This window comes from Candida parapsilosis, contig 006372 (assembly GCF_000182765.1).
Source record: "Candida parapsilosis strain CDC317 annotated contig 006372".
NCBI lineage: Eukaryota > Fungi > Ascomycota > Pichiomycetes > Serinales > Debaryomycetaceae > Lodderomyces > Lodderomyces parapsilosis.
Genome location: NW_023503283.1, coordinates 895,422 through 1,789,679, shown reverse-complemented (window position 1 = coordinate 1,789,679; position 894,258 = coordinate 895,422). Strand labels below are relative to the sequence as shown.

General features: G+C 38.8%; 395 protein-coding genes, 8 non-coding genes and 2 pseudogenes across 405 annotated transcripts, besides 2 other annotated features; 221 read left to right on the top strand and 184 right to left on the bottom strand. All coding sequences in view use genetic code 12, as the record gives it.

Moving 5' to 3' along the window:
• Positions 1 to 1,403: 1,403 nt before the first annotated feature.
• Positions 1,404 to 2,951, bottom strand: CPAR2_407990 (uncharacterized protein; the record flags this gene model as incomplete). Its single annotated transcript, XM_036811750.1, has 1 exon — positions 1,404 to 2,951. One exon carries the CDS (start codon positions 2,949 to 2,951, stop codon positions 1,404 to 1,406), a length of 1,548 nt encoding a protein of 515 aa, XP_036668156.1.
• Positions 2,952 to 3,594: 643 nt separating this feature from the next.
• On the bottom strand, positions 3,595 to 3,951 carry CPAR2_407980 (uncharacterized protein; the record flags this gene model as incomplete). Its single annotated transcript, XM_036811749.1, has 1 exon — positions 3,595 to 3,951. The coding sequence occupies one exon, from the start codon at positions 3,949 to 3,951 to the stop codon at positions 3,595 to 3,597; it is 357 nt and encodes a 118-aa protein (XP_036668155.1).
• Positions 3,952 to 5,274: 1,323 nt separating this feature from the next.
• On the top strand, positions 5,275 to 5,727 carry UBC15 (Ubc15p; the record flags this gene model as incomplete). The annotated part of the gene is made up of 1 exon (XM_036811748.1): positions 5,275 to 5,727. One exon carries the CDS (start codon positions 5,275 to 5,277, stop codon positions 5,725 to 5,727), a length of 453 nt encoding a protein of 150 aa, XP_036668154.1.
• Positions 5,728 to 5,730: 3 nt separating this feature from the next.
• SGS1 (ATP-dependent DNA helicase) lies at positions 5,731 to 8,973 on the bottom strand (the record flags this gene model as incomplete). The annotated part of the gene is made up of 1 exon (XM_036811747.1): positions 5,731 to 8,973. The coding sequence occupies one exon, from the start codon at positions 8,971 to 8,973 to the stop codon at positions 5,731 to 5,733; it is 3,243 nt and encodes a 1,080-aa protein (XP_036668153.1).
• A 1,235-nt stretch (positions 8,974 to 10,208) lies between these two features.
• Positions 10,209 to 11,006, top strand: ZSF1 (Zsf1p; the record flags this gene model as incomplete). The annotated part of the gene is made up of 1 exon (XM_036811746.1): positions 10,209 to 11,006. One exon carries the CDS (start codon positions 10,209 to 10,211, stop codon positions 11,004 to 11,006), a length of 798 nt encoding a protein of 265 aa, XP_036668152.1.
• A 460-nt stretch (positions 11,007 to 11,466) lies between these two features.
• On the top strand, positions 11,467 to 18,936 carry GCN1 (Gcn1p; the record flags this gene model as incomplete). Its single annotated transcript, XM_036811744.1, has 1 exon — positions 11,467 to 18,936. One exon carries the CDS (start codon positions 11,467 to 11,469, stop codon positions 18,934 to 18,936), a length of 7,470 nt encoding a protein of 2,489 aa, XP_036668151.1.
• Positions 18,937 to 18,976: 40 nt separating this feature from the next.
• Positions 18,977 to 20,605, bottom strand: CPAR2_407930 (uncharacterized protein; the record flags this gene model as incomplete). The annotated part of the gene is made up of 1 exon (XM_036811743.1): positions 18,977 to 20,605. One exon carries the CDS (start codon positions 20,603 to 20,605, stop codon positions 18,977 to 18,979), a length of 1,629 nt encoding a protein of 542 aa, XP_036668150.1.
• Positions 20,606 to 26,002: 5,397 nt separating this feature from the next.
• Positions 26,003 to 27,208, top strand: GAL4 (galactose-responsive transcription factor; the record flags this gene model as incomplete). The annotated part of the gene is made up of 1 exon (XM_036811742.1): positions 26,003 to 27,208. The coding sequence occupies one exon, from the start codon at positions 26,003 to 26,005 to the stop codon at positions 27,206 to 27,208; it is 1,206 nt and encodes a 401-aa protein (XP_036668149.1).
• Positions 27,209 to 27,456: 248 nt separating this feature from the next.
• On the top strand, positions 27,457 to 28,626 carry CPAR2_407910 (uncharacterized protein; the record flags this gene model as incomplete). Its single annotated transcript, XM_036811741.1, has 1 exon — positions 27,457 to 28,626. The coding sequence occupies one exon, from the start codon at positions 27,457 to 27,459 to the stop codon at positions 28,624 to 28,626; it is 1,170 nt and encodes a 389-aa protein (XP_036668148.1).
• A 523-nt stretch (positions 28,627 to 29,149) lies between these two features.
• On the top strand, positions 29,150 to 30,949 carry GYP5 (Gyp5p; the record flags this gene model as incomplete). Its single annotated transcript, XM_036811740.1, has 1 exon — positions 29,150 to 30,949. The coding sequence occupies one exon, from the start codon at positions 29,150 to 29,152 to the stop codon at positions 30,947 to 30,949; it is 1,800 nt and encodes a 599-aa protein (XP_036668147.1).
• A 136-nt stretch (positions 30,950 to 31,085) lies between these two features.
• RPS4A (40S ribosomal protein eS4) lies at positions 31,086 to 31,880 on the top strand (the record flags this gene model as incomplete). The annotated part of the gene is made up of 1 exon (XM_036811739.1): positions 31,086 to 31,880. One exon carries the CDS (start codon positions 31,086 to 31,088, stop codon positions 31,878 to 31,880), a length of 795 nt encoding a protein of 264 aa, XP_036668146.1.
• A 23-nt stretch (positions 31,881 to 31,903) lies between these two features.
• On the bottom strand, positions 31,904 to 32,484 carry MTR2 (Mtr2p; the record flags this gene model as incomplete). Its single annotated transcript, XM_036811738.1, has 2 exons — positions 31,904 to 32,418; positions 32,469 to 32,484. The coding sequence occupies 2 exons, from the start codon at positions 32,482 to 32,484 to the stop codon at positions 31,904 to 31,906; spliced, it is 531 nt and encodes a 176-aa protein (XP_036668145.1).
• A 398-nt stretch (positions 32,485 to 32,882) lies between these two features.
• Positions 32,883 to 33,053, top strand: CPAR2_407870 (uncharacterized protein; the record flags this gene model as incomplete). The annotated part of the gene is made up of 1 exon (XM_036811737.1): positions 32,883 to 33,053. The coding sequence occupies one exon, from the start codon at positions 32,883 to 32,885 to the stop codon at positions 33,051 to 33,053; it is 171 nt and encodes a 56-aa protein (XP_036668144.1).
• Positions 33,054 to 33,200: 147 nt separating this feature from the next.
• CPAR2_407860 (uncharacterized protein) lies at positions 33,201 to 34,085 on the top strand (the record flags this gene model as incomplete). The annotated part of the gene is made up of 1 exon (XM_036811736.1): positions 33,201 to 34,085. One exon carries the CDS (start codon positions 33,201 to 33,203, stop codon positions 34,083 to 34,085), a length of 885 nt encoding a protein of 294 aa, XP_036668143.1.
• Positions 34,086 to 34,151: 66 nt separating this feature from the next.
• On the top strand, positions 34,152 to 34,823 carry CPAR2_407850 (N-acetylglucosaminyldiphosphodolichol N-acetylglucosaminyltransferase anchoring subunit; the record flags this gene model as incomplete). The annotated part of the gene is made up of 1 exon (XM_036811735.1): positions 34,152 to 34,823. One exon carries the CDS (start codon positions 34,152 to 34,154, stop codon positions 34,821 to 34,823), a length of 672 nt encoding a protein of 223 aa, XP_036668142.1.
• Positions 34,824 to 34,933: 110 nt separating this feature from the next.
• On the top strand, positions 34,934 to 36,622 carry PSO2 (Pso2p; the record flags this gene model as incomplete). Its single annotated transcript, XM_036811733.1, has 1 exon — positions 34,934 to 36,622. One exon carries the CDS (start codon positions 34,934 to 34,936, stop codon positions 36,620 to 36,622), a length of 1,689 nt encoding a protein of 562 aa, XP_036668141.1.
• Positions 36,623 to 36,628: 6 nt separating this feature from the next.
• RPC11 (DNA-directed RNA polymerase III core subunit) lies at positions 36,629 to 36,964 on the bottom strand (the record flags this gene model as incomplete). Its single annotated transcript, XM_036811732.1, has 1 exon — positions 36,629 to 36,964. The coding sequence occupies one exon, from the start codon at positions 36,962 to 36,964 to the stop codon at positions 36,629 to 36,631; it is 336 nt and encodes a 111-aa protein (XP_036668140.1).
• Positions 36,965 to 37,052: 88 nt separating this feature from the next.
• On the top strand, positions 37,053 to 39,131 carry CPAR2_407820 (origin recognition complex subunit 2; the record flags this gene model as incomplete). Its single annotated transcript, XM_036811731.1, has 1 exon — positions 37,053 to 39,131. The coding sequence occupies one exon, from the start codon at positions 37,053 to 37,055 to the stop codon at positions 39,129 to 39,131; it is 2,079 nt and encodes a 692-aa protein (XP_036668139.1).
• Positions 39,132 to 39,370: 239 nt separating this feature from the next.
• AKL1 (serine/threonine protein kinase) lies at positions 39,371 to 41,800 on the top strand (the record flags this gene model as incomplete). The annotated part of the gene is made up of 1 exon (XM_036811730.1): positions 39,371 to 41,800. The coding sequence occupies one exon, from the start codon at positions 39,371 to 39,373 to the stop codon at positions 41,798 to 41,800; it is 2,430 nt and encodes an 809-aa protein (XP_036668138.1).
• A 109-nt stretch (positions 41,801 to 41,909) lies between these two features.
• CPAR2_407800 (tetratricopeptide repeat-containing protein) lies at positions 41,910 to 44,690 on the top strand (the record flags this gene model as incomplete). The annotated part of the gene is made up of 1 exon (XM_036811729.1): positions 41,910 to 44,690. One exon carries the CDS (start codon positions 41,910 to 41,912, stop codon positions 44,688 to 44,690), a length of 2,781 nt encoding a protein of 926 aa, XP_036668137.1.
• A 20-nt stretch (positions 44,691 to 44,710) lies between these two features.
• On the bottom strand, positions 44,711 to 45,592 carry CPAR2_407790 (uncharacterized protein; the record flags this gene model as incomplete). Its single annotated transcript, XM_036811728.1, has 1 exon — positions 44,711 to 45,592. One exon carries the CDS (start codon positions 45,590 to 45,592, stop codon positions 44,711 to 44,713), a length of 882 nt encoding a protein of 293 aa, XP_036668136.1.
• Positions 45,593 to 46,106: 514 nt separating this feature from the next.
• On the top strand, positions 46,107 to 47,225 carry CPAR2_407780 (uncharacterized protein; the record flags this gene model as incomplete). The annotated part of the gene is made up of 1 exon (XM_036811727.1): positions 46,107 to 47,225. The coding sequence occupies one exon, from the start codon at positions 46,107 to 46,109 to the stop codon at positions 47,223 to 47,225; it is 1,119 nt and encodes a 372-aa protein (XP_036668135.1).
• A 72-nt stretch (positions 47,226 to 47,297) lies between these two features.
• TIF11 (Tif11p) lies at positions 47,298 to 47,756 on the bottom strand (the record flags this gene model as incomplete). Its single annotated transcript, XM_036811726.1, has 1 exon — positions 47,298 to 47,756. One exon carries the CDS (start codon positions 47,754 to 47,756, stop codon positions 47,298 to 47,300), a length of 459 nt encoding a protein of 152 aa, XP_036668134.1.
• A 206-nt stretch (positions 47,757 to 47,962) lies between these two features.
• On the top strand, positions 47,963 to 48,817 carry CPAR2_407760 (uncharacterized protein; the record flags this gene model as incomplete). The annotated part of the gene is made up of 1 exon (XM_036811725.1): positions 47,963 to 48,817. One exon carries the CDS (start codon positions 47,963 to 47,965, stop codon positions 48,815 to 48,817), a length of 855 nt encoding a protein of 284 aa, XP_036668133.1.
• A 27-nt stretch (positions 48,818 to 48,844) lies between these two features.
• Positions 48,845 to 51,131, bottom strand: TPS3 (trehalose 6-phosphate synthase/phosphatase complex subunit; the record flags this gene model as incomplete). The annotated part of the gene is made up of 2 exons (XM_036811724.1): positions 48,845 to 51,053; positions 51,109 to 51,131. The coding sequence occupies 2 exons, from the start codon at positions 51,129 to 51,131 to the stop codon at positions 48,845 to 48,847; spliced, it is 2,232 nt and encodes a 743-aa protein (XP_036668132.1).
• Positions 51,132 to 51,527: 396 nt separating this feature from the next.
• On the bottom strand, positions 51,528 to 52,760 carry CPAR2_407740 (uncharacterized protein; the record flags this gene model as incomplete). Its single annotated transcript, XM_036811722.1, has 1 exon — positions 51,528 to 52,760. The coding sequence occupies one exon, from the start codon at positions 52,758 to 52,760 to the stop codon at positions 51,528 to 51,530; it is 1,233 nt and encodes a 410-aa protein (XP_036668131.1).
• A 113-nt stretch (positions 52,761 to 52,873) lies between these two features.
• Positions 52,874 to 53,968, bottom strand: CPAR2_407730 (ubiquitin domain-containing protein DSK2; the record flags this gene model as incomplete). Its single annotated transcript, XM_036811721.1, has 1 exon — positions 52,874 to 53,968. The coding sequence occupies one exon, from the start codon at positions 53,966 to 53,968 to the stop codon at positions 52,874 to 52,876; it is 1,095 nt and encodes a 364-aa protein (XP_036668130.1).
• A 294-nt stretch (positions 53,969 to 54,262) lies between these two features.
• ASH1 (DNA-binding transcription repressor) lies at positions 54,263 to 55,480 on the bottom strand (the record flags this gene model as incomplete). The annotated part of the gene is made up of 1 exon (XM_036811720.1): positions 54,263 to 55,480. One exon carries the CDS (start codon positions 55,478 to 55,480, stop codon positions 54,263 to 54,265), a length of 1,218 nt encoding a protein of 405 aa, XP_036668129.1.
• A 2,019-nt stretch (positions 55,481 to 57,499) lies between these two features.
• On the top strand, positions 57,500 to 57,748 carry CPAR2_407710 (uncharacterized protein; the record flags this gene model as incomplete). The annotated part of the gene is made up of 1 exon (XM_036811719.1): positions 57,500 to 57,748. One exon carries the CDS (start codon positions 57,500 to 57,502, stop codon positions 57,746 to 57,748), a length of 249 nt encoding a protein of 82 aa, XP_036668128.1.
• Positions 57,749 to 57,978: 230 nt separating this feature from the next.
• On the top strand, positions 57,979 to 60,459 carry RDH54 (DNA-dependent ATPase; the record flags this gene model as incomplete). Its single annotated transcript, XM_036811718.1, has 1 exon — positions 57,979 to 60,459. One exon carries the CDS (start codon positions 57,979 to 57,981, stop codon positions 60,457 to 60,459), a length of 2,481 nt encoding a protein of 826 aa, XP_036668127.1.
• An 88-nt stretch (positions 60,460 to 60,547) lies between these two features.
• Positions 60,548 to 61,924, bottom strand: TEF1 (translation elongation factor EF-1 alpha; the record flags this gene model as incomplete). The annotated part of the gene is made up of 1 exon (XM_036811717.1): positions 60,548 to 61,924. One exon carries the CDS (start codon positions 61,922 to 61,924, stop codon positions 60,548 to 60,550), a length of 1,377 nt encoding a protein of 458 aa, XP_036668126.1.
• A 552-nt stretch (positions 61,925 to 62,476) lies between these two features.
• CPAR2_407680 (protein kinase activating protein) lies at positions 62,477 to 64,588 on the bottom strand (the record flags this gene model as incomplete). The annotated part of the gene is made up of 1 exon (XM_036811716.1): positions 62,477 to 64,588. One exon carries the CDS (start codon positions 64,586 to 64,588, stop codon positions 62,477 to 62,479), a length of 2,112 nt encoding a protein of 703 aa, XP_036668125.1.
• A 220-nt stretch (positions 64,589 to 64,808) lies between these two features.
• On the bottom strand, positions 64,809 to 65,324 carry CPAR2_407670 (uncharacterized protein; the record flags this gene model as incomplete). The annotated part of the gene is made up of 1 exon (XM_036811715.1): positions 64,809 to 65,324. One exon carries the CDS (start codon positions 65,322 to 65,324, stop codon positions 64,809 to 64,811), a length of 516 nt encoding a protein of 171 aa, XP_036668124.1.
• A 611-nt stretch (positions 65,325 to 65,935) lies between these two features.
• Positions 65,936 to 66,009, bottom strand: CPAR2_t_cp_Ile(AAU)_71. The gene has a single exon. It is a non-coding gene; the product is annotated as a tRNA-Ile (tRNA).
• A 175-nt stretch (positions 66,010 to 66,184) lies between these two features.
• CPAR2_407660 (peptide-N4-(N-acetyl-beta-glucosaminyl)asparagine amidase) lies at positions 66,185 to 67,267 on the bottom strand (the record flags this gene model as incomplete). Its single annotated transcript, XM_036811714.1, has 1 exon — positions 66,185 to 67,267. One exon carries the CDS (start codon positions 67,265 to 67,267, stop codon positions 66,185 to 66,187), a length of 1,083 nt encoding a protein of 360 aa, XP_036668123.1.
• Positions 67,268 to 67,452: 185 nt separating this feature from the next.
• On the bottom strand, positions 67,453 to 68,469 carry CPAR2_407650 (tRNA (guanine(9)-N(1))-methyltransferase; the record flags this gene model as incomplete). Its single annotated transcript, XM_036811713.1, has 1 exon — positions 67,453 to 68,469. One exon carries the CDS (start codon positions 68,467 to 68,469, stop codon positions 67,453 to 67,455), a length of 1,017 nt encoding a protein of 338 aa, XP_036668122.1.
• A 146-nt stretch (positions 68,470 to 68,615) lies between these two features.
• GIT1 (Git1p) lies at positions 68,616 to 70,196 on the bottom strand (the record flags this gene model as incomplete). Its single annotated transcript, XM_036811711.1, has 1 exon — positions 68,616 to 70,196. One exon carries the CDS (start codon positions 70,194 to 70,196, stop codon positions 68,616 to 68,618), a length of 1,581 nt encoding a protein of 526 aa, XP_036668121.1.
• A 5,865-nt stretch (positions 70,197 to 76,061) lies between these two features.
• Positions 76,062 to 79,886, top strand: CPAR2_407630 (uncharacterized protein; the record flags this gene model as incomplete). The annotated part of the gene is made up of 1 exon (XM_036811710.1): positions 76,062 to 79,886. One exon carries the CDS (start codon positions 76,062 to 76,064, stop codon positions 79,884 to 79,886), a length of 3,825 nt encoding a protein of 1,274 aa, XP_036668120.1.
• A 274-nt stretch (positions 79,887 to 80,160) lies between these two features.
• CPAR2_407620 (putative peptidylprolyl isomerase) lies at positions 80,161 to 81,153 on the bottom strand (the record flags this gene model as incomplete). The annotated part of the gene is made up of 1 exon (XM_036811709.1): positions 80,161 to 81,153. One exon carries the CDS (start codon positions 81,151 to 81,153, stop codon positions 80,161 to 80,163), a length of 993 nt encoding a protein of 330 aa, XP_036668119.1.
• A 618-nt stretch (positions 81,154 to 81,771) lies between these two features.
• IFM3 (Ifm3p) lies at positions 81,772 to 82,800 on the top strand (the record flags this gene model as incomplete). The annotated part of the gene is made up of 1 exon (XM_036811708.1): positions 81,772 to 82,800. One exon carries the CDS (start codon positions 81,772 to 81,774, stop codon positions 82,798 to 82,800), a length of 1,029 nt encoding a protein of 342 aa, XP_036668118.1.
• Positions 82,801 to 83,508: 708 nt separating this feature from the next.
• On the top strand, positions 83,509 to 84,486 carry MRS4 (Fe(2+) transporter; the record flags this gene model as incomplete). Its single annotated transcript, XM_036811707.1, has 1 exon — positions 83,509 to 84,486. One exon carries the CDS (start codon positions 83,509 to 83,511, stop codon positions 84,484 to 84,486), a length of 978 nt encoding a protein of 325 aa, XP_036668117.1.
• Positions 84,487 to 84,650: 164 nt separating this feature from the next.
• Positions 84,651 to 84,860, bottom strand: CPAR2_407590 (uncharacterized protein; the record flags this gene model as incomplete). The annotated part of the gene is made up of 1 exon (XM_036811706.1): positions 84,651 to 84,860. The coding sequence occupies one exon, from the start codon at positions 84,858 to 84,860 to the stop codon at positions 84,651 to 84,653; it is 210 nt and encodes a 69-aa protein (XP_036668116.1).
• Positions 84,861 to 87,530: 2,670 nt separating this feature from the next.
• CPAR2_407570 (uncharacterized protein) lies at positions 87,531 to 89,348 on the top strand (the record flags this gene model as incomplete). The annotated part of the gene is made up of 1 exon (XM_036811705.1): positions 87,531 to 89,348. One exon carries the CDS (start codon positions 87,531 to 87,533, stop codon positions 89,346 to 89,348), a length of 1,818 nt encoding a protein of 605 aa, XP_036668115.1.
• A 2,465-nt stretch (positions 89,349 to 91,813) lies between these two features.
• On the top strand, positions 91,814 to 93,640 carry CPAR2_407560 (uncharacterized protein; the record flags this gene model as incomplete). Its single annotated transcript, XM_036811704.1, has 1 exon — positions 91,814 to 93,640. One exon carries the CDS (start codon positions 91,814 to 91,816, stop codon positions 93,638 to 93,640), a length of 1,827 nt encoding a protein of 608 aa, XP_036668114.1.
• A 348-nt stretch (positions 93,641 to 93,988) lies between these two features.
• On the top strand, positions 93,989 to 94,712 carry RPS10 (40S ribosomal protein eS10; the record flags this gene model as incomplete). The annotated part of the gene is made up of 2 exons (XM_036811703.1): positions 93,989 to 94,040; positions 94,405 to 94,712. The coding sequence occupies 2 exons, from the start codon at positions 93,989 to 93,991 to the stop codon at positions 94,710 to 94,712; spliced, it is 360 nt and encodes a 119-aa protein (XP_036668113.1).
• Positions 94,713 to 94,837: 125 nt separating this feature from the next.
• On the bottom strand, positions 94,838 to 96,106 carry CPAR2_407540 (uncharacterized protein; the record flags this gene model as incomplete). Its single annotated transcript, XM_036811702.1, has 1 exon — positions 94,838 to 96,106. The coding sequence occupies one exon, from the start codon at positions 96,104 to 96,106 to the stop codon at positions 94,838 to 94,840; it is 1,269 nt and encodes a 422-aa protein (XP_036668112.1).
• Positions 96,107 to 96,473: 367 nt separating this feature from the next.
• Positions 96,474 to 102,998, bottom strand: BLM3 (Blm3p; the record flags this gene model as incomplete). Its single annotated transcript, XM_036811700.1, has 1 exon — positions 96,474 to 102,998. One exon carries the CDS (start codon positions 102,996 to 102,998, stop codon positions 96,474 to 96,476), a length of 6,525 nt encoding a protein of 2,174 aa, XP_036668111.1.
• Positions 102,999 to 103,564: 566 nt separating this feature from the next.
• KRE30 (ATP-binding cassette family ATPase) lies at positions 103,565 to 105,394 on the top strand (the record flags this gene model as incomplete). The annotated part of the gene is made up of 1 exon (XM_036811699.1): positions 103,565 to 105,394. One exon carries the CDS (start codon positions 103,565 to 103,567, stop codon positions 105,392 to 105,394), a length of 1,830 nt encoding a protein of 609 aa, XP_036668110.1.
• A 177-nt stretch (positions 105,395 to 105,571) lies between these two features.
• On the bottom strand, positions 105,572 to 105,644 carry CPAR2_t_cp_Ala(AGC)_70. Its single transcript has one exon. It is a non-coding gene; the product is annotated as a tRNA-Ala (tRNA).
• Positions 105,645 to 107,631: 1,987 nt separating this feature from the next.
• CPAR2_407510 lies at positions 107,632 to 111,984 on the top strand (annotated as a pseudogene; the record flags this gene model as incomplete). Its single annotated transcript has 1 exon — positions 107,632 to 111,984. A coding segment is annotated over one exon (4,353 nt).
• Positions 111,985 to 112,883: 899 nt separating this feature from the next.
• Positions 112,884 to 113,219, top strand: CYC1 (cytochrome c; the record flags this gene model as incomplete). The annotated part of the gene is made up of 1 exon (XM_036811698.1): positions 112,884 to 113,219. The coding sequence occupies one exon, from the start codon at positions 112,884 to 112,886 to the stop codon at positions 113,217 to 113,219; it is 336 nt and encodes a 111-aa protein (XP_036668109.1).
• Positions 113,220 to 113,673: 454 nt separating this feature from the next.
• CPAR2_407490 (uncharacterized protein) lies at positions 113,674 to 114,441 on the top strand (the record flags this gene model as incomplete). The annotated part of the gene is made up of 1 exon (XM_036811697.1): positions 113,674 to 114,441. One exon carries the CDS (start codon positions 113,674 to 113,676, stop codon positions 114,439 to 114,441), a length of 768 nt encoding a protein of 255 aa, XP_036668108.1.
• Positions 114,442 to 114,566: 125 nt separating this feature from the next.
• On the top strand, positions 114,567 to 117,338 carry CPAR2_407480 (uncharacterized protein; the record flags this gene model as incomplete). Its single annotated transcript, XM_036811696.1, has 1 exon — positions 114,567 to 117,338. The coding sequence occupies one exon, from the start codon at positions 114,567 to 114,569 to the stop codon at positions 117,336 to 117,338; it is 2,772 nt and encodes a 923-aa protein (XP_036668107.1).
• A 567-nt stretch (positions 117,339 to 117,905) lies between these two features.
• On the top strand, positions 117,906 to 119,537 carry CPAR2_407470 (ubiquitin-specific protease; the record flags this gene model as incomplete). Its single annotated transcript, XM_036811695.1, has 1 exon — positions 117,906 to 119,537. One exon carries the CDS (start codon positions 117,906 to 117,908, stop codon positions 119,535 to 119,537), a length of 1,632 nt encoding a protein of 543 aa, XP_036668106.1.
• An 867-nt stretch (positions 119,538 to 120,404) lies between these two features.
• CPAR2_407460 (uncharacterized protein) lies at positions 120,405 to 121,568 on the top strand (the record flags this gene model as incomplete). Its single annotated transcript, XM_036811694.1, has 1 exon — positions 120,405 to 121,568. The coding sequence occupies one exon, from the start codon at positions 120,405 to 120,407 to the stop codon at positions 121,566 to 121,568; it is 1,164 nt and encodes a 387-aa protein (XP_036668105.1).
• A 1,034-nt stretch (positions 121,569 to 122,602) lies between these two features.
• On the top strand, positions 122,603 to 126,742 carry CPAR2_407450 (ubiquitin-specific protease; the record flags this gene model as incomplete). Its single annotated transcript, XM_036811693.1, has 1 exon — positions 122,603 to 126,742. The coding sequence occupies one exon, from the start codon at positions 122,603 to 122,605 to the stop codon at positions 126,740 to 126,742; it is 4,140 nt and encodes a 1,379-aa protein (XP_036668104.1).
• A 99-nt stretch (positions 126,743 to 126,841) lies between these two features.
• Positions 126,842 to 127,735, bottom strand: CPAR2_407440 (putative pantetheine-phosphate adenylyltransferase; the record flags this gene model as incomplete). Its single annotated transcript, XM_036811692.1, has 1 exon — positions 126,842 to 127,735. The coding sequence occupies one exon, from the start codon at positions 127,733 to 127,735 to the stop codon at positions 126,842 to 126,844; it is 894 nt and encodes a 297-aa protein (XP_036668103.1).
• A 141-nt stretch (positions 127,736 to 127,876) lies between these two features.
• Positions 127,877 to 130,474, bottom strand: CPAR2_407430 (uncharacterized protein; the record flags this gene model as incomplete). Its single annotated transcript, XM_036811691.1, has 1 exon — positions 127,877 to 130,474. The coding sequence occupies one exon, from the start codon at positions 130,472 to 130,474 to the stop codon at positions 127,877 to 127,879; it is 2,598 nt and encodes an 865-aa protein (XP_036668102.1).
• Positions 130,475 to 130,651: 177 nt separating this feature from the next.
• On the top strand, positions 130,652 to 132,550 carry CWC22 (U2-type spliceosomal complex subunit; the record flags this gene model as incomplete). Its single annotated transcript, XM_036811689.1, has 1 exon — positions 130,652 to 132,550. The coding sequence occupies one exon, from the start codon at positions 130,652 to 130,654 to the stop codon at positions 132,548 to 132,550; it is 1,899 nt and encodes a 632-aa protein (XP_036668101.1).
• A 2,433-nt stretch (positions 132,551 to 134,983) lies between these two features.
• MP65 (putative family 17 glucosidase) lies at positions 134,984 to 136,102 on the top strand (the record flags this gene model as incomplete). Its single annotated transcript, XM_036811688.1, has 1 exon — positions 134,984 to 136,102. One exon carries the CDS (start codon positions 134,984 to 134,986, stop codon positions 136,100 to 136,102), a length of 1,119 nt encoding a protein of 372 aa, XP_036668100.1.
• Positions 136,103 to 137,181: 1,079 nt separating this feature from the next.
• On the bottom strand, positions 137,182 to 140,397 carry RAP1 (DNA-binding transcription factor; the record flags this gene model as incomplete). Its single annotated transcript, XM_036811687.1, has 1 exon — positions 137,182 to 140,397. The coding sequence occupies one exon, from the start codon at positions 140,395 to 140,397 to the stop codon at positions 137,182 to 137,184; it is 3,216 nt and encodes a 1,071-aa protein (XP_036668099.1).
• Positions 140,398 to 140,939: 542 nt separating this feature from the next.
• On the bottom strand, positions 140,940 to 141,764 carry CPAR2_407390 (uncharacterized protein; the record flags this gene model as incomplete). Its single annotated transcript, XM_036811686.1, has 1 exon — positions 140,940 to 141,764. The coding sequence occupies one exon, from the start codon at positions 141,762 to 141,764 to the stop codon at positions 140,940 to 140,942; it is 825 nt and encodes a 274-aa protein (XP_036668098.1).
• A 1,128-nt stretch (positions 141,765 to 142,892) lies between these two features.
• On the bottom strand, positions 142,893 to 143,747 carry OCA1 (putative tyrosine protein phosphatase; the record flags this gene model as incomplete). Its single annotated transcript, XM_036811685.1, has 1 exon — positions 142,893 to 143,747. The coding sequence occupies one exon, from the start codon at positions 143,745 to 143,747 to the stop codon at positions 142,893 to 142,895; it is 855 nt and encodes a 284-aa protein (XP_036668097.1).
• Positions 143,748 to 144,020: 273 nt separating this feature from the next.
• Positions 144,021 to 144,650, top strand: CPAR2_407370 (dolichyl-diphosphooligosaccharide-protein glycotransferase; the record flags this gene model as incomplete). The annotated part of the gene is made up of 1 exon (XM_036811684.1): positions 144,021 to 144,650. The coding sequence occupies one exon, from the start codon at positions 144,021 to 144,023 to the stop codon at positions 144,648 to 144,650; it is 630 nt and encodes a 209-aa protein (XP_036668096.1).
• Positions 144,651 to 145,046: 396 nt separating this feature from the next.
• On the bottom strand, positions 145,047 to 145,883 carry RAS1 (Ras family GTPase; the record flags this gene model as incomplete). The annotated part of the gene is made up of 1 exon (XM_036811683.1): positions 145,047 to 145,883. The coding sequence occupies one exon, from the start codon at positions 145,881 to 145,883 to the stop codon at positions 145,047 to 145,049; it is 837 nt and encodes a 278-aa protein (XP_036668095.1).
• A 1,387-nt stretch (positions 145,884 to 147,270) lies between these two features.
• PHO23 (Pho23p) lies at positions 147,271 to 148,449 on the bottom strand (the record flags this gene model as incomplete). Its single annotated transcript, XM_036811682.1, has 1 exon — positions 147,271 to 148,449. One exon carries the CDS (start codon positions 148,447 to 148,449, stop codon positions 147,271 to 147,273), a length of 1,179 nt encoding a protein of 392 aa, XP_036668094.1.
• Positions 148,450 to 148,654: 205 nt separating this feature from the next.
• MTW1 (MIND complex subunit) lies at positions 148,655 to 149,662 on the bottom strand (the record flags this gene model as incomplete). The annotated part of the gene is made up of 1 exon (XM_036811681.1): positions 148,655 to 149,662. One exon carries the CDS (start codon positions 149,660 to 149,662, stop codon positions 148,655 to 148,657), a length of 1,008 nt encoding a protein of 335 aa, XP_036668093.1.
• Positions 149,663 to 149,893: 231 nt separating this feature from the next.
• CPAR2_407330 (uncharacterized protein) lies at positions 149,894 to 150,136 on the top strand (the record flags this gene model as incomplete). The annotated part of the gene is made up of 1 exon (XM_036811680.1): positions 149,894 to 150,136. The coding sequence occupies one exon, from the start codon at positions 149,894 to 149,896 to the stop codon at positions 150,134 to 150,136; it is 243 nt and encodes an 80-aa protein (XP_036668092.1).
• Positions 150,137 to 150,441: 305 nt separating this feature from the next.
• On the bottom strand, positions 150,442 to 152,376 carry CPAR2_407320 (uncharacterized protein; the record flags this gene model as incomplete). Its single annotated transcript, XM_036811678.1, has 1 exon — positions 150,442 to 152,376. The coding sequence occupies one exon, from the start codon at positions 152,374 to 152,376 to the stop codon at positions 150,442 to 150,444; it is 1,935 nt and encodes a 644-aa protein (XP_036668091.1).
• A 1,224-nt stretch (positions 152,377 to 153,600) lies between these two features.
• Positions 153,601 to 155,178, bottom strand: CPAR2_407310 (uncharacterized protein; the record flags this gene model as incomplete). The annotated part of the gene is made up of 1 exon (XM_036811677.1): positions 153,601 to 155,178. One exon carries the CDS (start codon positions 155,176 to 155,178, stop codon positions 153,601 to 153,603), a length of 1,578 nt encoding a protein of 525 aa, XP_036668090.1.
• A 2,223-nt stretch (positions 155,179 to 157,401) lies between these two features.
• CPAR2_407300 (uncharacterized protein) lies at positions 157,402 to 158,976 on the bottom strand (the record flags this gene model as incomplete). Its single annotated transcript, XM_036811676.1, has 1 exon — positions 157,402 to 158,976. The coding sequence occupies one exon, from the start codon at positions 158,974 to 158,976 to the stop codon at positions 157,402 to 157,404; it is 1,575 nt and encodes a 524-aa protein (XP_036668089.1).
• A 1,122-nt stretch (positions 158,977 to 160,098) lies between these two features.
• CPAR2_407290 (uncharacterized protein) lies at positions 160,099 to 161,673 on the bottom strand (the record flags this gene model as incomplete). The annotated part of the gene is made up of 1 exon (XM_036811675.1): positions 160,099 to 161,673. One exon carries the CDS (start codon positions 161,671 to 161,673, stop codon positions 160,099 to 160,101), a length of 1,575 nt encoding a protein of 524 aa, XP_036668088.1.
• Positions 161,674 to 163,905: 2,232 nt separating this feature from the next.
• On the bottom strand, positions 163,906 to 164,751 carry CPAR2_407280 (uncharacterized protein; the record flags this gene model as incomplete). The annotated part of the gene is made up of 1 exon (XM_036811674.1): positions 163,906 to 164,751. One exon carries the CDS (start codon positions 164,749 to 164,751, stop codon positions 163,906 to 163,908), a length of 846 nt encoding a protein of 281 aa, XP_036668087.1.
• A 1,873-nt stretch (positions 164,752 to 166,624) lies between these two features.
• On the top strand, positions 166,625 to 167,950 carry CPAR2_407270 (uncharacterized protein; the record flags this gene model as incomplete). Its single annotated transcript, XM_036811673.1, has 1 exon — positions 166,625 to 167,950. One exon carries the CDS (start codon positions 166,625 to 166,627, stop codon positions 167,948 to 167,950), a length of 1,326 nt encoding a protein of 441 aa, XP_036668086.1.
• A 170-nt stretch (positions 167,951 to 168,120) lies between these two features.
• On the bottom strand, positions 168,121 to 168,993 carry CPAR2_407260 (uncharacterized protein; the record flags this gene model as incomplete). The annotated part of the gene is made up of 1 exon (XM_036811672.1): positions 168,121 to 168,993. One exon carries the CDS (start codon positions 168,991 to 168,993, stop codon positions 168,121 to 168,123), a length of 873 nt encoding a protein of 290 aa, XP_036668085.1.
• Positions 168,994 to 170,911: 1,918 nt separating this feature from the next.
• CPAR2_407250 (uncharacterized protein) lies at positions 170,912 to 172,486 on the top strand (the record flags this gene model as incomplete). Its single annotated transcript, XM_036811671.1, has 1 exon — positions 170,912 to 172,486. The coding sequence occupies one exon, from the start codon at positions 170,912 to 170,914 to the stop codon at positions 172,484 to 172,486; it is 1,575 nt and encodes a 524-aa protein (XP_036668084.1).
• A 529-nt stretch (positions 172,487 to 173,015) lies between these two features.
• Positions 173,016 to 174,599, top strand: CPAR2_407240 (uncharacterized protein; the record flags this gene model as incomplete). Its single annotated transcript, XM_036811670.1, has 1 exon — positions 173,016 to 174,599. The coding sequence occupies one exon, from the start codon at positions 173,016 to 173,018 to the stop codon at positions 174,597 to 174,599; it is 1,584 nt and encodes a 527-aa protein (XP_036668083.1).
• A 449-nt stretch (positions 174,600 to 175,048) lies between these two features.
• On the top strand, positions 175,049 to 175,894 carry CPAR2_407230 (uncharacterized protein; the record flags this gene model as incomplete). The annotated part of the gene is made up of 1 exon (XM_036811669.1): positions 175,049 to 175,894. One exon carries the CDS (start codon positions 175,049 to 175,051, stop codon positions 175,892 to 175,894), a length of 846 nt encoding a protein of 281 aa, XP_036668082.1.
• A 57-nt stretch (positions 175,895 to 175,951) lies between these two features.
• CPAR2_407220 (uncharacterized protein) lies at positions 175,952 to 177,199 on the bottom strand (the record flags this gene model as incomplete). The annotated part of the gene is made up of 1 exon (XM_036811667.1): positions 175,952 to 177,199. The coding sequence occupies one exon, from the start codon at positions 177,197 to 177,199 to the stop codon at positions 175,952 to 175,954; it is 1,248 nt and encodes a 415-aa protein (XP_036668081.1).
• Positions 177,200 to 177,441: 242 nt separating this feature from the next.
• On the bottom strand, positions 177,442 to 178,944 carry CPAR2_407210 (uncharacterized protein; the record flags this gene model as incomplete). The annotated part of the gene is made up of 1 exon (XM_036811666.1): positions 177,442 to 178,944. The coding sequence occupies one exon, from the start codon at positions 178,942 to 178,944 to the stop codon at positions 177,442 to 177,444; it is 1,503 nt and encodes a 500-aa protein (XP_036668080.1).
• Positions 178,945 to 181,423: 2,479 nt separating this feature from the next.
• On the top strand, positions 181,424 to 185,767 carry YOR1 (ATP-binding cassette transporter; the record flags this gene model as incomplete). Its single annotated transcript, XM_036811665.1, has 1 exon — positions 181,424 to 185,767. The coding sequence occupies one exon, from the start codon at positions 181,424 to 181,426 to the stop codon at positions 185,765 to 185,767; it is 4,344 nt and encodes a 1,447-aa protein (XP_036668079.1).
• Positions 185,768 to 186,476: 709 nt separating this feature from the next.
• CMK2 (calmodulin-dependent protein kinase) lies at positions 186,477 to 187,817 on the top strand (the record flags this gene model as incomplete). Its single annotated transcript, XM_036811664.1, has 1 exon — positions 186,477 to 187,817. One exon carries the CDS (start codon positions 186,477 to 186,479, stop codon positions 187,815 to 187,817), a length of 1,341 nt encoding a protein of 446 aa, XP_036668078.1.
• Positions 187,818 to 188,126: 309 nt separating this feature from the next.
• On the top strand, positions 188,127 to 190,559 carry SET2 (histone methyltransferase; the record flags this gene model as incomplete). Its single annotated transcript, XM_036811663.1, has 1 exon — positions 188,127 to 190,559. The coding sequence occupies one exon, from the start codon at positions 188,127 to 188,129 to the stop codon at positions 190,557 to 190,559; it is 2,433 nt and encodes an 810-aa protein (XP_036668077.1).
• Positions 190,560 to 190,766: 207 nt separating this feature from the next.
• On the bottom strand, positions 190,767 to 191,921 carry GPD1 (glycerol-3-phosphate dehydrogenase (NAD(+)); the record flags this gene model as incomplete). The annotated part of the gene is made up of 1 exon (XM_036811662.1): positions 190,767 to 191,921. The coding sequence occupies one exon, from the start codon at positions 191,919 to 191,921 to the stop codon at positions 190,767 to 190,769; it is 1,155 nt and encodes a 384-aa protein (XP_036668076.1).
• Positions 191,922 to 193,571: 1,650 nt separating this feature from the next.
• On the bottom strand, positions 193,572 to 195,089 carry CPAR2_407160 (uncharacterized protein; the record flags this gene model as incomplete). The annotated part of the gene is made up of 1 exon (XM_036811661.1): positions 193,572 to 195,089. One exon carries the CDS (start codon positions 195,087 to 195,089, stop codon positions 193,572 to 193,574), a length of 1,518 nt encoding a protein of 505 aa, XP_036668075.1.
• A 2,486-nt stretch (positions 195,090 to 197,575) lies between these two features.
• CPAR2_407150 (uncharacterized protein) lies at positions 197,576 to 198,547 on the top strand (the record flags this gene model as incomplete). Its single annotated transcript, XM_036811660.1, has 1 exon — positions 197,576 to 198,547. One exon carries the CDS (start codon positions 197,576 to 197,578, stop codon positions 198,545 to 198,547), a length of 972 nt encoding a protein of 323 aa, XP_036668074.1.
• Positions 198,548 to 199,007: 460 nt separating this feature from the next.
• Positions 199,008 to 200,363, bottom strand: CPAR2_407140 (uncharacterized protein; the record flags this gene model as incomplete). The annotated part of the gene is made up of 1 exon (XM_036811659.1): positions 199,008 to 200,363. One exon carries the CDS (start codon positions 200,361 to 200,363, stop codon positions 199,008 to 199,010), a length of 1,356 nt encoding a protein of 451 aa, XP_036668073.1.
• A 2,652-nt stretch (positions 200,364 to 203,015) lies between these two features.
• On the top strand, positions 203,016 to 204,392 carry SMM1 (Smm1p; the record flags this gene model as incomplete). Its single annotated transcript, XM_036811658.1, has 1 exon — positions 203,016 to 204,392. One exon carries the CDS (start codon positions 203,016 to 203,018, stop codon positions 204,390 to 204,392), a length of 1,377 nt encoding a protein of 458 aa, XP_036668072.1.
• Positions 204,393 to 204,656: 264 nt separating this feature from the next.
• TIM23 (protein transporter) lies at positions 204,657 to 205,337 on the bottom strand (the record flags this gene model as incomplete). Its single annotated transcript, XM_036811655.1, has 1 exon — positions 204,657 to 205,337. The coding sequence occupies one exon, from the start codon at positions 205,335 to 205,337 to the stop codon at positions 204,657 to 204,659; it is 681 nt and encodes a 226-aa protein (XP_036668071.1).
• A 661-nt stretch (positions 205,338 to 205,998) lies between these two features.
• CPAR2_407110 (uncharacterized protein) lies at positions 205,999 to 206,721 on the top strand (the record flags this gene model as incomplete). Its single annotated transcript, XM_036811654.1, has 1 exon — positions 205,999 to 206,721. One exon carries the CDS (start codon positions 205,999 to 206,001, stop codon positions 206,719 to 206,721), a length of 723 nt encoding a protein of 240 aa, XP_036668070.1.
• Positions 206,722 to 207,554: 833 nt separating this feature from the next.
• GLO2 (hydroxyacylglutathione hydrolase) lies at positions 207,555 to 208,322 on the bottom strand (the record flags this gene model as incomplete). Its single annotated transcript, XM_036811653.1, has 1 exon — positions 207,555 to 208,322. The coding sequence occupies one exon, from the start codon at positions 208,320 to 208,322 to the stop codon at positions 207,555 to 207,557; it is 768 nt and encodes a 255-aa protein (XP_036668069.1).
• A 318-nt stretch (positions 208,323 to 208,640) lies between these two features.
• On the bottom strand, positions 208,641 to 209,831 carry SGT1 (co-chaperone; the record flags this gene model as incomplete). The annotated part of the gene is made up of 1 exon (XM_036811652.1): positions 208,641 to 209,831. The coding sequence occupies one exon, from the start codon at positions 209,829 to 209,831 to the stop codon at positions 208,641 to 208,643; it is 1,191 nt and encodes a 396-aa protein (XP_036668068.1).
• Positions 209,832 to 209,963: 132 nt separating this feature from the next.
• Positions 209,964 to 211,481, bottom strand: CPAR2_407080 (uncharacterized protein; the record flags this gene model as incomplete). Its single annotated transcript, XM_036811651.1, has 1 exon — positions 209,964 to 211,481. The coding sequence occupies one exon, from the start codon at positions 211,479 to 211,481 to the stop codon at positions 209,964 to 209,966; it is 1,518 nt and encodes a 505-aa protein (XP_036668067.1).
• A 283-nt stretch (positions 211,482 to 211,764) lies between these two features.
• RRP15 (Rrp15p) lies at positions 211,765 to 212,529 on the bottom strand (the record flags this gene model as incomplete). Its single annotated transcript, XM_036811650.1, has 1 exon — positions 211,765 to 212,529. One exon carries the CDS (start codon positions 212,527 to 212,529, stop codon positions 211,765 to 211,767), a length of 765 nt encoding a protein of 254 aa, XP_036668066.1.
• A 329-nt stretch (positions 212,530 to 212,858) lies between these two features.
• KAR3 (Kar3p) lies at positions 212,859 to 214,766 on the top strand (the record flags this gene model as incomplete). Its single annotated transcript, XM_036811649.1, has 1 exon — positions 212,859 to 214,766. One exon carries the CDS (start codon positions 212,859 to 212,861, stop codon positions 214,764 to 214,766), a length of 1,908 nt encoding a protein of 635 aa, XP_036668065.1.
• Positions 214,767 to 214,782: 16 nt separating this feature from the next.
• On the bottom strand, positions 214,783 to 217,248 carry CPAR2_407050 (uncharacterized protein; the record flags this gene model as incomplete). The annotated part of the gene is made up of 1 exon (XM_036811648.1): positions 214,783 to 217,248. One exon carries the CDS (start codon positions 217,246 to 217,248, stop codon positions 214,783 to 214,785), a length of 2,466 nt encoding a protein of 821 aa, XP_036668064.1.
• Positions 217,249 to 217,376: 128 nt separating this feature from the next.
• Positions 217,377 to 218,600, bottom strand: TAZ1 (lysophosphatidylcholine acyltransferase; the record flags this gene model as incomplete). The annotated part of the gene is made up of 1 exon (XM_036811647.1): positions 217,377 to 218,600. The coding sequence occupies one exon, from the start codon at positions 218,598 to 218,600 to the stop codon at positions 217,377 to 217,379; it is 1,224 nt and encodes a 407-aa protein (XP_036668063.1).
• Positions 218,601 to 218,894: 294 nt separating this feature from the next.
• Positions 218,895 to 220,628, top strand: CPAR2_407030 (uncharacterized protein; the record flags this gene model as incomplete). Its single annotated transcript, XM_036811646.1, has 1 exon — positions 218,895 to 220,628. The coding sequence occupies one exon, from the start codon at positions 218,895 to 218,897 to the stop codon at positions 220,626 to 220,628; it is 1,734 nt and encodes a 577-aa protein (XP_036668062.1).
• A 211-nt stretch (positions 220,629 to 220,839) lies between these two features.
• Positions 220,840 to 221,184, bottom strand: CPAR2_407020 (uncharacterized protein; the record flags this gene model as incomplete). The annotated part of the gene is made up of 1 exon (XM_036811644.1): positions 220,840 to 221,184. One exon carries the CDS (start codon positions 221,182 to 221,184, stop codon positions 220,840 to 220,842), a length of 345 nt encoding a protein of 114 aa, XP_036668061.1.
• A 121-nt stretch (positions 221,185 to 221,305) lies between these two features.
• CPAR2_407010 (uncharacterized protein) lies at positions 221,306 to 221,683 on the top strand (the record flags this gene model as incomplete). Its single annotated transcript, XM_036811643.1, has 1 exon — positions 221,306 to 221,683. The coding sequence occupies one exon, from the start codon at positions 221,306 to 221,308 to the stop codon at positions 221,681 to 221,683; it is 378 nt and encodes a 125-aa protein (XP_036668060.1).
• Positions 221,684 to 222,112: 429 nt separating this feature from the next.
• On the top strand, positions 222,113 to 222,745 carry CPAR2_407000 (uncharacterized protein; the record flags this gene model as incomplete). Its single annotated transcript, XM_036811642.1, has 1 exon — positions 222,113 to 222,745. One exon carries the CDS (start codon positions 222,113 to 222,115, stop codon positions 222,743 to 222,745), a length of 633 nt encoding a protein of 210 aa, XP_036668059.1.
• A 101-nt stretch (positions 222,746 to 222,846) lies between these two features.
• TIM22 (translocation channel protein) lies at positions 222,847 to 223,344 on the bottom strand (the record flags this gene model as incomplete). The annotated part of the gene is made up of 1 exon (XM_036811641.1): positions 222,847 to 223,344. The coding sequence occupies one exon, from the start codon at positions 223,342 to 223,344 to the stop codon at positions 222,847 to 222,849; it is 498 nt and encodes a 165-aa protein (XP_036668058.1).
• A 675-nt stretch (positions 223,345 to 224,019) lies between these two features.
• On the top strand, positions 224,020 to 225,105 carry CPAR2_406980 (DNA-3-methyladenine glycosylase II; the record flags this gene model as incomplete). Its single annotated transcript, XM_036811640.1, has 1 exon — positions 224,020 to 225,105. The coding sequence occupies one exon, from the start codon at positions 224,020 to 224,022 to the stop codon at positions 225,103 to 225,105; it is 1,086 nt and encodes a 361-aa protein (XP_036668057.1).
• A 26-nt stretch (positions 225,106 to 225,131) lies between these two features.
• Positions 225,132 to 226,205, bottom strand: PGA46 (Pga46p; the record flags this gene model as incomplete). The annotated part of the gene is made up of 1 exon (XM_036811639.1): positions 225,132 to 226,205. The coding sequence occupies one exon, from the start codon at positions 226,203 to 226,205 to the stop codon at positions 225,132 to 225,134; it is 1,074 nt and encodes a 357-aa protein (XP_036668056.1).
• Positions 226,206 to 229,799: 3,594 nt separating this feature from the next.
• Positions 229,800 to 234,167, top strand: CPAR2_406960 (uncharacterized protein; the record flags this gene model as incomplete). Its single annotated transcript, XM_036811638.1, has 1 exon — positions 229,800 to 234,167. The coding sequence occupies one exon, from the start codon at positions 229,800 to 229,802 to the stop codon at positions 234,165 to 234,167; it is 4,368 nt and encodes a 1,455-aa protein (XP_036668055.1).
• Positions 234,168 to 234,320: 153 nt separating this feature from the next.
• Positions 234,321 to 234,821, bottom strand: CPAR2_406950 (uncharacterized protein; the record flags this gene model as incomplete). The annotated part of the gene is made up of 1 exon (XM_036811637.1): positions 234,321 to 234,821. The coding sequence occupies one exon, from the start codon at positions 234,819 to 234,821 to the stop codon at positions 234,321 to 234,323; it is 501 nt and encodes a 166-aa protein (XP_036668054.1).
• Positions 234,822 to 235,414: 593 nt separating this feature from the next.
• RRP8 (25S rRNA (adenine645-N1)-methyltransferase) lies at positions 235,415 to 236,737 on the top strand (the record flags this gene model as incomplete). Its single annotated transcript, XM_036811636.1, has 1 exon — positions 235,415 to 236,737. The coding sequence occupies one exon, from the start codon at positions 235,415 to 235,417 to the stop codon at positions 236,735 to 236,737; it is 1,323 nt and encodes a 440-aa protein (XP_036668053.1).
• Positions 236,738 to 237,299: 562 nt separating this feature from the next.
• Positions 237,300 to 239,321, top strand: DSE1 (Dse1p; the record flags this gene model as incomplete). The annotated part of the gene is made up of 1 exon (XM_036811635.1): positions 237,300 to 239,321. The coding sequence occupies one exon, from the start codon at positions 237,300 to 237,302 to the stop codon at positions 239,319 to 239,321; it is 2,022 nt and encodes a 673-aa protein (XP_036668052.1).
• Positions 239,322 to 240,011: 690 nt separating this feature from the next.
• Positions 240,012 to 242,375, top strand: RSP5 (NEDD4 family E3 ubiquitin-protein ligase; the record flags this gene model as incomplete). The annotated part of the gene is made up of 1 exon (XM_036811633.1): positions 240,012 to 242,375. The coding sequence occupies one exon, from the start codon at positions 240,012 to 240,014 to the stop codon at positions 242,373 to 242,375; it is 2,364 nt and encodes a 787-aa protein (XP_036668051.1).
• A 213-nt stretch (positions 242,376 to 242,588) lies between these two features.
• CPAR2_406910 (uncharacterized protein) lies at positions 242,589 to 243,254 on the top strand (the record flags this gene model as incomplete). The annotated part of the gene is made up of 1 exon (XM_036811632.1): positions 242,589 to 243,254. The coding sequence occupies one exon, from the start codon at positions 242,589 to 242,591 to the stop codon at positions 243,252 to 243,254; it is 666 nt and encodes a 221-aa protein (XP_036668050.1).
• A 59-nt stretch (positions 243,255 to 243,313) lies between these two features.
• CPAR2_406905 (uncharacterized protein) lies at positions 243,314 to 243,466 on the bottom strand (the record flags this gene model as incomplete). The annotated part of the gene is made up of 1 exon (XM_036811631.1): positions 243,314 to 243,466. The coding sequence occupies one exon, from the start codon at positions 243,464 to 243,466 to the stop codon at positions 243,314 to 243,316; it is 153 nt and encodes a 50-aa protein (XP_036668049.1).
• A 270-nt stretch (positions 243,467 to 243,736) lies between these two features.
• Positions 243,737 to 245,602, bottom strand: CPAR2_406900 (putative asparagine synthase; the record flags this gene model as incomplete). The annotated part of the gene is made up of 1 exon (XM_036811630.1): positions 243,737 to 245,602. One exon carries the CDS (start codon positions 245,600 to 245,602, stop codon positions 243,737 to 243,739), a length of 1,866 nt encoding a protein of 621 aa, XP_036668048.1.
• An 88-nt stretch (positions 245,603 to 245,690) lies between these two features.
• CPAR2_406890 (uncharacterized protein) lies at positions 245,691 to 246,722 on the bottom strand (the record flags this gene model as incomplete). The annotated part of the gene is made up of 1 exon (XM_036811629.1): positions 245,691 to 246,722. The coding sequence occupies one exon, from the start codon at positions 246,720 to 246,722 to the stop codon at positions 245,691 to 245,693; it is 1,032 nt and encodes a 343-aa protein (XP_036668047.1).
• A 298-nt stretch (positions 246,723 to 247,020) lies between these two features.
• On the top strand, positions 247,021 to 247,758 carry CPAR2_406880 (uncharacterized protein; the record flags this gene model as incomplete). Its single annotated transcript, XM_036811628.1, has 1 exon — positions 247,021 to 247,758. The coding sequence occupies one exon, from the start codon at positions 247,021 to 247,023 to the stop codon at positions 247,756 to 247,758; it is 738 nt and encodes a 245-aa protein (XP_036668046.1).
• Positions 247,759 to 247,891: 133 nt separating this feature from the next.
• On the bottom strand, positions 247,892 to 248,524 carry YPT72 (Rab family GTPase; the record flags this gene model as incomplete). The annotated part of the gene is made up of 1 exon (XM_036811627.1): positions 247,892 to 248,524. One exon carries the CDS (start codon positions 248,522 to 248,524, stop codon positions 247,892 to 247,894), a length of 633 nt encoding a protein of 210 aa, XP_036668045.1.
• A 537-nt stretch (positions 248,525 to 249,061) lies between these two features.
• Positions 249,062 to 250,399, bottom strand: CPAR2_406860 (uncharacterized protein; the record flags this gene model as incomplete). The annotated part of the gene is made up of 1 exon (XM_036811626.1): positions 249,062 to 250,399. The coding sequence occupies one exon, from the start codon at positions 250,397 to 250,399 to the stop codon at positions 249,062 to 249,064; it is 1,338 nt and encodes a 445-aa protein (XP_036668044.1).
• Positions 250,400 to 250,551: 152 nt separating this feature from the next.
• CPAR2_406850 (aldo/keto reductase family protein) lies at positions 250,552 to 251,484 on the bottom strand (the record flags this gene model as incomplete). The annotated part of the gene is made up of 1 exon (XM_036811625.1): positions 250,552 to 251,484. One exon carries the CDS (start codon positions 251,482 to 251,484, stop codon positions 250,552 to 250,554), a length of 933 nt encoding a protein of 310 aa, XP_036668043.1.
• Positions 251,485 to 251,679: 195 nt separating this feature from the next.
• Positions 251,680 to 253,068, bottom strand: CPAR2_406840 (S8 family peptidase; the record flags this gene model as incomplete). The annotated part of the gene is made up of 1 exon (XM_036811624.1): positions 251,680 to 253,068. One exon carries the CDS (start codon positions 253,066 to 253,068, stop codon positions 251,680 to 251,682), a length of 1,389 nt encoding a protein of 462 aa, XP_036668042.1.
• A 451-nt stretch (positions 253,069 to 253,519) lies between these two features.
• CPAR2_406830 (uncharacterized protein) lies at positions 253,520 to 254,116 on the top strand (the record flags this gene model as incomplete). The annotated part of the gene is made up of 1 exon (XM_036811622.1): positions 253,520 to 254,116. The coding sequence occupies one exon, from the start codon at positions 253,520 to 253,522 to the stop codon at positions 254,114 to 254,116; it is 597 nt and encodes a 198-aa protein (XP_036668041.1).
• A 327-nt stretch (positions 254,117 to 254,443) lies between these two features.
• Positions 254,444 to 255,049, top strand: CPAR2_406820 (uncharacterized protein; the record flags this gene model as incomplete). Its single annotated transcript, XM_036811621.1, has 1 exon — positions 254,444 to 255,049. The coding sequence occupies one exon, from the start codon at positions 254,444 to 254,446 to the stop codon at positions 255,047 to 255,049; it is 606 nt and encodes a 201-aa protein (XP_036668040.1).
• A 1,963-nt stretch (positions 255,050 to 257,012) lies between these two features.
• On the bottom strand, positions 257,013 to 257,609 carry CPAR2_406810 (uncharacterized protein; the record flags this gene model as incomplete). Its single annotated transcript, XM_036811620.1, has 1 exon — positions 257,013 to 257,609. One exon carries the CDS (start codon positions 257,607 to 257,609, stop codon positions 257,013 to 257,015), a length of 597 nt encoding a protein of 198 aa, XP_036668039.1.
• Positions 257,610 to 258,060: 451 nt separating this feature from the next.
• Positions 258,061 to 259,449, top strand: PRB1 (Prb1p; the record flags this gene model as incomplete). Its single annotated transcript, XM_036811619.1, has 1 exon — positions 258,061 to 259,449. One exon carries the CDS (start codon positions 258,061 to 258,063, stop codon positions 259,447 to 259,449), a length of 1,389 nt encoding a protein of 462 aa, XP_036668038.1.
• A 195-nt stretch (positions 259,450 to 259,644) lies between these two features.
• On the top strand, positions 259,645 to 260,577 carry CPAR2_406790 (uncharacterized protein; the record flags this gene model as incomplete). Its single annotated transcript, XM_036811618.1, has 1 exon — positions 259,645 to 260,577. The coding sequence occupies one exon, from the start codon at positions 259,645 to 259,647 to the stop codon at positions 260,575 to 260,577; it is 933 nt and encodes a 310-aa protein (XP_036668037.1).
• Positions 260,578 to 260,729: 152 nt separating this feature from the next.
• On the top strand, positions 260,730 to 261,989 carry CPAR2_406780 (uncharacterized protein; the record flags this gene model as incomplete). Its single annotated transcript, XM_036811617.1, has 1 exon — positions 260,730 to 261,989. One exon carries the CDS (start codon positions 260,730 to 260,732, stop codon positions 261,987 to 261,989), a length of 1,260 nt encoding a protein of 419 aa, XP_036668036.1.
• Positions 261,990 to 261,999: 10 nt separating this feature from the next.
• Positions 262,000 to 263,169, bottom strand: CPAR2_406770 (uncharacterized protein; the record flags this gene model as incomplete). Its single annotated transcript, XM_036811616.1, has 1 exon — positions 262,000 to 263,169. The coding sequence occupies one exon, from the start codon at positions 263,167 to 263,169 to the stop codon at positions 262,000 to 262,002; it is 1,170 nt and encodes a 389-aa protein (XP_036668035.1).
• A 179-nt stretch (positions 263,170 to 263,348) lies between these two features.
• ERG9 (bifunctional farnesyl-diphosphate farnesyltransferase/squalene synthase) lies at positions 263,349 to 264,683 on the bottom strand (the record flags this gene model as incomplete). Its single annotated transcript, XM_036811615.1, has 1 exon — positions 263,349 to 264,683. The coding sequence occupies one exon, from the start codon at positions 264,681 to 264,683 to the stop codon at positions 263,349 to 263,351; it is 1,335 nt and encodes a 444-aa protein (XP_036668034.1).
• A 214-nt stretch (positions 264,684 to 264,897) lies between these two features.
• Positions 264,898 to 265,917, bottom strand: GTR1 (Rag GTPase; the record flags this gene model as incomplete). Its single annotated transcript, XM_036811614.1, has 1 exon — positions 264,898 to 265,917. The coding sequence occupies one exon, from the start codon at positions 265,915 to 265,917 to the stop codon at positions 264,898 to 264,900; it is 1,020 nt and encodes a 339-aa protein (XP_036668033.1).
• Positions 265,918 to 265,994: 77 nt separating this feature from the next.
• AAH1 (adenine deaminase) lies at positions 265,995 to 267,032 on the bottom strand (the record flags this gene model as incomplete). Its single annotated transcript, XM_036811613.1, has 1 exon — positions 265,995 to 267,032. The coding sequence occupies one exon, from the start codon at positions 267,030 to 267,032 to the stop codon at positions 265,995 to 265,997; it is 1,038 nt and encodes a 345-aa protein (XP_036668032.1).
• A 236-nt stretch (positions 267,033 to 267,268) lies between these two features.
• On the bottom strand, positions 267,269 to 268,162 carry SPE3 (spermidine synthase; the record flags this gene model as incomplete). The annotated part of the gene is made up of 1 exon (XM_036811611.1): positions 267,269 to 268,162. One exon carries the CDS (start codon positions 268,160 to 268,162, stop codon positions 267,269 to 267,271), a length of 894 nt encoding a protein of 297 aa, XP_036668031.1.
• Positions 268,163 to 268,390: 228 nt separating this feature from the next.
• On the top strand, positions 268,391 to 269,113 carry CPAR2_406720 (putative metalloprotease; the record flags this gene model as incomplete). Its single annotated transcript, XM_036811610.1, has 1 exon — positions 268,391 to 269,113. One exon carries the CDS (start codon positions 268,391 to 268,393, stop codon positions 269,111 to 269,113), a length of 723 nt encoding a protein of 240 aa, XP_036668030.1.
• Positions 269,114 to 269,749: 636 nt separating this feature from the next.
• Positions 269,750 to 271,678, top strand: ARE2 (sterol acyltransferase; the record flags this gene model as incomplete). Its single annotated transcript, XM_036811609.1, has 1 exon — positions 269,750 to 271,678. The coding sequence occupies one exon, from the start codon at positions 269,750 to 269,752 to the stop codon at positions 271,676 to 271,678; it is 1,929 nt and encodes a 642-aa protein (XP_036668029.1).
• Positions 271,679 to 272,503: 825 nt separating this feature from the next.
• CPAR2_406700 (uncharacterized protein) lies at positions 272,504 to 274,036 on the top strand (the record flags this gene model as incomplete). Its single annotated transcript, XM_036811608.1, has 1 exon — positions 272,504 to 274,036. The coding sequence occupies one exon, from the start codon at positions 272,504 to 272,506 to the stop codon at positions 274,034 to 274,036; it is 1,533 nt and encodes a 510-aa protein (XP_036668028.1).
• Positions 274,037 to 275,973: 1,937 nt separating this feature from the next.
• CPAR2_406690 (DUF3112 domain-containing protein) lies at positions 275,974 to 277,629 on the top strand (the record flags this gene model as incomplete). The annotated part of the gene is made up of 1 exon (XM_036811607.1): positions 275,974 to 277,629. The coding sequence occupies one exon, from the start codon at positions 275,974 to 275,976 to the stop codon at positions 277,627 to 277,629; it is 1,656 nt and encodes a 551-aa protein (XP_036668027.1).
• A 1,436-nt stretch (positions 277,630 to 279,065) lies between these two features.
• Positions 279,066 to 280,619, top strand: CPAR2_406680 (uncharacterized protein; the record flags this gene model as incomplete). The annotated part of the gene is made up of 1 exon (XM_036811606.1): positions 279,066 to 280,619. One exon carries the CDS (start codon positions 279,066 to 279,068, stop codon positions 280,617 to 280,619), a length of 1,554 nt encoding a protein of 517 aa, XP_036668026.1.
• A 1,249-nt stretch (positions 280,620 to 281,868) lies between these two features.
• CPAR2_406670 (uncharacterized protein) lies at positions 281,869 to 282,546 on the top strand (the record flags this gene model as incomplete). Its single annotated transcript, XM_036811605.1, has 1 exon — positions 281,869 to 282,546. The coding sequence occupies one exon, from the start codon at positions 281,869 to 281,871 to the stop codon at positions 282,544 to 282,546; it is 678 nt and encodes a 225-aa protein (XP_036668025.1).
• Positions 282,547 to 282,766: 220 nt separating this feature from the next.
• Positions 282,767 to 283,922, top strand: CPAR2_406660 (uncharacterized protein; the record flags this gene model as incomplete). The annotated part of the gene is made up of 2 exons (XM_036811604.1): positions 282,767 to 282,816; positions 282,869 to 283,922. The coding sequence occupies 2 exons, from the start codon at positions 282,767 to 282,769 to the stop codon at positions 283,920 to 283,922; spliced, it is 1,104 nt and encodes a 367-aa protein (XP_036668024.1).
• Positions 283,923 to 284,040: 118 nt separating this feature from the next.
• CPAR2_406650 (uncharacterized protein) lies at positions 284,041 to 285,183 on the bottom strand (the record flags this gene model as incomplete). The annotated part of the gene is made up of 1 exon (XM_036811603.1): positions 284,041 to 285,183. The coding sequence occupies one exon, from the start codon at positions 285,181 to 285,183 to the stop codon at positions 284,041 to 284,043; it is 1,143 nt and encodes a 380-aa protein (XP_036668023.1).
• Positions 285,184 to 285,370: 187 nt separating this feature from the next.
• Positions 285,371 to 286,096, bottom strand: CPAR2_406640 (mitochondrial 54S ribosomal protein MRPL50; the record flags this gene model as incomplete). The annotated part of the gene is made up of 1 exon (XM_036811602.1): positions 285,371 to 286,096. The coding sequence occupies one exon, from the start codon at positions 286,094 to 286,096 to the stop codon at positions 285,371 to 285,373; it is 726 nt and encodes a 241-aa protein (XP_036668022.1).
• A 243-nt stretch (positions 286,097 to 286,339) lies between these two features.
• Positions 286,340 to 287,365, top strand: CPAR2_406630 (uncharacterized protein; the record flags this gene model as incomplete). Its single annotated transcript, XM_036811600.1, has 1 exon — positions 286,340 to 287,365. The coding sequence occupies one exon, from the start codon at positions 286,340 to 286,342 to the stop codon at positions 287,363 to 287,365; it is 1,026 nt and encodes a 341-aa protein (XP_036668021.1).
• A 101-nt stretch (positions 287,366 to 287,466) lies between these two features.
• Positions 287,467 to 288,213, top strand: CPAR2_406620 (U2 snRNP complex subunit; the record flags this gene model as incomplete). The annotated part of the gene is made up of 1 exon (XM_036811599.1): positions 287,467 to 288,213. The coding sequence occupies one exon, from the start codon at positions 287,467 to 287,469 to the stop codon at positions 288,211 to 288,213; it is 747 nt and encodes a 248-aa protein (XP_036668020.1).
• Positions 288,214 to 288,359: 146 nt separating this feature from the next.
• Positions 288,360 to 293,147, top strand: CPAR2_406610 (DEAD/DEAH box helicase; the record flags this gene model as incomplete). Its single annotated transcript, XM_036811598.1, has 1 exon — positions 288,360 to 293,147. One exon carries the CDS (start codon positions 288,360 to 288,362, stop codon positions 293,145 to 293,147), a length of 4,788 nt encoding a protein of 1,595 aa, XP_036668019.1.
• Positions 293,148 to 293,176: 29 nt separating this feature from the next.
• On the bottom strand, positions 293,177 to 293,947 carry RFA2 (Rfa2p; the record flags this gene model as incomplete). The annotated part of the gene is made up of 1 exon (XM_036811597.1): positions 293,177 to 293,947. The coding sequence occupies one exon, from the start codon at positions 293,945 to 293,947 to the stop codon at positions 293,177 to 293,179; it is 771 nt and encodes a 256-aa protein (XP_036668018.1).
• Positions 293,948 to 294,390: 443 nt separating this feature from the next.
• Positions 294,391 to 296,718, top strand: CPAR2_406590 (uncharacterized protein; the record flags this gene model as incomplete). The annotated part of the gene is made up of 1 exon (XM_036811596.1): positions 294,391 to 296,718. One exon carries the CDS (start codon positions 294,391 to 294,393, stop codon positions 296,716 to 296,718), a length of 2,328 nt encoding a protein of 775 aa, XP_036668017.1.
• Positions 296,719 to 296,757: 39 nt separating this feature from the next.
• Positions 296,758 to 298,179, bottom strand: CPAR2_406580 (uncharacterized protein; the record flags this gene model as incomplete). Its single annotated transcript, XM_036811595.1, has 1 exon — positions 296,758 to 298,179. One exon carries the CDS (start codon positions 298,177 to 298,179, stop codon positions 296,758 to 296,760), a length of 1,422 nt encoding a protein of 473 aa, XP_036668016.1.
• A 301-nt stretch (positions 298,180 to 298,480) lies between these two features.
• OLE2 (Ole2p) lies at positions 298,481 to 300,133 on the top strand (the record flags this gene model as incomplete). Its single annotated transcript, XM_036811594.1, has 1 exon — positions 298,481 to 300,133. One exon carries the CDS (start codon positions 298,481 to 298,483, stop codon positions 300,131 to 300,133), a length of 1,653 nt encoding a protein of 550 aa, XP_036668015.1.
• A 142-nt stretch (positions 300,134 to 300,275) lies between these two features.
• CPAR2_406560 (uncharacterized protein) lies at positions 300,276 to 300,887 on the top strand (the record flags this gene model as incomplete). Its single annotated transcript, XM_036811593.1, has 1 exon — positions 300,276 to 300,887. One exon carries the CDS (start codon positions 300,276 to 300,278, stop codon positions 300,885 to 300,887), a length of 612 nt encoding a protein of 203 aa, XP_036668014.1.
• A 138-nt stretch (positions 300,888 to 301,025) lies between these two features.
• CPAR2_406550 (NADPH:quinone reductase) lies at positions 301,026 to 302,045 on the bottom strand (the record flags this gene model as incomplete). Its single annotated transcript, XM_036811592.1, has 1 exon — positions 301,026 to 302,045. One exon carries the CDS (start codon positions 302,043 to 302,045, stop codon positions 301,026 to 301,028), a length of 1,020 nt encoding a protein of 339 aa, XP_036668013.1.
• A 658-nt stretch (positions 302,046 to 302,703) lies between these two features.
• RCK2 (serine/threonine protein kinase) lies at positions 302,704 to 304,620 on the bottom strand (the record flags this gene model as incomplete). Its single annotated transcript, XM_036811591.1, has 1 exon — positions 302,704 to 304,620. One exon carries the CDS (start codon positions 304,618 to 304,620, stop codon positions 302,704 to 302,706), a length of 1,917 nt encoding a protein of 638 aa, XP_036668012.1.
• Positions 304,621 to 306,643: 2,023 nt separating this feature from the next.
• On the top strand, positions 306,644 to 307,405 carry CPAR2_406530 (putative phosphoric monoester hydrolase; the record flags this gene model as incomplete). Its single annotated transcript, XM_036811589.1, has 1 exon — positions 306,644 to 307,405. One exon carries the CDS (start codon positions 306,644 to 306,646, stop codon positions 307,403 to 307,405), a length of 762 nt encoding a protein of 253 aa, XP_036668011.1.
• A 1,076-nt stretch (positions 307,406 to 308,481) lies between these two features.
• SMF12 (divalent metal ion transporter) lies at positions 308,482 to 310,260 on the top strand (the record flags this gene model as incomplete). The annotated part of the gene is made up of 1 exon (XM_036811588.1): positions 308,482 to 310,260. One exon carries the CDS (start codon positions 308,482 to 308,484, stop codon positions 310,258 to 310,260), a length of 1,779 nt encoding a protein of 592 aa, XP_036668010.1.
• Positions 310,261 to 310,587: 327 nt separating this feature from the next.
• On the bottom strand, positions 310,588 to 313,014 carry AFT2 (Aft2p; the record flags this gene model as incomplete). Its single annotated transcript, XM_036811587.1, has 1 exon — positions 310,588 to 313,014. One exon carries the CDS (start codon positions 313,012 to 313,014, stop codon positions 310,588 to 310,590), a length of 2,427 nt encoding a protein of 808 aa, XP_036668009.1.
• A 2,287-nt stretch (positions 313,015 to 315,301) lies between these two features.
• Positions 315,302 to 315,850, bottom strand: CPAR2_406500 (mitochondrial 54S ribosomal protein bL12m; the record flags this gene model as incomplete). The annotated part of the gene is made up of 1 exon (XM_036811586.1): positions 315,302 to 315,850. One exon carries the CDS (start codon positions 315,848 to 315,850, stop codon positions 315,302 to 315,304), a length of 549 nt encoding a protein of 182 aa, XP_036668008.1.
• A 207-nt stretch (positions 315,851 to 316,057) lies between these two features.
• Positions 316,058 to 316,396, top strand: CPAR2_406490 (DNA-directed RNA polymerase II core subunit; the record flags this gene model as incomplete). The annotated part of the gene is made up of 1 exon (XM_036811585.1): positions 316,058 to 316,396. The coding sequence occupies one exon, from the start codon at positions 316,058 to 316,060 to the stop codon at positions 316,394 to 316,396; it is 339 nt and encodes a 112-aa protein (XP_036668007.1).
• A 212-nt stretch (positions 316,397 to 316,608) lies between these two features.
• Positions 316,609 to 317,874, bottom strand: TPK2 (cAMP-dependent protein kinase catalytic subunit; the record flags this gene model as incomplete). The annotated part of the gene is made up of 1 exon (XM_036811584.1): positions 316,609 to 317,874. The coding sequence occupies one exon, from the start codon at positions 317,872 to 317,874 to the stop codon at positions 316,609 to 316,611; it is 1,266 nt and encodes a 421-aa protein (XP_036668006.1).
• An 831-nt stretch (positions 317,875 to 318,705) lies between these two features.
• On the top strand, positions 318,706 to 319,512 carry CPAR2_406470 (uncharacterized protein; the record flags this gene model as incomplete). Its single annotated transcript, XM_036811583.1, has 1 exon — positions 318,706 to 319,512. One exon carries the CDS (start codon positions 318,706 to 318,708, stop codon positions 319,510 to 319,512), a length of 807 nt encoding a protein of 268 aa, XP_036668005.1.
• A 113-nt stretch (positions 319,513 to 319,625) lies between these two features.
• Positions 319,626 to 322,517, bottom strand: ZCF10 (Zcf10p; the record flags this gene model as incomplete). Its single annotated transcript, XM_036811582.1, has 1 exon — positions 319,626 to 322,517. The coding sequence occupies one exon, from the start codon at positions 322,515 to 322,517 to the stop codon at positions 319,626 to 319,628; it is 2,892 nt and encodes a 963-aa protein (XP_036668004.1).
• An 880-nt stretch (positions 322,518 to 323,397) lies between these two features.
• On the bottom strand, positions 323,398 to 324,921 carry CPAR2_406450 (uncharacterized protein; the record flags this gene model as incomplete). Its single annotated transcript, XM_036811581.1, has 1 exon — positions 323,398 to 324,921. One exon carries the CDS (start codon positions 324,919 to 324,921, stop codon positions 323,398 to 323,400), a length of 1,524 nt encoding a protein of 507 aa, XP_036668003.1.
• Positions 324,922 to 325,449: 528 nt separating this feature from the next.
• Positions 325,450 to 326,478, bottom strand: CPAR2_406440 (uncharacterized protein; the record flags this gene model as incomplete). Its single annotated transcript, XM_036811580.1, has 1 exon — positions 325,450 to 326,478. The coding sequence occupies one exon, from the start codon at positions 326,476 to 326,478 to the stop codon at positions 325,450 to 325,452; it is 1,029 nt and encodes a 342-aa protein (XP_036668002.1).
• Positions 326,479 to 327,797: 1,319 nt separating this feature from the next.
• CPAR2_406430 (uncharacterized protein) lies at positions 327,798 to 328,637 on the top strand (the record flags this gene model as incomplete). The annotated part of the gene is made up of 1 exon (XM_036811578.1): positions 327,798 to 328,637. One exon carries the CDS (start codon positions 327,798 to 327,800, stop codon positions 328,635 to 328,637), a length of 840 nt encoding a protein of 279 aa, XP_036668001.1.
• Positions 328,638 to 329,453: 816 nt separating this feature from the next.
• Positions 329,454 to 330,656, top strand: CPAR2_406420 (fluoride transporter; the record flags this gene model as incomplete). Its single annotated transcript, XM_036811577.1, has 1 exon — positions 329,454 to 330,656. One exon carries the CDS (start codon positions 329,454 to 329,456, stop codon positions 330,654 to 330,656), a length of 1,203 nt encoding a protein of 400 aa, XP_036668000.1.
• Positions 330,657 to 331,053: 397 nt separating this feature from the next.
• On the top strand, positions 331,054 to 332,007 carry CPAR2_406410 (deoxyhypusine monooxygenase; the record flags this gene model as incomplete). The annotated part of the gene is made up of 1 exon (XM_036811576.1): positions 331,054 to 332,007. The coding sequence occupies one exon, from the start codon at positions 331,054 to 331,056 to the stop codon at positions 332,005 to 332,007; it is 954 nt and encodes a 317-aa protein (XP_036667999.1).
• A 54-nt stretch (positions 332,008 to 332,061) lies between these two features.
• RPA12 (DNA-directed RNA polymerase I core subunit) lies at positions 332,062 to 332,433 on the bottom strand (the record flags this gene model as incomplete). Its single annotated transcript, XM_036811575.1, has 1 exon — positions 332,062 to 332,433. One exon carries the CDS (start codon positions 332,431 to 332,433, stop codon positions 332,062 to 332,064), a length of 372 nt encoding a protein of 123 aa, XP_036667998.1.
• Positions 332,434 to 332,935: 502 nt separating this feature from the next.
• Positions 332,936 to 334,582, top strand: CCT5 (chaperonin-containing T-complex subunit; the record flags this gene model as incomplete). The annotated part of the gene is made up of 1 exon (XM_036811574.1): positions 332,936 to 334,582. One exon carries the CDS (start codon positions 332,936 to 332,938, stop codon positions 334,580 to 334,582), a length of 1,647 nt encoding a protein of 548 aa, XP_036667997.1.
• Positions 334,583 to 334,843: 261 nt separating this feature from the next.
• Positions 334,844 to 336,106, top strand: ARP3 (actin-related protein 3; the record flags this gene model as incomplete). Its single annotated transcript, XM_036811573.1, has 1 exon — positions 334,844 to 336,106. One exon carries the CDS (start codon positions 334,844 to 334,846, stop codon positions 336,104 to 336,106), a length of 1,263 nt encoding a protein of 420 aa, XP_036667996.1.
• Positions 336,107 to 336,332: 226 nt separating this feature from the next.
• Positions 336,333 to 343,760, top strand: TOR1 (phosphatidylinositol kinase-related protein kinase; the record flags this gene model as incomplete). The annotated part of the gene is made up of 1 exon (XM_036811572.1): positions 336,333 to 343,760. The coding sequence occupies one exon, from the start codon at positions 336,333 to 336,335 to the stop codon at positions 343,758 to 343,760; it is 7,428 nt and encodes a 2,475-aa protein (XP_036667995.1).
• Positions 343,761 to 343,786: 26 nt separating this feature from the next.
• Positions 343,787 to 344,881, bottom strand: RCL1 (rRNA-processing endoribonuclease; the record flags this gene model as incomplete). Its single annotated transcript, XM_036811571.1, has 1 exon — positions 343,787 to 344,881. One exon carries the CDS (start codon positions 344,879 to 344,881, stop codon positions 343,787 to 343,789), a length of 1,095 nt encoding a protein of 364 aa, XP_036667994.1.
• Positions 344,882 to 345,090: 209 nt separating this feature from the next.
• TAF4 (Taf4p) lies at positions 345,091 to 346,203 on the top strand (the record flags this gene model as incomplete). Its single annotated transcript, XM_036811570.1, has 1 exon — positions 345,091 to 346,203. One exon carries the CDS (start codon positions 345,091 to 345,093, stop codon positions 346,201 to 346,203), a length of 1,113 nt encoding a protein of 370 aa, XP_036667993.1.
• A 196-nt stretch (positions 346,204 to 346,399) lies between these two features.
• Positions 346,400 to 349,894, top strand: YCS4 (condensin subunit; the record flags this gene model as incomplete). Its single annotated transcript, XM_036811569.1, has 1 exon — positions 346,400 to 349,894. The coding sequence occupies one exon, from the start codon at positions 346,400 to 346,402 to the stop codon at positions 349,892 to 349,894; it is 3,495 nt and encodes a 1,164-aa protein (XP_036667992.1).
• A 195-nt stretch (positions 349,895 to 350,089) lies between these two features.
• Positions 350,090 to 351,904, top strand: LPT1 (lysophospholipid acyltransferase; the record flags this gene model as incomplete). Its single annotated transcript, XM_036811567.1, has 1 exon — positions 350,090 to 351,904. The coding sequence occupies one exon, from the start codon at positions 350,090 to 350,092 to the stop codon at positions 351,902 to 351,904; it is 1,815 nt and encodes a 604-aa protein (XP_036667991.1).
• Positions 351,905 to 352,309: 405 nt separating this feature from the next.
• Positions 352,310 to 353,356, top strand: HEM15 (ferrochelatase; the record flags this gene model as incomplete). Its single annotated transcript, XM_036811566.1, has 1 exon — positions 352,310 to 353,356. The coding sequence occupies one exon, from the start codon at positions 352,310 to 352,312 to the stop codon at positions 353,354 to 353,356; it is 1,047 nt and encodes a 348-aa protein (XP_036667990.1).
• An 83-nt stretch (positions 353,357 to 353,439) lies between these two features.
• On the bottom strand, positions 353,440 to 354,393 carry MED4 (Med4p; the record flags this gene model as incomplete). Its single annotated transcript, XM_036811565.1, has 1 exon — positions 353,440 to 354,393. The coding sequence occupies one exon, from the start codon at positions 354,391 to 354,393 to the stop codon at positions 353,440 to 353,442; it is 954 nt and encodes a 317-aa protein (XP_036667989.1).
• Positions 354,394 to 354,679: 286 nt separating this feature from the next.
• On the bottom strand, positions 354,680 to 356,017 carry CPAR2_406300 (uncharacterized protein; the record flags this gene model as incomplete). The annotated part of the gene is made up of 1 exon (XM_036811564.1): positions 354,680 to 356,017. One exon carries the CDS (start codon positions 356,015 to 356,017, stop codon positions 354,680 to 354,682), a length of 1,338 nt encoding a protein of 445 aa, XP_036667988.1.
• A 51-nt stretch (positions 356,018 to 356,068) lies between these two features.
• CPAR2_406290 (serine/threonine protein kinase) lies at positions 356,069 to 357,403 on the bottom strand (the record flags this gene model as incomplete). The annotated part of the gene is made up of 2 exons (XM_036811563.1): positions 356,069 to 356,764; positions 356,828 to 357,403. 2 exons carry the CDS (start codon positions 357,401 to 357,403, stop codon positions 356,069 to 356,071), a joined length of 1,272 nt encoding a protein of 423 aa, XP_036667987.1.
• Positions 357,404 to 357,958: 555 nt separating this feature from the next.
• On the top strand, positions 357,959 to 358,291 carry CPAR2_406280 (uncharacterized protein; the record flags this gene model as incomplete). The annotated part of the gene is made up of 1 exon (XM_036811562.1): positions 357,959 to 358,291. One exon carries the CDS (start codon positions 357,959 to 357,961, stop codon positions 358,289 to 358,291), a length of 333 nt encoding a protein of 110 aa, XP_036667986.1.
• A 399-nt stretch (positions 358,292 to 358,690) lies between these two features.
• Positions 358,691 to 359,320, top strand: CPAR2_406270 (uncharacterized protein; the record flags this gene model as incomplete). The annotated part of the gene is made up of 1 exon (XM_036811561.1): positions 358,691 to 359,320. The coding sequence occupies one exon, from the start codon at positions 358,691 to 358,693 to the stop codon at positions 359,318 to 359,320; it is 630 nt and encodes a 209-aa protein (XP_036667985.1).
• Positions 359,321 to 359,686: 366 nt separating this feature from the next.
• SWR1 (chromatin-remodeling protein) lies at positions 359,687 to 364,585 on the top strand (the record flags this gene model as incomplete). The annotated part of the gene is made up of 1 exon (XM_036811560.1): positions 359,687 to 364,585. The coding sequence occupies one exon, from the start codon at positions 359,687 to 359,689 to the stop codon at positions 364,583 to 364,585; it is 4,899 nt and encodes a 1,632-aa protein (XP_036667984.1).
• A 554-nt stretch (positions 364,586 to 365,139) lies between these two features.
• CPAR2_406250 (uncharacterized protein) lies at positions 365,140 to 366,480 on the top strand (the record flags this gene model as incomplete). The annotated part of the gene is made up of 1 exon (XM_036811559.1): positions 365,140 to 366,480. The coding sequence occupies one exon, from the start codon at positions 365,140 to 365,142 to the stop codon at positions 366,478 to 366,480; it is 1,341 nt and encodes a 446-aa protein (XP_036667983.1).
• A 525-nt stretch (positions 366,481 to 367,005) lies between these two features.
• On the top strand, positions 367,006 to 369,057 carry ILV2 (acetolactate synthase catalytic subunit; the record flags this gene model as incomplete). The annotated part of the gene is made up of 1 exon (XM_036811558.1): positions 367,006 to 369,057. One exon carries the CDS (start codon positions 367,006 to 367,008, stop codon positions 369,055 to 369,057), a length of 2,052 nt encoding a protein of 683 aa, XP_036667982.1.
• A 188-nt stretch (positions 369,058 to 369,245) lies between these two features.
• On the top strand, positions 369,246 to 370,625 carry CPAR2_406230 (uncharacterized protein; the record flags this gene model as incomplete). Its single annotated transcript, XM_036811556.1, has 1 exon — positions 369,246 to 370,625. One exon carries the CDS (start codon positions 369,246 to 369,248, stop codon positions 370,623 to 370,625), a length of 1,380 nt encoding a protein of 459 aa, XP_036667981.1.
• An 8-nt stretch (positions 370,626 to 370,633) lies between these two features.
• On the bottom strand, positions 370,634 to 372,487 carry CPAR2_406220 (uncharacterized protein; the record flags this gene model as incomplete). The annotated part of the gene is made up of 1 exon (XM_036811555.1): positions 370,634 to 372,487. The coding sequence occupies one exon, from the start codon at positions 372,485 to 372,487 to the stop codon at positions 370,634 to 370,636; it is 1,854 nt and encodes a 617-aa protein (XP_036667980.1).
• An 837-nt stretch (positions 372,488 to 373,324) lies between these two features.
• CPAR2_406210 (uncharacterized protein) lies at positions 373,325 to 373,669 on the top strand (the record flags this gene model as incomplete). Its single annotated transcript, XM_036811554.1, has 1 exon — positions 373,325 to 373,669. The coding sequence occupies one exon, from the start codon at positions 373,325 to 373,327 to the stop codon at positions 373,667 to 373,669; it is 345 nt and encodes a 114-aa protein (XP_036667979.1).
• A 54-nt stretch (positions 373,670 to 373,723) lies between these two features.
• On the bottom strand, positions 373,724 to 375,277 carry CPAR2_406200 (uncharacterized protein; the record flags this gene model as incomplete). The annotated part of the gene is made up of 1 exon (XM_036811553.1): positions 373,724 to 375,277. The coding sequence occupies one exon, from the start codon at positions 375,275 to 375,277 to the stop codon at positions 373,724 to 373,726; it is 1,554 nt and encodes a 517-aa protein (XP_036667978.1).
• A 124-nt stretch (positions 375,278 to 375,401) lies between these two features.
• Positions 375,402 to 377,432, top strand: CPAR2_406190 (uncharacterized protein; the record flags this gene model as incomplete). Its single annotated transcript, XM_036811552.1, has 1 exon — positions 375,402 to 377,432. One exon carries the CDS (start codon positions 375,402 to 375,404, stop codon positions 377,430 to 377,432), a length of 2,031 nt encoding a protein of 676 aa, XP_036667977.1.
• A 69-nt stretch (positions 377,433 to 377,501) lies between these two features.
• Positions 377,502 to 379,331, top strand: MSC7 (meiotic recombination directing protein; the record flags this gene model as incomplete). Its single annotated transcript, XM_036811551.1, has 1 exon — positions 377,502 to 379,331. The coding sequence occupies one exon, from the start codon at positions 377,502 to 377,504 to the stop codon at positions 379,329 to 379,331; it is 1,830 nt and encodes a 609-aa protein (XP_036667976.1).
• Positions 379,332 to 379,339: 8 nt separating this feature from the next.
• VMA10 (H(+)-transporting V1 sector ATPase subunit G) lies at positions 379,340 to 379,681 on the bottom strand (the record flags this gene model as incomplete). The annotated part of the gene is made up of 1 exon (XM_036811550.1): positions 379,340 to 379,681. One exon carries the CDS (start codon positions 379,679 to 379,681, stop codon positions 379,340 to 379,342), a length of 342 nt encoding a protein of 113 aa, XP_036667975.1.
• Positions 379,682 to 380,023: 342 nt separating this feature from the next.
• MEP1 (ammonium permease) lies at positions 380,024 to 381,562 on the bottom strand (the record flags this gene model as incomplete). Its single annotated transcript, XM_036811549.1, has 1 exon — positions 380,024 to 381,562. One exon carries the CDS (start codon positions 381,560 to 381,562, stop codon positions 380,024 to 380,026), a length of 1,539 nt encoding a protein of 512 aa, XP_036667974.1.
• A 1,909-nt stretch (positions 381,563 to 383,471) lies between these two features.
• RPL3 (60S ribosomal protein uL3) lies at positions 383,472 to 384,641 on the bottom strand (the record flags this gene model as incomplete). The annotated part of the gene is made up of 1 exon (XM_036811548.1): positions 383,472 to 384,641. One exon carries the CDS (start codon positions 384,639 to 384,641, stop codon positions 383,472 to 383,474), a length of 1,170 nt encoding a protein of 389 aa, XP_036667973.1.
• A 193-nt stretch (positions 384,642 to 384,834) lies between these two features.
• Positions 384,835 to 386,403, bottom strand: CPAR2_406140 (uncharacterized protein; the record flags this gene model as incomplete). Its single annotated transcript, XM_036811547.1, has 1 exon — positions 384,835 to 386,403. The coding sequence occupies one exon, from the start codon at positions 386,401 to 386,403 to the stop codon at positions 384,835 to 384,837; it is 1,569 nt and encodes a 522-aa protein (XP_036667972.1).
• Positions 386,404 to 387,882: 1,479 nt separating this feature from the next.
• On the bottom strand, positions 387,883 to 389,726 carry CPAR2_406130 (uncharacterized protein; the record flags this gene model as incomplete). The annotated part of the gene is made up of 2 exons (XM_036811544.1): positions 387,883 to 389,532; positions 389,604 to 389,726. The coding sequence occupies 2 exons, from the start codon at positions 389,724 to 389,726 to the stop codon at positions 387,883 to 387,885; spliced, it is 1,773 nt and encodes a 590-aa protein (XP_036667971.1).
• A 1,010-nt stretch (positions 389,727 to 390,736) lies between these two features.
• Positions 390,737 to 390,839, top strand: a tRNA (tRNA-Glu).
• A 23-nt stretch (positions 390,840 to 390,862) lies between these two features.
• Positions 390,863 to 390,961, top strand: a tRNA (tRNA-Glu).
• Positions 390,962 to 392,311: 1,350 nt separating this feature from the next.
• CPAR2_406120 (uncharacterized protein) lies at positions 392,312 to 392,776 on the bottom strand (the record flags this gene model as incomplete). The annotated part of the gene is made up of 1 exon (XM_036811543.1): positions 392,312 to 392,776. One exon carries the CDS (start codon positions 392,774 to 392,776, stop codon positions 392,312 to 392,314), a length of 465 nt encoding a protein of 154 aa, XP_036667970.1.
• A 1,078-nt stretch (positions 392,777 to 393,854) lies between these two features.
• AGE2 (Age2p) lies at positions 393,855 to 394,961 on the top strand (the record flags this gene model as incomplete). The annotated part of the gene is made up of 1 exon (XM_036811542.1): positions 393,855 to 394,961. The coding sequence occupies one exon, from the start codon at positions 393,855 to 393,857 to the stop codon at positions 394,959 to 394,961; it is 1,107 nt and encodes a 368-aa protein (XP_036667969.1).
• Positions 394,962 to 395,076: 115 nt separating this feature from the next.
• On the bottom strand, positions 395,077 to 396,102 carry CPAR2_406100 (Cu/Pi carrier; the record flags this gene model as incomplete). The annotated part of the gene is made up of 1 exon (XM_036811541.1): positions 395,077 to 396,102. The coding sequence occupies one exon, from the start codon at positions 396,100 to 396,102 to the stop codon at positions 395,077 to 395,079; it is 1,026 nt and encodes a 341-aa protein (XP_036667968.1).
• Positions 396,103 to 396,671: 569 nt separating this feature from the next.
• Positions 396,672 to 397,190, bottom strand: CPAR2_406090 (CXXC motif containing zinc binding protein; the record flags this gene model as incomplete). Its single annotated transcript, XM_036811540.1, has 1 exon — positions 396,672 to 397,190. One exon carries the CDS (start codon positions 397,188 to 397,190, stop codon positions 396,672 to 396,674), a length of 519 nt encoding a protein of 172 aa, XP_036667967.1.
• A 489-nt stretch (positions 397,191 to 397,679) lies between these two features.
• On the bottom strand, positions 397,680 to 398,165 carry CPAR2_406080 (CXXC motif containing zinc binding protein; the record flags this gene model as incomplete). Its single annotated transcript, XM_036811539.1, has 1 exon — positions 397,680 to 398,165. The coding sequence occupies one exon, from the start codon at positions 398,163 to 398,165 to the stop codon at positions 397,680 to 397,682; it is 486 nt and encodes a 161-aa protein (XP_036667966.1).
• A 381-nt stretch (positions 398,166 to 398,546) lies between these two features.
• On the top strand, positions 398,547 to 399,680 carry CPAR2_406070 (NAD+ transporter; the record flags this gene model as incomplete). Its single annotated transcript, XM_036811538.1, has 1 exon — positions 398,547 to 399,680. The coding sequence occupies one exon, from the start codon at positions 398,547 to 398,549 to the stop codon at positions 399,678 to 399,680; it is 1,134 nt and encodes a 377-aa protein (XP_036667965.1).
• A 182-nt stretch (positions 399,681 to 399,862) lies between these two features.
• CPAR2_406060 (protein disulfide isomerase) lies at positions 399,863 to 402,064 on the top strand (the record flags this gene model as incomplete). Its single annotated transcript, XM_036811537.1, has 1 exon — positions 399,863 to 402,064. The coding sequence occupies one exon, from the start codon at positions 399,863 to 399,865 to the stop codon at positions 402,062 to 402,064; it is 2,202 nt and encodes a 733-aa protein (XP_036667964.1).
• A 388-nt stretch (positions 402,065 to 402,452) lies between these two features.
• PMI1 (mannose-6-phosphate isomerase) lies at positions 402,453 to 403,760 on the top strand (the record flags this gene model as incomplete). The annotated part of the gene is made up of 1 exon (XM_036811536.1): positions 402,453 to 403,760. The coding sequence occupies one exon, from the start codon at positions 402,453 to 402,455 to the stop codon at positions 403,758 to 403,760; it is 1,308 nt and encodes a 435-aa protein (XP_036667963.1).
• Positions 403,761 to 403,843: 83 nt separating this feature from the next.
• On the bottom strand, positions 403,844 to 405,154 carry OYE32 (Oye32p; the record flags this gene model as incomplete). Its single annotated transcript, XM_036811535.1, has 1 exon — positions 403,844 to 405,154. One exon carries the CDS (start codon positions 405,152 to 405,154, stop codon positions 403,844 to 403,846), a length of 1,311 nt encoding a protein of 436 aa, XP_036667962.1.
• A 1,052-nt stretch (positions 405,155 to 406,206) lies between these two features.
• CPAR2_406030 (uncharacterized protein) lies at positions 406,207 to 406,728 on the top strand (the record flags this gene model as incomplete). The annotated part of the gene is made up of 1 exon (XM_036811533.1): positions 406,207 to 406,728. One exon carries the CDS (start codon positions 406,207 to 406,209, stop codon positions 406,726 to 406,728), a length of 522 nt encoding a protein of 173 aa, XP_036667961.1.
• Positions 406,729 to 407,067: 339 nt separating this feature from the next.
• CPAR2_406020 (uncharacterized protein) lies at positions 407,068 to 407,712 on the top strand (the record flags this gene model as incomplete). Its single annotated transcript, XM_036811532.1, has 1 exon — positions 407,068 to 407,712. The coding sequence occupies one exon, from the start codon at positions 407,068 to 407,070 to the stop codon at positions 407,710 to 407,712; it is 645 nt and encodes a 214-aa protein (XP_036667960.1).
• A 28-nt stretch (positions 407,713 to 407,740) lies between these two features.
• On the bottom strand, positions 407,741 to 408,595 carry CPAR2_406010 (iron-sulfur cluster assembly protein; the record flags this gene model as incomplete). Its single annotated transcript, XM_036811531.1, has 1 exon — positions 407,741 to 408,595. One exon carries the CDS (start codon positions 408,593 to 408,595, stop codon positions 407,741 to 407,743), a length of 855 nt encoding a protein of 284 aa, XP_036667959.1.
• Positions 408,596 to 408,769: 174 nt separating this feature from the next.
• Positions 408,770 to 409,252, top strand: CPAR2_406000 (uncharacterized protein; the record flags this gene model as incomplete). The annotated part of the gene is made up of 1 exon (XM_036811530.1): positions 408,770 to 409,252. One exon carries the CDS (start codon positions 408,770 to 408,772, stop codon positions 409,250 to 409,252), a length of 483 nt encoding a protein of 160 aa, XP_036667958.1.
• Positions 409,253 to 409,488: 236 nt separating this feature from the next.
• Positions 409,489 to 411,453, bottom strand: CPAR2_405990 (uncharacterized protein; the record flags this gene model as incomplete). The annotated part of the gene is made up of 1 exon (XM_036811529.1): positions 409,489 to 411,453. One exon carries the CDS (start codon positions 411,451 to 411,453, stop codon positions 409,489 to 409,491), a length of 1,965 nt encoding a protein of 654 aa, XP_036667957.1.
• A 291-nt stretch (positions 411,454 to 411,744) lies between these two features.
• Positions 411,745 to 413,181, bottom strand: CPAR2_405980 (uncharacterized protein; the record flags this gene model as incomplete). The annotated part of the gene is made up of 1 exon (XM_036811528.1): positions 411,745 to 413,181. One exon carries the CDS (start codon positions 413,179 to 413,181, stop codon positions 411,745 to 411,747), a length of 1,437 nt encoding a protein of 478 aa, XP_036667956.1.
• Positions 413,182 to 413,727: 546 nt separating this feature from the next.
• On the top strand, positions 413,728 to 415,983 carry SUP35 (translation termination factor GTPase eRF3; the record flags this gene model as incomplete). Its single annotated transcript, XM_036811527.1, has 1 exon — positions 413,728 to 415,983. One exon carries the CDS (start codon positions 413,728 to 413,730, stop codon positions 415,981 to 415,983), a length of 2,256 nt encoding a protein of 751 aa, XP_036667955.1.
• A 160-nt stretch (positions 415,984 to 416,143) lies between these two features.
• IPK2 (inositol polyphosphate multikinase) lies at positions 416,144 to 417,385 on the bottom strand (the record flags this gene model as incomplete). Its single annotated transcript, XM_036811526.1, has 1 exon — positions 416,144 to 417,385. The coding sequence occupies one exon, from the start codon at positions 417,383 to 417,385 to the stop codon at positions 416,144 to 416,146; it is 1,242 nt and encodes a 413-aa protein (XP_036667954.1).
• A 1,935-nt stretch (positions 417,386 to 419,320) lies between these two features.
• SSO2 (syntaxin) lies at positions 419,321 to 420,205 on the top strand (the record flags this gene model as incomplete). Its single annotated transcript, XM_036811525.1, has 1 exon — positions 419,321 to 420,205. One exon carries the CDS (start codon positions 419,321 to 419,323, stop codon positions 420,203 to 420,205), a length of 885 nt encoding a protein of 294 aa, XP_036667953.1.
• Positions 420,206 to 420,821: 616 nt separating this feature from the next.
• PES1 (mRNA-binding ribosome synthesis protein) lies at positions 420,822 to 422,753 on the top strand (the record flags this gene model as incomplete). The annotated part of the gene is made up of 1 exon (XM_036811524.1): positions 420,822 to 422,753. One exon carries the CDS (start codon positions 420,822 to 420,824, stop codon positions 422,751 to 422,753), a length of 1,932 nt encoding a protein of 643 aa, XP_036667952.1.
• A 169-nt stretch (positions 422,754 to 422,922) lies between these two features.
• MED18 (Med18p) lies at positions 422,923 to 424,068 on the bottom strand (the record flags this gene model as incomplete). Its single annotated transcript, XM_036811522.1, has 1 exon — positions 422,923 to 424,068. One exon carries the CDS (start codon positions 424,066 to 424,068, stop codon positions 422,923 to 422,925), a length of 1,146 nt encoding a protein of 381 aa, XP_036667951.1.
• Positions 424,069 to 424,310: 242 nt separating this feature from the next.
• Positions 424,311 to 424,609, bottom strand: CPAR2_405920 (uncharacterized protein; the record flags this gene model as incomplete). Its single annotated transcript, XM_036811521.1, has 2 exons — positions 424,311 to 424,530; positions 424,587 to 424,609. 2 exons carry the CDS (start codon positions 424,607 to 424,609, stop codon positions 424,311 to 424,313), a joined length of 243 nt encoding a protein of 80 aa, XP_036667950.1.
• A 205-nt stretch (positions 424,610 to 424,814) lies between these two features.
• On the top strand, positions 424,815 to 425,663 carry ABG1 (Abg1p; the record flags this gene model as incomplete). The annotated part of the gene is made up of 1 exon (XM_036811520.1): positions 424,815 to 425,663. One exon carries the CDS (start codon positions 424,815 to 424,817, stop codon positions 425,661 to 425,663), a length of 849 nt encoding a protein of 282 aa, XP_036667949.1.
• Positions 425,664 to 425,699: 36 nt separating this feature from the next.
• ERG24 (delta(14)-sterol reductase) lies at positions 425,700 to 427,025 on the bottom strand (the record flags this gene model as incomplete). The annotated part of the gene is made up of 1 exon (XM_036811519.1): positions 425,700 to 427,025. The coding sequence occupies one exon, from the start codon at positions 427,023 to 427,025 to the stop codon at positions 425,700 to 425,702; it is 1,326 nt and encodes a 441-aa protein (XP_036667948.1).
• Positions 427,026 to 427,278: 253 nt separating this feature from the next.
• On the bottom strand, positions 427,279 to 429,372 carry PUS7 (pseudouridine synthase; the record flags this gene model as incomplete). The annotated part of the gene is made up of 1 exon (XM_036811518.1): positions 427,279 to 429,372. The coding sequence occupies one exon, from the start codon at positions 429,370 to 429,372 to the stop codon at positions 427,279 to 427,281; it is 2,094 nt and encodes a 697-aa protein (XP_036667947.1).
• A 344-nt stretch (positions 429,373 to 429,716) lies between these two features.
• CPAR2_405880 (uncharacterized protein) lies at positions 429,717 to 430,994 on the top strand (the record flags this gene model as incomplete). Its single annotated transcript, XM_036811517.1, has 1 exon — positions 429,717 to 430,994. One exon carries the CDS (start codon positions 429,717 to 429,719, stop codon positions 430,992 to 430,994), a length of 1,278 nt encoding a protein of 425 aa, XP_036667946.1.
• A 314-nt stretch (positions 430,995 to 431,308) lies between these two features.
• Positions 431,309 to 433,357, top strand: KIP2 (Kip2p; the record flags this gene model as incomplete). The annotated part of the gene is made up of 1 exon (XM_036811516.1): positions 431,309 to 433,357. One exon carries the CDS (start codon positions 431,309 to 431,311, stop codon positions 433,355 to 433,357), a length of 2,049 nt encoding a protein of 682 aa, XP_036667945.1.
• A 547-nt stretch (positions 433,358 to 433,904) lies between these two features.
• On the top strand, positions 433,905 to 434,546 carry CPAR2_405860 (annotated as a pseudogene; the record flags this gene model as incomplete). The annotated part of the gene is made up of 1 exon: positions 433,905 to 434,546. A coding segment is annotated over one exon (642 nt).
• Positions 434,547 to 435,366: 820 nt separating this feature from the next.
• Positions 435,367 to 437,460, top strand: CPAR2_405850 (uncharacterized protein; the record flags this gene model as incomplete). Its single annotated transcript, XM_036811515.1, has 1 exon — positions 435,367 to 437,460. The coding sequence occupies one exon, from the start codon at positions 435,367 to 435,369 to the stop codon at positions 437,458 to 437,460; it is 2,094 nt and encodes a 697-aa protein (XP_036667944.1).
• Positions 437,461 to 437,629: 169 nt separating this feature from the next.
• SLR1 (Slr1p) lies at positions 437,630 to 439,269 on the bottom strand (the record flags this gene model as incomplete). The annotated part of the gene is made up of 2 exons (XM_036811514.1): positions 437,630 to 438,359; positions 439,193 to 439,269. The coding sequence occupies 2 exons, from the start codon at positions 439,267 to 439,269 to the stop codon at positions 437,630 to 437,632; spliced, it is 807 nt and encodes a 268-aa protein (XP_036667943.1).
• A 2,240-nt stretch (positions 439,270 to 441,509) lies between these two features.
• Positions 441,510 to 445,412, top strand: SPT23 (Spt23p; the record flags this gene model as incomplete). Its single annotated transcript, XM_036811513.1, has 1 exon — positions 441,510 to 445,412. The coding sequence occupies one exon, from the start codon at positions 441,510 to 441,512 to the stop codon at positions 445,410 to 445,412; it is 3,903 nt and encodes a 1,300-aa protein (XP_036667942.1).
• Positions 445,413 to 445,707: 295 nt separating this feature from the next.
• On the top strand, positions 445,708 to 446,562 carry HEM4 (uroporphyrinogen-III synthase; the record flags this gene model as incomplete). Its single annotated transcript, XM_036811511.1, has 1 exon — positions 445,708 to 446,562. The coding sequence occupies one exon, from the start codon at positions 445,708 to 445,710 to the stop codon at positions 446,560 to 446,562; it is 855 nt and encodes a 284-aa protein (XP_036667941.1).
• A 282-nt stretch (positions 446,563 to 446,844) lies between these two features.
• ACS1 (acetate--CoA ligase 1) lies at positions 446,845 to 448,878 on the bottom strand (the record flags this gene model as incomplete). The annotated part of the gene is made up of 1 exon (XM_036811510.1): positions 446,845 to 448,878. One exon carries the CDS (start codon positions 448,876 to 448,878, stop codon positions 446,845 to 446,847), a length of 2,034 nt encoding a protein of 677 aa, XP_036667940.1.
• A 3,072-nt stretch (positions 448,879 to 451,950) lies between these two features.
• On the top strand, positions 451,951 to 457,047 carry REV3 (Rev3p; the record flags this gene model as incomplete). Its single annotated transcript, XM_036811509.1, has 1 exon — positions 451,951 to 457,047. One exon carries the CDS (start codon positions 451,951 to 451,953, stop codon positions 457,045 to 457,047), a length of 5,097 nt encoding a protein of 1,698 aa, XP_036667939.1.
• Positions 457,048 to 457,192: 145 nt separating this feature from the next.
• On the top strand, positions 457,193 to 458,869 carry ALG8 (dolichyl-P-Glc:Glc1Man(9)GlcNAc(2)-PP-dolichol alpha-1,3-glucosyltransferase; the record flags this gene model as incomplete). The annotated part of the gene is made up of 1 exon (XM_036811508.1): positions 457,193 to 458,869. One exon carries the CDS (start codon positions 457,193 to 457,195, stop codon positions 458,867 to 458,869), a length of 1,677 nt encoding a protein of 558 aa, XP_036667938.1.
• A 390-nt stretch (positions 458,870 to 459,259) lies between these two features.
• CPAR2_t_cp_Val(AAC)_74 lies at positions 459,260 to 459,333 on the top strand. Its single transcript has one exon. It is a non-coding gene; the product is annotated as a tRNA-Val (tRNA).
• Positions 459,334 to 459,347: 14 nt separating this feature from the next.
• CPAR2_t_cp_Val(AAC)_75 lies at positions 459,348 to 459,421 on the top strand. Its single transcript has one exon. It is a non-coding gene; the product is annotated as a tRNA-Val (tRNA).
• A 777-nt stretch (positions 459,422 to 460,198) lies between these two features.
• On the top strand, positions 460,199 to 461,935 carry CPAR2_405780 (alpha-keto acid decarboxylase family protein; the record flags this gene model as incomplete). Its single annotated transcript, XM_036811507.1, has 1 exon — positions 460,199 to 461,935. The coding sequence occupies one exon, from the start codon at positions 460,199 to 460,201 to the stop codon at positions 461,933 to 461,935; it is 1,737 nt and encodes a 578-aa protein (XP_036667937.1).
• Positions 461,936 to 461,987: 52 nt separating this feature from the next.
• Positions 461,988 to 464,114, bottom strand: TEA1 (Tea1p; the record flags this gene model as incomplete). Its single annotated transcript, XM_036811506.1, has 1 exon — positions 461,988 to 464,114. One exon carries the CDS (start codon positions 464,112 to 464,114, stop codon positions 461,988 to 461,990), a length of 2,127 nt encoding a protein of 708 aa, XP_036667936.1.
• Positions 464,115 to 464,301: 187 nt separating this feature from the next.
• CPAR2_405760 (uncharacterized protein) lies at positions 464,302 to 466,356 on the bottom strand (the record flags this gene model as incomplete). The annotated part of the gene is made up of 1 exon (XM_036811505.1): positions 464,302 to 466,356. The coding sequence occupies one exon, from the start codon at positions 466,354 to 466,356 to the stop codon at positions 464,302 to 464,304; it is 2,055 nt and encodes a 684-aa protein (XP_036667935.1).
• A 4,757-nt stretch (positions 466,357 to 471,113) lies between these two features.
• Positions 471,114 to 471,986, top strand: CPAR2_405750 (uncharacterized protein; the record flags this gene model as incomplete). Its single annotated transcript, XM_036811504.1, has 1 exon — positions 471,114 to 471,986. The coding sequence occupies one exon, from the start codon at positions 471,114 to 471,116 to the stop codon at positions 471,984 to 471,986; it is 873 nt and encodes a 290-aa protein (XP_036667934.1).
• Positions 471,987 to 474,837: 2,851 nt separating this feature from the next.
• CPAR2_405740 (uncharacterized protein) lies at positions 474,838 to 476,190 on the top strand (the record flags this gene model as incomplete). Its single annotated transcript, XM_036811503.1, has 1 exon — positions 474,838 to 476,190. One exon carries the CDS (start codon positions 474,838 to 474,840, stop codon positions 476,188 to 476,190), a length of 1,353 nt encoding a protein of 450 aa, XP_036667933.1.
• Positions 476,191 to 476,958: 768 nt separating this feature from the next.
• On the top strand, positions 476,959 to 478,149 carry CPAR2_405730 (uncharacterized protein; the record flags this gene model as incomplete). The annotated part of the gene is made up of 1 exon (XM_036811502.1): positions 476,959 to 478,149. One exon carries the CDS (start codon positions 476,959 to 476,961, stop codon positions 478,147 to 478,149), a length of 1,191 nt encoding a protein of 396 aa, XP_036667932.1.
• A 116-nt stretch (positions 478,150 to 478,265) lies between these two features.
• CPAR2_405720 (uncharacterized protein) lies at positions 478,266 to 479,963 on the bottom strand (the record flags this gene model as incomplete). Its single annotated transcript, XM_036811500.1, has 1 exon — positions 478,266 to 479,963. The coding sequence occupies one exon, from the start codon at positions 479,961 to 479,963 to the stop codon at positions 478,266 to 478,268; it is 1,698 nt and encodes a 565-aa protein (XP_036667931.1).
• Positions 479,964 to 480,260: 297 nt separating this feature from the next.
• On the bottom strand, positions 480,261 to 481,934 carry CPAR2_405710 (putative serine/threonine protein kinase; the record flags this gene model as incomplete). The annotated part of the gene is made up of 1 exon (XM_036811499.1): positions 480,261 to 481,934. One exon carries the CDS (start codon positions 481,932 to 481,934, stop codon positions 480,261 to 480,263), a length of 1,674 nt encoding a protein of 557 aa, XP_036667930.1.
• Positions 481,935 to 483,718: 1,784 nt separating this feature from the next.
• Positions 483,719 to 486,025, bottom strand: CPAR2_405700 (uncharacterized protein; the record flags this gene model as incomplete). The annotated part of the gene is made up of 1 exon (XM_036811498.1): positions 483,719 to 486,025. One exon carries the CDS (start codon positions 486,023 to 486,025, stop codon positions 483,719 to 483,721), a length of 2,307 nt encoding a protein of 768 aa, XP_036667929.1.
• A 737-nt stretch (positions 486,026 to 486,762) lies between these two features.
• CPAR2_405695 (uncharacterized protein) lies at positions 486,763 to 487,056 on the top strand (the record flags this gene model as incomplete). The annotated part of the gene is made up of 1 exon (XM_036811497.1): positions 486,763 to 487,056. One exon carries the CDS (start codon positions 486,763 to 486,765, stop codon positions 487,054 to 487,056), a length of 294 nt encoding a protein of 97 aa, XP_036667928.1.
• On the top strand, positions 487,043 to 488,881 carry GPI1 (phosphatidylinositol N-acetylglucosaminyltransferase; the record flags this gene model as incomplete). Its single annotated transcript, XM_036811496.1, has 1 exon — positions 487,043 to 488,881. One exon carries the CDS (start codon positions 487,043 to 487,045, stop codon positions 488,879 to 488,881), a length of 1,839 nt encoding a protein of 612 aa, XP_036667927.1.
• Positions 488,882 to 489,415: 534 nt separating this feature from the next.
• YST1 (40S ribosomal protein uS2) lies at positions 489,416 to 490,477 on the top strand (the record flags this gene model as incomplete). Its single annotated transcript, XM_036811495.1, has 2 exons — positions 489,416 to 489,505; positions 489,782 to 490,477. 2 exons carry the CDS (start codon positions 489,416 to 489,418, stop codon positions 490,475 to 490,477), a joined length of 786 nt encoding a protein of 261 aa, XP_036667926.1.
• A 1,417-nt stretch (positions 490,478 to 491,894) lies between these two features.
• SMI1B (Smi1bp) lies at positions 491,895 to 493,433 on the top strand (the record flags this gene model as incomplete). Its single annotated transcript, XM_036811494.1, has 1 exon — positions 491,895 to 493,433. One exon carries the CDS (start codon positions 491,895 to 491,897, stop codon positions 493,431 to 493,433), a length of 1,539 nt encoding a protein of 512 aa, XP_036667925.1.
• Positions 493,434 to 493,464: 31 nt separating this feature from the next.
• Positions 493,465 to 494,835, bottom strand: DIE2 (dolichyl-P-Glc:Glc(2)Man(9)GlcNAc(2)-PP-dolichol alpha-1,2- glucosyltransferase; the record flags this gene model as incomplete). Its single annotated transcript, XM_036811493.1, has 1 exon — positions 493,465 to 494,835. One exon carries the CDS (start codon positions 494,833 to 494,835, stop codon positions 493,465 to 493,467), a length of 1,371 nt encoding a protein of 456 aa, XP_036667924.1.
• A 260-nt stretch (positions 494,836 to 495,095) lies between these two features.
• On the top strand, positions 495,096 to 496,676 carry CPAR2_405650 (uncharacterized protein; the record flags this gene model as incomplete). Its single annotated transcript, XM_036811492.1, has 2 exons — positions 495,096 to 496,005; positions 496,075 to 496,676. The coding sequence occupies 2 exons, from the start codon at positions 495,096 to 495,098 to the stop codon at positions 496,674 to 496,676; spliced, it is 1,512 nt and encodes a 503-aa protein (XP_036667923.1).
• A 168-nt stretch (positions 496,677 to 496,844) lies between these two features.
• Positions 496,845 to 497,699, top strand: PIN3 (Pin3p; the record flags this gene model as incomplete). Its single annotated transcript, XM_036811491.1, has 1 exon — positions 496,845 to 497,699. The coding sequence occupies one exon, from the start codon at positions 496,845 to 496,847 to the stop codon at positions 497,697 to 497,699; it is 855 nt and encodes a 284-aa protein (XP_036667922.1).
• Positions 497,700 to 497,791: 92 nt separating this feature from the next.
• On the bottom strand, positions 497,792 to 498,712 carry PHB2 (prohibitin subunit; the record flags this gene model as incomplete). The annotated part of the gene is made up of 1 exon (XM_036811489.1): positions 497,792 to 498,712. The coding sequence occupies one exon, from the start codon at positions 498,710 to 498,712 to the stop codon at positions 497,792 to 497,794; it is 921 nt and encodes a 306-aa protein (XP_036667921.1).
• Positions 498,713 to 498,852: 140 nt separating this feature from the next.
• CPAR2_405620 (uncharacterized protein) lies at positions 498,853 to 500,613 on the bottom strand (the record flags this gene model as incomplete). The annotated part of the gene is made up of 1 exon (XM_036811488.1): positions 498,853 to 500,613. One exon carries the CDS (start codon positions 500,611 to 500,613, stop codon positions 498,853 to 498,855), a length of 1,761 nt encoding a protein of 586 aa, XP_036667920.1.
• A 386-nt stretch (positions 500,614 to 500,999) lies between these two features.
• CPAR2_405610 (DNA helicase) lies at positions 501,000 to 503,585 on the top strand (the record flags this gene model as incomplete). Its single annotated transcript, XM_036811487.1, has 1 exon — positions 501,000 to 503,585. The coding sequence occupies one exon, from the start codon at positions 501,000 to 501,002 to the stop codon at positions 503,583 to 503,585; it is 2,586 nt and encodes an 861-aa protein (XP_036667919.1).
• Positions 503,586 to 503,701: 116 nt separating this feature from the next.
• On the bottom strand, positions 503,702 to 504,307 carry RDI1 (Rdi1p; the record flags this gene model as incomplete). Its single annotated transcript, XM_036811486.1, has 1 exon — positions 503,702 to 504,307. One exon carries the CDS (start codon positions 504,305 to 504,307, stop codon positions 503,702 to 503,704), a length of 606 nt encoding a protein of 201 aa, XP_036667918.1.
• A 386-nt stretch (positions 504,308 to 504,693) lies between these two features.
• Positions 504,694 to 506,151, bottom strand: FGR44 (Fgr44p; the record flags this gene model as incomplete). Its single annotated transcript, XM_036811485.1, has 1 exon — positions 504,694 to 506,151. One exon carries the CDS (start codon positions 506,149 to 506,151, stop codon positions 504,694 to 504,696), a length of 1,458 nt encoding a protein of 485 aa, XP_036667917.1.
• Positions 506,152 to 506,679: 528 nt separating this feature from the next.
• CPAR2_405580 (ubiquitin-ubiquitin ligase) lies at positions 506,680 to 510,040 on the top strand (the record flags this gene model as incomplete). Its single annotated transcript, XM_036811484.1, has 2 exons — positions 506,680 to 506,697; positions 506,774 to 510,040. 2 exons carry the CDS (start codon positions 506,680 to 506,682, stop codon positions 510,038 to 510,040), a joined length of 3,285 nt encoding a protein of 1,094 aa, XP_036667916.1.
• Positions 510,041 to 510,298: 258 nt separating this feature from the next.
• RPL35 (60S ribosomal protein uL29) lies at positions 510,299 to 510,962 on the bottom strand (the record flags this gene model as incomplete). Its single annotated transcript, XM_036811483.1, has 2 exons — positions 510,299 to 510,658; positions 510,960 to 510,962. 2 exons carry the CDS (start codon positions 510,960 to 510,962, stop codon positions 510,299 to 510,301), a joined length of 363 nt encoding a protein of 120 aa, XP_036667915.1.
• A 749-nt stretch (positions 510,963 to 511,711) lies between these two features.
• Positions 511,712 to 512,257, bottom strand: ARF2 (Arf family GTPase; the record flags this gene model as incomplete). The annotated part of the gene is made up of 1 exon (XM_036811482.1): positions 511,712 to 512,257. The coding sequence occupies one exon, from the start codon at positions 512,255 to 512,257 to the stop codon at positions 511,712 to 511,714; it is 546 nt and encodes a 181-aa protein (XP_036667914.1).
• A 1,350-nt stretch (positions 512,258 to 513,607) lies between these two features.
• Positions 513,608 to 514,063, bottom strand: CPAR2_405550 (uncharacterized protein; the record flags this gene model as incomplete). Its single annotated transcript, XM_036811481.1, has 1 exon — positions 513,608 to 514,063. The coding sequence occupies one exon, from the start codon at positions 514,061 to 514,063 to the stop codon at positions 513,608 to 513,610; it is 456 nt and encodes a 151-aa protein (XP_036667913.1).
• An 873-nt stretch (positions 514,064 to 514,936) lies between these two features.
• On the bottom strand, positions 514,937 to 516,013 carry CPAR2_405540 (ditrans,polycis-polyprenyl diphosphate synthase; the record flags this gene model as incomplete). The annotated part of the gene is made up of 1 exon (XM_036811480.1): positions 514,937 to 516,013. The coding sequence occupies one exon, from the start codon at positions 516,011 to 516,013 to the stop codon at positions 514,937 to 514,939; it is 1,077 nt and encodes a 358-aa protein (XP_036667912.1).
• Positions 516,014 to 517,698: 1,685 nt separating this feature from the next.
• Positions 517,699 to 519,984, top strand: HGT4 (glucose sensor; the record flags this gene model as incomplete). Its single annotated transcript, XM_036811478.1, has 1 exon — positions 517,699 to 519,984. One exon carries the CDS (start codon positions 517,699 to 517,701, stop codon positions 519,982 to 519,984), a length of 2,286 nt encoding a protein of 761 aa, XP_036667911.1.
• Positions 519,985 to 520,225: 241 nt separating this feature from the next.
• On the top strand, positions 520,226 to 520,936 carry CPAR2_405520 (uncharacterized protein; the record flags this gene model as incomplete). Its single annotated transcript, XM_036811477.1, has 1 exon — positions 520,226 to 520,936. The coding sequence occupies one exon, from the start codon at positions 520,226 to 520,228 to the stop codon at positions 520,934 to 520,936; it is 711 nt and encodes a 236-aa protein (XP_036667910.1).
• A 2,889-nt stretch (positions 520,937 to 523,825) lies between these two features.
• Positions 523,826 to 524,341, top strand: NCE102 (Nce102p; the record flags this gene model as incomplete). The annotated part of the gene is made up of 1 exon (XM_036811476.1): positions 523,826 to 524,341. One exon carries the CDS (start codon positions 523,826 to 523,828, stop codon positions 524,339 to 524,341), a length of 516 nt encoding a protein of 171 aa, XP_036667909.1.
• A 1,382-nt stretch (positions 524,342 to 525,723) lies between these two features.
• Positions 525,724 to 528,150, bottom strand: NOP14 (snoRNA-binding rRNA-processing protein; the record flags this gene model as incomplete). Its single annotated transcript, XM_036811475.1, has 1 exon — positions 525,724 to 528,150. The coding sequence occupies one exon, from the start codon at positions 528,148 to 528,150 to the stop codon at positions 525,724 to 525,726; it is 2,427 nt and encodes an 808-aa protein (XP_036667908.1).
• A 1,316-nt stretch (positions 528,151 to 529,466) lies between these two features.
• Positions 529,467 to 533,447, top strand: CPAR2_405490 (ATP-binding response regulator; the record flags this gene model as incomplete). The annotated part of the gene is made up of 1 exon (XM_036811474.1): positions 529,467 to 533,447. One exon carries the CDS (start codon positions 529,467 to 529,469, stop codon positions 533,445 to 533,447), a length of 3,981 nt encoding a protein of 1,326 aa, XP_036667907.1.
• Positions 533,448 to 533,618: 171 nt separating this feature from the next.
• Positions 533,619 to 536,501, bottom strand: ATG9 (autophagy protein; the record flags this gene model as incomplete). Its single annotated transcript, XM_036811473.1, has 1 exon — positions 533,619 to 536,501. The coding sequence occupies one exon, from the start codon at positions 536,499 to 536,501 to the stop codon at positions 533,619 to 533,621; it is 2,883 nt and encodes a 960-aa protein (XP_036667906.1).
• Positions 536,502 to 539,272: 2,771 nt separating this feature from the next.
• On the top strand, positions 539,273 to 540,280 carry TRY4 (Try4p; the record flags this gene model as incomplete). The annotated part of the gene is made up of 1 exon (XM_036811472.1): positions 539,273 to 540,280. One exon carries the CDS (start codon positions 539,273 to 539,275, stop codon positions 540,278 to 540,280), a length of 1,008 nt encoding a protein of 335 aa, XP_036667905.1.
• Positions 540,281 to 541,733: 1,453 nt separating this feature from the next.
• Positions 541,734 to 543,143, top strand: CPAR2_405460 (uncharacterized protein; the record flags this gene model as incomplete). The annotated part of the gene is made up of 1 exon (XM_036811471.1): positions 541,734 to 543,143. One exon carries the CDS (start codon positions 541,734 to 541,736, stop codon positions 543,141 to 543,143), a length of 1,410 nt encoding a protein of 469 aa, XP_036667904.1.
• Positions 543,144 to 543,205: 62 nt separating this feature from the next.
• Positions 543,206 to 544,519, top strand: CEM1 (fatty acid synthase; the record flags this gene model as incomplete). Its single annotated transcript, XM_036811470.1, has 1 exon — positions 543,206 to 544,519. One exon carries the CDS (start codon positions 543,206 to 543,208, stop codon positions 544,517 to 544,519), a length of 1,314 nt encoding a protein of 437 aa, XP_036667903.1.
• A 577-nt stretch (positions 544,520 to 545,096) lies between these two features.
• Positions 545,097 to 546,410, top strand: CPAR2_405440 (uncharacterized protein; the record flags this gene model as incomplete). Its single annotated transcript, XM_036811469.1, has 1 exon — positions 545,097 to 546,410. The coding sequence occupies one exon, from the start codon at positions 545,097 to 545,099 to the stop codon at positions 546,408 to 546,410; it is 1,314 nt and encodes a 437-aa protein (XP_036667902.1).
• A 56-nt stretch (positions 546,411 to 546,466) lies between these two features.
• CPAR2_405430 (uncharacterized protein) lies at positions 546,467 to 548,689 on the bottom strand (the record flags this gene model as incomplete). The annotated part of the gene is made up of 1 exon (XM_036811467.1): positions 546,467 to 548,689. One exon carries the CDS (start codon positions 548,687 to 548,689, stop codon positions 546,467 to 546,469), a length of 2,223 nt encoding a protein of 740 aa, XP_036667901.1.
• A 550-nt stretch (positions 548,690 to 549,239) lies between these two features.
• MCA1 (Ca(2+)-dependent cysteine protease) lies at positions 549,240 to 550,496 on the top strand (the record flags this gene model as incomplete). Its single annotated transcript, XM_036811466.1, has 1 exon — positions 549,240 to 550,496. The coding sequence occupies one exon, from the start codon at positions 549,240 to 549,242 to the stop codon at positions 550,494 to 550,496; it is 1,257 nt and encodes a 418-aa protein (XP_036667900.1).
• A 72-nt stretch (positions 550,497 to 550,568) lies between these two features.
• Positions 550,569 to 551,123, bottom strand: RHB1 (putative GTPase; the record flags this gene model as incomplete). The annotated part of the gene is made up of 1 exon (XM_036811465.1): positions 550,569 to 551,123. The coding sequence occupies one exon, from the start codon at positions 551,121 to 551,123 to the stop codon at positions 550,569 to 550,571; it is 555 nt and encodes a 184-aa protein (XP_036667899.1).
• A 4,938-nt stretch (positions 551,124 to 556,061) lies between these two features.
• On the bottom strand, positions 556,062 to 557,708 carry WOR2 (Zn(II)2Cys6 transcription factor WOR2; the record flags this gene model as incomplete). Its single annotated transcript, XM_036811464.1, has 1 exon — positions 556,062 to 557,708. The coding sequence occupies one exon, from the start codon at positions 557,706 to 557,708 to the stop codon at positions 556,062 to 556,064; it is 1,647 nt and encodes a 548-aa protein (XP_036667898.1).
• Positions 557,709 to 565,217: 7,509 nt separating this feature from the next.
• Positions 565,218 to 567,962, top strand: CPAR2_405390 (putative ATP-dependent RNA helicase; the record flags this gene model as incomplete). Its single annotated transcript, XM_036811463.1, has 1 exon — positions 565,218 to 567,962. One exon carries the CDS (start codon positions 565,218 to 565,220, stop codon positions 567,960 to 567,962), a length of 2,745 nt encoding a protein of 914 aa, XP_036667897.1.
• Positions 567,963 to 568,009: 47 nt separating this feature from the next.
• Positions 568,010 to 569,551, bottom strand: CPAR2_405380 (uncharacterized protein; the record flags this gene model as incomplete). Its single annotated transcript, XM_036811462.1, has 1 exon — positions 568,010 to 569,551. The coding sequence occupies one exon, from the start codon at positions 569,549 to 569,551 to the stop codon at positions 568,010 to 568,012; it is 1,542 nt and encodes a 513-aa protein (XP_036667896.1).
• Positions 569,552 to 570,212: 661 nt separating this feature from the next.
• On the top strand, positions 570,213 to 571,529 carry CPAR2_405370 (tRNA (guanine-N2-)-methyltransferase; the record flags this gene model as incomplete). The annotated part of the gene is made up of 1 exon (XM_036811461.1): positions 570,213 to 571,529. The coding sequence occupies one exon, from the start codon at positions 570,213 to 570,215 to the stop codon at positions 571,527 to 571,529; it is 1,317 nt and encodes a 438-aa protein (XP_036667895.1).
• A 347-nt stretch (positions 571,530 to 571,876) lies between these two features.
• THI4 (thiamine thiazole synthase) lies at positions 571,877 to 572,941 on the top strand (the record flags this gene model as incomplete). Its single annotated transcript, XM_036811460.1, has 1 exon — positions 571,877 to 572,941. The coding sequence occupies one exon, from the start codon at positions 571,877 to 571,879 to the stop codon at positions 572,939 to 572,941; it is 1,065 nt and encodes a 354-aa protein (XP_036667894.1).
• A 260-nt stretch (positions 572,942 to 573,201) lies between these two features.
• On the top strand, positions 573,202 to 573,830 carry CPAR2_405350 (tubulin-binding prefolding complex subunit; the record flags this gene model as incomplete). The annotated part of the gene is made up of 2 exons (XM_036811459.1): positions 573,202 to 573,218; positions 573,275 to 573,830. The coding sequence occupies 2 exons, from the start codon at positions 573,202 to 573,204 to the stop codon at positions 573,828 to 573,830; spliced, it is 573 nt and encodes a 190-aa protein (XP_036667893.1).
• Positions 573,831 to 573,866: 36 nt separating this feature from the next.
• On the bottom strand, positions 573,867 to 574,865 carry CPAR2_405340 (uncharacterized protein; the record flags this gene model as incomplete). The annotated part of the gene is made up of 1 exon (XM_036811458.1): positions 573,867 to 574,865. The coding sequence occupies one exon, from the start codon at positions 574,863 to 574,865 to the stop codon at positions 573,867 to 573,869; it is 999 nt and encodes a 332-aa protein (XP_036667892.1).
• Positions 574,866 to 575,413: 548 nt separating this feature from the next.
• On the top strand, positions 575,414 to 576,385 carry RPL18 (60S ribosomal protein eL18; the record flags this gene model as incomplete). Its single annotated transcript, XM_036811456.1, has 2 exons — positions 575,414 to 575,525; positions 575,937 to 576,385. 2 exons carry the CDS (start codon positions 575,414 to 575,416, stop codon positions 576,383 to 576,385), a joined length of 561 nt encoding a protein of 186 aa, XP_036667891.1.
• A 258-nt stretch (positions 576,386 to 576,643) lies between these two features.
• Positions 576,644 to 578,341, top strand: CPAR2_405320 (uncharacterized protein; the record flags this gene model as incomplete). Its single annotated transcript, XM_036811455.1, has 1 exon — positions 576,644 to 578,341. The coding sequence occupies one exon, from the start codon at positions 576,644 to 576,646 to the stop codon at positions 578,339 to 578,341; it is 1,698 nt and encodes a 565-aa protein (XP_036667890.1).
• A 175-nt stretch (positions 578,342 to 578,516) lies between these two features.
• Positions 578,517 to 579,230, top strand: RPS19A (40S ribosomal protein eS19; the record flags this gene model as incomplete). The annotated part of the gene is made up of 2 exons (XM_036811454.1): positions 578,517 to 578,536; positions 578,810 to 579,230. 2 exons carry the CDS (start codon positions 578,517 to 578,519, stop codon positions 579,228 to 579,230), a joined length of 441 nt encoding a protein of 146 aa, XP_036667889.1.
• Positions 579,231 to 579,359: 129 nt separating this feature from the next.
• Positions 579,360 to 591,746, bottom strand: DYN1 (dynein heavy chain; the record flags this gene model as incomplete). The annotated part of the gene is made up of 1 exon (XM_036811453.1): positions 579,360 to 591,746. One exon carries the CDS (start codon positions 591,744 to 591,746, stop codon positions 579,360 to 579,362), a length of 12,387 nt encoding a protein of 4,128 aa, XP_036667888.1.
• Positions 591,747 to 593,999: 2,253 nt separating this feature from the next.
• Positions 594,000 to 598,514, top strand: CPAR2_405290 (pleiotropic drug resistance family ABC transporter; the record flags this gene model as incomplete). Its single annotated transcript, XM_036811452.1, has 1 exon — positions 594,000 to 598,514. The coding sequence occupies one exon, from the start codon at positions 594,000 to 594,002 to the stop codon at positions 598,512 to 598,514; it is 4,515 nt and encodes a 1,504-aa protein (XP_036667887.1).
• Positions 598,515 to 600,532: 2,018 nt separating this feature from the next.
• Positions 600,533 to 605,050, top strand: CPAR2_405280 (pleiotropic drug resistance family ABC transporter; the record flags this gene model as incomplete). The annotated part of the gene is made up of 1 exon (XM_036811451.1): positions 600,533 to 605,050. The coding sequence occupies one exon, from the start codon at positions 600,533 to 600,535 to the stop codon at positions 605,048 to 605,050; it is 4,518 nt and encodes a 1,505-aa protein (XP_036667886.1).
• A 1,707-nt stretch (positions 605,051 to 606,757) lies between these two features.
• CPAR2_405270 (uncharacterized protein) lies at positions 606,758 to 609,820 on the top strand (the record flags this gene model as incomplete). The annotated part of the gene is made up of 1 exon (XM_036811450.1): positions 606,758 to 609,820. One exon carries the CDS (start codon positions 606,758 to 606,760, stop codon positions 609,818 to 609,820), a length of 3,063 nt encoding a protein of 1,020 aa, XP_036667885.1.
• Positions 609,821 to 611,141: 1,321 nt separating this feature from the next.
• Positions 611,142 to 614,264, top strand: CPAR2_405260 (uncharacterized protein; the record flags this gene model as incomplete). Its single annotated transcript, XM_036811449.1, has 1 exon — positions 611,142 to 614,264. One exon carries the CDS (start codon positions 611,142 to 611,144, stop codon positions 614,262 to 614,264), a length of 3,123 nt encoding a protein of 1,040 aa, XP_036667884.1.
• A 188-nt stretch (positions 614,265 to 614,452) lies between these two features.
• On the bottom strand, positions 614,453 to 615,139 carry CPAR2_405250 (uncharacterized protein; the record flags this gene model as incomplete). Its single annotated transcript, XM_036811448.1, has 1 exon — positions 614,453 to 615,139. One exon carries the CDS (start codon positions 615,137 to 615,139, stop codon positions 614,453 to 614,455), a length of 687 nt encoding a protein of 228 aa, XP_036667883.1.
• Positions 615,140 to 616,587: 1,448 nt separating this feature from the next.
• Positions 616,588 to 617,541, top strand: CCC1 (Ccc1p; the record flags this gene model as incomplete). The annotated part of the gene is made up of 1 exon (XM_036811447.1): positions 616,588 to 617,541. The coding sequence occupies one exon, from the start codon at positions 616,588 to 616,590 to the stop codon at positions 617,539 to 617,541; it is 954 nt and encodes a 317-aa protein (XP_036667882.1).
• Positions 617,542 to 617,823: 282 nt separating this feature from the next.
• Positions 617,824 to 618,369, top strand: CPAR2_405230 (uncharacterized protein; the record flags this gene model as incomplete). The annotated part of the gene is made up of 1 exon (XM_036811445.1): positions 617,824 to 618,369. One exon carries the CDS (start codon positions 617,824 to 617,826, stop codon positions 618,367 to 618,369), a length of 546 nt encoding a protein of 181 aa, XP_036667881.1.
• Positions 618,370 to 618,967: 598 nt separating this feature from the next.
• CPAR2_405220 (uncharacterized protein) lies at positions 618,968 to 620,092 on the top strand (the record flags this gene model as incomplete). The annotated part of the gene is made up of 1 exon (XM_036811444.1): positions 618,968 to 620,092. The coding sequence occupies one exon, from the start codon at positions 618,968 to 618,970 to the stop codon at positions 620,090 to 620,092; it is 1,125 nt and encodes a 374-aa protein (XP_036667880.1).
• Positions 620,093 to 620,185: 93 nt separating this feature from the next.
• SLP2 (Slp2p) lies at positions 620,186 to 621,241 on the bottom strand (the record flags this gene model as incomplete). The annotated part of the gene is made up of 1 exon (XM_036811443.1): positions 620,186 to 621,241. The coding sequence occupies one exon, from the start codon at positions 621,239 to 621,241 to the stop codon at positions 620,186 to 620,188; it is 1,056 nt and encodes a 351-aa protein (XP_036667879.1).
• Positions 621,242 to 621,655: 414 nt separating this feature from the next.
• Positions 621,656 to 622,648, top strand: CPAR2_405200 (exosome non-catalytic core subunit; the record flags this gene model as incomplete). Its single annotated transcript, XM_036811442.1, has 1 exon — positions 621,656 to 622,648. One exon carries the CDS (start codon positions 621,656 to 621,658, stop codon positions 622,646 to 622,648), a length of 993 nt encoding a protein of 330 aa, XP_036667878.1.
• An 87-nt stretch (positions 622,649 to 622,735) lies between these two features.
• MIT1 (mannosylinositol phosphorylceramide synthase catalytic subunit) lies at positions 622,736 to 624,337 on the bottom strand (the record flags this gene model as incomplete). Its single annotated transcript, XM_036811441.1, has 1 exon — positions 622,736 to 624,337. One exon carries the CDS (start codon positions 624,335 to 624,337, stop codon positions 622,736 to 622,738), a length of 1,602 nt encoding a protein of 533 aa, XP_036667877.1.
• A 4,475-nt stretch (positions 624,338 to 628,812) lies between these two features.
• CPAR2_405180 (uncharacterized protein) lies at positions 628,813 to 629,526 on the bottom strand (the record flags this gene model as incomplete). The annotated part of the gene is made up of 1 exon (XM_036811440.1): positions 628,813 to 629,526. One exon carries the CDS (start codon positions 629,524 to 629,526, stop codon positions 628,813 to 628,815), a length of 714 nt encoding a protein of 237 aa, XP_036667876.1.
• A 621-nt stretch (positions 629,527 to 630,147) lies between these two features.
• On the top strand, positions 630,148 to 631,206 carry CPAR2_405170 (thiosulfate sulfurtransferase; the record flags this gene model as incomplete). The annotated part of the gene is made up of 1 exon (XM_036811439.1): positions 630,148 to 631,206. The coding sequence occupies one exon, from the start codon at positions 630,148 to 630,150 to the stop codon at positions 631,204 to 631,206; it is 1,059 nt and encodes a 352-aa protein (XP_036667875.1).
• A 300-nt stretch (positions 631,207 to 631,506) lies between these two features.
• On the bottom strand, positions 631,507 to 632,607 carry CPAR2_405160 (uncharacterized protein; the record flags this gene model as incomplete). The annotated part of the gene is made up of 1 exon (XM_036811438.1): positions 631,507 to 632,607. The coding sequence occupies one exon, from the start codon at positions 632,605 to 632,607 to the stop codon at positions 631,507 to 631,509; it is 1,101 nt and encodes a 366-aa protein (XP_036667874.1).
• A 1,630-nt stretch (positions 632,608 to 634,237) lies between these two features.
• Positions 634,238 to 635,251, top strand: CPAR2_405150 (uncharacterized protein; the record flags this gene model as incomplete). Its single annotated transcript, XM_036811437.1, has 1 exon — positions 634,238 to 635,251. The coding sequence occupies one exon, from the start codon at positions 634,238 to 634,240 to the stop codon at positions 635,249 to 635,251; it is 1,014 nt and encodes a 337-aa protein (XP_036667873.1).
• Positions 635,252 to 636,393: 1,142 nt separating this feature from the next.
• GFA1 (glutamine--fructose-6-phosphate transaminase (isomerizing)) lies at positions 636,394 to 638,626 on the top strand (the record flags this gene model as incomplete). The annotated part of the gene is made up of 2 exons (XM_036811436.1): positions 636,394 to 636,398; positions 636,484 to 638,626. The coding sequence occupies 2 exons, from the start codon at positions 636,394 to 636,396 to the stop codon at positions 638,624 to 638,626; spliced, it is 2,148 nt and encodes a 715-aa protein (XP_036667872.1).
• Positions 638,627 to 638,847: 221 nt separating this feature from the next.
• On the bottom strand, positions 638,848 to 639,063 carry CPAR2_405130 (uncharacterized protein; the record flags this gene model as incomplete). The annotated part of the gene is made up of 1 exon (XM_036811433.1): positions 638,848 to 639,063. One exon carries the CDS (start codon positions 639,061 to 639,063, stop codon positions 638,848 to 638,850), a length of 216 nt encoding a protein of 71 aa, XP_036667871.1.
• Positions 639,064 to 640,113: 1,050 nt separating this feature from the next.
• CPAR2_405120 (cyclin-dependent serine/threonine protein kinase) lies at positions 640,114 to 641,730 on the top strand (the record flags this gene model as incomplete). The annotated part of the gene is made up of 1 exon (XM_036811432.1): positions 640,114 to 641,730. One exon carries the CDS (start codon positions 640,114 to 640,116, stop codon positions 641,728 to 641,730), a length of 1,617 nt encoding a protein of 538 aa, XP_036667870.1.
• Positions 641,731 to 641,832: 102 nt separating this feature from the next.
• On the top strand, positions 641,833 to 642,321 carry CPAR2_405110 (uncharacterized protein; the record flags this gene model as incomplete). Its single annotated transcript, XM_036811431.1, has 1 exon — positions 641,833 to 642,321. The coding sequence occupies one exon, from the start codon at positions 641,833 to 641,835 to the stop codon at positions 642,319 to 642,321; it is 489 nt and encodes a 162-aa protein (XP_036667869.1).
• An 876-nt stretch (positions 642,322 to 643,197) lies between these two features.
• GPA2 (guanine nucleotide-binding protein subunit alpha) lies at positions 643,198 to 644,685 on the top strand (the record flags this gene model as incomplete). The annotated part of the gene is made up of 1 exon (XM_036811430.1): positions 643,198 to 644,685. One exon carries the CDS (start codon positions 643,198 to 643,200, stop codon positions 644,683 to 644,685), a length of 1,488 nt encoding a protein of 495 aa, XP_036667868.1.
• Positions 644,686 to 644,863: 178 nt separating this feature from the next.
• CPAR2_405090 (uncharacterized protein) lies at positions 644,864 to 647,515 on the bottom strand (the record flags this gene model as incomplete). Its single annotated transcript, XM_036811429.1, has 3 exons — positions 644,864 to 647,334; positions 647,393 to 647,437; positions 647,512 to 647,515. The coding sequence occupies 3 exons, from the start codon at positions 647,513 to 647,515 to the stop codon at positions 644,864 to 644,866; spliced, it is 2,520 nt and encodes an 839-aa protein (XP_036667867.1).
• Positions 647,516 to 647,926: 411 nt separating this feature from the next.
• Positions 647,927 to 649,075, bottom strand: CPAR2_405080 (deoxyhypusine synthase; the record flags this gene model as incomplete). Its single annotated transcript, XM_036811428.1, has 1 exon — positions 647,927 to 649,075. The coding sequence occupies one exon, from the start codon at positions 649,073 to 649,075 to the stop codon at positions 647,927 to 647,929; it is 1,149 nt and encodes a 382-aa protein (XP_036667866.1).
• Positions 649,076 to 649,420: 345 nt separating this feature from the next.
• On the bottom strand, positions 649,421 to 649,867 carry CPAR2_405070 (uncharacterized protein; the record flags this gene model as incomplete). The annotated part of the gene is made up of 1 exon (XM_036811427.1): positions 649,421 to 649,867. One exon carries the CDS (start codon positions 649,865 to 649,867, stop codon positions 649,421 to 649,423), a length of 447 nt encoding a protein of 148 aa, XP_036667865.1.
• Positions 649,868 to 650,062: 195 nt separating this feature from the next.
• On the top strand, positions 650,063 to 650,245 carry CPAR2_405060 (uncharacterized protein; the record flags this gene model as incomplete). Its single annotated transcript, XM_036811426.1, has 1 exon — positions 650,063 to 650,245. The coding sequence occupies one exon, from the start codon at positions 650,063 to 650,065 to the stop codon at positions 650,243 to 650,245; it is 183 nt and encodes a 60-aa protein (XP_036667864.1).
• A 6-nt stretch (positions 650,246 to 650,251) lies between these two features.
• On the bottom strand, positions 650,252 to 652,657 carry CPAR2_405050 (uncharacterized protein; the record flags this gene model as incomplete). The annotated part of the gene is made up of 2 exons (XM_036811425.1): positions 650,252 to 652,578; positions 652,639 to 652,657. The coding sequence occupies 2 exons, from the start codon at positions 652,655 to 652,657 to the stop codon at positions 650,252 to 650,254; spliced, it is 2,346 nt and encodes a 781-aa protein (XP_036667863.1).
• Positions 652,658 to 653,486: 829 nt separating this feature from the next.
• CPAR2_405040 (uncharacterized protein) lies at positions 653,487 to 655,448 on the bottom strand (the record flags this gene model as incomplete). The annotated part of the gene is made up of 1 exon (XM_036811424.1): positions 653,487 to 655,448. One exon carries the CDS (start codon positions 655,446 to 655,448, stop codon positions 653,487 to 653,489), a length of 1,962 nt encoding a protein of 653 aa, XP_036667862.1.
• A 1,154-nt stretch (positions 655,449 to 656,602) lies between these two features.
• On the top strand, positions 656,603 to 658,105 carry CAP1 (DNA-binding transcription factor; the record flags this gene model as incomplete). The annotated part of the gene is made up of 1 exon (XM_036811422.1): positions 656,603 to 658,105. The coding sequence occupies one exon, from the start codon at positions 656,603 to 656,605 to the stop codon at positions 658,103 to 658,105; it is 1,503 nt and encodes a 500-aa protein (XP_036667861.1).
• Positions 658,106 to 658,280: 175 nt separating this feature from the next.
• On the bottom strand, positions 658,281 to 662,225 carry YCG1 (condensin subunit; the record flags this gene model as incomplete). Its single annotated transcript, XM_036811421.1, has 1 exon — positions 658,281 to 662,225. The coding sequence occupies one exon, from the start codon at positions 662,223 to 662,225 to the stop codon at positions 658,281 to 658,283; it is 3,945 nt and encodes a 1,314-aa protein (XP_036667860.1).
• A 1,242-nt stretch (positions 662,226 to 663,467) lies between these two features.
• ERG6 (sterol 24-C-methyltransferase) lies at positions 663,468 to 664,598 on the top strand (the record flags this gene model as incomplete). The annotated part of the gene is made up of 1 exon (XM_036811420.1): positions 663,468 to 664,598. The coding sequence occupies one exon, from the start codon at positions 663,468 to 663,470 to the stop codon at positions 664,596 to 664,598; it is 1,131 nt and encodes a 376-aa protein (XP_036667859.1).
• A 381-nt stretch (positions 664,599 to 664,979) lies between these two features.
• Positions 664,980 to 666,194, top strand: CPAR2_405000 (uncharacterized protein; the record flags this gene model as incomplete). Its single annotated transcript, XM_036811419.1, has 1 exon — positions 664,980 to 666,194. One exon carries the CDS (start codon positions 664,980 to 664,982, stop codon positions 666,192 to 666,194), a length of 1,215 nt encoding a protein of 404 aa, XP_036667858.1.
• Positions 666,195 to 666,235: 41 nt separating this feature from the next.
• UTP4 (Utp4p) lies at positions 666,236 to 668,473 on the bottom strand (the record flags this gene model as incomplete). Its single annotated transcript, XM_036811418.1, has 1 exon — positions 666,236 to 668,473. The coding sequence occupies one exon, from the start codon at positions 668,471 to 668,473 to the stop codon at positions 666,236 to 666,238; it is 2,238 nt and encodes a 745-aa protein (XP_036667857.1).
• A 133-nt stretch (positions 668,474 to 668,606) lies between these two features.
• On the bottom strand, positions 668,607 to 671,105 carry CPAR2_404980 (uncharacterized protein; the record flags this gene model as incomplete). Its single annotated transcript, XM_036811417.1, has 1 exon — positions 668,607 to 671,105. One exon carries the CDS (start codon positions 671,103 to 671,105, stop codon positions 668,607 to 668,609), a length of 2,499 nt encoding a protein of 832 aa, XP_036667856.1.
• Positions 671,106 to 671,556: 451 nt separating this feature from the next.
• On the bottom strand, positions 671,557 to 672,567 carry CPAR2_404970 (uncharacterized protein; the record flags this gene model as incomplete). The annotated part of the gene is made up of 1 exon (XM_036811416.1): positions 671,557 to 672,567. The coding sequence occupies one exon, from the start codon at positions 672,565 to 672,567 to the stop codon at positions 671,557 to 671,559; it is 1,011 nt and encodes a 336-aa protein (XP_036667855.1).
• Positions 672,568 to 673,185: 618 nt separating this feature from the next.
• GDA1 (guanosine diphosphatase) lies at positions 673,186 to 674,901 on the top strand (the record flags this gene model as incomplete). Its single annotated transcript, XM_036811415.1, has 1 exon — positions 673,186 to 674,901. One exon carries the CDS (start codon positions 673,186 to 673,188, stop codon positions 674,899 to 674,901), a length of 1,716 nt encoding a protein of 571 aa, XP_036667854.1.
• A 203-nt stretch (positions 674,902 to 675,104) lies between these two features.
• CPAR2_404950 (NADH/NAD(+) kinase) lies at positions 675,105 to 676,922 on the top strand (the record flags this gene model as incomplete). Its single annotated transcript, XM_036811414.1, has 1 exon — positions 675,105 to 676,922. One exon carries the CDS (start codon positions 675,105 to 675,107, stop codon positions 676,920 to 676,922), a length of 1,818 nt encoding a protein of 605 aa, XP_036667853.1.
• Positions 676,923 to 677,312: 390 nt separating this feature from the next.
• Positions 677,313 to 679,256, top strand: DED1 (DEAD-box ATP-dependent RNA helicase; the record flags this gene model as incomplete). The annotated part of the gene is made up of 1 exon (XM_036811413.1): positions 677,313 to 679,256. One exon carries the CDS (start codon positions 677,313 to 677,315, stop codon positions 679,254 to 679,256), a length of 1,944 nt encoding a protein of 647 aa, XP_036667852.1.
• A 680-nt stretch (positions 679,257 to 679,936) lies between these two features.
• Positions 679,937 to 681,025, top strand: OCH1 (Och1p; the record flags this gene model as incomplete). Its single annotated transcript, XM_036811411.1, has 1 exon — positions 679,937 to 681,025. The coding sequence occupies one exon, from the start codon at positions 679,937 to 679,939 to the stop codon at positions 681,023 to 681,025; it is 1,089 nt and encodes a 362-aa protein (XP_036667851.1).
• An 867-nt stretch (positions 681,026 to 681,892) lies between these two features.
• Positions 681,893 to 683,164, top strand: CPAR2_404920 (uncharacterized protein; the record flags this gene model as incomplete). The annotated part of the gene is made up of 1 exon (XM_036811410.1): positions 681,893 to 683,164. The coding sequence occupies one exon, from the start codon at positions 681,893 to 681,895 to the stop codon at positions 683,162 to 683,164; it is 1,272 nt and encodes a 423-aa protein (XP_036667850.1).
• An 87-nt stretch (positions 683,165 to 683,251) lies between these two features.
• On the bottom strand, positions 683,252 to 684,478 carry CPAR2_404910 (uncharacterized protein; the record flags this gene model as incomplete). Its single annotated transcript, XM_036811409.1, has 1 exon — positions 683,252 to 684,478. The coding sequence occupies one exon, from the start codon at positions 684,476 to 684,478 to the stop codon at positions 683,252 to 683,254; it is 1,227 nt and encodes a 408-aa protein (XP_036667849.1).
• Positions 684,479 to 685,568: 1,090 nt separating this feature from the next.
• Positions 685,569 to 686,981, top strand: STE50 (Ste50p; the record flags this gene model as incomplete). Its single annotated transcript, XM_036811408.1, has 1 exon — positions 685,569 to 686,981. The coding sequence occupies one exon, from the start codon at positions 685,569 to 685,571 to the stop codon at positions 686,979 to 686,981; it is 1,413 nt and encodes a 470-aa protein (XP_036667848.1).
• A 238-nt stretch (positions 686,982 to 687,219) lies between these two features.
• Positions 687,220 to 687,717, top strand: RPL12 (60S ribosomal protein uL11; the record flags this gene model as incomplete). Its single annotated transcript, XM_036811407.1, has 1 exon — positions 687,220 to 687,717. The coding sequence occupies one exon, from the start codon at positions 687,220 to 687,222 to the stop codon at positions 687,715 to 687,717; it is 498 nt and encodes a 165-aa protein (XP_036667847.1).
• Positions 687,718 to 688,492: 775 nt separating this feature from the next.
• Positions 688,493 to 689,728, top strand: CPAR2_404880 (uncharacterized protein; the record flags this gene model as incomplete). The annotated part of the gene is made up of 2 exons (XM_036811406.1): positions 688,493 to 688,508; positions 688,566 to 689,728. The coding sequence occupies 2 exons, from the start codon at positions 688,493 to 688,495 to the stop codon at positions 689,726 to 689,728; spliced, it is 1,179 nt and encodes a 392-aa protein (XP_036667846.1).
• Positions 689,729 to 689,988: 260 nt separating this feature from the next.
• On the bottom strand, positions 689,989 to 690,774 carry CPAR2_404870 (NSA2 family ribosome biogenesis protein; the record flags this gene model as incomplete). The annotated part of the gene is made up of 1 exon (XM_036811405.1): positions 689,989 to 690,774. One exon carries the CDS (start codon positions 690,772 to 690,774, stop codon positions 689,989 to 689,991), a length of 786 nt encoding a protein of 261 aa, XP_036667845.1.
• Positions 690,775 to 690,910: 136 nt separating this feature from the next.
• Positions 690,911 to 691,903, top strand: CPAR2_404860 (uncharacterized protein; the record flags this gene model as incomplete). The annotated part of the gene is made up of 1 exon (XM_036811404.1): positions 690,911 to 691,903. One exon carries the CDS (start codon positions 690,911 to 690,913, stop codon positions 691,901 to 691,903), a length of 993 nt encoding a protein of 330 aa, XP_036667844.1.
• Positions 691,904 to 693,354: 1,451 nt separating this feature from the next.
• CPAR2_404850 (uncharacterized protein) lies at positions 693,355 to 694,467 on the top strand (the record flags this gene model as incomplete). The annotated part of the gene is made up of 1 exon (XM_036811403.1): positions 693,355 to 694,467. One exon carries the CDS (start codon positions 693,355 to 693,357, stop codon positions 694,465 to 694,467), a length of 1,113 nt encoding a protein of 370 aa, XP_036667843.1.
• A 263-nt stretch (positions 694,468 to 694,730) lies between these two features.
• Positions 694,731 to 695,321, bottom strand: CPAR2_404840 (peroxiredoxin; the record flags this gene model as incomplete). The annotated part of the gene is made up of 1 exon (XM_036811402.1): positions 694,731 to 695,321. One exon carries the CDS (start codon positions 695,319 to 695,321, stop codon positions 694,731 to 694,733), a length of 591 nt encoding a protein of 196 aa, XP_036667842.1.
• A 1,458-nt stretch (positions 695,322 to 696,779) lies between these two features.
• Positions 696,780 to 697,334, top strand: HNT2 (bis(5'-adenosyl)-triphosphatase; the record flags this gene model as incomplete). Its single annotated transcript, XM_036811400.1, has 1 exon — positions 696,780 to 697,334. The coding sequence occupies one exon, from the start codon at positions 696,780 to 696,782 to the stop codon at positions 697,332 to 697,334; it is 555 nt and encodes a 184-aa protein (XP_036667841.1).
• Positions 697,335 to 697,379: 45 nt separating this feature from the next.
• Positions 697,380 to 698,162, top strand: CPAR2_404820 (mediator complex subunit; the record flags this gene model as incomplete). Its single annotated transcript, XM_036811399.1, has 1 exon — positions 697,380 to 698,162. One exon carries the CDS (start codon positions 697,380 to 697,382, stop codon positions 698,160 to 698,162), a length of 783 nt encoding a protein of 260 aa, XP_036667840.1.
• A 21-nt stretch (positions 698,163 to 698,183) lies between these two features.
• CYP5 (peptidylprolyl isomerase family protein) lies at positions 698,184 to 698,834 on the bottom strand (the record flags this gene model as incomplete). The annotated part of the gene is made up of 1 exon (XM_036811398.1): positions 698,184 to 698,834. The coding sequence occupies one exon, from the start codon at positions 698,832 to 698,834 to the stop codon at positions 698,184 to 698,186; it is 651 nt and encodes a 216-aa protein (XP_036667839.1).
• A 387-nt stretch (positions 698,835 to 699,221) lies between these two features.
• CPAR2_404800 (uncharacterized protein) lies at positions 699,222 to 703,373 on the bottom strand (the record flags this gene model as incomplete). The annotated part of the gene is made up of 1 exon (XM_036811397.1): positions 699,222 to 703,373. The coding sequence occupies one exon, from the start codon at positions 703,371 to 703,373 to the stop codon at positions 699,222 to 699,224; it is 4,152 nt and encodes a 1,383-aa protein (XP_036667838.1).
• A 2,929-nt stretch (positions 703,374 to 706,302) lies between these two features.
• Positions 706,303 to 713,481, bottom strand: CPAR2_404790 (uncharacterized protein; the record flags this gene model as incomplete). Its single annotated transcript, XM_036811396.1, has 1 exon — positions 706,303 to 713,481. One exon carries the CDS (start codon positions 713,479 to 713,481, stop codon positions 706,303 to 706,305), a length of 7,179 nt encoding a protein of 2,392 aa, XP_036667837.1.
• A 4,130-nt stretch (positions 713,482 to 717,611) lies between these two features.
• CPAR2_404780 (uncharacterized protein) lies at positions 717,612 to 721,073 on the bottom strand (the record flags this gene model as incomplete). The annotated part of the gene is made up of 1 exon (XM_036811395.1): positions 717,612 to 721,073. One exon carries the CDS (start codon positions 721,071 to 721,073, stop codon positions 717,612 to 717,614), a length of 3,462 nt encoding a protein of 1,153 aa, XP_036667836.1.
• A 2,772-nt stretch (positions 721,074 to 723,845) lies between these two features.
• Positions 723,846 to 726,848, bottom strand: CPAR2_404770 (uncharacterized protein; the record flags this gene model as incomplete). The annotated part of the gene is made up of 1 exon (XM_036811394.1): positions 723,846 to 726,848. The coding sequence occupies one exon, from the start codon at positions 726,846 to 726,848 to the stop codon at positions 723,846 to 723,848; it is 3,003 nt and encodes a 1,000-aa protein (XP_036667835.1).
• Positions 726,849 to 729,527: 2,679 nt separating this feature from the next.
• MMS21 (SUMO ligase) lies at positions 729,528 to 730,370 on the bottom strand (the record flags this gene model as incomplete). The annotated part of the gene is made up of 1 exon (XM_036811393.1): positions 729,528 to 730,370. One exon carries the CDS (start codon positions 730,368 to 730,370, stop codon positions 729,528 to 729,530), a length of 843 nt encoding a protein of 280 aa, XP_036667834.1.
• A 2,028-nt stretch (positions 730,371 to 732,398) lies between these two features.
• On the top strand, positions 732,399 to 734,504 carry CPAR2_404750 (SKN1/KRE6 family beta-glucan synthesis-associated protein; the record flags this gene model as incomplete). Its single annotated transcript, XM_036811392.1, has 1 exon — positions 732,399 to 734,504. One exon carries the CDS (start codon positions 732,399 to 732,401, stop codon positions 734,502 to 734,504), a length of 2,106 nt encoding a protein of 701 aa, XP_036667833.1.
• A 460-nt stretch (positions 734,505 to 734,964) lies between these two features.
• CPAR2_404740 (uncharacterized protein) lies at positions 734,965 to 737,505 on the top strand (the record flags this gene model as incomplete). Its single annotated transcript, XM_036811391.1, has 1 exon — positions 734,965 to 737,505. The coding sequence occupies one exon, from the start codon at positions 734,965 to 734,967 to the stop codon at positions 737,503 to 737,505; it is 2,541 nt and encodes an 846-aa protein (XP_036667832.1).
• A 129-nt stretch (positions 737,506 to 737,634) lies between these two features.
• On the top strand, positions 737,635 to 738,123 carry RPO26 (DNA-directed RNA polymerase core subunit; the record flags this gene model as incomplete). Its single annotated transcript, XM_036811389.1, has 1 exon — positions 737,635 to 738,123. The coding sequence occupies one exon, from the start codon at positions 737,635 to 737,637 to the stop codon at positions 738,121 to 738,123; it is 489 nt and encodes a 162-aa protein (XP_036667831.1).
• Positions 738,124 to 738,587: 464 nt separating this feature from the next.
• Positions 738,588 to 740,057, top strand: CPAR2_404720 (uncharacterized protein; the record flags this gene model as incomplete). Its single annotated transcript, XM_036811388.1, has 1 exon — positions 738,588 to 740,057. The coding sequence occupies one exon, from the start codon at positions 738,588 to 738,590 to the stop codon at positions 740,055 to 740,057; it is 1,470 nt and encodes a 489-aa protein (XP_036667830.1).
• Positions 740,058 to 740,288: 231 nt separating this feature from the next.
• On the top strand, positions 740,289 to 741,848 carry CPAR2_404710 (uncharacterized protein; the record flags this gene model as incomplete). Its single annotated transcript, XM_036811387.1, has 1 exon — positions 740,289 to 741,848. One exon carries the CDS (start codon positions 740,289 to 740,291, stop codon positions 741,846 to 741,848), a length of 1,560 nt encoding a protein of 519 aa, XP_036667829.1.
• Positions 741,849 to 741,917: 69 nt separating this feature from the next.
• CPAR2_404700 (uncharacterized protein) lies at positions 741,918 to 742,541 on the bottom strand (the record flags this gene model as incomplete). The annotated part of the gene is made up of 1 exon (XM_036811386.1): positions 741,918 to 742,541. One exon carries the CDS (start codon positions 742,539 to 742,541, stop codon positions 741,918 to 741,920), a length of 624 nt encoding a protein of 207 aa, XP_036667828.1.
• A 199-nt stretch (positions 742,542 to 742,740) lies between these two features.
• CPAR2_404690 (uncharacterized protein) lies at positions 742,741 to 743,445 on the top strand (the record flags this gene model as incomplete). Its single annotated transcript, XM_036811385.1, has 1 exon — positions 742,741 to 743,445. The coding sequence occupies one exon, from the start codon at positions 742,741 to 742,743 to the stop codon at positions 743,443 to 743,445; it is 705 nt and encodes a 234-aa protein (XP_036667827.1).
• A 14-nt stretch (positions 743,446 to 743,459) lies between these two features.
• CPAR2_404680 (YidH family protein) lies at positions 743,460 to 744,040 on the bottom strand (the record flags this gene model as incomplete). Its single annotated transcript, XM_036811384.1, has 2 exons — positions 743,460 to 743,864; positions 743,924 to 744,040. The coding sequence occupies 2 exons, from the start codon at positions 744,038 to 744,040 to the stop codon at positions 743,460 to 743,462; spliced, it is 522 nt and encodes a 173-aa protein (XP_036667826.1).
• Positions 744,041 to 744,535: 495 nt separating this feature from the next.
• Positions 744,536 to 747,043, bottom strand: CDC47 (DNA replication licensing factor MCM7; the record flags this gene model as incomplete). The annotated part of the gene is made up of 1 exon (XM_036811383.1): positions 744,536 to 747,043. One exon carries the CDS (start codon positions 747,041 to 747,043, stop codon positions 744,536 to 744,538), a length of 2,508 nt encoding a protein of 835 aa, XP_036667825.1.
• Positions 747,044 to 747,371: 328 nt separating this feature from the next.
• Positions 747,372 to 749,654, bottom strand: STB3 (Stb3p; the record flags this gene model as incomplete). The annotated part of the gene is made up of 1 exon (XM_036811382.1): positions 747,372 to 749,654. The coding sequence occupies one exon, from the start codon at positions 749,652 to 749,654 to the stop codon at positions 747,372 to 747,374; it is 2,283 nt and encodes a 760-aa protein (XP_036667824.1).
• A 1,767-nt stretch (positions 749,655 to 751,421) lies between these two features.
• Positions 751,422 to 754,820, bottom strand: CPAR2_404650 (FG-nucleoporin; the record flags this gene model as incomplete). Its single annotated transcript, XM_036811381.1, has 1 exon — positions 751,422 to 754,820. One exon carries the CDS (start codon positions 754,818 to 754,820, stop codon positions 751,422 to 751,424), a length of 3,399 nt encoding a protein of 1,132 aa, XP_036667823.1.
• Positions 754,821 to 755,003: 183 nt separating this feature from the next.
• APN1 (DNA-(apurinic or apyrimidinic site) lyase) lies at positions 755,004 to 756,165 on the bottom strand (the record flags this gene model as incomplete). Its single annotated transcript, XM_036811380.1, has 2 exons — positions 755,004 to 756,090; positions 756,152 to 756,165. The coding sequence occupies 2 exons, from the start codon at positions 756,163 to 756,165 to the stop codon at positions 755,004 to 755,006; spliced, it is 1,101 nt and encodes a 366-aa protein (XP_036667822.1).
• Positions 756,166 to 756,379: 214 nt separating this feature from the next.
• Positions 756,380 to 757,636, top strand: CPAR2_404630 (uncharacterized protein; the record flags this gene model as incomplete). The annotated part of the gene is made up of 1 exon (XM_036811378.1): positions 756,380 to 757,636. The coding sequence occupies one exon, from the start codon at positions 756,380 to 756,382 to the stop codon at positions 757,634 to 757,636; it is 1,257 nt and encodes a 418-aa protein (XP_036667821.1).
• Positions 757,637 to 757,900: 264 nt separating this feature from the next.
• CPAR2_404620 (dolichyl-diphosphooligosaccharide--protein glycotransferase) lies at positions 757,901 to 758,983 on the top strand (the record flags this gene model as incomplete). Its single annotated transcript, XM_036811377.1, has 1 exon — positions 757,901 to 758,983. The coding sequence occupies one exon, from the start codon at positions 757,901 to 757,903 to the stop codon at positions 758,981 to 758,983; it is 1,083 nt and encodes a 360-aa protein (XP_036667820.1).
• A 127-nt stretch (positions 758,984 to 759,110) lies between these two features.
• On the top strand, positions 759,111 to 760,133 carry CPAR2_404610 (uracil-DNA glycosylase; the record flags this gene model as incomplete). The annotated part of the gene is made up of 1 exon (XM_036811376.1): positions 759,111 to 760,133. One exon carries the CDS (start codon positions 759,111 to 759,113, stop codon positions 760,131 to 760,133), a length of 1,023 nt encoding a protein of 340 aa, XP_036667819.1.
• A 618-nt stretch (positions 760,134 to 760,751) lies between these two features.
• ISW2 (DNA translocase) lies at positions 760,752 to 763,940 on the top strand (the record flags this gene model as incomplete). Its single annotated transcript, XM_036811375.1, has 1 exon — positions 760,752 to 763,940. The coding sequence occupies one exon, from the start codon at positions 760,752 to 760,754 to the stop codon at positions 763,938 to 763,940; it is 3,189 nt and encodes a 1,062-aa protein (XP_036667818.1).
• Positions 763,941 to 764,072: 132 nt separating this feature from the next.
• Positions 764,073 to 768,236, bottom strand: DOT1 (histone methyltransferase; the record flags this gene model as incomplete). Its single annotated transcript, XM_036811374.1, has 1 exon — positions 764,073 to 768,236. The coding sequence occupies one exon, from the start codon at positions 768,234 to 768,236 to the stop codon at positions 764,073 to 764,075; it is 4,164 nt and encodes a 1,387-aa protein (XP_036667817.1).
• Positions 768,237 to 769,062: 826 nt separating this feature from the next.
• Positions 769,063 to 770,112, bottom strand: HEM3 (hydroxymethylbilane synthase; the record flags this gene model as incomplete). The annotated part of the gene is made up of 1 exon (XM_036811373.1): positions 769,063 to 770,112. One exon carries the CDS (start codon positions 770,110 to 770,112, stop codon positions 769,063 to 769,065), a length of 1,050 nt encoding a protein of 349 aa, XP_036667816.1.
• Positions 770,113 to 771,711: 1,599 nt separating this feature from the next.
• FGR29 (Fgr29p) lies at positions 771,712 to 774,528 on the bottom strand (the record flags this gene model as incomplete). Its single annotated transcript, XM_036811372.1, has 1 exon — positions 771,712 to 774,528. One exon carries the CDS (start codon positions 774,526 to 774,528, stop codon positions 771,712 to 771,714), a length of 2,817 nt encoding a protein of 938 aa, XP_036667815.1.
• Positions 774,529 to 777,412: 2,884 nt separating this feature from the next.
• Positions 777,413 to 780,700, top strand: ZCF31 (Zcf31p; the record flags this gene model as incomplete). Its single annotated transcript, XM_036811371.1, has 1 exon — positions 777,413 to 780,700. One exon carries the CDS (start codon positions 777,413 to 777,415, stop codon positions 780,698 to 780,700), a length of 3,288 nt encoding a protein of 1,095 aa, XP_036667814.1.
• Positions 780,701 to 781,059: 359 nt separating this feature from the next.
• CPAR2_404550 (uncharacterized protein) lies at positions 781,060 to 782,142 on the top strand (the record flags this gene model as incomplete). The annotated part of the gene is made up of 1 exon (XM_036811370.1): positions 781,060 to 782,142. One exon carries the CDS (start codon positions 781,060 to 781,062, stop codon positions 782,140 to 782,142), a length of 1,083 nt encoding a protein of 360 aa, XP_036667813.1.
• Positions 782,143 to 782,217: 75 nt separating this feature from the next.
• ARG11 (Arg11p) lies at positions 782,218 to 783,129 on the bottom strand (the record flags this gene model as incomplete). The annotated part of the gene is made up of 1 exon (XM_036811369.1): positions 782,218 to 783,129. The coding sequence occupies one exon, from the start codon at positions 783,127 to 783,129 to the stop codon at positions 782,218 to 782,220; it is 912 nt and encodes a 303-aa protein (XP_036667812.1).
• Positions 783,130 to 783,555: 426 nt separating this feature from the next.
• On the bottom strand, positions 783,556 to 783,629 carry CPAR2_t_cp_Lys(UUU)_69. Its single transcript has one exon. It is a non-coding gene; the product is annotated as a tRNA-Lys (tRNA).
• A 249-nt stretch (positions 783,630 to 783,878) lies between these two features.
• PRE9 (proteasome core particle subunit alpha 3) lies at positions 783,879 to 784,637 on the bottom strand (the record flags this gene model as incomplete). Its single annotated transcript, XM_036811367.1, has 1 exon — positions 783,879 to 784,637. The coding sequence occupies one exon, from the start codon at positions 784,635 to 784,637 to the stop codon at positions 783,879 to 783,881; it is 759 nt and encodes a 252-aa protein (XP_036667811.1).
• A 280-nt stretch (positions 784,638 to 784,917) lies between these two features.
• CPAR2_404520 (uncharacterized protein) lies at positions 784,918 to 785,382 on the top strand (the record flags this gene model as incomplete). The annotated part of the gene is made up of 1 exon (XM_036811366.1): positions 784,918 to 785,382. One exon carries the CDS (start codon positions 784,918 to 784,920, stop codon positions 785,380 to 785,382), a length of 465 nt encoding a protein of 154 aa, XP_036667810.1.
• A 266-nt stretch (positions 785,383 to 785,648) lies between these two features.
• CPAR2_404510 (uncharacterized protein) lies at positions 785,649 to 787,124 on the top strand (the record flags this gene model as incomplete). Its single annotated transcript, XM_036811365.1, has 1 exon — positions 785,649 to 787,124. One exon carries the CDS (start codon positions 785,649 to 785,651, stop codon positions 787,122 to 787,124), a length of 1,476 nt encoding a protein of 491 aa, XP_036667809.1.
• A 174-nt stretch (positions 787,125 to 787,298) lies between these two features.
• Positions 787,299 to 787,967, bottom strand: CPAR2_404500 (uncharacterized protein; the record flags this gene model as incomplete). The annotated part of the gene is made up of 1 exon (XM_036811364.1): positions 787,299 to 787,967. One exon carries the CDS (start codon positions 787,965 to 787,967, stop codon positions 787,299 to 787,301), a length of 669 nt encoding a protein of 222 aa, XP_036667808.1.
• Positions 787,968 to 788,190: 223 nt separating this feature from the next.
• Positions 788,191 to 790,161, top strand: CPAR2_404490 (uncharacterized protein; the record flags this gene model as incomplete). Its single annotated transcript, XM_036811363.1, has 1 exon — positions 788,191 to 790,161. One exon carries the CDS (start codon positions 788,191 to 788,193, stop codon positions 790,159 to 790,161), a length of 1,971 nt encoding a protein of 656 aa, XP_036667807.1.
• Positions 790,162 to 790,231: 70 nt separating this feature from the next.
• ERV25 (Erv25p) lies at positions 790,232 to 790,885 on the bottom strand (the record flags this gene model as incomplete). Its single annotated transcript, XM_036811362.1, has 1 exon — positions 790,232 to 790,885. The coding sequence occupies one exon, from the start codon at positions 790,883 to 790,885 to the stop codon at positions 790,232 to 790,234; it is 654 nt and encodes a 217-aa protein (XP_036667806.1).
• A 295-nt stretch (positions 790,886 to 791,180) lies between these two features.
• Positions 791,181 to 791,393, top strand: CPAR2_404470 (mitochondrial 54S ribosomal protein bL33m; the record flags this gene model as incomplete). The annotated part of the gene is made up of 1 exon (XM_036811361.1): positions 791,181 to 791,393. The coding sequence occupies one exon, from the start codon at positions 791,181 to 791,183 to the stop codon at positions 791,391 to 791,393; it is 213 nt and encodes a 70-aa protein (XP_036667805.1).
• Positions 791,394 to 791,519: 126 nt separating this feature from the next.
• On the bottom strand, positions 791,520 to 794,612 carry CYM1 (Cym1p; the record flags this gene model as incomplete). Its single annotated transcript, XM_036811360.1, has 1 exon — positions 791,520 to 794,612. One exon carries the CDS (start codon positions 794,610 to 794,612, stop codon positions 791,520 to 791,522), a length of 3,093 nt encoding a protein of 1,030 aa, XP_036667804.1.
• Positions 794,613 to 795,050: 438 nt separating this feature from the next.
• Positions 795,051 to 796,079, top strand: OAC1 (Oac1p; the record flags this gene model as incomplete). Its single annotated transcript, XM_036811359.1, has 1 exon — positions 795,051 to 796,079. The coding sequence occupies one exon, from the start codon at positions 795,051 to 795,053 to the stop codon at positions 796,077 to 796,079; it is 1,029 nt and encodes a 342-aa protein (XP_036667803.1).
• Positions 796,080 to 796,722: 643 nt separating this feature from the next.
• Positions 796,723 to 799,074, top strand: MUB1 (Mub1p; the record flags this gene model as incomplete). The annotated part of the gene is made up of 1 exon (XM_036811358.1): positions 796,723 to 799,074. The coding sequence occupies one exon, from the start codon at positions 796,723 to 796,725 to the stop codon at positions 799,072 to 799,074; it is 2,352 nt and encodes a 783-aa protein (XP_036667802.1).
• A 164-nt stretch (positions 799,075 to 799,238) lies between these two features.
• CPAR2_404430 (uncharacterized protein) lies at positions 799,239 to 799,622 on the top strand (the record flags this gene model as incomplete). The annotated part of the gene is made up of 1 exon (XM_036811356.1): positions 799,239 to 799,622. One exon carries the CDS (start codon positions 799,239 to 799,241, stop codon positions 799,620 to 799,622), a length of 384 nt encoding a protein of 127 aa, XP_036667801.1.
• A 370-nt stretch (positions 799,623 to 799,992) lies between these two features.
• Positions 799,993 to 800,400, top strand: CPAR2_404420 (uncharacterized protein; the record flags this gene model as incomplete). The annotated part of the gene is made up of 1 exon (XM_036811355.1): positions 799,993 to 800,400. One exon carries the CDS (start codon positions 799,993 to 799,995, stop codon positions 800,398 to 800,400), a length of 408 nt encoding a protein of 135 aa, XP_036667800.1.
• A 104-nt stretch (positions 800,401 to 800,504) lies between these two features.
• On the bottom strand, positions 800,505 to 802,442 carry MEA1 (Mea1p; the record flags this gene model as incomplete). Its single annotated transcript, XM_036811354.1, has 1 exon — positions 800,505 to 802,442. One exon carries the CDS (start codon positions 802,440 to 802,442, stop codon positions 800,505 to 800,507), a length of 1,938 nt encoding a protein of 645 aa, XP_036667799.1.
• A 474-nt stretch (positions 802,443 to 802,916) lies between these two features.
• CPAR2_404400 (RNA-binding protein) lies at positions 802,917 to 804,426 on the bottom strand (the record flags this gene model as incomplete). The annotated part of the gene is made up of 2 exons (XM_036811353.1): positions 802,917 to 803,294; positions 804,130 to 804,426. The coding sequence occupies 2 exons, from the start codon at positions 804,424 to 804,426 to the stop codon at positions 802,917 to 802,919; spliced, it is 675 nt and encodes a 224-aa protein (XP_036667798.1).
• Positions 804,427 to 805,131: 705 nt separating this feature from the next.
• On the top strand, positions 805,132 to 805,986 carry CPAR2_404390 (prohibitin subunit; the record flags this gene model as incomplete). The annotated part of the gene is made up of 1 exon (XM_036811352.1): positions 805,132 to 805,986. The coding sequence occupies one exon, from the start codon at positions 805,132 to 805,134 to the stop codon at positions 805,984 to 805,986; it is 855 nt and encodes a 284-aa protein (XP_036667797.1).
• A 63-nt stretch (positions 805,987 to 806,049) lies between these two features.
• CPAR2_404380 (aminopeptidase) lies at positions 806,050 to 807,591 on the bottom strand (the record flags this gene model as incomplete). The annotated part of the gene is made up of 1 exon (XM_036811351.1): positions 806,050 to 807,591. The coding sequence occupies one exon, from the start codon at positions 807,589 to 807,591 to the stop codon at positions 806,050 to 806,052; it is 1,542 nt and encodes a 513-aa protein (XP_036667796.1).
• Positions 807,592 to 808,024: 433 nt separating this feature from the next.
• ULP1 (Ulp1p) lies at positions 808,025 to 809,098 on the top strand (the record flags this gene model as incomplete). The annotated part of the gene is made up of 1 exon (XM_036811350.1): positions 808,025 to 809,098. One exon carries the CDS (start codon positions 808,025 to 808,027, stop codon positions 809,096 to 809,098), a length of 1,074 nt encoding a protein of 357 aa, XP_036667795.1.
• A 1,256-nt stretch (positions 809,099 to 810,354) lies between these two features.
• Positions 810,355 to 811,560, bottom strand: RPT6 (proteasome regulatory particle base subunit; the record flags this gene model as incomplete). The annotated part of the gene is made up of 1 exon (XM_036811349.1): positions 810,355 to 811,560. One exon carries the CDS (start codon positions 811,558 to 811,560, stop codon positions 810,355 to 810,357), a length of 1,206 nt encoding a protein of 401 aa, XP_036667794.1.
• Positions 811,561 to 811,861: 301 nt separating this feature from the next.
• On the top strand, positions 811,862 to 812,194 carry CPAR2_404350 (uncharacterized protein; the record flags this gene model as incomplete). The annotated part of the gene is made up of 1 exon (XM_036811348.1): positions 811,862 to 812,194. The coding sequence occupies one exon, from the start codon at positions 811,862 to 811,864 to the stop codon at positions 812,192 to 812,194; it is 333 nt and encodes a 110-aa protein (XP_036667793.1).
• Positions 812,195 to 812,796: 602 nt separating this feature from the next.
• On the top strand, positions 812,797 to 816,318 carry TIF4631 (translation initiation factor eIF4G; the record flags this gene model as incomplete). Its single annotated transcript, XM_036811347.1, has 1 exon — positions 812,797 to 816,318. The coding sequence occupies one exon, from the start codon at positions 812,797 to 812,799 to the stop codon at positions 816,316 to 816,318; it is 3,522 nt and encodes a 1,173-aa protein (XP_036667792.1).
• Positions 816,319 to 816,481: 163 nt separating this feature from the next.
• On the bottom strand, positions 816,482 to 817,363 carry EAF3 (Eaf3p; the record flags this gene model as incomplete). The annotated part of the gene is made up of 1 exon (XM_036811345.1): positions 816,482 to 817,363. One exon carries the CDS (start codon positions 817,361 to 817,363, stop codon positions 816,482 to 816,484), a length of 882 nt encoding a protein of 293 aa, XP_036667791.1.
• Positions 817,364 to 817,786: 423 nt separating this feature from the next.
• Positions 817,787 to 819,139, top strand: CPAR2_404320 (casein kinase; the record flags this gene model as incomplete). The annotated part of the gene is made up of 1 exon (XM_036811344.1): positions 817,787 to 819,139. One exon carries the CDS (start codon positions 817,787 to 817,789, stop codon positions 819,137 to 819,139), a length of 1,353 nt encoding a protein of 450 aa, XP_036667790.1.
• Positions 819,140 to 819,362: 223 nt separating this feature from the next.
• Positions 819,363 to 820,391, bottom strand: MDH1-3 (malate dehydrogenase; the record flags this gene model as incomplete). Its single annotated transcript, XM_036811343.1, has 1 exon — positions 819,363 to 820,391. The coding sequence occupies one exon, from the start codon at positions 820,389 to 820,391 to the stop codon at positions 819,363 to 819,365; it is 1,029 nt and encodes a 342-aa protein (XP_036667789.1).
• Positions 820,392 to 821,315: 924 nt separating this feature from the next.
• Positions 821,316 to 822,146, top strand: CPAR2_404300 (uncharacterized protein; the record flags this gene model as incomplete). Its single annotated transcript, XM_036811342.1, has 1 exon — positions 821,316 to 822,146. One exon carries the CDS (start codon positions 821,316 to 821,318, stop codon positions 822,144 to 822,146), a length of 831 nt encoding a protein of 276 aa, XP_036667788.1.
• Positions 822,147 to 823,156: 1,010 nt separating this feature from the next.
• On the top strand, positions 823,157 to 824,209 carry CPAR2_404290 (uncharacterized protein; the record flags this gene model as incomplete). The annotated part of the gene is made up of 1 exon (XM_036811341.1): positions 823,157 to 824,209. The coding sequence occupies one exon, from the start codon at positions 823,157 to 823,159 to the stop codon at positions 824,207 to 824,209; it is 1,053 nt and encodes a 350-aa protein (XP_036667787.1).
• Positions 824,210 to 824,498: 289 nt separating this feature from the next.
• Positions 824,499 to 826,418, top strand: CPAR2_404280 (uncharacterized protein; the record flags this gene model as incomplete). The annotated part of the gene is made up of 1 exon (XM_036811340.1): positions 824,499 to 826,418. One exon carries the CDS (start codon positions 824,499 to 824,501, stop codon positions 826,416 to 826,418), a length of 1,920 nt encoding a protein of 639 aa, XP_036667786.1.
• A 1,069-nt stretch (positions 826,419 to 827,487) lies between these two features.
• CPAR2_404270 (uncharacterized protein) lies at positions 827,488 to 830,082 on the top strand (the record flags this gene model as incomplete). The annotated part of the gene is made up of 1 exon (XM_036811339.1): positions 827,488 to 830,082. One exon carries the CDS (start codon positions 827,488 to 827,490, stop codon positions 830,080 to 830,082), a length of 2,595 nt encoding a protein of 864 aa, XP_036667785.1.
• A 218-nt stretch (positions 830,083 to 830,300) lies between these two features.
• JEM1 (Jem1p) lies at positions 830,301 to 832,295 on the top strand (the record flags this gene model as incomplete). The annotated part of the gene is made up of 1 exon (XM_036811338.1): positions 830,301 to 832,295. The coding sequence occupies one exon, from the start codon at positions 830,301 to 830,303 to the stop codon at positions 832,293 to 832,295; it is 1,995 nt and encodes a 664-aa protein (XP_036667784.1).
• Positions 832,296 to 832,637: 342 nt separating this feature from the next.
• APE3 (Ape3p) lies at positions 832,638 to 834,356 on the top strand (the record flags this gene model as incomplete). Its single annotated transcript, XM_036811337.1, has 1 exon — positions 832,638 to 834,356. The coding sequence occupies one exon, from the start codon at positions 832,638 to 832,640 to the stop codon at positions 834,354 to 834,356; it is 1,719 nt and encodes a 572-aa protein (XP_036667783.1).
• A 3,336-nt stretch (positions 834,357 to 837,692) lies between these two features.
• On the top strand, positions 837,693 to 838,307 carry UCF1 (Ucf1p; the record flags this gene model as incomplete). The annotated part of the gene is made up of 1 exon (XM_036811336.1): positions 837,693 to 838,307. One exon carries the CDS (start codon positions 837,693 to 837,695, stop codon positions 838,305 to 838,307), a length of 615 nt encoding a protein of 204 aa, XP_036667782.1.
• A 684-nt stretch (positions 838,308 to 838,991) lies between these two features.
• On the top strand, positions 838,992 to 842,534 carry HST6 (ATP-binding cassette alpha-factor transporter; the record flags this gene model as incomplete). Its single annotated transcript, XM_036811334.1, has 1 exon — positions 838,992 to 842,534. The coding sequence occupies one exon, from the start codon at positions 838,992 to 838,994 to the stop codon at positions 842,532 to 842,534; it is 3,543 nt and encodes a 1,180-aa protein (XP_036667781.1).
• Positions 842,535 to 842,592: 58 nt separating this feature from the next.
• UBA1 (E1 ubiquitin-activating protein) lies at positions 842,593 to 845,631 on the bottom strand (the record flags this gene model as incomplete). Its single annotated transcript, XM_036811333.1, has 1 exon — positions 842,593 to 845,631. One exon carries the CDS (start codon positions 845,629 to 845,631, stop codon positions 842,593 to 842,595), a length of 3,039 nt encoding a protein of 1,012 aa, XP_036667780.1.
• A 394-nt stretch (positions 845,632 to 846,025) lies between these two features.
• Positions 846,026 to 846,823, bottom strand: CPAR2_404210 (acetyltransferase; the record flags this gene model as incomplete). Its single annotated transcript, XM_036811332.1, has 1 exon — positions 846,026 to 846,823. One exon carries the CDS (start codon positions 846,821 to 846,823, stop codon positions 846,026 to 846,028), a length of 798 nt encoding a protein of 265 aa, XP_036667779.1.
• Positions 846,824 to 847,131: 308 nt separating this feature from the next.
• On the top strand, positions 847,132 to 847,539 carry ECM15 (Ecm15p; the record flags this gene model as incomplete). Its single annotated transcript, XM_036811331.1, has 2 exons — positions 847,132 to 847,176; positions 847,252 to 847,539. 2 exons carry the CDS (start codon positions 847,132 to 847,134, stop codon positions 847,537 to 847,539), a joined length of 333 nt encoding a protein of 110 aa, XP_036667778.1.
• Positions 847,540 to 848,015: 476 nt separating this feature from the next.
• Positions 848,016 to 849,704, bottom strand: AAF1 (C2H2-type transcription factor AAF1; the record flags this gene model as incomplete). The annotated part of the gene is made up of 1 exon (XM_036811330.1): positions 848,016 to 849,704. The coding sequence occupies one exon, from the start codon at positions 849,702 to 849,704 to the stop codon at positions 848,016 to 848,018; it is 1,689 nt and encodes a 562-aa protein (XP_036667777.1).
• Positions 849,705 to 853,117: 3,413 nt separating this feature from the next.
• On the bottom strand, positions 853,118 to 853,202 carry CPAR2_it_cp_His(GUG)_68. The gene is given in 2 exon segments: positions 853,118 to 853,152; positions 853,166 to 853,202. It is a non-coding gene; the product is annotated as a tRNA-His (tRNA).
• A 203-nt stretch (positions 853,203 to 853,405) lies between these two features.
• Positions 853,406 to 856,411, bottom strand: RAD1 (ssDNA endodeoxyribonuclease; the record flags this gene model as incomplete). The annotated part of the gene is made up of 1 exon (XM_036811329.1): positions 853,406 to 856,411. One exon carries the CDS (start codon positions 856,409 to 856,411, stop codon positions 853,406 to 853,408), a length of 3,006 nt encoding a protein of 1,001 aa, XP_036667776.1.
• A 136-nt stretch (positions 856,412 to 856,547) lies between these two features.
• Positions 856,548 to 857,084, top strand: NCE4 (Nce4p; the record flags this gene model as incomplete). The annotated part of the gene is made up of 1 exon (XM_036811328.1): positions 856,548 to 857,084. One exon carries the CDS (start codon positions 856,548 to 856,550, stop codon positions 857,082 to 857,084), a length of 537 nt encoding a protein of 178 aa, XP_036667775.1.
• A 63-nt stretch (positions 857,085 to 857,147) lies between these two features.
• CPAR2_404160 (methylenetetrahydrofolate reductase (NAD(P)H)) lies at positions 857,148 to 858,995 on the bottom strand (the record flags this gene model as incomplete). Its single annotated transcript, XM_036811327.1, has 1 exon — positions 857,148 to 858,995. The coding sequence occupies one exon, from the start codon at positions 858,993 to 858,995 to the stop codon at positions 857,148 to 857,150; it is 1,848 nt and encodes a 615-aa protein (XP_036667774.1).
• Positions 858,996 to 862,355: 3,360 nt separating this feature from the next.
• On the bottom strand, positions 862,356 to 864,944 carry CPAR2_404140 (DEAH-box RNA-dependent ATPase; the record flags this gene model as incomplete). Its single annotated transcript, XM_036811326.1, has 1 exon — positions 862,356 to 864,944. One exon carries the CDS (start codon positions 864,942 to 864,944, stop codon positions 862,356 to 862,358), a length of 2,589 nt encoding a protein of 862 aa, XP_036667773.1.
• Positions 864,945 to 865,093: 149 nt separating this feature from the next.
• On the top strand, positions 865,094 to 866,959 carry URK1 (uridine kinase; the record flags this gene model as incomplete). The annotated part of the gene is made up of 1 exon (XM_036811325.1): positions 865,094 to 866,959. The coding sequence occupies one exon, from the start codon at positions 865,094 to 865,096 to the stop codon at positions 866,957 to 866,959; it is 1,866 nt and encodes a 621-aa protein (XP_036667772.1).
• Positions 866,960 to 867,149: 190 nt separating this feature from the next.
• On the bottom strand, positions 867,150 to 868,412 carry CPAR2_404120 (uncharacterized protein; the record flags this gene model as incomplete). Its single annotated transcript, XM_036811321.1, has 1 exon — positions 867,150 to 868,412. The coding sequence occupies one exon, from the start codon at positions 868,410 to 868,412 to the stop codon at positions 867,150 to 867,152; it is 1,263 nt and encodes a 420-aa protein (XP_036667771.1).
• A 1,457-nt stretch (positions 868,413 to 869,869) lies between these two features.
• On the bottom strand, positions 869,870 to 871,102 carry CPAR2_404110 (uncharacterized protein; the record flags this gene model as incomplete). Its single annotated transcript, XM_036811320.1, has 1 exon — positions 869,870 to 871,102. One exon carries the CDS (start codon positions 871,100 to 871,102, stop codon positions 869,870 to 869,872), a length of 1,233 nt encoding a protein of 410 aa, XP_036667770.1.
• Positions 871,103 to 874,615: 3,513 nt separating this feature from the next.
• ALT1 (alanine transaminase) lies at positions 874,616 to 876,247 on the top strand (the record flags this gene model as incomplete). Its single annotated transcript, XM_036811319.1, has 1 exon — positions 874,616 to 876,247. The coding sequence occupies one exon, from the start codon at positions 874,616 to 874,618 to the stop codon at positions 876,245 to 876,247; it is 1,632 nt and encodes a 543-aa protein (XP_036667769.1).
• Positions 876,248 to 876,303: 56 nt separating this feature from the next.
• CPAR2_404090 (succinate-semialdehyde dehydrogenase (NAD(P)(+))) lies at positions 876,304 to 877,797 on the bottom strand (the record flags this gene model as incomplete). Its single annotated transcript, XM_036811318.1, has 1 exon — positions 876,304 to 877,797. One exon carries the CDS (start codon positions 877,795 to 877,797, stop codon positions 876,304 to 876,306), a length of 1,494 nt encoding a protein of 497 aa, XP_036667768.1.
• A 2,297-nt stretch (positions 877,798 to 880,094) lies between these two features.
• Positions 880,095 to 880,577, top strand: CPAR2_404080 (uncharacterized protein; the record flags this gene model as incomplete). The annotated part of the gene is made up of 1 exon (XM_036811317.1): positions 880,095 to 880,577. One exon carries the CDS (start codon positions 880,095 to 880,097, stop codon positions 880,575 to 880,577), a length of 483 nt encoding a protein of 160 aa, XP_036667767.1.
• A 2,765-nt stretch (positions 880,578 to 883,342) lies between these two features.
• Positions 883,343 to 884,149, top strand: CPAR2_404070 (uncharacterized protein; the record flags this gene model as incomplete). The annotated part of the gene is made up of 1 exon (XM_036811316.1): positions 883,343 to 884,149. The coding sequence occupies one exon, from the start codon at positions 883,343 to 883,345 to the stop codon at positions 884,147 to 884,149; it is 807 nt and encodes a 268-aa protein (XP_036667766.1).
• A 629-nt stretch (positions 884,150 to 884,778) lies between these two features.
• Positions 884,779 to 885,588, top strand: CPAR2_404060 (uncharacterized protein; the record flags this gene model as incomplete). Its single annotated transcript, XM_036811315.1, has 1 exon — positions 884,779 to 885,588. One exon carries the CDS (start codon positions 884,779 to 884,781, stop codon positions 885,586 to 885,588), a length of 810 nt encoding a protein of 269 aa, XP_036667765.1.
• Positions 885,589 to 886,850: 1,262 nt separating this feature from the next.
• On the top strand, positions 886,851 to 886,923 carry CPAR2_t_cp_Arg(UCU)_76. Its single transcript has one exon. It is a non-coding gene; the product is annotated as a tRNA-Arg (tRNA).
• Positions 886,924 to 886,937: 14 nt separating this feature from the next.
• CPAR2_t_cp_Phe(GAA)_77 lies at positions 886,938 to 887,010 on the top strand. The gene has a single exon. It is a non-coding gene; the product is annotated as a tRNA-Phe (tRNA).
• Positions 887,011 to 887,126: 116 nt separating this feature from the next.
• On the bottom strand, positions 887,127 to 889,853 carry CPAR2_404050 (uncharacterized protein; the record flags this gene model as incomplete). Its single annotated transcript, XM_036811314.1, has 1 exon — positions 887,127 to 889,853. The coding sequence occupies one exon, from the start codon at positions 889,851 to 889,853 to the stop codon at positions 887,127 to 887,129; it is 2,727 nt and encodes a 908-aa protein (XP_036667764.1).
• Positions 889,854 to 890,285: 432 nt separating this feature from the next.
• Positions 890,286 to 891,368, top strand: CPAR2_404040 (uroporphyrinogen decarboxylase; the record flags this gene model as incomplete). Its single annotated transcript, XM_036811313.1, has 1 exon — positions 890,286 to 891,368. One exon carries the CDS (start codon positions 890,286 to 890,288, stop codon positions 891,366 to 891,368), a length of 1,083 nt encoding a protein of 360 aa, XP_036667763.1.
• A 201-nt stretch (positions 891,369 to 891,569) lies between these two features.
• CPAR2_404030 (uncharacterized protein) lies at positions 891,570 to 893,282 on the top strand (the record flags this gene model as incomplete). Its single annotated transcript, XM_036811312.1, has 1 exon — positions 891,570 to 893,282. One exon carries the CDS (start codon positions 891,570 to 891,572, stop codon positions 893,280 to 893,282), a length of 1,713 nt encoding a protein of 570 aa, XP_036667762.1.
• Between the last annotated feature and the right edge of the window lie 976 nt (positions 893,283 to 894,258).

Sequence of the window (894,258 nt, the reverse complement as noted above, 5' to 3'; positions counted from 1 at the left end):
CCTCAGTATAATCAACATCCGGACCTCAGTATAATCAACATCCGGACCTCAGTATAATCAACATCCGGACCTCAGTATAATCAACATCCGGACCTCAGTATAATCAACATCCGGACCTCAGTATAATCAACATCCGGACCTCAGTATAATCAACATCCGGACCTCAGTATAATCAACATCCGGACCTCAGTATAATCAACATCCGGACCTCAGTATAATCAACATCCGGACCTCAGTATAATCAACATCCGGACCTCAGTATAATCAACATCCGGACCTCAGTATAATCAACATCCGGACCTCAGTATAATCAACATCCGGACCTCAGTATAATCAACATCCGGACCTCAGTATAATCAACATCCGGACCTCAGTATAATCAACATCCGGACCTCAGTATAATCAACATCCGGACCTCAGTATAATCAACATCCGGACCTCAGTATAATCAACATCCGGACCTCAGTATAAGCTCTTTTAGGTAAGAACTTGATGAAACGTTTGGTATTTGCAACCGATCAATTTCGTGGTGTTACAGGGTTCATCTTGCTACAGCAAAATTTATAAACTGATTTTACGGTAGATATGCTCCTAGAAGTCTGGAAATTTTTGAATAGATTTTAAGGGATTGTTGTCGTCGCTCGTAAATAAATGGCACCGCTAGCCATTTTGTTTTGAATTGATATGCTGCTCAAGGTTTCGACAAGACTTCATACAAAGTTTTATTTTGCAGTGACATTAATCAACGCCGTCTTCTAATTGATGCTACCTGTTGCAATTGGAGAATTTTTGTTTAAGATTATGGTTCTTACAATACATTATCGACTGGAATAAGTTTGTCAACTGCTGCATTGAAAGGATGAAATTTATGTCATGTTGTTTAGTACTTATTGTTTTTTATCGAGACACTACATGAGGTATTCTCTTGTTACAAGTTTACTATACTATACGCCTCGTTGGATTTGAATTAACACACGATGTCGCTTATTGACACTTTATACTGCTGATTTTCCTTAGCGTACATCTTGTCAATTGAGTTTGGACTCTCTCGGATCATTTATGGTGTTAGCGGTTTGAAACGGTGGTCTTTAGTCTTCAAGAAAGGAAGCTTTCGTTCTCACTGGTGAATACTGGAGGGTTTAATTTCTGGCCGTGGATACCTGAGTCTTTTTGAACGTACTTGCCTCACTACTGGAGCGAGTTGCAGTGTGGGAGGTGGGAAAAAACCTTCGCTTCATCATCTTCGACATTTCGGGAAAATTGATTGGAACTATCTATATAAATATTTAAAAGATAGTGTAAAAGCAAGGATTAAAAAAGAACATTTTCGAAAGGAACGCAAAGATGCTTTTTATTAATTGCCTATCTATTTAAAGAGGTATATATAAAACTGTGTTTTTATCCTACAATTTATAATCGCCTTGGATCCACCTGTTGACCATGTCAAGCGAGTTTTTTGGTTTGTCATGCGGAACCATATGCCCAGCATCAAAGACTCTTAGGAATGTAAATTTGTCATAGTTTTTGACATTTCCGGCATGCTCACCATCTACTTCCCATTTTCTAATTGGTGCTTTGGCATATCCCTGTGCGCCACTCCATTGTAGCCTGTCAGTCCAAGCCTGGTTTCCCAACCAGTTACAAATAAAATCTTTATCACCGGCGTAAATCAATACAGGGACGCCCTTTTCCAAAACATCAATTACCTTTTTGTAGTATGGCTTCATCCAGTCACCAGAGTACAAAAAGTTTGCGTAGATACCAGCATCGCAGGACTCATGACCTGAGACTTCAGCGCCCACTGCCTCCAAAACTTCGGGCTTGTTCAAGTACTTGTCGATATACTCAAGACTCTCATAGCACAATTGCGAACCATCACACTTGAGTCTAACATCGTACATGTTGTAACCAGCCCTTTGATAAGGTCCCATCTGAGCCTCGTTACAGAAAACAGTGGCAGGGAAGCATGACCAAACAGACTCAGTGTCATAGCACTGCTTGATAAGTGCTAAACAGAGAGGTTTTGTGGAATCCATGATTTGACACTGTTGAGGGTCAACAACGGCTTCTGAACCACCTTCGCCACAAGCCATTGGTTGGAAGTACTCGTATTGGACTAAAGTGTCCGTCAAACCGTTTCCAATCAAAACGGAGGTCAAGTTGAAAGAGCGCTCTGGGTGACTCATGATTTCACTTGCGTAAACGGGTGCAAAGTGGCCACCATAGGATTCAGCGGCAATGTGGAAATCCAACTTGGCATATTGTGGGAATTGTTTGAAAAATAATTCCAAAAAGGCATAGACATCTTCACCTGCAGCCATAGTGTTTGAAACAGGCTTCTCTGTATAAGAGTAGCCTGTGTTTGCTGGCTGATCCAAGAATATGACAGTTGCATTATTGTTCCAAGCATATGGGTTATGAACTGGTTGTATATCCTTGTTGATTGATGCTGGTCCCAACTCAAAAAACAACCCCATAGATGATGAGCAACCTGGACCACCATTCAACCACAAAATAACTGGGTCATTCTTTGGGTCATTTCGACTTTCAAATGCCCAAAAGAAAAAATGCTTCTTCCCGTCCTCAATGTCCAAGTATCCGGAATATTGTTTAACAGTGTCAAGTCCCAAGCTGGACGGGTCCTTGACCCTCAATTGGTGGTTTGGTAAAGCTTTATCTGTAACGTGGAAATCAAACTCCTGCTTTGTAATTTTGGAAAATCCGCCGGTTGATTTCAAAGCTTTAAAAGCGTTCGAGTTGAATACGAATTGACTCCATAACTTTTTTGTCTCTTGGGTCAAAGTACTTAATGGTTCGTTGAAATATCTCGAGGCTTTCAAGAACAAGTGGCCGTCAGGATCGTCCAAGATTGGTAATGTCAATGGTTGCTGTAACCCGGATGTGATTCCAAATACAGCTAAAGCAGCTGCAGCAACGTTGAAGAGTTTCATGTTTTTACTAGCGTAAAACTCCTTACTTCTTGTTCTCTATCCAAAGGAAATTGTTTTCTTTATATATACAATGCCACCGAGATGTAAGGCACAAGAAGAAGTGCGGATTTCCTTTTTGTGGTACAATGGAACGCGGATAAAATATACCCCAATAAGCCGCACTGCCATACCGGAGAATGAATACATAATCTGTCATATGAATTCTTGCAGATGTCTAAAAGCAAAATCACCTGCAACTTTATCTTCCTGTCATCCCATTACATACCCAGATGCTTCCGTATATAGACGCAATTGAAGAGAATTACTTCCGGCTACCTCTGCCTATGTGAGTGTAAATCAAGAAACAAGTAGAATACTCTATACAACTAGAGATTCATATCTAAAAGTCCAGCCCTATGCAGCTATAGATACACACACAGTGGTCTCCAATCCATTGGTTTAATATGAATATGTCGAAGGCATGTTTCAGATGGTCATACGGAACCATATGCCCAGCATCGAAGACTCTCAAAATGGTGAGCTCATTGTAACTTTTTACATTACCACAATGTTTGCCATCCACTTCCCACTTTCTAATTGGTGCTTTGACATATCCCTGTGAGCCACTCCATTCCGATTCATCAGTCCAAGCATCAATTCCCAACTAGTTGCAAATGAAGTCTTTGTCTCCATTATAGAGCAAAACCGGTATTTCACTTTCTAAAACCTCAACAATATGCTTGTAATAAGGTCTCATCAGATTTGCCATTGAGAATAAAATTTTTCTTGAGCCCCCCTCGTTGCATGATTTGTGACTTGACACATCCGCACCAACTGCTTTCATTACCTCTGGCTTACTCAAGTACTCATCAAAGTAGTCCATCCCTTTATAATACAAACTGTCTCCCTTACACTCCTCTCCAACTTCATAAAGATTTCTACCAGTCTTTCCGTAAGGTGTGTTTTCTGCTAGATTGCAATAAATGGTCGCAGGAAGACAATCCCAAATCGATTGCGACATGTTAACACTTGTCAATCAAATTAACACATTATGGCATAGCTGCTTTCATTGCTTCGCAAATATCCGGGTCCCAAAACACTTGGCTCTTCTCCTTCACCACTTGCCATAGGTTGAAGTACTGGTACTGAGTCTTGACATCGGCGTACCCGTTTCCAACCATAACTAAAGTCAAATTGAATGACCTTTCAAGGTGGTTTAAAATTTTATTGGCAATTGTTGGGAGGTAATGTCCCCCATACGACTCGCCAGAAAGATGAAAATTCAATTTGGCATATTCGTGGAACTGCTTAAAGAACAATATATCTTTCGCAGCGGCATCTGCAGAAGTAACAGCATTTGATGAATAGGAGTAACCAACGTTCACAGGTGAGTCAAGGAATATATTGGTTGCATTATTGTTCCACGAGTGTGGGTTGTGAACAGGCTTGATGTCCTTTGAAATTGATGCTGGTCCCAACTCCAAAAGTAAGCCCAAGAACGAAGCACACCCAGGACCCTCATTAATTCATAGCACAAATGGATCATGTTTCAGATCGTTTCCACTTTCAAACGTCCAAAAGAAAAGGTATTTGTCCTCTTTATTGATGTCGATCGAAATAGCCCGAGTACTGTTTAACGGAATCAATTCCCAATTGAGACGGATCCTTGACCCTCAATTGGTGGTTTGGTAAATTTTGATCTTTAAGGTGTAAATAAAACTTTTGCTCTTTGGTACGTTTGTTGGTGGTGTCCTCCTTAAATGACTTGAATGTCTCCAGAGGAAGAACAATTTGCAGCCACAACTTTTTTGTTTGGCAAGTTAGTGTTCCCAATGGTTCATTAAAGTAAGCGGAAATTTCTGAAAAAATCCCAGCATTTTCACCAGTGTTGAAGGGGGAGGGGACTGAGGTGCCTCCAATCCAAAGTAACTAAAAGGAATTTGCCATTCGAATGGAATTGCGTAAATTGTTGATGTTACTAAAGCACCATTTGCAACAACCGAAAACTTCATTCCTGATCTTGAAAATGACTACAGACGAGAGATTAGCTCTATACTGCAACCAATTTATATAATCTAGGTTTTAATAATGTGATTGGGGTTATTCGCTTTGCTTGTGTCATACTGCATTAAGTCCAGTGATTTTCACAACTCCGACACAATGCTCGCCTAGATTAGCTGGTGTCGGGAAAATCTATCGCTCGACGGTGCCTGGATAAGTTGCTGTAGATAAAGTAATTCCGTGCCACACTAATTATCACGAAAGAGGAAACAACGGGCGATACAGCACAATTTCATTTGTTTCGGTAGCGCTAAAACTCATCCAATCCGAAAGACTAATCCACATGCACCCGTACCACAAAAGATTAGCAAAAGAGTACCAAGCCATCACCAAGGCAAACTTGCCCGGAGTTGAACTAGTCTCATCGGAAGAGTTGCTAAGTTTCCTATTCAAGATCCACATCGACAATCACGATCTTTATCCCGATGACTACTATCTTCAAGTGACCATTACTGATGACTACCCCGTCGATTCCCCGTCGGTGGTATTTATCAACTATGCATCCTCGCCCATTCCATTGCATCCACACATCTACTCCAATGGCCACATTTGTCTCAACTTGCTTGGAGAAGATTGGACACCCGCGTGTTCCATTGAAAGTATATTGCTCAGTATCCAGAGCATGTTGCATTCAAACACACTTGCCGAAAGGCCACCAGATGATGCCCAGTATACGAAAAGTGCACCAAGAGATCCAAAGAGAACAAACTTTGTTTATCACGATGATAATATATAGGGACTATGTAGAGCTGAATTGAATTTTGATCGTTTTCCTCCCATTCAACACTTTTGACGCGTTTCTCCCCACTCTGACATAGTTCGAAGCAAAGCCACCTTTCATCACTTGGTATTCAACAAGACATTCTTCACTAAGCAAGTAAAAAAAAATTCTTTCGACATCAGTTTTGTCCAAGTTTTTCCCCTTTCCATGATATGGGTTGTTGTTGTGGCCCATTTTGGTAATTTTGTTGTACTTGAGACCTCGAAACACATCCTGGCAGTGTAAAACGGTTACTTTTTCACTTTGAATAGACTTGACAAGCTTGAGAATGTCTTGGGAGTACTGTGTACAATCCTTTTCAACAACAGTGACGTGGTTATAGTTTTTGCAATTATCACACTGCTTCTTGCAATTGATGGGGTCAAATGTTTCATTGAAATAGTGCAACACTTGTTTCCTCCTGCAATCAGTGGTGTTTTCACAATACTGAACAACTTGCCTCAATTTCGCCAAGTGGTTCTCCTTGCCTTCCTCAGTCAAGTCGGCATCGCGATGGATCATATTCTGCAACGACCTTGCATCCTTGTAGCAATAGTACATGATACATTCAGATGGCTTGCCATCTCTACCAGCTCTTCCTGTCTCTTGGTAATAACCTTCTAAACTTCTTGGAATAAATAAATGAATAACAAACCTCACATCCGGTTTATCAATACCCATACCAAAGGCAATGGTGGCGCAAATCAACTGAATCTTGTTCTTTTGCCAGTTGGTTTGAATCTTGAAACGGTCTTCAGGTGACATACCTGCATGATAGAACGACGTTTTCAATCCAAACAGATTTAACTTGGCACTAGTCTGCTCACACGACTGCTTAGAGTGGCAATAGATAATTCCACACTTGTTCTTGTACCTTGATAAGATATAATCCTTCATTGATTCAAGGTAATTGCCACTCTTCCACCTTATTTCGTAATACAAGTTGGTTCTATTGAAACTTTGTTTGAGATACACTGGGGAATCCATCTTCAAATGATGTACAATATCCATCCGCACTTTTTCATTTGCCGTTGCCGTCAATGCCATTATTGGCACTGCAGGAAACCGTTCTTTGAAAAAGCCCATCCCCTTGTAATCGGGACGAAAATCATGACCCCACGAACTTAAACAATGAGCTTCGTCAATCACCACACGCGCTAGTTGATTGCGTTCATAAAGCCTGCCAATAATCTTTTGAATCATTGTGGATTTGTTTGCCTTTTCTGGTGACAAATATACAATATCGAGGAACCCTTCACGGAAAAGGTTCAAGGTGTGTTTGTTGTCGTCGCTATTTGCTTTGGAGCTAATCATTCCCGCTTTGATGTTTTTGTGTATCAAGTGCTGCACTTGGTCCTGCATCAAGGATATCAACGGCGATATAACAACAGTTGTGCCTTTACTATGGCCGCCTTTGATCAACGCAGGAAGCTGATAGCATAGAGACTTACCACCACCGGTAGGCATCAAAACAAAAACATCCTTGTTCAAAAGGGAAGCAACAACCGCCTCCAACTGGTTAGGACGAAATGACTGAAGTTTGAATACCTTATTAAGCGTGTCATACACCTCATCGATAAAATCCTCGGACCCTTTCGGCACCACACGAGTTACCGGTTTGGGTGCATTGATGAGTTGCATGATTTCGTCATCGTCTTCACTGAAACCGTCATCGCTGTCCATGTTTAGTAGTGGAGGTCCATTCTGCTTTGCAATAACCGATACTGACATGGCATTTAGATTGGATGCGGTTGACTCGGCACCTGATTCAGAAGAGCTAAGCATGTTGCGCGCAGGTAGTGGCATCTCGCTAAGAGCAGTATTGTCAGCCAAGTCAATGTCATCATCCGAGTCTGAATCAATCTCTATAATATCAATTTCTCGCTCTTGATTAAGCTGAGTGGAGAACTCAATATCCTCCACGTAATCATTATCCGGATCCTCATTCGGCCATTCGAGATCATCATCATTGTTATTCTTATTTCTTTGCTTGGGAGGCACAGATTTTTCGTCATAGTTAATTCCGTATTTCTCTGCCACATCAGGCGACAACCTGAGGTTCTGTATCTCTTGACTATCAATAACAACTGCATCGGAACCATCATCATCGGAAAATCCGTAGGCAGAAGGTGAGTTTGGAATAGAGGCGTCATCAATAAAGCTGCCCATATCATCAACATCGTCCCGCTCCTGCGTTGGGGTCCTCAATCCGTCCATTGTGTTGTTACCAAAATCATCTTCTATATCCAACATCAGATTGTTATTATCAACGTCAATATTTGAAACAATTTCCCTTGCTTCTGCAATCCTTGTTGGTCTTGCTGGTGCTCTAAACACGTGTGTATCATTACTGGTATCTTCTATATCATCAGTTGCTTCATGCTGCGTTGGTGATACCACCTCATTCGTCGCATCTTTTAATTTAGCAATCAAATCATCCAAGGATGCAATTCTTGCCTGCAATTCAACGTAATGTTCCTTCTTCTGGTCCAACGAAATGGAGGTAGATTCACTAATGACAAATTTTTCCTCTAGTAATTTGATCTTGGACTCTTGCAATTGTATTAATTCGAGATAACGCTGTGCTTTATCAGGTTTTGCACGTTTGTTCAACAAGGGTGACTCCTCTTCTGCGGGCCGTTTTCGTGGAGAGTCAGCATCAAGTGTTAAGTCTATTACGTTGTCTGGACTTGTTTGGCTCCTATGTCGTGTTTGTGATGATTGAGTTGTATGTACAGACGATTCACTTTGTGGTTTGAAAAACTGTGACACCAATGGTAGTTTTGATTGCGTTTTCTTGACTTTGCTTGCGCCTCTATTCTGTGTGAGTGACTGCAGTATCAAAGATGCAGATGATGTGTTGAATGAAGAATTGAATGAAGATTCATGTAAGTCATTGTTTTGGATTCTGGGTGGAGGGGGTACATTTTCTTTGTCACTTTCAGGGGATATAGTAGTGACGACTAGATTTCCAATGACAGACACATCTTCTCTTAACGAGCCAGATTGATTTTGGCTAGCTCCGGGCCGTTCTTGGTGATGGTGTTGTTGCAGTTGACCATTGAATACCGGACGCGTCGATAGCGATGATGATGATGCGTTGCCGACTTTCAGTTTGGGATACTTTTTGAGTGCTGCTGCAATTACCTGAGCACTCGGTAGATTAGGTTTAGCCTGGTTTAGCCAATCTAGCTGTTCTTGAAGGTTGTTTGTTTTGATCATAAGGGCAAAGGAGGATGGCACTTTACGTGTTCCAGAGAAGCTGAGAAACTTTTGTCTCTGTTTACGTTTTTGATAGATCACGAGATCAACTGGAAGTATATCTCCGAGCTCGCAAGACCAAACGGGGATATATTACCGAGATCACGTGAACTATACATAAGTTGGTTCTCGTCTGGGACACCTTTGAATTGGTGCCATACTGTGTTATAGGGTGGTGTGAGGAGAGTGTGTATTCAGGTGATGCCCCAAAAGTAAAAATCCCCTATTTAAGAGAGGAGATAAGTAGGAATATAGGGGGAGGTGCCACTTCATTAGAGGGGAAACATTGCAATTATATTTTCAACTGACACAACAACGAACAAGAAACGAAAAAAAAAAGAAAAAAAAAAAAAAAAAGACAAAATGCAAAAAGCGGAGAACTAACTGAGCGAATCGAATTGGGGAAAGTAAAAGAACAGTTGGAAATGAATTTGTTATTGGATTGAATTACGCAAACGATCAAATTGAGTAATTGGTTGGGTAAAAGTATATAGTGTAGTAACCAGTATGGTTACAGTTTCAAGGAGTGAGCTCAACTTTTCAATGCTTGCATTTGATTGGTTGAAGCAAGAAACCATCGGATTAAAAATTCAAACAATAAAAACAAAAAAAAGAACCAGTAACAAAATAGTGTTGGTGGAAATTGGAGAAAATTGCGAGATATTCCGATCACTGGAAAACACCAAAACACAGGGAAAAAAAAACTTGTTGAAACGGCACCTACCAACAAGAACAAAAATAAGTTACACAAACACTACAATAGAGTTAGACACATGACAATGGAAATCCCATATCGGAGAAGAAACTGGTGGATGCTGTAGTTGTTCAAGCAAGTGATACGATATTACGTTGGTGGAGATGTTTCTTATCTCGGTGACGGGCATGGAGAACGGCAGTCACTACACTCTGATCACACAACTTGTCTTATCTTTTGGATGGTATCATTCAAAACTTGAAGAGAGGGGAATAAACAAACAACGCTTTCTTGTGAGTGGTTTAAACGCCCAAAATAAAATTGAGCATTTTTTCTTTACATGCATATAGTTTTGTGTAACTTGTATATTGTGGATGCCTTATGATTGAAAAGATTATAAAACATACCAAAAAGAACCTTTCTGCACAGAAATAGCTTATCAGTATTGCAAAGCTTCCACTGTTAACACCATTTACAAGTCCATACATTTTCTGGTTGAAAAATGTTTGCTAGCACTGCTGATTACCACAAGTCCGACTTTGCAAACGGCGCAAGAGCATTGTCATCGCTTTCCACAGTTTCGTCCTCAAACTCAATTGTTGATTTCAATACTGGAGACTTGTTACCAGACCTTTGGCAAACGTCGTCTAATGAGTCAAGCGTGTCGGACGGCTTAGAGTATTCAAATGACTTTGGCTTTAAACAACAACCACAACTACAATCGCCCTGTCGCAACCATTTTAGTTCCTTCAATGCACAACTTTCACCTTTTATTGATCCGCATCACACCCAAGTTCCCATGTTCCTGGATGTTTCCCCGTTTCAAAATTATACTCAACTGCCGGTTCAGAGAGCTTCACCACTATGGCACCTGGGTCAATCGACATGGAAGGTCCAACATCAACAACAACAGGCCACAACTAGTCCTTTCCACATTGACGAGCTATACGATAACCAACAACAAGTACATATATTAAACAACGATATTCCACGTCATCAAAGTGTACTCAATGAGACTACAGTTTCCGTGCAGACACCAACAACTCCTTCACGCGACACTTCACCCCCTCAATCTAAATCCAAGACAGTAAACACTCAATTATATAAGACAGAATTGTGCGGGCCATTTATGAAAACCGGCAGCTGTCCCTATGGTCTCAAGTGCCAGTTTGCCCACGGTGAAGCTGAGTTAAAGCATATTGAACGACCACCAAAGTGGAGATCAAAACCATGTGCTAACTGGTCAAAGTATGGAAGCTGCAGGTACGGCAACAGATGCTGCTTTAAACATGGTGATTGAAAGTATGAAACTATGTAGCATTTAGATAGAGTTATGAGAATTTATTTATTTATCGAGAGACATCTTCTTCTAGGTAACGGCTTCTCACTCTCCGTGCTCCTACTCTCCTTGCTGCTACTCCCCTTGCTCCTCCTCTCCTGATCAACAACAGCCTCAGATACATTGACAATCACTTTATATTGTGTGGTGATGATTGGGTTCGTGATGTTCTCCACAGCGCCCAGCTGAAAGCCGAGTCGGGCCGCAGTCTGCACTGACCGAAAGACCAGCACCGACATTGAACCCATTGCTGCAACGGACCATTACCTTTCCTCATCGACTGTTATAGTTGATAAAGAAAAGAAAAAGAAGGGAAAACCAGTTAAAAAAAATTTTTCACTTAATTTTCTCGCTTTCAATAAGAACTTGCAACTTTTTTACTTCAAGATCAAACTATATAACCATATATATATATATATACATGCTGGAGATCGTCCCATGGGAACAATTGGCGCCTGTTTATAAAAAAGGCGTCAGAAGCTCGTCTTTGAAAGAAAGGGTCAGCACATTGAAATCAATTGAGCTGAGCTTGAATGAGATTGAAAATGCAGAATTGCAAGCAGTTGTAAACGTATTGCTTGGTACATACAACTTTTATCAGGACACTGATTCAAGAAATGCCGTGTTGGAGGTGTTACTCGGGATAAGCAAGGCGGAGAAAAGATTGCTCTCACACTATGTGGACTTTATCGTCAAAGAGATTGCTGGAACGACATTGGCCATCACCGATTATTTGACTTTACTACAATGGATAAATACGTTCACTATAGAGCTTGCCAAGGAAAAGGACTTGAGCGAAAGATGTGTCTCCATTCAATCAAAGCTATTTGTCAAGTGCACAGAGCATGAGGGTAAGTCAACAAAGCATTTGGATAGAGTGACAAAGTCAGCCATCACAGCTACAAAGACAAGCATTGCCCACACCTTGCTTGAGGACGATACTTACATGGAGCTTGTAATAAATCACGATTGTTTTTCCTTGTTTGGTGTGTTGAACCTGGCGGCAATCGAACTTATACCAAAGAAGCCATCAGTGCTTGAAAAATTCAAGACCTATGAAACAAAAGTGTTGACCACGTTTATCAACTTGGTGTTGCTAGGAAAGAAAGCTCCGTCAAAATTTGAAGTGGAACAGTTCAGTCCATGTGTGGAGACATTGGTGAACGAGGAAAACTTCAACACTCTCTTGCTTCCAGCAATTGAAAAGGCCATTCTCAGGTCTTCAGAAAACTCATTTGGTATCGTGCTCCCCATCTTTTTTAAAAGCCTACAAATCAAAATCACGCCATCATCAAAACTTTTATCGTCAATTATTTCCGGAGTCAAGTCTCAAAAAGAGCACGTCAGAGTTGGTGCTTACGATACTTTGGTCTTGGTAGTGACCAGATCAAAGGACGATATAACCGAGGATATTGTCAAAACTATCAAGACAACAACAAATGCGGAATCAAAGTCTCTTTTGGTAAGAAGTCTCCTCAAAACTGATGCCTCAGAAAAGGTGTTGGACGCATTGCTTCCCTTGGTTTCGAAAGAGCAAAATGAGATATCGCTCAGTAGTTTAGTTGATGTATTTGCATTCCATGCATTCAAAGCAAGCAAGTTTGACGAAAACATCATCAAAGCATTCACTACCGGATTCAAATCAAAGTTTAAACGTGTTTGGTTTGTCGAGTATGGGAAACATGCTTTGGGGAAAGAGCAACCCGACTTTTCTTCTGTGTTCAATGAGACATTGTCTGAAATTGAAAAATCGCCAGCAGCCAACATCAAAAACATAGCCTCAGCATTTGTGATTTTGACACTCACACATAAAGACTCCCCCTTGCTTGATGAGACAAAAATTTTTGAGAAACTAGACACCACTGATTTGTACTGGTTTGTCAAAGACTTGTATAATCATCCAAAAGGTTGGTTGTATGTGCTCACTGGAAGAAAAGTTCCATACAGCATAAAGAGGCTAGCTCAGCAACGCTTCAGAGAGGAGGTCGAAGTCAACTTGGGTTTAAGTGATGGGGTAATTGCAGAAGCCTACACATTAGACCGAGAGGTTTGTAACCCTAGAGACCTCAGTGTTGTGTTTGCTATATTAACTCAGCTAAAGGAGGTGGACCAAGTAAAGTCAAACGCGGTCAAGTTAATCATCATGGCCAACGACCCAAGCATACGTATCAACGGTGGCTGGATAGGTCTTGTACAAAGAAGCGGACACAAAATTGATATTGGTAAATTGGTCAAGAATAATTACCAACAAATTTTTAATGAATGTGTGGCCACTGCAACTGACAACTCCATAAAGGCACTCGCGACTATTGCTTTTGTTGAGCCTGACTCAGTAGACGTGATCACCAAGTTTATTGACCAAAGTTTAACTGTTGAACATATAGACGAGGTGTCAAAATCCATCTACTATGGAAAAGAAGGTGAAATGGTCATTGACGTGACTGCAAAGAAACCTAAAGCCTTGGACAAGAATGCCAAGGATTATGAAATCAAAGCTTGGGAGGAATCAATTGGAAAAGAGTTGAAACAAGCAAAGAAATTGACTCCCGAAGAAAAGAAACTTGTTGCAGAGCAAGTTGCTAAGGAGTCAAAGATTAGAAGTGACATCGAATCCACAGTGAAGAAGGTCAACTTTGCCATTGGATTGATTGATGAATTGGCGATACAAGCCAAAGTAGTCAGAAATGGAGCCGAGTCTTGGTTCCCAACTAGTGTAAAGAAATTGCTTGACTTGGCAATAAGTGAAGGCGAATTCTTCAAAAGTGCAGACACTTTTATCAACCTTTCCAATTTGATTACATCGCGATTTGAAATCTTGAAGACATTTGTTGGTGTTGCCATTTTAAGATTATATGGGGTCAAGGTCGACCCCAAGTATGAAGAGGAACCTTTGGAGTCCCTACTTGGTAGAATTTTGTACCGTGTCAAGATTTTGAGTGATCAAAGCCCATTGGATGCCGTGTCGTTGGCGTATGTGCTCCCACTATTGATTAAAGTATTGCAAATTGGGCAAGCGGCAGCTTTCAAAAACTCAAAGAAAATTGCCGTCACGTCCGAGTTTGTTGAAAATGACCCCGAAGAAGAGCACTTGCTTCTAAGTGTGGAAATCATTTCTGCCCATGCTGAATTATTTGCTGATGCTGGAATACCAAGAACAAGCATTTTGAGAATACTAATCTCGCTCATGGCTGTTCCATCAAAGGCCAAGTTGGTTAAGGAATGTTTTCTTTCATTGTGCCAATATATTGCTGTTAACATTTCTGATGAAGATTTGCAGCTATTGTTGGCAAATGTAGTGTCACCACACGTATTTGTTAGATCAACAATTTTGGAAGGGTTGGACTCTGAGTTTGAGTTGAGTGCCTACTCCAAGGAAGTGTATGTTGCCACTTACGACACCGACAATAATTGTCGCGAATTGGCAAAAACAATTTGGGACGACAATTCCTTGAGCGTGCCAGATACAACCAACTTACTTGACTTGTTTGGGTTGCAGGAAGCAGGATTAAGAATGTCAGTGGCACAAGCGTACCGAGATGCATCTATTCAAACAGGCATCGACTTGGACGAGTTGTTTAATTTATACATTGCAAAAAAGAATCCACCAGCTCCAAAATTGGATGAGTTTGGTCTTGTTATAAAGTCAACTATTGATCAAAGAGATAGATGGGAAGAGAGATCAACGGTGGCCTTAGCTCTTAAGTTCCTAGTGCCCCATTTGTCTGAATCTGATGTGGAGAAACTTTTCAAATTTCTTGTTGAAGAGGCTTTGGGTGACAAGGATCAAAATGTACGTCAGCAATACCAGGATGCAGGTGTTGTTGCCATTGAAGCTCACGGTGCGGAAAATGTCGAGGCTTTGATTAGAATCTTTGAAGACAGCTTACAAGCAAAGAATATAAAGGAACCAATTGTCGTGTTGTATGGTACATTGGCACGCCACTTGGAACCTACGGATGAACGTTTAAGAGTGATTTTCGATCGTTTAATGAAATCTTTGGACACCCCAAATGTGCAGTTTGCTGTATCGGAATGTATTGCTCCATTGGTGCCCTCATTCAAAGACGATCTTGCTAGTTATTTCGATGCATTGTTTACAACATTGTTTACTGGCAAGACCCTCTCCAAGCGTCGTGGTGCTGCGTTTGGTATTGCTGGGTTGGTTAAGGGTGATGGAGTGAGAGCTTTATCCGATTACGATGTAATTAGAACTTTGACCGATGCATCTGATGACAAAAAAGATGCCGTAAAAAGGGAAAGTGTCTCCTTGGTGTTCGAAAGCTTGTCAAAGAGTTTGGGCAAATTCTTTGAACCATTTGTGTTTGAAATCTTGCCAATCATTTTGAAAAATCTTGGTGATATGCTGAGCGAGGTGAGAGTTGCTACTGATAACGCAGCAAAGGAAATCATGAAAAACACTACATCTTTCGGTGTCAAGAAACTTATCCCCTTGGCCATTTCCAATCTTGATGAAATTGCATGGAGGTCTAAGAAAGGTTCCGTTGAATTGCTTGGTGCAATGGCGTACCTTGATCCAGAACAATTGTCAGCGTCATTGTCAATAATCATTCCTGAAATCGTTGGTGTATTAAATGACACGCACAAGGAAGTGAGAAAAGCAGCTGAGCAGTCACTTAAACGATTTGGTGAAGTGATTAGGAACCCAGAAATTCAACAAATTGTGCCCTACTTGATCAATGCAATTGGCGACCCAACAAAGCACTTGGATGATGCATTGGATAAATTGACAAAGACTCAGTTTGTGCACTACATCGACAGCTCATCATTGGCATTGATCATCCATGTCATTCACCGTGCAATGAAGGATAGATCGGCATCCACCAAAAAGAAAGCGTGTCAGATTGTTGGTAACATGGCGATTTTAGTCGACTCAAAGGACTTGCAGCCATACTTGAATGAATTGGTGGAGGAGTTAGAGACCGCTATGGTTGACCCTGTGCCTGCAACTAGATCAACTGCTGCTAGAGCTTTGGGATCATTGGTGGAAAAACTAGGCGAGGAGCAATTCCCAGGATTGATTCCAAAATTAATTGCCACTTTGCAAGACGAATCGAAAGCCGGAGATCGTCTTGGTTCAGCACAAGCTTTGTCGGAGGTCATTTGTGGTCTTGGTACAAACAAATTGGAGGAACTTTTGCCATCAATCATCTCATCGGCATCGTCGCCTCGTGCTGCAGTTAGGGCTGGATTTATGCCGCTTTTGCTTTTCTTACCTGTTTGCTTCGGTTCGCAATTCGCACCATATTTGAATCGTATCATTCCTCCTATATTGAATGGGTTGGCAGATCAAGATGAAGAGATTAGAGAGACTGCATTGAGAGCTGGTAGATTGATTGTCAAGAATTACGCTAAAAAGGCAGTTGACTTGTTGTTGCCAGAATTGGAAGCTGGTTTATCCAACGAATCATACCGTATCCGTCTTTCGTCATTGGAACTTACTGGAGACTTGTTGTTTCAAATCACTGGTCTTTCTGGTAAGAATGAACTCATTGAGGATCAAATGGTTAATAAGACACTTGCCCAAGTCTTGGGTCAAGACCGTCGTGATCGTATCTTGGCTGCCTTGTTTGTTTGTCGTTCTGATGTTGCAGGTATGGTCAGAAATGCCAGTGCTGATATTTGGAAAGCTCTTGTTGCCAATACACCAAGAACAGTAAAGGAAATCTTGCCTACATTGACGACATTAATTGTTCAAAAATTGGCGTCAGATGATGAAACACAGAGGACAATTGCTGCTCAAACATTGGGTGACATGGTTCGTCGTGTTGGTGCAAATGCATTACCGCAATTGTTGCCTTCATTGAAAGACGCCAAGGATCAAGAAGGTGCTTGTATTGCATTGACGGAGTTGATCAAATCTACATCAATGGAGGGTCTCACTACATATAAGGACACATTTATTAGTATCATCTACAATGGACTCATCACCCAGGATAAACCGACAAGAAACGCCGCTGCACAAGCATTTGAACAATTGTATGAGCAAATTGGTAAGGTTGTTATTGATGAGATTATCCCGCAGTTGTTGTCAGAATTGAGCAACTCGTCAGCTTCATTATTGGCATTGAAGGAGTTGATGGCGTCGAAATCGGACATCATTTTCCCAATCACGTTGCCGTCATTATTGGAACCCCCTGTGGACGCCGTGGCATTGGCATCATTGGCATCAGTAGCTGGTACAGCATTGTACAAGAGATTATCAACCATTTTAAACACATTGATTGCGTCAATCATTGCTGGTGAAGACATTTCTGAAGAATTTAACCAGGTGTTGTTATCAGTGGAAGATGATGGTGCCCACTTGTTGATGCAACAATTACTCGCCTTAATGAAGCATGAAGATCCACAAATTAGACAAGTTATATTCACTCAATCAAGGGACTTTTTCGAACATGCAACATTGGATTACTCAATGTACCTCGAAGACATTGTTTACCAAATGATTCTCTCTTTGGCTGATCCATCACCCGAAGTCGTTAAAGCATCAATGGAATCACTCACAGTATTGATCAAGAAACAACCAAAGGAATTGTTGGAAAAACTTGTGAAACCATCGTATCAAGCCCTTAGATTAACTGGTGTATCAGTGCCGGCATTTGCATTACCAAAGGGACCAAACTGTATTTTGCCAGTGTTTTTGCATGGATTGATGTATGGGTCATCTGATCAACGTGAATTATCGGCATTGGCCATAGCCGATATTATTGAAAAGACACCAGCGGAAAACTTGCGGACATTGGCAACCAGCTTAACTGGTCCATTGATTAGAGTCATTGGTGAAAAAGTGGCGTCAAATATCAAGTCAGCCATTCTTGTTGCTTTGAACAATTTGTTGATCAAGATTCCTCAATTTTTGAGACCTTTCATCCCACAATTGCAAAGAACATTTGTTCGTTCATTGAGCGATGGGTCAAATGATACATTGAGAAAACGCGCGGTTGTGGCATTATCAACCTTGATTAAGCACCAACCTCGAGTCGATTCGTTAATCACCGAATTGGTGACAAATTCCAAATCCACTGATGATTCAGGAGTCAAGGCATCGATGTTGCAAGGAATGTTGGCAGTGGTTGAATTGAAAGGCAAAGAGTTGAATGAAGCATCAAAGACAAGTTTGTTATCAGTGGTTGAAGAAGAGAATATTGACTCAGTGTCTTCCGCCAAGTTGTTGGGATCATTGGCAAATGTATTGACACCGGAGGAGACAAGTGTATTGTTGCAAAAGAAGGTTATCAATACCCAAAGCAAATTTTCCATTTTAGCAATCAATGCATTTTTGAAGTATGCACCTGAATTGGTGAAGCATAATCATGAAGTTGTTGAATTTGTCGTGTCTTGTTGTGATTCAGCTACATCTTATATAAGCGACAACGCCACCATTGCCATTGGTAAATTGGTGCTTAGTGGAGTTGACGATGAGAAATTGTATCAACAATTGGCTAAAAATGCCATTCAACCCAGCTCAGCATCCCCTGACACGAGAAGATTATCATTGATTGTGGTTAGAACTGCGGCTCACAAGAGCTTGATCCCACAAGAGTATCTTGATTTCCTTGTTCCCAGTGTATTTAGCTCAGTTCGCGATCCAATCATTCCTATCAAATTGGCAGCGGAAAAGGCGTACTTGGAAGTGTTTTCCATTGTTGATCAAGACTTGAAGGTGTTTGATGAGTGGTTTAAGGGAAAGACTGACATTGCTACAGTTACAGGAATTACCATTGTTCCCAGATCCATCGGTGACTACACCAAGAGAGTTGCTGTTCGATTGGCCAATGTTGAAAGGGAGCGTATCGAACAAGGTGGTGATGAAGAGACATTGTTTAGTGATAGAATTGAAGATGAAAACGAGATTTGGTCCGTTGGTGTATAAAGAGGATGCACATAGATAGAACAGTATTAATTTATTATATTTAATCACCTATAGGTAGATTTAAGCTTTTGAGACTCGGTAATGCCTCAGTCGATGAGGGAGACATCTTTGGAAAACTAAATGTAGCCTTCGATGGCGTGCTGGGTTGTTTATGTGGTAGCGGAATACCACTACCACCAGCGTTACTGTTGTTGTTGTTATTGTTGCTGCCTGTAGTGGCTGGCGTCATAGCCAACAACGACAAATTAGTACAACTATTGCTTGCCGACATTAGTGGAGTTGTATTTGTAGATAATCCAAGAACAGGTGAGTTGGGCAAGGTGTAAGTACTGTGGTGGTTATTGAATTTACCATACTGGTAGAGTTTAGGACTATTGGGTCTAGATTTTTTGAGTTTCAGTTTGAGGTAGTCAATGTCAGAGTCTTGGGATATGTTTTGCTTGCGACTGGTGTGTGATTGAGGCTGTGGTTGTGGTTGTGGTTGTGGTTGTGGCTGTGGTTGTGGCTGCGTTTGTGGCTGCGTCTGTGGCTGTGGTTGCTCTAATGGAGTCATTCTTGGAATACCAGAAAATCTGCTTGCTATATTTGACAAGTACGTTAAATTTCCTGTATCGTTGAAATGGAATGATGGTTTATCTCGACTTAATTCCAGATTCAAATTCAGGAATTTAGGTGGTGAGAATTTGAAATCCAGACTTTGTGGTTTATGTGACTCGTTGTGGAAATGATCAACTAGTGATGGAAGTGATCTGGACAGTTCTATACTAGCTAGTTCTTGGGTGGCAGCCAGTGCTAGTATATCTATACTTGAAAAGTTCTTGTTCATGGTGAGTGACTCTTGTGAAGGGGTGGCAGTGCTTGGAAGAGACGCATGAGCACCATCTTTGAAGTTGGGGGTAGCGGTAGGAGTAAGCGTTTGTTCAGTAAATGTCTGTGCTTCATTTTGATGTGATGTGTCCAAGTCGATATCCATCCTCGAGGAAGAGCTACTTCCCGGTGATGAAGGTGGTGATGTGGCGACCAAGCTGTCACCTCCATTCTTTTTTCTACCTCTAGTAGACCCATTTGTGTTACCCAGTTGCTGCTGGTGCTGCTGTTGCTGCTGTTGCTGTTGTTGTTGTTGTTGCTGTTGTTGTTGATGTTGTTGTTGAAGTTGTTGTTGTTGTTGTTGTTTAGCCTCCGTTGTGCCAGTGGTTGTATTCTTAAAAACAATCTCATTTTTGACCTTTTCATTTTTTTTGTTTTTTCTAGAGTTTGGATTGGTATGGATTCGCAAGTGTCTTGTCAACTCATCTGATCTGCTAAATTTCTTTGTACATCCTGGGAATTTACACACATGAGGCTTTTCACCAGTATGTGTACGTATATGTCTTGTCTGGTGTTCTAGCCTATGGAATGCCTTTTCACAGTGGGGGCATTTGTAAGGTCTAGTACCGTCTCTCTTGTTCTTTTGCGATGATGTTGTGGTGGTGGTGGCTGTGGTGGAGGGCGTAGTAGTGATAGTGGTTGACTCAGTTGTGTTGGTTGTGGGGGTAGTGGAAGTACTACTGTGGTGGTGTGGGGTAAGCAACTCCAGTGATTGAGGAGAAATTTGATTGTGTCTCGGCTGTTCTTGCGGCTGCTGTTGTTGCTGCTGCTGTTGTGGTGGCGATAAAGCTATGTTACTCATTGTGATGAACGTCTGTAGTTGCTGTGTCCGGTAAGAATAAGTTGTGTATAAATATATATATATATATATATAATATATCTGGTTCCTGAGATGGAAAAGAAGAAGAGTAATTTTTTTTTACGTATTTAAAGTTGGATGTGATGGGAATGGGATATATATTTAAGCAGAGTTTTTTTTTTATTTATTTAATTTTTTTTTTTTTTTCTCTTTCTTCTCTCTCTCTCTCTCTGTGTGTGTGTGTGTTGTTGTGTGTGTTGTGTGTGTTGTGTGTTGTTGTTTTCTCTCTTTCTCTCTCTTAGTTTAACCTCTTTTGTACGGGAGAAAGAAGAAAAAAAAAAAAAAAAGATTTTCCGATGTGTATACTAATGTGGATACTATGTGTGTATACTATGTGTATGTATATTTGTTACGAGTTCACCCGGAAATCACTTCATTTCATCAAAAAGATTGCCAACTAAACAGATGACTCCACAATTCAAACCAGTAGAAAAGACCAAATGGAAAGATTCAATATAGTCAGTATCTCTAAGGATATACTTATCTCTCCTGTATTACTTGCCCCTCATTTGCCTCTTTGTCTTTCATAAATGGCTCATTCCCCCCCCTTGCCTCAGCTTGCTTTTTGTTTACACACACACACACACACACACACAATACATAGAAAAAGTTTTCAAACATACAAAAAAAAAAAGTATGGGGAAGAGACAACAAAAAAGAAAAAATAATAAAAAAGAAAAAGAAATTTTCTCAGATTCCAAACACTCTAACTAAATTCTACATAGACAAGTCTACATCTCATGTATTATACTATGGAAATATGTATGGGCACACGTATGGATATATGCAAGTACAGTGCATACCATATACACGTGCAATTAGCAAAGCTTGGTATATCTACTCCCCTCGGTAGCAACTCTATAATATGAAGAGAATTCATACACCATATGTGTGTGTGTGTGTGTGGGGGTGTTACTTGAGGCGATGTTGCGACATACTAAGGTGTAACCAAAGAAAGTAAAAGTCGTGTAAACTGGTTATGATTTTGAGAGGATGAAATTGCGGGGATTTCGTTGCAATATTCTCCTCTTGGAGTTTTTGTTGAGCTCACAACCACAGAAAACAATAACAACTTTTAGTTTCGGAGTATTGATAAGAAAACTGAGCTAGGTGTGTTTCTTCTCCTACCTAGCGTCAACTGAGTGTAATCGCATCATTTGTAACCCCTTGACTCAACCGTTTTTTAATTTTATTTTTGTATACGTATGTGTGTGAACCTTTGTCCTCTTTTTCTTTTCTTTTTTTTTTTTTCTGGTGATTTTTGCCTTTGCATTGTTTGATTTATTTCTTTCTCCCAATCTCTCGATTATCTTTCGTTAAAAAACAATTAAAAGATCCTCAGTTCGTAGTCGTGTATTGTTCAGTTTCAGTTTTAGAATCTAGCACCACAGTTTTTATTATTGTTGTGGTCCTCTCGTTCCCCCCCCCCCCTCTAAGGGCAGCAAAAACCCAACACTGTGCACTTTTTACTTTCTCCACTAGCACGTGTCTACTTACACGAAGGCAGTATAAACACTCTTTCGCGTTACAAAATGCATGTCCAATTTGAAGGCATTTGATCCAACTGAAACGCCGAACTGCTTAAGAGAAAGAAAAAAAACTATTTCGTGTATTTGTGTAATTTATTTGTGTTAGTAGATTTTCCAACCACTCAGAGATTGAGATGATTTTCCAGGATACGGATTAACTCAAAACAAGGAGTAACTGAAGAAGATTTGATATTTGGACCAGGGTTTCATTTGAGTAGATAAACCTACAAGTCATGTGGCTTTTTGAGGTAGCTTTTGGTCTTGAATTCACGCGGATACTGGAACTTTTCCCAAAACATCAAATGCAATGCCCTCCAAAAAAGTAGTGGTTATTTTAACTATATCGCATCTGCTACTTCTTGTATGCCATCTGGCTGTAACCTGAACAATCTTGTTTGAGATAACGTAAAGCGGAGTTCAAACAATTAAATTAACTTGCACTTTTTCCCCCAATTTTGTTGCAAATTTGAGCAAAATTATATTCCATGCAGATGGCAAAAAAGTATAAAAAGTAATTTCATACATTGTTTTTCAAAGTAATGTCTACAATAGGTCAAGGGAGATTAAACCAGCAATGATTTTCTTCTCTTCACTGTCTTGATTATCTTGGTTTGCCGGATTATACTTATACCTATCAACCGCTGACCGTTTCGCAAATATACTTCAACACAATACTAAACGAGTGGACCAAAAACGGAACAAAAAAAAACAAAGTTATAGTCACGGGCTACAAACCAGTTTAATACGAACATAAAGTTATTCCGAAAAGGGGCTATAGTACCAGAAGAACGTGTTTTCCATGAATAATTTAACCCACCCCCCCTCTCCTCTAATTTTCAACACTGAAGAGCTACTCCTCAACATTGTTATGCTTGGCCTACTTTGAAATTCAAAGCCTTGCACCACAACAACCAACACTGTTATTTCTCAAACGTTTACATTCAAATTAAATAAGTAAAAGTCGTGCTTTTTGGAAAAAACGTTCGATCTAAAAACCCAAAAAAAAAAAAGAAAATAGTGTAAAAACTCACTTCGGAAAAACTTGTGATTTTTCATTCTTTTTTTTTTTCTTCTCTCATCTTACATATTGTGTAATATGATATTGTTTCTCGGATAAATTATTCCTATTGTTTTATTGTATCTCCTCACGCGATTGAAATGCGAATTTTCCCTCCCCCTGAAGAAAAAAAGCATATGATTGATAGACAACGTCAGCTGTTTACAAGAGTAAAACCGTCTCGGTTGCTATTTCAAGTTATATTGTAATAGTTGGGTGAAATTGTGCATCTTTGAAGACTTAACAAATCTATGTAAATCACTCCACTTGGCTCACTTTGTGGATCCTTCGTTCCTGATCTATTTGAGAATGTATTGAAGTTATTAAACGTATGATTTCTCTTCAAACGCCTCAAAAGAGAGGGTTATTTGATTCTTCTTGGTAATGGGGACGAGAGAGGACAACTCACTTGCTTTTTCATTTTTTTTTTCTTGGTGTAACACTACATGCCTGCCCGCTTCGATGATATAGCTCTATATTCACGGCGGGTGCATAATCATCTTGCCTGAGACATGGTAGTTTTGGTTGCGATGCCTCACCACGTTTCACCGAATTTGCATCTAGAAAGCTGGGATGAACTAATGCACTTTGCGCAGGTTTTTTATATTACCTGCGAATTACAAATAGCATCGCCTACGCCTGTTAGGAAGAAGAAGGTAATTGTAGAGACTATATGTCAACCCTCATTTATTTATACTCTTACACTTGGTGAAGGAAAAGCAAAAAAAAAACAGGGATGAAATTGGTTCCTTCGATAGCATTGGCTACTTTATGTGCCTAAATTCGAATCATGCAAGTGCTTACTAGACGATGACGTTGGCCACACACATCGTAATAGTATCATTCATATAATTGCATACACTTGAAACGGTCTTACCTAACTAAGCATTGCCAACAATGTTACCGCATTAGTAGAGCATACCCAAGTCCGAAACCACAAGGCTGACGGTTTATTGAACTAGTGATACAGGGGAGTAGAGCATCACGTTAATTCGTACTGTTGTTCATCCCCATATTCAGCACCGGTGTACTTTACATCTTAACTTTGTCTGTCTTTCTTTGAACTAGATAACACTAATTATGTCTATCTCATCTTATGCCAAGTTATTAGTGACAATGTGTCTTTACAAGCTAATAGCTGTGGTGGTGGTACATCTACCCAACGAGTATCAAAACCACCACACCACAGTCACTAATAATAGCACCACAAATACTGAATACAACAATATAGTCTCCCCTCACCACTTTTTTGCACGACATTTGTGTCAAAAGAGAGGAGTTGGTTATTACGAGTCGTGCATCAAAGGGTAAATACCAAAAATATACACAAAGTTAATGAATAATAGAATAAAAATCTGTAAAACCTTTTTATTTTTTTTTTTCAGCAACACAAATTCAAACTCCGAGAAAGAGAAGAGAAAGAAAAAATTAGATGACAAATATGAACATAGAGAGATGAAATACAAATGTTTCAACAAATGAACAGAGCTTCAAACTACAAAAAACTACTCTATTTGGACATCAGCTCAACATTGTGTTACTCTGCTCAAAGTTTTTTCTTCGGCAACGACCGAACAAAACTGGAAATATTGTTGATGTAGTAGTATTACAAAGTTACGACGACACCAATTGTTATTAACTTGCTCAATAGAAGACCCCTAACTCCCACTTCGTCAATCCAAATCTATAAGCCTCATTTTAGGAACTCTCGGGAACTAAAAAGCATCATGCGTAGTTCCAAGCTAAAGATCCCCTCTAAACAACGTTAGATCTCTTTTTTTTTTTTTTTTTAATGGGTTTCGGATATTACACCCATTCAATTACGCTTATTTCCATGAATTTTTGTTGAATTGGATTTGTTCAACAAAAAAGAAAAAAAAAAAAGTATAAACGGTTCAGTTTAATGTCGTTTGTTACGAATTTTTTTTTTTTTCTTTTTGGGACGACAAATTTTTCCCCTCTTTTCTTGCCTATTTGGTTGAAAGAAAGAGTAACTACAAAACAACACAAAGATGCAGTGAGGTCCCACCAGCATCGAGCTCATCCTGTTATCGAGCCAAACAAAAGTTGCATTGGGAGAGATGAGTGTAACAGGAATAGGCGAAATGTATACAAAAATAGAAAAGAGTGTCGTGTTAATTTCTTTTACGACATTGCTTATTCCGCCTTCGGTATTGTTTGGTTGATACCTTATTCAAACATATCACACCATGTAATATGCAGCATAACACCTTCAAAGTAGATAGATTACAAAATAGCATATGGGATTCTTGCAACTTCAGTGTAAAGAAAATGATATCATCCACGTGTATTGAGGGAGAAAACTATTGTCATAAATTTTGGAATATGACATGATTTTTTTCTTTTTCCAAATTAAAGGGGGGGGGGCAGGGGGCGTGTACTTATCAACAAGAAAAAAATAAAACAAAAAACAAAATCAATTAAAACTTGGTTATTGTGTATTTTACATATTATGCAGCATTACTTAAAACTGTTTTTTTTATTTTTTCATCAACAACAATTAATAATAAACTTAAATTTCACTAACAAGGTATGGATGATGAATGATTGATATAAAACTTCATTCAATTGTTCATTCAATGTTTTATCTAAATTTTCAATTCTACTCTTGCTTTTTACTCTTTCTCTTCAAAACCAATAGATCATAGAATACTCATTCTCAACCACGTTTGTAATCGACCGACACGCATATACGTCACATAACCAGTTACCAAAAGCTATAACATTTATAGAATGTCACAAATGTCAAGCAATATTCAATCATTTCTCAGCAACAACAACAACAACAACAACAACAACAACAACAACCCCAGCGGCAACGACATTGACAACTCAGCTTATGATTCTTCCGCTTCCACCACCCCAGTTATTGAACAAGCTTGCGATTCATGCCGAAAACGCAAACTCAAATGTTCAAAAGAATACCCCCGTTGTTCCAAATGTATCCAACATAAATGGTGTTGTTCATATTCACCGAGAACAGTAAGACTGCCTTTAACTAGAGCTCATTTAACTGATGTTGAAACGAAATTGAGTAAAATGGAAGATATTTTCCATCATTTGTTGCCCAATTATGACTTGGATGATATTTTAAACAATTTTGGTAATTTTGAAGAAAAATTGAAACCAGTCAAGGATAAATTGAGTGAGGCGGGGAAAGACAATGGGATAGATGAGGGAGCGTTTTTTAATCAACTGGCTGGTCCATTGGCACAAGACGGTAACGAATTGGATCAAGAGCCTTTACCTCCAGCTATAAAAAGAGAGATTGACAGTTTTAACCTACAACAGCAGCTGCAACAGCAACCACAACAACTACAAGAGCAAGCTCTTCCAACTGCTGCAACTGCTCCACCACAACCTCACACATCAATACCCAGAAAACGTTCATCATGCTACGGATTCACAACTCAACCACATTCACTAGCTCAATCACCAATCTATGAAGATGACTTGTTCTCAACATTTCCTCCTCTCCAACAATCAAAATCACATCCAGTTGAATCACAATTTGATTTCCCCATTGATAAATCCAAAATCAAACAAGAGATTATAAATGATTTCCACTTGAATAATATCCCAATCACATCATCATCATCGAGTAACACATCCATTCCCAATTCATTATTCAGCAAGAGTACAACAAAGTTGAACAATTACAATCATGCCAGGAAATTCAACCATAATGAACTTTCATCCTTTTTGAATACTACTGAAAATAGTTTATTGACATCTCCTTCGTCAATACTAAGTCTAAACTCAATGACTAATGACGATATTGATTCAGTTCCAAAGAGTAAAAGAGTCAAAGTCGAAGAAAATGAATTATTTGGACCAGATGTGAATTTCTTGTCCATGGATAGTAACAACAACAACAATAATAGCAACAACAACAACAACAGCAACAACAATGCTAACTGGCTTTCGCTTGATTTTTAAATAGACAATACTTTTTGTTAGACGTTTGGGATTCCTAGTTTAATGTACTTACATTAAAGTAAACTAATGTAGTATTCGATTTACCGAATCTCGGATACGACAATCAGGACAAAAAAAAAAAATCATGCTCACTCTTTTTTCTCACTCTTATCGGGATCGATAACAAAATTCCCCGCCAGCACCACATTTTTTTCTTCTTCCTGTTTTCTCTCAACAAGTGAGAGACCTCACACCATACATATTCCAATATGAACATTCAAAGATTCTCCAACTTAATCTCAATAAGGACAAGAGAGATCTCCAAAAAGATCCAAAAGGCACTTAATGAGTTAAGCGAGAACTTACAACGTGAGTACCAACAAGCACAACACCAACGTCAACAACAAGGGTCCCCATTTCCACGGCAACTGCAACGGCAGCCGGCTTATGCACATGTTCCGGTGCCCGTGAGAAACGGCGGGGCTGGGAACCCCTTTGTGCGTCAATTCAGTACTTCTGCACGTACATATTCACACAACACCAGTTGGACAAGAGCAAACCCTTCGTCATGGTTTCAAAAGTATAATTTATTCTTGAGGAAAGTTGGCCGATTGGGCACTAAATCCAAGATTTTAACAACCTTAAATCATGGGTTTTTGTACCACAACTTCTCCCAAACATATCAAAACCCATTTAGGTTAAAAATATATCACCATAATGTGAAACAAACATATAGATTGTTGTTCAACAACTTACGTGAAAAGTACCAAGTGTATAACAAGGCCACTTCACTAAATAAAGGTGAAGTGTTGCAGAGGCTCAGTTTAAACTTGTCATTGTCGGCTAAAAACCATCAATTGATAACCACTTTGGCAAGAACTGAGTCCTCTGCATCAAAACAAGAAAAAATTAAATCAAATGTACATTTTACAAGTTGTTTTATTGCGTTCCCATTGAATTTCAATTTAAATGTTCCCAGTGAGACATTTTTGTCAGAAGAAGTTGTTGACGAAATGTTGTACAATGTCAAACGATTTGAGGTCAAGTTGCAAAATTTCAAACAAGATCTCGGCAATTTGTTTGAGTTGGGAGAATTGCCAATGAAGTATGTTGACAACCTGGTGAGAGTGTATTTTCCCAATTGCGACAAGGACAAATTGGAAAAGTTGTGTCAAGAAAAGGGCATCGTTGGAGGTATTATTGTTGAGGAAGAAGGGCAAACTGATGTTGTCCCTGTTGCTAGCACAATGGAATCAGAGCCTTTTGACTTGTTGAGCTCTTCAAATAGTTATGACAGCTCATACTCAAGTGACGTTTTAAGCTCCGATCTTAGTGAATTGGATAACCATTTGACCCAACGTGTCGTTAGACCTATTGAAGAAGTTGTCGCACCTTTGCAGCAAGTCATCAGCGTTAATGAAGACTACCATTGGGTCTAAAAGCAGTATATAGTATAGCTTTTGTACAGATTTGAAGTTTCAGATATTCCTTTTTGGATTTGTAACGAGAAACACCAACTGCCAAGGTAGGCTCTTCAATGGGTGAGGCTTTTGTAGTTTTCTAAACGATTTACATCTCTAGAATTTAACAATGAAGCCAATGACGATCTATCTATTCCAAAACGAACAAACAATGTCTCACCAAATTGAAATATAAGTGGAGTGTCTGGATTCGTTTGCCTAGAGGATTAGTCGCAGTCAGCTGAAAGTAGCATCGTGTGCAAAGAAAGTAAAGAAAGAAGAAAGTAAAGCAAAAGCTATAACTATTGCAACTAGTGGTCATAATTTACAGTCTCTAGAAGAGTGCGCCATCAGAGGCTACCCGAGTACAAGCGTATAGCTATATAGCTTTTTGTATACATTCATTCTTCCTTTCCCCCCCTTTTCGGATCGCAACGGGTTTTTTTTTCTACTTCGCTGTTAGTTTGGGGACAAACATATCAACTTTTTGTTCTATTAGGCAATGTCGGACGAAGAACAATACTACACCGATGAGGCTACAACTACAGTGGCTGTAGATGCAGCAGGTGCAGTAACCGCTGAGGATGATTTCACATTGAATGAGTCTCCACCACTACCTTCAAGGGAACCAATCCAATCGTGTTTACACATTGACGAAGAAACAATTACATCCGACGTTGATCCCAACTCCATCACCAGATTGAACGAAATACTGCATTCATATGACAAGTCTACATCGAATTACCTCCTTCAATCGAAACACAGGGTATTATCAATCAAATTTCACGACAAGAATACCTCCACACAACGGTCGATAGAGTCAGGTGCAGATGATATTCGAAGAACATTTAATCAAATAAAAAGTGCTGTAAGCGTTGCTGGAACACCATACAACATCGACTGGGATTTCTGGACATCCGTTGTTGAAAACTACGATGATATTGTTGAGCAGAATCCTGACCAATTGAATAATGCAATAAATCAAGGTATACCTAATGAAATAAGAGGCATTATTTGGCAAATCATCACGAAATCAAAAGATTCAAACTTGGAGGATTTCTACCATTCGTTGAAATTGGAAGTGTCAATCCATGAAAAGGCTATAAAGCGAGACCTAACGAGGACAAGTTTTTACACAAATATTGATGAATTTGATAAAACTGATGCCTTGTTTAATGTAATCAAAGCGTATTCCTTGTATGATCCTGATGTTGGGTACACCCAAGGGATGATTTTTATTGCAGCACCATTAATTATGAATATGTCTGAAAGTGAATGTTTTTGTCTACTAGTTTTGCTCATGAAGGAATACCAATTGAGGGATTTATTTTGCCCCGGAATGAAAGGGTTGCATTTGTTGTTGTATGAATTTGATTGCTTGTTGGCAAAGTATTCTCCAGTGTTGTATAATCATTTGGTTAAACAGGGAATCAAGTCTTCGATGTATGCAAGTCAATGGTTTCTCACATTTTTCGCATACAAATTCCCTCTCAACATCGTGTTGCGGATATATGACAGCATAATTACTCAAGGAATGGAGTCGATATTGAAGTTTGCCGTCAATTTAATGATTCAGAATGAGGAGAGCTTGCTTAGTTTGAATTTTGATAAATTGTTGCAATTTCTCAAGGACAAGTTGTTTAATATTTATGTTAGCCCCGAGTTCATTGATATCAAGGATGATGCAAAGTCAACCAAGCTCAAACAATTTCTCACTAGAGGTAAATCCGGTCAAGTGCCACTTTCACATATTGGTGCCTCATCATACTACAGGTTGGATGACTTAGTGCATGATTCAATGAAGATCAACATTGACCCTGTTGAACTTGCCAAGTTTGAATTGTATTTCAACAAGTATTACGAAGATGAAAAATTGAAACAAAAGGATATCGACCATATGAATAGTGAAAATGGTAAACTCCGCAAATCGTTAAAGACATTGGAGTTTCAATACTCCAACTTGAACCGCGATCATGTTGATATTGTTCAAAAGATGGTGGATTTGAAAGTGACTTTGCCAGAAATTGTTAATGAAAGTCAAGAGTTACAAGAGAGTATTGACAAGTTGAAAGAGGATATTGCTCGAGTGGAATCGAAAATGGGAGAAGAAGCAAACGACGATATTCTTCCCAGCTCTATTGAAGACCAAATTCAAGAGTTGTTGCAAATTAATCAGAAAGAAGTTGAAACGACAGCCAATTTGGAAGATGAATTGGCCACGTTGGTGGAGCAGGACCGTGAGTTGGAACAACAGTTGAAGAAACTGCATAGAGGTAGCACTTGGTTTAAATGGAATAAATAAATTTTATCACGTGATTGATTTATCCGTAGGTCTTTAACCCTAGTCTATATTGTCTCTACCAAGTTGAAAAAAAAAAAAATTAAGAAAACCAAGAAGCCCTCAATTTTCACTTTCTACAACAAACGAGTCATCAAACATGGGAAGAGGTCCAAAGAAACATTTGAAAAGGTTAGCAGCTCCATCCCACTGGATGTTGGACAAATTGTCCGGAACCTATGCTCCAAAATCATCTGCTGGTCCACACAAGTTGAGAGAATCATTACCATTGATTGTCTTTTTAAGAAACAGATTGAAGTATGCTCTTAACGGTAGAGAAGTTAAGGCCATCTTGATGCAACAACACGTTCAAGTTGATGGTAAAGTCAGAACCGACACCACTTTCCCAGCTGGTTTCATGGATGTTATTACTTTGGAAGCCACCAATGAAAACTTTAGATTGATTTACGATGTCAAAGGTAGATTTGCTGTCCACAGAATCTCAGCTGAAGAAGCCACTTACAAATTGGGTAAAGTCAAGAGAGTCCAATTGGGTAAGAAGGGAATCCCATACGTTGTCACCCACGATGGTAGAACCATTAGATACCCAGATCCATTGATCAAGGTTAACGACTCAGTCAAGATTGATTTGGCTACTGGTAAAATCACCGACTTCTTGAAATTTGACACTGGTAAATTGGTTATGGTTACTGGTGGTAGAAACTTGGGAAGAATTGGTGTCATTGTACACAGAGAAAAACACGAAGGAGGTTTCGATTTGGTTCACATTAAAGATGCTTTGGAAAACACCTTCGTTACCAGATTGAATAACGTTTTCGTTATCGGTGAAGAACACGGTAAACCATGGGTTTCATTACCAAAAGGTAAAGGTATTAAGTTATCTATTACTGAAGAAAGAGACAGAAGAAGAGCTCAACAAGGTCTTATTGCTTAAATAGGCTAATGTACATTAATCTTTTATACTACTAAAGTTGTATCCTTTGGAACATATGTAAATCTATAATCAAAACTATTTATAATCTCCTGTCCATTGAGATTACTATCAATGACCAAGATGCCATTTACACCAAACCATGAGCCCCAAATCGGTCTGACAGTTTTGACAATGGAGTTTTGTTGAATCAAGTCCGCCGATTCACCTAGCCTGTTTTTCCCACTTTGATCAAACTTAACCCTCGCTGAAAAATTGATGATGAATGTGTTTGTTCCTGGTATCAAATGGCAATCAAAGCTAGTCAATTGATGCGAAGAATTGGGCATACTCAACCATTTCTTTTGAAACTGTAGTTTGGCATCTTCTACTTGTGAAGGAACAATAGGAGTGCCGTTTACTATTATAGCCGCCTCTCGTTTAAGACTAGAGCCAAATTGAGTAGCATATGATTCAACATTGGTAAACGATTGACCGGGTGAATTGTACTGTGCATCCAACGACGACAAAAGGTTTTTGAGAAATGGCTCAATAGGTTGCGCTAATCAGGTTAGTGACTGGATAATATCATCCGCGTAGTTCTTAACATACTTATATCTTGATTCATGTTTGATGATCGGGAGGTAATTGGTAGGAGGATTTTTTTTTCAGTCAAGAAAGTTCAATGAGTCGTGCGAGAGGGTACTAAGGGGTGTTTACTGTGCCAAGTTTTCACACTTGCCATAGTAGCATATACTACTTATGCGGCTACATATGTGGCCACATATATGTATCGCTTCGATTTCCAGGTGGCTGGGCGTTACATGCCTTTATCCTCGAGGAATGACGTTCATGCATGTCCTCCTAATTGGAATAGCAATCTTTGTTTTCCCCATGCAGGATGTTTGCGGCCAGTTTCAGTTACAAGATGAAAACAATGCTCTACCGAATCTATATAAAGGGGACTAAATCTTCCCGGACCAAATTCCGAGAAGCCTTCTCATTATCACATACCCATTAATTATCATGCCAAACAAAGAAGAAGTTGAAGGAATTGCTGCATCTGTTGCAGGATCTGTTGTCGGTAACAAAGCCGCTGACAAAGCTCATCTTGGAGGAGCTGGTCACATGGCAGCTGGTATCTTAGGAGGAATCGGTGGTGGTAAAGCTGAACAAAAAGCTGATGAGAAGAAGTAGATAGAATTTAATGAATGAGAGTGATAGTTTTGCTGTAGTTTGAAATCTCCTATCAAGTTTTACTGTCGATGTTAAAAACACTCGCTGGTAGCGTTCCAAACTCAATTCATTTCTCTCTGCCACTCCATCTCATCATCCATCCCCATCATGAGTAGTGACAACTTTTTTGTTTGTTCAGTATGCCTAGGTAATGACAAATTCATCAAGATGGTGAAGCAGGAGAACGGAGAAGCTTGCAAACAGTGTACTCGTCCGTTCACTGTGTACCGTTGGAGAAATAATGCAGTGTCAACGCAACAAATGAAAACAGTTATATGTTTTACCTGCTCACGAGGTAAAAACGCTTGCCAGGTTTGTCTTCTAGATAAGGATTACCGGATACCGACAGATCTACGCGATACTGCTTTAAAAATGGCTGGTTTGGACCCCCTTTCGCTATTGAAATCACTGACAAATAAAGAGGTCAAGGCAATAATGGCAGATGAATTGGAGAAATCACTAGATCAAGAGCAGCACAACAACAGAGCAAAGGAGTTGTTATCAAAGTTGGCAGAAAGGCTAAACAATGGCGAAGTTACATCTTCTACAAGTACGTCCGATGCCAAGCAAGACATTCCCATATCAAAGTTGGCGAAAAAGCTTCCCTTTGGAAATCTGTTGGATCCAGGGAAATACCCTGAGCTCACGACGTTCTTTGTATTTGGTTTCCCCACGGATCTTCCTCAATATTTGCTTTCCAAGTATTGCGCAGAGTATGGCAAAGTGCAAAGCCTTGTATTGAACCACGACTCACGGTGTGGCTTTATCACATTTCAAAATCGAGTCTCTGCAGAAAAGTTTGCTGAATCGATAAACTCGAACGGATTGAATAAAAACAAGAAAACTGCCGGCTTGTTGGAGTTAAATAACTACCCCATGAGAGTGTGCTTTGGGAAACAAAAAGCTTTGGGGAGGACTAATGAGGAAAAGAAGCAACTTAGAGCTATTGTGAATAAAGTGATGAAACAGTTGGCCGAGAAGGATTTGATGTAGTGGTTTATAGTTGAAGAAAAAATTTGGCGCACTGAAAAATCTCTGGTAGACAAACCTCCCCAAAGCATGTTGTTGGAGTCTTATTTCTGTGCATTGGTAGTGGCTCTATCTATCCCTATCTTGGTCGTACTTTTGCGAATACTACAAGTTTCACCGTTTACACAATTGCCCAAGCACCTCAAGGAGAGGAAATCTATTCAACTGCTTAACAACAAGCATGTGTCAATTTTCTTGGGTTCTGGTGGCCACACAGGAGAGATGATGAGACTTTTATCCAGGATGAATTTGGCCAGTTTTGATAGGACTTGGATCTACTCCTCAGGAGACACCGCATCGCAGTGTCGTGCTCATAGCGATGAAGAAGAGCGATACGGCAACCGTCGTGGCCACTATATACAAATCCCTAGAGCAAGAAATGTGGGTCAATCTTATATCTCCTCAATTGCAACAACGCTATTTTCAATGGCTGTGTCGGCTATTAAGCTAGTACGACACAATCCCGATGTGATTCTTTTCAACGGACCCGGTACGTGCATACCAATTGCCTACATGTTATTCGTATTTAAATTGGTGGGTCTCAACCGTACGAAAATCATCTACATCGAGAGTCTAGCTAGAGTAAAAACATTGAGCCTCAGTGGGAGACTAATAATGCCGATAACAGACAGGTGCATCGTGCAGTGGGATGCATTATACAATCAATATAGTCGTGCTGAATTCTACGGCATGTTGATGTGAGTCCCGCTACCGTGTCATTGATCATATTTTAGGCCGCAAAAAAAAAAAAAAAGATGGAAAATCTATGGCAACTCGCGCAACGCGTGGAGGACTTGCCCCTACATTCAAGTATGGCTCTGGCTAACACTTTTGATGGCAAAATTCGAGAGATACCAGGCGTGTGTGTTGACAACTTTAGCTACAAAGGAGAGGTATTTTTTCTTACGCATTGTCACCTGGATCACCTCAATGGTTTATTGGAAAATTCCTTTTGCGGTCGCGTGTTTTGTTCACAGTTGACCAAGGATATCATTGCCCTAGATCATCGATATAATGACATATTGAGGTTTTTAATAGTGAAGGAGTATAACGAACCATTTGAGGTGCAGACGTTTTGCTCTTCAATGACAGTGACAATGTTGAAGACGTATCACTGTCCGGGTTCATCAATGTTTTTGTTTGAGTGTACCAATGGCGTCTCATGCTTGGCAACTGGTGATATCAGAGCTGAAAAGTGGTGGGTTTCATCACTCATTCAGAATCGATATATATTCCCGTACATCACAGGATTGAAAACACTTGATCAGATTTATCTAGACACGACATTTTCATATCGAGGAGAACCATATATTTCAATAATGCCAAACAGTGAGGGAATTACAGCCTTGATTGAGCTTCTCAAATTGTACCCCGTTGACAAAGAGATTGAATTTTCATTTATCGATGCGGTGTCAGGGTCGGAGGAGGTTTGGCTGCGAGTGTTGGATCATTTTAATGGTACATTAGATGCTGATCCATCGATAATTGAACGCATGAAATTGATAAAGTGCAATCCTAGAAGCCCTGGATCAATGGTTTTCAATGTTGGAAATTTGTACAAGGATATCCCACTAATGATCACAATCAAGCATTGTATCGATTTCAATATTGTGGACTACGCTGGATTCTGTCTCCCCAAGAAACTTTACGATGTTGATGCTTCAAATCTCACTTTACTTCGAATACTAGGTTCTGGAAATCAGATTTACTCCTATGATGGAAAAACTTGGCTCTTACCGTTAAATGGAGAAGAACTACTACCGACAAACCTATTACTTATGATTTCCCGCCACTCCTCTTATGAAGAGTCTATTGAGTTGGTTAAACTATTCAAACCAAAGCTGGTTTTTCCATGTGTTGAATCTAAAAGGTCCTGGTTGAATGGTTTCACTGTGGGTAGAGTATTTGGCCCCTTTTGCTCCTCATCGAAACATTTGTTTGATATTGAAAATTTTCGAAAGTATGGGCAACCACCGCGTATGGTTTTGGATCGTCCCGTGTCAAAGATAAACCGCTGGTCATTTACTCAATGCACTGAAGAGATCAAATTTGTCAAAGATTTCATCACTAATCCGAGGCCATTCAAGGGGCAGATGAAACTAGGTCAAAATACCGTAGATCAAGAATCATGGAGTCAAGGTTTCAAGTTACAATCTATTATAGCTGGCAGAGGGGAGGAAAAGTACAAACGAATCGTCAATTACCATCAAAATAAAGATCTTCGTTTAATTGTCTCCACGGTTCAAAACAAACACACTCAGCACGACTCAGAATCCGAAACAGAATCAGCATGCTCCACTGACTACGATACTGATTCAACAAGCACCTCGGTGATTGCTTCCAGTTGTGTATTTGAAAAATCATTTTCAGAGGTTCAATTGATGCCAGATGATAATTTTCTATCGCCAAGTCTCAATCTTCATAAAATTTCTGAAATATCGAATGCCATTCGGTCAGATCGAAGATCTTGGAATTCATTCAAACTCAAATCGGTTAGGTAAATAGCTCTAATTTTCTTTCCACCTGTGTCCACATTTGACACATTTGTAAAATGTTGTCATTGGTTCGTCTGCACTTCGAATCTGTAGTTGGAAAAAATAAGCTTTATCTCCCCCACATGAGTCAATAGGACATTGGGCAGCTGTTTGATCAACATTGTCCCAAGTACCTTCACCACCCAAAACATCATCAACCTCTTTTCTATGCAATTTTTTTCGATCGTACATCAGCAAACCGGTAATTTTGAACTCGTACGGGCAAGTGGAGCAATAGAATCTGTTGTTGTTATCATCACCAGGTGATATCATAAGCATATTAGAGCAATGTGGACAGAATGTGAGCATTAGTGGTGATCTATGATGAGAAGAAGGGAAAAATTTCAAAACAAAAAAAAAAAAAAAGAAAATGTATTGATGCAAAACAACGGATCCAATGACATTGTCACTCCATGATATTCCTACGAGATCTCCTACGAAAGGGAGGGAAATAATTGGTTCACTGAATGCGGTAAGTCGATTCCCAATCCTTTCGCCCGTAAAGACGCCGAATGGCCGTGCTGGCTTACGTTCTCCAGAAAAGAGAAACGCAGTAGACTTGGATCAGTCTGCCAAACGAAGGGCCCATTACACATTGTATGATAAATTGATGAATGATGAGCTTGACTCAGACGATTTTCTTGATAAACAAGACATAGCGTTGGCTGAGAATATAATACGACTGTCGAGAAAAAAGGAGAATGAGGTAAATTTAGCACCGAATTATGGCAGCGATGTGGAACAAGAAATTGACTTAACAGCGGTCTCGAAAAAAGGTAGACGGATAAGGAAGCGATACATTGAGGATGTTTCTGATGAAGATCATGTTTTCATTTCCGATTCAGAGGTCGAAATAGATAGCGAAGATGGTGAAAGTGACAACGAGTCAGACGAGAGTGTCTCCAAAAGGGTTTCTTCCAACATCAAAAGAAGTTATGATAAACTGATATACAAGACAAAGAGAGGCGGAGGTAGTAAAAGGGGAAGTGCTAGGGCCCAAGGTGTAGCTGAAAGAGTTAAGAGTATCTTTCATCAGGATGATGAGCTATTCGATCGAGGGTCACCTGCTGATCTTGAACTGCTGCCGCCGCCTCCTCCCGTTGCACAAAAGGCAGCCAAAAAGTCATTAGCAAATCTACTAATAAGTCAATATTCAGATAGAACAAGGGTTCCAATTGTTAGTGGACTCGACACCAAAACAAATGACCAATCACAAGAAAAGGAAATATTTGAACCATTGCCAATTCCGGAACTAGACTCTGAAGGGCACATCAAGGATCACAGATATTTGGAAAAGTACTTTAACGGCAAAGATCCGTCAAGAGTCAACCAAGAAAGATTGTTGGACGAAAAAGTCTTTTCCATGGAAGGGCCGGAAGGATACTTTGAACAGCTTCATAGAAGGTTTAGAGTAAATGCCAAATCGTTGATTTCAGTTGCACCTCCTGTTAATGAATCCGATTTCAACAAAGCCATCCAATTGAGTGAAAATATATGCCAACATCATAAAAGTGCCCTCTTTGACCTTCATAAATCATTGTACAACCAGTGGTGTTTTGAGTTGAGTCAAAATTACAATTTGATGTTTTACGGCGTGGGATCAAAATTAAAAACATTAAAGGATTTTGCTGAAAACTATTTTGGAAACTGGTGGGATGCTATATTTGGCGGTGTTCCACCAAGGGCGTTGGTCGTGAATGGATACAATCCCAATGTCGATTTCAAAACCATTGCACTACAGGTGGCGCCAGTTCTTCTACCAGAAGAGGAAAATATAATTCCCAAGCATGTTTCAGAAACTATACCATTTTTGGTTGATCAAATGGAACAAAGAAGGGAATCGCCACAGCCTGGAAAATTATTGAAACCAAAGTTGTTGATGGTGGTACACAACCTAGATGGAGAGGCTTTCAGAACGGACAAGATTCAAGGACTTTTTGCTCAGTTGATGAGTATACCCGAAATTTGGGTTATATCTTCCATTGATCATATTAATGCCCCTCTTTTATGGGATCTGTCAAAGTCGAAAAGTATGAATTTGATTTGGCATGACTTGACAACTTACCATACCTACTCTATAGAAACTTCGTTCAAAGACGTTTTGAGTATGGGCAAGTCGAAACAGTACATTGGCAGTTTGGGAGCAAAGTTTGTTTTGAGATCATTGACTGATAATTACCGAAACTTATACAAGATCTTGCTTTTGGATCAACTCAACAACATGGAAAATGTTGCCGCAGGGAAAGGATCGGGCGTCAAAGGAGCGGTCAAATTCGGTGTTGATTTGAAGACATTGTACAACCAGTGCTTGGACGAGTTCATCGTGTCGAACGAAGTTACGTTTAGGACATTTTTAAAAGAGTATGTTGACCATAAAATGTGTCAATTGGTTAAGGATGCGTCGGGATTGGAAAAAGCGTTTATTCCATTCACATTTGGTGAGATTCAAGAGCTTCAAAGGCAAGAGTTTGAATAATGTATAATGAGTAGGTTACAATAAATCATGGAGGAAGTACAGGCATTATATTTCTCTGTTGTGCCCCTTTTGACCCGCATACAATTTTTATTTTTCTCTCTAGAATCCACCACACAAATTCTTTTGTGCCGACATGCCTTTAAATTTAGATTTAAAACGTCAGTCACAATTGTTTTGTTGATCATTTACAGAGTTGCACGCCCTCTTTCACCCACCCGAAAACAATTCCAATCGTCATAATGAACATTGCAAATATACCAAAGCTTCAAAGTGGCACGAAGTTGCAAGTGGGAAAGCATCAAGTGTCAATTATCAAGTACTTATCGGAGGGCGGTTTTGCTCAAATCTATGAAGTTAGCATAGATTATCCGGGGAAAGAATCAACTACAGCATGCTTGAAACGAGTTATTGTTCCCGACAAGAATGGCTTAGACCAGTTGAGAAAGGAAGTCGAAGTCATGAAATGTTTACGAAGCGCAAGAAGCATTGTATCGTATTACGACTCGCATGCTGAAAGACTAGATAATGTCAATTATCAGGTTCTAGTTCTTATGGAACTTTGCCCAGGGGGGTCGTTGTTGGATTTCATGAATGCGAGAATCAAAGTAAAGTTGAATGAAGGGGAGATTCTCAAAATTATGTTGGACGTTTGCCAGGGTGTTTACGAGATGCATAGAGCTAGATTGATCCATCGTGATATCAAGATCGAAAATGTTTTGATTAATAAACAAGGTAGTTTCAAGCTTTGTGATTTTGGATCCACGTCGGTGCCAGTGTCCCCTCCACAAGACCAACAGCAATTCAAACTCATCAGTCATGACATCCTTTACCACACTACGCCACAGTATCGTTCTCCTGAAATGATAGATCTTTATAGAGCAAAGCCAATTGATGAAAAGGCTGATATTTGGGCTCTTGGTTGCTTCCTTTTCAAGTTATGTTACTACACAACACCGTTTGAAGCTAACGGAGACATAGCAATCTTGCACGCATCATTTCAATTTCCTCCATTGCCGCAGTACTCTGGGGATTTAAAAAACTTGGTGATTATTATGCTTCAAGAGAATTCGTTTTTCCGTCCTAATATTGTCCAAGTATTGATGTTAATTTGCAAATTGTCAAACATCAAGTTTGAGACGCTTGGGTTAAAGGATTTTTACAACCTCGGGCCATACAACTTTGAGAAATTACAAGAGTATCAACTTCAAAAGCAAAACCAAGCTTTGCATGAAAAACAATTGTACATTCAGCAGCAAAGCTTAATGGATCCTATTGAAACTCACAATCCACTTTTGCCTCATGTTCAACCGGTCAACTCAGAACCAGCTCCAAGTGTGCAACAGCAGCCTCCCCCACCATCCAAACTGAATGAAAACATTGCACAACCAGTGGAGAAACAAGAGAGTGAACTTGATACAGAACCAAAGGCAAACGCTGACGAGATGGTTTCGCCCAACTCCCTCGTAGGTTTCAGCCTGGACGAAAGCGATGATGATTTTTCCGAGTTGGAACAACTCGATGATGCAGAAGAGAGATACCCATCTTTGGAACATATCAATGATTTGGACAAGGCCAACAATGCTTCCTCGAAAACATCAAAATCCTCAGAGAGTGCTTCCAAGTCCAGAATAGATAAGCCTTCAGCGAGCGTGAAAGGTGATCTTCACCACACCGATGCTTGGAATGCACAACCTCCCAAAATCGAGACACAGGCAGAGAAATTAGCTGACGACATTTTTGCCTCCAGTGAAGCACCCAATGTCGAAAAAGATGTCTTAAATCAAGCTCACGCAGCAGATATGTCGAATTTGAAAAGTGGATACAATTCAGATCCCGCGGGTCAATATAGACCAACTTATCCTGATGATAGAAATAATATTGGGACCTCAACCACAGGAACAGATCCTCGTCTAATCGTGAGACCACTAAATTACACCTCATCAAAGTCTGCAAACCACGTCAAACAGGATGTACACAAGAACAATAATCCATGGGTCAGTAGGGATACCAACAGCGGTGCTCAGATTGCCACTAGCCCTTCAGAGAGAAATTATCATCCCACAGTATCATATTCGAATGCCACATGGGCGGAGCAGCCGGTACTTCCAAATAAAGGAGCAATTTCACCGCAGGAGGTGCGGTCACCTCCTTTACCATCGAAATCGCAGTTCGGTTACCCCAACACAGCGCAACAAAACGTACCTTTAGATGGATCGCATCACCCAGCACAACGTGAAAAGAATTTGATTGATCTTGAAGTTGGTCTTCCTTCCTCCAACACATCTTCTTCTGAATCCGGGTTGAGCAAACCAATGAGGTCCACTCAAAATAATAACTCCAACGTATCGTTAATTGATTTGAATTTGAATGATGAAAAGAGAGAGAAATACCAAGAGCACAAGCTGCAAAATGCAACGACACTGAAACTAGAAAAGCCTGTTTTTAAGAAACGCCTTCCATCGTCATCGAACCATTCTCAATTGGTTTTGCAGGAAGAAGTGATTGATTTTGCGTCAGATGACGAAAATCTCGATAATGGTTCAGATATGAGTAGAGTAAAGATCAGGAATTCGTTAAAACATCCAAAGGGTCGCAAATCGGGTGAGCTCAGGAGAGCTGAAAGTTTACAAGAATCCAGGAAACGCCATTCTTTCTTTGGTGGTTCATAATTTTGTTATAGATTTTATAAGTGATAGAAGTTTTCAAAGTGCGCAAAAAAGATCATCGAGTTAAAAAATTAAAAGGAATCCTTGTTAAGACTAGGGGGTGTTCGTCATCATGGAGTCACTCAAATCTACCTTAACGCAGCTCCTCCTACTAGTTCCATCGGAGGTATTTCAACCAGGAGAAAATGAACGATTGAACAGACTTACACGGGCCGTTTTGGAGGCACGATATGTTAACATTCTCGAGATTAGCGATTATAAAGAAGTTGCTAGTCTTCCGGAAGTTCACCACATCCTTCAGCAATATGGTGACGTGCCATTGATCGATGTTCTTAGAGATTTTGCAAATACAATAATTGATGCAAGCAAGACCCTTCTTGGTGAAGAAGGGTTAATCGATGCACATATTTATGCCATCACGTTTTTACAACTCTTTATACAATCAAACTTTACCGGACCACCAATAACAATGAGTGCTCATTCCTTACTTTTCCCTACTGTGAATGAGCAACAGCTACAATTGGATGCAGTCAAGGCACTCAACGTGGAGGGACAAGCCGCGTATGATTTAATGCAGGATCCAGTTTATTTGATCCTTGCTGAATTGATGTTTGAAAGGCTAACTGACACACCAATTGAAGCTTCGCTTTTTTGTGGGCATGCGTCGGCTCAAAAAGCTCTTGATCATGCAGAAAGCTTGCGTCTGCGGATTGATAGCCCTCTTGGAGCCTCAATTGTATGGTGGAAATCAAGGGCATTACAAGTACATCTGTCCATTTTTTCTGAGCCCCTGGGGATCATACTGTCTGTTTGCGGAGTGTTTTTGGAAACCAATTTGTTGAAGCATATTGTACCTTTGCTGGACTCACCTAATGGAATTCAAATGTTGACCCAAGCGCAATTTGTTCTTGAACAGGCAAGAGTTTACATACATGCTCAAACTGAGCATGCTTCAGTAGCCCCTTTGAATAAAGCTATAAAAATAACCGGGTTGCAATTGCTTCTCTCTGGTGCAAAAGCAAAAAGAACCAAGTTTCAAAAATTTCATACATCAAACTTGATAGTCTTGGCTAAGAGTAGACAAAAGACCTTGTACGATGTGATTGATGGCAATCATAATTTGGAAAATTACAATCTTGATTCAGATCTATTACTCGAGAAACCGCAATATGAATCTTTGGAGAATTTGGATTTGGAAGCAGAGAATGAAGCAAAAAGAATTAAGTTGGACCCCAAACTTGTTGTTGATGAGCTTGCTGAGAATAGGTTGCTCCCATTGGCTATGACTGTGGAAGATATACCCTCAGATTTAAAAGCTCTTGATCCAAATAAACAGCCAGCATTGAGTGATGTTGACATTCTTCAAATGCTATTGAGGTTGACGGTTATTAAACAAACTACACCTGCCAATGATTCTTTGGTTGAAGACGAATTGTTGGCATTGGTTGCAAGAATAATCTACTCTGATTCAAAAGAAGGGAATTGGCTCTTATACTCGAGGGCACTATGGGAAAGGTCTCTTTTGGAAACAGGCAAATCTAGAACCATAGAAAGGGGTATTTTGCAAATGACATCTTTGATAGAAGAGATTGGACTCAAGATTACTACTCGTCTTTTACCTCAATCGGAAGACAGTGATCCAAATTTAGTTGCCTCAGTGAGGTTGAGATTTATTCACCAGTTGCCATTGTTACCACAATGGGCGTTGGATGCCAAACTTGCAGAAAAATACATGTCTCTAGGGGTTATAAAATCAGCCCTTGAAATTTATGAGAGACTTCAATTGCAAGTTGAAGCTTCATTGTGCTATGCCGCTATTGGCCGTGAACAGGAAGCAGAAAAGATTCTCATTAATAGAATCAAAGAGCATCCAGAAGATGCAAGAGCGATATCCATTTTGGGTGATCTTAAACAGAGTCCACAATTGTGGGAAAAGGCATGGCAAGTGGGCCACTATGCAAAAGCAAAAGCATCTTTATCCAAGTACTACTATGCGCCACCGGCGGAATCTGGTCTTTCCAAAAATTTGGAGTTGGCAATTTCGCACATGTATGATTGCTTACATGTTAACCCATTAAGTTATGAGAATTGGTTCTTTTATGGTTGTTGCGGATTAGAATCTGGTCAATTTGAACTTGCTTCTGAAGCATTTACAAGATGTGTATCGTTAGATGACAGCAATTCTTATGCGTGGTCCAACTTAGCCTCGGCACTTTTGAAACTCGATAAGATAAAGCCTGCATTTAATGCATTGCAGAAGGCAGTTCGAAGCAGTGGTGATAGAAAATCTTGGAAAGTTTATGAAAATTATATGAATGTTGCGATGCAGCTCAACGAGTGGAATGACGTGTTGATAGCATATCGTGAACTTCTTTCTATTAGAAAAGACGAAGGTGATAGTGTGATTGATATACCAGTGTTGGAAAAACTCAGTGAGATTCTTATTTCATCTGATTTCCCACAAGAAGGTAATGGTTTGAGCCATTTCCAAAGATCGTGTATGCAGCTTATTTGCGATACATTACCAACTTTGATTACTTCCTCTGCACGCTGCTGGAGGATTATCGCTCGGGTTGAGCTTTGGAGGAAACGTCCATGGGCTGCATTAGAGTGTCATGAAAAGGCGTATCGAGCATTGCTTCACAATCCAGATTTAGAAGTGAACGAAGAAGTTTGGAATGAGGTAGTTGATGCATGTGCAGATTTGGTAGGAGCTTTTGAGTCATTAGGTGATTTGCCAGGAAAACACGGTGCAGGCGACTTGGTTTGTAAAGATTGGAAGTTCAAAGCCAGAACGACAGTGAGATCTTTATTGTCAAAAGGTAAAGATATTTGGGAAGATACTCAAGGATGGGAGACTTTGCTCAGTTTGAAAGAAGAGTTAAGAAATTAGATTGTTATATACTTATAGATTTATTTTGCGTCACTGATGATGCTGTAGCAATCGAACTGTAATGACAGGGATCTAATCTCAGAAGTTTGTGGCTTGTTCACTTCAATGTGGTTGAATCTTCTGTAACAAAACTTTACTACGGCCATCAATCCCTTGACTGATTTGTTTGTTGACCCTGATTCTTCAAGCCGCAACAAGTACATCAATGTATAACAGATTGCCTTGTTGAATTGGAGCATTTTACAAGATTCATACCAGAACACCACAAGAATCACATTTTCCAAAATCCCTAGCCCAAAATATGCTACATTTACCAAGGGGTGCTTTCTGGAGCTATATGTTTCCACTAATTTTAATACAGCATAGTAAAATAGCAAACCTGCCTTGCAGTAGTTGACCTTTGAATCAATCATTACACAGGTAAACACAAACATTCCTGTATGGTCTTTTTTCAAAAATGAAAGAATTGGCTTCTCTTCCATTCTGAATCGAGGATTGGAAACGAGCCTAACCAATGACCTTGTTGTCCTTTTCAATAACGGCTGTCTCAACTGTATCAATAAATCAACACCGAAATGAACCAACGAAACAGCCATGATTGTATAATATGCGTTGATAACTTTGTCACTGGACGTGCACCACAAGTAAACCAAGATCAAGCTTGTAGAGATCACCAACACATTACTAGCAAGATGAAAGTCTTCCAAGGAACCATCTTTCCTAATCAGTGACCAAACTTGGTGATTCATCACCACTAGACGAGTAAACCAATGTGATAACAAAATAACATAAAAAGCACAGAACTGGTTGCAATAGTTGATAAACAATGAGTACAAGTAGTTGAAATATCCCATCCAGGGTGTTTCTGGGAAAGTGTCAAAACTAAACCTAAGTGGAGCCATTTTTGGGGGAGGGGGGAGAAGTGAGGTTTTCCATACAAACAGGGAAGAATACTGGTATAAGATTTTTAAAAAATTACATTTTATAAGGAGGAGGGAATATTTTTGCAACCGAAACAGATTACAGTTGTGCCGAGGGTCTCTTGTGAGACCTATCGGTGGCTAAGGACTGTTTCCCCATTTATCTCACTCTACTGTGCACACCACTTTACATTACTATCCAAGGATGTGCCACTCTCTTGCTCTCCCACTGATCAACATCCATTTCAACCAGTACATACCAAAAAAAGAGAATGCCAAACAAGCGAAAACGGTATGACGCGGAAACAATCCCAAAATAGAAAAATCAGAAAAGACGAAAAAAAAAAATCAACAAATCAACTCCGCCTGGAAACCAGCACAAAAATTTGACATATACCTAAGAGAGATCTACCATACATATCCAATTGCATCTCCAGAGGGGAATAACTTGAACTATATATACACACACACACACACAGTAGCACCTTCTTAAACAATGCCCATGGACGACAAATATATAGGACTCGCTTTAGCGATGTCTTCCTCGCTAGCAATAGGTACTTCATTCATTATTACTAAGAAGGGACTCATGGACGCATCTGCACGTAGTAGACAGGCCAATGCGGGCAGCGGCACCGTACAGGCCACTGACTACTTGCAAAATCCAATATGGTGGGGTGGTATGATTACCATGGCAATTGGTGAGATTGCCAACTTTGCCGCCTACACTTTTGCCCCGGCTATTTTGGTTACTCCATTAGGTGCGTTGTCTGTCATTATAGGAGCTGTTTTAGCAGCAATATTCTTGAAAGAAGAATTGGGGACATTGGGGAAAATGGGTTGCGCCATTTGTCTTATGGGCTCAGTCATTATTATTTTGCATGCACCACCAGACAAAGAAGTGCAAACGGTTGATGAAATATTGGGCTACGCCACACAACCAGGATTTCTATTTTACTGCTTTGCAGTGGGGCTTTATTCATTATTTATGATTTACAAAATTGTGCCCAAATATGGAAACACTAACCCCATGATCTACTTGTCCATTTGCTCTTCCGTGGGATCTATATCCGTTATGTCCATCAAGGCTTTTGGAATTGCATTAAAATTGACATTGAGCGGTAATAATCAGTTTACCCATGTGTCCACATACTTGTTCTTGATTGTTGTGGCATTATGTATTATCACACAAATGAACTACTTCAACAAGGCTTTGGATCAATTTGACACATCCATTGTCAACCCATTGTACTATGTCACATTCACCACATTCACCTTAGTTGCTTCGTTCATTTTGTTTAGAGGATTCAACACCTCGTCGGCCGTTGACATCATTTCATTGTTGATTGGGTTTCTCATCATTTTCAGTGGAGTGTATTTGCTCAATATTGCAAGAAAAGACGACAGTGGACAAAATCGTGAAATATTTGGTGTTCACAGCTCAAAGGATATGGCACCACTAGACAATGGTGTGGGTGGATTCTCCACTGTCAGGAGATCAATGCAAATCAACAGATCTATGGACTACGATGAAGAAGAGAGGGTGGCTCTAAGGAGAATCGACAGCTTCGAGATAGACAGTGATGGGGAGGATGTAAGAGCTCATAGACACTAAAAAAGTAGAAGTAAAATATAAATAAAAGTGGGAAATGGTTTATGCATTAAGCTCTATGTAAATTGGTAATCTTTAAATATCATCAATATCCAACTCTTCATCTTCAGACTCACTATCATCAGCACCACCAAACTCGAAGTTGACATCCTCATCGTCGTCAGCACCAAATGTATCAGTCTCATTGATCTTGGCATTTTCAGGCAATTCACCCAATTGTTTCAAAGACCTAGCCTCATCGGAGTTATATTTATGTACAACATCACATTGATCGTCTTGAAAATCTCTTAAACTTACTAAGATTATATCACCTTGTCCCATCCACACTTTTTTTCTCATTTTCCCTCTAATGTGACCCATCCTCTTGATGCCATCGAAACATTGAACTTCGATTCTTCCATTTCCCAACATTTTCGTAATTTGAGCATACTCCTGTCCCTCTTCCCTCAAAATCAATTCTCTCTTTTGTCCACTATTGTCGTTCTTTCCTCTTCTTCTGTTTTTACCTCCTTTACCTTTACCTGATTTGCCCATTTTTTTGGTATCTTGTGATTGAGATAAACGTAACGGGAATTTTTCAAAAGATTTTCTTTTCAATTTTCTTTTTTTCTCTTTGCCTCAAATTTTTATTCTCACTATACACGACTGGATGGGAATGATGTTTATCACAATGACACGAAAGGAAAAGCATCACAGTTGTTCAAAGCCCTTCAAGTTTCACCCTTTCCCCTCATTGCAAAATGGATTCATTTGAAGTTGCCAATCAATTTTCAACTATACTACGAAATTTAACTCCGCAACAACAACAACTATCAAAAGCAATCTATTTTGCGTTGAAAAATGCTGATAAAGAGGATTACATTGTACCAACGATATTAAATGTATTGGAAGATCCCAAATTGGATTTGAATTCGAGATCTTTTATCTTCCAGTTTATCGACCTCTTGATGCAAGAGAGCTTTAGTAATCCAAGATATAACAATGCCTATATCCAAAGCTTGAAGAGTAGGTTGCCACAGATTTTACAGCTGGTGTGTCCGTTGAATAACTCATCTAATTTGATGATTGCATATACATGTTTATGCCATATACTGACGAGGTTTAAAGTGGACTGTGAAAAGTACAAGACTGGTTTTCAAACAAGTTCACTAGATGAACTTGAAAATCAATCACTAGACATCGATGGCAATGAAGATCCATTGATTTCTACATGGAAGATCTTGTTGCAAAGATCAAGGGCTAGCAAGATGGATTGGAAGAAGCTTCTCACTGAACATGCAATCACTGAAGACAATGTCGATGAAGATCAAATGTTCAATATACGAAAGAAAGGCAATCCAAGTACACAATACTTGACAAAGAAACAAATCATCACAAGAATCGAGGATGATCGGGAAACGCATAAACGATTAAAGGAAAATAAATGGTGTGTTAATCGTGACAAGGGTCCAAAATTCATCTGCGAGAGCGAGTTTCTCAATAATTACTGGAATAAATGCCAACCCTTGACAAAGGAAGAGAATGCCGAGTTTTTGAACAACCTTAAAGAGTTGAATGATATGGTTTTACTGAGTTATAAAGATAAACAAGTTTAATTCGCTTTCAAAAGTTAACCCCGATTTCTATTTTTCTTCTTTGTTCAACGCCCAAGCTTCGTTGATGCTCTGTAAACAATTTGAAACCCAATGCTTTGAGTTTTGAGTCAAGACAAAATGATGGCAATTTTCCCATCTCTTTTGCTTCTCATCCTTGCTCATTGTCAACAGTTGGTAAAAAGTTTCAGAGAACTTTTTCAAATCCCAAGGATTGATCAAAAGGGCACCTTCACCATCACAGTAAAGTAACGATGCCGATCCGGTAAACTCCGACAATATCAAAGGCGATTTTTTCTCTTCAGTGGCAGTAATAAACTCGTGACAGGTCAAATTCAATCCTTCACGCATGGAACTAACAACAAACAGCTCTGCCTCACATTGTAGTGCCAAATACTGGTCAAATTCAATATCCTTTTGCAACAAAACCACTGGTTGAATGACGGAAATGTTTTCAGGCAACGAATTGATCCTGGAAATTATCTTCATCACCTCCAGTTCATACAGAGGATCAGAGCCTGAGCCAATACAAATCTGAATCAATACAGTTTTGTCAATGTATTCAGGATGTTGATTCAAAAACTTTTCATAGGCGAGAAGCTTTTGTTTAATTCCTCGTAACTTGTCCAACTTGTCTCTACTAATGATAAGCTTTTGCTCACCCCATCTCTCTCTGATCAAACGTCTCCATTCTAAAACCAGGTCGCTTTGAATCTTTTCCTCAAGGGAGGGTGCATCAATGCCAACAGGTATTGTATTGACAGCAACTGTTCTGTCTTGGTAAACAACTTTATGGTCAGTCACTTCAGCATCAAGAATCTTGTTGCAGGTTTGTTTGAAATGACGCACATACTCATTGGTTTGGAAGGAAACAACATCAGCACCCAACATTCCTTCCAACAACTCAGTTCTTTGTGCTAAACAACGAAATACTTCAGAAGAAGGGAAAGAAACATGTAAAAACAACCCAATTTTAACCTTTGGTAACTTTTCTCTCACCATTTTTGGCACCAACAACAAATGATAATCATGAACCCAAATCACATTTTCCGAATCATCGAAATTGCAGTCTCCATTTGTTGCCACAAATGTTTCCACCAACTTATCGGCAACCAATTGATTCATCAACACATAATGTCCCCAAGAGTGATCCTCAAATGCCTTTGACTTTGGATCATCGGGAATTTGATAATGCAAAGTTGGCCACAATATTTGTTTACAAAATGATTTGTAGTGACCTTCAAAAGTAATGTCATCAGGAAAGATGGCTTCGCAATTATGCTCGGAATCTAATTTTGATGCAATATCTTGTCTAATTTTTGCCGAGATTGTGTCACTGGGCATGGCAATGATCCCAACCCACTTGTTTTGTTGTAAAATCCCCTCTTTTACGGATAAGTCCACCGCTTTGTTCAACGACCCATTGCCGCTCTCTGAGGGGACAACAGTCCATGGCGCAGTGTTGAAAATATCATCATCCCAAAAGTACTTTTCAATATGTGGTTTTGAAAACCCACCATAAGGAGCCAATCCTTTGTTGTGAGACACAGAGTTGTTGTAATTCTTTTCAAAACCAACCAATCCGTCCTCATCCTCATCTTCAAATGACGAGGGAATCATGGCTGAGTTATTGACTCCACTGGGGTTCTCCTCTGACGCCAAAGAGTTTAAACTGTTGTTTCCCTGGATAGTAAAGCCATAGTATTGATGAGGTCTCTGTCCTCCCAGGGTGACTTCATTGTGCAACTTCGAATGTGAGCCAGCTCTAATGTTCTGAGGTCTAGCCAAATTTGGTGTTGAGATAGACAAGTTTGTCAGTGACCTATTAATTTTCAAACCAGTCGAGTTATATGGATCAGTTTGCTTTTTGGGGTCAAGAATTGAGCTTTCAATTTTATTGCCCAAACGTGGCTTTGGTTGAATATAGTGTAATGCCGGAGACGCTGGGTACGAGTCGGGAGCACCTTCACGTTGCAATCTAGGATTGCGCTTGCTGTAGAAGAACTCATCTGGTGTTTCTGATCTCGTTGATGCGTTGGTTGCATTATTAGGAGGTAAGATGGACACTGATGATTGGTTGTTCAATAGATGTGGCTGTGATGGGGTGAGCGATGGAGCAATTGGCTTGTCATTTTGGCCCCCTGAAATTCTAATAGTTTCAAGCTTTGCACTATCTTCTTTCTGCAAGAATTCATAGTGATTTCTGTCAATTTCAAAGTGGACAGTGTATGGGAGAAACCTAAATAGTTAGTGTTATGGACATAAAGTGGAAGATGCTACTGTGGTGTACATACAATGATCCAATTATCACCGTCATTGTCGATTGATTTGCAGATGTGTGAAGATTTCAAGAAAACGTTGTTGATTCTGCGCGATATTTATACACTTTAACTCATTTTTGGTGTTGCACAAAACTTTAAAACAGCAAGCATAAAAAAAGAAAACAAATGATTGTAACCTCATTTGCCTTAGCCACACCAGCAAGTTGCTACAAAGAGACGTCATAATGCCACGTAATCGTGTTGCTACAGTACCACAGAGGGTGATATACTCTCGACTCGTTTGAGTTTCTACTTAGGCATTCCTACATTATCTTCTACTTCGCCACTTCCCCTTTTTATTGCACGTGGAATAAACTACTCCGAAAACGTTTGCAAGTGAAACACAACAATTTGTTGGGTCGCATTGGAACATATAGCTGCCATTAAATGGATCAGAAATCCTCCATTGCATCACTGTCGATGTCACTACTATCAATAGCACCCCTCTGTTGAAAATTGAATTGTATCTCATTTTGTTCCTTAAATTCCTTCTCTTGTTTCTCTTTTAATTCTTTCCGTTCTGCAGTCTCCCTTTGTTTCATCTCCTCTGCTAATCTAACTGAAACAATCACCTTCTTGAATTCATCGTTGAGAAGATCTTTAAAGTACTTGTCTGTTTCCCGGGTTGGTTTTTCAGTCGCATAGGGGCTGTAGTAAAGCTCAGCTTTCATAAAGACATCTGCATCTCTCTTTTTTTGTGCTTCCTCGAGTTCTGCTTTTTTTCGAAGCGCCAACGCTTTTCGTTGTTGAGCATATTTTACGAAATCAAATTTGAAAGGGGCCGCAAGAGGAGAACCAGACGGTTGATTTGTCCCCTCGACGGTGCCAGGCAGTTGATTTGTCCCCTCGACGGTGCCAGGCAGTTGATTTGTCCCCTCGACGGTGCCAGACGGTTGATTTGTCTCCTCGATAGTACCAGCCAGTTTCTCAGCTTTTTCGTTCTCAACACTCGTCGTCACCTCCCCTTGTAAATCATCAGTTAATTTATTCTTCATTAACTCCATTAATTCCTCTTCAAATTGAAGTCTCTTTTTCAGTTCACTGGTATCACTTTCAATCAACTTGTACAATGACTCCTCAGTTAGCCTTGACTCTTGAACCAACTTTGTTCGAAGCTGCTTGAGATCTGTCAATGGTTGCGAAAATGTAGGTGTTGATTGATATGTGTAATCAGGGGGCAAGTCTGGTAGGTAGGCGGGGATATAGGGTGGTTTGGTCTTGATATTCGGTACAACTTCTGTGATTGCATATTGCTCGTTTGATGATATATTATTGTTAGTAAAAGCCTCTTGATCTTTTGTTATGACAGCTTGAATTCGTTGCTTGTGCTTATTTGGAAAATTTTTGCTAAATTGTACTTGATCTGCCAAAATATTAGGAAGGATTCCGTCCTCTTCAAGCACTATTTTGATGTCCGAAAGTCCTGGTTTTCGTCGCCTTTGTAACTGGGTGTATTCAAGCAAGTTACCCAAGAGGTGGTTCATGTACTCTGTGGTCAACTCAAACACCTGACTTAAAAACTCCTCCGTAAAATGGTAATCCTGTGAGTTTAGTAGTATGGCAATAATCTTTGCCATTTGGGTATCAACAGGTGATTGCTCCCATGGCCTTATATGCGAACTCATTAGAATGGGATGCCTTGAACTGAGTTGTATGATGTGTGGTTGTGTTTCCACTTTCTTTTTTTCTTCGTTCTTTGCAATTTGGCAAAATCTACACAAACTAAAAACATGAAACCTTAATTATTTAACAAGTACTCAATAGCTCCTTGTACACTTCCACCAGTTCTTCTTAAAGCTTCTACGTTTCTCTCAAACTCGTAGAATCCCATATCATTCAATTGTCTCAATTGAGATTCATACCTTTCCTCCGGTGGTCTGTTGTCGGCTGGTGCATTGGCTTGTCCAAATGGATTGGCACTACCAAATAAAGCAGCCGGATCTATAGGCGGAATACCATTGGGGAATAAACTAGCAAAAGGGTTAGCTTGGGATGGAGTATTTCCTTGGGAAGTTGTATTACCACTCAGTTGATTTGTTCCGGCGTTATTATCACCACTGGCTGGACCCTCGGCGGTTGGGTTGGCACCAGGAGCAGGAAACGATGATGCATTAGAAGCGGCTGCGCCTCCACCAAGACCGCCAAATGGATTCGCGCCCCCAGCTTGTTGCATTTGCATCATCGATCTTAACATTTCCGGGTTGGTCATCATTTGTCTAAACATAGGACTCTGCATCATCTCCCTAACTTGTGGTCCCATTGCTCTCAATTGCGGGTTTTGTTGGATCATAAAGTCCAACATTTGTGGGTTAGATAACATAGCATTCAATTGCTCTTGAAACATGGGGTTTGACATCATTGAAGTTAGTTGCTCTGGATCAGGCAAATTTGAATTCATTCCTCCATCGGGGCCAAACATGGAAGCAGAAGGCAATTGTGTGTATCCAGCATAACGAGCACCAGTCAAATCGGCCAAAGGGTTGAATGATCCTTGTCCTGCTGCAATATTTGAAGGTATGTTTGATGAAGGTGTTTGAGCAGAAGAGGAAGATTCCGGTGCTGCTGCTGCTGCTGTTGCTGCTGCTGCTGGAGTAGATGCAGTGTTGGCACTTTTCACCAAATGTATTGTGTGACCGTTTTGAATCTTGTATGACTCTGCTGTTTCAGTATCCTTCAACACTTTACCTGAGTAGATTAATCGCTGACTTGGTGCTGGGATTGACGACTTCTCCGCAACCAACTCTTTTAATTCAGATATTTTAATCGATGGGTTGAAAGTGACCTCATACTTTTTATCTCCTGATGACTTTATCGTAACTGTGATCTCTGACATGATGATCGATTCAAGGACGATTTGCGATAAGGGAAGATTTTGAATCGGGTGGCGGAGACTATTTCTGTGTATTTTCCTTTTTTTTTTTTTTGCCTCTCTCTTACACTATGCAAAGAAAATACGTGTTTTGATTTTCATGAACCAAATTCTGGAGATGTGTTGTGGTGATTTGCATCGCTTTCCACAAATGTACTATGACATTGTTAAGCAGGGGTAGTGATGCCCCAACAAAATTCAACTAGAAGTAATTGCAGAGTAAATTTCAACACAATGCATTAATGAGAGTATCTATGCTTACTTAACCTCTACTTTCCAACCACAATCCAAACAACTATAGCCTTCTGTACCATCCTCAAACGTTACTTTACCTTTGCTTTGCATTAATGCCCACTCCCCCTTAGCAGGCACTTTTCTGCAAGCATCGTTAAGACATCTCGCTGCTGTCTTTTTGTACCTCAATCCACAAGAATTACAAAGTTGGCCCTCTTTTATGGACCATGAGGGCCTCCAACATGGTGAATCTTGCAGACCACATGAAATACACGCCCTTGTGATGGTCTGATGGTGATGGGTTCTAGGAGGTGTTTTTGGCAAATCAGAACGTGACAGTTTAGGAGATTGAATTATAAATTTGTGAGTGGTATTTGTTGTAGGCGACGAGGCGCTTTTACCATGGAGGTGATCCAATGAGGAAGAAGGATGAATTAGTGTTGTATGTGAAGTAAGTGAAGGTCCGACCAGCGGCAATGTATAAAAGCTTGGTAATTTGTTGACTTGAGGTGTTGGAGTTTTAGGTTGAGAAAATACCGAAGTTTGGAGTGTGCGAGGTGTTTCAGTTGGTGGTGAATTAAGTGACTTTGTTTCATGGGCAAGTTTCAAGTAATGGGGAAAATTCTTGACATCAGTCATGAATGCACCGTCCAAGTATGTGTAATTCGACTCGAAAGGGAAATTAATCTTTTTGTCCAGTGTTGGAATATTTGTTTGTAATGAAATCTTGGAACTGAGTTTGGAAGTAAAATTTGGCTTGCAATTACTGTTGAGGTAGTTGTATTTAGTGAGGTGGTAGGTTTTTGATTCCTTCATGATCTTGTCTAACAACTCCGATCTCCAGCTTTTGTCACTGCAGGTGTCGAAAAACTCCAGTGAAACTGTTGAGCAGGGGGTATCGTTGTTCTGGCTCAATGCTCTAATTCCAGGTAATTTAAGATTTTCAGGTGATCTCAAGGGTGACGAAGAAGGTGAATTTGAAGGTGAAAGGAGATTTACAAATTGTTGCTTGTTTGGGGATAAAGATTTGGATCTGAGACTTGATGGTGGTAACTTTGGTCTTGCAATAGTGGTTTCTATGACAGGTTTTGAGTGCACATTTGATGGAGGCGAAGGTGGTGCTGTTTTTGGTCTCTTGTTTGATGTTACAATTTCATCTTCAAGGGAGCGTTTGATTGGAAGATTTTGTTCGAAACTGTGTGATCTGAAACGATTGAAGTGGTTGTTCATGACTAAGCTCATGCTGGTATAATGACGAATAGGAGTTTGCGAATTTGTAGATGATATAAACGAATGACTGGGATGAATATTGATCAAAAAACGGGATACAATCTTATCAAAAGCTTTCAAGGCAATTGGGCTTAGTTTTATATGTCAATTGAGTTTTGACCAGGTGGAAACAAAATACAGAATGATCTATGCTTCAACAATTCTGAACTTGGATCAATCGACAAGCCATTCCAGGGGGGATAGAAATTGCGTTGATTTTGTGGAAAGGCAGTTTCATTTCATGATTTTGCTCTAAATTCTGATCTGGTTAAAAATCATTATTCTCAATTAGGAATTAAATTCGCCCAATCGGGAAATGCTATTGCAAGCAGAGAAGTAGAATCAGAAGAAAAAAAAATAAAAAAATAAAAAAATGGCTTGCGATTTGAATATTACACAAAATCGAGCTTTAAAAATATATAAATGGCCTTAGCGATGACACAATTATATTGTTTGCTGGCACTCTAGAAACCCCGTTTCTCTGTTTGCAAATAAGACTTGTTTTGGGACACGAGCCAGCAACTTAGGTAGCGAGGGTACTTTATTCGGGCAATCGTTCCACTCGGCGGCTGTTTGTATATTTGCTATGTGTGTCGGATGGAATGAGAAGAATGAGCATGGCACGGGAATTCAAACACAATAGTTCACATATACATTTAGAGAGTAAAAGATGTCGCTGGATTGAAGAACGAGGATTACATTTGTTAGTCGCCAGTAGCAGATCTAAAGAAATATTTGTGTCTTAGAGCTCTCTTGTCACGCTATGAGAATACAATGCATCCGGCTTACGTTGGAATGTCGGTTTCAGCAAGTTTTGAGTCTATCCAGTGTGAGTTGATCAATGAGGCAATATGTGTAGGAAAAGCTGAATCTTTTAATGATTGGCTCATGTGATCGCGATTTCACACGGAGAATCTGTTTATAGCTCGTAACTCAAAGTGAGTAATCAGGATCCGATGGAAACTTGCAAACATCTACCTCACTACGGCTGAGTTTTGTCTGAATGGGAGGATGATTTCGAACGTTGAGTATAAGAAAAAGGTGATTTTGCTCGCTCATGTGAATTTGAACTCAAAGTCATATTTGATGCAAGTTTCAAAAGCTTAGATCAAAAGCTACATGATCCCACTTGATAAGTGCTACTCATCAGAAAAGAAATGAAGACAAGTTTGCTCCCTTTGTTGACCGTGATTGGAAGTCAGAAAGTCCGAAAAGAGCACGAGGACAGCACACCAGCTCAAAATTTCGTTCCCCGCAACTGTTAGACAGTTGAAAAAGAAAGCACAGTTCAGAAATCAATGAGTATGGACTCCTACTATTCTAATGTTAGTAAAATGGATCAATGGGACCATGAAAGATTTCAAGTCAGTGTTAAAAAGCTCTGAGTTATTGTTTTTTTCCACACGTTATTTCAGCTGAAGAAATTCGTTGTTGTTAAATAATCATTCATCATTAGAAATCTTTCATTGAGGTAGTCATGAACATACATTTAGGTACCACAGTGTAACAAGTTTAAAAGAAGTAGTCTCAAAGAAAGGAAAAAAAAAATTTTCGCAGGTAGGAAATTTTGTATTGAGCTAGACACATAGAGACTGGAGATGAGGGAAAATATATACGTGCTAAATTAGGAAAAAGCCGCATGGAATGGCCCAAATTGCGATTTCGTCCATCTCCTCCATGTCTCCATAGGTTTAGTGTATATCAAGGACATGTTACGGCTCACATTAGACGGCAATTTGCTACTACTTTCCCTCGTGTGATATCTTTCCCCTCCGTCAGAGTGATTCACTCTCTTGTCTTTATTGAGTTGTGGCTATGTAACGAGATGAAAAAAAAAAAAAAAGGAGTAACTTTTTCTATCGCGACTAAAACAAAACCCAAAAAAAAAAATCATCAACCCACACTGGCTTTCAAGTTCGATAAGCAGTTGTTGGATCATTTTTCATTCTTTTCAGAAGCTATCTTATCATATTCTACACTCGCTGTTTTACCATGAGTACCTCACAAAAGCTGCAAAAGACCGAAGAGTATACTTTTTTGTCGCCACAATGGTTTTACAACATGTACTACATTCATTTCCCATTCATTATGTTGACAAGAGTAGAAACTTTACTTCTTCATGGAAGTCTACTACTTTTCATTTTCTTGATAGTATATGGAACGTACTCGTACTTGTTTTATGGGTTGATGAAGGCATTGTCTCAAGGTTATTATTTTGCATTTGGAGATACACAATATTGAATACACGGAAATCTAAGTGCTTCCCGAAACATTTGTAGAAAACCTAACTCTTATTTGAAGTTGTCCCTTTTGCGGGGAAACTGACAACAAATCAAGTGCACTGCTTGGGCTATCACAATTAAAATCTCATTTGCATCACAGTGCTCAAAAATAAAAACAGAAGGAAAGAAAAAATTGGTATAAGGTGTACACGCGTCTGACCTTTACACGTACAACTTACTCAACGCATGATGCATGATATCAAGCCAAATGCCCCTTTCAAACCACCTAGACCATTGAAAGACAGTGGAGCACATATCCTAATACCTAGAGAACTGATCAAAAAAGGTGGTGTGATTTCCAAACGATCCAGTCCACCAGTCAATACCGCACCTGTTGCTGCAAAAAGATCCAAATCAGAGTCAACCTCCGACTTAACGGGAGTGAAATGGACAATACAATGGAGGAAAAAGACAACCAAGAAGAACAAAAACTGGGATGGCGATGGGTTCGCCACCATCAAGTCAACTGCATTTGGTTGCGAAATCATTGTCAAAAATTCAGATGGCAAAGTCATGAGTAAAAAATCATTTAATCTGGATCCCGATTTGGATGACGTGATACCTATAGGGATGTACGAAATTGTGTTGGATGAAAAGATGAGTCAAGATGAACCAGACAATGCAAAAGGTGTAAAGCACATCAATAAAGTTGAAGAAGTTGTTATTGCTCCGCAAATCGTGCAAACAAAGTTTAAAAAAGTTGTGCAAGATGAAGTGCTTGAATCTAGAAAGCCGTTGTATGATGAAAACCGGGATATCTTTACCCTAACTCCTCCCCCAAATTTACTATCGCATGTATCAGTCAGAATTGATCCTATTCTTGCGTCTAAATTAAGACCACATCAACTTGAAGGTGTAACCTTTTTGTACGAGTGTTTGATGGGTTTCCGCGATTTTAAAGGACACGGATGTCTTTTAGCTGATGAAATGGGGTTGGGCAAGACATTAATGACAATAACGACGATTTGGACATTATTGAAACAAAACCCATATCCTGATCAAAAAAAGCCCATTGTCAACAAGGTGTTGGTAGTTTGTCCAGTCACTCTTATCAACAACTGGAGAGAAGAGTTCAACAAATGGTTAGGGTTGAATAAAGTAAATGTCTTAACTTTAAACAATCCCGTTTCCGATGACAAACGTGATATTATCAATTTTGGAAAGTTGAATGTCTACCAAGTTCTCATTATCAATTACGAAAAAGTTATTGCCCATTATGAGGAGCTATCCACCATTCTGTTTGATCTTTTGGTATGCGATGAAGGGCACAGGTTGAAAAATAGCGCTAATAAGGTAATGATTAACTTGACAAAGTTGAATATCCCGAAAAAGATTGTCTTGACGGGGACGCCAATTCAAAACTATTTGGTTGAGTTTTACACCCTTGTTTCATTTTTGAATCCGCATGTTTTGCCAGATATGAAAACGTTTCAGAAGGAGTTTATCAATCCTATTTCAAGGGCAAGAGATGTTAATTGTTTCAACCAAGAGATTAAGAAGCAAGGTGAGGAAATGTCACAACGGTTGATTCTGTTGACCCACAAGTTCATTCTTCGACGTACACAAGCAATACTTGAAAATTATTTGACAAACAAAACCGACATCTTGCTATTTGTTCCACCAACTCAATTACAACTAGACTTGTTTGATCTGATAAAGAAGTCGGAAAAGTTTCAGCAATTGGACTCAGGTGCAATCTCATTGTCCCTCATCAATTTGTTTCGCAAGATTTGTAATTCCCCTTCTCTATTGGCATCAGATGATTTTTACAAAAATATAACCGATGGAAGCTTGAAATTATCTACTAGCTCAGGTAAACTAAATGCACTCATACCATTGGTGTTGGAGATTACAGCACAAAAAGAGAAATTAGTGCTCATTTCAAACTACACCACTACTTTGGACTTGTTGGAGACTGTGATCAAAAAGCTCAATCTACAATACTTGCGCTTGGATGGATCAACACCAAACAACATGAGAGGCAAGCTCGTCAACAAGTTCAACAAGGACGAACTGATTCTGGTGTTTTTACTATCCTCGAAATCGGGTGGGACTGGTATCAATTTGGTTGGTGCGTCAAGGCTAATCCTATACGATAATGATTGGAATCCATCTACAGATTTGCAATCAATGTCGAGGATTCATCGAGATGGCCAAATGAAGCCGTGTTATATATACAGGCTTTTCACTACTGGTTGTATCGATGAGAAGATATTCCAACGGCAGTTGATGAAGAACAAATTGAGTTCAAAGTTTCTTGACAACGATGCTTCATCGAAATCAGATGTGTTTGATTATAGCGACTTGAAAAACTTGTTTGAAATTGACGTGGATACCAAGTCAAACACCCATGATTTATTGGGATGTTGTTGTGCTGGTGATGGGTTTATGTTGTTGCAGGAAATTGAATCTGATTCTGATGATGATGATAAAACTGCAACCACTAAAGAGTGGATGTCTGCTGCAGAACTCCAAGAAAACATTTATAAAAATGGCAATCTGACGACAACCAAAGCCGTCAAAAAGGCATTGAATGACTATCATCATTATGCTCCTGAACTTAATCAGAATATACAGTTTGATTCTGTGTTGAACAGGATTTTAAACAACAAGTTGTTCAAAAACAAATCACCATTCACCTACATAATGGAAAAAAGTAACAACCAGTAAATAGAAAAAAAAAAACGCAACGACTACATTCGTGTTCTTGTTAGACCTGAATAGGTTTTTCTTTCTTCTCTTATAAAAACTACTCTACTTACTTCTTAGCAGCTTTTTGAGCAGCCTTGGTGACCTTACCAGCCTTGTCGGATTTTTCAACAGACTTGATGACACCAACAGCAACGGTTTGTCTCATATCTCTAACAGCGAATCTTCCCAATGGTGGGTAGTCAGTGAAAGCTTCAACACACATTGGCTTGGTTGGGACCATCTTGACGATAGCAGCATCACCGGACTTGATGAATTTTGGTTCATCTTCCAATTTCTTACCGGTTCTTCTGTCAATCTTTTCAATCAAAGTGTCGAATTTACAAGCAATGTGGGCAGTGTGACAATCCAAGACTGGTGAGTAACCAGCAGAGATTTGACCTGGGTGGTTCAAGACAATAACTTGAGCATTGAAGGAGTCACATCCCTTTGGTGGATCGTTCTTGGAGTCACCACAAACGTTACCTCTTCTGATTTCCTTAACTGAAACGTTCTTGACGTTGAAACCAACATTGTCACCTGGGACACCTTCAGTCAATTGTTCGTGGTGCATTTCAACGGACTTGACTTCAGTGGTAACACCAGCTGGGGCAAAAGTAACAACCATACCAGCCTTGATGATACCGGTTTCAACTCTACCAACTGGCACAGTTCCAATACCACCAATCTTGTAGACATCTTGCAATGGCAATCTCAATGGCTTGTCAGTTGGTCTGGTTGGTGGCTCGATAGCATCGATAGCTTCCAACAAGGTCTTACCGGTAACCTTACCAGCTTTAGTTTCCTTTTCCCAACCCTTGTACCATGGACAGTTGGTTGATGGTTCAATCATATTGTCACCGTTCCAACCAGAGATTGGGACGAATGGGACAGCTTTAGGGTTGTAACCAACCTTCTTGACGAAGTTGGAAGTTTCCTTGACAATTTCTTCGTATCTGTTCTTGTCCCATTTGACTGAGTCCATCTTGTTGATGGCAACAATCAATTGCTTAACACCCAAGGTGTAAGCCAACAAAGCGTGTTCTCTGGTTTGACCATCCTTAGAGATACCAGCTTCGAATTCACCAGTACCACCAGCAATAATCAAAATAGCACAATCAGCTTGAGAAGTACCAGTAATCATATTCTTGATGAAATCTCTGTGACCTGGAGCATCAATAACAGTAACATGGTATTTTGGAGTTTCGAATTTCCACAAAGCGATATCAATGGTGATACCTCTTTCTCTTTCAGCCTTCAATTTGTCCAAGACCCAAGCGTACTTGAATGAACCTTTACCCAATTCAGCAGCTTCCTTTTCAAACTTTTCAATAGTTCTCTTGTCAATACCACCACACTTGTAGATCAAGTGACCGGTGGTGGTTGATTTACCTGAATCGACGTGACCGATAACGACTAAGTTGACGTGAGTCTTTTCTTTACCCATTTTTGTTGTTGCTATATAGATTGAATACTGGAGGAGGAAAAGAAGAAGAGAAGAAGAGAAAGGGAAAATTTTTTAGAAATGGAGAGAAAATTTTAAAAACTTGAAAAAAAAAAAAAAAAAATCGAAGTTGAAATTGAAATTGAACAGCGAAGCACATGATAGAGAGAAGAGCCCCTTTACTCACGAAAACAAAAAAAAAAAAAAAAAAAAAACAAGAATGATATGCAAAAGATGCAAAAATAGACAGAGACTTCTTCAATATGGTATAATTTCATATTTTTCACTCTCTAAGTCTATGATGCAACAATAGGATGCACTAGTAGAGCACCGTAGAATTCGTTGTAAGAAGATGTAAGTTCTACCAATTGGTCAAAGCACACCACCTTTCTAGTTTCAAATTTGCTATTAGCATCGTCTTGCAAGTGTAGTGGTCAGCGGGATGGTCTTTAATTGGTTCGCTATATATTTTAAACATCCTAGATATGCCAAATTGTTCTCAAAAAATTGAAGTTAACAGATCTGATAAAGGTCACGTGGTCTGTAGTAATAGGGCTACTGCCCTCTAGTCTTACGCCGTTTTGTTGAGCTACCATTTGCAGTCAATCCCGTTTCCCGTCTATATTGAGGTGACTCCTCTTCCAATTTCTTCAAAAGACGTTCTTGATTCATCATTGACTCGGCGTCCTCGTACCTAACTTGCGAAGACAAGTCTTCATCGTTTGTGACATCACAATTTAACCCAGCCCCTACCGCATCAGTACCTTCTCTTTCATCGTCATCTTCATCGTCCATAATAATGGTTGATCTTGATGTCATGGATGCATCCGTAAGCTTACTTCTCATTGACAGTGGCGACACGCTTCCCATTAATTTGCCATATTTCTGTTTTGGCCTAGACTTTCTCGGGGAGGGCAATCTGACACCACCACCATCATCATGATCATCATCAATGATGGTGTTTTTGCTGATTTCGCCACTGTCTTTGATTGGCCCCGAATCACCCATACTCTTGATATACTCAATCAATGATTTTGGCCGGATGTAATTGATTGGTGCATGAATACACCATTGTGGATCGTTCAATTCGGGAATTATTAGTGCAGATTTGTATTGTGATTTTTCAAATATCTCCCACAAGAAGGCAATAGATACCACAGGGATACTCCATTTCTTGGCAGCATCAATCTTGTTCTTTGCCGATAGCAAGGATACTGAAGATTGACCCGATTGATACGTTGGACAATTGAGTATATCCTTGTATGGGTATTGAAACAACTTTGGTGAATTTTTCATAAAGCTCTCTTTAAATAGGTTGACATTGAGAATTAACAAATCACGCAGCTCCGAAAATGATTCGCAGTATTCAAGGTTGAGAAACTTGATTAGCTTTTCTATATGTAACAATTCAATACCGGTGAAGCCTGTGGTTGACACTTTAAACTTTCTCGACGAGTTCATCAACCCTTTTATTGGTTGTCCCCATCGGTCCAACACCACTTTCTTGTAAAACATGCATCGTTCAATGAAAAACTCAGTCACGACTTTAATATCTCCACTCGTAACCATCAGTTTGATGCCACTGGGTAAGGCTCGCAACAAATAGGACGCTTCGCTTCCTCTGTTTGCGGGGATAATTATATGAGACATGGAGGTGTCGTCAACATCTGTAGTGATCTCCCCTTGAAATGCTTCAATACCGCCACTCAACAAATCAGATTCTCTTACCGTGAATCCAACTAGCAAAAATTTGAATCCGAGGAACAAGCTACTTCTCGCCATTCCTACAACAGGCTTTACATATTCAATCTCCTCGTAATTCTCAGAGTCACTTTCTTCGTCCCACGTTTTATCTACCGCCATAGGTCCTTTTTTTTCATAACTTGTGTGGTCCATAATGGAATTCCATATCTCTGTTCTTTTCCCACGCTTGAGCTTTTTTGGTTCTTCAACAGCTTGTCTTGGCAATTGTCTAGTCGTTGGTCTCTTCTCTTTGTTAAACAACTCCAACCAAACGTTGCATCCGTTCTCGTATATCTCCAGCGGATCGCTCGTCAATAAATAGTCATCAAAGTCCAAAGCCGCTCCTCGTAGTATGCTATCTATAATCCAAACTGGATGTATTACTGGAATACCCCATTCCTTTGCTTTGTTATATCTCGTACCTCTGGGATCAGCGCTGATCATGCAGTTTTGATTATTCAGTAATGACTCCTTCGCTACACCTCCATTTTGAGTAAATTGTTTCAAAAGCTGCTTTTCAGTGAATTGTTTCTCCTCAGCACGCCTAAAACTGGAACTTAGAAGGTGTTTGACTTGCGATTGGGTTAGCTCAACTCTGGAAAAGCAAACGCTCATTTCGCTAAATACAGGTAGCTTGTATTCATCTAGTAGCTTGTCCACGTCGTCATCACCTGTTAGCCATTGCTCGTGGACTTTGAATACAGCTTCTGTCGTGAGATATTTTATATCTAGTCGATTCTTGATACAAAATTGGTATTTCTGAGTTTTCCTATTCCCCACTATTAAATACTGCACATCAGTCATGAGATCTAGGTACTGTACTCCACCCATGGATTCAATTATCTTCATTGTTTCATTTCTCGTCGTCGCCTCAACTCCCGTACAACAAAATGTTAACCCTAAAAAGGGTTTTCTTGAATGCATGGTTAATAAAGGAATCTCTGTAAGCTCTGTCGCCTCATGTAATTGTATATAGTATGACGATATTGAACTGGATTGGAGCTGCTGATTTGCAATCGTAAAACGCGTGTGACTGAGAGCTTTTTTTTTCTGGAGCCAAGGAGGTGATGGGATCAATTTTTGGTCGAAAGGACACACTATGATACTTTGCACATCTAGATCCTATACAATTCTCTATCTATTTCTAAAATATATGAGCATTGGAATCAGCAGTGGTGGCACCAGTGCCCTCAAGCGAAACACGACCATCTTCAAATAGTGAATTGACGGATGTTCCAGCTGATGCTGATGAAAGCAAGTACATTTCATCCCTCGGTCGATTTTTTATCCCGCTTCTAAAGTTATTGGCAAGCTGTATCAACCGTGGGGAGATGGCCATATTTGTGGTGACGTGACGAGCTGGAATAACAGTTTCATAATCGGGAATATCTGATGCACTTGCAATCACTGGGTGAAAAATCTGGGGATTTTTCTGACCCAATTTTATATGGAGAACCCGTTGTATACTCTTTTTCAAAAAGTGGCCAACTTTGGACCTTCTTCGTTTACTAATTGTAGGTGTAGCTTCATCAGTGAATGGGTTTTGGTTGTTTTGATCACCAATGTACTCTTCAAAGCTCGTATAATCTTCAGTAAAATCCTCAATTGAACCAAGTATTGCAGCTCTGGAATTGAGTACATCTCTTCCGTTTTGGATCATGTTGTGTATATCTTCTGATTATGTGGGAAACTTTCCTGAGTGTCATTCAAGACTACTGTGGTGGTGTGTGGTGTGGTGGTGCGGTTTTAATGTGGTTGCTAAAATGGTTGTAAAAAAAATTGATACTCTTCAGTAGCCTATAGTTATATGCAAAATAGCAATAGCACTTATTGAACTGTTATATAAGGCACTAGATATGATTTGCAGCACTCTACGCTATCAATATCATGCATCGGACTACCAAGCATTATGAAGGAGAAATAATTTGTTATGCCAGGGACACCAGAAGGCATGGGAGATCGTATAGAGATTTAAGGGTATCGATTGACTTGGTCACCCTACAGTGAACCACAATATTTGCAAATATTAAAAAAAAAGCGGAGAGTGTTAAGAATTCTCCCTAGTTCTAATTTCCTCATTTTGTCTCCATTTTGCGGCAAAAAAAATGAGTAGAAATTCATCCATATCAAACAAACAAATTTATACCACGTAGCCCCAAGTAAAAGCTATCTTTGGATTTACAACTAAAAATGGAGACGTAAGTGGGGTTTATGCAAAAAAGTTGAAGAGACGGAGAAAAGAGTATGCCAAATTTGAGAAGCAAAAAAAAATGGTCCCTAGCAGGATCGAACTGCTGATCTTGGCGTTATTAGCACCACGCCTTAACCAACTGGGCCAAGGGACCAATTAATGTTTATTGATGATGTTGTGTTAATCTAACAAATCTAGAAACTATTACAAAACACATAGTTAAGGATTAGTATTTTATTCCCTCCCACAATTGACTAAATGCGTGCCCCGATATCTACAATCAACAAGTAAAATTTTTGTAATCTATTAGATTTATAAATGTCGACTCTCTACCCATCTTCACCACGAGCTTGAGTCCATGTGGCAGATCCTGTTTGACGACCTTTAGGTAAATCAGACAATGATGGGGTTGGTTTTGCAATACCTAAGTCCTCAAGTTCACGACTTCTTGGAACAAACACATCAGTGTATAACAATCTCCACAGTTCATTTTCCAGCTTATTTGATCTTGCTGTAGCTAGATACTCGTCTGCTTTTTTCACATTGTGAAAACGGATCGAATTCTTGACTTTAGTTGGATTAACCACATCCAGTTGTTTAATCTGCTTGGCTTTGGTGATATATTTCTTACTCAAGTCAACGACGCTATACTTGTTGAATCCGATAACGTATGACATTCGCTTCCCCCAGTTTTCACAATACAACAACGGTTCATCAAATACACCTTCGCATGGATCCAAATGAACCCATTTTTTCAATCCAAAAGAGTAATACTCACACCAAACATGGTCCTCATTATTCCAAACATATCTGATTCTATCCTTGCCGTCTCCAATCAAGGCAGTCAAAATTAACAAAAAGCAATTGACCCATTCTCCACATCGACCCAAACGTGTAGAAAGTAATGACACTGGGTTATTTATTCGAGCAAACTCGACATATTGATTACACTTTTGGCATCGGTAAACCTCAATGATGGAAATTTCATCAGGGTTATTGGATGGATCAGGACGTTTGATGCCGGAATTCACCACCTCCGATGAGCCACACTGACAAGATGGAGAGTTGACCCATTTGAAGAAATCATGCTTGAAATATCGTAGTAATTCAAGCACCACGAAATCATCATAGCTCAATGCAGGATTAGTGCTTTCTCGTTCACGACGTTCAACGTTTTCGTAAATATTTGCTAAATCTATCGCATCAAGTGCTTTATCCAATGCATTGGGGTCATCGTAACGTGCCAAACAATTAGAGAGTGTGTGAAGTGATTTTACCACGGGCAACGACACGGACTGCTCTATTTCACGAATGCTAGCAGCCACGGCTTTCTTTTCACTTGCTAGTTTCCGTTTGGCGTATTCTATTATCAATCCATCCTTGAGGTCGCCATAGTCTATATTGGTTGTCATGGTGGAACCAGTTGGCAAAAGAAGTGGCGCGTAATTGCTGAGAAAAACCTCGTTGCGAATTCAATATTTAGATCGCGCTACCTCGTCTTGGAGAGATATTTAGCACCCTCATTTTGCCAGTAGCACCTAACTTCTACCTTAAGAGTTGTTATATAGCCCCGTTTCCATTCTGTTTACAGCCTAAGCTATTCTTTCTTGACATCTGCAACATTGTTATTTTCATTTTCATTGCCAGCCTCATCAACAACTCGTGGCGTCTCACAAACTGCATCCTGTTTTCCATCCTCGCACTCATTTTCCTTATCTTCTATTCCAACGTCGTATTCTCCATCATTACTTGTATCATCTTGCCCACTTTCGGTACCCTGGACCACTTTCCTAGGAGGCAACACCTTATTAAACGCCTGTCGCCAATCCTTACATTCAAACCATCGACAAATAATCTCATACACATGAGAAGTCACCAACACATCACGACTATTGATTTTGATATACTGTCCAATGGGTAATCGTGCCATGGCCAAACCCATCGACTTTGCTTTATTGAAACACAAATTCTTGTGTCGATTTTTATCAACAATTCCACCAATGATATACGTGTGATTGGGACTCAATTCTTGAATATCGTTATCGGTGTCTGCTGTCAAGTAGACAAATTGATGTTTGTTTTCTGGTGTGATCAAGTCAGCAAGGTGTTCCGATTGGAATTGAATACCTTTCCAGGATGTGTACTCGGGGTTGCATGTGTCGTACCTTTGTTTAAGTCGTTTATTGAATGACATTACTTGAATGGGTAGCTCGTATTGACAATGCCTCATTGATGAATAACAAGATCTAATTTGGTTCGCCATTGATACTATTTCCTTTTGGTTCATCAAATCATCAAATTCACAATCAATGGCAATCTTTACATTAGTGGCAATTTGGTGCTTTGGCTTTTTGATGATGCTGTTGCGGTACTCTTCATCACTCCTAAGTCTCTCACGTTTGCGTTGTCGCTGTTGTTTCTTTTTCAACTTCATGTCCTGTCGATACTGGTCCTTGGTCTCTTCCCATCGTTGAAGTTTTTGTTGTTTCTTCCATTCACGTCTTGATAAACCTGGTGGTACCACTTCATGCTTTCTCGCTTCACGTCGCCTCTCAATCTCTTCTGGGGTTGGAGGTGGAGCTTTAGTTTTTTTGCAAGGTGGTTCACTCTCCATTGTGTAAAAGAAGAGCGATGATGTGGAACTAAAGAATGAAATGTAAGTATTTTTTTTTTTTTTTTTTTTTTTTTAGTCTGTTCTACTTCGCAGCCATAAAAAAAACTACTAGATATTAAATTAGATTAACCACCAACTATTATTCACTACATATTACCCTTATGCTCGATTCGCTTTTGGTCTTGCAACTCAATAATTTCAGAATCTTCAGAACTATCAATATTCTCCTCCTCATCCTCTCTGTCTTCACTCTTGAGCCCAATAGTACCCTTCCAACCTTGATCCCTAAGATAATTCTTGAACCTAACATCTTCCTCCATCAAATCATCAGTTTTCAAATGAGGAATGAACAACCAGGTCATGATGACCCCCAATAATCCACAACAAGCAGCAATAATAAATGTGTATCTTTGACCACTTGCCTTAGATCCCCCAATGGTCAATACACGTTCAAATGCCTTTGTACCACAAACAGCACCAACTTTACCAATAATGGCACTGATTCCGTATCCAGTACCTCTTACTGGCGTAGCAAAAGATTCACTTGAAACCAAACCCAAGACATTCCCCATACCGGCATTACCAAAACTTTGCATCAATCCATAAAGTACAATGAACAATGCTGTAATCTTTTTAACTCTATAATAAGCAATACCAACAATGAGTCCAAATACAATATACCCAATAAACCCAATCAACATAGTGTATTTCTTGCCAATTTTATCGACGATATAAGCACCAACAAAACATCCAGGTAATGCAATTGCTCCAAGCAACAAGTTCCATTCAGCGATTTTCTCCAAATCAGAAGTATCGGAAATAACATTGGAGATGATTGTAGCGGAAAAGATACCATTGGGAAAAGTTACAAAATCGTACAAGAACCAAGTCACCGTGGTCCCCAATAATCTAGGCCAATAATATTTGAGAGCTAACCAGTATGGGGGTTTATGTCTAATGGCATTCTTTTGAAACAATTCACTAGTCACCATCTTCATTCTGAAATAGAAAACCGATAACGGCCAAAAACATCCAATGGCAAACATGGTTCTCCACAAGGCATCATAATGGGTTTTGGTAATTTTGTTGACAATGAGGAAAATAATCGATGCAAATGGTCCACCAAATGCCAACGGGACATTGGTAACCAAGATGAATGCCATTCCTCTTCTCTTGACCGATTCATTGGCTGCTTCACTCGCAGTGACTGAACTTGATGGGTATTCAGCACCAATACCAAACCCAGTGACGCCTCTCATAATGGTCAACATCCAAAACATACCCAATACAGTTTTACCATGAGAAGCAGCACACAATGCACTGCCAAAAATTAGAAAACATGTGGCAATAACAATGGCCGATTTCCTACTGATCAAATCAGTACAGAACCCAATGACTAATTGGCCAAAAATTGTACCAACCAATGAAGCATTGGAAACTTGAGTTGACAAATCGGTATCGTAAACATCAGGATATTCAATAGCAAACACCTTGTTCAACATTGACATGACATTGTTTTGGTACCCATCAGAAATTAAAGCAAACCCGGCACAAAGAATCATCAATGCGTCTCTGAGTTTGACACCACCATCTAAACGATGACGTCTAGCTTCTGCGTCGTATGTGTAGTGTTGTTTTTGTGGTGGGGCATCGTTGCTATGTGATGGCTCAAATGAGTCGCGTTGGACTGTTTCAACAACCTCTGGTGATTTATCAGTTGCAGACATGATGTTTGATGGAGAGAATCAACGGCATCTTAAATTCCTAGACATTTGTCTTGCCTTTATATGTTTTTTCAGTATCACAGTATAATGAGATCCATGAATCCCATTGTTCCATCGGCCCATATATGCATGTAATAAAAATCTACATTGACCACGTTTTGTCTCATTTTGATCGCACAAATGTGATACAACTGGCGTTAATCCTGGTCAAATCACCCTTGCCTAATCTACTTTTGTGTCTCTGGTTTTCTATTTTTGGTCGAGTGGCTTATCTTTGTTTGAATAAAGTTAAAATTAAAGGAACAATAGACGACCTAAATTGAGCCACGTGGTGAAGCAGTATTCTGATCATGATACTGTTTGCGGGAACGGGTACGGCTTGTACTAATTTCTATTGTTGAAACCCCCTTGTAGATTAAACCACTGGTAGTAACACACTCCCCATCTGTCTTTTCGATTGCCGACGTCTTTGGTCCCTGGAGCTAAGAAAATTAGGTACTTCAATGTGTCAGACAAATTAGACAGCGCAATATTTGTTTTTCTTGGGCGACAAGGAACACAAAAAGAGCCTGTGAAAAACGTGGTCTCATTTGTAAATTGCAAACCAATTGATTTCGACGACGGTGTTGAGCAGTAGTGGCACGGGTAGGCTTACTTCAAACTGAAAAGGAAGTAAGAGAGTCCAAAGTGGTCTGTTTTGCAACTCAACATGAACTTGTCTATCTATAAGCTGTAAATGATGGCTTAAAAATGTTGTGGAACCCCGCTTGATGGGATTACTTTCCTGTGATTTTTTGGTAATTCCATGCTCAAGTTGTTGCTTCCCAAACGTTTGATCGTTTACCTCTTTGCTGTACTTCCCTTTGTAGTTATCAACTTTGTAATTACTTGTGAGTTTCGGCATTCGATGGGGACAAAAAATTAATCGATTTTTAAATCCCCGGTTTTTTCGGTGTTTGGTATTGCCGGCGGTGAGACGTTGCACCCAACGTCAAGCTCCCGACTTTTTTTATTGGGGAGTATCATACTTCAAAAGCAAGGTACGCGGTACTTGTTCCTCTCAAAACAAGTAGTGACCGCTCTCTTTCAACTGTGTGAGAAACACGATAGGTAAATGCAAGAACTCCAAAGCTTATAATACGAATGGGAACAGGAATTTCAATCAACATTTTGGTATGCGCAAGCAAGGAGAGTGAATCCAAACTGTGTATCATCTTTCAACATACCAACCAAGATCCGTTTGATGAACCGTTCCAAAATTGTCCCACGAACTCTTATCCAGTGGAACATCAACAAACAAACGTACCATTTACTGCTCGCCTGTCTCCGCAATATCAAACTTCTCCAACTTTATGACTTTCGATTGATCACAAAGTAAAGAGAGAGACACATGACAGTTCACTTGCAAGACAACCTTTGCATTTATGTGAAGATGACTCTGGAGTAAGGGGGAGGGATCAAACATATTTTCAAGCTTCATGCAACTGACTGTTTGAAAATGACGTCAAAGAGAGCAACAGATAATTACATGACCATTAATCTATCGTTTGCGTTGCGGAGTAGATTTAAGCAAAGAAGCATCTAAATGTAACCTTGACCAAACATCGCTCTCTTCTTTTTAACAACGAGGGTTGTTGTAAAGAAACAAAACGTTTGATTTTGACCTAATATGGTTATTGCTTTCCTATTCAAGTAACAGAAGCTTTTCATTTCTATTCTTGATACAAAGCATTAGCCGATCTTTTTTGTTCAAATATCTCGGTTCATTTACTCCACCGGTGATCGCTAGTAAGAAAAGAACTCCGAGATATTAAATAAAGAACGACAGCCAAATTGCGGGGTTAAAAAAAAAGTCGACAAATGAAACACCAACTCCCACCCCTTGGTGTTTTAAAGATCGGTATCGATGGCACTCGGGTTTGGGTTTCTACATTAGATGCATCAAATGACAAGGGTCATTCATGAGTTTTTCAACCTTTGAGAGAGAGATGCCAATTTTTTTGATTGTCATCGTCATCATCATCATCATCACACAACTGCATGCATGCAGACTATATCATAAAAAAAAGAGTGAAATCTGTTGAGCTTTGAAAAGCGGGGTAGAAAGGGAAAAAACGACATGAGATATAGAAGATATAGAAGATATAGAGATATAGAGATATGGAGATATGGAGACATAGAAGAATTAATATTGAGAGTTATATTCAAGGTTTTTCATAAATCCGGACGATTTTTTGAAAAAGAGGGAAAAGATTATTAAAATTTTGAATCTTGCGTAAGTTGAAAGAAAAAAAAAAAAAAAGAAATAGGGATTGGCTTTCCATAGGGGGAAGGAGGAAGGTGGCAGGGGGCAGGTGAAGTGCATTGCAGTGCGATCTCGCTACAATCCTCCTTCTCTTTGACTACTACGCCTCTTCATTTGCGTTCACCCGCCGCAACAAGCCAATTTGATGCTTTTGCTTAGTATATTTTGGTTGTTGAACAAAATCCGCGATTTGTGTTTTTTCAAAAGGAGGACAATATACGAAATGTGGGGGGGAGAAAACTAACAAGCCCAACAAAACTTGGGAAAAAAGCACAAATTGCTGAACCTAAGAAAGCAGAAAAGCTTATTGAGTATAGAAAGAAATGCATGGTGAGATTAACTACTTCTACTCTCTTCAGGAAAGATATAGTTCTTCCAATTAAGGTATGATGTAATTCGGCATATGTGAAAGTCATTTTTATTGATAAGATACGAAAAATTAATATAATATAGTAAAGTACCTGTTTCAAGTTGGAATATTTTTTTTTCGAATGGTGTATGCAGTGTCGCTAAAATAGAGAAATTGACATTGCTTTGTTTACCTTTTTTTATTTTTATATTTATTTATTTATTTTTGACATTTTTTTTTTATTTTCACATCGACAGAATGCCGTTTAAAAATTTAAAGATTTTAAGATTTTGTGCATCGTTTTTTTTTTTCTTGCGTGTTGTTTTACTGTCTCGCCTGACTTTGCCGTTTTTTTGTACGGCATCTAGTTGGACAATTCAAGTATGTGTGTGTGGGCTCATAGCAAAAAGATACCCACACGCACTCTTTTCCACTGTCTCTTTTAGAAAGTAAAGCTTTATGATCGGATACGATAAAGTACATGCAACCTGATCAAGTGGTAGGGGTACATACATAAACGCTTCCATCTGCATATTACCTATATTATAATTATTGTGTACCTATCTACCTATCTGTTAGTTTTTGGAAAAAAGTTTGATAACTAGACAAAAGGATTTCGACTATTGGTTTGTGAATTCTATCTCTCTCCCTTCTTTGCTGTTTTTGCGAAGGAGGGAAAAAAAGGTTTAAATATAACACTTACTTCGTTACATCTAATTGGAGAGAAAACATAGGGAGATTTAAGCTCGACGTTGTTGTGTGTGTGTGTGTGTGTGTGTGTGTGTGAAGTTTGGTGTTTCTTTCGTTATCCAATCAGGACGTAACCGTTTAAATTACATTTACTTCAGTCCAAAAGCTCTGAAAGAGTAACAAAAACGAGGGGAGAGTAACAAATTGAAACTCCGCAAAAGTAGTAAAAAACAATTCTCAAAAGCTCAACAAAAAGAAATAGAAGAACAAAATAGAACCAAAAAAAAAAAAAAAAAAAAAAGGAAAATCTTAATTTGCCTTACAACATTTCTTTTTTTTTTTTTTTTTTTTTTTTTTTCCATGCTGGCGCTTATAGCACAACACAACACCCCACCTTTTGGGATTATCTTTTATTAAACACAAATAGTACAACTTACCAAATAGGAAAGAGAGACAGAGAGAACGTGTGTGGGGGGAGAGGGGGAGTAAGGTCACACTAGTTGTGACCATAGTAGTACCTAAACATCACGGTCGTAATCACTCCAGAAAACACAACCATTCATAGTGTTTTGTATGATCATCCGATCCTTTGATCTACAACAATTTTTTATTAACAAACAATGGAAATAGAAATATGGCACAGTGTGAAGCGAGGAGATTGAAATCTATTGTTCTACACGTGACACGCACAAAAAAAAAAATAAAAAAAAGAGAGAAGAGCTTTAACTCGCAATAAAATCAGTTTTGCCAATGAGAACGCCACCACTGCAGCCACAACCACAGTACAACCAATAGCATTGTGAACGAGTTGGTTGGTATACAAACCATTGCTTAAAAATTAGACTAAAACACCATTTATTTTTGTGACATAGGGATATACCTCTATTGTGTTTATAATACAAGGCGTTGAGTTTTCACTCTTCCCATGATTAAGATGGGCTATTTTGTAACCGATCTTTTTTATCGGTAATTTGCTGAACGAAAATAGCCACAAAAGAAAAAGAGCATCAATTTAGTTCAAGGCAATTGCGATTGTGGGATTAACAAGGGATACTACACACACGTATATCAACATAGTTATGGATGAGCGTAGCTGCAATTACCCTACCCAATTAAATAGACAACCCGGGACTGATGCAAGGTGCGAGATAAATTGAGCAATATTCCCCTCCTCTTACTTTTGTCGGTTCATTCCTGAGTTAAAATGCTATTCGGTTTGGGGGCTTTCAATTGTTATAATTTTTCTTTTTCTTTTAACCAATAACCACAGTTTTAATTTTTGTTTGACAAAAATTTGTAACCGATGAGCATAGGAAAAAAATAAGTAAATAACAATATAATGGCGATCAAAAAAGAGATAAAAAATTCAAATTTCAAAGCCTCAGCTTAAATTGAAAGAAAGGGATGCTGAACTGATAACAACACATTCCCTAATGACTACACCCCCTCCCACCCTCTCTCTCTCTCTTAATTGACATTGGAACATACACATAATTCTAACTCAATTGACTTTGATTTTTTACTTTTTCTATTCGTCTAGTCTACTTTTTCAGTCTCTCCCCCTTTTTTTTTTATTTCTTTTTCTAAAGGGTTGGGTTGTTAGTCTTATTGCTGTTGTTATTATTGTTGAGGAGTGGTGGATTGAAGTAATTTCTTGGGTTTGTCTAAAACTGTGTTTTTCTGTTGTCCGAGGGAGAAAGGGAGGGGTGTAAAGAATGTTGTAAAAAAAAAAAAAATTAATAAAAAAATAAATTGACGCATGTACTGCATATAATATCTATATGCTTAATGACGAAATAACTGTGGTGTTTTTTATTGATATACATATATATATGCATTACGTAATACAGTTAAAATATACTGCAGAGCGGGTTAAATTTAAATAAATTTTTTAATTTTTTTTTTTTTATTTTAATTTTGTAATTGATTGATTGATTGATTGATTGTTTGTTTGATTGATTGAGAGTGACACTTTCTTTTTCCTTTTTATTTAAGAAAAAAACAATTAGACACATACATAAAACAGAAACAACCATATTTATATATATATATATATATATCAACTACTGTATCAACTTTTCTTTGACCACCCCACCCCATCCCCCCTCCCTTTTTTTATCGTTTTCATATTTTAGCAACCAAATCTATACTCAAATTACAACCAACCTTTAACTCAACCATCAACCCATTAGCAAACCTACTGAGCAATTATCCTGTTTATTACTACTACTACTTTTACCACAGCAAATACTATTAATTCAACCAACTTAACCAGACTTTATTATCTACTATTGAACTCAGTCCTTTCCACGATTTTATGCACAATAATCAACTACTACATTCACTTGGTGACCACATATACATAGTAACTTCTACAACATCTACAACATCAACTCATAAAACTTATAGCTTATTGCGCTCAATAATAATATACTTATGAAACATTCTTATAATCTACTAAACCAAACGGTATAAAAGCAAAAGCAAAAGCACAGACACAGACACAGACACAGATACAAGCACAATGTTGTTGATAAACAGAATAAACAGCACTAACAACAATACAACTCATGATCAAAATGGCAAGGACAAGAGCATACACATCAACACAATGACTGCCACCCACTTTCGCAAAAATTCACACACAAATGCATTGGCTTCACCATCGGCAATAACCAACGGCAGTGGGGTGAATAATATAACAACTGATGCGGCTAGTGCAGCAACACCTTCATCAATGTCTTCTTCATCACTTCCACTCCTAGGTAGAGCACCTAGTTTGAAAAAAAGTGGCAATGATTCTACAATTGCTGACAAAAAGTCCAAATTTAGTTTACAAGGGCTATTCAGGAAAAGAAGCAACTCCATCACAGCTCAAAAGGAGCAACAGCTACAGCAGAAACAGGAGGAATTAGTGCAACAAGAAGATGAGGAAGAAGCACAAGCACCACCACCACCACCACCACCACCACCACCACCACAACAACAACAACAACAACAAGATGACATTTCCAGCCTACAACTGTCACCCACAAATTACGCTGACTATACATATAGTGATGACGTATTGACTACGCCCAGACAACAAAATTCATATACTTTAACCTCACCTGTAGTGACCCCACACAATATCATGGACAATACAAACCATCTCACCATTATACGAAGCATTGAAGAGGAGGAGGAGGAGGAGGAAGAAGAAGGAGAAGAAGAAGAAGGAGAAACAGTTTCCAACAACCAGAAAGCCTATGACGACAACGACTTCATTGCAGAACAAGAGTTTTCCTTTGAGTCAAGTAATCCTCATTTTGCTCCGTCAACTTTACAACCAATCCCCAGATCAGCACTATTCTCACCTTCTCCAGGCTATATTTCTCACCAACAAACCAACACTGCCACAGCACCACCTAATAATGGCTTATCATCTGATCATGAGAGATATACTTCATTCACTGCCGATTGTGTATCATTGCAAAATAGTGAAATGAGTACAGCCATGGATTTGGATTCAGATACAATGATCATCAATGCGTCCGACTATAACACCGACAATGACGTGGAATCCAAATTAAATGTTGACAAGCAAAGAGGTGGTGTTAAAAAAACTAAACTTAAAGATTCGGTCACTGCAACACGTCCATCTTTATCATCAAGAACCAATACATCAGCACCAAAGAGGAATTTGAAAAGCATACTACGCATTGGTTCATTTTCAGGCAATCACAATATACGAACAACCAATCCTCACAAGGATGCAGTCTCGACAAAGGTTTGTACTCCAACAACCATACCACAAACAATTGAACGACAAGCTGAATCTGAATTTAGCTTTGACAATGAGAATGACGACGACCATGGTTTATACAATTTTGAACCAGAATTTGAAGACTCTCAACTGGATTTGAATTTTGATCCCAAACATGAAGAAAGTGAACTGGATTATAAATTTGGTGGATACCATCCTGTTTGTAAAGGAGATGTTTATTTCAGTCGCAACTTACCTAATCGTGAATATGTCATTTTACGTAAACTTGGTTGGGGACATTTTTCAACTGTTTGGCTCGCCAAATCAAGAATTTCCACTATTGGCAACGGATCTAGCTCCATTCACTCATCATCATCATCATCATCACCATCCACATGCAGCAACGATGATTACAGTGAGTACTTTGTTGCGATCAAGTTTGTCAAGTCAAACAAGAATTATAAAGAAGCAGCAAGGGATGAAATTAGGATTTTGCATACATTGCAAGACCCAGTCCATAATAATGGACATTTACCTGGTGAATATAGTAGTTATTTTGACACTCATCCACCAAAACAACATCCAGGTTACAAACATCTCATGAAATTACTTGATGATTTTGAAATAACTGGTCCTAATGGGAACCACATTTGTATGGTGTTTGAAATCCTTGGTGAAAATGTCTTGAATTTGATTTACAAGTACAAGAAGTTTTACAGGCATGTGGATGAAGAGATCAAGAGAAAGAGTGTTGAAGGAGAAGAATCTAACGGGCAACAAGTACCACACTTAAAATCAGAACAAGTTCAACAACCAGCCATGAAGTTTGGTAAATGGGACAATAAATATTTCAAACGCAATACCAAATCAAAATTGAGTTTGGGTTTGACAAAGAAGGATTTGACTGATGCGGCAATTGCTGCCCCACCTTCAGCTGCATCAACTGTATCATCTTCATCAACAACAGTGTCACCCATTGAAACAGTAATGGAAACAGGCGAAGATATTGATTCGTCAATGATTACAACAGCAACTGGAGCTACTGGGTTTGGCCTTGGAATGGCAATTGGTGCTGCTGCAGGCTGTAATACTTCTCAATCAACCACTGCAACCTCAACTGACCCATGGCAACTTTCAATGGAAAAGAAACTCAAGGCAATGAGTTCTGACTCCTTGGTTAAACTCATCAAGACCTCACGCAGTGTTGGTGGTATCCCATTACCAATAGTGAAAACCATTGTTAAACAATTGTTATTAGCGGTTGATTATATGCATCATTGTGGAATTATTCACACAGACTTGAAACCGGAAAATATCTTGATTGACATTGAAGATATCAACAAGGTGATTAAGCTGATTGAAGACGAGAAAATGTCTAAAGCTAGAGCAAGTAATTCATCATTGAGTCGTGCTGCTTCATTGATTAAACGAGGTGGGTCATCTTTTAGTAAACCTAGTTTACTTCAACGCACTCTGAGTTTCAATGTGCTTCAACAGGCGCCACCAGCCACTGTGACTGAGCACCCTGAGCTTGCTGAGTTGCATCAACAACAACAACAACAACAACAATCACAACATTCGCTGACTGAGCACAAGCAACGTCAAGCCTCAACGACCTCAATCACATCATCACAATCATCTAGTTTCTACTACAAGAGACTGAAGAATTCCATCCTGGGCAAATATGATTCACCAATCCGTTCATCAAAACCACTTTCATCAGCAACCACATCATCCGACATTTTCTTCAAGGATGTTGATTTTGACAAGGCCCGTCGCAAATCAGTGTCGAAAGCCATTAGCCCCAAAAACTTTTCCATTTTCGATCTTGGCAGGAGATCCACTATAACCAACATGAGTAATTCATCACTTATCAAGTCTGCAAGTAGCAATTGTGCTGCTGGTGCTGGGGCTGTCACTAGCGACAATATATCCATCAAGATTGCCGATTTGGGTAATGCCACATACACCAATGAACATTTTACCAACCAAATCCAAACGCGTCAATACCGGTCCCCAGAAATCATCCTCAAGTATAAATCATGGGGATCATCAACTGATTTATGGAGTATTGGATGTATAATATTTGAATTAATCACGGGTGATTTCCTTTTCGATCCTCATGATGGCAAATGTTTTGATAAAGATGAAGATCATTTGGCACAAATTGTTGAATTATTGGGTCATTTCCCACTGGATGAGTACCTTGTTGATTGTAAATTAACTGGGAAGTTTTTCAAATTGCATCCTGAAAATCATCGACAAATCATTTTCAAAAACATTGATAATTTGAAATATTGGGGGTTGGAAGAAGTTCTTGTTGAAAAATACAAGTTTCCCGCCAATGACCCTCAGATTAAATTGATTTGTGATTTGATTTTGAAATGTTTGAGTTTCGATTTGGATCAACGGTATGACGCCGGAAGTTTATTGAAGCATCCATGGTTTACAAACAGCAGCGATGTTGAGGATACTACTACTACCACAACCACTAGCGATGATTTTGAAGTTGGTCATGGTTGTGGTTGTGAAGTCGATGAGGAGATGTTGAAGAATTTGCCCAATATCCATGATGATTTACCAGGGTATACTTGTGAAGCATAACGGAATGGACAAGAAAGAGAGAGAGAGAGAGAAAAAGAGAGATGGGGACATTTAATTCAAAAAAAAGTATCAAGATAGAAATGATATACAAATTAGAGCTTTCAAAAGAGAAGCAGCAACAAAAGATTAAAGGGCAAAGTTTAGTTTTAACTTTCAAATTTATATGATTTGGTTTTCAGAAACATTTTATGGGTTTTTTTTACTATTTAAAAAGAAGGGTTTATTTTTTTGTACATTTTTTGTGTAATTACTTCCTTTTTTTACATACCTATGTTTATGTATTTATGATAAATTTATGAGATTTTAGTTCGGAGTATGTTATTGATTCGGCATTGTATAAGTCGAGTTTGGGATTGAAGGGCGAGTCAATTGTAGAATCTCGTGTTGGAGCGTGGTCCATTTCGTCGGACTCGGACTCGGACTCGGACTCGGAATCGGAATCGGAAACTGATTCGGAATCAGAGCTGGAACTGGAGTGATTTGAGTGTGACTCAGAGTTGTGATGGTATGGCTCTTCCTTCTGACCTGTATCTGCTTCTGCTTTTTTTTCATTAACAGACATTAGTTTAGACTCTGGTACAACATCTGCTTGCGATACTACTTCATCTTGCTGAGCTTTATCTCGTTTCTTTTTCTTTTCTGTATCGTATGCGCTCTTGATCCGGATCGTACCTTCCTCCTCATCTACACCCGTATCTTCTTCTTCTTCTTCAACATCATAGTCAATGGCAACTTTAGGCTTTTTTGCTTTCGGTTTCTCATCTTCTCCTTGAGCAACCTCCTCCTTCTCCTTCAAATCCAATTTGAAAAACGGTACATCTACAATGGAATTTTCAATGGTTACAGGAAACACCAATTCACCAGTGTCCTTGTTGACCTCGCCATTGGCAATATCATTAACGATATACCACGATGACGCCTGGTCAATTTTACCAAATACTTGAAGGTTTGCCTGGTTCAATTCACCACGACTAATAAGCCATTGTCCATTGGCATACGCAACGTATCCTCGTTGTTTGCATTTGATTCGTGAGTGAGACTCTTTTACAATGGATAACGTGTCGCTGTTGGGTTGGTCTGGTGGTGATAAGAATGAGATGTATTGTGGCGTAACTTGAATGGATACGTTTTGAAATTTATTGAGATGACATTGCGTTATGAATGCTAAGGATGTTGACGGTAGCTCTTTGGCGAAAATGTCAATCTTTATGGCACCCTTAGTGGTAATTAAGGTGACTTTGGCAGTTGTGGTTGGTTCAAGTGACATATGTTACGTAAAGCAATGGCTGATGTGAGGTTTACCTTTTTCCTTTTTATTTTTTTTTTTATTTTTTACAAGAGCTTATCTCAAACTATGTAAAGGAGCTAATACTTGTGTGTCCTCTGAGCAGACATAGAACTACTACTCTGATTACTAATCACTTGACGATGTTAGTGCCTGCCTGATATAAGTCACCAATTTGACTTCTTTTGTGAGAGACGAGTCACTGATATCTTTTGCTAAGAAATCTATTGGCGCTTAATACTCGATCCGAAAGGATAGCGTACTCGGAAAACAAATCTACTCCTCCCCACAACCGACAAAAAAAGAATATACTCAACAAAAGCTTCCTCAGAGTACAGCAAATATACTATATAATACACATCAGTTCTGTGCATTATTTCCCACCAACAGGGCACCGTCTTACATTTCTGATCCCCCAAAAAGGATCCCCCACGTCCCCAATTGCAATCCCCCACTTTCTTCTGCCTTTTTATTTTTTCGCGTATGGCCACGAGATTATTGATAAGGTATAAAGTCCCATCAACGTTCCCAAGATCTTACTTTTCCATCAAGTCACACTTGTCCTCATCGTTATCATCATCATCATCATCTAGATTAAACATGCCTACTCCAAAAGTTCTCAGAGTCGGAAAGATTTCATTTGCTCATGAAAAATGGGACGAGATTTCGAAATTGGTTGAAGTTGTTGATTGTGAATCTGCCAATAGAGAAGAGTTTTTTCAAGATTTAAAAGGTAAATACAAAGATGTCACTAATATCTTGCGTACATTTGCCTCAATTGAACAAACTGGGAGATTTGATGAAGAATTGGCTCTGCATATGCCAGACACATTAGTTTCTGTAAGTCATACTGGTGCTGGTTATGATCAAGTTGATATTGAACCATTTACTAAAAGGGGTGTCCAAGTATCCAATGTCACAGTCCCCGTAGAAGCTCCCACTGCTGATACCGCTTTGTACTTGACTTTAACCTGTTTGAGAAACTACCAACAAGGACATGAATTGATGATGAAAGGCGAATGGCCTAAAAAGGGATTCGCCGGTGCTAAATTGGGAAGAAGTCCCGAAGGTAAAGTTGTTGGTATTTTAGGGATGGGTGGTATTGGAAGAGCCATTAGAGATCGTTTGAAACCATTCGGTTTCAAAGAAATCATCTACCATAATAGAAGTCAATTGAAACCAGAGTTGGAAAATGGTGCTAGGTACGTTAGTAAAGATGACTTGTACAAGCAAGCTGACGTAATTTGCATCAGTGTACCATTGAATGCCCATACACGTCACTCAATCAACAAAGAAGAAATTTCCAAGATGAAAGATGGGGTGATTATCGTTAATACTGCTAGAGGTGCTGTGATTGATGAGTTGCAAATACCCGAATTGATCAAATCGGGTAAAATCGGTGCTTTTGGTGCTGATGTATTTGAAAATGAACCACAAGTTTCTCAAGAATTGCTTGATTTCCCCAATGTTGTCAGTTTACCCCACATGGGAACGTATACTTATGAAGCTATCAAGAATATGGAAGAATGGGCAGCTGATAATGTTGAAGTTTGTTTAAAGACTGGTAGAGTCAAGTCAATTGTACCTGAACAGTATGATATGAAAATTGATGCAAAACCATTGATATAAATGTTAAATTTTGAATGGTTATATGAAAGAAAGAATGGCAATGTAGGCAACATGAAAGAGGAACAACTGATGGGTGTATGTGTGAGAAGACTTGTACCATGAATATTCCGGCTCTATTGTGTTGCAATATGGCCCCCCCTCGTAATTCAAAATCAAAGTAAGTATAATTTGTTTGATGACGTCTAGATCTAATTTAAAGTATGACAAACTAAAACAGAAAAAAAATAATGGCTGCGGGAAAGAGAGAGAAAGAAAGAGAGCAAAGCCGATAAATGGAGAATCAATTTTTTTTTCATTTTTTTTGCTTTTGCTTCCTTCTTCTCTAACGCCGTATTACATAATTTACTTTGTCTATCATCATCACTTTCTTTTCTTTTGTTTTTTTTTTATTTTTTCCCTCGAAAAGGCATTGACTTAAGGGATACAGTCTCATATCTCATTGTATCATTTATACACTCTTCTTCAGTCCTTAGATCTTCTTTGGGAGCCCACAACAACCACGACAACAGCTGCATCTAAGTCTCTTCATCATCAAGGAGGTTCCAGGCGCTGAAAAAAAAAAAAAGAAGGGAGAAAACGAGAGTAGAAAAAAGACAGAGAAAGAAAATATTTCAAAATTTCAAGTGCAAATATCCTCCCACCTCCAAATCAGCCATTGTACATAAAATTTCCGAATTACATTGCAGGAGCCCTTCACAGTTAACAAAGATGGAACATCACGAACATCAGATACAGTTTATGCCCAAAGACCCGCTTGAAATAGATTATGAGGCTTTACCAGAAGATGCATCTTTAGCTGCCCATTTGAGTGCTGGTGCCTTGGCCGGTATAGCTGAACACACGGTGATGTTCCCCATAGACTCAATCAAGACAAGAATGCAAATGAATTTATCGACTAAAGAGATATCACGCGGATTAGTCAAGTCAATATCACGAATCAGCTCGACTGAAGGGTTCAGAGCTTTGTGGAAAGGTGTATCATCGGTAATACTAGGCGCCGGTCCAGCACATGCAATTTATTTTTCAGTTTTTGAATCAACAAAGACTTTTCTTGTCAATAGATTGACCAATTCGCCCCACTCAACGAGAATAGTGACTGATGCAAATCATCCACTTATAGCCAGTTGTGCTGGTGTTGCTGCTACAACAGCATCCGATGCCTTGATGACTCCATTTGACATGTTGAAGCAAAGAATGCAAGCAAGTGCTGCGTACACTGAAAACAAGTCCACTTCGGTAAGATTGATTAAATTGGCCCGTGATATATACAAGAATGAAGGTATTTCTGCTTTTTTTATTTCATATCCAACAACATTATTCACAAACATTCCATTTGCTGCATTAAACTTTGGATTCTACGAATACAGCTCATTACTACTCAATCCGAACAATTCATATAATCCATATTTGCATTGTGTTAGTGGTGGTATCGCAGGAGGTATCGCTGCTGCATTAACCACGCCGTTGGATTGCGTTCGAACAGTTTTACAAACCAGAGGTATATCGCAGAATGAAACATTGAGACATGTTACTGGATTCAATACTGCTGCTAAAGCATTGTATAAAGAGGCTGGGTATGCTGCCTTTTGGAAAGGTCTTAAACCAAGAGTAATATTCAATATCCCCGGTACCGCTATATCGTGGACAGCGTATGAGTTTTGTAAGGAAATTTTAATTAAAGGATAGATTATATTGTACATTAAGTCGAGTGAGATCAACAGCCAACATCCCACATTTTGGATAAAATTAGACGAATATTGGAAAAATTAAAACTTGTATCTATGTAGTCAAGTGTATTAATGTAAACGCCCCATCGCCTCTTTGCAAGTAATACCACCGTTGCCTTATCATCATGACAGTATGGCTTTTAGTAGTGCGTCAGCCCTCGCTATATGAGCCAATTCTCTTGGATGTCGAGATAACCGTTGAGCAACAAATGAAAACAAAACACAAGAGCCCAAAAACCCAAGTAAATTGAAAAATGCAGCTCTTGAGTATAACCTTTCTTCCTCTTCTGTTCTAAATGACTGGAATATCCGGCGTATGCTTGCAAAAATCATAGTGTGCGGTGGCCGTTATTGCTAATCAGTTCAAGTTTCACCTACAATGATTCTGTTTTCTACTTTTTTTTTTTTTTTTTCTTAGCGATAAGTTTCGAACCATATACCGAACCACAATGATTTCAAAAAATTAACTCAACTCATCGTCAATGATCGGTATCGGGTTCTTGACAGTTATGAACAACCATCAAGTTCGCATATTGCACTAAATAGCCCTTGTTCGCTTTGACACTAAACAACAGCCAACCATTCACGGCGTCATTCCCATAGAACCCAAAGAAAAGCCAAACTACCGAAGGTAGTCGGGCGCCTTCGGGCTCTGAAGATTTCTTTTAACACCGCCCATGCGTTTGCACGCTCAGGAATTTGCTCTCAGGAGCACAAATCTTGAATGAATGGAGAGTACCACCGAATTTCCCACCCGCCATAATTTTTGCTTTTGAACGGAAAGTTCCTTTTGTTCGCGGGTCAATGCGAATCGAGACGAGTCGAGCTCTAGGTCGAGTAAGCCACGCGAGTGGAAAACCAAAATATGAAATGCGGAAAACTATATGTGAAGAGAGAGATAATTGAAAAAAACTTGCCAACTAAATTTGCCAACTAAACTAGCCAATACTGTCTTGAATATGAGCTCAATCACATTCTGTGATAATTTTCAAGCAAATTTTTGTAGATAGCATTAATCTATTTATGAGCCCCGTCCTACCGCACGGAGAAGAATAAAGTATCGGATATGTTTAGTACAGGTATCATTTTAGGTGGGCTTCAGCGAAACAACCCATCAAGGCTGTAAACATTGCCTATTAATTGCGAAATTGTGATTGTTTAGGGTTATCGGTTGTGTCCAATTAGGGCTCAACTTACGAGACCTCTCTCTCTCTCTCTCTCTCTTGTATTCTAGATACACAAAAGGTTAAAAGGAAAACACCAATGGGGGGTAAAGGACAAGTTAACGACTCAAAACAGGCAAGGCGGTTTGGTGCAGTGTTAAAATTCTACGACATTTTTTCTATGCTTCCCTCTGTCTGCATAGTGGTCTAAAAATGCTTTTCTTATTGTGTTCACTTGTTGTTGATTGGCTAGAAATATCTTTTTTGTATTTTCTGTTTATTTGACCAACTCGGAAAGAGATACGATTTTATGATTGGACTAAAAGATTAAAAAGATTAAAAATCAAGATTAGGTTTATGCACAGTTATATATGTGGCCTTTCAACAAAGTATGGAATCTTATTATAGTCCTCTCTCTACAGTTGATACATAAGGTCCCAAAGATTTTCTTGCTATTAATCATGTTCTTGGGGACCTTTAACTACGATAGAAGATAAATTTTGATTGACCCGTACATGCCAAGAATTAGTTGCTTCTATAATACTACTCAATGTTGGGTCTCAATCAGTTATTGTCTTTTGAAGGCTTACAAAGTTTTATATACTGTATTTCAAATAAACCTCATCTCCTTTCGAAAACAATAGCGACATTTTTCAGCGCTTTTGTGTAATAATGATGCTATCTCTTCCGGTGATCGGAAATGAATACATTTTTAGAAACCTTCAGTGGAAAAGAAAGACCTCATAAATTAAGTTTCATCACTGTGCATACTCACCATACGGACATCATGCATTTGGTTGTTTATAAAGCACTAAAACAAATAAGGGAATTTTATTTTGCCTAAACTGGCTAATTACTCAATTCCCCATTTGTGACCAATTACGATCAGCTCAATTTCTTTTTATCTGATCCATCTGATCAAAGAAATCAGGCGAAAATTTAACTCAACAGAACTAAACAGAAACTAAACGCCCATAAAGCAGAACCCACATTGTTAGACTCCAAGAATACCTCTTACCCGATCTCAGCTCTCGGAGTGCTTTCAACGACGTTAGACCATATTTCTAGGTTGATTTTTCCTTGGCTTTCCAGAATAGTGTTAACTTCTCTTTTTCAAGGTGTATATTCACGTCGGCTCGATTTACGGGAAGACTCCCGTCGAAAGGATAATTTCACAAAGGCCACAGAATTATCTATCAAAAGCCTTGTTTTGTTACCTATACTTCCCTGAAATGCCGTGTAACAAAAGCCAACAAGATACCAAAATTCATCGTAATTGGCTCAATTTGAGATCACAAAAAACTCAAGCACCCAATAAAACAAGAGCAAATCGTAAGTTATTCCTAAGTGATTAGATTCTATTAACCTTCTTCGTTTTGCGCTCGTTTGACAGAGTTGCGCAGCATGATTGCCAAGAGCATATCCACCAGACGCCCAATGTGACATCTAGAAACCACATATATAAAGCGATTGAGTTTTTACAGAGAAGTAGCAACTCTCGAAATCTTTCTATTCCGGATGGGCTTTGCTTTCCAAGGAATTATGACTAAGCCTCGCCGTGTATTGAACATCCAAACGGAGGGAGACACAAACAAAATTGATCATAAAAGAAACAATAGCACGGAACAGGAAAAACAGAAAGAGAAGAGAACTATTATTCATCTTTTACTAAAACACAAACAAAGAGCCTTATTGTCATATAGCGATGGCCATTGTTTTGCGTAGGTAATGTAAAGTCACTTCGATATCCCTCTGATGATATAAAAGGATTTCAAGATCCCTTCTTTCCCTCATTTAATTTGTCAAGAGATTTAACTTGCCCAGAGACGATTTACCAAACATGCCATCATCAATCCACTCGGATTTAAAAGCAACCTCAATGGACGAGGAGAAACAAACGTACGACAAGACCTTCAGTGACAACACATCAACAGAGTTGGAGCATGCTATTGAAGAGGAGAAATCCATCGGTGTCTTAAAAGCGGAGTTGCTCGCTGAACAATGGAAACATACTTTCTGGTATAAATTGGTATTGTTGATTTCGGCGTTTTTGGTTGGTTATGCTTATGGTCTTGATTCACAAATCAGATATGTGTTTACTGGGTATGCAACTGCATCTTGGTCCGAACATTCATTGTTGACTACTGTCAATGCTATTACTGCTTTAGCTGGTGCTGCTGCGCAACCAGTATATGCCAGATTATCAGATGTATTTGGAAGATTGGAATTGTTTATTGTGTCAGTATTGTTTTATGTTGTTGGTACCATCATTGAATGCCAATCTCCAACCATTAATGCGTATGTCGCTGGTGCCGTTCTTTACCAAATTGGTTACAGTGGTGTTTTGATTGTTTTGATTTTCATCTTGTCTGATTTTTCCAGTTTGAGGTGGAGGTTGTTTTATGCCATTTGCCCATCACTTCCCTTTATTATCAACACATGGATCTCGGGTAACGTTACTAGTGCAGTTGGTATGAATTGGAAATGGGGTATTGGAATGTGGGCATTTATTTTCCCATTGGCCTGTATTCCATTTGTATGTTGTATGATTCACATGAGATGGTTAGCTGGTAGAACTCCTGAATGGGTTGAATTCAAAAAGAAGGAGACTCTTTACCAAAAGTTTGGATTCTGGGGATTTATGAAGTACTTGTTTTGGAAATTGGACTGTATTGGTTTACTTTTGATGGTTGTTTCCTTAGGTTGTTTATTAGTTCCATTAACTTTAGCTGGTGGTGTTAGTGAAAAATGGAAACAAGGAAACATCATTGCCCCCATTGTTGTTGGATGTGTCTTGATTCCGGTTTTCTGCATTTGGGAATGTTTTGCCAAGGATCCAATTATTCCATTCACATTAATGAAAGACCGTGGTATCTGGTCAGCTGGATTAATCTCATTCTTGTTTGACTTTGTGTTCGCCGTCGAAGCTAACTTGTTATATACTGTTTTGGTTGTTGCTGTTAATGAATCTCAAAAATCAGCAACTAGAATCACCAGTCTTGGATCATTTGCATCAACAGTTTGTGGTGGACTCTTTGGATTAGTCATTGTCTACATCCGTCGGTTGAAAGGTTTTGTCATCTTTGGATGCTCATTGTGGATGGTTGCTATGGGTCTTATGTACCACTACAGATCTACATTGAGTGCTCATGGAGGTATCATTGGAGGACAAGTAGTTATGGGTATTGGTACAGGTTTCTTTTCTTCATCACTTGCCGTCACTGCACAGAGCTGTGTTAATCATGAGCACATGGCAGTTATCACTTCCGGTATCTATACGCTCTACAGAATAGGGTCTGCTGTTGGTGCTTCTGTGGCTGGTGCAATTTGGTCACAAACTTTGCTCAAACGTTTGGAAAAGTATCTTGACTCAACCACAGCTGTTAGTGTTTATGGAAGCCCCTATGTTTTCGCCCAAAATTATGCTTGGGGAACCCCTGAAAGAGAAGGAGCCACAAAGGCATATGGTGAGGTTCAAAGATTATTAATTATTGTCGCTATATGTTTTGTTGCACCAATGATTATTTCAGCTCTCTTTTTAAGAGATAGGAAACTTACTAGAGAACAAACGATTGAAAATGTTGAGGAAGAAAATGCAAATGATTCCTTGGGTAAATTCATAAAGGGTTTTGGTTTAAGGAGGAGTGAAAAGGCCTAATTTTAAGTTTCTGTAGTGTAATGAAAGATTTTATGATAGTAGTCTACAAAATGCATTTGACATCAATTTGCTAAAAAATAGACAGCGACTAATTAGTAGCATCTCATCTTGTGTCGGTGGACTGTTTTTGCTAATGCTGTTGAATTGACAAAAATGTGTTAAAAGTGTATATGCACAGGGGCTTATTTAGTACTGTTTTGAAGAAAAAAAAAAAGAAACGAAATCGGAATAATTGATGCCATCAGATAAAGCAACAATCAAACAAACAATATCACTCGCTCACAGAGAAGCAACAATTGTACACTCAATGTTGACTATACCATTTCAGCTCCAAACTTGCACAGATGCTGTGTTTGCAAGGTGTCGTAACAAAAATAGAATCCAACTCATGCGGGAAATTAATCAACCTCATCTCAACTGCGACATTTTCTCTAAGGATAAAGGAGGGCAAAAGCCACAAGGACCAATATTTTTCATTTTGTGTTTGTATGTGTGTTACTCAATTGTTTGATTTTCCGTGATCGCAAATGAATACATTTTTAGAAACAAAACAAACATTTCAAGACGGAAACCCAATTTTGTTATGGTCATTCATCGATATGTATGGAAACTATCTGTTCACAGCAATTGGTTTCATATGCTCTACATATGGACATCTGCTCTTGTCTCTACTTGCCTCTTCTTCCTAGTTTTTAATGATCAATCTGTTCAAAAGACATTTAACGACATTTAAAGGCAGTGTTTACTCATAGAGAAAAATTTTCAAAGTTTGGTTTTGCGTGATCCCCATCAGTAACCATTTACGATTACTATAATTTGCTCGCTACTCAATTGCAATCTACGATATGTAATTTATCGGTAGGCGTTAAGTGTCTAGTTGGATTTCCTTGAAAGTTACATCTCGTTCATCGTCTTGTAGGAGAAATTGGCGTGACAGAACTATTGTTTTCAGGTAAAGATGCTAAATCTAAATAAAGATGTTTTCTATAAAGCACCAGTTATGGTATTTGGCAGTTCATAGACAGCATTGTAAGAAGGTTTCGACTTGAAAATTATTGGTCTCTTACAACTTTGTGTGAGGAGAGTGCTAAATACGGAAGCATTTGCGTAACTTTTACTAACGACACATCCGTTAACAATATTGCAAATGAAACTTATGCACAACTCGCTAAATATGGATTGTTTTTTTTTTTTAATTTTTTTTGGTTATCTTTTTCATCAGACACAAAAAGTGTTATATAATAAAAAAAATGTCAAATATAGCAATTATAAGTTTGTTACTGAATAAAGACGCAACTTCATAGAAATAGAAACAGCTCTTTGTCGTGCTTGATTTATATTCGGATATACAACACCTCAATTTCAAATGAAGGTGCACGATTTTCTTGCAGACATCTTTTTGGACTTAGTTTTTAATGTCTAAATTGGGAATGTGTTACGAAAACAAAGTAGAAAAAATTTTTCTACTTTGCGGGACAAGAAAAAAAACCTTAAACACTATAAACACAAAAGAAACCCAACCCCAATTAATTTAAAAATTTCTTTTCTATTCAAAATGCCAAATAGACGTAGAATTGGTTTCACAAAAGACACATAAATGATATTCACTCATTTAGGGCTGTTTATGTTAGGTTGTGAGAAACAAAGTCCGTTACTACTATTCGTTTTCAACAATAGGTTTGAACAAACAATAAGCTCCCAAGACAAGTTGACGGCTTGAGCTAGTTTTACCGAAAGGACAATTGAGACGCAACATGTGTTGTACGTCACGCTACATTCCAACAGTGTAACCAATCAAGAGGACGACAACAAGCTTCATCTAGCTTCGAAAGAGAAAGAGAAAGCCAATCAAACAACTGAAATACAGAAATGCGAGTTTTGCAAGCAGTAGTCAAAAATTTTTAGCATTACTTGTGTTATGTTGTAATCATGGGGTTTTGTAAGTGCTATAGAACCTATCTCATAAGTTTTCATTGTAATTGATGATGATGCTTCGGTTTAAGGCGATTTAGTTAGGAAATTGTGACGACATATATTTTGAGTTATCTTATAATGCCGGAAAAACACAACTTTTAATGACACAAAAAACGCAAAAGGTGACGACATTTGAAGACATAGAAAGACAGTGCGACATTGAGGGTAGAAAAAGCAATTCGAAAAAAAAAAAAAAAACAGTATCTGCATCATTACCAAAAGTTCCTACTCTCTTCTTAGTCTTCTTATTGTTTCTGTGAAATTTCACTAAAACAAAAAAGAATGCACCTTATTGTTGTTTCTAACAAGATTACTCAATAACATGCAGATGAGTATAAAACAGGATGGAGAAAATGAATATATAAATAAGGAATCATGTATCTCATATCTCCCAAAACTTCAGCAATTGAAAATTTTCAGCTTTAATCACTTCATTTTTACTCGCTCATCTCCATATTCTTTGATATTTCTTCCCCACAGGGTTATTACTAATGTCGTCATCAGTGAATACCGAAGTGAAAGCTTCTTCAATGGATGAAGAAAAGCAAATATATGATGATAAACACACCCCAGACAACACTTCATCAGAGTTGGAGCATGCTATTGAAGAGGAGAAATCCATTGGTGTTTTGAAAGCGGAGTTATTGGCCGCACAATGGAAACATACTTTCTGGTATAAATTGGTATTGTTGATTTCGGCGTTTTTGGTTGGTTATGCTTATGGTCTTGATTCACAAATCAGATATGTGTTTACTGGGTATGCAACTGCATCTTGGTCCGAACATTCATTGTTGACTACTGTCAATGCCATCACTGCCTTGACTGCTGCTGCTTCACAACCAGTGTATGCCAGATTATCAGATGTATTTGGAAGATTGGAATTGTTTATTGTTGCTGTCTTGTTTTATGTTGTTGGTACCATCATTGAATGCCAATCTCCAACCATTAATGCGTATGTCGCTGGTGCCGTTCTTTACCAAATTGGTTACAGTGGTGTTTTGATTGTTTTATTATTCATCTTGTCCGATTTCTCCACTTTGAGATGGAGATTATTCTTTTCAATCTGTCCAGCACTTCCCTTTATTATCAACACATGGATCTCGGGTAACGTTACTAGTGCAGTTGGTATGAATTGGAAATGGGGTATTGGAATGTGGGCATTTATTTTCCCATTGGCCTGTATTCCATTTGTATGTTGTATGATTCACATGAGATGGTTAGCTGGCAGAACTCCTGAATGGGTTGAATTCAAAAAGAAGGAGACTCTTTACCAAAAGTTTGGATTCTGGGGATTTATGAAGTACTTGTTTTGGAAATTGGACTGTATTGGTTTACTTTTGATGGTTGTTTCCTTAGGTTGTTTATTAGTTCCATTAACTTTAGCTGGTGGTGTTAGTGAAAAATGGAAACAAGGAAACATCATTGCCCCCATTGTTGTTGGATGTGTCTTGATTCCGGTTTTCTGCATTTGGGAACTTTTTGCCAAGGACCCGATTATTCCAGTTACCTTGATGAAGGATCGTGGTATCTGGTCAGCTGGTTTGATTTCTTTATTGTTTGATTTCGTATTCGCCGTTGAAGCAAGTTTCTTGTACCCTGTTTTGGTTGTTGGTGTTAATGAATCTCAAAAATCAGCAACTAGAATCACCACCCTTACTTCTTTTGCATCAACACTTTGTTGTATGCTTTTCGGATTGGTTGTTGTTTACATTAGGCGTTTGAAACCATTTGTCATTTTCGGTTGTTCCTTATGGATGGTTGCTTTCGGTATCATGTACCATTTCAGATCATCATTAAGTGCACATAGTGGTATCATTGGTGGTCAAATTGTCATGGGTATCGGTACAGGGTTCTTTTCATACCCAATTACTGTCTCAGCCCAAAGTTGTGTTAATCACGAACATATGGCAGTCATTACATCTGCAATCTATACTCTTTACAGAATTGGTTACGCCGTTGGCTCTTCAGTTGCCGGTGCCATTTGGTCACAAACTTTATTCAAGAAATTAAACAAATACCTCGACACCGCTACAGCTACCAGTGTCTACACCAGTCCATACGTATTTGCAGATACATACCCCTGGGGTACACCACAGAGAGAAGGTGCCACAAAAGCATATGGTGAAATTCAAAGGTTATTGATGATTGTTTGTTTGTGTTTTGTTGCCCCAATGATTGCTGCATCATTCTTTTTGAGGGATAAGAAGCTAGGTAGAGAACAAAGTATAGAAAATGTCGAGGAGCAAGATGAACAAGACTCCTTGTTGAGCTTCATCAAAAGTCTTGGTGGAAAAAGAGGTAGGACTGAAAAGGCTTAAATAACCTTCAAGTTTGTTTCTTTGCATATTTCGTAGATTGTATTAATAGTTATGTTAGAATTAACGATTTCATTAAAATTGAATTTTGTAGAATGCCATTGATAGTAGAGGTGTACAGCATCATTGAAAGTGTAGATTAAGTGTCACTTGAAGTTGCGAAAAGCTTTCTTAATAAAGTAACACGTGATTTCAGTTCTTAGGGCTACACACCTATTTGGTAGTGCACAAGACAAAAATAATTTTTTAGTGAAGGGAGAAAGACACTATGGATATACTGAAAAAAAAAAAATTGACAAATTACAAAGTACCGAACAGAGTGAACTCACGGACGTCAACCAAGAAACCAGCATGCTTATTCCAAGAGAAGACCGTAAAAAGATCCACCAATACTTGTTCCAAGGTATGTTTGATTTAGAAAACTGAAATGGGAGATATGCGTAAACGAGGTTATGTTAGGGAGAAACATACATCAGGTACATCAAATATAATGTCGAGTTCAAGAGGAGATTAATCAAAATCAAGAAGGAAGCTCACGCAAACGACGAATGGGGAATTCTTCTACCAAATGAAGCACTTTCAGTTGATCTAGTGGAGATTATCGGATTTCACGAATATTTGCAATTCACAATACTGAAGGAGCATTTCTTCACCTGTATTTGATTTTCACAGCTTTTTCATCAGATTTGTCACACGATAATCTCTCCTCACCTTTTGTTCCCCATCAACGCTTTCTAGCACGTAATACTAACAATATATCAATTTAGAGGGTGTTGTTGTCGCCAAGAAGGATTTCAATCAACCAAAACACGATGAAATCGACACCAAGAACTTGTACGTTATCAAAGCTTTGCAAAGTTTGACTTCAAGGGGTTACGTCAAGACTCAATTTTCATGGCAATACTATTACTACACCTTGACTGATGAAGGTGTTGAATTTTTGAGAAATGAATTAAACATTCCAGAAGGTATCTTGCCATTGACCAGATTGAAGAATGCTCCAGCTGAAAGACCAAGACCAGCAAGAGGTGGTGCCCCAAGAAGAGGTGCTTTCAGAGGTAGAGGTAGAGATTAGGTTTAATTTCTTTAATGTATGTAAATTAAAAATCGAGGATCAAATTGTGTAATTGATATGGAACTAATGTAAGATGATGTTTCTACGTAAAGCGATCGCCAAATTCTAATAATTAATACACTAACTTATGACATGTTACTTACTTCAAATAAAAAGTCAGAAAATCCAATTGTTGCCGTTCCTGATAAGTCCTTATCATATTTCTTGAATATATCAGTCAATTTCCTCAAATAAACCAACAATTCTATAAAAGAATCAAACTTTAAACGACCAATTTCTCCACTATCCTTCAAACTATATTTGGAAAACAAATGTAGTACTAAATCAATATCCAACTTGTAACCAATCTGCTCAAGAATTTTTTGAAATTCACCAAATGAAACATCGCCTGATTTATCAGCATCTGCTTGTATGAACAATTTCTTATATGCTGACAAGTATTTCCATAATGATACAAATTGATCGAAATTTAGTGACTTGTTAGAACTGTATGATGCTGATGATGATGATGATGATGCATCACCTTTGTTTGTAAATAAACTCATCATCAACTTGATGGTTGAATCTTGAAACCTAGTGTGGTCGAAATTCAATAAGGCATACGACAATTCTTTGGCTGAAATCCTACCCGATTTGTTGACATCGACTTTCTCAAAAACGCTCCTCAACTCAAGCTCCAATTTCTGCTTTGAAGATAATGGTTTTTCGTGGAGTGACTCTTTTGATTTGTTTACTGGTCTTTGTTGACGTGGAGGCAGTGATGTCACAGGTGGCGGTTTTTTGCCAACTGATCCACCACCAACACTACCACCACCACTACTACTACCATTAGCTTGATACGAGTCGTACTGATTGGGTGGTTGTTGGTATTGTTGATGAGGAGCATGATTACCCATTGGCGGCGATTGATAATTATGATGGAGTTGTTGCTGCGTTGGCTGCGGTTGTTGTGGTTGTGGTGGTTGTGGTTGTGGTGGTAGTGGTGCATTTTGATATTGTTGTGAGTGGTTCTGATAAACAGGTTGAGGCAGGCCGTACTGTTGCGGAACCTGCTGTGGCTGATGTTGCGACTGTGGCGGGGGCGGCATTTGATACACTGGTGGTTGCTGATACACTGGTTGTGGAGCAAACCCTGCATTATGTGATGGCTGTTGCTGTTGTTGTTGACGATAGTAATCGTTTGGAGGGGGTTGTTGATAATACTGTTGTGATTGGTAAGACGCATTTGAATGCGAGCTTGCAGTTCTCGATTGTTGCGGTGGCCTATAGTTGACTTTTGAACTACTTGAGTTTGAATGTATGGCTTGTTGTGCGTGTTTTCTATTGTTATATTGTTGCTGATGTTGCTGATACGACGCCTGCTGTGGGGTCGGCATTTGTGGTAAATCGTTCATATTGTGGGACCAATTAGCTTGTGTTATATGGATGTCACCTCAACTCGATGAATGAACGTAGATAGATCTAACGATGTAAAAGAATGGTTTTTGAATCCTTCTATTGATTTGAAAAAGATTTGATTGTATTTACACACAAGACACACACACAGAGGAAACTTTTATTTCGTGCCATTTTTTTTAATGCAATTTTTTTGCGTGTGGCATTAGCTATTTGGCGGATTCACACGACACAGAAAATAGATTCGCGCTACCTATTCCTAATACAATACATCATAGACGGCGGTCCTTCTACCAGCCACATATCCACACATTTGAATGAAGTACAAACTTTCTTTTGATTAGAAAATGTGATATATAAAAAAAATTAAATAAAGTAGCTTCGCCAAAGCACACCTTCAAGGTCTTGGATTTCGTCTTCTGTAAATACCTTGCTATCAACATGCCAACTGTCTTGTCTATCTTTCCTAAACCGTCCTAGTGTTTCTTTTGCTGTTTTACCAACGATACCAGGTATACCTGTACTTTTGTTTGCAAGAGTCGACAACAACAGTGGCATCCAATTTGGTGGAGGTGATGCAAATGGGAATGCATTAATCAATGCACCCAATCCCAAAGTAGCACCGTGCAAAGTGATATGATCCGCGGAGGTGATATTTTTGAAATTACGATTGTACTTTGCTCTTGTTTCATCCAATTGTCGTGAGTAAGATTCACTAAACTTTTTAACAATATCATCCACTTCATTCAATGGTAGCATATGAATCAACCCGGACAACGTTCCAGCTTCAGCTTCTCTAACTTCGACGTGTTTATGGTAAATCAATGAGTTTGTAATATTGACAATCCTCTCACGTTGATTCTTTGTCAACTTGAACAAATTCTTGAAGAAAATTGTTTCGGTAAATTCGCCAATGACAATAGATTGAACAATGTTTAATTCCTTCTTTGCATAATGCTCCAACATTTCAACAACACTGTTCAAATGGTGTTCGGTAAAAGAAATTTGAGATGTCTTTTTCAAAACCGATATTGGATCAATGTTTCCCAACTGGCATACTTCTTTCAAGTTGATAAGCTCAAGTAGAAATGGGACAATATGCGTTGGCACCATGTCTTGAAGCAAAATACTCAAATTGGTACCAAGCTCTTGTCTCAACCAAGTCAAGATCGTAGTTGCTGAATTGATGTAATTGGAAACCAAAATCTCTTGTGGTTCCAAATGAACAACCTCAGTTCTCCATTTTTCAGTTTGCGTGAAAAGTTTCGGCACTTCATCAAATAGTTTTCCCTTTTTATCATACAACAACAAATTGTTATCGTTGTTGCAACTTTCCACAAATGTTTTGCAATCCTTGACGGCTTCCACATAATAATTCAACGAGACCACTGCCATTAATGATCCAATCTCCTTTCTCACCAAATTGTACTTGTGGTTCATATTCTCTAAGCAAAGGTCCAAGAATTTGTCCGGGTTGGCTAATCTCCAAGAAGTAGATGATATAACCGATTTGATATAGCTGATCCTTGTTGAATCCTTGAAAGCAGAATCAGAATTCGGATCCAACTTGAAATTAGCGATTTCCTCAATAACCTTATAAAATCGTCTACAATCGGTGTGTGCTGGGACCCAAAGACAAAAAACACCCCATGTTGACAGAGTACCTGGTGAAATATCATGTTCAAGAATCTTTCTCAAGTATTTGATAACAAATTCATCTCTCTCTTCCCAGTATTGCGGCGCAGTGTGTCTCGAGCTCAACAAGATTCCAGAAAGTAATTCACATGTTACGATATTGGCACTCTTTTCCTCACTATCGTAAATCTCATCAACCACTGACAACAACTCCGAGTATGTCAACTTCGGTGTGAACCCATTTGAAATCAACAGGACCAAAATTCCTACAAACATAACATCCGGTACTTGATATGCGTTACTGCTTTCTGCTTCGGAAACCCACATCTTTACAATTTTCAAGAACCATTCCTTGTCTATCGCATGACCAAGTCTTCTGACTGCAGCTTCATCCTCCTCGGCTAATTTAAGTGTCATATTCAGTTCTGGCGAGACTGCTTTGAAATTGTCCCCCCAAAATAACCAACCAGAATAGGGCTTGGTTTCCAAATAATAATTCGGATCATCAACATTACCAAGTTCTTTTATCCACATTGAGGTGAACGATTCTCCATTTTCAGGCTTTGTGTCCACAAGTTTCAAGCCCCGGGGAGTGAAATTCGTATTGTATAGATTTTCATGTTTGTACTCATATTGACTAAGAATATTCAACTTGTTCAAAATTCTTGTTACACTTTGTAAAGCATGTCTCGAAATTATAGGATGTTCAGTCGATGCTTCATTGGTAAACATCTCCAAAATATCGCCTCTCGTGGGGATGTCTAAATGTGCTTGTATATTCAGCAATAATTCCAGGTTCAGCAACGTAATCTTCCAGTGAGCGATATTTTCCTTCTCTTCAAACACTCGATCCTGAAGCTTCTCCAATTTTTCAAAGTACAAGTTCCGTTTCTTTTCTTTAGCTAACTGAACAGCCTTTATCTCCAAGTCAATGTGGTGATCTGGAGGTCTTATCAGATCAACTGCCTCGTGGTCAATCAAGCACACGTTGCTAGGTGTACTTATTCCTCTACCAACACCAGCATACAAACTCTGGGCTAGCTTATAAACCTTTGGGTCATCCACTTTGAGACATCTGTAAAGCAAGGTAACATACTTTTGAAGATTGAGATAGTCGTTTTGTAACTTTGCCTTAATCCGACGCAACATAAAAACCTTTAAAGTACTCTCAATCTGTTGATGGTCATTTGCATCCAATGCTTTGGAAAGATTCCTGAAAGTCGACTTGATGATATGATTATACGAGCCGCTCAATCTCCTCATGCTATCTAGCAATACTCTTTGAGCAATACTTGCAATAGTTGTATATGTAGAACTAGCAAGTTTAACAACATCTTCCAATAAAACACGATCCAAATTGGTTTCTGATCTTGATGTTGCATGCAATGCTACTCTAGCTTGATGGTATGCTTCTAATCGAGCTCCGATTGCGATACGAGTGAATGGTTTCCTCACTCTGTTGATTGTTTGAAGATATTGAACATACCCGTAGTCAATTTCAGCAATACTAGAATCAAGGAGTCTTTCTCTACCCACATCGGAGATCCACGCGTTTGTTGCAAATAAAAGGTTTTTGAAGATTCTGGTATTGTCGTGGAAATTATTAACCAAAAACTTGTGAATAAAATGCAAACTTCTTCCAATCAAGTGCCTTGTCTTGTGAATTTTCAAATATAAATCCCTATGTTCCTTGTGGCGTGAGTTGTCACCAAAGAAATAATTTGATGTATACAAACTTTTCTCTCTGAATGTTATTGCTGGGTTCATTGAGGACATTTGGATTCCCTCAATACGTGGAGTCTCTCTACCAGATAAAGCTTCAGGGGCAGAAGAATCTGGTCTATCTGGAACATGGAAATGGCGGTGGATTGTATGCTTCCCTTCAGGTGTAGATTTCATAGTCTCATCATCCTCCTTGGTCGTTTCATGTTCGGTAATCACCTCATTCATTTTTTCAAAGTCGGCAATGTAATCAATGAGATCCTCATTACGCAAATCATTCAAAATCTGCTGCATATTTTCACTGACTTTGTCATCATACAAGAAGTCCTTTTGAGTGGATACATCTTTGATTTCTCGGATCTGTTTCAATAATGAAAGTCTTTGCTGAATTGATTCAGCTTCGTGATCCAAGTTGGGTATATCTTCCTCAAAAGAAGGATCTAGCAAGAACGATATTCCACTCAAAGAATATGCGAAATACAAAATATTCACTCGTAAATCGTCAAGAATCGAAAGCGAAGATTTGGATTGCTCTTGCTCATAATTCTCCATCAATGCAATGACATTTTTTGTACAAATTTTGACGTGATCGTTGGCAAATTCATAGGCAAAATTCACGTCCTTTACTGAAGGAATAAACCACTCAAACGCGGTATCCTTGAATCTATCTTTTGAGTCCCAAAAGCCTCCCCAACAACTCTCGTCAACTCCGTGCACCTTTTCATACTCTGGAGAAATTAAACGAGTTTCATTGATTCTGATTTTTGTAACCGATTGTAACACTTGGTTTACAAAAAATGTTGATGGGAAAACGCATGGTCCTTTGACATGTTGCATAAGGAAGGTCGAGAACTCCATCAATTCTTTGTGCATACTCACTAACTGAGGTCCTGCGTTGACGACGCAATCATCCAAGATTGTCAACTGCCAAAACAAAGCCTGATCACGGGGAACAATTTCATCGCCTGTTCTTGACGCACCAGCACCGTTCTCTTCAATCTCCTCGCGAATCTTATCCATCAATACGCGTGCATTTTCTTTAAAGCACTTTGGATCACGCTTCACTATCGCACCACTGATCTCAGCCACTATGCGAGCTTTTGTATGGTGCACATTGTTAAACATAAATTCAAACCACTCTTTCTTACAAATATTCAAGATATCATCGGACATGGATTCAAAGATGACGAAAAAAAATTTGGGCAATGAGATGGCTAAATCACGTTCAATGCCAGAGCTTTTTGTTGGATCTGGTAAATTTTCAAGCAAAGAAGGTAATTTTTGCAACAACGACCTAAAGATCTCTTTAAATGCAGATGTTGATGACACCAATGCTGCAACTTCGGTTTCCTGGTCAACGTCAAAGTCAGCAATATCGCCCTCATAAATCTTTCTTTTCAAATATTCAATGTGATTCAGGGTAAACTCCATAGCAAGCGCAGGGTCTCCATAATCCTTGTTTAAATCGTAAATGGGAGCGTAATTGCATATAGCTGAGAAAGCCTCCAATGTCTGTAGGGTCTTTTCCAAATCGTTAGAGTCAATACCTGGTAAAATCAACAGCAAAATGCGCGTCAAATGAACGCGGAAAATGGGCGTTGAGACAAGAGATCTCGCCATGGAATCAATCATCCTCAAAGCATTAATCACTCTATGCGTTGAAATCACCCCTTCCAAAGACTCATAAATGTCCAATAAAGTGTTGTCCAAAACAAAGTTAGGCTCAAGGTGGGCCAAAAGCTGGAGCGCTGTCACGTACTCAGCAGAGGCATCAGCTTTTTTTGAATGTATACCGGTTTTCACAACTGGAAGCATAACTTTAACAAACTCTTTAACCACACTTGGAGAGAGCTTCACTTCAGCAGGTATATTAAAAAGATTTTCATCAGGTTGAGTTTCCAAATTGTATCGCTTGTGGAATTGGTAGATTAATGCTAGAACAAGTCTGGAAATAGCCCTTGTCCATTCGCCTGTATTTGATGGATGTATGTAGCTCTCAATTGCGTTAATCAAAGTTTTCAATAAATACATGATACCGCCTTCTTCCAAGGCGGTGTCGCCAACAATTGAAAACACAATAACTGAAGCAAATCCGTGAAAATACTTCAGCTTTTTAGATGCGTACTTTTCATTTCTTATACTCAAACTATTGATTAATTCATTGAACAAAAACTCCATCTGGCTTTGACACAAGATGCCAAATTTTCCCAACTTCACAAGTTCCCTTGTCTTTTCGTCATCGTGCATCTTGAATAGCGTGGACATCACAATAACTCCCAATCTTCCTGTAATGTGGTCATCAAGTCCTCTGCTTTTGTTGATTTTGAGCCACATGTAAAATAACGGACTCAAGTAATGGCGGATATCATACTTATCGTGGACCCCACCATGTGTGAAATTTGTGGGCAACAATGAAAGACTCGAGATTGTTAAAGCTGATGTACTGACGGAGAAGTTGGAACCCAATTTCTCAAAAATTATAGGCAAACTTTTTGGGTCAAAGAAATACGAAGCTTTCGAAGCCAATTTGCCCAACTGCTTCTGATCTTTTTTCTCAAAAGGCCCCAAGGCTAAATCAGGTGAAGGGAACAAAATTTGTAACTCTTTATACAAACCCTCCCAAGGCAATCTCAATCCTTGTTCGAAAAGTAATTTTTGGTCTTTTGTCAAAATCTCAAACACTCGTACATACGTCTTGATACCTATGTGTTGACCACGACAGAGACATAAAGCATAGTACACTCGGGCCAATTTTATTCTCAAGCACACTGGCATTTCGTACTTCATTTTGAGCCAGATTAACAACTCATGAGTCCACGTGCGCACTGTAACCACGGCAGCTGATTTGGGTGATCTTTTATGTTGCACTGTTGCATCTTTATCATTCTCGTCGTCTCCTTCGTCCTCTTCACCTTCGTCGTCCTCTTCCATCTCTTCATCCGACGAATCAAGTTCATCTGTCATTGGTTCATCCTCATTAGTTTCCGCGGTGTTGATTTCGAACAAATTGGTCTCCAAAGCAATATCCACATCTGAGATAGAGTCCTTTAATGCAGCCAAGTCTTTGGCACTTATACTCAATGTACCTTGAATATCTAACGACTTGATGGCAATATACAAATGCGAAACAATGTGGCTCAAAAATTTAGCTTGCTCCTCGGGTGATTCAATCTTGTAAGGCATCAACAGTGGTAAGTTCAAAGTCCTAGGTCTTGACCTTGCATAAAATCTCGATGAAGGATCCAATTGCAATTTTGCCAATGCATTGCTATCCTTGGGATAGTCCAAATTGTAGTACTTTTCTCTATAATTCACAATTGTATTATACGAGGGTCGTCTAGCAGATACATGTTTTTGGACCGAGTCCCATGTCGTGGGCGTAAATGACCTCGAACTGTCTTCCAACTGAAGGGGATGCCCCTCGGGGTGCCGGAGCTGACTTGCCACAGATGCTGTCGATCTTATCGGTATTGGGGAGGTCACACCCACCGCATTGGGGTTTTTGAACTTTTCGTCCTTATCAGAGTGTGACATTTTGGTTTAATGAAGTATTTTTCGAATGGCGCTTGTTGGTCAATTGGGGTGGATGAAGGTGGAGAAAAGTTGCAAAAACCAAGGACTGCGAGTGGCAATTTTATGTTTTTGTTCTTGAAGTTGTTATTTTATTTTTTTATTTTTTTTTGCCCTTTGGGTGTAAGGGGAGATCGGAGGGTGAGAGAAAAAGACCCCAAAAAAAAAAACAGCAATAACGAGTGACAAAAATTACATATGAGATTGGTATCATTGGTGTGCTAGACCAAACACGATCTCTACAAACAAAATGCTTTCGAAACCAATTGAGAAAATTCACACTGTCCAGTATTGTAATTCTTTTTTTATATGATGATGTAATCAGCATAGAAAAGTACTGTATATAACCCGTATTGCGGCGTGTGCACAGAGATGAAAAAGAAAAAAAAAAATATTTCATTCTTCAAAGAAGCTCTTCACGGTTTTTCAGTTTTGATCAATTCTTCTTCTTTTCTTCTATCTTTTCTTTCATTGTATTCACGCAAATATTTATCAGTACTCACTATATTTCATATTAGAGGAGAATAAACATGTCTGTATCAGCTTCAAAAGCCAAGAGAGAACAAAAGCGTTTAGAAAGAGAGGCAAAGAAAGCAGCCGAAGGTAAAAGTTTGAAAAAGACCAAGAGACAAGCAGAAAAGGATGCTGCCGAAGACGACGTTGCCGATGCCAGTGAAGAAGTTGCTAAATTGAAATTGCAAACAGATGAACATGGATTGTCAGATAGAGTTACCACTGGTGTTTTAGACTCTTTGAAAACGTCAAGAGATATTAAATTGTCTTCGGTATCTCTTTTGTTTCACGGTAAAGTTTTGATTCAAGATTCAACTTTGGAATTGAACTATGGCCGTAGATATGGTTTATTAGGTGAGAATGGTTGTGGTAAATCTACATTGTTGAAATCTATTGCAGCTAGAGAATTTCCTATTCCTGAACATATTGATATCTACTTGTTGAATGAACCAGCAGAACCAACTGATTTTTCTGCATTGGAATATGTTGTCAGAGAAGCCGAACACGAGTTGAAGAGGTTAGAAGATTTAGTCGAAGATTTGATAGTCAAGGAAGGTCCTGAGTGTCCAGCATTAGAAGGTATTTACGAAAAAATTGATGAAATGGATCCATCAACATTTGAATCCAGGGCCGCCATCATCTTGACAGGTTTGGGATTCAATGCTACTACTATAAAGAAGAGAACCAGAGATATGTCTGGTGGATGGAGAATGCGTGTTGCTTTAGCTAAAGCATTGTTTGTCAAGCCAACTCTTTTGTTATTGGATGATCCAACTGCCCATTTGGATTTAGCCGCTTGTGTTTGGTTAGAAGAGTACATGAAGAGATTTGACAGAACCCTTATATTGGTTTCTCATTCTCAAGATTTCCTTAATGGTGTTTGTACCAACATGATTGACATGAGAATGAAACAGTTGCAACTTTACGGTGGTAACTACGATTCCTACGTCAAAACGAGATCTGAATTGGAAACCAACCAAATGAAACAATACAACAAACAACAAGAAGAAATTGCCCACATCAAGAAATTCATTGCGTCAGCTGGTACTTATGCTAATTTGGTTAGACAAGCCAAGTCAAGACAAAAGATTTTGGATAAGATGGAAGCCGATGGATTGATTCAACCGGTTGTTCCTGATAAGGTTTTCACTTTTAGATTCCCCGATGTTGAGAAATTACCACCACCGGTATTGGCCTTTGATGACATGTCGTTCTCATATTCTGGAAAGGACGAAGATAACCTTTACGAACACTTGGACATCGGAATTGATATGGATTCAAGAGTTGCTCTTGTCGGACCAAATGGTGTTGGTAAATCAACTTTGCTTAACTTGTTCCAAGGAAAATTGACTCCACAAAAGGGTAGAGTAATTAAACACACACATATCAAGTTGGGAGTTTACTCTCAACATTCAGCTGATCAATTAGATTTGACTAAAACCCCATTGGAATTTGTTCGTGACAAGTTCGCCTCTATTTCACAAGATTATCAATACTGGAGAGGACAATTGGGTCGTTATGGTTTAAGTGGTGAATCTCAAACTGCACAAATGGCTACACTTTCCGAAGGACAAAGATCGCGTGTTGTTTTTGCATTGTTGGCCTTGGAAGCACCAAACTTGATCTTGTTGGATGAACCTACAAATGGTTTGGATTTATCGACAATTGATTCGTTGGCAGATGCTATTAACGCTTTCAATGGTGGTGTTGTTGTTGTTTCCCACGATTTCAGATTGCTTGACAAGGTTGCCAAGGACATTTTCGTCATTGAAAATAAGACCGCAACAAGATGGGATGGCACGATTTTGGACTATAAGAAATCGTTGGCTGATAAGGTTGTTCTTTAAGTTATTTTGTGTGTTTTGTATTTATTCAACTGAAGAAACAAAAGGTGTAAATTTATAGATTAATCAAAGGAGTTGCCAAAAAGAAGTAGTGAAGTAGAAGTAAATCTAGATCTACGATGTGAAAAAAACTTGAGTTACTTTTCGAATCTCTCTCTGAAAGATACTCCAAAAAAATTCTGGACGAGATAAGAATCGAACTCATGACCTTTCCCATGCTAAGGGAACGCGCTACCAACTACGCCACACGCCCTGAATTATGAGGTTTTAGTTCGTTAGGTGGAATATATAGATGTAATTTTAATTATGGGGTTACTATTAAAATTTGTAATCAACATTCTTGAGTGGCTCTAAAGAGACAGCAGAAGCAGAGTGACGACTCACTTATACTATCACTAAAGAGGAGACATCCCAAAATTGCGCATAACAAAGCAGTGGCAGAGTTAAGACACTGATCATAAATTGACGCAAATTTGAAACAAATTTTTGAATTTATGATAACCACTTAATCGACTGCTCTTAGAGACTGTAACTCAAGAATCCAACCACAAACCCTCATGGACTCCTTTCGGTGCCTAACCAAGAGAATATTCCCACAGATTAGCGAAGCGTGCTAGAATCGATGAGATTATTCGGCTCCAGCCCCTAATATATACGGCTCGGTCAATTGTATTTGAGATCGATGTCCACAGGAGAAGTCTTGTAGTGACACTTTAATGGTGTGATTTTACAGAGTAAAGGAATTCCCCAAAATGGTAATGACAAGAAAGTTGCAAAGATTTAAGGACTAAAGGTTTTCTTTATACTTGTGTCTCACTTAGTTGTCAAACAGTCTTTTCACTAACTAACTATGGACTGATTGTTTAGCTCATATCTTAAATTTATGCTATTTGGAAGTAGTTATTGATTTGCAACTCCAATAATGGAGCTTCTATAAAGTATATTGGCCCAAGGTTTTTCAACCTTGCAACAACTATGTCCTGAAACACCTTTTATCAGACTTCTCTCCTTGAAGCGCTTTTCTTGCTACACGAATAGTAACTCTTACATTGTACCCTTCTGCTGGATTTTTCATATGACAACATTAAACAATATTTTGTTGTGTTTCGTTTTTGTGTTATATTGTTTCGGCATTTCTTTGTTTCGGGTGAAAAGTTAATTTCCCCTGCAATGCACAATTTTTTTTTCTTTTCATTTCAAAAACCGAAGTTTAAAGTGTTTTAGAAAATAATTTTTTTTTTTTTTTTAAATGGGTGTTTACTCCTCTTTTCTTTATCACTCAGAAACACCACTGGTACTCAGTCATTGTTGAAAGTAACGACGCAAAAATTCAGTGACTTTAAATTCTTTCAGAATGTATACTATACTTTTCACTCTATATACTAATGAGAAACCAAAATGGGAATGGAACAAACGTTTGATAATGCAGCCGGCATTTCATTTTTCTTGGCCCATTTTCAATTTCTACTGTTTTGACGCACACGATCAAAAAGTGTTTTTCGGGAAAACGTTCGGAGCAACTAGAGTAGCCAAAGAAAGACTCAGTTCTGGAGTGGGAGTCACATTGCTTACCACTTAAACTCACAGTTTCTTTTCCTTGTGTGGTTCTGCACCTCACTGGCACTGTAGATGCTTCAGACAACACGGAAAGTAAATAATAGTCACAGTCCTGTAATTCTGCTTTGGTATACAGTTAAACTATTATTGTTTGCTTAAAAGGGTAATAACTCACGAACCGCAAAGATATTATTTCATCAAAGCCCCGTAATATTAATTATTTTGGTTTACTTTTGTGTAACTTATACCGGCAAATGACCTATTTTTTTTCTTTTTAGTTGCCAGAACCCAATGGGGACATAAAGAATACCTTCAATTATGATCTACAGGAGTGTGGCTATTTTTATTAAAGCTTATTGTTTCAGTTCCCGTAATAGGTAACTGTTTTTGTAAATATTACCCCTCCCCCCTCTCCAAAAGAAAGTACTGTTATTTCCTCCATTTAGTAATGAAATTGATCTGGAAGCCATAAGCCTTGTTCTAGATATATCTATACCTTTGTAGCTTATACATATACGATCGAACGAAAACTATTTAAAACCTTTAGATTACTAGTGCCTGCCGGCCGACTGCTTTTAAAGTACAAACCATACATTTGATACCCTGTACACCCCAACGTGTCCTAGTCTAAACCACATTACGATCGCTTCTATCGAGTTATAAACAAGAGTGCTCATATCTCAATGACTAGATCCCACACGAAATCAAACGATAACATAGTTAACCCACAACATGTTCAAGTTCCAAGAAGCATACCCGTTCGAGATTCTCCCAATGAATTTCAAAACACAAACCAGTACTATAGAAACCCTTATATGAATGATTACGATCTTTATTCTACTTTAGATTCTGGATCGGTATCTACTGTCACATACTTGGATCAAAACCAGCCTGCTCCAAGATACACACAAGAAACCATCGCTACCAATTTGTCACACGATAAGAACCCAAATTCAAGGATTTCTCACAACTCTGTAACTTCCACAAGTTCTTTGGAATCGCAACCACAACTCCACAATGAAAAGAGATTGTTTTCATGGCTCTTCTCGAGAGATGTGCCGCTGATACCTACTGAAAATGAAAGAGTGTACTACCCATGGCAAAAAACCAATCCAATCAAACGTATGGGCTTTTGGTGGTTATGGCCGGTTTTGAAAAAGGGATACAAACGCACTTTACATCCCGATGATTTGTTCGTTTTGACACCGCAATTGAAAGTGGAGTACATGTATGAACAATGGGAGAAACATATGAACAAGATAGTAGGTGGGTACGAAAAGGAGTCAAAGCCTTGGCCTAGGTATGCAATCCCATTGGCATTGTTTCTCACTTTTAAATGGCAGTACACATTTTCATGCATTTGCTTAGCATTGGCATTTGTTTGTATTGCAACATCACCGTTGGTTACGCGACAATTGATTGACTTTGTCGAATACAAGTATTTTGGAGTCTACACAACTTACAATAGAGGCATTGGACTCACCTTTGGAGCTGTTATTCTTATATTTGTCAATGGGTTGCTACTTAATCATTTCTTCCACAATTCAATGATTTGTGGAGCTCAAGCCAAGGCTATATTGACCAAGGCGTTGTTGAAGAAGCTGTTTACTTTGAATGCAAAATCGAGGTATTTATTTCCTGCTGGCCGGGTTACTAGTTTGATGAGTACCGATTTATCAAGAATTGACTTGGCGATTGGATTTCAACCCTTGGTGTTATGCTTCCCCATCCCAATGATTATAGCGGTGATTATTTTGATCATAAATATTGGCGTGTCATCTTTGACAGGTATCGGATTGTTTATCGTATCACTTGTGATTTGCGTATTGTTGATACAAAAGTTGTACACCACCAGAGAGAAAGTTGTAAAGTACACTGATGAGCGTGTTTCGTTAATGAGAGAAATTTTAAATAATCTTAAAGTGATTAAGTTTTACGCATGGGAAATGGCCTACAAGGCATCAATATTGAAAATCAGACAAAAGGAGATGAAGTACTTGTTTACCATTAAGGTTTTGCGTAACTTTATTACTGCCTACGCAGTAACAATGCCGGTGTTGACATCCATGCTTTCGTTTATAACTTTATGGGCCACTGACCATATGCAAACTCCAGGAAAAGTTTTCAGTTCGTTGTCATTGTATGCAATTCTCGCCCAAGCCATTATGTTACTACCTATTGCGTTATCTACAGGAGCTGATGCGTTGATTGGTTTTCAAAGATGCAATGATTATTTATCAGCTGAGGAGTTCACCGAAGAGATAAACAATAGGATGTTATCCTACGAAGATCAGTTCTATACCGGCGAGATTAACGATGTTGCTATTCAGGTGAAACATGCAGACTTTACTTGGGAAACTCATCAAGACGATTTAGACACGGAATTATGGAGCGAGCATCCGAAGAGTAAGGAGAAGGTACACAATGACAGTGATATTGATTCAGTGGACACTTTTGCATCAATTCAAAAATTTAAAGGGTTGTCCAATGTCAATTTGACAATCAAGAACGAGGAGCTTGTTATTATAACAGGAGTGATTGGATCAGGTAAAACATCGTTGTTGAATGCCCTTGCTGGCTTCATGAAGATCTCCAGCGGATCCATTATCCGCAACAAGGAAGTATTGCTTTGCTCAACGACTTGGATACAAAATGCAACAGTTCGGGAAAACATTCTTTTTGGTAAGAGATTTGATGCGGAAAGGTACAAGCAAGTATTGTTTGCTTGTGCATTGGAAGATGATATGGCCATCTTACCTGCTGGTGACAAAACTGAAATTGGAGAGCGTGGAATTACATTATCGGGTGGCCAAAAGGCTAGAATAAATTTGGCACGTGCTTGTTACGCTGACGCAGATGTGCTTCTATTTGACGATGTCATTTCTGCTGTTGATTCCAAGGTTGCAAGACACATTGTTGTACATTTATTCCGTGGGTTGTTACGAGACAAAACCATTGTTTTAGCCACTCATCAGTTGGGTATTCTAGAATTTGCTGACAAGGTGGTATTTGTGGACGGCGGTTCAGTATATGCCGGCTCCGTTGATCAATTAACTGCAGCACGAGAGAGCTTCCGAAAATTGGTTGAGCATGGAAGGGAGCCGAATGAGTCAGAAGAAGAGGAAGATCTTGCCAATTCGGATTACGATGTCACTTCCGGCAGTCAGAAATTAACGAATGATGAAGATAATGATCTCACAGGCAGAACGACGACTGATGAAGAACGTGCCACCAATGCCATTTCTTGGTCCATTTACAAAAAGTATATTGATTTGGGATCCGGTATTTTTGGCAAATTTGCCGCTCCTTTGTTTATTTTCCTTGTTGCTATTGCAACATTTTGTCAAGTGTTTACCAATACTTGGCTCTCGTTTTGAGTGGAGAACAAATTCAAAGATCGAAGTGATCATTTCTACGTTGCAATTTACGTCATGTTTGCCTTCTTGACTGTTATATTTACTGGTATTGAGTTTAGTATGTTGGCATATATGCAAGATTGTTCAGCCAACAAACTCAATTTAAGAGCTGTTGAAAAGATTTTGCATGCTCCGATGTCCTTTATGGATACAACACCTTTGGGAAGAATTTTGAATAGATTCACCAAGGATACCGATTCTTTAGATAATGAAATTGGCGAGCAAATGAGGTTGTTTGTCTTTCCAATGGCGTTGATTATTGGTATCATTGTATTGTGTACGTGCTACTTGCCGTATTTTTCAGTTGCCATTCCATTTTTGGGATTTGCATTTGTATTTTTAGCCAATTTTTATCAAGGCTCATCAAGAGAGATTAAGCGATTGGAGGCAACTCAGAGGTCATTGGTTTACAACAATTTCAATGAAACCTTGACTGGTATGTCAACTATAAAGTCCTTTAAAGCAGAAGATGACTTTATAAGGAAAAACGACTACTTTATCAACAGAATGAATGAAGCCTATTATTTGTCTATTGCCACACAGCGTTGGTTATGCGTTCACTTGGACATTATCACATCATCTGTTGCGTTGATTGTTTGTATGCTTTGCATCACTGGACAGTTCAACATTAGTGCTTCATCGACTGGGTTGTTGTTAAACTACGTTTTACAATTGGTTGGAGTTTTGTCATTGACAATTCGATCAATGACTCAAGTAGAAAATGAAATGAATTCGGTTGAGAGGTTACATGAATACGCTTATAGGTTACCACAAGAGGCAGCCTACACCAAAGAAATTCAACCACCCAAAGAGTGGCCACCTTCTGGATACGTTACCTTCAAAGACGTTACACTCAGATACAGACCAAATTTACCACCAGTGTTACAACACTTGAATGTCAACTTTTATCCAGGTGAGAAAGTAGGTATCTGTGGAAGAACAGGCGCAGGAAAATCCTCAATCATGTCAGCATTGTACAGATTAATTGAAATAGAGGATGGTAAAATTGAAATAGATGGATTGGATATTTCAACTATGGGATTGTATGACTTGAGATCAAAATTGTCGATAATTCCACAAGATCCTGTATTATTCCAAGGTACAATCAGACGGAACTTGGATCCATTTAATGAGCATGAAGATTATAAGTTGTGGAAAGCATTGTCCACCGCGGGACTAATCGCGGAGGATCAAATCAAACAAGTTACATCAATGAGATATTCGCCATCAGATGGAACCGGGTACAATTCGCTTCACAAGTTTCACCTTGATCGCCTAGTTGACGATGATGGTGCAAACTTTTCCCTCGGTGAGAAGCAGTTGATTGCACTAGCTCGTGCTTTGGTACGTGACACCAAGATTCTCATTCTTGACGAAGCAACAAGTTCAGTTGATTTTGCGACTGATTCAAGAATCCAAAACACTATAAGTTCTGAGTTTAGACATTGTACAGTATTGTGTATTGCCCACAGACTTAAAACGATTTTGAATTATGATAGGGTGCTTGTTATGGATAAAGGTTCAATTGTGGAAAAGGGTGATCCATGGAAATTGTATAATGAAGGAGGAGTTTTTAAGTCAATGTGTGATAAAGCCAACATCAATGAATACGATTTTTAGTTGATTGTGTATTAAAAGTAAATGGTTACGAATAGAACTGGTTCTACAATGATGAAAGCTCGTGGGTTTAAATATATATATATAAGCTTTAATCTCCATTTTTCATATTTCGCAAGTATCGGATTTTTGAAAACTTTTTATTTCACAAAACCACCAAATGAATATTGGAGTCATGTCCTTTCTGAATCATATTTTTACTTTTTATTTTTTGGCAGTGCACAGTTACGTTTTTCCTGTGCTGTCAAATACAAACGGATGAAATCGGAAATAAGCACCAAACGGTAAACGTAATTGCTGCCGGTTCAAAGGCTCATCATTACATAACTTAGAGCAACATGACGCGACTTTCTTTTGGGCCAGCCGTTGAGTCACAAGCATAGTTGCGGTCGTCTCAATGCTACAATGGCTTAAACCGATGGAGGGAACTAAAGTTCTGGGAAGACCTCTGTGGATGTAGTTTACACTGTTTAAGGTCTTACTGAATTATTTTACTGATATAGACCAGTTGGGTTCATTTGGCCAGATGCCACAATGACCCAAATAAATGTGCGAAAGCTTAAGATTCAGTTATGTTCTAGGTGGTCTTTGGTTTCAATGTTGTATTTTTCCAAGTTTTTAATACATTGTGCATATGGTATTATATTCTCTATATTGTTCCATGATATTTTTTTTTTTTCTTTTTTTTTTCAGCCAATAAAAATTTTGCAGTTTGAAATAGAACAACTTGTAAAGTCACTCACAGACAAACAAAAAACACAAATCTCTTATTCTTGAAAATCTCTATAAAAGCAAACATTTTGGCTCTGAAAAGAATTTTCGAACGCTTTTTCACACTCCGTTTCTTGAATTTATTCAAAAGACAGTTATTCTTTATATCAAATTCTTATCATAATCTAAAAATGCCAGCTCCATACGAAAAAGGTTCTGAAAAGAAAGGTGCTACTTTATTCAAAACCAGATGTTTACAATGTCACACTGTTGAAAAAGGTGGTCCAAACAAGGTTGGACCAAACTTGCATGGTGTTTTTGGTAGAAAATCAGGTCAAGCTGAAGGTTTCAGTTATACTGACGCTAACAAGAAGAAGGGTGTTGTTTGGTCTGAACAAACCATGTCTGATTACTTGGAAAACCCAAAGAAATACATTCCAGGTACTAAGATGGCTTTCGGTGGTTTGAAGAAACCAAAGGACAGAAACGATTTGGTTACCTACTTGCACAAAGCAACTTCCGAATAAGCGCTTGGTAAGTAAATTGCCACTTTCCAAACTATCAAGTTGCTCTTATTCTTTACCTTTTGAAATTAGAGATTGGTTTATCCACAGACTTTTCAAATGTATTTATTGACCCCCACCACAACCAATCCACATTTATTGATAGAATGTTTAAAGATTTTATAATTTGTTGCATCGAAGAAGACGTTAAGTCGCTTGCCACTAATTTTCGATCTACTTTTTTTTGCTCACTGTATATAATGTTTATATAATAAAAGAATTCAAGGTTTTAGTTGATCGTGTATGGGTCTTGCAGATCCTACCCATAAGCTTTTCTCTGGAACTGTTGTGGGTTGTCGTCTCATCTCGACAAACTTCGGAGTTGGACGAATTGGCGCGGATCAACAATGCGCAAGTTATTTTTTTTCTCTTCTCTTCGAACCGAATCTATACCCATCTTGGCTCCAACCATACAACAATGAATAATAATACAAAGGTTCCGGTGGAGGTCAACCCAGATGAAGATACCGAATGGAATGATATTCTCCGCGATCATGGAATTATCCCCGAAAAACCACCTTCGCCATCTGCCCAATTGGAGGAGGCATTAGAAGAAGCTGTAAGAAAACAACACGAAAACAGACTCGAGAACAAAGACTTGGATGAACTAGCCGCACTTGAAGACGAAGAGGATGAAGAGTTTCTCAATTTTTACAAGCAAAAGCGCATGAATGAGATAAAGAAACTATCAGAGAAAAAGAGGTATGGTCTGGTATTGCCCATCAATAAGAACGAATATGAAGATGAAATCACGAAAGCATCGAAAGGAACCACCGTGTTAGTTCATTTATCTTTACAATCAAGTTTACAAAGCAGACTATTGGGATCATTGCTATCTGAATTGGCAAGAAAGTTCCCCGAATTGAAAATTTGCGATATACCAGCGCAAAGGTGCATTGAAAATTATCCGGAATCTAATTGTCCTACCCTTATAATATACAGAGATGGAAACGTGTTGAAACAGTACGTAACATTAACACAATTGGGAGGGAATGCCACGACCTTGAAAGATATAGAAAAGGTTTTGGTAGACCTACATGTTTTAAATGATAGTGATAAGAGGCTTGTGGTCAATGATGAAGATGAGGAGTCCCAGCAAGAGAGGAAGTTGCGTTTTGCAAAGAAATCAGTAAGAAGTAAGGGTGACATCGATGCTGATGACGATGACGATGACTTTTATGATTGAAATTCTGCGACACAAGTTTGTTTACGACATTGCTCTTTATAAGATTAGAAAGAAATACATACATTTTTTTTGCAACACTTTTTTACACACACGTCAAGGAAAACAATTGACAGATTTTCTCAAAGATGATAACTTCTATTGTCAAAGGGCATATCGATATGGTAACAGATACGGGAACTGCAGCGAGCCACGTATCTCCAAAATCCAGCTCAAAATCATTCAATTTAAGAAGTGGGGAAGATATATCAGCAAGATTGACTTCCATCAGTTTAGAACATGAACTAGGTGATAACGAAACGGAAAAAGTTGCAGTGAATGTGAAAAGCAGTGGGTGTGAGAGAACGGTCTTTCACGCGCATACTGAGGGTGTGACTATAACTAGTGCCAAGGGAAGTATGAAGGATACGGAGAATAACAAAAAAGCCAACTCCCCCGACACAAGAAAGGAGGAGCCTGCTTTCATAAATCTCGAGACGTCTTTGCCTCTGAATTTACCAAATTCACCACCACCTTATAAATGTTACACCACTCATTTCAGAGATGTCCCGTCTTTCAAAAGCAAACAGGAAAGGTCTTTCAATTCAGTTAATGGATTGGAGGACAGCAGATTCAACCCAGTCAGCAAAACCTTGAGTATGCAAACCAATGTGAGACAATTCAAATTATCCAGCAACACAGCTCCACATTGTTATTCACCTTTACTAGCCCCTAGCCCAATTGGTGATGAGCCCCAAAAAGTTCAAATAAGCCTTTGGGTAAGCAATGAATATGAACAATTCTTTGGTATGAATAACTTCAAGAGAGAAATTGAGTTAGCGAAGGCATTACGGTTTGATGATGAAAAAATTCTTGACTTGAAAGGAGAGCACAATATATACATCAACACAAGAATTATAAATCCTAGTAAAGTATTGGATGCTTACTTGAAGAATGCTTTGAAGAAGAGAGACTTGTATATTGATTTGATTTTGAATAATCGTGGCTGCAATATTTTGCTTCAGTTGATGAAGTACTTTAAAAATGACGAATCGAGATTGAAACTGCTCATTGATTCAGTCTATTTGAGAATTCTGGCATCATACGTGGACCAAATCAAGATTTTGTTTAACTTGCTTGTCGAGAATGACGTGCTCTACCTGAAAATCAAATCCTTAGGATTGTTCGCTGGAATGCATCAATATGGGAATGGATATGTCTTCGGAGAGGCAACTAACGACACATCCATCAAGTTACCACCGGCGTTGGAAAAATTGGTCATCGTCAATGGGTTAAGCTTAGCTGATTTTGCCCTTTTACCACCAACTATTCGAGAAATAGGATTGCATAACGTTGATAGATTGAACTTTAGCAAATTCAATCTCAACAAATGTCTCAAACACTTGAGCATTAGCGGTGATGCGCCTCTCCACACTGTCTCTGGCAAATACCCTAAGGGCTTTTTAGAATTGGAAAGATTGAGATTAAGCTCTTCGGTCATGGCCAATTGTGATTTCAAAAAGTTTACACATTTATCCACATTGAGCTTGCTGGATTTGACTTTCGCTCAAACGAAAGCTCTCACATTTCCTGTTTTGCTTCGAAAGTTGGAGTTGGTGGATTGTTGTATAAGCTCTCAAGTTTCGAGTTTTCCCGATACCCTAAGAATTTTGAGTGTGCTTAATGGAAAATGGAGTTCAAAGACGTGTATTTTGAATCGCTTGCAAAGATTCAAGGTTGAGAACTGTGAAGTGAAAGATTTGCATGAGAAGATAGAGAGTTGCAAGTCTTTACTCAAATTGGAAGTTACCAAATGCTCCATCGAAGTGAACAAGTTTTCATTCCCACATACTTTGAAGGTCCTTAGATTGATTTCTGTTCCGTTGAAGGTGATTAAAAACACCGCATTTCCTCCACTGTTGGAGGTTGTCAACTTGGAAGCGAATGAACTTGATTCGATTTTGCCCAAACTTAAATTAAAAGCACTTCGAATAGCATCAAATGATTTATCAGGTGAAATCGGCTTACAGGACATCCCAGCACAAGATGTTATTTTGACTAATAATCTAAAAATTGAAAGTGTTGTGTTGGATGCGCATACCAACTATCTCAACCTTTCACATACGAATGTTGTTTCTATTATTGGACATGGGTTAACAAAGCTAGTTCTCGACGGATGCAAGGAGTTCAAATTGCAGCAATTCAAATTTCCTCCACAACTAGTACAATTGAGCATGAAGGATTGTGAACTTACTGAATTTGATAGTAAAGAGATGAATAGAAGTTTGAAAATCATCAATCTTTCAAGGAATAAGTTGGCAAAGGTTGATTTGAAAAATTTTGCAGAACTACGCGATATTGATGTGTCGAACAATAACCTTTCAAAGTTGAAAGCAGAAGATTTTCCGTTATCGACAACTTCGATAAATGCAACGAAGAATGTGATAACCGAAGTGGGCTTATTCATTTTAACAAAGTTGGAGTGGTTGGAAGTCAGTGAAAATGAACTCACACAAATTGCAGATCTCAACCTTCCCGATGAGTTGCAAATTTTAATTGCTAATGAAAATGATTTCAAAGAGATTTCGTCAGATACGTTTCAAATTCCATCAAAATTACGTCACTTGGAATTGAATAGATGCAAAATTAACAAATTCGATTTAGCACTTCCATCGAGGCTTATGACTTGCAGCTTGATTGATAATCAGCTACAGGCACAAAACTTTTCCATGTCATTTAGTGCGGCACCTTCAGATTTAAAATTTTTGGACTTGAGTAGCAATTACTTCAAATCGTTTGACTTCGATTTGGTGTCTGGTGATGGAATCGAGCTATCTGAAATCAACTTTGCTAATAATATGTTTGAAGCGATGCCAAAAATTCCTGCTAATATCTTGTCGGTAATTTTGTTCAAGAAGTGAAAATATTTGCTAATTATTTAGGGAATCTGCTTTGATAAATTGGTTGTGGTAGTAGCATCGGTAGTAGCATCGGTTGTAGCATCGGTTGTAGAATCGGTTGCGAAATTGTAGTTTGATTAAGCTGCCTCCTTTTCAAATAAACGCTATTACTCAATACCGTATTTCAGAAGTTAAGAGTGAAAAATAATGATGAAATCAGGTTTCATACAATCTCTGCCTAGTGTCACACTACCCTAGAAGACCAAAAAAATTGTCTCATAAGCGTGGGGTGTGTCTCTGTGTTGCAAAGGGCAAAGAAAAAAAAAGTGGCCAAAAAAAGAAATCCAGATCAAAGTCGAGATAGTTCTTAGTGAGTCGTAATTAAGGTACCATCAAAAATATTTCAACCAAATTTTCGACACCCTTATCGCAGCACGGCACCCTCACTTCATTTTTGGCATCACATCTTGGGTCACCACTACCTAACCACAACCCGTCTCCTTGCATAATTACCAATTTTTACTTTTATTCTTTTTTTCCATTTTCGATCCCAGTTTAATTCCATTTTTGCATTTCATAAAACCAATAATGTCATCACGAAATACAACTCCTGCACCTCAACCCACTGACCTTCCCGATGGCGAACATATAAAAAAGGAGTTCCTGAATGATTCCCTTAGTCTATCCAATGGTTTTAAGGAGGGTGGTTATATATCTAGTCAGCTTCCCCATTTTCAACCAGATAATTTTGAGTCGATAAAATCGTGCATACATTTGGACCAAGTGTTGGATTCGCGGGCCAAAGACACAGTTTTTGATACATATCGACAGGCAGTCATGGTATCTCAGCCCATAGATGAAACATTTCTATACAAGTCCAAAAAGGATGGCACTGTGATTAGTCATGATCAAATTCTAGGCAAAATGTTATCGGGACTAAGATGTACCGATTGTGAGGTTTCCGATTTTTGTCAAGTTATGATATGTCTACAATGCCCTCATGTTGGGTGTCAAGAACACTCACAGTTGCACTACAAAGGAACTTTGCATATGTTTGCCATTGACCTGAATTTAAGTTTGTTGTATTGTTTTAAATGCAATGAGTATATCAATCACCCTGAGCTAGAGAAGTTGAGATTGGAAGTAATGCACATTGCTGACATTGTTACTGACGATGAAGAAGGTAACATTGCTAACTACACAAGCCCGAACAAACTTGCTGCCAAGGGACTTAAAGGATTTGTCAATTTAGGTGCTACTTGCTTCATGAGCTCAACATTGCAAACTTTTGTGCATAACCCAATCATCAAAAGCCAATTCTTTAACAACGATCTACACTACTTTAATTGCAATTATCTTCATGATCAGAATGTTAATGGTAACATTGGAGAGCAAAATGCTTGCATCACTTGCAGCATTGATTTGATTTTCAAAGAGGTCTTTTCACTGAAAACTAACGAAGGTTTGGGTATCACGAATTTACTTACTACTGCTTGGTACAAGCAAAAATCATTGGCTGGCTTTCAAGAGCAAGATGCTCATGAGTTTTGGCAATTTGTATTGAATGAATTTCATCAGGATCACCACAGAATCCGAACACAATTGGGCGACGTACCCAAAGAGGAGACATGTACATGTATCACTCATTCAACATTTTCATTTGAACTACAAAGCTGCGTCAAGTGCAAATCATGCGAAGCAGTCACCGAAACAGTTGATCCCATGATTGACTTATCTTTGGAAATTAACCACTTGAAAAAGCAACAAAATGTCGACCTATACGACTGTTTGGATTTGTTCACACAGGAAGAAAAACTAGATGCCATGATATCCTGCAAACAATGTTCCACGCAATCGCGAGCTACAAAAACTTTGAAATTGAAGAGCATTCCTCCAGTGTTGTCAATTCAGTTGAAAAGATTCAACCACAACATAATGAATGATACGTCATCGAAGGTGGAAACACCAGTTAAAGTACCACTTTATTTGAACATTGCTCCTTATTGTGTCGATCCAAACTCAACAAAGGACTTAGTGTATGAGCTATTTTCAGTCATCTGTCATATCGGTTCGGTAAACACTGGTCATTATGTTGTATATACCAAAACCCCTCAAAACCAATGGCTCAAATTTGATGACAGTGTTGTTTCCATTGCTGAACAGAAAGACGTGGTCAACTCTAATGCATATTTATTATATTATATAATTCACCATGTATAATCTAATGAATCAAACAAGAAATTCAAAACAATAACAAGTAAGTGAAAAAAGATGACGCGATTGGTTTACGGGGGAATGCTTATTCGCTGGTTCGCAGATTAGTTCAACACGAAGAGTACAAACCAAAAGGTTGTTGGAAGATCTTTGAAATTTATGACACAAAACAAATCAAGGTACTAATAAGGAAGCAGCTATCATAGAGCATATTGCGCACGACAGGCATGTCTCATCATTGGCAAAGGACGCCTGATATTGTTTCGAATCCAAAGCAAGTGGAATAAATAATACTACAGGATAATGAATTTTCCAGAAACAACTTATGGGGAGTGCACTTTGATAAAAATCCATTTATTGTCTTGCCTAAAACCTCCTTTGTAACTGCCTCATTGATCGATTTCCCATACATAGCAATGCTGCACGGTTTTATTTGTTTTTCAAAAGTGCGTTTTGATTCTGATCTTACTTTGTTTTTGGGGCGTCAGTGTTTCCACTTTCCAAAAACTTTCCAAAACAAAGACCCTGCATTGTTTCCACGCATAAGTTTGCACATGTGAATCTTGCACAAAGAGATCCAGATTACTCGATCGCTCCTTTCGAGTTGCTTTGACGCTGAAGCTACTTGTGTCGACCTGAAATGATGTTAGTGTTATCTCCTCAAAGAGGTTTTCGGTTCAATTAAAATCTCGAGTTGTTTCCTACAGACCCAAACATTGTTACACAAGTCAGTAGGAGTAGTTTGGTGTCAGATGTTATAGCAACAGTGGCATAAAGCTCGATAAATCAACCCCAACTCATTTAAATACTCCTATTTGCTTCTGGATCATTTATAACCAATTTTTTCATATGCTTCACTAACGTTTAAAGTAAATGAACTTGTTACTTCTACTTGTGGCTTTGAGCACGGCATTTTGTCTCCCATTAGAGAAGCGTATTGAGTCATTCAGCGCTAATGAGGCTTACACGTCTGTACTTACTTCAACATGGAAATTATTTTGGAATGAACAACTCGGAGCATTCAATTTAAATGATCCCTCTTGCTCAAAGAATTTTAGCTTACCTGCAGTCTGGGATGTGGCGGTTGTCGCGAAGGCAATAATCGAGTCAGGGAATAACACAGCATCTCAAAAGGTATTAACCCAGTTGTACTCGTATCAAAGCTCCAATGGGTGGTTTACTGCACTTCCAAACCAAACAGACGCTTTTACCGATGATAATGCGCAAATTGTTTGGGCTTTGTTAACGGCGTATGACTTGACCAAAGATGAAAAGCATTTGGCAACTGCCAAACAATTGGTGAAGCTAATACAAGGACAATGGTCCGATATAGGGGGAATTACATGGAAGACAGGAGACCCATACGTTGCATCAATATCCACTACTGAAGCTGCATTGGCCGCTGTTAGGTTGTACAAATACACTCAAGATAAAAGTTTGCTTGATTTTGCTGAACAATGCCTTTCCTGGATGGAAGAGAAACTCAAAGATTCACTGGATGGATTTTATTTCGATGGCATAAATAAAAACAATGGCGATATTGATAGAGGAAAATTGTCGTATACAGTGGGTACAGCAATTTCTTCCTACATATATTTGTACAAGTTTACCAACAATGCCACTTATTTAAGTATTGCCAATCTGAAAGCGACGGCAGTTTTTGCAACAGACACGTCGAATGCGCTTATGAATAACGGTGGTGGTTGGAATAACGGATTAAAATATAACCATTTGTTATTTGCCGGTATTGCTGATTTAATTCAGATCGGGGGCCAATTACAATATACTCAGAAGTTGATAGATCAAGCCAGGATTGTGCATGATTACGATCAGTTAAGCGAGGGGGTCTATGTTGATTTTTACACTGTTGAAACATTAGCTAATCGTTACACACAGCTTACTGGTCAGCCCAATGGGTATAGCTTTAATGCGAATAACTACTGTAACAACAATAAGCTGGACCCCAAAAGATCTGTTTTGAATCAAGGATCTGCGGCGCAAATTTTTTACCAAGTAAATCGAGTGAGCTCGGGATAGGCCGTGTACTAACAGATCGAATAATGCCTTAAGTATTCCGGACGACAATGACGAACATTATGCTGGATTGTTAACGAATGTACCTAATTGCAAAATCTTTCTCTACGTGATTGTCAAATTCGTCAATGTCGCGTTTTCTGAAACTGTGGCGCATGCGAGTAGTACTTCAATTGTAGGCTTTCATTGTCCGTAAGCTTCAACAATGTGCTATTCGGGCCGTAGATACAATTTCTTTACCTCTTTATGTGTTCTTGAGGCAATACATGCCTTATCGTGCTCCAGATAAACAACCTCCACCTCAGCATGATAGAAAAAAGGGGTTTTGTGTCATTTATAGAGTCGTGGGATCATGTACCAAAATTATGGTTGATAAACAATTATAGCCGAAATTTGAAATAGTATCTTCAATTTGACCGCGTCACAAACAAAGAATCGGCGTTGAAACAAAGCTATGGGCCCCTACTTTTGGTTATTCAACAGCCTAGCTGTAGTGGTAGTTATTTTACTTGGTTGTTTGACCATAGTCTTCAAACTGATAGCAATTATTAAAAAGGTAGTGTATAATGTCTCAAAACCGACAGTGCAAGGGGTCCTTACTATATCAACGAACTTGCCACCCAATTATAGAAGACAGCCCGTCGTGACGTCAACGTGGAGCTTCACAGCCTCTGGGGGTGTAGAGCCACACGACCTCCCTTCTCAAAGATCAGTTAAATGTGTAACTAGCTCCTATTGTATACACGTGAAATCAATGAAGCAAAATAAATAAGTTTAAAATTAAAAAAAAAAAAAAAAACAACAATAAGAGGGAGATCACACATTCTTTAAAGGTACCAAATCCCACACCTTTTTATTCAATACTACTTACAACAAATTATCCAATTGGACATCGATATCAAGTCTTTAAAGAATCCAAAAAGGTAATTGATAGTTTCCAGACGTTTAATCCGCATAAAGGATTTAATCCGCATCGGTTTCTACTTGCATAGCAAATTTTAAGTCGGAGGGCAAAACATAATACTTTTATCCCCACGATGGCATTGAATCAAGACACGAACACCAAGAAAAGGGCATTCAAAGAAGACAGACCTAACTCAAATGACTCAATTTCAACCAATGGTATAAATGATTTATCTGATCAAGTACAACCCAGCACAAGACTTCAAAAACCGGGGCTTGAGGACGATGACGTCAATGATCTTGAGATGATGTCAAGTCCTGAGATAGTTGACATAAACGTGGCAGAAGAAGAGGACGATGATGATGAGGAGGAGGATGAGGAGGATGATGATGATGACGACAACGACCACGAAGTCGATGAAGTGATTGCTGAACTGGATGCTATTGGAGAGTTGGGTAACGAGGTCCAAATAGTTGATGGGGATGGTGATGTTGTTGAAGTAACAGATAATGACAGTGCCAACTTAGATAACCATGGTCGGGTGAGCAGCATAAAGCCAAATGTGAGAGGCCAGCAGCAAATCGGGCAACCAAAGACGTACCCACTTGCAAATGACTTTGATGCACTTGCAGCAAAGTTGATGAAACCAATTGAGGATTATCCGGTCGAAGAATCGACGCATTATGTGTGGGAGATCAAAGACTGGGCCCTGCTATTGAAGCAGGACAAAGTTAGATCCCCTACATTCAAGTGTGGCAAATTTGAATGGAACATTTTACTTTTTCCTAGGGGTAATGGAAATCACAATGTTGTTTCTATTTATATTGAACCACACCCACCTATAGATGAGGTTACCGGTAAACCGTTGGATGAAAACTGGTATGTGTGTGCCCAATTCGGACTTGACTTTTGGAACCCTGATCATCCGGATGCTCATTTTCCAAACCAAAGCTCTCATAGGTTTAGCAAGAATGACACAGACTGGGGATTTAGCTCATTGATCGAATTGAGGTCTTTAATGTCAAATAAAAATGTCAAAAGCCAAGCATCAGATTACCCAATATTGGAAAATAATCAAATGAACATCACTGCTTTTGTTAGAGTTATAGACGATACATCAACTGGAACTTTGTGGAACTCATTAACGAACTATGACTCCAAAGTAAATGCCGGGTATGTTGGGTTGACTAATCAAGGGGCCACTTGCTATCTCAACTCTCTTTTACAGAGTTATTTCACAACAAAAATTTTTAGAAAACTCGTTTACCAAATACCCACCAATTTGAAAAAGAATGCTGCGGTTGCTTACGCGTTGCAACGTATATTTTACCAATTGTCCAAATCAAGCGACCCAGTTGCTACTCTGGATTTGACAAAGTCCTTTGGTTGGGATTCTTCTGATGCATTCACACAGCACGACGTACAAGAATTGAATCGTATTTTAATGGACAAGTTGGAAACGGCCATGAAAGGTACCGAGATAGAAAATGGGTTAAATGATATATTTGTTGGAAAAATGAAGTCATACATCAAATGTGTCAGCGTTCCCTACGAGTCATCTCGAGTGGAAGACTTTTGGGATATCCAATTGAATGTGAAAGGGTGTCAAAACTTGGAACAATCATTTAAAAACTACATTGAGATAGAAATGTTGGACGGAGAAAACAAGTACCAGGCTGGGGATGAATATGGCTATCAAGATGCTAAGAAGGGGGTTGTCTTTGAATCATTTCCTCAGGTTTTACACTTGCAATTGAAAAGATTCGAGTACGACTTTATGGTTGATGATTTGGTTAAAATTGATGACTTTTACGAGTTTCCAGACAAGATTGATTTGAAACCGTACTTAGACGAAGATCTATCAGCAGATATCAAAAACCAGAACTGGAATTACAAGTTACATGGGGTATTAGTTCATCAGGGAACAATCTCCAATGGTCACTACTACGCAATGATAAAACCAAACGCCAATGATGATATGTGGTTGAGATTTGATGATGATAAAGTATGGAAAGTATCCAAATCGCAAGTATTTAAGGAAAACTTTGGCGCTCCTGAATTAACGAGAGAACAATTGGCTACCATGTCAAGATTGGAACAGCAGGAGCATCTTATAAGGAGAGTCACATCGGCATATATGTTGGTGTATTATCGTGAATCAGAGTTGGAGAATATCTTGCCTGCAGATGAACAAGCGATAAATGCTGTTATATCTCCAGATATTGCCAACCAAATTCAGAGGGAGTGGGAGGAAAGATTGAGATTAGAGAAAGAAAGACAAGAGGCATTGTATTACACCAATGCTAAAGCTATCACAATCGACACAATGCATAATCACACAGGATTCGATTTAACTTTGGATCCCACTGTTGAAGCATATTATGATGAAAGTCTTGCTGGCACTGAATCTGACCCTCAACAGTTTAGGATTCGTAAGGATAGTTCATTTTCGGACCTAGTTGAAAAAATCGGCGAGCTGTTGGGCTATGAAGACAAAAGTTTATTCAGGCTAGGTGTTGTGTGTCATAGGAACAATCACACCAATAGACTAGATGAACTTGTGGATGAAAAGTTGAAGGATTTAACAGTTGCCAATTTCTACACCAAAGTTTTCAATAGAAAGTATGATGAAATGGTGTTTTACGTGGAGGAACTTAACAAGGATATCAACAATATCAACAAGCTAACAGACGTCGAAAAAAGGATTGATCCAGCCCATTTTAAATTTGATGAAACTTTTGCAAAGATCAAATCAGTTGGTCATGAAGTTACAAAGGATATGAAATTTCCCTTTACGGAGAAACATTCCGGCTATATTACGCTATTTATCAAATACTTCGATCCGGTTTCGCAAGAAGTGAGAACTTTGTCGCACATCACAGTTTCCACTAGTGACACCATCAAGTCAATCATCGAACCCATCAGAAATTTGCTCGGATTCAAAGAGGATGTCAATTTTGAATTGTTTGAAGAATTGAGTCCGCACAGATGCGAAAAACTCGACATTGGAAGCGTTTTTGAACAGCAAGAGTTGAGTACCGGTGATATTATTGTTGCCCAAGTCACGAATGTTGGTGATTTAGCAAGTGACAAACGGTTCAAGCACGTGAGAGATTATTACAAGTTTCTTGCTACGCGTGTTCACGTTAGGGTAAAGCCATTCAATGCAAATGAGTCTGACGAGGATTCTGATTACATTGAGGAAGAAGGACAAGACAATGAGAATGGTGAGTTGAATGCAAATAAAGAACGAAAGGATTTGAATGGACAGTACAATGACGAAACGACAATGAGGGAAATTGAAGAGGTTAAGAAATTGAGCAAAAGCTTTGAATTGTGGGTCTCTACAAGCTATAGCTACCAAGATTTAGCCGAGGCAATTGCTGGAATCATCAAATGTGATCCCGAATACTTGAAATTATTTGTTATCGGTAATCAAGGAGCACGCTACCCTTTGAAAACCAGTCACCTTATGTCGCAGGTTTTCCCCAGAAATGTTACAGTTAGTCAAATATTTGATATCGAATATGAGGTATTGAATATAAAGATGAAGGAGTATGAAAATTTAAAACTGTTTAAGGTGTTTTGGCTCAACAACTTGTTGCAATACCAGGAGTTTGAATTATTGGTGCCCAAGCGTGGAACTTTGCAAGACCTCATCAATAAGTTGTTGCACAAGGTTGATGTCCCTGACAAGGACTTGAAACATCTTTTATGTTGGTCGGGAACAAATCACAAGTTTTCAGAAATTCTTCGATTTGAAACCCCTGTACAACAACTCCATGAGGAAGATGATATATATTGTGGAATATTCCCTGCTGAAGTTCAAGTGTTATCTGACCATGATATCATCAAGAGAAGCACAGAGGAAATCATAGACCCCAACGAGATCACCGATGAAGTTATTAGAGATGAATTTGTCAAAGCTCGCGATGCCTCAAAAAACCTCAATCTCATTCCAGCGTTCCATTTCCACAAGCAAAGCACCAATTATCACGGTATACCGTTTTTCGTTATTCTTTTCCCCGATGAATTGTGGAGCAATACGAAAAAGAGATTGAGGAGAAAATTGGGATTGGGCCAACAAGCATTTGACAAGATTAAATTTGCATTGGCAGATGCTAATGACAAGGGACTGTACATTGATGAAACTGACCCCGATTTGATATTGTTTGACAAAGTTAGCAATGGGAGAGCCAATTTGGCCCTCGATCATATTGACCGTAACCCTAAACGTCAAAACCCATACGAAAAGGGTATATCCATAAGATAATTGGAAGATACATAAGTGGCGAGTGTTTCCCCCACCTTTTTTTTTTCACTAAATACGATTTGAATTTTCATATTCTCTACATAAAAAAAATATCTAGGTTCAGTTCTGACTACGCTTCTCACGTCTTTCCAATTCTCTTTGTCGAATATCAGTTGAGCTGATTTTACCCTTCCATTTGTTTTCAGCATTTGATTCAGCATCACCAATAACTTTAATGGCCGTTAAATCCAACTCTTTGAATCCATGCTCGCGTCGATAATTATTGACAAATTCACCACCTGATAACGTTTCATGACTAATTACTAACCCATCAATGGCTTCAATGTACCCCGTAGGACCACAAATGTCGTTAATTTGATAAATCTCATAATGAACAATTTCATCCATAATTAAATCGAGAAACTGGACAACAGAATTCTGTCGTTGATGAAATGGTTCAAGAACTTCACTGAATTTCTTATTCTTGAGTAATTCCAGACCGGTGATTCCAATAATCAATCGTTTGGAAGTGAGGAAGTAAGCCATTGATAAAAGAATCTTGTGGCCATCATGTAAATGATCAAATGTGCCACCCACAGCTGTTGTGTGAAACTGTTTCATGCGCTTTTTGCACTCAGATGGATAGTTTGAAGCAGTAAGTTCAATATCGATAGGAGAGTGTACAAGAGGGATATTCTTGAATATCGTCTGTTCTTGTTGGGCAATAAAGGCGTGATTCCAATTCGACGATAATTTGAGCAACTTTGAATGGGAGATGTTGAATATAATGTTTATTGAAAAGGTATAGTCAAACAAGGGCAATCCATCAATTGCAGTTCTAACCAAGTTGTAATAGTAATAAAGGATTTCATTCAAGTGGGTGACATTGGTAATCTCTTGTCGTATCACGATATCTAATCGATCGACACCATTTACTATCGTCAACACTTTCTCAATGAGCGGAGAGTAATCTTTTTCAATTGGATTATCTATAAAGATAACTGGACTAGGCATTGGGTATATCCGTGTGTGGTGGTGCTGCACTCTATATACAAAGAGGGTGGAGTTATCCAGTATTCACTCATGGCGCAATAGTTTTTCTTTTTCTTCTTTTTCTGTTTTGTGTAATTCGCTACAGAAGGTAGCCGGGTTACCTCAGATTTGGACCAGATCTGGAGCAATGGGCGCTGATTTACTTGCAGCATCTGGCGTTGCTGATGGCTTATCATTGTCATGTGCTTCTAGGCGAGACAGTTTCTCCGTCCTTTTGCTTCTTCCACTAATATAAATCAATTGGTAAATCTCATTAAGAAATGCTTCGTATTGTACTTTTTCCAATTCATTCACTTTCAAATTCAACAATTTCTTCAACGCAGTACGTAATTTCTTGTCTTGGTCACTCAACCCATCGATACCGTTCATCAATTCAATCGCCTCTTTTATAGCTGCCTCTACGGAGACACAATATGTCTTTGGATCAGTCTTTTTCACCATAAACTTGGGTCTGTAGTATTTAATATTTGCCCGAATCAACATCTTGTACATATGCAACTTCTCTTCATCACGTTCAACATCAATCCATCTGGCGGAATACAAGGTTTTGCTCACTTTGTCCATAAACAGGTAAAATGCATTTGATGCAACACCAAGCTTGCATTGGTCCATATACGTAGCATGAACTTGACTGAATACATTCATGTTGTCAAGAAATTCAAGCAATTGCTCTTTCGTGAGATGAGGTTTGGAACTGTATTGTTTCTTTTTGATTGAGTCATTATAATAATGCAAATCCTTGATCAATGTTGAACAAATATGATCGATATGATTTTGATTAACTCCAATACCACCCACACGATACTTGGGTATAGTCAATGCCGTAAACATTTCCAAAATAATATTGGTTCTCGTTGAACCGTGTTGTCGTCCATGTTCAGCAACTTTGTAAATAAGTGAACTAAACATCACATCATCAATGATGGAGGCAATTCTTGCATCTTGATGTTTATGGATTTGCAATTTACACAAGAAACTGTCCAAAACATTGTGTTTCTTCAAATCAGCAGTGTATAATCTCACACCACCCCATCGAATCATCGAATACCAAAATGCTTGAACGAACAACTTAAATCTACCCATGTTTATGAGACTGTCGAATACTTGATTCAAGATGTATGCATTTATTGAATATCGATCCTGCTTGGCTTTTTTTTGGCCTCTAGTGGATGCCTTTCCCACAATTGGCCAATTGCGTTTGAAGTCAATCAAAGGTTCAGGCTCAGATTTGACCTTGTCACGAAGTGGGATATAAACCTGAGGGTTAATTGGCAGACTGAGCTGCTTGACAACATTGGCGGGGATTAATTCATCAATTTGTGAAACGTACGACAATTGAGCATTTTTTGCCCCATTGACAGCCAGTTTGACCCTCAAATCGGTATACTCTTTAACTTTAGATGAGCTAGTTATAGGCTCATTAGGTTTACCTTCATTTCGCTCCAAAAAGCTCAACATAGCTTCGACTTCTGTTGAAACACCACGAAGAATTTCCAATGCTCTTTCATTGTACAAGTAGTGCGATCCACTTTTTAAATCAAGCCCAGTGCCAGAATCACGATTACAGAAACTACCAACATAAGTAGTAATTACTGGGAAATCAATATCAAGTTTATTCTTTCTCCATTTTGCAACATTCTTCCTATCTTGTTCTGGATTCGATGTTGGCAATGGTGGAGCGGCAACGCTCTTTACCTTATCAAAGATGACATCAGCAGTCTTGATGTGACCAGCTTCCAAGTCCAACAACTTTACTATACGTTCATGAGATGAAACCTTTGTGTCAGCTAAAACTTTCTGTTTCTCGTGATCCGAGTACTTGCGGAGTCCTTGTAAAAGAATGGTAAAAGTCTGAGCATCAGGATTGATTCCTTTGATATCCATCTCCTTGTTTTCAATCAATTCGTCAAAAAACAGCCATGCTTTAACTTGTCTATAGGCAAAATTCTTCACCAATATACTCAAACATGCATTAAAGATTGAAGTTGTCATTTTATCATCATCTTGAAATTTGACTCGCGAAGTCTTAAATGTTTCAATCATTCGATCACACATTTCGTCACTGACTTTACCCCATTCGCTACTCTTGGCCACTCCATCGAAAAGTTTGAGATAGGTATACGAATCACATGGGACACCATAGTTTCGTCGTTCATTGAATGATTTGATGCCATTTTTTTGGTCCTTTTTGTCAAAATGCCACTCCATGATGGTGTTCATTGCTACTGTTGCATTCTTAGGAGTTATGCGACACAAGTAGTTGGCACGTTTGGCATCTTGATCAAATGCTAGTAGGTCAACAACATTCTTTGTGACAAAATAAGGGTCATCCAACTGTTTTTGATTGGTTCCTAGCAATGCCAATGCCAAACCTCGATTGATCTGCTTCTTGGTCATTTCTTTTATCCTCATCACATTATCAAATATAACTCTTGACTGTTTATTGCTAAATTTCAAATCCCGAAGTCGTAGCTTATCCACACTAAATGGTTTGCCATCTTTATCAAGAAATGTAACTGAATCATATGCCCGTTTTAACAAAGCAAGTGATCTCTCAATACTCCGATCATCCTTACCCAGCTTTTGATTTCTTGACATAGATTGTTTATTGTATGGTACTATCTCACCGTTACTCTCCATTATATCGTTCAACTTTTTCCGTATATCAACCTTTACCGGAGGCGATTGAGTACCTGTCATATGAGACCGTAGCAGGCTACTTACGCGTTTAACCACGCTTTGTCTAACCTTCTTCATGGGAAATGCAATATAGTAATAAAAGAATTCGAGATGAGAGATGTGATTTTTCAGTTGTGAAAAAAACAGCCGCACAAATGATGATGTCTTTCTTGATGTAAACAACCTCAATCTCTAATTATGAGCAACGCAGAGGAAGCTCATACCACTGATGAGGTGCAACGCAAGAAATGGATTGAAACAAGGCAATCTATTGACAAGATCATCAAACGCCTAACCACTTCAAACATCCAATCATCAGTGTTGGAGCTCTTTACATCGAACATTAAACGAAGTCGTGGGCTATTAGTTCGGTCAATTATGCAACATCAGCTACACCTGCCTCAAAAAACACCAACTTATGCTTCATTGATAGATGTGCTCAATTCCAAAATTGGTTCAATTGGGAAACTCATATCAAGTCGAGTGATTTTGCAGTTCAAAATGGCATACATATCCAACGATTATCAATTAAGTACAACCTCCTTACAATTTTTGAGCTACTTGACTATGCATCAAGTCATTAGTGAGATTACCATGCTTCAGGTTATTCAATTATTGTTGGAATCACCAGTGACAGATGGTGACGTTGAGTTGTGTGTTGATATTTTTAAAGTCGCTGGTAAATTCTTGCTCTTGAGTTTTAAAGTACCTACAACGGTGATTTTGAATCGAGTTAAAGATTTGTTACAAGACGACCAAGAAAAGTTGGGCTCAAGGGCGCAGAGTTCATTGCGGTACTTGTTTAGACTTGGCCAGCTGCAGTTTAAATCAATACCAATGATTGAAAAATCGTTGGATTTGATCAATGATGAAGATAAGCAAACTCATGTAATAGACCTACAGGGTAAAGTAACCTCCAAGGACTATTTAAATGTATACCAATTTGATAACGATTATGACAAACACGAGGAGGAGTATGATGCACTACGACAAGAGATTCTTGATGGCGATGAAGGTGAAGAGGAAACCGTTCCAAGTTCAAAAGAAGTGACAACTGCAAAGCCAGTTGAAATTGTTTCGGATATGGCGCAATCAGATCTCCTTCAATATCAAAAACAAGTTTATTTAACCGTCATGTCATCAATGTCATCAGAAGAAGCAGTCCACAAACTTCTCAAACTAAGTCGTCAACAAAGTCAATCACAGCAACAAAACTCACAAACTCTATGCGACATGATTATAAAGTGCTGCTCACAAGAAAAAACCTATTCAAAGTATTTCGGCGTCATTGGTGAAATCCTTTGTGGTAAGAATCATCATTGGCAAACCCATTTCATTAACTTGTTTAAACACTACTACTCCATAATTGACAATTTCGAAGCCAATGCATTACGAAACATTGGTAAATTCTTTGGTCATTTGTTTGCATCAGACGTAATTCCATTGGATAGAGTTTGGGACGAAGTACGCATTACACAACAAGACACCGACCCCGCCAAGAGAATCCTACTTAAATTCATTTTCCAAGAAATGGTTGAAGAGATTGGTGTAAATGAATTGAAAGCGCGATTAGTTGATGATGCATTTGTTAAACGTGGCTTAAAAGGTGTGTTCCCCGTTGTGGATGTCGATGAAGATGATGCGGAACATTTACGGTTTTCAATCAATTTCTTCACTGCTATTGGATTGGGTGTATTGACGGAAGAGATGCGACATGTGTTGAATAATCTACCACCAGCGAGATCAACTAGAGGTAGAAGAAGGAGTCGTGATTCCGGTAGTGGTAGTAGTAGTAGTCGTGGATCAAGTTATTCAGGCAGTTATTCTAGTAATAGGAGTCGGTCAGGTCGGTCAGGTAGCTATTCTAGAAGTCGGAGTTTTTCAAGAAGTCGTTCTAATAGTTATTCTGGTAGCAGGTCCAGAACTCCATCAAGGGAATCATTTTGTCGATCGTCAAGTGGTGAAGACGGCAGAAGAAAGAGTAGTATTGAGAAAACTGGAAGATCGGTAAAAAGAAGACGCTCTTTAAGCAGCTCAAGTTCAGAAGATGAGAAACAGAAACCCAAATTGAGTGACATTTTAAAGCAAATGCATTAGCTATAATTGGCTTTGGGTACTACTCTGTGAGGATTTATATAGTGACAAGTTTGTTTGATTGTGACCTTGGCAACAGCTGCACTTCATTAAACACAAAAAATGGGAAAGAGAAAGCTTATTTTGGTATTGATTGTTTGTGGTTAACAACATTGAGATATGGAATTGGCTCATTTCACACACATCAAAAAGTCTAGACTCTGTACAAGTTGACAATTGTGTAGATCCATTTGGGTCCCATCAAAAACTTACTTGTCTTTTTTTTTATCTAGGTGATGTGATAAAGTAAGCCAATTAGAGAACGAGCCTGAGGTCCATCCCATGTGCTCGGCTTCTCACGTAAATCGATATACATATGTGTGCTATTTCGCTTATATGTGAGCCATTTAACTTGACTTTGTGCATATATATTTAAGGTTTAATTAAACACAAAACCATAGTATTACAATAGAGTGTTTATACGATGGGATTATAAACAACACAACAAAATTTAATAGGAATTGACCGAAAAGTCTATCTCATGGCTGGAAAATATGATGAGTGGAGATGAGGGAACGAAGGAAGTGTGAGTCATCCTGCTCCGTATAACTGCGTACAGAGACAACAACAGCAGCCCATGCAAGAGTGTCAGGTCAAATGAAAATTCCGTTTATGAGGTATCCCATGTGCATCAAACCGCCTTTGTCACAACTTTTTTTTAAGACACGGTGCATCTGATTTTATATCCATCAATTAAAAAACTCAAAGAGCTACCGAAATCGATGCTGATCAGTAAGGATTAGATGCAGGTATATTCACTCAACCCGTTGGGAATTTTCATTCCTGATTAAGTCGGCAATTCCCCCAATTGTGGTCACACCTGTTACAATTAGTTGCAATAGCATCATTTTTAAAGATGCAATCTCTGCTGCTGGTTATTTTCAATCCCTCGTTCTTAACTCATTTGGGAGAATATAATAAATCTCTTTTTTTGATAGAGCTTCACTTTGAAAAAAAAATTAAGGTTATAAAAATAATAGACGTGTACTGAAGCTCAATTGGTTATTAAATCCACAATGAAATTGGTAAACAAAGACACAAACACCTTTTCCACAAGAAAAAAAAAGCTCTATATGCAGTACTTGATGATTTTTTTCTCTCACAATGCACAAATTTCACGTGTTTCATTTTGTTTACTTCTTCCCTTTCCCTTTGACTCCTCAGCTCAGTGTCAGAAAATTTTTCGCAACACGGCACCACCGAACAACGACGAGGACGACAACGATTCAGGGGGTGGCGGAATACGTCGACCAAAAAAACAAGAGAATTCGCACCGAAGTTCTCACATGCATTACCAATTGAAACAAAATTCTCTAGTGTGGGATTCCTCGACCCTTTCATTCAAGACGTTGCTCATTTACACACAAACTGTCAACTCCTTCCTCTCTACCTCGTCTCTATGTGCCTTTCGTTACGACGTGAAATCTTGAAACAAGCACACCTGCCATCGTTGTCGTCACCCAAGTGGAAGATAAATTTCACCATCGTGTTTTGAAACAAGGTAAGTGATCAGATCAACCAAATGACGAGACGCGTCGGCATCTCATCGATTACACCCGAAGGATCTAGCAATTGAACCCTGTCAAGACTAACTCTACTCTTACTACGTGTAAAGTTGAACCCTATTGGTCATGGAGGGTAAGTTGGCTGCAGAATACATGCTGCTTAAAAAATCGTTCCACATTTTCAAAAAAAAAAAAAAAAAACAAAAAGACGAGGGAGTTATCGCTAGTGAAAATAGAAATAGGCGAACATCGGGCATTTCATACTCTTGCAAAAGAAGTAGAGAGCTTTTACGGCATTCGTTTATCCAGAATAGATGAACCCTAGTGGTTGATTGCTCTTTGAACTCAGTTTGTTCTAGACCTTTTTATCAACTGCCTCCTACTCTGTTTATAATTTGTTTTGTATTTGGTTACATTTGATACACAAACACAGAATACATTGTGAATAATCTTTCCGAATTGGTTTAAACTGTAAACAAAAACACAAAACAGGTATGCATCCGTACATCAATACATCAAAAACATTACAATGTATCAATACTACACAAAAACCAAGAAACAATATTATTTCTGCTCCTTGTTGTTTGTTGTTTGTTGTTTGTTGTTGTTTAAAAATTTTCTTTTCCCTCTATTCCAAAATTTCAACAACAAATCCAGCGCCAGAAGAATGAACGTCAAATATTTATTAAAACAAAAAATATTCCTTCAATTTTACTTTCTTTCTCTTTCTCTTTCAACCATATCTAAAACATCAAACTTCTATCAGTCGTTCCTTAAATCTTCATAAATCCCCTTTAGAAGTTCATTAGATACCCTCACTACCCAACTACTACAAACTTTCGTTAATACATACAATAGCCAACTATAGTTAAACGCTCATTTTAATTTTACAATGTTGTACAAGACTATCATTTCTACTGCTTTATTAGCTCAAGCTTTGGCTGCCCCATTGGCCATCAACCAACAACAACACCAACACCACAAACACAATGAAGAAAAAAGAGCTGTTCATGTTGTTACTCAAACCAATGTTGTTGTTGTTACTTTAGGAAATGGTGATGCTACTACCACTTTTAGCCCAGTTTCTGCTGAAACTCATGCTTCCGAAGCTAGCCAAGTCACTGATGCTCCTCAAGTTCAACCAACTACTACTGCTGACGCCTCATCAAACGATGATGACTCCACTTCGTCATCATCATCAGCTTCCGACTCCACTTCATCCTCCTCATCAAATGTTGGCTCTGGTGGTGCCAAGGGTGTTACTTACACTCCTTATGCTGATAATGGTAACTGTAAAACTTCATCCCAAATTGCTTCTGAAGTTGCTGAATTGAGTGGATTTGATGTTATCAGATTATACGGTGTTGATTGTGACCAAGTTGCTCAAGTCTTGCAAGCCAAAGCTTCTGGTCAAAAGATTTTTGCTGGTATCTATGATGTTTCCGCTATTTCTGATGGCGTTCAAACTATTGCCGATGCTGTCAAGGCTCATGGTTCATGGGATGATATCCACACTGTTTCAGTTGGTAATGAATTGGTCAACTCTGGTCAAGCCAACCCATCTCAAATCAAATCATATGTCAACCAAGCTAAATCTGCTTTGAAATCTGCTGGTTACAATGGTTCAGTTGTTTCAGTTGATACCTTTATTGCTGTTATCAACAACCCAGAATTGTGTGACTACTCTGACTACATTGCCGTCAATGCTCACTGTTTCTTTGATGGTTACTACACCGCTGACCAAGCTGGTGAATGGGTCTTGTCTCAAATCCAAAGAGTTTCAACTGCTTGTGGTAACAGTAAGAATGTTTTGATTACTGAAACTGGTTGGCCATCAAGAGGTGACTCCAACAACAAGGCTGTTCCATCAAAGGAAAACCAAGAGGCTGCTATTCAATCCATTAAGGACACTTGTGGAAGTGCCTCTATTTTGTTTACTGCTTTCAATGACTTGTGGAAAGCTGATGGTCCATACAATGCTGAAAAATACTGGGGTTTCTTGTCAAACTAAAGACACTTTTGAATACTTTGTCTTTTTCTTTTTTCCTTTTTTGTGCTTTTTTATATCTGTGCTTGCCTTTCAATTTTATACCCCCCAGCGTTGGGAGTTTCCAAGTGGAAAAAGAGAGTCAAAGACAATTCGTTTGGTTATTTAATACCATTGATGGCATTGCATAGCTGATGATGTTGGCTCTTGACCTCCTCTACACATGGATGTCTTAATTTTTGTTGTAACTTTTTTTTTGTATTTTGTTTTATTGATGTGTGTATGTATTTTTATACAAGTTAGATATCATATACATTCATTTGTTCATGATTTAAGGAGGAGCATTCTCTTGGAAAAGTTGGAACTGAGGTGGATGATAGTAGATGTAAATGTTTTTACATGAGACCGGCAGTAAACCACGAGTCAACAACTTAGGGCACGAAAGGCATCTACAATCAAAGACAATTGATAGACAACAAATAAACAAAATCACATCTTATACTAAAACAACGGATAATTGTGAAACCCCACCTATCGCTTGAAAATATGGCAAAGATGAACCGCTTATTTAACCAATAAGTTATTGAATACTCAAATAATAAACATTCTCAAAAATACTAAGTTCTATTCTTTAACCTTCAACAAGAAGCCCTCCCCCCACAGGAGAGAAAGAAATCAACCACAGAAATATTAATCAACATGAATTTGTTGGCTCATTCCATAGAAGATCCCCCCTCTCGCAAAAGAGAAGTCCTCAGTAGTAAAGCGCGAGTGAACGATGACACTTGACCTTCATGCAACATCAATGAAAAAGTAAACGGCGTATCAAATGCTAATTTTCATTCATTACTGGTGCATGTGTCGTGATCATCTCACTTGGATTAGGTGTTCAGTTTTCACTGTCTTGGATTTTAAAAATGTGTTCCATCAAATACCCATGGACCCCAAACGTTGAAGTGGTAAATGCTTTCCCTCCATCTTTTTGTTCTCAGTTGACTACTATTCATACTCAACAATTACATTCCTGTTTACACGTACAATACTTAAAATAACACAAAGACAAATTAATACAACCAAATATAAAGATAAAGTAAAACACCTCTCTACTCATCCTCCTCCTCCTCCTCCTCCTCCTCAGTTTCCTCTAAACAAGAAGCAATAAACTTTTTCCGTTGCTCAATCTCTTGTCCACTCTTGAACTTGTGCAACTTTGATTCCTGCAGTGTATCCAATATCGCATCAAACAGCTTATTCCAAGCCCCTACGGGCTCGTTTCTAGGTGGAGGCAAATACGCATATACTAATTCCGTGTCCCAATCGAAACCTTCAATTGCAGCCTTGATTTCATCCTTGGCCTTTTTCCTCGTGTTCTTCGTCTTTTTGTCCTTAAAAGTTAACTTTTTATCACTGGCAAACACTTTACGAGATAACGAGTCAAGAAATTGGGTAATATAGTTGACAATAACCAAAGTTTCAAAAGAGCATGCGTAAATGAAATGGCCGATTAATGGGTCTTTAAAACCAAGTGAGTTCAATGTTGTAATCATCTCAAATATGGAATCATCATCCAAGTCAAAAGTGGCGACATCACTGCTGCTGCTGCTGCTTGCTTGTGGTTTGAAGCCGCCTTGTTTTTGTTCATTATTAAGAAGCTTAGTGAACAAAAATACTGGTGGGTTCGCCCGCTTAAGCAATTTGACGAATCGAGGTGGGTCGACGCAATCAATCAATGGAGTTGATTCGTCAAGGTAGGCGAGACGGAAACCCGTGTCGTCATCATCGTCATCATCATCATCATCATCAACATCAACAACATCTTCTTCTTTTTCTTTTTCTTCTTCATTTTGGCTAGATGTAACATCTTCATTAGATGCATCAGACAGTGGTGCTTTTGCTTGTACTTGGGATGCCAATTGTGGATCCAATTGTGATTCCAACTGTGATTTTAATTGTGAATCCAATTGTGACTCCATTTGTGAATCCAATTGTGAATCCAATTGTGACTCCATTTGTGAATCCAATTGTGACTCCATTTGTGACTCCATTTGTGACTCCATCTGTGATTCCAATTGTGATTCCAATTGTGATTCCAATTGTGATTCCAATTGTGATTCCAATTGTGATTCCAATTGTGATTCCAATCGTGAGCTCGATCTTGGCTCAATTTTATGTGATCCTAGTTGTGTCGAAGATTGAGTCTTCGGAGCAGAAAAGAATACATCATCATCGGAATCTTCATCATCTTGTACCTCCTCATTCTCAATTGATTTGGCCGTATCCTCCTCCCCCTCATTATCTTCATTATCAAGAATAACGTCATTATCTTCATCGACTACTCCTTCATCTTCTTCCTCTTCTTCTTCATCATCATCATCAAGGGTACCCAAATTACTCAATTTAGGAACTTCGATATGATCCTGAAGTACATCACCAATATCAATATCCATATCGGCATCATCATCATCACCTGCATCGTCTCCACTTTCCTGATCAGCAATAACATTATCGTCATCATTATGACCGCTCTTTTGAGTTACACTTTCATGTTGCATGGCGTCATCAATATTTGAATTCTTCAATTCACCAATCTCTTCATCAAGTGCTGATTCTTCATTGGGGGTTTGGACCTTCTTGCTTGCCTTCTCATGCTGCTCCTTTTTCCTTTGTTGCTCTTGTTCACGAGCAGCAGCGGCTGCAATAGCTGCATTAGCCTGTGCTTCTGCTTTCTCAACAAATGCCACATCATCATCCATAGTTTCATCAATCTCGTCTTCCTCTTCCTCCTCCTCTTGCTTCTTCTCTTCTTGCACCTGCACCTGCACCTGCACCTGCACTCCCTTCTCCTCATCATCCTTTTTCTTCCTTTCACTATTCTCTGCATTTCTCTTTTGCTGTGCTTGTTGATCTCTCTTCAAAGCAGCAACTTCCCTATGAACCCCAGCAACTATATGTCGAGGCACTTTAGTCAACACCCGTGGAACATCACCATTAGCCAAACACGTTTCATAATAATTCTTGTAAGCGAAAATATCAGCATCACAACCAATAAATTTCCGACAACGATCACGCCATGAATGCAACGTATGCCTGGGAAATTTATGATACAATGAATTGTAAAAAGAATAAGGTAAAATTGATTTTTGATGAGGGTTGTTTTCATCATAATCCAATCCCATTTTAGCTGCTTCATTCTTGATGTAAACAACAGCCAAGCAACACATTTCATAATCGTCAAGTGGAGTGAATTTCGTCTTGATGGTTTCCAGCGACAGTAAATCTTCAATTAGAACTTTAATCAAACGACCTTGTTTATCCTTAATTAGTTTATCACGATCATTGGTCTTGTACACGTAGTGTAAACGCGGTGCCAAATGACGACGATACCGTGATCGGATGGAGTTGCCCGTATGTGGTTTCAACATCTCGTGAGTGGCCAAATCATGGAAAAGCACGTGCGAATTGCGGAATCGAGGGTTTCTACGAACTTGTTCAAGGATGTATTCATCCTTTTCTTCGGTATACCTGTTTGATGGGATGGTCAGTTTAACCAATGATTGTTTATATGTGCCTTCATTGGCATTAACGCTAGTTGTTGTCGAGGCAGTACCAATAGTGGAGTTAATAAACTCGTTCCTTTTTCCTGCTTGCTGCTGTTGTTGCCCATGTTGAGTCAAACCCAATATGTCAATGATATCCTCTCTCGCTCCAACATCGTCTTCATCATCAATCAGCGATGACGTAGCTGGAATGGTGTATCCTTCAAATGGCAACAATTGCCCCACACTAACACAATCGTCAATATAGTCAATTCTCACAAACCCACCTAAATGACTCTTGCTAGTAACGCAAACTATACCATCAACTTCACCCTCAGCTAAGTACCCACCATTTTGCATAATCATTCGCTTGTATTTGTTCCTGTTGGGTTCATCAAATGGAATGAAGAATGGCATAGGTTTATTGTCTGAAGTAACAAAAATGTGAGCATGTGGTTTAGCATATTGGTGATGGAATTGAGGTGGTGGTGGCGGTGGTGAAGCCTGCACCAGTTGTTGGAATTGGAAATGATTATTGGCATTGGCAGCACCAAATTGACGATTACTTGCATTTTGATGTTGTTGTTGATGTTGTTGTTGACGGTGTTGTTGACGGTGTTGTTGATGTTGTTGTCGTGATTGAACAGCTAGTTCCTGAGCACGTCGTTGGATATCCAATTGTTGTTGTTGAGTAGCTGTTAGAATGGCAGCTTGTGCAGTGGTTTCAGCAGCAGCACCATCGTGATCACCAAATGCTTGGTCGTAATTAAAGTTGAAATTCATATTCAGCAACGCTCTCCTTCACCAATTGGCTAAATGTAGTGTGGGAGTTGCTGATGTTTTGTGATTGATTGTGGTTGCAAAAAAAAAAAATTAATTCCGTAACCTGTGTTTTGATGCTGATGCTTGGAGGCAGATGGGGAAAGCTTGGAAAAGGAGAGTTCGTTTGTTGTTGATGTAAAGGTTCAACAAAAAAAAAAAAAAAAAAAAAAAAATGAGATTGGCTTTTGTTTATACTTTACAAAAAGCGCACGTGATACACTCAATTTCAAGGGACATGCTTCAGTTTGGTTCGACACGATAAGCTCTTACGACAAGTGGCAGATGAAGCATAATGCTATCTATTGAGCATCAAAGAAGTACCGAGAGACGTCTCATGACGTCCCTATAGCTAATTGGGTTATACGATTGATCTAAATAAAGTACCCCTGGTGGGCACCCTTCTAATTCTCCATCCCTACATTGCATTTTTAACTGGATATAGTATAGATTATAAAACTAAACAACTTCTTACCCTTGCAACCCAATATTTGTAATAAACTCACCTACAATAAGTAGAAATCTCCAAATAAACCAACAACAGCAATTGTCAAACTTAGACCAGAAACATAAGACCCGATAGTGTAACCTGATTTTATATGCTTTAAATCTTGAACGATTTCCTTCTTGGTTAAAGTATTTTCTATTTCAATTTCAACTTCAGCTTCTTGTGCTGACGTGCCTTCACGTGGTTGCTGTTGTTGTTGCTGTTGTTGCTCATCTTCAACGTCACGATCTCCTTCTTGGTGTCGAATTTGTGGTGAGGCTGGTTGAGATGAAGTTGGAGTAGAAAGACCCGATTCATCGGAAAGGTGAACATAGGATCTACCCAATTCATCAACACTACTGACTTTGGAAATAACTTGTGGTTCATCCTCATCATCGTCGACTGAAACAACCGAGGACGGAGCATGGGAGGAAGTTTTGGAAGATGAGCCTTTCTTGAAAACTGAAACATCTTGTTTGCTCAAAATCTTGTCTTCATAACCCCAAGCCTTGTAATACAAACCAAATAATGTTAAAGGGGCACCAATAGCGGCATAAACCAAATAAGGATGCTTCTCATCAATAGGACTATACTTGTAAGCCAAAGTGAAAAACAAGGTGCTCAATCCAGTTAAAAGCCCGTTAACAACCCGTGAACTGAAAAGGTATGATTTGACTTCTGTGATTTTGGAGTTCAATGTAATCACATTCAAGCTGTAGATGGCGTTCAATTGAGTGATTAGGTTAGGAATATTTTGTACGGATTGTTGAATAAGTGATGAAGTCAATAAACCAAGTGAGCCCAAGCCCAATAACTTTATAGTGTTGACACAAGTTCCTGTCATGATTGCTTTGATTAGTGGTGGTGGTGGCGATGGCACTTGGAAGTAGTAACAGACGTTTTAGCTTTAGCTTAGTAGTCAACAGAAACGTAAAAAAAAAAAAGATGTATAGTCTAATAAACAATCAGTTCTATTAGATATGGATGGAATCTGATAGACAGTGGCGATGTAAAGTTGTAGTTTGTTGTTTGTAGCTGTAGCTGTAGCTGTAGCTCTAGTTTGAATTGTGTGGCTTTTCTCTCTCCGCAAGGGATAAAAAAGAAAAAGAAAGGGTGTGTGAGTTTGTAAGCTTTTGAGTGTGACAGTGTGAGATAAGGGCGAGAAAAAAAAAAAAAACCGTGATCGGGGTTTGTATACTTTTCTCACCTGCAAGTTAGATATATTTGATTGCTGTCTCTTCTCCGACTGGGGGTACTTGAATAAGCTGATTGGGTGAATTAGTTGATAATCTGTAACCAAAGTGAATATATTTGAGTAACAGCAAAGGTAAACAGGGAAAAGAAGTGGACAGAATGTAAAAGAAGTAGAAGAAGGGAAAAAAAGAAAGGGGAGAAGTAGGCAAGAAAATAAGCAGAAAATAAAATAAAATAAATGCACCAACTGCTGTAGACAAAGAGAAAGAGGGGAAAGAATTGGGTGCGTGTATTGATAAGATAACAACAAACAAGAACAACACATACATACTGAAATTGTACTTTCATATATTGGGTGGCAAATTATTACTCTAATTGTTACAATTGCGTAATATCAATAACCACGTGCCAACCTACACATTATTTATGATCTATCAATAGACCCTTTTCACTTCAGTTTGTTACGAATTTCTATACAACTCTCACTCTCACTACACGCGTTTAAGGTACAACCATCGAGTCTCGAAGTAGACAACTGCTTCAAGAAAATGCATTCTCCTTTGTTCCTATACGTGTATATATATATATATATATTCAAACCCTTGATCAAATATCTTTTTTTGAACAAATGTGCGACATTTATTTCCTAATCGGAACATCACCCAGACACCCAGACACACTGAGACACACTCAGACCATTTCTTAGCTGACGAGGAGCCCTGCCGCAGTCTGGGCTGATACCTCTCTAATAAGGTCCTCTTCTCCTTCTTTCCAGTCACTACCTAATCTTTAACCAATCTGGAGCCTTTTCTGGATCGATATCAACCAGCAGTACATCAAACCCTTCAATCAACAATTCAACAAGTATCCTCCCGCCTCTGGCACCAGTAAACCTCCTATACTCTTCACTCACACTCGCCAAATTCCAGCCCTGTAATCTCCTCAAGCATCCAACAACGGTGCCAGTACGATGTCTCCCCATTCCACAACATACCAACATGGGATAATTCAGTTTATCAACAATCAACTCCAAGGCTTTAGTAATTATTGGTTCAGTTAACGAATCCCAGGGATTAATGTTTGGTTGTAGGAGTATGTTCAGTTGATGTTGATGATTATGATTATCAAATTCAATATATTCATTCAACATGCCAACGTATTCAATATTTATTGATTGTGAGGTGCAATAATCGAGAAAATCATCATTGGGTTCTTCTGATGCTAGCCACAAGATGGTTTTCAAATTCAATTGATTCAAAAACAGTTGGTTTATGATTGATGGTTGACCTGATCGATACAATTGTTTTTCAACGGGGCAGAAATTGAGTGGGGGGATTATTCGTAGTACTGGTGGATGAGTTATTTTGCGTAGATTGCTATTAGTGGTGGATGCATGGTCTTGTCTTTGTTGTTGCTCATTCTGGATAAGCTGTGATTGTGAAAGTGGGGTGGCTACTCCATCTTTGTCTTGTGGTGGTTGTAGAGGCTGTTGTTCCCCCTGCGTTGGAGTCAATGATTGTAGTTTCTCCTCCTCCTCTTGTTGAGATTCATCATAAATTGAACTCTCTTCAGCACCAGATTTCAACTGCTGGCTTAGCTTGCCTTGTAAAGGGACCGACTGATGAACTGCCATCTGGGTAGATCTAGTGTTGTAAGACTTAATGGGTGCCTAAGTGAAAATTCGTCTCTGATCAGAAACTCACTTTGTCGTTTGGTGAGACACGTTTTGTATGGCGCACACAACAATACGTCAATTGTTTTTCTCTTCGCTTTTTTGGGCCTTTAATTCGTTGTTAACTTTTTTTCATTTGGATATTCACCGACATAGCCAAGCCAAAAGCACCTACGCCTCCACCCCCATCATCATCATCATCATCAACATCGTCATATCAACTTACAATCAGCAATGGCAAAGAAAGATATAATAGCAATCAAGAAAGCGCAGGCAGCTAAAGCCAACACGGCCAATTCGACATCCTCCTCTTCCACCACCACTAATACCACTAGCTCTTCCGATTCGCTTCTTCCCCAATCAAAATCAGTCACTACAACATTCCATGAACTTAAATTGGCGATAAATACAACCACCAATGATTATTTTGCAACTTTGACTCCCAAATTGAAATTAATCGACTTGTTTCTTGTGTTTTTAGTAAGTTTGGGTATCTTGCAATTTAGTTATGTGTTATTGATTGGTAATTTCCCCTTTAATGCGTTCCTTGGTGGATTCGCTATATGTGTTGGACAATTTGTGTTGCTTGTTAGTTTAAGGTTACAAATTAATGATCATGGTGCTACTAAGGGAAAAGAAACTGTTGCGGTAAAGACAAAGAGCAACAAGACAACCAAAGGTGGAAAAGATGCTGATGGTGATGAAATTGATGAACTTGTTGAAATTGATGATAGTGTTGATACCGAGGATGACAATGACAAGTCCACTAAGGTATTCACTGGTATTTCTCCAGAAAGATCGTTTGCTGATTTCATCTTTGCAAGTTTGATTTTACATTTCATTGTCATTCACTTTATAAATTAGAGCAAGACAATAAAGTGGTTTGGAGGAATATCGAATATACTTGATAGATTTAAAAAACGCTCATTGTAGTGCCTCTTCCATTGAGACAACCAGTAGAGTCACAAGAGTGGTCTACTTATGCTCCGCATTCGCTTTCAATTAGAATTACTTATTATTAAAGACCAACTAAGCTTTTTATACAAAGTCAAACTACAAAAAGACAAACACTTCCACACACACTTTGTTGAGTCACAGACTCAAACTTTTTTCCGCCTTCAATCTTTCTTCTCTCTCTTGACTTGTAAAAGATCCGCAAGTCAATACTTGCTTTCAAGACTCTCGTCCGGGTTCACCATCCACCGTCCAATCACGTTAAATCCCCAGCTGTCTCTCTTTCTCTCTTTCTCTATCTCCTCCTTAAACTATCACACAACATCCTGATTTAGACTTTTCACCACCAGAAGTTTGTTGTGATTGTTGCTTCCGAGAGTTGCTTTGACCTGCGACACCATTTGACTTTTGTGCTGTGCCACCACCAGGGGAAACACCACCACTAGTAGTGGTTCCCGCACCAGTAGCTCCACCACCCACTACACCATTAGATTGCTGTTGCTGCAGTACCAGTTGCTGCAGCTGTTGTTGTTGCAGTTGCAGTTGTTGTTGTTGTTGTGCTTGTTGTTTGATTTGTTGCTCTTGTTGCTGTGGCGTCACACCCTCGTCTTTCAAACGTTGTTGTCTTTCAGCTTCTTCACTAGCTCTAACATATTTGACCAAATCAAAAAATGCTTCTTCAACGTTAATTCTCAACTTAGCTGACGTTTCTAAAAATGGACAATTAAAACTATTAGCCAAAGCTTGACCCTCTTCATAACTAACTTGTCTTTCCATTTCTAAATCACATTTATTACCCACAACCAACACAGGTACTTGATCACTATCTTTAACCCTCAAGATTTGCTCATAAAAAGTTTGCAATTCCTCCAACGAGTTTCTTGAATTTATAGAATACACCAAAAGGAAACCTTCACCAGTTCTCATGTATTGTTCCCTCATGGCCGAATATTCCTCTTGTCCAGCAGTGTCCAAAATATCCAACAATACTTGCTCACCATCAATAGTACATTGTTTGCGGTAACTATCTTCAATAGTTGGGTCATATTCATCAACAAAATGCGATTGGATCAATTGAATGGTCAAGGCTGATTTACCAACACCACCTCCACCTACTACTACCAATTTATACTCTCTTAACATGTGACTTAGGCTGTGCTACTGTGTGAATTAAGAAAAGAAAAGGATTGCTTTATTTGTTGACAAATTTCAAGTGAAAAAAAAAAAAAAAAAAAAAAAAAAGAAGACAAGAAGCAAAAAAATTAAATCAAAAACTAAAATAAAGACTTGACAAACACGAAGAACAAACAACAACGACAACAAGTATAAAGAAGAATAAGAAGAAGAAGAAAGTGAAATTTTGTCCACAATAACACAACAACACAACATAGCTATTAATTTGTATTCTAACCAATTCTATTCATTCGTCTAGAAAAAAAAAATTGACACAGAAGGGGGGAGGGGAGAAACCCATTAGTAAATTCAGCAAACCTCTAAACAACCCACTACATATATCAAAACATGTAACATACTGGTTTAGTGCTGGATGTGGGTTAATTGAGTGGGTTACATTCGATACTTGATATGCATTGTTTTAAAAATTATACAACCACAAGAACAACACAACATACGCATATACTAATTGACTTTATATAATAAAGTAATCTAAGAATTATAGAGAGATTCAATTGTAGCCGAGGTACTACGCTAACTCCGCAAAGCTCCAATCATATTTGGGAGGTGCTTTGGTATAGCTTGTCTCTTTCAATTGGCCCTCGTTTGCCTGGGGAATTCTATAGTCACACAAAAAGTGTCGTCAAAAACGTCACCACTTTAGCATTGAGTAGTCACATCAAAATGAATTTTTGTAACCTCAACGTCATCAAGTTGTTTCCCCCCTCCACCCCACCCCGTTAGGGCAGATAAGAAGAGATTGTGCGTGATTGATGATGACATGTGTTCACTCCCCACTCACGCATTTATCCACCATCAATCTCACTTACTCACTCACTCACTCACTCACTTACTCCCCACTTTAGTTTAATTGTATCATTTTTGTGATCTCATATTCTTTGTACAGTAATTCATTTTACGCACGCGACAGCCCCAAAAAAAAAATACAATTTGAAATTCCGCCTTGTGCAATATACACCTCTCTCTCTATAATCAAATGATGATAACTTTGTACTTGGCTTCACTCAACTCAGTACCACTGATTAAATTGACCACATTTTACTCAGCCTCATAGCCAGAAAATCCAAGTGACAAGCTTTTTCAGTTTTGAGAAAAAGCTTAATCATTTGTTTTCATGCGGCAGAAAGAGAATTAATTATAGCCGCTTCTTATGAAGCTACACGATAATTTGAAACCAAAAAGTATTCTAAATGGCGATTCACATTACTCAAAGAGAGCGATAGCTCCACCACAACGACTACTAATACGAGACATAGGTTCAGCTACAAACCAACAGGTACTAAATCACGAATTTTTTTCCTCTCTGACCATTAATTCCCCCCCGGCTCCTTCTCTATTACACTTTCTTCACCTTCATCTTTTTCAAACAATCATCACAATACCATTTTCCCTTTGGTGGATTCTTAAATCCAATACACGGTAAATGAAACCATTCTCGTTTACAGTCATCACCATCACAACCCACCATTTCACCAAATGAAACTTGATTACAATAACAATAAGTAGGTTCATGTGATCCACTGGAAGAGCTTCCACCACCACTAGCTGCAGATGCTTTGAGTCTGTCGAGATTAGTGGAGTTTGATTTTTTACCAGTAGTATTGCCATCTACTTCATCACCATCTTCAACATCCTCAATATCTTCCAGTCCTTTCTTTTTCTTCTTTAAGGATGAAGAAGAGCTTCGATCTTCATTCTTTCTCTTTTTAGCGTTGTCATTGTAACCACTATTGCCGTTTCCACCATTGTTACCTTTCCCACCTTCTAATGGAGTCTGCTCTTTACTTCGTTTCTTTTTATTCGCGTTAGATCCACTACCCACATCCCTATCATCATCTTTATTGGATTTCCTAGCAGCCAACGCTTCTCTCCTACTTTCACTACGTTGTGACTGTGCGGTAGTTGCGCTATTGCCATACGCGCCACCTCCGCCTCCTGAACCTCCACCGATGACACCTTCTCCATTAGCATTAACATCCCTCGATGGATGCGATGAATCAAGAATCATTGCTGGATGAACCAATGGTCCAATACGTATATTCTCAGGGATCTCATTATTTTGAATAATCAACTTATAATCTTGATTTATTCGACGCATATGCTTATTTAACAAGTCAGTGGCTACTGAAGTAACATGCATTTTTTCCTCAAGACAGGGTATAATCTCATTAATCTTGTCTTTAATCACATCCAATTGCGAGTTTTCCCGCTTTTGTTTCTCTTGGAGGGCCCTCACTTTATCCTGTTCATTAGTTGAAACATGCAAGTTGTCGATATAAGTCTTGATTCTGTTGTTTATTTGTGGCACTGTATTGATACATTTGGCGTCAATCTCTTTCAATAATGTAAAGTATTTGACGATATCTAATGGCAATGCTTCGAATGCATCACTGATATCGTTTAGTCCTGGAAGTAATTCATGCAAGTGACTAATGGTGCGCGGCCGGTTCCTGATCTCGCTGATTCCCCGAAGTCCTTGTTTTTCTTTCCGTCTATAATCTCTGGTTTCCTTCATCTTTTACCTGTGGTTGTACATGGATGGTTTCAGTGTTTTTGTAAATTTGGCCAAAAAAAATACTCGCTTAATCTCGAGTTCGGATGAGCTACCATATGAATTTTTGATTATTTTAGAGCATTGTCATTACGACAACGCAAATGGCCTAGGATAGAGGTATAATTACTTTATAGTCTATGTTTATTCATTATCTACTTCCAAGCTCTCATAAAGACAGCGTCGGTCCCATTCCATGTGGCTGCTCATCGCTGTGCCGACTCTGCTGAGCAGCATTGAGTTCCTGATACACAATATCCTGAGTAGGGATATTCTCAAACATGTCAACATCCAACTCATCATCGTCATCACCACCTACTTTATTTTCACCCGTAAATAGACCAGAATTCTTGCGTGGTGGTATATCAACATTAAAGTCCAAATATTTTAATATACGAGCTTTCCGTTTTTCAATAAATTGATCGTTGTAACCAAAATCGACATTTCTCAAATCAATGGTACTTAATTTTTGTTTTGCTATTTCCACCTGGCTTATCACTTCTTTCAACTGTAGAGCTACACTCTCCAACGTTTCATCAATTGGATTCAATTTCGTCAAGATTTTTCTTGCCGTTACGCCACCATCACCATCACCATTCGGCTCTCCATTCTCCACATCCCCTGACTTCTCAGCCCTTAATTCATATAGTTTCACAAACTTGTTCGAAACAATTTCAAGATACTGCTTTATCTTGTCAAAAGTAACCATTTGTAATTTATAGTATTGTCGTTTATACAATTCCTGCCGTATTAAATCACCCATTCGTAAAATTTCATCATCATACTCCAGTTTCGCCAATGGGTTATTTTGAATTTGAGTAAAATCAATCCCTTCGTGGGTTTTCAACCGAAACCATCCTTCATCTATTAAATTTGCCGGGATATGAAAGATATTTGATAAACAATACAATTCATATTTGTCAAATGCAAAGTCAATCTTGTATTGAATTAGCGACTCTAGCTTGGCCGTTCCGGTGAGTATTTCTTCGTGAGTGACATTTTCCGGTAGTTGGCCCCTGGCATGGAGATTTGTCAAGTAATTCTCTAGTGCTTCTATTCCTTGCACCATTATTTGATTGACAGCATTTATCACTTCGTCAACGACTTTTATGGGCGCAAAGCCAAGATGCTCTATAAGAAGTGCTGTTGCACGAGGATCATATTCTACATTCGACATTGAGTGGTGGTGGGGTAAAGTCTTTCTTCTTGTGATTTGTAGTAAGTACTGCCCAATCTGTAAATGGTTTGTGGTTTCGCAAAATCAAAACAACACGCTACCAACTTCGGCACTTGGGAGGATTTCTTTTTTCTCACCAATAATATTGATACTGAATTCGATTACAAAAGAAGCGAAAGAAAAAAAAAATAGAACAGTACCCACTGGTGAGCTCAATTGTACAGCAACACAATGGCAGGCACATTACATCCAGACAGAGAATTACAACGATTCAACACCGCAAAAGAAAAACTTGGCCACTACTTCCGTTTCAAACCTAAATCAGCTGCTTTTAATATTGTGTTTATGGGTTTAGTACCCATTGGATTAACATTGTGGGCATACAATTACGAGGGTGCCATTTCAATAACGGATAGATTGAGAAAGAAGCCGGTTTTGACTACTGATTATGTGCCTAGAGATAAGGACTTGTAAAATTGGGGTATTGCTGATGTGGCGAGGTATTGAGAGAATAGATTTATGGGCAATGTCACTATGCCTAAAAAAAACTTGAATAAACTAAGCTATAGCGTATCATACGAAGAGTGTGTATTACGGAAAATACATTTAACGGGTAAATAGTTCTAATCTAAAATTTGTAGAGGAGTAAACCTTGACGCAAGGTGAATGCCTGACGACATGTCTTACACCTACATCAATCCTAATCTACTAAACCAAACATTAAGTCCTTATTTTATATGTACGAAATAAACAAGCCAACCACTAAAAAATCACTCTCTCTACTTTTTCAAGTCAACCTGAAACTCAAACGTTTTCGATTGCGAATTGGGATTAAATTTCGGTTCTTGAAAATTACTCAACCTTCGACCCGATAAGCTTCTTCGATGATTAGCACCACGACTACCTGTAGTACCTTGATTGGAAACACTAGCACCATCTCGAGAAGCAGCAGTAGACCCACTGCCATCCTGTGACTTGTTTTCTTCAGTAAGCTCATAAATAAATGAATAATGACTACCCATTGTGAAAATTGGCATTGAGCTGGCCATATCAACACGACTAGCAGAAACAGAACGCTTTTGTGGCGATGCCAATGATCCGGTATTCTCTACCGCAAATATCCCCATACTAGCACCACCTTGCGACGCAGGAAACGTCTTTAATTGAGTCTTTGCTTTTTGAAATTTCGGAAAAGATAATACCGACAGTGAATCGCTGAATGACGATGATTTTTTCAACACTTTTTTGTTGTTTGCCTTGCTGCCTGATGCTGGCGGTTTTTTCTTTTTAGGGGTGGAATTCACACTAGTACTTCTCGATTCCGGTTTCAGTTTCGGTTTCGACAAGTCTGCACTTCCAGTTGTAGGCAAAACATTGCTCAAATTGTGTTCGAAATCATTGAAATTGACGTCAACATTGTGCCCAAAATCAACAGTGTCGTCAAATGCCTCTCTCGTCTCCAAACGCGGTGTCACTAAGTCCTTGAAATGATCATCATTGAGCACTTCCTCAGCAGTGATATTATTGCTATCAAGAACCGCATTGGTGTTGGAATTATTCAACAAGTCATCAATTGAAGACTGTGGGCTCGTTACCTCTATCGTAGTCGGTGAATCTATATCATCGCTTGTAGTTAGCGATTGGAGATTTTGACATGGCAATGAGTGGGAATTATCTGTTGTCCCGTTTCCTGTCAACGATGCCTCAAGTTTACCACTCTCCTCCTTAATGTCAGTTGTTTTAGCAGATGACCTTCTATGCTTAGCTATTCGTTGTTTGGGTACCTCCGCCTGGAAAGCATGTACTCTATCCTGCTTCTCTTTTTCTTCTTTTATCAAAGCTTGCAAATTAAGACTCAGTTCGGATCTAAATTTTCGAGTTGAAGCAAGATCATTTTGTAGTTGGGCATATTCATTTTGTTGCAACTGTTGTTGAAACATAGCATTTGCTTGCTCATATGGTGAAATATTGTTCGTCTGAGGTTGCAGCTGCAAAGGTGGTTGCACGTGAAAATTCAACTGCGATGGAGATTGTCTTTGTATATTTTGAAACAGTTGCCTTTGTGGTGGTGGTGGTTGACAAGGAGTAGCGTATATCAAATCAGAATTCAAACCAAGACCAATTGGCCCTAGTTTAGATTGTGGCGTGATTTGAGGTGGTGCGTGTGATGGAGGGGTAAATTGCTGGGGCGAACTTTTCACACCCATCAGAGAATTCGGTGTATTCAACATTGGCTCAGTAGGATAGTCCGTAGTGCTGAAATTCTGGGAGCTCATAATGTTTGAAACAACTGGCGATGCTTGCGTTTGAATTGTGACATTTGAATGAGAATGGTTCTCATTTGTTGGATAGAAAGGCGCAAATGTATTAGTGGGTATTGTTGCCGGTGTTGCATTGTTTGAAAAATTCGAACCACCTAGAGGTTTATTAAACGTAGCGTTTATTGTAGCTTTTGGTGTCTCTAAACATGGGTCTCGGTTGGAATCAAAATCCAAAAGATCAAAAAAGTCATATGCTGTAAAACGATTGGATTGTTCATTAAAACTGAAGTCGTTATTGGCAAATGCGCTGGCGTTGGTGTTGGGGTTAGGTGTCACAAACTGCGAGCTGATAATATTGTGATCCAGGTCGGCTAAAAACGTCCTTTGTTGGTTGATCATTGGTGAAACCTCTGTCGTATCGTCCTGCGATAGAAAGCTGTGGTCGAAATTCATGGTGTGATATTGATAACAAGCGAGTGTGAAGTGATTAGTTGTGTTTAAATATTCAAAATAGCGAGCGTGATTGCGATAATGGTAGTTAGCGTAATATTTCCAACTGTCAATTACTTACCTTACCAAGGTAAATTGTGCAAAATGCTAAACTGTGTTCTGGTGATATCTTGTATTGATGTATGATAAAGCAAGATATTAGCAGGACGAGAGACTCCCTGTAGTACGAGCTACAAAATGGGTATATTAAGCGAAAACGGGAATTAGCAGTTGCAGCGAGGGGTATTAGTTTCGGGGATGTGCTAAGTAACGTTTGACTCAAGTATTTCTAGTAAATGATGATATGGTGAAAGGAAGATGAATTATAAAAACCGTATCGAGATTGTCTGCTTTTTTTCCATTTCCCTTTTCCTCTTTTTTCTTTTTTCTCCTGTGTGTGTGTGTGTATGTGTGTGTCTGAAATCTGAAATCTGTGTCTGAATTGTGTGCCTCGACTTACGACAGACACAAAAAGCAAGAGACACCAACGAGAATTTCAAGTATCAGGTAGAGATCAATCAAGTAAAACTGACTACTATTCACTCAGGTGAAATATTACTAAAGGCTAATCCATGACTACTTGTCTCATTAAGAAAGTGTTCAACAGGGCGTAGATGTAACATTGCTCGAGTTAGACAAACCCGAAAGTTCCTCGAGACAACAGCCCTATTGTTACTGACACAAACACAATACAAGAATGTGCAGATCCTTTAAATAACCATTATGATACGATTTAGCAAAATTCGTTTTTTATGGGTACCAAAAGTCTATGGCTTTCACGAGTATCAGGTTTTAGTTAGAGCTGGTGTTCAACTGACAGAAGACGTTGTAGCAAGGTGAATGCAGGTGCAAGTAAGGGTGTTTTTAGTGAGAGGCAAACAATATAAAAATTGTGTCTTTTTTTTTTTCGATCTTTGCGTTACATTTGTAGCTTTTATGCTGGCTGTGTTAAAATAATAATAAGCATCAAGTTTAGAGAAGATAACCAGCATGCAACCGATTACCAACGCACACGTATGGAGACAAGATTTTTCCCCAAACTCGAATGTCGCCTGAGATAAGGGACAAGGAACAATGCCCAAGCATCAGAACTAAGATTTCAATATAGCTTTCAGCAACATATATATACCAACTCTTCCATTTGTATTCATAAAAAATTGTATATTCCGAGGCATACTATATACCCATCTACTTTCTCTTCTCGCTGCTAGTTGTGTCCAGCTCCTCCACGCCATTTTCAAGTTCACGAACTGCGGCAACCTCTTTCGGATTAATTCGCAAATTTCTGTGGAACTTCTCTGGACCCACAACCAAGATGAGAACCATGTATGCGAACACGGCACCACAGAATATACACATAACTTTAGCATAATCGAAAACACCAGGAGCAGCACCTGGAATTGGGTAGTTTTCACCAAGACGAGCCTGAATGGTAGCACTACCAGCACTGATCAAGTTACCTATTTGATACGACAATCCAACCAACAATGTTCTATGAGCCTTGTTGACCAACTCTAACGCAAAAGCTGATGATACACCCCAAGAAATGTTCATGAATCCGATCAACACAAGGTATGCTGGCCAATTCTTGTCAGCATTGAAGAACGACGGATAAGATAACGCACCACAACCGATTGCACCAACGATTGCACAGAAACGTCTTCCGAAAATTTCAGAAATAGGTCCAGCAAATGCACCACCAACAAGACCACTAAAATTAGATAAAGCAACAATCATAGTTCTGTCGGTGATGTTGACTCCAAATTGAACTGACAACATAGTAACATACAAGTCGTGTGTTCCATGAGCCATGAAATTCCAACCGGCATATGCAAGGCAAAGGTATGAAAACAACAACCACTCCGATTTCAAAGTATGTACAATTGTAGTGTTGAAATATTTGTGGAAACCAGTTTTCTTGTTTTCAGCTTTGATTTTATTCTTCTTTTCTTGCATTTCCAAAAACTCATATGATTCAGGAACCAACAACCTCCAAATAATCAAAAGGATACTCAAAGCACCACTGAACCAAAACAAGACTCTCCAACCTTCTCCTGGTTTGTAAGTATTTGCCAAAGCTTTGTAAAATACCAAAGCAAAAATGTAACCTGCACTGTAACCTGGTGAAAACAATCCTGATAAAATACTTCTTGCACGTAATGGCTGACTCTCCATTGCAGTCACCATACAAACCGGCAACATACTACCCATTAAGATACCAAAGATTGCACGTACTCCAAGGAATTGCTCATAAGTTTGGACAAACCCGGTTCCAATTTCAACAACTGTGAACATAATACAAATGGCAATATAACACTTCTTCCTACCGAACTTGTCAGAAGCTATACCGAATGCAATAGCACCAATAGCTCTAAGCATCAACACCAAAGTCACACCCCAAGAGATTTCCTTAACCGTTGAATTCAATGTCTTTGCGATCTCTGGCAAGGCAACAGAAACACAAAAGAAGTCCATGGCGTCCAAAACCCAACCAAACCATCCCAATCCGTAGTAGTTCCAATCTCTCAATGTCATTTCTCTCAAACCAGGGATAGGATTCAAAAGCTCATACCACCTGTATTCTGAATGATAGATGGGGAAATCGAATAACGTAGTAAATCTCGTTGCAAAATAATTCTTGATGACAGCTTTAGTCAACTCGGGTTTCTCATTGAATATATCATTTTCTGAATGGACATCTTGGTCTGAGGAGTAATCTGAAATTTGTTCAGGCTCAGGCCTTTGATTTGTTGGTGCTGAGGACATTGCTAATGATTGATGATGACTTTTCAAAAATGTTCAAAATGAAAAGGAAAGCTAAGTCGTATATATAGTCTTTGTTGAATGCAAAAGGACAAACACAACTGGGGGGAGTTAACGCAGTTATTCCCCACTTTCGGAGAACATCTTACTTTCATGGTTATCGTCTCACGTTTCCAAAGTGAAAAATCTCTTTGGTGGGGTAAATACGCTCCTGAAAATTCCAACCTTGTTTGCAGCCATCATTTATTTTTCAGCCCTGTGGTAGAATTCCAAGAATTTATTATTATTTATCAACCCCGTAGTTTGTGTCAGTTTTGGAAAATCTGGTGACTATTACTTTTCATTAGCTCATCGCTGCTAAGCAGTCATTGAAAGCATCGTCATATGTCATGGCTGCTCAGAAGTAGGGTCCATCATTCGTAAAGTCACACCATTGAAGTGCTCCATCGAACCATCGCCATCCAATACCATAGTATCGTCAACTTCTAAACCAATTCACAAGGGCAACCATCAAGACATGTTACTACCTCTGCAGGTAGCTCGTCTCGGAGCATATTTGTAAGTAACACAACAACTTGTATTGAAAAAGCTTGGTTGTATAATATTAACGTATCATCATATCATTCAATAAGCATCACTTCACCCTCGATCTAGATGGAGTGAGAAAAACAAAATAAAAAGAAAAAAAACACAATTGCACCACAAAAAGAGAGTTTCATGCTGAAAATAATACATACTGTGGAGAAGAGATGAGCCAAAATACAATCACAAAGTTATTATAACGTACCCTGAATTAGATTTTGACACGATCTTGAGCCCCTATAATATTACCCCACGCGGAAATTGTCAAAATAGAGACCCTAACACCCCACCTTGCTTCTTACAAAGGGAAGATATGTTCGGAAATAGATTTAACTGAATTGAGAGAATTGTCGAGGGACACGGTATGGTGTTGCGTATGCTGTATGCATGTGCAAGCAAAGAGAGGCTAATGGTTGATGCTCTCTACAATGATGGGGGTTTTCCGATTCTAAATGGGAACCAGATTTTGTTCCAGTATCGAATTCAAGAGAGAAATAGGTAGATAGGGAGACGGCATTATTTTTGGGGGTCTAAAGTGGCGATCTGCTTCACGGTGGACTAGCAAATGTCGAAAATGGGAATTCAAAAGTCTTTGTTGAACCAATCATCTCAGGGGCCACTTGTACCTCTCTTTTGCTCGTTTTGTCGTGCTTTCTAGTATACCAATGCCTATGTAACTATTGTGTAATTTCTTTAAAGGTAGTTTGAGGCAACATGTGGTAAGACTAATTACATGAAACACTGAAACGGTTTTTAGAATAAAATTAGTCTATAGGAAAGTTTAACCAGGGCAAGTGGGGCTCCATTCAAGAAGGTTCAATAACGGCTGAAACCGTAAGAGCAATATTTCGCAACTGAGCGCAATTTGTTTTGCGCTTACAGATGGCCCACTATCTTTTGAATAGACGCCCGATTTGCATCAGACATAGTGCTTTGCACCGAAAGTAGAAAGAGATCTAACCCACAAAACGATCAGGTTTGGGCTTTTCAACCGACTTGTGCATTAAATATTTTGTGGCCGTTTACGGGCCCCTTTTGAATAAAGTGAGATGATGGGAAAAGTATGCAACAGAACCTCCTGAATCATACCGGACTTTAGTTTGACAGTTGAAACTAAAAAGAAAACATCTCAGTAAGCTTTTTATTAATTCCTTCGTAACAAGGGTTCAATGATATACTCTTTACCTACTCTCACACGCGTTGAATAGATTAAACTACGTGAAAGCTTGCTACAACTGCTGACTTGCACCTGTTGCTTGGAGAAGCCTTCCCAATTAATCCTTATGATCTATCTCGAGCAGTTCCATATGGACTGAAAATAAGACGTTTTGAGCCACAAGGGTATCCACCTTTCAAGTTACAGTCGCCCAAAGAGGTGTAGCACACTTCTTTCATGTGTTCAAAGCTTTAGCTCATGCATGAATTAGGGTGACATTTCTTGCATAATGTGGTTAGCTACGTTGTTGCGACTGACTAGAGCAGTAATGCTAGCCGTTAGTTTCTTGACTTCTCAAAGTTGCGAACCAGTTATTTATTCATCAGTATCACCTCTTGCGTAGATGCTCTGCACGCCTCAAGAGTTTACAAGCTTCAAGTCTTCGTCATGGATTATTGTAAAGTACATATAGAATTGTTGAGACCCATTTACTCCTTTTTCTCATTCTCTGGTTTGTCCAAATCCAAACCCTCCTCAAGCTCCGGTACTGCACCGAGATTCGCTGGGACCATTTTCAAATTTCTATGAAACTTCTCTGGTCCCAACAATAAAAGAACCACCATTAATGCAAAAATGGCACCACAAAAGATACACATCACTTTTCCATAATCGAAAACACCAGGAGCTGCACCTGGAACTGGGTATAGCTCACCGATTCGAGCTTGGATAGTAGCGCTTCCTGCGCTGAGTAAGTTACCTATTTGGTATGACAATCCCATTAATAAAGTTCTGTGTGCCTTATTCACCAATTCTAAAACATAACCTGTTGATACACCCCAAGAACCCATTACAGAACCAATTAAAACAACATAGGCACCCCAATTCTTGTCAGCATCAAAGAATGATGGATAGACGAATGCTCCGCAAAGAATGGTCGCAATAATGATGGATAATCGTCTCCCCAAAAGCTCGGAAAGGTTTCCAACAAACGCACCACCGATAAGTCCACCGACATTAGATATTGACACAATCATAGTTCTTTTGTCAATATCAACACCGAACTGATTCGATAACATGGTAACATATAAATCTTGGGTTCCATGGCTACAAGAATTCCAAGCAGCATATGTGATACAAAGGTAGATGAATAATAACCACTCAGTCTTTAATGTATGAAAAATAGTTGTGTTAAAGTACTTGTGAAGACCAGTGTTCTTGTTCTTCTCCTTAAACTTTCTCTTCTTCTCTTGCATTTCCAAGAACTCATATGATTCTGGAACAAACCACCTCCAAATAATCAAAATGACACTCAACCCACCACTAAACCAAAACAAACTTCTCCACCCTTCGCCTTCTTTGTAAGTCGGCTCAAAGACTTTATACCATACCACAGCCATAATGTAGCCAAAACAATATGCTGGCGAAAATAAACCTGACAAGATACCTCTTGCACGCACCGGTTGGCTTTCCATGGCAGTCACCATGGAGACTGGCAACATACTTCCCATTAAGATACCAAAGATTGCACGAGCACCGAGGAATTGCGCATAAGTTTGGACAAAGCCTGTACCAACTTCAACGAAAATAAACAATATACAAATGACAATGTAGCATTTTTTCCTCCCAAATCTGTCCGAAGCCAATCCGAAAGCGACAGCACCAAACACTCTGAACATTAAAACCAATGTTACTCCCCAAGTAATATCAACCACACTTGAATTCAAAGAGATGGCAATTTCCGGCAAAGCAACAGAAACGCAAAAAAAATCTAGAGAGTCTAAAACCCAACCAAACCATCCCAATCCGTAGTAGTTCCAATCTCTCAATGTCATTTCTCTCAAACCAGGAATAGGGTTTATAAGTTCATACCATCTTTTGTCCTGGTGATAAACAGGCAAGTCGATTAAAGTAGTGACCCTTGTTGCCAAGTAGTGTTTGATGACGGGAAGTGTCAACGTAGGTTTTTCATTGAAGATATCATCTATCGAAAGCAGTTCCTGATTAGATGACAAATTTGAGATATGTTCGGTTTCAGGTTTTTGGTTTGTGGGAGACGACGACATGATCTGAATAGGTTAACACCTTCTGAGAAAGCCCACAATTGAAATATAAGGACATATAAATATTCTTTGCCAGAAAGGAGAGACAGGGACAATCGAAGAGAGCCATCGCGAAAGATCTCCACTTTGAGTACATGTTTCAAGTTCGAAATCATTTCCTTTCACGAAGTTGTTGAAGAATATGTGGGGACGCAATGGTACGTTTCGGAAACTTTATTTTTGTTTGCAGCCTCGTACCTACTTATTTCAGTAGTCAAATTGCAGAAGTTTCCTTTGATATAATAGTCGTGCCCAGCTGTTTTCATTTGAGGCTCGTATTTATGTTGTAACTCTGATTACATTGACGTTGTCTTCAAATTACCTTGATTCAGTAGCTGCCAGACGTGTCATTACTACGCCACTATTTTCAGCATCCCTTTCACAGCTTGCACCACCACCATCGTTGCCAGTCATAATATTAAGAGTCGTCTATCGAAAAGCGCTGAGGATTCATTAAAGTTGTGGCCACATTCCGTCACATGTAATCTTCAACGAGCTTCTAGGCCCTCGCACGGAACAAGCACACATCTCCGCAAATTGTTCCCCTCATAGCATATTCGTACGTGACACTCAAATTTTCACGAAAAGCTTGTTGTGATATGGTCTTGAGATTTGAAACCCATTCATTCTTTCATTCTACTCAATCAACCAAAAAAAATAAAAAATAAAAATTGCTTGGAATATTTTATCCTAGAGTTTATATTGGTGGAGAAGAAGTAGACCACACAACCAGCTTGTATACTGTCAATATACGAGCACGACCTTAGCGGATTCCAACCATTTTGGTCTTCTTTAATTTCCCCTTGTGATGATAAAAATTAACGAGGCTTTCTTCAGGACCTGCAAATCCATCACCTTGCACGTGACCACTCATGCGTGGGTGGGATATACACGTTTGGTTTACATCGCACTTGGCTTACACCACGCTTTCCTGATTGATGGTAGAGGAGAAAACCGTTTACAATAACGATTCAATCTTCCTGGCACAGTGACACCAAATGTCTCACTACCTAACTCAAGTGATGCATAAATCTCTCTTAAACTTCCTATACATGAGGAACGATACAGTGTGTAAACAACATGCAGTTATTTTCTCTTCTCATTGTCAGGTTTGTCCAAATCCAAACCCTCTTCAAGCTCCGGTACTGCACCGAGGTCCGCTGGAACCATCCTCAAATTTCTATGAAACTTCTCTGGCCCTAATGACAAAATAACAACCATGAAAGCGAAAACAGCGCCGCAAAAAATGCACATCACTTTTCCATAATCGAAAACACCAGGAGCAGCACCAGGAATGGGGTATTTCTCACCAAGCTGGGCTTGAATAGTAGCACTACCAGCACTGATCAAGTTACCGATTTGGTATGCCAATCCAATCAACAATGTTCTGTGTGCTTTGTTTACCAACTCCAAGGCGTAAGCTGATGACACACCCCAAGATGCGACCACAGAAGCGATCAAAGCAATATAGGCGCCCCAATTCTTGTCAGCATTGTAAAAAGATGGATAAACTAGGGCACCACAACAGATGGTCGCAATAATCGCTGATAATCGTCTTCCGAAAATCTCTGACACGTTTCCAATACACGCGCCCCCAATAAGCCCACCAACATTGGACAATGAGACTATCATAGTTCTCTTGTTAATATCAACCCCGAATTGGTTTGATAACATGGTAACATATAAATCTTGGGTTCCATGACTCATGAAATTCCAGCCACCATAAGCAATACAAAGGTAGGTGAGCAACAACCACTCAGTCTTTAATGTATGAAAAATAGTTGTGTTAAAGTACTTGTGAAGACCAGTGTTCTTGTTCTTCTCCTTAAACTTTCTCTTCTTCTCTTGCATTTCCAAGAACTCATATGATTCTGGAACAAACCACCTCCAAATAATCAAAATGACACTCAACCCACCACTAAACCAAAACAAACTTCTCCACCCTTCGCCTTCTTTGTAAGTCGGCGCAAAAACTTTATACCACACCATCGCCATGATATAGCCAATACAATAAGCTGGTGGGAACAATCCTGATAAAATACTTCTTGCACGTAATGGTTGGCTTTCCATGGCAGTCACCATACAAACAGGTAACATACTTCCCATTAAGATACCAAAGATTGCACGAACTCCAAGAAACTGCTCATAAGTTTGAACAAAGCCTGTACCAACTTCCACAAAGATAAACAATATACAAATGATAATGTAACATTTCTTTCTACCAAACTTGTCAGAGGCCAATCCAAAAATAATAGCACCAATAGCTCTAAGCATCAACACCAAAGTCACACCCCAAGAGACTTCAGCAACTGTTGAATTCAAAGTGATGGCAATTTCCGGCAAAGCGACTGAGACACAGAAAAAATCCATGGCATCCAAAACCCAACCAAACCATCCCAATCCGTAGTAGTTCCAATCTCTCAATGTCATTTCCCTTAAACCCGGAATAGGGTTTATAAGTTCATACCATCTTTGGTCCAGGTGATAAATGGGCAAGTCAAACATGGTTGTAAGTCTCGTAGCGAAATAATGTTTGATGACAGGAAGAGTCAATTCTGGTTTTTCATTGAAGATGTCATCCCCGGAATGCAGTTCCGCATCAGATGAGTAGTCTGAGATATGCTCTGCCTCCTGTTTTTGGTGTGTAGGAGTTGATGACATTGTTCATGTGGCTTCAACACGTTTTGATTGTGTGAAATGCAAATCGGAACATATTAATAGTCTCTATCGAGCTGGACAACTTTCTGAATCAAGAAAAAGCGGTTTCCGGTGATCTCCATCCCCGTAGCAAAACTTTAGTGCGTACCGTGCACTCATCTTGTGCTTTATTATAAAAAAATAATGTGGGGCGACTGTTCTTTGAAATTCGTAAGATGTTTGCAGCCAAGCCCCAATCGCAGTCCCGTGATAAAAGCCTCTGGAGCTTATTATACTTGAACAGATTATCACTACTTGCCATTACACACGATAAGCAAAAGCATTGGAGTGTACCGCCTGCTTATCTTTAATTCATCATGTTCATTCAATACATGATTGCAAAGTTTGTCATTTTCCTAAGCCAATATGTGCAGTCACAATGTGTGTGTTTGTGTGTGTACATCATTCACAATGCATCCATCTCAACAGGAACCCTAGAACTACAGCGACACCACCTTGTTCACAAGCATGTTGTACATCAAGTGGGGAAAGGATTTGCCTGGGCATTTTCGTTCCCCACGCAACTCTATTAAGAAGCTGCAACAACAAGCATGGTTGTATCATATTGATAAATCGCTCAGGTGCTTGATTAAGGTGATTTTTATTTTTTTGATCCAAGAAAAATTAAAGGACGGAGTTTTGTGGAGAAGTGAGATACAGAAATGTAACTGAAATGTTAGTATACAAAGATTCTTTGTGTGCCTACTTTGAGCTGATCGCGACCGTCGTAGTTAGGTTCTATAACCCTTGCGGTTACAAACTATCAGCTCCATTTTCTGTAGGAGACACATGTTCAAGGAGACACGCTACTTGTCGTACAGAGAACTCATCTTACAATGTTTGGCAGTATTTTGTCTTCCATCATTATTGAATACGATATGCCTTTTAAAACTTCTACAAAAAAAAGTATTCATTTCAATTAAGAGGAGTTCATGAATACTATAAATATGGGACCTATTTCCTTTTCTTAAATAATATTAGTTTATAGAGAATTTTTCAATGTATTTACTTCGTATTGTTTCACTAAATTTACGAAGCTTTGCTGGCGTTGAACAGAGGGTAGCTCTTTCTGCTACAAGGTACTTCTACGACGTTGTGATCGTTATTTCACAAACTCATTCATCTCAAATGTATCAGTTTGGTATCGTTCGACTGGATATATACATGTGATAAATTAGACGTATTTCAGATTACTGATGTAACAGTATGTGTTTAAATTTGCACTTGAAAGTAACATCCCGGATTCTATAGAAGGAGTGCTTTTTACTGTTTTCCACTTCCTCGTTGTTTGATAATTATTAATATTCATTTGCTAATAAAATGACCTATCCCACCCGACGTATCTCAAGATCAAGTCTCGCACGAGTTGACACTCAATCCAAAACCCATCCTCGGGATTATTATTCAGTGGGTGGTAGTACTAATTCAACGAAAGAAAAGCGTGTAGTTGCTCTTAAGGTAGATAAAGTTGTATCTCAACATTCACCTACTCGCAATCATCAAACCAAGTCTCACAAGACTTTTGGAACTTTGGTTAGACCAATCAAGATTCCCCTACCTACACCACATGTTGTCGGAAATGTTACTTATTTCCTTGGATTCAGCATGAAAAGAGGGGAGACCGATAGAGTATTGGATGCAAGCTAAGGCATTCGCTTAACTAGAGTCACGCGTTGCTAATTTCCACCAGATGATGTTACTATTTTTTATTTTGGAGACTTGAAATTTTTCGTCTTTTTTATATTGGTACCCTCAAGTTGATTTTATATTTTTGTTGTGTGCTTGCATCTCTATTAAGTACTTACCGGCGTTATATCTTAGCTCACTAACCTTTTGGGCTTCTTACAGTAAGTTTGTAATATAACTATGGTTAAGTATATTAAGGATATAAAAGTTGTATATTGATATATAAGTTCATTTAATTTGTTGCGAATGTTATCATATTATATACGAACGCTTCTTGGACAAGTCGTGTACTAGAGTTTGTATCTCGTAAAGCCTTGGCTAGGCCTTATTATCTTGGCTTGAGCCAACAACAAAGTTGCATTCAATTGGGTAAATGAGTACAAGAGAAGCGATATTACTCCGGAGTCACAAATAAGAGAGATGTTATTACATAAATGCTGAATGAGTGCACTGGATATAGCTTGAAATTGATAAACTCGAAAATGAACTAAAAAATAACGATTTTTGCTTCTAAAAGATGTATTTGATCAAAGAGACCAAGTTGTTTACAGCCCAGATGAAAATAATCTTTCTGTTTGTAGAGCTTGAAAGTACCTTGGTGAATGTGTTTTGAAGAAAACTTGAATCTCTCAATGCGTCAAGCAAGATTCCCATGGTTATGATGCCGTCATTGATGAGTGAGGTAATTAACTTGACGAGGAACAGCTGACCATCACTAGTTGAGAAGAGATCATCAACAATTGATACACCCAACCCTGACTTGTTCAATGACTCACAGATTGATTCTGGGTCAGCAACGAGATTAACCAAAGTGATAACTGATGACCAGATAGATTCTTGAACACCACCGATAATTGAACCAACGATTCCCAACAAATCCAATCTCTTGACTGAAATCATCCCATTATTGTAAAGAGCCACAATGATGTCCCATAAAGCAGGAATCAACTTGTAGTTTATAAAGAATCTCATTACCACAGAAACAGCTAAGCCAGAGTTATCAGCAGCTTCCAACAAAGTAGTCAAACCAGTGTTTTTCAAGTACTCTTCAACAGCCTTGATGGTGGTTCCTTGGGAAAGAGAGTTTGTGGCCAAACCATGAACAATCTGAACACCGGTTCCCGATTTGTTTAATGCTGTGAATGCAGCGGTCAAAGCAGGGTTATCTCTTTTGGTGATGTTACCAGTGACTGCCGCAACCAACTGTTTCAAATATTGGTCCACTTCTTCCAACTCTTGCTGTGATGGCTCGTCTGCTCTCCTGACAATTGCATGATTAACCAAGTCAACCTCCCCTACTTGTGCGAAAACAAATGTGGCAAAAAATAATGACAATAAGACGAATATGTTCTTCATAAGTGATGTTGTTATTGCCGAGTAAGAAAGTTTTGGTTTTTGGATGGAACAACTCTCATAGTTATATATTCCCACCCAGATCTAGTTCAAGAAAGTTTAATTTCCATTATGCCCCAATGTGGTATGGTTAGATTCAAAAGAAATTTGAAATTGTGAATTTTTTGCAACTCTTTTTCACTCGATATGGTTTTGTGTCCTGTTTCGTAATTCAGCTTGCGTCGTATTAATCTTTAATCTCAAGGTGCATTTGGCAACAACTGACTATAAAAATCTTTACCGCTTTAGGAAATTAAATTTTTTTTTTTGGGCACTTGATTTTTGTGTAACGTTTTGCAACTTTAAAACGTAACGGCACACTGTTGAACCAAATTTCATCATTTTATTTCCAGTTGTAGAAAGTAGGGGGAGGGGAAGACCAATCACCTCGATGTTTTAGATTGCACTTGATAATTTACGAAATTGTTTAATCTTCAACGTCTATCGTTTTATTGTATATCAGCCTCTCTGGAATGAAAGTGTGACTGGACTCATTATATACAAGATGTTTGAACACTGGTGGTGACACGAGCTCCATTAGAATAGAGGTAAATAAGACTCTTTTTTATACGGGTGGGGAATTCAGTTGTGCAAGCACATATAGGATAGTTACATAACCATAAACTCTTTACCTTGTTTGGGTTATGTACTATGGTTTGAAAGTGTCAATTGCAGAAATTAAAAATTGGTTTCTGGAGTGGAGCTGTTGATGTGGCACGTTGATGGAATGATTGACAATACCCAAAAATGCCATTCATGTAAAGAGCATGTCATTGTAGTTGATCTCATTCGTTTTATTTTTTGTTTCACACATAGCTCCACAAAAGCTAGTCACTTGTTCACAATCAATTCAATTTTATGATCAGAAAAGGCTACATAATTATATATGTGAGATAAACTCCAGCCCACTGGTTTGAGCTTCACTCTTACGTTGTTTAGTTCCGCAGCTAAAAGAAGGTAAACTTGCGACAGCACTAAATTTCAGTTACTATTGATTGATAGATGTTTTTATATTGCAAATGTATTGCACATGCACATTTTGAGAACAAAAGTCATTGCTTTTGTAGACACTATAAATCAAGCACGCAAATGTTTTTCCTAATCCTAGTGGTTGCCAGATACGCAGTCGTGTGCCTAAGGAAATGACATCTATTCTCAAAACATACTTGCTTGAAGCTCCCTTTAAGGTGACGTTGAGATTAGGTAAATCCGTGTGAGAGTCAGGTTGAGCATATTACGCCTAATACCCAAAGCTACTAGTTGCGAAATGAAATCAAAAATTAAAAACTCTTTCCCAAATTGCTGAATCCATGTTATTGTAAATGCCCAATACAATCTTTTCAGTGATAGCATCAACTGCCAAGACGAGAGTGTCATTTTTCAAAGGTACCAAATTCAGGTATGATCTCACTAACTATTCTCGCAATTGTGTCATACTATTCATGACCAATCACAGTCTGTCAATTGGTTGACTGTTTAAACTTTATGATCAATCACAATAGAAACCGAACGACCACACGCATGTTTGTCAACAGCTGTCACTTTATAGTTCTTTCTCGGATTTGATATTCCGCCAGCCCCTCTTTTCGCGCTTATTACCAGTTTTGGACTTCAGAAAACTTTGATTTAAGCGTATCATGGGCTTATAGATCTAGAAAATATTAAACATAAACGAATTGATACCTCCACTCTAATCGATCTCTTTTGAGGAACATGCGTCAAAACGGAAGATGATTTCACCCTTTAGAGTTTTGCACATAAAACTCTATCGATTTCACCATTTCATCATTTCACCGAACCAACGCACACAATTCTATCAAAGTTCACAACAACTATCATGACCAAAATCGATTTCAGCACAATCAAAATCCAAAAGGGTAGATTAGTTAATACCATTCACGAGACTGCAAAGTGGGGAGCCAAAGGAATTTGGGGACCTGGACCAACTGAAACTGGAGTGTGTAGATTGTCGTTATCTGATTTGGACAAGTCAGTGCGAGATTGGTTTGTTAAGGAAACTACGGATTTGGGTTGTAAAATCAAAATTGATCAGGTGGGTAATACTTTTGCCATTTTCCCAGGAAAGAACAATGATGCATTGCCTACTGGTGTAGGCTCTCACTTGGACACTCAACCTAGTGGTGGAAGATACGATGGTGTTCTTGGAGTATTGTCAGGATTGGAAGTATTGCGAACCTTGAAAGAAAACAACATTGTCCCGAATTACCCAATTGCATTGATCAACTGGACAAACGAAGAAGGTGCTAGATTCCCTATTAGTATGGTTGCCCTGGGGGTCTGGGCAGACGCAATTCCATTGGAAACATGCTTGAATTTGGAATCTATTGACGATGAAATTCCTAAAAAGTTTGGTGACGAGTTGAAACGTATTGGTTACGCAGGAGATATTGCTGCTTCGTACAAGGAGAACCCTTTGGCATGTCATTTCGAGATCCATATTGAACAAGGGCCCATTTTGGAGCATGAGGGTAAAAAAATTGGTGTTGTAGTTGGTGGACAAGCATTTGAATGGAACTTGGTCACTGTCACCGGAAGATCGTCCCATGCTGGTACTACTCCCATGAACACTAGGTCAGACGCTTTGCTTATGACTTCCAAAATTATAATTATGGCAATCGAGACAGCTACGGCTCATGGAGGTGTTGCCACAGTTGGTACGCTTCATTTGACCCCACAATCAGTGAATGTTATTCCAAACGAAGTCAAGTTTTCGTTGGATGTGAGACATGTTGAAGATGATGTTGTTACCGAGATGATGTCTGAGATAAAGACCAAAGCTGCTGAAATTTGTGAAGCTGGTATTGGATCAAAACTTGCTAAGCCCTTGTCTGTCAAGTTTGAAAATTTGACTGTGTCTCCAGCGATCAAATTCAATCAGACCAACATCAATACTGTTAAGAAAGCTGCTTTGCTGTTGTTTGATGAAAAGGATATCAGAGAGATCACAAGCGGTGCCGGTCATGACTCTTGCTATGCTAGCAAAAGAGTACCAACCTCAATGATATTCATTCCTTCAAAGGACGGAATCTCCCACAGCCCTGAAGAGTATTCATCTCCAGAGGATGTCGACAATGGATTTCAAGTATTGTTGAGAACAGTTTTGCTATACGATGAATTAAGGGCCGAAAACGAAAAAGCTTAGGTATATATGTCATATATGAGATTCTTGAATGCACAACACATTTAAGAAGCGTGATCGCGTAGTACATAAACGAAGACAGGAACCCTTTTACTTTACAAACGAGAATTGCAACAACGCATACATAGAATTCTACAAAGTAATAATCATTAGACATATTGAAGTTAATCATTTTACTGTGGGAATAAGAAATCGCCATTGTCCAATTTGAGTTGCAAGTTGTAATCCGCTTGGAAAGCAGAATACAAGGTATCGGGGTCATTAGTGACATAAGCACTATAATAAGCTTCTTGGTCAGGGATTATTTGTTTTGGCTTAATCTTTTGGTCGACTGCATCAGCCAATAATTGTACTTGACAAGATTTGTCCATCAAAGTGAACAAATAAGCCGCTTCGTCAATAGTCAGTCCCATTGTTAATAATCCGTGGTTTTGCAAAATGACACAACGAACATCACCCGCAGCTTCTGCAATAGCTTTACCCTCGTCTTTTTCCAAAGCAACTCCACCAAATTTCTCATAAACAGCTTGATTGTTGTAGAAAACACAAACGTCTTGATTGATCATCTCCAAGGGTTTACCAAACGTTGAGTATGCTTTTCCATGGACAGAGTGTGTGTGACATGCAGCATTGACATCTGGTCTAGCTTGATGCAAAGACGAATGAATGGCAAATCCAGCAGCATTTATTGGAGCTTGATTTCCATCAGGTAAGATTTCCCCCTTTTCAGTCACATGAACCAAATCTTGAGCTCTAATCAAGCCAAAATGAACTCCCAACGGATTAATCCAAAAAGTGTTTCTGTCAATAGGGTCACGCATGGAGCAATGGCCAGCCTCACCTTCGTCATAACCTTTTCTTGCAAAGACACGGAACGTAGCGGCAGCATGCTCAAGCATATGTTTTCTTTCGGCAAACTTGTCACTAAAAGTTGGTCTTTTGTAAGGATGCTCCCCACCCATGGAGATATTATGGGAGCCTTGCGTACCAAATTTGTAACCTTTAGAAGTTTGTTTGGGTTCTGTAGTTGTAGCAGTTGGAGCCATTGCTCATTGAATATGTTGATGTTGAATCGTTCCGAAAGGCTACTAGTTTGGAGCAAAGTCATTCCAAGCATCCTTTTATATCGAACATGTTTGATTGGAGAGGGGTGAATACGCTTATCGAATTTTTTTTTGAAATAATTTGAAAGCGGGGGTGGCGGATATATTTGATGGTACAACTCCACTCAAGAAAGTTAAACTCCTCACCCAAAAATAGCCTTTCTTTGTTACAATTTTAGCCAAGCATGAGTGGTCTCCCTAGAAAAGGATCTGGTAATGAAGTAAATGAACTAACCTTCCTGATTACTTGTGTAGCTTGTTTTCAAAGCTGAAAGCAGATACTTTTCATTACAGTTAAAGGTTTTCAAGATCAAGCGACACAAGAGTGAACCCATGCGCAACGCGCTTACGAAATTCAGACCAACTCCGAAAAGGAGTTCACCTATGGGGTGATTTGTAAAACTATAATAGCACATGGTTAAAGGCTAGTTTTGTTATTAATCAGAGCTTGGTAATGTGGTCGCTTTTGCGCTCTCATAAAATATGCCGTTCTCCGCTTTTGTCCTCTGCTGCACTTTTATGGAACAACGGTGCTAAAAGAGAACATTTTAATTGATTGAAAACAATTTTCACAAAGTCCGAACAAAACAGTCCCGCCTAATCTATTCGTAAACAAAAGTCTTGCAAGCCTCGTATGCGGTAATGGAAGTTTTGGATGTATGAAGACATTTCTTTCCAGTTTGTGTCGCATTCCATGTAAAAAAGTACGCGGTTCTTTGATTTTCATTTATACATTTAAAATTTTGCACCATAACTTTGAAAACAGTTACAACTTTACTTTTTTTCCCCTCAAAAGATGGACAAGAATCAATGTATGTTTTCCAAAGCAAACGATTTGGGAGACGGCTACATTTGGAATACTGCTTTTCAATAGCGATTCTGATTTGCGGGGATGGGATTCGATCGGCTGGCATACACAGAATAGCTCCAAAAAGATTGGTGCCCTGTCAGGATTACTTTGCACAACCACAAGGACTGATAAGCCAAACTCAATTCTTCATTTATATCTCCGATCTATAATCTAAAGCAAAATCCACGCACATTATTCTGTACCACGATAAAGTGGGATATTGCTTTCTCGAATAATATACAATTGAAAATGCTGTACAAGCCGTGCATCACCCTCGATTTGCAATTCCTCGAACAGTCAATTTTTTTTCTTTTTATTATCACAACGACCATCGAAACTATCCCAGAAGGTCACTATCCGCCAAAAAATACTCAATCATTTATAATTTTGTACCTATTGGTTTACCTTTTGGTCTGCCTTTTCTCCACAAATATTTACTTTTGGGTGAGACCTTCCTTTTGTAGTGCAATTATTATTTTTTGGTTCTTATGAGCAAAATAATTCTCTGAGGACAATATGTCATTCCTACAACTCTGAGAGTTCTATTTGAACTTTGTTGTGTTGCCCTCAATTGTATTTTGAGGAGTGATGGTTTACTGGAGCTGAAATCGAAGCTCTTAAAGACAGAAGAATGAGTGAGTGATCAGAAACATCAGGTAGTGGCTCTATCTTTGGTTTAAGTGTCACCGAATTATCTCAAATAAAGACATCAAGAGATGAAACTTTAATGAAATTGTGCTCTTGAAACTCTGTAACATGATTGAGTAAAGATATGGTTGCAAGTACTGTTTAAACTTTGGAGTGCATTCACCCCACATATTTTATTTTTCATTCTTATTGAACCAAGAGGTGATTATAGTGGAGTCTGAAGTGTTCTCTTGTAAGTGGGGACCAACAATGGTGGAACGTCTTGAGTGACTGTTCTTCTAATCGACGATAGAGACTATTTATGATATCGTCTTTCCTTGTCTTTTGAGCCCAATTTGAAATAATCTTTAAACATTGTCCCTAATGTCACCAACCTTTGCAAATATAAAGCCCAAAATTGAACACATCTCAGATTGCTCATCTGACGCAGAACTGCACTCAGAGAATGACATTTTCAATGAGAAACCTACATTGACGCTCCCCGTTATCAAGCGCTATTTTACTACAAGATTTACGACCTTGTTTGATTTGCCAGTCAACGACCAAGATTCTAGATGGTATGAACTTTTGAACCCTATTCCTGCATTAAGGGAAATGACATGGAGAGATTGGAACTACTACGGATTGGGATGGTTTGGTTGGATTTTGGATGCCATGGATTTCTTTTGCGTTTCTGTTGCTTTACCGGAAATCGCCGTCACTTTGAATTCAAGTGTTGCTGACATTACTTGGGGTGTGACTTTGGTATTGATGCTAAGAGCTGTTGGAGCAGTTTCCTTCGGGTTAGCTTCTGACATTTTTGGTAGAAAAAAGTGCTACATTGTCATTTGTATATTATTTATTTTCGTTGAAGTTGGTACAGGCTTTGTCCAAACTTATGCTCAATTTCTTGGTATTCGCGCTGTATTTGGTATCTTAATGGGAAGTATGTTACCAGTTTGTATGGTGACTGCAATGGAGGGACAACCAGTACGTGCAAGAAGCATTTTATCGGGTTGGTTTACGCAAGCCTATTGTATTGGTTATATATTGGCTATGGTATTTTACAAGGTGTTTGAGCCGACTTACAAAGAAGGGGAAGGGTGGAGAAGTTTGTTTTGGTTTAGTGGTGGATTGAGTGTCATTTTGATTGTATGGAGATTGTTGGTTCCGGAATCAAATGAGTTCTTGGAAATGCAAGAGAAGAAGAGAAAGTTCAAGGAGAAGAACCAGAGCACCGGGCTTCATAAACTCTTCAACACAACAATAGTGCACACTTTGAAAACTGAGTGGTTGTTGTTTATTTATCTTTGTATTGCGTACGCTGGTTGGAACTTTACTAGCCATGGTACTCAAGATTTGTATGTCACGATGTTGTCCAACCAATATGGGGTTGAGATAGGTCATAGAACCATGATTGTAGCATTGTCAAACGTTGGTGGAATTCTCGGTGGATTCTTTGTGGGTGGTGTTTCAGAGGTTTTCGGAAGAAGATTGTCTGCCATCATTGCGACCATTTGTTGTGGTGCCCTAGTTTATCCATCTTTTTACAATGCTGACAAAAATTGGGGCGCCTATGTTGTTTTAATTGGTTTCGTTATGGCATCTTGGGGAGTGTCATCAGCTTACGCCTTGGAGTTGGTAAACAAAGCACACAGAACATTGTTGATTGGATTGGCATACCAAATCGGTAACTTGATCAGTGCTGGTAGTGCTACTATTCAAGCCCAGCTTGGTGAGAAATACCCCATTCCTGGTGCTGCTCCTGGTGTGTACAATTATGGGAAAGTGATGTGTATTTTTTGTGGCGCTGTTTTCGCTTTCGTGGTTTTTATATTGGCATTAGGGCCAGAGAAGTTTCATAGAAACTTGAGAATGGCTCCTGTAAAGCTTGGTGCAGTAACGGAACTCGAGAAAAGTTTGGATTTGGACAAACCTGGTAATGAGAGTAAAAAGTAAATACTTGGGGTAGATGCTAACTTTTATTCTGTTGGTCTTATTCTGTAGTGTGGTGTTTTTCCGTGTTGAGTTGCAGTGATGCACCAAACAGTAACACAACCTTTCGCTACAATCTCTTCAATCCTAAAAGCTCGGCATCTAACAACGATATTATACTTTATCAGTGATAATCTTTATTTAATCAATTTTCGCGCCCTATGCTCTTTGATAAAATCCGAAGCAATCGGAATTACGCCCCGATTCGGAAAGTGGGAAAAAAATCGCAGCAAAAAGCAATTTTTTAATTGTGAAAGGCATCAAGTCGGGATTATTTTTCTTCTCTTTGTGTTTGACGGAATTAGTAATGAGTAATAAGGCTTTTACGTACTGGATGAAAACTTTACAAACTTTTGAACGCAAAGACAGCAAGGGGAGAGAAGATAGGGTAGTTTTGTTCATTTCTTTGTCTTTCTTTTTCACACCCTTGATCTGATGTGTTACCAAAGATAGAGGATTCTCCATCTTGATACATATTCCACATATCTATGTCATGAGTAACCCAACGATAACAGAACAACTTGAGGGCTTCCCTATTTTCCAGATGGTGATAGTAGGGCTACTTCGATTATCAGAACCAATCGCTTTCGCAAGTTATTTGAGCTACATTTTCTTTATGATTAAAAGCTTCAAGATTGCCAAAACCGATGCTGATGTTTCTCGATTCAGTGGATACTTGGCGTCAGGATTTGCTTTCAGTCAATTTTTGAGCTCTGTGAAATGGGGTAAAGCGTCTGACAAGTATGGAAGGAAACCAATCATACTATTGGGCTGTTTCGGGACTGCCATTTCCATGATTGTGTTTGGATTCAGCACCAACTTTTACATGGCATTTTTCGCGAGAGTTATGATGGGACTATTGAATGGAAATGTTTCCATAATGAGAACCACTGTGGGAGAAATAGCTATTGAGAAGAGACATCAAGGAATTGCATTTTCGAACTTGAGCTTGTTGTGGAGTCTTGGAAAATGTATTGGTGCTTACCTTGCTGGGAAATTGACTGATGTCGATCATTTCAGAAATTATAGACGTGATAGCAAGGAAGGCTTACATAATTCAGACTCTCTATTTGATAGATTCCCATTCGCTTTTTCCAACATTGTTATTTCATCATTGATTTTATGCTTTATGGTCTGTGGGTGGTTATTTTTAGAGGAAACAAATGATAGAGTAAGACATAGGCGGGATCGAGGTTTGGAGGTCGGTGATGCAATTCGCAGACTATTGGGATTTGAAATACCCGATCGACCATGGAGAAGAGGAAAGTCGGAAGATAGCGAGTTCCTAATTCACGACAATTCATTGCCGGAGGAATTCGATGATGATGATGATGACACCGAGATGTATGAGCTACAACTGTTAACATCAAATGAGGAGAATACGACTAAGCAAGGGACTGATATTGCTCTTTTCACGCGGCCAATAATCTATCGCATCTTTTGCAACTTTCTATTGTCCTTTTGTAATGTTATCTACACTGAATTTCTTCCAATATTGTTGTCAAAAACTGTGGACGTTGACTCGTTGAGATTTCCAATCCACAGTCGAGGCGGGTTTGGGTACAGTACAGAATCAGTTGGTAAACTTCTTTCCATTACCGGAATTTCAGGAGTTGTTCTTGTCAGTTTGTTGTTCCCCATCATCAACAAATATCTTTCCCTTTTAACAGCGTTTCGAACAGGAGTTGGATTTGTCCCAATCATTTCATTCAGCTTGCCATTAATCATTTTCACAATTCCAGAATACAACCCGATGTTTCATCTGCATGCGACGACAACTGCTTTACTATATTTAAATACTTTCTTCTCCTCGTTTGTTGGGTCAATTTCATTTCTGCAAATGACACTTTTGATCCACCGTGCATCACCAAAACAACACCGGGCTGTAATCAATGGCTATACAATATCATTCACTGCATTTGCACGTTTTCTATCTCCTCTCATTTGGGGATGGATCATGTCGCTATGTGACAAGAATGGAGTCGGTGTCATTGCTTGGTGGTTACTTGGGGCAATCTACTTAATTGTGTTTTTGTTCACATTCCTTCTAAGCGAAGCTGATGAACAAGACGTTTAGATGTAGAATAACAAATGGTTCGTTAAAGTGATTCCATCAACGAATTTGGAAAAGAAAACATTATGGTTCAATTTGACGACATAATTACTGAGGGGCTATCTCTTTTTTTTTTTTTAGTCGCATAAAAAAGGATCAGCGCATTTTTAGGCTGCAAAAATTCATGCATAATCAAAGCTAAAAAATACCCTAGATTTCCAATTTTGGCAAAGATCTACAGCGTCACCTGCAGGGAAACGCCCTTAATTACCTTTTAATTGCATCATGAGAGGTAACAGAGCCAGATTGAGTAAAAATGTTGCAAACATTATACAAGGCTATAATTCGAGGTTACAGTACTAGAAAAGGACAACATCACATTTACAGATTTTGTACTGGAGGGGAATATATAATGTTGAGACTATCCCACAAATGCATTTTTACGTCCATAATAAACAACCAAAACGTCACCAATGAAGAACCTTTTCATCTTATTGCCATTTTTCATTGTTACATTTGTGCTTGCCCAAATAGGAGAAGTCACTCTGATTACCCATGTCATTGCCAAACGAGCACACGAACCAACTCATGAAGAGTTGGAAGAAGTAGATCAATATTTGAAACAGTTGGTTGCTGTAGCTAATGGTGGTCTTGCTAAAAGGGATAACTTTTTACTAACCGCTGCTTTCAGATCATTGAACAAATCAGGTACAGGAGTTCACATTATACACACCCTTGCCACGAGCTCGCTTTCACAGGGGCTCACGATTAAAGTTGTTGAGGAGTATGTGAAAAACACTGGTTTGACGAAATTGATGGAGGCTGCAGACGAGTCTGGGTTGGCGGTGTCTGTGGTAATGAGATTCTTTATAAACTACAAGTTGATTCCTGCTTTATGGGACATCATTGTGGCTCTTTACAACAATGGGGTGATTTCAATAAAAAGGCTAGATATATTAGGAGCTATTGGCTCAATCATTGGTGGCATTGAAGAATCTATCTGGTCATCAGTTATGACTTTGGTCAATCTCGTTGCTGGCCCAGAATCGGTATGTGAGTCGTTGAATATATCAGGGTTGGGTGTATCTGTGGTTGATGATCTATTTTCAACTAGCGATGGTCAGCTGTTCCTCATCAAGTTGATAACCGAACTCATCAATGATGGAGTTGTCACCATGGGTATTATGCTTGACGCATTGAGAGATTCAAGTTTTCTTCAAAACACATTCACCAAGGTACTTTCAAGCTCTACAAACAGAAAGATTATTTTTATCTGGGCTGTAAACAACTTGGTCTCTTTGATCAAATACATTTTTTAGTAAGAGACACGTAAATTTCAAAGTTCATCAATTTCAAGCTATATCCAGTATACGCAATCAACTCTCTAATGTAATCACATCGAACTTCTTCAATGCTTCTTGCAAGCTGAAGTTTGCCTCTGCTTGGTGCCATCTCTCATGCAATCTTCCATGCAACAACACCAACTTTGGTTCCTCAGTATTGGTATCATTAACCACCTTTCTTCCAAATAAGCTGGACTTCATTTTGTTCCAAGCAGCAAAATCAATCTTTTCCCATTCATCAGGTTTGTTATAACCCAAGCGTTTCAACTTTGGCGATCGTAATGGCTCAGGATCCAAAATTGCTGACTCTTTGGGCTTGCTAAAGTAGATCAACACCAATCTTCTATAATTTTTTTGATCATCTGGAGGAGATACAACTCTGTGAATTGACGACTTGAAATATCCACCAGTAATAAATTCCATAGCATCGCCAATATTGACAATCAATCCATTTGGTGTATGACCTACGTAGTTCCACTCACCAGTATAGTAATCACGAATTTGCAATGACAAGATGGGTTGCGAGGTGATAAATGTAAATCCACCACTATCCGAGTGTCCCCTCAACCAAGTATTCTCCACCTTCTTTTGATCCTCTGGGGGCATTGCATCGTAGAGCATGAACCTTCCGGCACCTCCGCCAGATCCGTCCAAGTCTCCATCTTGAACTGAGTAGAAGTTTTCATAGATGAATCCCTCAGGGAGTTCTAACACCAAATCTGTTAAATCACAAAGTTTTCTCAAGGTGTCAGTATGCAAAAACCGATAGAACTCCGCAATTTCTAAGAGATGATCCTTTGCCACTTCCGGATAGTGATTGACTTCCGTGTCAAAAAACCTTGAATGGTTCATGTGATTGAAATTATAGTGGGTGATTGAATCTTCAACACCGTTTCTCATGGACCAATAGCCCTTTGGTTTATACCCAGAACCTCTTTCAGCCCCAATAGATCTAGATCTATCCTCAAGATCAGACTTGAGAGCTCCGGCTAGGTACCTCTTTTGTTCTTCTACTGGTACCCCCAATAACGATTGAGCCACAGATTTGAGGTGCTCTAACTTTTCTGCTTCAAATCCATGGTTAATCACAGAAATAAACCCATATGTCGACAATGATTTCTCAATCTTGTCAGCTAATCCCTTCCTTGTGGAAAGATTTTCGGGACCCTCTTTGTACAATGATAAATCAATCGACTCCAACTCAATCGGTTTCTCGTCTGAAGTAGACAAGGGCGCTTCGACAAATGGTCTTAGTGTATAGTTACTTGTTTTTGATGGCATCGTTTGGGGTACAAGCTCATGAGTAGTGATCACAAAGTTGTCACCTTAGGCAACTTATATATGCCATTGAATTTCAGGGGAGATTCGGTCAAATCATTCCGTAGCCGAAAGTGTGGTGTCAATTGTGGTTATTTATATTGTGTGATTATGACTCCAAATTTGGAAATGAATAAACTGTGGCTACGACATTTACACAAAACGCTGAAGATCACTAAATAAAACTAGACATTCTATTACTCTACTTACCCTTCCTTAGCAAACTTCTCCTTCAAAGTCTTTTCCAATTTAGCTTCAAACTCCTCCCGACTTTCCCCCTCTCTCCATCTTAAATTGAAAGCAGGATGGTCAGGTTTCAAAAAAGTAGGATCCGCTCTATCAATTCCATACAAATTCTCCCTAAACGTCAACCCTTCTTTTGGATAATCCTGCCAAACCAATCCTCGTCTTTGCAACTCTGGAATCAACAACTCAACAATGTCTTCAAATGAGCCTGGTGTAATTGCATAGGTGAAGTTGAACCCATCGACACCAGCTACATCAACCCAATTTTCAATTTCATCAGCTACATCAGTTGGAGATCCAATAAACAAGACACCTGACCCACCAAGGGAAAGTTTATCAGCAATGTATCCTCTAGTCTTCTTGATGTTGTGTGGGTCGCCAGGGAATGGTTTGATCATCATTTCAGCAAAACTACGCACTGCGTTACTCTCCACTTGGTCCAATTCTTGATCCCAGTCATATTTTCCAAGATCAACCCCCGTCCATCCACCAAAGAGTGCTTGTGCTCCTTCAACATCAGCGTATTGTTTGTAATCATTAAACTTTTCCACAGCTTCTTCGTATGTGGGTGCAACGATTACAGTGACTAGCTGAACTTTTTTGACATCTTCTGGGTTTCGTCCATGCTTCTTGATTAGTGCATTGAGTTTATCAATTTTTGATTTCAAACCTTCGGGGGTGTTTCCGTTGATAAAAACAGCTTCCGCGTTTTTTGCTGCATATTCCAAACCTTTCGAACTTGCCCCAGCTTGTAAGATTACCGGCAATCGTTGGTAAGGGTTTGGCTCGCTAATGAATGGACCAGGCACTTTGAAGTGTTTACCCTCGTAGTTGATTTCTCTAATCCTCTCGGGATCCGAAAATACCCCCTTTTTGGTGTCCAATCTAACAGCATCATCAGCCCACGATGACAAGAAAAGTTGGTAAATCACCTCCAAATATTCTTCAGCCTTCTCGTATCTTTCATCATGTGGGGGCAAGGGTTCCCCATTCAACAAGTTCCTACTTGCAGTATCCAAATACGACGAAACAATATTCCATCCTACACGTCCCTTTGTCAAATGATCTAATGTAGCTAATCGTCTAGCAAAATGGTATGGGGCTTCACTAATAGTGCTTGCAGTAACGGCAAACGACAAGTTCTTTGTCACTGCAGCCATTGCAGGAATTACGGCACTTGGTTCATTGATTGGCCATTGAGCTCCTGCTTTTGCAGCTGCTGCAAGGTTTCTTGGTCCATTGTAAACATCATACGGACCCAAAACATCAGCAATAAACAATGCATTGAATTTACCCTTTTCTAACAACTTGGCAAGGTTCACCCAATACTCAATTGTATTGTAATCTCTTGATTTGTCTTTTGGATGTTTCCATTGACCAGGTGATTGCAAACCTGGTGTCGCCATGTCAAACGCATTGACAATGATTGGTTTCCTCTCCTTCTTTTGCCTTTTGGTCGTCATTTTCCTAGTATGTCGTTAAGGAAATGTATTTACAAACTGTTTAGATCCAAGGGAACTTTGGGGTTGATACTTAAGGGTTAATCATACTTCTTGGAAAAAACTGTGGCTCTCAAGGAAAAACCACATCAAACGCAAAATCACGCAAATGGTTTTGACATACTAGAAACAATAAACCCCCTTTTGATTCCCCCCTTGATATTCAATAAAAAGATTGATAGCCGAACCGCACTGTTGGGGTTAGGTCGTTGTGGTCAAGTTGATTGGCTACGTAATAACATCGACAGAGTGGGCATGCCGTGTAATCTGTCTGTTGATAAAGATAATTGAAGTTGCTCGTTAAAATGGATCTGGTTACTTGAAGATGGGTAAATTTGCTTTCTTGAATATCAGTGTGGCATTGCTTGTGGATTATTTCAAGTCCGAGCCGATGTTGAACTGGACTCAACTTCCACAGATATTACTAAATTTCGCATGAAAATTGAATTGTGGTGAACTAATTATTTTTTTGGCAACCAACACAATAGAAGTCACAAAGTGATGTCAACAAGGTACGCTATAACACCACCAATGTGGATAAAATGAAATTGCCTCACTTTCTAACAGTGCCAGACCCTCAACATTACGTCAATTAGTTCGAAACTCTCAAGAGTTTGCCAATTGTTTGAACCCATTACTCGAAGAGTCTCTACCGGTTGTGCTGCCAAACACCAAAGTCAAAACATTATATCTCTCCTCATTCTTGGTGAACTACCCAATTGGACAAGAGAGTCCCTCAAATGTAGCTGGAGAGAATGATTCAAAGCCAAACTCTTTGAAATCTAAACGAAGATTATCTACTACTCGAATACCAAACAAGAGGGCTAAATTTACTTCAGCGGTTAACAACAACACGGACGAAAATGTAAGTTCTTCAAAAGAGAACAACAACCCCACGGAGGTTTATTTGAGTTATAATGACTCAAATACTCCAAAGCATATTGGCAAATTCTTCAATGTTATGGTTAATAATCGATTAAAACGTCAATGTAAATATTGCCACTTGCAGTATGCTGATTTGAAAGGGTTTAATCGACATTACGAAAAGAAGCATGCGAGACGATAATGAGCGCATGTGGTTCCTATACATAACCATTCACAATAGGAGTGAATACTCTATCTATTCTATAACGCTTTACTGTTGGATGCTTTATAGGTTGACAAAATTGCATATACTATTGTAAGGTAGTCGGCTCCAGCTCTTCATTCTAAACGTTGTCAAGTAAACTCTCCACTAGGTCGTTCGATCATGGTGTGTTTTGACTTCTCAAGGGCGGGCCATTAAGATACACGGCACTGGTTTCGCGCGTAGTTGGTGAATCTTACGTAATCGCTTAAACACAAAATATAATTGGGCGCGGTCTTTTTCTTTGTCGGAGGCGGATGTTAAAGTGAAACCTCACTCGTTTCACCTGTCACCCAAAACGTAGCAATGTCCGTAATTCACCCACTTTTTGAACTCGTGTCGAGATATTTCTGATGACTTCAAGTTTGAAAAGTCTATTACAATCTCTAGCAAAACCCCAACATTTCGAGCCGTTTGTATGAGCGTGAAAGTGCAAGGCTTTCCATTATCATTGGGTTTTTTCTTTAATAAATCCGCTTCATTATTTTCCTTTGGTTTTGTGTTGACGGAAATGGGGTTATCGGTGGAATTTCCGAATCAGGTATAGTTAAAACCGTTCGTTACACCAAAATTGCTACATTTGACACTACTATGAGAGAGGTTGCTCTATGCTTGTACAGAAACTTGAAAAGAAGGATCTTATTAGGTCGTATGGTTAACATTACTAACACTGTACTTTGTTCTACTTCCCCGTAACTCTTTCTCAAACGTCTTGGTGTTCTTGGGTTTGCTATAATTGCATGACTAATATAAAATTAACATACAACATACAAACAAACGAACAGCGAAAAGAAGAAATATTGCATGAAAGGAATCTTTAGCAAGAGCAAAAGAGTGGCTAGATCAGCTCAAGCCTTATCATTAGCCGTACCATACCGAATCAATGATGTAGAGAGGTGAGTGCGTGTGTGTTTGCGTGCCGCACTGGCATCTAGCCCAGTTAGGGTTTAATTCCGTTGTAGTAACAATATGCAGTTAATAACATAGCACAATGTCGTGCGCATTAAGGTTTTAAGAGGATTAGTATTATTTTTTTTCACATCACAATACTAATTCAAATACAAATCAAGAGGCTTTTGATATTACTTTCAGGAATTTCATCAACCACTTGTATATATATTGATACGAAGTTTTCAGTCACTTTGAATTTGCCACTTCATTTCATCCACCTAGATTTTTAAAAGTACATCTGTTTTATTTATTCATTTATACTTTGCATAGACACATATCCATCACCACAATTTCATGTCATCGCCATCTGCATTAGAATCAAACCAACTACTGTTGGAACGACAAAAGAGACTCTTGAGTTTCCTAATGTCCAGGAAGGTACCGCCTGTCCCTACACAAGAAGAAAGAAAACCATACCCTGGTTCCACGGCTAATTTCGTTAAGCAAATTTTCTTTTGGTGGCTATCACCAGTAATGAAGACTGGGTATCAAAGGACTTTACAACCAGATGATTTATTTTATTTAACTGATGATATAAAAGTACAAAAAATGGCTGATGATTTTTACAGGTATATGACCCAGGACATTGATCGTGCTAGACAAAAGCATATTGCTGAAAAGTGTGCCGAGCGAAATGAAACACCAGAAACGACCTCTGTCGATCCAGAAGAAGATTTGAAGGATTTCCAGTTGAGTAAGTTTTTAACAGTATGGGCGTTGGCGAAAACTTTTAAATGGCAATATACTTGGGCTTGTGTGTGTTTAGCATTGAGTAATGCGGGTCAAACGACCATGCCATTATTAAGTAAAAAATTGATTAAATACGTTGAGTTGAAAGCATATGGTTCTGAACCAGGAATTGGAAAGGGACTTGGGTATTCTTTTGGAACAACGGCAATGGTTTTCATTGTTGGGGTATTGATCAATCATTTTTTTTACCGGTCAATGATTACTGGTGCACAAGCCAAAGCTGTTTTAACAAAAGCACTTTTGGATAAGTCATTCAAGCTTAGTGCTGAAGCCAAACACAAATACTCTGTTGGTAAGATTACTTCAATGTTGGGGACAGATTTATCAAGAATAGATTTCGCATTGGGGTTCCAACCATTTCTTATTGTATTTCCCATTCCAATTGGAATTGCTATCGCCATATTGGTTGTCAATATTGGACCTGCTTCATTGGTTGGTGTTGGGATCCTACTTGTGTTTATGATTGGTATTGCTTTTTCTACGGGGAAATTGTTTGCATACAGAAAGAAGGCCAATAAATTCACCGATTCAAGGGTAAATTACATGAAGGAGGCTTTAAATAATCTTAAAGTCATCAAGTTTTATTCATGGGAACCACCATATCATAAGAATATTTCAGATATTAGAAAGAAAGAAATGAAGATCATCTATCGTATGCAAGTGCTTAGAAATATTGTCACCTCATTTGCCATGTCCTTGACGTTGTTTGCATCCATGACAGCATTCTTGGTGCTTTATGCTATTGCCGATGGTAGAAGGGATCCAGCGTCAATTTTTTCATCACTTTCACTTTACAACACCTTGACACAACAAGTGTTCTTGTTACCAATGGCTTTAGCCACTGGAGCTGATGCATTTATGGGTATTTCACGAGTTGGTGATTTCATGTCTCAAAGTGAAATTGACCCAAAAGAGAATGCCATTGAAGCCCCACCTGATGTTGAAGAATGGATGGATAAGGAATCCTTATCGATTGATGTCGAAAATGCTTCATTTGAGTGGGAAGTGTTTGAAGATGAGGATGAAAGTGATGGCAAAAAACCAAAGAAGAAGAAGAACGATGGAAAGAAGAGAAAATCAGAAGAGAGCATCACTTTGGACGTACAAAATAGTGAATTGTCATCTTCCAAAGACCTTGAGGGTAGTTCATCCACTGACGTTTCTTCAGAAGAGGATGCACATTTTGAAGGTTTGCATAATATAGATTTCAAAATCAAGAAAGGTGAGTTTGTTGTTATAACTGGTTTAATCGGGTCAGGTAAATCATCATTACTATCAGCCATGTCTGGGTTTATGAAACGTACCAGCGGATCTGTCAATGTCAATGGGTCATTGTTACTTTGTGGATACCCCTGGGTACAAAACTCAACTGTCAAGGAAAACATCATTTTTGGCTCTGAGTTTGACGAAGAAAGGTACAAACGAGTAATTTATGCATGTTCTTTGGAGGCAGATCTAGAGTTGTTGCCTGCTGGTGATAGGACCGAGATTGGGGAGCGTGGTATCACTTTATCTGGTGGTCAAAAGGCTAGAATCAACCTTGCTCGTGCTGTTTATGCAGACAAGGATATAATCCTCTTGGACGATGTGTTGAGTGCTGTCGATGCTCGTGTGGGTAAACATATTATGAACAATTGTCTTTTGGACTTGTTGAAAGAAAAGACTAGAGTATTGGCGACGCATCAATTGTCATTGATTGGTTCTGCGGATCGGGTCATTTTCCTAAATGGAGACGGTACTATTGATGTGGGGAAGTTTGAAGAATTAAAAGAAAAAAACCCTGGGTTTGGTAAATTGATGGCTTACAATAGTGAATCCAAAGAGGAAGAGAATGAAGAAGATTTGGAAGAATATGCTGAAGAAGAGTTAATTGAGGAGGACAAGCGTAACATTGAACGTCAACTAACTCGTCGTTCTACGCGAACAGTCACCACCGTAGGGGCATTCCCTGAAGATGTTGAGGATGATGCTGATGATGAAGAGGGTCGTCATCATGAGTACAACTTGGACGAAGAAGCTGATGGTAAATTGATTGGTGATGAAGAACGTGCTGTTAATGCCATTAGTACCAAAATTTATGCCAAATATTTTGAACTAGGATCGGGTAAATTCACACCGTGGGCAATGCTTCCAACTTTACTTTTATTTATTGTTTTGGCTACATTCAGTCAAATTTTCACAAACACTTGGTTATCATTTTGGACAGAGTACAAGTTTAATAGACCAAACAAGTTTTACATTGGAATTTACATTATGTTTACTTTTTTGTCATTTATCTTGTTAACGTGTGAATTCATCATATTGGTTTACTTCACCAATACCGCCTCAGTTCAAATGAATGTTCTTGCTGTTCAAAAAGTGTTGCATGCACCAATGTCATTCATGGATACTACACCAATGGGTCGTATTTTGAACCGTTTCACCAAGGATACCGATGTTTTGGATAATGAAATTGGTGATCAGTTGAGATTTTTCTTGTTTGTGTTTGCCAATATTGTTGGGGTGATTATATTGTGTATCATTTATTTGCCATGGTTTGCTATTGCTGTTCCGTTTTTGGGTATGTTGTTTGTTTCCATTGCTAATTACTACCAAGCATCTGCTCGTGAAATTAAGCGTTTAGAAGCAGTACAGAGATCATTGGTGTACAATAATTTCAATGAAACCTTGACTGGTATGGCAACAATCAAAGCATATAAAGCCACACAGCGATTTATCGACAAGAATAATTACTTGATTGATCGAATGAATGAGGCATACTACATCACGATTGCCAATCAACGTTGGTTGGCTATTCATATGGACTTTGTTGCTACGTTGTTTGCGTTGTTGATTGCATTGCTATGTGTCAATCGTGTATTTGATGTTAGTGCTAGTGCCGTTGGTTTAATTTTGTCGTATGTTTTGCAAATTGCTGGTCAATTATCTATGCTTATTAGAACATTTACTCAAGTGGAGAATGAAATGAATTCAGCTGAAAGATTGAATTCATATGCAACAAACTTGCCAGTAGAAGCACCATACATTATCACAGAGAACACCCCACCACCAAATTGGCCCAGTGAAGGAAGCATCACGTTTGAACATGCATCGTTAGCTTATAGACCAGGTTTGCCATTGGTTTTGAAGGATTTGAATTTCACGATCAATTCAATTGAAAAGATTGGTATATGTGGTAGAACTGGTGCAGGTAAATCATCAATCATGACTGCATTGTACAGGTTATCTGAATTGGACTCAGGAAAGATTGAGATTGACGGGATTGACATATCCAAGCTAGGGTTGAAAGATTTGCGATCGAAATTGTCAATCATCCCACAAGATCCAGTTTTATTTAGAGGTACAATCAGAACCAACTTGGATCCATTTAATGAGCATGACGACAATAAATTATGGGATGCTTTAAGAAGAACAGGGTTAATTGAAGAGTCAAGATTGGAATCTGTCAAGAAGCAAACAAAAGCTAGTGCTAAAACAACGGCAGCATCCACCACCGGAAGATCAAACGAAAAGAATGCAGAAAAAAAACCGGCTACCGCTACTACTACAACTACTCCCGATTCATTAGCGTTGCACAAATTTCACTTGGATCAAGCAGTAGAAGATGAAGGTTCGAACTTCTCACTTGGTGAACGACAATTGATTGCATTTGCTCGTGCATTGGTGCGTGATTCCAAGATTCTTATATTGGATGAAGCTACATCATCAGTTGATTATGAGACCGATTCCAAGATTCAAGAAACAATCATCCGCGAGTTTAAAGATTGTACCATTTTGTGTATTGCTCATCGATTGAAGACGATTATCAACTATGATCGAATCTTGGTGTTGGATAAAGGTGAAGTTAAGGAATTTGATACACCTTGGAATTTGTTTAATTCAAAGGGAAGTATTTTCCAACAAATGTGTGAGCGGTCAAATGTTACCGAGCAAGATTTTTCAAACTCGACCAAGTTCTAAAGTAAATACTAGGAAGTCTTTTTAATACGTATATCTTATTTATCTTCGCCTTGAATCTCTGCAGTGGATCGAATAGGAGAGGCTATTGTTTCTAGTGGTCGAATTTGGCGTGAGCCAAATTTTCATCGGCATGGCTTAACTCCGCGTTCGAGTGGCTTTGCTCTAAGCCGAAGGACACACATAAAAAGCGAGAGATGATCTTTTGAGAAGTTTTCCACTCTTTGCATTTAGCGGCTCTTCACCCGCTATCTCAACCCTCGTGTAACTTTGTAAAAATGCCGTGTAGATGCTTCTACACTTCTATTAATAGCGCTTTTGGATGGCAGTAGCACAAAAACTCCGTCATCATAATTATAATAGACGTCATAAATTTACAATTAAACCGTGAAGGCTGTGCAAAGCGCAAAAAAGAGAGGGTTCTAGGACTCGATTTGCTAAAAAAAGAAGCTGTAGCTATACTCTGATTATATATATAAATATTACTTGATAACTTCTTATAGCAAAAGATGCTCCACAACATAACTACTGGAATAGTGCGTGTCATTCACATTTAGTGTAAACTAATTTTGTGGCTCTTTATATCCGTGCAACTTGGAATTTCATCCCTCTCGACAACAAGAAAATTTAAAGATATTAAACCCTGATTCAAGAAACTTCCCCTTTAGACCATCCCACATTAATTGCTTAATATCCCAATAGAATACACTGTATGAGCACAGCAGTTAAAAAGTCAGACCCTCAAGCCGAGGGTAGTCACCTCAAAAACTTTGTTAACAAAATCATTGGTCAACCAGCTTCCTACTCCCATAAACAAAATTACACATTTGGCAAGACTTTAGGTGCTGGATCGTTTGGAATAGTGAGGTATGCTAGAAACAACGTCACTGGTGAAGATGTAGCAATGAAGATAATTTTGAAAAAGGCACTTAAAGGCAATGAAGCAATGGTGTTGGAGGAGATTAAATTGCTTGAGGAATTGCACAATCCACACATTGTTGGGTTTAGAGATTGGTTCGAAAGTAAGGACAAATTCTACATTGCTACCCAATTGGCTACTGGTGGTGAATTGTTCGATCGAATAGTTCAACAGGGGAGATTTACTGAACATGACGCATCATTGGTTATAATCCAAATGTTGGAAGCAATTCAATACTTGCATGAACGTGATATTGTTCATCGTGATATCAAACCAGAGAATGTATTGTACTTGACACCCGAGTCAGACAGTCAAATCGTGTTGGCTGATTTTGGAATTGCCAAACGATTGCAAAACTCAAGTGAGAAATTAATGTCATCGGCAGGGTCATTTGGATATGCAGCACCAGAAGTCATATTAGGAACTGGGCATGGTAAGCCATGTGATATTTGGTCCTTGGGGGTTGTAACTTACACCATTCTCTGTGGTTATTCGCCATTTAGATCAGAGAATGTTACGGATTTTATCAATGAGGTGAAACACAATAATGCAGTTATTTTCCATGCAGATTATTGGAGAGATGTCTCGAAAGATGCTCGTAGATTTATCATTAAAGCGTTGCAGTATAATCCTGACAACAGACCCACAGCTACTGAATTATTGAATGACCCATGGATCGTGTCTATTGCCAAGAAACACACCGATGCTGATTTACTACCACAATTGAAGGAACGTTTCGATGCCAAGGCCAAATTCAGACAAGCTATCGAGCTTGTTAAGTTGCACAATAGGATCAACAAATTGAAGGAAATGCAAACTGAGGAAGATGATGATCCAACCGAGATTAATATGTTCAATGCTAATGGGGATTTACTGACAAGTCTGACTAAAAAAGCCGATGGAGATAATGATTCTATTCAAGGCTCAGCTTTAAGTAACTGGCAAAAGTTTAATGACTCGTTGAAATCTGCAGAAGGTGATGCTGATCGATCGAAAGTCTCGTTGTCTGATACAACACCCAAGCTGAAGGAAAATGCACCCAAGGCCACTGCAGTAGGCGATGCATTTGTGCAATTGGTTCATGCCGCTTCAAAGAACAAAGATAGGGTAGAAAGTTATAAGGAGAAAGAGTAATAATGTGTAGTGTATAACGTTCAATTTTGTATTGTGAAAAGCTGTAATTGATCCATTGTCGAGGCTCGTGGTTGCGCAGTGGATTACTGGACATAGCATTGTTCGTTCATGCTGGCTATCACAGTGATCACTGGGAAGTTTCGTTCACGCATAAGATCCCATGAGTGAACGAAAAAGAATAAAGAACATTGAAAATGAAAATGAAAAAAAAAAAAAAAAAAAAAAAATTCGAATCACTGGCACCACTACTAAGCATCACGGTCGGACCTACAGTTGATGCTCCCTGTTACAAAACATTTGAATACGTGAATGAATGGGAATACTTCGATCAGCAAATATGCTCCACCTTTATTCCTCGAGGTCGAGGATAAGACCGAGGAGGCGTTGACAAAGTTTCATAATTTGCAAATATCGACTTACCAGCTGAAACTGATTGCAGCACCTTCCAGCAACAAACGAGCAGAGTATATGACATGTGATTGTGAAGAAGAGTGGGATGGAGAGCAGGAAATGAACTTGGCATGTGGTGAAGACTCCAACTGTATAAATAGACTTACATCAGTTGAATGTACTAATCGGCATTGTTTGTGTGGTGATGATTGTCAAAATCAACGTTTTCAAAAACGACAATATGCAGATGTATCAGTTTTCCAAACTGAACTCAAGGGATACGGTCTAAAAGCCAACAAACCCATTTCGGAAGGGCAGTTCATATATGAATACATTGGAGAAGTGATTGATGAAGGAGCATTTCGTCAACGAATGATTGAATACGATATGAAAAACTACAAGCATTTTTATTTCATGATGTTGAAACCAGATGCATTCATTGATGCCACGGAAAAGGGGTCACTTGCCAGATTTGTAAATCATTCGTGCAATCCCAATGCATTTGTTGATAAATGGGTTGTTGGAGATAAATTGCGTATGGGAATATTTGCCAAGAGGAACATTGCCAAAGGTGAAGAAATTACTTTTGATTATAATGTAGATAGATATGGTGCTCAATCACAACCTTGTTATTGTGGAGAACCTAATTGTATCAAGTTTATGGGTGGGAAGAAACAAACTGATGCTGCATTGTTGTTGCCTGAAGGTATTGCTGAAGCCCTTGGTGTTACTTCGAAAATGGAGAAAGCATGGTTGAAGGAGAATAAGCACTTACGTGGTGACCAGCAAGATGATGATTCGACTATTAATGAGATTTTTGTGCAGAGTTTAGAAATTGAGCCTATGGATGATGTTGATGTTTCCAAAGTGATGGCAGCATTGCTTAAATCACAGCAGCAGCTGATCATTGCGAAATTGATTATGAGAATGCATATGACCGATGACCCTAGTGTAAACTCATTGATGGTTAAGATGCATGGATACAAGACATTGTCAGGTGTTTTGCAAGGTATTGAGGATGAAGAGTTGATCAAAATGGTTTTGGAAATTTTGTCTAGGTGGCCAGCAATGACCAAGAATAGAATCTCGTCATCGCAGATTGAGGATGTTGTGAAGGAGATCGAAGCTAACACGACAAATGAGGAGATCAAGCAACTAGCATCAAACTTGTTGTCCCAATGGTCAGTATTGGAAATGACATATCGGATCCCCAAAACCCAAAAACCAGACCAGTCATTAATGGAATCGTATGGAAGAGTTTCAAGGTCACCTGAGCATCGAAACGGTGATACATCTGGTGCCACGACTTTTAATCAATCAGATCATGGACACTATTCGAATAATGCATCACAAATGTACTCAACATCAAATACCATTGCACCAGTGTCGAATCCCGATTTTGGTTTACCACCAAATTGGCGATCCCAATATGACTCCAATACTCAAAGGTATTACTATTACAATGTCTTGACGAATGAAACCACTTGGGATAAACCAGGAGTATCGATGCCCACGCGACCGAAACTCCCAACCGGGCCCAGCAATATGGTTAATCAATATTCACAAGTCCCGTACTCAAATCTGCATCACAGTAGTCCTCCACCGCGTAACAACAATATTGAAGAAGAAATTGCCAGGCGTGAGGAAGAAAAAGAAAAACGAGAAAGAGAAGCTCGAGCTCAAGAGTTGACGGAGAAGGAACGGAAATTGAGGGAATTGATCGAGCAGGCGAAAACGATCAAGTCAACACCTGAGCCCGAAAAGAAAAGCAAACACAAACACAAGCATGAGCATAGAAGTAAACACAAACACGAACGTAGTAGACCAAACCCGCTGGGTGGGAAAAGGGCTGTTGCTGTTGCTGAGCAAGACGATGAAGCCCGAGTTAAACACAAATCATCGAGTCACTCTCACAAGAAGAAAGAAGGTAAGGAAGTATCACTTGAATCTCAATGGAAACACGTTATGGCCAAACACGTACCAAATTTACTTAAATCATATGTTGATGAGATTGGCAAAGATAACGTCAAGGGGTGTGCCAAGGAAATCGTCAATAATTTAGCAGCTCGCGAAGCAAACAAGGGTGCACCACCATCATCATCTAAGGAATTGGATAAGCACAAATTGAAGAAATTGAAGGAGTACTCCGACACATATATGGAAAAATTCTTAACCAAGTATAGAAGCAAGCATCATGGAAAGAGGAAATTAGATGAGATTGAAGGTGAAGGTGAAACAAGTGCTACGTCACCTGAAGATAGCAAAGGAGTTGTTGATCTGAGTGTCAGTCCGCTGAATACTGTCACTAATGGGCAAGGCGAAAATGAAGACATTAAAAAGGTCAAGCTCTAGGGAGAAGTTGGGGTTTAGTTGCGTGTTGTTAGTGGAGTAGATGAAATTAAAATAAGGGCATACTAGACCACTTGTCTTTACGAAAGCTCTTCGTTGTCATCTCTATATCTATTGATTACATCTAATGTACATGATTCTAATGAACAGTTCAAAGAGTAGACTTGCCCCCTCTCTGATCCCTCCAACCTCCACCACTCTTGCTTCTGCTTAATCCGAGTTCAACAAGTTGGGCAAGTTTTCAATTGATTCAGATCCATAAATGATTTGATAGGTTGCTTCAAAAAGAGGAAATTCATCCAATTTATCAGTATTCTCCAACAATTCATGAACTTCTTTAGCAGTAACGATACCTTGTGAACTTTGTCCGTTCAACAATTTCTTTTCGGCAGCTTCTGCGGAAGCACCAGTTTGGGCCATATAACGACCAACTTTGACATTTCTACCTCCTGAACAAGTGGTTATTAAATCAGCCACACCAGCTGATTCAGCGGTAAATGTAGATGCTTTCGATTCAGGAAAGAAGGTTTCTGAAAATTTAATTGTTTCTAATAATCCCACTCTCATGATGGCGGCTTTGGCATTGTCACCCCATCCCAAACCTTCAACGAACCCCACAGCTAAAGCAACAATGTTTTTCAATGCACCAGCCACGGAAACACCAGCAACGTCGTCAATGACATTCACGTGGAAATAAGGTCTATGGAAGGCTGCTTTCAAAACGTATTCGTCAATATCTTTACCAGCACCACGGTAGTCCAGGGGTAATGTGTAAGCAATGGTGGTTTCTGACCATTTACCTCTAGCCACTTCTGGAGCCAAGTTGGCCCCCGATAAAGCACCACATACAATTCCCAATTCTTCGGTAATATAAGTACTGAGTAATTTACAGCCTTCCTTGTTGACTTCTAACCCTTTCAAACATGAAATTGCTCTAGCTGTTGGTGGCACATGACCTTTCAATTGAGGCAAGATCTTGGGTAAGAATTGATGAGGTAAATTAAACACAATCAAATCGGCACCTTCAACAGTTTTCAATAAACTTGGTTCAGCAACCAAATTGGGAGGTAATTTGACACCAGGTAAATACTTGATATTAACATTTTGAATATTGATAATATCGGTTAAATTCTTGCCATCGATTTGTTCTTGGTAAACCCACATTTTCACGTAATGACTAAACAAATGAGGTCTAGAAAGGGCATTTTCAGCCAACACTTTGGCAATGGTGGTACCCCAGTTTCCTGAACCAATAACGGCGATTTTGAAAGGGTGGTCTGGAGTTAATGATTGGCGAGAATTTGGAGCCTTGGTTGGACTCAAGATGTTGGCAACTTGTGATAATCTGGATTGGGCTGATGACATATTTCTGATAGGGGATCTTATGTGTAATGGTTTGAATCGAAATGGTACTGGGTTGTGAACAGTTCGTAGTGTGAGATGAATTGAAGAAAATCTCTTGATCAGGTTAATCACTTTGGAAAAAAAGATATCTATTGAGCTTTATTGGAAAAAATGTGGAGTTATGGTGGAATTACGATTGTATTTAAATGATCGACTTGTCGGGAAGAATGGGGGAGGGAGTCTTGTATTGTGTGCTTAAGCAATGAGTAAGGTATGTATATTTCTATTGTATCTTGTATTGTGATAATTAAAAGAGTCGGGTATATTAAGAGAAGAAAAAAAAAAAAAGAAATAAATTTATGTGATTTTCCCTTATGCAGATATGCCAAAATTCACAGTTTAAGTTTTAAAATTTTTTTGGGCGTCTAAGCATTGCGCTGGAAATATTTTCTGTTGGGTTTCAGCGTTGCTAGGGGAATGAGGGGAGTGAACAGGCATAAGATAAAACATTGTGAACTGGACAGTCGGGGTAATGATGTATACCAATAGTACAAGAGCACAAGTCACAATGTGTGAAGCAACACTACAATTTTCCATCAAAGTATTTTCACACACTCTTTCTTTGTTTTGCGGAATCTAACCAATCTCTTTCCATTGTGTTAATGTGAGAGTACTTTGTATTGACTACTACCTTACTGCGAAATCTCTAAATCTAAAGAAATTGAGATCTTTGTGTTATGAAAAGAGACTTTACGTCTATAACGGTTTAGCTGTTATGGGTGAGTGTGTGTATATGCAGGTTAGAAGGGAGGTCTGTCAACCGAGGTTGAAAAAAGAAAAATGCCAATTGCCGTCACACAAAGTAACTCTATTTTGGTCCGTTAATGCAAAAAGAGCGCGAATACATCATGAGTCAAACCTGCATTAACACGGCCATGTCATTCCCATTGCATGGTGCATACGGGCCCATTCGATGATAAGTCGTATGAGCATTGGAACTTTGCTTTGATTTAGAGAGACACTTTTGAAGAAACGTATGCTTTCACAGTATTGGCAGTGTCAACAGCCGGAGCGCCGCACAGCAGGGAAATAAAACAATGTAATTTAACGAATTCTTTTTTGACTCGTAATGTACTATTACCATACTGCAACGCAACTTCTTTTTCCGACCCGCTGGTAAAACTACAAGATCGCGTCACCACGGTTTTTTAGAGCCATATGACAAATTATCTTTCTCGATGCAGATCTTCCAACGTCATCACGAACCAATTGCATAAACTACACACTCTACTAGAAGTTTAGTTAGCATGTCTGTACTATGTATACATTACTACCTCGGAAAATAGTAACTTAAAAGCATATGAAACCAAAAGAAAAATTAAATCCTCCAACACAAAAGAACATTTATTCCGATTTGCACCTTTTTCTTCTCCATTGACCCGAGGTGCAAAAAAAAACGACGCCCACCAACTACAATAAGAGCTTTTTGATGTTTTTGACGTCATATCTTTTTTTGTATACAACATCCACAAAAGAAAAGAAACCGTTTTGAAAGTGGGGTAAACTGATACGTCTACAAAATCGTATGTGATATCTGTACTCATTGACAGAGTAAACCAGTCAGTTTTATAGTTCCAAAAAAACGAATGTATATAGAAAGATACCTCCAAATTATACTTTCCAATTAGTCTTTTGATATCCAAAAGTAGGAAAGTTTGGTTTTCTAATGTCATCGTCATCTTCATCGTCGTCATCTTCATCTTGATCATTATTGTTATGCCCAAACTTGTTCTTCTTTCGCTTACGTCCTCCTTCCTCGTCGTCATCATCTTGATCTTCCTCTTCTTCATCCTCTTCATCTTCATCATCGTCGTCTTCGTCATCATCATCGTCTTGATCCTCCTCACTACGACCAGTGCTGTTTCCTCTTCCAATTCCATCACTATTCAAAAACGCCAAATTATCAACATACAACTTCTTGTTGGCATTTCGTTTGCACGTTAATGTTCCCATGTGTCTCTTTAATGCATCTTTTCTAGCAAATCCTTTACCGCACAATTGACATATATTAGCCGGCACGTCAAGATGTTGTTTTGCATGTCTTTTCAAATCAGAAGATCGACGAAATGTCATTAAACATTTATCACATAAAAATTTACGTGCTTGATCTTTGTAACTTGAAGACGATCCTGTAGATTTCTTTGTAGTCTTGGTGGTTGATTTCCGTTTTTGTTGCAGTATTGATTGATTTGGTGTAGTTGTTAATGGCAATGGATGTATTGGCAGTGGGGCATCGTTTAACAAAGATATTATTGACGATGCACGCCCCGTTGGTCTACCACTTTGATGAGCATAATTTCTATTTTCACGTTGTCGTTCAGCATCACTTTTCAATTTCAATGGTTCCCCGATCAAGAAATTCCAACCCAGTTCATTGCCAGCTGGATTGTATTTACTTACACCTCGTGTTCCTGTTTGATCAACAACACCACCACCACCACTTGTAACGCTAGTACGATTATTAACCTTATCATCAGCCGCAGCAGCAGTTGTTGTTGTAGTTGTAGCATCCTCACCACCAGCTGCAAATATATTATTACTCAAATTAGGAAACAGTTGATAGAACCCCAGTATATTCAATTGTCCTGCATCATTAGCCTCTAACCCTTCCAGTTTGGAAATTGGGTTTCCATGGGGTGAAGAAGCATACTGCAACCTAGTCAATAGGTCTTGTATCGTGGGATCAACAACTTCGCGACTATTTCGATTAATTCCTTGAGCAGTGGCAACCAAAGCATCGCGAGCTAATCTCAAGAACCGTTGATCTTCATTCTCGTTTTCAGGTGTCTTTTCTTTCCTAACTGCTGATATGCTTAGAGCACCACCGCTGGATTTAGCTGTTGTGGACTTTAATGTATTTGACCGCCTAGTATAGCTGATGTTTGGTTGTAATGCAGCCGAGGTCGGTAATGGCGATGTAACCAATGGAGATCCATGAGAACTGCCAAATAAATAATCATCTGTTTTTAGCTTTTTTGGAACTGGTGAAGATACACCAGTATCATTGTTGTTATTACCACCTCTATTATTATTATTATTGTTGTTGTTATTGTTGTTGTTATTTGATTGTGATGACGTGCTTGGGTACAATGGGCTCGCGGGATTCGGTGAAAACATAGTATAACTCATTCTTCTTTTAAATTGTTGGTTTTGATCTTGATTAGAATATGTACGCGGCGAACGCGGCGACTGTATAGGTGATTGCGATAGATGTTGCCTGATAAACGGAGAAGCTAGTTGAGGAGGCAACTGTGGGTGACGCTGCTGTTGTTGCTGTCCTAAACTGTTTGGTAATTGTGTAACCTGTCTGTAATGTTGCTGCCGCAGTTGATTTATACGAGGTTTTGAACCAGGAGCAGCTTGCGAAGGTAGTATTAATGGAGCTCTGTTGGTGAGTTCACTATTGTTAACTCGAGTCGATGGTAAAACAAGCGTTTGTTGACGTCTGGGATAACTGTTTAGTCGAGGTAACCCTACACGTTGCTGTTGCTGTTGTTGCTGTTGCTGCTGTTGTTGCTGTTGTTGCTGTTGCTGCTGTTGCTGCTGTTGTTGCTGTTGTTGCTGTTGCCGTTGTTGCCTCTGTTGTTGTTCTTGATAATAGTTAGTATCACTATTGTCTTGCTGATTTCGATTATTCATATAAGCATCAATGCCCCTCTAAGATCTCTTTGTTCCTCTAACAACTCCAAAATATATGCATATAAATGTGGTACTAAACTTTGGCAAGCTTCGTCAATACCCAATGAAATGTGGTTCATTTAAGTACCTTTTTCCTTCTGATACTTCTAATGGGGTTTTTGTATATTTCTCAAAAAAAAATTCCTTGGAGAAGTCATTTGAAGTAGGAGCCACAGTTTGACGTGATTCTCGTTACACTCTTTGTGGTGTGAACGAAGAAACAGTTGTACATGGCTTTTCTTCCTCGGAGTAAAACTTTTCTCATCTATTGTTTTTAGCTACCACAGTCTACACAGGGTCAATATCCTCCCCCCGCTTGACACTGTACGGCAACACATTTCGTGACTGGGCTCGTCAATCATTGTATGGTTTGGAGAAAAAAAGAACAGAAAAAAAAAATTTTTTTCTTCACGTTGTGTGGCTGATGTTTTTATATGATGGATGAAAGTCAGTTAGTTATTTGGTGATACATACCGGTATTGGGATTGACACGGGCAAAGTTCGAAAAGGTTATCGGATTATTTTAGTAGATTTCAAACGCTAGTTCGTAACCTTTTTATGGCCAATGTTTGTCTTACTAAAAAATTTGACAGAATTTCACGAACAAAAAAAAAAAAAGTGAACCACACTTTTTAATTTCATTTTTTTAATTTCGTTTTTTTTTTTTTTTTTTTTTTTATGCTTTTTATTAATTCTCGTTGCTCTTTTCGTTTTGGTACACACACTCTCTTTAGCCACCTATGAGACGTGCAACAGAATGGCTATTGGTGCAATTTCAAAAGAACTGACGAAGAGATGTGCCTGCTTGGTTTGTGAAATGTAAGGCTTATGGAAATTGTGAGCTATGTAGTGTTCACAAGACGCGTTCTGCTTGTATATTGATGTCAATACAATTTTCACGAGAGCTAATTATAAACAAGCATTTCTAAGCTACAATATACACGTGACCAAATCAAAAATGAAATTTCCTAGAGAACAATAATGAGAGCGTACTAGGATTTAAATGTCAAATCTCCTTTCTTCATCATTTGAAAATGACTTTTTTTTTTTTAAAGTCATTGAACTACATTCTGTCCCTAAATTGTGATCATGCGTTTACAGTCGGTTGCTGACTTGCATTTGGCGAATGATCGAGTAATGACAGAAATACAGGCAGGAAAAAGGTCGTGTTTGCGTTATCGCTTTCGTAATAGGCAAAAGTGGTCTATAAGTAGCGCCTGTTGTTAGAGCTACTTGACGTAGTTTACATTTGTAAATATGCAAAGTTCACTCATCAAACCAATAAGTACTGCGCTGGCCATTACCATTACAGTTCTTTAAGAGCGGTCGACCCAGAGTTTGTGCTTTGACAGACGATGGTTAATTCTCTATTCATTTAAACGCATTCTCATATCTGTGATGGAATGTTATTATGTGTGGTGAAACCAAATTCTAATGAGCCAATTATTGGTGTTAAACTTAATGCAAAAAAGAGTAAAAATAAAGTAGTTACCTCATTATCTCTCATGTATTTGATACTACAAACCAAAGGGTGGTCACTCATTTATTCTATGCAACAGGTGGCTTACTGATCTGAGCTGAATGTTTAATCAGTCAGCCTTTTCTTCTCATAGTTTTGTGTAGAAGAAATGGGTATCAAATGAGCTAACCGCGGTGTGAGATCATAAAAGAAGCGAAGAAAATTTTTTTTTCCCCTTCTATTTTGTGCCGCATGCATAGTAAGGACCCGCCCGACGAAAAGAACAAAAAAAAAAAATTCTTCTTCGAGTCATCTTTTCAAAAACTTTTCTTCATTGAGAGGGATATATACAGCCGAGAGAATATACAACACTCTATATCATCAGCATCTACCCAAATCATCTCACAACAACTAGCCCACAACAACAACAGCAGCAGCAGCAACAGCAACATCATCAACATCAACACTCCCAGAAGCTATGCTAAGCCTAATACTTACAAATATAATCACACAGTCTTCCTCCTCCAACAACAATGAGAGCCAACTCCGAGCACAAATCAGTGGCGTTATGGGCTCAACATCACTTGCATGCTGGATAGTCCTACTCATGCCGCAACTAATTGAACAATGGCGATTAAAGTCCGCCGAAGGGATCGCAATAGGCTTCATCACCATTTGGTTTTGTGGTGACTTGTTCAATTTGGTGGGTGCTATATGGGCCCATTTATTGCCCGAGGTGGTTTTTCTTGCCGTGTGGTTTTGTGTTGCTGACGCATTGATGATATGGTCGTTTGTTTATTATACTAGGTTCTACAAGAAGAAGCACCAACATCACCATCATCATCATTCTCATCATCAGGCATTAGAGCATCTGGTGGAGCATCCTGAGCATGGTCAAGGAGAGCGTGAGTTTGTTGATGAATCTGCGCCCTTGCTTCATAGAAGACGCAGTTCAACCTTGACTGATATAGCTTTGGAGCCACAATATCATTCCATCTTTGTCAAGTATGTCTTGCCGATTATATTTGTTGTTGCATGTGGAGTAGCTGGGTTTTTGCTCTCCTCACAACAACTGCATCCAACTGAGCCCATAGACCCCCCACCACCCGTTGACGATGTCATCGCCCTCGGCCCACAAATAATGGGATACTGCTCAGCACTCCTATACTTGGGTGCACGAATTCCACAAATTATCCAAAACCACAAACGTAAATCAGTTTATGGTCTCAGTTTACTTTTTTTTCTTTTTTCAACTTTAGGTAATTTGACTTATGCTGGACAAATTGTGTTTTATCGATCGGACTGGAATTATATTGTGTTGAATATGAGTTGGTTATTGGGGAGTTTGGGTACCATTGTTGAAGATGTAATCATATTTGGTCAGTTTTATATGTACAAGGATAATAACGAATCAATTGAAGACGATGAGGGAGGAGGAGGAGGAGTGTGAGCCGCGGAGAAAAGAGAGCTCCAATGTGGGTAATAACTCAATATATAAACACTGTAATAGCAAAAAATAGTATTTGTTACAACTCTAAAATAGAAAAAAAAAAATACAGCCTATAAGCCAATAAGCCAATAAGCCAATAAACCAATAAACCAATAAACCAATAAACCAATAAACCAATAAACTAATAAACTAATAAACTAATAAAGTGTCTGTCTCTAATTGTTAATCCAAAACTGAAATATATTCTAATTATCCTCTTTTCCTTTTATAAAATGTTTTCCCTTATTGCTCCTCATCCATGTCCCTCTTAAGAAATGAAAAACCTAATCTTGCCAGCCTTGTTTAACGGGAATGATATTAATACCAATCCCTTAGTAGTGAAATTAAAAAAAAAAAAAAAAATAAAAAAAGTAAAACCTTTGCTCCACCATGAAAAAAAAAAGAAACTCCCTCATGCACCTCAAAATTTAAAGATACTTTTCAAACAAGTCATCTTCCAACCATCCGACTTTTTCAAACGCAGCATATAATCTCGACGCCTTATTAACATCAATCCTACATGCCTTTTGTGCATCGGTACGTCTAAACCCCTTTCCCAGTTTGATTTTTTTACCTTCTCAAAAAAGAATCTCCGTTTCGAATCCATGTACACGGCAATTGGTAATCTCAATATACTAGCAAGGACAATTTCAGCTGGATGTAAATTGGGGTATTTCGACAAATTGGGGTCGTGGGATAAATCCATTGGTTGACCTTTCCATTCAATCTTGAGACATTTGGAATTGTTTGGCGGAAGAGTTGAATGGGCGTCGGGAGAATAGTCTGGTATCGATTCGTCAATTAACATTTGTTGTTGAATTGCAATGGGGATTGGAGTGGAGGATCCACTAGTTGCAACACCAGCACCAGCACCAGCACCAGCACCAACATTGTTATTGTTTGGTCTCTTTCTCTTTCTGGGTGATGGCATTGAACTAGAATCCAAGTCACTATCTTCGTACGATTTGGGTAAACGTCTAGTACGTGTGCCTCTAGTAGATGTATTATTGTCTTCGGTTAATTCATCAGATGAATCGTAATTGAATCGTTTCTTGTATCTACGTGTAGGCAATGATGCGATATAGTTTTTGTTTTCAATAGATGCGTTGGTTGTGTACTTGTCAAGAAACTCAAATTGATGTGAGTAGTAGTTTTTGGTTGGTTTGATATTGACGGTGAGGGTGTAGTCTTTGAAATTTTCCAATTTGAACTCTTTACCGTTATTGAGATATGATTGTGTAAGACAATGCAGAGAGGCTGGGTTAGCTTTGGATTCATTGTTGTCAATATGTGGTTGTTGTTGTTGTGATTGTTGTGATTGTTGTTGTTGTTGTGATTGTTGTGATTGTTGTGGTAATTGTATTGGTTTAATCAATTCTGCATTTCTTTGGTATGGTGATAATGGTGGAGACAAAGGTTGAGAAGTAGATGATGATGAAGGTGTAGTTGTAATTGCACTAGTGCTACCTGAATCCTTTGTGTTGTTATTGTTGTTATTGTTGTTATTGTTGTTGTTGTAGTATGAAGGTAAATGAGGACCAAAGTACTCAATTGGTTCATGTATGTGGATATGTACCGAAGATGGTGTAGACATAAAACTCTTTGGTATAGCTTTAGGCTTATTGTTTCTATCGTCTGACTCTAAAGAAGTAGACGAAGGTGGTAATTTGTCTTCCAAATTGTTTGGAGTAGGACAATTGGGTATGATACTACCATTGGTGGTAGTGTGATTATGATTGTTATCGTTTGAAGTCATTGGGTAATAGTAGAATGACATAATGTAAGGTAATGTAGTGTAAAAAGATAGAAAGAAAGAAAGAAAGAAAGAAAGAGTTTATGGGGAAGGAAAAGAAGATGGGTTTTTTTTCTTTATATGTTTTGATGTTTCATTTATCTAAACGCTAGAAAATGTTTTATTTGGTATGTTACTATTCTTATTGAGAAGCTTCTTTTTCTTTTTTGTTGTTTACAAAACAAATTTCTTTTTTTTCTTTGTGTTTTTGTGTTTCAGTACAAGGGTCATCTTGTGTTATGTGCAGTACCACAGGAGGAATAAAAAAAAGAAATTTCCGAACTTCTTGACAATGGATTTATGCAGATTGGGTTAATTGATAAAAATTTTTTTCCTTTTTTTTTTTTTTTTTAATTTTTATTCCTTTACTTGAGAAGAGTGAAGGAAGGCGTAGTATTTTGAGAAAAAAAAAAACAAACAAACGAATTAACCAAAGAATAGACAGCTGAAAAGCTGATGTAAAAAAAGGACTATAAAATGAACTTTTTGAGTATTGGTAGTGTTGTATTTTTACTTGTGGTGATTTACCCTATTGACAGATACGATAAACCCAACTGACAACTGCCGTAGCCAGTAGATAAGAAAAGAGAAAAAAAAATAAAAAAATAAAAAAATAAAAAAATAAAAATAAAAAAAAAAAAAAGAAATTCTAAAACACGAAAATGCTGTAGTTAGGTAATGCTCTAATGGACCGTGGTCTGGTTGGTTACTGTTGCATATTAACATTTAACATCCGCACCCACACACACACACACATATATATATTAACAAACAAGACTTTTATAATGAGGAGAGGGGTAGTAAATGAAATAATTACATATCTCAGGTGGGGGGGGGGGGAGGAGGAGTGCAGAAGGGAAGAGAGGCGTGTATATGTGTGATATCAAATGAACATGCCAATGGTCATGGACTTATCTTTAGATGGTTCATGAATGCTTATGGGGTTGATATGAATTAGAGAATATCCATTTTCCTTAGTAGCTATGGTCATTGCCCGAGTTGGTTATTAGTATTGGGTACTGTACGGTGGTTGTTTTGTGACAGATATCCATATATATTTAGCCAATAACACAATCTGCAAAAGAAATGACACTTTGTTAAAAAAAAAAAATAAAAACGCCATATACACAATACACAATACACAATACACAATACGTGCGTAGTACATATGAGACATTTTTGCCATCTATCTATAATAGGGTGTCTTAGTAATAAGGTTAGTATGGAAATTACTATACGCTGCTATACTTTTGATTGCTACTAGTCAGTCATATCATACACACTAAGAGCAATTCTAAAATATCTTCTTACTAATCCTACTACCCCATTGACTTTCTTAGTCAATATTTGATTGTGCTTAATAGTAAGTAAGATATCAAAATGCATGACACAAGATTTACTGAAAGAAAGAGAGAGAGAGAGAGAGAGAGAGAAAAAGAAAAAGAAAAAGAAAAAGAAAAAAAAAAAAAAGCGTAGTGTCAGACAACACAACCACCAAGCGTTTTGTTTCTTTCTTTCTTTCTTTCTTTTGCCCTTTGCTTTTGCCCTTTGCTTTTGTATGGGTATGACACACACATCACAGAAACACAAAAGATGAAGAAAGAACGACGAAGACAAACAAACAAACAGATATTTTTTTTTTTTTTTTTCTTTTTTTTTTTTAAAAAGAAGAAAAAACATTTTTTCTTCTTTTCTTTATGGAGGTGGGGTAGATAGTTGGCAAAGAACAAAAACATCAAAGAAGGTCACCTGACAATTAGCTCTTTTCGCTTTTTTCTTAGAACTGGTACGCTCTACCATTGATGCACCATACAATAGATCTGTCTACTTTTCTAAACTCAATTGCTATTACCCACCAATCCAATTGCAATACATCTTTTGAAGTAATGGATGACTCCATTCATTCATTCATTTTTTTTTTTTTCCGTTTAACGTTTGTGTGTGTGTGTGTTTGTGTTTGTGTGTGTGTTTGTGTTTGTGTGTGTGTGTGTGTTTTTTTTTATCATAACAAATGACGCAATGTTTCTTATATATCTTTTTACTTTTTTTTTGAAGTACTGCATATAGTAGCATTTCTTTCATTACATTTGACAAATCAGTCATTGGTTCGAAAAAAGATTTATAGTGGGAGATTATTACCAAAAGTCGTTTAGGTTTAGGTACAGACTCTCAAAGTTCAACAACAGTAGTCGCCATTGCTTCGAGTTAGCCGAGGAATGAAGGAAGTACTTACAAGTAACCTAGCCACTCTCTAACGCAGATAACCGTTGTATATCTTTTTCAAACGCAGCTGCTACATCCTACATATCAGATGCTTTTAAAAACACCGATTGATTTTTCCGAATTGGGAAACGTTATTATCACGCAGTAAAACACAAATAAACAGAAAAAAAAAATATCTACTTTCATTCTCTTTCACGACATCAATTTTTACGACATTGACTTTCACGACACTCATCTCCCATTTGTTTTTTTTTTTTTTTTTTTTCTTCTTCTAGTGTGTGCGCCCACTGCTCAAAGAGAGTTATCTCATTCTTTTCCACTCTGATTTAACGACTTTAACAAACACTTTTACTCGCAGTTCCCCCCTTCCTCTCCCCACCCCACCCCACCCCACACGGCCACACGGGTCAGATTATGCTAAGGAAGATGATTGATTATACTAACAAAGTATGTCTCGCACCCATGGTTAGAAGTGGTGAACTTCCAATACGACTACTATCACTCAAATACAATTGCGATTTAGTTTGGTCACCAGAACTAATCGACAAGAAATTGATAACCACAACTCGAGTGGAGAATAAGACACTAGGGACTATCGATTACATTGCCAAAAATAACCACAACAACAATAAAAAACAACCTTTTCCCGAGACGGTTGTGTTTCGCAAACATCCTCATGAATCGGGTAAACTCATTTTGCAATTGGGTACATCTGATCCTGATTTGGCAGTTGAAGCAGCACAAAAAGTGATTGATGATGTCGATGGAATTGATTTAAACTGCGGATGCCCCAAGTCATTTTCAACTCATTCGGGCATGGGTGCTGAATTATTGAAGACTCCCGATTTACTATGTTCAATTTTGCAAAACCTAGTTATCAAGGTGGGTAAACCCAAAAACAAACCCATTAGTTGTAAAATTAGACTATTACCCAACTTTGAAGCATCTCATAAACTTGTAAAACAAATATGCTCCACCACCGGTATTGCCAATTTAACTATACATTGTCGTACACCAATAATGAGAAATCGACAAGATCCATATTGGAATTATCTACCCAAATTGATACCCTTGATTCAATCATATGGAATTAGTGTTGTACTAAATGGTAATTTCCAATCACGAATGGATTTAGACACTGTGCAACAGGCTTTAAACAATGATAAATTGAGTATCATGATTGCTGAGGCTGCCGAATGTAATCCGTCAGTATTTGCAAAATCAGGAGCAGACAACTCAGTACAACTGCAACATCAATTGATTAATGAAGTGTATGATCTTGGACTGAAGTATCACTTATATTCAGGTACAAAATTTTTAGTCATGAATATGATCCCCGGTAAATCAAAATATTATCAGAAATTCTCTCAGCTGAAGAATTTTGAACAAATGAAACTAGTGATTGATGAAATGAATACCAAACAAGATAACTTGAACGATAAAATTTATCAAGTCATGAATAAACATTGTCAAAAACTGCATTTTTTCCAAGATGCAACTGCATTTCACAACTACATCACTGGCTCACGCCGTGATGAAATTTTACAATTTTTCAACAATTGGAAAGAAGGGGAAATGTTGAAAGATTTAAATGATTCTCCAACAAAGAGAATAATGGAAATACCAAAACATAAACAAGTTAAACGACAAAAGAAACAATGCAATGAGGAAAAAAGCAAAGGTGAATGGAAACAAATGGTTGATTCTGGAGTTGAAGTCGATCGCAATCTTGAAGATCAAGCCGTGGCTACTAACCAACTAAATAAACAAGAAAAAATACAAGCTGTTTGAATGTTGGTGAGATGTTTGTATAGAGGTTCAAAAGTTTTAATAGAGCATTAGTATACATCAACAATGAATCCATCTCTATTATAACAACTAGTCCAATTATAATACACAACATGTCGTTGCTTGTGCCATCACATCCAAAAATAGTAGAATGCAATAATCAATGCTTATGTACAAAAAGTCAACTCCTCTCCTCTCTTCTCCTCTCCTCTCCTCTCCTCTCCTCTCCTCTCCTCTCTTCTCTGCACCCTCCCCCCCCTAATTCTTTTACTTCAAACTGTGTTTGATACCACACCATAATCCAGCAGCACCAGCCATCAACGCACTCGAATAAACCATAGGCTTCAACCCCCTACTACTTCTAAACAATGCTCCTGCCAACGCACCAGCAACAACAGAATTCACATCATCATGTTTACCCCTCAATCCGTCCAAACTAGAATCAATTAAATTATAAGTCAATGCCAACACACCAGCATTGTTTCCCAAAAATGGACCCCTCTTTGTAATATTATTCAAAATGTGATTCAATTGCACTTTACCTGGTGCTCCTGCTGGTAATGTGCGTACACCATGTTGAAAACCTGATAATCCACCAAGTCCTAAACCCATCAAATAAACAGCACCGGTTCCATAACACAAATCATCGGTCCATGATCTACTGGGGATTAAACCTTGTGATCCTTCAACTTGGTTTAGTTTTTCTTCTTCAAGGTCCAAGTACTCGACACCCTTGTCCAATCCTGCTAATGGATGGAGTAAAGCAGCGTAGGATGAGGAGGACGCGGAGGCGCCGTTGGTGTTGGTGCCAGTGGTGTTGATTGAGCCTGGGGTTGAAATTATGGTTTGCACGTCCGATACTTCGTTTGGATCAAATCCCAACTTCTGCTTAAGTGAGTCATCTGATGACGACGATGGTTGTTGTGGTTTACCAAATATCCAAGACATATTAAGAACGAGCTATGCTTGTGTGTGTGTCTATGTGAATGGTTTTTTTAAGGAGATGAGGTTTTCAATGATGTAATTTGAGTAGAAAAATCTCTCACTATGAAGCTTGTTGTGATGGCAAAACAAAAAACAAAGAAGAAAAGGCGTATAATCGATTATGCTTTTTTCTTATTGATGGTCTTGAGTTACACCTTTAGTTGTACCACACCTGTAATATATTGCGCTGTATTAACCCGTTGGAAAATTGAATGCTTGTAGGTTGCCTCTTTTGAAAAATTTTAATTGTAATATTTTTTTTTTTTTTTTTTTTTCAAGCGACTGACCGATTATTGATCGCAATACAAAATATAGTTTACTTTACCATTAATTTATTCACCTTTTTTTATGTCCAATTTTGTCGACACTAAAGTGGATCAAAGCGTTGTACTTGCTTTAATCCACTTCTATTACTGATCTCTGGGGAGGCAAGACTTACGATGAGCTCTATTTTTGGTAGATTTGCAAACAAGTTAGTAGTAAAGACCTGCATATAAACGTTGATTCCAAAGAATATTGCCAGACATTCTAAAATCTACCATTCCAATTCCAATTCCAATCAAATTTGAACCCACTGCGCTGTGATAAACACCCCGAGATGAGTACACCCTCTTATTCAAATATAATGACTGATACAAGCCCGTCATCGCAAACAGGATCCACCAACAAAAAAGTTTCCGCACAACCTGCCCTGCAGACCAATTCATCACAAGATCAACCACCACCTACAATAATCGAATCCCAGATCCATTTGAATCTTGTACCACCATTGAATTTCGCATTGGTTGAAGATGGCATTTATCGATCTGGATTTCCCATGGAAATCAACTACCCATTCCTACAACAACTCAATCTCAAAACCATTATATATCTCGGCGACTTGGGCCACGAAGCAACAGCCACACCGCCTGCATCCTCCACCAACAAGAAGAAGAAGAAGAAAAAGGACAAAGATGGCTCCACGGAGATATTCAACCAATACATCACCTGGATCAAGAACCAAAATAACATTACATTCCACAACTTGCAAGTCGAATCGTCACAAGAACCATTCAACAAGTCACAAGAAAATCAGCAAACGTTGCTCAGTTTAACCACAGCACTACATTTAACTCTCGACAAATCCAACTACCCCATCTTGATCCATTCAAATAAGGGTAAACACCGTACGGGGTTGTTTATTGGCCTAATGAGGAAACTACTACAGGGATGGTGTCTTTCTGGTATATTTGAAGAGTATGAGAAATTTGCTATGGGTAAATTCGAATATGATTTAGAATTGATTGAAATTTGGCAACCGGAGTTGTTGGTTGATGACACCAAAAAACCAAACTTTGTACGAGTTTGAAGTGGTGTAAGTTTTTGCTAAAAAAAAAACCTTTTTACGGCACTAGATTAGTGAGGATGCAAAAACAAGTCTATACAAAGAGACAACAAATTCTCTTTTCCCGTTTTAGAATACAGTGTTGAAAGAAATGGAATAACCGATATTTCACTCCTTTTTCAGTTTCTTGTATGAAAATAAATCTACCAATGACACATGGAAAAGTGTTAATTTAGTTCAAAGCTGTTTTTGGGAAGATTGTGACTTTTCAAAGGTGATTTTTTTCTCACCTTTTGTAATTCCTCGGTATTAACTGAAATATAGTACACCACCAAATCCTGGCGACTAGGACCTTTGGTGTCTTGTATAATATTCTGTAAAAGCTATTTTAGTGTAAAGTAGTCCTAGCAGCATCTGCAAGTGAACCCTGATAAGGACAGAGATACGTAAAGTAGTAATGAAAATTGATAAGTAGAAGGATGATTGCATTATAAAAAACTGGTATCAATCACCTTTGACAACTTATATCTAATAGGTGAATAAGGTTTTGCAACAAAGGTCGTGTACTTTGTAGCAAACCTAATGTCGTGTAATTTATGTTTCAGACACGCAAAATAAAATGGGTACACACTTTGTCTACACCCAAGAGAAAAAAAGAATCGAAATCGAAATCGAAATCAAAATCTAAATCGAAATCGTTTGAAAGATTAATGAATCTGGAGCTTCTGCGTGTCTTAAGTAACCTTCCATTCTTGCCTGGTAGCTTTATAGACTAAGACACGTGCTCAATTGATCATAGACATATCTCTACATCGCTTCCATAAATAAATAAACCCACATTAGACTACACACAAACGCTATGAGTTGTTTTTCATTTCACGAAGCTTGTCCATTACCTGATCAGGATCAGTCAATCCAGTCTTTTCCTGTACTTGGGGATCCAGTAACCTCATAAATGGATTACATTGCAACTCATCACCAATGGTGGATTTCCCAGTAGTATACTCGTTCTCTTCACAAAACAGTTTCAATTTGTTGATTGCTTCATTTTGTAAAATCTTGCTTGAAAACTTGACATTTGATTTGGTGTATTCATGTCCTGGATACACTTTGGTATCCTTGGGCAAGTTGGCTAAGATCTTGTTCAACGCTACATTCATTTCAGCGCCAGTGCCTTCAAAGAATCGGCCACAACCACTAATGAACAAAGTATCTCCGGTAAACACCGCCTTTTCACCAGTTTTGGCATCTTTAACATAATAACATATCGAATCTTGAGTATGACAAGGTGTATGTAAAGCAGTAATTGATAAGTTATCTCCCAAGTCAATCACTTCTTCATGTGATGGAGTATAAGTCACCAAAGGAGAATCCTTTCCCGCAATAATTGGCAAATCAGGATACTTTTTATGGAAATATGGGTTCCCATCAGAGTGATCATAATGGTGATGAGTATTGACAATCGCTTTTAACTCATATTGAGGCTTTTTGGAGTTGATATATGATGTAACTTCCTCAGGAACCGCTGAATCAATCAACCAGGCATTCTTCGATTTATCGTCAATTAGCAAATAAGCGTAATTGTCCCCCAGCCCCCATCTCATTGGAATTGATTCAATATGCATTTTGCGAAAGTTTGTTATACGATTGAGCAGTAGTAGTTTTGTAATTGGAAAGGACCTAAAGAACATTCAGTAGATGGTGTCAAAAAGTGGGGGGAGAGAGAGAGAGGCAAATTAGTTTCAACAAAAAAATAGAGAGAGAGAGAGAGAGAGAGAGAGAGAGAGAGCAAAATTAAGGCACTGAAAAAGTTAAGCATCTTGTGAATGCAAAAATTTTATTTAATTGCGAAATTCAGTCTTACCCCAGAGAATAAACACAAGGTTTGAATCCTACACCATACTCTAACCACTCAATTGTTATACTTCAACACATTTTTCTTCCTATACACCCCATTTTTTAGCCTCCATCCCGTCTGGTGGTGATGTTTCAAACTCTTTATTTTTTGCTTCTTCCCAATTAGTAGTCAACACGGTACCATTACTTTGCACGTACGATTTCATCATTGCACGTCTAGAATCTTCATCCATATCTTTAAACAATGTTTGAAAGAAATCTTTTTGCTCCCCATCTTTATCATCATCAACTTTAAAGCTATTCCAATTGATCTTCTTTTTCGAACTAGTGGGGTATGCAGCTGCGTCAGTTTTATCCTCTTGGGTAGAGGTGCCTTGTTCCTTTTCCAATGATGGCCACTTACTTGGAGTCTTCTTTTTCAATGTAATTTCCAATTTGGTTGAGTAGAGTTTGTATCTAGATTCCGCAACGTCAATTTCGGCATACAAAGGCTCTAGATTGTAATTGTATTCGGATCCATTCACACCGGGGAATGAAATTGATACGGAATTTTCCTCAAACTGGATATCCAACTTGTCTTCTTTTACGTTCTTGGCATAGATTGTGATGATGACTTCCTCATTGCTTTGATACCAGTCATCTCTGATTTTAACACTTAATGGTGAAATTTTGTTGATAATATCTACGTTGGCTGAGCTCCTTGCATCACTCATTGAATCACTTTTTACATCACTCATTGTATCACCCTTTGCATCGCTCTTTGCGCTGTCCTTTCCTTTTTTATCATTCTCTTCCAACTCCTCTATCTTTGGTACATCCTTCTTATCCTCTTCAACGATGTCTTGATCTTCAGTATCAAATATATCATCATCACTTTCCTCCACATCCCACTCCGGGTGATTCTTTAAATCAAACTCACATTTATTCTTCCAAAACTCAATTGTTGATTCCTTACAATCATATTCCTCAGCCTTTTTGAATTGTGACAATGCCATCTTCAACTTCTTTTCCTGGTAATAGATCAACGCCAACTTGAAATAGCATAACCCAATGTCAGACCTCCTTCCTCTATCATTTGCAATCGTAAACGCAGTTGAAATATCTCTTTTAGCTTGATCCAAGTTTTTCAATTTTTGATATGATACTGCACGCTTCAAGAAAGCTTGAAAAGCTTGTGGGTTTTCCTTAATGGCCTGTGAAAATAATTGGATTGCCCCTAGGAAATCCTTTGACTTGATTGCTTCATCACCTTGCTTAATTAGTTTTTCAATAGCCATGGCTCTGCTCTTTTGCTTATGTGGTGCTTATGTGTAACACACAGTTTCTAGCTGATTCGAATTTATAATTTTTTCTCGCGCATATTTCAAGGGTTTCTGAATATAATTTGATATTCTCTCTATTTCTAATACCTACCAAATTCTATCTAAAAAGGCAAATCTACCTTTCTTTTCTTTGCGTCTCTCTAGGTTAGGCAACATTAACCAAAGTATGGTCATTGAAGTGTACAATATAATAAACACCGGTAAAACAACAAACGTACCCACTTTTTCCGATAATAAACCAACAATGAATGGGAACAAAGCACCACCAGAAGATCCAAATGCGGTCATTATTGTCAATGACACCAATTGAATTTTCCTAGGAATCAAACCCTTTTGTGCACTGAATGTAACTAGTAATGGATAATTTGGTCCTATAAAGACACCAGCGATTGATACCAACACTGCTTCTAGAACAAACAAAGCAATTCCCCACGTCAAACCTACCAATACTATCGACAACACTGAGATAACAATGACGCCTCGTTTCAACCCAATGTACTTGTGAATTGGTCGAGTCAAGAGTAATCTTCCTAGTGTCAATCCTGCCCATAAACCGGAGGCGACGTAACCCGTGGTTTTCTCACTTGAATGTCTGTAATCTAACAAGTATGTGACAATCCAGCCAGCTAATGAGACTTCTGCTCCTTGGTAAAATAAACAAAAGAAAGAAATTAACCACGTCACATGATTTTGCAAAGCCAAGATCATTTCCAGGCGTTGCTTAGTAATTGGTTCCGCATTGGTTGCACCACCTCTATTACCATATTCAGCCATTTCAATGCCTTCAGATATTTGTTCATCATGATCCCATGGCTTCAAGTCTTGATCGGCATTCTCAAACGAAAAGAATAAGTTGAGTCCTGTTATAATCATCATACCTAGTAAAATCAAGTAAACGTAGTGCCAGGCAATACCTCTGTTCACCATACTAGTTGCAATCAATGGTGAGATTGTCGCGCCGATACCATATCCACCATGGTAGTAAGACAAATATGTTGACTGTTTGTCCAACCGACTGAGAAATATGTTGCATTGAGCAGCCACCATAGCAAAACCACAACCCCCGAAAAAGAATCCAACAACGATGACTGGAAATATCGTGCCACTAGATACTAAAGCATAGAATATGCAGCTGCATAAGTTACCCACGGGGAAACAGTATCTCTTTCCCAACCACGGTTGTATTTTGTGGGACATGGATGCCACTACTATAAAACCAACGGCGTTGCTAACCCAAATGCAAGACGTGACGGCGTAGTTGATGTTGTATGCAGCTTCAATATATGGCAACAATGCACCGGGAGCAGCATCGCTAAATCCACCCGTGAAATTGAATAGCACGCATGCAAAAATCCTCCATTTGTTCTTTGGCGGATTAGTCGACGTCATCAACACTTCACCAGTGAGTGGCTCCCTTTGCAGGGGTTCCAAGTCATGTGAATTGATAGACAGATTATGTGATGATTGTCTAGTAACAATTTCTATTGAAGACTCCTCATCGCTTGAGCTTGAAGGCGAATAATCTCTTGAATCACGATGAATAGTTGACCTTGATGGGTCGTAACTGTCACTTGAGTGCTGAGAAGTACTACCGAACCTCTGCATGGTATATCATTATCAATTGGCGTTATACCGTATAAAGTTTTCCATCGGAGGTAAGATATTTGTTACCTTTATAAGGGATGCGAAATTCACCCCCAAACGTTTTGCATTGGAGTCAATTCTCGGAAGAATACAAGGAACAATTACTTTTTGCATGTAAGAGTAGCAGGAGGGGATTAGAGCGACAGAGAGAGAAAGCGCAAAAACTCTAAAAATAAAAGTCGTGCATTTTTGTCCTTGTTTTAAAAAACCGAGGGATTCTTTAACGAGATCCCCTAACGTTCTTCTAATCCTCACCAGCAGCTGCAATCAAATCCATGAATTTCTCCTTTGATACATCAGTCATCAACTCTTCCTTCCGACTTTGACCAGCTTGCACTTTGCTCATCTCCAGGTTAGTTTTTAGTTGAGTAGATAAAATTGCATTGAAAAGTTTGACCACACCCTTTTGGGCAATCTTCTTCATTTGTCTTTCCTTATCCAATATTTCCCGCACTTGATTGGAGTCGGTCCCTTCTACTGCAGCCGGCAACAACTGTTTTATTCTATGTTTATCTTGGAATTGTTTTTTTTCCATGAGCAACGCCCTTTTCGCTTTATTCTCCAACTTTTCACTCTCGAGCTTCTTTAGCGTGGTTTTATTCCTAGCTAAAATGGGATCCTTTCTATTGTAAGCTTTCAATTTGGAGTTTATGATTGAGGTAAATGCATTGGCGAAAGACTCCGAACCGTCATCTTTATTCTTCTTTTGCTTCTTTTTTAAAGGAAAGCTGTCGTCGTCCTCTTCAATCAAATCGTCATCACTATCATCGGAATCTTCCTCACTAGATACTTCAGCGACATCTACTTCATCATCTTCGTCTAGATCCGACAACCCTTCCTCTATATTCTCGGAGCTGCTTTCCTCTGAGCTACTTTCGTCTGAGTCACTTTGCTCCTCACTTAGTTCGCGAGAAGAATCAGACAGCTGGTCATCGACATTTGATGCAGCTGGAGCAGGCGACTGGACCTGTTTATTCTTTAGTATAGATTTTGGTTTATCGTTGGGCATGCTGGGCTGATAGAGATAGTGAAGTGTACTCATCTCAAAAAGTGCATCACTATACAAGATTTTTTTGTGGTAATCCAGTGTCGCGCATCCCACGACCATGCATTTGCGACAGATCAAAAACATAAACAAAACATTTCCACAACCAATTCAAAACAAGCATCACACTTGTTGCTATAGAAGATTTAATGAATAGTGAACATGTATCAGACGACAAGGAGAACAATTGTCGACCTGGACTTTCAGGACTCAAGCTCCAACTGACTAATCCGTTTTCACCACGAGGAGATAAACGCCTAAGAGAGACAATTCAACCAAATTCAACAATCAAAATGAGAAGATTCACACCTGCACCTGCTAGATCAGCCGGATTCACGTTGTCCGATGCTCATCGATTGCGTCAGCAAGTCAATGAAAAAGAGCAAGAATTGGACCTGTTGAATACCAACTTTATTACTTTGAGAACTCAAGTGGAATCACAAACATTGAATAATTTCACAATGGAAAGCAAGTATTTGAGCCTAAATAACCAATTGAATGATTTGAAACTGCATATTGGGAATTTGAAAGTCTTTGAAGAGTCCTCAATGAGAGAGTTGCAGCATAAGTTTGATATACAAAGTCAAGAGATGATGGTGAAACATCAAGAAAAATTGAATCAGAGAAAAGATGAAATAACTGCTGAAATTGACAAGATACTTCAGGAGAAGCAACGTAAGTATTTGGATGTGGTTGAAAAGATGAATGCTAATATGAAGAGTCTACAACAAAAGAAAAATAATCTAAGTAACGAATTGGATCAGAAACTTGAATTAGCTGCAGAGTCATTCAAGAAGGAGGAAGAGTCATTAAAAAATAACTTAATACAGCTCAAGTTTTTTAATGAGGAAAAGTCTGCTGCCGTAAGAGACAGAGTCAGTAAGCTCAAAAAGCAAATTGAAGAAGTTAATGAAGTCCAAATACCTGGTAAGCTGAAAGAATATGTGAGGTGCGCTTCAATACTCGGACAGTTGCAATCTAAAAACTCTGACAAACAAATAGAGATTGATTCTGCTAAATGTCAGATACAGGAAAAGGCTGTCCAAATTAATGAGCTCGATGAGCGATCAAGGTTACGAAGTGAAGAACTAGCAAGAATGAAGTTTGAGATCAAAAGAATGAAGGATGAATTAGTAAATCAAGAAACCAAAAGAAGAACACTACATGCTCAATTACAGGATTTGAAGGGTAATATTCGAGTTTTTTGCCGCATTAGGGCTGTTCCTGACAATATTAAACTCATAAACTTTGATTTTCCAGATGACGATTTGAATGAAGATGCCAAGCAAGAACTATCAATTGTGAAAGACAACATTGGGATATCCAACTCTACAAGCTCTTATAAATTTCTGTTTGACAAGATCTTTTCCATGGACCACACAAATGAGTATATTTTTGAGGAGTATTCCCAGTTAATTCAAAGTTGTATTGATGGGTCTAATGTTTGCGTCTTTGCGTATGGACAAACTGGGTCGGGAAAGACTTTCACAATGTCACATCCATCAAATGGAATGATTCCACTATCAATAAAGAAGGTATTTGATGATATTAAAGAGCTAGACGCACAAGAACAACAATGGGAGTACGAAGTCTGTGGGAAATTCATTGAAATCTACAATGAAAGCATTATTGATCTTTTGAATCCTCAACTGAGTGAAAAGCACGAAATCAAGCATGACGACATCAATTGCAAAACTACAATTACAAACATCACAGCTATTTCAATCACCTCCCCTGCTCAAGCAAATTCGATCCTCGAACAAGTCAATAAAAGAAGAAGCACGGCTGCCACCAAGTCTAATGACAAGTCGTCCCGCTCACATTCCATCTTCATTATTGATATCAAAGGTACCAATAGAGCATCTGGTGTTAAAACATTTGGCACTTTGAATCTAATAGATTTAGCAGGATCAGAGCGCATAAACGTTTCACAAGTTGAAGGAGAACGATTAAAGGAAACTCAAGCAATCAATAAATCATTATCAGCAGTTGGAGATGTCATATCATCCTTAAACTCCAGCCAGGGCTCCCATATTCCGTATAGAAATTCAAAGTTGACGTATTTGTTGAAACATAGTCTTGGAAGAAACTCCAAAACTCTCATGTTTGTCAACATCTCCCCACTAAGTTCAAACTTCAATGAGACCATCAATTCGCTTCGTTTTGCTACAAAGGTGAATAGTACCAAGTTGGGTCAATAATGTACGTGCAGTGTGTTTATTTATCTATAAGTTTTTGTTTCTCTTCGGTCGACCCATCAACTAAAAAGTACTCATGCGGCTTGTATCCAGTCGCCTCGACAAGCAAGCCAGAATTTTCGACACTGTTCCACAATTCTGGGTAGTTCTCTTTTGCCCAATTTTTTATTTCCAGTTGTTTATCTTCGATATAGCAGTAATTGTGTAAATTAAGCAACAAGTCTTCATTCACTTGTAAATCATAATCATCAATCTTTTCTACCAATTCAAACGCCTTTTCAGTTTTGCCATAGTATGCGTATGCGATCAAATATTGCTTGTACATGTCATAATTTGGAACCAATCCAAACTTGGACAAGTTGTCCCAAAACTTTTCCACATAATGAAGATCATTATATGTATATGCCTTGATCATGATGACGGCGCTTGTTTCATCAACTTTGTCATTGATACTCGCCGCAATAAATAAGTCACGCACCTTCGCCACATCTTGCAAGTTACAATAAGCATTCATAATCACATTAGTGAGTTCTAGCCCAACACGAGGAATGTTTGTGTCCATCTTTAACCAATCGTGAAGCTGAATCACACCTTCTTCGTATAGTTTATCACCGAACTCATTCAAGAGATACATATAAATTTCTGGAGAAGGAGGTTGAAATGAGTGATCTCCATGCAACTGATACTGGTCAACCATTTTGTTAAAAATTAGCAATGCCCCATTCCATCTTTCATGTTGGCAAAAGAATTTTAGTGTTGGTAATATCCGATCAGGTGGTATGTGGAAGTACTTGTACAAATGAGTAAATAAATACCAATTGTTAGTAACCGATTTGTCAAAGGAGTTGGTGATTGCATATGTGTGAAGCGTATCAAACAACTTGAAATACTTGTAACCAAACGGTTTTTCAATGGGAAGTCTGACTTTTTCATCTTTAAATTTTGGAAGTTCCCTCTTAAGCATTTCAAGCACGTCGCCTACCAAATTTGCCTCCAACATAGCCAGAGCCAACGCATTGATCGAGTCTATGTTTATCAGCTGTTGTAGTTGTGCCTTGATTTTGCGAAACATAAGAAATGATTTCCGGATTGGTATGTTTGAAACCACACATTGTATAAGATCATTTAGTGTTTTTGAAATCGTTAGGTCGTCATTGTAATCCGGCCATTGAAGGTATGCAGTTGAGTCGTTGAAGATTTTGAAAGCTCGATTGTAATCATTCTCATTTATCGCCAGGTCAAGCATAGATTTGAATACAGCTGCTGATGGGAGCAACCCATTTTGTCTGTAGTGATCAAATGCATAATCTGTAAAATGTGGGTGGGAGACCGAAAGCGCTTGTATCACTAGCTCAAACATCTGATCTGATGACTCCACTGAATTTAGTATAGATTCCAAATCCAGTTTTCGAAGAACCTCACCCATCAAACTAGCTTGTGCTTGCCAATCCAGGGTGTAATTCAGATTACCAAGAATGTGATCTACTAATACATTGCAAAACTTGATATCGTTCTCTTTAGCGGCAAATAAAAGCGATTTTTTTAGTGTATCATCCTGGTCTGTTTGCGCCTCTAGTGAGCTCAACACCTCGTTCTCCCTTTGAGCTAGTCCGCAAAGAAGTTTCGTTCTGCTATCTTGAGCATATGAACTATTCAGGACCTGCAAGAACTCCTCATTCAACTTGAATATGCTGAGTAATGCAGGTGTGGACATTCTTTCGACATCAATCTCATCTATGACATTGGTAATTAACATTTGCACCCTATCCAAACTTTTCTCCAAATCATCATAACAGTGAATTTCAGGTAGGGTGTTGGAAAAAAGTCCCTCGATATAGTCGTTTAAAGCACCCACAAACGATTCATTTACTCGTATTTTGCACATGGATTCAAAAAACCCGAGATTTAGCCTATTTCGACTTTTCAAGTAATCAATATACTTTGCCATAAATTTGTTATCAAGTCGAAACTCTAATCGTTGGTAAACCGCCTCGACGTTGACTTTTTCTCGAGAGATGAAATCCAAAACCAATATTAGTGTATTATCCGGTAATTTATGCACATTTGTGAGTAACTGTCTTAATAGTTGTTCAAAAAAGTCGGGACGTGCTTGAATCAAGTGTTCGTACATGTTATCAAATATTTTGATGGATAAGTCCAACGGTATCTGTTCCTCTAATTTTCCCCTTTGAACGTTTTTCAAAACATAACTCAAAAGATCAACTCCGTCTGTTCCAACAGGTTCCTTAACTAGTGACCCCACTTTGGAGTAGACAAGTTTTTTTAACAACTTGTTCGGCACCTTTGTATCCACCAAGTATGTTGTGAATTCATCATGATATCGCTGAGCTATTGGGTTCTTGTATGAAAGAGGCTCCTCAATGACAATTTTTGAATGCTTCGACAAGTATCTTAATGCTGCACTCCGTAAGAGTTGCTCAGATCGTAGTCTACGGAGCAAGGTTTGATTGCAGCGAGAAATCATGACCCAAGTTTGTTGACTCCAAGATACACTGATTTTTTTCACAACCGAATTTTCTTTTTCTACATTTTCTACAATCTAGGGATTTGTTCAAACACATAATTTTACATATTTACAAGATCGAATATAGTCTATGTACTGCCATCTTCGTACTCCGGTAAGTGCGATTGAAATCTTTTGATGGCCCAATTTTTGCCAATAAACTTAACGTCCTCATCACTCATACCTTCTGTATTGGTATATGTTTTCCAAAATTTGGGATCTTTGAACCTTGGATCCTCTGAGTTGAGCGATGGAATTGAGTTTCTAATCTGCAATACTTTGTCACGAAGATATGCTGCAAGTGAGCTTCTTAAAGCTTGTACTTTATCCCCAGTCTTTAGCTCTTCTGACAAGTCTGTTGGATTCGATCCGTCAATATATTTGGCCACCAATTTCCTCCATTCTTCCCTGTACTGCTCAATTTTTTGATCGGATATTGCGTCCCCTATGGTAAGATGGATCTCGGCACCTATGTTCGCTGGTAACCATCTTTTGATGCCTTCTTCTGCTGTGTCCTCCGGAGCCACTTTTTCGAACCCATATGTAAAGATTGGCACAATAACTGGAGCCCTAGTCGATTCAAGTATAAGTCGGCTTACCCCCCACTTGAAATACCTCATTGAGTTGTTGTGAGGTTCTTGCAATTGTAATACAAACCCTTCGGGAAATACATGGAACCAAGAAGTCTTTGATCGTACAAAGGGGCTCTTTGACATTAAAACGTTTGTTGAGTCTGGTGTTGGCTTGATAAACTTAACCATGTCTGTGTTTGACTTGTTGTAGACATTATTGACTGTCTGCAAAACTACCGGCTTTGTCTCTTCTTCAACTCCTGGCGTATATTCAAGATCTAAAGTGTCGTCTGGACTCAATATTCTAATTGCTGCATCTAATGAACCTTGGAATGGACCCTCCCCGAATCTCTTTGTACCCAATATCTTTCCTAAATTGAAAAACCAACTTTGGAATACGTTACTGAAACAAATATTATGAGCACCAAAACCCCATCGAATGGTATCTATATCGAGATGGTATCTCCAAGGTAGTGCTGCATAAAAAGCAGGATCATCAACAACAGACATATGATTCATGACTGTAAGTAGTCCTCTATTCTCTTGTCTTGCTTTTGCTAATGCATTATCTAGTTTTTCTATATTGTGAACAAATGGTTTGTATAAAGTGTTGAGAATGATTTTAGATCCAGTGATCATGAATAAACACGTGGCGTGCGATGCATAATTCCAAAGTGGACTTGTTCTTGGGTATTCCTCTAAAAACTCGCCCCCACGTTTCAAAACGTCTTGAAAAGACATCAGATAGAATGAAGGTACTGATGGTTGTGCGTAGGTTGCAGTCTTTTCACTTTACAAAATCAGACGGGGTAGAATTGTATTGGATGATTGAGATATTCTGAGTAATTTTTTTTTTTTTCGTTTTCATTACACAAAGTAGTCTTGTTAAAGTTTCACAGCCGATCTTCAATATGAATCCAAATGACTTGAGATTGAGCTCTCTATTGTTCCCCAATCCATGGTCATAAGGGTTAAATAACCCCACAGTTTTCTGTTTGTCCCAAATGACATACCACAGGATAAACCACTACTAGTATGTTCAGACCTAACAAATCAAAATCAAACGCAGATGAGAATGGTAATGTACTCAATGGAGGACAATCTATGGAGCAATCAGAACAGAGAATGGTTAATCGAGCCGTGCGAGAAGAAAATGGAGGGGCATTTCACCAGAAAGGGAAAAAACACGATGATGATACTGTGGAAGCAGTTAGGTCTGTCGAGGAGGACGATTCGAATGATCATATTAGGTCCTCAAAGTCAAGCGCTATTGACCAGGAGCGTAGTGATAGTAGATCATTTGCTACATTAAATACTAACAGCATTTGTGCTGCGATTGTCAAAAGACTTCCTTTGCAGGACACTTTTATTGATAATTTTTCAACGCGTTCGGCATTTGTTGTTGAGCAGATGAAGGGGGTGGAAGAGCGTGAACAAGCATTAGAGAATCGGCGTAAACAAGGACAAAGCACTAGCTTTGAGGGGGCAACGGAGAAGAGCAATATTGTAACAAATGACACAATTATATTCCAAGGTTCAACGGTTGGTAATAATTACCGATTTGCTTACGAGCATTATTCTGCCGACCACATGCGAATCATGGACAAGAAAATTCCTGTTTTCAATTACAAAAGACAGTTGATCTCTGTTGATCGTACATTGAAACACGATACTTTAGTTTTCCCCAGTTTGCAATCGTTTGAATTATTCAAAGAGTTACGTGCTGGTACTGGGAAGGTAGGCAAGGAATCGTCTACCGATACAAATAAGATCGTGATATCAACAAGTGGAGCTCCCCAAGTAGATAATGATAAGAACCATATTATTCCAATCAGCTACAAAGCTAAAGGGCAGGGCTTACCGCTTTTGAAAATGCAAAGTACACGTATGCATTCTTTTCGTAAAAATGAGCCACAGCTCACGTTCAGAAAATTCAAAGAAAATGTAACTCAGTCAATCAGAATTGATGATGGAAGCGATTTCGAGACTTTTGATTACTGCTTCGTGTATCATAAATCATTTCAAAATTATGATCGATCCATATTTGAATTCTTGCCCAATACTTCGTCGTGTTTCAAAGTTGTGATGTTCCAAGCAAGCTTTAAACCATTTGCTGATTTCAATTACAAAGGAACCCGGTTCAGAGTTATAGGCACTTCGGTCCCGAATGGGTTCCATAGCATGAATAATCAACAAATGAAGTTGCTTGTCATTGGTGATGACCAGCCATCTCTTTGTGATGATATAGTCAATGACAAACCAAAGTCGGGAAAGTTGAGCTTTTCACACTTCAAGAAAAGGGACAAGGGCAGCTCCTCAGCACATGCGGTATTTGATATCAACGATGCAAAAACGTACATCAACCCAATCCCGAAACCTGAAAAGCTTGTTGAAGTTTTGAAGTTGTGTTGCGCTAATCGGCTTTCCTTTATTCCAAAAAGCTTAGTACCTTTTGGAGGCTTGAAAGGGGTGGCTTCTCCCAAATCGCAGCTTGGTCTGATATCTTTGAAATATAAGGATTTAGAGATTATTGAACTTTATCAAGATTTGCTGGAGTCAATGGCGGCGATGCCTTCACCAAGTGATGGCACTGCTGAACAGTCGTTTTTGAATTGTACATTATCTGTTGACGACGATACATTGGTCCTTGCAGTAATTTTCACAACATTGAAGGAAATTGCTATTGAAACAGCTGGAAAGAACAGTTCAGCCACAGTGAGATATCCCAAAGGTGTTCAATACCTTCAACAGTATGGAGCAATGTATTGATACTTTCTTTGAGTGCCGATGAATGCGGATTAATCATTTATGAACACGGGCTGTGGATCTAGAAGTTGTGAACTAGACTCTATACTTCGTTTCATATTTGTTTTATGCGTCTATATTAACGAGAATTTGAGAGTATTATTGTTTCTTTATAAGAGTGATGAATGTTGAGCTTCCGCCATTTAATTGTCCATCTCTACTTCCTTGTTACCACTCACAAAAGCGTGATCAAATCATCTGGTAGATCAACAGCCGGGTTCTCTTCCAGTTCTAACCTGGGGATGAAAGTGTCGTAGATGAGCGCTTCGAAGTTCTCTGAGCACATTAAAGCATTTTGGATACCTGGAGTCATCAATGCGTAAAAATCTTCTGCTTCGAGTTTGGTATTTAGCTCTCTTAACGTGTGAATTACACTTGGGATCTTTTCTTTTGTTGTTATGTGAACAGAATCTGCTGAGGATAGTATGCTTTTCTCCAAAAAAGTTTTTGCTTTCAATTTGCGACTAATCTGATTTTGCAAATACACGAATTTGGTGTTTTTGTTAATGTCGTTGTTCATTTTGTAGATACTTTTGATACGTTTTCGAGCCAGAGAGTGTTAACCAAATTTGGCCATTTATGCGCTATTTTTTTTTGCAACAATTTCAGCAGAACAAAAACACCTTATCCAAATTCTTATTATGATTCGAGAAATCAGGCAGGAGGAAATACCTCAAAGGCCAAAATATGGTCTTACATTTCTTGTCTTAAACTCCAATATAAGGTTCGAGAAGACCCATGTCTTTAAGATTCTTCACTTAGAACAGCTGAATGTGTTTCATCAAAGGTTGTATCACAAACTTGCATCAGTGGTTGATATGGTTGCAGCGTCATTGAACAAAGAGCACAACCTTTCCACTTTGAGCTTATACCCTGTCACAGATATTGTTGGCATCTCCTGGTTTGTTGCCGACTACTTCCCTTGTTTGTTTTATGACTATGATAATTTGAATACACTGAAATCAGAATCTATACTACTTAGGAAGGACGACAGTGCTCGCGAAGCAAGCTTGTCCTAAGTTCCGAGATATAATCAGATGTGGATAATAACCTACTTGTTAAAGATTGCTTATGAGAAGTATGTAGAGCGTGTCACATTTGATAAATTTGTTGAAGACGCGTCGAGGAATAAACTAAATGGGTAAAACGCTGGTGTGATGGCGTCCATAGCTCTTACTGCTAACCTTCTCTGTTTTCTGACCATCATCACTATCTCTTCGGTTGCTTCGATGGCTCAATTAATACACTTGTTTGTGGAGTAGTCTCAAAAAACGCGTCAGTCCAAGCAAATGCATTACAAGCGAAACTTAAACCAAAAATATTGAAAGAGACACAAAAGAATATTTCCAAAACTTTCAAAAACCATCAGAGTACCCGTTAGATTCTACTACAGAAGTAGCCATCATTGAAGACGCACAAGTGAGGATATTACCTATGGGGATGTTGATATGAATAGACAATCACATAAACAAGAATCTTTCAATTTGGGTGATCCATTGCCGCTTACATACTTACCAACAAACCAAAACAAATCCAAACCAAGTAGATTCACATCGTTGAACGAGAATCTTCAAACACCAATAGCCCCATCTGCACATCGTATTTCCTCGTTGATTCAGACCACTACCAATAATGAACCCAATCGTCGAATATTCAACCGTACGCCAAGTATACGAAGACCTAATACAAACACTATTGAAGAACGAATAAGATATAAATTGACCCAATTGAATCAGGAATTGGATGAAGTGGTCCATGAAATAACGGACTTTGAATTGATTGATATTAAGCTTGATGAGATACTAGACTTGATAAATGATCTCAAATGTCAAAAGAAAGAAACTGTCAACGTTCAGGATGATGACGCACAAGTGAATGAGTTGCTTAAAAAGTTGAAAGACGCAAAGGCCAAAGCTAGCATTCAAAACTCGAAGACAAACACAGCATCGAGCCGATTTCCCACCGGCGTTTACAGCTTTCGATATTGGATCTTGGTGAGTACACTTATCCTCATACTATTTTTCACCAGTTCCGTACTTGCCGCTGATTTCAAATACCGATACTGTTATTACTTTTGCTGATTGGCTGATAGTCTATTCCTTTGAACACTGTATTAATATGTAATATTTACAAGATTATAAAAATGCTTCATTTCACTCCATCATCCTCCAATTGGTTTCCCTCATAGATCGTAATCATTCTTTGGTGGTGGAGCAGCATCACTACTCAAATACATATCTATTGCCAAACTAAAAGCAGCAAAACCAGCACATCCAATAAATGCAGCCTGTGGACCACCTTTGATGGCCAATCCTGCACCTGTTATACACCCTGCTGTAACACCATTGTATAAATCATGCTTGGCTCGGAAACTCTCAATAGTACACTCAACACCAGAATAAACCAATCCAATGTATCCAAAATTCTTAGCCGAGGAGTAAGATCTTTTGGCCATATCGGCAAATTGCAACTTCATTTGTTGTTTGAATGGTAGGTCACTTATATGTTTGACAGCGTCGGTACCCAAGGGTGTATCATAGGACATGGATGCCATGAATAAACCAAAGAACCCACCAAGTGCGAAACCACTGGCTCCTGCCATGGCGGTTTTACCAGGACATGATTGCATAAAGTCAACAAAGTACCTTGCACCTTCTTCTGCCTGTTCTTGTTGCGTCATCTCCTGGAGACTCTTTTTGGGCGGCTGTGGCCCTTGGTATACACCAATCATGTTCATGATGGAAGAAGGATGGGGTGGGCGTTGTGGATGTGCTTATATGGAAAGAACGTTGTGATGATTGAAGCACACTGCGATTGCAAATAATTTTCAATTTTTTTTTTCTCTCTTCACAAACACACACATAATTTTGTCCACTGATTCAAGAAACTTTCCCCACGTAATCGATGAGCTTGAGGGCAACGACTGGGTAGAATGCATATCGTGAAGAAATCGGTTTAGTATTGGCCTGCTTGGCGTAAAAGGGTGACTAGTCGGATGATTAATACATCAAACACATCAGACTTGCTCGAACATTAAATATTTGAACCCAATTAGCAATAATCGTGACTCATTTAAGCTAGCATTCAATTCACAACAATACCAAAAGAAGGTACGAACGATCATCAGCTAATTAGTAAAGTTGGCGGGAGCAGTCCAAACATGTCTCACTTTCACCACCATAGAAATAGCTAATTTCATAGCAAGCAAAAAAAAAAAAGAAACCCACTTTTTGCCCCACAAGCAATTGAGTAACGTCAAAAAGATTCATCTACAACATCTAAACTGACTTTGCTTTTCAAACATTTAGTTCCAGAAGCTAACCTTGTTCATCACGTATCCCAGAGGTATTTTATCATGGGTGCAATCACCAGGTCCAACAAATCAGGGTTAAAGACCGCTGAAAACACGTCTCAAGTGTACCCGTTGGCAACTGATATACCAACAGGTATCAAGAAACCCAAATCAAATGGAGTTTCAAAACCAAAACCGAAAACAAAGAGCAAACCAATACCAAAAGCACCCAAAAATCCATCGCCAATAATTGATGCTACTGACGCGTCAATCAAGAAGCAAACCAAGGTTGAACCTTTGGAAGTACCTCTGGACTTAACATTACCACAAGAGTTTCTTGATTATCACACGCCTGGATTCATCGAAGGTGTGAAATACTGTATTGAAAGAGACCCATCATTACATCCCATTATCGTACGGGAAAATTTCACTGGGTTTGGGTCCAAAGCATTTGACGAGAAATTGGCCAAAGCCGATGATGATCGTATTCATTTATACTGGTATAGCTTAGTACGGTCAGTGATTGCACAACAAGTGAGCGGAGCAGCTGCAAAGTCAATCGAGGGCAAGTTTAAAAGCTTGTTCACTGGTGGTGATGATGGAGTTATACCGACTGCGAAAGCAACACTTGACATGTCAGAAGAACAATTGCGAAGTGTTGGGTTATCTCGACCCAAAGTCAAATATGTTCAACATATAAGTCAAGTTTTCGCTAACTCGAATGAAAAATTGACTTCATTAGATTTCTATCGCAGTGCAACCGTTGATGAAATATACAATGAATTGTGTAAATTAAAGGGGATTGGGCTATGGTCAGCCAAAATGTTTGCCATTTTCACTATGGAAGAGTTGGATGTATTTGCTGAAGATGATTTGGGTGTTGCTCGTGGGATGGCCAAGTATCTTGAACAAAGACCACATGTGTTGCAAAGAGCTAAAGAAGAAGTTGCTAACGATGATTCAAAACAGACTGCGTTAAAGAAACGATCAAAATTTTATAATAAGCTGGATTCGAAACGGACTTGGAAACCTATTCATGATGTGTATGTTTTACATATTGCTGAAAAGTTTAAACCTTTTCGAAGTGCGTTTATGATGATTTTATGGAGATTGAGTCTTACAAATATAGACGTGTTGGATAAAGAGTAGACATATAAAACTTTGTGGTACAGTATTTATAATAGGAAAAATATAAAGAAATTGACCAATGAAAAAAAATGATGACGATAAACGTTGAACTTGTTTCCTCCATTAACATGATCCTCTTCTCCACCAATTTTGATGACTTTCGGTTTGCCTTGTTGATCTTTCAACTTGTTCAATTCTTGTTCAATTTCACCCAATCCATAATCCAAATTTTTCATTCTCAAAAATTGTAAATCATCACGGTTAAAACCTTGTTCATTGATCAAGTAGTTTATGAATTCATCAATATCAATTTCAAGTTGTTGTTGGTCATTTTTGCTGCCAGTGGTGAATGCTTTAGTACGGATTGAGGAAGATCTGAATGTTGATGAAGATAAAGAGCCATCTTGATTGTGAGTTATGGTGGGTGCTGTTGGTTTATCGGCAATCAATTGGACCCATCGTTTTAGATCTTTTGGATTACTTAATGAATCTTCATATTCAGTGATTTTCGATTTCAATTTCAGGTCTAAATATTTATACGGGGAGGAGGCTTTATGGGTACCCGATTTTCGGGAAGGGTCAACTGACATTGAATGAACCATTGTTTGTTTGGTTTTGTAATTGAGGAAACTTTTGATCCAAGATGGACGTGAATGAATGGTTGATGATGTTGTATCGTTGACTTTAAGTTGATCTACCACTTGGGTTATTGAGACGTCATCGTTATCAACATCGTCATCATCGGAATCGTTGTAATCAGTATTTGTAGCATCCAGAATCGAGGTCAGTGCCAACATCAGCGGCAGCGGCAGCACAAGCGATGAAGGTGATGCCAAGTTCCTATTCTTTTTAAACAACGATTTGATCCCACGATGATTAACCCGTTCACCATTAATTCCGATACGCGGACGAATAAATGATTCACGGATAGTTTGTTGATTAGGACGTACTGGTATTTCCAAACTATCTTGTAATTCAGGCATATATTTTTTGAATTTGGACTTGACTATGTGTGTGGGATTATCAATCTTGACATCGTTTATCGTGACTTCGAGTGTTTGGACAAGGTTGATTAAGATGAATAGTGGGTAGATAATGTATAGTAGTTGATATGGATTCATGTTTTGGGAGAGAGTCTGTGTTGGCTGAGTTAATTTGAAATTTGAGGTTGAAATTTGATATGTTTTTTTGGGGGAATGGCAAAATGTAGTGAGGATTTTATCGCTCTTTTCTTTTTTGGCATTTCTTTTTTTTGCACCCAAAATATGCCAATCGGAGATGAATATGAGATAAGAGGTCTTTTCAATCTAGATAGATAGAATATATGGTCTACGAAAGTTTTACATTGCGTTTTCGTTCCTTCACATGCATCATTTTACATCGACGTGAGTTGAAGCCAGGTACCAGGTACTCGAGAAGCACAGTCATGTAGGATACTGACAGCGAAGCTCATTGCGTGCAATCTTTACAGACTTGTCTTCTTTGATAAAGAAATCAATTCTATTCTATTCCCTCAGGGGCGCGCGTGGAAATGATGAGAGGCAGTACTTTTTAATTCAACATCCCAAATAAGAAAGCCCCAGTTAAGGACATTCTGACCTCACTATATTTTTCAATGGGGACATTTATAATTAAGTTGGAAGCTTAACATTTATCAGCAATCTTCTCAACATCAGCATCCGCGTCCCTCAAGGTTCTAACAGGGCAAAGCGGAGCATAGCCCAACCCTCCTCTTCCGCTTTAACTCATCTAGAATCCTTATTGTCAATTGTAATTGCTAGATTGCGTACTCTTTTGTCACCACAAGTGTAATACATCTCGAATTCTATTGTTTCTCTCTTTTTTTTTTTTTTTAGTTCGAGATTAGATTTCATCGTAACCATGAAACAATAAGAAAGATACAAGAAACACAATAGAGGTGATGCACAGCAGTGCGAGGAACGAGCTAAGGAGAGATATGTGTAAACACAGACACAAAAAACAAAAGGAATAGTTTAATTTCACATGATACAAGTTCAACAAGGGAACTTTAAAAGATACTTTAGAACGAACGGGTATGATCACTGACTTGTTCTCACTACTTCCATGCATGTGCATCAAACCATCGAAGAATCCAACATTTAATATAAGCGTGAAATTCCAAAAGCTATATATACAAATCAACACCACAAAGTTGAATTCTAGGGAGCAATGAATATAAATAACCGACACTGCATGGACTAAGCTTACGTACACAAAACAATCTCCTCTTATTCTCAAAATAGACAGAAACGTTCCTAATTCGGACAGTTTCGGATTTAGAGGGCACATCCATACAGAGTGATTTTCGGTTATAAAAACAGAAGGGTTACATTCCTTTGTAAATCCTAAACGATGATCAAGCAACTCAAGTTACGCAGATCTCCTGATTGCAAATTTTAATCGTCGAGGTGGTAAAAGCTCGACCTTAAACGTGTATTTTGCAAAGGGGAATATGAGGAATGAATAGAATTCTTGATTTGTAATGGTCAGAGAAATAAACTTTGGAAGCTCATCTTTGATCATAAATGTTCCCTGACATATTGTCCCTCCCTCGGTTCCATAAAATCAAGGAACTAAAAAAGTGCACTAACATCAAGTGTTTATGCAGCTGGGGGACAATACCACATAGATTTACCGGAAACTAAAAACATTGAGGTATAATTCTAAAATTCGGAGTTAATGCTATAAAAGACTAGAAGGTGTATAAAATGCAGTATAATCCGATCGACACTGTGTTAAAATTCGATGTGTCCTATGTTTTTGAAGGATAGTGCGATGTCACTAATAAAATGATGCTCCCCTCATTGGTACAACTTTGGAAAAAAATATGGTGTGGCGTGGTGGGGAGAAGGGTTTTATTTACACGGCTATAATTGTGATACGCCGTCGGCGGTTGATACGCATTCGCGAGCAAAAACGAATTCCGGCCGGAATGGTTAAGTTTTTTCCACGCGGTGGAACAAAAATGTAAACAAAAAAAAAAAACGCAGTATCCTTTGTTTTTAGACGTAAATTACACAAACAGTTGATAAAGAGAAGGCGTACGTCTCAAAAAATCGTCTTACATTTTCTGATAAAACAAAGACTTTTACGCGGACTTTGAAATGCTCTTTGAACTGGCTCCAGAAGGTGGAAGGTCAGACATAAAGTAAACAATATCCCCTTGAGTCAGGATTACCGACATATAAATAGAGTCTGTGATTCTCTCCACCATCGAGTTGGCTCACTTACATCGCGTATATTATGAGGGCACTTGCTGAGTCAAAAAGATTTTTGCCATGAATACAGCACAAGCAAATGAAGAAGAAACTACACAGCTTTGCAATGTCCTTCTTTTTTGCAGGTACTCACGACATGTTCCTGACATTTTATGACATTCTCACTGATTTTTTTTCTAAATTCCTCTTTATTCTTTTGCTTTTTGATGTGCACCCGTATCTTTACTTTTACTATGGAAGGTTGTAGCTTACATTGCCTCTAGCATAACTGGATTAAAGCGCACCCCCTCTATTACGTTTGTGAGGACTTATATCAGTTGTTTATAACATAAATCAGTGGTGGGAGAGTCGTACCTTTGCTTGCTATTTTGCTTATGTTTCGCTATGTTTTGTTATGTCTAATTGTTCTGCCCCTCGATTCTTTTAGTGGAACAAAAGACAATGCAATTGCTTCTATATACAGGATTTACTTGCACTCACTTCAACAGCACAAAACTATAAATAAAAAAATTCAAATTACACAAAACCTGTTCCGTTTTTAGCTACATGTACACTACCTCTTTCTTTGATGCATTTCTTCCAGCGCCCCCTTCTCCTAGTCTATATTTGTTCACATCCCGTGTCAGTAGTGTAGTTGCAAGCAGCATGAATTAGTAAGCTTTAACAAATATAACGCCTGGTGTTATGCGTGAGTTAACGCGTTCTCTGTGACCCACCCACCCCCTGTCGTTTAGTCACAATATGTATGTACCCACCTCCTCCTTGAAAAGAAATTCGTCAGCTATGCACTACTTTACACTTCAGCACACAAAGACAGGCTGAAAATAGAACAATAGAACAAACTACACATAGTACACATAGTGCCACCCAACACACAACAACGAAAAATTCAAAAATCTTTTGAGAGAGAGAGAAAAAAAGAGACACACACCGAAAAACCCTTTGCGAATAATAATTACAATACTACTACTATACTACTACTACTACTACTAATAACAATAATAATAATAATAATAATACAGTAGATTTTTTTTTTTTTTGAACACACAATTCCTTTCTTTACAAATCACACACACCATCAACACAACAACAGGGGCCAAATATACTACTACTACTACCACTACTACTATCACTATCACTATCACTACCACTACTTAGACAAGAAGTCCAATTTATCACTACATTGGTACTTCGTCTACTATTTGCACCGAACAAACAACTCTTTAAGAGGTACCCCTGTTCTTTTATCCCACTAATCAACAAGATAACAACACATCACCACATTCGCTTTATTTATTACTTAACCCCAATTACACTGTTTACATCGTTGTAACTACAAAATAATCAAATCGTAGAGAAATCCCACAAACACAAATTTCATCATTGCTTCAGCACTGCACGGAAATTATGACACCACATTCGAGAAGAAATTCAATAACTTCTGTGGCAACTACAAACACATATGCATCACAACAAATGCCAAATCTTAACAAGTCACTATCAAGAGACATGTCTACGGACAATTTGATATCAGTAGATAGCAAATTTATCAAGAAACCAACCAAACGAGTAGCTGGCTCAATGTCACCCAAAATTGCTGCCAATGACTCCTTTTCCAAAAACAACAGCATCACAAGTGCTACAAGCCACCATAGTTATGCTAGCAATATTGCCGGCAATACAAATCACAACTATCATCAAAATAACAATAATAGTCGCAACAATAGCATGGCAAACAGCAATAATAACAATAACAATGGATACAGAAACACCGGAGCACCACCTGGCTCATTTTACACTAAAGAAGGAGTATATTACTTCCCTAATGGAGAAGTGTTTCGACCTAGAACCGCACCAACAAAGAGAAATAGACCAGGAAAAATAACTGTCGACACTTCGGTTGCTAGGCAAAATAACAACCCAGCAAACAATAATGATGGCAATGGCGGTTTCAATCAAACAAACCACACCGGCTCAAGTCACAACTCCCCGTCCATGGGGCCTCAAATGGCTCAGCAACCACATTTTGTTAACGACTCACCATCTTCATCACCAGCTATTGCGGCTCCTCCACCACTTCGATCAGTTGGCTCATATACTTCTCTTCCCAAGTCAAATTCACTACAAAATGTTCGATTAGCAAACAAACAAAACTTGTCAAAGAGTATTAGAGACAACAAGGGAGATATCCATACCAATATAACCATTGACAATGCGAACAGTAAGATGCCCTATGAAAGTTACAAGAATGGCAGTACTTCAAGCTTGAAAAATTTGCAAAGACTACATTCACACAATATAACAAGATCAGAGCAACAAAATTCATCCAATGGCTCATCTTCAATGTCCTCAACCAGCTCAAACATGTCAAATGTTTTGCACAATCAGTACAACAACAATAATGGCTCGAATGCAAACTTGGATAGATCAGACAGTAATACTCCTTCTACCTCAATCAGCGATGATCATCATTCTCACCACAAATTTCATCAACTTCAAAATTCGCATACCCCACATGGAGAGGGCAATCACGCGCTAGCACCGACTCAGATATCCAATGGACATTTCATGGAGAATAAACATCAAGATCTTGAACGACCACACCACTTGGCAAACGAACTGTATCACGACGCTCATAGCTACCCTAGTTCAAAGATTTATTCGCACGATTCTCATGAAAATACAAATAATGATAGCAATAGAGAAAGCAGTGGCTCTAGTGATCAAAGGCTAAGTGTGGATTCTGTGTCAGAAGGTCGTGGCAATCATCGTGATGATGCTACTGATGATACTGTCCTTAGTACTTTAAACGCAACCAGTGAAGATACATTCAAGACTGCCACCGCAGTATCAACTTTACACTCAAACAGTGCTGGTCACTCATTGAGCTCTATTGGAGACAACTTGAATCGTCATGCATTACATGACTATGGTAACTCCTCACATTCAGAAAACTTGCCAAAAGAGTATACAAATCAACCATTGAGGCATTCATCTTCGTCAATTTCGGAGGTGAGTATGGATGAAGACAAGGATAGTTTGGATGAAACTCCAATATTGTCAGAACCAATTGTGGGGCAAAAAAACACAGAAAAGCATGCTAATGATGCAACCCAAAAAACATATGATGCGCCAGAGAAGCCTGTGCTTGCAAATATTTCAGACATGTCGTTCAATTCTACTCAAGAAGATTTGTCAAGGTCCAGTGGAGCTAGTCCTATGCTCGAACAGAAGGAGCAAACGGAACAAACGAAACCACTTTTTGCTGGAAATGAAAACCACACGTCAGATGGTACCTCTACAATCACCATCCCTATCAACTGTTCTGTTTTGGAAAGCAGGATGGAAGATGTGCCTGACTTGAGACCCCCACGTCAAATCACCAACATCAAGAAAGTTAAAAGTGATGATCCTCCTAGTGACGAAAGCGGATTACCAGAACCAAGCATTGATAATGAATCTTTTGTTGATCTGTATTTAAATGATGTTTCTCCCGAACTGTACAAGTTGAATGAATTGATTGAAACTCACAATGAAGAGAGCCCACTCAGAAACGATGAAATCAAGCGAGATGACGAGCCTCAAGGAAACATTACGAGCCAAACGGTAAGTGTTCCCAAAAGCGCCGAGAAATTGAAGCAACAAGTTTTATCGCCTTCTTACTCATTCTCATCGGTTCCGTCAGCGGATTTTGAAATCACGTCAAAACCTTTCAAAGGCTTGGTTAACGATGTTCAAGATGAAGTTCCACCAAGAGGAGATGTACAAATTGTTGATGATCGAAAGATTAGAAAGCATCATCGCCATACGTCGTCTGCTTCTTCGGTTGAGTTTATAAACCAGCTAAAGCAAGAGTTATCGCAACCAATAATAAGGGAAATAAACACAGAAACAGAGCCAGTAACACCTAAAGCAGGGGAAGGCGCAAACGACGAGATTGAAACCCCTCCACATGATGCTATACCTCCTCCACCAATTGAAAAGTCACCTGGTATGAGAGTGAAAGGTAAGCCAAAGAAGCACAAGCACAAGCATCACCATCATCACCACCACCAAAAGAAGGAGAATGAGCTAACGGGCCCTGGCTTCAAAAAGTCCTCTGATGTAAAGGTTGGCTCTGCGTTGAAAGATGAAGTGGTGTGGACTCCTCAACTGAGTGAATTCCCCCAAGCCAGTTCCTTGTTATCCAATGATGTTGCCTGTCATTCTACAGCAAAGAAGGATCAGGAAACCTCCAACAAACCGAATTTGACACTAGATGAATCTGTTTTGAGTAAACCAGTGCCATCATTCCACAGCTCCAAGCAATTTCAATCACCACAACAACTGCATCATGCTACTGTGGAATCTCCAAAAGCGTCACTATTCAGTCATTCCACCTCCATTGGTTCTGAATCACCTTCCAAATTGAATAAGTCGACATCTATTTCCAATTTCAAGTCATTTTTCAAGAAATTGAAACCAAAGGAAAAAGAGCCCAACACTCCAACCAGCAATACCTCCATGAACAGTGGGGCTTCATCCTCTCCATCAAAGAAAAAACTGCATCGTGGTTTGTTTGGATTTGGTAAACACAAAAAGGAAGATCCGTCCCCTCCACCAACACCTCAGTCAACATTTGAAATGGAAAAACGTGATGCCAATGTGAGTCGTTTATCTGTTCTTAGTGAAGCCTCATTCAAACTTGGTGCTTTACCTGATTTTGAACCTGAGTCTGATGGATTATTTGATGATGTAATGCTTACTTTTGATGAAAAATTTGAACGTGATTTGACACCGACGAAACCACCTGACTTTGTCAAATTGTCATCAACTACGTCTAGGAACAAACACAGTAATGATGTATTAAGTGAACCATTTTTGAAAGATGATGAATTGACTAAAGAACAAATTGCTGATCAAAAATTGCACGATTTGGAAAACACCGCCGATGAAGGAAGTGGTGGTAGTAGTAATGAAGAAGCAGAAGATGAGGAAATTGGTGGATTACTTGGTATTGGTCCTGGTTTGCTTGCGGGTGTTGGTGCAGATGATGCTGATACTGGAACCGGAACTGGAACTTATATCGATGAAAACATTGAGTTTTTGAAAAATGAAGGCTTTTGGTCTCAGTTGGATGAAACTGCATTGGCAAGACAGATTGAGCTTGAAAAAAGAAGCAGTGGAATTGCACCCAGGCGCAACAATGAAACAAGTGCTTCATCATTGCCTATGAATAAAAATGGCCAACAAGGAACGAACCCACTAGGCTCTTCCAGTTTACGGTTTTCGTCACAGGACCCATCATCGGCTCAAAATGACACCGCTGTAGTAGTGGTTGAGAATCACGAATTAAACAATATTCTCGCCAATATAACTGAAGAAGGTAAACGCAATTTACCTATACATTTGAAGTATATCAAACAATTTCGTGATTATTCCACCATTGAAGTTGAAATGCACAGGTTTGAAACTTTGCCCAACAACAAACCCCAAACACAGCCATTAAATAATCCATCGATTTTGAAACGTAGAAGTCATCAATTCAGTTCACCGTATGGACAACACGGGTACAGCTATCAGCATCAACAGCAGCTGTTGCAGATGCCAATGGGATTTCCACCTCAGCAACAACGAAAACAGCGCCAACAACAAACTAACAAGCGAGTCAATTTTAACAACAAGATCTTGATTAATGAGACATTTTCAAGTGATGTTTACAAACGGTACAATAAGTCAGTGACACAATACAGTTTATCTGATCCCAAGGAAATTAGCAATATCAAGAATGAAGTCAATTACTATAAATGTAATGAAATGTTGGTTCATGAGAGTTCACAAAACAATACTCATTTCTACTATTAAAAGAGGAGGATGGAAACAGAGAACAACGGAAAGCTGCAAAACATAGATTTGAAATAATAGAGTTATTCTTTAAAGTATATAAACAAAATACACAATGTATTATAGTGTTTGAATGACAAAGAGAATCGTCGTATCTTGTGTTTGGGAAACTCTTCAACTACCTCTGTATGTCGTATATGAATAGTTACTCAATAACAATGGGATATGATAATGCAGTAAATCATCAACTTCAAAAACCACTTCAACAACTGGGAAAAATGTTCTTCCAGAAGCCCCAGCCAGACCATTGTTACCGGCATTGGTAATAGCTAAATCCCTGAAATACTTTCCCGTCAAAAACTTGATCTTGTATAACCCAGGAACCAATTTCACCCATTTACCATCACGCACACCAGTTTTTGCGAATGCTTCATCCAGTTGTTGGACTTTTGGATCAAAAACCCAATTGAGCACACGACCATCCTCATTGGTCTTGGCACGTGCAAAAGGCGGATCGATTTCGTAGTCAGAGGTGATAGTGGTAGTGGTGCTGTGGTCCGTGGTGGAGGATGTTTCTATTTCATTGACTCGATGAATTTGTACAATGACGTTGCGAGCTGGGAGACCAACTGTTGTGTCGAGGATATGACAGGTGATCGGGTCGCGCTGTGACATTGCTTGAGCAAGGGTAGTTCTGAGGAAAGTTGAGTCGCGAGATGAATATGGTGTATGAAGTTGTAGATTTGTTCAACGAGGGACTTTTAAATTTTCCGATAAGGAGGCAGGGATGGTGGGGAGTATGTGTCAACGGAGATAACCGAAGTGAATTAATAACCTACGCAAAAGTTTGCTCGCTTTTTCCCTTTTTTCGTAATAGCACAGGGACCATGTTTCTCAAACTATGTGGAATAATTTCTGATTCCGTTTGAATCAATTCTTGTTGCCTTGTCTCTACCCGTTCATTCTATCCCTGTGATGTAGAAGAGTGCATCAGTTCCTCTTGACCAGTATTACATAGGCACTCCCATTTCGTCCAAGACACATAAGGGAAATATCTGCCAGCTAAAATTAATCACCAACGTGAACGTTTATGTAACTTGTCTGTACTTGCGTAGTAGTATGTTGGTGCAACCTTCCCTTATATAATAGTGTTGAAGTTGGTGCGGCTCCTACACATAGCAAAAAAGGAGATGCGCATTTAAAAAAACCTTGCAAAACCTGTCTGATCCTTTGTCTTCGAGAATAGTCCCTCAACAATCTACGTAATCATGTTTCAAATAAACGGCTGGAAGTTGAAAAATGACAAGAACATAGCCTTGGGTGGAGTCAAAGATAAGAAGAAAAAGAAGAAGAGTAAAAACAAGGAGGAGAGAAACGAGAAAGCTGGTGATAGGGATGAGCATCAGACTGATCCCCTTGACAAACACGACAAGCAGCAACCAGTCAATCACGGTAGAGATGACAAATCAAAACAAGAAACCGACAGCGAAAGACCCTCAAAAGAGCCACTCAAAGACAAGAAGAAAAGGAAAAGAGATACCACCATCAACAACGATGAAACAAACTCCATCACCAACAAGAGAGCAAAAATGCTTCAACGAGTGGCCTCAAGTACGATAACCCCCAAAGCTGTAGTGGAGCCAGCACCACCAGTACCAGTGACCACCCAAACTAAGCTTACTCCATTGCAACAGAAAATGATGGCTAAACTATCAGGATCTAGATTTAGATGGATCAATGAACAATTGTACACAATCACGTCAGAAGAAGCACTCAAACTCATCAAAGAACAACCGTCTTTATTTGATGAATACCACCAAGGTTTCAAATCACAAGTTTCAAGTTGGCCTGAGAACCCGGTTGACGTGTTTGTTAAACAATTTGAGACTCGATTACTTACAAGAAACATCAATGCCCCCGGTGGATTACCTGGTACAAGGGACAAGAAAATTGTTGTCGCTGATATGGGATGCGGTGAAGCTCAATTCAGTGCCGATGTTGCGAAATTCGTCCAGCAACACAAGAAGAAATACAAGAAATACAAGAATCTTGACGTTGAAATCCATAGTTTTGATTTGAAAAAACAAAATGATAGGATAACCGTTGCTGATATTAAAAATGTGCCCATGGAGGATGAATCAGCAACGATTGTGATTTTTTGTTTGGCTTTGATGGGAACTAACTTCTTGGATTTCGTCAAGGAAGCATATAGAATTTTGCAACCACGGGGTGAATTATGGATTGCTGAAATCAAATCGAGATTTAGTGAAAAACAAAATAACACCAATAGAGGTAATGACGATTTTGAACAAGATGATGATCCAGAGAATAGCACTGTTGGTAAAGAGTTTGTTGATACTTTAAAATTATGTGGGTTTTTCCATAAACTGACTGATAATTCAAACAAAATGTTTACTAGGTTTGAATTTTTCAAACCGCCACAAGACATTATTGATGAAAGAAGAGCCAAATTGGAAAGGAAGAGAAAGTTTATTGAAGAGGAGAGTGAGAAGGAAAAGTTGGAGAGTAAAAGAGAAGCCAAGCCTGAAGGGCAATGGTTATTGAAGCCATGTATTTACAAGAGAAGGTAGTGGCAGGAAGCCTTGTAGTGTGGTGGGTGGCAAAAAAATATTAACGTGAATAAAACAAAAACGTAGTGCTTGTTTGGGGGAGGCGTTTGTTAAGTTAAGATAATTTTAGATTAGTGCCAAGTGTATCATTCTTATAGATCCAAGGCTGAGGTGGAGAACGTGATTGAAAGAATGGTTGTAATAGAAATTGAAGTACACTTCTTTGACGTTAATTCCTGTTTAGGTTCACTTTGGTCCTCTTTAGGATTTATATTTTCCCAAAACGGTTGATGTAACCAGCTGCGAAAAGAAGAGGAAAAAATATGAGTAAAGCTTTACTCCTGCATATAATGCATATATATAACAATATCAATTCCTGCATATACGCTTTCCTTTTCTGTCAAAAGCGGCTGGTTGGTTATCTTGAACCAGCAGACAAATTCAAAGTGCGAGTCATATTCGTATACAGTCACCTATTGCAAGCCATGTGTAATGAAATATATATTCTGGATTGGATCCCTTTATACGGCGCAAAGCGACCGTCAACCACTAACGAAACCAAACATTCTAATATAACCACCAAATGACTGACTATTACGAACCAACTTTGTTATTTAGACAGAATGCCATTAGAAGATTCAATCCCAGTTTATCGCCCATTTCCAGCGTCTTGAGCTTGGCTGAAGATCTAACTACGTCTCAATCCTCAATCAACTCAGTATGCCTTGATAAAAAAACCAACACATCTTCATCTTGGTTACTCAACTTAAATAATGAAAAAGATACCCAAGTATTGAGCAAATCGTGCTCCTTAAATCGTACCAATATCAAGTCCAACTACTGGAAGATCCCCGATAACAATATGAACTTGACTTCAATGTGTGTCAAGCGTCATCAATCACTGCAAAACCCTTTGTTGGCCATTTCATCAAACAATAGTGACAACAATTTATTCATGTATGAGATAAATCTAGATTCCAACCATTTGATTCATCATTCAACAATCAGCTTGTCAAATATACATAATATGAAGTGGATAAACAACACCTCCTTGAGTGATAAGAATTACCTTGTTACCGGAAACAGCAAAGGCTATGCACATTTGGTTACCATGCCTGATATAGGATCGGGTGCCATTGATGATCCGGAATTGTACTCTGCTGAAATATGCAAACGTTTTAATCACGGAAAACACATCAAAGATAAGACTAGAGCAGATGCAATGTTGCCAATCAAACAATTGAGCTTATACAATAGCGACAAGGAAATGATTTCGATATACGATGATTACCTTTTCCATTGGGATATCATGAATGCAGAGTCACAGCAAAGACCACAACCTATATCAATCACAACTGTTGGAGGAATAAGGAATTTTGATGTTTTGCCTCATAATAATACAACATTGAGCATTTGTGGTAAATTCGGTATCTCGTTGTTTGACACAAGAGATTCGAAGTTTAGTGTCCCAATGTCGTCCTCATTGTCTAGGAATTACCGCCAATTATCTGGCAATATAGTCAAATGGAATCCTGATAACGATAATGTACTTGCCGTTGGACATGGTGATGGAGTTGTTCGATTATGGGATGTACGTAAACAAGATTATTTTTCAAGCTTGCGTGGACATTCACGCCGGTCAACTTTGAACCAAGTAACTAGTATTGAATGGGATCAAGGCGACTTGTTCACTGGTGGACAGGATGGCAATATTATTCACTGGGACCTCACTTCGGATGTGAGCTTGGATGATGTTGGTCACATGAATTGTGGGTTAAGAGAAGGGTTGGACAGTGTTAAATTCAATGAAAAGACCAATTCAGTTGAAGTTGATGTCAATCAAAGACAATGTGGAACTGTTTTGCCCGCTTCTAATACCAATGTTGTTGCTATGTGTTCGGTTGCAAATGATTGTAATGAGATCAAAATAATGTCGATAGATGGGTCGTCATTTTTGGGTGTACATTCCCAAGTCAAGGAGGCTATCAAGTTGAATATCAATCCCGAGAAATTGTATTACTCTGAGGAAGATATACAGGAGTTGTTGAGGTACGAGAGATCGATAAACAGTAAAGATGACTTGTCAAGTTGCGACCAAGAAAGCTTGATTGAGCCGGAGCTGCCATTGACAATACGGAGAAAACCAACTTTCGTCAGTATACGTAGTGTTGATTCCAATAGTGAACAAGAGCAATTACTGGGATCCGATACCGAGATTGAATCTGCTAATCTTGAATTGACACTAATTCCATCGCCTAGGTTCAATCAGTCTCAAGTGGAGGATACAATTTCAATGGATGATTTTGACTTTACATTGAACAACAATACATCTCAATCAGACGTGTCTGGACCCGATTCACCACAACACTCCTCACTAAATGATTCAATGGATTCGTTGTCAACAATTGCAACCGACTTGGATGAGATGATTGTTCACGGAAAGGGTAACGAAAAGCTGGTTGCAGTTAAGCACATGGTGGAAAATTCCACGCTTTTTAAGAAAGAGGATACCTCTTTATTCAAGACATATTCAGGCCATGATTTGAAAAATTACAAGTATAGTGATATATTTAGATCACTTGATAATTTGAACTTGACATATTAGGTATAAGAGTGTTATAGAAATATGAAAATGTACGACAGTATAATGTATGTCCTCGTCGAACGAGCCAGTGAATTTGCGTGGAAAAATGAACCACCTCTTTATTTGTAATCAACTTTTTCTATGCAGTAGTAGCTTGACCCCTACTCCAGTCCCCTCATACGTAGACTGGGTTTTCAATTGAGCTCACCTTCATATGGTAGTTGCATCAAAAATGTAAGGAATTACTAAAAGTTCGAAAGAGCGAGAGAAAATGGCAAATTTGCTTGCTGAACGACAGAGACAGGCGGACAATGAGAGAGAGAAAGAGAACAAAAACGGACAACAAAAGAAAAAAAAAAAAGAAGACAGAAGAAATTGAATCTAATTATAGAAGAAGAAGGAATTACAAAAGCAATAGGGTTTCTCAAACTAAACTTGTGTGAACTGAATTGTATCATACAGGGAGTATCATCTTTAACAGCATCCACGCATCATATCAAAAGCTTTGGGAACCTCACTCGCTAAGCAAAAGCTAAAAGGGGGACATTCAGCTTTATTTTTTTCATTTCCGCACGACTCTGGTTCATTAGTAAAAAGAACCGACAAGGGAATCCAAACAGACAAGAGGGACTCGATCGTTTTACGGAAGTCACCAGACGATAGGTTTCACCACTAGAAACACGTGTTTGTTCAGTCAGATATTAACTTATCATGTCAAGAAATACGTCAACCATTACTGTCAAGTTGGTTGCTGCGGAATCCCTTTACAAAAGGGATGTATTTCGTCAACCGGATCCATTTGCGGTCATCACAGTTGATGGATCGCAGACAAAGACAACAAAAACTGCAAAAAAGACTCTTAATCCATACTGGAATGAGACGTTCACTTTTCAAGCTCTGGAGGATTCAATATTAGTTATACAGGTATTTGACCAAAAAAAATTCAAGAAGAAGGATCAAGGGTTTCTTGGAGTGGTTAATGTTCGCATTGGTGACTTGATTGACTTCGGATTACCCAGCTCCGAAGAAACAATCACTAGGGATTTGAAAAAGCTGATGGAAAACGTTGCCATTAGCGGGAAAGTTATCGTTGTTATTTCACATAATAGGTCTCTGGCTAATGGATCTAGTAACAGATCCTCCAATGGACAAAGAGCCACTTCCAATGGCACCGCGTCTGCAGCTCCACCGGCAGCTTCAAGTGCTGGTGCTTCTTCAGCTGGACCTATTGCTGCCACCGCTGCTGCTGCATCCAGCAGCTCCGCAGCTCATAGACAATACTCTTCTTTTGAAGACCAATACGGTAGACTACCACCAGGATGGGAAAGAAGGACTGATAATTTTGGAAGAACTTACTATGTCGATCATAACTCAAGAACTACCACCTGGCAAAGACCTGCATTGGATCAAAGTGAAGCAGAAAGAGGTAACCAAAGGCAACATGATACTGAAGCAGAAAGAAGACAGCATCGTGGCAGAACATTGCCTGGTGAAACTCCAACCAGTCCATTGCCTCAATCGTCAAACAATTCAGTTACTAGTGGTAACGTAACTGTCAATGCAACTGGTGCTAATACACCAGTAAACCCTGCTGCAGCAGTGTCTATGGCAGCATCTGGTGCAACCACGTCGGGTTTAGGAGAGTTACCCTCTGGATGGGAGCAACGTTTCACAAATGAAGGTAGACCCTATTTTGTCGATCACAATACAAGAACAACGACTTGGGTCGATCCTAGAAGACAACAATACATCCGTACATTTGGAGCAAACACTACTATACAACAACAACCAGTCAGTCAATTGGGTCCTTTACCATCAGGTTGGGAGATGAGATTGACAAACACAGCAAGAGTTTATTTTGTTGACCACAATACTAAAACAACAACATGGGACGATCCAAGATTACCATCATCTTTGGACCAAAATGTTCCTCAGTATAAGCGTGATTTCAGAAGGAAAGTGATCTATTTCCGTTCACAACCTGCTTTGAGAATACTTCCTGGTCAGTGTCATATCAAGGTCAGGAGAGATCATATATTCGAGGATAGTTATCAAGAAATTATGAGACAAACACCCGAAGATTTGAAAAAGAGATTAATGATCAAGTTTGATGGTGAAGAAGGTCTAGATTATGGTGGTGTGTCTCGTGAATTTTTCTTTTTGTTATCGCATGATATGTTTAATCCATTTTACTGCTTATTCGAATACAGTTCGCACGATAACTACACGTTACAAATCAACCCAAATTCAAGTATCAATCCAGAGCATTTAAACTATTTCAAGTTTATTGGAAGAGTTGTTGGTTTGGGTGTTTTCCATAGACGATTCTTGGATGCATTCTTTGTTGGTGCTTTGTACAAGATGATGCTACACAAAAAAGTTGTTCTTCAAGATATGGAAGGTGTCGATGCTGAATTTTACAGATCGTTGAAATGGATTTTGGATAATGACATTACTGATATATTAGACTTGACTTTCAGTACCGAGGAGGAAATCTTTGGTGAAAGAGTGGAGGTTGACTTGAAACCCGATGGAAAAAATATAGAAGTAACCGAGGAGAACAAACACGAATATGTTGAGTTGATAACGGAGTGGAGGATATCTAAGCGTGTGGAGGAGCAATTTAAAGCATTCATTGATGGCTTTAATGAATTGATACCACAAGAATTGGTGAATGTGTTTGATGAAAGAGAGTTGGAATTGTTGATTGGTGGATTAGCAGAAATTGATACTGCTGATTGGAAGAAACATACTGATTACAGAGGATACCAAGAGCTGGACCAAGTTATTCAATGGTTTTGGAAGTGTATCAACGAATGGGACTCCGAGCAGAAAGCACGTTTGTTGCAATTCACCACAGGTACTTCGCGTATACCTGTCAATGGTTTTAAAGATTTGCAAGGTAGTGATGGGCCAAGAAGATTTACCATTGAAAAAGCAGGTGAGCCTAATCAATTGCCTAAATCACACACTTGTTTCAATAGAGTCGATTTGCCACCATATGCTGATTACGAAAGTTTGAAGCAGAAATTGTCCTTAGCTGTGGAAGAGACTGTTGGTTTTGGTCAAGAATAGAAGAGAAGGGAAGAGAAGAGAAGGGAAGAGAAGGGGGGGTGTATACAGATATATTAGTAATTTGTTTTTTGTCTTTCAACGATTGGTAAAGTTGTAGCCGCGGATAATCCTTTGGTTCCGTAAACTCCAAAAAAAAAATAATTGCAAAATGTGGGAGTCATACTTAAAATGAGTCCACGTTTTCTACCACTGCAGAGCATTCCCCAAACCTATATGACTGTTGAACACGTTGTGCCATCTATTGCCGAAGAATCGGTCCTCAAGGAAGAAATAGTGTCTGAGGAAACTTTAGAACAACAGATTCTCACATTCCCCATATATCAGCACTTTATTGACTTGTATGAAGAATTTACATCGACAAATAAAAAGACCCTTGATGTGGTTGAACGTTTATATCCTAATCTCACTGGTGCCACATTGTCGGGACCTCACAAAATCGCTTATCGATCAAAAACTTTGTACTTTATCGATGATTACCATTTCCAGTACAATGAGATAACAGAACCTGATGATCATGACAACTACTCGATTACATTTTTACAATTGGGTGACGCTTTATCAGGACACAGAGGTATTGTCCATGGCGGGTTATTGGCCACTCTACTCGACGAATTAACATGTCGTGTGGGGTTTCTCAATTTTGAAAGTAAACGTGGGGTTACAGCCAACTTGAATGTCAATTACAAAAAACCAACAAAAGTTGACTCATGGGTATGTATCAAATGTACTGTTTTAAAGAAACTCGGTAGAAAGTGTTGGGTCAAAGGTGACGTGTACTTGATTGATGAAACAAAGAAAAGTTTCGAAGAGTGTGAGTTGTTGACTGCATGTGAAGTTTTGATTGTTGAGCCAAAATGGGTTGATCAATTGAAACATTAGAGAAAGTAAAATGTTTATATCGTTGTTTATTTAATTAAAAAATTCTATGAAATCTAAAATCATCCTCTAAGTGCTGCCAAGTTACTGTTTAAGGCTTGCAACTCGTAAACTATGCTATCTAACTTCTTAACTACTACGCATAATCCAATAAAGATGAAAACGAGTGCTGCCAAATAATCAAGCAATACGAAATTTGATCCTGTCGAGCCCATTGTCAAACTGAGTGTTTTGGTTTCACCAGTGAGGGTTCAATCCACTTGTAGGATCTTTACTGATATTTATATATCTCTCTGTATTTGATGTAACCTCGTTGGTGGGGAACAGGAATCTCCAATTTCCTGATTCGGAAATTTAGCGAGACGCAAATTCTTCTTTTAGCTTGTGATAATTTACGAAAATACGAGATTCGAAGAAAACCCACCCCTTGAGTGAGATGGACATCTACAAAGGTTAGATGTGGCGTCTATAAAGAATTACCTTTACTACAAGCTATCGGTACCTTTAGCTTTACTTTGTCCAAGTTCCAACTTGGCACTCTTTGCTCCAAATTGAATTGCTCGTTTCAACTCATGTGAAACCCAGGGCATTCCAAGTAGTTCAGCCAAACGACGTAGTATATACTTCCTGGTGGGGATAACTATATCATTCCCACGTTTATTCTTTCCCATTTTGTATCTTAGTTTAAGTTGTGGATGCACACTTGATACGACCCAACTGATAAATGACTCATCCAAGTATGGGTAACGCAATTCTTTACCCCAACAACTCATGACCCTATCATCTCTACCAAGGTTTCGCTCATGAATGACTCTAATGTCATGATTCAATGACTGTTGTAGCTCCTCATAAGATTTTGGCGTGATGGTGTTGAACAATCCTTCGTGTCGCGAATACCCAGCAAATAATTCATCTGCTCCGAGCCCACTAAACAACACCTTTGCCAGAGAGGTATAATGTGGGGTGTATTCCGTGCATGCCTCCGGGTTTTGGCTGTATGTTTCCCATTTTATATCAAAGTTTGTCAACCTTTTCCGCGAAGTCAATTGTGGCATTGTAGACGATGCAAAATAAAAGGCAATGGCTATGGACAAGTCCATTTCTGTGTTACAAGGATACATTAATTCCCGTACACGCTGTTTGTGCATAAGCCAATGTCTATAGTCCACATTGATCTCCACCAAGTTAATTTTCAAATCTGGGTACATCTTGCACAAATGAAACCATGACTTAATAGCAAGTTTCCTATCTGGACTCATTTCTGGTGTTTGTCCCGTACGTGGATTTTCAAATCCAACAGTTAAAAGATCAATCGATGAGTCGATTTTGGCCATCTCGCAAACGAGTCTCGCGAGAATAGTGCAATCTAACCCACCACTGAACAAAACTGCCAAGGAACTGTCATTTGGATTTTCAAGAGGGTGAATAGTGTCATAACGTATTTTTGTCACTTTTAGCAATCTAGAGTATAGTTCACAAAGCACTTGTTCCTCGTCAACGGTAGAAGGCTGAAATCCAGGTAATTGAAGTAACTCCAATCTTTCAATTTCATTGGTCTCCAAGTCGAACACATAAATTTCATTTCGACACTCCTGAAACCCCAATACAGAGTTTGAGCTTACAATGATCCCGTCCCTATCTCTTTTGTAACAAAGCGAGCGTTTACCAATTGGATCACGACCAAAATATATTTTATTCTCCAACAAGTCAATAACAGTTATGGCCCACTCTCCATTTAATTGTCTCAAAGTAGTCAATATGGTATCACGTCTATTGGCCCCTAAATTCGAATGTAGCATTCGCATTATAAACAGGGTGTCATTCGTTTCCAAGCATTCTTGGTTGTACAATTCACCATTGAATTGTAACACGAATTCATCTCCAAAGACTGGCTGCTTGGTGAATGGTTGACGGAGCGAGAGAATGGAGGTGAATAGTTGAATATATTTACCACCTTGTTCAAACTGCGTATAGTTTAAATAGTTTGGCCCTCGATTGGAAACGGTATACATTAAGTCATCAAAATCAAATTCCCTCATTGGTATTTCATTTTCTTTCCCTATGGCATCAATCTCACATTGGATAGCGGAAGCTTGTTGCTCCTTGTTTAATGCAGATATTTTGACATTATTTTTCACTTTAGTTAGCTGATTAACGAGAGAACGCAACTCATCCAAATTGTTCAATTTCTTCTGCTGTTGTTGAGTCAACTCCTCCACTTGGGAACCTTTTTGCAAAAACCTTTCAATAACTTGAGGATCTTTAGTCTCCCATTCTGATCTGCCACCATTGGCATCGATCCATCTTGGTTTGATGATACTACTTGTAGCTCGTAAAAGAATACCACACATGGAGATTTTGAAATGGGAATAAAAAAAAAAAAATTCTTGCCTAGAGAAGCCACCGCTTTTGGGCTGCGAAATATATAGCTATCTACTTTCAAACGATCTCCGTTCTTGATCCATTGTTGACATCAATCAAGGTGATCTTATTTGGTGTGGTTTCCAAATTGAGCAGTTTCACTAATAAACTCACCTGGTTGGAGATGTCAAAGGACATGTTCATTACTGGATGGATCCACAACGTGATTTGAGTGAGATAACCTTTTCTGGTGTACGTGAACCCGCAAACATTGATCTTGATGGCATTATTGGGTACTTTGTTCAAGATTGAGTTTTTGCAACACGTCATAAACATTTTCAATCCCACTTCGGCCGAAGCTTTGCCAAGCTTAAGCTTCACCAAGTAGCCATTCTTGAACAGATTGTGGGTAGGAACCAAAATGCTTCTCATTATGTACACCTTTTCGTAGCAAAATTTCTTAAAGAAGTCGACAAAGTCCATTTTGCACTCTATACTATCGCCTATAATTTTTTCACCATCTACTCCAACTCTCCACACATTCCACGAATGATAGGTTGCTTCTTCAAAATGATCAAACTGGTTGAATGTAACTAATTGTGAATGAAGAAGTTCGGGCTCCTCTATGTCCTTCCTGTATAAGGGCTCGCCTGAATACGTTGCAAATACGATAGGAATGCTATCATCCTCTTCTAAGTATTTGATTACCGATGACACGTTACCTTTCAATAGGTCAACAGATTCAGTTGAAAGCAAATCATGATGCTCAGATTCGCTTGAGCCTAATGTGTTTGGTGGTAATGGTGATTTGTGATGTGATGCTCTCGAAAATAACCTACTGCTTTTTGAAACAGACAGCTTCACTTCATTCTCTGGAGTTTTGTCAATGGATTTATTACCCGGTGGTTGAGTAATCTCTCCTGCGCTTTTGTAAAGCCAGCCTTTCCGTTTCGGTACATTTTTGTCAGCATTTTCCTTAAAAGGTTTTGGTTCAGGTATCGAGATCGATCGCGGTTTTCTCAATCTGAAAGTCCAGCTAGATTTTTTAGATACGCCCTTCTGGTCTGGGGCAGGAGGTGGAAGGGTGGAAGATACTTTGCTTTGTATCATTTGGTGGTATGTGTAGTTTTTGATAATTTGGTTGCAAAGTTTGGAAAAAAATATTATATACCTATATGAAAAATAGTCAGGGGAAATAAGTGGATTTAATGATACCTGATTCTTAGGCACTGGGAAATATGTGAGCTAATTTTCTACAGCTGGCCTATACCGAAAGCCTTCCCTTGCCAAGGACTCTACGAATAATACCACCAACGCCCTTTAAGTTCTTCAGTGCTATGCATCTGAGCACAAAAATAAAAATTGTAAACATGAAATTTTGGTCTTCACTCGTCAACATCAGAAAGATATGGCAGATATATTGGATAGAGGGGCCAAACTCTTTGATGGCCCGGAAAGAGATTACAACCATGCCACCGACTCCCAGTACCAGAACTTACGCTCCAAAGCCGATGAGTTCTATAAGAAAAGAAACCACTTGAGCCAACAATCACAACTGGCATACAAGACAGGAGATAAACAACGTGCTCATGAACTAAGCGAGCAGCTGAAACAGGCTCTTCAACAGGCAGAATACTATAGTGAACAAGCTGCTGAGTATGTCTTTCGTGAAAATAACACTGACTCTGCTGCCGATGAGATTGATTTACATGGATTGTATGTGAAAGAAGCCAAGTGGATCGTGCAAAGACGCATTGAGCAAGCCGTTAGAACCAATCAAAGCCATTTAAAAGTTATTGTGGGGAAAGGGAATCATTCTGCTAATGGCATTTCCAAGTTGAAGCCAGCTATAGCCGAGTTATGCGAGGAGAGTAATTTAAAACATTACATTGACCCAAAGAATACAGGGGTGTTGGTGATTGATTTGAACAACGCTAGCTCGGCGCAACTTCCCAGTTCATGGGGACAAAGTCCAATTACCCAGCCACAGCAGGCGTATCATGGAAACAATCAACCACATTACTCTAACCAACACCATGGTGGTCAAACTCACTACCAACAGCAAAATAACCAAGATATCAAGACAGGAAATCAATTTGTCGATCTACTTATCAAAGGCCTTTGCATGTGTCTTAACAAAAAATAGAGTTGATATATCACGCAAGGGAAATTGAAGTCGGATATCTCTTCCACAATCAACAATGACTGAGCACAATTTACTAATCCCCCTACTCTTTTTTTTAGATGTGTTGAAATAGAATTGTACATTAGAAGCATACTTAGCAAGCACAAGAACTTGAATCAGACTCCAAGTGAATATTAATTGCATCATTGTAGTCATCATTTACATCATTAGCCGAATTGAGCTCCTCCTGTTGCAAAGCCATCTTTGCAACAACCTCAAACGCACTTTCGACATTAACACCATCTTTTGCACTTGTCTCAAATACTGGATGATTCAATCCTCCCAACTGATTATGAGTTATATTGTGTAATTTCTTTTGCAAACTTGGAATCTTTTTTGAGTCATCAACATCAATCTTGTTACCAATTATGATGAATGGGAAATCTTGAGGGTTCGATACATTCAGTTGCACCAAAAATTCATCTTTCCAACTAGTCAAATTGTTTAAAGACTTTTCATTGGTAACATCAAAACATAACACGCAACAATCTGCACCTCTGTAAAAAGCAACACCTAAACTTTGGAACCTTTCTTGACCAGCAGTGTCCCAAATTTGCAACGTCACCTTTTTGCCCCCGTCCAATGTTATCTCCTTTGTTAGAAAATCAGCTCCAATGGTGGCTTTATACTGTTGGGAGAATTTATTGTTGACAAACTGGTGCATGAGGGAAGTTTTCCCAACGCCAGAATCGCCAACAACTATTACTTTCAATAGCTTGGGTGACATGTATGTTAATGATTGCTGGTTATACTTCTTGGTGGGGATACGAAGACTGCAATGCTTGAACTTGCAGTGAGAATGCCTGCTCTTCTAAAGTGGAATCTGTTAGTACGTTTCTAATATGAGAATATTTTGAAGCAATTATTAACGTACTTGTTTATCTAAGGATATCCGTTGATGAAACGTAACCTTTTCTGTTGATAGTTTTTCTCTTTAACCTAAATTGAATATTGGTGCAATTCGCGACCATGCGCACTTGCAAATTTACACGACCGAGATAAGCTTTTGACATTTACACATCTAATCTATTGACAAGTTCCTTTATTAGTAACGCTATTTCCACATTTCAAGTAAGTGATAAAAGATGAAGCAGCGCGGGATAACCAACAAAGCTACAGCATACATGGAAGCGCACAATCATTGGGGAACGAAGGCTCGAATCTCGCAGTTGTGTTGAATATTCATTCAAAAACGAATGAAAATTCAGTAGACGATCTGTTGAAAGAACTGAACAAAATTTTGATTATGGATCCTGCACCTGACTCAGTTTTCGTCATCATTTAGCTCTTGTTCTTCCTTCTCGAGGTGCTGTTGTTGCTCCGCATTCTCTTTTCTTACATCTCCCCCTTCAAGATCCTCAAATTCGTCACCACCTTCGTACTCCATAGGGTCAAACTCAGATCTCACTCTATCCATATCCTTCAACTCATCCGTCGTGGGTTCTCTCAACCTAAATTGAATTGCATCGTATGTTCTTTCTTTGATGAATTTATTGATTTCGGAATTGGTCGACGCCCTATGTTTTCTTAGTTCTATTTTCCCATTGATTGGCGAGTAATGGGCAACTTTCCTCCTTTTTGTTGCTTGCTCATCCGGGACAAACTTGACTGCAAGTTCTTGGCGTGAGTTGGTGTATCCTTGATAATGCATATCGTAGTTTTTGACAAACTTGTAATTGTACTCAGAAATGCTTCCATCTAACCCTTCTGTTGCGTTGGATGGATTCTCCGGAGACGTTGAGTGTAAGCTCTCGTGAAGCTTCGTAACTTGTTCCTCGTTATCCACTTCAAACATCGAAATCCACTCGCCGTCTTGTGAGTTAATCGGTTTAAAAATGGTAGACTCAAGCTTTTGTCTTTGGAACGTGTCATTGAACTTCGCCCCCTGACGTCTTTTCAACGCATCCAATTCCCTCTTGATGGATGCACTTCCCAAGAATCTCAAATTCATAAACATATTGTCCATCATGGAGGTGTCAGGCAACAACGGCCATGCATCAACTGCCTTGACATTTCTTTTCCTTGGATGTTTCAAACTCGACAAATTATTTAATGAGTTATTGGCGGCAGTGAAACTGTCCTCCACTGCCTTTAACTGATGTTCCGCATCCAAGCTATGCTCTTCACTATTTTTCAACTTCTCATGAACTTTGTTCTCTTCAGTGTGCGTGCTAGTCGACTTTGGCAATGACTGATCCGAAATGTACTCAGTTCTTCTTAAAAATGATACAGACTGGTCTGATCTCTTGATATTGCCAATACCGGCATCTCTTAATAATGCCCTGTCTTTCGGATGCAAAGCAGTGTATTTATTCTTTGCTTGTCCGATGCTACTGGCATCGCCATGGTCCAAGAACCCCACGTTATCAATCAAGTTCAACTCTAGTCCTAATTGGTCATCTATCCTCTCAAGAAGATTGCGAAAGTTTTCCTTACGAAACAACGATGATAATAATTGATCTCCTTCAGTTTGGGAAGAGATAGGTGTTGTCGTATTGTAGTTGATAAGTTTTGGGTTTGATGGTGGAGGGGGTAGACTGTTGGTGTACCTGATTTTGGCAATGTAATCTTGTCTCACGGGCTTACTGGATCGCAGTGACATGCTTGGTGGGGGTGCAATGGTAATCGTGGTGGTGTGTGGATTGTGCTGAAGTTTAATTTTTCATTCCTTCGATTTTGCGAAAATGGGTGCGATATAAAATGTATACGCTTGGTTATTTAACTCTAAAAAAGTCTATACATACATGGGCTTACTTACTCATCCTTATACAATGTTGGATCAATCCCGCCCCAAGTGAGTACAACTTTAGATTCTGGCTTGTCCAAAACCTTCAAAATTTCGGAGTTCAAACCAAGCATTCCATCACCACCATCACTTCCTTTTGAATCTGGTAATAAATCCAAGTTATCCTTGGCTCTCTTTGGGCTCTCAGTTTTTACCAAAACAATGAATCCTTGCAAATACGACCATTTTAACAAAATTTCCGCAGGCGATAAGTTATACCTTTGGCTGAGCTCCAATAATTCAGGATCATCGAGTCTCCTTCCCCGAGTAAGTGGCGAGTACGCTTCAGCTAGAATCTCATGTTTGTCTAGGTATTCTCTGAGCCCGACTCTAGGCAACCAAGGATGCAACTCAAGTTGGTTGATTACCGGTTTGACTTTGAAGCCTTCCCAATGGAACAACTCCTCCAAATGTGCAATACCGTAGTTAGAAACTCCAATCGATTTTACGCTCAATACTCCGTTATTAGGTTCGAGTACATACTCCTGTAATGCTTTGTAAGTACCCAAGCGTTCTTTGGTAGATGTTTTTGGTGAGTGAATCAAAATCAAATCAACATAATCAATAAACTCTTTGGTGTCGTCACTGATTTGTTGCACCGCCTTTTGCGTATTCTCGTAGCCTTGATTTTCGTTTGCAATTTTGGTGGTGAACCAAATATCTTTCCTTTGGACATTGGGGTGATCTTGAAGGAACCTCGCAACACCTTGTGCCACTTCACGTTGATTCTTGTAGGCAATTGCGGTGTCGATGTGCCTATAGCCGGCGTCTAAAGCATCATAGACAAGTGTGGCTGCTTTTTCAACAGAAATTAAATACGTTCCAAACCCAGCAATAGGAATGTGCTGACCGTTATTCAACTCGGAAGTTGAGAACTTATGAAGACTGCGCTGATGGGTCATTATCTATAGTCCGCTGTAAATGGCGAACAAGAGACAATATGAAACGTCGAACGACTTTGAAATTGTAGTTGTACCTCACAAACAACAAAATTAATTAGATTACGTAATCAGCACAACTTGCAACCCCATAGAGACTTCTACAGCAATGAATATGCAAAATCAAACCACCGCAAAGTTCTACAACAAAGAATAGGTCTAAATATTCCAAAAGTCGGTCAAGTTGCCGCCAGCTCCGTTGTAAGCCAAAATATTCGGAGTTGTGGCGTCCAACCCTGTCAAAACACCTTTAATACCATACTTGATCAACTTCGTCTTCAATGCGGCAGGCTCGATCAATCCAGTAAAGTATTCCGAGCTTTGTTCCGGTTGCAATGATAAAAAGTAACTCAACAATCCAGCAATATGAGGACTAGCCATGGAAGTGCCTGACATCTCGGCCGAATCGGAGTAGATGAAAGTACTTTCGATAGCCTCTCCTGGTGCAAACACATCAACACATTGTCCCCAGTTTGAAAACGAGGCTTTTGCGTCTCCGATATTAGATGCACCAACGGTGATAGGACCAACCGCTCTGGCAGGTGAGTATTGACAAGCATCAGCATCGTCATTACCAGCAGCTACAGCAACATGCAATCCCGCCTTAACAGCAGCGTTCACTGCCAAATCCAAAGCTTCTGAAACTCCTCCTCCAATAGACATGTTTACTACTGAACCTTTGAAACCAGCTTTTCTACTCTTGACATCCTCTTGATGTCTGTTGACGACATACTCAACTCCTTTGATGATATCTGATGTTGTACCTGAACCTAATAAATTCATAACGCCAACTGCAACCAAGTCAACCTGTTTAGCAATTCCGTATGTCTTTGCTCCAATTATTCCCGCACAGTGTGTTCCATGCCCGTGACCGTCAATCTTGATCTTTGGGAACGCAATAGCATCACCCCATTGAGCGCGACCTTCAAATTCTTCATGTTCCACTTTGATACCTGTATCAATAACGTAGGCAGTCACGCCCTTGCCACCGTCGTTGTCATAGAAATACTTTCTCTCTTCTTCATTCTCGCGATGACTAACTCGTGAAATACCCCATGGAGCATCTTTTTGGATGTCGAATTCATTAGTTTTGAAAATAGCATCCTGCTCAACCAACTTGACATGAGGGTCGTTTTTGATTTTTGAAATAACATCAGCGGTAAAGAACCCGGTGAAACCCCTAAAGAATCCCTCAACATTAAAGAATTCTAGCTTTTTCAACACTTGAACCTCTTTTGGCGCCGCGTCAACAATGGTCAACATATTGTTGTACTCCACCTGCAACCACTGTGTGTACTGTTCTACTTGGCTTTGGGACAAGTCTTCATTGAAGATAACTATATAATGGTGGGGAACTACCTTGTTGAGGTTGATCAAGTTTGCTTTATATTCCTCAAATGTGGGATCTGCTGGCGCAATTTGCTGGTGGTACTTGCCTGGCAAAAGCTTGTTCATAGTTTCCAAGACAGCGCCATAACCCGGGAACAAGAACCCGCAAGCGAGGGTGACAATAAAGGTAAACGATGCAACTATTGATGTCGGTTGCATGGTCAAATATAGGTATGTGTGTGGCAAAAGAACAAAGGTAGACAAAGGAAGACAAAAAGAAAGGGGGGAACGAGACTTTATCTATTGGGTTTTGGGGTTGTGGTTCAGTCGCACCTCGTGCGGCTTAGCTTCCCGAAACAAGGAGATACACAAGTAAAGCCATGGAGCACCTTTCCCAGGACAAGCGGTTTGGGGTTGTCTTTTGCCATTGGTTATTCATCAATGCAAGTCACTGCATTTATAGACATATTGCAATGCATTGTTTTATCAAGAATATGAAAGCAATTGAAAGTGGAAAAGGTACCGGTGGTTCCACTATTTTTTTAAGAATCGATGTATGTCTGTTAAGAAATTTGAGTTACCACAGCAATATAAATAGCAAAATACCAAAATTAAATTGTTCATCTTCAATTGTACTTCTTTTTCCTCTTCCTCTTCTTCATCCACAACCATGGTTAAAGTTGCTATTATCATTTACTCATTATATCATCATGTCTACGATTTAGCATTGGCTGAAAAAGCTGGTGTTGAATCTGCAGGTGGGGAAGCCGATATCTACCAAGTCGCTGAAACATTGCCTGATGTTGCGTTAGAGAAAATGCATGCACCACCTAAGCCAGATATCCCCGTTGCCACAGCTGACACTTTGTTAAAGTATGATGCCTTCTTATTTGGTATTCCTACAAGATTTGGAAACTTCCCCAATCAATGGAAGAACTTTTGGGATCGCACTGGAGGTATCTGGCTGAAGCAGGAGTTGAGATACAAGTACGCTGGTGTGTTTGTGTCTACTGGTACCCCGGGAGGTGGGCAAGAAGCAACAGTTATCAATTCGCTCAGTACTTTGACCCACCATGGTATTATTTATGTTCCTTTTGGGTACGGTTACGCTGATATGACCAATTTGGAGGAAGTTCATGGTGGATCACCTTGGGGTGCCGGTACTTTTGCGGGATCAGACGGATCACGTAAGGTGACAGAGTTAGAGAAAGGGTTTGCCAAACAACAAGGCCATGACTTTTACAAAGTTATTTCTAAAGCCTTATAAAAGTGTGTATTCGGCGTATAAATAGAGGAGTCTGGATTCGTATTGAATAGAATTAAATGTAGAGCTCTATCGCTTCCAAAGAAAGGGTTCTGTAAAATGAGGCTGTTTTGTACTTTCTAAGAAGTGTGAATTTATGAGATTGCGAATTATTAATTATTTACTAAGCCATTTATGTTGCAATTATTAAATGTTGCAGTGTTGCATTTTTGTGTAACTCCAGCAAAACAGCAAAGAAATGTAAAAGGCATGTTTGAACATACGTTGTATAAATAGGACAGAGTTTGCAAATCAATTTTCAGAGATACATTATTCACGAACTACCACACAATGTCCAAACCCAGAGTTGCTGTTATATTATATTCGTTATACCACCATGTTTACACATTAGCTGAATCTGCCAAGATTGGTGTAGAATCGGCAGGTGCCAAAGCAGACATGTTTCAAGTTAAAGAAACATTGTCTCCAGAGATTCTAAAATTGGTTCATGCTAAACCAAAGTTGGATTTGCCTATCGCTGATAACAAGACTTTGACAGAGTATGACGCCTTCTTGTTGGGTGTGCCAACAAGGTATGGAAATATGCCTGCGCAATGGAAACTGTTTTGGGATGGAACTGGGTCTTTATGGGCATCTGGAGCATTAAGAGGCAAACACGCTGGTGTATTTGTTAGTACTGGAACCCCAGGTGGTGGACAAGAAACGACAGTCATCAACACTTTGAGCACATTGGCCCACCATGGAATTATTTATGTCCCATTTGGCTATGGATTCGAAGGTCAAACCAATTTGGAAGAGGTTCATGGGGGATCACCTTGGGGTGCGGGTACTTTTGCTGGCGCCGATGGGCTGAGACAAGTTACTCAATTAGAAAAAGACTTTGCCAAGCAACAAGGTCATGATTTTATCAAGATGATTACCAAGTGGAAACAATAAGAGAGTAACTGTGTAGTGATACGAAAGTGATAGATGTTGGTTTTAGATGAATTGTTTGTACAGTGTTATCCAATGGATAAGCCTTAGTTAAATAACCCTAAGAAAAGCTTTGCTAATTGATGTAAATTAAAAGACTCTGTCGATGTAACTATCTCTACTGTACCGGCTTTGTCGAGAATGATTATTTTGAATTGGGCCGAATGAAAGCTGGATTTTGGTCGACTCTGTTTTCGTCTTTGGGCACAATTTCAGGGATGGTATCTTGAAAGGAAAATTGAGCTACTCTTTGGGTCAATGAAGCTTAACACATTAACGGATTCCGATATTATTTTGGGTGGGTCAATCTTCAAACCATTCAAAAATTTGGCGGATAGCTTTCAATTCTATATTGGTACAATGACTGGATGGAGAGAAGAGGCACGAAATTTATGGCTGCTCAGTTTATCTCCGCCCTCGGAGGCTCTTTCCGATATTGTAGTTGCTAAGTTGCATGTCTTCAACGCGACCCATATAAGCGTATTAGACGGTTAAAAACTACAACGATGCTATATAAATAGTCAAAATTCCCTGTCTTAAACTGTGTTTAGTTTTCTTTAGCAAATTCCTTGCTTATCTGGAAAAATCAAATCAAAAGTCATTATGTCTAGACGTATTGATACTCACGCCCATGTCGTCCCTCCATTTTACAAGGAATGGTTAGAAAAGAAAGGAATCAGTGCAGGTGACTTGCCCATACCTGAGTGGTCTGAAGAAACATGCCTTGAACAAAACCAAAGAAATGGGGTTGAAACTTCTATCTTGTCAGTTTCTACACCTGGTGTGTATTTGGAAAACAATAACAATGAGGCCAAAGATATGGCCCGTAAAGTTAACGGATTTTGTTTCAATGTGGTGAAAAAGAATCCTAAAAATTTCGGATACTTTGCCACTTTGTTGTTGCCCGATGTTGAAAACTCGATAGCTGAAGCAAAATATGTCTTGAACCACTTGAAGGCTGATGGTGTTATCTTATTGACGAATGTTGGAATCACCTACCTTGGTGAACCTGAGCAAGAACCTTTAATGGAGATGTTGAACGAAAAGAAAGCTGTTGTTTTTATACACCCTTCACACTTGCCCGCTAAAGCCGTTGATTGAATCCCTCCATTTGTTGTTGACTTTTTATTATGCACAGTGAGAGCAGTTATCAATATTATGAAAAATGAATGGTTTAAGCAACTTCCCAACATCAAGTTCATTCTTTCCCACGCTGGTGCGTTTCTTCCATATGCTGCTGACCGGATTGCTCTTGTGGAAAGCGGGGTAATTGGTTACGACAAGGTGCTTTCAACCTTGAGAAACTTCTATTTTGATATTGCGCTCACTGGCCCTCACGCAATGGCACCTCTTTTCGAATTTGCCCATCCAGAAAGGATTAGATTTGGAAGCGATTGGTCTTATGCATTTTGCGCAATATCGAAATGGTCTACAACTAATTTGGAAAGCAACAAGATCGTTGATGGTGCCGCTAAAGAGAGGATTAATCGTAAGAATGTTGAAGGTTTGTTCCCAAGATTAGCGGAGTATAATTAGAGTTAGGTAGATATGCTTTTCGAATGGCCGACATTAGATACTATATTGAACAGAACGACTTGTTAAAGATGCACGAGCTCTTTTGCTGAGTTTTAATTTAGAGATTGTCTTGTACTATCTGGTTGTCATCCGCCTTCTTGACCTCTTAGTTTATTGAGCTTTACTGTTTTGCTGGAGTTACACAAAAATGCAACACTGCAACATTTAATAATTGCAACATAAATGGCTTAGTAAATAATTAATAATTCGCAATCTCATAAATTCACACTTCTTAGAAAGTACAAAACAGCCTCATTTTACAGAACCCTTTCTTTGGAAGCGATAGAGCTCTACATTTAATTCTATTCAATACGAATCCAGACTCCTCTATTTATACGCCGAATACACACTTTTATAAGGCTTTAGAAATAACTTTGTAAAAGTCATGGCCTTGTTGTTTGGCAAACCCTTTCTCTAACTCTGTCACCTTACGTGATCCGTCTGATCCCGCAAAAGTACCGGCACCCCAAGGTGATCCACCATGAACTTCCTCCAAATTGGTCATATCAGCGTAACCGTACCCAAAAGGAACATAAATAATACCATGGTGGGTCAAAGTACTGAGCGAATTGATAACTGTTGCTTCTTGCCCACCTCCCGGGGTACCAGTAGACACAAACACACCAGCGTACTTGTATCTCAACTCCTGCTTCAGCCAGATACCTCCAGTGCGATCCCAAAAGTTCTTCCATTGATTGGGGAAGTTTCCAAATCTTGTAGGAATACCAAATAAGAAGGCATCATACTTTAACAAAGTGTCAGCTGTGGCAACGGGGATATCTGGCTTAGGTGGTGCATGCATTTTCTCTAACGCAACATCAGGCAATGTTTCAGCGACTTGGTAGATATCGGCTTCCCCACCTGCAGATTCAACACCAGCTTTTTCAGCCAATGCTAAATCGTAGACATGATGATATAATGAGTAAATGATAATAGCAACTTTAACCATGGTTGTGGATGAAGAAGAGGAAGAGGAAAAAGAAGTACAATTGAAGATGAACAATTTAATTTTGGTATTTTGCTATTTATATTGCTGTGGTAACTCAAATTTCTTAACAGACATACATCGATTCTTAAAAAAATAGTGGAACCACCGGTACCTTTTCCACTTTCAATTGCTTTCATATTCTTGATAAAACAATGCATTGCAATATGTCTATAAATGCAGTGACTTGCATTGATGAATAACCAATGGCAAAAGACAACCCCAAACCGCTTGTCCTGGGAAAGGTGCTCCATGGCTTTACTTGTGTATCTCCTTGTTTCGGGAAGCTAAGCCGCACGAGGTGCGACTGAACCACAACCCCAAAACCCAATAGATAAAGTCTCGTTCCCCCCTTTCTTTTTGTCTTCCTTTGTCTACCTTTGTTCTTTTGCCACACACATACCTATATTTGACCATGCAACCGACATCAATAGTTGCATCGTTTACCTTTATTGTCACCCTCGCTTGCGGGTTCTTGTTCCCGGGTTATGGCGCTGTCTTGGAAACTATGAACAAGCTTTTGCCAGGCAAGTACCACCAGCAAATTGCGCCAGCAGATCCCACATTTGAGGAATATAAAGCAAACTTGATCAACCTCAACAAGGTAGTTCCCCACCATTATATAGTTATCTTCAATGAAGACTTGTCCCAAAGCCAAGTAGAACAGTACACACAGTGGTTGCAGGTGGAGTACAACAATATGTTGACCATTGTTGACGCGGCGCCAAAAGAGGTTCAAGTGTTGAAAAAGCTAGAATTCTTTAATGTTGAGGGATTCTTTAGGGGTTTCACCGGGTTCTTTACCGCTGATGTTATTTCAAAAATCAAAAACGACCCTCATGTCAAGTTGGTTGAGCAGGATGCTATTTTCAAAACTAATGAATTCGACATCCAAAAAGATGCTCCATGGGGTATTTCACGAGTTAGTCATCGCGAGAATGAAGAAGAGAGAAAGTATTTCTATGACAACGACGGTGGCAAGGGCGTGACTGCCTACGTTATTGATACAGGTATCAAAGTGGAACATGAAGAATTTGAAGGTCGCGCTCAATGGGGTGATGCTATTGCGTTCCCAAAGATCAAGATTGACGGTCACGGGCATGGAACACACTGTGCGGGAATAATTGGAGCAAAGACATACGGAATTGCTAAACAGGTTGACTTGGTTGCAGTTGGCGTTATGAATTTATTAGGTTCAGGTACAACATCAGATATCATCAAAGGAGTTGAGTATGTCGTCAACAGACATCAAGAGGATGTCAAGAGTAGAAAAGCTGGTTTCAAAGGTTCAGTAGTAAACATGTCTATTGGAGGAGGAGTTTCAGAAGCTTTGGATTTGGCAGTGAACGCTGCTGTTAAGGCGGGATTGCATGTTGCTGTAGCTGCTGGTAATGACGATGCTGATGCTTGTCAATACTCACCTGCCAGAGCGGTTGGTCCTATCACCGTTGGTGCATCTAATATCGGAGACGCAAAAGCCTCGTTTTCAAACTGGGGACAATGTGTTGATGTGTTTGCACCAGGAGAGGCTATCGAAAGTACTTTCATCTACTCCGATTCGGCCGAGATGTCAGGCACTTCCATGGCTAGTCCTCATATTGCTGGATTGTTGAGTTACTTTTTATCATTGCAACCGGAACAAAGCTCGGAATACTTTACTGGATTGATCGAGCCTGCCGCATTGAAGACGAAGTTGATCAAGTATGGTATTAAAGGTGTTTTGACAGGGTTGGACGCCACAACTCCGAATATTTTGGCTTACAACGGAGCTGGCGGCAACTTGACCGACTTTTGGAATATTTAGACCTATTCTTTGTTGTAGAACTTTGCGGTGGTTTGATTTTGCATATTCATTGCTGTAGAAGTCTCTATGGGGTTGCAAGTTGTGCTGATTACGTAATCTAATTAATTTTGTTGTTTGTGAGGTACAACTACAATTTCAAAGTCGTTCGACGTTTCATATTGTCTCTTGTTCGCCATTTACAGCGGACTATAGATAATGACCCATCAGCGCAGTCTTCATAAGTTCTCAACTTCCGAGTTGAATAACGGTCAGCACATTCCTATTGCTGGGTTTGGAACGTATTTAATTTCTGTTGAAAAAGCAGCCACACTTGTCTATGATGCTTTAGACGCCGGCTATAGGCACATCGACACCGCAATTGCCTACAAGAATCAACGTGAAGTGGCACAAGGTGTTGCGAGGTTCCTTCAAGATCACCCCAATGTCCAAAGGAAAGATATTTGGTTCACCACCAAAATTGCAAACGAAAATCAAGGCTACGAGAATACGCAAAAGGCGGTGCAACAAATCAGTGACGACACCAAAGAGTTTATTGATTATGTTGATTTGATTTTGATTCACTCACCAAAAACATCTACCAAAGAACGCTTGGGTACTTACAAAGCATTACAGGAGTATGTACTCGAACCTAATAACGGAGTATTGAGCGTAAAATCGATTGGAGTTTCTAACTACGGTATTGCACATTTGGAGGAGTTGTTCCATTGGGAAGGCTTCAAAGTCAAACCGGTAATCAACCAACTTGAGTTGCATCCTTGGTTGCCTAGAGTCGGGCTCAGAGAATACCTAGACAAACATGAGATTCTAGCTGAAGCGTACTCGCCACTTACTCGGGGAAGGAGACTCGATGATCCTGAATTATTGGAGCTCAGCCAAAGGTATAACTTATCGCCTGCGGAAATTTTGTTAAAATGGTCGTATTTGCAAGGATTCATTGTTTTGGTAAAAACTGAGAGCCCAAAGAGAGCCAAGGATAACTTGGATTTATTACCAGATTCAAAAGGAAGTGATGGTGGTGATGGAATGCTTGGTTTGAACTCCGAAATTTTGAAGGTTTTGGACAAGCCAGAATCTAAAGTTGTACTCACTTGGGGCGGGATTGATCCAACATTGTATAAGGATGAGTAAGTAAGCCCATGTATGTATAGACTTTTTTAGAGTTAAATAACCAAGCGTATACATTTTATATCGCACCCATTTTCGCAAAATCGAAGGAATGAAAAATTAAACTTCAGCACAATCCACACACCACCACGATTACCATTGCACCCCCACCAAGCATGTCACTGCGATCCAGTAAGCCCGTGAGACAAGATTACATTGCCAAAATCAGGTACACCAACAGTCTACCCCCTCCACCATCAAACCCAAAACTTATCAACTACAATACGACAACACCTATCTCTTCCCAAACTGAAGGAGATCAATTATTATCATCGTTGTTTCGTAAGGAAAACTTTCGCAATCTTCTTGAGAGGATAGATGACCAATTAGGACTAGAGTTGAACTTGATTGATAACGTGGGGTTCTTGGACCATGGCGATGCCAGTAGCATCGGACAAGCAAAGAATAAATACACTGCTTTGCATCCGAAAGACAGGGCATTATTAAGAGATGCCGGTATTGGCAATATCAAGAGATCAGACCAGTCTGTATCATTTTTAAGAAGAACTGAGTACATTTCGGATCAGTCATTGCCAAAGTCGACTAGCACGCACACTGAAGAGAACAAAGTTCATGAGAAGTTGAAAAATAGTGAAGAGCATAGCTTGGATGCGGAACATCAGTTAAAGGCAGTGGAGGACAGTTTCACTGCCGCCAATAACTCATTAAATAATTTGTCGAGTTTGAAACATCCAAGGAAAAGAAATGTCAAGGCAGTTGATGCATGGCCGTTGTTGCCTGACACCTCCATGATGGACAATATGTTTATGAATTTGAGATTCTTGGGAAGTGCATCCATCAAGAGGGAATTGGATGCGTTGAAAAGACGTCAGGGGGCGAAGTTCAATGACACGTTCCAAAGACAAAAGCTTGAGTCTACCATTTTTAAACCGATTAACTCACAAGACGGCGAGTGGATTTCGATGTTTGAAGTGGATAACGAGGAACAAGTTACGAAGCTTCACGAGAGCTTACACTCAACGTCTCCGGAGAATCCATCCAACGCAACAGAAGGGTTAGATGGAAGCATTTCTGAGTACAATTACAAGTTTGTCAAAAACTACGATATGCATTATCAAGGATACACCAACTCACGCCAAGAACTTGCAGTCAAGTTTGTCCCGGATGAGCAAGCAACAAAAAGGAGGAAAGTTGCCCATTACTCGCCAATCAATGGGAAAATAGAACTAAGAAAACATAGGGCGTCGACCAATTCCGAAATCAATAAATTCATCAAAGAAAGAACATACGATGCAATTCAATTTAGGTTGAGAGAACCCACGACGGATGAGTTGAAGGATATGGATAGAGTGAGATCTGAGTTTGACCCTATGGAGTACGAAGGTGGTGACGAATTTGAGGATCCGGAGTCATAGTAATATGTATTTAACGACTAAGGAAACCAAAAAACTTTTTCTTTTTCTTTTCTTTCACTGGCTTTGAAGCTGTTTCCTCATTCTTCTTGACAACTGTTTCTTTGGGCGATTGTCGCGTCTTGCGCTTCTCGTACTTTTCTTGCATTTTGCGAGCCAAAGCTTCATCTTCCTCTTCCTGCAACTGTCTCAGTAGCATCATATCAGAATCAAACGTCTCTCCTTGTTGACCAATATCTTGATCAATGTCTAATACCGGCATGAAATCACCAGTAAAGAATAAATCGCCTTCTCCAGAAACAGAATTCAAGCTTTGCCAAACAAGTTTCCCACTTTTGGATTGAAATGAGGAATCGGTTATAAGCAAATAAAACTCGTTTCTCGATTTCTTAAACAATGTGTTGAAATGATTGTTTCGGAAAAAGATTGCAAATTGTGGCGATGACAAGTCCAGGTCTAATAGCTTGAGCCCTTTCATTGTCAATTGAGAACATGTCTCGTCCAACCACATTCTTATTAAGCGTTGATTCTCTGCCACTGATGAATTAGTATCCAGCAAAAGAAGATAGTCTTGCACTTTGTCAAATGTTTGTAGGTCGTGCAAAATCAAAAGCGGCTCATTAGTTGAATCATCTTCATCATCAGTGTAACCTTTTCGCCCACAATCTTCGATAACCCAACCATGTTTGAATCGCAAATCGAAAATCGTAAATAAGGTTGTTGCCAAATCCTGGGAGAAGTCTCCATTGGTTAAGTTCGGGTCGACGTCGAGACCCGTGTGTAATTTTGGTAGTTGTTGCAATATGTTATCAACCATTTCGTGCAGAAGATTAGGAACATCCTCAGCGTACACCAAAAACAAATCAGCGACAAGACCCAAAATATCAGCCAAATCAATCGAAGACGAGTTGTGATAATGAGTAAACAATTTCGACTTTAAGTTCTTAATTTGTTCGTATTGTTTCTCTGATTGACTTAGAATACCTCCGTCAAAATGTGCATTTCTGAAGTCAAACTGCAATACAAGTGTATTGACTAACGCTATCAAAGGGCAAGGCCCATTTCGGTCTTGTAATAAAATAGGTGTTGTCAAAGCTTCACCATTTTGATCTTCCAAAGACCAGCTAATTAGCTTCATGGGGAACACTACCTTCATCTCCGAGCTACTAGATCCTTCACACATAGTTGAAATGAACTGTTGATTAGAATACTACTCCACTTTTGAACAGATACTTATCAGCGAAAAATCAAAAATATGATTCTTTACTGCGGTCCAAAATAAATTCGCGCTACCCTGCATCAGCCTACATAAATTTACACTTCAATTCTTGACACAGATTTTGTGACCCCTCCCGTCAGATCTTATCTATATATGTAAATGAATAAACTGGCTAACAATACACCAATAAACCCTAAAACAGCATTTGTGTTAAATGTTTCCTGGTCGATCCTGACCTGCATGCTATCGTCAATAGATTTTCTACTTTTCAAAATCTTGTTGATAGGTCCTTCTGATATACGAGCTCCCTTAGGGATAGCGTTTTCAGAAGGAAACATGGTCTCACAAAACTGCTCAATCTCTCCGCACTTGATACCGATCTTTAAATAGTTTGGGTCTCTCACTGATGATTTATGATTGATGACTTGTATGTAGTGTCTGAAAATTTTAACCACTCCTGGATAAGTCCTACTCTCTAAAATCAACTTGCAGGTTGTACCTTTTCTGATTTTGACAACTCCATGCAACACCTTAGGGTTATTGTAAACTTCGGCTAAAGTTGCAATTGCCATAACTTGTGGAATTGCACAGAATGAAAATGTTGAAGGATCTTTTACCAACGATAAGAATTCCAAAACATGCTTTACGTGTCCCAATGCGTTCAACACAAGATCATTGATACAGGACAACCCTTCAAACTCCATTGATTTGTTTTTGTGAAATTGTGGCAAGTCAGGAGTATACTTCGACCACACCTCCTTTGGCCAAAATGATCTACCGTCTAATAGATCCTCGTGGTAATCTCTTATAATGTTTGTCTTTTGTAGAAAAAGACCCATCGAGTTCGATTTCTCAAAATTATCCTCAACCAATGATTCGTCGGAAAACTTTGCCAATACCATCAACTTTGTCAAACCTTCACCAACTAAACCGGCAACGTAATGACAATACAAGTTGTAATCCTCAATAGTTTCTACACCATTGAGGTTAAAGTTTTCATCCAAAATGTAATCAGCCATACCATTACCCATCTTACGGGTAATGTCTTTGATAATATTCTGGTACTGTGGTTTCAATCCATGGTAAATGTCCAATATTTGATCAAACTCAACGAGCACAACCCTGTCCTTTTCCTTTGGACCATTTCCATCAAAAGTCCAATCTTTCAGGTCCAACTTTTCATAAAATCCTCTCAACAATGGCACCTTGATCTCTGGATCAATGCTCATATCATCTTCAATTGTGTCCAAAGCTCTCAACACAAGATAGAAGATCATAATTGCATCTCTTAGTTCGGGGTGTAACTCTTCAATTACTGCCGCAAATGATCTCGAAGTAAGGTTCAACAACTCGTAGCATCGTTTCAAAGCTGGCGATTGCGAGGCTGGCGCTGGGTGTAACGGTTGTCTGAACCCCGTCAATTGAATCACAGACTTTAACTCATCCGGGTGGAGGAGTAATTGTAAGAACTTGCCCATTGTTGTCGGAGAAAAGAAGACGCAAATTGAATGAAAAACAGGCAAGAGTAAAAAATTCACTTTACCCCCTCGTATAGCGCGACGAGCAGCACCTTTTTTCATCTACTTTTTTTTTTTTTTTTCATAGATTCAATTTCCAACTTCCTCGTTTCGTATACGATATACACGCTACATAAACTACAGTTCTATACCTGCCCCCTCCCCTCTATTTTCCCTACTTTGAATTTTCAATCTTTTCAAACCATTTCCGGGCTGCCTTGATATTATCGAGTACCAATGACTCCTCATTTTGCTCTACTGGTGACCCATTCAACACCTCAATCTTTTTCTTCAACACAACCATGATAAACATATTTTCTGTTAAAATGTCGAGATAAAAGGTTGTGCCATTGCTTCCTCTAATAATTAAGTTATTAAAATTTGTTCTTAATTTCGATATTGATTGTTTGTACGTTTTAATGATGTTGGAAATCTTTTCAAATCGTTTTGGGTCCAACTCTTCTATCTCCTCTTTTTGAGATCCAAGTTTCCCATTCGTTAATTTGTGTTGCTGTTGCTCCTGCTGTTGCTTGATTGAAGCAGTGGATGATATAACTAGAAACGTTGTCTTCTCAAACAAGATAATCTCTTCAGCATCCAAAATTGAGTTAAACTTGATTAAATTACTGTTGAATAGGTTGATGTTTGGTATTAGTGAACAAACGATTTGGGACCATGCCTTGTATAAACTTTCATCCCAGATACTTGTGGGAAAACCAATAAGCTTGAAATGGTAAGGATTACTAATCTTTTGTAACTTATCCATCATGATCGTGAATAGCTCCTGTCTCTTATCAATTTGTACAAGATCCATCTTGTGCAATAGTACAAACACTTTTGCATCTGGACTATATTTTTGCAAGTTGGTTAAACTCTTAACAAATATCTCAATATCCTTGTTTATCAGTTTGCTTTCGACATCAAAAACGTGAATCAAAACTTGAACCATTTTAAAAATATGATCCTTTTGATTGGTGAAATAGTTTTCCATAAATACATCTTGTCCACCACAATCCCACAATGTTAACGACATGTTTCCTAGAAACCGGAGATGTGACAACTCAACATCCACTGTTGCTCCCAATCTTCGAGTATCAAAAGCCGAGTAATTGGAAAAAATGATGGAGCGCATCGACGACTTTCCTGAGCCCGATCGGCCCATGAGCAAGAGCTTCTTTCTCGATGATTGTGACATGGCAATCCTGCAAACTGATCAAGAGAAGGAGGGTTTATCAGTTTAACAAAAAAATTAGAATTACGCTACCCAATCTATTATACCTTGGAATACTTTCTACAAACTTCTTCCACCAATTGTCTCAATTCTTGTTTCCGGTCATTGTCACACCATGAGCCATTGATCCCATTTAAACTGATTTGTTTCCATTGTTCCATACTAAATCCAAATCTAGTGTGCACTGCAACGTAATTATCCAATATATAACCACCGAAATAGGCGGGATCATCAGAGTTGATAGAAAATGGGACCCCTTTCTTTAAAAACAAGTCGATAGGTAAATGTCCCACATCTTGAACAACTTGCAACTTAACATTAGATAGGGGGCATAAGGAAAGCATGATTTGCTTCTCGTTCAACCGCTGCAACAATGATTCGGAATGTTGGGAGTTTACCCCATGGTCAATTCTTGTTACCTTGAGTTTATCCAATGATCTTTCAACAAACGTGTGGTCACCTTCTTCACCTGCATGGGCGGTCAACTGCACATGAGGAAAGTTTCCCTTCAAGAATGAATAGCATTCTTCAAAAAGATCTGGTGGAAAAGGTTTTTCACTGGAATCTAAACCTAAACCGTGTATGGTGCCATCTTGGTAATACTTTCCAGCTAACTCAATCACCTTGATCCCGTCTTCGCAGGGCAAATGCCTTAACAAGCACATGATCAATTTGTTGGTAGTTCCGAAAGTTGATGTTGCATCTTGACAAGCGCGATTGAATCCTGAAACAACAACATCCAAAGAAATGCCCCTCTCAATGTGACCCTGTGGATCGAAAAATACCTCCGAGTGCAAACATCCGTCAGTTTTGGCTTTAGCGAAGTAGGCCATTGCCAAATCATAAAAATCGGTTTCTGTCATTAACACACTCATTCCTACGTAATAATGATTCAAGAAATCTTGTAAGTCGGAAAAGTCATTGTACTTTTCTTTGCACTGCTCTATTGTAGATGGAAATGTGGAGGGTAACTCGATATTGTTTCTCTTTGCCATTTTGAATAGTAAATCTGGCTCTAATGTGCCTTCAAGGTGAAGGTGATGTTCACATTTGGGCAACTCCTTGAGGAAATTATGCATGCATGGGTTGCACTCGTGTTCTGCCAAAGTCATGCTGAAGAGAAACTAGTTTTACCATCAGATCTCTGGCGGACCCTTTTTTTTGCGATGGCTCATATTTAAATTTGAAGCGGCTTTCTTCTTGTGTCGCAATGCTATCTTTGGCAAACAAAACGGATTTCCCTCGGAGTTTCCGAAGGCTTGAATATAAAATTCATATCCCAGGGCATTCACTTAAACTATACAAGTAAAAAATATTAGCTACTTTTGTTCAATTTTTGATCAGCCCAGTTTGGCAAAATGAAGGATGCTTCATGGATTTGTTTGTTGTAGTATTTCAAATTCTTTGCCACAAACTCATCACTCCAATCGAATCTAACCGGCTTTTTAACGTTTGCATTTGGATCCTTTGAACAAACCATGAAACCAATTGAGCCTGATGGGTAAGTTGGGATCATGGTGTAGGCATATTCTGCAACAGGGAATATTTCACCACATTCTTTCTTCAACTTGGAAATGATATCCATATGAATCCACATGTTTTCAGCTTGGGTGGTGATGACACCCTTTTCGGTCAATGCATCTTTCAACAATTGAAAGTATGGCTTTTGGAAAAGTGTTTCAGCTGGTCCCTCGGGATCAGATGAATCGGTGATAATAACGTCAAATTGATTCTTGTATTCCTCCAAGAATTTGAAACCGTCTCCAATATGAACCTTGGTTCTTGGATCTTGGTATGATTTTGACATTTCTGGCAAGAATTTTTTGGATACTTCAATCACGGTTTCATCAATATCACACAACCAAGCCTCTTCAATACTCTCATGCTTCAAGATCTCTCTCAAAACACCACCATCGCCACCTCCAATGACCAATGCCTTCTTTGGGTTAGGGTGAGAGTTTAAAGCCAAATGAGCAATCATTTCTTGATAAGAGAACTCATCGCGTTCAGTAACTTGGATACAATTGTCCAACACCAACACGTTTCCATAAGTTTCAGATTTGAAAACTAAAACGTCTTGGTATTTTGATTTCTCAACGTGCAAGACCTTGTCAACTTTCAATGACATGGCTTGACCTGGCCACATGGTCTCTGAAATTTCCGCAAACCAGCCATCTTTGATTGATGGGTGAGTTAATTGTTCTGACATGGCAAAATTCCCGGGGAAAAAGATAAAGCTAATAAAATGGGGTTTGGAAAATGGATTTGAAAAATGTGAAAAATTTTTACGAGATAGAACAAGCAGGACGAGAAATTATTCAACACCAAATTTGAATAAAGCGCAGTTCTCAAGCTAAATCTAGTATATAACGCCACTCCTTACTCATTGATTTGGCTGTAGCCTGCAAGTATTCTCAACCTTCCACACCCATCTATCATGTCACATCCCACTTCACAACCACCAGAGAAGAGCATATCACAACTAACGTTATCTCCTCCATCACAACTTTCTGGCTTTGAATGGTGGAGAAGGACTTTACTGTACCAAACAGGTCTAGGCTTCACAGACCAGGACCGTGCCCAATACATCTACGATTATCAAAATCGAAACCTTGAGGAAAAGTGTCAATCGTGTAATGACAACCTCAAGTGGGTATTGCAATATTCGCCATCTGTCATATTCATGATGGATCACATACGAAAGTTGAACAAAGACAATGAACCTATAAATCACAAATTTATCAAATGTGCCACTTGTGATTTCACCAAAGGGGGTGGTTTTGATCCCAAATCCGGTATTGTATTGTGCAGCAATTGGATTAGATCAAAATGGCAATTGGAGGATGTTTTAACCCACGAGCTAGTTCATGTGTATGACTACATGAAATTCAATTTGAACTACAAAAATTTGAGACACCACGCTTGTACGGAGATACGAGCATCCATGTTGAGTGGAGAGTGCAGGATTTGGGCTGAAATTAAAAAAACCGGATTGGGTAATTTCGGTAAGAAATTTCAAGATTGCGTTAAAAGACGAGCGGTAATTTCGGTTTCGGCGAATCCGGCTTGTCGCAGCAAGGAAGAGGCGGAAACCGTGGTAGGGATTGTTTGGAAAAGTTGCTTCAATGATACTAGGCCATTCGAAAGGGTATACAGGTGAAGAAAAGGAATTGCAAACTTTCGGATCTTCTTGTAAATAGATTTTAAAACAACGGTTGCTTTAGAACATAAGTCAAAGAAAATAATTAGATTCCGGATCTTCCAAGAGAGCCTCTTTTCAAACCGTTTGCATTCTTCATATGCACATCGGCGAATAGGATTACAATTTAGTCTGTTTCTCCTCATTACCCGTATTCCTTGTTCTTCCATTGCATGACTAAGCGCCATAATGTTTAGCTAACAATGCATATCGGAGTTAACAAAAATATTACTAAGTTGCTCGAAGGGACAAAAGTAAAACACGACAACAGAACGTTTTGCTTATTGTTCACATTCAATTTTAAGCCTATAACCCAACAAAAAAAAAAATACTTAGACAGCTGACCTGTCCACGATTCTATAAATATCATGGAACTGTACCAATTGCATCGATAGTCATCAAACCTACTTTTTCTTTTTGCATGTTCAACTAGTTCTTACTTACTCAACTGTTCAAAAAGGGAAAAGAAAAAAGAGTGTGGCAAAAATTACAGTAACTTGGTGGCTCCAAACTTGACTAGAATTTTGCAGTGCACGAAGTTTCATCCTTAGGCGATTTACGCTACTATATATAACCCCCGCATCAATTACAGTGACCATGGTCAAGAAAATAGATACCGGAGATAAGCTAGATTTCATATCGGACAGAATTAATCGCAGAGATTTGCTCGATATCAACAATGATTATAATGCGTCATCAAGCGATACAGATGAAACAGAAGGATCCGCTTTTGAGAAAGATCCTACGGATTTGTCTGACATAACTCCCCCAATCTCAGCAATTTCGGGTACTTCAGGCTCGCTGAATGATGGTTATTTTAACAAAGAATCAAACGCTGTGAAATCCACTGGAAGGAAAGCACCCAGCAGTCCACTTGCCAAATATGATAGCTTCAGATCTCGCAAGGAAAAATCTTCAAGATTGCCTCGAATTGGTAGTACTAGCCTGGATGTTTCGGAGACAGATATCACCTTGGATGGGTTGGTTAGATACGTCTCGGAGCAAGACCATCAGCGATTAGTGAGACGAAAATCACGGTCAGGAGAGAGTTCTGAAAAGAAACGCAAGGAAAAGTATAGATTAAAGTTTGGGGATTTGTCGTTCTCAGGTAAAAGTACCATTTTCGATTCACATGAATTTGTCAAGTCAGAATTTTATGGCTTTTACATTTTATTTTGGTTATCCACCGCATTTATCATGTTTAAAGAATTAGTACATATGTACTTTGAAAGTTATGCCTCATTTTGGGAGTGGGAAGTTGTCCAAGTTTTGCAGCGTGATCTATTTAAAGTTGCTTTAACTGATTTGGCAATGTACACAACATCATACTTTCCGCTATTGGTTCAAATTTTATGCAAACAAGGTTGGCTCAGCTGGAGACGTTTCGGCTGGATTTTTCAAGGTATTTACGAAATTGAATTTTTTGCAGTGTACTTTTGGTTTGTGCACTACATGGCATACCCATGGATTGCCAGAGTGTTTTTAGTGTTGCACAGTCTTGTGTTTGTTATGAAGATGCATTCATACGGATATTACAATGGATATATGTGGTCTGTTTTCAATGAGGGTATGTTTCTGGAACGGTACCTTCATCAATTGGAGAACAATGAAGTTGAACTCCCCGAGGGTCACGAATTGGAAAAGACAATCTCCATTTTAAAAAGCAGTATTGAGTTCACAACGTATGAATTGGAGTATCAATCAAGGGCTACGTCAAATAAACCCGAACTAGATGAGAGGAAGTGTGAAGAAGCGGTTCTTGGTATTTCGTTTGCCGAATTGCAGGAACGAGACTTGATCAAATTCCCACAAAATATCAACTTTTGGAACTTTTTTGAGTACAGCATGTTCCCCACATTGGTCTACACTATACGGTATCCAAGAACTGACAAAGTAAGGTGGCTCTATGTGTTTGAAAAAGTGTGTGGTATATTTGGCCTTATATTTCTCATGATATTTGTGGCGGAGACCAATATGTTACCTATAGTCAAGAGGGCAGCCATTATACGAAAACTCCCCGTGCACGAACGAGCTAGCCAATACTTTTTCGTATTAATCGATATGATCCCACCATTTTTGTCGGAGTATTTGTTTACGTTCTTCCTCATATGGGATTCTATATTGAATGCCCTTGCGGAGTTGACTTTGTTTGCTGATCGTGATTTTTATGGTCCTTGGTGGTCATGTACTGATTTTTCAGAATTTGCAAGATTATGGAACAAACCAGTTCACAATTTTCTTCTTCGCCATGTTTATCATTCGAGCATCAGTGCATTGAAAGTCAGCAAAGCTAATGCCGCTGTGATCACATTTGTCATATCCAGTATAGTTCATGAGTTGGTTATGTATGTGATTTTTGGCACCTTCCGTGGATATTTATTTTTGTTTCAAATGTTGCAGATTCCACTAGTGATGATAAGCAGGACGAAATTCATGAGAGATAAGAAGGTATTGGGTAATTGTATTTGTTGGTTTGGATTTATAAGTGGGCCCAGTATAATATGTACGCTATACTTGGTATATTGAATAAATAACTAGTGCGAGTTAAAGTGGGAATAATGTTAGAGTAGACTTTTGAGTTTTGTACATGCTACTGCATCTAATTAACCCTTAAGCGAAGTGTCCAAAAACTAAATGTAATTGCCCTATAACCTTTTCTCGTTTGTAATCTTTTTTCAACCGTTGACTTTGTGAGGGGCAATAAACATACATTGTGTTTTTCTATGCATTTAATTTTTCACATGCAATTCTAATTCTCTTTTGTGTATCTGAACCGTTTCTATAAGTAATTCGGCATTTTGAAATTGGTTTCCAGGAACTAATGAAGATGTGAGACGACATATAGCCGAAAGAGCAAGTTATTGTAGTACACTGTGGCGGCTCACCCTATACTTAACTTCGTAGAATAAGTCTCTCAGTTATAAGTACATTTTTCTTAATTTTTGGTCTCAAACTGAAGCTAATATTTTAGGTTGTGAACCACTACCTCATCACATAAGTCATAAATTGCAAGAGCAGAGAGAATAATTGTTTCGAGCTAGCCTCCAGTTCTCTGTTGGACTCTTCTGATAGTACTTTTATATCGGAAACACCACAACTCAATGGGAATCTTACGCTTCCTCATTCGGCAACTCGGAGCTAGATAAATTTGTCGTTCGACACAAAGATAGAATCGATTTTTTTTTTCCGTTTTTTTTTTTTTCACAACAGTAGACAATAGCAGCTCGATTTTAAATAACATCGATATATATATGACATAGATGGTGCAAATTTCGAATATCATTTTCTAGGGTGGTTCTCTTTTCCACGTTGCACTGTCAATCGGTCGTCGTTGTACACTGGAAAAAAGAGATGCTGTTTAAACCACCTATTGGACCTTTTGATACTGATGAATATTACACCGCAACTCATGGCGCTATAAATATATTACTCGCTTATAATAACATGCCCGATGAAGGAACCGGGGTGTATTTTATAGTTGCTCAAGCAAAGGGGCTCATGGGTTCCAAAATTTCTCAGACCCTAATAAACAACTTTATTGGAAAGCAAATTGATTTATTAGGTCGATATCCTTATAGTAGTGATGTTGCCCCAAGTATCTTGTTTTCAGCCTTATTTGGAGTAACCGGTCTATTACATTTAGTAATATTCCTAATCAATACTTATAGAGGTCACTTCTTTTATTTGAGTTTATTTTGGGCAGTGACAAGTTTGATTCGATTTATGTCATTTGTTTATCGCGCAGTTTGGGCGCAGAACATAATCAATGTGAGAATGGGGATCGCCGACGAAATTTTACTAGTTGTGCCAACCATTTTGCTAATTTCAGGCAACTTGATATTGGCTCAACGGTTATTCACATGGCGACATCCGGTTGGTGGTAACAGAAATTTATTTTGGTTTTTTATGATGTTCTTGTACTGCATTGTTGCGATACTTTTGACGGTAGCAATACTTGCATCCGCGATTCCATACATGTACTTCCTTTCACCATCACGCTTCAATGTTTTCAAAAACTTGAACAAGTTCGTTTGCGTATTGTTGATTGTATATACTTTGACTGCATCGGCTTTGATCGGGTTGAGTTTTTGGTTGCCAACTAAAAAAGATGAACGATTGTATACGTATCAACCATGGTGGATTGAAAGTTTTGCCCCGTTTTACTTTGTTAAAAAAGGTGCAGCACAAGAAGCGGAAAGCACATTTATGAAACGTAATTCAAACCATCGTCATGCTATTCGAGTTATTGCTGCAACACATCACCATTACAATATGGTCGAGGGCTTGACAAATCAAAGAGGTGACTTGAAGCACAATGTGTCATTATTTATTGTTATTATATCCACAATTGGAGTGTTTATAGCTGCTATTTTGAGGGCAATTGTTGTTTTCCAAACCAGACAACACAAAACATCAACACCTGCGGCAGCAGGCACTTCAATGTATTTCAGCTGGGGTGTCTTTGAATTTGTGATACACATTTCATACATTGTTGGAAGAGCTGACTTGCGATTCTATAGGCCAGATATGTTGCCAGCACAAGTCAGAGCTATCATCACAGCAGAACAATCACAAATGATTACCCCAACTCAAAGTGACAATGAAGGGGAAGATGAAGAAGAAAGCGAAGACAAGTATTATCAGCAATACAGTGATGACGATGATGAGGGATTTGAATATGGTGATGGTGCTAAATCTTCACAATCTAGTGATGACTTCTTCTTTGGTAGTACACCTGCGAACGAACGTAACGCCCAGTTCGAGGAGAAGAGTTACAACACAGGTTCGGAATTGTTTACACCTAACCAACATACATACACCAACACACCAGCGAATGAACGCGATAAGAAATTTGACGACTCTGATGATGAGTTCAAGTTTTAGAAAAAAGCCAGTTGTGCGGCCAACACGCATTGTTCGAATTCAGTTCTCATTTTAGGCTTCTTTTGATATCATATTTAAATATAGACATTACAAACCATTAGATACAATAATATGCAGAGTCAAGCGCTCGTGTAAGGTTCGGTCTAAATTATGCACACATACGCAACAGTACGAAAAGTGTGTATTGATCTCAAATAGAACTGCGTTTCAAAACGCAGCCGTACAAATGTAAGGGGTAAAGGTATTCTTTTGCAAGTCAAAAACGTTGTCTTTATCTCACTACTTCCAGAGTGCTCTGTACAAACAAAGTCAGACACCGAAAAAGACTTTCCTCACATCTCGAACCAAACAAATGGTACTTGCTTATTGCAATCTCCATTTATTGGCACTCGTGCCAATCGTTTATTTAGCAAACCCAAGTTGTTCTTTTCCCGTTATAGTCTCACCTGCACTTGACCCATTTTTTTTTTTCGCAACATCACCTAAACGGGAAATGGTTAGGAATACTTTAAAAAAATTGCCTGATTGGGAAACATCACACAAACATAAAATAATGTGATATTGAGCTACCCTTTTGTTACTTTTTGGGACACAATCAAATGTGAGCCAAGATCAGTTTACACTAAATCAGCTCGACGCCTTGTGACTCTCACCAATTCTTCGTGGCTCTCAAAAGTTGGACAAAATCCTGGGATCTTGCGTTTCATAATATGAGTTATCAAGTAAAAGCACTGATTATGGCGTGCTTGGAAATGATGAGAAGTAGTATTCTTTAATTCAACATCCCGAATAGGAATCCCCAGAGTCAGGGACATCCGACCTCGCTATATTTCCCAATCAGGTCATTTAGAAAATAGTTTTCAACTAAACAGTTTGTTAGCAATTTTTCTCAACATTAGCATTCGCGTCTGATTATGCAAACTGTAGACCTAGGTGCACGAGGTTCAAGACCCCTTTATATTATGTTGCAGCATCATACATTAAGTAGCAAGGTTATCGTAATAACTGAGACATGACTACCATTTTACCGCAAATGGCTAGCTCTCACCTCTTATTTTAATTACTTCTAAACTTCACAAAATTCCGTGATATCTCTTTTAAATTATTCTCCACTTTCATTTTTCTCTATTGTTCTAGTTTTTGTTAACTCCAACGAATTTTAGCAAAAGCGGGACACAAGTCAACCGGATTTAAGGCGCTAAATGCAACCAATTTTCAAAGCAGGCGACCCGTTGCCAAAGCATTAGCGTTGTGCCAATTAAAAATATGAGGGCAAAAGTAGGCTTCATCATCTAGTTTGGCAGCGTACAACGTGATTCACGGATCCAGTCATACATTTTTATGTTTTAGTATGGCAAGATTCTTGATGGTTATGAGTGAGATTCTTTGATGGTTAGGTTTGGCAATTCTTCTAAATCGAGCCATGGCTTTTATTTTTTTTCGTAGAAGTTGTTAACTGATAAAAATAAGTACCCCTCTTCTTACATCACCTCCTATTGTCTCCACTTTTGGGTCACAATTTTTGAGTGAGCCAATTTGATTGACAAAAATAGGCATTAAACATACGTTCTAAATACTCTTGACTTTAGTGTCCGGGGATAGAACAGTTACTTGATCCAGATGATACAAAGGTAAAAAGTTGTACGTTTGATTGAATATGTTAGCTCAGTAAATTTGCAATAAAGGTGGGGGTACTCACCACAACACATTACCTATAAAAGCTGATGCCATTCCGCCACTAGGCTCCACGCAGCATATGCTGCCAGGTTTCTACTTCTGTTGTCACCATCAACCAACTAGGCTTAATAGCAATCAGTCGTTCTTTACCGAAATAGGGCAGATACATCATCAATCAATATCACCATCGATACCACCTAAACCAGGACATATAACATACCCAGCATCAACGCATCTGTCTCCACCATAGCTTGTTAAAAATGGGTACACTATACTACACTCCTGCACATGGGGTCAGTAAATTGGTTTCGGAAACTCTATTTAATGGAGCTGCTGAAGGTACAGGGGTGAATGAAATTTTGAAATGGGGCCGTAATATACTTGGATACGACCTTCCCCAAAATCTAATCGACTACTTTATCGAAACCCAAAACACCTTATTTGGTTCATACCCTAACCACGATGACTATGCTCCAAGTGTAGTGTTTGCTGTGCTATTTGGTGTCATTATGGTTGTTCACATTATCATATTCATTATAAATACATCAAGAGGACATTATTTCTATTTGTCACTTGTGTGGATCTTTTACTGTATGATGAAAGTTATCGGATTCAGTATTAGAGCAAATTGGGCAAAAGATATAACTTTAATCATTCAAGGTCTTGTTAGTGAGATTTTCTTGATTGTTCCAGCAATTATTATAGTTTCGGCAAATTTGATTCTAACACAAAGGTTATTCACATGGAGACACCCAGTCGGTGGTTCACGTTGGTTGTTTTGGAACTTTATGTTTACGGCTTATGCGTTTGTGGCCATTCTTTTAGCTGTTACTATTATTGCCTCGGTGGTTCCGTACTTGTATTTTTTGAGCTACAGTTCATACAGAAGTTGGATCCACACAGTACAGTTTACAGCAATCATGGTTATCTTGTACTCATTGACATCGGTTGCATTGATTGGATTGAGTTTCTGGTTACCAACGAAAAAGGATGAGTTGAGATATACTTACCAACCATGGTGGATTGAAAGTTTTGCACCATTTTATTTTGTGGAGAAACATGCCGCTCAAAAAGCTGAGCATACGTTCATGAAGAGAAACTCACATCATCGTCATGCCACAAGGGTTATTGCTGCAACTCACCATCATTTCCATAGTATCAAAGGGTTAACCAATCAAAGGGGTACCCTTAAACACAACATATCTATGGGAATCCTCATTGTGACAACTATACTTATATTTATTGGAGCAATTGGAAGAGCTATTGTTGTGTTTCAAGCCAGATGGCACCTCTATGCAAGTCCAGCAGAAAGTAAATGGTTCATGTATGTTGTATGGGGTGTGTTTGAGGTCATCATTATGATTTTGTACATTGTTGGCAGAGTTGATCTTCGTTTCTACCGTCCAGATAGATTACCATTGGAGGTCAGACGTATCATTACCGCTGAACAAACTTACTACCCAAGTTCAGACGAAGATGACGATGGGTTCCACAGAGATAGGCCAGAGACGTACGAAAAGATGCGTCGTGATAACATTGAACATGGTTACAAGAATTCTGAGTCCAGAATGGAACCTTCACACTTGTACGAAAGAGAGCCAGACTATTATGGCATGGACGAAGACAAGGAATCTCAGTTTGAGGATGATTTTGATGATGTTGATTCTAATGATTGGGATTTCACAGTACCTAAGAATGAAAAAGAGAGCAGTGGCTCTGACGAGTATAATGATGGAGCTTATGGCCACGGTTTTGATGCCAAGCCATATGACAACAAGAACAAAGAGGATTTCAATAAGGACTACGACCGTCATGACGCACACTACAATAATCAGCACAATCAACATCCATATGCCCCATATCCAACGGAAGGCAACCAACGTGAGACTGATGCAGACTCTGAGTTTCATTTCTAGAAGGGGTTAAAACGAAGTATTTATCGTACGTAGGTAGCTGGTTTACCTTGTTTAACTTGTGTAAGTATTTCTGATTAAGAGTATAATCATTAGGTATAACATCTTACAAAGTTTGCGCTCTCCTCGGAAAAACAAGTAAAGAAGAGCTTATACAGTAGAACATTGACTGTTGTTACAACTGGGGTGGATGCAATGGTAACTTCGTAGATAATTGTTTGATAGGAAAATAGAGTGTGTAAACTCAGCCGCATCCTTTTCTTTATATCAGTGCAAATAAAATTTCCTTTTTAGGTAAGTAGTGCAAAATTCAAAAAAAAAAAAATAAATCTGCGCATCCTTTTTGTAAAAGTGACACAAACTTCGAATACCGAAGAGAATCAAAGTCAAAACAAAGTAATTGGCGTTAAGATCAGTCAATTGCACAATAAAAAGTTGTAGCTTTCTATTAATGTGTGTTGGAATAAATATGCCAGTAGTTGTCTGCTATTTGTGGAATGGGGTGTTGCAATATGCGTGTCAGGTTTGGGGTGACTTACAATGTTTGGTTAAAGCGTGTAAAATCGTGCCAATCATGATTATGTTTCTCACTGATACAAACTAGAATCTGGTCCATTTCAGGTGCTTTGGTACCCTCAAAAGAGAAAGAACATTACTCTTCATGTCTCTTCATGGTCTCTTTTAGCTCATTTGTAAGGCAAAGAGTTGTTACGTTGTCCACAGAGCGGATGAGCTACAAGTTTATATCCGCATCCCGGTTCCCTTGTTCTAACACTTGTACACATCTCTATCGTACGTTTCCCATCCGTTTCCCATCCAAAAACAAAGACAAAAAGAAAAATCCAAAACAGAAATTGAAATATTTTAGCTGCTCAGGTGGGGCAATTATTATACTTGAAAAGAAACTAATATGTCAACAAATGACCGAAATTTACTATTGAGCTACCCTCTTTTACCTAGTTAACATAGTGGAGTAAATTTTAATGTAGCTAGCAAAGTTACACAAACCTATTGTTATGTTTCTTTTAAAATTTAAAATTCACATGAAGGAGTTACAAAAACCAAACACGCATAGATCTACCATACATTTTTTTGTATTTCTACCCATATTTGGTTATAATCACAGAGTTAGGAGATTTCATGCTCCAAAGTCATGACACACACACATATATATATATATATACAAATCTTTGATGCATCTGAACTTAGTATTCGTAATGTGTAGCGAGGATAGTACTTCACCACCAGTTTATTTTCAAGAACAAGGTCCTTTAATTATTTGGATCCCGTGTTATACCCATTGGCTGGCCATTGGATCATCAATTACCACCTTTACTCAATACGACACTGCCACACGTACGACACATACCATACATATTAAGTTTTCAGTTTGGCAACGAAAAACAGCACCCACTTAAAAAAGAGTACTCACAGCAACAATGGTTGACCACGTGTACACAGCGAGCACGGGTATCATGAGCCTACTATTTACCAGTACGCAAAATGGTGCAGAAGTTGGTACTGGTATTGACCCCTTGTTGAGAGAAGCAAGGAATTTAATTGGTCCTAACATTCCACAAATCTTGGTTGATTACAATGTTGGTACTCAGATCAATTTGTTTGGTAGCTATCCCACAAGCAATGATTTCGGTCCCAGCTTAGCATTTGCCATTCTATTTGGTATCGTGTTTGTTTTCCATCTTTTGATTTTCATCATCAACACTTCCAGAGGACATTATTTCTATTTATCTATTGTTTGGATGTTTTATTCAATCTGCAAAGTTATTGGGTTTGGACTTAGAGTTCAATGGTCATACGATGTTACCCAAATCGCAGTCGGATTGACTAGTGAGGTATTTTTACTTGTACCTTCGATTGTTATCGTGTCAGCCAATTTGATATTAGCGCAAAGATTGTTTACATGGAGACATCCTGTTGGTGGTTCTAGATTGTTGTTTTGGGGATTCATGATGATTACATACTTCTTTGTTGTGATTCTTATCGCTGTGACTATTTTGGCTTCATTTGTTCCTTATTTGAACTTTTTAAGTCATAGGTCTTATAGAAGTTGGATCCACACAGTACAGTTTACAGCAATCATGGTTATCTTGTACTCATTGACATCGGTTGCATTGATTGGATTGAGTTTCTGGTTACCAACGAAAAAGGATGAGTTGAGATATACTTACCAACCATGGTGGATTGAAAGTTTTGCACCATTTTATTTTGTGGAGAAACATGCCGCTCAAAAAGCTGAACATACATTTATGAAGAGAAATTCCAACCATAGACATGCCACAAGGGTTATTGCTGCAACTCACCATCATTTCCATAGCGTCAAGGGATTGACAAACAAAAGAGGTACCCTTAAGCATAACATATCTATGGGAATCCTCATTGTGACAACTGTGCTTATTTTCATTGCCGCAATTTGCCGATGCGTCGTGGTCTTTCAAGCTAGACAACATCGTTTTGCTGGTCCAGCAGAGAACAAGTATTTGATGTATGTGGTATGGGGTGTCTTTGAACTTATTGTTATGATATTATACATTGTTGGCAGGATTGATCTTCGTTTCTACCGTCCAGATAGATTACCATTGGAGGTCAGACGTATCATTACCGCTGAACAAACTTACTACCCAAGTTCAGACGAAGATGACGACGGGTTCCACAGAGATAGGCCAGAGACGTACGAAAAGATGCGTCGTGATAATATCGCTCATGGCTACAAAAACTCGGAATCAAGAATGGAACCAGCTCATTTCTATCCCGAACGTGATGATGGACACTACGATGAAGAATCTGCATTTGATGAGGAAGGTGGAGACTCATTCGACGATGATGTGGATTCTGATGAGTGGGATTTCACCGTGCCAAAAACCAAGACTGCAAGCTCCAGTTCAGAGGATCAAAACGAAAAATACCCACCTTACCCTGTTAACGAAAAGGCAGCAAGACAAAGTTCTGATAATGAATCGGAATTCCACTTTTAAATATCATAGAATAAATACAATAGTACTCAATATCAAATATATAAAGACCGCTGTCATCGATTCGACAGAACTTGTGAAATTATCTATTGTAGTAGATATAACAACAGATTCTACAATCACTTTTTCTACTTTATCTCTACTTTTTATAGCAGTTAGAGACTAATCTGATCTTCTACACCCCCACCTGTTTCATGTCACCTGTCATCGAAACACCTTGTAGTTTTTGCGAATGACTGAGACCAATCTTGTTCAATTGAAAACAATCTCCTTTGGCAACTTCACACCCCTAAGTATTTATACTTGCCCCAGCTCAATATGGGGGAAATTCAACAATGCGATACCTGACACCGTTGGAGAGCTTGATATTTCAGCAAACAGAATTCCTGATTTTCCTCACTCGTTAAGCAAGTTGAAGAATTTGCGAGTGTTGGGTATGTCGTTTAATGATATGGCCAAAGTCAAGGTGTAATTTGAATACAACACAATTGAGGTGTTGAATTTTGGGGACAATGATATAACTGAGATTGAGTTTACATTTCCACCCACAGCAACAAGCTTGAAACACCTTGATTTGAGTAACAATAAATTGGAAAAGCTTTAAATGAAGGATATTGGTCATAAGGGTCCAACCTTGCATTCAAATGTGTATGGGGCTATACTTTAAGGAAACAACAAAATCCCAAAGGACAACATTGACGATTTGATTGAGGAATTGCCTGAGTCATGTGAATGCTTGTGGTTTGACACTTATAAGGATTGTGAAAATACCGAAATCAACATGTACAACCATTATGTGTCGAAGGAACTACCTGGTCATTTGGTGCAAAACAAGGACGTGTCGACATGTAGAAAGATGTTTGGAAAGAGTAAGGATGGGATTGGAGCTAGAAAAGAATAAGAAGAGACCACTCGATGTGCCCATATGGTTTGCCATGTGAGGGATGTCAGTGCTTAAACTTGAATTGAGGTTGCTCATTATTAGGTTTGTATGTCTTTACAAACCGATACAGCCATATTGATTCGTGAATTTGGAAACGAGGGGAGAAAGCAAGGCCCAGTTGTTCTTGAAGTAACACTAGTGAATCTTCCTATACTGATATCAAATCCTCGGTGCTGTCCTTGCTGTTAATAGCAATTGCTGTAGGAGCAGAAGTATATGCAAGTTTCTTGCGCAAACCATATTCGCATTTTTTTGCCATACTCTCATCTCTTTCTTTTAGCTTCTTACAACCGCCACATTTAAATCACAATGGTCTCAAACATATGGATTGCGGCTGCTGATAATCAAATCGATCAAGTCGAGAAGTACATTACTCTGGGAGAATTTACCGCCAACGCAAAGGATCCTAATGGTTACACACCACTACATGCTGCAGCATCTTATGGACACCACGACCTCATCGACTATTTAGTCAACCATGGCGGGAACATAAATATACAAGACAATGAAGGAGATACACCATTACATCATGTTGAAGATGTGAACACGGCGAAACTTTTAGTGGAGAAATATAAGGCTGATTACAACATCAAGAATAATGACGGATTAACAGCTGCAAAATTCATCGAGGAGGAGGATGAGTTTCCTGAAATAGCGACATACTTGAAGAGTTTGTCGCATGATAAACCTGAAGACACGTCTAGTGAAATCACTCAAGCAAACGATTTTTTGGAGAGCTTGCCCCAACCTGGAACTGTTGATGGTCGTGAAATTAAATACTCTTTACAAACAGAAGAGCAACAGCAAGGAGATGAGGAATTGAGCCCAGAGGAACTAGAACAGAGGAGAAAGAGGGTTGAGGAGATTTTAAAGAGCGAAAATCCAGAAGAAGGGTTGAGAGAGCTCATTACAAACGCAGTGCATGATGGACTAGAGCAGCGTCAACAACAAACTGAGGAGGAGCCAACTAGTAAAAGAAGGAAATAGATGGAATAGGTGGTTGTGTAGAAGGAATAGATGTAGTACTTTTTGTACATTGCACATACTTGTTGATAGAAATTGTCGTTTGGACGGCATGATGGTGCCCAGCCTTAGTCCGCGACCAAACTTTCGTTCAACAACGAAATGAAAAAAAAAAATTAAAAACTAAAATTTGGTCGAAGGATGTACCACAAGACTAACTCCAGGAACTCCCCTTTATAAAACGATGATCTTCGAATTGATATCCAAGTATTATCCATTTACGGTTCCAGAACAGTATGTCGCACCCGGCTCCTTCTTCCCATTTTTGATACTAACTTTTGTTTAGGGTCAACCAGCTCACTTTGGAAGAGCTCAATGCATTGACCATTTGGCAAAGAATCCAATTGAAGGATTGGAGAGTGGAATTTTTCACCTTGGGATTCACCGTCATCTTCGTCCTTTTATTCAAAGCTGGCGATTTGTACAATCAATCTAAAGTCACCAAATTTTTAAACAACGTTAAACCAACATTTACCAAGCAATTTTTCCAATTTGGTGTTGCGCCAAATAAGCTTTATGTGAAAGATAGTTCTGAAAATTATTCCTCATACGCATCAGGTCGCTTAAACATTGCCAAAGTTGATTTGAAATTTGTGTTGGCCCCTCGCCACAATCTTTTCCTTTGGATTATGGAGGTGTTGATTAGTTTCTTCACCAACAATGTCAAAGCTCCTGAAGATACTGTTGAAGTTGTTATTACACCACTGGGTAAATATGACAACTTTATTTCTGCAATTGTGTCAAAGTTGGGTATGAATGATGCTAGAAAGGCCAATTACTTTTTATCATTGTGTAAAACAACTGATTCGCCAAACTTGCCAGAAAGTTTTGTATACATGAGTGAAGCCCATGAATTTCAAGATAAGTTAACAACCACTGAATTGAGACAAGCATTGACTTTGGGTAGTGCCTCATTTATCAAGTTTATTGCCTTCACGGACCAACCAGAAGCTAAACCAGAATCATTGAGAGATTTCCTTCCAAATAGGAAAGTGATTGTTAGGTTGGGTCTTGTTACTAGTAAATCAGATCTCAAAATCATTAGGGAAGTACTAGATGCTGTATTCAATCTTGTTGATAAGTTATCAGACCAAGCCATTACATTCAAACCAGAAACTGTGAAAAGAGTCGTCAAGACCAGAGAGGCTGAGATTGAAAAGTACAAGAAGTTAGAGCAAGAAATCAAAAACGAAAAGTTGGCCGAAGAGCAAGCCAAGTTGAAAAGAGAAGAGAGGGACAAGTTGAGAAATTTGTCCAGAGAGGAGCAGTTGAAAGCTGATAAAAAGGCTCAAGAAAAGAAGCAAAAGAAGTTGCAAAAGAAACAAAGAGTCAGAATGTAAAGCATGATAAGATGCTTTTCTGTCAGTGCCTCACAATCACTTCGAACGATAACATTGTATATTTGTCAGATGTATATCTATAATTATGTTAACTGTATTTTCTTAACTATACTTTTATCTATACCTTCCCTGTAAGTCTCCATCCGCGACCAACGGGCGTATTGAAAACCTCGACTATTCCACTACCTAGTCCATCCGCTAGAACCCAATGTAAGTCATAGCCATAAAATGGCTTTCGAAAATTGTTGAGTTTGGGATCACCTTCGGGATTCATACCCAGCCATTTTCGGAAAAGTTCCTCCTCGAGTGCCTCTTTGTGCTTGTTCCTGTTCAATGATTTCACTAACCAGGTACGTCCCTCATTGACCAACTTAAGATATGTTCCGCATCCCGGGTATGATATAGAATATTTGTGCTCGATTTCATTGAAATGATTAGAAGTTAAAGTGATGAATCCTAATTGAACCAAGTTTGAGACTTCTTCGTTGGTAAAGTCCAAAGTAGAAATAAACATTTCAGTGGGATGCAAACTTATAAGTTCATTAAATTTGACAAGAGCTTGCTTCGAGGAACTCTTGTCATCCAAGCCAGACATTACCTTCTTTATTAGTTTATGGAAATAATCAACCTTGGCAATCACTTCAATATCTTCAAACCCATAAGTAACTTTGTTCACTTGAAATTTGTTATGTGATCTCAGTATCACCGGTGATGCATTGGTGATGATAAACTTACGTAAGATACCCTTTCGTATGTTTAACTCCAAAGACTTGTCAACAAAAGTTGGACCCTCATTGTGGAAAATTGCATACAACTGCGTGATTGCGACTAACCCCTGCGGTAGGGAATGTCTATATCTGATCAATTCTGCTTTTAAAGTGGACGACAACCCTTTAATTTGGAATACTTTCTCTTCTTCGTTCCCTAATAAATCTCGTGTTTTGTAACGATCGTGCAACTCGGTCGATTCGGACCATCGATTTGAGAGAATGGTATCAACAGCTACTACAACATCATCTTTCGACGATAACTGATAATCTAGCTGAACGTTGTAGTCCTGTACCTCTAACTTCTCCCTATCGGGTTTTGCAGGTGATGATGGCGTCTTCGACGCCATTAGTTTCTGGAGGTTGTTTTTGTAAACTCTCTGCGATGGCAATAACTTCTTAGCATCTCTTTGAAACTTTTTTACAGGAGACTTGGAAGGCAGTCGGCTTTTAGAAACACTGGATGTTTTGGCAGCGCTGTATTGTAAGGGCATGATAACTCATTTGGAAGATTAACAGATGTATGTCGGCCTAAGCTTCAATTATTTTTTGTATTAGAATGCAAAGAGAATCAGACACCAATGAGACGCAAAATCTACAAAAGCAGATAAAACAATTCTCGTTTGTCTGTTTGATATATATACACGACAGGGGGGGATATAACACGACAGCTAAGCTGTTTTACTCAACTTCCAACACCCTTGTAATAGACGTCTTTTCGTCATCGGACTTGAGTCTCACTTGGAATCTTCCTGTTTCGGTGATTGAATCAATGTGGTCCTCTGGTGTATCTATATAACTCAAATTCAATTTTCCAATGTCAATATTACGTTCAGTCAATTCTTCGATATGCTTGGCGAGGGTTTTCTTATTGATAGGTAAAGCAGAGTTACTCAATGTCAACAATTTGGGCAATTTATTGTCGATATCTTGTACTGAATCAAACTCATGGCCCTCCACCTCTAGGCCAGGGATCATTTCTTTTGTCGCATCGAATATGTTTGATTGAACTTTCAAGTCTGGCTTGTCGGGTACTCTTTTGGATGATTTCATGCTGCTAAACAAATCAGATAATTCCTCGAGGGTCATTGCTCCATTCGCTTCCTCTTTTGCTTGTTCTGCTGGCTCTAGTTTATCAGTTTCCTCTTCTTGTACGTTTTCTTCTTGCTTCTTTTGTTGAAGTTGTTTACGTTTCCTCTGCTCTTGGAGACGCAAGTCTTCGACATCTACCACGGGAATCCTTGGCGGGTTATTTGGTGTGATATAACATGCTTTGTTGTCGATGTGTAAATAATTCCTCATATAACCTGGTTTAACATGTAAAATCTGACCCTCTACTCCAATACCAGGTAATGTTTTTAGTAATTGTACCTCTACCAATTTATTTACAGACCTTCTTTGTTTCATGGTTCTGATAATGCATCTGTAAACAGGTACATGTTGCAATGTACGTGTTTTGGAGAAGAACATTGATTTAACGTTGTGACTGTGTTGCTCGAACTGTAGTTTGATTTGAAAAATTTTTTGTTAACAAAAAAAGAACAATACATTCTCAGTATTTTTTGGTGTGGCATTTGCAACTAATCACATCTCATTTTATCATTAGACACATTTTATTGTCAACTTTGCAGTAGAGCACTTCTTTTTTGAATGGAGACTCTCAAAGGTGATTGCCAGATATGTCATCGGAACCAGATCAAGTACACGTGCCCAGCGTGTAGTACAAGGACGTGTTCACTAGATTGTTATAAAATACACAAGGAGAGAGATTCTTGTACTGGTAAAGTTGATACAACCAAGTTCATACAGAAACTGGAGCTAACGGAGAATCCAACACATTTGAATCGGGATTACAACTACCTAGTAAATGTTGGCAGATCAATTCATTTATCGAAGGAAGACATTAGAGAAAAAGCAAAAAATATCTTGAAACGAGCCAGACAAGATAATAGGCAAGATCGAAAACGATTCAAACAAAATGAAGCTGAGGAGGACAAGAGAAGATTACTGGTGATGCAGATATTTCCTCACAATCCTGCTGTTGTCGTCAAGAGGGAGAACACCATGATTGTACAAGTTGCGCCAGGAATGCAAAGAGCCATGTCTAATAAAACTGGGTATGACAGAAAATCCAACTCATTTACCTGGACCATTGAGTGGATTGTTGTGGATGTTACCGGGAATACAGAAATTACCAAGTTTCTCAGTTATCGTTTGAATGAGCAACTATCTCTCCTCCGAGCTGTCCCGTTGAATGTACTAAAAAGCCACGGCATATCTGAGACGTCCCAATTGCATTTTTATTTGAAGAATGTGACAAATACTCCATCAAACTCGGTCATTGAGTTGAACGGTGAACATTCAATCAGTGATGCGTTGAAGGATAAAATTGTGTTGGAATATCCAACGATCTACATTACCGTGAGTGATGAAGCCATGGCTAGCCGTGTTGTAGATGCAAGTCGAGCTTATGAGCCGGAACACGATGAACTGGACTCTGATGACTCTGAACCAGACTCAGAATCTCTGGAAAGCTCATCCAGTGAAGAGAGTTCCGATGATGATAGCGAGAGCGATTCTGATAGTGGACCTGAGGAATCAACGGCGAAATCCACCGTTTCAATCAAAGTAGACTTGGGTGAGCAGTCTGTAGGAGATTCCGATGTAGGAAACTGATTCTGTATATAATGTGTTTTAATGTACAAAATTGAATTCGCACAATCATCAAAAAATCCATCTCTTCTACTCATTTCCACTACATAGCGCTCTCTCCCACAATGTCATCAGTATTTCGAAAACTACCGGACTCAGAAAGAAATACTAATGCCTCTCTATACTTTGGGAATATCGATCCACAATGCACAGAGTTATTGATGTATGAATTGTTTGTCCAGTTTGGGCCCGTGAAAAACATAAACATGCCTAAAGATAGAGTCCTCAAAACACACCAGGGGTACGGATTCGTCGAATTTAAAAATCCACTTGATGCAAAGTATACCGAAGATATTCTACGAGGTGTAAGGCTTCACGGGAAGTTGTTGAAGTTGAAGAAACTCGAGTCGAAACCACAAACACTACAGCGACAGCAGATTGGAACTTTTGTCAATTCGAAACTGGAATTGTTGAGTGACAAATATATCGATGTCGGCGCCAGTGTATTTGTAAACAACTTAAACCCGTTGATCGATGAAAAGTTTTTGATGAATACGTTTCTGAAGTTCGGGACCATCATAAAAGAACCAGAAATCAAGCGAGATCATGAAGGGAACTCAATGGGATTTGGGTTTGTAACATTTGGAGACTTTGAAACCAGTGACTTGGTGATTGAAAAACTCAACAACACCATCCTTATGAACTCCAAAATCAGTTTGGACTATGCATTCAAAAATGAACTTGGTGAAAATGGGAAAAAAGTACGGCATGGTGATGAGGCGGAAAGAAAACTAGCTGCGAATGCAAAAAAAAACAACTTGCTCAAGTTGAAGAATAGCGGCCGAGTTAGTAAGAAAAGTAAGCATAGATAATGTATTTTTGAGTCTAGTAGTTGGTGTTGTAAAGTGTATTTTACTTTTCGCATCCATAGTTTCCTTATATTTTGAAGCTCGCGGTTATCATTGTGAAAATGCGATCTGACAACGGCAACTTTCTCCAGAAATCAAGTACGCTACATATGCACATAAAGGCTATATATGAGGATAATATTCGCAAATGTTTTAGCGATTCCTCCCCGCAAACAGATCATGCACTTGACGTGAGGTCGGCAAAGAAGAGGAAATTGAATACCGATATCGCTGACCATGAAAAAATACGAATCATCGAAAGGTGTTTTGAGCTTATCGATGAGTATAAAGGAAAAAGCGTTGTCGACGCGTCAAATGAGATAGTTAAGCTCTCATTCGGAAAAGGGGGAACGTTGTTGGTTAAGTGCCAACGGGCTAAGCTCCACACTTTGATTGAAATAGGGGACGTGCCTGAGTCACAAATTCTACTAGAAGAAATTCGATTGATAACTTCGGCACATCACAAATATGGTCTTTCTAGTGATGCTCGGTTAAGTTTGAAGCTAGGGAATGCAGTAGTGCGTGTTACCTTGACGTACGTTTTAGATTATCGTATGAGCTTGGAGAATACCGTACTGAGGAAAATACTGGCTTCTTTAATAAACATTTTGGACAATGATACGGCCACCAATAAAACTCAAGAATTGGCCATAGCTACCCCAGAACTTTTCTACAAATGTATATGTGAACACACGGAAAAATTGCCAGTATTTGAAGGTGACTTTGATCTTCCCGAGCTTGAAACTGATTTGTTAAAGTTTCAGAAAAAGACGGTGAATTGGATGTTGGAAAAGGAGAGTGCAAAATACAACTTTGAAACTAGCAGGTGTGACCAAATTGTGGCTTTCACCGAAAGTGACTTGGTCCATGAAGAGTCGATCTTGAAATTTGTAAATAAAATATGGTGTGGCTGGAAACCAATGGAAATTTCAAGCAGAAGAGTCTTTTTCAACAAATATACCGGTCATCTTGCATCCTTGCAACAGATTAAAGATTATCTCCTTGAGTATATGCACCAAGAAGACAAAAATTTATACCCAATGACTCTTCCTGCTAGATGCTTATTGAGCGAAGAGATGGGTTTAGGTAAAACTGTGGAAACCACTTCACTAATCTTGTTGAATCAACGTCCTATTACTGATGTCGATAAGAGACTCAATTTACCTCTTAATGAGTTTGGGGATGCGAAAACTATTATTAAAGGCCGTACAACATTGATTATTGCACCTTCGACTATACTCCAGCAGTGGAAGAATGAGATCATTAACTTGGCTCCATCGTTGGCGCTTACCGAGTATAAGGGAGTATCAAATTATCCCATGTTTGATAACAAACCAGCTGTTATTGCAGAACATCTACGAAAGTTTGATGTCGTCATTACCACATACCAGATAATCTCCAAAGAACTAGATTATGCTAAATATTCTAGCAAGTTGAGGAAAACAAGAGCTTCAAAGCGAGATGTCCCATACTCTGATGCAATGAGCGAAGTCTCGGGAGAAGACGGCATTGAGTCCGATGTTAAAGAGACTTTGGCTCACGATTATCTGACACTATTCCAATTGACAAGTTTGAGAAAGCCCCTGCAAGCAAACCAAAAATCGGACTCGCTGCAGCAGGAAACGGATTACGAACAGGCATTACAGAACGAGATACAATTGGCCATGAGACATAACAAAATCCCTAGTTGGTACCGCAAAAATGAGTATGAGTCCCCATTGATGCTAATTCAATTTTGGAGGGTCATACTAGATGAGGTCCAGATGGTGTCACTGACGGTATCAAAAGCTTTCCAAAGTGCGGCTTTGATTCCAAGATATCATGCCTGGGGGGTTTCTGGTACCCCCATCAGGAAGGACTTAAACGACTTGTTTTCCTACTTGAAATTTTTGAGATTGTATCCTTTTAACCACGATATCGGTGTTTTGTCGTGGGAGGTGCTTGTCAAGAATGTACCCGAGTTCAAGAAGTTCTGGTCAAGTATAGCAATCAGACACACAAAGGCAATGGTGCACGACGATATAAAATTGCCTCCACAAAACAGAGTTTTATTGACTATCCCTTTCACTGCAGTGGAGCAGGATTTGTATGATGAAAAATTTTCTGAGTGCTTATCCCACATAGGATTGGACGAAATGGGTGACCCGATTGCTGATGACTGGGACCCTTCGCCTTCAGTACTAAGCTTGATGCGCACCTGGCTTTCACGTTTGCGACAAATTTGTTGCTCCCCACAAGTTGGAAATTTACAATTAAACTCTAGAGGAATGAAGCGTTCCAATTTGAAAAATGGAATGGCGTTGATTGATTCATTGAAAACGTTGGACCGTTTATTGAGTGATATGTTGACTCGTCTGTACGGTGAAATTAGTGATTTTGAAAGACGAAAGATCGAAGTCTTGTCCCAACTATCCGATTTGTTGGAATTTGTTTACCATCCAGAGGAGGCAGTCAAGTACCTAAAGGTGGGTATAGTTGAAACTTTGAATGTAATCAATCGCATAGAAATAATGCTTGCAAAGTATATCCAGGAGTACAAGAATACATCGGAGAATGAGGTGGATGATGATGACGAGATAGGGAGAATCGAGGCAGGGAAACAAAACGATGGTAACGCTAACGAAGCGTTGATTTCATCGATTAGGGTTAGACTTCGGAGTTGGCTTTTGATTTTACACCGTTTCTATTTCTTGTTTGCCTCGGCTAATTTCCAACTATATGATGAGGAGTTTCAAAAGCTAGTCCAAAAGTACAAGCCTAAAATCGATGTGAAAAACTTGGGAGATATCATAAAACACTTTGGCGCGCAAGAAAGAGCCAATGAATTGGCCTCCTTGCTTACCTCGATTCCAATTGCTCAGCTTGAGCTCGATCATGGATTAGTTGATTTAGAATCTCCCCAAGAGAATGAAACTAAGTATTACGAGCTTGCCGAAGACGTTAGGATGAGAATATTAAAAAGCTCGGTGAAACAGTTTAACAAAACCTTAACTGCTAGGATATCTGGCCGGGGTTTTTTGTTTCCAATTGAAACAGATTTTGTCGATGATGCATCCAACTTACTTCCTAAGTCATCAAAAAAGTTCTTCAATAAAATTCCGTTGATAGATTTGGAAGACTTGTCACTCTTTGCCATCACCCCGCAAGTGCAGTCCTTCTTAAACAAAATCACCAGATTCATAAACGACCTTAATGAGAGTTCCCAGGAAATAAACACGAAATTCGGTAAGTTGATTGAACTATTGCTTGAGCCTGTCGACAAAAAGGAACTCGAACTTGACAAGAAGAAAAGAAAAGGGGACGAAGATGAAGAACCAGTAGACAATGACTATGAAAAACATTTGGAGGTGCAAGGTATTGCGGAAGACCTCTTGTCCTCGTTGGATGTTCTACTTACACAGAGAAAGGGGTTGATTACTGGACTGCTTGAAGAGAGAATCATCTTCTCTCACCAACTGAAATTATCCTCCGATGGTAAGCTAGATTTTTCAAAGTTGGTGTCGGAGCTAACCGAAATTGAAAATGAACTAGAAGATTCCTCATCAAGGGCAGCTAGTCTAGACGTTGAGTTATTTGGTGTCTTGGGCAAGAAACTTCGCTTGCTCTACGAAAACCAGAAATTGGCTCAAGCAATGATTACCAGGGAGTTGAATCTCAGTTGTAATGCTGTCTTTAACTCAAGGGTGGAATATTTCAAACAACTTCAACAGATATCCGATACTGTGAAATTGAGGAATTATCCATACTTGGATAGAGAAGAACTTGACCACCATCGTATCAATTCTATGTTTGCGGGGGCGCTAAATACACTACGAGATTTACGAAGACAAATGGACAATGCTGTGGGTCGGTTTCGCTATTTATCAGAGTTGGTGAGAGAGTCTCAACAAACCGTTAATGAGGCCAATGAAGACATAATGACTTGTATCATTTGTCGCTCTAGTATCAGTATTGGGTCCTTGACTCTGTGCGGACACAAGTACTGCAAGGAATGTTTAGAGCATTGGATGAGAAGCTCTCGTCACTGTCCCATGTGTAAGGCTAGAATTGACATTCAGTCGGTTTATAATTTCACTAGGTATGCTCCAGAGCTAAAGGCAAAAGAGGTACAAAACCCCGAGGTAAAATCCAACAAGGGAGGTATGCTAAATTCAATTTACAAACCTTTGAATGAGGATTTGGTTCAAGAAGTGCAGGAGATTAAGTTGGAATCTTCGTACAGTACAAAGGTGGATATGATTGTCAAGCAAGCCTCGTATTTGAAGAAATGCGATCCCTGTGTTCAGATTGTCATTTTTAGTCAATGGCAAGACATGCTATACATCTTGAGTAATGCTTTAAAGTCTGCTGGGATCACGTTTGTTGGAACTGATAGTATTTTCCTTTCGGATGAGAAAAATCCTTCCTCAAAAAAACCAAAGAAGGAAGCAGCGGTTGAATACTTTAAGCAGCCTGAAAATAGAATAACATGCTTTCTTTTGAATGCGAAATCACAGGCCAGTGGTTTGACGTTGGTGAACGCAACTCATATTTTTCTTTGCGAACCGTTGGTAAATACTTCATTGGAATTACAAGCGATTTCGCGTATTCATAGAATTGGGCAAACAAAACCAACAACTGTGTGGATGTTTGCAATTGAAAATACGGTTGAGGAGAGTATCATCATCACGTCTACGAATAAGAGGATCAAATTGATTGAAAAGAGTGCCATCGATAAGGGAACTGAATCAGAGCCTAGTGAGGCAAAGTTGAGTGAAGCGGATTCCTTGACCATGATGCGTAGTGTTGGGGTAGATGAGCTTTTAGAAAAACATGCGCAAGGTGAGAATGTGACAAATAATGACTTGTGGCATTCCTTTTTCAGTGCAAAACAATCGGAGCAGAATTTAGGTTTTTGATAGAACAAGATACGTGTATATAGTATTACTTAAACTGCTATGTAACCACCATCATTAAAACCAACGTAAATCTTTCCACTTTCGACCAAGTCATTACAATGCTTTTCTCCCTCTTTCTCGGATATGGATAATTTTTGAGTGATGAATGAAATTGGAACACCCTCTGGCATCGTCTTACTTTCTTGTCTAATGAAATTCAACACTCTGTCAGTGGTGGATCCTTCATCATCCACAAATAATTTGTTACCTTGAGAACCATTTACTGCAGAGCCACTGCTTTTAGTTACACCTTGGGATTTCAAGTGGTTATCAATAGCACTCAAGTGATGGTAGATAATCTGGTTGCTGTCCTCTATAAGGCTAACTGACGCGTTCTGTATACTTTTGTTGCCATTGTAAACCTTCAAGGCACCTCCGACAAACACATACTTGTTCAAAAAAACCATGTATCTCTCCTTTTCTTCCTCAACTGAATTAATATTCTCATCGACCCATTTACGAACATCAATGGACCCAGTTCCATCTTCCACAGTGATAAACAACGTCACCCCATTGGCATGAACTTTTCTAACCACACCAATAAATCCAACCAAGCTAATGCTCACATTGTGGACCTTGAATTCACCATCAGGTACTGGTTGTTCCGCCTCAAGAATTTGTTTTATAGTCACTGGGTTAATGCTATTACGTGTTTGAACTTTGTTTTGTTGTGAGTTTCCATCACCGGTAAATCCACCTTGTGAAAATCCGCCTCCACCATAATCACCACCAAAGTTTCCGTAGTTACCAAAATCCGACATTGTTAAATGGTTTGTTGTGTGTGTTGAAGGAAGTGGAATTTAGAAGATATCACGAAAGAAAACGCGTCTTTTCGTTTTTGTCTTTTTTTTTTTGGTGGCGCTCACTCTGCTGTGCATTTCCATTGATGTGGAGAGAGGTATTTACTCTTGAAAAGGCTATCGACTTTTATTATAGGAAAGTGTCCACCGATGAAAGCTGAGCCTTGATGGAGTTATTCAAAAAGTAGAAACAGTAACACCTTCCGTTTATAGTCTAACTTGGAGGCGTATCTTGCATCACTGACTATCACACTGTGCTGTACTTGAATTTGGTAGCATCTACATGGAGAAATCTCTTTGCATCTTCATCGGCAACTTCACGCAGAGGTAGTTTCGTTATATTCCTTGACTGCAATTTGGCGTTGAGCACTCACCTGTTTATATTTTCAGAACCCCCCAACCCAATGGATTCAAGCATAGATCCAGAGGTGTCGAAGTGCCAATTCGATAATGGTGCTAAATTTATAGGGGAAGATAATATTAATGATGTTGATAGTTCATCCAAAGGCAACAACATCGTAAGCACTTTACAAGACGATGAAAGCGAGCCGTTGCCAAAATCTTCAAGTACAGCAGAGGCAGCTTTGTCTTTGTTGAATGACTTGCGTCAGCGAGAACAAGAAGACGATCTGAATGACTCCTCATCGGCTTCACCAGCTAATTACTTGGAAACGTCACAAAAGATGGATATGTCAAAGCCTGAAATGAAGCTTTATCAATATGACCCGGATGAGAAGCCGTTGCGTCTCGGCCGTCCGCGCAAAAACATGTCAAAGCCTGTTTCGCCTCCTGAGACACATTCGAATAAAAATTACAACAAAGCTATAATGTCAAAATTTAGATTCGACTCTTTACCTGTTGAAGGTCCTGGGTCTCGTGGTGGTAAAAATTCGAGAAAGCAGACACGTGGAAAGATTACGCAAGACGCAATACGGAAGCGACAACAATCTGTGCTCAATTTTTCTGTAGTGAAAGAACCCTCAAGTGAAGATGCTACGTCAGAACAGAAAAATGTCAGCAATGACAACAATAATGGGAAAGACTTGGTTAAGTTGACAGTAAAGGCACCGCAGGAAAGATCTCAACTGCCATCTTTCACTCCCGAACCAAAGAGACAGAAATTGGGTGAAACACATGCTGTCACGCATGTACGAAGAACATTGGCAAAACGAAACCCTAAAGCTTTGCCATCCCCATTAATCCCAATAAGCTTTGTAGAAGACTTCTTGGTGCACAATGACGAGAGCCGATTGACCAGTACAACTCAATTGGCATTGCGGTATCCAATACAAAAAGCACCGTATGCAAATGACATCATTTACTTGATTTCGTTCTTGACCAAGTTCAGGGATATCATACTGGTCCAAAATTTAGGTCCCAAAAGTTTTGAATCCGGGTTGAGTCTACCTGCTCTTCGAGATCATGTTGAGAGTACAAGATATGCATTGAAGAATAAACCGATTCAAAATGAAAGTGATTATGATGTGTCATATGTGTCTCCTGAAATGGATAATTTGTTCAAAAAGTTGCTCACATTGGTGTTGAACCGGAAAAAGGACGTTGTTTCTGCGTCAAGTGCGATACAGGAGCTTAAACCACAAAGTGCGAAATTGGGTCTACCGAAAGAATGGAAGGTATATAGCCCAATTGAAGATGAAGTCTACGACGCAGGTGAGCCAGTAGATCCAAACCAGCCAGAGATATTGGTTACTGAATTCCCCAAGGAATCGGATTTCGTAATCACATTCAATCCATTCTACAACAATGAGTTTGAAGCAAATGGGTTGCGCGGATTGAGTAATCCTTTGGACAGGTTACTCATACTTAAAACTTTGGCTCAGTGGTCCTTATCAACATCTGATGCAATAAAGAATTTCATTTCGCAAAACGTACTAAATCAAGAATTACCTGGTGAGAAGGATACCTATTACGCTTCAAGAGCACTCTTGTTTGGCTTTGAAAATTGTCACCAAGCTAAATTGAAAGCTAATGCAAGGCTATCGAAAATGAAATCAACTGAGGAGGATTTGAAATATGTCGATCCTACATCGAATCCGACTGTGCATTCTATGAATCTTAGATTGGTTGATCATCTTGTGGGTGACTTGGGGTTTTATGCTGGTAGATTTTATCTTTGTCGAATGGCTGATGGAGAAAATGGTGGTCTTGCTTCAGTTAAGAAGATGAGCAGTGTACTAAAAGGTCAAGATGTTGGATTAGGTACCGTGGCGCCCTCTGATTTCAAACTATATGTTCAAGATACCCATCTGGTTTTAACTGGCGCGTTGCAAGCTGAAGGGGTTGAATTTGACGACGATGGAAGCGAGGTGAAGAACTCAACATATCGAAGCTTTGATGATTGTGAACACTGGTATGAGGTTGCATCTAATGCTAATGAGTTGAAGGACTTTATTGACTTTTTGGAACTACTGATGGAGGATACCAAGAGGCATAGCACTGATCTATACTTTTCGATTCAACGTTTACATGACTATTTGTCGAAATTATATCCATTGCTTCAAAGACAGGAAAGTTTGGAAACTACATCCAGACAGAAAAGGAAAAAAACAATTGATTATAGTGACACACGTGCTGCAGCAAAATACGATGATGCTTTTGGCGAAATGGCCGATGAAGGATTAGGAGATAACAGGTACGACGATGACAATTATATAGACGATGGCGGACAAGATGTTAATGATTCAGAGGATGATGACGAGTATGTTGATTGATTTAGTATTAATACAAAATATATTTGAATGGTTATTCTCCTAAAACTTGCTTGATCCAAACAAAAGATCAATCTTCTCGTTGATCAAATCTTCATTATCTTCGAAATAGTTGGCTCTTCTAACAATCTCTTCGTCATATCCTTCGTCACTTTTCAACGCTTTAAGAGTTTCAGCTTGACTAGCCAACCATTGCTCAATAAATTTGACCGGATCTTTGCTTAACCCACTGTAAAATGTTTCTCTTGAATTGGCATTCCTTAATTCAATTATAGCTAAAGATATTTTCTGATTCAATTTTTCAATCATTGCATCATGACGTGACAAGTTCTCAAGGGCTGACTTGTTCATTTCCAACAACTCACGTTGAGCTTTGGATATGTTGATGGGTAATTCGGTAGGAATATCCAACACGACATCACCCAAAGTAGTTGATCTTCTCGTATCCACCTCATAATCTATGACTATTGGCTCTCTTGGTTTGAAATGAGGCTGAATCAATCCATACAAGTCGGAAAATTTAAACTCGCGTACTTTCAACAATTCAAACAATACATCATCAGTTTCAGCTAATGTGAGATCATCATAAGCACTACGATCTTTATCAGCACCGGGGATAGATTCACTCAACCCTTCGACAGCTGGGACATGATTGTATTTTGCTGTTTTCACGAAAAGCTTCTTATTCAAGACGTATTGCCAAATCGTGTACATCACTTCTTGTTGTGTGCATTCAAGTTTTCCCATAAATTCTGCCAAATCAGGAGTCACACTTAACTTGGATGTAAAGCTTTTAACCATCAATGCAATTTTCACTTTGATGTTGTATTTGCCTTCTCTTTTGATGTCCATACCATCGAAACCAACAACAACTCCTGGATCTCTACCAACATTGTTTGCTGTATCGTCTCTCCATTCAACTATGTTACTATGAGATTCTTGGAGGTTTGGGTAATGCTCATTTTCCAAAAGATCCACCGATATGCCTGATAAAAAGGCACTAAATTTTAAACTATTGGTTTCTTCTTGTGCTGATTTATCATCATTGATAAACCTCCCTTCTACTCGTAAAGTCCATGTAGGAACGGTATTTTCAGGCACTTGTTGTCCCTCTTGTTGTGCTAATTGATTCTGCCATGGTTGATGCTCACAAGTGTTGTAAATAAATACCCTTAATATACCCGTATTTGGTTTATACTCAAATGGATGAATAGTCTTCTGTTGTATAGCTTGAAAATCGAGTGCCTTTCTAGCAATGAGCAAATCTACTCTTTTTTCCGCCTCTTTTAATGCCCTATACTCCTTAAGATTGGGAAGCTTGTCATATAATGATGGAGGAATGGTTATATCTGTTGGTGTGTATGATATAGCCGGTATAGAGCTTGCAGTTGACCTTGGTTGGTTATTTGAAGGAGGCGCTTGGGGTGGAACCACTTGCTGGTTAGGTAACGGAACCTGAGACATAATGTAAAGACGAATGGAATAAGGAAGGTGGTGAGTTTATTGTACCTTTGTGAAGGTTTGGTTGTTTTTGTTGTTTTTTTTTTTTTTTCCACAGTTCAACTTTTGAACTATTTACACGCACTGTTCGAATCACATGTAATTATCTCCCCCATTGATCATTTCTGTTATAGAAATTACTTCTTCAGTTAAACCGCAAGGGGAAAAGACCAAAGTGTCAAAAACCACTTTCAAGGGTGATATCAGTGCAGTGTCTATTGGCTATCATCTCAGTTCGAATTTAACTCATTAAGAATTTCCTCAAATGGATGAGAAACAACGCAATGGTCAAAGCATTAAGGTACAGCGTCGGAAGGTTGTCTCCTCCTCCAACTCTTCATCTTCCGCATCCCAAAACCTAATAAGCCAAGCAGCAAAGATGAAAAACACGAGGATAAAGGAAATAAGGAAACGTAGGAGAGATTTGTTTACGAGGATAAACTATACCCATACAATAACCACTGTGGTTTTACCACTATTGATGCTATGTTACATGTTATATTTTAAGGAAAGTATACTACCTGAGAACCAAGCTACTTTGAAATTCACCAGTATCTATTATAATGTCACCATGTTGGCATTCACAGCTGGTTATCATAAATACTTTGCTCATAACTCGTACAAGATCAAATACTCCTTTTTAAAGTATTACTTTGCCATTTTTGGTACTAGTTGTGGTTTAGGTTCAATTAGATGGTGGTCTTCACTACATCGAGCTCATCATCACTTTACAAATGATACCGAACGAGATCCATATCTGATTAAACGTGGGTTATTATTTAGTCATTATGGATGGTTATTGAAAAAGCCAAGAGCAGTCAAGTTTTTCAACGATTTTATTGAACAAGAGTTTCCACAAAACATTGATGAAGCCAGACTTTCACAGGATATAAAACTTGATAAAGAACAAAGAGAAGCATTTGGTCTTCGAGATGAATTTGATAATGATAGTGGGAAAGAAGATGAGGAGGATGATGAAGTTGAGTTTAAAGATACCTATGATGAATATATGAGAGACTTGTTAAATTGGCAAGAAAAAACATACTTGTTGTGGTTTACAGTGACGACAATCATCATTCCAATAGTGCTAACCAAGTTGTTTTGTAACGACACGCTAATACATGGATTGATATACCCCGGTATATTTCGGATGTTTTTATGTCAACAATCACTTCTCACTACTGAATCTTTATGCCATTTGAAACAGATACAAGTAACCATCCCTACACAACCATTTAGTGACAAGAATTCATCCCAAGATTGCCTGAACCCACTAATGGCATTACTCACCTATGGCCAGTCGCATCAAAATTATCATCACGAATTTCCTCATGATTATAGAAGCAGTAACTCCAATTTCACTTATGACCCAACAAAATGGTTTATATGGACATTGGATAAATTGGGAATTGTTTGCGAATTGTGTCGAACACCCGATAATTTGGTTGAACACTTGCGTCTTCAGCAACAACAAGAGATTCTCAATCGCATGAGAAGTCAGTTGAATTGGGGCACACCAATATCTAAACTACCATTGATAACCCCTCAAGATTTCAAACGAACGATTGAGTCATCTTCAAACAAAGATCGAATTTACATTGTTATTCAAAATATCATTCACGATATTACTCCCTTTATGGATCAACATCCTGGAGGAGTACAGTTGTTGAAAGCATCACATGGAAAAGATGCAACTAGAGCTTTTTATGGTGGTGTGTACGGGCATCTGACAGCGGCAATCAATTTATTAGCCACCATGAGGATTGGTATATTGGACAATGGAAACGATGAAGAAGTTTGGAATAGAGTGGTGAAGGAAGAAGGTGAAGTGAGGGAGGTATCTGAATCGCGACGTGGTGGTGGTGGTAATAGTAGTGGTAGTAGTTCAGGTGAGTACCGCACTGCCGAAGCTGCTTAGTGTAAATAGAAAGTAGCTTAATCTTATTTATTTGGAAAAAGCATATAGGAAAAGTAGTTGAAAATGCGCACACAAAAGAAAAGTCAACTGAAAAGAATGAAAATATCTTCAACTCGTACCATCCACCAGACATATCCCAACAATGACAAGTACTCCACCACCTACTCCTTCCAGTACGACGCTTTTCACTACACGCGACTATCGTGGTGCCACAATCGAAGACTTGAACATTCCACAAGCAATATCAACCAACCCAACCTCATCTATATACGATGCTATTGAAATTGGATACGAATACGAATTCACATATTTACCAGTAATACACGAGTTGAATAAACGATTATTGGGGGTCGTCAATTTAGAACAGTTTAAAAAGGGCTCCACTCCAACACAGCAGCAACAACAACGACAACTATCATCATCCACAGGTGAACAAAAAGAGCCAATTGTTTTCAATTACATGTTGTGGTTTAACCCATTAACTAAACGCAAATACGAGCGTGAAATCTTACATAGAGGAGGAAACAAGGAATCAGCAACAGTGGGTAATACAACTCCCAAGACCAAGATTTTGAAACCTAGAGGTAAACGGTACAGTGTTTTAACTCCGTATAGTCCCTTGGAGGATTTAGCTTCATTTTTCAATAGGGGTAACTATTTCGCCATTATTACTAATGATCTGGGTCAATTTGTTTATGGAGTGGTGACACCACAAGATTTAGTCAAGTATGAACAAAGTCGACCAAAGTTGTAAAAAGCATAAATTCAAGGAGGTATATACGTCTATATAGAATAACGGCATATACATGTATGTATGTGTTTATGTGTGTGTAACATGGTGAAGAAGTTTTCATTTGGCAGGCATTATTATAGGCTCTTATAGCCTTGATAGTTATTCTTGAGGAATTTTTAAGGTCAATTTACCATGAGTTTTCCTTCCCTCTAAATCTTGAGCTGCTTGCTTGTAATCCTTTAAATCATAAACTTTATAAATGTCAAATTGTAATTTTCCCAGTTGGTACAAATCCAACAACTGTTTGGAATAATGATCCCACTCCTGTGGCGTAGCAATGTATCCCCACAACTGTGGTCTCAAAAGTTTGACATTCTTGGGGGACAATAAGGACAAGGGGAAGGGTGTAACTGGACCAGAAGAGTTTCCGTAACTGACAAAAGTTCCCTTTCTGGCCAACGAATTCAATGAAGCATAAAATGAATCTTTACCAACAGAATCAAATGATGCAGCCACACCTTTCCCATTGGTGATGTTATTAACTTGTTCATCAATGTTGTCACTATTGGCATCAATAAAATGTTCAGCACCCAAAGATTCAGCCAATTGCAACTTTTCCTTTGTTGAAGCAATGGCAATCACATGAGCACCAATTTGTGAAATCAATTGCACAAGGATTTTGCCAACGCCTCCAGCTGCTGCCCAAACAAGCACATAATCACCTTTTTCAACCTTGTAGGCTTCATTGATAAATGTCAATGCCGTCAACCCTTGCAACAAGATTGATCCATAAACTTCTAAATTCTTTTCATTGGTCAGTGAAGGCAACTTGACATATTTGAAATTTTTATCGGTAATCTTCGTGTATTGAGCAAAAGTTGCCGTTGATAAATACGCAATCTTGTCGCCAACTTTCAAATTGGATACACCTGATCCAACAGCAACAATTTCTCCACTTGCTTCTCTTCCAAACACATATGGTTTTTCAGAAATGGGATAAATGCCTTTACGGAAATAGGCTTCAATAAAGTTTATACCAGCATAGCTATTTTTGACAATAATGTCATGATCAGAGTCAATTGTTGGTGTGGGGAAATCCGTCACATATTCAATCTTGTCAAAATCTCCGGTATCGTTGAACAATACAACTTTTTGAGTCTTGGGGATTAATGGGGACATACTTTCTGGGCGTCTTTAAATTGAAATCAATTGCTGTGGATAGAAAGGAAATTTGCGAAAGGAACTTTACGGATATGGGTATGATTTTATACTGTAAGTTTTGATTAGTAAGAAAAGTAAACTCGGACTTAGACAGACACACAATAAAAAAGAGGAAACTGAACTGTGGCTTTATAACCGTTTAACTGCTTTTTAAAGGTTAAACAACCAATTAGAGTTTCAACCCAAAGCGGTGGCGGTAAACACTCTCACAGAGCAATGATCCAATTGAGCTCCATACACGCAACAAAAGTGGCATATTGTGCCACCTTCGTAGGGCACAGTCCACTTTCAGTCCTACGTATCAATTCTTTTCGAATAGAAAGGTGCACAGTTAAATAGCTTCTTTACTAACAAAGAAACATGGCCAAAATAAAAGCTATAGTAACTTGTACGTATATCGAAAGTAAATACCAAAAATAATGACAAAACAAAAAGAAGCTTAAGCTTAAGCTGTAAACAAAACAAAGAAATAAACGATAAAATAAAGCGACAACCACAACCATCAGACTTCTCTCAAACAAAAAAGCAACATTCCGCCAACTTCCCTCTCTCTCTATCTATGCGTGTTGTATGCGTGTCTAATTGGAGCATTCGACAGTTCCTCTAATCACTCTGGCTAGCTACTTTGAATTGGAATTTGCTTATTCTTTCTTCTCTCAATAATTGAAGCACCACCCAAATTTAAATCAAAGCCACCTTTAGGCTTAATCAAATTCTGTTGTTCACGATGATGGTTATGACGATGACGACGATTGTTCGATCTAGGTATACTTGAGGAAGCAGTGGTACCATTATTGTTGTTACTATCATAGTGATGATGCAAGACTCTGCCACTTCCAGTTACGTCTTCTTCATTTTCTTCTTCCTCTTCTTCAATCAAGTCTTCAACATTGGATAATCCACCACCACCAACACCATGTTGTTTGTTGGATAACGCAGCTTCTTCGCCCATACGATGGACAGCAGTAGATATATCAAATGCATCACGTAATGCTACAGCTGCTGGCGAGTAAAGATCTTGGTTGAAAGATTGTTGTTGCAAGCGTGATTTCTTGGAATATTTGGCAACGTTGGTAATGTTGTTGTTATTTTGTGATTGAATTGGGTGTGATTTCTGAATATTGGCATTGGCATCAGCAGCAGTTGTTGCTGATTGTTGTTGTGGTGCAGCTCCTTCAGTTTGTTGCTTCATCCATGGGTCTTGCAAAAACTCATCAATAGTATATCTCTTCTTTGGATCAACAGTCAATAAATTCGAAACACAATTTTTAGCACCATCACTAATTTCATCCCACCAGGGTTGTAAAAATGTAAATTGTCCCTTTGCTACTTTTTCAGTCAATGTTTCAATACGTTCATCATAAAATGGTGGGAACCCACAAAGCAAAGTATACAAAACACATCCAATGGCCCACATGTCAACCTCCTTAGAGTATCGTTCATCACGAACAATTTCTGGTGCAGTATAACCAACAGTTCCACACGGCGTCTTGGTATTATGTTCCCAAATTTGTTTTGATAATCCAAAATCAGCCAATTTAACAATTCCAATACCACCACCACCTACACCAGGAGTGAATTCACCTTCATCCTTTTTGGTGTTTGGGTCATCACTTTTACGCAATTTGGCAATGGGGTTAACACTGGGGATCAATTCAATTGGTTCAAATAGTAAATTCTCGGGCTTAATGTCTCGATGAACAATACCAACTTCCTCATGAAGATAACGTATAGCATGGGCCACTTGAGTGATAATCCAACGAGATAAATCTTCTGATAAATAAGTGTACTTGACAATCATGGTGAAAATTTCACCACCAGAAACCAACTCTTGAACAATGTAGTAGTAGTCAGGTGAATCAATGAATTCGATAAATGAAACAACATTGGGATGTTTCAATTGACGCATAATGGTGACTTCTTTCAATACTGCTTGCTTTTGTTGTTGATCCATTTGGAATTTACGTAATATTTTGATAGCAACCTCCTTACCAGTTGGTTTGTGAATGGCCTTATTAACGACGGAAAACGCACCTTCACCCATTTGTTCCAATACTTCATAATTGTCCAAGTTTTTATACGTCTTGTATTTGGATTTCTGCAAGTTTTCCTCTTCAACTAGCTGGGTAGCTACTTTGTCGTAATCTTGGTGTTGATGCTGCTTATGATTATGTTGTTGCTGCTGTTGCTGCTGCTGCTGCTGTTGCTGCTGAGTTGGATCGTTCAAAGTGATGTCAGATTGGTTTCCACCAGTCGTACCATATGCATAACCCCCATTAGCATCAGCAGCATTTGCGACTGGTTGTTGCTGTTGCTGTTGCTGTTCAAACTGTTGTTGATACTGCTGGTACTGCAAATCCGAAGGACTCTCATCGCTGTTGTTGCCAAAGTCATTAGTACCATCAATTATTTGATATCCCGATCCAAATGGATTTTCCGTCGCTGAAGTGTATGGAGGATTACTTGGGTTCACCCTCTTCATGTCATTAGCCTGTCTACCATGTCTAATAAATGCCTTCAAGTTTTCAAACATAACTGGTGGTGTCTCGTGTGTGTTTAATTTGTGTGTATGAGTAAGCGTCTAATAGCAAAGATCAAATCGGAAGTAAGCGCTAAGAATATTTAAAGTGTGTTTTTAGATGTGTGGTGTGGTGAATATTAATAATAGCTTTCTTTTCTTTGAATGTGTAAAGGTGAGATGATAGGAGAAGGAAGAAAGAAAGTATGAAATGTGTGTTTGATGATAATGATTTTGCAAGTTTCTTAAGTTATGATTTTTATTCATCTCTCAATTCTTGTTGTACATCTTCCGTTTTTTTTTTTTTTTTAATTATTTTTTTTTTAATTATTTTTTTTTATTTTCGGTTTTTTTTTTTTTTTTGCTATCCTTCGATTAGTAAATGTTACACCATTATCGTCCGACGATTTCTTATTGTTTGATGTGATTTCAGTTGGTATTGTTGTCGTTGAAAACTCTGGACTTCCGTTTGTGTGTTAAAGGCCGGGTTTTTTCTTTCTATTTTTGACTAACGACTTCTGTTATTGCTATTTCTAAGAGATATGTAGAGACGGTTATTATTATGCAGAGTAAGACAAGACATGAAAAGCTAAAGACAAGAATAGGTAACCCACATGGGCGGTGGTGATTCATAATTCTAAATGCATATTCCAGTAAGGCAGTACAATACAAGCATTGGTGTCAAGAAATAAGCATTCATGAGTGAATTCACACTTTATTTGCAGTAATTACGGCTAAACTCAATTGGTAGCATACTTTCTTCCATCCTCGGAACAATAGCAATCATAATTGAGCAGTTAGTTACACAAACCACACTCAATTTATAATTCAGACACTAAAAACAGAGAACCCAAGCCACAATTTATGGAAAGAGATACAGAGGTAAAGATAAAGATCAGCAACAACAAACTCATCTTGCAAGTAGGATTGTTTGGTTGATAAGTTGGTTCTGCTCATCACGCATTCTGTACTGAGGAACATTGTTTCTTCTTCTTGTTTATGACGTTTAACGGTTCAGCTCAAGTTTGATGTTATTAATGTTACCCCATTTTTTTTTTTTACGGCATGACAAGAGGTTACTGCCGACACTTGATAGCAATTCAGACACTTCTCTTGCACTTACTCGAGCACTACATGGGCATTTTATTATTGCTAAAAGCTAACATGGATATATTTTATATATATATATTCGAAGAGACATGTGCTTTAATGGTTTCACAACGGACTTCACCTCATTTCTTTTATTCTCTAAAGTAATATTTTTTCTGTCTGTCTGAGAATTGAAAATTTCCGTCAGACAGAAAAAGTAGAAATTTGTATTCATAACCCGAGGCTGCCGTATTTGCACGCAATACGCACAATATGCGTCGTCAATAAATCATTGCATTCATTGTGACACCCTTTAATTTCAAGCATTATGGGTGTTAAAGTGGTTGAAATTAAAGTTCTAGATCATGGATATTCAAAACAAAAGTCGTATGCTAAAGACGCATATTTGCAACCAAAGGCAATCTTCTTATTAATGATTTTCTCTTGGTCTGTGCATTAACGAACAACCACAAGGAGTGTGCTCTTAATAAGAGAAATTTTCGTATGAGTGCCCCTTTAGAGGATATTCTTCCAAAACTTTGAATATACGTGGTGAAAACAGCTTTCATACTTGAAATATTGTATCAATTATTTTTTCTCCAGAGGTTGCGAAAAGATTTCGGCGAAAAAATGGTGAAAAAATAAAACGCCAAATGATTATTTTTAATTATATGATGAAACGTCGCCTTTTGGATAAGATATAGAAGAAGACCAACCATAGCATGAACATCGTGACTATCAAAAACGGATCTAATTTGTTGTAAACCCTACTAATTATTGTTCCACAGAGAGTCGTGTACCGAAGAACGTACTTTCTCAGCAAAATTGATAAACCCGCGTGGGGCGGTCGACAACACTAAATTGAAAGAAAAAGAAAAAACGCAACCTTTTCGACATTCACCTATCACTTTACTTCAATTACATAGGCAAGCTCAAGCTCTAGACCACAATGTCAGCTCCACCAGCAATTGTATTTACTGATTTCGACGGTACTGTCACCTTACAAGACTCCAATGATTACTTGACTGATAATCTCGGTATGGGAGAAGCCAAAAGAAGTGCCATTGGTCAAGATATCCTTGATGGCAAGACCAATTTCCGTGATGGGTTCAAAGAAGAAATTGACTCGGTGAAAACTCCCTTTAATGAATGTCTTTCAATCTTGTTATCCAATATCAAATTAGATCCAGGTTTTAAAGATTTTTACAATTATTGCCAAGCCAATAATATCAGAATTATTGTTGTTAGTTCCGGTATGAAACCTTTAATTGCCGCCTTGTTGCAACAATTGGTTGGTGCTGAAGCATTGAAACATATTGAAATCATGTCTAATGACGTACGTATTGATAATGATGGTGAGAATTGGGAACTTTTGTTTAAACATCCCGATTCTGCATTTGGTCATGATAAGGCCCAGTCGATTAAAGAGTGGTTGCATAATCACGGATTTGATACTTCCGAGGTTAAGGATGATGGATCAACTGAACCGAAATTGTTTTATTGTGGTGATGGAGTTTCAGACTTGAGTGCAGCAAAGGAGACGAATCTCTTGTTTGCTAAACATGGTAAAGATTTGATCACTTATTGTATTAGGGAAAAGATCCCTTATACTGAATTTAATGATTTTCAAGATATTTTAACCAAAGTGAAAAAAATTATAGATGATGGTGAACCAATTAAATCATTTGTTGAAAATCCATCAAGTGTTTAAAGAGGAGGGAGTTAGAGATTTACCGGGCTATTTTTTAAAGAAGTAGTCGCTGGCGATATAGAACTAAAATAGATTTTGTTTTTAAGGTTATCAAAAGGGAAGTGTAGAACCGAAGAATTCTCCCACGACGAGACCCCTTTTTCTTATCTTGCCACTACATTCCAAGAGCTAAGCCTCTTCTGTCACATTAATTGAACCTCTCTATCCATATTTAGTGAAGAGGCTAAAACAGTAGATACTAAAAATAGCGTTAAAGGAAGTAGAGGGGAGGCGCAGCTCCTCTTTTGCAGGAACATATCGGGATGCTGTGCAGTAACGTCTCCGCCATAACGCCTTAAATTGTATTTGGAGTTATCGGAGACAACTTTCTCATCTAGGACTTTCAAATCGTACCTCCAAATTACGAATTAATTTCCACGGTTAAATGCAAAGTTTTTGTGTTGTGCAAACTTGTTATTTAAATTGCCACGTATTAATTCACCTTCATGTTCACTTTGTACCTTCCTGATGGCCGCCCTTTTCAGGTAGAGGAGAATACGAACAGCGTGGTCTTTGTAAAAGAAACGCATCTTATTGCCTCGGAGATGTACAATACTGCTTTTCAGACTTTTGTGTATTGGTGTACTCAATTCCAAATCCAGTACTTTGCGCAATAGAAAAGTAATACATACTATTGTTGGCTTTTTGTGTAATTACGATAATATTCCGGAATTAACCATGAGAGAAATCCCTACAATGGCTTTTTGCATACATATCTCCCCTATTTTTCATTTCTACTGCCTCCTCTTTTTGGCCAGTGCATCAATGATGAAATTGTTTTGAGTAATGCAGGTTTATATTTAGATTACGGCTAGGGAGTAAACCAACTCAATTGGGTTTATATTGTATATATATGACTCAACATCATTCCCGTAATTTTCCTCCAAGAAAAATTTTTATTTTTTATATCTATCTAATCTACACCAACCAAGAAAAAAATATAAAGCTAAGAAGCGATAAGCATCTTTCACTTTAGATCAAGGGGTATTAGCTAAGAAGGTTCATATAGTCAATCTTTGTGACATCCAATTCAAAACATGGCTAAATCTATTGATCTCGCAGATGAAATATCTATCAAGGAGATCACCAACAATCATGAACAATCACCTCGTTCTTTGGAAAAACAGAATGATATAGAAATCATACAACAAGAAGATGGAGATAGTGATGGTGATAGACCATATGCCATGAATGAAGGTACCAAATTCTTCAGTAATGCCATTGATACATCTAGTGTAAACTCAGACACACCTACACTGCCACACCAACTGCAACAACAGCAGCAACCACAAGCTCCACCAAAGAAAATCACGGAAATCACCAGCAAGACCAAAATGATCCTCCGCAAATACGCCTCATTTATTGGCCCTGGCTTGGTCGTCTCTGTCAGTTTCATTGACCCAGGTAACTATCAAACATGTGTTACTGGTGGAAGTTCCAATCGGTTTTCTTTGTTATTCATTGTGTTTTTATCCAATTGTATTGCCATTTTTTTACAAAGTTTATGTATTAAGTTGGGCAGTGTTACCGGTTATGATTTGGCTCGATGCAGTCGAGAATTTCTTCCCAAGAAATTAAACATTTTGTTATGGATCCTTGCTGAAGCTGCCATTATTGCTACTGATATTGCCGAAGTTATCGGCAGTGCTATTGCATTGAATATCTTGTTGCGGATCCCATTACCTGCTGGTGTTGTGATTACTATTGTTGATGTGCTATTTGTCCTAATGGCGTATCGTGCCGATACATCATCAATGAAATTTGTCAAGATATTTGAATATTCAGTGGGGGCATTGGTGGGAGTTGTTGTCATTTGCTTTTGTATACAATTGTCGAGGATTCATGCTGACGCCAGAGATATTTTCCGAGGTTATGTTCCCAGTAAACAGATGTTTGATGGAAGTGGATTGACCATTGCCACGTCCATTGTTGGTGCCACGGTCATGATTCATTCATTGTTTTTAGGTTCAGGCTTGGTTCAACCACGATTACGTGAATATGATGTCAAGAATGGATACGTCAATTTGGACAAAATTGTTAATGAGGATTCGAACGATGCATACACTGATGAAGAAAAGAAGAAGTTAAAACAGAAGCAATATGAAAAAGAAGCTGATTTTTTTTATCATGAATATAAACCATCCTATAAAGCCATCAACTACTCATTAAAATATTCCATTATTGAACTAGCAATCAGTTTATGCACATTGGCCCTCTTTGTCAATTCGGCAATCTTGATCGTTGCCGGAGCCACAATGTACGGCACTCCCGAGGCAATGGATGCCGATTTATACACAATCCACGACTTACTCTCCCGTTCCATTGCTCCAGCAATGGGTACCATCTTTATGGTTGCGTTATTATTCAGTGGTCAAAGTGCTGGTATCGTATGTACAATTGCCGGACAAGTTGTTTCCGAAGGACACATTAATTGGACATTGAAACCATGGTTACGAAGACTCGTTACGCGAAGCATATCGATTGTGCCCTGCTTGATTGTGAGTGCATGCTTGGGGAGAGATGGGATGGCGATCGCATTAAACATTTCTCAAGTTATCATATCAATCTTGTTGCCTCCATTAACTGCACCATTGATTTACTTCACTTGTTCCAAAAAATTCATGAAGGTTAAATTGAACAAAGATGATGAAGTCAAAGAAAAACATATTGGACATGTTGATGAAAATGGCGATCGATTCAAGTATATGACAAATAGTTGGATTACTACTATTTGTGCTGTGGTTGTTTGGGTCTTGGTTTCAATGTTGAATATTTATGCAATTTATGATATGGCAAAGAATGGTGTATCTGGATGATTGCATATGGGGGGGGTATATGTGATGATAGAAATACAATAAATTACCTACTCTTTTATTTTCAATTTAGATTAGTGTGTAGTAGTCTGTGAGGAGTAATTTGTGTGTGTGTGTGCTGCGTTTAGTTTAGTACCCTTATTTCAACTCAGCATGTGCTTTGCTCCTTCCCCAACCAAGGCAACTTCTCTTACCCACTAGACACTGCTCGCACACAAAATCTACCCAATTTAATTATTTATAAAACACACTAAATATAAAATGATAAGAAAAAACACTTCTGAAAACACGAACTGAAAGAAAAACAAACAACAACCTAATTTCTAGTAATCACCAGCCTGGGTCATAATTTGATAAATTGCCCAACATCATACCTTGATCTTTATCTCCATTTCCGATTCCATTGCCATTACTTTGATTTGGTGGATTTGTAGATGGCGACGCAAACAAATACAGGTTATTATTGTTACCACCCCCATTAGCGTTGCCATTATAGCCTCCATATTGCGATGCATTAGGAGCCATAAATGAGTTCAGGTTGATGTTTTTCCCAAGGCTGAAGCCTAGCGGTGTCAAGTTTGGATTATTGGAATTCCCATTGGTCTGTGAACTGTGACCGTGACCGTTAATCATTTGGTTATTGTTAACCCCATTGGCAGTGCTATTGCCACCAACACTATTCTTGAGGATATGCGAAGGGTTCAATGTAGATGTGGATGAATTTAGTGGAGGCATCAATGACATGTTTCCTGTTGACGTGTTACCAAAGAACGATGACGATGACAATGAATTTGAGGGGTTAGTAAAATTGCCACTGTTTCTGGTAGACCCATTAGCTGAAGCATTTGTCGACCCATTTGATGGGCCAAAGTTTACGCCTAGTCCTGGAGCATTCCCCATCGCAAAAGATGTGCCATTTGTGCTCAAATTATTCAAGATATTATTAGTTGATGATTGTGAATCAAGACTTATGTTGCCATTTGAGCCACTATCTTCATTAGATAAAATCTTATTTTGTATACTGTTGATTGGAGGAAGTTGCTGACCTTGGTTTTGGATTTGTGGTAACTGGCCACCATTACTTTGATTGGCATAGCCCAGTCCATTAGATGCTTGGCTCGCGATCGGTGGTGCTGATGACAAATTCTCCAACGAACTACCATGAAGACCATCGGATCCATCAACACCACCAACACCACCAACACCACCAACACCATCAACACCAGCGGCAGCTGCAGCTGCTGCGGCAGCATACACGCTATCATTGTCATTCAACAAGGGCGATAATGGAATCGTTGATCCTGGTAAACCAGACCCCGAAGAATCATTCAAACCACTAAGCAACCAGTTGTTCAATGCAGCCTTTTTATTTAATGGAGGTTGGTTAATTGAGCCATTTTGTTGAAAATTTCTTGCGTCAACATAACCACTCAAGGAACCCTGTACACCTCCAGCCATGTTATCCCTCCCGTACAAGTTTTGCCTCAATGATTCTAAAAATTGAGGACTAAAGGAATTCTTGTATTCAATCAACAACTGCGAAACAAATGAATCTAGCATGGCTGTCTTTTGATTATCGGTAATGTTTCGATTGTCAAGAATGTAATACTTAATTTTTTGCCGCACCTCATTTTGCAACGCCTGCATAGCATTCAACGATTTTGATTGAGATTGAGGTTTGGGGATAGGTAGTACCTGGGCTTTGGGATGAGAAGCAAAAAATTGATCAACTTGCCCATTGTATTGATTTTGGTTTGAACGTTGAACATGTGACCGTAGTTGTTCACGTTTAGGATTTTGTGGTGATTTTGCAGATCCTTGTACTTCATGAGGAGCTTCTTGTTGCGTTGACTCTTGCGCCGACCTTCTTCGTTGCTTCTTTGCGCCATCTGAGTCTTTATTCAAATCACGTTTAGAAATTGACTTACGTGCAGCTTGCCGGGGAACTTCAACAAAATCCGTTGGTAGCTCTTCTTTTGCCTTCTTGTTTTTGCTATAGCCCTTAGTGGAGTGAAGTTTGCGCTTCTTTGGCAAGCTGATGGAGTTGTTGGTAGAGTTCCCTGACGTTGATGATGACTCCTCTGTGCCAGTCGATGTATCTTCTCCAATCAGGTTTAACGATGTTGGTGGACTATCCCTGAATTCGTCTGAGCTTCTATGTGAGAAGGCAGACACTGAAGAGCTTTGATCAGTGTTGGTGGAGCTAGATTTGTCATTATTCTTGATTTCAGACTCCAATTTGGATTTTTTGTCCATATTGCTCCTGCTCAAATTCAAACCCGTTCCTATGGTGCTTAGCAGTGGGGGCTGCTGTTGTTGTTGCCCGGATTGTGGTTGTTGCTGTTGTCGCTGTGGTTCACATGGTTGCAACTCCCGTGTTTGCACCTTTGGCAGAGGACTCTCTTCTTTTTCTTGACAATCAACAACATGGTCATGGCGATCGTCGATGACCAGTATAGACCATATCTTTTGTCTTGTGCTAAGATTTGCTCTTATCTTAAAGGGACAACTTGTATGACGTCGTATTGGAATCTTTGTATTTTTATTCTTTGATTCAATAATTTTAGTCTTCTTTTCCTTGTTTTTGCATTTAAATATTATTTTAGTGGCATCAGACCTTTCGATAACAATGTGAATACCCTTTTTTCGTAGTAGTACATCCAGAAGCCAAGGCTTTATGTCATCTTTTGATGAAAATTGTTTATTCTCCAACTTTAGATCATCAAGGGGGATCCTATATGAGACTTTTTCACTCATTAGTCAAATGGACTTGATTTCAGTTTCAAGTAAGCTGTAGTGATGGTATCTCTAAATTGTATATGAAAGTGTATGGATGCAGTTCTTAGCATAGACATAATCCAATAAAAAACGTCAACAAAACCTTATAAATCTTGTAAATATTTTTAATGTTGAGGTATGAATCGTTGCGCGATTAAAGCTCCAATAATAACACCAAAATATGTCTTCCTGACTCTAATATGGCGAGATTTTTCGGGGTTCGCCACCAAAGCTTGAAAACTTTAAGATTGCTGAACTCCGTTATATATATGTATATTGCAGCAAGGGAAAAAAAATACACTGTTTGTGTGTGTGTGTGACCCAATCAACGGACTTCGTTAAAACCGATTACTGATGTACGCCAATAGGGTTTTTCTTGATATCTCTGACGGTTAGCCACAAGCCTTTGTATATGATAGCACGCGTGGAGTGTATGTGGTTGATAAATGGTAACTGGTTGGTAAGGCGATTATATGTCTGTATAAATAGAAAATTCCTTTTCGAATGTAAAAGAAAGAAAGAAAAGTCCCAAAAAATTTTTGGACAACGGATTTCCATTTTTCTCATTTCTGAAATCCATTCTTGAAGAAGAACACAAAAATGACAACAGGCTACATAAAAAAAAAAAAATCAAACTAAACCCGACCCAAAATAATGATACACAAAGTTTATTTCACAAGACAAAGGGAGAAGAAGACAATAACAATACATAAATGTCAATACAGACTCCATCAACATTTTTTTTTTTCTACCGAGGTGTTGCTATATGTCGTCATTGGAGGCAAGGACGTGCAACTAAGCCTTTACAAACGTCAATAAATGAGGCGCCAATCAAAGGTAACGTTAAAATCGATCGTGTGCTTTGCACAATGTTGATAGTCTCGAACTTACACTCAAAGTTTATTCTGGTCTAGATCTTTTTAAAATTGCAACCGTTTTTTGTGGTTTTTAGCAGGCTCAAACTCCGCTTAGTAGATCTTCTCTTGTCAATGGCAAATGGATTTGTCTCAGATTTAGCAACTATATAGAATAGCATCCAACACATGACGTTAGGTTAATATGATCACTAAACTCCAATAAATTTCGGTTACTGTCGATAAAGAGGGGAAGTAATTGCTGTAACCAAAGAAAAAAATATCAACCACTTTTGTAATAGCGGTGGCGTAGTTCTTCAAAGGCCTCAATAGTGTCTCATGTAATACTACAATGATTAGTTGTCACTGTCAATATGACTTGAAAAGCTTTATTTGCTCTCAAAACTTTTAAAGATTTATCACCTTCTAGTTCTAGCACAAAATTAAGCGAGTACAAAATTTCACCATTGCGTCATCGTTTGATTTTGCATCAATGGTGAGACACACTATCAAAAAGGAGCCTCTTTTGTACAACATAAGGGCTAAAATTAGAGTGACTTGCTGGTGGGAGAAGGTATGTCTCCATAAATAGAAACCAAAAACAATTAATGCCTCATCTTCTACCTCTACATTGTAGTTGCAAAGAAAGGTTTTACAAGAAGATAGTCATTTGTAAAGGGGTGTCATTTCATAGGACAAACTATTTACAACTCTGCGACTTGGCATTGGAACAAAAGTTCAGTGAAATTCATCCTGTTGTCATCGTCTTTGCTCATTTTTTCTTTTTGCAGCCAATATAGGTGATACACGGGATACATACGAGAAATGAATCTGTACGATCACACCCAACTCTTACGTGCAGCGTGCCCTAGCTTTATTGTACCCCTTCACCACATTACACGGTGATGGCTTTCTCCCACTTCTTTGCTAAAATGGGGCCAGAGTATAGGTTGACTTGCCACGGTGCGGTAAATATCCAATCCAAATGTGCTACAACGATTCGTGAGTTGCTAGTCTTCAAATTGTGTATAGCACAGATCATGGCTAAACTACAAAGCGACTTTACCACACACCTTGCGGTTTCAATGTTGCTAATCAATATTCTCCCCCGGTTGCTCAAATACAGAACCAGACTGTAAATGATCACTCATAACGATTCATTAAACGTACTCAGGGTATTCCCATAACCGACTTGGCATTGGCAAATTTGACATATCACTCTTAATGGAACTTTCACTACATCAAGTTAACAATTACACATTACACCTTCAAAATCAAACGTGTCACAAGTAATGTACTTAATTTGTCAAATGAAAATGTATATTTACAAGGTGATTTAAAAGATTATACTGTGGCAAAGAAGGGGAACGAAAATATCCAACCTTGCACTTTCTACACACTCCCTCTCCTTTTTACTCCAAAACAACTTTAGCTCCCAATCCTTCCAATGTGGCTTTTATCTTTTCAGCATCTTCCTTGGCAACATTCTCCTTCAATACTTTTGGTGCACTTTCAACAAACTTTTTACTTTCAACCAAACTCAACCCTAACAATCCTTTAACTTCTTTAATAACTTTTGGTTTCGACTTGGCATCAAAACTCTCCAATTTGATGGCAAACATAGTCTTTTCTTCAACCGGTTGCTTGGCTTCTTCTTCTTCAGCTGGGGAAGCTTGTTGTGCACCTCCTCCCACACCACCAGCGGCACCACCAGCTACTGGTAAGGCAATATCGCTAATGTTGAGTCTTGTTTTCAATTCATTGACTAATTGTGATGTTTCTAAAAGTGTCAATGTCGAGATTTGGTCAACAATTTGGGTTATTTTGGGATCTACTACTGGCGATGATGGTGATTCGGCTGCTGTGGTGGTATTGAATCTGATAGAAGTTATAAATGAAGGTGACCTCTTGAAAGGGGATGCTCTAAGGGCACGGGTTATAGTTTGACGAGTGATTGACATGTTTGGTGGTGGTGGTGCTCTAGGTTATCGCTTGACGTTTATTCATGAAAAATTTTTAAATGAAGATATTTTTTTTTTCAGCACCGGTACACGCAAATAGTCAAAAATATCGAACTCGAAAAATTAAAGAATGGCTCATTGGAAAACACATCCATCCACTTATTAATCACACACACACACACACACCTCACGTTTACCCTCCCTTTGATGGCATCATTCAGATTTTGCGCAGAATGCAACAATATGTTGTACCCGAAAGAAGACAAAGAAGATCAACGTCTACTCTACGCATGTCGAAATTGTGGATACACTGAATTGGCCGAAAACCCAAAAGTCTACCGTCATGAATTAATGACCAATATTGGTGCTACAGCTGGTGTCGTTGAAGATATTGGTAACGACCCAACTTTACCTAGAAGTGATAAAGAATGTACACGTTGTGGCAATCGTGATTGTGTGTTTTTCCAATCACAGCAACGACGTAAAGATACCAGTATGATTTTGTTTTTTGTATGTCTAGAATGCAAAAATGTGTTTCAAGCATAATACAGTTTGAAGGGAAGTTGATTTTTGAAGGAGGAGAGTCATCACAAGTTTCAGTTCCAGTATAGATAGAAAGCTTTCTTTTGCTTTATTTTTGTTGTATTTTTATGAAAAATCATTGTTACGGTTCTAATCATGAAAGTGATATTTGTAATTACAAACACTACCAAAAAAAAAATAGGAAGAAAATAAAGAATCAGTATCAATTGTAGGGTCTAGAAATCGAGAAAGTATTGACCATATGGATCCTCTCCTTGTACTCCGTAATCAAGTTGTTCTTCAGGATAATGGTCAAATAATGATGAATCCCCTACCCCGGCAGTGATTGGTGGCTCATATGGAGTTTCAATATCTTTAGCCAACAACTTTTCCCAAACCACTTCTTTGAACCAAGGATGATTCCTAATATCAGCAGGTCCATTTATCAAGTTCCCCAATCTTCTAGTCAAATCAGCCGTTATCAATTTAGATAAAAGATCAATTTCATCAGGTTGGAAAAAACTTGGATAATGAATCTTTCCCGCCAAAATCTTCTCGTACGTCTTCATTGGTGTTGAATCATAAAATGGCGTGTACCCAGCCAACATTTCAAAAATCAAAACACCAAGACTCCACCAATCAACGGATTTGTTGTATGGTTTCGTGGTGATGACTTCAGGAGCAATATAATCGGGTGTTCCACACAATGTCCATGTAACGGTGCTGACCTCCTTGGCAAACCCAAAATCGGTAATTTTTATATGTCCATTTCTATCTAACAAGATATTTTCCGGTTTCAAGTCCCGATAAATGATATCGTGGCTATGTAAGTACTCTAAAGCCAATGTCACTTCAGCGGCATAGAATTTGGCCACAGGGTTGGGGAACTGTTGTGACTTTCTCAATAATGAAAACAATTCACCACCTTCAATGTAATCCATCACCATAAACAAGTTTCTTGAGTCTTGAAATGTACCCCACATTCTTATCAAAAAGGGATGTTCAATCAATTTCAACATTTTACGTTCATCATTGGTATGCTCAACTTGTTTCATCTTCACAACCTGTTGCTTTTTCAATACTTTGATTGCATAGTATCTTCCATTGTGAACTGATCTAACTAAATGAACTCTACCAAATGAACCTGTTCCCAATGTTCTCATTATCGAGAAATCATTTAAAGAATACTTTCCTTTACTCACGGTTGATCTTTGTGGTAGCAAAGATCTTTGAATTGCCTCGTCTGCAGCAGATTTAGGCACATTTTGTTGATGCTGTTGTTGCTGTTGTTGAAGTTTCACCTCTTGTTGTTGCGCATTTTGTTCCTGCTGTTGAAACTGTTGCTGCTGCAGCTGCTGTTGTTGCTGTGGCAGTTGTAACTGCTCTGCTTGCGTTACATTGGCAGTTGTAGTTGAACTCACATTTGTATTACTCATTGCTGCTTGAGCAGGACCAGGGTGGTTAATCTGCTCACCAGGATGCAGTTGATGAATTGACTCCATTGACTTGTCTTGACTGTAATTGGAAGAAGAAGGCTCGGGCGATGGGTGTTGATGTTCCTGGTAATTGCGATACAACTTTTTCAAGATATTGGGCATGAAGCAAACAAGGGAGGCTTTTGTTGGAGGGAAAGCGAATTCGACACCAAAAAATGAACGAAATGGACGTCTATGGTGTATGATTTATTAGTCTAGTTTGTCCGTTACACCACTCTCGCTTTCAATTGACTTAGCTTGTATGTTTGCTATTGATATATGCAATGATTGTGAAGTGAGAAGGGAGGGATAAATGCGTAATTTAAAATGCGGATTAAATTCTAAATTGTCGTTGATTGCATTGGGATTAGTTATTACATTGTTTTTGTTTCCCATTGTTTAAGGTTCAAAAATGTATGGAAACATTTTGAAATTGGTTACATTTGTGTACATGCAACAAGGATTTGAAAGTATGAACTTGTGCATGGGTATATATATATATATTATGTACAAAACAGGATATGAAGGTCTACCCAAGGGGCGTTAGTCTTAGCCATTTGCAATTCCAATGTAACGCTTTTTAATACCATTGAATACATCGCATTCATTGCAATAGCGACGTCTAAGAGCTAGCAGTTGGGACTCTACAACAAGCAAAGCGTAACAATTGGCAGATTTGTAATATTTGCAATGTAGCCTGGCTCAAGCCCACGTAGACAGTAGGGGTTGGTTCCGATAAAAGTTGGTTATTAATTTGACGCACGTGATTCAATGGTAGCTCGATTCAGACCGATCGCATCTTTTTCACCACAAGGAAATCCCATGTTGCCTTCGAATTGGTTCAATTGACGGTTCCTCATGTCTACCTCTTCATACACTCCAGTTGATTTCAAAACTCAGCCTGATTTTTCCGGATCAACGTTGATTATTCCTTCAGTATCGATTGGGAATATTCCTCAGCTAACTATTGATTTACTCATTCACACCTACTCGTTAACCAAGATTGGCTACTTGGATGACTTGTATCTTTATCCATTTGCGTCACCAATCGACTATGTAACTTCAACTCCAGAGTACGGAATAAGCCATTCCATTGAAGTGTATTACTCGCCTAAGTTAAATATCACTGTTGTTCAACAACGAAGTCCGATAATACCCACGTACACACTGACTTTTGTTGACCAAGTACTTATTCCATTCATAAACGCATATCGTTTCGAAAATGTTTTGATACTCAATTCATCAGATGCCGGTTTAGTTGAAAGTGTCAACAGTGGCGATATCAAAATATACGACACTGAGGATTTGATCAGCACAAACTTGGAAAACTTGTCATTAACTACTTCAGTACCTGAATCAAATGATCCAAAGGATAAAGAAGGAGAGAAAAACTCCAAATTTGCCACGCTGTTGGCCAAAGCTATCATCTCTCATAATGGCGAAAGCGGCACTAAGTCGATAAACATAAAAGTGATTGTCAGCTATGTTTATGAAGGTGACAATTTTTACGATGCTGAAAAGTCGGCAACTAAATTGAAGGAAGTTTTGAACCTACAGGAAAAGGATGGTGGTGCAGGTGATAATTGGACCAAGCCTGTTAGTTGGTTAGGTGCGTATGGTGACAAGTCAGTGCCAAATGCAATGGAAGAGGGGATATTCGGTTAAGACTACAAAACGTTTACCAGTAGATAGTATGAATAAAAATTTTGGGTTTCTTATTAAAATGTCACAATGTAAGTAGCTCGCAATACGGATTTCAGTTTGCTTGGGTGGGTGCGTTATTGCGGATGCTGAATATTGTTGTTTCCTGGTGGAGTCCATTGTTGGTTCGCATAAGTTTGAAAGCTCTTTGGTAGAACAGGATAGAAGGGAGTTTGAGGAAACTGTGACTGTTGCACCGACTGCATTGGCTGCATTGGCTGCATTGGCTGTACTGGTTGAATTGGTTGCATTGGTTGTATTGATTGCATTGGGTTCATTGGTTGTACTGATTGTGTCGGAGGCATTGTCTGCATTTGCTGCATTGCTTGTGGCGGGGGCATTGCCTGCATCGACTGCATTGGGGCGACAGGCTGCATCCCTCGCACTGACAGCTGTACTGCTTGTTGCACGTGTTGAGGTATTGGGTGCATCGAGCTACCATTGCCCATTGCAAATTGATCATGTTCATTCGTTGCTCCAATTGGACCAGTTGCGGTAGGCGTAGAGCCAGTAGTACCTGGAGGTGGACTTAACGCATTAACACCAGTTAGCAATGCACGCGCTTGATTCTGCACCTCTTCCTCATCTTCCTCTGGCAAGTGACTTGAAGGCACTCGACCATCCTCTTCCTTTATCGCCAGAGATTCCGGTATAGACAATTCAGCTTTTTGTGGCTCATGAGTAGGCGAATTTAGTAAGTTGGCGATAGTTGGACTTTCTTGTGCCTTCGGTGTATCGAATTGCAACTGATCCAAATTCATTTGTTGGGAGATTTCAACTGAAATTCTCATTGGCGGTGAAGTTGCAGCACTCTGAATCAATAAGCTTCTAATCTCACGACAATGTTGTACTTTTTCATGATCAGTGGCAAATTCCATCATTTGGGGAAAGTTCATTGCCATTGTAAGGAAGTAATCGAGAAATGGGTACATTTTGATAATTTTAACCACCTCTGGTTTGAACACACTACGCATGGCCATAATTGCTTTGGTGTATTGCTTATCTCTTGCCTTTATCAACATCTCGTGCGTCTCGCTGTTGCTCTTTAACGAACTCAATCTCACAACCAATACACACCAGACTAATTGTTTAACTCCTTCAATAGCTAGGTATGGTGGCGGGTTGGCACGATCTTTCAATCGGCAATAATCGGGCAAGTTTCGAACAAAGTCATTGATCTTAGCTTCGAAATTGCTCATGGTCATACTACTGGGGTTCTTTCGATCGTCATAGTTAATTTTCCCACCGACAACACCATCATCAACGATGCCTGTGGAGGTATTTATTGTTGACGTGATGGCAAGGTTCAAAATAGACACTATTTTAACAAACTGGTTAAAACTGGACAAGAACCGTCCATGGTCTAACTTTATTGACTCAGATGAGTGATAGTATTCCCATGAGTCCCATTCCTCCCAGCCATCAGTGTCGATTTGTGGGATGGGCCAATCTGCCGCTCTCACTACTGGTGAGCGTCCCATTCTTGCTGACAATAATGTATTTATAACATAGACAGTGGCCCATGTTCTCTGCCTACTAATATTATTCAAAGTACTGCTCGTTTGATACTTGCTATTCTCCTCGTCGGTAGCTGATCTCATCAAACGTACATCTATAGCCATTCTTGAACTGGAACTGATCAAAACCCAGGAGTAATCCCATTGCCCTGCTTGATAGTAAAACAAACCTAAAATCAACATTGCCTGCATCGTCTCGATGGTTGATGTCAATGAATTTTCCAATGCTAAAATGGCATTTTTAGCATACATTAATCCAGCTGTAAAATCACCAGTTAGATTGGAACTGGCTTCGCCTACTGCCACAACAGCCCATATAAGAGCAACTAAATTACAATCGACTTGCCTTGCGTCTCCGTGGGGCAGCTGGAGATGATGTAGTTGTCTTTTTACATTGATTTTATCCAACATTGGCATTAAAACATGAAATATTCGGAAATAGTTATCGACAAGCATACGAACATTTGGTGGAAATTGAAAGATTTCGTGAGGAAGCTGTATTTTATCTTGAAGGTTAGCATCTATTGCAAATGATGAAACATTAAAGATCGACCCCACCCTAAATGGATTCTTCCTATTTGGTTTCTTTTTGTAATTTTGTTGTATTGCTTTGTTTGTGAATCCAGATATAATGGATGACAACCCGTGGTACTGCAAAGCTACAGGTTCCCAGTTCTCGGCACCTCCGGAAGACTCGATCTCGTCTGAGATAAATTGGAATATATCGTAGTTTAAAAAGAATGAGGGGTCGTTGACAAAGTTATTGGATTCGTAAATTCCTGATGTCGTTGAGAGGGTACTAGTATACTGTGTTGTTGGTTCCTCTAGTCCTTGGGAATGAGGGATAGGTTGAGTCGCGTAAGTATTGTGGCTCATTGTTGATGTGGCGTCATCTCGTTCTGATACAGAAGTCAGCTTCTCCTGTTTAACAATGTTCGGAACAGTGTTACTCGTCGTACTCTTTGGCGGCAGTGGCATTTTATCCCCGGTTGCATCTTCATTGGCACCGTTAAAGGTCTCCGATTTAAGCAACGCGACGCTTTTAAAGCTCTTAAACTCGGGGGAGTCTTGGTGCAGTATCGTTTCAATATACTTTGATATCGAATGGTTGGTCCATAACTTATTCAACTGTCGCAAATTAGCAATAAATTCATTTTGATTCTTTAAGCTCTGCCATATGGCACTTTCGAAGTCTGGATGTTGTTGTATTGTGCTTGTAATGACTGCTTGTAAAATTGCAACTTTCTTTTCTAAATCATGCGTGTACCCGGTAGGCAAGCCTCGCCTTTTAGAAGAGTACGTGTATGTACAGTTTTCACCGTTGGTGGTACAATTTGTGCATGATGGTGATATGCCATCGCATTTAGCTTTCTTGGAACGACAATAGTCACATGCTTGTTTGATCCTCCTTCGCTTAATAGGCTCTCGCGTATCATCCTTTCCGCGCTCCATTTGATCCTACGTCAAATAGTTAAAAGTGTAAATTCTCCTGATTGAATGGATTATGTCCCTTTATGTTCAAATATGTGGAGTGATATTTGTGTCAAACGAATCAAAGTTAGGTGCTCGATATTCCACGACTTTTCGAGATGAACCAATGTAATTGACAAATTCGCCTAATTTTATACAGCTGGAATGAAGCTTTCCTGGTGAGTATTGTGAATGTTTTCCGCTATCACACTCGATTTCTATGGTTTTCGCTTGTGGGTGAATCAGGGAATTCTTTTATATTATTTAGACTGTACATGAAATAACATAACCAGACATCATGAAATAGTTTTGTACACACAAAACCGAAAAAAAAAAAAAGATCAATGAGTGCAAATGAGGAGGATATTTATACTGTAGCTCTTATTATGATGGTGGAATCGTTACAGCTATGGTTGGGTGTTTTTATTCAAAATTATGGGTGAACAACGAATGACGCCACTCACTCTCCCACTGGTAACAGTACAACATGCACTAGCTAGTGAGTAATAACGTGGAACGTGTCGTTTAAGCTTTTTCCTTCTCATATTTCATCTTATGGTCGATGGGCTGAAATTTCCATTCACAAAATCCACACTATTTGAAATACACCGCTGTGCGTAATTCAAGTTGAGCAACGTCTGCACTGCTTTGTCTAAGAAGAAATCTCATCCATCGTTTCAAATACGCAATGAGGTTCCCTCGTATATTCATCGTCGCTAAAATTATTCTGAGGAGAAACCAGCGTATGAATCGCCAAACATCACGCCAACAGAGAGCACTTCAAGAGCTTACACATTTAGAACCCTCGACGATAGGTCTACGGGCAAAGCCGATTATCTCCATTCATTCATACTCCCTACACCTAAACTTCTATTGGTTTTAAATCAGGAGAAATTTCAAAAGGCGCACCAGTTTTTGCCTTGATTTCCTCAATGCTACTTTCTGGGTCATACTCAATCAAAACTAACTTTTCATCAACGATATCAAACACGGCCAAATCAGTTATAATTCTTGAAACGCACTTTTGTCCAGTTAATGGGAATTGACATTGTGGCAAAATCTTTGGTCTTCCTTTTCTATCCACATGTTCCATCACTACAACAACTCGAGTGTTTTGTGGGTTGCTTACAAGATCCATAGCACCGCCCATACCCTTGACACGACCTGGTAAGCCCCAGTTGGCTAAATCACCATTTGCGGCAACTTGCAATCCACCCAAGATGGTCAAGTCGATTTTACCACTACGTATCATGGCAAATGATTCTTCTGATCCAAAAAGTGAAGCTCCTGGTGCTAAGGTAACTGTTTCCTTACCAGCGTTGATCAAGTCTGGATCTTCTTGTCCTTTGTGTGGGTAAGGACCCAAGCCCAAGATACCATTTTCTGATTGTAAGGTAACATTGATGCTTTCGGGTAAATAGTTTGGGGCTAAAGTAGGCATACCAATACCCAAATTGGCAAATGAGCCATCTTTGAATTCTTGTGCCGCTCTCTTGACAATTTTTGATCTCTTTAATTCGCTTTCTGATTTTGGCTCTTCTAAGGATGGATCTTGACTAGTTTCAGAATATTTGAAAATTTCAATGTCCTTTGGTGTAGTAGATTGAATGACTCGATCAACATAAATAGCAGGTAAATGGACATCCTCGGGAGTAATCTCACCAGGTTCAACAATGTTTTCAGCTTCAACAATTGTCAATTTGGCATTTCTTCCCATTACAGAGTTGAAATTTCTTGCAGCACCTCTGAACCAACAATTACCTAAGGTATCAGCTTTATATGCCTTAACCAAAGCCACGTCACCAAATATTGCTGGTTCCAACAAGTACTTTTTCCCATTAAACTCTCGCACCTCACGAGCTTGACTAGCTTTCAAAACTTTTTCTCCAGTTGAGTCATATCGTACAGGCAACTTCCCCTCTTCTAACCATGTACCAACCCCAGTTGGGGAATAAAAAGCAGGAATACCAGCAGCACCAGCACGAACTCGTTCTGCCAAATTACCTTGAGGTGTCAATTCCAAGTCTATTGCCCCCGTCAAGTATAATTTCTCAAACGTGCGATTTCCCCCGATGTAACTACTAATCATCTTGGTGATTTGACCTGTTACTAATAATTGCGATAACCCGCGTCCATCAAGTCCAGCATTGTTCGAGACTGCGGTAATGTTCTTGATTTCAGGTTTCTTGACAAGTGCATTGATGATGGTATCGGGAACCCCACTGAGACCAAACCCACCTGATAGTAACGTGACATTTGAAGTAATGCCCTCTAGTGCTTCATCAGTAGAATAAACTACTTTAGATTTCGGGTGTACTAATGAGTAACATCTGACAAAACATTGAACCACTGTTGTGACCTTATGTTTGTTGAATACAGATAGCATCATGCAATAACAGTTTGTTAGACAGCCAATTACTCAGCTACCGTTGTAGGATTCTATTTATATATATATATATACACTGTAATCATCCCCATGATTTGATTTCCAGCGATATTAAACTTCGATGCGATTCGGAATTGAGGTTACACGGTGTACACGTGAATGGAAATACGATCGGAAAAAGTAGAAAATAATATTTTCTTTTCTTAAAATCCTTTATCTCGTTGGGATATTCTCATTTCCGCGTCAACACAAAAACGGGGAATACACCTTTCGATCCGAATTGTGGAGTGGTCGAACCGATGCAAAGCAAAGAAAATTATGCAAACTATGTTTACATCTACGCGGGACCTCATGGCGGAATGAAGCAGAAGCAACAGTGAAGAGTAATTGTCAACCTACAAAAGCAGGATGTGCCACGTATAAACACTGAAACGAAACATCAATGGGATTATCAAGCTAAACTATTGAAAACATATACTGCTAACTAGTTATTTAGCGTCGTGAAGAAAGCTCTGCTAACTCCATACCCTAGTCCAATGGACAATGTTCTGGAACTCCATCGGAGTTGAGAACCAAGTTTGCAGCGGCTCTGGTCAAGGCTTCCTTGTTCTTTTCGTATCTCAATTTCTTAGCCTCCTCCTCAGAGATGATCTTGAAGTGCCACTTCAAGTACCAGTCATCAGGGTTCATATCATACTTCTTTGCCTTTTCAGTTCCTAATTTGTCCAAAGTGTACAACAACAGGTCCTTGACACCAAACACGACATCTGAAGTCTCATAAGGATCTCCTTTAGCGTACAATGCTGTAATCAACCTGTCATAGCCTGGTTTCTCGATAATGAAATGGATATGAGATGGTCTGTATGGATGTCTGTTAATCTTTTGCAACAACTTACCAACAGGTCCATCGTGAGGGATTGGGTAAGGCACTGGTCTGGAACATTTGATAACAAAGCTTCCATCCTCCTTGGTCTTGATAATACCTCTCATATCTGGATGATCTCTGTTTGCATACTGAGTATCATACATACCTTTATTATCACAATGCCAAAGATCAATAGAAGCGTCAGGAATTGGAGTTCCGTCAGGTTCGGTCAACAAACCTTCAATCAATAATGGTTCTCCTCTACCCTCAGACGAGATTGAATCCCCTTGGTGTTTCTCTTCAGCATCGTGAGTGTGGAATGGGCCCAATAAAGTACCAATTGTTGCATTTGGTGGCTTGGGATGCGAAATAGCGTCAACCAAAACAGACAAACCCAAAATATCAGACAACAAAACATATTCTTGACGGATATCAGAGCACATTTTACCAGTATCAGTAAGGAATTGAATAGCAACTTCCCATTCTTCAGTAGTCAATCTTGTTTCAATGGCAAAATCATGAAGATGCTGAACAACCTTTTGCAAAAGGAAAAGCAACCTCATGTTGGTGTGTTGTGAATTGACCAAGATAGCATTCTTTGTAATGGTATCCTCATTCATCTCAGTGATGATTGGTCCCTTTGGGTTGATTTGAGGTTCGTCATTAATTTTTACTTTCGTGGAGCTAGGCATGTTTGAATATCGAGTTGTAATTGTTAGTGAAGCAAAAGAAAGTTATGTGGGGGGTATTGTCAATTTTTTGTGAGAAAAGTCCAAGGAAAATTGACCCTTTATATGCTAAAGTACCCTCAAGTTATATCTAACATCCAGTACCCCAATGTGTATATGTCTATTTCCGGTAGAAAGAAAGTCCGTCAATGGTTTTGAGCTATTCAAATCAATAAAAAAAAAAAAAAATCAGAATATGCATCATAATAATAATAATAATTCTTAATTAAAATAAGGTTTACTTTTCATAATTTTGGATGTTGCATGTTTTCTCGTTCATTTGCGGAGTAAATGGCACTTAGAAAGAGGGTTTTCAGTACAATTGTCCATAGGTATACTTTCAATTACTAAGCTGTTTTGATGTTACATACAACCCGCTAATCAAAAATCAGATGATTGTTTGGTGTGTTGTCAAATGTAGCGTGTCAAAGTGTGGAGTAAAGAAACATTTCTACTAATTTTTGCACCAAACTCTATCAAAAACTTTTTCTAACCGTTTTTACAAGAATACAAAAAAAATTTTTTATGTCTCAGATAACAAGTGCAAAGAACCGAAGAAGAGCCGATGCAGTGAAGGGGATCTTTTCAAGACAATAAAGCAGTTAATTTCAGCCTGAGGAAAGAAACTTGTGGCGATTACTCAAAATAAAGACAGAAAAAGGGGAAAACCGAGACGAATGGAACTGATGCAACAACTAAAAGGTTTCATGCAAAATAATGGGGATTTGTAGTGCCGTAATTGGCCCTTTATGTAAACAAATGTGTGCGTGCGTGTGTGTGTGTGTATGTGTGTGTGTATGTGTGGGGAAGAGGGGGTGGATCGATAAAGACAGGTAACGTCATTGTCTTCTCCCCTCTGATGAAATAAAGTTGTTTTTGCATCTCTAAAGTGGTGAAGCTTAAAATCCTTCTCCATTTTTCACCACCCATTCGGTTATAAAGAAACACGGGTTATCCTTGTTCCTTTTTCTGGATTTTAAATAATTCCGTCAAAACTACACTTTTGTGGTATTAACGATATAGCAACAATTCCGACAATGAAAAATGAAAGACAGTTCGGGATTTTAATATTATTAATGAAACGACAACGATGTGAATCAATTAGACACAGTCACAGTATAAATAATAGTTTAAAACACGTATTACTCCATTAGTAATCACAACTTCAATACTCCTCTTCTTGAATTTTAGGAAGACAGTATATGAGATTTACAACATTCCGCTTACACACACATCCCCCCAAGCTACCTCTTAGATCAACTCATTGTACCCAAACAAGAACCATGGCGCGTCATCCAGAATTTACCCAACTTGAGGCTTCAAGACCTCCTTTTGATGCTGAAAAATCTTGGACATTTACACAAGTACCTGACATTCACTGGAAAGTTGGAACAGGTGCCAATAATGACGAGTGGAAAAAGCACAAAAAGGTTGAATTGAACCCATACGAAGAAGGGAGACCAGCTGTCAACAACTACAAGACTTTGATCAGTGCCATTACGCCTAGACCAATCGGATTTGTTTCCTCCATATCTAAAAATGGAAAACGTAATCTTGCCCCATTTTCATACTTTAACATGGCCAATCATGACCCTCCAATTTTTACTTTAGGTTTTGCTGCTGTTGGTGATAACAAGAAAGACAGTTGCAACAACATTTTGGAGACTGGTGAATTCACCATCAACATTATCAGCGAATGGTTTGTGGAAGCTGCTAATTATTGTGCTATCAATAGTCCACCGGGAGTTGACGAATGGAAATTGTCCGGGTTGACTCCAGTTGAGTCCAAATTGGTTAAACCACCACATGTTGCCGAGTCAGCATTTTCGATTGAAGCCAAGCTTGTTGCTCATCACGTTTGGAAATCCAAAACTGATCCAACCAGAGATACTGGGGTGTTGGTTATTGCTGAAGGATTGACTTTCCATGTAAGAGAGGACGTCATTAATGAAGAAAAGACGCAATTGGATGTTTCCAAGTTGAAACCAGTCAGTAGATTGGGAGGTATTACTTATGGTAGAACTGTTGAGGGATACGAGAAACCAAGACCTAATTACGCAGTTGAAATTGAAAAACCCGAAGTCAAGGAATTGTTAGAAGGGCAGAGAGATAGTAGTTTATAGACTTGTAGTTGATTCCTTACATAGAGTCCACTATATCAGGATAGAGAAAGGAGGGGGGGGGGGGCTTACAAATCTGTCATTATTTAAATGTAAAATGCTCTCGCATGAATTACGCATTCTAGCCATCACTTTCTTCTTCCTAAATTTTGGTAGACAACGCAATGGACTCTTCTTCGAATAAGCATAGAAAGCAAAGCGTTGAAGAGGAGCACATTGAGGAACGACGCAATATGGAAAGGAAAGTCAGTTCAGAGGAAGCAAGGGAAATGGGTGATTCTCTCCCTACAGGATTTAGAGGGGAAGGATTCAATGACGGCAAAACTGAAACAAAAGGCGCAAAAAAGAATAGATAAAGCGACAATGTCCATGAGCTTTTAGTTATGAGAGGAGGATACTGGTTTGGCTGGGTTAGCTGTCTCATCGTTGTGGTTTGAAATTGATTTTGTTTTCCTCTTTATTCTTCCAAAGTATTTGATATAGGTTTAATTATTTTCATGTTTCACCATTTATGTTTAATGTGTTATAATCTTTGAATACCTCTTTTCACAGGCAGCTCCGGGGCACTTCATAAGGTTCCGCCAGTCTTCACCATTCGTCCGGTCCTCTTGGTGTTGCCACCGAGAGCAAGCATCAACTAGCACCGCTTATTTCCGTCTCAAATCCCATCAAGAAGCCATTTGTGAGACAAATGAGTCTCGCTCACACAAAACGGCTCACCTAAAAAAAAAAGGTCCCAAAAAAAATTTCAGTAAATAAACCATACTTCAACAATTACTTTACCCCTACATCAACCATCGTTCATGCTCTTTAATCAACATGGAATCACATTCTAGCATTTCTCAGAGACAATCCTACGAGGCGTCTCGCTCCAGTATGCCCAGGCGACAAAGTTATGAAGAAGCTCGTCTTCAAAGACGACGTACTATGGAAAGCGAACTTGCGACGATAGAAGCAGAATCTATTGGAGATGCACTTCCAGAGGGATTAAAAGCAGAGGGATTTACGGAGAAGGCAGTACCCGTAATTGTAACCAAGTCTCGAAAATACTTGCCCATTATCTTAAACCTTACACATGGAGCAATATGGGGAGTCTTGGTCCGAAAAGGACTAATACAATTGACCACATATAATGGATCGTTTCTATCTGGTGTTGTTTGGGCAAATTTCACTGCTTGCGTTGTTATGGGATTGGCAGTTGACGGCGAAGAGTTATGGATGACATTGTTGGAAAACAAGACTTACCCTTCCAAGAGTGCTATACCTTTGTATACCAGCATCACCACGGGTTTTTGTGGTACGGTATCATCATTCTCTACAGTTTTATTGGATGCATTTAACAAATCGGCCGACACATCTATTGGTAAACATTTTCAATACCCAAATAGAGCATACGGGATAATGGAATTCTTAGCCGTCATATTGACGCAATTGGGACTATCAATGATGGGGTTTCATATTGGAAAACACTTGCTGCAAGTTTGTGACAAGTACGTCTCATCAATGACCGAGAAAGTTTACCTCTTTTTAGAAATTTTGTCTATGGCTCTTGGGGTGTCTTTAATTATCATTACTTGCTTCTTAATTGGGTTCAAGAGCCATGGTGCATGGAGAAGTTGGACATTTTCCATGTTATTTGCTCCATTTGGTGCCGTACTACGATTTTACATGTCGAAGTATCTCAATACGAAAATTAAAAATTTCCCCATGGGAACATTTGCAGCAAACATGCTTGGTACGCTACTTCTTGCCATATTCACACTCTTGGGGAGAGGTAAGTTACCACTGGGAAGAAGAATCAACTCACATATAATGGGATGCCATGTGTTGATTGGTTTAGATGACGGGTTCTGTGGTGCATTAACCACAGTGAGTACTTTCATGGCGGAGTTGTTTGCATTGAAAACTTTCCACAGTTATAGATATGGAATAGTATCAGTTATGGTAGGCTATGCCCTAATGGTTTTAGTTTTGGGATCGTACAACTGGACTGTTGGATTGACTGATCCCGTGTGCTCATAAAAGAATGCCATGACGTAGAGATAGATTTCGTCGATAATTAATATGTAATGATTTATTTTTTAAACAAATGCACCAAAAGGGCGCAATGCAGAATACGGGAACTTGTTTGCTGTTATCGTTGTATGTGTTCTTGCAACTACAAATACTATGGTGCCCTTTTGACCTTGCAGGTGCGAATTTAGCACTGGTTATTGTCTGTCAAAATTTGAAAATTTTACATCGCAAAATGAAGTTACACAAAGTGGTAATTTTTCTTTAGTGCTCTGGTGATAAAATTTTTTTTTTTCTTCTATTTTATTTTTTTTTCGTAATCTGAAAGATCTAGACACGCCAGCTCATCTTTCTACGACACATTTCACATACAATATCCATTCAACTTGAAGAATTTCCCATTACAATGTCAGAAGAGGTTCAAATCAAAAATGCTACTTTAGAAGAGTTGCGCGATGTACTTATAAATAAAACCAATGACATCGCTTTAGCTGATAGATTTAGAGCTTTATTCAACTTAAAATCGATAGGATCAGATGGCGATGATAAAGAGGCCGCTCATAAGGCAATAAAATACATTGCAGAAGCTTTCAAGGATGACTCGGAGTTGTTGAAACACGAAGTGGCTTACGTTTTGGGTCAAACCAAGGACTTGTATGCCGCTCCATTTTTGAGAGATGCCTTGACTGACGAAAACCAACAAGTTATGGTCAGACATGAAGCTGCTGAGGCTTTGGGAGCTTTAGGTGACGTTGATTCCTTGGCCTTATTGGAAGACTATTATAAAAATGACCCTTCCTTGGAAATCAAGCAAACTTGTGAACTTGCCATTGAAAGAATTAAGTGGGAAAACTCAGAACAGGCCAAGAATGAGAAATTGGAAAAGTCGTTGTATGAATCAATAGACCCTGCTCCTCCATTGGCCACAGACTCCAACACATCCGCTGTTTCGAAACTACAAGATATTTTGAACGACCAAGAAAAACCATTGTTTGAGAGATATAGAGCTATGTTCAGGTTGAGAGACATCGGTACCGATGAAGCTTGTCTAGCTTTGGCGTCCGGTTTTGAGGATACAAGCGCGTTGTTCAAACATGAGATTGCTTATGTCTTTGGTCAATTGTGTAATCCTGTCACCGTTCCCTCGTTGATCAAAGTGTTGAAAGACGAAACTGAAGCTGGCATGGTCAGACACGAAGCTGCTGAAGCTTTGGGTAGTATTGCTACTGACGAATGTTTACCTGTGTTGAGATCATTCCTCAACGATCAAGAACAAGTGGTGCGTGATTCAGCAATTGTCGCTTTGGATATGTACGAATATGAAAACTCCAACGAGTTGGAATACGCAACTGTTAATTAGATATTTGAAAGAAAATTCCCCGTTTATTCCCCAGTCTATAAAAATACATAATGATTAATTGTTTGTCCTGAATCTGTAACCGCAACTTGGACATGTGTAAAATACTGTTGCACCTTCATCTGCCGATCGAAGTTGTAAGGTATGGTATTGCATTTCTTCGTTCCCACACTTGGGGCATTTTTCCTTTATAGTTGCACCTTCATCCAATTCATCTTTACTCAAACTCGTCTTCACTACTGATCTGGCCAGTTTCAACTTGGAAGGGAACGCATCGTCTGAGCTTTTTGTAACCACTTTTAGGTTGGCGAATTCGGATTTAGGATAAGTTGCCAGACACATTGTGCATTTAATATCTGACGTAGAACTGTGTGAGTCGAGCAAGTCACCACAATAAGTGCAAAAGATCAAAGATCCTACCACTGACATATTCAAATGGAGGCTGTTTTGAGATGATGTAAACTGTATCTACTCAGTTTTTTTTTTTTCTTATTTTGGTGAGAAAATTTCGAGATGAGAAAAACGGTGATGTGATGATGTGAAGAAGTGAAGATGGCCACTTTGCGTAGTAAGGACTAGATGATATGAGAGTAAATGAAAGGGGGAGCCAAAGCACGAGCAGCACGTATATACTTTCCGAACTGTTAAATTTATTGTTTCCATTGTTCTTCCTATCCATATTATACAACGCGGGAGCAGAGCTGGGCATTGCCGACTATCTCCCAATGTAATAGGGTTCACGGAATCTTGTTATGCTGATTACATTGCTAAAATAGATACTATTTCATCTCTGTTGTAGACATTTGTCGACCTCCATGCACTTTCACGTCTCATGTTCTAAAGAAGGTGAAAGAAACTTGACGTAGAAAAAAAAAATTCAAATCTAGGATACACTTTTATACAACAACTTCTTTATCATATACAAACGACAATGGCAGCAGCACCCCAGGGTATGCCTGATTTATCGAATGCAATCGTCGCCCAAGATGAAATGGGTAGACCGTTCATTATCGTTAGAGATCAGGGAAAGAAACAGAGGAAACATGGCATTGAAGCAACTAAATCGCATATTCTAGCTGCCAGATCAGTTGCAAAGATTGTCAAAAGCTCTTTGGGACCCAGGGGACTTGATAAGATTTTGATAAGTCAAGATGGCGATATCACTATAACCAATGATGGTGCAACTATTCTCTCCCAGATGGATTTGGATAATCAAATTGCTAAACTTTTGGTTGAGTTGTCCAGGTCTCAAGATGATGAGATTGGTGATGGTACCACAGGTGTTGTTGTATTAGCAAGTGCTCTATTAGATCAAGCGTTGGAATTGATTGAAAAGGGAATACACCCAATCAAGATTGCTAATGGATTTGATGAGGCTTGTAAGATTGCAGTTGAGCAATTGAACAACGTTGCGGATGAAGTCACCATTGACAACAAGTCGAATCTTTTGAAGGCAGCAAAAACATCTCTTGGCTCAAAAATTGTTTCCAAAGCACATGACCATTTCGCTCACATGGCAGTGGATGCCGTACTTGCTGTTGCCGATATCGACAGAAGAGACGTTGATTTCGAATTGATCAAAGTCGAAAAGAAAGTCGGTGGTTCCGTGGAAGACTCCAGATTGATCAAAGGTGTTTTGTTGGACAAGGATTTTAGTCATCCGCAGATGCCAAAGGTGGTAAGAGATTGCAAAATAGCAATTTTAACCTGTCCATTTGAACCCCCAAAGCCAAAGACGAAGCACAAATTGGACATTTCCACCGTTGAAGAATTCAAGGTACTACAAGAATACGAACAAAAAAAGTTTCAGGAAATGATTGATCTGGTAAAAGCATCTGGAGCAAATGTTGTTGCCTGTCAATGGGGTTTTGATGATGAAGCAAACCACCTATTGTTAGCCAATGGATTGAATGCAATCAGATGGATTGGAGGGTCAGAATTGGAACTTTTGGCAATTGCCACCAACGGTCGTATTGTTCCCCGATTCGAAGACTTGACTGCCGACAAGTTGGGTAAAGCTGGTGTTATCAAAGAATTAGAATTTGGAACCACCAAAGACCACATGTTGGTAATAGAAGAATGCTCCAATACCAAAGCAGTTACTTGTTTTATCAGAGGATCTAACGAAATGATCATATCTGAGGGAGTCAGAGCTTTACACGATTCCTTATGCGTTGTACGTAATTTGATCAGGGAGAATAGTGTTGTTTATGGAGGAGGTGCAGCAGAAATTACTTGCTCTTTAGCAGTATCTGAAGCGGCTGACAAACAAAAGGGAATCGACCAGTATGCATTTAGGGCATTTGCAGCTGCATTGGATACCATCCCCTTGACATTAGCTGAAAATTCTGGGTTAGACCCAATCGAGACTTTGAGTTACCTAAAGGCGAAACAAGTGAATGAAAATAACTCACGTTTGGGAGTTGATTGTCTAGGTAATGGCACCAATGATATGAAGGAATTGTTTGTGATTGATCCATTAATTGGAAAAAAACAACAATTATTGTTAGCCACTCAATTAACTAGAATGATTTTGAAGATTAATGATGTGATTATTAGTGGAACAGATGAATACTGAAGGAGTAATACTGATATAGATACAAAGAATGAGACTTGTCACTTTTTAATGGCATATGTTTTCTGTAGACCGACTAAGTTGGTAGTGCGAATGGTGACTAAAAATTGAAAATGTACTTTGAAACCGTTCGGTTGTAGATTCAACGAAAAAATTACAAGCCAATTGTTCTCTCACTACAAGCTTTGGAAACTCAGATAGCAATTAAATCGTCCTTAAAGACATCACCTTTTACTCCTAGCATATACATTAAATCTTGAAGCAATGAGTTTAGGAACACCAGCAGTTGTGATGGACAATGGTACAGGGTTGACCAAGTTAGGGTTCGCAGGTAATGATTCTCCATCGTTTGTCTTTCCAACTGCGATTGCCACATCCTCAGCTTCCTCTAAGGCCAATAAAAGCACAGCTCGCTCCTCGAATTTGTCATCGAAAAGAGGATTGGAAGATCTAGATTTTTATATTGGCGACGAAGCAATTGAAGCTGCCAGTGGACCACAATATGGATTGCACTATCCAATCAGACATGGCCAGATCGAAGATTGGGATCAAATGGAAAGGTTTTGGGAAAGCTCAATATTCAAATACTTGAGATGTGAGCCTGAAGATCACTACTTTTTGTTAACCGAGCCACCATTAAATCCTCCTGAGAATAGAGAAAGCACTGCGGAAATTATGTTTGAAAGTTTCAATTGTGCGGGATTATATATCGCCGTGCAAGCTGTCCTAGCATTAGCAGCTTCATGGACGTCCCCAAAAGTACAGGACAGATCATTGAGCGGAACAGTTATTGATTCTGGTGATGGTGTTACTCATGTTATTCCAGTCGCCGAAGGGTATGTGATTGGTGCTGCCATTAAAAACATTCCATTGGCTGGTAGAGATATTACATTGTTTATTCAACAATTGTTGAGAGACAGGGGTGAAGCTGATACCAGTTTGCAGACTGCGGAAAGAATCAAACAACAATTTTGTTATGTTTGCCCTGATATCGTTCAAGAATTTGCCAAGTTTGACCAGTATCCACAAGAAAAGTTTGCTCAATACATTGTTGAGTACACTGATAGAAATAAAAATAAGACAGTTGATGTAGGTTATGAACGGTTCTTAGCACCAGAGATTTTTTTCAATCCGGAAATTTGTTCATCTGACTTTCTTACCCCATTACCAATTGTGGTTGATCAAGTGATACAAGCATCACCAATTGATGTGAGAAAGAAATTGTACAAAAACATTGTTTTGTCCGGTGGATCTACGATGTTTAAAGATTTTGGTAAAAGGTTGCAAAGAGATTTGAAAGCAATTGTCAAGGAAAGGGTCGGATTAAGTGAAGAATTGAGCGGTGTACAAAGCAGTGGAGTAGACGTTCAAGTCATTTCCCACAAAAAGCAAAGAAACGCTGTTTGGTTTGGAGGAAGCTTGTTGGCACAAACATCCGAATTCAAAAGCTTTTGCTACACCAAGAGCGATTATGACGAATATGGACCAAGCATTGTAAGGAATTTCTCTTTATTCTCTGTGCCTTAAAGTAGCAATTTTAGTAAACGATGGAATAGAAGTGGAGAATAGTTTAATCAGACGCAGCTGTAAGTCAATAAAACAAAGGTTGAACTTTGTATATGCTTTGTGGCGGGCGGACTGGAAATTTTCGTTGTAGTGGTCTCTGTGCATTTTTCTGTACCACCAGAAAGGTTCGAGAAAAACCAAAATTAGAAAAGAAAAGATTCCCTCTAAACATAACCAGCTACCCGAGATGTCAACTACATCAACTGTGCACCCGCAAGTCGTAGATGGCTTGGCATTAACGGAGATATTTCATGGACTAACTTCGAACTCTGAAGAAGAGAGACAACGGTTTGCGCAGGAATTATTCAGTTACTTATCATCGATAGCTAGAGATTTGACAACTGAACAATTCAACAGATACAACAATGATATCAACAAAACAATCTTTGATCTTTTGCACAGAGATAAGACGTCAGAAGTGTTGGGTGGAATAGCTGCTCTCAACACATTAATTGAATTTGACTCGGGCGTTGGAAAGGAAAATGCTAGCAAAACAGCCAGATTTTCAAACTATCTCGGGTCATTGATATTATCCAACGACTTGGTAATCATGAGACAAGCAACAAAAACTTTAGGGAGGCTAGCTACGCTAGGTGGAAATTTGACTGGTGACTTTGTTGACTACGAGGCAAAGAGAGCCATTGAGTGGCTCCAGAGTGATAGTAGGCAACATGAGAACCGAAGGCACGCTGCAATTTTGATCATCACGGCATTGGCTGACTATGCGCCTACATTGCTCTACCCATTGACAAGTCAGATTTTTGAAAATTTGTGGTCTCCGTTACGGGACTACAAGCTTATCGTCAGATTGGATGCAGCAGTGGCGTTGCAAAATTGTATGCTGATACTCTACCATAGAGATCCTACTGCTCGGCTGTACTGGATCAGGAAACTAATTGACCTCGCATCGGATATATTAGGTCAGAATAGCGGTGGCCACAAAGGAGGAGACAATCTGAGCTCATATAATTTAATCCACACCAATTCGCAATCAACTGAAAATGTACATGGATCTTTACTTGTGTACAGAGAATTGTTGCATTATTATAATGATCCATTCATTGTTTCACGTTTTGAGGTGATGTACGAGAATACTATGTTATACAAGCATCACAAACTGCCTGTAGTGAGGCAAGAATTGGCCAATGTCATCCCTTCATTATGCAAAGTGAATACCGAGCTTTTTGTTGAAAAGTATCTTCATCGAACTTTCTACTACTATTTATCGCAGTTGAAAAACTACAAGAATCAACATAGTGAGGTTGCAAATTCCGACAAAAGTGCCATATTCCGCAGCATTGGCTTGATATCATTACAGGTTGGAAATCAAACAGCAACTTATTTAGACGCAATTCTAGACAACATCAGAGAAGGGTTGGCATATACGTCTAGCTCTGGTGTTCAACTGATCTTGGCGAATGCGACTGCGCAAAATGAAAATATTAATGTAATCTCGGCAAACATTGCTTCTTTGTCATCAGGTTCAAAGTACACTGCAAGCAGGAAAGAAACCGAGCCGGCCATTTTCGATTGCATAGGAAAATTATCTATAGCAGTTGGTCCAGCTCTAACTAAGCATTTGCAAAGAGACATTTTGGATATGATGTTTGCAAACTGCTCACTTTCCAAGCACATGCAGGAAGTTTTGCAAACGTTGATTACTAATATACCGACATTGACAAATTTAATCAATGAAAAGCTATTGAATTTGTTAAGCTTGGTTTTATCCGGTAAAGGATTTCAACCCCCCGGCTCTCCTTACGGTACTATCAAGGTTAAGCAAAATTTGGCTAAGAACTGTCGTCTCATAATGATTTCGAGAGATACTGGCATGAGCATCAATAGTATCAAGTCCGATCCAAAGCGGTATGAAAAATTGGACAACGCCATTATAGTACAGGCTTTGGAAATGTTGGCAGCATTTGAGTTTGAAAACTACCATTTGAATGAATTCGTACGCTTTTGTACCATTACGTATCTTGAAAGTGAGAGTCCTCGGGTGAGGCTCACTGCAACTCGTACATCTTGCGAAATTTTTGTGAAAGATCCTATCTGTCAGCAAGTGAGCATCAATGCATTGAATGCTGTGAACGAGGTTTTGGGAAAACTATTAGCTATATCCATTACCGATCCTGTGCTCGAAATCAGAGTTGCTGGTCTTGACGCTTTAGCAAATGCAAGCAATTTCGGTCCCCAGTTATCTCAAGCTGATAATGTCAGATTACTTTTCATTGCCTTAAATGATGAGATTTTTGAGGTGAGAAAGATTGCAATGAAGATTTTGGGGAAATTGTCCTCCATTAACCCTGCTTATATTGCCCCCTTTTTGAGGAAAACATTGATTCAACTTTTATCGAAGCTTGAGTATTCAACAACTAGCCGAAAAAAGGAAGAAACTGCAATGTTGTTGTCGACACTTATTAGCAGTTCGAAAGAGCTCACTCGGCCATACGTCAAACCTATAGTTGAGGCCTTATTACCCGGAGCCAAAGACGCCAGCTCATCAGTGGCATCGAGCGCCATCAAATGTCTTGGGGATCTCGCTGTTGTCGGTGGAGAAGATTTGAAACCATTTATTCCGAATTTGATGCCATTGATCCTCGAAACATTTCAAGATCAGAGCTCATCCTACAAAAGGGACGTGGCATTGAAAACTTTGGGACAGTTGTCCTCTTCGTCTGGATACGTTATTCAGCCACTACTCGACTACCCTCAACTTTTAGGTATGTTGGTGTCTATTTTGAAGTCTGATAACTCCATTCAAATTCGAAGAGAGACGGTAAGGCTTTTGGGTATACTAGGGGCTTTGGATCCATACAAGCATAGGGAAGTGGAACAAAGCTCAAAAAGTATTCCAGCTGAACAAAATGCACCACCTGTCGATGTTGCATTACTAATGCAGGGAATGTCGCCATCCAATGAAGAATACTATCCAACTGTGGCGATCACAAACTTGATGAAAATCTTGAAAGATCCTTCTTTGAGTGTACATCATACAAAGGTCATCCAATCCATTATGTACATTTTTCAAACTTTGGGTCTTCGATGCGTTACATTCTTGCCGCAAATCATTCCAGGGATTATTAATGGGATGCGCACATGTCAACAATCAATGCTCAAGTTTTATTTTCAACAATTGGGGGATATTATCCTAATCGTGAAACAGCATATACGACCTTTTTTGGATGAGATTTTCAAAGCAATCAAAGAATTTTTTTACATTAATGCGCAATTGAATTTGCAAGTGACCATTATTAATGTCATTCAATCAATATCAAGAGCCTTGGAAGGAGAATTCAAAATTTACTTATCCGATGTGCTTACTTTACTCCTTGGTGTTTTTGAGGATGACAAATCTGCCAAAAGGGTATCGTCATTACATGTGTTGAAGAGCTTTGTCATCTTTGGGCAGAATATTGAGGATTATGTTGATATTATTGTTCCCACAATTGTAAAGATGTTTGAAGTAGGGCCTTTGGAGTTACGGAAGGCAGCAATAGATACTATTGGAAAATTGTCGAGAAACGTTATATTGAATGATATGTCTTCAAGAATAATTCACCCGATTTTGAGATTATTGAACCTGGGTCCTGAAGAATTGAGAGAGCCTTGTATAACCACACTCAATCACATGCTTCTTCAGTTGGGAACGGAGTTTACAGTCTTTGTACCAATCATCCAAAAAACGTTGATGCAAAATAAGATTCAAGCTCTCAAATTTGAGCAACTTGTTGGTAAATTGCTAAATGGCGACCCGTTGCCTCTACACCTAGACCTGTACAAAGACTACGATCGTGGCGGATTTGATGCAGGCGATTCGGAAATGCCACTGAAGAAACTTCCCGTCAATCAAGCAGTTTTGAAAGCAGCTTGGGATGCAAGCCAAAGAAGAACTAAGGAGGACTGGCAGGAGTGGATTGGTCGGTTGAGTAAAGAATTGCTTTTGCAAAGTCCTTCTCATGCAATTAGAGCCTGTGCTGGACTTGCTGCTGATTATTACCCTTTAGCAAAAGACTTGTTTAACGCTAGTTTTGCCAGTTGCTGGAGTGAGCTATACTCGCAACACAAAGAAGAGCTTGTGCAATCGTTTTGTATTGCTCTTTCCTCTCCTACGAACCCACCAGAAATTCATCAAATATTACTCAATTTGGCAGAGTTCATGGAACATGATGATAAGTCTCTTCCTATTGCCATTTCCACGTTGGGGCAATATGCGCAACGAAGTCATGCATTTGCTAAGGCTTTACATTACAAGGAGTTGGAGTTCTACGAAGAGCCGACAACACCTACTATAGAATCATTAATAAGCATCAACAATCAACTTCAACAATCGGATGCCGCCATTGGTATTTTGAAGCATGCGCAATTGCATCACGATCTTCAGCTTAAAGAGACGTGGTATGAAAAACTTCATCGTTGGGATGACGCATTGAAAGCGTACAATGAAAGGGAAAAAGCTGAGCCTGACAATATGGAGATTACCATGGGTAAGATGAGATGCTTTCATGCTTTGGGAGAATGGGAACAATTATCAGAGCTAGCTCGTGCCAAGTGGGACACCTCATCCAGTGACATAAAACGAAATGTGGCACCTTTAGCCGCAGCTGCCGCGTGGGGATTGGGTCAATGGGATAGAATGGATTCCTGCATCAAAGTCATGAAGGCTGCATCGCCCGATAAGGCCTTTTTTAATGCGATCTTGAGCTTGCATAGAAATAATTTTGAAGACGCTTCTGAGCATATCCTGAAAGCACGAGATCTTTTGGTAACGGAAATTACTGCCCTTGTTAGTGAGAGCTACAGTAGTGCATATGGTGTGGTAGTGAGAGTCCAAATGCTAGCAGAGTTGGAGGAAATTATAAAATACAAGTGTTTGCCTCAAGGATCCGAAAAACGAACAGTGATGCGCAAGACATGGAACACGAGGTTACTTGGTTGTCAAAGAAACGTTGATATCTGGCAACGTATGTTGAAAGTGAGAGCTTTAGTTATCAAGCCAAAGCAGGACATGGACATGTGGATCAAGTTTGCCAACCTTTGTAGAAAATCGGGTAGGCTAAATTTGGCAGAAAAATCATTGAACTTGCTACTTGAGGAAGGGACCCCTGATAATCCTTCACGTGCACCACCACAGGTTGTGTATGCCCAGCTAAAATATATGTGGGCAAAAGGGCAAAGGCCTGAGGCGTTGCGTCATTTGGTTGATTTCACCACCAGAATGTCCCAAGATCTTGGCCTTAATCCAAACGATTTGATAACTCAGCCATTGCCGACAGAAGGGCCTGGTGTTCCAAAACATGTCGAAGAATATACTCGACTTTTGGCTAGGTGTTTTTTGAAACAAGGTGAATGGCAAATAGCTTTAAACAACAACTGGCGATCAGAAACTTCAGAAATAATTCTTGGTGCCTATTTGTTGGCGACACACTTTGACAGTAAGTGGTACAAAGCTTGGCACAACTGGGCATTGGCAAATTTTGAAGTCATTTCATTGTATACAAGTCAGAAGGAAACAAGCAATAAAATAGATACTTTGGATGAACGAGGAAATGTCGAGGGTGCCCTACAGCGAAGACCATCCAAAACGGGCCAGCCTCAACAGAATAATCTGACAGCCAACCTTGAAATTCCAATGGAGGCAGTTCAAAGGCACGTTATTCCTTCTATCAAAGGTTTTTTTCACTCAATAGCGCTATCCAATTCAAATTCGCTTCAGGATATGCTTCGTTTACTCACTTTGTGGTTTAAGTTTGGTGGAATTCCCGAGGCAGCTCAAGCAATGACTGAAGGGTTTAATATGGTGAAAATTGACAACTGGTTGGAAGTAGTGCCGCAGCTTATATCTCGGATTCACCAACCCAATGAAGTCGTGAGTAGGTCATTATTTGGACTCTTGAGTGACCTAGGTAAAGCACATCCACAGGCATTGGTTTATCCTTTGACTGTGGCGATAACGTCGGAATCCGCGAGCCGAAAGAAAGCCGCTCAATCGATAATTGAGAAAATGAGATTTCACTCGGCCAGTTTGGTAGATCAGGCTGAGCTCGTTAGTACAGAGCTAATCAGGGTTGCCGTTTTGTGGCACGAACAGTGGTATGAAGGTTTGGAAGATGCCTCAAGATTATTCTTTGGTGAGCGCAACACGTCGAAGATGTATGAGGTTTTGGAACCATTACATCACATGTTGCAAAAGGGACCCGAGACTATGAGGGAGCAAGCTTTTGCTAATGCATTTGGAAGGGAGTTAGCAGATGCTTTTGAGTGGGTATTGAACTTTAGAAGAACTAAGGACATGACCAATTTGAACCAAGCTTGGGACATATATTACAATGTGTTTCGAAGAATTACTAGGCAGTTGCCTCAATTGGTAACTCTTGAATTGCAGTTTGTGTCGCCGTTGTTGGATAAGGCTCGCGATTTGGAATTAGTCGTTCCTGGTACTTATCAAGCGGGAAAGCCGGTAATTCGGATTATGAAGTTTGATCCAACAATTTCGGTTATTTCATCTAAACAGAGGCCAAGGAAGCTTTCTTGCAGAGGAAGCAACGGGAAAGATTATCAATACCTTTTGAAAGGTCACGAAGATATTCGACAAGATAACCTAGTCATGCAATTGTTTGGTTTGGTCAATACATTGCTTGTAAACGACCCAGAGTGTTTCAAGAGGCACTTGGACATCCAACGGTACCCAGCAATACCTCTTTCGCCCAAGGTTGGTTTACTTGGATGGGTCCCCAATAGTGACACCTTCCACATGCTTATCAAAGGTTATAGAGAGTCTCGAAATATTATGTTGAATATTGAGCATCGTTTGTTGTTGCAAATGGCTCCTGATTATGACATTTTGACTTTATTGCAAAAAGTGGAAGTTTTTGCAAGTGCGTTAGATAACACAAGAGGCCAGGATTTGTACAAGGTTTTGTGGTTAAAATCCAAGTCTTCGGAAGCTTGGTTAGACAGAAGAACTACTTACACAAGATCCTTAGCGGTTATGTCCATGGTAGGGTACATTTTGGGTCTTGGTGATAGGCATCCCTCAAATTTGATGCTCGATAGAATCACTGGAAAAGTTATTCATATTGATTTTGGGGACTGTTTTGAAGCCGCCATTTTGCGAGAAAAATATCCGGAAAAGGTGCCATTCAGGTTGACGCGTATGTTGAATTATGCTATGGAAGTGAGTGGAATAGAAGGGTCATTCAGAATTACGTGTGAGCATGTGATGAGAGTATTGAGAGACAATAAAGAATCTTTGATGGCCATTTTGGAAGCGTTTGCTTATGATCCGTTGATTAATTGGGGTTTCGACTTTCCAACGAGAGTTTTGGCTGAGACCACAGGAATCAAGGTTCCACAAATTAATATAGGTGAATTGTTAAGAGCAGGACAGATTGACGAAAACGAGGCAGTGAGACTCCAAAAACAAAACGAGTTGGAAATCAGAAATGCTAGAGCAGGGTTGGTTTTGAAAAGAATTACAGATAAGCTTACAGGTAATGACATCAAAAGGCTCAAAGGCTTGGACGTGCCAACTCAGGTTGATAAGTTAATTCAGCAGGCTACAAGCGTGGAAAATTTATGCCAACATTATATCGGTTGGTGTTCATTTTGGTAACGTATCGTATATATTGATGGTTAGAATCATGCAACCTTTTTCGAGATGTTTGTAAATCCACTACCCTTTATTGACAATATCATAAAATTGGGTTCCTCTTCGTCTTCAGTAAAGAAAGCTTCTGATCCAAAAATGTTCTTTATGTCTCGTAGAGCATAAATCAAATTTTCGTCAATTCCGGATTTGTGTATTTTTATGCGACCAATATCCTCTTTACCAATTGTCATGAAGACAAGGCTCATAATTAGCTGATACCTACCAATTGTGCCACTTTGTGTTATTTCTGTCATCAATTGCAAAGCAGTCAATTCACCCAAATCTTCTGGTAGTGTTTTTGCTTGACCAACATTTTCCACAACTATTCGCCAACCCTTTTTCGATTCGGCAACAAGTGTAATACCAAATCCGGGTGATTTTCCTGAATTTTCACCCCTCCAAACGTCAGCGGTTATATTGACTTCACAACCACTTGGCTTCAACGTTGCCCTTGCAGCATCTATCATACGATTTGCAATAGATGGACTCACTCGAGTGCAGTACGCTACACCACGAATCACCGAAAATTTTGGCAAGTCAATTGCATGTATAGTCAAGGGTGTCGGTATCAAGGAATTACAAATCAAATGTACCTCGCCACCTCCATCAGGGAGAGAACCTCTCTTCAAGATATGCAATAAACAATCACGAACACCAAACTTTTCCATGATTGGGAGTAGTCCCCACTTTATTGCATCCACTCCCGTATCATCATTCGCATTCGTGACACCTTTGAATAGTATGCTAAATTTCTTTTTCGAAAATGGTGCCAACATCAACATAGGTAAAATAAAGTAACCCATAGGTTTGGAATGAGGGCAATTGTGAGTGACTTCACCACCTATAACAATTCCGGGACGGTATATAACTGTTGTACCAGTGTACGATATCTCTATATGCGAACCATTAGTGACTGATTCAAGTAGTCTTAAGAAGGATACTTCATAATCTTTTAAACCAGGATTCAAATCATGGGATCGGATTTTGATAATTTTCACCAGCTTCCCACTTAACGTGGCCAATATTAACCTCAAGCGGAAATTCCTATGGCCTTCAAAGGCTATAGTGTTGTGGTTGGTACTCATTGTAGTTCAAGTGTGTGAAAAATCTATTGTTGATGATGAAATTTTAATTTGAGATGATCATCATCAGTAGATAAACAAAGTTCGCGCTACCATGTGGTGCAAATTGTGCCGGTAGCGCTGTAATACCTATGTTATTTTTGTAATTTCCGTTGGATCTCACACACCAACACTATATCAAGAAGCGATTGCTTTCCATTCCATTTTATACAATGCTGGAACCTCGAGACGCCAATGAGTTGAAGCGTTATTATCCAGACCAATCTGATTCAACTAATCAATTAAAAAAGTCCAGACCCAGCGAATCAAGCGATACACCACTTGGCACAGACTTGATGGTGCCAGAAATGGTTGGTGATAAGAATAACAGTAACAACAACCAGAATTTATCTGGTGCATCCAATACAGACGTCATAACTGCTGGACGTGATAGCTTCAACGGTATCAAAAATACTGGTTCCGGTATTGACAAAGGCAAGCTTGATCAGCAAGATTCGTCAAAGCTCAATGATGCCATTGCAGCGGCGGGTGTTAATATACATGAGGAAGAAGAGTTGTTGTTACAACAGCAGCTGTTGCGTAAGAATGAAGCCACAAATGAGAAGAATGTTTTACTGCGAGCCCCCAAAGTCTCACCTTTTTTAAATCCATATCATTTAGCGGCATTTCTTGGAAAAGTAGCAAAAACTCATCAAATCAATCAAAACTTTCTTGAAGATGGAGATATGCTAAATCTTGTGTCAGGTGCATGTGAAACATGGATTGCCCAAATAGCTAGCAAAGCCATCACCATATCCCGTCACAGAAGACGAGGTGGAGTCTTGACAACCTCCAAAAAGAATGGCACCATTTCTTCATCTCAAAGGTCAGCAGTTAGTCGAGAGTTGCGCAATATAGCAGTGAAACAAAAAGAGCTAGAGGAGAAGAGAGTGAGCAAAAGGATAGCATTGGGACTTGAAAAGAGCGCCAACGATCTGAATGACGGCGAAAATGGTGATAGCAAAGCGGGCGCTGATGAAACTCTACATCGTGCTGCTAATGCCACGGCAGCCATGATGACTGTTGGAAAAAAGAAGTACAGCTGGATGAATTCCAGTGCCAATGGAGGTGGTGTAGGCTCAGACGTTGATGGTAAAGGTGGTTCTAGCTCCAATAAGGGGAAGCAGAGCCCCATAATTTCTGCTCGAGGTGATAGTGGATTGAGATATAGGGAAGTTAGAGCCGGGAACTCGATTGTGTTGAAAGACTTGTTGGGTGCGATTGAAAATGAAAAGAGAGGGACCCAGGAAGCGGTAGTCAAGGGATATTCTAAATTGAGGGATTGAACAATCCATTGTGGTCTAAAACAAAGAAATTGTGTATTCCATTAATCAACACTTTTACGTGTACAGTTTGTGTAGGGCGAAAAAGAAGTTTTGTGTAGTCACGTCTGTTGATTCTTTTTTTTTTTTGTTTACATTTTTTAAGAATGTAATCCTAATTTAAAAGCCCTTCCTTCTTTGCATCGCTTTCACCACCGCCATGGACTTCACTCTATCGTCCTACGTGAACAACTTCGATATAGACAAAAACTATGAGGTTGAGTTTTCCAATGTCAATACAAAATTAGAATCATTGATTGAATCACTAGCGCATAATCCAGAATCTATTACAACCAATACCGATTTGTTTGATGATTGCGTAGAGCTTACTCATGGATTTCGTACATTGCATCCGAAGCAACGGCAGCAGTTGTCTTATCTTATTGTTTCCTCATTCAATGCTGTGTGTCAACAGTTTGAACGTATGATGCAGGAAGATGATTTTCATGAATTATTGGAGCTGGTGAAATCCACCATGGAAAGATATGGGTATTTGATATTTGTGGTATTGAAGCAATTTGCAAAGGAAGATTTTCTGCAGTTGAGTGCAACCAGATCTCAAAAGTCGTTATCAAAGGAATTTCTTGCCAAGTGGAATTCGAATTGCACTGAGGTTGAGAATACTTTGGTTGTGGTAAAAACCGCGTTGAATCTCGATTTGGATAAAATATTTGTGACAAAACCCGAGCGAGATGCTTATATTGAACTATTTTCGAGACCGATAATGAATCTTATGGAGAGCCCGGAGAGGATGAAGGTGGTGGGGTTGAGAATCGTTATTTTTGAAGATCTATGCTTGGCAGTGACAAGGCATGCCCATGGACCCTGTATTCGACACTCAATAACCCAGATTCTTACTTATTACGCTCATTTACCACAATATATCGCTATGTTGTTGAATATGTTGACTGAAAAGTATGACCACAGTCTTTTGTCAGAAGAGGTCTTGAGAGAAATTGCTCAAACAAATTTTAACTCGAATGATACAAATGGACCAAAAGCAATTGCTGAGTTTTTGGTGAAACTTTCGGAATTGAATCCCGTCCTGATTCTACGTCAAATGACAAGTATTTCCCAGTTGTTGGCGAATACCAATCAAACGTTGCGATGTTCGGTAGTGGAGACTTGTGGCAACATCGTTGTGAGTATACTAAAATCACTCGGTAACTCTGGTGAGGATCAAGACGAAATGAGTGTCCATAACGAGCAGCAGGTGGACAGGTTGCTCAATTTATTGGAAGAGCGGTTTTTGGACCAGAATCCATTTGTTAGAACCAAGGCGTTCCAAGCTTTAACAAAGGTTGCCGAATTGAAAATCAAACTCACTGATCGTAGACAGAAAATGATGCAGCTTGCGGTTCGGTCATTGGATGACAGAAGTACTTTGGTGAGACGTAACACAATCAAGTTGATTGGAAAGCTTATCATTAATCATCAATTTCAAGGTGTACATGGTACCCAGTTAAATTTTTCGTTTTGGAAGGGGAAACTTGAAGAGGCTGAAAGAGAATTATTGCGTTACGTTCCAACTTCTCTAAAGAAAGGATTAGTGCAAGAGGATGGTGCTACTTCATCGATGGAGGAGGAATCCCCTTCTGAGGATGAAGAAGGTGTTGAACTGTCGGAAAACGCTGATTCAGAGGCGGGAGAAATTAATGAGCCTACTGGAAACACTACGTCATTAAAAAGAAGTAGTGAAAACAGCGATACTCAAAGCAATGCAGACAATAGCAACAATGTGTACACAGTTGATCAGGATCTTCCAGATAAAACTGTTTTAGCGAGGGTCAAGCTCCAGTTTGATTTCTACAAAGATGCCGTAGATTTTATTGAAATGGTTCACTCTAGTGTTGATGTTGTGTCACGGTTGTTATTTTCAAGGAACAGAAATGAGGCCATAGATGCGATGGATTTTTTAGTACTTGTTGACGCTTATGGCATTGAGAATGCTCAACATGGAATCCGAAAGATGTTGCATCTAGTGTGGATGAAAGGCTCTTCTGACGAAGGTAAGTCGGTAGCATCTCATCTCATTGATTGTTACAAATCCTTGTTTATGTCGGCTCCGGCAGGCTCCAATGCCGAGAAGGCGGCGTATATTGCTGGTAATCTCATAGAGCTAACTGTTGGAGCTAGTCTTGCGGACTTGGCTTCATTGGAAAAACTACTTTGTATGATGTACGAGGCAAAGTATATTAATAGTGATGTGGTCAAGGTGTTGTGGCATGTATACAATGCAGATCTCGAAGAAGGTCAGACCTTGAAGGAAAAGAGGCGTGGTGCAATCAAAATTTTGGGGATGCTAGCACTTGAAGATAATAAAATCGTCCAACAAGGTTTCGACTTAATATTGAACATAGGTTTGGGAGAAAAGGGCCATTCAGATTTGGTATTATGCCGATACACGTGTATTGCATTGCAAAGAATTTTGTCCACGGTGGATAGAAATTCCACCACACCGAAATTGGCCAATGAACTGTTGGCGATGGAAAGAATTACAAATGTGCTCTTGAAAGTGTGCAACGATAACGAATGGTTTCCAACAGCTGAACAATCAATAAACACAATCTTTAGCATATCGTCAGACCCCGTTTCTGTTTGCTCAGAGATTATACAAACCAAGTCAAAGGAGGTATTTAGTACATTCTCGGGAGAGAAGCTGAAGTGTCATTCACTTTCGCAACTTCTTTTTATGGTGGGACATGTTGCTATATCAACCATAGTATTTTTAGAGAAGCTCGAAGCTCAGTTCAAGAAGAAGAAGCATGCAGCCGAATCGAAAAATAAAGCTAATGAAGACGCGAATGATGGTGCAGAAGACAACGAGTTGGAAATGATTGGTGGTACTTCAGAGGACGATTTTGCAGATGCCGTCATTCATGTCAAGGAAAAAGAGTTATTATATGCAGATAATTCATTATTGAAGAGCTTTGGGTCACTTGCGAGAAAGATTTGCTCTTCGCCCAAACAATACAAAAACACCTTGCTCCAACGTCAAGCGGTGTTGTGCTTGATAAAACTTATGTGTGTTTCATCCATATACTGTGAAGAAAATTTGCCATTGTTATTGCGAATAATGGAAATGTCAAAAGACCCAGTCATTCGATGTAATTGTGTATTGGGCTTGGGAGATCTTGCTGTGAGTTTCAACCGATTAATCGATGAAAATACCGACTTCATCTATCGTCGATTAACAGACGAGAACATCATGGTTCAGCGAACGTGTTTAATGACTGTAACGTTTTTGATCTTAGCTGGTCAAGTGAAAGTCAAGGGTCAATTATCGTCTATGGCAAAGTGTTTGGAGAACCCCGATCAAGGAATTAGCGACATGTGTCGTTTATTCTTTGCTGAGTTGGCGACCAAAGACAACGCCATTTACAACGGTTTTATTGATATATTCAGTGGACTATCGTCTGATCAATCGTTGAGCAATGCCGAGTTCAAACGTATATTGAAATTTTTGATTGGATTTGTTGATAAAGAGCGTCACCAAAAGCAGTTATGTGAGAAGTTATTCGTGAGGTTATCAAAAGCCAGGAACCAAAAAGAGTGGAGCGATGTTGCATTTGCGTTGGACACGTTCCCATATACAAACGAGGCAATCAGTTCTGCTATCAAAGAAGGATACCAAATTGTACAAGCTAAAGAGTAAGAAGTCTGATTACTTTGATGATGTGTACGTGTAGGGCTATAGATTGATACTTTGTAGGTGTTGCATAGTACTGTGGAAATCGCAAAACAATTGGAAGGAAAAAAAGAAAAAAAATAATAATTGTTGGTGGACATATGTTCCCATTTAATTAGCTAGAAGAATTGATAATATTAGCGACTTCCCAAAGCCCACGCCATGGTTGCCTTCATCCAAAACTGGATCAATGACTTACTGGATACTGTCGGCTTGGATCCTGCAAGTTTGAAGGTGCTATTATGTACATTGCTTTCTTTTCCCTTTGGCATAATTTTTAAGCGAATTCCAGATCAACAATACTTTTTCAAAAATATCTACAATGTTTTGGTGTCATCATTTTACATCTTTGGCATTTGCGATTTGAGATGGGGATTGGGGACACTAGTATTGTCTTCCCTAGGATCGTATTTCATTACGAGATATTTGAGAACACCGAAAATGCCTTGGATCAATTTCTTGTTTTTAATGATACACATGGCTTACACACATTTCCATCTTCAATTCTTTGCTGAGTACGATCCCTCCGTGATTGATATCTCTGGTGCACAAATGATACTAGTCATGAAGTTGTCTGCTTTTGGGTGGAGTGTTCACGATGGGAAACAGCCTCGCGATACGTTGAGCGATTACAATAAGTCGAGAGCCATTTATGAGCATCCCAATTTGTTACCCTTTATTGGCTATGCTTTCTTTTATGCTTCGCTTTTAACTGGGCCAGCTTTTGATTACATGGACTACGACCACTTTATTCATTCTACTTTGTTTGATGATGTTCCAGAAGACAAAAGACCAGGTAGAAAGAGAAAAAGAAGGATACCGAAGAGTGGAAGGCAAGCATTGAGGAAGTTGCTACAAGGATTGTTTTGGGCATTTCTTTTGTTTGAAGTTCCCAAGTTGGTCAGTACAGAGTTTGTTTTCTCCAAACAATTTGTCAATGAGCACGGTTTCGTTTACAGAATCTTCTACATGTGGCTCTTAGGTTTTCTATACAGATTGAAGTACTATGCCATCTGGCTCATAGCAGAAGGCGCATGTATTTTATGTGGTATTGGGTACAACGGATACGATCCAAAGACAAAAGAGTTCAGATGGGATAGGGTACAAAATGTTGATCCTATAGCTTTTGAATTAGGTCAAAATGTTCACACATGTTTAGAGGCGTGGAACCAAAACACTAATAAATGGCTTAAACATTATATATACTTGAGAGTTGCAAAAAGAGGTAAAAAACCTGGTTTCAAAAGCACTGTTTTCACCTTTGCCACCAGTGCTTTTTGGCACGGTACAAGGCCAGGTTATTATTTGACGTTCGTTGTTGGTGCATTTTTGCAAACTGTTGGCAAACTTTTCAGAAGGAATATCCGACCTTATTGTTTAGAGAGTGATGGAGTTACCCCTAAACCAACGAAAAGAGTATATGACTTTGTTTCTTGGGTTTGCACACAGCTTGCATTTGGGTTTGTCGTTCAGCCATTTGTAATTCTTGACTTTAAGAAGTCAATAATTTGTTGGCAAACCGTCTACTATTGGTTGTTGTTGGTCATTGCGGGCTCGTTTTTTGTTTATCGTGGTCCGTTTGCAAAGTATTTCACTGTCAAGAGACTGGATTCAAAGACGAAGGCCGCTGCTCAACAAGTAAAGCCTCAGGGTTTTGATTCAAATTTGACAAAGGAAGAGAATGACCTAGTGATGAACGTGGTGGAGAACAATTTGGACAAGAAGGACACCATGCCAACCTTGGGAGTGCCATCCTTTGATGACCTTCAAAATTTAGACAAGGATGAGTTCGATGAGGAACTACATCATTTGAAAGACGCTTGGGGCTCGTTCAAAAGTCGAAATTTTCTCGCTGAAGATGATTTTGATGGTTTGAAAGATGCATACACTAACTTCACCCAAGAAATTAACGAAATATTTGACCGCAAAAAGGAAGAGTTTTCCAAACAGCGGGAAAAAATGGCTAAAGTCGATTGAGAACTTAACGAACAATACAATCTACAATGTCTTTACTCTATTTTGTAGAGCTTCATCTCTAATCAAAATTTTAAATACTCAGGGGGGATAATGAATCTTTCATCTATGAGGCGCAAGATTGTTTTTAGCTTTGATGAATCCAGACTTTGCTTTCTATTTGACTAATGTATCATAGTTTTTGTGTAATATATACGAAGTAGCAACCACAATGAAATTTTCGATTCTTCATTAGTAAAAGAGAACACCTACCAAGGCTTTATTCTACTTAGTTGTACGTTTCTGGGTTCCATAATGATACAAATAATGAGTCGACCATATAGGTTAAGGGCCGCACTTCGCTCCTGCTTCCGATTTAACTCAACATCCTCCGCAAGCAAGCTTCCTACCGGTATTGTTTTCATGAATATGGGTGGACCATCCAAAACGGAAGAAACGCACGATTTCTTACTTAAGCTCTTTCAAGACGGTGACTTGATACCTTTTGGGATTTTCCAAAAACCCTTGGCTCAGTTCATAGCAAAAAGGCGTACACCCACAATCGAGAAGCATTATGATGAGATCGGAGGCGGATCACCAATTCGTAAGTGGTCGGAATATCAATGTAAGAAGGTGTGTGAAATTTTGGATGAAACAAACCCTGAAACGGCGCCTCATAAACCATATGTTGCATTCAGGTATGCAAAACCGTTGACAGAAGAGACTTTGGAGAAGATGAAAAGGGATGGAATTAAACGTGCTGTTGCTTTCTCACAATACCCTCAATTTTCTTACTCAACTACTGGGTCATCCATCAATGAGCTTTATAGACAAACGATAAAGAAAGACCCTGAACGGACAATTGAATGGTCAATAATAGACAGATGGCCTCAACAACCTGGTTTGGTGAAAGCATTTGCAAACAATATCAAAGAAAAACTTGCCGAGTTTCCACCAGAAATAAGAGACGAAATTGTCATTCTTTTCTCGGCTCACTCATTGCCTATGGAAATTGTCAATTTGGGTGATTCGTACCCAGCTGAAGTTGCTGCTACTGTATACAAGGTCATGGAGTCCTTGAAATTTTCTAATCCGTATCGTTTGGTTTGGCAATCGCAGGTTGGTCCAAAGCCATGGTTGGGTGGGCAAACGGCCAAGATCATTGACAAGTTGGAGAAAAGAGATGACATAAAAGGCATCGTATTGGTTCCAATCGCATTCACATCGGATCACATCGAAACTCTTCATGAGTTGGATATAGAGATTATGGAAGATGCCGAGAACCCTGAGAAGATCAAAAGGGCTGAGTCTATGAATGGGAATGAAATTTTTATTTCCGGTTTAGCTGATCTCGTGAAGGAGCATTTACAGAGTGGCAAAAAGTACTCAAAGCAATTGGAGTTGGATTGCATTCTAGGTGGTGAAAGGGCCACAGGTACATTCAAACATCCAAGTGAATTATTTGGTAAAAAATAGCTTGTAATTATTTAGACACAAATATTTAGACTAAGTCAAACCAGTTGTTACATGGATTCTTTGATTTTTTATGTCTTTTCCAATCAATCTGAATATTCGTCTTCAGGATCAAATAGATCCAAATCAAGATCAACTTGTGAAGCACTCTCTGTTTTGACTGAATTTTGGGTCTCCTTGGGAATGTGATCCTTCTTGGTGTGCAGTTGGTCCTTATTTGTTTCCACGGACTGATGTTCCACATTTTCTCCTTCTTTTTCGTCTAATGCTGCATCTTCGCCCTCGAGAAGCTCTGATTTAATAATCTCATTGGCATGTAGCGAACTCATTGCGAGCATTCCACGTCTCAATGAATCCTCTGCGGGCCATGTATAGTTATTAGGATGTATTTGATATGACAAATTTCCCACGGCGGTGGGTGCCTTGGTGAACTTCGCTAGCTTCATGGAGTAATTCAATATACTTTCGACATCTACCGGAGATTTTAAATTCTCCAATTCACTGTCAGTATCAGCGGTACTTGGCAACCTCTTCAAATCATTTCTCAATTGCACCAAGGTTTTCAAATAATCTTTGGACTTAGTTTCGAATTCCTTGTTGAGATTTGAAAGTCGTACGAGCTCCTGACTGCGTTCTTTGTGTTTGCTCAACTCGTGAACTTCCTTTTCAAGGCTCGTGTTTGTCTCGATTATTCTCTCCATGTTCGTGTAAAACTCATCCTCTTTGTAATGTGAGATACCATTGCTTAGCGTATCCAACGCTTCTCTGAAACCGCCAATCTTTGCCACGATGGGTAACAGGTTGAAAGCTGCAAGCTCCTCGTTTGATCGTATCTTATCTTCTATATTGTCTTGAGTGTTTGGTGCATATTTCAGCGGATTCAATGAGGAGGGTACGTATGTTCCCGGCGTGGATGGTCTAGAGCTGTTACCTAAAGGACCCCTCGATTCTTGCGCTAACTGATTCAATCGCGTTGACGACGTTACTCTAGAGACAGGTTTAGACCGGAATGGAGAGTTTTCTCTCTGATGTGGCAACATTGTGATGTGGTGGGAAGAGAGCACTAAGTTTATTATGAGGTTTGTTATTTTTCTTTACATAGGTTTTACGACTTGCTCATGCGTTTTGGATGCAAAAGCAAAAGCACAAGACAAAGAGGCGCAAACGTGTTGGGTTTTTCAGAGATGAGATGATGGTTCTGGGGAGACCCACGTGAAGGAAGGTGCTAGAAGTCAAGTCAAGTCAACTCTCTGCTCACGAGGGAAGGGAGTGGCAAATCAATCTTTGTATTGTAGCACTATATACTTTAAATAAAGGGGTGATTGATTACACTAGATGCTCCCTTGCCAACTTGTTTTTCAAATAAAACTCATTTACTTGTTGCGTTGACATGCCTTCACACCCATCCCACCCGTTTACATAAGCATTGAGTTCGTCGCTTGTTTGCAGTCCCAAGTTTTTATGTGGATATTCACTTGACACGTACAATAATAGTGGTTTTTCATCTCTTTCGTAGACACCTTCAATCTCTGGCTCATACTTAAATGCATCATCCCCCGTTTTCGTACTACTTCCCCAGGTAAGCTCCAAGCGACAATTATGAAGAACTGTATCACTCAATTGTGTCATGGCGAGCTCAGCTGCATTTCGCGAAACAAATTTAACATAACCCTTTTGTAAATCACGCGAGAGCTTGCAATATATCAAGTCGCCAAAGCTCAAAAATACTAGCTCGAGTTCCCTCGCTGTGAAGTTTGATGACAACCCTGATATGGTGATGTTTGTGTTTCTCTCGTCCGTATCAGCATTTAGTTCAGGTTGATTCTGAGCGACCGCTAATTTTTTAAGATCAGGCTTGGACTGAGCATGATTGGTTTGAGTTGTCTCCGACCCCGCAGCTATACCAACTCTGATTGCTTTTGATCCCAACATTACACCTTGCATCTCCTTCAAAGCTCTTTCCATGGTTGCGCTATGGAAAAATTTGACAAACCCAAATCCCTTCCCTAGTTTGGAGTTCTGGTCAATTACAACTCTTGCCAGTTTGATTTCGTTTGGATATTTCAAATTGAATTTACTGTACAATGCAGCTTCGCTGACATCTTGGGCCAAATCCCCCACAAATAGTGAAAATTCGCCAGTTGAGGGTCTACCTGACCCACCACCCACGTTAGGGTTGTTATTCCTTGCGCTAGCATGACTGAGCTTGAACCTTCGTTGGGTACTCGGTACCATTTGGCCATTCCTCTGCAATGCCCAATCGAGCGCCTCTTGGTCCCCAAAGGTAACAAAACAATACGATGGTTTCAGTGGATTGAGTCTATCTCGCATTATTTTAAGAGATTTTGGTGGGGCAACCAAGGTGGACCACATGGTATAAATGGACTCCTCTGTCCACGAAGGATCAAGATCGCCCATCCACATTTGAAATCGATTTTCGTAATCTTTCGGGGTTGAGTGTTGCTGATACAAGTTTTGACGTGATTTATATGAACTTGAAGATGAGTACGAATCAGTGGAGTTGTACTTTCGTTTGAAACCTCGATTATGATTCACGTTATTTGATTGACTGGACGAGTAAGTGCTACCTTGACCCCTGCTTGAGTAGTTCCTGTTACCATTACCATTGTAGCGATTTGGTGTGTATCTAGAATGAGACAGCATCTATGTTAACTCGAAATGTGTTGAAATAAAGAATTCACTCTTTTCTTTTTTTCAATTTTGTGCATCAGCAATTCTTTCGCGATAGAATCTTTCCAATTTGGCCCTATTACTTGCTATCCAAGCACAATTAAAACTGTCATTAGCATCCACTCTAAGCCGGGGGTCTACCCTAAGCAAAGCTGATAAAAAAGCCTTGGCATTTTTTGAAATGTGAACAAACTGCTTCTTTGCGAAATTTAATTGTCCACGACGAGCCATCATCAAAATTTGTTCCTTCAGTTCTGAATAAAATGGTGATATCCCTGTTAGCAAAATATGTGTAACCACACCAAGGGACCATAAATCACAATTGTAATTATAAGGCTGGAATACTTTACCCTTGCTATCAATATTGAAGACCTCTGGTGCACTATATTCGATGGTTCCGACCGAAGTGTTTGTGCGTGAGCACGTCAACTTTTTAGCTATACCAAAGTCACATATATATATGCGAGATTTGGGTAAAGGAATTTGCATTAGAACATTATCGAGCTTCAAATCTCTGTGGACTATCTTTAGGTTATTGTGTAGAAATTGAACGGCCTTCATGATTTGGAAAACAATAAAAATGGCTTCTTGTTCTGGTATTGCACGTAGATGATTATCCTTTACCAAATAGGAGAAAAGATCTCCACCACATGCCAATTCCTGAAACAAGTACATAGACGAATCGATTATAACTGCTTCATGTATTTTGATAATATTGGGCTAAAAATAAGTTTTGTTAGTATTTGGTTGCAAAAAAAAAGGAATCGAAGTACGGATACAAACGTGGTTTACAGTACGCAAAAGATCATACTCAGTACTTTTGCTTCCACTTTTCAACACTTTCACAGCATATAGCTTATAATCTGTGGAGGAAGATGCAACAAATACAGAACCAAATGAACCTGTTCCAATTAATGAATCGCTAATGTTCCATGTGTCAATGGTCAATGTTGAATTATCCTGGGTATCATCATCAACTTCTAATGTTTCGTATGTGAAGATTGCAGCTGATTTAAATTCAAGAGTGTCCCCGTCTTTTAGAATCCTCGTCTCCCCTTTATGCAAATCTTTGTCGTTAAGCAACAACCTATTTCTCGAATTGTCATTTATGTAGACCAAGGGTGGGGTATCACAATCGAATTGTACTGACCATATCGTAGCATGATGGAGGGAGATTACAGGGTTGTCTATTCTCACGTCACAATATTTGCCACGTCCTATTTTTACTACCTCCAGAGCAAATAAAGGAAGCGAATCGATAGCGTTCAACCTTGACTTCTTGAGCTTTTGACTTTTCGTGTAGGTGGTGACTTTGGCATCGTTTATAGTTTCAATCCTAAACACTGCTATTATCTCCATGGCTAAAGGGATGGTGGAAGAGCAAGTTGGTTGTCAAAAATATATTTTGCAACACAATTTTTAAAGATCAAAACAAAAAAAATAGTTGTTGAAGTGAATTACAGTAATTACAGGACTCACTATAGAAAGTATAGTTTTAGAGTAGTAGTGGACCAACTTTTAGAAGAGAGGTCGCAGTCGATAACATAAACGGAAATGCCATGTGATTGTTGGACACTGATCTCATGCAATGCGCAAGCAATTAGTGAAGTTGAACACATAATATAAGCCGATATAGATCACGATGGCTCGTGACTCCTTGCTACTTTTTGTTCCTGGTACTCATGTTTACGTCTACACCAGCTGTTTGGTTCTTGTGAGAGAGATGCACCACCATCGGGTTTAGTTGTTTAACTTTCTTGGGACAAAGAAAGAAATAGTGAAACAGAAGCGAAAAAAAAAAATAATTGTGCGACGTAATGGAGCCAACATCCATTTACCTTTCAAAGAATCACCCATACCATTTCCACTAGACTTACACCAGAGCAAAGTATCAAACAGAGTATCATAGAAAATATGTTTTCAAGATTACTGAAAAGGATAACGACTCAGAGGTTTCAACACTCTACCACTAGCACTACTAAGCAGGCAACTCATTCCACACCATTCAACAACAAATACCATTTCAATTTGAATCCACCTCCAGTTCATGAATATTGGAATGTTTACAATTCGAGTGTACTCTTTGCATTTGTACCGGTATTTTTGGGAATAGCATATGCGGCTAAATACATTGGTGTCAACATAGAAGGTAATGCCGGTTTATTGCAATATGCCAATGGGGAGAATTCACCATTAAAATCCATCAAGTTTGGTGAACCACAACTTGCTAGAGTATCAAAGGATTAATCTAGGATGATTATGTAGTGGCTGACTCGACTTGGAGACTGGGACCTGTCACGGGCGGTGTTTATTCTCGAGCATGTTTTTTATAGTTGGTTTAAAGACAAATATCGTCTCGATTTAAGGTTTCATTTGTAGAGTATGGTCAATGTAAGAGGTGCGTATACCAAAGTAGATATATCTACCACGATGTCTACAATGTATCCCTTGAATTGGCTCTTTTCCTAACAGGTGTCTTAAAAGTAAGCAAATCAGTTTCACGTTAAATTCTATTGGCTCAGAACGAGACTATGTTTGAACAAAAGAACAAGAACAAAAAAAAAAATCAAGAAAAGAAAAAAGGAACTTGCTGGAGTCCTTGTCATTATACCAATAACACAGAGCATCCAGATATCTATCCTAACAATGAGTTTACGTCTAGGAGTAAAATCATGGGCACTTCGTCCAACAAACATGTTGTTAAAAAGTACAGTAGCCAACTCACATGGACAATTGAGTATGATAAGGCACAACTCCACTAAGACAACCATATATGATCAAGTCACAGGCAAAACGATACCACTCGCTGATCCTGAGCACCCAGAGTGGGCTGATTACAAGAATCCACCAGCTATCTTGGCTCAAAAGAAAGATCCATACTTGAAATACGACGACCAACAAAATAGAAGAAACTTGAATGATCCTGTGAATATGGACGAAGATCTTTACGACATTTGGTCCCCTGACTACTACGACTTTGTTTCTGACTCAACCGCCTTGAAGCATAATGGTATCTTTTTTGGACTACTTTTTGGCATAGCTGGGGTCGTGGCTTATTTCCAGTTGAACCCAGAAAAGCCAGCAATGATAAGATCATTTCCATATAATGGATTGGCTGATGCATTGGGTGCCACATCAAAAGAGGATGCTCCGTTTTATCAGAATAAACCAGACGTTGATGCTGAAAAGGATTGTGGAGTGTTGCCAGAAGAGTCTGATGTTGCATCGAACAAAGATTCTTATGAAAGGAGTAACGCTTCGTTTATAAAAGCTTAAGCATCGGAAGCGCTCACACTGATTAGATTCACCGGGGAATTAGTGCAGGAGGTCTCTTAAGTACTCATTGCTCATTTACTCAAATACTCAAACTTATTTAATCACTTGAGATTTTTTGTAGTGGCCACAAGGCAATTACTTAGACAGTTGTTGCCTACTCACGGTAATTACATAACTCTATGACAACTGCCTGTATTTCTCTCAATCTGCTTTATCCCATTGTGTGCTAGTAATTCAGGATTTCAATGCCTTCGCGTTCTTCGGTTTTTTTTTTTTTTTTTTTTGGGGGGGCTACTTTGTATCACTTCTTCTTTTGCCTTTTGAGTGTATAGTTTTCCAAAGCATTTGGGCTTATTGACTACAATCATGGGAGTAGAAGTTCGACGAAGACGAACACTGGCGAGAATAAGTCAAGGGAGTGCGAATTCCGCTGTCTATAACGAGAAATCTCGACTTTCGCTGGTAAAAAGATCAAATGAATCATCAAATCAACAAAATTCAACTTTAGTTCAACCCAACAAAAGACGAAAAGTCACTGGACAGTCAAAGGAGGACAAGCTAGCGACTATTATTGTTGATTTTGGCATGGCTGTAAATGAGTTATATCAACTATCAGAGTATGAATCCATAATTTCATGGGTGCCGTCAGAATTTTCAAAAGTTGTGAATATGTCAATTTCCGATTCATTTCTGAACTTTTGTGAATCTAATCAATACAAGTTGAAATGGGATAGCGATATCGAAAACGATGAAGAGTTGAAAGCACTTCCATTCCGGTTTCAGAAAAAGAAACTATCTGAAAGGGAAAGCTTGTTGAATAATAAGTTTCCCTTTCGCCAACAAACTATAGAAAGATATCAACAAAAGGAAGTAGCGTTATTTTCGTCACTTGAACAGAAAATCTCAGTAGCACCTTCAGTGAAGTCGAATACAAGACAATCGAGCAAGCTTAAAGAATTGAATAAAAAAGATGTACCAAAGGTACGACCACAGGAAAAACATTCAAAATTGGCATCAAAAAGTCGCAAGAGTATCGACAACAACAAATACAACGATGCAAAGGAGCCTATCGAAATCTCAATTGAAGATGGCGATGATGATGATGATGATGATGATGATAGAGACGTTACATTTCATTCATTCAACAAGAAGATAAAAAGTATTTCTGGTACAGTGCCCAACCTTCTCATAACGCACCCTTCTCATGTTCCATCTTGGACACCACAAACAGCAGAAAGTAATTCGCTGATTACCAAAACCGAAGAAGGAGGCAAAGTTTTAGATTTTGAGCCTGAGCCTATCAAAGTTCAGCAAACACACGATGGAAAAATCGTAGCACCAAACTTGACTATCAAGCTACGAAACTTCTTGGACAATTATTGCAGGACACCAATCATCGATGAACTGAATGCGCCAGACTACAGATTCACAAAGGAAGAATTCGAGGCTATAAATGCTAAGCAAATGAACATGTTCAAGAGAATTTCGCATAAGATCAATGTTGACAACACTTTAGAATTTCAGGGGAACAAGATAGAGAGAAGGAAAGTGATTATACCTCCTGTTTATAATGTCAAATTGAACGACCCATTTAGGATAACGTCTACTGTGGTTCCGAAAATGCAAGGTTCCAACAACGATTGCACGCATCAAGATTACCTTTTGACCCAAGGAATGGCTTTCTCGCGAATCCATCATCAGATGAGGAGGCAGCATATTAATCGAGCTAGAAAAGTTGCTTCCATAGTGGATCAGCATTTTAAGAAAAAGAGAGGCGAAAAGGAAAGACTATTGAAGGAACGGGAACAAAATTTGAAAAAGATGAGTAGGATTGCTATGCAGGCTGTTAAAAAGAGATGGAATGATGCTTTCAAAGTATACCTGATTATACAAACTGCAAAAGAAGAGGAGCTTAAGAAAGTGAAAGGTCGAGAGCACTTGAGTCAGATGTTGCAACACTCAACTCAGCTTCTCGAAGCACAGCTCACGTCGTCTAAAGAAGCAACTGCTGAAAGCGAGGCTGTGATGGGTGAAGAGAATGATATGGAGATGAATGACTCATACGACTCTGATGATTTCATTTCAAGTTCGGACGAAAATGAGGAAAACGATCGCGAGCAAGGTGCCAATGGAACAACAGCCAGAGGTGGTGACCTTGATAGTAATCTTTCAGTTGAAGATTTGAGAAGAAAATATGCCAACATCGAGAGCTCTATTGAGCCAACCACTGATGGTACTCCAGATGTGCTGGAGCAAGAAGGTAGAATGCTGGAAAGTGACGACAGTTTTGACGAGACTGGTGGACTCATGTCGCTATATGGTGAAGGCGAGATTAAACCTTTACAAAATGGGGTCTTCAAAGATTTGCAAATGTCTGATGAATATTCAAAGATCGTGAGCGAACTGGACCTAGATAAAAACCAACTTTTGGACTCCGATAAAAGTAGTCCAATATCTGGGTCAATCTCCGAAAGCGAGTCCTCAGCTGAATTGTTGCCTGGAGGAAGCGACGCATCTGCTTCCGAATCTGAACTGGAATTACCAAATAAAAAAACTGCTTTAGCCGATTTTTACAACAGTAAAAGCGTTGACGCTGATGATGGTGATGATGAGGATGAAGATGTTGAGAGTTTCAGTGAAGCTAGTGATGACGAGATGCTGCAGTCAGAGGATGACTATCAACCGGTCGAGAATAGCCAAGTTAAAGGTCACAGACAGCTGATATCTAAAGATGATGGCGATGAAAGCACAGAAGTGATCAATGGATCGAGAGTGAAAGACGTTGATGTACCGTCGTTGCTTCGGGGAACTCTCAGGCCTTACCAAAAACAAGGTCTCAACTGGCTTGCCAGTTTATACAATAACAATACAAATGGAATCTTGGCAGATGAAATGGGTTTGGGGAAAACTATTCAAACCATTTCACTTTTGTGCTATTTGGCTTGTGAGCATCACATTTGGGGACCGCATTTAATTATTGTCCCCACCTCGGTAATGTTGAATTGGGAGATGGAGTTTAAAAAGTTTGCTCCAGGATTCAAGGTTTTAACTTATTACGGATCGCCTCAGCAAAGAGCACAAAAAAGAAAAGGGTGGAACAAGCCCGATGCTTTCCACGTTTGTATAACCTCTTATCAGTTGGTAGTGCAGGACCAGCAAGCATTCAAGAGAAGGAGGTGGAGGTATATGATTTTAGATGAAGCACACAATATTAAAAACTTTAGGTCTACCAGATGGAAAGCACTACTCAACTTCAATACTGAAAACAGACTTCTCCTCACTGGTACACCTTTACAAAACAACTTGATCGAATTGTGGTCATTGTTGTATTTTTTGATGCCTTCTTCGAAAGCTAACTTGTCGATGCCTGACGGGTTCTCGAATTTAGAGGACTTTCAGCAGTGGTTTGGGAAGCCAGTTGATAACATTCTAGAACAAACAACTCTAGGAAATAATTCTGATTTGATTGATGAGAATGAGAAGAGTACACTGCGAATGGATGAAGAAACGAAAAACACGGTCTCGAGGTTACATCAAGTTTTGCGACCATACATCTTGCGAAGGTTGAAGAAGGACGTGGAAAAACAAATGCCGGGGAAGTATGAGCATATTGTGTACTGTCGGTTATCCAAAAGACAGAGATTTTTGTATGATGATTTCATGTCTCGTGCCAAGACAAAAGAGACATTGGCATCGGGCAACTTTTTGTCGATTATTAATTGTTTGATGCAATTGAGGAAAGTTTGCAACCACCCGGATTTGTTTGAAGTTAGACCAATAGTAACATCATTTTCCATGCCAAGGTCAGTTTCATTTTCTTTTCAATATGTAAATGATATGATTAAAGGCATTAGTGCTGACTCAAAGGACATGGTTGATTTTGATGTACTTAATTTGAATGTCGCTAATGAAGAAAATTTGAACCATTTTGTTTCGCAGTCAACAGCACGGTTACAATCACTGGCGCAAATTGAGGAACAAATTGCTCAACTTGACAAGTTGATGAGTGGCGTGGAAAACACCATGACAAACTTTGTATCCTACTTTCAAGATTTGAAAAGCCAAGAGCAGGTTGAGCTAAGGGATAAATTTCAACATATTCTATACCTCAACACCCTAAGATGTGAGAAGAGACCAATATATGGTGACTCGTTGTTGCGCTTCTTGACAATCAAGGGAAAAAATAAAGCCAGACTGCCACTTGACAAACTTTCTTTGTCCGTCACTGACAGAGCCACTGCGATGTCGGATGAAATAGAAAAATACTCGATAGTAACTCCGGCGGCAGTGGCATTGGATATGAAGGATCAACTTATTCCCAAATCCACCCAATATAAGATCAAGTCAGAAGTACAACAAGGCAACATCACTAACCCTTTCCATCAATCACAAGTGAAGCTATCAATTGCATTCCCTGATAAAACATTGTTGCAATTCGATTGCGGTAAACTTCAGAAGTTGGCACAATTGTTGAGAACATTGACAGCCGAAGGACATCGAGCTCTTATTTTCACACAAATGACTAAGGTGCTTGATATTTTAGAGCAGTTTTTGAATATTCATGGCTACCGATACATGAGATTGGATGGTGCAACTAAAATCGAGGAGAGGCAATTAATGACGGAGAAGTTCAACAGAGACTCTAAAATCCCTGTGTTTATACTATCAACCAGATCTGGTGGTTTGGGGATCAACTTGACAGGAGCAGATACGGTGATATTTTACGACTCTGATTGGAACCCAGCCATGGACAAGCAGTGCCAGGATCGTTGCCATCGTATAGGACAAGTTAGAGATGTTCATATCTACAGATTCGTATCTGAGTCCACCATCGAATCCAACATTATCAAAAAAGCTAACCAAAAGAGGCAATTGGACAATGTGGTTATTCAGGAAGGTGAATTTACAACCGATTACCTTGGTCAGTTTTCCGTTCGTGATTTGGTTAATGACCCAAACATTTCAGAAGCCACAAAGGAAATTGCTGATCGAACCATTGACTTTTCCGGTGACACGAAAATGACCAAAGCGTTTGCACAAGCTGAGGATGAAGAGGATCGAGTAGCCGCGGGCGCAGCTTTGAAAGAGGTTGCTGTCGACGATGAAGATTTTACAGAAGAGAATAAAGCACAACCAAATGGCTCTACATCAATGTTAAAGGCATTGGATGTTGAGGACGAGCTACCAGATGACGTCGACTACGAAGAAGGCGTGGGTCACATTGACGAGTACATGTTGCGCTTTATATCCGATGGTTATTATTGACCAACGAGTGTGTATTGTTGTATTGGTATATATGTAATTGACCTTCACACTGTTACAGCTCTAAGGATAAGTGGAAGAGGCATTGTTCTTTGCTTCTAGTTATCAAAAGCGGTTTTCTGGTCGGTATTATGCTTTAATACCGTCATTAATTTCCCTATCGAGTGGTTTTTTTTTCCCCCACAAAATTTTTGTCTCTGTGACTCTTTCAGTAGACATTGCAGGAAGAGTTAAAACTAATTTGTAACTCGACTCCAGTTAAGGAGTCAAATTTTTACATAAAGCCATTCTTCTCATCCCAAACCATTGAGAGAAAAGGTATTATTTCTGACTCGCAAATACACACAACACCGACAAGCGGCACCGATATCGTATACAATCATTTTGCGACAAAAAAGAAAACTACTTTGTATTTAAACCTTTTTCCTCGGAAAAGGAAGAAAAAGCAACCCCCGACTTGAGTCATTCATTAAGCGGCAAAGTATATATTACGCACCCGCCCCATTTTATTGAGCTATATTTTCTTTTTGATTACACAGTTCCATACCGTATCACGAATGGAACAAGATAGTAACTCGGACGTTGGACCTGAGTTGGATGCATCCTCAACCCACCAAAGCACGGCGTCACTATCTTCAAAATTGGCCCTGGATCAAACTGCAATGAATGATAGTCCGTATGACACGCAAGGCAATGAGGGTGAAAAATGTTACCGATCTACGCGCTTGACAGTAGGACAGTTTTTAAGAAAAGAGCTCATTGATGATTTCCATCCGTCCTACTTTGTTTCCTTCTTGGGATGCGGGATAACAGGTAACATATTCTATGGTTTCCCCTATAAAGCTCGTTGGTTAGAGATTTGCGGTATCATCCTATTTTGCATCACCATATTCTTTTTCATTGTCACAAGTGTTATGTGTGTACTAAGTTGCTGGTTCTACCCTCGCCGAATGGCACTATATATTCACGATTACAGTCATTCGCTATATTTTGCAGTATACTCAATGGGATTTAGCACTATTATCAATGGAGTTAACCTACTAACGCATGGGAGATATCCCATCTTCCTTTGGGTCTTGTGGTGGATAGGCGTTGTTCTAGCGGTTATGAACACAGCAGTCATTTTCTTCTTTTCATTTTTGTCAAAATTCAGTGCTCACAAAATTGCTGATATCAATGCTAGTATCTTTATGCCTGTGGTTTGTTGTTGCGTTGTCTCATCGCCAGGTCATCTTATTGCTCCTGAATTGGAAACCCGCAATCAAAAGATTATAACTGAAGTTACAGCATTGATGTTGTTTTTTATATCAATCATGTTATTTCATGGTGTTGGGGCTATTTTCATGGTTAGATTGATCCTATGCAAAATACCAAGCACGTCACAAATCTTTACCCAGTTTCTACCGATTGGTTTCGTTGGTCAAAGTAGTTACAGTATCATGTTATTCGGTAACAATATGTACAATTTTATCCCTGACGATGCTTTAGCCAAAGCTTTTTTGGTTCCGTCAGCATTAGGTGCTTATCTTCTATTGGCAGGAGGATACATTTACTTATTCATTGCTATAGCATCGTGCATGTCAAAAAGCTCTCCGTTTGCCAAGAACCATGACCCCGATTGGACAACAAAGAGATTTGGCTTGATTAAATGGAACAAAGGCTGGTGGACAATGACATTCCCTGTGGGTACCATGTCCCTTGCAAATAGCGAAGTGGCCAAGGGTGTTGCGGGTTACGATTTTTTATTTTTTAAGGTAATGAGTGCGATAATAGGCGGCTCATTATTCATTATATGCATTGTAAACTTGATTGGTTTGAGTTATTGTATTTGGGAAAGGTTTTACAAGGCGTTTTTTATCAAAGAGGATCATATTGATGTTGTGTGTCAAAAAGTATAAATAAGTAAGCATAGATAATGATGATTATTAAACGCACGTGTTTATCACGTGATGAATAATATATCGTACTTTTTTCTTTCACTTGTTCCGGTTGTCCATTGACAAAAATAAATTTTGAACCGGTTCAGGACATTTGTCTCTGCATACAAAACGGCTGATTTAAATTTTGTATACAATTATCCGAGATCATCCAAAGACTTCAAAGCAACCACCAGGGTAAAGACAAACACTTGGGGGGGAAGACTTAGTGGGAACAACTTGACTTCATTACCTGTACGAAAGAGGATTTTATGCTCCCCAGTTTTCCTCCTCCGTTACAATTATTTTCTTTGTTGTATTATCTTTGTCTCTCTCCTTCTTCGGGATGGATGTGAATGAATGAAATTTTTTTTTTTTTTTTTCGGCATACAAATTAGTCACAATAATTTTCACAACTCTCTTCTCAAACTTTATATATTTCCTTTCTCCACAAGCAAAACTACCTTTTACATTCTTCCTCTTATCACAACTTATCTATTCCAAACGATGCTTTCACGTCATTTATCAAGGTGCTGTAGCAAAAGATCTACTCAGAATCTATATCTTGCTATAAGATCTCAAACAAGATCAATTTCGAAGATAAATCATCATAATGCTGCTCAAGCTACTTCTGCGTCCAGACCCCAACCATCACCTGCTTTCAATATAACTGATGCTGAGTCACCCTCTCTGCCACAACCAAAGAGCCTCTCAAAAGAACAACGTCATGAAAGGAGAGAGCAAGCTATGGATGATTCCTTTATTGGATTGACTGGTGGTGAAATTTTCCATGAAATGATGTTGAGGCATAATGTTGATACCGTTTTTGGCTACGCTGGTGGTGCTATTTTGCCAGTTTTTGACGCTATTTACGATTCAGACAAGTTCAAGTTTGTTTTGCCAAGACACGAGCAAGGTGCTGGTCACATGGCTGAAGGTTATGCTAGGGCCAGTGGGAAACCAGGTGTTGTTTTGGTCACTTCTGGTCCAGGTGCAACCAATGTTATTACCCCGATGGCTGATGCATTGATGGATGGTGTTCCATTGATTGTGTTTACTGGTCAAGTGCCAACAAGTGCTATCGGTACTGATGCTTTTCAAGAAGCTGATGTTGTTGGTATCTCGAGATCCTGTACCAAGTGGAATGTTATGGTTAAAAATGTAGCAGAATTACCAAGAAGAATTAACGAAGCATTTGAGATTGCCACTACTGGAAGACCGGGCCCAGTTTTAGTTGATTTGCCAAAAGATGTCACGGCGTCAATTTTGAGAGAATCTATTCCTATAAATACTACATTGCCATCGAATGCATTGAGTACAATAACTAAAAAGGCAGTTTCACAATTCACCACTGAAGCTATTAAAAGATCGGCTGATATCTTGAATAAAGCAAAGAAGCCAATCATTTATTGTGGTGGTGGTATTTTGAATCATGAAGATGGTTCGAAATTACTTAAAGAGTTGGCCGATAAAGCTAATATCCCAGTCACTACCACCCTACAAGGCTTGGGTGCTTTTGATCAAAGAGATCCAAAATCGTTGGATATGTTGGGAATGCACGGATCAGCTGCAGCAAACACCGCTATGCAAAATGCCGATTGTATCATTGCCCTTGGTGCCAGATTTGATGACAGAGTTACTGGTAACATTTCCAAGTTTGCACCTGAAGCAAAATTAGCTGCTGCTGAAAACAGAGGAGGTATCTTGCATTTTGAAATTTCACCAAAAAATATCAACAAGGTTGTTGAAGCTACTGAAGCAGTTGAGGGTGATGTCACCGCCAACTTGCGTAAATTTATTCCCCTTGTAAATCAAATTGAGTCAAGACCAGAATGGTTTGCAAAGATTAACGAATGGAAGGAGAAATATCCATATGCATACCAAGTGGAAACACCTGGCTCTAAGATTAAGCCACAAACATTGATCAAAGAGATTTCCGAACAATCAATGAATTACGACAAAGATGTGTACGTCACCACCGGTGTTGGTCAACATCAAATGTGGGCAGCACAACATTGGACTTGGACCAAGCCTAGAACCATGATCACATCAGGTGGTTTGGGAACCATGGGTTATGGTTTACCTGCGGCCATTGGAGCTCAAGTTGCGAAACCAGATGCCATTGTTATCGATATTGACGGTGATGCCTCATTTAATATGACCTTGACTGAATTGTCATCGGCTGTACAGGCCGGTGCACCAATCAAGGTTTGTGTTTTGAATAATGAGGAACAAGGTATGGTTACACAATGGCAATCTTTGTTTTATGAACACAGGTATTCTCACACGCATCAAGCAAACCCTGATTTCATGAAATTGGCAGATGCCATGGGTGTTAAAGGTATTAGAATCTCAACGCAGGAGGAGTTGAAGCTGGGTGTAAAAGAATTTTTGGACTGTCAAGAACCAGTTTTGTTGGAGGTTATGGTTGAAAAGAAGGTTCCTGTTTTGCCTATGGTTCCAGGAGGTAACGCTTTGGATGATTTTATCTTGTGGGATTCCGAGACTGAGAAACAACAAAATGCATTGAGGAAGCAAAGAACGGGTGGTATGTATTAATGAGGTATTTAAAGAAAAGTTTATAGTTTCATCTACATGTCTTGTATTTTATACGGGTTTATTGAGTAGAGGACGAAGTTAATGGGGTAGATGATCTTTCATGCAAAGCGCAAATAAGGGTTGTGTTCTTTTTGTGCGGCACGAGATCTCCGAAATTTTTTACTCTTTGACCAACGTAGTATTAAACCATGTCGTTTGAAATTCTTGATTACTTTCAGCTGAATAAAATCCTCAACCAAACAATTGCATACAATTTGCCTTTGGATCATAATGATTCCAATTCGCGCAAGATTCAAGTTGTCATTACCATTTCTCAAAAATATGATAGAGCTAAGCATGCCCACTTGGATGGATTTAATGGGATAGTTTTACCCGAATCTCCCAACTTATTGCTTTACTTACAAGGAGGGCCGGGGTTTGGCTGCTCTATCCCCACGAGCTACTCGGGTGTAACCAAAGTATTGTTGGATGAAGGGTACCAAATTGTATGGATGGATCAAAGAGGTACTGGGAAAAGTACCCCAATTGATTACAATACATTGAGTCGAGATTTATCGGCAACTTCAATTGATGACCAATTGACCACTATTTTAAACTTTCGAGCTGATTCGATTGTAAGAGATGCCGAATTTATTCGCAAGCAATTGATTGGTGATGATGCAAAGTGGTCCACATTGGGTCAATCTTATGGTGGATTCTGTAGCTTTACTTATTTGTCACTTTTTCCTAAGTCGTTGAAACAAGTGCTTGTCACTGGTGGTGTACCTCCAATTGGATTTGATGTTGATTCGGTGTACACGCAAACCTACAAGCGCACGAAGGAAAGAAATGTGCATTTTTATCGAAAGTATCCCCAGGATGTATCTCGAGTGGTGAAGATTTGTCAATATTTGAAGTCAAATGAGGTTACATTACCCGATGGTGGTCGTTTATCAGTTGAACGTTTCCAACAATTAGGACTCACTTTTGGTGGGTTTGGTGGAACCGATCAAGTTCATAAGATAGTGACGGCATTTTGGCAAGATTTGGAAATGTTCAAGCACGCGACGGTGCCTACATTGACTTTGGCTCAAAATGCCATGTCATTTGATACCAATGTTATATATGCACTCTTCCAAGAAGCAATCTATTGTAGTGGAGAAATGAAGAGCAATTGGAGTGCTGATAGGTTGAGATATGCTCCTGGAAATGAGAAATTTCAGTTTAACAACGATGAGATTTACTTTACAGGGGAAATGGTTTACAAAAGCATATTTGATGATTATGTGGAACTTAGAAAATTCAAGCCATTGGCGTACGCATTGCATGAAAATACAAAGTGGAGTATATTGTACAACACTGACAAGTTGCAAAAGATCGCTTGGAAAGATGTTCCTATTGTTGCTACAACCTATTATGCTGATCAATATGTTGATTTTGAATTAACAAGAGATGTCAAACAACAATATTTACCCTCATGCAATTTACGACAATACATCACCAACGATTTATTCCACAACGGATTGCGAATTGATCCTGAAAGAGTCCTTGGGTCAATGTTTAAATTATTGGATAACGATTTTGATTGAATGCTCAGCTATACGTAATTGTTTGGTACGAATCCAATTCTATAATCATGGCCATTGTCCTGTTGTATTATTCCAACTAGCCAGTTTAAGTTACTCTGTTGGTACAATGTATCGACATTTTGCAAATCAAAAACAACTTCAATAGTATCACCTTTTTTAAATGATAAATCTCCCACTTCTACTCCAATAAAGTCAAACTTGGCAATCTTGGATGTTCGTTTAAGAACCTCCAATTTGTGGTAGAAATGGTCAAGTAATGCAAGTCTGTAGGCGTCAGTTAATTGCGATTCGGAAGTTTCAGAATCGGGCGTAATTTTGAAATCAGACAAGAGCGTAGGCGCCACTTTGATCTCATTCTTGGATGTGTTATAAATGTTTCGCAATTCCTTGTCTACTGAAACATCACCTTTAGTGTAGCCCGATAATGAATGGGTAGGTACCGAACTGACCAGAGACGAATCTGAAATAACAGTGTCATCATCACTATTCAATGACAACGATTCCATTGAATTGGCTGCACTCTGTGAGTAATACACTCGTGATGGAGCCTGTGCAGTCAGTTGCATAGACTTGAATGAAGCAAGCGCTGGTCGAGGAGGTAGTTCAGGCTGAAACCCAACTGTTTTTTCCACAACAATGTCATTTACACCCAAAATCTTTCTCGGATGGTATGTCTCTGATTGATTTGCTTGAGGGTTATTGTATTTTTCGAATGATACGATTGGGTCGGCCTCAGTGGTGTCATTAAACATACCCGCTGCTATGTCTCTCGGTTTCACCGTATGAGATTTGTCAAATATTTTGTTGGATAATTTGTGGTAAAACTTGTACGTTTTCAGTGACTTGTCCTCATCATCTATTTCTTCATTCAACAAATCAGTTTTAGAGTTTTGCAATATAGTGATGAACGATTCAATTTGTAGTCTTGTTGAAGTTATGTCCAGTTCCCATTGGTTCAAGATTGCTTCATAAGTGGGGACCTCCTCATAGATGAATCCATAAAAGGTGGCAAAATATTGGAAGTTTTTCACAATTTTACCAAAAATGCTGTCTTGTTTCAAGATAAGCAATTTCGTAATCGATTCAAGAAATTCGTCCAAAAATGACATTATATGAGGTAAAAGTGTTGTAGTTTTATCATTCAACACCTTGAATTCAATGTCCACTTCCTCAAATTCACGTTGAAGTTTTGTCAAATTGGCTTCTTCCTTTTCTGACAATGGCGGTTTCTTTTGATTCAATTTGTCAATCTTTCTCATAAGTCTGTCTTGGTCCTCACGTTTGCGGTCCCTCCTCTTGATCAATTTCAAAGTCTCTTTTAATCTCTTTCTCATTGTTTGAATCTTAGGGACAGTTGAGTCCAAACCTTCAACACACTCCCCTTCTAACTCGTATTTGAGAGCGAATGTCGATTGCAAGTATTGAAACAATTCTTCATTGACGCCTTCTATTGAAAATTGTCTCTCCTTTGGATGAACATGGGGCACTTCTTGCTCAGCTTGAAACACATCGAAATCGTGATAGTACTTTTCAATATCCTTAAATTGTAATGAATCAGGTCCAATAAGTGACTGAAAATCGCGTGCAACTTTTATATTCAATGACATCATATGAGGTACCAATCGTTTGTAGAATTGATTTAATTGCGAAATGAGATGCCCGAGACCCAGTCTTGCTTGTTTAATCTCGTGTTTGTAATTTTTTACAAGTTCATCGTCTTGATCGTAATCCCGATGGTAAAATGTGACTTTATCTTTAAAATTATGAGAGAAGTGTGTCACCTCCGACTCAGTGGTTTTGTAAGCATCCTTTATATGGGATCCAACGTTGGTGGAAAATGATTTCAAAGCGTCGACAACCATGGTGTTGGGAGTTGTTGTCAATGGTAGTTAATTTGAGGAATAATTTGTTCGCAGTCATTGAAAGGAAAAATCGGAAGATAAAAAAAGACAGATGAATCTTTTTTTAGTTTGGGCTTAGACAGCTTTGGATGAAGAAATACGACTACCAAAGTGAAGAGTGGCAACAAAATGTAGTAGATAATACAAAGAAGCTCGTAGAAGGGTGTCCGCACGTGGATTTTTAATTAACTAGGTGTCCTAGTTCCAGATTCATTTACTTTTACCACGTGACTCTCGTCGGCTATAAAAATGAGTGAAGTCCGAGCATGATGAATACAAAGGCGAATTGGTTCGTTAGGCAGGGTGTCCGGCTCCAAAGACCTCGTTTATTGCTAATGTCAGTACCTAACTCAAACACTTGTGTCTTCACTCAAGAGACCGATTGGTTTGGGATCAAGTCACAAAGAAGCAAGAAGAAGTCTATGGAAAAGGCCCTTCTGTGTGGCAAAAGAAAGTCAATAGTCCCAACGCGAACAAAAAAGACAACAAAGATGTTTTGTATAGAGCAATCAATGGAAGGTGTATTTCACAAACTGGACTTGTTGGCAATGGCAAAGTTAGGACACAGTTTTATTTGGTCCCAAAAAACACTTGTGTAAGCATGACGGTTATGATGTAATTGGGGGGGTGGAAAAATACATTTTGTGTGACACAAACCCAAGAGCGAAAATACCTTAGTTTGCTATTTTTTTTTACGAATAGGTTGGTTGATTTGGACTATAAATAGACACACTGATTTCCACCAATTCATTTGCGATTAATCTCTATTCTACAACAATTGATAATACTACACCCACAATGACTAACCAACCACACAAGCTTTTCTACAAAGGAACTGATAACGACTTTGTCATTTTTGTCGATGATCCTTCATTATATGAAAAATACAAAAAAGGTGACACCACAATTCCTCTTATTGACATTGTCTCCGTATTCAAGGTGTTTATCAATAGACAAGGTGGTGTCGATGGTATATTAGATGAAGCCTCGAAACAAGATTTGACAAACAATTTCAAGACAAGTAATGCCGATGAAGTTATCAAGATTATCTTGGAAAAGGGAAGCGATAAACATAATGCTGATGTTGACAATGGAATTGCTTCACATAACGATAGTATTGGTGCTGGTAATACTGGTAATTAGCTACATAATGAACTCAATGCATGTTAATGATTATAACTTTACAAATTTCGTGTACTATGTTTGGGTTGCTCTGTTACAAGTATAAAAAGGAATCTCTTTACTAGCAATCTGTTTGAAATGACGCTCATTATTGTACACGTCAATGAACCATAGCGTGACTGTATGTTTTGAGCCAGATGCCAACTCTCCAAGCTTTACCTGAATTCTATTCTTGAGATACAAATCGAAACGAATTTTCACTTGTAGAGATATTTGTGAGGCAGTAAAATGGAGGGTATCTTCTGGATCATCGTATTCATCTTTCCAACACGAGGTCAAGTTTTTGGGAGTATGGCAAAATAAATGGTCAGTATCCAGCTTATATTCACAAGATCCTTGATGGGTCACATTGATCAATAAGTCAAACTTTATGCTCCAAAAGTCATGCTCCTTTTGTGATACAAAACACAACACTACTTGATACTGATTTGAAGATGACCTGAACTGCAATTTGATGTTGGTGGAAAGATTTACGTGCAAACCATACCTAAACTCTTTCACCATTGACGTATTCAGTAAAGGGATGATAAATTTCGGTTTGTATTTCCCCATAGAATGCCTGTTAATTACTTGGTTGTACTCTAGGATAACAAGATGAGCCTTGTAAAGAACAATAGGGGAATGATTCATTTCAGGCTTGGAATTCTTTACATAAATCACTGAAGCGAACCCAACAGATACTGGATTTCCAAAAAAATTGGCATCGACGTCACACAATGATTCAAAGTTGACTAAATTGTTCAATTGCCTATTTGCATTCATTGAGATTCTTGAGTCATCAATTTTACTCAATTGTTGCGAAACCAGCTCATACGCTTTCTCCAAGTTAAAAGTGTCCTTGCCCAATTCAATAAATGTATTCATCATTCCCTTAATGAAAAGCTTGTACTTGACAATTCTATCAACTGGTCTCTGACACAACGACATGAATGATAAGTCTTTATGTTTCGCATGTTGACTTTCTAAAAAGTTTTTCATTCCCAAAAGAAACGACTTCATCAGTGGTACATTCTTTGAATTCGATTTAGCAAGTGGTTCAATGGGTATCAATCGATCATAATGCGTGCAATACAAACTGTACCAAAAAACAGAGATCCCTGATTTGGCTATACTCTTTGCTATTTGGTTGCATTGATCGACTATACTCTGATTTTTGCTTCTAATATTGTTCATCTCGTCTAGCAAATGCTGATGAATAGTTACAAGGGCCAAAATGCACTCTTTTGTGATGTGCACTGCAGCTGGGAGTTCAAATTGAAGGTGTTGTAAATGACCCAAATACATAATTACCAAGTTGCTACAGTTGGAAATATAGGTTGCTTCTGTTTGGATAATTTCGTCCACCCTTCTGACCAAATCCTCCTTGGATCCGTTGATTTCGGGAGAGAATTTGAAATTGGCTTCTGGGGTTGTGTTGTCTGACGAGAAGGGATTAAATGGTGGTCTTTCAGTGAGTGGTTTTGCTGATAATCGTGCTGGCCCAAGAGTCAACTCGTTTTTGGTAAAATACTCTTTATGCTCTTTGGTGAGGTAGAGTGGTAAAGTTTGTGCTCCTTGGACCTGATGCATTGCTGAAGATAGGTTAGGTTTTTGCAACCACCAGGAGATCAAATAGAATTCTTAGAGAGAAAAAAAGTAAAAAAAAAAATCAAAAGTTATATCATCAACCGATATTTGCCACTAACTATACAAAATGAGTTCACGAGCACTAAAAAAGCTAGCGGGAAAGAGTTTAGAGGACGAGTTGAAGAAATTAAATATCGATGTGGAAAAGAATGAGGCAAGTGGAGCTAAGCCTGTGCAATCTAAATTTAGTGCCTTTGCTTTCCTCAACGAAGGTGACGAGGAGGAAAAGGAGGATGAGGGGGACGAGGAGAAGCAAGAGGTGGAGAGTGTAAAGGCGGAAGCTCCCACTTCCGCGGTGACCAAAAAGAAGTCAAAAAAGAAAAAGAAAGCCAAAAAGTCAAGGTCAGCCACTCCTGTGGATGATGATGAGGAAGATAACGATGATATTGACAAGATTCTCGCCGAAGTCAAGCAGCAAGAAGCGAAACCAAAGGCAACTTTAGAACAGTACGATTTTGAAGATGAGTATGACTCTACTGTGGAACCGTCCGGGATTTATGACTCCAACTTTAAAAACTTCACCACTGAGAGACTAAACTCGTCACTTCCGTTGCTATCCATCAAATCATTCAAGAATCTAGATCAGGACCAAGAGTACAAAAATCTATTTGGTAACTCATTATCTACCGAGTTGATTGAAGATGCAAACTCAACCACATCATTAGCGATTTCTCCAGAAATGCTCCAACAGTTCAAGAAAATGGGTAAAATGATCAGAAACTGGGGTGGTAAAGATAGGAGGAGCATTCCAGGAACATCACGCAAGTTGCTTTTGTCCAAGATTAGAGATGATTGGTTTCCGACTCAGTTGAAAAGTGTCACTATGGAAGAGTTGACTGATGATGAAATGTTTGAGTTGCTCAGGTATAAAGAAGATGACATTGATGATGCCGATTTACATGTCAAGATATCTAAAGAGAGGAATCTCGGAGTGCGGTATTTCAAATTCAACAAGGTCACTGATACAAGGAGCAGGATCGCAAATACTCGATTTTACGCATCTACTGTTCTCACTCCAGATCCGGAGTCACTTATGCAGTTGTTGCAACTGAACCCATATCATCAAGAGACGTTACTTCAAGTGGCGATGGTTTTGCTAAGGCAAGGTGATAACAAAGCCACATCAAATGCCTTGATTGAAAGAGCATTGTTTACCTTTGACCGAAGTTTCCATAAGAATTTCCATGAATTGGTAATGTCAGCCCAAAACGGGTTAATCAGGCTACCGTATGAGTTTTTCTCCAATAGACAATTTTACTTGAATTTGTTTAGATACATTGTTTCCTTAGGAGAGAGGTCACTTTTTGAAACGGCATTGACATTTTGCAAGTTCTTGTTGAGCTTGAGCCCAGCGGAAGATCCTTTGGGAACTCGTTACTTTATTGACTTCTATTGTATAATGAGTGAGGAATTTGAATATTTGATTCAATTGTCAAAATCGCCATTGGTGACATGTTATACAAGATGGTACTCCCCAGGGATAGCTTTTTCTACGGTAATTGCATACTTGGAGTTGAACAAAGTGGATGATGCAGAGAGGGAGATGCAAAAAGCATTTGAAGCTTATCCTTATGTTGCATATAGGTTACTCACTGATGTCGCTCTTTCTAGCGTTGCAGGTGTTAAAGAATCGGACTTTGAAGTTACTCATGAAGTTGCTGTTTGTGCCGAAACATACATGGTGAGAGCAAAACTATTGTGGCAGAAACACCTTGACTTTTTGTCCACAAACTTGGAAAAACTCTTCAAAACTAAGCACAAGCCAGTACGTGGCTCATTTTTTGGGTTCCTTAACGCCAAAGAGATACCAAAGGAAGTCCCATTCAACTTGATTAGGTTTGCAATCCTCTCCGGGGAAAACAAAATTATGGCAAAATTGCCAAAATCGGTATGGAATCGAGACGACTTGCTAGAGTTTGATGTTTTGCCGCCAAAGGACGGGCTTTCGGATTTATTGATTAATTATGTTGATCAAAATTTGCTTGGAGCGATCGTACAAGAAAATACTAGAGACGTTGGATTAGATGTGAGCCCAGAGGAGGCAGAAGTATTGCGGGAAGTGTTTGAAGTTGTTCCCCAGAGGGAAGTAAATCAATAAAAAAAAAAAGATTAAAATAAAAAATGAAAAATAAACAGACTGTTTTTAAACTTATTTCTCTCACCAACGATGATTGCAATTGACTTTGCATTCCAGCAATGGCAATGGCAGTACCAGATATCAACTACGTTCTTTATATTTGTCATCCTTCCAGGCTTGTATTATATCTACTGTAAATACGTGACATCATCACCAAATGCATACAACAAGATCGAGTCCCCCATTAGAGTAGCATTACCAATTCCTGAGGAAGCAAGACAACATTGGAAGGGAAAACGGTTATATCCAAAGCCCAGTCTCGGAAATGACCTTTCAAAGATACAATGTTATTGCCCCGCTACTGGCCAAGATTTGGGTGTATTCCCTGCCACCACTAGAGCAGAAATGGATAAGATGATTTCCAATGCCAAAAAGGCGCAAGGCGAATGGAAGAAGAGCTCATTCACCATAAGGAGAAAGTTCTTAAAGACCTTGGCAAGGTTCATATTGGAAAATCAGGAGAATATTGCTAGAGTTGCATGCCGAGACTCGGGAAAGACTAAATTGGATGCGTCAATGGGAGAAATAATGGTAACTTTGGAAAAAATCAATTGGATTGTTGCTCATGGAGCCAAAATTCTTAGACCTAGTCAAAGACCAGGTCCGTCCAATTTCCTTTTGGGGTTTATGAAGAATGGCGAGGTGAGATATGAGCCATTGGGGGTTGTTTCCGCCATCATTTCTTGGAACTACCCATTTCACAATTTAATGGGTCCAATAATTGCTGCAATCTTTAGCGGGAATGCAATTGTTGTTAAATGTTCGGAAAACGTCGTTTGGTCAAGCACTTGGTTTGTGCAAATGTGTCGCTCAGTGTTGAATGCATTGGAGTTGGATGAACACTTGATTCAATTGTGTTATTGCTTCCCTCAAGATGCGGATTACTTTACTTCTCACCCAGGTCTTGATCATATCACGTTTATTGGATCCAAACAAATAGCTCATCATGTTGTTTCCAATGCGGCAAAACAATTGACACCATGTGTTGTTGAGCTTGGAGGAAAAGACTCATTTATCGTGTTGGATCCAAAAGATTTGAATGCGTTGTCGTCAATTATTTTGAGGGGGACATTTCAAAGTGCAGGGCAGAATTGCATTGGTATAGAGAGGGTGATTTGTTTACCTGAGGCGTATAACAAGTTGGTGGAGATATTGTCAGCCAGGATAAAGAGCTTGAGGGTTGGGTCAAATATTGACCAATTGGATGAGATTGACATGGGAGCAATGATTTCTGATAACCGGTTCCAGCATTTTCAAGACTTGATCGAAGATGCAGTTTTGAAAGGTGCTAAATTGATCCATGGAGGGAAACCATATCATCATCCAAATTATCCCCAGGGCCACTACTTTGAACCAACCATGTTAATTGATGTTGACCCTACAATGAAAATATTCAAGGAGGAAGTCTTTGGTCCAATACTAACCATGGTGAAAGCAAAAGACGTTGATGATGCAATCGAATTGGCAAACAGCACCGAATATGGGTTAGGAAACTCCATTTTCGGTCGCGATTTTAAACAATTGAGTTACTTGGCGGATAAACTAGAAAGTGGAAATGTTGCCATTAACGATTTTGCCACATTCTACGTGGCCCAATTACCATTTGGTGGGGTCAAAAAATCAGGGTACGGTAAATTCGGTGGCGAAGAAGGGCTAACCGGATTATGCAATGCAAAATCAATCGTCCTGGATAAGCCAATCTTGAGAATGCTTGGGGTGGCAACGGCAATCCCATCACCGATTGACTATCCCATTCCAGACGATAAAAAAGCATGGCGGTTTGTAGAGAATTTGAATATTGCTGGCTACGATGGACGCCTTTGGGCGAAAGTGAAATCACTTAAAAACTTGGCCAAGTAAAGGGGTGGTTATGTATTCGCATTGATATGTACTTCAGGATTTGGCGAGATTGTAGCATCAACCAATAATTTCACTACATCAGACTTTTTCTTTTCAAATTGCTCTTTCAATGTTTTTAACTCCTTTTCAATCTCCTCTTCAGCTTCTTTGTTAATTTTCTCGTTGATACCTTCATGGTCCTTTTCATATTTTTGCAATTCTTCCTCCTTTTGCTTTTTGTAGCTTTCAATTTCTTCTTGAGCGTCTTGCTTTGCCGTTTTCAACCTGCTAGTTCTGTACTTTCTTGCCTCATTGACAATTTCAGCAGCTTCTTTTTCGGTTTTGAGAAGTGATTGTATTCCGGATGACATGGGTGGGGAGGAATTGTTATCTGTGTGTATGTGTGTATGTCAGGTTCATAGTTGTGGGTTCTTTTTTTTTTTCTTTCGTCAACAAAAGATAATAGAAATGTTGACGATTGCGCAAATGGATCAAAATGGTGCTTTATGGGTATACGCATGACTGCTAAGTTGATTGCTACATGTCGTGTTCCAACGAGGCAACCTATACAGAGAAGTAGTCTCGAGTCAATGCTTTTCAGAGATTGCGGGATTTGACCACGAGGGGGGAAATGCTCCCACAAAGTAGAAGTAATAATTCAAATCTACAAATCAAGTAATTGGAAAAAAAGTTCAACTTTATTAAATTTCTATTCATTTCCTTTCTTCCTCAGGACGAAATGATTTGACCTCGTGACTGTCATCATGAGACTCAACCTCACGTTCTTGACTCTTTTCCTGTTTTTCCTCTTCTCTTGATATACTCGTTGATGACGAATTTGTAACCCCATCAATAACTTGGGTACTTTCTTCATTTGAATGACGCCTTGCTCCTAAATTAGTCTCATCAATTGGCATTTCATGAGAAGAACCAAAACCGGAATTAAACTCCCTTCTAACTTCTACAAAGTCGTATGCGAATTCTCCAATCTGACTTTCATCGACACCAGCTTCCTCTTCCTCATATGACAATCTTAGCTGGAGACCTGGGATCCAATTGATGACAAAGCAAAGTATCGCAGTCACTGCCACCGCGTAAGCGGTGCAAGCAAGAATGTAAGCAATTTGTATGTACAACTGTTTGTAATTATGGTCTATCCAACCACCTTGATGATCAGTTACCCCATCGTAACCAATAACGGTTTTTGAGCCAAATAAGGCATTTGCTAACAATCCAACGACTCCCGCGACTCCGTGCTCCGCCCAAATGTCTAGTGAGTCGTCAACGTGGCAAAGGTATTTGATTTTTGTAGCTAAATTACAAACAACACCAGCCAAAGCACCAAGTATCACACTGGCCCAAAGTGGAATGACTCCGGAACTGGGTGTCGCAGCAACGAGACCTGAGATGCAGCCAGAACATACGGCGACCATGGACCATTTTCTCTCCAAACGAAAGTCAAGTAAGCACCAACTAACAGCTCCGAAACCAGCAGCAAGGTGGGTATTCAACATAGAATATGGAACTTTAAGGGAGGCATTAGCACATGAAAACCCATTGAAAAACAACCAACCTACGTACAACAAGATGGTCCCTAAGAACACAGTGGATATATTGTGTGGGCGATAGTTGATCATAAGCGTCTCATTCCGCCTTCCTAAAAAGGCAGAATACACAAATGCTGATGCACCGGAAAGAATTTCAACTGGACCTCCTCCAGCATAGTCCAAAGCTCCTGATTTGAATGTCGAAGCCCATCCACCGCCCCAGATCCAGTACACAACGGGGCAATAAACGATGGTGGCCCAACAGAATAGGAAAATCATTGCCGGGAGAAACCTTCCTCTTTCACCAATACATCCACCTGCCAAAATTGCCAATGTCACCAATAGGAACTGCATTTGAAAAATGGCATAAGCAATCTCTGGATACGCATCATCACCAGACTTGCTGATTACATCTTTGAATCCAAAATTTTTCAAATTACCAATAAACGAATTGCCAGAATCGCTAAAAGCCAAAGAGTAGCCCCAAAAATACCATTGGAAAGCTCCAACAAAACTTGACATTGCTGTAATCCAAATCATTGATAAAGCATTTTTTCTTCGTGACAAGCCCGAGTATAAGAAAGCAAGTCCTGGGATCATAATCCAGATCAACGAGGAGGCAATTGTGAGGAGCAACACATCTGATGGGTCGTAACTTTGGTTGTTATAAAGTTTTCTGGAAGCTAGATTTATAAGTTCCTTCATTGGCGATGATTTTAGATAGTTGGAAATTTGCTGATATTGTTAAAAAGATGCCAAATGAAGTTGATAATTCACGTGTTGGTTGAAGACTGTTAGCTCTTGTAGTGTGTGTAGCAATCAGCAATAGTCGGTAAGTCTATAAAAGCTTCCAAAAAACGTAAAAACGACTGTACTATTTATATGTAGTGCAATAAATATCAAACAAAAAAACTCAAAGTAGTTTTATCGTGAGTTGTGCTGGTAGTAGGGATGATGATTCCAAAGTGTAACGAAGACGAAGTTTGTACGTTGAAGAAAGAAAGAAAGGAAGAAAAGAAAGTAATTTACAAATAATTGAAAATTTGATAAATCTTTTACTGAAACCTTGTTCTGTGTAATCAACCCTTCAGTAGATGCGATATTCTTTTGAAATTTATGACTCGCTCATTTCGTTCCTTCTTGTGTAACTTTTTGATTTTTGCCATCTCTCTGATTTTCTTTGTGTCTACAACAAATGATTATCAAAGCAATTCCCACGTTTTCAAGAGGTTGAACCCGACTACAGTAGCAGAGTGTATATCCAGTGCTCTTTTGCAAAGGGCAATGTAAACCTTGTGAGAGACCTCGGAACAAGTGAAAGAAATACCGGAAAAGCAGTCTGTGTTTATTTCAAAATTATCCAATTTTTATTTTTTTTTCTTGTTTTTTGCAACCTGTTCCCAAAATAACAACAAACCCGTAATGCCTATTGAACATTTGACTCCAGTTTCCCTCAATTACATTACCCCATTGTCGTTGTAATCTTCATTATGGCCCGCGTCATCTCCACACGCGATACAGTTGATCAGTTGCAAATTCAATCTGTTTCTAACAAGCCTCGATTTGGATAAAGAAGAAAAAGCAATAAAATGCTTATTACGTAAAGTGTTATGTAATCAAATGATTTTTTCAACTGATAACAAATCGGACCAATAGAATTGCAGTATTCTCATCAACACTATGTGCAGTATCATAACTATATCAATCAAATCAAAATACACAAATAATCACTATCGAATATGGAAGGATACACCAAATAGTCGTACCATTGCTTAGGACTACCATGAGCAAATCGACCGGTGACGGCATTTTTTACCATATCAACACGTGTAAAGCTTCCTTTGTTATCGTTCGTTACTCAATTACGATCCCCTTTTCTGTGCAACGTTGCATTGTCCTATGTTTTCTCGAAGAAGGTGAGTACGTAAGTAAGAGAGAGGGAAACGGTATAGAGATGAATTGTACTCTGTGTCTTAGGTTGATTTCCACCTTCGGTCTCTTCCGTGTAGTAGTTTTTTTTTTCACGTCAAAGGCGGACCAAAAGAGAAAGGCAATTTTAGATCGAAATTTGATCGAAATTCAAGATCTTCCGAGTTTTTCCGGCTGAAGCAACAACAAACTAGGTGCGGCTTTAGTTTTCGAACGTTTTCGGTGCATATGTACCTTTGAATCATTTTATATTTTGCAAGATTCTTCCAGACCATAAGCTCCATTTTTTTTTGCAACACTGTTGTGCCCAAATGGAAAGAGCAAAAAGGTGTTTTAGTTCCCTTCTCTCCAAGAAGTACTTAGAGGCTACTCAATTAAATCTGTATAATTTAGGTAAATGTAACGATAAACAGCCTGCTAAATTGTAAATCTATCAAATAATGCAAAGACAAGCGTCGAATCCGGACAGGTTTCGATTACAAGAGGATAAACGTAATATGCTTTAGGAGCCGTATAGAGGTCGACCGCAAGTGAACATTTCAAAATCTCAGCACTTTTACGATAAAACATAGTCGAACGTTGCAGTAGCTCCTTCTCTTTGCATTAGTCTACATCCAGTTTAATTAAAAGTAACTTGAATTCAAAAAAATCCTAAGAAGTCCTATTTAACTCCACAAGTTCTATTTTAGTTTTCCAAGTCCTTTTTCAAAGTACCCAAGAAAGCATGTTTTTCAGCTGGGGTTTGGAATCTACCTTTACCGAATTTAGAAGCGGTGTCAATCCATTTCAAGTTAACCTTTTCCAAAGCTCTTCTTGAAGTATCAACATACAATGATTTTCTCAATGTAACAACTCTCTTCTTGGTACCTGGAATTGAACCCTTCAACAAGACGAAATCGTTGTTGACAAGACCATATCTAACGAAACCACCCATTGGGTTAATAGTCTTTTTAGTTCTGTCAAATTCAGTAGAACCATTTGATTCATCAGAACCTTTACCAACTCTGTAAACCTTGTGGTTGATCGAAGTTCTGTGGTGGTAACCGTTTTGACCAGCTCTAGCAACGGTCCAGTTAACATTAGCTGGATGCCAAGCACCGATACAAGCAACCTTTCTCAAACCTCTGTGGGTCTTTCTTGGCAATTTCTTGGTTCCCCATCTGTGGGTAACACCTTCGAAACCGTGACCTTTGGTGACAGCAACAACATCAATCATTTCATCTTGCTCAAAAACAGAATCAACAGAAACTTCCTTTTCAAAATGTTCTTTAGCCCAGTCAACCTTGTCAGAGATTGAACCACCATTGATTTGGATTTCAGCCAAGTGAGCCTTTTTGGAAGCCAATGGAGTCTTTTTGACTTGAGTGTGAGCCAAAACTCTAACAACTGAAGCATACTTCTTGATTCTAGCCAATTCAGTTTCAATTTGCTTAGCATCAGAAGCATATTTGGCAGAGTACTTGGTAAAAGCCTTCTTCTTGGACTTGTACCAGTTCTTGTAGAATCTTCTTCTAATTTCTTCAGACAAGTGTTCGGCCCAAACAGTGGTTAATGATCTCAAACCTCTTGGAGTTTCAACGTAACCAACAACACCAACAACAACCAATGGTGGGGTATCGACAACAGTAGCAGCTTCAACAACTTCTCTCTTGTGCATCTTGGAACCTGGTCTGTCCAAGTCTCTAACAATGGTGGTCATACCAGCCTTGTAACCCAAAAAGGCAGTCAAAGCAACTGGCTTGGATTTAACATCCTTTGGGAATGACTTAACTCTTCCTCTTTGCTTAGCAGCTCTCTTTCTTGGGAGGAAACCCAATGAACCGTGACGTGGTGCTTCGTATTTTCTGTGAGACATAGTTGGATGGTGAAGAAAGAAAGAAAGAAAGAAAGAAGAGGAAAGTAAAAGTGAAAAATTTTTCACTCTTCAGAAAGGAGAAAGAGAAGTTAGAAAAAAAAAATTTTTCAAAACATTTCAGTCGTGTGCAATTACCAATTTCAGAAAAATATTGTTTATTATACAGAATTAAAAAAGAAAAACGTAATGAAGCTTAGTCTTTAGGAACGTACATGACTCGCTTTAATGCAAGTCTGGCATCACCAGAATCATCTGAACTGGCGTTATCCTCAGGATCTTTTGCTAGCTCATTTTCCTCACTTGGATGTTCATCTAAATTTTCCAAATGCTGAATATGAGAAAGTGTAATGGGGATTTGATGTGGCGTTTGCTGATTTTCACTGGTGAAAATCTCTTGATTCACTAGGAACGGATTCATGCCTCCCTTTTTATATTGTGGTGAATTCAAACTCATGACTGAATTCATCAATGAATTGAATTGTGGAGTCAAGTTGAAAATAGGTGTAAGTCCAGTAGATACATACATATAATTGTCTTTTGGTGTTTGCGGATTTGTCATAAAATTCTCATTGACAGAGGCAAGTTGTGATTCCAATTTGGGTTGAGTTATAGAACCGGTAATGTCTGAGTTGCATCTACGTAAAACACCACGCGAGGGTTCATGAGACAATGGTGGTTTGGGTGTAGGTGCTGGTGCAATTGCAGCTTCAGACGTAACTGTGTTGAACATGTCGCTTGCCAACACCGCCTTTCCCAGGTCGTCAATAACCAACTTCAACTGGAAGTCATCAGATGATTTTGTCTCCTCCTTCTCCTTCTCTCTCTCCTTCTCTTTTGGTGGGTTTCCTAACATAGCAGGTGGCAACAAATTTCTATCTGGTGATTTCTTCCTCGTTGGTGATGATGCACCAGCATGTTCTTGAGATTTCATAGCATCCAAATTTTCATGATGTGGCACAAAATACCCATCTTTTTGCGCAGAAGGTGGTGAATTATACATCGATTGTGACCTAGTAGGCTTTGGTTGCAGTTGTGTAATCATAGAAATATTATCCAATGTATTTTTATTAAAATGATACTGTGATTCAATAGAATTGGGGAAAGTAGTACCAACTGATGACAATGGTGTTGCCAACATTGTTGTTGATGGAAGGGAAAAAGACTTAGCCTTTTTCAACAAACCAGGTGATGGGTTTGATATGGTTGATGTTGTCGAGTTTTTTCTCCTTCTTTTGGTTTTGGTGGTGGGACTGACTCTCATCAATGGAGTAAATACATTTGGAGCGCCTTGTCTAGCAGCGGAATTGGAGTTTGATTCAGCAGGACTACTACTCAAGGGAGAAGTATTGACATTAATGTTCATTGTGCTTGTAATTCTTTGAGCAAAAGAGTCGGGTTTTGGTGGTCTACCTCTTTTCTTTTTAGGTGTGGTTGAAACCGGCTTTACCTTTTTCGGTTTGGCACGTTGCTGCTGTTGCTGAGCTTGCTGTTGTTGTCGAGCTTGCTCTTGTTGTTGTCGTTCTTGTTGTTGTTGCTGCTGCTGCTGCTCCTGTGCCAATTGCAATTTTTGCATCTGCATTTGCTGAAACAGATTTTGCTCAGCGTAAAACTGATTTACTTGGAAACTGGGACTTTGAAACTCTCCATTGGGCACTGTTTGTAGGTGAAGCTGTTGTTGCTGTTGCTGCTGGTGCGCCGGTTGTGAATGATATGCATGCTGTTGGTTTGAAATATATGGTGGAACATTTGGGTGATCAGGCATGTTGTTGAACACGAGCACTTCGGGTGGCATGGAATTTGGGGGCAGGGGGGGATGGGGGATTGGCAACAAGTTTTACCTCAATGTTATTAGACGTGTAGGTAGTACTGACGAATAAGTGTAAGCAGCAAAGCGAATGAATGTGGTTATATGTAAAAGTGAACAGTATCGGAAGATAGGATTGTATATTGGAAAAGAAGTGCTGGTCGTAGTCGTCGTCGTCCTCAAGAAAAAAGGTTGAAGAAGGAAAGAAAAAAAGATTATTAGCAGAAGAGAAAAGAGAAAAGAGAGAATGGAAAATATGCACATAATAATAATAACAATACAAAAATTAAAATGGTACAAAGATCAAAATCATCAATTGGGAAAAGTAATTATCATCACAATAGACTTGCAAAAACATATACGTTTGCTAGAGAAGATACCCACAGGTGAGTATCCAATGAGAAAGGGGGAAGTTCACTCGTTATAGTTATATTTGTTGTCGCAAGTTTGTACAGTCAATTGGCAGGTTCTTTTAACCCATTTTGAAATATTTTGAAGTGTGGCTAGAACTTGAGACGAAAGATGGGTTACAATGGCAGCTGTAATGAAAAGAGATTGGCTTTTCATTTGTAAGCACCTGATCCGTCCTTCTCTGTCCATCTAAGTGAAGAAAAGAATACAGAAAGCTTCCGTTGTTGTTGTTTTGCCTCTCCCGCCTTTACTGGAAAATCAATCTCGTTTCTTTATTGTGTTTTATTTGATACATTGTCGTTCAATTTCATCTTCCACACAATTTGTCAGTCTTTAAACTATACACATACACACTTTAAACAACTTTAAAGAACTATCACGCGTGTAAATAAAATCATTGAAGCTACTCCTATCCTCGGTTTCTTCTGCACCTATACTAAAGCACAACCATTCCAATAGACACAGTATACTCTATACATGATGGTGTATACTACACAAAACTAGAACCAGACAACACTAAATCGTGTGCTGTTGTAGTTACGCTGCTGCTTGGGCAATAGCAATCTTCTATCGGTTCCAAATTTGAGTTGTTTTTTTAAAATTTCAATCAAAAGATTTTAGTGGTTTGGATTTAGGTTTAATTCTACTAGCTATTAATTTAACCCCTTTCGGATAATGCCTCTCTCTTTTATTATTTTATTTTTTATTCTAGATAAATTTTTGTCTGTCTGAGACAATAGAGTTAAGCCCACACAAAATGCATTGACCATCCTCATTCTCATAAACGAAAAGCTGTCAAAAAAAAAAAAAAAATAAAAAAAACATGCCGTGTGGGGAGTGAAGCTGCTCTTGGATCAAAAGATATCTCATGGTCCTGCTGTAAACGTATGTAACTCAGGTGTGAAGATCCTACTGTGGTGTGGTGTGGTGTTAAAGAGAAAGAGTTTTATTTTTTTTTCTGACGCGTCAAACTGCATCTAATTTAACCCTTTTAGGAAAGTATATACATCCTATATACTACACCACTCAATTTTTTAATGCATTCACCCAGGATTGCAACAAATTCACTTTGCGAACATCAACAGTCTCAGTCTCCTCATCACCATCATCATATGCATCCTGCATCGTTGAATTCAATAATCCAGTATTGAAATTAGCCAATTCATTAGCCACAGCATTGTTGCTGCTATTCTTATTATTCCCCTGACTTTGACTTTGCTGTCTGTTCCTCTCAATTTCATCAAGAACTTGTTCTTGTTGACTAATTTCTAATCGACGCAGTTGTGGCAAGAATGACATGACATACATGTACCAAGATTCAATTGATTTAAACCAATCTTGTGGCTTCTTGGGACGATCTATTAGAAAAAACATCTTTGATAAAAGATCGAGATTTTGTGGTGGTTGAGGACCTGAAAAGAGCAATTGTGGTTCATCAATAACCATACTATCATCCCTTGTGGTGGTTAATGTATCCAACAACTTGACATTGTAGTAAATCTGTTTTGCTGTGGTTGGTAGGAGCAAGCTGGTGGCAGATTCATGAACAATGACTTCGTTTTCAAAATCAATTTTCGCATTGATTAACCTCCCTGTTCCCATCAATTTCACCAATAATTGGTTAAACTCATCTCCATCAATTTGCAAAAGATGATACAATTCAACAAATGAAATGTCAGATTCACCAATGCTCTTCAGTAACACTCTAATTCTCAAATTCTCCAAAATCTGTTTTGCTGCCTGTTTGAATATTTCATCATTGAAAAACTCATCATCTTTACACAACACTGTATTGAATTCAATCACCGACATATCCTTATACGCTTTAATCAATCGTTTCAAATTATCAAACTCAGCAAATTGCGAGTACGATTGAGTTTCTTGTGATTGAAATGGATCTAAATCATTATTACAAAGTAATGAGCAAAGGGCGAGATATTTCAATATCTTATTCTTTGCAACAACTCCCGCCTCATCATAGTTTTTAAAACTCTCATAAAATTCAGCACGAGCTTTTTCATAATTTTGTCGATAAAATTGTACTCTTGCACCACATTCTTTAATCACTCCCAAGATTTTAGGATGGGTAACTGCAGTGGTAAATTTGCTACTCTGTTTATACAAATTTGTCAACTTGGGCATATCTAGCTCCTCCAACTTGAATAAATACTCAATCTCTCCAGCAATAATCTCTAGCGTAAATAGCTTTTGTATGGATTCAGGTATAGCGGGGAATTTTTCATGTATTACATTCAACAAGGCGGGTATTTTTGCCAATTCACCAGTATCCAAATATAATGCAAGCAAATTTGAATTCACCTTGAGCCACAACTTGTCATTATGAAAATAGGTTTGATTTAACAACAATTCGTATACGTTGTTTATAAACTCCAGTCGCGGAATATTGGCAAACCGTACAATCATTCGCGATAACGATTCCTCCACATACGATTTATTCAATTGTGACAAAAGTGGCAACATCTGACTCATTGTAGTCAATACTTCATCGAGTTCGCCCTCAGCCAAGTAGAGCTTGACCAATTGTTTATACGACTTAAACACCCACTCACATGTGTCATTGTCGTCAACAAATGAGTCAATAATCTTTTTAAACTCATCAATTGCTTTGCCTACCTCGTCATCTTTGTAGCTTTTCGCCATATAATATCGATTCTCCTAGGGGGGCTGAGTTAGTGTCATCCTCATCCTTAATTGGTTTGACGTTGCCGTTTTTGCTACACACATACTATTCCTTGCTCTTCTCCATCTTCATCGATGGCGCTATTTTCCTCACCTCCATCGTTATCGTTGTCCTCCTCTTCGAACTCGAATTCGTATGAGTCTTCTGAAAATAGCTCTTCGTCAGACATTTTGGTGTTGTGAGTGTAGAAGCAGTGAGTTGAGGCTGGTGTGTTCCATTCTTTTTGTTTGTTCATCTTTTCTCGCTTGCGTTGAATATCATTTTTTCTCAAACTGCAAAAACTAGGAATAAACAATTGATAATATGGGGGAGATGGTGCTATCTATTACTGTTGTGCAAAAAAGAATGCTAGCAATCAACAACGCAAATCGAGACGCTTATAGAGTTGTAGCGCTATTTTCCATAGGTTGGGGTCGTTTCTCATCAAGGCGATCAGAATTCCTCCGATGTGCACATGAAGAGCCCAAACTTACCTCGCAAGTGCTAATGTAAAGTTCGATTGAGCAAAGTAAAGTATGCAAATTTGACTTGATAGCAACTGCATGTTTGGTTTCAACTTCTCATTAGGTAAGAAATGAAATCAACTTTGATTGTCTGAATCTCGGGAGTAAGTAAAAGCAAAGCGTTTAAACTCAGCAACCAGGCTGTGTAAAGTGTCTTTTACCTAGCAATGATTGTCTATGTAAAGATGTACAATGAAAGCAAGCTTCAGTGAGGATAGGACTGATTGAAGTGGCTAGAAAAGACACGCCACAAGCACCAACAACACTTTTAAACTAAACGGAATATTTACAACTGTGAGAAAGAAGCGTTATCCCTTTCGGTACTGAATTGAAGTGGAACTTTTTTTTTTATTCCGCTGCAAGTACGGAATGGCATTGACAAAACTTTCGATCCAATCAAGTGACGGTGCATTGAGTGCAACATTCTCTTTAGCTCTAATACATGTCAGCTCCCTCATTAAAAGTGTCACTTGAGCAAACTGACGTCACTATATACCTGGCTTTTTGAGTTTTGCTCACTTCTCTCTCCTCTTTGAATTTTTTACACGGTAGTAATCTCCCTAAAGAGGTAGAATAAACTTCCTCTTTGGGCAGGCTTAGAAGGTAGAAAACTGAATGATACGTGACTGAAAATACAAGTACTTAATACCTGTAAAACCTTCAACGTCGTGAAACATCCTTTGTAGTGTAATGGCTATCACGGTTCGCTTTCAGTTAATTTCCTTACTGGTTTAATTGCAAGTTCCGAGCAGATCGGGGTTCGATTCCCCGCAAGGGAGATTTTCACAAATAACTTGACACATCCTTTGTAGTGTAATGGCTATCACGGTTCGCTCTCATTTGAAGAATTCATTCGAAAGATTGCGCCGAGCAGATCCGGGTTCGATTCCCGGCAAGGGAGCTTTAATTTTTGATCAATATAAATGTAATTTTTTTTTGTTTTAACTGCTATAGTGTGATCTCTCTAATTCTGGATGGTATAGTCTTTTGGTCTCAATGTAGTTCAGGAAAGAAAACCCTTACTGTTTGTATATTCACAGACGATACAAAGGATGCGAAGTTAATTTAAATTTCTGTACATGATATATCTGAGTCGCAAAAGTTATAATCATCATTTTAATTTTCAAGTTCTGACCCTGTTATGTTCATCTGGTTACAACCGGAGAAGAGGTTTACAGTGTTTCCAATCGTTTGTTGTTCATACAAAATTTTGGGTGCAAATTTGAACAAAAATAGAAAAACTTGAGAAACGTCTGAAGGAATGCCACAGCATTTAATTTTATCCTCATCGCTTTGAGTGAAACGTTGAAACGAAAACCAACCAGCTACGCCTTTCTTCCCAAACATCAATTATTTGCTAAATGAAGAGAAGTGACTTTCATTTTCGTTTTTATTTTAGCCTCGGTTTGCTTCATGCATTGACTCCGCCCATTAGATCTAAAAATTTTTTAAAAAAAGCCGAGACAATCTCTATCCAAGCCCCTCATCACTTCTACAATCTTCAAGCCGAGTTATGGGGAACGGTGTACTATATCTTTCAACCTCGTCTTACTTACAACGTGAGATCCCTCGCTCTATGCTTTCGTTTATTAAGCAACATCGTCTCGTAAACACTGAAGTCGAGATTATCAAACACAAAAACCTAAAGACAAAAAAAGCCGAGACAAAGTTTTTTAACCGAATCTAAAATTCATGGAGTTCCGTTACACTTAATAGAACTGGGGTTGGGAAGAGAAGTTGTTAAAAAGCTTAAAAAGCTGAGCGGTGATAGAGGAAAGTGGAGCAGATCGGGTGTTCTTGGAGTTGTCTTCGTATTTAGGGGTCACTAGATCTAGTTATGAGATGAACATCTTTAGTCCAATAATGTGTCCTCCACTGCAACTATAACAGTAATGTAGGAGTTGGATCTGAAGTTTTATTTGCCTTCTCATTGTCCTGTCTTCAACCAGGGACAATTACTGGTTTCATTGAATTTCAATGTAACGACGACTTCAAACTTAAATTCGAATAAACAACAAAGAAAACTCCAAAACAAAAAAAAAAATAACAGCTCCAAAAAAGCATACTCTAATAATTATATTTTCTAAACAATGACTATGAAAATGACATAATGAGGGGAGGAGGTTGTATGGGTAGTAAGAATTAAATTAAGGTTACGCCAGCGTAACGCTTTTCAAATACTTTTGGTCAATGTGTTTTGGAATGGAACATTGACAAAATGAAAATCCAACACCAAATGAGTGTTTAGTCTTCACCTATGGATATGAATTAAAACTAGTAAAATGAATGAAGAAAGAGCCACAAATGTCAATACCGTCAAATTAGTTGACTCTTTAACTCTTCGTACAACATATTCATTCAATTTTTCAACTTCTTGTTCATCAAAATTAATCGATTCAATGACATCTGTAGAATCAGTGAAGGGCTCTTCTGCTGGTAGTTTGTGGTACTCTCTTTGTTCGTCAGGTACAACTTGACCAATTAAATACGGTTGTAGCATTTCAACAGCAAAATCAGAATGTCCAACATCTTCAAATGCTTGTGTAGCATCAGAGCCACCACAGTCATACAACACTTCTATTCCACCTAGATGGTACTTGCAGAAATCAGTAACATCATAGACTTTGTTGTATAATACCATCCATAAATCAGTTGGTTGATCATGTTTCTTGATTTCTTGAAGGGAGTAGTAATCTCGCCTAGATGAACGTGACATGGAATATATGGCGTATGGAAATTGTGTGTAAAAAGTGAAATTATAGATTGAATAATGTGGTTTTCATAAGTTTCTCTTTGATTTAAAACCCTTTTTGTAGTTGGTGGTCTATTAGGTCTTAATCCGAGGATGAAAGCGGATGAAATAAGTTGAAATGGGAAGGAGGGGGAAGGGGGTGTTTTGAACTGGAATAGGTAGTGGTGTAGTTATAAGTGAATAAATAAGCTCCTATGTAGAGAGCTGGAATTCAATAATGCTTGATGGAAAGGTAGATTGAAAAAGAAAGAAAGAAAGAAAGAAAGTAGCTGTAATGAGTTTTTGATATTTTGGAATCGATGAATGGATATATTCTAAAATCCGTGATAATAAATTTTCTCTATTGAAAGAAAATATTATTTAGACAATAGTACACTACCAACTAGCACACTGTGCGTATGTTTAATGTTACACAAATCAAATCGGTGTTTGTCGAGAGTAGTGTAATTATGCTCAAAGTCAACATCACACAAAGTTAGTACAAACACAAAGAACAACAAACAAACGGAAAAAAAAATTCAGTGTGAGAAGGGTAGTGCGCATCATAACCATAATATGTCTGTCTTATGCAAACAGCAGCACAACTTGAACTACAAGGAGATGCTTTTTAGTAGAGCTTCAGGGCTTAGTGGTGCAGTGTAACAACATATACGGGACTTTAGTTCCAGAATACGTTTCTTTCCGCTAAAGGGCGGTTTTGCATGCGATGAGTATTAGGTTGTTTCGGAACAAAGACGTGGTCTCTCTACGCAAAACATGGCTTAGAGTGGAGCACGTTGAAGACGGGGAAGAATACAGGGACTATGTGCCTCTTTGAAAATTGAGTCCTTCTTCTTGATTCACATGTTTTCGTTCATCTCCACGTCCCCTCCATTTCCAACCATTGTCGTAGCTTCTATTCTCGCGACAGCTTGTTGTCAAGTTTTCTCTTTTTTTTTTTTTTTTTTTTTCAAGATTTTGTTGAATCGTATTTCGCAAAACAAACACATATCAAAGATCGCTCGTTCAATAAACCCACTGTATTATCACATTTGCTACTCACATGAGTCATCGTACATCTGCATTACCCTCCTCCAAAAAAACACATCTGGAACGTCACAAACAGATTCTAAAGCAGTTGCTCAAAGAAGAACCAAATCGCTCATGTGCTGATTGTAAAATTAACAAAAATCCTAGGTGGGCATCATGGAACCTTGGATGTTTCATATGTATCAGATGCTCGGGTATTCATAGGAGTATGGGTACTCACATTTCAAAAGTAAAATCAGTTGATTTAGATGCGTGGACCGATGATCAGATTGAAAATATTGTTCAATGGGGCAATGCCAAATGTAACGGGTTTTGGGAAGCTAAATTACCAGAAGGTTACGTACCTGATCAATCAAAAATTGAAAATTTTATAAGAACAAAGTATGATTTGAAAAAATGGTGTTTGTCATCAACGATCCCAAATCCTGCAAGCATCAAGGGAAAGACCACCACAACTAATGACACCACTGCATCTTCAACAACCCAACTGAAATTGAATCCACCTAAACTAAAGAAAAATCAGACCGCTCCCGCTCCAAAATCAGACTCCTTATTAGATGACGAGTTTGGATTGTTTACGTCGCATAAATCGTCAACATCAACAACTAAATCAACTCATTCACGTGCTCCACCCGTAGCAACCAGAGTAACATTAGGCACATCAGCGGTATCTACTGACTCAAAGCCCCCACAGCAAATACAATCGGCTCAATCCACAGGAGGATCAATGTCGAGCAACTCGAGACCAGACTTGAAGAAATCGATTCTTTCATTATATGCATCACCATCAGCATCCAATAGCTTTGTTCAGTCGCCACAACACCCAAACAAAACAAGCCCTAGTGTAAACTCTTTGTCTGATTCATTAGCTGGGCTTCAATTTGCACCATCTCAGTCTACGTCCATCTTGAGTAATGGTAACAATAATGGTGGTGCACTTTACAACAAACCGCAAGCCCAATCCACGGGATCATTAAATGCAACTCAAAAAGTTTCTGCGTCAACATCAACGCCTTGGAACTCAGAATGGAATGACTCTTCTTCATCGTCATACACAACTCCCAAATCGAATCTAAATGTCACGTTAGACGACGATTTATTCAAGAATGTATGGAGTTGATGGAGTTGGTTGCAACGGGGCTAATTTTAGTCACTACTTTATCTAGATTGCTATATCTCTATACTCATTTGATAATACACAAACTCGATGCATCGAAATGGAGTTGCCTGAACCTCTAATGTCCACCCGTGGTTGGCAAACCAACGTAAACCTTGAATGAATCATAAATCAACCATTGGAACCCAGTCAATGTACCAATCATAAAAATTCTCACTGGTAATCCATTCCACAATCCAGCAAATCCAATCCTCTTGTAAATTCTTCCCAAGGCTTGCCCAGTAGTTTCACCTGGCTTTTTATCTGAATTAATCTTGGAAACCATAACATCAGCTGGATGAGAAACAATGGCACATAAGATACCAGCTAAATAACCACCAGCAAAAGAAACCCCAGTTTGTTGTAAATTGTTGTAATACGATTTAGGATGTCCCAAATAACTGTAAATACCATTGACAATATTTTCAAAACTGGCAAATTTAACCATGGTGTAAGGGATTTGTCTACACCACAATGGGACAATACCCTTGTACAATCCACCAAACCCTTCCAGCTTAACAATTTTACTCCAACCATCCCAAACTGAACTAGCGTAGGGCGGGATAGTAGTTTGAGTCTTGACTTTAATAGTTTCAAATGGACACAAGGCAATATCAGCCAAAAATTCAGCCGAAGCAGAAGCAGCTAAAAACACACCCGTCTTGTAATCATTGGCCCATTTGGGTCCAACCAAATCACTATAGGTCTTTTTGAAAAATTCATAAAATCCATACTTTCCAGCACCCTGGAAAGAATAACCAATAAATGTGGCACCGACACCAGTAAAGATGGAATCACCTTTAGTCTTGAGAATAGTTTTCCATCCTTGTATGTTGGACTTGTACAAGTGTCCATCAACTTGACGACGACATTTAACCAAGTCCAACGGAGTAACAGCTGAATGGGTTGGACCACAAGCAATTATACCACCCAATGTACAAGCAGCATAGTATTCTGGAGTGAATTCAATAATGCCACCTTTTTTCTTGATTGGTGCTGATGGGGTACCACCACTGCCACCTCCGCCAGTGGTTACTTTATCTGCTGCTTTATGCAATTGATCGTTGATTGGTTGAGTAATTGCTTCAGTTATACTACCAGCCATTGTTTAAGTTTTGATTGCGAATAGATATGAATGTGTAGATGAATGTTGAGTCAATTAGGTATGTTGATTCTAACTCTGCCGACAAATGAAGAAAGGGATGAAATTGCTTCAACTATTTATATTTGCTATTATTGTTGGAGTGGATTGAAATTCCGACAAACATTTAATTTTTGTGATACGTTTCCCATTATCTATTTTTTTAACCGTAGTTACCGCTTCTATGCATATACAAAGACCAAAGAAAAGAAGATGTTATGGTCCGCTTGAAAAGGGTTGTTATAACTGCATGACCCACAAGAGCAAGTGTTCGAAACAGAATGTACAACATGAACTAGATCTACAAGTATGCCCCTTTGGCAGTAACTTCTGCTCATTATTTTATTCTCTCGGATTTATTCTATCGGCGACAAAAACAAGGATGACACAAAAGTTAGCCAAGTACTAAATTCACCGGAGTATATGGCCATTAACGGGATAATATCTCCGATTGACACCAGGGTCAACGCAACTTATGGATTTTATGCTTTGCTTAAATTCCCTCACTTAAACCAAGCCGCTCCTTATATTCCTCATTTGTACTTTAGCTCCTTCTCAGAAACCAACTTCAAATTCCACTCGACATTCTCTATTTTCAACTCGAGTCCGGACTCTTGCGTCTGCTCCCATTCCCCATCTAATAGTCCAATGCCTTGGACCAACTCTCCTAAAGTTGTAACACATTCAAATTGATCATCAGGTATAAATTCCAACATTCTCATTCCGTGGGTGTGAATCTTTAAAATGTCACAATAATCGGTTCTAGCACCTCCACCTTCCCCCAAAATACAGCCAGCCCCAACTTTGTCAATCATAGCATACCTCTCTCTTTTGCACGCCTTACATCTGATCAAAATATTCCCCAACCTGCGAAACCCGGTCACTTGAAATGTTTCAAATCGATTAATCTGTACCGGGTTGGGGTGCACTGTTTTGCATCCATTACATTGAAATTTAAACTTGAAATCATGAGGATAGTTTTCGTCATCAACCGGTTGCACTTTTGCAACATTGTGTAGCTCAGCTTTAGCTTGTAAGATATAAGTCAACATTCTATAATGATATTTATAGCCACTGTGATTCAAATGGGGTCGTTTCGAGACCTATTTATAATGTCACTTGCTCCCTTGGTGTCCTTTGGCTTGTCTGAAATTTTGCTGCAAATTGTGAAATTTAAAGTGCAAAAGACTCATAAATTTCGCAATCGAACTTCCCAATTAGGAATTAGTTGCGTGTGTGAGTCTTTTTTAGAGCCGAAGAAACATGAAATACGCTACCATATATAGCCGATAGTGACTCATTAGCAACAGCAAACCATTTGGCACCAGGGACAAGGAAGAGAGAGTCTTGACCTCATACTATGGGCCTACAAAAATCTAAGTAAAGCGGGGTAGCTGAAAGTTTCTGTTTATTTGTGGCAAAACTACACAAATCATTCACATCAATTAATTCAGTTCTCAAATCGGTCGTTTCATAACATGCTCGTCATCTTCAGATCAGTGAATGAGTTGATCACTCGCATCTGCTAATTCCTTTTTCCGCTATGAGCGTGAGATGGTCCATTTAACATCAACTATCGACACTTCTTCATTAGTCTTTTCATCAACATCATACCATTCACCATCCTCCAAATCAACTTCATCAAATTTGGTCCCCGTTTCCTCCCCTAAAGCTTGGAATTTTCCATCTGGTATAAACTTGGTAAAGTCAAGACCTCTTGCGTCGATTTCTAGTATAGTCGCTGGTCTGTTGGCCCCGATTACCAACTTCTCGTTGGTCCTCGTTATACTAGCTGAATGTTCATTCTTGCACTCTTTGCACCTGAACACAAAACTAGCTTCTCCTCTTGATCCACTCATTTCATGCTGTTCAAATCGGTTCATGTGAATATCTTTGTCGTGTATGGTTCTGCATTTCGTACATTCTATTTGAAAAGTGTACTCATATGGCGACTCTGGTGTATCGACCGGTTCCAAATCGGTAACATTAGTCAATTCTCCAAGTATTTTGAGGAAAAACTTGACCATGATGGATCCTGTTTTCTTTTGAACGATGTGTGGGTGAGCTTTCTTCTTGTTCTTTTCTTCTTCGGTTAGTGTTGCGATTTTGGTGAAAAAAAAATTGATTCGTTTAAAAACAAATATGTCACTCACCCACCACCATTTTTTCTCCAAGAGATAAACACATTTTTCACTATAGAGAAGCTAGACCACACGGAATCCTTGACGTTTCCACTTTTTCTTTGCTAGAGACTTGTCTACTATCAGACTTTTTGAGTATAACCCATCGACACATGCTACATCGAGGAGTTTCACTGAACCATCACAGATTTTTCAAAACACAAACCGACAATTAATTAATTTGTCAATTAAACATCAATTCACCGCCACAGCATACAGCCTGGACTTATGAGCGAGACAAACGCCACCACTAGTGGTACAAATACCCATACCCCACCTAATCACTCAACAAGTCCTGCATTTTCCGATATTATACACGGTGAAGATCTCGAGTTCCCGCAAGAAAATGAAGAACCATTTCCAGTACGACATAAGTTTGAGGCATTAGGGAAAATCACTCCACCAAGCATACTATCACGGTGCTCAAATACACAGCTTGTCACCATGGCAGGAGCAGCATCTGGGTTTCTAGCAGGGGTCGTGGTATGTCCATTAGATGTCATCAAAACTAGACTTCAGGCTCAGCAAGAAAGGGCGAATAGATTAGGGTTTCGACAAATGTTGACAAAGATATTACGCACTGAAGGAGTCAGTGGGCTATATCGTGGATTGGTGCCAATTACCATTGGGTACCTCCCCACATGGACAATTTATTTTACAGTTTACGAAAGGGCCAAAAAATTTTACCCACAATTTATACAGCGGCATTGGGATATCAACAGTCCTGCATTGAACCACTTTTGCTCGGCAATAACAGCCGGAATGACTAGTTCAATTGCCGTGAATCCAATCTGGGTAGTTAAAACCAGATTGATGATTCAATCGAACAAGAAAAAATCACCAACTGATGTGGTATATAAGGGCACTATTGATGCATTCAGGACAATGTATCAAGAGGAAGGGATTAGAGTCTTTTACAGTGGGTTGGTACCGTCATTGTTTGGATTGATTCATGTTGGTATTCATTTTCCCGTTTATGAAAAGATGAAAGCGTGGTTGCATTGTAGCACCATTGATCAACAACAGGAAGTACCGGGCTTATTATGGAGACTTATTGCTGCGTCATCCATATCGAAAATGATTGCCAGTACAATCACTTATCCGCATGAGATTTTGCGTACTCGATTACAAATGAGAAAAGATGGCGCTAAGGAGCAAGCCAGTCGAAATAATGGCAGAGGATCCCTTATTAAAACCATTTTAGACATTTATCGTAAAGAAGGTTTGCGTGGATTCTATGCGGGTTACGTTACAAATTTAATCAGAACTGTACCTGCAAGTGCAGTTACATTGGTCAGCTTCGAGTACTTTAAAACCTATTTGTTGGAAATTGGTGGCAAAACCAGAAAGATGGCTCATTGATAGACTTTCATTCAAATAGGATTCTATATATATATTCATCAATTTTAGAAACAGTCGAACATTTCTGGGCGCGTTTTGTGCCCTGAATGATATTTTTCGTTCGAAATCGAAATAAAAAAGAAACCGATTCCGCTAATTATTACAATCGCTTTGTTCATCGCCTCCACTAAATTGCTATCAATATGAAGTTGCGCTGTTTGAGCTTGCTATATCTAAGCGCGAGTCTAGCTCTAACCAACAATGTGCACCTAGACAAGCGATCTCCAGATTCATCAGAGGCGGCGGCTGTTGTTGCTGCTGCTGCTGCTGCTCCACAACCCGACTCAGACGATACATCCTCAGAAAATATTGAACTTCCACCAACCATGGGAAAGGAGGAATTTGATGCCGTAACTAGTCAAAAACTAACACTTGTTGAGTTCTATTCACCATATTGTCTGCATTGTAAAAGCTTTTTCCCCACTTGGAAGAAAGCATACCTGACATTCAGATCAAAATTTGCCAATTCAAACACTGACATGAGGCAAGTCAACTGTGTTGAAAATGGTGATTTGTGTGAACGTGAACAAATTGAATTTTATCCTAATATTCTTCTATACGCACCAATTTTGGACAAGGATGGCAAATCTACAGGTAAATCAAAAAATATTGGCTCATTCCCAAGAACATTGGAGAAGAATGAAGCCAACTTGATTAGTTATATTCAAGAGTCCGTGGCAGACTACGACCCTGCTTCTGCTAGTATGCCTTCCGCATCAAAAGAAATGAACGTGGATGAAATATTAAAAGCAATTAGTGGGGAAATCACCAAGCCTCTCTTTGTTTCCTTCTGGCAAGCGAACAAGAAACAATGGGATAGTGTTGATCTTGGTGGAAAGTTGAGATTCAGTGATGATTGTATTGATTGCTTGCGCTCTAAACAATTGTGGGATAAATTGAGCAACAAGATTGTGTCATTGGCTGATTCGGGTCATTTACTTTGTCAAGATTATCCCAAAGTCTGTGAAAAGTTGGAATTAGATCGGCTTAAAGACGCAAAAAGGTCACCACCAAGATTCGTCATGTTTTTACCAAAAGATCGGAAAACAATCAGATTCGATTATGATGGCCCCATTGATATTGCAAAGATGAAATGGTGGGTCAATAAACTATTTGTAAATAGCGCATATGAAGTTGTTTCAGCAAGGGGAATTACCGAGGTAATGGAATTTACCAAGACATTAAGACATGAGCCGTTTGCGCAAAACTATCCCTTAAAGAGTAAAGTTACCGTGGTGTTTTTCTTTGATGTGAATAATGTAACTCCCGAGGATGAGGCGGTGTTGCCGTACATGTTGCGAACATTACAAAAATCACCATTCAATATTCAGTTATACAAGGGTAAACATAACCGAATTCTTGAAAACATTCAAACGATGGGTGAAAATTTGATTGAATATATCAATTACGATGAACAGGAAAAGTATGAGTTTAATGAACCTATGCAGATTGCCACATCAATAACTGAAGTGCCCACTATTGTTGTCTTTAAAGAAAACTGCTTGATTCCAGATATTTATCAGAATTTTGCCCTTGAACAAATGAGAAAGTACAATATGATTGAAGAGTTTCTTGAACGAGCACAATATCCATTCATTGCAGAATTGACTCCGGAGTTAGTATCAACGTACTTTGTTGATCAGGATCATGTCGAGGACGTCAAGGGTGCAAAAGTGGTTATAATTTTTGTTGATTTGAACAATTTGAAAGAGACCGATGAAGCTTTGTACAAGTTGTCCTTGGTGGCTCATGAATACAATTTCCTTAAAAAGAGTTATTACTTCAACAAAATTCTCGAACAAAGAGCATCAAAAGAGCAAGAAGTTGAGAAATTGAAAGCCAAGAATGCAGAGACAATGAAAATCATGACGAAAATGAGAGAGCAAGTTCCTCATTTATTCAACAACGACGACGTCGTTTTCACGTTCATCAACAAGCAAACTCTGAAAGGTTTTGGATACGTGAATGGATGGAGGATCAGACCTGATGATTATGAGGTTGGTGACGCTATAGTGGTGTCTAAAGATCATCGATATTTCTGGGATACAGACACAAACAATAATAGATTGAGAAATGAACCCAAACAAATCAAGCTGGTGCTAATGTCTCTTTTACATAAGGATAACAAAGTTCACTTGAAGTTTGTTGGCTCTCCCTATGGGGGATTACTATATTTCATGAATTATATTCATGATTTAGGATTCATAGGCTATTTGGGGCTTATTGCTGTTGTATATGCATTAGTTCATATATCGATGAGATTGAGAAGAGGCAGGTATAGGTCGCAAGGTATCATTGGCGTCAACAATGGAGCATTTACGCCTAAGAAGCTGAACAAGGATTAGTAAAAAAGGACAATGTAATGATTAGTTTTTGTCTCAAAAATGTAGTAGAAGCTACTCTGTTTTTGCTAGCTTGACTCTGGCACCTCTTACCCAACATTGTTGCCTAACAATTCATGTAAACGTCGTGTAGACTGTTAATAAGTGACGCGTTGCATGGTTTGAGTTCTCTCTCCTGCATATAGTTAAATATGAAATCTGAATTTCTCCGAAATGAAAAAAAATAATCATCTACGCATTTTTGTGTAACCAAAACAACAAATACTCAAAAATCTTTAAATAAACAAGTCAAGGCATTTTTGTCCATTTGCTAACCAACGTTTGGTTATTTTCCTTCTGAATCAAGTTTTACAGACATCCAACAACTTAATTCCTGACAGTACTCTTTATAATGTCTGACAAGTTATTTAGACTTCAATGTGGGTATCAAAACTATGATTGGGGCAAAATCGGGTCATCTTCAGCCGTGGCACAGTTTGTCAAGAAATCTGATCCTTCAATCACCATTGATGAATCGAAACCGTATGCTGAGTTGTGGATGGGAACTCATCCTTCAGTTCCATCTCAAGCTATTGGGTTTAATGAAACTTTACGTGACTTGATTACGGCCCACCCTCAAGAGCTTTTAGGAGAATCAATTATCAAGAAGTTTGGTTCATCAAAGGAATTACCATTCTTATTTAAAGTATTAAGTATTGAAAAAGTATTGTCTATTCAAGCCCATCCAGATAAAGCATTGGGTGCCCAATTACATAGTCAAGATCCAAAGAATTATCCCGATGATAACCATAAACCAGAGATGGCTATTGCTGTTACTGATTTTGAAGGTTTTTGTGGCTTTAAACCAGTTGATCAATTAGCATACACTTTGGAGACCATCCCTGAATTGAAACAGATCATTGGGAATGAGTTGGTTAACGAATTTGTTACCGGAATCAAGCCAACTGCTGAAATTGGTACACAAGATGACAAGAAAAATCGCTCCTTGATTCAAAAGATTTTCAGCAAGTTGATGAATACAGAGGAGTCGGAAATCACCAAACATGCTTCGTCTTTGGTTCAATCGAGTCAACTGAATCCTGATTTATTTACCAAGATTGATCCAAGATTACCTGAATTGATTCAAAGATTGAACAAGCAATTCCCTAACGATATTGGGTTATTTTGTGGTTGTCTCTTATTGAATCACGTTGCTTTGAACAAAGGTGAAGCCATGTTTTTGCAAGCTAAAGACCCCCATGCTTATATTAGTGGAGACATCATTGAATGTATGGCTGCTTCTGATAATGTTGTGCGTGCTGGATTCACTCCCAAATTTAAAGATGTCAAGAATTTGGTTGACATGTTGACTTATGCTAGTGAACCCGTAGAGAAGCAAAAGATGCAACCAAAACAATTCCCCAGATCCACTGGTGATGCTATTGCTGTAAATTTATTTGATCCGCCAATCGAAGAGTTTTCCGTCTTACAAACTGTCTTTGATAAAAAGGGTGGAAAACAAAGTTACAAGTCAATTGAAGGTCCGTCTATTATAATTGCCACTAATGGATCTGGACAAATCAAGATTGCTGGTAGTCCGGATTCAGAAAAGGTTGATACTGGTTACGTGTTTTTCGTGGCACCCAATACAGAGGTTGAATTGGTTGCAAATGACGGCGAGGAACAATTTACCACCTACAGAGCATTTGTTGAGGCATAACAAACTTACACTACACTATTTATAAGATATTTTCAATTGCAGTAGAATTTTACAATTATCTATAACTCTAAAATGCTTTGTCTCTAATCCTTGGTGTTCAATTTTTCAGTCCTAGTAATCAAGTCAACAATTTGTTGCTTGTTTGGCCAGAATCCCCAAGCTAATTGCAATGCTTCATGCAATCTAACTCCCAACTCATCAGCTATACTCCAAACCAAACCTGGGTTTCTTAAAAAGCCTCTGCCAATTAATGCTAAATCAAAATCGCCTTCTTCAACAAAACGATTCAATTGGTGAGAATCTTTATCCAATCCAGCAACACAACTTACAACCAACTTATCACCAACATGTTGCTTCAATGCACGTGCCCATGGTACATGAACTGGCTCATCTTGTTTAGCATCAATATTAGATCTAGCTGCTTGTCTGTAATCGTTTCCTCCTGAACTTACATCGAGCAAACTGACACCCTTTTCAATCAATAAATCAGCCAAGGTCTTTGAATCCTCAATTGACCATGCATTTGGGTCAGGACTGTTCTCAACAGCGGAGATTCTAACAAAGATTGGAGTTTTCTTGATATCGATATTGGCCTTGATTTCATCAATAACCTCCAACAAGAACCTAACACGGTTCTCATAACTACCGCCATATTCATCAGTTCTCTTATTTGAAATGGGGCTGTAAAACTCATTGGAAAGGTATCCATGAGCACTATGTACTTCAACAGCATCAAACCCACTTATTTCAACTGCTTTTCTGGCTGCTTCACCAAAATCCTTGATAATTCTTTTGATGTCCTTGATGCTTAATTCATGAGGTACGGGGTAGTTACCATGGGGTCTGAACGCTACAGCTGATGGAGCTACTGTCTTATCTGGCCATCCGCCAACGGATTCATCAGCAACTTGCTCCAAGTGCAAAAAAGGTGGTTGTCCAGTTGCTTTTCTACCACCATGTCCTAATTGAATAGCAATTAGTTGTTTTTGTGAATGAGCATATTCCACAACCGGCTTTAAACTTTCAGCTTGCTCTTTAGTCCAAATTCCTAAATCATGAGGACTCAAACCACCTTCTGGACTTACTGATGTGCTTTCAACAAAAGTGATTCCGGGACCTCTAGTGACCAAAGCACCATAATGAATCAAATGATATGGCGTTGCTTCAAATTTGTCATTGGCTGAGTATTGACACATTGGCGAAACACCGATCCTGTTTTGCAATGTGAGTGGCCCAACTTTTAAAGGTTTGAAAAGTGCCGGTGGCTCTTGGTCTTGATTAGATTCATCTTGGTAAAATGTACCTGCTCTAACAGGTTGATCCGGAGTATAATATGGAACTACTGGTGCGCCTTTTACCTCGTCTGATGAGGTAACTTCTTTTGCAATAGTCATTTGATTATGGGTTTATGATTCGTTTGAAGAGGGATTGTTTGCAATAACTGATGAGAATTCGGTTGGCTATTTATACAGTAGTTGCAAATGAACTGTTGTTGCTTATTAATATGTTTTGCAACATCAGCCACAAAGTGGAAAATCAGTTGACATTTTGCATTGCTCCATAAAAAAAGAAAGAGAAACGTTTCTTTTGTTTGTGGAATTGCGTAGAAAAAAACAGTAGCTAATGCGGATACTTTCCTCATTGGGGAATTCATCCGAGATGAATTGTAAGACAACAAACTGTTGTTAAGCCATGAGATGTGAATCACATCGTCACGGCTCAAAAGGTGACAAGTTGATGTAGAAAAGGGTTGTTTGTTTCATCAGCCACTCACAGCTGCCAATATTGATAAGCTTTTTCAATCACGCTTTGGTGTAGAGTCATTTCAGTCCAGTAAAAGAAAGAAACGAAGGCAGTACCTTAACGGTGGTGGTCTAAAACCCCAGATTGCATCTTAAAGGGTGCCAGTGGTTCCGGGCGCGTTGGTGCAGCAATCGTTCAAAGGTGATACAAAACTCCTCAATCACTGTTTTCGCCCTTTCGTATATAGTAACAAAAACCGAAGTTTTGCTTGTGTATCCCCCTCACCCCTCTTCGGTGAACAACATCAGGAACGAAGCCTTCACCACGTTTTACTTATTTACAAGTGTGGTCTCATTTCACTCAATATTGTTAAGGTGCATACCATATTCATTACATAAGCTTTACATAATAAACTCTCTTTTTACCAAGAAACAAAAAATAAATATCAGCATCTTCAACGAATTAGCCATGACAAAATTTATAGTTGGGAAAAAACAACAAGGTTAAAGCTTTTAGTATCATTTGGACTAAGCAATTGGTTAATAAGTCAAATTGACATCAATTGGACTACTGTAGATAGTACAATTCATTGAGAAACGGCCAAAGCAGGAAAACAGCCGTAGTGATTAAAAAGAAATACATAACACAAAAGAGTTTGTAAAGGGGTGAATACGAATCAAACCACAAGTTAATATTAGTCACAATGGAAGAGGAACAAACACCAGAGAGAAGAAGAACACAGAAGTTTCCTGAGACAGACGAAGAGAGGGCTGAAAGATTAGCCAAGCAGGAAGAAGCTGATTCACGATCCGTCTATGTTGGTAATGTCGATTACAAAGCGACACCAGAGCAGTTGGAGGAGTTTTTTCGTCCAGTTGGAGTCATTGACAGGGTTACAATATTATTTGATAAATATAGCGGGTTGCCCAAAGGTTATGCTTACGTTGAATTTGAAAATATTGAAAGTGTGAACAAGGCGGTTGATTTGCATGGTAAAGAGTTTAGAGGTAGGGAAATTCGAGTCTCGCCAAAGAGAACCAATATACCTGGATTTGGAAAGAGAGGCCCAAGAGGCAGAGGAGGATTCAGAGGAAGAGGAAGAGGCAGAGGAAGAGGCAGAGGAGGCAGGGGCGGAGCAAATGGACGAGGAGAGGGCGGCAGTAGCGGAACAGATGATAATGGAGAAGTGGTAACAGAATCTACAACTTTTGAAACTATAATCTGATACATGCCTTGTGAGATGAGAGAATTCCAAAGCAGATATGAAGATTTGTTTGCTATGTCTCAGACTTTTATAGCACATGCAGTTTAATTGAAGTTGACCAATGCGGAATGTTTTGAAATGTGGGCATCAGATATAGACATTAAATTGTAGATGATGTATAAAGCGTAGATGATGTACGAAGTGAAGATGTTGTGACTATTATTGTCAACTTTCGTTGTCGCATTGAGGTGGAATTAAAATTTTAAGACACAAAAATTACTCATCTCTTTCTTTCTTCTTCTCTTGCAACCACCCATCCAAAACTTGATAGCAGCACGCATACGTCATTGATAAGTCACCATGGTCTCAGTAAGAAAAAGAAAGATGGCTAGGTCATCTGTTAAAAAGAATACTAGAAGAACCAAGGACAAGCAACGTAACATCAATGTATACTCAAATCCTATAATTGCAAAGAATTGGGACAAGTCATTAACTTTACAACAAAATTACAAACGCTTGGGTTTGAGAGCCAAGTTGGGTCATATGGCAGGAGGTGTTGAAAAAAAGGTAGAGAGCTTGACTGAGTTAAGGAATAAAAAAAAGAACAAGGACAAAGATGACATTGTCACTATTGATAAAATTGAACACACGGATGACCCTTCCAAAATACCGGAGGGTGAAGCCAGAATTATAAGGGACCCAGAAACAAATGAAGTTTTGAAGGTCATATACGGTACCATGAAAGCTGAGGATGAGGAAAGCGATGAAGATAAAGTCGATAATTCTGTAATAAAACAACTAGAGGAATATGCCGAGCAACACAGCAAAGTGAAAAAAGAGAGGCATCTTTCTGATAGGGAAAGCGATTGGTTGAAATCACTATATGAAAAATACGGTGACGATTATGAGAAAATGAAGTGGGACAAGAAGTTGAATATTTATCAACAATCAGCTGGAGATTTAAAGAGAAGGATCAACAAATGGAAGAAAGGAAATGGTTTATAAGAATTCTATAAGTTTGAAACTCATTAGACTAAATTCTCGACTCCAAATTTAAATGTAGTATCTTGTCTATAACATCACTCATAATTGGCCTCAATTCCGACGTTTGATACAAGTCGATCAATTTCTTGTCCTTGTCATCCTGTAACTCAATCAATTCAACGAAACTGGGATCTATCGGTATATTGCCCAAATACCTCAAATCTAGTTGCTTGGCCAACTGCTCACCTCCACCACTAGAGAATATGTTGGTGCATTCTGCACAGTATGGACAAATAAATCCTGACATATTTTCAATTACTCCCAATATATTGAAATTCACTTTTTTACAAAAATTGATCTCCTTGCGAACATCAGCAGTGGCAACTTGTTGTGGTGTGGTTACGATAATAGCGCCATCGATTGGTTGTGCATACCTCAACTCTTCTGCTATTGCTATATGTTCATCAGATGTGCCTGGTGGCGTATCAATAAGCAAATAATCTAGTGGTTCATCAGTGCTCCAAACAACATCTTTTAAAAACTGCTTGATCATAGCCGTCTTTTTAGGACCTCTCCAAACCACTGAATTCCCTCGGTCACCAAGTAAGAACCCCAATGACATCAATTTCAAACTTCCTCCGGATGTAGTTTCTGATTTCGAGTATACTTGCACTGGCACCCAGCCTTGAGTGGATTGATGTACTTGTTTCTTTTCAACGCCAAACATACGCGGAAGTGATGGCCCTGTTAAATCGATATCAAGTACCCCTACATTGAAACCCATGTTGACTAATGTAAGCGCAGTCTGTGTTGTTACTGAAGATTTCCCTACACCACCTTTTCCTGACAATATTAGGATCACATGTTTGACATTACTTAGTGATTTTGGAACTTCCTGTGACATGACCGACGTAGTGGTAATCTGTGCTGGTCCTATATGTGTTTTGATGCTTAGTAAAGGCCCCCAAAATGGTACATGATATGTTTTGCGGCAGAATATTTCTTTTTTTTTTTTTTTTTTATCAATGAACAACAAAACAAAGACCACAGTGCCAATCAATCAACAGCTCATTGAAGTATGACATCTAGATACTCAGCCGCTGGCGGCGCTCATCAGAGAGGGGATTTACGTACTCAGCTATTTAGTACACCTGGTCAACACAATTTTACAGGAATACGCCTGCTGCGTAGTCAAACACCACCACTGCGATCCAACATGTCATCACCGTATGATCCCACACCAAGAGCATCATCATCTAATGCTAAATTTGACGAGTCATTACTATCATCACTAGAATCACAGAATGACGAAGAGTTGAACACCATGGGAGCCAAAATCAACATGTTGAAGAATTTGGGAGAGAAAATGGGCGTTGAAATTAACAAGCTGGTTAAATTGAATGATGAAATAACGAATGGATTTGAAAGGGGGAAAGTCACGTTGAAAAACACGTACAATAAAATGGTTGTAATGAGTCAGCGAGCAGGAATTAGTTGGAAAATGTGGTTACTTGTGTTTGGGATTGTTGTGCTATTTTTCTTTTACGTGTGGATAACGTGAGCTTCGAAGTAATGGAGTGGGTAATGAAGAGAGTCGAGAAGGCGTGCGATGAGTAGAATTCGAGAGTCGTGACATAATATCAATTTAGTGGATGAGGAAGATGCATCGTGACAATATATAGTCTACTCTATTATAAGTAACCTAATATAAACTCTGTAGAATCAACAAAACGACTTTTATTGTCAGCAGCACCAGTTTTCAAATGCAAACCAACACTGCATCTGAATGATCCGTGACTACTGCACAAAGCTTTTCAAGATAGATATTGAACGAGGACTTCCCTCTCCTTTCGAAACGACGTCATTCTCTACTTGATCGTGTTCATCATGGTGGTTGTGCTTATGCTTGTCATGTTTCAAAATAATGGTCCCGCTCGCATTAAAAGAGCTAATGCAATTGTCAGTCTTTGATCCATAAGCGTTATTCACTTCTGATAGTGCACTTATTTCGTGGTCATATGCATCATTGACAATATTGGCATTCTCTTTGCGCAAGTTTGATCGTTGCCGAACAGGAGATGTCGTTTTTGTTTTCAAAATTGAGCTTTTTGGTTTAAGTATATGATGTGATGGCTTGTGTTTTGGGGTTGGTGACATTTCCTTCACTTGTAATCTTGTTTTCCTTCTATTTGTTGCCTTTCTGACCTTGTGGTCACGTCGTTTTGGTTTCACACCATGTTGCAAATTCGTATAATAGTTGTTTGCAAGCTGGAGGTGTAAATCAGTTGATGAATCAGAGTCCGACGTGTCTAGATCTGAAGATGAAAGGGAAGAGGTCTCATTTGAGACATCACTTTCGAGGTGGGGTTCAAGATGGAGATCCGCGTCGCTTTTGTCAACCTCTATCCCTTCATCATCATCCTCTGTATTCATACCAGATGAGTTCCAGACATCTTCATTTTCATCATTGACTGTCCCATCTTCATGATCAAGTGCCAACTCTTCCAACATTTTAGCTGTTAAAGCCGCACCAGATTGCTCGCTACGCTGTTGTAGCCTTTCCCTTTCGCGTTGGAAATGCTCAGACGTGAGAGGACTTCCATTGATTCTCAATTTCTTGTAATGCGAGCTCTGCTGGGTTGATTTGATTGTTGCTGATGACTTCAATGACAAAATTGACGAAAATGGATACTTTGACGCATTTTGCTCTCGCTGGTGCTGGTCTAAATACTTGGGATTGGATATTAGTTGAGAATATAGTAGGTTTAATGGATTCCCACCTGATTTGTGACTGATTTGTGACAACACTAAACTTTGGTCATCGGTTTTGATTGTCTTTAAACTTTTGTTTTGTTGCTCGCGATATTTGACTATACTGTTCGACATGAAAAGCTCAAACTCAGTGGGATCCATGATGTCATCTTGCGGTAAAGCTGGTTTACTCGTGGTTGATTCAAGCTTTTCGTGTCGCGTTCCCTCAGCCTCGTCAATAAATGGTGACTCAGTCTCTAAGTTAGAATCGTCAATCTCTTCTTCGATTTGAGCTTCTTCGTTCGGTACAATCTCATTCTTGGAATCCGCATCATTCTCATTCAAGTTCTCTTCTATAATCTCAGTATCCGCCAGACCTTGACTCTTTGAAGACTCAGTTTTTTTACTCAATAATTTGTACAAATTGGGGTACTTTTCTCTCTTAATGCTAACTAAACTCTCACGACCCGGTCGATGTTTCTCCTCTAGGTCATGTAGCTTTGAAATTGTGCTCTTTATGCGATCACTAATATCTATGCTTTTCCTTAAAAGATGGTTGACCTCTCCCTCATCGTATGCATTTGAATCATCTACATTACCAAAACTCGATGAAGTTAATGCCTTTTTCAATTTCTTTCTGCGCTGATGCACAATCAGATTTATGTTATTAGTTTCACGACATATGTTGATATTCTTAAACTGAATCCTTTGTTCTGTGGCTAATTTGTGCTTGATCTCTTGTCTTAAATCCTTTTGATAATTGGCGCTAACGTTTAGTAGGTCGTTTATAACTTGCTCTGATTCATCATGAAGCACATTCTTTAAAATATAATCAAGTTTAAAACATTCAGCAGATGGCAATGAAATCTGACTATCCGAAGTCTCATGTAAGAATCGAGGTTGATACTGTTTATACTTTTGTTTCTTCCAATTTGAAACCGCTGAGCTTGATCTTGTTCGGTTATGATTTGAAGTTGACTGCGGTGGAGATGTTCTAGAGTCAGATTGCATTTGAAAGATTCATCAAGAGCTTTCTATTATTCTCCACGAGGTTCCTAGTCGATTGCAATGGTAATGGGGACAATTTAAATCAAAGGACAAAAGCTACTGTGCTTTAGGAAAAACCTGGAGATCAAGAAGATTCAACTAAAAACCCCAGCTACCAATTGTAAGAAACATCCACAATTGAAAGCTGTTGCATCTCAAATTCAAATTACAAGTTATACGTATTCGCTGCCAATAATAGTACATTAAAATACGCATTTGCTAACTCAATACTACTCAATACTAAATGGAGTCAGTTCAACCCACTGTATGTTTATCGCCAAATGGATCTCCCAACGATTCGCTAGTTTCCATTTTTGCAAGAGCAGGTCTTTCGTGCTCACTACTCAGTTGCGGCACCCCCTTACTCAAAGGTTTCGACACTTGCGGGATAGGAGGAGGTTGTCGCCTGTTTTCCAACATCACTGATTGCAACCTTGCTGCAATCAGGTCGTCCCCTGGTAGATCCTCTTCTTCTTCTTCTTCGACATCTTCATCATCGTCAGTAGAGTAGTAACTCTCATCGCTCTCGCTCACCTCTTCTTCTTCTTCTGCAGGAGGTGGATTAGCTTGTGAATATCCTGCTTTGATATCAAACTTTTTAAAAGTTTCAATTAATTGTTCATTGGCATAAAGTAATTTACCCAAAAATTCCTCATCTTGTTTGGCAACTTCCAGTGACTTCTCCAGAGGGTCACCAGCACCAACAAATTGCAAGTATTTCAAAACCTTACGCCTGATTTTCTTACATTTCTGAAAATTTTCCATAATCGCATCATCATCTTGAGGTAATAAGTCTGGTGAGAGTTGCAACAATTGATTGTTTAGAGTGATTGAATAATCACTACTCTCGGTCAACACATGTCTAATCTTTGGTGCTTCCAACTTGTAATTGATCTGTGGGATACCATATTCGGAATCTGCATAAACGATTCCATTCTTTGTCCTCTTTTTCTTTTTCTTTTGGGATTTATCTTTCTTATTTGACGACTTTCTATTACTTATTGAGTACGGTGAAGCCGTGGTAGGTCTTGGTGGAGGAACTTTAGGGGACCTAGAACTTGATGGTGGAGGTGAATCAGAAACAGAACGTTCGTCATTGTAAGCATGGTCGTCGCCATATGGATCGGAGTCATTGTCAAACACATCGTCATCGTCATCGTCATCATTGCCACGTCTAGGTGTCCCACCACCAGTCAGTCGAGAAGCAGCTTTAGAGCGTTTCTTCATGCCAGGAATCGTTCTGTACAATCCCTGCATATACTTGTATCCCTCCAAACCATCAAGTTCAGATTTCCACCCAATTGCCATGTTGATCACTGTCTTTTGAACTCGTGGGTGATAGTTGGTGCCCGACCCCGTTTTACCATGACCATTGATAATTCCTTTCAAGACATCCAACAATTTATCGTCGCGAGCAATGATGGGTCCAATTTTGGTCCCTGAATTGAGAACCAAAAGCTCTAAAAGTTGTAATGCTCGTATCTGTTCCTGTACACTATCACCATATTTGATTTTCTTCCTGATCGCTCTTGTTGCTTCAGTTGCTCCTGTTTGTCGCTGAACATTTATCAATCCAAGCAAGTCTGATAAGTACAATTCCATTGAATCTTCAACCTCATCATTTTTGTGCTCTACTAATTGATTGATTTTGATAGTAACTGCAGTGAGCGTGTGGTCACCAAAAATCGGCATTTTTTAGTTTGATTCTATGTCAAAGTTGATCACTTTGTTGCACCAAAATCACGACAACTGTTTTGATTAAACCCAAAAAATAATAAATATCGCAAACATTGGATTGTCGAGATTTTCTCCGTTCGCTTAAGGGGTAAGAAGAAAAACAAAACGAGGAACAATGCTCGAAATGGAAATGCTACAACTGCCACCTGATGTTGAGACTCATTCGCTATATTGTGAGAGCAATGGGCAACAGGATCGCAGAGAGCCAAATATGATCATGCATGGGAAGGGCAGTAACCAACGTTAATTATTCTTTTTGTGGGAATAGCATAGCAATTTCAACTGTTCTGCTTTAGTACACAATTTTAGTAGTCACGTGTAGAGCGGCTTCACATTAAAAAAAAAAAATTTTTTCAAACGGAAAAAATGTCAATCTGTTCAAGAGAAGACAAAAGGGACGTTATATCATTGGAATAGCATCTCAATCACAGAGCTTACTTATATCCTACTGAACTCCCGCCAAAGGTAACCGAAAACAGTGGTCAATCCAGCAAGTTTATAATGTCGGATCAGTACAATCAAGATAAATTGAATCAAGACTTCCAGAACGCATCGCTTGGTGGAAACGGTCAACAACTGCAGCAGCAACAACAACTGCAACAACAACAACTGCAGCAACTGCAACTGCAAAGTTACTACAATCCCAACCAAGCCCAATCGTTTGTACCAACAGGTGGATACCAGCAATTTCAAGCTTATCAACCACAACAACAATATGATGCGTACAACGCTGGCCAAAGCGGTTACCAACAAAATTACAACAATAGAGGTGGTTACCAACAATACAACAACAGGGGTGGTTACCAACAGTACAACAATAGAGGCGGGTATCAACAATACGGTGGATACCAACAAAATCAACAGTATGGTGGATACCAGCAACAGCAGCAGCAACAACAACAATATGGTGGATATCAAGCTTACAACCCACAAGCATCGCAACCACCTCTGCAACCAACCGGTATGTCATTAGCTGATTTTGAAAAGCAAAAGTCTGCTCAACAATCTTCTTTGAATAAGCCAGTGAAAAAGACTTTGAAATTGGCACCTTCATCGGGAATCAAGTTGGCCAACTCGGGTAAAAAGGATGATGCTAGTGCCACTACACCTGCTGCTTCTTCAAAAGAAGCTTCACCAGCTCCCAGCGTTGACGAGAAGAAGAAAACTGATACTGAAGCTAAGGATACAAAAAAGGAAACAGATGGTGCAGCAGATAAAGCCTCCGCACCAGCAGCAGCAACAGCTACAACTCCAGCAGCAGCAACAGCAGCAGCAGCAGCAAATGAGAAACCAGCAGAAAAGACGGCTAAGGAATCAACACCAACTCCAAAGGAAACTACTCCCACACCTGCAAAATCGAAGCAATCAACTCCTGCCCCAGGAAAATCGTCCAGTGCAGTCACCGCTGACACGGTTGCCAAGGAGCAAGAAGACGAGGTTGATGAAGAAGTGGTTAAAGATATGTTTGGAGGTAAGGACCACGTATCTATAATCTTTATGGGTCACGTTGATGCTGGTAAGTCAACCATGGGTGGTAATATCTTATACTTGACTGGGTCTGTAGACAAGCGTACGGTTGAAAAGTATGAGAGGGAAGCTAAAGATGCCGGTAGACAAGGTTGGTATTTGTCTTGGGTTATGGATACCAATAAGGAAGAAAGAAGTGATGGTAAGACCATTGAAGTTGGTAAAGCGTATTTTGAAACTGACAAGAGAAGATACACTATATTGGATGCACCAGGCCACAAGATGTACGTTTCGGAAATGATTGGTGGTGCGTCTCAAGCTGATGTTGGTATTTTGGTTATTAGTGCCAGAAAAGGTGAATATGAAACTGGATTTGAAAAAGGTGGACAAACTAGAGAACATGCACTTTTGGCCAAGACCCAAGGTGTTAATAAGATTGTTGTTGTTGTCAACAAGATGGATGATCCAACGGTTAATTGGTCACAGGAAAGATATAATGAATGTACCACCAAGTTGGGTGCATTTTTGAAAGGTATTGGTTACAACAAGGACGATATTGTTTACATGCCAGTATCTGGATACACTGGTGCTGGGTTAAAAAATCGTGTAGATGCCAAAGATTGCCCCTGGTATACTGGTCCATCTTTGTTGGAGTTTTTGGATAATATGAGCACCGTCAATAGAAAGATTAATGGGCCATTTATGTTGCCAATTTCCGGTAAGATGAAGGATATGGGTACTGTTGTTGAAGGTAAGATTGAAAGTGGTCACATTAGAAAAGGCGGCAGTTTATTGATGATGCCCAACAAGACTCCTATTGAAGTTATCACCATTTACAATGAAACTGAACAAGAATGTGATACAGCATTTAGTGGAGAACAAGTTCGGTTGAAAATCAAGGGAGTTGAAGAAGAAGATTTACAACCGGGTTATGTATTGACATCCCCCAAGAACCCCGTCAAGACAGTAACCAAGTTTGAAGCCCAAATTGCCATTGTTGAATTGAAATCCATCTTATCTAATGGGTTTTCATGTGTTATGCATTTACATACGGCCATTGAAGAAGTTACATTTGTTGAATTGAAACATAAATTGGAAAAAGGCACCAATAGAAAGTCGAAAAAACCACCAGCATTTGCTAAAAAGGGTATGAAGATTATTGCTGTGTTGGAATGTAATGAACCTGTTTGTGCTGAAACTTATAGCGATTATCCACAATTGGGTAGGTTTACATTGAGAGATCAAGGTACTACTATTGCTATTGGAAAGATTACCAAGTTGTTGAAATAAAAGTGAAGGGGGGGGGAGGGGGAGGGAGCAGTAGTGGAGAGCCAGCGTTTGTGTGTTGATGTGTGTAATAACATATAAAAAGCGATAAACAAGTGGTTTTTTTAAAATTTCATAAAACAAAAAAAAAAAAGTGCATTTGCATCTAGTTGTATCTATGTTTCTACTCTATTTCCAGTTTGATATTTTGCAAAAGCTTGATCAAGTTTTCCACACCTTCAATAACATTCTCGTCGTACCCTTCACCATCAACGTATTTAGAATGGGCAAAATCTATAAGATGCAAGCTGCTCAATGGTGCAGTACGCTCCATGTCCTTGTCGCAATCATTATACTTGTCGCTAGCACCAATTTGTTTGATTACGTCGTAAGCTTTAGTGACGTTATGTAGTCCTTCTCGTTCAACCGCGTCAACGTCGTTAAATACATTCTCTGCTTCGTCTTCATCATCATCATCATCATCATCATCACTCAATTCAAACTCTTTGATCAATGGATCATACTTGCCATATTCTTCAACTGAAACATTTGACCACACTTGTGGATCACATTCATAAATGAATAAGAGACTAGCTGAATACATTCTTGTTTCATGGTCTAATAAGCAATTGTATAGGAGTTGCAATCTATGAATAAAGTTGTCAATGAGGCACATGAGGTGGTGGATTTTGGGTTTTAGTGGTTTAAAGTAAAGTTCCAATCCTTGTTGTATTGTGTTTGAGTCCAACAGTCGACCGAAATACTTGTCATAGACCAAATACTTTGGTGATGTATTTGACGCTGATGACAATTGATTCTCTGGTTCATCATAAAGTATGGTTATCGTATCATCCATTCCTGGAAAAAGCTCCTTAGGTTTGAGGAGGTCTTTTTCATTATTGTACACTTTCATGCCACAGATGCGAAATGAATGTGATCCACTAGTTGTTGATTCAGTTACTTTTTGCAACCTTGCAATCTTTTCCGAGGGAGTGACTAAATCATCAGTTAATTTCGATCCAAGTTTGATATCCAAAATACTTGGCTTTTTGAATTCGTGATAGAGATTCAGAAGTACAATATATTCTTTACTTTTTAAACCAGCCGTGACATTGTCAGTTGATGATGAAATGGAAGATGTCAGAGACTGTTTGAAAATTTGCTTATTTGAAAACTCCCCCTTTTGTAAACTGCCCAAAAACGTAGGCAACCAATGGGAAAGCAAAGAGCCTAAAGCTATACCCTCATCTTCTGGATATCTTTCTTCTTTGGCACCATCACGTTTTAATGTTTCTGTATAAAAGTCCAATTCTTGACGTGTTGTAGGTTTTATAAATAATGAATTCAGTGTCATGCATCCATCGTGTCCTGCTGCTTGATGTTCCGATGCTTTGAATGATGAAGTTGAACTGTTGATTGAGTTCATATGCCGGTGTTGTAGAGGGGAGGGGGTGGGTGGGAAAGCTGATGAGAGAGGGTTTTGATTTGTCTTGGATTTTGAATCTTACTCATTGCCTAATTGGGAATGACTTTTTTATAGCCGATATCGCTACCATGCTGTTAATACTGAGAACAGTGGACGATGTAAGAGCAGCACTTCTACTTTGAATGACGACGTGACGACGTTGCAGGCCCAGGAGATAAGAGTCTGTCAAAGGATATTTCGTCAGTGTTGTTTTTTAGTGGGGAGAGGGAGGGGGACACAATTCGTTTTAGAAATTTTGCAACTAAATCAAAGTAAAATCAAGTATGATGAGCAAAGGTCTTAGTACGAATGCACGGAAACATATTCGGAAGTGGTTGATGTCGTTGCATAAACCCTTTTACTCATTGCGCCCTCGACATCTAGATCTAGGCTTAGTTGTCATAATGCGATGGCAAAAATCCAAAAATAACAAAAAAAAAAAAAAAAAAACAAATACGGTGAAATTCCACAACCGGCGGAAAAGAGATGATGTCGTTTACGTTTACGCCAGTGCGTGTGATATGGGTTGTTGTTGTACAATGGTGATAAAAAAAAAATAAAAAAACCAAGCTTTATGCAGTGCCAAAAGCCAAAGCCAAAGCCAAAGCCAAAGCCTCGATCTTTCAGGAATAATGACATAAGATGAGAGAAAGTTAGTTTCATAGATATGCAATTTTTAATACTGTACCCCCTCTATAGATTGATTCACACACAAAACTTTAGTGTAAATACAACAGTAGATTGTTGCATAGCCTCGGGATGCGAGATATGTTGCGGTCGTTAAGATGAACAAAGTAGAGTTAGTAACGCAAAACTCAAAACCAATGGGGGATGGGGAATGTTGTTAATGGAAGAATCACATGGTTACCAAAATACTGAGGTTCTGAGGCGCAGTTGTTGTGAGTCAATGTCGCAAAATTCCTTCTCCCTTCTCCCTTCTCACGACACTGCCCATTCTATTCTTTAGCATTTGCATTTCTCAAACTGAAATGTAAATGTAAATATTGACGCGCTATTTTAAAAACTTTTTTAGTTCCTCTTTTTAATTTTCATTTCGTTTGTCCAATTTAATTTTTAATCACCGAGTTTGGCTTATGTTTTAAAGCAGGAGACGGCAAAAGTGTGTAGAGCGTTATTTTTGTTATGATGATAGTTTCTAAAAATGTTATATATATACATATATATATGTTTTATAGTACTGAGTAGATCACTTGAGTAGATCAAGATCATTCATAAAACAGTATACAGCCCTCTTTGTAAAATGCATATAACGTATTACATATCATATATATATATATATAAACCACTCACTTTATAATTTCATTCTTTGCTGTCGTTGAAAGCAATAAAAAAAACCATTGTCGTTTTTCAAAAGAGAGAGAGAGACACACACAGAAAGCAAAACAAAACAAAACAAAACAAAAGGAAACAAAAAAAGAAAAGCTTCAACAAAACGAGAAAATCTTTGGACAAAAAAAAAAGAAAAAAAACCTCAACTTTAAAAGACGACGAAGAGGTTATAATAAAGCATACACTTCATTTTCAAAAGAAAAGAAAAGAAAAAAAAAACAATCCTTTACCAAGAACAGACCACATTCATCTAGTCAGGAGGGGAATATCAAACTTACGAAACAGATACACCCTTAATCCACACATTAGTCCACTCACCCCCCACTCACCACACTCACCACACTCACCACCCACTTTTCACTTTACATTTTACATTTTTTTTTTTTTTTTTGTTTTTGCACCATTCCACTTTTTCTTTTGTTTTATTTTTATTTTAATTTTTTTTTTTTTTTTACTTTTTGGACTTTTCTTAGCCACTAGAATCCCATGAGTAGTAACCCATATCAGAACCAGCCATATCTGGCTAATAATCAAAGTTCATATGAGATGAACGATATTGGCAATGGCCGCAATACCAACTACAACAACTATGCTAACCCAAATAGTGCTGCTACTGCCACAAAACAGTATTCATCATCAAATGAAGATGATTTTGTTCAATTTATGAATGAGATTCAGGATATCAACTCGCAATTGGATAACTACTCAAACATAATCAACTTGATTGACAATAAGCAAAAGAGTTTTTTGTACAATATTGATTTGAATGATGAAGATACTGAATACAGTTCTCAACAAATTGATAGTTTAGTTGCTGAAGCTCAATCATTACAACTAGATTTGAAAGCTAGGATAAAGAGTGCTCAAGTTGAAGCTGTACATTCCAAAGATCAAACTAAAGTTGATCAAGCTGAAACTTGTAGAAAAAGATTTTTGGATCTTATTCAGGATTATAGATTAGTTGAAGCTAAAAACAAGGAATCTTCCAAAGAGCAAGCTGCAAGACAGTACCAAATTATAAAGCCAGATGCCACTCAAGAAGAAATTAGAGCTGTTGTTGAAGATGGATCACAACAATATTTCCAACAAGCTTTGATGCAAAGTAACAGAAGAGGTGAAGCACGCTCAGTATTGAGTGAAGTTCAAGTTAGACACCGAGAACTTTTGAAATTGGAAAAGACAATGGCTGAATTGACGCAATTGTTTCATGATATGGAAGAATTGGTTATTGAACAAGATCAACCAATTCAACAAATTGAAGAACAAGTGGGAACTGCTCAACATGATATAGAACAAGGTGTTGGGCATACAAACAAAGCAGTCAAGAGTGCCAAAGCTGCCAGAAAGAAGAAGATTTGGTGCTTGGTTATTGTCATTATTATTTGTATCATTCTTGCTGCAGTTCTTGGTGGATACTTTGGATCAAAGTAAGGTGGTGAAAGTTGGCTTGGCACATATGAGTGTTGCAGATAGAAGAAGACAAGACAAGACAAGACAAGACAAGACAAGACAAGACAAGACAAGACAAGACAAGACAAGACAAGACAAGACAAGACAAGACAAGACAAGGCAGCGTTGTAATGTATATTAGAAGAAGCTTTAGGCAGAGAAGTGGACATGAGACGCTTCAATTTAATAAAAATGAACTAATTTGTATCTTTTGCAAATACAACTCTATTGTGAAGCATAAAGAAGAGGTGGAGCGACAATTCCCCTGACTATGGATGTGAATGAATAACTCTTGTAGACTTTTCTCTCCATAATGTGCTGGCTCAGTGACCAGCACCCAAGTTACAAATACTGGCCAGTTTTTTGTAAATTTGCAGCATTGACACATACACATACACACACACACACACTCTCTCTCTCTCTATCTCTATCTCTATCTCTATCTCTATCTCTATCTTTTTACACGACTAACCCATTTTTCATTGATTTTTTAATTTTTTTTTTCTACGAGAGGGATGAGATGAGGTTAAGAAATAATTTTCCAAACCAAAAGTAAATCATCATCTTTCAACTTTCAACTTCTAAATCCTCCACTATCATGGCGAGAATCAAAAGGAAAGGAACATCAGGGAATGCCAAAAACTTCATTACCCGTACTCAAGCAATCAAGAGATTGCAAATTTCATTAGCCGACTTCCGTCGACTTTGTATCTTTAAAGGTATATATCCAAGAGAACCTCGCAACAAAAAGAAAGCCAACAAGGGCTCCACTGCCCCAGTTACATTTTACTATACCAAGGACATACAGTATCTTTTACATGAACCAGTATTGGACAAATTCAGACAACACAAGACATTTGCTAAAAAATTACAACGAGCATTGGGTAAAGGTGAAATCTCTAGTGCTTCTAAATTGGAACAACATCGTCCTAGATATAAATTAAACCACATCATTAAGGAAAGATACCCCACTTTTCTTGATGCATTGAGAGATTTGGATGATCCTTTGAATATGTTGTTTTTGTTTAGTAATATGCCAGCAACTGATCGTGTTTCCACCAAAGTTGTCGGTGATGCTGAAAAATTGTGTAATCAATGGTTGGCCTATATTGCCAAAGAAAGATTATTGAAAAAAGTATTTGTTAGTATAAAGGGTGTTTATTATCAAGCTACGGTAAAGGGTCAAGAAATTAGATGGTTGATTCCATACAAGTTCCCAACAAATATCCCAACTGATGTTGATTTTAGAATCATGTTGACATTTTTGGAATTTTATTCAACATTGTTGAATTTTGTCATGTACAAGTTGTATAATGAAAGCGGATTGATTTACCCCCCTCATATTGATATGACGAAATTGAAGGGAGTTGGTGGATTGACGAGTTATGTGTTGCAATCTAAAGATGGCAAAAAAAATACCAATAATAGTGTCTTGTTGAAGCAACAAACCACCGAGGAAAATAACGAAGTTGGTAAAGAATTGTCACAGTCTGAGATTGACAGGGCACTCAAAGCAGATCAAAAAACTAGTAATGAGGGAGCACAAGATGGTGCTGTTGATGTCGATGACGCTGCTGCCGGTGAAGAAGAAGAAGAAGAAGAAGCTAATGTTGAAGAAGTTGAATTGGATAATTTTCAAGACAATTCAACTACCAAATCAGCCGACACTTTGATCCAACCATCTAAATTCTCATCCCCAACTTCACAATTATTTTCCAAATTCATTTTTTACATTGGTAGAGAAGTTCCCTTGGACATTTTAGAATTTGTTATATTATCATGTGGTGGAACAGTAATATCAGAAATCAGTCTTGATGATTTGAAAATCAATGACCCCAAGGCATATAATCAATTAAATTTGGATTCAATAACTCATCAAATTGTTGATCGAAACAAGGTGTTGTCGAAAGTTCCCGGTAGGACATATATTCAACCACAATGGGTATTTGATTGTGTTAATAAACAAGAGTTGATTAGTGTTGGACCTTATGCACCTGGTGAAACTTTACCTCCTCATTTGTCGCCATGGGGAGATGCTGGTGGATACGATCCACATGCCGAAACTGAAGCCAAGGCACAAAAGAGTGGTGAAGGCGGAGAAGAAGAAAATGAACAAGACGACGACGACGAGGAAGAAGAGGAAGAGGAAATTGAAGTTGAATCTGGTGATGAAGATCAAGATGAAAACGACGACGAAGAAGAGGAAGAAGAAGAGGATGAAGAAGAAGATGAAGATCTCAAAGCACAAAAGGAACTAGAAATGGAAGTAGCTGGTGAAAAGTATTCTGATTTGAAACAACAACAACAAGAGGAACCAAAATCCAAGAAACAAAAGACTAAACCATCGACATCCTCTACTGAAGATGAAGAAGCTAAAGAATTGGCCAAGATTATGATGACCAATAAGCAAAAGAAGTTGTACAAGAAGATGCAATATGGTATTGAAAAGAAGGAAACCAGGAATAAAGAATTGACAAAAAAGAGAAAACAATTGGACAAGAAAAAGAAACAGTTGCAGAATATACAGTAGAGAGAGTACAACCAATACTAATAAACATTCATTCAATCACTGTACGTAGATAATACCATTTTTTTTTTTTTTTTTTTTTGTTTGACTCAATGGAAAACACATATAGTGGCGTTGGTCGGTTCCCCCGTCCCCCCCTTCCCAGCCCCCTTCTCCCCGGCCAATGCCATCATCATTTTAAGCTCTGTATTCTTGAATCCATATACATTCGATCCGGTATTTCCAAAATAAACAAATTCTTGACAAACTCTTGCAACTTGGTCAATTCTTTAGCCCCAGCATTGATTTGATCAACGTCGGTAGTCTTGGGCACATTGACAAAACATTTGATTTGAAATGTATTTGATTCATCTAATAATTTCAACTTGATGGCATTGGCATCAGTGGCAGTAGTGGATGTAGGGCCCACATTGTGATTGAATTCGTCATCACGAATGAATATCTTGTAGATTTCGATGATTATGTCCTTGTAAAAGAACCGTACTCCTTTGATCCAGTACTGGTTGACTACGTCGTATCCTAAATCATAAAGAAAGATTAGGAAGGAGTCGTTTTTGCTGCTCTTTGAAGTGGTGGTCTTGTGTGTTTCCCGTGGCTCGGTTTTCACCGTCGTGGTCGATGTTTCGTTAGTGGAATTTTTGCCATTGCTGGTAATTGTGTCATCTGTCTTGGATTCATCATTTGATGTAGCTTTTTCTTCTTTCTTGATGATAGGTGCATCCGCCTTTTCATTCTCCTTTTCATTCTCATTTTCATTCTCCTTTTTCACCTCCTTCTCCACTTTGACTTCCATATCAATATCCATCTTATCTTCCATTTCATTCAGTGATCCACTCTCAACACCAACGTGTGTATGCACCAAAGTACTTTCGTAAATTGTCTGTTGCGAGCAAGTTTGATTCTTTCCTGCAATGGGTATATCACTAATCTGGAGCGTCCACACACGTTCAACACCACCACCATTACCATTAGCTCTACAGCCACCAGCGACATTCTCATCTTCGTCACTGCTATTACTGAATAGCTTATTCACCAATATAGGATGGTCTTTATCATCATTGAACACCGGTTCAGCAATATCTAAATGCCCACTTTTTGGTTCTTCCCAAGTTGTCGTACATTTCATATAATACTGTTCAATTTGATTGATTTTACCTGGTTCAAATTTAGGTTTGAAAACATGATTTGGCTTGGTTATTAATGAGTAGGTGGATATTTGTTGTGGTTGTAGTATACCAGTGATGGCCTGAAGAGACGTTATTGTTTGGAGGTAATTCGAATGAGGAATTGACGATACTAGGGATAATTGCTGCACCATTGGGGTGTGGGGAAAAATGTGCTTGAGCTTGGGTCAGTGTTGGCTTTAGTTGCGTAGTTTTAATCGGGTGAATTTTTCATGCGGCTTTGAAAAAGAGTGAGATGCAGAGGCTCTAGAGATTACAGCATGAGTGTCAGGTATGTGACCACGATAGATGAGCTAAGGTCCCATTTGCCATTAAATCGCCATGTTTAGTTACATACATATACATCTTTAATCAAAATCTCTTTTTCAAATACCCTTTAATCAACCTTTTTTTCCTTTTCCGATTCGTATTGTAGTGATGATGTATCTTCAGTGAATGCAACAACAATATACCCAATTAAAACAATATTTGCTGATAACGCACTCAATCCACCACTTATTATACTATTGGGTGTGAAATATTGTACTGTAAAGAACGTAACAAGCGGCACTATTATCATTAGTGCTGTGAAAATCATCAACTTTTGTATGACGGATCTAGAGTAGGAGTTAGTAAATGGAGCACGTTGGATTGATCTTTAGTATTGACGTACTTTGGGATATCGGCTGTAACCATGTTGTATCGCTGATTGAACTGATGGTATATCTACTAAATGTATTGAATTCTTGTCTCTATTTGTTTAACTTTTGATTTTTCTCCTGCAGATTAAAATTCCAAACAATTCAAAAATTTTAATCACCAAAGTGAGCAAAGTAATTAATCCATCAATCAATTAATCAGTTGCATTTCGAAAACCACCACCCCCTTTTGCTAACACAAGATGCAGCTCTTCAACTTGCTCATAGCAAAATTGGCGTTTTTCATTGGAATATCTGCTGCTTTGTATGCAAATACTGCACCTACATTTGTCACGAACTGGATGTATGATATAAAGCAACTATTCGCCAACGATCAATGGCACTATAAAACGTTCAAAAATGTTGACGAACGAATGTCTATTGCTTTCAAAGACCATGATCTTGATCAGAATGCAAAGGTAAATTTTTTCTACTATCAGATTAAAAAATCTGATTGGCAGTCGCATTGGAAATGGACAAAGTTTAGTGACCAGTTTTTACAAATAAACGGTATTGTTTATAACAACCAGTCTGAGACTGTTTTTAGTGAATTGAAAAACCGGGGTATTTTACCAGAAGTCTTGTCGCGTGATTCAATCGAAGAGGTTTTAGAAAGAGTAAACAGGGTTTATGAAGATGATTATGTGATTCAAATCATACCTGATTTCAAACCAACTGCCAATGTTGATGCAGATGAGGACAAATTGGAAAACTTGTACTACGTCGATGGCAAAGTAGCAAGAAACGAAAACAATGACGATGTATCAGTAGAGCAAGAAATTGATGCTGATTTCGCAGAAGCTCATAGACTAGCTGCAGAAGAAGATCAACCTGTCACTATCTTGGAGGATGTCCCATCAAATACAACCACTGTAAAGCATGATAATCTTTTCACAAACTATCAATTTTTCACTACTGGAATTTGGTCAGGATTGATAGTGTCGGGCTTTTTGTTATTGATTCTTTATGGTGCATTAACTTGGCTTTCAGATTTACAAATCACCTACGCTTCATTTGACAAGCAAGTTGATTTTGATAAAAAGAATGAATAGAGATTACTCTTTTATTATCTTCTCTTTTTTTTTTTTTTAGTATACATAGGGAATAATTTTGTAAGGAACCAATTGTTTGTACTTTTCCCAATCTTTGCCATATTTAGCTTGACATTTCATATCATCTCTTACTTGTCTGTGGATCAATAAACTGGCAAAATAAATCACATAAAAGTATGTCAATGGAGTTTGGAATCCAGTGGGTAAGCACCAAGACCATCCAACCAACCAGTCACCAAGATAGTTGATGTGTTGTGATAATCCCCACCATCCTTCAATCAACAACTTTGACCCCGTTGCAGTCTTGATATGTTTCATGTGTTGCAACTTGCCATTTTTGAAGTTGGATTTTTGCAAATTGGAAGCTCTAAAGATGTAGAATCCAACAAAATGCAACACCACTATTGCGGCAAACATATGCCATCCTAGGGTTACTTCGTTTCCTGGAACACTCAAGTACCTCGTTTGCAACGTATAGCTCCAAGGTACCCACGCCAAATCACCAAAACTCAACATAAATCCGAATCCATCAGTAGTGATATCAATCATGGTTAGCAACCCTGTTTCATTCAACACACCATCAAAAATGTAAAACGATTGCAATAAAGTGACTAAAATCAAAGAATCTGTGACATAGCCCAACTTGTGATATTGTTCATGAGCACAACTCAAATTAATGAGAAACCACAACAACATTCCTGGCCTCAATTCACAAAATAACTTGATATCCCAGTTTCCAATTCTTGGATTCAATTCACGGCCGATAAACCAGTCGTAAATGATGTTCCCCGTATTTCCATTGACGCTCAATATCCTCTCTTTCGTGCCAACACCATTAGGTTTGGTTAACGGGATAAAGGAGTACACATAAACAAATACTGCCAACAAGAATGAAAAGATTATACAGGTCACTGACAATTGCAACTGATGATTGTAAATGAATTGCAATTCAGGTAAATTGAAATCCTCCACTTGTAAACAACGGGCAATCAAAATAGAAAACAACGTTCCACTCATACTAATACCATTAATACAATAATTCAAATAACTTCCATCTCTCAATTTCGTCCCTTGCATCATTTTACCAGGCAATATTTGATCCAAAATGACCAACCCAAAGAACCATGCCAAATATGCACTCCACACTTGTTTATTAAAACACAAGTTCATCCATTCTGTCCGCTCGCATGGGATTTGACTCAACACTTTTCCAATTTGAAGATTGACACCTTGTAATGAATAATATTGATTAGTGACTAAAGCAAAAATAATGATTACCAAAGGTAAACCAAAAGTTATACCCAATGCTCCAGGAAGCCCATTAAACTCTCTGTGTGTTGTTACTGGATTCAATGTACTCATTTAGTGTCTTTAAATATTTTTCTGCATGTATATAGTTGAAAGTAACTTCAGTGCTGCTGCTACTGCTACTACTGCTACTACTGCATAGCTTTGCTTTATATACGCGGAGATGTTTTGAAAAAAACTTGAAAGTCATCGTTTGCGACCGCGCCGTATTTCTCGTACCCGCAACACGTTTTAAACGAAAGATCACGCACAAATACGAGCATAGATGCAAGTAGTTTCTATTATTCAATTGTATATACAGGTACTGCTATTTCATCTGAGCATATCTTGAGGTATCAATCCTCATAAATTCTCTCAAAGCCATAGTGGCATATGAACTGACGTCTAGTTTCATCTTCAAAACGACTGCAAATTTAGGCTCAGTGGTGGTGGCGGTGGTGTTATCAGCACTGTCCTCGCTCTTGATGATTCTATCTGACAAATTCATCTCTTTGCTTTCAGCTGTACCACCTTCACTCTTTTTCATTTCAAGTAACTCCAAGTCAGTTCTCACTAATGGCTTACCATCAACTTTGTATTCAATAATCTCGTAGGAAAGATCTTTTGGTTTAGACAATAACGTTCTATAAGCACCGGTTAAAGAAAACTCCTTATTCTTTCTCATCAAGTTGAATGGATCAAGGTTGTCTTTGGCCATGGTGTCGATGTAAACCTGTCTCAATTTCTCGTTTGTGGGATACTGGATCTTGAAACCGGGGCTAGGTAAAACCACATCAAAAATCGAGTACTTACCACTATTGATATCCTCCTTGGTTAATGCTTTTACTGCAACTGTATTGGACACAGCAACATCTTCTTCAAACCCATCATCGACACTTGTGGTTTCTGTCGATTGGTCATCAAGAACCAAGTCACCTTCCTGTACTTCAAGGCCAAACAATTCTATTCTTTTGGATGCTACTAAGTTCCACACATATGATTGATAAGCATGAACATACATCATTCTCAAGTTTTTCGGTATAGCCAAAAGACTCTTCAAGTATGAATGTGGCTTGTATTTCTTCTCTGAATCCTGTTGTTCATTGGACAAAACCTTCAAAACGCAATTCTCAGCAACAAAGTGTCTAGGCAATGCCTTTGATGCTTCTTTTGGGTCTCTCTTTTCTTTCCAAATCTTTCTCATATCCATTGTCCCTGGAGCACAAACCTCTTGTTCAGATAATAACAAGTCAACGCATTTTCCCCAATCTTCTTGTAGCAAAGCAACACCTAGTTGATGCGTTGGTACTGAAAATGATCCAAATCTTTGCATTCCAAAGTAGTTGATGAAACCATGCTTGTCCAAACTATCAAAACATTGAGCAACAATAGTATGTAACTCGGCACTTGTACTCTCTTCAACAGCCGGTTTTACATCACGCAACGTAATGGTAAACTCATTACCAGACAAGTCCCCCAACTTTAAAGGGTAATCTTCATATGTAAACGACCCCAACTTGAAGTTTGAATTCTTCATCTTGTTTAAAGCACTTACACGAAGGACTTTACCTCGATGGATGCAAAATTTTTGACAAGTTACACCACGGCGGTCTTTTGTACCTGCGTAGTTGATAGTTTTGGGGGAGATACGCAACATTTTGGCAATATTGTTTGCAACATCCATTGTATCCCTATTTTGTTTAAACACGGCAAAATGCAAATACGGTTTGAATGGTCCAAGTCCATAATTGATGACGCCGTTTTCGTCAACATGATGCATGCTATCCATCACATTTGCATCTCCACCACGTCGATTATTGCCCCTGTTCTTGGCAATCACTATCTTGAATGTGTTTTGAGAAGACGTTGTGCTTTCCAATTTACCTTGAAAAGCCTTACGTAAAAGCTGGTGAAGCCTTCCTCTCTTTTCCTTGTCATCAATGGAGGTATTGGTCTCCATATGATTACCGGTGTGGAACAATTGCTCAATTTGATTCAACTCTTCTGCATTGATGTAATCGAGTAACTCCATTCTATCTGCCTCACTTAATTCGTATTTTGGCTCGCTTTCTTGTATCTTGGCTCTTTCGGCTTTGATCTTGGAGATCTCCTCCTCTGATTTACCTTCAAATTCCTGCGCTTCTTTAGCTTTTTGTTCGAGTTTCTTTTCTTTTTTCGACTTACCCATGTCAATCCCAAGATCAGTCAAATGAACCACGTTACCATTAGGTTCAATTTCATTGACTTGAAAATCTGAATGCAATGTTTTCAACGAACCTTGAAACCCAACCGACGTAGGGTTGATAAACTTTAATATACCAACTGCATCTTCAGTAAGCGCGGGAATGAGTGTGGGCTTTAACTTTTTATTGGCTCCGGCTAAGTCCTCATGTGACACGGATCTTTTTAACTGTTCAGCCATTGGAATTAAAAGTCTGTGGCGAATATATCTGAGCATTCACTTGTCACGGAGAATCCACAATATTGAAACCAACTTTTTCAAAATATTGTAGAGTGATGAGGTAAGAGAGGAAAAATAAAAAATCACTGTTGCAGCATACTGCACACAAAGCTCGACTGCAAAAGTATACACACACGCCTTTTGATATGCAATTACATTTTGAAATTTTGTAATCTTTACACCACACACACACCACCACCACCACCTCAAATACACATTTAACGCTCACTATTTGCTAGCCGCTTATCCGTTTACTACTGCTAGTTAAGTTTTGGTACCAGTTTCAATTCCAAAGAATTTTCAAAATGTTGAAGCAGTTTGCCCAGCCAGAATTTTTGCTTGAAGGTCTGAATGGTTCAACGCCTTCCACCAACTCTACGCTCACAAATCCGGTGACAAAAAAGTCAGCAGGCTCTTTGAGGGTCCCCAGTTTTACTTTTTCTCGGGCAGTGTCTCAAGAACGTCGTTACCCAACTGTGCAAGGTGGTGCCAATGAAGATGACACTAATGTGAACACACTTTCAAGTCGCAGGTCTAATTTCCTAAAAGTTTGCTCGTGGCCATTCTCCAAACCAGAGGTGACAAACGGAGTAAAGACAGAAGATGTGGCTGTTAAGGATTCAGAGTCTCGCCATTTTCAAGAGGCGTACGACAAAGTAAGAACCATTGCAGCTTTTGATAAACACCTCACTTTGAATCAGAACCCTCGTAATCTGTTTGCCGGTATGCAATCGCAACAGCGGCCCCTCACTGGAAACCCGAGTTTGGAAAATATGGGTCAACAGAGGTTAGGTGAACGTGCAGATAAGTTGGGGAAAGTATTCAACAGAAGAAAGCACCAACAGAGAAACTTGGAAGAGGGTACGAAGAGGTGTGTTGTGTTATCAAATTTAGATTCATCAATGGGAATGAATTCAATCATACAACAAGTTTGTGGAGGACCTTTGGAGAAGGTTGTTAGAGTTTCAAATCACAGAGTCAAGTTGTACTTTATTTTCCCGCAACAAGCTAAGCAATTTTACCAGTATGGAAGTGCTACGGGGTTACTCAAGGTTAATGGCATCAAGCTAGGTGTTAGCTGGGGTGACGAAGAGTACAACGAGGTGTCAGAAAGGAAAGCAGAGGATGTTGAAAACTATGGTTTCGCAATAGGCAACTTCAAAACCAAACCCAATTTTAAAGGCACAACGACACCAGACCACCACGTTACAATACCCAGAGCCCTCTACAATGAAATTTTGACCAGTGGGTGCAGAAGATGTTTAATCGTTTCCAAAATGATTGTTGGTAAAAAGATCAGACCAGGAGATAAGATGTTTTACCCAGAGCCTGAAATCCATTATACTCGTGACTTGCAGATTCAAAACATCAGAGAGGACTTTGAGCCATTTGGAGAAGTGATGGATATTGGAAGTGTGATTTCAAGAAAGCTTAGTTTTAGCGTATTCTACTACGACATTAGAAGTGCAATGAAAGCCAAAAGCGAATTTGAAACAGTTGGAACTAACTTGCATCACAAGTATAAAGATTGGGCTATTTGGTATGGAAAAGACATCACCGATCGTGCCTGCTTTGTTCTATAGCTTTGACATACTCACTGGCGATATACAGTTTTGCTCTACTTGTTGTGCTTTACTTGCAGAACCTCATAAGATACTGATAGTTGTTGTGTCATATGTGGCTACTGCATACTCTTTTTTTTTTAATTTCTTTTTTGTGTAGTATCCAATATACTTTCCCAATTTGTACCAATTGTAAACAAAGTGTAGAATATCTGAAATTTTAATGTATGCCATAACTCCAAAAGAATAAGAAACCAGTTTTGACACGACCGAGCGAAGATAAGGATTCCAATACCACAGAGCATCCCCACCTTGCCCACACGTCAACCAACACGATGTCATACAAAACACCAATGAGAACAAGGTCATCCTTGGGTAACTCATCCAGCGCGTCAGTTTCGTCAGCACCAACACCTACGCGATCATCTTCATCTATTAAATCAACGTTTCGTCCTCCATCAAGGCCAACTATGATTCGATCATCCTCACCCGTTTTGCAGCATCAGCAACAGCCTAGGTCCAGACCAGGCTCATCCCTTGCCACAAGTCGCCCTGGGACACCAGTTAATTCAGGAAGTTACTATCGTCAAGAACCATATACTGGTACTATAACTGTATCTATCCGTCCCAATCCTCAATCTTTTACCCAAGGTGCTCAGCAAAATTGGCATATAAATTCTTACAACAATAGCATATCCCATGCGGATGGGAGCTGTTTTGTCTTTGATAACGTGTTTGAAAATGATACATACCAGAACAACAATTACCAAGTGTATTTAAAAGCTTGTAAACCAATAGTTGAAAAATTTCTTGATGAAGGTTACAATGGGACTGTTTTTGCGTATGGTATGACTGGGTCGGGCAAAACATATAGCATGAAAGGAAACGAGGAAGAATCCGGGTTTGTTGAATTAGCAGTGAATGATTTGTTTGACAAAATTTCTCAAATGGGCGCTATGGTAAAGCATCAGATAAATGTATCATATCTTGAAATATACAATGAGCGTATCATTGATTTGCTAAATGCAGGCAATAGTCCCACAATGACAAGCAGTGACTTGAAGATAAGAGATGATCCTGATTACGGTGTGAAAGTGATTGGTTTGACTACTCCGACAGTGTCATCAAAAGAACAACTACTCTCATTAATCAGGAAAGGTGATCTCAATCGAAAAACAAGTGCCACCGATTTTAATGCAAGATCTTCAAGATCGCATTCAATATTACAGATTAGATTAAAGGTTGTCAATGATGTTACCAATTGCGAAACCACATCCACATTGTCGATGTGTGACTTGGCAGGTTCGGAACGGGCATCTTCAAGCTTAGAAAGGAGAAAAGAAGGATCCTACATCAATAAATCGTTATTGGCTTTGAGCAATGTCATCAACAAGTTATCAGCATCCTCGCATGGCGTTGTAGATCATCATATAAGCTACAGAGACTCAAAATTGACCAGGCTTTTGCAGCCTGCTTTAAGTGGAAGGAGTTTGGTGCTGATATTGTGTACAATTCATATGGGTTGTGGTAGTAATGCCATCGCACAACAAGCTGTCTCTGAAACCTACAAGACTTTGAGATTTGCCGCTAGGGCAAAGGATATTGTCATTAATGTCGAAAAGAACGTTGGAAGGGGCATTGAATTAAGTGATCCAGAAACTACGAAGTTAATACAAGAGTTGAATAATACGATTGAGCAACAGAGGCAGGATTTGTTGATGTTGAAGTCAAATGGGTGTTCCGGGAATGCCCTGAATCTGAATGCCTCGATTAACTCATTAAGAGCAGAGACTAGTGTGCTATTGGAAAAAATCAGTCATCTTACTCGACTCACGGATTTGCAAAAGACAGAAACTGTAATTGTCAAGGATAGTGCACTAAATGATATTATTGGTTCCGGTACAGACAATGCCCAACTCTATGTGGCCAATATAGAGGAGTTCTACAAACGCATGACTCATGAGAGAAATGAATATGACAATTATATTGCTCATCTCGAACACCAGTTGAAGATGGCATATGCCAAGAATGCAAATCACAACACGTCTAATTCAGAAAATAGCGAATTGATGGACGTGCTCAAAGAGCAAGAAGAGGAGATACTACAGCTCAAAGAAACAATCAAAGACAAGGATCATATAATACGAAGCTTTTCGAAGACTTCTAGGTTGCGGAAGTTGGTGGAGTCTAATGTTAAAGCAAACGTTTCGATAAACAAATTAAACTACACCACCATGGATCAAGATTACAAACGCTCAATGGGAATTCACAGTCAAGACAGTGATGTTTCTATGGATAAGGAGAATGAACTTGGTAGTGCGTATGATTTCTCAATGGGACCGAAGAAAGCACGAGCAAGTTTTGATCTCATGCAAACGCTATGAATGCTGTGAATATTTAATGAATTATATTTGTAGTATATGCGATGTAAGGTCTTACATGAATGAGACTCTGGTTTTGTTATGTCAGTGGTACAAAGTCCGGTAATCGCGCGCAATTAGTTTCAAGGCGGAATTGATAATCGAGACACCCAGCAAGCACGCAAGGAATTTATACCTGAATCTGGCTGATTTGAGGCATATTGGTAGAGAAGAAAATCTGTCATAGAGCATATTTGTCCAAGAATGGTGGCCACGAAGTGAAACCTTCGAAACGTTTTCTTGTGGTGACTTTTCCCGAAAAACTTGGCCTTATCGCATTGGATTTAGCCTACTATTGTTGTGCACTGGCCAAGTATATCAGGATATCTAGAAGGAGAAAATGTGTATTTGACCTCGCCATGGGTTAGGACAATGGAATGCATGACCGTATTGTCCTGTTGTGCAATCTGTCTATTTTCTGATAGTTGAGAATAATACAACCAATCCAATGGCAACGATGACTCAAACTGGTGTTCGAACTGAATTTAAAAATTGGGGATTCACTATACATGAACTTTGGAGGTGCATTGGCAACGTTATTGGCTTCAACACAAGGAGGATCAGCACCAATTACCTTATTCAGGAGTGGCTCAACCGCAATAGCACCTATATCATCAACATCTGAAAGCATTTCAATAAATAAATCAAACAGCTCATGGTTCATTAAATTTTAATCAATTGCTTGTTGACGACGAACTGGGCAAGTTGGATGGCATGATTCAACGTCCAATTTCATTAATGTGTCGTCATGGATCAAAGGGAATGTGTGAATATTGTTCTCCGTGGTCGCCATGGGGTGAGTCGTACAGAAAAGAGCACAGTATAAAGCATATTTCCTATCATGCTTACTTGAGTCAGCAAATGGCTCAACCGTATCCAAGAGGTATATGTTCCGAGTGCCAACCACCACCAATCACTACCAATCACATTGCAATTGCAAAAATTTAGAATGACTGATCATTTGGAATACGCCAATCACTCAATATTGAATGACTTTGTCAATGCGTGGCAGATATCAAAAGTACAACGATTTGGTTACTCATATGGGAGATATGAAAAGTTTGAAAAAGTACCCATGGGTATCAAAGCAGTAGTTGAAGCTGTTGTTGAACCACCGCAACTGGATGAAATAGAAGGGATTACGTTGCTGTAATTACGATAATAAAGAGGGAGGAAAAGGCAGGCAAAAATATATTCTTTATATAGCATTTCTTGATTCGCGTGGTCTATAGGGGTTTTAAATGAATTCGATTTGAATTTCTTCCATAATAGTTTCCTTAGTATTAGGTTGAGAGGTCAATGCTAAATATTGAAAATATGGGACGCAAAAGACACATCAGGATAGCAATACCACCATGACCACCATGACGGAATCCGTCGAGCCTCCATTATTAGGTTGTCTCGTGTAATCATTTCCGAAGAAACTTGGGATTAACGTATTGAATTTTCTATCAACATGCAGTATCAATGAACTAAATCTCTTAACACGAGTATCCGTAAAGCTATCACGCAAACAACGTCGTTCCTTTTCCGACAAGATAGGGCACTACCTTTAACAGCATTATAGCTAGATACTGGTCACGTCCTAGTTGTATCGTAATTCTCAAAACTTCAAGGAAGACATGTGTTTTCAGAAAGCACATGAACTTCACGTGCCCTCGGACTCGAATTACCGAGACCTCCCCCCCACGAATGATTTAAGGAAAAGAAGATGAAAACAACACACGGCCAAGGAAAAGAGCAGATTCGTAACGGAGTTATAAGATGAGTTTTTCTGGGTTTTTCCTATATCTTGTTCGGACAAGGTTTATGATACGCTTGATCCTTTCAATGTTACCCCTCCGTGTGCACAAAATAAAAAAAAAAAAAGATAATTAATTACAACTTTGTGAAATTGCGAGCAAGATCTTCTCCTATATAATATTCTTCTTCTACATACCATGTTCAAGGGGAAAGCATCGCACTCGATCAGCATGTTTAGAAGACATAAATCACAATCTCAGAGTAATCAGGAAAAACCGACTAATGAGAAATCGGGACAACAGCACCTTTCAAATCAGCAGCCACAACAACAATCTCAATCTCAATCACAGCCGCATCGACGCAATTCCAAAGAATCAACGAAATCTAAAGCATCAACGAAATCTAAAGCATCATCGGGATCAGGTCAAAGTGGTACACTATCAGAAACACCCAAGGGTGATGCCACCAATACACTGCGGCAATACAATGTCGAACTACTTCACGCAGGGGACAAGAAAAATCCTTCTCATGCTCATCAAACGTACACCCATGAGTCAAGCGATAGCGATGAGTGTTTATCACCGTTAACATCAGGTGGAGCAAATGAACAGGGAGATGGCGATACTCATTCCATTGCTCTTTCGGAAACAGACACTCTTTGTGCTACACGTAAACAAAGACTTGAATTACAGGATACTTACACTGACAATTTTTCAATGTATCTTCCATTTGTTCTACGACAATTAAGGTTAGCAGAAAGTCGTGAACAAGCAGAAGATCGTCGTCGAAGGGAAGCTCGTGCTAGTGCAGGACGTGGTGGACGCAGTGATGGTAGCAATGCCCTACCAGTAGACCACTTTGATGAAGATTATGATGCTGAGAATGATACCGTGGCCGATGACGACTTGTCGACTATTTTCAACGACAGTCAATCACCTGAGGAGCAATTTGATATTGATCATCGGAAAATCATGGATCGCAACTTGTCGGCGTACAACCATAAACGACTGGTGGTGTTTGTTGGATGCACGTTGAAAAGCGACGTGCTTATATTTCCTACTAGTGAATCATTTAAGCTTTTTAAGCAATTGAGAGCAAATATCAAAAAGGAGAGGAAAAGTTCAGTAATTGTATATGATGCTCAGGGAAATATTAAAAAAGTGACTCCGTCCAATGGGGCAAATAAAAATGAATATACCAATAATGGAAACAATGATGAAGTGATTGATGATAGAAACCACATCGTACCTGTGAGTTATAAAATCAAAGGTCAGGGTCTACCGGCATTAAGAATGATTCTGCCATACATGTCAACTTTCCGCAAAAACACCCCTTACTTGATATTCAAGAAATTCAAAGAAGTTCCCTCGGCTCCCAAACCCAGTGACCAAAAGCAAAATGACATTGATTTTGAAACATTTGATTATTGCTACGTATATCTGAAGTATTCCCTGAATTACCGTCGATTTATTTTCGAGTTTTATCCAAACACGCCATCCTGTTTCAAACTCGTCATGTTTGAATCGACATTCAAACCATTTGCCGATTTCAATTACAAGCAAACTCGGTTCCGAGTCATTGGCACAACCATTTCGACGGGATTAGTGTGTGAATATAATCCTCATATGCGATTACTCATTATTGATGATGATGAACCTTCACTTTGTGATGGCATTATTAATAAGAAGCCATCATCGGGGTTTATGAAATTGAAAAAAAAACCATTGTCGCTGGAAAAGGAAGAATACATTGAGTTTGATATTAATAAACCATCGACTTATATTAATCCTATCCCCAACAGTAAATTTGTTGATGAAGATGGGTTTTCCAATTGTTGTCATCATCGAGCTACATTCATCCCAAACAATTTACCACCGTTTGGATGCTACAAGGATGCTAGTTTGTATAAAGTTGATCATGCCAGTTTTATCCCAAGGAAACATTTTGAAATTGGTAAAGGGGAAATCTATCAGAATTTGCAATCAGTGGCAGCGGCAGCGGCAGCAGCAACAACAACAACAACTATATCATCATCGACGACGACGACGACGACGACACCTTCTGCAATTGCTACAGCAACAGCATCACCCATTTCTCCGCAATGCATCGCTGCGAACGAACAATCGACAACTGAAGAGTTCTTGAATAGTACCTTGTCGATGGATCAGGATACTTTAGTATTGTCGGTGGTCTTGAGCACTTTGAGAGAAGTCAATGTCAAAAATGCAAACAAATCAAGTGGGAGTCCAATGATGAGGGCAGGTGGTGGTGTATTACGAAATGCGCATTTTGGACTCATGACAACTGGAATGTCATCATTTTGAGTAGCAATGGGAGTTGATGTAATGTGATCACACATAGAATCATAGAGAGTGTTATACAAGAATATACTGGATAACCCAACTAGATATTACATTTCTCCTTGAAGTATTGAAACTATGTTACTTTTTGTGGTACAGAGGTGCTCCACTGAGGCACTTAACCAGCGTCTTCTTATAAACCTGGTGATCTAGATCTGTCTCTTCTGATTGGAGATCTGGATGGAGATCTGCTGTACCTACCTCTTTCCTCTCCTCTAGGTTCACGTTCATATCTATCACTGCCGCCTCTATACTCTCTATCTTCAAAACGTCCACCGCCACCAGCACCAAAGCCGCGATCTGATCCACCACCTCCTCTGTATCCATCATTTGGCTCACGACTACCGTCACGGCTTCCTCTGTAATCACCGTATCCTCCTCTGCCACTTCTGCTAGAATATCCTCCTCCACCTCTTCTGCCGTATCCATCGTCGTACCCTCTACCACCTCCATATCCACCGTAGCCGCCTCTTCTGTCACCACCGTAGCCACCATAGCCACCTCTTCTATCTCCACCATATCCTCCTCTTCCATACCCATCACCATAACCTCTTCCACCGCCATAGCCACCGCCGCCGTAACCATCCCTTCCACGACCGTAGCCACCGCGACCATAGCCTGGCCCACCACCGCCGTAGCCGTAACCTCCTCTACCTCTGAATCCACCTCTTTCTCTTGGTGGGAAAGGATCCGATCTAGCAACTTGAACAACTAAACCCCCTGCAAGAGTGAAAGGGAATTGTTTACCGTCCATATCCAAAGCACGTTCACAACCTTCAGCATCCTTGTACTCAACAAATGCAAACTTCTCTCCGTCCGAGGTTCTTGGTGGAGGAATGTCTAATCTGACTAAATCACCATACCTTTAGAAAAAAAATTTTGAATGTTAGTTGTTGGTTCTTTTTGAATATTGAGCAAAGTGAATAATAAGTGAATGTGTTTGTTGTTTGTTCCATTGGTTGAAGAAGAAACAGATGGTTCAATTGATGAAATGAAATGATTTGATTGTTTCTATTAGTGATTTTCCAAGCTGAAGAGATGTAAATGTTAGTAAAATTTAAGATAAACAAAGAAGTGTGAATTGAAAAAAAAAAAAAGAAGAAGGGGGGGTTAAAAGTGGAGAAATGGGAAATGAAAAGTTGGCAATTTGGAATAGACTGGAAAAAAAAAAAGGAGGGGGAAATGTGATGATCTCAAGAATTGGGTTCATGGTCTTGAAAGAAAATTTTGAGATATGTTGGTGGGTTTTGGATGGGAAAAGGAAATGGAAATCAAAGTTGATAGTGAAGAAAGTGAGTGGGATGATTGAAAATTGGGAATTGGAAATTGAGCTCAGATAAAAGTTGTAGAAACTCATGCTTCTGGTAATAGTTGGGTGAGGTGAGTGGAAAGTAGCCCTATTGGGGGTACACCGTGTGAGGACAAACTTGATTGTTTGGCATGATAGTGATAAAGATGATGAAAGTTGTATGGGAAAATGAGGGAAGTTCATGTTCTTGATGACTTTCAGTTCTAATGAGGAACAATATGTCTTGGAAATCTGCAAGGAAAACAAACCATCTTTCGAATCAAAATCTTTCTTTCTCAATGAACATTAACTGGCATTTAAACCGTTTGAAAAAAACAAATCACTTGTGATTAACGAGGGGCGTGTGGATGAGAATGATCAATCCATCGATGTATTGATGATACATACTTTTCAAATTCTGGTGCCAAATCGACAGCCTTTGACTCTCTAGTGAAGCCAGTCACGTATAATGTGTTTTTTGGCATTGTAGATTGGTCTCTTATTTGATCCAGTCGTGATTTGCTTTGCACTTTTTTTTTTTTCTTTCACATTTTTTGCTCTCTCGTGACAACATTTTTGGTCACACTTACACTACCTCACGTGTATGATATAGGATCAAATGAGTTTAGCGTGGCATTTGATGAAGGGATACAGGAAGGAAGAAAGATGGATGGTTTCGTGGTGCAGAAACGTAGTGCTCCGGTATATGATACTACTGTCTCTTGAACGCGTTGTACTCGCTATTATACAAGGTCTTCTCTTTTGAGTAACTATAACTTCAATGACTTTGATAGGGAACAATCTTCAGACTGAGGAAATGTTGTTTATCATCAGTGACGGAACCCGTAATCTCTTATCTTTGATAAATCATCTGTGAGTGAGTCAGCTAGCGTCTTACCTAGTGTGAGCTGCATGGAGAATTAATACTGTTCATCATTAAGCGAATCAATTGATGCAAGGGGGAAGTAGAAAAAAAAAAACATTGGGGGAAATAAATTGGGGGTTTGCGTCAATTAGCAATGCCAAAATTGAAGTGTGATACGCACAGTGACTCTTTGATAAAAAGTGGAGAAGTCAAACTGTGACTGCAAACAGAGTACAACTTTCACTTTAAGTTGAAATAACTCTCACATGCAAATGCAGATGAATGAGTTGATTCCATTGCTGACTATGACTTCTTTAACAGCCCTACATCACATGTAATATAGATGACTAGAAAGTCCAATGACGATGGTGTGTTATGTATGTGTGTGTGTGTGTGTGTGTGTGTGTGTGTGTGTCTGTTGCAAAACTGAATGATAATGTATGGTATTATGTAATGTATTATGTAATTGTCAGAAAAAACCCCAACAAAAATATATTTTGTGCTAATATGCAGAATACTTCAAATAATTTGTTGAGTAAAAATTGTGTTTGTGTGTGTCATTCGTAATTGAAATTTCTCTCTCTCTCTCCTTTTTGCAGTCAAAATTTTTTGTAAAACCAGCAGCAAAGTTATAAGGACTTAGCTACGTGTCATCATCACTGATAGGTGGTGCATGGTGCACTATTCCAAATTGGAGATCATCCATCTATAGTATCAGACTCTCAGAATTGCTTCATCAAATCAAAAACTCAGGAAAAACTATTATTTACAACTTGAAGGGGTAGAGATTTGCGCTTAATTTCTTGACCAAGTTAGCTTAGCCGTGAACTAATAAATTAAACATTTTGAAAAACATGAGGACACGTTGTCACATTGTGCTATCATTTCAGTTGTTGCCATCATCCCGTTACAACCCTCCGTGTAAACCCTCTAGTAAGTAGTACCCCCTTTTTATATTCCCTGTTTTTCTTGTAAACCTCGGTGGTAAAGTTGTACGGAGGTAACGAGATCTGATTTCTGTTTGTGTATTTAAGCGAAGATCATACATCTCTTCCCTATTGTTCTTTGTTTCGTACAGAGTACTTGAAATCTAATGAAACCGGAAAGTTTGGAATCTAGACTTTTACAGAAAAACATAGCTGTGTATGTTTAGAGCTTATCAGTAAAGGGACCACCGCGGACAAAGGGGTTTTCCATACTGTGGTGGGTGGGTAGGTGTACTTTTTGTTGCTTTCAATGGACTTCCAAGCACCGAGGGAAACGTTTTGTTTCCACTTTGAACTTGATACGCCTCCAAAAGAGCGAGAGACAATAAAAAATTAAAATACGACACAAAGCCATAGAAGTGACTTGAACAGTGTTACGCAAAATATCTGTTGAGCAAGGACTTACAAATTAAAAAGAGCTAGACGCCCTCAAAGATATGAACACGTCAAACAATGACATACAAATTTGCTCGTTTTTGTTCAATAGTGTTGATACTAATTCTTAGTAAAAGAGTTTCTCGTAATTAAATAAAAGAGCAGTGTATATAAAATAATTACTGTAAGTTTGTTTTATTATTTTTTTTTGTCATTTGGTACACACCCTTGTTTTTTTTCTTTTTTTTTTTTTACTTTTCCTCTCAATCTCAGACACTGGTTTTGTTTTTATATTTCTTCATTTTCATTAAAAAATTGACTGAAGTTACCAGTAAGGCCCACAGACACACCACATATATATATATTTATACCAGCCTAAAAGGACACTATACATACATACACACACACACGCACAGAGAGAGAGAGATATATATATACTTATTCAACATAAGATACACCAACGTATAAATAATCTCTAGCTACTTTTGACTTTCACACTATGAGTTTTGTTGCACATGAAGATCATGCAACACATGACTTCTTTAGCAACAATAACAACGCCACCACCACCACCACCAACAACAACCACAACAGCAACTACGAAGGAAACAACAGCAGTGGTCACAATAGTGATTTTCACAATATCATTAGCAGTCACAACTCACACACTAAACTTTTAGATGACAATCAGGATATACTAGATGAGTTTTTAGACCAAAGAGTATACGACTCGATGGGAACCACTACGCCCAGCAATAACAACAACAATGGTAGTGACAAAAATGGAAGCACGGCAAAAATTAAACAAGAACCACTCACTGGAGACACATTGATGAACTCACTTTATGCGTTAACTAATGAAACAAGTAACATGCAACAGCAGCACCAACACCACCAGCAAGAGTCAAGCAACTTGGCAAATGGAAACAGCTTTCCTCAATTTTCAGACTTACCAAATGGTGACAACGATATCAATGATCTTGATTTACTGAACCTCGATGCTATCTCCCCACAAGACAATGGGTACTTGTATATGGATTTACCTCATGAATCAAATTTCTCACACGATCCACTTCAATCAAGATCGAGTGTTCAAGACAACCACCAGAATTCAATCACGAACTCCGCTTTCCCTACTCCTAATGCCATAATATCCCCAGGGGAGTCGAGATTTATGTCCACAATACCTTCAAATCCAACTTCTTTATCTGAATACGAATTTGTTAGAGAGGAGTTGAACAACTTAAAGTTTGGATGCCATCGTATTAATGCAGTACCAAAGACTGTTGATATTCCTGATGCATCCTACTTGGATTTCTCACCGGATGCTATGAATCGGTTGCCACACAAGATGGCCTTATCAGCTTTGCCAAGTCACTCGCGCGTTGAAACCCAAATCAGATGTGATATAACGTTGAGTCCCGCCCCAAACCAAGCCTTATTGTATGTGCCACAAGACCTTATTTCTAAAAATAAGTTTTGTCTATCTGAACCAGTTGAAAATTTGCACCCCAGATTGAAAGAAAACTTGTTGTTTTTGGATGCTTATGTTCTCACTTCAGACTTGCAAAAATCGTGTAACATTTGTGCAAGATGTATCAAAAGAGAGCAAAAGAGAGCTTCGCGCGGGAAAGCTGCTGGTGAAATGGATGAAATCAGTACCTCTACTGCCGCTGCCGCCACCGCCACCGCCACCAGTACTACTTCTACTGCGGCTACTCCCTCTGCATATTCATCCACTAAAACACCGGCTGCAATCAAAAACAACTCTACGAGTTGGGCTGATGAAAATATGATGAAAAAGGCAATCATTTTCAATTGTAAAGAGATTGTTTCTTTCCCATCACCTTCAGGGTTGAACAATGATAATTCAAAATCAATTGAGTTATCGGCAAGAATCATTTGCTATTGCAGACATCATAAAGAACAAACTGGGTTTAGAGTATTGATGTTGATAAAGAACAATAAAGGTGAAGTTGTTGCCAAGCAATTATCGTCGCCGATTATGATTATGGACAGGAAAAAGAATATCCCCTTAACCAAGGACTCAATGCCTAATTCTGTTGCTGGATCATCAGTTAATTTACAAGGTTTGGGTGGTGACACGCTGTCGATTTCAAGCAAAAAGAAAAGATTGTCAAACTCTGATTCCGATAACGACAACAAATTTTCAAATAATGAATTTACTCATCATTCATCACCAAACTCTGTTGATGAATCTGCTTCTGAAGTGCACACAAACACTGATGTTGAATCAAGTCGTGGTATCAAGCGAAAGAAGTTGTCTGTTGACGACTCATACAATACATCAGCTAATCCAATGTTCAATGGCAGCATCAGTGGTTATTCTCCATTGAGCAACAGTGACACCAATACGTCAGCCAACATGCACTTTATGAAGCAACCACTGCTTGCCGGGTTATCGCCAATGGGTACTCAACATCCACCGCCAAATCCACAATTGCAACAATTGCAAACTCCACAACCTTCACAGAACTTGCCTCGTTTGCCATCTATTCAAAGAATCATTCCTGCACAGGGCCCAATAAGGGGTGGGATTGAAATAACGTTATTGGGATTTAATTTCCGTCCAGGTTTGCTGGTTAAATTTGGTTCCAATCAAGCATTAGCGACTCATTGCTGGTCAGAAACTACAATTGTGACATATTTACCACCAGCGCTGCAACCAGGCCAAGTTTTGGTTAGTTTTGAAAATGAAGAATCTTCGATAATTGGTGGCCCACAACAACATCAAATCTTTACGTATACTGATGATACTGACCGACAATTGATTGAGTTGGCGTTACAAATTGTTGGGTTGAAAATGAATGGTAAATTAGAAGATGCCAAAAACATTGCTAAGAGGATCGTCGGTAGTGATACAAGCACAGGTGGTGATGGCAATGGTTCAGCTCCAAGCTCAATGACGACATCGCCAACAAATGTGGCTCAGAGTACGGATGATGTGCATGATTGGTTTAATAGTGCCCATGCTTCATTGAAAAAGTTGACATCGTCTGGCTTATCAACACAAGTTGTATTGACTCGCCTTTTGTCCTTGGTTGATTTGCCCAATTGTCCAATCATTATTCCTAATTGGCAACTTGCCAATGCCCAAGGTCAAACGTTGTTGCACTTGGCCACAATGAAGAACTACCACAAGTTGATCAAATTTTTGGTCACCCATGGTTGCAAGATTGACGTTAAAGATAACCAAGGTTTGACACCATTGTTTTTGGCGTCGATGTGTGGACATCGTAAATTAATTCAATTGTTTATTGAGTGCAAGTCCAATTGGAATTTGAAGTTGCTGAATGATAAGTACTTGCGCGATTATTGTGATTTGAATGTGATTGACATGTTCAAGACATGCGAAGAGCAGTCCGTACAGCAACAGCAACAACAACAACAACACTTATTGCCACTGGATGTTGAAGAAGAGGAGCACAACGTTATCAAAAAGGCAACTTCGTTTGATTCCCTAGACTCAATGTTTGATGATGATTATGGACGCCACATTTCAAAGATGACGCAAGATAATGAGACCCGTAGGGATCTTTCTTCTCAGGACCAACAAGATAGTGGTATTTCCACATGGGAGGATAACAGGAACTATTCTTCTGAATTTGCCGACTCTGAATTTGAGTCTGAAGATGATTATGATGAAGAAGAAGCTGATTATTGTGATGATGAGTATAGCGATGGTGATGACGCTGAAACTAGTGATGTGGAGGCTGAAAATGCATCACGAAAGGTCGATGGCGGTCGAGACTCTGGTTCTGATTCAACCACCACCACCACAGATCAACCAAAGCTGCCACCTTCCTCTCCTGGCTTATGGCAGAAAGTCAAGAATGTGTTTAATAAAGACGATGATGGTGATTTACCACAGTATGACGATTTGTTTCCATTTGGACCCTCATCGACGCTTACTGCGAAACCGAAAAGTGCTCTTGAGCAATCCATGAATAGCGTTACTGAAGCCCAATCACTTGACGTTGGGTCAAGCTCGCATGAGAAGACTGATCTCGAGCCAACCAACTCAAAGATTACCGATACAGATATTGATGGCGGATTGGCCTCTGACTCATCAGAAGATATGGTTGTTACTTATATCAACCACCCAAGGAAACCTGTTGAACATGATAAGATGTTGGTGTTTTTCTGGATCCCTGCATTGGTGGTTATTTTCGCGTTATTCTTTATGGTTTATGTTGTTGGTTACAATTTTAAACAACTTGATTACGCCAAGGAGTTAGTGAGGAATACCGTGGGTAATCTTATGGTTGGAAATGAGCGTATTGCCAAAGTGTTTAAGAGTACGGGTGGAGGGAAAGTGGCTGTTACTGCTGCTGCTACTACTGCAACGACTGCCGCGATACGACGTGCTGTTGATGTTTAAAGGAGTCAAATGTTGGTGTTTTATTGATTTCTTTTTAACTTATGACTATGTGATGTGTTTTGATTTTTAGTTTCCATTCTTTAGATATAGTGTAGCTCGCAATGTTTTAATATTACATTTAATAATTAATGGTATGGAGTTGTTGCAAACAGATCTTTGCGCGGAGACAAGCCGCATCGCGAAAACGATCGTATCACGTCGCATCAATTACAAATCGGTTTACTTTTCTTGTAGCAGCTCATACTAATCAGTGTTTCCGCTTCGCTTCCCTTTGCTTGTCTTTGCTTCTGTCATGATGAGTAACACAGTCATATTATTAAAAAACCCTAGCGCACCATATGACCCATACCATGACTTACTCCTAGCCAAATCATACAACCCGCAATTTATTCCATTACTTCATCACACTCATAGAGATAAAGCACAAACGATTGCTTACCTTACGTCTAACGAATTTATGAAACACACCGATTATTTCATAATTACCTCGCAACGTGCAGTTGAAATGTTGCGAGAGTGTATAGAGGAAATAGATCAAAACGATGTCATGCGATATCATCATCGACAGAAGATCTTGAGCAAAGTGGGGTATACTGTAGGGCCAGCGACTTATAAGATCTTGAAGGAAGTTGGATTCGTTGATGTACGAGGTGGTGTCGATGCTGGAAATGGTTCCAAGTTGGCCAATTTAATCATGGCTCAAGTATACCCCAATACAAATATTGTATTTTTCACGGGTGAAATTAGAAAAGATATCATACCTCGAAAATTGATTGATATTGGAAGATTCGAGCACTTTAAGGAGTTTGTTATGTACAAAACTGGTGAAAGGGATGATATCATTGATAAATTTAGTGCTATAGTTGATGATGGATGCAGCAATGTCAATGTGAATGGTGGTGGTGATGAAGGTGCTACTAAATCAGGTGGATGGATTGTATTTTTCAGTCCTCAGGGGACAAAGAAGATTATTGAGTACTTGAAGCAACTGAGTGATAGTGGGGGCAATTCTGTGACCAAGAGGTGGAAGTTGGCTAGTATTGGACCTACAACAGAAGAATATCTCTTGTCTAATGGGTTAACTCCCGACACCATCGCTGCGAAACCAGATGCTGCTAGTTTAGTTGAAGGGATAATCAAATGTGACTAAAGAGGGAGGGTGTGAGAGAAAAGATGTTCATATTTATTTATAGACCAAGTAATTGATTACAATCAAAAGTACCACTCTTTCGTTTCGAAACTTTGTTATGATAATAATAAATAAAAAAAATAACTAGAAACAAACACAGTAAAGCAGAATCAATCAAACCATTTTCTTTGTTTGATCTATGTAGAGAATAAATGTAAAACAAAAAAAGGGAAACAGATTGCTGAAAAATGAAACTCATCCAGAAGAAGACCCCTAATTGGTGACATGTTTCTTTTCTTCTCGTTACTTTTTAACCGCTTCAGCAACAACATCAATAATTTGTTGAACAACTTGTGGATTAGACAAAGTTGAAGTATCACCCAATTGATCAGCTTCACCAGCAAGAACTTTACGCAAAATACGTCTCATAATCTTACCTGATCTCGTCTTGGGCAAATCATCAACCAACAAAATCAATTTTGGTGCAGCAAAAGGTCCAATTTCTTTACGAACGGTTAAAATCAACTCCTTCTTAATGGCATCCATGTCTTCGTTATCACCCAATTTGTCCTTTTTCAATGAAACATACGCAGCAACAGCTTGACCAGTCAAGTCATCGGCGTACCCTACAACAGCACTTTCGGCAACCAAATCGTGTTCAATCAATGCGGCTTCAATTTCAGCAGTAGATAATCTGTGACCACTAACATTAACAACATCATCAACTCTACCCAAGATCCAATAGAATCCATCCAAGTCACGAGCAGCACCATCACCAGTGAAGTAGTGGTTTGGATATGGTGCCAAATAAGTGTCGATGAATCTATTGTAGTCATTAAAGATACCTCTGGTGATTGATGGCCAAGCCGACTTAACAGCCAAGACACCTTCAACATCATTACCATTCAATTCTTCGCCTGTAGTTGGATCCAAAATTTTTGGGTCAATACCAAAGAATGGCAAAGATGCTGAACCTGGTTTGGTTGGGGTAACCCCAGCCAATGGAGTCAACAAATGTGAACCAGATTCGGTTTGCCAATAAGTATCAACAATGTGGGCTTTGCCCCTACCAATGTTATCATTGTACCAGTGCCATACTTCAGATGCAATTGGTTCACCAACTGAACCCAACACTCTCAATGAGCTTAAATCATATGGTTGAACAAACTTTGTTCCAGCACGTTTCAACAATCTTAAAGCAGTTGGTGCAACATAGAATTGGTTAACCTTGTACTTGTCAACAATTTCCCAGTATCTTGAGAAATTAGGGTATGCAGGTGTACCTTCAAACACAACTGATGTAGCACCATTCAATAATGGTCCATAAACAACATATGTGTGACCTGTAATCCAACCGATATCACCAGCAGTAAACAAGATATCATCTTCGTGAACATCAAATACATACTTGGTGGTAAGCAATGCTCCCAACAAGTAACCTGCAGTTGTGTGTTGAACACCTTTTGGTTTACCAGTAGACCCTGAAGTATACAACAAAAACAATGGGTCTTCAGAATTGACTGGTGTAGGTGGGAAGTATGATCCATATTTGGCCAATTCTTCGTGCCACCACAAGTCTCTACCTTTAGTGAAAGGCACATGTGAGTTTCCCGTTCTCTTGAAAACAATGACATTTCTAACATCGGGACATTCCTTTAAAGCATCATCAACAATTCTCTTTGTTTCAATAGTTTTACCACCTCTCTTGGATTCATCAGCAGTAATAACAATTCTTGAATCAGCATCCAAAATTCTGTCTCTTAAAGAAGCACTAGAAAATCCAGCAAACACAACTGAATGAACGGCACCAATACGAACAATAGCCAACAAGGTAACAATAGCTTCGGGGATCATTGGCAAGTAAACAGCCACTGAATCACCCTTTTTAACCCCCAATTTAACCAAAGCTTGGGCTAATTTACTAACTTCTTTCAATAACTCCCCATAAGTGATGATTCTACCTTCATTGACCTCATCGGCTTCGTAAATAATAGCAGGCTTGTTGGGGTTCTTGATAGCCCATCTATCAACTGCATTATAACAAGCATTCAATTCACCATTGACAAACCACGCTGGCAAATCACCATTCTTGAAATCATCTTCACTAGAAGCAGGAAGTCTGGCCAAGTCGAATGGTTTATACCAGTCCAAGAATTGTTTTGCTTGTTCGCCAAAGAATTCATTGGGATTTTCGATTGATTGCTTATACATTTTTTGATATGTGGCAAAATCAGCCAAGTTTGGCTTAGTTTTAGATCTTTCGAAAAAACCCTTTGGAGGGTCATTCATAGCTTCATGGTCTAATGAAATGTGTGAATGTTTGGTAGATTCAGGCATTTTTTGGTGTGAGGGGGAGCTCTAGTAGTTCTGTAGTGTCTTTATTTTTCTTTTAATTTTTCAAAAGCCTTTGTTTTGTGCGGAGATTTGAACGCGTGATTGATATAAGTTTGAGTTTGACGCCGAAACCTATTTTGCAAAAGGGATTCTTGATTTGAAAAAAATGTCTAGTTTGAAAAAACGTTGGGCAAATGAGTCTTTTAAACACTTTAATATTTCAAAACTCAATTAGCTTGTTTTTTGTTTTTGTCGATTTTTGTTGAGGATTTTCTCTCGTAATCAAATAAATCTCGCAAACAGGGGGGGAGTGAAAGTTTGTGATGTAAGAAACAATTAACAGTGTTTTTTGACTTTATCAAGTTATGATAAAAAAGAGTGAAAGATTCGTAAACGTCACAAGGGTGGGAGGAAGGAGGGAAGGATACAATCGAGAGGGAATGACTTTCTATATTTATAGTAAAAATCTCACCACCCACAATTTTTCCCATTCAACACCACCCCATTTTTTGATCAAAACTTGAAAACACTAAAAACAAGAAAAGAAAATAAAAAAAAATTTAATAATGCAGTGATACGTTTTTAGACAATTGTCTGTTGTTGGGTCTTTCTCAATAAAAAAATAAAATAAAAGCCCGAAGTTTACACAAAGCAGCTTAAAAACATACAAAAGCTTATAACACAGGCAGGTTCGGAGTTTGATGAAGAAGGTGCAGAGGCAGAGTAAGGTAGACACGAAGAAAGGTCTTCTCGAAAGGGACCCGTCCACTGTAATTGGAGTTCTCGTCTGGCGGCTAAATTGTCGGCGACTATTGGTTAAAGCAAAAAAGTTTATGGTTATGAAAATTAGATCCTTTAAGCAAGCGCTTTTCAAATACGAGGCTCAATTGCACTAAAACTATGGTTTTTCTGGCAAAGTGGGGGTAGGGGGAGGTTCTCTCCATATGCAAAGCGACCTTCACAGTCTATCTTCATCCAAGTAGTAAGCCACGATTGGGTCACTCGTAGTTGAAAATGATGCAATAAATTGAATATAGAAAGTCGGTCCCCTTAACCAAATGCCAATACCAAGACAATTTTATAAATAAAAAATTTTAAAATTATCCAAAAGAGAAGGAGAGATGTTTATATGTCACACATATTATCATCCACCGCACGACCATTCAGATTCAATATTTCTCAACAAGGTCTCATCTTCACTAGAAAAGTGAAGCAGAATTAAGCTTCCCTCCCTCAGAAGTGTAGAATCTTTGACCTATATCTCATATACTCTTGTATCGCTAATGACCTCATTTGTTTCTTACACTGCTCATTCTGCAGTTCGCTTCTTTTTGTTTTTTCTTTTCATTTGTGGGGTAACCTTTAAACTGAGCGATAACGCCATTATAGGATATAGAGTGCACCAGAAACTAAAGAGAGGTTTATAGTACACAAACCCCACCACCAAGTAGGGACACCAATACTGTCTTTACTGCATATAATGATAGTAAAAAGCTAGAAGGAAATAAAAATGCAGAATGTTATTGGCTGAGGTATTTTGAAATCCTTTTTCTCAGAGGGTGAGAAAGGATGAATATATTTTTTTGTGTAACGTTGTATTTTTTATTTTTTTCTTGTCGAACAAATACAAAAAAATCTGGCGATTCTTTTGAACCACACGACCGAAAATCAAGAAGAATATGTGTCTGTGGTGGTGAAATAACTTTTTTAGGTCCAAAAAGTGGTGGAAGTAGTAGTGGTGTCGTTGATGGTGTCATTGTTTGCTATAGCTATTGAGAAGAGTTTGATTATTAGACTCAAAAGTATAGATGCTGATTGTACCTCTTTCTACCGTCTGCCTCCTATGTATCCAAGTTAGTATCGTAGCAGGGGTGAATAACAAACGTACAGATCTTTTACCCGCCCGAGTCAGCTTTTCAGAGTTAATGACAACATTACTGACCTTTAGAAAAACTATCGAGTATCTAACCGTTTGAGGTGTTTTGTTACAGATTGTGCCAGCTTGTTTTTCTTTCCCTCTCAATCTCTGTTCCCTGGTGCCGAAAGTCCGATGCCAAATTAATTGACCGCCACAAAACCAAAAACTCCGAAATTAGAAGTGGATAAGAAGAAAAAAATTGTGTAATTTTAAGATTCATCATCTATTTCAAGCTTGTGTACAATAACACAATCAATTTGTGACTTGTGGGGTAAGGTGTAAAGAACAAACGTCAGTTTAAAATTGCTTCCGATATATCCCGAAAGAGTTTTCAAGTAGATCTTTTTGTTTGAAAGATTGGGGATAATCAAATTGAGAAACAGTGGGAAGGACAAACGAATCTAGTGGAATTTGGCGGAATCTAGTGACGTAATCGTGAGTCACCTGTGTTCTCGCTCGCTCAACTCGTTATCTAAGGTTTTTGGCCTCCATTTAACCGAGTCGATTTCGTGATTGACTTTTGTATGGTGTTTCTATGCTTACAGCAACCACGATTGTTGCAATGGAGCTACTTAATCGTATGCTTCAAGTTTCTGTGTGTGCGGCAAGGCGCCCCGATAACTTGAGCTAGATAATAGCCAGGTTTTCGAAGACCTCTCAATATGTTCTACGAAAGCTGGTGCAGAAATCGGAGTCTTGGGATATATCTCTTTAACGCATTGCAAGCAGTATATTGATCATCCATAGATTGTGTCAGAGTAAGAGAAGATCCTCTAAGCAGAAGATAGAAGCCTTGCTAAAGTTTAGTCTCACACTTGCTTCCACATTTTGAGATGAATTCTGTAGTTGCATACGATTTTGCAGCCATGAGTTTGTTCGGAAGCTCTCGATCGCAGATCGCTCTCACTCAACCACATATATTGACTGGAGTATTACAAGCAAGCCACTGCGTCAGCATACGCGGATACACACGAAGAGTAATGTTTTCCCTAGTGGATTTATTACCTCAAATTCAAAGATGTTTCTTCTTTTGAGAGTTCCATGAGCAACTCAAAAAAAAAATGTTCTCGCTACAATCACAAAAGAAGCGAAAAGCTTGCCATCAAATCCAGAACTTCCATCTCATCTCCCACGCAACATCCATATATGACAAATCTATGAATAATGGTGAACATAATACTTCGACATTTGACTCGACATTTAATGTGAGCTCGGTCAACTGGTCTTCTCACTCAACCTCGGCGTCCCATTTAAAAATTCAAATCAACGATTATGACACTTATCAAGCATACCCCACCAAGTTGGATCAGTTGTACACCCAGGTTTCTCAGGTTCCAATCGTACGAGTTTACGGCTCGCTATCTTTTGAAGAGCAAGCTGCCTCTTCTCGCAATTTGTCTCCGATGAAGAAGAAGCAGAAACTTTTGGGCTCCCATCAGCTAACGCGTCCTAGAGCATTTGTATTCAATGTTGTTATACATGTTCATAATTTCTACCCTTATTTTTACGTGGATTGTCATGAGCAGGACTATCAGAAACTACAAAGTCGTGAGTACTTGGACAAACTTATCAACTATTTAGAGGTGATGGTAAGGGAATCTTTTAAGCGGAGACGTGGGAGAAAGGGCACTGAAGAGCAAGAATTGGAAAATGAAATCACAGTGGAGGACGAAAAGAAGGAGCAAGAAGAAGATGCAGTTGAAAACGACCTCAACGGTAATGAGAAGCTGAATCTTCGTAAATACATTGCCAATGTTTCAATTTGTAAAGCAGTCCCCATCTATGGATTTCAACTTGGTTATAAATTATTCTACAAAATTTCCCTTCTTTCGCCGTTATATAAAAATCGATTAGCAAGAATGTTTCAAGAAAACAAAATCAGCTTGCACAATCTTGATCAACCAGGTGGGGCAAAAGAAAGTGGGGCCGCAACATATGTTTATGAAGCACACCTTCCGTACTTGTTGCAATTTTTGACCGACTTTAACCTATTTGGGTGTGGTTGGTTGGTTATTGACCGCGATCATATCAACGATGGACCTCAAACGAAAGGTTTGTATTTTCGAATGCCATTGATAAGTGAACATCAACGTGCGGGATATAACCATTCACAAATGCGTGGATTATCAAATTATTTGCAACTGTATATTTTACCCGATAATGTGCTAGTTGATGGAGGAACTTTGCAAACGTTTAAGAGGATCGGGAAGTCCATGTTAGAGTTGGATATAACAACCAGTAGTATTGTCAACCGCACTTGGCTATCGGCGAGAGAATTGCACAATGAATTTGTTGAGAGGAAACAATTTGAGGAGTATAAAGCTGACTTGACGCTGTTTGGTTATCCCAAGCATGGTTATAAACATGAGCCAGATGGTACTCCAAAAATCTACCTATCTTCATTGAAATATATCTACAACGACCTAAAGTACCAGTGTCATTTGAGAAACTCGGCATTTGATGTTTCAGTGGATGTTTTGGAGTCTTCTGAACGTTGTTATTTTGGTACAGGTTCATCAACTTGGTCCAACCAGCAACAATTGGAGGAGCTTTTGGATTATATGAAACAATTAAATGGTAAGTCGAATGAAAATTTTGATAGTTATGCTGCAAAGTATTTAAACAAAAGGCGATTTCTTCCTCAGTCAGATGCTGAAACGTTTGCCAATTTTCCAACTTCATTCGATTTGGTTGATGTTGAAAAAAAATTGCAGTTTCACCGTCTGCGAATGCAGTTTGGTAGAGACATACTCATATGGGGAAAGTTTAAAGACTTGTTCAAATTGGTGGATGCACCATCGTTTGATGGGACTGCATCAAAGAGGAATGGTTCAGGCATGGCAAATGAAACAGTTGCTTCGAGAAACATCGATGTAGTAAATGGCCACAAAGAAGTGCAAAATGTTGTGGATGACTCGGAGAATGATGTTATATTCTCGGATTTTGAGGATGAACTGTTGGATGGCAAAGATGGCGCAAACAATACGAATTCGAAGAACGGAGGTGCTCCTGCATCAATCAGCACCTTACCTGCGAAAGATACTAACAACTGTGACCGCGACAACTCGGTTGAATATCGTGCTGATGCCGATGATGCTGACAATGACAATGACGAGCTTGGAGACTACGATTCAGCGGAAGAGCTCGATGAATCAATTATGAAGATAATGACACAAACTAGAGCCAAGAATGAACCCACTGCAGCCGTAAAGTTGCCCAGTTTTGATGAAATAGCCTCGATTGAAGATTTCTCATTCACACCTACGCCCAGTCAGTCCAATGGACATCCCCCATTGAAAAACATGCAAGTGGGAGCTTGTGAATTTGAGGTGATACTACCAGATCAATTGAAAAAGGAAAATTACAAAAAGGTTTTCCAAGATTCTGGAATGATGGAGATAAATTATGATGATCCATTCTACAATACCGTCGATGATGTTCCTACAAAGCCCTTTATTTTTGCCAATCAAAAAATGAACGTTGCTGTAAAAAACTCTTTAACTATTCCAAGTTTAGATGTTGTGAATGTGGATAGAACTGGGGGTAAAGGGGACCTTGTTGGTAACAAGGTACGTACATGGGAGTATGTTTCCCAACCTCCTAGCAAAGAGAGTGTTATTGATTGGCTCAAAAGTGAAGAGAACAAATTGATGAAGAAACGCCTCAAATACAGGTCTCAAATTGAACCGGGTGTAACCCAATCCCATGACTTTAAATTCAGTTACAACTCCGAAAAGGTTTCACGTAAACCGGATGAGTTTAATTACTTGAGCAGTTTCCATTTAGAGATCCATGCGAGTCCACCAAATTCAAAGTTGGCAGTTGACCCTCTACGAGATCCTGTATTGTTCATTTTCTATTCATTTGATGATGCGAATGAAATGTTTGTCACTTCCAAGTGCAAAACCGGTGTTCTCGTTCTCAACAATAACAACTACAACGTTGAACTTTTCACGAGGATGAGCAAGTCTTTGGGTTTATTCATTGAATTATTTGATGAGGAAACGAAGATGGTGGAAAAATTGATCGAGTTTGTGGGCATATACGATCCGGATATTTTGTCCGGCTATGAGGTCAATTCAATGTCTTGGGGATACGTTGTTGAGAGGTTTCGTGAGGTTTATCAATTGAACATTATGAGTAAATTGAGCAGAGGAACCCATCGAAGTAATGGTAAGCTAGGTGATCGATGGGGTTATACTCATACTGCCAACATTGAAATCAATGGAAGGCATATCTTGAACGTGTGGAGAATTTTGAAATCTGAGATGGCACTCACTAGTTACACTTTGGAAAATGTGTGTTACCACTTACTTCATAGACCCTTACCAAGATACCTGCTTCACCAAATATCGCAATGGTTGCAGAGTGGGAGATTCAAAGACATTCAAGTGGCACTTTCCTACTACATGAAACGAATAGAGTTGACATTGAAAATCATATCGGTTCAAGAGTTGATTACTAGAAATGTTGAACATTCGAGGTTGATTGGAATAGAATTCAACTCCAATTTTTATCGTGGATCACAATACAAAGTAGAGTCAATATTGTCGAGAATATCCAAACTGGAGAGCATCTTGCTAAACTCACCTTCCAAAGTACAAGTACACGAAATGAGGCCAATTGAATGTATCCCATTGATTTTGGAGCCAAAGTCGAATTTTTATAAATCGCCGTTGGTGGTTTTGGATTTTCAATCCTTGTATCCATCAATTATGATTGCTTACAACTACTGCTACTCAACATTGATTGGTAAGCTTCACAACTTTAAGCCAAAGAAGAACAATATTGGCTATTTGAAGAATCTCAACTTGCCACCAGGTATAGTAGACTTACTTATGGAAGATGATGCTGTCAACATCTCCCCCAATGGGTTTGCATTTGTCAAGAGTCATGTACGAAAATCGATTTTGGCGAAAATGTTGGAAGAGATTTTAAACATACGTTTAAAAACGAAGTCTGTGATGAAATTGTTTAAAGATGATACAGAGCTAACGAAACTTTATAATGCTAGACAAATTGCTTTGAAATTGATTGCCAATGTGACATATGGATACACCTCGGCAACATTCAGTGGTCGAATGCCAAACTCCGACATTGCCGATGCAATCGTTTCAACTGGAAGAGAAGTTCTTGATAAATCAATTGAAATGATCGAAGCAGGTGGTTATGGCGCTAAAGTTGTTTATGGTGACACTGATTCGTTATTTGTGTATTTCCCTGGAAAATCAAAAGCTGAAGCATTCAAACTGGGACGCGAAATTGCCAAGGTTGTTACCAAGTTCTTTCCCGATCCAATTCAACTCAAGTTTGAAAAGGTGCATCATCCATGTGTCTTGCTTGCAAAGAAACGATATGTTGGATATTCTTTTGAGTATGAGGATCAAGTGGTTCCCAAATTTGACGCTAAAGGAATTGAAACCGTGCGTAGAGATGGTATACCGGCTCAGCAGAAGATAACGGAAAAGGCATTGAGAATTTTGTTCGAGACAAAGGACTTGTCCAAAGTGAAGCAATACACGTTGAAGCAGTTTTTGAAAATATTCAATAACAAAATCGCCATTAACGATTTCTGCTTTGCTAAAGAGGTGAAATATGGGAATTACAAGGACGAAAGGTACTTGCCCCCTGGTGCTTTGCTTGCAAGTAAAGCAGTTGAAGACGATCCTAGAAAAGAGCCACAATACAAGGAAAGAATTCCCTATGTTGTTACTCGTGATTCCACAAAGATTAGAATCAAAGATCGAGTCATGTTTCCGGAGGATTTTATAAAGACATTTAGCACTGTTGAGCCTTTGATGTTGGACTATGAGTATTACATAACAAGGGTATTGATTCCTCCATTGGAGAGAATTTTCAATTTGATGGGAGCTGACGTGAGAGGATGGTATAGAGAATTGCCCAAGTTTACAAGATCTAACATAATCAGTGCGTTCAGTGATTCTTGTTTAATTTGTGGTAGCAGATTGGATGGAAGGGAGTATGTTTGTCTGAAATGTTCTCTAGATGAGCAACAACTAGTGGCAAATGTTGCCATGACTTGCAAGAAGATGCAACAGAAAATTATTGAAATTGAAAATACGTGTCGTAATTGCCTGCAAAATGTGTTTGAGTCTGGTGTTTCTGTATCGCAATACACTTACAATTGTATTAATCGTGATTGTTCTGTATATTATAACAAGGTCAAAGTTGGACAAGAAGCTAAGCAACTATTCATTAGAAACGACAAAATAATGCAAACTTTGGAGTGGTGACACGTTTTTATGTATTTATTATTATGTATTATTGGAATAAAATCTGGTTAATGAAATATAGTTGTGCGCGATTACAAGTTTTTGTGGTTTTAGAAAATATTTCAGTACCAAACAACTAACGTATCTCACCACCAATCGACAAGTAATGGCCATGAAAAAGGTCATACCATCAAACAATGCCAAACTACAGTCTACGAAAGAACCCCCGACATCTAGGAAGTACACGCTATTCAATATATGGATTGTCTCACTCGCTTTGAAACTCCTATTAATGGTTGGGTACCACTCTACAGATTTCGATGTTCATCGAAACTGGCTAGCTATAACTAGCAAATTGCCTATATCTCAATGGTATACAGAGAACACTTCACAATGGACTTTAGACTATCCACCTTTTTTCGCATTTTTTGAGTGGGTGTTATCACAATTTGTTCCGCCAGTAGTGGCTAGGGATGGATGTTTGGATATTGTGGAAAAGGGTCAATACGGATTGCCCACGGTTTATTTTCAAAGAGTCACTGTCATTTTAAGTGAGGTGGTGTTGTTTGTGGCATTGCAATGGATCATTGATACTTCCTCCACCCATGCTCTTCGAAGGAGAATGTATGTTGCAACTGCAAGTCTCGCATTATCCCCCGGTTTAATGTTGATTGATCACATACATTTCCAATATAATGGGATGATGTATGGGGTGTTGTTGCTTTGCCTAAACAGTGCCCGTTTGGAAAGGTACTTATTGTGTGGGTTCTGGTTTGCAGTTTTGCTTTGTTTCAAGCATATTTACTTGTACTTGGCACCAGCAGTATTCGTTTTCTTATTACGCGCATATTGCTTGAAGTTTAAATGGAGCAAGAAACTTAATTTTGTTGCCAATGTGGTCTGCATTGTTCAATGGAAAAACGCCCTCAAGCTAGCTGGTGTTGTAACATCTGTTTTCGCCGTGGCATTCTTGCCCTTTTACAACACGTTGCCACAATTATTAAGTCGATTGTTTCCATTCAGTCGCGGTCTCACGCATGCGTATTGGGCACCCAACATGTGGGCCCTTTACTCTTTTTTCGATAGAGTTTTGATCCAAATCTACAAACGAATCCCAGTGTCTCGCTTTTTATTGAAACGGGTGTTTCAATTTGATGCCAGTTTATTGAGTCATGATGAGTTGTTGAAAACTTCAACTAGAGGAATAGTTGGAAACATTGAATTTTTCATTCTTCCTCAAATAACTCCAAAATTGACGTTCTTATTGACGTTGTTTTATCAGGTAATGGCCCTTATTCCGCTATTTCTTCAACCAACGTACCGCAGGTTTATTGGAGCTATGACATTGTGCGGTTACGCATCCTTTTTATTTGGTTGGCATGTCCATGAAAAGGCTATACTACTTGTCATTTTCCCCTTGACGTTGATTGTTTCCCGTGACAAAAGACTATTACCTGCATATAATCTACTCGTCGCTTGTGGATATGGATCACTTTTCCCACTTATATTCACGTGTAATGAATGGTTAGTGAAAGTTTTGTACACCTTGCTTTGGTACATTATCTTTTACTTCAATTTTAGAAAAGTTTCTCGGGTACCTAAAAAGACAAGTGGCTCTATGATAGACCGAGTGCTCAATGGGTATATCTTAGTTTTCATTTTCGTGGTTTCATTCACCAGTATCATTGACTTGTTGCTGAATAAGTTTTCAATGTTAAAGAGATTTGAGTTTTTAAACTTGATGATTTACAGCGTGTATTGTGGCATAGGTGTTATAAGTAGCTGGAACACTTTTTCTTGGTTGTACTTTGTCGATGATGAAATATGGACTGAGGGTGAGTAGTTTGTATACAAAGAGATTAAAATGAACGATTTGATGTTGCATGAAGAGTAGAGATGTGGAGGATCTTCAGAGCGTGTGTATACAGGTCTTAGTATCATTACGTTGTCCCAAGCAGCTTCGCATTCTTATCTTCCATATCCAATTGACTAATTGTCCCCACTTTTCACTCAAAATTGCTGCAAAATTTGACGAGCTACCAAAATTTTTGAGCGCATACAACACACCCAAAAAGGCCTTAAAACGTTTAGGGAAAGGGTCTAGAATACTTTTCAGACATGATTAAACACATTAATCAACAAATGAGTCTCCTCTTACCTCTATAAACCACTTTTAGAAGCAAAAATCGACAGGAAGGCCACGCTCCGGAAGGAAATCGACACATCACAACTTGGTTCTGTGGTCTAGTTGGTTATGGCATATGCTTAACACGCATAACGTCCCCAGTTCGATCCTGGGCAGAATCATTGCGATTTCTTTTGGTTTTGTGGTCTAGTTGGTTATGGCATGTGCTTAACACGCACAACGTCCCCAGTTCGATCCTGGGCAAAATCATTGGTATCGTATTTCTTTTTTTTTTTTTTGGCATCAAACAGCTTTCTTTTTGCGGTTCTTGCAATATTGTATGAGATTCGTGGATCCTAAGTTGAGCTTGTTTTTGTATTCGTGGATACTAATCAGATCTAGATCTATTGTTCTGTTTTTTCTTGGTATTAAATGTGAGTGTTCTATGCATGATAACATGTGGTAACTCTTGGGTAGTAGTTTGCAAGGTTTATCATCACTTTATCGACTTATTCAAAGACGTGGTGATCCAGAAGCACTGAGTACAGGTTCACGTTGCCCACGTTGTTCACGTTGTTCACGTTGCTCACGTTGCTCACGACGCTCACGACGTTCACGTTGTTGTTATTTTTAAGCGACCTGTATATGCCACTTTCAACAATTCGATTAGATTCTATTGCAATTTTGTGTAAAAATAATTGTGTTGCATTCGAGAATCAGACTGAAGAGAATCGTCAGATCTATGATACCGTTTATGCATCGGGATGTGACAATTTGTGACCAAACAACATCGGAGAGGCGAGATTAATGTAGCAACCATAGAATAGGAGAAATACCGGTGTCTAAAAATTGAATATGCTCCTGGTCCATAAGTTTGTTGCGAATCTGTCGGACTTCATCTCCGTTTCCATAGCAACTTTATTATTGTCAATTTTTAATTTTGTAACCTTCTCCCCTATCACAAGATAAAACTATAAATACCACCTGAACAGTACCTAAATCTTCATTCCTCTTTAAGCAAGTTATTCCACTACCAAAATTTTCAGCATGCCAGAAGAAACAATATCATTAGGTCAATACTTGTTTGCAAGATTGAATCAAAACCCAATTGGAATCAAAAATGTCTTTGGTGTTCCCGGAGATTTTAACTTGGCGTTATTAGACAAGATTGATGATGTGAAAGGGATGAAATGGGTTGGAAGTGTCAACGAATTGAATGCAGGTTATGCTGCTGATGGATACTCAAGAATCAAGAATGCATTTACCCCCGAAGGATCATCAATTGGCTGTCTTGTGACTACATTTGGAGTAGGGGAACTTTCTGCAGTAAATGCGATTGCTGGAGCCTATTCAGAACATGTCGGATTAGTTCATGTTGTTGGTATCCCATCAGTTGAAGCTCAAAAAAAGGAATTGTTGTTGCATCACACTTTGGGAAATGGGGATTTTACTGTTTTCCATAGGATTTCCTCGTTTATTAGTGCAACAACTGCAGCATTGAATGATCCAGTTCATGCTCCAGATGAGATTGATAGAGTAATAGAATCAGCTTTTGTTAACCAAAGACCAACTTATTTGGCATTCCCCTCCAATTTGGTCAATGCGAAAGTGCCAGCTAGCAGATTGGAAAAACCATTGAATTTGAAACCACCACCAAACGATCCAAAAGTTCAGGAAGAAGTCTTGGATACTATTCTTGAAATGATTGCTAAAGCTAAAAACCCCGTTGTTATTGTTGATGCTTGTTGTAGTAGACACAATGCCACTTTTGAGACGAACAAGTTGATTCAATTGACCAATTTCAAATTTGCAGTGACTCCTATGGCAAAGGGGGCAAGGGATATTGAAGAAAATGATTCAAAGTTTATTGGTGTTTATGTGGGTGACTTGTCATACCCAAAGACCAAAGAGTTGGTCGAAAGTTCAGATTTGGTGTTGTCACTTGGGGCAATTTTATCTGATTTCAATACTGGTGCATTCTCTTACTCATTAGACCCTTCAAAGATTATTGAATTTCATTCCGATTACACCAAGATCAAGAGTGCCCAGTACCCTGGTATCAGAATGAAGGAGTTGCTTCATGCATTGGTTTCCTCTCCTGAGTTGAAGAAAATCACAGCAAACTACAAGCCACCAACCCTTGACCTTGACAAGATGCCCCCAGTTGAATTACCTGGTGATCACAATATTACCCAATCTTGGCTTTGGTCCAACTTGGGTTCGTGGTTGAGAGAAGGTGATGTTATTATCACGGAAACGGGTACTTCAAACTTTGGAATAATTCAAACGAAGTTCCCCAAGAATTGTGTTGGTATCAGTCAAGTATTGTGGGGGTCAATTGGTTATTCCGTTGGTGCTGCATCAGGTGCAGTTATCGCTGCTGAAGAAGTTGATCCAAATAGAAGAGTCATTTTATTTGTTGGAGATGGTTCGTTGCAGTTGACAGTACAAGAGATTTCCACAATGGTTAGACACCACAACAATATCTACATTTTTGTTATAAACAACAATGGATTTACTATTGAGAGGTTAATTCACGGAAAGACTGCTTCCTACAATGATATTCAAGAATGGGAGAATACCGAGTTATTGAAAGTGTTTAAAGGTACGAACATTGAAACTCACAAGGCAGGAAATATCAAAGAAATCACTGACTTGTTTAATGACAAAGAGTTTGCTAAAAACAACAAGACTAGATTAATTGAGTTAAAGTTAGAAACGTTAGACGCACCAGAGAATTTGGTCAAACAAGCTGAAATGTCATCAAAGACCAACGATGGGTAGATGTGTATAGCTAATACAATAATACATTGATAAAATAATCTAATCTAGGAATCTAATTTTTGCTATGGAACAAATAATCAGGGAACAATGATTCCCAATCTTCATTAAATAAGTCAGAAGTCATAAGAACTGGCGGACCACCAAGGAAATCAATATTATCATCAAGCAACAAATTATTTGTGAAATTTTGCGAATCAACACTCGACATTGGTGATTGTTTAATCAGAGGTGTATCTTTCATGATTGGAACTGAAGATGCAGTGGTGCCAGCTGTTCCACTTGCGCCACTTGTGGCGCTACTCGGCACTTCATCCGACTTGGAGGCATCACTCAACTTCGATACGGTGCCTCGTTCATTCAATTCGCCATTCTCAGATCGATGCTTTAATTTTTCCTTGATTATATTGTATGATTTCTCCGCTAATTTCCAAGTCTTGGAACATCCATGTAATACTGACATGAAAAATTGTAATTGGTCACGATGCTGATTGATTTGGGAAATATTGGCATTTGTCAACAAGATAATGGAGACGGATAAAATTGATGAATAAACAATGAAAATTGACGCTCGCTTGTAGCCATGTTCTTGTTCGAATCGATGTATCGATACATATAGATCCTCAATCACATCGAGACAAATAGTCAAGGGTGATAAATGATTGTCTAGTTTGAGCTTTTCGGATTCTAGTCCCACAAATGGACGATTCAAACAAAGAAGGAGAATATAATAATAGTAGCGGATTCCCGAATAGGTTGGATTTTCACCGGTGCTAGCTAACGAATCCTTATTCCATTGCAAATCCGATGGCAAGTTTTGTTTCCATTGTTGGATTTGAGCATTGTATTCAAACAATTTTTCCAATCTTGACTCTAGATCTAGCTCCTCTTCATTTGATTGATCATTTTCCACATCTGATTTAGTGAATATATCATTCAACATGTTATCGGAAATATTAATCAAGTTGATGATTTGATTCAACGGGTCACCGATGTATGATACTGCTTTTGATTTACTGCTAGTGGCAATTCCTCGTTTCTTTTTAATGAATCCGTCATACGTGAAATCATCAATCCATTCCAAATCAGGTAAATCAGCCGTTTCCGGGATCGACGAGTCAGCCATCTTTAAAATAGAAGGTCGACCAAGAACTAAACTGATAAAATGATCAGCCATATAACATCCCCAATAAATTCTTGATCTAATCTCCATATCTAAAGGATTCAAGATTTCCTTGGATTTGACAAACCATACTTGTGGATTCAATTGGAATCCAATATCAAACCCCATTCTCATTGCATTTCCCAGAAGCATCCACCCACTTGAATTCAGTCCATTACAAATATCAAAAAATGCAAGCACCATAAAGCTTTGAAGTGATGCAATTGACGGTTGACTAAGTGTGCTTAATAATATTGACTTCAGTTCGCGGTAGAATTCCCTTGACCGACGATAAATTCTTTCTTCATCAGACATTCTTGAACCTAGAGCACAAATACTCAATATCAATGTTTTGGAGCAGTAAATGCTACTGGCTTTTGGGTCAAAAAAGTCAATCAAAAACGCCTCGCGAAATATAAACATATTGTGATCAGGGTACTGCCATGTGAAATATAATTGAATACATTTAAGAATATCGGGGTCTTTGTTCAATGTATTGATAACAGCAACTTCATTTTCTCTCTTTGGTGCCCGATTGTCATTCGCAATAATGTGATTATCGTATACCGAAGTAGGACCATAAATGACTTTATTCTCTTCAACATCGTCTTGTAAATCCTGAGAAGCAGTTTGGGTATAATCAGTAGGCACAGATGATGACGACTCTGGCCCATTGACCAATTCAATCAAGTCTGTCTCCTTTAATTTCTCAAGCTGTTTTTCAGGCTCCAAGGATTTCAAATCTGTGATGAATTTCTTGATACTATTGATTTGACCCTCAAGTTTGTGAACGTACGTGGCAGGAGGACGTCTCTTTCGCATATCACCGACAGTGGGAATACATTCTATGGAGGCTTTGATACACCCCAGACAAGGGCTATTTCCATCGCATTTGATTTTACGGGTACGGCATTGTCGACAACTGAGCCTCTTGGGAGTTGAGACAGTGTTGGATTGTGTGGGAGGCGATGAGTCACCCTCATCTTTACTCTTTACTTTTCTCTTTTTTTCCGCTGGCATCGCTTTGGTAAGAGCTATTTGGTGTGGTTTCAAGGGGAGGAAACTATTTGTTTACCATTTGGTGAACTCCGATTTTAAAATCGCTACCCAACAATACACATGTGGGAGAGGAGAGGAGTCATGACTACTACTTTCAATGCTTTAGTCTAAACAAGCATTTTTGAACCTCTATTTTCTATATTTGACTCTAATTTAAGAAAACGATTTGATAAGTTGAATAAATAACCGTGACAATTCCAACAACAATCAACACATAATCAAATACGGGTAAAATTCGATCCATTGTTGATTTTTCAATTTTTTTAGTCACTGACCGTAAATGAATCAATGGTGGATAAATGTACACCAATGGGATACATGCAAAACATCCGTTGAATGAAACAAATTTGTCAATGTTGTCAGCATTCAAGTAAGCAATAAAACAAACCAAAGTGACTGAAACAGCACGAAATATGTTTTTAAGCCATTTAACTTGCGGGTTGTATTTACCAGAATGGTGATACAATTTGCCATCTTTATCTTTATGCTTGGTCCCGGTTTTCCCCTTGTGTCTGAAAAATATTGATTCACCAATTTTTATGGCAGGGAATAACTGCAACGGTCCAGAAAGAAAAACAGCCACGGAGTACAATACTAAAATTGATTGTACGGCAAGATTCCCTTGTGGTAAATTTAAAATTATAATCGACTTGACCTTATCACCGAATGCAGTGTAACCTATTGTACCAATGGAGACAAATATCGCAGTAATTACAACCATACTGATTGACAAAACCATGGGAAACTTTTCAGGTTGTGCCATTGAAGCTTCAATAGGTAAAATTAATCCAATACCTTCAAACGATGTAACGGCAACTCCAATCAACATTGTCCAACTATTGGAATTGAAGTTGGCAATATTGGGTCCAATACCATCAAGGTATATCTTCCATCCAGAAAACCAGAAAATGATGAGTAATCCAATAACAATAAATGCCGATGAGATCAATGACACAAGTGACAATTTCGTCAAGTTTCTAATCCACACTAAAGGAATCATTAATAAACATTGGACAATAACGGCATTTGCTCGTGTTAACCAACTAGGCTGTTCCGTCAAGAGCCCACCAATGAATGCAATCATATTCTCCGATGTAAATAGTACATACGTTGCCACAAATCCAATTTGACTGAGTAAAATTGACACCAAGATGGAATACTTGAGTGGAGCTCCATACGTTTTGAATCCCAATTCACCATACGATGCCAATTTCAAAGTCTCTTTTGATTGTATAAGAACAACGTAGCAAAAGTATGTTAGTAAACCGAAAGTGCTCAATGTAACTATGGAGAACGATAATCCACCATTGTAAAAAGCTCGTGGTAAAAATAACACACCCGATCCAACAAGAGCTTTGAACACCAAAAAAAAGGTCTTGGCGACTGAAGCAGTTCCCTTTGGTTGTTGACGACGTTTAGGTAATTGTTTTGGCAATTGAGGAACTGCACCATACAGTCTTTGGTTTCCTAGTAAACTCGACTCCTCATCAAACACGTCCTCGTAGTTGGATCCCGAGTCTTGATCCAGTTCGTCGTCCTCTTCGTCGTCGTCATCATCATCATCAGTAAAATCTTCACCAGCATAGTGACCATACATGCTTAAAAACTCCATAAAGTTTTGCGTCAAGAAATTTGGTGGCTCTTGATTCTTTTTCAATGAATTTTGAATGATAAATTCACGTCTGAACCCTCCAGGTACATTTATATCACTGGCGGTTGATCCACGTCTAGTTTCGTCCAAATATCTTGAAAACGAAGTACTTCTTGTACGTCTTTTGGGATTATGGATATTGATTCCATTAGGGTGGGAGTCTTCCGATACATTTTCCATTTGATGGTATATCCTTCTAGTGATGTCACCACCTGGTTGCTTCAAACTTTCTTCAGGACTTACTAGATGTTTACCAATAGTTTTCAAATCAACATTTTTTTGTGCATTGTTTAGTTGTGAAATCAGCTCATCATAACTCTGAGCAATGGAGCCACTTGATTCATGTGAGTTGTGTGATGCTATCGAGGGACGGGTGTTTTGTAATGTAGAATCTAGTGGTTGATGTGATGTGCTAGAGTGTGGACTTGAATTCATTGGTGTTGGCATTCTATAAGATTGTGACGGAGATGGGGAATGAACCGAATTAATGTCTGGAGGTTGCGTACTGTCATGATTCTGGAAAGCAGAATTCTGGTTGTTTGACAGTGTCATGGCTAATCAAACTGTGGCTGGGACACTGTGGATTTTGATGTGATTTTGCGATGGAAATAGAAAAGTAATATGCGGAATATGGTAGCTCTGAGTAGTAGTAACATAATATGGTAGTGCGTCGATTTGTTGGGAAAAACGTTATTTGGAGCCGCACCACCTAGTGGGAGTTAGAATGATAATTAAACTTACTGAGCTGAATGAATATGATGTTTGTTACTCCACAAAAAAGGTTATAGTCCATAGATGTTGCGATTGAGTGCTAGCTGTTGAAATACAGTCTTCTCCCCTCACTTTGAAACAGCTATGTCATTCATTACAACTCAGTGGATTGTACCCTAACTAATCAATTTTGCAATGACATAGTTTATGTTTTTCCATGACATGAAACGATTTGCAGCAATGAATGACTTGTAAACTGTCCCCCGCTTTCGGAATCGAATTCCATAATCTTGCTTTGAACACACACACACTTTTTGAATTCCGCATCTCTATTCTATTAGTTGGCGAGTGCTCCAGTTTAGGTAAGCGGTTACAAAAAGAAGGATACACCTGTCTTTTTAATAATTTTAACTTTTTTGCAATTCTGACACGGTGTATGGAAAAGAAAATAAAATAAAATACCCAAAAACAGTCAATCAAATCTTAAAGCTTAAACATTGATCAGAAGCGGGTCTTGCAACCCTATTTTCGAAAAATGGATTTATCGCCGTAGCTAATTCCAACAAGCATGGCTTTCACCCAGAACTAGCAAAAGAAAAAAAAAAATTGGTTACGAAAACGCAGCTGGATACAGAAGCCTCGCTTCACATACGCGACCTCAAAAACGAAAAAGTAGTTTTGGGTTGTCTTGCGCGTTCCCCACCTTGAAAAAGAGCTTCAACAGTCCGCGGTGCGACAGTATCTTAGAACCTAATACAATACGCCAAAGAAATAGCTATCTCTGTTTCACAAAGTCCAAAATAATCCATTATCCTATAAATTAGAAAGAAAATAATAGTATACCCATTAAAGTAAGGCAGAAAAGTGGGGCAAGAGAGAGGGGGCGAGGCCAAGGCGAACTGCAGTTTCCGTGCTAAACAGGGCTCTTGACAAGGAATATTTCATATACGGTTATGAGTCCAGGGCGGGAACAATTTCTAGCCGGAAAAACACATTTCCCCTTCATAAAAACACACACGCCCTGAAATAAAATGAGGTATATAATTTGAATAGAATGTTGTGGACCAAAGGGAGTTTTCGTGTCCAAGAGCCGAATGTCGCTTTCTCTACTTTTCCGGTGGCGCTGTAAAAACATATGCCTGTGCATTAATGCATGCGTGGTAAGTGAAGTCAGTCAATCAATGCTCGGGTGCGATAACCCGCAGTTTTGAGTGTCGTGCGGGTGTTGTGCGGGTGTTGTGAGGGTGGTAAAATAATTACACAAAAGAGAGTATCCTAACCATCAGAAAGAGAAGCAAATTAAATTATTTTCTCTCTCTCTCTCTCTATTTACTAAGGCATTTTAAAGCGACAAAGTAAAAATACAAAAAAAGAATAGTACAAAACCCGAATGTTTTGTGAAAGATTGTTCATAAAGAACGACATTCCCCGAAACAGTCATGGATAAAAGTAACTCCTCCTTATTGTGTAGTACAATCCTCACACCCAAGCCACAAAAGGGAGTTGGTCACATCAGCTTTTCGAGCAATCTTCATCAAAATTTATTGACCGTTACTCTTACTAACATTAGATTATGAGATGATGTCGACTGCATCAGGGAAGAGCAAGATGAGGGAAACCAGGCAGAGGCATTCTGCTCTTACAAATCTCGTATAAGCTGCTACGATACCAATGAGTTTGTGGCTTCGACTTTTCTCTGTCTTTAGTAAGTGCAATATAGGCTAAGAGCTTTTTGTCATTCACAGTGTCATGCGCAAGCTCTTAAACAACCGGTATGTTGTTTTTGTTGTTCCGAAGGGGGGAGCATCTTTTTTTTTTTTCGTACAATTGTGTCGGCGTTCATGGTGGAAAAAATCGTAATTCTATCCTTTTCGGAAAAACTTTCTTTTTTTTTTTTTAAGTCAACTGTCCCTCTCAAAACGGCAAAAAAAGGTAGCGGAACAATCGGTGATGCTGTTCGCCAATCAGCAATTTCACTTTCATGATGGTGAAACCGTCTCATCAAAATGGGCCACGCTCACACAGCAAAAATCACTTTGTTCGTCAACATACTTCTGCAAGCTCATTTGCCCAACTCACCTATATTACATCGACATGAGATTGCTTTCTAAAAAAGCTGCCTCGGCTCTTCCCTTTTTCTTTTTCCCACCCATGGTGCAAGATGCATCGGATATCTAATCCGACCTGCACTTAAGTTGAGGTAATTTTTTGCAAAGACATCATGCATGGACCACAGAACCAAGAAAGGAAATAGTTACAGAGCGGAGAAGGAGGAAAAAAGAGAGAAAAAGAAATTGTTCCGAAATGTGTGAGCAGTACGTTTGCTTTGTGTAGTTTTGTTTTTATTTTTCGTATCTGCAGCCGGTTCGGAAAAACTATCTTGGCTTGGGAATACGTTTGATGCTCGGAGATTTCTCCTCTTTGGAACTTGTTTTCTTGGAAAAGTGAACTCTCCACTTTGATGCACGAGATAATCCGTAATAGTATGGAAATGTACTGAAGAGAAAGAGAGGCGTAGAAAGAAAGAAACTTTAGGATAAATGTTAATCGTCTGCTGTGTTGCAGTTATGCGCAAATTAGACTGAAGCCAGCTGCATCCCCATGACAAAAATCTTGTACCAATACATAAGCCACTGGGATGCATGCCAATTGTCATAAAAATACTACTTTCTACTCCATTGTGTTTGAAAGCAGTGTGTTCATAATGTTATATTCTATTGTTATGTACTATTTGTGCCTCATGTTGTCGTGGCCGAGAAATGGTAGAAGAAAGATTTTCTCTTTTGTGAGATTAGTAATATTAATAATTAGAAGACAAAAATCAATGGCCCATGGAAGCCAATCATACACAAAACAAAAAATAATTAAATAAAAATAAAATGTCATAAAAGATTATGTTGCGACATTAGCTAATTTCTTTTATTTTTTATTTTTTTCTTTTTTTCCGCTGTGTAAGATCCCACTGTGTGTATATGTGTGAATATGTGTGTGGGGGATGTATAAACCTAGATCTGGAAAATGCAACAGTGGGGAAAAAAAAGGTGAGTGAGTTGAATGACCTCATAAGAAGAAAAAACAACGACAAGGGATTGAAAGTGAAGGCGGCGAAGTACTACCACGTTTCAGTAACGGCACAATTCCGTTGGTTGTTCTCATGATTGAGTAATGCTTTGACGATGAATGCCGCGGCAATAAAAAAGGTGTAAGTAGAAGATAATCTGTACTGTCTATTTTTTTTTTCATTTAGTTTATGACGTAGCTTGCATGCAGAAAGGCAAAGGAAAAAGAAACGATTGGGGTTTGAGTGAGTTTGCTTTACTTCTGTTTTGGGATTCACACCCACTTCCAAATGGAAAGGCGGTGGGATACTGTGTTGCATGTTATCCATAAGTTAGATGGTTCTTGCTACTGTTTGTCTTATTTTACTACATTGTTATTTGCAGTGTCGCATTTTCTTCTTTCTTTGTGTTTTGGAATTCAAACGGCGAAAAGGAGAAAAGAAAAAAATAAAATAAATAAAATTTTGGTAGTGTACAAAGTACTCATTTTGTTTTCTTTCTCATATCGGAAGTATGTTTTAAAATGACTGACGCCCTAGAAACCAAACAAACAAAAGAGAGCCTGAATTGACTAGCTAAACCAATGTATTGTATTGTTCTAGTTTTAGTTTGACATAGAAATAAAAGGAAAAACAAAGGGGATTTGTATCTTAGAAGAAGAAATGCAACTGTGGTGATTGGGGGAAAAATAATCGTGCATACTAGCTACTGCTGTATAAACTAAATGTATGTGGGGGTCACCCTCCAACACAATAAAGATTCAAAAAGATGGTTAGATTTGCAAAACTAACTGGACAACAAAGAGTTTATTCAAAGTCATGAGATTAAAAGTCTTGTCAGACTGTGGTACTCATGTACTGAAACACTGTAGAAGTTAAGGTGACATCAGATATAATAAGGATCTGCACTTTTTAAAACATGTGCTTTTCAACTTTGTTGGTTGGGTTTTGGTTGTTGTTACATATATACATCATCAAGGCTTTGTTGAACAACCATAATCTATATTTTATGACAGAAAGGCAAAAAAATAAACAGAGATATAATTTAAAAATCTAAAACATTTACATTATTTTTGTATGTAGTTGTTTTTGTATATTATATTTTTGTATTTCTTTTCAAATGCAATGCAGATATTTTGTGTAATTATTGGACTGTACAATAACAATAAATTAATAACCAATGGTGCATATTCTATTTCCGTATTACACTTTCAAGCACAACTTTGTGTAACGCCAAATAAAATCTACCCAGATTTCACAAGATTTCAAATATATATATATATATATATAGAGCTCTATCGTACAATATTTCAAAACACTTTTTGATAACCCAACTTTTTTACCAAAGATATCCTTATATATATCATATCAATAATAATTCAACTTATTTCACCTTCCACATACCACCTATTCAACTACTGCTTTGTCATCATTGACTTAGTTACTATATTACACTAAAGTATTACATACTGTTACAACTACAACTACTACAACTAATACCTAATACAACTATTACAACTTTTACAACTATTCATAGATGATGTACTGTATGGACGATTCGGTCATAGGGTCATACCTAACCACCACATTCAATTCAAATATTGATTATTTAGAATATGTGCCAGAAACACAACAAATCCACCATTGCCATAATACTACTACTAATAATAATATCCACTTCAACCACCACAGCAACAACACTAGCCTCTCATACACCTCCCAACACTACCTAAGTGATAATCAAAATCTAGCCAACTTCATTAAATATATCAATGCCAATCCTGAATTTAAACAGTACAATCAATTCCATTACCATAGATTACACAATATATGCTGGAGAAGAATATACAAAAACCATCATAATTTAAAAACTATTAATCCATTTACTATAAATTGGGATAAAAATTCTGATATTACTTGGTTATATGCACCTAAATTATCACCACCAAAGGAGGAAGAAAAAGAGGAGGAGAAACTACTTTCAACTGGATTGGAATGTAACAAGAAAGTATCTGCATTTGGGTCAATGTTGAGTGGCAATGATGATGAGGGAGAAGATACATCGGTTGAGGAGGATTTACAAGATTCGGACAATGACGATGATGATGATGATGATAACATGTCGGTTTCTTCAATAGATTCAAACTCCACTAACTTCAGTCTTTCCTCAAGAAAAGATTCAACTTCATCCTCACTTTTTGAAATGGACAATGATGGAAACACCACTCATAAACAAGAGAAAACTAAACTCAAACCAATACTTAAACATTCATTAAAAAATACAACTACAACAACAACAAGAAAAACAAAAGCAAAAGCAAAAAAAGTATCATTCCATTACATAATTAAAGCTCGAGAACTCATTGAGAACCATGTATTGGAATACAACTATATAGATACAAACTGCATATAAACCTTCAAATATAGCTGGTCTATAGAAAATTTATATCATCATTATAAAATAAAAAAAAGGGACATTATTAATTACACGTCAAATCTATTCTTGTAGTTATTGTAGATAAGCTATAAGGTTTTTGACTTTTTGATTGGAAACAGGTGATTTCTTTTGGAATAAAAGAAGCTTCGTTGGTGAGAATAAGATCAGGGGTGGGGAAGAAGAGGTCAAGAAACTGAAACTGCAAGGAAAAAGTGTGTTGCAGAAGTTTAAAAATATTGAAAAACACAGATCAGTGACGACAGATGTACTGAGTAATGCTTTGGATTGGTCACGGATTCTATTCAATGGGAGATCTCAAAGAAAACACATGATCGCTAAAGCTTACTTACAAGGATTCTCTAGGTTGTTGTTTCATTTGCTCGCGTTGCAATTGGATTCTTTTGTCACACTTCCCTGATAGGTCATTGGTAGCGTTTTCAATTTCTTTCAAAACGAGATTTTTTGCTGTGCAATTTCAAAATTTGTTCTACTTGTACACAAAGGTAAACAATTACAAAAGAATGTAGACCATAAAAACAATAGAATTGTGAAATAGGAGGAATAGAGAGACCCGGAGCTTAATATACTAACCCGCCAATTCAATGCCACTGAGTATTTACATGAAAAATGTTTGATTGCTTTAGAGCAACTGTAACATGGCTAGGCTGTCAGAGTATTTGACTTCCCCTCACACTCTATAAAAGTTTATCATTCACACCATCCTCTCTTTAACATATACTTGATTAATTGTTTACTATGTACAAATAATATGCCACTAAAAGCCCCGTTTCACTGGTGGTACATTACACTATTCCAAAATCACCCGAACCTTCTCCTCTTTTCCTTTTTTTTTTTTTGGGGAACATATGTGAGTTAAAGTATGAACCCATCCTTGTCTTTGGGCATTGAGCATTGGACATTTGGTCACCTCCTTTCATAAGAGCACAAAGAGTCATAGGTTTGTACAAATGAAATAAAAAAACAACCACATCAATTTGTGGGGGATCAGTTTTTGAGTTTCATTTTTATCTCTATCTCCTCTTCTATTGCATGCTTTTCTGTTTACTTTGTGGTGACTTGCCCAATTAGGACCATCGTGGTTCAAAACGAATTTGTTTTGTTCACGATGTTTCGGTTAATCATGCCTTATCACCAACACAATCTTATGGGAGGTAACGTTTGTTTGTTGGCGATCTTTTGTATTGTTAAAATGACTCTTCTTTGGAAGCGTCTTTTTGTTGGGGTCTCTTTTTTCTTGTACACTCCACTCCTCTCGTATCACTAAAGTTGCTGATGAATCCCGCAAAGCCACCGCATTGCTGTCAGCCAACTTGTAGTCCCCTATTCTGCGGTTTTGTAGCACCATCGAAGGAATTTTTCTAGTCTCAGTTACTTTTCAACAACGTTTGAGGTTTCCGAAAAGAAATAAAATCTTTGCGATAATTATTCCGACCAGTTGTGATGGAAGTTTAGTTCACAATTTTACGAACTTTTAAAATTCCCACACGAACAAATGGATGACTCTATTGTTATCATTCATATGCTCATGGGGTTAATTTTTTATTCAACTTCACTTGCATGGAAAATGGAGAAAAGAGAGAAAAAAGAACATTCATTCAACAATAGCAGCGGCAATACCCGATTCATAAACAATAACAAAAAGAAGAGAAAACAAATGGGAGGAAGCTTACATTTCCGTAGGGGCGATTCTGTGCATTGAATTTGTTAAATCTAACTAGGCAATCTGTATATTGCATCAAACATTCGAACATTGTTAAGACAATAGTAGAATGTCGAAAGGGGGGAACTCCGTCAATAGCAACACAAGCAAAAGATTATTTCTCTTCCTCTCTCTATGCGTCTTACTTATCAAGTTTATTGAAACGTTTCGATCGATACGTTCTGGTTATCGCGGAAAAATACTTTACATGATGCTAATCCCAAAGCAGTAAAGACTGAATTTTTGGTGCCAATCATAAAGTCCGGTTTGCTTGGGGCTCAATAGAAAGGAGTTTACTTCAAAAAAGTAAAAGCAAATTTTTTACAATGCTTCTTTGCAAACGTTTGACTTAGACGGAGTATAATCTTAGCATTCTATAAACTTTGCTCCGAAGTTTATAAACAATGCAAAGAGAGAGTAAAGGGGGGGTTACAGAGCCATATTGGTCGAACGATCTTCAACAAACGTTTAGTTGAAGGTAAAGAACAATTTGGAAACACTACGACTTCTTCTAAGCAATTGAAGCTTAGTACTTTTGGAGAGATTGTTTCGACAGAGAAGGTATTTTGTCCGCCACTTGTTTTAAGTTTGGATCACATCAAACCGTCTTTCTCACTCATATGAAATGCAGTTGCAATGGCAATTTTTTTTGCACCCAAGTGAGAGTTGTCATTGTTTGTTGCAAAATACTTGTCAGGTTATCACCGGAGCTGAGCTTTTACTATGAGTGGTCAAATGTGAGTATAGTATAGGCACTTATATGGGATCAAATATTGGCACTTCCGTCGCTTCACCACTTCGTGTTCCAACAGTTCTAGAAGCGTTGGAATCTCTCTATTTTATTTTTTTTTTTCACATGCTCCTTCAAATATTAATTATTCCATTTATCCTTCAGGTACACCTAATCTTATTGTTTTTTTCAAACTTTTCTTAACTCCCCCTTCCCCTTGAAAGATACAGTCTCTTTATTTTTGTTTCATACTAGTGCGACATAAATGTTCATACTAACGCGACATAAATTGTTCAAACTAGTGCGACATAATTTTGTTTTATGTGATTTTGTTTCCCGTAGGAAAGAAAATTATTAATATAAGATTAAAAGGGATAATGAATTCCAAGCTGGAGTTACACACAAACAGATATGTAGATGGACTTGGAAATTCTTTTACTTTGGAGTCAGACCTCATGGATTTGGACAGTCAGACAGCTCCATTAGAGTCCTGTTTTTGTTACAGTGATTACAATGAAGCAGTCCCTCCAACTAAAATTGAAGCTGACAATTTACATTCCAATATGGAGTGTGATGATGTTGACGTAGATGTAGACGTTAGCCCTGAACAGGATAAAAACTGTAAATTTAAAAGAGGTCCATACAGATACTACTCTGAAGCAGAGAAGCAAAGATTCTGGCAACTAGTTATCGAACAAGGGTCTTCTGCATACAGAGCTGCACAAGCAACAGACATCAGTTTACAAACAGCTTATACTTGGAAAAGAAATTGGAATCGCCTTATTGCTAACGAAATTAATGGTATCTATGACAAACCTAAAAAGCGTGGTCGTAAACCTCTTCTCTCTGAAGACCACAAAAACTATTTGAAAGAGTTGGTTCTTTCTGACCCCACTGTCACCGTAGACTTCTTGTTGAATAAACTAAGGAGTACATTTGAAGGTGTGAAGGCAAGTGAATCTACTATTTATAACTTTCTTATCAAGGTATGCAAATTTAGTCTCAAGAGACTTTCTAAATGGTCCATGAGACGGGATCTGCCAGAATTAAAACAACAGAGATTCGAGTGGGCACTTGAGAATAAGGACAAAATTGACCTTGAAAAGAATTGTGTTTTCATCGACGAGGCTGGTTTCAACATCAGTATGAGACGGGAATATGGGTGGTCAAAAGTAGGTGAAAAGGCTGTCCTTAAAGTTCCTGTCACCAGAGGTCTCAATGTGTCATTCTTGGGTGCTATCTCTCCAAAAGGGTGTATTGACTTGAAGGTGCGACTCCCAGTCGAGAATGCTCCTAACAAGAAGAGAAAAGTTAATTCCAACACTACCATTTCGGAAAAGAAGTCGAGGGTTGGTACCACAGCCGATCATTTCTACTCCTTTGTCAAGTCTGTGCTTAGAGAAATTGAAACAAACCAGGCACTTAAGGAAATGAAGTATTTGGTACTTGATAACGCAGCGATCCATAAACGTCGCGACCTCGAGTTATTGGTGGCACTGAGTGGAATGGAACTAGTATTTTTGCCAGCTTATTCACCTTCATTGAATGCAATTGAAGAGTTTTGGTCGGTATGTAAGGCTAAAGTTAAGCGATCAAACTTATCTAGAAAAGAACAATTAACACCAAGGGTAAGGGAAGCAACAGCAAAGATAGTCTTAGAAAGCTATCAAGGTTTCTGTAAGCATGCTAGTAGCTTCATACCATACTGTTTAGAAAAGAAATCATTCTAAACTGTATGGATCCTTGTGAATAGGAAGGAGACAGCTTTTGGCTTGGGAAAATAACTGCAAAAATCCCCCAAGAGAGGCGAGTAGAAAAGGACTAAGCTCAGACAAAAAAATTTTGGTTTGATATTATTTCATACTTTAAATCCAATTGCCCTAATTCTACAGAGCCAGGCTCAATTAGGTCAGAGGTATGGAAATTCTTTTGGGTAATGATGTAAATCGTTTGAAAATTTATGTCGCAGTGGTTTGAAAAATTATGTAGCGTTGGTATGAAAATTTATGTCGTCTTAGTTTGAAAAATTATGTCATTTTAGTATGAAAAATAAATGTCGCGTTTGTATGAATTATTATGTCGCGCTGGTATGAAAAATTAATGCGCATTAGTATGAATAAAAAATAAAAAGACTGTATAACGAAGCTGCTTGTCGTCTAAAGTCATTTGAACGAAAGAAATAGTATCGGAGATTGTAGGAGTTAAGGTAGGAGTTTAGGCATGATTGAAGAAAAACTTTCCTATTGTTTACATGTTTAAGGAATTGACTTGACAGCATTTCTAGATTTTCCGAGTGCATTCTATATTTCAATTAGGGAGTCACCTCTACTGTCTTGTTTTCTTGTTCACTCCAGCATTGTCCACACTCAAATGTTTTTTAGTGTCGTACAAGGATTTCACGTGACAATTTCGACACGATATCGGAAATGGATAATGCAATTTTATTTTTATTTTTTGAAAAATTCATCTTTGAATATCAAAAGTTTAACCAATGCACCATGTTATCATTACAGCTACGTTCATTACTGAAAAGTCTAACATGTAAAAGGCATATAACCACCACAGCTAGAGTATGCAACAACAATATCAAATCAAACACATCTTCCTCAAGGACATCAGACACTGATTCGAAAAAACCAACTCCATCATTATCTAATCGATTTCAAGAAAAGTACAACAGCACTAATCATAGTCGTCATCGTCATTCGCCAAGACCAACACCGCGCCATCATCATGGACGTCGTGAAGGAAATACTAAACTACGCAACAATGATTCATCCAATCAGTTTAATTTACAAAAAATTCTCGATACCGGGTCTGAATCAGCTCAAAATGCATTAAAATCAATCCTTGCCCGAATTCATCAATTGCAACCATTAAATCAACAAGTCCAATATGTATCCCCAACGCAGGGACTAATCACTTGTTCAATTCAACAAGTTCTTGCAGATTTAGACTTGAGTACACAAGGATTGCAATTGATTGAGAGAGAAGTAGTCACCAATACAAATCCACCAGCCGGTACTTCATCTTCACCCTCAGTAATTCCATTGATCAAAAAGATTAAGATTCAAGAAATGTTTAAAGCGTATAATGACGAACTAGCAGAAGCCAAAGAACTAGAGTTGCTAACAATGGGCTCGAAAAAGACAATCAAGGCACTCGATAACAAGTTACGAGCAAAACAAAAAAAATCAAGTGAAAAGCAAATCATGATCAAATGGTCCATCAGCTTGAATGATTTAACAAATCAAAAACAAGTTGAAATTGAGAATCGATTGAAAAAGGAAAAAACCAAGATTGTCATTTATTTAATCCATAATAAGAAATCTCCAAATTTGAAAATCACCGACATCTATCGAGCCAATAATGCTGATCCAGATGTAAATGAAATGATGGAAATTGAACTAAAGAAAAGACATAAAGTTAAGGATACATTGGAGGATATTTTGAATTCGTTGGAATGCAAATGGACTAAGGAAGGTGATGTTGAAAGTAAAGTAGCGTACTCCATCTCGCCAATCACAACCACAACTACCAGTGGAGCCAGTGAAAAAGAAAAAGTGAGTGAAACACAGCAACAGGCCCCCAAAAAGAATAAACCAAAGGTTCAAAAAGCCAATGAGGTTCCAACCAAACAAAAGGAAGAGGATCTTGATGCATTATACCTGCTTAAAATTGAGGATTAAACGACGTCCCCATTGTACATAGAATACCCATCACATAAAATGATCCTCTACTCCGTTGAGTATATCCTAAAATAAATATATCATTAGCATATACACTGACAAGTAGCTTTCCCTTTTCACACAATACTCCCATATCGATAGCTCTGATTCAGTTGCAAAATCGACTCCTTACGTTGCTTCACCTTACGCAAATCTTGACGTTGTCGCAACTTTTGAACCTTGTATCCATAAACATGACTATCCAATACACCATCAACTATGGGATAATTCAAAATTTGTTTGACATCATCATCTTCCAAAGCATAATTGCCAATTTCTTCAATGGCTTCTTCATAAATCAATTCATCTTGGTCAAATTGTTCCCGGGTATAATCAATCGTTGATAGGATAGAGTCCAAGTTGATAATATCCAGTATTATCGTTGATGTGGCAATCTGAGGTTCTCCTGTTGCTCCATCAATGCTTGCATTGTCATCACCATCGTTACCTATTAATGGTGATCCAGGTGGCGACGTTTTTGGCGATTGCGGGTAAATCGCCCTCATTGATGTATTATTCGATAACAATGATGCGTTATCCAAAGCATGTATTTCCGAGGTGCTGGGTACACTCCCGGATAGCAACGTGTTCCCATTTGTCCCATTATGCAAGCTCAGATTATCAGGTAGCCAGTGTTTGTGTTTTCCGTCATAATGATACCGTAAACCTTGATGAATGCGACTCATTCTTCCTTTTGATTCAGGATGGGCCACTACAGCCTCCACTGAATCAAATTGACGATAATCCTTATAATGATCACCTTTGAATGTCTTTTGGAAATCAATCACCAAATCTTTAAAGCCTAGCCAATCTTTCAATGCATACCGGAACTTGTATCTACCCCAAGGTAATTGTGATATTGTGAATGGGAAATATGAAAAGGAGTACCAATGGCCAATGGCAAATGCAATCAACTCAACACAAAGCAATGCATTTTGTATACATACACCAATACTTTCGCCTGAGCTGGAACCAGAACTGGAACCATCCCCTTCTCCTCCATTGCCACTCCCAGGAAGTACTTCGAAAAAATTCAAAATTGCCAATATAACCCCTTGCCAATAAGATGCAAAAATAATCAACTTGACACAAAGAAATTTCCCCACCGGTTTAAAAGGTTTCAAATCATCCCACAATATTTTCCAAAAAATCGCCAAACTATACAATGACAATGTAACACTGGCATTATAAATCACCGTCATCCATAAATAAATCGACTTGTAACTCATATCATTGACATTATACCAACCCATCATCTCAAAAAACAATGTACCAAAACATATAACCGGTTTCAACCACACATACTGCAATATACCTCGTTTAATCAGTAAAAATGTCCTGGGGTCAGAAATGTCTAATGGAGGCAACACAAACCCCATTACACCAGGATGAGGTACTGGTTTTCTGCCACTGGTCATTATAACAATGTTTCGCTCACCACCCAACATATCAGTCAACAATGAAAAAAATGTGTAAATGACAAATGCTTCATAAATCTCTCGTACAGGTTCCAAAATGAATCGATTGAAAATAGAAGTTTGATTAATCAACATTGAATAGCAACTGAGGGCAAAAAGCGGCACAATCAATTGTATTCGAATCATGAGTCGTTGTTGGAAAGGTTTGCGATAGTTGAGTAAATGGAGCAATATACTAATAGATATAATGAATGCTGATGTTAGTGATGAATAGAATGATATGGTAATAACCCAATGAGGCAACGGTAGTTTGGAATCATCATCGTTAGTGGCAATGAGATGCTGTAGTAGTGACATGACTAGAATATGTAGGAAGGTGGTGTTGTGAAACTATGAATCACCGATGTTATGTTGGCTACTTGTAAGGGAGTTGATCCTTCTCTTTGATCGTGTTCTTGGTAGTTGTCTATTTTCGTGTGTGATCAAAACAGTTTTCCTATTTTGGTTTTTGTTACACCAAGAGAGAAAAGAAAGACTACAGTTATGACGAATACACACTGTACTGCCATTTTATCATTCATCCGCACCTAACAGGATACTACACTTGCTACATATCACCACTCTTCAATCAAAACAAAGGTGTAAGCTCCCGTCCTACCCCATTCCAGATTCTCTCAACTTTTTAGCTCGTTCTTTCTCTTGATCGATCTTTTTCAAATCTTCTTCACTAATCAAATGATGAGTGTGATTATCACTTAGCACAGTATGTTGATCATTACGATCACCAAGCACTTTACATTCTCTTATGCTTTGTAAAAATGGATCTCTTGCCACATCAGACATTAAATATCGTTTTTTGGGGTCTAAGATTAACATATTTTTTAGCAAATTGCGTGAATCTGATGGTAATAAACGAAACAATTTTTCTGGTCCTTGAGGTCCATGATGTGCATGTCTATCATGATGATGTTGTTGCTGCTGCGCTTGTTGTTGATCAATATGCATACTATTCATGTCTTTCTCAATGTTACTTGGCGTTGGGTTCAACTGTGGTCCAGCAAAAGATCTATACAAAGGGTCACTCAATTTGGGCAACTTCCAAGGAAACCGTCTCAATATCATACAACAGTAAATTATGGCAATTGACCAAACATCAGCGGTTCTTGGATCATATCCATTGCCCAATCCCATGGGTTCAAATACTTCTGGTGATAAATATGGATCAGAACCAACAACACCTCTAGCGTAAATCAATTTATGTTGCGAATCCAACATGGTATCATGTTCAGTAACATAATATCCATTAGGCACCTCTTTTTCAAATTGGACAGCTGATCCAAAATCAATCAATTTCAAAATCCCTTGGGTATTAACAACACAATTATCCAATTTCAAATCACGATGAGCTAACCCATTCTCATGTAGGAAATGAACACCTTTAACAATTTGTTTAAAATAACAATTGATTTCGTTTTCACTCATTAACCCGCTCATTACCAAATTGAAAAAATCAAACGGACAATATTCCATAACAATGTAGTAGTCGGGATCAGTTACTTTACCACCAACTTTAGAGTAATCTTTAATTAGTTCAAATGTGTGAATGATATTTTGATGATCCAAGTATTCCCCCACTTTGTATTCATTTTGAACCTTCATTTTATAATCGGAATCTTGTTCATTGGGTAATCTACTTCTAAATTTCTTGACCGCGTAAATCTTGGTGGGGTCAGTTTTCGAAGTCAACAAATTGACTGATCCACTAGCTCCCGTCCCCAAAAGCTTACCTGGTGATCCATATTTTTTGAACAAATCAGCCGTAGGACTGATGGGTTCAGGTTTGCCAGCACCAAATTGTTTGGATTGCTTATGCGATGGTCCACTAGGCTTGAATTTTTTAAGAAACCGTTTCAATGGTCCACCACCTACTTTACTAGTGGATACATCGCTGTTTGAAGATGCAGGTGAACTATTTTTAGGTGAATTGGCTGAAAAGGGGCTGTTATGATGCAGATTATTCTGATTATGATGCAGATGATTCAACACACCATGATGGTGGTGATTCAGCTGTTGCTGCTGCGATTGTTGCTGTTGCTGCTGCTGACCAATTGGGTTGTTTTGTCCTTGTACACTTTGCGGCGAAGCAGCAGCAGCAACAGCAGCAGCGCCATCCCCACCATTTCGTTTCGATGCAACTGAACTACTAGTCGACATTGGCGTTATCAGACGTGAATTATTCTTCAGTCTTAAGAAAGATCGATGAGACGATGTCGATTGTTGATCATTCAAAGAAGTCGATGATGAATTGAAGAAACTTTTAAATGGCATAGTCAATGTATAAGTGGTTTTATGCAAAAAATATGAAGAAAATAAATTATCCGTTGGATTGATATGGGGCTGTGAGATCAAAAGCAGACACACTAACACGCTCTGTAATAAAGGGGGGGCTTGGTAGCTTTAACTGGTGGATTCAGTAGCTTCAAATAGTGGATTCAGGCTATTATATGTTGCAAGTATATGTATATATCACTTGTATCATGAATCAACAACGTGTCAAATTGATATTTATGACAACTGAAGGGAGATCGTCTAAAAACCTCAAGCTTTGTTCCTTTGTCGGTTTTAACAAAAAAGGAATTAAAAAAAAAAAATGTTTCAAAAAAAAGAAAAAAAAAAAAAAAAAAAAAAAAAAAGAGAAAAGTTACTTTTATTCCTCTTTACAGTTAATACTAACAATTTTATTTTGGTTGTTTGCTTTCTGTGCTGTTCTACTCTACTCTACTCTACTCTACTCCAGCTATATATTGTATCGTAGTCACAGTTTATAACTCTTATTGACCCTATAGCCAGTAATATCCCATCCTGCCATCGAAACCCTTATGAACGCTGTTTCTAATGGAATCAACGAAACATTCCACACTCAGCTCTATTTGGCGCCGAAGTTGCAGAAAACATCCCCATCAACGTCATTTTAGCAACTATAAAATTATTCGGTTATTTTACCAAAAGATCGGCTCCTTACATCCGTCAAGCATCACAGCTCATCATCTTTTTTGCTAATTATCATCATCATCATCAAATGTTATTGTCATTATCCTCATCCATATCAAATATGGAAATAAATCCGTTCTATTGTTCTTTCACGATGTCATCCGAAATAGAGACATTGTAGCAATCGCGCTCCCCTCTTTTTACGGGTTTAGTCTAACTAAAAACTCCAATACATTAAAGATAACTAAATGCGATCGAAAATCTAAAGTACAGTGAGGTGGGGATGTATCGACGGTATCAATTATGGTCACGCTCTCATAGTTAAGAGCCCCGTTTTGAAATTTTCAAAATACCAACCAGGCATTTCTTTCATGTAGGGAAAACGTAGTTCCGTATAGTATCTTACTGAAATGAAAAATCCAAACTCTGAACTAGTTCGCATTTCTTTGCGTAGAGTAAGACAAGTTTATAGGTTTCACCACACAAGTTTAGCTACCGACCCTTTTCCGAGTCTTGATCAACTTAAAGCTTATACATACGGGCAGGAGGCTGGTATCCTCTGAAGTAAAATGGTCTATTATCATGGACAGAGAATGTAAGTTGCTCGCAGCATATAAATTTCAAATTTTCCATATAAAATATTCCAATATTCTGAATGGTTATTTGGCAAAACTTTGCAGAAAAAAGAACTGCAAGTCGTGGAAAGCTAATTTTCAAGGATGCTGCTGATGCATTAACTTCACTAACATGAAGGTGTGCTTTAGCTCATGGTTGCTTTATATCATGAGTTGCAAAATGGCTCTTAATTATTGGAATTTTGCAACTTATTTTTGGCGATCCATTTGACAAACTCCAAGTTATCCCAGCAAGCTGAAACTTGGTGATTCATTTTTATACTACTGATTCTATTAGAAAACATAACTAGCTATCATCACAGACATATATTCGTTGTTTTGTAAGTTTCGAATTGGGGCGCTTGACTATGGGAGCGTGCCCATAATTGATATCGTCGATACATCCGCACCTCTCTGTACTCTACTGCGACTTTACCAAACATGCATAATCATATTCTGTTTCTAATCAATATACAAAATAAACAATCGAGGTGGAGGGGGATGTACCTACTCATGATCACTCAATCTTCGATTCTTCTTCTTTGCTTTGCTGCTATCACTTCCGGATGAATGTCTGCTACTGTTGTTACCACCACCATTCAACAAAGAAATACTCTCTTCTTCATCACCACTGAATTTGCTCATACTAAAGGAATCAGATCTGGTAGAGCTTGTTCTTCTTGGTTTCTTTTTCCTGTGCTTCTTTTTCAGCTGATCAGACAAGACACTGGCCGCTTCCAATGCATCAACACCATCAGCATCAGCAGCATCATCATGGTCAGATACATTTTCAATAATAGTCTTGTGAACACCATCGACATTGACTACTGACTCAATGATACCTCCAGTTCTATAAGATCTTGATTCTTGATGTTCAGTAATGGTTATACCAGACCCATCGCCATTTAATCTTGTTGAAGCTGTCGGTATTGGTATGTTGACATGTCCATCATGATGTTTGTGGTGGTCTTTATCACCATCAGGTAATTCCGACACATCTGCTTCTCTTTCATTTGGCAACAAGAATCGACTTGATGACTTGTCATCTGTGCTATCTCGCAACTCAACCGATCTTCTTTGTGCTTCATCAATAGCTCCTTGTTCTGTAGTATGCACTTGACCAACTAGTTTATTCCTATCAATGGATTGTGGCTGTGTTGGAGGTGCTGGTGAAGCTGCTTTGGCAACAGATTCAAGTTTACCTTGATCAGGTCTCTTGATGGTGACAAATTTTCTACTAGTTTCTAACGGATTCATTGCCGGGTTTTGAATCTTCCATTTGGCAGCAGCAGCAGCATTGGCTATTGCTGAATTGCCAGTCATGACAGATGGCCCATTATTGGTTGTTACACCGGTAGCAGTTGACTCATGGTCACCGTGCTGCTTGACACTACTACCCTTATTCTTTGGTGTTGAGGAGATAACAGTTGCTTGAGATCCGTGCCTTTCCAATCTTGAAAGCAAATCTGACGGGGGATCTTGAGATTCCAAAGAATTTCTTTTCGAAGCAGTAGCTCCACCTCTTTGATACAAATTGTGCAAATATGAAGTAAGATGTCTTTTGGACAATGGACCCGGCTGTTTTCTCTTGATATTCTTGTTGATATCAACATAGACATCAGATTCATCAACGATCTCTTCACCAATTAATTCTTCAATAACATCTTCCAATGTCAATACACCAATTGCTCCCGTTGGTTCACCTGGTGTTTCACTAATAATAATCATGTGTGATTTACCTTCTTGGAAATAGTTTAGGATATTCAAACATGAAGTGTCAACACCAGTTTCAGGTAATGTAGCCAAGGGGAAAGCTGCCACAGGCAAAGCATCCTCTGGATCATAACTAATCAAAACACGAACTAAAAACATACCAATAAAATTATCGGGCTCTCCAGGTAAATGAATAGGGATACGAGAAAACCCAGCATTGAAAATTTCCTCCACTGTTTTTTCATCCAATATCGTATCAGCACTCATTGTGTACACTCTATCCATGGGTGTCATTATTGAACTAACTGATTTTTCTTTTAAATCTAAAACAGCACTAATAATGGTGACTTCATCTTGGTTTAATCGTTCTACACCCATAGTCTTGTGCAAAGTGACCAAGGTTTTCAATCCTGATTTTTTGTAAACGGTACCGTGATCTTCACCCAAAATGTGATCCAACAACAACGCACAAGGATAAGCAACTGGGTACATAAGATACATCAAACACAAAACAAACGGAGAGAACAATGCTCCCACTTGCAAACCGTATCGAACACAAATGGATTGAGGAATGATTTCACCAAAAATGACAATTGACACTGTAGACGTAACAACTGCCGGCCATCCTCCTCCAAGACAACGATCCAAGACGATAGGCAAAGTCTCATTGGTGATGACATTGGACAACAATAGCGTAACTAAAACCCAATGTTTACCTCTTCCCAATAATCGTAAAACCTTTCTCGCGTATTTTTGTTCAGATGGTTCACCACTAGACGAAATGACTTTTAAATAAACTTCATCTTGTCCCATCAACCCCAAAGTTAAGCCTGCAAATACACCACCAGCCAAAACAAGAAAAGCAGATGTAAATAAATTGACATAAAATTGTTCTGGAGTTTGAGCAACTTCAACTGAACCATCTTTTGATGAAGCAGCAGCAGTCGAAGCACTGTTAATATGAACTGGAATCGAGTGAGCCAATCTGATAAAACTGGTAAAAATGAATAAAACCCTGCCAATGGCAGTTGTGCCTCTATTGGCATTTAAGGAGACGGTAGTACCATGGTTATACAGTGACGATAGTTTGCTTTTGGACATATACGTATGAAAAGTATCAATATACTTGAGGTTTGTGCAGCAGCTATATATGGATGGAAAAATATGAATTTATAGTGGATTCTTTTGGTAAAGAAGAAGAATGTAGTGGTTGTTTTCAAAAAGGGGAGAATCTGCGTGTATTTGCGGTTTGATGGCTGAATATTGTTTTTTCCCTCTCCATTCCAGTGGTTGGCGTTTTTTTTTTTTTTTTTTTTCTTCGTTTTGTTCTTCGATTGCGTCAGTGTCGTGTTACAAAATTAGAGATTAAGTACGTAACTGCTGTTGTTTTGTGTGTGTGTATTCTGTCTAATTTTGATTGACACAACACATGGGAAGACATATACGCTAATTCTGCAAATGACGCAAGTTACGCCACCACTTTGCAATGGCACGGTCAAACTCAAGGTCCATCGAAAAGATAATACTCTGCGCTGATTGCGTTGCAAAGTAAAGTCCACAAGCAATTTGCACCTAGAGTTTGATAAAATAACTCAACTTCAAAGAATGCTCACACACTTTATTATCTCTGTTTGCTCACACTTTATAGTCGATTGTAGAAGTTTACTTTACCCGAAACACTCTGATTATGTTCACACTGTTAATCCAGGTTAGTTTCAATTGGGGTGGTGGTTTGTACTAAGTCAAATCTAAGTTGGTAGCGCTTTCGCTACTCAAGGAAAGATGACATCAGTTATTTTTCAAACCAGAGACACAACAACTGGCATGCCCAATCTTATATGACAGTGGATATCCATCTATGGGAAATACTCATCCGAGCACTAATTGTACTAATAGTCCTTACTTCAATTTACATTATTTCCATATACTTGCTCGATTATTTCGTCATCAAGACTTATCCATTCATTACAACTTCTAGTACATCATCAATTACCAGTGAGATCGACGATCCTCCAAGCCTTGAAATTCTGCCCCGACTGCTAAGATTACGAAAGGAGGAGTTTTATTTACAATACAACAATAGTTCCCAATTTCTACGTCGTGACTCGTTTGCAGTAAATGTACTTCAGTAATGATACATGTCCCGTGCAGATATATTTCCCAAATGACTTGAAAAAGTACTTTACCCATCATCATGAGGTGTTTCTTTTGGGATATGAGGTTGGGAATGCATACGTTATATTTCAATGTACGGAGGATGCGAACGCCTATACTGCTGCAATTCCTGGGTTGAAAATTGTGGGCACAATCAATCAACCGTCAAGTGGGTATCTTTTGAACTTGCACTACGATCAAGCGGGAGGACACGTTTCGTGTTCACTCAATCCTACCATTATTTATTTCGATCCCCCAAATTTCAGAAACTTGGAGTATTTCTCCATTGAGCCCATTTTATTACAATCTGTGGAAAAGTCAACGAAATCATCAACATCAATTGAATCAAAATTTGATGCATATATTCCGGAGGTTGGGATACCACCGCAAAATACATCAATAGCTGATGGCGATGTCTTGGATAAGATCAATCTGATATACAGAGCTCGAAATAAACTCAAACAAGTTAGTATACTGTCCACATCGACAATGTTTGACTCATTTTGCAAGTGGATAGTTGTACAATCGATAATACCTATCATTAAAATTTGCCAGAATGTGCTAATAATGCTTTTACTGATTATCAATTTCGAAATTTTGGGTTACTCATTGGTTCAAGTCTCAAAATGTTTTCGACAATTGGATCTACGATTGAAACAGTTAAACTACTTCCCCATTCAATTTTTGTGCTACTACGATCGAAACGTATTATATCAAAAAGATTCACAAATTATCAATGAATTGAAATTGCCCATCCTCAATACTAATTTAAACATCAACAATTCAAACTACATCAATTTATATAATTCGCTATGGTTGATTTTCAATGATATCTTACTTGGAGTTACAGTCTATGGGTACATTGACAGGTACCAATATCAAATATTCAACTTTATCCAATCGACAATCTTGGAAAAGTTATTATGCAATGAGTTAGTTTCTTTGATAACTTGGGTATCAACTGAAAATCCCGCTGGTTTTAAATTGAATACTGACTTGGGTAAATTCTTTGGTGATTTATACATTTGGACAATATTATTTTGGAGAGATTATGTGGAAAATGTTCACATTAGCAAGAACAAGAGCATGATTTTACAAATATTGAAAGTTCTTTGTTATGGAGGTGGATGCTCATTCTTGCTATCATTCCTTATTGATTGTATTCAATTATTGACGTTCCACATGTATGCATTCTACTACGGTGCTGCCAAAATTTATAAACGACAACTTGAAATTATCAAGTCATTGTTTCAATTGTTTCGGGGAAAGAAGTACAATGTGCTTCGTAATAGAATAGACAACTTAAACAATTATGAAACTGGGGATGTTTTCGAGATTGATCAATTATTATTGGGGACTTTATTGTTTATGATTATGATTTTCCTTTTACCAACTACATTTGCATTCTACCTTACATTCACCATTTTCCATATCATGATACTCATGGCTCATAATTTGTTGGAGAATATAACTATTGTTTTGAATTTCACACCGATTTTCGTATGTTTGTTGAAACTTAAAAACTCAAAAAGGTTGCAAGGAGGGATCAGGTTTCAATATAAAGGCTCTTACAACAGGACAACGTTTTTATCTATATCAAACAAGTCACTCACATATCAAGCAATTTTTGTCAACTATGTGAAATTGTTTCAGCGGGCGAAGAATTTCAGACACTCCATTGTCAAGAATTTACTATCCGGAAATATGATTTCATTCAAGTATGACCATAATCTAAAGTTTCTATACTTGATGTTACCAGAGGAGTACGCTGAAACAATAAGTATTTGGAAGTATGTAAAGTAGTATAAAGAAGTCTGTACTAACAATGGTTACACATTTCAATCACACGTAGTGTAATCGTGCATGAATGAACGTTAAGCTACGACTATCCTCTGTCAAGGGGAAATGTGCGTATACAAACAACTCTTGTCAGTTCGATGATGATTCATTGATAGTGTTGATGTTTGACAGGAAACTATACACGTGCAAGTATTGTTTTAGGGCTATAATCACCTCGGGCATTGCACAAAAGGTTTTATTGCGTGCAACAATTTACAAATTTTTTCCCCCATTATGGTGCGGTCCTTCGTGCGAACATTGAGACAATCGCGGCCATTAGGGCGAGAGGTTTTTTTTTTCTCCCCTCCACTCCCTAGGCTGCCTTCGCTTTACTATGAGTTTCTCGCACTCTCACATACAAACTTTTGTTTAGCAGTTACACACTACTCTCTTGGAAGGAAAGAAAAAAAAAAAAAGAATCAATTTTTCAAAATTTTTTCAACCTTAGTGAAACCTTTGATATATCTTACCAACATAGACCAGTCAATATAACCAAAGATGTCATTACCAGCTTCATTTGACTTAACTCCAGAAGACGCTAAATTATTGTTAGCTGCCAACGTCCACTTGGGATCTAAGAATGTTCAAGTATGTTTTTAAGAAATGCATAGAGAGGGATTTAATGTGAATTAATGAAATATAGCATGGCATAAACACAACGGAGGAAAGCCATTAAAAAAACAGGGATTGCCAATATGCCCAAAACTCTAGGAAAGGAGATACATTGAATGGGAGTTTGAGAAAAGCTCAAGCCACCCTCAATTGTATTTTTAACCAAGGATCTACACATGTCACTTGCTATACTCATTCGATTCACATCAACATTATAGACAATGAAATACTAACAATTTGCTTTTTTTTTAGGTACACAACAAACCATACGTCTACAAAACCAGACCAGATGGTGTCAATGTCATCAACATTGGTAAGACTTGGGAAAAGATTGTCTTGGCTGCCAGAATCATTGCCGCTATTCCAAACGCCTCTGATGTTGCTGTCTGTTCATCAAGAACTTTCGGTCAAAGAGCTGTTTTGAAATTCGGTGCTCACACTGGTGCCACTGCCATTGCTGGTAGATTCACTCCAGGTAACTTTACAAACTATATCACCCGTTCTTTCAAAGAACCAAGATTGGTTGTTGTTACTGACCCAAGAACTGACTCTCAAGCCATCAAAGAATCATCATATGTCAACATTCCAGTTATTGCTTTGACTGATATGGATTCACCATCTGAATACGTTGATGTTGCTATACCATGTAACAACAAAGGTAAACACTCCATTGGTTTGATCTGGTGGTTGTTGGCTAGAGAAGTTTTGAGATTGAGAGGTATCATTGCTGACAGAACTACCGAATGGTCAGTCATGCCAGATTTGTACTTTTACAGAGACCCTGAAGAAATTGAACAAAATGCTGCTGAAGAAGGTGCTACTGAAGAAGTTGAAGAAGCTGTTGTTGTTGAAGCTGAAACCGAATGGACTGGTGAAACTGAAGATCTTGACTGGGCTGAATCTGGTGTTACTCCAGCTGCTGAAGATGCTGCTGCTTCAAACTGGTAAATCAATTGAGGAGGTCAGTTTAAGCACAATTTTACTTGAAAAATTTTACAAAATAGGGAGTATCACGATCCTATTTTCCATTAATGGGAACAGTTGATACTATTTATAAAACTTTTGTATAAGTGAGGGGAGGTACCGTGTATTTTACATAGTTTTCATTTTAAATCTAACGTTTAATCAGAATGGGGAGATTGTAGAGAATAAAAAGATTAAGCTGGTTGATTGTCAAGAAGAAGAGCCTATATGGATGAGTTGAGTTTAGTGATCCTGCATATGGCCCCATCGCTTGTGCGATGATAAAAATCAGTCTCCAAAATCAAAAAAATTTTCCAACTTTCATCCTTTTCTTCTTTTCTTCTTCAATTTGATTACCATGGATAGTGATTAAAAAAACTTGATCAAAAAGAACTAATGAAATCAACCAATAAGATAACCATCATAAACAAAATAAACAAATAAAAAACACTAACCGGAGAAGTACTAGAGATTCAAGGCTCCTTAATTGGAGCTGAACATCAACTAGTGTTCTAGGGCGTGTTTTGGTGGGGGGGAGGTGTTTACCGCTTTTTTTCCCCATCCTACTTCCCTCAAAGCACAAACACCTTACAAGTTCACTTTTGAAGATTTTCCAGGCGAGTTGAGAGGTTTTCTTTCAATACGCTGTTCTTTAAAAGCCATTGGAATCTTCGCTACACCCAGTTTTTTTGTTTAAAAAGGCTTGTTTGTTCCTGCTTGCATAGCAATTCCTTTTTTTTTTTTTTTTTTTTTAAATCAAATTGGTGTTCAGAATCGAAAGTCGTATACTAAAAGTATTTGACTTTGGTACTTTTTAACTCTGGGGTTGAGATGATGAGAGAAGGGGAGGGTCCTTTTGCGGCTATCCTTCTTCTTTCACTCTCTTCTAGTATCATATTTTTTTTTTTTTTTTGTTTTGAGAATCCCGTTGCAGGTGTTGTTTCTTGCCTACCTTTTTGTTTTTTATGATTCTTCCTAGATTGAAATACCTGGTTTATCGTATACTTTTCAAAATTTACTATGAGATTTGTACTTCATGCCCAGGTGACATTTATAAGTATTGTGTAGGTGGGATATAAATGTAATGTCTCTGAACTTTAGTAGTACCATATTGTTGATTATTTAACCCAATTGGGTTAAATTATAATATCGAATGTCGCAAAATACAATATTGCAATACTTTACTTTGAAAACGCGCATTTTTTTTTTTTTTTGACTGCTCTCGTTAAAATTTTCTTGTTTTCAATCAAAACTAACTTAGAGTAGACCGAGATCTCTTCGTTTGAGGAAAAGACAGAGTTGAGCTGAGGTTCGACTACGTTACTGCATCCGCTTTAAAGAATATACATTGGTTACTCAATTTACGCATCAAGAACTACAAACAAAGGCATCTCCATTTGTCATGAAATTCAGCCAACGGTTGCACGAAATCATATATTCGTTAAGTACTGATGATAAGTATTCCGAATTTGACTCTAGAAAGTCATTCAACAGAGTCAACAAACCAGATTCCGAGAATCTCTTGGGCATGAACTCGCTGTACAACAACTCATCGGTTGATTCAATCCATAATATAACCACCAACGAACCAAGTGATGGATCCGAAGGTGTACATGAAATGAGATTAGCCTGGAGACATATAAAGCACTGGTTGGTCAAATATGCACCTGATTTAAACAGCTCTTTACTGAGCAAATGTACTTCAGCAGATTTGGAAGATTTTCAAAAAGATTTACACATCAAACTACCACAATCAGTGTTTCAATTTTTTAAAATCACCGATGGTCAACTGAACTTTGGCAACCAATTGAATATAGATACCAATGGTCTCATTTTTGGGTTGAGATTGATGTCCTTGGATGATATAATGATACAGACTGAAAATTGGAGAAAAGTTGCAGACTACATCAACACTGGCATCAGCCAACAAAACAATAAGGCAAATGGTCTAAGTAAATTACCAGTCTCACATGCAAGCTCAAGTCAATACAAGAAAAAACTAGGTCTCAACACTAGTAGTGAGCTATCGTCTGCTGAAACCTCATTTGACTTGACAGATACACAATCAAGAAAAACATCAGTTTCTTCTCATGATGCAGACTTGACAAGTACCAAATCCACTCATAATCATCTACGTATGCCAAAGCAAAGATCCATTCCTCCGAAAATGATTCACGAAACTTTTGCCCACCCAATGTGGATTCCATTAGCGACTGATGAAGTTGGTAATTACATTGGAATTGATCTCTCTCCCCCACCAGCTGGTAAGTGGGGCCAAGTTATTCTCTTTGGGAGAGATTTCGATTTCAAGTTTCAAATTGCCGACACCTGGGGTGATTTCTTGTTGATTTTCGCCAATGATTTAGAAATGGGCAATTGGGATATCAAGGCGAACAGAAAGAATAACGATGGGGACTTGTTTATTGGTAATGAAGGCGAAATCGTGTTTGTTGATAAAGAGTCTAAATTGGAGGTGCCGTATTTGGAAGTGTTGAAACGAAGAGCAGTCAAGAAGTGGATGACAAAGATGGAGAATGAGCCACCAGAGAATGTGAATAAAGAGTTATTGGATGAATTGAAACAGAATGAAGTTTCGATTCTCGCGCTACATAACAAGAGCTTCCAATCTATAGACACATTCATTACGAAGAACTTGAATTTGCTAGATCATGCGAAATCTCTTCAGACGTCGAGTAATAACGATAATGAAGAAGAAGATGACGAGGATGACGATGAGGACGATGAAGAAGACGATATCAAACAAGTGTCGAAGCCCAAAAAGACTGAAGACAAATTGAAAATCAATTCCAAAGCAAATAGTAGCAAGAGCCCACTATCTCAAGAAGTGACAGAAGACGATCAAGATTTGGACGATGCTGAAGAAAATAATCCCACGCCGGACGATGACAAAACTTTACAAGAAGTAGATTTTAGAACATAGACAGTAATTGCATTTAATTGTACCCTTGGCATCACCAAATAATTCTCTGAATTACCCCAGGTTCACTTACCCAAGTGAATTGGTGTGTGAAAAATATATACAGGGTAATCAAGTTGATCAAATTTAACCACATGAATTCAAGCAAGTTGGCAAGAGGATAATTTGGGGCAATGTACAACCTAAATACCACTAATGGGATGATGTAATACCTTGGTTCGAATAATGGTGAGGGCACAATAGTCAAGACTATGGCTCCAATGAATGCTAGAATACCAATAGGCGATAGGTTGAGTTTTCTGGATTTTGCTAACGATACAACGATATTGTATGAAGCGAAATGATAAACAGGGATTGCCATCACACTGCTATACTTGTGACTGAGTAATCTTTTGAAAATGTAAAAAGTGTAATGTCTGTTGTCTGCAAGTAGGAAAGGATGGACAATGGTGTAATTGTCAATTATGTACTTTATCCCAGCAAAGGCAGCCATATTGAAAATGATGTTTACTCCATGGTTTCCGATAAGAAAATTGATATACTTTGACATCGTTGAACGATTCAACCACACGGGCCATGTAAAAAAATTGATAAAGGTGAAACAGTAAAACACTTGAACCAAATGTAACTGAATCTGATGGTTCTCCTTATCTCCAAATGTGATCCCTCCGTTGTATTTCAAAAATGCAGTAAACAAGATAAAATTGACCGCGTAACCCGATAAGGCAGACCAATTTTTCAAACTTCTCCCAATGAACGATTGGACTCTATCGAAAATTGATTGGACTCTGTAAATCTGTCTGTCGATATAAACAACAGCAATGAAAGCTACCCAAGCAATGTTTGTTTGTCTCATCCATAAGCTTGCGAATCCAATTATTGAGCTTAAAATTGGCCATTGGTGAGCTCTCGTATTGATCAAGCTGAGTGACATCACCACCAAAATTGTTGACCATACATCAGTATAGAATAAAAAGTAATAGGTAAACAACAACGGTTGGGATATGATATTCACTGTCCAGTACTGTCTCGTGTTTGATCTTTTGAAGTTTCGAAGTACAATTGGTAATACAATGATTCCACCTAATAAATTCAATGATCGTAGAACATTATAGTCTCGGCACAAATCATACACGCCAGTCACCGCTTCTAACGATTTTGCATATACAAGTCCCAATAAGTATAACCCTGGTGGCGTTGTGATTTTATTATCCCATTTGTCGAATCTAGAAGCACAATAAGTTTGACATTGACGTAAGTGGAAAATCTCATCAACAAATGGTTGAGCGACTAGCTCTTTGGTTTTGAAAAACACTTGGCCACAGATGATCAAAAATAACAATGTGCAAGTGTACTTGATCACTGGTTCAAGATATGTTTGTCTAGTCGGAATTATCAACGGCATTGAAGTGGTTTCCCGGATTGTTAATGATGAAAAGACAAAAAAATAAAATACTCCAACATTTGACACAAAAATGATAAAGAGTTTGGCATAACTAACTTAGGAGAAAAAAATTAAAGAAACCAAGGTGGTTGCAAAAACATATCAAACTACATTGACAACCTAATTTTTTGCTTCATATTCTACTCCAACTATCTCTTTATTCAGTTGATCTTGCTATTGAGGAGGCTCTAGCTGAAGCTAACACACATCGCAATTACAACATGTCATCAAACGAAAAGACCTTGCTTAGTGGTGACAGATTTATCCCAACCTCATCATCCATGCTGGCTTACAAGGTGTGGTCAGACAGAGAGTCAAGGGCTTCAGTTATACAGTCCAACAACAATGAATTTAACTTTTCCATTCGTGATGATTCATTTGTATCAACGGTAATGCAATCACCGACAAACATGTCCCCGTCACCAAGGTCAACCACTAGTTCAAGCCAGTTGAGCTCAACTGGCAACTCAAGCTGTCCAGGAACCAGTTTGATCCCAAATGATCTTCACCAGGAAGTGGTTGCAGAGGCATTGAACTTCAACTGTTGCTCAAAAGTGTTTAAGTTCAACAATGCATATACCCACCAGCCACAGAAAGGTCCCACCATCCATCAAACTGACCCCATCGACAAAATCATCAGCAGGTCTGCATCAAAAAAGCAAAAAGTCAAGGTTAAATCAATAATGGCTTCGGATATCTTGCAGGCACCTGGATTGAGAAATGATTATTATTCGAATTTGATAAGTTGGTCAACAAAGACAAATAGAGTAATTGTGGGCTTGGCATCCAGAATGTACATGTGGGGCGCAGATAGTCATGTTGTTCAAATCAATTATGAAAATGATAATTTAATTACTGCAGTTAGTTGCTCACAAGAGTATTGGATCTTGGTGGCTACGGCAAATGGCAAGATCCTCTTGATTGATCAAAAGGAAAAAGTTAACCAAGTTGTTGGCGAATTCAATACACCAGAAAATAAATGTATCTTTTGTTTTACTTGGTTTAATGACTCGGAACATTTTTTGGCTGGAGATGATAGTGGTGAGGTATACATCATGCAAATCAAACTGTCATCTAACCTCGAACTTGAAATAATCAAGACTTTTAGGGCTCATCAACAACAAATTTGTGGTAAGCATAGCGAGGTATCAGAAGAATTTGTGTACACATGATGAAAATGATCTTACTAACATTTTCCAGGAATCGCCCTCAACTCCACCAATGATGAAGTCGCGGTGGGTGCAAATGACAATTGTTGCTCGCTTTGGAGTTTACCCGATTTCCAGTCACCACGATTGAAATTTGTGCTACCACACAAGGCCGCTATAAAAGCATTAAGCTTTTGCCCTTGGACGGCATCTCTATTGGCTACTGGTGGAGGTAGCAAAGATCGTAAGATTCGATTTTGGCACACTACTAGCGGGACTTTGTTGAAGGAGTTTTACACTGATGGTCAGATTACGTCATTGATTTGGTCGAGATACAAGAAAGAGATTGTGGCTACATTTGGGTTTGGTGGGTCAACAAAGTCAAATCTTATGAGAGTTTACACATATCCGGAGATGTGTCCAGTGTTGGAAGTGAATGCCACCAGCAATTTACGTATTCTCAGTGCCACAACCAGTCCCGACTTTTGTTCTGTTTGTGTAGCCACTAATGATTCAACAATAAGAATATATCACTTATGGAACAGAGCAGTGGAAATCACTCCAGCATCAAATTCGAGAATCATAGGAGCTTACGGAAGCAATATTATTGAACTAGCAGAAGGTATCAGCATGGACTGTATAGGTATAAGATGAATAAAGGGAAGGAACATTGTGCGTCGGATTTAAGAATAGGCTGTGTGGTTCCCTATTTTTAGATCAAGCGAAAAATGTCACTCTACATTTGTCCTCTTTATATTTTCTAAGCCTTTAGTAAAATCTTTACATTCATTACCACATCCATCAACAAATCGCAATTGCAACATGTCAGCAGCACTAGTGAACAGATCATTAACTACAGTGAGAACGGAGTTGGAGTTTTTGCGTGATTCGGATATCATCACTGATGCACTTTACAACAAGCTAGTCGAGGCTTTACCTCAGAAGTACAAAAAGGATGAGAAGCCATGGGACGTGGATGTTTTAGAAAGTGGCACTGTTTCAAAAAAGGCAGAGTTTATTCCACCAGCTGGCGCACCAGCATCATCATATGAAGAGAAATCAAATAAATTGACACAAGAGTTTGCCAACACTCATATTTCACCACCCGACCACCCACCGGCACCACCTCGTTCTGGTCCTAAGCCAGTTGGATATTGCGTTGCGCTGTTTGATTATGCTGCACAAGAGCCAGATGATTTGAGTCTAACCAAGGGTGATAAGTTGGCAGTGGTTGAACACTTGTCTGAAGATTGGTGGAAAGGTTACAAAGCAGGATCCACTCCGGAAAAGGCTGGTGTATTCCCTTCCAATTACGTTACAGTTATTTCAGAAGCAGAATTTAACACTGCTGAAAACAGATTGGCTCCACCACGTCCTTCACCATCGCAACAAAACTCCTTCTCATCGTACGGCCCTCCATCTTATAATCAACCTCCATTACTGAATCAGCCATCTTATGGAGGTTATGCTCAGTACCCTCCACCATCTACAAATTACTACCCTCCACAACAATATCAGCAATCACCACCACAACAAATTGTGGTTGCTCCCGAACAACAACAACAACATTCAAATGGCCATGATCGTGTAAAGAAATATGGAAGTCGTTTTGGTGAAGCTGCATTATTTGGTGCAGGTGCATCAGTTGGTGCCAACATTGTCAACTCTATCTTATAGGTTTAGTAGAGACATTTTAATTGGGAACACGGTAAAGTATAATAATTCATTTCGTTAAATTCTTTTACTATTTACAAAACCATCTACTGTACTCATTTTCTATTGTTACGGCTATCAGCAACAGTGTTTAACAACAAGGTGTCATTGTCCAAAATAATTCTATTTGGAGATGATGCCAAAATGTTTGCAATTTCCCTAGCTGTGTCCAACCTTTTCAATTCGACATAGTCTCTAGATTTCTTGATTGCTTCACCAATCAATTCAGCGGATTTAGCCTCACCTTGAGCTTTGACCACCAATTGTTGCTTCTCTTGGATTGCTTTATCAACAATAAATGCAGCTCTTTGTGCATCTTGTTGAGCAATTTGTTTGGCTTCAACAGCAGCACTGAACTCAGGCGAAAAAGTCATATAAGTCAAAGAAACATCATCCAATGAAATGTTGAACTTTGAAGCACGGCGCAACAAGTTTTCCTTGACTAATCGGGAAACTTTCTCTCTTTGAGTGATCAATTGTGAAGCATTAAACTGAGCAACGACTGATTTCAACACTTCATTGACAATCGAAGGCAATACTTTCTCCTCATAGTTGGTTCCCAATGTCCTGAATATTGTTGGCAATTCAAATATATCTGGCTTGTACAATACTCTACAAGTTATATTCACCATTTGTAAATCTTTCGTACCAGTCAATGATGCAATTTCTTTTGGTTTAGCTCTAACGTCAAAGATGATTGGTCTTTGAAACCAAGGGATAACAAAATGAGTACCTTCTGGATAGATTTTTTGTTGAACCCCACCAATTCTCGAGTATAATATGGCACGTTGACCACCGTCTACATTGAACAAAGCATTTTGAGCAAACATAGCAACTCCACCCAAGACTAAAATTCCACCAATTCCACCAAAAATTGCCAATGGGCTTTTGGGATTTTTGCCTCCACCTGACTGGCGAGCTTGTTGAGCTCTGCGCCTCAACTCATTGGACAAAGCCTTCCAGTTTTGATCGTTCATTTGATTGTGTGTATATCGGTGTGTGTTTATTGCCTTTGGGAGGTAGTGCAGTGTAGGCGTTTAAAAATTTGGAGAGAGACAAAAAAGTAAGAATATACAAAATGAGATGAGTTATATGCAGGAAAATTACACGAACCACATTATGATGGCACTCCTTCGTAATCGTTCTTAGAATAGTACTCAGCAAGCGCTTTTTTCCAATACCGTTTCCTGTTTGACTGTATATGGTTTGTTCTGAGCAATTTTTCAAGAAGAACGGCAATAAGAACAATGATGCAAACCACTGAAGCTGGTGCAATCATACGAACAAATCTTGTAGTGGTGACTGTCTTTTGATATGGACATTGTGCATAAGGGCCACCTGATACGAAACAATTGGATATTGTTATATCATTTAAATCAATCCATACCGGGTAAGCGACATTTTGCCGCTTCACAGCGCTCATAAGCGAGAGCATTTCGGTGCTCAGTCTTGGCAAGCTAAAGTTGTATCCATCTGGACAGTCACCTCTACCAACATCAAAATAAGTCTGCTTATCACCTGGTGGTATATACCAATCATTAGGCTCAGTTTTGTTCTGACATGCGATAGAGAACTTTTCGTAGCAATCGTCAACCTTCCAACCATTATCGGTCATGACTACACACCGAAAAGATGCGTTTGCATCCATGTTGTTACTATTTGACAGATTGCTTGATGTTGAGTTGTTGAACACGTGAGGCTGACCCGCACGCCACGACCAAAATAGATAGGGAGTGAATGATATAAATAAATCTCCAATATCCAGTATGTTTTTATTGTCAATGACGTATGAAGTGGCATTAAAGATGGGCAAGAGTCCACACCTTAGGAAATTCTGAACACTGTCTTGGGTAAACTGGTAATCATTGTTATCAATGACATAGACGAATTCCGTTGTCAAGGACATATCATTGTATTTCCCTGTGTCGTCATCCAATTTGAGAAGCTCGTTGCAATAAGGCTCTACCTGTTTTGCAGTTTTCACCGATGTTGGTAACGTATCATTGAAGAAAATGAGTTCTCGATCATGGCTGTCGATTGTGTAGGCTCGAGGAGATGGAACAATTTCATTGCTCAAGACATTGACCAATATTCTCTTGTATTGCGATAGTAGAACAGTTTCCAATGTAGGCATGATTGTACTCGATTTATTGTAGAACGAAGCATACGGGTTTGACGATAGATAAACTTGTTGTCGGTAGTCATCTAGCACATTTGGACTGAAAATGTAGGAAGCAATCGGGGTGATTGTAGCATTCAATGTCGAGTTCCCCACAATAGTTGACCGTGAATTAGGCGCATAAATGTTTTCGAGTGACATTGTCTTATTCGACTTTTCATAATGTATGGACTTAAGGTTGAGTAGCAAATGGAGAAAATTAGCTTCAAAATTTGTGTTTGAAGAATCTAAGTACGACTCAATTATGGACATGACATTATCGGTTGTGAATCCAACTTCGCAAGTATACGTAACATTGTTCCAGGTGACTTTAACTTTATCGTTTGGATTATAAGTTACATTTTGCGGAAAGGGGGCTGGGCATAATTGCCATACTGATGTAAATTCATTCCAATATAGATCCAACATTATTGCTTGCATTCCGGTATCTAGCAAATCGCGCAACTTTGATGTACTGTTCAAGCTGTAATCTCCATTTGAAAACATCGTTGTTAGTGACGTGCCTGTTACCGCTAGCTGGTCAAGAGGCACTGGTTTGGAAATGTCTCTCTGAGTTCTAATTGCAACATCAAGGGTTTCATTCAATGCAGTTTGGTTGACTGATGTTTGATTGTGTAGCATCAGAAAATTGGCCCCATTTAGAGCCACAACGTGACATAGTAGAAATGAAACGACAACAACTATATCTCGATAGATCATCTTGAACTATACATGCTTGATTTGCTTTACCGTTTCTCAAGTTGTGTATAGAAGAGAAAATTGGAATGAACAAAACGGTAGCGTTCATATGTTACTGGCATAACCATAGTTAAAAAGTCATTATGATAGTCAAATAAGTTGTTTTACAGCTGCTTTATACTTACGTACCGGTGACTTTAGTAACCGAACCCCGTCTGACTGACCACCTGAGCGTCTTTTGCACCTGAAGTGTAAAGCAGTAGCTTCATTAACGCGTCCCAGTGTCATCAACTACACAAAATACGTGTGGGGGGTCAAGAAGTATGAGAAAATATAAACATTGATCTCAACTTAATTCCTTCCGACACTTTGTAATTAGCATGACCATCGGGACAGCACAGAACTTAATGTTCTTGAATGATCTTAATGAGAATCAAAAACAAGCAGTTACTGCCCCAGCCCATGGCCGTCTCCAAATCATTGCCGGTCCCGGAACAGGAAAGACAAAAGTACTAACCTCACGCGTTGCCTACCTACTTTTAGTAGAAAAGATCAAACCAGAACACATTATTGTTACCACATTTACTAAGAAAGCAGCTAATGAACTAGTGGAAAGGTTGGAGACTTTATTGAGTGGTCATCGTGAAATTAATGTGTCGAGGTTATTAGTAGGTACATTTCACAGCTTATGCTACAGAATAATCAAAAGGTTTGGATCAAAGATTGGCGTCAGCGGGTACACTATTGCCGACGAGAGAGACAAAGACCATTTCTTGAGGGAAGTGTTGGAGAAAGAACTTTCTGGTGAAGCCATCAACCACATTCGCAATGCTCCTTCAGCGGAGCTTTTACCCTTAAGATCAAACAAAAAGAATGAAAAATACCATGGGATTGATATGTCCAGGTTGAAGCGACAAATATCAAGATTAAAATCGCAGGGTATTTTGCCAGATAGTTATAAAAGTGTAAAGGACTATAACCAAAGTTTGCACTCGATTTATGAGGCATATCAAATAAAACTTATCGAAGAGCGAAAACTTGATTTCGACGATTGTTTACTTACTTGTTACACTTTGGTGACCGAGTACCCCGTGCTTCATTTTGTCAAGCACGTACTTGTTGATGAATTTCAGGACACGAATGATATTCAACTCCGGTTAATGTATCAATTTGCCAGGGGGAGTATTATCGATCACGAATTTCAAAATAATGTAACCATTGTTGGAGATCCTGATCAGAGCATATATGCATTCAGAGATGCACAATCAAAAAATTTCACGTTAATGGTTGAACATTATGACAAGCTCAACCTACCATGTACAGTAATAGCATTGAATCAAAACTATCGATCAACCACGGAGATATTGCAGCTATCGGAAAAATTAATGAGGCAACAAGAGGATCGGAAAACTAAAGAATTGGTGTCTCAATTTAAAGATTCGATAAAGCCCGTTTACAGGTGTCTAAAGTCAGCTGAACAAGAAGCTAAATGGATTGCTTATCAGATTGAGTTTTTGCTAGCACTCCCCAACTCCACGATTATGCCGAATGACATTGCAATTTTATTTCGTGCTGCTTTCCAAACTCGTGCCGTGGAGACTGAACTAGTGAGAAGGAAGATTCCATATTTTATGATCAGGGGTAAAGCATTCTGGGAAAGACAAGAGGTTGTTGCCATTATTGATTATTTGCGCGTTTGTGGTGATGAAAATGATAGGATATCCATATCACGTACCTTGAATTTCCCCAAGCGTGGGCTCGGGGCAAAAAATCTCGAATTGATTGATGAAATTATCATAGGTGGCAAAAGGTCTGGGCTTACGGCATTTGAAGTACTCAAGGCATTGGCTCTTGACAAGCTCAATACCAAGCTACCACTACGGGCAAGAAATAGTGTAGGAAAATACGTGAGTATGATTGAAAAAGCAAAAGAGATCTTGCGCAAAATTGAGCCAAGCACTATTGATAATGAGAGGACTGTATGGGCATTACAATTATTTGAACATGTTTTCCAAGAGTCAGGTCTCAAGGCAGAATACCTAAGAGATGAGGAGAGATCATTAAATATTAATGAAGTGAAGGAACAGTTTTGCGGTTTCCAGTTCCAGGATGAAGAGATTATAGGTAACACTGAGGATGAACAAACTACCGATGACAGAAACTTTATAGTCCAATTTGTCGAGTCGGTGGGGCTATATGCAACTGATGACAAGGGGGATGAGAAATCGAATACTCCCAAGGTGTCGCTAAGTACTATCCACGGTGCTAAAGGTCTTGAATGGCCAGTTGTGTTTGTACCTGGATTATCTGAAGGTTTGTTACCAGCTGGATTTGCAATGTATGGAACGGGATCCGACGCTCTTGATGAAGAAAGACGATGCTTCTATGTTGCATGTACAAGAGCCAAATCACTTCTCTATGTGTCAGCTTACAAGGAGTCGAATTCAACAAATTCTTGGAGACAACCAATAGATGAGGAGTCTCGGTTTGTCAGACGTCTAACAGAGCTAAAAGTGTTTGATAAAGTACAGCCAGCATTGAAAAACATAAAGGGGTTCAAATTGCTTTGTTCGTTGCTTGGAATTGAACATGATAAATCACTTGATGGTCGATTGGAACAGTTGTTTCATGCATATGCTGAGAATTGGAAAATGTATTCGACCAATGATACATTTACTGCCACCACGCTGCCAGAAAATGCCAAATCCACAGGCTTCGCAACAGCACTGAGTCTAAGTTTGGGTATGAATGCAAAAAAGAGACGGATAGAACACAAAGTAGCACCACTAGCACCACCAGCACCACCAGTACCACCACCATTACCGACAGTGTCAGCCAAACCTGGCGTGATTACAATAGATCATGATGACGACCTGGAAGATGGAGATCCAATTGTGCTTTTACCGACTGTGCCAAACCAAAAGAAAAACAAGGCTCCACCTTATATTCCTGTGCGGAAACTGAAGTCAAATGCACTTGGAACAAGGAGGTGATGAAATATAGGCCAAGAGCACGTATCTAAGAGTTTCTTCAATTTGAAATAAATTAGATGTTATAATTAGATTTTATTCTTGATAGCTCACTCCACATTTTTCTCTATATATTACTCTCACTTTACAATAGCAAAACTCCAAGGAACAGTTAAATGAACATTTTTATCATCATCAACAAACTTGGAAACAGCAGAATAAGTACCTCTAGCAATCATCCCCGAAGGAGCTTCAACTTCAGTAAATTTACGTTCATAATATGGATTCTCCACCGTATTGGGGGCGTAACTCCCCAATGGTTCTTCAACTTTATCCACTCTTAACCCACCTCGTTTTACTGAATGCAAATATTTCAATCCAGTGATGATTTCATGCTGGACTCTAAATTTAACAACCAATTGATAAATTGATTTTTCCTTGATGCTAAATTTGATCTGCTTGTTCAAAATGGTATTACCATCAGTATCTTCCAAATTTATTCTAATTGGTTGTAAATCAGGTTGTTCGGGAAACTCCAATGCCAATTCAGTAACAACTACTTTCCTGTTGTCGTTGGGTTTGACGGGGTATGGTGTTTCAGTAGTAGATAAACCAAGTGATGCTTTCCACTTGGCCAAACTTTCATCCTCAGCATCTAGTTTATTGTATTCGTCAATTGTTTTCTTTTCGCCAACGGTGTATCCTTCTACTTGTTCAGGAACCAAATCATCGTCTACGTTTGACATTTTGTGGTTGCAGTTGCGGTTGCGGATTGTGGTTATAGGCTTGATGTAAAGTAGTACTAGAAAAGGGTGACTTGTTTAGTTTTGTTGGTTGTCAAAAAGTGTGTTTTATTTGATATGAAAAGAATAAAGACGTGTCCCTATACACAAAAAAAAATTACTATCTTCCCTTAATTTAACCGAATTGAGAACAATATAGTAAAACACAAATTGGAACAAACAACCGACAAACTTTAGACGACTTCAGGAACAAGAGATGCTAATATTTCGCTTAATACCTTAAACTATGTCCACCCCTTTCTTTGCATGAATAATGACTTCTAGTATTATGCATTTTAGGCTACAAACCAGTCCAAGCTTCCTCTATGAACTTCTCTATTTCCTTTTTATTATGGTTTCTGACCCTTGGGATAAGTGCTTCTCCCTATGCTTGCACCACTTCCGTTACCGTTTTGATACATTCTTTTTGACTTATATGGCTGTTGTTGTTGCTGTTGTTGCTGCTGCAGCTTGGCATTTTTGGATCGATCGTTGTTGCCAAGATCACTCGGTAAAATGATATATGGATTGTTCAAAATTCGTCTCTCTGTCTCCTTATCATAAGAGAGAACACTGCCATTGGGGAATTGAGGACCATACGCAGGTGTACCAGTAACATATGCCTGTGGCACTAGTGGAGGTTGAGCAGTGGTATAGTACGGGCTGTATAGCACCGGAAGAGTAGTACCTTGAGGAATGGTTGGCGATGCTCCATTGTGCTGATGAGGAGGGGGATACATTTGTGGATACTGCATATGCATTGGCAATTGGTATGGCATCGAATAATGCTGGGTTTTGTTATAACCAGGGGTATATTGTCGGCTCTTCTGGTAATTTGGCCTAGTTGTCCTTCCTTTGGAAGAACTAAAACTTTTATCGGAGTTTGTCTCCTCACTCCCTACCTCCTTCTTGGCGTCGCTGTCATGATCCCTGTCTCTTTCTCCTTCCACTTCTTCCCCTGCATTTTTCTCTTTTCTTTCTCCATCTTTCTCTGTCTCACCAACTCCTTCAACTGTATCATCCTCTTCCCCTGTTTGGTCTTCTTCCCCTTTCAAAAAAATTTCGTCCCGTACTTTTTTATATAATGCTTCTTTTGATGCTCTTTGACTTTCGATAGCCGATGATGACGTAGTGTTGAGTGAAACATCAGACGACCCTGCCGATGGTGGTGCGCTGTTGGATTCTCCATTTTCATCAATCTTTAACTTGGAAATTTCACCCTCTATGCTAGTATTAAGATCACCTGCTTCACTTGATAGTGAAGATGTAGTGGGCTTGTTGAGTATAGTCTTTTTGGCAATAATAAACTTTGGTTTGAATGAAGATGCATCCTGGCTGTTGTAATCATCGTGTTGGCGGTGTTGTCGGTGATAATGATAGTGATGGTGATGGTGGTTGCGTTGAGAATGATTCATGTTGTGATATCCATTTTGATGCAGTGGTTCAGGTGGTGTATGAACAGGCTGATATTTATGAGCAACATCGGCCACTTTAACAAAGTCACTTGATTCATCTTCAATCTTGCATAAAAACGCCGAGTAATCAAAATTTTCTGATGGAGTAACAACAATTTCGCTTGCCTGATTATTCCAATGCTGTAGATGGTAGTACTGGCATAGCTGATGACTCAATAGCCTGTAGTATGAGTTTTTCAAATATTGTGCTTGAACCACATACTCTGGTTGTTTAATGTTGCCTAAAATAGAATTTTTGATGAAATTTATCAAGTCTTTTTCAAGGTACAAGATAAACGGTCTATCTTGATACTTGCTTAAAGCAGTGATAATAGACTGTGGTATATCTGTCATTATTGGTTAGCATATATACACATATAGATATATATATATACATATGTATATTCTGCACATATATAGTTTGAAAAAAAAATAAGAAAGAACCAAAAAAGCACCAAAAAATTTCTTCCTTCTGCCTCTCTCTAAAACTTCATTCTTGTCTGCGTCACACAACAACCCGCACTTTACACTTTTTTTTTATTTACTGTCGGGTATATTTCCTAATATGGGATACCAATATACATATATTACTCTGTATTCATATGGTATGCCTCTGTATTGGAAATACTATATTACTATCATGTAACGCAATATAATGACTTCAAATCCTCAGAACTTCTCTTTTGGTTAAATTATTGATGATAAAAAATTGCTTCTTGTTTATAAACCCCAGGCAAACAGTCGTGTATAAAAGTCAACTTTTATCAGTGTATCTTTTCTCTTTTTTGGCAGCACCCAGATTTCTGATTAAACACCACCAAAACTACTCCACCACCAAACATAAAAGCACAGTTAAGAACTATTATATCTCTTTTTTAGATAATGTCAAGTGCAGATGAAGTACGTATACTAGAATAACGAACCATTAGTCCCTTTAAAATGCTCCAGGTATACTAACAGAAGCTTCTTTTTTCAGATCAGGGCTAAGAGGTTGGCAAAACTTGTTGGATCTGGTAGACCCAACACCCCACAGCAACAAACACAGCAACAACTGCCAGTAACAAGTCATGCAAGTGAAGATAATAAAGTGACCAAATCGGAGCACAACACACCCACGATCTCTCCACCACCAGATAGAAATGCAGTTGAACTGGAGAATTTTGGCAAACAGTCGACACCAATTGCCACCACCACCAACAACAACAACAACACAACACCTGTTTTTCCATCAAGGCCAACACAATCTAAAAAGGAACATATGTCTCAATGGATACTGAGAGAATTGGAACACATTTTCAAAATCACCCTAGATTCAAATGAAAAGTCAAACACTTTGGTGTATTTACCTAATCTAGCACACGAGTTGCAAGATTCTAATGACAAACTTGATGAAAACTACTTGGATTCAGTTTTTATGGAAATTCTTTCAGAAATTGGAGTGCCTGGAAAGAGACCCATTTCATACTTGTACTCAGTTTACCACGCTGCCTATAAAGTAAAGAGATCACTTCCCATAAAAGCAGCGTATCACGACGAAAAAGTTAGTTTATTGAATCAGATAATCAATTTGTCGGTAAGATATGGTAACATGGGCTTACAAATGCCTGATATGTTTTTATCAAGCAACATTGAGCAAGCATTGAACACGATAGTCGAACGTTTTGCTGATATGTCTTCATTTTTAGTAGACATTGTCAAAGTTAGCCACGAAGAGGGAACGTTATTGGACTTTTTAAATTTGGTCTTTCCATACATGAGTCTGAGATTGAAAGGCATCACATTTAAGGATCAACGTTATTTGAATTACTTGTCAGTTATTGAAACTCTTGTTTCCATCAAACCCGTGGCTGCCGTGTTCTCCCAAATTGCTGGGTTTCAGCCACCTTCAAAAGAACTGGGCTTAGACTTTGAACATAAGTCATTATTGGGTCCAATTCTACGTGTATCTCCTCTTATCGACACTGCAGGACCTTATTTCGGGGACGAAGTTAGTAAAATGTCTCCAATTCAAATCCATAGTGTCTATGAGTCACTCCAAAATGAATACAAAGTTGCATTGGATCGTTTGTTTGTCATTGTTGATAAATTGATACGTGGATCAACAGAAACCAGAACCAATGTCATTCAGTGGTTGGCAGAGTTGGTCAACAAGAGTCATTTGAGGCGGGGTAGTCACGTTGATTTCCAGACTGTTGCAAGTGACGGATTGATGTTTAATATAACCATTGTTTTGATCAAATTGAGTATGCCATTTTTGGATTACCCCACCTATACTAAAATTGACAAAATTGACGTGGAATACTTTACAAAAAGTAACTTGTTAGATATCAAAGAAGAATCAAGGGTCAATTCTACAATCGAAGAGGCAACGAAGTATAGCGAGTCTAAGCGTGAGGAGCTTGGCGCTGATGCAACAAACTTTATATCCGACTGTTTCAACTTGACCTTGGCTTATTTGCATTATGGTATTGGTGGTATTTTCATTAAGTATGACAGAATGAAACGTACAATTGATCAAGCCGAGAGCCAAATAACTGCTATTGAATCTGGCCGTGCCGGAGTAGCCCCAGGAATGCAAGAACGCATGAGAGCACAATTACCCATATTGTACTCTAGAGTTAATGCATTAAAGTCTCTGCAACACGCAATAAATGCTGTGTTTAGCTATAGAGATTTGCAGTTGGAAATCTTTGATTTTGTTATTGGAGCAACTGTCTTCATAACTAGACTTATTGACCCGAACCATACTTACCCACAAAAGAAATTGAGTATCCCGTTATTCAAAATTACCAAAGTGTCGGACTTGGACGATCATGATTTTTTAAAGACGAAAACCCCAATTCCTTGGAAATATTACCCGGAATTTCTTTTGGAAGGTATCATCAACTACACTAAATTCTCAGCCAATTTTAGAGGATGCCCATTTGTTTTGAACGAAGATAAATTGATTTTGTTTGTTGAGTTTATTACCATCTTGTTGAGATGTCCCGAATTAATCGGTAACCCCCACATGAAGGCTAACATTGTGGAAATTTTGTACATTGGCTCACTTCCCAGACAAGACGGTCACCCTGGCTTTATGGTTTCCATATTCGATAGAAACGAGTTGGTCGCTCACAATTTGTTGTACTCATTACTTGATTTTTATGTCATGGTTGAGAAAACCGGTGCATCATCGCAATTCTATGATAAATTCAACAGTCGTTATTACATCTCAGTCATTCTTGAAGAGTTGTGGAAGATTCCTCAATATCGCTTGCAGTTGAAGGATTATTCGGAGAACAATGTTGATTTTTTTATCCGGTTCATTGCGAGAATGTTGAATGATACTACTTATCTTTTAGACGAGACTTTCAATCTATTGAATTCAATTCATGACTATCAAGTTGAAGTTAAACGTCGTCAGACTGGTAATGAACCAAACGAAGAAATGGGGAATGATGAAACGTTGAATGGTAATTTGGAAGGTGATGAAAGAAGAGTGAAGTCACTCATTGCTTTGTCAAATGAAACTATGGAGTTGTTCAAGTTGTTTACCAAAGAAGTTCCCCAGGGGTTCGTGTTGCCAGAAATTGTGGATAGGTTAGCTGGTATGTTGGATTACAACTTGTCAGTCTTGGTTGGCCCTAAATGTTCCAACTTGAAAGTTGCCGAACCAGAAAAGTACAAGTTTGAACCGAAAAAGATATTGAGTGACATATGTGAGGTTTACGTTAACCTCTCATTACAAAAAGGGTTTGTTATCGCTGTTTCAAGAGATGGAAGATCATTTGATATTAATTACTTCAAGAAAGCTGAGAGTATTTTAACGAAAAGGACGTTTGTTGACAATAGGATTATTAACCTGTTGGCAATATTTGCTGCCAAAGCAGAAGAGAATAGACTTATCGAGGAAACTGAAGAGTTAGAATTGGGTGAAGTGCCTGATGAATTTTTGGATCCATTAATGTTTACCGTGATGGAGGATCCAGTAATTTTACCTTCTTCCAAGATTAGTATTGATCGATCAACCATCAAGGCACACTTGCTAAGTGATGCCACTGATCCGTTCAATAGAGTTCCTTTGAAATTGGAAGATGTGCAAGACGACGTCGACTTGAAGGCAAAGATAACTGCATTCAAGCTACAAAAGAAGCAAGAGAAGCAACAAGAGAAGCAACAAGAGAAGCAACAAGAGAAGCAGCAGCAGCAGCAGCAGCAACAACAACAACAGGAGCAAGAGGATGTTGTTATGACTGATTGATTAAATAGACATTCGCATCACATTCGAAGTACGTACATAATGTATCCTCTACATCTCGTAATCTCAAAATGCCCGATATTAAAGTATTATATTTCCACAAAATATAGACGAAAATATACACATTCTTTGTTATAACTATACAGAAAAAAAACTTCCATTCTTGTAATCATCTAGAGAAAGACCGACCTTCACGGCTGCCATTCTCACCTTACTCATGCACACGCTCATACAAACACTAACTTCTCATCAAAAAAAATTTTAAGCCTTGATAGCATACTTTCTTTGTGGGAAGGTAATTCTTTGTTTTTTGGCCTTTTCAGTCTCTTGTGATTTTTCAAATTTGGTCAATTGTCTTCTGATAGCTCTAGTCTTTTTAGCCCTTAAATCTTTTGGTTGGTATTTCTTACCCTTGTAAAAAGCTTTAACATTCTCTCTTTGGTTCAAGTTGATAACAGTCAAGACTCTAGCAATGTTTTTTCTAACAATGTGGATTCTTGGTAAACTTGGTCTTTGTAATTTTTGAACCTTCAAGTTAGCCAATTCTTTCTTTAATTCAATCAATTGTTCTTCCAATTGTTCTTTGGATTTAGTTCTCAATTCAAAAGTTTTAACGGCGACCTAAAGCAAAGGATGGAGTTAGTATATTGAAACTACGAAGTTCACATAGTGGGGTGATGACATTTGGAAAAGAAAAGGGGTGTTTGATCCATAAACTATCGAGTCGTGGAACGACTCATGAATATGTCATGACTTGTCGTTGATTAAAAGTTGTAATATGTTTCACCTATCCGATATCCTTGATGACTTTGATGAGACATCAACCTTTCCGTTGACGAGTGTGTATTTTTGTCTCCCCCTTACTTTACATTCCTCATCTCAAGTATAATATCCCACACGTATAAGCAAGTCAAGTACATACCATTGTGTATGTGTATTATAATGAACTGAACGTTGATGATGGATAGTATACCTCTGTTTGATAGTCTGAAAATTTTATTTTTGTCTCTCGCACACAGTGGAGAGTAAGTGCGCCTGACAACGAGAAGATTGAAATAGAGAAGGGAAAAGGAGAAGCCCTAAGTTTAGGGTTTGCACGTGCATTGTTGCTCTTCTAAGAAAAAAGAAACGATATGAGGCTCCGATTAAAGAAGTCACAAGACATGTAATCATTTGAACACTATGAAATCACTTTACTGGTTGCCTTTGTTGCAGGATCACTCAATTTGGGAATGCTCTGTCATGGGTAAATGACCACTTTCTTACAGTGTTGATAATATTCCTCATTGATGAATGACCTCCACTTTATTCATCATCAGTATAATCAACAACATTACATTCTCTACACTAAAAGTTTCCATTGTACTCTCTCCTACATGACCGATCCGAGCCACATGAGCCTGCTTTGTCAAAACATGGCGCGTCGTAATATCAACTTGCATCGGAAATGCAGTTTAGGCTAATCACATCTTGAAAGATTTTGCGACATCACCATCCTTCAACCTCACCACATTTTAATACATCGTTGAACTTTGTTTACTATACAAGTATACTTTGATCAAAAAATACACAGTAAAATACTAGATAATAGATAAACAAAAAGAATACAAGAGTAAAGTGATGCTATTGGCTTTCACCGGCTTGGTCCCTCCTAATCTCTGCTCTAATATTTCTTTATCCAGACTTTTTCAAATTAGTGGACAACCATTCTAAACCTTCGTACAAACCATCACCGGTAGTAGCACAAGTAGCTTGGATGTACCATGGTCTTTGTCTGATGGAGTGCAAGCCCAATTTCTCAGTTATTTCAGCAGCATTCATGGCATTTGGCAAATCTTGTTTGTTTGCAAAAACCAACAATAATGCATCTCTCAATTCGTCTTCATTCAACATCTGTTGTAATTCTTCTCTAGCTTCAGCAATACGGTCTCTATCATTGGAATCTACAACGAAAATGATACCCTGGGTATTTTGGAAATAATAACGCCACAATGGTCTAATCTTGTCTTGTCCACCAACATCCCACACTGTGAATGAAATGTTCTTGTATTCAACGGTTTCAACATTGAAACCAATAGTAGGGATAGTAGTGACGATTTCTCCTAATTTCAATTTATACAATATGGTGGTTTTACCAGCAGCATCCAAACCAACCATTAAAATTCTCATTTCTCTGTTCCCAAAAAGATTGGCAAATAATTTTGAAAATGATAAACCCATGTTGATTGATAGTGATATGTAGTGTTTTAGATTTGATGTGGTGTATGGAACAAAAATAGAACTGATTGAGTTATAAAGTGTTGTTATTGATGCTAGGAGCAAAAGTGCTTTTCTAGAATGATAATGTTTTGAAGAAAAAGATTCTGAAATGAATAAACCCTAGGCGATTTATGTATAAGTTCTTCTTTTTATGATTGATTGAGTAACACTAGTTGAAATGGAAACCTCTAGTACAACTCAACAAGATTGATTGATTGATTAGAATTAGGTTGTATTGCTCTAAATTATTTGATACGTGGTTTGTTTGAAAAAACTCAGTTTTGATTTCGTTCGTTGACTTTGAGAAAAAAGGTGACAGGTAGGAAAAAAAGGTAGTGTACAAGCTACTAAAAAAAGAAGTCCAATAATTTTGGCAAAAAGCAAGAAAATATATGTACTGTATCCTTTATTTGTGCACGCGGAAGGTAAAATGAAAGTATCGACGCGTATCAATGTATCCTTTGAAAGACTCTTTTATTACTTAAACACTCTGCAATCGAGTTTCCCTAAATACATTACTCCCCATGCTCCCTCTCTATCTAAGTGCTGTGTTCCAAAATTGTCAACAATGACATCCAGCCTCCACTACCAATCAATTGCAAATAATCCTGTTCTTCTCTATCCTTGACGTACCTGATCAACAATTCACATTCATCTTGACTTAAAATCCGTAATTTGACGATATAAATCAACAAATGGAAATCAAATATATCCGAGCCATGTGCTTTCAAATACTTATCCAATGTAGACAAGTTTTGGGAAATCATGATTAACATCACCAAGGGAACCACGATTCTCGATTACGTAACCCGGCGTTGTCGAAAACATTGGATGTGGATCAATGGGGAAGGAATCGGTTGATGACACCAAAAGGAATTCGCTGGGGAATGTAGCCTTGGCATTTGGTCTTGACTTCCAATCCATACTCATTGATTTTCAGGTACGAAATATCAGGCACATATCAAACATCATTACTCTCATTGACATAAATCTGTGATAGTTGAGTAGGTCCGGTAATCAAATCAGCCTTGACCAAAGCTTCACCGCCGGTGCTAACTTGATACGACCTTGGTTCAATCTCACCTTTGTAATCCACCAGAAATGACACAAGTGACAAACTTGGATGAAAATTGGTCATTGTTGCTGTACTTTGTGGTGTTTGGGTTAGCAATTTGGAATTTGGCCACCACGAGAATTTGCAAATTTGTCAAAAAGTAACTATCCTTATGCCTCTTGCACAATACTGTACCGTCTTTTTGGTCCAGGTCAGTCAAATCTGTGAAAACAATGCCCACTTTATATATGCCCAACTTAGCAGCACTTTTCATCAACCAATTGTTCATAGGGCCAATCCAGCAACGCGACCCCATCTAGTTCATCCAGTTGTGGTGGTTCAACTACTGCTTTGATACCCATGGGCACTTTCTCAAACTTTTCATATCTCCCATACAAGTAACCAAATCGTTGTACTCCTGATACCCGCCACACATTGATAAAGTCATTCAATATTGAGTGACTGGTGTATTCCAAATGCTTAATCATTCTAAATTTTTGCAATTGCAATGTGATTGGTGGTGGTTGGCACTTGGAACATATACCTCTCGGATACGGTTGAGCCATTTGCTGACTCAAGTAAACATGATAGGAAATATGCTTTATACTGTGCTCTTTTCTGTACGACTCATCCCATGGCGACAACGGAGAACAATATTCACACATTCCCTTTGATCCATGACAACACATTGATGAAATTGGCCGTTGAATCATGCCATCCAACTTGTCTAGTTCGTCATTAACAAGCTATTGATTAACATTTAATGAGCCATTAGCAGTTTGATTTATTTATTGAAATGCTTTCAGATGTTGATGATGTAGGCACTGTTGTGGTTGAGTTACTCTTGAATAAGGTGATTGGTGTTGATCTTCCTTGTGTTGAAGCCGATAACGTTGCCAATGCACCCCCAAAGTTTATGTATAGTAAATCCCCAATTTTTAAATTCAGTTCAGACACCAGTTTGTTTACCAATGTGCCAGAAATTGATTGTGGGGTCATCGTTGCCATTGGATTTGTCGGATATAGTTGCATCATTGATGTCAATGCCATTGGGTACTTTGAGCAATCGTTGGTCAACTACTGTTTGACAGAAGACAACTTATCAGCACACAGATGCGAAGCATTCCATCCTTAGATCTGAATCGTAAGACAAGCGTAATTGTAATTGATGGGTGGTGGTTTGAAAACAATGAGTGCGTTTTTATCTAAGAGGGAGTTAGTGTCCACAATTAAAAGTGATACAAAAGTGATGGGTTCGGTATCGACACCAATTACACCCAGATACAAATAGAGCATCATAAGGGTGCTGTCAGCAGTATCTTGACCCCTTTGAAAAGAACTTGAATAGTCGTCCCACATCAAGAGCTACATAAACACCCCTTCACCTTCAGACGAACCACAAAAACCTTTTTTCTATAGATGTATTAATATAGCCCAAAACTCCCTGAATAAATAAGTAAATAGATAGATATGTTAAATCGCTCCCCTTCGCAACGAAATGAAGGTAAAAGGCCTGAGGGCCAAAGCAGGTTCACCTCCCTTCCCCTCCCCCTCCCCATCTTTCTTCCTGTGAAAGAACCAAGCATTTACTTACCTGCATTCACTTTACACTGTGCAAACTGCTTCAAAGCACGAATAAAGACAGCGTAGCTGACATCTTTATTTTCCGGTTCCCAATAAATTTCAGTCAATCTGATATGCCAAGGTGGATAATCTTCCAAATTCAATGATGGTGCAAATGAAATCAACAAATCAGGCTCTGGTCCAACCAATTCCACCAACTCCTCATCAATCAAGTCAATGGTTATATCATTCACTGCTAATTCCTTATTCACAGCCAATTCACTCATTGTTTTCGTCAATTCAACAATTGTTGGTTTACCATCAACTCGACTGAGTAAATCAATTTCCAAATCCACTACTGTTTCTCTTGGTGCTTCTGTTGATGATAGACTAACCGACTCATCACTGTACAATATCAAATTTTTGTGAGGCACCTTTAATGAAAACGTTGGGATAGCTTCTGAACCAAAGTAAGAAATCAAGTTGCGAGTTATGATTTTGCTCAAATCAATAAGTGAGTCGCTACTTTGATTAATAGACCCAGTGTATTCGTAAACCACCAACTTTGATATACCTGCACTAACGCTCCAAGCCGACAACTCACTAACCTGATTGTATAGCCCATCTTTACCACCATTTTCGTCATCGTCATCTTTCAAATCCAATATACAAGCAACTGATTTGGGAATTTTTGTCAATTGATTCACGTCATCTCGAATAACTTGGGGTGATTTGTTTGGATAGTAAGTCAAAGTGAGGAATTTCAAGTAGATCTTGCGATAAATGAACAACAAATTTTTGTAAATAGTAATGGTGAAGAATAGATTGAGGAGGATTAAATGGTTGATGTAGTACATGATCAAACTAGTGATTGAAGCACCCAGAGCAACTAATCCAACAGTGAAAAAACGGTGTACTAGTTGAACCAAGATGGTAAAGATGTTGACTGTTCGAACTGAACTTGGTGGTGCATTAACCACGTCCTTCTTGGTGACTTGTTGTCTGGATCTCACTTCGTTGGTGACATCCTTCAATTTGACTTCTCCGTTGTTGTTGAGTCTGACGTCTTCAACAATCTTTGGTGATTTCAATGCTGACATGAGGATAAGACAGATGAAGGAAAGATGGCAGAAGGTGTGTGTGTGTGTGTGTGAGTTAGTGTGTGTGAATAAGTGTGTGGGTGTGTGTGTGTCTTGATGATGATAAGTATCTCTTTCACACTCTCCCTTTTGTTGTAAAAAAAAAAAAAAAAAGAAGCCGAAAATCAAGTGTCGCATTTTCTTGTTCCTTAGGTGCAATCAGAAGAAGAGCTCTGGGAGAGCGACAACTTAAGAGAGAGTGGGTCTTGGTGTAAGAAAACAGTCATTGACGAGAATATCTGCTTTCACTAGTAATATGATATTCGATTCACTTTGTAAAAATGAATAATTATTCTACGGATCGCAAAGTAAATTAAAGAGAACCATTAGATGGTGAGACACTGAGGGTGTACTGAAGATAAGCAATACTATGGCTGCGAAGTAAAGTACCACATCACTACCTTCTTCCCATCTCTGAGATTTGCTGTGCTTCATTGATAAAGGTTAGTACCTCCTGAGAAGAAGCAAGCTTCTTCTCCACGTTCTCTACCCTTTTTTTGCAACCAAATGCAACCAAAATTTGAAGAAAACCAGGGTGGCTAGGATTAAATTCAGTATTATTGAAAGTCATCAGCTCAATAATAAACAATAAGGTCACTGACACAAGAAGATACTATAAAAAAAATGGAAGAGATTGTATCAATATATACTGTGCTTGTTGGGGTTATCCTCTTCCTCGACCCCGAATGGAGCGGCTCGACCCAAATGAACGACCCAAATGGCCGGGAAAATCAGAAAGAAAGAAAGAAAGAAAAAAGAAGAGAAAAATATAGCTCGAACCAAGACCACCAAGTATTGTGCGCGCACTGTTCCATTTTTCAACGCCCTTTCTAATTGAAGAATGATTAGTAAAATAACTTTTGGTGAGAAGAACAACAAATACAACAATTATTATTTCTCCACTTTTAAAAACAACAAGCAACAAGCAACAAGCAACAAGAGAGACAAGAAAATTTTCTACATACAAAAAAAAAATAAAACAAAAAGAAAATGAGTAGTATACTTTTCTACTACTGCTATCATTACATTAGTATTATTATAACTTGTCAAACAAATTAAAGTTTAAGAAGGCTCTTGAAGAAATAAAGAAATAAAAAACAAAAACAAAAAATGCTTTACTAACCCTTTTATTTGCTATCCTAAGGTCAAATATCGAACGATTAAATGAACTTGTAACTTTACTCTACACTTTTCTCGACATCTATCCGCTTAAAAAGATATACAAGTACACTCCCACTCCCTCTCGTAAAATAACCACAAAAGATTAATAGGGCGACGGCGAGAGAGAACAAAACTATACAATACAATAGAAATACAAAAGAGGGCAAAAAGACAAAGAGAAGGGAAAAACTAAAAAAAAAAGGACTTTAACCAAAATCATAAATCATCATTAATTTTACCAATCGTAATAATACCCCCCCACATACACCAGAAGATTTACCACATCACCAACTACTATATTCAACCAACACAACAAACATCATACATACACATATACAACAGTTACAACTGAAACTTATTTTAAACCACAAGAGCACTCCTTTTCTATTTTTTTTGTTCCAACTGATGTCTATATAACACGTTGATAACTCTACGATCCACCCCCTGACTTACTACAGAAACTTTACTGAAGAACATTACACACAATGAAGCTTTGGTCCTACATAGATCAGCTATTGTACGACAATACAATAGAGGAGGAGTACTATCGAAAGATGCGACAGAAGAGCTCATCAAACTCGGCTTTTATTGTTGGTTTGGTTGCAGCTGTTGGTGGATTCATGTATGGTTACGACACTGGGCTAATAAACGATCTACTAGAGATGCACTATGTGTATACACATTTCCCTAGTAATCATACTGGGTTTGCCACTCATGAACGAGCTATTGTTGTGGCCTCATTATCGTTGGGGACATTTTTCGGTGCCTTGGTGGCACCATTAATTTCAGACAATTATGGACGAAAATTTTCGATTATTTTAAGTGCTGGTATCATTTTCAATATTGGAAATATCCTACAAATTAGTTCAACTGAGATTGCCTTGCTTAGTGTAGGAAGATTGGTTCTGGGATTCGCAGTAGGGATCTTGTCTGCTATTGTTCCCTTGTATCAAGCTGAAGCATCGCCCAAGTGGGTTAGAGGTTCAGTTGTGTTTACATATCAATGGGCCATTACTTGGGGTCTTTTGATTGCCAGTGCTGTATGCCAAGGGACACGCAAGATTTCAAATTCAGGGTCTTATAGGATCCCGGTAGGCATACAATTTTTATGGGCATTGATTTTGTCAACCGGTATGTTGTATCTACCAGAGAGTCCGCGATATTACGTACAAAAGGATAATTTAGAAAAGGCTCTTTACTCCCTTTGCAAACTACGACGATTGCCAGAAGATGACGAGTGCTTGATTGAGGAATTGGTGGAAATTAAAGCAAATTACGATTATGAACGATCTTTTGGCAAAACCACTATACTTGACTGCTTTAGAAGCGGTGGTGGTAGACACAAACAAGGGTTGAGAATGTTGACAGGGATAGGAGTGCAATTTTTCCAACAATGTTCTGGTATCAACTTTATCTTTTATTATGGAGTCAATTTTTTCAATTCTGCCGGAGTTAAAAACTACTACATCATGTCCTTGATCACCTACATTGTCAATGTTGTTTTTACTGTCCCCGGTATCATTTTGATTGATACTGTTGGTCGAAGACCTTTATTATTTTGGGGAGGTATTGGTATGGCGACATCTAATTTTATCATTGCCATCACGGGCGTCAGTGTCGGTGAGCAACATGTCAATTCCATCTTGTGTGTTTCATTCACATGTGTATTTATTCTATTCTTTGCTAGTACCTGGGGTGGTTGTGCGTGGGCATTGTGTTCAGATATATATGGTATTTCCATTAGACAAAAAGGCGTGGCATTAACAGCTGCTACAAACTGGTTGGTGAATTTTGTGTTTGCATATATAACCCCATATTTGATTGACACTGGGAATCATACCGTGAGATTAGGTGGCAAGATTTTCTTCATTTGGGGCAGTTTAAATGCAGTGGGTACTGTCTTTGTTTATTTCACTGTTTACGAGACAAAGGGGTTGAAATTGGAAGAAGTGGATTACATGTATGCTCATTGTTCAAATGCACGAGTGTCAAAGAAGTTCAAATCAACAAAGATTCATTATGATCAATTGGATGGAAACTATAACCCAATTAGTTCCAAACAGCCACCATCCACAACATCGAATGATTTAACACCGAACGAAAAGGATAACGATGATTACGACATGGATCTCTTGACTCATCAGCACCACGACAGCGATGATGACAATCTGCAGTGTAATGGTGATACTTTACCCAAGTCATCAAATACAATCACCTCCGTCCGCCGGTACGAGAGAACTCCGTCAACATCTAATACCCTGGACGAGAGGAACTTCATGTCGCAACAACAACAACAACAACAACAACAACAACAACAGCGTAAACAATCAGTGGTTTCTAATGGTATTTCATCAATTAATTCATCAAGATCGGCTGCTCATACGTCAAATGTCAGCAATGATTATCAGGAGTATTTGGAATCATTGAAACGTGACTACTCGCAACATTACTCCAACTCAGCCGATATCGTGCGTAGAATTTCATCTTCACTACACAATAGCAATAGTGTTCACAATGGCCATGAATTTAATTCTATTGATGAATTTGGCTACCTTCCTGGCGAGGGTCAAACTACTCATCATGGAAATTTTGACTGCAGTGGTGAAGTGAGCGAAATGAATAATCGGTTGCCAACAACGATTATTGCTGCTCCATTCTTTGACCAACCGCCATCAGATTCTGACTCAGATTCGGATTCTGAATCTGAAGTCGATGAAGGAGAGGAAGCTGATCACGAAGGAGATGGTAATGATGGAGAGAGAAGGGGTTAGAGAGAATGACTAGGAAAGGACCATCACGGTCAAGCGATGACGAAAACATAAAATGTTGATTTTTCAATTCTCTTTAACGATTAGATAGGATGTTTTATTAGATTTGTATAAACTTTTAAAAAATGTGAATGGATTTAAACATTTTATTTTGCGGAGAGAAAATACTCCGAGCAAACAATACCCCCAATTCAAAATTTCAAACAGATTAATAATCTCCAGCAAGCACACTCTCCCTTCAACAATGAGCACCAATGAATTCCCTATCCAAACGGCAATCAAAGAAACCAACATTAATTTAGCCAAACAACTCATTTCGGAAAATCCCAAATCAACAATATTAAAAGACAATGACGAAAGAACGCCATTGCATTGGGCAGTGTCAATCAACAACAATGACTTGGTACAATTTATAATAAATCAATTACCCAAAGGCACTGATATCGATGAATTAGTTGATGCTTCAGGATGGACCGCCATCCACATCAATGCCTCTATTGGCAATGTAGAAATTCTCAATTTATTAATGCACACCGATCCACAACCCGATATCAATTTACCTACAAATCAAGGAACAACGGCATTACATTTATCAATATCCAAGAACCATTTGTCATATGTTCGTGTCCTTATTGACGAATTTGCGGCATCGTGTCGTGTTAAGGATAAAAAGGGGTATACTCCATTACATCGAGCAGCTTCAATTGGATCAATTGCCATTATGAGATTATTGATTCAACTGGCAAAGGGAGTCAATGTTAATGCGAAGGATAATGATGGATGGACGAGTTTGCATCATGCGTTGGCGGAGGGACATGCTGACGCGGCGATTTATCTTGTTGATGAAGCTGGTGCTGATGTTAATATTGAGAATGACGATGGTCAGACGCCTATTCAAGTGGCTGTGGATGAGAAAGTCGCCAAGTATTTCAAAGAGCATATTGAGAAGAAGTAAGTTCAGGAACGAGAGAACAATAATTGCAGCAAAGAAGGGTTGAAGGAAAGTTTATTTTGAAAATAACGGCATGGTATGAGTTTTGTTGAATGAAGGATGAGCTACGCCAACAAGGACGTAACTCAACTATCGTTGCTCTGATTTTTCTTTTCTTGGTGAAGTATTAGGTCAATCTCTTCTCTTCAACGTCCAAGATGCAAAATCTATAATGAGTTTTGTAGTCAATGCGAGTAGAATAGCAACATCGTATTGGTTGTAACGATAATCCCCTTTTTAAATGTAAATTTTCTGTTTGCAACAACACTTTACTTTCTCATGTATAAATTTACCCACACCATATCATTTTGCAACTCCATTGCCTGGTTTAGAGCCCAAAAGGGGACCCCTTATACTGCAAGCAAGAAAGAACAGACAATAGATGAAATTACTAATACGGGCCACTGTTGTATTTGTGTTACAACAGGATTGCCAAAAAGAAAAACGATGACGTCGACAGCACTAAGAAAATACCTTATGGTGTAAGACTGACCAGACAAACAGTTAAGGATACGCGTATACGCGTAGTATAGCTCAAGAAGTCTATCTAAGGGCTGACGTGTTTAGTTGGGGGAGGGATTAGACGATGCGAAAAATCGTGCTGCAAGAAACTCCAGTCGCGCTGTTCTCATACTCGGTTTTTGCAACTTAAGCACAAGCTAAAACGCGAGTTTGAAAGTTAAACCGTCTATATATATACGGACATGAAATTTGCAAATTTCAGTGTGTGTGTCCATGTGTGTGTGTGTGTGTGTGTGTGTGTGTCCGTGTGTGGTTCAGTGTCCGAAACTGCTGTTTACATTTTGTATGTACCTAGGGTACAAGGATTATATGAACAATAACATTGTGATGAATTTCAGGTGTAAGGCTTTTTTCCATCAAATGGTAGCTTTTAGCACAGTTTCCTAATTGGGACATTGCTTGTCCCAATCGAGCCATTTTCAAAACTTATTAAAGGCAACAATGCACACAAAAGAGAGCAAAACAACAAATGTTAGAAGCACATAATACATGAAAAAGTTATATACCACAAACAAACAACTAGCAGACGAAAAGAACAGTACCACAAGTATGGACCACCTCAATTTAACGAATGAGGACGAAATGATAACAACAACAACAGAATACATCAAAAGAGGTAACTCTCGAAGAAGTAGAAAAGCGTTGAAAACAATACGAAGAACAATTGTTTTGTCTTTACTTTCGCTTGTGTGAGCAGTTTCTGCATGCTTTAAATGATTTCATTAATTGCCCAATCGGGAGATGAATTTTATATAAGGAAAGACCAAAACACGGCGTTAGAAGATACACACTGTCAGTTACATTGACATGAGGGGGCGGGCACAACAAGTGAACAAACCGATAACTTGTTCAACTAGTGGCAATCAAGAGGTCTCTATGTTGTTAGCCATTTTTGTTGTCTTTTTTTTTTTTTTTTTTTTTTCCTTCTCACGTTTTGTGACGTTGGATTGAGTTTCCGTTCGGCACAAAGAATCCAAATGATGATTACAAATTTAGGATATTTGAAATCTGATTATGTAGACATGTATGATCGAAAAGGGAGGAAGTACTATGATTCCATTTGTCAGGAGTGTTTGTGATTTACCACCACCACCCCCCACCCCTCCTTCTCTTACAAAAGCTCCGACCGGCTAAAGAATTGCGCTCTTTTTTTTTTTTTTATTCATTTCATATCTTAGTTTGGTAATTTTAATTATCACCCATGGATGAACGTTTTTATTCGGTAGTTTGCTTTTAATTTAATTAGATATCATGTGACAAGGAGCAAAAAAAAAATAAAAAAATATTAAAAAAAACTCAATTTTTTTTTTTTTTAATTCCGATTGCTCCCTGACACATACAAACCTCACTCTTTGCTCGCACTTGGAACGGCAGATGGGTCAAGGACAGCGTAACACAGACATAAATGTGTGCCACATATAGGACTCTTCATCCACCTACGTTTCACTCTTTACATCATCAGTTCAGTTAAGTGTAGAAACACACTCTATTGTCACTTTCTTTATAAACTTATTCCTTAAGGTTCTATTATTCTACATGTTCTTAGGACATACTTTTGTGTTCAATGTGTGATCATGCTTTGTGGATAAAAAACAATGACTATCAGTCACACACACACACACACACACACACACATATATATGCTATTAGACTCCTACACACATATGATTACACTTTTTTAAAATGATGGAGTGAAAGTGTAACCCACATGTCATACCATGCTCGGTCATTTGACAGCTAAGACGCGGTCGTTATGGCTAGCTCTGGTTTGTCTTGCGATGCTTTCGTCTTCTATATAGTATGTGTATGTATTAGACGCTCAGATGTATTGTTAAGCTGCTATTGGTTACACAAAAAAGCATTCTTTAATGTCACGTTTTTGTCATACTTTCCCTTTTGGCGCTTAACCAAAACAACTAATTTTTAATTAAAGAGAACGAGGTAGTAGACAATGGGGGTGTACACATTTGCATAATGGTTCTTCTTTAATTTTAGTGTTAACAAGGAAAATCCCATTGGGTATAATTTTTTTTTTCTTATTAAATTGCTATTTTACCGATTCTGACAATATGTAACATGCTACATATATATATATATATAAAGGATAATTTTCTCATTTTCTGACCCCCCCTTATTTCTCTTTTCCTTTCTTTTCCCAGTATTTTCATTAGTAACAATAACCAATAGTTTTACCACTATCAATTGACACACATCTAATCGTAATTTCAATTGACTGGATACGGAAACCAAAACAAGAAACATTTTTTTTTAATACTGGAATACCCTTATAAAACCACAACAACACTACAAATAATACTACTATAATTCACAATGTTGGCTATCGGAGACGTTATTTTAAGAGCTTTTAACTTTGTGTTTTTAGCCATTGCCCTTGGTTTGACTGGTTCATTAGCTGCCACTACAGTATACCAACACAATCCACAAATTAACTTTGCCGTCTTTGCCGCAGCTTTTGGTCTTTTGACTTCATCAATCTATGGTGTTTTGGCATTCTTTATTGAAGCTTTGGCCTGGCCATTGATCTTGTTCATTTTCGACTTCTTGAACTTTGTTTTCACATTTGCTGCTGCTTGTGCTATTGCTGCTGGTATTAGAGTACATTCATGTGGTAACCAAGACTACCTTGATTCCAACAAGATTAACCAAGGATCAAGTGGAAGATGTAGAAAGGCACAAGCTTCAACTGCATTTTTGTTCTTTTCCGCTTTTATCTTCATTGCTTCAGGTATTTTCAGTGCTATTGGATTGTTCAAGGGTGGTTTGTTTGGCTCAAAATACTCAAGATCTGCTCCAAGAACCGGTGTTCCAACTATGTCACAAGTTTAAGTTTGATAATGAGAGGTTGATAAAACTACAACAGCAACAGCAACTGCTGCTGAAACTATTACTACTACTACTACTACAACTTGTACATTAATTGGTGGATATGCCACAATCTACTAATATCCAACACCAAAATGGAACCTATTCGTAATACAGAGATACCACTAACGACTATGAAGAGGAAGAAGAGAGAAGAGAGAGGAAAAGCAAGGAGGAAGAGACTGGAAAAGTCCTTTGTTTGAGCAATTGAGCTTCTGGTTTCAGTTGTGTGATGCAAGGCACCATTCTCTTTCTTTCCAACTTCAGTTTTTTTTTTCTACATTCGGGAAAGTTATTATTTTTTTTATACCTACGTTGTTCTTATTAGTTTTTGATTATTCTTTTAATACATACCCCAATCTTACTTTGATTGTTTTGAATGATGTTAAAGTGTAAGAAGAAGTAGAAATTGTTGTGGTTGTGGTTGTGTTAGTTGTTAGTGGTTAGGACCCATTTTGTTGTGGTTTCGCACACATCCCTGAAAATTCTATGACCTCATCATAATTTGAAGATTAATATTACACAAAGTATGGAAAAACATGTCTTGTTTCTTTAACATATGACTCTTTCTCTCTCTCTCTCTATGTGTGTGTGTGTGTGTTAAAGTGCGTCGATCATAATGCAATTGATTTTAAAAAGGGATGTCATAAAATACATCCGATCTACGGAGGTTCCAAGTGTGTGACTAGTTTTTCTTAATTTGTGTAGTTAAGAAAAAAAATAGCTGTGGGTAATTAAAGTCAAAGGGGGGAGGGAAGATTTGTAGATTTTGCATTTTAACGTCATTGACAAAAGTATAAACTTTACAAATGATGAAAAAGTCAGCTCGAAGTTCACGAAAACGGAACACCGTTTAGCCCTTCCTTGCCTTGTAACACAGTGATTCTGTAGTTCTATATTGCTGCTACACACACGCACGGCAGAATGAATTTGTCTCGGGATTAAGAAAGAGTCATTGGTTGGTGTATTTTTTTCTTCGTTACAGTTGCTAGGTGTGATACAAAAACCGAAAAGTTGTGACAAGAAAATTCCGTGAAATGCCGGAAGTTCCAGAATCATTCGCCCCTTCCCCCACCCCCACCCCCACTAGCATCAGAGTATAATGCAAAACGCAATGCATTAAAGTGCCTCTTCTTTTTGATCAATCGCTTTTTATTATGAGTTTGGCATTTACCGTATGAGGAAGTGTGATTGAAACTAACATGAGAGTACATATTTCTAATCTCTACCAATTACATGCATGTCTGGGCGACTAGAAAAAAAGCAAAGCTTTTGCAACCATTTCAGTTCAAATGCTTTCCTTTACTAAATCATCTCACCCAAAGCACTTGTTGATTCACAATTGTTTACCTTCTTTGCCTCTTTCTCTCCCTCTCATACTGATTCTTTTCAGCACCTTCATCAGCTTGAATAGTATTAACAATATTAGCCATCTTACGATGATACTCATCATACATCTTTTTCTTTTCATCAATTTGTTCACGGGCGACAAACCTATTCTCATATCGAATATCCTTCAATGCTGCCTTCTTTTCCTTCTTCAATTGTTGTCTCACTTTATTCAATTCTTGACGATCTTTATTCTCATCATATGACTTCTTATCAGGATTGAAATTCTCTTCAAATTTGGGTGCCAAAGTGGCGATGGCGATTGACTTATGGTGTTGTAAAGTCAATGGTTTAAGTGATGTGTGAGCTTGGTGGTGGAGTTTGGTGAATTTGGTTAGGAGTTGTGGTATTGGATCAATTGTAGTGTACTTGACGATATGTTTGAGGAAAGACATGTATGACTCTAGGAGGTAAATAATGGAGGATTTATCACGCCACAAGTTGATGCTCTTGTCCATTAAGTGAATGAGTTTGATTAAAAGTTTGGCTTTGAATGCTGAGGTGTTTGCATTGTGGAAGATATCATTGATTGAAAGCATATGATCTTGGGTAAACTTGGTTGATTTGAGTAAGTCGTATTTAACCGATGGATTCGCCAGTGATAAGAGCTTCGAATTATCAAATTTCTCCGGTTCAGGAATCAACATCAATACCAGATGTTCAATAAAATTAACCACTTCGGGATCAAATCTTTTCGAGAATCGTTGATATTGCAACAACACATCAACAATGAAAACACCCTGGGCTAATTGTGACACATCGCGAGGATGATAAATGATATTACTCAAAATTTGATTCATCAAAATGACGCTTGGTGTAACAATCAAATGATAATGATCTGAAGTTGAAAATAACCAAGCCACAATGGCAAAATACATTAAATCACTAGGGTTCAACTGTGTGGCTCCTTGACTTCTTGTTTCAATATTAGATAGAAAACTCCTCATCCGTTCAACCAATTCTTGATTATATGAATTGGCCAAATCTTTTAATATTTTGACAACAGAATCAAATGGTTGAAAGCGGTCAACTAGGTGCAAAGTGTACTCAAAGAGTATACAAACAAATTGGTTCATTTTCTCCTTATTTCCCATGGCTAAATTGGGCTTATATGCGTCGCAAACTCTCTTTATATGATTAGCTTGCTGATCAGGGTCAAGGGAATCCATTTGAGTAGCAAATTCCTCCACAGAAGTAGGCATCAAAACGGGTTGCAGCTTTGCTGATTTGGATCTCGTCGTGTTGCTACCCTCACCTTCAACTACCTCTTCTAACCCTTCTTCTTCTTCCTCATCATCTTGTTTTATGCTAAATCCATTCTCTTCATCTTCACTCTCACCACCCCAGAATCCATCACCATCCAAATCATCAGCTTCAGCTTCACGATCATTAAAACCTTCCATTCTTTTCAATCTATCTTGTTCCAATTTCTTTATTTTTTCCTCATGTTCACGTCTCAATTCTTCATCAGTTTTGGTTCTGTCTGCAGGAGCAGCTCTCCTATCATATGTCAATTCACGTACTTTATTATCGTATTCAATATCTTCCGGTGCCTTTTGCAGAAATGTTGGTTTAGCTATGGCTCCTTGTGCCGATTGTAAATCTTGCATAATGTCACCAAAATCTTCATCCAATGAATCGATCTGGTCTTGAGTCTTGGCAAATGTCTGCTGTCTTTGTTGTTTGTAATATTTAGATTTGGCAATGATTTCTTTCATCACTTCATTCTTGGATTTCTTTCGTGATGGAGCGTCATTTACTTCAAGTTGATCCTCATCAACGTATTTGATTGTCTCTTCATCATCCAACGACAATGCTTGCCCAGAATGGGTTAATTGAAACCCACCATCATCGTCATCATCATCGTTTTCGTCTTCTGCATCAAAAAAATCTCCATCTTCGTCATCGCTTTGCAATGAATATAAACCCTTCTTTTTCCCACTAGACGCGACTTGTCTTTCTTTGGTGAATCTCATCAACATCTTCTCCTCTTGACTCAAATGAGAATCATTCTCACCAAATCTTTTATCCAAAATACCTCCAGTTCTGCCCCTCTTTTGCCTCTCCAAATCATATTGCATCTTCATTTGCTTTTGCATGGCACCGTTTTTAGCCGTCACTGCATTATGTTGTTTAGAACCAACTTTAACAAACCCATCTTTAGAGGCTATTGTTATGTCATGTTTAGTTCTGTTTATCCTTTGATCGAATTTATTAAATTGATCTCTAATCTCATTCAAGTTTTGTTGTCGTAAATCTCGATCAACTTCATTTCTTCTTGATGTTTTCGATTTGGTATATTTCTTTTTGTTTGTGTTTGTTTGACCAATGAGGCCCTTTTCTTTTAATGCAGACTTGAGCTGCTTTAGTTGAGAGCCTGCCATGATTGAAGATGAGTCGGTACAGGTTGCGTGTTGGATGGTCTGTGCTTGCACCACATTTTTTTTTTTTTTTTTTTTCGGTCTCAATTTCGCGATGACATGAAGTGCGGCGGCCTAATTGACGCACCACTGGCTGCGAAGTGTGCCTAACTTAATGGAGTGAAAGCAGTGGTATTTGTTGGTTAAACAACTGGAGGAATTGTTTGAGAAGAATAAGGTAAAGCACTGTTAAGAGCATATTTTAGCTAATTTAATCCCCAAAGTATCGCTTGTGACAATTCTTGCGTTTGTTTCTTGAAGAATTTATAATTGAGGGAGTTATTAAAAGAATTCACCCTGCAAAGAAGCGTCAAACAGTTGTCTAGAGATGAGTTACTTTTACATCTGATGAGACACTTTCCTTATACCAACGAAGTTGTTGTTTGCGTGATGTAATTTGACTCTGCCGGTGTCCAATCAAGCTAGATCCGCAAACGTAGTGTCGCTGGATAAGTGCTCAAAAACCAGATAGCCATCTAGCCTATCACCACGACAAAGTCCCCATTCCATAGGCTTTTACGTCTTCCTTACTTGATGTTACACTTCAAATAGTTGAAAACAATTTCAAGTTGTCGCAACTTACAATCTTTTGTCATCTCGTATTTTAATGTCCTTATTTTTTCGCCTGTCTATAGCTTTTACTCAACAATATTTTTATTTTAAATTTATTACAACAAGCAAAAGGCTGTCAATCAGTGGTATGTTGTTGTACCTGCTTCAACTAGCATATGTAAACTATACATATTATATATATTACCAATGCAAATTTTGATATCCTCTGGTTTTAGTATTTTACTTTGAAAGCAAAGATACCTCTTTGACACGTTGTAACAGAGACGGAGCTCTATTCACACAAAAAAGTATAAGGCTTTGTTTAATTGTGTGTTCTGTTAGGATTTGTGTGGTGATGGATCAGAGAGGGCATCCGCCTCATTCCTTTTTTTCTTCTCACATTTTACAGTAGAAACAAGTCTTCTATTGTTCTATTCATTTTATTATTTTTTTTTTTTTGTAATTCTCAAACAATCGAAACATACACAGAAGACACATACATATTTTACGACTCATTCAAAAGAACTGAATCTCCTCTGGTATAACATTAGGGGTACTGGTCTTTGGACAATAATTGAAACAGATTGCCACTAGAATAGAGCAACGGAGATTATATCATTCGACTAGCCACACTACCTCATTTTTCACGTTTGCTTTTTTCCCCTTTGATCAAACTGTTTTCAGCTAGAAAACAGGTTTCCTGAACCACATCCCTCTCAATGCAGAAGATGAAGAGATTAAAGATTGGTATTAGGACCCAACTAATGGTTCTTGTTGGGTTTGCATCACTACTATCGCTTCTTATTCTTGGTCTTGTCACTGGTATTTACTTTAGCAACAACTTGAGAAATCTACGATCAGAACGACTAGAGGTTATATCACAACTAAAAGCTACCCAAGTTAGCCAGTCCATTACATTCACCCAAATAACAGTGGCATCCTTAGCACAAGTGGATAGAGTACGAGATCCTTTGCTGTTGCATAAACAGGGAAATGACCTGTCGGACTTATTTGATGGAGTGGATTTACTATTTTTGCAGTATACATTCACTGATCAATTTGTATCTGCCAGATTATACGATATGGATTGCAATATTGTTACAACAACCAGTGATGAATTTGTTGTTGTCAATAATGCAACCAAGGACATGCTATATCCCATACCCGATGGAGGACCACTACCAGAATTAGTTGAGCTGTATACGCATGATGAAAAATATCAATTTTATTACACAGGACCCCTTCCGAACAATACTCATGTGACTACTGACCCATATTTTGCCGGAATTACAGTTGCTGTTTTCGACGTGGACGATCCTGATATGATAATTGGGTATCTATCTGTCATTGCTTCGGCGTCCTCCATTTTTGGTGCACTCAACTCAACAACGTCCAGTGACTATTGGACTATAGCAATCGAAGCAGTCTACAATGATAGCACGTCTGATTATGATGTTAATAGAACTGCAGGCGAGCTTGTGGGTTTTGAATCAGTTTTTCCAAATAATGGGGCACTCATTCAGCCTGACCATTTTTACAACATCAACAACTCAGTGCTTGTGGGGCCTGCGTTCAGGTCGAATAAGACGCTGAATGTTGTGAGAAATATGAGATCAGTAACCGGGGTCAAACTTTCGGCAGCATATTACAAAATTCAGTTTAGTAACTGGCGATGGTTGATTATAACATCTCAAAAACAATCTTCCTTTAATGCACCGGTAACCAAAATGACCCACATAATTATCGGAGTCACCATTGGTGTAGGTTTTTTCATGTGCTTCGTGACTTTTACATTGGCCATTTGGTTCATTCGACCGATTACCAGGCTCAAGGAAGCTACTGAGTCTATTACTAGATACAAGAAGGATAAAAAGGGTGGTAAGAAAAATGCAGACAATGGTGGCGATACACCACCGCCCGATTCGAGTGATACATTGAATGATGAAAAGCTTTCTAAAAGGGATAGTGTTCACTCAATGTCAACTAACGGATCAGAATCTGGCTACTCCAGCGGAATTCGATTACCTTCGAGAATTCCTAGATCCAAGATGCTTTTTAAGGATGAGCTTACTGAGTTATCAGAAGCTTTCAATATCATGACCGAGGAATTGGAGAAGCAGTATACTCATCTAGAAGATAGGGTTAAATTGAGGACAAAGGAATTGGAGGCATCAAAAATAGAGGCCGAGGCTGCGAATGAGGCAAAGACTGTGTTTATTGCCAACATCTCACACGAATTACGTACCCCATTGAATGGTATACTAGGAATGTCATCAATAGCCATGGAGGAAGAAGATCAAGATCGATTAAAAGATTCACTCAAGTTAATTTACCGATCAGGTGAACTTTTGCTTCACATTTTGACTGAATTGTTGACTTACTCCAAAAACACACTCAACAGGTCAAAGTTGGAGAAATCGAATTTTCAAATTCTTGAAATTGTTTATCAAATACATTCAATCTTCACCAAACTAGCATTGGATCAAAGAGTCAACTTCAAAATATTGATCAAACCTCAAGTGTTTAGGAAGTTGATTCTTTATGGGGACTCAAATAGGATTATTCAAATAATCATGAATTTGGTTTCAAATGCGTTAAAATTCACTCCTGTTGATGGATCTGTTGGGGTCTCATTCAAAATGATTGGTGAATATGATTATGAGAGATCAAAAAGGGACAACTTTGAACACGTATACATTCTCGATAATAATGTCACCGACCCCACAAATCTATCTTCAAGGTTATCAAGAACTCAGTTGTTGTCTCCAGCAAGACCAGCCTCGCCATCTTCACCAGCTTCACCACAAAACAAAGCTCCGGTTTTGTCACCGGTATTTGAATTTGACAAATCTAATGATTATTTCAGTGAAAAGCCAGTATCAGCATCTGGAACTACCAGTACCGACGCAAACAAGACGGAATCAAGGAAAGCAGCCAATGACCCTGTCAATGGAAGCAATTCCGGATCTTTCGGCAGCAACAATGCCACTGCAGTCACTAATAACGACACGAACGAAACTAATAATGACAATAATGACCAGAAAATAAATACAAATGTAACTGACGACGACATGCATTCGATTGCAACTTTAGCAACTGTGCAGTACGAAAACAAGATACACGAATCACAATTCAACAATAAACCACTTCCACTGACTCCAAATATAAGTCCCGGGAGCTCATTGGAAAAAATCCCGACACGAAACAGTCGAACTCCGTCTGTCACAACCATAAACTTTGATCACACGTATAGAGCTAACCAAACATCGTCATCTGGTGAGTTTAAGACGTATCCTGCTTTGGACAAACGATCTGAATTTGATACCAACATGTCTAATCATGAAATTGTCAAGGACAATAAAGCATTCAGAATTAGGAAAATGTATAAACCAAAGACCTGGGTTGTTCAAATCAAAGTAACTGACACTGGATCTGGTATCGAGCCGTCATTGCAAGAGAAGGTATTTGAACCATTTGTACAAGGAGATCAAACTTTAAGTCGAAGCTATGGTGGAACTGGATTAGGCTTGAGTATATGTCGACAACTATCGAAGATGATGAGAGGAACTTTAACTTTGGATTCGACAACCGGTAAAGGTTCATGTTTCACGTTGACACTACCATTACCGCAAACGGGAGAAATTGTAGTTCCTCAGCAAGATTTAGAAATGTTTTGCGATGATGAATTCAACCCCACTGCCAAGAGTAATCGAAAAGTGGCATTTGACGAAAAAGCAGTTGTTGTACACAATGATGCCAATGATACCACAATGACATTGGAATCAATCAAAAAGAGTAATAGTACTAGTAGTGGCTCATCAACAGGTGAAGGTGTATCTTCAGTCACTAAAAGTGAAACGTCAAATTCATCAGCTTCAATGCATGGTGACGGTGACAGTAATGCTCAAGAGCGGAGCCACCATACTGATGATCCTGAAAATGAGGAAAAAAATTCATCAGTACTGCAATTGAATGCGAAACCGTTGAAGCGCTCAGTTAAGCCCACCAAGTCTAAAAACAATCTACACAATTTGCTTGCCGAGAAGCCCGAGTTGTTTCATCAAGGATCCACTGGTACTGCTAATTCTGGTATGGATACTAAATCTGTCGATTCTGATGAACAACATTATCAAAGCAATGGACACCATAAACTTCAGCCAGCTAATGATGTTGTTGATGCCAATGGCACTGTAATCAAAGCCAATGGCAAATCCCCCAAGCATCGTCGCAGCAACTCCCATTCATCAAATGAAGACATTGCTTCGCTCAAGATCTTGATTGCTGAAGATAACAAAGTAAATCAAGAAGTAATCAAACGAATGATGAAATTGGAAGGTTTCACCAATTTGACAATGGCATGTAATGGAGAAGAAGCGATTGAGTTTGTTAAATTAGCCAATGAAGCTCATGACCCTTTTGCTTTAATCTTTATGGATGTGCAAATGCCCAAGATTGATGGGTTATTAGCCACAAAGCTGATTCGACAGGATTTACACTTCCAAAGACCTATAATTGCCTTGACTGCATTTGCTGATGAAAGTAACGTTAAGGAGTGTTTTAGTTGTGGTATGAATGGGTTCTTGTCTAAACCAATCAAGAGAAATAATTTACAACTGATTTTCAAAGAGTTTAGGCCACGATTATTGGAGGATGCACAGAGGAATAAAGTTGCTAATGGGCGAGCTGATGATGTGGCGATGGAGGATTGAAGAAGGGTCACCACCAGAAGAGTTTATTTTTCTTTTTTTTTTTTTTTTTTCATCTTCAGGGTATTTTCAATTTTATAGAGTTTTAATTTATAGAGATTTACATTTTAAGGGTCACATCTGTAGATTGCAGATTTTGTAATAAATTAACAGCTGGGAAGCTATAGGGCATCCTTATACATTGCGATTCATATCTTGTTTATAGAATTGATTTAACATTCCCAATACTCCTCCTTTCCGTTTAGATTTATTTCTTGTTGTGTCATTGTTCAAATCATCATCGACTCTATTGTAATTGAGTTTGAATATTGAATCAGACAATTCATCATTATCATCATCACCATTACCATTGAAGTTTGTGTAACCATCATCACGAATTGTATTGTTATAGTCAAGCAGTGAATTCTTCAATGGTTGTTGTTTTCTTTGTGTCAATCCTTGGTTCTTGACACCTCCTGCACCAGCTTCGTCATTGTAATTATCCATAAAATGGTAATATGATTTAGCCATTTTGTCATCTCTTTGTAAACTATACATTTCATCATCTTCAAAATCACTGAGCTCTGAATCAGATACGTCTCTTTGCAAAGACACGGTGGATATGCTCTGCTGTTTCAGGTTGAGCTTTAATTTGTTCTCCTTCTTTTTCTTCTTCTGGCGTTGTTGGTGTTTCCTCTCGGCCATCATATTTTTGTCCTTTTCTTCAAAATTAAACATGGCAAAGTAACAAACATACCCTAACCCATCAACATGTATACTATACTCCCTAAAGAAATCAACAATGGCACCACTGTTTTGTGACACTTTGAACCATAAAATATATGGCGTTAAGATTAAACTCAAAATCTCATATGCAATAATGACAATTTTTAATGAATACAATTGACAAAATTCATTACGTACTTGAATCGTGTGTAATTTCTTTTTCCATGATCGAGGTAAATAATGAGTGAATTTAGAAAGATGCCGCAAATTAGATTCAGGATCATACATGGTTCGATTTGTTGAAAAATGTTGTTGATTTTGCTCGGTTGCCGCATTGGATGCTGACGACGAAGTTGATGACGATGAAGTGATGGCCCAAACAGTACCGAATATGGAAATGTAAAATAGTACAGTTTTACCTTCAGTTATCTCAAAAGACCAAAATGATTGTGATTCATTGTCCAAGAAAATACCCAACACAACAAGCACTGCCAAAATCGATCCACTGATAAAGTTAGCCAACTTCATTCCATTCACGACAAAATACCCCTTGGGGAATTGGTCGATATACGTATTTGCTGTGCTCGTTGACAATTGTAGTCTGTTTTGGAAAAAATGTGGCAACTCATTAAACTCACGAAGTTTCCATTCAGCATAAGGTGTATACTGCCTTAACCCGATGATGGAACTTGGATTTGATTTATATTCATTGAAGTACTTGAAGAAATACAACAAGACGAAATAAACCACAATAAATGGACAAAGAATGACATTGATCATAGCAGCCAACTTGAATCTCGATGTCAATTCTCGTGCCAACTGATTCCGATTATAATCCTTTAAAATTGATCCATTTATTTGTCCCTGTTGGTTGAAAATGAAATTGTCAATGCACAATTTCAAATTCCATTCCAATGTCTTTGTTAGTGATTGTTTTTGATCCATGAACAAAACAGATAAATCCAAAACGTCCTTGTTTATCAAAGCAATAGTATAATTGTCTCGTCTCATTATTCGATTGGCAATATCATGCGCATCCAAGCGGATTTTGGATGACAAGTCGTTAATGTAGTGATTTTCATTGGGATGCTGTGACGAAGTCAAGCTATTATAATCTTTGAGCAACATTAAGCGTTCAACAATTGTTTTCCAACTAATGGTCAGTAACTCATCATCGCCAACGTTTAATAAGTAATGATAAAAATTTTGAACTTCTTTCAATTTGTATGTAAAGTCAAAATATAGCTGAATTGTTCGGAGAATAATATAAATTGCAAACCCAAACACAAGAAATTTGACCATAAAAGGGATCCGGCTAGTAAAATCCTCTGCTACTATATCAGTCAACACATAATGCATTCCATCGCGATGTTGCTCATAAAACAATGAATAGTCAATGCCCCATTTCAAGAAAATCGTAAACCCAATGATGAATACAAGTATGACCAAATCGACAATTCTCGAAAGTACAATATTTAGCAACCCTTTGCCCCGATAGTAGTAATAGACATCGTTCAAAAACTCATCCATATTTGTGATGTTTGCCCACAAATACAATGCCCGTTCTTTCGGAGGAATTACCAATCGATTCGCTCTTGATCTGGTTGGTTTGTAGTTGGTATTTACATATGGTTGCTGAGGAGGCTTTCGATACTGTTTTATTGTATTGTGAAGCGGAAGAATATGTTGAGAGTCCTTGACGAAAGCAGCTCCAGGCTGGTGTTTCGAGTGAGATGGTTCTGGTGTTTGGGTTCCATTGGATTGTGAATCAGCAGCAGCCCCCAGCTGCTGCAGTTGCTTTTGCTGCTTCATTGATCTCGCCTTGTTTGGTTTTGGTCTCACGTATGAATCTGAACTCGACGATAAATCAGAATCAGACTCAGACTCGAGTAAACCGTTCGAATTTGTCATTGTATTTTGCGCAGCTTGCAAGTTACCCATCGGTATAGCATTAGGTAGTAGCAGCTCATCAATATTATCTTGAATTGCAGGAGCAACATCAACTCCTCTTTTCAAACCACTTTCGGTGGCACTGACATTGGCACTGACATTAGCACTGACATTAGCACTGCCACCGTCATTTGCACTGCCTGTTGCATTGTCGTCGCTAAGTAATGATCTCCGTTGTTGTTGTTGAAACGCAGTATCAAATTCGGGATCATAATATTGATAGTTATCCTGCATCTGATTATATATCGAGTTCAACCCAAATATTCGTGATAGGAAGGTATCCTGGTTTTGAGGATTCAGCTGCTCTTGGTCATCAATGTCGTTATGTGCAGCTGCGTCGTTGCTGACACTTTCTTGACTATATATGCTGTTAAATGCATGGTTATATGGGTTTGATGACATGTTGCTAGCAACATTAGACAAAAGAGATGTGTTTCTCAAGTTATCAATGTAACAAAAAAGTGTGGTTTGTTATCTTTGGGTAGAGAAGGATGATGATGTGCGCGACTATGTTGCCATTAAGAATGATAAAAGAGCACTTATGTTTGTGTCATGGAATATGCGACACTGTATTTGAGACATAGGTATACAATTCGATACTAACGACCGAACAGTTACATAGGATTTCCCAAGAGAAAGGGAGGAGTACTACGTTAGAAGAGGTAATCCAATAGTGTACTTTTCGCGTACCACTTTTAAGAATATTGAAGGTGTTGGAGGTTCAGATTACAGTTAATACTCAAACAGCCTTACCACCTCCATGGAACAGGCCAACCATTGAGTTTGAACATATTCCTGCCTAACAAATGTTACTCCTCATGAGCTAAGTACTTCAATTAGCTTACCTCTATTGTCGCTTTTGTTCAAATTTTACTATGTGCTGTTCTAAAAACCGGTGTATTCCAAAAAACCCACTTTTGAAAGAATCAAAAAAATCCTCCAATTTCTCTTGTTTTCCCGACCTATTGAAATTTTTTGTGTTCCCAATCGGGTAATTGTCGATAATTAGTGTGCTCCTCTATTTGCCTCCTGTTCAACCCATTAATATTATCCAATCAAATAATGGTTACCAAATAAAGGTGCCCCCATAGCAGCATAATAGACACTCAGATATACTGTTTTATTCTGGTTTTGGATATGGAAGTAGACTATTTGCGTGGCATTTTGCAATTTCGACAGGCGACTCCAATATGAAACTGAACAGCCAAAAGTCTAGACCATTGCTCTAATATAATTTGCAAAGAGACAACGGTGCTGCATTAGATTGAGATCCCATCATATGGCTCCGTGGTAGAAAAGTGTGTGTTTTTTCAACAGATGTACGTTATTATACACAAAACCACCTTTTGCAAATAAAATTGGCCTATACATTGCTAACAAAAACTGTTTAAAATAGCCATATCCACCATCCCCTTTTATTTCCATACCATATTACGAGAATTTTGTGTGGTGTTAAAATGACCGTCCAAAAAATGGGCTTTTTGTAAATTCAAAAAAATCATTTTGGTGTCGCGAAATCTGGGGAGAAAAAAATAAAAATACCAAAAAAAAAGAGGATTTTTGTACAAATCTTACTTCGCCTTACATTTCCTTGTAAAGTCAAACAATCTGTGTTGATACACTGAAGATGAAAATGTTTGAACCATGGGACTACAATAGGTATAGAGCCGCTTCACTACCACGTATATGCCCATAGGGAGCACAATATCAATTACGAAGAACTTTAACTACGTCTTTCACCCCTCACAGGAATAAAGTTTCTGCGCTAGTTGTACGTTTGGCTTCTATCGCGTGTAATGGTCACGCGTGGGAATTATCAGCCTTATTGTCACATTCTGTTCTTTGCAATCTGTGAAGAACAGTGATGTTGTGTTGCTTGCCGTAGTCGTGCATGTGGAATGGTAGTTCCCCTCCTTTTTCTCCTTTGTCAAATGTACAGAGCAAAATAAAACAATACACACACAATTACACATTATAAACTTTCCTTCCGTACATATTACACACGTTAACTTTTGACTAGTAGTATGTTATTCACTACATCTATACTTTTTAGGCTAAATGGAACTCCGTGCTTACGATGAAAAAAGAGGGGCGAAGAGTTTGAAAATATCGTGATTACGAGCCAAAGCTCTTTAGTCTTTCTACAATCAATATAACTAGGAGGAGAACCAGATAGCCTATTACACGATAGCGTCTACATTTTTGGACAGGGGCTTTTTCGATCGTCTGTTTATTCTTTCGATGGTTATCAAGCGACTGTGTAACATTGGTTTGGTGTAGAAAAGTAAAAGGCGTCTTTTTTTCTTTTTTTTTTTTGGTCGGACTTTTGGGAAATCGGAATTGTGACTTTATTGTTTAATTTTTCTTTTCAAAAAATCACTTTCAATATTATTTTTTGTTTTTCTTGTTTCCTTTTATTCTTTATAGATGACTATCATCTCTCTCTTTCGTTCGACGTTTTGTATGGAACTTTCTTCTGCTTCTTCTGCTTCTTCTTCTTCTTCTTCTTCCCCACTTCGTACATTTATCAGGGTGAGACATTCAACAAAAGAGAGTGTATTTCATAGATTCTACATGTTAATACAAAACCAATGCATTGGTTTTGAAACTAACGGTGTTCCATTGTTTCCTTTCTTCTTATGCTCCTTCATTCTCACTATTATTACTCACAAAGGGCAAAATGTATGGTCTAAATACATAAAGAAACCACCACAAATCATAGTCAATGCCATTGTCATTGTCATTTGTTATATTTTAATTTTCACCTTGTCATTTTGTTGTTACACACACTCTTTGTTTTAGTGTAGTCTTTTTTATTTATTTTTGGTCAATAACATATGGTAGCATAACTTCCTTTCAGCCATACGCAATTTTTTCTTTACCTTCCCCACTTTATGGTATTTTGTGTAACGCACTACTTTTTACTAATAAAAGTATGGGCTTCTCTTTTTTACCACTTACCTTGAAACTATAAAGATCAGCATATATATATATATATATATATATATATATAGAATCGCATACGCCTACCTCACTCATCCCCCTCAACATTTTCTTGAAAACGCCTATTTTGTATACATCATTTCCAAAACGTATCATAGTACATTACCGAATATCTTCCCTTTCTACACATAGAATATTCAACTACTACTATTAAACTATTTTTATTAATGATGGCTTCATCAGCACCAACTTCTCCAATTATTGCAAACTTATTGTCAGCAACAAACAACAACAACGACAACACCACTGAAAGCAAACAACAAGAGCAGCAACGTACAACCAATGCAAAGAGGTATCGTCGCCTGTCATCGATGTCAAGCAACTACAATGACTACCCATCCACAAGTGCCTCCAGTTCTATTCGTAATAACGCCAATACCAATAACTACACAGCATCACCTATAAATACGACAACGTCGAACAATTCCTCTAGTTCACTAGATTCAGGAGCTTATACCACCACATCAGAGGAGGAAGAAGAGGAAGAAGGAGACGAAGGCGAGGAGAGAAATACTACAGCACATGCTAATGACGACACATCTTCTACATCAACAAGCAGAACGAAAAAACTCAAAGTTGACACCAAAAACTTTGGATCTAAGACAGCTTCTGGTCATTCACGTATATTTAATTGTAAATTGTGTCAACGAGCATTCACTAGGGAAGAACATTTAACGAGACATGTTCAATCCACCCATAATAAATTGAAACCATTCGTATGTGGCATATGTACCAGACCTTTTTCAAGACGAGATTTATTACTTCGACATGCTAAAAACTTGCATGATGGTAGTGAAAAAGCCATATGTCGGATACGGAGATCTTACAAGAATAAAAGAAACGATGAGAAGGTGAAGCTTTATGTGGATCGTGGTGGTCTTCTCGGCACTGGTCCTGGTCTTCTTGGTGGTGAAGGTAACAACAATTCAAGACTCGATGGAGTCAATGAATCTGCTAGATATGGTTCAATAAGTGACGAAACTGAAGGATCAGAAGAGGATGAAATGGAAAAGGAGGAACATATTTATACAAACAGAAAAGTACTACCCTTGTCCAGTAGCAACGATAACCGTCATCACACAGCAACTTCACCCACGTCGAATGGACTAGGATCACCTATTGATGAATCACCAGAAACAAAACGATTAAAAATGTCAGTCAACATGTTAGTTAGTTAGTCACCTATGTTCTATATGTATAGTATGAGTAATCAATGTATATGTTTTAAGTGATGACAATATGGTAATGTGTACTTGTGGTTGTTATTCGGGTTTTGTTTCCGTCAGCCGGCTCTTTCCACGGGCATTTAATTATTCATCTTATTGTTCTTATTGTCTTCTCTCTACTTTTACACAATCAATAATAACAACGACACTCGGGTTCCCTTCTTTTCTTTGGTTAATTTTACGCAACTGAAATTAGTAAAATTTCTTTTTTTCTCCTTCCCTTTATTTGAACGGGGTTTTCCCCACGGGGTTACTTTATTCGAAAAGTTCGTAAAGAGAGAAAGGGGTGGGGCGAGAGAACAAAAAAGAAAACATTCAGGAAAGAAATTAATCGGCATTAAGAGCTACCAAACCATCTTTATACTAACAATGTATCCTGTACAACCTCTAAATGCTCGCGGAGAGAGAGACAGGGAGGGGGGAATTGCTCGGACCGTTCCGCTGTACTTGAGCCGATGGTGGGAATATATACTTTGAAAGGACTTTTACAAGAACAAACGTTTTTCTGTAACTTTTACTCCATCGTCAAGTTCTCTGTTTCTCCCTCAACAAAACGTATGGATTCATTCGTCTAAATCACATCCACTCCGCCGTGTGGCTATGGAGAAGCCACCACAGACTCTCAAACCAACGTGAACGACCCCCACACACAAGTACTCCACGACCTTGTAGAGTTAGGCTCTTCCCTTTCTAATCTGTACTGTACACTACCCTTCCCCACTAGGATCTAACTCACTCACCACTGAATACACTTCTTTAGTCAAAGAAAAGTCAATAATCACGTCACAATTCCGGAAGTTTCTTTCTGCAACTTTATCTGCAAATCAAGTCTTTACGTTCGTCACTGAGTTTGAATATAGAGCTGCATACCGTCATCTAAAATGCGAAATACCAAAAAAAAAAAAGGAGTGGGGCTTAAACTATAATTATCTTTCTTACCCAGTTCTAGCACGAATAAGAAGTATGTTACTTCATCTTTTTAAGCTTACATGGCAAGGTTTTTTTTAGACCCAGCTCCCTTTTCTTTTTGGAACCATGGATGGGCTGATTTCAAATAAACCTTATGGTAGTTATCCCTTCCCGGAGTTCATTTAGAAGCGCATTCAAGAGATGCTAGTTTGCGCATTGTGCTTGAAATCTATGTGGTGCTTATCTGTAACAAGTTTGTAGAGAAGGACGGAATTGTCGGGGTTTAAAAGTAGTTCACTTTTCGGCGAAGCACTGATAGTCCTCAGTGTAGAAAGTTACACCTCAACTATGTAATTCAAAAAGGCTTTAGGTAGTATTACAAACTAGGTGCTACAACAGTGGATTCTTTCACCTCGGCGCACCGCGAATCAAGTTGTGCTTTTGATCTTGTAACAGCTATATTTAGCTAAAAAAGCAAAAAAGTCCGATGGTAGCAATGAGCGAAACTCAGCACAATCGAAAATCAAAATTTAGAACCGATTCGATTAAAGCCCATCGCATATGCATCGTTGGAATGAAACCTTTGTTCATCTACCCCATCTCTCAATCATCCACCTGGTACATCATTATAACTGATACTCTGAACCATTTTTATTTCAATGCCGACGATGGCCATGCATATTGGCAATTGAGTGATTTAGTTGAAAAGTATGGTGTAGATATTGAGGAACTTCTTGCACAAGTTAATTATGATCAGTTGGGGCTCCTTTTTGCCAGATCAAGGGGCTTAAGATTGAGAAGCCACAAGACAGACAAGAGTGGGGAAAATGTAAGTACTGTCGGAGGCGATCAAGAACAGCTACATATTAAAAATGAAGTTGAAATTGTATATGAAAACGAACCCGTTGATAAAAATGAAAACGAGACCAGTGAAAAGCTGAACCCAGTTGAAGAAACTTTTCATGTGAAATCTGCCGGTGGGAAGGGGATTGTCTCGGGATACTCATCAAGTGAAGATGAAGAAGAAGATGATGATCAAGTAAAAGCTGATGAAACACCAAGTCATGGAGTCCATCAAAAAGCCCCCACAAATGACAAAGACATTACAGATGACATAGTTTCCAAAGTCTTGGATCAAAGGGATGATGAAGAGGAACAGTCCGATAACCACAGCCAAATCTCACTTGATTTATCAGTAGATGACGAGTCGGAGGAAAAAAAATCAGCTATCGAGGAGTTTAAGCAAATGTTGGATAACTACTCATCACAAATATCGTCATTTGATAGTTGGGATATTATTGAAGATCAACTAGTGAATGAATTTATCAAATATCCTGTATATCATGGAATTGGGTCAAGAAGAGAGAAGCTGGATATTTTCCTCGACTGGGTTGACAATAGAGATCTAGAAGAAAAAGCGGAGGATTTATCAGATGAGCAGGAAGAGGAAATGGTGTTTCCAACTGGAAAGATACAATTGCTATCCTTGCTACAAAACCACAAAGACCAAGTGAAAGCTTTATTTTATCAAGAGTTTTACACATCTCATTACAAATCTATAAACCAGATTGATCTACCGAAATCGACAAAGGAAGAAACATATGGTAGTTATAAACAGTTTATTCAGGATTTCGCCAAGTTTGAAAGAGACTTCAAAAAAACAGCAGAGTATAAAAAGGGTGTCAATGTCAAAGTAATGAAGTTGGATGAATATCTTTCATCACAGGAAAGTTTCCCCAAGGGAACATTTACTATATTTCCTGAATTGTCCTTTTTCGACAATTGGATTCGATTATTGAATCAATTTTTCAAGAATGAGGTCACAATAGCGGAAGCGGAAATCAATTTTCTTCTCGGTGATGAAAAAAGATTAAATAGTTATGTAAGTAAGCTCAATGCATCGTAAGATTTATTAAATTCACACAATAACCAAATTCACTTCGAAGTCGTTTTGATATACGCTACTAAATGACAAGAGTAGTGGTTACAGGAGTAGGGATAATTTCACCGCTAGGTGTTGGACTCAAACACAATTGGACGAGACTTATTGCTGGTGAGTCAGGAATAACATCCACAACGAATCTACCCAATTACTCCCAAGACGGGTGGGACAAGATCCCATCAAAAGTCGTAGGAGTAGTACCTGAAGGTCCATTGTCAGAGGGAAAGTGGAATCCAACCGAACACTTGACACCTGGAGAAATCAAACGAGTGGCGAAATTTAGTCAATATGGATTGGCATGTACACAAGAGGCTATAGAGGATGCACAATTGGATCCATCAAGATTGCGAAACTCCAAGTCATTCGGTGTTGCCGTTGGAAGTGGGATTGGCTCATTTCAAGATGTATTTGACAACACCACTGCATTTAATCAAGGTGGTTACCGCAAGGTACAACCGTTGTTTATCCCCAAACTACTAAACAATATGGCTGCGGGTAACATTTCCATCAAGTACGGATTGAAAGGTCCCTTACATTCAGTATCAACTGCATGTGCCACAGGACTTCAAGCTATTGGTGATGCATACAACTTTATCAAGATGAATTATGCTGATGCAATGATATGTGGTGGAACAGAATCTTCAATTCACCCATTAGCATTATCTGGTTTTGCAAGAGCGCGTTCATTGGTGACTGATTTCAATGACGAACCAACTAAAGCAAGCCGACCATTTGATAAGGATCGAAATGGGTTTGTGCTAAGCGAAGGATGCGGTATTGTTGTTGTTGAAAGTTTGGACCATGCGTTGAAACGTGGAGTTACTCAGGACCAAATTTATGGAGAAATATTTGGCTATGGCTTATCAGGAGATGCATATCATATTACTGCACCACAGGAAGATGGCGAAGGCGCATACAATGCTATGAATCAAACTTTAACTCGAGCACAAATTGACCCCCAAAGAGTCAACTACATAAATGCTCATGCTACATCAACCACGATTGGCGACCGGGCCGAGAATAATGCTTTGTATCGATTGTTTTCTCAACTGACATTAGTTTCGTCAACAAAAGGAGCCATAGGTCATTTATTGGGGGCTGCTGGTGCTGTTGAAGCAATCTTTACTTTACAAGCTATGAAAACGGGTCAAGTACCACCGACATTAAACTTGGACAATCCGGGCGGAAAATTGGGTGATGAAGAGGATAAATTTGCCAAGTTTGATTATGTTGCAAACAAGCCGAAATTGGACATTGATATTGAGTATGCCATGTGTAATTCATTTGGATTTGGTGGGGTAAACAGTAGTTTATTGATTGGGAAATACCGTGGAGATTGAAGGCGGAAGTGAGGGACTTGTTGTGGTGCATTAATGAGCCATAACTATGTACAAAAACTGTGTGTTGAATTTGTGGGTTTTCGGTTGGTGTGGTTTCGTCCACCCGAGTATATCAGTTTGTGCACGTGCAAGTTTTGTGGCTACATAATTACGTAATCACTCGTAATCCATTTTAACACACAAACGTTTACTTTTTCTTTCGCTCATTTGAATGGGTGCAAAAACAAAAGTAATGAGCCACAGTTCCATTAAGATGATATGATTCGTAATTTTTTACACCTTCGGCTCATCGGTTAACGTGTTGTGGCTTATCTTTGGGCTGTTTTTAAGTTACCCACTAATTACACACAGGCCCACCCCCTTCCTGATAAAACTCAGCCGATGCAACTATAGCGAAGAAGTTGATCCCTGTTTTTCTTTTTTTTTTTTTTAATTTCATCCATCCACAGATTGATTCCAAATTGCTGTTTTTTTTCTTCGACATTTATCACCAACGAGACTCTTCTTTGTATACGGAGTATAAAAACGTCATTCCTTCCATTTGTCTCATAGTCATCTACATAATTGCAACACCAATATGTCTTCAACTAAAGTTCAAGAAGTTTCACGCAAAAGATTAGGTTCTCCTCTTTATGAGCCAACCAAACCCCCAGCAACCAAGAGATCAAGAAAAGTTCTTGTTTCGAAAGAAGAAATAGATGAAGCGGATCCGTTGCCTAGTTCAAAAAAGCACAAATTGGAAAACTCACTTGAACTTAAAGAAATTTCGACAGTTGAGACTATATCGCAAATCTCTTTCAACCAGCGTCATCAATCAATCTTGTCAATCACTCATTTCAAACAACCATTACAAATACAATCAGACTACCCAATACCCGAAATATCACCCTATGAAATCCTAGTCCAAAATAGAGCCATTGGATTAAACCCCATTGATTGGAAGGGGAAAAAGTATGGGTTTGGCATTTATCATTTCCCATGGATCAATGGTCGTGAATCAAGTGGAGAAGTAGTTAAATTGGGCAACAAAGTCAATTCTAAAACTAGCCATCATCTCGCAATAGGAGATAAAGTGATTGTCAGCTCAACTAGTTATAGAGATAATCGTACATCAACATTTCAACAATATACAGCCATTGACTCACGTCTCGTTTGGAAATTACCACCACAGTATACATATGAAGATGGAGCCACCATCGGTGTTGGGTTAGTCACGGCTGGCATATTATTCTACAACTCATTTGGATTCGAATTATCCCCTATGCCTAAAGTGCATAGTGGTACGTTGTTGATTTGGGGTGGGTCGACAATTGTAGGCATCTATGCTGCCCAATTGGCTAAACTACATGGATTAACAGTGATTGCCATAGCTGGAAACAAACATGCACATTATTTAACCCTGTTAGGAGTTGACTATATCATTGATAGGTTTGCTTCTGATGATGAGATATTAGCACAAGTTGAGAAGTTGTCTCCAAATGGAATAGATTATGGAATTGATTGTGTGTCCAAAGAAACCGCGATTAAAGTGTTAAATATGCTCGATTCCAATAGCTACAAATTGAAATCAAGTTTAAAAAAAGGAGCTAACGAGGATGGACAGACAGTTGACAGTTCTCCACAATTTGCAGGTGTTGTGGGAGTACCAAAGGAGGAACGGATCCCTAAACTGGTACACTTGAAACCAGTAATCATCAAACGATTTCATGAAGATGTTGAGTTTGGAGCTAACTTTATTGCTATAACATCATTGTTTTTACGAAATTCACAAATCAAACCAGCTAGATATAAACAATACAATGGTGGTCTTGAAATTATCGAGGATGCATTGAATGATTTGGAGAAAATTGGAGCCAATGGTGAAAAATACGTCGTTTCTCTCAAGAATTGATATCAGTAAGCTTATATAGATTTGGATTTGTCAAGGTTAACCTACGCGCTAGTTATTTACAGCCTATTTCCTTCACCTACTTCTTCATCGTCTTCTGCTTCATCGTCATCGCCAATTTCAAATTGATCTTCAATATCCTTACCCAATTCATTCAATTCCAATCCCAACTCCATATCACTTCCGCCCTCATAGTTGCCGCTAGGAACACTAGTATATTTAGCCCCATTATATCCGGGAGTCATCTTGACCAATTTCCTGAACCCACTGGTAACTTTCGTCACAAACAATGCCCGGTTTCTGCCTCCCAACATTAGCCATATAACAAAACTTAACAACACGGCAAATATAATGAAACCGTACCATCGATGAGGCTCAATGTTCCATGGTGATTCATGATCTGTTTCCTCTTTAGTTTCATAATCAAAATAGTGTAAGTTATTGGCACTCATTTTCATGTAATTGGGTCTTGCAACTATACCATTTTGTTCAGCACCAAATTGAAATATATTCGGAGACGAACTATGATAAAATCCTGGTCGTTTGAGCTGAAGAGGCCCCTTTTTTTCATCACTTGCAATCCGATTGGTGTAATTGTTATAAGCTTGAATATATTCATCATTAGCATAAAGTACTGCTCTTCCCAATGCCCAAGAAAATGATGATCCACCCAATTGTTCAACCAATTGCAATGTTTCAAATCCTTTATTGCTATTGGTGACATTATCAATACCAAATCTAGGGAATCCAAGACCCAAATGCAAAAAATTCAAGATCCATGAAGATTTAAAACACAACGTTGACAACTCTTCTTCACTCAATTGATCTTTATATTCCTTTTGGGAGTTTAGCTCTAAGATGCTCGACCATGATTGCGAGCACATTTTCTGCGTCTTGTTGAAGATTTTTTTGTAATCATAGGTATTCTTTTGATCTCTCAACTTGTCTCGTTTCAGTTTCTCATCATCGTCTTGTTGTTGAGATAACAAATCTTCAATGGCGTCCCAGTATCCGCTCACTCCTATGAAATGATTAACATCAAAATCAAATGACGGTATCAATTCATTCAACAAACAAGTACTTACTTCGTCTCCTTCACTGAATTGTTTACAATTTGTCTTTGGTCCTCCTCCTCCATGGGTTGAATTTTGTAACACGGGAAAGATTCGTGTCAAACACTTTTCAAAATCTGACTCTCCAATAAAATCATACGAACGATCATTTACGTAATCAGATGTAGTGAACCCTTTTGGTATACATGGATCGTTAATGGGAGATTTGCTCAACCCCCAATAATGATACTCGTCTTCCTTCTCATCGGAAGCAATAAGCGACTTCATGTACTTACTTCTTGCTTGATACATGCCAAAACCCAAGAACGAATCTGAATAAACATTATACTCTATTTCTAGAGGGACTTTATATTCCTCGGTTTTTTCATCAACTGTGGGCACTTGACGTAAATCCATGTGGTACAAGTTGTTCTGGTGTTCATCAATTTCGGTGGTATTGGGTTGAAACACAACTTGAGTTGAAGCTCCTCCCATATCTAGTAGTCCATATGTCGTGTGGTTCTTCCCATGCTTATGAGATGAAGGATCATCAAAAGCGCCAATCAAAGTATTTATAGACAACCATCCATACAATCCTTCATAATCACCATCAATCACATTGACATGTGATGCACAATCAGGAATGAAGAAATCTGATTTATTTTCGAAAAACAAACATATTTCATTCAAAATTTGTTGTTGCTCAGTAGGCAGTAGTAATCTCATCCCAGCAGTGGCATGTAAGAAAATGGGAGTGCGATAGTGCTGGCTTTTGGGGACAATTTTACTAGCTCGTGATAACAATTTAGACAAGTGATGTTTGCCGATTTTGTGGGGAGCTTTGTTGAAAGTGGATATTCCCGGAGTGATTTTCTTGTGCCACCTTGACTTTGTTTTGATTTTGGGATATAATAGCTTCTTTTTGGATTCGTCGTCTTCGTCATCTTCATCACTATCTTCATCTGTGTCTGATTCTTCTCCTTCATCGGACTCATCTTTCCTTCTCATCAATTGTTTTGCTTGGGTAAAGTCCACCTTTTTATCCAATGCGATACCAGGATTTAGCCAGCTGTATACGTGCACCCTTGATCCTTTTGATCCGGCATCTATTATAACAATATAATCGTAAGGTACTCCCAGTCTCGAAACTTCAGGCCCTGCCTTTAAAGGCTTCTTTTTCGATCCATGCTTTTTTTTTCGCTTTTCGAGAAGTGGGAGGTAACGATCCATTGTACGTGTAAAGGGATATAGTGTACGGGGATTCAGTGTTGGTTGTTTATGTTGCGTTTAATAGGGATTGTTTATAGGAGTCTATGTATGAAATATCGGGATTACCAGTGAAAGAATGGAAAAATAGAACAATTTTTATTTTTGGAATAATTTGTTTTTGTGTCGTCAACGCGATCAAAGTAAAAGAAAGTTTTATGGGTACATACATACAATTCAGAATTATACTACTAAAAATAAACCTCACTTACTTTATCAATGAGATTTGCGCAAGTGAAGAGAAAATCCGGTCCATATTTGCAAACCACTACCAATTATTTTGGTTCTTCACCTACTCAACAATACAGGAGGAACTATCAAATTCTTCAATCTCTTTGTGTACAAAATCAAGGTAGTGCAAGTTGTTCAAGGATTCTCTTTCCAAATTGAATTTTTGCGAGGCTTAACAGAACATTTTTATGAAATTTTGATCCTACAATTGAAACTGGGAAAAACACTAGTTCTATTTCTTCATCAAACAGAATAGCAACACAGTCAGGGTATTTTTAAGAAAATGTTCCCAGGATCAGGTAGATACACGTACAGTGGTGGACAACAACAACAACAACAACAACCTCCTCAAGGGTACTACGCCCCACCTCAAGGTCCACCACCAGGCCAATACAATAACTATGGTCCGCCATCGGGTCCACCTCCTGGACAATACGGCAACTATAGACCGCCATCGGGTCCCCCACCAGGACAACAACAACAAAACTATGGCTCCCGCGCACAACCAGGGATGAATGGTGAGCCCGATTATGGACACCAGTATGGATCTGGAAGTTATTCACAACCACCAACTAATCAACAATCATTTGGTGTCGAAAATTACAATTATCAATATTCTATGTGTAATGGTCGCAAGAAGGCCTTGCTCGTAGGAATCAATTATCTTGGTTCGCAAAATCAATTAAATGGCTGCATCAATGACGTCAATAATGTTGAACGATTTTTGGTAAGCCATGGATTTAGTGAGGATAACATTGTCAAGCTAACTGATGATCAACGCACCCAACGTGCTATTCCAACCAGACAAAATATTTTGGATGCTATTCAATGGTTAGTTAAAGATGCTAGGCCTAATGACTCCCTTTTTTTTCATTATTCGGGTCATGGTGGACAAACTGAAGATCAACCTGACCAGTATGGAAACTATGATGAGGATGATGGATATGACGAAGTAATCTACCCTTTGGATTTCCAAACAAATGGGTTTATAATCGACGATCTTTTACATGATATGTTGGTTAAGACGCTACCACCAGGATGCAGATTGACAGCATTATTTGACTCATGCCACTCTGGTTCCGCTTTGGATTTGCCATATATGTACTCCACAAAAGGTGTATTGAAGGAACCGAATGTTATGGCTGAAGCAGGTCAAGGATTGTTACAAGCAGGTATGTCATATATTTCTGGAAACAGGATAGATATGGTCAAGGGGTTAGGTTCAGCAGTCAAGAGCTTTATGAACAAAGGTAGAGCATCAAAAGCAAATGAGTACAGCAAGCAAACCAAAACGGCCCCCTGTGATGCCATTTCATTTAGTGGATGCAAAGATAATCAAACAAGTGCTGATGCTAAGGAAGGAGGACAGTCCACTGGTGCAATGAGTTATGCTTTTCTTACAGTGATGAATCAGAATCCAAATCAATCATATTTGAGTTTGTTACAGAACATGAGACAAATTTTGCAATCAAAGTATAGTCAAAAGCCGCAATTGACTTCATCACACCCAATCGACTGTAATTTACAATTCATCTTTTAAAAAAAGGGATGAGAACGCTAGGGGGGATGTTTGCGGAGTATCTAGACTGGAAAATATAATTGTTTAAACCTTCTATATAATCACACATTTATCTTCTTTCTTCACCACTGGAGGATTCTGTATCCTTTCAATCCTATCAATTAATCCTTCAAATGCTTCTTTGATGTGGTAGTTCTCCTTCACTGAAGTCTCCAAAAAGCGGCACTTGAACTTCTGTGCAAGTTCAGCACCTTCCAGTTCTTCCACCTGTCTCTGATACGTTAGGTCTCGTTTGTTACCAATCAAAATCATAGGAATATTTTCATTGCCAATGGAATTTAGTATCTTGTCTCTTATAAACTCAACCAATTCAAAAGATTGTCGGGAGGTGACTGAATATACAAGGAGGTAACCATGTATCCCAACAAGGTGTTTTTCATTCATCATACTGTATTCATCCTGACCAGCGGTATCCAATACTTTTATAGCGTATTCTTGATTCTTGTAGGTAATGTTTTTACTAAATTGGTTCTCGATAGTGGGGTAATAACTTTCAACAAAATGATCTTCAACGTAGCGTACTGTCATTGATGATTTCCCCACTGCACGCGATCCTACAACTGCTATTTTACGGGTCTTGACTGACATGATGGAGATTATGTATGTGCAATGTTTGCAATGGCGTGATTAATCCGATATAATGTTGAACACGTGTAATGAGTGTGTTTTCGATTCACCAGAATGTATATCTTCACTGGGCTAGTTTGCTTTTAGTCTCCAATGAGTGTGTGATTGCTTTAAAAAGAAAATGAAATTCTTCCCTCAAACTGGAAAACGTCAATGAGAGATTGCTTCTGTCTGGCGTTATTTTTCTCTTTTTTTTTCCCACTCTATCTTTTTTTTTTCCCTTAAAGAGTTGTTCTTATCAAAGGTGAAGAGAATACACCAATTGAAGGAGTGATGACAAAAAAATAGAATGCTCAGTAGACGGTATATGATGTAGAGGTATCAAACCTATTCGAACCAACTGTTCTTTACTTCTAGAACGGCTCGATAGGTTTATCGCAGCGTGAATAAAAAGAAATGAAAAGAGAACCCATTTCGCTCGCTAATAACCTCATTCGGCAATGTTGTATGGAAAAAGAAACAAAAAGAAAAAAAAAAAGAGAGGAGCATTTCTCTACAGTCGTCTGATAAGAAAGTTGACACACGATGGCATGAGATCTAACGATAAATTGCAAAGAGAAGAACACGAAAGCCAATTTTTTCATACACCATTGAACCGTCTTTAGAGGAATTTGTAACGTAGTTGCATTGTTAAAGCGTATACCTAGATTCATTAACGTTTTTATAAGCAGAAAAAAAAAATAATACGGCAAAACGGCAGTTCTTTTAACCTTATATGGAAAGCAAGCAATGCAATAGAGACTGCAGGTTATGATCTACCTTCATTGTCTATACAATATCAGGTTCATAAAAGATCTTGCTACCACATATAGTGCCATTTACACAGAACACTTGAAATATTGATGTTTTAGCTTCGCATAGACGTATCTTATTGCGACTGCGTAGGACTCCTTAATCGGCGATTAAATATCCTGAACCGCCGCAAAATTTTATTGCTTTGTTTTTTTTTTTGCAACCTGAAATTCCCTAGTACACGACGACTCTGAACTTTGGAGCGTGGCGTGATAAACAGATGAGAATACCCCCCAGTTGCCAGGAAAGCTAAATGAGTAACTTCTATGGAAGTGGTTGATGCATTGCACTTTGAATAATCATAGTCACATTTCAAGCTATGATGACTACGATGTTTTATTGGTGGCTCCTACACTTTTACACAATTTCATGGGAGTTCAAAAAACATTTTGCAATGGAACTTTGCTTAACTACGCCTCGCAGTTTCGGTCTACTCGTCCAATCAACAAGTTTGAACCTCTCTTAAGAGCACAAAGTGGAACGATAGTAACCGCCATGTCTCATAGCTGAATGTTGGATCATAATTGATGCTTGCAGTTGATAGGGCGGGCCATCTTAACAATCAGCGCTTGACAACTTATCAGTTACACTAACTTGACATTCCATACGCAAGTAAGCTCCTTTCTTTTTTTTTTTTTAGTGTGTACTTAAACGCAAATAAAAACCCAAACCAAAATTGTTGTTAGTAAATGATCCCTTTACATCTATAAAGTCAATCTGTATATTCGTAACGTCAAACTTGTACTCAAAAAAGATCATTCTCTCAAGTATTTCCTTTTGAGTGACAATTGTGGTAGATCAGAGGATCTTGGTTTGATTGTAAGAAATTTACCCGAATCATTTAAGCGACATTGAAAATTAGGCTGTACATGAACGCCTTCTGTTTAAAAAAAATAATAATAAATAAAACAGGATTACTTACTTAACATCGCCTGATATATAATGCGGTCAGAACGCCGTCAGTGACGTAACTATGATACCATGAACAATTTCAATCGAGTTTCAACCTACGACCTAACATTCCCTCCTCAAAAAAATGTGGCGCAGTTTTCCGATTTTGCTTTTATTTATTCAGTATCATCTAGCAGAGTAGAAGGCAAATTGGTGTCGCCATAAGCTTTTCATATGTGGTCATCAAGTTTCAAATGAGTGTTTAGAAAAGGCACTAGTGGCTAAATTTAGCGCGAATGTCCCTGCATTGCGCTTAATAACAAATGAAGGTTTTTGGGTGGGGTGTAAAACTTTGCAGCAAAATGGCTCACATATCTTTTCGTCCAATATCCTTAAGATAGTTCAAAAAAGCTTCACGCTGACTTGCTTGTGGAAGAGTGAAGTCAAAATGACTCAGTATTAGGGGGAGTCACAGTAGCTTTCCCTTCACAACTCTTCTCCTTTCGCCTTCTCACTACAAGGCCTTACACTCGATATCTTCTATTAGCCCTGTGCATAAATCTCACAGAGTTTCAAACATATGGAGATAGAAGACAAACCCCACTCAATTATCTCCGAAATTCAGTGTAAGTGTAGGAGGTACAACTTGCTAGTAACTACACCTACGGTAACGAATCTAAGACACCTCCGCCCCACTCTCCCTTTCACTAGCTTCATGCAGTACATATATAAACCCGGAAAACGTTTGATGTTTAAACAATTCCGTTGAGCTTTCTCAAGATGATTATCATGGGGTACCCAACAAAAAAAAAAGAATTCGCCACCACCACAAATTAGAATATGTGAGGAAATTTACCCAGGGGACATATAATCACATAAATTTCAAAAAGGTGTTCATTTGAAAAAGGATGTGGGGTTCACAATTAATGACAACCTAACCGAAAGTCGGAAATGTACGGTGAATTATATGAATTGGTGGTACTGCTGTGTCCATCCCCCAATTCGCAATGATGCGTGAGTTGCAGAAAGAAAAAAATAAAACAACAATAAACTTCATGTTCTGTCGCTTACTTGTGTGTGTGTATGTAGCAAATGAAATGTTGTAGTTAATTGTTGTATAATTCGGGTACACTTGCCATCTCTCAAATAACAAGAACACAAAAGCAGAAATGAAATGGTCTACGTCACAATTGCATTTGAAACTCGTAAACAATCAAAACCTGAGCCTAGCGAGTCTTTTCAAAGTTCAAAGCTATTACACAATAAACCATTAACTAAACGTGGCATCCCGAATTTCATTCCCTGTATTTTCACTCTTCTCTCCCATGTGTCTACTTCCCTCATCTTTAGAATCTCAGACGGCCCGCCACGTCACGTAGATACAAAGAAAGATTTGTGTCAAGGATGCCTATGAGTAAGGAGGCATATTATTTAGCTTTACCGTTTGCGCATAGTACTGTGGAGCAGTCCTTAGCAATGGTATAAGTGCGCCTCCACTAAATTCCAATAGCGGGAAGACACAATAAGAATCTAAAAGATTAATAGAGTTTGCGGTCTAGACCTAGAAATGTAAGGAAGGAACCACAATTTGTTACTCTACTGGGGGAGCCACAAAACAGGTGCAATCACAGTTGCCACAGTACTTAACCGTCTCCTCCCCCCTTGGTGAACAAGTCTTGGAAAGTTAGGGACAAGCAAGTCTACAATTTCTTTTCTGGTTTGCCGAGTTTTGGTTATGAGAATGATAAAGCATTGTTTTGAATACAATGTGTCCCCCAAACCTGATGGGAGAGAGAAAAAAGATAAACAAACACACAAACACACACACGCACACACACACACAAAAGAATATGCGCTCTAACAAAAACTTAAGTTTATAAAGTCATTCTCAACGTAAATTCGCCTATGCGTTTCTCTGTTCAATTACATCAATTGGAAATATAGCTTTTTGGTAATTTCAAACGTTTGTTGATGAATATCCGTGGAAACTAGAAGTCATCTTTTGCTTAATTTTGCTCACTGAGTGGTCTTTATGTTGAAGTGCACAAAGTTGAAGTAACTACACAAAAACGAAACAAGAAGGGCAACAAGTTTTTGTTTTTAAGCGCTTATTACCTTTTTCATACAATCAAGCGTCATCATCACCTCTTCTTCCATTAATAGCCATCGTGCTTAGGCTTATTGTTGAAAAAACATGGCTTTGATTAGGTTCGTATCATTGTAGCGTCCTGTTATTGACGTGAAATTTGAAGACAATAAGAAAATTTGTAATTGCTTGGATGGACAATTTGTTAGTTGTGGCTCACACCGAGGCGTGACCTGCCTGCTTTCCCTACCTTAAAAACGTTGTTGCAGTTGTCAACTATCCAATTCAATTCTGGTGAGTTTTAGCGGTAATTGATGATTAGCACTCCTCTATTGTTAAGAGTTGACAGTCGGTACACGCCCGCAATTCACATAGTTACACAAAGATGTATGCAATTCCTCCCTTTTTTTGTAAACAAAATTGAATTGAGTCTCTCATCATTTTGTAATTCGTTAATTTTTGAATTATAAACAAAAGATTAAAATTATTACTTGATATGGAGATGTACAGATTTTCAAAAATTGATCAGCCTAAAAGAAAAAAAAAATGCATCACGATTATATGCAACCTTGTGTTGCTTTGTTGCTATTGTTTGCCTATTGACTCAATTGTCTTTCATAAAGTGAATATTGTGTGCGTTTGGCTATACCTTGCAACACATTCTTTTTACTTTTCCTTTTTCGTAGACAGGCGAGACCTACAAGGTACACTTTGCTCCGAGCATCTCCAGCAAGTATAAAATGCTTTTTTTTTTTTTTTTGGTTTATAATAGCAATTACGTCAAAAAATTATTATCAAGGGGATGAAAAGTAATTTGTTTAGGGTTTTGAGGTGTATAATTTTCTTGTGAAACATATTATTATTTGGTCTTTGCAGGTTAAAAGAAAAACTTACGCATTAAGAAAACTGTCAAAACTTTTCGAGTCTCCGTGAAATGTACAATAAAGTATAGAAAAAAGCCGAGAATTGTTTTTATATTTGCTAACAAAGCGGAAGCGTAGGTGTAACTACATGAGCCTGAAGTGAATAAATTGGATGTTTCTGTAAACGCCAGCGTTGTAAAAAGGTACTTCTATAGCGCCAGCTTCAGTGACTTTGTCAATGTTTGAACCTAGCACACCTCTTGAATGTCATAAACCATTTCTTCCCCTTTCTTCATACACTTGTTGTTGTAGATTCTGCAGTAGCTGATTTGAAGCAATGCCTACACCTCCGTCTGCGCTTGGCAAATCTAAACTTGTATCTCTCACTCTTTTCCGTGGTTGCAAATTTGACAAATTTTCGTATCCCAAACACACCTTTTTCAGACGTTCACAATTGAAACACGATGGTTTCCTCTCGTCGCATTTGATTCTTCTTTTTCTGCAAGTTAGACACCCTGTTCTAGTTCTTCTCTTTATAATTTTACGTTTGTTAACAAGGGCATTGTTTTCGTCACTATAAGGCATGTTGTACGCATACATTGTAGGTGGCGGTGGAGGACCAACCACAATACTCGGAGCGTGAGGTACTCGATGCGGATCGTAATGCATTTGTTCATGGAACCCTTGTTGTGGTTGGAAAAGAGGAGCCTGATTGTGTAATGGATGCGCAGGTAGAGAATGGTATGTCTGTCCTTGTAGGTGTGGTGCCGTTGGTGGAAGAGGAATCAGTTGAGGGTGTTGAACGATATAATATCCGGGACCAGCCACAACTTGGTTGTGATTTTGTATAGAGGCTGATGGCGGAGGTGGAGGAGATGTTTGAATAGGCATTGAAGCTTGCTGTTGCAGTTGTTGCAGTTGTTGCTGTTGCTGTTGTTGCTGTTGCAGTTGTTGTTGTTGCAGTTGTTGTTGTGGATAAGCAACGAAATAATGTTCTGGAGGAGGTGGTCCAGCTTGACTTGACGTGCTGCCACTGCGAGGCGCAGTCTGATAATGATATCGTGGATAGGATGAAGTTGTATTTGTTGTAGTTGTTGGTGCGCTTTTTGATATTTGAAACCCGTGATTCACGTGTGTTGGGGGTCCTGTAGGTTGCACATTTATATGCTGAGGAACGGTAGTTGCATTGATGGAATCAGCAGCAATTTCCAGGGTTGGTGGGTTATGTGTAGGAGACACTGTGTTGGAAATTGATTGGGTATGGGATGGTAATTGGTGCAGTAATGGTGGTAATGAATGTGGTGGCTGCTTGTGTAGAGTTATTGGCGAACTAACATACATGTGCGATGGGTGAAGTTTATCTGCGCTTCCTATAGGCGAGCCAACTTGTGGACGCACATTACTTGACCTTATAGCCCCATCTGGTTGCTGCAGTTGAAATTTGAAAGCGTGATTAGGCAAGTAGTTCCCTGAACTTGTCCTTGGAAGTGTAAGTGGAATAGGCGTATTCTCAGTTGCCGAATTAAAAGCAGTCTCAGTCAGCCTCCGTGATCTGGGAGGGGACGAACCTAGACTAGTGTTGCTATTGTTGATGTTTTGGTCGCGTGCAGACAATGAATATGGTAGACTCGGTAGATGAGCCGAGGAACGTGGTGATGTATCAATAGAATTTCTCTTGCTGGAAGTGTTTAGTATAGTATCTGATATTGACGGTAGTCTATGATGCCTTGATTGATCAGTAGATAATCTCCTCGATCCCTCGTTTGTAGTTGAAGAAACTGATGTGGTTGAGTTCTTTCTGTCATTAAAATCAGTGTAAGAAGTTGTATTTGAATATGTTTGTACTGTGGTACCAGCTGCAGAATCGACTCTAGCTGAGCCTATTAGTTCGGAAACCGAAGGTAGTTGTGGCATTTTGCAATTAGCGATAATATGGAGTTAAGTGGTAGAAGTACACCTCTCGGACCGATAATTAAAAAATATGAATGTTCGACTTGGTCTATAAATAAAGTAAACAATTTGGCGGCTAGATTGTCACTATGCAAACGTTGGAACTGAACTGACTTTTCTCCTTGGTAGGTAAACCGCGTGCTATTAAAGACGGGAGTTTTATGTGATTATATAACTCGAAATGACAAAAATAGGTCTAGACCGCGTGTCACGTTTTCGTCTATATCGTAGAAACACACGGTAGTAAGATATGGGTTGTATTCGAGATCTGGGAAGATTTGAAGATCTTTGTCACAAACTATCAAATGAAAATGTGGGACCTGGATTTTTCGTTCCAACTTCTTAAAAAAATAGACAGACAAAAAAACTAAGCGCCAAATAGTAGTAAATACTCAATGTGGAGGAGGGTATGAGTGCACGCGTACTTTCAGTTTTCAATGCTATAACAATGAATGTAACTTCTCAAAAAGCTAAATAAGGTGACGGCCGTTTGCTTTGTTGTTTCTGTCTTTTCTAATACTGAGTGCCAGCAATCTACAAATTGGGGGAAGGATTAGATTGAAATATATATATACATTTAAAATAAAAGTGTACCTGTTTTTTTTTTAAAAATTTTAATATTTTTTAACAAGTTGCACAGGAACAAACCGAACGCTAAAACTATAATAGTGTTTTATTGTACTAGAATAAGTTTTGAAGAAAAAGGTATTCTCTAATTTACATTATTTTTACACAGAATGCATATACAGCATATAATGCAATACATCACGAAAAAAAAAAACTAAGTGAACAACGAAGCCACTACAACAACTATAAAGCTAAAGATGCTTTGTATCACAATTACGGATTGTACGAATTGGCATGATGAAAATAAAGTCACCGGATTTGCATATTGTTTTCTTTTTGGGCCAGTTTTTGTATCACAAAGAAAAATAAAATTACAGAAAAGAGAAAAATTTAAAACCTTAAACTTTTTAGACTTTTTTTTGTTTATTTATTATTTTTTTTTTTTTTTTGCCGAAGGACACACACACACACACTCCCTTTACACCACGTAATCAACATAAAAAGTATAAATACACAAATTACACAAATCAAAACTGCATAATTTTTGCATTGTTACAAACGTCTTAACCTCTCATCACTTATCAACCAACACAAAAGCAAAGCTCAATTGATTTCTTTTCTTTCCTGTAATTTAGAACTTTGGTCACAAATTTAAAGCTTTTGCTATTCTTTAAATTTTAATTTTAGGTGTTTTTAATTCTTTTTTTAGCGCTTGAACTAAAAAGTTTGTCGCTTCGGTGTTTCTTGCTTTTTCACTCACTAAACAAATGCAACGCAAATGCAATTACTGCATTATTGTTTGGTTTCAGAAGAGAATAGCAATCTATAGAAACAAGTTAGAATGTAATACAAACCAAACTTCCCTACTTTTTGTTTTTTTTTTTTTTATTTCCATAGCGTCATGGATTGCAAATTAGTGTAAAAGAAAAAAAGAAAGAATTTGTGGGACTTGCGATCGATACGAGATTAGTAAACAACGAGCGCGATGGGCAGCAACAGCCAAAAACATCTGACCCAACGGTCGATCAAAACTAAGATGTAATTAATGCTCTTGTGGCTTTCTTTCACAAGTGAATCATATCGGTGTTGTTTCATTGTTTCTATTAATATCCCTCTTTTTATGGTGACAAATTGATCCTAAGGGCCAGAACATTACGAGCAAGCGTTTTTTTTTTCTCTTGATCCGAGAGATATTTGTGGCCACTATAGCATTAAGCATTGAACAGTGGGGAGCGGGGAAAGAAGGGGGGGATGGAGACTTAAGCAACCTTAATGCCGACCCAATTTACATAGACCGTGGCTACACATGTCATTCTTTCCCTGAAAATCAACTTGTACTGACAAGCAAAAGAAAACGAAATCCAAAGAGAATAAAACTATATGCAAAAGGTAAAACGTTTGAACATGTACATGATACATACATCCGCAGGTGTCTCGGTTTAAATTGCCTACGTGGCTATGATGTACTTTGAAGGCCAACAGCAAACGCCCCAATTCAGCAACAATGTGAAGTGTTAGCATCAAGCACATTTCACATGCGCCATATCTGTGGAGAGAGTGGAAAAGCTATTTTCCACCCATTCGTCTTTCCTAGTATGAGCTCTTTTTCTTTTAACCCATTATTCAGTAGCTAAGTAGTCCTTCTCGCTTCGTTAACATTTAAGCGATAGAACCTGATGACGCTTTCGATCCACACCGCTTCTCATAACCATGAAAAAAGGTTCACTCTCGGTAAGTTGTCAACGTAAAAAACGCTGTTGTTTCATATGCCACAGAGAGTTACTAACAATAGTTTGTTTTATGTATACAACACACACGCACAAAAATGAAGACGAGTACAATGGATGGAAAATGGATGGAAGAATGAATGAATAAAGCTTCGGATCGGGTATTTCAAAAACGTTGTCTCATTTTCCAACGCTAACCAGATAGATATTCTAGAAGAAAAGACTTCCGTCCAATTGGTTTTTGACATGGAAACCTCTCTCTTCTTTGCTTGCGTTGTTTTCAACCTTGCATTCACATTGCCATATCTTGGTTTGTTACAGGGTAAAATGAAGCTTATATAACTCTATCGATTTTGTGCACCTTTTGTAATCACACATCTAGACATGCATGCAACATCTCCTACTCGATTCTTGAGTTGAATCAAAACGTGTAAAGTTTGTTTTTGTATGAATAGGACGTGTCGAGTGCAAAATCTCAGTAAGTATAATCTTAGAACCAAATATCGACCCTTACGTTTCGCCAAGCTTTCAAAACAAGCTTTCTTGTTATCATTGATGTATTTTCTAGTCAACTTTAACGGTTTATACTTCTTATGTTATCCCATTACCGCAATCCAAAACCTTCTTTTGCAAAAGGATGAGCGAGAAAACCATTGCGAACTAATTCTGAAACGTATTAACACACTATGCATAAGGTACAAACATGAGGAAAAGAAAATAAGAGAGATTATTGGAAGAAGAAAAAGAAAATCTCTTAACCACACCTGCATATAGTTTGCAGGACTATTCACAAAGATATCGAGGAAGAAAGATATAACCAAACAAATGAGCAAGTTTTCGATCCACTATTTCCTTTTTTGCGTTAGTTTTGAACAACACCAAGTGAGAGAAAACGTTACTTGAATCTGTGGTGATAACTTCAAAGGCAGAGCAACAGTAAAAGTTTCACTGTCGTTTCTTTGCGGCACATATAAATTTTGTAATATACTTCCCGTACCAAGAATTCTAGCCATCGCAGAAGATTAAAAATGCAATATCCATGCAAGGTGAGGCGCTTTGTCACAATTTAAAGAGAAAACTCTAAATCTAACTTAATGCATATGCAACTTCGCTTATACTTGGCTTCATTAGGCTGCTATTTTGCCGAAACAAAAAAAAAAAGAGTTTTACCGAGCCATTTTATTTTCTTTGAGTTTATTACGATTAAAACCCAAGCCTCCCGCGAAACAGGCACACTCTCACACACTCATCTTCACTTTGTTGCTGTTGCATATACGGCATCTTTTACAAGAGGGGTGAGGATTTAAGTGGCAAATATGACTCCTCTAATCCTCTGCAAAAAAGGACCAAAAAGGAACAAAGGAGTCAAAAAAAAAATCTGACTTCGTGTAATTTATAATGACAATAAGACAACAAGTGGATAGGCTTGTCCCCTGAGGCCATCCATGTTGAGTTCGCCATCGTTTCTCGGCAGCAATACATTCACGTTATTACAATCAACAACAAAGTAAAAAGCAAGTGGGGGAGGCGATGCTTATTTGGAGTGTCGGCTCCAGAACACAAAAACATGAAACAACCATGTATAACAATTTAACCGAAGAAAATGCAGTGTTTCACCAAGTGGGAGATGAGTCCCTCACAACAATCAAGCGCAAGCCTCTGTATACGGATGGAAAAGTGGCGGTATCGTAAGTGTTACCAAAACATTTCCAACTAAATTAACCATCATTGTTCCTTTTATTTTTTGCTCTCAGTGTATGTCACACTAACAAGTTTAACCGAATTAATGCGATAATCCATTGTGCATCTACAATCGAACTTAGATAGACTGAGAATTAAAGTAGTTAAGTCCGCTAAAGTCCGTAGCCATTGTACTACCTCAAAGGCGAAAAACCAACAAAAGATTAACTATATAGTTTTTCGACAAATGAAAAAGAAATGTAAAAGACAAGAAAGCTTTGTAACTCTCTTTGAATAGAAGATAATGATTGCTATGCAATATAGAATGGATGTAGCGATGACGTTGACGCTAATGCGGTAATGCAACCTCAAAAAGTGTCGTTGTAACCCAAAAGCAAAAAGCGTACAAAAAAGGTAACAACAGAAGAAAGCAATGCGGGGCTTAACCTTCTTGGAATGTTGATCATTGCAGCATCAAGGTATTTGTCTAAAGTACAGAGTGGAGGATCTTAGTCCTCAATGCTATTTTTAAATCTCTGACCCAATCAAGCCTAATCAAGCCACCCCCCTTTTAAGCCTTGTTTACTGTCAGCAAAAGTCATGAATTTTATGCATTCCTTTCGCGGCAGGTTTTTGAAGTTTATAATTCCAAAAGTAGTAAAAACAAAGATTACTCCTGTTACATGAATACTTTTGGAATTCCTCATCGTAAATCAAAGAAAAAAAAAAAAGAGCGCCAATTGAAACGATCACACAATCTCTCTTCTGTTCCTGAATGTGGGTTGTAGTTCGAACAATTACAGTATGGGATTTGGATTACACAAATTGAAAATTTGTTACATCACTTCTTTTGCATACAGGGAATTTTCTTTGGGGCCAAGGACTCCACAAAAAATGCGTAATCCTTTTCGAGAAATCTAAGATCCTTGTTTTTATTGTATATTGGTAAAGCAACAGCTGCTTCCAGGAACGGTGTAGTAACACAAGCGGTTAAGAATTTCCAATAGAAAAGGGTTTGATAGAGTAATCTCGCAAAGCTCCCTAATACCCATTCGCTCCAGCATTTGTCATGGTATTTTATTTGTTGACGTACTTGATGGTGCTTTGAGAGTCACTTCCATGTGAGAATTCACAAAATCCACATCGTCTGTCGAAACTTTTGTTTTCCAACCACGACTTTGGACACAATTATTGTTATTGGGTGGGCCCAACTTTGTGGCTTTGCTAAGTCTCTCGATAGGGATCTTGTTCGGCTCCTCCACGGAAGCATTTTCAACTAAGATCGGAATTCTCACTGGCTGAGTTGACGACATTTAGCCTTTCCAAGGTAGTCGCTGATGCATATACGAAGTACGACAGAATGTCACAATCTTGACCTCTTTTACTCTTTTTACACCAGAAGCAGACGTCGTAGAAGCTTCGAGAGAATGAAATCATGTTTCTTTTTGCACACTTTGATGCGACATGACTTTGGACCAGTGTAATATATGTCTGCATATTACCTGCTGTGCTTCCTCTGCAATAAGTAAAATGTTGAAAACTGTGCCTTATTTTATGCTCGACTCCTCTCGTAACGAGTTTGCATCAGATTTCACTGCTCTTTTTCAAAACTAGTCAGATTTTGATATTGCAACGCAGTGTGTGTAAAAATAAAAAAAAAAAATCTCTCCACACGTCATCTTGTGTCACCACACGAAAAGGTTAATGACAGTTGTCAAAAGCCAAATATCAATGAAAAGCGAATCATACTTCGCTTAGGTAGCTTTAGTCTTTTATGAGGCGAGGAGAGACGGCTCGACTAAAGAAACTGAACTATCAGATGTATGCTCACAATGAAGTCGTTTGCAATAGCTTTGTTGTGTGACGACGACATTTTGAAGTTTCTAAAAAAAAATTACAAAACGAAGACACAAAGTACAAATACGAAGTGAAATTCTTTATTGTTTGTGGTGAGGAAAAGATAATAAAAAAAAAGAAAAAAAAGAAAGTCAAAAAAGGAAAACGGCACAGGAACGATCTTGCAGTTACGGTGAAGAGATGGCGGGATCTTGCATATAGATGGTGTAACAATACCAAAAAAAGGTTTGGACGCTGAAACTATTCACTATTTATTTCTGAACCAGAGTTCCTGTGAATAATATAAACAATAGTGAAATGCTAGCAATGCAAATACTTGGCAAGGAGTGAATCGATCTCCACTAGCGGTGCCCCTCCCCAAAATATATCAAGTAAAACCATAATTTTTGAGTGAAGTACGAAAATGAGCAAAACACATTGCCTCAAAGACCTCACCTTTTGTGTTATTTAGCATTTTTTCGGGGAGAATGTAAATTCCAAGAAGAAACAAAGCGTCTGTTCCCGAAAAAGTCCATTACGAGGTTAGGACATTGCACAAATCCAGTCATTATGGAGCAACACACTCCGTAGCGCACAATTCAATTCGGTACTGCTTTTTCCGCGAGGGAGAATGTGCAGCAATACGCAAAGTAAGTGGGTACCCTCTTGTAGAATATTTCAGTTTGATTTGGAAATGCGTCCTGCATCGTCGCCAAGAAACGATTGGAGTCACGAGTGTTTGAATCCAGCTCTCATTTACTTCGAGAAATGTTGTAGTCAAGACGGGTATCTCCGAATGTTTACATAATATGAGCGTCAGTCAGAAGCATCGAGTATTTTGAGGTTTCAAATTACTTCCCCTGGAGGCTTTTCGAAAGCTACCAGCACCAACCATTAGCGTCCTCCACTGCTGTTCATCAAAGTTACACCTACTTTACTCAAACTGATAACGCTGAAAACAACGGCTTGAAGGAAGTTCCCGATTCCGATAATGAAATTCAATGAAAAGCTCATGTGAGGCCCTGAGAGAGCCCCTTTCATGATACAAATGAATACACTCGAAAAAGTTTCAAATTCGACTCTTTGCCTCTAATATTTCCAACACGCTTATGGCATTTGTGGCCAGCCAACACCACAACTAAGCGCTATAAAATTCTCAAAGAGTGAAAATATCCTAGATAGAATGCCGGGTTTCTTTATACCAATCTAAGACCCATCAAACTACTACTCGAGAAAATGCATAGTATAATCCTTGAAAGGCTTGCCATTTTCTAGTGTACAAAGAGGCTATGCGTAGACACTCACTCTCGGATCCCGTCAGACAGGCAAAGGGTACGACCTTCGCAAACACTCATAACAAGTAAAGAGCTTAATCCCGTAAAGCATGAACTTTTTTCCATTGCGGATGCAAACCGCTTCATTTATCGGCTTCCCAACCTGCTCATCAAAAGCAACTTTTGAATCGAGAACGAACATCAAATCTTATCTAGTTTTTATGCTTCTCTCAGAAATGTAAGCTACTCTTGTACGCTTTTAGTGTCGCACTATTTGCGACACTGTCATAAAAAAACGGGCATTGATATCAACCTTTTTTTTTCTTTTTGCATTTATGCGATGGAGATGAGATACAACTAAAATTATACCTCTTTTAAGACCACCTACGATGTCGGACGAAGAAGATATTAACATTGCGAGTTCACTTGCAGCATTATCGGATGAAGAATTGAGTAGCGACGACTCAGAAACTGGAGGGTATCAGGATGAGATTCTCTCGCTGGATGAGGAATCTCCACCAAAGAAAAAGGTTAAAAAGAATAACCAAAAGGCAGGAGCTGTATCTAAGGGATCTGATGATGAGAATTCAGTGGAGGAGGATGACAAAATCTTGGCGTCTTTTTTCACTTCCAATAACCCCACGGCAAAGAAAGCAAAAGCTGGCTCATTTGCATCGTTTGGATTTTCAAAATTTTTACTTTCCAATATTTCAAAAAAGGGTTATAAGCAACCAACACCCATTCAACGAAAATCCATCCCTTTAATTATAGATAACAGAGACGTTGTTGGAATGGCAAGAACAGGATCGGGGAAAACAGCCGCATTTGTTTTGCCTCTTATCGAAAAATTGAAACTGAGGAGACCGACGGGTGTGAGAGCTGTCATTTTGTCACCTTCGAGAGAATTGGCATTGCAAACGTATAAACAGGTGAAGGAGTTTAGTCGCGGAACTGACTTGCAATCGATAGTTTTGATAGGTGGGGATTCATTGGAGGAAGATTTTGGTAAAATGGTTACAAAACCAGACATCATAGTTTGTACTCCTGGTAGGTTTTTGCACTTGAAGGTTGAGATGCAATACGACTTGTCGACTGTTGAATACATAGTATTCGACGAAGCGGACAGATTATTTGAGATGGGTTTTGCGGAGCAATTGAACGAGCTCTTGTTAGCGTTACCCTCCAATAGGCAATCATTGCTTTTCTCCGCCACGTTACCCAGAACGTTGGTGGATTTTGCAAAAGCTGGCTTAACCAATCCGGTCTTGGTTCGTTTGGATGCGGAATCAAAGATTTCAGAGAATTTACAGATGGCTTATTTTACCACTAAAATAAATGAAAGAGAGGCAAACCTTTTGTACATTTTACAAGAGGTGATAAAGATGCCATTGGGGGCACCAGAGGAGATCAAAAAGCTTGTAGCAATGGACAAACGCGAGGCAGAGTATAATGATGACGATGACGATGCTGATGTTGATGCTGGAAAGAAGAAGAAATATAAATTTAAAAAGGAAAGAATGCCTTCAGCAAACCAACTACCTTCTGAAAAGTCTACCATTGTGTTCGTACCAACGAAGCATCACGTCGAATATATTACCAAGCTTTTGAGAGATGCTGGATATTTGGTATCATACATCTACGGTACTTTAGATCAACATGCAAGAAAAAATCAATTATACCAGTTCAAAATTGGTCTCACAAAGATTCTAGTGGTTACCGATGTGGCTGCGAGAGGTATTGATATTCCTGTTTTGGCAAATGTTGTCAACTTTACATTACCTGGTTCATCAAAGATCTTCATTCATAGAGTGGGTAGAACAGCAAGAGCAGGAAACAAGGGTTGGGCTTATTCGATTGTTAACGAGAAGGAGTTGCCTTATTTATTAGACTTGGAACTTTTTTTGGGAAAAAAGGTATTATTAACATCGATGCACGAGGCGAAGTGTGAAATGTTGCAAAAAACACAAGGCGACTCTTATATTCCACCACGTGTTAACTATACGGAAAGACTTGTTGTTGGATCAATACCACGAGTTGATTTGGAAACATTCCAAGAATTGTATGAGAACTTGCTCAAAAACAATTACGAAATAAAAGTTTTAAAGGATGTGGCAACCAAAGGTGAAAAGTTGTACCATAGAACTAGACAAGCAGCATCGCAGGAGTCATTGAAAAGAAGCAAAGAGATTTTGGAGACAAATTCGTGGGATGACCAGCACTTACTTTTTGGTGAAAATTTAGAGAAAAAAAAGGAGGACTTTTTGGCAAAGTTGCAAAATAGAAATGTCAAAGAAACAGTCTTTGAGATCAAAAAAAAGGGAGTAAAAGAAAATGACAGTCTTGCTGAGTTTATGCACAAAAGAAGACGACAAATTGCTCCTATTCAACGCAAAGCTCAAGAACGTCGTGAGTTGTTGCAAAAGGAGAGACTAGCTGGTTTAAGACATGGTATTGAGGAAGAGCTTCTCAAAACAGAAGACGAGAATAGTGGGTATGTTCAAGAAGTGGGTGATGAGGAATTACAAAATACGTTTGAAGATGGTGAACAGTTGTCGAAAAAGAAATCGTCTCGTGACCCTCAACATTTCATCAGCCATTACGCTCCGGCATCAATTATACAAGATCAGCAGCTTTCCATTGCGTCTTCATTTGCCAACGATGCTCAAGCTGCTGCATTTGATTTGGGCAATGATGATAAACTTCAAGTCAATAAGCAAGTGATGAAATGGGACAAGAAGAAAGGAAAGTATACCAACTCACAGTCGACTGACAAAAAGTATATAATCAGTGAAAATGGAACAAGGATCCCTGCTTCTTTTAGATCGGGTAAATTTGACGATTGGAAGAAACAACGAAACCTCAAACACACCACATCGGTTGATAAGGTGGAAGAAAACAGCCACAGATACAAGCACAAAAAGCAGAGCACACCCAAATTACCAGATAAATTCAGAGATGATTATCACAAGCAAAAGAAAAAGGTTGAGAAGGCGCTTGAGTCTGGAATGAGAGTAAAAGGATATAACAAACCAGGACAGCAACAAGAGTTGAAGTCAACGGAGCAAATCAGAAAAGCTAGAGCGTTGAAAGAACAGAGAAGAGCAAAAAATGCTCGTCCTGGTAGAAGAAAGTAGAATGAATAAAAGATTAGCAGTTAATATGTCCCTACACATCCAATTATTTAATATCTTCTTCCTCCTCGCTGGTATGGGTGGAACCCACCCCTACCTCTTCTGTATCCACCTCTACCTCTGAAATTGGATGGACCATTGGGTCTCTTTGGACCACGAGGAATATTTGGCCTGCCTGCATTTACACCATCATCTCCAAGTGGTGGAGAACCTGAAGCGGAATTATTACCAGCACCAGCACCCGACTCTTCTCCGTCAGGGTCATCCGCCTGTTGTTGTGGATTGAGAGGTTGAGCAGGTTGAGAATCTGAAGAGCCACCCTGTTGTTGTTGTTGTTGCGCTTGAGCTTGCTGGAACATGTACCACTGATACCACTGGTTCATAGCTGGATTCATGGCGGGATTCATTTGCGGATACATCTGCCCGTATTGACCCTGTCCATATGGATTGTAAAATTGACCTTGTTGTTGAGCTTGTTGTTGAGCCTGCTGCTGTTGTTGCATCATTACTTGCTGATTGTGTTGACCTCTGGGTGCAGCACGTTTCACTTCCATTGCTTTCCCCTTCAAAGTCAAGTATTTATTGACACATACTCTGTCAACGGCATCTGGTGAATCAAATGTGATAAAACCGAATCCTCTTGATCTTCCAGTGTCTTTGTCAATCATCAACTGACAATCAATAATGGTGCCAAATTTTGAAAAAAACTCGTTGAATTCGCCCTCCGAGACCATTGGGTCGATACCACCAATAAAAATCTTTCCGACTCTATCCTGATCTTCCCTTGAAATGGCACGTTTGGGGTCTATCAATTTACCATCAAGAATATGATCCTGCTTAATCACTACATCGACGGCACTTGGGTCCTTAAATGTCAAAAATCCAAACCCTCTTGATCTTCCAGTAGCATTATCTTTCATAATAGTGTAATCGGTAATCTCTCCAAACTTTGAAAAATAGTTCACCAACCCTTCCTCTGTAGTATCCCAGTTGAGTCCACCAATGAACATCTTACCACTCTCTTTTCCAATTTCGGTAGGTCTAGGAAGAGGGGCGGCTCCTGAATTAGGAGGAGGTGGTACTCCTGAAGGCATTTGACCAGGTACTTGACCAGGCACTTGACCAGGCATTTGGCCAGGCATCTGGCCCTGCATTTGTGCCATGTTAGCAAATTGAGCAAATTGAGCAGGATCGAATGGAAATGCTGGTATGGCTGGCTGTCCCTGTTCCGCTTGTTGCGCTTGTTGATTTTGTTCACCAGGCTGAGTGTTTGCTGCAATTTGTTCTGCTTCATTTAGAGTTGAAGGAATAGACGATGGTGGTGGCGGTGGTGGTGCTATTGCTTCTGTTGATTGCGTCGTCGCATTTGATTGAGTATGATCTTCAGTCTTGTTTTCAGTCTCTGTTGTCAGGGGTTGTGTTTCTGAAGATTTCATGTCCCCGGAAGCAGCATCAGGTCCTGTATCAGTGCCCTGTTTCTCACCAGCTTTCTCCTGAGGTATAACTTCGTCATGAGTATCCTTTTTGGTACTGGTGTTATCGTCATCGTACAAGTCCTCAAAAAGGGCTTCATCATCATCTAAGTTTGACATTTTTCAGTGTTGAGTAGCGAAGCTATGGGTGCAAGATGGAACTCAGTTACAAGTCAATGCAATGCACAATATATTTGGAAATGGAGGATATATGTATGTATCAATTTGAGCTATGAATATGCTAATTTATTGAGGCATAAACACACTATGTATTTGTTATACAATATAGACTTTTGTATATGTTCAATCCGACCTCTAAATAAGTTGATTAAACAATGGCTCTTAATGTGTTTCACTTGAAAATACTCAGATAGTCCAATTGCACAATAATATACTGATGTATTGTTGGTGGTGAATTATTTAATGGCACAAGGAAAGTTGTGTGTTCAATGGAAAATTCTATCACGAAGAGAACCGAAAGAGCAAAAAAAAAAAAAAAATAATGTACATACTCCAGTTCCAAGAGTTTGGTAGCGTACTGAGGAAAGCATCCAGGTACCAACCACAATGACCTTCTACATGAAGCAATTGAACTTAATAATACCTGATGGATCATCGTTTTGGATACCAGTAATAATTAAAAATGTTTGACCTATTTATGTTGATTGAAGTCTCAATACGTTGTCGGACATTTCCCACTTGATGCCCATCTCAAACACAGACTTAATTTTTTTCATGAAAAAATTCTTTTACCAAAGTGTTGCAAATATAGCAGAATACAATGAAAGAGTATTTGATTCTACTTGCTCAAGTATACCCAGATTTCAGACTAGCAGAACTTGATGCGCTAGCTAAATTGAACGGTATAGATGTGGATTTGTCCCAACATGATCCCACCAGACCTTTCCTCAAGGTCCAATTGAGGGATGACAACGATGCACAAGCTCTTATACTGAGAGCGGTTTTGTCAAAAGCTATATACGAGCTTTGGGGTGAAGGTGAAAGCTACGAGCAACTCCATGAAAGTGTCAAAGGCAACAGCAGTAATAAATTTGAGGTGTACAAAAATGTCACATTTAAGTTTGACTTTGAAGGTTACAAAGGTCGTCAAAACTCAAAGGCCAAAAAAGCCATTATAGAATCATTCGAATACTTAGGTTTTCAAGGAGCTGTCGATTTAAAAAGTCCTAAGGAGTGTTTCACAGTAATTGAGGAGTATGAAGTGTTCGGGATGGAAAAGGCACTGAAGCCAAAATACATCTGGTTCGGACGCCTTGTTTCCTTGTCCCAAAGGACTGAAAAGAATGTTGTTGAAACCTATGATTTGAAAAAGAGGGGATATATAGGGACTACGTCGTTTGATGCAGAACTCTCGTTGGTTACTTGTAACTTAGCCCATGTAAAGAGTGGTCACATAATTTATGATCCATTTGCCGGAACCGGCTCATTTTTAGTAACTGCCGCACACTTTGGAGGACTAGCCATTGGATCAGATATCGATGTGCGAATGCTTTCAGGTAATGGGTCAGAACAAAACGTTAAGTCAAATTTCAAGGATTACGGCACCCCTACTAACTTTATTGACGTCTTGACTATGGACTTCACTCACAACGCATTAAGAAAAGGTTTTGGCATAGATACAATAATATGTGATCCGCCATATGGAGTGAGAGAAGGACTCCGTGTTCTCGGTGCTAAAAATGAGGAGAAGGCAGCCGGCAGAGAGAAAAACATCGTTGATGGTGAAGTCGCCCATCTTAGGCGAGATTTTGTACCGCCAAAAAAGCCCTACGAGCTTGCAGATATGTTGAACGATCTTTTGCTGTTTGCGGGGGAGAGATTGCCCGTAGGAGGAAGATTGGCATTCTGGATGCCCACAGCCAATGATGATTTTTCAGAGACAATTATACCGCAACACGAACGTCTCAGTTTACAATACAGTCTCGAACAAGAATTCCACAAATGGTCGCGAAGACTCCTCGTTTATGTCAAAATGGACGAACTGTATGCAGGTGAGACTCGGAATGGATTGAAAGAATTAAATATCAGAAACTTCCGGGAACGTTATTTCAGAGGATTTAGTGAAAGGAGTCGATAGAGAATAAATCGGGTGAAGCATGGGCGAAGGTTTTCCACTTTTAATTGAGTTAGTTAGAGAATATGCATTTACGTAGCCCTCTTGTATTCAGAAGCTCTAACTGTGAATTAGTTTTCATCTGAGACACAAAGAACAATTCCAGGAATATGCGCTAACAAATTCCATTCTCACCACACAATCAACAACAACCAAACATCCATGAAAACTCCAAATAGGGGGTTATGCACTTACGGTGTTTCAACCAAGCTCCGGGCCAAAAATGACATATAAATAGAGGGGGGCCCTTTCCACTTGATATCTGCAAAATTTTTCTCCAAGAGCTCAACTTCATTACAAATACTTCAGTCATGACTCCACCTACTATGTTACAAACTGCCCCTACTGAAACTCTCCATTTGGCACCAACTGCAAAACACCAAATTAATTTGAAATCCAATGCAGCAAATGGAGAAGTCAAATTTGCCGATTGGGAGAAGTTTCAGTTTGCTCCTATTAGAGAATCGACTGTCTCTAGGGCGATGACTAAGAGATACTTTGCTGACTTGGACAAATACACTGAATCGGACGTTGTGATTGTTGGTGCTGGTTCTGCTGGTTTGTCTGCTGCATATGTATTGGCCAAAAACAGACCAGATTTGAAGATTGCTATCATTGAGGCATCTGTTTCACCTGGTGGTGGCTGTTGGTTGGGCGGTCAGTTGTTTTCTGCTATGGTGTTAAGAAAGCCGGCTGATCAATTTTTGGACAACTTGGGTGTCGCTTACGAGGATGAAGGTGATTTCGTTGTTGTTAAGCACGCTGCTTTGTTCATGTCAACTTTGCTTTCAAAAGTTTTGCAATTTCCAAATGTCAAATTGTTTAACGCTACCGCTGTTGAGGATTTGATCACCAGGCGTGATGAGTCCAATGGTGAGTTGAGAATTGCCGGTGTGGTCACCAACTGGACATTGGTTGCTTTGAACCATGACACTCAATCATGTATGGATCCAAACACCATCAACTGTAACGTGGTATTGTCCACAACTGGTCACGATGGTCCATTCGGTGCCTTCTCCGCCAAGAGATTGGAGGAATTAGGAAAAGCACCAAAAGATATTACTGCTGGATTCAAACCAAATAGTGAAAAGCAGCCATCACAAGCTACCAACTCTGCATCTGGTTTCGAATTGGGTGGCATGAGAGGTCTTGACATGAACAAGGCGGAAGATGCCATTGTCAAGGGAACTAGAGAAATTGTTCCAGGTTTGGTGATTGCAGGTATGGAGTTAGCCGAAGTCGATGGCTCCAACAGAATGGGACCTACTTTCGGTGCCATGGCTCTTCTGGGTGTCAAAGCTGCTGAATCCGTGTTGAATGCTATTGACGTCAGACAAAAGCAAAATGAAACTTGCTACGGCGGTTTGAAAGCTTAGGTGGTGTGTTGTTTAGTGTGTAGCTCTTTTACGAAATCTATTGTTTGATTTAAAGCTGAATGTTGTAGCACCATAGAATTGGGCATGAACTCTGAATGAAGCACTTTTGAGATTTCACAGGGTGCGTGTGAAGCTGTGTATTTTCTCTCTCATTTTCTCTTTGGTCTCAAAATTTTGCGCGATATTTGGTGCAAACTTTCTTTTGGATCTCTAAAGTGTGAGCAAAAATAGACCAACCATCATACAACGACGCATACACAATGGCGGAAATTCTAAAGTACGTATCCGGATACCACTACGCAAATAACAGGAGGTACTAACTGCTTATTCAAGACCTAAGAATACCAATCCAAGAGGTATTCCCGAGGCACCCTTCATCGAACTGGTAGATGTCATTATCAAAGATCCTGATAATGAGTTTCAACCGGTGATGTCCCAGTTTCAGCAACGTTTACAACAATACAAATACATGGAGCTTTCAAAACAGCAACAATTAGCCGATGTAAACCAAAAGATTCCCGATATTGAGAAAAATTTGGAAATCATAAATTACATGAAAACATCTAAAGCAACCACGAATGAAGATGAGCTGGAAGAATTGACATTCAATTACGAACTTAATGACACATTGTACAATAAAGCCACCGTTGATGCCAAAGAATTGGAGTCTGTTTACTTGTGGTTGGGTGCAGAGGTTATGCTTGAGTATCCGTTGGATGAGGCAGTTCAGCTTTTGAACGAAAGACTAAGCAAGAACCAAGAACAAAAGCGAATCGTGGAGGAAGATCTTGAATTTCTTAGAGAGAACATCACCACCATGGAGGTTAACACGGCCAGATTGTATAACTGGGATGTGGAAAGAAGGAAGAAAGAACAGGCAAAAAAGTAGGTGTGTATATGGTACGTATACTCTTAATCTATAAGGTTACGATCTGAACGTATCAAGAAATTGACTACCCAACGGCCTGACTGGGGTCTCAGCTCGAATCCTACTTTCTTCTTGTCTAGCCTCATCCAAGAGTTCATCGTTATCCTCGGGTTCCTCACTTGCATTACGATCATGGAACTCTTCATCTGTAGTTGAAGTGGATACCGGATGATAACTATGAGTGAACCTCCGCTGTAGATTTTGCAATATGTGCTCAGCCTTCTTGCGAGGATTGATAAAGGTTTGGAATAAACCCCTTGGCAACAACCACGACGTGCCCATCGGTAAGAGTTCACAAGTGTACAACTTTCCAATAAATAAACCCACCAGACATGGTACTATGGATTTGAATCCGTTGTTGAAAAAAAGCAAGGTATATAGTACATGCACAGGAAATCTATTGGTTAAATTTAATTGTTGTGAGAAACCACCCGATGATTTGGCATCATCCCGACTGGCGCTTGGCTTCTTTAACAAAATTTTAAAATAATAGGACACTGGAATATTGGCCCCGTAAGTGACGTATAACGATGATAAGATTCCGAGAGGGCCAGGAATGACCGTGTTTAGAATAGTTGTTTCATATTGCACGCTGTCCGCATTGTGGCCAAGAAGGATCACCTTCACAGCAAACATAAAATAGTACACTAGAAGCTGGCCTAGGCTCATCACTAAAAGGCATGCAATTGAATTGGCAACGGCAAATGATGTGACAACGGATAAATACTTTCTAGAACCATAGAATCTCTCTAGGATCTTGAATTGAAACCATAAAAGGATGACTAGTAGATAATCAGACTCATTCACGACAGATATCTGGTACGTAAATAATCTCCAGAACTGATAGTACTCAATAATGTAAGGGTCAATAACCAAGTTCAAATAATACTTGATTGATAAGATTGACAACACAAGTGGCAAAATTGTAGACAATATACATATTGATTTGGAAACCGGGGTATTTGTGAAACCACGTATGGGGGTCAACTGAGCCATTGCTGTTGCGTTGGTTGCGTTGGTTGCGTTGGTTGTGTTGGTTGCGTTGGTTGTGTTGGTTGCGTTGGTTGCGTTGTACGTGTTGGGAGTGGGGAGATAGTTTCACTCTAAAAGGTTGTTGTACAACACTCCCACATGCGTCAGTTCGACACAAAAGCTAACTCGGGAGTTAATACCCGTACCACGTGCCGCTTGGTCAGCTTACAATTTTGTAGTTGAGCTCAATTCCCAAAAAATTGTAAAATTTTGGAGCACTGTGACGCCTAGTCCCATCCCGCAAATATGTCTTCAAAAAACAGGTCTTCTTCGTTACGAATATAAGACTTTGTCATTATTTAGTCTGTGTTGGTTTTCGCATAGAGAGCATCACCACAAGAAGCAGTCACAACAGATCATGTGATACAAACTTATTTTATTTTATTAATTGTATCACAAAGATACTGGTCTCGCTTTCTAGTGCACTCGCACTTTATTTCAAAAAGTACAAAATTTTCAAGGAGTTTCAACCTCATCACCTCCATTACACCACCAACAAACACACATCAACCATGGGTAAAGATCACACTACCAAACAACACATCAGATCAGGTCACAGAACCGCTCCAAAATCAGACAATGTCTACTTGAAGTTATTGGTCAAATTGTACTCCTTCTTGGCACGTATGTAAAAAAAATTGAAGTCTTAGGTCAAGGCTACGGAAAGACGTTTATGAATATCATCATTTTTTCAAAAAAAGGTCATACACTTTACAGAATTCACAGAGTTCATCAAGCGGATTGCATTGTGGGTTTCCTAATCAGTGTTTTGGGGTGAAAGGGTTTGCCCGATAGTCGACACGCTATCAAGAGGGTACAATTCTTCACTTGACATGACACAATACATTGGTATACTCCTTGCAACCGCTTTCTTTAAATTCTCCATTCGATGGATTTGTTCCCCCGAATGTGATTGAGTTGAAAATCTGCGAGTGCTTTATTACCATCATTTTGGCAATGGTAAAATTGTGTGCGTCTTCTGAGCAGATCTAGGTATGAAACCTTTTTGCCCCAATATACTAACTGTTTTCCCAGGTCGTACTGATGCTCCATTCAACAAGGTTATCTTGAAATCATTGTACTTGTCAAAGATCAACAGACCACCAGTTTCAGTTTCAAGAATTTCACGTGCCTTGAAAAACGAAGGTGCTTCTCAAAAAACTATCGTTGTTGTTGGTACTGTTACTGATGACAACAGATTGTTGGAATTCCCAAAGGCCACTGTTGCTGCTTTGAGATTCACTGCTGGTGCCAAAGCTAGAATTTTGAAAAATGGTGGTGAGGCCATCACTTTGGATCAATTGGCTTTGAGAGCTCCAAAAGGTCAAAACACTTTGATTGTAAGAGGACCAAGAAATGCCAGAGAAGCTGTTAGACACTTTGGTTTCGGTCCACACAAGGGTAAAGCTCCAAGAATTTTGTCCAAGGGTAGAAAATTCGAAAGAGCTAGAGGTAGAAGAAGATCAAGAGGTTTCAAGGTCTAAGCTGGATAGTAGGGTTTGTATAGATGTGTTTACTCGAAATTCAACGTTTAATTTGAATATGGATGTTTTGTAGGGAGATTGTAGTGCGATTTTTACTCTGCGATCCATTGTGTGATACAAAGTCGCAGTGAGATCTTGTATCCTTTAACACTGTTGTGCCGAAATGCAATCCAACAAAGGTGCTATAGAATCGCTATCCGTGACATCTCCAACCGATAGTCAAGCCAATTGTCAGATATTCCACGGAGAGATCCCATTATGCAGTCAACAAACGGAAAGAATATACTTGCTCCACTGATTGAAGTTTTGCCGTTGGAAATTCTCGACCGAATAGTAGAATGGCTTTCAGAAGGGCAAGTGAATATATGTGGCTTGAGTAAAGACTCCGAGAGATTCCCGCCATATACGTACATCACAAATAATGAACGATGCAACGGCTGCTACAGGGATTTGCTTTCGCTATCATCAACTAGTCGAACTATGAGAATTAAAGTAGGAGGTGTACTATTTCGCAACATCAGTCTAGTTCGTCAAAACCAGATTGATTCGGTGCTTTCTACACCTAGATCGCGTCAACTATATAGTGACGAAAAGGCTTACCACAGGGAATTTATCAAAGAGGTTATAAGCGGTAACATTGAAAACTGCAGTAAAAGCGAATTGGCTAGATCAAGTTTCAAGCATCATATTATTGGTGATCAGAATTTTAAGTGCTACTACGAGAACAGGCTTTCCTTGTGCAATTTTGTTAGGTATTTGGAATGTGGCAACGAAGTTTTGAATAGCACCGAATTGATGATGTTTCCCAACTTGACAGAATTGAGAATTTTAGAGGAATGTGTCAACTCAAAGATCCAAAGCAAGATAGAAGTCCCCAAATTGGAGTATTTGGCAGTTCACGCACAGACATTACAAATGTCAGAGGCATTATTGGACTCACTTAATAGCTTACGCCGTTTGGATTTGTTTTTAAACTACTCGGATATTCCTGCTACGATTGGTGTTCAAGGGATTTTGAAGCACTTGCTGCAACACGCACCCATCTTTGAAGAAGTTGCAGTTTTTTTGGAGCAACCATATAACTTGTGCTATACAGAGACCATGAGATTGTTGAAATTGGTGGCTTCCTCACCACAGTTGCGAAAATTGACAATTAGGGTGAAAAGGCGAAAGAGCCCTCTGCAGCTGGGTCAAGGAGATTATGAAGTTTACTTGGATTACATTGGCGATGAGCTACTAAGCATATTTGAATCAGTTGAAATCTTGATAATTGATATCTCACTATTGAATGTAATCAAACTCAATCCAACATTGGAGATATCAAACCAAGGAATACCGCTAAGGGGGAAACAGATTATTCTTGTGGATAGGGCTGTACTGGGACCGAAGTTGTCCTTGACACAGAAAGAGGTTTTAGGAGCTATAATCAAAAGGTGTGGAATTACCAGCTTTTCTTATTATTATGGAGAAGCGCTTGAAGAAAGCCATCTTCATGTTTTGAATATCGTGACTGATTTTATTTGCTGGATGATTGATCCAATCTCTAGTCGAGGTCAAAGGTACGAAGGTTTGGAGATGGTATACATTGAAAAATGTTGGTCAATTACCGATGACTCTGCAATCAGAGAGTTCATACACAAATCAATGATGTCAGATCTAACGCGCTCCTCGATTAATCATATTAAAGTTTGGGATCGATTGGTACTCAATTCGCCAAGGTATAAAAAGCGGGAAGATTTTGAATTATTTATTGGAGAGCAACAACTGTACAACGTCACAACTAATGAAGGGTACTTCATTGGATCCTCAAACATGCCCACGAACGCAGTGACGATCACGACATCACATGCTACGGGTCTGAGACATGCTGAAAATTACTTCTGGAGCACAGAGACATCACTATGTGATTTTGAGCAGTATTGCATACGCCAAAGAAGAAGCTTATTATTTGGGTGAGGTAGTATGGATAGGGTAAAGCCCTAAATCACACAAAAGCTTCTATCAGTAGTGCTACCACCTCATGACTTTCCACCCAATGAAAAAAAAAAAGTGTCTCGTAAAATTATTCACAAGGTTTTTGTATAGTCTACTTCTGTACCAATAATCAAAGCAAATACCATTATCAATAAACATGCCAGGTGTATCAGTAAGGTATGTCCCAAGCACCTAAAGTTGGGTTTTTGCTTGAAGATTCGTTGATGTGAAATCTGTCGTGGTGGATAGGGAAAGTTCAGATTTGTTCTCAACTTTCCAAAAAGTGACTACAATATCAAAAATGCTGTTCCTAAAGTAATTCTTGGTTTTTGGGCACTCTAGTGGAGAGAGATTGCTTTCAAATCCATAATATCCCATTTCAGACTTCAATCGATAATCATTGAGTAAATTACCTTGTATATTTGGTGTATATACTAACAATTTAAAAAGAGACGTTCCAGCTCAAGAATTCATCAACGCTTACGCTAAGTTCTTGCAAAGACAAGGTAAATTAGAAGTTCCAGGTTACGTTGATTTAGTCAAGACTTCCGCTGGTAACGAATTGCCACCACAAGAAGCTGAAACTTGGTTTTACAAGAGAGCTGCTTCTATCGCCAGACACATTTATTTGAGAAAACAAGTCGGTGTTGGTGCTTTAAATAAATTGTACGGTGGTGCTAAGAACAGGGGATTTAGACCACACAAGCACGTGGACGCTTCAGGTTCTATCAACAGAAAGGCTGTTCAAAGTTTGCAAAAGATTGGTGTCTTGGAAATTTCTCCAAAAGGTGGTAGAAGAATTTCCGAAAACGGTCAAAGAGATTTGGACCGTATCGCTGCTCAAACTTTGGAAGATGAAGAAGAAGATTAAGCGAAGGTTAATAACCTAAACCTTTTCCAAAATCCTCTTGTTTACTTAGCGTGTACTATAGATTTTTTAGCCTTCTAATGAATTAATAAGTTACATCAGGGCGAAATTTCTACTGTATTTTTAAATATTCTAGACTGTATCTATCAACTGTAGGAATTCTTCGATTGTTTCTTCATGGGACTTGGTTGTCAATGACTCCTTTACATTTTGTTCCAAGCCAAGCCAAGAAAGAGGTACTTCGTCAGGCAAATTTTCAAGCCAGCTGGAATATGCTTCCATCGTATTCGAATCCGGTAAATGTAGAGCCTCTTTAGTTTGTGAAGAGATCTCATTTTCGATCAAATCGAAGTTCAGTTTGAGCGAATCACTTGTGAAAGTACGGTTGCAAAGATTTTGAAGATATTTGTGATCTTCTTTGCTGGAAATCTTACCACCATAAACAACATCGCCTAGCATTATCCTTATCTCCTGCCATGGAATCCGCTCAACACGCCCTTTTGCCGCATAGATTGCATTCTCTATCACATTGATTCCACAAGTGAAATCAGCATCATCAACTTGAAAATCGCTCTTGAATGAAAACGGAATGTAACGACACAATTCGGAAACTAGACCATGAAACCATGATAATAATAGGAAGACATGAAAATCAACGGGGCTTGATAACAAAAAGGTTGGGATAGCTGCAAATGACTCTGATACGGCTTTTCTGAAGGAGACAACTTTTTCGAAATAAAGTACCCTACTTTTGGTAATGATAGCCCGGGGCAACCTCGAGTAAGAGCTGCAAGTTAAAAGTAACTTTGATCCTGAAACTTGACTGAGATTAGATATAGTGAGTTTCAAATGTTCGAGCCAATGCGTGGCCAATTGGACATTTTGAACGATGATCCAAACTGGTTCTTTTTGCGACTTCTCTAATGCTTTGTTGGCAGTATCAGCACTTTCTTTTGAGCCCATAGAAACTACGATAACCTTCCGCTTGTACTTCTCGGCCACCTCAACAAATTTGAAAGTAGGATCATAGCCATCAGGAGACACTGCCAAAATTGGTTGAGTACTCTTGAGCCAGTATTCTGTATCGTACTTTGATTCAAATGGGGTGACATGAAAAAGGGGACTGCAAAAGTGAACAAATATATCAAAAGGAGTTGTTTTTGGATTGGCTGCGAACTCGACCAATGCAGAAATCGACGGTCCATCAGTCTCTTTCTTGGCACCAACAATGCTAGAATTTGTCAATTTGGAGCCTGAAACAATAGAATCCATTGAAGATCCCTCCAAAGATTTGTGCTTTAACAAGTGGCGCATTATCTGTGCGATAGCTTCCTTGTAGCCGTCGCCCATCTGAAATGAGTTTCTGAGCACCATCAACAACAATGCTAGCACAATTTTATCTTTGTATGGTAATGCTGGAGACACAACATTGAAGGTCTCGCGATATACATTCAAAGCGGTGATTTCAGGATCTAGCAAGTCATTCTGGTTCATGACATGAACACAAAGCTCTAAAAACGCAGATACTGAAAGCTCGTAAAACTGAAAGAGCCTTTGAAACACTGTCACTAACAGATTTATGGCCACACATTGACTAGCAACCGCTTCAAACTGTTCTCTCACGCTATCCACTTCTGACATAACTTCCTTTGCATTCTCTAACCTCTTTGAAAGATCCACACTGTTTTTGTTCAAGGTCTCTAAGGTTCCAAGCAATTTGTCGTCTTCCAAAATGTTTTCAGCTTTAGTGTTTAAAGATACCAATAATTCATCTTCTAGATTTTGTAATTGCGTTGTTATGTCACTCCTTGCAAGGATCAATTCAGCTCTTTGCTTTTCCAACTTGGGATGCGAAACACGCAAAGCGTTATCAAGAACCCTATTTTCCAAACTACCACTAGTGATTGAAAAGTTTATAATGCCAGCCCTTGATCGAACAAACTCAGTTAGTTCGAGTCCCAACTCCTTTGTACACATTATCAACTTAAAACTGGGATTAAAATCTACAAGTTTTCCTGCGAGTTCAACCATCATTCTACCATTATTTCGATGCATGGTACTTCTCAACAAGTCATTCACAATAGGGTTGAGCTCTTCGGCATCTTCAAGTACTAATACTCCACCGAACCGTAACGAGTTTTCCAAGGTGTTATAAAAGGCATCATTGTTGAAAGCTGCAACTGTAAGAATTTTGGCTGGATATGATTTAGCAATGACGTCCACGATTGCCCCAGACGGATCTATCAATATTGGATGGTCGATCCAACTCAATAAAGCAATGTTGGTTTTGCTCAATTCATCATCCGGCAACCCATTTTCCAACCAACGTCGAAGTTCACTCTTCTTTACCAAGTATCCAGCAATCAGCACACCTGAATCATACGGGATACTCAAATCTGCAAGACGTTTGCACCAAACCCTGCGTAGAATATCTCGTCCTTTCTCATCTGATGCTCCAGCATACGTGACGAAAGAAGCACATAGCAAAGCCGTACCAACTATACATTCATTGGTTGAATCAAATGACTTGCTTGAATCCCTCCATCTTACTCTTTCGTTCTCAAGATTTTTAACTAGCGTAATACTTCGTTGAAGCTTCTGCAGGACCTCGCTTGATTCCATCTTGATTTTCTCTGTCTCCCTTATTAACTCACTGTAGCTACTTTTGCAGTTTTCAATCTTAGCGTCTAATTCTTTAATCATTTGATCGATGGCAATCAAATGAGCCTTGGTCTTGACAGTTCTTTGCTCCAATAGATTCACCTCCTCGCGTAGTGGTCCAACCTCCTTCAATATCAGGGAATAAGCAAGTTGTGCTCTTACCCACTCCAACAATGGACCGCAAGCCTTACTGGCCCTATGGGCAACTTCAAAAGTGAAATCTGGTCTTGATAAATAAGTTTGCTCCATGTAATCCCTAAGCTCAGGTGATAATTGATTTTCACAATCAAAATTTACAATATTGGGTATAAAATCTTCCCCTCTCACTGCCAATTGAACATCTCTCCAATTTGAAATATGGTAACCAAGTAACACGCAAACGGATTCCATGGTCATCTTCACTGCAGCAGGTGGATTCGACATACTTCTAATTTCAGTCAAATGTTGTTTCTTGATGTTTTGAACCCCCCGTTGCGCTTCAAGAACCGCGGGCTCAACCAAAGCAAGTTCCTTCATAACAGTCTCTCTTCTAGAAAGGATGAGCTCTTCTTGCTTTTCGAGTTCTCTTTGGGTTTCTATGGAAAACTCCTGTTTTCGTTCGGCCTCATTTTGGTCCCCGAGCATTTGATTCAACATTTGCCTAGCTTCTTGATTCTTCTGCATGAGCTCTTTTTCTTTTGACGCTAGGAACAGCTTCATCTTTTCCACTTGCAACACGGTCTGTTGGAGTTTTTCTAATCCAACAACAATGTGCCGCTGTCTTTCATCTGCTTCGGCTCTTTTTTGAGAACACAAGGTCATAAAAGTATCGATAAGTGTCAAGAATTTAGCTGGATAATTGTGTTCATGAGTGAAATTTAAATGACACATATTGCGGTGAACATATATCAAATAGTCAATAATAAGGTCTTTATGACCAGTGCAACCTCCCTCTGCAATATCCAGGTCATCATCAGAAGGTTTGATTGTAAAAGAATCCAAAACTATGTTGTTCAATTTCGAGGAAGCAATATTGCGTAAGCAGAGGTTCGACCAATCGCCCGTCCAACTCAAAACACATCTATTGAACAAGGCTGGAGATGATAAGACTTCTCTGCCTTTACCCACTCGTGATTCACCAATTGTAAAAATCACATGTAAATTTTGCGAGATTTGATTTGTGAACCAGCGACTCAACTCACTTTCTGAATCAAGAAACAATCCTTGCAATTGGGACTTCTCCGCACATTTGCTAATCAAAGTTGCACGATTTTCTCCTTCAAATAGACCGGGTACTTCTGCATTTGCTAATAAAACATTCATTCTCTCGACAAAAGATGCCTCGACTATACTAGATTCGTCAATCACCAAACATATTTTCTCACCATCCACCACACGCAACAACAAGTGTCTTAAAAAGTCATCAAAATCATCTATGGTGTAACCGGTCTTGACGCTCAATTGAACCACTTTTATTCCATTCATCCAGGCAACGAACCTAGTAAGGGTCATTCTACCACTACTGCTAGGTCCAACAAGAATTGCATGTCCTTGGGGTTGTTTCATAACTCTGTCAATTCTCAATACATGATCCAACATCTCATCATGCAATACTAGGTCCGTTTCAATTTCTTCTTCGCTGTAAACCCTCAATCTTTCTTTGGTAAACCGTTTAAGTTCGTGGCTATTTACAGATTGGTACTTTGAATTCAACCAATCACTGAAAAACACTGGAGCTTGGAAACACGAACTGGAATCCACATTCGGAAAATGCAAATCACAGACTTTTCTAAATAAATCCAAAGTCCAGAACTTGTCTTCTTCCATTGACAATCGATCGTAAAATAGTCTCAATCCCTCATTATACCACAAACGCAAAAATTGACTCAAATCCCTGTATTCAATACTTTTGATTGCTTCAAATAAGCCTCTGCTCCACCGGGTCAATTCTCTTGGCGAGTATACATAGAGCACTAGCTTAGACTTTGATTTTTCATAGATGTCAATACTTGCACGCGTGATTTGGCTCACAAATGGTTTAAGATTCGGAGCGCACTTGAAAATAGCATTGTTTAAAGTTTGATATATTTGTAGTAATGACGACTTCCCAGGGGAATTCACTTGTACCAAACATACATGTCTCAAGAAACTTGGACTCAATTCATATCGACCCGGATCTTTAGGGGAGTTACAAGCACCAACAAATTGTATATTTTGAAGGGACACCCATTGCAAATCTTTTGGTCTCCAAAACCCATTGTGTTCTATCATTTGCCTGATCAAAGATATCACTGTTTGAGTACCAAACCGATCAAGTCCGGGTAAGTTTATTTCGTCACAAAATACAACAACCCACTTTCCGTTTGTTTTGGGGCAAAGGGAAACCCCTCCATTTACACGCTTGTATACGCAAAAATTTTCCATGGAGTTGAGCAATGATTGTGGGGTACTTTCCTTTGAAAAATTGAGGGCGAGAATATCATATTGGGAAGATTTCGAAAGGGCTTTAAATAATGTCATTGTCTTTCCTGAACCTGGTGGACCGCACAATATCAATGTTCTGTGCTCCTGAATCATGCCATAGATTAGATTCTCGTGTTTGAGTGTATCAACAGTAGGGACAAGTATGTTCGGATTCGTGATTTCTTGTGGTTGTAAATTCAATGTTTCCACCTTTGATGCAATAGGGACCCATTGTGCCTCTGGGTAGCCAATTTCATAATCCAAAATGTCTCCATCTGGGAAGTCTACGAAGGCTAGGTCCCCAAACGTTGCAATTTGTTTCTGAAATTGGAATCTCTCCTCAGTTGAGCAATCTCCAGCAAATGCCCAGATTAAAGCTAAAATGCTGATTTTGCCAGCATATACTTTGGAATTTATCAAATCAGTCTTAACTTTGATGGCACATTGCAAGCAGCTTTTGACGTAGCTAAATACCAATACTTGAAAGGTATTGACGGCCCTTTCTAGAGTGTACTTCATGATGTGCTCCAACTGCCTACTTTCAGAGTCCAAACGTTCAATTAAATTAGGTGTCATAATCGAAATCACGGCCCCTATTAATTCCTTTGTCAAGGAAGCCAAGTGCATGTCGTTTTGTACCCCATCATCATCAAGACGAATATCGTGATGTGTCAATTTGAAAAGAATTCTCGAGTAAATATCATCGTTGGTCACCAGTGACTTATCAAACCATACCATTCCGCATCTACTAATGGTGGCGGGTGTTGCATTGTCCAAGTTGGTAGTTTCAAATACTATTGATACAGACGAGGGCAAAACTAAACGCTCCCCAGTAGGCAAGGTAAGTACCCGGTTATCATCCAATACACTGTTGAGATTCTCTGCCCATATAGGATCAACATCTCCATCAAAAACGATCCATGTCCTTTTTTCTAGTTCTCCCCTTGCGTTCTCTTGAATTCTTCGCAACACGCTAGTGAATAGCCCATCTGTCCACTGCTTGGTAAGAGCATCAAATTTGCCATACAAATGCTCCTTTGAGAACACTTTGGGACTTATTACGACAGATGTGTGCTCAACACTTTCAAAAATTGTCAATGCCTTCATAGTTAAATTTAAAACAGTTGACTTTCCAGATCCCGATTCTCCAACTAGCATTATTCCGTGATGGGAACTTTGTATACTTGCAAGTTGCAAAGCCTTCTCCACTGCACCCAGACTCGTTTGATATCCCTGTTCATGGCAAATTCTCTCAACTTCCCTTTTCAAACCAGCAGTTCCTAGTGGAATGGTGATACCAGGAAAGCAACGATCTTGCAAAAGAGTAAACTCTTGAACGTCGTTGAAAGTTAACTTCGGTAATACCGTTTCGTAGATGCTACGTTTAACAATTTCAAACTCTCTCAATGATTCGTGCTCACTTTTGTCACCATCTCTGTACTTCAATTTACCACACAAGCCAAGTGTCGTCTTTACGGCTCTCAATCCAAAACTGTAGTGCTTCTGACTGGATACCTTTCTTGCAATCTCAGTGAAAAATTGAGTGACCAAAATAGACAACTCATGCGCTGATGCAAAAGTCATTGAGGTCAACAATACCTCGATTATAAGTTGAACATCAGGCTTGTTCATTTGGAAAGTTCGAAACAACTTCTTCAAGTTCACAGGTAGCTCGTTTCTACCAGCGTAACCCGGATTCATGGTGACAAATACAGCAGATTCGGGGTTTACGTGTACAACTCGATTGGACAACTCAATCAGGACCAGTGGATGTTGAAGACCGTACTGTATTGATTCAATTTGGGACGACACGGCACTCAAGCTGGCTTCGTCCAATCGATTAAATTCATCAAAACAACCCCAGGCGCCCACTTTGCACAATCCACGGAAAATCCTACCCATGGATAGATAATCAAATTGTTCATCACAACAAAAAACCACGACCATCTTTCCCAAATTCTGACCAAGGGCCTTGACCGATTCTGTTTTCCCAGTACCTGATGGACCCACTGGAGAGCCCCCTAATTTCATTGATAAAGCCTGTGTCATGTTTAAGAAACAGCTGTTAAGCAATGGTGAGTAAGCTAATTTTTCAGGAATTCCCAAATACTCAAATCCGTAATTGAAAGTTGAAAAGGCTTGCTTTATTATAACCTCTGACGTTTTTTCATCATAATAAAATCTTTGTTGCACATCCCATAAGGATGCCCTGCTTTCTGTAATCGCATCTTGAAGCGTACCTGTGAGTTGCCGCTGATGGAGAAGTTCGATGATGATATTCTGCGTTTTCTTTCGAAGTATTTCATCCTGACATGTTTCAAGTAAACTGACAAACGATTGGATTAGCTGACGTATCCGCGAGCCCACAACAAGCATATCAGACTGGATCAAACTCTCAATCCACTGGGTAAAAACAATTTGCACTAGTAAATTCGAAATTTGGCTGGTGGTTCTATTTAGCAATTTTATCAATTCCTCCTGCTCCCCACTCTTTATAAACACACTCCATGGTTCAAAATTGGTATGGAGCTGGTGCTTTAACGATTGCTGAACTTGAAGTTCTAGTTCAAGAAGCCACTCATGAAGCATGGGATGCTTTACTAACGAAACTCGCTTCCTTAATTGCAAAATCTCGCCTTCTTCACTCGCCACGCTTACAATAGAGTGGCTATCATCATCAAAATTGATTCTTGCAACTCCGCCAAACATCTTTTTCAAATGCCTGTTAATTCTTGTAACATTTTTTGAAAATCCAATCACCTCGAGCAAATCCTCATCCCCTAAAAAGAAAAATCGAGGAAAAAGATCACGTTGTTTCTCTAAATACTCTGTTAGAGACTTTTGAATTCTTTTCAAACTGCTTGAAAAGCGATTCATTTGGCCTTGTATGTCCCCTATCAAAATAATATCAATGACTTGGTTGTACTTGTAAATTTGCTTCAATAAGGACATGAATTCATAACCGAGATTTTGGAATCTTGTATGCTCAAGAGGTAACAAGTTCCTTACTTCGTTACTATCCTTTCCAAGAACCCCATCTAGATGAATGAAATCTCGCTGCACCTCAACCCAGACATCCAATATTGCATGAAGAGTATTTAATTTCAGTTCCCACTCCGTTACACTTTTCTCAAATGTATCACCGTACAAAGATTTCTTTATCGAATTGATGACATCCAAGTTTGCTTCACATTGATCATATAAGGCGTCCCAATTTTTAACCAACCGACATCTGTTTTCGTAATTAAAAAGCTCAAAGTAAATTCCTGACCATGTTTCCTCAATCTTACCAATACTTTCTTCAATTGTTTGCTCATCACGCGCCTGATCTAATACATCTTGGATTAATTGGAAATTCAAGTCCAAATTTAATTGCCAAATTGTGCCAAGAGTGGTGTTTGCTGCCTTCACTGAGGGGCATAATTGTTCTAATATCTTCTTCCAATGACGATCTTTCAAAAAAGAGTTACTTATCTGCAACACTTTGGGTTGCAATTTTAAGTACTTCTTAATTTCTTGCTTTAATTCATCAACTGCTGAGTATTGACGAACGCTGAATGGGAGTTCCTTGATGGAATTCAAAGCTGCACGTAGCTTCAAACTCACATTATGAACGCTAACACTAGCCCAAGGAGTGTGTTTCATTTGCTGCAAGTCTTCCCACAAAGTGTTTACTGAGCTCCAGACCTCTTTAAGGTGCACAATGTCGTCCATAATTTCCAGCACGTCTTTAATAAACGGTGGCTCCATTTTCAAGTTGCTTGCAACTTCATTGAGCAACATTCCGAATGAGCACAACGTTTTGAACTTGTGTTGGTATTCGCTCAAACATTGTAGAGCAACAGCAGGTCTCAAGTCACCATCAGTTGGTCTCGCTTTTGTCCAATCGTTGGTCAAGTCTTGTAGTTGTCTACTTGTTTCGAGCGATTCACGTTGTACAATTGAAAGAACTTGATCTTCGTTATTCTTCACCAGCAATTCCTTGTCCTTCAATAGGGCTTGAACTTTTGCAAAGTCAGTTTCTAATTGTGCAATATACAACCAATTGGTAGGAAACTTGAAACGATATCTCGAAAGAAATCTTTCAATTGTATCGAATAACACAATTGATTTTTCCCATTCGTAAGTTTCCTTCTTAACTTTGGCTATATCTCCTAAATCGAAAACAAGTTGATGAGCCTCCAGGCTAAAATCTAGACGCTTGTTCAAGCCGCTTTGTGCAACTCTAACGCTTTCCTCTAATGCTTGAACGATTTGCGAAAACTTGTCCGAAAATTCAGAAAACAAGCGCTTCTTGAAAGGTTCGTATAAAACAAACAACTTTGCCAGGATATGGTGAGCGTCAACACTTATAAGTCCACCAAATGCAACTCTCGACTCATCGAAGACCTTCCCCAATTCGCAAACGTCTCGTAAAGTCTGATACCAATTCTTGAGTTCGTCTCCAACAAATATCCACTCCTTGTCTTCATCAAGACTCACATCCAATAAGGTTTGAATCGTTTTCCATTTACTTACGTAGTTTTCGATATCATTATAGATAGCATCAATCCTTCCGGTGACAAGATTCAAAGTGTTCCTTGCTGAAACGTGCTTTGTGAGATCTGCCGTCCTTGACGAGTGTCGCCAATTCAAATTATCGCCTCGATTGGATACAATGGCAACAAACAGATGCACTTCCTGAAAATAATGATTTCTTCCCTCTTTTAATGAGGGGTTCAATACTATCACCCCCTCGCTAAAGGTCAATGTGTGCAGGTACGATGGGAATTGCGTCACATAATTTTCACGGTTAATGGATTCGTTCCAGTCATGTGAAACCATGGCATTGCATAGCAATGTCAATTGGTCACACAAGCGTCCATATAAACAGCTTTCAACTTTGTGCCGAACCAAGCATCTCAATTTTTCATCTGAGGTTAGTCCGTCGAGTAAAGTTTCATCCAACTTGTGTTGCAACTTGTCTAATACCTCCAGAAATTGCGCTGCTTCGAAATAAGCAGTCTTGAGTTTAAAGATACACTGTTCCACGAAGATGAAAAAATTCTGAATTTTGTTAACTTGAGCATTAATGTGCATCAACAATTGAGTCACTTGCTGTAAACAATTCAACGCTTGCATCTCCACCAAACTTTCACTTCTCATTAGTAGTGCATCGTTTTGATTGACTAACTCAATAGCCTGCCATAGATGATTCCATTCAAGTCGAGAAAGTTGTTTCACTAAAGGGATGAGTTTGTATACATCTCCTGAGATGAATTCAAAAATTTGGGTCTTCAGTTGACCATTTGTTACATCAAACACCCTGTTAAGCATGTCAATTACATTCTCAATTTCAATGGCAATTTGACAAAATGCTGCTTGTTTTCTGTGGTTCAACGTGTTGGATGTGCTGAGACCCAAATTTTTCAAAACTACACCACTCTCATACAGCTGGAGCTTCTGCATGTCAAGGTTTAGTTTTAAAGCATAGCATCCATCACCATGTTTGGGGCGCTTTAGTAGTACACCCATGTCTCTAGGATGCATTGCCTTTTCGTTTGAAACCCAATCAGCGTATGCTTTCTTCGGATCCAAGGTGGTAATCAAATTGTTCGTGAGAGTGTCTATCTTTGACCCAACGGAGAAATTCTTCCAATCTACACCCAAAAGTTTGCTTAGTGACTCTCGGTAAAAATTCAATTTCGATATCAAGCCTTTGTCGTAAAGTATCTTTTTGTAATCGTTTAAGGTGCAAGTGTTTATATCCTCTTTCAATGACTGAATTTCCAGCATAGCGCAATCGAGAATCTTCAACTTTTGATTATCTTTTATTGTCATAAATGATGCATTGTTATCATTAGACGAGTCCAAATTGGGAAAAAATTGGTAATATATACTCAAATAGTCTGCAAACTGTTCAGCATTGTTGAAAAATCCATTTATTCTGGTTACAACGCTTGTAAAAATGGTGTTGAAAACTTTTTTGTAAGCACCTTCATGCATACTCCATACCAGCTTGCCTTCATGAGATATGTCAGCAACGTCTATCGGGATGATGTATTTGTTGTATGCCTCTATGAGGTCCTTGACACACCTTGATCTTTCATCGGCACTTAGCGCATTCTCAACACTATGCATTAAGCTTTCATGGTTAGTTCGGAAGGCGGTTAATAACTTTAATTTAAAGCTAATTGAATCGAGTTCTGATTTGTCGATAGAGATCAGTTTGATTTTCTCCTGGCGTTTCCTGGCAATCTCCCGTAGTACGGTGGTTGTCGCCTTTAGCTTATCGTTAATGGCGTTGATAGATTTTGTCACGATAGCTTGGTGCTTCCTGAAGGAGGTATACTCTAGAGACATTATCTCATGTTTGGATATTAGATCCTGAAGTTTGCGGCAAACATCCTTCAATAACAATTGAATGATATCAATTTCTGCAGGAATCGGCAACAGGGACAATTTTTGATTTACATATGACAACACGTCGTACACGCCATTATTGAATGAATCGTAATCTGCAACTTCATCAACCAAAAGCTCATCGAGTGGTATATCTTTAAAAAAGGCCCTATACGAAGATGCAGTGGCTGTCATTTCTTTCAACCCTATATCATTTTCGAAGCTCAATGTGATGTGAAATTTCCTTGCTTTACTCAAAACATCCAAAGTTGTAGCGACCTCTGGAGATTTGATTTGTTTACCTATTGATGTAAGGGCTATTTCAACAGTGTTCCAAAATTGTATTTCATCGCGTATAGACTTGCTATCCATTGTTGAATGGCTAATTTTTGTTATCGACAGTATTTGGTGGATCCAATCATTAGACACTGCCGTCAACTCATTGATGAATGCAATGTCATCAAGTAGGTCTTGTGACATCTCTACATCCCCTGATATAATACTCCTAATCTTTGGGTGAGTTGTTGTGACTAAATTAGGTATTTGAATTGATCGAGTTGTTTGCAACGCCAAAGATAATTCAATGAATCTTTTCCTTGTCAAGTTTGAACCCCTTTCCGAAGAAACGAGGTCGTAATAAGGAAAGAGACCTAAATCCAATGCATCCCTTAAAGCATCGATAGACAAATCATTGGTGCTGGTGTCTGAAGATACCGGTATGCTAATTATATTTAATTGAGAGCCAAGTGGTTCATCCATCACCAATACGCCTTTCGATTTAATAACAAATATTATTGATTCAATTGCATTGATAATGGGTTTAATCGGAGCTGTCGCGTTGTATATTCTGTACTGGTTATGAAGCTTTTCTTTGGTTATAAGGAGCGTGTCAGGATCGTGATTACTAGAAAAATCTCGAATGCAATTGCTACTATCATCTATGGTGGCGCTGTCTCCATCTAATATTTTAACAACATCTGAGATGTAATTATTGAAGACTTGATACCACTCCGTGTCCTCCACTGATGGGGCCATTGTTTATGGATTAGGTGAATAATTGTGGTTGAAATTGATTTGGTGTTTACAATTTTGATCCGATTATTTGTTTGTTTTTTTTCTTCATCTCACACGCGACAACTTGAAGTTGTGACTAAAGTATTTGTAGGAGTGATTTGATGATATAACTAGGGGTATATCGTTCGGATTGTACCTCGTAGTTGATGAGGAACCGTCAAAACAATAGATTATGCACCGCATGCTGCGATTCAATGAGAAAGACGGCGTGAAGGTATGCATAAAGAGAAGGAGTAGTAACTGTCAGGTCCACAATATTTACATGTACTATTATTACTTCTGATCGTTAGCGTCAACTAGGATGTTGGTCATAGACGAGGGCCATATCTGCTCGGCTGTTCTTTATGTACTCTATCATTAACGAATTCTAGAAATTTCAACCAGTTGAGAGCACCTGTGTTATTGTGTTAGTTTCCTGATTCGGAAGAAAGCAAAGCCGCATTCTCAGATCTTTTGGTTATACAATAAATTAGTACTCAACTGCTTATGAATTAATGCAGAGTTAATTTCCCAGAGTAACCTATTGTCAATATAGCATGGAGGAGTTTATTAGTTACGATTCGTTAATAAATGTTTATTTGTTTCAATATCTTCAAGTGAAATTTGTGCAAAAAAAAAACGCAGCACAACATCAAATTCAACTCTTGGCTCGAGCTATCCTGAGAAGATACTAGTTCAATGGCTTATATTAAAAGATCCCCCGAAAAAATGTGTATCTACCATTGATTCGTAAACGTGCCGTTTCTCGAGTATAGATAATAAAGTTTGACTGATGACTTAACCCCTAACACCGTTTAACAAGGCATCGGTGTTACTATTTTGGGGACGTGGGGTGAAATTTTTCTTTGCATATGAAAACGAATACGTTAAATATCGGATCAAACTAAAACACGGAAAGAATTCAATTATTTTTATTTCTCCGAAAGAATGTTTTGCCGAAATTTCTTTCACATTTTTTTTTTTTTGGACTTTGTTTTGGTTTTAAACAATTTTGGTTACTTTGGGTTACTTTTTTTTTTTTTTTTGTTACTTTTGTGTGCTTCAAAATTTTTCGGAGGTTATGTCTCGTGCTTTGAAGCTCAAGGTTCGATTTTTGGCAGACCATCGATCTTTTTAACATCCAAACAGCTGCTTATCTTGCATGGGTTGCTATTATCGATCTTAGGTGACGAAAATTGTTTGTGAAGAGGAACCAAATGGTGCTTTTTTGATGAGAAAAAGTATATATACGGTGCTGAGGTATAACTTGCTAGTAGTGGTCAACTAATGCCGAGCTTGACCACCAAGCAAAATACCTGTAAGAGCAGCATACACTACATCGTCGATTGTAGAAAGATAATAGCAAATCCTTTATTGTTGCAAGCTTGAACTTTTCTGTACTCTCTTTTTGTCTAATTTTTCAAATCTGCTGACCTAAAACGACGACAACTTACGCTCACACTACCCATGGGCGCTCTTGAATGCTGCTAGATCTGGAATCGTAACCCTGTTGGTGGCTAGAGAGGTTTCAAACTGAGATTCACTGCTATTCGAAGGAGCGCTTAGAAGTGTATCCTATATGCATTAATTTTGTCGGGGAAAAAACACGGAGCCAATTTCATATCCGAAAATAATCTAATACGTAATGGCATTTTACTCCTTGCGCCATTCGAAAATTATAGGCTTTTTTAGACCACATGGTGGTAGCCGTGCAACGGTTGCAAGATGTCAAAGTTATATTAGTTTGCCGCATATAGTCCTCGTAAAGTGGTGAATTTCGATGTAATAGCCGCATAACTGTCTTTCATTTCAGTATTAATTCCGTCTCCGAAATTGTGAAGTCAAGCCATTCATTTCACAATGTTTGTGTAATGAACCTATTATTAATTTTGTTATTAGGCTTTATGTTTTTATTTCTCTTTAATTTAATTTTTTTATTTATTTTTTCTTGTTGGTGGATGAGTAACCACCATTAAGAAAACAAACATATATATGAAATTCGAACTTATAAAATTATATTGAACTATATATAAAAGGTTATAACCCATTTCCAACTTTTGCCATCGCTATATAAATCTTCTTCTTTACATTTCGAAAGCTCACATTTACTAGTTGATTGCTGATTTTAATTTTTGATTTCATTAGCAAGGTTTTCATAGCTATTATTAGGACCCAACTTGATAACTGTTGATACTTTTTACCCACGGCACCGTAAATCGAAAAGAAGATTCAGCCATGTCGAATTTGGGAACAGAGTCCAAGGACGACTCTTTGAATAGAATGGAAAAGCAGCAAACTTCATCCTCTTTCGATCGGGATTCGGTTCAAGAATATACCGGTTTTCATGCTGAGGATATCCAACAATTGGCAAGAACATACACTAATGAAGACACCAGTTCAGCCGCCGGTTTGAAAAGATATTTAACCCACATGTCACAAGTACCTGGAGTAAATCCAGTTGAAGAAGAAAGTGCCGATGAAAGGTTAGATCCTAATTCGGACAGCTTTGACGCCAAGTTTTGGGTCAAGAATATGAGGAAATTATTCGAAAACAATCCTGACTATTACAAACCTTCTAAGTTGGGTGTTGGATACCGAAATTTGAGGGCATATGGTACAGCAAACGATACTGATTATCAACCAACAGTCACAAATGCACTTTGGAAGCTTGCCACGGAAGCCTTGGGACACGTAAGAAAGGAAGATGAGTCTAAGATGTTCAACATCTTGAAACACATGGATGCTATTATGAGACCCGGTGAGCTTACTGTTGTGTTGGGTAGACCAGGTGCCGGTTGTTCTACATTGTTGAAGACGATTGCTGTCAACACATATGGTTTTCATCTTGGTAAGGAATCAAAGATCACCTATGACGGATTAACACAGAAGGACATTTCTAAGCACTATCGTGGAGATATAATTTACTCAGCTGAAACTGATGTTCATTTTCCACACTTGTCGGTTGGAGATACTTTACAGTTTGCAGCCAAATTGAGAACTCCACAAAATAGAGGTGAAAATGTTGACAGGGAAAAGTATGCCGAGCATATGGCTGATGTGTACATGGCCACCTATGGTTTATTGCATACCAGGAATACAAATGTCGGTAATGATTTTGTCAGAGGTGTTTCAGGTGGTGAAAGAAAGAGAGTGTCAATCGCAGAAGCATCATTGAATGGAGCTAATATTCAATGTTGGGATAATGCCACAAGAGGTTTGGATTCCGCCACAGCTTTGGAGTTTATCAGAGCTTTGAAAACATCTGCAACTATATTAGATACCACACCATTGATTGCCATCTATCAATGTTCGCAAGATGCATACGATTTGTTTGACAAGGTTGTTGTATTGTATGAAGGTTACCAAATCTTCTTTGGCCGCGCAGACAAAGCCAAGGAATTTTTCATCAACATGGGATGGGACTGTCCACAAAGACAAACCACTGCCGATTTCTTGACTTCGTTGACAAACCCAGCAGAAAGACAGGCACGTCCAGGGTTTGAAGACAAAGTACCTCGTACTGCCGAAGAGTTTGAAGCAAGATGGAAAAACTCACCAGAGTATGCTTCGTTGATCAAGGAAATAGACGAATACTTCGTTGAGTGCGAGACACTGAAAACCAAAGAGTTATACCACGAATCTCATGTTGCAAGACAATCAAATCACATAAATCCTGGTTCACCTTACACCGTTTCATTCACCATGCAAGTAAGGGCACTAATGTACAGGAATTGGTTGCGTACTAAAGGTGACCCATCAATTACGATTTTTTCCATTTTCGGTCAATTGGTAATGGGTCTTATATTATCGTCGGTGTTTTATAACATGTCTCAAGACACTGGTTCATTCTATTTCCGTGGTGCTTCTATGTTCTTTGCTGTGTTGTTCAACGCATTTGCGTCGCTTTTGGAGATTTTGTCACTTTTTGATGCTAGACCTATAGTTGAAAAGCACAAGAAATACGCCCTTTATCGTCCATCAGCTGATGCTCTAGCGAGTATTATCACTGAGTTACCCACCAAGCTTATGATGTCCATGTCGTTTAATTTTGTTTTCTACTTTATGGTGAATTTCAGAAGAAACCCAGGACGGTTTTTCTTTTATTGGCTCATGTGTTTGTGGTGTACTTTGGTGATGTCACATTTGTTTAGATCAATTGGTGCGGTGTCAACATCGATTGCTGGCGCCATGACCCCAGCCACTGTGTTGTTGTTAGCGATGGTTATCTTTACTGGTTTTGTTATTCCAACCCCAAAAATGTTGGGTTGGTCCAGGTGGATCAACTATATTAACCCTGTGGGATATGTTTTTGAATCGTTGATGGTGAATGAGTTCCATGATCGTGAATTCGCGTGCGCACAATATGTTCCAGCTGGTCCTAGCTACCAAAATATCGCACAAGCGAATAGAGCATGCTCAGCTGTTGGATCGAGGCCAGGAAGTGATGTTGTCAATGGTACGGACTACCTTAGATTGTCTTATGAATACTATAATGCCCACAAATGGAGAAATCTTGGTATTACTATTGGATTTGCAGTGTTTTTCTTGTTTGTCTATATTGCTCTTACAGAATTCAACAAAGGAGCTATGCAAAAAGGTGAAATAGTTTTGTTTTTGAGAGGCTCTTTGAAGAAGCAAAAGAAGAAGAGATTAGCTCAAGCTCATGACTCTGAGTATGGTGGTATGCCCAACGAGAAGGTGTCTCGTGAAGCTGCCACGGAAGCAGCAAAATTTGAAAAAGGGGCTAGTGATAGTGCCGTAACAGATGAAGGATCAGTTGGATCTATTGAGTTGCCAAGCAATAGGGAGATTTTCTTTTGGAAGGATTTGACGTACCAGGTCAAAATCAAAAAAGAGGACAGAGTCATCTTGGATCATGTTGATGGATGGGTCAAGCCTGGACAGATTACGGCATTGATGGGAGCTTCTGGTGCCGGTAAGACAACCTTGTTGAACTGTTTGTCAGAAAGAGTTACCACTGGTGTAATTACTGATGGTACGAGATTGGTTAATGGACACTCCCTCGACTCGTCATTCCAAAGGTCGATTGGATATGTTCAACAACAGGACTTGCATTTGCCGACATCGACCGTTAGAGAAGCATTACAGTTTTCTGCATACTTGAGACAATCGAACAAGATTTCCAAGAAGGAAAAAGACGCGTATGTTGATTACGTTATTGACTTATTGGAAATGACAGATTATGGTGATGCTTTGGTTGGTGTTGCCGGAGAAGGATTGAATGTTGAACAAAGAAAGCGTTTGACCATCGGAGTTGAGTTGGTTGCTAAACCCAAGTTGTTGTTATTCCTTGATGAGCCTACTTCTGGTTTAGATTCGCAAACAGCATGGTCGATTTGTAAATTGATGAGAAAATTGGCAGATCATGGACAAGCTATTTTGTGTACTATCCATCAACCATCTGCACTTTTGATGCAAGAATTTGATCGTTTATTGTTTTTGCAGAAAGGAGGACAAACTGTGTACTTTGGCGATTTGGGAAAAGATTTCAAAACGTTAATCAACTACTTTGAAAAGAATGGTGCTGATCCTTGTCCGCCAGAGGCGAACCCAGCTGAATGGATGTTGCAAGTTGTTGGAGCTGCACCGGGTTCCCATGCCAAACACAATTATTTTGAAGTATGGAGAAACTCACAGGAATACCAAGATGTGAGAAAAGAGATTGCCAATATGGAAACTGAGTTGTCAAAGTTACCAAGAGATGACGATCCTGAAGCTAAGTATACATATGCTGCCCCTCTCTGGAAGCAATACTTGATTGTGACTTGGAGAACAATTGTTCAGAAATGGAGATCACCGGGATACATATATGCAAAGGTGTTTTTGGTCGTTTCTTCTTCATTATTCAATGGGTTCTCATTCTTTAAAGCAGACAGATCAATGCAAGGTTTGCAAAATCAAATGTTCTCTATTTTCATGTTTTTCATCCCATTCAATACCATTGTCCAGCAATTGCTTCCACAATTTATAAAGCAAAGGGATGTTTACGAAGTTAGAGAGGCTCCATCGAGAACTTTCAATTGGTTTGCATTCATAACTGCCCAGCTTACATCGGAAATGCCATACCAAATTATTGTGGGAACTTTGGCGTTTTTGTGTTGGTACTATCCCGTCGGATTGTACAACAATGCCGTTCCAACAGATTCAGTTGATCAAAGAGGTGTTCTTATGTGGCTTTTCATCACCAGTTTTTATGTATACACAAGTACCATGGGTCTTTTGTGTATATCATTCATTGAGCTCGCTGATAATGCTGCCAATCTTGCCACACTTTTATTTACGATGTGTTTGAACTTTTGCGGTGTGCTTAAAACCGGAGAACAACTTCCAGGATTTTGGATCTTTATGTACCGTGCAAATCCCTTCACTTATTTGGTTCAAGGTATGTTAGCTACAGGGTTGGCTAATACATCAGTTCAATGTGACAATGCTGAGTTGTTGACAATTAATCCACCTAGTGGACAATCATGTTCATCATTTTTGCAAGACTATCTCCAACAAGCTGGTGGCTATATTGTTGATTCTAATGGGTGTCAATTTTGTCAAATCAAAGACACCAATACATTTTTAGAATCGGTTAATGCAAGGTACAGCGAAAGATGGAGAAACTTTGGTTTAGTCATTTGTTTTATTGCCATCAACATTGTGTTGACGGGATTTTTTTACTGGTTGGCTAGAGTTCCAAAGGGAAATAGAGAGAAGGAGGATAAGAAGAAGAATGAAAAGTAGACCCTCCTAAACCTTAATGGCACGGATTAAAAGTCATGTATGTACTTTTGTTTATATCTCGCGTGAATACGCATATTTAGATTGTTAGAATTAGAATTAGAGAATTTTCTAGTGTAGGTTTTCAATTAGCAAAAGCTCTTGCATTGTCATATGCTTGCTGGTAACTTCAAACAACGAAAAAGAATTGTGGTTTGTGCTTTAACTTTGTGGAACTTAAACGACCTTTTGCTTGCATCTTGGTTTATCATGGTGCTGCACGTTCATTAGCGGATGCCGTATGTGCTCAGTGTTTATGTGAGTTCTATTTCATCGACTATCAGTGTACAACAGGTTAAATAACGTATTGCGGAACCGGCCCACCAGTCTTTGGGACTAGAATCCTGAAACGGTTAGCATAATCGGTGACTCTCGACGTATTATCCTTTTCAAGCTTATGACACCATCTCTCACAAGTCAAAAAATTCAACCCCAACCAGTGGTGTCCATCAGCAGGTAAATGGTGAAGGGTTATTAGATGCAACGTAAACACCAAGACACTAAACATTAAAGAGAGTTATTTTTATTGCAAATTCTTTTCCATTCGTAGGTGTTTATGGTCAACTACATCTCCAAAAATTTTGTCCTTAGAGCTCAATTTAATCTTAGATACAGATATAAAACCCTATTATTTGCACTTCGATAAAGTCTAGTTGATACCATCCGATATTGTTACCTCCCAAAATCGGTGGTTTTGTCAAAGGACAAGTTCCTTAACATTATCTATCGAAACCAACAAGGTTTTCGTCTGCAATCTGCACAGCTACTTTCAAATGTGAAAATAGCAGACGTATTTTGAAATTACCTTTTTGTCAATTGGGCTTTTTAAGGGCGAGCCGCAAACAATGTTCATAACCAAGACCCATTCAATGTACAAAAAGCAAATGAGCATACGTATATGTGCAAAATCTGCAACATAACCCTAGCTCTTAACGCCGAGGATTTGGTATGATTCCATTCCTAAACCCAAAGGGATCGTTCTCTCTATCCGGCTCTAGTTTTAACCATTAAAACTAAATTAGTAATCTAAAAACGCATGCGTACCTCTAAAATCATTTGCGGATATAAGAAAAGAACTGGCGGATAAATCGGTGATTTAGACATTGGAAATTACCTTGTTCTATTTGTAGCTTCGTTGACTTTGATGTTTTTCTTCATGGTGGATATGCCTGGCGAGCCACTTAGGCTGAAAAAAATCATCTGATGTTATTCCGAATTTGTATGATAGATCCATGCACAGTCACTTAAAAATTGCGGTGCAAAAAAATCGAAAGAGATCACAGAGTAAAATTCTAAAGCACACTCTGTCCTGTTAGTCTAGCCATTCCCCTTCCTAGCTCGAAACTAAAAATCTTCCTCATCTCAAATATCCCTTATCTCCGAATAAGCTCCTGTGGGGTTTTCGTTTCATGACATGATATTGTTATTCTCAAGATGTATTCGTAGTATATAGCCTGGTATTGATTGTTACTGTTGTAAGACTGCATCCATTTCCTTTTAATTAAGTGCCTTCTTTGTCTTTGTAGGTCAGTACCTACTCCCCACCATTCGTCTCTCACTAGGAACATGTATAATGCAGAAAGAAACCTTTAACCCCGTGCCGTAAATCGTTTGTGTTTTGTAACAGAATCGGATGTACATTTATTCTATTTGTTTATTGAATTGAGTTTGCGCTCCTCACAATTTTTTTTTTTTTTTTGGCTCTCATGCATAGAATCACCAATACCTTTGGGGGTACAAATAGCTAAGTGGTACTAAATAATCGTTACATTTTCTCACTAAAACATGACAGCAAGGAGGGAGAGACTGAATGACTTACCGATGACTATTTTTAGCTCCGTTCTATATATAATGGACTAAAGGAATTCTTCCATGAAATATTGTACCTATATCCTTTCCAAATCATATAAGATATAAGATATTACATTTGGGAACTTGATTATAATCCCCCTATTGACAAATACAAGGTCTGTTGGAATACAATGTCCAATTCTGATACAGAATCGGTCCACGCCTCAGTTGACTCCCCTCAAAAGGAGGACAAACAAAATAATGCCCAAGACAATCACTCAATCGGAGAGTACCAAGGTTTCAATGCTCAAGATGTCCACAACTTAGCCAGAACACTCACTAATAACGACTCGGCATCTACGACCAGTTTAAAAAGATATTTGACTCACATGTCACAAGTACCTGGAGTAAATCCAATTTTGGAAGAAGAGCAAGATGAAAGGTTAAACCCCGACTCTGACAATTTCGATGCAAAGTTTTGGGTCAAAAATCAAAAAAAATTGTTCGAGAACCACCCTGACTATTACAAACCATCCAAATTGGGCGTTGCTTATCGAAATTTGAGAGCGTATGGTGTAGCAAACGATACTGATTATCAACCAACAGTCACAAATGCACTTTGGAAGCTTGCCACGGAAGCCTTATCGCATTTGAGAAAAGAGGATGAATCAAAGATGTTTGATATATTAAAGCACATGGATGCTATTATGAGACCCGGTGAGCTTACTGTTGTGTTGGGTAGACCAGGTGCCGGTTGTTCTACATTGTTGAAGACGATTGCTGTCAACACATATGGTTTTCATCTTGGTAAGGAATCAAAGATCACCTATGACGGATTAACACAGAAGGACATTTCTAAGCACTATCGTGGAGATATAATTTACTCAGCTGAAACTGATGTTCATTTTCCACACTTGTCGGTTGGAGATACTTTACAGTTTGCAGCCAAATTGAGAACTCCACAAAATAGAGGTGAAAATGTTGACAGGGAAAAGTATGCCGAGCATATGGCTGATGTGTACATGGCCACCTATGGTTTATTGCATACCAGGAATACAAATGTCGGTAATGATTTTGTCAGAGGTGTTTCAGGTGGTGAAAGAAAGAGAGTGTCAATCGCAGAAGCATCATTGAATGGAGCTAATATTCAATGTTGGGATAATGCCACAAGAGGTTTGGATTCCGCCACAGCTTTGGAGTTTATCAGAGCTTTGAAAACATCTGCAACTATATTAGATACCACACCATTGATTGCCATCTATCAATGTTCGCAAGATGCATACGATTTGTTTGACAAGGTTGTTGTATTGTATGAAGGTTACCAAATCTTCTTTGGCCGCGCAGACAAAGCCAAGGAATTTTTCATCAACATGGGATGGGATTGTCCACAAAGACAAACCACTGCCGATTTCTTGACTTCGTTGACAAACCCAGCAGAAAGACAGGCACGTCCAGGGTTTGAAGACAAAGTACCTCGTACTGCCGAAGAGTTTGAAGCAAGATGGAAAAACTCACCAGAGTATGCCGCATTAGTGGCAGAGATTGACGATTATTTTGCCAAATGTGAGCAGCTGAACACAAGAGAACAATACCACGAATCTCATGTTGCAAGACAATCAAACCATCTTCGTCCTTCGTCCCCATACACGGTTTCGTTTTTTATGCAAGTACGCTATATCATGTATAGAAATTGGTTGCGTACAAAGGGTGACCCCTCCATAACTTTGTTTTCCATTTTTGGTCAGTTGGTAATGGGTCTTATATTATCGTCGGTATTCTACAATATGAAACAGAACACCGGCTCATTTTATTTTCGAGGCGCATCATTGTTCTTTGCGGTGTTGTACAATGCGTTTTCTTCGATTTTGGAGATTTTGTCACTTTTTGATGCTAGACCTATAGTTGAAAAGCACAAGAAATACGCCCTTTATCGCCCGGCTGCTGATGCTCTAGCGAGTATTATCACTGAGTTACCCACCAAGCTTATGATGTCCATGTCGTTTAATTTTGTTTTCTACTTTATGGTGAATTTCAGAAGAAACCCAGGACGGTTTTTCTTTTATTGGCTAATGAATTGGTGGTGTACTTTGGTGATGTCACATTTGTTCCGGTCGATTGGTGCAGTATCTACCACCATTGCTGGTGCCATGACCCCAGCCACTGTGTTGTTGTTAGCGATGGTTATCTTTACTGGTTTTGTTATTCCAACTCCATATATGTTGGGTTGGTCCAGGTGGATCAACTATATTAATCCTGTGGGATATGTTTTCGAATCATTAATGGTTAACGAATTCAACCATCGTGAATTTGCCTGTTCTGAGTATGTGCCAGTGGGACCTGGATATGAGAATGTTGCAAGTGAGAACAAAGTCTGCTCAGCTGTTGGATCGAAGCCAGGAAGTGATGTTGTCGACGGCACAGATTATCTCAGATTGTCATTTAGATACTACAACGCCCACAAATGGAGAAATCTTGGTATTACTATTGGATTTGCAGTGTTTTTCTTGTTTGTCTACATTGCTCTTACAGAATTCAACAAAGGAGCTATGCAAAAAGGTGAAATAGTTTTGTTTTTGAGAGGCTCTTTGAAGAAGCAAAAGAAGAAGAGATTAGCTCAAGCTCATGACTCTGAGTATGGTGGTATGCCCAACGAGAAGGTATCTCATGAAGCTGTTGGAGAGGCGACTAGGTTCGAGAAAGGAGGGAGTGACTCACTGGACAAGGAAGATGGGTCCACGGGATCTATTGAGTTGCCAAGCAATAGGGAGATTTTCTTTTGGAAGGATTTGACGTACCAGGTCAAAATCAAGAGCGAGCACAGAGTCATCTTGGATCATGTTGACGGATGGGTTAAGCCTGGACAGATTACGGCATTGATGGGAGCTTCTGGTGCCGGTAAGACAACCTTGTTGAACTGTTTGTCAGAAAGAGTTACCACTGGTGTAATTACTGATGGTACGAGATTGGTTAATGGACACTCCCTCGACTCGTCATTCCAAAGGTCGATTGGATATGTTCAACAACAGGACTTGCATTTGCCGACATCGACCGTTAGAGAAGCATTACAGTTTTCTGCATACTTGAGGCAATCGAACAAGACTTCCAAGAAGGAAAAAGACGCGTATGTTGATTACGTTATTGACTTATTGGAAATGACAGATTATGGTGATGCTTTGGTTGGTGTTGCCGGAGAAGGATTGAATGTTGAACAAAGAAAGCGTTTGACTATCGGAGTTGAGTTGGTTGCTAAACCCAAGTTGTTGTTATTCCTTGATGAGCCTACTTCTGGTTTAGATTCGCAAACAGCATGGTCGATTTGTAAATTGATGAGAAAATTGGCAGATCATGGACAAGCTATTTTGTGTACTATCCATCAACCATCTGCACTTTTGATGCAAGAATTTGATCGTTTGTTGTTTTTGCAGAAAGGAGGACAAACTGTGTACTTTGGCGATTTGGGAAAAGATTTCAAAACTTTAATCAACTACTTTGAAAAGAATGGTGCTGATCCTTGTCCGCCAGAGGCGAACCCAGCTGAATGGATGTTGCAAGTTGTCGGTGCTGCACCGGGTTCCCATGCCAAACATGACTACTTTGAAGTATGGAGAAACTCACAGGAATACCAAGATGTGAGAAAAGAGATTGCCAATATGGAAACTGAGTTGTCAAAGTTACCAAGAGATGAAGATCCAGAGGATAAATTCACTTATGCCGCGCCTGTGTGGAAGCAGTATCTTATCGTCAGTTGGAGAACAATAGTTCAGAAATGGAGACTACCAGGATACATTTATGCAAAGGTGTTTTTAGTTGTCTCGTCGGCTATTTTTAATGGGTTTTCATTTTTTAAAGCAAATAACACTTTGCAAGGGTTGCAAAATCAAATGTTTTCGGTTTTTATGTTCTTCGTTGTGTTTGCTACAATGGTTCATCAGTTGCTCCCTCAATATATTGCGCAGAGGGATGTGTATGAGGTACGGGAAGCTCCATCGAGAACGTTTAATTGGTTTACTTTCATAACTGCTCAGCTTACTTCAGAGGTGCCATTTCAGATATTTGTTGGGACTATTGCCTTTTTCTGCTGGTATTATCCAGTTGGTTTATATCGCAATGCTGAGCCAACTGATGCAGTGGATCAAAGAGGGGTCCTAATGTGGCTCTTTATCATTTGCTTTTACGTATACACAAGCTTTATGGGAATATTATGTATCTCATTTCTTGAACTAGAAGACAATGCAGCAAATCTCAGTGTTATTTTGTTCACAATGTGTTTAACATTTTGCGGAGTCATCAAACCTGGCGAGCAGCTTCCACGGTTTTGGATCTTTATGTACCGTGCAAACCCTATCACATATTTGGTTCAAGGTATGTTAGCTACAGGATTGGCAAACACTGCAGTACATTGTAGTGATGTCGAGTTGTTAACAATTGTACCCCCAAAAGGGAAATCTTGTTCAGAGTATATGCAACCATACATGAGCAAAGCTGGTGGTTATCTTTTGGAAACAAATGGATGTCAGTTTTGCAAACTTAGCAGTACCAATCAGTACTTGCAATCAATCAATGCTATATATAGTCAAAGATGGAGGAATTTGGGGCTTGTCATTGCGTTTGTTTTTATCAATGTGTTCTTGTCGGCATTTTTGTATTGGTTGGCCAGAGTGCCTAAAGGAAACAGGGAGAAGTCACATAAAAAGAAGAATGGAGAGTAAGAAGAAGCGGTTGTAAATAGTCGTGTTGTAATAGACACCATTTACTTTAGATGTGCGATTAATAAACAACAAGATTTTATTGGTTTAGAAAACTTGTGACATTTTAAGGCAAGTAAGGCATGTTAAAGCTTAGATTAGCAGTTTACTGCTAGTTTGCTTTGTATGATATTTGTGTAATGGGCGTCATGTTGCTGTTTTGTCGAATACCAAGCACGTGTTTGTGTACACCTTGATGGCTTGCTGACATTAACGAATTTTAAGATGTTGTTGTAAGGGGTGAAGTGAAATAGTAAAGTCAATTGCTGTATACGAAAAGTATATAAAAGATATCACGGCGAAATGAAGTATATAGAGTAAGTAGTAACTTTCAAAAGATATGGATAGTAACAAAATGGATGGAACACGCGCGCACGATGATAGTAACCGAATAGATAAAAACAATAGAAATGCAACATTACTGCTTTTTCACGTATAACGGAGGTAACTCCTTTATTCCCGTCTCGTTTTGAAAAATCAAAAGATTTTGTAGACCCTTTTGGGACATTAATCCGATTTTCCATTACACAAAACTGGATGTCATGAAAAAATGGCACAAAAGCTGTGAGTTTCTAAACATTGTATATGGCTGCCAATTGAAAAAACGATCTCAAAGCGTTTGATGCCGTGCAGTATAAAGAGTAAGTTTGTCACCCACTAGGGAGGTTCAACAGAGCACGTGAAAATATAAGCTCAACTTGTCACGGCTATGTGGAAATATTTGTAATAGATGACCACGCGAAGATTGAATTGGTCATCGATGCACGCATAAACTAGAAGGTTGGAGAGGTGTGATGACGATAGATCAACAATTGTATGAGTATTCCCAAAGTTTTATCGGGCCCTGACTTTAGCCTCTTAAACAGATTAAGCCCCACAATCTAAAGCTGCCTGCAGTAGCCGACTCAATGCATACCACTGGATGTAGCACCGAGAATTCTTGTTTCAAGACTCCTTTGGTACTTCAAACCAATGACTTGACACAGTAGATGATGTTGCATGTTCTAGATTTTTCCTTGATAGCGAATAAATCAAATTGCTCGAAGGGATGAACGATAGATCCACCTAATGCCGATTCTCTGCCTTTCTTACTCATAACCTCCTCCCCCTCTCCGCTTCAACGTTCAATCACAATTCAATAAAAAGTAAGATTTTAGTATTTGTCATTCATAAATTGCCTTCAAATCTTTTGATATCGCCTTGAATTATTTCTTTTTTTTTTTTTTTGATCTATGTTTAATTTAAAAATAGAGATCACTGCGATTCTGGATTAAAACTCTCCATTAGTTATATCCGAGATAGTCACACAAAAATCACAACAAATACGCTCCTTTTTAGCTATCCTCTTTGGAGTACCACTTTTTTCCCTCGATTCAGCACGTATTAGATGTGGTATAGAGTGACGTAAGTTGCCAAAAAAATTTTAAAACAATAGACAGGTGTGGCCTTTGACTTTATTTTGTGGAACCTTCAACTCATGGCATCTTACGCACTCTCACAAAAAAGGGTACTCAAAACTTCAACCGTGGAAAACCTACGCTGTTGATGAAGTTTGATGATACTTATATATTACATGCCCATTCCCTTCAGTGATGCTGTTTTCAACATCACTCAACGCACAATCTTTACAACCTTAGTTCACTACATCACTTCACTATCCATGCATAACAAATGTCTGAAAAGAGAATTCGCAAAAGAAATAAACCAACGTTTGTTTGTACAAATTGCAGACGAAGGAAAATTAGATGTGACCGAAAAACGCCATGTTCATCCTGTGTCAAGTTGAATATTGGGTATACTTGTGTTTACGATACCTCATGGAAGGCTGGAGGTAATTACCATGATCCGAACAACACCAATTCCAAAAGGATATCAATGACAATTCACGACTTGGAAGAAATGGAGTATTTAAGAGCAAGAGTTAACGAGCTAGAAAACGTTCTTTTACGAAGGGACAAGAAAGACAAGGAAACTATAAATGAAAACGCCAGCAAGCCTTATATTCGTATACAACCAATACCGCCTCCAAGGACATCTGTGTCTGCCAACCCAGTTGTAAACCCTGCTGATACTTTGAATTTTTACACCGGGTACACCCCTTTATACACTAAAAGCAATATTCGAAGGGTAAATTTTGGACCATTGTCGTGGGTTTCTTTGCTGAAACGAGATCCTGTGTTGTGCCTTTCGTGGAGGGAAATTAGTAATGGAGGATCCTTTCCATCAATTAATTTGACACAATTGCCATTGACACCGGAGAATATTGCAATATTAAACACTTACATGACTACTTCTGAAGGAATGTCTCCAAACATGGAAAAGTTTTTTCGTCGCAAGTACTTAGAAGTTGAAGGATATGATGAAAGTGTACCATATAATTCTCTGGCAAAAATTGGTACGAAGCCGCTTGACAAGGATAGAGTTGGCAACAAGAGAACTGAATTTGCTTTGAATAAACCTTCTGATTTCAAAATGTCATTCACACTGATAAGCCTCGCAAGGACAATATTTGAGGGAAAAATTAACCCCGAACTACAATTGATCCAAAAGATCAAAACCATTCTACCCACTAGAAAAGTTTTTTGGAGTCTTGTTGATTTATTCTTTGGCAATGTCTATCCTTTCTTCCCATTCGTTGACGAAGAGTCTTTCAAAAATGATTTGCAAAGAATATTTGGCAAAGTAGATTACGAAAATAAGCCTTTCTCCAAAGTGAACATTTGCAAAAAGTTAGATTTGGCGATAGTTGCACTAGGCTTTATTTGCTTGAGAATGACTTATTTGTCATTGTATTCCAACCGCGATGCTGTTAATCGAAAGATTGTCGAGTCTCCAGACATGACTACAACTAAATTTCTTTTTCAAAATCCAATCAATTCTTCAAGTATTGACGTTGCAAACTCTTGCATCCAGTGTTTCCAGTTCACTAGAAAATCCAACTTTATTGTTTTCCAAGCAATTTTGTACATGAGATTCTACAGAGAGATAGCTCCCGAGGAAAGCGAGGGCATTGATGGCGGCGATTCCCAAGTTGGGACAGGCTTGATCATACAAATGGCTTACTCGCTTGGCTTGAATCGCGAGCCTGATTTGTTGGATGTCTGCAATGATGAAAAGATAAACCACTTGGGTCGTAAAATGTGGGCTGCGTTGATTGCCGCTGACTTTGAGCATTGCTTGGCAATAGGGAATCCAATCAGTATACATTCAAAGAATTATGATGTCTCCCAGCCAATTTTGACGGATAGAAACAGCAGTATTAAAGATGTTGACATGGAGGCTGCCGTGACTGAACTATTTAGCTCGGAGGATCCTGAGAGACACCTATTGCAACGTTTGTTGGGCTATGTCTTGGATATGAGGGATGGAGTCCAAGTAAATATTATCACCAATGATCTTCATGTTCTTGAGAAAGTGATGGACACACAGTTCAATGTGTTGCAGAAACATCGATTAAAGGATGAAATTTTCCAATCAAAACACACCCGGTCAAGGGTGCAAAAGTTTTTGTATACTGAAAAGGCAAGAAAGTTTTTAAAAACAAAGGTTGCCATTACGTCTTTCTATTACCACTTATACTTGCACTATGAGAAGCTGATGGATACAGAGCTTTCCTTCTTCTATTTGTCCAAAATGTTGTTAATTGTTACAAATGATGTTATGCCGTATATTGAAGACATAGCCAATGGTTATTTAAGCTCAATGGGATTGTTTTTGAATCCCATTGTGCAACTTGGGTTACTCAAATCAAATCAAATTTTATTTTCATGTTTTGCTCGCGTCAATGCCATTGTTTACTTGACGGAGAATTCCAGAGTTCATAGTGATAAGTTGGCAGATGATGAGAAGTATCGCGATCATTTCATCAAATTGAAAGAGTTATCAGACAATCTCAAACACACAATAAAGTTGGCTAGTCAATTACTTGAAAGAATGGGGCTGCGATACTATTGTGCGTGGAGGATTTCAAAATCGCAAGTCACTTTTTTGAATGTGTTAACTGAAGATGAGTTTTATGAAAAGCACAAACTGCAATTGAAAAGAATAAAAGGATTTCAGTTTACATCTACTCAGTTGGATACTTTCGCATTTTTGATTGCAGATTTGAAAAAAGTTTTGCAGAAGACGCTAAGATTCGATGATACGGATGATTTGACTACGCTCGGACCACTCAAAGAGGATCTGTATGACGAGGCACCAGAGAAGGAATTCACAGAAGCAAATACAAACTTGGACTTGGAATCCAGTATTTTATCTGGAACTGGATTGACACCACTTGCTTATTTGAATGAAGAAATGCCACACGATTTGGTGAATGAGAATTTCAACTATATTGATCATATGTGGCTACTGCATGCGGCACTGAAGCAAGATTCCAGACAATCATTTGAGAATAGCTTAATCTCGAGTTTATTCTCTGATGAAAGCTCAAGAAGTATGACCAATAGCTCTTCTTTGGTACCATGCAATGACGTTAGCGTCGCGAGCTCGCCTAATAAAGCAGGTGAAGGGCTGGCCATCGGCTCATCGTGTCAAGCTCCAGTTCAACTGCTGTTGTTGCAGCTGCTGTTTTTGCAAAAGGAACTGATTTCTTCGCAGTTAAGTAACGTCGTGCCGTCTCCGAGACATGATTTGTTGCCACTTCCGTCGCTTTTCAAAAGCAACAAAGAATATGAAGATAGTGATGAATTTGTGGACGACGAGTCTGGGTTCTCGTATCACCCTTTTCTGTGATGAAGTTCAAAGCATGTTGTATCTTGAACACACAAATTTCATCAATATACTATTGCCAGCGCTTTTGTGGCGTCAATGGATGCTCATGTGGGCGTTCAGAGTTATTTGTTTGTTTATTTATTTATTTATTCGTTTATTTATTTATTCATTCCTTACACAGCTATTTGTTTTGCAAAGGCTTTTGAAACAGTGCTTCAACTTTTATAACCTCTAACCATTATAAAGAGTGAAACGAAAATATCCTATTCGCCGCCACAACCATTTCGTATCCTCGTAGTTTGAACCTATTTGTGTATCATGCAAGTAACGCAAACTCTATTGTTCATTTTATAACAAATTTGGATTTGAGCCATGCGTGTGGGTTTTTCGCTTCCATATAAAAAGTGTCAAAACATGTATTATGATGTCACAAAAAGTCGGGGTTATTCGGTTATATGAAATAAGAGAAAAAAAAAAAAGATAGCCGTGAGTCTATTGTGTTAGCATATTGTGAAGAAACTCAAATAGAACATAGCTGCGCCTTGACATTGTGTGTCCTGTTTTCGGCATGAACTTGTCAAGATTGCATAACTGGGCAAGAAAAACCAGATGTGGCAGGTCAAGTTCAAATAACGTGCTAAGAACGAGGGTCTCTATTTGATTCCAAGAATGGATAAGGTTTTTGTCGTAACCCACACCCTGTGGTGCGAAGCTTTTAACATTTTCTTTCTGCTTTGTTTGTTTTTGCGTTAAAGCCGATGGTGCATATAAAAGCGGAGCTACGAGCCTATTATACAACCGATTTTTATTGTCCAAATACGTTTGCTTAAATGTGTGGATTTACTCTTTCCCTTCTGGTTTTTTTCAATCTTCCAAAAGTTCTAGATTAGGTTTTAAGTCCGACAATAAATCCGCATGTGAAGGTCACAACAAAATTGGAAAGCACACAAAAAAAGTTTCTAGTCAGCTGTATATATGCTTTTTTAACAAGTGTGTGTCAAAGTGGACATTGTTATTTTTAGTTTCATAACCGTCGTGCATAACATGCACACACACACACACACACACACACACACACACACACACAACTCTTTTAAGAAAAGGGCTTTTTCGTAACGATCTAAACAATTTAAACCGTGATCCTTGAAGCAACTTTAGTTTACAGATGACGGCTTTGTTCTAGATTTTGAGAAAAAGAAGTTCACATCAAATGATTTATATAGACTGTCGTTTACTGCCTTATTCGAACTTTGAAAAATCGAACACTAAAGAATATTATACGACAATATTAAACTTTTCCAATCAGGATATATTGAGGGCAAGTCTATGACCACCATCAACCATGTCTGAACACAATGTACGCAAAAGAAACAAACCCACGTTTGTTTGTACAAACTGCAAACGCAAGAAGATCAAGTGTGACAGAAAGACACCATGCTCATCCTGTGTTAAATTAAATATCGGATATACTTGTGTATATGACACTAGGTGGGCAACATCCGGAAAAGACAAGCACCATCACAAACAACTGAATCACGGGACATTGTCTGGTTCGCTGGAGCAGTTGGAAGTGGCTCAATTGAAGGCTAAAATTGCAAAATTGGAAAGCATTATAGAACAACAAAACAACAACAAGGAAGAGGATGTTGAAACAAAATCGGAATCGGAATCTGAACCCGCTGCAAGAACCACTGGCCCAAGCTATGCACGAGCACAACCAATTCCACCTCCGGAGACATCAATCGCACCTAATCCTATAGTGAGCTCAGATGATGTACTAAATTTTTATACCGGGTACACACCTCTTCATATAAAAGGTAACATCAGAAGAGTAAACTTTGGTCCGCTATCATGGATTGCATTGTTGAAACGAGATGCAGCATTATCCTTGGCCTGGAAGGATTTAAGCACAAAGGGTTACTTTAGCAGTATCAATTTGAGACAAATGCCGTTGACTCCTGAGAGCATTGTCATCTTGAATACACAGATGAGCACCCCTGAAGGAGTTTCACCCAACATGGATAAATACTTTCGACGCAAGTTTTTGGAGATTGAAGGCTATGACGAAACGATGCCATACAATTCTTTGGCAAGAATTGCTGTCAATAACGGACAACCTCGTGAAGGCGACCAAAAGAAGAATGGGAATGCTTCGAATAAACAACAGACAGATTTCAAAATGTCATTCACCCTGATTAGTCTTGCTAGGACAATTTTTGAGGGAAAGATTAACCCTGAGTTACAGTTGATTGAAAAAATAAAGACGATGTTGCCTTCCAAAAGGGTGTTTTGGAACTTGATTGATTTGTTTTTCAAAAACGTGTACCCATTTTACCCATTTATTGACGAGGATTCCTTCAAAAAGGACTTGCAAAAAATTGTCGGGAAAGTGGATTATGAAGATAAACCTTTTACTAAAGTCAACATTAGCAAGAAATTAGACTTGGCGACTATTGCCCTTTGCTTCATTTGTTTGAGGATGACATACTTGTCATTGTATTCCAACAAGGATTCCACCAACAGAAGCATCGTTGATTCACAAGATATGACCTTGACCAAATTTCTTTTCCAGAACCCCATCAATTCGTCTTGTATTGATGTGGCCAATTCGTGCATTCAATGCTTTCACTTTAGAAGAAAATCCAATCTTAGCGTATTCCAGGCAATTTTATACATGAGGTTCTACAGAAACATTGCTCCTGAAGAAGGGGATGGAATTGATGGAGGTGACTCACAAGTTGGAACTGCGTTGCTTATTCAAATGGCTATATCCTTAGGTTTAAACCGTGAGCCTGATTTGTTGGATGTTTGCAATGATGAAAAGATAAACCACTTGGGTCGTAAAATATGGGCAGCGTTGATTGCTGCTGATATCGTCTGTTGTCTTTCTGTTGGCAATCCTACTAGTATTCATCTCAAGTATTATGATGTTTTAGAGCCATTTTTGACGTCTAAAAACAGCAATATACAGGATGTGGAGATGGAGTCGGTAATAACTCAATCTTTTGGGATAATTGATCCAGATAGAGACCTGGTGAGGGATTTACTTGGGTATGTGTTGGACATTAAGCATGGGGCTGAATTAAACAAGATTACTCATAAATTGGATGTTGTAGAACAGATATGGCAGTCTAGATTCAATGTGTTGCAAAATTCGCAATTGAAGGAGGAAATTGACAATTCCAAGCATTCTAGAGAGGATATAAGACGGTTCATGTACATTGAAAAAGCGAAAAAGTTCTTGACAATGAAGATTCCCATCACTTCTTTCTATTACCATATATATTTGCACTATGAGAAATTGATGGATACAGAACTATCGTTCTTTTACTTGCTGAAGATATTCTTGGTAATTTTAAATGATCTCATGCCCTATATTGAGGATATAATAAATGGGTATCTAAGCTCGGTGGGGTTGTTCTTAAACCCATTGGTTCAGCTTGCGTTGCTTAAATCAAATGAGATGGTATTTTCGTGTTTGGTTCGGGTAAACTTTGCAATATATCAATTAGAAACGTCTGAAACCCATACTCACAAAATGAATGAAGATCAACAATACAATGATCATTTCAATACATTGAAAGAAATGTCTCAAAAAATCACCCAGACTAGCAAATTAATTACCCTCTTGCTTGAAAGAATGGGCCAACGTTATTATTGCGCTTGGAGAATCTCAAAGTCACAGCTTACCCTTTGCAGTACAATATCTGGAAAAGAGTTCTACGAAAAACATAGTCAAAAATTGAAACGTATCAGAGGATTTCAGTTTACTGCTGCTCAGTTGAATAGATTCAATAAGTTGATTGGTCAACTTCAAGAAGCTGTGCAAAAGACTTTGACATTCGAAGATGGTCGAAACACATCGACGCCCGATGTGGTTAAAACAAACTTGGGCGATATTCAAAATTCCTTGTCTGGAGCACAACGATTGGTTCCAGAAGAAACCCCAGATTCACAAACTAACCCACTCGATGTAGCCAACATGGGCACTCCAAATCACATGACTGATGAAGCACTTGCAGAGTTAGCTAGCTTCAATATTAATTACATTGATCACATGTGGCTCCAGCATGCTGCGTTAAGAAACGACGCTAATCTGTCAATGGAGAATAATTTGCTTTCGAATTGGAGTTACAATGATGCGTCAAATGGCTCTACTGGTGTGGAACAAAGTTTGTACGATGTTGATGCCAGCATCACTGGTGCAGGCATCAACATCACTGATCAAGGCTCGTCAATTCAAGGGAGCTCAAATGTCAACCATCAGCAGTATCAACAGGAGCAACAGCAACAGCAACAGCAGCAGCAGCAAGGTCATACTCAGAATCGACCTGGTCTTCCACTACATTCACAAAGTAATGGATTGATCCCATTTCCTTCATTGTTTGACAATATGGAAGGGCATGAGTGTGTTGATTTCATGCTTGATGCTGGGTCAAAGTATACTTATGATTCATTTTTATAGAAAAGAAAGGGATATTGGATCAATAGACAGTACAATGCTTAATATAGATTGCAATTAAATTATAGAGTATATGCAGATGTAACTTCTTCTTAGTAGCCAACGAACCCATGGAGAATGAGGGTCACTTGAACGCCAGCAAGAAGGTCAATGTTTTATGACAAATCCCTTTCATACAACCTTTCCATGCCTTATTTTTTTGCATAGGAAAAGACGATATCGTTGCCAAATTTACTCTTTATGTCATCCTCATTGACAGATTGTAAGCAATTTTGAGCCACATCCTCGTTCTCGAATTCAATAAATGACAAGTGTCTTACACTGACATATCTAGCCATTTCAAATCCAGCATAATCCTGAAAATAACTATCGATTGTTTCCTTAGTGATGGGCAATGATGCACTTATATTTTGCAAAAGTAATATGCGATTTGGTGGCAAGTTCTTCCAACTATCAACATCAACTTGATTTTTCTTTGTTGACGTCGTTTTATCAAGCACTGATTTTGATAGTTTGGTTTTGTTTTTGTTTTTAGCTTGTGATTGCTTCTTGATCTTGTGTTCTTCATGTCGGATTTTTCTAATTTGCTTCAATTCGTTCTTATCTAGTAATACGTCACTTTCCAGTCTAGCAAAAGTAACACTTATTCGCTTACTAAACACCTCTTGATTATTTAAGCTCTCAATTGCCTTGGATGCATCGTCGATGGTTTCAAATGTTACAAATGCTTGCCCTTTTAGCTTTAAGGTTTTAGCGAGGGATATGTTTGTGGGTTTATGCTGCAGTAGAAGTGTAGCTAGCACTGACTTGACTTTGTCGATTGATACCTTGTCATTGATATTATTGATGTATATCGTTTGTTTAGGATCGCTTGACATTCTGGACGAGGAGAGGGGAGCGACATGCATTAGGATGAATGAGTGACGGAAATGATTTACTTGATAATATAAGTGTCGTAAGAAATTCAGAAAAAGCAAAGTCGCGACAATGTTACCCTTTTTTTGATTGCAAAAGATCCTACCCAGAAAACTTGTATTAAGGTAATGACGAAGATGAATTGTAGACTGTCCCAGGTTTGTTAGAGTAGGTATCCAGTGTCTTTCTAGTAAGTTTTATCTCGTAAATAAATGAAAAAAGTTTCATTGTATTTAGAATTTTGCATTAAATTGAAGGAATTCGATAAGTGGAAAGGCATATTCTGCGGACACGGGCGTAAATTTGACAATGTACCAATTGATTACAAGATGGAATTACACCTTTTAAACTCCATGGGGGGAGCTTGTGGTTATCAAACACAGCGCTACTTTCAGCTGTGACTTGAATATCCTACGAACGAGGTGTGTGTTAGCTTTTCCGAATCTCGGCTACATTTCATTTATGAACTTCGATGCTTCCAAATATACCTAAAATTGTGAATTGATAGTTCTTCCAGCACGTGATCCAGGGTCAAGGTAACGAGGTTATGCAAAAGTATTTGTCTCACAATTTGTGTAAAGAAGTGTGGCAGTAGAGTTTTGGAGAGCTGTCTAAGTGTGCGGCTCATATACACAACCAATCAGAAGTGTCCAATTTGTAAGCAACGCGTAGTTTATAGTTTCTTTTTTCCCACTCTCACCTTCCCTCGCAGCTTGTTTAATTTCGCCAATTTGCGTTTATTACGTAATCACGATATAGTGTATAGAGTGAATATTATGGTTGGATGCAAAAGTTTTAGCTTACTAACACGGCACTCTGTAGGTCTAGAAGAGTTAAAGAGCAAAGATAGTGGGAGGGTTTTAGTATAGCTTCACTACAATGCCTTTAACGCTGTGACTCTAGTCCCAACTTTCTGTACTATTGAACAAAGTAATTATGATTGCGGAGTCGAAAACAATCAGGAACTCATGATTGTCGAAATGTATCACTCCAAATCAACAGTCTTTAGCATCACAGTACCATGTAAAAAACTGCATCACGCTCCCAGTATCATACTGATGTGGTGTGAGCTACAATTGCCTTGAAATTATATAAGGCTCAAAACCTTGATTATTTTATTTTCCCATTCTCCGTCCAAAACACATGCACACAAAACAAAGATAAAGCGACTTCTAAATACCCATCACTCTTTATAAAGAAGCAAAAAAAAAAAAAATTAAATCACCCATCACCATCACCTCTATTACCCAATTCACTTCACTTTTTTCTTTCTTATTCGATCCGTCACGTATCACTTATCACGTATCATTCTATCACATACTAGTACTACATACTTTACTCACAATCACTTCAAAATCAACGAAACACATACAACACACCCGCCATCATCTATAATTTACCCCTTAGAATCATGTCATTAGTAGCTTTGAAAAACGGTGTAGCTAGCGTGTTAAGCAAGAAGAACTCCTCAGATGAAGAGCTTGAAAGAGCAAACAGACTTTTGGAGAACAATAGCCTTCCATACGGTTCCACAGACAACAACGGCAACAATAGTGACGACAGGGCAGCCGAAATAGCAAGAGAAGAAGCTGTTATACATGCAGCAGCCTCAATAGCATCATCTTCAGCAAACAAAGAGGAGGAAGAAGCAAACAACAGCTTTTTGACAAATTTCTTTAATAGGTTTGATCCAAGAGTCATGTCAGATATAATTATTGGCCTAAGTGATGGGTTAACGGTGCCGTTTGCGTTGACTGCTGGTTTGTCTTCATTGGGAGACTCCAAGTTGGTTATTACTGGTGGTATGGCTGAATTAGTATCGGGTGCTATATCTATGGGTTTAGGTGGGTTTTTGGCCGCCAAATCGGAGAGTGAATATTACAATTCTCAAGTGAAAAAGGAGAAATTGAGCTTTTTCAAGAAACCAGAAACCGTTAATCAAGATGCTGCTGAGATTATGTTTGAATTGGGTGCTAGTGAACAAACAATTATAAGTTTTTTAAAGGACTTGGATTCAAAACCCAAAAATTTGATTGACTTCATTATCAGATTTGGTAGAGGCTTGGAAGAGCCAGCTGAAGGAAGAGAATTTACTTCAGCAATGACTATAGGATCTGCATATTTCCTTGGTGGATTTGTACCCCTTTTACCATATTTTTTCACCAATGTCGTCAAGACTGGGTTATTGATTTCTGTGATTGTGATGTTGATCACATTGTTTATCTTCGGCTTTATCAAAACTTCTATATCCTTGGGAGATGATTGCGGGAACCACAAGAAAGTCGCCGAAGGATTTCAAATGGTTGCTGTTGGCTCAGTGGCTGCTGGTGCAGCTTGGGGACTTGTATACCTTATAGATAACTGATTTTAGTAATATGAGAACAAATTGGTAATGCCATAGAATTGGGACCATCATTTCGGGGAGCACAACTGCTAAATGTAAGACTCCTTTGTTGCAAAGCAATTGGTAGCTCAATATAACTTAAGTTAAGCCAATGAATGTCTGCGAAAATAAGCTTAGAGAGAGAGAAAGAGAAAAAAATTACAAACCGAAACTGAAGGAAGTGACAAAGCTTTAGCCAGACGACGGTTGTATTCATATAGGCAGCTTTACATACGTATATATCTTCACTAGCATACCCCAATCATGTTGAGACTAAGCAACAGAATAACCACGAGATCGTTTGCTTTTGTACGCTACAACTACACGTCAACTGCCCCTCCAACCAATCAAGAATCGACTCCAACCAAAACATCCACATCAACTCCAGAAGAAGAAGAGTCATCCACATCATTAGCTAGACCAGAATCGTCACAATTGAATTTGAAAGATTTGCAAAATAATGTATACGCCAAACCAGCACCTAATAGAGATACCACATGGACACAATCACAACAGGCAAGAATAGATGTTATAAGCAAATACCCATTCCGTTTCACACAGAGAGATTTAGCGGAACAGCCAAGACCATATGCTGCTATTGAATTGATTGCTAAAGAACCGATTAGATATTTGAAGCCGGAAGAAGGAAATATTGCTGTTTGCGATGGTAATAGAGGTAACACTTTACAGGGACATCCCAAGATATTTATCAATTTAGATAAACCTCAAGCTAATACCTGTGGATACTGTGGATTGAGATATGCCAAGGAGGAATTTAGAGAGGAAATTGAAGCCAAGGGGGAGTTTTAAGTTGATTTAGTTTCAATAAATATTTAACATTAATGGATTCTGGGTTGTAGTAGCAAGTATGAGTTCGATGAAGAGACAGGTTGTCTTTGCCCAAATGCATGAACCATTTCAAATGTGAATGCCACGTCTTTTGTGAAGTTTCATCAAGAACATCTCGTAAAAATAATTTTCACAAACTTTTCTTTATTACGACCTCCTGTATGATCTCTTCTCTAATGTTTGATCTGGAGTAAGGGAGTGTTTTTTGTTGAACATCTACCCTCAATCCTGTTTCTTCCCTAAATCCTCCAAGATCGGACCTCATTGTGTTTTCTCAACGAGTTACAAATAGCCTATTAGGTATTGACACTCAATGGAAAGGGTGGAAGACTCAGTCTGAAACAGCATAAACCCCTCAAAGCTGTACTTTCATATCAAAATATTGGGCTACGGTTGCAAATATTGGATTGTTTCGCAACAAAACTCCAACGTCCACAAAGGCAGCGCTAATGACGCGTCTCATACTTCTCTGGAAATTACAAAACAGATCAACTCCCAACCTTACTCTTCAAATTCACTGAAAAGTTATTCACTGTGAATAAATAAATAACCCAGAACCATGCAAGTAGATAAAGATAGCCAAGTGATAATACTCCCTCGATTAAACTCCCTCGATCATTCCACCGAACACAAGATTATAAACCTACCAATACCCAAATCATCATCATCATCATCATCATCATCAACAGTGTCAACAAAATCATATTTGATACAAGACTCAAGACTATTCGAGCTTAATGTAATCAAAGGCGACAACTCCAACGTTAGGTTGAAATCAGGTGATGCTGTAAAATCATATATTTTTGAACCAGTAATTGAGCCAAAAGGGATCAACAGCACGTTTCCAGCTGACGAGGATAATCGCACCCAAGGTGCTGTATTACAATCATGCCATACTTTAATTGCATCCCCTTACAACTTCACATACTTGCTAATCACTATATTTGAAAAACATGGTGATAAATTTAGTCGGTTTCATACATTGGATGATATTAGAGATAGATTACTGAGTTTGGAATTGGGACACGATTGGGTTTATGATATACCTCGTGTGGTGTTTTTGAAAAGTTTAGCTAATATATGTGAATCGATAATTGAAGGCGGTGGCGGTAACGGTGATGGCAATGGTGAAGAAGGAAACAGGAGTCTCAGTGACGCAATTGAAGATGCAGGTGATCGATTTTTCAAGTACTCTGAAACAAAGAGTCTTGAATGGATCAATTCCAAAATCGTGGCTCTACAACAATGGATTCTTCATCTGGATGATGATAAACGAACGACCAATAGTATAATGAGCAAGATCAAAAAGGGGTTGCATGACCCAACTAGGAACGAAGATACATCAACTAATCAAGAGGAAGAGCAAAATCAACTAATGGACCAAATGGCAATGATTTATGCAATTGACTACGTTTGTGATTCATATATTCCTGACACGAAATCAAAAATCATTCTGCAATTCAAGTACGATTTTGGTAAAGTTGATGACTACTTTGCTCAGTTGAAACAGAAGCAAAAAGACTTGGAAGCAGTTGAAGCCAATATGAATGAAGTCATTACAGCAACTGCAAATACAACAAATGCGTCCGCTACAGGTACAAAAAAGAATGGAAAAAAGAAGAATCCAGTCAAGAAAGTAGCTGTTGGGAAAGGTGCTCTTGATGGGTTTTTCAAAAAGGCATGAAGACTGAACAGTCCAAAAAAAAAAAAAAAAAACGACATCACTTTTTAATTACATATATACAAGTTAGGGTACTAAACCAATGGTTCCACCAATCTATTTTCCTTCCTTATTCAAATTCTTGTAGATGGATAACCCCTGTGCCATAAAACTGGAGATATCGCCAACATTAGAAGGTATAACCACGGTATTTGTTTCTTTAGCCAATTTACCAAACTCCTTGATATACTCTTGAGCAACTTGCAAATTAACTGCTGATTCGCCACCAGGAGTTTCTTTAATAGCTTGAGCAATACGCTTGATACCAATAGCAGTAGCTTCGGCTTTCAATTTGATTTGTTCAGCTTCACCAAGAGCCAAATTGATTTGTTCTTGCTTATTGGCCTCTGATTGTAAAATTATACTTTGTTTTTCACCTTCACTGATATTAATCTTACTTTGTCGATTACCCTCTGACTCCAAAATCTCAGCCCTTTTGCTACGCTCAGCACTAACTTGACGATGCATAGCTTCAATGACATTTTGTGGGGGATGGATATCTCTAATTTCGTAACGTAAACATTCAACTCCCCAATTCATGGCGGCCTCGTTAATGACTTTATTGATGTTGGTATTTAATTGTTGACGTTCCTTCAATACTGCATCAAGAGTTAAGTTACCAATTTCTGATCGCATTGTCGTTTGTGCCAATTGACTAATAGCAAATTGGAAATCTTCAACTCCATAACTTGCCTTGTATGGATCAACAACTTTGACATACAACACACCGTCTAGCTCTAATGAGACATTGTCGGATGTGATGGCACTTTGAGTAGGGATTTCAATGGCTGATTCTTTTAGTGATTGTACATAGGTGATGCGATCTAATAATGGGATCAAAATGGCTAATCCTGGTGGTAAAATACGATGGAATTTACCCATTCTTTCAACAATCCATGCTTGTTGTTGAGGAACAAATTTCACCACGGTGTTGGCTGGCAATGACTTATTTTGGAAAAAATTGAGTGAAGCCGAAGTTGCTGATGGCGGGGCCAACAACTGTGATTTAGTGGAAAAGCATCGAGATGTGGTGGTTGGAATTATCTTTGTGACAATGTTTCTGGGCAATATCAGACCCACTTGGGATCTTAAGACAACGCTCCTGGGCAACATTGGTGATGCAGTGTCGTTGATGAAGTGAGAGGGGGGAAGGGCTTAAGGTCACAAGAAGGGAAAAAAGTTGGCCACCGAAAAAGAAAAATATTGTTGCCATTGTCGTGAAATATACACACACGACATTAGAAGAACAACCACAACAGCAGTGGCGCAGATTAACAAGTGTCACCGCAACGTAGACTAACCAATATGTATCAAATTACCCTTAATAGCATTTCATAGAGCAAAGTGCGAATTGGTCTAACTACTGCCACCTCCCCTTTTTATATCAATCAAGTATATATTACGCTACCAATCGAGATTTCTCGAAAACTCTTAAAGTTCATCATCGTCTGCATCGCAAAATTGCAAATCTTCTTACACCACCCACACACTTTCGTTCCCCCCCCCCCTTCCCCTTCCCCCTGAGCCATGTCACGAACAGCAGAGATTACCACCAACCAACGCAATTTTCTCCACTATGCTCTTCAAAACAATCTACGTCTAAACCCACCAACAAACCGTCCATTCCTCGCCCACCGACCCATCTCCATCTACTTATCCCCCACTGAATACGGCTACGTTGAAGTGAGCTGGGGAGCAACCAAGCTAAGTGTACGAGTCACGGCGCAAATTGTGAAACCATACCCTGATAGACCATTTGAAGGGATTTTTACCATAAACAGTGAAGTATCACCACAAGCAAGTTTGAAATTTGACACTACTCGACAACAACAACAAGATGAAGTCTTGGTATCACGAATTTTGGAAAAAGCTATACGTAGATCAAATGCCGTTGATTTAGAGAGTTTGTGTATTGTTGCTGGTGATAAAGTTTGGGAATTGTGTGTTGATTTGAATTTTTGGAATTATGATGGCAATTTAATTGATGTTGGTTGTTTTGCCACCATGTTGGCATTGTTGCATTTTCGTAAACCAGATATTAGTATCCATGGAGATGGCGGGGCCGTTACTGTACATGATGTGAATGAACGACAACCGGTTAGTCTAAGTATTTTGCATGTACCCATTTGTTTAACATTTTCATTTTATAATTTATCATCGCAAGAGATGAACATCAAAGGGGGTGGAGCTACTGGTGGAGCCATTGAAGACGGATCTGGCACGTACCATGACGACCTCGAAAACCAGGATGAAATATGCCTTTTTGATGCCGATGCATTAGAAGAAAGCTTGAGACAAGGTAGTTTAACAATTACACTAAACAAGAATCGAGAGATTATCCAATTGAGCAAAAATGGCGGTGTCCCCATTGATGCACAACAATTGTTGGGTTTGTGTTTTGAATCAGTAAAGATTGTTGATGAGTTGACGGAGTTGATAAAGACTGAAATCAAACAACATGAGGAAATGAGGTATAAGCGGGATAATTTTAAAATGTTGGAGTCAAGTGCTAGCAGATGAGGGGAAACCAATTTAATTTTATAGTCATAGAAAAATCATTTGGTACGTAGTCAATATTTAAAACAATTTCATTATGCTTTACATACTTTATACAATATCATCATTATATTTCATGTCACTACCTTTGTCATTACCATTAATTGAGTCACTCTTGCCTCTTTGCGAGGGGGATTTTCTTGCATCAGTTTTGTAATCATTAGTAGTAGAATCATCAGTATCAACATCAGCTTCAGCATCTGTGTTTAAATCGGAATATGCTTGTAGATACTCAGCATCAGTCTCCAACTCGTTAACAAATGTTGAATCATTACTCGAATCTTCGTCATTATCAAATTCACTCTCATCGGAGGAATTGATCTTTTTCAAAGTTTCAACAACTTCCAATTTATCCTTGCTTGAAGTGGATCTGCTTAAGGAGGAGGAAGTTGTTGTTCTGTTGTTGGATCTGCTATTATTCACACCTTTCGGTATGGTTGATGATTGTGCTGGATCATTTGTGATTACAATTGTCGTTGGATCATCAGCCAATTTCTCTAGTATATCAATTTCAATAGGAATATTGGAATCTTTTCTTGACCGACGTTTGATGTTGGAGTTTTTAATAAAATTCTTCAAACTGATTCCCTTTTTAGGTTTAACTTCACCCAATTGAGATTCTTCATCATCATTACCAATGGGCGAACTAGATACGAAATTGTACCCTTTAAAATGAGAATCAACAACTTTATCCAAATTGAAAAAGCGTAAAACTCCAGTGACTACTCCCAAAATGAGATTGCCCACCTTGGCAGTACATTTCTTAAAGAAACTGGAAATGATAAATGAGTAGAAAAGGTATTCCACTGCCAAAATGGCAAGAGCAATACGAAACCCACCAATAACTGCCAATACCAAGTGGTTGGCCAAACTCTTGATAAAGTTAGCATCACTCATGTGCCATGATGAGCCAGGAGCAATGGCGAAAAATGAATATTGATACCCCTTGTAATTTTCTGGCATCAAAACACGTACTTTTCCTGCTTCTGGAATACCCCAACGTTTATACTGTTTCCAAACAACTGACAAAAATAATGGTCCTGTTGAAATCATAATGGTGATATAAGGTACCAACCAATTGCGTTGATATTTATGCAATGATTCCATTGCCTTGAGGAAAAAAGGATGGTTTGGTACACTTCCCATGACATCGTTGGAAATACCAGTAGGTATCGTTTTTCGAACAAATGCAGGTACTGTCAATAACGGATCCAAACGACGTTCACAGCCATCATCTAAATCAATGTAAATACCACCATAGTGATACAATGCAAAATATCTTATAGCATCAGCTCTTTGAATATTGTATGGGTAATTATCCCAAGTTTCTAAAAACCAAGGAAATTCCTCACTGATAAACTCTCGTGCCATTTCATCTGTCCACAAGATATATTGATAATCTTCATGTAAATCGATACATGCTTGTTGACCTGGTTTCCAAATCTCAGGTATATTTTCATTTTTATAAGTTTGATGGATAATTTTCGGTATTAATGCCGGTTTATCCAATTTTTGTGAATTCAATTCATAATCAATCAATGCATCAGCAAATGTATCATCGTGCAATAGTGTAAGCAAGTCAAATGATAGATATAGGAGGTATATTACTAGAACAATGTGTGCGTAAATGATGTATTTCAATTCCTTTCTCATGATTGTAGATGTGTAAAAGTGTGTGTATGAGAAAAGAGTTGGATGTAAGCTTATAGTAGCAATATGACTAGTAGGTTTTTAAAATGCAAAAATGATGAAGATGACTATTGTTGTTGTAGTTGTGGTTGTTTATAAAGCTGTGAGATTGCCTTATATTGCGTTGTAGTAGCTAGTAAGAAGAATTGTAATACAGTGGGGGAAACAAATTGAATGAAGGAAATTTTTCTGATACTTGCAATAGTGTAAAGATTTAGCTTCGTCTTATTGTTGTAGCTAATTTTCTTCCTTCTTTTTTTTTTTTTTTTTTTTTCTTTGCTTCCTTTCACGCAAACAATTCTTGTGTAGATTGTCAAATGTAACTTGGTGAGGACAAAACGGTTTAAGATTGAGATCTAAGATAGTGGGTAAGCAAAGATTTCGTTTGTGAAAGGTTGAACGTGTTTTTGTTCAAATAATTTCTTTACTTAAAATGCAAATGGTGGTGGTGGTGGTGGTGGTGGTGGTGCTGTTGCTGCTAGTGTGCTACCGGTGCTGCCAGTGGAGGCTGTGTCGTACAATAATAAAAATAATACGTGGAGTGATGATGTAAGTTTGTTGTCGTGTACTTGTGCCCGAACACTACTTTTGCTTGAATGGTTGTATGAAAGTCAACACTAAAGATTCTGTCAGTGATGCGTGTTGCCAAATCTTTTGTCTTGTATGCCTTGGGGTGTGAACTACTGGTTTCCCCTGCGTGTCAATGTGTATGTGAAGTAAAGTAGAATGTGAATGTGGATGTGAATGTGAATGTGAAAGTGTAAGACACCTGGTGGTTGTAGATGCTCTCTGCTATTCTAAACTTTGAGTTATGTAGATAGTTGGTTGTTTCGATTAATTGGCCTGTACAAAATAAGATCTACTGTTTTGGTTGTCAAAAAATTTGTTACAACTAGTCTTTGATATATATATATACATGGTGAGATCATTTGTATTAAACAAACCATGCGCCTATTATTGACAAAGTAAAATAAATAAAAAATAAAAAATAAAAAATAAAAAATAAAAAATAAAATTAAGAATAAAAATAAACTGAAATGAGATTGTTGTAAGGAGTACTGCATATTATATAATATTATGTATTACACAAACTGCAGCTAATTGTATACAGTACGCTACAATACTACTGCAGTAGCAATAAAAAAAAAAAAAACAACAAAATAAAAGTAAATAAAATTAAAAATACCGTGTCTTTGATGGCTTTGTGACTACAGAAGACAATAATTATTATTGCAGTCGTGTTTTTTAATCAAGTAATTGTACATACAGCCAATTGATGCGATTACGTAAAGCAACAACAAAGACCCAATATTAACCCGTGCCACAACTCATTCACTACAACTTTGTAATTGTGATAAAGCTGGTTGGTTGGTTGGTTTTCACAATTGTAAAGACATGATGTAAACATAAGCACAAACAATTGAACATACGACAAAATGAGGATAAACACACCTCACATTCGATAGTAAAGGTATTGGTCCCTTCTGTTAAACCGCAGTCCAATTGCAAACAGTATACAAGTGGTATTAGGTAAAGAGAGTAGTAGCTGCCAAGTATGCTTCTGGAAAAATAGAGCCGTATTATCTTATACGTTTGTAGTACAAACGATAAACTCTGCTTAGTGCTAGTTGTTGTGAACACATTCAATTTTCCTGTCTCCATCCCCAACCTCATCCCCCTTTTTTTCTTTTTTTTATTCGACAAGCACATTTCACTAAAAGATTCAAAAAAATGTAACCATGATACATATGAAATTTGGAGAGGGGGTAAGTACGATTATCGCGCTAAGAGAAACACAATAATTATCTTCGTCATCAGCCGAAAAATCTTTAGTAAATTAACCACCTCAGTCACTCATTGAAAATCTCCCTGCCTATGCTTTTTCTCCCTGTATCTATCGACGACTTTTTTTTGGCAATTTTGACATCATGAAACGCACAGGGCAACACCCAAAACATTCTCTAAGCAGCAGACTAATTTAATAATTACACAAACCCATAACTAAGACAATTACTCCGGATATAACACCCGCACAACCAAAACAAAAATAAAAAAAAAAAAAGTAAAAAAGAAATTTTTTTTTGAAACAAAATTGTAAAAACAAGGCTGTGCAAGCTATTCTATACTGTACACATTTGATTACGTATTTTATATTTTTTTGCACCTTTGTGTTATTATTGCTCTTTATACACGACTAACAAGCTCAACAATTTCACAAACAAGGAATATTATCTCCCCTCTTTATCTCTCGCACTCTAGACCAACTATTTCGCAAATGACAGCTACTGAAACAAAAACTCAAAAGAAACCTATGCTGTATGGAATTGCTATTTCAGTAGTCGTATACACTAAAGTCACCCAGGTTAGTATTAGCACTGCAGTTGAGAGTAGAATGGAGTGATTGAACTCAGAGATAAAAGAGATAAGCGAGACGTGGCTGGTTTTTTTTTTTTTTTTTTTTTCCTTTTTTTGGTTCAAACCAGATAAAAAGTAAAACATAAAACAAATAACAATTATCCTTCACCTCTATACATTTATGACTTGCATAGCATATAACCCTAATTAGCTGCAAATCATTGTATATCAGTGACTTAATATGCACTTTGCCTCGATATAATAGTTCATCATTATTGAGATCATCAATTTTACAGTTTGAAGTCACACATAATCATTTATATGCTTTTGCCTGTATAAACAAGTCATTCCGTAACAAAACATTGGTATCTCTACTTTATTACCTTGTACGAAGCCACGAACTTTCTCAATCACTAGAGTTTAGGATTAAAAGGATACGCAAGTTCTGAACCTAAATGTACAAGCAACCAATGTAAAGACATCTACTTTCCAGATGCTCCATCATCTTTTTTACTGCCACGTGCTTATCTCTCTCTCTCATTCACACACACACACACACACACACTGCACACTACTCTATTGTTATTGTATTAATCACATCTCCATTAATGGTAATACTGCCAAGCTCTATTCTACTGTGGTGCCTTTCATCATCATCATCATCATTATATTTTTCTTAAATTTTTCTTCTTTACCCCTATTTTTACTGATATACAAAATCACAAAATTCAGCATACTGTATATAAAGTCAGCGGAAAAAATAAAAACTATTATTTTTTATTTTTTACGAAGTTCCCCCCCCATCATCACCAAAGAAAGATAATAATAAATTGCTTCTCTCGTTACTTCTAACGAATGACATGATCAAAAATGTTCCGAATTGGCAAAACTATGGCTCCCTTTTTTTATTCTTCTTTTTGGACAACTAATTTGTATCGTCCACTCTGTCTTTTGAATCACGGGTAACGGTTAAAAGCTTTTTTTTCCCTTGGTTTTACAAACTGATTCTGAGAGAGCCAGCATCACCACAAAATAAAAACAAACAAAAAAGAGAGCCACAAAAAGAGTTGTAAGAGATATCCAAAACACTTTTAGTTAGCACAATCTCGACACCTAACCAATTCTCTCTCAAAATCAAATCGAAAAGCATCATCAACTATTTATCAATGCAGGCACACAAACAAAAAGAATAAAAATAAAAACAAGGCCCTGCCAGCAAATGTCATGTAAAATGTAAACACGGGCACAAACATAAAAAGAAGGTGCGTTGATTTAGTTCCATCATGGCTATGCTATACTACGCTTACATCTCACTACGAAGCACATCATTTCCAATGTAGCCTATGACGCATCGATAACTAAAAACAACATTACTCCTTTCCACCTGACTCAATTGTAGAAACAACCCCTTCTTTATTCGCGTTTCTTTCTTTCGAACTCATCAAACATTTCATCTTCAAGAAACTTTAGAAGCACAAACTCAATCACATGGTGTTTTACCTCAAAATTAGAAGTACAACTTTGTAAAACAGTAACCGTTGCAACAAATCATCCAATACACAATCAAACAATAATCCTATTGTCTTTCATCTATTTTGTTTACGGGTTGTTTATTATTTGTTGATGTTTTTCTTCATGTCGTGTGCATTAAAAGCAATTTCGTGTTTTTGTGTCAGTAATACCGGAGTTTAAATCATAAACAAAAAAAAAAACAGGAGATAACAACATCAGCAACAACAGAATGGCGGAATAACGGAATGTTCTACAATCATTGGGACAAAAGATTGTTTTTTTTTCCCACTTATATCCGAAACTACAAAAAGATAACCAACTATCCCCCTTAAAACCGAATGTGTCACCTGTTTTCTTGAAATACAGTTCAACTCTCTGTCCGTTAACCGGTTCCACAAATTAGTTTCCGTCTTGTATCTTATAAAGAAGAAGGAAAAGGAATAGAGGGCAACACTTTACGGAGCATTACCAAATCAAACTACGTAAACTTCGGTTCTACATTAAAAGAACAACTCAATTAAAACAACTCAAAAAGAAATAAGAACCTCAGTACGACCACTAACTCCGCTTCTTCACTTTTGTTGTTGCTTCAACTTCTCAGCTAATGCTCTCAATTCTCCGCCACCAACAATCTTGACTTTTTCACTCACCTCCCCCCTTTGTGCTCGCTCAGCAAAATCAACAGCAATCTTACCAACATCACTAGCTTCAATCGACATAAGAACCGATGCAACACCAGGTATACTTTGAATAAAATTGGCAATTTTCTGGGGCCACTCACTATTCCTCTCTTTCCCCTCTCTTTCTCCATTCAATTGACCAGGTCTCAAAATAATTGTGTGATCGAAACCCAATGCAATTATATCATCTTCTAATTGACCTTTAGTTTTGAAATAAAGAAACGGAGAATTGGCATTAGCACCAATTGCCGAAACCAACACCAATGTTTTGACTCCGTTGTCCTTGGCCAGTTTTGCTGCTTCATAATTGATTCCATAATCAATAGCTTTAAATTTCTCAGCTGAACCGGCTGCTGCTCTTGTTGTACCAAATGATGAAATGTAAGCATAAGGAGATGGATTGATATCCTTGATGATACTACCCCATTTTGATGAATCGGTTTCAACTAAAGCATCCAAGCGAGATTCTGCTTCGGGAGTAGTGGTGGCAAATTGTGGTTTGCGTCTAGAAAGGGTGATAACTTTGCTCCAGTCTTTTGATTTGAGTGCATTTTGAACAACAAACCCACCGACTAGTCCAGTCGATCCTAATACGAATAAACTCATACTTGGTTTATGTAGCGTGGTGTAGTAAGGTAACGTTTAATAAAGGCGAAGTTTAACTGAAGTCTCCTCCTGAATGCAATTTTGCAAAAGAACAAAATAGCAACAAAAATTAACTGTGGTGCTTTTTTATCAGGGAAATGACGCCACGCGTACACGACTATTACTATGGATAACAACGCCGTTTATGAGATATGCAGTTTAGAACAATTCAGGCAGGCTTTGGCCGCAATCACGAGCTTTGAATCAAAGAAAACTTTCATCAAGCTTTCTCTTCTTTCCGTGGATGCTGTTAGATCATAGCCCGTATATAGCGGCTACATCTCAATCTAACGAATAGAGATGTTCCTCAAGCGCAAAAATAAAAACAGTAGCGCACACAAAATTGGTCAAACCAGAAAAGAGATTTCGTCAAAACTCCAACCAGGACAACCAAAAGAGCTCAATTGTCTCGTTCCCATTAAGATCGTACAAGGTCAATTGAACAACACACGTCAAGACATCATCATCGTTCTAATTCTTTTCACATCAATTGAGCTTTTTACACACACAAGAACAACACTATATTCAAGCGAACACGCTTAATTATACCTTCCCCTTCCCACCAATTCCACATCCACAACTATGCCATCACCACCGAAATTCGTCTCAATTATCAAACCATCAACATTCCGAACATTACAAAAAGCTACAGCCACCACCACCACCACCACTACTACTACTGCCAAATCCAGGACAATCCCCATTGACGCCACTTGGTTTATGCCCAATAACCCCCGCAATGCTCATGCCGAATTCCAACAAGATCCAAACATGCGTTCATGGGGGGCCAAATTTTTCGATGTTGATAAATGGTGCAAGGACTCACCTTACCCGCACATGTTACCAACGCAACTGATTATGAATGATGCTTTCCAAGAATTGGGAATTCACGAACTGGATAATTTGGTGGTGTTTGATCGTGTAGGTAATTTCTCTAGTCCTCGGGTTGCATTCACTTTGAAATTGGCCGGGCATGGTAAAGTTTATTTGTTGGATAATTATCCAAACTATTTGAAATTTGATTTCCCAAAGGAGGAGATAAACGCAGATGCAGATGCAAAGTTAAAGGTGGAAGCACTGGGGGAGGAATCCAATGTGGCCACTGGTAGAGATGCTAGCTCTGTTGAATTTGTAGGTGGAGAAGTCAATGAAGTCCACCTGCCCCATCTGTATGAAGAAATCTACGATCGGGAAGTGATTGAATACGAAGAATTGATAAGTATTCTCGAAAACAATGATATAAAAAACTACTTGATCCTAGACGCTAGATCTCACGATCGGTTCACTGGCGAAGCACCAGAACCACGCCCCGGTTTAAGTTCAGGACACATCCCCACTTCCAAGAACTTGCCATTTACAAAATTGCTCAATGCAGAAACCGATAATGAGTTCAAGACAAGGTCTCAAATTGAATCAATTTTGACTCAGGATTTGAACATTGATTTGAGTAAACTAGGACACGATGACGGCTATTACCCAAAGGGAATTATCGTCATGTGTGGAACTGGTGTTACTGCATGTATATTGAAATTAGCTTTGGAAAATATTGTTAAAGTTGGTGTACTTGTCAAGTTGTACGATGGATCATGGACTGAATGGGCAATGAGGGCGCCTGATAAGTATATAGTCAAAGATGTGTAAAGGCAAAAAACAGAAGAAAAAATAGGTCAACATCTTATCTTACGTATTTAAAAATGAAATTCTTGTATGACGATTGAAGATTGATATTGAGTATCCAATTATGGAGAAAAATGTACAGTAAACAAATACAAAAGTTGGAAAAACGCTTCATATATCTCTCTCTTTTCTTCAATATAAGGGATGTAGATTGTGAAGATATGCTCATTTGAATCCAAATGTGATTGGATTGTGTTTGAAGATGGAAAAAAAAAATTGTTTCTCTCATCGCCCATCGCGACTATGCTCCAATTCCATCCCGTTTCAATGATTAGGTTCCGGGATTGATAAATATTTATATTTCTTTTTGGTAATATCATACAAATCATTCAATGCAGCATCATCAACAAACCAACTTACTCTTCCAGCAGCCCCTTCATTAACAATGGAGCTAGGTAAACCCTTTTCTGGTCTCTCCATAATGGTCTTGATAATGGGGGCTTTAGTCAAACCTTCAACAACAAAAGCCACTCTCGCAGCATGACATATAACTGGTATCGACAATGTAATTCTATTTGATGGACCCAGTGGTGCATTTGACACAGGTATACACCATGCCAATTTCTCCCTTAAACTTTCACCGTGGTTGGGGAACAATGAAGCAATGTGGCCGTCGGGTGCACATCCCAACAATAATAAATCAAACATGGGTAATTTGACTGAATCCTTTTTGGCAAATTGATGTATCAATTGTTTTTCATAATCATCAGCAGCTTCTTGTGGATCGTCAATTAATGATTCATCAATATGGAAAATTCGTGGTTTCTTGTCTCCCTTTATATGATCGAAAATATCCAATTTAGCTTGTCCATAATTGGAATCGGGGCTATCAAACGGTACCAATCTTTCATCAGCAAAATAAATGTCCCATTTATCCCATTCAATAAATTCCTGTCTGGTTAATAAACCTTGATTTAAGATCTTGATTAATGAACCTCCACTAATGGCAATCTTGAATCTAATTTCCTGCTTCTTCAAGATTTTTTTCTCCTTCTTGATCTTGTTATTGGCAGCTAAGTTCGTTGCAGATGCTGAAGATGAAGGGTAGTCAGGATTCAAATAGGATGTTGATTGGGCATTGCTGGCACTTAGAGTGGCACCACTACTGCCAGTAGATCCATTGCCACTGTTTCCGTTGTTTCCATTACTATTCCCGTTACCACCTTGATTAATAATTGAAAGTGAACTATTTGTTTTGTTTACTGATGGACGTTTTACTTGACCAGCTTTGATCAAAGCAATTTGTTTTAGATCGGTGGTGTTGTATAAAGTCTGATTCTGTGACGAAATAATCAAGTCTGCAACTGCTTCCGCAACACCAAGGAATTCAGGAAATGAATAAATTATAGGAACTGTAGTGGTCATTGCTGAGTTGTGTAATCTCTTGTTGTCGTTGTTTGGTAGAGGTGGTGATTGTTTTTTCAGCTATGATGTGGGTGTGTGCCTTAAAGGAGCTCTTTAAGTTTGCTTTTCAAAATCAACGTAAATGAGAAAAAGAGAGAAAGGAAAAATAAAAAAAACCTATTCGCACGACAATTATACTAAATTTCTTTTTGGTGAGAAAGGGTAAAAAAAAAAAGGAGTGTGTGTGTGAGTCAGTTCAATTCAATTCAAACTTTAATTAACGCTATTTGTATAACAATCAACAATAGCGTTTATAAAAGTAACCTATATAGTATTACTCCATTAAAGAGCTACAGACTGGCGAAGCAGCATTTAGCAGTTGACACATTAGCGACAACTAATACAGAGTTGGGGAGATGTTTAATCTTATCAACAATCGTCATGAAAATTCGAGAATTTTCTGTCTAAAAAAATTGTGCTGTCCCTTTTATTTTTTTTCGATTCGCAATGTAACCCCCCCCCCCCCCCCCTTGAAGCACGATTGCAAAAGATTTAAACTCAAGTCAACCTCACCACTCCTCCATGGGGTATTATTGAATACAATCTAGATTACAACACACTAAGCTCGACAGCTGGTCAATCTGTGATGGTAAATATATCCGAAGAACTCTATGTATCCCAGTATAAAGACTTTTCTCGCAATTTCTTCTCAAACATGTGGGGTCTCTATGCAATCTAAAGAGGTAATCACATGTCAGTGAGTTATATTATAGTCATATCTGAGCTAGTTGGGAGAGCCCAATAGAGTTTGTGGTTACGAATTATTTGCTAATTGGTTTTGTATATATTGTAGACTGCTTCCTCTTATCTTAAAATGGCAATTGCACATAACCACCCTTCTAAATTTACATAACCACCTGATACAATGCAAATAGGGTCATCATTTACCCAATAAGATGCTTTAGGTCGACAATTGACAAATTGACCTAACTGCCTTTGTTGACACGCGGATCAATGTCTTGAAAATCACTCACATTTTCACAAAACCGTCCTCTCAACCGCTTTAGAAACAGAACCGAACCGATCGCGAGCAACCTATCTTTTACATATCAACAAGGATTCACCTTTGTTAAGTGGTCATTTTTCGAAATTTTGCAACTTTTTCCTCAAGGCAATCAATCATGTCACATTTGAAGCAATACAAACACTTTACTGGAAGCAATTACAATCTTTATCTAGGAGAAGAAATGACGATGAACGGGACAATAGTATAAATCACCCCATCATGTAGTTCCAATCGAAGAGAGTTGCCTCTTTAGTGGTGGTTTCTAGTGTGTCGTGACATACAATAATACGACATCTGGGGAATTCCGTGTCACAAAAAAGTTCATTAAAGTAAATGATCAAAAACTGTTTGTTTGTTCTTGAGTTGCGCACACTTTCCACAATTTAGGGATTCTAATGAATTCTGTACTGCATATAACAGCTATATCTTCTGTGCGTGTCCCTCTATGTGCTCTTATATATATACATAACTAACACCATCTTTTATACGCCAACATATAGCAAACTATAATCAGACAACTTTTTTAATCGAATTCTTTTCTCTCAAGAGCTGTACCAAACCATCTTTTGAATCATATTTCTAGCTATGACCATCGATAATTACTTCCAACTAACAGTGCACTTGGTCACCAAATATGTTGAATCAATTTACCCCAGCTCACAAAATTTCAAACTAGTTCAAACCACAAAAGAGCAAAAATTGAACCAATCTGAAGTATACTATAAGGATGAAAAGTTCCTCATTGTCAGTATCACTGAAATAAGCAGTGTTCAATCTTTAATTAACTTGTTGAATCTTGATGGAAGGTTGGATAATGCATTAATCAATTGGGAATGGTTCGATTTGGATGAAATCAAATTTCCCATCAAAAATGAAGAGCAAAACTTGCCTAAGGATCTTGTGGAAAAATTCAATACCAAGTTCAGATACATTATTGATAATGAAAAAGTAAGTTCCATTTTTGCTCATCCAAATAAGCAAGAGCAAGAAGGACCCATTGTCGAAGAACAACCTACTGATACTGAAAGCAATCCAGCTAGATCACCAACACCCGAAGTTCCTTATCATCCAACTAATTCAACTTTTGCTGGAGGTAACCCTTCAGCTGCTGCTGCGTCTACTGGTAATGCACCATTTACGAAATTACCCGATGATATGCCTGGGTTTGAAGATGAATATGAAATTAAAGATAAAGGACCACCGGTAAGGGATACATTGGGACAGTCAACACATTTACCCCCAATTGGTGGTGACGACTTGAATCCTCCCGGTATTCCATCTAATCCTACATTACAAGGATACATAGATCCATTACAAGCTCCACAGGGAAGTGGTGGTAGTGGGTTAGGAGGGGGTATGTATCCAACACCAGATCATCCTATATTTGGGCAAGGGGGACAACATCAAGGTACAGGTGGCAGAAGAGGTGTGCCACCAGGTGCAAGGTATGATGATCCATACTCGGAAGATAATTTGGATAATCTCGGTCAAGGTTTGCCTCTGAATTTCAGAGGCCCTGGAACTGCTGGTCGTGGTAGTTTCGGAAGTGGCGGCAGCTCTTCATTTGGTAATTTTGGGCCACCAGGAGCTAACTTGTAAAATGTAAGGGATAGGACGCATCTAGGACAAGCATATGTGTATTGTAGTCAGTTTATATAGAAAAGAAGCAATCAAACATATTGAGAAGGGGCAAACGAGGCGTGCTCGTAAGTATATGCTATCGTGTATGTTCGAGGAGTCACTTCCTCTTTTAGGTTGCAAAAAAAACAATTTATCTTTATCGACCATAAGTCTTTACTACTTCACCCCTTTCGGAGTTCTCGTCAGAACAATCGGGTAGGTGGGAAAACGAGGCGCAAAAAGAATCACAAACCGAAAAAAATTTCAAGTGGCGACAAAAGTAAAGTCTCGACTGACGCGCTGGTCACACGAACGAAGTGCAATTCAAGATTGTTCAAACCGCCTCCAAAAGAAAAAAAAAACCGCAGTCTATTAATCCTTTGTGCACATAGTAAGACGGCATTCTAAGACATTGTTTATTCTGAATCAAGTGGTAGGCTTTGCAAAAGAAGAGAGGGGGATTTGCAAGTGGGCTTTTGCTACGATGAGTATTTACGATCATGGATTGTGTTGACTGCCACCTCACAATACAATGGAATCTGTATCCATATTACCTAAAGCAATAAAACTCAGTCTTGCTGAAAGTGTCCTCTGACTCCAATAGAAAAGCATTCTCTTCATACGAGATGAGTTGTAGCAGCTCTTCTGTGATTCTGGAATTGAAATTCTCAGCTTTGTTTTGATTTATTCCATTTTAGGAAAGGTGATTGATCTCACCTCTAGTTTATTATTTATATTGCTGGCAATTTGCTCAGCTATGGTCACACAAGCAGTCAAATACAACCCAGTTCCAAGCGATTGGGAACTACTGTGTTCTAACCCGCCCCTTTGTACTACTCCTTTACTCGAGTTAGTTTACTGCAATATGTGATGTGCACTAGTAGCAGCATATGCAGGTGTTACATATTAATTTCTTAACACATCACAAAAAAAAATTCACTGAATGTATATTTTTTTGTTTCTATAAATACACCATCCATCCATCTTTTCGAACGAAAACAGATTACTTCACTGTACTACAGTATCAACGTATAATAGTTTTAATCGAATCACATTAGGCGTATCAAATACAAGTAACGACTACTACAATTACTACTACAACTACTTCATTCGCTTAAATCATGTGGTATGTAACAAAAGCTTTTCGTTTCTTCCTTTTTGCCAACACACACAGGATAGTCCCAATACTAACTACTTCCCCCTTCCTTTAGTGGTATATTTGGATACGTTAATTTCTTGGTTGACAAAAATAGAGGTGAAATCGTTGACACTCTTATTGAAGGGTTACAAAGATTGGAATACAGAGGCTATGACTCTGCTGGTTTAGCAGTTGATGGTAATTTAGTCAAGGATGGTGAAAATGGCGATATTATGAGCAACATTATTGTCAAATGTCCAGGTAAAGTCAAAGTCCTCAAACAAAAAGTTCAAGATGACAAGATTGATAGAACTGCTGTGTTTGATAACCATGCAGGAATTGCTCATACTAGATGGGCCACTCATGGTCAACCAAAGGAGGAAAATTGCCACCCTCATAGATCAGATGCAGCCAAAGGTGAATTTATTGTTGTCCATAATGGTATCATTACTAATTTTGCTGCATTGAGAGAATACTTGTTATCAAAGGGCCATCAATTTGAAAGTGAAACCGACACTGAATGTATTGCCAAATTGTTTAAACACTTTTATGACTTGAACTTGAAAGCGGGTGTTTCTCCTGATTTTAATGAATTGACCAAACAAGTATTGCATGAATTGGAAGGTTCTTATGGGTTACTAGTCAAGTCATTCCATTATCCTGGTGAAGTATGTGGTACTAGAAAAGGTTCGCCATTATTGGTTGGTGTTAAAACTGATCGTAAATTAAAAGTTGATTTTGTTGACGTTGAGTTTGAAAATAATGCTTCTGGTGCTGTTGTTCAACAACAAATTGGTCAAACTTTGTCCCCCAATGGAACCACTGCTCAAGATTTGGGATTTATCCCCGTTGCTCCTGGTGAACAAAATTTAAGAACTTCACAATCAAGAGCTTTCCTTTCTGAAGATGACTTGCCAACTCCAGTTGAATTTTTCTTGAGTTCAGATCCAGCATCAGTTGTTCAACACACCAAGAAAGTTTTGTTTTTGGAAGACGATGATATTGCTCATATCTATGATGGTGAATTACATATTCATAGAGCTTCTACAAAGAGTGCTGGCGAATCCACCGTTAGACCAATACAAACATTGGAGATGGAATTGAATGAAATCATGAAGGGTCCATTTAAACATTTTATGCAGAAGGAAATTTTCGAACAACCAGACTCGACTTTTAACACCATGAGAGGTAGAATTGATTTTGAAAATAACACGGTGACATTGGGTGGTTTGAAAGCTTGGTTGCCAACAATTAGAAGATGTAGAAGAATTTTGATGATTGCTTGTGGTACTTCATATCATTCATGTTTGGCAACGAGATCAATTTTTGAAGAGTTGACGGAAATCCCAGTTAGTGTTGAGTTGGCTAGTGATTTCCTTGATAGAAAATCCCCAGTTTTCCGTGATGACACTTGTGTCTTTGTTTCTCAATCAGGTGAAACTGCTGATTCTATATTGGCATTACAATATTGTTTAGAAAGAGGCGCGCTAACTGTTGGTATTGTCAATTCTGTTGGGTCCTCAATGTCAAGACAAACCCATTGTGGTGTCCACATAAATGCAGGACCAGAAATTGGTGTTGCTTCCACAAAAGCCTATACTTCGCAATACATTGCCCTTGTTATGTTTGCCCTTTCATTATCCAACGATTCGATTTCAAGAGCCAGTAGACATGAGGAAATTATACAAGGATTACAAAAGATACCTGAACAAATTAAACAAGTTTTGAAATTGGAAGACAAGATTAAGAAATTGTGTAATGATGATTTAAATGATCAAAAATCATTGTTGTTGTTGGGTAGAGGTTACCAGTTTGCCACTGCTTTGGAAGGAGCTTTGAAAATTAAGGAAATCTCTTATATGCATTCTGAAGGTGTATTGGCTGGTGAGTTGAAACATGGTGTCTTGGCCCTTGTCGATGATAAATTACCCATAATTGCATTTGCTACTCGTGATTCACTTTTCCCGAAAACCATGTCGGCAATTGAACAAGTTACTGCTAGAGATGGTAGACCCATTGTCATTTGTAATGAAGGTGATGCAATCATATCCAATGATAAAGTTCATACGACATTGGAAGTGCCACAAACAGTTGATTGCTTACAGGGATTGTTAAATGTTATTCCTGTGCAATTGATTAGTTATTGGTTGGCGGTAAACCGAGGTATTGATGTTGATTTCCCTCGTAATTTAGCCAAGTCTGTTACTGTTGAGTAAAAGAGGAGAGGAGAGGAGAGGAGAAAAGAAGAGCTAAAGCGTATTTAAAGTAAAGTTTTCCATAGTGAATTTTTGATATAGAGAAATGGGGTATTGTCATTTGTAGGAAAATCGTGTTGGATTTTATACTTTGTTTATACACAATTAGCAACCCACTACTTACATACACTGTCGGGTGCCCTCCTCAGGTTTGCATCTCCACGCATTCTTCCATCTGGCTTTTACTTCCTAGTGAAGAATTGACTACTTCCCAAAAAAGCGGCACTTGAATCCAAGACTTGTTCACCTAACCCCAAAAACTTACCGGTATAGTTTCTAACATCTTTGTTTTCAATTAGGTCTAAATTTGGTTGTACTCCAGTAGCACGTTTGACACCAGCTAGGAACCCACTGATTAAAACCAAGTCAAATCCAATATGGGCTAATCTGCCAATCATTTTTGATATATGTAAAGGTGTGCGCGTTGGTGTTGTAGGGCTGAATAGGCTGGTGTGTATCTACACGTTGAAGAAAGGGTTGAGTACGATGTGTTTAAAGATGGCGTGTGGGATTAGTCGCTCGGTGTGATAAAACAAAAGCATGGTTTTCGGGAGAGTACACGACTATTTCAGAAGGTAGGAGCCATACTATAGAACGCTTCTTTGATAGAAGAAGTCGTTTCAGTTAAGTCTTACGCTAGTCATGAATGTAGTACCATATTGGATGTCACATGATAATGTGATAGCGTTTTTTATCTACCTTCTAGGTAACTTTCTTTCCTTAACCATATATATTAATGTGAACATACCAAACAAATCCTGCTTTTTGCATTCCATATAGATTTTGTTTTACTATTCGTGCCTTGGTGTCTTATCGAAAAGTATTTCAACATCAAACTGCAATTCTGGAAGGGTCTTTTGGAAACTCGCCAAGAACTAATTGACTGCTTTATCGATGAGTTTAAGAGGGATATACTCCATTATCGGATTGCGTGATTGTTGAGATATTAAAAGGAAGTGATTGTCCTGGGGAAACGTTGAATCCCTCCATAAAGGAGTGTTTTTTCAACGCCTTTTACAGGATTACGAGCTTAGATTCCGACTTCGTAAACAATAACATCACTTTCAAATTGATGAAATTGAGTTCATGTCCTTCCAAATTGTTGAATACTTCAAACGGTGTTTCCTAGTTAAGCCCTTTTCTTTTTGGAGTATTGTTGTAAACAACATTAATTCCTAAAAATGAATTACAAGATAATACCAAAGAATACAAAAAAATTGAATTACCACCTAATGGTGATGTCACATTACAACATACGATAAACTTTAGTTATATGTGTCAAGAGTTATTTATATTGATGTAGGTTTCTGATCTTGCACTTCTTTTACAAATGAGTGTGTGTGCATTTGATGAACAATTTTTTTTTTCCTCTCTGTCTTCCATCGTTTCTTTTCCAAACAAAACTATCAATTGCCCAAACTTACATCACATTCAATCCCCAACCCATCATGTCCAATAGACCCACTGGACCTCGTCTGCATGTGCAGCCGCCATCAGGACCCTCGAGACAGAGACAGCCGGGTTACCGCGAACGTGATCAGTATAGGCCGAATTATCGAAATGGTCCACCATCTGGCCCTCGCAGTCAACATCAACAACAACAGCAACAGCAACAACAACAACAACAGCATCAGGCTACACCACCGCCACTAACTGCATCTGCTTCACACGCCAAACCTCCGGTTAGACCATCAGGACCAGGGAACAGGTCATACAGATCATCTAGCCCTAGTGCAGGTATAAAACGTCCCCTTCCGTCAGGCCCTTCCAGTTTCAACAAGAGGCGTGATTATAATAGCAATAAGCGAGCCAACACCGGTCGAAGCACGTATGTTCCCAGTGCACCAAAAAGAGAGGTGGAACCCACATTGACTCGTTCACAGATACATTCAATCAAGGAGCTGCGAAGTAGTGCAATTTATGAACGAGTACAACAAGTTGGAGAAGGTACATATGGAAAAGTATACAAGTCGAAAAATTCTATAACTAATGAATATGTAGCAGTAAAGAAATTGCGACTAGAAAGTGAACGTGAAGGGTTCCCCATCACTGCAATACGTGAAATAAAACTACTACAATCATTTGATCACCCAAACATTGTTGGACTATTGGAAATGATGGTTGAGCACAATCAAATTTATATGGTTTTTGATTACATGGATCATGATTTGACAGGGTTGCTTACACATCCAGAATTACAATTGGAAGAAAGTCACCGTAAATATATTTTCAAACAGTTGATGGAAGGTTTGAATTATCTTCATGAAAAGAGAATTATTCATCGTGATATCAAGGGGTCAAATATCTTGTTGGATAACTTGGGGAATTTGAAAATTGCTGATTTTGGATTGGCAAGAACAATGAAGATTTTAGGTGAGGGTGAAGTTGCCGATTTCACCAATAGAGTAATTACAATTTGGTATCGACCACCAGAATTGTTGTTAGGTGCCACTGATTATGGACGGGAGGTGGATATATGGGGAGTTGGGTGCTTATTGATTGAGTTGTATACCAAAATGGCTGCTTTCAGAGGTATGGATGAAATCAGTCAATTGAGCAAGATTTTCAATATTTTGGGGACACCAACCTTGGAATCATGGCCACAAATTGACAAGTTACCATGGTTTGAAATGTTGAAGCCGAAAATCAATATTGCTTCCAAGTTTGCTAACAAATACAAAGATGCAATGACACCAGAAGCTTTCAAATTGGCGGAAAAATTGTTGGCATTGAATCCAAACCAGAGACCCATTGCTAATGAAGCTTTAAAAGACGAGTATTTCACCAACGAGCCACTTCCCGAACCCTTGACATTTTTAAAAGATTTGAAAGGTGAATGGCATGAATTTGAAACGAAAAAGAGAAGAAGAGAGGAAAGGAAAAGAGTGAAGGAAGAGGAAGATGCTGAACTTGCTGCTGCTAGCAAGCTCAAAGTAAATGACAAGGAGAGTACTCGTACTAATAGTGGTGGCAATACATTTGAGAGTGTTGCGCGTGAAACTGAAGGTAGTGAGAAAGTGTCGCCAGATTTACATACAGGAGATGGGTATACTGGGAAAACATAGGGGAAGGGAGAAAGATAGAAATATCAAATAATATATACTCTGCTTTTTTTTTTTATTCCAGTTTCCTTTTACATTGAGCAGAATATCAAACAGTTTACCGAAATGAGATTGTCCAGTGTGTCGTTGGCTTTTGGTCATGCTGCATTGGCATTATTTATAGATACTTCGGAATATTCACCTTATCCACCATCAATCGAACAACAGCAACAGGAACAGCAACGGCAACGGGAACAACTAATTTTTCAAAATTCTACAACATCACAGCAGCAGCAACAGCAGCAACAGCAACAGCAACAGCAATTTCCATATACTTGCCAGTATTCGAATCTTTACGGCAGGCAAGTCATTGATTGTTTGAAGCAAGTTGAAGCTCTGATCATTGGTGAAGATGCAGCATGTACCAGAGACGGTGTGTCAATTACAAGACTAGTACCACTGAATACTACCACTACTGCTATTACTACTAAAGACCTTGATTGCCAGTGTTTGTTCATGACTCATGTTGAAAAAGATTGCTTAGACGCATTATTAAACGATAAGGAGTTATGGAATTTGGAAAAGTTGAACCATCCTGAGTGCCATTTCACTTGACGAATATTGGGCATATCACAATTGGAATTGAACCTAATTTGGTAGCCGGTGTTGCAATTTTTTCTGGTTGCAGTGAGGAGGGGGAGCGACGAGATAGTTTCCCATCATAAAGTTATACTCCAATGTATATATACGAATATACTCTTGATAATTGGAAGCTACAGCCTATAGTAAAACCCTGCAACAATTGAACTTTATCTACAGTTTTCGCCAGAGTTGAGTTTGTCAATGGAGGGAGCACGAGTTAGCACAAAGTGCTTATTAATAGGCTTTGATACTGTCAAAAACAAATCCAATACGCCTCTTGCTCTCTCTCCTTTTAAAGAGAGGTAACTACCTACATGATTCAGTCGTAATGACAGTCTTGTTTGGTAATTAACATATATATATATATGTATATATTATATCCTATTTGATGATATTCTGCTCTCAAAATTTCCTCGGAAACAACAGGGAGAAAATAATATATTTGCGTTTGGTAGGGGGAGAGAGAGGGTGATTCTAAAAAGGGGAATTTATGACAAACAAACAAAAAAAAAGACAAACCGGAAATCCATCACCACTTTTACCCTTTTACAAATTACAAACTACAACAAACTACAACATATATCCAACATAACAATTGCAAAAATCAAAAAGGTCATTAGGCTTTCAGAAGTTTACTCAAGCGCTACACTACAATACACACAACATCATACACTAACAAATATACATACCCCCACCATCTACTCATTCAATTTTGCATTCCCCCATTCACTTTCTCATCTTTTCACCCTCGCTTTTCTATTTATTTTGTCATTTGCTCCAAAAACCCCCTCGGATAACAGAGCCCACCAATAATTACCAAAATAAGGACAACGAATACAACACATCATAATGGGTTTATGCACCTCAAAAGACACTTCAGAAGTGAATACTTCCAAACCAGCAAAGTCAACTCATACAAAACGACAAGAACAAACACAAGCTGTGAATAAACAACAAACGTCGCAGCAAGCACAACAACATCAACAACAACCCCAGACATCAGGTCTACATCCATCTCAGCAACAACAGCTGACGGAATCAACGACTGAGCATGAGAAATCAAACAACTCAACACTAAATAACAATGGACAATCAGCGCTTAGTCTGGCTAATGAAAAACAAACTGGTCTGCCTAATGGTGTAGCTAATGGTTCAGTTGCAACAACCACTAATGGCAACGGTACAATGGCAAATGGGCAAAAGGTAAATCCAGTCGATGCAGCAGCAAATTCAAATACAGAACACGAAGTCAAGGTGCTACTTTTAGGGTCGGGCGAAAGCGGTAAATCAACGATTGTAAAGCAGATGAAGATTTTACATCAAAATGGATACACTCAGGAGGAATTGTATGAATATAAGCCGTTTATTTACAAAAATGTAATGGATTGTATCAAAAATGTCATCAATGCAATAATCGATCTAGATCCTGAATTGATCAAACCTAAAGTTGAAAATGGCATCGATGGTGTTGGTGCTGGTACCAACGCCACTGCAAATACCACCGTGGATGCACAGGATCCACCGGAGGTTGCTAATGGTACTTGGCGTAAACATGTACTTGATTACGACTCATTAAATGAGGTCTTGGATTACGAAATCTTGCTTGATGGTACCAATGATGCCGTATTTGATCCATCGATAGCTGAAAAGATTGAACAAATTTACAATACACCTGAAGTTAAAGATTTCATGATTCACAAACAAGGACAATTTTATCTCATTGATTCTACCGAGTACTTTATGACGAATTTGAAGAGAATTGCTCAACCTGATTATATACCATCAACAACTGATGTGTTACGTACTAGGAAAAAGACATCAGGTATATTTGATTTTGTTTTCGATATGGGTAACAATCTCCATATTCACATGTTTGACGTTGGTGGGCAACGATCAGAACGTAAGAAATGGATCCATTGTTTTGATAACGTTACCTTAATTATCTTTTGTGTTTCACTATCTGAATATGATCAAGTTTTGTTGGAGGAAAATAATCAGAACCGATTAGAAGAAAGTATTGCATTATTTGACTCAGTAGTCAATTCACGATGGTTTGCAAGAACAAGTGTTGTGTTGTTTTTGAACAAGATTGATGTGTTTGCTGAAAAATTGCAATATTCACCTTTGGAAAACCATTTCCCTGATTACACCGGTGGTAATAATATCAACAAGGCGGCAAAATATATTCTTTGGAGATTTAATCAAGTTAATCGTTCAGGATTGAATATTTATCCTCATGTTACTCAGGCTACTGATACAAGTAATATACAATTGGTTATGGCCGCTGTTAAAGAGACAATTATGGAAAATACGTTGAAAGATAGTGGACTTATATAATGTTAGTTTATACCTTGTGTTTTAAATGAAAAAGACAAAAAAAAACGCATCTACTTTAGAAGAAACATAACTACGGGTTCAGTTGAATCATCATTAGGGAAATCTTTGTTATTACTTCATAATTGCATTAATATTTACACATTATTGTCATACTTTTCTTCTCTTTTTCGCTTTATGCCTAGGATGTTGGGTCAGCAGTTAGTGGTTTGTCACGTATATATTGATTATGGTCCGGATTGAAGCCACGAGATGGGCCTCCTCTACCTCTTCCACGCCCTCTGCCTCTACCTCTGCCTCTAGCACTGCCTATGCCACCACCTCTTCCGCTGCCTCTTCCACTGCTTCTACCTCTTCCGCGTCCTCCTCCTCCTCTGCCTCTAGTCGAGGTGGTATGTGAAGGGGAATTATCTTCATTGGATGCTATATCAGCTGATGGATCATCATTTGATTCTGCAATAGTGGGGGTCGATTCATCCAACCCACTCGAATTGGACATTGTTGCTTCATTTATAAACTTTGAGGATGTAGTAGATGCACCTATGGGGCCAGTTATTGCATCGGTTGACTTGATGGTTGCATCAGCAGATACTGCTCGGTGGTTGCCGTCGATTGCTTTCTCATTGGCGTATCCACTTGATACAGATGGAGTTGATGCCAGATGAACTTGTCGATGTTGTTGTTGTTGTTGCTGTTGTGAATACGCATCTTTTGGTAGTTGTGGCTGTTTTCTAAACTTTTTGGGAATATCACTTTCAGTGGTTTGAGTAGGCTCCAAGGCATTGTCAATTGCAGTATTGAAACTAATTTCATCCTCGAGCAGATGCACGCTTGTTATTAATTCACTTGGGGTAACATCGTTACGATCATTGGCATTGGAATATTTGTCACTTCGACTTCCTCTACGTTCACCTCCGAATCCCCCTCGACCTCTGCCTTTACCTCTTGGGACACTACGCCATTTTGATTGTCTTCCATATGAGCTCAGTTGAGTTGAATCTCCCTCCTCTAAAGATAGATTTTCAAAGAGTTTCTTGAAATTGGGTCTATCATGATCTGATGATTCGCGCTTTTGTCGTGGTTGTGGTCTCTGTGTAAATGAACCCGTGGCGTTGACATCCGTCAGGGGTTTTCCCAGCTCGCGTCTGATTGTGTCAGCAACTGGTACCTCCTGCTGTGATTGTTGTTCAAGAGAAGAATCTTCTCTTCGTAACTTTGACTTTTCATCACCCGATAAATTCATTGCTTGAGTATCCTTTGTAACAGCTAGATCGAGCTTGACTGCTGGTGGCGACGACAATGTTTTCTTTTTCAATATGACAGGTGGCTTAGCTGTTGGTGTAGGTGGGGTGTTTTTGCCACCAGAAGGCGAGCTGGCTACAAAGTTTGAACGCTCACTCAACAATTGCGCTAGTGACTTACCGGTATTATTGGCCCAACCGACATTCTCAGTTGATATTGAAGCAGCTGTCAAATTTGAGGCGGCTTGATGCGGCTGAGGATGCGCTTGGACACTTTGTTGTTGAAGCTTCTGTTGTTGCTGTTGTTGTTGCTGTTGTTGATGGTGCTGTTGCTCTTCATGGTGTTGTGTATGTTGCTGATGCTGTTGATACTCTTGAGAGCCTCTTCTCAAAATAGCAACCAGAGACCGTCTTTCCGTATTTGATGGTCTTCTTCCATATGGAAGCTCACTTTTTATTTGTTTTGGTGACGCACTCTCGTGAAACTTTTTGATAACTGCATCAATATCAACACTTGTGTCATCACCAAGTGTCTGTACTGTTGTTTGATTCAAATTTATTAACTTTTTTTCAATTTCTTGCTGACGTGAGACAGTGTCTACAGGTTTGGCACCTCCAAACGGGTTAGCTTTAGGCTTGCTTGCTTGATGTGGCATGGATTGCACCGGCCCTTGTTGATTGAGTGGTGGTTGATGCAACGGAGGTGCATTATCGTTCGCGAGACCATGAAAGGGCTTGTGAGCGGGGAATTGAGAGTCAAACGATGGTTGGCGGTTATGTAAAGAAGCGTGGTGCCTTTCAGGTGACAAAGGCATGCCCCCTCCATGATGTGAACGGAAGTGTGATGGGGGTTGGTGTTGACGAAATCCAGAGCCCCTTCCCCTTTCCTGATCCAAATCATCGAGTAAAGCCATGTGACGTGGTTGCTTTTGTTGCTGCTTTTGTGCAATAAAGTCATGTTGGATTTGCTGTATCTCTTGGTGGTGTTCTTGGTTGAATTGAATACAATGATGGAAATCATTGAAATCAGCAACTTCCACAATAACTCGTCTATTCCCTTTGTAGTATAGGTCGTGCCATTTGAGTGTTTTTGCCGCGTCCTGTGCTGATTCCAATTCGACAAATGCAACCTGTCTAATTATATGTGTCTCCAAGATGTTTGATGATGGATCAGTTAAAATTTTAAATTTGACAAACGAAGTGAATCTACTTTGGAATAAATCTTGAACAAATGCATCGTTTGCAGTAACTGGTAAATTGACTAATTTAACAATATATGGAGGCCCCAATGAGCTGTTTTCATGATATCCACCACCTCTGGAGTACCCATCGTGATGCCCATATGGCTTCTCAATTGGAACCGAGATCGAAGCCAAGTCGACATCTGTATCTGCCCATGATCCGCCAAATGCTAATAATAGTCTGTTAGTGTCACAATTCGCTACCCCACTCAATATTGTAATACGTACTTTCATCTTGAAGGAAATCCTGCAAACTCATCTTCTTTGGTGGGGCTGGTAATCAGTTAGTATAGGTACATCTTCAATTGCATCATCCATTACATCTCTGATTAAGAAAGAGAACATACTCATCTTTGCTGATTTAGAATTGCTAGTATACGCTCAGATCAAGTATCAATAACAATGATTTTTATATCCTTCTTTTTGGTTTTTTCCGTATCAGATGATGACGTTTAGGACCAAAATCTTTTTTTTTTCTTTCTCTTCATTTCTTCCTTCAGATTTTCAAATTTCGATATTGTGATCATGATCTTCTTTAGTTTGTCAATGTTCTTGTACAATGGTATGGATAACTACTGGACGTATACCCACATATATGTAGGTAGATACTGTACTACAATTGAAGCCGCTTTTGGTGAGCATTTGTCAACTTGGGCTTCTTGAAAGTATTTTACTCATAAACTTTTTGTATCGTCTATCAAACTTCTATATACAAAGGTCATACCAGTCGCTGTGCTTCAAATACCCAATCTCAAACAACAATTAGTTTGTGCCTTTTGACGGTCTCTTACTTGCGAATGTAGCAGCGACAATCAATGGGAAAACCAAACTTACATCAGCATACACTTTTATTGATTGTGCATCAGCTTTAATCTTTCCCCAACTAATAGCTTCATCGGGTCTTGCACCAGCATCAGATCCGTCAAATTCTTGCCCAGTGTTTATGTAAACTGCATAATCGGCACCATTCCTCATTAAACATGCATTGCAGATATGATGTTTGATCAAACCACCACCTAGTATAAGCATTCCTGCTCTCGAAGCTTCCATCGACATTGAATTGATTTTTCTGATATCAGCAACAATGTCTAAACGTAATTGTTGTGGTGATGCTTTAAATGTATGGAAAAACAACATGTCACCGATTGATCCATCAGTTAAAGCGGGACAAAATATAGGAATTTGGTTCTTGTGAGCCCAATAAAGTACTGAACTTTCATCATTGATTTCTTTTCCTAGCCTGTCAATTAATCTTGAGGGAGTCCAATTGGCTTTTGAGTTTGCATCAAATGCATTAGTACCTTCTTTGACCAATTCCTCTTGTTGCTCTTGTAATATCTGGTCAAAAATGGGGACAATCCATTCTTCAAATTTACAGTAGTTATCATTTGGCACTAATAGGTTACCAATTCTGTTCATTCCTTGGTCACGCAAGCCCTTTCCAGGTAAAGTATAGTCACCCATGTACGTTGGAGCTAAACATTTGATTAAATCTTCTTCGACCCCACCAGCAGTAGCAACGATGGCACTAACCATTTTGTGTTGGACCAAGTAACGTAAGGTATCTCTCAATCCACTTGAAATCAAATTTGATGTATAACCCATGAATATAGTTGTCTTTTGGTATCCCTGATCATCAAACTCTCCACCTTGTTTATGCTCCTCTAGTTCCGATTTGTGTTTACCTCTCCAAGTTCTCATTTCATCAATGATTCTGCACGCTTGGGACAAAGAGCTGGCTTGGAACCCCATCTTTGACATTGATGAGATTAAATCTTTAGCATTCATATTGTATGCGTTATCTTTGGAGTAGTCAATACCGCTGACTTCTTCAAACGAATCGGGGACTGGTATAGAGTGTTTTAAAACGGCATCTGATGCCAAGTTTGGAAGGTTTCCAGACTCAACCATTGTTTTTAGGGGTAATGTTGTTGCAGTTGGTTCTTTTGAGAGAAGGGTGAAAAAAAAAAAATTATTGCAGAGAAAAACAATGCACCATCTGATAGTCTCGTGAGGGTTGACGATAGGAGTCGAAATAAGGGAAAGACGTAAGCATTAAATTTCATCTACTACGACAGTTGAGAGCAATGGTCAAGCTCGTGTAATCATATACATACAAGAATAGGACAGGTTCCAAAAGTACGAACTGGAACGATTGCAGAGATTTCAATTACCCCATGGCTCAACTACATCTATGTGCAATGGCTATGCCAGCCATGAATGACTTACATTATAACCCCATGAATAAAATACATTCTATACTCTCTCTCCAACTCTTTCCCCGGCCCTTTCCTTCACTTCAGGACTCCAACTTTGACATTTTGGCTTAGCAGTATTATAACAAACGTAAGCACCTGGGGTATTGGTCAAGTTTGGTTTATGATGAGCAGGTAAAGGATAAGCTCTTGTCGTCTTTTCACTTCCTTCTAATTTATTTGGTGGAGTATTTGAACCATAACCCAACCAATAATGCCAGCCGGGTTCAACTTGTGATATATCAGGAGACCAGTTGTTATATTCGACCCATCTTGTTCTCAACAATGGTTCTTCCGGAGCATCAGTTTCATAATACTTGTTGCCATGGTCATCAGTTCCAATTAATGTACCACTCTTCACATCATTGTGCACTTGTAATTGCCATCCTGCTCTCCTCAAACCTGACCTATATATGTTCTTTGCAAACCTAAATATTGATGTAGACATGACGGGATTGTGGGTAGTGAGTGGTTGTTGTTGTTTTGTCAGTCTCTCAGAAGTAGTTTCGTGTATGTTTAATGAAATACAATTTCAGTGACAGTGTAATACAAAATTTGATTTTGTTTGATTGGTTGCGTGCACAATTGACCAAAAAAAAAATTGAAGAAGGTGGTGTATAACATTACCGATACATCTTCCGCTATGAATGACAATTATGCAAAGGAGTTGGATAATTTACGCAAGTTGAGAGCCACTCTTCAAGCTGTCAAAGAATCAACTGACAAAATCTTGCAAGATGTTGAAACTGTCTACAAGAATAATAATCCCCAACTTTTGCAACAATCTAAAGATCTTGATCAAACTATAAACAAGGTTATAAACTGATACTATTTATTCATTGGCTTTCAATTCGACTAAGATAAAGTATTTGTGTTTAGCAGGAACCATCAGAATGCGATATTGTTTGGGAATATTGGATAAATCGTCCTTATTGGTAGATACAATCTTACCCACGTCACTAATTGCAACACCCAAATCTCGTGATGTTTCAGCTAATTGAGTGTACCACTGTTGGATCAATGAATTTTTGATGAAATCGTTCTGTTGACGAGTGACATAGTCTAGCTGCTTCTGTATTTGCTTTTCCACCGTCATCAAATCACTCTTGAATTTAGCCAATGAACTAAGACACTTTATCAAATTGGCACGATTATCACCTTCAGGTTGCGTTGTTGTAAGTGCTTTACGGTAAATGTTGTATGTTGGAAACTGCGGTACTCCAATTGAAGACCATGGCTTCATTCTTAAATAGTACAAGTGCTCCATAGTTGTCAATCTATTTGCAGGACCCTTGTTGAAATCGAGTAATTTCAATTTGGAAAGAATGCCAAAATAGCCTTTGAAACAATTTATCAATCGTTGTAAATTTTCAAATGATTCCACAAGATAATCTTGATGGCGGATGGTGGAAAGAATTTGTGGTATAATGACCTCTTGTCCATATTTCAACTGTTCCTTCAAAGAATCTTTCTTTGGTCCATTCTTTAATTTCTTGATCTTTTTGGGTAATTTCTCTTCTATGGCATCCATTTTGCCCAAGAGAATCCTCCTGATTCTCATTTTCAAATGCTGTATCAAATTTTCAAGCAAAATATCTCCATACCAATAAATTAAATACAACTCAAACGGTTTATAAAGCTCCAAACTGGCCCCTCCAAGCAACAACTCAATCATTAACTCAATTTTTTGATAATATATGAATGAAGTGATTGCGATTGCTGGTTCATTATCATTGATCTGGTCTCCTACTTGAAACTCTTGAAACATTTGGACTTCAAATCCTTCCCATTCTACTTGTAAAGTGTCCCATAGCACCAAACTTTTAGAAATGAGCTGTTGCACTCGACACTGGTTGGCTCCATAAATGCAATTATTGTTGTACATAGCACTATCCAAATCTTGCACAAGGGAATCATATTTGGTCAAAATCTCTGTTGTGGTGGAACCTTTGACTTGAGATAATTGATGCTCAAGTGGCTTCAACAACGTAGTGTTTGGTCCAACCAAATTCTCAATTATTCTGATTGTCAACTGTGGCAAGTCAATGGAGGACCCAAAAATTGATTTATCGTCACGAATAAAAAAAAGTTGAAACAATCCCCTAGCAAAAACTGAAAATTTGCCAATAGGATACTTGATATTGAACTGTAGATAGTCGTTCAATTGATTCATTGATTTGATAGTAGCCGCTTGGTTGACGTACATTTTGACAACGGTAAATATTCCCAGTAAGTGTTCACAGTAGTTGGTATCGGAAACTGAAGCTAACTCAACCGGCACGTTCGTATTGCCCAATTCAACTTGAATGAATTTGGAGAATGCTCCCTTTGGTATACTCGACTCATACATTTTGAATTGTTTGATATGATTAATTTCGTTGATTGCCTCATCACAAAATGAAAATAGCAGCTCAGTAGGGACATTGTTTCCCATAAATGGTATCTTCTGGGATGCAGTTTCCACCTCCAATTGATTCAAATACTGTACCAACTTCATGTGACTGATTATTGTATCCGAATGATCAATTTCATGGCTTAGAATCCATTCGTATGTGTCGTTAATCTCATCAATAATAACTTGTGGTGCAACCTCTGAAAAATAGTTCAAGTCATGACTTCTTGTTATCAAATCTTCCTCCTCATAAAGGAACGTTTTCGCCAAGTTGATTACGAAGCCAATAAACTTGCATAAGCCCTTGACAAATGCTTTCAAAACACGATGGACCAACCAGTAATCGGTGTCTTTAGTGTAAGTTTGTGGTTCCAATTTGGGTTGGCTGAATGCACACTTGTGGCTAATCAGGTCTGGATCTTGGAAGTAATTCTCCAACATCGTTTGCACATATCGACAACTAAGAACAGTTTCGGAAAGACTGTGGCCCTCTAGCCAATTTACTAGCTGTGCTAGTAATTTACTTTGTATGTTGACGATTGACGTTGCAGTTTGTGGCATTGAACAATCAAAGAATATCTCATCATCTTTTAGTTCAATCAATCCGGTATCGTGTCTTGAATTTAGCACCTCTAATGCTCTTGTCCCGTCAAGTAACTCAAATAAGGGTGATTTGACCACCTTGTTTTCTTTCAATTGATGTGCTGAAGCGAATACATCTTTGGTTATATCGAACAAATCGTCATCACGTTTGATATTTAGTTCATCTATGGATAAATTGAGTTAGTTTGGTTCCTCGTTATTTGACTTAGTTTTTATCAACATACCTATGTTTGGTAATGACATCGATCAAGATATCTCAATCTTCAACATCAGTATAGATATAGTGTGTGTGAAAAATTTCAAGTATGAAAGCACTACCAACTAATTGCATGTTGCGCTACCTTCTTCTTTGATCAAGCCGTTCAGTGCTCTTTCAAACCCAGCACTACTACATTCAAGACCTTCATAGCAACTGTAGTAGTATACCATGGTAATGTGCTCATACTGCTTAGTATGAGAGTTGAAGCATTGGTTCTAAATTTTGAACTTTTCCTGTGTTTGGTTTCTTTTGCATCGTTTTGCAACCAATTTTTGGATAAATGATCAACAATAAAGTTTTTAAGATCAACTCATAGGAAGTTGCAATGTTGTTTAGAGAATCAACGACCTGGGCCATTCCTGTCATTCCATTTGTCTGCAGAAATTACTGAGAAAGGGGCAACTGACTTCTAGTAAATGTCACCTGATTAGATTGATAAAGTAATTGCGCAGTTCTACTTTCATAATCTATCAAGGCGGGAAATAGAGGTGCTCAGCGGTTGCAGACAATGTCAAGTTGCAAAATCAGGGAGTCCAATAAACAGAGTACACATACGGAAAACATTTGTCTATAGGTCATTTGGGGGTTGACAGCTTTCATATCATTCATCGTCTATTTCTCTTTGGTTTTTCAATCCAGAGAATGAGTTTAGTGCCTTTTATATTTACATATCTGACTTCCACACACTCCCCAATATTTCTAAACATGGCGGCTTATTGGTCCTGGATATAGGCTTTTCTTCGTGTGTTTATTTCTGTTTGTAATTGTTACATTATTCTCTTCAGCAACGTAACACTTTAACATTTCTATAATCTACAGACTCTTTTCTATTGCGTTACTTTGCAACCATTTCCGTGCCAGTAACTCATCTTTATTCAATTTTAATGCTTGGAGAATAACAGCCTCGGTATAATTACCGTCCGATTTCAATATATCAAACCAAACTTTTTTGTTCGAGACCGATTCATTTACACAAAACCATACTTTATTCACTCCATCAACTGATATTCCATTTTTGTCATTGATTGGTAATCGAGGTTGATGAATTGACGCGAATAACCCAGCCATCAACGCCGTATTTTCCTTTATTGATTTGTTGAGTTTTGGATTACCCGTGGCACAATATTCATTGGTACACCAACTGCGACCACAACCTTTTGTTAATTGAAGAATGTACCTTCGTTCAATTCGACTTTGTAATTTAATATTGCTGGGATCATGTTGTGCAATATATAATGGGCCAAAACACAAGTCACATAGACCTAATGTATTGCCACTTGACTCATTGCTACAGTTGACATTGGAGCATTTGTTGAATATAATGGCATCGTTGTAATCAATTTTTTCCATTTCATGTATCTTCATATGTTTGGCAATATCTTTTCTCCGTACAATCTTGCGACATTTGTAGCATTCGTCTGTCTTGTCCCCACACATATTTTCATGATGGGTCAAATCCTCAAACTTGTCTTGGTATGTAGCTAACTCCTGTGGTACAATCAAATGGCAAAATCGGCACTCATGAAGAGTTTTGGGACAAGACGATTTATGTCGTACCATGTCAAAGAATGTGTCAAAGTTTTGAGAGCAGCATTGGTATGTATTATCATATAACTGAGCGTGTTTGAATTGCATCAACTTGGTATCAATTGGAGATGCATTGCCTTTACGACATCGAGTCTCATGAAGAAGAAAATTGTCCTTCGGAATGAGTTTGAAGCATTTTGGACATTTAATGGAGTCACCACTTACTTCATGGCGATCATCTTGCTGATCAATTACTCTCAAAGTTATGTCCTGCTTTCCTTGCCAAGTGAATGGAACAATATACAAGTATTCTTCATTTTCTTCATCTGGAAACTGTTTGCACCGATTCAACTTGTTCAAAATCAATTCATCATTGAAATTCACGACAATCGTTTTCTTCACAGACATACCACTTTTCATGTCTTCTGAAATTTCTCCATCTTGTTTCAAAGTACTAAATGTATGATTTTCGATCGTTACTAATGGATTGATACCAACAACACAATCGGCATTTATCAAATTCCCAGCTTCCAACTCAATGACCAACTTGGGCTTATTCCATTTACGAATATTCACCTTATACATCTGTGGAACAAACTCAGGCAGCATAAAAGAAGACAAGTCATGAATCAATACTTCCTGACCCAATTCTAATTCATGAATGTCACTGACTTCTTGATGTTTTTTATTAAACTCCAATTGCTGTCCAGCTACATTGTCATTCAACGGAACTATATCCAATGTGACATCAGTGTCAATTATAGACGCAACGGTGACATTATCAGGACCATTGATTTGTTCCACGATCAATTCGTATTTCAACCCATCATCTTCAATAATCACACAATCATTTCGGTTCACAACTGTATAATCACGTAACTTTTCTTCAAGGAAAAACTTCCAATTCTTGACATTGGCGTAAAACAATTTAGGTTTTATACAAAGTGAGATCGCCTTGGGGATATTGCGTTCAAGTTCTAGACTTACATCGGTTGGATTTTGTAGTTTTGCATTTACAAAACTCGGTAGGATAACCTCTCCAGGCTCACTGGTGAATTCCTTGACGCCTATGTATGTGTAGACGAATGGATCCGATTGATTTGTGATTTTGAATATTAACGGGTGTGGTAACTCTATCTCATCATTGATTATTTCCGAGAGGATGTTTGCCGGTAGGATGGCTTTATCGGAGTATGGGCGAACGTTGTTGCTATGGTTATTAACTTGTAGTAGAAAAGGTGTTATCATGGAGTGGTCGCTTTAGTTCAAGAAGGATGTTTGATTGGTGATAAGTTGAAGATATTTGTAATTGGTATCCGAATCGTCTTTATACTGTTTTTTTTTTTTTTTCTTTTTGTGGTGGCAAATTAGACGCCACCAATTTTATGCTGCAAAAGTAGAAGGACTTGGTAGCCAAATTTGCCACCAAAATGAAATTAAAATGGGATATGGGCAAATAACATCGCATGACTTGTAGAATAATCACTCTTCTTCCCGTATTACGCGACTGGCGTGATCGGGGCTGGCAGCAGCCAGATTCTGAGTGAGTTCGTTTTGTTGTAGTTACAAGTTTTAGGTACTCACAACACAAAATTGTGTTGCATGACGGTGTTAACCCAGAGCCTTGTTCTAATACGTACGGTGATAGGACTAGAATAGGTCGATTTGTAGTGCAACAAACTAACTTTGATGCGTACAATGGATTTTTTTTTGTTTGTTTATTTGCTTATCAGTCGACCCCAAGAATAACAAGAAGAACGCATGAAATATCTTATCGCTATGTTGGTAGCTAGTGCGACATATGTGTTGGGTTCTGCTTTCATTGAATATACTAATTGTATTATATCGAAGGACATGGATATTGATAATATCCAAGTTTATCAGACAGAAGCCTGGTTTAAGGAGTGCTCAAAGAAAGCACCTCTGACCTTACCACAAGCCAGATGTAGTTGCTCTGATAGTGCTGGTATTTCTCTCTAAAAGCTATGGGTCTAGATTCTTGATCAATACTAAGTATGTTTCTATTTAAAACCTATGGTCGTGTATTTCGTGCTAGTAAATCTAGTGGATTTGCTTACTAATTCTTCTGTTTCTGCATACAAACAAAGCGTTAAAGGAGAGAGAGCAAAAAAGTAATGATATCGAAAAAAGAGGAGTCATTTGATACATTGGTTTAACATAAGTGAGCAACAAAAAGACCCCTTCTCCTTAGAATAGAGATATTAGAGTGACATATCATAGTGGTATCACTTACTCACAATCCGTGCAACCAACTCATATTCAATATTTTTTCATCATCAAGAGAACGGTGGGGTATCCATTAGAACCAACCCCAATTATCAATTCCGACCATCGCAATAGCCAAGCACAATCAAACACCAACTTAAAATAGACAAAAAAAAATGACTGATATCAAACGTAATTATTCAGACGTAATGTCTTACTCCCTTGAATCACCAGGAGACGATGAAAATGACCAGAAAAAGCTTCATACGAAGCCAGGTAGAAAACCAATCGAAACCGAGCCCAAGTCGAAGCGTACAGCACAAAATAGAGCTGCTCAAAGGGCTTATAGAGAAAGAAAAGAACGCAAGATGAAAGAATTGGAGGACAAAGTGAAACTATTGGAAGACGAAAATGTGAAAGCAATGACTGAAACTGATTTTTTGAAAGCGCAAGTTAGCATCTTAAAGAGCGAGTTGATCAAGTATACAGGGTCAACCGATCTTCTGGATTTAAATCTTCCCAAAACCGTTGGTCATTTGAGTAATCCTAATCCTAGTCCTAACCCTAAGCCAAGCAATGTTAGCTTATCACCACAAGATAATAATGAGAGCTCTTCGGGGACTTCGAAGGGTTCAGTTTCAGATAAGGCTTCAACACACTCATCAATATCCAATAGTTCACCCAACTTTTCATTTGGTACGCCTTGGTCTAAGGATAATTTGAAGATTATGAGGCAACAGCAACAACAATCTCATACCAATCCACATGGTAATGACGCTGGATGTCCAGATTTGGTGTCTGGGTCATCCTCGTCAACTACACCATTAAATGATAACATTCTCGTAACCCCCGATGGTGTTACAGACATGGGTACTAAGAATGATACGTCTTTAAATTTTACTCGCAATTTTGAAGAAGAAGTCGATCCCTTTTGTGTGAAACTTGGTGAGGCATGTGGCACGAAAAAGAATCCAATACCCAAAGCCAGAAGATCTATACCGAATGACCGTACTCAACTGAATCCCACAACTGAATCAACGCGGTTTGACTCCCCATTTTCACTTATGTCTCCATCATATCCTAAATTCTCCACAGAACTGCACACAGGAGACAGTCATGACTACAATGATAATGAATTGTTCAACTTGAACACTACCGATTTTGATTTCAATTTGGTTGACAATAAATACAAAGATTCTGATGATCCATTGAGTTTCTTAAATGACAACAACTTCGATGTTTCACTAGCTTTTGGCAACTCAAACAATGGTGGAGGCGATAAAGATATTGCTGATTTGCTAACTACCGAAGAGTCCATGTACGATCCGTTGAATAAGGATGAAGTAAACACTGATTTCAATTTCAATGATTTTATCAAGAATTCAGTCACTGAGATAAATGGAAAAACAGGCCTGAAAGAAAGTGGCGAGCCTGCAGTAGCCAAGAAAGAGGATGATGGTGATGATGATGATAGTAGCAATGAGGTTGTTCCAGCACCAAAAGCTACAATGAAGTGCAGTGAGATTTGGGATAGAATTACTGCCCATCCTAGGTATACTGAAATTGATATTGATGGATTATGTAATGAAATGAAGAATAAAGCCAAGTGCTCAGAGAAAGGGGTGGTTATAAACGCAGATGATGTTAGTCTGTTGTTGGAAAGGAGCATAAGAAGGTAGGTGAATTTAGTGTTGTGTTGACTTGTGTGTTTATTTCATTTTGTTCTGGATAGTTGACTAGTTGTGGGTTTAAAGTGTTAATGATTACGTTTTGTCTTTCCTATTTAGTTTTGATGTGTATTTAGTTTTCGAGGAAATTATTTTGATAAAAAGAATATGGATGGACGTATATTCTCTACTCTGAGTTTTCATCGGAATCTTCATCCAGCTCATCGTCAAGCTCAATGTCGGAATCACCTTCCATAAATTGTTCAAACGCTTTTTGTGATCGAGGAAGCACAGTGTCAGTTTTGATTACGGACGCAGACCTCACGTTCAACTCTTTCGGTTTGACCTTTTTCTTTTTCACGTCATTGGAGGATTCTTCCCTCTCGGTTGTAATCTCCAAATCGACATTGGTTGATGGCACATGATCTGCATCTTCATCCGATTCTCGCATGATGGCTTTATCATCATCATCACCATCAATATCATCATGGTCATTTGTGTCACTTTTATTCACACTATTGTTCTTGCTGACGTTCGATTCGTAATCTGTGTTCATTTGAATTGCGCCGTTTGGTTCCAGTTTTACTTTTGTTGGCGTACTACTACCTTGACTTTCCTCGTCAACTATGACCGCCTCATCAGTCAACAACACGGAATTACGTCGACTTCTGAAATCATTGGGACTAGATGAATTTCTCAGTGATCTATTCCTATATTTTTCCAATTCCTCTTGTTTTTTTTGAACAATTTCTAATTTGTCCAATGTTGAATCGTAAAAGTTTTGGAGATTCTTCATCGTAAGTCTATCCATTTGATAATCATAATCATCTTTGTAAATATCCAAAATTTGCTTTATGCGATCAATTTCATCAACCAATTTTTGCAACAATGCACTGACATCATTCATATACAGTGAATCAGTTCCATCTTCATCACGCTCAAAAATTGGAATTGGAATTTTAGACAAATTATTAATAATTGCTCTCCTGTACTCCTTACCCAACTCTTTGACTTCAAATACGTCAATAATGTACAATGCTTGCCAAATGTGCGACCATCGACGAGTTACCAAGCCACGACTATGATGAGAATTCTTCACTTGAGCAAGATTTTGCGGATTAGCCCAATCAATCAATTGTGGAAGAACTTTACCAGGTTTTAAAGAGGTGGTTTCCAGTGCTTTCAAAAGTAAGTCACCCAGAACGCTGGCTAAACCCAATTGATGATTTGGATGAGAGAAACAATAAACAGGGATGCAAAATGCCAAAACCTGCTTCAATTCATGGTTGTTTGAAGATCCCAGTGACGACGAGTTGAAGTAACTTAATAGCAAAGCTACAAATAGCTCCTTCTCGGATTCATTGTCTTCGTCTTCCTCGTCTTCCACCTTCTCGTTGTCGTCCACATTTTCGGGTTCTAATCCAACAGCATTACCAGCACCGTCAGCGAGGTTGACCATGCTTCCATTCTCGCCATTCTTAGCCTCATTTACTGTCTTGATCATAAAAATGTCGGCCAAGAATAATTTACTTATTCCTTCACCCATGAGAGCTCGTAATTTCGAGCTATCATCAGAAAGCACCTTATAAAACAATCGAAGAAACCCAAAGCGTCTCTCACGAGCGATGATTTCGATTCCAAAAGTGGAGATGACGTCAATTATTCCAGTAATGCAAATCAATTTGACCTCTTCCCCCGACGTCTTTGTTGTGTTGAAAAAGGTCACCAAGGCATCCTTGGCTATTGACTCGTCAATGAGCGCATACAAGCCCAAACACTCTAATGCTGTCAAGTACAATGCTCGATTTGAAGTTCTTGTGAGGGCATAATTTACCAAACCAGAATAGATTGAACGAAGTGAAAGATGGTGATCTAGGTTATCATCTATGAGTTCTAATGAATGTTTTGTCAACTTCAAGCAACGGAGTAGGACATCGTCATTGGGGACAGACGGTTCCGTTTTCCTCTTTTTGTTGGACCCTTCTCTTTCATCGTCATCATCATCATCAAAATCAGAGTCATCCAAATCTAAGTCTGACTTTTCCGATAAGGAGTTTTCAGTGTTTCCAGTTACTCGGTTAACCTCCTTTCCACTACCACCTACATTACCCTTTGTGGTCATCACTTCCTTTTCATCCTCATCAAACGTATTTGCAGCTGAATGGTACATATCCTCCGTTTCCGTGTCCTCTGTAGAATCTCTAATGTCAGTTATTATCTCCACCGTCATTGCAACAAAATCCTTCACATTGATTGATATTTTCCTCAACACTTTTAACGCATTGATCACAATGTCATCATCATTTGTGGTTTTGGTATTGATGTCATCTTGTTCGAAGTTGTTTTCTTCATGAAGTTGGGTCCTAATTACATTCAACATAGCTCTTCTCCCAACCTCATCACTAAAATCAAAGTCAATACAAATTACAAGTAGCTGTTTAGAAATAAACTTTAGATCCTTCCTCATACTGATGTAATCCTCGAACTCTCCCCTATTTGCTTTGAGACGATTCATCTTGATTGTTTTCATTTCAAAGCACTTTTTGTACTCTTCTTCATGCTCTTTGAACTCCAGCTCTAATTGATTGATTTCAGACTGAAGTCGCTGTCTCTCTTGTTGCTGCTCTTTGCGACGTTGTGACTTTGCTTTTCTAGACTCGCCTAAAACTTCTTCCGAGCTTTCAAGTACTTGCAACTTCTTGACACAAGCGTGAAGTCTGAGATTTATGCTCGCCATTGAATTGTCACATTCAAACATGACATTCTCAATGTCATTGATCTCTCTTATGTATCCATCATACAATTTGTGAGCATTGAGGTTATTCTGCTTGATAGTGTTTAGCATTTGCAAGTACTTGCTTAAAGTATCTGCCAACTCTAATGGATCAGGGAAGTTTGTTTCAATCAACTTGTAAAGCCTGTGTTCATTGCAGTGAGTGAAAAATGCTCTCATCAAATAAGAACTTTCAATGGTCAAAGATTTCCAAAATTCCGGGCCGATTTCTATTCCTTGAACGACTTCAGGCCGTACAGTAAACAACGTTGATATTGCCTTCTCAGCAATTTGGCTTCGTGTCACATTCATGAGCTCAAGAAATTTGTTCAAGTCACCATCACATGAGTCAAACCATGAATTGCACAATAGTTTGATAGCTGCTTCAGCAACGCTTTTATCTCTATCACTAAGTCCATATTGTAGCAAAATCTCTCTTTGTCTAGCTTTCAAATTACTCATCGCACCAAGTTCAGGTGTAATTTTTGAAAAAACAATTCTCCTATTGATGCTATTGAAATCTTTGACTCGCTCTAAAAGGAGATTGATTGTGGTTTTGGTCTTTTCTGTATTGAGCATTGCTGTACGTCTAACTTCAGCACTTTCGTCAAGTTGCAAGCATGTCATGAGCCATTCGATTATTGAATCATTTGTAACTTTATCAGTAGACAGTTTACCTTCTTCATCTAAATCCTCTTCGTCGTCAAAATTGATATCAAAATACTGGAAGCTAGCCAAAGCAATTACTGCTTGCATTCGAATTGGAATCTCACGATCATTAAGTCTCTTGTATAACGATACTATAAGTACCTGAAATATGTCTGCATCTATATCTCCCATGTACTTTATAATGAGTGCAAATAGTTGAACGACTCTATAACGAACCAGTTTGTCTGATGCTTCAATTCCACGTAGAAGGTGCTTTATCAAGTATGACACAAACTCAGTATTGGCTTCAGTTTTGGCAATCTCTTCGGCAGAGTAGTCGGTTGTTTCAACGCCACCATCGCCATCTTTATGCTCCTCTTTGTGAGCTTCCTCAATCATTGCTGCTTCTTCTGCACCAGATCGTACAAAATGAGCAACAAATTTGGCAACTCGATCTGCATTGGGCTCACCCTTTTTAAACTTTAGGGTATGATTGAGTAGCTGGGTGAATTTTAGTGAAAAGTAATCCAACAAGTTGATTTCCAAAGCTCTATTAAACAAACTTCTCAAAAGAACGAGAAGTTTCTTGTGTCCTGCCATAGAAAATTGACAATCGTTGAAAATATGCATCATGCATGCATCCAAGTCTCTTGCGTCATTAATTTTCTTAATTGTTACAAGCGTTGGTTTGGGTGGTTTGTCAAGTGACATTGTTGTTGCAAAGTTGGAACAAAATAATGATTCAACGTGATTAGTGGGGCTTTTTAAATGATTCTGTGCTTTGTAAAGCCGCGGTCGTTGAGATTGTGCTGGAGAAGTTAATGAGCCACACCTTTATTCCTACTGGTTGATGGCTCCGTACAAAACACGTCTTTGAACACTGTTGTGGTTGTTGTTGTTTACACAAGCTTGAGATCAAAATCAAAACAAAAAAGAAAAATGGCAACCAGTGTCGCATCGAATTGTCGTGAGAAAATTCGTGACATTGTTCGTAATTGTACAGAAAAAGAAGCGTTCTTAAGCGATAGGCGACTATGCTACCAACTTTGGCTACCTGGGAGTGCTTAATGGTGTTACGCGAGACATTTGAGTGTGATCTAACCACTGTGAGCTTTTCTCTTTTTGGCAACAACTGGATGGTAACAGTATATTCTTCGTTGCGACCCTCGTTATGATAGTGATGAAGATACAACCCTTCTGCCACCTATCTTGTTGATACCAGTCGTGGATAAGAAATGCTTGTGCCACTTTAAGCTCTTTTAGAACTTTTCTCCTCGTATAGAGAGAAAGTTGTATGTAAACGAGAGTAAATGTGAGACAAAGGGAACGATGAAAAAAATACATTCAAGACGTACACAAAACCAAAAAAAAAACGAAAACATGAAATATCTTGACACTTGGTGTCTCCTCAATGAGTTGGAGAACTACACGACCCTAAATGTCCATTGCCCAAAACGAACCGTTGTCAATGCCCTTGATTATCGGGGTCGAAAGTGGGTCCCTTCGTCCTTTTTTCCCTCTCTTTTTTCACACGAGATCGCTTTTGGCTTTGCTATTGAACATCATAAATCCGTGTCATCGATTTTAGATCCATAACCATATAATAAATGAAGCCTGTCCTATTTACGTCTTCTCTTCAGCCCTCCAACCAACAGGTGTCTGGGCCCGATCTATGCCAGTTGATCTACTCCCACTCGTACCTGACATTTTGTGTAACGAACGTTTAGTATTATTTTTTTATTTTTTCTTCTTTCCCATCGTTTACAATTCACGTCCAATATTAAATTTTCTATTTTTTTCAACTTATAAATAGCTATCTTAAATTCATTTCGATACTTGACTTTTCAACTTCTTCTTTCAACTCGGTTTAGCAGGCTTTCTTTCCATCACCAACTAGATCCCAGCAAAGACTTAACACAAATCAACATCATATAGTTACATAATTTCTTAACAATGTCACCTGTTCAATTAGCTGAAAAAAATTACGAAAGAGATGAACAATTCACCAAAGCTTTACACGGTGAATCTTATAAAAAGACTGGATTGGCTGCATTGATTTCCAAGTCTAAGGATGCTGCTTCAGTTGCTAATGAGGGATATTTCAAACATTGGGATGGTGGTGTCACCAAAGAGGATGAAACAAAGAGATTGAGCGACTACTCACAATTAACTCATCACTACTACAACTTGGTTACTGATTTTTACGAATACGGCTGGGGTTCTTCTTTCCATTTCTCTAGATACTACAAGGGTGAAGCATTTAGACAAGCCACAGCTAGACACGAACATTACTTGGCATACAAAATGAATATAAACGAAAATATGAAAGTTTTGGACGTTGGTTGTGGTGTGGGTGGACCTGGTAGGGAAATCACTAGATTTACTGATTGTGAAATTGTTGGTTTGAACAATAACGATTATCAAATAGAAAGGGCCAATTACTATGCTAAGAAGTACAAGTTAGACGACAAGTTGTCTTACGTCAAAGGGGATTTTATGCAAATGGATTTTGAACCAGAAACATTTGATGCTGTGTACGCAATTGAAGCTACCGTTCATGCTCCAGTTTTAGAAAGTGTTTATTCTGAAATCTACAAAGTTTTGAAGCCAGGTGGAGTTTTCGGTGTTTATGAATGGGTGATGACCGACAAGTACGACGAAACAAACGAAGAGCACCGTAAGATTGCCTATGGTATTGAAGTCGGGGATGGTATTCCAAAAATGTACAGTCGTGAAGTTGCCGAACAAGCTTTAAAGAATGTTGGATTTGAAGTTGAATATCAAAAGGATTTGGCCGATGTCGATGATGATATTCCATGGTACTACCCATTAGCTGGAGATTTGAAGTACTGTCAGTCCTTGAGTGACTTGTACACTGTTTTCAGAACTTCTAGACTTGGTAGATTGATTACCACGGAAGCTGTTGGATTGATGGAGAAAGTTGGTATTGCACCAAAGGGTTCAAAGCAAGTTACACACGCTTTAGAAGATGCTGCAATTAACTTGGTTGAAGGTGGTCGTCAAAAGTTGTTCACGCCAATGATGTTGTACATCGCTAGAAAACCAGAAAATGCCAAAGATTAATGAGTTTTTACTTATTCTTTGTATTCAATTCGATAATACTGATTTTATGTCGCATGTATATTATAATTCACTAGTTCCAAATAGAATAATGAATATTCAATACTTTTTGTATTTACAGAACCAGTCATAAGTTATATTTTAGCAGCCGCAGCAGCAATTTTATAAAAAAAAAAAAATTAGAAGATAACAACTTTTAGCAATCATGCAGAGAATTCAAAGTTTTCTCAGCATTTTGTATTTAAGCACGTTGCCAGAGACTAACTCTTCATCGACAGGGCTATACAAAAAAAGAACGAAGATATTACACAATTGATTTCCCCAACCAAAAGTCCATTTTCTTAGAACCCGTACACCAATTGTTTTGCTAGATTTCTTCCCACTATGTCTGCATTCCCAAAACTTGAAAACCCAAATTTGGAAGGGTATTATATCACCAGAGCTATGTGGTTGGAATACTACAATTCACATGAAAAGACATTTGTTGCCAAAAAGAAATGCAGTGGCTGTTACAATGACTCCAAATTTGTTGTTTGGGCCATTTCCGTTGGTGTACAAGCAGTGGTTGATGCTGCACGAATTTACCCAGACGAATTCAAACCATTAGTAGGTCCAGCAGTTGCCATGTTTCAAAAATACAAAAACAACAGTCTTAAGGGATACTCTGCTGCCGAAGGTGGTGACAAAGACATCTACTACGACGACGATGCCCAAGTGGCAAGTGCAATCATCACTGCGTACGAGGTGACTGGTGATAAACGATACTTGGACCAAGGGAGAGAATTGGTTCGGTTCTTGATGGGAGGATGGAACGATAATCCTAATGCAGTCACAAAAGGTGGTGTGCACTGGCATATCTCCAAAAAGCTATTGAATGCCTGTACTACTGCCGAAGTTGCTAAAGCATGCTTGCAAATCTCGAAATTTTTGCCAAAAGAAAGTCAAGTTTATGTTGATTTTGCAGCGAAGTGTATAGACTGGCAAATCAAAGTGTTGCAAGATCCTCTGGATAAACTCATTAGAGATGGTGTCGGTGAGGATAGTGACAAGGTTGACAATGTAAAGTGGAGTTACAACACTGGAACTACTTTATCAGCAGCAGCCGAATTGTACCACATCACAAAGGATAAGAAGTGGTTACAAATCGCCACCGATTTGGCCAAAGCAGGAATCCATCACAACTCGTTCTTTTACGATCGTGATTTCCCAGATGATAAGAGATACTGGCGTGACTCGTCATACTTTGTGCAATTGTTGATTGAAGGTCTCGCTGACTACTTGTTGTACGTTGATCCAGATGATGTTCCCGAAGGTTTGGCTCAACAAATCCACGATGAGGTCAAGAGACACTTAATTATGTTTTACGAGTTTATCAAAGATCCAAAAGATGGAATGTACTTGCAAAGTTTTGAGCCTCACAACACATACAAGGAAGTTTATGATGCAAAATACCACGACTGGTTTGGAAATGGAAAAGGATGGGGTTTGAAAGGTGAAGATAAAGATGGCCAAGGAAACCCACAAAAGTGTCTTATGGGTTACGGGTCCGCCGCTAGAGTGTTTTTTCAAGGTGCAAGAGTAGTTCCAAAAATAGATTAGTTTCGTGAATAAACTGATATTATTGCGCATACAAAATTCTATTATATTCTCAATTTAGGCAAGTTGAAAGCAGGTGTAGTTGGCAAAGCAAAGTAGGGCCTTTCAACAATCAACAATTCATCATATCCGAAATCAGCCACTTTCATTATCGGTCTATACTTTTCCGTTAACGAAAATACCTTTGACTCTCCTTCATGCATGTCTTCATCTTCGCCATCAACTGCTCCTTCACGCTCATTGACATCCTCGTCTTCTTTAATCTGCCTCTTCAACTTGTCAATTTCACTCTGTTTCAAGCTCGATTCTAGTTGCACAACATCGCCATTGACATCTATTTCATCATCAAGACTCAAACCATCTCTTCTTCTTTTTTTACCTGTACTTAAATTTTTGTACAATTTGCTTATGGGAATATTCTTTGTCAAATCAAAGTAACACATCCATGATGTTCCATAAACCCACAATTTTTCTTCCTTGACAAACATTCCTTCTGGCTTGTCCTCAAGTGATGTGAATTGACGTGGCAAAAACTCGCTGTTGCGTTTAGACCACGCGGTCAACAATTGTTCTCGGTTAAACAAGTTAAACTCGAGTATCTTGTTGTCATTTGTCAAAACTAAAAGTTGATCATTGTTTCGGCATGATATCAAGTGTGGATGGGACGACGAGTTAGATAATTTTGTGAGGGTGAATGCATCGCCAGCATCAAGTGGATAGACTTCAATGGATCCATTGAATCTTGATAATACTATGTTCTTGTGATTAGGGGTTAAGATGAGATTTTTGATGTTGTTGCTGTATGATGTGTTTGATGTGGAATCGTTTTCAATAAATTCGATTTGATCATCTAATGAGATTTGACTATTTTCAGCATCAATTGAAAATTGATACAATTCTTCATCTGGGGTCAAAACGAGCACCTTCGAATTGGATATAAACTTGACTTTTTTGGCTCCCGATATTATTGAGTCAAAATTTTCGTCCCTTATTTTATTGATCATATATTTATCATTCTCAACGTCAACCTCGTCCAACTCGTAAACCTTTACAGAAGTCATTTTGGCAACTGCTAGCAAATTTCCCTTGAAATCGACACTCGTGATATTCTCATCATCTGATAAGATCAACTTCGAAATTAGCTTTTGTTTTCCATTACTCAATATCTTCCATACTTTGACAAATTGGTCTTGCCATAGGATCACAAGCTTGTCTTCTGGAACCACCAAAACATTACTAATTTGTTGATTAACCAATAATTTCTTGTACTTTGAATCTTGAAAATTGTCAATCAGTTGTATAGTAATGGCTCGTTCAACACCACCACTAACAAGAGCTTTGAAATTTTTACTCTCTGTAATTGCCATAGACCTAATATCGTTCGAATGCAACAACCGATTAAAGCTGTGTACCCACTTGGTACTAGACTTTGCATGCAACAAATCGTATTGATGAATCTTTCTATCAATACCCGCAGAAAAGAAACGTTCTTCCTTAACATCGCTCACAATACAAAGCACATCAGCATCGTGAATCTTGAAACTTTGCATCAATGAAAAGAACTTCAAATCCCATATCTTGACATGTCCTGTGGAGTCACCACTAAGAAGTTGATTCCTGTTTGGCAAAACTTCCAAAGTCCATACCAATGTACTCTCAGTCTTGGATTTGTCAACTCTCATCGTACTCAAGATTCTACCCTTGGTGTCCTTGGCATAGCTCCATACTCTTATTCTTCCATCTGCACATCCTCCAACAATTTGTTCATTTCCGTTCCATTTCAAGCTCAAAACTCTTGCGTCTTGCCTTTGACAAATGATATCATACTCTAATGAACCAACACCTCCCGATATATCCACAACGACAACCGACCCATCGTCACAACCAACTGCCAATTTGTCACCACGCGCAGTCAAATCAATGGACCAGATAGTTCCTGCATTACAATCATAGTTTACCAAGGGTCTGCCAGTCTTCAAGTCCCATTCAGTGATATAAGTAGATCCCCCAATGGAAAATAATCTGCTGGGTTCATTCTCTGCATCCGATGAGCTTGAGCTCCAAATGAGTCCTTCAATAGACCGTCCCTTTGATCCAGCCAATGTTAAGTCATGGGTCCAATTATGTCTTGGGTTCCATATTTCAATATCTCCATTACTTCTGCCTACTGCTAAACGCAAATCCGATGGTGCTGATTGTTCTGGAAAAGATCGCAGTGAAAACGCCAATGATGTGATAGTATGAGGCGTATAGTCCACGAATCGGCAACGATGAATATCCATATTGATAAATGATTTCGAAGCACTCGTTGTTTTGGTAAATAAAAACTAGCACTGAAAATCTGGTGTATAAATTCTCATCTCTTCCTCATCTCTACGCGCAAAGAAAAAAAAAATTGGTACAGCTACCATTCAATCAATTATCAAAGAGATCTAAACACAAGACAGTTTCTTTCCCAATTGATCTGAAACCACAATTTAGAATTAATTTTGCATATTCTCTCAACACTTCCCAATGACTAATTTTCAATTTTGATCCAACTAGAAAACACAATCCAGAAATGTTTTTCTTGTTTGTAATGGAGGACAACCTGCAACCCCCCTTGTAAAATTCCTCCCTTGTTCTAGATAAATAATGATACCCTTCTTCTGCACTTAATGCAGCCATTTGATTATATGTAACCTCTTGGGGAAACTCCTGATACAATGAGCTTTCCTTCCCACACACTACGAAACAATATGACCACAACATCAACATCGCGTGACTCAATGTGAATGAGCAATCGCTACTTTTATTTGAATCCCAATTATTCTCATTCAACAAAACCTCCCACAAAAACTTGTAGCTTTGAACAACACATTCGAGGCTTCTTTGGTGAGACCAAACGTTCTTCATTTTGCGTTCAACAATTCTTTTATCCTTTTTTGTAGCAGCAACACTTTGATTAGCAGGAGCACCAGCAAAAATTGCAAGATCGTAGTGATTAATATCGCATGCCATTATTCTAGCAAGGTGGAAAACGTCAAATGGCCGGTATATCGACTTGTAATCGAGTTTCAGGACAATATCAAGGCATGATTCAAAAGTAGTCATTACATTATCTTTCCATGACTTGTTAGAATTGACTCTGAATAATGAATTATTCATTTCACTTTGCAGAAACATTAGCGATACTAATCCAGCCAAAAGCACCTTTTGGGTGAAAAGAGGATAAGATTTCAACGCTTGGTACTGTCCTCTCAAAAGCTCTTTCAATCCAGTTAAAAAAGTCTTTTGTTTTGTTTGTAGTTTCTTTTGAAGTTTTGCCAACTTTTTGAATGATCCATTAATTGACATGGACTCCCAAAGGCGCTCATCACATGGAAGATTAAGTAGTTGGAGCTGACTGAACTCAATAAGCGGGTTGTGCCTAAATTTGACGTAATCAGTGATATCCAAATAAAACGTCATAAATGTAATTCTTCGCATTGATTCAGATTCCACCCATCGTATATAAAGATCCATGTCAGTGTTGACTTCTTCTTCAACGTTGGAATCGCTTTCCTCAGCTGAGGTTGATCCATTGCTGGTAGCTCGTTTCACAGCCGAAGGGTTTCCTCCCATCATGGGACTTCTCCGTAAAAGTTGAACAGTAGCACCGTGGTGGACATGCCCTCGTTGATGAAACCTTCTGGATAAGAAATTTTTCTCAACCCATTCAAGTATATTCAACGCTTGTATCACCCATGGCCTCAGTTGGAGGAAATCTTCATGCTTGAATATAGCATAACGCAATTCCTCTGCAAATAGTTGTGCTATCAGGTGCTCAGTAGTTTCTCCACTATTAAAACTCGTCGCACCGGCAATGATCATCGATGCTAAAAGAAGTGGATGTGACTTTAAATCAAATGATGGGCCATGCATAAAAGTGAATTGAGGATGAAATGTAGACCAATAATTTTTGAAATATATTGACAAACGTTTTGCATTGCAAATTTCAAACACTTGCTCGACATTAAGCTCTAACAAGTTTGTAATCCCCAAAAGATCAAAATCAATACTGTCTTCAGTGTCTCTTGCTTGAGCGTCGTGTCCTAAGATGGTATCACTGGTGGCAGGTGACGAGTTTGAAGTGATACTCAGATAAGTGGGCAAGCTATCACTGACTTGTGATAGTTTCCGCATCTGATCTTCTTTCATTATTACTTGTCTCGATAGTAAGTCATCTAAAGGGTTGTTTTCGTTGGGGAAAACATTGAAATCGTATGCAGTAACAAGTTGGTCTTCTAGCGTGCCCAATGGTGGAGGAGGTGGGACAAATGGTGGTGATCCATTATGTTGTAATGGGTGTTGATATGGTGGTGGTAAATTTGTTCTTTGAGAATTGTCTCTGTGCAAGTTGTAATCAAACTGAGGAATGTCAAATAGCCAGGTTAAAATGTCATTTTGAGGCAATGTTGTGCCATTGTTTCTTAATGAGTCTAGATCAAACTGAGGGGGCATTGTGTTGGTAGCTAAATTGGTTGTCAATGGATATTGAGGAGACTGCATTGATGAATTGGTGGTGGTTGGTCGCTGGAATACCTGAGTTGACCCCTCGGGCGTCGATTCATTCACGGATGGAGTAGTATAATTATAAACCCCCAGATGTTTTCCTGATGCATCTAGTTCTTGTAATTCGTAATGTCTCTTGAGATGACGTTCTTTCAAATCCTTTCTAACAAATCTCTTGCCACATGGTTGCAATTTTCCATTGATTTCGATTTGAAAGTCACAAATATAAACCTCCTTTGGCTCATGGTTAAGATTATGTCTGGCTAAATGGTCAGAGCGGGTGAACACCTTGTCACAATGACGACATGGGAAATGGCCAAGCGACCGCTTCTTCTTCTTTGGTGGATCATATTCGGCGCCACGTTTCGATGGCTGAGACATGGTACAAGATTAATGTTAAAGCCCTCTGCGATCTATCATTCACTTTAAGCCGACTGCTTTGGAAATTGACTTTCTAATTGGGTGCAAAACTTGGAGGTCACACCTTGCATCATTGTTTATAGTTTTTGTTGAAAAGAAAAAAAAAAAAAAGTCAAAAAAAGTTCTCGGAGTAGAGACAGACGATGAGGGGTATCATCTCCACTTGATATCTGATTTGAAGCATTCCGCATGGAAAGATTTGTTTTGCAAAATTGTAACTTCAATATCATCAAGGTTTAGAGGAAATTTAAGCTTGGGTTACACTTTGTACTAGGATTTGATTGCATGCGTGCTCATGGAGTGGGGGACACATGGAGGTCTCCTGCACACAAAATGCGTGTGTGGCTTTCGCATATTATAAGGATAAAGAGTGGTTGCGAAAATATTATATATCAAAATCATTTTCTTTCAATTACAACCTTTTGGATAACTTTTCGTACAAGACGTGATCTACGGGGAGATGACGGTTTATACTGATCAAGTCGACTTCTTCATTGAAGCGAAGACGCTTTGGTTTTGAGTCTAACACCATCGATGGAATGTCAAGCAGCGTTTGGGAAATGTATTCGGGAAGGGCATTTACTGGTTCACTAATATCTTCCCCATCATCCGCATAGCTCAACACATCGTAAGCAAAGTATGATCTGAATCGTGCATAGTTTGTCAAGAACCCATTTTGTAGCAAAATGTGCTCTGTATGCACTGGTGCTTTGCCTCCATTGTTGAAGTAGGCAAAAAAATATTCTTCGTGGTATGTTAAATAGTCTTCAGCTTTAAACTTCCATATTCTGTAATATTGATCGTAAAATTGAGGGTTATCTAGGGATTCGATGCTACCAGTGAGATTGAGAAAGTTGTTGTAGTAATCAATCAAGCTTTCTAATTTCACCTCTTCGAATTTTTCAATGAAAATGGTACGAATAATGTCTGCAAGCTCTGATCTGTATTTGTGGTTGACTATCCTCTTGAGAAACTCTTTGATGTCTAGCTCTTGTTGAAGCATGCAGTTGCACACAAAATTTTTGATAGTGATGTAGTTACGATCATTTGCCATTGGGAAAAACTCGTCAATAACACTTTCGATTTTGTTGTAGCAGATATGCAATGCGGACACATCTCTGTCTTCTTTAGTGAAGCTGCAGCGTCTAATTGATGACTTTGGTGCTTCAACAGGTACTAATATGGGACTTGGCGGTTCATGTTCATAATCCATAATACTCTCGTTGTCAGAATCGCAATCACTGTCTTCAACCAGCTGTCTTCTTTTCCTTCTAGAAGCACTGGTGGAATCAAAATCCAGCAAGTTGATGGAAGCAAATTGTATCGTTAAGTTGAGCCCGTACTTGATTAGACTCGTGGAATCAAAGAGCCACTTATTGTCACATGTACAAAAAGGGAACTTACTGACCGTCTTGCCTTTCATTACACCTCCTTGATTCATTCTCGTCATTGAAGAGGAGAAAGAAATAATAATGAGATGTGTTATGGTTTTCCTTGTTGCAAGAATAAGGAAAACGTGGGACCTCCCACATGTACCTCACACGTGACTTGTTTGGAGCACGTGTGTCAACAAAAAAAAAGGGAAGAAGTTTATTTTCAGTTTGGGTTCGAATAAATTTATAATATTCTATTATTCGAAGACCAAGGCTTGCAAACGCCGAGATTTGAGGTACCCATGTTTGGGTTAGGTTGCGATGGGAAATCTTTACAAGGAGGGACCGAATTCCATGGTGAGTTGACCAAGTAGAGCTTGCGCTTGAAACTGGCGTCACAAGGGAATACCGTAACTTTTATAACAATTCTGTCACGACCCCTTTTAATCTCCCTTTCAACCCTGCAGCACCAAAGCCTGCACTCGGACCTAGATACCGTCTTTGCTGTCCAGATGGAGCAATATTGTGGGACTTGTTTTGTGGTGGTACTCCGATAAGCGCTACCCCAAAAACAACACGTCTGGCAGAAAAAAAAAAAAAAAAAGAAAATATTTTCGCATCGAGATTTCGTAATTACAATCGACTACACACATACCTTCACCAATCCCATGTTGAGTACTCGTAATCTCAGGCTAATAGTTGCCGTTTTTGCGATTTTTGGTATTTTTGCGTTCTTTGCAACATCACAAAACTCACTTCGGAGTACAGTACAAAGAGTTGGTAAGCAACCAGCTAGTGGTGATTCGACGATACATCAACAACAAGATGATCAACAACAGCAGCAACAGCAACAGCAACAGCAACAATCAAAGCCTCAAGAGGATCATTCACAAGTAGATGAGGAGGAGAAAAACACTCTTCAAGGGAAGCCACATTCAGGTACAAAACCTCCTTATGAAAAAGTTGATAACTCCGAATCAAACATCGCGGAAAAGTTGAGCGACAAGCCACCATCTGCTAATAAAGAGAATGAGAATGAAAAAATAACCACACCACAGGAGGTGAGCATGAACAAAGAGTGTAATGAAGTCAACTATGTTGTCATGATTGATGCTGGAAGTACAGGATCGAGAGTGCATGTGTACGAGTTCAACACTTGTTCTCAACCACCTAAATTGTTGTCTGAAAAGTTCAAGATGCTTGATCCTGGGTTGAGCTCTTTTGATACCGATGCTGTGGGTGCAGCTAAGTCATTGGACCCATTGTTGGAAGTTGCATTGGCTAAGGTACCAAAAGACAAACAAAGCTGTACACCAATTGCTGTCAAAGCAACTGCTGGTTTGAGGTTACTAGGAGTGGCCAAGTCTGACGCTATTTTAAAGGAAGTCAAAAGACATTTGGAAGAAGATTATCCATTTGCTGTTGTACCCGGAGATGGAATTTCCATTTTAGACGGCAAGGATGAAGGTGTTTATGCATGGGTTACTGCAAATTTCTTATTGGGCAATATTGGAAATAAAGACAAATTACCAACTGCTGCAGTTTTTGATTTAGGTGGTGGCTCAACCCAAATTGTATTTGAACCTGACTATAAAGATCAGGTTCCAATTGAAGGGGAAACCCAATACAAATTTACGTTTGGCGATCACGACTTCACTTTGTATCAATTTAGCCATTTGGGATACGGGTTAATGCAAGGAAGAAATAAGATCAACAAGTTGGTTTTGGAGAATTACTTGAAAAATGCCCAGTTAACCAAATATGCAAGCAAAAAGGATGCAAAGGGCGTGAATGCTGAGGTCGATGTAACCAATCCTTGTATTCCTCCAAACTTAATTGCAAAGAATGTGCAAGTCGAAGTCTCAGAAAAGGAGGTTTATGTTGTCAATATGAAAGGTCCCTCAAAAGCCGCTGGATCGCAATGTCGTTTTCTTGCTGAGCAGGTGCTCAATAAAGACGCTACATGCGAAGCAAAGCCATGTTCGTTCAATGGTATCCACCAACCCTCATTAACACATGCATTCAACAAGAATTCAGATATGTTTGTATTTTCATTTTTTTACGACAGAACAAACCCGATTGGCATGCCTTCGAGTTTTACAGTTGAGGAGTTGAGAGATATAACCAAGTCAGTTTGCGAGGGCGAGTCATTATGGCGTGATGTTTTCTTCGATGACCATGTAAACAATTTGAGCAAGGAGCCACAATGGTGTTTGGATCTTAGTTTCATCACCGCCATGTTGCACACTGGGTATGACATTCCGTTAAATAGGGAACTCAAAACAGCTAAAACGATTGACAATAACGAATTGGGTTGGTGTTTAGGTGCATCGTTGCCATTGTTGGATAAAACAAGTGGGTTATGGGAATGTAAATCAGCGTAAGATTATATAGGCTTTTAGATCCGATCGCTTATTTACGGATATTTGGATATTTTCCTATTCCCTCACTTTCCCTGCTTTCTTTTTTTTTTTTTTGTTCTGCCTTCCCTCCTCCACTAAAACTGAAAACTAAATAAAAAAATTGCTTTACCGATCAACGCATCTGCAACCAATACGAGTGCATATACACATATACATCAACAACAATGTCTGACTCCCCTCAAAGCCAGTTGACGGAACAATTGAAGAATTTGCTGACGAAAGTAGACAAGGATGCGTTACATCCCTTGACCAAACTAGTATCTCCTTCAGAACCAGTGGATATACAGCAAATACGAGAAGGTCGTCAACAACGAGAGAGAACGTCGGAGAGCTCGTCATCATCTATATCATCCTTACCAACTGAAATATTAGAACCGCCATCAAACCAACCTCAAGTTAATAGTACACCGGCGCTTGCTAGCCCACAGCCGCAACATTCATCTTTTCGTCGAAAACATTCAATTCATAAATTCAATCGAAGTCAGTATAGTCTTAGTTCCATGTCCTCTACGCCATACGGGTCCACTGTGCCAAGTATAAGTAGCTCACCAAAGGACAATTTTGCAAGAGAACCACCACGGATACATGCAAAGTTGTATTGCGAGGATGTAGCCAAAAGCAACAAGACGGCAAAAGATGTATTGTCTCGGTTATCTTCCGATGAGTTGAGATCGGTTAAGAGTCATACTGAGTTGGCAGAAACTGCGAATGGAGTGAGGATGTTAGCCAAGAATCTTTCGAGGGCGACTATACAATTGGATGTTAGGGCATTGATGATTGTAACAAAAGCGAGAGATAATGCTTTGGTTTACTTGACGCGAGAAGTTGTTGAATGGCTATTGTCAAATCATACTGAAATCACAGTATTTGTTGATTCAAAACTAGAGCATTCGAAAAGATTTGATAGTAAACGCATGGTTAAACAGTATCCCAGTGCTTCCAAGCATTTGCGATACTGGAACAAAGAGTTGACTTTGAAATCACCTGAATTGTTTGATTTGGTGGTTACGCTTGGTGGAGATGGTACCGTGCTTTATGTTTCCAACTTGTTTCAACGAGTTGTACCACCAGTATTGTCATTTTCATTAGGAAGTTTAGGGTTTTTAACCAATTTCAAGTTTGATGACTACAAATCTAAATTAAATCATTGTTTAGATTCAGGAGTGAAAGCAAATTTAAGAATGAGATTTACTTGTCGAGTACATACCGCCGAGGGCAAACTCATATGTGAGCAACAAGTTTTGAATGAATTGGTTGTTGATAGAGGGCCTTCTCCCTTTGTGACAAACTTGGAACTTTATGGTGATGGATCATTGTTGACTATAGCACAAGCTGATGGACTTATTATTGCAACACCAACAGGTTCAACGGCATACTCTTTGTCTGCTGGAGGTTCCCTAGTTCATCCAGGAGTTAGCGCTATTAGCGTGACGCCTATTTGCCCTCATACGTTATCTTTCCGCCCTATATTGTTACCAGATGGGATGTTTTTGAAGATCAAAGTACCTGTAACCAGTAGGTCCACTGCATGGTGTTCGTTTGATGGGAAAGTGAGAAAAGAGCTTAGCAAAGGGTACTACGTCACAATACAAGCTTCTCCTTTCCCATTCCCCACAGTCATTGCTTCCAAAACGGAATACATGGATTCAGTTAGTAGGAACTTGAATTGGAATGTTAGAGAGCAACAGAAACCGTTTAGTTCGTATTTGAAGCCAGAAACAAGACAAATGATGGTTGAGAATGATAATGGAGAATTCAAACCAGAGCAGAATGAGGATAACGAAGATTTCGACATCAACTACAGTGATCAAGAAGAATCAGAAGAAAAGACGTCATCGAGTAATACCACGAGTGAGACCAATAGTGAGGATATGCTGTATCTTCCTTTGGGTGGTGGTACTCAAACACCTACAACCAATAATCAAGATGACCGATGTTGCTATGCACATCCACACGCAAGAGTACATTTGAATGGAAATTGAATGACTTGATTGCGGTGGCATATATATATATAAGGTGGATATACAAATTGAATGACTATCATTTTTATTTCATTTTGTTTGTGTGATTTTTGTCTGTCTGGTTTTTTTAAAAAATTGTCTGCGTCAGTGTCTGTTTGAGTGTCTGTCTTATATATGTATTGTGCGTTTGTGTCTGTCTTACTTAATGCTCTCTCTCTCATAGGAAAAAAGAAAAGAAAAATTTTCTTTTGTTTCTTTTTTTTTTTTCTCTTCTCAATACCCATTGCATACAAGAGAAAAATTTACAAAGGAATATAAAAAAAAGTCACATCACACTCTACTTTCCACTCTTTATTCACGAAGATCAATCTTCGATACAAGCATACTAAATCAAACTATATTAACAGAATTATGTCTGACATTAGTCAACAAATGAACAATTTAAGTGTTCAAGAAAATGGAAGTAATGGTCAATATCAACCAAAACAAAATGGTCGCAGACAATATGTGCCACCACATTTGAGAAACAGATCTGGCCAGCAATCAAACGGTTCCGACGATGTTCCATTTGGTGGATCTCGCCGCAACAATGGTTATGACAACAGAGGTGGTTATGCATCCTCCAGAGGCAATGGATTTGGCTTTGGTGGTTCAAGAGGCGGAGCCAGAGGTGGATCTGGGTTTGGAGGTAGTGGCGGTGGTAGATACCAAAGACAAGTCCCAGGTGTAGGTAAATGGGTTGATGGAAAACACGTTCCTGCACCACGTAATGAGAGATTGGAAATTGAGTTATTTGGTGTTCCAGACCAAGACGAAACTCATTCATCATCAGGTATCAACTTTGACAACTATGATGATATCCCAGTTGAGGCTAGTGGTGATAATGTACCGGAACCAATCACAGCTTTCACTGCCCCGCCATTGGATGAATTGTTGGTTGAAAATATTAAGTTATCCAAATTCACCAAACCAACTCCAGTTCAAAAATACTCTGTTCCAATTGTTGCTGGTGGTAGAGACTTGATGGCTTGTGCTCAAACCGGTTCGGGTAAGACTGGTGGATTCCTTTTCCCTGTTTTGTCTGAATCTTATGCCAATGGTCCAGCTCCAGTTCCTGAATCTACTGGAACTTTTTCATCACACAAGGCTTACCCAACTGTTCTTGTTATGGCTCCAACTAGAGAGTTGGTCTCCCAAATTTATGACGAAAGTAAGAAGTTTGCTTACAGATCATGGGTCCGTCCTTGCGTTGTTTATGGTGGTGCCGATATTGGAAACCAAATTAGACAATTGGATAGAGGTTGTGACTTGTTGGTTGCAACTCCAGGTCGTCTTAAGGATTTACTCGAAAGAGGAAGAGTTTCATTGGCCAACATCAAATACTTGGTTTTGGACGAAGCTGATAGAATGTTGGATATGGGTTTTGAACCTCAAATTAGGCAAATTGTTCAGGAATGTGATATGCCAAGTGTTGAAAATAGGCAAACTTTGATGTTTTCTGCTACTTTTCCAAGAGATATTCAAATGTTGGCTCGTGATTTCTTGAAAAATTACATCTTTCTTTCCGTTGGTAGAGTTGGTTCTACTTCGGAAAATATTACTCAAAAAGTCTTGTACGTTGAAGACGAAGAGAAAAAGTCAGTTATTTTGGATATGTTGAATGCCAACAATTCAGGTTTAACCATTGTCTTCACCGAAACCAAGAGAATGGCAGATAACTTAGCTGATTTCTTGTATGACCAAGGGTTCCCTGCTACCGCAATTCATGGTGATAGATCTCAATACGAGAGAGAAAAGGCCCTTGCTGCATTCAAGAATGGTAAAGCACCAATTTTGGTTGCTACTGCTGTTGCCGCTAGAGGTTTGGATATTCCAAATGTGTCCCACGTCATCAATTATGATTTACCAGGTGACATTGATGATTATGTTCATAGAATTGGTCGTACTGGTCGTGCAGGTAATGTTGGTATTGCTACTGCGTTCTTTAACAGAAACAACAAGAACATTGCTAAAGACATGATTGATTTATTGGCCGAGGCTAATCAAGAGGTTCCTGATTTCTTGACCAAGATTTCAAGAGAATCGTCATTTGGTAGAGGTGGTCGTGGATCTTCCCGTGGTGGAGGATACGGTGGTCGTGGTGGAGCCACTAGAGATTTCAGAAGATCTGGTGGAGGAGGTGGAGGAGGATACTCCAACTCCGGTTGGGGTAGTAGCGCCGGCAGCGGATGGGGAAGTTCAGGTAACAGTGGCTGGGGAAATTCAAATGGCGGAGGTAGCAGTGGTGGTTATGGATCCCGCTCAAATTTCAACTCAAGCTATGGTAACCCATCTGGTTCTACCTCGTGGTGGTAAGCGTACGCAAACTGCTAGCGCATTGTGCACCACAACACACAAGCTCGCTTTTTATTTTGCATCATCATTTAGAACTCATCTAAATCGTTTTTTTTTTCAACATTTTTCAAACATATTCACACAATAGATCATCATCGCTGACAACTATAACATCATCATCATCACAAAAAGATTCAGTTTTTTTTTTTTTCAACATTTACATTGTTTTGCTTTTTCGTTACGACTCGTGTATTATTAGTTTTACAAGTTATTTACTTTATTTTCAGTTTCATACATTTGTTCAAAGGATACATATAGAAAAGGCATTTACATATAGAGAGAGATATGGGAAGAAGAAAAAGAAAAAGAAGAAATACAATACTTTGTGATAAATTAGGAAATTTCTTTCTTCCCTTCAAAAAAATTGTGGGAATATATTTGATATACATTTAATCGGGAAAAGATTTGGACATCGAGTTCAATTTTATATATTAAGGATGCATAGTTTTGTATATTAAAATTTTATTATTAACTAGTTTTCAAAGCACTACAGTAAGGTCTTCGAGTAATTCTCTCTCTCTTTACTGTGGGCAAGGGATCTGTTTCTATATCTGCGAGCGCATTTTCGATCGGATTATTTTTGTTTGCATATTTTTTATTTTTTTTTTCCCAACAGGAAAAGGCAGTGCTTATACGTTGATATGGGACGAAGAAATTACAAGACTGCATTTGTCACGGGGTTTTTACTACTAGTGGTCTACTTCTTTTATTTCTCCTTTAATGGACATGCAGCATACAAGACTGAACCAAATTCCAACAAATTGCAACTTATAAGAGAACTTGAAGCTAATAAAGAATGGAAAACTCGAGGATTCAACTTCCAACCAAAATTAAAACCAACTCCAGAACAATCAAGTAAAGTTCTTCAGGAACTATACCATAGCATTCCTTATGATCCTACAAGCGACTTTCCTAAATTTATCTGGCAAACATGGAAGGTTGCCTTGAGCGATGAATCTTTCCCCAAGAGATATCGCAATTTCCAAAAAACTTGGGATGATAAAAACCCCAATTACAAGCATTTTGTGATTTCAGATGCGCAATGCGATGCCCTTGTTGCAGAGCTTTATGCTGAAGCCCCCGATGTCGCAAAAGCCTACAGCGTCATGCCTAAATCAATCTTAAAAGCTGACTTTTTCCGTTACTTGATACTATTTGCCAGAGGAGGAGTGTACACCGACATTGATACCGTAGGATTGAAGCCCATTGACGAGTGGGCAAGCAATAATGAAGAAATAGCCGGTAAAACAAACAATGCAGGGTTAGTTGTTGGAATTGAAGCCGATCCAGACCGTCCAGACTGGGCCGATTGGTATGCTCGCAGAATACAATTTTGTCAATGGACAATTCAATCAAAACGTGGTCATCCCATGTTGGCCCAGCTTATAGCAAAGATCACAGACATAACGCTAACAAGATCAGCAAAGGGACAATTGAAAAAAATATTGGGTAAAGATGAAGGTGGTGATATAATGAATTGGACAGGACCTGGTATTTTCACTGACTATGTTTTTAAATACCTCAATCAGGTAGTTGAAGTTGATTGGCGTCTTTTCACAGGGATGGAACAACCAATTGCTATCGACGATGTTTTGGTGTTGCCCATAACTTCCTTCAGTCCCGATGTGAATCAAATGGGGGCCAAGTCATCAGGTGATCCAATGGCATTTGCCAAACATATGTTTTCGGGAAGTTGGAAGGACGATGGCATGCCTGAAATGCTTACATAGGTTTTTTTTTTCGATATAGTGTTTTAATAGAGTTTACAATCGTGTTGTGAAGGCATTGGTTTGAAAGAGTGGAGGCAATTGAGTGGTTGGATAGAGTTGGTACTGACTGTAGCTTTCGCGATTTAAACTTTTGTGGGGAGGGCCACGTCACAAGTATCCACAGGTCTGATGCCGTTTTAAAACATGAATAGCTATAGCTACTTTCGTCTTAGTAAAAATAGGTTATTATAATTTTCCTCTCAGGTAGCACTCGCCCCGTATTCCGTTGCTGTTATCCTTAGTGCAGGATAATCAAGATTGATATGATTCACATTTTTCGTGACATGACAGGTTTTAAACTTCACAGTTCACCCCCACAACAGAAGCAATCCGCATCTACTTTCCCATTTGATTCTCTTAGTCTTGGTCTTCTGAGTTACCCTATTGATTCTGGAATATTCGAAATGCACGTCAAAATTGACGGATATTGGTCTTGCGGTTTTGAGATGTTGAGTTGATGCTACTTCAATCCACAAGATTTAGGTAATAACAATTGATGTGTTATAAGAGGCTTCTCTCATTGTCTCTCACTCGCTATGAAGCATTTTCAAAGGGGGTACGTTGTCGGGGTACGTTGTCGGGGCAGCGACCCCGTGCTAGAGCTTTGGGGTTCTTTTTTTTAACTTTTTAGACATTGAACAACTCCGCATCGCTTGTGCCCCAAATGAGACAAGAAAAATTACACAAACCGGCTCCGCCTTATCAGTAGCACCCGCAATAAAAAAATGGTTGGAGAGATTAGAAGACAAATCTTAGATTATATAAAGACGCAACAATTCTTGCTTGAGTGTTCACTTCCAGAGCAGCTTTAGGCCCCATTAACCTGCAATGCCTTTAGAAGAGATTCGTTACGTTACCAAAGTAGACCTTGCCAAGCCTGGTTATGAACAGCCCCAAGTGCACAATAGATGGCATCCAGATGTTCCATTTTCTGAAACAATTTATCCTGGTGAAACTGTCAAGATTGAGTGTTTGGATTGGACCGGGAACCAAATCAAGAATGATGATTCAGCTGATGATATTTTAAATGTTGATCTTACTAGAATTCACTACATCTCTGGTCCATTTAACATTGAAGGTGCTGAGCCAGGTGATGTCTTGGTTGTTGAAATCAAAGACGTTCAGCCATTGGATAGACAACCTTGGGGATACTGTGGTATCTTTCACAAGAAAAACGGTGGTGGATTTTTGGACAAGTTCTATCCCGAAGCTGCAAAAGCCATATTTGATCTTGAAGGTATTCATGCTACATCGAGACATATCCCACATACTAAATTCACGGGTTTAATCCATCCAGGTATTATGGGCACTGCCCCCTCTCATGAAGTCTTGAAAGAATGGAATCAAAGAGAGGTTGGTTTGATCAATGACATTCAACATGAATATGAAACTGCGGTTGCATTACCACCATTGGAAATGAATGCCCATTCTGGTAGTGCCACCGGAGAGCTTGCTGCACGTATTGCTAAAGAGGGTGCAAGAACTATCCCGGGAAGACCAGAAAATGGTGGCAATTGTGATATCAAAAACTTGTCAAGAGGCTCCAAATGTTACTTCCCTGTGTATGTTAAAGGTGCCAAATTCTCTGTTGGTGACTTGCACTTTTCACAAGGTGATGGAGAAATTTCATTTTGTGGTGCAATTGAAATGCCAGGTGTCTTGTCCATCAAAACTTCTGTGATTAAGGGAGGAATGGAAAAGCTTTCCATAAAAAGTCCGATATTCACTCCGGGAGACGTTCAAAATCACTATGGCCCTTCTAGATACTTGACATTTGAAGGGTTTTCCGTTGATGAAGAAGGTAATCAAAAGTATCTTTGTGCAACCACAGCTTACAGACAAGCATGCATTCGAGCAATTGAATACTTGAGAAAATTTGGCTACAATGATTACCAGATCTACTTGTTGTTATCTACTGCTCCAATTGAGGGACATATTGCTGGAGTTGTTGATGTGCCAAATGCTTGTACAACACTTGGCATTCCAATGGACATTTTTGACATTGATGTTAGCCCAGAAGGAAGCTTGAAGTCGTACAACATGGGAAATTGTGCATTGGTGAGCAACGCAAACCATTCACTCACCTACAATTTTAAGTAGTGAGATGCACACACACACGCACACGCACAGAGAGGTACACAATCATGACAAAATTTTAAACTTGTATATGACCTTATATAATGACATTTATCTACCCCCAAAGTATTCGAGACCTTCGTAGACGTTATTTTCATCTGGCTTGTTCAAATCCTTCAAGTCGTGGACTGGTCTCTCAGCCCTGGAAGCAGCACGGATAATCAATCTTGAATCGGTGGTGTCAAAGTCCAAAATTGCTGAGTGACTAACAATACGGTTATCAAAGATGACAACAGTTCCAGGTTGCCAATTGACCCTGATTTGGAAATCATGACCATTGTTGACATGGTCAAGCAAAAACTTCAACAAGTATTCTGACTCCTCTGTCTTTAAGTCAGCAATTCTTCTAGTGAATCCATTATTAACGTACAAAACCTTTTGACCAGATGGAGTGGTACGAACAATTGGGTGCACATTTTCAACTGGATGTCTCTTAACCACACCTCCTTTAACAACAGCATGGTTAGCTTGTTCAACTCCACTGTGAACAGCATACAAATCTTGCAACTTTTCTTTGAATTTGGAAGACAAACGATTGTAAGCTTCGATGTTGTCAGCAAAAACAGTATCACCCCCACCAGTCTTTGGGATGTTGGTAACGGCAAGGAAGGAAACACCAGTAGGGTTCAATTCATAACTAACATCAGAGTGGAAACCAACAAGTCTGTTTCTTTTTTCAAAAGGGTCTTCCTTGGTGTCTCCTGTCAACACTGAATGAATGTCGGGGTGATTTTGTGGTGCACCTGAAGTTGGGTGAATGTGCAATCTACCGTAATGGCTGACGTAATTGGTTAAGTACTCTGGACCCTTGGCAATCAAGTCTTGGTCTCTGAAAACCAAGACACCTCTTTGAGAGGCAAGTAAAGCAACCTCATCCTTACCAGCATCATTCAATTGAGTTAATTGAACACCTTTGATTTCAGTACCCAACTTTGGAGAAATTGTAGTCACCTCGGCCTTCTTGTCCTTTGGGAACAAGTTGGGAAAGTCCTTATCAGCTTTCAATGCGTTGTCGTGGTGCTCTTGAAACTCATATGGTTCATACTTTTCATTCTTGTTCCAAGTTGGTAAGTAAGGAATTGATTCAGGGGCCAATTTTTTAGCGGCATCTTCAGAAAGTGCAACTTTACCCTTTGGATCAGCGACTAAGTTATTGCCACCAACTAAGGCACTAGGGAGGTTCAATTGACGAGCTGGCATTTGTAAGTACTGTGTGATTGCTTCTTTTTGCGATGGGTCGAAACAATCGAAGGTCAATTGAGAAGCGTTTGATGCCATTTTATAATTTTTGAAAAAAAAATTGTGGCTGCAAATTTGTGCTGTTGCAAATTTGAACCACAATTCCGACACCTGGGTCCACAAAATCGAACCCCACACTCCCCCTGAAAAATTTCCGGTGATTAGTGCAAGCTTTAATTGGATCGGCTATAAGTTCATTTTGAGGTTTAAATGCTGATTTCTTTTGACTAATAAAGAGCTAAATCCGTGAACGAACCACACTTACCCCTTGCAACTTTGACTAATATTCTTCATTTGTTGGCCAATTTCTAAAATCTTTCAAGTGATTTTCCAGCAGAACTAGTGTGAACACTGCCACGAAGTAGAAAATACGCCACACCTTTTGACGAATAAAGCTCACCATGCTTAATTAACTTTAATCTATTGGCTGCAGTCTTATCTAATTAACAGCCACACTTTCCCCCCCCCTTCAATTCACTTTCATTTGAGATCGGGTCGCGGGACAGTTCATGTGGCTGCAAAGATTTTTAATCATAAATGCTGTACACGACCATTTCAATTATTCATGTGATTAATTTAGGAAGAGTGCAATCAGCTACTAATAACTTTGCAAAGTGTAATTATTTCGGGGACGCACTTTTTGGACAAAAATTGATGCAAAAAAAATTTCAAGGGTTTCGATTACGATGTATATCTCCCTATCACAAATGCATTGCCAGAACATTTCAGTTTAAGATCATTGAAAAGAGAAAGTGCCAACTCTGTGTACGCTCAAGCAATCTCTATGTGCAATGTCGGCACCAGCCAAAAGTCCACATAAATAGGTACCCAAAACCAATTAAGGGCCCTCCCTGTATCAAACTGTCACTGTATGACTCTTTGAACATCCTAACAGCACTGTCCATTTTAGGGCAGTTTCTTCTTCTAGTGAATATGAGACACAGTCTTGTGTCACTAATTCTCGTTCTTTTTTTTTTCACGATAAACTCCAGATTCACATTGTTACTTGAAACGCGCAAATAGATCATTTCATCGTAAACAAAAAAACACACACCTACATTTCAACTGCATGCGATTACGTCAAGACAGAGAAGGAGCATTACCACTTTGAGTATCAGGGTTAAACTAGATGAGTACACTTAGCTTCAATGATTCGTTTTTGAAATGGGATGCTGCTCAAGTGTCCACCTTCATCAATATGGTTACTAAAGATCTAGATAGACAGTATGGATCGTTGTTTTTGGACAACAACATAGACGGATCATTGTTGCCATTTTTATCAACTGAACACTTGAAAGAACTAGGCATTGACACGTTAAAGATGCGCCTATTGATTAAGAAAAGTATTAGCGAATTAATTGTGGATCACTACAAGAAGAACCCTCCACAATCGATTTACGATCCGGAGTATGCTTTGAATAACATCAGCATAGATAGCAATCAAATATCACTAGAGAGTTTAAAGGTATCGGCAGTATTGGTCCAGGATCTGATAAGAAAGTTCAATAGAGAGTCACGGGGCCAACAACAACTCGAGCTGCCTCTTTCACCAACTCAACACGAAATCAAAAGATTAAACGACAACTTCAAAAAATTGAAAACGGACTTGATACCGGTGATTAGACTACTCAAAGACTCTAAGCCACTACCAACGCCAACATTAGATCCAGGTTCAACAGCCGCTTTGGACTCTCCGACTTTCTCCCCTCTGCATCTGATTGATGAGAAGGATAAGAATGATTCTCGACCAGGAAGTGGTTACATTAGCGATCCAAATCGACTTTCTGCTGGAGATACACTGAGTCCGACTTCACAACGATTCTCGTCGGGAAGCATATTATCCATGGGTACGGGTCAGATCATTTCTCAATTAGTTTCCAAAGTTGTTGATGATAAATCCCATGAGTTTAAGTTGCAAAAAGTAGGCTCGCAAAGGCATAAGTCAGGTCACCATGGCAGTTCTCTGAGTAAATTGAGACCCACATTAGTGGAAAATACTTCATCGGGATCAACAGTTACAGTAAACACTGACCAACAAAGGGCACAGACACAGCAACAACAACAACCAGTCACTGGGCAGTTGAAGTCACCGTTGCATCAATCGCAAACAGCTCGTGGTCAACAACAGTCAAGTCAGATACAGCCGCATACACATCCACATACTCAGCAACAGCAGCAGCAGCAGCAGCAACCGGCCCCTCTTACTCAGCCACACGCATCGAGATCACATTCCGGGAATGAACCACTCAAGCAATTACGCGCATCAACTGATGACTCATGTTTGAAAATTCTACAACATGCAATGAAGCGCCACCACATACCTCGTGAAGACTGGTCAAAGTATGTTCTCGTGATTTGCTACGGTGATAAAGAAAGGATTTTAAAACTAGCAGAAAAACCTGTTGTGGTATACAAGGAGTTACAAGAGCTAGGGAAGCATCCAGCAATAATGTTGAGGCAACTAGCTGATGTTCCCGCATCTGAGCCCGAAGAATACGAAGGCTCAAGAATAAGTTCGGACATTCCTGGTGGTGTTTTGTGAGAAGGAGAGTTGGTAGTATGAAATAAGTATCATTTTGGAAATTTCTATTGTTTAGGTCACATTAAGTCACGTGAACATGTAGGGCTTCAACTCTACTTAATTAGTGTGCGATACTTACCTATACAGAGTAAAGAGTCGGAAAAAAAAAAAAGAAAGTAATTTTGGCAGTGAAAAAAGTTGAAAAATAAAAAAGACTTTTACGGATCCCTATCATCTTACCCCTAGACTATAGACAACCATGCCTCCAAAATTCGACCCATCAGAAGTTAAATTCCTTTACTTGAGAGCAGTAGGAGGTGAAGTTGGTGCTTCATCTGCTTTGGCCCCAAAGATCGGTCCATTGGGTTTATCACCAAAGAAGGTCGGTGAAGATATCGCCAAGGCCACCAAGGATTTCAAAGGTATTAAAGTCACCGTTCAATTGAGAATCCAAAACAGACAAGCCACCGCATCAGTCGTCCCATCTGCTTCATCATTGGTTATCACAGCTTTGAAAGAGCCAGTCAGAGATAGAAAGAAGGAAAAGAACGTCAAGCACTCTGGTAACATCCCATTGGACGAAATCTTTGAAATCGCCAGAAAGATGCAAGACAAATCATTCGGTAAGAACTTGGCTTCTGTCACCAAAGAAATCTTGGGTACTGCTCAATCAGTAGGATGCCGTGTTGACGGTAAGAACCCACATGATATCATTGACGCTATAAATGCTGGTGAAATCGATGTACCAGAGAACTAAATGGGAGTCTGATTCGCTAGAAGAGAGGGAGAGAGAGAGAGAGAGAAGAAAAGTGTTTTAATAGGGTTTTAATTGATATTAACGATATTTTGAAACGAAATATAGAGTGGTTCCCTTTTGGAGTCATTTTGTAAATCAATTTGGGAAAGTTAAGAATGTTATTAAGATGATAAAAGTGTGATTGAAGACGATATCTTATATGTTTGCCAACACTCTGGTGCCAAATCTTAGTCTTGAATAAATCAATTCTATGCCATATTTGGTTCCTATTTTGGTGCAAACTAAATTGAATATTTTGGAGCTGACTACTCACCATTGTATTCCATTTTCCACTATGGATACGATAGGTCCATTTCATTAGCTCACATTTTGTCGTTGGAATCAAACTTTGAAATCTAAATACATTCACTCATTTTCCCACAATCTCTGAGTACTAGTAGGCTTACTCTACGGCGCGATCAAGTGATCACAGCAGTTTACCTGTTCATTCGACTTGCCATCCTGGTGATACCACCTAGCGGGTATGTGGCAAGTGTCTGTCTTAAACTATAGTGTGTGTCTCAATTCTTTTGCACATGACAATGGATGTTGCGACTATCTTTTAGTGCGGAAACCCCACTTAACAAACAAACAAAGAAACAACATATTCTCAGCACTTTTTCCCTTAAAAACAAAAGCTTCAAAGAGATTCATTGACTGTACACAGCAAACGAAAGGCATTCAAATAGCACACCTTGATCAAATCACACAAATCTGGGTAGAAGAGAATAAGAAAATGTCCGACAGTGTTGGTATGTATTCGCACCGTTAGAGGACTTCTTTCCAACACCGAATACTAACAATTGAAGATCGCGTATTCGTCAAAGCAATTTCTACAATTAGAGCCTTGTCCTCTCGTTCCAACTATGGTTCGTTGCCACGTCCGCCAGCCGAGAGTCGAATCAAACTTTATGGGTTATACAAGCAAGCTACAGAAGGAGATGTTAGAAATGTCATGCCTCGTCCAGTTGGGTTTACACCTGAAGATGAGGGAGCAAAGAAAAAATGGGATGCATGGAAACGTGAAGAAGGATTACCAAAAACAGAAGCAAAGAAACGATATATAGCGTTTTTGATTGAAACAATGAAAGTTTATGCCAGTGGTACACACGAAGCACGGGAGTTGTTGAATGAATTGGAGTATCTCTGGGATCAAATTAAAGATTTACCAGTATCGGACGATGAAAACGACAACAATCTTCAATTTCCGTCAAACGCGCCTCTGTTCAGTCACACCGACAGACTCTCAAACAGGACACCAAGTATTGGAGGTTATGGGTCAAGGGGTGGTGGTGGTATCGGCGGCGGCGGCGGTCCTGGCTCAACAGTGGGACTGAATTTGAACGCCATTTACTCACACTCTAGAAAAAACACCATGTCCTTGAATGATTACGTACATCAACAGAGGTTACAAAGTCAACATCCACAACCACTAACTGGTCATGCAGGGCAGCCGCATACCCATTATGAGACTGGCTCTCAAAAGGTAGGATATGGTGGAGGGCCAGGGTCAACATATTCGGCACCCATGGGGGCTGTTGGCGCAAGCAATGTTGCTGATGATTTCAAGAATTGGCAGAGTGAAGTAAATGCCATTATCAATCGGCTTACAAGGGAGTTTGTCAATAATAGAAGACGGAGTCAAGAGTATATCCCTCAGGAGGATGAGGAAAATGATTTGCCCTTAGATGATTTTGAGATTAAAAAGAGGAAGGTCATTGCTCTTTTAAAAGTTGTTGGACTCAATGCGTGGAAGTTTTTAAAGAACTTTGCCGTTAGTTTATTCACTATATTGTTTATTGTTTGGTGTGTGAAGAAGAATGTAGTTGTGAAGCGGACATTTACCAAACAAGAAACTGTTAATGGCAAAGCTAAGAAAGAGATGGTCATTAACATGATTTTGAATACCGATGAAAATAGATGGTTCATTAGGTTGTTGAATTTTGTCAACAGTTTTGTTGGCTTTGTATAAACTTGAATGTTACAAGAAGTATAAGTAGAAGTTGAATGTAGATGAGATCAACTACTTCATTTTAATAGGTAACCCTTACATGTTCTTCTACTGAAATTTGCCTCATGTTATGTAAGTGGCTTGAGATACAAGAGATGTTTTAGCTGTTTAAAACAATCTACGGAACTTCCCTTTTCAATCGGTATATTATAATGTACACTATATCTTTCGAATGTTATGCATATATTCACAGTAACACCAGCATCACCGGGATTGCCGAATTATACCAACAAGACAGCATTGACGCAGCCATCTCTATCTGGTTCATTTGTGATTTGTGCATACTTACCCCAAACCACTTTACCACCAGCAGTAACCAATCCCAATTCGGAAACATTTACTTCAATAATGGTACCCCTGGTCAAAACACCCAATTGAGTATACATTGGTGATTGCGGATTCTTTTTCACACCCAAGATCGGTAAAAAAACAGTGACTCCCAATTCTGGGTGAGTGACATTGGCTTTCTTTTGCCTCAAAGCTGAAGGACGTATAATTCTTTCCATTTTCACTGGTCTTCTGGTGAAACCTTCTCCAACAAATGTGTGTTTTGTAATCATTCTTTTCCAACTCTTGCTCTTTTTCTTACCAGTCTTGATCACTTTGAACATCTCTTCTTCGGAAATACCTCTAACTTTAGGTAAAGGAACAGAAAACTTGTCGGCCTTTTCCAATCTCTTTTGCTTTATACTGGATGATAAAGCTTTGGCAGTATTGTTAGTTTGACGATCCAAAAGATATGTAGGCAAAGCTTCGCCATCTTCTTCCTTAGGAGTTGATGGACCCTTGACTTTACTTTCTTGATGAGCCTTGATCTTCTTCTTCATCGATACCTTTTCACTATATCTCTTTTTGGCGAATTGCTTAGCTCTCCATCCCTTCAAGTTTTGAGCATCTTTAGCTACACGATGGCCCTCTCTTGCTTTCTTCTTCCTCTGCCTTTCTTCATGGTCAAATCTTCTACCATGTTGTTTGATGTGTTGTTCAATATATTCGTTTTGAGGCATATCTGTTGTGGATGAGTAGTGATGATGAAGGAGCACTAGTTTTTCCTTGCGATGCCCTTTTCAATTTTTTTTTTCCTCTTTGATAAGGGAAGAAGAAAAATTATCAACACCATCTTAAAGTACATCCCATTACATTATGTCAGATATCGATAGTATACTAAAGTCGATCATCACTTCAACCAAGGCGGCAGATGCTGCAGTTGAGAGTTTAGTGTCAGAAAATGCAAAAGTTGATCACCCGGGTTTCATTACCAATCTACTAGAGAAATCTGGACAGAGTGAAGTTGAAGGCATATCCTTGCTCTCTTTGAAGAATCAAGCATTGGCTTCTTATGTTAATAACTTACTATTAATTGTTCTAGGTCAGTTGGATAGGTTAGAGAATAACGGAAATAACAATCTCAAAAATGAAGCTATTGAGAGATCCATTGTACAAAGGGTTACTTTAGAAAAGGGTGTTAAACCATTGGAAAAGAAAATCAACTATCAGATTGAAAATCTTATGAAAGCATTCAGCAAAGCTGAGAGCCAAGATTTACAAGCAAAGAAAGAGCAAGAACAGGACTCCGGTGATAGTGATGATGCTAAAGATGATGAAAAGGAAGACAATGACATTGATTCAGATGAAGAGGATGAAATGGCATTCAGACCTGATGCTGCAGCCTTGGCCAGATTGGCTCCTCAGGCGAGCAAAACATCCACAAGTGAAAAGTATAGACCACCCAAGATTTCAGCCATGGCACCTCCTACCAGCAAGGATGCGGATGCCAAGACCGCTCCAACACAAAAACTTCAGAGTATGGAGGAATACTTACAAGAACAAAGTGATCTCCCGACCGCCGAAGCAAGCATTGGATCCACTATTGTCAGCCATGGTCGTGGTGGTGTCAAGACACAACATGACAGAAAGAAAGAAAAAGAAATCCAAACTTATGAGGAAGCTAATTTCACGAGATTGCCCACTGCTCAAACCAAGAAGAGTTTCAGACAAAAGCAAAGGGACATGGCAAATCAATTTGCTGGTGAAGATTGGAGTATTTTCAATAAAGAGAAGGATTTAGATTCTGGAACATCGAGGAAAAGAAAACCTACAACGTCATGGGATAGAGCTAAGAGAAAACGTACATAGTAATGGACGATTGTGCGATCAAGCTAATACTATTTAGATGTAAGCTGAATTGCGAGGTGTTTCGATTTTTCTCATTTGTAGGAGGCTCTATGTCAAGGCGGAGGAACTGTAGCAACGGGTATACCACTGACCCGAAATGCAAGCAAGGAGATTCGAAATTGCCTAGTTTGTTATTGTGTACTAATGGTTACCAGCTGATTCGGACAAGAACTGCAAGTATCGAACGCGTTGAGAAGCACTCTCTGTATCGGAACATCGCACAAATTGGCAACTCAATACTATAAATAGGATAAAATTGCTATCGCTCAGTGAAAAAAAAAGGCGGTCCTATTGCTATACAAACATATTCTAGAACAATGGAAGTGGGTGGGGGACCCAACTGGTTGTTAACTACTACTTTTACAAAAGAGTTGTTTAAGAAAGAGCGCATTAATTACAAATTCATCTAGAAAATGGTGTTTTGATTTTGTGCCAAAGAGTTTCGGAAATTGCCTATCGAAAAAACGAGGAAACAGTGAAATGACTCTGTCTCTGTTAAATGGTGGACCAATCGAGATCTAGAAAGCAACATAAGCATTCTGTAGAGATGTGTTGCGCAAGGTGGTTTCTTCATCAACCTTTGATGTCAAAGTTATTCAGTGCTTCTGTCACACAAAGACTTGTCCATCGTAAAAAATGGATTCTCACTCCTCGTAAAACTGGCTTCGAAAAAATCTCGAAAAAGAAATCAAACAAATTGAATCCAACCGAAAGAAAAAAATTCAATTCGGTTGTCTTTCATCCAATACAAAGCAAGGTATGGAAGCTTTGTGTCTCGTCCGAAAGGAGGTTTCTGCATTGTTGAGTTAATTGAATTCAATTGCCATGGCGTGATGCTATTAATTTTTCAAAATGCACGGATGCTTGATTTGAGACTAATTTATCGTGGTGGGGAGGGGGTTTGTTGAAGTGGAGGTACAGAGACGTTTACTAGTTTCATGTCACTTGCCTATGCTGGCTGTCAATAGTCAATGTTGATGCTATGAGGAGCTGTGCTGCTTTAGTCCTAATCAAACCATGGAGAGGATTTGTGCGGCGACATGACAAATTGCTTACAATCCAAAGCGGAAGTCTACTGTGGTGCTCGTATTTTGTGACAAATGTGATTCAATAAATTGAAAAACAACCAATGGTTATGAGCATACAAAGGTTGAGCTTTTGCTACTATGCTGAAGGCGTTCTCAATCGACAGCACCACTTGTCAACCGAATACCCAACAATTGGTATGATATAGTAAGGTTGCTATATCGTAAAAGGGGGATGGCCGCCTGTCCTTGGTGTATCCTTTTTATTGCAGTAATGTGGCCCTTCCATAGAAAGATTTTGCCTATATAAGGGGGTCGATATTTCCTATGAAAGCAAATTGATTGGTATTTTCTCCTCATCAAGAAGCTCATTACCAATTACGAACAATGAAATATTCAAAATTCGTTTTGACGTTAGCTGCTTCAGCTGCTATTTCAGCTGCTCCTTTAGCGATTAGGGATGATGCTGCACCAAGTAATGACCGAGTTAGTTTTCTTGCTACTTCAACGACCATTGCTACTGACACTGCTGCTGATAGTACTACCGACGTTACTACTGGGGCGGCTATTGACGCTGCCACTGACGATTTTTCATTTATCACTGAGGTCCCCACCGACGATGATCCACTGACCCTTGACCCCGACTTTTGGAAAAGCAATGTTATTGCTTATCCGATTTATACTGGTACAATTGTCAGCACATTCGACCCATGGGCTCCAACTTTCACTGACTCTCATACAACATTTTACATCATCCGAAGTCCTTATGGGTTTGTGGGTGACAGGGTGTTTCGTTCTGGTACCAAAAGAGATAGTGGAATTGAAAATAAAGAGGAGGAAAAAGATGTCGAGGCTATCCCTACTGATGTGGCTTCCGCAACCACTGCTTCTGATAGTTCTGGTGTTGAAACAACCACTGTGGATGGAGATGACCCACTGATCCTTGACCCGAATTTTTGGGAAAGTCATTATGTTGGTTATCCGCTTTTCACAGGCACAGTTGCCACCACATTTAACCCATGGGGTCAGACTTTTACTGACTTCAATAAGCCATATTACATCAGTTTCCCAGAATATCGAAAGGGCACTATAAAGATTCGTGGGAATGACAAAAGGGACAACGATAATGCCAAGAATTACGAAGAAGAACAAGGATTTGTTGAAGCTTTCACTACCGGTGAAGCGACCCCAACTACTACTATTGTTACTAGTTCTATCACTGAAGTGCCGGCTGAAGCAGAGCAGAGTGATGACTTACTGACCCTGGACCCAAACTTTTGGAGTAGTCATTATGCTGGTTTTCCTATTGACAAAGATGGACATACATTGTCAGTTGCCACTACTTTCAATCCAGATGATGGAACTTGGCCTGATTGGGACCAAGAATTCTACATTACTCGTGCTCCTGATGGTTGGCTGGGAGATACTTATTTTGCTCAGAAAAACAAGAGAGATGCAGGTGTTGAGCATGTTGAAGCTGTCACCACCGTTTTGATTTAGTATATATATCTTTGCGTATGTAATTTTGCGCCATTAATATAGCTTTTTAGTGTTGTTTTACAAATCTAACTATAGGAGGATAGATTCTCCACAATGTCTACAATGGTTGAATTAATTCATAAAGATTGTTGTTTCATTTATTACATACAAAACGCCACAAATATTTCTATAAAACTTCCACTAGTCTATCAATAGAAGTAGAAGAAAGTGGGTAAATTTTGGTTTGTGACGCAACAGTGATTGTCTCTTTCCGGTGGCTAAATCTACTTGTTAGCCTTGGAAAAGTACTCTTTTGAATCCTTTGGAGTGGCTTTGATAGTGTCAGAACCTGGTTGCCAGTTAGCTGGACAAACTTCACCATACTTGTCAGTAAATTGGAAAGCTTCCAACAATCTCAATGATTCATCAACTGATCTACCAACTGGCAAGTCATTGATGGTGATTTGTCTCAAAATACCCTTTGGATCAATCAAAAAGATACCTCTCAAGGCAACTCCTTCATCTTCAAGCAAAACACCATAGTCTCTTGACAAGGAGTGGTTTGTATCAGCAAGCAATGGAATGTTCAATTTACCCAAACCACCATCTTTTCTTTCAGCATTGGTCCATGACAATAAAGTGTATTCGGAATCAGTGGAAGCAAACAAAACTTCAGCATCCTTGTCAGCAAACTTCTTGAAAGCATCTGAGTAAGCGATAATTTCAGTTGGACAAACAAAAGTCCAAGCCAATGGGAAAAAAGCTAAAATCACCCATTTACCTTTGTATTGTTCCAATGACACTTCTTCGAAAACACCATCGATGACAGCAGTTTTCTTGAAAGCTGGAGCTGGTTTTTGAATTTGTGGAGCCATTGTTTATATATGTATCTATAACTTGATTGAAAAAGAAAAAGTTGATATGAAAAAAGGAGAAAGAAATTGCAAAGAGTTGAATGAAATAGGAGAAATACATTGGTATATTTATATACTTTTTAGAACGTTAGTGCTTACACACCCTACGTTTTGTGGAAATTCAAAGGAAAATGTCGCGGACACGTTACCTTTTCTTTTTTTTTTTTATTTTTCGGGGGGGAAAGAGACTTTTGTGCAACATTTTACCAGCAGATGCAATGTCTTGTCTTTTACTGAAATTGAGCTCTTACATTCCATTGCATATGACTTTAAGCAATTTGTAAAAACAGTGAGATGTAGGGACTGATGTGCAATTGACGACACTACAAAGTAAAGAAGAACGGAACTCCGGTTGTGGCCCATGGTCTATGAGTTTGTAAATCCGAATTCGGAATTCATATCGAATATATTTATCACAAGCAAGTTCAACAATAAAGGTCAACATGCGGGTTGTTGTAAAATAAATGGAAATGCCCGATGACAAAAACTGTGGCTCTCAAATTGGGACTTGGGTGTAACCTGTAGTAACTTATTGTGTTGTATGTTTAACATTTGTTACTCTTTGATTAGTGAGCATAAATCGATTCCAGACTGAAAGAGAAAAAAAAAAAAAAAAAGATTTAGGCAAAAGAACCACTTCTATCGTGTTCTTCTTTATGTACTACTGCATTTACCGAGGACCAAAAAACAAAAGAACAAAAACAAATAGACTCAATTGACGACATTCTTGTTGTTAAAATGTCGTAACTACTGATAATTTTCCTGTGGCTCAAATTTTTTTCTGGCAGTATAAAATGTCGTTCAACTGCTTTTGCGAACGACGGGGTGGCACGCCGACAAAAAGAAATTCAATCAATTCTTTTAAAAAACGTTTGTTAACGGCCTCATCAATTCAGTCAGTCATACGTTTAGTCTATTACCTATCTGATCGGACGATCACGGACAGCCTCAATCTTGGATACAGTCCAGTGGTGTCAACCTCTTGAGGTTACATTGATTACATCTCTTGACCATTAGGTCTTGAAAAAAAAAAGTCAGATCATAAATTCTGCAGAATCATAAAATGCGCTTTTTTCTAACTTAAAAATAAAAGAACGGCCCCACTCTAAAATTACCCTTTCTAGAATATTCCTTTATAAATGAGCATGGTAGCAGATTTGGATCCTCTGTATGTGTGCTGCATTTGTGTATATTCATAACCGATTTATCAAACCTGCGAATAGATCATCAACTAACCACGACAGGACTGTTTTTCTCAGAAGCTCTTCACCAATGTAATACCAAGACCGTTTACTCGTTGTCGTGTACACTTTTTCTCTGTCTGTTTTTAACCTTTCAGATGATTTTGGTTTTGGTGTATGGAAAAAAAAAAAAATCTTTATCACCAATTTGCTCTAAAGTTCACACTGTAACCGCTACATGACAGCAAACGATATTCACTTCTTCAAGTACTTGGTAAACAATCAAGTATTTTACAAAACTAAATTCACCTATGCCTTAGTAAACATAAAGCCATTGGTGCCAGGTCATGTTTTGGTTGTCCCTTTACGCACCACAGTATTACGTTTTGGTGACCTCACACCTGACGAATCAATCGACTATATGATCACATTGCAATTGGTGCAAAAGTTTATCACTAAAACCTACAAAGCAGATGCACTTAATATCGCCATTCAGGATGGACCTGAAGCTGGTCAGCTGGTGCCACATCTACATACACATATTATTCCACGATACAAGACTGATGGGTTTGGTGATTCCATATATAATAAATTAGAATCAGAAGATTTAGATGCAGAGTATAACCACTTTGAAGCTAGAAAACAACAATATCGTAATCATTTGAAGATGGAAAAGAGTGAATTAGCTCAAGATGATGCTGATAGAAAAGAGCGTATTGTATCAACAATGAAAGAGGAAGCTACCTGGTTGAACAACGAAATTCAAAAATTTATTGCGCATTCGGAAATATAAGCAAAGCACTGTGCACATTACATAGACACATTAATATAGACTATAATGGAAGCGTTAGATGAAATACAATGGAAATCACCCGAGTTCATTCAAGAACGAGGATTAAACACGGCTAATGTCTTGGAATACTTTGCTCTATCACCATTTTACGATCGTACATCAAATAATCAAGTATTGATGATGCAGTTTCAATATCAACAAATTCAAATACCAGTACATATATCATTCCATCAATATTTCCAATCGCGATTGTCTGAAATGACTGGTATTGAATTTGTGATTGCCTATATCAAGGAACCCGATTTTTGGATTATACGAAAACAGAAACGAATCAACTCACAAGTTACCACTACCTTGCAAGATTATTACATCATTGGTGCTAACATATATCAAGCACCCAAAGTATACGACGTGTTATCATCAAGATTACTTGCTACTGTCTTGTCGCTAAAACTGTCAATAGATACACTAAACAATATGACGAGTTACCACATTTCTGATGGTGCTCATTCATTCAATAATTCAATCCATGGCAACACCAAAAATACCACAAACACTCCTAGTCAAACCAATTCTGATCCTACTCCAATTAGCAACTTGGAAACACCAATTGCAATGACGGATTCCCCGGCAATTGGTGCACCTGCCACGATTGCTACAACTCCAACCCAATCTACGTCTACTATCCCCAGTGCTGCTGCATTCGACGCACTCCTAACAGAAGTAGTTAATGATACTACAAATAAAGATTATTTAGAAGATATTCCGTTATATGGAAAGGGAAGTACACTAGAATTGCTAGGCATAAAACCATCAAATCCTATATAGACAAATAAGCACTGCCTAAATTTAAAGTTCATCTTTTTGTACACCTTCCTTTGGAGCCTCTTCACCTTCCTCAACTGCAATTTCTCCGGCTTTGGCAATCTTGATCTCCTTAACAGGACGATCACCACGACTAGTCTTGACATTTTCAATATAATCAACAACGTCTTTACCATCAATAACTTCACCAAACACAACATGTTTACCATCCAACCAACTAGTCACGGCAGTAGTGATGAAAAATTGTGATCCATTGGTGTTTTTACCAGCATTGGCCATACTCAATCTGTATTTACGATCATGTTTCAAATCAAAATTCTCATCAGCAAACTTGTTTCCATAAATTGATTTTCCACCATATCCTTGTCCAGTTTCATAATCACCACCTTGAATCATAAAATTTTTAATAACACGATGGAAAATAGATCCTGTATATTGTTGCTCTGGATCAGTTGAAATGGCAATGGTTTTGAAATTTTCAACCGTTTTGGGGACCACAGTGCCGAATAATCCAATGGTTACACGTCCAATTGATTTCCCATCTTCTTCAATGTCGAAAAACACCTTGTTTGTAATTGGCGGGTTTTCTGGTAAATTCTTGGATGCTGCAGTGACTTGGCCAAAGAAGTAGAATAACACAGATGCGAATAAAGCTAATACGGTTAAAAATTTCATCATTTGGGTGTAGAAAGTGTGGGTCGTTTCTCAATTAATGTTGAAGTTGCTAGCACTTTTGCAAAAAATTCCCAACAGAGAAAAAATTATGCACACAAACATTCCATAATAAAGTAATTGAGAAAACACGACGATATTGGTCAAAGCTATGTTAAACAAAATACAACGATAAAGACAATTCGTTTTATCACAAATGATGTTAAAACAAAGTTTAGTGTTAATCGAAATAATGAACCGAAATAATCTATAAAATATAGTATATAATCCACCGAAAGATTGACTTTTTCTAAAATAAGCCACAATATTGATGAAAGTAGAACCGAAATTGACCAATGTAATGTGTGAAAAAGAAGAAGAAAAGGAAAAATATTTATAGTCTCCCATCTATTAGAATAACAAGAAAAGACTCAAGACTGTCAAGATTCCACTTGGATTAACTTTCAAACCTAATCCTTCGTAGGTGTTGATTGGAGAATCCGCAGTCTCTATTGACGAGCCAGAACTAGAGCCAGATGATGACAATGATGGCTGCTGTTGTTGCTGTTGTTGTTCTTGAGACGCAGTCAGTAATGAGCTAGTAGAAACATCGGTTGTAGTTGTTGGTGATTGAGATTCAGAGCCAACAGATGACTGTATACCAGATGGGAGCTCTGAGCTTTTTGTAGATGGTAATTGTGTTGAGAATGTTGTACCGCTTTCAGTACCTGGAACTGTACCTTGTCCACCTTCAAAGGATTGAGAATCAGCAGCAGTACTTGTATCAGTAAAAGACGATGTAGCATCAGCATCATCGATTGAACTTGTAGCTTCTGAAGTTAACTTTGTACCAGCATTTTGCGGCAAGGACATTTGCAGATTAGACGCTTCATTGCCACCATCTGTTGAGCCTGTAGGTGCAATCACCGTTGGTTTCTCTGTGATTTCAATATTTGGTATGTCGTTGGTTTTTGAAACAGGTGATGAACTTGAAGAAATAGATAATGATTTTCCAGTACTAGATTCTAAACTTGAAGCAACGGTACCTTCTGATGATACAATCAGGGATGACACAACAACAGAAGCTTCACTTGAAGACGGCCAGGATTTTGGAGTGGATATTTCACCAGGTATAGCAGGAGCACTCTGTGTTGGGATAATCACATATGTTGAGCTGGTGACTGAGATACTTGTAACAGTAGTGGGTCCTTGGATCTCCGGTTTTGAGTCTGAGTGTGAAGCGGATCCCGTTAACGAGCGGGTATTAACCTCTGATTGAGACTCATAGTTGCTGCTCTTAAAGTCAGTTGATGCAGAACTGCCACCCTCTTCGGTGGGCACAATGGCCGGCGCAGATGTGCTAATGGCAATGTTTGTAACCTCGGTGGTGGTGACTTTAGCATCTGATGATTCAACAACAGTGGTGCTATCGACAACAGTGGTACTATCAACTTCTGATGATTCAGCAACAGTGGTGCTATCGACAACAGTGGTACTATCAGCTTCTGATGATTTAACAACAGCGGTGCTATCAACTTCTGATGATTCATTAGTGATGGTACTTTCGCTTGGAACAATAGTGCTTTGTTGACTCAGTTCGGCAGTTATAAGGGTATTAGAGTTAATGGTTGAGTTACCATATGATGCATGAGTCGATCTTCGACTTGATATAAAACTGGAGACAGTAGATGATAATTGCAAAGTCGAAAAAGATGTTGGAATAACCGGCTCTAAAACGTGAACAGTGTCAGTGTTTCCGGGTCCAAATGTTTCTGTTGAGATGGAAACTTCCAGTCCAGTCCATGGTTCGGTAGTGGTGACAGTTGGGTTAACAGGTTCTAAAACGTGAACAGTGTCAGTGTTTCCAGGTCCAAATGTTTCTGTTGAGGTTGAGACTCCCAGTCCAGTCCATGGTTCGGTAGTGGTGACAGTTGGGTTAACAGGTTCTAAAACATGAACAGTGTCAGTGTTTCCAGGTCCAAACGTCTCAGTGGAGGTTGAGACTCCCAGTCCAGTCCATGGTTCGGTAGTGGTGACAGTTGGGTTAACAGGTTCTAAAACGTGAACAGTGTCAGTGTTTCCAGGTCCAAATGTTTCTGTTGAGGTTGAGACTCCCAGTCCAGTCCATGGTTCGGTAGTGGTGACAGTTGGGTTGACAGGTTCTAAAACGTGAACAGTGTCAGTGTTTCCGGGTCCAAATGTTTCTGTTGAGGTTGAGACTCCCAGTCCAGTCCATGGTTCGGTAGTGGTGACAGTTGGGTTAACCGGCTCTAAAACGTGAACAGTGTCAGTGTTTCCGGGTCCAAACGTCTCAGTGGAGGTTGAGACTCCCAGTCCAGTCCATGGTTCGGTAGTGGTGACAGTTGGGTTGACAGGTTCTAAAACGTGAACAGTGTCAGTATTTCCGGGTCCAAATGTTTCTGTTGAGGTGGAAACTTCCAGTCCAGTCCATGGTTCGGTAGTGGTGACAGTTGGGTTAACCGGCTCTAAAACGTGAACAGTGTCAGTATTTCCGGGTCCAAATGTTTCTGTTGAGGTAGAAACTTCCAGTCCAGTCCATGGTTCGGTAGTGGTGACAGTTGGGTTAACAGGTTCTAAAACGTGAACAGTGTCAGTGTTTCCAGGTCCAAATGTTTCTGTTGAGGTGGAAGCTTCCAGTCCAGTCCATGGTTCGGTAGTGGTGACAGTTGGGTTAACAGGTTCTAAAACATGAACAGTGTCAGTGTTTCCAGGTCCAAACGTCTCAGTGGAGGTTGAGACTCCCAGTCCAGTCCATGGTTCGGTAGTGGTGACAGTTGGGTTGACAGGTTCTAAAACGTGAACAGTGTCAGTGTTTCCAGGTCCAAATGTTTCTGTTGAGGTTGAGACTCCCAGTCCAGTCCATGGTTCGGTAGTGGTGACAGTTGGGTTAACAGGTTCTAAAACATGAACAGTGTCAGTGTTTCCAGGTCCAAACGTCTCAGTGGAGGTTGAGACTCCCAGTCCAGTCCATGGTTCGGTAGTGGTGACAGTTGGGTTAACAGGTTCTAAAACATGAACAGTGTCAGTGTTTCCAGGTCCAAATGTTTCTGTTGAGGTTGAGACTCCCAGTCCAGTCCATGGTTCGGTAGTGGTGACAGTTGGGTTAACAGGTTCTAAAACGTGAACAGTGTCAGTGTTTCCGGGTCCAAATGTTTCTGTTGAGGTTGAGACTCCCAGTCCAGTCCATGGTTCGGTAGTGGTGACAGTTGGATTTTCGGGGATTTTAACCACTACTGTATCAATGGCACTTGTGGGATTGGTAATGGTGGAAGTGGTTGTCTGAGTCCCTGTCCAAACTGTAGTAAAAGTGGTTGTTGAATGATATGGGTTGTCAACAACAACAGTAGCGGTACCTCCAACTGTATTGGTTATGGTGGTCAACGATGTTGAAACTCCAAGATGAGATGTTGTGACTGTGGTGGTTGGAATTGGAACCTGAACAACGATTGTCTTTGTATTACCTGGTTCAGTGTTGTATGGCAATGTCGTCACAGCAGTAGTTGAGCCAAGCCATGTAGATGTAGTAAGAATGACTTCATTACCATTGGCACCAGCCACATTGTTATTGTATGCACCCCATGTCACAACCTTTGACTTGTCGCGAGCGCGCTGTTCGCCAACACATTTATAACTATTTGTATAAGTTGTGCGTAATTTTTGACCATTGGGAACAGAAACTAAAATATCGATAAAAGGTCTATAACCAGCGGGAATGTTGTCGTAATTGATTGTATAAGACTGGCCATTACAACTTGAAGAAGCAGAAATAGCATCTGCCACCTCTGGGAAAAACCAACCGTTCAATTTGTTCGTAATAGCTGAGTGAAGAGCGGAACAGTCAAGTGTACCTCCACTGACTGTTATTCCTAATGTTCCACTTCTATAACCATTTGAACACGTGCCTCCCAATAAATACAATTGCTGTTTGTTCAAAGATGGGACAACTCGGTTAGAGTAAACAATGTCGTCAGTTGGGGTGTTGTCCGTATTGGTATTGGAGCCTCCTTGGAAGTTTGCAGTGGTTGTTAATTTCTTATCGCCATCAGTAAAAGTTACTTCATTAGTACCTGGTGTGAAACATTTTGAGTTTTGCAAATCAACTACACCAGCAGACCCACCAACATTGAATGTGAAAGGGAATCTAACAGTACCAGTAGCATCAGTGCTATCTTTAACATTATCGCTGGCAGTACATTTCAATTGTGAATATGCAACGACTAAATCACCTGGTTCGAAACGACATGTAGCATATACCGTGTCTCCGACGTCCAAGTCAATACTCTCTTGTGTTGTTGTAAACTTGAATACACATGGCATGTTCAATGTGAATGTGTCGCCTGGTTTGACATTGGAACCTAAAATCTTCCAAGACAATTGTGCAATCCAACTAGGAGTTAAAGGGGTTCTGTACCTATAGCTTGCACCGTTTTCCCAAGTTAAACTATCAAAGCTTTGGAAAACATTGCTAATCTCAGCTGCTTGAGTGAGGGCTGTAAGTGTAAAGGCCACCAATATCGCCACAAATTGCAAGTGTTTGACCATTGGATTCGTGTTGGTGAGACTTGACGGGGTTTGCCAAATTCAATACGAAAATAGGTGGAAATAGGACCTATTTTATACCTGATTTCTTGGATGTGGAATAATAGTAATTTTTATTGAGAAAAAGGGTTTTGCGAACCATCCAGAGACCTTTTGAAAAGGTCTTCGATACAATTCGAGAGTGCATTACTTTTGTGTTTTTTTTTTGGTTGCGAACTTTTTCAACCGTGTTAAGGGATACATGAAATTCGATTCTGGTTTTGTGTTTGTAATGATACTTATTTTTGCAAAGACGATATATCGAGTGCGTATGCACAGAAACTGGAACTGTGGTATCAAGAAGAGCTAGTTTGTATTGGCAACCTTCCCTTTCCTCCTAAAACATTATTTTGTAAAAAACCATGAAAGATAATTGCGGCTTCAATTTGGGAAAAGCATTGCAATGTCAGGAAAGTAGCCACCATTGGGACAATAGAAATAAGTCGTGTTTGGTAAAGGCGATAGCGACAAACCGAAACAGGCGTCACTTACATGTTGTCAAGTTAGAAATGATGCTAATTTCCTCTTTTGTAAAATCATACGCAAATTATCGCCATCTACAGGTCACTAAGAAAAGAGTTTACAAGAATCGATCACAAAACAAAGCAATGTAATGATGAATGGTAGAAAATACGGCCGCATAGATTTAGTTGTTGTTGCTGTTGAAGTTTGAGATTCCGTACGAAATTCGAAGAAAAGTCGAAGAAGGGACGTGCGGACTCATGGAATTTACCTATTGCACGTAGAGAAAACGGGATTCTATAGATTATTCAATTGAAAGTTGGTGTGTAACATCAACTCCTTTGACTAGAAGTACACATTTATTATGAACTAGACTAAATGCGCGCCATGACTATAAAGTAGTTCCTGAAATTGCACAATGCCCGAGCTCACTTCTGTGCTGACTTGGCGACAGAAAAACTTTTTCTTCTCTGCGCGATAAACAGGGTCCACCCAGAAGAGAGGAATAATTTGAAAAGTCCAAATGATGCAATCTAAAGTTTGCACTGCATTCCAAACCTTTTGATCTGCACTCACACATTGTTATGAGTTCCTGCGTCAGGTAGGGTTTTGAAAAGTTTCAATAATCGAATTTCGCTACAAGAACCTCCCTTTGAAGACAGGCTTGAAACTCTTAAACATGAATACGAAAGCAATTGGTAACGGAAACTTGAGTTAAAGTGGTTCAATCAAGTTTTAGTAACAACTTGTTGGGTACTCAACAAACAGGAACAAGTGTGTATAGTTATTTTTCATGAGGCGTAAAAACACGTATTTCCTTCGTAACCACGAAATTTGGGTAACACCAGGAGAGCTGTTCTATTCTTTTCATTCAATCAGAGCAATATTTTCCTTTCCTTTTTAATTCTTTGTGTTCGTCATAGAAAATATTTAACTTGTTCGACACATGACGTGCGTGAAATATTTGATGCAACCTTTCGTCCCTTGGATAAACAGAACAAAGAGATGCTAATTCATTTTTTTTTCGTTTATTGTTTAAAGCCAAGTTCCTGTACTTAGTTTGTGAATTCAAAAATTAGGGAATTACCTGTCTCGAGTCACTACTAAAATCAAACTCATTATTTTATGTCAACGATTGAGCGTAAAAAAATCTTGAAGTCACCAGGCCTCAATAACCCTATATAGTAACATACATCACAATAGCTCGTAGAAAACCTTTCGTTAAAAAGACAACCCAATGGCTCGTTACATTAGCTTTTCGTCAAAGGAAGCTTTTCGGAAAGTATCTACGCCTAGTCCTTTTCTTTTTTACACAAAATTGAGTCAAATACGACGTTCCATCTAAATAATAGCCTGCATATAATTGTCAGATTAGGCTTGAATGGTCGCCTAAAGGATATGCAGAATGTACCCTCAATATGAATTGGGCTCTATAAATGACATCATATACCGCAGATGGGCAGACAATGGGAAAGTGCTTTATAGCAACTCAAGCCCTGTTCCGCGTAAGAGAATTATGGAAGTCTAACAACACCAACTCAGACTCAACACAACTTATATATCAGAGTGACCAATGACAAGCTAACTTTCTAGGACTGCCCTCATTTGAATTGCATACTAAAAATGTCTTTCTGCATTCCGTTCTATATATCGTAAAGCTGCGTGATAACCGCCAACCGGAAAGACTGTTTGTTTTTCACGCCCAAATTGGAATAAGAAAACATGCTAATTTTGTTTTGATCCTTGGTCCCTTGTATTGAACACAAAAGCAGAATATTTTACTTCATATTCGGAGTATATCAGGCGTGCGTTTTTGTTTCATCCGAGTAATATACCGGTTTAGTCGTTTAATATGGCGACTATTTTTGCAAAATTGAAATTTGCACCTCTCTTTATTGTTGAAAGGCAGACAGTGACAATGATGGTGTCATCTTGCACAAACTCATTCGTAACTGCTCGGTGATGCCTCGAATTCAGAATCGAAATTTTCGACGGATTCGTCTCTTATTATCGTAATGACTTGAGGGCTTCGTCTACGCTTTTCCTCATATCTTCAATTTCAAATAACCTTTGTATTTCAGAAGTCCAACTTAACCTCAGGTGGTCAAGAATACCCGCTTTTGTTGACTGGAACGCAATCCACATACTTAAAGGGTTTTATCTTTCCCGTCTTTATGCCCCTGTCTGTGATTGAACGTCTAGGATTCTTCAAGTAGTCACAATAAACGCAGATCTCGACCTAGTTGAAAAAATTTACGAGAATGCTCAGTCTACACTAACGTGATACACGTAAGAAGTATCTTTTGATAATTAATACACAAATAAGAATCCATAGTTATCCAAACTAGATGCAACGATGAGACCGAAAAGCTTTTAAAAAAGTAGTGTTACTAATGTACAATGTGACATAGGGTAAAAAAATTTCAACCCTTTATGGAAAAATGAATGTCAAGGCCAAGAGAGGCAAGATCCAACTTGGAACAACTTTCAAACTTGACCCCTCGTAGGTGTTAATTGGTGATCCTAAAGTTTCTGATGAAGAAGCTGAATCAGGTGAAGACGACTGTTGTTGTTGTTGCTGCTGTTGCTGTGACATTGTCCACCATGAGCTAGTAGGCTTGGCTGTAGGTGAGGGTGATTGATCTAGAGTTTCGGCGGACGAGTGGGTGCGCTGTGGCAGTTCCGACCTTTCTATGGATGACGATTGCTCGGCCGACGATGCTTTTGATTCTGTGTTTGACGCCGCATCAGGTCCACTTAAAGATTGAGAAGTAACAGCGGTATTGGCACCAGTAGGAGGGGATACAACACCAACTGGTGTTGTCGACTTAGGTTCTGAGATCGATTGTCCATTTGAGTTTGGCGAAGAAGTAGTTTGATGAGTAGGTGTTTCACCTGCTGAGCTTATAGGGAGACTTATTGTTGGATTCCTCGTTGCATCCACATCTGGCTCATTCGAAACATTTTGTTGACTGGTGCTGGTGCTTGCTTCGTTTGGCGTTGAGCTCGAGGATGAAATGTTGGTGTTGCTGTTGGTGTTGCTGTTGGTGTTGCTGTTGGTGTTGCTTTTGGTATCAGTGTTTTTAGCTCCAGGTGTACTCGAAGGTAATGTATCCACTGAAAGAGATCCCAAGCTAGAGAGAGCCCGATCACTTCCTGTAGGCTCTGTTATTGATTTTACGCTAACAGCTGCGCTACTTGTGGTAGATGTGACCAGCTTGGTTTCCACATTCGAGTCTGGCTGCACATTTGTATTGATTCCTGACTGAGAACCAAGGTTACCGCTTGAGGCGTCAGATGAGATTGTTTCACTATTCATCTTGGAGGTTAAAGCTCCTTGATCAGATGTGTTGGTAGTGGTGGTGAAATGCTCACTGGTGGCACTTGTAGCATCTGTTGACATACCAACGATGGTACTCTCCGCGGGGATAGAAGAGCTCTGTGGAGCCGGTTCGGAAAACGAATCGGTTGTAGTATCAATACTCGAGTTTCCATACGACGCATGAGTAGATCTTTGGCTCGAAATGAAGCTGGAAACAGTGGATGACAATTGCAAAGTTGAGAAAGACGTTATAGCACTGGCATCTGAACTTGAAGAGGGTTCCGATGTGCTAGTTTCACTTGATGGCGTGTCATCAATACTGTTTGACACCTTTGTGGAAGATACTTCGGAAACAGTCATAGATGATTCGTTGCCAGACAGCTCATCGGTGGATGATACATCTAATACACTAGACGATGACTCCAGTGAACTATTTTGACTGTCACTTGATGTATAGGACCTTGATGATGCATCACTGCTGTCGCTTACCATTGAGCTGAAATCGTGAGATGTAGAGCCTGGTTCACCAGCAACAGTTGAGCTGTAGTCATCATCAGTACTTTCGATAGAAGTGACATTGCTTGTGTCGCTAGTGAAAGAGCTGGACTCCAGCTCACTCAACGAGCTTTGCGCTGTAGATGATTGCTCTCCATTTGACCAGGTATCTGTAGTGGATTCAGATTCTTGTGGCTCACTCGATATTGATGAAAAATCAGTGGATCCTTTCGCTGATGAGTCTGTTGATTCATTGGATGATTGTGGAGCGGACTCGCTTTCAGCACCAGATGTAGAAGACTCAGATGAATAGCTTGGCGCATGACTAGAAGCTTCAGACAGCAACTCCATTGTAGTTGATTCGGAGTCGATTGAACTTGCATAACTCAGTGGATCCATAGTGGACGAGATCTCTGAGAAGGAAGTTTCCGACTCAATTGAAGATGTACCCAAACTTGAAGGCTCGCTCTCCTCGGATTGGGTTGATGATTGATCAACTTCACTGGATTTAGTTTCTGCCGTGCTCAAACTTGTTGATGAGATGGAGGGATCAGTTACAATGAATGTGCTTGAGGTTGAGGATGGGACTTCGACAATCACGGTGTCTGTTCCTCCGGGTGAATTGTAGCTTGTCAACGTAGTAGTGTAACTTCCTGTCCAAGTCTCTGTCACAGTGGTAGTTGGATTATTTGGGTCAAGAATTACGACGTAGTCTGTTTGTCCTGGCTCATTAGTAATTGTCGACGTAGTTGCATAAGACATCGTCCAAAATTTAGTTGTAGTCACAGTCGGATTAGCCGGATCTAAGACGTGTACAACATCAGTACTTCCTGGTCCAAACGTCTCAGTAGATGTGGTTGGCTCTGATCCTGTCCAGAACTCAGTGGTGGTGATTGTTGGGTTAGCTGGATCTAAGACGTGTACAACATCAGTACTTCCTGGTCCAAACGTCTCAGTAGATGTGGTTGGCTCTGATCCTGTCCAGAACTCAGTTGTAGTCACAGTCGGATTAGCCGGATCTAAGACGTGTACAACATCAGTACTTCCTGGTCCAAACGTCTCAGTAGATGTGGTTGGCTCTGATCCTGTCCAGAACTCAGTGGTGGTGATTGTTGGGTTAGCTGGATCTAAGACGTGTACAACATCAGTACTTCCTGGTCCAAACGTCTCAGTAGATGTGGTTGGCTCTGATCCTGTCCAGAACTCAGTGGTGGTGATTGTTGGGTTAGCCGGATCTAAGACGTGTACAACATCAGTACTTCCTGGTCCAAACGTCTCAGTGGATGTGGTTGGCTCTGATCCTGTCCAGAACTCAGTGGTGGTGATTGTAGGGTTAGCTGGATCTAAGACGTGTACAACATCAGTACTTCCTGGTCCAAACGTCTCAGTAGATGTGGTTGGCTCTGATCCTGTCCAGAACTCAGTGGTGGTGATTGTTGGGTTAGCTGGATCTAAGACATGTACAACATCAGTACTTCCTGGTCCAAACGTCTCAGTAGATGTGATTGGCTCTGATCCTGTCCAGAACTCAGTTGTAGTCACAGTCGGATTAGCCGGATCTAAGACGTGTACAACATCAGTACTTCCTGGTCCAAACGTCTCAGTAGATGTGGTTGGCTCTGATCCTGTCCAGAACTCAGTTGTAGTCACAGTCGGATTAGCCGGATCTAAGACGTGTACAACATCAGTACTTCCTGGTCCAAACGTCTCAGTAGATGTGGTTGGCTCTGATCCTGTCCAGAACTCAGTTGTAGTCACAGTCGGATTAGCCGGATCTAAGACGTGTACAACATCAGTACTTCCTGGTCCAAACGTCTCAGTGGATGTGGTTGGCTCTGATCCTGTCCAGAACTCAGTGGTGGTGATTGTAGGGTTAGCCGGATCTAAGACGTGTACAACATCAGTACTTCCTGGTCCAAACGTCTCAGTGGATGTGGTTGGCTCTGATCCTGTCCAGAACTCAGTGGTGGTGATTGTAGGGTTAGCTGGATCTAAGACATGTACAACATCAGTACTTCCTGGTCCAAACGTCTCAGTAGATGTGGTTGGCTCTGATCCTGTCCAGAACTCAGTGGTGGTGATTGTTGGGTTGAAAGGATCTAAGACGTGTACAACATCAGTACTTCCCGGTCCATTTATTTCGGTTGAAGTTGTAGCATCAGTGCCAATCCAGAACTCCGTAGTTGTGACTGTTGGGTTATGTGGCTCGTATATGTAAATGGTATCCGTTTTACCTGGCTCGTTCGTTTCTGTTGTTGTTGTCACACCTTCCCCAGTCCAGAACGTAGTAACAACGACAGTTGGATTGGCTGTATCAAATATTTCGACTGTGTCAGTTCCACCCGGTGCATTGGTTTGTGTGGTTGTTGATGGGAAGCTTCCTGTCCAGAACTTTGTAGTAGTAACCGTTGGATTTTCTGTATCAAATACATGAACGATATCGGTTCCCCCTGGCGAATGAGTCTCTGTTGATGTGGTTTTCTCATCACCAGTCCAAAACTCTGTCGTAGTGACAGTAGGATTTGAAGGATAGAGTACTTCAATCAGATCGGTTCCTCCTGGCAGATTGAACACTCTTGAAACAGTTGTGTCACTTCCCGTCCAAAATATAGTTGTCGTGACCGTAGGATTTGATGGGTACTCAACAATGACGGAATCGGTTCCGCCTGGCTGGTTTGTAGCTGTAACTGTAGTAGTCTCACTTCCGGTCCAGAAAGTCGTGAGTGTGGTAGTAGGATTGGATGGGTACTCAACAATGACAGAATCGGTTCCGCCTGGCTGGTTGGCTGCAGTTACAGTGGTCGTTTCACTGCCAGTCCAGAATTGAGTCACCGTTGTAGTAGGATTGGATGGGTACTCAACAATGACGGAATCGGTTCCGCCTGGCTGGTTTGTAGCTGTAACTGTAGTAGTCTCACTTCCGGTCCAGAAAGTCGTGAGTGTGGTAGTAGGATTGGATGGGTACTCAACAATGACGGAATCAGTTCCGCCTGGCTGGTTTGTAGCTGTAACTGTAGTAGTCTCACTTCCGGTCCAGAAAGTCGTGAGTGTGGTAGTAGGATTGGATGGGTACTCAACAATGACGGAATCAGTTCCGCCTGGCTGGTTTGTAGCTGTAACTGTAGTAGTCTCACTTCCGGTCCAGAAAGTCGTGAGTGTGGTAGTAGGATTGGATGGGTACTCAACAATGACGGAATCGGTTCCGCCTGGCTGGTTTGTAGCTGTAACTGTAGTAGTCTCACTTCCGGTCCAGAAAGTCGTGAGTGTGGTAGTAGGATTGGATGGGTACTCAACAATGACGGAATCGGTTCCGCCTGGCTGGTTTGTAGCTGTAACTGTAGTAGTCTCACTGCCAGTCCAGAAAGTCGTGAGTGTGGTAGTAGGATTGGATGGGTACTCAACAATGACAGAATCGGTTCCGCCTGGCTGGTTGGCTGCAGTTACAGTGGTCGTTTCACTGCCAGTCCAGAATTGAGTCACCGTTGTAGTAGGATTGGATGGGTACTCAACAATGACGGAATCGGTTCCGCCTGGCTGGTTTGTAGCTGTAACTGTAGTAGTCTCACTTCCGGTCCAGAAAGTCGTGAGTGTGGTAGTAGGATTGGATGGGTACTCAACAATGACGGAATCGGTTCCGCCTGGCTGGTTTGTAGCTGTAACTGTAGTAGTCTCACTGCCAGTCCAGAAAGTCGTGAGTGTGGTAGTAGGATTGGATGGGTACTCAACAATGACGGAATCGGTTCCGCCTGGCTGGTTTGTAGCTGTAACTGTAGTAGTCTCACTTCCGGTCCAGAAAGTCGTGAGTGTGGTAGTAGGATTGGATGGGTACTCAACAATGACGGAATCGGTTCCGCCTGGCTGGTTTGTAGCTGTAACTGTAGTAGTCTCACTTCCGGTCCAGAAAGTCGTGAGTGTGGTAGTAGGATTGGATGGGTACTCAACAATGACGGAATCGGTTCCGCCTGGCTGGTTTGTAGCTGTAACTGTAGTAGTCTCACTGCCAGTCCAGAAAGTCGTGAGTGTGGTAGTAGGATTTGATGGGTATTCAACGATGACGGAATCGGTTCCGCCTGGCTGGTTTGTAGCTGTAACTGTAGTAGTCTCACTTCCGGTCCAGAAAGTCGTGAGTGTGGTAGTAGGATTGGATGGGTACTCAACAATGACGGAATCAGTTCCGCCTGGCTGGTTTGTAGCTGTAACTGTAGTTAGAGATGATCCCGTCCAAAATGTGGTTCTCGTAACAGTAGGATTGGTTGGATACTCAACAATGACTGTATTGGTCCCACCTGCGACATTTGTTTTTGTTGTCGTTGAGACACCTGTTCCGGTCCAAAAAACTGAGGTAGTGACTGTTGGATTTGATGGATATTCAACAATGACAGTATCAGTGCCACCAAACCCGTTTGTCTTTGTTGTTGTTGACACAATCGATCCAGTCCAAAATGCGGTGGTGGTAACTGTTGGATTCTTGGGAACATTGACTATGACTGTATCCATGGCACTTGTGGGATTTGTGATAGTGGAAGTGGCGGTTCTAGTTCCCGTCCAAAATGTTGTCAAGGTTGTTGTCGAGTGGTATGGCTTATCTACAATGACAGTGGCTGTACCTCCAATAGAATTGGTAAAAGTAATCAATGATGTTGAGACCCCGTAGTGAGAAGTGGTTACGGTTGTTGTGGGAATTGGTTGTATAATTTCGATTGTCTTGGTTTTATCCACACCTGACGAGAACGGTAATGTAGTTATTCCTGTGGTGGATCCAAGAATTGTTGAAGTCGTGAGTACAACAATAATCCCGTTGGCGCCCGCCTCGCCATTTTGATACGATCCCCACCCGTATCCTTCTTCACCCCAGTTTTGTTGCTTAGTATCCGCAACACACGACGCTGTATTGATATAGGTGACTTTAACTCCTGCACCATTAGGAACTCGAAACAATGCATCAATAAATGGTCTGTAACCAGCGGGAACGTTTTTAAAACTGACAAGTAATTGCGAACTCAGACACAGACTTGTAACAGTATAATCCGAAGAAAAACTTTTTGGAAACGCCCATTCATTGAAATCATTGGAGTAACCAACATGCCAATTGGAACAATCAATCAGTCCACTATCAGATGTTGCAAGCCCAATGGTTCCCGAAACGTACCCTTTAGCACAAGGTCCACTGACCATATAATGCTGGGCCTCATTCAATGAGGGTATAAGTCTGTAATTTATGAATTTATCATAAGTTCCTAACTGGTAATCACCTTGTTTAAAATTAGCAGTCGTGGAGATCGAATTCGATCCATCTGTAAACGTAACTGTGTTTTGCCCAACTTTGAAGCATGATGCATCAGCTACATCAGCATTACCTCCGGATCCACCAACATTGAATGACAAAGGAAGTGACAATGTTCCTGTTGCTTCCATATTTGATCTGAGTGCAGAATTGACGGTACATGTTAATGTCGAATATGTCACGAGGATCTCACCTGGATTCAATTGACATGTGGCGTATGAAACTCCATCGGCGCTCAAATCAACTGAAGTTTGTGTCGTAATGAATTTGAAAACACAGGGCATTGTCAATGTAAAAGTATCCCCCGGATTCACCTTGGCTCCATCTAAAGACCACCCCAAAACAGCCGTCCATGTAGGGTAGTTTGGTGCGGCATTCCTGTAATTGCTTGCGGATTTCCAAGTAAGCGAGTTGAAACTGGTGAAAATTCCCGATACTTGCGCGGCTGTTGTTAGTGTTAGGGAATATAGCAATATCAACAACTGAGCCCATATGTGCATTCGCGTCATGGTTATCTTGGGTTGAATTATAACTGCTGAACTTTCAAAGTCGAGTGTTAACTTTACACTAAAGAGCTAACACACGGGAAGTTGTTTAAATATATACAACAAAAGATTCCATCATCGACAATAAAAATGTTTACAGAGTAAGGGATGCATGATTTCCAAAGTCGAAAAAGAAAGTGAAATTTCGAAAGCCCATTCCATCATATGCCTGTCCTTCTATCCTCAATTGTGATCTTTCTCGTGTACTGTTTTGTGTTGGTTGAGAAATTAAAAGATGAGGAATGAGTTTCTATGGAAATGTGTGTTATGTTAAAGTTGTAGTTGTATCATTGTGTAATTTTGGAAAGTAATTGATTTGTTTTAGTGCTGGTGCATTTGTAGCATATATAGGTTGATCTATTTTTCTTGTTTGAGATACGCTGATGATGATGATGGTGATGATGACATTTTACTTTTTCACTCTCTTTGATTTCTTTTTTCTTTCTCTTCATCCTTTTTGTACCTCATTGATTCTTTTGTGTCCGTACATACTTTCTTTTCAACAACAACTTCGGAAAAATCAAAAATTCTTTTGCATAAAGGAACTCATACGTCAATTAAGAAATATACGGGAAGAGGAAATTTGTACCGTGTTGGAGCATTTATATGTCCAGGAAAATATCCCAGCTCTATGAAGAGGGTGTAAGTAGAACTATTGCAATGTGGGGGAAATTACCGTCTAAGACAAGGTGGAAATATAATAATTATTATGATTGCTGTCCCCCTTTTAATTTTCTCTCTTCTTTTAGTAAGTACCCTTTTTCATTCTGTGTATAAAAGTAGATCCCACTCCTTATGCTATGTTTTTCTTATTGTAACTCATAACCAAAGGACAAAAGTTTTGTGTTTTACTTGGAAGAAGTGTGTGATGGTTGTTGGTGTACTCTATTGTATTCATGTTTGTACAAGTTTACTTTTAAGTTCAACTCTTGCAGTTACTTCTTGGTCTCCTATTTTTCCGAGTCGCAACAATGTTTTCCACGGAGGGCTGGCATTTGTTTGAGTCAATTGCTTCGTGCGGGTTAACTGTAGAAGATGCGAGGCAATGCATATGTCAAAATGCAATAACAATCATCAATAATAAATCATACGATTGCAACATTGGTTGTCAAAAGCTTTGATTATCAAACGTTTGATTTCCATCGTATTACTTAAAACCTCACATTTGCATTGATTTAAGACGGATGATGTAAACAAACCGACATGGTGTAAAGTCTGATATTGTATAAAGTATTTGCTATAGTCCATTAAGAAGAGCCGACAAAGGACGACATCTCCATGTATTGTTTCGCCGTGATTTTAAATGACGTAATTGTATATTCGTTATACAGAGGACAATACTTTACGTAGAGAGCACACCTGGAGCATAATCTTAACACTTTTGACTCAATACGAAATCTTTTTGATTAGCTTATTGTTCTTCAGACAACAATCGGTTACATATCCAACGTGAAATACTAAAACAGGAAATATTCTACCTAGTAGTGAGATTTCCGCAATACGGGTTACATTTGCTCTCTGCAAAATGGAGAGTGATCTTATGAGAAAATGGTAGATCTCAAAAACAAGCGATTCAAGTGAAATATTAATTAGGAGAGAGGATGTTATTGCTGCTCAAAGTCAATTTCATCTTTTCGTCAAAATCCCTTGGAATTAACAAAGATTATTATATTTGGTTTGGGTATCATAACCCTTGCATGGATATCAGAATTTCAGTGTGAAATTAAATTGTGGCTCACTTTTCGCACGACCTTTCGTATAATCTCCCTTTCAGAGTGCCAGAGACCATCCTATACCTTTCCTATTCACCACTGAAACAAACTTGACGGGGCAAGTGGTCGAACATGGACACCAAACGTATAGTCCGTTAGTACTGGGTCCCTGTGTTGCACTAGTTTCTAGCCACAAAATTGCACAAGGTGACAAAACTAAAAATAAAAATTATCTTCTAAAAAGTATCAAGCCTCGTTTTTGTATCCTCGGCATCAATCTTGTTGTTCAAGAAAGCACAAAGCTATAAAACAACTTTTTATAATGTAAAAGCCCTCCTTTCAATGCAAAATAGTAATGATGACTACGGCAAATGCAAAAGAGAGATTCTACAATCCGTCGATCGTTGTTCGTTGATTGTTTTGCTCTTCTCAAAACTTTACGAGGCTGGGTTGTGCATATGCATGACAAGCAAAAAAGATACTTATTTTACGAACTCATCGGAAAGCTCATTATTGATAAGGACCCAATTAGAGTACCGTAGAAAATGAAGTCGGAATCGTACATACAAGTCACCCTATCTACCTTGTGTGCCTATGAGCTGAATTTTATCAAATTCCGGTTCAGGCGCATCATTAACATTTTCGCCTCTATTTTTTGGTTTTTGTGTTCCGAGGGCGTCGCTACGCCCTATGTAAGCTTGAAAAAAAAAAGTATAACCATTCCGTTGTAATATCCTCTTGCTCAGAATTCCATTTGTACCTTCGAATTCTCACAAAATCACTGCAAAACTCGAAATGCAAATCTTCCTGTGGCATCATTCATATAATGATCTTTTGTGTGGAAGATTTTTTTCTTTTTACCCAGCAAGCATCATCGGTGTCACACTTTTTGAGAGTTGAAAAAATAAGTCAGTCGTAGTCAATACGTCTTGATGTACTTTACGAGAGTTCTCTGCGTCAAACTTTAAAAAACACTACTCATTGGCACTCTGTTTAAGTTAACCAGCTTTGGTTATTCCATCTGCTAATCGTTCACTCTATGCAGGTGATGACAAATGCCACTCATCCAGAAGAGTTAAAGACCTTTGTTTAGTGTATGCGCCTCAATCGCTTCCTCGGCTAATGCTAGAGACGCCTCATTAAAGATTCAACCATCGCCGTAATTGACTTTGTGGAACTCTGGAAATATATTTTGTGTCCCCAAAGAAAATTTATGAACTGATGGTCAATGAAATTCCAGCAATTACGGAAGGGTGTCTACATCTCCCCGAATCCATGCACAAAAAAAGCTTTATATCCTAGGCTTGGATGATGTTACTCAATCAAGGTGATGTTGCTGCCACATCACAAAGCACCTTATAGCCACAAACTATAATGTTTCCTGGTAAGAGCACTTCTAGTCTGAAAAACAACTGCCGGTGAGTGTACCATTACTAAAGTTTTCAACCGTTTGAGACTTTTTAGACGCCTTTTCATACATTAATTGATTCATTAACGAAATGAAGCAGCCGAATCTCGCTTGAAAGCCACTCTCTTATTGTTGCTATTATGGATCACTTTTTTTTCCACTATTTTTCCGGTGTATACAAAAACAATAGAACACAAGTCTTCGAAAATCAAGCGAAGTGCAGATATTTCATGCTGTTTGAAGCAAGAGAATTCATATTTCATTGGCCAAGAGTGACTCGTAACCTTTTCCCAAAAGAGAAATTACATTTTCAAACCAAGCCGGAGGAAGTTTTTACCAGAGTTTCAATGCGTCATTGGGAGAGGGGTCGGCACTAAGATACGTATGGTTTGCATCGTTCCCACAGCAGTTGCATGACCACACTCTGAAAAAGAGCTTCCATGAGTCAGTATAATAGCACTACCTCGTAAAAATACGGGCATCTAGCCATTGCAGGTTGCAATAGCCAAAAATTATATGATAGTGGCGCGTCCAGTGTTTTCTAATTAGCCCTCTTTTCCTCTATCAAGAGAAAAAAGCTAAAACTTAGCATCTGGTGCAGAGGGAAAAAACATCACTTGTGAATGTTTCTGCGGGGAACTACCAGCAGTTTTCCTAGCTTTTAACGTATAGAAACATTTCTGCCGTTTTCGACTCTTGGCTACATGAACGTAAATCTAATACTAATAATACTAACAAAATGTGTACTTGTAAATCTAGTCTAAACCGAAGTAATACAAAGCCAAAATGATTAATCATCCGTGTGTGAATGGTGTGTGTTAGAACCGAAAGTTAAAGCATTTAAAATACCGAAATAATTTGAAAGAGGCTCTCTTTATACCTCAATGTAATAATAATGCCCTGTTTTTTGAAATAGAATGGACAAAAATGTCATTTGGTTGGTTTTGGAACTCAATCTCTAATCTCCCTACTATCTAAAACAGGATGGAAATAGCGACGAAAAGACTTGTTAATAAGGTGGAGACTCTTTGAATAGATCCGCTTCCTTCATAGCTTGAAACTGCAGGAGAAGTAGTATCGGTAGTAGCAGATTGACTCAATGATTCACCGGATTCGTTACCTGATCCATTACCTGATCCATTACCTGATCCATTACCTGATCCTTCTCCTGATCCTTCTCCTGATCCTTCTCCTGATCCTTCTCCTGATCCATTACCTGATCCATTACCTGATCCATTACCTGATCCATTACCTGATCCATTACCTGATCCATTACCTGATCCTTCTCCTGATCCTTCTCCTGATCCTTCTCCTGATCCATTACCTGATCCATTACCTGATCCATTACCTGATCCATTACCTGATCCATTACCTGATCCATTACCTGATCCATTACCTGATCCATTACCTGATCCTTCTCCTGATCCATTACCTGATCCTTCTCCTGATCCATTACCTGATCCTTCTCCTGATCCTTCTCCTGATCCTTCTCCTGATCCATTACCTGATCCTTCTCCTGATCCTTCTCCTGATCCTTCTCCTGATCCATTGCCAGATCCATTGCCAGATCCATTGCCAGATCCATTGCCAGATCCATTGCCAGATCCATTACCTGATCCATTGCCAGATCCATTACCTGATCCTTCTCCAGATCCATTACCTGATCCATTACCTTCGTTTCCATTGTTTCCATTGTTTCCACCGTTTCCATTGTTTCCACTGTTTCCACCGTTTCCACCGTTTTCTGGAGGATTAGTCGACGAGGCTGTCAGTTGGGAATCAATTGTGTTTGCACTCAGGGTGGTTGGGTTGGAAGGAGTACTTGCGCCTGTATTAGTCGGTGTGTTTGTGTTTTCACCTCCGTTACCATTATCAGTTGTTGTTGGTGTGTTTTCACCTCCGTTACCGTTATCAGTTGTTGTTGGTGTGTTTTCACCTCCGTTACCATTATCAGTTGTGGTTGGTGTGTTTTCACCTCCGTTACCATTATCAGTTGTTGTTGGTGTGTTTTCACCTCCGTTACCATTATCAGTTGTGGTTGGTGTGTTTTCACCTCCGTTACCATTATCAGTTGTGGTTGGTGTGTTTTCACCTCCGTTACCGTTATCAGTTGTGGTTGGTGTGTTTTCACCTCCGTTACCATTATCAGTTGTTGTTGGTGTGTTTTCACCTCCGTTACCATTATCAGTTGTGGTTGGTGTGTTTTCACCTCCGTTACCATTATCAGTTGTTGTTGGTGTGTTTTCACCTCCGTTACCATTATCAGTTGTGGTTGGTGTGGTAGTTGGTGATGTAATAGCAGATTCACTGGATGGGGATGATATGTCAGTAGTAGACTCCGTGGTTGGTAAATCAGTAGGAGTAGTTGTGGATTCTGAACTAGGTGGAACAGAAGAGGGTCCAGTAGGGCTAGTACTGTTTTGGTAAGGTGGTGTAATTGAGGATGATGAATGGTCGTTAGACGAAACTTGACTCAGTGACAGAAAATCAGTATCAGATGAACTTGATGGTGGCTCAGTACTTGACTCAGTCTCTGACGAGCTTGGTGGTTCCGAACTAGATTCCAGTTCTGATGAGCTTGGTGGTTCTGAACTGGATGGTGGCTCACTTGAGCTTGGCGGTTCACTTGAGCTTGGCGGTTCACTTGAGCTTGGTGGCCCGCTTGAGCTTGGTGGTTCTGAACTAGATTCCGGTTCTGATGAGCTTGGTGGTTCTGAACTAGATGGTGGTTCTGAACTAGATGGTGGCTCTGAACTAGATGGTGGTTCTGAACTAGATTCCAGTTCTGATGAGCTTGGTGGTTCTGAACTGGATGGTGGCTCACTTGAGCTTGGTGGCCCGCTTGAGCTTGGCGGTTCACTTGAGCTTGGCGGTTCTGAACTGGATTCCGGTTCTGATGAGCTTGGTGGTTCTGATGAGCTTGGTGGTTCTGAACTGGATTCCGGTTCTGATGAGCTTGGTGGTTCCGAACTAGATTCCAGTTCTGATGAGCTTGGTGGCTCTGAACTAGATGGTGGCTCACTTGAGCTTGGTGGTTCTGAACTGGATTCCAGTTCTGATGAGCTTGGTGGTTCTGAACTAGATGGTGGCTCAGATGAGCTTGGTGGCTCGCTTGAGCTTGGTGGCTCGCTTGAGCTTGGTGGCTCACTTGAGCTTGGTGGCTCGCTTGAGCTTGGTGGCTCGCTTGAGCTTGGTGGCTCGCTTGAGCTAGTAGGAGTAATTGGGTCCCATTCAAGGACTGTGGCCGTTTCACCAGGCGTGGCAGTGATTGTCGTAGTCCATGTCGAGTATCCAGTGTAACTTGAGGTAACCGTAGTTGTTGGTATTGGCACTTCGACAAGGATTGTTTTCGTGTTACCTGGTTCAGTGTTGAAAGGCAATGTAGTCAAAGCAGTAGTTGATCCGAGCCATGTAGATGTAGTAACAACGACCTCATTACCATTAGCACCAGCTTCGTTATTTCTATATTCTCCCCATTTTATTGATTGTGAGTTGTCACGTACGAAAATTTCTCCCGCGCATTGATATCTGTTTATGTAATTTGTGCGTAACACTTGACCTGTTGGACGTTGGACCAAAACATCAAGGAAAGGTCTATAACCGCCTGGGATATTATTGTAGTTTATTGTGTAGGATTGACCATTACAATTGGTTGAGGCCGAGATAGCTTCTGCCACCTCTGGTAAGAACCAGCCATTCAATTTGTTCGTAATAGCTGAGTGAATACTTGAACAGTCAAGTGTACCTCCACTGACTGTTATTCCTAATGTTCCACTTCTATAACCATTTGGACAAGTACCTCCCAATAAATACAATTGCTGTTTGTTCAAAGAAGGAACAACACGATTGTTGAAGACAATGTTATTAGTTGATGTACCTGGGTTGGTATTGGAGCCTCCTTGGAAGTTTGCAGTGGTTGTTAATTTCTTATCGCCATCAGTAAAAGTTACTTCATTAGTACCTGGTGTGAAACATTTTGAGTTTTGCAAATCAACTACACCAGCAGACCCACCAACATTGAATGTGAAAGGGAATCTAACAGTACCAGTAGCATCAGTGCTATCTTTAACATTATCGCTGGCAGTACATTTCAATTGTGAATATGCAACGACTAAATCACCTGGTTCGAAACGACATGTAGCATATACCGTGTCTCCGACGTCCAAGTCAACGCTCTGTTGTGTTGTTGTAAACTTGAATACACATGGCATGTTCAATGTGAATGTGTCGCCTGGTTTGACATTGGAACCTAAAATCTTCCAAGACAATTGTGCAATCCAACTTGGAGCTGCTGGTGTTCTGTACCTGTAGCTTGCACCGTTTTCCCAAGTTAAACTATCAAAGCTTTGGAAAACATTGCTAATCTCAGCTGCTTGAGTGAGGGCTGTAAGTGTAAAGGCCACCAATATCGTCACAAATTGCAAGTGTTTGACCATTGGATTCGTGTTGGTTGTCTTTGATAAATTAAATTGAACTCAGCTTGCAATGGGTGGGAGTTTGCCGCCCATTTTATAGCTAGATGCATGGCTGGCGATTGCATTGTGTTAATTGTTTGGGAAAGGGTTTTTGCGATTCAATTCATGCTACTCTTGAATAAGGCATTCAATTCTTGTCGAAAAGAAACAAAATGCATCACTTCTTAATTTTGTGTATTGGCTGCGAAAGTCCTTTAAGTCCGTCGGTTAGTAGCGAAGATGAAATTCGTTTCTTCATTTTGTGCTCTCAAAGAAAAGTTCTTTGCTGTGGAATTGTGGTAACAATGACGTATGGAAGGCATAATATAAACGACGAAGCGCCATCGAAGGGGGCTTCAAGATGATCTTGTTTGTTATCATAGAGAGCAAGAAGCAATCCACGAGTTGGAAGATTGTGATTCTGTTACTAGTGTGGCTTACAACTGGTTTGCAAGCTTGGGGGATTTTTTTGAGCCATAAAACTTTGCTGGGAAGCTAAACAATAAAGCGTTTCTCTATGTAGGAACCACATGGGAGGTAAGTAATGTCAACATTGACGACGCCTGTGAACCAGAAATATTACAGGTATTGTGTAACCTCAATTCATTTTATTGTCAATCTTTCCTCTATTCTGATCGTTACTTCCCAACAATTTGGAACAATAACCTACATTATAATAGATCGGCGGTATGAAATTACGAAATGAGCTTGTCCGTCATATAATACGACAATTTTTATTTGAAGATTGCAGGCTCAAAAATATTTAGCCTACGAAACTTGGTAATCCTTTCATCTGTGGCGTAAGGTCTGGGGCATCGGCTAATTCGATACTGGTTAAGGCGTTTATAAGCAGTGTACAATTTGAAACAAATTCAAATCGGAAATGATTTGTCAGCTGTCTCTTTTCTGTTTCATCGTTGTTCGCCAAGAAGACGGATTTGGCGCAAAAATAAAAAAAGAAAGACTATAAATTTCATTCTATTGTTTTCTTGCTTTTGTGTGTCTTATAGTAGTACTGTAGAAGAAAACTTCTTATTCTAAAAATAAAGGGTTGTCGCTAAAAATATAGACAGGGTCTTATATGCAGAGCCAAAATAGATTTTGTTTTAATAAAATTGATTAAGATGAGTGCTAGAGAAATCTTACTTCAGTAGTGTAGTACATTTCAATCATTCAGAAAAAAAGTGACGAAACCATTAACTGTAGGCGAAAGGTCTTATACATTGCTCTTGAAGCTGAAGTTTTTTGTGAAGTGGTGACTTGTTGAGGACAATGCTTTTCTTCATAGTTTTACGAGGCGTGGGTACACGTAACACAGCACCAATGTTCGCATCAATAGGAGGAAAATGTGAAAGTTCTTAGATAACTGTGGCTACCAAAATTGAGCAATATTGACGAAAACCACATGGTACACCCATTGAGAGACATCGAATTTCATGTTGGTGTTTGTTCTTTTTCTTTTTTTTCTTTTTTTGCCATCTCTGCATACAGAATTGATTTTCGGCTAACTGAAATTTGTCGTTCCGTCACTTTTGTGTAATGGAAGGAAGGGGAAAAAACCAGTATGGTAATCAAACCCTGTTTTTTAGGCAATACTCGTAATATCCTAGTTTGCTTTCTTCAGATAGCTGAATGAGAGACTTGGCACTTTTCCTTTCTCTTCGTAAGAAGCATTGATGGTAAAAGAGATAAATATAGGTTTTTGCTTACATACATATGGGATCGAGATTGAATGCATGTATTGTGATGTTCATTACAATCATGTGCAGAGATGGACGCGTTTGATAAATACGCCGATAATAGCTCCTTTAAAGTTATCGATACGAGAATCCAAACGCGAGAGCTCAAGGCGTGTGGTTTGTTTGTTTTCTTTTTGTTTATTGTTTTGATAGTACACATAGGTTACACAAAATTTGTGAAAATTTTATGTCAATTACACGCTCACTTGCCAATGCGTCCCTTCTCTCCGCCCCAGGGCATTACGATTGTCTCGGCTATAGTCTTGCAAATAACTTACTTGTGTGAAGTTTCTGAAATATCGCGCACAGAGCAAGGGGGATTTGATGTGCACCTTCAATTTCTTCCTCTGCTTAACGAGCAAGCATTGGTTTTCTACATATAGCTTATTTAGGACACTTTCATCAACTTGAACACACTGCTTTTCTTGTAGTTGCAACTTCGCTTATCGCTAATCCATTTGAGCCATTTCAACAAGTTCAAAAGACCTTTTACTTTCGAACAAGACTACCCTTCTGCACGAAGAGAAAATTTGTGAAAGACAAGGTCTAATGGGTACTCTTCTAGTACAAACGATGAAAGAGATGCTTATAAGTGTAATCAATTGCAAGATCTCTCATTTATGTGAAGATGCGTTCAAACGCAAGTCACTATTAAGCCCGTGGGAAGATTTGGTTAACCTGTACAAAAGGTGACACTTTTTTTGATTGTCTACGAATTTCCAACACACCATCTACAATCGCCCAATTTATATAGGAATACAGTGTACGTGAAATAAACGTTCTCTGAAAAACTACCTCAATCCTAAAAAAAATTGATATAAGTTTTTCAAACGGTGTCTAGCTATTACCGTAAGCAAATTCATATTGAACCTTGAGAAAAAGGTTGTTGAAATTATCAACAAGGGTTGCAGTGGATCGATTTGACGAAATTTTAACCATAAATTGAAAAAAAAAAAAGAGGGGCCAAATGTATTTCCAGCAGGTTATTGAGACAAGCTCTCAAATGACAGCTGTTCTAAATAAAAAAGGAGAAAACAACAAAAAGACCAGTCAACAATGTAGAAACTTTCTCGATAGGTCCATTTCCTTCATAGCTCAATACAATAATTGCACCATTTGTCCTTGTAACAGACACACTTAATGTTTCCTTAGATCCATAATTTGATGTATTTCCCGATCCTTCACCACGATCACCTGATGCCTTACTTGAGCCTTCTTTCAAATCGTTTTCATTGTTGTGCGTCTCTAAACCTAATTCATAACCTGATCCATCGCCCGATTCGTTACTTGATTTATCTCCCAATCCAATCATGCCAGCTCCATTTTTTTCTTCGGATGCATTTCCTGATTCACCACCATATTCGTTGCTTGCTTGCTTGTCAGGTTCTTCTTGAATTCTATCGCTGGAATTATTTTCATCGTTACCGGATCTATTCCCAGATGCATTTGCTCTATTTCCTCCATCTTCATCATCATTGTCATTCCCATTGTTGGTTGAAGGAGTAAATGAAGAACTAGGTAGTTGTGTGTTAGTTGTTACAGAAACCAAGCTAATAGAACTGGTGGGGGTGATAGTCCCTGATGAAGTTGGCGTGGTTCCCATTGTGATATCACTTCCATAGCAGGTTTGCACAGATGTTGCAGAAGACCTTTGTTCAGTTCCATTTTGAGTTTCTATAGCACTTGAAGTAGTGTACGATACTTCTACGTTCACGTTTCCAGTTTCAATGTTACTTCTGGTAGTAGACGATGCGTCCTTGTTTTCATGGCCAGTTTCGGCAAAACTTGATGTAGTAGAAGATTCCTGGCCGCCACTTCTGACACCTACCGTGGTACTTTTACTGTCCGACGTAATACCTAATGATGTACTTTCTGATTCACTGAATGAAGGTGTCACGTCGATAGCAGATTTTGTAGATCGTTCTTCAATGTAAGTAGTTGTGGGTTCTAAAATGGGTGGAATGGAAGATTCTTGTATGAGACTTGTACCATTTCGGTAAGCTGGAGTTGTCGAGGACAATGATTGATCATTTAGTGTAGCTTGTGTCTGAGACAAAAAACCTGAGTTGGAAGAGCTTGATTGTGCTTCTGTACTTGAGGTGATGGCTAATGAGGTTGGTTTCTTTGATGAGCTTGATGGTAAACTACTTGATACAGCCTCCAATGAACTCGGGGGAAATTCACTACTTGACGCTGTCTCAAGCAAGGTAGATGTTTTTAAGTTTATTGGCTTTGAAGAGGTTGAATTCTCTGAGCTCAAGGTCTGCTTTAGGCTTAATGATGGTTTTGATGAGTTTGCTGGTGCGAATGAAGATGCGGGTGACAGTGAAACTGATGGTACCAATGAAATTGCGGCCGCTAATGAACGTGGTGGTACCAGTGAAACTGAGATCGCTAATGAACGGGTTGGTATCCAAGAGCTAGGCTCTGATAAGCTTGGTGGTTCCGATGCGCTTGGTGGTTCCGATGCGCTTGGTGGTTCCGATGCGCTTGGTGGTTCCGATGCGCTTGAAGGTTCCGATGCGCTTGGTGGTTCCGATGCGCTTGAAGGTTCCGATGCGCTTGGTGGTTCCGATGCGCTTGAAGGTTCTGAACTTGAGGGTGATTCTGATGAGTTTGGTGGTTCACTTGAGCTTGGTATTTCTGAACTAAATTTCAGTTCTGATGAACTTTGTGGTTCACTTGAGCTTGGTGGTTCTGAACTTCGTGGTTCACTTGAGATTAGTAGTTCCGAACTAGATTCCTGTTCTGATGAGCTTGGTAGCTCGCTTGAGCTTGGTGGCTCGCTTGAGCTAGTAGGAGTAATTGGGTCCCATTCAAGGACTGTGGCCGTTTCACCAGGCGTGGCAGTGATTGTCGTAGTCCATGTCGAGTATCCAGTGTAACTTGAGGTAACCGTAGTTGTTGGTATTGGCACTTCGACAAGGATTGTTTTCGTGTTACCTGGTTCAGTGTTGAAAGGCAATGTAGTCACAGCAGTAGTTGATCCGAGCCATGTAGATGTAGTAACAACGACCTCATTACCATTAGCACCAGCTTCGTTATTTCTATATTCTGCCCAAGTCACTGACAAGGACCTGTCAGTAGTGGTGAGCAGACCTGCACATTGAAATCTATTTGTATAAGTTGTGCGTAATACTTGACCTACTGGACGCGAAATTAAAATATCGATAAAAGGTCTATAACCAGCGGGAATGTTGTCGTAATTGATTGTATATGATTGGCCATTACAGCGGGATGTAGCTAAAATAGTCTCTACCACCTCTGGTAAGAACCACTCATTCAAATTGTTTGTGATCGCTGAGTGAATACTAGAACAATCAAAGGTTCCCCCTACGGTTGTGATTCCCAACGTTCCCCTTCTGTAACCATTTGGACACGTGCCTCCCAATAAGTATAATTGCTGCTTGTTCAAGGTTGGAACAAGGCGGTTGCTGTATACGATATCTTCGGTTGAGCCTGTATTGGTATTGGAACCACCTTGGAAATTGGCAATTACGGTTAACTTTTTATCACCATCAGTAAAAGTTACTTCATTAGTACCTGGTGTGAAACATTTTGAGTTTTGCAAATCAACTGCACCAGCAGACCCACCAACATTGAATGTGAAAGGGAATCTAACAGTACCAGTAGCATCAGTGCTATCTTTAACATTATCGCTGGCAGTACATTTCAATTGTGAATATGCAACGACTAAATCACCTGGAGCAAATTGGCATGTGGCATACACGGTGCCGCCTACTTTCAAATCAACAGTCTTTTGAGAGGTGGTAAACTTGAATACACATGGCATGTTCAATGTGAATGTATCACCTGGTTTGACATTGGAACCTAATATGTGCCAAGACAATTGTGCAATCCAACTTGGAGCTGCTGGTGTTCTGTACCTATAGTTTGCTCCATTCTGCCAAGTTAAACTGTCAAAGCTTTGGAAAACATTGCTAATATCAGTTGCTTGAACGAAGGTTGTAAGCACAAAGGCAATAAACGCGGAGGCAAATGATAATTGTTTAATCATTGGATTTGTGGTTATAAGAATTGTTGCAGTATACTAAAGTGAACCCAATAAAATGGGAAGATTTGAATCCCAATTTATATTCAAGTTTCGGAATAAGACCATATTGAGTTTCCTTCCGAAAAAGGGGGTTTTGCATTTCAATTTTCTGTTTTCCATGAAATGTTTTCACCATATTTCATGAAAAAGAAAATATATTGGTTTTGATTATGTACTCGGTTGCGAATGTTTCTTTGGTCCGCAGAAAGGTATGTCGGTTTTCATTTTGTGTTTGAAAGAAAATTTTAGCTTCTGAAACATTATTGAAGACAATGCCGTAAAGGAGGTGAGTTGTAAATAAAGCATTTGCATAGAAGGCGTGTTAGCGTGGAGATGAAATGTTTTAGCTTTATACAACGGATAGACCTCTCATTATAGAGGGCATCTAACGTCGCTGCTCACAACAAAAATAAAACATTTTCAAATACGAGAAGGAAACGAATAGAGATTTCTTTCGGAGAGAAAACTATAATGGAAGTTGACGAAGTCAATAATTCTGTAGTTTACACTGGAAGTGGCCAAAATATGTAAATATTATGCGCGCTTAAAGTTTTGTTCTATTTTCAATGCTTTCCATACTCACAATTATTACTTTACGAACATTTTGGAACAATAGTCGACCTTCCAATCGCTCGGCTACAGAAGAATTAGGAATGTGCATTATGTACAAAAGTGTAGTCTCTTCATTTCAAAGGTGCTACTTTAAAGTCAAATGGGGTTGTGATTTACCATTGCTCAGGCTAGTATAGGTTACAAACAGTTTTGCACTTACGAGAATTTTTAGCTATAAAGGTTCTTTTGTTGTCCCGTTTTTCGCCAAATTTACGAAAGTATCACAAAACTGTAAGAGAACATTTCTGATTTTGGTTTTGTGTTTCACTTGGCAAAATAAAAGCTTCTTTTTCTTCATTCAGGGTTGAACGTTGCAATAGGAGCAGGGTCTGTGAAGGTAGGATTGGAAAGACAAACATTACCAGGCTAGTAGTGAGCAATTCCAATTTACTTTGGGTGAGATAATTAAGTTAAGGGGATGTCGTCCTGTAAATGACAGAGGCTAATGCAAAATTGAGAAAGCTGCGATAGTGTGGAGGACTAATCTTAAAAATCAAACAACGCAGCACGAAACGGGAAAGCCAAAAATAGCAACAGCCGAAGTTGTGAAATTAGAAAGTTTCGGGTGAACGTAATATTTTGTTGCGGGAAGCGATTTGCAAATTCCTTTTTGAGAACGGTTGTAAAGGTATCCTGTGATTCGAACCTTCAAAGACTTTAATAGTCGTGGCTACACATCAAGAAGGGAGCAATATAGAGTTATGCACATTGCTGCTGCTGCAAAAGTTGTTGTTGGGTAATGACTTGGACAAAGCAGTGTACATTCCTCTTTTGTTTTACGTGCAATTTAGGGAACGAACACAAGAAAATACAAACTTTATAATAAAGTACGGGAAGAACAAGATTTTCTTTGCGAACGAATAGGGGTTTGGAGACAAGTTACATCTTTTGAAAGAATCAGCATTTTAAAAACAATTGCCTGTTATATTCTTACACTAGATAAGGCGGTACGTATCGAGATGGTGATACTCAATGAGGATGTTCGTAAGATGTGGAAAAATAGGAAAGAATGTAGCTAGAGATGCAAAGTACGAAGTAGCTTCTTAAACATTGAAGCTCCGAATGACAAAAGAAACTCACAACATTCACGTTGTCGAGTGAAGTGATGTGCGGTGACTGCACAAAAGCATAATCCTGCAAATGAGCTCTATTATAGTGCATGCATTATAATTTGAAACTTTTTAGACTCCGCATATACAATTCGCCTAAAATTTAACATGTTAGTACGTTTCATTGATAAGTGCAAAGTTAGCAATATGCAATCCCAATGTTGAATGCTGAGAGTGTGTGTTGCATCTTCAATAATCTTGTCACCCAGTTCAAAGAATGCCCTATCCACCCAACTCTTACGACTGAAGCCCGAAAAATTACACTAATTATAATATTATTTTCTATGCGTTAGACGACAAAAAGTGTTTTCTTTCTGGCGGTTCCAGAACTAGAATTTCTGTAGAAAAATCCCCTTCCTCGAAATGATATTATATTTGCATAAGAGAAGCTTTTTCAATGCTTTACACAATGGTAAGAAATAGAATCAAAATTTAATCACTGCATTCACCATTTGCGAAGTCAAAGAGTATGACTTTTGAATCATACGAACACTATCTTCCATCGTCCTATCTTTACAACAATGACAGCACGATGCGGCTCATTTGCGCGCTTTGCGAATGAATGAAAATGAATGTGGCGTCTTTATCGTGGAGCTTAATAATCGGGTTTCTTATTGACTTTTGGAAATACACTCAAGTTTCGGTTAATTGGGAGCAGTGAAACGCATTCTGATGCTCGTTACGTACTTGGTCAATATTAGAAACGTTTCGTTTCGTTTGAATAATGATACAAAGTACAAATTTTGAATACCAATACTTTCCCCAATTCATTGTTTAACACACTACACGCAGTGCCTACTGGCTTTTGTTTCTGCTACAACGTTGTTCTAATATGTACCATCTCTGTATCGTTATATATCTCGTTCCACAAGACACCTTCACTAGCTCTAATATCGTACATCAAAGATAAACTACACCCTCCTCAGTGAACAATATCCAAATCATCATTACTCTTGTGTTGTTTGCTTGCTATCCTAACTCGTACCTTCATCAAAATGTCCTGCTTCAAATTATTCATCAGCAATTGATTATCACAACCGGAAATGGGGCATTCAATAACACCATTAGGATGTTGTTGAATTTGTTGACGAATACTCAGCGACTCAAAAGTATGACCGCAAGAACCCATAACTGGACTAGCAAATGTGTTCAATGTTAGGGGATCCTTTAAGGATATGGTACCACCACTGATACCTACATCTTCTTCATCATCAGCAGTCACATCTGGTACTGGCTCTTCTGGGTGCTTAAGCACAAACAAAATGCTTCTCAATAATTGATAAAATTCATCTGATTTCAAATGATTTTCAACCTCGGTGGTGGATGTTATAGCTTGTGGTTGTGACATTAATTCTTCATAGCTTGGCTTTTCCATTGAATGATACGAGTCAAGTGTCTCCAAGGTTAATGGCTGTGACTTGTTCAAGTAGTTGGTAATCCTATCATCAGACGCAACCGATTCAAATTTTTTCAAATTACATCGTGATTCCAATAATTGTTTATATCCAATAGCAAAGTTGTTTAGCGTCTGTTCGTCAAAATCCAATGTACCATTTTCAAGTATGTAGTGAATGTAACTCTTTGTAGTTGAACGATGTTGATTTATTGCTGGTGTTGTCAAGTCGTTTGCAGTAACACGAAATACTCTTTCGAAATCACGGCGAAGGTTGGGGCTCAATGGGACATATGCAGGTAAAGATAAGTTATTGGGTAAAAATTTATCTACCTCCGTTGATTCTGAGGATTCTCTAGTATCCTGTGACATGGAGGGGGAAGCTTATGTCTGTTTGCATGGGCTAAATTGTAGAGAACCCAAAAACGCGTCAAGCAGGAGGAGAAAGTTTTAGTGGAATTTGCACGTGTATTGAGCGTGATATGCACATGACTTGGTACTTTCCCATTTGGGAAAGACAAAAAAATTAAAACTTGTCTGCATAAAATAATCAGCTAGTATGACCAAATGTTGATATCATAAAATTTGAAAGTTTTAGTATTCGAGTGTTTCCGTGTATTGCTTTTATCTTTTTGAGCATCTTTTGTTAGGGTACCTTAGGTTTAAAACGCTTCTAGAATGAGTTGTAGGTACTTAAACGATTAGCACGATGTCCAGATTTTTGCCCCAAAAATCACCAGTTGTGCGAAGGTGTCCAAGTGATATATTTGCCATTAGAGTGCTTAAAATGCTTGTAACAATTTATTTGAAAATAACCCTGATGATAGTGTTCTATTAAATACTTATTGATTTGTTTACGAGGTTTCTATTTTGCATCAATTTGGTGCCAAAAAGAGAGATAACGACGTTCATCTTGAAACAAACGAATTTAAACTTGCGAGAGCATTTTAAAACCTGGTTATAGCTCTAATGTATAAAGTTTACTCTTCTATGATTCAATATTTGGCCTATCTTCTCTTTGTTTTCATACAAATATGTATAACATGAAGGAAATTCAGAAGGTAGCAGCAAGGTCAAAGAAAGAAAATAATGTTCCAATCAATTTGCGAGGAATTATTTTAACAAAAGATAATTAAGAAAAACCAAGAGCCGAACACAAGCTTTCTTGGGCGGCTTATACGTCAAAAAAAAAGAATACTTGGGGGGACGACACAGGTTACATTTTTTGAGACATTGTCGAAGGGGTTACTAAGTAATTGATGGATCCTGTTGAGTAAGAGTCGTGCAAAAGTAGAGAGGCGATGTTGCTCTTCAACACAGCCCACATTACAAAATTGTGCAAACAGATGGAGAACAATAGACTCGAAAAATTTCAGGGGCACACGCACACGCATGAGCATTGTTAAACTGGTTCTTACAAAACACACGGCATTGTCATCACTTGTGTGTGTGTGTGTGTGTGTACATACAGGATAGAGACAAGTTAGTCGACGACAAGGTACACAATGCATTCAATCGAGGCTTGTTCCATTGGCATTTAGAATACGAAAAAAAGGAGACTTTAATTGTCACGAACTCGACGGAAACAAAAAACAAGTCGAAGAAGAAGTTAAAAAGAGACAATCACAACTACACGCAGTCATACCCTTCCTCCTTATACCTCTGTCTCATATCTGATCAAGTGCGTGTGGGGGAGGTAAAGAAGTAAACAATTTGTTTTGCTTTTGTTCATAGTTGTAAGTTTGTGCAACAACAACAAGAAAAATAAATAAAAAAATATTGTGATCCGAATCTTCCCCCTTTTTTAACAAACTTTTACAAAAGTTTGTTTATAGAATATAGGAAAAAGACAAAATGGTACAGTGTATGGTAGTAACACAAGCAAGGTATCTTAGTAGAGCTGTGAATATTTATTGATATAATGTACCTCTACAACATAAGCCTCTTTTGTTGCATATATATATATATATATATGTGTGTGTGTATGTGTGCTTTACTCAATTTGTCTATATTTGGTACGTTTACGGAACAATTGAAAACAAAACAAAACCAACCAACAAAAATAACAATAGACAAAAAATACATAGTTAGGTACATCTTCTTCTTTGTTTGCTCTGCTAAAAAGTTAAAAAAAAAGCTCGAAAATACCATTTGAACAAGATAACTTATTTCATCCAGACTACAACCAGTTACTTCCTTCCTTTGCTGATATTCAAGGCTTTATACAGTTACAAACTGAGGGCTAACCACAGAAATCATTTTCTACAAATTTCCCTCGACAGGAACAAAATTTTATTGCAGCAGCTTCTCCAAAAAAATTAATATCGATTCTTGCAACCATAGTATAGCAACAAATCTTCAAACTTTATCATGTCTTACCAACGAGCAAGGGATCTAACGATGGGGGAGTTTACCACGAGGCCCACAATGCACGAGGAGGAAAATGGTAGTAGCAGTACTTCGCAAGATATCCCCGTTGACCCATTTGACGTTTCGCCCATTAGTGAACTGCCATTTGAACTTCGTCTGAATTATTCGCAAACTCCACTGCCACACGACCAATATGGCCGTCCTTTCGTTGTTAATGGAGACTATAGCGACAACTCGTACAATTATGTTAATTCATCCTCGTCGTCATCATCCATGGCTAATAATGTATTCAATAATCCACCCAGGCTGGGATCGAAACTAAATACAAAGTACCTGCAAAACCCCATCAGAAACGAAAACTTGTCAATTAACCAACCCCCAGCTTATGATCGATACCCTGTAATCAAAGATTCAGAAAATAACTCAATAACACTGTCACGTTCCAATCTGCAACTACCGCAAGCAGAAGGAGCACCTTTGGCAGACCACTTAAACCACAAATTCCATTCATCATCATACTCTCACGAATCTAACGGTGACAACACAAAGTACCCGGCAACATACAAGTTCACTGAGTTTAGTCCATTTGGTGGCTATCCAGCTTCTTCATTTCCATTAAGTATAGAAGAGAAAGAACCTGATGATGACTTGCATAATCCAAATCCTGTCAAGGATGCCGAATACGAAAAGAATAGGTTTTGGTACGATTTAAAACAAGGTGACAGGCGATCGTATTTGGGAATTTTTGGGTTTTTATTTCTTATTGCTGCAGCAGTCGCTGTTTTTGTCATCTTGCCAGTATTGACATATTCTGGTGTCACGGATCACAAAGTGGTTCCTGAAACATACGAGATTTTGACGCATTATTCGTATCCCATGTTGAGTGCCATAAGGACAACCTTGATTGATCCTGATACCCCCGGAGAAGCATTAACCCTAGAGTCCAAAAGTGGTGATAAGTGGCTGTTGGTTTTCAGTGATGAGTTTAATGCTGAAGGAAGAACGTTTTATGAAGGTGATGATCAATTTTTCACTGCTCCTGATTTGCACTACGATGCCACAAAGGATTTGGAATGGTACGATCCTGATGCAGTAACAACATCCAATGGTACGTTGGCTTTACGAATGGATGCGTTTAAAAACCACAATTTGTTTTATCGTTCTGGAATGGTGCAATCGTGGAACAAAATGTGCTTCACGCAGGGTCGTATTGAAATCTCGGCAAGATTACCTGATTACGGGTATGTTTCTGGACTATGGCCTGGGTTGTGGACGATGGGGAATCTTGGACGCCCTGGCTACTTGGCAACAACCGAAGGCGTTTGGCCATACTCATATGATTCATGTGATGCGGGCATCACGCCGAATCAATCATCTCCCGATGGTATTTCGTATTTACCAGGACAGCGTTTAAATAAATGTACTTGTCCAGGTGAATCACACCCAAATCGTGGAGTTGGAAGAGGTGCACCTGAAATTGATCTTATTGAGGCAGAGATAATGGTTGATAGCAAGAACATTAAACCAAATAATGGTGTAGCCTCACAATCATTACAATTGGCGCCAATGGATATCTGGTACATGCCCGACTACGATTTCATTGAGATTTATAATGATTCAGTAACCACTATGAACACATATGCTGGTGGTCCGTTCCAGCAGGCTTTTTCTGCCACCACCATGTTGAATAGGACATGGTACGAGAAAGGCAACGCTTATGAGCATAACTTCCAACGTTATGGTTACGAATATATTAATGATGACACTGATGGTTACTTGAGGTGGTTTGTCGGTCGTGATCCAACACTCACGGTTTACCCCACAGCTTTACATCCAAATGGTAACATAGGCTGGAGACAATTGTCAAAGGAGCCAATGTCTATCATTATGAACTTGGGAGTTTCAAACAATTGGGCTTATATCGACTGGGCAATGATTTCATTTCCAGCAACTTTTAGAATCGATTATGTCAGGATATACCAACCGCTGGATGCAATCAATACTGGATGTGACCCCGAAGACTACCCAACTTATGACTATATTGAACAACACTTGAATATTTATGAAAATGTAAACTTGACAAGTTTTGAAGATGGTGGGTACACATTCCCAAAGAATAGTCTCATTGGATGTTGAGTTGCCAGCAAATGATGGAGTTTGGCTTCGTTTATGGACGTTTTTTTTTTTTTTTTTTTATTCATTCATTTTGTTTCATAGAGTTTGTAATGATTTAATGGATTTGGATTTTTTCGGTAAATCTGTTTGGCAGTTGTGTTAGTAGTAATGTGTAGATGATGCATGCACTATTTGACGTATAAGGCTAAGTTTTTCACATGGCGATTTTGTGGATTTTGTCTCCAAATTATATTTTCTGTTGGGGTAAAGAGAGAAAGAAAAAATTGAAATGCGCAAGAGAGCCTAAAAAATGTTTGCGATATCCGGAATAGGAATAGGAACCATATTTCATTCATCGAAATTTGTACCCTCAACTACTGCATTAAAGCATATTTCCAAAAGAACCAGCCCTCAGCATTGCATCAACTAACAACTTTTCAAAAAAGTTTTAACAACTCCTCACATCTCTCAACGGTTTTAAATGAGTATACCTTCTTCATCGTGGTTTAACTTTTGGTCCAATAAGAATAATGGCACTGAGGGAAGCAACCAGGACCAAAATGTCCAAACAAAACAAATTGGAGCAGAAGAAGTGTCCGAGGAAAGCGTGGGAGCAAAAAGAAAACCAGTGGCAACTTTACAACCACGACAACTAACGTTGCGACAAAAGACATCAACCACTTCACTAGCCTCTAATAAAACATCAGGCGGTTGGCTAAACTGGAAAAGGGAACCGATAAGCCATCACCAAGCTGCATCGGAGAATGTCGAAGATATAAATGAAGATGAGGAACGTGATGATGGGAATGATGAGGAGATTGAACCGACAAGTAATAGCAACGACGAAGATGATGTTGCTGATGACAATGGTGATGAGATAGACGACCACGTGGCTGCCCCACGAAGAGGCATAAATTGGTTTTGGAATAGCAATTCAAAGAATAGTGCTAATGTAGCCAATGGTGATCAATCAGCAAAGAAAGACGAGGTGGAAGATAACAAGAAAGACGATAAAAGGGAGGGCGTGAAGGATGATGTCAAAGAGGACAAGAAAGAGGACAAGAAAGAGGACAAGAAAGAGGACAAGAAAGAGGACAAGAAAGAAGACAAGAAAGAAGAAAAGGTCAGCAAATCAAGTATTGAGACAAACACAATCTTGACTCCATCGATCCCCACTAGACAGGAGTTGACCAATGCTGCAAAAAAAGTACCCGACGAAGTTCAACAAGATGATGCCGTATTGTACAAACCACACGACAAAGCAGCCCAATTTAACCAAATCAATACTCACAAAAACGAAAACTTGAAAGAAAATGTCATTGTACCTAACTGGTCAACGTGCCTCCCCATAGCTTCTGAAGGACATGTGTTTCACAATTCTTCAACTTCAAATCCCAACAATTCCAATCAAACCATCAGAACAGATTTAAAAAACTGGAGACAATTCTTGACCCAAATATCAGCCAAGTTTGGCTTCACCAACCCTGCTGACGCAGAACAGGGGCCTGATAACAAAGCTGAAGAAAATGTGGGATTACTATACGAAAGATCATATAAGCTCTACGGCAAGTCTTTGGCAGTGCTACCACAATACAAACGTGCTTGCTTACCAAACTATAACAAGTATTATCATAGTACTGATGATCCAATTTCGCAGTATCAAGAGGATCAAGATGATCCTAATGCCATAACAATCACCAACGATGCTATGGGCAACCTCTTGATCAACAATAGGAACAGGAGAAGGGGCCCCGTGAACACAGAGGTTGTAAATCACAAGTCAGGTCCTTTGAAAAAGATTAAAAACATTTTAATCATCGGAGTGCATGGTTTCTTTCCAACGCGAATGATACGTCCAATTATTGGTGCACCCAAGGGTACTTCCTTGAAATTTGCCAATGAAGCAGAAAAAGCCGTCATTCGTTATTGTATTGATAACAATCTTATAGATGATGATCAGTCGAATGTTAGTATTCAAAAGATTGCTTTGGAGAAGGAAGGTAAAATTTTCGATCGGGTTCATTTTTTCACTGAAATCTTACAAAAATGGGAAAAGGAACTCAACAATGCTGATTTTATATTCATTGCATCACATTCACAAGGATGTGTAGTTTCGATCATTTTACTTGCCAGGTTAATTCGCATGGGGATTTTAAAGGACCCGATACATAAACGAATAGGATTACTTGGTATGGCTGGTATCAACAATGGCCCATTTTATGGAGCTGACAAGTCATTTTTCATGAAGGCTTATTCTGCCATTGAGCATGAGTCATTGAATGAATTGTTTGAGTTGACGAAATTTGACAGTTCTCAGTCTGTGGTGTACAGAGAATCAATACGAACCATTATCAATGTCAATGTGAAGATATGCTTCATTGGATCAATTAATGATCAACTAGTGCCATTATATTCGGCATTGGCCTCCCATGTATTTCATCCAAACATTTATCGTGCTTGCTATATCGATTATGCATCTTCGACACCAACGTTTATTGAGAAACTTGTATCCATTTGTTCGAATCTTTTGAATTTGGGGTATTTTGACAACAATGTCATCAAAGAGTTGAGCACATCCTTGGCTGGACCATTAACGGGTGGTGGACATTCGAAAATTTACAATGACGGTAAAGTATATGATTTGGGGATAAAATATTTTTTGGATACAGATGACTTGGTCATCCCTCATGATGGGAAGATAGACTACGACGATTTTGATAATAGCGAGTTACCAGTTTCTAATCAGGTTTACATCAAGGAGTTCAATGTGGGTAAAATTGGCACCAATCCGTATATTTTACCATGGTGTTTACGAGGATTGTTGTTCAACATTGAAAAGAATTGGCCCAGCAGAAACTATTTTATCAATGAGCACGATGGTTCCAAGGAGGAGACGAGTTTGACTAATGGGTTCACCGAAGTGCACGAACTATACGACACATTTGAACAATGGAAGCCAACGGCAAAGATCCATAAGGATTTGAAGTTTAGATTGAATGGGTTTAGAGCAAGTAAGTTATGATAATGGAATAGAAAGTTAGTTAAGTTAGTCGTGTAAATGATCAATTTTGACGTCTCTATAACTTTTCATTTTTTCTTTTCATCGAAAACCCGATGGTATCAGATTTACCCCATCTCACAATCGTTAGATATGTCCGATTACGAAGATGATGCATTTCGCGAGGTAGCGGACGCATACGAGGACTTTGATGCACCAGATCACTTTTCCGATAATGAATATGACGATCCAAACGGTGGTGATGCTCAAATAACCACTGATGATGGAAGACAAATCATCAATGGAGGTATTGGACCCGATGACGCTGCAGCTGGTGTCGCTGCAGCTAGTGCAGCTCAACAACAGAGGAAAAAGACAACCAAGGAACTAGCTATACCCAAAGACCAAAGAACTACTACCCCTTACATGACTAAATACGAGCGTGCGAGAATTTTGGGTACTAGAGCGTTGCAAATTTCATTGAATGCTCCAGTTTTGGTCGATATTGAAGGTGAGACTGATCCTTTGCAAATAGCCATGAAGGAGTTGTCGCAGAGAAAGATACCTTTGGTGATTAGAAGGTATTTGCCAGATGGATCATATGAAGATTGGGGATGTGATGAGTTGATTGTGGATCAGTAGATTGGTGGAGGAAACGTAGTGTGAGATTTATATACTATAGGTCGGTTAAAATAAATGATATTGAAGATCTCATTGCAATACGTAGTGGTGATGAAGCACTTTTCAATCTTTGGCAAGTGATTTCGTCTAGCGAATGGAGCTAGTCTATTGTTCATATTGTAGCTCATAACAACCGGAGAGAAAATGGTCATTCAAAATATCTATAAATAGCGAAAAGCAAGGAAACAACCAAAGAGAATTTGGTCTTTGATTTGTCAGGCGCTTTTCCGAACCCAAATCCTATTGTTTTCTTCTGCGTCCTCTGTTGTCATAACTCATTGCGAGAAATTTTCAATTTTGTGCCGTACGAGAGTTGCAGCCGACCTATTTCGTTACACGAACAATACACAATTCAATTTTTGGGAATCAATTGGGTTCAGTTTTCTTTCTTGAAAATTGCATCAAGAACAAATTAGACCCCAGAGATGACTTTGCTATGCAATTGCTTAAGTTTGTGTCTTTTTTTTGTTTCCGTGCTTGGCAGAAACTTCACAGTACTCACTAATGACAGCGGTGCCATTTGCCGTCGAGTTCAAGCAAAACCCAATAATGACGGCTCATATGTCAAACTTCTTGTAAATGAAATTATAGCTGACTACAAAATCCCTGGTTTGATATTCAATTATGATGATATCGTCAACTTTGCATCGGTTCCTATATTTGAGAATTTCACTAATTTATACCCTCAAAACAAGACGGAGTTGTACCTCAAGATGTTGAACGATGAAGGTCAATTCATAACCGACACCGTTGAGGGGCATTCTCTTGACTCACTTAATTTCTGGAGTGGGATCATAGATAAAGAGATTATATTTCCTGTGGTAGATTCCGGAATGTATTGTGTCTATATTGCACCAGACCCTGTCAATGTTCCAAATTTTGTGTTGCCAGTACATTTTAAAAAGTATTACGGAAATCTAAACTACGCCGGCTACTTGTATTATAACAGTTTGAAGTGGATGTTGGTACTTTTGGTGGGTATATTTGCTGCATTGATGAAGCTTACAAAGACTAAGGATGCAAAAGGCTCACAAAATTTGAGTTCTGTTAAAGCCATCACGAATACGGTTGTACTCTTAACTTTAATCCCATTTACTGTGGAGTATACAATCTACTTTATTCAATTATACCTGCAAAACTACTTGATTGAACCGTACAAATCGGTTTCGATCATGGCCATTTTACCATTCATTTCGGAACTCGCCACGAATATCCATCAAGCTGTTGACCAGTACGTAGCTCTTCTTTTTGCAATGGGACTTGGTGTCGTTTACTACTACAATGATGATTCACAAAGTTATAGGAAATTCCCGCGTGATTGGTTTCTAAAGACGACTGTGTTGTTCGCGGTGAATCTCTCTATAATGATTATCGGAATGATTTGCATCCAATCACCAGGCACTATCCCTTTAGTTTGGACCACAATTGCGACAGAAAGTTTTGCCGATATCTTGAATGGTGTGAATCTCTTACTTGACTTTATTTGGATCTTGTTGTCCATAGTGTTTTACTTCAAGACTAAGAAGCGATTGACGGCAATTCCACCTAACCCTGACATAGGATCATCAGATAAAGTCGTTTCCGCATTTAAGAAATCAACTTTGGTGATCTGGATTATGCCCTTGCTTATACATGGTCTCGGTGCAGCGGTCGGGGGCTCTTGGCTCATATCCAATATATTCAAGGAACTAGATCATATGCCAACCCAGTCTGCAGATACTCAAGCAAGATATGGATCAATACTTCTGATGCAATCAGTAGAGAGAGCACAATTATTAAATGTACAACTTACCCATTGGTCAGGTTGGTTAAACACATTCCTCACCATTGGTTTAGTGGTTCTCATATGGGTTCGCAGTAGCAATAAAGCAGCATTGGATGAAAAGAATAAATAGTGCTATGCAGGATTGATCTTGCCATATGGCGCAATTTCTGAAGACAGTAAGTGACGAATGTTCGTGCCGTGCCACAAGAAAAAAATTAAATCCGATAATTTGCCTCTCTCTCCCTCCCTCTTTCCTTAAAACCCATCTGATTTTTTATCTTGCGCTTTTTCTTTCATACAACACAACTGTTTATCCCACCAGACCAAACTTCATCAAAAGGAAACGCAATCCATAATCAATATGACCAATTTGATGTTTCACAAGATCAGTATTGTATTATTGTTGGCATTCTCCAGTGTCGTTGCCGCTATTGAGCAACCAACGGTTTTAACTTACAAACAAGGAGTGTTTTGTAGCCCAGTCCAAAGAACGAAAAACATTGACAAAGCGTATGTCGAACTACGTGCCAATAAGGATGTTATCGATAAAAAGATTCCCGGTTTGATTTTCCATTATCCTGACATTGTCAATTTCTCATCAGTGCCAATTTTGGAAGAATTTACTCAATTATATCCCAACAATAAGGACCATTTGTACAAGAAGATGTTGAATGATGAGGGAAAGTTCGAGTTGGATGCTGCGAAAGGGTACTCAGTTGATGACCTGAAGTATTGGAGTGGAGTTATCGACAAAGATGTCAAATTTGCCATCCCAACCTCGGGGATTTATTGTGTTTATATTGCACCCGATCAGGAGAAGAAGACTGATTTCAAACTACCTGTTGTGTTTAAAAATTACTACGGAAACTTAAACTATGTCGAGTATTTGATCTACTCACAATTAAAGTATGTCATTGCTCTTGCAGTCGTTTTGTTTGCTGCTTTGTTCAACTACATATTGAGGTTCAAGGTTGGCAAAGATTTCCAAAATATGGATTCGATTTCGGTTATATCCAAGACAATCATCCTTTTGATATTGGCTCCATTCATTGTTGTGTACGTTTTCGATTGGTTTGTCCTACTCCTAAGAAACAATTTTGAAAGATCTGATCAAAAGTCATTTATCTTGTCTGTATTAAGATTCTTTTCCCAATTCGGTGATGGTTTGTACAATTCATTCACTTCCTATGCCATTTTGTTATTTTCAATGGGATTTGGCGTCATTTATTACTATAATGGCAACTCACAACACTATAGACTCTTCCCACAAGAGTCGATGAAAAAGATTACAGCTTTTTTTTTTGTCAACATTGTAGTCTTGTTGTTGTATTTTCTTAGTTTGCAAGGAACATCCGATAACTACTTGGTTGGAGTGCAACAAAATGCATATGGTGGGAAATTCATTGTACTCATGGGTGCCTTAACTTCATTGTTTAGTGTGAGCTATTTTGTGTTGTCCATTATCTTCTACTTCAAAACCAAAAAGACAATTGCTACATTTCCTCCTGCATCAGATGCAGAGTCAACTGACAAGACTGTATCTGCATTCAACAAGTCGTTCTTTGTCATTTTGGTGTTGCCCTTTATTACGGGATTCTTAGCTGCTATAATTGCTGGTGTTTTCATGGTAAAGGCAGCTGGAAATGTACCAGATTACCCACAACACACTGATCGTGACTTAATTTATCAATCAGCATTGACAATCTTGATGTATGAAAACTCATTCAAGGGAATTTTGTTGCCATTAGTGTGGTCCAGCTGGATATACTTTTTCTCGTTGATTATCTCAATCTTTTTCATTTGGATCAAGGATAACAATGGGTTGATTGTTGATCAAAATGCTAATGATCCAATTGAGTATGCTGATGTTCCAAATTTTGACATTTCTGATGGAGAAGATGAAGAAGATATACGTGTTTGATGCGGCGGTGAGTATCGTTTTTATACACTAGAGGCCACAATATACAAAAACTATACTCTTTAATTGCATTTAATTCCTACGATTGTTCTTCTTGAACCCACGATGGTGCTTACCACCAAACTTTTTCCCCTTGAAACGTCCGTGATGTTTCTTATCACCTAGTTTGTTATCAACCAATCCAATCTCTCTAGCTAATGACGTACCCAATTCAACCCCAAATTTAGAAACACGATTCAAATCTTTACGAGCTTGTTCAGCAGCAGCTTCATCACCAAATTTCTCCGCTCTAGCAATTTTTTTGTTTAATAACTCAACAGCTAAACTCTTTCTTTCTTCTGGAGTTAATACCTTTGGGGCTTCTTTCTCCTCTTTGGTTTCAGAAGTAGTGTCATTGGAGGCTGATTCGGTCGTGGTTGTGGTGTTAGTGGAGGCGGTAGCTTCAGTAGCGTCTGCTTGGGCATTAACAGCAGCTGATTCTTTGACAGTAGCACCTGCAGCTTCTACCGGAGTTTCCGTAGCTGGTTCTGCCGCATTTGTTGATGTTGTAGTTGGTTCTGCTGCTTCCCCTAGGGTAGAACTATCGGACTCAGTCAACCTTGCCACTAAATCAGCCTTCTTACCCTCTGTACTAAGCCCTCTCTCTTTCAATACCTCCTTTAATTGAGCAACTGTCTGTGATGCGTAATCGGCCATTATGTTCAGGTTGCGCAATGGCTGTGTGGATTTAGAGTTTTTAAGTGTATTGAATTGAATTTCAGTTTTGGATGTCTTGTTGTTTTTTTTTGAAAGAAAAATAGGTCGTGGTTTTCATGACATTAGTTTGGTAGCATTGCAGTTAATGGTGCAATGGATTCAAGTTACGTAGAGTCACAACTTATACAGCTGGTTAACAATGGGACCTAAACGAAATAAGCTAGGTTTTCAACCATCCACCTCATTTGATGAGATAGTGCCAGAGATTGAAGATGAGATAGTTGAGAAATATGCACAGCAACTTGGTGATGATGACACGGACCTACATTTGGACAGATTACCGCAAATGTTGGATGAGTTGGATATTCCTAACTGCTTCACCACTGATATTAAAGCAGCCGTTGATTACTACTACCAGTTTATGCATGATGGAAACTACACCATTAACAATAGCAACGTCAAACAACACAACACACTAGAGATGCTTCTGTCATTTACCATCACTACATCTATACAAACACCAGCTGATATATCCGATATAATTGACATTGATAAACTAATACAACACTTGAATAAGTTAGTAAAATTTCGAAATCATCATCAACACATTGCATCTAGTTGGAAGATGCTCATCCAGGAATCTGGTGAATCTCCAGCAAACATTGAATTATACCAGTTGACACTTCCTGGGTTGAAGAATGTGAAATCGTCATTGAATTTGGATAATGATCCTCAAACTAAAGTACCATTAAATGATGGGTTCTTGATTGATATGTTGGGATGCTGTCAACATAATGCAAAAAAGCGCTTGATCAACTTTGCATTTAATAAACAAGGTGCAACTATCATGATTAAGGACTTTGCTTTCATTTTGGGTAAACTTGGTGAATTAGATGACGTATAGACCGTAGCTTCTTCTCATAGACTTATCTTGAAATTTAGAACCAAAAGTAGAATCAATATACTCAAATTGATCAAGAGTAGAACAACAACAGTCAACCTTGTCACGGGAAACTCTTGCTTTATCAATGCTCGTTGGACTGTAAAATATCGATATATACCAAACAAGATGGTCAAGATACCCAAAATGATGCACATTCCACCAATGGGTCGACATAGAGCGATAACAGTGCCGGATATGTTGTGATTGAACAACGCTGTTGATGAGCTAGAACTTGATGATGATGGATGTCGTAAGGGTTGTGAAATTTGAGGACATTGAGATTTCTCTTCTAAGCGATAAAATTGCATGAATCCAATGCCGAACGTGACAAAGACAAGCGACGTTCTTATCCATGAGAGAAATGTTCGTTCATTCGCTAGCTGGAGAGGAGTTAGTAGTTTAAATAAGATGGTGCAACCTGTACTTGGCTAATACATACATGATCTCTGGCAACTGAGCCTTTGTTGGGCAAGTTGATCTGGAAATTGAAAATGTCTTTCAAAGATGAATTGGAGGTGAGATCCTTCTCATTTTGGATACTCTCTTGGACTGTCATGTTTAATAGGATGAGACTTGGTGATGATACAGAAGATATAATGACATAAAAGTTGTCTTTCTTTGAAGTTGATGTTACAATTTTGTGGCTTTTGTTGCAGGTGTTACTATATTTGGAAATTTTCATCAAAACGTGGGCCGCTTTTCACGTGAACTTTCAAGAAAGGTGCGATTATACGCATAGCGAATTGCGAACGGGCGAACCCGAAATCTTTGGCCTGATCTTTCATTTACCACCAAAACAGATAATGAGATTGTTTCAATTGGTTCTGCATATGATAGTCATGGAGAAACACTAATTGTAATGATTGCAATCAGGTTACAATCAGCAGTGTTGCTACTGTCTTTCTCGTATGTAAATACCCCTACAAATCAACCTAGATTGTCTGATTGTTTTACATAGTTGGGCAACTTAATATTTTATATCTACAACAATCTCGGTGTTATACAAAAATCATATTAAAACAAAAGTGCAGAACCTGGAAAATTTCTCTATCTAATCTCTCATTTCATCATCAACATCACCTTCCCCTTCTTCTCGTTCCTCATCACCAGCGGCATTAGTAAACATCAATGTTTCTCCATTATCAATAACTTGCCATAACCCAACACCATCATACTCAAACATACAGTCTTCCAATTGTTGTATAGTGAAACCCTTTCCAATTACTCTATCTTTAATATCTTGCATTGACAAATTACGCTTCAACAGTCCATCACGATCATCAATCGCCATTGATCGAATAATTTGGAAAATCTTGGACGTGGTGGATTCATCTTCTCTTGATAATGCATTGGCTGCTTCATCATCAGCATACAATGAACTCTTGCTTACTTCAATCAATCTCAATGCTTCATCAACATCTTCCATGGTGACAGTTTCTTCAAATCTCAACCTTGCCAATGCTTGTGATAAACGTAATATACCCAATAATGTTCTTGGTGTTATGTGACTAAATTTCTTGATTGATCCTTCATTACGGTATGATTCTTTTCTCATGGTGATGTATGATTGTACCACATAATCACCAACCTCCTTGGGCACAACAGGACGATAAGTTTTGGCTTTAGAAATGTATTCTCGAATTGTTTTGGAATCAATTGGTGTTAATTCCTCCTCGACATTGGTATTGCCCACTGCGACATCCTCAACAATATCTGGTTGCTTATTATGCATATGAACATAAGTAACATGACGTGCCAACATCTCATCATTTTCCCTATTTGGTTGATCCAAGATTAAAAACATGATGTCAAATCTTGATAAAAGTGCTGCTGGTAAATTGATATTTTCATGTGGTGATAATTTGGTATTGTACCTTCCATATAATGGATTTGCTGCTGCTAAGATTGAGGTCCTTGCATTCAACGTTGTTGTTATACCTGCTTTAGAAATGGAAATGGTTTGTTGTTCCATAACTTCATGAATTGCCGTACGATCAGTTTCATCCATTTTGTCAAACTCATCAATACAACAAATACCATTATCGGCCAACACAAGCGCACCTCCTTCCAAAATCATCTCATCGGTAACTGGATCTCTCAAAACAGCAGCAGTTAAACCAACTCCTGATGAACCCCTACCAGTGGTGTACACTGATCTTGGCGCGATCTTGTTGATAGCTTTCAACAATTGTGACTTGGCAACACCAGGGTCTCCCATAAGACATACATTGATATCACCTCTAATTTTCAACCCATCACCAATTTCCTTGGTTACACCACCGCATAATAAAAGCAACAAGATCTTTTTAATATCCAAATGACCATAAATTTCAGGAGCAATTGATTTGGCTAATCTGTCGTATACATTTGCTGATCCATATCTCAATTGCATCAATCTCGCATCAGTTGAATCAGTCAAATGCATCAACTCATATTGCTTCTTGTGTTGTCTAACATATTGTCCTTCAAGATAGGTTTCCGTCAACAATCCTGCTTTTAATGCTCTAAACCCAGTGTATGGCAATGGCATAAATATACCCGAAACATCAACCGTGTCACCAGGATTCATTGATCTCACCAAATCACCATTGACATGAATTGACATTGTTCTAGGGATGTGACCAACTGGTACTTGATTTGACATTTCTTGAATTTTAACTTCTTGGAAACTAGAAAACTTGGAAGCACGTGTCGACATAAACAAATGTCCCTTGACGTTATCTGCTGAGCAAATGGGGGAATTACATGTTGTCAATGGTGTAAACACTCTTGAATTAACTTCTTGGAAAATTTCGTATCCACATTTATCACAAGTATATGCAACCACCAACACGTTAGGCTTGACATCACTAACTCTAGTGACAATTCCTCTCAAAGTAATATAATGCCCCACATGCTTACCTTTAACTTGTCGAACTGACAATGATTTATCTTGATCAGTAGTCAATGGTTTAAAATACAAGCAATATCTTCTGGTTAATCTTGCTGGAAACAAATTTGGTTCTGTTGGATTAGCAATATTTTCTTGATCAGTAGGTTGAGAAATTCCATCTCTCAATTGGTTCAATTCATCCAATGCTTCTTGTTCCACACGTTGATTTCTAATTCGTCTTTGACTTAAAATAACATCCAATACATCATCCTGATAAGAGACATCTCTAGTCGGTTCAGGCATTAATTGATCAATTACATCACTAAAAATTTCCAAAAATCGATGAGTATTGATCATTATCGTGTGAAACAAGTGTCTCAGTTCTTGATAAATTGAAGTAGATTCAGCATCAAAATTTTGTAAGAATTTCTTCAAGTCGTCGAAGTCAATGTAGATGGTGGTGGTTTCTCGATTAGCTATTTTTTGCAAAATATTCATATATTTCCCCTGATGAAGAGGTACTTCTTCATCATCATCATTATTGTTTTCCAAGTCATCAATGTCTCTAGTGGTGTCTTTGAAATTTTGGATAAAATCACGAATAATCTCTTTACAGTCACTGTAATTGACCTTCACTTGGATTGAAGGAAGAATAGCAGCTGCTGTAGTAGTAACTGCTGTAGCCATAGTTTGAGTAGTGAGCTAACTGGGGAAAAGAAAGGGTGGTGTGGTGGAATCGTATTCGAAATCTGTTGCAAACAAAAAATTAAAGAGGCGTGGAAAAAGGATTTCAAAGAGTTGCGTGCAGAGAGAAACGCGTAACAAAAAAAAAAAAAAAAACAGCACAAGAAACAATTTCATTTCCTAATTGGGAATAATTGTTACATTATGGAAGACTTTGCCCTATCATGTGGGATACCCAATATCTCCATCTAATTTAATCTTTTCTAATTTATAATAAGCATTGAAAAATAGCATAGACTATAATACATTGACCAGCATTGTATTCTGCGGCTCATACTGACATCAAATTGACCAATGCAAACGCAGCTGATTTCTCTTCTTCATTGGCATCTGCATCAGAGGCGTTAGCAATAGGATCTCTTCCTTTTGAGTTGGCTCCATTAACATCAACAAGCCCCAGTTCAACTGGTTTCCTTTCTTCACTAGGTAGTGCTTCACTATTGGGTCTCTTTTGACGTAAAAATTCTGGTCCTATAGATTGCCAATCCTCTTCATCAGTATCACTCGAAATACTACTACTTCTTTGGTGGCTCTGCTGTTGTTGTAAAGTAGTACTCAGTTGAGGCAGAGTCTTTGACTGTTGCAGCAGCAGTTGCAATTGTTGTCGTATACTATTCAATGTTGACCGTTCGTGTGATTCATTAAATGATGATTTACGTCGACCCTTGTTGGCTTTGGCTGCTTCTTCGTTATGAATAACATAATGACGATTGCCCGTACTAGAACCCCATGATCCAACTGGTGAAGCATTACTTGCAGACACAGGAGATGCACCAAATACGGCACTGCGTACATCAATAGCATCACCACTGCCTACTCCTCCTCCCAATCCAGCTGAACTATAACTAAATGCAATTGCTGGTGGTGGCAGACTAATCGAAACAGTTGAGTTGCGTCCTGATGAAGTAGACGCTATATAATTATCCAAATTCTCAATTGAATTTAATCTTGATCGATTGATGAATGTAGGGTTGTTTAGAAGGTGTGTATGGTGTGGATGGTGAGTAGTAGCATGATAATGTCTTAGAGTGGATGGTTTGGTAACTGAACTGGGCGCCGATGAACTTGATTTTCTTCTTCTAGCAGCAGCTTTGGAATCATACGACGATGCAGCAGATGAAATAGGCGGTGGACTGATCTTTGATGGAACTCTATTGGCAAATTTCAAAGGTGGTGACAGTTTCTTTGCCTTCAGTTTGTGACGTATGGCCGTGGTGCGATTGATTGGCGTTTCATCAAATGCAAACATCTCTTCATCTTCATCTTCATCAAGTATGGCATCTTGATCAGAACTATTTGAAGGTTCGTCTTCATCAATGTGTTCATGTAATGTACGTCTTCCATTTCGTATTAGCCTCTCATCAAGTCCTGATATGTCATCATCATCGTCTTCGTCATCTTCATCAAAATCTACTTCATCCTCTTCAAGTTCATTAAATCGATCCTCTTCTTCATCGTCATCTTCACTATCGGACGCAATTGCATTGTCAATACTTTCATTAGGTAATCTTATATTGTGCAAGTTCTTGACAGGATTTGTAATCGACTCTCTTCTGGTGCCATTCTTCTCTATTGTACCACCACCATCTTTCTTTTTCTTTGACCATCCAAGTTTCAAATTGGTTTGGTTTCGCAAATCGTTGATGTTGATCATCTTCTTTTCCAACTCTATCGACAGTGATGTAATTTGTTTGCCTGGCTTTTTACCACTAGATCCGTCACGACCTTCAGGCAGGACAGATTGAGGCGTGCCTCCAAGATGCTGCTCATGTGATTGCTGTTGTGATTGCTGCTGTGCTTGTTGTTGCTGTTTTTGTTCTTGTTGTTCTGTTCCTTCAGTAACAATGTAATCGCTATCAACTTTCCTTACTGCCCATTGACCCCAACCAATCTTTTCAAACACAACGTTATTAGTAGAATCCACTTGTTCCATAGCTGCCATAATCAACCGCCTTTGTTTACTTAAACTCAACAACTCAAATGATGGTACTTCTATAGTTAATTGAGCAGTTATATGACGTATAGGCAATGGACCTTTTCTAATCAACAAGTTGGCTAATCTAGTAGGGGTTATCTTGGATGCCACTTGTATACCCTCTGGCGATGATGTCGACAAAAGAAACTTCTTTTGCGTGGTTGATAAGCTTTCCACTTTTTCGTGTTGTGGTGGGGAACTAGCGTCAAAAGGTGGGGACATTGTTTGTGTCAGCAGAACAGATGGTTTTTGAGGGAGTAGTGGGAGTGGTAACTTCTGGGGCATATTCACTTCGTGGTGGACTTGCGATTTTGAACCGTTGTGGTTGTCAGTTGTATGGTTATTGCTGTTATTGCTGTTGTTACTGTTGTGGTTGTGGTTATTTTCCAGTACGTGACTCCTTGAAGCGGGGATATCGTTGGTTGTGTGGGCGTGGTTGCTATCTGCAGTGAGGTTGATAGTATTGTTTTGTTGGTGTCTCAAAGGGTGGTGTTGTTGTTCTTGCTGTTGCATATAGTTGTATATTGGTGACAATTGGACGTGATTGGCGGTGTTGTGGTTGTTATCTATGTGACTCATAGTAATAATATGGGTATAGCCTTTATCTAAACAGTGTGAAATTGTGAAATGAAAAAGGGTTTCAGTTTGCTGCAAATCGGTATTTTGGTGAATTTAAATAAAGTAAAAGAATGTATTGTAAAATGAACTTTGGGTATATATATCTCTTTGGGTGTTGGTGTTGGTATTTGGTTTGATTATATATATTTATTTTTCATAAATTTCAGTCAGACAAAAAAAACTGTGTTAGTGTTAGTGTTAGTGTGTGTGTGTGTGTACACACTATCAAATTAAAGTGTGTGACATGTGTGCGTGCGTGTGTCATGTGTAATTTTTGATTGTAGTTTGTGTGTAATACTGCATATAACTATATTATCACGTATTACACAAAATTTTTGGTTCGTATTTGTTGTGAGTGTCGCAAAAATCATTCATTAATTTTGCGACACGCACGTTCTCCCCACCCCCACCACTAGGTCATTTTAGTATACTTTAGAATGGTTATTTGGTATTGAGTATTAATCTGGTATTGGCGTGTATGTTGGTTATGAGATGTAAACAATTGTCTTTCTACATGTGTGGTTTTATCTCTACCCGACTCAAGCCATTGTTGTTCTTTTCTTAGCGATTACCTTGGTACTAAGGAACTACTAACTTACTGCTTCGACGTATTTACGAAATTGCGAGAGTTAAATCTTGTAATGTCTAACTTATGATGGTTGCGACAGGTAAAACTTTAAAAGCGGAAAATGGAAAAAAAGTTAATGAATAACCAATATAATCCAGCTAAGACAATATAACTACCAAGCAAGTAAAAGGAATGGCTTGGAATGTATAAGAAAATTTATAGCAAGTACACACAATGTGTGTACATTTTTAAAAAAGACGCATTTAAAAGTTTCCGATTGCGGTAATTGACAAGTAACAACTCCCCCCTCTTGCCCCCTTTCTTTCTTCCCAGACTTTGAAGCCACACAACAAGGCAATATGGACTTGTGTACCACAACAAACATTATAATCAAAGATTGCAGCCAATCAACAAATTGGAAACGAGTCTAGTGTTATTTATTTTTTTGTGCTGGCTTTGAGGAAACTTCGGAGAGTCGTCCGCACGCACTGCAATTGCGCTTAAAATTATATTGAGAAAATCTCTTACTAACAATAACAAAGTGACGAAATTAAGCTTGCATGCACTACTCAACGCCCCACCCCCAGCAGAAACAAAACTATCCAACCAAATTACCTGATATGCTTCCCATGATATCGCATTCCCATGAATTGAATGACTATAACTCCAATTCGTTTCAAATACTTCAATTCCCCCAACTTCAACTTTGAAAAAATATTATATATCGATTCAGTCATGGTAACCCACCTCGCCCTGCATTATAAACTTACTTAAGGTACATACATAATATTATCATCGTAACTCATTGCCTTCCCCACCTTGTATTTTCAAAGAAAACCCCAACGATCATCCATTCTACTCCACCCCCCCCCCCACAAACATCGACCCGTAAACTTTATTATATGTCCCACTTTCTCTGGCTGCTTTGTGAGATATGCATACCTCTACTTTCGCAAATCTCGTAAAAGAAGATTCAGTAACAGTTTTAAACGAGGCATAACACTACAGCTATAAGCGAGTTGATAAAGGACCCTTTCAAAAAACCCCAGCCAACTCTACATCTCATCTCTAATAACACTCTATGCATTCTTTTTCTTAACAAATATATCAAAATTTTTTTTCCCCTATATATTCTACACAACCTCGTTCTCCACCAAAACTCACATTTCATCAACAGTAAATGTCCAATCACCACTAATAGGATCATACTTGACATACTTCATACCTGGCAACTTCTGCAAATTCTCAATATGCAATTTAACAACATCCGAATGAGGATCCAATATCGGTAATCGATCAGTTTTATTCAATGGCCAACAATTATGTAATGTAATCGTTGCTGGCAAGTTTAATCCTTCACCCTTGCGTGGCTTTAGATCATCTTCAGGGTAAACTATGCATGATTTGTTATCAAATTCAACCAAGGAGAAAATGTCATCCATGTTTAACATTGTTGATAAATCCACTGGTTCAAGAAATTGTAAAAATCCATAGCCTTTACGACCAATCTTGAAATTGGGAATTGATTTGAGCTCAGCAAGTGGTTTGGTTTGTAATTGCGATATTGGTGGTGACGTCCAATATCCATCCTCATTAATTTCATACTCATCTCGTTTGGCAATAGTACCTCCTTTAGCTTCAGTTTCAGTTTCAGTTTGATTCTTGTCATCACCATTAATAACGACTTTGCCATTCTTTGAATCAACTGCAGCTTCACTCTTGTCTTTACTTGCTTTAGTGGTGAATTCTTTCTCTCCATCTAGTTCCTTTTTCTTCTTATCACCATCCAACACAAATGAAACTTGTTTAGTTGGACTGCTAGAGCCATCACCACCGTTCGCACCTTCGCCATCGTTTATAGCCAAATTGTACTTGCCACCACTACTCTTTTCAACAACCAATTTCTTGAAATTATTATTACTTCTGAATATATCCAGTGTGATTATAGCCAGATCAGTAACTGGGGTAAAAATCGAATCACTTTTTTGTTTGAATAATTCATCTTGAACCTTCTCCACTGGTTTACTACCAGTTGATGATGGTAATACACTAACTTTAAACAATGGTGTAATTCTTTGCGCTGTATTACCCAATGTCACCACCTTTTTATTTTGATGTGGGATTGCAAATGATCGTCTAAGTACAGTGGCCCTGGGCTTTTGATCACCTCCAAAGCCTTGTGTCTGCTGTTGGGGAGTGGCACCTGAAATCGATTGAAACAACGGGTTCTGTCCATATGGGTCTTGAGAGTTGATATTAGCCAATGGTTGCGTTTGTTGTTGTTGGGTCTTTTGTAAAAACAGTGGTTGTCCCAATTGTTGTTGTTGTTGCTGCTGCTGCTGTTGTGGTTGTTGTTGTTGTTGAGCATTGGCATTAACACCACCACCGCCAAACAATCCACCACCAGTTCCAAACCCACCAGTTCCTCCCGTAGCACTTTGATTCGATCCAAACAAACCACCACCACCAGTTGTACCACCAACATTACTGGAGCCGCCTCCAAACAAGCCACCAGATGTAGTACCACCTTGCTGAGTATTATTGCCAAAAAGTCCACCACCAGAAGGTGCATTTCCAGTAGGTTTAGAGCCAAATAGTCCACCACCAGTATTTGACCCGCCAAACAATCCGCCACTCTGTTGTTGTTGTGGTTGCTGCTGTTGCTGTTGACCAAACAATCCACCTCCTGTGGTTCCGCTTTGTTGTGCACCACCTCCAAACAATCCACCACCGGTTGTACCAGCAGGTTTCGATCCAAATAGCCCACTACCACCTTGTTGTTGTGGCTGTTGTTGAGCATTTTGTTGACCAAACAATCCCCCACCTGTAGTGCCTGTAGTGCCAGTATTTCCACCAAACAATCCTCCCCCTGCAGCTGGCTTAGCTCCGAATAATCCACCACCACCAGAAGCACCAGCATTGTTATTGGTTTGACCTCCGAATAATCCACCACCGGTGTTGGTTCCAGTACCGCCACTTTGACCAAACATTGATGTCGACCCAGATGGCTTGGCACCAAACAATCCACCACCCTGTTGTTGTTGTTGTTGATTTTGTTGAGCCCCACCTCCGAATAATCCGCCACCTTGTTGTTGCTGATTTCCTTGTTGACCAAAAAGCCCACCACCAGTGGACCCGAATCCAGTACTTGGCTTAGCACCAAATCCCAATGACTGCTGACCTCCAAATAATCCGCCTCCAGAGGAGGCACCAGTGTTGGAACCAAATGCATTACCAGTGTTTGATTGTCCAAACCCACCTGTTGTGCCTCCAAATGCACTACCGGTATTGGATCCACCGAATAACCCACTACCTTGTTGCTGCTGTTGATTATTTGCTTGTCCAAAAGGAGAAGCGCCAGTGTTGCCAAAAGTGCCACCACCACCGCCAGAAGCACCAAATGCAGAGGTGTTGCCACTACCAAACCCTGTAGTTGGTTTTTGTCCAAATGCAGAATTCGTTCCACTAGAACCACCAAATAAGCCACCACCAGTGTTGGTGTTGCTTGCTCCAAATCCTCCAGTCGCGGGTTTATTTGCTCCGAATACATTACTAGTGTTGCTTGCTCCGAATGGAGATGCTTGTTGTTGTGTTGATCCGAATGCCCCTGAAGATCCAAACGGCGATGCTGCTGGTTTGTTAAAACTAGATCCAAATCCGGACGTAGTGTTTCCAGTGTTTCCAAATGGCGATGCATTAGATTGTCCACCAAAGAGTCCTCCTCCAGTAGATGGTTGTTGTTGTTGAGCAGTACCTCCGAATCCAAATCCAGTACCCGTGTTTGCAGTACTACCAAAAGCACCTCCTGTAGCTCCTTGATTTGGGGGGAATCTTCTCCCTTGTTCATAATCTTTCAACCTCAACTCTTCAAATGAAAAATTTTTGTACTCTGGCATACAGCATATATTTTGAAATACATTATTGATATTTGCTGAATCCTTTTCGCTGTGAGGTGAAAATGGTTTAACGGCAGTACCGTTGTTGACATTAGGATCACTCAGTGTTGCTCCAAATGCATTTGTTGTACCTGTTGACGCACCAAAGGGGGATGTTGTTGTGTTATTTGCTGCTGGTGATCCAAATCCAAAAGACGATGTAGTTGCTGGTTTGCTTCCAAAGAGTCCACCACCAGTAGTTCCCGTATTCGTAGACCCAAATGCTGAGGTACCCTGGGCACCACCACCTCCAAAAACTGATGACGGTTGTTGTTGTTGTGTTTGTCCAAATGGTGATGCAGATGCAGTAGTGTTGTTAGCTTGATTCGATCCAAATAGTCCTCCTCCTCCAGTAGTTGCAGCATTACTTCCAAACGCCAGTGTTCCTGTAGCACCAGCGTTACCTGATCCAAAAACATTACTGGATCCAAAGCTTGATGGGGGATTAGATGATGTGTTGCCAAATAATCCTCCTCCTGTGTTTGTATTAGTGCTTGCTCCAAATGGTGATGCGTTTGTGTTTGTGTTTGTAGCGGTGTTGGCGCCACCGCCAAAAGGAGAGTTTGTTGTGGCAGTGTTTGTACCAAACCCTCCAAATCCTGAAGATGTACCTCCTCCAAACATTTCAATTGAGGGGGTTACAATGGATGCAATTATGTGATTGAATCAGAAGTTGTGCGTGCTCAACAGTTTTGGTTGATTAAGTTCAAAATTTTAAAATTCTAATTTTTTTACATCTGTTTTTTTTTTTCTACTATACATACAGCACTGTCTGCTTTATACACACAAGGTCGTGTAACTTTAACCTCATTTTGCACCCACTTTCCTCTTCTTGACCATTTTGGTAATATCAACACCATTTTCTTCATCTTTAGCCTTTTTTTTTGTCTTTACCTCAAACTTTTTCAATTGCTCATCTCTTTCCTTTTTACCCAATGCCCACAACTCATCCCTTTTGGCAATAAACTCAGCATCATCTTTGGATCTACCTTCAAGCCATTCAAGTAATTTGATTTCCTCTCCATATACTTCATCATTGTCTCCCACTGGAGTCTCCAACACAATAGGTATGCCATGTAGTCTCTCGCAATTAGCAATTGCCCTAAACACTTCAAGTCCAAGAAAACCTTGACCTAGTTTCTGATGCAAATCACGATTGGCTCCTAGTGGCGCTTTTGAGTCATTTAAATGAATAGCACTGAGATACTTAGCACCAATAATCTCATCAAATTGTTTGAGAAAGTCATTCCATTTGTCTTCATCGGTAATGTCATACCCGGCAGCAAAAGAATGACATGTATCTAAGCACACCCCAACTCGTGATTTATCATTAACCATATCAATCACTTCACGTATATCTTTCAAATCCGACCCAATAAGGTTTCCATGACCAGCCATATTTTCAATAACAATTTTTACAAACTTGGTGTCTTTGATGGCTTTATTTATGTTGTTTGCCAATTGCTTCAATGCTTGTTTTCGATCACCATCTAAACTTGAACCCGGATGGAAATTATATAGTCCAATATTCAACTGCTCACATCGTTTCAAATCATCAAGAAATGAGTCATATGCTTTAGCTTCCTTTTCAGGATCAGGATTAGCTAGATTGATAAAATACGAACCATGAGGTAACACATCTGTTCTTGGGTCATAGTTGTATTGTTTGCACAATTCAGCAAATTTAGCAATATCATCTGATTTCAATGCTGGTGATACCCATTTACGTGGTGATTTCAAAAACAAGGCAAAACTATTACCGCCAATATGCATTGAATTTGTAACTGCTTTGTAAATGCCGCCTGACATACCGACATGAGCCCCAAATTTAAATTTACTATTGAGATTTCGGTCATAGGCAAATGGTTTATCAACTTTGACTTTAGGTGCTTTCCTGTGAGTAAGCTATGTTAGTTAAATTCGGATGCGAACGATTGTTTCAAGCAAATACATACACTTTCGGTGGCATTGTGTGTGTGTGTGTATGGGTGTGGGAGGGTATAGTTGGCAAAGACGATGACTTTTCCACTTATTTCAAACCGCGTTTGAATCTATGCAGTGAGAAGAGTCAAATAATGTGAAATTGCAAATGAAAGGAAAAAAAAGAAAATTTTCGAATCCACAGTTTGATGAAGAGATAAGCACAAACAAACACACACACGTATTTTATACATTCCCCCTCAATGTCTGCCATTACCAATACAAGGATATCTGTCCTTCGATACATCACTGCATTCTTTGTCCCCGATGCAAGTCTACATTCACGACAGAAATGGATCCTAGGTCTTATCAATTTATCAGCAGTTGTTATACTATGGGTATCATCAAGCTTCCTAGTAAATGCCATTGTTGAAGACGATTCGTATCGGAAACCATTTTTCATCACTTGGATAAACACCAGTTGCTTTAGTTTTTACATTATCCCTTATCTCAAGTTTAAGAAAATGACATTGCGTCAATTTATCAACAAGTTTACTAATGAGTACAAATATCATCAGATACCGAGTAAAGATGGAGATGGATTGATTAGGAGCTATGGATCAGATGAGGATTTAAACACTGTTGTTGCTACTCAAGTTGAACCGGAACCTGGACGACTGGGAAGTTTGACTTGTGTTGAATCAATTGGTGACGAAGTGGTTGATAACTCATTAGATATAAACATTTACGATACTTTTAAATTGGCAATTCAGTTTATTATCCTCTGGTACTCGGCAAACTTGGTGACCAATGCTTCATTATCATATACATCAGTTGCATCACAAACCATACTATCATCAACATCATCATTTTTCACATTAATCATTGGATATCTTGTATCAGTAGAGAGTATAAATCAGAATAAGATTATGGGTATCTTGCTCAGTTTCTCGGGAGTTTTGATTGTGACTAAAGCGGATACATCGGAAAACAACCCAAACAAAGACTTGCATCCAGGACCATCGTCAGCAATGTGGATATTATGGGGCAATTTACTCGCATTATCAGGTGCCTTGATTTATGGAATTTATACAATCTTGTTGAAGTTTAAAACATCAATCCCCAATTCACACAAGGAACGTAATTTAAATACTCATTTGTTTTTTGGGTTTGTCGGATTGATTTGCTTTTTGGGACTATGGCCAATCCTCATAATCTTGCATTTTACTAAAGTTGAGACGTGGTCATTACCATCATCGAGGGAAGTATGGACTTGTCTTGTGTTAAATGCGGTGATTACATTTATTAGTGATTTTTGTTGGTGTAATGCTGTACTTCTAACTAGTCCCTTGACCGTTACTGTGGGATTATCAATGGCTATTCCATTAGCTATGGTTGGTGATTGGATTTTAAAAGAGTTTCAATTGAATTTATTGTATGTGTTTGGTGCGGCGATTGTTACTACTGGGTTTTTGATTATAAATAAGGATGAAGAGGAGGAGTTTGTCGTTGATGAATAGAGGTACCTCCTAGATAAACAAATCGCGGAACAACAATTATACAATCAATATTTATTTCATATTAGAAAATGTAGCCTGCCATGTTTACAATGGTACATAGCTCGACTGATTCGACTTGGGCCATCCGCTTTGTATAGAGCTATCATAATGTACATTTATCATCGAGCTTATCTTTGTTCACTTCAATCTAACTAAATTCTCGGCAATGAAATGAGAATCGCACCGTTTTGATACAACATTTATAACAAACAACATTGAACTTGCATGAGGAGGACATCAGTACTACCATCATCACTATGGGCTGTCATATCAATTAGCTCACTACTACCACTGCTTCTCTACCCTCAAGCGATTTTAGCCCACGATAACGACCAACTCATAAATGACATCCACAATGCAGATTTATCTCATCTACAGGGCCATCGAGACTACTACGCCATATTAATCTTCACATCATCAAACCCTGTGCATGATTGTAAACCTTGTGAACAAGTAATTCCAATGGTTGAACAAGTTTCCACTACGTATTTGGCAAAGTATGCATCCTCCTTAATTTCTATGCGATTTTTCAATATCGATTTGAATGATAGATCCAATGCTGCCATTTTTAGAAAGTTGAAGATGGATGATATACCTCACGTATGGTTAGTGCCACCAAGTAGTAGTGACTATAGTGGACTGGGGGTCAATGAAGATGGTACAATTGAGCATATTTTTGATAGTCCGCATTTAGAGTATCCTTTGAGAAAAGCATCTCTTGAGAGACAGGTGGCTGAGTTTGCGAAGTTTTTAAGTGAAGTATTGATGATTGACTTGCATGTTGACGATGCAGTAGGTCCAAACGCCGATGGTGTGCAGAGCTCATTGAGTACATTTGCAAAGACATTTATCATTACATTTACAACCGTTGTATTGATCAAAAAGAAGGGTCCCAGTTTTATATCAAACACGCCGAAAAGAGCCATTATGTGCTATTTTGCAATCACGGTCATACTTTTATGTATTGGAGGATCTCAATTTTCAATACAACGTCAATCACCATTCATTGCTAAAGATGATGCCACTGGGAAATTGGTTTTCATAAGTGAAGCAAGTGTACATTATCAATATGCAATTGAAATTTTCATTGTTGCTGCAAACTATGCATCGTTGGCGGCATCAGTTGTAATTTTGATCAAATTGGGTAGTTATAAAGTGACAGAATCGAGTAAAATTAGAGATGAAAATTTACGAGTGTGGCTGATTATTTTGGTGTCGTTGGTGATTTATTGTTTGTATAGCTGTCTTACTAGTATTGTGTTGAAGAAGGATCCGGGGTATCCTTATTCATTGACAAAGATGTTTTAAATAGAGGTAAATGCATGAAGAATATAGTTTTGATGTTTATGATAGACGCGGTTCATTTTAATTGTTTGTTTACGCGCAATTTTATAAAAATGTGCACATTCACTTTTCTTCTCTGAGATCATTAGATATGACAACCGCCAAAAGACCCTTGATCACTGACTACTTCTCACAAGTTGAAACTGCTACCAAGAAGAGCAAGTCTACAGATAAATTGGATACTGATAAAACTTTAAAAGTGACAGATGAAGCCAAACTGATGAAGAATCATGCATCGACAAAGGACACCTCAGTTCACCCCCACGAGCTTACATCTTTTAACAAACAGGAGTGGATAAACAGTTTAACTCCAGAACAAAAAGATCTCTTACAATTAGAAATTGATACATTACACATATCATGGTTATCAGTGCTTTACAAAGAACTAACCAAACCATATTTCCTAAACTTGAAAAGATTTCTCCACTCACAACAACAACAGGGTAAAACCATATTTCCCAAACCACAGGATATCTACTCGTGGTCCAATTTGACTCCATTACCTAAAGTCAAATGTCTCATTCTTGGCCAGGACCCCTATCATAACCACAACCAAGCCCATGGTTTAGCATTTTCAGTATTGGAACCAACGAGACCACCACCTTCACTAGTCAATATCTACAAGACATTATCCATTGATTATCCCGATACATTTAAAGTACCAGACTATAAGGAATTGTCCAAATCGGGTAAACCAGGTGGTGGCAATTTGACCAAATGGGCAACAGATGGTGGTGTATTGATGCTTAATGCTGTCTTGACAGTTGAGGCACATAAAGCCAATAGTCACGCAAATAGGGGATGGGAGCAATTTACCGAACAAGTGATTCGAGTTGCATTGGAGTATCATCAGAAGCACAAGAGTGGGTTTGTTATAATGGCATGGGGATCACCAGCTCAAAAGAGATTGAAACCATTTGAGAAGATATTAGCAGGTGGTGGTGGTGGTGACAAAAAGGATGGTGGTGACGGTAGACAGTTTCTAGTGTTGAAGACAGTCCATCCATCGCCCTTATCGGCACATCGGGGATTTTTCAACCTGCAGGTATTTAAGATATGTAACGAATGGTTACAAAAGCACAATAGAGATGTAATAGATTGGAGCGTAAGCTGAAGTTGAGAGTATCCGATCAATGTGTGGATAGTTACATTTTTTTTTTCTTACTAAATATTGTTGGTATAGAGGACGGTGTCGTGAATCTGAGTTTTGCGACACAGTCGTTTTTTTACGACATGCACACCCAAATACATTAGAGATCGATATACAACCCCCATACAAAATATATTTACATTTTTATAGCACACACTCCCCCCACCCATGCTAATTCGGCTATTTAGGAAGCTGTTTTTGGATTAAAGTTGCCAGTTTTATATTCACACACATAAATTTTTTCTCTTGACACTACTTGGGTAGTCTTTCTTGGGAATCACCCTCGGGCAATATAGTAGATACGCGTGTAACTTTGGTATAAATTCTTTTAAACATTGGAAGAATATTTGTGGGTGGTGGTCTTCTCGTTTTTTTGCAACCTTCAAAATAAGAAAGAGAGACGCATATCAAACAAAACAAACGAATACACAAAATAGAGAGACAAAGAAAAAACCTTCAATGATTTCCAAAATCCAAAGTCAAACATAGAAAAAATTTTAACTTGATACCAGTGTTGTTCGTTGCTATCATAATAGAGATTTAGAACACTACATCAATCAATCAAATCTACACTCTCACAGTATGACTACTAGAAATAGTCTGATATCACATACTATATCAAATGAAGAACCTACAGAAACGCCAGATGAAAGACAAAAGAGATTCCTTTTAGAAGTTGATGCTAAACACGCATATGCTAATGACAAGGATGATGCAACCAAAAGATTCCAGTACTTGCTTGGATTGAGTGCTATATTTAGAAAGTTTATTGATCTAAATGCATCAAAAGATCCAGAGTTTAAGAAAAGAGTTAGAGAAATCGATAGTAAACTGTCATTTAAAGAATCAACCAAAAAGAAGAAAAAGACAAATAGCAGACGTCGGAAAACTGAAAAGGAGGAAGATGCAGAGTTGCTACAAGATGAAGAACATCAGGATGATGAAGAAAATCAACATACCGTGTTTACAGAATCACCATCATATGTCAAAGAAGGTACATTGAGAGAATACCAAATACAAGGTTTAAACTGGTTAATATCACTATACGAGAATAGATTAAGTGGAATTTTGGCTGATGAAATGGGGTTGGGTAAGACATTACAAACGATTTCATTTTTGGGATATCTTCGATATGTCAAGCACATTGATGGACCATTTATTATCATTGTACCCAAATCAACATTGGACAATTGGAGAAGAGAGTTTGCCAAATGGACGCCAGACGTCAATGTTGTTGTTTTACAAGGAGACAAAGAATTGAGAGCAAATATCATCAAGGATAGATTGTACACTGCTGATTTTGATGTATTGATTACTTCATTTGAAATGGTTTTAAGAGAAAAAAGTGCACTCAAGAAATTCAAATGGGAATACATTGTTGTTGATGAAGCGCATCGTATCAAGAATGAACAAAGCTCTCTTTCACAGATCATTCGGTTGTTCTACTCCAGAAATAGACTATTGATCACGGGTACTCCTTTACAAAATAACCTTCATGAACTTTGGGCATTACTCAATTTCCTACTACCCGATGTGTTTGGAGACTCTGAACAATTTGACGATACATTTGATCAACAAAATAACGACCTAGATGAGAAGGCAAAAGCTGAAGAGCAAGACAAAGTTATTCAAGAATTGCATCAATTATTGAGTCCCTTTTTACTTCGTCGTGTCAAATCAGATGTGGAAAAATCATTATTACCGAAAATCGAAACTAATGTATACACTGGTATGACGGATATGCAAGTATCTTGGTACAAAAACTTGTTGGAAAAGGATATAGATGCAGTTAATGGAGTTGTTGGTAAAAGAGAGGGGAAAACAAGACTTTTAAACATTGTTATGCAATTGAGAAAATGTTGTAACCATCCATATTTGTTTGATGGAGCCGAACCTGGTCCTCCATACACCACCGATGAGCATTTGATTTACAACTCAGGGAAAATGATTATTTTGGACAAGATGTTGAAGAAATTTAAACAAGAAGGCAGTCGTGTATTGATTTTTTCACAAATGTCTCGAGTTTTGGATATACTTGAGGATTATTGTTATTTTCGAGAATACGAATATTGTCGTATTGATGGGTCAACTGCTCACGAAGACCGTATTGAGGCAATTGACGAATACAATGCACCTGATTCTGACAAGTTTATCTTTTTATTGACAACTAGAGCTGGTGGGTTGGGTATCAATTTGACTTCGGCTGATGTTGTTATTCTTTATGATTCTGATTGGAACCCACAAGCTGATCTTCAAGCCATGGATAGAGCTCATAGAATTGGACAAAAGAAGCAAGTTAAAGTGTATCGATTTGTTACTGAAAATGCCATTGAGGAAAAAGTGTTGGAACGAGCAGCACAAAAATTGCGATTGGATCAATTGGTTATACAACAAGGAAGACAAGCCAATGCCGGAACTAATGTCGGTAGTTCAAAAGATGATCTTATCGAAATGATTCAGCATGGTGCACAAAAAGTTTTTGAGGAACAAAAGAGTACTGTTGTTGATGATGATATTGAATCGATTTTGGCTAGAGGTGCAGAAAAGACCAAAATGATGAATGAGAAATTTAACAAGTTGGGATTGGAAGATTTACAAAATTTCACATCTGATGGGTCAGCTTATCAATGGAATGGACAAGATTTCACCAAGAAGGAAAACTCGGGAAACCTCGGATTCAATTGGATCAATCCATCAAAGAGGGTGAGAAAAGAACAAACTTATTCCGTTGACAATTATTACAAAGATGTATTGAAACAACCAATCACCGTAAAGGAAAAGCCACAAAAGCAAACCATCATCAAACCAAAAGCTCCCAAGGCCTACACTTTTCAGGATCATCAGTTTGTACCTGCTGGACTAGAAGAGTTGTTGGAACGAGAACAACTCAATTTCAAAAAAGAGACCAATTTCCAATATACTGTTGATGATTTTGGTGATTCTGATGAAGAGTTTCTCGTTGATGAGGACAAAGATGAGCTAAGTCGTGAAGACAAGTGTAAAATAGAACAAGAAAAAATCAACAATGTTGAACCATTGACCGAGGAAGAAATCAATCTCAAGGATAAATTATTAAATGAAAGTTTCCATACTTGGTCACGACGCGATTTCACAAATTTCATTCACGCAACCGCAAAATACGGACGTGATGCATACGCTCAAATCGCCAAGGCCATGGGCAACAAGACTAAAACTGAAATCAAACGATATGCCACCAAATTTTGGAACTCATACACTCAAATTGATGGATACGAAAAATACATTTCTCAAATTGAAGCTCAGGAGAAAAAACGTGAGAAATTGCTCAATCAACAACGATTACTCGCAGCCAAGATTGAAAATTTGATTGATCCTTGGGAAGATTTACCCATTGTTTACCCGCCAAACAATTCGAAACGAATTTATTCCAAAACTGAAGACAAGTTTTTACTCAATTGCGTTTACAAATTCGGTATAAATGATGAACGATTAAATGACAAGATTAAACATGAGATTGCCAACTCGGATGTTTTTAAATTTGATTGGTTTATTCAATCGCGTACAAGTCAGGAGATTGGCCGGAGGGTTAATACCTTGCTTTTGGCAATAACACGGGAGATGGAACGGCCGGCCATGATGAATAGCTCCACCAAGAGGCGGAAATTGATGAATGGTGCTGCTAGTGGTGGTGGTGGTGGTGGTTCATCGAATGCTAGTTCGAGAGTGGGGTCAGTTGAACCTAGTGTGGGGCCAATGTCTGACAAGGCGATGCTGGAAACGCCAGCAAAGTAAAAATGACGAGGACGATTTTATTTTTATTTTTATTTTTCAAATATACATAGTGATACATTGTAACTTTTTGTAGGTTGTAAATATAGTAAAGGCACAGAGGAGAAGGTGTTAGCGTCCAGAGTGGCTTCAGCCTCATTGTTTATCATTTTCAGGTTCAGAATTGTGATCCGTTGGTGGTGTCAGCTCACCTCCATTTGCGTTGCCATCACCATCGCCATCACCATCGCCATCACCATCACCAATGCCACGTACACTCTCGCTTCCATCATCTTCATCAACTTCATCACTTGCAACAATCGCACCAACTTTGGTGGCAGTGGCATTAACGCCCCCGCTCTCAATTGCTGCTGGACTCGAAGATTTCGACAACATGCCACCCGCTTGCAACAACAATCCTCCCAAAAACTCATCTCTACCCAAATACTCGGGTCTAATCGTCTCCTCCACCGTTGAGATATAGTACGGCACTTTATTTGCTGTCCAACTAACCGACATGATATCACTCATTTCATGTTTCTCCACGGAAAAGAAATCAAATGCTGTGTCAAAAGTGGCTCTGTACCGAGGACTAATAAAATTTCTCAAACTGATAATCTTGGTGCCTGGCTTTATACCATAGAGCAATTTCCCCACCACATTATTCAATTCGCCATCAAATAAATAGTTATTGATTATAAGCACATCAGAAGCAAGACAATCTTGACGTACTTGTTCATTATTGACAAATGATTGTTTCAATGCAAACCTCAAATTCAATGGTGATAATCCAAACACTGCCAAATGCTTTTGAACTAAATTTGCTTGCAATGTAGTTAGTTTCGAAGCATGGTCCATAATTTCACATCCGCCTGAACAACAAGCTCCAAACTCCAATGCTGCTTGTAATGTAGTGTTTCCAACACCTGATCCCAAGTCGTAGAATTTTTGCGTTGGTTTCAATTGCACCTTTTCCAAAACTTCACTTGTGAATGATGGCAACAATTCTCCATAGACTTCAGCAGTAAATGCTTTGTAGGAACGCAATTTCCTTGAATCAGTGGAAACGACGCGAGAGTAAACACGAACGAGGATTTGTTGGATTGCGTATCGAGATAATGAAGTCTTTTTCCGTAATCGTTTATAAAAATCGGAATTGTATTGAGATGGTTTGATGCATTTTTGTTGTGATTGGTTCTCTTGTGGTGGGGACTTGGATTGTGGTGGTTCAATCTTGCCAATGGAAATGTCGGCATCTTCATCATCTTCAATAATTTCAACTGCACCTTGAACCGGTTCGTAAACAGGACTAATCGATTCGATACAAATCTCATTATAAAACATTTCCAAGTTTAAGTCTTCATTGCGAACTTGCCTGATTTCCAATTCATTGAGTAATGACCTTGCACCAGCATTGATGTCTTGTCCATCTTTAGCAATCTCGGCAACTGCCGCGTCATTGGGTGACAATTCCAACATCAACATGTTCCAAGTATCGATAACGTAAATAAATTCACTAAAATCATTAGCTTCAATCGCCAGTTCCAACTTGTGACACAATTCATTTATATAGTTTTTGATCAACAGGGAGTGGTCAAAATATAATGCATAATGAATCATAAATACCTTGATTATTTCATGCACCGGGTCCAATTCATTATCCTTTGGCTCAGCAAGCACAAACAGTTCACAGTGTTGTGGGTACAACAAGAATCGAATCTTGACGCTATTAGCATAATTTATGCTGGCGTCTCGATTGGTTGCAGTAGCTGGCACGGTTGAATATTGAGGAAACGAGATTGGCATATCACGATAGTATTTTCTATGCGAGCCAACAACATCAGCAGCAAGCTCATCATCGTATAAAATTGTGTCGTCATTGGTTGTCATGGCTTGCTTTGCTGTTTCACCATCTTGTAAATGTCTAAATTTCACATCCGGCAAAATAACATCCTCCTCTTGGTCATAGACGGATGCAAAAAACAAATGGCGACCATTCAAGGGCACCAATGTATCTGCATTAATGTCTGGTGGGTCAAACGGACTGATGTGATCTTCTTCTTCCTCTGGTTGAGATTCTGGCTCCACACTGCGTAAATCGAAATCACTAAACTCATCATACTCATCATCAAAACTACGTCTACCTTTCTTGTTTAGTTTTCTTTTCTTCCTTGATGATGATTGTTTTGATTTTTTCTGCAATGCCCTTTTTAATCTAGCTTCTTCTTTTAATTTCCTTTGCAATTCCCTCTTTTGAGCTTGACGAGCTCTAGTTTTCAATTTTACTTCAACAACTGGGGAGAAGATAACTGTTTGAGTACGTTTCCGCTTAGCGCCATCTTGAACTTTTTGTCTATCACCAGTCACCGTTTGAAAATATTCAGCACTTTCATTCAATTGCTTAATGAGATTGAGATTTATTAGTGGAGATGGATCTTTCTTTGGAAAGGCATCCGGATTAGCTAATCTCCTGGCCATGGCCAATTCTCGCAAGCGTCTCCTCTCAGCTTTCTTTCTTTCCTTCGCTTCCAACACTGCTTTAGCTCTAGCAGCTGCAATTTCCGGATCGACTTTATGCTTGGGAGCTGGATGAATCTTACTTGCTCGTTGTCCCAATTCTTCGAGTTTATCAAAATCGACATCACTGCCCGCACTCCTCCTCGTGCTCCTTCTAGATGAGCCAGTTCCAAGACATGCCATACCAGCTTCATACAACAATCGTTCCTCTTGAGTTTTAAAAGTGACTTTCCTCAGGCTGGCATAAGCAATCTCCTTGTATTTTGAATCAACAAAAGATTTCGATCTCAATGGGTAATCTGAATATATCTTCTCAACTACAACGCCACGACGCACTTGCTCGGTCATTAAGCTCTTTTCACCAAGCGTCAACATATTCTCAACAAAATCTGGATGATTTGCAATAAGGGTGCATATCTCTTTGATCTCGTAGTTTGGGAATGAGTATGTCAAATTCGTGCTTGTGAGGTCAACCTCAATACAATCGCGCAACTTCTCCTCCTCCTTGGGCTCAGAGTCAGATTGCTTGCTGGGTTTTTTGGCTTTTTCACTTTTTGGCACAGACAAAATTTTCGTTGAGTTTTTAGAAGAGCCACTTGATTTGGGAGCACCATAATTATATCGCTTTTTTAGCTCCCATAGCTTTGCTTTAAGTCCAGCTTCATTTCTCTTTGGAAACAATGCCAACAAGCGGTCCCAGCCTTGTTTTTTGTCAATCTTTTCCTCCCACAACAAAGCCTCGTCCTCTGCTGTCCATTTTTTTCCCACCAAACTTTCTTTTGCAGGTGGATTGTGTATTCTATTAGATGATACTCGTGAGAACTTGGTCGTCGTTCTTGCTTCTCTGTTTGATGAGCCACTAATATGTGCTTGTTTTTTCATTGATCGTGGAAGAATGCGGTAGAATCTAGTTTGGCATGCGCTCATTTTGCGATGATTGAAATGCGGGTAGATTTGACTCCATGCAAGTTTTCGTTCTGTTTTTAGTTCCCATAATAAATCATCCTCTTCTTTGGTCCAAGGTAAGGAGCTCAGTTCTTGTTCCTTGTCTTCAAGTTCCTCCTCCAAGTTGGACTCTTGAGTGTTAACATTAGGCGGGCCCTGGTTAATTCTATGCTCACATGCACATACCGAACGCTGATTTAGAAATGGTAAAATGTCGTCCCAGTCCAATCCTTGTTTTATTCTTTTAGTCCATAAGATCTTGTCCTCTTTTGGCGTCCATTTCGGCTGTACCCATTTCTTGCGATGTACCAAAACGGCAGGATCCGCGCTCTCTGGCTCAATATCTAATGGTGGAGTAGGCAAATTTGTTTTTTTAACATCAGAATCGAAATTTGATTTTGAACAAATCTTTTCAATTGTTGCATTGTCCATGCCTGTTTCTCTTAGTCTTGTGATGACAGTTTGGACTTTATCTTGAGTCAGCGAGTTTATTTTTATGTCTGGTACGGGATTATCATTATGATGTAGTAGTTGATAGGCAATTACTTTTCTTTGCACCAATTGATTTGCTGTCTCATCTTCACCATTAGTCTGTAGAATCTCTTGACACGTTTGCATCACCTTACTCCGAGATGCTTCTGGGTGATTAGATATAATTTCACTTAGTGGTTGATCCAGACAGACTAGCTCTTTTATTCTATCTGATGGTGTCGACTTGGAAGTTTCCATGGTTGTAGAATTTGATTCAAATTTTGGTCGATTGTATTTAGTGTTGTTGTTATTAACCACTTCTTCTTCTTCTTCTACTGCTGTAGTTGAACTTTCTTTACCAAGCCAGGAAGCAAACCAGCCCTTCATTCATTGATTTCAGATACTCGAATCAAAAGGCTTTTGTTGGATTTTTAATCTATTCAAACTTTCTAGATCTTGGTTGCCAAAAAATTGAAAAATACCAAATTCGAGAATGCGACAAATGAGATTAATGATTGTGGTGGCTTTATCAAACCTTCAGATAAATTGATTTGGGCGCTTCTTATTATGATCTTGGTATTTGGGATTCCTGAACCAAATCTATCTTTTCTAAATTTAAATGTATCGACTTTAAAGAAGTAAAGTAGTCTGTGGAAAAACAGAATTGTATAAATCACAGTTCTTTTTTTGTTTGTTATGGTTTTAGAGGAGCAAAGTGTAATAGAGGTGGAAGTGTTATGTAATACATTATGTAATCTACACATACACATACAATTACCAAAAACAAATACACAAGGACGCGTTTTGTATACTTGAACAGGTATATTGTGGAAAGAACCATAAGGTTTTGTATCTCCTTACTATACTATTGATCTTTGCTGGTGTTGTGTTTGGAATAAACATTTCCACTTAGGAAACTCTTCTTCACATGTGTATGTCAAGTGTAAAGAAACAATTTCTCTAATTCTTACATAACTGAATCCGAATCTTTTGTTTTTCAGTTTCATGGTGAATAAAAAAGGGACTCTAGTTGTGTTGAATACTTTTTCATCGATGATTTCTTCACTAGTTGTCTGATTACCTGAACAAAATGTTGCAAAAGTAGTCTCCAATGAACAACGTCGTAATTCTCTATATTATTGTTATTATTATTAATATTATTAATATTAACACTGTTGGCAGTATATATACATAGGCAAGTGTGTCTTCCCAATTACACTTCAGTTGGTTTGGCATTAATTCTCGTCATGTCTATACTATCAAGAATATCTTGAGCACCTTGGTCCTTCAATTTGTCACCCAATTCAATTCCTAATCGTTCACAATCAGCATCTCTGTCATTAATCTTGCCACAAACTTCAGCCTCAATAGCTTGTGTACCGTCAGGACTAACAATTATTCCCTTTACCGTCAATATCTGTGTATGTTGATTATATTCAGAATGAACCCCCAATGGAACTGAACATCCACCTTCAAGATACCTCATTAATGAACGTTCTGCGAGACAACATATAGTGGCTATTGGGTCTTCAATTTGTTTTAAAATCTCTTTGATTTGATGATTGTCCTTTTTGATTTCAATCCCCAATGCCCCTTGACCCACTGCATAGTAAACATCATCCAAACATGAAGTTATTCTATCTCCCAAACCTAAACGTATTAATCCAGCACTTGCCAATATAAGACAGCAATATTCATTTTCAGGATCATCCAATTTCCTCAATCTTGTTTGTATATTACCTCGTACACTTTCGAATTTCAAATGAGGGTAATTTTTAATCAACTGACTCAGTCTACGAATAGATGAAGTACCAACTATTGATCCTGCTGGCAAATCTCGTAAATGTCTATAGGGACTACCCAGCTTCATGACAATAGCATCTCTTGGATCTTCTCTTTGAAAAATACACCCCAATTCAAACTCTTCTGGTAAATGAGTTGGCATATCCTTGAGTGAATGAACAATTAAATCCAATTGAGGAAACTCATCAACTCTATCCATCAAAAGAATCTCCAATTCTTTAGTCCATAAACTCTTACCACCGAATGAATAAAGTGGTTGTGTTTGTACTTTATCACCCAATGTACTTAAGGCTAGTATTGAACAATCTATTTCAGGATAAATGTCTTGTATGGCTTTCTTAACAAGTTCCAGCTGAACAACAGCAAGTTTTGATTTTCTGCCACCAATTTGTATGTGAGATATGTCTAGTTGTGAGGTGGCATAACTGGAATCATGTATGGGCATAGTAATGTGTGGCATTAGTGAAAAAGATTGTACTTGTATGGAACTTGGTAATTGAATTAGTGGAATAATGAGGTTGTGTATATGACGAAAAAAGTATATATGTATGCTAGTAAAAAATGCAAAATAAAATGCAGTTGGTTGTTGTAGTAAGTGTTTGCTAAAAAAGCTATTGGAAGTATCAGTTATGGCTATGTAATTTTTGAAAGGTTGCTTGGTTGAATGAGGAATGAGGAATGAATGAACGATAAAGAAGAAGAATCAATACTTTTAAATAAAATCTCTTTCTCTTGTGAAAAAAAAAAAAAAAAAAAAAAGAATCAATACAATTTCTTCTCATTCTTGTGAAAATAATATTGAAACCAAACAATAAAACAAATAGAAAATACACAAATATACATTATTACTATTACTACTGCTGTTGAGATAGATATAATTGGATAAAGTATACACCAGTAAGCATTGCAACTACGATCTTACATACAATACCAGAGAATTAACTCCCGTAAGCTTTAACACAACTAATATGATAAAGATGTTGGTGTTGTATAAATACTAGTGATGGCAACAGTCTTTTGTTAAAGATGAGTGGTAGTGTACTAGTGGCTAAAATTGTGTGTAATTGAAAATCGAGACAATCTGATTGCTTACAAAATTTCTTTTTATTTTTTTTTGACTTTCTTGTTCTAGTCTTTTTTGCAACGGCTTAACAACAGAATCATCCGCATTGGTTTACTCAATTGGGTAATTATCTCACACTCCATTTATACCTTTACCTTTGCCAAACACTCATTTTTTTTTACAACAAGAGAGAGCATGAAGCTCTTGTTGGTAAGCAACTACATGATTGCAATTAGTAGCTTTGGGGTTTGGGGTATCGTTTCAATTTACAGCTATTTATAAATGTATTAAAACTCTCCAAAAGTGGCTAAAGATTTTTATTTTTTATAGTAAACGCTTTTACTAAGCAGATCAATAAGTAACGATGGTTGTCATTTGGCCAGTGACTCCTAGATTTCTTATCTTTATGAATGGGTACACATATACAATCAAGTCATCTCGTTACTAGTTACTGTAATGATGTTATGAGGTGTGTGTATGTGTGTGTGTATGTGTGTGTGTGTGTTATGCCCCACTCTGACAAACTGCTCGATTCTGATTGGACGAGATCCATGTTTTAGTCAAATGCCGAATTTCGTGAATTGAGAAAAAAAAAAATTAAATCGAATTTAGAGTGAGACGGAATTAAGTGATTTTGTGTAACAATTTCTCCATCATCATTGAGGGGCAGCATGTCAACAATCAAATGAGTGGGGGAAAGAGAGAGAAAGAGAGGTATCGATTTCTTATCTCCGATTATGATATCTAATGTGTTTAGCCAAATCAGGCACAACACGTACGGATTCAATACCTTTTTCTCCTGATCATGCGAGATTCGATCCTTGTAAAATCGAACTCCATACTGGTAAGATGTCTGTATGCATTCCAACACACTACGATAGTTCAGTAATTTGTTGTTCTGAATGTATTGTGTATCATTATCTATAACCTCACAATATCTCCGCATTAGTACTAAAATCCACCCTCACTACCTGTACCTGATATGCCTCCTCATCTTTAAAATGTCTCATCACTATCATATTGATCAATTTCAGTGTCACTCAATGTATTAAACTTTAATGGAAGAGTTTGATTCGATACTTCTTCGTCATCAACATCCTCATTGTCGTTATCATTATCACAATCGCATCCTCTTTTTTCATCCCCGTCATCACTTTCTGAATTGATCAGCAACTCGTCATCATTATCATCATCATCATCATCATCGTAAACACGTGCGCGTACACGTCCACTTGCAAGTACCCGTCTCTGTACTGGCGCATCTCCACGTCTGTTCCCATTTTCATCTGGATAATCATCAATCTCATTAATTCGATACATCATCACCAGTTTAGAATCATCAACACTGGTTGATACCATACGTTTGGCAAGTAATGATTCAAGATTAGATATTCGTGTAAGGATATCTTGTGTATACATAGATTGCAGCAAGGGCATGGTTGTTGTTGTTGTTGTTGTTGTTGCTGCTGTTGCTGTTGGTGGTGGTGATGAGCCAAAGAACGGTTGTGGAGCGTAAGAATGCAGTTGTTGTTTCATTTGTAGTGGTGGTGGTGGCTGCAGGAAAACCGATCCTCGTCTTGGAACATTGAATGACTTTTGGACCTTTATGGGTACTTGTTGTTGTAGCTGTAGCTGCTGCTGCATTGGAGGTGAATTCCGCCGTTGCAGTTGTGCTTTACGAGAAAATACTCGATTCACCAGTGGCACTTGTGCTTGAGTTTGAGCTTGTGTCTGTGTTTGAGTTTGTAATCGATCAAGTTTGTTATCCAATGTGGTGTTTCCTGGAACTCCATACTTTCGATTCAACAACTGATCAATAAAGAACGAATCGGTTGATGCTGTGCGAAAGTGTCCACCCAAGGTACTGATTGATTGATGATTCTTCATTGCTTGTCGTTTGTTAACTTTAATGGCAACTGCTTCTTGTGATGTATCGACATACCCAATACTAACTTGATCTCCAAACTGATCTTGGTCGTTATTAATAAACGCAAAATGCTTCAAATCAACATCATCATTGGCCATTTTTTTTCTTCTTTTTGAAAATACATGCTTAATTGCTTCGTACGCCAAGACGACCCCCACTAAGGGCATCTTGAATAATTGACAATACCAATTAACCACCCCCAGCTCTTGATTTAATTGACCCATTTTGAAATACAAAATCAAGTTGTTCAGTTTGAAATAGTTAAATTCATGTTCGATATTTTCCCTGGTCTTGGTGAATACCCCACTAAGACAAATTGCTAAAATTGTCCCAACAATAAATTGAATCAAGAATAAATAACTCATTTGCATAATTTTACCCAATGTATTAAAGTCATCCCAATAATTCCAAACTGATGGTGTGAATCCGAAAAAGATCTTCAACATGTTGAACAACACATCCTGTCTCGTTTGATTATATGATAAAGTGATGAAACTGAAATAGAACCCACTAATCAATGTGAAAAAAAACAACACGAGACCAATCAAATTGAAAATCATCTTGTGGAATGACAACAAAATTAAACTGAAAAACCGGTAATTGTTAAATACGGATAATATTCGTGGGAACAAAATTATCCCAATCAAACTGAATACATCATGATAATATCGTGGAGATTGCCAAATGAATTTGAAAAAGAAGCACAAATCAATAATGGAAATAAATAGCAAGTCAATCTGATTCCAAATAACCAAGTTCAAAAATCGATGATCAATTTTAGTCAATTTGGTAAACACTTCGCAATTGAAACTTAGTGCAAGGAGCCAAAAATACAATTCAACAAAGACTGGATGCTCATTTGGTTGTAAAATCATAATAAAATAGACAATAGCAAAGTTGATCAATTTCAAATTAATCAAAACATGTTGATATTTAGGCACAAGTTGTGCTCGGTTGAATATGCGAACAATGGAAAACTTGTCGATTGAATCGTCAAAAATCATTTCATCAGCACTCAGGTCACCATCTCCATCGAGATCATAGTCGCCGCAGTCTGTAACACTCTTGTTGCCATCACCAGTGAATATGTTATACCTTGACAGTGGTTGCTTTCTCGAACTTCTTCTCGCTCCCAACAATGCGCTTTTTTCATCATCACGAAACTCTCCACTATGATAATAAGAGCACGACCCACCATAGACCAAATCGCCGTTATAAAACCGTTTCAAAATGTGAATCACAATGGGTTGCGATAAAAACCGTTTCAGTTTTGACAAAATACCCAATTCCAAAGTATTGACATCCATCATCCCCATAGTTGACATCGTGTTACTAGTGGCAGTGGCCAATCCCGCGGGTGGCTTTATAAACAACATCTGTATTCGTTGCCATGATCGATACTCCCGCAACATTCGTATTGCCAATAATTCACACACATTGGCTTTTGTACACAATAAATCAAAACAAATCAAATTGTTCTCCAGTTGAATCAAGTATTCGTATCGAAGAAGAAGAAGAATGTAGATGGTAAATGTTGATATTTTGAGCTTTGATTTTGGGTCAGAAAATTGTGTGGGGGGAAGATGAGATTGACTCTTGTCTGTAATTGATATAATCTCCACAATAATTGGTTTGATCAAAGTAGATAAGATCTCGGGCGTTTTCAATTGCTCGAATTTCAAACTCAACAGGACATTGGAGTTGATCAAGTTTTGAATTTGAAAATAGTAGGATTTGAAATTGGTTGCTTTTCGTTGCTGAAGTAGTTCTCTTGTGGTGGAGTTTGCTCCTCCTCCTCCGCCTCCGCCTCCTCCTGGTAGTGATGATGACGAGGATGCCGATAAAGGAGGTACATGGTTATAACTAAGTTCCCGGTTCCTCGACATTTCTTCTCATTATCTTGTGTATGTAATCCAGATTGATTGGTTGAACAAATTGTCACTCTTCCTTTTGGCTGTCTCTTTAGCTTCAAGTAAAAATTGTCTTTGGATTTTTTTTTTTCTTAAACTATTTGCTCCGCAAAAGAAAATCATTCCATTATCTAAAACGTTTCATTGTAAGGGTGTATATATCAGCTTTTAGCGAAGAATGTTCATCATCATGTATAGCTTTGTGTGTGTCTAAAACTTTTGGTTGCCAATTCTTGAGTGTCTTGTGTTGATTTCTTGATTTGGCGAATTTGTAAATAAAGCGCTACCGTAACAGATAATAAGGCATATATACAAGGAATGGGAATGTTGGCAGCAACGAGCCAGTTGTTTCGTCTCTAAACGTTGTCTCACTTGGCTGTAGTAGCTCTATTACGGGTGAGTTTTTAGCAGGTGGATTCGAAAGTGACAATCTCCGACTATCAAATGCTTTAAATGCATATAATTAATTAGTACAAAGACCGAGCCATGCACATTTTAAACTACCGTTGAGTTCTTCTCTTTACTCTCCAGCAAAAAGTAGGGCAACTGTTGTTGTATACTCTTCTAGGGAATCACAGCAACATCTCCTTTTCCACCGAGACGGCTCGACAGTCCGTATCAATCTGCTACAAATGGGCAGACTGGGTTGAACGTCTTCTCAAGAGAGTTTTATTCACAAAATATAGATATTCAATACATTAATCGGGAATAGAAACTACATAAGGTAATCATCGTATACAATTCAAAGCCCATTCTATCTCGCATATGGAATTGAATCAAGAATCACAATGATTAACTTGTCACGATTTACTAGATCGAACAAAACCAAAATAGTTGCCATCATCAATGCAGAAACTAAAGTAATCAGGGCAATGAAAAATGATTCGTTCTAGATAGGTTGTATTGGAGACAACCCCGTTGCAACCAATCCAGTTTTGAATACGATACTTATATGTCCACCCATATCCTTCAAAGTGTATCTCATCTTGAAAGATACCAACAGACAAAAGTCAATGCTCATCGTCGATAATTGAAGAAAACGAACGCACTCTCGAAAGCGTTATCAAGAAGGTTTTCGAGATATTGGATCACAACAATCTTCAGGTTAGCATCAACATGGTGTAACTCATTCAATAAAGGGTTATCATAACAATGCGATGTGTGTGTTTTCTTTAATTGTACATACTAAATACACAGACTGTTTCAAAATCAGTTTCAAAATGTATGTATTCCAATTACTTATACTGAACCACAGAAGGGAAAGAAACAAAACTCACAAAAGACAAGTAATTTTTGAACGGAGGATTTGGTTGCCTATATATAGTTCAGTTTCAACCCCCTTTGTCTCCTCTCCCTTGGAAAATTTGAGTAACTAAAGTGTGAACAGGAGTAGCACATTCTATTCACAACAATAATACCGGTAACGTCATTTGCACAACGGTAAAAGCAAGTGCATTCTTGTTGCGTAAATTTGTATGTGGGACATGCGATAAAAAGAGATTGAATATCAACTCGGGTAGACTTGATAACCATTATACCAATTTTTTTCCCCTCCTGGGGGTTTGGTTTGCTTTAACTTTCTCCGTGTAATTGTGAAAGTTATTCAAACACAACAAATTGCTTGCATCCAACCCCCCTTCTAAGTTCATTTTCTTTGTGTTCACATGTGGGAGTCATACCACTCAGCTTATGGGAATCAACTCTTAGCTCTATGTGAGCCCATTGCGTTTGGTGTGATAGAAACCACATGTTTCAATACATGTATTCACTTAACGACTCTCTAAAACCTCTTATACCGGAGAGCTAATACGAACTCACATATTACACACTGAGATTGGTTGAGTCCTTATGGATGTATACATTTATCTTAATGCCGATGTATACCTTGACTGTTTGAGATTTATACAATTTGCACAGGTATGTGTATTTTTGGCGTGAATGTCCAAAAGGCACGCAAAAGGTTTGTAACCCCCTGGTATGTGCGTTGCCAATCTCCCAACTAGTAGACAGATCGCCGATGTCAGAAATTAAATCCTGTAGCGTGCTGTGTGTAGCTTTGTTGAAACTCGTCTAATCCTCAAATGTGGCATATAATTTTGCGCGCGCGCAAATTTCCCAAAACGGATAAAGAAAAAATTTTCTCGTGCTGAATCTATATTTAGATTTATGAAAAAAACCCTAAAAAAAATGTTCGCCGTTTGCCCTTTTAAGGCGTTTTGGTGATTCCGGTTAATCCCTTCCAATATACAAACACCAAAAGTTGTTTATGTGCATGTGCCATGTATCCTGTTGGGTTTAGCAAGTAAAGATATCTTCGGCAGATCTCAATAGTAGTACTCGGCATTAAAATTTTTCAATTCTCATTTTCTTAGATGCCGGGAGAACAACAAAATGAAATGACCACAACGTGGTGTCTAGCTACAAATATCACCAAATTGTTGAAACAAGGCTTTTACTGTGTGGCTTTCTTGCTCATTGGTCATGAGGAATAAGAAATTTTCTTGCAAAACGCACTAAGTTGAAATTGTCAATGGCTTTGTTGAATAAGCCACTCAATACATTTTTTCGGTAATTGAAACCGGCAAGCCATGGGAAATGAAATTTGTTTTGTAGGTGGAGAAAAAATAAATTTGCACAACAAACAAAATTTATTTAAAACCTTTGCATTCTCGTCGCGGGCATTTATTTATTCCCGGGTTGTTAAAGAAAACAGCATAATCAACTATACAAATTGAACCCATTTATACACATTTTTGAGAAGCTGCGCCACCTTAGAACTGCTGATACCGGACAATAACAATACTCGTTATTCACGCATCCATCTAATCAACCAACGTGCAATACTAGTTAAGTGCATTTTATGAGCGATACAGCACAGCTAGACACTAGTGATCCCATCGCAAGACCAAACCATACAACGTTCAATCCACAACACAACTCCCGAATGTCATCTGCCTCACCATCCGCACAAATGTCTACTTTAAGATCAGAAACATCCAACAACACTAATCAGCATCGACCGTCACGAAGGGTTGCTCGACGTGCATGTTTATCATGTCGTGAAAAAAAGATCAAATGTGATGGTGAACCTGTTTGTGCTATCTCATCGGCGGATGGGATCAACAAAGTAGTTCCAGAAAAGACGAGGACTTGTTCAAATTGTAAATTCTTAGGACTAGAGTGTGTGTTTGTTCAAAGTAATCGTGGAGGAAGGAGAAAGAGAAGAGATGCCAATGATTCAGTAAGTCAGACTGGTAGTACAACTTCCACAGCACAATTGAAAAAAACAAGAACAGAAAGTTCCAACACTGGCACATTTACAAATGACATCAATCAAAATGCAACCGACAGGGCCCCTACAGATCAAGATGATAGTGTTCAAAGCTCCACCGCTCGTGTTAGCTCATTTATTTTAAGTGGCAAGGATAAACCAAATGTACCTATTCCTCCGCCAATCCAATCTAATTTTCCAACTCCTTTGGATAGATTGCCGCCACCGATGTCATCCACGAGTGAAAGTCAAAACATTAGAAGTGAACATGGTCGTGCATTCAGTAAAGCACCGTACCCTGAATTCGATGACATGGTGCGAAGCGACACTACGAGGTCAAACTCCTATGATTTCCCCCGGTTCCCATTTGCATCAAGACCAGGCGGTGGAAGAAGGTACGAGGATATTGATCGTCCCGATGAAACAGAGACCGAATCTTCATTTAGATTATCGAGTGTCCCACCAAAGGGACCCCGCGATGGACGTGGTCCACCATCACCTCATGGATTTGGAAGAGGACCACCTCATCGCCGAGGACCACCACCATCACCGCCACATCGTCATCATCACCATATGGATGATTATTACTCGCTTCCGCCACCACCTCCACCTCCTCCATTTGGGTTTCATCACGGTCCACCCCCACCTTTCCCTCCGCCGTTTCCTCCACCGCCGCCACCTCCTCCAGGACACTTTTCTCACTTCCATCCACATTTCCCTCCGCCACCACCGCCTCCTCCCCCACATTTTCGTCACCATTATGGAATGCACAAACACCACCCTCATCGTCACCGTCATCGGTTTTATGATCATCGTTACGAGGAGGATGATGAAGACGATGAAACACTCGAGGGCCAATATTCACCAAAACGACGCGAACGTCGCAAAAATGAAAGGGACTCCTACAGTGAAAGCTCTCGTGCTAAATCTAGGAAACGCAGTAGTGTTTCAAGCTCGCGCACAACGCTGTCGTCGGAAAGTGACTATAGGGGGACCAGCCTGTCAATGGCGTCAAAGTTGCCCCTAAGAAATGATAGAGATGCCCCCCTGGTTGATGGATATAAGGTACCTCTAGCATCCCTGCATCCCGAAACATTTGTTGCCAATCCACCTCAAGTTGTGACCAAAAAGTCAACACAGCCGTTTTCTGATGACCATTTAGCCCAATACGATCTCCCCAATTGGCAAACTCTTGATAAGATATTGTCGGCTTACTACATTTACAACCAACCCAATCACCAATTGTTTCCTGGAAAACACATTTTGCTCAGGAACTTGTCTTTGAACACCGACAGCTCGGTGCTACATGCAATAATTGCTACAGTATGCATAACTGCAACAAGATTAGATCCACACCTAGCAATCAGCAATGATGAAAACTACTGGATTGGAAATATTTATAAATATTGGGACAACTTGAATGGCATTGGGATCATGATTTGTTACAAGTTGATCCCAAAGTGTACTTCTGTTAGGTACGATATGAGGTTAATCAATCAATTCAATGCCAAGATTTTGGAAACAATTCATGAGAACAACTATGTGGAGATTTATAGTCAAAGGAGATTTGATCAATCAGAGGCGAATAGAGGAACACTGAATCAAAAGAATAATTCAATGTTTGGCACACTGAGACAAGTTTATGAACGTGAGCTTGTTTTACGGTTGATTTGGAGTTTCTACATTCATCATATCATCCTCTTGAGGTTTAATCAAGGCCGCCCCTACTACAAGTTATCAATGATTGTTGATGATTTCAAGTTTGATTATGAAAGAGATCACTATTCAAATAACATTTTGCTACCTTTGAATGATTACGACTACATGACGTTAAATTTGGCCAACAATAATAGGACAAGTTGGAAACAATTGCATGACAAGGTTCATTTCCCATCCGATGCATCGAGTTTGATTTTGGCTAGTAAGATATTTGAGAGATTGTTGACTAAATTGTCCAATGATGAATTGACATTTGACAACTTGATTACTGCTGATGAGTTCAATGTTGAATTCTCAAACAAAATTAAGAATCAATACGTTTCAATCAAGGAGGACAAGAAATTGATTGTGGTGAATACTAGTTACTGGTTTGCAAATATGATTCTTCGCGTTTCCGAGGTTTTACAATACAGCTACTTTATTTCTGATGTGATGAAGTTTAGAATGTACAAGCATAAATTTAGCCACAGTACAGAAGAAGCCAATTCTAATCAAATTTCATTCACACCGATCATATGCGATGAGATTCGAGATTGTGGTGATGTCACTAGCAAATTGAGCCAGTTCACCTCAAATCAATGGCGCAGCTTAATTGAAATCGTCAAATCAATGAATGGGTTTATTTCGTTGCTTGAATTCGCACCACTGCAAGAATACCCAGATTACGCAATCGTACTTGGACCGGCATTGATTAACGATGACCAATCAATCAACAAGCCCAATCCAGTCTCTAATGCCATCAACAAATCAACTGAATGGTACGACTCCCCTGAATTGCATTCGACAGTCAAGCAGTCGTGGAATAAGTTACCACAATATGCACTATCATTCTCAGCAGGGCTTTTATCAATCATGTGCAGTTTAGCAGTATTGACAAAATACGTAAAATTGAGCATCAAGGCTGACCTGAAATGTATTAGTGTTGAGTTTTTGCAAACAGGTGAAGTGAGAGAATTTCCTGATACAAAAGCTGATACAATTGATGAAATTGACAATGTTGTTGAACTGTTCAACACTTCAGTAGCTTTGAAGCATGTGTCGTCGTTATGCGAGTTTATCAAGTTTAAATTGTCCTACAGCAATGTTGAACTTATGCAAAGCACAATTCAAAAGATGAATAAGGTGACTCAACATTTGGAAAGTATTTTGAGTAGCTAAATAGACATTACACTAAGCCACACGCTTTATCGTCAATGTATTTCTATGAACACCGTCTCAAAGCCCGTTGTATTTTTGTAATAACGTAATTCTGACATTCCCACATACGTCATCGTGCATATTGTCATTTGTGACAATAGAAAGGGCCCACGCGCTCATTTTGCCGACAAAACAACCCCCCCCACGTTTTCGCCGAAAAGAAAAGAAGAAGAAAAAAAAAAGAATACCCTTACCCACATGCACCAGTATTAATAAACCCGAAATATCCTGAAGTGCATGATTTTTCAAGTGCTAATATAAGTTTAGACAGTTGCCCATTTTTATCATATTTATTCACTCCACAGACTCCACCGAAAGCAATGATCAACGTATACAAACCAGCATTACAAAGTAGAGATATTGCGTCTTACAATAATGAGTCCACTACTGATTCCATCTTGCAATACAGCGGAAACTCGACATCCACTCCCATCTTACCATTCAACTACACCATTGAAGGATTAACTAGAGATGTGTATCCAAAACCTTTGCATTCACATAACGATTATTGGAGAAAGCATCCCTTGTTTGATGCATTAAATGTGGGTGCGATATCCATTGAAAGTGATATTTGGCATTTCCCACAAACTTACAAGCTACAACGCACAACCACTGAATCCACAGATGTTACAACAACGCCCAATGAAACGTTGTATTTTAACAGCAGTGAAGTTTATGTGGGCCACAATCAAGTCTTTTTACATCCAATAAATACCTTGTTCAACTTGTACTTGAATCCATTGTATCAGTTTTTCAAATACGCCAATCCCAGCTTTGATTTTGTTGATGGCGGTGAAGGTAGTCCGTTTATTGGTGATGAAGCAAAACATGGTATATTTTACAATGACCCGGAACAGCCAGTCTACCTTTGGTTTGATTTCAAGACTGAGCCTAATGGAACTTATGAAGCTTTGAAACCGTTGTTGCAACCTTTTATTGATGATGGTTTGTTAACTTTCTACAATACAAGTGATGATTCTCTCCATGAAGGACCTTTGATTTTAACAATAACGGGGAATTTACCAATTGAAAAAGTGAGTGAAGAAGAAGTGAGATATACATTCTTGGATGCTCCATTGAGTTACTTCAACTCATCAGGAAATGACGACGAGTTACAGAAATGGTCGAAATTGTCAAGAGTTGCAAGTGGATCCATCAAGGGCTTAGTGGGTGATGATTACAACTCCACAATTAGGAACGAATTCACCGATGACCAGAAAAAGAATCTCAAGGAATATTTCGATAAAGCACATGAGTACAACTTGAAAACAAGAATATGGGGTGACATTACTTGGCCCTGGAACTTGGTTGATCTGCACTTGTGGGATTTGTATCAAGCAGGAACAGATTTATTAAATGTGGACGATTTGAAAAGAGCTGACAAACTATTCCCCATAACATAGAGATAATACAGCTTAATGTAATTTCATTGTTATCTATCTAATCTATAATACAGTTTTTGTTTGATTTTTTCGTACTTAAAAATTTCGTTTGAGTAGTTCGTAAGTATAGAAAATCAATGCATTGGCTGGAATGCATCGAATCATGGTTATACCCAATCCATTATAAAGATTCATGACTCCCCCCGGTTTTGAACACAACTTTCTCATCTCTTTCCAAAAATCCGTTGCCATATGATGATGCTTGCCACTGGTGCCAGAAAGTATATCATGCGTTTGTATATTGGACTTGACAGTATCAACTGGGAACATGGAAAAGTTAAACAACACACCAGCCATAGCTCCACTAAACAACAATTGTAGATCCTTATTCTTGATGAATGGATGCTTGGCGGTCTCGAAATACGCATTAATGTACTCATACGTGCCAAACCAAATCAGGGTACCAACAACTTCACGAACCATGGTTGATCCCAATCCATTCCACAATCCGACAACTCCCTTATGATTCAAAGTGTCTCCAATCACTGAAGTGTATGTATGAGTAACCAGTTTAGCCGACATGTTGGCTACTTGCAATTGACACTTTACCAATTCCACAGGAGTTAAAATAAAGCTAGCCATAAAACCAGCAAATCCTCCACTGGCGCATTTGGACCACATTGACAAACCAGGGTCATAATGCTGTAGCACACTTGTTGCAAAGTTGTAACTGCTAAATAAAACTGCATTCTCCAAACAAGCACCAAATAATGGTGCTTTCAACCCTTTGTAAAATCCCATGACCCCTTCATTATGGAAAGTTTTCGTTATCATATTCAATGTCGACGTAGCATGTGAGTTATTGGCTTGTAATCGAACTTTTATGGTGTCAAAGGGGAACTCGACAAGCTTACCAACCATACCTGAGGCGGCACCAAACGAGATCTCTTTTAATGGATGAATCAGCGTTTCTACGTCATCATTGTGTCGTATCTCAATTTCCTCCATTTAGTTGAGAAGGGTCTGGCCTTACTCTTATCTATTATGAAAAATTTTTCCTTTTTTGTGATCAACAAAAAACGTTTTCATCTTTTTTTGCAGCATTGCTCACCAAAATGTTCTTCTGGAGATTATTCTTGTTGGTTGCAAAGCTGCGACCATCTTCACCGATTGACCAAAATATGCTCTTATGTTTCGAGAATGAAACTGTTGAGGCTGAAAATGAACCACAATACTTTTTACCGTGATGAGGTCTAGAAAATGAATTGTCAAAGTTGTCAGATACTCAGTATCCTTCTTCAGGTTATATCTCGCCACTTCAGAAAAAAGTGCACACGTTAATGAGAGCACACATGATTTGCAATACATTATATAGCGAGCATGTAAACCATAACGAGGGTTAGTTGAAGAGAACTTTAAAAATTAGCAAAAAAAAGCCCGACGCGGGACTCGAACCCGCAACCTTGAGATTAAAAGTCTCACGCTCTAGCCGATTGAGCTAGCCAGGCAATTTTTAAATACAAAAATGTCTTGATTGAATCCACGCACGCAGATTTTCATAGTTAAGAATGCTGAAATATCTTCAAAACACCTTTCCTTCAACGTAAATAGAACCCGTGTGATTACCTTCAATGCTTTACAAAGGACCCTTGCATCACAAGCTACATAGTCACACCTTACATGACCCCCTTCATTGATAGATCATTTATTAAAGGAAATCTATTTTCTACTCGCACATCTCTTCTTCAGACACTTAATTAATCATCATCGTCATTTGGTTTATCATTCAAAACACCACTTGCTTGAATCAAGGCGTCGATATCTTTGTCACTCCAGATTTTGCGCAAGACTTTCCCTTCTTTGCCCAAACTCAATGTAGCAAATTCTAGCTTTTCGCTATTGAGGTTCGATGCATCCATGGTTTTTGACAATACCTTAATAGCCAACTCACATGCCTCTTTCAAAGTCAAATCGTCTTTATAATCCTTCTTCAATAAAGTTTGTGCAGCTGCGTTGTTGGCACCGATACTAGTTGCTTTCCAACCGCTGAAATTTCCTGAAGGGTTAGAGGTATACAACTGATACTGATATCTATCATCCCACCCAGCATATAGGAAACTAACACCGAAAGGCCTCAACCCACCGTGTTGTGTGTAACCTTGTTTGATATTTGCCACTCTCTTGATCAAGATTTCACAAGGAATCTCCTCATTGTATGTCTTCAAATATTGTTGCGATTGAACCCTGGCATTATTGACCAAAATCGAGGCATCAGAGGTCATACCAGCAACAGCACAAATCAATTGATCATTTATTATGTACAATTTCTCAGCACTTCCGTCGTCATCCAAAAGCTTCGATGTTACTTTCTTTTCACATGCCAACACAACACCTTCACTGGATACTATCCCCAATGCAGTGCCTGCCATTGAAATAGCTTCTTGTGCATATTCAACCTGGTATAATCTTCCCTCAGGTGAGAATATAGTTGTTCTTGAATCGTATCTTCTCGACATTTCTCAAACTATTATAATTGGTGTTGTTAAGTAAAGGATATTCAGATCTAGATCAATTGATGCAAAGCTGGTTGAATCACGGTATGTATATAGAATGCTTTCGTGTTGTTCTCTGGTGGCGACTGTAAGAGTGAGATTGTTTCGATTTTACATTCTCTGAAAAAATAAAAAAAAAAAAGTAAATTATTCTAAACCGTCGTCGTGAAAAGCAAATATCTCACTCAAAGGAAATCATTCCGCCTACATTGAATCTACACCAAGCTTACAGACTAATGTCTACATGGCGATATTCGTCAGCTCTAGAAATGTACCCATAGGGTATAGCACACCAGAGTTTCCCTCAGTGTTTTGGCCTATTGGGACCACAAGACCATCATATTTGAAGTCGTTTCTATACTACTCGTGGGATATCTGGAGATTCACAGTATTCTGGTCATTGCTACTTTCTGGCGGTCTTTACTTTTGCGTTGGTGTATTATCATGTTTAAATAGTATACTCAACAGTTACAGACACAAAACACTTCACAGTTTCAAGGTATTCACTTGTGTATTCATCTTAGTTTTTTACGTCTTCACTGGGTTACTTAAAGGGTTTATCGGAGGAGCAATTGTTGGTGTTATCCTTGCTGCTATTTACCAGGCTGGAAATTTGACCATGAGTTGTTGGATTCCATTGACATGGGCAATTGCGCAAATATTGTATGATATTGCATCATCGTATCTGATTAGTTCAATCATTTTGTAATGGGGAGATGAATGTAGATTATCTCTATATAGCCAATACATATGTTATCACGTTGCTCTATTTAGATGATTCACAAATAATGGTTGAGTTTTGGCCCCTAGAGCTTTCCTTGGAAAGGTTATACTTGCACAAAGTCTAGTCTCAATCGCATAATTTTTTTTTGGAAATTTGAAAGTCACCACCGATAAACCACCTCCGCTCCTCGACCACTACCACCACTACCACCACCACCACCACCTTCTTCTCCTCTCCCAAGCGATACTCGAATGTTTGATATTGACTATATAGGGATCAACCAACTTGCATACACATTCAACAAACTTGTCAATTCAAATTCAAATGGTTTCACCACTCAATTGGTTGAAATGGCCATCGAGTGTCTAGAGTTGATGGATCGGTATCAAGCCTTACACCCATCATACGTTCAAATGCTATCGTTCCTTATGTCTCAGGATATTGACGTCTCTAAATACAACGATGAATGGGTTACCAGACTAAATTCATGGTTGGCAAACTATGCTTCCCAGTTGAAGTCATACGAAAACCAGACTAATTTGAAGGCAGAGAATGCGGTTGATTTTTTCGAAAAAGTGAGGACTATAGTGATATCGTTGACTATTCAAACAAGGTATCAAGAAGCACTCAGTTATTTGAACAGATACGCGTCGGTTGTTGACTTTTCAACACAGCCGAAAACAAAGGAACAATTTCAAGCAAATAGATATGTCGAATACTTGTTTATGAAGTTCATAATCAACATTTTTAGCTTGATTTGGTTTCCCTTGGACGACAATGACTACACAATTGCTGCTGGGATGTATGTAAAGGATGGCGACAAATTACTTTATTCAACCTCCTCTTTCAAGCCATTGACCAAGATATACAACATTGTTATTACCTATCAGAAAAAAAACAGTGCTTTGTTTGAAGTGAATGATGACGAACTGAGATATTACTGGATAGTAAGATTTCTACATCTTAGCTTACTATTCAAGCAGTTTGAGTTTGTTGAATTTCAAAAGGAGTTTTTTGACTTGTTTGTTTCGCAAAAAGAACCAACAAAGTACTTATTTGCTGACACATTACTCATAAAAAGAAACCTTCTCGTTATGTATGCCGTTGTGTTGATATTCACCAAGCCCTTCAATACCCTTACATCCATCAATATTGAAAATGAGCAATTGATTGATTCGTATTATAGAGATCCAGCTTCAATTGAGTACAAATTTTTCGATCGAGTATTGAAACCGTTGGGCAGACTTGACATGCCCAGTGTGAGGCAAGCTCTAACTAATAGCTCTTTTTTAACTGAGCTCATCGCCACGTTGGAATACACGCTTCCTGTATCCACAGCGAGGTTCTCCAATAATTCAAATTTTTTCATTGAGCATATGAAGACAACTATCGATTTCAAAATGTTTTTACTTTTGGTGTCGAAATCCAAGTCCATATCAAGAGTGCAATTGTTGAAGTTGATGGGATACGACTTGTCAACTTCCAGTGACCTGGAAGTCGATGACATACTAAACCAGTTGGTGGGAGTTTTGTCAGCACTCGGATTGGGTAGGATTGGAGTCAATTACTTAGCTGACAAGCAGCTATTTATAAATAATGGTGGTATAAGCACAGCTGAAGAGGTGTCTAGATTGCAAGACGAGATAGATGAAGTACAGAATGAATTAAAGGGCGAGTCTTTGACAGTATTGATTGCCAACTTGGTTCTGTCATGCCTTGAAGAATAATTGAGGCATAAGGTTAGCTAGGGAGAAAAAAACGAATCTACGAGATCAAGCTTGATTGACAAGGGATAAAGAATTGTTTCAATTAGGATTTACATTGTTGACAATATTGCACTGCATTTATTGAACCACATATAGAACTAAACTGATTTTTTTGCTATAAAACGTTTTGGAATATCAGCCAAGATTGCATCCTTTTCTCTTCTTGCTTGTGATATCTTCCCTCGTGTGTAATTTCTTTTCCAACTGAAATAAGTAACGGTATTCAATAGGATACCAAACAAAACCGAATGGCACCCTTGTCACCACCTCAACCCACATATTCAAGTCTTCATCATCGATCAAACCAGCATTTCTAATCATCACCCCTCTAACGAGGGCATCAGGGATATAATTGTAGTGCTTGTAGACTACCATTTCTCTAAGCCAAACAAAGAATCCTCCAACAGTTCTTGACTTTAATAGAGGAAACAGTTCAGAGTCATACGTTTGAAAGACCGGGTCTTTAACCTTCTTGTGAAGCTGCTGCTGCAACAAGTGATTGTAGAACCTAAAGAATACTTCCTCTATGCGTGGCATAGAAAATACGACATAAGGTACTGTATGAGCAAGTTCACATGAAAGGTCTTTTTCCAAAGCCGCATCTTCAAATGCAAAGGAATCTGTATTGCTTGATTCAGCCAGATGAGAAACTTTACGAGTGAACTTGCCACAGAGGAGGTCGTTACTCACGACATTTAAACTACAGTACTTTGGAGCAATCCCGCAATTTTGCATCTCATCAACCTCTTCGACGAAAGAAAACGAACCACCGTGAGGGAGTTGAGTTTCAGCTTTAACGAACATAATTCTTAAGTAAGAGTAAAGAAAAGTAAAGTGTAAAGAGGTGGCCATTTTTTTTCTGTTGCAATTGAATTGGATGAAGATTTGATGTTGCGTTGAAATTTTATCGCATGTATTATCGTTAGTAGTGCGTGAGGTTACAAAAAATGCTTTTTCCCCTTTTTGATTGATAAATACGAAGAGAAGGCATTGCTCCAAGAGGGGGGTGAATTTTGATCTTTCTGTGATGTCGTTATTTCTGCCGGAGGTTTATCGAGAGAACCAATGCAATTTTTTGGACAGTGTGATTCCAGAGTTGAAAGAAAATTCGGTCAATTTGAATACATATGACGTGATTGATGATTTGATCTCATTTCTTGAGTTACCTCTGGACCCAATATTGATTCCATCTGAAGATATTTTTCACTTGTTGTTGACCATATCTTCGAGAAGTGCAAGTTGCAATTGGTCTGCGGATCTGTCAAAACCAAAGCATGGCTTAGTGGAAACTCAAGAACAAAAGTTGGCGTCGAGACAAAGTGAACAACTATTACATAATTCGACTTTGAGTGATAGGTGCATCCACATATTAAAAAAATACAAACATCTAGTATACGCAGGGAATGAGGACGCTTACAATGTACTACAACCAACGATCAACCATTTGGTGACAAAGGAGTCAAGTCGGCAACGATCATCAAGTGTTAGAACAGTTTTCAAAGCGGTTGAGCAACCGCTAACACCAACCAAGAGAGGAAAAAGAAGTGTCAAGAGAAGGCGACACGATGAAAGCATTGTTGAAGAGAGTAGCGACATGGTTGTCATTACCGATTCCGAGGAGGAGGAGGAGGAAGAGGAGGACGGAGAGGGGAATGAGAGTAAGGATCCTGAATACAATCCGCTGCAAGTGGACAGTTTTGGAAGCAATTCCTATACTGATTCATGCAAAAACTCAAGCCAAACTAATGACAAACTCACTGAACCCTGGGCCGGGTTGCGAGTATTTGACGAGCCTTTGCTCAAGGATCAATTTCGCTTGACGAATGGTAGATTTGGGGTTTGGGATTTGGTTAACTGGACTTTTTATTGCGCAGGTTTATCTACCAAGTACTACTACAAGAAGGAATCTAATTGTCACACCATTTATAAAGCACAATCAAGTACATTACTATTCATTTTCGATATAATTGAGTACAATTTGGTCAACACTTTGCAAGATATATTCAAGGAAAAAGATCCTTATGCGACTCTTTTTAAGACCCCGAGCGACAAGAATAAATTTGCTAGTCTACAGGTAGAAGATAACTCCAACATCTTATTGCTGAGACTACTAAAATCCTTGGGATATTTACAAAGCCAATGGTATGATAGAGTAGTCGAGTTTGTATTCAATGGACTAGCTAGGTTACCTCCATGTCCAAGAGCATGCTATCAACACGAGAGTATACTAGTGAGGCGAGAGTTGAAGAAAAATTCAAGAGATGTGCCTAAAGAGGAGAAGGTTCACTGTGACACGGATAATATGGATTCAATGTGCTTGAGATTTAAGATCTGTGCAATTGTTTACTATTGGAGCTTAGTCTTTGACAAGAGAGTGTTTTCAGGCAAGTCATTTGGACGCAACTCATTGGCGCAATTGAATGCATTGGAATTAATTAAATTTGTTTGTGAGAAATTCAAACGAGTCGATTATCAATACATTGTGGAGTTTTATTACTCACTGTATACGGTATCCGTGATTCCATTCAAGTACAAACAGTTATTTTTGATGGGATTAAGTACCGAATTGTTGAAAACTTTGACATCGTCACCCGAGAGCATCAAGTTTGAGCTGCACAACTTGGATCTGGTAGTATCTTGGATTGACGATCCATCAATTTACGCTCAACTTACAGAGGATGAATCGTGTAATAGTTTTGAGGAGTTTTATCAATCTTGGATGAAATTGAGTTTTGTACTCGAATGGATATTGACGCTGACATTGGCAGATTTGCAAGACGTTGGAAACAGCATCTACAAAGACACAATGTTTTACGACAAGCTTGAACATGCAGACCGTTTAAGGGCAACAGCTTTCGTGGACTATCTCCATTCCGTCTCAGAATCGAAGGAAACATCCAACTTCAAGTTTGAATTGAGTGACAACTCTGTTACATTTGTCAAGGAAAACAGAATGACTTGGGAGCCTTTCACATCGATATTATCCAACTATACATAATACTGATAAGTCGTCTAGTTGTTGTCAACTCCATTTTTTTTTTTCCTCTACTGCAGTAGTATACACAAGCCTAGATAATGTGTTTCACCTTGAAATAGTGCCTCAAGTATTGAATTTGCCAACCGCCAAATCCAACCAAAGAGAAAATAACAATGATTGAAAACCATTTGACTCTTGAGTTTGTAGATTCATTTGTATCCCTCATCCTTTCTTCTCTTCTTTTCAAGTATTGCAACTCTTGAACGATTTCACCGGTCAAACTCTCAATCTTTTTCAATTCAACTTCCACAGGTTTCAACTTTTCACTAGCTTGTAATGCATTCCAATCTCTTGCAGCAGCTCCACTTTCAACTTCCAATTCAATCAACCTCACCGAAGCTTCTCTTGAACCATGTTTTTTCCATTGTTGTTCCTGATAGTTGTAAAAGCAAAGATCAATGGCAGCATTGTGTTGAGAAGTGAAAGCAACCTTGACTTTTCCGGCAATGTCTTTTCTAGTAGCATACAGATTTCCCACTGAATCGATTATGGTTATATCCAATCTTTGGCCATCTCCTTTATACCCGTCGGTATTAATATTAACGACAACCAATTGATTTTCCTGGACGAAATCACGAATACAAACTGGTTCAGGACGTGGTAATGCAGGAACCTCAATATGCAAAGCGTCAATTACGCATGCTATGAAAGAGAATAGTAATGCAATGTTAAAAAAGGACCGCATTTGTATGATGTCAGGGATGTATTCCTCTTTGGTGATTGGGTATTATGGTTGAAAAGAACCTCATGAAAATTTCCAATTTGATTTTGCCTTGTGCGTGTTCAAACCACCAATTTTTTTTTTTTTCCTTTCAGCAAGAGACGTGTACACATCGACACAACCAGTCTTCATACAAGTTCCTATTCGGGAAGTCTACATATTGGTACTTGTGAAGTTGGAAAAAAAAAAATTTCATACGATTGAATGGAATAAGTAGACAGACAACATTGAAACAATTGCCTAAAGGTCATCCTAAAACATGGCCAAAGCAAAAGCAAACACTACCATGATCAAGATGGTGTCAACTGCGTTGACTGGGTATGAAAAATGGTTCAGGATACCCAGAAGTGCAAGAAAGTTGAACTTGATTTTATATGATCCAAGAGCCCAAAGACATTGTTTATTCAAAGAAGATAGAAAGAGAAAGATTGCTGAATTACCGCCAAAGGATTATGCTAGAAGGCATCGCTAAGGGCTCACGACACAGCCGGTGCAGAAAAGCATGTAATGATTAATCACGACTTGTACATAGTATACAATAAAGGAACAAATTTTTTTTATAACAGTTTACTGTCCATTTATCTACATCTATATCTATTTACAACTTGAGGTTTTTGATTTTCCAGCTGCCATCAACGTTCAATAAATCCTTATCACCAATGATTGTCGATAGGTTGTTAGGATTGTTGACAAGGTAGTTTTGAGTTACATGTTGCAAATCTTGAATAGTCGTGTTGAGGAAATTCTCTCTTCTTTCTTGTCTCAAATCGTCACTGATGCCTTCAAAGAATTCAGTTGCACCTTGACTTGCGACATTGATGGGTGCATCAATACTTTGAAATACTCTTAATTTGGCCTCTGTAAGATCCTTCTCACTCCATTTCGCATCAAGTCCATATGGAAATGACTCCTCAAATGTTTGGATTGACTTGACTGGGTTTGGATCTCTATAAGAATAGAAATCTAAAGTACCTCCTAACCCATCATAAGTCAAGCCACCACCATAAGCACCATTAGCTTCTCTAATCTTGGAGTGCAAGTTCTTGAAGGTGTACAATTGGGACAAAATTTGCAATGCAGCACCATCTTTGGATGAGAATGATGTGCCTTTTTTGGCCAAACATGAGTAGCCCACTTGAAATGGAAGATTGACTAGTTTCTTTTCGGAAGCGTGATTGTACTTGAAAGATTCGAGTAATGAGTCGAGCCCGTCAGTTGCAAAAGGTGCAGCTGTTGAAGATGAAATTTGTTCATCAAACTTGGCAATAAAAGTCTCATTCTCCTTCACTGTTTCAAGATCACCAACAACCCTGTATTTGAAATCACCTTGCAAGATAGTATCTCTTATGCTCCTCAATACAGGCAAAATTTCATCCCTTAAATACTCCTTGCCTTTGCTTTCAAGGTTCCTATTCATTTCCATAACAAACTGAACCTGATTCAACCCACTAGTCACTTCTTTTATATATTTGGCTGGAGTAATCTTTGAATTACTAACCCCGCAGGCATACGAATGGCCGCTGTCAGCTACAGCATTGATTTGGTTCTGTCCCATATTCTTGATCAAGGTATTGAGTTTATCTAATACGTCGTCATTATTACTGAATCTTGTATCTTGCAAAATTTCACGCCATAAATCGTAAATATGTGCCGCATTTTCTTTTAAAGCAGCACCACTCAACAGATACTGCAATTTCATCAGATTTATATTATAAGGATCGGGCGAAATCTTGTGGTTAAAAGAAATACCACCAGTAACCAACTGGATTTTAGTCTCAAGATCAGTAATTGAAGTCTCAGTAGTACCGGCAAGATTTGTCAAACAACTGTTGAATAGCGGAAGATACTTGTAATATTTAGTTGGCAAGAAAGGTATCTCCTTCAATGCACTTACATAGACAAGTCCATTGGTGTCAACAATTCTCTCACTGATGTCTTTGTTGTTTGCACGTGTGACAGCAATATCATAAAAGGCTCCTCTTTTGGATATATCTTCCACTGTCAAGGTGGGCAACACATCGGCATTTTGTTCTTGACTTTGTGACTCCGCCAACTCAATATTCTTGTCGTAGATTTGCTTTAAATCATCTTTGGTGAGACTTTTGACTTTATTTTCCAAATTATCGGCCTCTATTTGACTCAATTCTTTTGCGAAGTTCAGTTTTGGCTCCATTGTGAACTTGAACTTTTTAATTTCGTCATTCAACAAAGTATCATTCAACAACTCTTCGAACATCAATAGCCCCCTCTCTGAATATTCTTTCTTGAACTTGGACAAGATCTTTTCAACAGTGAGAACTTCTAACGGATCCGCACCATTCACCCACGATGGAACAAGCGAACTCAATAAACTAAATCCAAATTCAGGTTTGTGCCTCTTGAATCCCAACTCAATTTGGTGTAACAAAGCCTCAACTCTATCCTTGTATGAGGCATCGTTTTCTTTCAACTTTGGTACAACATTGTCCTTCACGATGTTAGTGATCACTGACTCTAAGTTTTTAACCTTGTCTTTTGTCAAATAGTTGAGACCAATTGTAATTGAAAATAGGGCACTCGTAGAATCCAATCCCGAATTGGCAGAAAAGTCCTCAGAGAACCCACTTTCGATCAATTCTTGATAAAGTGGGGAGTTGTGACCATCGAACAATAAGGAACCGAGTATTTTCCATTTGAATAGGTTGTAATGCATCAGCGGATCTAACGGGTTTCCCAAGTACCACGTAATCGATGCATTATACTGCTCTGAAATGTCTTTGTTGACCATTGAATCAAAAGGACCAGGCACTGTCACATTGTAAGATTGTTTTGGGTCCGTGACAAAAATGGGCTCCTTGACTTTGGAGTATGATGGCCCTTGCCTCTTTTCAAAGCCTTTAAAGAACTCATCGAGTCGACTTAAGTGGCTCTCCAATGGTAAATTTCCATAGGTAAACGTCCTTGCGTTTGACGGATGATAATTGCGGTTGTGGAAATTAACTAGCTCCTTGTATGTTAGATCCGTCATCTTTGTGGGGTCTCCTCCGGAGTTGTTCAATGTTGGATATATTGACTCCAAAAATTTGATGTAAAAATAGTACATTGAATTCGAATATTGTCCCTTCATCTCATTATAAACCACACCTTTGAACTCGAGCTTGCTCTTGATGTCGTCTAAGGTTGAGTTCTCCAATCTCCATCCCTCTTGTATGAAATCATTGTAATTCAACAACGGTTCAAGAACGGATGAGAGATACACATCCATCAAGTTTTCGAAATCTTTAGGGTTAGTCGTAGCAAATGGATAAAACGTGTAATCATGTCCAGTCATTGCATTCATAAAATTACTCAAACTTCGATTAGACATCTTAAAAAATGGGTCTCTAACTGGGTACTTCTTTGAACCACATAATGTTGTATGCTCTAGAATATGAGGAACTCCAGTGGCATCAGGTGGGTTTGTTTTGAATGCTATCGAGAACACATTATTATTATCATTAGCTGAGTCCAAGTGTAAATGTTGAGCTCCGCTAGCTTCATGATTTAACAATACTGCAACTAATGAAAATTCAGGTATTGTGGTAGTCTTGACGATTTCATATCCGTGTAACTTGGAACTGATGGGATATTTTTGCAAAGCGGTTGAATTGCTTGACGCGTATCTCTGTGAAATTACTGGCTTGAATGTTCGTCTTAGGTTGTACCTCAACATCGTGAAGTTTCTTTCACTTTTGGGAATGACCGTCTGAGTAAAGCTCTTTCCCTTCTAGACCCGAAATTCTTTTCAGTCCGCGCAACCATTTTGCCGTCCAGCACGTGATAAAAAGTTTACACGTGACTTGCTCAATGATTAGTCTCCTAAACTCGGGGGGGGGGGGGGGGGGTTCAAAGCTGAGGGGTCACATGTTCAGGTACTCGACAGTAGAAACGACGAAGATACTACCCCTCCTACTACCATGGCTTCTGGTTTAATCATTTTTGAAACGAGTCTATCTCAAAACTTATGGCCGTTTCCGGGCATTACCATTTTCATTTCTTTTTCCAAACTTTTTTTTTCTGTGGGACCCGCATAATTTTTCACAAGTCCACAATCAACCCTAACTTGCCCTAACTTGTGAACAACCGGAACTTGAAGAGCTATTACTCCCCAATGAGCGAACCACGGTCCACATTAAAGATCCCACATGAGGTACACTTAAACAAACCAGTCGTAAGCGACGTCCCTAAAAACAATGCCCAAAAAGTGACAACATTGGGTGGCTTTATTGCCGGTGGTGTTGCCGCGTGTGGAGCAGTGACTTTTACCAATCCTATTGAGTTGGTTAAAACTAGAATGCAATTACAAGGTGAACTATCAAAGCTGAAAGGACAGGCGAAACTATATAAGAACCCACTCCAAGCTTTTGCAACAATTTACAAACATGAGGGAATCAAAGGATTACAACAAGGATTGATGTGTGGGTATTTTTACCAACTTGGCTTAAATGGATGCAGAATTGGGCTTTACGAACCTAGTCGATATTATCTCACAAAGATGTTTGCCCCTTCGAAAATCCAGAATGGCCATGTTCCACAAAATTTACTAATCAATGTCGTTGCTGGATTTGTGTCTGGGTCAGCTGGCGCTGTCTTAGCCTCTCCATTCTTCTTGGTCAAAACCAGAATGCAATCGTATTCTAAAACCGGTGCAGTGGGACAACAGACGTATTATAGTGGTGCATTAGATGGGTTGACGCTGATTTATAGAGCAGAAGGTTTCAAAGGATTATACAGAGGAGTTGACGCCGCCATTTTGAGAACTGGTGCTGGATCAGCAGCCCAATTACCAGTATACAACTTGACCAAGAATTTTGTATTGAAACATCACATTGCAAAGGACAACACCTTGCTATTGCATTTCATCAGTGCGTCAATGGCAGGTCTAGGCGTAGCAATAGTGATGAATCCATGGGATGTTGTATTGACAAGAATGTACAACCAGAAGGGGAACTTGTACAAGGGTCCTTTGGACTGCTTCAGAAAAACAATTTCTATTGAAGGTCCAATGGCCTTGTACAAAGGTTTCTGGGCTCAATTATTTAGAGTTGGACCTCATAGTATATTGACATTGATATTCATGGAACATTGCATGAAAGCTATGGTTAAGATTGAGCATAGATTAGGATTGGATCCTGTTTGAAAAGGAACTACCTGAAAGCTTATAGATTTTTATTTAATTCATAGAGATGATAGACAAGATTATTTGTTTAACGACGGACGCGCCTTTGTAGTGTTTATGGAACTGAAGCTTACCCACAAGCGACCCAGTGACCTCATAAAGAGATGGGGATTCTTCATCGCATGTTTCGGTTGGGGGTTTCACTCGTTGTCATCAGTATGTGTCACAAAGAAGAGGGAGCGCAAACCGGTGCAAAGAAAGAGAAAAAGAAGAAGAAAAAAAAATAATTACACAGTTTGAAATACAATTTCAAAACTCTAGCCAGAGACAAAAAAAGTTATTCAGTGGCTACACCTACAATCATCACCACTACTTGCACCCTCCTTACAGCATATATCAACCAAATCCTATAAGATTAGGTCCTGTTTGTTTCACTCACGATTGCAACATTTCCCATATATATTCCACTTATTTATTTTAAATCAGCACCTTTGTTTTTTTTTTTTTTTTTTAACGCCACTCACATTATAGGACCAGTTGAAATTTCGAAAAATATTGCAAATCTCCCTGGTTGAGAATCATTCATGAACCTTCAAGCCACATAAGTAACTACTCATAGTGAACAACAAATCATTTAGCATTGCATCAGTCACAGAATCTTTAGATGCGTGATTCTAACTACAGAGCCATTTCAAGCAATAAAGCAGCAGTCACAATAACAACAAGTCTTTATGATAGACGAGCGTTGGATGTTACATCAGATAAACCTTTAGTCAATTCGTTGAACTATCTCACATATTTGGTTAGCTCCTCGGCGAAAGTTCGCGAGACACTTTCTGTCGATGGGGGAATTGAGAGGTTAATCGAAATATTGCATGAGTGTCATAACTGTAGGCGATTCATCAATGAAAATGGAGATAAACAGGTGTTGATTGCTTGGAAATGGACGCTAGCTTTCCAATGTTTAGTACTTGTTGGAACTCGAGGCACTGAGAAAATTAGACAAAAAGTGGTGAGAGCAGGTATCTTGCCCATTATTGCAACTGTATTGGATAATTACTTGACATTACACGAGCAAGTGTTCTTGCATACGACTACTACTACTACTCTGCAGCAACAGCAGCAGCAACAGCCAGATCGACTGCACGATACGTTTTCGGAACCTATCCAACCATTGAACATTCAAAGTGAGCGCCGGTTTCAGACCAATTTTGACCCAGAAGAGCCAGATGGCTTCACAATAAATCCGTCGGTATTGCGAGATGATGCAAACAGAGAGGATATGCCCAACACTACCTTTGTGCCCATACCGAATAGTCTATATTATGATCAGTTTCTGACTACAGCGGCTGCATTTGAGTCCACATCAATCACAAATATTTCAACTGATAATCTTGTTTCTGGAGGTATTACTTTAGATAATATCAGCCATGAGGATGTTGAACACTCGAGTCTCGAGCATTTGTTTCGACTTCTTCGAGCCTCCTCATTTGCTGACAATCATGGAGATGACAGTATCAATAACAAGAAGTTTGTGCATAGCTTGCCGATTTATTCAGAAGTGAAACGAAACTTTATCGTTTTGAATATTTTGGGCAGACTTCGGGAGACGAGGGAAGCTGATGTGCTTGAAGAAGGATTTATCCATGATTGTGAATTCGATATGGATAGCAACCTCCACTTTTTGTCAGAGTTGTATACGCGCGATATGAGTATCAACAATAGCGCAGGACCCAAAACAGCAGTGCGATCATTTACAAAAACAGGAGTTGTTATACCAAAGGACGATGATATCGTGTGGTCTTTACAGCTATTAGCATACATTTCAAAGTATCCATACCTCAAAGAGGTTTTGCAAAACACGCATTTGGTTTTGGATATGAGTATACGTGATAAGCAATTGAAGATGTATTTGGAGAACCAAATCCGCTTAAAGGTCAAAAAGTCTCTTAGCATACACCCAAGGCCAACCATCAGGCCAAAATCAAGGAAACAAAGGATCGCTTGCTTGAAAAAGTTTAATCCAAGCGCATCAAACTCGCCTCAAATGATGACTCCTTTGAATGACGATAGATTGATCCTCAATGATGATAAATTTTCATTGTGTGACACGCGGTACGAAGACAGCGAAGCAATATGTCCTGTTCAATTTGGTGGAAACGCAGAAGAAGAAGAAGAAGAAAAAGAAGGTGTGGAAGAGGAGATTGAGAATGACGAAGATGACAATGACGAGGATGCGTGTAATGTTAAAAGCAATTCTGAGGAAGACTCGGAGGAGGTCTTTTCCGACTCGAGCGAAGGCACGTTCAGGGGTTCCACTGATCGGGTTAATGTTATGTCAGAGTTATTTGAAAAAGTTGTGGCTTGTGAGTCATTGAATAATGGCTTTCTACGCAAAATCAAACTCTATCAGTTAAACGAAAAGTTGAATCGGCTAGTTGATGAAGAAAGCCAGAAATTGTCAATTTCAATCGTTGAGCAACGAGAAAAGACAAAGAACTATCTCGAGCGCAAGTGGGATTATGAAGAGTACAAATACTTTGATATCGATGAATATGACGAAGACAAGGATGAATCGTTAAGAGAATACAAGAGAATCAATTTGTTTCCACTTGTTGAAAAGTTTACCTTTTTATCCGGTACTGATATGTACTATTGGTCAGGGGTTATCATGAGGAACTCTTGCCGTCGCAACGATCTCAAGGGAGGTGTTCGTCAATGTGGAAATTTGGATTGTGGAAAGTGGGAAAAGTATCCACGTGAATTTTCCAAATGCCGCCGATGTAAACGAACAAAGTATTGTTCTCGTGATTGCCAAATGAAAGCATGGCACTGCCATCGCAACTGGTGCATTCCTAGCTCTTCAAGTAGTAGCGCTAGTAACCAGACATCAACTTCAGCAACAGCTCATCAAAATACTCAAGATGATCCAACAGCTGCTGGACGAATGAATACACTATCTGATGATCCAGGAAGTCAAGAAGCTGGAAGCGAGGGAGCCAATGATGATGGGTAGGAATACGTTTATAAATTATAGCTAAATAGAATATATTGCATGCATTCGGAGGTCTGTTGAGATGTAGACGCCTGTTGGGGAAAATTGGGTATGGCTTGGTAGCAGCAAGATTGTTGTGTACAGTCGTACACCGTCGATGTACTACTTTATCAACCTTCACTAAAATGACAACCCTACCTTCTGAAACGGTACAAATACTAGAACAGACTTTGAAGCTTTACAATTTTATTGCAATTGATGAAATTGTCGTGTTTACAAACGAGCTACAGTATATAGGGGCATACGATAACAAAGAATATGAACAACAACAACAACAACAGCAGCAGCAGCAGCAACAGCAGCAACAGCAGCAACAGCAACAGCAACGCGAATTGTCCGACACAGAAATTAGCGAGTATCGAAACCTAATTGAAGCAATAGGCACAAAGGACAAGAAGTTGGTTAATTTCAATTCAGGACCCAACAAAAAGTACATCTGCCATGTTTTGGACAAATTTGTCGTGTTTTATCGATTAAGTCGAGATGATAGTGAGCAAATTAATACATAATAAGTGGCCTGATTGCATCAATACAGAAAAGCAAAGGAATGAGAGGGCAGAAAGTTTAATTTGCTTGATTCGTGTTGCAGGAGAAGGGGAATCGGGACCGGGAGAGTGACAGCTTATTGAATTATGTTAGCTCATTGAGCCGGTTAGAAATGGATTCAGGTACCACGAGTGATCTTTACTCAGCAGCTTGGAGTGTACACATCTATGACGGATGGCAGGAGAGGTGCACCCAATGTCGTTGTGAGCTAAAGCACAGGATCGGGTATCAGGTAGCGCGCACCAATCATCAAGTCGGAATTTTTGTCTTTGTCATTTTCCTTTAATCATCCGATTTACTTTCATCCTACTATAAATACACGTCATGGCCACGATGAATAGCTTAGCAAAGAGAAGTAACGAAACACGTTCTACCGTACTTCGAAGATATGCTCTTTTTGCCGCCATCGCCATTTCTTTATTCATTACGGGGAAGAAGCATATTGCATACAAGAAGGAGCAACGTCACAAATTGGAGAATGATTCAGATGTGAACAATTCCGATAATGAATTCAGTATCAGTATCAAAAGACCAGGGTTTCCTGAGAACAACCCAAACTTGAATTATGATGATGAGAAAAGGCAAAGTAAATATATTGGTAGTGGGTTTGCTTATAGCACAAGAAGACCAGGTGATAGGTTAAGTTTATATAATATCTTGAAGCAAAAATATTGGCCTGATGATAGAGAGAAAGAAGCTCAGTATTATTCGCCTGCTCCAGAGGATAAAGTAATCAAGTGAGATGTGAGTAGATGGCGAGGAGAATGTTGTCGTCCAATCTGTAAATACGTGAATTAAACATAGTGTATATACGAAAGTGAAATAAAATGGCGGTGCCTCAACAATCATTCATTAATCAAGTCGTTAAACGCAATCTCATAAACTGTGTTACTTTTCAAAAATAAGTCAAGACACCAACCACACAAGAAATTATCTTGCAATTCTTGTAAAATCATGATAACATTTGATTTAATTTGATCATCGTAATTGAAAAGGTTGATCAAAAGTAATTCAATTCCTTTGTTTTTATCAAATATCGTCAAGCTTCCACCATGAGCCGAGGAGCTTTGTAAACTAGTTGAGCTACTTGGTGGAATCAAATATGTAGTCAAAAGGAAAATTTCCAATGATTTCCCCGAAATCAAAAATTTCAAAATGTTGAACCAAACTTCACGTTCATTGATTTTAGAATTGGTATTAACCACTGAAATGTTGCTCAAGCTTTGCAAATGATAATGTAAATCAATCATTAAATTTAACTCATTGGACAAGTTTGGTAAAAGAAGATTATAAGTGAATTTACCCATGTATAATAAATCTTGGAATTTTTTCGAAATCAATTGATAACAAGACATTTCCAACAATTTTGTCGTATCACTTGACCAAAAATAACCAATTCCATCAAGCAAAAGGATCAAATCTTTATTGCTGGGGAATAAATCGCTATTGAAGTTTTTGGAACTGAGCAAAATTCGAACAATCTCATTGATATGACGACGAAAGATCAATTGAATTGTCGTCAAGTCATCATTATAGTTGAAAATTGACAATTGTAAGCTTGACAAGAATCTTGCATCTTCGGAAATGATGGAATTCTTGTATTCAGAAGTAACTTCAGTGGCTGAGGAATCAGCAATATTAGAACTGATAATTAACTCATTGGCATCTAAATCATACATGAGATCCCAGAGTTTATCATTGTGCTTGAAAAATGGGTTTATCGTACCAGCAATAAAACTATCACATTGTTCAAGTAAATCAATCTTGGACACATCAATTATAGGAAACACGTTATAGTTGGTTAAAATCCCACTCAAGATGCCGCCTCCAGTCACAATTTTCAAAATCAAGAGTATATGATCAATGATATAACCAGAACTATTATCATAACTGAGTACCAATATCTTTTTCCCAGTCAACACAGCATTAATCAAAATGATTATCGGTGGTGTTTGTAGTCCATAAACGGTCATTTCACTATTCAATAGGTCCCCTGATAACTTCGAGTTTAAAATATTGATCAAGTTTGGTTTAAAATTCAAATCGGTAGGGTTTAAATAGTCCCCAATTGTATCAGGCAAGTTCAATAGTGGCACTTTGATGGGGATATTCATCTTGTTGAAGTTGACAATCGAATTAAAACTCAAATCTTTTCGAATAAACAATGTATCATTGGGTATTCTATTTTTTCCAATACCAAGCACCTTATTTCTAAAGCTTTCATCGTAATAAATCTTGTCATTAATGGGTAGATCCAATACACTCGAAATCAAAATCTTTTTCACAATACTCAAGTCAGTGCTGCTGCCTCCAATATCGGATGGATCATGACTCATACTGAAATCTTTTTCATTCAAGCTGCGATAAAGCTCCTTAACAACGTCAAAATTATTATTATTAAAATACGAGTCTAAGCAAATCATCAATACCGGTTTGAAATTCTTGAAATAGGGGATTTTGGTAATTATGGATAAACTCTTGACTTGAGATCCTCGTTTATATTCATCATTGTGTAAATTCAACACTATAGTGTACAAGAAATACGGATCTGGTTCACAAGTGTTTTTATTGTACAAGTATTGGAAGTCACCAGTGATCATGTTTCGATATAGTAGGAAAAGGGTATAATCCTCACTGCGTTTGTGTATTTGATCAGGCAACATCAATTCAGGAAGGAAATATAAATTTTGCAAACCGGGGATTTCATGAGGATATTGGTACACCAAAGATGGACCTTTATCTATATGAAATTCTGCTGTTAGGATAAGTTCCAAGTTGGGCATGGTGCGTAGTGGGTGTAGCAGGAGTGGTGAGAGAAGGCAGTAACGAGGTCTGTCTTGGATGTCTCAGGTCTGGACCAAAATATGTTTGAAACTTTTCCACAGAATTGAATTTTCAGCAGCTTTTTTTTTTTTCTCGTGCTTTCTCTCTTTTAGTGTTGTGAAATGTTACAATAACAATATGAAGAAACATATTGTGATGAACTGGGTGGGTTCAGAATTTATAGAATCGATATCTAGCACTGTTGCTGGTAGCATTGCGACTACTACCACTAACATCATCAACTCTCGTTACGTTCCTCACCCTTCCCCCCTTTTTCGAAAAGGTGAACAAACATTTTAGCCCGAGTTTTGGGTCTCATTCTTGTATTTTAGAAAAACGACAAATCTACAATAGTGTCCCCCCATACTAAACTACAACAACATATTTGTGATAAAAATACACACTACGGCGAATGAAAACTCAAACGCAAAAACCTAACTCTCAAAATAATCCGCCATTTCTTGGTCTAATTCCTCAACGGTTTTCTTCTTTTGTTGGGGCTTCTTGGCTGGTTTCTTTGCCTTCTTCACCAACAACTTCTTTTTGTTCTCGATAGCCTTGGCTGCTTGTGCTTTTTGCACTGGTTTAGCAGCAATTCTAGCGGCAAGAGGTTTCTTAGTAGTATCGATAATCAATTCCAAGGATAATTTTCCCTTACCACCATCGATAGAAGCACCATGGTACTTTTCAACGGCCAAAGCGGCATTCTTGTTGGATTTGAAAATTACTGTGGCAACACCTTTAAATTGACCTCTTTCATTATAACTCAAGGCCACGGTTTGAACACCACCAACTTGTGATTGAAAAAATTCCTAAAATTGTTAGTCTTTTGTCTCAAAGTAGAAGTGAATATATAACATGGGAAAAAAAAAGAAAGAAAGAATGTAGACGTGTTGATCAAGAATATGAGAATCGAGTTTCTTGGACGTGTGGCTCCGTTTGAAATGTGCTGACATTGTTTGATTGCGGAATATCCCACATTGCATTTTTCAAATAGTGCAGTCAAGTAAAGTCTAGTAAAGTCTAGTGAAGTCAAGTGAAGTCAAGCGAAGTCAAATGGAACCGAGTGAAGCCTGCTGCGAAACCGATATATTGCTCGTAAAAAACACAGCATATTATCAACACAGTTTGATGACAAAAATGTAGCTAGTGGTCACGGATTTAAATGGCGCTGACCAAATGTTCCGTGCGAAAGTCGGTGTCGCAAAGTTGAACAGACGGTGCCAAAATTAACCAGTTGGTCTCAATACACAGTTTTTGTTCAATATTGACAACCTTTCGGCCAACTAGCCGCCTGGGGAGATTATCTCACCCAACTCTTGACTTGCCCTTCTTGAACTATCCGGCTATCGCGTTAGCCCGAACTGCCACTACACATGGTGCAGATACAGGTTTCGGAATGAAAGCAGTATTGTCGTCTACTAGCACTTTCGAAGGAAACGCAACGTCAAACCCTACCCGTCTAGATTCACAAATGAACCATTTCGGAGCTTCCTCGTTTGTATCATGATGAGATGCAACATCAATGACCTCGCACTGAACAGAAAACTTCCCCATGAACTCAACATCTCCCCTAAGAATCCACTCTATTCTTCTTTTCTATCTTTTTTTCTTTCCATTTTGTCATTTCCATTATACTAAACATACCCTAATATTGTCTTGCTTCAAGTCCTTTGGTAAACCAGTTACGTTGACTTTTGTAGCATACGACAAGTCAAATGCTGGAACAGCAGCAGCAGCAGCAGCGGCTGCAGCAGGTTTTGGACCATTTGGTCTTTTAAAAGTAGCAGTCTTTTTAGTCTTGTTTCCAACCAACTTTTTTCCAACTTTGTTTTGATTACCTTTAGCACCACCACCAATTTTAGCACCAGGTCTTCTTGATTTGAAAGATTTTTTTGAAGATGAAATGATATCATCTAATGATTTATCTAATGAGGCGGACATCTTTTTAGTAAGCAGCGATGTAGTCAGTTCTAAATAGTTTGATTTGGATTGATTGAATGAAGTTGATCAAATGGGAAAAAGGACTGGCAAGAATTTCAAAATTTAATTTTCGTTGTGTCACATTTCCTTCGCAAAAAAATGAAAAAAAAAGTAGCCACGCCTTAAGTTTGATTAACTATGTGTGCATGGATCTTTTTAGCTATGCTGGTTATACCGTACCGTACCATACCGTACCATACCATATTGTAACTTGTAATTGAATTAAATGAACTGAAGTATTGTTAAAGATGTACTGGTAACTGAATATAACATATTACATGAAGGTATATCCTCGAGAATTGTAGCTTCCCTTTCCCTTACGCACCAGTCAAATTTTATTAGGTCTTAGTGTTACTTGCTCAGTTTCTATAAAAACTCTCCGTCTCATAGCAACATCACCCAGCTCTGGGTATATATAGAAAGATGCATATATGAGCCTCACTAGTTTTTGAATTTCATGTTTACATTCAATCACAAGCTTCTCTTACTCTTCATTAGTTGCGAAAATGGCCACCATTGAAAAGGGTCGTGTACTTTATAAAGGCAAATTGACAAAAATGCAATTTTACTTCTTACACACCAACCGCAATACAAATAATCAAACTCGAAGTCACCACCCCCTCAAATAGGATCACACACATCTCTATTTGTTCGACCCAACCACAAATGTCCCAAAGAATTGCTGAAGTTATATCAAAGATTGCATTGCCTGCTGGTGTTGCATTCGCTTTGGCTCAATCATCCATGTACGATGTGCCTGGAGGGAAACGTGCTATCATCTTTGATCGTTTAAAAGGTGTGGAACAAACAGTTATAGGTGAAGGTACTCATTTCCTTGTTCCGTGGTTACAAAAAGCTGTCGTGTTTGATGTAAGGATCAAACCAAAAGTGATTACAACTACAACTGGGTCTAAAGATTTACAAAATGTTTCCATCACATTGCGTGTATTGACAAGGCCTGATGTTCCTAAGTTGCCCACAATTTACCAAACCTTGGGTTTAGATTATGATGAGAGGGTGTTGCCTGCAATTGGTAATGAAATATTGAAAGCAATTGTTGCTCAATTTGATGCTGCTGAATTAATCACCCAAAGAGAAGTTGTTTCAGCAAGGATTAGGCAAGAGTTGTCAAGAAGAGCTAACGAGTTCAACATTGAATTGGAGGATGTATCGATTACTCATATGACTTTTGGACGTGAATTCACAAAGGCGGTCGAGCAGAAACAAATTGCTCAACAGGATGCTGAAAGATCGAAATACTTGGTTGAAAAAGCAGAACAAGAAAAGAAAGCTAGTATCATTAGAGCTGAGGGAGAAGCAGAATCTGCAGATGTGGTGTCCAAGGCATTGGCCAAGGCAGGTGATGGTTTATTGATGATTAGAAGATTAGAAGCTTCCAAGGATATTGCTAGTACATTGGCTGGCTCCCCCAACATCACTTACTTGCCCAGCAATGGAGATGGTGGCGAAGGTGGCGCAGAAGGCGCTAAAAACTCCCTTTTGCTAAACTTGGGTCGCTAAGTTTCAGTTTCTATTTTTTTGGGTTGTAAATAGTCTATCGTGTTTCCTTTTATATTACATGCATTAAATATCCAATACTACCAACTCATCATCTATACCTGGTGTGGTGACACCCCCATTGATCAATGACTCGATATCGACAATCTCCTTGACGCAGCCGCTGGTGAGATTAATAATCTCGTCGTTTGCTTCACCCACAACAACATCATCTTCCACTCTAATACCAATCCCTTGAAAATGTTTGGGCCATCTGTCATCCTCTGGTATATACAAGCCTGGTTCAATAGTGATGACATTCCCCTCCACCAATTTCTCGAATCGAGATATTGAGGGCACGTCGTGCAAGTCCAACCCTAAATGGTGACCAATATAATGCGGATAGAGATATCGTGAAACATCAATTTTGCTCAAGTTTTGGAATCCAGTTATATTCTGCAACTCTGTTTTCAATGACGTAACTGAATACTCGTGAATATCATGTAACGAGTATCCCAAACTCTCATTACACAACTCAATACACTTTTTGTTTGTATTTAATACCGCTTCGTATAGGTCTCTTTGCGGCTCGCTAAACCCTTTTGTTGAATTTGGCCATGTCCTTGAAATGTCAGCACAGTACCCGCCTAGTTTACCACCAGCGTCAACAAAAACCAACTCATCACGATATAGTAAATCATCGTTTCTAGTATAATGAATTGTCAATGCATTTGAACCACTTGCAACAACAGGAATGTAAGCTTGTTTGTCACAGCCACCTCTGACAAATTGATATTCCAAATATTTGGCTAATGTCTTTTCAGTGGCAATCGGATCGGTAGACCCAACTTGCCCAATGGCTTTGTTAATTGCTCTACTTGAAATTTGTCCAGCGGCATGCATAACTTCAATTTCAGCTGGAGACTTAATTTTCCGCAAAGATGCAACAACTGAACTCAATGGGCTTACTGGTTTTCCCGAACCCAATATGATGTCATTCAAACCAGTCCATTTGTCACTACCACCACCACCAAAGTTGAAAAACGAGCTGAATGCAGACTTGTACTTTGGTTTCTCAGCATACTTGTTGTCGTAGTAGATCATTTTGCTGGATTGAACAAGCGACCTAATATAAGTGGATGCTTTACCAACATCTTCAACAGAATCAGCATTAAAAAACTCAACAGCACCGTCCAATCCAGTTTTTGCACCCTCCCATAATTCACGTTGTTCATTCTTTGGTGGTACCAACATATGTAGTACAACATCATCATCATTACCCTTGTTCCCTTTTTTCTCGAGCACCATGATTGAGTCTGGCTCTAACCAACCAGTTAAATAATAAAAGTCATTATCTTGTTGGAAATCGTAGAACACACTACCAGAGCTGAATTGTGTAGTGTTTCCGATTATAATAGCTAGGGAATTATCGGGAAGCTTCGAAGCTAGTCTCAGCCTTCTTTGGAAGTACTCGAGCGCTGATATCCCTGGTGTAAGATTGCCAGGTTTGGGTATAATGTGGGGCCTTGTTTCGTAAGTAGGTTGTCCTAGTTTTATGGCAGTTTTTGGTCTCGTGTTTAGAGATATACTCCGACGTGATATGAATTGAAATAGAATTCGTGACCTCATTGCTGACTCAACGTCGTGACTAATTGAAGTATAGGTGGTTTTTGTATCCTGGCACCTCTACGTATTAAATGCGTCCACGAAGTATTGACTATCGATCTTGTTGCAAATGTCGGTTGTAAAGCCTCCGTTACTTATTCAGTTGTTCTTTTTTTTTTTTTTTTTTTTTTTTCACTTCAATCGTTCTTCGTAAAGATCTTATATATAAACATGTGATCCGTGAAAATTTTTGGTGAGAAAGGTCATTAGAGAAGTTTCTAAAACCCGTCTGATCTGAGTCAGCTCCCAGGATCTGAAAGCTGGTCAGCGTATATTAATTGAAATCCCAAAATTAAGTACTTTATAAGATTATATTTTTGTGTACTTTTCTTCCGCCAGAAAATCTCAGTCAATCGAATTATACTCTTCAGCTCAAATAGATCAATGAATAGATACAATGACGTCGTTTGCATGGCTGGAACACAAAGGTTTTTGCATAGATCCTGGATACTCTCCATCAAAGGAACCATCCATCACGACCAATGGTATAGACGAGCTACCATGGGATAAGTACATCGTACAAGAAAATGTTGATGATAACCCCACAACCAAGAATGGACCTAACGAGCCCACAACAAATAAGAAATTGACTAAACTGGAGAAGCGTGAATTACGACAAAATAAAAAGGTAAATGTACAACGGAGGAAACAAATGCAGAGACAAATGGAATTGGATTCGAGCAACATTGCTATTGAAGCTACATTCAAGCCCTATTTAGCAAAGCAAGAACTCAAACAATTGTACGACAAAATCATCAAAAAGACAACCACAGCCAAATCAGGAGTCTCAGATTTCAAAGTTGCCCATTGTCATTCCATATCGGTGTATAAATCCGATTTGGAGCATATCCTACCCGGCGAATGGATCAACGATAACAATATATCCTTGATTTACGAGCTCATAAAAGAGACATTTATTGACCTGGGATCATGTCGACCATTTACCAACCAAATTCAGCTCCTATTCCCCAGTGTAGTTCAACTCGTGCAACATTTCCCAGCTTCCGATATTGAAAATCTTTTACCCATGGACGATTTGAAGAAACTGAAGTTTATATTTTTACCCATCAACATGATTGACGAGCCACTAGAAGAGTTGGATTTGGAAACAGCAAATAATGGTGACCATTGGGTATTGGGGATTCTTTCTCTTCTTGATGACAAGTTATACATTTATGATTCAATGAGGATTGATGATGACATCAAAGGTGATCAACAATTGCAGAACCTATGTAAAAAACTCGAGAGTTGTTCGAACTTGGTACGAGGGAAGATAAAAGTTGTTCAGTTGAGTTGTGATCAGCAACGAAATTTCGACGATTGCGGAGTATTTGTTGTAATGATTACTTGTTATCTTGTCAATCAATTTTGTTTCAGGGATGAAATATCGTTGGATTTGGCGCATGTCAAGTTTAACCCTCTAGATGCTAGGCTATCGTTGATGAAATTGATTTCAAATTTCGTTTCGTAGAAATGGAGCAATGCATTGAAATACATTGCGGAGGTGGGAATACTGCTACTATTGTACCGCATTGTTGGTGCATTGAGGTAACAATAAAGTAAGAGACGCCCCTGTTTGAAAAAACTGAGCAAGATAAGACAAAGGAAGAACCACAAAAAGACAATGGAGCTTGGATAGTTGAAGGTCTCAAAGATGACGACATTGATCAACCAATTATCTCATTCATCAATGGTACTGTTTAGAAAATGTAGAACTTCAATGGCATCGCACCAGTCAGCATCTTAAAAATAAGAGAAAGGGACAGAGAGAGTCCACAACAATAGAAATATATTGTTGAACCCATACTCCTTTTTTTTGATAAAGTTGCACTGCAACAATTTTTTTTTTTGGGGGGGGGGTTGTATGATTTCTTGAAAGTAGTATAGTAGTAGTGTCAGTAGCAGTGATTCAACGTTTGAAGGTATCAACGATATACCAGCGGCGACAATTGCAGTAGCAGTACAAACATCAAAGTAGTCCAGTTGTATTGTATCCGTGTTTCTCTTTTCTATCCATTCTCAGTCCCCAACTTCAACAAGCAAACAGCTTCACTACAAGATCAGACTGGCCAGATCATAAAATCGCAAATCCACCATTACCCTGCATCCATCGGAAACAAATTCGACAAAGTATTGAACAACAGCAAACAACACCAATTTAGCTTCATTATCCCCATTGACACTCATTTCTCGGTCGTTTTTCAATTATATGTTGCATGGCATTCATCGTTGCTCTAACACTTTCTAAACCTGAAACAGCTTGCACAACAGATCTTCCTCCAATTTTTTCTTTATCTCTTCTTCCAGTGTGAAGATGCTTTCCATAACTGTGACACGATAATACAATCAGAAGTATAGTCTCAAGTCCTTAGAATGTCGTTGGCGTGGGAAATTCATTTCAGAAGCAGGTCCAAGACAAAGTAGTTAGTTTTCAATGAAGGACGTTGATACTTTATCAGCTTTGAAAATCAGATTCTAGCTGTAGTAGTTGTATAAGGATAGTCTCATATTTCGGATTGTAGTAATAGCTTGTGCGACTATCGTTTAACACATTAACATGAGACAGAAAACTGAAACGAAAAAAAAAAAAAAAAAAGAAGTGAAAGCCTGTTGACCTAGGTGTGTCTAGCAATTGCTCTACTATAAGCACGATGGTTCCAAGAATGTAGGCGTAGAGATGCTACAGACCCATCAACCCATTCACAAAGTGTATAATCACCTTCCACTCTATTTAAACAACTTTTGTAGCGACATACCTTCTTCATTATTCTTCGACATAACCTTTGCAACGGCCAACTCAAAATCTTCTTGTGTTACATGAATTCTTCTTTCTCTCAATGCATACATACCAGCTTCTGTACAGACACCCTTGACATCAGCACCAGAAGAACCATTCATCTTTTCAGCAATCTTCTTCAAATTGATTCCTCTAGTCAAATTCATTGATCTTGAGTGAATCCTTAATATATCGGTTCTTGCTTGTAATGTTGGTGCTGGAAACTCAATTTTTCTATCGATTCTTCCTGGTCTCAACAACGCAGGATCCAAAATGTCTAATCTGTTGGTTGCCATGATGATCTTGATATCTTTGGAACTTTCGAAACCATCCAATTGATTCAACAATTCCAACATAGTTCTTTGAACTTCTGAATCACCACCTGATGATCCCTCCACTCTAGAAGACCCTATAGAGTCAATTTCGTCCATGAAAATGATAGATGGTGCATGTTCTCTTGCCATTACGAAAAGTTCTCTAACCATTCTTGAACCTTCACCAATATACTTTTGCACCAATTCGGAACCCGACACTCTGATGAATTTACAATCAGTGTGATGTGCAACTGCTCTAGCCAATAAGGTCTTTCCCGTACCTGGTGGTCCATATAATATTACACCTTTTGGTTGTGCTATACCCAAACTTGAGAATAATTCGGGATACTTTACTGGTAGTTCAATAACTTCTTTGATCTCCTTAATTTGCTTGTCTAATCCACCAACCATGTCATAAGTTGAGTCAGGTACCTTTTCAACCATCATTAACGACACTAAGGGATCGACTTTGTTTGGTAGAATCTTGTACAAGTCATGGCTATCTGCTTTCAAACAAACCCTTATTGAAGGTGTCAACTTCTTGATATCAATGTCTTTAGTGACATTTACAATGTACTTACCTTCAGGGTGGATTTTAACCAACACCTTCTTTGTACCCATGACTTTGATAACTTCACCTACAAATGAGCCGGGTTCTTGCAACAATCTCAATTCATCCTTCAACTGTCTCACACTATTGTTTAACTTATTACGTTGTGCTTCCAATCGACGCAAATTCTGAGTTCTTTGCTGGATCTCAATCTCTGTGTCTTGAATTTGTTGTTCAAAGTAAGGTCTTATTCCTCCTTCATGTACATATGGTTTGTCAATTGTGGTGCTCATGGTTTATAAAATTGTGCTTTTGATGAATTGGCCAGACAAATGGTGAAAGTTGCCATCCAAAATTGGTTTCTGGTTCTGATCTTTTTTTTTCCTCACGACGTAAAAGTCGTGTGATTGTGGCGAAAGGAATTTTCAAAACTTTTGCGTTTGAAAGACGAATGAATTGGACAGAGAAAAAGCGTGTGAGTGATTAGTCGATTTTAAGGACAGTGAAACAAGCCATGTCTTTTAGAAGGTGAGACTGAATAGAACCAAGTAAGAGCTAAAAGAAACCACAATAGAAATGAGAGTTGCCAATTGTATGATATTTTTGACTGTTGCATGCTTAGCCCACACCTATCAATTATACTGCAAGTGCCAGTGCGATAATTCCAAAACCATCATCAATAAGGTGGATAAATGCAAACAGTGCACAAGAAAATTTTGTCTTGAGAAAGACCCAAACTTGTGTGAAGTGGAGCCGGACAAGGAAGGAGATTCTAATCGTCCTAACAAGCCCATCACAAATGACAATATTATTATTAGCTGTTACCAAGTGGAATCAACTAAAGACGCATTGATTGTATACACATTCCTATTGGTTATCCTTGGCTTGATGCTCAAGATACTCTATTCTTATGTCAAAGGTGGCTAGCCCTGACAGTAGGATCTGTTGGCGGGGTTATATTGCTGTTGTGGAATCTCATTGAGGATCTGAAGCGTATATATGGTGGTCTTTCAATTGAAATGAGGTCTTTGGTGACCACTTGCAATATTACAAAGAAGTAAAGGGGGCGGAATGAACAGCTTACAAAGAGTGTTAGTCTGTACAAGTATAAATATGTATCATTTGGCTCCAAGTTGGGTGCTATTGTTAAATGTAAACCCAATTAGAGTCTTCAAATTGTCTTGATAAAGTGTATTGTATGTTTAAGTGTTTAGTGTTTATACAAAAACGCGAACCATTCAATCTTTTACACAGACAAACACACACACACACAGACACACAAATATATATATATATATATACCTATACACACAACACTGTTTTTGCATTTGTCTCTTTCATATTAAAAATTTTATTTTTTTTTTTTTTTTTTTTTTTTTTTTATTATTTTTTCAGTTGTTTGTCTTACACTTTTTCAGTAGGAGGAAAAATCTTTTTCAAGAGTTTTTTTTTTTATATATATTACCCATCCACCTTAGGACATATACAATCCATATTGTTGTTATCGACATATAGACATAGTATTAGATATGTCTGATAACAATACCCAAGATACTAAGCCTGTTGAATCAGGCACTGTTGTCCCAGACACAAATACTAATGCATCTGAAACATTTGCATCTAAGGCAGGTGTAGCATCCGATGCCAAAGATTTGAGCAAATCATCGTCGACCGATCCAAAGCCTGACAACCAACAACAACAACAACAACAACAATTTCAAGCTCGCCCTCAAATGCAAGGTAACAATAGTTATAATAACTACTACCAGGGTCAAGGTGCATACCCTAACAGTTATTCATACGGACAAAATGTCAATCCTAACTACAATGGCGGCGCAAATTTTCACAACAACAACAAAGGCCAATACAACAACTCCAATAAACACTATCCAGGAAACAGACAAAACTTTAATAACAGTGGTAATAATGCCAATGCCAAGTATAGTCATAACAATAGCAACCAAGGTAACCCCAATGCTACACCTCATTCTCAAAAGAAGTCGTTTGGTAACTCCAGAGGCAATCACCCTCATCTGAACCACCATCAACAACAGCAACAGCATCAACAACAACAACAGCAGCAGCAGCAACCTCAGTACATGGCATACGCATATGGTGCTACAATTCCACAGGGATACCCATACTCCTATATGTCCCCTTACTACGTTCCTATGCCGTACGTGTCACCAGCATCACAACCTTTTGTGTCCCCCACAAGTAGTACCTCCAGTAGCTCAACTGCACAATTTTCCCATCCACAAACTAGAACACCACCAGTTCCAAAAGTCAAGTTGACAACGAAGGATGGCAAGCCAGTTGATTTAGAGGAGAAAAAGAAGAAAACTGCGTCTTCGACACCAGTGGCATCTCCCTACGTAAAACATGCTACACCAGCGACTGTGCCTGCAACCACTACTAATTCAGATAAGCTGGAGTCATCGACACCTCGAGCAGCGTCTGCAGAATCTGCAGTTGCTTCTTCTACTCCTCCTTCTGGTCCTGGTGCTGCTAGTGGCACAACCGCGCCTGCAACAACATCCGGATCAACACCTGCTCTATCTGCAGCAGAAGAGTTCAAGAGAAAGATCAGGGAAAGAGCTGCTGCTGCTGCCGCTGCCAAAGAGAAGGAGAAGAAAGAGAGCACACCAAAGGAGGAGCTTAAAGAGGCGTCCGAGGAGGAACTTAAAAGAGAGTCTAAAGAGGAGTCCAAAGAGGAGCTTAAAGAAGAGCCTAAAGAGGAGCCTAAAGAGGAGCCTAAAGAGGAGCCTAAAGAAGAACCTACAGAAGAGCTCAAAGAAGAGTCAAAAGGAACAGCTTCATCAGTAAAAGCTGTACAAGATGCCAATGATGATGCTACAGAATCTGTTTCTGATACAAAAGTCATCGATACAACTGACGTTGACAATGCAAAAAAGAAGGAAGAGTCTATTGATGCACCAGTGGCGTCGACTACAGGAGAAGAAGCAAAACCTGCTGAGACCACAGACACAATTGAGCATACGGAGACGGAGAATGTTGACGAACGCAGCGTCGATATTGAAGAAAACAAAGAAGTGAATGAACCAGATGCCGAGGAAAGTGAAAGTATTGAAGCTGAAGCTGAGCAAACAGAGGCAAAGGACGACGTCAACACAGAGGAAACAGAGGTAGACGCCGCTTCCTTTCAAGATGTTCCCGCAGAAACTGAGACATCGGAAAACACTGTAAACAAGCTCGACATTTCACAATTTATGCAAAAGATTGCGGAAGTTCCTGCACTTTCAAATATTTTGGATGTCGTGTATCCTGAGAATATTAAAGGTGTTGACAGTTCGAAACAAATCCCTAGCAAAAAGTACAGATACGACCCGCAATTTTTAATTCAATTCCGTGACGTTGTACAGTACCCCATCGATACTGATTTTAAGACTCGTTATGGTTACTTGGAACTTGGTCAACAACAAGCACTTAGACGTGCAGGCTCCACAAGAGACTCTTCATCACGCAACACTGGTCAAAGTGGCAGACAACCAAGCAGCATGGGCCGTTTTGGTGGTCCTCATGATAAACGAGGAAGTCTTGGAGGTGGTCCTTATTCATACGATAGTAGACAAAACTCGAGATCAGGTTCCAAGAGGAGAGGTACATCGACAAGAGACAAGTCTAGTAGGAAACCGCTTCAGTCAAAGAGAGGTAGAAACAATGAGTCACGTGAGCCTACCGAAGAAGAATTGGCTAAGGAAGCATCGAAACCAGCAGAAGATGTCAAGCCATTGAAGAAATCAGCTAATAGATGGGTTCCTAAATCCAGGGCTAAAAAGACAGAGGTTCGTTATGCGGAAGATGGAAGTATCATTTTAGAAAAGGAAGACGTTGAACGAAAGATTAAATCATTGTTGAATAAGTTGACGTTGGAAATGTTTAATGAAATTACTGATGAGATGTTGGACATTACAAAGCAATCTAAATGGGAAACTGATGCACAAACCATCAAACAAACAATTTCATTGACTTTCCAAAAGGCGTGCGATGAGCCATATTGGTCAGAAATGTATGCCAAGTGGTGTGCTAAAATGACTACCCACATTCTTCCTGACATTACCGATGAGTCAAGCACATTGAAAGATGGTACACACCCATCAGGTGGTGCATTGGCCAGAAGAGTATTGTTGACTACTTGTCAAGTTGAATATGAAAAGGGGTGGAGTGACAAATTGCCCACTAATCCAGATGGTTCTCCACTTGAACCAGAAATGATGAGTGATGAATACTATGCTATGGCTGCAGCAAAAAGAAGAGGTTTGGGTCTCGTCAAATTCATTGGTCATTTGTACAATTTGAACATGTTGAATGATCATATCATCTACATGTGTCTTAGAGATCAATGTAGTAATGTTACTGATCCTTCAGAAGATAGTTTGGAGAACTTAGCCCAATTAATCAAGACTGTTGGTCCCAAATTGGATGCAAACGAACGTACCAAAACGATGCTCAAGATTGTATTTGAAAGTATAGATACCATTTTGAGCAATGTCAAGTTGAGTTCAAGAATCAAGTTTATGTTGATGGACTTGCAAGATTTAAGAAAGGCAAGGTGGCAGAGTGGTAAACAAGATGCACAACCTACAACTATTGAAGCTATTCACAGAGATGCTGAAATTAAGAAGTTGAAAGAAGAAAGAGAGAAGGGAAGAAGACCACAAAATATCAATCGTGGAGGCAGTCTGCACTATGGATCAAGTAATTTAGGCGGTGGTGGTGGTGGTTTGAGCTCGAGATCAAATTCAGGGTTTGGTTCCAACGCTGCTTCAAATTCAAACTTTTTCAGAAAATCACCATCTGTGGGGAGATCCGATTCTAATGTTAGTAGAAGTGCAAGTGAACGTGAACGTGGAGGTGGTGGTGGTTCAGGCGTCAATACTGCAAGTAATGCTGGTGGAAGCGACCTTCAAAGAGACTCTTCAAGGAGGTCGGAGAATCAACAAGTTAATAGATTTGCTGCGTTGGGCGGTGGTGATGATGAAGAGGATGTAGACGATGAAGGAAATGCCAATGCTGAAGAGGCTACATGAGGGACTATACTATAGATACACAGCAGGTGAGAAGTTCTAAGTCGTTTATATACACGCATGTTAATCAAAAACTATTTGTACATTTTACTTTTGAAGAATTCAGTTTAGCTGTAGACTTGCCATATACTGAGATAGTATCAATACATTCTCTTGAAACAAATAATTAAGATCTCGCTAAACTATCATATTGCGGACTGGTATACACGTATTCACTTTGGTACTCACTGATTCGATCTTTTAAAAACTTCAACAACTCTTCCACCTCCAGGATCAAAACACTTATACTTAGCGCATCCATCGTAGTTTGGCTAATGAGTCCAGGTAACGACACCAATAACCTTAGTAGATGTTCTAATCCATACACCTTGACTTGACTATGGTTTTGATTAATGGTGTTGTTTTTCAACAAGTCCAAATATTGTAAATTTTCATACTTGTACAACAAGAGTAAACTTAATGATTTGTCAAAATAAATCTCCAAACCTTGTAAAATTTCAGTCAAAATTGATACTTGATGTGCTTTAAGTTTTTTCGATCTCCATGTCTTGTAATCTTGAAGGATATCTGAAACGCAATGTTCACTTGGTAAATCAACCAATTTTTTGTCCTTGGTGATATATTGCCAGTCATCAACTAGCAAGTATTTCAACTCGGGAGGGAACCAAAGATTAACCGTAACTGACTTTTTGACTGCTTTGGATTGGGAATTGGTATTGGTGGATGATGATGCTGAGCCGGAACTGCTACTTTTAGACTTTTTGTTTCCATGAGCATTTTTACCCGATGCTTCAACTGACAGTTCTCTTTTAACACGTTTTCTTTTCGTCAACTGTTCTAATTCCTGTTTCTTGTATTTGTTTTCATCGTTGATTTCCAATATCCTATCGATACCTACCCATTCATCCCATTTCAGATTCCAACCTTGGTAATGCAAATAATAACAAGTGATATTATCCCATTTTTGAGGATTGAATTTATGATTCAGTTCCAAAGACTCTGGCTGTTGATCAGCATTCAAAATAAATGAGTCTTTTGCGTTTTTCATCTTTAAAATTTTTGCTTCGTATATGAGAGGTCCATGATATGCATAGACCAATTGATTGGGCTTCAAGTCAGCCATTTTTTCAAAATCCAGCACAGCTTAGTAAACAGACAGTTATTATATTTGACCTCCAAGTGACAGTTTCAGCTTTTTCCAGTGTGAGATCTAATGTTATCGGTTCGCCTCCGCACTAGTTTGGTTCTACCAATCCTCCACTGCTTGTCCCTGTTTAATACGCGAAGCTTTTTCGAATGAGCAAAAAAAAAGTTCAAGAGCAAAGTTTCATTTTCATACTAAACCAACGAAACGTATATTCACACATCAACACAACAACGCATCAACACACGCACATACACCAACTCAGTCTCAATACCGAGTCTCCACTAACTGTTCTAATTTCTACTCAATTCCACCAATACAAATGCAATGTCCCAATCTACCAGTATAGTTGGTGTACATTACAAGGTGGGCAAAAAAATCGGAGAAGGTTCCTTTGGTGTAATCTTTGAGGGCATCAATATATTAAACAATCAACAAGTTGCAATCAAGTTCGAGCCGAGGAAGTGCGAAGCTCCGCAATTACGAGACGAATATAGATCTTATAGAATCTTGAACAAAACAAAGGGCATTCCACAAGCATATTTTTTCGGACAAGAAGGTGTACATTCAATATTGATAATTGATCTTCTTGGACCATCATTGGAAGATCTTTTTGATTGGTGTAATCGCAAGTTTAGTTTAAAGACTACAATTCAAGTTGCAAGGCAAATGATTGAACGAGTAAAATCTATACATGAGCATGATTTGATTTATCGTGACATCAAGCCAGATAATTTTCTTATTGGAAGACCAGACACACCAGATGCAAATCAAATCTATGTTGTTGACTTTGGAATGGCAAAGCAATACCGGGATCCGAAAACAAAAGTACACATACCATATAGAGAGAAGAAAGCTCTTAGTGGCACTGCAAGATACATGTCGATAAACACACATTTGGGCAGAGAGCAACTGAGGCGAGATGATTTGGAAAGTCTTGGGCATGTGTTTATGTACTTTTTACGCGGGTCTTTGCCGTGGCAAGGTTTGAAAGCCCCCACAAACAAGCAAAAATACGAAAAGATTGGGATGAAGAAACAGACAACCTCCGTGAATGAGTTGTGTTATGGCTTACCTATTCAATTTGCACAGTACTTGACATATGTAAGGAACTTGAACTTTGATGAAGCACCCGACTACAAGTATTTGATGGGCTTAATGGACAAGGCAATGCTTACACTAGGGCTCGAGGATGATGGACATTATGATTGGATGGATTTGAATAATGGCAAAGGTTGGGACGCAGCGTTGAATAAAAAGGCTAATTTGCATGGGTATGGGAACCCGCATCCACCAAGAAAATCACATCTACAGCAGCAGCAACACCACCACCACCAACAACAACAACAACAACAACAAAAGGGTCGTAATGCAAACTCTCCATCTTATCAGCGACTCCAAAACTATGCCAATTATTCACTGAATCAACAATTGCCCCTATTGGGCAAAAAGCCGGACGGCAAAAATCCCGTTGCTCAAAGGCGGTATGGCTATCAATCAATTACTCAAGACTCCAAGGCTTCCATGTTGGTAAATTCTTATCAGCCTGGACAAGACCGAGATTTGGAGTACGGCAGCGCTGAGAATGGCATGATGAGAAATGACGAGGATCTTCATTCGGATACATCAAGTTTCAATAGAAAGAAGAGCAGGTCTTGTTTCTTCTGTTGTTACATATAAATTGAAGGGGCATTGAGGGGGCATGAAGGGTCTTGCAGGCCAAACCGGAGGAGCTCATCCGAATTCTACACATGAACGGAGTCGTGGGAACAAAACAAGTGGAGGGTGTTTATAGAGAAAATATGCTCCTTAGAACGAGGCACAAAGAAATAGTACAGCACATGAGTAATAATCAAACCAAAGTATATATGTTCAACAAAATCGAATCATTCTATAAACCTGTTTACAATTTAGACGCATCAACAAATTGCACACCTTGGTCAATTGAACCTTTCAAACCTTTCAAAGCAACCTCAATTAGTTTCTTTTCGTCATTTGTAACTGTGAGTGATTTGAATGGATCAATAAAGGAACTGATTTCCCCGTTGCTCAAGAATACTGGTACTGAAAAGAAATCAACACCTTGTAAGTGGGCATTTGAAAACTCTTTTCCTCCGGAAATCCCTGGCAAGTAGATGTAAGCAGAGTCGGGAACTGGTTCATTTTTCAGACGACCAGATAATGAATCAATCACATATTCGGCAAACCTGTAACCAGCATATGCCATTGATAAAGTGGCGGAACCTGCACCATTTTTTGCCTTGACAACTTCATCACCTCCGAATTGAACCCTATGAACAAATTCATCATATTGGGATTTGCTGCTTATTAAACCGACCAGTTTATTGTAGTTGATCAATGGGACAATTGTATCACCCGAGTGACCACCAATGACGGAGATTTTGCCCTTTAAAGTATTTGGGTTGGTATTTGTTAATTCACCAAAAAAAGTTTCTGCTCTAACGCTATCCAAAGTAGTAACACCAAACAACTTCTTTGGGTTAAATACACCTAGTTTCTTCAAAACTTGCGCAGCAATAGGAACTGTGGAATTGACAGGATTGGAAATGATCAAAATTGCTGCATTTGGTGCTGTTCTTCCAATGTTGGCAACCAAATCTCTAATGATTGATGCATTGATATTGAACAAGTCAGCTCTAGTCATACCCGGCTTACGTGGAACACCAGCAGGGATGATGACAATGTCAGTCCCTTTCAAGGCTTCAACAATGGCTGTTTTGTCTTCTTTGTCCTTTGGCTGATAACCCGTGACTACTGCTGGGGTATTGATGTGTGATAAATCAGCAGCAACTCCTTTAGCATTGACAATATCGAATAATGCCAACTCAGTGACATTAGTGTTTAATTTTAACAACAAAGATAATGGTTGACCAATACCTCCAGCAGCTCCTGCAACTGTAACTTTAACCATGGTTTTTTTAAATGTAGCTAGTGATGTATAAGAATTGAAGATGGAAAGAAAGGGGAGTAAAAGAAAACGTCAAAAGAAAATTTACACAGTTTTGTTGAAAACACAGAAGAAGAAGAACTTGTGTGCTTTTTTATTTCGACAAAGCACATGCAATGGAAAGTTTATTATTGCAATGCAATAATCATCTCCCTCTCCTAAAGTATTAGTGCGACGTGGGGTAGATTTGTCCGTCGCGCACGTGACGGCTACAAAAAATTAACCGAATTGCCGACACTGATTTAATGCACTTTGGTGGGTTCAAAGTGGAATAAAAATGTACAATTCAGTGTTGAATGTATTAAAGAGGCGCCCAGTACCATTGATGTGTGACATACTGCTTTATAGTGCCAGTGGCGAAGTTTTTGATTTTTTTTTGCAGCAAATCTGATATAAATTTGAGATCTTGTAGTTGAAAGTTCCTGAACATCGTTGACTTTGACCATTTGGGAGAATGTTTTTCAAGTACTATTGGAAGAATATCAATGAATCGGGTTACACTCACATGAAGGATGCATCTGACTTCATAGAGGATACAAGGAGCAATAGAATTGCGCAGTGTTGCAATGCTATTGCTTCTACGAATAAATACAAACAAGGGCCACTCTCGAATAATTTCATCCACTCTAGACCATTTGGTTTGCAACGACAGTTCACCTTAAGGGTGGCAATCCCTGACTCTTTTCTCACACAAAGTGGTTGTCATTTTGTCAAAAGTGTCATCCGCAGCGAGAGGTTTGACAAATTTTTTTTTTTTTTCTTTGATTGAGCAACAAGATCCCAAAACTCCGATTGTAATTTCATCGAAGCAATCTGCTGAATAGTTAGCAACTAGCGAATTACTTCTCCCTTCTGATAAACTATTATCACGTCACACCACAATAGACGATGCTCAAATCAATAGTCACTTTGTTTTTCACCTCAGTCATGGTGTCAAACGCCATCGACTGTTCAATAAAAGAGCTTCAGCCATATAATTTCGAAAGTATCAAAGGAACTCATTCATTTTCCACAATCAAAAGCACCCCACCAACCAGAACTAATGTGACATGGACTTTTGGTATATGCGAGCCTGTATCCAGTGATAAAAAGAGTGATTTGCAAAAATGTCCACAAAATTCTGATATCTGTGGTATAACGTCGATTTTGCGCGATAATGAAGAGGCTATCATATCAGAGATTATTGGTTTCAGCTCAAATCTTCAAAAGCTGTTTGAACCTTTGGGCGATAAAGGTGAAGGTGGAATCAAAATCACCTACTCAAAAGTCAATTGGGGTGATTCTTTAGTTGATGCTGAAATCAGCTTTGTTTGTGATAAATCAATAAAGGAGAACCACGAGTTCAAATTGGATAGTTGGAATGGAGAGGTGTTGAAAGTTTCAATGAAATCCAAAGCAGCTTGTATTACCAGTGATAATGATAAAAAGAAGAATAACAACGATAAAAACAAAAATTCAGATAAGAAAAAAGATAATGGTGAATCATGGGGTTGGTTCACTTGGATCTTTATCTTTTTGGTGTTGTTTTTGAGTATTTATATTATTGGTGGAGCTTGGTTTCAATACAACAAGGGCAATGCCATTGACTTCCAAAGTGCACTTAAAGAGGTCCTTGAAAATTTCTTCACATTGTTGCAAAGCTTACCCGGTTTTATTAGAGAGATTCTTGAGAAGTTCGTTGGCAGAGGCAACAATCGAGGCGAATATAGTGCTGTGTAATATGAGTGAGTAATTTCAAAATCTAATTACACATTGTATAGAAGAAAGACTTGAAGCATTGTAGCATTTTGACGAAACCGTTTTTTTATGCATCGATACATGGCACACACTATCTATGAGGTAGCGAATAGAGAGCTTGGTTTGGTGACATTGTGGTTAGAACACTTACAGCATTCTAGATGTATACTTTGACACATTTTTGATCATAAATTTCGCAACTTTCGCAGAATAGATTTCATTCTGGTCAAGCGGGGCTAATGGTAAAGCTTCCAAAGACGTTGTCAGATCAAAGCGTACATGTTGTATACTATATCTCTAGAGAGTATAGGTATTGATTTACCCTCGGTTCAAGTGTGTGCTTTTTGTGTTTTTTCAAAATTTTGTTTCCGCGTATTTACTCCACATTTAAAAAAAATATTACGAGCAAACTTATGTGCAGAACGTCGGAAATATTCTACAACATTCACCATTTCAATAATACCGAAAGAGTAGCATCGTGGGTATTTTCTGCGTAGGTTCGCTTGGGTTTTGAGAAGTATTGTTTTACCTGAATAGGATCCAACTAGAGTAAGATGTGCGAAGACAAAATGGTATCAAGCATGTGATTTTTCTGGAACCCTGTTTCAGGAACGCGCTCGTTTATCTCAAATTGGTTAACATTCGACCTTCCCCTCCACTTGAGTGCATCTAGTTCCGTGTAATGCAGAATAAACTATTGGACTCTAGTCTCGGTGCATAGGATCACGTGTAATAACTTTCTATAGGGAGTCAAACGCACATGTACGATTGGTACCAGAAAATTGAAAAATAAAAAGAATAAGAAAAAATTTAAATCAAAAAGAAAAATTTAATTTCCTGTAAACACAACTATCAACAACCTAAACAACATTTGATCTACTTCATCAGCTTTGTTGTAGACTGAGTGATTGACCATTCAATAGCAAGGGAAACTAATCTACGAAACGACAATTATTTTTAATACTTTTCATTAACCAAATCCACTCATTGAAATGTCAGGTGACACAGAAGAAATCGCGCACGCAATTGCAGGTGCTGGAGGTGGTGCATTGTCAATGATTGTGACATACCCATTGGTGACTTTATCCACCTTAGCACAAACCAAGGCTAAAAAGAAGGAAGAAAAACAAACCGAGGCTCAAATTGAAGCAGAAGTGCACCACTTGTCACAATTGAATGCCAAACAAAAGTTTGCCCATAATTTCCACAACAACAGCACCGTGTTGGCCGCCAAAGAGATCATCAAGGAGAAAGGAGTTTTGGGATTATACTCAGGTTTAGGAAGCGCAATTTACGGAATCACCTTGACTAATTTTATCTACTATTATTTTTATGAGTTGACATCGAACATCTTTTTAAAAGCTAATAAGGCCAACAAGAGAAAGGCAGGATTGTCAACTATTCAATCTATCATAACTGGTGCTATTGCCGGCGCTATCACATCAGTTGGAACGAATCCAATTTGGGTCGCAAACACCAGAATTATGACGGAGAAGAAGCAAAAGGGTGAGGGTAACGTTTCGAATTCGACCTTAAAGACGATTTTGGAAATCATTGAAAAAGACGGGGTTGGAACTTTGTTTGCTGGTGTTTTTCCAGCCTTGGTTTTGGTGTTGAACCCTATTATTCAATATACCATTTTTGAGCAGATAAAGAATGTTATTGTTGCTGGTGGGGGACAAAAATCATTCACTGCTATCAAGGCTTTCTTTATCGGTGCCTTTGGTAAATTGGTAGCCACAACATTGACTTATCCATACATAACCTTGAAATCAAGAATGCACATTAGGAAAAAGGTGTTGAAAGAGGAAGGCAAATCTGCTGACGAAATTCCAAACTTGTCCATGTATCAAGAGATTAAAAAGATTATTCACGAAGAAGGATTTGAGGGATTGTATGGTGGATTGGTTGTTAAGTTGATTCAAAGTATTTCAACTGCCGCATTCCTTTTTTACTTTAAAGAGGAATTGTTGGTTGGAAGTGTCAGATTGGTTGAGATACTCAAAGTGTTGAGCTTAAAGAAGAACAAAGTCGTCAGGGCTTAAAGTAGAATAGCAGCAGACACCCTAAAAAGTGTGTAGATCGAAATACCATGTAAAGTTTGTACGCTGGTTGGATAAGCAGACTTTGTATCTCTTTATATAGTCGTGAAAATCCTTGTTCCAACAGGGTTAGAGGCATGAACCGCTCGAACGACATGATGTGGTGCTAAGCTACGTAGAGTCGAAGCTCAATAATGATCCTGATCCTCGCAATTACAAAATGTTAAATTGTTAGGGAGAAAAAAAAATGACTTAGGAATTGTGAGGTGATGCAAATCTGGAGACCACAGCAATGAGTATTATTAGCTTCGGTCTCATCCCTGATGCTCGTCATCCAAAGAAGATTTTGCGTGTCATCAGCAATAATAACCGGGTTTCATTAGCCATTAAAGCAGAATTCGAAAAACTCAATTCGTTCACCAAATCCTATTTGGCAACTCAATACGAGGAGGAACAACAACAACAACAGCAAACTCCAGACAAGTCGCTCAAGCAATCCAAAAATGTGCAGTTACATGACCTCTTTAGGGAATTGTACGTTCTAATCGACTGTGAGAATTTCAAGCTTGATCGAGTTGCAAACGTAAACCTAAGGAGTTTGCAAGAAATTATCGACAAGCTTCAGAAAATTGATGTGAAGACGACCGTGGATGAAACGATACATGGTTTAATGTGGCAGTATATCAACCTTGTTCTTGGCCTCCAGTTGTCTAACTCGTTGATATACAAGACCCTTGTTTTAAAAAGTCAACAGGTTTATTGGGAGACAATCCACAACTCCATTTCCAACAAGCTAATCTACTTTGTTCAAACATTACCAAATAAAATATATCGTTTTGGTATCGATATGGTTGGAAAGACAAACGAGATACTTGCACAGAACTTTCATCGAACAGAAGCCATGGATTTGGAACATCGCCATTGGACTTATCAGTACTGGCTGAAGTTTCAAATTTATTCAGCTGCGTTGGGCAGATCGATCCTACAAGCTGTTGATTTACTTTTTGTTCAAGAAAATCCCGTTGTAACGTTGTTACAAAAGTCCAATATATCCACTTTTTCATCAATCAAATGGTATGTGTCATCCATCGCAAAGTCACCTGTTACCATCATCAACAAGGAAATAAAGTCGAAATTGAGAACGATAAAGAAAGAAATTCAATCAAACACGCAAAACATTGATTTATTTGTTAAAGCAGATATTGCCAATCTATTCCCTACATTGAAGAAGATATTAAACATAAAAGATGGAAGTGACAATGAAGTCAACAAAGTAGTTGATGGTGTTGTGGCATTCGCGAATAAGGAGTACACATCCACTTCATCTCCATCATTCCTTACCAGATATTGGCTTCTCATTTCACTCATTGTTTTCTATGCACCTTCACAATCAAAAAATGCGTACCGTAACCGCTATGAAATACTCCATTGGATTCAATACAATGGTGTTGAACCCTTGAAGGGATTTTTCACCAACTGGGTCATCAAACCAATCAATGAGATGCTCAATATTTTACGAAGCGATGATGAAATTACATTGACTTCAAGGGATTCGTTGAAATCCGACGTAACTTCTTTGGAGAAGATGGTTTATGAATTCGCCCTGGATAATCATATTGAAACAACACCAACATTAGTCAAACAAGACATCAAAAACGGAGACTTGAGCTTAGTCATGTCTCGGTATGAGAATGAAATCAGACAGCCAATCAAGTACCTTATTTCAGGCTCATTGTTGAGATTGATTTTGATTCAAGTACAAAAGGGTAAAGTCGATGGTGCTGTTGCATTAAGTGGTATAGACAAGTTATTGAAGAGCCAACAATTGGTGTTTGGAATTGTATCAATGAGTCCCTCATTGATTATTTTATACCAAACTTACAAGTATTTCACACTGGCCAAACCGTTGCTTGTTAATGGCAAACAATTGAGTATAGTTTGTCTCAAATGTTTGAACAATGTCGAGAACCTACTCATTTCGTTACTGAGGAAAACGGAAAAGGCAAAGGAAAATGAGGCTGACACAGACGAAGGTGAATTATTGATTGAAATTATTGATTTGATCTTGTGCTCGGAACCACTCATTCCAAAAGAGTTGCACGAAGATTGGATTAAAGATTTGAATGAATTAAATAATAGCGAGTTTGATGTTGAAACCAAATTGAAGTTGGTGCAACGCGTATGGAATATGTATGGTAGTTACTTTAGATGATTCAGTATAGAGTATGTCTTTCACTTTAGGAAGTCAAAGAAGCAGAATTTGGGTTAGTCTAATGACAAATATAAATCTGGAACTTGTTTTTGAGCTTCTTTCAATCTTTTTGCTCACAAAAGAGGAGTCTTGGACTATGATCAATGGCGATGTAAAATATTTATGCTGAATTTTTAGGTGAATTCTTATGTCCTGGTGTGGTGCTAAACGAGCCATTTACAATCCTTTTCTCTTCTTTCAATTCTCGTTTTGAAGACAATCCACGGATCATTAACCTAGGCTATCGGTGCCATGTTACAATCCAAAATATGAGACTATTCCTTATACAGCTACTACAGCTAGAATCTGATTTTCAAAGCTGATAAAGTATCAACATCCTTCATTGAAAACTAACTACAGAGGAACACGGATACAATACCACCGGACCACTTTGATGTTTGAGTTATTACTGCAATTGCTGCTGCTGGTATATCGCTGATACCTTTAAATATTGAATCACTGCTACTGACACTACTACTATACTACTTTCAGGAAATCATACAACCCCCCAAAAAAAAAATTGTTGCAGTGCAACTTTATCAAAAAAAAAAGAGTATGGGTTCAACAATATATTTCCAGTGTTATGGATTCTCCTCTGCGGGTTTCTGTTTAGCTCCTCTATTTAAGCGTATCCCTTTTGATTTATCTGCAGCATGTAATTGATTGGTGTATATATTACAAAATGCCGAAGGGAATATACGTCAGTACATTTGTAAAAGTTCAGCATATTATGGGTTACAACTTTTCAGGTAGCGTCAGCTCTATGCGCCTTCACTTTGATTTCGTTAAGGTCACTAGATGTCATTCTCTATCCAAGCTTCTTTAGCGTAAATAATTCAGGCTCTTGCAACTATCCTGATGAATTTTGTTGTAGTGACTAAACCTTGCATATACATTGGGCCATAATTTTTAAATTGTTGTCGTGTCTACACTCTTTGTGTCCCCGACCAATTTCGGTCGCGACGTTGGCGATATTTTGAAAAATTATTCCTCTAGAGGTAAATTCTCAGCTCAGGGATCTCAATCATCGATGTCAGTATTCATTGCCAAAGTCAAGAACGTCTTGAGTGGAGACACTGTTGTGGTGACTCCCTCAAAGTCGTCTCAAATTCCTCCTCCAGAAAGAGTCATTACGTTGCAATATGTAAAACCAATTGACGATATATTGTCAAAAGAGTATCTTCGACAATTGCTAATTGGTAAGGAGATCAAGATCAAAGTGGAAGGTAAAGCAGGAAACAGAGAATTCGGAGACATCAAGTCTCCCATATTTGAGTCATTGATTGAGTATGTGTTGGCCAAGGGATATGTTAGGTTGAGAGATAATGTTCCAGAAGAAGTAGCTGACAGTTTGAAGCAAATTGAGTCAAAGGCTAAACAACAACAAGCTGGACTTTGGAATGAAAAATCAAGCAAAGTTCAAGTGGTTACAATGGATGAAGAAGTTGTTTCAGCTTCTCAAAAGCATCCATTAAAATTTGTTGTCCAAAAGGTTATTAGTGGGGACCGTGTTGTAGCATATGTCTATGTTGACGATCACAAAGTTTGTGAATCCTCGTTTTTGTTGGCCGGTATCAAAACACCGAGAACTGACGACCCAGACCAACTGGTCAATTTGGTGAAAGTTGCTCAGCAAGCAAAGCTTTTTGTTGAAGAAAAATTGTTGACAACAAAAGCTAACTTGACAGCATCTATTATCGGAAAGAGTCAATCAGGTGTTCCAATCGCGTTAATCAACCATCCACTGGGTAACGACGTTTGTGAGAAACTTTTGGAGTTGGGGTATGCTGAAGTGGTCGATTGGCAATCAACACTTATTGGTGCTGCCACAATGTCGAAATTCAGAAAGGCAGAACAAACTGCAAAAGCTCTTGCAAAAGGTGTGTTTGCAAATTCCAAAAGACCAACAAGTTCAGCTGGTCAGGGATCAAAGTTGAAAGTAGGAAGTACTGTGAATGTGTCAATAGCTAGAGTGATCAGTGCTGATACATTGGCTGTCAGGTTACCCGGTTCCGATGATGAGGTGGCTGTGCAATTGGCATCAATCAGAGCTCCAAAGCCAAAAGATACCACCATCACCACTGAATCTGCTAAACAGCAAGCTGTTGTAGCTTCTGCGCGTGAATTTGTGCGTTCCAACTTCATTGGAAAGTCGTTTCAGGCTCATGTCGATGGGTATAGAGAGGCAAACAAGGAGTTGGGCATTGACGAGCGTCCTCTTGTCACAATTCCTGAAATATCCGAATCCATTGTAGCCAAAGGCGTTGTCTCCGTGATCAAACATGGTAAAAGTACCGAGCATGAACGCTCCAATAATTGGGATAAACTCGTGGAATTGGAAGAGATTTCCAAAAAACAGAAGAGGGGAATTCACGGAGATGTTGGTAAATTCTTGACTGTAAGCACGAGAATTGTTGACGCATCAGAAACCCATGCCAAGGCAAAGACTTTTTTGAATGGCTTCAAATCCAAAGGTAGAGTTTCTGGTTTTCATATTCTGTATGTCCCTAGAGCAAACAAAGTCAAGCTTTTCAATCCTAAAGAGAGTGTAACCTTGAACTTAATCCTTGGAGGGATTGCAAATGACGATTCGGATGAGGCAGTAAAGTATGTCACCAAAAAGTTTTTCCAAAGACCAGTTGAGTTTGAAGTTTATGATATTGATAAAGTGGGATCGTTCATTGGTAACTTGTACACTAACTCGTCGTTTGTTCAAAAGGAGTTGGTTTTTCAAGGTTTGGTGAAACTCCTGGACTTTGTAAATACCAATCCGGATGCGTCTGCACTTATTAGTGCTGAGGATACCGCGAGAGCACAAAAGAAAGGTATTTGGAAAAGTTATGACCCTAGCGTTGAAAAAGAAGTTTCCCAAGCTGCTTCTCAATTGCAAGGAACTACTATTACCAAGCCAGAATTTTACGATATTGTTGTTACGCATATAAATGAAGATGGTGTAATCTACTTTCAAAAGGATTTGAAAAGATTGGAAATGTTCGAAAACGAATTTGATCGTTTCCACGCACAAAACCCAAGTGCATCTAAACTGTCACAGGACTTGCCAGTTGCATTGGAAAAGTTGCCCAAGAAAGGTGAGTTGGTGTCGGCTAAATTTGACGGTAAATACTACCGTGCCAAATGTTTGGGAACAGTTAAAGGCAAGCTGGAAGTCTTGTTTATCGATTTTGGTAATGTTGATTACGTCAGTTTAAGGGAATTGCGTGCTTTGCCAACTAAGTTTGCGTCGCTTTCTGCATTTGCATTTAGTACTGGCTTACAAAATACCAAGTTACCTCCAAAAAGTACCGACTATTACACCACTGCCATTGAAGTCTTGGAAGATTTGACCTTGGACAAGAAATTGGTTGCCAGTGTGTTGCCCGGAAAAGACACCACCTATGATAGTATTCTTTATGATGCCGAAGAGAGTTTAAAAGACGACACATATACTATCAATAAAGAATTGGTGAGTCAAGGATGGGCCATTGTTGATCCCAAGATTGTTAACCCTGCAGTAAAGAAATACGTTGAAGAGTTGTTGGAGGTGCAAAAATCAGCCAAATCTCGTCATAAAGGGTGCTGGGAGTTTGGTGACGTTGCATTTGAGGAGGAAAGTTTGTTGGTGTAGAACCTCAATAAGTAATATATATATATATATATATGACCCAACTGAGTCGTGCAATAGAAAAGATTGTTGCAAGTACCACAAAACTCTGAAATCTCTTCTATGCAGTTCTAGAAAAAAAAAATAGCCGTTTTGTATGCGTTGTTATTTTTCACACCAATTACTATTCCAAATCAAGATCAAGACCCACTACAACTCCATTGTTACAATTTCCATCATTGATGAGGGTACCGATACGACATCTACTTATATGCCTTGCCGTTTTCGACCACCCGGGATTGGTTGTCGGATCGCCCACTGATGTTACTGGTAAAATCGAGGATGCTGAAATACTCTTTTCTAAAGAGGGACCAACACCAGTGGTACTTCAACACTTTGATCACGTAATAAATGACGTGCGATCATATCTGTTGAGCGAAGCTGTTGATTCAGGACACAATGAATTAAACAAATCTTTGACACAACTACTTTTCAAACGTGCTTTGATTGAAATTAGTCTCAAGAAGGAAGCGTTGGCCATAGTAGATTTACAAGACGTTTTGAAGTTGGATCCTTTAATGAAGCCAGCAGAGAACAAGTTGGTGGAAATCTTGGTGGCAAGGGGGGATTTTAATAATTTGGAGCAATACTTGAGAGATGCCAGCATATCTAGTGATTCACCTGCTTGGGAAGCAATCAAGGTGTTTCAGCATCATTGGGCATTGGCAGAAAGTCACTTTCGAGAAAAGAAATTTGAGGAATGTGTGCAAGAGCTCAATGAAGTTGCGCTAGTGAGTAATAATAACTACGAAGTGTTCGAGCTTTATTTGAAAGCATGTTTGGAGTTGTTCAAAAGGGACTCTTTACAGAAGATTGTTTATTTAGATGAATCAGGCGTGAGCATTAACAAGGCAATTATTTCACTACTACTGAAACTAATCAAAATAAATCCGGTCAAGAATCTTCAGTACTATGCACTACTATCAGAGTTTTATCTTTTTATTGAAGTTCAGTTTGATCAAGCGTTCAAGGTTGTCAAGAATTGTCTCAGAATTGACAATGACTTTAAGCCATGTGGTGACTTGGCAAAATTTTACTCCAAATACTCAGGTTTCTTACTGGACTTGGAGAGTTATTCGATAAACAATGGTCACATCTACCCTGAATTAGAGGTGGAGCACCAAAGCAATTTCGATAAAGAACTCACTGACTTGAATTTTAAACAGATCAATGACTTTTTGTTTCACGAAGATGTTAAATTATCCAGAGCTGAACAAAAGAAGTCTTCAAAAGTAAAGACGAATTATGAGTACTTGATTGCGAGGGTGAAGGAATTTGGATTGTCCAATGGTGAATTGTTGTTTGATACAGACTTGACAAAATTGGCATGTGAATCTTTTATTCAAATTGGTGATTATAAAAATGGCAAGTCAGTGTGTAAGGATGTCAAGGATAAAGAATTTTTCCCTCTTGCAGTACCTGAGATTGACCAACTATTGAAGAAAAAGGACTTTCAAGGTGCAGAAAGGAAATTGCTGGGATTCAATGGGTATGTGAGGAATACAAAATTGTTTAAGGATAAATTGAGACCTATTGAGGAGTATCAGGCAAGAATCAATCAAGAGAGGCAAAGGCAGCAGCAACAGCAACAACAAAAATTTTACAAACAGCAACAACAAAGGCAACAACAACAACAACAACAACAACAACAACAACAAAGACAGCAATACCAACAATTTAGACAACCTCAGAGTAAACCAAAGACTGATTATTACAAGATATTAGATATTGGAAAAGATGCGGATGATAAGACTATCAGAAAAGCATATAAAGCACAAACTTTAAAGTATCATCCCGATAAGTATAAAGGCGCTGATTTGACTCCAGAACAGATTGAGCATAAGATGCAAGAGATCAACAAAGCATACGAAGTGTTGTCTGACCCTGAGTTGCGAGAACGTTATGATCGTGGTGATGATCCTAATGATCCAATGAGCGGTGGTGGTGGTGGTGGTGGTGGTGCGCAACCACAATATCGTGGGTCCAATGGTGGACAGCAATTTTCGTTTAATTTTGGCAATGGGGGTGGAGGTGGTTTTGGTGGGGGTGATTTTTTCCAACAATTCTTTGGTGGAATGGGCGGTTTCGGAAGTGGTGGTGGTGGTGGGAATCCATTTGGAACCCACCATAAGGTCAAGATTAAAAAGAATAAAAAGACTAAAAAGAAAACCCGTTGAAGGTAAGAGACATATAGGTACGGATAGGTTTATAGATGACAATTACTGTCTCTTGGAGAGTCTTGCATTGGTGTAGAGATCTAACTGAGATCTTTGTCTTTGTTTTTTTGATATGCTGAAAACGATGTTTTTTTTTTTTTTTTGTGTAATTTTTGTTTTTTCCGTTTGCTGGTTGTCTGATAAAATGTGAGTGAGTAATTAATTTTCTCTTGTTTGATAACGTGAAAGTGGCAACCACACTTTTAATTCAACACGGTTTTACTAGCTTTCGAAACAGCAATTGCTTCACGACATTCGCTTAATTAGATTTTAAAAGTAGTTGCTAGCAGGCAAGTTGACACAATGAAGTATTCAATATTATTATCAATTGCAGTTGCATCAACAACGGTTGTTGATGCGTTCCCAACTTTAAAGTTTTGGCAAGATGTTGTTCCATTAGGTCAACAAGATCAGAATAATCAAGCAATTTTTGTCAATTCACAATCTAATGAGGGAAATGAAGGAGTCCAATTTGAAATTCAACTGGTTGATGTTGAACCACAAGAGGGTGTGGAGAAGGAGGATTTGTTACAACAATACGAGGAATCCGAGTCGATCACCATCAATGACATAATTGATGAGTCAGTTTATCTGAAATTACCAGAGATTGACTCAGAATTGTTACAAGCAAGTATCAAAGAGCTGAATTTGAGAAAACGTGCTGAATCATTGTTCAAAATTGCCAATTATTCCACTAAAAAATATGGTCACCCAACTAGAGTCATTGGTTCACCTGGACATTGGGCCACCATAAGATACATTATTTCTGAGTTGAAGAAACTTGGTGGATACTACACTATCAAGACGCAAAGTTTTAATGCCATTGATGGTCATATTGAGGATTATTCATTGTTGATTGATGGTGTTCAACCAAAGAGCTTGAAACCATTGGCTTTGACTCCACCAACAACTGATAAGCGTCCAGTACATGGGAATTTGGTATTGGTTGAGCTGAATGGATGTTCGTTACATGATTATCCCCACTTGACCAAGGACAATATTGTTTTGATAAAGCGAGGTGAATGTTCATTTGGTGACAAGTCCAGAAATGCTGGTAAGTTGGGAGCAAAAGGTGCAATCATTTATGATTCGCAAGGTGCTGTTGCAGGTACATTGGGTACGCCTAATGGCGAAGAAGTTGCCACGGTTGCTGTCGATGAAAAGGATGTTGATGAATACATCAAGAAGTTGAAGGTTAATCCTAATCACAAGTTTGAAACCACATTGTATGTTGATTCATATGTTAAAAACATTTCCACTATTAACGTTGTTGCTGATTCTGTGTTTGGTGACCATGATAACATTGTTTCATTGGGAGCACACTCAGATTCAGTGGGAGCCGGACCAGGATTCAATGATGATGGATCTGGAACCATATCATTATTGGAGGTTGCTCAACAATTGACAAAGTACAAGATCAACAATGCTGTTAGATTTGCTTGGTGGGCAGCTGAAGAAGAAGGATTATTAGGTTCAAATTATTATGCTAGCCATTTGTCCAAACTGGACAATAAAAAATTGAGATTGTTTATGGATTATGATATGATGGCTTCACCAAATTATGAATATGAAGTTTATGATGCCAATAACAAAGACCACCCCAATGGATCTGGAAACTTGCGTGATTTATATATTGATTGGTATACCGCTCATGGGTTGAATTATACATTGGTTCCATTTGATGGTAGATCAGATTATGTTGGTTTTATTGAACAAGGAATACCAGCAGGTGGTATTGCTACAGGAGCTGAGAAATTGAAAGATAAAGAAGCCAAGCGTAAATTTGGTGGTGATTTGGGCAAAGCATTTGATCCATGTTATCATCAATTGTGTGATGATTTGTCGAATCCTAGTTATGAAGCATGGGGGTTGAATACTAAATTGATTGCCCATTCTGTGGCTACATTTGCCAAGACATTTGACGGGTTCCCCAAGAGAGACGAAGGTAAAGATCAAGTACAACAACAGCTGATTGGTGGTGATGCATTGTTTACCAGAAGAGGTGATTTGTATGTGATTTAGAGAGTGAACTTCTCTTCGGGCATGTTTTATTACATAGACAAAAGTAGAGGATACAGTAATTACTCCGTTTACACCCCAGTCTTAAAACATCGACGTCCGATAGAATGAATATTCTCATTGTCCACATCTTTTGATAATGCCTCCTATTATACCCTTGTGCTTTTTTTTAACGAAATTTTAATTTTTTTTGCTTTAGCTTTGCATTTTGCCAAACTTTTTGTTTTATCTATTGGGAACAAACCAGCGATTCTAAAGCCAATTAGTATATTTTTGCTTTGTCAACTCTTTGTTGCGGGCGATTGTCTAGAGTCCAATGATGAATTTATCATTGGTGACTACATTGGAAACTACATTGGTGACTACATCAGCTCCATTCTTCATGTAAATAGTTTTTGACAAGGGAGCTTATATAATATCTTTAACAGGTTTGAAAACCGATATATCCAAAGGCTGCAACAAAAGGGATGAATGCGGCGGCAAGAAGCAAACATGTACTCTGGACCCTTTCATCATTATTTTTATTTCATTGTTTGAATAAGTTGTATCGTTGTCAAGAATTAAAATTCTGTACTTTGTTGAATTTGTGGGTTTCGTAAATGGCAAAAACACCAACACCCTTTTCGACGCAAATTTGAAATACCGATCAAGTGATTAATTTTGCATGTTAGTTGAGAGTGTAGGTATAGGTGTAACCTGCATTCTCATTAATGCCATTTGTTTCTGTGAGCTAGCTCTACGCTTTTGAAGACTGACATGGGCTATTTAGGGTTATTCAGGGATTTTCACCAGTAGCGGAAATTGTCTCCAAAACAGTGATTAGTTGACGCAGTGAGCCAGAGACCGGACGCAAACGTGGTGGGGTTTCAGGTTTCATTGTTGGCGCTTGCAAAGACTTTCATCTTTCCTATTTGATTCGATTGTTGTTCACCTGTCTCATCACAATTACAAATATTTTCTGGTTTTACCTTGTTCAAAGTTACCTTTACCTGAAAATCCATGAAAAATGTCTCAATTGCTTCCCGAGCCACTGCGTTGTAACTCCTTATAGGGGTTTCCCATTGCATAAACTAACTTTGTCTCTATGACGTTCCGAAAAGTGTACGTACCAATCGATTGCTAAATACATTGGTTTCGTTTTTGTGCCTTCATCATACCTTGAACAAACTCGTTAAATTGTGGTATTGTCAATCCTTCATGTAGTGTGTCCATTGCCTGCAAGATGTTGCACGGTCACCTCCTCCTCTTCTTCTTCACTAAACTTGTAAAACTATTTATGAGCTTCTTTAATCGATACACCACTCTCTTGTCAGTGCCTAATCGTGGTAGGAGAGGGGGGGGGAGGCACGCCGTATTTGGGCTACATGTCCACCAGTGTGGCGTTCTTGTGTGTTCTTTACAAAAAAAAGCTAATGTCTTATTCAAGTCATCTTCCTTTATACAGAGGTTTGGGCTTAGGAGCTTTCCTGTTTTTGGTAGCCATGGTAAAGGTATTTTTGGTGGTGAAGTTTTGATTGATTTGTTATGGTTGTTGGTATTTTAGTTTGTTTTGCGCACACAAAAGCTGGTGCGCAACAAAATGGGGTGTGTGTTTTAACAGGTGATCTAAATACTAAGTAGAGGAAACTACACTGTGGTAACTGATGAGCCTCAAAAGTGTCATCTCTTTAGAGATAAAGCCAAGGTATACACTAATGAGGAAATATGAGGAATTGCAATTAAGAAAGAGTCTATCATGTCTCATCCATATATATCCGTCCGCGTAACTTACAGTCAGCCTTATCTTTTTCCTCCTTCGAGCCGTTTCTATGTGGCAATTGTTAACTCCATTGAGTTTATTATATTGCAGCTTTTAGGGTAAACTATTAGCTCTACCCACCAAAGCGTCACCCCCCCCCTCTTTATGCTCAAATCCTACTCCTCGTGTGCAAGTGCAGCTATTGCACCGCTGCCCTTGATGGTTAGCCCCACCACTTCAACCACTCTATAGTACTGTTGCTACTCTCATTTTATTCTGCTATTTTTTCTTCAAGGGGGGGGAGAGGGGGGAGGAGGTACAACTGAAACAAACGTTTTTCAAGAAATTGTAAAAAGAAGGAGGGGAACGAGAGAGTGGGTGAGTGTGTGAGTCTTTTGATTTTGATGTTGACTCAAACACAAAATCCGTACCTATCCTCATCATTGCTTTCCGTAAAGCTCCTAGACGAACAGAGACGCATAGGTAATCCGAAATTGTCATACCACACATACACATAACACACATACACATAACACACATATGTATGTATAAAAGAAACACATGTGGGTGATCTCTATAAGAAAAACGGAAGAGAGTGGTGTGAGGTCATGTGTTGTCTTAAAATAAGGTGAAACACAAAAAGAGTATAAGAAACAATAAAAGAAGAAGACAAAGAAGAAGAAGAAGACAAAGAAGAAGAAGAAGACAAAGACAAAGACAAAGACAAAGAAAAAAAAAATCTCCCCACAAATCACAAAAAGCAAAACAACAGCATTATACACAATAATAGTTAAGAGGATGATGCCACACAATTGTTTATGCGCCAACTCACACGACTTTTATACGTGAGTAGTAGTGGTGTTTATTATCGGATTACACTACTCCCTCCCTCCCCTTTCTTTCCCCCCCCCTTCTTCCTCTCCGTTCTTTTGCTTTTTTTATTCCCCTCTCTCTCTACTTCTTTAGTGTTTTAGTGAGCTTTAAAGCTTGGTGTTTAGCCAATCAAAAACACTGCACATCACGTGTACGTATGGTGTGTATGGTGTGTATGGTGTGTATGGTGTGTGTGTGTGTGTACACTTTTTCTTCCATCTTTACTCCTCTCCTCTCACCACACAACTAAAACAGCAAAAAATTCAACAACACAACACATACATACATACACACCATACATACATATATTCACCCCCTATCTAATTTCCTACAATATAAATATTGCTTCAAATCTCCACCTCTTTTATCAACCGCTCAATCTACTTTCTCTTTCTCTTTCTCTTTCTTTTTCTCTTTTCTTCTTCTTCTTCTTCTTTTCTAACCTACTGTTGGTATCAACACAATCACACACAACTACAAGTACTACTATAACTACAACTATTGCTGCTTATCAGTTCCTTACTTTGTGCTAACACTCAGAAACTCCGAATAACGCAAAACCAAAACCAAAGCCAAATTTTTCTTTGATTGATTTGTCTTTTTTGCGCTATATACCTACACACACACACGCACACGCACACGCACACACATTTTTAGTCGTCACAATAGTACGATCTTAACTTTACCCTTACTAGGTTTTTTAACAACAACTACAACAACCACAAATCATGGGGGCACAAAAGAAAAAGAACAAGTCTGATGCTGTTCCATTAGATTTAGATAATATTAAACCATTGGAACATTTGCAGGCTGTTCCTAAAGCTAGATCATCATCAATCACTTCAGTTGAATCAGTTGAAGAGCCAGGTGTTGTGAAGCAAGTTTTGGTTCCACCCACTATTCGTGAATTTGATGAATTGGAACAATTTGAAGCGTTTGTTCGTGATGAAACTTGGGATAATGAGTTTGATTATTTCCATGGTAGATTACATTACTATCCACCATTTGTCATGAAGGAATGCCATGATGATGTTGAAAAGATTAAACCAACTACAAATAAGAATTCGAAAAAGTTTAAGCGTAACTTGCAACACCACATTCAAAAACATTTGATTAAAGATTTGCAAAAGTGTTGTGGTTATGAATTGAATTTTGACAAGGGGGAAATGACTGAATCGTTTGATAAATTGTCTTGGACTTTTAAAGATGAAACTGATCATGGTTTTAGTAAAGAAGAAGAGGATTTGTATGATAGACATTGGAAATTGCAATTGGATGTCACTTGTACCAATGATTCTGCCATGGTTGATGTTGATTTCAAAGCTATTCCAATCTTACATTAAGGGGACGGAGTGAGTGAGAGAGAGGGAAAAGCCTATTTTTACGAAATGAAATGAATTTAAATGAATATTGATGATGATTGTTATGATGATGATGATATGATGGAAATGTTTTCCCCTGCTTTTTTGTTATGTGAGTGATTTTATCTTTTTTAATAAATTGAAATATATAGTTGAAGAATGCATGTTATTCTTTGTTGTTATGTGTTGAATTGCTATGAGTATGGATTTGTTAGTTTCAATCTCGTTGTCTTCTTTATCAGTTAGCCTTAGCCTCTCACATGAAACATTGATCAACTTATAACTCGTACACCATGCTCTTTTGTATGTGTGTGCAATTGCCAAATCCTAATTGAGTAAACTTTGTTTCACCTAAAACACACAATTTGGTGATATTTTTTTTACAACCAAAGTTTTTAACATTCACACAAACTTAGCATAACTCAGTACAGTCAATCGACTAAACAAGCAATAGAAGTGGTTTGAAGACATGGTGTCCGATTGGGAAAGATGAAACTTTGGCTGAATGGGCTAGATACATTCTGCACTAATTCACATATATAAAACGAAGATGTTGCAAATTTGAAATCAGTTATGATCGATTGCTCAAGATCTACCTACCTGCCTACCTGCCTGCCTGCCTGCCTGCCTGTCTGCCTCCCTACAGAGATGTCTACACTGATTATGATGAATGAAAAGTCAGAGATTACTGAGGTTGATGTTCCAATCACTACAAAGGGAAATGTTTTCATGTTTTTAAAGTTGAAACAAGACTGGTTGATTCTATTGTTGGGTTCAACTTTTATGGCAATATCAGCTGTCAGCACACCAATTTCAACTATCATTTATGGTGATATCATTGGTGCATTGTCCAACTACTATCTTGGTAAGTTCACATCGTACGATGTATTTATTCATCATTGTTTAAAACTATGTGGTATATTGATGGCAGTAGGTTTGGGGAAAATGATTACTGTATGGTTGGGAATGTCATTGTGGTTGAAATTTGGAGAAGTGCAACAACTGCGTGCAAGGCTGGCAACATACGACAATTTGTTGAAACAGGATGCCAAGTGGTATGATCAAAACCCAAATATAATGGGAGAGCTAGCTCAAGTTAATCGATGCATTGAGGAATTACGTTCAGGAAATGCTGAAATCATGGCTGAAACCGTACAAACAGTTGCGTTGATTATCAGTTTGATCATCGTGTCATTTTATCAATCATGGGCCATTACCTTGATTATCATGGCATCAGCTCCCGTGATGGCTATTTGTGCTTGGTATTTTGGAAGTATTACTTATCGTGCTCAGGAGCAAGAGAATAATCACAGCTCAAATGCAAGTAAAATTTTGGATTGGTGTCTTACTTCACCAATGACAGTCAGAGTGTTTAATGGGAAATATGTTGAAATGGTGAAATTTAACAGGTTTATCAATGATTCAGCTAAAGCATACTATAGAGTGGCCAATGCTATTGCGGCAAATTCAGGGACATTGAAATTTCTCACATTAATGATGTTTGTGCAAGGATTTTGGTTCGGTAATTACTTGTTGATGAGGGATAGCATCACTGTTAACCAATTGTTTACATGTTTTAGTTCGTGCTTGATGTTGGGACAATCTATATCCAAGATTAGTCAGTTGATGGCAATAATTAATACTGCTCATGCTGCCGCTAGTAGAATAGCATCTTATTTGCAAACATTGAATGAAGATCAGGAATATAAAACAAACACGATAAAGTATCCAATGGGGTGTAGTGGAGAGATTGTGTTTGATAATGTTTGCTTTAGCTACCCCGCTAGAGAAGAATTGGTATTGAAAAATACTTCGTTTACAATTGAAGCGGGGAAGATGAATTTTGTTATTGGTCTGTCAGGTGCTGGCAAGTCAACTTTACCTCTTCTTTTGATGAAATTGTATGAGAGGAATAGCGGGACACTTAAAATTGATGGGCTTGACATTGACTTACTTGACTCATGCTGGATACTGCAAAATTTGGTTTTACTTCAACAGACTCCCGTCATTTTCAATGGCACGATACGAGAGAATATCGCCCTTGCGGTAATTGACAATTATGACTCCATTGAAACTGTTCCAATTGATTGGATTTACGAAGCGGCTAATTTCGCATTATTGGATTTGGATTTGGAAACAAAGATTACCCCATTGTCGCTATCTGGAGGTCAGCAACAAAGATTGGCTATTGCAAGAGCAAGGTTAAAGAATCCTCCAGTATTAATTCTTGATGAAGCATTCAGTGCACTAGATTATCAAACTAAGGAGGTTTTACTTGCACGTGTGCGAGCCTGGAGAAGAGGCAGGACCACAATTTCGATAACACATGATTACAGAAATATTGAGCCACACGACAATGTCATTATGATGGCACATGGACTGGTTGTGAAACAACAGTCTTTGTTTAAAGAATTTGTCAATTTACAGGATGGAGATGTCACATTGCAAAAAGACGCCGAGAAGCATGATTATATCACAGAGAGAGTATTGACAGTGGAGACTGTTGAGGAATTGGTGAAAAAAGAGTCACTTATGGGAACTTTTGCAATTTTAAAGTATTGCAGTAGCACAATTGATGCAAAGACTATCATTATCATCGGTATCTTGATTTCCATCTTGGAAGGTGGTGCATCCCCGGTGTTTTCCTATTGCTTTGCAAAATTGCTTTCCACCACGGTTGAGGCATCCATTGGTGGAAACATGACCAGACAAATTATTCAGTGGTCCGGTATATCCATTGGAATTGCTTCATTTATCGGAATTTCAGCCTACGGTTCCAAATTTTTATTGTCGTACGCCAGTGAACGATGGATTGTGATGTTGAGGAAACTTGCGTTTGAAAGGATCAATGGACAAGACATGTCCTTTTTCAAGGAGATGAAGACAGCCGAAGTAACCACTTTGTTGATGAATGATGCACGTGACTTGAGAAATTTGGTGAGCACTTTTTTGTCAGTGATTGTCAATTTGGTGGCTATGGTACTTGTTGGAATTATATGGTCAATTATTGCTGGTTGGAAATTAGCCCTTGTGGGGCTTTCATTTGTTCCATTGATCTTGTTAATTACCGCCGCATTTAGTATTGTATTACAATCGGCTGAGAACAAATACAAATCCAGTGTGGTTATACTAGAGACCCATGTTCATCAAACGGTGAGTTCCATCAAGACTATCAAATTGTTTGCCATGAATCGATACTTTGACGACAAGTTTAAGCAGTGCTTGAGCAAAGTGAACAAGGATGGTAATTTTCGTGCAATTCAAACTGGTATTGGATATGCTTTGAATGATTTAATTGCAGCAATTGCTACTGGAGTTATATTGTATTACGGTATGGAGTTGACGGGGAAATCTGAGTATAGTCATGAACGATTGTTGCAAGTGGTGACTTTGTTAACCTTCACTTTGGCCAATGCAGCCAGTTTGATACATTCCCTACCTGAAGTGACCAGAGGTCAGCGAGCGGGAACATATATTGTCAAGTTACTTGAGCTGACGCCATTGGCTAAAATCGAGAACGATGGATATGATATGCCTCGGCCCAATGACGAAGTAATCAGTTTCAACAACACTAGTTTCAAGTACGACGACAATTATGTTCTTTGCAATGTGTCATTTAAAATTTTCAAGAATCAATTGGTTGGACTCGTGGGTAAATCAGGGTCAGGAAAATCAACAATTTCATTGCTCATACTACGTCTTGTTGATTCAAATTCAAACTCCATCTCCATTTACAAACAGGACATATCAACGGTGAATATCGATTGGTTAAGAGAGACGATTAGTATTGTGCCACAACTCCCCAAATTTTTTGAAGGTTCAATATTGGAAAATCTTGTGTATGGAATCAGTCCCACCCGGCAAGTCAATTTCAAAGAGTTGAAACATCATCTTCGAATATGTGGCGTGTATGACTTTGTAATGTCATTGCCAGAAGGGTTACACACAAGAGTTGGTGAAGGAAACAATACATTGTTGTCAGGAGGTCAATTACAGAGATTATCCATAGTTCGAGCATTGATTAGACGGCCCAAGATTTTGATATTCGATGAATGCACCTCCAACTTGGACCCCACAAACGCAAGATTGATTGTGGATTTGATATTGAGTTTAAAGAATAAGTACACCATTCTTTGCATCACTCATGATCAAGAAATGATGAATATGGTTGATAAAATGTACACTTTGGAAAATGGAACAATTGTATAACTAACAAACTAAATACCACCTCGTTTTTTTTTTTATATATATTAACTAATGTTGAAATCTATTTGTACTTGATAGTAATTGGTGGAACATCTACATCCTCACCTTCTTCATCTTCACAACATGCTTGCAACACCAAGTAATGTACATGAGCGGGAATATCCTTCTTTGTGACCAATTTAATCACTTGAGAAATGGGCAAATTCAATCTTTCTTGCTTCTTTTTAGGTGGGAAAAATGAAGCATACAATACCACAACATCATATGACAATATCGAAATCTCCAATTTATCTTCATTGGCAAACTTGTCAATCAACTCTTGTAATGTCAAATCTCTATCAATTATAATTTGATCCCAAACTTGATCGTATTCCTTAGCTCCATATTTACCACTTGCCGACTTGATGGGTTCAGAAAATCCAATAAATGGTAATGCCAAATTGATGAATCCATTCTTGTATTGTTCGATATCATCCTTCTTGTCCACAACCTTGTATAGTTCAAGGCACACCAATCCAGTGACCAAGGCAGTGGTGGTTGCAATTGCTGGGATAATCTTACCCGCAATGAATTTAGTCTTGTGAGCATCAGCAGTTTCAATACCATAGTTCAACGCTCTACAATTTGAAGCAGCAGTGATGAATTCTATGTGGTGGTTGGTATCATCATCTTTTTCAAATTCAATTGGACTCAACCTGTAGCCAGCTAAAGTGCTTGGTTCAGGTAAAGATGCAGCAATTTTCCTCACTTCTTCATCGTCAGCAGATGAGGATAAGTTATTTGCTTGTTCTTCAGCTTCAGCATCGGTTGCAGCAATCTTGACACCTGATTTTGGTTGAAATTCAGGAATTTCAATCTTTTCCAACACCTTAATATCAATGTCATTTTGTTCCTTCAAGCCATAAATGTACGCCAATAAATTAGCGCCACCAATAATAAAATCCAAATGGTCCTTGTTGTTCACATCGAATTTTAAAGGAGTAGGAGCACGCTTTGGTCCAGACCAGAATGGTTCTCCAGTTGAAGTTTTGGCATCGTGGGGGAAATTGTACAACAATTGTTTAATTTCATGATTAAACTTGGTTTCAAACTCCAATCTTGCCCATTTGATACAATCTTCAAAGCTATATGGGCGTTCATTCAAGTACTTGGAGATGTTCTCCAATGTTCCCTTCTTGTCTGGATTTTGTTTCAAGGACAGCTCAACATAATTTGGTTGACTCAAGTACAAATTGACACTTTCTGGAGAGTCAACAAAGTAGCCTTGAAATAATGATTTAGCCCAAGCAATAGTGTGGTCAATCTTACTTGGGAATGAACGCAAGGTACATAAGGGGATTGACTTCTCTGGTGGATCATGTGATGATGAGTAAGATTCAGTCAAGAATGGCACCACAACTTGGGTGTTACCCTTGGTTCCCAAGGTTCCTGATTCCAATAAGGGCTTTTGGAAAAATACACAACGACTGTCCACGTATGTTCTTGCCTCGATATTATCCAATGCATTGGTGACCAAATCCAAATTGCTCCAAAATGCATCATCAAAAATATTTTGTGTTTCCGGTCCCACTTTATCTAATCTTGATTCTATTTTACCCTTCAATGCTGGATTCATGGCCTGTACTGCTTGTGCAGCAACGTCAGACTTGTTTTTACCAACATCCTTAGGTCTAAACAAGAATTGACGATTCAAGTTGGATTTTTCAATAGAGTCGTTGTCAGTGATGAATATTTTACCATCAGGTCCTGAACCTAATCCCATCATTGCCCAATTTTTCAACATTTCACAACCAATGGCACCAGCACCAACGAGGAAAATTTTCAAGTTGGCAATCTTGTCTTGGAATTTTTTACCAAACACGGCGATTTGACCATCATATCTCGACCCAATAGGTTTATTGTTTTCCTCATTACGGGGATACTCTTCTTTTCCGGGTAACGACTCCAATGAATCGAAATATAGCCATTGCTTGATCGGGGTGAACTTGGATGAACAACATTTCAACACTTCTTGAGCAATCAAACCACCATAGAATGCCACCATTCCTGGAATATCCCCTTGAGCTTGGTAAAATAATTCTTTCAAATACGATTCGTCAATATCTTCAACATTGTTTTGTTTTGCCAATTGCTCAGTATATGCAAATGCTTCATTGGCATCCTCAACATTATAAGGCCTTGGTAACCTTTGTCTCTTTGTCTTGAATGCATGTAAAGCTTGGAAACCAATGTGCAATTGTGCAGGTTTATCAAATTTGGCAAAATCAGAAATTAAAAACTCGGGGTTTTTCAATTGTTCAAGCAATGGTTCAAATTTGACATCCTTTGGTACTTTGACCTGAGTGTAAAGACCACCTTTTTTATATTCGCCTTCAATTCCATCCATTTTGATTTTGAATGCATAAGGTCCCAATACTTCAACCTTGTATATACCTTCATTTAAACCAGGTAATCCTTCCACTTCGGAAAACTTGACAAAGTTGCCATCCTCAAGTCCATGTCTATTCTCATCCAACATTGTTACAGTACCATTCTTCTCAATATCAGATACAATTCCTGATAAAGGTTCTTCACCAGTTTGGTCAACAATAGTAAACTTGTCTCCAAAATCAACAAAAATTTGCCCAAATAATCCACGAACATCGGCATTTATATACCCAATATCATTAGCATGGGTTATTTGGTTGATTATAATTTGTTCTTCCAAAGATATATTGGTTGTAACAATACATTTGAATTTCAACAATGTTTCCTCCTTGATATTGTCAACAACACTAATCGGAACATATGCATTCAATTCACGTAATTTAACAGCACTTACTTGATCTCTTGGCTGGCCGATATCTGATTCAGAAAGAAAGAATTGAGTTGATAAGTCTTGAATTTGCACTGGATTTGGATCGTACAAACTTAATGACTTGACACCAGCAAGAGCAATGTTTTTGGCAATTTCAACTCCTAATCCATTGAGTCCGATAACCAATACATTGGCATTCTGCATCTTGAGCATTGCCTCTTTGCCCAACACGTACAATTGACGTGAATATAAACCTTCATCAATCTCTTGTAATGGTGAATCTATTTGCATATTATCAGACATATTTGACTAAGATCAGTGTGTGTGTGAAATAATTGTGTCTCTCTATGGAATATCTGTCTCTCTCCCTCTTAGTATCCAATACAGGCAGATGTTTGATGTCCTCTTTCTGCTACAAGGAAGCAAATGATTTGTAATTGTGGTTTGGTTGTAAAAAAATAAAAAATGAACTTGACGGAAAAGAAAGTTCCAACACATATTACCATTGTACAGTAATTACAAATATCAATGGCAAAAAAAAAAAGAGCAAAAGAAGGTAGTGTACAATTGCTCAAAAAGAGTATCTTACTTTTCTGTTAAGCTCACTCCAATATGCAGGTAGTATAGTGTACTCGCCATCTATATCAGTATAAAAGTATCAGATATATACTTTAATCGTTTCCACGGGTTGTATATATCAATTGATGTTGTACGATACAGTTTCATACTCTTCAACCTTATACTCCTTCATCAACTGTCTTATGTCGACAGACTTATCCTTCGGATCCATTGTTTTCACAACTTTAGCAGGAACACCCATAACCAACGAGTTAGCGGGAACATCTTTAGTAACAACACTTCCAGCACCAATAACACACCCTTCTCCAATAGTAACCCCACCAATGATCGTACACCCTCCACAAAGCCAACAATTATCACCAATTGTCACAGGAAATGCATTTTCCAAAACTTGTTCTTGCTCTTGCTCTTGTTCGCTATCGCCACCACCGCCTCCTCCGATAACACGCAAATTGGGATCAACGGGGTGACCTGGTGTCAAGATAGACACATTTGTTCCACACATGACATTATCACCAATTTTGACTATAGAACAATCCAAGATTGTCAAATTGAAATTACTATAGAAATTCTTGCCCAAATAAGTGTTGAATCCATAATCGAAAAATATGGGATACTCCATAAACGTACCAGGTCCAACATTACCAATAAATTGGGAAAGATATTGTTGTTTAGCATCAGCAAATTCATCAGCTGAATTGTAATCGCGATATCGAAATTTACCATAATCTAGTAAATAATCTCTTGCCTTCATTCGAACATGGGTTAATTGTTGATCGGCTGGATTGTACAGCATTCCTGATATCATACGCTGGTAATTCTCATCGTCATGGGGTGCATGATTGAGTGATTGTTTGGCAAATTCAACCAATTCTTGATTCTTTTCAGTATTGACTTTCCAAGGAGTAATTGTCATAATGGTGGGGGAAAGGAGAGTAGGAAAGTGGCGTGTAGATTATACAAGGAAGCTGATATCTCTAACGAGCTTCTGTTGGTATGAGTTGGTTTCAAAATTGACTTTGTCCTGTTTTATGAAAACAGTTTCTTTCATGGGGTTCTTTGACCTGTGAGGCGATCTAAAAAAAAAAAAATTACGTCACCAAACAACAAGAAATCTTCCCCCTCCTCACACAAAAAAAAATCGCAAAGACTGTTCTACATATTGGAGATCTTACCACTACCCCATTGTGGAGAAATCAGAAACATCATCAATCCTCAATTGTAATGACAGTCACCCTCCATTGCTTAGCAGACGTCTGTCTCATACCAGTATGCATTAATGATTCTCATCAGTCCTAGTTGCACAAGCTCTCTTCATACTAACTGTCATATGTTTTTCTTTAGATTGGCACCAATTCAGCATCAGTTTCCGATGAAGTAACAATAATCACCAAACTAGCTCAAGAATCCTCCTTGCACACCACTTTACATTCAGCAGGCACGACAATTGCTGGTCCTTGGAACGAAGTGATGGATTTGATTGGATCTATGCATCAAGTATTGCATGAACGAGGTGTTGTTCGAATTCAGAGTGACATTAGAGTCGGCACTAGAACTGACAAGCATCAATCGCCTCAAGATAAGATTGATGTTGTTGAAAAAAAGTTGAAAAATGCAACAACTGCAGCATAGGATGGTTGATACATTTTGCATTTGAATATGTCGTTTTAATGAAATAATTTTACATAAGATACATAAGATAAATCATAATTGTTTTAAAAATGAATGACTTGCATTTTGAAAATGTTGTAAATCATATTGGACACCACTTGGTGTCAATCTTGGAGTATGACTTATACTCTTTCTCCTTTGATGGGCAACCACCCCCTTAGTTCACCTTTTTTTTTGGTCAAAGTTGTTGGGTCTTGACCTCAATTCTCCATCATTTTCAAAAAAACATGACACTGGTGCATCAAACTAACGTGCATGTGCCTTGATTCGACCTAAACATTAACGTCTAAACCTTTTCAATCTTTGCGTGACTAATGCCTTTCACCCTCGACTAAAGTTTCCATCGACTTGGACAAGCTTAAAGAAAAAAGAAAAAAAAGGGGTCAAATTCAAATCATCATCATCATCATCATCATCATCATCACTTCCTCTGTTCATCAATACGGCTTGGCGTAGATGTTGCTTGAAGATTGTTGATTCTGTGATTGTTCATTGTGATATTGATGATGATTCGTTTGATCAGCATTGCTAGCACCAGTTGTATCATGTCCCCCACCACCAGCACTGCTCCCAGTTGCAGCTCCAGTGGAACTTCCACGAGTATTGACACCACTATCACCACTGCCTGTATTATTACCACTAACTCCAATAACATTACTCATCTTCTTTTTACGTTGTTGTTCTCTTTGTTCGATAGTTTTATCAGTTTGTTTCTTTTCCTTTAAAGCTTCTTTAATCAGTTCTTCACTAACTCCAAAACTAGCAGGATTCAGCCAAAATAATACCCGAACCATTTCCCTTACTTCAAAATCAGTAAAATTCTTATCAGTTGATTTATTTAATTCCGAGGCAATATATCTCCATTTTTCAAATTCAGCAGGATCTAATAAATTTCGTAAAAATATCTTATCATTATTATCCCATGCACTCGAATTGTTGTTGCCCTGTTGTCCAACAATGACCTGGTATCTATTTCTAGCAGTTAAGTAAGATCCAACGCCAGTGATTTCGGCAATCTCTACCCAACTTTTCCCCTTTCTTTTCAAACTTACAATTAAATCATCTTGTTCAGGGGTGAATTTTGATTTACGTTTGGCTCTTTTAGCAGTTGAAGAAACTGTTATATCGGGACGAACTGGTGCTTTGGCTAATGGTGGGTGGGGAAGGATATTTTGCAACCGTTCTGGAAAATTTGGGTAGATTACTAATTCATGGGTTGTTTCAGTTGGACTGGTAGCGGCTTTCAGTTTACGTTCCTTTGGGTGGGTTGAGGAAGAAGAAGATGGTGATGATGACGATGGTGCTGGTATCAGTGCTGCTGCCGGTGCCGATGCCGATGTGTTTTTGGTAGGGATATAGTATTCTTGTTGATGAAGAGGTTGTTGTTGTTGTTGTTGTGCTGGTAGTGGTTGCTGTTGTAGTTGTTGTGGTGGAAGAGGTTGTTGTTGCTGTTGCTGGAAAGTCAATTGTGGGCGTGGTTGATAGCTTAATGGAATAGCCAGGTACATGTAATTGCTGGTGTCATAAAACAGTGTTTGAGGTTGCTGCATGTGTTGGAAGTATTGTTGGTGTTGTTGTTGATGCTGCTGTTGCTGTTGTTGTTGATGCTGCTGTTGCTGTTGCGGCGGTTGTTGTTGTTGTTGTTGTTGCAGGGGTTGTGATTGGCGCTGACTATTAGAGGGTGGCATTTGCTGTTGATACTGTAACGGGTGGTAAAATGTTTGTTGTGCTGTAAACGTTTGTGAAGTTGATTTAGGCGGCCGAAAGGAATTTGTCAATTGTCGTTGTTGTTGTTGTTGTTGTTGTCGTTGTTGAGGATGGACGTTGGTTGCTAGTTGATTCGTGAATTGGTTCTGCAGCGACTGATTTAGGTGGTGTTGCTGTTGTGGAGAAAATTGTACAGGTTGCTGCGTTAGAGTAGGATTACTAGATGGTGGTTGGTGCTTCTCCGTTTGTAGACTTTGTGATTGTGACTGTGATTGTGACTGTAACTGTGACTGTAGTTGAGACAGGTTCTCCAATTGTGAGTTTTGTAGTGGTTGAGAATACTGTAGTATATGTTCAGGTTGATGTTGTAGTTGATGTTGTTGTTTTGATTCTGATGAATATTGTGAATGGGGCAACATGTTTTCAAACAACTTCTTGTCATGAATATTATATTATTCTTTTCTAATCGTACGTGATATTATATAACCACAGTGGCTTTATTATCATTAAAGCTCTCTTGGTCAATTGTAATATTATATTTCCAAGATGCTATTTTCTTTTGATCACTTTGTTGTTTTAGTAGTTTTGATGTTTTTAGTAATTATTATGATACTCCCAATCAATTCTGTCTTTTTGACTGAAATCAAAAGGATAGTTTCACAAGAAAGAAAAGGGAATTTCGGGTCAACGTCTGTACTAGAACTAATACTTAGTGGAATTTCGTTTCTTTCACTCTTTTTTTTTTCAACCTTTTTTTTTGGGGTTTGCGTTTTGGTTTAGGTTTTGGTTTTGGTTTTGGTTTATAATTTTTTTTTTGGATTAACCATTCGTATATGCACAAATGTATGTGATGAGACGATTAAAAAAGTTAATTTCTTCGTATGTAGTTCTCTTTGGAAGAAGGAGGGGGGAGAGGTGTGGAGGATAATCAAGTTTTGAAAAATCCGACTGACAGGTGGTGCAATTATTTCTGATATTTTTTTGTAGATTGTGTGATGCAATGTTATGTGATGTGAAGTGATGCAAAAAGGATGGGAAAAAGTTTCTTCAAAGTGGTAGGGATATGATAAATTTCTTTACTTTAACCATTCATGTAATATGAAGTGGAGCCAGATTAGTATGTGTTGAAGTATTTTGGACTACTTTTCGCAAAAAGAACTGATTTGAACCTTGTAGATAGAAGGAATAAAATTGCAAGGATAAACAGGCACAAGATTGATACTGATTGTGCCGTTTCCTCTCACGGCAATTGAGAGTCCACTGGTTCTTCCCAACTCTAGTTCGTATTCTCTTTTTTTTCAGGTTCTTTTTTTCCTTGGGAATGTCTGAAAGTAACGATGTGTCTTGGAAAATTGTGATACCGTATTATTGATCTGATAAGGTTTAATCATTTGATCATCAAAAATTATTGCTTTCCCTCTCTTTTGTCATTGATTGAGTAAAACAATTGCTAAGAATGGAATTCCGAAAGGTTTTACAAAAATGAATAAACAAAAAAATTAGTGCAAAAAAGATATAATAGTACAAAAGCTGGCAAAAGAGAGTGATATAGTTGATATCACAAAACCCAATTAAACACTCTATAAATAAAAATACTCACAGTTATAACAATAAATTCTGAGACAATATTTTTACAAAGAAACAATGGAAAATAATTTTATCAGCACAATATCAGAGACATAGTCTTACAAAGACAGAATCAGTTAATAAGACGATATGCATATATGAAAAACAAAACTCAACAAAACAAAGCTACCCTTGTGTTCATCAAGTTAACGGCTTAGTTTAGCGTCAAACAATCAAGTGGTAAAGCATGTGATATCACTATCTTCACACAGAAGGTGAGTATCTATCGAGGAAGCTTTGGTTTACTTAGTTTGTTGTATAAAACTGTAGAAGTAGTAACTTTGTCTTGAGCTTGAGAAACACAAATTAACGCGCTGATGTATAGCGACTATAAGCTATAGTATTGTAATGCACGTGCTTTTATTTATAATAATAATATTATTATTATTATTATTATTATTATTGTTGTTGTTGTCGTTGTTGTTGTTGTTGTTGTTGTTATTATTACTAATAATGTTGTATTAGTAATAATACCACTAATAAAGCTGGGTGAGTTATAATATTACAAAGGTACACGTCCATTTTATTTTTCAATGTGACAAAGCCTAAATATTGCTATATTTATTTTACTTGTATGGTTTTGTTGTATTCACTACAATCCTCTTTGATAAATTCCTTTTTATATAATATCATTCGCCACCGTTTTTAAAATTGGCAGATCTTAGAATTAATTAGATCGTTTATTGAACTATAGAAGGTATTGTATTTTCTAATTTTAATCTCATTTGTGCAATTACATCCCCCTTTTTCTACTCCTTCGCTTGTACAATTAGACTCCTCCTTAAAGTAATTGGTTTCAGTAACAAACACAATTACAATAAGAAAAGACAATTGCAGGAAAGTAAACTTTAACCGAATGTAGTTGGACCTCGTGTATAACTGTATTTTTTTTCTCAAGTATTTTGTCTGTCTGTCGTAAACTTTGTGACAAAAGTCAAGTGCGACAAACAGACGCACAAAAGTAACCGCACACCACACATACCACTCACACACACACGCGCGAAATTTTTTAATTCATTTTGCAGCATAATATTCAATAGCGGAAACAAAAAAAAAAAACAGACATCATCTTTACACACACCACATAATATTTTTGTCTTTCGGAGATGTACCAGTACTTAAAGCTCTTGATACAACCTTTGGCCCCTTATTTTGAGCTTTACTACGGTGATGGCGTATTCTTTATCCAATACACATATGTAACACCATCACAGAAATTGCTGATAGACACTAGTGGAACTATATCGATTTCATCTGTGGCTTTGTGAAATGCTTTCTAATATCTCGAATTACCGTCTTATAAAGAACTTACTCTGAGAGAGAAGGATCACCCAATAGGTACCAACTAAATACTCGGATAAATAACAAAGTAAAATGTACGCGACATTCTTAAAAGTCACACAAGTATAACATTCTGTGCATAATAATTATTCCCCAACACAAAACTCAAAATGTAAACTTGGTTAACGACATTGACATTAACACTGACATTCACACTGACATTCACACTGACATTCATACTGACATTCATACTGACATTCATACTAATAGTCTTACCATATATTGGTCGCCAACAAATTTTCTTCTTATTGCAACCAGATTAGCAAATAATAGTGATCATACCATATAGATTTAATCGCAATAAGTTCGGCTTGTTAAACTACAAAAGCTTAAATTAGAGCTCCACTCAAGAACATCTGAAAGAAGATTAAAAGTACTAGTTATAGTTCAATGTGGGTTGCAGGGGTACAATTCTACATTGACCTGTTTTCCAATTAAGGTTTTTTAGATCAAATTACTGATGACAAAGACTAAACTAAAATGAAAACAAGCAGCTTAAGGGGGTTTCAATATGGTACGATTGACACTGTTGACAGCATCAGAGAAGCTAAACAGTAGCAGCTATGTCCTGATTGGCTAAATGAACATGAAGGAATAATTGTAGGCTACATTCATGTCCCAATACAAAGATCCATTTTAAATCAATTTCCCGTTTTCCGTTTTTTGCAACAAAATACAGCTAAAAACATATCACACAAGTAGAATCTAGAACGACGACAACACCCTCAGCTATACACACACTAACACCCTAAGATAGTTTATCCTATATACTCAAACTAACCAAACATTCTAAAAGTAATGCGATTATTCTTGAACAAGATAGATATCAAACGCAAGAAGAAAAAAAAAATACAATTATTTAAATTGCCGGTGCCAGGAATCGAACCTGGGTTTAGTCGGTATTGCTCATTAGCCACAACGACTTGTACTAACCTCTATACGACACCGGCTGAGTCATGGTAGCAACTAGGCCACTCAATTAGATTGTTTGAAAATTGAATGCATCTAGAAACCAGTGGAAGTAAAGCAAGTCACGTTTTAGTATACATTTGCAACTCATAATTCACATCAAAAGAGTGTGCCCGCCCCAAAACACAACAGCAATCGCACATCAATGTTACAGAGAGTACTGATATCAATCAATTGCAGTACCCTAAACAGTTCTATTGAAAAAGTTATACGCTTTATGGCCATTTTCAGCCCCCAATAAATCGACCAATTCATCTTGTGACAATTTAACCAACTCACTAATATTTTCCACTCGTTGTACAATTTTGTAGATATTCAGATTGTTGATTCCCGGTATATTTCTAATGAAATCAATAGGATCATCATTGAGGATTACTGGACCACCATCAACTCTTGCTCCTCTTGGGGTAATTAAACTCTTGTTGACCCCCTTCTCTAAAGCCATACCAACATCTGGTTCATCTTGATTCGCCTTTAGTTCAAGAAAGATTTGTGCTGTTTCATAAGGTGACGAAGACCAGATAATTTTCAATTTAGGGAATGAATAAAGTAAGGAAAAAATTTGTGATTGTAGATTTTGACGCAATTGATTATCCAATGAAGTAGTCATTGATCTGGATAAATTGGCCTTAGTCTTGATGAATTTCGACTCACTAAATGATTCTAATGAAAACGACTTGTTTTCATCAAACTCGATCAACAATACTGGCAAGTCATAATGTTTAAACATTTGTTCACACTGGTTATAAAGACGACCACTCTTAAAACTACCAATCAAATCAGGAATAGATTTTCTTTCGATGCAAATTTGTGGTGAAACGATATAATCCCCCACGGTGATCATACATGGAACAACTTGAATACCAATCTTGTACAACAAGTTGGGTAATGAAGACCCAAATTCTCTTACATCAACAACTACTCGCATTTCATCGTGCTCAGTACGGAATTTGGCTCCACCGGCTATTCTTGTATTGACAACTTGTGATCTATGAGTTTGGAATTTGACATTGTCATCAGCAGTTTCAAAATGCTTGCCCAAATTTGCCTTTTCTCTAATTAACCTTGTAAATGCATCCTTCTCCTTTTTAATTCGCAACAAGTGTTTTTGCTCTTCAACTGAGTTTCCATAATACATGAAATACACTTTGGCTGGATTTTGACTCTGTATGGCTTGGTAAATTTCAATTCTTCGAATAAATGACAAGTCTGGCTCGTACATGATGATGTACGAAGGTGATAGTTCTTCCAAAAATGAGGCATCATGCTTGTCATTGTAGACTTGCACTATTATTTGGTCATTGCTATTGATCCAATCAAAGCTTAATTCATGAAATGTGTCGATCATGCCTGATAATTCACCTTCCACCTCATTCGCCTCATCTTCATCAGCCAACAAGTCTACTATACTAGAATTCTCTCGCTCTTCGTCATTTTCGTTTTCACCATCGTGACTTCCTGTATGTAACTGATGCACTCGCGCAACCACACTTGCACCCCTGGTTCGCCGTCTCTTACTTACTGGTTGCCCGTTTCGAGAAAATGTCTTGGACACGGTTATTTCTGAATCCGCAGAAGCACCTTCATTTCCTTCATTTGCATGTTCTAATTCGTTTGAAATTTTCTTCACTAATGAACTAATTTTTTTATACTGTAGATAATCACGAAGCCTGTTCATCATATATGACCGAGATGAGAAGTGTGTCCTACTTCCCAGCTTCTTTTCCTTCATAGTTGACAAAATCCGATTTAATTGGTTGGCGACTTTCCTACTGGAACACATGATTAGAATTCTTCCGCTATTGTCAGTACCGTTTACTGCCTTTTCGTGCAATATGTCATCAATCAATATTCCCAATTGATTCCATTTTGGTAACTCCTCCAAAATATACTCTCCATTGTGTTTCCCCAATGCTCTATCCTTTGCGTATTGAATAACCGTCTGAGATTCGTCGAGATTCAACCACGGACTCATTGACCGATTCATCCCTTCCAAACTTTGTTTCAAATTTACATCCACTATGTTCTTCACAATTTGGTAGAATGTAACCGAGTCCAACGTCACCAAATTCTCCAACAAGTCAAGTAATATCCCAATATCATTAATCAACTGCTTTGTAGTATATGTCAATCTATGCCATTGAGGATCCAACGCTATTCGAATTATACGAACAAAATTTGGATCGTGTATGTTTTCCATATCCCAATACTCGGTGGCCAATGTCGGGTTATGTCGCTTCAATTCGCCAAGACAGGCTTGTATACAAGATAATAGCGCCGCTTGAATTTTATTCATCTTGTACGACATTTGGGTATTGATCTCGGTGACATACCGTTTACTCTCCTTTTTCTTGTGGTATTGAAATGATTGGGTTACTGTAACGTGGAAACGAGGCCAAAGACTAACATTTGAAACTCGTAGTATCTTTAACTTTGTTGCCAAAGGAGTAAACCCAGTAAAAGATTCAGGCTCATCGGAGAATGCCTTGATAAACCCCCAATCATTTTTATCACGAAACAAACTTATTATAAACGCATCATTGGATGTTTCCTTGATTCGTTCAGCATGTAACACAAAAAGTCCTGTTATGTCATTAACATCTAATATCCCCGACAAAATATCAACAACCAACACACGAGGGGTAATTGAGATTATCCCTCCTTCTAAGTAGATCGATTTTCGCTTTGATGATTGAGACTCTCCAGAAACCGTCACAAATCTGTTGCTAGTATCATCATTAATCCAACTCAAATCATCCAACTCTTCACTCAATCGTATAATTTCCGAATCTTTGGCATTCAACAAAAAGACCAAACTTTTCTTCTTTCGGGTTTTGTCCAACTGAATGAATGGAGAACTGAGTGAAAATAGTAAATTGCTCGTGATTGTCTCCCACCCCAAACCTCGTCCGAGTATCAATAACGCGTCTTTCACCAACATCTCCTCGAGTATTTGTTGCTGGTACTTTAACGGTAGAGAACAGTTAACTTCACGATGAGGATATATTGGGATCGTTGATTCATCATGGAATACAACCGGGATAGAAGTCTCTGATTGCTGCCTTCTTGAAGTTTGAGTTTGTGAGCTCGATGGCTGCGGCTCCGCATTAACCTCTTGTTGCTGTTGATGAATCAACTCCGATTGTTGCTCTTCTAAACCATCTTCATCTTGAACGAACAACGACGACATGAAGAGTCAGCTAAAGTTGTGAATAAAAATTGTTTACACTAAAAAGCAAAGAGGAGCTGCATTTTTTCTTTTCTTTCTATTTGCGCGTCCGGATTCCTTTATCAACCACCCACTCCCACCACTATATCTCATTGCAATGTCTTTAGTACCTTCAGAATTTGTCAATCAAGAATCAGCAATCATAAACCACGCTGTACTACTTCATATCATTCGAGTTGAAGACATCAGTACCTCCAAGTTCAATCAAATAGAGGAATGGAAGGAAGTTCTGGACCCAAACAATCGATCAGTTGATCGGTTGAATAAATCAACGAGGCTAGTTCGTGAAATCAACTTTCAAGATGATGACGACCAGCAAACCTCTTCTACTAATAAACTGAAAGGATCTTCCACTTACAAGCTTCTACTAAGAGATAAAGACAATCACTTTATATACGCTTATGAACTTGAACCATTAAATTTCCTTCGCAAAGAGCAGACAAATACTCCAATGCCAATTAAATTGGGAGGTAGACTTTTAGTCAAGCCTGGAACCATGATCCTGAGAGGCGTTCTTTTACTAAATCACAAGAATTGCGAGTATAAAGGTATACATACGTCGGATGCAAGTTTGGTTTCGCTATTGAATGACGGACTATCAACTAGGGAAATTGACATTTTATCCAACTCATGAAAAAATTTCACCAACAGCTTCTCCCCCCTCTCAACAGTTTCATAGCTTCCATCTAGCTAATTGCTATTGTAGTAATAGTCTCCACAATGCATCCTCGTTTGGAAAGTCATGATGAACCAAGCTCACCAACACATAATCATTGTATATCGAATTCAATAATGCAAAACTTTTCAGATTCTTTTTGTAGCATCTCGCCCATTCAAGCCATAACAAAAACGCCTCTTCATTCCATGCTTTGAACGACTCATAGTCAATCACGGTAGGCTGTAAAATCTCCTTTTGCGGGAAAACACCCCACGTTACAGCACTTTTTGATTTGGAGTAATCCTGCTCAATTGGAAGATTCAGTTTAATTTCCCCTGATTTAGTACCAACATAAAATGTGGTTGAGTCATCGAGATTAGACCTAAGCTGCTCCCAATCTTTAGCTGGCATAAACAATTCGACAAATGATTTTTGGTACACAATACCATTGGGTGGACCCCAACCAAAAATGTTATCGGTTGATTTGCATCCATTCACAGATGGTTGTGACGCCACAGAAAACCAACCCTTTTCATTCAACTCAAATAGCTCTTCTTGGATTAGGGCTGTCTCTGGTGATAAGGGAACATCGGCCCATGGAATGACGTCAATTTTGCCAGAAAGATACGAAGTGAAAATATGACTCAAATCGCTTATCAGTTCCGGAGAGCCCCATTTGGCAATGGCTTCACTCTTGTCATAAATCTTCAAATTTGGACCATACCCGTCGATTTCACCATACGCAGGAGAGTTTGAATCACCAAATCTACCATTGGGGAAATCATCCCAAATAGCTTCCTTACCTAGTGCCCCCAATCCTCTACTGATTTCAACAACAGCTTTTTGGGTCAATGGCTCAACAACAGACGATTTCCTACGTTTTTGTTGTTGTGGTGGCACTGCAATCTCGTCATCGGAGTCGGAATCAGAAGCAATTGCATCCTCGTTACCAAACACTGGAGAGGGGCGTTCCAAAATGGGATGTAATACCGTCGATTTGTTCAAAATGGAAGCTACTGCTTTCTCCAAGTTTAAAGTATAAAAATGGTATCCTTTTATAGCTGTGCTTTCGTCAATTTTGTTTATAATATCACACAAAAGATCAACACCAACAGACTTTACAGCATCGTCATCGTTCTTGATCTCCTCAAATTGTTTATAAATCTTTGTCGGTATGGTTGCATGCGAAAGCTTTGTTGCTCTTGTAAATACACGATGGGTAGTAATGGGCATAAGACCGGGAATCAATGGGACATTTTTCAACTCCGGTGATTGCCTAATTAGTTTCTCAAAAGTAATAAACTTGTCCACGTCAAAAAATAACTGAGTAATTATAAAGTCTGCCCCTGCTTTAACTTTTTCAATCAAGAAAGGAATATCCTTGCGTGGATTCTGATTGGATACATCCGCACCATCAACATGGCCTTCGGGGTAAGCAGCAACTCCAATACAGAAATAATCACCGTACTCCAGACGAATATACTTTACCAAATCCACGGCATTCTTGAACTGACAATTAGGTGTCCAATATTCTTCAGTCCTTGGTGGATCTCCTCTTAGTGCAAGGATATTTCTTATACCATTGGCTTTTGCACGCTTTAATGCAGCATCAATCACTTCCTTATTCGTGTTGGTACATGTCAAATGTAAAACAGTGGTTGCGCCAATTTTCTTTTGACATGTTGCTGCCAAGTCTAAGGACTTTTCACTGGTTGAGCCACCAGCTCCCCAAGTCACGGTAATGAACAATGGATTGAATGCCAGTAAACGATTCAATCTCGCAAGCAAATTCCTAAAACCAGAATCTGTCTTTGGTGGAAAAAATTCAAATGAAACAAACTTTTCATCTGGACCTAGAGATTGGATAAGGTCTTTTACTTTCAGCATATTGGGGAGGGAATAAATACTGAGTGTGATGGGCTAAATCTGACTGAATCTAAATCGACTCCAACGGATAAATTTTCAATTCTCGGTTTTTAATTTTTTTGTTTTTTGACTCTTTCTCGTATTGAGAACCAACAAACTTTGTAAAAAAGTGGAGACAACTTAGATGATTCAAGACAAGGCACAAGGTCGAACTAGAGTGGAAAAATGTTGTATGTTTTCATAAAGGATGGATGTTGTGGAATTGAGATCTGGCTTTCATAGCACAGACTAAATTAATCAAGGTCACCGCTTCAGTTTGGTCTACCCACTCATACAAAACCATCAACCAGAGAGGCTTAAAGGCACTTTCTTGAAGATTTACGCCAACCCAACCACATTCGAATTGACATGACTATACTGGGTAGGCAGTGGCCCTCATCATATTCACCTCCAGAATAGCTTCGGTTCAGCCTTTGATGCTGCAACTTCATACGAAATACATACATTCTTGACGCTGCTAGTTCCAATGGAACAGGTTGCTACGATTTATGTGATGACGTAGGCCTACGAACCCATTTGGGAGAAAAGTCACACAAGTAAGTTCAATATGTAAGTTATATGGCCACCTTGATCCGATAGTTTACATTGAAAAAAAAAATGTCTTTTTATTTAATCTTGAAGTCGTGAGAGTATTCCCACAGCAAGTTTCTTGCTTTATTGATACATTATCCGAAACTTGATTCTGTCAGCTACAACCAAACCATAAGACGGTGCTATATACGAGCATCTCCAGGATGTTTTTACTTGCGGATTCATTGTTTTCAATTACTTCAAAAGATCATTTGGGAGCAGAACTCCTATGGTACTCATGTTTTGTTTACGGAATCCATGTGAGATGAAGATGGAGTAGATGGATACTGTACTACACTGGAGATTATCATTATGAGTTGGTGTTTGCACTAAACATCCACTCACATTCGTTTCTCCTCTAGAGCACCATTACTTAGCAACAGCGACGCAACTACCACTTACTTGTTATTGGCTGCATCAAAGATCAAAGCAACTCATTTCCAATAGAGACCACATCAAATGTTTTGCAATTGCCTACTCTACAAGTAGATGTCGTGAATGATATATCGTAAAATAGGACATATTATTGAAATTCAACCCGTACCGATCCGAAATTAATCGTTACCACCCGAGATCACGAGATGATGTACGACATTTGTGGACGTAGACGTAACCTCTGAATACAAAGTTAACATGATTTTAGCTTATCATACTGAAAAAAAAATTCTATTCTACATGCTGATCTCAATGTTTTTGTATTTGCAACCAAAAAATATGTCAAGAATATTTATACCAATCACCACTTTTATTCTCCAAACCATTACACAAGGAAATGACAGATTTAACAGAGGTTGACTCACCAGAGACGCAAAAAGGACATCATTTGGATGCTTCTTTTGCCACTCCACTTACACTTGTTTTCACTTTCAAAAGCGACGACGACACCAATGCATCTAACAAACTCAAACACAAACTCAACTACAGATTCATCTATTTGGGACAAATTCATACAACAACTCAACTCCGTTGTTAGCAATTGAAGAAGCTTAAAGGCAAAAGATATGGAGTTTCGATCAAACAGGTTGAAAAAGGTTCAAAAGGTAGAGCTGTTTCTGAAGAATGTCAACTTGAATCAAAGATTGCAGGATTGTTGATGGAATTCAAGCCTAAAATGGATACAACGTTGGAAAAGTACATGAGTGCCAACGTTTCCTGTTTGATAAAGATAGCTGCTACTTGTCCCAATCGACTTAGAATGCGTGTTTTGAAGAAATTGATACCCATTTTGAATGTTAGAAACGCAATTTGAGACAACTGCTACAAAAAGGTTAGTACACAAAAAGCTGCATTGATGCATATGGACAACATCCATTTAGTTGTTGAGATGATCAACATTGTTTATAGATCTGAGGTTGATGGCTCCATTGATGGTAGTGGCGACGAAGAAGAAGAAGAAGAAAAGAAATAAGTGAAATCACCATCTGAAGAGACTACCATTAATTAATCCCCCTTAAAATAAGAACCCTTAACAATGAATAACCCCGACAAAAATAAAGACAATTCTACAACACAACTGACAATCGAAGACAAAGACACTCACAAAGCTGCTGCAAATTTTGATATAACTCATTTCGAGAACATTGAGTTGAATGAACTAACAAAGTACAATGCCAGACACGGAGCACTGAATACACCACAAGTCAAACACCCACATGCTCAAGTTAAAGATTTGAGAAACAAGCAAGAGGTTGCCGCCTTTGTAAAAGAGAAATATGGAGAAAATTACAAAGGATTTGGACCGTTATCAATCGATGATGAGCAAGAATAGCGTCGATATAAAAGAGATATTCTCAAAGGAGCATTGCAAGCGGTACGAAAAGTTATTCTAAAGTTGAAACCAGCAAAGTATCGCAAATGTGGGCTGGTGCCTAGATCAAGTCTACGTTCCGAACAGGAAAAGCAAGCAGAGCTTCGTCATCCCATGTATTACTATGAAGATGATTATATCCAACCACTTGTTTGGGTTGGGATCAAATTTAGAGACACTTTGCCTCCAGGACCCTATCAAGAACCAGCAGTATTGAAAACGTCACTATCTTGACAACAGGTGAGAAGCACAAACTCAGGAGTTTGTTGTGAAAAGTTGACATGAGAGAAGATATAACATCAATGGAGAGAGAAGATCCGAGTTTAAGACAACCAGAGGAGTAGAAAGTTGTGTGCGATCTGATATATTATGAAGAGTCGAAATTTCCCATTGATGCCGGTGGAACAATAAGGGCCGTATGTCTTGTGAAGATTCAACAAAAAATTGTCATTAACTAAGGGATGAGTTTCAAGTCAAGAAAAGTGTATTGTTATCAAATGAGAGAACTGACAGAAGTGATGAATTGGAAGAAATTGTGTTCCCAAACATAGAAGTTTTGCTTTTGTTGATGGGTTTTTTTGGAAACAAGGATGCGAGGTCTAGCCAACCCCGTAATCTGGAATGCCAAGGGGACTTAGAGACGCAGCGGAGGGGAGTGTATGACATTGAAAAATAACGAAATCAAGACTGACGAGATATGGGGTTCCTGACACTACTACTACATCGAAACAATCGTGTTTTAAACAGTCTCCACATATATCGTGTATACGATGCTTTTCCTACTAGATCCTGCTACGGCTCAGTAGATTATAAACTCTAACAATCTAACCAGCAGATGAGGTGAACTAATATTTCTTGACGGGACACGAAGGACAATCATGCCGCACATCATCCAAATCACATAGTAAACCTCACACGAAACACTTAGTCGACACTTCTGGGTTTTATCTCGACATTTCACCCTGCATCTTTTTTACAAGCTGCTCATCGACGATCAAACAATTTCTCATATACTCCTTGCTCGTCAAAACCAACTCATAATATACCAAATACTTCGGCTTGTGCATTTTGATTTTGAACAAGGTGGAGGACGGATGTACAAAACAAGGGATGTTTTGTCTTGATCTTAGAATAGGTTGATAGCAATCTCCCATAGGTGACAACTTTACTATATTGTTGAAAAAACCGCTGAGTAACAGTTTTTGAATGGAGACGTAAAATCGAGACAGTGATTGATTTTCACGAATATTTTGCTCGTTATCAGCAGGAAAATTATCATCCCCTACCAACTTGTCATTGACGACGAGGCCAATCTTTTTGCAAATTCGAATCAATTGTTGGAAAATATGTCGGGCTCTGTGAAGGGTCTTGTATTGTAGGAAGTTATCTTCACACCAATGTTTTGAGTAACCATACTTCATCCATTGCGTGAAAATGTTCAACAACGTCAAATGATCCCCTTCTGGTGCATCGAATTGGTCGTGTCTTTTCCTTATTACCTCTTGATCAACCTGTTTAGGCGAATATTTTAAATTGGACGATTCTGTCAACATAGCGATAATTATGCAGATCTCTCTTGTGACACCAAGGCTTTCACTACTCAATATGCATTTTGTCAAAACTGGATCCAACGGAAATTCATTCATCTTGAAACCGCTTTTGGAAAGTTTACCACTGGATTTGATTGCACCAAGTGAGTACAAAAGATTCAATGATTTCATTATACTCTCCTTTGGCGGAGGGTCCAAGAACTGAAAATTTAGCAAGTCATTAACTCCTAGTGACAACAACAATAATATTACTGAATTCAAATTTATTCGTTGAATTTCAGGTTTTTGTGAAGCATCCATGTCATGATCAAAAGAGTGTTTAGTAAACATCCGAAAGCATTTTCCCGGCCCCACTCTTCCTGCACGCCCTGCTCTCTGATCGCAATTGGCTTTAGAACAAGGAACAACAACTAAGCTTTCCATTCCCGATGAACTGTTGAATTCGTTCTGTTTAACGTAACCAGGATCAACAACAAATGAAACTCCCTCAATAGTGATGGAGGTTTCTGCGATATTTGTTGCCAATATGACTTTTCTTGTATTTATAGGTGCAGGCTCAAAAATCCTACTTTGATATTCACTCGGTAGGTTTGCATACACGGTACACACCATCAATTTCTTATCCTCCAATTGCTCTCCAATCCTTAGGATAGCATCTTGTATCTGAGTTTCCAATCTTTCGATGTCGTCCTGTCCAGTTAAAAAGACCAAAATATCCCCTGGTAGTGGTTGCGTTAAATGAATTTGAAAAATTGTTGTCATCACTGCTTGCAAGTAATTGGCTTCGGGGTGTTTTGTGTAGTGGATCTCTACAGGAAACCGTCGTCCTGGTATGTTCAATATCGGAGCACCGTTGAAATACTCAGAAAACTTTGCTGCATTGATTGTTGCACTGGCAATCACGATTTTCAAGTCATCTCGTTGCAACGATAAATCTTTCAACAAGCTCAACAATATTTCGGTTGAAAGTGTACGTTCATGTGCTTCATCAATCATTATGGCTCCATATTTGGATAACTTGGGGTCATTCAAAAATTCCCTCAAAAGCATACCATCAGTAGAGAATTTGACAACGGTCGAAGGTGAGCAGTTGTCATCAAATCGAATGGAGTATCCAACTTTACCTTTCGTGCCTCCCAAAGTTGTACCCATTTCATCAGCAACCCTTTGAGCAACCGAAACAGCCGCAATTCTTCTAGGTTGGGTGCAACCTATCAACTTTGTGCCTCTTTGAGAATACCCCCCTTCATATAGATACTGAGGTAGTTGAGTGGTCTTACCTGACCCAGTTTCTCCCACAATTATAATCACTTGGTTGTTTTTTAGTAAATTCAAAAATTCATTTTTATAATGGTAAACAGGAAGGGATTTTTTTTCAGATTCTAAACCGTTTATCTTGCGTGATTGTGCTGGGGTTTGTTCATCATCACCATCTATTACTGTCTCCTCAATGTCATCAAAATCCACGTATTGCGATTCGTCAAAAACGTACTCGTACTCATCATTATTCGCTAAATGAATTTTATCGTCGGTTTGAAGATTCAATTGTTGCGCTTTATTGAATTGCTCTGTTTCCCAGTCATTTTTCCTCTTCAAGGTTTTATCTGACTCGTGTTGGCGGTTCCTTCCTTGTAGTAGATCTCTTTTGCTAGGGCCCGAACTAAATGATAGTTTTTTGACATCGTCAACAGTGTCTTTAAGATGATTGTATTGAGAGGAAAAATTTTTCACGACTTCACTGGACAATTCTTTCGAATGTGACGAGGAGTTACCATTCCCTTCAGTTTGGCTAGCGTCAATCTCCAGCTGCGTTGTCAGCTCATGAAGAGGCGATAGATGATCTCGGTGGAGTTCATTTTCCTTGAAATGAAGATTAGATTGCGTTTCGGCTGAGTCAACCACGGGACTAGTGTTTTTGTCATTGTATTCGATAGGAGCTTGTTTTCTGCGGTACCCAGTCCCATTTTGTCTTGGTGTGTCCATGATGGTATTTCAGCTTTCTGGGATCGGAGGATTCACCTTGTTCTAACTAATTTTTCTCGCGTAGAGTTTGTATTAGAGATGATCATCAAAGAGAATTATAAGTGAATCTTGTCTCAAGAGATCAAGTGCTGCTTTCCTATTGATGTACTATGTCACTGCTCCCTAAGCAAAGAAGATACTCAAGAATAGCACCGACACAAAGTGAAACTTCATCTTTCATATCACTCACAGGAGAGACAGTTAGAGGTGATGATGATGATGATGATGATGATAATGATGATAAGAACCCAGCATTTGATGAGGAGGGCAAACTCTTCAGACCGCCTGGAGTTTCACACTCATCTAGTGAACTACGCGTGGAGGGCAACTTAGCCGGAGGCGCTGATCAACCAATGGAATACTCCCAGCTGAATTCCATTGTAAGTCCAACGTTGGGAGTTTCTGATCCTTCCAAGTTGGGTCAATCAGCATTTGCGAGTCCGTCTGAGTCAACGGTTTCAGTTTCATCCCCTTCAATTTCCACCACATCCAGAGTAAATCTAGTCTCGGAATATACTCAGGATGAACAACTTCGAGACAAACTTGCTCATTCATCTTACATCCCTCCTTGGACTGCTCCTTATATTATAGGAATTGCCGGTAATTCTGGAAGTGGGAAAACATCAATATCTCAACAGATTATTCAAGGCATTAATCAACCTTGGACGGTGCTTTTATCGTTTGATAACTTTTACAAGTCTTTATCACCGGAGGAAAGCAGGCGAGCATTTGCTAATGAGTATGATTTTGATACTCCACTGCTGTTGGATTTGGATGCAGTTGTTGAAACTGTACGCACTTTGAAAAGAGGAGGTAAATCCACAATACCCGTTTACTCATTTGCAAAGCATGCTAGGATTGACAAGACAAATACCATATACGGGGCCAATGTGATCATCGTGGAAGGGCTATATGCCTTGTACGATCCAAGACTATTAGCAATGATGGATTTGAAGATATACGTTGACACCGATTTGGACATCTGCCTATCAAGACGTTTGATTCGAGATATTCTTTACAGAGGTCGTGATTTAAATGGAGCCATTAAACAATGGACGACTTTTGTGAAGCCCAACGCCGTCAAATACATCAATCCCACTAAGGAAAATGCTGATTTGGTTATCCCTCGCGGATTGGACAATACAATCGCTATTGATCTCATGATAAAGCATATTAAAAACCAGTTGGCTCTCAAATCAAAGAAACACTTGCAAAATTTGAAAAGCTTGGGCTATGATATTGCATTCAAGGTGGAGAGCTATCCTAATTTGAAGATAATGAGACCCACAAATCAACTTCGGGGAATCAATGCGATACTATTCAACAAAAATACCTCAAGAGATGATTTCATATTTTACTTTAACCGGTTAAGTGGATTATTAATCGAACACGCTCAGCTGAACTTTTACGATTACAAACCAAAGGAGGTAATTTGCTTTGAAAAACCATACAAGTACCAAGGATTGCGAGCCCAGCAATCGCAAATGGTTGCAGTAAGCATCATTCGGAGTGGCGATTGTTTCATGACTTCGTTGAAAAAAACATTTCCAGAATTAACTGTAGGCAAAATGTTGATACAAAGTGATTCATCAACTGGTGAACCTCAACTACATTACGAAAGTTTACCTCATAACATCAGTAGCATTGGTAAGATATTATTGTTGGACTCCCAAACTATCAGTGGAGCAGGTGCGATAATGGCAATTCAAGTGTTGGTTGATCACAAAGTCAAACAAGAAAATATTATTTTTGTGAGTTATTTATCTACTGAAATCGGAGTTAGAAGGATTTTGAATGTGTTCCCCAAGGTTCAATTAGTCATCGGTAAATTATCATCAATGGATGCGACACAATTTGGCGAAGCAGAGTCCGGAAACAAAGGAAACGCGTTGTGGTACAATGAAGAAAGCTTTTTAGATAGTCATTGGCACTTTAGAAACAGGTTCATAGATAGTTTATATTTTGGTACAGACTAAGAGAAGATCATTCACACTTGGAGAAGGCAAACCAACGTGGCTTCGACGTAAAATAAGACACTGTTATGGTACTGAAGGGTACAATACATAAAATGTGATCAAAAAATTTTAAATTCGATTAAAACTATATAATTCGGGTATAAACACAATTTAGCAATGTGAGTCTCCAACCCTTATATTAAAGCTTAGCTCAAGCTTTCACAGTACCGGTGGTAGTGAAGGTTGAGGTGGCAGTAACTGTGGCTGTTGCATAAACCGTGACTGTCTTGATAAGACCATGATGACTGGTTGGTTTATCAGTTGGTTTTGTATCAGGTTTATCTGAAGTTTGAGGAGGAACTGGTGTGGTTGAGCTTTTTTTGGTGGAAGTACTCGAAGTCGTCTCAGTTGTTGAAGTTGGTTCTGGTTGATCAACTCCTGGAATACCTGGGATTGATTTACATGGTTTACATTCTGCTGGCATGCCTGCATTTGGTGGAGGACCATTGTATTGCACTGCACCCAAGTAAATTCCTGGTAAACCTCTGCTAGTGTCACTGACAATCTGGAACTTGGTGTAGTCGTATCCAGTACCAATTTCAAAGTTTTGAGTGTACAATCCAACGTACAAAGTTAAGATACCATCTCTAGCGTTGTATGCCCATGGAAGTCTTCCTGAAACTGGAGAGGATAAAGTTGCAGTCAAACCAATTTTGTTGGCCATACCGTTGTATGTTCCAAAACCTCTAACATGGAAGGTTTGTGGATTGTTAATCGATCCAACTGCCATGATCGATGTCTCACCACCATTCAAGTAAAAGATTTCACCCTCGGAGATTTGTAAATTGGTATTCATAAAGTAGAATGAAGCTTTACCTTGAGCAGTAACACAACCCGATCCTAACATACCGGTAAGCTGTTTCCAATTTTGATTGGTGAAACAAATTTGTCCATTATTGACCATTGTTTTTCCATCGTAACCCAAATAAGTGTAACTATCACTCTTCATCACTTGGTAGAAGTGCATAAACCCATTGTTGTGGAAGTCCGGTGCCTTTATCCAACTTTCCATAGAACCTTGACCGGAAGCAGCAAAAAACAAATCACCGTTGTTTTCAAACTTGTTACCCATAATCTTGAAGATGTAGCCGGAAGCACCTTTGATTGCATTGAAGGAGACAACACCATTGTTGACAAAACCATAAATTGAATCGTACAAGGTAGCTGACAAGGTGATACTTGGTGTGACGACTGAAGCATAGAGACCAGCATTTTTATCAACCTGAATGTTTCCATGGAAATCTGTCGCAGCATTGTTGATGATAGACCAAATGGCTCCCGAATGAATGTGGACATCTCCATTACCGACATATTGGGAGCCCCAATCGACAGTGTTACCACCTTGGAAGTCTCTACCCCATGCGGTGGCAACCAAGAGCCACAACAAAACCTGAGCTTTCAATAAAACTTGCATTAGTGGAAAATTGAATGGACTAAACTTACTTGATGAAAGAGTTGCAAACTAAGTTGAATTCAATTAATATTCTCTTGTGGTAAAATTCTCTTTTCAAGATTGAAATTCTGGAAGAATTCAAGGTCTATTTATACATTTCTGGCAAGGGTGGCGTTGCGACATTCCGTATGTAGGTGACATTACAACTTGAGTGTCTAGAAAGCCAACACTTGATCGTAAATGTTACAGCACCAAAAAAAGCCGGATGACTGGCTTTGAAAATTTAGATTTTGCATTGAACCTGAATGCAAATTGTAGCCGCTACTAAACTCTGGTTTTTTCGTAAATATAACCACGCATAAGGGGCCTTATATGCTCTAAGTGTAAAATTGAATATGATATGATATGTATCTTCTGCACTGGCATCTTCAGCTTTAACGTCAAATGGTATCTCCAACCTTTGTCGAGCTTGTGGGTTCTTGAAAATTAGCCAGCATGTAAAGTGGCACCAAAAATGCAGAACCCCGTCACAAAAGGTGCCGTTTTGTTTGACTCCGCCCTCGAAAGCCGGGGCTGTTTATTTGTTAACTTCAGCCAAACGCCCTGAGTTCATGTACATTCTTGCATTTTCCACTCCAACTAATACGTCCTAGTATGTACATCGAAATTTGCCTCAATCAAAATAATTGCACTGGACAATGAATTTGTAAACAAAATATGAAACCTCGTCAATCTAACAATCTTTAGAAAGTACTATAAATATCCCTCCCAATAGGTTGTGGATTTAGTACCTCCTTACTTCTCATTAGACACACGACATGACTTCTTTCTTGAGAAAACGTGTGGTCAAAGTACTATATCTTTGATGAAATCGCATATGATGAATTTTTGGTTTCGCGACTACTTCTCTCTTTACATGCATTAGCAACAAGATGTAAATAATGCACGAATGGTAGTTGTTTTGTTTTCTGTTCCCTTTTCTTTTTTTTTTTGTTTGGCGACAGAGGGCATATGGCAAGACTGTCTCAATGCGAGCCAAAAGGGTACAACTCAAACAGTAACACTGTCGCAGGCAAAGACAATAGTACATAGGCAGCTTGTTCTCAATACACGGATTGCGTAGACTTGGTGCTCAGTGCATAAAACGATAACATGGGCAAAAAACGTAGTTTTTATTTTATAGTCCATAATATTGCAGCGTGATAGTATAGAATTGAGCTTGAATACCTCAAACAGATAATGAAGCTCTATGAGGCCCTCTCGTTCAGACATTGTTACGCGTTGCCTCATTTAGCACCTTCCATCCAAACAATGTAGCTTTGATGTGAAATGAGAAAATACCAGTCACTAGATAGTATGGTGATTCTCCAGAGCATATAGTGATGTAGTATTTTTCTATACGATATAAACACTACTTGACCTAGGCATACACACAATTCAGCAATGTGAGTTTTTAGGTCCATAAATCAAAGCTCTGCTCATCCTCTTACAGTACCAGTGGTGGTGAAGGTTGAGGTGGCAGTAACTGTGGCTGTAGCATAAACAGTGACTGTCTTGATAAGGCCAGGGGCACCGGAAGTTTGAGGAGGAATTGGTGGGGTTGAAATTGGTTTAGTGGATGTGCTTGGGGCTGTCTCAATTGAATAAGATGTTGCTGGTGGCTTATCGATACCTGGAATACCTGGTATTGATTTACATGGCTTACACTCTGCTGGCACACCTGGGTTTGGTGGTGGACCGTTGTATTGCACTGCACCCAAGTAGATTCCTGGTATTCCTCTACTAGTGTCACTGACAATTTGGAACTTGGTAAAGTCATATCCAGTACCAATTTCAAAGTTTTGAGTGTACAATCCAACGTACAATGTCAAAATACCATCTCTTGCATTGTAAGACCATGGACTTTTTCCTGACACAGGCGATGATAAAGTTGCAGTCAAACCGATCTTGTTTGCAATACCATTCTTATCGGTTCCAAATCCTCTGACGTGGAAGGTCTGGGGGTCATTGATTGATCCAACAGCCATGATGGAAGTTTCACCATTAGTCAAGTACAAGATTTCGTCTTCTGAAATCTTCAAAGCGGTGTTCATAAAGTAGAACGATGATTTACCTTGAGCAGTAACACAACCTGATCCCAACATACCAGAGAGTTGGTACCAGTTTTGATTAGTGAAACAAACTTGACCATTGTTTACAACTGTTTTACCATGGTAACCTAAGTAAGCATAACTATCACTCTTCATCTTTTGATAAATATGGATCAACCCATTGTTGTGCCAGTCGAGCCCTTTAATACCACTAGCAACAGAACCTTCACCCGAAGCAGAAAAGAACAAGTCACCGTTGTTCTCAAACCTGTTACCCATAATCCAAAATGAGTATCCAGGAGCACCCTTGATTGCGTTGAAAGAGACAACACCATTGTTGACAAATCCATAGATCAGATCATATAAGGTAGCAGATAAAGCAACACTTGGAGTGACACTGGAAACATAAAGACCGGCATTTGAATCGACCTGAATGTTTCCATGGAAATCTGAAGCAGCATTGTTGATGATAGACCAAATGGCTCCCGAATGAATGTGGACATCTCCATTACCAACATTTTGAGTACCCCAATCGACAGTGTTACCACCTTGGAAGTCTCTACCCCATGCGGTGGCAACCAAGAGCCACAACAAAACCTGAGCTTTCAATAAAACTTGCATTAGTGAAAAATTGAATGGACTAAACTTGCTTGGTATAAACGAAAGTGTTGCAAGTTAAGTTGAAGTAAGCAACTATTTCAATCAAAACTCTCTTTCTCAAGATTTCAGTTCTGGATAAATTCGAAGGCTTTTTATACACTTTTGGAAAGTATGGTGTTGGCACCTTGTGTAGAAGAATCTTCTTAACTTGAGTGTTTATTGAACCATTACTGGGCTCATAACCATAGGCAAACCCAGGAACCGGGTGATAGGATTCGTGTTTGAGAATTTTGCAATCAAAAAAAAAAGCTGCAAGGGTTAGACGTTGAAAATCCTAAGCAGTTGGTGAAATAAAATCACGCGTATCCGGAAACAGCTAACAAAGATAACCCTGAGAGCAAGAGCGTTCTTCACCAAGTATGCCAAGTAAGTATCTTGATAAACACGAATCCACAATAGCCAGTCTACTCCAACAAGTTGATCTAGAGTGGTATCGGACGAAGTGAGGCGTTTCCGAATGGGAACAACTAGTGTTGAGTTCATCTTCGAGACTTGTATACACCAAATATTTTTTGTTCGGTTGCATATGTACGCCCTATGCACATTCTTTCTCGAAATAGACCACAAATACGTCCCTGCATACGCGGCGGAAAGTTGCTTCCACAGAGTGCATCGAGTCCAACCATATATTGTAAACAAATCGGAATGGCAGCTGTAGGAACATTAAAAGGCAACAAGCCTTGATTCTGTATCTATGAGACCCACCTCATGATAATTCACCATCAACAACCACTTTTGCTTGGCAAAAGTAGCAAATATGTCCTCGATCAACAAGCAGAGGTGAATGACATGTGTTTTGTTTCTCAGCTTATGTATTCATGTTTCCACAGTTACCTGAAAGTGATACACGTTCAATGGGACGGTTTTGTTTTAGGGCATGGAATTGCAGCGAAGCTTCGATATGGGCAGATTTTGAATGCGTGAGAAAGAATTGCTGGTGATATATTTGGCATGAATACCCGAGGCATAAGCACTGTATTTTCTAAGGCGTTTCTATATTTGCACAACGTCCTTTTCTTTTGTTCACCAATTCCATATTATCTTTTGCCGTTTCTTGAATGCATGGCAGCCAAAAAAGGTAGCAAAATAGCCGAATTGGATGATGTTTATACCATCTTACGATGATTGTTTCGTTACACTACCTGTGGTGGTATACTATTAAGGTTTTCATTTTACTAGTTGTAGGGTAGCTATTTGTAGCAGGATTGTATTGGGTTGGATATTGAATAAGTCGACTGAGAATGCACAAGGGAATGCTGCTGAAGAATTATTACAAGTATCGAAGACTGTCGCTACCGGTTCCCTGTTGTATTTGTTTTGTGTCATTCGTTTGAACTCGTGAAAAAAGAACTCTTGAAGAAGTTTACGAACGAAAACATGTATCTGCATCAATTTGCCTCCCTCAAGGGTCTTAATAGAACGTGTGCGAGGGAAAAAAATAAAAAAAAAGAAGAAGTAACATAACAAAAAGGGAGAGAGTCACCTTGTTGTGTACTTTGAATTTTACGTTCAGAGACTCAAGATAGTGTACATGCTTACGGAATACACAACTATCTTGCAATAATAGATCCCAAAGTAAATGTTTGCAGCGCAATGAACAGAATTGATCATGATTTCACCCGAAAGTAACCATTCAATATGTAGAGGGTATCTATTCACCGTTACAACGTTGATCGACGCTGCCCTACAAATCTGGAATCGTAAGATTAGCTGTTTTTTTTTTTACGAACTTCTATGTACCTATTTATGCATCTCTATGGAGTGCCATTGTTTCATGACAAAATGCAACAGAATGAGAAACCAGATGCCAAGAGTTTTTTATACCAGTGCATTGCATGAACAGGGCTACCGCTCAAGAAGGAAACGAAGTTACTGTTTTTTGACAGATTGACAGATGCAATTTTCAGTACACACTCTTGCACAATGTCGCCACATTCTTTTCCCTTTGGCTCGTGTGCAAAGCAAGTGGCCCAATAAATAAATGACCCTTTGCAAAACATTGCCGCAGGATCTTTACCAAACTGTCCAGCTCTACGTTCTAGCGGACCTAGTAATCTCATTTAGTCCATACAGTTATTGCTTTAACCAAGCTAGTCTGGTTGGAGCCACTGAGAAATCGGTAGGTGACAGTTCCCTTGTTTGTTGAAAAGTGGTCAGCAAAAAGGTTATACGAAATGAAAAGAAGATGTAACCTGCTAAATGGTTGTGTCCTATGTCATGACAAAGTGCAACCACCAAAAGAAAGTTCTCGGTGTAACAAGGGGCACTTTGTTAGATACACTTGGTACTCATGACCCTGTTTATATTGAGTTTGTCCTACGAAGAAAGAAGTATGTTACTTGTAATACTGTGAAAGTTTCAATGCCAAGTAGTTGTTCAATTGCTTTGGGTGTCTGTCTCCAGGCACTTGTTGGCGAACTTTAGCGATCAATTAGTGAAAGCTGGATCACAACGTCTAAAGAATTATGAGCATACCATTCTATCCCTTCCCCGCGGTTCCGTATGGATCCTCTATGCTCATCGTGTTTAAGTGTTTCCTAATGCCTCTCATAGTGCAGATTCAAAACTATGGAACAAGGTCCCGGAGGTATACAACCGAGATGAATGGTTCGGAGACTGAACTCCGACTAAAATAGTTATACAATGTGTATTATGTAAGTTGTTATGTAATGATTGTGTGCGTAGGAGTCAAAAAAAAAAAAGAGAAGAGAACATTGTGTTGAGTCTAACTTCGGCGATTTCCACATGTATGCACCCCACAATTTTTCATTGCCGAGTGATGACCAAATACAAACCATAACAAATATATCTAGTGCATCGTTTGAGATGCAGTAGTAATCGCGGTGGGAACAACAAAAGTAATAGAAGTAGCTACACCCTTCACCTCTCTATTCGCGTTCAACTGCAATCAACAGTACAATACATTCTTATTGTCCAATTTATTGTTATCTATTTCATCGTTTGTGTATCAAAAACTTTTCATCAAATTTCAAATTTTTCATCCCACAAGAGGGAAACGTTTACTTTTATAATCCACACGACAATAGATTTCAAATCTCGCACCACCACAACGTGTAATTCACGCTACAGCGAATACATCTGTCATTTTTACTGCTTGAAAGTCATTGATTGTTTTAAAGAAGTATAAATTTTAGACTAAACATCAACATACATATATCGTCCCAATCATTCATTTTTGCTTTTTTTTTTTTGGAAAAATCATTACCAATCACGTTCACTAAGGGCTAATAACAATTCCGTACTATAATAAACTCACCTGTTTTCTTATTAGTCCGATTTCCTTTCCCCTCATCAAATCGTTCACGCCAAAAGTCTAATCTTTTCCCACAATAAAGTCCTGGTTTTTAGGTTTTCTTTTGCAAATCCAAAAACCTTACTGATTGTTGCAGATTTCATTCATTCCTATTTCAGTCCCGCTTTATCCTACATATTTTCAAAATAAGATCAGCAAACATGAGACCAGTTACTATTTCAACCAAATTTCAACTTCAACCATTCGGTATGGCTACTCGTATCAATAATATGCTACCGCCCACTTGCAGCACCAGCAGCACTAACAACTGCATCATTAACAGCAACAGCATTGGTTATCGTTTCAAATCAACCTTCACTCCCGCTGAACCATTAAACGTCCATGATTTGAATGAACTGACAGTCAAAGCTCAATATGCCGTGAGAGGGAAAATCCCAATTATTGCTGATGGATTAAGTGAATTGATTAGAAAATCACCCACTAGTCATGGATTGCCATTTAACAAAATTGTGAATGCCAATATTGGAAATCCCCAACAATTGGATCAAAAACCTTTGACGTGGTATAGACAAGTGTTGTCCATTTTGCAGTATCCTGAACTATTGAGTGAAGAACTGGGTGCGAAGTTTCCTGCCGACGTTAAGCAAAGAGCAAAGGTAATTTTGGATAATGTTGGATCCATCGGTGCCTACTCACTGTCTCAAGGTGCTGCTTATTTCAGGCAATCAATTGCAGAGTTTATCACAAAGAGAGACGGCGGAGAGTTTTCTTCAAACGCCAATGATATCTTTTTAACTTCAGGGGCCTCAGCCGCTGTATCTTATTTATTACAAATTTTGTCACAAGACCAAAACTCAGGTTTCTTGATTCCTATTCCACAATATCCATTGTATACTGCCACTATTGCTTTGAATAATGCTCAACCCATTGGTTATTATTTGGACGAATCGAAAGGCTGGGCAACCAACCCACAAGAAATTCGTCAATTGATTGAAGAGAGTACTGCAAAGGGAATTAAAGTTAAAGCATTGGTTGTAATCAATCCTGGTAATCCAACGGGAGCAATTTTGTCGCGTGAGGATATAGTTGAGCTTATTTCCATTGCTGCTGAACATGGTATTGTATTGATTGCTGATGAAGTTTACCAAGAAAATGTTTTCAGTGGGGAATTTTATTCCTTCAAGCGTGTTTTGTCAGAGTTGAAAGAGAAGCACCACAACTTGTACAAAAATGTTCAATTGGCTTCATTACATTCGACATCTAAAGGTGTTAGTGGCGAATGTGGGCAGCGTGGAGGCTACATGGAACTTGTTGGTTTTAAATCTGATGTTAAGGATATCATTTTCAAATTGGCATCGATAAACTTGTGTTCAGTTGTTTCGGGACAAGCTATGGTTGAATTGATGGTGAACCCACCTAAGAAGGGTGACGAATCTTATGATCTTTACGTTGAAGAAACAAGCACCATATTTGACAATTTAAAAACAAGGGCTAAAGCACTTTATGAAGCCTTTTCGAATATGGAAGACGTGTCAGTTGATAAACCACAAGGGGCAATGTATCTTTTCCCAAGTCTCAACTTTGATCCCAAAGTTTATCATAAATTATTTTCCAGAGCCAAGAATTCGAATCTTGAAATTGATGATTTGTATTGTATTGAACTTTTGGAAAATACTGGTATTTGTTGTGTTCCAGGAAATGGATTTGGACAAAAGCCAGGCACCTACCATTTAAGAACTACATTTTTACCGCCAGGTGAAGAATGGATTGAGAGATGGGGTAAGTTTCACAAAGAGTTTGTTAAAAAGTACAAGGATACTTCTGTTGCATGAGCATTGTATAAACATAAGTAGCTATTGTGTATATGCATAATGAGAAAATGTAATCCTTATCTATATAAGTTTCCTAATGTAATGGACTTTATTACCGTGTAATCATCCATTCCATGAAGTGAACCTTCTCTTCCAAATCCTGACTCCTTGATACCACCAAATGGCAAACTAGCATCAGTAAACAATCCTGTATTTACACTAACCATACCAACATCCAAAAACTCAGACATATACCATGCATTGTTTAACGATTCACTAAACACATATGAGGCCAAACCATATGGAGTGTCATTACACAACTTGACAACTTCCTCACGGGTTTCAAATTTTGCAATTGCTGCCAACGGACCAAAAGTTTCTTCATGAAATACTTGAGCATCGTTTGGAGTATTGTACACAACCGCAGGTGCATAAAAGTGTTTGCCCAACTCGGGCATTCTGCCACCTTTAACCAAAACATCCGCACCTTTTGAGATTGCGTCATTGAAATGCTCTTCAACTTTAGCCACTGCTTTGGCATTAATTAAACAACCATGGGTGACATCTGGATCAACACCATTACCAATTTTGAATTCTTCAGTCTTTTTAGCAAATTCTTGACAAAACTTGTCATAGATTCCACTTTGAACGTATACTCTATTAGCACAAACACAAGTTTGACCCAAAGATCTAAACTTGGATGCAATTGATTGACTTACAGCAAGTTCTAAATCGGCATCATCAAAAACAATAATTGGTGCATTACCTCCCAATTCCATTGAAAGTTTCTTTAAAGTCAGAGCACTTTGTTTCATGAGCAATTTACCCACAGGAGTCGACCCTGTAAAACTAACTTTTTTAATTTTGGGACTTTCGCAAATTTTCAAACCAACCATTGGAGTAGATTCAACTGATGCCAAAACCACATTGAAAACACCAGGTGGAAACCCTGCTTCTCTTGCCAAGTAAGCAAGTGCCAATGAACTCAAGGGAGTTTGAGCATCTGGTTTCAAGATGCAAGTACATCCAACTGCCCAAGCAGGTGCTGCTTTTCTTGATCCCATTGCTGAGGGGAAATTAAAAGGACATAATAACCCAACTGGCCCAATCGGTTGTCTCAATGTAATGACTTTGTTGTTTGGGTTTGAAGTTTGAATGGTTTCACCATAATTTCTCTTGGCTTCTTCACTAAACCATTCAAAATATGATGCAGCATACTTGATTTCACCTTTGGCATCAACAAGACTCTTACCGCATTCTAAAGTGATCAACATGGCCAAATCATCCAAGTTTTCAATCATCAAGTCATACAATTTGCGCAACATTTTGGCTCTATCGTATGAATTTGTTTGTTTGAAAGTTTGGAAAGCACGATGACATGATTCAATAGCAGCATCAATTTCTCCTTCTGTTTGCACTGGTAACTCAGCAAGAACTTCTTCTGTAGCAGGGTTAGTTACAGTGAATGTTTTTCCAGATCCGGTTGTTTCAACGAATTCGTTATCGACAAATGGTCTTGTTTGGAACAAGTTCTTGTTGGCCAATTGAGGTGGTGCTTGATTGATTGACATTGTTTAAATGAGAAAGTCCAATGTGGTAGAAAGATTCTCAAGTTCCAATGCAGCTGGTGAAAGAAACTTTGATTACTTCAGTGGTATGACGAATTTGGACTAAAAGTATCAGTCCATCATTTTCTAATGCAATATTTCTGCATGTCGGGGGTTTTTATATAAATTTTTCAAATCGCTTAAAAAAAAAAAAAATAACGGTTTTAGCGCGAATCAAGACCACATTGGGAAATTTCGCGCTAAAGAAAGGCAACGCAAAGAACAAGTCCAAAAACGCGAACGTTCTAAGTTCGAGTTAGGAAGAAGCAAATGTGCCATAACTTCATGACCTGGAATCACTACAATTTCCAGCTAAAATAGATGACAGAAGGATTAGAACTATTGATGTGATTTGTTAGTATGGGGTTGATGTGGGTGGCATCTTATCTTGAAGAAATCGGCTCTTGCGTTCATGGGAGAAATCAAGTACGTAGTATGAATGACACGCAAAGAACACATTCACGGCAAGGAGAGATCCCGCTTTATTTTTTGGGGAAGACGAATACGCCACATGCCAAATACGTGAATCACTTAACCCAGTCAACTTAAGTAGCATTACCACTGATATAATTAGAGCCACTGGATGCAAGGGTGGCAAAAGGATTTGTGGCAAACATTGTAGGAGGAGCAACATGAAGTTGTAGCTGAGCTAGAAAACATTTTATTACAAAGTTGAGTTGAAGTGTGTGGATCGCACCATCATTCAAACACTTTGCGTAATTCGGAGTTTATAAGGATCGGAGTTCCTCGCAATTCTATCTCCGAAAGTTTACGTTCTCGGTTTAAGCGAGTGTTAACAACCGATTTTCGGTACATTGGCCCATACTCACACAATTTGAGTCTCTTCTTTCTACACCAACAAAATCGGCAGCAATAATTCAGCTTATCTGTTTGGTGGTACTAGACCCGTTGTGTCTAGATGTGATTGTCGGTTAGGCTTTCTTCCTCCAACATGGATAAGCAATGAAATGCCTTTTTCCACGATGCACTACCCCCCCCCCCCCCACATTTTTCACTTTAGTTTCCCTGGCGTTCTTGCCACATCATTGTTATGAAACTTCTTCTACTCATGTCCTTTTCTTGTTACTTTTTCTAGGATCTAATGCAGCTTAGATCTTGACAGGATTACACAAGTTGCTAATAAACGGAAAAGCTAAAAAGAAAAAAACTCTAAAAAAAGCTTTCAACCTCGGTGCCGAGTAAACTGCACCATAAAATCCCGCTTTGTATTTTGATACCAGAATATGAGTGACTGAATGACCCAAAACTATGCACTTCTGTGTAAGGAAACTTCATATATAACGTATATGCACACTTACCAGCATCAACAGTAAAAACCATATCAGAGTATTGCATGTATATATGTATATATTTGGTACATACTACATATAGTGTTGATGTCGGTTTCACCTCGGCCCCTTCTTTAGAATCGAACCCTCCCCATTGTTTTTTTTTTTTCTCTTTTCAAAGCCGTTATGAGGCATTTCCAACGTCTTTTTCCTTTTTGCAAGGAACTGACGACTAACCCTCTACCATCCAAGAAATCATAAAATAGAAATTTGTTGGAAACAGCAAATTTACGATCAAGCTAAATACGACACCATTCAATATGCAACATTTACTTTCCCTAAGTGGATGGAAATCCATTTAAAAAATGATTCCAATCTACGTCAATAGCAACACCCGGAGGAAATGAAAAGACGGAGTTAATTTGATTTTTTTGTTTCTTTCTTTTTTTTAGACCGCAAATTCCGATCTCTCTTGTTTAACTCGTCTTGCATGATGATGATGATGATGATAATAATAAATGCAAAGAGATGGATGCTGTTCCCACCAAGAAACAATTTTTCACTTTGTTGAGTCGTGAGTTTTTGACCGATCCCAAAAAAGCAAAAGTTGATTGTTACCGACTAACTGTACTAATTGTTACTATCATTCACACACTTTGCACTCTTTATATTTACTATATGAAGGAATGGTTATCTAGTTAGTCATTGAAAAACAAAAAGGATTTCAAACAAACGAAATAAAATAAAACAAACTAGTGTTTTCTAATAAATGGGTATTGTGATAGGAAGGTTTGCATCTCTTTAACTATTTTCTATTTTTATTTTTCATGTGCATTGGAGAGAGGGTATGCAATTTTGTATATAAAAACATATAGACTTGTACATCTGTACCTATATATAGAGAAAGCAAAGTACTCATTTCACTGTATTCGTCTACTTCCCCCATAAAACCAATTTTATACAAGATAGGCAATGATTGTTGTTAAACAAACCAAATCACTACTAAATAAAATTATCCCAGATGCTGTCAACCCTTTGTCGGGAACAGACTCAACGACAACTAAAACAAATCCAAACATAATATCACGAAACAGGGGGTACCTGTCATCCCATCATGCAAATAATGATCTACTGCGCAGTGGCAGTATAGGACGCAAGAATAGCACCAACAAACTGAAAAGTCGTAGCAGTCGTCATCAACGAAGTCCTTCTCCCTTAGGAGCTGATGCTACTGCTGATGCTACTGCTACTGCTGATGCTACTGCTACTGCTGCTGCTACTACCGCTTATGCCAAATCCAAAACTATCGATGACGAGGCCAGGCCCCATGGGCAGAAGGAGGTAGCCATACAATCAAAGAACAACAACTTCAATAAGCAAGAACTAAACTCATTAGAATGGGTATTGATATGTATTATTGTGTTGCTTATTTTCATAATGTACATGATTACCTGAGATGAGATGATAGCCTTAACTGATGAATAAAAGATGAGTCCTTTAGCAATGTTTGCTTTTGAAAGTCCTATCTAAATCTCATGTTATCTCATTGTCGTACAAACTTTGTTATTCAATAAAACTTCTGAATATGAAAAAGAAATAAAGAAGAAGCGTTGGTGTTTAGCTGTGTGGTTCAACTGATGTCAGTTCACCCTTATGCTCTCCCCCGTTGCGAATTTCATCTTTTCCGTATACAATTTGACAGTGAGGAGTGGGAGGGGGGGGGCAACGCACGAAAAACTTGCTATGTTTGACCATGAGATGCTATGTTTCATTGGGTAACCTCAAAGATCAATGCTATTCACCGGCCGGGATCAATCTACAATGTTGCTGAATGCCACGTTTGTCTTGTTAGAAACTGAAATGGAATTTTAAGAGAAGAAATTAGAATATTTGGAGTCATTTAATAAATGACGTAGCTATTCAAGAGGAGAAAATTTTTTGCTCCCTTGAGATTGGGTAGTTTTATCAGCTTCTGTTGGCTAGTTTGGGAATAAACCTTGGGAATATTTCAAGGTGGGGCTATTACCAGACGTTCGGAGACAATGGAGATACGATGGAAGTAGAAAGTCGGGGGCGAGGTGGCAGCTTGGAAAGTTGTACGATGCTAAATTACTCAAGGGTTGGGGGCCCAATAATGAATGTATTATGATGTTAGCATATTCAATATTCTGCAATGTCAATTTATCTATATTTGTATCAATTCCCTTACTCTCTAATGTTGTAGCTTGAAAATATATCGATAGCTCTTATCTGTTTCAGTTTTAGAACCTCCAACACTAGCATTAGTATTGTGGTACAGCATTGGACGATTGTTGAGGTAGATAAACCATGAAAGAATTGTTGTATACTTTTCGTTTCCTGCTGTTGGTTCTTTATAGGTATGTAAACTCCTCAACAAATATTATAGGATCCAGAATTAAGTGTCCCACGAGCGTACACTGATAATTGGTAACGTAACACCTTCTTGAAGGGGGTCTATCATTTCAACCGTGGCCCTCTCTTTCAGCCATTCAACCAATAATATGCAAGGTCTGGGATCTCAAGCCAATGCCAGCAGAAACAGATTGACCCGTCAGTTGTAGAAACCTCGATTTACTTACCAACCCAAGCACATTGGTGGTAGCTATGTTTGTGGAGGTGATACAATAATACATATGTCTTGTACATCTATGATATATATGGGTTTGGGGTATTTGTGATTTAATGGTAACATATTACTCAGTGTAGTTTATTGCGTCGGCTGTCGATATTACATATCAAGTCATGCTGCTGAGTTGGAGATGATTGTAAGTTTGAGTTGTTAGCATTCCCACAAGGATTAGTTCTGCCGAAAATGGGGTTGTGCGATTATTTTGCAGATAATTGGCGCTTAAAAAAAGAAATTTTGCCAAAAAGCAACGGATGAACGCAAGATCACAACGAGCTAATGTGTGTTCGAGAGCTATTTACATGATATCTGTGAGAAAGCCTGTCACTTAAAACTGAGTCACTTGAGCTGCGGCCTGCTGGGAAAACCCCTGTTCAGGTTTGCACCAACTTGCCTCGGCGTGGAAAATCCAGTCTAATCCAAATATGTACTCCTCACTTGGTTGCCAAAACTGGATTCCCATACGCGGACGACACGAAATTGATGCCTAATAGGACAGTTGACTATGTCAACGTCTCATGGTCATGGGATTTTGGATATTGTCATTATTGTACCATTCCTATTCGAGTTTAAATTGCCAATTTGAAGGGTACTACCCTTTGAAGCATGTTTTGTTGTATAACAAAACCATCCTTGTTTATTTTTTATGTACAGTTGTGAGGATTTGTAAAGAGTATCTGATCTTGTGGCAAAAGTGCGACGGCTTTTTCTATTCTAGATTGATTTATCCATTTGCACAGAACATTGTCGAACTTGAGAACAATGAATATGATTTATGACGCGCCCATATTGAGTAGAATGTGGGCTATACTTTATGCTTTATGTTTTATGTAATGTATATACTGTATATTATGTAGAGGTAAAATAACAACATATTAAAATAAATAAAAAAATAAAATTTTAAGTAATATTGCGCGCAATTGTTTATTAAAAAAAAAAAATGTACCATTTTCTTTACTGTTGGTAGCATGTAATGAATATGACTGTTTTACACCAAAATTACAAGACACCATCTGATACAAGGACTACTACTACCATTACTACTAGTACCGCTGCTAGCTCACTTGTATCGTTTTGGTATTACCAAATCGGTTTCATTTATAGTGCAAACTTTTGTCCATTTTTATGTAATATCAATCGACCACTAAGACACAATGGCTTATTGTCTTTGATATATTCTTTTATACAATGCACTTGCATATAATAATAATACACCCTGTAGTATATACAGGCACAACTATCCCCTCGCTAAGCCTCTCTCTCTCTCTATCTCTCGTTCTGCTACTACTAGTTACTATCTCGACCACGGAACAAAAGCCACCCCTTTCAGTTGAGATCTTCTTTGTTTTTTTACTATTTTCTATTCTTCTGCTAATTTGTCGATATATATAAATATATGTATATAGGTATAACTCTGTGACTATATCCTTTCTTCTTTCAATATTTTACAGACAGCTGAAAGCTATAACAGAATTACAACAGTCCAAGCTCACACTACCCTTTCGCTTACAATCTCATCATTATCACATTCATTTCATAGCTAGTTAACATCAACTATATTCTTTCCCAAAAAATGAAGGTTCCCATGTTCATTATCATCTTATTGGCTACACTCTTGGCACCTCCTGTTATTGCGGATTTGGAAGTTACCTCGCCAGAGGAAGGAGACAAAATATCTGGTTCATCTGGTAAGGCTCGTATCAAGGTGAATTGGAAAGATACAGATTCAGACTCGGATTTTTCGGTGGAGAATATCAAGTTATACACTCTTTCATTGTGTACAAATGGCTCACCTATTCAATGTTTGGATCCCACAATCAAAGGAGAAAAATACACCTCAAATACAGCTACTGTCTCAGTTGAACAGAACGATGTACCAAGTGGTTACTATTTCATACAAATTTACACTGAGTTCAAGGATGGTAGTACTGGTATTGTTTATACACCGAGGTTTAGGCTCACTGATATGGAGGGGCCCACGGGGACGCTTGTTGTTACTGTGACTGGAGACTCGCCAGAGGGTCAAACATCTGCATCTGAATCAACTGGTGCTGATATTTCAAAGAGTTTTACAGTACCATACACACTACAAACAGGAAGTACGAGATACGCACCAATGCAAATGCAACCAGGATCTACTGTTACCGCCACCACGTGGACAAGAAAGTTTCCAACAAGTGCAGTCACATATTACTCAACTAGACACACGAAACCCGTAGTGCACTCAACTATAACTCCTGGTTGGAGTTATACAGCTAGTTCGGAAGTCAATTGGGCAACTGTTGCTCCTTATCCAACAAATTGGTATGCTGCAAGTGGAAGAAAGCTCAGTAAAGCTAGCATCACAGCCACAAAGAAAAGAAAAAGATGGATAGAGTAAAGTCTTTTGGGTCGGAAAGGGACCTAGTTGTTGACGAGACTGTTTTGTTGGGTTTCTTCTTGGGGGAGGTGTTTTATGGAGTGCTGCATTCCAAAGTCTCTTCAAAACATCACAGAGATATGGTAGCTTGAGTTGCATAGCTAGTGTAGAGAAATCCATTGATAAAAGCCCCACTACATTTGATTGTAACCTTTGCCTTTGGTTTGGTTGGAGCTCACAACCATGAACGTTGTGTGATATTTGGCAACCTTTTGACATTATTTACGCGTGTCACTTGTGTTGCAAATTTCCTGTATATAACTGGACCATTGATTGAAAGGACAAGAAGCCGAGACAAAATAACAACATTAACAGGAAAGACAAAGAAAAAAAAGTTTTGGTGAAACTCTCCTTTCCAAAACTTCCGAGCAAACATCATTGTCATAGAGATCGATATCTCATACGTCCACAACCATCATTACATATCACATAAACCTGGTATACAAGTTAGAACTCGACACTTTCGTTCTTAACCAACTAACCAAAGCTTGCTTGTACCTTTTGTTTGACTTTTTCGACTGATTTTTATTTTATTAAATTTTTTTTTTTTCCCAACACAGCCTTGTTTAAGAACTACACAACCAATAAATATGAAGTATCATTTGGCTATCCTCACTTTGTTGAGTTCGCTTCTTGCACCCGTTTTTGCAGATGTGGAAATCACATCACCAGAAGAAGGGGACAAGTTCTCTGGGTCATCAGGAAAAGCTACTATTATAGTCAAGTGGGACGATAATTCAGATTCAGACTCAGACATGTCATTAGATAACGTCAAATCTTATACGCTTTCATTGTGCACAAATGGTTCACCTATTCAATGTTTGGACCCCACAATCAAACAAAAAGAGATTACTTCAAATACAGCTACTGTCTCAGTTGAACAGAACGATGTACCAAGTGGTTATTACTTTATACAAGTGTACACTTTATTTACAAATGGTGGCTCAACAATCAACTACACGCCTAGATTCAGGTTGACTGATATGGAGGGAACTTCGGGAACTTTAGTTGTCACAGTGACGGGTGATCAACCAGGCGGTCAAACGTCGGGTTTTGGCCAAACTACTGGTTCTGATATTTCAAAGAGTTTTACAGTACCATACACACTACAAACAGGAAGGACGAGATACGCACCAATGCAAATGCAACCAGGATCTACCGTTACCGCCACCACGTGGACAAGAAAGTTTCCAACAAGTGCAGTCACATATTACTCAACTAAACACACGAAACCCGTAGTTCACTCAACTATAACTCCTGGTTGGAGTTATACAGCTAGTTCGGAAGTCAATTGGGCAACTGTTGCTCCTTATCCAACAAATTGGTATGCTGCAAGTGAAAGAAAGCTCAGTAAAGCTAGCATCACAGCCACAAAGAAAAGAAAAAGATGGATAGAGTAAGCCCTTGAATGTTGAGGCTTTCCAGATTAGTGAGGAAGGTAAATCTTAGACATTTCGTGTGTACGATGTGGCCATTTTCGCCAAAGTTTGTATTTTGAAAGAAACAAAGTTTACAGTTAATTGCTTGGTCTCGGCCACACTTTTATTGTACTTGAAAGATAACGATCAGATGAACGTTTAGTGTTGGAGTAAGTAGTTTGTAGAGTAACATTGTTGTTGCAGCCTCTTTCTTTTCAATGAAAGACCCTCTTTTCCAAAAAATATAGCCAACATAGTGCAAAAAACATACCTCGACTGCCATTCTTAAAACCGAATATTAAACGGAAATGAAACGTCTGCTATGCTCACTTTCCTCTCTACCCGATAGCTTGGGCCAAAGCCTTTTAGTGAATCAAATTAAAAGCAATGTGAGTATAACTTGATTTACTAATTTACAAGACATAGAGTTCGAAGATTTATCCACGAGACACCATGGTAAGATAAACCCTGGTTATCAGACCTGTTTGAGTTTACACGGAGGATCAGAGTCCGGCCTTTTACTTCTATTAAAATTGTGAAAACTCATGAAAAATAAATCAGTCAATTTCGCAGCAATTTCAATGAAAAGACTTTTTTGGGCAACAAATGCTCATTAACGATCATCGAAAATAACACGTTCAAACAGCATCTTTTAAGTGGTTACAATTCTTCTGTCATACTATTGATCTTAAAGAAGAGACGCAACAGCCACAAAATCAACGAATAAATCAATATTACAAGACGAAACTTTCAAGCATGTTTTTTGTAATTTATTTATTCCAAGGATTTTAGTTCTTGCTAGGGGTATAACCCCACCGGTCTTCATTGAATTTCTTATTTAGGAAATAAATGACATCCAATCAGGCGTGCTGCATCGAGCTACTAGCCAGCTATAAAGGATTGGACATTCCCACAAGGAAAAGGAAAAAGAAATACCTGAAGATAATAAGAAGAGAATCAATAATCAAATTATAGATTGAACTTACGACGCTATCACTGAGCAATCATTCAATACCCACAAGTATATATGATAATACACTTATCATCAAGTCTTGGTCTGACTTCAATCAAGAAGTACATGATCACATATGACAAACACCCCCTAACAAATACAAATTATAAAATTTAATTTTCTATGAACCCTTCCGTGACGACGACTTGTCAATCCAAACAAATTAGTTGGAGTCAAAACTTGCTCGAGCTCCGCATTCATAATCAGGCCTGTCAACAAGTTCTTGTGAATTGCCTGCGTGGCGAAATGGTTATCGCTTTTGACTTCTAATCAAAGGATTCCGGGTTCGAATCCCGGCGTGGGTTGAAACTTTCACTTTGCGGCTTTAGCTCACCTGGGAGAGCGTCAGACTGAAGATCTGGAGGTACTGTGTTCGAGCCACAGAAGCCGCATCTGTTTTTTTTTTTTGGAAGCTTTTGTTTTTAACTACATCCCACCTCGTTATAATGAAAGGCTTTTACCAGTGCAGTGCTCTTTTACCTAGGGTTTATACAATAAGGTTACATCACTATTTAAGCTCTATTTGTTTACTTACGGACACCAATCCTCTGTCCTTGTTTGCAATACTTACATAATTCGGACTGTAGTCTACCAATTCTTCGAAAGCGGGAATAGCTGGTTTGGTACTACCGCCGTCAGCAACTGGCAGCAAGTCGGCCCAAAAGCATTCAACGCGTACATTCAAAACGTTCGATTTGTCATTGATACCCGGTAACCAATAAATACCAAGATCATACTTGCTGTTCCAATCCAACTTGTTAAGGTACAACGTTCTTATTCCGTCCACATCTTTGTATATGTAATCACCATTATGTGAAAATCCATCGGGTAGTTGTTTAAATGGAGGAAATGCATGTGTGTTGTTTTTCATCACTACAGCCTTTACTTCGTCACCTGGAAATTCAACATTACACATTCTATTCTTGTGAACTTTAATAACCACCTCGTTGAAATTGATTCCAAATGAACCAGTTTCACTGGTGTTTTTAACAATCACTTCAACGTAACCCTCAGTTGTGCTGGAGGGTAAAATATTGGGGTATAAGTGGCTCCTGTAGGAGCAAACATCTACTCCATCAGCTTGGTTCAAGCAACCAATACTGGTTTTTGACTCTTCAATTGATGGGATCCTGTTCAAGAACTTAGAAAGTTCATCACTTCGACCGTATACGTGCACAGTACTCTCAGTTCCATTGAGTGTCTGCAAGAATCGTACCTTTAATGGATTCTGTTCATTGAACGGGTTGGTGTTTAGTACCAAAAAGGAACCAATTAGTGCCACTGCGAAGAGCCCCAAAATCAACATTCTGTTTAAATAACGAACAAATGGAACAAATGGTAAAACCAAAGCAATTGAAAATATCTGAATCACCACATACACAAACTGCTGTGATGCAGCAGACTCTTGTACTGTCTTGTTGATGCCCTCAAGTATTAGCCATCCAGAATTGTAAATAATATAGAATGATACCGGAACAGTCAACAAGTATTGCAAAGACCAATCATAGTTAGGTCTATTATCATCTATGGTAGTATTACTCTCCAATTCGTTGTCGTCCTCTTCGTTGCCCAGTACATAACGCTCGTGGTTGGCTCCGTCCAAAAGTGGTACTTCATCTGGACTTGTTCCTGAATGAGTTTTGGTAAATGCCCATCCCAATAACCCGAAAAGCAAAGTGACAGCCTCCAAAAAAAACAATATTGAAATAGCAAATTCACCACTATGTCTTTGGTCACTTTTGTTCACAAAAAGGTTCCTGGTTACATACACCAAAAAGATCCAATAAATGAACGACACTTCTAAAATGCAAAGTAGTTTAAAATTCGGCTTTTGAGAGACCAACCTGGAAACAATGTAGAATACAATTGTTGAGATAGAAGAAATGGTTCCCACCAACAATAATGGCTTGGACGTTGGCAAAAATGGGTTCAGCGTTTGAAATATTTGCTTCGTGACTAGAGACACAATTGCCCATACCAACAACATCGAGATTGGAAGGAACAAAACTTGTGAAGTTGGTACCTGCCACTTTTTGTATTTCAAGGTGAGAAAAACGAGTGCACCGTTGATAATGGCAAATACGACAATCAACGCAATGTTTATGGCAATTAGCTTGGATATTGAAGCTGAAAGAAAATTGTTCAAAATTGATGTATAGATGGCTGCTTCATCGGACCCTGAATCGTCAACCTCATTCTCAGAGATAAAAGTGGTAAAATCAATAGCATTGGAGAGCATATGCCATAACGATTTCAAGTTGACATTTTTGATGTTGTCTCCTCCAGTGTGGTACAAATCTCTAGGTTTGTAAAATGCCAAGTCAAGACCGCGAAGTCCAGCTTCCTTGTATATTTTGTAGTCAGTCTCGCTGTGTATCAACGAATTAGCAAAGCCTTGTTGAAAAATCGAGGAAGCATACGGATACCTAACTTTGCTGAAATACTTTGCTATTCCGTAATCAGTGCCCCTGAATAAAATGGCTTTGCCTCCGGCACCTGTCCCTTCCAAATTTAAAAAATACTTCACCTTCTTAAACCAGGGATGCCTCACAAAAGCAACAGCTCCGTATAATCCAAATTCTTCGTTGTTGTTGAAATTAAGGATTATTGTTCGCTTGGGCTGTTTTTGAGTCGAAAAGTAATGTAAAACACCAAGTAAGCTTGCAATACCCATACCATCGTCGGTGACACCAAAGCTCGTTGGGACAGAATCAAAATGAGCGCTCAATAGGAACGCTGGTAGCAGGGGATTTGATCCTTCAATCTTTACCAATAAATTGTTTGATTCGTAATATGCCACAGATTTGGAGCTGGAGTTGAAGAAGAACTTATTTGTGCCATTCAAGTCATTGTCGAAAACAATATGTTTATGCCCATGGATCATGGTTGAAATTTTTTTTTTTAAATAACGATGAACCACGTCATTATCACCTGACGCATAGGGGTGTTGACCCTCTGCTATAGCCTGCAAGTGAATCCACGAGTCGTTAAGTATTTCCTGCTCTAACTTCTCCCCTGGCAAAGATATAGAATAGTCCAAGCTATTGTCAACATATGAAAGGACCACTCCCAAGATTAGCGTGAGTAAGACAAAGAAAGAAAGCGATGTTTTTCTATACCGAAAGATTGCCCCAACAAAACGTAATACGACATTTGGTTTGCTCAAGGAATTGCGCGACGATTGACCATCACTTTGGTCATCCAGTACCAGTGATGCAGCTTCAGACTCGGTCATTGCTAATAAGTGCGATGATGGTAACGTTCAATGGATTTAATTGGAGTAGTAAAGTCTATAGTTGTTGATAAAGAATTGTAAACTCAAACATTTACTTTTTTTCCTCGGCTTGCTAATCACTTTTTTCTTACATGGCTCTTGAGATTATATAATGATTATGTAATACATTAGATGAACCTACTGACAATCAACCTGGATTTCTTCTCACGCCCAATTCACCATCTTGAGCAAACACACCTCTTGTGGTGGCCTTTCCATAACATTCATTAACACTCTTTGCAACTATGACAAAGAGATGTTTGTCGCGACAAGAATTTGCGACGCTTTTTTGCACCGACGAAAACTATAATCCGCCCTGAAGAAAATTAAAAAAAAATAGAAAAACTAGGAGGGCCTTGCAAAATCTGTTTTTTACCTTCTTCTCCACAAATCATGTCCACCTTCGCACCACTAAAGAATGATTTGATCTTGAGAGCTGCAAAGGGCGAAAAGGTTGAAAGGCCACCAGTATGGATCATGCGACAAGCTGGTAGGTATTTACCAGAGTACCATGAAGTGAAAGGTGATAAAGACTTTTTCCAAGCTTGTCAAGATGCAGAAACCGCTTCTGCCATAACGATTCAGCCCGTTGACCACTTTGATGGATTAATCGACGCTGCAATTATTTTCAGTGATATATTGGTCATTCCTCAAGCAATGGGATTTGAGATAAATATGGTTGAAGGGAAGGGTCCTGTTTTCGCAGACCCCTTGAGACACCCAAATGATTTGTCAAGAATTGATCTCAATCCAGACGTCAAACTCAAATTGGATTGGGCTTACAAAGCCATCACTTTGACTAGGGTTAAATTGAATGGTAGAGTGCCCCTTTTAGGCTTTGTTGGGGCTCCTTGGACCTTGTTGGTGTATATGACGGAAGGACAAGGATCAAAAATGTTTAGGTTTGCGAAGCAGTGGATTTATGAGTTTCCTGAAGCATCGCATAGACTTTTGCAAGCAACTTGTGATGCCTGTATAGAGTTTTTGGCTCAACAAGTTGTTGCAGGAGCCCAGATGTTGCAAATTTTTGAGTCGTGGGCAGGCGAATTGGGACCAGATGATTTTAATACGTTTTCGTTGCCTTACTTGAGACAAATTGCAGCCAAATTACCTGCAAGATTGAAAGAGTTGGGCATTGAAGAGAAGATACCGTTGACGGTTTTCGCGAAAGGGGCTTGGTACGCATTGAATGACTTGTGCGACTCTGGGTACGATTGTGTGTCTCTTGACTGGCTATTTGACCCCGAAGCTGCTCGCCGTATTGTCGGAAACAGGAGGATTACCTTGCAAGGTAACTTAGATCCAGGTGTCATGTATGGAACTGACCAGTTGATCGAAGAAAAGGTCAAGCAAATGATCAAAAGGTTTGGGGTCGAAAATTATATAATAAACTTCGGGCATGGAACTCATCCATTCATGAACCCAGAAAAAATTGGCCATTTTTTGAAACTGTGTCATAAGTATGGATCGATCTGAGTAGAGCTTATTTTTAGGAGTACATAAGCAATATTCCAAGTTGTCGAGCATTCATCATCCTCCAAATTCCCGTGTTACTCTCTATTCTATTTTAAAGATCTTCTCTTAGTTACAGGAAAAAAAAAGAAAAAAAACAAGTAACATCCTCAAGGTTAAACAAACTACCAAAACGAAAGTAATATTGTCATCACTGCATATCGTATGACGCAAGGTTTGAACACAGATACCTATATTTACGACTTGAGTGACGAATTTATTGATTCGTTGAAATTGTTGTCGTTCGATTTGGACACCTTTGAAACAGTGCAGCAAAATAGCGAGCCAAGTGTGCAACTTCCAAAGGTTACCAAGGATGTCAACTACTACAAATCTGATTTGCATCGCTACAACTTGAAAAGAGCACAGAACAACCTACCTCTGATAGATGAGGACGAATTCGAGAGATTAATTGAAACACAATCCATCGACAGTATTTCAGGTTCAGAGTCTGAGAGTGAATCCGACTCTGTAAGTGACGAGACAGATGATGAGCAAGAGCAAAAAATCAAAAGTTTGATCAAACAGTTGGAAACAGTGAGTACGAGCGAGGATTTACCATCAGCATCCCATATGAACACCAAAAGCCCTTTCATTTTATTCGATACCGAGTCTGTGACGAATGAAAAAGCTGTAGGCATATACAAGGCAATATTTCCAGAAAATGCACTCAAAGATCCAGTGGGATATCTCAATCGTGCAAGGGGACAAAGAGACTCTACATCAGCAATTTTCATGATCGGTGGAGGGCACTTTGCGGGAGCTATTATTAGTCACGAAAGAAATGAATTGAAATCCACCAATAGCAAGGACAGCTTGAAAATTCAACAGGTAAATGTTTTAGCCTCAAAAACATTTCACAGATATACAACGAGGCGTAAACAAGGTGGTTCACAAGGTGCCAGCGACAATTCTAGAGGAAAAGCAATCTCCGCAGGATCAAGCATTAGGCGGTACAATGAGAAGGCATTAGCTCTGGAGGTGAGGGAACTTCTTGCTCAATGGAGTACGTATTTAAGGGAATGTTCAGCAATCTACATTCGTGCGAATGGTCCAACGAACAAGAAAGTCATGGTGGGATACGAAGGGTCGCCTTTCGATGCGAATGACAAGAGGATCAGGAAACTCCCCTTCTCCACCCAAAGGGCTAGCTTATCGGAGCTAAAGAGAAGCTGGGTTGAGTTGACGCATTATAAAATAGTGGAGTTACCCAGAGTAGAAACTGCCAAAGAGCAATATGCAACTAAAGGCGTTCAGGAGACTGCATCTGATTTACACCAGAAAAAGGGGAAAGAGAACAACGAAGAACAACGCGACAAGCAAAAGGAGGAGATTATAAATATTTTACGTAAACAGAAGGCACCTAAATTGTTAAGATGGATCAAGGACAACCACATCGACCTTGATTCTTATCTTGTTGACTCAAGTACATATGCACAAGCTCCCACCTTGCTTCATTATGCTTCTGCAAACGGTCTTTCCCACATGGTTCAAGTTTTGTTGATCAACTTGAAAGCCTCACCATTGATCAAGAACAAAGCTGGTCGGTACCCTGCTGAGCTCGCTGATCAAAACGCTAAAAGAGCGTTTCAAATTGCAAGACATAAACTAGGAGAATCACATTGCGATTGGGACAAGGCAAAGGTTCCAACTGCGAAATCTAAAGAAGAGTTTGAAGAAGAGGACAGGGTGAAGGATGAGGCAGAAAAATTGGCCAAGCAGAATCTTCTCAAAGCTGCGGCTCCGAAAGATAATACGGGCTCTCCGGGTCTAAAATTGAGACAACATGACCTCACAGGTTTGAACAATGAGCAACGCTTAAAGATTATGAGGGAACAACGAGCCAGAGCTGCCGAGGCAAGGCTTAAAAAAGAATAGTCAAGTCCGTGACCAATCTCATGGAAGGTTTATGTTGGAAAATGTCTTTTACGTATGCTTGTATTCAAGGTACGCATGGCTTGGCTGCTAATTTTTTTCATTAGAATAATCTTGATGTTGAGTTGCAACCTTCCAGAAAACGCTTAAGTTCGAAATCAAAAACCCAGCTGGTCTTATGGCATAGAGGGAACTGGTACTATAACAGGCGTTAAACTGCTAATGGAGACAATTGCGAGTATGTACTCGATGGGAGTGTACACTGTGGAAATGCGTTGATTGCTCAGAACTGAGAAATACAAAACGAGTCACATTGGAGAACGGACTGAGCAATCACATCCAAAAATTCACGGGATAGGGACTATACTGGGAACAGTATCTGCGTCGTGGAACTTCAATCACAGTGGGGAAGCTGCAGGATGCAGCAATCCAAATGCATGTGCATCAAGTGTATAGAGTATAGTGTAATTTAGGAGACAAGGTGGAGCTTTCAAAAGAAGGAAAACGTCAATGTAGACACTGGAATTTCACACATTTAGCCGCCGTATCAGTGTTGCAGGCACGGAGGTGTCAAAGCTCGCTCTACACGTGCAAACCATAAACCCAGAAGCAGCAAATCTGCAGCGCCAGTTTTGTTGAGACTCCAGTAATGCATCATATGGTATCCAAACTACCAGATTCAGCTTCCTCCTGTTTTGGGAAGCTCCCACACTTCAGTTCGAGCTTGAATCTAGGTTCTCGATGTTAACGCACGTGTCTACACTATATTAACTACAAATTAACTCCGTACACCTAAAAATTTATGACTGTGCTTTGCCGTGCTGGGGCATCGAAAAATTTTTGTTTTCTTTTTGGATTTAAAGGGTGCAGGAGCAGTAGATACCCAGGAGCTGTAATTCTACTGCACTAGTGCTGAACCGGTGTCGGTTTCCGCTTTCCTGGCAAAATGCCAATTTTATGAGACTTCTTCTGTAATGCG